The sequence below is a fragment of the Colius striatus genome, chromosome 17, assembly GCF_028858725.1.
Source record: "Colius striatus isolate bColStr4 chromosome 17, bColStr4.1.hap1, whole genome shotgun sequence".
In the NCBI taxonomy this organism is placed as follows: Eukaryota; Metazoa; Chordata; class Aves; order Coliiformes; family Coliidae; genus Colius; species Colius striatus.
Window position 1 is genome coordinate 8,928,409 of NC_084775.1, and position 1,153,433 is coordinate 10,081,841.

At 42.4% G+C, this 1,153,433-nt stretch overlaps 9 protein-coding genes, 3 long non-coding RNA genes and 1 other non-coding gene across 45 annotated transcripts; 7 read left to right on the top strand and 6 right to left on the bottom strand.

Annotated features, from left to right (window-relative positions):
- The first annotated feature begins 794 nt into the window (after positions 1–794).
- DGCR8 (DGCR8 microprocessor complex subunit) lies at positions 795–19,051 on the top strand. The gene is made up of 14 exons (XM_062009788.1): positions 795–924; positions 4,616–5,614; positions 6,061–6,223; positions 7,686–7,828; positions 8,443–8,725; positions 10,343–10,540; positions 11,804–11,905; positions 12,513–12,611; positions 13,005–13,087; positions 14,214–14,314; positions 14,749–14,855; positions 15,075–15,202; positions 15,641–15,754; positions 16,083–19,051. The coding sequence occupies exons 2-14, from the start codon at positions 4,892–4,894 to the stop codon at positions 16,164–16,166; spliced, it is 2,328 nt and encodes a 775-aa protein (XP_061865772.1). The 5' UTR covers positions 795–924; positions 4,616–4,891; the 3' UTR covers positions 16,167–19,051.
- Positions 19,052–21,468: 2,417 nt separating this feature from the next.
- Positions 21,469–29,006, bottom strand: TRMT2A (tRNA methyltransferase 2 homolog A). 3 transcript variants are annotated; one of them, XM_010203389.2, is made up of 11 exons: positions 28,007–29,006; positions 27,223–27,331; positions 26,560–26,741; positions 25,558–25,672; positions 25,207–25,322; positions 24,879–24,990; positions 23,972–24,094; positions 23,267–23,342; positions 22,654–22,770; positions 22,336–22,432; positions 21,469–22,030 (listed from the first exon to the last, which is right to left on the bottom strand). In XM_010203389.2, the coding sequence occupies exons 1-11, from the start codon at positions 28,612–28,614 to the stop codon at positions 21,742–21,744; spliced, it is 1,944 nt and encodes a 647-aa protein (XP_010201691.2). In that variant the 5' UTR covers positions 28,615–29,006; the 3' UTR covers positions 21,469–21,741. The 3 variants fall into 3 exon arrangements, with proteins under 3 accessions (XP_010201691.2, XP_061865713.1, XP_061865712.1); XM_062009729.1 differs by having other exon boundaries at positions 23,267–23,369; XM_062009728.1 differs by lacking the exon at positions 22,654–22,770.
- A 111-nt stretch (positions 29,007–29,117) lies between these two features.
- RANBP1 (RAN binding protein 1) lies at positions 29,118–37,335 on the top strand. The gene is made up of 6 exons (XM_062009730.1): positions 29,118–29,296; positions 31,217–31,353; positions 32,817–32,974; positions 33,971–34,099; positions 35,918–35,983; positions 36,941–37,335. Exons 1-6 carry the CDS (start codon positions 29,282–29,284, stop codon positions 37,063–37,065), a joined length of 630 nt encoding a protein of 209 aa, XP_061865714.1. The 5' UTR covers positions 29,118–29,281; the 3' UTR covers positions 37,066–37,335.
- LOC133627141 (small nucleolar RNA SNORA77) lies at positions 36,067–36,199 on the top strand. The gene has a single exon (XR_009819961.1). It is a non-coding gene; the product is annotated as a small nucleolar RNA SNORA77 (small nucleolar RNA).
- An 8,680-nt stretch (positions 37,336–46,015) lies between the features above and the next one.
- On the top strand, positions 46,016–156,005 carry ZDHHC8 (zinc finger DHHC-type palmitoyltransferase 8). Of its 2 annotated transcripts, none has more exons than XM_062010246.1 (11): positions 46,016–46,185; positions 130,550–130,671; positions 133,125–133,288; positions 136,323–136,495; positions 136,836–136,938; positions 140,211–140,302; positions 141,948–142,080; positions 142,938–143,055; positions 143,554–143,663; positions 146,431–147,467; positions 150,377–156,005. In XM_062010246.1, exons 1-11 carry the CDS (start codon positions 46,082–46,084, stop codon positions 150,546–150,548), a joined length of 2,328 nt encoding a protein of 775 aa, XP_061866230.1. In that variant the 5' UTR covers positions 46,016–46,081; the 3' UTR covers positions 150,549–156,005. The 2 variants fall into 2 exon arrangements, with proteins under 2 accessions (XP_061866230.1, XP_061866231.1); XM_062010247.1 differs by having other exon boundaries at positions 133,125–133,282.
- On the top strand, positions 102,820–103,790 carry LOC133627098 (uncharacterized). The gene is made up of 3 exons (XR_009819944.1): positions 102,820–102,982; positions 103,073–103,100; positions 103,608–103,790. It is a non-coding gene; the product is annotated as an uncharacterized LOC133627098 (long non-coding RNA).
- Positions 156,006–167,039: 11,034 nt separating the features above from the next.
- PGAM5 (PGAM family member 5, mitochondrial serine/threonine protein phosphatase) lies at positions 167,040–175,802 on the top strand. 2 transcript variants are annotated; one of them, XM_062010150.1, is made up of 6 exons: positions 167,040–167,434; positions 169,644–169,822; positions 171,219–171,344; positions 171,907–171,995; positions 172,274–172,404; positions 174,109–175,802. In XM_062010150.1, exons 1-6 carry the CDS (start codon positions 167,163–167,165, stop codon positions 174,257–174,259), a joined length of 948 nt encoding a protein of 315 aa, XP_061866134.1. In that variant the 5' UTR covers positions 167,040–167,162; the 3' UTR covers positions 174,260–175,802. The 2 variants fall into 2 exon arrangements, with proteins under 2 accessions (XP_061866134.1, XP_061866132.1); XM_062010148.1 differs by having other exon boundaries at positions 167,044–167,434; positions 172,271–172,404.
- A 290-nt stretch (positions 175,803–176,092) lies between these two features.
- Positions 176,093–196,348, bottom strand: ANKLE2 (ankyrin repeat and LEM domain containing 2). Of its 3 annotated transcripts, XM_062010101.1 has the most exons (13): positions 195,066–195,354; positions 190,859–191,335; positions 189,726–189,917; positions 188,413–188,606; positions 187,325–187,513; positions 186,937–187,059; positions 186,484–186,550; positions 185,658–185,839; positions 184,337–184,443; positions 183,287–183,480; positions 181,483–182,191; positions 180,791–180,922; positions 176,093–179,142 (listed from the first exon to the last, which is right to left on the bottom strand). In XM_062010101.1, exons 1-13 carry the CDS (start codon positions 195,295–195,297, stop codon positions 178,926–178,928), a joined length of 3,015 nt encoding a protein of 1,004 aa, XP_061866085.1. In that variant the 5' UTR covers positions 195,298–195,354; the 3' UTR covers positions 176,093–178,925. The 3 variants fall into 3 exon arrangements, with proteins under 3 accessions (XP_061866085.1, XP_061866086.1, XP_061866088.1); XM_062010102.1 differs by lacking the exons at positions 189,726–189,917; positions 195,066–195,354 and adding an exon at positions 196,167–196,348; XM_062010104.1 differs by lacking the exons at positions 189,726–189,917; positions 195,066–195,354 and adding an exon at positions 195,361–195,388.
- A 754-nt stretch (positions 196,349–197,102) lies between these two features.
- Positions 197,103–225,002, bottom strand: GOLGA3 (golgin A3). Of its 4 annotated transcripts, XM_062009798.1 has the most exons (25): positions 224,882–225,002; positions 222,700–223,055; positions 219,429–219,710; positions 218,433–218,545; positions 217,267–217,958; positions 215,878–215,989; positions 214,432–214,738; positions 213,629–213,831; positions 213,391–213,528; positions 212,847–213,008; positions 211,756–212,124; positions 210,629–210,706; positions 209,740–210,003; positions 209,133–209,227; positions 208,321–208,537; positions 206,853–206,996; positions 206,050–206,247; positions 205,438–205,554; positions 204,861–205,000; positions 203,942–204,074; positions 203,626–203,748; positions 203,050–203,214; positions 202,342–202,505; positions 201,107–201,350; positions 197,103–200,416 (listed from the first exon to the last, which is right to left on the bottom strand). In XM_062009798.1, the coding sequence occupies exons 2-24, from the start codon at positions 222,830–222,832 to the stop codon at positions 201,143–201,145; spliced, it is 4,557 nt and encodes a 1,518-aa protein (XP_061865782.1). In that variant the 5' UTR covers positions 222,833–223,055; positions 224,882–225,002; the 3' UTR covers positions 197,103–200,416; positions 201,107–201,142. The 4 variants fall into 4 exon arrangements, with proteins under 4 accessions (XP_061865782.1, XP_061865781.1, XP_061865784.1 ...); XM_062009797.1 differs by having other exon boundaries at positions 197,103–201,350; XM_062009800.1 differs by having other exon boundaries at positions 197,103–201,350; positions 219,552–219,710; positions 224,882–225,001.
- A 42,479-nt stretch (positions 225,003–267,481) lies between these two features.
- On the bottom strand, positions 267,482–293,618 carry CHFR (checkpoint with forkhead and ring finger domains). 4 transcript variants are annotated; one of them, XM_062010144.1, is made up of 18 exons: positions 293,442–293,550; positions 292,804–292,948; positions 290,675–290,774; positions 283,862–283,971; positions 281,649–281,708; positions 281,282–281,494; positions 280,124–280,291; positions 279,387–279,543; positions 278,993–279,147; positions 278,307–278,469; positions 277,288–277,430; positions 276,695–276,814; positions 276,302–276,385; positions 275,537–275,607; positions 274,565–274,652; positions 274,282–274,389; positions 273,132–273,204; positions 267,482–270,835 (listed from the first exon to the last, which is right to left on the bottom strand). In XM_062010144.1, exons 2-18 carry the CDS (start codon positions 292,934–292,936, stop codon positions 270,793–270,795), a joined length of 1,989 nt encoding a protein of 662 aa, XP_061866128.1. In that variant the 5' UTR covers positions 292,937–292,948; positions 293,442–293,550; the 3' UTR covers positions 267,482–270,792. The 4 variants fall into 4 exon arrangements, with proteins under 4 accessions (XP_061866128.1, XP_061866126.1, XP_061866125.1 ...); XM_062010142.1 differs by lacking the exon at positions 293,442–293,550 and adding an exon at positions 293,561–293,618 and having other exon boundaries at positions 267,483–270,835; positions 280,124–280,339; XM_062010141.1 differs by having other exon boundaries at positions 267,483–270,835; positions 280,124–280,339.
- Positions 293,619–330,502: 36,884 nt separating this feature from the next.
- FBRSL1 (fibrosin like 1) lies at positions 330,503–855,442 on the bottom strand. 19 transcript variants are annotated; one of them, XM_062010060.1, is made up of 20 exons: positions 854,553–855,442; positions 715,459–715,659; positions 623,654–623,755; positions 612,549–612,584; positions 507,056–507,085; positions 427,769–427,822; positions 387,821–387,866; positions 358,637–359,033; positions 356,846–357,099; positions 352,346–352,560; positions 350,275–350,325; positions 349,246–349,341; positions 345,874–345,945; positions 345,272–345,310; positions 344,266–344,337; positions 342,809–342,941; positions 338,818–338,895; positions 336,955–337,038; positions 335,702–335,942; positions 330,503–333,631 (listed from the first exon to the last, which is right to left on the bottom strand). In XM_062010060.1, exons 1-20 carry the CDS (start codon positions 854,844–854,846, stop codon positions 332,398–332,400), a joined length of 3,729 nt encoding a protein of 1,242 aa, XP_061866044.1. In that variant the 5' UTR covers positions 854,847–855,442; the 3' UTR covers positions 330,503–332,397. The 19 variants fall into 19 exon arrangements, with proteins under 19 accessions (XP_061866044.1, XP_061866043.1, XP_061866042.1 ...); XM_062010059.1 differs by having other exon boundaries at positions 345,281–345,310; positions 352,325–352,560; XM_062010058.1 differs by having other exon boundaries at positions 352,325–352,560.
- A 53,461-nt stretch (positions 855,443–908,903) lies between these two features.
- On the top strand, positions 908,904–958,079 carry LOC133627102 (uncharacterized). 2 transcript variants are annotated; one of them, XR_009819948.1, is made up of 5 exons: positions 908,904–909,380; positions 950,369–950,468; positions 952,066–952,335; positions 953,374–953,644; positions 954,175–958,079. It is a non-coding gene; the product is annotated as an uncharacterized LOC133627102 (long non-coding RNA). The 2 variants fall into 2 exon arrangements; XR_009819947.1 differs by lacking the exon at positions 952,066–952,335 and having other exon boundaries at positions 908,906–909,380.
- Positions 958,080–1,139,712: 181,633 nt separating this feature from the next.
- Positions 1,139,713–1,151,784, bottom strand: LOC133627090 (uncharacterized). 2 transcript variants are annotated; one of them, XR_009819932.1, is made up of 3 exons: positions 1,151,661–1,151,784; positions 1,149,334–1,149,566; positions 1,139,713–1,145,413 (listed from the first exon to the last, which is right to left on the bottom strand). It is a non-coding gene; the product is annotated as an uncharacterized LOC133627090 (long non-coding RNA). The 2 variants fall into 2 exon arrangements; XR_009819931.1 differs by having other exon boundaries at positions 1,139,713–1,148,034.
- Positions 1,151,785–1,153,433: the final 1,649 nt, after the last annotated feature.

Genomic DNA, 1,153,433 nt, shown 5'->3' on the forward strand with positions numbered 1-1,153,433 from the left:
ATTATGCCTCCCAAACATATTAAGTGGTGTTTATAGGAAAAAGAGGCCTTTTTTTGTTTAGCTACCTGGTGTAGGGGGGAAAACCTTGAGCAGTCCTTCCATCGGCTGTGATAAAAGGTAATTTTATCTTCTCTAACTCTTGGCTTCTGTTATTTCTTTCTAACTTAAAGAAAGAGCTGCTGCAGTGAAACGACAAAAAGCAGGTTATCAAATCTCAGACTGTTTCCAATACGGAGGATTCTCTATTTGTCCTGTAAGCGTAAGGAAGTGCCCTGGTCCGTGCTGTACCTCCTGCCCGCCCCTCGCAGATGGGTTTGATGCCGCAGCACCCCTCCTAAGGGTGGGTGTCCGAAGCTGCAGCCAGGCGGGCCTAGCTCCATGAGTGTCTTGCACCAAGAGATGGGCGCGCTGGCAGCTCCGGGCTAAGGGGCCTCGGTGTGAGGCAGTCCTGCGGCTTGACTGCCCCGAGGCTGCCGCGGCGCTGTGCCGGGCTCGGGGCCGCTGGCGACAACTTCCCTTGGCCGCAGACAAAGGAGCCCGCCCGCCCTACGCCGGGCGCCCCGACCCGTCCCGTCCCGTCCGAGCCGGCCGCGCCCTCCCGCCTCCTCGGTCCCGCCCCCGCCCCACTCTCATTGGCCTGGTGCCGTGAGGGCGTATGGCTTTCGCGTTCCTATTGGCAGAGCAGGTTAACGTGCTAGGGAGTCCACCAATGGCTACCGAGGCTTGAAAGTAGTGACAGAAGAGACGGGGAAGGCGATTGGCTTGGCGAGCGCTGAGTCCCGCCCGCGGGGACGGGGGCGCCTCGGAGCAGGCGTTTAAAGATGGCGGCAGCGGCGCGGAGTGAGGGGCGGTTTTGATGAGACGGCCCACTTCGCCCTCCCCCGGGTTCGAGGAGGAGCGGCAGAGGCACCAGGAATGGCTCAGGTGGGTCCTGGCCCCGTGGGGCGACGGGGAAGGCGTCTGCGAGGAGGTCTGCGCTGGCGATAGCTCCTCCGTCCCCATAGGCCGCGGCGCTGCGGGGCCGTCCGGGCCGCCGCGCTCCTCACCGCCTGTGTTGCGCGTTCTCTCCACATCCGGCGGCGCCGCGAGGCGGGAGCCCTGAGGAGACTTTTCCCCGAGCAGTGGGGGCGAATGCACCGACGTGCTATTGCTCGAGCGGGTGGAGGGCTGCTCTCCCCAGCGGCTGTTGCCGTGCGGCACTTCCCCCTGGAGCGTCCCGTTCTCAGAGGTGGTGTTTTGTTGTGTTTGGGCGCGGGAGGTGGTGTGGTTTTCTTTTTGTTTCCCACTCTTTCCTCAGCCACCTCGCTCCCGACGTAAAATTGCATTCGGGGTACTAGAAAGAAAGGAACGCCACGTCTTTTTACCTTTCGCATACCCCCTTGTTAGTGGGATGATAGGGAGCACCCACGCTGGCATGAGTTTTTACACCGAATCGTGTGCATATCTTAGAGTAAAGGGAGGGCGAGAGGGAGGATTTCCGCTGGACGCGCCCTTTAATACAAGAGAGTGTGTCTCGCCTCCTGTACAAAGTTGGGAGACGGTGGTGTATGTGTGTGAGTGCCCATTCACTGCCTGGGGTTTTTTGGAGTTATGGTACGCAGGGATAGTGAAGATAGGTGGTCCATAACTTTCAAGATTATTATTCATCTGTTCAATCTATTAATAGTGCAGTTTTCTCTATTTTTCTCTAAATTATCTAATTCAATTTTCGGAAGGTTTATTTTCCTAACTTGCTTTGATGTTTCTGGATGGAAAAATAGAGTTCTGTGTGGCACACCTCTTTTCCTTAGGCTTCAGGATTATCTATAAAGTCTGTTTGCCCTCTTGAGAGAGTGAGGCCCTAAACATTGAGGCATAATTCCCTCATACAGGCTTGTCTAAGTAATTCTTTTAGATTTCATCTTTTCTGTCTTTCTCTTCCCCTTAGATATCAGGTATTTGAAATTCTTACAGGTTTTGTTGTGTTGGTTGTTTTGGGTTGGTTTTTTCCAGCTTTTGATATAAAGGACATATTGTATCATCCGTTGGCAAGAAAGTACGTGGGAATTGGACTTGTGTGACTCTTCTTCTTCTGGGCTTTTTGTAGGTTATAGGAAGGTATTGTAGCTGGCTGTAACTGTAGAGCTGCCAGACTCTGTTATCTTACCCTAGGGATGTGGCAGGTTCATGGGTAGAAATACAAAAGCTAGTTTGAACTCATCCTTGGCCTAGTAATTTTTAATAGTAGTATGCATACTGAGTAGCAGACAAGCTCTGAGAGTGATTTGGTGTACTGTTGATTATTTCAAGGCCAACAAGAAGGGGAAGACAGCAAGAATCCTACTGTTATTCTATTCAAGCACTTAACATCATTTCTCCAAAGAGCGGAGGTGTAGTATCAGCTAGCTACCAAAGCTAGGCAGGTAAAGATTTAATGTCTTGTGTTTTGACATCAGTGATGTTAAAACACTCTTTAGTGTAGGAGCAGGATGTGTCAGGGATACGGGAACTGCATTCAAGATTATGTTTTATAATTTGTCAAGCATGGTCTTTCTAGTTGGGCTGGATGACATCTTGGTCACGTGGCAACCTAGCACTCTTTCAGATTCTGGAATACTAATTTCAGTATTTAATTTCTGTGTAAATTACTTCTGTTTGAACTTTTCAGGAGTCTTCTAGAGACTCAAAGGTGGGAAAATTGGTTAATTGGGCATTTAGTTTCCTGGAGATAGTGGTCTTTTACTATAACTTTGATTGTTTTGTTCAGAACTAACGATGAAGACAATAATGATTTATTGTGTTAAAATTCCTTGTTCACATTATTTTGTTTTATATTCTGAAGATGAGGAATAGGGAAGTTTATTAGACAAATATATTTCTAGAGATGTTCTGTATAACACCATATGTTTAAGAAGCTGTTGAGAGAAGAAGGAATTGATCACTGCTTGGATGATTGTGTGATCATCTTGTAGGACGGAATGGATTTAAATATATAGAATTACTCGTCTTACTGGTGAATGAACTGTTTTTTGTTCTGAAATATATATTTGTATCAGAGAAGATATGGGATTATTTCTCTTATCAGAAGATATATTTCTTATATAAAAATGGAATCTTTTTTCCTTAGTAACTCTACAGTGCGTGTCAAGCTCAGCATATTGAATGTGTTCTTGTTTTGAGTGTATCTTTAAAAAAATCAAAACAAACACCAACAGGAAATATGATTCGTTTTTCTGCCCCAGCAAAACTTTCTTTATTACCAGATCACTGAAGTAAGAGTTTACTGTGTTGTATATTTTATTTTTTTCCAGCTTCCAGGTAGGTAGCTCCTGTGTGGTGTTGAATGTTAAGTGATTCCGTTTAACTCCTGATTCCCAACTTCCTTCCTTGTCTCAGTTGGTGTTTGGATGTTGCTATTGGTTTGTTTTGTGTGGACTGGTGTAGAGAGTATTGGCTTCTCCAAGTCCCTCATTGATAACCCAACCATTCTGCCCCATCACCTTCAAATGTTACACAGTGACACTAAGGACTGGAAGCTTGTTTTTTCTAGAATACTTGGATAGACTTTCTCTGCTACATGATAATACTTTAAGCAGAGCAGGTTCAGCCAACTGGCTGTCTTGGGCAGAGTAACACTGCTTTATTTCTAGTGGTTAGGAAGATTTAAGCCAAATTTGGGGCTACATGGAGGGACTTAGAGAAACCAAAATAGCAGGTAAGAATTTATGCTTTGTTTCCCCAGGTGCTTGTAGTCCTGCACACATGACAAAGGTATAATTGAAAAAGCCATCATAGACGTGGTAGAAAGAGCCTACTTAAAGGGAGAAAAAAGAAACCAAACTAAAACTCGCCAACAAAAATAAAGAAAACCAAAGCATCTTCCCCACACCCTCAGTAAAATTTCTTACAGCAATTTAATATTTTTGCCAGGTTAGAATGACCTAAAATATTGAGTTCTAAATGCTCTCCAGGATTAAATTGACCTTTAATGCTGTGTATCTAGATGTGAATTCCTCAGGAAAAACAAATATATAGTCCCATAATAGCATGGAATGTAATATCAGATGTCTAATATCTGGTTATCCAGAGTAATTTTATGTGAGTTTTTAGTAAATTCCCTGTTAAAACTTGCAGTGAGATTTTGAAAATGTCGAAAAACTTTAAACTGTCAAGAAGCCAAGTGTCTTGTAAGACCATAGTTGTAAAATCTTGATGCTTTTGCAGATTGTCTTAAACTCTAAGTTAATTGTCTTGTATGGGTAAGTATGACTGTAACCCCAGGTTATTTCAAATAATGTCAGAATCCCCCCAAAATGCACAGGTTTCAGTTTGACCGCTATAAATGCCATGTTTAATGCCTTGTCTGCTAACTGAGCAGAGGTAGTTAACAAATTATACAGGCAACCATGTGCTATTAAATTCTTCTGCTGGTGTATAGATCAAGCAGTGAAGCTATTCTGATTTCAGCCACAATCAAATGGATATCAAGATACCCTGCCTTTTTTACTGTGAAAATGTCTACTACTCTTCTACTTGAAATTTATGCTGGACGAGTGTCATTTGTTTTCTTTTTCGCCTGGGATACTATTTCCTTTTTTTTGTGACAAAGGTCTTGTATCTTTTTTTCTTTTTGTAGGTTGACAGAAGAAAGGGAGACCTGCTTGTCCAATGAAGATGCAGTCTTAGTCTTCAGCTATTTAAGCTGAATGCATTGTGATTTCCAATAATTGAGACAGTGATTCTGAAAGCTGTCTACATTAATGAAAAGAACAATGTAGTCAGCTTAACTGAATCATCAGTGTTGCATATTGAATAGAACATGATAAACCAATCTTGACGGACTTACGCATGTTAGGAATATAGATATAAGCATTTATTAAAGCATTGTTTTTTTAAAACAGTAGTTTTAAAAATGGAGAAATATGAAAATGCACCACCCCTCCCTAAAGAACCTGCAAGAGAAATGAATGTGGAGAATCATACTTGTCCCCCACCTCTGCCGCCTAATGAACAGCCTCCACCACCTCCCCTGCAAACGTCCAGTGACGCAGAGGTAATGGACGTTGGCTCTGGTGGTGATGGACAGTCAGATACCCCTGCTGGGGACACGCACAGTACCTGCAGAACACAGCTTCTCACAAAGGGATCTGCCTGCTACAAAAGTCGTCTTATAATAGACCCTAACAATAGTGACCAAAGCCCAAGAACTGCTCGTCATGCACCGTCAGTTCGAAAGTTCACCCCAGATCTTAAGTTACTTAAAGATGTAAAGATTAGTGTTAGCTTTACAGAAAGCTGCAAAAGCAAAGATAGGAAAGTTCTGTACACTGGAGTTGAGCAGGATTATAAGGCAGATACAGATTTTGGTGTTAATAATGTCAATGGGGATTTGTATGTTTGTCCTTTTGGTGGTAGTAATGGTAAAGTAGTAGGAACAGGGGGTGAAAATGATGACAAGAAGGATGATGAAAATGATGTTGATCAGGAAAAGAGAGTGGAATATGCAGTTCTGGATGAGCTAGAAGATTTTACCGACAATTTGATGGAAATAGATGAAGAAGGAGGAGGGTTCACATCTAAAGCAATCGTTCAAAGAGATAAAGTGGATGAAGAAACCTTGAATTACTCGTATGAGGTAAGTAAATCCACAGGATTCTGATGGGTAAGAGGCTTCAAAGTGTCTAGTAAAAATAAGTGTGTGAAGATGTTCACTACAATAGTCTCTTCTAGAAATGTGCAATACCGAGTCAAAAACTCAGCATTTTCAGAGATGGCGCTTTGGTTGGAAACTTTTGTAAATTGGTCAAACTTCTGAGTCATGTAGCAGCTTCTATAGTCTTGTTAAAAAATAACAATTAAAAGGATTCTTAAATTATTGCAGGTCTTTCCATCCTGAAAAAAATACCAGTTCTCACTTAAAAAAATTATTTTCTTATTTTTCAGTCTTTTTACTGAAAACATTGGAAATTTCTAGTTTCCCTCTCTGTGGAATAACATAGAGAAGATGTATACCTTTTCTTTGCAAGGGGAAAGGGAAGTTAGTAGGCCCAGCAGGATAGTGTCTGACAAAGTCTCTTTCAGGATGACTTTGATAATGATGTGGATGCTCTGCTGGAAGAGGGTCTTCGAGCACCCAAAACAAGGAGACTAGAAAATGAGAAATATGGTGGTGAAAGTGATCATCAGTCTGATGGAGAAACAAGTGTGCAGCCAATGATGACCAAAATAAAAACTGTACTTAAGAGTAAGTTAATGTTTGTTAAATACCTGGGGGTTTTTATGTGTGACTTATGTCTTTAAAACAAAAGTCTATCAGCAAGCAAATATTAGGATAGCAATTCTTGCAAAATAGTTAATATGTTACAGAATTCTATTGTTTGAAGACTTCTTGCTATAGGATATCGGGAATCTTTTTGTTTGGAGGTATTTTTTCATGTTTCTGAACAATCAAGTTGATTTGGGGGAGTGCTTTTGATCTTTATCTGTTGTATGAAGTGAGAGTATATTCTGGTATGTGGATTTGTGAAAAATTATGAGGAATGTTACCTTAGTGCTGGGGAGATGAACAAGGATGATACTTTTTTTTTTGTCTGCAATACTGTGAAACAGATGAAAAAGTCCACAATGATTACAGTCTTCCTACTTTATATAATTTCTGTTGTTAAAATTGCTCTGTATGAAGTCTTTATGCATGCAGTATTAGATGAAAAAAATCAATAGGAAACTCAGTGACTTACATTTATCCATTTTCATCATGTAAATGTTACAAACCCCTAATAGGGAAGAGCTGTGAATGTGAACCAGTCCAGAAGAATGTAACTGGAAATAGACTGAGTCAGAATTAAAAGTTGAACCTGCTTTAGAGGAGTATTTTGAAGCTTCACTATATTCTGACATAATAAACCAAACAATTATTTTCTTAAATTGTCTACTAACACGGGAAGCTCCTAGCTGAGTCTGGTCTCTGATTTCTGATGTAGGGAGTAATGAGACCTTTCTCTCCTTTCTGGAACAGAAAGGAGTGAGGCCTTGTAATATTGTGAGCATAAATGTTTTACTGCAGTATGGTTTCTTTTGCTATGTGATTCCTCATATTGGCTTATTGTACTCTAATTTCAGTCTTGTTTTCTGGAAGAAGTACTGTTCTTGATGACTAACGTTTGAATATAAAAGCTCATAGACTTGATCCTGGTTTGTATTGTGCTTACACTGAAAAATATAATCAGAAAGCCTTAACTTACAACCTAATTCATTGCTGGCTGTTTGGGCCTGTGGTCTAGTGATACCTGAATGCAGATTTATCTGCAGTTACCAGTGGAAGCGGTTTTAATGGAAAACTCAGTTTCAAAAGCCAGTGTAGTTTTTCCAGTAACTATTGTGGTGCTTATGGTGATGATAATACAGAAAGAACACCGAAGAAAAAATTCGCTGGTGAAATGCACAAATTGGTCTTTATAAAAATTAGTACTGTTGCTTTTCACTTGAAACCATAATGGAATCTTTAATTTTGTAGCATTTAACGTGGGTTAGGAGCATATTCCTTTTTGTTAAAGCAAAACAAAAATAATTTTATAAACATTTTAGTCTTGTTTCAGTATCATTTTATCCTTTGAGACGGAAAAAGCAATAAAAAAATAAAAACCTTGATCCTTTCTCTGTTCTTCTAAGCAGTCTGTTCAAGTTTAAAGCCATTCTTTGCTTTAAAGGTCGTGGCCGCCCTCCTACAGAACCTTTGCCAGATGGATGGATCATGACATTCCATAACTCAGGCATTCCTGTATATCTGCACAGAGAATCTAGAGTTGTTACCTGGTCTAGACCTTATTTCTTGGGAACAGGAAGCATAAGGGTGAGAGCTGTCAGTTACTTAAATACTGAACAAGATACTCAATTTCTGCATCTACTTCTTTGCAGTGTTAGAATTGGGGTACTTGAAAAATAAACTCTTTTGCTTCTGAAAATATGGTAGGATTTATCTTGCAGTGTTTTGGTTTTCCATTTTTTAAATGAGTTCGGGCAGTTGAAGTGAATGAGGTGGTCTTGTTTGGTGCCTTCATTGTTCTAGCATATGGCTGCAAAATGTTTGTTCAACCATGAAAAATGTTTAGATGATTTATTTATATCTGTAAATGTGAACTGTTGCTTATGTTCAACATTTACAGAAGTAAGCACGTGACATTGACGAACCCAAGTAATCTGCATAGATTTCATTTAATGTAATGGGCTTAAACCTCAAGAATGCTCAATGGACTTCAGTGTGTAGTGGCATGTAGTGTTAGACAGTGCCAAGATAGTACAGGGGTAGATGCACTCAGATCGTGAGTAGATTAAGATTGCTGACTGAACTGAAGCTCCAGCTTAGACAAGATAAAAGTAACTTCCATATTGATTATATCTTTTGGGTTTGAGTTTTGGTTTTGGTGACCTTGAGGCACTGAAACCTTCTGTATTTTCTATTTGCAGAAACATGATCCTCCCCTTACTAGCATTCCCTGCTTGCATTACAAAAAAATGAAGGAAAATGAGGAAAGGGAACAAAACAATGACATAACTCCAAATGGGGAAGTATCACCTGTAAAGCACCTAGATAAATCTTCAGAACTGGACTGTCAAACAGAAGAACCAGATTCTACTGCTGCTGATTCTGGGCCTTTAGATGACAAAGACCCCTCAGGGGGAGATGCAGCACAAGGAGCCTTAGGACAAGTTAAGGCCAAAGTTGAAGTATGTAAAGATGAATCTGTAGGTATGTATGGAACGTGGAGTCTTCTCTTGGCTGCAGTTGTGGTAGTGGCATTTGGTATACATAAGCTTTATGCCACCCATAGGAAATGAGTAATACCTTGTCTGATATAAGTGCTCCGTTGTCTTTGCATGGTTTTTTTTGTATGCAGAGATCTGGAGAAACAGATCCGGTATTAGAAATCGGTGTTAATTTTAGCAGGAAGAGAAATAGAGTGGGGATTTTTGCTAAAGGCTTGAGAGTCCATGTGCAAAGATCTTCCATGAAAAAGAAAATGTGGAAGTTTTGGAATTTTATTCCTGTAGACTTTATCTCTGTTTAAGAATCAACTAAGTTGATGTGAACATTGCTATTGTCAAGTGTGTTTGTGTGACTTGTTTAAATAGGCTTTTCTATTCAGTCTTTATATTGGCTGAATTATATCTATTTTCAGTATGATCTCTTAAGATAAATGGTGTAGTTAAACTAAATTTGCATATTTGTACAAGCCTAGCAGAGGAAGTAATGCAAATATAATTGCACTCATGCAAAGGGATCTGATGCTTCATTATTCTATTTATGCAAATCTAATGGCTTTTACGCAAAAAGCTGCCTAAAGGAGTCATGCCAAACTTACTGCCAAACTAACAGAGGAGCTTGGAGAGGAAGCTTGTGTGCCACAACTACATACACAGGAGTACCCTCCATATATTGCTACTCCAAGTATTGATATGGATTGTAGACTAGAACTCATCTTTTTAGTGTTCAGATATAAGACTTTGGCCTTGTTGTTACATGTGTCTCAGTCCAAAAAACATGGAAAATTTTAAGAGGAAAATCATCAATGTTTAACAGTAAAACTAAAACCAGTGAACACTTACTTTCTGTGTGAAGTTCACCTGTCTATCTCTCTCTTTAAATAGGATCTGAAAAAAATATAGAATGATCAAGTATAAACATGACTTCCATTTGGAATTCTTTGTGAAAGGAAGCAATACCAGCAGCTTGCTTTTGTTTGTTTACATCTTGGGATGCTACTGTTTGTTTTTCCTGATTGATTATATCTGCAGAAATATCCTATAAAGGAGAAGCAGCTGTACTTCCAAGGGAAACTGTGCTTTTAGTACTGTGAATGTGATAAATTCTGTTTAGGTGCCAGCGGATATTGATGGAGTTCGTAGAACATCATTATATAGTGTTTAATGGTACACAAGAATAATACACATGAATAAATACACAGTAATTGTCAGTTTTGTATTCAGGAGACTGAGGCTAATGTCATAATGAACTGTTGCTGTATACCTTGCTTCAGGTACTGAGAAAGACGAACAGCTCCTAGCATTTTGTTATCAGTTATGTTGGACATTATGCTGGTTAAGGCTTAGTAAAAATCTTCAGGTGATAAAGTGCTCTTTTCTTTTTGGAGGGTTTTGTTTTCCAGTTTGCACAAATATTTTGCATTTGACCCAGTAACACGTAAACTTGCAATTAGCGTTGTTGGTGTAAAATCACATCCTAGCTTGGGTGTCTCACATTTGCTTCTGGTCTGACAAACCAATTAAAGCCTTTAAAACAGGGAAGGAGTGAACTTAATGCTGCTCAGTGGTAAAGCAGAGGGAATAACTTGCTTGTGTTTCTTAGATCTGGAAGATTTTAGACATTACCTGGAGAAGCGTTTTGACTTCGAACAAGTTACTGTAAAAAAATTCAGAACCTGGGCTGAGAGACGGCAGTTCAACCGCGAAATGAAGCGCAAGCAGGCAGAGTCTGAGCGGCCTATCCTGCCTGCCAACCAGAAACTCATTACCTTGTCTGTGCAAGATGCACCTACAAAGAAAGGTTAGTTGGTCTATCTGTAGTTCAGATATTCTGTATCAAAGACTAACTCCAGTTCTAAACTTGACTTCACAAAAGAAAAAATAAGTTAAAAAAAAATCCTATAAAGAGTCCATTTTTTCTTGTTCTAGCTTTCTTTGTTCTTGGAGCCATCATATCACAGAGTAAAGGAAAAATACTTGCTATTAAAAAGAGTAATTCCTAAGTGACACAATTTTTATTTAAGATTTCAGTCCTGGTAACTGCTTACTACCTTCAGCAACTTGTTACTGAAAATACACCTGCCTAGTCACTCAGTGCTACTGCCTTCTCAGATCTATGCTGGGTCTAAGTGGTCCCAAATTAGAGAGGACTGGTTACAGATGCCAGATTGATCCAGATAAAAAGCGACAATTAAAAATTTGAAGGTGTTTGACAGCTATAGTTAAAGAACTGTGTGTGCACTTGTGTCCTGTGGAGTGAGGAGTGGGTATGATGACTGATGAGAACCTGGAGGAGTTTGCTCTTGTCTATATTGGCTGTGTAGCCATAGTAGTGTAACTGCAGTCTGGTATTAAAAATGTCCATAGGCCTGTGATTTGGCGTTTGTTCTTGTTCTGTACATTTTCATGTTTCTGGGTTTCTTCTCTTTAGCAGAGTTAAGACTTATGAGTTTCATATTGACCATTCCCTGTTCCAGGAAGATGCAGCTGAATTTTTAGTTAATACACTTCATATTAAATTCTAGGTTTAAAGTCACATTGAAACTAACTAAGATATAGGGAGTTATTAAATCTTAACATTTTCTCCCATACTGTGCCAGCTGAAGCAAGGTTTGTGCTCTTGTCTAACAACACTTGCAGGAAAAAACCTACTTTCAAATAAAAAGAGTACATTCAGGGCAAGGGGGTGTTATGTGCCTTGCTCAAAGAGATTTTTTTTGAGGGGAGGAAAAAAAACCCCAGTGAATCTGGTTTGTGGATTTGAAGCCTACAAGAGGATTTCTAATTAATGTTAGCTGTCAAAAGTGTTGTGTGTGGAGGTCCAGAGGCGATAGGACTGCAAATATTAAACAGTGAATATTTGAATTAGCTGATAGAAATTTCTAAAATGGACTTTGAGGTCATAATTAATTATCCATGTCTGATTCACCAGCATTACATTTTATTTAAGCAGACACTTATCCCCTGGAGCCTGTGATTGATTTATTTGTTTGTAGTAGATATTGTCTTTTAAAGACTGGAACTAATTAGCTGTCTTCCCTTCCTCCTGCATCTCTTTTTGTAGAATTTGTCATTAATCCCAATGGGAAATCTGAAGTTTGCATACTGCATGAATATATGCAACGAGTCCTAAAGGTTCGCCCTGTTTACAATTTCTTTGAATGTGGTAAGTCCATTAAGTTTTTTTTAGTCAGCTGTGTTACAAAGGGCTTATCTCATGCTTTTGTATATTAAGAAGGAAAATCAAACAATGGACATTTTTCTTAGGGAATATCTTGAAGATCTATGATGAGTCAAATTCTAGCTAGGAATTGTTTTCTGTATTTTAAGCATCCAAGGAATTACAAGTCAGGCATCTTAGTTCAGTGTGGAATCTATAAGAATTCAGAATTACGTTACTCTTTTGTATGTGTTATATGATATACCTGACTTTCAGTAGTACAATGTGTAGCTCTTGTATCTGCACTCTGTTAGTGCAAAAAATTTGGAATTAAAGTTCAAATTCTGGCAGATTATAAGTGATCTTTTTAAAAGTTGTTCATCTATAAGAGTGAAGTACATAGGGGTAAATCTCTCCTAGTGGAAAATTTAGTTTTTTCATGTACTGGAAGAAACAATTGTTCAGTCTTTCTGAAGAGTGGATAATTTCCATCCCTATTGAAGTTGAAATGAAGAAAATTCATCTCAATAGTGGTGGTATTTCATGATCATGATGATTATTTTACATAGGAAGTTCTGAAAAGCTCTCTTTTTCTTTCCTCTTCCATTTCCAGAGAACCCAAGTGAACCTTTTGGAGCCTCAGTGATTATTGATGGAGTAACTTACGGGGCAGGAACTGCCAGCAGCAAAAAACTTGCCAAGAATAAAGCTGGTAACACTTTTTCTTTCTTACTACTCACTGCTGAATTGTTTATCTGTTTTCATTTCTGCTTTAAAGATGACATATTTGCAATAGTAAGTAGGAATCGTTTTGTTTAATAGCCGAAGAAGGTACACCAGTCTCTTTTTGGTACAAGTGATAAATACTATTGCTGATACTTCTCTGAGAACCCTACATTCCATCATGTACTGGGATAGAAAACTGAAGAAGCTTCAGGTGTTAACTTTCATGTAAACTGTTGATGTATATATACTGAGTCTGTCTCAGTTACTAATGTGAGTGAGTATTTCTAGGGGAGATGTGATGCTTGCTTAAGGAGTGCTTCATTCTGTTGTTTTTCTTTACTATGATTGTTTAAAATAAACATTTCATCACTTTCTGCAGCTCGAGCTACACTGGAAATCCTTATTCCTGACTTTGTTAAACAGACCTCTGAGGAGAAGCCCAAAGACAGTCAAGAACTTGAGGTATTGAACTCTTGCTTGCTAGCTGCCATTATTGGAGTCTGTTTTTAAAAACATTACAACTTCAATGTCAGAGATATTAATGGAAATTCAGATCTATGACAATGAAAATACCCTTTTTTTTCTTTTTTTGTGTCGGAACTGATCAGGCAACTTACTGTGATGCAGTGAACTAGTGTCCTGTTGAAATACCAGGTCACTCACCGAAGACCTGAGATGCTCCAAGATGCTAGAGTTGACTCAACTATCCTGGCTTCCAGAATCCTCTGGTAGCTGCCTTGAAAAGTTCAGAGCTAGGTGCTGTCTGATCTTGTGGTGTTACCTTAAAAGACTGAAAGCTAAAAGTGCCCAAGCTTCTGAGATACTTTCACTGAGCTATGAAAGCTACTTATTGCCAGATCAGATGGATAAAATTGCAGACTTCAAGTAGTGATGTTTGAGAATATAAAAGGAAAAGTTTCTTTAAGTGGAGAGCATGTTCTATACTTTCAGGTACTGGAAATATTAAATAGCTAGTTAATCAGTCATATGTTCACTTTCAATTCAGCATGAAACAGACCATCAGTAAGGAGTAAAAAGAAGTAGTCCTGACCCTGAAAGGAATATTTTCCTTTTTTAAAAAACAGAATGAGTTGGCTTGTACGCTTGCTTTATCTTAAGACTGTATTGTATACCTTACAGTATTGAAATAGTCATTAAGAAAATGCAAACAATTTTTTCCATTGTTTTACAATAAAATATAGGATGTTCCAATAGCTGTTAAGGTTTTCTTTTAATAAACCACAGGGTTTTGGTAAGTAGAAGGTCATAGTTAGTTTAAAAAATAACCTTGTTCTGAGGGAGAGGGGATCATAATGAATTTATAAGTTTGTCATTTTGATGTCCATCTTGCTCAAGGTGAAGTTATAGTTAAAAGGATTATTTAAGTTTATGTCCACAAGTATATGAGTGGAGTGGCAGTTTTAAATTCTGTTAGTCCATACCTCCATTATGGCTTCAGAAATACTTTAAGTGTGAAGCACAGAGTTATGGAATTTATTTAACGTTGCAGAGAGGAAATGAGGATGAAGAACAGCATTAAGGTCTTATATGTGCAAAAGTACAATAACCCTTTTCAATTCCTTTGTAGTATTTTAACCATATCAGTATTGAGGACTCACGGGTATATGAACTCACCAGTAAAGCTGGACTCTTGTCTCCATATCAGATTCTCCATGAGTGCCTTAAAAGGTAAGGCAGAAGAAGGAGCAAATTCTAGTGTGTTCAGGTGTTTGAGTTGGGGCATTCTGTTTCCCGGTTGCTGTCACTGTGTGTCAGTGACTTGGATGTGTGTGTGGGCTGGCCAGGCTTCCTGTGGTTTCTGTGGCTCTAAGAGACATGGTGTGGACTGAGCTAGCTAATCCTGTACCTGCCTTAACTGGTATTTCTGTTTGTACATCTTCTGAGATCAAGATTTAGTTCTAGGACATATAAATATATTGTTTTCTGTTTATACAAACTTGCTTTTCCATTCAAGTCAAGTTACTGATCTAGAAAAGAGCTCTTAAGGTCTTAAAATTTACTGTTGTATCTAATTGCGTTGTAAAGACTGTCAAAGATAACTGCAGCCACTTCAGTTGCTTGCGATTTTACTTAGTACACAATATTGATTTTGTTTGCTCAAGAAACCACGGAATGGGTGATACAACCATAAAGTTTGAAGTGATTCCTGGTAAAAATCAGAAGAGTGAATATGTCATGACTTGTGGCAAGCACACAGTGAGAGGCTGGTGTAAGTACAGTACTTGGTGTGACCTCTGAAAATACCTTCCTTTTTCTCCTGTTCTCATTTGTTATCCATTTTGTAGGTGCTTGTTCACCTATGTAGCTTGTTGCATGCTTACTTGATTATTCTGTGATATCTCAATTTTGAGTAACACAAGTAAACGTTCATGTTCATCGAATTATGTTATGTGCTAGTATTGACACATTTTCATGATTATTTTTACAGGCAAAAACAAAAGAGTGGGGAAACAATTAGCTTCTCAGAAAATCCTACAGCTACTGCATCCACATGTGAAAAATTGGGGCTCTCTTTTGCGTATGTATGGTAGAGAGAATAGCAAGATGGTTAAACAGGTGAACATGGATTTGTTTGATTGCAACCTACCTTGTGATTGTATTTTTGCTTTTCTATTTTTCTGTGATTTTTAATTTAGTTATAACAAAGCTTTAATGGTGTCTGTTCTGGGGTAATCATGTTACTTGCCATCAGGGGAGAGGCAGGATGTGTTTGATGGGTAGTTCTCGACTTTTCTGAAATGATTCTTGTGCCTTCTTTTTGCCAGAACATGAGATGCATGCTTTCATTGACAGTAAGAATTATGTAAATCTTGCATCTTCCAGGTCAAAATTATGTAACCTATTTAATATTTAACTAACTCATGGAAATATATGTTATTATTTAAGGAAATGCAACGATTGCAGATGAAACTTCTACTTCCATGTGTTTTTAACTTCGCTTTTTCTTTTTGTCAAAAAAGCTGATCTCTTATTGCTTATGATTCTGTTTAATAGGAAACATCTGACAAAAGTGTGATAGAACTTCAGCAGTATGCCAAAAAGAACAAGCCAAATCTGCACATCCTGAACAAGTTACAGGAGGAAATGAAAAAACTGGCACAAGAAAGAGTGAGTATATGTGCTTTTGTATTTACAGACTGTAATGCCATGGCTCAGGGCTTAACCAATAATGACAGTTTTTGCTGCTTTTATACAGTAGCTCATGTCAAGAGACCTGTTCAAAACTTTAAGTTAAGGAGGGGCTACTTCTAGATTTTTCCATCCTGTCTTTTAAACTGGTTTACAGCTTAGTAAGTGTATTTTTTGCTTTAGAACTGCTCAGCTGTTCCCCACAATTGACACAAGCTTGACTGAAGCTGTTCAAAATTTAAAACCGTGTTTTATTGTGATATTCTCTTTATGACTGTGTGGTGGGGTTTGTTTCATGTCTGTTTAGGAGGAAACACGAAAGAAACCCAAGATGACAATAGTGGAATCAGCTCAGCCTGGTAGCGAACCTCTCTGTACCGTTGATGTGTAATGAGAAAACTGGGAGCAATAACACAACAGAGGAGATAGATTTTCAACAATTATTTACAAATTGTTTGCTGCAGAATGCAAGATAACTTTTAAAATCCAAGCTGCTTCAGTTATGCATTGTTCTTTTTGCATCATCAGGGCAATACTACTTTTTCCTATTTTCATTTCCTTTTCTTTTTTTAATACCTCTGAAATACGTACGTTTAAAAGATTGATCATGAAGATCTCTATTTGGGCAAATGCACAGAGGACAGGGCATGTTCACACAGGACAAAAACCAATCAAGCACTTTTTCCTAGGAAGCCATCCATGTTGTTTGAAATGGATGTGTTTTAAGGATGAAATTCAGAATATCTGTGTACAGGTTGAAGCTGATATTATATATATATACACATTCATATATATGTATATATAAATGAAATATATGTACATCTTCTTGTATGAACATGCCTAAAACTATTTTTGTGAAAAGTTTTGTTGCATTTCAGCACATAATAATATGCACTGATAAGACACTTTGGTTACAAATACATGGAAGTGATGAGCAATGTTCCTAATGCCATAGGATTAGGCCAGTAATGCTGTCTTTTTGGTTTGTTTTTTGTCTTCTGCCAGGCTTAGCTATCCAAGATCACAGTATGCAGATTTTTTTATTACTTGAAAAGAACAAGTGTACCTGGTAGTGTTAAGAGCAACAGGCTGGATATCTAAAATTACTGGGTTTTATTTTAATTGAAAAGAGCCTGATAGTTTACAAATCAGTTGAAAGGGGAAAACGTGGCCCTACCTATTTGATTAAAACTGTAATTTGAAAAGCTATTTTCAGAGCATGGAGCCAAAATGCAGCTGATGGTGACTGATAGTCTGAAAGTATTTTGCCAATGACATGTTTAAAGACCTTCCGCTCTCTTCTCCCAGCAATAAAACAATTTCTCACTTGTTTGGAGTCAGGATACATCTGACTTGATCAACTAAGTCTTAATTTGCATCATAAAAGCAAAGAATTTTTTACAACCACAACCCAACCCTAAGAAATCTGAAATAACTGCAGCAATTTAGGTTTTTTAAGAAGTTTTTGTTTTTACTTTTTTTTATTACATTTTTGGTTTTTAAAGTGTAACTTCTGCAATGAAAATTAGAATGTAGCTTTGGAATATGACATAGAATAAAGAGTAGAATAAGACCATAACAGGTTATATTGAAATAAGGAAACCACAAATATGCAACTATTATACAATCTTAGGAAACAGGCAGTACTTGCTCTGTCATCTGAGGCTTTATTGGATTAAGCAGGAAGAAGTTATTTTGGCTGTAGGGAAAGCACTGCTGTGTGAGTTTTGTTCTTAATGGGGGATTTTTTACTGAGCAACTGTAGAAAGTCTTCTCCTAGAACCATTTCTGTAGGTTTTTTTCTTCTTCAAGAGACTGAAAGTCAAGCTGGTGGTAGAGCTTCAACGATGTACCCAAGAGTTGTACTGCTGTATTTTACACTCCTACTCCTGAGGAGTGAAAGGTCAGTTCTTTAACTGCTGCAGCTCCTGGTGCCTACCTGGACAGGGATCTAGGGGCTCAAGGGATTTTCTTTTTGTATTGTTTTTAGGGTTTTTTTGATGTGTTTTTTGTTGTTTTTTTAATATGTTACATACAGAGTGCTGCAGTATAATGAATTTAGTGCCTACTGGATTGTAACAATATTGGCATCAGTATTTTAAGACCTCCTCTTAATATCACCCGTTACTATGGGAATATGTGGGTTTTGATTTACATCTCAAACTGATGTTCTCTAGTACGTTGCATATAGTGTTTGAGGTTAAACAGGAGGAGTCTTGGAGTCTTTCCTGTTTCTGTGTTTGAGTGATATGCCCAGAGGTCTCTGCAAATATGAATTAACCCTTTTGTTGTTGTTGTTGTATTTAGCTATTCAGTTTCATGAGGTGTAATCCTGTTATAACAGGATACGGGTAGTTGGAAGACTATACAGAAACTATTATTTAAAGAAGTGGCCTATCTTAAGAAAAAAGAGAAACAGAAAAAACACTGCCTCTGCTTTTTTTTGTATAGCTTTAATAAATCTCCATCTGTTAAAGGGTATAAAATACTGGTGCAGTAGTGACAAGCAGTGATTACTGTTTGTCTCTCTTTTTTGTTGGTTTTTTGAGTTTTCTTTTTTGTTTTGTTTTCATAAAGACAGGGCTTTTATCTTCTATGCCTAAATGTATTACTCTTGTAGGTAGGTTTTACTTCAGCTTATGTGTTTTCAGCAGAAAAATCTGTACTTGGATGGCACTGTAAAAGACAAATCACCCTTGTAGGTCGTCTTATTTTTCTGAAATCAGAATGTCAATGCATTTGCAGGTCACCTGCAGAATATCCATAGATGCCTCGCTTACAAAATTGTTCTTGTTTTTAAGAGGATTGCTGTATTACCTCAGTCTGACACTACCAGAATCACAAGGTGACCATTGCCCTTAATTAAAACACCCAGAGATTTCATTGTGAACCAAAGCCTAGAACGTATATTATGCATTCTAAACAAACACAAACAAACAAAAAAAAGATGGTATTAGACCTTGCTGCAGCCTTTAACTGGAGAGACGTCCAGAAAATAGCGCAATAACTGCTGGAACAAACAACTGCTGTTTATGTCATTGTGAAGTATTCTTGTGTTTTAATGTTTACTATTGTTTGGAGTGTAACGGTCTTGCATTTGCACATAAGCACGAGCTGCTGTGATAGAGGATAGATCATTGCATTAACTTCAGCTTCTGCATGGACACTTACAGTGTGATTCAAGATGTATCCTAAATGTGTCTTGTAACTCGTGTGTGTTTTCTAGGTAATCGGCTGTAAAGGTTTAGATCTTGATTATACGAATGCATAAAACAACCGCTGCTTTTGTCACTGATATTTGTTATTTATCCCTTCTATATCCAAAGGAGGATGGGTATTTTTATAGGGATGGAGTGTATTTTTAAGAACCGTTCCATCCTGTGGGAATTGGGCAGTTTTTGCTTTGCATATTACGTGCTTCTTGACAAAAGTGTGGTATGTTGACCTTAAGGACTAAATTAGTGTGCATTCAAATCTTTATGGTACTGATGGAAAACTTACTGTGACTTCCAGTGACTAGTCGGATGCTACCTATTTACACACCAGTCATCCAGCTTTTTCCTTACATATTTATTAAACAAAACTGATGAAGTAGTTGGGTACTCAGAAGTTTGGGAAGACTTATGCATAAACTTAACTGTTGTATGTAAACTTCCACTTTCCTGTGATGCTGTTAGACTTTACACAAGTATATTTGTAACATCCAAGTATTTAAAAGCATCATGATTATCCTATTAATTCTCTAGACTCTCCTTTGGTTCTGGAGTAAAAAGTTGGGAAGCGATAGCCTCCTACCTTTCTGTGGGAAGAAATGTGAAGTGCAAGAAGCCATGCTGTTGTTAACCAAATAAAAGGGTCAGTTACAGTATTCTGATGTGTATCTGAGCAAGGAAAAAACCCAACAAAACAAAATTCATTCCTATTGCCCAAGCAGGTAACAGTGGTTGCTGTACGAGTTGTGTTGGGTGCAGTTGCTTGATGCCAGTGCTAAATTGGTACAACTATAAAGCCTCATTTTCACTGAGCCTCTGCTTGCTTTTTTTTCTGCACAATCATATAATCCTATGTGTTCAGTCTTTGAGTACTACATGTGTATTTTTCAGACAATTAGTTTTGAGCAATAAAGTTTGATATTATAAAATGCTCCAGTGTGGTCAGTGTTACGACAGTATAAGCACATTTGGAAAAGGAACTTGTAATCCTCAATTCCTGTAGGTGTTTCTAAATAGAAACTAAATTAGTACAGGCTCATTGGCTCTAGAAGTACTTAACACTTCTTTTTACATGGTTAGATGTCATTTAGAATGAAATGAAGTTAAAACTTTCTTGAATTGGAATTTGTAGGTTTACGAATGATGTGGTTGGAAAAGACACAGCCCAAAGTTGCTAGATTTGGTGCCTCTTGTCACACACCTGCCTAACAGGACGGGAATGGGGATCAGCAGGTCTGTGTGCTGTAATGGTGAGGTTTTTTTCGGTCAGTACTAATTGTACATTAGAAGTGTGGGCAGTAACTTGAGATTTACAGTTATTTCTTCTACCACTCAGTACTGTTGTCTGTTCTGAGGCAAGAGTCACAGCCCATTAAACTGCTGGGTGCTGAGTATCTGTGCAGAAGTACAAGTCTCCAGGGGAAAGCAACACGTGTGAGGGTAGGAGCCTCGGCCAGTTGGTTTTCCACCCCATATATGCACACTGGAAGCTCAGCATGAGGTGCTGGGCCCTGTCCTGCAGTGCTGGGGGCCCCCAGTCCACACTGCCTGCAGGAAGGCTTCACCTTCAGTCCAAATGCCTTTTTTGTCTGCACAGGCACCCAGTAGGACAGCTGGGACGATACCTAAGAGATTATTTTTAATCCAGGGTAGAGATTGAGTAGAAATGTCTGAAGTTTACTTCAGTTATGACATCAAACACTGAATAAGCTGAGGTAATATTCTGATTGCTTTCTTATTCTCCAGTAGTTGTTGAATTACACATCACTGTTGCATAAATGTTGTCTATGAGGCTGAAGTTAGCCTCTTAAAAGCTACTACAGGATCAAAAAGCCCCAGTGGGGCTACAAAACTTCCTAGACATTTTTGTGACATAGGAGGTACTTGACTGAGAGCAGCCCCTGAGCAGCCTTAGGAGAGGAAAATGAGCCTCTTAAGCAGAAGTTTCTACTTGCTGCCGGGCTGGATGGCCCTGACTGGTGTCTGTACAGTTAACTTCTGGCTGTCAGTTTTCACTGATGAGGTCATGCCTCGAGTGAAGTCACCTCAGCTCCACTTGTTTTCTTCAGTCCTTTCCTACAATGTACCTTTGTCATATTGTTGGTGCCACCAGTCTCAGAATAAAACCATTTCAGCTGTGGAAACGTAGCTTTTTTTATTAGAATATGAGTTTGTTTCCTAGTGAAGACTTAGCAATCTTCAACTTCTCCTAAATCATTCACTTGATAAGTCTCTTTTGGCTTAGTCAAAACACCCAGCACTGTTTTGACAGGTGAGCAGAGCTGACAGGTGCCTGTAACAGTATTAAGTGCTTTGGGAATTAGCGTTGTGGTCAGACTGCAGGGTTCTCCTTCCTCCTCTGCTGCTTAGTTCTTGATAAATAGCAGCTATTTACTAACCCCTACCGTGTGGTGCATTACACTCATGCTGGAAAGGAAGGTGTTGCATTAAACATCAGCCAGTGTTGCAAGCAGTTGGATCTGAGTGTACTTACAGAACACTTTATTTAAAGCGGTTTCAACTGTTTAAAGAGTGAGACCACCCTATGTATTACTTGACTCACCTGAATACCCCCCTGAAGGCAGGAGCAGAAAAGCAGGATTTGGTCTGACAGTACATAACGAAATTTAATTTAAATTAGGATGATGAAATAATGTGGAAGCCTTGCAACTGCTCTGATTTATTACCTGATATTACAGAAATAATGTTACAGTTAACAAGCAGAAGTCACTTCTGGAAAGTGTCTCTGGGGCTTTACATGGATTCCCTCTCTCCAAGCACAGCATCTCCAGCTACAGAAGTTGCCTGGCTCACTTCCATGTTGGAATGGCTGGTGCCATCCAGGCACTCTGAGTCACATTCTGATGTGGTGGCTTGAGGAGCATCAGATGTTGCTTCAGCAGAGCTCCCGTTTGTATATTCCACCCTTTCAAAGAGTATCAGTAACTCGCAGTGCCTGGTCTGAGGGAAGAGATCCACAGCCAGTGCCTTGACAGGACGGAAGGAGGCTCCTTTGACCCTGTTGGAAGGGGCCCGGCAAAGGCTTGAGGGGAGCGGGAAAGAAGAGAGGAAGAACTGCATTAAGACTTTGGTTCAGTGCTCATCACTCTACTCTTCTAAGAATGATTTTTCTTCCCCAAGCCTCCATTCCATCAGGCTATTCATCACCCCAACAGTTCCATAAGTTATTGGGTATCAGGCCATGCAGTTCCAAACCCACTGTGCCACAGCTGGACACTCCTCCTAGTGGTAGTGGCTTAACAATAAACACACACCCACAGTCCCCTCCCCAAGGAAGCACATGTTTTTCCTTTTACCACATGCTTAGACAATGCAAGAAATACTCACTCCACAAAGTTATTCATTGCAGCTCGGGGATTGCAGGATACATAAATGAGCTTCTTCAGGTGTTCAGCTCTTCTAATGGCGAGAATCACCTTGGAATCTACATAATCAACAGCAGGAGAGCCGGTTACCAGTTGTGTGCACCAACAGCGTTGGACAAAGATTCCAGGTTCTACTCTAGCATAAGTAGAGCTGTTGCAATACCTGGTTGCTTCAAGCCATGTGTGAACCCTCCCACTTAATATATTCCATTGGTGGTTCCTTAGGTTCACCACCAAACACCAATTAGGAGAACAAACTTAAAACTTAAGGTAAACTTACGCAGCCCTGCTCGTGGAGGATCAACAATAGTGATCAGGTTCTGAAGGGCTAATACATTAATTAGGGAAGGAACAATATCTTCAGCCTTCCCACAGTGAAATTCGATGTTATTCAGTTCTATAAAAAAGTTAAAAGATGTTACCGGAGTACTTATCTGGTCAAAGTGTCTTTCAGTATACTCATTAAGTTTGGATGCCTTAGAAATCACAAATAGTAGTTTAGTCTACCGTGAAATGGGTGTAATTTAATCACTGGTACCTCAGGTCAGTTAAACAACAGTAACTTGAGCATCTTCCATCATCTGAACTAAAGCAAAACCCCCGAAAAAACAGCTGCTTTATCTATGAGGGTAACCGTGGCTTCACCTTGTTTTCACACTGAAATGTTGTATTTTTAACTTTTAACTAATGTTTTTTTCCTCTAATCAGGAAAATCGATCTCACAGACTAGCATGCTATTTGTTTTCAAGAGAGTAAATGTTTTAAATGGACAAAATTACTATCCACAACATGTAATTCCAAACTGCTTAGATAACGTAAAGAGAAACTAGGGACACAACTCCTTCACTTTCTAAAAAACAAAGATCTCAGCCTTACTGCTGAGCTTAACTAACCATTAATCTGGGCATTCACTTTGGCATCCTGCACAGCTTCTTGGCAGAGCTCAATTCCAATCACTTTCTTTACTTTCTGTAGAATCGAGGAAAAGAGATTTGTCTGTGGCATGTAAACGTAACACAACCGTGATTCGTAGCAGCAGCAGTCAACTACTATACAGGAACATTAACTAGTACCTGGTCAGAGAATTATTGCCTTGCAGACAGAAACACAGCTGAGAAGGGACCTGTGCAAATAAATAGGGGCTTTTTAGACTGAAAGAGTGGGATGAACACCACTGTTTGTCCCAACTTGTTTGGGACAGACTCCAGTTATGCTGATGTCTTTCTTTTTTGGGGGCCAGACTTCCTTATATGCTCTAGCAAGCTCTGCTCTAAAAATGAGATGATAAACATTGGTTATTCATATCCAAAGCTTTCTGAGAAAGCCCAAACCAGTTAAGTGGATAGATTCTTGTAAATTGTGGCTGTTGTACAGAACCACTGCCTCTTTTGACCGTGTTAATTTCAGAATCATATAAACAAACTGCTCAAGGCCAGAGTGAGCTTTCATGATCAAACAGCTGCAGGCAGTTTAATTAGAAATTAATTGAAAAAAATAAAAGATATTAATGTATTGCATTTCAAGTATTTTCTTTCATCCTAAGCACAACATCTACATCTGTTAAAAGTAGTTTATATCCAGGAAGAGAAATTACTCACCTTGGCCAAAGAAATCCCAATAGTTCCTGTACCACAGCAAACATCCAGTACCGTGCTCTCCTGGCTCAGCTGTGCCCACTCCCTAATGGCAGTGTACAAAACTTCTGCAGCTGCAGTGTTTACCTGGGAAATGATGTTTCAAACAAGGCTACTTCTTCATAAACAGCACATGTATTGTAACGAGCCTTAGGAAAGAGTGTTTGCTTTTTCTTGTTTCTCAGAAGTAACTCAACTCCACATACAAGTTAAAATCTCTGTAACTGACTGAGACCAGCCCACGTTAAGACATCACCCATTTGGTGTTCAGGTCTCTCTCAGTTCTCTCAGAAGTAAGGTTTTGTTATGTTCTAGTAACGTGATTAGCTCTACAATACCAAAAAGCAAGTTTGGAAACTAGAGGATACAGCAAACAAAATAATTAAGCAAAATCCTAAGCAATGTAGTCCAGACTTCTAAAGTACTTGAGTAAGTAGTAGTAAAGATTCAAAACCAGGAGAATACAAGCCTGACAATCCACACAGCAAGCTTTACTGTATCCTTGTTTGTAATACTGCTTGGAAGTAATTGCTATAATTGCACATTATGGTGTAATAAGCTTTCTAACCAGTACCACCAGAGCAAGCATATTCTTTGTGTTCAAGCAAAGCATGCTATGTGTGAAAAAAAGGCTGCCATTCAACAGGAGACAAATGATACTGAATCAAGTACAAAGGAAAACAAAGATGTTGTCTTCAAGTTTACATTCATGCAGTTTTTACAGCCAACGTAACACTCAAAGGTATTTAATCACACCAACTATATGAAAGGTTAAATCTCTAGGTATGTAGTATCTTGTTACACAGCACTAGCCAAGCTTAAGGACATTAATGCAAATCCAGTTAAATTAGGAACTTCACATCATCCTTACTTGAAAAAATGCATGAGGAGAAATTCTAAATTTTAGGCCAAGAAGTTCTTCATATATGTACTTGTCACCAGCCACGTGCTCCAAAGGCAAGTCTTCCAGACTGGGAGATTTCCTGGGGAGATGGCAGTGTGGGCACAGGGAGACAAGGAGGGAAATGAAAGAAAAGACAAACTTTGTTACAATCTTTAGCAAAGCTGCAGTCATCTTACAAATTGTTGTAATAGATACTAAGCAGTAACTTATTAATGGGCCAACATGTTATCATATCCATACACACTAAAAATCTAGCCACCACCAAAATCCTCCAAAGCAAAGTCAACTCCCTCACCTTTGTCCTTCCTCCACGAAATACAGAGAAGTTACACCACTGCTCTTTCCCATCCCTTCTGTGAAGTATTTTGCCAGAGAGATTTTCAGGTCAGACAGCTCTTCTTTACTTAATTTCTAAAGGTTTCATTGGAAAGAAGGGAGAAGAATTATCTTAGTGACTTAAAGATACAATCTGCTGTATGTGTTCTGCAAGCATATTAATTACTTGGTAATTTCCATCATCAGATTAGTCTAAACAGAAGAGCAGCAATGAAAGGTAAACTATTTCTCTTTTGCATGCACTAAAATAAAATGTATCTAATTTTAAAGCTTTGTCTCTGCATTGCACGTGACAGATCAACTTAAATACCTGAGGATTAAAATAAACAATTGCCATGATGTGGCCATTCCTGCTGGTGCGGACTGTGAGCTGCTTCCAGTGGCCTTCATAGGTTTCTGGGCTGTAAACTGAATAAGGAGTTGACCTGCAATTTTCAGAAGCTCAGTCACTTAACAACTAACTACTTTTTTTGCATAGCATTTAACAGTTCATTACAACAAAAGCAGCTCACCATGCAAAGAGTTGAAAAATGTTAAGTACAACCAGAGGCTACAATGATTTGACAAGAAAAGAATGACTTCCATATCTTAATTGAAAAGAAGACTGATTAATAGATTGTATCTCCTCATGCCAAATAATCTGTCCCTGCATCTCACAACCATCTTACCTACTTTAACCCGTCCAAAATAATAGACAAGATATAAAGGCAGTTTCCCACCACACACAGAGAGTGACATAACTTTTTACAGTGCCTTCATTGGCTTCCCTGCTTCAGACCAAGTTCAAACTTTCCATCTTCAGGATTCTTCTGAGGTTTCCATTTTTGAGGACTGAATTACTTTTTAAAGAAACCACTCCTTTTTCTCAGAGGTGTTGTTGCTTACATTTACAGCTTTAGTTTTATTGCTTGTTGATGGACGATTCTTCTCTTCATCCAAGGAAGCAATTAACCATTGTTACTCAAATTCCTCTTGTAAAAAGCCGCTGAGTATTTCCTTACAGTTAGGGGAAGAAGCTCTCAGCTAACAGACATTTTTTATGGAAGACTTACACATCTCATTGCTTGCAATAAAGCTGTGTTTGGCTGCCAGCTGTCCCTCCATCTCAGTACAGAAAAGCATGAGCAAGAGAAAGATACCCAGTGATCTCAGCACAAGGAGAACACATCAAAGGATTGCTAAAAGCTGATACTGGTATCCCTTAGGTCTCAAAGCTCAGGACAAACACTAAGCTTTTCATACTATTTAATTTTATACATATTTTTGAGTAAGACAAAAACCTTTATGAAGAACTTATTTAACTTATGCTCACCTGATGTAGTCTTGGAAAGCTTTTACTACTTTTTTGGCAATAGCAGGAATGTGTATAGTATCAAATGGCTCCACTACAGCACATGTACCACCCTTGTATTTGCTAAGACGACAACCCACAGTTTTGTCTTCTTGGTTTACACCAGTCCCAATCAAGAACTCACATTTGTTGCGATATTCAGTCTAGGTTTAAAATAAAGTCATGTGAGATATTTACACAACACTTATTGTACATGCCAGATTTCCCCTGACTCAGCCTTTAGATGGTTAAAGTATCTGCAAAGGGATATAGGACATTCAGTTCCTATGGAACACTAATAGATTTTGATGTATGAGAACTAATAGCAAAAATGAAGAAGTATTAGTAAGTCTTGTTATTTAAAGAGCAACATATTGCCTCTGTTGAAGAAATTTATATTAACCTACAGCGCAAGCTCATAGGGACAGCATGTTCACTTTAGACTATCCAGTTACTTGTAACTATTCTCCTGCTTCCTGTAAATATTTCCACATAGTATTTACATGAAAGGTAACAATATCTAAAATTCACTCACTACAAGATGAAGTTAAAGACTCAGTTTGTCCACTGTCTCTTAAAGCCAAATGATTAATTTAACCCTAAACTCATTAACCCCACTCTGAACTTTACCTGGCATTACCTTACCTGTAACGGTGATGCTTTCACTCCCTCTACTGGGCAGCACAATTTATTATACTTCTGCTTCTGCAGGAACAACCATGGTAACAAAGCTCTGTTGTTATTTCCTATTTCCCTGCCCAAATCAGAAACAAAAATTGTACACATTGAGAAAAAACAGCTGCATAAGACTTTTTGTGTATAAGGCATTAAAAAAGTATCAGATTCTCAGATGAAGAATATTTGTTCCAGAAGTGTTTTTTAACAGGCAAACCCCGTCTAACTTTGTAAGAGCTGTAACCTGACAAAACCATAATTAAATGTGGTTAGAAAGTTGTGGACTAAATTTATCAATGTACCCATGCACAAAAAGCAAGCACATTTTATCTGTGTAAGGCATGAGATAGAAGTGATCCTGTGATCTACAAAGATCAGGAATAAAAATGTGATATTTTTAAAGGCAATATCCTAATTTATCATCACAAGAGCTTGATTACCTCTTATATTATTTGACAGAGCCATTTTTTCCTCTTCAAGGGCACAAACATCATTCTGCTTAGGCCTATGGAACAACAGAGCTTGCAGCCATGCTCCCTCACTTAGCAGTCTTTCGAAGCTAAGCACAATAGCAAGTTTTGTCAGCTAAAGCATAGATCATAGATCATCATTTATTTACTTTGTCAGGGAATTTAGGGTTTGACCTACCTCTTACTTTTCTATTTTAGCACTAGCAATTTGTGCAAATTTAGGTATAACTCAACATAAGGTCAAGTCTTGTACACATTACAATAGCTTTACAACCAGGAATTACTTTGTCAGCTTCTGCAGCACTTGTTCACATTCCTCCTTCTTTTTGGCCAGCTGCTCTTCATAGGGCATGTTCCACAGTGGGGTCACGACATCCGCTATTTGCTTGCTCAGAGGCTCCTCTTCAGCTTTGGCGGGAGCCGGACGCTTCACCTCTCCCTGCTCTGTCTCCTCTTCCTTCTTCCTTTTTTTTGCAATCGGGTCAGCCTTCGGCTTGGCAAGCCTGATGCTCAGCTGCCGGCTCTTCCACAGAACCCCATGGAGGACTTTCATGGCCTTGTCCCTCTCCTCCTCACTCTTAAACGTCACGAACGCAAAGGTCTGCTTCCCAAAAAGTTTTATCTTATGAGGATTGAGTCCGTATTTAGCAAGGAACTTTTTCACATCATTAAACCCGATGTACTTGGGAAGGTTTTGTATTTCTACTTTGTAGATCTCGGAAGTAAACAAGTCTCCCTTAATGTATCCGTACACGTCGGGGCAGGCTGCGGGGCTTTCCGCGGGGTCACCCCCGCCTCCCTCGGCCTTGCTCTCCAGTTCAGCCCCATCGTTACCCTCCGCCGCTGGAGCCGCGACGTGGTGGGGGCCGCCCGGATCGCGTTCCTCTGCCATGCCGCCGCCAGCCTCCCCTGAGCTCGGACGCCAGGTCACCCCGGCGCCCCGCGTGCTCCGCGCAGACCTCGCGATCGCTCGCGCGGGGCTGCCGGGGCGGGGCCGTGACGCCAGCGACACACCGCTGCACGAGGAACGGGGGCGACAGAAACTGCTTTCGTTTTATTCTTGAATTCCCCAAACGACACCCATCCCTCACTGCCGCCGCCCGCGCCGTGTGGTGTCAGGCGCGTCGCTTAGCAGCCATACAGGGCACTACAACACCGGACCCTCCATCACGCACGCGGGCGCCATCTTGGGTCGGGACGCGGGGTGGCCGCCGCCATGGCGCGAGGGCTGACGGGAAGCGGTAACGGGACAGCAGAAAAACATCTTTGACAGTGTCGGGAGCGGAGCCGGGAGGGGAGTGAGGCGGAGCGGGCGGGGCCGGGGCGGGGCGGGGCGGCGCCGGTGCAGCGGGGCGGCGGCTGCTCTCCGGGCCGGGCCCCGCCAGCCGCGGCGCAGCGGGGGCGGGGCGCCGGCGAGGCGCTGAGGGTAAATGGGTGTTTCCCATCGTGCCTCGCGGCGGCGCGGGCTGCGGGAATGAGGTAAAGGCGGGAGGGGCGGGGGCGCGCGGCAGGAAGCGCGGCGGCAGCGGAGCGCAGCGCAGCGAGCCCGGCCCGGCCCCATGGCGGACACCAAGGTGAGCGCGGCCGCGCGCCGCGGCGGGGGAGCCGCTGCCCGACGGCCGGGAGCCGCGCCGGGGGAAGGAGGAGGCCGCGCGGGCCGGGGCGGGTGGTACGGGCGGGAGAGTAACGGAAACAGGTGGGGCCGGGCCGGGAGCAGAGGGCCCGAAGGCCTGCGGGGATGAGGAACGTGGTGCGGTTCCTGGAAGATGAAACGCTTTGGGCAGACTGGGAGGAAGAGGTCAGGCGGGGCCTGGGGCTCAGAAGGACGAGCTCTGGGCCCTGTCGGAGGGCAGGGAGTGGTAGTGCCGCCTCGTCCGCGTCTGGCTCGGCGCGGGCGGGCTGTGGGTGCCTGGCCGTGCCAGGCAGCTCGGGCACGTGTGTTTGCTGCGGCCGGTCCCATGCGGCGCTGGGCCGGAGAGGCCTAGGCGAGTCCCGCCCGCGGCGGCCCCTTCCCGAGAGTGGCGAAGCCCGAGCCTCTCGTAGGCGCCACAGCTTCGGCTGCGCCTTTGGCGCGTTTGAGTGATCCCTCTTCTCGTTTCCCTCCTTTCTTCTCCCTCTCTTCCGTCCCTCCCCCCCCAGCCCGCCTGACTGAGCCCTTCGTCCCGCGGATCGGCGAGGGGAGTATCTCCACGTGCTCTATATCGCGGCAGGGCGGGATCTTGTCGTGATAACAGGATCTACTTTCTCTTTCATGTGGCTATTGTGAACCATGCTGTTCTCACGGCTTCTATAACTAATTGGTCAGGCGCAGAACGAACGCTGAAGTACAATATTGAATGTGCTAATTACTTCTGGAGAAAATAGTAACTATGGAAAAGCTTTTTTCCTGTTTTTTTGAAACATATATGACTTAATATATTTCTCACTTTTTTCTTGCCTACTGAAACACTGACGACATAAAACTAATGATAGTTGGTGTGATGTTGTTGACATAACCAGAGCTTATTTTGCAGCATTTCTCAATTCCCCCTTGCCCCTTTTGTCTTATTTTTACTGTTTAGTAAAAATTGATTGCTTCATGCATGTGATGTGTACCTGTGGACTCTTTCATCTGCAAAGTGGAAATAAGATTTTAAGGTTTTCCTTTTTCTGTTGTTCAAACAATAAAAAAACCGCCTCCAAGTCTGTTCCCTTGACCTGAGATAGCTGTTTGTGGCCTCATTACGCTCACAGATGAATCTCCCTTCTCGGCTTCTCTACTGAATGCTTCTTAGCAGTGCATATGTGTGAAGTAATACAGATGATTATCATTTACTTTCTAGTCAATACACTGAGAAGAATTCTTAAGCTTCATGGATGCTTCTTACAGATTCCTAAAGTGATATTTTGGCCATTTACCCATAGCTTAAAGTTCCCAAAGGAGTCTTAAAGAAAAACATCTACATTATTTCATGGATGTGGCAATCATGCTTCAAAAATATCTTTGATTGTGGAGCATCCTAACACATAAGGCTAAAATAATGAACTTCTGGATGTCATATGTTGCTTGGGCCTTGTTAGGGTGGTTGCTTTGGTGTCATGTTTTTTCTCTTTTCTCCCTCCGTTAATGATACGTCATTAGCCACCAAGAAACGGCAAAGCTTTAATAGCATAAAACACATATAGGAAAAGTAGTTAAAGAAATTATTCTTCCATAACCAAGAGCTATTGCTCCAAGGCAGAGCCTCAGTACAATTAAAAAAGTGGTAGGACTAAAAGCTCTAGCACTTCTAGAGCGTTTTTTTTCCTCTTTGTATAACTGTATGTCGACTTTTAAACCATTTGTTTTCAGCTATGATAATTTTTCTGTATTGTTACAGGATATTTCAGTTACTGAGATCTAATTGCTGAATACTCCTAAATGTTCTCGTTTTGAATACAGCTACGAGTACTTCATATTTTAAGTATATAGCAAGTTTGGTGTATCTTTGTGTTTGTTTTTTTCTCCTCTCCAGGAAACACATGAGGATCATGATACTTCTACTGAAAATGCAGATGATTCTAACCATGATCCTCAGTTTGAGCCTATAGTTTCCCTTCCTGAGCAAGAAATAAAAACTCTGGAAGAGGATGAGGAAGAGCTCTTTAAGATGTAAGTAGACTATTGCTGTGTATTATCTAAATGGTATTAGGCTTAAACTTGAATGTGTTTATAGAAAGCTAAATAACTTGTTAGAAATTGTTTAGGAAGTGGTAATATAAGTTGATTGGCAGAAATTGGGGGGTGGGGTGGCTCATGATAATGCCCCAAGAAATGGAGATCTGGAGCAATTGAAGGGAGCTGGTGTTGTCAATCTGGCTTTAGTATTGTTTAGCCTAAAACAAAACATTAACTTGTATAATAATTAAAAGTTTGAAATTGTGTGATTGTGATATACAAGTATCTTGGGAGGGGGCAATGAAAGAGATATATATAGTGTTGCTACCTTGTACCACCATTTGTAAAGGGTGATGTGTGATAATACTGAAACTTGGGGCATTCCATTGTCTTAAATGTAGTTTTATCCTTAGATTAGGTTTACTGTGAATCTTAAGCCTGCTTAAGATTTATTATCTGTCTGAAAAAAACATGTCTGAAGGCTTAAGAGTTTTGAATTTGATCTGTGATGTGTTTGCTTTTAAAGAGGTTTCAAAAAGTACTGCTTTTACTTAATCATAGAGGGATGTAGTTCATCTGGAAGAGAGTTTTGGCTTCTTACACAGATTCTGGTAAAAATTACAGTCATGGCCAGTTTCTAACTGTGACATGGTGAGATCTCTGACCATTAGGCTTCTGCGCATGTGAGTACAGTATCAGGTGGAAAGAAGAAATTCCTTTGTTTAAAAAGGCAATGGAGAAATAATGTGTGTTCCAGTGCTCTGTGAGCTCGTTATTTCTATAAAGGGGTGAAGGAGGAAAGTACCTTTTTTTTCCTTTCTGTCTGAGTGCAGGTTGTTCTGATAGCTAGACTTAGGGGAATAACCCACTGAATGCCAGCTGGACTTAGAAGGAAGGACTTGCTTCACAACAAAATAGTTTGTCATTTTTCCATCTATCCCATAGAGCAAGCAGGTGCTTCCTATCCTATAGCAGAGTCTTGAACTCCTCACTAGCAGAGCTTCGTTAGCAGTTGATCAGACATTGGAATGGGAATTAAGTCTTCACTTAGCTTCAAGATACACAATTCCTTGATTCAATAAGTACTGCTAGCTAGGTGGAGCAGTCGTGTTCATAACATATCTAAGAACTCTAACCATAGCAAAACCTGTCAATTAACTACCTTAATTTAAAAGGTTGCCTACACCAAATATGTTTGTCATTCCCCCAAAATCATGTCTAGAACCTGTTGAATTTTAATATCACTATTACATAATTCCTCATAGTTTTGTTATTAAATTTGAATCAATTGTATCAATTTCACAGGTGCTGAAGTAGAACACGGAAACTTACAAAGGAAATTGTTTTCTTTCATGTGTGTGGCTTTTAAAAACACAACTATACCCTTGTTTTTTTCTGTGTTTGGATAAATGTTTCTACATGCAGGCTAACTTGATACATTCTCTCTCTTCTTCAAGGCGAGCAAAGCTATTCCGGTTTGCATTTGAGAATGACCTTCCAGAATGGAAAGAACGAGGAACTGGTGATGTGAAACTCCTGAAACACAAGGAGAAGGGAACAATTCGCCTCCTCATGAGGAGGGATAAAACCCTAAAAATCTGTGCAAACCATTATAGTATGTTACACACTGCTATCCTATTTTTCTAAAATCTATGACATACAATTCTCCAAGCTGATTGAAGAGCTCGGTGGCTTTTTAGTAACAGTTGAGAACTGCTCTGTGTCTTTAAATAGGTGTCATATTTCTGTAGGACTGCAAATATGGTCTCTTGCTCTGCACTGAAGTACAAAGACAAGACATTATGTGATTGCTCCCAGTGTGTGTAGCTTTTACTGATTAATAGAGTATAGAGAATGCAGACCTTAATACTGTTTCGAATAAGAAGTTAATGTGTGCTGACTTTTTTCATAAAAGAATGGGAAATGAGCAATCCTGTCATCACTTACTATGTTGAGCTAAATGTTTCAATTGGTAGATGCAATTGCTTAACCATCAGATACTGAGGTGCTAAACTAATCTATGGCTATATTTCTCTAATTTTGAAAGAAACTGAAATGAACGTGATATGTGCAACTAATAAATTCAAAAATAATGTGTATTGAGAGCTGATGAGGTGGGAGAGGTTTGTTCCTTTGATGCCCTGGATAGAAATAAACATGAAATGTCAAGATAAACTTGCAAGTCAATATAACTATCAACATATAGACTAATTTGGTAATACATTGTTACTTACTTATTTGGTAATACATTGTATTACCAAGAGTATTTGTCTGGATGCCTTTTTGCTCTTAAACCTCTTGACCTTTCTTCAGTTATGTTCAGTGACTGCATCTCTCTAGTATCAGTCAACTGTTCTGAACAATAATTGAATTAAACTCTATTTCTTAACAATAGGCAACCTTAGCATCGTTCTACATTGTAATGGTCTTGTATAATTTTATTTGAGGATGTAAGGAAGATTTTATATGGGCACCTTTGTCTTCTATTTATCCAAAAGTAATGTGTGAAGTGCTTTACATAAACCATTGCTATCAGTTGTCAGTAAGATTTATGGAGTCTGGTGTGGGAGACATTTACTATTGTGTACATCTTTTAATGCTTTCTTTTCAGTCACACCCTTAATGGAACTGAAGCCTAATGCTGGGAGCGACAGAGCATGGGTTTGGAACACACATGCTGACTTTGCAGATGAAAGGCCCAAGCCTGAACTTCTGGCAATACGATTTTTAAATGCAGAGAGTGAGTGGCCTGTTGCTGAGCTGACATTGATTGTGCACTGATTGTTACATTATGCTGCTGTAAACCACTCTTGTAGATAGACTGTATCTTGCCACTGCATTGTAGTGTTGGCTAATTACTGATTCAGCTGAGAGTTAAACTGGCAGTTATTCATGTGTCACAGTCTCCAGTAACATTTGTGGAGCTTTCTGCCATAGACACTTTTTTTAAACTCAAGCAGTAATACAGTGGGGTAGAGATAATGCACACAGCTTCCTTTCATTTCTCTCAGGTGTTTCAGTTAAGTTCACATTTCTGTTAGAAGCAAGGAAATGGCGACCTGAGATCTCTTGACTGATTTTGTTAAAAACTTGTTTTAACCAAGTATGTAATATTCTCTTAAATGGAACACTCAGTGAATAGTGCTAGTGAAGCCCAACTATCAAACTAGTTGGTGTTTGAGGACTGATTACATTCAATACTAAAACAGAAAGTATGTCTGTAATTTAGATATGGATCAGCCAAAAGGGCTCAATGACATTGAAGTTTTCCCGGCTCAAAGAAATGGGTTGGGTTTTTTCCTGAAGAAAAAAGCAAAATGAAAGGGGAAAAAAAATTTGTATTTCTTGCTTTACCATTTGCCATGCAAGTTTAGTGTGTTAGCCACTTCTTTTCCTACATGCTAGATGTCTAACAAAGTGGCTTTATGTTTTAAAACTAGATAGTTTTACCTACATCTGCAAAGAGCTTGCTTGTTTTGTTTTCCTCAACTCTCCAACGTCATGTTATTTGGACAAATATATCATTCTGATGGACCTGTTTAGTGCTTCTTCCTTACTCAAATATGAAGTTGAAGGGTTTTGATAACTATTTGCTTATCTTTGAAAAGTCTTTGCCTTTTTCTGGTAGAGGTTGTTCAGCTTATTGAGTGTTTTGTCTTGAGAGAGTAGTCCCTTTTGCCCATTTAGCCTTTGCAGTACTAAGCAGGTGACAGTGAACAGGACATAGGTGTGCCCTTCAATATCTCATTTTTTAGGTGCTTGAAAAGCAATAGATACAAATATTTCCTAGACTAGTTTCATAGTGTATTCCAGATTCTGGTGGGACAACAGTGACCTCATGTGGCCAGTCAGACCAAGTTGGCAATACCAAATTACCTTCTTCATAGTTCTGGTGTCAGAAAGTACCCTGCATGTGGTCAGCTCCTGTGTCCTGTTGCTTATATTAATTGTGTAGAAACACTATTGTAACTTGATCAACTGCTTGGAATGACTATTAAATCAAGTGATGGCATCATTATGAAGGTTATGCCTCCTTAGCTTTTGTGGTCAGGGATAGCTTGAGTCCAGGCCTTTGGATTTTGAATCCAAATGTGTATTACTGAAATAGTTATGTCAGGATGTTAGAATAATTGTTACAATAAGGATGTGGATATTATTTAGGGTATAATGTAGCTGACAAGAAGAGTTGTTCAAAGCTGATCTTCAGTCTTTCACACACACAATTGTATTGGCTATCTCTGCCATCCTATTCTTACTATTGTAGACTAGAGACAGCTGGGACTTACAGCACCTACAAAGCAGCTTTGTTTTAAATACTTTGTAAAATAAGCTGCTTTAGTACACTTAGTAAAAAACCCCTCTCCTCTGCTTCTGCATAAAGATGTGATACAATAAATTTTCATAGCATCTTGTATGACTTTAAACTACGGAACTTCTTAAGTGCCTACGAGATCTGTTTACAGACAACTTAGTAGGTACCTTTCCAGTCTTCAAGACTGGAAATATTGTTGCAAGAAGGTGAAACTAACGAAGAAATATTCTCTCTTTACTGAAACAGATGCACAGAAATTCAAGGCAAAATTTGAAGAATGCAGGAATGAAGTAGACAAGAAAGCAAAGAAAGGTAAGGTTGAAGGTTTTAAGAGTAGCTGTGTGACACTTTTTCTAGCTGTTGGAGTGGTTATAGCCCCCTGGGGTATCGTTTTAGCAGACTCACTCTGTACTGAACTGCAGCCTCCAGTTCAGGTGCTTTTTCAGTCTGCAAGAGTAATAGTTCACAGGAGTGACAATTGCCTTCTTTCTTGTAGAAGGCTGTTACTGTGGTTGTTGGGACATTGCTTTTTCAGAAGGGCTTCTATGGAAGCATTTCAGGTTTATAGTACATAAATGAACCGTGAACACTCCAGCCACAGTGGTATTTCCTCCTTCCAGTTCCCCTTTACAAATTCCACAAATATAATCATGCAAGTAGAATACTTAACTTTTGTAGTTGTTAACGTGCATGAAGTGGTAGCATTTTTTCATGAGTCTCTTTATTTATTAGTGCACTGCCTTGTAGAATTGCCTGTGTGACAAGATACGTAAAATAAATACTTCCATCTTTCGAAAGTACAGATTGCTAGTGGTCTGTGCTCTTAAACATACATGGATTGGAGCTTTTGAGCCTTAACATTCCATTCTGCAGTTTCAAACTGGGGAACTTGACCTTTGGGGTTTTTGTAAGATAGGCAAGAAGTTAGGGTCAGGAGATAATTAACTGGACACTGTGTGGAGTCAGTTACTGGTAGCAGCAAAGCTGACCAAATGTTACATGTTTCTCAGTCACTATGGTTTGGCCCTCATTTAGTGATTAAAATGAGCAAGTGGTTTTTCTTGAATTGTGACATCTGAGGTAATTACCAAAGCTAAAGGAATGGAATGAATCACTCCAGTGCTCAGTGGAGAATTTCCTTTGCTTTTTGTTCTTCTAAATACCAGCTGTCTTCCCACCCCCCTCGACCTCCACATCTCTATTCTTTCCCTTGTAACAGGAAAATCCATTACTGCCTGTATGTAATGCTTTTCCTAATCAATCTCTTAGCAGGCACAGACAAAAATGATAATGCTGATAAAGTTGCTGAAAAACTACAAGAGCTTTCTGTAAAGGAAGAGAGCAAAGATTCTGAGAAGAAAGAGACCAAGGAAAAATCTGAAGAAAAGCAATAAGTCATCCTGGGCCTTGCAGTTTTTCCTTTACTTTTTTTTCTTTCTTTTTCTTTTTTATTTTTACAAGGGACTTTATAAGAAACTGAATTCAACATTCAGGTTGTTTTTCTAAGCTTTTGCCCTTTTGAAGATGTCTTCAGAAAATCCATTCCCCAGTCAATCCATTCCCCAGTCATGAAAATGTACTGTGCTAACTTTCTTTTCCATAGTGGAAACACTTATTTATAATCATCCAAAAGAGTGAATAAAACAAACCTGAAACCAGCATCAGAGGATAGAACTGAGTTTTCTATGTACTTTAAAAGGCTTATGAATACACTTGTTTCATTGGTGTTGAGACACATATCATCATACCTGTGGATTAATTAGGTTAACAGACTTTACCGTCAGGGAAGATTAAGATTACATATTTGTTTCTTATATGGCTTCTAAAAGTAATATAACAGAGCTTTCACACTTTCTGCTGTGTGCTCCTGAGCAGGATATGTCCCTGTGATTCTCAGAAGGCAGCAGACTTTTGAATCAGGTCATGGAGCGTTCCTGGCATAGTATTAATGGTGTTCCATCAGACAGTGAAAATAAAGGTGGGCGAGAAAATATATTTAGAGATTTGAAGTATATTCCTCTTAAAACACAAAATCTCTGCTTCTCTCCCTTCCCTTCCAAATTTGTTACTATTACCAGTGCTTGACTCTAGCACACAGTTGTTGCTGTATTCCCAGGTCTTCCATGACTGAAGGCAGCAGCCTGTTGTACTGAGGTGTGTACAAAGGAATCTGAACTGCTTGAGTACCATGATGAGATTCCCCATGTCAGCATATCATTTGTACTCTTAAAATTGACAAGTTTTTCAGAGCTTTGGAGCTTGCATTATTTTTACAAACTGGAGGGCTTCTGAACTTCTAAGATGCGTGGTGGGAGGCTTTCCCTCTGGAACAATTAATGATGTACACGCTTGAGGGGCAGCCTGCTTGCCAGAAGGGGCAAGTTGATCAAATCTCTTCCTTGTAAATGTTTTATGTTTATCCAGTTCCAAGTTAGTGCTAGAGATCAGGAAAATAAACCATAGTAAGCAATAAAATCAACACTGTTTTGAAGTATGATGAATTGAATGTCATTGCTAACCACTAATACAAGGATAGAGATGGAATTCTGTAACGGTGTTTTGAAAATCAGGATGAAAACTGGGCAAAGCATTCTAAACTTTAAGGCTGTATGATGTTAGTATTGGGTAGCAAGGCCTTTTTATCTTCACAAAGAGGCTTTCCAAGTAGGTCAAGATCTGCAGTCTGCTTGAGGAAAAAATATTTTTACAACAGATCTTGTGTGTACTAATCATTGCCTCGATGTCACACTGAACTGGTCTGAGATCTGCAACTGTAACTAAGGTACTCAGCTTCAAAGTCATGCCTTTGGTGTTGTGCATGTTCCCCTTCAAGCACAGCAGATACCTGAAAGTCTGTTAATTAACAAAGAAGGTTGAAAGGCAAAATAAAATGCTCTTTAGTGTTTCTGGTTTGGAAATAACAAGACAAAAGCTATTCTGAAGTACTTAACATTTGAATGTAAAAGCCAAATCTTTATCTGTGAGTCACTGTAAATTCTCTGACCTGATAATGTCAAACAGTGTGTCTAAATTGATAGAAATGACATTTTAAATTTTCAAAATAAATTTAAATTTTCATTTAAAGGATTTGCTTTTTATTTAAAGAGCTTTTACTGGGAATGCTTTTTTAGGCTGAAGGGGCAAAGTGATGAAGGCAGCAAAGCGGGTGGGTTTGATTTCACTGTCAAACATGGTGCAGAAGACGGGAGGAAACACATGGATGACTTAATTTGTCTTAGATATTGATGACTCCTGCTTAATTTTATTACCCTCTCTTCCCCCCTTTACTTATTCATGCATTCTTAAATGATTTCCAGACGCTTCCATTCCTGTTTAGGTTAACTGATCTGTGTTTACCGTTGGTGGATTACAGCCATCCTTCACGCAAGTCTGCAGTCTCAAAGAGCCAAGTTATGAGGGAACACTAAGTAAAATAATTTCTCTGGATAGCATTTAGCTTAAGAATGTCTTAATCTTCTAAACTAAGGGATGGGTAGTCAATGCTTTGGTCATTTTTGAAGCCAGTGCTGTTCTACAAATTAAAAAGCAGTAAGTATATTTACAATTGATCTGAGTGAAATGAGGTGCTTTTTTTGTGCAAGACATTCCTCATGACAAAGTTTCCTATGTGTAACAGACTGCTAGGTGATGTGCTTAAAGTTATTTTGTAGTTTACTTCATACTGACTATCCTGGAGTTGTAGGTGATGCAATGTCTGGTTCCTCCAGCCCATGTTACCAGGTATTTATGCTTCCTCACCATCTTTGCTGTAAATGTGGGGTTATTGAGATGGTAGAACCTGACCTGTCTTGTCAGGCAATAGAGAATATAATAACTTGTCTCAAAAATACCAAAATATCCTTTGACAAAAAGGTAGGCTTGTGGTGCAAAAGTTCTGAGTTTGTGAGCCAGTTACTCAGATATGTCAGTTGCCTTGTTTCTGAAGTGGCAATCATTTGAGTGTGACTCAATGTCTTGGAACTAGTTTAATTGACAAAAAATTGGAGGATTTAACTGAAAATGAGGGACAAATTTGTACATATACCTTCATCATGGAAAGAATCTGATAGAGCCATACAAAAGAGGAGGAGGGGTGAGGTTTGCAGGCACATCATTTCTTTTCTCATTTGGTATTCTGTGTCTGTTCTGGTTCAGAAAGCCTGAGTAGTGCATCCCTGCTTCTGAAGGAGCACCTGCAGGCCTGCCCAAGCTGTACCAGTTAGGAGTGTGGATTTCCCAGCTTGAGCATCTGTGAGGCCCAGAGGGTGGAGGCTGTGCTTTGTGTCTAAGGAGGAGTCACGCTGAACTGCTTTCCTCACCACAGAAATGCTATGCCTTGCACAGCCTCATCTCAGTGCCTTCCTTTGAATCATGAAAAGTTTAATGTTACTAGAAACTTTTCTGTGAAGCTGAGACTATCCGATTCAGAGTTCAGCAAACTCTGCTTGTAACTTTCTGTGGAACCCGTGACCATGGGGGAGACAGCATTATAAACTGCCTTATTGGGTTTAGTCTCCTGTGCAGATTGTCATCAGCTTCCAGTGCTGAGTACTTGGTGGTGTGGTTACTTAACCCAAACCTCTCTCCAACTGAGCTTCTGTAGCCATCTTCACCTGCACCCTTCTGTTCCCAGCACACCATTCTGTTCTGACTGGGCCAGCTTGTTCCTAGCAAGCTGTAGTTTCTCAAGGGTCTATAGCAAGCTAGTGTCTTAATTTTGTCTAGCCAACCAATTTCAAAGTGTTCTTAAATTGCTGAGGTCTTGCTTGTGTGAACTTGCACTAGTTTAGTGAAGTGAGGTGTGTAATAAAGGATTTTTTTTTTAATGTTTTTTTGATAGTTTACTTGGGATTTCCTTAAAAGTCTTCCTAATTACATTTAGCTAGAATTATTCTATTAAAATAGAAATATAAGGAATTACTAGTATTTCACTGACTTTAAGTCTTTGACCATATATCATTTTCAGAGTCAGGAGATAATGCTAACTAACTGCAACAGATCAGAGTTCTGTTGTTTGACAAAGAGAAGTTTGAAATAATCAGCTGTGGAGTGGATTGTACGTGTGATTTGTCAGAGTTCATGTGAAAACAAGGTGCTGTCTCAAGTAAGCAGCTTGAGCTATTATATAGTAAGGAAATAATTGTTGGAGTTGTGGAAACTGACAAGCACAGAAGCAAAACCAACCCTTATATTTAAGAATTGTGAATTAATTAGAATCTACAGCTACACATCAGCTTCATGACCACTGGTGTATTGTTCCATTATACACATTTCAGTGTGGAATACCTTTGCCTACTTCTGCCTCAGTAGACTGTCACTGCTGACTTAAGACCTGTTTGTATTTGAAAGACTTGTTTCTGTGATTCACTTGCCATAGTCTCCTGGTGAAATGCAACCCACATTGGCTCCATAAATACATTTGTAGAAATGCTTTTTTTGAAGTATTCATGGTGCACCTATGGTTTGTGAGTATGGTTTTGTTACGCTTTAACATGACAAACGTTTTTAAGTCCAAACAAGGTGCCAGCACAATTCTACATTAGATGTGACATACAGCAAATGTCATTTATTTTGTGAAAGGTGTCTGACTACTCAAGTATTTAATGAACTTTATAGTCTGAAACTTACTTTCAGCTCTCAAGGTGGAGAAGTCCAGCTTTCATTGTTGTTTATCAGTCTTGACTCTACAAATTTACATCAACTGATTCACTGTATTGTAAATATTAACTGTTGTGCCAAGATGTGCACTTGTGAGTTAGCAGAGAAGCTAATGGTGTCACAAGTTCGTGCCTATTCATGCTGTGCTGCTGTCCTCACTTCAAATAGCTGAAAGTACAGAGTTTTCTAATACTATCTTTCCATAAGAGTGATTATAACTATGTAAACATCAGCAAAGATGGTTTGGACATTAAAATGACTATTTTGTATTCTTTGAAGGATATTTCTCAAGATTATTCTACTAGGTATAATTAAAGTTACATTGCTTCATATAAATAGTGCTTATCAGTTCTAGTACCCTAATTTGTTTGCTGGTACATGAGCCACTGTTGGCTTTCTGAGTTTCAGCAGTGTTATCGAGTGATGTTCCTTCCCAGTGGAGGACAATTACACTTTATTAATGGCTTTAAACAGGGTGGTTAGTGAATCTTCAAAACTGCTCAGAGGCCTACATTATTGTAATGTAAATAGTTCCTCGTGGGGATGGCTTAGGATTCAGTCTCATAAGAAATGCCATTTCACGTGCCCCAGCACTGCAGTTCGAAATATATGCTATGTGATTTGTGGTCTAAGCAAGTTCCATTCCATGGAAAATACCTATTGGAAGAATCTAGAAAATTGTGAGATGTCTGTTTGTTGCTGAAAACTCATTATTAGGCAATAATTTCTTGATATCTCTAGTAAGAAGTGACTAAATGAAAATTGAGAGACTAACATTCCAATGGGTAACCTCATTGGCCTGGCACATGCCCAGAACTGCCTCGCCTTGCGTGGCCTTTTCGCCAGCACTATGCTGTGTGTGATGATCCAGATGTCCTCTGTCCTAAGCACTGCAAGTCTGGGGGAAAACCAGCTTTTACTAAACACCTAATTTTCTGATCCTTCAGAGTCTTGACAGTGACTCGGGACAGTCTGCAGGTCACCAGCTACATGGGCTGGCAAATGCATTTATTTTAGTAAGCAAACTCAGTGAGAAAAGTAGAAATATTTACTGTGGTCCTTCTTTAATGGCAACAGCTAATAAGAACTAGATTGCCCAGTGACCAATAAAAATTACAGGGATTTTGAGTGCTTCCAAGTCTGCAAAATAAAAGAATTCTCATAACTATGTAGCTGAGCTTTCCAGTTACCATTAGTGCCATTATTTGATATGAAAATTGCATGGCAATCAAGATTTCTTGATGCTTGCTCGGTCATGAGTTTCCTTTAATCTTACCAGCTCTGAGCATGGTACCCTGGCATGTAGCTCCAACAGCTTCTGTGGTTGGCCATATCTATTTGGGTAAAACCTCAAAGTAAAATCTTGCAAGAAGACATGCAATTACTAGCCATACTCTGCCAGATTATTTTTAGATTGTTCTTTGTAGCTGTATTAGTTCTTTGGGCAGTCATGAAATCTTTTCCTAAATCATGCTGCCATTGCTGTTTACCTCAGTGCTGCCAAAATCTTCTGGCACACTGTTATTAGGTAGTGTGAATCCAAAAACTACAGTCCTTGAAATGAAAGTGTTCCAGCAGAGCAACTCTGAGACATGTCTGTTCTGCTTTAGTCCAGTCCTCCTCAGGCATCCTTGCTATTTGAATGGTAAAACCATCTCAGGGCTTTATATACTTAGCTTTTAGAAGTGAGATGGGGTGTTGCTCAGCAGTGCTATTTGAAAACAGACCATTCTTAAGAACTGGAATGTTAATTGGAAGGAAACAAGGTGAACTGTGGGAATGGCTGGACATCACATTACATAATGTAATTCTTTCTGAGAGGTAATTACCATGTGCAGCACAAAATAAGTAATCTTAAAACACGGTTGAGCCTGACATTGTAGCCCTGTAACATGGAATGTCTCGGACCTCTCTTGGAAAGGCTGCACTCTTAGAAAGGGTGACTGCACTGTTCCACAGCAGAAGTGGCTTGATCCACAAGATGACTCTGCAGCCCAGCCCAGGCTTGCAGTGTTATCTTCAAGATCAGTTGAGGTCTGGAGATGCACCCATTTTTTTTGCTATGACAGCTACGAATTGTTATGCCCTGATTCCCAATACTTGTGCTGTTATCTTTAGTATCTGTTTATACAGGTGTTGTGTGACTGGGAGATTAAAAAAATACACAAAGTTGTTTGCTGCAGAGTTGTTTGCACTGAGCCCTCCAGTGGCTTAACAGATTGCCCCTCTAAGTTGGGGCTGTTCAAGGGAGACTGGGGAAGTATTAGTGTATCATAGTGATAAAGGGAAGACCATTGTGAAGGTCAAAAGGAGCGCTGGCAAAGCTGCCAGTGAGAAAGAGACTTCCTAGAGAGCTGAGGATCTTTATTGGTAAATACAACTGAAAGTAATGAAGTGCAGAGAGCAGAATAGGAATAGTCTCCTTAAGAATAATTCCCATATTCACATCAGGGAATGTTACTATCCCAGAAGGGATTTGTCCTTAAAAAGACTGAAATATAAATAACTCACCAACTTCTGACTATGTCTCTTAAAGTGACACATTAATAAAGTGATATATTATTGCTCCTTATCTCCTGCTAGAAACTTGGCAGAATACTTCTGGTACTCACCTAGAAAGGAAACTTGCACATCCAAGCTACAAATGCAGATCTGACTGTAACTTGGGAGAGATCTTTGTTACTACTTTTCAACCTTAAGAAATTCATTTGAGTTGGTCTCTTGCTATCCATTACAGGATGCTAACCAAAATTCTATAATGCTTCTTATGATAACATTTTCCGGTTTAAAATAGAAGTATCAGTGGAAAAATAATCAGGCTTCTGCTTACAAATGAAATTCTCTACCAAGATGTTGCTTGAGTGGGGAGGAGAGGAGGAAAAGGCTTGAACTGAAGAAAGTGATAGTCTCTGCTTATGTCATGCAAATGGTGCTAAACTAACTCATGACCTCAGTGTATTAGGTGTGCTCCTGAAATGTGTCTTCCAGCTTAGTTTTGTGGAAAAGGAATCCAGTTACCTACTTTTGAGACCAGACAGCAATATGCCTCAAACTGTGGTAAGTGATGGTGATGCAGAGATTTGCTTCCAAAGTACACTTTTGGTCAATAAAGTGATGCAGCTGTGCCTGGAGGCTTTCAGATTAGTATGGGGAGACTGGTTCTGTGTAAAGCTATTGACCTTTTGATTAGTTACAAAGATTTTAAGAATCATTTATTTCAAAACACTGGCATGACAAGCAGCAGTGAAGCATAGAAAGCATTCAATATCCTCTAAGCATTCAAAAAGAACTTAAGAAGATGCTGTCCCTCTCTTTTCCTCAAAAACCTGAGTCCAGGGTTCATTCTAAGCTGCTTTCTGGCTCCAGTCCTTTTTTGATAGAACATGATGTTTTAGAAGTTTTTCTCAGAGGACTAGAGAATGCTTTGCTTTGTTGTTTTGGTTTTTTTCATGAGGAGGTGCAGTTGTTAGCAAAAGCTGAGATTTCACATAACCATATGTCTTCAGGCTAGAACTTGCTGGATTTGCTTACATTCAAGCTGATGCTCACTTTTTTTTTTTGCAAACTATGAAGCTGAGAACCCTTACTTGCTTGTTGTTGTTGGGTTTTATTTCTTAATAACCGTAGGACTGCAGAGCTCATCTAGCCTCTTAAAATGGGAAATGATAATGTCTTTTCAAACCAGTATATACACCTAGAGCAGGCTTGCTTTTTAATAACACCCAACAGAAGCTGCAAATGTGGCCTTTGATGTCTCAGGCAGTGGTTACTTTATCTACATGTTGGCAGCTGCAAATGTGGGATTAGCTGAGGAAGAAAGGAGGAGGGAGGTAGCAAGCTGCAGCTCTTGGTCTTGGTTTCTAAACTTCCAAGTGGCCTTGAACCTTTGTGTCCTCCCATCAGAGGGCTGACTTCTGACTAAGCAGAGCTGCTGGGTGGTGGCCCCTGAATGTGAACAGAGGAGCCATTCACACACAGCTCTTCAGGAAGCTGTTTTGGTGAACTTTCTGATGTTACCTTAAATTACCTCTGATTTCTGCCTCCTGATGCTAGCGGACAGATTTTAAAAGAGCAGAGAACAGTGTAATTTCAGTCGTGTTTGCACTCAGTTATTCACCTTGGAATCGGTTACATTTGGCAAAGTGCAGCAGTTGTTCTGATGATTAAGAGGTAGGGGTTTATTCACTGGGCCAGCAATGCCCAATTTATGTCCAACTCGACTAGTTGTGCGTTTGCTGCAGGCCCTGATCCCGCAACAGCTTCTGCCGGCAGGAGCGTGGGGCTGCAGCGGTGCCGCAGCTCGCCGGGCCCGGCTCCGCAGCCCTGCTGTGCCGCCAGCTGTTACAACCGCTTCCACGTCCCGCAGCGACCCGTGCGGAGCGCAATAAATGGCCTTTTTCCTTCTTTTCCCCGTGTAAGGGCCGGCGCGGGAGGCAGCCCGTGCGCAGGGCGGCGGCGGCGGGCCCGGGGGTCGGTGCCGCGCCGGGGGCCGCGCTGCGCCAGCCGAACCCCGCGGGGCCGCGCCGCCTGCGCGCCCCCTCCCCCGGCGCTACCTTAAGGGGCTGGTTGACATCAGCCGAGTGGGCCGGGCGGGGTGGGTGGGATTTCCTGTGCTGGAGGTCAGCTGCTCCCGTCCCTCGCCCGTCCCCTCCCCGCCGCCCGGGTCCCGCTCGCCCCGCGCCGGAGGATCCCCGCATCCTCCCGGCTCCCTCCTCTCGGGTTGGATTTACATAGTGATGTGTAAGCTACAGGATGCCCAGCAGCACTGGAAAGAGGTTTAAACCTACTAAATACATCCCTGTCTCCACTGCAGCTGCCTTATTAGTGGGTTCGACTACTTTATTTTTTGTTTTCACGTAAGTACCGCTGTGGCGGAGGGGGGCTCGGGCTGGGGCGGCGCGGCGCGGCGCGGGGAGGCTGCTGACAGCTGCCCAGGCCCCGCCGCTCCCGCGCCCTGCCTGCCTCCGCTATTCCTTCTCGGCTTGGGTTTGCGGAGGCTTAACGCCGCTCCGTCTCGTGAAACGTGTCTGACAGTCAGATCCACCATTTCGTGGCACATAAACCCCGTCAGCCTCCCGCAGGCGCCGGCGGTGTGCAGCAAAGCCGCCGGTTCCCCGCAGCCCCCGTCTCCCCCGCCCGTGCCGGCGGGGCCGGGGTGCGGGAGGGAAGCGGCGGCAGCCACAGCCGCCCCGGTGCCGGCCGGCGTCAGTCCCCCCGCTCTGGTATCTGGCCACGGTCCCTCCCGCTTCAGGAGGGAGAACTGGCCTTTCCGCGGATCTCTCGTGCCTTTCGGGGTTTATCCGGCAGAGCCTTTTGAGGTGGAAGGAATCCTGTTGTGAGCATTGAGGATTCTACATGTTTTTACGTAACTGCCCCTAAAAGCCTGAGGATCTAATGAAGAAATTTAGATTTGGTTCTGAAGGAGGGAGGGGGAAACTTTTCTTTTCCCTCCCTGTTTCCTCTCGTTCCCTTTTCCTTTAAATGCAAAATCGAGCTCTGGCGGTCAGCTTGCGGATCTCGCCTAGTTAGATTAATATGTGAGTGGTGTAGTGCTTTGGCTTTCTGTTTTCTCTCTATATAAACTTGAGTTATGTGGATCGCTAACCCTTCCTGTGCTGGGGTAACGGCAGCTGCCCTGCGGAGGCGATGCCGCGTTTTCGAGAGATGCTACAGAACTGCTCTGAAACGAGCTTTGACTAAGCTGATTTTGGGAAAGGTGGAAAGATCGCTGTTGGAGTTTAAGATTTATCATTTCGCCTATTTTTAACTTGTTTTCCTTGTTTTGCCGTTGCTAATTTTTAACAGAGCTGAGTGAAGCTGTTAGAAGCAGAAGGCTGTGTAACAGTGGGAGCATGTGTCTGTGTCTTTATCCTTGGTCTGGCTGCAGTACGATTCTTAGTGTTTCAAAATGCTTGTTACTGGTACTGTAATTTTAAAGTAGGATTTCAAAATAAAATCTAACTGTTGTTTTGTCTGGTAGTTTCTTAAATTGGAACAGGTTTTGACACCGAGTTATGCTCTTGGTTTAATGTGACTTGATATCTTGTTGCTTGTTTTTAATACACTTGAGAGGAAGCGTTGGTAAATCTGTTCAGGACATTCTGCTGTTTCAAGAACTGGTACAAGCCCCAAGAACTGGTATAAGCTCATTATTCATCATTTGGGCATCTCATTAGAGTTTGGTGCTCATGGGCAAACACAAGACAGAAGTTGGCTCCTGTGATAAACTTGGTTGACGCTGATGTTATGAATATTTTTTTTAAATGGTTTCATAGGAAGAAAAAAAAAGGGGATCCAGTGCCACTATTTATTTTTCCTGCCTTTTAAGCAATGGATGCATGTTACATTTGTTTTGGAAACTGTATATTTGCACATAATACTTCTAAGGTAGAGCTGCAGATTGACCTGTGATGTAAGACTTTCCTGGTAACACAGTTGTTGAAACATCCTTTTGGCAGCACTGCATGAACCAAGAGCTTTGGTTTAGAACTTGTTACTGTACGGAAGAAACAATTTGCTTTAGTCTGTTACTGAATCTCAAATGTAACTGTGCTCCCTCTGTTATCAGTGAATAATCACATACAAAACAAAGTATTTTTAGGATCTCTCCATATTGTAACTTGGCCTGTGCATCTTGAAGTGTTAGTAGATTTTTTTGAGGACTGTCCCAGACATACGTTCTCTGCTGCTGCCAAGTCTTGTGTGTAATAAAAGTAACACATAATTGAGCAACTGTTGTCAGGCAGTATCTGAAGTCTTGTCCATTCAAAAAATACTCAGATAAATTTGTATGGAATTGCTGTTGATTTTCATCCTGAGCAGTTTAGTAACATCTATCTTTGCCTTGAAATTGAAGCAGGTAGTATGCATGAGATTAGTCTCTTCTGTACGGTGCTGGGCTTTTCCCCCCTTTCCTGAGCATCTCTATTTTTTTTCTTTTTCCACAGTCAGTATTTTGTGTCCTGAAGATCTTTTTGTTGTGATGTGTTATTAAAGGCTGAAATAGACTGGGATTTTCAGGGATGTTGTTTTGCACAACTCTTGAGCAGATCTCTAATATGCAGCAGTTGAGGCCCTGGCTTAAAATTGCTTGAAGCAGTGTTGATGATACAATCCATGCTTGCTTGTCGTGGCACAAGAACATTTTCAGATAAGATTTGCACATGTGTTTATTAATTCCTTATTTGTGTAATTAAGCTCTAAATCAGCTACATGTGTTAGTGAACTACCCTGGATAAATAAATACATGAAATTGATGGTGGATGGGACTTGGATATCAAATTTTGGGTGCAGATCAGCTCAAGTGGGACACTGGGGACTTATGTGACTTCAGTGCAGGTTGAAGTATGTGGAAAAATCAGGTAATAACTTTCTTTTTTAAAACCAGTTACTGAACAGAAAAAAATTAATCCTTTCAGAGCACTGCAAACATTTCTGAGTAACGATTGAAAGCCAGAGGCCCTGACTTGGCTTTCTCCCTGGACATGTCTGTAGGCTCGAGCCACATGTTGCAAGTGTATTCTGCTGGATGAAAAGCTCTTTGAACTTGAAGGCTGGGGTTAGCTTTTTAGCAATGGAGTCTTTATTTGTAGTTTTTGTCCAAACACCTTTGCTAAACAGCAGCACATAAAGAGTGTTTGAAATACACAGTATCTGCTGTTACTTCATGGTGGTGTTGATCAGTGGTGCTCTTAGACTTTAAATTGGGAAAATTCCATTATGAATTGTCCTTTATTCTTTTTCTTGAACTATTTAGGATTCACTGTATTGCTGTTATAGCCCTCCTGATTTTTATGAGGGTGAACTAAACTACTTAACTATGAAGATTATTGTCTGGAAAGGCAATCTTTGTTGCCTTTGTATTTCTGTTGCCTTATTGCAGGCTTTTAGTCTTCTTTGCGTGTTCCTTTAATAATAAATATAAATGTGTGAGTGGGTGGTCTAATTTGTCACAGTAGGAGAGTAAACAAGCATTAACTGTAAGCATTATGAAGAAACATATCCATAATGTTATATATAATGATTAGGTTAATTTACTTATATGAATTAATCAAATGGCATAATGAAGGAAGAACAAATTCATCTTGACATTGCAAGAATACAGAGTGATTCAGTTACTGCAGACCTGAACTTCTACCAAAACCTTTTTTCTTCACGTTTCTCACAAGACTTTTTGTTAGAGGTAACAATTTAACCTATTTCAGTGAAGTCTGGGCTCTTATGCCTTGGACTACCAGCTGCTGTGATGTAAACCTTAGTGTGTTCATTCAAAGAACCTAAGTTTTGAGAACTTCTCACCTTATTTGAGGTTGTGTAACTTCAGTATGAATGCAGCTCAGCTCTCAGGAAGAATAATGCTTACTGACATCACGTCACCCAATGAACTGTTATGGTTAGACTGAGTGATCTTAAAGGTCTTTTCCAAATGAAGTGATTCTATGATTCTGTGATTATTCTGGAGCTGTTTAAATTGTGCTACTTACTGTTGGGTTTTTTTTAGTGTGGAGAACCTCTGAGTTAGTTAAGCAGCTGCAGCAAGCTAAAAGCATAAGGCTTGAAGAAAAAACTGTGGCTCATTTTAGTAAGGAGAAAAAAACTCTTCATTCTCTCACTGAGAATTGTAGACTAGAAATTTCTGATAATATACCCATTTTGTGTTTTCTGTAGCATGCAGTCACTGAAGCATCTTTGAAGTATGGCAGAAACATGTAATTCACAGCAAAGGTCTGGATGCCACTGCTTTCTTGATATAATGGTGGTAATGCTGTTGTGTATTATTTCCTTAAATAGGATAATAAAATGGGTGATTTTCTGGGTGAAGTGAAGGCACAAAGAAGGTGAAAACTCATTCAGTCAATACTGAAAATAAGCCTTACAACTTTGTTCTGAGAAGTCATAATGGGAGGTAATCATAGATACACACCACAGACATGCAGTTGGCACTCTAATGCAGACTGTGACTCTGGGGAATTTAATATCAATAACCTTCAGGAAACAACTGAGAAGTGATAAATTGGTGTAGAAGAGCAACTCAAGTTGAAGTCACAGTAGGATTGGAAAGCAAATAGAGAAATAGGCTGCAACCTTGCTATTTTGGTGCTAGAAGGAGAGAGAATGTCTGGTAAACTGTACTCATTAGCAGGACTGGTGGATTTACCTTAGTAAGCGGGAAAACTCGGCTTAACTCATCAGTGTTTAGAAAATGTTTGGTATTCCCCCATATTTGTATCTCATGTTACTGTATTTTATGAACTAGAAAGACTCAACATTTCTGCAGTGACTTAACCATACATGTTAGCCATCTATGAATTCAGAGACATTTAGATTATGCTAAATGCACTTCTTAAATGATAAGCACTCCCCACCCACCCACTATCCACCCCTGCAGTGGTCTGATCCTGCACTGGAATAGCCCTAAAATAAATATGTTATTAACATTTTAAATGGAAAGCATTCTAGATGGTAGTTAATGGAAATATATGTATAGCTAAAACTCTTGAACTATCTATTAGCTCTCAACCTCCTGACTTGTACGTGTTCATAGTTCAAAAAAGGGAAAAGCAGTTGTCTGTGTTTTTGACTTGAGTCTGTTTAGTCACTAGCAAAGGTTGTCTAACAGATGATCGTCTTTGCTTTAGTGATTTTGATTTGTATCCAAAGATGATGTTCTTACCTAAAGTGTTTTAAGGAGTTCAGTGAAGTCCAGTTCCAGATGTTGAGATGTTGTATTAGCTCACATTGTGTAATCTTGATATGATGATGGACAACATGAATTCTGCCTTGGAGCGTGATGTCACACCCTTGTATGGCTTGGCCTTTGCCTAATGACATGCCGAAGGCTGCTGGTGGATTTGGGTGTAGCTTTGGTGACAGTTGCCTGATGTAGGATGTCAGAAGTTGAAGATTTACGGTAGTGTGTGTGGAAGCAGATGGAAGCATCACCACTCTGCTTATCCACTTCCCCCTCCTACAAGCTGAATGGTCATACCAGATATCCTTGTGGTTCTGAAACCCTGGCAACGCAAAGCTCATCTTTGCCTATTTCTAGCCATTCTACGGTATATGCTATTGATAGTCATAATACTAAACGTGAAAAAGAACAAATTCTCCCTTCTGGAACTTTCTTTCCAAACTGTACTTCAGTACTTGGAGTTTGTTGCCAAATCAAGGAATTGCTGAAACTGGTAGGGAGCAGCTTCACAACATCTACATTCTCTGCCAACCATGGAGGTGACAGTATAGAGAGGGAAAAGGGTGTGCAAAAAAAGTTTGCATTGGTTTCATTATGTGAATTTCAAACCAACTTCACAAACAAACACTGATTTTAAGTAGTGCAGTTCAGCCTCCTGAGATATCTTAATGTTTTCCATCTGAAATGCATCTTTACTTGCAGGTTTTCCCTGTCTGCTTTACTTGAGATGCAGAAAAGGTGAAGCTTGACCTGAGTCATCTCAGTTGTCATGTCTGTCAGCTTCTGAAAATATTTATTCTTGTTATGACAAGGCAGTGTCCTTTTAAGCTGTGGCAATTCCATCTTGGTATGTAATTTTTGTAAAGAAGACCTAGACAAACTTGTCGTGCAAGATAAAAAGACAGGCAATCTCAACAGGAAAATCCATTTAACTGAAGTGTGAAAAGTTTGTTGTTGGTTGGTTTGATTTAATGCTGGAAGAGTGGTCAACTTTACTGCTTTTCAAAAGTTGATTCTATCATCTTTGTTTCAAGGGGATCAGCAAAGTTGGCAGTAGAGGACACTTTTGAAAGCTATTAAAATTAAGTCCTTTAGAAAAAAACCCACCAACCCTATTTATTATCAACAGGATGTTTTTTTGTTGCTGTACTTTGGGAGAGGGAAAAGAAGAATCGTCTTTGTTGTAAATGTAAATAGCTGGATGTCTTCAGCTGTAGGATGTACAGCTATCTGCATGCAGCCATCACAGTGGCATTTCAATGCTGACTGTAGATCTAGTTTTAAAGGCAGAAGAGCTAATGCAAATGAAGTTATTCCTGTGCATGGGCCATCCACAGCTGTAGTCAGTGTGTGATTTATGCCAGCAGCAACCTCCTTTCTATTTTTTCCTAATGAGCAGAGATTAAGGATGCATGGAAATAGGAATGAGAGAGTGTCACAACTAGATCAGACTGGGCCTCCCAGCCTTTGTACATGAATATACAAGCAATTTCTATATTTTGGTTTGAAGTCCTTTTCAAGATGCAAATGTAAATGCTGTCTGTTTGTCCAGGTGTGCCACGTGTGTGCTTTTATAAATAGAAGCAATCTACACTATTGTTCAAATGACATCAGAGCTCAATTGTTTAGTGACAAACTAAGGGATGCTACTGTTCAAACACAAATAACAGAGATAGACACGTGTGCTAACCTCGGAGGTCTGAGTTTTGAGGTTCATTACCTGGGACAGTTATTATATACATTACGTACATATTATATAAGGGTATAAGTGTAATTATACACTTAACATTTTGGTGTTAGCACATTATTCTGTTATTAGCAGCTTCTTTGCTGAAATCAACTCTAGGACCCTGTGGCATGGGGATGGAGGAGAAGAAGCACTGATTCAACTTTTAAGATATGCTTGTGTAACCGGTGCAAAATTGGAACATTGATTTACTGTCCTCTGATTTGAGCCCATAGATCCAACACTTTTCTCACTAATCCAAGAGTAATGTTCAATTTGGCTGCACTGTTACAGAGCTACTATTAGTTGGATCATCTGTCAGCGTGAGTTGCTAATGAAATGGAAAGGAAGAGGCATGGCGTTTGACATAGGAAGTGCAGTTTTTAAGGGAAGTTTTGTATTATTCTTTCGCAAAGATACCATAGATTGGAAAACTGAAGTTGACCTCGGTATTATCTTGCTGTAGGAGAGACAGTTTTGGGGATCCTTGCCTGGTGCTCGTAATAATTAATTCAAATAGTACACCACAGCATAGTGTGTACTACATAAATCTTCAGCCAGTAATCTGTGTCCAGAAAGAGGATTTAATTAGTCCCTGATTGTTCCTCTGCAATTACTAATGCAATTTAGCTTGGCTTACTTCAAAGCTGTCCAAAGTGCCTAAAATTCTGAGCTCTAAACCTATTATGCAGACATTAGTGGGTACTTGGCTCTGTTTTTCTCAGGATGGATATTTTGGAATAAACTGTACAGTAACCCATACTTAGATGTTGCAGTGGTTACCATGGTTTTTTGTTTAAAAGTATAAACACAGAATTTATGGTGTTCAAATGTGGAATCCTTATGAAATATCTGTACTCTGCTGCTGCGTGTTGAGATCATTCCATAACAAAGGACGGTAGAGCCAGGTGCAGAAGACCTCTTGAATTTTAGAAACACTAAGGTGACTGTTTCCAGTGTACATGTACACAATTTGTTATGTACTTTAATATTGTGTGAAGTGCCATAATTAGGAAATGATGCCTTTTGTTCAAGAGGACAAGCTCTGTGGAGCAAGCAAGGCAGGCAGTATGAAGATGGGACTACATGAAATACAAATTGTTGTTGAGCCACATAGAAAATGACACCAGTACTTTTTTTATGAAGGAGAGTGTTCATATGGGTTGACTACTTAATAATTCCCATGGAAATAAAGTTTGCATGTGCCACTTTGAAATGACTGCTTTCCAGAAAACCCCTAAATGCACTCAGACTAAACTTAATCATAGAATATTCTTAAATGAACAAATTACTTTTTAAGTTGGAGCCTAACAAAGCAAACTTGAAACTCCTTAAATATATAAGGGCTTTCATAAATGAAGTGAGACAAAGCCTTACTCTCTCAGGATGCCTAAAACTAAATTGGCATTTACATTAGCTGTCTTTCATGTCTTCAGGGAAATAATCCAATGTAATATCAATACCAACACAATTTAAGTGCAGTGCTGGGAAAAAGGAAAGCGTGGATGTTTCTATAAACAGGCTTCATTTTAATTTAAGCTGAGGTCAGTCACAGAAATGCTTCAGAATTCAAAGGTTGAGGTTAAAACTTCTCTGCCTACTCTGATCCCAGTTGAATGGGAGAGGCAGGTATTTTCTTAAGGGAAAACACTTCCTCTCCCCCTTTTCAGTCAGTTCAGTTACAAAAGTTATTTGGGATTATTTTCATTGTGTATAACCTCCCTCTCAGTTTTTTTTCCTCATGAGCAAGATCTCATTTTGCCTGTTTAGCTTTCTCTGAAGATTAATGTTTGCCCTAGCAATAAGACTCTCCAGATGTGTTATGATCTAATAACTGAGCACAGTGGTTAACCCTTGTCTGCTGTCAGCAGCTTGTTGAACCACCTCCCAGCATTTGATTACGTAGGTTCTTGGCTGCAAGCAGCAGGAGCCATTAGTTGTGTAGGCGGGAGAACTCTCTCTCCGTTGGGTTTGTGTCTGGCATTGGGCTCGGGAACCGATGCTTAGAGACTTGCCTCTGGAACCACACTGTTAACTTGGCTTCTTCTCCAATATCCCAAGGCACAACATGGAACAGAGATTTGGGGATGTCTGTGTGATCGTCTTTGTGTGGTCAAACCTGTGCCTTTGACCAGTTACTCTTGGTGCTTGCTTTCTTTTCCTTTTTTTAAAATTACCTTCTCATTTCTCCCTTGTAGGATGCCTAACCCTCACATCTCTGCTCCTTGAAGATTTTGCAGCAAGCCTTGCCTTATCACCTGGCCACAGGGAAGCAAATTACTTTTCTAATGACTTGCTCCTTGAATGCAGGCTGAGGCTTGTGGTTAGAGTTGGCAATCTAGGTTCATTTTTAGGGATTGTGCAGACATTATCTCTGTCCTTGTGGTTTTCATCTGTGGCTTGCAAAGGTCTCTATCATAGAGTTGGACTTTGGCCTGGCAGGGCTAATTTTTGTTGTGTATTACATGGCATGTAGCCCTGATATTGCTGTGGTTAAAAATTATGAGCAAGCCCCCAAAGGCATGAACTCTTTCCTGTATATGCTCATTCTAAAGACTCTTGTCCCGTTTCTTATATGCTGTCTAGGTGACAACTGGAATTCTCCATTCTCACAAATTTAATGGATGACAAATGTTAGTCTGGTCTCTGCCTCTGGATCAGCTCTGTTTCCTGCCTGCCTTTACTCATAACTTCTGCAGTTGGCTTTGAACCAGGTTAAACGCTTGAGACGGTTTGAGAAGCCAGTGCTGGTACAGGTAGAGACATAACAGGGAACAGGACATGCATGTTAACCCTGCCATGTAGTTACAGATCAGTTACATAACACAGTTACAATTTTGTATCCTAATTCACAGGGTCACTGCTTCTGATCATATTCTTTACCTCTGATTCACGGTATGCTAATTACTCTGCAAAGAACTGAGTACAAGCTTGTGTAGTAGTGCAGCTCGGGAGAGTTTTTATTGTGGTCAGTGCACAAATAGGCTGGCTTTGCACATACTGCGCTTGGTGTAAATGCTTATCAAGTCTTCATGGCAAAAGCAATAAACACACAAACCGTCACTGGATCTTTTTCTTCTAATGACTGAGTTTTGATAATTCTGTAGGAAGAGATATATAAAATGGCTGATTCCTGAGACGTAGTGTGAATCAAGCTGAGGGATGTAGCAAACCACTGAATCTGATGAGGTAACTTCTAGTTTTTTGTACAGAAGTTACAGCATCTGCAGCAGCAGCAGAGGGGATTAACATTTGTAACAGACATTTCTAAGTGCAGAGACAACGCACGATTCAAATAACTGGACTCGCTGGGTGTGGCTATTGAATCAATGTGGTTTTTTTTTTTTATTTACTTTTTTAAACATTGCAGAACAAAACTTCTGGTTCATGTCCAGACACAGAATTGTGTCAAGAGTTCTTTGTGTATTTTCAGAAAATGGCATTTGACAAACACGCTGCAACGTTAGTAAGATACAAGCTCTTACATGTGACATAGAATTTGGCCCTGTTGATGATAAACTGTTTTCAACAGGTTGGGAAACACCTGCCTTTCTTCTCTTCTTAGCTGAGGAAGACTAGACAGAATGTAACGTGATGTTTTGTTTCACATTTGTGCCCTTTCTGGTAGGAAGCTTTGAGTGTGGTCACAAGCCTTCATGAGACTCTTCCTGAATTACATGTGACTACATGTGATTCTTGTTTGGGAGCTGTCCAGGAGACACTATTACTCAGTCAGAGCACAAGGCCATAAAAGACAGAGACCTGGGAAAATGCTTAGGTGTGTATATGTATGCATATGTATTTAAAAGTGACTTTGTGGTTAAGGCTGTTATTGGGGCCACCAAGTTCCTGGGCTCAGGTCATAATCCTGCAAATAGCTTTCTGTACTCTCTCTGGCAAGTCACTTAAGCCTTCTTCTGCATTAAGTGCAAGAATTTATTGGTGTCTGTTTCTTATACTGGTAGTTATTTGGGGCAAAACTGTGCCATAGCTCATGGTGAAGCCTCTGTCCCTTTGGTCTTTAGCAGTGTAACTCCTGAATTAGATTGTCAGTGCCATCATCCTATTCCTTAAGGAGGGAAGCTGAGGCAGGGTACAACTGGAGTATTGGTGTTTAGGAAGTTTGGCACATATGTGCCAACTCTAGGCCACTGTCCTGTGAGCTCAAGTCTCAATGGAAACCATTCTTTCAGAGGAGGCTTCTGAGGATTTATTCTAGAGTTTATTCTAGAGTTTCTCTCTATCTAATGTTAGTTTGGGCCATCCTCAAATGCAAGGGAATGTCATGCAGCAGATCTGTTTTGTTCCTTTAACACTTTAATCTTCACGAATGTATGAATGTGGGGTTACATGTGCTAAGACTTCATTGTCTTTAAAAGTTTAATGGTAACATTGTGGTCTTTAAACTTTCATTTATATATGTCACTCCACAATGGCTAATTACTTTTGCCAAATATTTTTTCTTGCATTGTGTTACGGAGACTGGTGGGATAGAGCTAAACATGATATCCATGGTTCAAGAACTGAAAAATTAATGATTCCTTTTCTTGCCTGCTATGTTTGATTTATAATTCATATCTGATGGAACAGAAATGCACTTCTGAGCCAGCTATCATATTTCCATTTACTATCTAGGTGGTTTATTTTAATTCTTCCCTTGGTGGATGTTGAGGGTTTGTGAAGTTTGGGCCCTAGAGTGCTCCTGAAGAAGGTGGTTGCCAGACCCACTTTTTCTTCACGTATCATTTCCTTCAGACTCTTTATCCTTTGTAATGTCTGGCCCCAGGAGTTGAGTTGAGCCCAAACTGCAGAGCTGCTGTAGCAGCCTGCTGCTATGACCCTTGACTTTCAGCATAACCTGAGTGCCTGGTTTACACTTTCAGAGACACTTGACTACAGAAATAAATGGAGAAGTTTTTAAGCAGCTACTTACCAACAGTCTCCATCTCAAGGAGAGACAGATCTGGACTCTTCACTAACCCCTTTACACAATACATCTCTCACTTCGTGTGGAACTTCTGAGTGGTTTTTTCAGTCACTCCAGACCTTCCTGGGCTGTCTGTCTCCCTCCTGTCTAGCTCTTATGCTGGGTTTTTTTGCTATTCTCAGTCTATCTCTTGACAGCTGACCTCCAGATCAGTCTGTTCAGGTGGATAAAGGCTTCGTGCCCAATATGCACACACAGGATGACCAACTGTTCTTTTACCTTTTGAAATGAAGAATAGACAAAAAGGATTCAGGGTTATGAGATGCAATTCAAACTCTAATCCTGTCTGTTGAGCTGGACTGGCTTTTATGGGTTGATGCAACATTTTTTTCTGTATGGAAAGTGGAACTGCTCACAATGAGTCACTGCCTTTATTGTGATTGACACACGTTTGGTATGCTCTTCAAAGACACTGACCAACATTTCTCCTTTCCCACTAGGAAGTTCTGTATCCCTAGTCTGTGAGTTTACTTGATCCAGAACAGTAAGCAGCATTGGGTCTGGTCAACAGGGAAAGTGTCTGCCAGTTACGTTGTCCTCTCAGGGACACAGGAGAGCCCTGTGCAGTGATGCATTGGATTCTGCTGGGTGTTTGTTTTGTGATGACTATGCTTTATGCTTTTGTTTCCATCTTTCATGATGGTGTTATTTATTTTTGTTTCTTCAACTGCTTTGGAAATGAGGAAAAGCTATTTTCAGTGTAATATTCACTCGGCATTTAAAAAAAAATGTCTTTTTTTGCCAGTTTTCTTCTTGGTTCCCCTAGAAATACTTTCCTATTGGACTGCTTCTGCCATTGTGTATGTTGTGATAGTCTCCAAACAGCATGCTACGCATGTGTGATGGGCGGATGCCTGCATGTCTGATGAGGGATTGACTCCCCTGGGCATGCAAGTCCTGCCAACTCTTCACTTAGCAAATGTAAGGTTTTAATATACATTCTTTCTTTTAGTCCCAGTTGGGCCTCTTCTTTGGATGAAGTTTCTTTGGAGCAAGGAATGATGTGCTGTGTTTGTTAGTTGTTGGGTTTTGTGTTTTTTTTAATAGTAGAAAAGATAGTTAAAAGTCTGCATCTAATTCAGACTTCTCCCCTTAGTTTCCTTCTCACTCTTTCTTACTGTGCCTGCCTAAATAAATTGATGAAGCTGTGTAAGGATTGCTTAGATGGGATTAAGCTGGTCTAAAGCTGGAACCTGATTCTGATCTCCAGACAGTTTTCATAGTGATTAAAATCTCACTGCAAATGATTATTCGTAGGTGTTGAAGTGACTGTGTGCTTGGTATAAATCCCTTGAAGGGCTGCTGGTCCCCCTGGATCACTCTCTTACCAGCTATTGTGAATTAATCTTGAAACAGATGAGGATTTCTTTCATTTTATGCTTATCTTTATGTTTAGGCAAGGGAAACGTATCTAAGAAAGAAGCTGCAAAGTGTAAGGGAAGTTCTGACTTCTGTGCAGTGATACAGAAGGGATTTATACTTTTTCCAAGAACTAGCACTTCCCAGACTTCACCTGTGGTACTGTGAAGACAGTCAAATACATGACTTAAAATGCAGTCATCTATTTGAAATCTACAGTTCTTTATTTCAAACTAAAGAAAATTGAAAGAAAAAATCCATATCCCTGAGGGGAAGTACTGCATGTTCAGGTCTTTTGCCATGGTCTATTTTATTTATAAATATGAAAAAAGTTAAAACTGTTTCTGTTCTAGAGCTATGGCTGGTCAAGTGTTCTTGTGTCATTCTCCCTCAATGTGACAATAATCCAAAAAGCATACTTCTGTGCACAAGGTTTTGGGTGCATTATATTGTAAATGTATATCTGGAAATGAACGATCAATCTCCATTTTTTGATGAGCCTTAAAGGAAGATTCAGACACAATAAGCCAGACTTGTTTAGTGACAGTTCAGCATTGCTTCACTTGCCACGTATGATCACCCTATCAAGAACTGCATCCTGCTGCGATGACAGTTTGCTGGAAACTCTCCACAGATTCATTGGAAGTTGGCTGAGCCCCAGCTTCACAAATTAGTGGTCAGAAGAGACTGTTTGTAGGGCACAAGTCGATCCTATTTGTAGTGTTGATTTGATTCTTTTTTTTTTTAATTAACACTTTAAAAAGTGTGTTGGCAAAGTGCCAAAAAGACAAGACTATGACAAAGCAATGATGGTGACAATAACAAAAAAGAAGCCCTTTTGACCTTCATCATCCCCAGCTGCACCACCAAGGTCGGTTGAACAAGTTGCAAGGAAAACAGTGTTTGGTAATTTTTTCTGCATATGAACTACTTGGGTTTTAATAGCTCTTAGCAAGCACTCTTCAGGAAAATTATCTAATGTGTGAGAGTGCAGCGATGGCTCACTCTGATTTATGAAATTCCTCAGAATTTCCAGTGTGATTTTGTGAATCATGTTAATGTGGCTTCTTCAGATGTGACTCAAGTATCTTCCATTTGCACGGCTTCCTTAATAGCTTCTATGTCACGATCTGGGGGTTGTTGGAGTCCAAGCTAGGAGTTTCATTCAAGCACAAGACACAAACATACATCAGTCCTTGTGTGTCTGGAAGCTGCTGATGAAGATGAGCTCAGTGTTGGAATGGCTGCTGCTGCACCGGCTGTAAACTGTCTCCCCATAAGACCTGGCTGCAGGCATTACTACTTAACCTCAAAAGTCAGCTGCATTAATTCTGACTAGCTGTTTAAAAGCCTTGTCTTGTTATAGAAATCTTAGTGTTTTCTTTTGGTTTTAACACCTGTTGAATCCTGGTTTTTGGTTATGGGTTGAGATTTTCAGAATAAACGTTGCAGAGAGTCTTTGCCTCTCCTCTGGGGACAAGAAAAGGTTTAAAGATGTGGAGCTGCATACACTGTTATCCATGTAGTACAGCAATGAATTCTGAAACATTTACCAGAGTTTTCCAGGGATATCTTTGGGTAACTTTGGCATCTATACCCTGTTATTGGAGAGATGAGTACACTGGAAAGAACGAGCAGGAATAACAATCGTCTGTCAATGTCAATAAAAGTGACTAGGTCAAAAGCTGTGTGAAAAATGGGAGTTTCCAGAGCAGAAATACTAAAGCCTAGTTCACAGTTTTTTCTTTTCTTACCCTGAAGCACTTTATCATAATTACCTTTGCTCATACTACACCTGTCAAGAGATGACATTTAGGCACTAAACTCAGTAGGTGTGACAGCAGTGTATTTCACCCTACCAAAATGGAAGTGGCATGTGTCCATCTTCTAATGCTTGCCCTGATCTGATAGCTTGGAGGGTTTTTTTTCCTAAACTAGAGATAATGCCAAACAGTAATATTTTAACAGTTTCCCTTTTGTCTAATCTTCCTGGTAACATATTTGTAAATGATTTCCATATTCTGTGTACAGATGTACAAGTGTGTCATCTTGGCACTGGTTTTGCGTGGTGCCAAAAGATCTGGTGGGACTGCCCAGAGCCATCTGATCTGAATGTCTTGGGCAGGGTTAGGTCTCAGTAGAGAAACTTTGCTATAAAACCTATGGTATGCATGTAAGCACGGGCTGTGTTCACTGTGAACAGCTGATCCTGGCTTGTAGTGAGCATACTGTGATACCAAGACCAAGTAACCGTCAAGAGAAAGGAGTTGCCAGACTTTTTCTGAACATCTGTTTAGAAATAATTATTCAGCTGTTTTTCAATGGTGAAGGTATGCAGAGGTAAGTAGATACTGCCTATTTTTGCTAAGCCTTACAGGGTTTCCCTTCACTCACTAGTATGTTTTTAAACCTGACTAGTTCCTTTAGTCAGATTCACCTTTTGTATATAAATACCTGCTGAAAATACCTGCTCCTTCACAAACACTGTGTCATTCAGGAATCTAGGGGAAGTTTGTTACAGCATTCTGGATTTTTTTGAACACTTCTACTGTTTTTAGCCTTTGGCTTCCTAAAGAAATTAGACCTTATTATGTTCCTTTATCTGCCCGTTCCTTCCATTCTGAACATTTAAATCCATTACCCATTTCTATCAAGTTCAATAAGGGCACTGAAACCTTTAAGATGATAAAAGAAATTTAGTGGCTGAGCATGGGAAAGAAACAATGAATTACTACCCTGTTGAGGGAAAAGTTTTCATGTGAACTCAACGGTTACACCTGGAGAGATCTCCCAAGTTTGCCATCCTCATTGGAAAACTGTTCAGACAGGTCTCAGGAATGAATGCCCTTATTTTCCTGCTAGGGGAACACAAAGGAAAACTGGAAGAATCGTTTCTTCAGAGTTATAAGATATTCTGAAAGAGGATGTAGAGGAGGCTTTGATATATATGTGCACAGAAACAATGTGCAAAGGAAAAAGTTGTAAACAGCGTGAACAGCGATTGGTAGGGTGGGGTTGATGTTACACAAGGACATGGGATACATATCCATGCGAGGCATTTGTTCATCTGCTCATGAAATCTTTTGTTTCATCTTAATATAGAGGAGTTCTCAGATCACCTACTTGTATAATTAGAAAATACACATTGGGTGTAAACCCAATTGGCTGTCCTTCCTAGGCCCCTTTAAAAATACAGAAGAGCTGCTTTTAATGCCTCTGTTTATTTTGGTACAGCATCCAGACTGCTGGGAAGATGTTTATAGCACAGTCTAATGAGCTGAGGCTCCTCTCTAAGATTCCAGTGCCTCATGGCTGGGTAGAAAAAAAGGATGCTCTCTAAATATGTATTTATGTCATTCTGGCTTCCACTAACACTTTAATGCCATGAGAAATTGCCTATTTAATGCCACCTAAACTAAGCCTGGGCAGCAATTGTTCCTCAGCCTATGGTACAAAGTGATCCTAGTTACTGCAGTGTTCATTTACTTCTGCAGTAGTCAGATTTATGAACACCTGTCCTGTGTTGTGAACATCACCAATTATATTAGGTCATCTGTATTTAAGCTTGATGACTTCATGGGAAACCATTTTAATTTGCTGTCTACCTGTGAAGCACTAATTCTAGGTCAGCTTTGAAATCTGGTTAGTGTTTTAGATGCAAGAAACCCAAGTATATCAAAGTAGTTTTATCTACGTTGGAGTGGAGTTATAACTCTGCTGCAAATGCCTGGAGCACATTTAAGTGGGGTATAAGCTGGTGTTTAGCATGCTGACAGGCTCTCTACTCACTTTAATGCACTGGTTTCAGTCTCTTACTCTTCATGCTTCTCCTTTTCCAAAACAAAGTGTGTTTTGCCTGATGCACAATGACTGACTTTATTAACTGGAAGACAGTTTTGGGAACTGCACTTTTTGATAGCAATGTCATCCTGTTGCCCCAGTTATTCATTGCTTGTCGAGGATCAGGGCTCACTCTCCCTTTTCTCCCCAGCCTCAGACCATTGGACTCATCGTCTCTTTGTCCCTGAAATTAGATGAGACTGAAAAGTTGGCATTCTTTTCCCTTACTCTCCCAAACCTAAAAACCCACTGCAAAGGCTTTATTGTAGTTGATAGTTCTCTAGTGGTGCAGCCAGTGTAGATAAGAGTAATGAGAAGTTTGTTTCAGTGCACGTTGGAAGGATCAGCATAGCATGGCAATGTTTTTCAGCATGCCTCTGAAAAGCACCTATCTGATGTTTGCTTTAAATCTCATGCAGTCAAAAAGCTAATATTAGTAATGAACTCTTAAGGCTGTCTGGAAAAGAGAATTGATTTGGGATATAGAATACCTTTTCTGTCAGTGTTTTGGCCAGCTCTGCTTAATATGAGTGGTAGTTGAATCCTTCTGAATTTCAACAGAACGTAGGCATTTAAAATGATTTACAGGTCTTTGAAAACACTATTATCAAACCATGACAGCATTTTAATGAACTACTTTTTGAATTACAACTGGAACTAATATCTGCTGGAGTGGTAGCTCTTTTAGTACATAGGAGAGTTGTTGCCAGGAATATATTGAATATATTTGAAGCCCAAATTGGATGTAGTGAGTCTAGTTGGCTCATTCAATAACTTGTTAGCCAAGCATAAAAATCCTACTGGAGCAAATTCACCTTTTGCTTTCGAAGAACATTCCCATTCTTTATTAATAGGTTGAAAATTTTTTAAGCAGTTTAAATTTCTGGGGAGGGAATGTCCTTTGGTGTACATGCTGCTTGCCTTGCACAGACCCCTGTCTGACTGGGACTCTGCAGTGATTAGCTGTATGGTGCAAAGGGCTTGTCTTCCTTGAGTTACTTCCCTGTTGACATGCTGAAATTACTTGGAGAGCTGCAACTTCTCCAAGGTGCAGCCAGATGGCTGAGCACGCTGCATCACCTGCTCAGAGGAGGGGTTGTATTGCTTAGAGATGACTGACAGGCACCTTAAATTTATTCTATTATAAGCAGAAACTGCAGCTTCCCAAAGCAGCCAAATGTGACCTTTGTGTACCAAGTTCCACTTTAGGCTTCTGGGCTTTTCTGTGCGCCTGGCAGTGCACAAGGCTGTTGAGAGAGCACTGGACTATCCCTGCTGTTCACTTAAGTGATTTTTGCTTAAGCAAGTGAGGCCTAAATTAAAACTTCTTTTTTGGAAAAAGTGAGTGTGAGCTGTTGGATTCTTTTAATGAGCTAACAAGCAGTGCTCAGTTGTTTTTGCTAGCTTATAGGACAAACCTGCATAGGATGGTGGAGGAGCAAGAGGTAAAGTGGATCTGAGTGCTTTGGTCACTGTTCTGGGTCTTCATTTGTCATTGGCAATTTCAGAAGGGTGTTCAGGGGATTGGCAGGGAGATTTTGGTCATCAGGAATGATGCCTGAGAGACCTTTCTTTGAAATCACTGGGCATCAAGAAAGCCTATCTTGTTGCATCCCATTTTGTTTCTGGGGAGGAATGTGATCCAGAGTGACCAGAGACAGGTGGACTGCATCAGAGGTCCAAAAGAAGAGACTAATGAAAATTCACACCCTAAGACTTTGACCTTTTTTACATATGTGCCAAACTATGTAAAAAGCCTGTCCTGTGTTAGCTATTTTAAACCACATCATGCATCTGTTGCTGACTTCAATTCTTTCTCTATACAAGCAATTTTATTCATTTAAGGTGGTGCAAAGGAGTGTTTGGAATGTTAGTGGAATTGATGTGTTTGTGTCATCTCAAAAGAATTATGAAGTCTTGAACAAGCAAATAATGCAAAGGACTGAAGTTGTCATGATGTTTAATACAAAGAAGAGATCTACTTTAAATGTAGGGGTTTTTTACTGCCTGATCCATCACTGAACAGCAGATGTGTACAGAACAATATATTTTTAAAAAATATTTGGCTGCTATTCCTGCATCTGCAGTACAACAAAGAAAACTTATGTGATAAACTGTACCACAGTGATTACTAGTCTCATTCCTCTGGCTGTGTGAACAACTGATCTTAAGTCGGGTGTTCATATAGGTGGAGACCAGGACAGGGGATTTCCATGTTGTAATTTGCAGCTTCTTCAATCACTAGTGTATGCTGCATGGTTTTTATCATCTAGTTACAAAATTTGAAACTTGCACATCCTCAGAAAGTTATGTTCTGAATGAAAAATGCAACTTACTTGGCTAGAAGTCTGTCTGTTCTTGTATCTTCTTTGTGGTAAAAGGGAGTGAGTCCTTGGCCTTGATAAGCTCTTGTGTCAAGTGTTCTTTTGGAAATAAAAAAGAAAAATATTATGGCCTGTAGTTATTTTCAGCATGGCCTTGTTTGGAAAGCAAACAGAACTTCAAATAATTGCTCTCCATGGATGGAAAACGTCGTTTTTCTTCCCCTGTGTATGCTGCCTTGCTTGCTCAATGCTTCAGTGTTATACTGAAATCTTAAGAGCCATGATGCTGTTGGGTTGATCAGTTAAAATGGTTTTCATTGACTGCTGGGGAAAGAAAAGAACCAACTTGTTTATTTAGGCCAATGCCATGTATATCTAGAAGAGCAACTATGGATCTGCATGTTTTTAATTAAAATTAAAAGCTTGCAATATTTGTAAGAGCTTGGGTCCTCAATTGCTGCTTTGGGTAGGACCTCACCATTGCCAGTGTGTCCTACAAAGCAGCTTCCTTTGGCAGGCCCTAAAATTGTGACGTTTGGGACTGGCACAGAGGCACAGGGGAGCAGAATACAGAGCTCCAGCTAGGGCTCAGAGAGCAACAATGGCATGAAGTGACACTTCAATTTTCTGCTGTTCATGTCTCCATTTGAGGAGCAAGCTTGTCTGGAAATCAGATGCCTAAAGCTGTAGGAAGCCACTATTTGTTCTATGTACAACTTTTTAAATAGACACTTTCAGAGGGGGAACCCTTCCCTCTGACTTTCACAGCTCATGAGAAGCCTGAGAGACAGGAGCCCCAAAATATGATTTAACATCCCTTTTTGATGTTTTTAGCTCCTCTATTTATTTTGCACTATGAAAGTAGAGTAGGTCATCTGTCCAGGATAGAGCTTTCTAAGTTGACACAAAGGCTTGCATTGGCAGTAGAAAGCTGCCCAGCTTAGGACTGCTTGAATAAAAACTACAAAAAGTCATGTAGTCCTGTTAAAAGCAGCTGCTTCTCAATCCCTCGGTCAGTGGGGAGGGAAAGTGAACAAATAGAATATGGACTATTCTAACTTTTCCTGACTGCTTTGGATAGTATGTGAATAGGAAGAAAAACATGGTGAAGAGAAACTTCAAGCAGTAAAAATGAATACCAACCTGAGTGTGTTGAAGACAGAAGCAAGGACTGAAGTTAATAAAAACTGTTAACAGTTGCAGGATATTGTTTGATGGTGGACAGAAGCTGGCTTATCTTGTGCTGCTTCTGCAAAATGTACTGTATCTTCTCCCCTGTTGTGGCCATTTTTTTTATTCCTTTTTTGTGCCAGCATTAGTCATCCTGGTGCCAGTTTTCATCCAGATATGTGTCCCCGATTCAGTATGTCTATATAACCAATAGCAAAGAGGGATTGTTCTCTGTAGTTGCCACTGGTGCTGGTAGAGTGTTCGAAAAGCCTTCAACACAGTCTCCCACAGCATCCTCCTGGAGAAACTGGCTGCCCACGACTCGGATGGACCTACACTGCAGTGGGTGAAAAACTGTCTGGATGGCTGGGCCCAGAGAGTTGTAGTGAGTGGAGATAAATCCAGTTGGTGGCTGGTCACCAGTGCTGTTCCCCAGGGCTCAGTGCTGGGGCCTGTTCTGTTTTTATCAATGACCTGGATGAGGGAGTTGAGTGCACACTCAGTAAACTGGCAGATGACATGCAGCAGGGCAGATGCATAGATCTGCTTGAGGACAGGAAGGCCCTTCAGAGGGACCTGGCCAGGCTGGAGCGATGGGCCAAGGCCAATTGTATGAGGTCCTGCACTTGGGCCATAACAACCCCAGGCAATGCTACAGGCTTGGGGCTGAGTGGCTGGAAAGCTGTTTGGGAAAAAAGACCTTGGGGTGTTAATTGACAGCTGGCTGAATATGTGCCATCAATGTTCCCAGGTGGCCAAGAAGGCCAATGACCAACAGGACTAACGAAGCGATTGTCCCCCTGTACTCAGCACTAGTAAGGCCACACCTCGAGTGCTGTGTTCAGTTTTGGGCTCCTCACTACAAGGTGAACATTGAGGTGCTGGAGAGTGTCCAGAGATGGGCACTGAAGCTGGGGAAGGATCTAAAGCAGAAGTCTGATGAGGAGCAGCTGAGGGTGTTTAGTCTGGAGAAGAGGAGGCTCAAGGGAGACATGATCACTCTCTGCAGCTACCTGAAAGGGGATTTTATTGATGTGGGGGTCAATCTCTTCTCTCCAGTAAAGAATGATATGTAAAAGGAAATCTCCTCAAGTTGTGCCAGGAAGTTTAGATTGGAGATTAGGAAGACCTTTTTCCTTGAGAGGGTTGTTAAGACACCAGCTCAGGCTGCCCAGGGAGATGGTGGAGTCACCATCCCTGGAAATATTTAAAAGACGCATGGATGAGGTGCTGAAGGACATGTTTTAGTGATCAGCCTGGCAGTCTTAGGTTAGTGGTAGGACTCAATGATCTTAAATGACTTTTCCAACTGTAATGATTCTGTAATTGTGAAACTATGCCCCAGCCCCCCTTGTGCATAAAATCACCGTTTTGTCATTTAGATTACAGGTTGCAGTGACAAGCTACCTTCATTGTAATTATCCCCAGCGCTTCCATTGTAACGCTTTTCATTCTGTGAAACTAGCCATTCGACTCAAGAATTATACTTCACGCTGAGGGATTTTGTGTGTTTAGGCTAAACTAGAATGACTTTCAGAAAGAATGTTTTGCCTATCAGAATTTTGATGGGAAGAGAGGAAACCTTAGGGGCTTGAAGAAAGGCAACAGGTTGGCTTTTTTGCTAGGTGTTTTTTCTGTCTTCCTGAAGATCTTCCTAAACTTGACTAAGTTTTAAAATCTCTACAGAGAGCGGTGGAATTTGTTGTGTTCTGTGTTTGACAACTACAGCCTCTTAAAGCTGCATCCTCGTGGACCACAGTCTGCTGCACAGGGAGCTCTGCTATCCTCAGCAGGACTGACCTGTCCCAAGGAGGCAGCTCTGCACACTGTGGAGGAAAGATGGGGCAGGGAGGGCACTTCTTGTATATGGCTTTTCACCCAGGTTTTGAATCATACTACTGTGAGAAATGAGAGCAGAAACATTTCCTTGTGTGCTTTCTCAATACCTCTATGGTAGGCAATCAGGGAGCAAGGCGGTGGGGGGAGGCAAAGAGCCTGAAAGTAGCTGGGTAAGCTGTTTTCAGATTAATTTGTATTGATTGCAGTCTTGGGGTTTTTTTGAAAAACAATTTAATATACTTGGGACTTTAAGCTCTGAGCACTATCAGCTTCATGTTATGTTTACATTGCAGCACTGACTGCAAAATGCCAAGGTCCCTGAGAGGTCAGGTTCTGGGGAACACACAACATTTTTGGTTCTTATCTATAAAGACTAAGATGAAGAGATTATATCAGCTCCTAGGGTGTTATAATGAGAAATGCTAATGTGAGCAAAACATTCATATGAAGTTAATTATAACAGAACATCCCACAAGGAGAACAATTCTGCATTGAGTACAGAACATGCATAGCATGCAGTAAAAATGGCTTGAGGCCACACATTGACTGGGTAAAATGAAAATAAATACTTAACAGCTACCTGCCCAGAAACCATGCTTAAAGTAGCAGCAGCAGTCCTCTAGGGAATACAAGTGGGAAACAGATTAAATTTGGCCCTCTTGTTACATGAAAGTGACTTTAAAGATTCATGGACAATTTTATTCCAGCCATCCAATTTTCTGAGCACTTGCCTTTATGCCAGATTTGTCACTTTGAATATATTTTTAAAATATGGTGATGAGTACAAACTTTCAGTGTCAAGTTGCAAAAACAAGAGCTAGCTTTGGGCTGTGTTTCTTCACAGTTGATTATTAGTTTGAGAAATGTAAGAAATCCAATATTGTATTTTTAAAGTAGAAAAACTTAATGGTTGTTAAGCAATGTGGCTGGTCTTGGATTGATCTGGGCTATTCTGGTGCATTTTTCCTTTTTATTGCGGAAATCATCACAGCTCATCTCATAGCAAGTAAGTGATCTTACTGCATGCAGAAGTACTAGGACAAATGCTTGCTTCCCCAGGAATTACAGTAAAGTCCATTCATCTTAGCACACAACCTATTTTTACAAAGAGAGTTATGGATTTCAGTTTGTTGTGGTCACATTTCTGCAAGACTAACTTGGATGGTTCCAACTTTTACTTCTAAAAAAGGGGATTGTATGATGTATTAAGCAGTAACCACTATCATAAATTTAAAGATTCTATTTTAAGAACACAACCTTAGGCCTTGTTGCTTTCTCCATGGATGTTTAATATTTCACAAGTTTGAGTCTTTTGCAATTCTTTATAAGTTGTGGTTTTATGGATTTGAAGTCAAATAACTTCCAATAGATTGGGTGAAAGTAATTATTAGTCTTTGAAATGATTAGAAGCATAGCAACTATTTGAGACAGAAATAACTGGGATTTAAACTTCTTGCACGCAAAGCAATTCATCAAATAAATAAATCAGTCCCTGATGGAAGAGGGGGAAGGAGTAATCACCATCCTTTTGTGGCACAGTAAAACAAGGAGGATATTGTGTCCTAAAAATCTTACTGCACAGATTTAATATATTTCTTTTTCACCTCTAGTATCTTTAACTAAGAATTACCAGGAGAAAATAAGGCTCCTAAACTGTGGGTCTCAGACTGTGAGATGAGGATAAATAATTTCTTGCTTACATGCCATTCCCCACGTTATATAAAGAACTTCAGAAAAGTTATTATAATAAAAATGTATGATGTGTGAGAAGACTAAGTAGGTTTAACATTTGGCAAAGTTTTTGTTTTGATGAAATCTGATTCTGTTAAAAAGGACTCAGAATGGTACTTTCTTCCTGTAAGGATCAAATGAGAGCTGCTGGGAAGGGTAGGCTGGGTTTGAATGGGAGGACATGCTGGAAAAGTGGTTACTGTTCCACTCTGGACTAGTATAATCAAAATTTCTTTATTCTACTGCAAGAAAGAGCTTGGGAAGACAAGAAATTAAATTATTTGATATTTAGACTTCTGTATATTCTAATGCTTGTTGTTTTGCATTTGGAGAATTGTGAGTCTCTGTGTGTATTGATGGCTGTCACCTCTGTGTCTCCCAGTTGCATGGGCAACAAACCATGTGCTTAAAGCTTGTTAATTCCCCAAAGGATAGAAGGAAGTGTTCAGGCCATTTCTTTTGAATGATAATTATTGCTTTAAGCAATCTCTCAAAGTTGACACTTAAAATTCACGCTATTATGTCGATATGAGTGTAAACATGAAAAATCTTGTGCTATTGAAAAAGGACATTCAAACTAAGAACGTCTCTTGTGAAACAGTCACAAGTTTTAAACTGTTTTGTAGTACTCTTGTCTCTTTGTCTGTATGAATACGGATAAAGAGTTCAAACTTTGATTGTTTGAACTCTAGCTAGATGAACAGACGGGAAGGATGGGTCTGTTGTGGGACAGCCTTGTCTTTCCATCATCGTAGGGTTTTTCAGTTAAACTAATGCATGTCTTGGAGCTTGATCTTAATCTAAATTTCATACAAACTTAAAACCTGTTTCTGCTTTAGCAAAAAAAGAGCAGAACTAGATTTGGTCAAGGTCATGGTGATCTGCAGTATCAAACTGAACTAAACTAAGCATTGCCTTGGTTTCAGAAAGGTTTATAATAGTTTCTCATGTTTATTGCTTGCTCTGCTTGCTCTAATGTAATTTATTTGTTGAAATGTAAAATCCCAGTAGGTGCTGAAGTTGTTCTAATCTCTGTTGACAGGAAAAGAGGAGGATAAAGAGAAGAAAAAGGGCATATTCTACACTTAGGTATTTATGTTCTCAAGCAAATGCAAGCATACAAATGGATCCTTCTGTCTGCTCCCTCATCTTTCCCTGTTGTGAACTGTACATGTAGAGTTGTTTAAAAGTTCAGCAATGCTTAACCCTCCCTACCTCCTTTTATGTTTTTGGAGTTTTTTTGTTAAGTAGTAGTTCACAACAGGATACGATGATGTTGCACAGTCTAGCCACACCTAATCCATGCTGGGATACACTGACTTCATTCATTTGTAGGTGTGGTGATTATTAGACAGTTTGTCACCGCACCCTGGAGTGTTTTATTGCAATCATAAAGTGGTTGAGCTAAAGGAAACATCACTTTTTTAGAGGAAAGAAAGGTAATTTTCTACTTCTAAAAGAACTCAGTCCAGGAATGTATAGCGGTAAAAATTTCACAGCCTGCAATAATCATTGAGCTTGTACCAAATGCACAAAGCATTGCTTGGCTTTTCCATGGAGGAACAGTGTACCTCAATATTTTTAAATAATGGTATTGGTTTGTATGGTTCTGAATTTTCATCAAATCTTGTGTAGAATGGCACAAGGGAGGGTTCACATTTCTCTTCTTCCTCTGGCATGCAGAAGGCTCATTTTATTGTGTTGACTTCTTTGTGGGCAATCCAGATGGGAAACTGCTGAGCTTTGGAAGGGGAAATATTTTACTTTTTGGCTGGAATGGCACAGAAGAACACTAGAGGGTAAGAATAAATAGTGTTCATGTGTATTTCTGCTAAATATCGATGCTAATAGAGTCTTGAACATGGGTTCAATGTACAAAACTTTTCGCCTGTTTAAAGAAGCCTTTGCCTCGGTCAGAAATTACAAACCCAACCTGTTGTGCCTTCCAGAGCACCAGAAGTGCAACTGATGAATGACCAGACTGAGGTATGTTGAAATTTGGGCTTGCTGGAGAAAGGTGGACTTCAAGTCACTTCCAAGTAATTGAGATAGGAAGAAAGACCTTTTTAGAAAAGTAAAAAAGATGTGCTCGTTTCTTACGGTGAATGCAGCTATGCCACTGAAATTACTTCCCTTGGTTACAATCAGGGAAAGTGGTTAATACTAACCAGCTGGAGGTACGTATTTCCTGTGTACGTAGGGCAGAACATGAAAGTCAGTTTAAAGCTGGCTTGTGTGCTTGATGAAAACAAAATGAAACAAAGCGTAGAGTTTCTAGAAGTGAGGAGATGCTCATGTCAGTTGTGCAGCCATCCACAAAGGATGTTTTCCTAGATCTTTTACCTTACCTGGGTTTCAATCCCATCTTGCTTATAAGCCAATGCTAGGTTCCAGAAGACTGCAGAGTAGCTGGACAACCAGAAGCTGGATCTCAGCAAGAGGCTAGATCTCTATCTTAACTAAGTTTAAAGTATGGTAGTCAGGTAGTAGCATTAATTTATCTGAACTTAAAGTCTATCTACATTGTGATGAAGGAAATGATCTCCACCACTGTAGTGTCTCTCTTTTCCTTGCTGTCACTTGTTCTCCATTGCCAGGTTGTTTCATGCAAACCCTATCCATGGGAAATTCCTCTTCCTATGAAGATAATGTCAAAGAAGCCACGAACCCTTTCTTCCAGCCATAAAGCAGTGTCTAGCTCCACTGCTGCACTTCTTCCATCAGAGGAAGGAAGGCTTTTCCTTCACATGTGTGTCTGCCAGGTGCAGTCTGCAGTGAGGATCCTGACCAATGTTCCTTCTGGCTAGTTTTCTTTTCAAAAGTCATCAATGACTAGAAGAATCAAGCAAAAGATGGAAGATAAGATCTGTTGGGTGCTCTGTAGCATGTTGGATGACTGACACTTTTTTGATGCTGAAGGTCCTGTAATGCCTGAGCTTCAAGCAGTTTGATTATAAAACTAACTGTTGGCAAATATGGCTCTCTTCACGTTAAGTGTTTGTGCTACTTAACTGTATGTCAAAGACATTTGCAAAACTACTGGCATTTAGGATAATTTATAGCTTTCAGTTCTCTTTTGGCTTTTCTTTGTTGCTTGGTTTGGTTTTTTTTTAAATAATCTTGTACATCTTATTTCTCCTTGAGACTAAAAATATTGTCTGGAGAGCAATAAAAAAATCAGAAGCCTCACTGTGCTTGTATACAGTAAGGCAGGAAATGGACCTCCTAAATATGTGTGCAGGTGTGACCATAAAATGCTAGAATGCTATTCTTCATTTGAAATGAGTTATTCTAGTAATTCTCTGGAGTACTGGAGTGTTTTGGAACCGAGAAAAAGCTAAATTTGGCAGGGTTATGTGTTAGAGACCCTCCAGTCCACTGCCCTGTTTTTTAACTTGTTTCTGCTCTCTAGGTTAACTGATGCAATATTTTTTCCCCTTAAGTTTCTGAAAGTTTTGTGGACTGACAGATCATCTTTTCTCTATACTTGTCAATTTGCCTTATTAGGAGGCAATTGGATAATTAATGTAAGTGACTAACTTTGGACCCTTTTTTGTAAGCATTTTGTCTAGCGAAACAACAAAAGAATTCCTTAGTTACACACATAAAAAAGGGGAATGTCATGCTGTTTTCTTTACTGCTTTCCTGTGTATCTCTAATAAAAGATTTGATCAAAAGCCAGGGAATGTTCTGTCTTATTTTTGCATTGCTGTTCAACAGTAAGCATGGAAGGGGTTTGATTCTGGTTTTAGTGAAATGATTCCCCTCAAAAGCTGGCAAAAGTAGGCTGGTACAAGTCTCCCATTTGGGCTTGAGGATCCTTTTGAAGATACTTTCATCTACTGGGCATGCTCCATAAAATTGACAAATCAAGTTGCTGGTCTGTTTCACCTTGTGTCTGTCTATGGGAAAGCTTTGGTCTGGTTTTAACAGCTGCACCAATTGTACAGGTAAGAAGCTCTCCCTCTTTTTGAGGCTGACTATTTTGTCTGTGGGAACAGAAGCTCTGTAGCACAAGCTGTTCTCTTGCAGCGCTGCAGAAATAAGACCGTCTAACAGCACACTTTTTATTTAAAAGTATACTTTAAAAAGCATTTTCTGGAGGGAAACTTCAAGTTTTATTTCTCTTCCTCTAGGAGAAGAATTAGAAGTGATGCAATACTTTGCTGTTTAATATTCAGTGGAAGAAACAGCTTTATGTTCATACTAAAGATGTTGTGTCAGTCTCACTGATACCAAACTCCTCCGTGCCAGCCAGCCCACTGTGCAAAGTTCACTGTGTTCTTATGGAGGCTAAATATTTTCTTCTTTGGGAGGATACTTTTTCTGGTCTTTGGTACTTCACTTTATGTTGAAAGTGTAATAGTTTCTTCCTAGGGTATGCGTGATTTACAGTTGTACCCTACTATTTAGATACGGGAGCACGAAGACTGTGTCTGCAGAAAAAGGCCCTGCTTTAGTAGGACTGTAGATGGAGTGAATAGGTACATTATGGGCAGGCTGTTTTCCTTCCAAATTTCCAACAGACCGTGATTGTAAAGTTTTCTAAACAAATAAAAAGAAAACCACGATATATAAAGTGGAGCCTTTTGTCCAAGTTACTACTTGGAGAAATGTTTCACTGGAATAACCCAAATATGTTACTAATTAAAAGGATTTTTACAAGTTTAGTATTTCAGAAATTTTATTTATATTAATAAATTCTTATTTATTGTTTCAATTTATTTATGGTGGTACAATAAATACCTTTAAATTAAAGGTACACAAAGACTTTTTTGTGTGTTCTCAACTATAGTTAGAAGACACCAGTGAACTGGCCAACAATGTGATTGTTGCTTTTTCAGTAGGAACTATAAGAGATTTAGAAACTGACTGTCCTTACCAAGAAAAGTACGTATTTTAAAAGCTCTTGTTGAGCTTTGGTTTTGATGAACAAATAGGGAGTTTGCTTTTGGCTCAATGAATGATTTGATCCAAAGCCTATTGAATTTAATTGGAGTAACTCCAGTCATTTTGAGAGTTCTGGACCTGGCCCATATTTTTAGCAAATAGATGATGAAGGGTGGTAGTTAAGCGTCTGACAGTTCTTTCTAGCAAGACCACATCTGGATTCTCTTGTAGCTTGCTGCTGCTTTATTTTAGACTTCAGTCTCTTTCCTTGTGAGCCAGGCTTCTATTGTTTTCATGCTCCTATCCTTCCCCTCTTCTTGAACAACCATCATTACGCAAGTATGACGAAGTAACGGTGCATAAAACATAAGGTCTGCCAGACTTTGCATGATTTTTATTTCTTTGTGTGTTTTTCTTAAATTTGTTTTTTGCCAGTGTCTGCCTTATGTGTCTCTCATGTAGTTGCTGTTGTTTTGAGATGCTGGAGGAGCCTTTCTAACAACACTACTGATGTAGCTACAAACCTGGCATCTTGTTGCTGGGAAAAAGCCCGTATGAAGCAGTCTGCTCAGATAGAAATGAAGGCAATTATTTTTCCTTTTCTTTCACATCAGATAGTTTTGCATGTATGTTGTAAATGGCAGTATGTTTTTAGGGCACATGTTTTAGGAAAATGTTTTCTTATCTGTATAGGCCTGTTTAACCAAGCCAATTTCACAGTCTGAATAATTTCTTGGCAATTAAGTAGGCTTGGGTCTGAATTAGTGCATGTCTTCAAAGTGCACCTGAAAATTAGAATTTCATGAGGTTTGAGTTGTATTAGAAGCAATGCTGGAACACGAGTGTGTGTTGTCATGCGTGTCATAACTCTTAAGCAGTCCTGAGTGTAAAATTAGCTTTATAGATGTGTTAGATTGCAGAGTTGAGAGCCACTGATGCCTCACTCATTTGACAGGCACTGAATGCAAGAGGGCTTGTGAACACTGTGTTTATATAATGCTCTTAGAGGGGGAGACTGTTGCATAAACACCACTACGTTACATTGCTGAAGGTTATTGCTTTTGAGCCACTCATTTTTCTTGGTAACTTGCATGAGAGTCTATTAGGTACATTTCGCGTGAGTGTGGCTTTGTGATACACTTGCTGTTCTAGCTGCTGGGATGTTCAAAGGAGGCAGGTAGGAAGGAAGGGGAAGGAATGCAGAAAATACTGCAGGGGGAAATTACTGCAAAATTTGTAACTGTCAAAACCTTTAAATAGCTTGCTGTGCCAATAAAACATATGTTGAAATACATTGCTGCAGAGCTCAATTCCAGGCAGCCTCAATATTACTAAGAAAAGAGGAGTGATCTTGTCTCTCATTGTGACAGTTGTCACTTCAAAAAGATTGCTAGTTCCATTGGTTGAAGTTTAAATGAGCTATGAATAGGACCCAGTTTCTTGTGTTAACATATATGGAATCGGAATACCCAAGAAAATGTCAGTTTGTGTGCCTTTCAGTTTCCTGGAGCTTGTAAGGCCCTTCAATAAGCATTTAAGGTGACAGGGTAGGAAAGCAGGAAAATAACTTCTCTATATAGTATCTTCAGTGGTTTATGTAGCACTAACATAGATGTATATACACACACAGCACAAGCATACACATATCCATATATCTATATATATATACAGACACCCAGGAAACCCATAACAGAAGTCGGACAATTAAACTTTGTTCAAAGGAGTCAACAGTTTCATTTTTCCTCATCTTGTGGTCAGTTATAAACCCATGAAAGCAGGGACCTGCATTTCTCTCTACCTTCTTTTTATTTCTCCGTTAATGTAGCTGACCCAGCACAGTTTCCTTCTCCTGCTGCACCTAAATGGTCTTTTAAATAATTTGTGTATGAGGGATGTGTGAATGAAAGCCATGTCCAAACAGGAGACAGTGTTTTGAGCTGTTCAGGTGTTTTGAGTAGAATATTGAAACTACTCCAGAATTTTGTTTGATTTGGAAAAGGAAACTCTATTTTTTTTCCTCTTAGTAATAAAATCTCTGGGGTGAATTTTGATGACTGAGGTCTGTTTTCGGAATTTAAGCACCTGAGATTTATGCAAAGGCAGCCAGAATTACTGTGATTGATCCCATGGAAAATCTTTAAGTGAGGCCGTGCCAGGGTGCTACAGGTGTGTTGAGAGGCTCATGCTCTGTACTAGACCATTTAACTTTGGTCCAAAGGAGTACAAGAAAATGTGGATGTCTGAATAATGCGCAGGATGGGAAACTCAGGTAAGAAGGCTCTAAAGTGGTCATGAGGTTACTGAACATAGCTAATAATTGCTTTTAATATTTTTTATTTTGGATCATGTTGCAAGTTATTCATTCTTTAAGAGCTGAGCTAGTTGGTTTGTAGAATGAGAAGGATATAGGAAGGAAGGAGGAATAATTAGCAGTACACAAGTTGGCATGTGCTGTAAACTTGCTGTCTGGCTAAGGAAAGGATCAAGGGGATGTCTGTACCCAAAGCTGCACAAAGCTGTCTACCAGTGTCTGAGAGCTGGTTAACTGCTAATCCAGGAGCTGTGTGCTGCTGGCTCTGAAGCTGCAGGCTTTACTTGGCAACAGGATCTTGAAGCATTTGGAAAAGAATGGGACTTGCACTTCGTGTGTCCTTGAGGAATGACACATGTTGTTTATCATGACTGTGTTGTACAAAGACTGAGAAATCACTTCTGAAGGAGAAGGAAATTTTAGCCCGTATGAACAGATAGTGAAAGTGTAGCAATACATGTAAAAGAAAGAGTAGAGGAAAGTCTGTATCTGGAAGGTGTCTTAGTGGTATTCTTTATCAAGTAACTCTTTATACTCTCTAATATATCAGCACATGCAGTGGCCTTGTGATTTAATTGTGCAGTGCTGATGAAAAGTCAGGGCTTTGGCCAAGCATTCAGCAGAAGGGCAAGAAGAGGCAATGGTCTGGGCTGTCCTGCTAGGGGAAATCATCTGCTGCAATGAAGAGTTTGCTCTACTGGTTTGGTGATGCTCATAGGTGTGGAGGGAATATTTCACAGTGAGATGGGAGTCTGGGAACAAGACAGTTTAAACTCCTTAACAATCCTTGCCCTATCCATCAGAAAATGATACTCAAGCTTCTGAAAGATTTGAAATTACCTATAAATAATGAGATGGAGTGGCTTAAATCAGAACATGTATTTTTGTGCTGACAATGTACAGCATCTGCTTCTGCTTTAAGCAGGGACTGAAGAGACTTGGCAAAAAATCAGCCTTTGGCATCACATGCACAGAGAGCTAATAAAAGGCTATAAATCGAGCAAATGTAAGGGCCTCTTCACGTTGACATTTCCCTTTGAGAAAGTAGTTAGGGATAGGGATGAAATTTTAAATAAAACACATGCATTGGGAGACTTTGAGAGGTTCTCAAACAACAGAAGAGCAAAGAATGTATCAGTACTTTCTTGTGGAGTATGAAATATCTAGTCTAGAGACTGAGTTGGAAGCCAGAAATTTTGCCCCAGACTCAGATGCCCACTTGACAAATGGGTTAGCCTATGGTATGTCTTACATTTCTGATGAATCTTTGAAGTGTACTGTGTGCCTGGATGAAACACACTGTATTTATGTTTTGACAGCAAAACAAATACTATGTATTCATATGCTTGGACACTAATCTTAAGAGAGAAACAAAACCCAGACTCAGCCATGATAAAATCTTGGCAGCAAAGTAGACCCAGATGAACTGCATTTTGTATGCAGTACAAAAAAGCTTCAGTTTCTTCTTCCTCTTCTCTGGCTAACTAGCCATAACACTTTCCAGTGCATAGTTTGCTGTTCTTTTCAGGCTGTTTCTCAGGCTGTAGTTAGGTTTGTGCTTATATTCAATATTCTATTGACGACTAAATTCCCCTGATGGTTGTAAGGAGAGCCCATGCATGTGAGATGCTACAGGACAAGTAAGCAATAGAATTTTTAAAAGGATCACTGTTGGCTATGATTCTAATTGTTTCCAATGGGAACAAAACATTTAAGATTGTATATGCTTGTACAATCCCTTTCTCAACAGGGTATTGCTTCACAAGTAATGATTTTAGGTGAGACTGCAATAAAAACAGTTATACTGGGTAAAGTTATACCTAGAGAGGAATCTTCAGCAAGACTGATTTATCTTTTCTGCTTTGGAAAGAGTGTTTATATTCAAGCAAATCTGAACTTCTCAGGATCTACTGTGAGAAAAGGCAAAAAGAGAGGGAAATGGCTAAAAAACTGCATGTATTCTTTCCTCTGTGTCCTTGATGTAGTCAAGACTTTGAGATGAAGTCCTGATTTCTAGAGGTGGGAGTTATCCTAGAGGCTTTGTTCTGTAGTCAGCTTTTTTAGATTGCCCTGGAAGACTGATGGCATTCTGAGAAAAAAAACTGAAGGAAGGCCTCTGTAATACTCATGCTTCTTGTAAACTCTGGCTTCAGTATGCTTAACTCTTTGGCACACATTAGACCCATTCATTTTAGTGGGATTTAAGCAGGCTCTTCTCTATAACAGGTCAGGCTTGCTGGCCTCTGGTTAGTAAAAAAGCAGGAGTTGAATTAATACCTTTTCTGACAGTGTGCAAAGTACCCAGAGAGTTTATATAGGCATTAGCAATAAATGGCTGGTAATTACTCTAGCTTCCTAACCTAGCAGAGACTCTGCATGCTATATTAATCTTCTGATGGTGGAATGAAACAGAGGAAGGTGTTAGGCTGTGGAGGCTGCAGTGTGCGAAGTCCATAGATCATCATAACCAGCTGCTGCCTTTTGATCAGGAGAAACACAAGACTTAATTGACTCAATAGCAGGAAATCCATGTACCAAGCGATGTTATTTCTTCAACAGATTTCTCTAGTTTGCAGTTTACACTGTGTAGTACTGAAGGAGTAGCTCAAGGGAGAGATAAGACTCCAGTATTTTCAGGCAGCTCTATCCAGTGGGCTAGCACTCCAGATGATATGTTTAAAAATGAACTGTTTTGCAAATGTATCTTCATTCCAGTGACAAAGTTCAGCAGAAGAGCACAGCAAGGTGTTATTGCTGAGAAGGGTTTGTTTAGGACTGCTGGCCAGCTTTCCAATGCTCAGATCTTCTCATTCAGGAAATCAAATGTATGCTTTATGATTTTGCACAACAAAAGTTGTATATTCCTTTTATAATATACCATGTAATAGAGGAATGAGAGATTTTATCTACGGGGAGCCCCATAGTTAAAATAAAGGCTTTTATTACTTTGAAACATACCTGTGGATACTTTTAAAATCTGCAGGCATCATGCTAACATCCAGCTTTACTATGTAGATTACTTGCTGTCCAGGGTTTCTTTAGCTAACACTTTCAAGATGGTTATTTGGCCATGTTTAGTTTTAACTGCCTGGATGGCTCAAAAGACAAATGCTTTATTGCACATGCAGGTACTGGTCTCAAAGCTACCAGTGTGTCAGTTTTTCTGCTGTTAAAGTTACTAGTAAAAGTCTTGGAGCATATTTTGGCCAAACAGAAAGCATTTTAAAATTTCATCCAAGAAACAGAATAGTGCAATCTGTTATTTTTGTGGGATGCTTGGTGGATTTACAAGCAGTTGAAGAAAATAAAATCTCACATGGGCTTCTGAGGCTCTGTAGTGAAATTCTGCTTCCTTGAGAGCTCAGCTATTATTTTGTCTTTTTGTAAACCATCTCAAACAATACAGATATAAACCTATTCTTTGAATGGAAATTATCAATTTAGATCTGAGAAAAATTGATCAGGCAGTAAATTGCTATGAGCCACAGACAAAGGTTCTGATTTTGCTGTTTGACTGCAGAGACACAGACCATGGTGTAAGACATCCCAGGGGCTGCAGAGCTGAATGGGTAATGCATTTGGAGCCATAGCTCCAAAATTATAATTTCTTTAGCTAGCTGTATGTGTAAATAAGGAGATTGAAACTTTGAATGCAGATCAGGGTGAATTTTAGGCTATTTTCCCATGATACTTGTCAGGATGGCTGGGCAAGATTCTACAGAATATTGTATGTGCATTTGAGTGAAGATGACAAATGAAAAAACAGTGTTTTCTTACTTATTCCCTCTCTCTCTCTGCTCACTGGACTTGAAATTTGGAAAAGGACTAAACAAATCCTCCTTAACATCTCAAATGCTTTGAAACTTAGTCCCAAATGCCATGCTTTAGTCGAGTAGTCAGAGGATTCATCACTTTCTCTAGAGAGGATCTGTATCTCTGTGCTTCATTCGTAAAAATCTCAGAATCTGTTTCTAAAACCCACAAAATACCCAACGGGCTTTCTCTGACACTAAATATTGATCATACACATAATTGAATATTCTACTTTTGGATTTTATACCTGAACCAATATAGAACAGAGTGCCTTAATTTAACATTCAGCGTTGAAAACTTGTCCTACATTTTGAAACTGAAGCCCTTATTTCCCTAACCACAACATAATGCAATAATTTGGGTTTTTAAAGAACATCACTTTGAGCTGTTATCAGATACAGTCTGCCTATCTTCTCCTTACCCCAGCTGTTTCCTTTCAGGGACAGCATAGTGGAGACAGTGGTGGGCCTAATTCCTCATTCCTTATAAGTATGACTGCAAGGCACAAAATGTTCAGCCTTAGGTGACCTATACCACCTGCCTTCCAGTAACAGCAATGTCTAAATGTAAAGGTAAAAATCGAAAATGTAGTGAGCCTTCAGAAACCAAAGTTTCTTAAAATAATAATTCTTCTGTTTACTAGCTGTAAGCTGAAGTTTGTACTTCTCTTAATAAAGTAGGTTATACTCAACATAAATTTAGCTGTTGCCAAATGTGCCACTTTTGAAGGAAATGCTTCTGATCATTCACTGTTGATGTTCTGAAACATTCTTCTGCTTCTATGCCTCTTAAAGCACAGGGGTGTGAGGTCTCGAAAGAGAGGCTGTGTTCAGTCCAGTGGACTGAATTCACAGAATAGATAGTGTAATTTGCAGCAAACATGAGAGGCAAACACCTGAAAGCTCCTTATATTATTTACGTGTGTCCAGTAGGTGCTAGCAAATTGTCCTACTAAGCACAGATAAGAAGTAGAAACAGTTCTTACTACTTGTCACTTGTTTTGGGGTTTTTTTTCTTCCCTTTCTCCCTCTTATTGGTCTAAGTGTAGCAAATGCAAAGCATTGTTGCCCCAGTTTTCCAGGAGATTATTTACTCATGAGCAAAAAAAAATCCTCAAAAACTATCTGGACAGGAGATTTAACCAGATTCCCAGTTCAGTCCTCCTTTTGGTTTTTAAAGATCATTTTTCTTTGTAAAGAAAAGCAATCTCTTGTGGGGAGGTTTGAGAGACATCCTGCTTTGCGTGGTCTTTAATAAGAATTGAGATGCATTTGAAATACAAAACGTTCTTTCTTCAAAGTATCTTTTCAACTGTGGATAAAAGCCAGACCTGCCAGGGTGGATTACATTTATCTAGGGTGAGATTCACTCTTCAGTTTAAATACTACTGTTCCTCTCCTCTGGATTTCCTGGGCTTCAAACTGAACTTAGAAGCAGGATTCTGGATAGGTTGGTTGTTTTACTTCCTCTTTAGAGCAATGTGATGCCCTGCAAATTAAAGTCGATATGAGGTGCATGGTGAATTGATTGTAACGAGGTGTTTTTCTTTCCTTTATGCCCGTGCAGTGCAACCAGGCATATGAGGGCTTCATAGCATGTAACTTCCTAGATTCCATAGGACATGGGGCACCAAGTAAATAGTGCTTAAATGATTTGTGTCCCTGCTTAAACTGACATTCAGTGTCGAGTCTTTTAGATGGCAGGTCATCAGAAACACTTTTATTTTAGTGTCAAGTTACAGTTTCAGTCTCTTAGAACTGAAGATTTCCCTCTCTAAAATGCAGGTGCTATATATATCAACTTATATTTGAATTAATGACTTCTATTTGTCAAATGTTGACTACTTAATTCAATGAAAAAAGCTAAAAGGACCTGTCCAAAGCCTTTAGGAAGCTTGTGTACTGTTTCTCATAAATATTGTCTTACAGAAAGACAATAAAAGATGAGTAAAAAGTAACTAATAAAGAGATAGAAAGCTTTGTGATCCAGTGGCCAGCTAAGACAGCATAAGACTTTTATAGAGCTTGACTTGCTGTATCACTGGAGCAAGACATCCCAGTGGGTGTTTTAGAGAAGAGATTGTTTTATATGTGAGTATATGCTTGGTGCAGTTGGATACTGAGAAGGTAAAACAGTGAAAGAATGCAAAAGAAATATCCTTCTCTCATGAAAATTTTAAAATGTACTCAATTTTGGGGGATCCAAATTTGACAATGCCCCTTTTAAAATATAAGCATTTATTTATCAGGTTCTTAAAATGTGCTAAACAATGCGTAATCCTGTCCCGAAGAATTGTCCGATGCTCAGTGGATGAAAAGCACCAAGGAGAGCCATGAGAATATCATTATTGGTATCACATGTGGAGTAGGTGGGTTTTCAGAGCATTGTAGACCTCATGAAAAATCTATCTGCATAAGAAGCAGTGCAGTGAAGGCAGTTTACGCCATAGGATATTGATAGCCAGAATCTGCCTCTTATGAAAACACTAGTTTAGAGGCTCCGGAGTAGTGTTGACACTGACAGAGAGGCTACCAATACTTCAAGGTTCAACGTGCAAAAGGAATGGAAAAAAGAAACCCCTTCTTTGTAGCAAGGGTAAAAGTAGCTTAATAAGCAGAACAGCTGACAAAACAAGATTCGTGAGGGTCTCCTGCACGCTTGGCTGCAGGTAAAAGGCAGCTCTGAGATGGTTTCAGAGAACAGTAAGATCTTTATATCTTTTTTTTTTGCCATAAATGGTCTTCACGTGTGTTAGAACTCAAGGGGAAGGAGCTGAAATGAAGGGATGTTACAGCGGATTTTGAGCAATATGTAGATGATTAAGACTGTGGGAAAGATAAAGAGGCTGTAAGGAACAAAGTCTTTTTAGTAGCTTGAGTGCTTTAAAACCTATAGGGGAAAGAAGCAGCTGTGTATATCTGCTGTAATTGTTTAAGTAGAAACTGGCTGTAATTAGTAGTACCCCTCAGTTGTACTCTGCTTCCCAGAGACCTTGAAAACATGTACCCCGATGCACTCTTCCTGAGAGCATGAGAGAGCAGGAAAGTCTGGGAGCTTGGGCAGAAGGAGAAAGTGGTCAGGCTTCTGTTGGTCCCTCTCAATGTGATACAGATGCAGTTGCTGACCCTGCTGCACTTTTCAAATGGATCCCACCACTGGGCTGTGTGGCCCAGAGTTGTGCATGCAGTGCTTCTCCATTTGTGATACTGGAGCAGCACTCTTTTTAAAGCTGAAGGCAGAGATGAGTGAATGCTGCTCCAGATGGGAACTGACAAGTTTGAAAACATGTCAGCGTGTGTGTATTTTTAATTTCAAAGACATCACACTAGCGTTAGAGAATTGTTTTAATCCTCGAAGCAGCTCTTGTAGAACTAGACGATCCCTGAACATCTCTGCTGTAGCACAAGCAGACTGGCAAAACACAAGCCTCTTTTGGATACTTAATTTGTAATCAAGGTAAAATATTCTTATTCCAATCTTTTGGAATGGTAAACTACTTATTGAGGATGTTGTTCTTTGGACCAATTCTGACATTATATGTACTAATCACAGAACATTGAGAAGGAAAAATCTGTTATGGATAGCTATATAATACTCACTTTTGAAGTTCAGTCCATAGAGTTCAGTGAGGTTGAAACTGAAGATTATTCTAAATGGATTCTATTAATAGTGGTGCTGCTAGGAGACTGAGCCTGAGTTCTCTGTACAACAGCTGATGTATGTTCTGAAATATGTTTGGTGTTGGTGCTTGAGATGTAGAATTGGAGGTGGGAAAAATTCTTAGTGCAAAGTTTCATCACATACTGGTCATTTTATTTCCTATTTGACTCTACAAAATGACATTGTCCTCCAAGGCCATTGCCTGTCAGTAGGGATGCTCAAAGGGGATAGAGGATGTGCCTCTGCTTTTGGTAACGGGAGTCAAAATAGTGAACTATTTGCTGCTGCATTTCGCTTCCACTGTGCAAAATCCAGTTTGATAAACAGCAGCTCTGGAGGTCACATCTGGTGTGCCTTGTCATGTTGGCAGTGAAAACCAAGACTGAGTGCTTAGTGGCTGTGAATATTTGAGACCTCTGAGAATTCTTTAAGAATGACAAAATGTAGATTACAGTGAGGTATCGAAGCAAATAAACATCTGGGTTTAAACTTCCCTCCATAACTACTGTCAACTTGCTAAGCTGCAAACTAAAGTAGAATCTGAGTGTCTGATACCTTCCTCCATTACTTCTCCCCTGGGCAAGCATCTCTGTGAAATATAAAGATGGAAATATTCAGTATTGTTAACAAATACCCTAATTCAGTACATTTTAAAAATTATAATTCCTAGGCAACTGATTGGCACTGCTTCATCATGGGCTTCACTAAGAATAGTTTTTGTTTCTTTGATACAGCTTGTGTGCATTATTGCTTGTGTGCCATAAATCTCCGAATGATGACCCGTGATAGTAACTGTGCAGTACAAAGTGTTTCTGAGCTTAATCAGTGACTCCATCAATCTCTTTCACCTCAGTGAAAAGGATAGAAATAGCATCTGCTGAAGTGATAAAGTGAGATCCTGCAGTATGTGAACTCGTGGCAGAGTTTCCTTCATGAGGAGAGCCATCTCCGGACAGCACTGAGCATTGTTTCAGGTGTGTGGAAAGCAGCGGAGGTGCTTGGTTGATGGCCTCAAGCAATTGATGCTGGAGGGCTTTTCCTTGTCTGCTATGATCTTTTTATTGCCTTCCTGCCTGAGAATAATGAGCTTGTAGTTCTGATGCTTAGTGAGATTAGACCTTATATAGATGGCACTTAATAAAATGCAGTAGAATGATGAAGTTGCCTAATTAGTAACATACAAAGCAGAGTATATAGTTGCATAAGACGTAAAACCTGCAGATATGAAGACCTGAGAATGCTGTGTGGTGTTATTTTAGAAAGCCTAGTTTTATTTTTTTGTCTTTTAATGTGTCAGTAAGCCTGAGAAACCTGAAAAAATGTTTCTTAAGCAACTAATAATCATCTGGCTCTGCAGAAGAGATTGAGTAAAAGTTCACCTTTAAAGAAGAATGGAGCTACTATTAAATTAGCCTGGGTTTGAAATAGCTTGCTAGGTTAGGGCAAGTTGTGTCCGGTTAGATACCATTTGATTGTAAGGACTAGGCTACCAGAGGTCTAATGGTGAAAACCAGCAAATGTTATGGCTAGAGCTTGGATGCTGCTTGAATGATTCAGATGTTAGTATTTCCCAACTTCCTGGTTATCTGCAAATGTTAAACTCCTAGTCGTTGCTTTTTAAGAGACATTTATATTGGGTAAATTCTTATCTGTCTTTACTATTTTTGGTGTTCAAGCCAAAGATGCCCAGATGGAATCTGAATACTATATAAGGCTATTTATTCTTTTTAGACTGCTTCCTAAGGAAAACCCAGTCTTCTGGAATTGCCCTGTCAGCTAAATGACTTTGGAATTTACTGGTCAGCTTTAACCACATTTGAATAGAGAGCTAAAAGCCTGGAAAAGCATTGCTGTTTCTGAAATAGAAAGGTGACAGAAGTTAATATTTCTGCTCAGGAGAAAGCAGCATGTGGGCAGCACTCAGCTGTTGCACATCATTTAACAGCAGCTGATCAGTGAATTGGCCAGCATGGACAAGGGGACAGTCTGCATCCATGGAGCTCCGGACTGCTTGGGGCATATACTGTCTCCTGCCTGCAGGAATTACTGTAGAGATGTGTGGGGTGATTTGAAGGAAGAGGTGAATTGGTCAAAGGATACAGGATGCCGATAATGTTCTTCACTTTTGTGCCTGTGAAGTAATTTGTGAGATTTGTTTTGTTTTTTCTATTGCCTGAGTGAATAATTCAGTTTTATTTTGTGCTATCTAATAGAGCGTGATTATGAAATGAGATTGCTAACAGAGCCCACTTATTTTCTCATCTCATGCATGTGGAAAGGTTTTTCACCTACACACAATTTTTGAGTCAGAAGTTGTTTCACACTTCTTTCAACACCAGCTTTTAGGAAACGTGCTTTTGTCCACCCATGAATAGACTAATCTCTACATGCACGATTGATTATTGGTTCATTAGCAGTATCTTTTTCTAGTTCATACAGCCTTAGCACACTTTGGGTCTTTATATATGAACATATACACATGTATGTATATATGAATATATACACACATATATTTCTAAAACAATGTAGAGGAAGAGTTGTAAGAAATCCCTGAGAATGAGAAATGAGACTATATGACAGAGAGAAAAGACTACCTCAAACCTGAAATAAATTTCCTCTGAAATATAGCTATGATCCTTGTGTTGCTTTTCCTTGGGGCTCATCCGACTGCTTAATGTCAAAGAAAACCAAGTGCTGTGTGATTTGATACTATTGCAGGGAGGAACTTTATGGGTCATCAAATCCAGCCCTAAGAAAAAAGTACATTCAACCAAAAGCACAGTTGATAGATGTGCCTGCCCTTCATCTTATGTCTTGAACTGCTTCAGATTTCTGCTAGTTTAGATGTCTTGCTTTGAATGTAAATGGAAGGTTTTATTGTTGGTGCTAAATTATCTTACTGGCTCTGTCTGCCCTGAGTTTTACCACCGGTGACGCAAGAACATTAGAACAGATAAGATGTGATGAATGAGTAGTTCTTACGGGTTTTTTTCCTAAGCATCTGCTGTTGGCCACTGTCAGAACAAGGAGGCTGAGCCTGCTGAACTTGTGCTCTGATATGATACAAATGTTGTTTTCTTAAGAATTTTGAAAATCCTCTCCCTTTGAGGCAGAGGAGAGGCAGAAGGGGAGTGTCCTGTGTGACTGAACTGCTGTAATGCATCCTACATGGGCCATGGAGGAGGACTGCAATCTCTAAGCAAAGCATTCATATTGCCTTCCATCACTGAAGGACTGACGGTTGCACACTGTTCTTGTCTGCCACATAACACTTACCCTTTTACTCCTTCAGGCAAGCAGCTTTGGCAAATGTTTTCTTTATTTTGCTCACATATCAAAGAATATGTGTGGAAATGAGAGGCTAATCAATCACACTCATATTTTGAATGAGACCTGGAAACTCTGCAGAGAAATGCACGTAACTCACCAACTTTAAAAGAAAATGTTTGTTCTTATGTTGAACTTTGCAAAACAATCTGTGTCTTAGCCAGAGATTCTAGGCATGACTGATGTGGAAAAGGCTGGATTAGGACTTATGTATACAAAGTTTAGGTCTGTAAACGATTAAATCTCAAATTCTTTTCATGGTGGCTTCTCTTACCTTCAATTTTCCAATACAAATTTTAAAATGTGGATACCCAGAATTGAATGCAATACAGCAGTGGTGCCACAGAGTCACTTGTTGACTTCTTGCTCCTTTGTTTCAGATAGCAGAAGGATGTGTTAGTCATGTATTCGTACAGTTGTGACAGTGACAAAGCAAGCTACCCTTGAGTCACTTAACCTGCCAGGATGCTGAAGTACAAGACTCATCCTACTCTAGCATGTGCTCTGTGTTATCAGAGGTCTAGCTCTGCCTCTGCTTTGCCTACTTTAACTGATGTCAACTGACTGTACGCACACTTTTAGTCTTCTTTGTTGTTTTAGGGGGTTTTTTTGTATCATTCTGCCACTCATGTTTTAGCAGAATTTATTTTTCAAGGAATTTGTTAAATTTAGATTTTGGAATTTTTATGCATCTGGATGAGCATCTGGCTAAACCAAACTAAAGCAATTCCATTCCCCAGCGACTTTTTGCTGTCAACTACTTGGACATCTGTCACTTGGCCAACGCTTAATTTGTTTAGCATGTGCTTTATCAACACATGAGCCAAATTTGTGGTCAAAATATCGTGTGGTATATGTCACATGCCTTGCAAATCTTAACTATTCAACTAACTCTACCACCCAAACCAGTGATTTCAAATCCTGAAATAAGGTTTGTTTGAATATTAGTAGCGTAAAGCTCTTGGGACTGCCATTAGTTGCATTCCTGTCTTTTAATAGAACTCTATGCAAATTTTTCAGTTTCAGTCCAGCATTGATCTTGGACAAGGCTGCAGTTGCCAAGGCTGTTCTACTCTAAGTGTTAGCATGAGGTTAGCAGTCATTGCTTCTGGGTACCATGGAGAATTCTATTCAATTTATCTTGCACTATGAGATTTACATTTTAAAATGAAGTCATTACAGGCTGAGTATCTGTTGAAGCTGTTAAAAACTGTAAACAGACTGGAAAATATGGAGATGATACGTTATGTGTTGTGTGAGGAAAGTGTTTCAAATAGATCACAGGCTGCTGGCTTCCATCAAGACATTTTTGGCTCTTGTAATGTACTTCTGTCTTCCAAGTGCCAGTCAGAGGTCAGCATCTCTGGTAAAGACAGTGTTTCTACTTGATGTCATTGTTTATGCTTGATTCACAAGTCTAGTTTCTTCTTGTGTTTTCTTCAGTGGAAAGAGATGTTAATAAATGTTTCCAGACAGAATTGCTCATCTCAATGTAGCTAAAGTTAAAATGCATTTCTTAAATCTTTGAACTTCTTGACAAGTGGAGAAACTGGCCCGGCCTCCCAGACAAAAATTAATCTAGGACAACTGCAGATTTCAACTTGATCTCTTGAGTGAGATTCTCAAGTGTAGCAGCTGATGCAGCAGCCTCCCAGGACCCAGTGTTTTGAGGAGGGGTCCTCACTGTTAACATCACACACTTTGAGGATTTGGGAGAAGAAGTAGAATTGGTTAGATGAGATTGCTTTTTCTGCTTGAAAAAATACTGATGAGGCTCCAGAATATTCAAGGACTTTCCTCTTTGCAAATTCATATAATTGAATTGTAATTTCAAAAGAATCTGAGGGAAGACCTGCACAGAGTTTAAAATGGGGTCTATTTCAGATAAATCCTTCTTTACTAATCTTAATCTGTCTTTACTAATCTTGGAAACATTCAGCAGAATTGGAAAAGGCTGTTCTGAAATCAGAATAGTGCAAGCTCGTGTCAAAAATCACTTCCTGAAGCCAGCTGGTATGCAGTCAACACCCTTTACATGCTTCTGATAATTTGAGTTGTCCATTACTGATGTCTTTATCAATGTAGCCATGCTATAAGGGTGAGGAAGAGCCATCTGTGCACAGCAGGGTTAATCCAGTTGATGGCTCAGGAGCATGCTGCTGCTTCTCTGTCTCTGGGAGTGATGGGAGAGGCAGTTGCTGTCATATCCATGGGTGTGTGGCCTACCACATTTGAAAAAAATCCCAGGAGGCACAAGGTTTTATTTTCTACACCAGCAACAAACAAAACATTTATTCAGGGTGTTTTTTATCTACAGCCTGTACTGATAGAAAAGGAGGATGGAACTAAAATCCACAGTAGACCCAGTATTATATCAAAATTGAACCATAGATTAAATCTCCTTTTGCTTAAGGAGTGTAATAAATACTTATTTTGGGGCAATGGTAACATCAGCAGAACAGATAAATAAATAAAATAGTTTGAGATTTCTTTTTAGTTCCTTTGAGGTTTCCCTTTAGGGCTTCATTATTAACAATGAAATGACAAACTTGCTCAAGGGCAGAATTGTGCTCTGTACATTGTAAGTGTGGTTATAAAAACAATTTTCTCCTCCATGGTACACCCGAAAGCTTAAATTTTAACCCTGTAAAGCAGGATACATGAATTGGGCCATATGAATTTTTGCTGATAAGGTTTTGAATTAATCCCATTTTGTACAGACGTGTGCTTGCAGAAGCTTAAGGAAATTCATCACAGTTGCAGATTGTTTTCCAAGTAATATCTGCATGGACTATGAAGCTTATCCTATGATAAATGCATGAAGTGGTGTGAGCCACTCCACCTCTAATCTCTTACTCAGATTTTAAGTAGGCTTTGGCAGTCTGGCTGAACTACAGTAGTGCTGACATTGAAATCACACAGCATGATGTGGGGGGAGGAATGTTAGAGGAGGTTCAGTGTAGCTACAGCTTGGATTTTTCCTCCCCTTTGATACAACTGAAACATCCTGCACAGACCAGCAGTGTGATTTTTTAATATTTGGGTGGAGGATAATATACAGTGAACTAATTCAACTGTAATCCCTAAGGCTGGGATAACAAATAACATCCCTGCTGTACAGGCAGCTGGAATTATAGAGAAGGTGTAAAGAAGCATAATGTTCTGAGGAGCTGCCTTTATAGTGTGCTTTTGAGTAGGCACATCTGTAACTTTGCAAATTAAATCACTTTCAGGAATAGATGTTGCTGCTGGTTTGTTTGCTCTGTTGAGGAGTGACTAAGCATCTGCAGCCCGCTGGCAGGTGTGCTGGGAGCTGCAGGTGTGGTTTCCAAGGCCATCTTTGGAAAACAGTCATTTGCTTGCAGTGATCAATGTGGTGTTGCTACTTGCCTTCCCAGAACAATCATTGTTGAGAAGATTACAGCGTTAGCTAGATATTTTTCTTTATATCAGTGTTATTATTTTTTAACTGAGTGGGTAAGGGGGAACAACAGCAGCTCTAGGAGGAGCTTTAGTAGAGCACTTTTCTCTTGTGTATTCCGCACACAGCCATCCTGCTGTGTGTGAATGTACCTCCAGGGCTGAAACAGGGGCAGCAGGGCATTTATATTGGTGCTTCCAAAACCTGGGCCAAAGGATGAATGGTTTTGAAAATCAACATTTCCTTCTCAGACGTGATTCTCTCTTACTTATTATAGCAGCAGATATTAAAGTTTGAATTTCTCCAGATTTCAATGGCTATCTTGAGATAACTGCAAAAGGGAAGGCTGTTGAGAGGAAATGGTGACAGGCTTTTCTTGTTCATGAGTACACCTAGAGAACCATCCAAACATTGTTTTGTGCTATGCATCAGTCTCTGTGACTGTTGCATCTAGATGACAAGCTTTTACTTTAAAAATTTCACACTCAAAACTCACCTCTGTATCTGCATCCAAGGTAATGTTTGTTAAAAGCGACTCTTTTTGTTGTAAAGGAGTGCGTTGGCCTGTTCCTTGTTCCGTAGTTTGGATTTTACAACCTGCGATGTGGTGTTAACCCGTGGCAGAAGGCAAGTGTGGGAGCGTGGGAAGTGTGCACGCAGGCAGCATGTTGGCAGGTAGCAGCTACAGGCATGAGCACAGTTTCCAATCCATTCAGAATCAGATGGCCCAAACCCACCTCAGGTTTAGTCATATTTCTTCAGGTTTCTGTTTAATTCCTTACTTCTCGCTGTCATCTAAGTTAATGTGAGTACAGAATGGAGGCTTATATACCAAATAACAAAGAAATGAAGTCATACTCAAGTGGCTGCTGTTAATTTCATAGTCACTGAAAGGCTCTGGAGAAATGATACATTTTGAGGTTTGTTTTGTTTTATTTTTTTCCTGAGAAAATATACATGAAAAGTATACCTTTTAAACAGATGGATGTGTGAATGCTGAGGAGGTAATCTGATTTAGAAGTATAAATGGAACTTTGCTTATGGCTTCAAGCCAAAAAGCATTAAGTTGAAAACTAATTTTCAATTAAAAAAACCCTGCTTTAACTTGAAATAGTTTTACTTCTGAACATAATGAATGACCAGAGAGAAACTTGTAGCCTCATGAGGCTCTTGATGAGTATTGTTTTTTAACTGAGCAGCTCTGTCAAGCATGCACATCTGAAAGTCACAGCATACTCAGCCCCTACCCTTGTTGCCAAAATTCTGCAGGCCAAATTATTCCCAGTATGACACCTAAAAAAAAAAAAATCTTTGTTGATTTGTACTTCCTCTTATAGTGAGTTTCTTGCAACTATTACTTCAGCTGTACTGTGTCCATTTAGCCCTATATCCTGTCTTTGTAGCCAGCAGCAGTTGTGTGAAGGGGAGTGTTGGGACAAGCCAGATGACATGCTTGACCAAAGTAATCTTGCTGCCTACAATTGCAATCCAGAGTGCTCTTAAATCAGCACTGGGGTCTTTTCAAGGATCACAGAGCATGTTGCAGAAAGTGCCCCAGCACTTACAGCCGGTGCCAATGCTGGATCTGCCGGTGTCTGGCTTCTTGTGTGGAGGAGCCAGAGATCCAGCTCCAGACACAGAAGCAGTGCTGGTTGCCAGGTTGGGAGGGATAGTCTGCTCAGATAAATGTGTGACTCCTTTGTCATCAGCAGGTCCTGGGCAGTGGTCTCACACCAGAGACGGCTACTCTGAGATCTGGGAAGAGAATTTGCTTTTCCAAACTCAAGCAATAAAATATTTTGGGCATAATTGAGGGAGAATAGACTCTAATGTAAATATTTTTTCTAATAAAGCTAAGTAAGTTACCAATACCTTTTGTAAACAAAAACTCTTCTTCGGCTACAGTGGAGAGCTGAAGTGTGCAGAAAAGCCTTCTTCAGTAAAGCAAAAGGGCACCAGATATTATTAGGAGCTGCTTTGCCATCACAGGGATGCTGATTCCCACTCTTCATTATGTTTTTAGGTTGTTGCTTTTCTTTCTGAAGACCACTGTTCCCAAGGAGGGTGCAGGGCACAGGGTTCATATGAACTGTGCTTCACACTAACAGACCCACTGCTGAAAGCTTAGAGAGCTTTTGATTTTGCCAGACTTCTGGTGAAAGCCTCTGATCTACATTACACAATCGAGCCTCAGTTCACACTTGTCATGGAGGCCGGTAGCTGGTAACGTGTGGGCAGGCTTCAGTCTGCCTCTGAAAACGTTTTGTTCAGTGTCTGCCTCTGCTCAGCTTGTTGGGCCCTTGCATTTTTCAAAATGTTAAGTATTCAACTCTGCTCCACTACATTATCTCACAAATCTTCTATTGTTTGGCCCTTTTCTGAAGAGTACATTATGTGCAGTGGCATGAACAGTGGCCAGGCGTCTCTGCAGTGCATGCAAAGGTGCACTGCCCTTGAGCTGGTGCCACGCACCATTGGGGAGTGTAGGGCTGTCTGAGTCGGGAGTGCTTTGGGCTCATTCTTCTTGGCTTAAACTTGTGAATGAAAGCGTAAAAGTACCATGGCTTTTGTTCAAGCCAGGCAGGCAGTGATAGGTACGTACTGCTCCTATTCTTAGTCTTATCAGATGAAAGGGAGCTAATATGGTAACCTATAATACTTTGTCTTCTGTGATTTTGAGAGATAGCTGTGCTTAAGCATCTAATTTCCATTGGAGAGGGGTGGAGGAAGAAAAAAAAATCCCTTTTAAGGCTCACATTCAGCCTAGCCAAGCTGCTGAGTTTTTGTCAAAAGCAGGAAACAGATGGACTGGCACAGCTGCAGAAGGTGCTCTGACTTCTCTGGAAAAACTACCCAGGCATGTGCTGGGAGCAGGGACATCAGTACAGCACTGCAGTTCTGTACAGGGCTGCTGCTCTGTGCCAGTGCATGAATGCTCACAGCCCATGGTGCTCATGGAGATGCCATTTCAGAGAGGAACCTGCCTGGCATTACTCCCAGCTTCCAGTGATGTACACTTGCCTGTTCCCAGGATCTACTCACTGCAGTAGAAGAAGAAAAATGCATCAAAGACACATTATGTTGCTAAGTCTCACATTTCTGAAGTATGCTGTGGGCTTTGCCCTGGTGAGCTTACTCATAGCCTTTCCAGAAGCACCTTATTGCTTTGTCTCCCTGCTGAATTGTCCCATTTCAGACTAGAGAGCTGCATGATGATCTTTGAACTTGGTGAGGTCTCAGAGGCAGCCACAGAAACCTCTGGAATGCCTTGGGATCGTGTTTTTTATGTTCTTCTTCAGATAGAAAATAAAAGAGGGTCCAGCAGCCAAGCAGTGTCCCAGGAGTCTGCCCAGCCATTCATGCAGAGCTACTCTGGTGCTCAATCATAGCTCAAGTGCTACACTTTAAACATTAGTCAGTGGATGTTGTTTATCTGGCACCTCCAGTCCTTGACTCCTATTTACTTCAAAGGTGCAAGTATTTGGATTGCTACCAGAACAGATCTGTGTATTGTTATTTAGGAGGTTTCTTAAGCTGTTCAGTAATTATTCTTCTTTTGCATAGTTTTTGCAGAAGTTAAAGATTTTCCAAGCAAGAAGCCGATGTGAGCACAAATATATAGTGGGGAGAATATGTTTCTTTGCTTGCTTTCCCTTTTCTAAAGACAAAAGAGCCTTATTGAAATGTGCTTCCTTTCTGACTACTAATGGGTTTTCCTTCCTTCCTCCCTGCAATGAGCTTAACATTCTCCCATCCTGTTGAGTGTAAGTTTCAGCCTGGACTGTTTTCCTTCTTGTGGTGTTGAGTCAGTGGCCTTGAATAGGAACCTGCAACAAGACAGGGAGAAGTCAGGACTTGAGGTTTTGAGAGGTTTTCCAGCAGCTTGGTTGTACATGGGGCAAGTTTTAAAAAACAAGGATAAGGTGCTATTCATTTTTTGCCTGGCAATGCTTTCCTAGGCTGCTTTTCCTAGTTTTATTTCTGGATGGTTTTTTATGTTGCAGCTGGATAAGTTCCAGGACATTATGCACAAAATACCTGGAGGAAGAGCTGGTTCCTGCTCAATAACAATGTTCCATTTTATGCTGTCTCAGGTTAAAGAGGAAGAAGAAAAGTACAATGTCATATCACTGGAATTAGTTTTTCTCCTGGAGGAAAGATGCTGAAAGTCCTGCTTCAAAGGCTCTGTGTAGGAACTATGTCCTGAAGCCTGGATATTCTTCAGGGCTTAATTGTGCTTATTTGTGGAAACACTAAACTTTATGAACTGGAGAGCAGACCTCTAAATTTGGCTCTGACTATATATTGGGTTTTGCACACCGATTAGCAGCACTGAGCACAGACATACACTTTGAAATAATTAGTAACATGGACAGGAATTAAAGCAAGCTTTCCTCTGAATATAAACCAGATGAGCTAAATGAGTCCTCTTTCTATCTGAGTTTCCCACTTACGTTAAGAAGGCACATTTTGTGTCGTGCTGGCTTGTGTCGTATGAATTATATCTTGTCTCACACCCATAAGACTTTTTTCTGGTCTGAAGTCCACAGAAGCAGCCTGTGGGATAAAAATCTGCATATGCTGCTGTATCATCTTGTTCTGCAAGATGAAGAAAAGAAGACTAAGCAATGTGGTTAAACCAGCAAGAGTGAGATTAGGTTACTGCCTCACATACACTTTTGCCAATCTCAGAGAAATCTGAATCCAAGTATCTTCATTACTAATGTCCTCTATATTTAGGGGACTTCTTTTGCCTTTTTTGGCCCAAACAATAGGGATGGGAAATCAGCTTTTAAAAATAAAACTCAAATTAACATCATAAGATATCTGACCTTACATGAAAACAGACTATTGTTTAGTTAAGTAAAAAAGGGTGCTGGTTTGTTTGGTAGAAAAGCAGTTAAGCCTTCAAAACCAGATGAGAGCAATGCATAGCGCTGCCTTCATGTACTTTGCAGCCCTACCTCTGGAGAACCAACAGTGCAAAAAGAGTCAAAAAGTGTTTTAGGTGGCTTTTTTGTTGTGTTTTTTTCTTTCTTTTTATTGTTCTACTTTAATTGCAGATAAATTTAGAAGGGGTAAGGTTCTTCAGGAATATTTACTTTTAGAAAGCTCCTGTAGGAATGAAACTGAAAGAGTTTATTTGAAGTTTTTGTAAGAGCTCTACCATGAATAAATATTTTCTTGTTTCTGGTATTACTTAAAATTTGTGTATTAGGAGGTTGGTTTTCTATACGATTTTCTTTGTGGCATCTTAAATAAGTATGCAAAAAAGCTGAAAAAAGGGATGATATAGACAAAGCGAGTAGCATGCTTTGCTGTTGTCAAGTTCTGTCAGTGTTGGTGCAAATGAGGAAATGTCTTTGGTCTCAATTTTATCCAACCAAAATTGCACTGTAATTTAATTTTGGAACTTGCTACTGGTGGGAAATTAACAAAAATATCCATTGTGAAATAATTTTTTTAATAATGTTAACAGGTAAAAATGTTGAGTGACATTTTTTTCATGGAAGTCATAACATTTAGATAGCTAAGAATATAATGGCCTTTCAATATGTAAAATAGCTCCATGAGACTACTTAACTATCTGCACTTATGTCCTCTAAGATGCATAACTAATGTTTGCTTTAGTAGTGAGATGAAACAAGGATCTGAAAATGAAAGACAGTTGTGATTTGGAAGCGGGACTGTTATCAGTGAACTTAGTTTCTTGTAAAACTAAGACCACAGAGCTGGTAACTTTTGCTTTGAAGTATTGAAGTCTATTCAGGCAGATGTGCAGGCCCTATTTTGGAGGATTTTGATGATCAGGGATCACTATATCTCAGTGGGCTGTTTCAATTTCCATCCTGCTTGAAAGTGTGCACCTTGCTCTTGTCTGTGCTTAAAAAATGGAAGAACTGCAGGCTGGAAAGCAGCTAAACTAACCCAGATTAAAGAGGCCACAGTTTGGGGTAGCTGAGGGTCTTCTTACTATGGCAATTGCTTACCCAGATGTAGAGGCTGAGTAAAGTGGCACTACAGTATTTACAGATCTTGTGCCTGCTGACCCAATATTGGAAGATTTTTAATCTAACATAAAACAGATATCATCATCTTTCATATCTCTGAAAGCAGCAATGTGCTCAGTATCTTTTATGTTTGATTCTTGCAGGCACTTTGAATGCGTCTTACACCCTGTATCCTGCTTTTGAATTTGCAGTGTAGTATCATAACACTTCATCTTTCAGTGGAAAAGCCAACTTTAGAATGAAGCCTAGTAAAAACCACAGTTACATGCTGTATCTGAACTGCTTTAGAGATCAGCCCATCTGAATTCTAATTTGTGGAAGAAAGCTTCCTGTGCTGCATTGCACTGTACACATTTAGGGAGGTTTGGAAGAGCTGATCTTGAAATGTCATTTAGACTGATCTGTTTTCATTAAAATTTTGCCTGTAAGAGTCCCTGAACACACATTAATGAGGAAAGAAGTGAATAGAAGTAGACCACAGAATTCTGAATCCACGTTGTGCCATATATCAAGAGACTAAACTTTGTAATTAAATAAGCTAAACAACTCTATCCAAGCCTCTTCATAGCTGAAGTTCAATGTTGTGGTACTTGCCCATGTTGAATCATGTCCATCAAAAAAGTCAAGGTCAAGAGGGCTCAAAACTACCAATCACTTCCTTTTTTGTTGGGAATGCTTGCAAGATGTCTCTTATTTTTAGTATCTGACATTGGAGATGGGAACTGGAGTGGGTGGAGGGATGGAGGTCCTTGCAAAAAAAACCCCAAATCAGATGAATTGGCAGTGTTTTTCCAACTCTGAATCAGAACACAAGGGTATATAGCTGCAGCTGCTAGAAGAGTGTCTGAATCAATGTTCAGCTCTTCCCCTTGTGTATCTTTTTATTAAGCACAATTCTTTGGACAGAAGTAATTTTGGCAAATCTAGGATTTGGGATCTCTTCTCATCCCTGCCCCTTGTCAAATGTCTGTAGTTCATCTGAAAACTGAAAATACCATTAAAAAAAAAAGAAAAAGAGACAATCATAAGTCTATGACAGGACCTTAATGTGTCCTTAAGGAAGTGGCAGTGAGTGAGAGGGGCAAGTCTGTTATCTGGGCAGGCAGTGGAGACTGGACTGTGAAGTCTTGACTGCTGGGTTAATGGCAACATACTGAACTGTCAGGCAGGCTCATTAGAGACACACTGTTAATTTGGTCAGGCAAGTGCTGCCAGGCTGCATTGTGTGGAGTTAAGCAGTGTGAGTAGAGCCTGTAAGCAAAGCTGCTGGAATTTGCTTTTGTATTCTCTTTCGATGGCTGTCCTCTGTTTTTGGCTCCTTTTCCAGTTCTAACTGGCCACGTGGACTTTTGGCACTGTTAGTGTTGCCCAAAGATGAGTTATAGATTGCAGAAGTAATGTAATGTGCTGAGATGAGTTGCCCTGCTTCTCTTCTCATCGTTTTTTTCCCACAAACATTTATCCAGAGTGTCAATTCACTACCTCTGGGAACTTAATTAGAAATGGATTAAGCCCGTTCTCTTTAAAACCCAATTTGAAATGCTATAGGTATTTTCCTTATCTTCACTGCTCACATGTGCTAGGCACTAACTATATGGCATTTAAAGTTTGCATTTCTTTTCTACTATCAATAGATAACCTTTCTCTCCTTCACTTTCCACAAGTCAGAGAGTCCTGCAGGTGGCTTTGGAGGTATGACAGTATGTTCTTTACCAATCCACTGCAGTCCCTAGAAGAGCTCAGTAGTGAGCCTCAAGGTAAGACTGACCCTTTGGGCAGAGAATAGGGAGACCAGTGGTAAGGAAAACCTGCCACATTCAGCCTAGCTGGATGTGGGATCCTGACTCCTTGTGTGACAGACTGAAGTGATTTCTCATGTAAAAAGCTGAGCAAGGGTAAGAGATGGTTTCCATCTCATAAAGGGAACAACCAGATTGTCTCAATGCTGTCTGTCCCCAGCCTGCGTCAGAGTTTACTGTTAATTTAGGAGTTGGAACCCAACAGAGAGTTTTCTACTTCTCTACCATGTGTTTGCCTTTATGACTCCAGTCCTCTCTCATCCTTTGGGAATGGTTTTCCCTGACATCTTCAGTCTTATTAAAACTGATTTTTGCTTCTGCTTAGTCTCCTGGCAGAGAAAAGGCTAAAATTACTAATTTTCTGGTAACCATTTTCTGCATTTTCATGTGATTTATCTGATTATATTAAGGCTGAGTCAAATACTCCATTAAGCGTTCCAGATGCTATCAGAACCAAAGCAGAAAAAGGTTTCCCAGGTGATGGACTATAGGTGCTTGTGTGGAACAGACTTAGCAGGGAATTGGCCTGCACAATTACCTTGCAGAGTGCTGCACAGCTACTACACTTCTGTCACTAAATACATGGGGTAACCATTAGTTGTGAATAGCCACCTTTTTCCACCTGCTGTGTCAGGATCTGTTATCACACCAGGAGGCTGCCCTTCTGCCCAGAAACAAGAGGAATTCATGCCTCTGCCAGTTTAGATTGAGGGATATCTATTTAAGGCAGTGCCCCATTTAGGAAAGTAGTGTTTTTCCAAGGGTGGAAGAACACTTGCTGTATGGGAGGAGTAATAATACTTCTTGCAAACAAACACTGAGTTTCCTCATTTTATTTTACTAGCGATTTCTATTACAATAAGTCTGGAGGGAGGGAAATTTGGAATGATTCTGGGAAGCCTTGACTCAGAAAGGGGAGAGTGATTCATAGATTTTTATTACTGTTATTTATTAAGGAAAAAAGACCATTAAACCTAATCTTTTACTTATCTTTCTCTTTGAAAACTTAAAGCACTCATGCAGCAACCCCAAAAGAGTTTGTGGGTTTGAACCAAGGTCTTTTGGCATAAAAGCATAAATCCCAGCTGTGGGAGCTAGCCTACAACCATTTTAAGGTAGATTTATTCCTACTACGTTCATACTTGCCAAGTATTTTAATAGTGAATCCTCAGTGCATTCCTTCACTGTTTGACAAGTGGGGTCACAAATAAGTTGTTGCCAGAATGAGGCAGCAGAGGCGCTTTACAAACTGAGATCTGGCACGTCTTGATGCTTGCCACTTTCTCTGCTGTGACAGTGGTCAGTTTATGTCTGGAGGTCTCAGTGTAAGAGGTCATTCATTTGAGAGTTGTTCTTTAGTTTTGATGGGGAAAATTTGATTACTGAGAAGATCAGTTTGTTTAGTAGCAACCTTTTTCTTCTTAATTTGGAAATAAACATTTACCTCCCCTCAAAAAAACCTTTGCTGTTAATAATCAAAATGTAAAATCAGTCCCAAAGGTGTACATTAGAAAGAAGGTTTTAAGCTCTAGATTAACATTTTAAGAACTATGAGGAGATTTACATTTATTTTTGTATTCTGCTGCTACTACTACTACAAAAAAAAATCAGTACAGCCTAAACTATGTTTTAATTACAGTTTGGCAAGATAATTTAAATAAAGGAAAAACCGAAATGTGACATAATTTCGTTCTCGTACTTAAGAAGATAACGTAACTTAATCTTTTAGCTAATTCTTTAGGGCAGTTCTTTAAAGAATCAAACTAGATTCTGTTGAGTTTATGAAAATGGAAAGACATTTGGCTGTAACCACACTTAAGAGTATCCCACTTAGGGTATGATGTTGTAAAGGCTCGTATACCCCTAATACTTTTGGATGTGCTGTCAGTGTCTGAGTCAGAAAAACTTCCAAGTTGTTAATTTAACTGGTGGAGACTGGAACAAAGATCTTCATTGTCCTCCTGAAAAACCCTTTTAGCAAAACAATCTCATAATATCTAAGCTACTGACTTGAATTTGTTGTCTGTGAAGCTAGATAGCAGCTGAACCTCAGCAAAGAGCATGCAAGCACTCTTCTAGTGAGAAGAACTGCGTAGAAAAGACAAATGTCCATGGTGACAGCAACTATAGAAATTTGAACTTAAATCTGCATTTTACTGCACTGGGGAAGGCAGAAGATGACAGCTTCCAGAACTGTGAAACAAACACTTATGAGCAACTCAACATCTATCCTAGAAAGATTTCATTATAGGCTCAAGAAAACTGATTTATGTCAGTAGCTGTAGTAAACACATTGTACAAAATTAAGAAGTCTCTGAGGCTTTGGATAATCAACAAAAGGATATATCAGTAACAACAGGCACTTAGTTGACATGTAAGCAATCTTCTAAGGTCACCAAAAGTAATTTCTTGCTTCATGCTTACTAATATAGTTGAAACTTTTTTGTGCTTAAAGTTACAAGTAATGTCAGCCACATGGCAGTGGAAGAGATGTGATAAGGAATCAGAAGTCCATCAATAGTTTCTTAGGAAAGCTGGAGAATAAACTCTTTGAACTCTCCTGCAGTTGGTTTATGCCTGGAATTAGCTTGTCCTGTGTCTTGTCAGAGAATCTGGATAACTGTTTTGGTAGAAATAAGATATCTTCTATCAGGATTGTTCCAAAGCTGAACAGAAAAAGTGAGCCATACAGTGAAACACTGCTGTGTATGGGTAATATTACAAGAAGAGGCTGTATAAGAACAAACTTATGTCAAACGCAGGGTATAGGCTTCCTCCTAATGGGCTTGGACTTCGTAGCCCACTTAGGTTGCCAGAACTGAACACGATACACTACTTGTGGGTTTTGTGTCTTATTTCTTAATGCAATGCTTGATGTACAAATCATATATTGCAGCAAAATATGGGGATTTGTAGCTACCCTACCAAGTGGCCTGTCTCTTGTCCTTGATTTGACCCGTGGTGTTCTCCTCAGCTATCCTGATCTCTCTCTCCAAATTAGCAATGTCTGCATAAAGAAAATGAGCATTGAGATCAATCCCAGCAAGAAGGTTCCTCGTAATGAGACTAAAGGCTCCATTTCATGGAAAGATTTTGTCAGTCAGGAACATGCTAAAAACCACAGTCCACACAGTTCATCCCAGAGATTATTAATAAGGAGTGTGGTTAAAAGCTATATCCCTGGGAGTGATTTTGTTGCTTGGTCAAATCTCTCACAGGTGCAATCTGTTAGGAAGGCCAGACTGCTTCTTATAAACAAGCAAGCAAGCCAAAGAATAGGCAATGATGTGTTACCTTGCCAGAAGGGAAAGAGCAAGAGAAGACTGCAAATTTAAGTGGAAGTAGAATTTTTTGGGGGAAAAATCCATAGCCTATAATGGGATTTTTGAAAGGAACTATTTATTCTGTACCAAAAAAAAATGACTAGTCTACAGAACCTAGTATTTAAGAAACAAACGTAAATACCCAAAGAAAAGCTCAACCAAACTAAGCTGGTTATTGAATGAACAATGCCCTTTTTTTGTATAGTATAGGTGGGACTGACAACAGATTTAAGTCGTCTGCTGTGCAACATGATTTGCTTTGCCAGAGCCTATTTGAACTGCAGCAGCCATCACTGACACCAACGTTTGTGATCTGAGATGCAGCCTCCTCTTTTCTTTCTTTTATATTTTTCGGGATTTTTTGTTTTTTGAAGATGATCAAAAGAATCAGAATTACAGGGACCTTCCTCACCTCAGATGCGCAGAGTTAGGTAAGTAGATAGATTTTACAAATTCTCTTAACAGCATCCCCCAGCCTCAGCCTGACAATACAACACTGATATCTTCCTCTTCTCTCCTAGGAATGAGAATTCCAGATCCAACAAGAAGGTAAGCAATGTAGATAGTTATAACATATTCCACACCATTCCAAAAAGATTTTTCACTAGGAATCCTTTCAATCTGAAATTCAAATATTCTTTGAAGTCAGATCTCTTGCAAAATTTTCTAGTCCATTTTTTTCTATAATAAATTACATGTAAAACATGATAATTTATTATTTTGTTTCTTGGGTTAAGGAGAATTCAGTGTTCGTTTTTGCTTTACCCCAGTAGTTTGAGTGATTCATCTTGCATTCTAAAATGTCCATCAATCCAACTGCAAACTCTTTTTGAAAACTCCTTACCACTGTTATATATACTGAATAAGTCAAAGCCAAACTATCTCAAAGATATGTTTTGGTCACACAATAAAATGATTGCTAGGATTATAACTGTATCTGGAACTAGGAGCTATTTCAGCATTGAGCAAATAAACCAAGTAACCTTCCCCTTCCTCACCCCTCTCACTAAAACCACTGGAAAGTGTGTATAACCAGTATTTCATCTTTTTCCGCAGCTTCCAGAAGAACATGTGGAAGCAACCACCTGAAAGAGTCCACTCAAGACCTTCCACCTGTAGCCTCATGTGCCTGATCTTCGAACCATTGCATTTGGGCTTTCTCCTGGCCTTGAGTCAGTTTGCTTGTTGATAAACATTTACCCATCTGCTCCACAGTGGATTTCTTCTGGACCCTGAAAGCAGTGAATAGTTTTGAAGGAAAATGAAGCAGAATGCAATTTGAAGAGCATTCAACATTATTGCTGAATCCTGGAGGCCTCCTTTCAGGACTGGTGGTTCCCTAGTAGCTTTGATTGTCAGGGCTAGCAGCACTCTGGTAGGCAGAGCAGGTCTCAACTGGCCTCCTTGGCTCTTTTTGCCTCAGATTGTTTTCACCTCTCTTTCCTCAGGGCTGTCTTTCCTCCTCAGCTACTCTTCTTCCTCTCTTACTCATGTGTTACTCTTCTGTGCAAATGCACATAACTTAAATCATGGTTGCTCTGGTTCCACCTTCTGCTCTTTGAGTATTAAATTTCACTTTATTTTTAATCAGACCACATCACATTTCTTTTGGGGTCACAGAAGCATGTTTGGCATGTTGGAGTTGCCACTGTGAGGTTCTTCTCCAAACAGAATTCAAACCGTTACGTTACAATCTGTACCAGACCCTTCCTAGCAGCTGTGTTTATACAGCTCCTAGTAAAATGGGTCCCTGATTAGGATTTCTGAATAGCTCATTCACTGAAAAAATGGGGATTTGAACCAGCTAAAGCTATTTTAAAAATTGGGATAATATATGATTAGAAGTTTGGGTTTGAAGAAAAGTCAGCGGTAACACCCTGCCAGATTTTAAGCCCAAAACATCATCATCATTAGTATCACAAAGATTAACTTACCAGAATTTAGTTGGGCAAGAAGTGTTTTGCTTGTTTTAAAAAAAAATAGCTGAAAAATTTATCTGACAAAGATTGAAAATTACATATTCAGAGTAGTCACCCAAAATGATTAATGCTTGGTAAATTATGGGAAACTGAGGACAGGTCTATCATCTTGAAATTGTCAAACAACAGTAATTTGGGGACAGCTTGATCCAGAGTGAGAAACAGAACATGAGAGCTGTTCTGGGCTTGCTTCACATCAATCAAGACAAGCTGTTTGAAAAACTAAAGCCCATCCTCTATTCTGAGTGATAGTGATACACAGTAAAGACTCTGTGTTGAACGGACTGTAAATAGCGTCTCTGTTCTGCCATGTCAGGCAAACTCTTTGTGGGTTTGGAGAAGCAGCATTGCCTTCTGGTGTGCAGGGATCCCTACAGGCTTGAAAAGGTATCTCATTTGGGCTGTTCCCCTGTGGAGTCAGCAGCTGCAGTTCCAATACTCTGCAAGGTTGGTTACATGCTTTCTTGCTGTGGATACAGTAGGCTTACATTAAAGCAGGGAAATGCAAGTGCTGCTTCTGCTTTGTTAAACTGGAACACATGATTAAAGCATCAAAAGCTACTTTGGCTGACAAACTCCATACTTAAATGTCTTTTAAATCATAAACCAAGAGCGAAGATTTATAAGTTCGTGTCATGATCTATAAATCTAGATCTCCTCTTGTCCTTTTGCTCTAGACAAATGGCTTGTAGAGGAAATTGTAGTGGTTTGGATAAGTCTGGGTTTCAGCAGTCAACCCTCTTAGGTCAAACATGTAAGAAACATCTGTAATTGCTGGAGGAATTTGGCAGATGATCTTGTACTTAAATCACATTTTCCTCTTTGAAAGTTGGAAATGTCCATATATAAATTAGACATACAGGCCACTTACCTCTGCACTTGTGGAATTACAGCTGCAAGGTAAAAGCAAGTTGATACCTTGTTATAGTCAGAGACCAGCTTAAGGTACTTTAAAAATGTGTACCATTTTTGTGCCCTGGAATAAAATCTAATATTTTTAAGGGGAGTTGCCAGTAAGTTGCAGACTACTTCAGTGTTCAGAATTTGCCTCTTGGTTTGGATTTTTACTAAGACTAAAAGAAAAAAATGTATTTGAGTAAAATTGTACAAACCCTCCTTTCCAGGCAGAATTGCTAAGTTATGTGCATTGTTGTCACATACTGGGCCTCTGAGTACATTTAACATACAGTTGTTCATGGTCTATCTAGAATCCTGTCATCCTGTAATGAGTGAGCTCAAAACATATTATATTTAATCCTAGTTTTCAGGATTATACCCTGCAAATTTAAAATTGCAGAGTATAAGAAAAGTATAATGTTGCTGACTGCTCATTATAAAAAATGAGGCCCAGCTCATTGTGAGTGTTTGGTTCTGGCATGGAAAGCAGAATTCCATAAATGAACTTCAGTGGGAGATTCAAGCGAATGTCTGATGATCTTTGTCAAGCAGAACAAATGATTGCTATGTGTGCTAGAATTGTATTAGTGCTGGATGCTTCTGGTACAGCCTGAGTAAATGAAGTTTAAAGGTCTGTCTGTCTGTCTGCAGACTTTGCCTTTTGATTGAGTCTAAAATGCTCTGGCATGGACCTTTCAGGCAGGAGTTCAAGGCTCTGATTTATTTGATGCCAGGTCTTTTAATAGTTTCAGCAAGTGATTTTGCTTGTAATAGAAAAGTGTGATGAAAACTGGCAAAATCCTGAATAATGTGTTAAAATCATTTCCCATGTGTCAGTCCTGCACAGCACGTCCTTTGGTGGACACAGTAATTATTGAACAACCTGAGGAAGAGGCTGTCACACAGATGCTGCGCGCAGGCTGCATCTCTGTGGTCCAGTGCAGAAATCACAAAGCGTGCTGTCAGCTATTTAAGCTGAGCTCAGCTCATAGTGGACAGGGAACCAAAACCAGGCAAGAACTGCTCCAAGAAAATCACAACTATTTGTATGAATAACCTACAAGAGCTAAAGACTATATTGATGATTTGGAGACTCATCTGTGATTCTAACCTTGGAAATGCTGATAAATTTACTGTGGCAGTGGCCTTGGTAGCTTTGAGTTCAAGGAGGCACTATATTTCTTCCTAGCAGCATTCAGTGACCAATCTCGTGTGATGCCAAGCCCTTCCATGTTCAGCACCCTGCTCTACTCTAAGGACAAGCATAGTTGATTGTCAATGTACCTTCTGAAGTAGGGATTTTTACTGTGGATTGAGAACCACGGTAGAGGGCATGAGGTGGAAGAATTGTGTTCTTTGAAGCCATTGCTGGAACAAAAATACTCCAACTGTCTTGGGTATGTCACTACTGTAGCACCGTGGGAAACAGACTTAATGTTTTCTTGCAACACTTTCTGCACCTACTTTACTCTTGCTCTCCTTTCTGTCCTCTGTACTTTTTGCTTGCTGTTTTCTTTCCTACATTCAGTATCTCCCCTCTCTTTTGACTTACTGTTCCTTTACACTCTTAGTCCAAGGCAGTCAGTTCTTACTGCCTTTTTCTATTTTTTTACCTTTACTCCCTGGGAAGCATCTACAGCCCTTCTAGTCCCTTCCCAGAGCATTTTTTTGTATGCCAGCACCAGCATGTCTTAGCCAGCTGCAAGCCTCCCTGCTTCTCCAGCCATGCAAGAATTTTATAGCAACTGATTGGGTGCCTGACTGGACTCAGCTGAATGTCTCCCCTTTGGGACACTCTTGGTGGCTGCTGCCATACTCAATGCAGTGTGGCCCAGTTTCTCTGTATGTGGTAGAGATGACAAGAAAGGTGGGTATTGAGAGTGCAAAGCAATCTAGCATCTTCCACAACTGCAGAGAGTATAGCTTTTCCTTTTCAGAAAGATTAACCTATTTGGAAGATACTTCTCACATCTTCAGGGGAATAGAGTGTAGCATTTCGCTTGCAAGCCTATCTGAACCACTTCAAGCAGTTGCATGGAGTATGTTAGGGCTGACTGGCAGTTGTCAGTTACTAGTCATAAATCTTCAATGTTTTTCTTAGGCAGGCTGAATTGCCTTATCCAGCCCTCTGCAATGTAGCAGGAGGCAGTGCAGCGTTTTCTTTTAATTGCTTGTGGAGATAGCTGCAGGATTGTGGTGTCAGAAAATATTGCTGAATCTCAGGGGATTTCCTGGCATTTTGTTGCCACAATAAGGTCATAGTTGTCACAGTGGCTTAGCCACAGAATATATGTACAATTATTTATGCAGCCTGAAAATGTAGTGCAGTAATAAAATACTGTATTTACTTATCTCTGACTTGCATTTGAGTCTTTTAATGCTACTTTTGTCCTTTGCTGTATTGTTTAAATGTGTATTTCTCATATTTGAGATCTATAAAGAAGTTCAGTTGTATACTGTCAGTCTGGTCACATTTTACAACCAATCTTAAAAATGATCCTACTTGTGGGCTTGTGTGTCTAAGCTGTCTTCATTACCTAGGCATTTCAGTTTTGTAAATCCATATTTATAAGGAATTTGTTCCACAGTAGAACTGCCATTACATTGTTAATACCAAGATGACAAGCGGCCTGAAAATGAGGTGTCAAGCAAACATAGGCAGTTTCCACTTGAGTTTTTTCAGCTGCCCTGAAGCCCAACCAGGCCATGTTGTGGAGGATTTGCAAAGTAAGAGTCATGCAGTGCAGAGTCACCTGAGACAAAAATGAGGTTGCTGTATCTCCATTCCTCCTCTGGCAGGTCAAAAGCTTGCTTTGTTTGAGATTGTAAAGATATCCACTTTTCCGTGTGTCATAGTTGAGATGTCCTTGTTCAGGGCTATGTTCACTGTACACAAAATATTATCCTACAGCAGGAGTAGAAATTATCTTAGTTGCATAAGTGTGAAAAATGCTTTCTCTATACTGTGTTTTTTAAGATACTTTTCTCATACTAAAATCACAGAATCTTAAGGGTTGGAAGGGACCTTGAAAGCTCATACAGTCCATCCCCCCCCCACCCAGAGCAGGACGACCTCGAGTAGGTCACACAGGAACTTGTCCAGGTGAGTTTAAAATGTCTCCAGAGAAGAAGACTCCACAACCCATCTGGGCAGCCGCTTCCAGTGCTCCTTCACCTTTCCAGTGAAGAAGTTTTTCCTTTTGTTTCTTTGGAACCTCTGATGTTCTAGTCTTCATGTCTGCTCCTCATGTCGCCTGTGAGATATTTCAGTTCAAGCATTATGACTGAGTCAGAAGAGCATTCATCCTGTGAACAACATAAAGAATGCTGCAATTAACCTTCTTACCTGTATCTGTGTGATTAGACCATGAAGTCTAGCTGAAAACATCGCTGGCAGATTGCTCATATGCACAGTCATTCTGGCCCAAGCAGAATTGCTTACATAAGTAAAAACCTCAATGTGATCTTGCTTTCCTGATGGTATTTTTGTTTTTACCATTTCCATTTGTCATGGCCTTTGTGTTTCTCACTTCTGGATTTGGTTTTACTAGGAACTTTGTTCCTCTGTTATAATACATTTGAGAATTGACTGCTTTTTCTCCCAGAACTTAAACTACAGATAGATTTTTAGTGTCTTGCAGAACAGGTCTGAAATCCCAGTTAATCAGACTAATCTTTTAAAACACCAATCTGCTGCTCTGTAAAAAGCATACATGGGCAGTATTTATTGTCTGTAGCCACAAGAGGGGAAAAAGCAGCTCATATGTAGGATGACTGCATTCAGCTACTGCGACAACAAAGAATTTCCTAACAACACTGAACACGATAATCACAGTCCCAGTGTGTTAGCCTAAACCCACTAATAAATATTGGTGCACAAATCAAGCCTCTCTGAGGAAGGAGAGATTGCACTGAAAATCAGCCCTAGAAACCTGGAGGATATTTAAGGTGAATAGAGAGAAGAGGAGGAAAAAATACAATTTTCAAGCTGTAATGAAAGATGATTTTGGAGGATGTGTACATGTGCAAAGAGCCTGAGGGAGGAAGTGGAAGATAGAAAACTCAACGTCTTTGAACACTGACAAATCATCCAGCTATGCTTAGTGATCTGACAGCATCTTCTCACAGGCTGCATCATCATTAGGGCTATTCATCACTTTTATGGATTCATAGCATTAGGTAACACAACTTTTTCTATCAACATATAGTTTTTCCTGCCTAGTGAGCTGATGAACAGCTTCTTATGGTTACTTCATCAGGGAAAGCACACAAACAAGCAGGTTGTATTCTGATTGTACTTCTGATTCATACTTCTGATTGTATGATTTATGTCTCAGAACTATTTTTGTCTGCCACAACCATTTGAAGCTTGAGATATTAATTCCAGAAACTGATATTTTGCTATTTATCACGAAAGGTTTGGTCAAAGATTTCTTCTGATCAAAACATTTGTGTGTTCATAAACCTCTTAGTGAGACTTACGTATCCCCTTTGATGCAGTTTAGGAATGGCTGAAAATAGTAAAACATAGAAATTGGGAGGTTTTCATAAAGACAACATTTGTTTTGAGAAGCAGTAGTATCTCTACCATTCATTACTGGGAAGCAGCAATGTCATTGCACTTTCAAGAGACAGCTGTATATAGCTGCTGGATGGAACTGAGTTTTAGAAAGCTATTTTATAAGCATCATCATTCATCATCACACTGATCCACTGAGAGGACTTGATGCTGACAAAATTAATGGGTATACTGTAACATCACCAATCATGTGAATTAGAAGCATTAGAGTCTTTTGGATTTGGAGTTCTTCATATTTAAAATGGTTTTGTGTGAAGGTCTTGTTGATGGTTTTGGCGGTGATGGTAGTTATATTGGTCATTCACGTCATTTGCCATAGATGATGGCCTTTTGGACTAGGAAAGACTGTCCAGTGCTTAGGCTGTTAAATTCTAACAAAATGCTTCACACATAAAATGATGACATTTTGTGGTTGACTAAAGAATGACTGGAGGGAGGGAGAGAGGACTGGAAGAGGAGGGGTTCCATTTGCAAATAACATAGAGGCCAGAACCAGCTGTTTATAAGATGGAATTTCGTTTATAGGATGGAATTTCTGTCATATTTCTCTAACATAATGATGGTGATAAGTCATTCAGAAGTGCATTCTGATTTGACCATGCCTGTGAGCTTTCTAGATTGCACTAAGTACATTTGCATATCTGAATTTCCCTAAGGGAGACTTTCTAAGCAGAGTTTAATTTAAACTTTAACATTTGCCAGAATAAAAATGAACATTTTATAACTGATCATGAAAACTCCAGTTTATGCTCGAGTGCAAGTATCAAAGAGGACTTTGGCATAACTAACGCAGTATCCAATGCAAATATTCATAGTTGAAAGGCAATTAATCTCTTTCCAAAGGACAAGCACAAATCTTTCAATGGCATATAAGCCTGCTTTTGAGGGAGCAGGTGCTTAGCAAGCCCCAAGGATTCAGATTTCAACACAATCTGTACTCTGCAGTGACACATGCAAATATCTTAAAAACAAATTTTCAAACTCTTATTCTCTTATAAATTTGCTATAAAATCTGTACATTGTGAATTCAACTGTGACTTACATGGCATGCAGAAATTCTGTAAGAGCAGTACTTTGATCATCTCAGTCTGAGACTGGACAGTATCAGCTTTAAGTTGGGATAGAACAAAGCTGTAATTGATGATTGGCCAGGTCTCTTTGCCAAGCTGCTCATTTTCATCATTCACAGCAAGGGATCCTTATTTAGTAAAAATCCTTTTGTTGGTGAAGACAGCAGACAGGTTCTGTTCTGTCCTTGGAGAGGGTGGCATGGTGCCAGTGTCGGCAGCCAGCAACCCAAAGTGTTGTGTTTAATCACAAGATTAATTTTTCCTTTTATTGGCTTTTCCTTTCAATATCACCAAGCATGACATGTTGTGAAACAGTAACACTAGTTGAACAAGGGTTGGCTAGCATCTCTAAGCCCCCTGGCTATGTTGATAGCAAAATGAACATTTGGCTTGATGTGCAGCCAGTAGAGACTCCCAGGAAACCAAACTGGGAAAACACACTTGTCAATGAATGGGCCATGTGCCTGGTGAGGAATTAGCGAAGAGGGAGCGAGATGCACCTGGGTATAAGAGCTATACTGGGGCACACATACTTTTTTTTACTTACCCATTTCAAGCCTCTGTGGTTTCAATAGCACATCAGATCCTCAATTTTCAAGATATAGGTCCAATCCATTAATGGTCTGTGATTACGTTAGAGTGTATTAATTTTAGCCTTAGACTGGCCATATGCAAGTAAGCTTCTAAAAGGAGATGGTGGTAGATTTGTACTTATCCTGCAGAACACAATAACTGCAGGAGATTGTGCCTTGCATTGAATCATATAAGGAAAAAAATCCCACATCTTTATTTTTCCACAGAGATGGTGCTAGATTCAAAATCATTGTCAGTCTTCAGCAGTACCTGGGTGAGTATCCCTAGTGTGCTATGCCATCGTGCAGAAATCTGGTCATAAGTAGTAGTGCTTGTGGTGGAGAAGAAGGCAGGCATAGTCTGTCTGCTCCTGTTACCTGCAAACAGGATTTGTGGATTTGTCTTGTTTTACAGATATTTTCAGCATAAAGACACAGATTTGCATGTACCATTTTCAGTCAAAATTTCATTTTACAATCTTTTCATTAAAAATATATAGAGTAAACAATAATTAATCAGCTAATCTACTGTATGAAGAATATAGCTGCTAAAAGATCAAGGAGCATTGCAGTCAGAGGCTGGTGGTAGTTTGTCAAGGATGGATTCCCTTGAAAGCAAAGGTTTCAGATTGCTGCCTTAACTTGCAGTTGTTCCTAATGCCCATTTTACAGGAGCTGCTTCTGACAGTTCATTCTTCTGCTAGAGATCCTTCTGCAATGAAAATGTTCTGTGATGGATAATCTTATGAAAAGATTTCAGTAACTTACCAGTAAAAATCCATAAATGGATCTCATGTGCTATGGTGCCCTATTAAATGTCACTTTTTCAAATAGATGACATGTGTCAGCTCTCAAGGAAGTGGCCTGATTTTCTGTTTCAAGGATTGAACTTTTAAGCTCTCATTTCCAACTTCATGCCTGCTGTCTTAAGGAGGTGAGACTTGAAGGTGGGGGGATTAGGTATGGTTATGCATTTGTGTAAATTTGAAGTATTGACTGGAAATTACTGGAGGAGACTGCAACCAGACAGCCCTCTTTGCAAATTTAGTATTTATTGCAGAGTTAAACAAAATGCCTTCTTGTTTAGAGCATTATTTGCCTTGGGCATTGGCTTAGACAGTCACGTTGGCTGAAAAGAATTTCTTAACTCCCTTTTCCACACAACAGAAGATTAAGTAACAGCAACAATTGGCTGTTTTGATCTCGCCTTGACATGTGTTCCAAGCATCTACTTCATGATCCAAGTAAATTAGTTTTCTGTTTGATGGCTACAGCCCTTTACTCCTACTTTACCATCACTGCCACTTGTGCTCTATCAGGGGCTTCTTTCTGAGCTTTCTTTCGGTCAAAAGCTAACAATTCTAAAGGATTCCTCCTGCACAGCATGTAAGATCTTTATGCACAAGGAGTGTTCCTGACACATTAATAGCACACAAAGTCTTTCAGAATTATAAAAAAGCTCCATTAAAGCAAACAAGTTCAAAGCAAAAGTTAGAGAAATTGCATGAGGGCACCTGGCATTCTTGGTAGACAAGAGCCCAAAAAAGTTGTGATGCTACATAGGGATGGTAGAGAAAGTTGGAGACAATGAACTACAATGAACAGAATATTTATGTGGAGAGCTTTCCCCTGAAATTTCACTGGCTGTTCTTATGCCCTGTCACTGTCCCATCATCTGCTGGGAGAAGGCTTCTGATCAGCAATATAAGTGGGTCACATAAGTTTCTTGCAGCTTGCCAGGCCTCCAAGCAGCTCTAATCAAACCTTTTTCAAAATGCTTACATGGTTTCTGAACAGAATTTATCAGCTGGCATGGAGGAGTGGTTTAACTAGTTCAGTCCTTGATGCAATTGGATGTGGTAGGAAAAGCTGTAAAAGTCGCTCTTTCCTTTCCATGTGCAGTTCAGTAGAAGGGGCTGTCTAGTATATCAAGATGTCTGTGACTGTTGGTGATCTCCAGAAGGCAAATATTTGAGGCTGCTCTCTCCCTTTTTGATCAGGGTTGAGGCAGGCTACAGCTGGAGCTCAATTCCAGCTGTGCTGGCAGGTAGGTTTTTGATTCCCTGCATTTGGTACTACAGCCCTGTTCGTGTCAGATCTTTGTTCAGAAGCAAGGAATGTAATAATACACAGGGAAAACTGTCTTCCTTTGTGCTTAGGTAGAAGTGTGTGTCTATTAGTCTGGTTTACATTATCAATTAATTTTAAAGTCTACATTGTAAATGTTGTGATGTGGCTTAATGTAGATATGGAATGGACCTGGAGCCTGACACAGTGGAGTTGCAGGTATTGCTGCAGAAGCTTTAAAGAGTCAGAGTTCACAGGCACATTAAGACAGAGCAGAACTGGGAGTATCTAGGAGCTGAGCGTGCATCTTCACTTCAGCTGTTATCCTCTCAAACAGTTGTGATAGTAGGAGAAGTTGCACTAAATGATTATAATACTGACAGCACTGTGTTTCTTCATGCTGATTTAGTTCCTGTGTTGTATCTCTGCAGTCTGCAAACACTGCAGGCATGACCATGTTCACTGTTTTAAAGAGTGGATTTTCAAAGTGCAAACCACCCACTAAGAAGTATAGTAGATGATGAAGAATCTTCCACAGGATGGAAGGAGCTGAGCAGCTCGCTAAGAGAGTTGCTTCAGTTATTGAACTTAAAATATCTCAATGAACCGGCTAAGTAGGCTTCTGCATCTGCATTGCAGATTTGCACTGATCTAGTAGATCAATGTTAGGTTTTGCCATGCTAATGCAGTTTTTCTACTGGACTGCAGTTAATTACCCAACAGTGGCTGGCAGCATCCACCTGTAAAGCTGTACCCACTCTGCAGAAAGGAGATGCATAAGGAGCAAAACATTTCAAGGTGACTCTCACAGTCTAGCAGACACCTAGGAGTGGTGTGATACAGGAAAGCTCATAGAACACTGGGGACAACTTAACAACAACTGGTTGACTAAAATGTGACAGTATGAAAACTGAAAATGGAGGGGAAGGTAAAGCAACACTATATGGATGCCTTTCACTGAATATACACAAAATGCCTTCATAAGAGACAAACTTTAAACATGCCTTTCCTTTGTACTTACTTTGCTGTTTATCAGAAAAAAAAGACTTTGTGCCTATTGAAAAATCCAGGCATTTCCAACATTCAGAAGTTGCCAGAGAAATAATAAGCAATGGATGTGTCCTTTCTGAAAACCTTTTTTGATCCAGAGGATGCAGTTTGTATTTTGCCTGTTTGCCTTTGCTAACTTCTGTGAAGTGCTGCTGCCCTTAGACTAGATGTTAAGCCAAACACAACTGTTTGTAATATTGTTTGCACACAAAGCAAGGTGTGGTGTTAGAAGTAGCTTTCAACACAAAAGCAAAGGGCAAACAATAGATTTCATTAAAAGAGAAAATGTTGTGTTGTTTTTTTGAGCCAACAAGTTTACTAGTTAATGCCTAAACAAACCACGTCCTTTTCCATAGAGGTTATTCAACAAATCTGTCACATTTTTATCAGTGTGCAAATCAACTTGACACAGTTATTGATGCCAAAATTTTTAGATCAGGTGATAACTGCTGGACTCAAGCTCTTTTAGGACCCGCTGGCACAGGCACATGGGATTGGCACTTTCACCATTTAACATGGCTCTGTGAGACAGCTGCAGATCATTTGCTTTGTCTCCTGAGTCACAGTTTTGGAACCCTTAATCCAAAACGAATGCTGGAAATCATTCCCTGTGGACCCGGCAGAGTCATCCAAGCTGAAATTACAACAATTTGCAAGAGAGATGTTCCAGAGAGGTTCTGCCTTTTGTAATTTGTACTGCTAACTCACAGTGAGAGAGCTGGAGATTCAGCTGTCTTGCAGACAATTGCTCAGAGCTTGTGCACAGAGTTTCACTCGAGTTTCCCGAACTCAGTGTGGTATGTGTGCATCATGGGGTGGTGGAAAAACAAGGCATGCATTCTCTAGCCTGTCACCACGGTCTTGTTTCCTGCTTGAAGAGAGCTGAGCACTTTTAAGGTCTCTTCTTTGTTGCTGGTTGTGCTGTCATAAACACAAGATTACATGTAATTTGAACAATTCAGTGCCTGCGTGTTTGTGAAGGTGAGCGTTCAGGGTTGAGTCAAACATCTAGGAAGCAAAATTCTGGTAGAAAGTGTATCTGTTTCTTCCTGCCTGCTCCTCCCCTCTGCTGCCCAGGCAGCCTTTCTGCCAGAAGTGCACACCCAAATTGACTTTTAAGAAGGGTGCAGCTTTCTTGAAGTCCTTTAACTCTGCAGATACCGTGCTGTCCTGGGGCTCCGGTGAGAGAAAACTCTCTGGACAGACTCTGCTTTTTCTAGGTCTAGTAAGATATTCTGGATTCACTTTAACCCTTTCCTTGTCTTGATGGCACAAATTGTGGATAGTTTAAAACATTTATGATTCAAGGCTGGGTTTTGCTGTCTTGGCATCTGTTACTATTAAGAATGAGGATACTTGCATTTTCTTGCTGGCTGTGTTTGCTGTATCTTTACCATGACTGTATCAATCTCTCTAGCCTTTTTCCCCCCCAACATTCACAAAACATCCCTGGGAAACTAAAGCCATGGTTATATGAATTCAAGAGAAGCAAGGGATACTAAAGGAGCTGCTGCATATTAATAACCAAAGACACAAGGCAGATGCATTTTCTCATCTTGCACAGTAAAGACAACATGGAGATTTGCTTTTCTTTTTAATAACTTTTTAAAGAAGGGCTGCTTTCTGTATAGGCTTTGCAAGCACAGAGTTTTGCAATTCAGAAACACTAACATGTCTTAGGCATTTATTACTTCAGCAAAGATGATTACTTTTGTTTGTGGCTGGAAGGGATTGATTAAAACCACAACCTCCACATGTCCCAGGGACTGTGGTTTGCCTTGAGCTGTTGTTGGGAGGGAGAAGAGAGAATATGTTTTTAAGAAGTAAATACAAAGTAAAAGTGCCTGTATGATCAGCAGTCTGTTTTGAGGGGAAAAGCAAGATCTAAACAGTCTTTTGTTTGATTACAAAAAAGCAAAGCAAAGCAAACACCATGAAAAGCAAACAGATTTGTTAGCTTGTCAATTACACAATTGATCTGGTATTGTGGGAAAAAAAAGAACAAAAAACCCGGCTGATATCTGTGTTTAATGGCAAATGTTGAAGAGCTGACAAAAATGAGGGTGTCATTCATGACTAAGGAAACAACAATGTGAAAGGCTCTTTTCCTAACTGTAGTGTATGGAAACAGGCCTGAAAGTGTGTCAGAGAAATAGGTATAAACATGGCAAGTGAGAAGCTTTGGGAGGGCTGCTGTGACAGAAGATGAGGAAGCGGGTGAGCCCCAACCCACATCTGCTTCTCCGTGTCTGACCTGCAGCAATGTAAGTGTCTTGATTTAAGGATTTACCAGTCTATTGCTGATATTCACTGCTTTCATCCATTCTTTCAGTAAATCTGTGTCTATCCCTAGTTGATGAACTTCTCATAAGACTGGTTATAACAGTTTCCCATTAATTTTTATTGACACATCTTTATATTGATTTAAAAGGAAAACTTCCTAACACTGCCGAGGATGGTGAGGCATTCTCAGAGTAAACAATTGGCTGAATTGTGAGATATGTAGACAAACTGGTGAGAAAAATAACCAGATCACCTACTCTAATGACTTGACCGTAGTTCTTCAGGTAAATAAAAAAAGAGCCGTTTTTAGCCCAGAAGGTGCACAAGAAATATTTTTTATAGGATTCAAATGTATATCCTAGAATTAAGACATGAAAAAGGGACCTTTTTTTTTACCTCTGAAAAAAGAAATTGCTTTTCGTATTCACCAAAGGGTACTTCAGGAATTTAACTTGCAGAACGTGGTTCATTTTTACAGTGTTATTGCCATTTGGAGTCAGGTAGAATTGTACTACATTTTGAGAAGTTATGAGTTTCCTTCGAAATTTTCTTCAGGATGTGAGTTGTAGCTCTGTGCTTGGATTTTCCAGTACTCATGTAAACCTAAAATTCCCTACCCAAAATTTTGACAGTGACATATGAGACCAGGAAGGTTGGAACTGTTGGTGTTATGTAACAAATTAATAAAACACTTTCAGAAAAGGACTGTAGTGAATGGGATACTCTGTTTTGGTGGGGATTTTTATTTATTCCCCACACCCTCACTCCCAAATCAAAGGAGGTGAAAGTGCAGTTCCAACTCTGCAAGTTTTGCTTATGTTGCTGTGGCTATTCTGTGATGTGCAGCTCCTTGCTTCCCTTAATGATTATAGTAGACTCTGGCTGCTGTTGAACGGGATTGTAATGTATCCCAGAGTTTAAGATGTTTTCTAGTATAAGCCAAAACTAGTTTGTATATGACATATAATTTTAAGGAAATATTTGAGGGAAGAAGGGCAGGAGGGATAAGGGGTTCATTCAGAAAAACTGATCAATTCGTTATTTTCATTGCACTGTGACAGGTGTTCAGCAAGAAATAAATGTTCATAATTTTCTGAAAAGCAGAATGATGGTTCCTAATCTTTGGTTTAAGTCAAGGGAAAAAGCATGAATTAAAGTTCATTAAAGTTCAGGAGCAACTGGGTATTTAAAAAAGTACACATACTAATGCTAACTATTGCTATTGGAAGGAATGGTAGAACTCCATAGACATATCCCACAGTTCAGATCTGTATCCAGACCTCTTGCTTGAAAGTTTGGTCTGGAAATTTCTCAACAGTTAAATCATAAGATCCTTGATGCTTCTTATTCTGGTCCCAGCTGGGAATCTGGAAAGTGTAATGCTTAAGCTGAATATTCACTTTGATTCTTGGAAATGGGAACAAGTTTCATCAAGAAACTTGGGAGGTTTTGTTTGGATATTTTTGTGGAGTTTTTTGTTGGGTTTTTTCCCTGAATTGGTTTGCCTGTTGCATATCGTTAGCGGATGGTGACACACATGCCATTTCCATAGTCTGTTTTGGTACAGATGCTGCTAACTGTTCCATTTTGACTCTGGAGTCTATTAAACTTTGTTAATGTGTCTCAGGTAATTGTAATCATGGTTTATGTACCTGAATTATGGCAACAGAGTTGGAAGATTATTTGTAATTCATCAGGCCCAGAACATAATTGTACCTTTTTGGATGACTTTGTGATTCTTCGAAAAAAACCACACCCCAAAATCACAAACCCCATAGGCTGTTAGTGAGTTCTGAGGTTTAATACATGAGTAAAGCATTTCCTCCTGCTATCATGATTGCTGGTGCGATCCCCACCTTCTTGCACTTTAGAGCCGAATTGGCAAGAAACAAATCTGTGTACAGGCTGAATCCCATTTCCCAGTCTCTGTAATTAAGACATTGTGACTCTTAGGATGTTTTCTAAGCAAAGTAATTTTGTTTTCTGTCAACTTGAATTGAATACCTGTGCACCAAAACAAATATTGGAAGACTCTCTTTACATTTTGTCCAAGCTGAGAAACATTTTGACCTAAGATGGTGATGCTATGTTTCATCATTTAAATGAAAAGCGGTTAGTATGACAGCCGCTGTGGATTGGTTTTGGGTTTTATTGCTCCCCAAAAGCATTTTTTGTTCTGATATGTCCTGTAATAAGATTCTACCTGCAGGAGAAGCTGCCTTCAGAAGCCTGCCCTAATCCTGTTAGAGGGCAGGCAGAGATGTTGCAGTCATTGATGTGCAGGCAGGAGAGGCTTGGGAATTGTGCTTGGTTTGGGCTGCTAAAATTGGAAATGCTTTATGTAAGCCAGGGGGTCACAGTCATTTAATAGCTTGAGAAGAGTATAGCTGTGCTTCTGCTTTAGTGGCTCTTCTTGATACCTGTTGAGAGAGCGCATGGGAACAGCCATGAATCTCCTGCATGTGTCACCTTTGCCTCTGAGCTGGAGACATCTACCTGCAGATCTGCCCATGGGCTGTGAGACCTGTGGAGACATCTGAGAATGCCTTTGCATGGCCACAAACCTGAATTAAAGCAGCAACAGCACTGTGTTCCTCTGCTGAATGAAGACGTGTATGTTGTTGCTCAGTCATTTAGTTTAGCAGCAAGATAATGGGAGGAAGAAAAGAGGAAAAGAGCCTCAAAGTTATTCAGTAATTTCTCTGGGAGACTCAAGGAAGAGAGAATATCTCTATAGAATGAAAGAGAAGACAGATTTCTAGTAGAGATGTTCAGAAAAAGTCTGCTTTGACCTGGCTGCTGCCTGGGGGTGTCCCATCCCACAATTAGAAAGGGGAATGAAGATAAGAATGTTACTGGGGAAGGATGGAGATAATGAGAACAAGCTCAAGTGTTTCTTCATTTGATGTATGCAAATGGAGGAATGCATTTAATTTTCACTGCACTAAGAAGTGTCATTTTGGTTTATTATTGTTATTGCAGCCTTGATTTTGTTTTGCAACTGCACACATCTCTCACTTGGCAATATAATCTTAAAATGATAACTTGCTGGCTTGTGTGTCCCACTACCCTCTGCTGGAAGAAATGAGGATTTTTCAGCTGTGCCCTGAAACAGCCCCAGTCCTCCAGGGGAGACATGTGGCCTGGTTTGGGAGTACCCCAGTTCTGCCCTGCTGTTGTCTGCATCCATCCTGCAGAGGAAAGACTTGGTGTCTATCAGAACAATGCATAGCCGAGTGAAGTGGTACACATGGGGTCTGTGATAGGTGCTGAATTGGATGACATATCCTAATCTGTTTTATTACCTTGGCCATAATATTTCGGTCTGTTCCAGTTTAAGATTAAAGGTTTTGCCAAAATAAACTGAATCAGTGATCATTCTCCTCTGATACCTTGTCTGAAGAGGTGGCTGGTACCCACTGATGGCTTCGGAAGAAACAAAATGTCCCAAAGCAGGTGGCCACAGGCATGTTGTTCCCAGATGGAAAGTTTATTTTGTAGCTTGAAACTTAAAGATCTCTTGTATTTTTCTTCCTTAAGTCTCAGCTAAAATAATTTTACTTTTTTTTCCTCCCTCCATTTAAAATCTTAATATATTAGGGCCCCCTTATACCCACTAAGCTCATGTTCTTTTTCAATGTAGTGAGAATTACGTGTATTCATGTCATGTTCTCAACTTAGGTTTCTATAGAATCTCTTTGGGATGGTGTTCTTGAGGGAAATTAAAGATGAGATTCTGAGACAGACTTTTGTTTTGTTATTATATATTTACTCCAGTACTTGATATATGAGAATGTTTGCACTTTCTACCTTATCTTCTGTATCTGTTTGCAATATAGGTACCTCTATCATTTCTTCTGTTAAAGCCTCTAGTCTTTCTGGTTCATACCTTGCAATAACTGTAGTAATTTTGCTCTATATTTGTCTAGAAATCTTCAATTAAGAGAGTTCAGATTAGGACTGGCTTCCTTCTTGCATAACCAAGCTATTGCCTAGATAAAAGAACCTGCATCGCAGCTCTGAAATGTTTTATTCAGGCCATGGACAGGTATTGTTTCCAGATTTCAAAGGCAATACATGATACAGACAAGCCTGCAAGAATCTCTGGTCTGAATTAATTGTAAAATTTCCTACACACTGCTCCCAGTTCATGGAAGAAATTTAACTGCTATTGCCAGCCTTACAGGATTTTCCTTCTCCTCCTTTGTACAAGGCTCTTGAGCTGTCTCAGCACTGCAGAGCAGCTGGCAAGTTTGTTAGAGCTGACTGGGGTGTGTGCCCTCCCCAAACCCCTGAATTCTGGTAGCAAAGTTAGACTTCACCTTCAGCTGGACAGTCCTTCATGTCCTTCCAGCTCAGGCCATGCAACATCCCTGACAGGGCCAGCTGGTGTCTTACTGCTGGTTTGTGAAGCAAAGTGGCACGTGTAGTAGAGAGATAAAGTCCTTCAATAAGATGTTCCCCACAGCATCCACTGTCCCAAGCAGCCTTTGCAGCTCTTCTTAATTCAGACTTTTAGTAAGGCAGCATGCTCCCTGATGCAGACCCATGACAGGCACCCTGACACTCAGGCTGTCCAGGACTGAGCTCAGACACCTGGACTATCTCTGCCGATGTCCTCTGCTTTGCTTCTTTCTGTTCCATCTTGGAAAGAACATTATGTTACCCCTTTCTCTGCTAATCCACTGAGGACGTGATCACAGAGTTCAGAACTCATATTGAGTGTTCCTTATGCACATTGGCTCATTGTTAATTTAAGTGGCACATACTTTAATAGATGCTGTCTTTTGGTTAAGTAATTTCTCCAGTAGCTGTAAAGGGGTGGTATCTAGTGACATTTAATTTCTTTCCACTCATGTGGATAAAGGAGTAGCTAAAATGTCAAATTAACTTTTCAACAAAGGTAATATAGACTGTATCATTTCACTGATGTTTCTGCCCCCCTCCTTATCTCATAATATTTCTTTACTTGTTTCTCTTTCTCATCACAGCATGCTTAGAATGAGCTACCTTGCTCCCACTACACCACTGTTCATGAATTGAAACACTGAATGTGTACTAGATGTGTTCTGCCAGTATGTGGTTGGGTAACACAGTGAACAAAGTCTGTACAAATCCTTCTGTGCCAGTAGCTGAGATCACCTCAAGTGTGTCTGAATAGGCTGCTGATAATTTGAACTTGTTTTAAAAAGCAACTCTGTAGAAGCAGCCCAGCTCACCTTTCTTCATTGCTAGTGGATTCATGCCTGTATGGACAAGGATGAAGACAACAGGGAAGATCCTGGAGAAGAGCCTTCAGTCAGGAAGGAGCTATCCTGTGCATTTTTTCCATCAGAGAGGCAGGAGATCTCTCAAGTGCAGTTCCATCTCTCCAACAAAAACTTGGGTTACAGATTGCCGAGAGGTCTGGAAGATCATGAGGTTCACACACAAATAAATTGTGTTCTTCATTACTCAAAGAAACAGGGGTCTATTGGGCTTGAGAGACTGTCTCATTTTAGCACTGCTATGGTAGATGTGGCATTTACAAGTTAGAAGCACAAGTTTGCATTCCACATGGCATCTTCAAAAGTGTTTGGCAAAACTCAGCTTATGTAGCATGTGTGTCCCTTTCAGACACTGTGAAGTATCTTTTGACCTCCCTGGACACCATGTTGGACAGCTGGACTGTGATTATTGCTGGAAGTGGTGCATATGGGAACACAGACTGAGGGCAATGCAGCCACATGCATTGAGAACTCAGCTATGTCATGAGTTCCTGGTTCAGACAGCATCTTTTGGAAGTAATTGTCTGATGTCCCATTTAGTAAGGTTTCTGTGGCTTGATAATTCACTTATGTGAATTTTGGAATGGGCTGGAAGTAATTCAGCTGTTGCAGTGCAGAGCTGCTGGTGGCCAGCCATATGCAGACAGAACTGCAAAGGAATGTTGCTGGGCAGCAGTTCCTTCTTTTTCTAACCAAATGGATTTAAAACGTTCAGTGTGACAGGACAGCTAGTGTCTCTCCTGCTGCAGTTAATTTGCAGAGACTCCTTACTGTCCTCCTCTTCTGTCATGACCCAAAGACCACCCACACACTCAGCTCTCTCACGAGCTACTGGAAAAAGGGGAGTTCGGTTCCGGCTGCTCAGCGCAGTGCTGATAAAAAGTTAGTGCAAGTCTGAGAGTTACACTTGTCCTTGTCTCTTCTATCTTGTGTGATTCTTTAGGCTTTATGAAGTCCAGGGCTGAGAAAAACAATCCAGGAGCTTTATATAAGGAGTTTTGTTCCTGGATCTGTGTGCTCACTCTGTAACCTGTGCACAGAGTCTCCTTGGACTTGCCCATCAAGTGGCAATCGACTGGAGTGTTTACTGTTGCTCATGGTGACTCTGCTTGCAGCCCATTAGACATTTGAAGTCTGACTGTCTCAGTAATGTAAGCATTATCCTTCGCTTAATATAAAAAATGTTACTGTGTACTCTGAAGCTCAGCCTATATATACACCCTAGAATCAGTGTGCAAATGAATGCCTTCAATTTGAGGTGCAAATAAAAACCTGAGCATTTGAAGGGATGCTACACTCTTATAGCACATTCCTTTACAAGTATAGCAAAACAAAAACTCTGCCCAGGGCTCTCCTATATGTCAATAAGTGCTAACCAGCTCTCTGTAGATCCTTAACTCACTGCAGGGCAACACCAATTTCAGAGCACTGTGTAGAGATGGATTTTGCTGGTTTGATCTGTATTTGCAAATGAGCTCTGCCCTTGCCTGCCAAACCCTGCTTCTGTGAGCAACTGAATGCAGCTCCCAGCAGTAAATGGTCTTTTTGCTTATGGGTGCTCTACCAGGTTTCTGGGCTCCCAGGAGCTCCTGAGCATGCAGAGAACACTTCTGAAAGCTGGTGCATTGATTGCAGTCCAGTCCAGCCCTATCTGCTCACTGTGCACACAATGTAAAGTCACATCATTTGTGTAACTCATAAGATTGTGTCCTGCCCGCTGGCTGCAGGGTTCCTATTCCTGTGCAATATGTCTGGGATGTCTGAATGGCTTCTGAACTTGAAGATGGTGATGGATATGTTTACCCCTGTGGTTGTCCCACTCAGAATTAGCTATTGGTATTCTTGTTCCTTCTCTCTTTCTCCCACATCAATTCACATGACAATGGTGTCATTTCTTAGATACCCAAAGGCTGTTTAAAAAAGGGAAGAAGGGAAGATGCTCCAAAGCTTTCAAGCAGCTTTGTGAAAAGAGTAGAGTGTACTTTACTTTGGGGTGATGTATTGCGCAGATAAGACTTTTCACCAAGGACCTTTATATGTCAAGTTGACTTTCTAATTGATTTAACTCCTCTGATCTATACTTTGCCAGAAATGAACCACTAGCCTTTGGACAGAGTCCAAGGTGTAATGGAAAGTCAACTGAAACCCCATCAGCTCTTGTTAAACCTGAGGGAGTTTCAGCCCAGCACATTTATTGTGAATAATTAAACATAGTTAAGCAGGTGATGGATTTGAACCTCTGTCTCTAGTATTTGGCTATATTTCAATTAGGAAGAGGTTCATGAAATTCATGAGGGTTTTGGTGGTGGGGTTTGCAGGGAGTTTTTGCCTCTTGTGATAGATAACTGGCCAGAGCAGATGTTTTGGTGGGCTCCCACTTATCACCAGCATGAGCCATTCCATGTGGCATTCAGCTCTCATCAGTTTCTGTATTTCAGTAGTAAATTCTCCAGTATTTACTTCTCCCTTTCCCATTTTTATGTAACACTTGGATTTGCCATCTTTTTACTTCGATATCACTTTCTATCAGTACAACTGCTGTACTCACAGTGAGGATGTAGTGCTATGGCAACAATATATTATCTGCAGCCGTGCCAATGAGTAAGATATGGTGCAGAAATTAGTTCATTTATCAAAACCTGATGCAGCAGAGCTGAGCAAAGGAGCTGGTTACCCTGAACCTCCAGCTATTTTCATAAGACCTGCCATTCTGTTTCACGTTGGTTATGACACTCAGATGCGTTCTCTCCTGACTATTTCCAGTGATGCCTTGTTAAACCTACAGATGTCTTAGCTCCTTGGAAAGTATTTTTAGATGTCCAATAATCCCCAAGCTATCTTTGGCAGTGACAAAAAAAAGGGAAAATGAGCAATTTTTTTTCTTCTGTTACTATTCCAGAAAGGTACTTTTCTGTGATTTCAGTGTAGGAAAGAGCATATAAATGGAAAAATCTTGCCCAGAGAGAAACGTGAGAAATGTGTTAGCTTTTCACTACTAAAGACTAGGAGAGCTCTGCCCTTTTCTGCTCTGTAGTGCCAGCTGGTACAGCCTTTTGGGTGCTGTTTCTCACCTTCACTGCCCTGCATACACACTGGTGGAATGGGCTTTAAAGTACAATGTTTACATCTAATTCCAAATTCTTCTAAACTGTGAGTGTTCAGAATCGGTCAGTTGATAGCCCTTTCATTTATGGTCCAACTATGGCACAGTGCTGGATTAGGAGGACTTTCACCTCTATGTACCTGTCTGTTCTCTGATGTATCATCTCAGCCATCAAGACTGTTGGGTGGGACAGTTTTTGGGCAACCTGGGGTGATGGGTCCAGCTCCCAGTGTTGCTGGATATCAGCATAATAATAGAAATGTTAAATCTTCAGTTGGATCTGCTGATGATTAGTAATTGTTTAAGTGGAATTTATGGTACACAAATTGGTACATGTTCTGAACTGGGTTTGGCTAGAAGCTCTTGGAGAGGAATTATTACCAGTGCTTAGTCAAATTATGTTTGCTTGCTAATTAGTCCCTACTTCAGTGAGCTGTGTGTACTTGTATGCACTGAATCCACTACTTCATAATACTGTTTTACTACTCTAATGGTGGACTAAGTTGATTCAAGTTAAGAGATGCTTTCTTTTCCATGTTATAAACCCATGCCTTGTGATTTGTACAGAAAGAAATTGTTTTGTTGCATAACAACCATCTGTTTGAGACAGAGAGTAAGGATGTGTGATAATCTCAAATAAAATATTAGGTGCAAATGAGCAGCCAAATAGAAAATCCTTTGGTCTTCTTATTAGGTGTGGGTAAGTATCCAAAGTTGGGGTGCCTGTCCCTGCTCTTGAGGTTCCCACATCTTCTCTGTGCACACAAGCAGATATCACTGTTTTTCAGTTAGAAAGAGAAGAGGTGTAGCCTCCTGCTCCAAGTTCTGCTTCTCATCTCTGGCCTCCAGACACCCAGCACCCCAAGAAGCCTGTGTGCATAAGTGTGTGTTATGCTCTAAGCAGAGCATAGTATGACTCATTGGGTTTGTTGATTCAGATAAATCACAGACAAATCATCACACAACAGCCGATCAGCAGGAGTGGTGTGTGTCACTCCTGCCCATTCTGGGAGATGGTGGTGAGTGGCCAGAGCTGGGCTCCAGTGAAGCAAACACCAGGGCCACCAGCCTGGCCCTAACAGACACCTTTTGATTTACAAAATCAAAGGTGATCCCTGCTCTGTACTGCAGTGGGGAGGATGGTCTGTCAGTAGTTCACATCTCATTTGTAAAAGGCTTAGCTGGGGTAGAGGGAAGAAGCAGATGGCTTTCACTCACTCTGCAAGCCAATGTCAGAGCCAAGACTGAAACTCTGCTCTTCAAATCCCAGGCTCCATCCATCCTCTATGGCTTACTACCTCTTGAAGCATGTCTGAGGTTTTAATGAAAACCACCAAATCTTAATTTAGAGCAGAAGTCAAGAAAAATGTCCTATTCAATTACTTAATTATGTCTCAACTATAATTATAAGACACAAACATGTCCTGCTGCAAAGCACCAAGCAAAAAGGCAAAAAGGATTATTTGTTGTTTAATTTAGCAGAGGAAGGCAGCTGATGATGTGTAAGTCCATCTGACACCTAGCGAGTTGTGTGATCCTATTTGTTAATCTTTTTAACTTTCCATTTTATTAGGATAGGGCTTCAGGAGCAAATAGGATAAATGAGATTAAATCTGTCACCCTGAATTACTGTCCTCTGAGTTATGAGCAGAATCACACTGTATTGGAGAAGTATAATTATGAGGAAAATGCTGCCTGTGTAATTGTGTGCTTCGTTCAGAAGAATTTCAGATCCATAATTAGTGTGCCATGGAGGCGTGTGCTGGATCTTAATTTCTACAGTAAACAAAACCATGGAAGGTTTCTCTCCTGAGCAGTTCTTGATAGTACCCACAGCAGTAGCAATATTATCCTTCAGGCCTTCTGGTTCAAGTGAGAAATCCAAACTAACTTGGAATAGAGCACCCATTGTGCATTTATATTCACATCTACCTTGAACTTCAACATCAATTGTGCAGTGAGGAATAATGGCCATGGGAAACAAAGAGCCTTCTGAGCTGTAGATAGGCTAGGTGAGGCAAGTCTCATTGCTTGTGGAAGATACAAGACATAGCACATCAAGTGCTGTGTTCTGTCACTGAACTTTTCAGTAGTCCAAGGATATTGCCTTTGACTTCTGCAATGACTGTGATCCTGCCAGCAAACACAAAGGATGCAGCTTTCTTTGACAATAATAAAGCTGTAATAGAAAAGTAGTGTTAGGATGTGTTGGGCTTGCTCCTAGACATCACAGTGCACATCAGAAATCCTGGGATTTAGTTTTTATCTCAGAAAAATCTGGTGGTGGTACTCCTTTAAGGGACTATACACTGCTCTTGGCTCTACTTAATTTATATAGCCCTATAAAATTTGTGGTACTCTTCATGCCATGTGATATGAGTTAAAGACATAAGACTATAGCCTCTTGAAATGTTGAGTTCACTAACCAAAGCAAGCTTTGAATCCCTGTGTTGTTTATATAGATTCATAAAAACTAACATAAAAAGTAACTGAAAAGTTCATCTGGATTTGTCTGACAGTTACTGCTGCTGGAAGCAGATCTGCTCAGACATTTCTGCAGATTCCTTCTCGAGGCAGAGAGTGCAGAGAGTCAGAAACGAGTCTGGCATGATGGATTAGTGATAAAACTACCTGCCAGATTTGGATTAAAATTTCTGCTACTTTGCCTGAAAGTGTATGTGTGATAGAGGGGAAGGGCAGGGAGGATACATCGTTTTTGGGGAGTTCCAGTAGCAATTTTATTTTCTTTTTGAGACCTTTATACAGTTACAAGCCATGACTTGATCTCCACATCTGTTTTTATCAGTCAATCTGGTTTACAAATGAGGGCTCTTTTGTCCCATCTAATTTTATGTAATCTGTGATGCTGCATAAAGATTCTGGGAAGAAAAAATGGAAGGATTGTGAGCAGACCTTCTGGCTAATATGTACAATGACTCACTCTATCCTTTATTTCAACTTCCGTGGAGTATTTTCAAACACACTATTTGCCCATTAAATGAGCTGTTCAGTTTAGCTTATGGCTAAAGTTTTTCCTAGTATTTTGATGTATTTATTGGGAACATGACAAAGTAAATCACAAACGAGAACATTAAATAATGCTTACATTAATCTTCTGAGACAGTCTCTCTCATTATAATCTTGTTCTGAGTAACTAATTATCTATAAGTAAAGGGTTTCCTGTTCCTTGATTTGCCAGCTTACTTGACTTTATTGCCAAGGAAAGCTCTCCTCTGTGTTTGACAAGCAATGGGTAACTTCATAATCTGTGTAGGCAATTTCTTCATGGGAAGAAATGAAGTCAGTCATGCCCATTACTGAATCTAATTTTACTGTAATTTAGAGAGAAGAACCCTTCCCTGGTAGAATTAATTCTGTAACTGCTTATTTCAGGATTGCTTTTGCTTTTCTCCAAAGGATCTGGCAGAAACTGTTTTTAGTGACAGCTTATTTGGCAAGGTCGCTGCAGCACATTTCAGGGCAAATAAGAAACTTCTGCCTTGTCTTGTTTTTTCAGTCATCAGCAGCTACTTTTAGGAAAACTTGTATGGCAGCAAATCAGTATGACCTTGCTGCATCTTGAAATTCCACCTCCTGGAAAATATGAGGATCTCAGGGTACCTCACAGAGTCAAGCTGCCTTCCATCGGGTCTGTCTGAGCTGGTTCATCTCCATCAACGTTCTTTTAATAGGTGTTAATTTCCTGGGCCTGTCCCTGTTAAAACCAATCCCAGCTTCTGCTCCACTTCTGAGGGCTCTAGCAAAGCATACTTATTCAAGTGAGAAGGTTTCCTTTTTTCTTCTGCCCTAGTCAGCCTGAAGGTCTGACCCTGGCCACAGACATACCTTGTGCTCAGCTTTACTGTTCATTCATTCTGCAAAGGATTTGTCCATCCTTCACTCACCCCAGGCCACGCTGATTGAAACACACACAAGGAAACATCCTTGTAAAAGCAGTTTGCAGCAGTGCAATGTTAAAGGCCTGGCTGTGAAGAGGAGGGGAGTTTCTTCCAGGCTGCTCACAAAGAAATGGGAGGAGAAAATATGGTGCCCTTCTAATGCTGGCCACAAGAACGTGTTTAACAGTGTCCCCTCAAGGTCAATAACACCGTTCTCAGCTGTTCTGAACAGCGTATCGGTAGCAAAACCAGTGCAAATTAGATTTGGGAAAAGGCTGGTTGCTTCTTGTTGTTTATTTCTTTCTCTCTGCAGGCTTCAGCCTGGCAGACAACCAGATTCAACTGCAGATGTAATTCAGGCTAAAATACAATCCAGAATATGTGGGCTGATGTATGATTTATGCTGATGGCAGCAAGGTATTGCTGCTGGACGGCTGTCTGCTCAGCACCTTTGGAAGAGTCCCTAACTGTCAAGGCAGGTGGAAATCTAAGAAGCCTCTCAGTCAATAGTCTTACTCTTCAAAGAGATTCTTTGTCTTGTATGTTTCCTTATTTATATATGGAGAATTCACAAGACTGATCAGATTTTTCCCCTTTGTGTTTGGTTCCTCTCAGTTACAAGCAGCCTTGATGGTGTTTCTGAAACGTGTTCACATGGCAGATGCCATCCACTTTCCTTTCAGTATTGCATTCTTACATTCTGCTGACAACTGCAGAGCCCATGCTCGGTTTGACTACACTTTCCCCCGAGGAGAAGTTTTGTAGAGTTGCTTCTGAGTGTTATTTGGAGTTGAAAACCACTCAGGGAATTGTAGTGAGAAGTGGATCAGTGGTTTATTCTGCTTTAAATGGTGAAAACTGAAGGCTGTATACCAACTACAACAAAGCTGTATGGAAGGTAAACAAAAATGCAACAATGGGATGGAGCTTTTACACTGAGAAGCAAAATGCCAGGTTGCAAATAAGGCAATAGGGTTGTAAAGCCCTGTGAGCCATGTGAACAATTGGTGCTCTCTGTGCTATGGAACAAAGCAGCTTTACAGAGAGGGTCTGCAGTGTACTGTAGATCACTGGAACTTTCAGTGGAAATTTCTGTTGTTAAATTGCAAATTCAGCCTTGCTGTAAGGCTGGTGAGGAGGGAATGAGACTACTCTATATGATAATAGTGAATGGGAAGAAACTACATGTTACAGCTAAAAGAGCCCTTACCTGTATCTTTTCTTCTCTATAGGTGCCCCTGGTTGACAAAAGCCATCTCCCCAGCCATCCCAGTGTACAATGGGCTCGTGTTCTTGTTTGTACTGGCAAACTTCAGCATGGCAACTTTCATGGACCCTGGAGTTTTCCCACGAGGTAATGGAGAATGGGACTGTTGGGGTACAGGGCAAAGGGGATGGGAGAACACACAGAAATTGAAAACTGAAGCCAAAGGAGATGTTCAGGTATCCAGACACACCACTTGCTGACTAATCCCCGTTTTTCTGGTACTCTTTCTTGTAGACTTTTAAAAAATTAGTATTTCATTGTTATCATACTCAAATGGCAGTAGATATGGGGTGGTTGTGAAATGCTGGATACCCTTCATCTCTCCTCTGAGCCAGGAGGTGTTGGTTGTCCTTGCCACTTACTCAGACTGGCAGTCTAGGGCACAGGATTGTGTAGAATGGTTCTCCTTGAGTAGCCTTCCTAACTGATGCAATTGTGATTGCTATCCACTGTGTCATGCTGGCACATTGGATTTAAGTCACTGTCTTCACAACAGACAGCAGAGCATGGTGGAAAGGAGAGGCTAAACTTTCTGAAACAGTTTCATCAAAGCACAGCTTCCAAAAAGCCTTAAAACAAATGCAAAAGCATTGAATGCTAAGAAAGATAATGATTAAGGCTTGTCTTAGAGAGTCTAAAAATGTATACTTTTAGAAAGATATGCCTGCTTAATTTAGTACTGATTCATAGCTGATTAAATAGGATAAAGATCGTTCAGCTTTTATAATGAGAACCACAGCGCAGCTATCTCTTTTAACACATCTTAATGAGAGAATTATCACCTCATTTTATCCCTCTTCCAATAATTATTCACATGCAGTTTGTAGCAGAGACTGCTCTAGGCACTCTTGCAAAACCAATGGATCTGTGCTCTCTGCAAGCTGTGTTTTCTCACCTCTATTCGATTAATTCAATATCTGTTTTGAATTGCTGCCTGACAAGAACAAGGTACCTGTCTTGCTGGCTTCCCTGAATAGCAAGTGCCAGGTTTCTCCAGGTAGCAGAGTCTAATGATGAGCATCTGTCTGCTGTTCCTTTCAGCTGAAGCTTTTGAACTCAGTGTTGCAGTACATCAGTTAAGGAAATAATTGTGTGTAAAGGCAAACTGAAGCAAAGGCAAGATGCAGTCTTTTGTGCAAGATTAAGTGATACAATGTTTAGATGCTTAGAGGTACAAATAGGTGCTAGTGAGACTTTCAAAGGAGCTTGAGATTTTAGAGCTGGTCTTTTTACTTCCTCCAGCTCAGCAGAGATAGCAGTGGTAATATATGCTTTGGGTGTGAGGTTGACAAAAGCATCTGTGCCCTTTGCCTTATGTAGGAGGAGAGCTGGAATATAGTTGCTCCGGTTTTCTAAAATCATGGTCTAGGAATCTGATATCTTCATCAACCAGTTCCTTAGACAGGAGCCTGCAGCCAGGTGCTCAACATGCCCTGTGAGTGATTAGTGCTGAGTATATTCTAAGTTCATACCTTCCTTTGGACTTTTCCAACTTCCTTTTGCAAACAAGTACTCTATTTTGTACTTTGCATTTGAAGGAGAAACATACAGGGAGATCAAAAAGAAAGTTTGAAACTTTCTCATTACCTTCCCTCCCTTCCAAACTATTGTAACACAAGGGAGCCCCAAGCTAGGCAGGAAGGGGAGGAGTTCCTACAGCTTGTCTTTCTTCAGTCTTTCTCTTCATCTGTGGCCTTGGCCTTATATCTCAAAGCTGTGAATGTGTTTGGTCTGGAAAAGGCTGGAAGCAAGGATAGTGGGGAAAGGACAAGAAAAGGGATGGAAGTCATCCTGGAAAAAAGGGATGGAGTAGGAGTTTAGAAGTGTGAAGGAAGCAAACTGTTAAGGAAAAGATGGAAAAGACTATAAATACCAGTGCTGGGAGAAGAGAGGAGCAGATGTTATTTTAGGTCACAAGGGTGCATGTGAAACAAGCTATCACCACCCCACACCGCAGAGCTGCCAGCGCAAAGAGTTCAAAACTTCTAGGAGCAATGAATACACAATAGACCTATTTGCTTTCTGTTGGTGACATTGGATTATGTTCTTGGTTTTCAAGCTTCTTAGCACATTTCTGATACTGGGGATTTGAACTAGCACAGCCACCATCTAGTATTTGTTGATGTAACTTCTTTCACTTTATGTGCCAATAGGCTAGCATTGAATTAATCCCAAATGCGTGCAGCAGAACTTCTCGCAAGGGCTGGGGTGATTTCCATTCTCTCTTGACTCAAATCTGCAGCTCATCTTACTCATTTGGGTTGTAAATGCCAGATAAAGATAAAAACCTCTTTCGATGGGCTGGTGAGTAAGGCTGCACAGCCCTCCCATGGGAGAGAGGTGCTAAAATGCACCATGATCACTGAAGTGTTCTTCAGCCTGGACAACCCGTTCTGACAGTCCATCACTTTCATCACTTTTATTTCTCTGACAAGCCCAAGAGCACGTGCAGTGCCCCTGTATCCAAGCTGCTGACTGGTTTAGCTCATGTATCTTTAACCTCTGTTATTTCCACTAACTTTTAGTTTTGCATTGAGCAGCAGATGAAGATGAAGATAAAGACGACGACTTCCGAGCTCCACTTTACAAGAATGTGGAGATTAAAGGAATCCAAGTACGGATGAAATGGTGTGCCACCTGCCACTTCTACCGCCCCCCACGCTGCTCTCACTGCAGCGTCTGTGACAACTGCGTTGAGGTAACAGTTGTGTTGTTACATGATCTGATGGCTTTGCCTCAGTGTCAGAGTTGCACGTGCTACTGGAAACATGCAATTGGGTACTTCCCCCAGTATTTCAGTTCTTGGAAGTTCCCAGGTGTGTAGCCTTGGTGATGGACTTTGGCTAACTAGATAATTAGAACAGAAATGTATGATACTAGCTATGTCTTCATTGAAGTAAATAAAAGGGTTGAATGGAAGAGTTGATGAAGAGGTAGAGTTCAGGAGACCAGGAAATTCAAGTGAACCATTGTAGTTTGTCATGTGTGAGCCTAGGGCTCATATAATTTGGAACAAACTGATGCCTGCATTAGTGGACAAGCAGAGAAGCTCAAATGGGATATGAGCTTTAGGAAAGCCAAACTCAGAATTCAGCGAGTGCCTCTCCAGTCAAAGGAAGGACCCCACATTTGTGTCATTCCCTCACCTCAGAGCATGAACTCATATTTCTAACATTGGTTACTCTTAGTTATGGGAATTTCGTGTTTCTTGATAGCCCTGGGACATTGGTGAGGCACACAGGAGTTTTGAAAAACAACCCCCAAACAGTAAGATGTGCTTTTGGCCTATAAACATCTCACAAACTTGTGAGTACAGAGTGCTGTGTCCACAGCAGTCTATTGCCAAGGGCGATTTTTATTGCTGAGCTAAAAATTCCATTTCTTAAGGATCATTTCTGCTGCAAAGTCATTTTTTTTTCCTAATAGAAAGATGAAATCCTTAATATGTCTAAAATATATTCAACTGTGCCATTAAAATGACAGGAATTACTAGTCAGAAAGAGAAAAAATACTAGATTCAGCTGGAATGCTGTATATACCATCTTTGTCCTAATCCTCTTTGCCATAAGTAAGGGAATAGTCCCAAAGAAAGCAGCACAGTTACATGTGAGAGAAAGGCTGCCTGGGTTTATCTTGTGTCAGTCATTTTCTCCTTTGGGGCAATATATATCTAAGTTATAATTATCTGGAAGCAGTGCTGTGCCTAGTAACCATCGATAAATAGAACATGTTGTGGAAGGCCTTAGAAGGATGTGGGATTTGAGAAGATGGAGAGTTAAGGAGCTGCCAAGGTAGAGGGGAATAGCCATAGCTGTTCCTAAGCTGTGTCACACTGTTTCTTGAGCTGTGAACAGGCTGCTGTGAGTTGTTGAATAGCGCCGCAACTTTTGTAGAAAACCTGATGTGTGTATTCCTGGTTTTAAAACATGTTTTCACTAATTCTAGATCCTGAGGATTGTTTAGATGATGGTAAGTTCTCAGTTGTCCCATGGAATTTCTTTCTTCTGCCCTCCCCAGTGTCTCAGCATGCAAATTAATTTTCAACAAGTGAAGTTTTCTCAGAAACAGATTGCTCAAAACTCACTGGTGTAAACACTTGCAATTTCACGCTGCCATAAGGCCTCCATGGGAGTCAGTTCTGCAGCTGAAAGGAAAATGAGACAGAATCCAAAAGTAACCTGAATAACATAGCAGAATGCAAGGTGACTCTGATGCTCACATCAGTTGAATGATCCTTACTATTTTAGTGGGCAAGTAAGAGGCTCTGCTTGTATAATTAAATTATGACTGCTGTGGACGAATATAGGCAAAAAGCATTAATGACTTCTAAATCAATAAATCATGGTCTTAAACAGCATGCTTTATTGATCCTTGTGATGCTTATTTCCCACTCACCTGTCCTTTCTAGCAGAATGTGGAAACAGTGGTAGGAGCAACTTGTGGAACCCATTCAGGGTTGTAATTCACAGTAATTAACTTTCAGTCTAGAATGTGCAATAAAAATTCTTTTCACAAATGCAAAATTTTTGGTAAAAATGAACAAACAACAAAAGCTGCCAATACTTGCAGAAATAAAATCAGTTAAAACCCAAAGCCTGCTGTGACCAGAGGGACTCAAAAATGAATCTATGAGAAAACTAGGCATAGTTCTGGTTTCTTTACTGAAGTATTTGCAGTGGGTACATATATAGTTTCATAATTCATAGATGTTTTGGACTACAGACAATCAGATTTGCATAATGGACATATGCTATATCAGCATTTCAGATATAGCTTGAAATGATCTTTATTAAACTGCCCCTGTCATTTTATGGTGTGCTTCGAGAAAACTGTAATCCATTGTCTTATATTTTGTACATTTCTGATAAATGCATCCTGCAAAAATTAAACATAGAAAAAAACCCTTTGTCAACACCAAGGAATATTTTAAAATAGCATCATCACAAAACAAAGAATAAACAATTCATTGGTTGATGTAATGAGTTTTTAGTATCGATTCTGAAGAACACAGCAGCAAGAAGAGTTTATTTCTTGTATGTGATCTTGCTTCACACCAAGAATAATCCCATTGAAGACAGTGGATTTACATGCTTATAAAACTATGTAAAGACACTTGAAAGGTGTCTGTGGCTTGCTCTCATTATTAAATCTCTGGTAAAAGAAATCTGACTTTATGAGGGACTTTGAACATTTGACTGAAACAACTCGTTAACTTTGTGTTCGTAACTATCAATGAACTTGTGCAGAGCTTTGCCTGTGTCTTAGCATGCTGTTGCTTTTCTTTGGGGACCTTCTTGGTAAAAAGTATCTTATGTGATGTTTGTTGTTTTAAGATGGATTCATTCAGCTATGTATAAATACAGAAGTGTGAGGCAGGGTATTCTGCAGCAGTACTGCATCTTCCAAACATCGTGAGTTATAACAACTTCATTGTAATTGACTTCTCATGCTAAGGATAGTAAAAAATTAGTGCTTCTGCTGCTAGCAGATAAATAGCCTGTCTTTTTTTTAATATATCCTCTCTTCAAACCCTATAAACACTTAAGTACCTTTTCATCCATAGATACAGAAACCGTTTGGTCCTAAGAAGAGCCTTATTAAGAGAGTCTGGCATGTTGTAAAGCTGCAGAAGTAGCCTGATGTGATTTTACATTATAATGATTCAGATTTATCTCTAGGACAATGTATTTCCTTTCACCATGTGGATATTATTCCTTATCTCTCCCTTTCTTTACAAGGATTTTGACCATCACTGCCCATGGGTCAACAATTGTATAGGACGGAGGAACTACCGCTATTTTTTTCTCTTCTTGTTGTCCTTAAGTACACACATGGTTGGAGTGTTCACCTTTGGGCTCATCTTCGTACTAAACCACATGGAAAAGCTGGGAGCAGCTCACACTACCATTACGTATCCTTTTTTTTGATCTTTTGAGACTGACAGTGGCCTTGAGGAAAATGTGAATGAATTACTCTGAAGATTAGTCTTCCTGGAGCTGGTGGAGAACTACTCCTCTCCTGATGCCCCATTGCTTTTCCCCTGTAAATGCTGAGTGTAGGTTTTCCTTTGTGTGCATCTTACCTGTGTAACCATTGGTTAACCCCAAAACTGTAGCTGACCTGTCTATCTCAATCTTTGCCATGATGACCCAGCCGAAGGATATGTCGCCTCTGCAAATTTTACACCCTCTCCTCCCTCATAGCCTCATTTGCCCTTCACTTACCCCAGTTTCTTTAACTGCTGGATACAGAATGGCTGTTATGTGTGTGGCTGGGTTATTTTTTATTCCAGTCATTGGTCTCACTGGCTTCCACATTGTTCTAGTGGCCCGAGGGCGCACAACGAATGAACAGGTAAGAAGCAATCCTTTCTTTGTGTTTGTGGCTAACGTGTTGAGTTGAGAAGGAAAGTCAGCAAGTCAGCTTGGGTAAAGCAAAAAATGATCCAAATCACTACTAAACCTCTTACTGGAGTTTTTCTGAATTTATAGGAAGACTGCCTAGTTTTTTCTTTTTCATTTTTTTTTTCCTTGAATGCACTACAAGCAAAGGTTTCCCCCTTCTCACCACAAAGGATCATCCCAAGCTTATTTACCATTTAAAATCTACTCATGGTAGAAATAAGTTTTCTTTATCAAATACCAGAAGTTCAAACTTTGAGTCAGACTGAACAATCCATGAGATCAAATGAAAGACTAAATCATGCCTTTGCCCTGTGTCTTGGTATTTTTCACTCTCCCAGCTATCCTCCACACAACACATAACAAGAACTGAACTAACTCTTTGTCTTGCTGTCTTTGCTCTCTCTTGTTCTCATGCATATGTGCAGACACAGAGAAGCTATTTGACCTAACTTGTTTTGCTTCTTCCAGCCAAGTACCACCATGACATCTTGTGCCAAAAGGCCTGTACAACTTTAGTTCCCCTGCAGTTACTCACATGTATATAATCCACAGCCCCTATATGGGTGATCCAGATCTATATGCATGTGAATATCAATAGCATGATATGGGTGGCAGATATCTAACATTGGGATCAATAACATGCCTCCAGCTTTTGTAAGGGGTAGCTCAGAAAGCTTGAGACTTTGTCATGCAGCGTGGCTGTCAGCTGCACACAGCATTTTCAGCTTTCTTCCCAAGGCTAATTCATTGTCTGTGTTCTACTGCTTTACCCTTCCACAGCTCCAGCTCCAAAGCACCCCTCATACTTCTGGGGGGTTTAAATTCTTTTTTTTCATGTCACACTTGTTTTTCACTTCTTTTTTTTCAAGTGCATTTTTACTGCTGTTGCCTCTATGGGTGCTCTCTAGCTCATGCTGAGCAGTGTGCTGTTGGCATGCCTACAGGCTGATGGCTTCATGCTTATGTCACTTGTATGGCTGCTGTGCAGACTCTAAAAGCTGAAGACATCTGTCTGAGGCCAGGCCATCGTAAACAGGGATGAGATTGTCTCCTATCCCACAAGTAACAATAAAAACTTTCATCCAGAATCGTGTGGGAGGTTTACGTAAGCAAAGGATCTGAAGTCATCCAGAGTTGTTGTCTAACATGGCCTTTGAACAAAGCAGACTTACCATAGCCATCGATCTTCAAGGTTTTTGTCTGTCTTGCTTGGAATCAGCTGCTCTTCATTTTAAAATTGATTTTGGCCAAGCATTAGAGTTGATGGTGCTAACAATAATAGTGTGAAACCCAGGAGGTTTCAATCTCACAGCCCAAATCGTGTCTGCTTTAGGCTTGTCTTTGTGCACTCATGAAAACTGTCTATGAAGATTTTAGGCTGAGGAAGGAAAAAAAATAAATAATAGCAAAGATAAAATTTAACTTCTTGTGTTTGTGCCTACTGTAACATTTGGGAAGGTTGAGAATTTTACATTTTACTTGACTGAAATAGCTACTGGAAAATTCATTCTAGCTTGGTTTAGTTTCCAGACCTACAAAGCCACTTGAGAGTAATTAATCTTCCCATGCCATTTAATGAAAATTAAATATAATCTGGTCTTAATTTCTGTTTAGTCATATGTACTGCCTAACTGTAACTGAAGGATGGATGTTCCCAGCCTCCATGTCTCCTTCAGAAGAAGCTTATCTAAGTAATTAGAGCACCAGACCAGGAGTGATAGATATGAGATCTGCTCTTGGCTTTGCCACTGTTTTAAAACTGCCACTTTTCTCTTGTAGTCTCAGTATTCATTCTCTTTTCTCACACTGTTATCTGCTGTTAGCTTTCCCATTACAATATGCCCAGCTGCACTTGTCCTCTTTTACCAGTACATGTTATAGGCCAGTGGTACAGACATTTTTGGTGTTTTACTGTAAATTTTGGGTACTTGTTCATTCCAGAGTTTGTAGGTTTTGAGCAGTTATAGTAGGCAGATTTAGGAGTGATTTAGGAGTGCATAGAAGCTGAGTTTAGATGTTTGTGAGCTTTCTGAATGCCTCTGAAAGGCTTCTGGAATCAAAATAACCCATAACCCAACATCTGCTCATACCCTGGTATTTTTAGTTTCTGAATAGAGTAAATATATGCATTTCCTTCTGAGACTGCTTTCTATCAGTGGATTTCAAACTACTTTAAACACCAAATTAATATAATTAGTCATGTAATCTGTGAGTTAGAGGAATGTTATTTGCATATTATGTTTTAGAAGATGGGCACAGAGATATGAAGTACTTTGCCACTATCTGGCACAAGTTGGCTTAATTCAGGATTGAATGTAGATGTGCCAAATGTCCCAGACCCATATTTTAGTCATCAGATTACTCTGCCAACCCTCAGAACTTCCAGCATTTCTCTCTTGACCTTTTAAAGAGTTTTATGTTATATCAAAGAGGCCAGCACAATATATTGCAAAATCATTTGATTGTTGTTATTTTATCTGCAAGTAATTGAAGTATTTCTGGTGCTCTGTAAACTTGATGCTAGATCAGAACTATGAGTTGATTAAAATGCATTACTTGCAAACAGGAACGCTTTTAATAGCAACGACTGTTAATCTTTCTGGCTTTATTGGTATTTATCCCCATATGGTTACTTTCAACTATCTGCCTGTAGAGTAAAAACCCTTTATAATGCTTAGGAAGCTTTGAATGGATCTCACCAGGCAAATGAGGCTTGGCTTTTGTTAAACTAGCTCATTTCCAAGCAAACATTGTAATCACCAGGGAGTTCCTGGCACCCTCCTGTAGAAGGCAGTAGGGATGGGATATGGATAAGAGAGGAAACATTGCTCTCGTCCAACATTACAAATGTTGAATTGACATTCCTGTTTGTTTGAGGAGCCTTGCCAAGGCAGAGGAGTGGAAGTGACAGGGGAATGAAAGAACCAAAACAGGATTTCTGGCTGACAGCAGACATGAGTCTAATGGCCAGTTTGAAACCCAGTCACATTGAGATCACTGCCCTTTTGGAAAGGGATCCTCAGCAGGCGCCTCTCCTACCTAAAAGTAGCTGATGGAGGTGGGATGTTAAAGCAGGAGAGAGGAAGCATAGCATTCGAAGAAAAACAAGCTGGGAAGAACAGTACGGTCAGAGCAAGGCATAGTTGGTCTTAGCTTTCTGTTGGCTGGATGATGACTTTTATATAACCAGAGGTTTGAGCACTATCCTGAATATGTTTCCAGGTGACAGGTAAATTCCGTGGGGGAGTGAATCCTTTCACCCGAGGATGCTGTGGAAATGTGGAACATGTGCTCTGCAGCCCCTTGTCTCCCAGGTAAGTGAAATACTCTCAACTGGGGTGTAGAGTAGTTGCTGGGGCAGAGTAAGAAAATAGTAAAAGTGAAAGACCATTGATGAAATAACAGGGAAATGAAGCAAAACGCTCCTGAAGGCAGAGCTCTGTGACAGCTGCTTCACTACTGCACGGCTGTAACCTGTCCAAGCAGTTGCTTTCTCCGTGTAATTTAATAAGCCTTATCCCAGGAGTGTTTATTTGGAATGAGCATGTCAGATTATAATTTATCAAGAGCTGATACACTTACCTTCACCAACTTGTTTATCCAGTGGATTTTAGTAACAAGCTAGGTTTCTGTACATTATCATATTCCCAACATGACTTTTTGCCCTCTACAGCCAATGTCCAGGTATTCTATTCTGCTGGAGAAAAGGAAGCAATGTAAAATCAGCCTTTCTCTTTAAGACTTGAATCTAATTTAAGGCTGCTGTGGTTTTCAATCTCACTGGCACTTTCATTATCATAAAACAGATTTTCAATGAGGTCTTATCTACATCATGGAACTTGGGGTTTTATTTATGGCTTTCTATTCTTGGGGAAATGGATTTATCGTTTCACATTTTGAAATCAGGGTTTTAATGCAGTAGATCAGATGGAGTATAAATATCCTAGATGCTGAGCTGTCTGGCCTGAAAACATGTTAATAATATTACTACAAGAAGATTTATTTGAGCCTTTTCAGGGTGTTGAGAAATTCCAGTCCCTGACACTATTACCTGCCTTTTTGTTGTAATTCTTCTTTGCTATGCAACAAGTAAATCCTAAAAGACTGTTACATGTGTTAAAGACACTGGAATAGCTGCTTCTCAAACTTATCAAAATGTGAAAATCAGGTCAAGATACTTTTAGAGAGACAGATATTAGAAGCTGGGAGACACTCTGGTTAAGAGAGGCGTGTGAGTACTGTCATCATGGCTATTGTCTGACTTTCAGCAAGCAGAACGTTTGTGTTTTAGGAAGACATGTTCAGATTGTCCTGTATAGAAAGTCACTGAGCCATCACTACTAGAAAGCTGGTGTGTCTATTGATATTTATGCATTATACAGCCACTGTCCAATTGCACTTAGAGAATTATGGTCCATAGAAAAGAAGTTTGATATCAAAAGTCATCCATTTCCCTTTAGTTTTGTTGCTTCCTATGGACATGTTTCCTATACTTCCATCTATTTGAACACTAAACACACTACAGAAACAAGTCACTGTGTGGTGAGCTGGAACTGGCAGCACATCATCTTCTCCATCTCTTAATTCCCCATATGCTGGGTCTTATTCCCCCAGTCACTGTCTTCCACTGCAGGGAAGCTGTTGGATGTTAACTAGGTAAGATCTAGTAAATCGCTTCCATTGGTAGTAGGCCTCTCTTTCTCTCTTCAGGGTCCATCAGAGCCTCAAAAATTGCTTGGTTTTTTTTAATGCATACTCTCCTTTTGCTCACTACAAAAACCCCATTGATCTTTTTTATTGCTTTTTAATTGTTCTATCCATTGAAATAAATGGAGTTTTCTCACCTAGATTCTGAAACATTCTTAAATCATATCCTCGAAGCAGGAAGGTTTTCTTGTCTGTATGCCTTGTTCTTATGTTATTGCTTATGTAAATGATGACTGTTGAACAATTAATCAGGTACATAGTTGAGCCCAAGAAAAAGCAAGCTGTGAGTGTGAAGCCTCCTTTCCTCAGACCTGATTTATCTGAGCGACAGATCACAGTGAAGATCAGTGACAATGGGATCCAAGCCAACCTCAAGCGGAGCAAGGTGAGGCAGCCTTCAAGCACTGCTTTTGAAGAGCATGAATCAAGCATTATCAAGCCTGGGAATGAGTTTGTCATTTAAAATCTCTTTCAGATTGTTTTTGAGAAAATGGTAGAGCTTGAGTCCTTGTCTTATACTTCATCCTATGTAGGTAACCCAGGTTGAGTAACAGCAGCTCTTGATCCAGTAATAGCCTGTTTTGCAGCCCTATAATAAAGTAGCTCTGGGCATCTTTTGGAAGAAGTGGCTGTTCTTTGCCACAGTTACCTGCTAAGAGCTGCCACCTCTTGGTGTTCAAATTCATTTTGATGAAACTATCACTGGCCTGGACTCTTTGTACCACCAGGTCAGCTGTTCTGCTTCAAAGAAGGTCTTCAGCTTCCAGACTGCAGGAACGTTTGTGATCCAGTGAAAGGAATATTGGCTCAGAACCTGAGTTCTCTTCTTTTTTCATTTTCTCCTGTCATGTAACAGAGAGAAGGATTTGTTTAATCATATAAAAAACAGTAGATTCAAAAGAAGCCACCTTGCAAGGTTTTTATGGATAGTTACTTGCTGAGAACTGCCTGGAAAGTTGGTGAAAAATGAAAATGAAAATTGTTTTCTACCACATATTAACTACTGTGATGGTAATGTTATTTAGCATGCCGAGTAGACTAGGATAATGCATTTAAAATTACACTGGCTTGTTATGACAATGCTAATTTTACACATGGCAGCCCTTGTCTGCAGTGGATGCTAAATCATGTCTGTCATTATAGGTGTAGTTAGTTCTTGTTCTGTGGTACAAGCAGCACTCAGACATGTACTGTTATTTAACCAAGTTATGGGCAGTGATTGATTTTTTTTATCATTTTCAGTCTAAAATTAGCCTGGAAGGTCTGGAGGATAAAAATATGGATGTGCAACCACCTCTCCCACCTAAAGGAGATCCAAGCAAGTACTCTGAGCTAAAAGGACAACTGGGGACCAGTGAAGGTACAGTTGCATGATCAGTCTTTTATATTTACTAATAATTAAATATTTCAACCTCTTTAAAGGCTTCTGTTATTCCTTCAAAACAATAATGAGATCTGGGTGAGGGTTTTCTTTTTTAGTTACAGGAGTTCTGAGATGGCAGAATAAACAGCAGGAAAGACAGAGAAAAGTCAACTTGAAGTGGTTCCTTCAAGCTTAGGTCAGATGTTTCATATCAGTTTCACAGAGTTTTTAAACCCCTTCTTAAAATTTTGATCAGTTCTTAAATTAAAAATGTCATTTTGAACTAGGGAATCAGGAATATTAGCATGGACATGCTTAGACACTACAAACTGGGGGTTTTCTTATTTATGAAAATGGAAAATTAAAGCTTTGATGGTATTATTCTTTCCACAATCAGATCTGTTTGCAGAGGCCCATGGTTAGCAAAGAATTAAGGATAGCTTTCTGTCCACACATTTTTATAGATAGTTGAAGTTTCTTTTTGTTCTCTTTCAGAAGGTGGCCTTTCACCCAAACTCATCAGCCCTCCTACACCTGCCATGTACAAGTATCGACCGGCTTTCAGCAACACTCCCAAAGTCCACTACCATGCTACAGCTGAGCAGGTGAGTGAGCTTTAGAGAACCTACTCCCAGCTCACACAGGGCAACATGGAGCTGAGGATAAATTGACTGCAAGGCTTTAGTGAATGTCAGAGTGTAAAAGGAAATTACACTTGGCATTGTTATGCAACTGTATATTTTCACTGCACTCCTTTAGAAAACACGTCTGCGTTTGCAGCTTTCCTCTGTTGAGCTTGACACGTCTGCTCTGCTGATAGGCGTGCACTCCTGCTTTACCACTGTCTCAGCCTGATCCTGAGATGCTGAGAAGTGTCATCTCCCATTGGCTTCTCCTGACATAGGTGCCAACTCACATCCACTTCAGAGGGAGCTGGGCACGCTTGGTGCTTCTCTGGATCAGACCCTTGAGCCAACAGATAACATGCTAAGTGATTCCTTAAGATGTCATTTGCAAAGAACTTCTAAAGGATCCCATGTTTTAGTTAAAATGAATTGAAAGTTCCTCATGTTTGACCTTCCTTAGCACCTTCTCAGTGCATTTGTGTTATATGGGAGAAAAAACTTGCCAACACTTGGCATCATTTCCTGAAACAGAGAGAGTCTTGCTCTGGGATTTTGACTGTTGTCTCCTTTGCTTAGGAGTTTGGAAACAGTTCATACTTTCATTTTGGAAGCAGAGTGCAAAACTAAGCTCACTGCTAATAGGCTTGTTTTTCTCACTTTCTCATACATACCACATACAATGCAGTTTTCTTACAGTTAATTTCATCAGGTCCTCCCATGTCACCCATGCAATAACAAGTGGGTGATATAAGTAAGGAAAGGAAAATATGGTAGAGGTAAGTAATTGACTACAGCGACACTGGAATAAGACAGAATGTTCCTTAAATGGTAAGAAGAGCTTTTCTAGTGTCCTTGTTGTGGAAAGAAAAATGGTGATAGATGGTAAAACTCCAGCTCCCACCAAGTTCAGGTGTTAGTCTTACTGTAATAATTGTAAATCTGTGGATTTGTCCACTAAATGAAGAAAGGCTTGTGAAATGGAGTATAAGAGCAATGGTGTCTTCACTGTATCCAAAAAGCTTAATATCCTATGTTCACTTTATTACATGAAAAATGGCTTGACATCCAATTCAAAATACTCTATGTGCAGGCATCAGTTAGCAATTTTGAGCTAAGTAACAATATTTGTGTCATAATGCAAAAGATCAGAGAGCCATGGAAGGCACACTTGGTTTAACCATTCAGTATATAGCCATAGATGCAATATAGATACAAGGTAGGTTCTGATGAGGTCTGGAGATTGGGCAGTGCTACGAAATGGTAACTGTTCTGTGATTCTGTGATCTTCACTCTGAGGGCTGCTGTTTCAGTCCTAGCCTAAAAAGATGTTACTGTAAGGTGACTGGTGTGTACGGTCAGCCTTGTGGACTTGTATAGTAGTCACAACTTTCAAGTAGTGACAACCTTCTAGTAGTCAAGTGGGAGTACTATAAAAATGAGTTTACTTGGCAAGCTGATAGGATATTTATTTGCCTACCAAGCCATATCTAAGGTACAGAAGGGAAGAGACTAGCTGGTGTGAGGAATATCATGTTGTCTCTTTTGTATCAGTTCTTCGGCCTGTCAATGTAATTCTGCTTTTGAGCAGTGAAAGCTGTTAAGAAAAAGAGATTGGGACACATTGGGCCACAAATATAAGCCACATCATTACTCTCTATTCCTCCTTTACAGGCTGTCACTTAGTCTCTTTTTTCCAGAGAAGGCCAAATTTAGCCTTACCATACTCTAGAAGCTAATGAGCTGCTCTGCATGTTTCCCAATCTTCTATCTGAAAGGAAAAAATAAAGTTCAAGAAAAATTCAGAATAAACTGTATTTTTGTCATTTAGGCTTTTTTGGATAATCTTCCTTGAAAACAAATCAAATGAAGAACAACCTGCATTGACTGCATTTCTAATTAAATATGTATCTGCTCATAACTCTTTGTTTGCAGTGCCAGTGTAGCAATTTTATTGTGCATTATGGCACAGTATTTCCTTAACAATAACAGCACAAATGATTTGTTTAGCACAGAGTGGCATTTTAAGCAAAGAGAACTGTAAGCAATCTTTCATAGACTAAACCAAAGTGAGGTTCTGTCTTTTTTAATGCACGTAAATAAATGATGGCCTACGTTTCCATCTCTGATGTGGCCACTTGCTCCTACGCAGGCAATAAAAGAGAAGATTGCTTCATTTTATTGTGTAAATGGTGGGAAGGAGCCCCTCTGCTTGAATTAAGCTTAGGTGCTTAGTTTTCAAGACCTGTGACCAGAAAATCAAAATTACTGAATATTCATAGCTCTGAGTAAAGTGGATAAGAGTGTTCTGGTCCCCAGTGCATTGAAGTGAAGCCTAAAGTATTTCTGACTCAGCGTGCAGAACCAGACATCCCTCAAGTCAAGAGCTATTTGTAGAAAACGTGAAGGGTTTTTTCCAAGGGCAGTGTTATCAGATTACAATCTGATTTACCTTGGCTGAGACTTGAGTCTGAGTTTAGAAGATCTCTCACTCTGTGTTTTCAGCATCCATGTATTGACATATCTATTATTGTCAGTATTATTTGCCATTTATTATGAGAAACTCCTTCTTGCTTCTGAGGTGCTGAACAGGATTTAGGAGATTCCTTGTAACAAAACCTGTGTTGTAGCTGGGCTGAGAGTCTGAGAGATGACCTCCAGCTCTTCTCTTCCTGTGGACTCGCTGTGGAGAGCAAAGCTGTAGTTACACATCATTGGTTTCTGTTTCTCATATTCACCTCTGTTTTAGATCACCATGCAGGAGGGACACAGTCAAGGGGCTCTGATAGAAGAGGATGTCAGGAGCCTCGATTACCAGTCCGAACCGAGCTTGGACATCCCCAGCTACCGAAAGAGCTCCCTCCACAAGACCTATCAGTCTTCCCCACTCCAGATAGATTCCTTTGTCATCAATTCACGATCCCTGAGCCTGAAATCTGCTGGCAGAAGAGGGACAGACAAAGTGCCCCTTCATCCAATAAAGTCTGAAGGGGCAGCTTCCACCCCTTACAAAAGCATCTTTTCCCCCAATTCTCTGTCAAACAGAAATGGGAGTCTTTCATATGACAGTTTGTTAAACCCCATGTCTCCCTCGGGGAGGAAGTGCATCGCCCATTCTGCAGTCAGCTCTGTTGGGTACCACTCCCCGTATTTATCAGCCAAAATGTGCCATCTGCGGGGGAGTGAGCTGCAGCGCCAACCACCACAGAGCTTCAGCCCAGTGCTGGGGGGTCCAGCTCCACATCAGCGAGACCCCTCCCCAGTCCGCTATGATAACCTTTCCAAAACCATTATGGCATCCATCCAGGAGAGGAAGGAGATGGAAGAGAGGGAGAAGCTCCTGCACTCCCACCCTGATTCAGTGTTTGCAGACTCAGGTGTCTATGACACCCCCAGCTCTTACAGCCTTCAGCAAGTCAGCACGCTGTCTGAAGACCCACGCAGCATGGCGATGAGATACGGATCGAGAGACAATCTGATGGCTGCTACCAGTTTTAGCACAAGGAACCCTATGCTGCAGTCCTCAGTCTCCTCACTCTCAAGTGCAATGACAAGAGCACCAAGGACTTCCACAACTTCTCTGCAAGCTGATTTAGCCAATAATAATGTCCAGTCTCATCAGGCACTACAGGGCAGGGTGAGCAATGGCTCCTACAAATCCCCAGGCCACCAGGTCCCATCATCCCCCACAGGGATGCCTAGGTCACCCTCTTATGGAGGCCCGAAGGCTGTCTCGTTTGTAAACACTGTGGAAATTACAGAGGTGCAATCAGTGGGAGCACAAAGGTATGTACTGCTTTGGGTGCTGCTTGGCAATGTGAAGCTGTTTGCAAGCGAGAGCAGAGTGTGTCACTGGAGGCAGGGCCCCAATTACATGTTTTCAGGGTGGGAGGTTTGTGGGTGCTCTTCAGTTCTGCAGCAGCCTCATAGCAACCTCACCATGACAAAAGGTTTGCACATTTTCTGTAATTTGAACTACAGGGGGTCAGTTGGGTTGTAAAAGTCGTGGTGATTTAGTGTCTTAGCTGAACAGGATAATTATTTGCAAGGTAGGAGACAGATTATCCCTCCTGTTACGCACAAAAAGTTGGAGCTGTTTCAGTTTGCAACCTACAGGGAGGCTGGACCCAGCCATTGCTTGGACACTGAGGCAAAGGTTGGATCACAACACATATAAGCATACCCTGCACTAAGGGAAACAGGGGCTGAGACGAGTCCTGGAAAGAGTGGCTGGCATAGAGCTGTGTATTTAGCAGTGCTGGTGTCCAATAGTACAGAAATGCTGATAAAAGCACAGACCATCTTGACACTACCTTAGGGCCTTGCTGCTGCCTTCCTATGTGGGGAGGGAGAGGATTTGCTATGCTGAGAGCCTGAGTAAGTGGTGTCTGAGCAAGATCCTCAGCTGCAGCTTCTGCATATGCTTACCTTTCTTCCTCTTCCTTCTGGAGACTATAGGACCTGGAAAGTCTGAACACAGCTACATGATCGCATCAAGGATGCGATATTTCAGTCAACCTGGGGCCTGGAAGGCTCATCAGGAATATCTGAGTTTTCTTTGCACCTGGCACTTACTGCACTATGCTGTCCTCTGGTTAGGCTCTCAGGTTTCTCACTCCAGTGTTATCCAGCATTTTGGAGAAAGGTATTGAAATGTGGGAGAACCATTACTGTAGGTCTCCTGAAGTTTAGTGCCAGCAAGATTTTCCTCAGTGTTTTCAAGTGAATTGTAGTTATTAAGGTGATTTGTCCCCTGCTGGAAAAGCTAACTTTCAGGAGGTAAACAGCCATTTTTCCCTTGTCTTATGTATTAAGGAAATGAGTGTTTCAGTGAAAGAAGATCTGTGGACTTTTGCGTCTCTGCCCTCTGTTTAAGACCTGGATGTGTCAGCTGCTGCTGAAGCTAATAGGAAAAGCTGTTTGCCTTTTCTTAGTCTCTGGTTCTTGGTTGTGCTGTGAGCCTGTCTCACTGCTTTTATATTGTGCTTGTTAAAAATGTAGAGCCTGTAAATTCATTTCAGTTCAGTTCTTTGAAGTAATGAAAAATACAGTGTCTGGCAAAAGTGGTCTGGCTATTGAAGTAGCTACACATCCCATCAGATGTTCAAGAAAGTTGCAGACATGTGACACCATTGCAGAAGACCTTTTTACTGAAGTTCCTAAATTCAAGCCGAGTACTTAGATTAAGAAATAAACAGCTTAATGAAGTTTTTTACCTAGAGAAGTAAACCTCCCACAGGTACTCTGTGCTTTGTAAACCTAGCACGTTCCCTCTGTCAGTAACACTACAAATGACCTTCCCTTCTCTCCTTTCCCATAACACTCCCCAGCCCCTTTCAGCTTTATTTTAAGAGGCAGACAGAAATTCTCTTCAGGAGAATTTCAACACTGAGTTAGGGCTCTGATTTGGTGAGGCAAATGTAGAATTTAATCCCTGCATATTGTGATTGTTTGGGGATACAGCAGCATTCTATGAAACAACCCAGTATAGGGGGTTTATGTTTATGGATGTGAGTTTTGCTGATTCAAATACCCACCATTCCCTAGTGCAGGCACAGCTTAAACACACAGCAGAAGCTGAGCTGGTGTGAGCTGATGGACCCGCTGCTCCAGCTCCAGGGAACAGCTGTCAGGCCACACTGTCAGATAAAAAGTACTTTTAGTTTTGGAGCTATTCTGAGCCTATCAAGAGCTGTGTTAGAGCTATGACCAGGGTAGTTTGTTTTGTTTTGCAGAGACCTGTAAAAAAAAGAAATTGCCTTTTGAATACAGTTAATCCGTCAAAACCTCCCACCTCCAGAAAAAGTCAGGGTGGTCTGAAATAGCTCAGACTCTCTTGGTTTGCAAGCAGGCAGAAAGTGTTCCTTTCTAGAAGGTGTTTCAGCCCCTGGTCACCATTGCTGGCATGAGCCAGTCTTAAACTTCAGGCTGAGGCAAGCCCAAGCAGATATCCACTGTGCAGGAGTAAGATAGAATACAGCAGACCCCAGTTGTGCTGGCACTTCCAGAACACACACAATTTCTTTGGTAGGCTTTTAATTACTTTGTGCATCTTGGAGATGAGACACATTAAGCTTTAGTGTGTAGTGACCTAGATTTAAAAGATCTTTCGAGGAAAGCCTGTTGTCCATGCTCCCTGGCGGGAGGTGATAAGAAAGGAAATTGTTTCAAAGAATCCATCTGGAATATGATCCTTAAATACAGGCATCCCAGAGTGCTTCCTGACTTGATTCAGTTTGCATCTTCTGTCATCAAGAAGTCTAATGTTTCACCTCTCTTATGTCTTTCAGAGATGAGCAACATAATTTTGTATAAATGGATATTTAACTGGGAAGTGGGGGATTTTTGAGTATTTAATTTCTGATTGAAAGACTCAGTTTGCCTTAAGGTCAACAGTGCTGACAGTCCTACAAATACTTATGCAATTAGTTTGGTTCAACAAGGCATTTAAGCAAGTAATTAAATGAAGAAATATTACTGGGGTCTGATCCAGTAACCTAATAGCCAAATGAATTCCCTCATTTCAGTGGCTTTTCATCAAGTATATTGGCTTCAATCAATTTGCTCTCATGCTTGAATATTCTGCAACACTGGGACTCAGGGTAGCAGGGAAAATTGTTTATCCTGAATGAAGCCATTCTGCTATCACACTTTGGTTGCTAACATCACATCTTTTGATATTTCTTTTCATTCAGGGATGACATGCAGTTGAAGACACCTCATAGTAAAATAAATGGACAGCCAAAAGGAATATCCAGGTTGGGTTCAACATCAAGTTCCCAGGGGACACCTGTCAGCCCTGCTAGACACTCAAATGTTAAGAAGGTGTCAGGAGTTGGTGGAACAACTTATGAGATTTCAGTGTAACAGTAAATTAGTTAAAAATAAAGAGCCATCCACTCAGCCAGCCATGAAGCTAGGAGCACTGTGAAGACTCAAATAACAACAAAGAAGGAGCAGCAGCAGCCGGCCACTCTCTTTTTCTCGTTTTAGGTTTGTTCTGTTTTCATCTTCCTCTTTTGGCCAAAAACCAGCTGCAGCCTTTTTCTTGAGGGAATCAAATTGTACAGTCCATCAGACTCTTCCTGAACCAACAGACTGGAACTGGCTATGACCTGACACCACAACCACAGAGCAGATTTCCTTCATGCAAGAGAGCGCTAAAGCCATTGTGCGTGCGTCCAACAAGCCTCTTGTGTACCAGTTGTGCTGTGAAAAGTACGGTCAGTCCAGGATCATTCAGTTTTTCCCATGCCCCTTCTCAGTTCTTCAGGCCAGAGATGTGTCCAGCAGGAGCCAGAGGCCCAACTGCTGTTCTGGTGCCGAGGTGGAAAGGAGGCTCCCTGTGCCCGGCCGTCTGTGCCTGCCAGAACCGTGCTGCATATCCCCAGCATTGCAACGTTCCTCCTCCTGGGCAGAAGCAAGGCAAGAACACTTGGGCCACAAATGCTGTATTGTCTTTAAAAGCCTCCCTGGCCCCAGATGGGAGCAGGAGAAAGGATAGCAACAGCTTCTCACCATTCGCGTTCCCGTGTGTGAACTCGTGTGTGTGTGCGCGCGTGTGTTTGTCTCTCATGGAAAAGGACCGCAGCACCAGTAAGGATCTTCCATTCTGACCTCTTGCTCCCTCTGGTTTTTAAAGGCTTCTCTGGCTCAGAAATGAAACCAAGCATATAAGAAAGGAGATGTGTGGATGAGAACATATTTTAAACAACTATCAGCTGCTTTCCCTGCACCCTCCTTATTACCTGTTGGATTTAGGCAATAACGTGGTTTACTGCCTCACCCTGGTGCCGTCTGTATAATCCTGCAGCAAGGTTATCATGATCTGTTGAATTTACAGTGTGTGTAACTGAGCCAAGCGTACATCTAAAGGATATAAATTTTCTGTCTGCCTAATTACTATCACATTCCCTCTGGTCTTCAATACTGTTAGACAAAGGATTTTCCATTTGGGTTTTTTTTTCCCCTGGGGAACAACTTTTTAAAATAATAACAGTCAAATCTGTTGAACGTTCTGAGGTTTCCTTTTCCTCTCTCCAGAAAACTACATTTACTTTGTTGGATTTAAAGACAACTTTACTATTAAAAAAAACCAAGAAAGGGGTGCATTACTTCTGTCACAAAGATGAGGACTGGCAAAGCTAATTTTGGGACAAATGGATTTTTTTGGTGTGTTCTCCATTCTTTATCTCCTTTTCCTTCCCATTCAGTTATCACCTCAGAAGCCAATAGTACTGAGATCTGGACCAATGCTAACTAGCCAGATCATGTGTGCAATTCAGAATATCCTGAGTGACTGTTGCCAAAGTTATTAAAGGTGATTCTTTATCACTGAGCCAGTCAGCATATGAAACCTCAGCTTCCCACCTGGTTCTCTTGGTGAATAATTTGACTAGAGAGCTAAATTCATCATCTTTCAGGATATTTGTGTCAAGGAGTTGAATCCTTTCCTGTCCTTGACTATACTGGAGAGCTCTCTAGATATTTGGTAGCAATTCAGAATGTGTTGATAACATCTTACTTGTTTTTGTGTATGTTGAGATGAATAATTCCAGAAGGCAAATATTGACCTCAGTTTTGCCTGGTTAAAATTTATCTTTTGATTTGATAAATCTTGACATCTGCTGCAATACATGCTTATCATGTCCCTTGTATATCATGTTTTGGAGAGGAAGATTGAAGAGAACATGAGAAAGTGAATCATCTCTCTGTGTAATGCTCCATGTTGCCTGAAGGAACATTCCATGAAACCTGGAAAGCAATGCAGCTGCAATAGGCCAAAGTTCTGAGAGAGTGAACTAGAAACCAGTGTGCATTTTATTGCCTTGGTGATATTTTAAATGCCTACTGTAGGGACATTGTAGAGCAGAGAAGCAATAGTCTTTCTATGCAGATTTGCTCACTGGCACGTAGAATATTGTCTTTAGTTAGAGGCACCAAGGTACCAGAAAGACGCTGGCAAACTGGAGCAGGTACAGATGGAGCAATATATATTGAAAGACTGGACGGGCTGGCTGATGAGAAGATCTAAAGGGCTACAAACATGTCACTGGCTAAGCAATGAAGTGGAAATGGAATATCATAGTTTTACAACTATGGTAGTTAAAAGATGTAAAACCAAAGGTAAATCAAAGGGTTGTCACTGGTAACCAATGGTCTACATTTAGAAGGGAGCAGAAAAGATGGAGGGGAAGGGGCAGTGGAATAGTCTTCCAAGACAGGATATTGGAGACTATTTAGAAGAGGCAAACTGTATGTAGACAAGTCATTAAAACAAATTCTGTAAGAGGTGAGCCTGCAGGGGCAAGGGGCTAGACCAGATGGCCTTATAGATTTCTTCCATCTTTAACTGTTATTAATCTGCAACTTTACCCTGATGTTAACTCCTCAGGAAGATGCAGTACTTCCTCAAGGACTGGAATTCACTCTGGTGCATAGAGTATCACAAGACTTACTTGTTTTCAAAGTATCGTGTATGCCATATGTAAGCCCTGAAAAAGGGAGGAATATGTGACACACTGAATTTGGGCTAGAGAGTTAGACAAGGGCACATTTTATCATATATCTCTGAATATGTACATGAAATTCATGCGAGCAAGGCTGAAAATTTGCACCAATGTAATATTTGAGATTTGCATCCCAGTGATGCTCTACTTTGATTGTTCTTTCTCCTGCATTTATAAATGAAAAAGCTACTGAGGAACTTGAAGGGCCAAAGAGCCTTTGAAGTTAACTACATTAGTTCATGAGGGAATTTCTCAGTAAGACTAAACACAGTATTGTGTGTGTATAAAGCACTAATATCCAGGGTTATTTTGACATAGTTCACAAGGGGTAAGGGAGGAAAGAGCAAATGCACTGTGTCGTTACAGGTTCTGATGTAAGGGTTATATATTTTGTGAGCAGCTTTGCCCACAGTTGAGGGACATTTGACTTGTTCACAGGTTTACAATGGTACCAAAGTCTTTTTTTTTTCCTTTTGAGGTTTGCATATAATTCAGTGCACATAGCCTGGAGTAAATGATTCAAATCTTCTGAAAGAGTAATCTAAGCAGGACTGTAAACAGGAGATTGCGTGCAGTAAATCCAGCCTCATTTCCACCCAAGGCACTGAACCTGCAACTATTTTCTTATAAATGTGTCTGTTTCCATAGCTCCTTTTGCGGGACTGGGGACCTATTTATTAAGTTTGATTTTTGGAGCAAAATCCAGCCCATGTTAAAGGATAGTTCTTCAGGCAGTTTACAGATTAGCAGTAAGGTTCTTCCGCCCACGTGGTCTCAGTCTTTACAGACATTGCAGGCCAAACTCTGCAGGTGGTGTAAATTGGTGTGGTTCCATCAAAGCTCATTTAGATGACACTAATTTACAGTAGGAGGGGATCTGCCATGAAAGTCCAGCACAAGTTGACACATCTTGTAAAGTAGCTTCTTTATTTTTGTCATGTTTCTTTCATGTTTCAGAAGTCTTAAATATTTTCAACATGTTTTTCTTCTTAGCTGTGGATTGTATTACTTATTTAAAAAAACAGCAATAGTTTTGTTTAGTTTATGCATCAATTTTCATTGCATATTGCATTTTATTAGCTGTTTGTTCCCTGTTCATACACTCCCATTTAGCCTCCAGGTTTTCATTGTAGTACAATCTGCCTTGAAAAGTTGGATCTCTGTATCTTTAACTGTATAATATATTGAGTATTATGAAATTAAATGTACCTTAATACATGGGTGGGAGAAAGAGGAAATATTTTTACTTGAAGCCTTAATATTTTCTTTTTTTACTACTTTCTTTGTTGACCTCATAGGAAAGTCTGAATAGCAAAGACTTTGAAACTCTGGGCCAAATACTGCACTGATATACAACCAGCATTTGGCCCCCTATGTCAAAACTGGATGCAGACATAACCTGAAGTGAACAAGGAAAAAGCCTCAGGGTGGCATATTTTCCTGAAGATCGTTAATACAGTCTCAAAACGTGTCTGTAAACAAGTACATTAAAGAAGTCTTCAAGTCTTGAATTGTTAAAACAGGTGATGGCAGGAACTGCCCTAATAGCTTACATTTGCATTCTCTTTTTAAGTTAAACAAAACAAAACAAAGGTAATTAGTTTGGTTAAAGCCAGCTGTAAGAGTTGCACAGAGCTATATGTTAGTAGCTGTGTGCAGCAAATGAACTGTGTTGTGTTGCTGTTCTAAAATTGCTAACGAAGCATAACGGTATGTCAGCTTGGCCTGAGATAATCACCCCCTGGGCGTTACAATGGACGTTCCTCAGATGATGCCTATTCTCATATAAGCCTAATGTGGAAATTGCAATGTGGTTTTCTTTGGACTCTAATTTTGGTCCAGACTAGAGATATATATATATAGATATATATATATTTGAATTTTTGTGTGTGTGTGGGAAAGATGGGGTCAAGGTCGCTGTCTCTGACAGTCTGGAAAGTTAATGTCGAACCGTTTCTATGGTCTGTATTTCACCTTTCTGCCACCTTGAATTGTTGGAATGTATCCGTGCAGGCTTTGTGGAGCTCTGTCTGTAACCTTTTTTGTGGCTCTCGTAATACATATATATTTTTTAAACCTTTGAGTCACTTCAGTATTTTCAAGTGTCTGGTTTTCACAGCTGAGTACGCATCGGGTGCATTCGTTTGCTGAGATGCTTCATGGTGCGCTGCGCTTTTTCCCTTCCTCTGGTGCAAAACGAGAACTGAAACAGGAGAACTGGAAACACCAGTTCCAGGGCAAAATCTGCAGGTGACAAAATATTAGAAGTGATTGCTGGTTAAGTCTTATTGTCAAGGTGCTTGTGGTAGAGTAGGAAATATGCCGAGTCTTTAAGAGTGTCTCCTAGTTGTGGCCAATGGATCCTGCTTTTGAGGCCACGGTAAGTGATCTGTGAAACAACACTAAATGAAGTTTTCTCTACTGCTTTTTATTAAAGCTTTGGGCTCAATAGGAATCTTCTGGTCTGGCACAATTGTGAATCATTGCTATAGTGCCACTGTGGAAAAAGTGTTATGTTGGTATTTGTTGAAATGTTCTGTCCAGGACATCTGGATTTATACATCCCAAAGATGTACGATTCTGAATCTATCTTCATTTATCTGTTTCTAGTCTTTGAAAATGCCTCCATTGGATTTGTAAGACTGGTTTATAACACACACAGTTGCCAATCCCTCCTGACAGCAGCTGCTGCAGGATTTCTGATGCCACAATTTGCATATATACACTAATTACATTAAGCAAGGATCCATTCAAGCGTGTTCATTGTGAATGCCAGTCATATTAGTGTCCTGTCATATCGTCACATGGCAGAGATTCCATTATATATGAAATGGCCAAAAATGTAATCACCAGGCTCCATTGATGTTGGCAATGTCAGTCAGAATTATATAAACTCATGATCTGGTTTAGTACATTTTATTTAAAGACATCTTGACTTACAGCAATCTTGGCTTTCCTCTCTCTAGGTAATGGATAAATTACCCAAGTTTGTATTCATTTCTCCATTATCACTTTTTATTCTACAGGACAAATTTCAGTTCATATTTTTGAACATAATAAGGAGAGACAAAGAAAACCCTTTATACAGGTGTGAATATATCTCTTTAAGAGATGAGCAGTTATATAATAAATAGATTAGAATTACTGTCAAAATAGGTTTTGTTCATCTTGTCACAATAACTTGAATTTTAAAGTAAGGCTTATTTCACAGCTGATATCTCTGCAACCCTGAAACATCTTAAAAATGTCTTGGTTAGACATTGCAAATTATATGAAGAAATACAATCTACTTTTACAGATTAAAAACAGTCCTAGAGAAGAGATGCTACATTTTACAGTGCCTTATATATATGTGTGTGTATATGTATATATAATGCCTATATGTATATAATGTATACATAACTGTGTACATATATTCAAGTAAAACTACATACAGGTGTCCCTATATGATGTGTTTTAAATGGAACTGATCTGTGTTGATGGCAAAAAAAAATGGTTGTATCAACAGCAAAATACAAACCCCAAAATACTTAGTAAAATGTAAGCAAATAAAATAGACTGGAAATGGTGTTTCTGCCAGTGATTATGTTCCAGGCTGTGGAAAACTGGTAGGTAAAGGCACCATTTTAAAGGGATATTTGAAGAGAAGGGAATCCAATGATGGAGGCTTGGAGAAAGTGGAGAATATATAAGGTCACAAGAAATGCCTGAGGGCACCCTAGTGCTCAGGCCTAGAAAGCACTTGGGTGGGAAGAGGGGACAGGCTGTCGGTCAGGGGAAGCTGACACCTTAAGGGAACCATCAGAAGTCTCCTCAAACAAGTGGCCTTGAGAAAACTGGCTCATGCCCACGACAGCACAAATCCTGCCAGCACCACTGGCATTGGCAGAGTTTCACCCATTCTTTCTAATGTGCAAACTGATTCCTTCCGCCAGTGTTTTTCTGCCAACAGGGATGCAATACTCCTGACTCTAGCTAGATATGGAACAGGGACTTGTGCAAAGCTTCAGACAGTGAATCTTATCTAGACAGAGAAAAATGTCTTCTGTGGAAGAGACTCTTGTCTTCTGACAGAAAGGGATGTTATTCATGTTTCCTTTCCTTTCCAAATTATTTCATGCTGTGTTGCCATCCTATTCCCCTTTTACACAGGCATCCCTTGTGTGGACACAAGGTTCTGTCACCACGGTGGGCAATGCTGGCATTTAGCAATATTTCTGTGCTGTGTTGAGATGTTTTGTTTAGCCACTCCTCATGAATCCAAGTAATTTCTGCCTTGTGGCTTGTCCTTTCATGCAACGTGCAGGTAAGTGCCTCCTGAGCACTTTCTTCCTGCATTCAGTGCTTCAGTGGATATGAAGTGGATGGCTCCTGTGTCTGCCAGTTGCCAGGCACACCTCCCTGTCAAAATAATCTTTCAGTTATGTAGGTGCAGCAGACACAAGAACCTTGGGATCAAAGATGACTGTGGAAGCTCGTAAAATGGCAGCATAATCTGGTTCCAGTCCTGGCCACAGGTGGTTTAGCAGAATACAGCTTTGCTGTCAGCTTTTCTGTTTGCACAGTCATTTGAACAGATGGTGAAAGGTTTGTTGTTGGGTTGTGATTTTTTTATATAAATAGAAATCAATGCTACTTTTTCTTAGGAAAAACTCACCTTGCAGAAACTGCAGTGTCTGAGTAAATTCTGTGAGTAACAGCATGATCCTGTTTTTGCAGGCTGAGTATTATGAATCCATCTGTCCTTGACATCAGCCCTTATTGTCTCATTGACAGATATCTAAAAAAACAGACTTAAAACAGAGAAGTAGTTATAAATAGGTGGCACTTGGTTATGACCAGTTTTTCAGACACACAATGACACACAATGCAGACAAACTGCTCTGTTGTTGGCCACAATCTTCAAGATGCACATGCTTTGCACTGCTATCTTGTGGCAGTTTCACAGTAAGAGATGTACCAGTTAGATGTTCAGCTGGAGACATGGTCTGCATTTAAGGCACAGGAACAGGCTTCAGGCATTCTGCAATTGGCTCCTGTCTCCACTGCAAATTACTGCTGACTCATACATCTTTGCGTGCCTCTTCACTCCATGTCAGATGGGGTTGTAATTTCCTGACCTCACAAATGCATTTGGGAGAGGCTCAAACCCTATCATTCTGCAATTAGCTGTGTAGCTGGATCCAAGCAGGTGTATCCCATAGGTATCCAGGAGCAACAAGGCAGATTTGGGGCATATTTAACCTCAAATGAAAGCATCACTCCAGGTCATGTTCTTGAGGAGGGTTTTTGGGTAGTCACATGATGGATATTGCTGACAGTTTGGAAGTATTTTTTAATACATATACATAAACATATATATATATATAATTTTTGTAAGTATATGAAAGACATTTCTGTCTTGATCCTTCCCTTGACCTCCTGCATAATTCCTTATAATCCAAACCATCTCCATAATACCCACACAGCACAATGCTTGTTCCAAGAGACCATATGCTTCAGTGCCTTAAGCAATTCTGCTCTTCCCTGCCTGCTTATTGGAATAGTTATAGATATATATAATAAAAACTAAAATACTGAGCAAATGTAGTAAAAGAAATAGCTGTAGGTTGGGAGTGACCTCAAAAAGGAAGGACACTACCGTATGCCTTTGTGGCACAGAACACAGCTGAGTTTTGCAGCCATTGACATGTTGGGGGCTGCTGAGGGAATACAGCCTTCTATCTTTTTTCTTGAGAGAAGGACTAAGCTGCTATGTTGCCATGAGAAAAGTGTTACTAATACCTGTCTTTTTTTGTGTCTGTTTTAATGTTGTACAGAAATACATATCTATCTACAATACCAGATTCATAACACATGAAGATTCCTCAAAGGAGGAATAACATTGACTATTAATGCACAAAATAATTCCTTACTCAATGCTTCCTTTCTAATAAAGGGGCAGGAAAGAATTAGAAATTATTAATCACTGGTATTTTTAACACAGGAAAGCACTTCCTGCTTTAAGGAACAGGAAGATTCGATGTGTGCATGTGTAAACTGACATTGCATGAGTTTGTTTAAAGGCAAAATAAAGATACTTGTTTCCACTTATGTAGATGCACAGAATAACTACAGATGATGCACAGAGTTAAGTACATTTTTCAAAGCCCGTGAAATGTTCATAAGACAAAACACTATAGTAATTCCGTTTATTTCTCCCTCATTGTTTACAGAATTTACAATGTTATTCTTTGTGAGTATTTTCATTTATTTTTTTAAAGAATTTTTTTCTTGAATTATATCTACACAAATTCTAGAAGTCTCTGTACAGACTCTCTTCAGGTATATTTAAAGGCCTGGATGCTGCAGAGTTGCATTTCAGCATTGTATCACAAATGATGGAGAGAGTTCTTTCTGAGTACAAGAGACCTGGGGTTTGCTATCCTTGGTTTGGATTTATTTATGTATATATATACTCAGAGAGACTGATCACCAGAAGGAATGTGAGCATCATGGGTCATGTGGCCATTCCTTGGGGCCAGGTCTGAAATCCTTTGGCAACAGAGGCTATGTGATGACCATATGTACATCATCCCCTGTGGCAGAGGTGAGGGACTTCAGAGGGCATTCTTACAGTCGCCAGCTCAGGTCAAAGAGAAAACAGATAATGAAGAAAAGTGTCTTTGGTTAACATGAAAGGGACTATGCAGTGTCAACAGAGAGCAAAGGGTTTATTGCTGGCAAGAAAAATTTCTTCCAGTTTCTGTCAGTGTGAAGGATTGATTAACTGGGTCAGGCAGCATGCTGTTAAGTGTGTAGAACATCTCTTGTTCCTGCTTCAGATGGATTTCCATCATTATTTTGAAGAAGGACAGAAGCTTATGATGTAGGCAGGGCCTGGATGAGGACAGGGGTATAAGAGGCTTCAGAGCCTCATGACAGGTTTGGCTGAGGACTGAAAGCAGGGAAACGTTCAAGTATAGCTCTATCCTCACTGGAGAGCCATTACTTTTTGGCAATTGCATGTTCCTCTGCACTCATCTTGGAGGGACACTTATAATATAAAATGCATTTTTTAATTCTAAGCAGCAGCCAGTTTGCCAATGCCATGTGTCTGCCAAACACACTGTAAAGAAGCCAGAGGGAAGCACTGTAAAAGTAACTCCCCTCTCCAAATTATTGAAGTTGGAAAGAAGAAAACATTTGTTACATTTTTTGCAGGCCAGTTTATAGTACAAAGTTATGTTTTATATGACATGCTAAATTAATTACAAAACATACATTCAATCTGGAGCAACAGTAAGTGCTTATAACTCTTAATTTTGCAGATATAAAATGTTATGAAAGATCTGAAATGCAGTTGAAAACACTTGCATAAAATCTATGCTGTGTGTTTCAGCTACTGCTACAGCAATGGCAGCTGAATGTGGTCTTTGCTAATATTTTGCCAATATAATTTTCTGCATAAATTCCTACAAATAGCAACAATTATTTTAGCTAATGAACCTGTAGTTCATTTCAGCTAAGTAGTTTTCATAAATTCCTTCTTTTTGAAACAAAAAGTCACTGGTATATCATGCCAGGTTGTAATCAAGTGCTAGAGGCAAATCCATTAGGACAGGAAAATAAAGAGTTTCTCTCAGGAGCATCTCCCGTCTCTAACCTAGTTGGTTTAAAGCTGATAAATGACATAATAACATGGAGGAAGCAAACACAGAACAAGTATCTGTCTCTCATGGCAAAAGAAACAGCCATGAAATTACCAAAAAGCAGAATGAAAACACAAGGCAGAACTTTTTTCAAGAAAGCAGATTAATTTGCCACAGGATGGAGTGAAAAACCATGCCACTGCACCAGGAGAACTGCAACAAAGGTGTCCTTTAGCATGGCACTAACTGCTGCTGTTACTAGTAATCCCCTGCATGAGGATGTGAAAGCAATGCTGTCTTTAGTCTGGGCTGATATTAGTTGAGTTTTGAACCCTAGTTCCTTGGATGCTCCATGACTGATTCTAAGCTCAATATACACATATACACACACACATACCTTTAATATATAAATGCATGTGCACAGATATTTATAAAAGCAACCACAGCCTTACAGTTGTGTGTGCTGTGATTCATCAGCAGCAATAGTTTTTGGCAGGGACATAATTTCAAGTCTTCTGCTGAGGATGCCTGCCAAAATGTTGTTGGACAGAGATAGGATGAAGACAGTTATTTATAAATGGGGATAATTAGGTCGTGTGCTTATTAGTGTTGGGAATGAGACAGCAAGATGACATGTGCAGTGAGGAGTATTGCAGTATGAGAAGATGCTCTCCATGATTTTCTACTTGTTGACCAAAAATAAGATAAACTCAGGTGAAATAACATTGTTATGGCCTATTCCCAGACTGTGGGACTGTGTGTTGTTATGTTGTAGGACAGGTCTTGGTTATGCTAATGGAAATTTGGAATACTTCCACAAGATCCAGGTGCTGATTGTTGTAACTGAGATTTGACTCTGTTTTATCAGTCCTGAACGTTGCATTTTGTGTTCAAGCAAAAATGAACTCTGAAAAGACATAGGAACTGAACCAATTCCTCTGATTTGGAAGCAATGGCTCTTGACCACACACACCGTCAGGGGACAGTCTGATGCTCTGCTCAACATCTCTGTCAGCAGAGGTGAGGCTGTTTCTGTGTCTCATCAGTCATATAGATGTACATTGCATTCTTTTTGTCTTGAGAAATACTGTCACTGGGACAAATTCACTGGTGCTCTCCCTACAGGTATAAACTCAGCAAATGCAGTGTGAAATTCACCCACACAGGGTCTGAAAGGAGCCTGCACTCAAACAGTCTCTATAGAGCACCCAGGACAATGATCTCAGGCCATTTCTTGCTGAAGTGTTTGTCACATGGTACATCAAGAGAATTGCAATTAAATAATTCTTAGCCCCTGGCTTTACACCAAGCTTCCTAGATAGTGTGACTAATGTGTGAGGAGACACACTTCTCACGTTTAAGCACACTTCTGTGTTTAAACAGATGAATATCCCATTAACTTTTCTTACTTCTCAAGTTATTTGGACTGATCTCACACTGCTTGGGCTTCTTAAGGCCCCCAAGCAACTCGAGTCTCAAGTAAAATCTTGCTTATGGTAATTTCCAAGTTTTTCAATAGAAGTAGGGGGAAAAAAACCCCTTCAGCATTGCAGAGAAAAGCTTGAAATACAAAACTGCTACCTCCCCAAAACCTGCCAAACCTGAGAAAACTGTCAAGCTCACAATTTCATCTGAAAAGTGTGGGGGTCTTAAAGACTGGCACAATACTGACAAGGTCCACCAACTTCAGAAGGATTAGCCACGTATTTAAAGGTAGGTACAGTCTAAGCAAGTGCTCTGCTTGATCTGGGCCTTAGTCTCTCTGAAGTGCAGGTGTTGTTCAGGAGCTCATCTAGCTAAATCTGAGTTGCACCTGCTATTTCTGCTGTGTTGCCAGCAAAGAATGTCACATATGTGACTGATCTACAGGTTTTCCAGGCCCCAAAACACTGCATTTCAATGTTTGTTTCCAAAAAAAAAGAAGAGCAGGGTCTAGACAGTGTGTGCCAAGCTCATTCCATTCCTAGGGTGGTTTGTCTGCAGTAAAGCAGGGAACATTTGAAACAGCTCCTGACACAGAGGTAGGAAAGGATATCCATTTTGGGGGGAGATATATTTCTTGTAAAGCGTTAAATGCATCAATCGAACTAAAAATCTTCTAAACTATGTCATAATGTACATCATTGTACCTCAAATGATTTTGCAAGCAGAGTGCTTTCTGTCCTGATAAGTGAATTTTGCAGATCAGGTCTTTTAATGATTTGCCAGTGCAACCAGAAGCAGAGCTGCTTAGAGCATAGGCTGTAGTGCCTGAATGTTAAGTGATGACTGTTACTGTCAAATGCAACAGAAGCCAACACTGACAAGTCCGTAACAACTACTCGTTTATTTTTATTTTCATTTTTAGAAATGAAACAGAAACAGAAAAAAAGGTGTAAAGAGAGATCGGTTGAACTTTGCAAAAGCAGCAAATGCTGTTGCAGAAGGAAATCCTCACTTGTTGCTTGGGATTAGGAAAAGTGCCTGAGCTGAGTTTCATGGCTGTGTGCTTTCAGCAGCACCTGCACTTCATTAGCAAAAGAAAAGTTTGCTGTTATCCAAGACTAAAACGTTGGGGGGTGGTGGTGTGGTCCTTGAGGCAATAATATCAAATCCCCTTTAGTTTCCTGGATAGTGATTACAGTAAAATACTTTGTTTATGTTTCCATTCCTTAGACCATCTGTTTCAAATTAAACCCTTCTGGCATGATACATAATTATTTATCAGAGCCTTACGTTAGATAATGTAGAGTTGCTGTTATAAACCCTCAGTTTTAGGAATACAACTTAAGGGGCGTTGGATTAGATGATCTCTGAAGGTCCCTTCCAACCCCTACCATTCTATGAGTCTATGATTTTATAACCCAAAAGTTTAAACTAGTGTATCATTTGAATGTTGCTGGGGCTGGAGCAGGCCAGGGTGACATCAATATTTCCTTTATGAAGGCCAACAGTAAGACCACAGTATATGTCTGAATGCATTTGGATCAAATGACATAATGTTTCCTTTTTTCCCCCCTCTCTCAAGAATAAATTTACAGATTTTTTTGTGCATTGGGAAGGTGATACATGGTGAGTAAATGTGCTTGGGGTCATGGAAAAGGCTTTTCAAACCCTCATTTTCCTTGTTTCAAATGCCTTTTTATTACTCTAATTGTTTTATTTTAAAAATCCCTGAAAGTCCATAAATTTTGCTTGCTAATTGTAGGCTAGGGACCTGCCCTTGTTTTCCCTGTAGCTAATAGTAAAACATCCAAACACTGACTCATCCCTGTAGTGATCCATATCCCATACAGTAAACAGAGGTATTCCTTGTGTAGTGCAGTTAACCCCGAGGGCAGCCTTTGCTCCTGCTGTTGCCACAAGGTTTTTCTTGCCTGCCAGGGGAAAGCAACACCATTTGTCAGGCAATGTTGCTGCTGGCTTTTCTGCCAAACCCTCCTGGCTTTCTGACTCGTGTTTGGCTTTGTTCTGGTCAGAACATAGTTAAGAGGCCACCTTAACCTTGGACACCGTGCTTGAAGGTATCTCTGCATCTAGCCACAGAAATGAGATAACCCCCTAGGAATCATCCCTGAGTACTGGACCTATGGCATCATAACACAAGCATTTACTGATTTAGCTAACAGAGTAATTCCATTAGTGGGTACTATCAGTAAGTTGTTATCCTCTTAGATGGATTTTGTGCTCACAGATGAAACACAACAATAAAACTGGATTAGGATAGTAGCAATTTATATAAAAACCCCCAAAGAGCAAGGAGTTAAGTAGTTGTTAACGTAACAGGATTGTATATTCACACTAGTGCTAACACCTCAGCAAATCATTTTTAGACCTTTTTTTAAACCTAATTGAATTGCAAGTTTTACAAAATGGTAAAAACAACCTAATGAAAACCAGCATTTGTTTGATTTACTGAGCAAACTAATAAATAATCTCAAGAGACTTTTGCACATAAAGCATGTGAGTACATTAGTACCTAAACTGAGCAAAAACAACAGGCAGAATGTGAGCACAGGCTCAGGAGATTTCTGGTGGTGAAGTGTTGTTGTGGAAGAACGACATCCAAAATGCAGCACTCAGGCAAACAATATTATCCATTTTCTGGAGTAAGTTGGGGCTGCTGTTGTGCACTTGGCAAACTTGCCCATGTCTATACCGGGATTTTGACCTCCAGTGTCAGATATTATTTGTGCAATCAATGCACCTTTAATAACACTGAAGATTCAAAGTGAACCATATGATTACAGACTTCAGGCAACTGAGAGGTTTATCAAGAATTGTACTATTTGGCCCACACAGTTTCAGCCTGTCCCTGTCGCCAAGTGGATGCTGATATCTGATACAGTTTGTTCCATCTTGTGTGAGTTCTTGGACATTGAATTTGGCAGCTGGGATTCAGGTTAGAGGGCAGGCTGCAGGGGAGGAGGTAGGATACAAGTGGAATGGTTAATGGAGAAGGACTGAGGGATAAAAGAGAAAAGGCAGCATGGAGAGCAAAGATTTAGCAGTCATTTTCAGGAAGCCAGGAGTCTGAGAGCTGGTAAGAAAGAATTGTGCTATTTATGAGGAACTGGATGTGAAATTTAGAAAATAAACTTTTCTTTCCTTCTGGTCTCTGGATAAGAAAGAACATACACAGTATAAATACACGTGCCTGCCTCTACTGTAAGGGCTTATATTTCCAAGGTAAACTAAAGAACCACATACAAAATTTAAAGCTGTATGAGAAGGAATAGAGAACTGAGTACCTTAAATATAGAGAATGAGGCAGGGAAGAAGGATAAAGGAGAGCAAAAAAACCCATCTAGTCTGCAGCAAATTTTCATCAGGGTCTCTGATTCACCTGTCTGACTCCTGGGGCCACTGTTGATCTGCTAATGTCCAAGAGCCAAAGAACCTGTACTACAGGCAGCTCTGCTCCTCTCTCTGCACAATCTCTGTGTGAGACAGAGACACAAAGCGGTGGCCAAGGGAAAGACACTCAGCTGGGAAAGGTGGAAAGTAGTTTTAACTTCTTCAGCAGAAACACCATTTTCTTTTGTGCAGGCACAGCATCCTTGTAGCTCTGCTCTAAGTCAAAGGAGTCCATTAGCACCACATCTAAGCAGAACAGATTTCTGTGTGCTTGGGGGAGGGAACAGACTATTTTCAGTTGTTCTGGAGTCACGCATGCTGAGTGAAATCTGGCTGTTGTAAACTGCCTACCCAGCTGGTATATTAGTGGGATAATGCAAATTGTGCATTTTATAGTGTGGGGAATGTGGGTAGGGAGGCAAAGCTTCAACAGGAGGACTGGCATAATAAATACTTAAATATGCAAAGGCTGAATAAGGCATCTGTAAAATCTGCCTGCATCCTGAGACTCTGATTCAGTATAATTTCTGTCACCATTTGCAAAGTGCTGAATTTAACAGGTAGAAATCACTGCTGAATTTTGGTATCTGCTCAGAAAAAAAGGTTCTGGGCTCTCTCTTTCTCCAAGGCTTCTGTTGTGAGGTCATGAAGACCCTACCACTGCTGATCTACAGTTTGACCACATAGTTTCTTCCACTCAGTGCAACACTTAGAACTAAAGTGAGATCTACCTTCTGAAAGAGGTGTCCTTGAGCAAGCGAGGAGCTGTGTGCAGGTACAAGAGGGCCGAGCACCGCGGGACAGGGCTGCCCAGCCAGTGCAGTTCTGTGAGCCCAGCTCACTGCTGGCCACCTCTGGTCCCAGCACCCAGGTTCCTGGTTTCCAAGCCCAGGGATCCAACACTATGCTTCCAATGCTGACTCTACAAGACTGATTCCTGTGTAAGCGAGCTCGGGGCTTACAACTAAATATGATGGACCTTTCACTCATGGAAGTTGCAACCTCCTGTTCATGCCGAGGAGAGATGGAGGCCATCTCCGTGCCCAGCACCCACGGGACTCCCGCCGAACCGGCCAGGCAGGTTCATCCCTTCCAGCCCTCCCCGGGCCTCCGCCGCGGCCCACGCAAGCCGGGCTGAGGGAGGCTGAGCGCGGGCTGTGAGGCGGGCGCCATTCTCCAGGCACCGCCCCGGCGCCAGAGGGGGCCGGCCGGGGTCTGTGCGGCTCCGGGGTCTGTGCGGCTCCGGGGTCTGAGCGGCACCGAGGTCTGAGCGGCACCGGGGGTCTGTGCGGCTCCGGGGTCTGTGCCGCACCGGGGGTCTGTGCGGCTCCGGGGGTCTGTGCGGCTCCGGGGGTCTGAGCGGCACCGAGCACTCCGAACCGTCCCGCCCGGCCACGGGAGGCTTCGCAGAGGAATCTTGCCCCAGGCCGCGCTCCGTCCGGGGCGGGGCTGCGCTGGGCGGGCGGCGCAGGGGCTGAGGGGGCACGCGGCCCGTCGCCCGCGCCATGTCGTTCCGCCGCGCCTTGGCTCTGGCCGCCTGCGGCTTGGCTGGCGGCTCCGTCCTGTTCTCTGCCGTTGCCGTGGGCAAGCAGCCGGCCCGCAGCGGCGACGCCGAGCCGCGGCCGGGGGGCTCCGCCGCCGCCACCGTTTCCCCTGCGTCCGCCGCGCCGCCCGGGTTGTTGCTGCTGCCGCCCGCCGCTGCCTCCTGCCCGCCGGCCCCCGGATGGATCGAGAGACCCGCCAGTACCGGCGGCTACTGGGACAGCAACTGGGACAGGTGAGTCCGGCGGGGCTGCGGTCGCGGGTGTCCCTCCCCCGCCTGGCTGTGGACCCGGCTTTCGGGGGCGGGGAGGGCCGAGAGAGGCCGCCGGCTTGAGCCGCCCTTAAATCCGCCGCGCCGGAGCCGGGGGTGTCTGCGGGCTCGGGGTTGCGGTCGGTGTCCCTCTTAGCGGGAAGGAGGGAAGGGGAGGCTGTCCCGAGCACGCAGTCGCGGGCGACAGCCGTCAGTCCTCCGCAGTCCAGGCAGGGCCCCGCACGACTCACTGCCAGGGGAAATTTTAGGTGATAAAGTGGTCAAAGCAGAATATAATCGAGATTCCTGAATGTTCTTGGAAATACTTGACATCTTGGAGCACCTGAGTTCTCTGAAGGGATGCTTTCACCGCGTCATGTTTCAGACAGCTTCCAGAGACTGCCCTCTGTAAAGATGTCCACATCCCTTTATTGTAATGCCTTCATCCAGAGAGACTGCAAAGCCTTAGGTCTCTGGTAACGATGAGCACTGTGTAGAAGACGTGCCTGTTGTGTTGGTGTTTTTTTAAATGCAGTGTTAACCACGTCTCTACATTGCTTCTGCATCAAGATTCTGCTGTTTAATAACAGCATCCTTGTGGACAAAAAGCATTTGCCTGTGCTGGGCATGTGTTAGGCCTGCTGCTGCTTATGTTGACCATGGAGCTGCAAGTTAGTGTTTTTAGTAATGTTGCTTTGAACCTTAGTTTTGTTCTTCACAGGGTTGAAATACATCCACCTAAGGGTTAACTACATATTTAATTAGAATGTGCAAATATCTGTATTGAGCTTTGGCTCATTTAGCTTCCGTCTGGTAGAATTATCTCCCCAGGGAGACTTATGTCAGGCTCCACTTTAATCATAGTAAATCCAGACTTAAGCACTAACAGATTTTTATTGTATAATGCATCCTGTTTTGATTTTTGAGATGCTGCAGAATCCAATGCCCATATAAATAGGGCTTTCATACCATGATCATTTCAATAAAACTTTAAGGTTATACCTGGTTATACAGTTACCTCGTGGGAAGTACTGAAGGTACCTGTTTAACTGCAGATCCTGGCCTTTCTGGTTCTGTTAAATGGTTGATTTTCTCCCAGGATTCTGGAAGTACTTTCAGACTTGTGTAAATTTTTCCTTTGTTTGTTTGACCAATTGAAGAAGTGGATATTTTGCTCTAACTGATGTTCCTGTCACAGTTGCCTGAATACAGCCAGGTAACATTGAATGGTGGTGCAGGATAGTGTGCCGTGTTACCACTTATCATATTGTGCAAACAGTGGAAGCCTAGTAGGTAAATACATTATCCCAGATCTATTTTGGTTTGCTGCTGCTTGGTGTGTGCCAGATGGTGTGGTATGGCTTTGGCTATACCTCCTTGAAGCCTTGATTTATTTTTATTGAGGGATGACATTGGCACAAAGAAGGGAGAGAGGATGAGGAGTGATTTATCAAGCCAACATGTGGACAAATAACCAGATATTACAATACTCCTAACAACTGATGGCTTATCCAGTTTGAAACAAGACAGCAAGATTTGCAGCTTCCCATTGGTCTGGTGTGATGCTACACTTAGGATGTTGCATTGGTCTGTGCCACTTGCATGGGAATTGTGTAGCTCAATTCTTGGGTAAGACCAGACAGTTTCATTCCCGTAAAATACTTTATCCGAAAGCTGTTCTAATTAAGCTTCAGTTAGCTGGAAAGCTTGGTGTGGGAAGGAAAAGAAGCAGCTTTGAATTACTGTCTAAATATCTGGACTTCAGATAACTTCCTACATTTTTTCTGAGTGGCTCTTGCAAATAGTTTTGTTAGAAATAAATGTAGGAAGTTATCTGGATCTTTGTAGCTTTCCTATATTTCAGTGTACCCCATCTGTTTTCAATGGGATTTAAGTTTTACTGTTGTGTTTGTTGCTGTTTTTTCACAAGAGTTGCTGGAGAGGTGGCTGACACTAAATAGCACGTTTATCTGGGTCGATTACACCTTTTAACCTGTGGCAGGAACTTTCTTTTTCAAATACAGCCTTTTATTTAAAGCTCTCACACAATGGTTTGAATCACTTTTTCGATATAGAGTGGATTTTGTTGCCTCAGCTATATGTTAGAAATAGGACTAGACTACCCATCTGTAAAATTCCTCTGCCTTTCAGTCTCTCCTAGCTAAAAAACAACGTTTTAAATCTGTGTGTTTAGACGTGAACCACTGGCTCTTATCAACCTCAAAAAGAAAAATGACGAAACGGGGGAAGAAGAACTGGCGGCACGTTTAGATCACTGCAAAGCCAAAGCCACCAGGCACATCTTCCTCATCCGTCACTCGCAGTACAATTTGGATGGCCGGGCTGACAAGGACCGAACTCTGACCCCACTGGGTATGTGCATTTAGAGAAAATTGTTGTTCACATGCTGCTGTCCTGATGAGGGCAGGCCAATAACTCCTCAGCTCTTTTCTGGGTCTCGCTGGAAAACCTTAATATACTTTCTGGATCCTTTGCAGCAGAAAGATGTCATGAATAAGTTTGGGGTTTCCATTTTTGATCCTTTAAGTATGAACACGAAAAATGTGCTTCACAGAGTTCTAAATACACTCAGTTGTAAAGAAACCTCACAAAGGAAATTTCCAGTTTGCTTGAGGAGATTTTCATGCTAGCTGACACAATTCCCCAGGGCACAGGGTTTTAAACTTGGCTCCATGACTAGCTTTAGGATAGCTTTGTCTTGAAAGGCAGCGTGTATTTCTGTTACTTCATGTGCTGATTTAGTAAAAAAAGAGACCCTCAACTTTCCTTTCAGCTGGAGTGTTTATAATTAAATCCATTTCACTTTGGCTACCAAGCACTCTTTCTGGGAACACTGCTCACCACTTACATGAAATGAGGATAACCTCTGTCTGCATTAACCTTATTTCATTGATCTTGTGGCAAGGTCTCAAATGTTAATTACTATTCTTTTTTAATAGTGTACTTTAAAAGCAGTGGATACTTTTTGATTATATGCATTCCAACACTGTTTTGAGAGGGGAAGAATTATTATTGTGCAGAGCTGCTTGAGATATTGGAAGTCTGGTGCCAAATGTTTAGTATAAACACCGTTTTTTCCCCCCCCAAGTCTTACTCATCAATATGCAGAAAGGAGTGAGATGCTCATTTCAGAACTAAGATGCTATCTTAAATTAATAACAAAGGATAATCTAAATCCTGTCTCATCCTATGCCTTGGGTAAGTAACTGAAACTGTCTGTTGTCTTTTCACTCATCTACCTAAAAGATGCAACAAAGCCTTCCCCGGGCTGTCCAGGTGCTGTGATTCTTAACTGGTCCGAGCTGCTCTTGCCTGGATAGAAGACGCACCATCAGGTCTGAGTGGATCTGTTGGACACAGTCACCTCTTCTGTGCTCCCCAGACACAGAGATGGCAGATGGCTTGGGTCAGCACTGTCTTTTGTTGGAACTAGGTCTCCTGGGATGAGGCCAGTAGGGATATAGAATGCTTTAGTGAATGCTTTAGTGAAGGTTTCTGCCTAAATTTAAATAAAAAAACCCACAACAAGTAATTTTTCTTGCCCATGGAAATGTGACTTGAAATTGTGCAGCCAATAAGCTTGATCTGAATAAACAGTGACTCTGGTAAAAATGTGCTCTAGTTACTTTTTGAAAGGAAAAAAAAAATCAATGGAGGTCTTTTATGTCTACTGGACAACTTTTTTGGTAGCTTGTGTGAGGTACTTAACTGAAGGTCACCAATTTATATGGTGAATGTTGTTTTTAAGGTCGTGAGCAGGCTGAACTGACTGGACGCAGGCTGGCGAGCTTGGGATTAAAATTTGATCAGATTATCCACTCCTCCATGACTAGAGCAACTGAAACAACTGAAATTATAAGCAAATATCTCCCAGGTAAGATATTGAGACCTGACTAGCTGAATATCTTAGGCATTCTGTGTTTGTTTTCTTAAAAGTGTTGCTTAACAAAACCCCCCTAAAACCAACAAAACACAAAAAGCCAAAACACTGCTCCAAATCTCAAAACAAACCATCTGCCCCACTGAAACCAGCTTCCTTCCTCAGAGGAAGAGATCAAAATATTAATATAAATACTAAATATCAAAAGTAGCATTAACATTAGTTAGCAGTAAGCATGAACTAACACACAGCTTTATATTAGCGTCCTTGCAAGTGCATTTCTTCAAAGTGCAGCAGCCTGGGAAGACTTCACTTGCTGTACCAAGCTGGTCTGGCTGTTCTCAGTTGGAATAAATGTCTTGCTGATGTCAAAATAGTTGTGTTGGAGAGATTCAAGCCCCTTGGTAGGAAGTGTGTAGACTAAAAGTACCTTTAGAATGAAGAGGAAGACTTCCTTGAAGAAAGGATATAACAGTGCATTGACTGTCCAGTTGTGGGCCTGCTTGCAGTCATGTGAAGTAACAAGTCCTTTCTGAATGTGTATTTAATATTTCAGGAGTCAGGAAAATTAGTACTGATCTGCTGAGAGAGGGAGCACCTATAGAACCAGACCCTCCAGTCTCTCACTGGAAGCCAGAAGCCGTGGTAACTTTTTTAAGTGTTGGGTTTTTTTTTCCTGTGCTTGTTTTGACTTTTGCTTTAAATATACTGTGTATCGACTGGTGGTGGTAACTTGCAGTGTCTGAGCTGATGCTTTTCATCAGAGCTTGGATAATGGCAGACTCTTCTCCTCCCCAGTAACTATCAGTCCTTAAGCATTAGTCCTGCCTGTGGTGTGTGTCCCTGGCCGGCAGCACTGGTGCGGGCGCAGCGGCAGCTGCAGCCTGGGCTGTGCCTGACCCTGCCCTCTGTGCCCTCAGCAGTATTACGAGGACGGAGCGCGAATTGAGGCCGCTTTCCGAAACTTCATACACAGAGCTGATGTGAAGCAGGAAGAGGACAGCTACGAGATCTTTGTCTGCCACGCCAACGTCATCCGCTACATCGTGTGCAGGTACGTGTTGGGTCCTGTGGTACCTGTGCTCTGTAAGAGGTCCTGGTGCTCCTGAAGCAGTGTTGGTGTGTGGCACCGCTGGGCTGGGAGCTGTGTTGGTTTGGTCAGTTGGAAGAGGGTGGAGATCAGTGCCTGCATTGTGAGCAGCTGCTTCTACAACTTCTGGGTTCGTTTGCAGATACAGGACAGACTTGAAAATCAGAACACACCAATTCTAAAGTGAAGGTGGCTAAATCAGTGAGCCTCAAAACGTTTTTGTGCATCTGATCTGTCTCTTTAATGCCATAAACTTCAGCTTCCCATAAACCTGAGGACAATGTCTGTGTGGGCTGTTGGAAAAGACATCAGAGGCACACATCTGACCAGAGGCACACATCTGACCAGATGTGTCTCTTTGAAGTGATCTGGCTTTGACCTTAGATAACGAAAGATTGATTTTGTTTGGGGAAGTCCTTACTATTGGAAATTTGTATTTGAGTTGTATTAGTGTGTTTTTGCAGTAACATCCAGTACTGCATTAGAGAGTGGATCTTTCTGATAACATCAACGTCGTTCATGAGGGAGAGAACAGTTCTAGACCTTTGCCTGTCTCTTTCTATTGCTCTAACTGATCATCTGAGTCTGGTTTACTCCTCTTCCCTATCAGCAAAGCAGTCTGTAAGATCATTTGTCTTGAGGAGGACAGATGTGATTAAACTTTAATCTGATCAATACCTACAGCAATTTCAGCTAGCTTTATTTAGCTGAGCTAGTTAAATGCTCGCCTGTCTGCTCTGTGGACTGCTTTAGAGCTCTTAAAAAGTGCTACACTTAAAATTATTGATCAAGTAAATGGAATATTCTTTCCTGTGCCAAAACAGATCATCTTGCTGCTACCTAGGCTTTTTCTGAAACACCTGAATACTTTTTTTCTTTGCTGTTTCTTCCCTCTTCTGTGCCTTCCACTCCAGACTGGTAGCACAATTGAACATGATCCATGTAGCACTTTGACTTGAGCTTGACGGTAGCTGTTGTTTAGTTTTGCAGCCTTTCCAAAAGAGCCCAAACCAAGTTAGTATTTAGTATCTGAGGCAAAAAATGTTTGGGACAGCTTTATATTTTCTCCAGCTGTTTACAGCAATTGATTGAACCCCAGAGGCAGTTCAGTAAGGGGTTTGAGAGTAGCTGGAGACAAGCTGTGATACTATACAAAGCAGCAGGTACTTTCTTGCCCTACAGAGGGAAGAGTACAGCTGAAGGAAAGTAGTGGTGGTGCATTTCCTCCATAGGCACATACAGGCAACTGCAACAAATCTTGTCCCACTGCCTCTTCTCTGTTGGTTGTTACATACCTGTCCCTGTTGGTGAGGCGGCAATAGTGCTTCAATGTGTGTGGTTTAGCTCTTGTACCTTGAGTGTGGGGCCCGGCTGTGCCAGGCTGTGCCCGGCTGCCTCCTCAGTCACTGTGGCTGGCTCCTGCCTGCAGCACTCATACTCACTGGGCTCTGCAGCTGCAAGTGCATCCTTGACACTGGGCCAGCTCTCGATGCTACTTTGGCATTCCCATTGCACAAGTACTTTTTCCCAAGGCTGCTCGTGGGAGCCCTTGCACACAAACTGCACAATCCCCAGCTCTTTCCTTGCCATGGGTGGGACGGGAGTTGCTGTTGTGAGGGTGTGTCAGTGTAACTTCATAACTCATACATACCTTTGTGCCATGAGCAGAGCGCTGCAGTTCCCCCCCGAGGGCTGGCTGCGGATGTCCCTCAACAACGGCAGCATCACTCACCTGGTGATCCGCCCCAACGGGCGCGTGGCTCTGCGGGCGCTGGGCGACACCGGCTTCATGCCTCCGGACAAGATCACGCGCACCTGAGGCAGCGGCCCCCAGGGCTCTTTGCACTGGTACCACTCGGTCTCTGTCTGTCATGTTGGGCTGTGACACCGTCTTAAAAATGTCCTCTAGCCCCTTGCCTCCTTCATACGTGTTCATATCTGCCTTTCAGTCCAGAGAAGTCTTTGTAAGCCTGAAGCTGTCTAGTCCTCAAGTATTGCCCAAGAGGCAAAGCTGAGCTGTGGAATAGTTTGAATGTCCATGCACCAGCTGTGCCCCTGCCATGGCTGTCTCTAATGAGACCCGGCTCCTGCGGATCTTCCCTGCTGCGGGGAGCGACTGGTGTGGGAACTGGAAGGAGCAGCCTTGTATCAGACTGCAGCTAAAACTGAAGACGAGGCAGCTTGTTTCAGCTCCTGCAGAAGTGGCAATAAGTGTTCTGCTGTTGAAATGACAAAGGGATAGGGCTTCAGGTTTTGTAAGCTGTTGAGGATGTACATTTACGTTGTGTTACTCTTCCCTTCGGCCCCCAAAAAGCTCACGCACACTGTGCCTGGAGGTTGCAAGTATAAAGTAAAGAGGGTAAAAAACCCATTGTAGCTGTGGTGCTAGAATTGACTGCTGCTTATAGCAACTGTTCCTCCGTCCTCAGGAAGTACCTTAAGCTGTTCTCAATAATGTATTTTAAGTCTCATGAAGCCTTTAACAAAAACTTGGTCTGCAGAAGGATGCAGGGATAAGTTTGTAGCAGCATGATGGAAGGAAAGCAGCAATCTTCTGAAAGTGCTTCTGGTTCCTGACACTGCTATCTGGGCATGCCTTCTGCCACTGATTTGTAGTTGTGGATTCCTTGCTTTGCCTTTCAGAGTAGAGAAATGGCACCACCAAGTTCAAAGTCATGATCCTTCTGTGGTGCTGGAGCAAACTGCTCCTTCAGACTCCTGTTGCCTGAATGGTGAAACCATGCCTGTGGGGTGGCTTCTGTAAGGCGAGGGGCAGGCAGGGTGCTGTGTGCAGCTCCCATGCTGCTGGATGGGGTCTGGGGCAAATGCAGGTGGGTGAGAACAAGGTTTGATGTTGAAGAGGAGGGCACAGAAGCATTTTATCTTCAGGAGGGCTGCTGGGCACCTGAACCATGGTGGTAACTTGGCTCATCTACAAACGTACTTACCTGAAACTCACATACATACCTGGGATGTTGAAAAATGTCATCATGTGCATAGTCTGCTGTGGGGCTAAAGCACAGATGGAGCACATACTCTACGACAGCAAACAAAGAACTTGCCTGACAGGTTCTCTTGTCACCTGGAATGTCGATGAGACCCTAAACAGGTTCCTGTCAGCTGTACAAACCATAATCCTCTGGCACACAACAGGGTTTCAGGGCTGGTCTGGTACAGAACTGCTGCAGCAGGACCACATTGAGGAAGCTGAGGCTAATAGAGGACAAAGCATGATTGTTCTGTAGTGCAAGCGGTGGGGGCAAGAGGAAACCATGATATATCTCATTGATGCAATGAGGCTAATTTATCAGTTTTTGTCAATTAACTTTTTAAAAAGTTTGGAATAAAATGACTGCTCTGTCTTTCCTTTGTGCTGTGTCAGTTGAACTGTGCTGGGAGGACCGGCTGCAGCACATGTGGCTGGGCCGTGACACAGCGTTGTGTGGGGAAGCAGCCTCGGGATGAGCTCCAACCAGCTAGACTGCAGACTTGCCCTGGGAGTGACTCACAGCTCATGAGCATCATGGCCCAGGGTGAAAGCTCTGGGGCTCCCCAAGGGGCTGGGCCCCAGTCCTCACCCCCTGCACCCTGGTGTTGGGGGAGTTAGAGGCCTTGTCAATCCCCAGCTGGGACAGAAGCACCAAAGCAAGAGGAAAGTTCTGCATTTTATTTGTGTTTGTGTGTACACAGCCCCTCTCACATCTCCCTCCTCCCACTCCAACACCAATATTGGGGTTCTTGCTGGGCAGCCAAAGGATGCACACAGCTACAGAGGCAAACATCCTTTTCAGGAGCACTCGGGGGGGGATGGGAATTATAAACGTACATAAATTAGTAATTTTACAGTATTCAAACCTTCTCATAAACATTCTGAGGCTTCAAGTGACCTGCTCCAGTGTTGGGTCTGCGTGTAAGGCCTGGACAAAGCAGTCATGTGCACTTCATGGGCATCACCCCAGCTAACAACACACACTAAACACAGGCTGATGGGCTAATGCTGTATTTTTAACACGATACTTGGCCAATTAACCCCCCCAACTACTCTTTCGCACCTCTATAAGTGACCTTTTGACCAAAAAACACCCCAATTCAAGCAATATCATATGTGATTTAAAGTGACTGCCCAGGCTCCAAGGGGAGGAGCTTTCCTCACCCTCCTGAATGACCACATCAAAACAGAAAGTACTGGGTGTCTTTTTTAATAGCTGAAGTAAATATCTTGTTAGAAAAATGACCTCATAAGCTGCAGTACCACTGGCCTAATGCACATTAGACAGCACAGGTTAAGAAACACTCTTGACTGAACCAAAACAAATTTACAGAGTGAGAGGTGGGGTGTGTGAGTGTGTGTGAGTGTGCCTACATATACATAAATACACATTTCATACTAAAAATGAGCAAAGCATAACAAAGGTGAACAAACAGGCCCCAGCTGAGCTCAGCCTCCCAGCTCTGTAACAGACTGACCACAGGGGCAGCGTTAGAAGGGCCAAGGTGGAGCCCAGCACCTGCCCCACAGCATTTGGCTTTAACATGGTGTTAACCCATTAATTAATTAATTACTCATCAGCTGAGTGATTGCTGCAGAATGACAAAGCCAACATTTACATTTGTTTTAAAAAACCAAAACTCAACTAAACCAACCCAAACCCCAAACAACCCCAGTTTGTAGGAATTTGGGACTTTTACTTCAAAGGAGTTGAGACCACAGAGACACTACTGCATCAAAAACCAGACTGAAAAAGACCCCTGATGTCACAAAGAATGACACCCCCCCACCCTGCCCCCAGCAGCTGCTGCAGTGGCACAGAGTGAAGGTCATGTCAAGTAGCTCTTTCTCCCTGGAAATAGGCTGAATTGTAAAGAGCTAAAGAAACCTTTTTTTAAAAAGAATTTTTAAGCCAGGAATGCTCTCCCAGCAGAGCTCTGGCACCAAATCATCCAACTTAGAAACAGACACATTAAAACTTTCTGTTCAGAAAGCCCAGAAGAACAAAAGCCCACTGGATGTGCCCAGTTAGTGGACGCCACCTTAAAAAAACCCCAAATTTCTAAAAGAACAGGAATTTAAAAACAAATATGTTACAGAAGGCACTATTAAGCTTGCAGAAGCAAAAAGTGCAGCTCTTTATGTGTGTACCAAATCATGAAGCTACCAAAGGGTGCACAGTTCATGTGCCAACAGTCGCTCTGCCTGGGCAACGGCCCTCCAAGCACCCATTCCAAGCACCCATTCCGAGTCCCAAATCCTGCCCCTGCTGAGGGTGAAAACAAGGGAGGCTCCGTGCTGCCTCCCGGCCCCCACATCCCTGCCTTCACCCCAGTAACTTTCTCATCAGTTGCCTTGTAACCATCAATAGGTTCTTTTCATTTTCTAAGCAGAGCAATCAGCAGGAGCGAGCTCCATCATTACAGCCTGTCAGTTCTGAAAAGCATTCTTCCCTCTCAGCATCCTGCTGTCCAAACAAGTCATCCTCACAGAAGGCTACACAATACAACTATTGCCTGCTCATCACCACATCAAGACTCAAGACATAATAAAAGCTCAGATTTCAATAAAAATATCTTTAGTCCTTCCTCTCTCTTTACAGACGTGATGGAGCCACATCCTGGCTCACAGGCTGCCATGCTGATGTTACAAACTGCACCATTAAGGTAGCTGCTGGTAAATCCAGTGACATTATTGCTGATGTGCTTTTGTGTAGGAACTATTCAAATCTGCTAACTTTAACAGCTTCTGTTGGGACAAAACCCAGTTAATTTGTACATTGGCATACTAGTAATCCCTACAGTGCCCTGTGACTACAGCACTTGGTGTATCATGGTGTTTTCAACAGTCTCAGCACAAGACTGGAGAGTTGGTGTGTGAATGTGTGCAGGCACACACAGGGTACATCCACCTCAGTGTGTGTGTGGTGAGACCTGGCTGCTACCTCTGAGCACCTCCTGTCTGTTCCCACACAGGGTGCCTCCCTCACACCCAGCACAGGAAACCTGGCACTACCCAGTCTTTGCTTGAGCTATTCCCGCTCTGACACTTCCCCCGTCAGTGGAAGAACATTTGGCTCCTCACCTTCAGTTTCCTCTCACAAGACTCCTGTTTACTGGTGCTGTGCTTCCCCCAGGGCAGGCAGGGATGGGTGGGAAAGGCTGGCGGTTCACTACCCTCAGGACAGCTGGTGTGAGATACACCCCCAGGAAGGCCGGGGCTGCCTCAGGGCTCTGCTGCCAACCAGAGTTAGGTCAAAGCACCCTGGCAAGGACTCTCCCCAGTCCCCCCACCCCCCTCTCTTTCTCTCTCTCGCTCCCCTGTATGGCATCAGGACAGATATTCTTTTCTTTTTAACATACAGTTGTCCTCAATCGAGGAAAAATAAATAGCCAGGTACAAACTTCATGTCACTTTAGTAACATTGTCAGTTTTTTTTTTTCCTCCACTCTTACCAATGAAAACGTAACCAAGTCCCAGGAAGAAAGATCAGCTTTTAGTGGGCAGGAGGCTCTGCAAAGTGGTGTAGTTTGAAGAGATTGTGGCTGACGTGTGCTGGGCTGTAGCGGCCGGGGCTGCCCGGGGCTGGGGGAAACATGGGGCTGCCGGCTTGTCCTGGGCTGTTTCTTCCTGAAGGGGAATGCCCTGAAGTGTTGGGCAGCCCAGAAGTGCTCTGGGTCCTGAATCTTGCCTTCAGTGCTGGACTTGGCCAACTGAAAGAAACAAAGAGTCAGTTTGGATTTTGTTAAGAAAACTGCACTAGGAGGATCACTTGGAGGTCTGAGAAGGAATGCACCAGTAGGGAAAAATCCTGACTGCCAAGAGACAGCTCTGGAAAGAGAACAGTGACAGCACAACACATGGTGTGGAGCTGTGTTGCGTCATCACCAAGACGTCATTTGCTCTGAAATGGCCATTAAGAAAGAACAGTGTGGGGAAGCCCCAGGGCAATTTTTGTCCCAGGCCCCAGGAGAAAAAGGCATCAGGGTCACAGCCCAACCCTGGTCACAGAAAAAAAGCTTTCTGAGCTTCATGTTTTCTCTAAACCTGTACTTGATGGCCTTATTCTAAGTTCACTATTCACAACAGAGAGACAGAAGAAAGCTTCTTTCCTTCCCAGTGCTTAGCACTGGGCAGCATTTCTCCTTCCACTTACCATCTGCACTTTCAGCCCTGTCACTTGCTGTTTCAACTCTTCCCACTACATTCCTTCTGCTCCACTCTCTGCTAACTTAACACAGTTGTGCTTCTTTTCTGGCTGGCTCCCAACTCCTGCTCTGAATTTGGAGGCCAATAAAGGCAGACAAGTATGTTTTTAACATTCCCACATGCTCTGATGGAGCTTTAAAGCTTCTGTCTTTAAAGCACATGTTGGACAATTAATGCTTAATACCTATATTGAGAACTTAGTGGACAGAGTTCTCCTAAGTGGAATTTCATGTATTTAAGACATCCAGAAGAAACAAGAGAAAACCAGAAGTCAGTAGAGGTCATTTGCTGCCTTTCTGATCCTGTCCCAGTTCCCATCTGTTGTGGGGCACCAGGTCACGTTTCTTTTCTGAGAGCTTTCTCCTGACTGTATGTAAATTGCAGGCTGTCAAAGCCAGGGGCTCCTGACCAATGTCTGTCACAACCAAAGTGAATCTTCATGTTAATTCAATTACCAGAAGAAGCCACTTGTATGAAAACTGTCACTTTTGAGTCCCCAAAAGCAACAGCACTCAAAATAAATGTGTGAATGGTGTAACACAGTCTGCTTCGTGGAGCAAACATGACACTCTCTCTGAAAACTTAACACACATCATGGTTCACACCAACAACTCCTTTGGACTGGGGTAACAGAGGGTGAAAATAAATAGTAATAAAAAGATGCCTGAAGATGTGACATTCAGCTTAACTCCCTCTGCATAACCCAAGTCCCTCAAAGCAACACAACGCTCTGGCACCTCATCCACATCAGGGATGAATCACCACCTGACATCACAAGGACCATTAAGGCCAAGAAAGGATCCAAGTTCTAAGTGATAAATCAGCAAGCTGAGACGTTTGCCAATTGGAAAACACTGACTCACACTTGAAACCTTCATTTTCTGTCCAATTTGTCTGTGCAGATGTGCTGAAGTTATCTGGAGCTGTGGTGTTACGGCAGGAATTTGACTGCAGCACCAGTCAACTTCCCTTATGAATAGACACCAGCCAACAAAGCTTGATGGTTCGTTTGGGAAACAGTCTAACAGTTAATACAATCTACACCACAGTTTCTGTGAGCACCCAGGCCTGGAATACTGGCTGTTCAAGCTGTTCTGCATCTGATCTGCTACAAATTGCATTTCAACTCATTTGACTGACGAGCAGAAATACCTTTGTCTGTCAGATGAAGAGTAGGACTGCACCGCGTGCTTCCACTTGTAAATAAAGGGGTATTTCTGTGGAGTAACCTCTGCTGCTTCTATAGCTGCCAAGACATCACTATCCAGCTTCGAGGGCTGCTCCCTAGAATATAAAGAGAACTAGATGAAAAGAGAACTATGTACATCTTCAGGCAATAAATCCAATCCCAAACATTTATTTTTGATACAAGCAAATTGCCTGCACTCCCCTACAAACACAGGTTCTCTCTGAACTCTCTCCAGGCCCCCAGGTAAATGACTGCCCAGTGGTACACAGCAGTCTCATAACATATGTTTAGACAATTTAATCTGAGGACATCCCAGCGTGTCATGAACACACCGTTCACCTAAGGCAGTCTCACCATAACATCACAAGCCTGGCAGACCAACAAGCAGCAGCAAAGTTAACTGAGACAGATTTGAAAGCAAAGACTTTCCTCCTTCCTTTGGTTCTAGATGTGGTGTTCAGGTAATGAGCTGCAGGTGAACTGTGTGGCTACTGCACAATACCGAAGCACTTTAAGATGATCATCCAAGGCCTACTGCAACCAGTGCTGCTCAGCATCCCATCACCTCAATCTTGGCATCACTCGTTCTGAACAGCATCTTGTATTGCATACAGAAACCAAAGGACCATGAAGTGTTAAAAGAGACAATTCTTACCCAAGCAGGAATAAGTGCTTAGACTTGTTGGTCGTAGATGAAGCCCTCAAAGGAAACTTCTGGGGAGAAAGTTCTTGACGTTGTTGTGCCTCATTCGTCTGAGTTCCCGATTCCATGGACAATCTCTCCTTTTCTGATGGTGTTTTGTGTTCTGTCCTTACTTTGACCTCTCTAGGTTTACCTTTAACTCTTGGCTCAGAAGAACTTGCCAGTGAAACTGCAGAGTAGGTCTTGTCCTTGGACATCCTCACGTGACTTGCTCCTTCAGCTGGGATTCTCTCTGTTTTTTCAGTGATTTTATTTGATTTTCCTGCAGCCTCTTGTTCTTGGAATGACAGGCTCTCAAACTCTGACATTAAACTGGAAACAGGTGGCACAAGGCACTCTTCTCCATCATGCAAATGCTTTCTGTCACTAATCACCCTTTCACTAGACACAGGATTACAAAACCCATTTTTGCTGGCAGGAGTTGCCTTTTCATAGTGCCTGGGGCGATGAGTTGTTTCTATGATGTCTGCTGCACACTGCATGGACAAGATATCACACTGGGCATCCCCAATGGCACCAACGTGTTCTTTGGTCACAGTGGGTTGGCTGATGTTCCGTGCTGCATTTTGTCTGTTTTTAATTTCTTCTAAGCTCATGTCATCATCATCCTCATCCAGAAATGCTCCAACAGAAATAGAATTGCAGCACTTTTTACTCTTGCCTGTAAACAATTTTAACAAGAGCAACACATAAAAGGACTTTCAACACAATGCTGAGCAAATAAACTAGGAATAGATACAGAACCTTTATGCCCTGTTCTATTTACTGAATCCCTCTTTAATCTTATTCATGCAACAGAGTGAACTTACCTAACAAAAGCTACAAACACCAAATGGTAGCATTAGAACTGCATCTTTTTTGCAAACAACCTTTTCAGCCTCGTCGTTTCATAGCTGTATTTCCTACACTCCTCACCATCCTACATTTCCTACACATCAACCATCCACAAAGGATAATGTCAGGATAAAGCAGAATAGGGTAAGAAAATGTTATCAATCATAGAATTGTTTCAGCTGGAAGAGACCTTTAAGATCATTGAGTCCAGCCTCTGTCCCAGCCCTGTCAACCACTAAAGCATCTGCCTAAGTGCAACATCCACCCGTCTCTTGCAACATCCAACCGTCTTTATTGATATAAAAGAGTTTGTTTTCATCTCTTCCAAAGCACAAAGGCTTATGACTAGTCCCTTGACTATCCTTCAAGGCCTCGTCAGCCCAGGTTTATCCAGTACCAGAGCTCCCTCAGACCTATGATCCCACAGGAAAGGAAGAGGACGAAGCACAAAGGTTTGGGACTGGTGTGTGCCTTCCAGAAACACACAGCAAGCAGCAGCCTAAGAAGGTATAAAAGACTTCTTGGATTTTGTTTAGTGTGTCTTTCACACTCAGCTGTAAAAAATTACTCTTTTATTTAAAGAAGGTATTTATTCTGTATCTGTTCTATGTTCTGTATTCTAAGATGAATTCCCAAATGCTTTGAGTAAAAACATTCTGAAGATCAAGGTGTTCTTACAGGCATTTCATTCAGGGGCTACAATCAAATGAAGACCTTCATATGAAAGACCATAAACGTGTAACAAAGTCTGTTCTACTTCTCCTCCACCCATGGTGTTGTCAGCTACTTTTTCCATACTCTAATCAGATGAATAATAGTAACCACAACAGGTGAGTGCTGCTTCCCCTGGGCACCAAGCCTTTTCTCTTCCTCTCCTCCCTAGGTACACCCTGTTGTTTGTAGCATTTGCTTCTTTTCTTACCAGAAGGATGTGGAGTTTTATATCTGTTGCAGGTTTCATTTTCCCCTGTTTCTTGCTGAGCCTTTTCGCTCATTTCCCAATGACCCAGGTACTCTTCTAATTTTTGCAGCCCCTCCTGGGAAGACAGATCAACAAAACAGCCCAGAAATTCCCAGTATTCAACCCACGGGAACCCCAGCTCATGAGCTAACTCCCTGCAATAAATAAAATAAAACGAATCACTTGTGAAGACAGAAATATTAGTTTGACAATCACTTTTCTGAACACATTTTAGCAGCTATTCACAGGAGTACAAACGTGCAACCAGGCAACACAGTTCTGCTACAATCAACAGTCTGCCAAAGTGATACACATGTCCTTAGCAAACACAGGTTCTTCTAGAAGATTTTTCAGATTTTATCTTTTTCTTACAGTCAGCACCACAAATATTGCTATTTTTAAGCTGACTATCTAGACATCAGACAGATGAATCCTCACTGATGCAGGCACAATGGCAAAGATACTCCACTCAGTAGCTTTTTCTCTTTGTGAATGGGAGGAACTGAGGGGTTACTTTAAAGGAAGAAGTCTAATCAGCTTTTTAACAAAGTATGTTTTTTTCCCATGTGCTGCTGACACAAGGTGTTCTATCAGCAGGGACACATACCACAACACACAGCTTTTATAAAGCAGAACAATTGTACTGGGATCTTTTCATTCTGCTGTATTTTTACCAATGCCACGATTGTACAGAAGTAGTCTATGCATAATTTTACATTTCTGACAAATTAGGCATGGAAATGTTTTCAGAAAATAACTCTATACATACCATCAGTAACAGTTACAATACCTTTTTCTTTACTTCCACAGCTAAGAAAACTAGCTCTCACATTTTTAGCTGTTTTTTTTACACAAAAATACACTGAAAGTCCAACACCAATACACTTCATAAATACTTCTGCCAGTACCTTTTGAACTAGGATTCTGTTCAGGAATAACCATACTCTCAGCACAAGTCTTTTGCTTTTAATTGCTCTATTGCTATTTTTAAGAACAGATTCTCTTAGATACCTTCCAACTCTTTCAACACCTCTCTCCAGATCAGATTTCCTGACATTGTGAAAGAAGCCAGCTCTCTCTCGAGGTGGAGTCTTCCAAAGCCTGTGAAACTCTTCAGCCTTTAAGAAACAGAAATAAGTAAAAGAAAAATACCCTGCACACAATCTGAAGCTAACTCAGTGCTGCCTAAATGTCTGCCTAAAGGTCTAGAATACATTTAGGTGTTCGCTGTCTTATGTGGAAACAACTCAAGTTCTGCCACAAGTATTGCTCAACTCCAGCTATGGAGAATCTCACACTGGATCTTTAGTTACTCCTCCCACTATTACTTGGTTTATTACTTTACTTTGATCTCATAACTGCTTATTAAAAGAGTAAGGACCATAATGTATAACCACCTTAAAGTAGAATGTGTAGATACAAAGTCTGCCTGGTTTAAATTTGTGTGCAGCAATACCAGGTATGTCTTACAGCTTCCACATGTCATTATAATTTTAATGACAAATGCTCTCTTGGTCACTGGTTTCTAGGATGCATAGGTGATGGTTTAATAGGTACATATTTAACTCCACAGACTTGCTACAATTACTAGAATATAATCTTGCTGTTCATTTTGAACTCCTACAGGGAATAAAGTAATGGATTTTTGTAAAGTTGTACTTCTTATTTCTAAAGGGGTAATACTCCTAGCATGTTCATAATGAATGAGTCAAAGAAATTTATAATACGGTTAAATGGTATCTAAATACTTCTCCTAAAAACTGAAGATTTTGTTCTTCTGCTACACAATGGATACCTTTCCAAAACTATCCCACCACCTACTACCTGGTTGTTTTCCACTTAGAAAAACCATACTAGTGATAATTCAACAAGCAGGGGTGATAAAATGCTTCTAACATCCAGTGTCAGGTTCTAGAAATGAGGTAAATATGCAGGTAAGATTTTTTAAAAACCAATTCATAGGCACAGGTTGAAAGGCTTTGTTTCAGATTAGAAACTTGGAGCAGTTATCTATAAGACAACAAAAGGTTTATCACAGAGTGCTCTTTGGATAGATTCTAATGGTAAAAAGAGAAGAAAAACTTTCTTTTGACTGCACTTCCAGCTCTTCTTATTTACACCACACAATCCTATGTTTTAGGCAATAAATATTTACAAGTTTCTGTGCTTCTCCTTTTCCATGGAGGAATATCCACCTCCCGAAGGGGCACAAAAGGAAACAAGAGACAAGCTACACCACACAATGAACTGTGGGTGAATCTTCTAATGGTTCTTTATTTACAAAAAACCAATCAGGAATAGGCATTAGAGTCCTATAAAGTTCTCTCCTTACCTTTGAGGGGCTCATGGGGCCTGCAAAAGCTCTGATGGACAACACTGGGTCTTTGGGGCTGCCAGGGTACTTAGAAAAAGCTCTTTGGGGGCTATCATCTGTGTGATCGGGTGACCATGGGGCCCCAATTACAGGAGCTGAGGAATTGTCTTCTGCTTTCAAGAGTGGTACGTAGTATTGACCTAAAATAAACACCGCAACACATCCTTAAGAAGCTTGTTACATTAGCCTGCTGCTCCTTCCTAAAATATCAGTGCATCTGTACATTTAGCCATCTGACTTTATTTAAATACTAATGAAATTACTAATTACTTGTAATTCAAAGTCACTGTTTCAATGTTCATTGTCTGATCACAGGTTGTATTTTACTATGGGCTCCCTTCTCTTTCAAAGAGATCTGCATTGATACACACATCCCTTCCCCAAGGATCTGCAACAAATTTCCAAACCTCCTTTTGCAAATGCCTAAACTCACATATGACAGAACAGTGAAAAGTTATATGTCAAAGAAATGACACGACTCTGGCGTGACAAATCTCATGCTCTGTAAAGGTCTTTTCTTTGCTTTTAGGTTAAACTTTCTGTGTCAGGTTTGCTGAATAAAATAAAGGCCATGGCCACGTTACAGATCTGTAAGGATACCCCTGTGATCCATATAGAAAGAGTTCTCCATCATTGAAAGGCAAAAAGTTTTCTATTCCTTGCCAGTTTTAGAGTTTCCCTTTGGTTTTCACAGCACTGTACAGTAGCATCATTTATGAACAGGAATGCTCCAGAAAGCAAACAGAATGAAGACAAAGAGACAAAATACATGCCTGATACAGACCTTGCAAGTATTCTCTTATTTTTTCTTTCAATCCTGCAGATTTGTTGTCACTCCTTACACAAACTACCTGTTAATGTAATGTTAGTAGTTTGTTAGTAAAGCATAAGACATCAATCTCAAATCAATTCTGATGTGTATTCTTTTTAAACAGTCCCATTATAGTCCCCTACCCATCTCATCCAGTGCTCTTAATTTATAGTAGAATAAACCACTCAAATCCATCCCACATCTATAAAGTGGATACTGTAAAGAAAAGGCAGTGAATCATAAAATCTACAACTTTTACCCAGACTCAACCAGTATAAAGTATTTTCAATGTTGCAAAAGAGTTACACTCTAATCATGACACTAGTATCTCACTACAAACCTTCTACCTCCAGGAAATGTTTGAATTTGAAAAATATTGATCAGACATAACATTTTTGGTCTTGTTGTGGACATGGAGAGACTTACTTCTGCTGGAGTCTGATCATCCTTATTTCTTGGGTCTTTTACAATAGCTGGGTGTGAGGTAAGCACTTTAACAACATCCAAATTACCAAACTTGCAGGCAAAGTGCAAGGGAGTATCAAATACCTGCAGGTGGAAAAAGAAAATTCCCATGCATTTGGAGACAGGACAAAGTCAATCCCCACAACTTTTGAGACTGGGAAAACTAAATAAATGTCACGACTAATCATCAGGGTCCTCAGCAGATCTTTTCCCACTAGAGTGTAGAATACAATTATTTAACCCACAAAACTCCTGTACAGCTCATTTTGCTAGAAGTATCCCCTTCTATTCTCTTTCCTTCTCCCTTATACCTTCCAGTGTCATGAACTGCCAAACATTCATATCTTACCTTCTTATCTGGTGTGTTAAGGTAAAGGTCAACAATATATTGGATGCGCTTCTTCAACATGATGTCATCATCATCTGGATACATAAGTCGCATGAATTCAGGGTTTTCCAAAGTGTCCAGCACTAGCTGGCAGATCCCAGCCTGATTCACCTTGGCAGCAACATGCATGACATTGTACCGACACCCCTCCTGGAGAAGACAAACATGAGAATGAACTGAAATCAAACAGCTTTCTTACACTCACACACTTCACTGATTCAATGCAAAGGCTCCCACACTGAGCCTTAGACTTAGATTTTTGTTTCTTAATGTTTCATTAGGAAAAGATGGTTACAAAACAGTACAAAACCATTCAGAACTGCAATAAATTACATGATATTGTGAAGACATAGATCTTTATATGCACATAATTCTTGCAATTAACAACAAAAATGGGGCAAAGGAAATATAGCAAGGTATTACATAATAAAAGCAGACAGGAAGTTCAGTGGATAAAAAGAGCTGGAAAATGTGTGTGTGTGTGTATAAAATTCAGTTTGCTGTAATGCCTTATATACAAAATTTCACCAGCTTCACAAAGGTGGTCTGACAGAAGTCATTTGTTACAGCAAGATTGACAGCCCTGCTAAAGGGTACCTTGTGCATGGGCTGGAGCTGCAAAGCACACTTTGAAATGCCAAGGTAAGCAGTACTGTAGGAGCACCTCATTCCAGCCTAGGCATTACCCCCTTTCCCACAATCATTCTGTTTTAAAAACCATTGGAATGGTTTGGAGATCAATACTACTTGAAGGCTAAATGATTCCTACACTGTTGGATATTCTTTCCCTACATAACTGTATACTCAGTTTCTTCAGTTCTTCTACACCAAAGCAAACTCTATAATGATGGATGACTCAGGCAAGACAGACATCTGCTATGCTTCCCTTTGCTTTCAGCTAGAATTAATAAACAAGGAGAAACTTTGCCCTGATGGAAGCAAGACACTTTGAACGAAGAGCAGGAAGCATTCCTTCCAGTCCTGCTTCTCAGGCCTCAAGGCTAAAACATTGAACCAGAACTTGCGTTGTTCTATTTAATCTTTTTCACCTGCACAACCGTTGGATTGTCTCCTGACCCAATCAGATAGCGAGGGTTGCTCCAAATAAGTTCTGTAAACGTTGCTGTATCTCCCTTCTCGACAGCACTCCGGAGTTTGGCAGTAAGATCTTGGACACGTGGACTTTTGTAACTGTTGGCTCTCTCCTTATTAGCAGTTTCAGTCTCAGGGGAGCATAAGTCATCTATCAAAACACAAGTAACAGGCTACTAGATACATTCCTTACTGGGATGACTATTTTTATTGCCAGACAATGAAAATAAGCTTTTAATTAAAAATATGTATTAACTCTGCATCTTTAATGTACAGGGAAAAAACCACCACTGAAGTCCATGACAGGATATTAAAAAATACTAGTAGTTAGGGAGGGAGGAGAATATGACTTCATCAACTTGCAAAACTGATTCAGACTTTAATAGGGACTGATACATTGTATAATTAGCAATGTGCTGTCATCCAAACTTAATAGCAAAATTCAGAAAGAAAAACCTTCTAGATATTGAAATTGCTTTTGCAGTTTTGTGACTGCTGAGTCACTTCAATCTATACGGTGCAATTTTCTCAGTATCTCATCAAACCTGAAAATCCTCAAGTCCATGAGTAAAATGAAATCCTACCAAATATAACCAGGCAACATACACTACCAACATTTCAGCTTTAGAACAACAGTAACATTTTTACAGTAAAATTCATGCAAACAGAACAATGAAAATTGCTTTTAGCAGTAACCAGTTTCCTTCACCATAACACAGACCATAGAAACCATCCATTGAAAGCCAAACCTTATGCTTTAACACACAAAAAGCAGTTCTTTCCACAGATTCCTGAGGCTTTAATTCACTTCTGTGGTGCTTCTTTCCAAAAGGAATGGCAGGATTCCAACATTCTCTACTTCTTTTTTATTTCTGTATGTAAACTTTGGTGCTCCTTTCTTGGGAAAGTATCAGCTACCTTTAAGGATACCTTCTCCAGTGACAATCATTTTATACAGAAGTAGAACCAGATTGTAATTCAAAAATTTAAACATACTTTTGATTGTTTTTTCTAATTTATTCCACAGGCAAAAAAGGTAACTCAATACTGGCTGTCATACCTATTTGTACAGTAACTGTACTTGTCGGGTAAGCTCGGGAGCTATGATTTAACATTTGTGTACAGCTTATCTGACACACCACCTGTCTAAAGGGACTTCCATTTATTAAGATACTTTGACATTTTTGGTGGTGAAGTTGTTGTTGCTTCTCTCATAAAAAAATTAACAGACTGTATATTGCATCTACTGTACACAAACATCCTCACTTGCCTCTGTTAAACGGCCCCGCTTTCACTGGAGACAAACACAAAGAAGACTTGCTTGGAGAAGGGAAATAATCGCAGATTCCTTTAGCAAATTTCTCAGCATCCTCTCGGTTTGAAAAAGCTTTAAAACGGGAACCCTTAATCATCTTAACAACTTGGAGAGCTTCCTTTCTATCTTCATAAACATGTACTCTATCTGCAACAAAGCACCACCAAAGGAGTTACTGCAATAATCTCAGATTTGTTCCCTGAAACAGATCACAAAATTCTCAGGTTATCCTTCCAGCTTCAGTCTCAAACTCTCCCAAACATGGCAGAAGAATCAATATTCCTTTTACATTTTCTCTCTCAGAAACTGAGTAAAAGCATTTTACACACTCCAGCTAACGTGAGGTGACACATGTACAGTGTGTGACCATTCCTATCAATATCTGAACATCTTATAAATTAGCTAGGCCAGCTTCAACGAGCAACTATTTCACATCCAGACCGAAAAGCAAACTCAGAGCTTATTTGCCCTGAATGATCTTCCATGTTCTCTTGTTCAGAAAGATGTAAGTGATCCTGTGCCACATCTTTAAGACCTCTACACAGATATTAATCAAATCATTCCCCTTCCTTTCCCCTGCATTAACATTAATTTCTTCAAATCAAGGTATGCAAATATCCTTTTTATAGGAAAGAATACTCATTACTGTCTCAGAGTAAATGATCCTTTACTACTATTCTACTTTGGTTCTTTACTACTACACTACTGTAATCCTGCCACTAGATAATTTAGTAACTCCTTCCTTTAGTATTCATCAATAAAATAAGAATGACTGATGCTTCCAGATACCATTTGCCAATAAGATAGAAAGGAAAATATGAGATCTGTTAGAAGAGATCATTTAAGCTTAAATTGAGGACAGTATAAATAGCTTTGAGTGTTTATTTATATGATTACTTTTTATTCTTGTGAGGGATTAAAAGGATAGGTATGACAGGATAGTAATGATAAATGATAGGATAGTAGCAGTTAATAATGCTTAAAATACTCAAGCAGTGGTGTTTGTTCCACCTGCTATATAGGAAAAGGTCTATTTAGATGCGATTGTAAAATGCTTATCATCAGAAATAAAGCAAACTAGTATTTACCATTCCTTGCCAGGATGTCATCATAAACTGGACAAACACCATAGAACTGTGGAGGATCTCTGGATGCTGTCTGAGTGCTGGTTTGTGAATCAGCACATCCCGCTCTACACACTGGAGCTGAACAGTTCACGTGCATGGCATCTTCATCTGGCGGGTTCAAACCTACAGAGTACCCAAAGTCTGCCTCCTCAGAATCGCTCCCGTGACCGTTGTGATTCGCTGCTGTACTTTTTGAAGCCCTTTGTGCTTCTGTCCGGCTGCCCTCAGATGGGACATTTCCAGCAGCCTCCTCTGATCCTTTTTCTTCCAGCACTCCTTGCTGCTCCAACAATGCCTGAGCCAATTTTTTTTCAAAAATAAACCTAGTGGTTGAGGTAATGGGCCCACACTTCAGTCCTGCTCTCAAAATTTCCTCCCTGAGCTCATCAGGGCTGAGCTGCTTCAAGCGGGACAATATTGCATCCATTGTTATTTCACCTAGAGGAAAGGCACAAAAGAGAGGAGATAAACTGTAAAGAATAACACAACTCTTTTTTTCATGCTATTTAAATGCTGTATTAAAGCCAAGGCAGGAAGTGCCTCTCAACAATCTCTCAGATTCTGAAGAGATTATCACAGTTGCAGAGAAGACAAAATATTTTGCGACTCACCACATAAAGAACATTTTTACGCTACCAGACTTATACCAGAAGTTTATTTCTTCTCCTCTCACAACTCCTTGAAATGACATTTACAGCTTACATTTTATTCTTGTCTGTCTTTTCAAACTTCTTTTGGAGTGAAAATTCAATGCAGGATGTTCAAGCATGAAAAATTCACTATAGGCTGGAAAATATTTGATTCCTGCCAAGAAAGGCCCAATCTCTGTACATAATGGAACACAAGAACACAAGCTCCAGAAAGAGATCCTGGTTAGGCAGCACCCAAAGCTAAAGGCACTGCACTGTTTCTATTACTTCCAGAAGAATTTCTAGCTGACAAAAGTATTAGTCCTACTGCAGCAACCAGGAGAGTGTATCTCTGTCCATGATGCAAGGCTGAAACTATTTATACATGCTGCTTCCCAGATCTCATTCTGAGAGCAAATAGCAAGAAGAACAGACTATCTTTTCACATTTCCCTCTGGAACACAGTGGGAGCTGAAAAAAATTCTGCATATCCAAAGGAAAACTCTTGTCTCTCACATAAGACTACAAGCTCCTCAGCTCACTTCCCTTCCTGTAATTCTACACACACTTAAGAGCTTCTGTGTGGTCAGTGAGAAGATACTAAAGCCAGCAGGATACCACTACAAACTTCTTGCTGTGAAAAACACAACTGAGAAATACAGGATTTGGGCAGCTGCAGAACATCAGATGCTCTAAAGTTACTTCATCAGATCCTGCATCCATGTATCTCCACAAAGGCTCTGACATTCTTCCTGCTGCACCCTATTCAGAAAGGACAGCATTAAGACAGAAGTGATTAGGCTGTGTATTCCTTCAGCTTGCTTTCAGTATCATCTGTCATTTTAAGTTAAATCTCCTTTAAAGAGCATTTATGAATACACATAGCAGAAATGCCCATAATTCATATGCTCCCATGCTTTAAGGACTGCTTATGCACCCTGTTCATAACGTGAGTCAGAACATCACTCTTGACAGGCCAGAACCTTTGTATGGGAAACTAATGGCTTGAATGGTGACTGGCTGCACTCTGACATAGCAGAGATGCCCCACTCCAAACAATGGATACTCGTAAGTTAATTATTCATTTTGTCAAAGTGTACACACCCAGAAGTAATTCCAAAATTGCATCTTCATCATGGACTCACTGTGTTGTCAAACTTTCTTACTTTTTCACATCTACTGCCAATCACAGCATCACAAGAGACATCAATTAAACAGACAACTTTGGGATTAACCAAACTTTTCATCTGTTAAAAAAATCCCAATGCACACAGCAGTTTCATACCTTTGAGCAGTAGTCAATAAAGCCATGTAAAGCTTTCACTGGAATCCACCTTCAAAACTACTACACTTCTAATGATAGGAAATACTATGGAAAAACAAGTCAATGCCAAACTTTCAGTAGGTTTTCAAGTATTATTACAACTTGATGGGTGAGTCTGAGGGTTGTTTTCTTGGAGGGCCAATTCCTTTGAGAGTTGTTTCTTTCTTGTTTGTTTGTTTTGAATGTCTGATTTTAAACATCTTGTGTTTAGAGAATACCTCAATCTCTGAATATTTCACAAAAATTAACTGGAACGATGAGAAATGAGACTATTTCAACTCAAAAAAACTACCCCAAATCGTGGCAAAGCCACAGTTGCTGCTGAGCTACCTCCCAAAGGTATTCTAGTTCCCTTATGATTCCTGGTCCCCTAAGCAACCTCATTGTTTATGATTATCTGACTTGCCCACAGGACCACAAAGACAGATGTGAAAGATCTTCTCATTTATTCTAAATGCTCTATTTAAAAAAATAAATTTGGTGCCACTATGTTCTAATCAAGGGAAAAAATGTGGCCCTGAGTTCAACTGTCAGAATATCAAAACTCATTATGCTAAGGATTTTCTCTTTGAGACTGCACAACTGAAAAAGACACAATGAAATGAAAACTCAAGGGTAAGAAAGTTTATTGTAGAAACAACTCTGTGAGTCAACATTACAAAATGCCTTAAGGAATTAACTCAGGAAATGCTCCTATTTTTAGCACTGGGAAGCAGCACAATCATTCTGCAGAAGAGCAGACCCTTCCGTAGGCCTAATTCCTGTATGTGCAGCGTGTAGGCACACAGAAAATCTTTCTTCTTGGTTTGTGGTTAAGTAAAAAAATACCAGGAAGGAGCAGCTCCTCTGGTATCTTGTGTTTTAACAGAACTTTGCACTCAAAACTTTCTTCCTCATTTATGTAAGAAAAAGTATTTATTTCATATGTCCATTACAACTCAGGCACAACTCAATCAGAGAGCAAAGTGACAAAGAGACCAACACTGAAGAAATCAATCTTTGATTTAAGATCTACCATTAGCACAAAGAATTTTCCACACTAAGTCTGCTTTAACAGGAAAAACATTTTTGGAATGAAAGCATAGAACTTTCATGAAATACACCCATGTTCTGACATTAAGCTTTTAGTCGGCAGGGATAAGCATTTATTACTTTTTTTCCTGCATCCCCTATTTTCATCTGTCCAAAACAAAAACTGTGACTTACAAACCTCAGAAATAGCAACTGCCCAAGATAATCTTCTGATCATTTGCCACACGTAGATGCAAACAGTGATAATTTGAACTTTAAAAGGCACTTTTTGTAACTTTAGATGACCTAGAGTACAGGTAGCATTGATGCTCTTACCTTTCCTAGTTTAGCACACAAGGTCTTGCAAGTTACCTTTAGTGGCTTAGAAAGACAAATAACTACTGTAACAACACGTGTTGGAGACTTCTTCCAAATCAACCCCAATCTGGAAGGAGTAAGAGCTGTATTTTCCCTTATCTTACTGCATCAATAAGAAAAAGCAGAATCTGCAAAAAATTAAGACTAGTACCCAGACAGACTTTTAAAGATAGCAATATTATTTTATTCTACTACTCATTAAACCCTTCAATAAATGATAAATGTAAGAAAACAGACTCTTTTTATTGGAGACAGGAATTAGACACATGGATCCTGTCTTTGACTATACTTTGCTGAGATTTACGCATAGCAGAATAATCGTGGCTATGCAAGTTGGTATTTAGCCTATACTGCCTGTTGCCACATTAACGGTTATGAACTACGTGGCAGAAAAAGAATTGCAAAACAGACTTGGAATAAGCTACGGGCAAGCCAGGAATAAGAGAAGGGGAAAAAAAATAAATGGACTACTTCTCAGGAATGAGAAATGGACATGTACAGCTAGAGCTAGAAAGAGAAGGCAGGCATGGCATGGGAGAGGCTTCGGATAGCAGAGAGCAGATGCAGAGATGCGTGAGCAGGGTGCAGGGGCTGCAGCCGACGCTCCTTGCCACAAGCAAGGCCGAGACGTGCGAGCCGAACGCAGCGCAGCGCCGGGGACCAGCCGTGACAAGGCCGGATCGGGCCCGGCGGGCGGCAGCAAAGCCCCGTGGCCGCGACAGCGGGCAGGGCGAGAGGCCGAGCGGCCGCAGGCCTCCGGGCGCTGCCCGCCGGTGCCGCCGCCCCGCGCCTCCTCCCGCCGCCCGCCCCCGAGTGTCCCTCTCACCTGGGCGGCTCCCGCTGCAGCGCCGGCGCCTTTCGGGGACCGGCGCCGGGGAGGGGATGGGCGCTGCCGCCGGCGCCCCGCGCCCGCCCGGCCTCCTATCCAGCAGCCGCAGCAGCCAGCCCACGGCGCCGATGACCGCGCAGGCGGCCAAGAGCTGCCAGCCTGGCCAGCTGTCCCAGCCGGCTCCCCACAGGGAGCCCCAGCCCCCGGCAGCCCCGACCCAGCGCTCCATGTCCCTGTCCGCGTCCCGCTCGCCGCGCGCAGACACTCGCCGCACGCCCTTCGGGGACGGTACCTCAACGGCCTCCCAGCTTCCGTCTCGCCGCCTCCCACGCCCCGCCAGGCCCCGGGCCTGCCCGTCCCGCTGCCTGACAGAAAAGCACGGCCGCGCCGCCCCGCCCTCCGCCATGGCTGAGCCTCACCGCCCGCGCCCGCCGCACCACGCTCTGCCCGCCCGGCCCCAGCGGCCCCGCGCCCGCCGCACCACGCTCTGCCCGCCCGGCCCCAGCGCCCGCCGCACCACGCTCTGCCCGCCCGGCCCCAGCGGCCCCGCGCCCGCCGCACCACGCTCTGCCCGCCCGGCCCCAGCGGCCCCGCGCCCGCCGCACCACGCTCTGCCCGCCCGGCCCCAGCGCCCGCCGCACCACGCTCTGCCCGCCCGGCCCCAGCGCCCGCCGCACCACGCTCTGCCCGCCCGGCCCCAGCGGCCCCAGCGCCCGCCGCACCACGCTCTGCCCGCCCGGCCCCAGCGGCCCCAGCGCCCGCCGCACCACGCTCTGCCCGCCCGGCCCCAGCGGCCCCGCGCCCGCCGCACCACGCTCTGCCCGCCCGGCCCCAGCGCCCCCGCGCCCGCCGCACCACGCTCTGCCCGCCCGGCCCCAGCGCCCCGGTGCCGGGGCTGACGTGAGCTCGCGGCCCGGGCGGGGAGCGCTGGCGGGGCAGCGGGAGACGTGCGAGAGGGTGTCTGTGTGCTCAACAAGGAAGACACGAGCCGCGGCTGCAGCGCGGGGCCCCGCCGCTCCCCTCGGGGCCGATTCAGAGCCACAGCTCCCGCCTGGCGAGACCAGGGGCTGCGGCCGCCGCCTCCTCCTGACCACTCACCGTTAAAACGGGCACCTTTTCTTCTGGGGTATCGTCCCCGGATGTTGGTCGGGTTACGTACGGGGCGCGGGTAAGGGCTGTCGGAAGACGCTTCAGAAAGCTGCGAGCAGCAGAGCGCCAAACACGAGAGCTGTGTGTGTCACGTGGGAGTTGTGTGCTGTGCTGCTTGAGGACGGGGCTGGAAGGGTGGGTTTGCGAGCAGGCAGGCACGAGCTGCCACTCCATTGAAGTCGTTTTCCCTCAGACAGGCATGGGTCCTGCTGCCCACAGCAGCTGTAGCTGGAGAAGTGACATCAGCAATTTGAAAGCAAGCTCCTTGCAAGGGGAAGGCTCAGCCAAAGCATTAATCTCAGAGATCTGCACTAGTCTCAGACAAGACAGCTGAGATAGAAAAGCACGAAAAAAGGGCCCAGGGCATTAGAAGGAAACAACTCCCCCAATCTAAACCCGTCAGCCCCCAAGAACATCACCTTCTGTGTACAGGTACCTGTACTACGAGCAAATGATGCTGCTGCTGGTTTCAATGATAACATGCCCGACCTTCAAGAAGTTGACAATATCCCTTAACTCCCACTGTTTCATGTTACAAACAAGGTTCAGTCATTTCCTCAGCATTGCAACGGGCTAATTTAGAATCAAGATGCCATTCGTGGACTGTTCCACTTTGTACACTCAACCTTCTGATGCCGGCAAGTTCAGGCCACGGGAGATGCACTTATTACCTTTCTTTCCTGTTCAAACTCAGAAGAAGGAAATACAGTGGAAATACAAGAACAATACATTTTAGATATGTGAAAAAAGTGAGAAATCCATATGCAATAATGTAGTCTTTCAAAACAAGGTGGGTTCTTTCCCTAGAGGTGGCTATACAGCATATCCAGAATCCTCAACGTAAAAATTCTCTGTGGTTTTGGACAGTAAGATTATACCAGTTTCTCTTTAAAAGCAGAAACAACATGGAGCCCTTTACCAAAAATAGTTTATTGCACAAAACTTTTAAAGGAATTCCTATGCACATTATTTTTATAATCAACATGCTTCGTATGATCATAAACATTAATTGTACATAGTGTAACTCCTCCATCCCCTGGGTTATTCACTCAAGGACATGAAATGATTAACTTCTATCTTTACAAGTACAGCCAAAGCAGACATGACTGAATGTCATGTATCAACCATAACATTACTTCAGTTACAATGTCAGAACATCTTCCCCTCCCCTAGAAATCTGTGCGTCTGTACTGGAATTCAGGCTGCCCCACTGCCCAAGACTGAAGTGTTACACAGTAGTAGGAGACCAGACTGATCAGATGAAAGCTGATGAGCATTTGGAATTATTTTGGACTGCAACTGCTTTCACATGAAAATATTTAAAAATATTTTCATGCAACTATTCACACTCCCCCAGCAAAGTTAATGGGACAAACATCACAAGCTTTTGCATCACCAGTAGTGAATTTGTCATCGTTCAGCTACATTTATATTGATAATACTGTCCCCAGTGGACCTTTAATGTTGTCAGAGCTAACATTAAACCAGCCATGTCACTGCAGTTCACTCCCTCGCGGAGGAGTAATCCATGAAAACATGAGCACTAGAACTTTCATCCTGGATATTACTCTGTTCTTTACAGATGTAAAATTCTCGTAGATTTCAGCTAGGATATTGCCTGAATGAACAGTGTGGGATCAGATCCTCCCATTGCATGAGTGGATAAGGGGCTCAGCTGATCCCAATACAGCGCACAAACATTTCCAAGAAATCTGGAAGACTATAGAATGGAGCATTTTACGATGTTCAGCAACACCAGAGATGCAGTAACTAACATATTTTTTTTCCTACTGTAGGGTTTGTTGTTATTGGTTTTTAAATGCACAATTATTTGAGAGCCCTCAAAAACCCAAGGGCATCTGAAAAAAAGTAATGCTGCAGCATTTACCAACTTTCATCACTTGGCAAACATTCTCACATTAGAGACCTTTCTCCTTCATCAACAACTTGGTTTAGTAAGTAGCAACCACTGAAGAAACAGACACAGATAATACATTCTTTTGCAGTGCTTGAAAAGAAAAGAAAACACATCTTTAAAAAGATTCTTCTTCAGATTTTTCTCTGAGTTTTTGGCAGTGCTGTGACAAGCAGAGGGGAGGCTGATTTCATTCTTACAACTAGTTTATTGCCTAGACAGCAGAGACCTGAAGCTTTGTAGAACATGCTCAGCCTCAGGATAAGCCTCAGGATAGCTCAGCTTCTTAATAAAACAGCTACTATTTCTCTGGGTAATTAAGAAATGTAACTGATGAGCTTCAAAAAAAGGCCTTGCTGTTATCACATGCTGCGTGCTCCTTCTAGAAGGCTTCCCAAGTGAGTTCCCTAACTTAAATGACTTGGTACTTCATAAGATTGAGACCCTCAAGTCTCACTGTCTGTCCTTCATTTAAGTAGATGTTCATGGAACAAACACAGGGTGAATATAAAACCTACTGCCCAAGTACTTTCAGAGATAGACAGGTGGGTCAATGCAGAAATCTAATCTGAGCACTTCACAACAGCTCCCTCCTCTTTAAAAGGAAAACCAGACATCTAAGTCTACTTGATGGCATAAGCTCATCTGTCTTTATAAGGAGATAGTCAGGAAATGCAACACTGCACTGAAAACAGAACCCAGTAAGATTACTGATACAAAAAGAAGAGGACAGCAGACATTCAGAAGAACTATGAAGGCTTCTAACAGTTCTGGCCTGTTTGATACCAGATAAAACCTTTATCCTTCCAACTGTTGCCAAACTTAAGAGATTAAAACATAATGGATTCTTAACTGTTTATTAAAATGAACAGCAACAGTAAGGCTGCAATAGTGCTGCTGAAAATCAGGAATGGTTGATAACCTTTTTTTGTACTGAATATATTAAATATGTAGTTTTAATTTTGTTCCTTAACAATACTGCTTTGAGCTTCTTTGAGCTTTATATACAGGCAACTTCAAGAACGTGACAGCAGTGAGAGAACAAGTACCATTTACTCCACAAAGTAGACTCCAGCAGTAGGCAGACTTTGAGCGTGCCTGAGCTAGTCTGTAAAGCTTTTGAGTTTTCTTGGAATTGTTTGGTAGGTCTGTATGATGGGCACCTAATGCCACACCAATGCATTCCTTCCTTCATCAATTGCAAGCCCTTGAACTTTTAGCATCACTTCACTTTGATCCAAATAAAATGTCAGTTAAAATCCAATAGCTGAGGGCTGTGAGATCGGTCAGTGTGGACACTTTTAAGTGCAAAGTGTTCAACTGGACTAGAGCTTGAATTGGTAATTATGAGAAATCAGACTTTGGATAAATATGGGTGAGTTTGAGTTCTTTGTTTGCTGTTTTTTTGCCTTACTGCTAAAAAAACTGCAATAATTTTCCCCCCCAACCCATCAAATCCATCCAAAAGCAGCAACATTCTCTTTGGAAAAAACACAGGAACTAGATTTTTGTTTTTTTCCCCAGCCACTTAACCTACTGGTAATGATTAGATTTCTTTCTTTTCTAAACACCAAACTACAGCAGATATAACTGATCTGTTTTCTCTATATTAGTACATGACTTGCCACTAAATCTTCCAAGTAATCTGTTACGTATACTTTGATTTGTGCTTTAGCAATTAGCATATTAGGCAAAGCAGGACCTCCACAGGGCATTTTTGAATGAGGAGAGGGTTTATCACTGCACTGTGAGCCACATGGAGCAACAGGACCAAAGATGAAGGAATCTCAAGTGGGCTGCTTTAATAACAATCTAGTCAAGGTGCTCTGCAGAGGGGCTGCCACAGCACCAACATTTCCATTCAGACTGGACACCTTGTAGGTGAAGTAGTAGGGGAAATGTGTGGGAGAAGGTAAAGCTAATAAAAATAATAATTTTATAGGCATATAATTTTGTCTTTTAAAGTAAAAAAAATTACCTTTCTAAAAGCTCTGGCTTTAGGGGCTAATTTCCCTAAGCCATTTGTACAGTATGTCAAGAAACTGCAAACTTAAATGTAACATTAAAACAATGACACTAACAAAAACCCGTCCTGTCAGCCATAACTTACAGTATATAAGCATATTAAAACAGATATTCAAAGTCAGAAAATTATGATTTCTTTCCTTGTATATATATATATATTACACTCATACCTTTTTCAAGGGTGTCTACTTCAAAAGTTGAACTAAAAAGGTGCAAGAAGTGTTTGTGCAGTGAAGCAAAGCTCCCTACTGGCCTGTGACTGTAAGAGAAAAACTGATATTTCAGAGAACACCCCAGGCAAATCTGGCAAAGATACACAATTGCTCTGCATTGCTTGTCTTTACAATCTTGTTTTCCTATAGGTCAGAGGTCATCTTCAAAACTAGAAATGGCTTCAAATGGCATATTTTTTGTTAAATACAAATATCTGTCATTGAATTTGAAGAACAGATTTTAAGAGGAAGGAGAGAGGATGCTCAGAATACCCAGTTCTCATGCACTGCTAATGGCTGAACATAAGCAGAACTTATTTGTCCCTGTGATTTGGATACAACCCAAGATGGAGGAAAACAACACCCCACCCCCTAAATTAAAAAATAACAAAACAAAAAGACAACAAACCCACCAAAACCCGGATGATACTTTAAACTTCAGATGGAACAAATACAGACCTGGAAACAGATGCTCCTCTTGACCTCATTCTAAACCTTCACCTGAATCTTTTACTAAATCCCAGAATGAGTGAGCTTTACCACTTGGCAGTCCCCAGTATGACAGAATTATTAGGGTTAGGTTTCAAACAAACCCTTTGAATAGCATGTTCTCCATTTAATACGACACCAGTTTCTCAAAACCATGCCCTTTGCTTCTAAAGGCAAAAGCACAACTCTGAACACTGTCTTTAAAAAGGAAATAAATAAATAACTTTGATAAAGATTTGTTTACATACTTAAAGCAATAGGGAGGCAGACAACCCATGAGGAGGTTATAGTGTCAAAGCTTCCTTGTCACTAACACTACAATTCTGCTTCGTTTCACCTACAGTAGGAACCTGGTGTTGGTCTGATGCAGTTGCAGGACTGGTAGATGTAAGGTCCATTAGCTGCCCCTCAATCTGAGTCCACGAAGACATTGATTCATGTACTGTAATGGTGTGTTCCTCCATCTGACGTTGAAGGCTATCCATTTCTTGCCTTTTGAAAGTATTTGGAACAAAAAAAGGCAGAAATTAACAAGCAGAAAGCTAGCTGCTACATGCAAGATCAGAAAATTACTCTTCTGATTCTTGATATCTACTTCAAGACTATCTAAGCTATAGTGTACACAAGAGAAGGAAGTCTACAGGAAGCTTAGGAAAATTCTGTCTTTAATTTAAGAGCAAAACAAATACAATATGCTTAATTAAAAAATAGGGGCTACCAGTGCAGCAGCTCCTTTGCTGCACATACTCATTGCCACGGATAATGCAGCACTGTTTCTACAATAAAGGCACTTAGTGGCTGCAACCAGACTGGTGTGGCACTTTTGCAGGTACAAAAGGAGGGAGGTAGAGGTGAGGAAAGCTGCACAGAAAAATAACTAGATAAACACATTATAACTTTAGTCAGATATCAGCTTAGTAAAGCAACTGGCCTGGTAGTCCAGGGAACATTATCACTGCCTCGCTCCCCTCAAATATCAACTAAGGTGGTAATAGCAGCTTGGTTCTCCCAATGACCTGAACTCCTCATCTTCCTGAAGCTGTTCTTTTCCTGCTCAGAATCTCATGTCCAACCTTGTAAGAGAAGATCTGAAAACATCTTTTTGGCTGAATAAACTTCCTCTGTAGAGATTTCTTATTAACACACTGCCTGAGCTCCTGGCATGAGCAGCCTTTCTGCTGCTGTGAAGAGAAAGAAATACCAGCTTTTTCCACCAGCAAGACCAACTATAAATGGTTGTGTCTAGTTTGTTCTGCGTTCAATTTAGGATGAACATTTTGCTGCTTCATTGTAAAGACTTCTTTTCCTATTTCACTACCATGTAAGCAAGCACTTACACTGACAGAACAGCCTGCTGTCCTAAATATAGTCCCAATAAGAGGAAAAGAATTCATTTTACAAATCCTTTTTTCCTTAGGCTGGCAGCTGTTTCTGGGTAACATTTTTAAGATTATTTAATATGGCTGAAAATAACAGGTCATACTTTAATTGCTGGAGACAGCTGTTCAGATTTTTCAGAGGCTCCTTGCTCACAGCTGTTGATGGTTTCAACAGTTCTTCCAGCAAAGCAGCAGGCACAGGACAATCAGGAATCTTGACTGGAGTCACAGGATTTGAAGAGTTATTCTCTCCTTTCAACTCCTTCCTCTGGTCATAGACAAAAAAAAGAAGAGCCAAAAAACCAATAATTTCATCAATGTCTTTTCTACCACATGGAAAAACTATCACATCATACAACTGGTACATATCTGCATTGTAAAGTAAGACTCAGAAGCACATTCATGTTAAGTCTCATGAATCACAAGCAAAAGTTCCTAACTAGTCATCTGCTAGCCATTCTGGAATCTGCAGAACATTAGGAGAGTAGTAACTATATGAAGATATTAACTACATATTTGCTCACAACTCACTATTTAAGTGCTACCTTTTTTGCTTTCTTATTTTAAGTCACAATGTATGATAATATGCTAAACACAAAGCCTTCTGAAGCAAAAGCTGGCAATTACAGGTACTTTTGCCAGCAAATCCTCCTGTGTTTATCCTTTAAATATCAGGACATCACAAGCAGATATTTCAGTTAAGATTTTTCATCAGGCTTACTGCATTGGGGTATTTTCCAGTACTCTCATTTAAGAGCATTAGGAGAGCAATTTCCAGAAGCCTGTAATAGATATTCTTCCTATTTAAATACCTTCTTCATCTTGCCATGCTTTAGGTCTAACTTCAGTTGCTGGTTCTGCTGCAGCAATGACTTCATGCTGTTCTTCAGTTCAGTCACTTTAGCCTGCAGCATAAACTTATCCTTCTGAGTCACTGAGAGGTCTTCTCTCACCACTTCCAACTCAGTCTTGATATTCTAAATAGGAAAAGAAGAGAAACAATGTGATACAGGGACAACACAAAAATTCCAGTCAACTCAGGTTTGATCTTTTTGTTTCAGTTTCCAAAGGAAACTAGAAAAAGAAACAACACATAACATGGCAATTTAAAATGCATTTGCCTTGGCAGGAAACTAGAAATTGGATTAAAAAGAAGGCAGTTGCTAATTTTAATGGTGTGAGGCCAAGGAACTAAGAAGCTAACAGCACAGTCAAAGTAAAACTGAGCAAAGTAAAGACACTGCAAAACATACAGTGAATAAGTTTTTATGAATAAAAATTTATGAAAAAAAAGGTAACAGAAAAGTGTAAGTATCCTTTAAACAATAAAAACAGTGATTTAATTATCTCTCTACAACAATACCATTTAATCCAAGTGGATTAAATACCTGCAAGACAACTTGTATCCCTTCTAACTCCTTGTGGCTGCGCTGCTCACTCATATCCAACTGTTGCTTAAGTGTTTCAATTTCTCTTTCTTTTCGTTCTACTTCCCACTTGAGGTCTTCCATCTACCAGGGAGAAAAGATCAACAGTATCTTTAGAACTACCTAAAGGTGCAAATCAACCACAAAATCTGAAATACATTATGTCTTATGAGCACTTCCTGGTTCTAAGAAAACCTAGCAAAACTTGATTAAAAGACAAATGAAGTCATACAATGTATGCAAATAAGAATCAACACAATAAATATGCAGTTTTTACCTCTTGGCTTACTATAGGCTGTTCACTAAGCTTTTCATCCAGCTTTTTCTGCAGAAGTTGGAGCTGAGACCTGGCTTCTGCCAGCTCTTCCTGAAACTGTGATACCTCCTGGGAATGTTTTTCATCCTCCACCCTGCACAGCAGGATTAACAGACACAGCAGTTATTCAATATGTCCTTCAAAACAAGTACTTCACTGGGAAGGATATGACAGGACAGTACACAGAACCCAGTTAGTTACAGCTTTGACTTGAGGCTTTGCCAACATATTCACAGCAGCAGCTAAATCACTAAATATTTTGTATGAGATAGATGCATGAATATGTCATTAAACATTGGGGAAAAAAAATTCTTTGAGCACTCTTAATAGTCCAGTTATAACGAGTAGATTATGCAGTAGAAAAACCAAAACCCCCTGTGTCAGCAGTTCTGCTCTTCTTTCAGAAGGAACAGTGTTAACTTTATATCCATTCTCAGTAAGTCTGATAACTTTGTATAAGTTAAGAAAATATCTTCTACATAGGAAAACAAACTTAGTTTGAATATATTGTGGAATACATTCAACAATCAGATTCATCCTCTATGTAGCTCCTCAGGGATGTGAAAGATGAATAATATGTATGAAGAGTTAATCCTTACTAGTAACATGAAATAGTAGAAATGTGTGCTGAAACTGTAAAAAAGCAGATAGTGAAACCTACATACAGTACACTTCAGGTCTAAAACAGAATTATGAAGAGACAGAAAAATGCAAGTATTTGCCTACAATCCAAACACATATTTTACAGTTAGGCTTAGCTGGGGTACTTTTCAACATAATCCACTCCAGAGTGGCAAACCCAAAAATTCACTGATGTATTACTTTTTCACAGGATTTGGTTTATGTACCATTCTCTTAAGAACTTGGGACATTTACTTACTGCAGTTTGCCTACTTCAGCCTGAAGGGCTTGGACAAGCAGTTCTTTGGCATGTAGCTCCTTCTTGATTTCAGTGAGCTCAAGCACAGCAGCTCTGTAATGACGGCGGTTATGTGCTGCATCTGCTTTGGCTGCTGCTTCCTACAAGAAAAGACAGGTGCAATTTCTCTTTGTATGATTCACCTACAGTGACAGAAAAGGGAGCCAAACTAAAGGGTTATGAAACAAAAAGGAAGTTCTGCAGCTGTTAACACATCTCTTTTTGTCTGAAACGACCTTATTATTAGTGTTGTTATCCTTATTCATGCTAATGGCAGTTAATAACTACAGGTACTGAAAGATGCACATTTGCCAGACTGCTTCTTCCCTGTGAAGTTTTGGATAAAGTATCGTTACTTCAGGATATGTCCCATGTATTGCAAGTCACAATGGAAGACAGGGCACAACAGAAAGGACATCAAGTGATCTTTCAGCCACTGGTCGTCATAAAGCATGGGCTTTGTTTCAAGCTACTTTTCAAATACTTTACATTTAAAGCATCTTTCAAGTAAATAAAAGATGAGCTGAGGAGCCAGTACCTGCTTCATAAGGTCTTTCACTTTTGCCTTCTCTTTCTCCAAGGAAGACTGTAAAGCTTTAATAAGCTGCTGCATTTGCTGATCCTCTTCCTCTTTCCGCTTTAGGACTGCCTGAACCTGTATCACAAAAGCAAAGACACGTTTTGTTTGGGCTCACTGGATGACCAGAAATGCCAAGGAAATATAAATGCAGCCAATGCAAGGATTTCAAGTGTTCCACGTGCTATTCACTGATGACTCCTTCCTCACAGTACCATTCAAAGTCACAATGGTTAAATACATTCCTACTCACTTCCACCCCATGGATATATTACTACTGGCATATGTAACTCAGTTTGTATGTTCCAACTAACTTAGGTGAGCCACACTTCCACTACTGCAAATATTTTAGTATGATTTGGGGTTTTTTCCAATAAAACAGCTCTATTTAGTGGGAAGTCTGATTTCTGATCACTTATCCTCCTGTATCGTTGCTGTTACACAACACATGGGAGACCCAGAGACTGAGAAAATGCACCAATTTTGTATCCTATGAGCGAAGATGCCTACATCCTGTCATCAGGAATATGTGCTAATTCCTTTCTTAAGATATTCTATCAAAAGGTCAAATACCTGTAGATTCAGTTGTACCAGGTCTGCCTCTCTTTTTGCTAATGCTGTTTCGAGGATATTGTTGTGCTCCCGCAAAGCGGCGTTGGACTGACTGAGCCCTGTAAGTTTTCCACGTTCGTGCTCCAGTTCAAGGGCCAACTTCTTATTAATTTCTTCTAAACGTTTTATCTTTCTCCTGAAGCCTCTGGATTCCTGAAGCTATAGCCAACAAAAAACCCAATCAAATACACAAAAGCAAACAACTCCAGATGACTACCACAATGAAGGTGTGAGCTAAACTCATTTACTTGCTTTCCCAGAAGAGGATTTCTTTCTTTTTCTTCTTTCATTTTTTAAGTGTTCGTTTCAAAAATAAGTTCACCTAGGTATTTCTTCCTTTTGGAAAACTAAAATGCTTGCTAGAAAGCTGAATCTAGGAGTACTATTCAAGTACAGATCAAGATATATTTGATATATATACATTTTTTGTGCAACTCTACAACTGAACTGAATTCAGAATCACTGAGCATCCATGACTCTTCAGTATGATTCATACATCCTCTTCTCACAGCCAGCCACAGTTGTTATGTAATACAATAACTACTTCTCTCTCATCTTTTCCCCTGTATAACAATGATTCATGAAACCACAAAGAACCAACACAGAGCAGCAAAATGAGCAAGTGTCACTGACATGATGTTTCTTGTTTAAGTTTCTGATTTCCTGCACTGTTGGAATGAAATTATGGTACTAAAATTTCTTCCTGCCTCTCAGGCACTTTTTACTGTCACCTTCCCATCCACCATGCAAATTCAAGCAATCACCTCATCCTCAAGTTCCAGCACTTTCTCTCTGTATTCTTCAAGCTCCTGGCTGGTAAGTGAAATCACTTCTTGCAACTCTTTTTCCAGCATCAACTTACTGCTGCTAACAGCTCGCAATTCTGTCTCCAGAGCTTGAATCCTTTCCTAAAGACAAAGGGATCACAAGCATGATTAATGTATCACCCATTTACAGGAGTGACTTCAGTTTTGTTAAATATCAAATATTAAATGAATCATTGCTGATGACAGCAAACTGGGAGTAGTGGCTGATTCACTAGAAGGCTGTGCTGCCACTCAGTGAGAACTCGATTGACTTGAGGTCTCCTCCCCCTATACTGTGCCCTGGTGAGGCCTCATCTGGGCACTGTCCAGTTCTGAACTCTCCAAGTCACAAGGAACTTCTACAGAGAGTCCAGGGGAGGGCTGTAAAGATGATGAGGAGACTAGAACATCTCTCTGACAAGGCAAGGCTGTGAGACCTCAGGTTCAGCCTGGAGAAGACTGAGAGGGGACCTTATCAGTGCTTATAAATACTTCAAGGGCAGGTGTCAAAGAGGATGGGGTCAATCTTTATTCTGCAGTGCCCAGTGATAGGCCAAGGGGTAACGGGCACAAGCTGGAACACAGCAAGTTCCACTTAAACACAAGGAAAAATTTCTTTGTTGTTGAGGTGAGGGAGCCCTGGCCTGGGCTGCCCAGCGAGGGTGTGGAGGCTCCTTCTCAAGAGGTTTCCAAACCTGCGTGGACATGCTCCTGTGCCCCCTGATGGAGGGGAACCTGCTTCAGCAGGGGATTGGGCTGGATGAGCTCTAGAGGTCCCTTCCAACCCCGACCATTCTATGATTCTATGAAGTGCTTAATCATATTATCATAGAATCATTAATGTAAAGGTGCTGCTCAGATCTTTCCACCCTTGCATCCAGCTACTGCTGGATTCAGATACTACTGTATTTGATATCTTGCTCCATTGGTCCAGGGAAAAGGACCTTCTCACAGTAAATTAATTTTCTTATCACAGGCAAAAGGTATATAAGTTATATACCTTCAGGCTACCCTGAAGGACATTTAACTGTGAATGAGAAGAAGAGTTAGAATTTTGGAAGACCTTCAGATTCTGAGCCTTTCTAAAAACAAACAAAAAAATCCTGCAACCCAATAATTAAAATTAATTGGGAAATTTAGCACTAAGGTTGATCATCTTCTTGAGCTTGGGTTACAATTGGTAACCTGGAAGACATAAGTAAAATGAAAACAAAACAATAAAACAAAAAATCCATCAACCAAACCAAAGCCTGTCAAATCACCTCTCTCAAATTCTCAGTGCTCAGAACACTGATACCATCATCTCATCTGGCTTTATATCCTAAATATTTTCATCATTTCAGTATAAAATAATATTTCAAGACTTAGTTTCAATAACAACATAGCTCTGTCTTTGTACTAACAATGTTAAAAGAACTCTGCATACTTGAGCGACCTGGTTGTTTCCACCATCGGTGATTTGTGCTTTTAGTTTGCTTAACTCTACTTCAGCAGATTCCTTTGCAGTGAGAGATTCCTGTAGTCGACGACTAAGAATGCCAACTGCATTCTCATAGGCTTTATGTTTTGCTTTCATCTCTTTCTGAGCACTGGTCAGATCTGACCCAAGACGCTTCATTTTCTGTTTCTGCTCAGTAATGGCCCTGAAGTGAAAGGAAAAACAAAACATCAGGTAAACACAAAAACTGCCTGAAAGCAGCAGTAAAAGATTAATTGCTCACATGGTCCAGAAAAATTCCCCTTCTCTCCCCTTTCCCAGAGGCATCCATTTCATCAGAGAAAGCCATCAGGTTGGCAATGTACAATATAAAGGAATATATATTACTATCTTTTAAAAAAACACAGAATTTAGAGCAAGAATCTATATATAATCTGACATCCTTGGTGGATATGTCAAGTATTATAAAAACTCTGTGATCACCATTGGGAAAAAAAAACGGTTCTCACTAACGGCAACAGTCTAGTGAGCCAAGTGAACAGCAATTAGGATTAGCTCCAATACGTATGCTATATGGCAGAGACTGTTGGTTAAAAGTGTAGGTGAGTTGGAGGAGAAGCTGCAACTCCTGTGTAGCATGAAACCAATGCTTTGCTATGGATATGACTTTGACTCTCTATAGCTCTCTACTTCAACTTCCCAAAGGAAAGACTGGGGAATAGGAGAAGAGTGATTGCAAAAGAGGTGAATATGAAAACCAAATGCTATAGTTCTTTTGTCTCTGCCAGAAGAACACTTACTTTTTTGCTTCTTCTTGCATTTGTTCTACTTGTTGTTTCAATGCCTGATTTGCCTCAGCAAGGGATGCCATTTGTTCCTTATCAAACTGCAAAGACTTAATAGGAAGGAAAAAAAGTACCCATGAGAGTAAGAACAAAAGCATATTGCTGTATGATGGACTATAAAAGAACAACCAGGAAATTTCAAATTACTTCAATTTCTAAGTATAAATTGTTCCAAGGCTCTTCATCTCCTTTCTGTTTCCCTTTTATTGCTTCTTTAATTCTTCCCTCTGTGGCCACCATCATAACATGTATGAACAGAGTTCTAGTTTGGTCTTTGCTCTCAAATAGAATTCATTTTGGGATCAAGGAAACTGCTTTCATGTCACAGCTCTTCCATTGCTGTAGCGTGCTTCTGCCCTCTTACCTACCTGAGATGTTAATAAGCAGTCATGTATATACAGAATTTTGGTAGGTATGTGTTCAAATGTATAGATAGTATTAAGTATGTAACCCAGAACCTTAACTTGGAAGTGGTCATTCTCTTTATTTCCAAAGTTAATAGAAATAGCAAAGTGTCCTGGACGTAACACTCTCAAAGTCCAAAGCTTAACTCCTTTCATACCTGTAGGCGTGTTTCCATATCGTCTCGTTCTTTCTGTACTGACTGGAGATGATTTTCTATTTCCACCATCTGCTGGTGAACCTGAGATACTTCCTTCTGCAGTTTTGAGTGTTCAGATTCAAGTGACTGTTTTTCAGCTTGAATTTTCAGTAGCTCTCGTTTTATCTCTTTCACTTCTGAGTCCAGACGCTTCTTCGTAGCTTTCAGTTCACTAATCAGCTGGTCCTTAGAACTCGCATCTCTTCGATAAGCTTCCACCATTACCTTAGGCATAAGAGTTTCAAGAGGACAATGTCACCTCTGTTACAACTTTCCAAACTTAAGAGTGGTTTACTATAAAGTATTTATTGATATTATTTTAGTCTGCGAGGGGTGGAGTGTGTCAAAGAAAACAAACCCGCTTCATCTTCTCTAACCTATTTACTCTGACTCAAAGACTTTGACATAAACTCAGATATCATGTACCCCTGTGTATCAGCAATTCATTAAAAAACTCTAAGAGTGTGTATAGCACTAGGATACTCTTCCTCACATTCTTTATGGAACTGCAGTAATTATGTGCCAGTGTTTAAAACTAATTGCAAAAAACTAACCATCCCATGCACACAATTAATAACTTTTGCCATGACAAGAGGGCTTAACTGTGACTGACCAACAGCCCTCCCAAACTTAAACCTAACCACCTGAAACAACCTTTGGCATTAGGTTAATAAGCAATCAAGTAGTAAATTAATGGTGCCACCCTATACACAAGACATATATATGCAACACTAGTGACATCTCAATTTCAAATTCACGTTGTTTCAAAGTTGTGTGAATTCAGAATAAAATTTGCAATAAAGCCCTTGACTTTAATCTAATTACAAAAGTAGCTATTGCTTTTGCTTACCTTCTGCTGCAAGAACTGTTCCTTCACTTTTTGAACCTGCTTTTTAAGGCTGGCATTTTCTTGCTGCAGATTTTCTACCTGTCAGAGGGGAAAAAAAACAAATGCATTGCTTTACATGCCAAATGTCATACTCTATGTTATTTCAAGCACTGAGAGTATCTTTTGCCATGCTTATACCAATTGCTTAATGTAATGAGGATCCTGTTTTTGACTAGGCATCTCAATGGCATTGGTAGATAAAACAACATTTTATCCAGAAATACATTCACCCAGATCACCACAGAGTGAGCCTTGTCAATCCTCAGGAATGCACAAAGTCCCCCTGTGCTGCCATGAGAGTTTTAGTATGCAGGAAAACTCCCACAATTTTAATGTGAAATACACTTCCATAGATCTTTAATACTTCTACTGGTGATACTATCAAGTCCCATTATTATCTTCAAAAGAAATCTCTAAAGATTAACAGAACTTGTCATTAGCAGGACTCAGTAAGAAAGCTCTTACAATGGAGCTTGGATGCGCTAAAAGATACAGACTATACATGACTATCAAACTAAGGTGTGAAAGGAAGAGTCATCGTAATTTAAAGCAGCCCCAAAAATACTATAGATGTGCATTAAGCTCGATCATGTAAAATAGTTCAGTGACTAGAAAAACGTCTCACTTGGTATTCAGCACTATGTAAAAGGAAACGCTGATATTTTGTTTCAAGAGAAAAGGCACAATTAAACATGACCAAAGTATTGCATAAGGAAGATGTTTGGTCCACAGCTCCCAGAAAAGGAGCACACTAAATAATTATTTCCAAGTTATTGCATTTAAAAACTGGTAGGTTTTAGAAAGATCATGGCCCTTGGAAACAGACAGAACAGGATCAGTTAATCTCATTCATATCAAACCCCTAAGCTCAGTAATGATGTAACAAGATGTAAAGCCTCAGAAAGTCTACCAACAGGGAAAAATGACAGAGTGATTAAAATGTTTCCACTAGCTGAATCTTTCAATTACACACATACACAAACTCACATGTAGCAATCTCCTCTCAAGTAACTGACTCCATCATGTGTCTGTGGCAATACTTATGTGCAACAGCTACTTTAAATAAGATACTTTTAGGGATTCATTACCTGGCTTGACTTGACTGCCATTTCTTGCCTCAGTTGTTCCAGGATTTCTGATGTTGCTTCTGTATCTTCTGCAAGGCGTGTTGTTCCTTTGTCAAGTTCCTCTTTGCTTGCTTTTGCTGCCTGCAGAGCTACTTCCAAGACAATCTTCTCATTCTGCAAATATTGGATCATGTCATCTTTAGAAGTAGCATCATTTTCGAATTCTTCTAATCTGGCTTTCAGTTCATCATACTGTGTTTGCAGGTCATCCAGGGATTGCTCTTTGGTGTGCAATGTCTCTTGAGTCAGAGTAAATTGCTTCATTAGGTCTAGGTGTTCTTGCTGTAAAGATTCAAGCTGCAGATCTCGCTGATGCAAAGTCAACTTGACCTGGGAAGTATTTTAAGACGAAATTAATACAAAATGAATGTTATCTTTGCAAGTACACTCCACTAAAAATATTTTAACTGATATTTTAGCTTCTAGGAGAAAAATAGGAGAAGGTGAAAATAGACTTTAACTTTCCTAAGCCACTTCTTCTATTTGCTCTATTAAATGCATCGTCTTGTGCAGCATCAGTAGTTTACAGGCTAAGCAATGAAAAATCTAAAATATTCTTATGGGAGTCTTAAGCATTGTACATTTTTACTTGAAAAATGTGTCCACAGTAGATTATTAGTGATAATGCCATATAATTATGGGGAATATAATACTGAGCTATCACACAGAATGGTACAAGACTACAGCAGGACTCTGCAGCAAAGTGCAGGTTTATTGTACTGTAAGTGTATACAATTATATCCTGACGATTGACAACTTTGAATGTGGATCTGTGCTTCTTTACTATACCTAGAATAATCACATACTGAATTCAAAAAACCCCCAAATCTATAAGACAGTAGTTTTGAAATTTAACAAAAGTCCTATTACTGAGACGGTTAGGAAAGAGGGAGTCTCTTCGCCTGAGACAGAATGACTTTGGTATAGTCTTCATTTTTGCAGCAATTTTTCAGGTTTTAAAGACTTTAGAACTCAGTACCTATTCAATATTGCCTTTTCAGCCAAATATGTATTTCCCTTGAAACCCCTTGGGAAGTTGTCTAACAGTCTACCTGTTCCAATTCTTGCTCCAATGTCGTTGCAGAATCAGCCATTTTCTGAAGCTGTTCTTTTTCATCCTCAAACTCCTCTAGTTTTCTCTGCAAGTCTTCTTCCACCATGGTTTTAGCTTCCTGGATCTGCATGAAGGCAGCTTCTTGATCTAACATGTCAGCCTACACAGAAAAAGCAAGGAGTCAACTTTTACAATTCCAACGGAGGGGAGGGGCAAAAAGGAAAAAAAATATGAAAAGAAAAGGTAAATTATCAAGAAAATCTCTAAAGAAGAAACATGAGCAAAAATAATTCTGGTGTCTGCCTTACACACCTGTATGTCCTTCCTGAAATCACCCATTCATATACTTAAGATACCTTAGAACAACAGTGAATGTCTTGTACACTTGCGCCAATCTGAAATCCTCATTAAATAACACCATGTTCTTTCTAAATCAATTCATAAAAACTCAGTGTTACTTTGTGGAAGTAGCTTTGAGTTTGTAAAACCCAAATACACAAACTAGGGAAAAAAGGATTCATGAAGACCAACTACAAGCATACCTCAATATTTTGGAGCTGTGCCGCGATACGTTCCTTTTCTTTAATGGATCTGTGCTGGGTTTCAGTCAGCTGCTGAGACAGTGTCACATTCTCTAGTTTGAGATGTTCCAACATACCTGCTTGAGTCATTTGCCCAGCCTAAAGGACACAAGAAAAACAAAAACTATCACAGATTAATACCAAGTCAAAATTCAGCTACCAAATTTAAGGGTTCCTATATGCAAGCAAATCATCATACCTGTATATTGGCCATCTCACTCTGCAGCCTGACACGGGCCTCCTGTGCTAGCACAAGCTGCTGCTGGTACCACTGCCGCACGTTTTGGAGCGATGTGATTTCTGTCTCTGATGCCTTTAGTTTGTTGGTCAGTGTGGCCCTTTCCAACTGCACCTTCTGAAGCTGGTTCTGTAAGGCAGCCAGCTGCTGTCGCAGATCATGAACTACAGAATGAAAAAGAAAGAACTTGGACTAGTGCACACAGTTGTTCCATTTTTATGCAGACATCTTCAAGGACTGCTGTTATATTCATAGCTCTTTCTTCTTTTCTTTTTCATTCTTTTTGAGGAAAACCATATATCCCTAATTACACAAAAATTGGCTTTTCCTGTAAAAGTGAGGGGAAGTGCTAAAATCCAAAGTACCAGGACAAAAGCAGAGTAAAGTTAAAAAACTAATCACTCCTATAATCATTCATTGGTCCTCAGAGGCAGAAAATACAAACTCATTAAAAATCAGGAAGCAGGTATCCTGATAGAGTCATCATTACCAATCAATATTTGTACCATTTTTTACAAAACCTTAGTCCATGGTCAAAGTTACTAGACTAAATATTTATACTTCCCTAAGCTAGCAGTGGCAGCTTGCAAACTGTGGCACTTGTGACACAAATTAAAATCCAATCGTCTTAAAATTCAGACCATTTTGTTAGTATGACATCAGTGAAACACAAATGAAATTCCTTCTTCTTCCTGGAGTTTCAGACTGATGTTAAAAATATCTGCAATAAAAACCATTACAGATTGACATTTCCATCATCCCACCTGTGCTGTCTCTCGTGAGAACATTTTTTTGCATATCCTCAACCTTCAGCAGGAGTCTTTGGTACTGCTCCTCTGCTAACTGCAAATCATTATTTGAAGAAGCCAAACTAGCATTCTTTGCTTCCAAAGTATTTTGCAGGTCAGCCATCGCTCGTTCCAGATCCCAGCAAGACTGCTTTAATGTGGCCACTTCTGAGCTCAGAGATTCCTGCTTCTGCTGGCTGTTTTGGCTGTGCTCCATCTGCGCCTGAAGCCTCATGTTTAAAGCTGCAAGTTGGGCTTGTAGCTCAGTTTTCTCTTTGAGAGCCTGAAAGTCCAGAAAAATAAAAATACCGAATTCTTAAGAGAAGATACATTAATGGCTGACTGAAGAAGATACCCAGCAAAATGGCTTTGCCCAGACAAAGTTATTTTTTGAAGTGACATCTCATCTAGCAGGCATTTCAAATTGTCAAAGAAAATACAGAGAAAAGCACAGACAAGACATATGCCAGAAACCTTGTCAGGATTTTCCATGTCACATGTTTACACACATTAAGGAGGAATGCTTCCTATGCAATGTGTTACACCATCAATCAATACAAAGAGAAAATACAGCTATGCAGAAATTGCTAGCATTACTCTGCATTTATCCTTTCTCTTTTGACTTTTTTTTTTTAAAGATAACTGTTTTTTTGCAGACTTTGTTAACTTTGTACTTATTCTCTGAAGCATCTGTATTGGGTTTGCATGGCAAGGTTTTGCTAGTGGAGAGGCTACAGGAGTGGCTGCTCTGAGAAGCTGATAGAAGCTTTGCCCTGTGTCTGATTGGGCCAATACCAGCTGGTTCCAAGACAGACCCACTGCTGACCAAAACAGGGCCAATCTGAAATGGTGGTAGCACCTCTGTGGTAATATATTTAAGAAGAGGGTGGGGGCAAGCAACCTACAGAACAACAACAGTGGAGAGATGAGTGAAAGTGAGACAAACTGCCCTGCAGACACTAAGGTTGTTGAAGAATCAGGAGCAGGGGCAGGAGGTGCTCCAAGTGCCAGTGTTTTGAGGTTTTTAAGATTTTCTATTTATTTTTTATTTATATATATGAAATAAATTTATGTTTATTTCTCACTATCTTACTCTGATTTATCAGTCATAAATTAAACTAATTTCCCCCAAGTCGAGCCTATTTTGCCTGTGATTACAATTGGTGAGGGATCTCCCCATCCTTCTCTTAAACCACCAGTCTTTCATTGTATTTTCTCTCTCCTGTCCAGCTGAGGAGGGCAGTGACAGGGCAGCCTGGGTGGGCATCTGGTGTCCAGCCAGGGTCAACCCACCACAGCATCCTGTAAAGTACTTTATTCAACAACATTTTTACAAAACACAATTCACACGAGTAACGAGCAGGAGACTCTTGAAAATTAATTAACACATTTAAATAACAGAAATTCAAGTTAATTTTCTACCTGATTAGCTTCCAGTGAGAGTGCTTCTAGTTGCCCTTCAAGTCTCATCTTCTCCTTCAGAACTTGCAACATTTCATCATGAGTTCCTGCGAGAGAGCTTTCCATAGAAACACTGGAGACAGAGACAGGACATACACAGTCAAAGGGTTAGAATACAACACTCATCCAGCTGAAGAAAAGTGAAGGTGAAATGAAAAGGTACTCAGAGCTCACGTGTCACCTAGAATTTAGGACCTTTTTTTATGGCTTTATGAAAAAGCCATAAAAAATTACCATCCAAGGAGAGATGATTTTTAGAGGTCACTTCCAGTCCCTACCATTCTTTGATTCCATCTTAAAGATTATGAGACAAGATATAGAAATTATATTCACACTAAGGATTTACACGTTAGTTTCCTATATTTGCAGCAACTAAAATCTAGTGTGGCACCCATATATTTATGTTACAGAGGTGCAATGGTTGCCTTCATTATATTCTGTACCCATACTCCATTATAAGCAGACAACTGGACAGAATGGGAGCACAGAACCTCTGCAACTACTGTCCACAACTGTCTGCCTGAAGATGAAAGTGCCTGAGAAATACTGACAGCTGCTGCAGAAGAATGAACAGGTATTTGGTACAAAGGATTCCTTAGGCTCCTTCTCTATTATACAGCCAAGGAGTCTACAGAAAAACATCTTCTCTCTCTCATTACTGTAAGAATTAAGCCTAAGCTGGAATAGTTGTAAATAACTGATTCTACCTTAACATCTCAGGGCATTACACTTTATTCCCACAAAGGAAAAAAACCAGTTTATGTCAAAATTAGTAAGAATAAAACATGCATCTGCAGACAACTGATAAAAATCACAAATGCATCATTAAGGTCTTCACCAGTCATCCACTTGCTTGCTGAATCACAGTTTAATAACTAACACATACACATAGGCCTGTGAAACTAGGTAAATCTCATTCTAAAAGGCTGAAGAGTATCTAGGACAAGACTCTTGGCATTTCATAACTATTTGAGGTCTGAAATGTATGTCTGTAGATCAGAAAAAGGATGTTAATAAATATCACCGAGTCAGGTCTACTCTTTCAGACTTTAAGGACCAATGCCATGCCAGTGATTCAGTGAACAAATGCCTGCTTCACAAGTAAATACAGATAGAAGTAACTGCTAGCAGTACCCTTAAAGTCAGTTGCAAACATATTTCTTTAGAGAAACACTTAGTAAACAGGTACTCAAGTGGAGTGACCTTTCAGTTTCTTTTGGAATCTGTAAGATAGATTTCATCACAATAAATGTAAGCTAAAAGTGAATCCAAAATTAGAAGCTAGGAGTAGTAGGTTGTCTATTTTAAGGAAGTATGATGCCTAATATTAGCCTCAGTGATCTTCCTTACCTGCTAGAAATACTGTCTCTCCTACTTCGTACTTCCCCATTAACTTCTTGCTCTGGAGCTTGATGCTCAACTGCAGCCGCCTGTAGCACCTCACTGATGGAAGGAAATTGCCCCATTGCCTCAGGCTGTATCTTCTGACCGTTTATTGTATACGGAATACCCTGTTTGCCTTCTGCATTCTGTAAGCTGTTATACAGCCCTTTTCCTGATACGCTGCTGTAAGAAGAACTGTCACTCTCATTTCCATCCAGTCTCATTCCCACTTCACTCCCATCAATCTCCGAAACACTATCTCCTGCCAAGGAGGAATTCTCTATTCTATCATCTGTGTCAGAGGCCAGACTAATCTCAGAAACAACTGATGCTGGACCGCTTCTGCTTTGCTTCAGAGTGCCGCCAGGTAAATCAGTAGCCACGAAATTCCCAGCAGTGTTTGTAGTGCCTGAATCTTCAGTTCTGTAGTCAGCCAAGGACCGGATCTTACTGGGCTTAGATTTTGAACTTCTTCTCTCTTTTGAGGATGCTGGAAGTCCCAAGCTACCCAGTTTTGGGCCCCTTGGGACACTGGTCCTCAAAAAGGAGTATTCTTTTGTCATTGCTACAGTGCTAGCTCTTGGCAAGATTTCTGGATTCAACATCAGCTCAGGATCTAAAGTGCTGGAGGGCCGGTTTTTGGATGTAGACTGATTTGACTAAAAGAAAGAAAGAGTCAAAAATAAACTCAAGAATGTTACATTTGAACTAGCATCAAAGACTTATTTTGATGTAGAACTTAATACATAAAGCTCTACACTTTCACATCAATATTTAAACACATGCATAATTTCATAAACAAGGTAAACTACATCACCGATCAACCCTTGCAAGGTTGAGTACATGCATGTTGAAATGATCAAGGTAGACTCCAAAAGCTAACCGAAAAGATTGCTTACATTTTGGGTTTGGTTTCCCTCTCTATTTTAAGTAGCACAAAATAGTATGTTACTGATGAAGTAGGAGAGAACCAAATTTTGCATGTCCAGAGGAAAGAAATGCTTTCTCACATCTGAGAAAACTACTGAACACTTAAAGCAGAGAAAATAGTGATTTAAGAGCACAGAAAGGGCTAAGTTTTCAAGCTTTTAAACAACAGACTGAATCTAGAAGATCTGTTGTGTGGTACTCACTCTTTCCTGATGTCTCTTCACTCTGTATTGTTTGAGCTGTTCCTCTAGCCGCCTTCTTGCTTGCAGTCTTATTTGTTCTTCTTTCTCCAATGGGAGTGAAGACTCTACTGAGCCTGTAAGTAAAAGATACCTACATAGTCAAACAGAAAACTCCAATATAAGGAAATGTGATGCAAAAGGAAAAAGCCCCATCTACCATCAGCAACATGCTTCATGCTTAAGCAAGGAATGCAAGGAAAGCCCACTGGCATGCACCTCAGAATACTCTCTTCTAGTAAACTTTGTGTAAGCATTGATAAAGCCTGTATTTCTGTTGCTCAGTTTGCAAATGCTGTAGTTCCTCCACATATATATGACAAGAGACTATAATGCAAGAACAAAACTACTGCTGTCTGTTCATCTCACTTGTTCTGCATTTCTGACACTTTCTGCACTTTCTGACTAAAATTATAAAACTAAGCAAGACCTACACAGTTCACTCGTTCCCTACAGGTCAGAGAAAGATGTTCCTTAGATACACTTTCCTTCTTTCTGTTAAATCACATTAAATCTTCCTTCTAGTGAGTCTTATTTTAAAAAATATTATTTCAGAAAACTCCTGCAGCATTAGACACTTTAACATAAAGGCTTCCCCATTCTCTCCCCTCTTCTCTTCCTCACTTTATTACTTAAAATCACCTGGATCTACTGTTCTGTCTTTATTAATGTCACCTGTTATGCCTAACAATCAAGAAGGTTAGAATAGCTTCAGCCCCAGAAAGCATAAATTCCCCTCCAGCATTAAGAACGATTTTTAAATGGTAAGGCACGTGTCTTAGCTGCAGCAGAGGGTGATTTACTGAAAGAAAATGAGCTGTAGTTCCAAGTAAAAGCCTACTGCAAAAACAAAGTTTAGTCCAAGCTTAAATGATGTTACAGGATTCTGGAGCCAAGCTCAGAGTAAAAAGCTTTATGCAGCAAGAGAAAGCAGGGGCACCACCGTAAACAGATGCTTACACAATTCAGTTTCTTGCATGGGAAGACTTAGTTTGAGAGACTGCAAAGCTTCTTTCCTAAGAACTATGCCCTCAGCACTAGTTCCCTGAGACTTCCTTAGGCTGTCATGGAAACCAGTCACACCTGGGGACGACTCTTGACCCTGTGCACTGCTGGTGGGGTCAAAAGATACAGGAGAGTCAGGGAAGAACGACTCTGGCCCATTCTGGCAGGCATCTGCTTTGCTGTTTGTCTCCAGACTTTGCTCTTCATTTGGCACTTCGTTGCTGTTAATACTGGTAGCTGGAAAAGAAAGCTTCACTGAGCTACACTTTAAGCCACCTCATTTACCTTCACACAATTTAAAAACACAGGTTTTTAAATATTGTGATGTTTAGAAGCACATAACACTGAGTGTAAGTAACATGATCTGTGTCACACTGAGTGGCAATCTACTACAAATAAGACTCAGTAACTGTAGGCCTGTGCTGAATGATTCAGCTATTTGGTATGCTGCTGGGCACTGAGGAGAAAGCATCCACCATCCTGATGACTTCCAGCCTGGGCCAAGCAGACTTTCTCAATTTTAAAACAAGTTTTTTATCTTTACTCAAACAAGACATCATCAAAAATACAGTAGCAAAGCTCATACGTATCAAAATAATAATTCTACCAATTAAAAGGCATTTTAAGAACCACTTGAATACCAATTTTATCCCCATTTATTTATACAGGATTTTTCTTTTCCATCAGGGAAAAAAAATGCAACTGCAACTCATTGGAATAATACAGAATATCTCATTATTTTTTCATAAAGATTTCTGAAGGTATTTAACTTTTATGATCACAAAGTTTTTGCAAGTGGAAGTATCATTTCCTCTTTCTATTTTTAACTCCTGTCTGCAGGAGCTACAGACTTGAATATGCACTTTCAGTTTTTAAAGTCTGCTCAAAGAAGGTGTGGGGGGAAAGAAAAAACCCAGAACTGAGAAATATCCTCCCTAAACCATTTCTGAGATTTATATGCAGAAATATTCTGTATTCAGGAAGTTGATTACAATGATGAAATAAAACTTTAATCACTGATTTAGACCAGTCCATTAACATATTGATATTAAACATTTCCCCTCCATAACGAATGACTATAAACTTCTGAAAGCAAAACAATTCAAAAAATAAAGGTATTATCATTCATGTCTGTGGTGAACATTAAAGCACACCCTCAAACTAAATAAGCCATAAGGGAAAAAGTTACAGGTGAGAAGACAGGACTTTTTAACTGTTTTCTGGTTTGTTACTGAAGAAAGTAAAAGATATCTTTTCAAGTGTAGTCAAATCTCACTTCAGAGTGATTTAAAGAGGAAAGGATAAATTTCCACCTCTAACCATTTGTTCCCACCTCTGCTGGTGCCAACACAGATGTTTGTACAGTGAATCAACTCTGAGGAAACTGAATGAAGAAACTCATGAAAGAGGAAAGAGAAAGTTTTCAGCCTTAAGTGGCTAAAACCCATCAGGTCTCTAAGATTAGAATTAAAACAATTGTGAGTATCTTTATTTGTCACACAGAGATCACTTTCATGCCATTTTGGCTTGAATTGGTTCTCTGATTTAGTTCATGACAGTCACAAAAACATTTGCAGGCACAATGGAAGGGATGGGTGCAATAAGGATGCAAGAAAGGACTGAGGACAGAACTGCCTTTTCAAAGACTAACCAGAGTCAGAGTTTACAGCATTTACAAAAATAAGATATTTAAAAAGAAAGATTTAAAATATATATCAGTGCTAAGAACAGCCACAAAAAGCCTAAAATAAAAAGATTCCTTGCACATTCAGAAATATTGGTTCTGCCTATCTTTCAGAAACTGCAGCTATTACTGCATCAGGTTTATACTTTATTCACATTTTGATCTTCACAACTGTGAGTGGTAGACATATATAGATGAGATGTTGGAGTAAAAATCTGGAAGAACAGTTTCTTGGCAACCTCCTGGGGCCATGAGACATTTAGAATCTAAATGGTGCCTTGAACTAAAGTAATTAAGTTGCAGTAGTGTCAATAAAACTGTGGTCTTTTTAGAACAGAGGGGCAGGAGCTACAATTAGATTGAAAACAGTATAAAAGGCACACTACTTATCTGTAAGAGACAATTCAGTTGTTTGGACAACGTCTAACAAAGGACAAGACAGGAACGTATAATCTCCAACTTCATAAAAGAGGAATGAATCATCATATAACTACACTCTGCCAACTGATAACAGGCAGCATAAGAAATGCAAATAAGTCTCAGGCCTTCCCTTTCCTGCCTGTGACAAGATGACAAATCTGTGGTGTGAGAGGAGGGCGGAAAGCTAACAACTTAATCACATGATCACCTCCTTTTACACAAGGAACTTCTTTACTTCTGTGTATCTACGCAGCTGCAACATATACACCCCCTCCACCCATCTACCTTACCCATCAACATATTCTCAGAGACCTGCAGTGGAAACGCAGAGAGTTCAATTCAAAACTAGAACAGATGTTTCACAATGAAAGCAGTTAAACACTGGAATGGGTAGAGAGGATATGGAACCTCTGTCTGGAGATTGTCAGATTTCAACAGGACAAGGCCCTAAGCAACCTGATCTAGCTTCAAAACTAGGTCTGCTCTGCACATGAGGCTGGACTTGATGACCCACATAGGTCCCTTCCACACTAAGTCTGATTCTATAATCTACTCAAATAAGTGCTCTCTTAAGTTTCTCGTGAACAGCTGCATGATTATTTTCTAGAGCTTGCCTACATGTAAAAGTTATTTTGAGATAATTTAGGGAGTAGCTGACAGCATGTGCCTTCCATAAACGCAAGTTTAGAGACTTTTAAAGTACACTTTGGGTTTTGCCTAATCAATTTATTAGGAAAATTTCTTTTGCAAGGATAAGGGACTCCAACCATTCACTTATCCTGTAATGACCCTTTCCAAACTGTTACTTCTACAAAATTTCAGGTATATGCTCTCAGAAACACTATCAGAAGAGAGAGCAACACCCTGAACAATACATACTCAACTGGCAACAGTACTTAGGTTAACAGTTTGGTTTTGTCTTGAAAGAAAAAGATTTAAAACAAAAGACAGTTTTCCCATACAAAAGAACCTTCACCAAACTTGCTTAAAAATTGCTGTACAGGCAATTCCTGACCTCAAGGGGAAAAAAGTTCTTCAGCATCACCTGAATAACAAAACACAAGTTTGTAGACAAGCCTGAGTAAGGCTAGGAAATTATTTGTTGCACACAAAGTAACTTACTGTTAACGTCATCTGTTGTAACTGGCAACTCTGTCTTGGCTTTACAATCCAAAAACTCTCCAGAGCTGCTAGGGGCTCCATTCCTGCTGGTGTTCTCCAAGTGAAGGTCCTGCTGAATCGATGAGGAGTCCATGGTAAAAATACAGACCTCTCGAAAGTTTTTCTTCTGAAAAATTTGCCACCAGGTGAACTACTAAGTCCTGTTTCTCTCCATCGGCAACAACAGCATGAAGATGTTACAAAGGAGCACAGTTCTGAGCTTTACAGCTGTTGATGTGTATCAGGCAGACAATAATTCCAGGAGATCAGGAAAACAGCTTGCTGCCAAAGCTGTTATCACCAAAGAGCTGCATCCTCTAGAAAAAAAATGTAACAGATTTACAAACATCTCTTAGCGCTTTGAAAATGTGAGTTAAAAAGACTCACAGATTACCCAAAAGCCCAATTTCAACACACAGAATCAGGACATGATGTAATAAAAGAGACAACAAAATACAACCAAATATCCAGCTTTTGTGAATATGAAGTGCTCTGTTTAGTAGTTTTGTTATTATCACTTTTTTTCTTAGTAGCATCAATACACCAGCATAATGATGCAATAAGATCATATTCAGTGAGACATCTGCTTAAAGATCACTGTCCCTTTCAATGGGATTGTCTTTTTGGCCCCTGCTTTATTAAGTTACCCAGTAGCATTTTGCTCTGAAAATTAGAGTCTAGACTTTCGTGCCATTTCAAGGACCTACTCCCATTTAAGTTTCAATAACTTCTGTTAGAATGCAGCATGAAAGTCAGATTCATTCTTTAAATTAAATTACATCATTACTGTTTACTTGTCTGCAGAGCAATGAGCATGTATCGCTGTACAGAGCATGAACTACTAATTACAGTGATGCTGGCGTCAGAATGTGGCCTGGGCTGCAGTTCAATGCTGCTGTCTCCTACAGCAAGTTAAGAAGAGGATTTCCAAACACAGTTTGTAGAATTAGCAAATGATTCTCCAGGCATTCAGATCTTACCTTTGGGCATAGACCCAGCCAACTAACATCATTTGACAGAAGTCATTTCAAGTATTTAAATTTTGTTCAAAGAGTTACTAACAGCTGAATTCATATTCCAAAATGTTATGGTTCCTGTTCACTAAAGAAACATAAACCCTCAGCTAAAAAAACAGGTGGGGGGAGTGTGAGAAGAATGTCAAGTCAGGAATATTTTCATTTCATTTTTACACAAACATCTTGAGCAACATTCCTTCCATATCTCCAGAGAGTACTTGTTTAACTGCTACTGTACCAAGCTGCCCTGGCCACGAAGTGACACCAGCAGTAGTGTCCAAAACATTACGGAAGCTGCTAACAACTCAGGATACATAGGACTAGATAATTATGTAGGTGATCCTTAGGTAGGTGAGCTGTGAAGGAGCTAGAAATCTGCAGCACGTTTCTAAAAGAGAAACCTCAACCAAAGATTAATACCTTCACTACAATTTCTTATTTTAAAAGCTGTTGTGTGTAATAAAGCTTACAATGAAACTTCTGAAAGAACGGCTGTTGTATCGCAATAGATACACGACAGGTCACAAAGAGGACCTAGAGACAAAACACAAGTGCAATTTAGACTGCTAACACCTTGGCAAAACCCTGCCAGCATTAGGTAGGTTGTTATCCTTGCCATAAAACAATTTTTACTAATCTGGGTCATGAAGAACGACTTTCTCCTGTACAATCCACCCCCATATATTACAGGTTAAACCATTTTTGTCTTCAAAGTCCTTTTGTACGTCGTATGTTGTACACAGGCGGATATACACACAGACGTACGCACGCCACGGACACCCAGCAACACCCTCACAGGGAAATAACCTATACGAAAATTACCGATCTTGTTTTAAATACCAATACCCAGGAGGGTAACGGAGGCCAGTCCCAGTCGGGGTCGCCGCCGTGCATGACACGCCTCAGAGGTCCCTGGGCAGGGGCCAAGGCATCATTCTGGGGTGCCGGCAGAGGCGGCCGTAGCCCGCGGGGCGGGGCCGGGGGGGGTTCCCGCACCCCCGCAGGCCGCAGGGAGAGGGGCATCTCCGAGGGCAGCCCTCCGGCCTGACCCGCGCCCCGGCCGCCCCCGGCTGCCCCCCGGCCGGCGCCGCGCCTCAGCCACCCCCGCGCCCCGCCGCCCCCCTTACCCGGCGACACCTCTTCAGACCTGGGGCCGCCCGTCCGGCGCCCGGCTCCTGCCCGAGACGTGGCGCTGCCTCCGCCGGGAAGGGGAGGGCGCGCCGGTGCAACGCGGTTCTCGCTCCCCCGCCCGCCGGGCGCGGCTGCCGCCGCTGAGCAGCGCGCCGGGCCCACGGCTGCCCCCTCCGCCCCGCGGCCGTGTCGCCCCTGCCCTGCACAGCCGGGCCCCGCGCCCCTCGGCCAGGTGCCGCGGCGGTGGGGCACTGCCGGAGAGGCGGCCGGTGCCGACAGGCCCGGCGGAGAGGCGGCGGCTTTTCCAGACGGACTCTTCCGGGAGGGGAGGGAGGGGGAGCGGATTTAGGAGTCCGGGCACGGCGGCCAGCCCGGGCCGCACCGCGGGGCCTGGCAGGAGTGGCAGCGCCTCGTTCGCTTGAGGGCAGCCCACGGCGGGGCCAGGGCAAGGGCCAGGCCAGCCGAGGGGCCTTACTTTGACATGAAAGCGATGCGCCCCTCGCAGCCCTTAGTATCTGGATCGTTCACTCTCCCGCAGTAGTGTTGCCATGCACTGGGTTACAGTCAGGGCAGTTGAATGCCATGTCCCGTTAATGCCGTGACTGCAGCGTTCCTGACGGCTCTTTACACAGAAATAAATCCTTAAAAGTTTTAAGCATCTTTCAGACCCTGGGCATCCGAGAAATTCTCAGGGGTACTGAGAACTGGTGCACCGGGGTGATATTTCACACAGCTCTTTCCTCCTACACATCAGTTGGTGGGCTTTGCTTTTACAGATCTTGTCAGTATGGAAGGTTATGTCGTTACACCAGGGTTCTCTGCAGTTTGCTGGAGAGTTTATTGGTTGGCTAAATTTTACTCCTAACCTTACTAGAGTTTATGAATGGACCAGAATGTTGCTTACTGAAGGGGTACGGAAAATCAGACATCTCTGTGAAAGGTCATGTCACTGGCCCCCCACTCTCCACCCCTTCAGAAAGCTTTGAACATTTTCATTTTCTTAATGAAAATGCCTTCTTACATGGTATTGTCACGCTAAATATAATGGCCAGGTAGATGTTCTTAGTCAGCTTTTCCGGGTATTCCTCTTTTATCAACCCATCCAAATTATCCTTACTATGAAGATGAACCCACTAATGCGCTGAGGCTGTTCAGCAGGTCAGGAAGGTAGTTAAATCCAAACCATCAGTGAGGCTAAATTGCAAACCTGTTAACCAAGCTCCTGGCAGAATGCTAATGACAGTAGCTGGAGGTGTTCCTGGGGGCATATGCAGAGGTAGCCCTCGAGGTGTGATTACAAAGTAATTCAGGAAGAGGGCTATTTGCAGGTGAAAATGCAGGCATGCAGGGATCTGAGACTAGCAAACAAGGTGATTAGCTGAGCGTAGTCTATGTCTCAGCAGTGATCTTAGACACTCTACTGCGTGAAACATCTTTTACTGTTCACAAATTTACAAACATAGTCTCTGTAAGGGATCTGCACAAGTATTTGGATTGAGAGAGTGGCAGCTTCTTGCTATTCTGCTGCCAGAGCCAGATGCCCACAGAGAACTCAAATTAAGAACTATTGACTCACTAATGCATTTGTCTATGTTAGCTTCTTGACTTTGGTCCCATCTCTCTAGGACAATTTATTGGTTGGACAAAGCTCCAAAGTGTCTCCTTTTTTTTTTTTTTTTCTTATTTATTAGCCTGCTACATGGCACCAAGCCCCCAGCTACAAGGAAAAACCTCTTTTTAGATGCTACCACCCAAGCATGGCACAAAGCTGCAGCAGACATAAACAGGCTGCCTGAATGAGAGAGAATCCTTCATACTGAAAGCTACCTATCATCAGTAACGTAAGTTTTAGCACAACTGGGGAATGTCGTGGTAGTTGTTTAAAAAGGCATAAAAACTGTCAAACACTGTCACAAATGAGGCCTTTAAATGGAGGGATTTGTGTAAATTTGAAGACTTGTTTGTGTAAACTACAGTCAGTCTCCAGCCAAGAAAAAGCTCATGGCTTTCCTCTTGCAGAGCACTTTTTTGTTCTTCAAATGTAAAAATCAGAAAGTACCACAGCAAGTCTTTTAACCACAGCTGGCCACAGCATTCTATCACTAGGCTGCATGAGCTGTTCTGACACCTCTCCCAGGTAAGCTGTCCCAGACCTTAATAGGAATTGTCTTTGTTTGGGGACACAGGGGGTCTTGCCCCTAAAAGGAGAAGGCAAATTTATTCATCTTTGTTCTGACCAAAATAAGGCGGCATATAATGCCAAATAAAAGAACCGAGCTACAATTAAAACTAACAGGAAATGACAGACCATTTACAGAGTTACCTACCCAGCAGCTCTGTGTGTGTGTGAGAATTGCACTAGCAAAAGAGGAAGAGTCAGGTAGGAGAGAAGGGCTCCATACTCTGCAGAAGCAGAGGGTGGCAGTGTCTGCACAGCACAAAGCCCATGCGTGGTACTTTCCCCTTACAGCTATTACAGCTACAAACATGTTTTTCTAAATATTTCCTTAGCAAAGATCTTGTTCTGTAACCGCCAACAACACCACGTTCCAATTCCCTGTGCTTACTGCGTGCTTTTCTGCTTACATATTTCTGTCATTTGGTGTCACTCAGTCTGCAAAAACTTCTACAAAGAAGAAACCTGTGCTAACCACACACAAATAGCTCTTATTACTGGCAGACTGCAGTCAGATCAGGCATCCAGCTCTCTCACAGCCACTGAGGAAATGAATGTTGTATTAAATAGAGACCATGGAACTGGAATTCAGGTCCTCAGAAACGTGGTTTGTTAAACAATATAATTTTCTTTATGTATATTATTTACTTAAACAGTTTATTTCTACATGTGAAACACTTACATGACATTCTACCTGAGCAATTTTTAGAGTGTCCATTTTAGTAGAGATAAGTATTTCAAGTGTTACTTTCCTGACTCGTTTCTACAAACAGGGGAGACACTCGGATGTAACTGTGGCATGTCTGATATAACAACATAGCTCAGAATAGATTTAATCAACCTCTACACAAGAGAAAGATGGGAAAGCATTAACAGCCACGTTGTATAACCAGAAGGTTTGCAGATGAGAACTTTTGCGTACAGAGAATAAACTAAGATTTAAGGCCTTGTTACTGAAAGTATCTTGCCAAGGCCCTCCTCCTGTTTAAAGCTGGATTCAGTTTGGCCACACCAGCTGTTTTGAAAAACAGAAACAGCTAAGAGCTGCATTCATTTCTGTGAGACATTCCACTGCAGGCTCCCTGGGTGAGGAGGGTTAGTTTTGTTATCAAGATGCCTTACATATTTAAGAAAATTAATTGAGAAAGTTCTGTTTCCACGTATCTCTGTGTCTGAGAGTGGATGGAAATTACTGGTTTTAAGTGGTTTTAAGCTTAGCTTTCCCACAATAAATTATTTTTTTCTGCCAGCCTGGAAGCAGTGAGTTTCTGCTTCTTTTTGGTTTTTTTTCCTTGGAAGTGACTTTCCCAGCCTAGGGCTACTGGTTAAAAAAGTGCTGCCATTACACACACAAGTCCTATGCACTAACTTCATAAATGTCACTGTTTCACTGAAATGTAGGGCTTGCTTCAGCATTTCAACAGCCCTCAAAATGGCACAGAATAACATGGGCCAGTCCTTGGAAGGGCTTGTTAAAAGAGGATGGAAACTTTGATGTTTTCAACAAGGAGCTCAACACAGAAAGATGTCTCAACAAACAGTAGACGAGGCTTGGCCTTGTCTGTTCAGAGATATACACCACTGTGCCTGCATCTCCCCTTCCGAATGCACAGTGGCAATGGAGTACAACTCTAATCTGGGCTGTGTGGCAACTATATGCGAGGTAGAGCTGTAGAGAGTGTAAGCTAAGGAGTAAAGAGAAGGCAAGAAGCAAAGCCCCTTTTACCCTTCTCTCCTTTCTTCATCCTTCCAGTAAATCTATCTCTGATCCAGCTGCCTCACACAGCTGTCTAGTGGTCAGCTGGGCCAGACACCATGGGAAGGCAGCTCGCCAGCTAGATGTTCCCTGGAAGAGGCATTAGAAGCCCTACTTGGAGGCTCAGTGCACTGCTTGCAGGCCTGGCTTCATGGCTGTTGCTTTCAGTGGGCAGTTACACACCTTTTGGATCTAGTCTTCCATGCTGCCTGTACAAAGTGCCACTGCCTGCTCACAGAGGGAGCTCATAAATATAAAACATAATCTTCATAAAAACTAGGGTTTGAAAGAGTCAACAGTCTGAGCTGAAAATATTTCTGAGCAGCCTACTATAAGGTTGATCTTTAATTCTAGATGCTAAGGCATTGCTAAGCCACAGTGAAGAAGTGTTGTGTGGATGGGTCCTGCTAGCAGAGGAATGCTGAGATAAGAGAACAAAGACATAGTAACAGAATCTGCCAGGCCAGAATAAACACAAACATGAGAAATCAGTATACATTTGTGTCTATGCTTAAGGTCTACAGCTTGGTACAGCAGCAGAGCCCACACAGCAGCCTCTTTGCCTCAAAAGGATTACGGGTGCCTGCACTCAGATGACCCCTGGAAAGGAATCCAACAGGGATGTAAGATCCTTAAAAAGAGAGTTGCATTGCTAGACTTGGGCCTGTTCTCTCTCAATAATTTAGATATTTTAATATAATTACTCTGGACCTGCCGAAGTGAAGAAAAATCACTTTTTTGAATACCCTTTCCTGCCAGCTAGTCCTTGACTTAACGTCCTCAACAACTATGCATTAACATAAGGAAACAGCAGATGGAATCTCTGTATTTACTTCTGTCACACTGAGCCTCATGTGGAAAAAAAAGTAGACTTCTTGTTTCAGGGATTTTTCAAAGCTTAACATACATTTATGGTGACATCGCCCTGAGATTTAACTGTGAGTGTTAAGAAAAGCAATGCACCACAGTGCTATGCTGCAGAGACCAGACTGCCCTTCAGGCAGAACTGTTCTGCTTGGAAAAATCCCTTCCCTCTCAAAAAAATCCTCCTGCCAGAGATGCCAAGTGGCCTGGGTTATGTGTTTATTCAGAAGAGATATAATGTAGTCGTATATGCTTTTTCAGTTGACAGGTAACTCAAAGAAAAAATACCCAGGAGGAGCAAAGTGTAAATTCAAACATGAGCAATCACAGTAAATAACTGACAAGGTCATAGCTTAGGAACACCATTTACACAGAATTTGCCCCAGAAAGAGAGCAGTGAAAAAAGACAAAGAACTATTTGCATCTTCTGCCTTCTGTGCAAAAAGTATAAACAACCCAATTAAGCTATTGAGATATTCCTCATGTCCCCCTCCATCGACGGGCTGTTTCTGTTTATTGAACTCAGATTTCCCAGGCAGGCAGCATGATGCAGGAGGGCAGCGAGCAGTTAGAGCCCTGTCCCTGATTACCTCTCAGCCTTGGGCTAATCATATTGTTATTTTTTCTAGGTGGCCCCAGTTTGGTCAATAAAGGATAACAAGCAGCTCAATCTCACGGGCTCTGCAAGGATTATGTGGATTATCTTTGGGAGTCAAGCGTTATTTTCTATAGACAGGACATCAAACCCACAGGATAGGTGAATAGCCGTGGATTACATGAGAGCAGCATCAGCGTGCCTTCAACACCAGACTCCTGCCTTGCTGCCTGTGCCCAGTGTCTCCCACTTCCACAACAAAGTATACATTCAAGACATTACTTCTGATTTCTGCTATGAAATGACCATATGGAAAGTCAAAGTATGCTCGTGGATTTATTAAAAAAATTGTTTTTCTTGGACTCCAATCTTCTAACTTTATGCTTCTTACATGCACCCACTTGGATACCAACTGAAGGCATTCTCTATTTTGTTCCATTGATTCCATGGTCCTATGAAAACTAGACTAATCTTGGCTCCTATGGAGAGCAGAATTCAGGAAATGGGATGCCAGTGCAGCCCAACAGCCTGGCTAGTCCATTGTCCCTTTTCCAGTACTGACAGGCACATGAGTGTTTTGGAAAAGGTATAAGAAACCCTATAACAACTTGTTGCTTGGCAGATTCCACTCCCATGTCAGATAGTTAGAGTTTGATCTGTGAGGGCTTCTTGTGCTGCTTACAGTGAGGGGCAATTGCGCTTAAAAAACCCCAAACCATCTCCAAGTGTAAAACCACAGTATTTTGTCAAATACTTTAACTTTTAAAATAGATTATTGCAACTCATCCTACAGCATAGAACAACTAACTGCAGCCAGTTATGTGTGTTCCCTGCCACCTGCAAGGACAGGATCAATTTTGGTTGCTGGGATCTGTGGGGCTGCCTGACACTCCTTGCAGCCTGTGGTGTGACTGGATGGGGTACAGGTGAGGGTCTCATTTAGAAACCTGGAAAATTGCCTCAGAAATGAGGAGTGACCACTGCCCTCCCATCACCTCTAGAAAGGTTGGGTGCCATCTGTGTACTCTCGACTGCTAGATTTTGTGCAGCTCCTTCTCTTTGGGCTCCCCAAGATGCCCAGCAGTGTTGCTTCCCTGTCCTTTGGTCAGATGAAGCTGAGGTGAATTTTCCTCCTTGGAAGGATCTGAGCCCTTTTCCTATTTTTCATTCCTCTGAGAATTCATCCTCCTGCCTGTGCTCCAGGGTTTGGCAAGGGATGAGAGTGCTGGCCTGCTGCACTGCCCGGGGTGTCTGCCCTCGCCCCTGCCAGGACCCCAGCCCTTCCATCTCCCCACCGCACAGTGGGAGAAACTTTTCGGCAGGAGCCCGCTCAGGCAGGCTGCTCGGAGGGGCTGGGCTGCCTCCATCCCCAGCACTTCCCACGCCCGGGGAGGACACAACTCCGGGCACCCTGCTCTGACCCTACTTGCTGCCGGGGTGGGACCAGACACAGCGCTCCGCTGCAGCCCGGCTATCCGCGCGGCCGCCCGGCCCCCTCCGCTCCCCGCCGAGCTCCGCGCCGCAGGTGACCCCCCGGGGGAGGGCAGGGGCCGGGAGCGGCCGGGGGAGGGGGTGAGGGGCGGGGAGGCCGCGCTCGAGGGGTCGCTGTCAGCGGCGCCCGCTCGGAGCACGGCTCAGCTCGGCAGCGCGAAGCTCGGCTCGGCGCGGCGCGGCTCGGCTCGGCGGCGCAGCGCCCCGCGCCATGGTCCGCAGCTTCCCCGGTGCGGGGCTCGTCCTGGCGGCGGCCGCGCTCTGCCTCGGCGGGGCGGGAGGCAAGGTAACCCCCGCGGCACGGCGGCTCCTGCCCGACGGGGAGCGGGGGGGATGTCCCGGGGCTCGGCGGGAGTCGGGGAGGGAGATCACAGGGACGAGAAGTCCCGGGACGAGGGGTGCAGTGGTACTCCGGGACGAAAGATGCGCTGCGGCTGCCGGGAGGAGGGATGCGGCGGGGCTGGCGGGGCGGGGACGGCTGCGCTGCCCCTGTGCCCGGGACCGCGGGGCCCCCTCGGGCGCTGGCCGCTCGGTTTGGGTGCCCCTGGGGATGGCTGGTGACTCGCCTCGGAGTCCAAAAGGCGCTGGGAGACGCGACGCCGCGGGAGCCTGTCTCTGGATCACCCTCTCCCCTTCTCTACGGGCAGACCCGAAATCTATTTCAAACCCCGTGGGAACTGATAGAATAGGATTTGCACCAGAAATCAGAGCACAGGAGTAGCCTGGCATAACGAGTCCAAACAAACCACCTTGTGCTGCATCTAATGTCCCCATGTGCACCTCATCTGTAGTACCAAGAGCAGGTAAACAATGCAAATGACAGCTACAGCTGTCATTCAAGGAACTTGGCATGGGCTGGGAGCCACTGGGTGAACCAGAGCAGTGATGGAAAGGCAGACGAGGAAGCACAGAGTACCTCACAACCAGAGGCAGCTGCAGAGCAAACAGCTGCTCAGTGCTTTGGAAAGGGTAAGCAGTCCACTGAAATGAGTAGGACTTTTCTTGTGGAGCCTGATAGGAGAGAGATTTGACAGTTCTGGTAGAGATTCTCAGATCTGCCAGAACTACTGCAGTATAAGAGAATAATATTCCATACGTGTACATCTTTTGTTACACGTACATATACATAAAGAAAGAAGGCAGGGGGTTGTTTTCCCTGATGGCACACAGCATTGTAATTCTGCCTGATACACCAACTCCCTGCAACAGCACATATGAACACAGAAATGACTTTGTGGTTGAAACAAAGGTGTTTTATCTCACTCTGGTATCCTAGTGAAAATAGTTACAGTGCAAAGTTATTAATTAAGCCACATTTCTAGCACTGAATTTCCAAGTAGTAACTTGGACCAAAGGTGCGTGCTTAAATCTATTGGTTGTGTGGGTTGTCTTTTGTCTCTCTTTTAACTAAGAATTGCATCACAGAATCTGCAAGCTGACCCTCATCCAGCTGCATATTTCTCATATTAAACCACATAACTTGCTTGCTGTCCTAAGTTATTACATCCTTCCTGTGCTGGGTTTGTTCTAACTTTGCCTGTACAGTCATAAGATGGACCAAGTACTAGCTGTGTGGTGCTCCTGTGGGTGTGAATGGCATTGGTGGGACACTGGATGCATCAGCAAGCTGTATCATTTCTGCTTCATTTCCCCCCCCCCCCTTTTTTTTTTTCTGTTTCCTAGCCAATTTCTGGTTTTCTCTAACTTTGAAATCAGGACTGTTTGTTTTCCCATCAAGTGGTACCTGCACTACAGTATTGACCAACAGAACTATAGAAAAGAAACTAGCTCCTTAATGAAGAAGCAGCAGCCTCCTGCATACTTTCCCAGACTTATTGCTACATCAATTACTTTTTTGATCACGTGCTGTCTATATTCTCTTAACATACAGGACAATTTCTTTTGCAGAATGAAACATAGGCATTTTCTATTGCTTATCTTCCTCAACATGTGACAGAGAAATCTGTGTATGCAAACAGACACTGTGTGCATCTCTTGCTCCCTGTTTTTATTATTTGAGTAAGCTGCACTTGCTCTTCACTCATCAAGGACTGCTCTATGCTGCGTAGGCTTAATTATTTTTATCTTTTTTGGCTACATTCTGATAGTGTTGCTATGCTAGTAAAAAAAATAGACATCCCACTCTAAGTTGGTGGTTCAAATGTAGTTCAATTTAGCAGTTGAAAAAAAAAGTATTCAAAGACTTAGGAGAAATGAATTGTCCTCTGGCTTAGAGTTAACAATATAAAAACATAACAGAAACTCCCTTGGCTAGGGCAAAGTCTGCAGGAGGCATAGGAAACAGAATTGTTCTTTTCATCCAGGAAGGTGGTCTCTGCCACTCAGAGTTGAGGAGCTTTGGGATGCTGTGAGGTGATGTGCATGTTTGAACCATATTTCATGACAAAGCAGAGCTCTCTCTGGAATCTTTCACTGAGTACTATAGCAATATAAAAATAGGAGTTAGATCAAATGAAAGAAAATTTGGAGATAAGGTGTATGATGTTTCCTCCTGCGTGCCTGTGTCAGTTGGAACAAGATGTGCAGATGAGTGGTTTGTTTATCCTAAGGGAAGACTCTAAGCCTGATGAAAGAGTAACGTAGGCAAAATTATGTCTCTTTACGTCCATAAAATATTGTCTGTTTAATCAAATCCCAATGGAGGAGGTCTCTATGCCAATGCCATCCATCATCTTCTTCTGTTCACTTGTTGGCTTAAAGTCCAGCCTTTCTTGTTCCTTTTCAGCGAAGAATTCTTACCAGTCCTAGACCTTCTAGTGAAAGTCTTAGTCCTGCTTCCAGTGAGGACTATGGCAAAATTCCCACTGGTTTCAGAGGGAGCAGGATCCTTCCCAAGATCAGTGAAGGATTAAAAAAAAAAAACAACCCTACTAAAATATGCACCTCAATTAGCAAAGAATGTGGCCTGATTAGTAAAGTGTATGAAATTTCAGCTATTAAATTCTACGGCCCAGATCAACAAAGCATGCTGCACAATTGGCAATGTATCCAGAATCTCAACTACTGTACTAGCCTCCTGCCAGATCAACCAAGCATGCAGCTGAATCAGTAAATTATGCAACTGGAGCAGCAAAATATGCACTTCTGATTGGGCGGGGAAGGATATGGACATTCTGAAATGTTTTAAATGGACACACAATAGGTTTGTTAGTGGTCAGCCTCTGCCTTAAGAAAAGTGGAGGCAAAATGTGTAACTTTTATCAAGTCTTTGCAGACAATTGCTGGACTGGAGAAGTATGTCCCTCAAATGACTCAGTGTCTGCTAGCAGGAGCTTTGTTCTTTTAGCAGATGTACTGCACATCTGGTTCCAATCCCAGCTGCTGCCAGGTGTGGGGGTTATTTTAGTAACACTTCAATGGGATTTTTAGGTCCAGGTAGCTTTGGCTTTATAGGGCAATGTAAAGGGCTATGTATGCACACCAAGCTGTCTCAAGAAACCAAGCCAGTCAAGACAAATAAGGCACCTTCAAAGAGCCTGAAAGTTTTGCTGGCAATGAACTTAATATCTATTAATCTCTTTGCTGTTTGTGAAAGTACTCTCTGCTTCAGCAGTAGAGAAAGGGTAGGTCTTTCCTATTTTCTTTATATCTTGATTAATTGCCATAGCTGCATCCTATGGTGTTTACAATGTACCTTGGCAGATATTTACCGTGTGGAGAGTCTGGATGTTTGGCCACTTTGGGGAGCAGCTATGATCACATACTCAGAAGCAGTAGAGCCATTTCTCCCTAGTATGTGCATATGCACTTTAAAAATCTAGCCACAGCAGCTGGTTCTGATCTCCAGAAGTTGTTTTTGCTTGAAATTATTATTTGTGTTCTATACAGAAGACCTGCAGGTTGTCCTGTTTCAATAGAGATGCAGTTTCAGGATTTCTATAAAGTGCTTTTTTTTATGGCTGGAAGTAAACTGTGTTACACAGTCTGTGCTCAAGGAAGGCATGAGAATTGCTTTGTTTTATTGCACTGTTCACCCAGAAGACTGAAACATTATTTGAGTCTAAGAAATATCTAGGCTTGTTTGTTTTGTTGTTGTGGAGGGTTTTTTACCTACAAGAGTTGGTACATAAAACTGGCTTGCATTGAAAATCTTATTTATCACATCTCTGTCTCATTTCCATGTCAGTTCAATAAATGATCCAATTTAGTTCTTTTTCCTGTTTAAAATATTTCCTACTGAGTCCAGAGCAGTGCCCTTAAAACATAATTGATTTGGGTCACTGAACTTTTATTTTTCATGCATGTTAGTTTGCGTCCCGCCACTGGTCTGACTCGTATTTCAATTAGAGAAATGCAGGCGGATTTCTCCAGGAGGCTAAAGTTCACGTGGACTCTGTGGTGAAATAAGATCCTGGACTAAATATCTCTGGAACTGGGCAATGATTTGTAACTTTTTTAAAATTCTCTGTCTAGCCAGAGTGTTGTAAATCTGGTGCTCTCTTGTTAGCTTCACGCTAAGCAGCAATCATATCCACAGTGTTTTAGTCCTGATAATTCTAATTACTGAAGCACTGAAGAAACTGAAAGCTGGGAAGATGGACGAGACTGGCCTCAAGTCCTCTGCACCACATGGGACTCTCTAGAGCTGAACCATAATTTTGTTTGCCAAGGCCAGCAATGGAAGCAGCAGCCAAGGTAAGAGAAGTAAGCCAGTGGCAGATGATTTCTGGAACACTGTGGGTAATCTTTATGTGGAAGGAGCTAAAAGAGTGCAGGAACACTAGAGATGCCAACAATCCTTGGGATGAAAATGTTGAAGTGATGTTTGTTTCTTTACTATCTAAGCAGGTTGAAGCACACAATCCTGCTGTACTGCTTTAAAAAGACACAGCAAAGAAAGTTTCTTGTGGTAACCAGCAAACAATTACTATTCTCCCCATCTGCTTCTTTGTGTGATAGACCAGGAATGGTGGTAAAATGATCAAATCTCTTTCTTCCTGTCTCCATTTCTTCTTAAAAAAAAAGAACTTGTGGCATGTTTGGTAACAGAGAGTAGTTACCCAGCAGTAGTGAAGGTAGATCAGATCTGATATAGCAGCTGCCATCACACACTATTATTATTACAGGGTCAGCTTAGGCTCTGATATCTCAGGTCATCTCTCTAAATAATAAATATTTAACTTGGTGTTTAGATACTTCCTTGAGTATGGGAAGTACTAAACAGAAAAGCAATCCTGTTTACTTGTACAAATCCATGTCAGGAAGAAGGATGGAGTAGAGACAAGGCACTATAGGGTCTTGCATTAATAGGTGGGACAATTATACATCAGTAGGGAAAAGCTATCCTGAAACTCAGTGTAAGAATGTTGTAATTCTTCTTACGAGCTCTCAGCAGCAAACAGCCTGATGGTTCATTTTGAATACCCTTGCTCCTATCATTGCTAATGAAGAGAAGGTTCCAATTTTGAGAGGAGAAATGGCTAATTTGCCTATATTTCCTTTTTAGACTTCATGGGTCCCTACTGGAGCTCACAGAAGTGATCTGGGACTTCAGGAAGATTTAAATCAGTCCATAAGTACTTGGATTAGTAATGATGTACATTGAGGAACACATCTGTACTTGGGTTTGGGTGGAGTCCTTTTGTGGTAGAAGAGTTGGTAATACTTTTACAGCACCTTTCATCAGAGGATTTCAGAGTTTCACGAATATCTAATTACAGAAACTATTAAAGTAAGTGAAATCCTTGGTCCTGGAGGAGTACAGGCAGCACCATTATGCTTCAGTATAAAGCAGGGGTGGGTGGTGTTCAAAGTGGCAAGAACAAAAGCAAATCTGCCACATGCAAGCTATAACCTGCTGCGCTATCTAATTTTCATCCAGTATTTTATTCTTCTCATTTATTTATATTAGCAGCCTGGTTGCAACATCAAACCAGCTAAACAAAATGGGCTTGTACAAGCCTCCATTCAGAACTGCTCTCAAGTTAGATTTTTGGAAGCTCACCAATCTCTTACTGATCTGTTTCCATAGTTCTTGTGGTTCATTGTCCTGTTTAGGAGCAGCAGGACCATAGCGAGGGTCAGGTGTCAAGGATGCCAATAAGGGCAGCTTCCTGATTACAGGAGATCTGGGACAAAATGCCTCTGGAAGTCCAACCAGATCCAAATCCCAGAAAGCTGGTTGCTCAGCCTTTGCAAGGAGGGTGTGCCTGCTCTGTACTGTACTGAATTTGGGATTAGCAACAGGAGATCTAATCTACTTGTCTAACCTACCTCAATCCAATCCTCTCCTGGTCTTGGTTAGTAAATATTCCACTGGTTTAAATCACTGTTTTTTACTAAAGAGAATTTTTTTTTCCCGATTTTGTCTGAAAATGTGGAGTGTTTACTGTTAGAGTTGAGAGTTGAAGCCCAGGCTGCCCATCCCCTTCCTGCCTGTATTACAGATCTGCATGGGTGGGCACTTCAGGTGAATCCAAGACCTCAGTATTTGAATACAAGAACCCCAAGGAGCTGCTCATCAAGACTAACTTTCCATGCAAGCTTAGCAGGCTGGACACTTTGATTTGCCTCTAAAATCAACAGTAACTTATTCCAGGTTTCCTGGTTGAAACTTGAATGGGGAAGAAGAAAGGATGTCTGCAAAGCAGATTTATTTGGAAAAATAAACTGCACGCTGGTTGAGACCCTGCAACAACAAATCCAGTGCTTGGTTTTTGCTCTGGCTGCAGGATCTGTGATACTTTTTTTCTGCTTTCTCCCACACCCTCCCTGCTGTGCCCTCATGGTCTTTCCTTATGTGTAGGCAGTAAAGTAAAATTTACAAGCATCCTGCTCTCTGAAATCCTGGCAAAGGCGGAGCCTTGGAAATTTCCTTTTGCAGAGTGCACAAGAGGAGACTAATCCTGGAGCAACGAGGTGGGGAAAAGTGCTGCTGTTTGTACCATCCTAAACCAAGGCTGTATGTTGAGACCATAACGCCTCTGAATGGCCAGCCTCAGCTGCAGCTACGGCTCATTTAGAAGCTGAGTTACAGATATTGCATGAAAGCCAGAGGCTTTTCCTTTGTTTACTTTTTAAGGATTTTCTGCATAAGCTCTCTCACCTGCAAGTGACATTTAGTGAAATGATGACCCAGACCCTAGAGTTGCAGTAACTCCACAGCACTCCAGTGGTGATAGAGAATCTTTGCAGGTTTTGGCTTTTGTCTGTGGAGTGTTTCTTTCTGGTATGTTTGTACATTGGGCTTCCAACATGTGAAATGTCTGAAGTGTCTGGATGAAACAATAGGGCCATGCAGCTGGAAATCCAAGCCCAAACAGCTCACTCCTTTGCAATCCCACTTTACACGTCTATGTGAGAGCTTTGTTTGCATTTAAAGATCCACATTTTTTTCCTGGGAAGTGGCCAGCAAAATTTGCATGGTATTGCCTTTCAGGTCCTCTTTCTCCTGTTGCTGGTACTTTCAAAACAAAGCCTTTTTGAACACCTAAGCTGCATATGGACTTCATTATTTAAATCTCCCTCTCATATTTGGGAAATGATATATAAATAAAATTACTTTGGGAACAACTGTTTAGCAGATTCCTGTGAACAAACACAACTTACTCAATGGACTTCTATATTGAACTCCACAAGCAAACTTCACCATGGAGCTATAGCTTTTGTTATGCTACATATTTTGTCTGGTTACCAAGCAGTTCAAACCATCTGACCACGCTTTCTACTCTTTAATTTGAGCTGCTTTGGCCTGTTCAATTTATAGAAAATGAAAACCAGATTGACCTTCTGGAAACTCCCTCCTCACTCCTGTTAGTTCCTGTCAACCTTATCGTTTACTGTATTTTTTTTCCTATGGTGTACACTTTGTTAATGAGAACTTGGTCTAGTAGAAAAAAAAAAGACCTATGCTGACCTATTAAAAGCCTGAAGCAGATGGCCGTGGCATCTTGAACTCTTCACTACACTGCCCTTTATTTATGATGATCCCACCATATTCACGATTATTTGCCTGAGGAGACACTCTAAATGATGCCTTTGTTTCTCTTTCTAAAGCTTTACATTTTTGTGTATGTTTGAATGAGGGTATTTTCTGCAAAAACCTCCCAACAAACCCAGAATAGGGACAACAGCTTTGTATAGATGTAGGATCTCATTTGATATGGCATCTTGCATCTCTGTTGGAGAATCTCTCCTTGTTTGTTGGATGTCCAGTCAGAAGAGTTAGCTTTTAATTTTTACACTCTGCAAGGATTAATGTGAAAAGTCCACAAGAAAAGGCTGGTTGTGGATATGAATTCTAGCACTCCCTGGTGCTACTTCCCTCAGATATGCTCTATGCTTCCTTATCCATGAAACCTAATGTTGGAATTAAAGGGGAAAACCAATGTTCAGACTGTTCTCAAAGTGACGTGTCTCACTTGCATTTGTTGCATGAACACAGTGTGATACATTTCTGAGTTACTAATGACAGGTTTTGACTTAAAATAGTTCTACTTCACCAGTGTATTAGTTACAGTCCTCAAGGGAACACTGCCTAGTCAAGTGGGTCTTGCCAAGCACTGGGTTTGCATATTTTAAGTGGATTTTTCAGATAATTCCATAGAAAAACAATCTGGCTTTTATCCCTTTCAGACAAGATGAGGTGGAAATTATTATTGCAATATGGGGCTGCAGTGAAGGATGAAGAAGAGTTCAGAAGAAGACCTGCAACTTAGTTTCTAGTAAAAGCACCTGGATGTAAGTGTAGCAAAATAAAGAAAGAAAATGGAAGAGTCCTGTGCCTTAGTCTAGGTCTCTTCTGGGGCATTTCTGTCTATATTTCACACTCCTATCAATATTTTATCCACTTCACAAGCACACCTACACCTTAACATATGGCACTCACTTAATCAGTGAATGCTAGGGTTACTTCTGCGGTGGTAACTTCAACCTGGGAAACTCTCAGGTAGCAAAGGTGCCCATAAACTGCCAGGCTGCTGCCAAACCCAGAGGAAAACTACCTATCATAAGAATTTCTAAACTTTATCTCAGTCAAGTAACAAACTGGGAAAGGAGAGAGAACTCTGCTTAGTCAGACTTACGTGGCTGTAGCTTGCAAGATGCCTTGTAGGTGAATCCCACCCAATCTTCATTAGAAATGAAAGGAGAGAACTAAAACTTCTTCCTATTTATGATATGGGAGAAAAAAAAGTGAAATAATAATTTTATCATCTCTTTACTGTGCAGAGATTTCACTTATCAGTCTTTAGACAGCTGAGTTAGCCAGTAAAACTTAAAGTCTCACCTTGGCTGAGAGGAGGAAATATTCTTTCAGAGGGCTGGTAAGACCTTCTGTAACTCCTGCTCTGAATTTCCTTCTGCAGGCCACAACTGTGGCTTTTGTCTGCAGAGGGAGGTGAGACAAATTAGCCATCAAAGCCCAGCACCTAGAGCCAAGTGATCTTCATTTATAGCCTTACATATAAATCTTGCATCAGATACTCAAAAATGTCTGTGACTACTGCAGAAAATTCTGCCCATTGCTCATAACTAGAGGGTAGGTTGTCATCTCTGGACTAAGAAGGATAAACTGGTTTTGTTTTTCACCTGAACCTTCCAAAAGGAGCAGAGCATGAGGTTGCCTTTCCTCTACTAGCCCGGAAGGCAAGTACAAAATGTCAGCTTACAATGTATGCCCAGACTGCATATGCTGCTGATCATGCTATAGAAAGCTGTGCTGTTCCATGGGCGATTGTTCATAAAACAGCCCCTGTTTGTGTGTCTGGGAACAAGCATTTTCTTGTAAGGAGGAAAAAGAGTTGCATCTCTGTAGTTAAATGAGGAGATCTGTTGTTCTCTGCAGAAATGAGCACATTGCTGTGCCTGGTGCTTGTCAGAGTGTCCCTGTTCTGTTTTCTGGGATTTTCCTTTTCCCCATCTCCTGTTGTCAGGGAGGATCAAGGAGGAGGGATAATGACCTCATGGTGCAATTATGTGATCTGCTTCAAGCCAGGTATCAAAATACACTGCAGCTGAGAAGCTGGGACCTCACCATGACTGGGGAGCTGGGGCCTCCTGGCTCTAATGAGATCGTTGACCTTCTCCTGCCACTTGTGCAGCTGCTATGATTCACACAGATTTGTTGTGGCAATGGCCTGCCTAACTGTTTGGCAGGCTGCCATAGGAAATGCCGCACCTTCAGGCAAGCCCTAGGAGCTGGCCTTGGAGACCCATGGCAGGTGAGGATACCTTAGCGCTGCCAGCCTCTTTCCATCCTGACAGAGCCTCCTTGCCTTTGACCAAGGGTATACAAACATTACCATCCTCCCTGAAGATTTTTCCTGAGAAGTGAGAAGGCTGTTCCCTGGTGATATAAAGCAGCACCTTCCAAGCAATCTTGTTGTGACACCTGAGCTCAGGGTTCAGCTGCAGCAAAGTCACATATGGGAAGAATAAGAGAAAATAGCATGCCTGCAGTCTGAGCCGTATTTGGGCCTCCATTTCAGATTATGCATTCTTTGCTTTAATTGCTGCACTGCATTCCCACTGCCCTCCTCCACTCTTCTACAATATTTTAATTTTCCTTGTCTCCTGCAGCCACAGGCTTTCATAGATCCTTCCTATCTGCATATTTTTCTCTTCAAATGTCCTGCAAAACATTAAAACCAACAGAAAACTTGGTAACAGGTGTGCAAACGAGGCCCTGAGAAGTTGTCTGTGTGCCAAGAAGGAATATAAACCAAGTCAGGTACTTTACTGAAAATGTAGAATGGAAATGTCCCATCCATAAGCACTTTCATGAGGTGGAACTACTGCTGCCCCCCACTGAAAGAGCATCTGTTAAGAAGTGGAGTTTTGATTTTGCTTAAATCCAGCAGGTTGCACTCACTTCAAACAATATTAGACTCTTGTTTAAAAACATGAGCACACATGATCTGGCACCATCAATTATTATTATTAAAGTATTAAAAGCAAATGGATGCTCATCCCAGTTTCAGAGTCTCACAAGTAAATCCTGTTCAGTGCTTCTTCATGTGAGTTTGCTCCGGGAGCAGGGAAGGAACACAAATTGTGTGTGCAGGTATATGGGTTTGTGTTGGGGCAGGGCTATTGGGAGGGTGAGGGACACCCCTTAGCAAGCAGGATGCTCTCATAATTGATGAGAACTCTTTTGAGGATCAGTCTGGAAAAAAAAAACACAGGAAAAACTCTCTTCAAAACTAAGCAAAGTGTCAGCAGTTTTTGTTATACTCTATCAATCCCATGTCCTGATCTACTTCTGCCAGGTTTGCCACTTTCCAGCATCCAGACATACTTGAAGAGTTGCTGTCACGCGGGATGAGAGAGTGTCCTTTTGCTGTTGCCTCATGCCTTCAACAGCAATGGCAGCTTGGCAGAGGAGGACACAGCAATTCCAAGACACTTCCAGGAATTCTTGCACTGCTAGGTGGAAAAATAGGTTAGATGTGCTGCTGTTGTATCTGGTTCAGGCTAATAAAAGAAGCCTTGCATGCAAAGATGAGCTGAAAGTGCAAAATTAAGCAGAGCGCTAATTCTATAAAATCTCTGATTAACTTTGTCCTCCTCTTGGAAGAAGTCCCTCCAGCTTGGGGCTCTGGATCAGCCAGCTAGTGAAGGAAGTGTGCTCACCTCTTTAACAGACTGCAATTCTGTATCTTACTCTTGGGATAGTCTTTCCTCAGATCCTGTATCTGAAAAACATCCAAAAAGCTCAGACTTCCCTAACTTGTAAATACAGTGAGAGGAGAACTTGGGGCTTTTGCCAGGAACCATGGGAATTGTGTTTTTGGTAGCTTTGCAGCTGGTTCCAGCCACGTCAGCGAGTAAAGACTTGCCTATACTTTGTTTTTCCCCCCTAAGCTGGGAATGTGGAATGATCATTTTTCCCCCTTTTTTTTCCCCTCCGTTTCTTTTTAAAACCTCAGGTTTAGCATTTTCTTTCTGCTCTGGCTGAGAGTTTGGGCCATTTCATATTTAATCCCAGGCAGTTGGCTCTGTTCAAATGCCCTTATGAGTCTGGGTGATCTTTAACTCAGAATGAATTTCCTTTGTTTGGAGGGGGGAAGGGGAAAGTAACAGATACCATACCTCACCCTGCATGTTTTGAGCAATTGCAAAGATGCTGGTGGAGCCAGAGTTTTAAAGAAGTCCCTGGGGCAGAATAAAATGTGAAGGAGCTGGTGAGGTAGTCTCAAAGCATTGCCAGCTCTTTGAAAGAAACACACCTGTGTGTGCATGTGTGCACACAAGATGGTTTTGATTTTGGAGGGGTGAGGGATCCTAAATAAAGCTTGCTGGATTTTCACCACACTGATACTACAGTGAGCTCAGATGGCTAAATTTAGTCATCTAGACTGCAAAATTTTGGATTCTAAGGCTGCATACATTTCTGTCCAGAAACCAATTGCATATCTGTGGCTCCTGTTGAATCAGCTGTAGGCTGACAGGATGAGGCTACTATAGAACTGCCATTTACTGCCTGCAGTCCTGTTCTGGCAGACAGCTGCAGTGGATTTTGGTTTTAAATGTTGCAAAAAAATCTGCCTGGGGAGGGGTTCTCTCTTTCCTGCTCTAAAAAAAAAATCAGTAAAGGATCATTTATGTAGCAGGGCCATTTTACAGGAAGGGACAAAACAGAAAAGCATCTTTCAGTCAAAAGCATGGGATCCTAACCAAGTGTTTTGACTTCAGAGGGATTTTTTCTTAAGGCCCTAAGGTCTGCATAAATAGCTTCTATCCTCACCTTCACTCATTACTCTAGTATTAAATCTTGCACGTACAGTCTTCAAGCAGAGACCAAAAAGCCCTTTAACTTGGATAAGGAGATAATATATAGTCTGTTCTTGAAAAAACTAATAAATGCAGCACCTCTTTAATGTTCAGTCAGTTTGAAGTACAGTGGATTATTCCTTCTCTGTCATTTCTAGAAAGAAGTGGAAGTGATATTTTAAAGTCTGCCTAAAACTGGAAATACATGTCAGAAATGCACCGAGGCTGAGATCTGCATAAGGCATTAATGAAGGCAAAGTGGGTTATGGTCTTTGCACATCATTTCCTTGCAATCCAGCCATTGGATATCTCTGTTAAGTGTGTGGTTTGGCCCCTGAGGATGTCTTAGAAACTTAATGGCTCAGCTCTGCATCTCCAGTTTCATCTGCTGAGGCTTTCACTCTGGCTTTGGGTATGCACTGAGAAAACTTGCTATTTCTTGGATGAGTATGGTATAAAAGAAAACCAACTGCGTTGGACAGGTCCCAAGCTAGAGAATCTGAAACTGTGCTTGCAGAGGAATGACAAACATCAAGACAGAATGTCCTCCTTTCTCTTCTTTGAAATAAATACATTTTAAAAATAAACAGTCTCTGGAATGCAAGTGAGACAGCATCCTCCAGGATGCTGCAAACAGCAGCTCCTTGTAACCAGCATTAACATGAATGAAGGGAATTTATCACTATTTCAGCTTTTTGAGCTTCAGCAAAAACTGTGAGAACAAATGGGCTGAGGGTATCCCTAGCCAGGACCTTGTAACACTTTGTTTCTATTTCCCTTCAGCAAGGCTTATGTATTTACAAGCTAAACCATGTGGCCATGTCACCTTCTCTTACCAGCTACATGTCACAACATTTTCCCTGCATTCCCTCTGGGCTTCCAGCATCACCTCCTGCCACAAGCATTTCTCTCTTGGAGGCAAAACAGAGAAGCTTGAGAAACTGAGTCCTGCCTGCTTCTAGTGATTCGGGTTGGGGGCTGGTACTCATCACTGAAGGGCAATCATGGGCCAGCTAGAGGCTGCCACAGCTTGCCATTCATGGCTTTTTACAAGACCTACTTGTTGGTTTCAAGTGTGGCTTTGCTCTAGTGGAAGCTGCCAGGAGGGTGTCCTGGCTCTGGTGCAAGGTGCCAGAAATTGTCCTGTCCTGGCAAAATGAGGAGCTTGATTTTGTGTGTGCCTCTTATCTAGTTCTAGTCTGCTGCCTTCTTTGGCAGTAATTGTGATTAAAGAAATAGTGATAGTTAATTTCATCTTGCAGCAAGATTCTTTAGAATCCCTCACAATGCTCCTGCTGGAATAATGCAGAGGCTCCAGGGCTGCATTTGTAGGTGTCACGTGATAGAGAACAGAGTTGAGGATTATATTACTCAAATGATGATAACTACTCTTTCCCATGCATCTAATTGATTGGCCCTTCTATAAACTCTCATCTGGCCAAAACCATTATTTTCACCCCTTCCTGCATTGAAATTCTGCATTTTAGTCAGTGCTGCCTGCTTCTCCAGAGCTCTTTGGTGTACAGTGTCCAGTTTGAAGAAATAACATGCTGGGGGATGTCCACTGTCAGCTGGTGGTTCAGTTCAACACTACTGTTTTAAACACTTGGGACTCCTAGCCAGTGGCAGGTACTGAAAAGCAGGTGAGCAGGACTGGTAATCTGCTTCTCCTTGCTCATAGCTGGCCTAATTGTTGTGGGCATATCTCAAGTGTTGTTTTTAAAAAACCACCGCCTATAATTTGCAAAGATGAAGGATGTGCTGATTTTTTTGCATTCCTCTGTCAAAAGCCCACGAGTCTGTAACTTGCTGCAGAAGGGAATATCTGTGTCTAATGGATGAAACACAGCCTTCATAATGGATGATTCAAATGAATGAAACAGTTTTGTCAGTCATTCAGTTGTGGATTATAAATTAATCAGAAATCCTTCCTCCCCTTGGACCTATCTTGCATTTCCTTTCCCTTGTGGGTGTTTTATTCCTGGTCTCAGAGCAACTCTTGAATCTTTTCAGTCTCTCAAGCCATAATAAATGGACAATTCTCCCACTGCTATGACCTTTCAGGCATATTTCTAGAAAGCACAAGTTGCACAAATCCCTTCTGCCTGGGTTTGGGAATGCAGGGTATCCGTTGGGATTCAGCTAGATATTGCAGCCAACTGATGGCTACGGGGCTTATAGGGGAATGAGAGGCATCTGAGTTTGAATCCAAGACTCCTTGGATGTACACAAAGTCTGCATAGTATTTATCTCTAAATGATGACAGATTTTCTTGGAAATGGAGGCAGGAAAGGGGAGCCTGTCCTGAGAGTGGGATTGAGGGATTTATGGAGGGGATGCACTTGCCCATTCAGGACTTTCGTGATGAATCTGTGAAGATCCAACTGAACTGGTGGCTGCTGATTTTGGGTGTTAAGTCTTCTACTAGTAGAGACGGGGCTGTGAACTCCTTCTCAGTTTCTGTAAAAAAAGGCAACTAGATCAGTTCACATATTCCTCAAAATAAAATCTCAGCCCTCAATCATTGCTAAATTAAGGAGGTTTGGGCCAATCTGTAATCCTCCCACATCCAGGAGTACCACCCTGCAATGGCAGCAGTTTGGGTACACATTCTGACTCCAAAACTGAGCATGTATTTTAGTTGAAAACTTAGGCATTATTTACAGTTCCTTGCTATGCAAATCTCTTATGTAAAAGAGAGCCTGAAAGATTAGCATGGGACAAAGGCAAATCTGCACTGATATTCTGGGGTAGAGGGAAGGAATATGAAGGAAATCACAGAAAAGTGTAGATGCAATCCTCTCCTTGAAGAAAGAAGAATACATTCACCAGAAACCTGCTGGTTTTCAGTAAACCCCAAATGACAACAAATGTATCTGTAAATCTGCAAATGGATCTAAATATTAGAACCTGTGGACTCTTAAATTGACCTAGTTTTGCTGTTTTCACTTGGATTTTTACCATGAATTAGCTAATTCAGATTAAAGTCCATAATTTTACCTCCTAGGAAAAAAAATCAGTAAATTTCTATTTGTTTATTTTAGTATTACTTGCTAAGGCATCAGGGAGAGAAAAATATGGTTTTGGCAATGAACATGGTTTCTTTTCTGCTTGAGACTTCAAGCCATAGTCCAGCCTAGGTGCCTTCAATGAGAGGTCTGTAGTTTATTCCACTGTAATTAATGTAACCTTTGATTTAAATTACACTTTTAAAAGTCAAAGATTGGATTTCAAGTTGAATGCAGAAAACAATTTCCACTCACTTTGCTGTTTTGGTCCTTCTCTATTGTCATCATGCCCTCCGCCCTCAAATCATCCAGAATATGAACAGCACCTGCTGGAAAACAAAGTTGCTGCCTTGCACAACAGACACTGCTTTTGTTTTTTTCCCTTTTCTTTCCATTTCAATATGAGCCAAAGGGGAGGGCTAGGCGAAAAAGAAATCTGGAGTATTTTGATCTTTGTGGCTTTACATGGACTTCATAAGCTTTGTTTGTTCTACTGCCAGGCTTCCTTTGTGCTTAAATAGATAACAGACCAAGACAACTAATCATTTCCAATAAAAAACCACAAACCCAAACCAACAAACCCAAAGCATTCCCTTTCTTTTCCAATTAATGTACATAAACCCATGCTCCTAGACAGGGTTTGTGACCTAAGCACTTCTGACTTATTTTTTCCCCTTTTCAAAAACCATTGCCCAAGGCACAAACAGAGCTCTGAGCTCTCCAAATTTAGGAAAGCATCTTGAAAAAAGGCTCTGAGAGTGTCTTTGGGAGAAGGTAGTTGTAAATACCATGTGTGAAAGCAGCCTCACGTACCTTTAGAGAAGCAGCAGTGTGGTAGTTAGTGGCACCACTTACAGACTTCCTTCCTCTTTGGAGTCTGAAGGCTATTTATGGGGAAAGAAGAAATAGCACTTCACATGGGCCTGTTGCTGTGTTATGTAAAATGCATGTTGATTGCTAGTTTACTAGTGAAAGCTGGTATCTGCTATCACTATTTTGAGAGGCTTTGCATTTGAAGAAGAGACAATTTACCCAATCAAACCACCAGGATTTTACTGCTTATTGAAGTAAATAAGGCTGAATTTCTTTGAAAGGGAAGATGAGTTGGATGGATGAATCACAGGTAGTCATCAGTATAAGGGGTTTTTTTACATTAAAAATGGTTTTGTAATGAAAATAACAAAGAGTTCAAGATGCTGTGGTGACAATCTTTCTTTAGCTTCTTAAGATTTGCATCATGTAACCAGCTGTTTAGGACAACACGTTTGTGCAGTCAGAAAGTTGTACCTTAGCCAATGGCAGAAATGGATGCTACTATGATCTACTGCTAGTAGCAAGTGAGAGTTATGTGGATAAATCCACCGGGTTATATTTCTGTGCAAGCTGATCATTCAGCATATAGTATACACTATAAAGTATATGCTTTCATAGTCTCTAAGAGTTGCTTTCCAAATTAGATTAATGCTCCAAATGGGAAAGAAGACAGACTTGTACAAGCTTAATGACTTCCCCTTCCTTGAGGCTATCTTATACCAGTCCCTGAAGGGAAAGAAAAGAGTAGGACCTTCCATAGGTCTAATAGACTGCATTACCTATATAAACTCTGGCAAGATCGTTTGTTTTATTTCCCAGGTGTATTATTCCTGTGGTGCAGTGGTGGAATCGATGGAAAGAGGCCTGATTTTATCACCAGGTTTTCCAAACAACTACTACCCAGGGACACACTGTGTTTGGCAATTTTTCATTCCCATGAGAACTCATCTTATTTTGGAAATTTTTGATTTTGACATTTTTGAGAGCTCTAGTGAAACTCCAGCCCCCTGGGATGGCTTTTCAGCCCCTACTAAAACAGAAAATAAGGACATACCTCCTCTTGAGGAAAACCTGGACTTTTCTCTTGGTACTACGGAACCCTCTCTCCCAACCTGGATGTCAAAGGTGGCTCAGAATTTGAGCAGCACAGGAGATCAGCCAAAGGACCTTGCTGGTCACCTGGATGAACTTCCAGGAACTGCCTCAAAAAAAGATGAAGCCAAACAAGCATCTGAGGAAAACCAGTCGAAGCAGATGAAGGAATCCAAAGCCATTACCAAGGCCCAACCATTCCCTGTGGCTGCTAGTGCAACAATGCAGAGGCAAAATACCAGCAGCCTGGAAACAGAAGAAGATTTGAAAGGGAAAATCTTGCTTGCCCAATTAGCTGCTAGTGAGAGAGATGAAGTTACAGTAGAGAACTGGACTGTTCCCACAACAGTATTGCCCGTGGAAATCTCCTCCAGCCCACAGTCAGCAGTGGATATCTGTCCCCATGATGTACTATATGTTTCTGATCTCATCACATTTTCCTCTCGCTTCTGTGGACCAAATTCACCTTTAAACAAGACCATGGTCTTTGGTTCATCTCTAGAAATGGTTGAGGTTATCATGGAACTGATCACCACCACAGACCGGGGACGAGGCTTTGCAATGCTCTTCGAGTACAAGAACGTCACCGAACCCAACGGTGCAGATGCTGTGAGGCAGGAGAGAAAGGAAAGTGTGATGGTGCTGGCAATCGTCACGGGGATCATCTTCTTGGCACTTGCTTTGCTCTCTGCCCTCTGCATAACTTGCAGGTAAGATGATGCATATCTGAGCCTTTGAAGCATGTGATATTACCCACGAGAGAAAAAGACCAGAAACCAAATTTACACTCCCTTTGCTCTGCTAATGCTTGTTGTCCTTTAAGTGTAGTAAAGTGTGGATACAGAGATCAATGCCTGTCACTACTCCTGCTCTAGGCTCCTCAGCTTTCTTTCCTAGTTCTACAGCTCCTGTGCCTCCAATTTATCTTCTTTTTCCTGCAGAAATATCTGAAGGGTGAGGACTTTCTTGGGCATTATTTTGTTTCAGTGGCATTGTTGCCTTTGAATCTCAGTTTTGGGACACTAACTGGCCAAAGGACAGATGCAGAACAGAAAGATCATCCTTCCCTGAGTTTCCTGAGCAAGCTGAGCTGACAGCAACTTTATCTTTTCACAGCACTACCACAGTTTGACTTTAGGCATCACTAATACTCTGCAAGAAAAGTAAATAATAACAGAAGTATTACCATTTAGAATTGAGATGAAATATTTGTTGTTTTGTAGCATGTTTTATCCAAGAGACTGCGCAGACATTTTAATTCCAATGAATTTCATAAGTTAAGCAGTCATTTGCACATCCCTTTGGCTGCTAAGGAAGAGGCAAGAGCAATGCTAGGGTGCCTGTCATTGTCCCCAAATTTCATCCAAAATGACATGGTCAAATGAGCTGATGGTCAAGCTGGGTTGCTGATTCCCAGCTTCTGATACTATCTAGTTAAATAGCCAAAACCAGCCATTGACAAAAAGCATACCTCTCCAGTCAATTGCTTTTCTTTTATGTATTTCTTTTCCCTCTGTCTATCAGGAGAAATCTTCCCCACCCTCCAGCATATCTTTGCATTTTTCTTACTCCCCAGTGAAAACATTTTTGTAGAAACACCGATTCCTTTTTTTTTCCTTCCAACAAATTCAAACCAGATCCTAAGCTCGCCAGGTTCTTGTCAAAACAAACAATATTCTTCAAATGTTCTGACTTCACTGAAAACATCAGGTAAACTGAAACAAACACTGCCCCTTGCAGGGCTCCACTGTAGCAACTGGGTGTTAGGAACACCATTCATTTCCCAGGGGCAGCATTCAACTGGTCTGTCTTGTCTTTTCCTGCATCCCCTGCCTTACCTAGTCTATATCCTCCAACCCAAAAGGTCTCAGGATAGCCCAGCCACTCCTGGTCACTGAGGTTACTTTGATAGGAGGACCTTATTTCCTTGTCCTTTTGGAGGCTGCGTTTCTAGCTCTTGCTGAATAAATACAAAATATAGGCCATCATCCTGGCGATAAGAGAATGTGGGCAAGGTGGTGAAGCTTAAATATAATCTCTCTTGCTGTATATAGAAATTCCTGCTTTCAGGATCTGAGCTTTTCATAGTTGTAAGAGTTAAACTTGCATGTGTTACATCTAGCTAACCTTTTTGGTTTTTAAAGAGCTTACAGAACACTAATTTAGACCACATTTTTTGCTAGCTCTAAAGGAAAACGGCTGGTGGAAAATGTCTTCCAGATACCAAATACTTCAAAAGAGGCAAAAACACGCTCCTTTTTGCTATGGCAGCAGTCTGGGCTGTTACACATGTCAAGCAGCCTGTTCTTGCTCCATTACCTCTATTTAATTTCACTGTAACTATCCATGAAGCAGAGTATTCTTCAAACCAAGAAGTACGTTGGCAATCTGAGATTTCACTGGCTGAAGTTTACCCTGCATAGCCTCTTTAGAAAGTCAGGCCATGCTGCTCACATGAACAATTTGGCTTTTTGCTTGTCAGATGTTTATAAAATAAAGAGGAGAAAAAAGCTGAATGCATTTTTTTTCACCCCACACAAGTGTTATGTTCTGGTCATTGCAAATACATCCTAACAGGGGTCTTATGGTGCAGGACCAGGATTAGACTCAAGTCTTTTAACACTGGCACTTTGTGCCCTTTGATTGCTCTATGATTCCTTTTTTAAAGGAAGATATACCTCAGTCAGCTGTTGACTGTATGTAAATAGAGACCCTCCACAGTCTTTTAGCTTCTTCAAAGGCCATTTACTATCCCAGCTGCCTATATTCCCTGCATGCTACTCCGGGGAGGCCTTGGTTACAATACTTTATTTCTTGTCAGACTTAAAGCCTTTAAGCGAGATCCAACACATGTGGAAGTGATGCCATGACCTGTGCTGAGGAACCTCATGTGTATTGCCCTGGATGTGTCTTTTTTCACCTAACTGCTTCGAGGATATTGGTCTCTGGCCTCTGCACTGCTGGCACTGGTTGGATGCCAGCTGTGGGTTTTTAATGCAGCTCAGAATAAGACTGCAGAGGCCATTAAATGCATCTAAACTTCTTTTATTTTGAGCACACCAAGCTCTATTTTATGCTTCTTGCCCTAAACAGGGGCTTGAAATCAGATGTCAAATGTGTGTTAGCCACACTCAACCCTCCCTGCAAAGGGTAGGCTGAGTGGGGAAATGAAGATGCTTTACCAATACAACATGCTCAGAAATGGAACCAGATCTCTGAGGCACAGTAATATTCATCCTGGCTGGAGCATGCCATTGCAAAGGATGCCAGCAGTAACCTCCAAGCTCTTGGCCTCAAACTGCCCTTCTATTTTCTTTTCTCTTTGTACTTTGCTTGTTCCTCTGGTACCAGGTTTAGCTGTACTTTTCCCCCCATTTCTATCTGCTGCTCTTGCTCAGCTAAAAGTAGCAGGCTGTGCCTTGCCAGGGGTAGAAATGGCCCAGGATGGGCTTGGCACCTACTGCCACTCCAATGCACCAAGTCGTCAGCAGTGTCTGCTCAGGCTCATTGCATTCAGCCAGGGCAAAGCTCTCTGGGGAAACTCCAAGTCTCTGCCACACTGCAGCTTTTGTTTGCTGTTTGGGGAAGGAATGAAAGCTTCAGTTGTTAGTTGGCCAATAATTCTAATTACTTTTGGCCATGAGGCCTGGCTCAAGTAATGGGGTATTTCTTATTTTCTTTCCCAAGCCCCACGAACAACAGGCATGTCCACCTTATTTAATTTTAATCCTGTCCATTGCAGTCAGACTTTTGCTTGATGGTTGCAACCCATGGATTGCAACTGCATTTTACATAGCCTGCCAACAGCCTGTTTCCAGTTCCAACCCGCTACGCGTACAGCTATTTCATCGTCACTGTGTGCTGCCACCTCTGTCCACGCAAGCTGCCCTGCCAGTCACTGCCTGCAGCCCAGGGGTGAAACTTCTCCTTTGTCATATAACGCCCTCCTGGAGAATCCTTGTAATTCCTGGGCTAAATCCAGACCTTTCCTCTGCCATCCTCGTGTTAGGCAGAGCCCAGAAACCCCTCCCTGCCTCTTGAACTGTGTCCTCCACAGTTACAGACCCAGGACAACTGGAGCTACCTGGGGCTGCCTGCTGAGAAACACAAGGATAATGTTCACAAAGCTTCCAACAGACTGGAACATTTTGGTTTACTTGAGAAGTTTTGAGGCAACTTTCTTAAAAAAATCACAACTTCTCCTCAGTGATGGACACAGTTCAGCAGCTCGTTGGCTGTTTCATATCAATGATCTGCACAGCAGTCTAAATCGCTTGTCTCCTCAGTGCTGAGGTACTGCAGCATGCCACAGGAGATGTAGTCCAGCTGGGGAATGAGATAAAGAAAGGCTGAGATGGCCAGTCCTGCAAACTCAACCATCTCTCCAGGCACTGTGGCAACAGCTCTGAACGGAGGAACAAAAAAACCAGTGTTAAGTTTCCACCAAAATTGTTGGCCAAATCTAGAAACCCTAGTTCCATAGTTCATCATAGCTGTCAGCTGCTGAGGCTTTTCAAATAGATATTTCATCTTTTCATCTTCGTCCCAGAGAATATGAATCTCTTATAAATGGGACAGCTGTATACAAGAATCCAAGGAATACATTTTTAGTTGTGTTTCTGAGAACTCGAATATTTTGTTTGTGAAGCCATGCTAAAAGTTCATATAACAATCCCAAAAGTGAAACCATCCAGGTAACTAAGAAGTCTGGGTTGCCAACCCCTGATGTCCAGTGTGGAAGAAATACGTGGTAAATTGTGTTTTCTTAGAGGAGAACATTTTCTTTGTGCTCTTTAATCCCTGAGTGAGAATATTTTAACAAATTTGCTTGTAACACACCAGGCATTTGAAGCAAAAATATTTCATAGGAATATATCAGATTTGATTAAGTTTTTGTCATGGGTTTTGGCAGGAAAGAGCTGGGAGGAGGGAAAGAGATTAAAAAATAACTGAATGTCACGTTGAGAAAGCAGAGAATTACACACAGTTCACCCACCATCTACCCCACTGCCTTGGCCACCATGCTGACTCCTTATTTTGGGGCATGTTTTGTTAGGGCAGTCCTGCTGGAATTGTAACAGCTCTCAGGACCTCTTCTGGATTAAATTCTCAAGTGCCAACTCACCCTTCTCATTTTCTGTAGTCTTCTCTGTATTTACTAGCAATAGCTCATGGAAGGGGTTTTTCTTTCTCAATTCACTTGTCAGTCACTAAACATTTCTTAAGAGATCCAATGATATGGTGAAGGAATGAAACCCACCACGTCTGAGCCAGAGCAGACACCAGCTCCCATCCAGCCTCATTAGGTGGCCTCTGAGCCCCCATTCTTAAAAACAAGTAATGAAATGCTGACCAAAAACTTGAAATCTTGGCTTCAACACATTGCTACCAAGAAAAACCTTGCATAGAGGAGATGAAATGCTTCAAAACACACCAGCCTCTCCAACAAGAAAAGGAAAAATGCCAGCTAACAGCACAGAGAGCAGGGAAAACAGTAACACAGGTCACAGCCTGTCTGGTCAGTGCCTTAATCATCACGTGCTTTACTGCCAGCTTTTCTTTGTGATATCTTTTAAGTCTTATCCATCCAAAAGTAAATCATGCTAGTTCTTTTATAATCTCAGTTTTAATAGAAATGGCAAAAAATGGTTAAGAACACGCTTTGGTCTCCCTTCAGCCGAGAGATGTGTTTACCCAGTAATCATCTGCCATAGTGCTGTCTTTAATAAAGTGTTCCTACAAACGGGCAACATCTGATGCACTCTCTTACTAAATGTAGCCCAGCACACAATACTGGCTACACAGATGAAATAGTCTGGCTGTGGGATAAGAATGATGTCACTGCCCAGACCAAAGGCAGGATTTCAGTCCTGCTGTTGAGGTCCTGACCTGAAAGGGTAGCTGGTGGTGGGGAGCCTGATGGGACTTGGCAAAGGTCTGAACTTTGTTCCTGGTTTTGCAGTGCTTGTGAGAAGATGACAGGTCCACCTCCTCTTCAGCTGACTTTCCACAACACGAGCATATATTCTCCCCTGGCCTACAGGCCTTATTGCCTTGAGTCTTGGCAAGTATTTTGGATGCTCCTGTAGGTAGGAGAGTTCACAACCTACCGAGTCTCCCTCACAGGATAAACACAGTTGGGAACTTCCCTACTGTGGATCTTTTAACTCACTCGTGGGCTTGTTGGTGTTGTTGCTGTCTCTCCTTTTCAGGCAGAGAACGTGCCCCAAAAGGAGCTCATCCAACGCATGCAGTGACCAGGAGGTTAGTGCTAATGGCTTCAGCAATTTCTGTTTCCTCTCTTTCATATTGGCTGTTGCACTGTTTATCTGATGATGTTTACTGGGGCATGTTCTGAGTTGTAGAACGGGATCCAGAACTCTGCCGTCGATATCAATGAGCTGCAGCTCGTGGTGCCAAGTCGGGAGAATGAAAACAACAACCACTCTGTGAGCCGGGAGCAGGCGGGTAAGCGCAGGGCAGCGGCAGCGGCGGGTCAGGGCACCCCGGAGCCCCGGGACACTTAATCAGATTTTTCCTTCCTTGCAGTCCTCCTCCCTGTCTCGCCCATGCACAGCTGGAGAGCCAATTCACAGCAGAAAGCTTTTGTTGTGGGAACTATCCCTTGCTGCTCTCCCCCCTTGCTGGTAGGGTAATTCCTCTGGCAAGGAACACACACGAGCGTGGCTCTGGGATACTGCCAACAAATGCTGTCGTAGCACATGGCATTGCAGAGACACTGGGTTAACAGAGCAAATGTGTCAGGTTCAGGCTGCTACCAACAGCTTATAAAGATCCATAAACTGTGGAAGTGATTCACTTGCCCTCTGCCTAACCTTGTCCAGAAAGGATGGGTTTTACGATGCTTACGTTGGCTTTGGTTGACTTTGACTCCTGGAGCTAACTTTTTCTGAAGGTCTTCATGGATGTGGCTGCTTTAGGTGATGTCTGCTTCCCAGTGTGTTTCCAGAACACGAGCACTCCAGCCAAGCTGCAGATGATGTCACTTGCTGCCATTTAGAGTAACAACTCACAAACTGTGTCAGTGTCCCTTTGGGTTTGTGAAGGCCAACTGGGAGCTACTTCATGTTACTTTGCTACACACCACCAAATTCCCACTAAACCACCAGCCATTACATACACAGCTCTCACGGGGATCTCTTCACGAAAAGCTAATTCCATGCTCCCAACCATGACAGCTTCCCATCTCCTTCTTTGGAAAAGTCATTGGGGAGGTTGTGGCCAGAGTTCTCCTGGCCTAGACCAAATGTACAGGCCTTGAGGACTCACCCATGGACACACTTCCATGGCAGCCCTTGGAGTATAAGGCTGCCTTTAGGAGCAGCATCTTGAGGACTCAAAGGAAAAAACAAAAAAGGCACAGTTAACAGGGAAGGCTACACACAGACTGATTTGCAGCACAAGCTTGTGTGTTTAGGAATGAAGGGTTTCCTTTTGGGTCTGTCTGTATTAGAAAGCAGGCCCCAGGGTGTTCCTCCCCCTTTTGTTTTTAAAGGCTTGCAGTTTCAGGAGAGCAAACTGTTGGCTTGAATTTTGTTCTGGCTGGCGAGACTGACAGCTAAAGCCTGCTCTAGATTGTCTGGGGAGAGAGGGAGGAGGGTTTGTCATGGAAGAGTTGGGAACAGATGTTGTAGGCTCTAGCAAGCAGTCTTTATTATAGATTTTCTTTTCTCAGTCACTTCCTGCAGAGGCAGCACAGAACAGTCTCCTCAGGACACGGACCCAGACGTGCCCTCCTCCACATCTGCAGTGACCACCGAGACTGGGAGCGATGAAGTGTTTATAATTTCTGCTGGACCTGGGGCCAATGGGCTCAGCTTTACCACCTACAGAATCCAGGTAGGAATGCTCTGCAGCATCTCTACAAGCCACAGGATGTCTTTGTGGACAGCACTGGTCACATCTGTCCATTTTGCTTACTTCCCACTTTGCAAGAAAGGTAGGGATTGAGCCAGGCAGGTCTCCCAACTCTCAAACTGAGTTGCCACCAAATGACATGGGCTATGATCCACTGAGCTAGTATCTTCCCAGCTTTGATAAGGGCAAGTGCAGAAGTCTGCCATGGCTCCTAGAGCTGATAATGTAGAGGTCTGCCAGCAGGCAACAGGACCAGCCCTCAGAAATATGTTAACTGGTAAAGACGATGTTCTGTTAAAAACATCACTCGTAGCAACTGAAGGACCCAGCAGTCAGCCCTGCTCCTGCTCACCACTATAAGGTGGTCAGGGAAGTTAGCTCCTCAGCTTGTCAGAAAGCTGCTTAACTGTCTCACTAAACTGATGTGAAAGTCAACAGCATATGCACGGTAGTCCTTTCATATACAGAACCTTGGATCAATGCAGGAAGTCCTCTCTTATTTTCACTCCTCCCTCTGCTCCCTCTTGGTCACTTCATTGTTTGGAATCAGGTGATAGCTCAGAAGTCTCTGATGTGGCTGCCACCTCTTCAACCTTGAGCGTAAGGCTTGACCAGCACATCCACTACAAGTCTATATCAAAGTCTTTCCCAGATCAATACTCTCCTCTACAGCACCCTCTCTCTTTTTCTCCACAAGAGGAAAAACACCCAACGCAAGGAACTCACATGCCCCAGGACACTCTATGTAATACTTCTGTCACAGTTTATAAAACAAAAGCATTCTGAATCCCTGCACTAGATTAGGAAGTTAGCCAGGAAGCCAGACTGGTCAGAATTTTCCTATCCTAGTGCAAGATACATGCTAAGCTTCTCCTGCAAGCCAGCCACACTGATTAACAGAAAGAAGGAAAGGAGAAAGAGCTCTGTTGCTTTCCCTTACCCAAAGGCATTACCTTCTGTGAAGCAGGGCACAGGAAGCAGTGTTAGTGCCTAAACTGGGAACCCTTGAACCCCTGCACTCCTTGGTCCTTCATTGCAGTGGAGAGAGCTTCACCTGGCAGCAGCCACATACAAATACAGCATCTGAACATGATGGAAACCCATTTTCTTTCCTCTTTTGCTCACTCTGGTCCAATGGGACAACTCTTCTAAAAGAAAAACATTTCTACTCTGCCATCACTTCTGTAAGTGACCTATCAGAGAAGACTTTTATACATATATAAAAATGAAATACTAAGTGCTAAAACAGCTCTAAGTGAAAGTAACACAAAGAATTAAAATGATTTACCACATTATTAACTCAGGAGGCATCTCCTTCTCAGTGATGTCCATGCTGCACACAAGCAAGCCCATGCTGATAACCAGCTCCCTTAAGGAACAGAGAACTGAGACAGGCAGGATGATGGGGCCTCTTCAAGAGCACCAGGTCTCTCCCAACACCTGAAGCCTGTCTCCTCCAAGGCAGGTGGAAATGGGCCACAGGAGGCTAATTACACACCTACACTCACAATTGGGGTCTCCTCAGGCCACTTGAGTTAAGGCTCTGGAGGTTTAACTTCTAAATATGTCTTTTTGGGGTGTAAAATGCAGCTGGATAACCAGGTCCTGTGTTTTGCCTCTGAGCCCTGCAGATGCTGGGCTGCACAGCTTCTGGGGACCAGCACTGGGGAAGGAGGGAGCATAGCCACTTGGCAGGAGCTAAGAAGTTATCACTGTGTGAACTCTGAGCCTTTACAGTAAATACTACCACCATCCAAAATGCTGAACTAGACAAAGTGAACTGCAGTGAGCTCTTATGAAACAAAAAATCATCTAGATCTTTTTCCTGAGCAATGGTGGTTGGCCACTTGGTCCTGGGAGCCACAGCTTGTGACTGTGAACTGTGTCCTCTGAACTAGGACCTCTGACACCTGCTCAGACTTTACAAGTTTTGGATGCAAAGGTTGAGTAAAGAGTATTATATGTGGAGGATTGAGAAACATTTTTTTGCTGGAACACTTTAAAAAATCAACAAAACACATTGTTCATAGTTACTTCCAGTAGATGTCTCAAAACCAGTGGCTAGCTTTTATAGCAGTCAGAGGTACTTACAGGAATATTAGAATAATAAATCCTAAGATGATCTGAAGAGGCTTCTGAGTAGACAGCTGGCTTATAAATAAAGATTGTTACTTTAATCAAATTTGAGACTAGGAGCTTAATATTGAAACAAACTTATCCGGGGCCTGAAGCCTCTCCCAGCTTCCTACTGAGAGTTTTTTTCTCCTGTACTAACTAATTTCTTGCTTCTCTGCCCATCCATTTCCAACACGACATTTTAACTAAATAGCTTCTTTGATTTGCAGAAACTCGAGAGACTTGGATTCTCAGAAATAACAAATGACAAGTTTCTGGTTTCTCAGGACTTGTAAATCCAGGACACTAGGGGATTTATTTCAGACCCTCTTTAAGTTCAGACCCTCTTTAAGGACTGTGTAAACTTTGGGAATGTGGATTTTGCATTCTTCTTGTGTCAACCACCATATTTGCACAGCCAAAAATTAAAAATAGATCTCGTGTTGTGGAACAGGAGGCTCGAACAAACACCAGGTGAAGCAGAGTAAGAATGAAAGGAGATTGCTAGGACTGTCAGGGATTCTTTAATGTTTCTGGCTCTAAACACACATCAATACAAGGGACATAAATTGTGATTTTTAAATGCAACATCAGAGCATATGAGTGTGGAGGAGATCTTTAGAAGTGGTCTATAGTTCATTCCTATGTCAGATCACCTCTACTTATACACAGAGTTGCTGACAATGGTTTAATCTGATCTCACCTTCTGATGATGCCAATTTTTCACCTGTCTGGACGTCTTGTTCTACTGGCAAAGCACATTTTCCATCTGAAAAGCATTTCTTATGTGAAATGAAAATCTCCTTGGCTCCAGTCCTGGTCTTGTGCTTCTTGTTCTATTCACCACAGGCATTGAGAACAGATTATTCCCTTTCTCTTTATTTTTGATTCTTTTATTTTCTTAATTCTTCCCTAACACAGGATAAAGAGCAACATTTCTTTGGTCTTCCCTCCTGAATCGTGCATTTTTGAGACTTCTGATTCTCTCATTACTTGCTTCTGGATTTACTTCAATGGCCCCATCTCCCTTGCAGTTTTATTTCCCAGGACATCTAGAGCCTTGCAAGAGGGGAAGAATTATGTTCTGTAGAGTGAAGTTTACTACTTTGCTCGGTCAGATATCTCCAGTAAAATAAAGCTGTAAATATTTGATGGGTTTGGTGAGAGTGAAAAGACTCTCTTTCTTATGAAATTTCCTAATTCAGTGTTAAAGCCGAAACTGGGGAAACAAGATAAAAATGTTCATGCAGGAGAGACATCAAGTTTCAGGCAGCCCCCTGGGAGAGCAACGAGGAGAAGCTGCATTCCCATGTCTGGAGAAGTACCGAAGTCCCTTGAACTAACAGTGTATTATAAAGTGTTTTAAAAAGCTTTTGATGAAAAATGCTGTAAACAATCTTCATTTACTCTTTTCAGGACAAAAACCTAAAAAGAAGTGTCACAAGCCCAGCTTCTGTGTCTGACTGGCTGACTTCGAATCACGCGGCTGCAGGAGCAGATGCTGTTGAGAAGGGGAACGTGCAGCTGGAAGGCCACTGTCCCAGGCAGCGCACGTGGAGCGCCCGCACCTTCCACGACCTCCTGGCCCCCATACCACAGCTACAGAAAAAATGGTGCAGCTGGACCACCACCAGCCCCTTCACAAAGCTCGTTGACAACACTGTAAGTCTTGCAAGGAGAGGAGGAGTTGATGGCGAGGGTCTGTGCCCCAGTATCCTCAGCTGCTCCCTGATGGGACAGGTTTTCATCTTGGCCTGCTGCTTTGCCTCTCCAGCCTGCAACATGAGACACGTTTCAGGCCATCTTGGTCTATGGGACCATCTTTTGCCTAAATTTATTCAGGCTTTCCTGAAGAGCTGAGAAGCAGCATTTCCCAATGGTGAGCATCTGGTTAAGAAATGATCCCCAGTCCTGGAAAGCACTAAAATAATGCCTCATTGAATGTTCTGGCCTGTACCTTTTTTCCCCTGGTTATGCCTGATGTTTATATTAATTGATATGTTATTACTGCTTTGCAAGGAATCTGTAGGTATGGGAGGGATATGTAGGTCTCACTGACTGTAATCACCAAACCAATAGCTTGTTACATAGCTAATAGAGGATGTTGCTTCTTTTTTAAGTTCATAACCAGGAATTTTAACTCTCAGTTCCCTTTGGATCAAAGTTTCTCAAGATAGCTGCTTTTCATGGCATGTCTACTAATTTATTATTATTTTGTGCAGGGTTTTCCTACAGCTGCAAGGTCCCAAGGTGCCCCAACTAGAAAGGTAATCTCAGCCACTGAGATAGAGGGAGCATCAGAGACTGTTTACTCTGATTCATCTGCCAGTAATGCCTCATACCCCCTCACCCTGTCTGCACAACGGCAGCGGAAGCTAAGCTCCTGCAATTTGAAGAAATCCAGGTTTGGGAACCCTTATTTTGGATTTTTGGCCAGTTCTCCTGACAGCAAACATGTGAGGTCCTTGGATCCTGCAAGACATCTAGGGGCAGCATCTCCAGTTAACAGCCAAAGCCCCAAAAATCTTCTAGAGACCTCCAACCCACTGAAAATCAACTTGGTCAATGGTTCAAAAACAAAAGAGCTTATGGTAGAAACAGATAAAAACAAACCAGTCTTTGTTATTTCTGAAGAAGCGGATGATAAGCAGCCTCTGGTCCTAGCAGAACACCTCAGTCCATGTGGAGATCATCTGTCAGAGCAAAATGCTGTGTATGCTCCAGCTGTGCCAGATAAACAGCCAGCGGTTCTGACTGTTGAGGGGAACAGTTCTGGCAGCTTCACCTCAAACCTGCCCCTTTGGGCAAAATCCCCTGCTTTATATAAAGGTCATGGGAAGGCCTCTGGCTCTTCCAGGGACCAGCAGAGCTCCTCAGCTGTAGATGCTAATGCTACTGAGACCTCTCAGAACTGTGACACCCTACCTGCTCCTACGCTATGCCAGACGTCAGTCCAGTGATGCCCTCAGAGAGGCTGAAACATCAGTTCACAAAAACAGAGGCAACAAGGACGTGGTCAGAGGGGAAGTTGTGCCCAGCAGCTGAGCATGGCAGTCAGAAATGCATACAGCTTTGTTAAGAGTGGTCTTTGCTTCCCACCTGTTGCAACTGAGATGAGGAGGATGCATACCATAGCACAGAACAAATGCCATCTTCCCTTATGCTCACTAACCTCATCTCCGTTCTTCTGCATGAAATTTTGGTGTGACTTATAGAAGAAAGCACCCTCTGAAAAGGTACTTCAGGCTGCAGAAAATCTTTTCTGGAACAAGAAGGAAAAGTCATTTGGGATGGTTACACCTGAAATGTAAAGGAGTCCTCTGTCACTGTGGCTATCACTTGAGTCTCTCTGTTGGGACCTCTGTGTGTTGAATTTGCTTCATAGTTATGCCTGTACAATCCAAGCATTGCCAAGCCCTGGGTAAGAATTCAATCATGCATGTTTGCATACAGTTTTGTAAACTTAATTTGAAGCATTTCATAACTTCTGCAATCTAGCACAAAGTTTTGCAAAGCATTAGCATCTGTAAAGTTAAAGACCATGATTACCCGACTCTAGAGAAGTGTACAGACAAGCTGAACAACCCAGTACTGGATGCTAGTTCTATAAAAGTCTGATGCAGCTTTGTTAGATCTACATAGGCTTAAAACACCTCTACATTTTTAAATGACTCCTCGTGGCAACAGAAGCATGTGTATAAAACCACTGAAATACTAGGGATAGTCTTTAGCATCCAACACTTGGATATTTGCAGCTGCTCTGACCCTATATCCACCAGCTATTTATTGCTGGTAACGCACATTAACTGGAGAAGTATTTCCCTTCCTTTAGCAGGCAAGACTTAAAAGACAAAATTAAGTGGGGCAAACTCTGAGTACTCACTTTCTTTAGAAATGAACTATTAAGTGGTTGTGCCTCCTTGATTACAAATCCAGGGCATTCCATGGAACACTGAACCAAAGGGAAGCCTGCTAGTCTCATTGCCTTTAATAACCCCATCAGTATTTTAATTGCCTCCTGGTGACATTTCCTCACCTTTGCAAGAGACTCCTGCATGTTCAGCCCACAACTTCCAATTATTTTGCTTTCTTAAACAAAAGAAATTTGCTGTGAAGCTGAATTTTGCAGCTGACACAGTACATTGTTTTAAGGCAACAGCATGTCACAAAACAGGTGTCAGAAAGAAATCTTCCATACCAGTCTTCCCCATTATTAGCTACAGTGTGCACTGAGTTATCTTAATCCTTCTACATGAAGGCATTTAAATCTGATTCCTGAAATATTTAACTGAATTATTTATGATTTCACCTGCTATTACAGCTTCCATTTGCTACCTCTCGATGTTTGAGCTATGCAACACAAGATTGGAGGGTTTGCCTTAGATTTTTTCTGTGTGTTTATGTGCCTACATAGATGTGGAAGCCTTGCATCTGGTAGCAGTGGAAGCAAACACACATATGCCCTTTAGCAGCTGACTCGAATGTGAACAGCACCCAAGTCACTGCATTTGGAATTACTGGACTGGGTTGAGTGAATCACAGAACTCTGGCTCCAAGTTGGGGTTTTTTGTTGGTTTGTTGTTTGGGTTTTTTTAAATTAGTGTTACCCAATTCAAAGGGAAGAGTTAATATATTTAAGAAGATATTTCAAACTCTTCAGTGCTCTAATAATCACTTCCCCTGCATTAAGTTCATATACCTTGTAATTCAGAGTTGATGTTGTGGTACTACAGTGCTAAAGATTGAAATACTAAAATCTACTGTTGAAAAGTCCTTGTGTTCAGTTATTCTCAATAGCTATATTTGAAAGGCTGGGAAAAGTGGCTGTTTCAATAAAAGTGTGGTTATTCATTTCTACAACATAATGACACTCAGTTTATTCTGCTGAAATAAGTTGCATGTGGCATGGGGTACACCAGCACAGCCACCTCTCTAGCAGCTGCTGCACTGGGAAGTGCACAAAGGCTGCTGCATCATTCAAGCAGCAAACACCCAAAGATTAGATCCTGTTTGAGCTCTCCTCAGGAACCTGGTGAGATAACAAAGTGGTTGTTTGCATGCGCTTCCACCACTGCTGCAGTGGGTTGACCTTGGCTGGAGTTCAGGTGCCCCCCCCCCAGCTGCTCTGTCACTACCTGTGTAACCAAAAGCAGGTTTTTCTAAACCAGTGAAGACTCTGCTGCCAGCAGCTGTTTTCTAGGAGAGCTGGGGCTTCCTGTCACACAGTGCTTACCAACACTGTGTACCTCTTCCAGCACTGCCTGCTGGAGCAGTATGCAGCCAGTGAGACATCACTCCATCAAGTGCCATGTGGTGAGCATGGACTATGGATCTGCTGAGACTGAACAATGAACAGTGCTGCTCATTCTCAGAACAAACTCAATACATTTCAGAAGATACTGAAGCCTAACAGGTGTGTGCTGCAGGGATACAAAGACCATGCCCTTGCTCTTGGGCAGCCCTGAGGAACTGGGAGTACAACACAAAGAAGACATCACCTTAACTCCCTGACTCGACTTTTGAATTAAGGCAGATCCCTGAAATTAACTGCTAAAGAGATATTTGTGTTTCATGTTGTACTTTCAAAGAATTTATAAAATATTTTCCTCCTCTTGGAGCTAAAGGAACTGTTTTGAAATCCTCCTCCTCTTTCTCCCCCTAGGAACAGAAGCAGCTTCCACCCATACTCTTCAAAAACATCAGAGTGCAAATTTAAGAAATGATGAAAGCTTGGGCTGGAATAAAGTGCTCTAAATACTCCCAGCTGTAATATCGACTAGGATTAGTTTCTAAACAGTATTACTTACGGCATTTATTTTGTTCCTAACAGCTACACTACTTCTGTGGGCTCTGCTGCCACTTTTTTTCATGACAGAAAGCCTCCCGACTCGTGCACAGGCTCAGCCTTCAGCTTTACCTTTGTGGTAATGCAACAGTTTACTGTGCTGTTTTGCATACTGTAACTAAGCAGCAAATGGGATAAGCATGCTAAACACTTGCTGAAGAGGAGGAAAATCATTTCAATCACAATTACATGGGGAAAAAAAAAATGTCCAAAAATGTTATGGAGCTCACAAACAGAAGTTTTCAGTAAAACTGGATTTGAATAATGTTCACCTATCTTTTAATTAATTATTCTGAAATATACTAGGTAATCTCTCTAGCCAATGTGTTCAGTCAATTGAACAGGACAAAAATACGTGGGCATTCCCTATTTTTCCATCATGGAAACAGAGCTTCAAAGTAAAAGCTTGAAGCTACACAGGCTGACAAGAACCCTGTGTGCCAGGTTTCAGTCAGGTAGTTAAAATGGTTGAGAACGGAGGCTCAACGGCAAAACAATCCAAAAGATTTAACATGCAGCTAATGCATCCTAACTTTGAGGATTCAGAGCAGCATTCAGCAAGAAAAATCCATTTATAACTTCTTAGCAAGAAACAGGAGCTGATGCTTCCTTTCAGCAATCTAAGCTTTAAGAGCAGTTGGTTACAAAGCATCCTACTCGTCACTGCTTTGGGTTTCTTCCATGAGCGGGGCTCATGGGCCGTAACAAAACACATTTGATTTCAATAGTCCAATTACTAGATTTTATTCTAAACAATTAAAGATTGATTTGGATTGCAGAGAAAAAAAAAAAAGATAAGTCCTAAGCCCACACTTACCTAATGAAAACAACTGCAACTCGGTAGCACTGAATAGAATACCCAACAGAGACCTAATATAGCTTCGACGTATATTCATGGTCTGTCTAGAAATGTCTTTGATGTTAAACCTCATATGGCACACTTAGCATTTTTTATAATTCATTTCCTGTGGAAACTAATGAGCTTAAGGGTGAAATTACCTCATTGAAAGTCAAAATGGTGAAGTGTGAAGAAAAGAAGGATGACCCGAAAAGCAGATTTAGAAGCAATCTTTGCATATTAAGCATTGCTGTGGGAAATAGCATAATTAGTTTCCTTCAGAAGTTATTCCTTGGAATTGTATAAGTGGTATTTCAGCTCCCAAGCATCACACAGGAAGAGTGTTAGATAAAATAGTTGGAAAAAATGCAAAATCCTCACACATTCTTTTTTAAAAAAATCAAGAGATCCTTTTTCTAACTTCCAGTAACACAGTGACTGTTGGTTTATTTTTAGAGGGCAGACTGTACAAAATAAGGCCCCCTTCCAGCAGAAAGTTCTAAGAGGCCATAAGAAACCAGATTCTCAGAGCATAATTTAGAATTGAGCATTCTCTTCCCAAATGCTTAACTCCTTTTACTCGATTCAACTTATTTCCCCAAGCTCTCACTGTGGGCTAAGCCATCTGTACCACACAGTGCTGCTACAGACTAGATATTGATACAAAATGGATGTATTTTGTTTGCAGAATGAACGAGCTAATGATTGATCTTTGCGTGTCAAATGCCAACGTTTATCTAGTCAAGGAAAATGGTACCACGACTTAAACATAAATGATCCTGCACAGTTGCTAATTCAATGACATGAGACACACTGAGGGCTCCTATTATAACACTGAGATCAGTATTTTGTCAGCTACTCTAGCTGCAAAAGGCCACATGGTGTATTCTCTCTCATAGTCATGCTACGACCTTTATTCCTTACAGAGGAAAGGCTTATGCTGTGCCTGAACTGATCACTTGATAAATGCAACAGCAGCAGCTTCCTCAAACCAAACAAATGACAAGGAGTTTGTTGATGTAATGAAGTATAAAACACTTTAATCCACCAATGTGTGTGCAGGACAATCCAAAAGCATCACAAGTTTTACAGTCTATTAGCTTGTCTTTCTGGTCTAAAGACACCATAGCACTTCCATTTTTACCTTACTTAACCTGAGCTTGAAGTTCTCTGAAATTGAGTCTGAAGCACAAATGATGGTTGGTTTAAGACCAACAATACAGACTGGCTATGCCACCAAAGGATATCCACCTTCCAGTATGGGGATGGCAGCAGCACAAAAATCCTGAGATGCCAAGCTGCAATTTGAAGCTTAACTCTGGCTTTGCTGTCTTCCACCTCAGATAGAACAGGGCACAGACATGTCCTGCTAATTGCTCAGCAAGAGAAAAAGTCTGTTCAGAAAAGTTCTATTAATAGTAAGCATTTGAAGTCTTATGATTTACACAAATTAGATCATTGTAAAGATGAACACAATATGGCTGGGAAGCACTTTCTCCAGCATGCTGTTAAATCAGTGGTTGTTAATGCTTCAGTGTTCATGATGTTGCAAGAAATTAAAGTAGTATCCACTTTTGTAAAAGTAGTAAACTTTATTTACTGGCATCTTGAAGTCACCTTGTTGACAAAAAAATGAATTGTGTTTCATAGTTTTTCACTTACATAACTTGCTCTAAGTCCTGATGATCCTTTGTGATATCTTTTAAGAAAGTTTGAGAGAATTCCTTGGAATGATACAACAATGTCATTTCCAGCTCCTAGAAGTTCCACGATGATTTTTAGTTGCAAAATCTTAACATTCAAATTATTAATTGCTTGACCAAGCATCAACAAGTGTTGCATCCATCCATTTCTGTGGTGAGAGAATATGCCACAGAAGAAACAAAAGCAGACAACTTCAATCAATAGCTTTTTTTTCTTTTTCTTTTTTTTTTAATTAATAACTTCTTAGTTCAGAAAAAAATAAATCACAAAAGAGAACTGGAAGAACTACTCTCCACCTTCTTTATAAAAGAACTTTCTCAACGAGAGAGACTACATACCTTGTTCACCACTATGTCAAACCTTATCATAATCACCTCAGTTTTCACAACACCTATTCTACCACATTTCATGCTTGGCTTCCAAATATCTCTTATAAAGGAGGTGGGGGTGTGCTTTAAACAGGTTAAAAATATGCTGCACCTTTACAGTATTTAAACAATTACACCAAGCATAGTTCATACATTTATCACATTAACTATCACCTGGTAACCGTACATTTAAAAAGGTCTAATGTATAGAGTATGTAATACCCACGACAGATACTCTTACTTACTTAAGAGCATATAAAGATCAGGATTTATTCACCCTCCCCATCTGCAAGTTAATTTCTCATCTCTTCCTGGTACAATATAAATGACCCAAAAAAAAAATCCCTTCATTCCATTGCACTACCACAACCCTATATGCATAGAAAGGCAGATTAATTATCTGTGACAGGGAAAAGGAAGAGGGGGCTAGAAAAGGAATTTGAAGAACCTCTACTGCACAGGTAGTTTAGATGCTGAGTACAAGAGTTTTGTTGTTTGGTTCCCTCCTCCCCTCAGTTGTTTTTTTTTCCTTAAGGTCACATAAAACATCCCTATACAAAGATAACTTGAGCAAGTGCAAGCGAGGTTGTACATAGTACTGTAGACACATTGTTCTTGACCAACAAAAAAATCTCACCACAAGAGGCTTGAACACTAGCACAGTGACAAGTTTATGCTGAAAGCCCATCTGGGGTGTGGGAAGTGGTGAATGAGAATGCAAAGCACATTTCTGCATATAATAATATGCAAAGGCTTGATCTCCACAACTGCACTCCGTTTGCTACATGCACAGCCAGAGATGAAAATGAGATCAAAAACAGCTGGGAATGGTTGTCCTGAGAAGATACAATAACCATTAAACAAAATCTAAACACAAAATACAGATACAGAAGCAACAGAACATTGATAATATTACTAAAAGACAGAAACACACTGTTGTTGTTAAAAGAAGTTTCAAGTATTATTCCAGATCCAATTTCAATCCTACTCACAGGAGAAAATGCCCAGAGATTTTAGGAGAAGTCCACACCAAAGTGTATTTTTAATAGCATAGGGGCATGGTCAATAGACCCATCCTTGCAACAGTTATTTTAAAAAATAAAAATCTAACCAGAAATGCATCATTCTAATTTGCATTCCTAACAAGATGTGCATTACTGGATATAGTTGTGTAATTCACTGCCACTGGTAGACACAATGTGCTGGCATCAGTTGTGCTCCCTTAGATCACAGGGTACCGTGTGTACCCTTTGTAACATCAAAGCAAAAATCCTGCTCGTAAAATAAGGCATACTTAAAACATCGTGGTCTCTAGAGGTAACTTTGTATGCTTTCTCCTCATTCCCTTTCACTCTTCTAGGTATGATGAAGAAGAAAAATTGGTCGCAGTTGCAGTTTGTCAGCATTAGCTCCCAGATTATGAAGGAATAGATCAGATCAGATTGTATCAATCTGTGCGTGCAGGGTGGGTTGTGTTGGGATAATTTCTTTAAGTGATGCTTGGGACATTTCCTGAACAAGCTCTGCAGAAGGCATGAGAAGAAAATCTACGTTTTTTAACATCAGTGACACCAGTGTTCCCCTTCATCATCCCTATCCCTATCCAGAAATGCCTCCATATTGCTATAATTTGTCCAAACTGGATTATTTTCTGCAATAATGTTCCTTCCAGTAATGTTGCTATATTCTGTTTTAAATTATAGCTTTTTCTACATTTTCACCAGTGTATGCATGGCAGAGAACAGCTGCATGCCAGAGGTACATATTTAGCACATGATATCAAACCATAAAAGAAATAATAATAAAAAAAGCACCAGTGTGTGTCCTACTGGCTGCTCTATACCAAAAGCACTGTTTGGTCTTCTGATATAAACCACTACAGAAGTAATATTAGCAGAAGGCTGTTCTGCTTCAAGTATTACCCCAACTTTAAACATGATCTTCAAATTCTTGTGCAATTAACTTTTGTAACTTAATGTAGATAAAAACGTCAACACAACTAAACTAAGCAAAGGAACTGCACTACTTCCACTAGAACGCTGCACATATGGTAGAAGCTTAAGTTGAAACAGCTGCTTAATGGATGGAAATAGTTTTTCTCTTAAAGTGAATATTTATGTGGTTTCTAATCCAAAAGCAACGGGTAGTGACAAAATATCAGACTACCGCAAAACGCAGTTACAAATACACACTGACGAGTTCCTTCTTAAATAGTAATGGCTCTTGAAATATCCATCAGATACTTTTACAAAACATTTCTATTTTAAGTCTAAGGATTTTTTTTTTTCAGTTTCTTCACGAGTAGTGCAAATACACTCCTTATTCTTAGGTCTTCCCAAGATATGGCTGGTTTTTGCGCGTGTGATTTCCGTGTTCTTTGCTGACGTGATACAGGGACGCTGGAGTCGTGAGGATGGAATGCAATGCTTGCTGGACTTTCTTGGAAAAGAAAATATTCTACCTTATTCTTGTACAGCTGTAAAATTCTACAAATTAAAAAGTTCACACCAGATTACCTGATGCAAAAGTCATTCATTCCCTGCTATGGGGGAACTGAGAAGATCCCCTGAAACCTTAAACTGTACAAGCAGTGTTAAGAGGTTTTTGTCCCCTCTCTACAGGCTACAAGTATTCAGTTCTTGAATCGTGTTTGTTCACAAATGTGATTGAATTTCCTAAAATTAAAACAAAAAACAAAGAAGTATTAAAATGTAACAAGGTTCCCAGAAGTCAGACAACAAGAAAGAGTGAGCATCTTTGACACGGTATTTTGAATGTGAAGCAATTTAAAGCAGAATGCTTGCATGTTAACGTACCTGTTTTTCAGAACCTGTTTAGATTATGCTCTGCTACAGTGTTATCTGTAACAGGACTTTCAACATCTCTCCTGCCTAACCCTAGTGAGTTTTACTATGCACACAGAAACCTTGTCATTAAAAACATTCCCCTATACTTCTGCATACATCAAGCCCAGAAGACAATTAAACTAAGAATCAGCAAATGAATTTTGCCCTGTGAGACATTAGTAATTTTTAGTAGACAGCATTGCACAAGTCACCAGGAACTAGAATTACCCAGGTTAACAATACATTTCAACATGAACATATTCTTTCACTGGCTTAGAATCTTCTTCTGGAAAGAAAAAGAAGTTTTTCTCATTCCGTGTTTTGGTTTTATGGGAATGGTAAACCCATCTTCATGAATTAAATAAGAGAACACAATTTTGTATGAGGCACTTCCTTCCAGTGCTCAAAAACACATCACCATTCTTTGTTCTTCTCTTACTTGGGTTATGCATCTGCTGATACATGACTGAAGCAGGAGCTGGGGTGTTGGGTGTGTATATACATATACATGTGTAAGAGATAATGCAAAAGGGATCATGAATTTTCTTGCTCTTGGTGAATTCAATGAAAGATGAGAAAGAAATCTTGCTTACATAACCAAACTACTCTAGGAAAATTGTTTAGCTCAGTAAGAACAACCTAACTGACTATCTAGGAGTGGTGTGACAGGATTGTTTGCTTTTATGGATTTCAGGAACTAAGAGCAGCAGCCAGTGAAGTTCTAGGAACAGCCAATGCTTGAAAGACAACAAAGGAGAAAAAAAAAGGAAAATCCACCCTGAGTAATTTCTATTCCAGATGGAAATATCCACCACAATATGAAAAATGACAACTGGCGAATGCTTTGATACTGAATCAACTCTCTAACATTTCAACCCAAAATCTCCTCTGGGGACACAGACAGTCCTGTGATGTGAAGTTACAGATACAAGTGGTACTTTGCATTACATCTGCAACTTAAGTCCCAAACTGTTTTTGAAAGTTATTTGGCAAAATCTTCTGAATTTGTAAGAGACTAGGGATGAATATTTTACAAGTCTTTCTTATGATCTACTTGCCTGAGCTGTACAGACTGGTTACTTCCAACCCATAGTATCTGAAATATTAAAGGAATTACGCTAAGTGTGTATGTTCATTGCAGCAGTGGAAAGGTACCACAGAATCTACTATTCATTAAAGCAATTCCTCAATAAGGGTAACAGCTTTTCTATCTTAAATTGCACTGAGAATTTAGAGAATTATTCATAAAGCAAGAAGGAATTTTCTACCCTTCCTGGAACCAGTTAGCTCTTAGGTAGATCATTTGTGGTTTGTTTTACAAGTCTTTAATATTTGACTTATCATACATGCAACTTTTTACAAGAACGAAACTGCACTGGCTATCAGTGACCTTCATTTTTTTCTACTCAAGGACCTTGATTTACTTTGAATGGACATTTCTCATGAATGACTCAGTACCAGGAGACCATGTCTCTTAGATGTAATAGAATGCCTGAGAAGTAGAGGGTTACTGTCTTTTCAGGCTCAGTGTTTTGTTTTCATGATATGCAGATTGCTTGGGTCAGAGGTGTAAGACCTAGAAACAAATCCACAACCAGGAACTGCTAAGCCACACCAGATTCCTAATGTTGCATGTTCCAAACTTCTCTCATTTCTCTTATGGCAAGTTATTTCCCACAATTTAGCCATTCAAAGTATGTTGCACTTCAGTAGAATAGTCTTTCAGTTTAAAATGGAAATTGCAGAGGGCCAATTATTGTATATGCAGTGTTTTTAAGAAGCACCCAGACACGAGCAAATGAGAAGTTGCTTCAGTGGGAGAGGAACAGGAATGAAGAGGGAGTTGTGGGTGGAAAACAAGACTCAAAAAGTGTCAGCAATGGGTCACACAAACTTACAAGTGCTAGTGATGCCCTTCTGACATGTACAAACGGCTCATTTCAAAGTTGTGTTAAAACCAAAAATGATAAAACCCAACCCCTAAAGTTCACCCAATCCTGCATTTACTGCAACAGTGTTACTCAGTAGCAGTTTTTAGCACTTCAGGTGTTGGGAGTTTTGTATTGTTTTCTTTGTTTTTTTAAGAAACAGCAATAAAGCCCACTCTCTACATTGTCAAACTTACATGGCATGATGTGCTTTGACCTGAGTTCGACAGTTGCGTCCCCAGTAGCAGTCAGGACGTGATGTGACAGTCACTACAGGAAGAGCAAATGAAACACTACATTTACTGCAGAATCATTAAACAACGTGATGCAGATTATCAAGCCACTGCTAATGGTAGTTACTCATCAGAGGAGGCTTTGTAGAGGGAGAAATATGATTGGAAAGAAACAACTTTAACTATATTGGTTCACCTTTCTAGAAACAGTGCAAACACTTAGTGAAGGACAAAAAATTCATTCTGAATATTAGGCTTATGCAGACTTATGATGAGAGGATTTGGTTCTTGGTGCTGTCAAATGACATTTTACCTTTTAGTTTAACTGAGTTGGACTTCATACTTTAAGACACTGGGCATACATCTAGACACATTTCCATACAAAAAAAAATGTACTAATCTGGGAAGTTTGTTGGTTTTCCCCCACTATTACGTACATTATATTTCAGCTGTCCAGTAGGCTGTCACACTAAAATGAAAAGCAATACTAAGGAGAAACTAGGTAAACTGGTTTTCATGCACAGCAGCAGAAGCAGAGCTCTCCACAGTTAAAGACAGAGAAGCTGTTGCTAACAACAGGAACTAAGTGGACAAAAATAACATTTAAAAGTAGACTGTTGGAAGAGCTTCTGTTCCCAACAGATTTAGGAATGAAGGAGGCACAGTTGCTTGCATGCTATTTTATACTAAAGCTGTACATGCAGACAGATTTAGAATTAATTTATGAAAACATTTTTGTTCCTCGCTGAGAGCTGGCAAAATGTGAAATTGTTCAGGAGGTGCATCATTTTATGTGTATTCTAGTGCAGCAACTAGTTCCTGTTGACTATATTCTGGATCTTACCAAATTCCTCTTTTCACTATGCAAATATATTTGTTCTAAAGATGAGCCAATATACTGAAAGCAGAAGGTTCCATTAGGGAGTCTGACAACAGCTATCTCCAAACTTAGCAGTTGACAAGTAAGGTCATTAGCATAAGGTATCAGCTCTGCCAAGAGGTTTACACCGGGCTAGGGCTACACGTAGGTGCTAAAGAAACCAAAGATACAAGGATAAAACTGACTAACTCCTTAAATGCCTTCCCCCCCCTTACTATGAAAAGCAAGCCCCACCTGGCAATTCAGCAACAGGAATATTCTGCCTGTACTGGTAGGCAAGTTCTCGAAAGCTGCGAAGGCCACAACAGTAGCAAAGCACTGTGTTCCCAGTAATTCTGTAATCTGGGGAGAAATGCAATTTGTAAATAACATCAGTGTACAGCTTGAGGAACCAGATTTAACAAAAATGTCATGATGGCACTGGTTATGCACACAGAACTTCAAATCTCTTGATAATACTACTGAGTTATATACAGATGAAGAGTTACACATGCACAAAAATGAACACAACACGTACCTGACAACATAAACACTCCTCTCTGAAGAGCTAAGAGACTTTCGTTTAACATATTTTTCCATGTCAAACCCCTGGATGCCAGGTATTCCTGAAAAGAATCATTTAAATGTTTAATCTAGAAAAATCTCCAACACTAATGAGAGATCATTTACTCTCAAATACTTCCAAACCTAGATCTAACTAAGTTTTCAAAATGTGTTGATGCTGATGAAGTATCTTTCATTAGCATGATACTTGCAGATCACCAGTAAAACCTTCCCCTCAGTATCTTTTTTTTCAGAAGATCCCCACTTTTGCCAAAAGAAGACAAACAGATTCATTTCAGACACTCTCTTAGTTAAAATCATGATTTCATCCAGCGTAGCTAATTTAGAGAGCCTGGTTACGGTAGGGGCAAAATATTTTCCAAGCAACCCAGTGCAAAATGTAACTTGTCTGGGGGAAAGCATTTAGCAAGTCTTGTTTTCCTGGTGAAATATTTTTCTCTTCATTTATATTTTGAGTATTACACTTCAGACTGTAGAAACTGACTTTCTTAAAGAATACTTCATAGAAGCAAAATTCTTTCGTAATTTAACAGCCAAACATGTCTGAATTCCCAGTGTGTCTACCAGTCATTTAAACTCAAATTCAGAAGTTATGTATAGAACTTTGGCTTTCTTGGCACCCAGATATGCATGCTGAAGAAATCAAATGTCAGGACTGCATTGAAAGTGATTTTTTTTGTTGGTAATTTAGGTGGCATAGGAATAACTAATGCTAAATAGAATGCATCTCTAGAATATGATGCCCTCTTACACAGAGGCAGAAAGAGACAGATTATCACTCAAAATACTTCCAGTCAAGACATAGTAACAGTAACTTTGGTCTAGTTGAAGTTGAGCAGCACATCACTACCATTTCCCGAGTGAGTACATCTTAAACTTTGTACTTTTACTGTTACATATAATCCATAACAGTTTTTAAACATACCTTGAGGATATCTGACTCATAGTGGTTGTTATTTAGGACTCCATCCAAACACTTCTCACCAAGATTTATTTCTAATCAGAACAAGAAGAAGAAAAGTTACTCTTTCTTCCCCCAACCCCATGGCCCTCATACATTGTCTGGAGGTTCTTCTGTTTCCTGAAATAATGTGCACAAACTCATGTGAGCACCAAGTAAATGACTGCATTCAACATCTGCTAAAGTATGTGATATCTATCTTCAGTGGCAAAAACAAGACACTGAGATTTTACAATTTCACCTTTAGTTGACAAACACTCCTACTAATCTGCATAAAGTAATAGTGCTATTAAAGCATATTCCATTAGCTGTAAATTGCAGCCAAGTCACTCCAACTGTTCTAGTTTATTTTTTAAATATGTCTGAAACTTTGAGTTTGGAAGCCTGTATATTTAAGAGGGTAAGGTTCTTTTCTAATCAGTTAACATCAGTCATGCAGTGCTCTTGCATTGGTTTGTATGATTCTCTTACTAGGCTGAAATACGCTATAATTCGTTTTATACAGGAAAGCATCATACTCAACAAGTTTTCAAGCCCAATATGGTATGAAGGCAAGAAGTTCCAATTCTCATGCCACTCGAGAATTTTTTGTTATGTGAGGACACAGCCTTTCTTCTGTATGTGCTACAAGCTAATATATTACATTTCTTCTATTACCTAAAGTTAAGAGATAGACAGACATTATTGCAAAGTGAGCAAGCTCATAAGAAACAGATTATTCCACAGTACCACAGAATGGTGCCAAACAGCCAAAACATGCCATACGAGTGCAGCCCCAGTATAAGTGACAGAAGGGTTGGAGACAAACTGTACCTGTAAAATAGCAAAGAAAACTCTGTAAAGACCTGAACACAACTAATAGTTGTTGTTCTTATATATGTATAACAATAAAATCCTGATAAACTTGATTTTAAAAAGTACAACTTTCTCATTTAAATACATTCTGTATGTGAATAATAAACTCGATAAAGGAAGAGTCTTTCATGTTGTCATTTTGAGAGTCCACATAAATAATATCCAAGCAAAGAACATTCTTCAAAGTACACTGAAGTTTAATTAAAAGTAAGGAGAGACTTAGTTCTGTAGTCAAGCTTAAAATTAAAAGTATATAAATGTACACACATTGCTGAGGAGCAACATGAGGATTCTGTTCACGCTCTGCTCTTCGGTCAGGCATTGGCTGAAAGCAGCATGTGCATATTACGTGACTTCCTTGAGCAGGACACACATATTCCTGGACAGCTAGATGATAAAAGCAGAAAGAGAAGGATTGACTGATCAGTGTACACAATTACAATCTGGATAGGAATCTTAGTGAATCTTAGCAACATAAAAATATGAAAGTAGCAAGCAAGCAACACCATTTTCACAGAAGAGGGGTTGGACTAGAACATGTCTAAAGGTCTCTTCCAACTCCTACCATTCTACGATTCTGTAAAAGAGTACAAAAATGGCATTCAAACTTCCTAATCATGTAGGTGTGTAAAATATTTCAATATGTAGAACAGTTTAAGAGCCAGCAACCATCAGCAATCTGTTTCAGACAACCAGAGAAAAATCATGGTCAAATCTCATGGTATTTGCAAAGACATCTGTGTGGTATTACTCCTGCAGTACTATGAGAGACAGCTTGCAGTACTATGAGAGAGAGCTTATAATAGGTGTAAAAGTGGTAGTACTTCACTGTCACACTGAGGAGATTTCATGACACTGACCTGCAGGGAAGTCAGCAGATGTAGATGGTGCATCTCCCAGTGCTTGCATCCCTCCTGCTTCTGTCTCTTGGCCTGTGCCAGGTAGAGTTGGAACAGAGTGTCTTCGATACCCTGGGCACTGTCTGCATACTATATATGGTTGACTGAAAGAATAAAATAAGGTCATAGGAAATCACACACAACAAATGCAAATGTAACTCATATTCCTATGCTAGACAGGGTTAGTCATACTTTCAAAGCTTAAATCTGAAATTTCTTCATCTAGTAACATATGGAAGTTTACATAACTCAGTACCTCACAGCTGTGAAGACTGATGTAGTTGTAACAAAGAAAAGCTTTGTATTTTCTAGTATTCCCCAAGCAGTTTAGAAAAACAAAAACCAACAAGAAACCAGTGTGACAGGAAGCAAGATGAACAAAGTTGGAATAATTATCTACATAGAGAGTTCGTCTGTTCCCCTCTAGACACACAGTAAAATGTTTGCTGTTGCAAATAAGAGGAGATATTTTGATGCCTGGGAATTCCCAAGTCAAGCATTAACTGCTTCAGTACCATACACCTGGTGAAAGCAGCATTCCAGACACACAAGAAAGCACAATCATTGCAGCTGCACTCATAGGGTCATGGATGGCTTCATCTCCTGATGAGATCTCAGCCAGAAACCCATTTTCTCTAAAGGAACAGCCAATTTGTAATTGGAAAGGGTAGTTTCGTATCTCTCACATGAAGCTGTTGCACAATTCCTGATAGAACTGTTGGTCATAAACTGAATCTTGCTGGACGTTTAAGAAGTTCTAATTCTAATTACTTTTTGTTGACTGCTCGAGGCAGTAGGGTGGCCAGAATTGCCAAGATAATTACTGGTAAGAATGAGCAAGCCTGGAAATGAAATGAAGATTCATCTTGGCAATGACCATGGAAACACTATCAGCAACAACAGCACTCATGGAATGAGCTCAGTTTGGGGCTTTGTGCATTCAAACGTTAAGTAATTCTGTACAGAACTTATAGACACACCTGATGTCTGAAGATTCACTGTCTACATCTGACAATTCCAATAAATCTTCAGAACTTCCCTCCTCGTCTGAGAAAGATCTCCGCACCTTCGGCTGCAACATGTCTTGAGTGATTTTGTTTCTAGCATCCATGCTACGCACATCATCTTCGTTACGACACTTATCTTGCATGAGAAACAAAGGCAAATGTCGAGGGAAAAGAACACATCACAACCCTTATCCTCACCCTGCTTTACTAATAGAGTTATGATCACTGTGTTTTCATTTCCATGAAATATGGTTTTGGATAACAGAGTTCTAGAAGATCTTAGTTCAACTCTCCTCTGTTAATGCAAATGTGGTATCAGGCAACTTAAGTTTTGTTTTCAAGAGACCATGATCAAAGTTGACTATATCAATATTCAAGTATATTTTTCAGAAGAATCTGAGTATAGGTGGCCTTAGCAGCAGCAAAATAAGATTAAGAATTCTTAGCATACCCAATTACAGTATAAAATCACCTCTAATTCTCACCCAATATTTGAAATAGTACAAGTTATTACATCATGCACTTGTTTTCTTGCAGCCAGGTCAGAGAAAACAGATGACTAATAAAACCTACATAGAAATTTAATAGAAGTCCATTTGTGCATACATCAGTTATGCAGCTGATACATCAGATTCTGTTTCACACACTGTTCAACTTGCCTGGGTGCTGAATCAGATAAGCTTCTACCAAGTTGTTCAATATGTGATTTTTACAAATACGTTCTACTGGACAACGACAAGTTGGACATAGAGAAGATCTTTCCATCCATCCTGAGTAGCAGGCAGCACAAAAAGTATGCATACAAGGCTGTAAGCTGGAAAACACAGACATGAAAACAGTGAAACAAGTGGTGTTGAAACACAAATCTTCTGTTTTTCAGATACATTCAGAACACTCAAAAAATATTTGGCATTGCTTTGACTGCAGAGATTGTGGTGAGGAGGGGACTCAGAAGGGCTCATGAAAATCCTAAATATCCTGGCCTCCTCAAACAGCTACCACTGAACTTAAAATTACTGCCACATGATGACAGCTTTCGTCAATCATACATACCTTACACAGTCATGCAGCAGTTCTTGGCAGATAATGCAAGTTAATGTTTCTTCCATCTTATCTGTTTTCACGTTTGATGTTTTTGCATCTTCAAAGCCAATTTTAATTATACATTCACTGGGAGCTGCTGGTGAAAGATTTGGACAAGCATCTTCATCTACAAAGACAAAAGATTCCACAGTATGTAGATTTTGAAGCTTTTTAAAATGTATTTCAGTTTGGGTTTTTCTTTTTAAAAAAAGATGATTCACTGTCCACTGGCAATGGTTCCACTAGAGCTTCTTGCTTTACACAACCACTTCTACTACTGAAGGCATTACTCTCAGGACCCCAAATAAGTCAATAAGAAGCAAGAAACAAACTGAAGCAGGACTCCTGACAACTGACTTGACCCAATTTGGGGGCAGGAGGTGACAGAGGAACAAGAAGGGAGTTTTGTTTTTCTTTTTAATACAATACTAAAACATAAAATAATATTATGAGGAGATAAAACGTTACCTATACCCTACTAACGTGATCTTTCCAGACCTTCTAGGTTTGATATGTGTGCATTTTAAATTTCTTTCATGTTAATAAAAAAAAACAAGCAAAGATCATCATATTTCTGTTAATCTCACTAGGCTTCCATGAAAAATGGATATAGTTTTAACAGTCTAATTAATTTTTTTAGTCTTTGAACAAAAACATTCAAATAAAAAGAATGCAGGATAGATTGCCCAACACTGTAGTATGCTAACCTCCTTTTAGTTTCTTCTTAGCAGGTTCCAAATCTTCCTCGTCAGCCATCCTTTCAGAATCTGATTGTGCTTTTTCTTTGTCGGTGATTTCTGAAGTGATCACAGAGATATCAGTATTTGTATCCAGCTTTTCATGTTCATCATGCAGTGCTCTTAGACACACAGATTCTAAGATGGGGAAAGCAGGCACAGGAGTGAAAACTGAGGATTGTGATCCTGCAAAATAAAACCAGAAACATAAACGTAGCTGCATGCAGCTATGAGACGTGAAAACAAAAGGTACTAAAACCACTGACGATGCACACATCAATCCAAACGTCTGAATAGGAAAATGTGGATCAAAAAAGCAATGTCTGTGTAACTACACTAAATGCATTCTGAAACAACTGGACTACTTGGAAGACCTGGGGGGAAAAACAAACTATTATTTGTGTAAATCTACTTAAAATCCCTGTTCCTCTTTAAATTGTAGAGTATTTATCCCTAAGACTATTTTCCACACCAGATCTTCCTGACAAAGATGCCAGGCAGAGGATATATGCAAAATCAATCACATTTAATAGTAGAGGGCAAAGCTTTTGTTTTCATAGGAACATGTTTTAAAAGTCCCAATAAGTTGTTGACAAATGCCAACTGCTAGACAGCTATTCTTGTTCCATCTACATTTGCCAACTTGCATATTACACTTGCCAACATAATGTAAGATAGTAGACTAGGAATCTATGTGGAATATTTTGGCCTTAGTGCTCTAAGCATGGGAAAGGGGACTGATGACTGGCAGCAGTTACAGTGGCAATTACTTTCCCATAGTGACTGCATTAGCACTCATATCCACTTACTCTATTCTATGAACCACATAGATTTTGAATCATGTAGATTTGCCAGGTTTTCACCAGTGCTCCACTATAAAACCATACTGTAAAGACAGAACAGCTTGAGATTTATATGCAATTTCTGTCCCTCTGAACATAAGCAATTCTTATTAATGTTACTCATCCACCAGGATTTACCCTGCCTGCTCAGAGACAAAGTAAAAAAAGCACATATTTACTTCATGTTTTCACTAGAACTTTACAAAGCAAACGCTAAAGACCCAATCAATGCTAAAAGGAAGAGTTGGTGGGATATCAAACTTTCAATATTTGACACAGTTCTTACCAGATGTAGAAGGATTATCCAGCTGAACAGATGTAGACTCAATATGAGAGGTAGAAGAAGCATTAAAGAGGTTAGATGTAGAAGTAGATGGCTGTGGTTCCTCATAGCAAGACTGAGTAGCTGACGGTGATGAGGTAATTTGGGTCTCATCATTACTTCTTCCTGTACTTGAGGTATCTTTGGTCACATGGCATTGGTTTTCTACATTAACTTCTACAGTTGGAAGGTGGGAAAGGAAAAAAAAAAAAGATCTGTGTGACAGTCACCACATCATGGCTTCAAAATTCCAAGGAATCAAACTCTCAAGAGAGTTACATTAGTCACTGGAGCTTAGCTCCTCTTCACGGATCTTGAATTACTTGCTTACCTACAGATTCTTGAGTTGCATCATGTTTAGTGTTTAAGGACTCATAAAGATAAGCAACATCTGAAAGACATTAAAAAACATTTATAAAAATATTTAAACAAAAAAGCTCTAACCTTAATCTCACATAAACGACTTCTGTCACAAGTGGCTGCTTCCTCAAAGTGTCTGACAAAAGAAGAGGCAAATGAGGGGTCACCTCTAAAGTACAATGTTAATACTCCTACTTAGGAGGCAATTAGGAACAGAACAGCAAGATCTTTTCTTCTCACGAAACCAGGCAGAGAAGCTTTTGTGTGATGTTTAACTTGTGCCAGCCATGGAATCAGAGGCTTAATCACTTCTTAAACTTAAAATCTGCTCTGTGTCAGAACAAACTGTATTTTTACCAATACTTGAATGAAAGTTCTTCAAAGCAGCTTACTATTTCTGACCTCACTTCTCCACTTCTTCCATCAATTTTATTTAATTTCTTTGTGACATACACGAACTCTCAAAAGTACAGATTAAGACAAGCCATAAATTTCATTCAGAAACTAATTTATCTATTAATAAAACCAAATATCCCTTTCTTCTTCATCTTACTTCAACCTAATACAGTTCCAAAGATTCCCCTAATGTGCTACTTTTTCTAATATCCAGGTATCTAGAAGTAAATAAGACCCTGTTAGATTGTAGCAGGCCTTTTTCCAATAAAAATTTAGAGTATTGTCTCCTTCAGAACTAGTTAGAATGGCCATACATTACAAACTACCTGGAAAATTCACAGAAGTGAGTTCTTCCAAGTAGCATCTTCCAAGTAGCATCATCTGCAATAGTGCCATTTTAGAAAGGATTTGAGAGATAAACCAGACAAATATAGCTTATCGCTGCTTCTTGTAACATCTACATCAGACAGCTTAAATCTGTCTGGATATCAGTTAACAGCAACTTCATAAAGAAAGCATTTCAGCAGTATGTATCTAGAGGTTTTTTAGGTTCACAGTTCACATGTCTATTGCTTTCTGAAAGCTGCAAATACAGTCTTGTGTTTTACATTAAAAATCACACTGTAAATGTATCCAATGCTACACCCTCTCATTTCCCAGTACATCCAATTATCTTCACAATTATAGGGGAGCTATAGACCGCACAAAGTCTGTCTGTTCACCTTCCACTTCAGAGCTACCAAACACACTAACGAGAATTAACATTTAAAACGCCTCTTTCATCTAAAGTCTTTCCCAGACACCGAGAGCTCTCTACTAAAACTCAAATATTACACACTTTACACTTGAAAGGAAAATTACATGCTAATGGACTGAGCAGTCATCTGGGGTACAACAATACATATGTAAAAACAGAGCTTGCCCATTTCCTCTCTTCCCCTCATTTATCAAAGCTGAATTCCAAATGTTATTTCATAAAAACAAGCAATTAAATGATTTCTGTAAATCTTTTTAGTCAGGATCTAATGATCCTGTATAACCTAACAAAATGAAACATTATGAAATGGAAAGGTATGAAATGAAGATTCTGCTGCCTCAGTAGTTATCATTTCCCAAATAATTTATGAACATCTTTAAGATGTTTAGATGACAACACAGAGCTTTCGTGAAATCTTTTATTAATTTTATTCCATTGCACTTACACCTGAGCATTTACACCTCAACCTTGGTCCCTGACTTCTGCCCAGTTAATACAAACATAATTAAGTTATTTCAATTGCATCATCCTGAAAAAAATTTCTGAAGAGAAAGCATAATTCTTTTTTAAAGACCACACAAACATTATTCCAGGTTTACTAATTCTACTTTTACTACTGGGCTTTCCCCACCTCTCCCCTTTTTTGCTGCTTCTCTCTTTAAAACAAAGAAGAGCCCAACACAAACCAAAAAGCTTTTGCAGTCTTTCTTTCTGGTGCCAAAGATTGCTTCAATGTGATATATATAAAGTATCACTAACTACCCCAGCAATTTGACTTCTAAAAGAAGTACTGGTCATGTGATTAGGACCTCACTAGTTACCATTCCATGCTCTAGCACATTTCAGTTTTGGACAGTTGCTCAGACTTGTCCCTGTACAACTTGGCTCATCTGTAACCTTCTATAGAGACTTCTTTTTAAACATTAGCAAATAGTCTTAAAATTGAGTAATGCTGTTTGAATGGTACTGATATTTATTTTCTCTCATGACGCAAATGACTAAATGCCATTTAAAAAATATAATTTACTTACTGTTCTCTGGCTCATTTTTTCTGTAAACAACATAGATCACGTCCCCAGTCTGTAAAGGGTATGTCTGCTTCTTAATCACTTTCAGTTTATTAATTACTGTTCCATTAGTACTGTAAAGAGAAACAAAAAGAGAACTTAGCATAAATGTTTTCATAATTACATAGAAGAAGGAAGGAAAACAAGATACTTTGAATGAAGAAACTAATTGCTATCAAAAAAAAAAGTAAGCCAAGATTTAAGAAAGAAAAGTCCAGAAACAAATACAAATTGTCTCCAAAAGACACAAGTGCAGAGCTGCTGGGACTTCAAAGCTCATTTGCAGCTACTGGTAAAGAGATGGTAGCTGACAAACAGATAGACAAAAGGCCCCTGACATTTGGCCAATGTCTCAAATTAATCAGATGATGGTTTCTACACAATTATCTCCACCCTTTAAGCACAAAACAGGAAAGGGCAATAGGAGTTCTAACAAAAAAGTTTTAGGTTATGTTTTCCAACTAACACCAGGCATCCCTAAGACATTCTGACACAAAGGGACTTTCACTGTACAATCAGGGATACCACGTGGCATTAATTTTTCTCCCCTCTTGCATCAAATAGTAGAAAAATCTAAAATTACAAGGTTACTTAGACTGTTTGCAACTCAAATGTGAGAAGTTGGTAAAGCAGAAATCCATCCGTAAGCAAAGATTAATTGGAATTAATCATTTTGATATTGATAAAAACTCCTAATTAAATTGAGGAAGAAGAAAACACAGCATTGCTGATAAATGGAGACATTTCCTTCAGTGTAGGTGATGTTTTATACGAAATCTATTAGTGTTTTACAAATGAGTCAAATGATTCGAGTACTGAATATCTCCAGTTGCTGCAAGCCTCTTTCAGAGCTGCAGCACTCTAGAATTTCAGACTTTTGCCTTCAAAAATCTCAGCAATTAGTACCAAAACCTCAAAATCTGGTTTCCCCCGCCTCAGCAGAGCAAACTGCTGCACGAAATAACAGCAAACCTCTGCTGCCACCTCCTGGAGACCACCACTTATGGCCAGGACACAACATCTCAGACCAATCTAGAGGACATGGACGGTTATTTAGAAATAAGCCCCTTCCTTTTTCAAGATTGTTCTTTTAAAAAAGAACCTGGAAAAACCTCTGGCCATTTAGTAACATGAACAGAGAAAGCAAACTAGAACTTCTATTATTTTTGGACACAAAATCAAAAGCATTACATTAAAGAGTCAAAAGGAAAAGCGAGTCCTTTCAAATCATGACAGGAAACATTGATCAAGGTATTGGGTCTTGCTCTTATCTCTGCTACTGCTTTCACTATCTACATGGCTGAATCAATTAATCCAACATAAGTATCAAGAGACAGTAAAGATGCTACTGAAAACATGAAAAAAACAACCAAAAAAATCTTAGGGTCATGTCAATGCTTGCTCTGTTAAAGAATCTTCAAGCTCCTCCTATAAGCAAGAAAGCTATTTTAAGCTTGCCTTTTTACCTCAGGCATATGAATGTTGAGTAGGCTGAAAAACACAAACACCAAAGAACCAGCAGAACAGACCACTAAAAGAGTGTCAAAGTTGTGCATTTAACAGGAAAAAAGAACTTAAGTCAGTCTGTTGGAAACTATACTCTTTGTAAACTTAACACTGATGCCAGTGATATTAAAAGGATTATGTTGAAGCAAAAATGGTACCTCCTTCAACTGCCAAATAAACATTAAAGCTCACAGCAATCCCTGAAACCTGTCGGAGGCCCTTTAGCAAAACTAAGAAACATCAGATTTGACCTTCTTTATCCAGAAGCCAAAACACAGCATGCATCTCCCATCTGCCTAAGTGTTTTAGACCTTCTTTTGTAATAAAGCAGCTAAGCTCAAGTAACAAGAATTGTCTCTTACTGAGATTTAGCTTCTACAGGCAATTCTTAGTTCAAATGTAGGGAGAAAATGTCACAATAACGTATTTTACAAAGTTGCTCTGTCACAACTGCCAAGTTCCAAGACGGTTATGGGGGACTGTTGTGGTTTAACCCGTCAGCAACAGAGCACCACGCAGCCGCTCGTTCACCCCTCCCTCTCCCAGAGGGTGGGCAGGAGAACTGGAAAAGTAAAACTTCTGGGTTGAGATAAGAACAGCTTAATAACTAAAATATGAGAACAATAACAATAATAAAAGATATAATAGTAATGAAAAGAAATATAACAAAAAGAGAGAAATGAAACCCAAGAAAAAGACAAATGATGTGTAATGACATCGCTTGCCACGTGCTGACCAGTCAGTACCCAAGCAGGAATCAGGCTCTTCCCACCAACTCCCCCATTTATATACGGAGTATGATGGTATGGAATAGCCCTTATGCTAGTTGCGATCAGTTGTCCAGGCCGTGCTCCCTCCCAGCTTCTTGTGCACCTGCTTGCTGGCAGAGCGTGGGAACCTGAGAAAGTCCTTGTCAGGATAAGCACTACTTGGCAACAACAAAAATATCAGTATGTTATCAACAATATTCTCACACTAAATCCAAAACACAGCCTTGTACCAGCTACCAGGGAGAACACCAACTGTCCTAGCTGAAACCAGGGCTAAAACAATAACTCAAGTGAGTTATTCTTGGAAAAACAGAAGGAAAATTAAAAATAAAATCAAATCACCACCCATGTAGTAACCACTCATGCTGAGTCTCATGAAATCTGAAAATCTGCAGAAATAGTTATCCAAGACCCTAACTGTCAAACTGACTACAAACAGACAACTCTATTCAGTTCTGCAGCTATACAGGCTTCAATGAAAGCTGACTACTGAATTCTTTGGCACTCATGGACTCATGCTCAGAATAGGCTTACTTCTAAAGCAGGTGAATGATCCATGTGTTGTAAGGTACTCTGGTATCCTTCTAAGAAAAGTGCCAGTCTGTTACTCTTCAATAATTACTAGTGTCCATCCAGAAAAAAAGAAATGGAACTTAAGAGTAAAGCTTCTGGGTTAGTAGTTTTAATAGTTACTTGCAATTTATATGCATATTATGCTGCACACGAATGAAAATGAGTTTTGAGTTCTATTAAAGTAGCGAATTTCTCTGTACTATGTCATTCTCCATTCTTCAAATGTTCACAGAAATAGTTGTGACTGGTAGCAGAAAAGACACCAGCACCAATTTATCCACAGAAAGAGAGTTTCTGCTTGCCTGTTAGGTCAGCTTGTATAATTTGTTTTCTTTCAAGCACTATAAAACAACTAGTGCATGGTTTGGAAAATAAAGCAGAAACATATCCAAAAAGGGGAGAGTCTGTGAATATTTTACTGTACTATTTGCTAACTCTTGGCTTTTGTTACTTATAAACTTCTGTTCACTCAATAATTTTGAGTTCTCCACACATTTCCTTTCACCTGCAAATTTATGGTAATTCTTTCCAAAGCAGATCCAAGAACTGATTATGTTACCAGGGAGATAAAAAAACCAATGTTGGTTGTCTATGTATATTTATGATATTCTTTGGTTTAGCTACAATACAGAAACAAAATCCCCTCAGTTTAACAGTGCCACACTAGCTGCCTCCTTCAGTGCATTCCTCTTCACTGGAAAAAAATCTGAGCTTGACCACAGCAATGTTCCCAAACTATTTTCCACTTCAGAGAAGAAAAGGCTAACATTGCAGTACTTTTCTGGGACTCCAGGCATCTGTATTGCCAATTAAAACATTAAAAAAACCCTTCTTTTAGCCTGCTTGATATTTTGGAGCCAATCTGATATTCAGCACAAACACTGGAAGACCCAGAAGAACAGAGAATCTTCTGCAAGTAGTCATGTCAACCCATTTAGTCTCTTGATTCAGCAAATGGTAGTCACACTTCATACCAGCTCACAGGCAAGCAGAACACATTGAGAATCTTACTCTTTTGTGTTAGATACAAAGAAGCGTAACACATAAACATCTAATTGGTGGTACTCCATAGGTGCAGCCTTTCTATTACACTGCCATTGTAACAAGCCACACCTTCTCGTGCTTATATCCTACAGAATATTAATTTGGCTTTGCTAAATTGGCTGCACCTTCTGCCTCAGGGGTGGAACATGTAAAGGGGGGGAAAAAAAAAGCAGGAACGTTTCTACATTATTCACTATTTCTCTAGCTTGTATAATCACGCCCTTGGTCTAAATCAGCTCTATGAGATACAAGCAACTGAAACTAGGGGTCGTTTCTAAAGCTTAGATTTAAAGCTCTGAGACTGCCATGAGAGGCAAACGTGGCCTGGTTTGTTGTTTGAAGCATCTAGAAATTGGAGATAACATTGGAGAATGACAACTATAAGCCATTTCCTAAAGACTCTCGCTTGAGCTGAGAGGATTCTCCAGGGATCTATCCAAGGACCTATTCTCATTATTTTCTCTAGCTACAAGATAGAAGTGGAGAGGCAGTAGATCCTCGTCAAGCTTTCAGATGACACCAAAGCAGGGGCAGAGGTGGGCTGCCATTCAGAGGCACTTGTGCAGGATAGAGTAACAGGCTGATGGGAACCTCATGGCATTCAACAAGGACAAATCCTAAGTCCTGCACCTGGGATGGAATAACCACCTGCAACAGTACAGCCTAGAGACCAACCAGTGAGGGCTCTGAGTCTTAGGACTAAGCATAAGATCACACACCTTGGACTTATACTGAGGCTTAAGACAGCAGCATGCCCTGGCAGTGATGAAGGCCTAGAGCACACCTGTCTGTATTCAACAGGGGTGTAGTCAGAAAAGGGAAGCAATTATTATTCCCCTTTACTTGGAACTCATTAGTCCACAAAATATCGCAACTAGTTTTGAGTCACCTAGATCAAGGAAGTTCATGAAAAACTTGAGTGAATTCAGCAGACGGTCACCGAGATAGTCAGAGGGCTGGAGCACAAGACCTGTGAGCTAAAGGGCTAGGGGAACCAGGCTTGTTTTGCCTGGGAGGAGGTTTGGTGAGCAGGGGACCTAATAGCAGCCTTTCAGCACCAATGTGGAAGTTACCAAGACAATAGAGACAGGTTCTTTACTGAGGTGACAAAGGTCATAAACTGAAACAAGGAAGATTCAAAGACATGTAAGGGGAAAAACCCCAAACAATAGCTGTGAGAACAATTAAGTTTTGGAATAAAGGCCCTGAGAGGGTACAGAATCTCTGTACTTGGAGGTTTCCAAGACTTGACTAAAGAAAGCCTAAATGATGTAATCCAAATCCACTGGTGGCCCATCTTTGACAGTGTCTGAACTAAGTAACCTCCTAAGATCTCTTCCAACCTGAGTAATTCTGTATGTTCCGTTTCACTTGCAGTAATATAATGAAAAGAAACACAAAGCCCGTGTAAGTATCTGGAAGCGAGTTCCTCACCCTGAAAAAGACTCCTTTTAATATCAACTGATCAAAAGACAGAAAAGGAGAGGAAGCAGAAAGAAAGAAAAACATAAGTTAGAGCTCATATACTCTGCCAGCATCCTCCAAAAATGTGTATGCTGTTCAGTTAGACAGGCCAAAGGTTTTTCAGGGTATTCTTGAAGGGATTTTTGTCAAAAGCTCAGCAGGTTTTGCTACTAACCCTGAGCTAACAGAACAAGATATTTAATTGCATTCTGGTACACTGGAACAGGGATTTGGTCTGATACCCTTCAAAACCTCAAAGGTGAAATTTCCTCATAATATATGTACATCAGTACATTTTGAAGTGTCTTTGGGTAAAACGCCTTGCAGACATGAAAAGTGAGGGGAGCTGGCAGCAAAGTATTATTTGTTTCTTTACTGATTGCAATAAACTGTCAGAAAAAGAACATGGTTTATAGAAGCAATTTAAAATGTCAGTGAGCTCTTGAAATGTAACAAACTAAAAGTTTTCAGCTACCTTAAGACAAAAAAATCTTGACAAAAAAAGAAGCAGATACAAATATGAAGAGGGTTACAATCTCCTAAGATATCCCCTTTCATTCAAATTCCTGTCTCAAATTTTATAAAGAAAACCAACTAGAATCTACTGGAAGCCACTCACAACCCCTGTAGTGCTATTTGTACTCCCACAGTAGCCTTGGAACTCTACAGGACATAGTCCCACCAGTACAGCAAGTTCACTGGCCTTCAGTATGTGAAGAAGTATATAATTAACTTTATATACCAAAAATAGTTCCACTAAAGTAGCTTAGCTTTTTTAACAGTAGTTCCCGTGAAGTATGTGCTTACATCTTCCTACATTACAGGCTTTAGTTCTCACATCCCTCATATAACACAGAAAAGAAAATAATTATTGTGGTGAAACAAAAGAAACAAAACTGAAATATCAACAGTAGAAATGCAGCAAACACTTTTATTATTAAATTACATTGATTAGGCTCTAATCTCCATCTGACTTGCCTGCCACAACTGCCAGACTACTCTAGTACTTCTGCTATACAGACCTCAGACTTTTTGCATACTAGAAAGCGTTAGAACAAGTACAGATTCTTGTTCCACATCTACTTTATCCTTTGAGATCATCACCGCAGGTATTTTCTCCCCTACAGAAGTGTTGGAAATGAGGTACACTCCTGCTTAGAGCTTTTAAGAATGCTGGCATCACTTTTTTCACAAGTCTAAAGAAATACAGTACAGCACTATTACATCAACAGAATCTTTCATCCAGTAGACTATGGATTCCTTTGTAGAGGAACAAAAGTTATTTAGAAAGAGCCAAAAAGCCCCAAGTCTAGATGTAAAATCAAACAAAATAAAGAAACAAAAAAGAGAAGGATTTACTATTGATGCCTTGAGCAATAAACAAGACTTTACATCACAGATTAAAAAGAAAACAACTGACCTTGTATCTTCCAATGACACCTGACCAGATTCTTCATCCACTATGATTTTACAGTGATCTCCAGACACCAACTTGTTGCCAGGGAAAGATAAGTCACAACCTTAAAATGAAAGATTTTTTCAGTGTGCTTAAAAATACACATTATACAGACAAATCAGCATTCTATGTGGCTACAAGTGCACAACAAACCGACTCATGTACATCTGCAACAGTTCAAAATTTCTACTGGCAAACAGGCAGCACCACAGTTTAGTATGTAATACATAAATACAAGTGGTGACACAGCCCTGTGTGCTGATATCAGCTTATTTCAACCATTTTAGTTCCCTTTTTTCCCCCCAGTCCTAGCCATTACAGATGAAATGAAACCACAATTACTCTGTTCTACACTGGTACAGAGATAAATTCTAGAGGCACCTATCACAGAGCACCCAGCTCTTTTTCCACATCGTTGCAACACCTCTTCATTGGATTTAACTTCTGCTTCATTCTGGTATATTGGGGCAAAGTAGTAGGAGGCAACAGCTGGTAAATGGAAGAATATCACTGTTTTGTGTTAAAGTTGGGGTTTTCGTAGTTTGTTTTCAAATAGGAAAATCTTCCTCATCTCTGCTGACAGCACTATTACGCTAAAAAAAAGTTGAAAGGAGATTAAAAATTCAGGAGTAAGATTGAGGGAGATGCAAAAGTGTAATGACAATGTTGATGTGATAGAAACCTTCCTAACTATGACTCCAGGGCTCTGAGCAGATCTAGTATTTTTACTTCACTTTAAACACTGAATATTCAAGGCAATAATCACTGATCTCCCTTTCACAAATGACTCAAAGCATTTGCTCACACAAAAGTTATCATTAATAAACGCGATTCACTTCCACCTTTTCATGCTGTGGATGCATTGTATCTCAGCCTGCAAGAACAATGTATCCAGAAGGAAAGCAGTAGCCACTATACATGCTGGTGACTTTTATCACTACTCTACTCCTCAAACTCAAGGAACAATCAACAGCTACACAGTTAACTGTTGCCACTGAAAGCAAGTAGACTAAATTTTATTCAGAAGCATGCCAACATCGCCATTCTATTCTACAGTTAACACTTTCATATGGAAGCAGGAAAGACAAAATGCTCCAAACAAGGATTTCTAAGGCTCCTGAAGAGTTTCTAAGCAATACTTACGACCTAAAGCTTGGTATTCTTGTAACCACTCATTTTATTGATCCATTAGCAAACAGTTAATGGAAGCAATAAACCACATAAAAACTAATCCTTTTTTTTTTCCTGCAAGATAACCTTCAACTAGACCCCAATTTGAATAATTTACCTACAGCTTAGACAATGACAATCAATCTAAATCTATACTACCAAATGCCAATAGGCAAAACATTTTTCCTACAATACATTATCTGATCTTCTCATAGAGTTATAACATAGTTTGTTCAAGACTATTTATAGAATGTGACTGGTCAGTCAAAGAGCTTGAACTGATGATGAACAGGAAATTGAAAATGACTGCTGTCAGGGCAGACTAAGAAAGTTAAAACACTGTGATGATTGTTTTAAATATAGTAAGTACAAAATCCTTTAAAATAAAGGCAAGTAGTTAAAGCCCTAGACTCTGGGAATAAAGCTTTCAAAGCCGCTCTCAGAGAAACTTTAAGTACTTGTTGGCAATCTTTATATGGCCAGAAGAATTAAAGGGCTTTTATGTGGGTGTTTTCTTTTCTGTGAAGCACAAGCATTTTGCATTACAGTTCCAACTCATTTCAACCACAGAAACCAAACTAGAGTGTAAACAGGGCTGATACACAGAAACTCTTTTGAATCAACAATAGTTTTTGCTTATTTGTACAGGCTGCCACCGACAACCTAAAAGACATATTCATTTTTAAACGTGCATAAGTCACAAGCTGCTAAAAAAACCCTAAAGGGTCAGTGTAAAACTTCTTCTTTACACAGATTCAAGAGGAATAAGGCAAGCAATAAGGTCTGGCAAGCACCTCCAACAATTGAAAGCACCAAACCCAACTAGTTTCAGTCCACTTTCCAACGTTTTAAAGGCCAGGGGAGCGAATCGCTGCTATTCCCCAAACACCACCCTACGCCAGCGCTCTGTGTCCGTGTCCCACCTTTCTTCCGACCAATCGTCCATTCTCTTTTCAGCAGCAAGACGTGCGGCTCTGCCTCATCAGCACCCAGTCGGATCAGCTTCCCCCAGGGCTGCTGCTGCTGGCTCTGCTCGCCTCCTTCCGAGTGCTCCATTTGGATTCACATCTGACAAAAACAAAGCGAATCCCAACCCCACCATCACACAGCATCCGAGAAGGGGAAGAAGGCCGGCTCGGGGCTGGCGGCCGCGCCGGCAGCCCCCTCCCCCTCTCGAGGCCGAGCCCTCCGCGCCACCGTCCCGCAGCCCCCCACACCCCCGGGGGCTCCCCCGGCCCCTGCCCTGCCCGCTTCCTTTTGTGTGCGGCTGGAAAGCCCTCCCCTTGGCCCCCCGCAGCCAGCCCACCCCCTTCCCTTCGCCCCCACCCCACAGGGCCGCTCCCGCCTGAGGGGGAGCGGGCTGGAGCGGGCTGGGGCAGGCTGTAGCGGCCTCCCTCCCTCCCCCCTCCGCTCACTTCTCTCCCCAACTTTCCGCCCTCCGCAGGCCCCGCTCCCCCGGCGGCGAGGGGAGGGCAGGGGGTGCCGCTCCCCCGCTCGCCCCGGCCGCCTCCGCCCGCCCCCTCGGCCCGCCGGGCCCCCTCCCCGCGGCGCCAGCCCTTACACCCAGTCCCGCAGCCGAGGCGGCTCCTGTCAACAGACATTGCCACCATCAGCTGATCAGGGCTGGGCAGGGCCAGGCCTGCCATTGGAGCCGCCGCTCGGCGGCCATAGAGAACGCACCGGCGGGAGAGGCGGGCCTTCCGGCGCCCACCACCGAGACGCGCGGCCCGGAGCGTCGCCGTCCGTGGAGACAAGAAGGGCGGTAGCGAGGCTGGGGCAGCGGAAGCGCCTAGGCGGCCATCTTGGGTGTGGGCAAGCGCGCGAGCGGGACAAGGCGCCGGCCGCCATCTTTGTGGCGGGCGGGTAGGGCGCCTCGTAGCGGGGTGTGTGGGGGCAGGAGGCCGAGCCGCGTTCATCCGGCACAGGCAGCGGTTAATAGCTGTAGGTACTGTAACTGGATCTTGAAGAGTTGTTAGTTTGCCAGCAGCGGCCAGGTGAAAAAAAACCCTACTCGCAGTTCCAGGAACATGGTTTAGGATGAAAGTTCACTGCAGGGTCGGTGCCTGGTGGTGGGAGCTCCTGGAGCAGCCCCGGTATTAACCAGGAGGTTCTTATGAACCAAAACCTGCAGTTATCAAGGCCAAGAGAAAGCAGCAGAGCTTTCTGTGCCTTAAGAATAGTCACTTTGTTACCCCACCAGTCACCTAATTTCAATGTCCTCTTGTACAGTTGTTGGACACTAGCTAAAAAATCTCCACCCCAAAACAGCAATCAGGTCCCCTAAACAAAACAGCAAGTGTGAGGTCTCATCAGTTCCCCAATGGCAGACCCATCTCCTATGGGCCTGCACCCCACTGCAGCTCCACCACAGTAGCTCAACCTCTGCAGGGCCATTGCACTTGTCCTTCCCCCAGGTTACTGCTTCATCTTCCTACCTTCCCCATCCCCTTGGCAGCCAACCTCAGAGAGCTAAACTGTCCAAATCCCAATCACGCCCTCGCTCACTTACATCCTGCTCCTGCCTTAGGCCAGTCTGAAGTCCCGTGGCATGGCACTGTCTCTCCCCATCCTGCACTCCACGTTGCCTTCACCCACCAGCCTCACAGCCGCCTTACCTCACACAGCCTGCCCTTGTGTCTGCCCACTTCCCTAGCCCTTGCAGGTTGCCAGCCAGCAGCTGTCTTTCCTCTGACAGATGCATCCAAACAGTCGGAGCTTTTTCCTCACAGCCTGCTAAAAGAGTTCTTATGCATCAGTCTTTCTTCCTTTGAATCTGACCCCACAACCTAGCCCAAATCAGTTAATGTAGCCATTCCCCCAGCCCCAAGCCTATCAAGAAAGCCAGTACCTGAAATTTGTTGGTCCTTTCCCCCTTTGTGTAAAGGATTTTCACTACTACATGCTTGGTTTTGTTTTTTTTCCTGGGACATTTGAACCACTTGTACATGAACCACATATTTTAGGCCAATTAGTATACCATATAAAGTGGCTTCTTAGGCAAAACAGTCATAATGCTTTTGCATAACATCAGTAGCAACCTTCTAGTTGTGAATTCCTTTATCACATTCATCTGAAGGACCTGAACAGTTTTATGTTCATCAAAACAGTGGAGGAAGAAGCAGAGCTATCCTGGATCTCCCTGCTGATTGATGGTTAGCTTCTGAAATCAGTCATCATATCTACAGAGGCAGTGAACCTCTTCCCCACCACCCCCTTCACTCAAGTTATTTTGAATTTTGGATTAAATCAGAAGGCAGGAAAACAGAAACGAACACTGAAAACAAAACCATTTGCAATTCTTTGCTTTGATACTCCTATTTGGTTCAAAGACTTGAGCTCTCAGATTTTGCTTTTATCTTAACCTTTCCTGGAAATCCTATAGATCCCCTTGGCCACATAAATCTCACAGCAATACCGGCCTGCCCAAAAGAGCTATATGGGACTACAAATTATTCAAATACAAAAGTGTTTTGGATCTGCACTTTTAACTGGTACCTAATGCACTGTATTGCTTCATGGTTCTCAAGTGCATGGGGCCCCAGTTCAGGAGAGAATGTAAGCACACGTGTAAGTCAAAATTGATGCACATACTTAAGAGCTTTGCGTTATTGACCCTAGACTATAACTCTTCCCTTAGCAATAATACTACCAAAAAATGGTTCTTTGAGGCCTGACTGTCTGCATTCCTCCAAAATAATTTGTCTGTAAAATACCCTACTTACTTTCAACTTTGTCCTCAGTGAGGACTAGGGCCTTTTATACATAATGAGAGAGGCACATCAGTGGAAGTTACAATCACTCTGAAGCATTGTCATGGTGCTTCATTTTTATTACTGCTCACAGTGACTAGTAATTGTTATCTCTGGGTGGCAGAGGAAAATATAAGCACATGGGAAATGCAACTAAAAGCCCAACAACCAAATCTTTTGTGTAAACTGGAGCATTAGCTGAGGGAGGAAGTTGTTTTGTTACATCGTGGCATTGAGAAAACATATTTTCCAAATGTTGCTGCCAAGAGATCCCTCTGCAATCACAGCAAGGAATTACTGCACCTCGGTGATAGCACAGTGCAAGCAAATGATTGGTTCAGCTCTTGCAGCTCTCCCATAGTATCCATGTAAAAAGACAGCAAGTGAAACATACAGCTAGCTTAACGAGTCCTGCGTGGATAGGAGACTCAATTAAAATTAAATTATACAACAAATTAGGTTTTAAATGCTGCACTGCTAAGCCAGACAGACAAATAATAATTAGAGATGTACTGATCTGCTGCTATGTGCAGTTGAACAGCAGACTGCTTTCAGTGTACGTTGATGACCCTTCTCAGCTCAGGGTAGTTTTATGTGGCATTCCAAGCTAGCCATCCCTCAACAGGCCCATTTTGTGCTTGTCCCCATCCTGAGCTGGGCAGAATGGACAGGATCTTTCTTTTGCATCTGTTCTCTTGGTTAGTGATTCTGTAGCAATATCTCTCCCCGTCTTCTTTCTGGAATCCAGGTAATTCTAGATGGAAATAGTTTTCAGGCTCTGAATTGTGTAGGTAGACATATATTAGATTCAGGAGGAAAAGAAGCTACAAACTATTAATTTTTTTTCCCTTTCCAGTGAAGGTACAGATACCAGCAGTTTCAAAATAGTCCACAATGGATACAAGCCAGAAACTGCCACATCTGATACTGGTTCTAGCAAAAGATATTTATGAGTTCCTGATAAAGAAAAACATAGAAATCACTCCATTTGAAAATGACCTGAAGGCAGCTGCTCAAATCCTACTGTAAAATCTTCAAATGTATTTGTATTGCCTTAATGTCTGGAACTCTCCATCAACCTGCAATAGATAACATTCAGAAAGACTGACACGGTTTAATTTTCTCTGCAATTGTTTTCACCTCTGGTGAAAGTAACATTATATTCTTAACATCAGATCTGCAAACGCAACATGGAAAACATGTTGCATGATTACATTAATAATGACACGTTCTGCATGGAAAATAAAGCATTTAAAGATCATCCTAAGCCATGTGTTATCATACAGCCATCTTCAGTTGTGGTTTCCTACTGCTGGCTGCTTTTCTGTGGGTAAGGAAAACCAACTTTGTAGAGCAAAAGAAGTCATACCAAGGACAGCCTTTTAGTCAAGCATTTCTCTACATACTGATAGCCCAATCCTACAGATAATCTATGGTCCTGCTGTAAATGGGAAGGCACTACTAACACAAAGGGGTTTCTGTGCCAGCCAGCCAGCCCTAGATCTCTTCCTGATTATGTGACAGAGAAAGGAAGACAGCTAGAGATGTCATAGGAGAAGGCAGTAGGAAGAGTCATTGGTGTCCTTTTTCTTATGCTGTTTATCCAGACATCCATTACTGACCACTGCTAGTGTTTGGGAAACTCTTCATTTAGCAAAAACTAGCACGGCAGTTCCTGTGTTGCGGTTCTTTCTTCTTATTAGTCCACTGCAAAGCCTTTGAATCACCCATGAGTTACAAGGTTAAGCAGCAATGAGTTTAAGTATGTTGAAAGGAAGGTTACCCTGCAACACTCAGAGAACTTTCTGGGAAAACAAACAAAACCAACATATCAAAATAACGCACACAGGAGCTAATGAAACAACCCAGTTCCCAGGAGGAAGTTCCTTTCAGCAGGGACTCTGACTGAGCTCTGTTGCTGGGGCAGGAGCAGTGAAGAGACTGCTCCATTCTCAGCTGACAAATGTTAATCAATAATAATACAGTGATTGTTCACACTTCACAGGTTAGCTTCCCCAGGTGCACCACTGGTAGGGAACATTGATGCTTCTCTTTGAAACCCCTTTGTAAATGCAGCCAGCTATTTCCCAAAGAGAGCTAACAAATGGTAATAATTTAACAAACCTTGTTGACATTTCTTTTTAGAAATCACTAACATCCAATTATTTTGTTACTTTCAAGCAGAATTTTCAAAGTGTGTAAATATGCATTTTGGCATTATTTACATCCTTCTTTTCTTGCAGCCCCGAGGGGCAAAGCAATTTAAGTTTTTTGCCTGTGGCATTTCTCAGATTCTGAGCATCAAACTCTGTAGCTAGCTTGCAAGCCCAGCACATGGTTATTTCTGTCTAATAAAGTGATTCTACTTGATTAGCAAAATGGAAGTATTTCTAATAGCCTTAGGTTTTCTAAGCCAAGGGTTTGATTTGGTTTGTAAATCCAGGCATAGCCCTCCAGTAAGGTTTTTCCCTGTTTTACCTGGCATGATCCCACCCTAGCCATGAGAGTAAGAATATATACTGATTCTTACACATCTTGGAAGAGATTCAAATGGACCCCTTTAATAGTTCTTGTCATTTATAGGTGACATTCCAAGTTTTCTTTTTGATTGTTTAATTTGTGATTGTAGAGAAATTCTCCAGCACTTCCCAAGTCACAGTCTTAGATTGACATGTTTAGTCTGAGGAAGAAAAAAAATTACATGTATTATCTCAGGATGAAAAACTGCCTACAGAAAGATTATATGCATGTTTCTGCAAAGACTCCTTCTCCATAGATAATATAAAAATTTTACAATCTCATTAAAGAATCGAGTGCATCAAAGAAGATTTTTAAAAGTATTTTCTTCCTTAAAGTGTTTTCAAAGCTATTTCCTCCAGGGGGTGCCAAATTAACACCACTGGAAAGTAAAAGTTCATAGATTATCCACACCAAGGACATAACAACTGTCTATTTCGCTATACCTTATGAGTAATGCGTCCCTTCAGCCTGAGCCAAAGGCACCAGGGTTTAGAGTGAAATTTCTCAGCTGTTCACTTGTGAGTCTCTCTTGAAGTCAGAAACAGTGCTGACTGCTCCTACAATTAATGTCATGCACACTTGCTGCCAAGTTCAGATAGGACACATCCCTCAGAAAAGAGCTTTAAGAGTGGCTGAGTGGAGAAATACATCCATCTCAGCCTTTGAAAGAAAGAAAGAGACCTTAGGGAGGGAACAAGTTACGAATGCAGTGACAGCTGTATGTAGCATCAACCAGCTTATGAATAAAGGCAGAAACTTGGACACACAAGAACTAAAATGATACAGAAAAGCTGAAGAAAAGATGGTCAGGAGTGTCATCAGGTTTTCTACAGGTCTGCAGGGAATGTCAGCCCCAAGCAGGATGTCTGTAAATGTCATTATAGCAGAGGAGAAGTTTCACTGGCTCAGAAAAGAGAGATCTATCACTTAAAACAGCAACCTTGCTTTGAACAAGCAACTAGTTTACTCTTAGGGAAGACTATTTACTGCATGAGAAAAATTGATCTAATCACCATTTCCAGACAAAGGAGCAAGACAAAAAAGAAAATTGTTGAAAAGTAATATAATAATATATACTTTTTCCACATTTCACTGCTCACACTTTTATCTACACAGCAGTTAAAATAATCACACAGTCCAGCTACTCTGGATCCTTCCCCGTCTACATTAGAAATATTACTGAAAGAGTGCCTGGTTATCTTCTACTTGACAGTAGAATCTCTGCTGGATAATTATTTAAGTAGAAAACTTCTATAAGACTCCAATAATAAAAGACAAAATCCCTAATATGTCCTTTGTCCTCTCATTTCAAAATGCAAGATTACTTTTTTTTTCTTTGAGATTAGCATCAAAAGCCAAAACTGGCTGTGAAAACCAACAGAATTAATCTGTAACATCATGTAAGTGAGAACGGTATCAGAATGAAAAAAAATCCCTAGTATTATATGAATCTATTATTAGTGTAATCTCGGATCCAGGGCTGTCAGTCAACACTGTACTCAGATGTAGAAGAGATGCTTGTTATTGCAAAAAGTCACCTCACTAAATTCTCAGCTGCATATACCATGGAATACCACTGCAGTCACTGATAAGCAACTTTGCATCAGCTGAAAGTATGATCCCTTGTCTAGACCAAGCAAAGCTTTGGATTGTTTTGGAAGCACAACAAATTCATGAACCAAAACCTTGAATGCTGGGAGTGATTTCTATGACCTTGTAGGGAGCTGTAACAATGGGCTCCTAGTCTTCCTCCTGGGGTACAGGCACCGAAAGTTTTCGGCTCTTTGTGGGGAGGGAGAGCACATTTTGGTGGAGTTCAGGGAGAGGCAACTCATCCATCTGGGTACTCTGCCTTGCAGATTCCCTCTCAGATGAGCATCTTGGTGATGGGTTCTGGGTTTGTTGTACAACAATCTCCCTGGTTCAAGGAGAACAAATCCCTTTTCAAGCTGAATATGGAGAAAGGGAATGTAGAGACAGAAGAAGTAAGTGAAGGAAGGGGAATAATGGGCTAAGTATAGTTCTTTCATCCAAGCTGTTGTCTTTAAATCACAGTCTGACAGAGCAGCAGACTAAGCAACATACAGTCAAGGTGTTTAATGAGATTTATTTTTCTTTTATATATTGTTGTACAGTGTAATGATGTATAAATTGACTAGTGTAGGCACTGAACCAGAGGCAAATAGATAAGAATTAGGCATCATGTGTAGTACATACCTGGAAGTCTACTCATTGTTTTTGTAAATGATAGCATGCCCCAAATTGCAACATTTCAGACTAGACACTGGGATTAATGGAACATTTTATCTTGTGCCTTGCTTTCTCTCAATGCCATGTTCTAGAGGCACATTGTTGGTTTTATTTTGCCTCACCTCTAGATATGCAGGTTTGTGCACTAGCATTTTTTAGTCAGAATTGCCTCCTGGAGAAAGGGAAGTCAGTCTTCTACATCCTGCACAAAAGCGAAAGGTCCCATAACATCTTGTCTGGCTTATTATTGGCAGGGAGTCAGATCCATCAGCCCTGGGGGATGGGGCAGCATTTTTTATTTTTATTTGATTTATTAAAAATCCCTGCTGTGGATATTAAGAGGAAATGGGCCATAATTCAGGAGCAGTAGTTCTGATGGACAGTGAGATGGAAGGTTTCATATTAAAGCCTTAGGAGGCCAAAAAGAAAATTGAAAATCGGAAAGTATCAGCTGATGGGCACTATACTTTCATTATAAAGAACACCAAGCTCTATAAACCTCTTGGCGGGAGGGATAAGAGTAGAATCAAAACAATGACCTTGAGATCAGTCTCAGGCTAAGGAGCAGTAGGTTTACAACATATGCCAAGTAAAGGAAGGGAAGAGGAAATACAAGTCAGATGTCATCTTCAACTTGGACTTTGTTCTGGGCCCTCCTGGGGGTCCACATTTATAGTTTCCTCCTATATAAAAAACCATATATATAATCTTTTCTCTCCATCCATGCAAATGGAAATCTTAACTAGATTGAGTTAAGATTTGCATCTCCCTTGGATTATTCTCTGTTTTTGTCATTTGAAGTCTTGTCCCACTTTTTTTCCTAGCCAGTGCCCTGCTTTGACCAGATCAGTTCCTATTTTCATTCCTCCTTTGATTCACCACTCTATTGCAGAGAGGAAAATGCTATCTGATTAATTTCAAAGACCTGTTTTGACCTATGTCCATATGCCTATCATCTGAAATTCACTTTTAGGAGTCAGAGCTCACTCATCTCTGATTAGCCACATCGACAGTCTATATCACTGTATCACATCCGACAACTACCATATGGTTTTTTTCTCCCCAAAGTGCCATTTCTCCATTACAGGAATGTTCTGTAATAGCTACAGAAATAACTTAATCGTCATCCTTCAAAGCTTTTTCTTTTCCCTGTGATAACTACAAAAGCACCTGTCACCAGGTGACTAGATACATTAACTTTATCTTATCTTATTGTTTGCTTGTGTTGTTCATCTGCATATCTCTGATATCCACTTGTTATCTCTTGTCACATGCTTGGCATTAGACCCTCCTCCCATTTCACACATGTGCTGAACCTCATATAGCAGAGACCTGGTCAATATTTAGAGCATCTGGGGAGTATAGCAGTGCAAATAATTAACATTGGTCTTTCTTCACTTCTAACCTGATGCATGTTGTTCTCCAATTCACCAACAGCAGTGATGAGTGGAGAAGATGTAGTGCTCTCCTGTTGTATAAAGAGCAGGACTAGAAAGGCTTTGTAGCTCAGCCTTCTGTGGTAATGATGGTGTTGCTTACTGATAGCAGTCTCAGCCAGGAGAGAGAGTTTGATGGGTTCTAAAGAAATACCAGTCTCATGGTATAGTGCACAAAGCAATGCAAAGTTGATTTATGCATGGATGTTATCCCACATTTCCTCCTAAGCCTGATCTCAATCTAAAGAAATGATATTGTAAGTCCTCATTTGTGCTAGGCTTAGAGAAGCCAAAAAGCATGTATCATTTGATAGCTAAAGCTCTGGAGGCAACTTATTCTGATTTGTGGGGGTGTTGGAACACCCACAGCTCAGCATGCAAAGCAGGACAACGTGGGTGTTGGTACACCGTCACCATGTGTTTCTTCACGTGTGAACACTGGTTGCTGCATTCATGTTTAGCAGACTAAAGAACTGAAAGTCACAATATCTCCAAAATATCAACCTTGCTGTTACTCATTTTATGGCGTTCTCATACTTTACAGCAGTAAAATACGGAGGAGTAATGGTTCAAGAGCTCACCTAAATCATTGGTTTCCAGCTTATGGTCTGCAGGGCCTGGCAAGCCCATAGGAACCTTCTAAAAAGTCTGCAAACAGTGACTGAGAAAAAGCAAATTCATATGTGCCAGACAGCAATCTACATACCTGAAATTCCTAAAGGAGTCTGCTCTACTGCTGGAAATTTTTTTAGGGGTCCACAAATCAAAAAAGTTTGAAAAACCACTGACCTAAATCATCTCCTGCAACAGCACATGGCCTAAAACTGCAGCAATATGAGAACTTGGCACTAAGAAATTGCATGACAGCTAAGAGGCACAAAATGTCTGCAGCTTTTCACAGATGTAAATGGAAGCAAGTAGGACAGACACATATCTGTTTAGCTTTTTTAAGTATCTGTTCAGGGATTAGTGTTAAAACAGACCAGGAGAACAAAAAGAGCAGCACATCTCTAACTAAAGTAATCTTGTCTCCAGATTACTGCATGCAGCAAATCTGGAGATGGATGTGTTCCTTACACAGATTGGTCATTTCAAAGCCTGAACTTTCACTAAATAAAACAAAAAAAGCAGACAAGGACAATCCCTATTAAGGCATCATGTAGTTATTTCAGTAGATTCTCTGGAAATAAGCTTGTTTCTGTGCTAATTTTTCTTCTGGCAGAACCAATTCATTCCTGGCCTTTACAAGCTGGTCGTCTACATTTGATTCAAAATTGGATTTGGGCCTCTGGGGATATCTGATGTCAGCCTTCCTAATGTAGTGTCAACATGAAGACACAAAGAGATAAAAAGTCAGTTTCACTTAGAGTTTCCCTTTTCCAGGGTCTAATCTGGATTTTTCACTCTCACTTTTGCAGTCTGGATCACTGCATCTTCTTGTCTCGAGTCACATTAAGCAGGAGGGCAAGAGTGTACTTAGCCAGCCTCCTTGGTTTATAGGCAGGGTCACTAACACAGCTGGAACACATACTTATACTTCATGATATCACCTCATAAAACGATCACACAGCAGACAAATTTTAAGCACATATTTGAAAAGCAGAAACTTGGGTCAGGGTGGTGTAGACTGGAGGAAGGGTAAATGTAGGCTACAATGTGAAATAATGAGACTCACTTTACTGGAGGAAATGGTCAAACATTAGCATTTCAATAGAAGAGGTCAAACCATTCCATCCAATACAGGATGTAGTTCCCTGCAGACCAAGCTAATACAACCCTTAACATCTGTACTCTGGCCCTTACTTTTTAAATATGACATCCAAACTGTAGGTTACTCCCCACAAAGACTTCTATTATCCCTCCTGCCTCCCTCCCTGGCCCGTCGTGCAGTCTGTGCTCATCTGGAACATATGAACTAACCAGCTAAAAATGGGCTGCAGAGGAAAAAGAGCAAAAACATAGAATCTCTCAAAGGTAGTAGGAAAAACAGTATGTAGGCACACAGCTCAGGACTTTCATAACACACACACAGGAAGACCCAATTATGATTCCTCAGACAACCTTCATTCTGGACTTTCCTGACACATGATTTTGCAATAATCAAGACTGTGTCATTCCTTAAAGCAATCATATACATTATTTATTAGACTACAAGTTGATTGTTGTCTCAACCAAAACAAGCACTAACAAACTATTTTCTGCTTTTGCCTGTGACAGGCTTTATGTTTATATTCTCTTGCAGAGGATCACTGGAAAGCAAAGTGCTTATCTCTTCTTAAGTGGCACACTGTAGAGCTAACTTAGACAGGACATAGTGCCTATGCAAATAACACAACAGTGAGTAAACACATGGTATATCAAATAGGAATAATTCATAATTCATTTTACATGTGACTCATAAAAGAAAGATTCCTTACCCAGGCAGATTCATATGCTCTTTTCCTGGAAGGGGTAAAATGCTGTGTAAAAATAAATAAAGTAATAAAAATTGACATTTTCCAGCCTGCCACACTTTTATGGTCCAAATACCTACAAACTCAGACTCTTGCACCCCCCGCCACTGCAGAGCAGAAAGTGACTACCTTCTTAAAAATAGATAAGGCAAATCCTCATGGGCAGATGAGCTGTACAGCTGCTCACTTTTACACAAGACTTATGAATTTTCCTTGCTGTTCTCTCCTTTGCTTACACTTATGTCTAAATTAACACCACTATTTTCTCAGCAGTCACTGGTCAACAGCACATCATCCCATCAGCTCATCAGCCTACCCCAGCCAAGACCATGTGAAATAGTTGATTGGATTCAGGTGGGTCTTTCTGTATGTAGGAAGAGCAGGCAGGCATTTGAATGCCATTTCTGGGTGTCAGTCTGGATATCCAGATCAGTCCCTTGACAGGGAGAGAAAAAGCAGCATCACATTTTTCATAGTGCTTTTCTTTAACGACATTTCCTTCCTTCCATTAAGCAAATGTCCAGGGGAGATAAATGAATTGCTTTGTATATCTAGAGGATCTTGGAAATCCTTGATCCAGGCTAAGTGTGCAAGAATGAGAAAAATAACAGAGAGCTGAATGGAGGAAGAAGGTTTAAACACACAAACTCTCAGATTGCAAAAAGGAAAATAACACAGACCTAGAAAATGGAGACATGGCACAAGAAAATGAGACACAGGGATACTCCAAAATAATACAGCTGGAGGAAAAACACCAACACAAAAGACTCTCATGCAGTAACGGAGAGTTGATATTCAGCACTGCTCAGAAATTTTAATACTGATGTGTAAAATTAAACCATGACAGCAGAACAGGCTTATCTGCAAGCGTCACGTTACTTCCCCTGGGATCACTACCTTCCCACTGGTGCTTCTGTCATCTTCTCCTTCCCCCACCAAATCTCACTTGACCTGAATTCTCGTGATTTGACTCCATAATCCTCTGGTTTCCACTGTACACACACAAAAGATTATTGTACAAAAGCAAATTCCCAGGGCCTTGGGCTTTGCTTTCCTTTTAGTTAAAGAATTATCCTACAGTAGTTTAGGTGCTGGGAAACTTGTCCTGTAGATTATTGCCTACAGGGCAAATGCGGAGGAGGCAGCTAATGAGAGAACAGATGTTCAGTGGCTTATGAGCCTTGCTCAATGTAAATATCTTCAACACAGTGTCTGTCAATAAGCCTATCAGAAACCTTATGGAGAAAATCCACCTCTGATGTAAATGCACATACACTGGAGTGAGGGCTGAGGAGCTGATTGCGATCAGTTGGTGCTCCTGAGTGACTTTTTCTTTATGAGGTCTCTTGATAGAGGACTGAGACATGCAAGGAGAACACTTGCCCTCAAGCTCTGCCCCTTCCAGCCACTCTTCCTGTGGCAAGAGCAGGATAATCTTGCTCTGCCCTATATCTTTGCCATGGCAAAGCTCAGTTGTACCTACACTGCTGGAGAGCCGTGAGCTCTTGCTGGTCATAGATTGCCACTTGACTGTGGAAGTTCAATAACTGCACTCTGTGCTTGGTATAGTTTTCAGAACTCACTAATGAATCCTTCCAGCTGAGTGTGCCAGCTCTCTGTGTCTTTGCCAAGTGGTGCTCAAAGTTCCCATTTACAGCACAAGAAGGGAAGACAAGTGGGCAGGGTCTCTCCTCTATCAATGAGACCACGAAGGGGATGGTTTTTCTGGGAGTCCCTTGTTACAAGGGCAAACCACAGTCTGAAAAATAAACAAACTCCACCATGTACAACATTTAATTGAAAAAGCTGCCTGGCAAGCTGAAACTTGAGAGACCTATGTCGGCTACTGAACTGCTTTATGATGTGGAGCAAATCGCTTTTCTTGCTCACTCCTCTGTCCCATCCCAATCAGACTGCCAGCTCTGCATAGACAAGACTGAGTTTTATTAATCCTATATACTCTGTTGAGCACAGTGAAGCCCTTGTCTCACCTGAGGCTTCTAGGTATTCTTGTAATGCATATAATAATAACACTTCAGCCTCTTATAGTGGGAAGTCTCATGAAAAATATTTAGCACATGCCTTTGTGTATATCAAAGTGCTTGGCATGAAAAGATGACACAGAAAAAGCTGTAATTTCACTCTGTTTGGAAGTATACATTTACTTCTGTAACGTGATAACCTCTAGGTAGAAAGCACCAGCCATGGCAAAGTGTGCAGGAGCAGTGGCACATTGCAGGACCCACATGCAGCATCTGCAGCAGGAGCACAGGCACAATCCAACCCGCTCAGCCTTGCTTCTTCCCCTTGCCCTCTCCCTGCAGGCAAACCACAGCCAGCAGAGCTGAACTATCCCAGTTGGATCCCGGCCAGGACAAGAAAATTAACATCCCAATTCTCGCCAGAACTGTCACACCTAACCAAAAGCCTCTGTGGCATCTCAATGCTCCAGTGGGCACTGAGCCTGCATCCCACCCAGCCCCACACCGGGGGCACAGCAGGGCCACGGCAGCCAGGCTGGACATTGAGGAGGAGGTATATCAGTACATAAAGCTCTATGGAACTATACCAACATTAGATACTCCAATCACTGCTGAACCTTACTTCAGTTGCACGGGTTTAGGATGAGATCATTAGCAGCAATAATGTTTTGAGGGTAAGCAAAGCTACTTGCGTTCAGCATCCGTGGGGCAACGCAGGGTGTACGGCAGGGGTGCACATGACTCGCTGTTCTACCAAAACCCAGCAACAGATTTACTTCCCCGGGAGAGGCGTTACGGGTTCCAGAGCGAGCAGGAGCACCGCAGCCACCTCGGGGCGAGCAGTGCCCGGGAAAGCCGTGCGGGAGCCGGCCGCGCACCCGCCTGCCCTTACGCGCCGCCGGCACTAGATGGCAATGTGGGTCTTTAGTAGCTGTGGGAAGGCAGCCGTAGGAGAACCCGGGAGCGGGTACCCCTGGGCACCCCTGAGCATCCCCCCGCATCCCTGCACGCCTCTCGGCATCCCTCCCTGTAACCCCCATAAGGCTTCGGGCCGTCTCCAGAACAAAATGTGGGAAGAAACGCTCCTCGGTGGATGTCATTGTCCTGTGCCTCCAACAACTGCTGCTCTTCCCAGATTGGACTGTATGCATCTCTGGCAATAAAAGCTGCAGCTAGCAGCAGGGCTGCCTAGTGCTGGTCACATGTATTCCTCTGGATGGGGAGCAGCCTAACGTGCGCCTGGGACCCATTGTATCCATGGGAGACAACATGCGGGAGGAAATCTCATCTGCAAGCAGCAAAATGTGCCCAAACTGTTGTCAGGCCATGCACCTCTGCATTAGTGCACGCAGCACTGGTGGGAAAGCACTGGCCTTGTCACCTCCAGGAGCTGCCAGCATTGGCCGTCTTCTTGAGCCTCTCTGCCCAGAAAAGGATGTTTCCTTTTCTGTGTACAGAATAACATTTCTGAGAGTTTGGGCATTTTAGTAATTGCTCTTCCTCCCATGACTTTTTCTTAAGAAGAGAGCATTTTTCTTAAGAAACAGTCACAGACAAGGCCTTTTCTGTTGTTGTCTTTTGTCTGCCAGTCACGAGCAAGTATTTAAGAGGAAATTTTAAGATGAATGATAAAGGACGTGCTGAACTTTGCAACACATATATAATCTGTCACTAGGTTTCTAGTTTTCTGTTTAGTTTTTAGATCTGCCTAGATTTCAGTTTCAGTATTAATCTGCTTATCTCCCATCTTACACCTTACCCCAGCGGTGGTGTTATATGAGTTGTTTCCTCTAAGCTTGTCATAACTCTGTTATACTTCTTAGAGGTGCCTCCACTTGGTGTTATCTCTCTGCTGATCACACTGCTAGAATTAGTGTCTCAGGAGCAGGAGCTTTCAGCAGCAGCGCTGGCAGGAGCGAGCGGTGGCGAGCAGTGGGCTGTCAGTGCACGCAACAAAACTCCCCGGCCTGATTTGTGCTGCCTGTTGCACCAGGGACTTACCATTAACTCTGTTGTCATTCCTTGTCTGCTTTAACATGATTGCTTTCAAGATTTCTCTCTCCAGGAGAACATCTGTGTTTTGGATTAGTTTTCCCTAGACAGATTTACTTACAGTTTTTCCACATTAAATCTCTGTATTTTGTTGCTTTCTTGTGTATCTAGGTCCCTTTTTGGTATTATTCCTCCAGGTGCATTCAAAATCTCCCCATTTAGTGGAGTCAGCAAAGTGCTCTGCTATCCCAATTTACTCTTTGTATTAGACTAGGAATGAATGACACATCCCTGGATGTCCTTCTATAACACAGTACATTCACTTCTTGCAGTCCTTTGTTTACAGTTGATGCTTTTGTCATCTGCATAATTGTGCCAATATCCAGAAGGATTTAAGTTACTGTTTCCATTAGACACATATGAAAAAGCTATAAACCCCCCAAATAACTCCTTCAATTGTCTGCTTATCAGTCATAGTTACATTAACTTCTGAATGTTACAAGACTTTCCTCTTATCTGGTCTTATTTCACTAAACATAAGCTTACAGTAACTTCCAGACCATTACTGATTCCTGTTGGAAAAGTGTTTGGGCATTTAATTTTCACCCTATTTTCTGACTGCATATCAGTTTTCCACTGCTTAGTTGTAACTGGCAGAAAAAGTTTCTCATCCTTTAATTCATGTCCATAACTATAAATATGATCATAAAAGGAATGAAACATTCTGAGTGTCTACATTCCTGTCTGACAACCAAATAAAATGAGATGGTGAATGAAAATATGGAGTTTCATTTTCTGCCCTTGCTTTTATCCACATATTGAATTCAGGGTGAAAACAATGTAGACTACAACCCCAAAACACATCCCCTTTCTTAGCATTCGTGTATTTCATCCAAATATGCTGGTTTTTTTCCCCTGACCCATAGGCTCTGAGATCAAATACTACACAACTGGTCTTGAAAAAATAGCAGAAGTGGAGGCTGTGCCAGCAGCTGGGGCTACTACAGCCCTAAAGCTCACCACCTTCAAAAGCATATGAGGAAGCTTACGCTGAAAGATACACAGATGGCAAATGTGCCCAGAGTCCCCAGCCAGTGACTACTGGAGGAACCATGTTTCTATTCTGTACAGCTCCACTTGGCCAAGAAATGAAGAAAGGCAGGAAGCCCAGTGTTCACTTGCTGTGCTCTCTGCTGCTGGAGCACTGATGGCTACACAGCACATGTGTTATTTTCTTCTTTGTGTCCCAGTATTACTTTCAATGAGAGCTACTTCTATTTCCCTCTGCTCCTCTCTTAATACACAGATCCTGCATCTTATGTTCACTCTTATTCCTGGTAGGTTTGCAGTTTGAATTTCATTGGCCTTTTCTTTTGAATGCACTTGAGAATCAGGACTCAGGTAGTGTATCCTTCTGATGCATCACAGTAAGAAGGTTTTTACCTCTATAACTAGCCTGTGGACTGATTAACTCCTTCTGGTAATCACAATGAAGACTATCCAGTTTGCAATACTTCTCCCCAAACTCAAGCACACCATTGTTTCATGGTCACTGTGATGTAAGTCACTATTTTTTCCCCTCAGCCATTCTGTGGTGGAAAGAGACATTTAAATGTTCCTGAGATTCCTTTGTCCATTATTATGTTGAACCTGAGTTTGAGATCAAGCAGCTCAGTTCTCATTGTGCACTTTGGATGATGTGGATAAGGCAGTGGTGCTCACCTGAAGCTTCTGTGTTGTGACAGAGCAACTGTCACTAGCTCCTTCAAACCCCATCCCTGCTCCAGGCTGTGCAAAGCACTGTAGGATCAAGGCTCCCAGCTTAGCACTGCTGACAGGCAGACAAAGGGAGAAGTAGACAGCCCTCCTCCCTCACTCTTATCCAGCTGTCCCTCTTCCGCCTCCTCCCACCTGTGAGGGCTGTGTTACAGCTCAGTGCATTCAGCTGTCTTCCACCTCCATCATTGCTTTGATAACTGATAGCAGGGAAGGTATTACTTAAAGAATATGGGTGACTGTTAGCAAAATAAACAGGAGATGAAAGATAAGGCAGTCTCCTTGGTGTGTAATTACTTTAAATGAAGGTCTGTTTGCTAATACGGTTGTTTTGATGTGCTAAATAGCTTGGTCTTAACTCCCAGCAGATACTAAAACTAATGTAATTCCCCAAATGATGTCACACCAGGATTACAGGGACTGTGGGGAGGCAGGGGAGAAATATCCATGGAGCAGTTGCATGTAGGAAGAGTTCCCAGATCAACTGGTGGCAGGTTCATCTTCACAGACAGCTCTGCTCTTAGCACAGATTCTCAAACCCCATGAAGTGCTGCTTCCAGGCTGGAGAATGGCTCTCTCAAAGCCACCCACTCCCTCCCTCCCAGCCTAATCTTGAGGAGATGCTCTCAGGTGTGTGTCAGAGGGCTCTTTGCATTCATGCTATGGTCTTCTGCGTGGCAGCACTCGCTTCCCACTTCTTCCTATGAGAGGACACACTCCCTGTGCTCTGAACTGGGCTGAGAAAAGCTGCAGCTGCCTTATAGGCAGCTGGGTTACCTGCATGTATACATAATCTGAGCTGTGTGTGATTGCAGGGTTCCTCTCTTTTATTTAATTGACTGCCTGGAAGCATCTCCTGACCTAATTATGCCTGCAGTTGTGTCACTTAACTTGTCCTGCGTGCCGAGTGGCATAGCATGAACAGGGAGCTCTGTGCACACACTCTCAACAACTGAGCTAATAGAGGCTGACAGGGGGTATCGGGTTTTTTAAGAATAAGAAGTCTCCTGGGGTGCTGCTAATCCCCTAGAGGTGCCATTAGCTTATGATAACCACACCTTTGAAATTGTTTTATTGCTTTAATAATGTGGTGGTGATGGAAAATGGGGAACATGCCACATTTATTATTTATGCTGGTAAAAGATGAAAGTTAGCAATTAGAAGCTTTAAACCACAGGTTCAGCAGAACTACATGACTGACATTTATTCATTTTTGGCCTATCCACCCCAGCACTGGGATGCCTTTACTGTCCAGGTTTATTAAGTTGGGCTGCCTACATAAACCACAAAACTGTGGCAAAGTGGCAGGCCAGCACAATTAACGCTGCAAGACAGATATGCATCTTAACTGCCGGGATGGGTGGAGATTTCCTGGTGGGGAGCTGCTGGAAGTGGAACAGTGCTTTATGATATCTGAACTAATCTTGTGCTATGATAATTCTGTCTTGCTTAAGTGCTTGCAGCCTCTCTGTGCTGCGTAGTCATGCTGTGGCAGCTGCTGCGTGCATCTGATCCAAACTCGCTGCTTCCCCAAACACTTAATTGGTAAAATTGCCACCTATTGTTTGTAAAAAAAAAAAAACACAGAAAGAGTGAGCAGAATCTTGGTCCCCAGGACTGTAGAGCAGTGGCTGAACTGCCACAAGGCTGGGAATTGCACTCTGTCAGCTCAAGGCAACACAGAGATGATGCGTGTTGTACCATATGTGTCATGACATCTACATCTGGATGGAGCAGCTCTACTGAAGTAAAAGAAGCTTTTGCAGCTCATGCTAGAGTGCAACATCAGGCCTTTAAAAGCTGCTATGCTTCCCAAGTGCTGAGTTTTATCCTGAGCACCTACAGAAAGAGACGTTGTCACCACAGCAAGAGGGAGGAAAGTTAGGTTTGTTGTGAAAGGAACTTGCCAAGACAGCATATGTCTGTGCTTGGAGCTGTAATGGAAGCGATTTCACTAATCTGCCTTGCAGCCCACTTTCTCATTCTGTGTGATCCTTCAGTGAGGTTTCAAGCTTGTTTGATCGCTTCACCTTAGGATCAAATAAGCAGAGGGCTGACTGGGTGTTTTATCTGCAGCTGGCAGAAAATGAAGGTGAGCAAGAGCAAGCGAGCAAATTTCTATTAAGAACAGAGAGATTAATGCACCCAGATTTAATTGGAATTGCACAAGCAGGCAAGAGGTGTCAAGCTTTGAGTTCATGCATAGATTATGTGGGTGTCCTATGTACTACATTCACTGCAGAGTGACTCTCCCAGCCCCGTACTTTGGTCCTTGCTATGAGCTTTCCCATTCATCACTGGTCTTGTACATCCTTCTTTCTATTGTACATGCTTCTGCCCTTTGCCTCATTGCAGTGCACCACTCCCATTGAAAGGCAGAAGTGACGCAGAGACCTTGTCCGTGACTCAGTTTCCCCCCAGCTCCAACGTACTCAAGTTATCAGTGTCACACCTGTGCTCTTACCACAGCCTGGAGGGAAGCGCCTTCAAACCCTGAAGCAACCTCAGGCCAACTCGAAGCCATGGCCAAAGCTTGGTGGTGTTGTGGGTGAGCAATGCTGGAGCATAGGAGCTGGCTGTCCAGGGTAAAGCGAGACCCTGGAGGTCGGTAGTGTGCTTCTAAAGAGCATGGTCACCCTTACATCAGTGTGGTGGTAATTGGAATCATGTTGTTGAAAGGCTGATTCAACAAGAAGATTGCATTAACATCAGTCCCTGGTCTCTGTGTTATTCAGGCAAGAAGAAACCACACACACACAACCTAGAGTCTCAGCCTGCATCCCAGGCTGGACAAACTCTCACTTCACAGGACCTGATTCACTTTGTGCCTTTGGGCTGTCTGTCCCTTCCTGAAGAAGTTCCACATGATTCCAGCCAGGCTGCTGGAGGGTTGAAGCTGATGCAGTCAGTGCCATGACTGTGGGCTACTACTGCTTGAAGAGGGTAACCAATGGGCTTAAAACCAATTACCTTCTCACATGCAGGTTGCCTTTGGATAAAACTGTGTGCCTTTGGTTTAGGTTATTCCTGAAGACTGGAGTTTGGAGAAGGCCATGGGCAAATCCTGGCCTGGAGATGGGTTTGTTTCTTTTCCTCGAGGCTGCCGTCAGCCTTGGCCATGCTCAGGGGCCTTCCCCAAAAGCACTAGCGGGCTAAGGAGCCCACCCTCACTCAAAGGATTGTGCTGTGCTAGGAAAAATGCTTCTGGCTCTTCTCATGTGTATTTGGGGCAGAAAGAAGGTGTAGTTTAGATTAGAGCAGTTTGGCTTTATCAGTGTTTATCAGTGTAGGAGTTCTGCTCCGTGTAGCATAACAGCCTCAAGTCCTTTTAAACCCTGACATCAATATGTGGTGATAAGATAACACTGGTTATCCTGTACCGGTTGCTCTAGATAAGATAAACCCTTTTATGCTTTAAAACAAGACTCAAAGTTTCTATGTTTGGTGGTTTGGGGTTTTTTTTTCCCTTTTAATGTAGCAAACTCCAGACACATTTTATTTCTAAGGGAGTGGTATTTATAAGAGCAGATAAAAATAGTACATATCATAAAAAACTTTCCAAACTTGCCCAAGGAGCATGAAACATTTTCTTTCAAAGACTAAATAGAACTGAGCTAGTGGGAGGTAAATTTCAATGCCTTAGAAAATCCCTGTATTAATTAGAAGTCAAAAGTATTCCAAATAGGCAGTCATGCCTACATCTCCTTTGTCAGAAGCATGTCTGCACAGTGATGTTTCAGCTGCAGTGGATGGCAATTTTAAGGTGGTTACTTGTAATTAACATGAAATAACTTTTGCAGATGTGTTGCTTGAGACAGCAGTATGGGGCATTTCCATTCTGCATTTAAAGCTGGGACTGGATCTCTCTGTATAAGCCAATGTATCCATCAATCTACAGCGCTGACTCTTCAAGGAGAGACGACATCTTTGGAGAATTCAGACACACATCCATTCATTAGTGAGTTAAAGTTAATAACTAGGTCCTTTATGAAATTTAGCACTTTAGTCTTGTTTGTCCCAAATGATTTTAACAATGGAGTAACAGACTCTTCACATTTTCCGTATAATTAAAATTAATTGAAATGATGTGCATTAGTTGTAATTAAGCTATGCTGCTAAGAGTGGTTGGATCTAATTGCTATGATTATATAGGCTACAAACAAGCTCAAGGAACAGAAGTGGAGTTATTGTGACAGAGGAACTCAGCCACCCACTACCTTTCCTCCCTGAGGGTCTGGGCAAAGGGAAGGCTGTTCTCTGGGATGTGCAGTGTTACAGCAGCAGGAGATGCTTTGGTAGCTGAGCTGATGCTGCCTCTGCCTTGAAGTTCATGCTTGGGCCCAAAACCTGAACATTAATGGTTGTCATTGCACCCTTCTTTGCTCAGCTGTAATGTAGCACTAGTTGGGGAGAAACTGAGGAAGGAATGCAGCTCCTGTAAAGCACAGAAGCCTTTGGTGCAGGGTCTGGCACAGCCTATAAATCTCTGAAATAACTGCAAATATAGCTTCAGATTCCCCAGTAACATCAGACACAACCTTACTCCAGCACCAGGCATACTGCAGGAGCTGTGCAGCACACAGAATGGGACCCTGCCATGGTGGGAGGAAACTCCTCCTTTTAGCTCAGATGATCTCCTTGTCCCAATGGAAATGTTCTGGGCTGCAAAGCCCCTCCAGGCTGCTTGACACTGAAACTGTGCACAGCAATACTACAAAGGGACAAGAAAACTCATCAGACCACCTCCCACCAGCTCCCATAGCTCTCTAAAACTCAGTTTGAAGTAACCAGGCCTAATTTGTGGTCATTATGTATGTCACTAGGGCATCAAGTTGAGGTTACTTTGGGTATGATACCTGTACAATCACCCTTTTTGTGTGTGTGTGTGTCTGCTCTGCTTAGGGTTTGCTGAGAAACATCTTGAAAATGCACCTCTCACTGTGGGTTTCCTACATTTATAGTGCATCATTTGGGGAATGAGTCCCTTTTAACATTTTTTACTATATCCTTTTCTTTTCAATGCCTTTTGAATATTGAGCTTCATTTCATGGAAAACCCAGGAGAGAATTGTTTGTAGGCTTTTTGGTATGGGAATAAACCCAAAGATTTGAGCTGATGCTGGTGTAATCTGCCCTCTCACCACCTGCAGCTGGCTTGTGGATGACAGGCCCCAGAGCACAGGGCTGTGTCGTGTCTTGCAGGATGTTAGAAAAATGAACCTTTCAGCAAGGTTTCAGCCTCTGCAGCACATGGGAGTAGGAGGGATATGGATTAACTTTGCCAGCTGTTCATGTGCCACATCACAAAGCAAAACAGCCCCACTAAAGCATTTGCTTGGTATACTAGCAGCAGGGCAGATGCAAAAGTCTGTGCTCAATACATAGCAAACAACAAAGAATTATGCCCTGCCCACATTTCACTCCTCAGAGTTCCTGGGGAGTGGTTGATGGGGCTGCCAAGCAATGCCTCTTGGAACATATAGCACATGGAAACCTTCCTGTTAATTAACAGAGATTATGCTTTGGGCAAATGACTCCTGAAATGTTTCTCCCACTCTGTGTCTGCCCCTAACTCAGGGCTGATCTCTGCCAAGGAAGCTCTGTTTATTCCCATACTCCAAACCAGATGAGGATGTAACCTTCAGGCATCCACCTTGGATGAAAGCTCTTGGCTCAGTCTGCTCCCTCATAAAATCCCAGGAATCCACTTCTTGCAGTACTGTTCTGTGGCCCAACATTGCAATATCCATTTTATCCCTGAAAGATTCAGCTATCTGCCTTCAGGCTTAGCAAAGTGATTGCAAGAAACTACTTACTCTTTACATGTAGATGTGAATTAGTGGCCCTCTCACACGACTGTGGCAATCTGTCTGACTTACGTCTTATCATTTCTTTGATGATCTGCATGCTGTGGAAGTTTCAGGTACAGATTTAGACAGCCCAGGGCAACCATAGGGCCCATGTGTGCTTCTATGAATATGGAGCTGCACTAATATTATTACAGTGGGGAAGCTGAGCCTTTAAAAACAAACAAACCAACCCACTCAGAATGGACAGACCGTGATATGGGCTGGGGTGGGTAGAAGAGTGCAGGGAAATGTGAGAAACCATTAACATTCTGCAACAGTAGTAGCTTGGGGACCTGCTATAGCAAACAAAAACCCCACAGAATTTAGTCAAGGGAATTCAGCCAAAACCCCTCAAAGTTTCATTGTTTTCAATGTAATAACATTTTACTCTATTTAATCTCAAGTTTGAACAGATAATGCAGAAGTACTGTTAGACAGGGAGTAATCAGAACTGAATTAGAGAAATACTACTCAGAAATGTACAGGCATGTTCACGAGCAGCAGTCATCCAAGAGACCAGAGAAACCAGGAGGCAAAGTAAATCACGACAAAAGCAGATCTTCCTACCCGATCCTGGGAAACAGGAGGAACCTGCTGTGCATTCCCATCTGGCAGCAAGGCAGAGTAGCTCAGGATCTGTGTGCACAGCAATGGATCATACTCCCTGGGCTCGCAGACTCGGTAACCTCCAGTCTCCAGCTACTGCTACTGGAGAGTTCAAGTCAGAAAGTCAGCAATGAGACATTGGACTGAGACAAAGGTGCAGCTTCTGCCATTGCTGCTTCTTAAAAGGAAAACTTCAGTTTTGTGTCACTGGAGCTAAGAACCTGCTCAGGTTCATGGTTCTTCCTGCTCAGGAGCAGGATCAGGCTTTGAAATCCCATGTATGCTGTTTAGAAGTTAGTATTTTAACTTTTGTACAGCTTATGGCTGTACTTACCTGTCATCTTTGCTAATAAATATCTTGGAGTGGATAAGGAGGGAGGGGAAAAAAAGCACTGTGTGGTGGCATGGGGACAGCAGGCATGTGCTAGTCCGAGCCACCCTCCAGGAGCAGGACTTGCCTCCTTCACTTGCATGAAGTGCTGCAGTTGTCCAGTCCTTGGGACTACCTCCCTGCCCTCTGCCCCAAATAAAACTTAACCAAAAGGGAAGGCAGATGGTAAGTGAGGTCTAAGTGGAGATGTGTGCCCCTCACAGCACTGGGATCCATAACACCATGGGTTGGTGAGGATTGGTACAAGTGAGGTTAAGCCAGTCTCAGTAGAGAGAAGTTAGAAGTGTATTGCTACTGATGTGACCTCATCAGCAAGCCAGAGAGACCAGGACATGTAGGTGGTCTGGCTGTGACAGCCCACACTCCTCCTGCTGCTGAACAAACCTTGACTACCATGATGCAGGACAGGCTGCACAGGAGGCCAATGAACCAAAGCAACCAAGCCAGTGCCAGACTTGTCTTGGTAGAGCTACACCTGCCAGCCAGCTCTGCAGGCAGAGGCCAACCACCCTGTTGCTCAGCAGGCAGCTTGAAAGGATCTGCTGCAGTGAGGATCAGCTGCCCCAGCTGTTGCAGGATATTTGAAAACAAAAAAAGAATCCCTCTGAGGTTCAGGTGTGCAGACAAGCAAGATCATGTCCCTAACTGAAGGGCCAACTCTGACATTTTGAGTATCTGCCTGAGTGTGAGCTGAAGAAAACATATTTTTTGGATGTTTCCCTACCAAAACCAAACAAAGGAAATGGATTGTGTCATAAAAACAGCAACTTAAGAGGATATCTTTAGATATTAAAAGATCTGGATTCCTTAAGTATACACACCTCCCAATTGATCTTATTTTGTACTCATTTAGTGTTTGATAGCCAGTTTTTCAAAAAAGGCTGTATTATGTTCATTCCCCTTGAAGGGCTCCACCTAAACAACGTAGTTTTTAAACATTCCCCAGTTAAGATGTTTGGCCCATTCGTAGCTAAGATTTCTACAAACAAATATTTCCTATCTTCCTCATGATACTCCCTCATCCTCCCCAAAACATCAAACACATCTTAAGAGTAATTGAGAAGCCATGGCAACTGCTCCTGGCAGGAAGCTGCTGAGCTGATATCCAGAAGCTTGACCGGCATTATTTGGAACAGATGCTCTTTCAGCTTTGTAATTTTCAGCCAAAAACAATGGCAGTAAGTAGAAGCAAAGCTGTAGGTCAAAGGAAGGCTAAACTGTATGAGAATCATGTGAAAACATTTTTTGATTTCACACATCCTCTCATTTTCAGCACCTGCTTCTGAAATGCTCTGTGACCCCTAATATGCAGCTGCAGGTTTGGCCTCCATGTCCATGACCTGGTTTTGTCACCAGACTCACCAGAAGCCAAGCACTGTCCCTCTGGAGCCCTGGACACGGTCTGTGCTGCAGGAGGAAGCCTATGTGCCACTGAGAGGGGCCAGACCTGAGGATCTGCTGCTACCTGTAACCCCTGCCAGCCCATGGGGAGGGCATTAATGGACAAGCAGAGGGATGTTACTGTAGTCAGTCAGCACCTTTGAGTCAAGAGCAGTCACCAAGGTGGAGGACATGGTGGTGCCAGTGGCCTGCTCACCTGGGTAGCTCTCAGTGCCCAGAAGCTTGGGCACTAGTCAGGGCATGCTGGGACTATGGAGACAAGGCACAGGACAAGGGCTGCAAAGCAGGACAGAGCTTTCAGCTGTTAAGGCCAGGCAGGCAAATTTTGATCTCCTCAAGTGAAGGAAGGGTCCGCTGGGCTCCTGCAGTCCCTTCCCTTTGCTAAGCATGCTCAGTTTAACAGAGCTCAAGAAACCAGCAAGGTTCAGGAAATAAATGTTTTCAGTCTCTCTTTTTTATTGCCTGTAAAATAGCAGGAGGTTTTCAAAGCAACAGCAAATCCTGTTAAAAAAAGCAGAGAAAATTAAAGAAATGTTTCTTGTCTCAGATCCAGCCCTTTTCACCTTAGCTTTCCATCATGGTACATAAAACTTTTGTATATTTTGGCAGAGCAGAGAAACAGCTTTTCCCCCTTCTCTTCCTTGCACAGCCCAGAAGCTCCGAGTGAGCTTTAAAACAGAGGTTTGCACAAACATGGAATGGCTAAATAATAGAGCAAAAAACCCAGCATTAAACTTTGTAGACAATCAACTTTATTCTGTGCACAGCAGCTAGTTTCTCCTGCTCTCAGCAGAAATAAAAATTTACAAGTGTTCTGGGAAAGCATTAAAACCCAAACACGTCCAGACAAAGTCTAATGCAAACTACTTGGAAATGGATCTGTGCATCACCTTCTGAAAGGCTCATTCCAGCTGTGCTGGTGTAGCCAAGCTGACGGCATCCAAAACAAATACACTCTGAGAGTTCAGGATGGGATTTGAGGGTTGAGATTTTTGATACCAGTCATACATGTGTCCCAGAGAGGCAGTCACAGCTTTCCACTCTCATGAATCTTCTCATCAAAGACCTTTCCTGCAGCATTGCTTGCACAGAGGAAGGATGCCTATGTATTTTGGAGAAAGTGGAACCTCCCAGCACTGTGAGGAAAAGCCTGGCTGCTAAAGAGAAGGGATGAAAGCTGGGAGGACAGGATGCATTCACAGGCACACACCCCAGCCCTTTCCAGAGGGAGCATATTAGGTTTGCTGTACACTCTAATTGCACTGAATGGCATCTTCCAAGCATACCAAATAACATTTTCATAAAGCACTGCTTTTAATCAAGAAAAACCTTCACATCCCCAAAGGAGCTATCTGGAGTCTATGCCTTTTCTCTACAGTTCGTTTTTGCCCCCTTTTAACTCCTCCCCTCAGAGGTGGATGCCTCCAGCAAGGAGGGCTCTGTGCAGTTCCCTTTGGAGCTCATTAATGCAGGTCCATCCATCAGGCCAGGAGGCTGTGAGCAGGACACACGGTGCCTGGGGTCCCCTGGGAGCAAGCGTGCAGCAGGGGCTGGGCTGTCACACGGCAGTGCACTAACGGCTGCTGTGCTTACCTGAAACCTCAGCCTGGTACCTCATTTTACAGCCCCATGCATGCCAGGACACTGGAGCACAGAAACATAGAATTGTTTTGGTTGGAAAAGACCTTTAAGATCACCAAGTCCAACCACTAACACAGCACTGCCAAGCCCACCACTAACCCATGTCCCTCAGCTACACAGCTTTTAAATCTCTCTGCCATCCATGGGGACTCCACTCCCTCCTTGGGCAGCCTGTACCAGTGCTTAACAACCCTCTCAGGGAAAAAGTTTCTCCTAAAGTCCAATCTAAACCTCCCCTGGTGCAACCTGAGGCCATTTCCTCTTGTCCTATCACTCGTTACTTTGGAGAAGAGACCAACTCCCGCCTCATCATAATCTCAGGTAGTTGCAGAGTGCTCATGTCTCCCCTCAGCCTCCTCTTCTCCAGGGTAACCACCCCCAGTCCTCTCAGCTGCTCCTCATCACACTTGTTCTCCAGACTCTTCCCCAGCTTCGTTGCCTATCTCTGGACACACTCCAGCACCTAAGTGTCTTTCTTGTAGTGAGGGGCCCAGAACTGAACACACCACTCTAGGTGCAGCCTCACCAGGATTGAGTTCAGGCTTACAGTCACTGCCCTGGTCCTGCTGGCCACACTATTTCTGACACCAGCCAGGATGCCATTGGCATCAAGACTGACGCAAGCAGGGTGCCAGTCTTGATGGAGCTGGGAACCAGCAAGCCTCATACTGATGGAGTATATTAAAACCACTAATTACACTTCAGTGCTACCCAAACCAAGTGAGTTATTTGCATACACAGCATGCATATGCAATATGCAGTTCAGAGGCTGGGGTATCTGGATTGAAACCACCTGAGTTTCAGAATACCAGTCCAAAACAATACTCTCATCACTGCCAAAATGCAGGCAAAGTCCTTTCCAAGCACCAACTCCACCAGCTCACTCATGGTCACCAGTCAGCCTGCTGCCTGGTGAATACCTGGTGTGAGTGAGAGCGAGATAGGCTTCCTGAGTGTCAGGCAGTTATTTCTTCAGCAAGTATTAATGTTTGGGGCAAGGGTTTGAATCTTCTATGCAGAGTTTGCTGTTGGTAAATGTTCCTGAATGAAAAGGCAGAGCCACCACCAGCTTTATAGAGGGTAGGACTGATGGCTAGTGAGAGTGGCCAAGGGCCATGGGTACAAGCAGACTCTTGGCTACTTACGTAGTGCTGCTGGCTGGATTTACTTGTCTTCATGTCTGACTATGGGCAGAACCCTTCAGATCCAAATCTCTGAACATGACTGATCAGGAATGTAGTAGACCGAATGCTTTTGCTCTCAGGTACAAATGGTTCATTAAGGGCCTTTCTCAGACTGTGCTGATGAGAGGAATCATTCTTCACTGATGAGAAATCCTGCATTTTCTTCCCTGAGAGAACACAGCTTTGTTCCCTTCCCCCATTTAATAATGCACAATTTATCAGGCTAAATTGGTGAGCCTGGTAGCAAGTGATTCAAATCAACTTCAGCAGCTATGAGCAATCACATATACTTGAAGAAACCCACTTATACCACTTTCTGCAAAACCTGAGGAAAGCTGGCTATGAATGCAAAAGCCTATTAATGCTCAAGAAAACCCATTTAAATAAACCTCTAATGGCTGATTGAGACTTCTATAATGAAACTCCACAAAGAGTCAGCTCCTTCCTTCAGGCTGGGCAGGCCAAGTGCTAGCTGGCTCCCTTGCTAGCTGAGGGTAGGAAAAGCAAATGGAGGACAACTGTACTGTGGAGAGAAAGGAGGGAAGCCTCCTGTTTTTTCAAGGGTCAGCACTCTCAGCCTCACCAAGAAGGTCACAAAATATTAAGTCTTACCTGAGTCTCCTGATACTATGGGAAACCATTTATTGGACTGCTGTGGCCACTGTGCAGAGAACTGTCTCACACCTTCCTCCTACACAAAGCACAAAGGTGTTTGAAGATGCAGAGGAGATAGGCTGAAGTCTCAGGCAATTTGACAGGCTAAGCCATGTCCTTGTTTCCATAGGAGACCTGCTAGGCTCAGCTGATAGAACCCTTCTCCTAATTTGCCACTGAGCCAGTGACCCAGCAAAGGGCACTAAAGCCCTGATGATGACCAGAAAAGCCTCCAGCTGACAATTGCTGTGATGGCACCAAGGGCATTTAATCCTTGGTGACTAGTCTACACTTCACCTTGGGGTCAAGACTGCCCTACCCAGATCATTTATGCTTTTCCCTTCCAGTAAGGGTCAAGCACTTTCTTAGCTCAAAACAAATTGTAACAAAACAGCTATATTTCACTGCAAGGAAAAATGTATTGTCTTGTGGGCTCATCCAAGGTGTATTTAACGTTAGATTATCTGGGCTTTCTGTCTGAGCTCTCTCTGGATAGCCTAAAAACCTTCCCCAAACTACAAACTCAAGCATTTCTCTACTGAAAAACCCTGTATTTGTATGGCCCACATTTGCTTCATGTTATAAGCCTGCCCAGATTGGAGAGGCAGTAGACTGAAGGTATGGAAGGAGAGGAGAAGACAGTCCCTGCCAATCCCAACTGCTTATCTCATCTCATCCTGTGTCCTGCTCATGCCTGTCCTTGGGGGCACCCAGGCAGTAATATCGTCAGCAGGGAGCTACCTTGCACCAACAGCCTGTTTCAGCATGCAGCAGCCCCCTACTCTCACATAGGAGATAAACAGCCACAAACCCTTCAAAAGCATTTATGTGCCAATCACCCACCCACCCACCTCAAGGCAGCAGGCTGCCAACTGGGAAAAGCCCCTTTGTTCCCAATAAAACCTTCAGGCTCATGCCTCCCAGGTGCCTCTGTTTTGGGCAGATTGGTCCTTGCCAGCAGCTGGGAGGGATTTGCCAAGCACTGTGCCCACAGGCAGCTGGCAATGGGATCCTGAGAGCCTGGGCTGTGGCATCAGCCTCCCTCCCAGACCAGCTTCCCTGTGCCCTCCCAGTGTGGCAGCCACTGGCCCTAGGAGGCCCCAAGGACTTGCATGGCCCCACTCCAGCCGTGGGTGGTCGTCAGGAGGGTGGTGGGGGACTGTGATCAGTGCTCCTGAGCCTTGCAGCCCAGAAAAGCTGCGGGTGCCTCCGGAAAAAGGACTGTCCTCCCTCACTGCTTTTGTAGTAGCAACTGCTGCGCAGAGATAAAAGCTTTTGTTTGCCTTTTCTCTTCTGCATTCCTAATCTCCCTCCGTGCTGGTCTCCCCTATAGTCCATCAAGCACTTTTAATCTCTAATTGCTTATGACTGATGAGCCTGAACTCCACACACGGTGTTGCCAAGAACCACTTTTTTCAGAGCCTGCTTTAGCTCTTTAGGCCAGTCATAACACACTGCAGGACCATTAAGAGTTTATAGTTTGTATACATAACACCCTCGGAGTACCAGAGGGTGGTTTATCCAAACAGAAAAGAATTGAGATGAATGAATGCAGAAATGACTTTTGGCCAGGAAATACTTTAATTTTAATTAGGGGGGAAGGGGGTGAGAGAGGAATGAAGAGGCTTTCTTCTCTCACAAAAGACAAGACTAATGAGTTTACAGCTGCAGGCGCTGACCTTGGAGCATCCCGTATAGTGCTAGTGCTGAAATGTTTGGATGTGATGTTAGACCCGATAACCTTGCTTCTAAAAGGAAGAAATAAAGGGAAATGGCTGAATGGGGAGGGATTAATTTCATGGAGATGTACAGACGTATTTATTTACTTTTCCCCTCTCTTGTGTTCCCATTCAGCTCCCCTTTGGCTACATAGTCTCTTGTCCAGCTGCTGAGCCTCCTGTGGGCCCCATCTATTTTGCAGAAAAAATGGTCAGATACAGCAGTTTTCCCATATTTAGGACCTTTCCTCATGCCAAAGCCCCTCTTGCAGGCCCTCACCTCTCTGTGGCTGGAGGGAATGGGGTGACAGAGCCAGGGAAGCCCCAGTACTGCGCAGCCCATGCATGAGGGAGGATGCAGCCAGGGCTTCTGAGGCAGTGGCTTAAAATAGATTGAAAGCCAGGAATTATCCACACTGGGCACACTCACCACCCTCTTCACTGAGCCCTTGGCTCATGATGTCTGAGCCTCTGCCAGTGCCTGCAGCACTGGGCTCACAGTCCTCCCTGCCTGGGAAGCTCCTTCTGCAGCCCTGGCAGTGTCATGGCACAGGGATGGAGCCGCTGCCCGTGGGGCCATGGGCTGATGTGGGCGTCAGTGGGGCCTTCCTGGGGCAGGTACCTGAGCAACAGCCCTGTGCAGCCTGAGCCTGCTGGTGAGTGCTGGGGCTGCTGCTGGGCCAGCCCTGTGCTTCCAGCCCTTGGCACTGCACTGTCATGGAGAGTGCAGCCTGTGCATCTCCTAGAACACAAAAAGTTCTACTTAAACACAAGGAAAAACTCCACTGTTGAGGTGAGGGAGCTCTGACCCAGGCTGCCCAGGGAGGGTGTGGAGGCTCCTTCTTGGGAGGTTTCCAAACCTGCCTGGACATGTTCCTGTGCCCCCTGATCGAGGGGAACCCGCTTTAGCAAGGCATTGTGCTGGATGAGCTCTGAGTTCCTTCCAGCTCCAACCATTCTGTGATTCTGTGATTCTATGATTCTACAAACTGCAGAGCTGCTGCTCCCACCTCCTGCCCCAGTCCGTTCTGTCTGGGCTGGGGACATTTGCCATAAACTCTCCCATAAAAGACATCTCCACAAAGTCACTTTGGCACCTCCTTCCTCCCCTGGAGTTCTTTCCACAGACCCCTGAAGCACCGTGGCCCTGCTGATCCTCCCATGGATGCTGCCCTGCTGCAGCCACGGTGATGACTGAGCTCCTGTGCCACAGCGGGAAGCTGCTGTGAGCAGTTGTGGCTGTGAAGTCAGTTTTCCCTCCGGGGAATCAACACCCCCTGCCCTGCTGAGTCGGCAGCCAGACAGGCTGAAACAATAGTGCAAGTTAATGGAGCAAAACAACCATCGGTGTTTCCTAGTAAAAGTATTTTTACAATGATGATTATTATTAATATTATATAGGAGCTGTAATTTTCTCCCGGCTCACTCCAACATCTCACAAAATAAACAGTTGCTGTATTATCCCCTTGTAAATGAGACCACAGGATTGTAAACTTTAATTTGTTACTTTTGGCTGCTCTCAGGTTTGGCAGACAATTAAACCAATTCATTAGTTCACAGAGGCACATTTTTGGCCATGTCTGGCTGTGTGAAGTCATCCAGTGAACACATTGGAGGCAGGGTGCAGAAAAACCACAATGTCTTTGCCACAGGACCGGTCAGTAATGGCCAAGATAGGCCAGCGTGGATTTTTCGGACTGAAGTGGGAGGGAGTCTGGGGTTGGAAGGAGTCTGGTTCCTCTTGGTGCTCTGCAGTGCCCTGAGCATGTGCCAGTCGAAGCCCAGTGCCCTGAGTTATTGGCCAGAGACGTGGTATCGATCCTGTATCTGCCTGGAAGGCAGCTGGGTTCTGCCTGAGGCTTAACCTTTAAATTCTGCAGAGTTTGATCAGTGAAACTCATAGGATATGGAAGAAAACGCTGAGCTCTTGGAAAGGCTAATCTGGCTGTGCGTGACCTCCAGAGCCATCCCCACCAGCTGAATTAATTCCTTGAATAGCTGGACTGCTTTCTATCCCTGCTTTCTCAGCTGCAGACACATGGTTAGCCTGCACAGCCCCATGACAGCAGGGCATGGCTTTTAGCCTTTTCAGGGCAGCCAGTCATACGTGCTGAGAGTGAAGGTGTGGGTTTTAAAATTGAAGTCATAACAGTATATTTTATGGTACGATCACGTCCCCTGCCCAAAGAGGCTTAGTGCAAACCACCAATCAGATGAGGCCCCCTTGTCAGAAATTTTTCACACGTTGTAGTTTCAAACCAAAGACCCTGAGCCATCTGAGTTTTGAAAAAAAACACACTCAACATAAAATTCCTCCTTTTTCCTTTGTTCATAGCAGGTATGGAAGCTCTCAAAGCTTGTGCCCATCAGCATTATCAGGCAGGTGGAGAGGCAGCTATCTTCACAGTGGCCTTGATGGTGGTGTGTATTGCTATTTGCTGCTAACAGAGGGCAGGAAATTTGCTCACTTACTTTCTCTCTTTCTGCTAGTCCTTTGTTGCTGAAAGACAAGGTATGGCTGCCTGCATCCTAATGGGTTTTGTGGGAATCTACACGCAAGTGGCTGAACGTGTCCTTAAGAGCAGGCAGGAGGTTTTCAGCTTGCAGCTCATATTGGTGAAATGCAAAGAATAACAGATTCCAAAAGGGAGCATAAAACGCTTTAGGTCAGGTTTCTTCCAGCTTTTTCATTCAACAAGCCATTAAGGAGACACTCCTGAATCCTTTTGTCCACTTTCCAAAGTACAGCATTGGCCCCGTGTCTCTGACGGTAATTCAAACTCCCAGGAAAGGTTTTACAGGTGATGGTGCTTCCTGCATTTCTGCTTAAGAGCCATTGATTTGGATGAAAGAACTTTCCAAGCCATAGAGGGACATGAGGCAGAAGAGGATCTTTCCCTCATAAGACAATTTAAAAAAGCAATTTCCAGCATCTCCACTCTCCTGGTACCATCAAGCCAATGTGGAAGAGATCCTGACTCCCTAAGGCTTGGTTTCACCCAGCTCAAGGCTCCGATGTGGTGCTCAGCTCAGCTCATTCCCTCTCAAAATCATTTAGTACTTTATTTCAACAAATTGCCTTTCCTTCAAAAATCACCCTCATCTCAGGGTTTTTGGAATCAATTTTTTGAGTGCTATTTTATAGCACTCCAAAAGAAAGACTTTTGAATAATAAAACCTAAAAGCTTCCCCAAACTAGTTCCCCACCACTGCATTTCTCACTGGCCAGCACTTCTAATTTAGATTTGCACAGTGTTCTCTTGGTTTGCCATTTTCTTTGAGCAGTCTCACCTCTTCCAGGATGGCCAGGCACTGGCTCTCCACAGGCTGGAAATGCTGGAGAGAAGGAGAGGCTGCAGTAGGCAGCATTTACAGCTTGTAATTTCTTCCAGTGTCTAACTGGGTTTGCCTTTTCCTGAAATAATATTTATTAACAAAAGTGTTTTATAAAAGTGAGAAAACACTGCAGAAGAACTAATTATGACCTACATGGTGACATCTCTTGTGCCAGACAGCAGCAGAACACTGCCTGACCTGGCCGACTGGCAGTTCATGTCTTGCACAGTTCCTTGCTGTTGGCAAGGACGTGTGGTGTGTGACTGAGGCTGATGTGGGGCGGTGAGCCCTGGTCTGCTTTGGGTGTCTAATACATCCTCAGACTGCTTTTGTGGGTGAGATGAAGGGCTTCACCCTCTGTGGGCAGCTGCAGTTTACTGCATGTATTGGGAGTTGGAGGAGGAAAGTGAAGCTGCTTGGGTTTTGAGTCAAAAATACAGGTCCTCTATTTTTCTCCTTTCAGCTATTTATTAAGGCTTAGTGCAAAGGGCCTGAGAGCAGCCAGCGGGGCCTGGCCACCGCCACCATGCTTGGTGTGCCACACGAGCCACCAGCGATAATGAGGGACCTTCTGCTGAACAGGCAATTGAGCAGCCGGTGCCCACCCAACAGCTTCATCGGCAGAGCGATGGATGGCGGGGCCATCTCTATTTTGACACATCTTCACTGAAAGAGGAAGAGAACAAGCAGAAAATGGCTGATGATAAATGCAGCAATTAGGGGAGCTTAATGGAGCAGAAGGTTTTTTTGTGAGAAGACAAAGAAATCGTGGTGTGGACACCTGCGAGGAGGCCTCAGTGCTGCCGAGGGGAGGCCTCCAGCTGTGCCGCAGCAGCACACATACACAACCCTCAAAGGCCTTCAAAAAGATGTTTTCCAAGCTAAACTTCAAAACACCATTTGACTTTTTCTTCATTACATTCAGAAATGGCAGCCTGTAATTCAGGCCCATGGCAGCCCTCCCCTGTTCCCTGGCCTTTTGTTCATTTTCATGTAACATTGTGCGCTACTGGGGAAGGACTGTTCCTGACACAACACCCATCTTGGTGGGGTGAGAGGGCTGTGGCCTGTGTGGGAACATGCTGTCGTGCTGGGGATCAGTGGACATGAGGGAACTTCCCTGGACACCATTGCTCAGCCCTGTTTGAGGCTGAGCCCAGACTCACTGTACTCTTTCCAAAGTATTTCTCCAAGTTAAGCCCTGGGCTACTAGTTCCCCAAGATCTGAATAAAAGTCCTAGATTTGTTAGCCAAAGCCCCATTTATCTTTATTTCCTTGGTACAGACGCAAATTGCTTGTACAATTGCAAATTGCAAAGCAAATTGCTTGTGCAAAGGGACACTAGAAGCATTGGGAAAGCTCTGGAAGGAGGTGTGCTGGGAAAGATCCAGCAGCCCCCAGTATGGGGAAGCCCAGGTTTCAGTGACAGGCAATGCCATTTTGGTCTCTCACAAGAGAAATACCCCAAATCTCCCCTAAAACTGCAACACAGCTATTTCCCAAAGACTGGCAAAAAGAAATTCCCCGAAGGAGGTAAAGGAAAGGTTTCCTTTTTCACTTGGTATGAATGAAAGAAAACACAAACCCCATTTTCCAGTCTACTGAGGACTTCTTGGCTTGAGCCTGAGCTATGCACCACTGATTTACCTCTTCTCCTGTCCTGGCACTTGCTAGCCTGCCTGAAGCAATACTGGTGCGTCTTCCTCTTGTCTAAGCTCTCAGGATATTGCATTTCTCTCTAGTTGGCTTCTCATGCTTTCCTTCTCCTGGACATGGGTGATATGTTGGTGTTGCAGATCTGACAGTGGCAGCTCAGGCTGCTGCTGTGTCCGTGGGTTCCCCCACTCTCACCCTTTTTTTCCTCTAACTTGGATCACCAATAACTAAATATTTATATTTATCTGTGAAGGCTGGAATGGAAAATTCCTGTATGCTTATTTTAGGCAATAAAACTTGCTTTTAGGGAAGTAAGAGATCTATTTGTCAAAAAGCAGTTAATACTTTTGACAAGTAATCTGAGGATTCATTATAGCTTTACAGACTGTCTTTTCCCCTCACTCGATATCCTGGTTGTCTATTTACCTGTCTACGACTGGCTCGCAGTAACTGAAGTGGGTGCACACCAAACCTCATTCCAGAGCCACGGTGGCATGTTGCATCACATTTTGGACAAAAGGTAACTCAACTGCAAGAGCTGGTTTCCCTCCTTACACTCTCTGGAGCATCTTATTAAAAACAGGTTACCTGGGGCAAGCAATGAGCCTTACAAACCCCATCCTCTTCCTCCCACCATCATTTGTTTGCTAAATTCCACTCTCTGTTGTTGACCGAGGGACGTCTGTAGGGAGATGGCCACAAGCAGAATAAAAATGGTAAAAACTGCACAAAATGAAAGCTCAGCAATGGTATAAATGCATAAAACCCAAGAAGTCCTTATGTGCCAGCTCTTTTTAGCAGAAGGCGGCTCAGCTGGGGTGGCTTAAAGGAATACGGCTGCATTAATTAGTTTCTCTGTTTAGGTAATAATACCATTAATCATGATGAAGCATTTTGTGAGAAGGCTGATGGTCGGCCCTGTGTAATTCCACAGGAGTCCCACTGTAGTGCAGCATTATTGATGGGTCATCCTCGGAAAGCGTTAAGAGCAATGCCTCCTAATGCAGCAAACGGCAAACCGCTGATTTCCTTTTAATATTCAGACTGCCACAACATCAGTCATGAAGAATTCTTCTGGCACCAGTGTGGCTGCAGTAAGCAATCCTTCAGGAGGGCCACGGCAGCGTGGCATTGATTTAAGGCTCGCTTTTTAAATCCTACATGGACCAAATGCTTCCGAAGGGCATGGTCCAGTTTTGTGGGGTTTAAGTCTGCAGTAACCACCTCCTTCCTCACACCTATCTGACAGAAGTTAGGGAAGTTCATTCACGCAGGTCTGTAAAGGTGATGTCAGGAAAGATTCCACGTTGGCTACTGGCACCTGGAGAGAATGACAATTCCCGTGAGCCATCACGAACATCTTCATGCCGAGTCCAACGTGCTTTTTGCTTCCACCATTTGTTCTGTGTTCCTCCGACTTCAGCTGGGAGAGCAGGTGTGGAGTTTTAATGCCTATTTTGTTTTAAGCCTCCTTTCATCAGATTAAGGACCCTGCTATTTAATTTCATTTTATTTTTTAATGCTTGGTAATTTAGTCACACGCAACCTTAAAACCAGAAGCTGTAACACGCTGTTAAAGCACAGTTACCCACTGTTAAATCAGTCACTGGGAGCGAGGGGCTCCGAGCACTTTTCCATCCCCCTGCAGATGTCTGCTCTCAGCTGACGGGAAAAGCTGGGTGACGGAAATGAAAATGCATAGAGAGGACAGTGCTCAAGGCGACAGCCATCCCACAGAGGCCGTGCCTCCTTCCCCAGCCAGTGTCAGATCTGGGGAGGAGGCGCAGAGCCCACGGTAACCCCCGCATCGTGGCCATGGGGTGGGCAAGCTGGGGAGCACAGCTCTCCTCCCCGTGTCTCGGCTGCCATACCCATCACCCCTGAAGCATTTCATGGGGCCACCTTCCTTCTGGCAGGAAAGAGTCACAAACAACCCCAAATCCCTCTTCCCAGCACCAACCCCTTCCGCCGTCAATAAACCATTAGCCTCCGAGTCCACTGGCTACGACACACAAACACTCAACTACCTTTTTCATCCAAAATCAATGTTGTATTTATCTTCATTGATCTACAAGGAAACTGAATGTTTAAAATTACAGGGGGTGCAGGGGGGAGGATGGGGGGGGGGATGGGGTGGAAACAAGAGTTACAGAGCCAAGAAAATAGTAGCGGATGGCTGAATTAACTAGAGAGAAAAAGCCCAGGATATATAAAATATGGACACTGAAAAATAAAATAAGGGAGGGGGGATGGTACAGCAAGTAAAACATGGCAAAATTTACATATGGATGAAAAGTAAAATTGGAAATAAAAAATAAATCATGCCAAAAAGCAGTTCAAGGCAGAACCACACTGAAACAAACATTTGCTTATGGTCTTCATGTACTATAGAGAATATATCAGAATTTCTTTTTTTTTTTTGTTTTTTTTTAATCAACCATTAGACTTTTTTTTTTTTTTGCACTCCTAAAATTCTACTTTGTCTTGTATACAGATTCCAATAAGAACACTGCACAATTAGCACAAGGGGTCCACGGAAAATTGTCCTTGCTTGCCAGCGATCCTGCCCACAACACAAAAAGAAAAAATAAAAAAAAGAGGAAAAAAAACCCAAAGAAACAGGAAAAAAAAAAAAACAAACCTAAGGAAAGGGTCTGCCGCATGGTACTGTGCCAGTTCCATCTGCTTCTGCCAGCTTGAGAAGTAGGAAACCAAAATTCCCTTCCAGGAGCGTGTGTCTCTCTCTTTCCTCGACGGACGGTCCCTTGTGTTCGGACAAAAAAAATCAGTCTCTCTTTGTTTTTTGTTAAACACAAGCATCCTTCTGTTCACATGCCACTTCCATTCTGTCTCCAGAGTTGCGAGTTGGTTATTTTTTTTTTGGGTTGGTGTTTTGGTTTTTTTTTTGTGGTGGTTTTTTTTTTTGAAACCTTCCTCCCCCCAACATCCACTACAACCTGCCTCCGAGTTCTTGCATAGTTGAAGTATATATGCCGTACTTAGCTTTCTGAGTGTGAATTTCTGACTGTGACAAGAGTTATGAGTTGTAACCATGTTAACAAATAACCAGAGTGGTTCTAGAAACCATTTTTATAAAGTCTACCTATGTTAAGAATTTAATATTGGTGTACATTTATATTAACAGAGTATTTACAGTTGGTTTTCTTTGTGGTTTTTTTTTTCCTTTTTGTTTAAAACAAGAAGTCAAAAAAAATTCCTCTTAAATTTCTGCATAATATAATAAGGCAAAAAACAAACAGTTTTGTACATTATTATTATTATTAATATTTTAATATATATCTGTAACTTCGGTTCCAAAGTACCAAGGTAAGTGATCAATCGGCCTCAGAAGGGAACCTCACAGTGGACTGTAAAACTACAGTATTTCCATAAATAATACTTTTAAGAAACCCTGGGTATTTTTTTTCTTAAGGATCTGAGGCCTTTAAAATGCAAATTTAACTAAAAACAAAAGCAAAATTTCTTCTCCTTTTTAAGTGAATAAAGAGCACAAAATTAAAAAAAATACAAATCCATTAAAAATGTTTCTCACATTTGGGAAAAAATGTACAAACTTGGTATTTTTAACTCCTTTTTTTTTTCTTTTTTCTTTTTTTTTTGTTGTTTTTTTAGCACAGAAACAAAAAACAAAACCAAAAATCAATACCTATATATTAAATTCCCATTCTCAGCAACCTTCTTGTTGGAAAGTCTGCATCCCCGACCCCGTTATTTATGGAAATGTGCTTAACTTCTACAAATTTTACATTTAAAAAGAAAAAAAAAGAAAGTTTACAGCAGTGCATTTTGCAAAAGGTTTGTTGGTTGGTTGGTTTTGTCATCGGCGTCGTTTTGCTTTCTTGTTGTTGGTTTCCTGTTTGTTTGTTTTATATACAGGCGAGTTTAAAATTCAATGTTGGGGACTATCGTGCCTCTACTTCTTTGGGGTTCCTAGAGGGGGAATAGTCCCTGGCCTCTGAGTTTGTGAGTGGAGTAGTCCTGCGTGGGGAGGCAGGTCTGGTGCTGCTCGCTGGTACGAGAGGCGGTGGGGCGCTCAGCGCTGCGGTCGGAGGGTTCCTGTTTAAAATCCCGTTGTGCATGGCAGTGGATGGACTCAGTCTGGGGTAATGCATCCCGCTTAAATGAGGCATGAAGGATGGCACGTGTGCCAGGTGACTTTCGATGGGGGACGAGTGCAAGTGGTGCATTCTGGCACGCTCAAGTTCTTCCCGTAAGTGCAAGCGCTCCCTCTCCTCCACTTGCCGCAACCGCTCCTGCTCTCGGCGCGCTTCCAGAAGGTTCTCGTGGTTGTAGTCATGTGGCTCCCTGTCTCTGTAAGAACGCTCGTGGTCGTAAAACCCAGACGTGGTGGGGAACCTATGAATGGGATCTGTCCGGAGCTGAAAGTCCATCCGGCGGTGCAGGTCTAAGCTCCGGTAGGCATCTCGCAACGGGTCCCTCATGGGGTCCCAAGAAAACCCGGGGTGCGGCAGCCTCTCCCTTCCCGACAGAGGATTCATGCCTATGAGCGGGGTCATCATTCTGCTGCGGTCCAGGACATTCATGTTGTTCATCTGGTGCACGCCGCCCATGGAGATGGGCATGGAGGCAGCCATCGAGTGAGGCAACGATAATCCATGCAGAGTGGGTGGTGGGGGATGCTCCACGGATCGGGAGTGCTGTGAGGGCTCAGACCCTACCACCAGCACATCACTGTCTTCCTTCCTCTCCTCTTTGACTTTGATGTCATTCTTAATCTTCTGGAGGTCACTGGGAAGCTCTGTCTTTCTCTCCATGTCCTTGCTCATTAGATTGGTAAGCTTCAAGCTCTCACTTAGTGCAGGTTTGCTGTATGGGGATACAGACTGGATTACTGGCTTTGTGTTGTCCTCAGAGGGTCTCTTATCATGGCTTGGAGTTTCCTTCACTGGGGAACGGCTCTCTTTAATCTTATGTTCTGCTATGGGCGGCTCTCTCAGCCGCTCAGGGTGCTCTCGCTCGGGTTCTTTGGACCGTTCCCTTTCGGCGAGGCTGACCTGCCTGATGGCTTCACTGGAGGTCTGGCTGTTGCTGCGGATGAGATTGCTGATCTGGTGGGTCACTGGAGCCGAGGCTGGGGAGGATCTGTTTGAATGTCTGTTTTTATCCATGAGGTCTCTGTAAAAAGAGAGAACACACAGCCTTGGTTTTGTGCGAACAAACACGCGTGGGATGACGGACACGCACAGTGCTGTGTCTGGCCACGTAATTTAAGATTGGTCAGAAAATGATCTCAAAAGCTCTGACAGCTCAGCTAGAGCTGCGATGCTACACTTACAGATATGCACTACCTGCTGTTACATACTACACCAAATAAAAAAGGTTAAATGTCCCCAAATCTGGGGACTAAACTGGGGATGCATCGGAAAGAACAGTGTATTCGTTCTAAGAGAAAGACCACTGCACTGAAAAACAAAGGGAAAGGATTCTAGACTGTTTACTTGTGTCTGAAGAGATGCTTGTTGTGTGTCCATACACACATCTCGCTGCTTGACAACGACCTACTCGGCCGTTAACACTCTGTACTCAGGTCCCCTTCCTAAAACATGCATCCAGGCACACAAAACAGAAGCCTACAGACATGGCTGCAGCTCCTTCACCATTCAGCCTCATCCACAGAAAGCAGCCATAACATGATGCTTATTTTTCTATGGAGCTGCAGGAGAGTTTTTGTGGTTGGTCGTTTTGGCAGATAAGCTAAGTGCTTAAGGAAAAAAATCCTCAAATAGGCCATGGAACTGAGTAATTGACCTCTGTTTCAAGAGGACCTGCTATGATGAACAAGGGGTTTGATGACAATGTCCATGGTTTAGAGAGAGGCATAAGGGTTTACATTTCTAACTGCACCTCTGTCTCTGAGCAAGCCAATTAGTCACAGTTACTCCCACCTCTTTAAGAGGGGAATAAATAATGCTCACCTTTTAAAAGCACTTTGCTCTGAATGACAGGCACTTTAAATGCAAAGTATGATGGTGTGATTGAGAGAACTGCATTATGCAGCTGAGAGGCTTGCTGATGCCTAGGTTTTATGCCAGGTTTGCTCTCGAGAGCTGTACAACCCGAGTGCTGAAAGCTGGAGGTGTTTTGGGGAATTCTGTAAGTATTTATCCCTTCTGATTACACTTGCTACCCTAGGCTTCTTCCTCTGCAGCTGTCATGATTGCTGGTCAAGGATGTGGTCTGTTAAACCATGTCCAAACAGGGATGCTGGGGAGAGCTTAAGCTGAATTAATAGGAATGTTAAGAAATGTTAACCCTTGTGTGAACACTTGGGAGGAAAATAACCTTGTTTTGCAATTACACTAGACCCAAGAAGAGAGCTTCCTATCTGAGTGCCTATCCATGCAAGGGTGTCAGACAACATCTAAAGCACGATGATTTTCAGCCTATTGTTTCCATATAGTCTTATTCACAGGCATTGCCTGAAGATCTCATTAAAAGCACTCCAGGCAAACTACGACCACCTCCCTCAACACTAGTCACATACACACATCTAAGATTTGCAGGCTGTTATTGCCTACAAAGCAGCAGCTTGTTGAAGACAATTGGGCTCTGAAATATAAAGGGCTTTAGAGCTTCAAAACCATGTAAGTGGAAGCTAATGAAGGATCTATAGCCCAGGTAACAGTCCTGTCATCATTAATAAGGGTTTGTCTACAATGCCATTTTTAAAGATCAGTTTTGCTAATGGATTCATGGACAGCACACCAGATACAGGCATTTGCATTTTTGTCTCATTAACGTCCAGCTAGCATTTGAATTCATCAGCATGTCTATCTATACATTAATGAGAACTATTACTGTCTCCAAAGGACCCATCACAATTCTACCTTCATGAGTTCAGAATATACATCAATCTTTAGGCAGTTGCATTGAAACCAGTCAACTACCCCCTGAAAACACAGCGACATGCTGAAACCAGCCAACTATATCCTGGAAACACAGCAACATATCCCATTTACTCAGCCTAGTGCTTTTTATTAACCCACTAGTGGGGACTGACTTGCCAGATTTTCACGGAAGATAAGAGAGGTGTGGGGGGTTTTTTTTGTGGCTTTAGTACTTGTGCTTATCTGAGGGAGTGGCCTATCAGCTGCTTCCAAGCCAAGCAACATTTTGCCCTGAAGGTTGTTTTACAATTGGAAAAATAGTCCCAGAAGGTGGTGTTTGACAGTACAGGCTGCTTACCTCTCCTTGTCTCTGTCGTCCTTACTCAGAGAAAGATCCCTCTTGTCGGGCTCTCGCTCCCGCTCTCTGTCTCTGTCATGGTTTGTCACTGAGGAGCTTCGCTCAGAGTCGGTGGGTTTGGGCCACTGTGGAGGTGTTGGGAAGGACGGTGGGGTCCGATGGAGTCTGTTCCATGGCTCGTGGGGATTATTGAAATTCTGCAGGTTTGGGCCATCTTTGTGAGTGAAAATGTTGTTGTGAGCTAGAATAATGGCAGGGGGAGGAAGAGTTAACAGTAATTCAAGTCATTATATAGATATTTCTCACAATGCCTAATCACAACCAGTACTGTCCTTTCAAGACTTTTTAATGTGGAGCTAACGGCAAGGGGAAGTTACTAGCAGGTGAACATAGACACCTCCAACACTGGGTGGAAGATCCACTGTCTCTTTTAAGGCTGTTGGTGGAGGAAGCTTTAACTTCCTTGAGTTTCAGTAACTCAGAGATGACTGAAAATGCCCAGCTCCTCTTCTCCCCCCACCCCAGCAAGGGTTCCAGCACAAAAGCAGTACTTTTCCTCAGCTCCTCTCACTGGCAGAAACTTTGTGGGTAGTTACAAGCAATTGGCTGTCTGCAGCTGAGGATTCAGGGACTTTGTTGTTAAAGAAACCAGACTATTAGGTGGTATGTATGTGTGTGTATAGAAACAGAGCTTGGCTGCAGGCTTTTCGAAACAGTCACTTGATTTTCCTCCATCAATCTTCAGCTGATTCCTGTTGCACCACGAGATGCAAAAGCATGCTCTCTTATGTGTGGCTCTCAAGCACGTCTTGCCTACAGGTAACATGTTTTTGAAGTAAAATCATTTCACATGGGTAATTTAAACTTCAGACAACGGTTAGAAAGGAGGTCTACACGCTGAATTAGAAGTATCAATAGCTGTTCCACTGTGCATCTTCCCTGCTGAAGGGCGTTACTTTAGATGCCCACAAGGTCCCAGAGCTCAGTGAGGTCCTGCAGCTCTGACACCTCTAGGAGCACACAAGGTACCAACCTTCAGCAGTGAGGAGACACAGAGCACAGCTAGTGATGTCTGTGACATGCAGAAAAGCTCCCACCGCAGAGACCTGGAAATCTTAGGTGCAGTGTTTTCAGATAGGAGAATGGAGGTTAGGAATGAAACTTCTTTAAAAACTACCACCAGCTGCTGTAAATATTAGCATGTGGCTTTTCTGGAAGGGATGTTTGTCTGCAGTAACCCAGCCAGTACTTACTCAGAGCATGACTGCCTAATCCTCCAAAGGCATTGCTGCCTAAGTTCCCAAGGCCGCTGAAGGTGCTTGACCTGCTAAATGGATCTGGAAAGGCAAACAGGGATTTAGCAGGCATTTAGCCAAGAATGTTGGAGAATGAAACGCACCCCTCCCCTTCTTAACAGTCTGAATCCAAGTAGGATTAGGCCAGACTTTAAGCTGATCCTTCTCATTGCAAGGTTCTTTGCACAGAAAATTCCCATCACGTTAAAACGGAGAAGGGATTCAGTGCTCACTCTGCAAACAGGTGCTGTAATAAACTTTTGTGTACCAGTTGGAAGGGAGCTAGAAATTAAAGTCTAATAGCTGAAATTAGAGTGGCTGCTTCTGAGCTCTAGCTTTCCTTCTTTATCAGTACTAATAGCAGAAGCATTGCATTTGAAAGAAGAACCTCAAGCAGGCTCCTTGGTCAGCACACTGAGGGCAGGCATTGTTTCACTCTTGTTTCTCTACACAGCTTTCCACACTCTTTGTAATAGTCCACAGAGACAGCCTTAAGTTAATTGCTATGGAAAGCCATCCTTACACCAACTGACTTCAGCCTGTTTGTGTCAAAATCCTCTCCCAAAATTGCTTCCTTGATTCCAGTGGTGGTGGTGGAAATGACAGCACAGTCTTAGGAGCTACTATGACTAAGTGATGGGAGATCTGTACCCTCTGAGGCAAAAGTTGAATCTTGCCTTTCCTAGTCAAGACTATTTGGCTACTGGCACTTTATAAATAAAGCTATGCCTTTTTTTTTCATGAAAGGCACCCATCATCAGAAGAGGTTCCTCTCTGGGTGGGTATAGCCTGACTTGGGCTTCTGCACTCCAGAGATGCCTGTGGGTTAAATCATACCAGTATAATTGTTTCCTTTCCCACTGCTCAGCTCTAAAGAGCTCCTCCTTCTGCCCACTGGCTTTTTGACTGTCCCTTCAAAGCCTTTAACTTCCCATGTTACAGGAGGTGTGTGGCTCTCCACTTCCTCACAGATATCCTTATATTTGAAACATCAAGGCAACTAGCAGCAATAGCTTGGATCTTTAAGCAAACAGCTATTTGCTTATTTACTCATTTTTAAATAGCTGTTCTTGCTCTTCCCCATTGATATTAAGTAGTTGAGTGACTCTGTAGAGATACAGTTCATCTCGACAGACTATTCAGGAACTGATGTAACTCTGGGTATTTGCAACAGAAAAAAAGTCTACTAGGTCATGTGGCATGCTACATTTACTGATTGGATGAGTGTTACTAAAACATTAATCAACAGAGCTTGAACTTTAATTGGCAATGAGCTGCTTGTGAGCTTCTAAAATGAGGAAATTTGAGAAAATCAGGCTCTACTTACTGCCAATTAGGAAACTGAAAGGCCAGCAAAATGTGTAGAACAGCTATTTGCCAGGAACCGTTCACAGAACTGTATTAAAGAACCCAGCCATGAACTTTCATAGGTGGGAAATGGCATAGGAGGTGCTCATTTGAAAATGTGGCTTTTTTGAGGTACCTTTGTATGAATTTCCTCCCCTTTCCTTGGGCACATTCAGCAGCAAAGAAAGGCTCTACAGGTCACCTGTGCAGCATCCTGGCAGTGACAAGAGTTGCCTGCAATGTCCTCTTCTCTTGCAGGAGAGGGTTTGCTAATCCTGCCCCTCTCCTTTGGAGGAGAGCAGGGGGGATGTGCTGGGAAGCTGCTATGGGTGAGAAGCTGAATAGCTTCTGATTCCTGAAACAGTTTAAGCCTTTCCCTCCTCTACTGCTACAGTGCCTGCAGGCAGGACCACACCAGGGAGCCAGGAATGGGTCAGAGGTATAAAGGTGAAGGCAAGGTTTACTTACACTTACCTGCCAAGTGGTTAGTAGGCAGGAAACTGCTGTGGTGAGGTGAAGGACCGAAAGGGGTGGTGGCTGGATGTGTTGCACCTGTGAGAACAAGGTCCCCATTTAGTTCAGTGGCAAGTGACTGCTTGCAGACCAAGAGGTCCTGGCCCTCTCATTCAGAATGAAATGCAAAGGCCAGATGTAAACAGAGCAAAGGAAGGGAAAGACCCCCAAAACCAGCAGTGAGCTACAGGTAGGATGTCTGCCAGTGCCCTTTAAAGGAGTCTCTGGACACTGGGAGGTAGGGGAGAACTGGCACTGAGCTTTGCTGCTCACCTGGAGTAACAAGGAAGCAAATCTCTTTGTCTGGCATTTTCAGTCATTACTCTGTTTACATTACAAAGGGTCAGCCCAGGCTACAGGCCCAGACAGAAGGTGCTCGGAAGTGACTCATTAGAGTCTACACTAAACACCAGCTAATGACAGGCACGATGGGAACATCAATCATGCCTCTCCCATGAGAGCTTCATCTACGCTCTCACATCTGTCTCTGCATCCACATGCTCCCCCACATTATTTTTTGTTCTTGTCTAGTCATTGCTCATTGCCACAGTGCCATGTTACCTCATGGGAAAGGAACACCACTGCTGAGCATGCTGGATGACATCAGATTGAGGCAAGGAGCAAGAACGGACAGAAACAAGACGGTCTGCTCTGCATTTCCAGGTGGACCAGGCTCATGCAGAAAATCCTACTCTCCTTTCAGAGTAGAAAATAAGAGATTTACTTCCTTTGCAGGCAGCTGTGAACCTGAAGGGGCCAGCAACCACAGTGTGAAAAGCACTGGTGTCATCTTCCCCTGGGATATGTGGTTTTTGGAGGAACATCAACTCTCATGTATTCTGCAAATGACTGTACGTTTAGGCAATCTCATGGGTTTTTGCCCCCTGAGATTAGCACAGACCATCTTCAGGATGCACCTGAAATCCATGTTTGAATATCTACGTTTTAGGTGTGTGTGATAAAATGTTTCCGTAGCTCCAGTGTTGGATTGATGAGTCCTCTCCAACTGTTTAGACTGTGAACATCCCTTTGGTGCCTTCTCCCTGCCAGTACTTCCAGTATTGCAGACAAAGCAGAATGAGGAGCTATTGTAACTTTCAGATGCTGCCCAGCCTGCGTCAGAAACCTGCCATACCCGTGCACTGTTAATAATTCCACACAATGGCATAAGCAGCACTTCCTCGAGGACATGGTAAGTCATAGACCTACCCCTCAATGAAGCTTTTCAGTGCTCTGTCTTCTGTATTTTTTGGGTAAAAAGTTATTGGGGAGAGTATCAGGTCAACCCCAGTAAACAGCGGCAGCCATGCTGGGCAGGAACACGAGCTCTTCACTAACAGCTCACCCAGTCACTGCTTTCTCAATATCTTTCTACTATAGAAAAGAGGATTGTGATCCTTGTCCTCTCGCCTGGCACTCCAACTCTCCTGTTAACTTCACCACAAAGACTTATGCCTTGTCTAAGGCCCATATGAATGATTCCCACCAGTGGCAGACCTGCTCTGCTAAGTTCCTGCCCCTCATGTCAAAGCCACATCAAATGCACATTTCCACCATACACCATCTGTGTTGGTAACACTGCAGAAGGTCACAGCAAAAATGGGAGGATATGGAGGGAAGAAACCAATATGCACAGAAGAAACTACGTTCCAAATGCATCCCAAACAGTGTTTTATGGAGGTGCTGCTCAGTCCTTGACCTGGTTTTCCTTGGTGACAAAGCTCAACGACAGAGAGTCATTGTAAAACGCACTCACGTGTTCAGAACCTGAGCAGACTATAAAACTGGAGAGACAGACAGCTTGGGCACCACAAACCTAAGCAGCCAGAAAATGAGTTGAGGAAACTTAAGAGAGACCATGGCAACGAGACCTGAAGTTATCTATAAACATTCTGACTGCTCCAATGCTTCAAGACGGATGGAGACTGTCATCTTTCTAATCCTTTAAGATTTCAGAAGGTGTATAATGGATGGGAGATTTCTTCAAAGGAGACGGCTTACAAACTCAACTACACGGGCTGATAATAAAAAATCCTCTGGAGAAAGCCAGGAAAGGCATTGCAGGCTGTCAGGCAGTTATTAAATATAGTGTCTGCCAGGCAGCTGAACATCCGTCCTGCAGACAGGTGGCCCTAAGATAACTTATGTCTCCCACAGTAACTAGGCACTGCAGCAGAACCAATGATTCACATCAGCTGTGCGCCTGTTCGATAAGAGGAAAGAATGCCTCGGATATTGCAGAGTAAAAGATTTATTCATCTCTATATTACTGCTGCAATGTTTGTTCACTTTGATGGCACTCTTTACCTAGATTTACTGTGTGATGGCTCTTGTGATTAATATACTCATGGACAAGTTGCTGTAAGGTTGTTTATCTCCAGTGAAAGTTTTCTATTAATTTGCTTTCTTTAATGTATCTATTCCATACTATTTCCCCTCTTCCTTTCATGAACGGAGAAGCAAGCTGTGCTTACATCTTTAAGAGGAAAAATGCTCAAGGTATCAACTGGACTGGTGCTTTACTGCCTGTTAGGATGAACTCTGCTCAGTGTAACCTTCAGTAGCAGAACCATACATGAAAGAAGATTATTGCAATGGCAACACAGGACAGGCTGACAACGGCCACAAGAAGCAGCTGCCACAGAAAAACAGTCAGAGGTTTGTACATCAGCTGTGCTTATGCATCCAATGAGATGCAATAAATAGCTTGGCCCCGTGCTATCAAAGTACCTTTAGAGAGACTAAACTACAGGGCAGCATCCTAGAATGTACAGCTAGTATCAGCACTGATACTGTGGTGGAAACATGCATTTGATGGTTAAGAATTTCCATCCACAGATAAGGGTGGAAAGACAAACTGAACCACCAGTGGAGCTTCTGAAGGATATCTGACATCTGTCTTTGAAACTCAGTTCTCACGGAGGTTTCAGCTTGATTCTCATCTGTTGCTTTTCTGTCATGTTTCAGACAAACCTCTAACACATCTAACCTCATTCATTTTAATAGAGTTGAACCAAGGCTGAGCATGACCATGTCTGCACTGAGTCAGAATGAGAGAACAACATTGCATCATTAAACCAGAGCAAAGTTAGGAAAGAAAATTACGTTAGTTTCCAGTTAATAACATACAGAAGGTAGAATTTGGCATCTTAAACACAGAAAGAAAATCTGGAGAAGTCTAGGGGGAAAGTTAAGCCCTGGGAAGAGAACAAACCCAACGTTTGGGAGATGGAAATCAGCAAGAATAGTAGCAGTGACCTCCAAAACCAGAATGTCAGGAAGCTGCAGTCTCCCGTGGTCAGAGCCATCCAGAAGCTTACTGCATTTCGTAATTGCATTAATTGTAATTACTTCTCCAACAAATTGGAAGGGAACTGATCAAAGTAAACTATATTAATTTTTTAAAATTTTTTATTCAGTATGACATTTTAAACCTTAAGAGATTACTGGACATTGTAAAACATAGGGGGATTTTATATTTAAAAGCCAAACACTTCACAAACACACCCTCTGTGATGTTTTCCAATGGTGTTATTGAAATATTCCTTTTATAAAAATCCCCATGTTTTCAGAACACAAACAGAAACTTGGTGAGTGGAGGAGCTGAGAAGAACAAGGCAAATATAAAAGCCAGAAAGAGACTGTGGCCAGTTCTGTGCAATGCAAACATTTTCAAGGTTTTTGTCAAAACCACTTTTTAACATCACTCTGTATAATCAGGAGACATTAAGAAGCAGCTGGACAGACATGAATGTAAGAGCCAAGTGCTGCTGCTTGGTGATGTGCAGAGGGTCCTGCACTGGAGGTGGTAGCAGAGCTCAAGTCTCAGCAGCCACCAGTGCCTCTGCAGCCCCAGCAAACCATCTTCCCTGCATCCACTTTTGAGGCATCTGTAGCTGTAGAGACACACATTACATATACTGTGTGTGATTTTATTGCAACGAATTCTTACCTGTGGTAGAAAAGAGAGGCCTGGCAAGATCCTGTGGATAATGGAAGCCTGGAAACACTCCAGGGGCAGGAGGTCTGCTGAATAGGTCAAGTTTGCCACCTATCTCTAGCTTGTGGGGATCCAGCTGCATTTGCTGTCAAATGATATAAAACCAATCTCATTATATGCTTCTTTTTTATGGGAGAAAAAGAGAGGGAGTTTGGGCTCACTGCTGCTTAGCCCTGCCAGGGAGGGTTAGTAAGAGTGACAGCAGTGTCTCCAGTCACGTACTGCAGTCATGCTCTGACAGCATCTGTAAGGCCATTTCGCTCCACAACCTCTCAACTGCCTGCCTCATCCACATGAATGAGGGCTGAAGTGAGCTCTCAGCCCCTCAGCACACACAGTGGAGCATGCAATGTGATACACTGAGTGCCCTGCACCCCAGGATCAGTCACTGCTCTCAGCCTGACAAAAAATACTCTGCAGGCAGAAAGCTGCCGACAGAAGTCTCTGAGAGCTGGGTGATGGACTTGTCTGTTTTGCTTCTCCAGTTTGGAAAGAAAGAGATGTTCCCTGGCCATGCCCCTCCTGCAGCTAGTACAGCTCAGTATGCAGACAAGGGGTGAAGGGTAAAGAAAACAGGCTCCTCCAGAAGCTATTTTTCTCCTTCCCCTACAGAAGTGAGCACGGTCAGAATTGCACCCGGGTCATGTCAGTCTCTTGATAGACATGACATGATGATGATGATATTTTTGCTTATTAAAGAAAATGGGCATACACCACTTGTAGAGGTACTAATTACAGTGCACCTACTTCAGCACTGAGTAGCCTTCATGAATGGGACAAAACCACTACAGCAGGAGCTATGAAAGAATAAATGCTACAGAAGTCCTGTTATCAGCTGTTCTGCCTGCCAGAGGGAACTTGGAGCCTGCAACAGCACCCCAGCTGTATCTACATCTTATTATTTCTTTAAACCCCTTCCCTCTGCCCATCATCACTGCTCTGCAGAAAGCCCAATAGCCTCTAACACAGAAACTCAATTCGCTCTCCTGCTCTATGTTTTGTAACACATTCTTCACCATATTGGTAATTTCATTATGAATGGGATAATACCCCATACTCCACAGGAATAATTCCACTAGTACAGAGAGGAAATGACATTAAACATGTATGCTTTATAAAGAAGATGGATTTGAGGCAAAATTACCTTCCCTCCCCATTTTTCGTTCGCTTTCTGGCTGTGCACTTAGTATCCATCTCCTGACTATTTTGCTACCCTTCAATCCAACTCCTTTGCCCTCAGATAAACTTTATGGTTGCTACAATAAACGTTACAGGACTGAAAGTGTTAGTTAATCAATACAGGCAAGCTTAAGAATCACCAATAGTTAACTGCTTCCTGGTCATTACTCACTAAAATATAATCAGCAAGCCAAAAGCCTTGGCTCTGTTCCAGAAACTGTGTGAATTACCTTTATCTTTTGCTGGTGATGGTAGATCTGCCAGGCTATCTGTACATGAACTGCACACCACTTCCCGGGTTTCTGCAATGGAAAGCATGAGAATTTAGATTAATTTATATGTTAGCAATCTACATCAGATACACTGTTTCATTTCCCTTACTGTCAAACAGGCAGCTAAGCAATGAGAAAGGCTGATTGCTACAACGGCACAAGAGATGAACAGCTTTTTTTTTCTGGACTGAAGCAGATGATGTTTAAATGAAAAAGGAAATAGACAAGGAAGAGTGTGGGATGTGGGATATCTTCCTCATCTCATGGACATCCCTGCCTTGCTGTTTCCTACTTGCACTCCCCTCCTTCATAAACCAGACTAAATGGCAGCAAAGTATGCCACGCTTAACAGCAAGTAACAGCTAACATTCTGTCTGAAAAGAGCCCTGTTCATTCATCCCTGTTGCACTGCAGGCTAAGTCATGCATGATTATTATGGCTGCTTGCATTTGGGGAGGAAAAGGGTAAGGACAAACAATCACCAGGGATATGCAGTGCCATAGCTGTACAAGTTACTGCTTTTCTACTGTACTGAGCTGTGATACTCACTGCAAGGCGTTTTTGTGGAACATCAGAAGCACAAATAAAACACTCTGACCTAAGCCACCATAAAATCATAGAATTGTTTAGGTTGGAAAAGACCATTAAGATCCTTGAGTCCAATCATTAACCCAGCACTGCTACATCATGAATCTGATCACTGGTGAATCTCACAGTCGTTTATTTCTGTGACTCTTATTTCATACCATGAACTATTAATGTACATAAATGGATGCAAAATAAGGCTGAGTTTCAACCTGAAGTTTATTAATCAGAAGCAGCTAAGAGCTAACTAATGCATTTTGCTTTAATTAAAGGATGCACGTGAAATTTTCTGCTGGCCATGTTACATTTCAAGAATGCATGCACAATATTTGAAGTGTGTGTATGTGGGTGTATATATATTAAAAAATCCCCCACAAACCTTACTTACTCTTACTGGAGGCCTATAAGGGTCTGACACCTATGGAAAAAGTAGAAATAAAACAATCAGTCTTTCTGAAACTGGCCAACATACAAAAAGGTGAGAAACTTCCTTCCTCTGAACAAATAAAAGCATTTAGACAGCAATGTTCCAGAAAAGTCCCTTGTGACATGGAGAGCCTAAAAGGCTTAGAGGAGGCTTAAAACTTCTCTTTCATTCCTTACACCAAACCCAGCAGAATTTTATGATAAACAAAAAAGCTTCATGCCAGCAACTGAACAGTGCCAGCGCTTTTCCAAACTTTATGATCATTCTGAAGTGGAGCACATAAAACGACTCTCCAGGCAATGCTTAGGGGAAAGACCTTGGAGGGCTTTCCTGCCCCATTTTCCTCTGACTTTGTTTGAAGAAGTGAATTCAACCCTTTGTATTCATGACTGGTGGAGGCTAGTCTTCTCTCAATGGAAAAAGAAACTTCTGTCCTGACTGCACATTCAGAGTCTATAAGGCCAATCTGCTCACCAGCTGCTCTCTTATGAGCAATCACTGTGCTTACTGTAAGTGCAGATAAACCGAAAGGAAGGTTATATATCGTTGCCTACCCCTGGAGTCTTCTGCAGCAGTGTATGGTGGACTGTGCCTGGTCTACCTGCTACATCAATAGGGTTTGAAGTCTGAAAGACAAGAAGAGAGTGTGAATAATACTGTATGTATCATACCAGCGGTGTGTTTAACATCTCTATCTGATGTTAACAGCATTAATTAGTCTGTTTGCACTGTGCTTTGAACACGCATATTGCTACATTAGTGCTAAATGTTATCTCTTACTGACAGCGACAGCATTTAACCACCATGTCATCTATTATTATTTAGCAGCAGTAACAGTATTACAGCAGCACCCCTAAGCCGCATTGAAATCACAACCCCGTTGTGCTATGCAGTATGCAGGTGGATGGGAAGAGACAGTCCCTGTTCCCCCAAGCTTATTCTTTAGACAAAACAGGCAGGCAGTAGGAGAGAGAATGAGAGGTGGCCTGACTCCCTCCATGTTTCAGGCAGCAACCAGTATTGCAGTCAGGAGCACAACTCAAGCATCTCAGTCCTGTATTGCACCTAGTGAACTGCAGCCCCCTCTGAGCACAATGGCTAAACCAGCAACAGCCCATATATTTGCTTCCACAGGCAAAATAAGAAACCTTAGAAGGTGCTTGTGGGTCTTTTATAGCTTTGCATTGTTTATCCCATCATTGTCCAGCAAGAATTAAACATCCCATCAAATGAATCCCCGTTCCTCCTCCTCCAGATCCCACCTGTTGCCCTGTCCTAGAGATCCCCAAGAACTCGTTTGTCTTCTCCTTCTGGCATTCAGCCATCTCCCACTCCCAGAGCAACTGCACCTGGTGCCTCTGCACAGCTGAGTGCAGAGGGGTAAAACCTCATTCCCCAAGAGATCACTTCACTCACATTTTAGGTTAAATTACAGTGGATTTCGAACAGCCTAATTGTAAGGGGAATGAGTAAAATCATGGGTGTGGGAGGAAAAGTGGGTTTTAATTTGTCTCTCAGACTATGTAACTTCCAGACTCATTAAAAAGAGAATTCTTGTGTGTGTGTCTCGGGGCAAGTCAATGAACTCCCCAGGCAGATCTGTGTGCTCTCAGGGCCTGTCTGACAGCTGAGGTATATATAAGGTGGCAAATAAGTTACAGCTATCATACAGGCAAGACCTTTAAGATCACAACATGTTAATAGCATGGTGTCATCCTGTCCCTTTGTCCCCTGGAGAAAGATGTGAATGCTTCCTCCAGCAAAGTAAACTGAATACTTGTGACCTTTTCAAGTTCTCAGCTTGTGAGAAATGGCCTTCGGGAAACTCACTGAGAAGTTTACCGTCAGCCTGGATTTATGTGCAGTGGACTTACACACACAGCTGTAGGCAACTGACATGGGAAGGGGAAAAACACAACCAAGATCTCTGCTTTGGAAAGCAAGAAGTGCAGGATTCAGTGTGCCAAAACCAAATCGTCAGGTCTGCAATGATTATGAAGGCTTTGGTCAAAACAGCTTGGGAGGGAGAGAGCATGGAAAAATGATGCAGTAATGATGACTAGAGTGGCTTTGCCCAGAAGTTCAGCTCTGTCTCCTCTAGGAAACTAGAAAATAAAGTGCTGAAGTGGCAGAGCCATTTTCCAACCTATCCTCTTTTTTTTCCCCCAATGTTAGATTGCATGTAAATACAGCACTGTCCAGAGATCAAGTGATGTTAGTGATTAACCACAACACCAGAGTGTGACCTTGTGCTGCTTCAACTCCAGCTAGCAAATGTCTGATGTATCTAACATTAAAATGAATTAAAAGCTCATTATAATACAGCAGTAAGAGCTGTTTAAAAATGTAAAGAGTCTGCGCACACTTTTTCTTTCTCACTTTGTAACTGCTTCCCTTCAGTCTAACGATGTTTTACAGTGAGATGACATCTGTAATGAAGATGGAAACCAGAAGAGCACGTTACTGTAGTATCAGAGGCTCCTCTTTAACAGCAGCCTCATGGCAAAATGCAGCCCTGTCTTCAAATTAGCAGAATTTTGCCAGTTCCACCTTATTTGTGTAGCTCCTTTTGTTGGAAAGCCAAGTTCACACCCTGACAACTTCAGGTCTGTAGGGACTCCCTGACATCCCTTGCAAGAATAACAACAATTAACACTGGCAGACAAATTCCATCAGAGGACAGCTGTGTTCTGTCCCTCTTGCTCCCTCTGCTTTGACTTAACTGCTCCTCTCCTATGCCTGTAGCCACTACATGGAGAACTCTTGTTTTAAAAAGCCATTGTAGAGACTTTGCTGTAATACATCCAGAAAATAATAAGAGATTCGATGGGCATTGATGAAATACTTCAGCTTCCATTAAAAAAATTAAATGAGAAGGTTGTAAGAGGCCTTATTTGCAGCAGTTGCTAATTACTGACTTCCCATGATGTCTGGCTATGGAAAGGACCTTCAACATGCAAACAACAACAGGCTGGCTACAGCCCTGGCCTTTCAGGTCTTCCAGCACAGCAGCAGAGCTCTACAGACATGCAGTTCAAGATAAGAACTCCTTAAAACTACAGCATGTAAGGAAGCCAAACACGTCACCTTACAAATGAGCAAATGCTCCGTTTTCAAACAAATGCTATATAGAAACAATGCACTTTTCTTGGTGGGAGGGATTTAACAGTTTCTGTTCATTTAAAAATTGTTAATAAAAAGAACAAGTCTGGGAGGAAAAAAAAACAGTACACACCAGAGAATTCAGCAAAAATGGCGTTATCACAGTAAGGTTTCCAAATGCCAATCAAGTGCTAGCTGTAATAATATGTTACAGTTGCAGTGCACCTTTCAAACACACTATCTCAGAGAAGCTTGCAGGCATTAATTAACCCTTATAAAACCCACTTGAAGATAACTTTATAGATGAGGAAGCTGAGGAGCAGAAGGATTTAAGCGACTTGCCCAAGGTCAGACAGTGTCAGAGCTGGGAATAAAAATTCAGCTCCTTCAAATTGCTCTGCCCATTAGCAGCAGTCTTTCCCTATTGTTCCCACACTCCACAGTGCATTTATCTGATTTTTTTCCTGTGAACAAATAGTTTATCTTTTGCAATTTGAGGCTCATCGGTCTGTTATTGGCTGTAAATATTTCAACTGAATCATGCATTTGACTATAAGCTTCTCCTCCAGTTGTAGTTGACCTCCCCAAGTGAACCACTAATATCCTCTTCCAAGGAACAATCTGTAGTGCCAAAAGAAAATTTCTGCTGAAGTGCTGTCTGCTTTGTGCAGAGGATGCTCACAGATCTAGGAGGTGATTGCACCCAACCCTGTGCTGCACTTCTGATAGTTAAATCATGTGCTGCAAAATCACCAGAGACACGACTCTGAATACAGTTTCTCTCCCAGCAAAAGAACAAAGCCTTCATAAGAAGAAGTTTGTACCTTCGGTTGAAATGCTCCCTGAAGTGACCCAAAGGGACCTGAATGTGGAAGCATGGGTGGCATTCCAGGCATTGCTGGAGGATAGGTTGGAAAGAACTACAAAAGAAAGAGAGATGCTTATGTCACAGGACAACTTGAACAATAATGGAGGTAGGTGCCAAGTCTGGCACATACAAAAATAGTACTGTGTTGAACGAGTGCCACAGTAAAAATACACACTAAATTTCTTTCAGAATTTTTAAGAGCAAAGCCCTCATTTGGAAAATGTGCTCATCTGATGAATTCTCTAGATAATGCTGAACAAGTGTGCCTTTAAAATTTGTGGACTATTGCAGGAAGCACAGAGCGTTCACCATTTTTAGAGGTATCGGAATGATTTGGGGTTTATGTTCCCTTTTGGTTTTTTCATTTTTCTGCAGTAATAAACAAATGGATCCTGTTTTGAAATGTGACCTGCTTTAATTGTCAAAGCAAAAAAGAACCACAAGATGCTGCACTGCACACTAACCACAGGCAACATGCATATCACCTTGTAGTTGTGTAGGTTGGGTTAAGTTTTGCTTAGGCCTCTCCTGAGCACATACAGCAGTTTTACAAGTCCCTCAAAAAAAGTAGTTTTTGTGCTTTGGAGCAGTGGTGAGCACCAGGAAGAAACCACCAGTCTGACTTACTCCTGTGACCTGAGCAAAATCTTGTGAAAGAGCCATGCACTCCGGGCTGCTGCACTGTAAGAAGCACCAGCTGCAAAGGTACTGCAATGACCACTGATTTAGCAATTTCTGCGCATTCCCTGCCATCCCAGGCACAGCAATAAAGAGCCACAGCAGCAAAAATGCAGCAGACAAGGATTAAAAAACCAAAACACCAAAAGCCCAAAGAAAAACTGGTACTTAAAAAAATATATTCAAGAAGGAAAAAAAGAGCTTTAGGAATGAATGAATCAAAACACTACTGATCAATTGAAACCAAGCAAAAGAAGTGCAAGCAGAATCGTTACCAAAGACACCCCCTAGAAAGGTAAGCACTCACGTTGGAATGTCGAAAGTAAGGGTTGTCTAATTTGGGAGCGTACTTGTCAAACTGGAAAGAAAAGAGAAAAAAAAAGGAAACAAGTGAGTTTTGGCAGCAGTGGACACAGCAGGATTTCAACACAGACATATAATCATGGCCCATTTGTACAGCATTTAACAGAGCAGAACTGACTGGTTATTCCTGACTGATTTCCCAAAGCTAATGCAAGTCCCACTGCAGAACCCTGTCTGCAGGCACTAGCTGAAGTGAGCTATGAAGACAGCAGTGCTGATACCTGCAGCACAGAGAAATGCAGGGAAGTGCAGCTCCAGGTCTAGATCTGGGATCCTCAACTAGATCACAGACTGGAATGTAGGAAAATTTTCAGTTAAACCCCAACAACTACTGTGGGGCAACCAATACCAATTCCCCATTTTCTGTGTGCCTGTAAGAGCCCAAATTGTTTGAAATAGGGCTTAATTGCTTTAGATGCACAAATTTCCCTTCCCCTGCAAAAGAAAGTGGCCCAGAGAAAAGGTGATTGTTGACCTTTTCCATTCCAGCATGGGGTTTTAACACCTCCATGTGTACAGTCTTTGCTCTGTATTTATTTTTATGACCATTTGTCCTGTACCACCTTGGAAGCAAAACCAACGCATATATACATTGCATTTTTGAACAGTATGTACATTCTGCTGGGCAAGAGGGAGCAGGGAAGAAGGCAGGGAAGGAAACTGTAGGATCCCCAGGAAAAAGCTGCTTATTTGGCAAGTCAGTTGCTGTTTCACGCTCCTCTATGTGCAGGAGAGTAGATTTGTAATTTCATTAATTACAGTTATTACTGGAGCCATGTCCCCTCCAGTGTAAATACCATAAATTACCAAACACATGCAGCTGTAAATTTCAACACTCTTCTCTGGTGTTGGGATTAGCAGACCTGATCCAGTGGAATATAAGATGATGTGAGTGAAATATAACAAAAAAGCCTTGCAAGCTGTTTTTGCTATGAAGGCCGACATCAACGGACATGGGTGGGAGGGGAGGGAGCTGTTTGCAGGATCAGATATCAGGAGGTTTCTGAGAAAAGTTTTAAGACCGTTTTACACAGACCAAGAAAAGAAGGGAAGGTGTTTACACATGAGTACATCGAGCAAACACCTGGGGCTGGATTTTGAGTGGATGGTATTACTTTTAATTGTCTCACTGCTAAGCCGATTACAACCCAAGAATGTCACCGGGCAGTCAGCAGTGGGAAAGAGAAAGGAGAAACATGCTCCTTGAGTTCTTGGTAGCTCTTCCCAAATGCTGCTTTTGCTGTTGTGCGTGAAAAAAAAAGATGAATCTTTTTCTTTCAATTTCACAAAGTAATTGCCAGACACGGGGAGAGAGTGCGTTTTAAAGTACTGACAAAATCAATTTGTAGCAGATCTCCAACAATTCCGTAACAGCTGCAGCAAACTCCCATAGTGTAGCGAGTAAATTCAATGGCGAAACGCTAATGGTTATTACACGGCCTGGAGGATCTCTCCCACAAGAAGAACCAGCCACACACAAATTAGTGCTTGTTGATGTAATCAAATAATAAATGCCAAAATCGATATAGATTAGGGAATTAGGACAAAACTCGTATCAGATGAGATGCTGCATTATGGTGAGAGCTCCAGATGAGCAAGCAGTCTGCCCCACAACAAACAGCTGTGGGGACTGCGTTTATGCCACTGATCTCGTGGCGGCCTTGTTGATGTGTTTTGGTGTGTCTTGGAACCTGGTTCTGGGAAAGGGGGAATGGAAATACACAGCAGCAGACAGGAAAAAGGAAACTAAGGGGGCTCTGGACTTGTTGCACAGGTGTGGTATCTGCTCCTGAGCAGCAGAGTGGGGCACCTGAGGGGTCTCTGAGGAGGCTCTGGATGGAAGGGGGTCCCTGTGGGACTGCTGTGCCTGTCCCTCCAGGCCTGCAGGTCGGAAGGGCAGGGACAGCACGCCTGGCTGGAATGAAGAGGACCGGGGTTCTGTTTGACAAGAGTGGGTTAGGCTTTTTGACCAGAGATGCTCTACTTATCCTCACATTTTGGGCTGGGGTACGCACCATGGGAGGTGCAGAGGGCGGCATGAGCGGCGTCTGGGGCAAGCTGGATGGAAAAGGAGTGAATGTGTGCTGGTGGGTGTGTTGGTGCTGATGCGTGTGTTGGTGCTGGTGAAACTCCGCTCTCAGCAGCGGCACCGGGCCAAGTGAGGCAGCGGCCCGGTCCGAACTCTGAACCAAAAACCGGTTGTTCAGCTCTTGCCTGAGCAGTTCGTGATCTAGAGGAGAGAGAGAGAGAAAAAAAAAAGACACAGAGGCCCGTGGGCCTGTGAGTACCACAAAGACGGAGGAGAAAGAGTCAATATTCACCTGGCATTCCCTGTTTCTGCAGGTCATGCTGTGGTGGTTTTCTACGTGAGGACTCATTGGTGGAGGTAAGAGAGATGCCTGTGACAAAGTACCAATCAGAATCCCCGAATGAGGCTGGCAATACATGATTGGTTGGTTGAATGATATCAACAGGCTGGTATCTAAAGACAAGAGAGAACACCATGAGTCATCACAGCAGAAAACATCATGGGGGCTCAGCAAGCATCCGCCCCAGCCCCCGCCCGCAGCCCCGACACCCCCTCCTCCTCCTCCTCCTCCTCCTCCTCCTCCCCGGCACCTGACAGCCATGGCACCGGATGGACCTCGGAGGTTTGGTCTCGCAGCGTGGCGGCCGCACCTTCCCGCGCCAGCGAGATGCTGGGGAGCACCCTCGAGGCCAAGGGTTCGCTAGGCATTGGGTAATACTGACCTGGTTCCTCTGGAGGTTTGGAATTGGGAAGTCTATATCCATGAAAATGGATGGTGGGCCAAATGTGTGTGGTTAAACTCTAACATTTACTCAAGAGGTACAATTCTGACAAGATGTACAACTATTTGAAATAATCAGGGATTTGGGTGGCTGGAAACTACCTGCTCGTGTGGCTACTTCTCAACAGATCCCTGTGCCATCTTCCTTTACTGACCCAGGACACACACAATGTGACCAGGAACTTCCATCCTACAAACTGAGGCCTTGTTCTCTTATAATGTCTTTTTTGAGATTTGAATACTAAGCACTCCTTTCCTCAATTTCTAAAAGGCTACAATTGCCATTTTTTGTCCTTGTCTCCAGACTTTTCTCCTATGAGGAGCCAGTGGGAAGAAGCAAAACACTGAACTGGCTCAAGATGTCATGAAGGCTGCAATGACTACAGAAACAAAATGTTCCACCATAGGACATGTGGCCTCTTCTCAGTATCTTCCTCTGGAAGAACAACTTGCACTGCATTTGAATGCGGTTTAAAGTACTAGAAGACACCAGCACTTTAGAAATTGACTGAAGACAATAAGGACAAATGTCCACTTCCCTAAAATGCCTGCTGGTATCAAGTAAATCCATCTGTGATTTTGCCTAAGAACCTAGAATCAGCATCCAACATGTTATATGCTGAGAACAACCTGTGTCACCAGCTATGGATTGCATACACCCAGTCCTGAGTGACCTATTTGCTTCTGAATTTTCATGAATCCACTTCTTTCAGTGTAACACCCCATTCAAACTACAGCACTGAATATAAAGGGGCAAAAGAACACGTGGTTTGAAGTTGTATTTCATGTTCTGCAGGCCTTTCTTTTACTTAAATTTTCTAGAGACCATTAATCAACTTCTGAAGCAACAGAGTTAAGATCTTTAAAAACGGGCACTCTGATGAGGAACTTCAAGGTCTCTAATATCATTTAGAGATCTACACTCTATTGAAAGTCACTTCTGAAAGCAAATTTTGGGTGCCTAAGTCCTTTGGCTGTCAGTAATGTACTGCTAGGAGCAGGTACTGTGTACAGCTACAGTTTTTGTAACAATTAAAACAAAAGCACAAAATACACATACTTGTGATCCGGAAGCCTAAGGCACTGGAGTGTAAGGATGTGTAATGGCTTCTGCTTGGAGCAAAAGAACAAGAAAAAAACAACTAGGCTGAAAGCACTTAGGTCCAAAACCTAACCTCTTTAGAGAATATGAGTATGATTTCATATGTGTGTGTTTACGCATTTAAATCTGGCATGGCTTAAAGAAACTGAATCCTTCTGTTAGCATCAAGATAATCCACTTTTCTGGAGGGAGAGATAAAAGCCAGTTGGCAGTTGTAAGTGCTCCGATATCCAATTTCTTTAAGAGACTTGAAGTCAGACTGATAGATTTGCAGCTGGCTCCAGCACATAACCCTGTACCACAACGTTGGCCTCTGTGAGGAAAAGAAGAGGCCTGGAGACGTTTGGAGAAGCGGTGTGGCACTCAGTGGCTGCTTCACAGCAAGGATGGAACTGTTGAGTAGTAACCCAGCACCGCTCGGGACTCTGGGCAATGTCAGGACCGGAACTAAGTTGTTGTACCTGCCAGTCACGCCTTGTCCCACAGGTCTGGCCGTGTAATAACACAACCAGGAGCAGAGTGACTGAGCAGCCCTTTGAAAGCCCAAACACTACTGGTCTGTGTGCACACACAAGGTGGGCATGGCAGAAAAAGGTCAATCCTGCTACTGTTGTGAGGTTCCCTCAGGTTCAGCAGACACAGAGACTGCTGCTCCTATGTGTGTCCCGCCTCAGGGCCAGCCATGGTGCCCTTGAGTAGAGGGCAGCAGCCCACACAAAGCTTGCTCTTTACTTACTTGTACAAGCTTTAGATTTCAAAGGGAAGAAAAGCCATCAGAAGTGCATTCTCATTATTCAGAGACCTAAATTTGTACTGTTGGTGAATGCAGGTGCCTTGAATGCCTCTCTTCTTGGTAAGAGCAACAAAGTAAATTTAAAGTAAGAGTATATTTTCCTTTAAAACTGGGGAAGAAAAAGATCAGAAAAAGGAGATTTCCAGGGCCATACCCTCTCTGCGGGCTGGTGCTTTTACTGAGAGCACACATGCACTTGAACGGCACAGCAAGGACTATGTTGCTAGCAGCATTTGGATCCTGCCTCTTCAGGGCTGCTCAGCAATATTGTTTGCTTTTAAGAAACTTTTATGTGAATGACAACACAAGCTCCTGGCTCTGCAGCGCTCTGTATTGATTTTATGATGTGCCAGTTTGCAGGCATTTCATATAATGCAGACAAGAGGCATTTCACTGTCTGCAGGGTTAGACGCCCAGACTTTTCCCTCCACTAACTTAGGCTTCTCCTGCTTAAATTGCAGGAGAGATCCTTTTAGTAGGAGCAAGACTGTTACCGTTTCCTGGCAAGCTGCTGAATGTGAACAGGTCACTTGATCTTGCACCTCCTGAAGTTAATGGTGAAAACACACTTGCTTTCAGTGACTGCAGTATCATGCTTTTAGTGAGCGCACTGCTATTTCCGCTTGCAGTACTTTCAAAGCCTCCATCACAGTAGTTCTTTGCCTCAAACAGGGGAAGCAATGAATAGGACTCCCACAGTGCTGCCAACATCTTCCCAGCCATGTGGTTGAAATTCTAGATGGTGCCAGGGCCTGTGAAAGCCAGCAGCTTTGGCCTATGTGGTCCTGCTTCTGGCTAGGAATCCACAGCACTTTTGTCAGTCGTCATTCTGAGAGCTCACTTTGAACCAATTCACATTTTTCTTTCATTTAAAGAAGCAGTTCTAAAGAATGTGACATTATTTAACTCCTGGAAGGAAAAAAAGGGGATGCCAGGCCATCAGATTTTCTCTCTCCTTATTCCTTTTACTGGGTTCACAGGAAATAGAGGGCACGTCTTCTGCGAAATGCTTGTCCTGTTTAATCCCTACTTAGTTGTGGAGTCAAATGCCAGATCAAAAGGAGGCTCCAGAAAGTCAATGTTGCAGGGATGTCTCCAGCTGCCAGGGTTTCTTCCAGGGACAGCTGCAGGCTAATGGATATGCTATAAAGAGGGCATTTAGGGCAGAAGTGGCAACAGAATGGGGGCCAAAATGAACAAAGGAAACTTTTTAAAAGGATGCAAAGACAGTGAGAGTTTAACAGCAGAGCTTGTCAGATGAGCTGCCTCTGCCTTGGAGGGAAAGGCCAAGGAGCTGTGGGTACAGAGAGAGCTTGTGCTGACACAGCAGAGAACCCAGCTCTGTTGGCAGGATCATAGAATGGTAAGGGTTGTGCTACTTGTTGAAGGACCATAGCACGGGGTAGGTGTTCAGCTGCAACAGCTTTCTGGGATGATTATAAACAGTTTTTTCAAGTCAGTTCTAACAGCAGCAGCTTTCATTAGAGTGGGGAGAAAGGCAAACAGTGCATCTCTCCGTGTCTCAGGACTGTGGAATGCCACGCTGGACAATTCATGCCCTGGAAAGGATATTTTTCTTTTACAAAAACTTGAAGATTTTTTACAGGAAGCTACAGTGCTATCTCTACAATCTCTCATCTGATAAAGTATGTCCAGGTCTCCTACCTGCTTCATGAGTTCCAGTTCCAGTACACACTGCCTGCGCAGGGGTCTGTGTCACTTCATTTTACCTGCCTACCAGCCAGCCCATCTCTCCACACCCTCCAGTGCATGCACAGCAGATCAGCCCTGGGAGAAGAAGGGAACCTACCCGCAGGGTGACCTGGTATCACGAGGCTGTTGGTAGGTAACGCTGGTGGAGGTGGCAGCGTGGGTGGGGTGGCGAACATGGCCGGATGGTGCTGGTGTTGGGTCTGCGGTCTGAGAGAGAAGTGCGAGGTAGCAAGATTAGAGATGGAGAGGGGCAGAGACGGGCCAGAGGAATGGTGCGGAGGGATCTGGGGAGAGAGAGGAAGGTGTTTCGGGAGGCTGATGCTTGTTGCACTGCTAGCACTGCTGCTCCGGCTGTAGAGAGAAAAAGATGGGGGTAGAGGGGAAAGAGAGACAGAAAGAGAGAGAGTGTGTTACAATACAAGACTGAAAACAGTGTAAGAAATATACTACCAGAAACAACACAACTATGTAACACTGATCTCCCCAGGCTTATGCTTCTGTTTTTTGTAATGGCAGTGGGGGCAGCAACAAATCTTAATGAACTTCTCCAACAGGGCGGAAAGGGGCTTGGGCTCTCTGAAGTGACATTTCCTCTGGTGCTTAAGCAAGTTACAATCCTCTGAGCTATCTATGAGATACTGAGGAAGGCCATAGAGGCAGCTGGATTTTGCACCTTTATTTAGCCTCTGCTGACCTTGCTGCCCATGTGTGTGTCCTCGTGATCACACAATGCAATTACTTTAATTCCTTTTTGTGTTGCTCTGGATGCACAGGGTTGCACGGCGTGAGTGACTTTGGGACTGAGTTGTACCTGCTGAGCAGTTATATTCACACAACTGTGCAAAAATGTATCACGTTAATTTTTTCTCCGAATTCTGTATTTTATACCCTTTACTATTACTACTTAACTGCAAGTGATCTAAGTTTTGTGGGGTAGAAGGCACTATTGTGTAATTCTCACAACATCAATTATTTGTTGCAATTTAAACCTCTGAGATGTCTTGATTAGTTTGAAATATTATTAATTGTTGATACTATGGTGGCACTTACAGGGCAAAACCACACAAGTGTTTAGGTTTGCAGGATACTATGAAATCCACATTAAGCATGTAGGATACTATGAAATGCGTGTATTTTGACCTTTGTGCAGTCAAATACTTCATTTTAAATCATTTTTCTCATCTTGCTTAAACTAGCCTAGTTCTGGTTTTGGAGGCAAGGCAGGTACCAGCAAAAAGACTACACAGGTTCCAGTTGACAGGTTTAACTTTTTTCTCTAAAAATGTTTCCTCCATACCATTTTCACCCATCCTACTTACTGCATGGAGGCAACTTAAACAGTGAAACTAAGCCTGCTGTTAGATCTGAACATGTCAGATGGAAGCAGATTTCTCAGCCTACACTAGAGCCCTGTTCTAAGGTACACAGCATTTTCTGATGCAGATATCCCTCTTTTGATGCTGGCAAACCAACAGAGCTGTGATAACCAGGAACAAGCTTATTCCAGTGCAAGTCTTTCTGAATAGGAAACAAGGGAGTTGCTCAAACTCAAGCCACCTTAAATTCCTAAAGCAAGAACTAGCCAGCTGAGACAAGACAATGCAAAACTCCACTAAAAAATGGACCTATAGGAACTTTACCCCACAGTTACACATGCCTTTCTCCCAAAACGGGAGCATTTATCACCATGTTTCAAACACAGTGACCCACCACTGCTGGACAATCCAGCTTGCAGAGTCAGCACAGAAAGCCCAATATCCAACAGATGAAGCATCTTACATGGACAGTAAGAGTGCTCTTGTCTCACCTGCCAGCAATTTCTGTCCCATCTGAAACCACCTTTAGCCCAGCAGTAGCATAAGGATAACATGAGTATCCCTTCCCCTACCTGATATTATTGAGTCCGTTGTGGGCCACCTGGTGATGCACTTGGTAGTTGAGAGGTGGAGCGATGTGACTCGGAGGCTGCGTCCGAAGCTCAGGTATTAACTGCGGCTGCGACTGCGGCCGAGGTTGAGGTTGTGACTGTGGCCGAGGCTGCGGCTGAGGTGTGAGCCTTGGTGGTGCTGGTGCTGAAATCACTGGCTCCTTCTTCAACAGTGGGCTCGCTCTGGCGCTTGACGTGGGCGCTGAGGAGGTGGAAGTCACAACGGCAGCTACTGGCTGGGGGCTGGGGATGGGCAGGGCGAAGGGCACGTCGGTGCTCTGCTCCCGGCTCCGCTCTAGCCCAGACACCTTTGGGACATTGGCTGCTTTCACTTCTGGCTTGTCATTCAAGGTGGGACCTATGGAGCAACGACAAAAAGAACAGAGTGCATGCTGAAAAGCCTGTGTTTGTTTCTCTGCTTGGTAGAACATATGCCTGAGAAGGAACACGTTATGTTTCAGCTCGTGGGAGCACTGCTGCTACAAGATGGATGTGTCTTTTTGTGTCTGTCCTTCCGTTGTCCTTGACTAGCCAGTCTACAGTACTTTTTAGCATGTAAGACACTTAGCTGTCATTAAATGGATGCACACTACAAAGAACATACAGCTTTGTGACAGAGTCCAGAAGTTACCTACAGTAGGAGTGTGAATGTATCTCAAGTTACTGCTACAGTATTTCCTGCCCAATTGAAGTTTTAAGGCTGATAATGAACTCATGAACACAAGCCTGATCAGTAAGACATTTCATTTTCTCAACGCTCTTTCAAAGTATTTTACACTGTGCTTAGGCTCAACTCCAGCTGCACCGCACCATGACTCAAGTACTAATCACCGATGACAAATTTGCCTGGCTTCTAGTGAGGAGGCTACCTGGGATCTTTGTGTAGCAAAGGATGGGACGGTTCTGCAGCAAAGCTGTGACACTGGTGTTCCCTGGCCACACGTTCATGTCGAAGAACAGAGTAGAGAACTGCAGCGAGCATCCCACTGTAGTCCTGCTCACTCTGCCCACACCTGTATCCATGGCACAAAACTATCAGGAATGCTGCAGTCTTGCAAAATGCGCCTATGGTGGGAATTCTATATCTAATTACTCCTATGATACCAAATATTGTCCTTTTTTTCCCAAATTAAGCTAAACAAAGCAGCCCAAGGGGTTAAAAGGCTAGAAAGGGAAAGGGAGGAGAGATATTTCAGTGCAAGCAATATCCACAAGTTTGAAGACAACTAAAAGGACCAACATGAATGTGATCCTCCTTCCACTATAACTCCCTTTTGAATATAAAGGGTTGTGTACCCTTGAGTGCACACATATCTACAATTACAAGAAAAGCCATTCATGGTTATGACAACTAGTGCTGCCCGTGTGTTTCACATGCACACACAGATTTCTAACTGGCTTTCAGCATACATGCTTTCATTATCCACCAAAATGTGTTGGGGGCTATTTGCGTTTAGCTGTCTTGCAGACACGCAGGAGATGCTACCTACACTCATTAACATGCTCTCAACACCCTCACTGACAAATTCCACCTTTGAAATTTTCCCGTCTCATCAAAGGACTGAGCCAGTTCCTGATGTAGGAGGAATGGAAATGACACGCAACACACACCGGGAGCTAATTCTGGCCATGCAGACACTCTTAATGGGGCGTTTGTGAATGCAGCCAGTGCAAGCCCACAAACCTCACTGCTGCTACTTCAGCCACTTGAGCACCACCATGTCAGTACGAGGTGAAAGGAGGACAGAGCAGCATACCAGCTCCCCTTCTGTACAGAAAATGCCCAGGCAGTGAGGGTACCTCCTTCCTTGAGACAAGAGGCGGTTTCCCACACTGCTGCTGGCTCTGCTTGCACTCCATTGCACCACCTCCTTCATCACTCAATCACTACACATGTATAAATTCAGAATGTGAAAAGAGAATGAATGGAAACATATGAACTACATTTATTAGTCAAAGATGTCTGAGGACTTGTGGGCTCAAACCCACAACAAACAGGAATAGAAGCCTTTCCAAACGCCAGTGCCTTGCAGACAGCAAGGACAATCAACCCTTTACTTTCCAGCACCTTATACATCCTTACAGGTTTGACACAATGTCTGAAGATCCTAAATTATTCCCTATGATAAATATAAGGCTAACTCTTGTTTCAGTGAATTTCTTCTTCAAACATGAGTTCATGCATCACAGGTACCCTGGTTTTGAGACGTAACTAGACTTGGCTCCAATGTTACTTAGAGTGACAAAGAATTTATTTCCAGAATAAAATTCTCATTGCTCTTGTGCACCATTATTTCTTGTAATGCCACCTATGTTTGTAAATTTTCCTCAGATTTTATTACTAACAATTGAGAAATTGCCATTGACTGCTCAAGCTGGGAGTCCTCACACTGTGCATTTTGGAGGAAGTATATTCACAGCTGTAGATCCTACCATTTTTCAGGAGCTACCCATTAAAAGCAATTGGGTTTCATTCCTGACCATAGGTTTCCTGAGAGCCTATTAGCTCTTTCCATCCAGCAAACCTCCTCCTACAGAGTTAAACTTCATATTGTGTAATTATAGGCAATGTAGACTAATGGTGCATATTCAAAACACACTGGCACCACAAAAGTTAGTTGAGTAAAAAGTCAATTAGATCCAAAACAAATCAATAAAAGTCCCACATTAAAAGCAGCTGTTTGACCAGTTTTATGTACAACTATTGATTCCCTGTGGTTTCAGCATTAGTTCCCATTTGCAATTTTCTCAAAGCAAAAACTCATGCTCCCTTGCTGACTGAACTGACCAGCCAGCCAAGTTGTATTAGTACGAGGATTACATGACTGACTGCTGATGCCAACTTGCATCTCTCAGTTGCAGTACTGAAATGTTTTTGTGTTTCATTCTCAACAACAATGAAAATACCCAGATGCTTCCCCCCACTCTGGAAAAGCTACTAGCGTGAGTGTGTGACTATCTTCTCTCCTTTTGGAGCCACGTTGAGCAAAAGCAGCAGCACTGAGAAAGGAAAGCTATGGTGTGAAGTCATTGGTAAGCATGGAGATACATGAGAGAGACAGCAAAATCCCCAAGCCTCTCAGAACCCACATGGGAAGTATGTGGGGCAAATCCTGGTGTTTTGGTGATTTTGCTATTGCCCTTTCTGATGGCTGCAATGCAGTAAAAGCTGATTCCTGTGGCTAAGCTGAGGGTAAGCTGAAATGGGTGAAGGGAAGAGAACTACACATGAACAAAGATAGGACAAACCACAGAGAGAAATGAGAGGAAGGCAGCAATGCCAGACACTGGGACCTGCCTGATGTTTGAAAATCAAATCTTCTCAAAATAAAACTTGTCTCACATCTCAGAATTTCACTTCAGTCTCTGGTAAAATAGATTTGGACAAAATATAAAGCAGATGTGAAAAAAGAAATACATCTCATCCATACATTTCACTAGATGAGAAAACACAAAAGGCACTTCCAAGCAAAGACTTAAGACCCTTCACTTCAGCTAACTCCACAGAGTGCCATCCTATGACTGACTTGCACTCTGATAGTGAAAAATGTGCACATGTCCTGGTTTCTTTCTTTTCACATATTTCCATTAACACTTATTTCTACCTATTCAGTGTGTGTTTCCAATACCCAGTCACTAGCTAGCCATAGCCTAGATAAGTCTCCGGAAACCTGGCAATTTTGAGGCCCTTGTCCCTGTGCAACCAAAGATATGGAACCAAATGAATTTTCAAGGACATAATTATCTGGTTTCTTAGGTACTTAACAAGCAAAAATCTCCACTTCAAGGTCCTCCTCACCATTCACATGTAAGATTCTGAGCTACCTTCCCTGAAATCCCTCAGAAAGTTAATTTTAATCATTTTAATGAGTGAGATCTTATCCATTCTGATCTGGATCTGAAACTCCACAGTTTCTCTGTAGGATGCTCAAATATGTCTCCTAAGGCAACTACACTCTTGTATGCCTGAGTTCCTTCCAATCAGCCAGGCTGATTGTTGGTCACAGATGGAAATATCCCAAGGAAAGAAACCCAACATTCCCTTTTGTGCAAGCTAGATCAGGTTTCATCAAGATCCTTTCAGAAATTTCTGTACTTCAGCTCCTTATCCAGCCCTTCTGAGCAGATGGACCCATGGAGCTGAGCACAACTGCCCTGACAAAAGCACAGACCCACCAGACTACACCACCACGTTCTAGAGGCAAAAATGTGTTTATTTTTACCAAGTCCTAGAGTAATTTTCATGCTTAATGACAACAGGCTGAGCCAATTTGCCTAAGACTTGACAGTCAGCTCCAATAATTCAACCTTAATTAAACCTGAACGCATGTCAGTTCAGCTCGTCCCTTCACAGGAAATCTGACATTTGCAATGATTCATGTTTCAGCCATGCTATGGGAAGGCTGGATCACATCTGCCATTCTCCACCGTGCAGAGCGCTACCCCTTTTCAGCATGCCAACTTTGTTTATTTTCTAACCAAGCACTTTGGACTTCTTCCATTGAGAGGTTTTCTTAAATGAGCAGACAGTGAAACATGTCTTGATCTCACAAGGATGAATGATGACTGAGTGCAAGAGACAGAGAAGAAAGGTCTGAAACTGCTCTAACAGGAAAAATAACAACAACCTGAGATTAGTAATTTTGCCTTCTTGATCCTTTTTCTCATTTGGAGTGCTGCAAAATTTTAAACTCCCTGTGTCTTAGGCTACATCCCATTCCAGTTTAACCTGGTAAAGATGAAAACTTTTAACAAGTTTTAAAAGCACAGAGAGCTTTCATTACTGCTACTGTACATCTGTAGAAACAAGAGCTGAAGTTTAAGAGAAACCCCAAAGTCAAGTACAGTTGAATTTGCTGCAAAAAGAGTGTTTCAAAAGGTGTTACCTGAACCTGAAAGACCATTAGCATGGATTCAATATGAAACTTCAGTGAATTCAGAATCAGTGATGGGAATGAACATGCACTGCCCATCCCCGTTGCAGAGGGTGACATGCTTGCCAACGTGTAACTACACAGCATTGCAAGCTAAATACAATACAGAAAGTCCCAGACACAAATTAAACCTTTCTGCTACAGGAATTTTCTTTCAAGCTGATTAAGAGTAGCTCAAGTGCAAGGGATTAAACATGTAAAGGCTGCTTTGAGAACTCCAATAAGCAGTTACTGTGTTATACAAACAGTACTTATAGCAACAGCAGTTCCAGCCCTGCCTCTTGCTCTTTGCAAGCTCCCAGTTGCTGCTGAAAGGGGACTGTCAACACACGTACAATGTGATTGGAAATAATCTAATCTTGCTTGCACGCCTTTCCTTTGTCTCTTGAAAAAAAGAAAAGTGCAGTCATTCAGACGTCTTTCTGCAGTCTCCCGTTGTATTCAAACAGTAAGGGTGATGGGGTGATGGGAGAAAGAAATTCCTCCCCTACATCCATCAATGACATCTTTACCAGTGGCAATTTCCCAAGAAACACAACCACCACCATCTGCAGCCTATCCACCCTGCACACATTCTTGAAAAGAGACACAGGCCAGGCTGGCTATGATGAACCCTGCTCCACATTATAATTCCAGCAAGAAATGCCGCAAAAGCATCACCACAGGAATTATAAGGACAAATGTGGCAAGAAGCTGAGTATTTGAGAGTTGGTTGATGAGTTCCAGAGACGAGTTTTGAACCATCAATGTGGGGAATAAGTAGGGACTTTAAAGCAGTAGGTCAAACCAAAGAAATAATTAAAGGAGTGTTAATCAATGAGCTTCAGAAAACCTTTTTCCCCCTTTTCTTTTGTAATTTGAACTTTTAGAGTGCTGCATAATGTATTGTGGATATGCAACATATATAAGCACAGGAGAGAATAAAGCACTTTGCACTGTCAATGATAGCACTGACACTGGTAGAGTGCTTACAAGTGAAAATCAATATTTAAGTGCTAATTCTTTATCCCTAGCTGGCTTTTGCTTTTATATAGACAGATTTTTCACTGCATTTTAGGAAGGTTGCACTATTTAAGACATCAGATGACTGGCTTAATCTGCAAAGGTAAGTCAAGCAGAGATATAACACAGAAAGTACCCAACATACCAATCACCATGTTCTTCCACCTATTTTAATGCAAATCAGCTTAAGAAATAAAGACTTGCACACAAAACCACTGTCTGGAAGGCTCCCAGGTGTGTAGCGTGAACCATTTTAACCGGTTTTGTAAAGCAAAGGCCAAACATCCCTCATGACAGCAGCGTACTGCTCATCAAAAAGCCCCGTTTTCCTGCAGCACGGGCTCCTCAGAACATCACAGGTCTCTCTGGTGGATTTTCCACAAATAATTGCAGCATCTTTTCACTGAGGAAAGCTGAGTGTAAGCACAACACCTGTGTGCGGGAAGCGGGTCTTTGTTCACACACGGCTCTTCCAGCCTGGCCCCCGGACCCAGCGCTGCTTCAGCCGGAGCCTCCTTCCACAACCCACTCTGGATTCGGCCCCTATCACTCAGTTCATTTGTACAGAGCTGTCTGTCAAGTCAAATCGTCTTGCTGCAATCTGAAACACCCTCCGAACAGCTGCCACTATCAATTACTCTCCCAGACAGCCTTGACTATCAGGAAGAGAACTGGAGCGAGCACTTGCCAGTTTTAATAAACTGTGTTGCCCAAGTCATTTAACCTGCTAGATTGCTGTATGCTGGGGCTGTAACAAGCCTTCAGCTTTTCAACCTAGAAGAAAGCAACAGTGGCAAAAAGCTGTCAGTTTGGTCCTCAGAATTAAACTTCCAAGGGTGTCTCCCCCCTGACCTTTCTGAAGCGCCCAAGTTTAAAAGTAAAATATCTTCAAGTCATTTTCATAACGTCATGACAAGGAAAGCATCTCACATTTCTAACATAAAGACAGCAGCTCCCAAGAGTAAAGGGTTGATGTGCTTCACAATGTTCATGTTAGGAGTGCACCTGGGCAGAGGAAACTCCTCTCTCCTACTACACCCACGTGGACAGGTCATTCCCCATCATGCTCTCGGTCCATGTATCCACCACCACCACCCCATTGATGCTGATGTGGCAGAGGGCTAAAGGATGCCCTGACCACCTCCAGGCCTCTGCACCGACCGCTCCAGCCCAGTTCCTTACACTCTCAGTATGGTTACAGTTTCTCACTCAATTGAAAACTCAAGTGTGGCAAATTTACATTAACTCTGGTACTTTTAGGATCAGTAGGAGAATTTTCCTAAAGAAATATTCATTTAAAATGAAAACAATTCCATCCAGATCACTGTTTTCAATTTCTGGCTCATGTATTTATCAGGATGCCCATGAATGTTAATCAAAAGAAAAAGGTATATTGTCATTTAGGATTAATTTACCATATAGGAATACTGTAAAGCTTATTGGATTCTGCAAATCAAAAAGAATATTCAAAACCACCACGCTAAAGAGCCAGCTACACAGATAAGAGCCTTTGTTGCAAAATGTTCAAGCACAGAAAGATTTCACCCCCTCCCCAAGAAACTGAGAGCAACAGCATTAAGACCTATGGACTTGATGCTGATTTGCTGCTTTATGGTTCTTTAATGGGATGCTTTATTCCTAGAGATTTGGGAGCTTTCCATGCTCTATCCAGGCATGTTAGCTGTAAGCATGCATGACGACACTAGAAAAGCTGCAGGAGCTGAATGAAAATGGGTGCCAAACACAAGGATTGGGGCCAGAGCATAAAGAAGAGGGATCACAATTCAAATCCCCCCAAAGTAAGTCACACTGCATTTTCCTAGCAATGCTGCTTCTGGCAACATTTCAATGCAAAGCTGAAACTAGATTTGCAGCTAAAGCACCTACTGTGGATGCTGGCGTTGTAATGAGATTGAAAGTTTCATACTGGCTTTTAATCTAGGGCTATAATGGTGGATCAAACGCTGCATGGTTAAATCCCTCAGCACTGCTCCTAAGCAGATGCTGGATGCCTAAAAAGCAGCGATGTAGGAGCCACTCTATTGCCTTGGCCACAAAATGTTACTAAACCTTTTTGTCATTACTTACTTCAGGTGTTTTTGTCATGTTTTGTTATGTGCGATGGCATATTGTACCTCTAGTCTGAGTGACAGACAAGCAGAAAGGCAAATAAGCTATTAGAAAGGCAATCCACTCCCTAACATATGAAAGCAAGCAAACACAAATACTCAACTCCAGATGTAAGCTTTTAAACAGAGAGGCCTGCCATATACCAAGGAATCTTATGATTTTAATTAGTCAAACAAGGGCAAATAATAAACCATCAACTACTACATTACAGGAGAAAATGCACTACTTTTGCTGTTTGAAATCCATATTGATTCCCATCTAGCCTGCGAGTGAGTTATTAATCACTCCAATTAAATCATGAACACAGGTCTTTACACTGAAATTGAACTCCCACCAATAGATCAATAACTCAAACCTCCAAGAGCAATTACTGCTCAGCATAATAGAGCAGCTTGTTACAGAGAACTCCATGCAGACTACAATCCTCTCTGTCATATCTTTCACAGGCAGTGCAAACAAACTGAAGTAAAAAAGATTTTATAACTACTATTTTCAAAATAAACAGACATCTGCTTAGAGTTACCTAATCTCTCTCACATCACAGAGGCAGATCTGCCAAGGTCACATTGGAGACATGATTACATTTTTTCACAATTTGTTATTCTAGCAAAGCCCTGATAAGATTGAACTATTGAAGTTCACACTCTGGTTTAATTTCAAGAGGTTAAATGCCAAATCCTTTTCTTATTGCTACAAGGAAGGGATCTGCCAGGCTGCATAATACCCTGTGTGGGCTAAGACAACAATTTTGTTTCATCTGCACAGTCTTATGAAGGTTTTTGATTTTTGGTTTTTTTTTTTAAATGACATCAGAGAACTCCAAACTCCCAGAGAATCATTTCAAGTAAAATCAGAAAGTGAGACTGTTCTGGAGAAGTACAAGTGACCTTTCAGACCTTCCAGCCTGGAGAAGTTAAGTCAACGTCTGGCTGAGAAAGCACACTTGCTAACCAAAACCAGAAAAAGACAAGCAAGAACATTCTCAAACACCAGATCATCTCTGCTGGGAACAGGAGATGAATATCCTAACCAGTCAAGCATATGCAGGGTCACAGAAATTCCCATCTCTGCTTTGGGAGACAACTGATGCCTGTCCTGATGCAAGGAAAAGAGGAGCTGTCTGAGCTCAGGCTCTCTGAGAGCAGCCACGCCACTTGGCTCCCATGCCCTTTCCAGGTGAGAGTCTTATTTCTGCACACATCTTTGCTTCTGATTGTCTGGCCCCTTCAAGCTGGCCCCTGAGTGCCATCTATCATCCTTCATTAGGGAAGCTATTGGTAGCCAATTAGGTAGTGGTGGACCCATACCACAAAGCTAATAAAGATGAGCTAATATCAGACCCTTCAGCCTGCAGGCACTGGCTCCTGTCTACAAAGGGTGTCACATTTCTGCCTCTTTCCCATTGCCAGCTCACTGTTGGAAACATCCAAACAGCCCTGGCCAAGGCTCAGCAAGCAAACAGAAAGATGACACCAAATCAGGCAATGCAAGAAAACAAGCAGGTAGAGGGGCAGTGCTACCGCTGGGCTCTCACCATGGCTTCCCACTGCCAGACACACAAGTAGCTTTTACAAAAGGGAGGGAGATTATCCATTCCTTGCTACAAGAGAGGCAGAGAGAGCCCAGACAACAGTTTTCTTCCTTGCTAAAGTTCCGAGATTGTAACTGGAGTTAGAAAGATCAAATCACGTTGTGATCTCGTGTCTGAAATGTGGCATGTGCTACTCAACGTGAACTACACCAGCACAAAAAACAACATCCTGCACACACCTCCTGAAAGAGAGCTCATCTCTAGTCTCTAGATGACCACATGCATCAAATTCTGTGCTCCTGGTTGACTTTCCAAACATTTTTACTGGAAAAAGATGCACACAACAGACACACACACACACACATATATCTCCAAATTCAGCCCCGGACAGACGCATATGGATTCAAACTGTCTTTTTAGGGCAGAGAAGGACCATATACAAACCAAAAATGTAAAGAGGAACAACCCTCTTTGATTTCCACCCCTTCTTGAGTCTGTCAATAAGGACACAAAGAATCACATCTCTCTTAAATTAATCAAAGGATCACATACATAATACAAAGTATCACATATCTCTTAAATTAATCACATCTCACAAGGAATCTCGGATCAAGATGAAGAAAAACTGGAAGAATTTCCCTGCAAACTCAGGGGCAGTGAAGTCTCCCACTTCACTCCTATTTGCATGGGGAAATTCCAGCTCTAGGGCTGCTGGAATCGCATCTTAAGAAAAATTGAGATATTGAAATTAACAGACTGAATACATTCAACAACATTTCAAGTTGCATCATGGTTAATTAAAATATTTAACGGACAAGCTGCAAGTTGTTAATCAGGGAACATTTAATTGAATAGTGTGTGCCCTTTGGATTTGGTCCCTATGGCAACCAAATACTCCAAAAGGATGCGCTGGAAGAAGCATGTCAGGAGCCTGCCTCAACGTTTTAATTCACAGAGTGAGCAGTGAATAAATACAGCTACTGACAAGCACAGCAAAGGCAAAAGAGGTTTGTCAACAGCATTAGGAAGCCACAGATGGCCTTTTGCTTTTTAAGATTAAGTCCTTTCCTCCTTTAAACACAACCACTACAATGATCAATAAAACTAGACTCTGTTGCACATGGGGGATTGAATCACATGTATTAGCTACTGACAATAGAAATTTTATGATAGAGGAGCTTTGTCCAGTTTAAAACTTCTCAACCCTTGAGAAACTGTGATGGAGTTTTAAATCCCCATATTGGAAGCTGTTGCATTAAATGTTCAGTAAATCTTTCTGTCTCACCTGGCTCAACAGGAGACAAACTGAGAATGCAATAGTGTGTGACGAACAGCGTTGCAGTGTGCTCAAGAAGGAACATGTGAGGGATCATTAGCTTCTCCTTCAAAATGGGAAAGAGGCTTGGTATGCAATAAGGAAAAGAGTACTTGATTGCACCACAGAAGGCAAGCTCCTTCAGCATGATCTCAGAGTGTGTGAAATGCAGCTGCAAAGCTCCTTCCAGCTTTCTCCTTTGATGAAGTGTGAATTCTTCAATGGGCAGTAGAAATTTTGGAAATACTTCAGTTCTAGAAATCCTTGAGGATAATGTAAGATCTGGCATGTAATAAGATCTAACAGAGGAACACTGTGTTGTGCATTGCAATGGAATCACACCCTATTAATGAAAAAGGTATTCTTGAATCTCTTCTTGCATGAAGGTTTATGGCTGTGAAAAGAAGTCTCACAAGGCTGCATGGGCTGTTGCAATGCCAGCCTTAATGTGCAAAAAGCCTGAAACAATAACTAAAGACCTGTAAACCCAAATGCTTCACTCCTCCTCCTGCTGACTCCTTGAAGACTCTACAGCCCCTGTAGTGGCCCTGCAATGACTGTTAGGCATAAGCACAATGATTTCTACCAGGCTGCTGGATGAAGTGGTACCTTCATCTGCAAGTTGTCAAGTTTATGGAGGATGCCTGGGATTCTGACATGTGTGAGGACTATTCACCGTAGCAAGGGAGAGTCACTCAGTGGAGTGCTCATTGCCCTACTAACGGATATGCTTGGCTTTCTTAGTGATGGGATTTGCTGGGAGCCTCAGTAGCACACAGCTCTGTCGTCTCCCACTTCCCAGGCAGAACTACACTTCTCACAATCCTCACAGTACCCTCTGAGCTGAAATTGGGCAAGCACTGCCACAGTACTAACCGTCATTTCAGACACCAAGCAAGTACAGACTCAGACATCTGAAGGGCAATCACAGGAATTACTTAATGCAAAGCTGCTATGCATTCTTATTTTACTACTGGGTGAAAGAGACAAGTATCTGGGTTTAGCCTGCAGATACTTTTCCAAGACACTAATTGCTGCATAATTGATATTCTTGTTTTCACATGTTTGCCACGTGTATCAACAATCCTATTGAATACACTGTGAGTTTCTCCTTCAAGTCCTCTCAATGTCACACTTTTTCCCAACAGCAGAAACACGAACAAGGAGAAGCTTGGTGCTACGCAACAGCTTGGGTTTGATGAATTCCTGTAATCCCAGATTCTTGCACATTAGTAGGGGAAAGTGGGGTACAAGCTAATTCTTGAGAGTTTCCACTCCCCATTAGTACAGCAGACAACATCTTTCACTCATAATATCTCTACTTCCCTGCAAGCTGTTCTCTGTGAAGTCAGAATTGAGCCTTTGTAGGGAGAGGATTCCTTCTTTTGAGAAATGTATGAGTTCTAATGGATCCAAAATGGTTAATCAATCTAATGATTACAAATGAAACGCCTCATCTCTCAATGGGCTGAATCCAAGCTCTGGTGCTGCTGGTTTTGTTTCTGAGGACACAATATGGTTTTGGTTTAGAGGATGACACTCCAAACTGCCAGCGGTTGTTCTTCAGGGAACCACCTCCTCCCACATTAACATATTCACTCGAAAAATCTATCACATATGTTGCGTGCAAACTGGCTGAGAGTTTGATGGAGCTCTGACAGCATGAGAGCCTCTAGCCCAAATATCTGAAAGCAATAAAATCCACACCATTCTCCCGATTCCTCATGCTCCTAGTGAACTGACCTGTGTTTACTTTGCACTATCAGTAGTAGGGCATCTACACAGATATGTAACTGTGAGTACGGATAATGTGGAAGGGACATCAGTTTCTAATATATCTCCATTTCAGCTTCCTCCTCTCTTGACTTGAGGTAAGGATACTAATCCTAAAGCTAGTGTTTTGCCTTTACACTAATCTGCTGCCATAACAAGCAGAGAAATGGTAAGCCAGAAGGGAACAAACTTGTCCAGCTGCACTGTGGTGCATATAACACCACACAGCACCCTCATCCCTTTGCCCTGCCTTCCTACTTTCCCTGTCATTTCCATTTTGGCTTTCTTGGGTATCTAACCAAATTGCAACAGCATCTGTTCATCTCACACAGAGGCACGTGCTTGTTCCCAGCAGATGGGAAAGAGTATCACTGGTCCACGCTGGAGCTGTGGACCTCACAGGGTCCCATGAAAAACATAAGCAATAGTGTTTTTGTTACAGGCTATGCTCATGGCTAATGGAAATGACTGGACTATCACACCCTACCTTATGATCACTCCACAAACAGAGACTAGGTCAAGAGGGACAGAGCACCCATTATTTCATATATAGACACAGGAAGCAAGGAGTGTTATGGAATGACCCCTCACAGACAGAGGGTGTTCCTGTGTTTTTAAAACACTTCTCCCCAGGCCTTTGTTTTGCAGGCAAGCTGGCTCAGAGCTGGGCTGTTCCCACACACTTTGTCAGGTTGCCGGACGGTTGGAGTAGCTACTCTGAATTCTGAGTACATTTCTTCCCATTAATTCATTAAAACCAAAGCCAAATTTCCCTTACACTAGGTGCTGCACGTTTCTGGAAAACCCTGGCCACTTCTAAGACCAAACAACTAAGAGTGGCAGGAAGGAGGCAAGGAAATTCCTCATCATGAAAGGAGGAAAAAGGCACCGAGGGAGTAGCTGGCCTCTTTGATGCCACACCACATCTTCAGGGACTAAAGCTTTGCTGCATCCACAAGATAAATCCACCTTCTCCTCTTCTTCCCACAGCAGCACAGAACAACTCCCCTGTTAGCAGCACTGGATTCCAGCAAAGGTCTCCTTTTTCTTCCTTGTGTAAGGCATTTCCCACCCCTTCATTTTATAAATTACCAGAACAGATATTTAAATGTTCAAGAGTAATCTGAACAGTGTATTCATGCCTTGGGCATTTTAATGCTCTACAAGGAGAGAAACAAAAGGGCCTCATTTATGTATCTCCCTACAGCATTCCCTATTCCTGCTCTTCCCCTGTGACTCTCCAAACTCTCAGTGGTCCAAGGCTCCAGCCCTCCCCTCTCCCTTTTTAAGAGCAACAAGGGCTTTTAAAGCAAACCTCCCTGCCTGACTGGAACAGGTGGCGGGAATCCTTTAAAGGAGAGAAAAAACATTTGTAACTAATAAAAAGAGAAGAAATTTCTGATTCCCATGGTTTTATTAAGCATCCCGTGGGAGTCATTTGGACCACAGACACATCCGCCACTTCTGAGTGCTGCTGTGGCACCAGAGCTGAGAGACAGAGAGGATAAAGAGCTTCCATGCAGCTCTATCAGTCCCACTGCTAGGGGCCGAGTCTGTCTTCTGCCTTGGATTTTGAGCTCTAGCTTCACAAAACCAACAGAATCATAGAATCATAGAACGGTAGGGTTGGAAGGGACCTTTATAGATCATCTAGTCCAACCTCTATCCAACATATAGAAACAATCCAACATTTGGATAAAGTTTTGTGCTAGATCAAAATGCCAGACCTTCAAAACCATCTTTGGGGCTTTGCTTTTATTCTTTAACAACATTCTCCCCTACAATAACTTTCTGTTTCTCAGCCTTGGAGGAAAATATCACAATCTGCTGAGGTTGACAATATACCTTAATCTCTTGCTTCATAATGGATATATAAAGAAGTTTAACTAGAAAAGGAGCCCCAGGGCACAGCTGGCAAAAGTTGGGTTGGCCGAGTGGCACTTGGAGACAGCAACTCTCCCAGAAGGTAGGGAAAGAACTGCAGCTCCAGCACAGCAGCTCACTCCCCACCTCCCCTCTCCAGCCTTGCCATCCACATTTCCTCTTCCCTTATTGTCAAAACTGAAGAAGGGAGAGGTGACAAGCTGGACAGGCACTGCCAAGACTTGAGAGTAATGCCTCAAAGCACCCCTGCCTCACTCCAAAGAGCTGCTATGGCTGCTTCTTGCATGCCGGGAAGTAGGATATGGTCCTGATCCAGCTAGAAGCAAAGGAGGCAGAGAAATAGATGCGCTTTCTGCAGAGACCTGAGGTACTGCTCCTTTTCTGTATTAGTTGGCAAGCACAAGGTGCAGAAATATCCATGGCTAAGAGCAGATGCTGGAATCTAGGTTTATCTGGAAGTGATCTAAGGGACACTTTGCTATTTTGTGGCCAGTGCAGTTGTTTGTTCAATAGTTGAAGGGATATTTCTTGCCATGGAGGAGGACCAGGAAATTAAACCTGGACTTAACTCAGATCTCCGTCTTTTCTCATATGGGTTTCTCTCCACAAAGAGGGAGTGGAGATGGGCTTGAATATTCTCCAAATGTGACTTCCCTTTCCTCCACAAGTAATTTATACAGAAAAAGGTCTGAAGTTGCTGCTGTTTTCTACAGATATGCCACGTTCTGGATCCCTGGGCTTCTCCCCATTTCTTTGTTTCTCCACATCAATTTTGCCTGTTCACAAACTGCACTGAAGTAACTTCCAGATTCACATGCCCACTCCTCCCTCTGCACAGCAGCTCTGGTGTCTGCATCTACATTTGGTGACATGTTATCACCGCACAGTTTTTCAGCAGCCAGTCCCACAGCAATGTCAGAAAGTCTATTCAGTTCACAAAACCTGGCATATGCCTTTACACAGTCTGAAACATCACTGCAGTATTTACATCCCTTCCAGAGAACCACAGAAATAGTTACTGCTATATGGTCAAGCCCTACTAGCCACATACCAACGCTGGCGGCCTGGAGAAGGACTGCATCACAAACAAGCACCCACCTCAAGTACCTTTGAGGTATTCAGCATGTTGTGGCTGCAAGGAATTAGTTTCTGACCAGAAAAAAGAACACTTTCTTCCACCACGCTGTGGAAATGTTTTCCTTATGGCCAAACTTTAGAAATATTCACCACTCAATACTGAGGGTGTTTTTTCTAAGAGCTAAGGATCATAAAGTAGCCACGTGTTTAAATAAGAGGTCATTATCCACCAGCTCCAGGGTTCAGTGCAAGCTTCTAAGCAAAGAGCAATTTGAAAATAGAGTTGTTAAAGCACTAACAGTAACTTAGAGTAGTTTAAGTTTCTGTTTTACTGATTTTTCTGGCTAAGATTCATAGGGCTATCAAATTAGCATCTGGATGTCTTGTTGGGAGGAGTAAAGTCAATAATCTAAAAGGCCTATTCTGTTTCTCTTTACTGCTGCATTGTGTGACTTCATTGATAAGGAGATCCGAAGGCAAAGGACACAGGACAATGCCCTCAGCAGATGTCAAGCCCCTGTTTTATGTGTCACAGAGCCCAGTCCAACAGGTGAGACTTGAGGAACAGACGTCAGAAGGAACTGTTTCTACTCAAGATGCCATAATACCAAAGGTTTAATATTAACTTACTGGTTCCTGACGTGATTATGAGAAGGGAGGCTTTCCAAAAGTCAGCAAGAGATTAAGTGAGGGTTTGACCCAAACCTTTCAAAGCCTTTAACCGCACAGTTCAGCTGCACCCTGGAAGCTTTTCAGGACCAACCATAGCAGCAAATAACAACATTTGTTATTCAAATAAATGTGCTCTATTAACTCTCTGCAGAGAAACGTGCTTTACCCAATACCAACCTTCTCAGTCTCTCTAGTGTTATCTACCCAACATGGAAAGAAGAGAAGCTCCTCCACACCCTTCCCATCGTTTTGAGCATCGGTTTGCGCTGCACTCAGCGCTCCACATTGCCAGACTGGTCAAAGCCACAGATGGAAGGAAAGATGCAGATGTGGTAGGAAAAGCCCTGCAAGCTCCCCTCATTCCCTTTTAAACACAAGGAGAACAGATGAGCAGCACATTTGAAATTAATTACACCAAAACCTACTGCATTGTTCTCTCCTCCCCTTCCTTTTTCCCCTGACCCTCTCATTGCAGAGCTTTTACTGAAACCTCTGTGGTGTGCATATTTTCCTAAAGTTACCAGGGCCAAAACAGTACAGCTGAAACATTCACAGAAGTCAAAGAAAGTGCAGAGCCAGGTTAGTGCACAGGGGTACAATAGTTCCTTAAGAGTGAGCGTCTCCCCCGCCACTGCCCCCCCTCCTCCCAAACCTTCCGTCTCTAATGAACCTTTGGTGTCTGTCCACAAAAAACAAACATCAATCAGGCAACAGGCTGTTCCTTTTCCCCTGTTGCTAGTCTGAAATAACAGTCATCCCCCGCTGGGCTGGGAACGCCACTTCCCTCTCCAGCACACACAGAGGATAATAAGGGGGAGGCGAAGGAGGGAGGGAAACCCGCTCTGAGGTGCCAGAATACACAGCGAGCCGTGCCTTTCGGAGCCAGAGAAAACTTGGGAACACAACAGCTTTTGATTCCTCCTGCCCCACTGGGCACGTTAATTATTTAATAGTTGGCTTGTGGATTGGTGATGGTGGTAGGAACAGGGTGGAAGGGAAATCGGGCTTTTCCCCCCTGCCCCCTCCCTGGGCTGGCAGAATAGCGGGTGTGCGAGAGGCTGCAGGCTCGACTGGGAGCTGCTCTGAGCCGTGTCCTCCCTCCGCTGCTCTCACAACATCCTCCTTGTTGGGCTTGTGACCACAGCAGCTAGAGACAGCATGGGCTGGCATCTGGATCAAATGGGGCAAAGAAATGCACCCTCTCTGCTCTCCCTTTGGAAGGTGGTATTTTTCACTTATTATGACTAGGGGAAGGGCACTTTGGAGTTTATGTTGGATTTGAAAGGAGTTGGAAACAGAGCCGCAAAGCAGAGATCAGCTTATGATTTGCAACCAGGGCTTTCTAGGTGTCTGAAGCAACACTTTGGAAGGAGCATGGGGAAAAGGAGAATGTAACTACATCTCATTTGGATGGAGAGGACTCACAGATGTTACGAATATTTTTGATCAACAGCTTTCCTGGCACTGCCTGTGGTGGAATCCACAACCTTGACGGCTAGCTGAGTAAGAAAGTGCTGGCAAGCTCCTGTCTGCATGCAGGCAATTTGCAATGCTGCCAGTCAATATTTCAGTGAAAACAAAATTGCAGAGATCACATTAAAAGAGGGGAAAAGGGAAAAGAAAACAAAACAAAAACCAGCCTTCTCTTTCAAGAGAAACTCTGATATGACCTGATGGGAAAGACCCTCCCAAATCACAATGCAGTCGTCGTTTGTTTAAAATGAGCACGCTGTGATGGGAGCCCTGCCGTGAGCACGCGGAGGCAAGTCTGCCAGCAGCAACAGAAGCAGGCTCAGCAAGAAGTGGCTTTACACGGAGACACCTGGCTGGCATGTTTAGTACAGGCCTGCAGGAAACTATACAGAAAGAGGTTTATAGTTGTGTCCATTTGGTGGAGGAAATGTATGCAGCAGGCATGGGTCTGAGCCAAAAACCTGGACCTGGTCCACTTTGACTGTTGGGAGGAGAGAGGAAGGGATGAGAGGAAAGGAGAGCTGCCGCGGCAGTATTTTCAAATGCAGGTCTGGATGTGTAGCCATGCTGGCCTCTTCTTAGTTTAAAACACTGGTATTCTTGTGGGAGACAGAAAAGTGGTGTAGCCAAGGCAGCATTCCTCACTGCACCAGCTTTGAGATGACTGACAAAGGCTCTTGAAGGCATCTAAGCTCCTGGGACAGCTCACACAACCATTTGGAGTACCTTTAGAGCATCTCTGAATTACTCACACCTCCATGGCTTGCAAAAGAGTGCTCTGCTGTACACAGCCACTGGAGTTGGGCCCTTTTCTCCTCTGGCCTCAGGACTAAGCCTGGATGACTACGTTGCCACTGACAGTGGGGAGTCCTGGGATGTCTGCTTAAGGCTGCTTTACAGCATGTACTGCTAGAAAGACATAAAGGGTCCAGAGACTGGCCTGTAAGGCAAAAAATATTTCAGGCCAAAAAGCACATTGCTCAGAGAATTTCGTTGTTGATCTGATGATCTACAATAATCTCCTCCACTTTGGTTATTATATTGATCAGTACAGAATGTAATGGATATATTCTAGTTGTTTCACATTTCTAGCTCAATTTTAAAGAGAGGTTCAATAATCAAAATAATGACAATGTTCACCACTGTATAAACATTCAATGCTCACACTGTAAATTTCTTTCTCCAGCCATTAAGCCTGTATTAAACTGAGTTGTCTCTACAGAGCTTGCACTGTGAGTGCCTCTGCCCAGAGAAGGCCAGCCACATAGGAAGGCAACTGGCTGGGGACAGCTGAGCTGATTGGAAGCCAAATCACATAGTACCAAGAAAATGAAAATGTTAGCTGCTTCATCCAACAAGGCTGTCCCTCTTCTGCCACTCTGCACTTCCCAGGGAGCAGACTCTGGCTTTGCTTTTGCAGCATAGCATTCATGAGTCAGTGTAGTTTGAGGTGGGTTTGCAAACCCTGATGTGACCTTTGGTGACACTGTCCAGTCCTGCACTTCCCAAAATGCTACAAGGAGAAGGGTTTGTGAGCCTGAAGTGACAAAAACTCCTCTTCTACAGGTTTCACGCCACAAGATGGGAAGTGTTAAGGAGACAGATCTCTCTCAAAACTGGATCATCAATAAATATGGAAATACAGAACAAACTCAGCAGACACCAGCAGCAGATGCAGGTTCATAGACATCTGCTAATTACCAAAACTCACTCCAGCTGAGACTTAAATAGCCTCCTTTATGCAAAATGGAAGAGGGAGCAGAATTGAAGGAAACTGGCAATTACACAATTTCATTTCCCTCCTAGCCCATTTGTTTTTCATCAGGTGGCTCTGTGCTTCCATAAAGGTGCTTGTGAGCAACACATTGAGCACAAAGCAAGCTTGATACTTTTCTTTCACCAGGAGGAACTCTCCATGTGCTTTTATGGATGCAGTGGAAAAGCACAGTGAACATGTAACGTTATTTTGAAAGCACCAGAGTGTCTGAGAAACTGGGACTTACAGGTTGCATCGTCCCTCTGCCAAGGCTGCAACCTCTCCTGAACATGATGGCACTCAGACACAGATGCCAGAGTCTAAGTTTAACTCTCCACCACGATTTACCTGTATAGATCCATCTGCAATCTTACTCTTCTTCACCTTTTAAAACAAACAAACTCACCTCTTCTAAAATCTCCACCCAAACTCTAGTGGGATGATTAGCAATGAACCCACTATTTCACAGTACTAGATGATGGACTCGGGTGCAATCAGGCTTTCCCAGCTTTGCTGCTTACCTTGCTGATACCTTTTAAGAATCTATCTCCAACAGGGCAAAAAGTTAATGTCCACTCCACTGGAGAGAGATCTGGAGTCTGACTATTCCCTCAAGAACAAGCCTTAAAGAATTTATTAGTGATGAAACCAAGATGTTTCTTCAGAAACTTAATAGGGTTCCATAAAGATTACTTCAATAACTTTAAAAATTTAATGGCAAATGAGAACCTATCCACAGGCTTTTTGAACTGTCCAACAGAATCCCAGAGCAGGGATATAATTCTGCAATAAATTTTGCTGGACGGTTAAAAAAAAAACACAGAAAGCTTTTAATTTCCTATTACCTCCTGACAGACTCTGCCATCAGTTGAAAGCAAATAAATGAACTAAAAGCACTGCAGTCACTTTTCTGTCCCAGCAATTTACAAGAAAATATTTACTGTTTGGCAAAAAACCCCAACAAACTATAACAAGTAGGCTTTTCAGAAACACAGACATGCAAACACAAACTATGCCAAGCCCCGCTCTCTTTCACAGTGGTGTAAACCCAAACAAATCCAGTGAAGTCAATGGAGTCAGTATGGCTTTACCTGGCTGAATTGAGCCTGGGAGCTGGGCCCGAGCACACAGTGCAGCAAAGATGGAAGGAAAGGCTCACACTGCGAGTCCCCAGGCAGCTCGGCAGCAGCATTAACAGGCTCCACAGGGAACTGTGTTCAGCCCTTGTTAGCAGGAAGGATGGTCAGCGAAGCAAGGAGGTGAGAGAAGTGGCAAGCACATGCGTGCACGGCTCGTGTGGTTATTAAAGAAGAAAACATCAGGAACCCTGTGGGCTGAGTGCAAGCCCTGAACCTGGCCTCCCTCCTCCCCTCCCATGGGACAGGACCAGAGAGCTACATCACTTACAGCACTGACTTCGAATGAAGCTAATATAAAAAAACAAACCAAAACCATAAAACTCTCCCCAGATGAACTACTGCTGCCTGCCATGCAGGCTGATGGGGACAGAAGGTCCTGCTCATCAGACATGTCCCTGTCCCAGAAGGAAGGCCTTAGTCTCTGGAGTGTGTTTTAAGAAGAGAGAGTGAAGCAGTGAGATGCTGACAGCATCCTCTTTCCCTGAAGCCTCCGCTGCTGGATGCTGGGGCCTCGCCGAGACTTACAGACCCCTGCACACAGAAGGGTAACCAGACCCATTTGCAATTAAACAGCACGCCCTGGTCTCACTGATCACTCCCATTGATTGCCCAGAAGGAAAAAAGAGCCAGCCTGGGGTCAGATCCAGCTCCCTCCCTGCACCAACCTCCTTACCCCCCACCACCTCGTCAAATTACTTGTGGATTCATATGGTGCCCTGTTTCATGCAGTGACCTGCACCTAGCACAGGGTTACCAAGTCTGCATGGTAACACAGCACAGGACAGCTGCCCATCGGTAATCTGTCACACTGCTCCACCAAAACAGAAACAGAGCATAGGGTGAAGAGCACTACAGAAAGAAGTATTGCAGAGCTTAAAAAAACAGCACAAGCCCAGGCTACACAGAGCATGGCACACACCTCCAGCACAGGTCAAGGGGAGCTGCAAGGAGGATGGATGCTCCTTTGTGAGTTGCAAGCCTGATTGAAATGGGGATGTGGTGCTCACAGTGTGCTCAGCCCTGTAGTAGAAGTCCAGACACCTCTCCTTGCTCTGCACTGCAAGTCCAGATGAAGAGGGAATCAGGTTTACACCCACAATTTAAATTTTCTAAGAAACCAAAGCGTTACAAAATCTTACATGAATAAAACATGTCTCTGAGGTACTTTAAAAGCAAAATCAAGAAGACTCAACAGTTTTGTGGGGGTTGCAACTGCTGCTCTTAACATCACTGCTCTACAGCATCCCTCTGGTGCTGAGATACAACCTGTACCAGCATTCTGCAACCAGGGACAGGAGCTGGAAACAGCATCAAGACGTACTGGCTTGGCTTTTGCTACTCAAGAGCACAAAAAAGCAAACTATCAACAAGGATTAAAAATATTGTACCTTTCAAACATCCTTTAAAAGTAAACTACAATGTCAACTACTACATCTACTTGGAAGGACATATTTTTTCTTCCCTTTCCCCCTCTGATTTGCAGTTTGATAGTCCTTTTATCTGCTTTCATGTGAAAAGATAGAATGTGCCTACTCAATATGAGTTTGTGCTGGCCCATTCAGGGTATATATTACTTGGCTTTTACAGTTTATTTTAAATAAAAAGTATAATTAAAGAAAATAAACCATCCACTTCATAACATTTATACAATGAAGACCTTATTTATTTTATTTACATTTTGGTGGGCAAGGCACAGCATGCAGTTAGCTTTCCCTGATACTTAACAAAGCTGCATTTGAAATTTAAAATCTTTAAGGAAATGAACAAATTCTGCAGAGGAAGGGCAGTTGAGCAAAGAGATTTCTTACATTACCCTAGGTAATTATGCATATATATGTTTCTGCGTGCCTCTCTCTACTCCAAAAACATATCCATGACTTGGATGCTTTAAATCAAAAAGCAATTTCAGTCTGTAATTCTCAAATAAATAATTAAACACATTTTATCTCCTACAGTATTGCTTCTATTCATTCTAATCCCACTGACAGGAATGCAGCAACATACCCCACATCCTTAAAATAACAAAACAAAACACAAGATACCAACCAGAAGGCCTGGAAATGTTTATAACTTAACTTTTCAACTCCCCTGGCTGCAGTATGAGGCTACAAAGAAAGCTCTATGCTGGCTCATTTGAAGGAGACAAAGCTGGAGATAGCAGTGCAAACTGCAGGGCAGAGCGTGTGAACAAATCCTGCCCACTCACAAGGGGCAGCTCCAACTTGGGGAGGCACACAAACAACACCCAGTTTGTCCTGAAGTCAATATAAATTATCCACTTGTGCAGCCTGAGTTTTAGAAAGTTAACTGGGCGATGTGGTTAAGGTGAATGTTCTTTCCTACTTGTTTGTCATAGTCTTACAGAGATTTGCTATGCATAGGGATGGCTATAACCTGAACTACTAATAAATGCATATAACAAAGTTAACAGGGAAGACAGAGAGCATGTTCCCATTCCCAAAGACAAAGCTGAGAACTTTCCAGAGCCTGCAAAATCAGAACGCTGCAAGAAGACTGAAAGAGTGCACTTACTGCACTATTCTCTGTGTTTGGTTTTGTTTTGGAATGTGACTGGCTGTGACTTGGGTGATTATCTCAGTTGCCCACACTGTTTGAGAATCAAAGTCCTCCTCCTTCTCAGGCCAATGTATAATCATATATATACATATGCAAGAAAGCTAATGTATTCATCCAGACAGTGATAAAATTAGATAGAACTTTTCAAAAGGAGGATGCTGGGATGGGATCACATGCTGGATTTAGCAGTAGTTCAGGGTATTCAGTATTGCCAACCCCCCAGGCATTTACAAATCACAAACCATCTTTAAAATGAGGTTAAAACCAAAGTATTCGAGCTTCTTTTTGTCTGCCTGTTGGCTTTGATGCACAGAATAATCAAGAGTTCCAGGCTCTTTGTAGCCAGGAAGACTAAAGTCTTGCTTAAAAAATGAAATTAAAGCTTAGATTTTTGTGCAATCCCCTGAGGGCCTGGGCTTTACAAAAAACACAGAATATTGTAAGGCTGCGATAAAAATCACACGAGATGCAACATGGGGAGCAGAGCAGCTGCAGAGCATCCTGAGCACTGTATAAATCATAGCAAAGTGGTTGCTATCTAAATAAATGCATTTTTTATGATTACAGATGCTGCTGTGGAAGTTTCTGCGTGCCTGTCATTATGGTGGACTCTCGTCCAATGATTCAGCAGTAAATTATCATCCCCCTCAAGTTCCCTGACTATGCAGGTAATCACACACAAGACAGTGACCTCATCAAAATGTAGCCAGAACCTGGGCAGAAAACTGAGATAAAAAATTGGGAAGCTTCCCTTTTTTTCTTGCATCTCAGACCCCACTGTGGACCCCACACAAGAAAACTGGGAAAATTTATGCTATCTCTCCTGACCTGCATTCATGTAAAATACAGGTAATTGTCTATGCTGAGAGACATGTTTGCTCTGTGTCTATGCAGATCTTCTTGTGGAAAGCTCTATACCCCAGCATAGTAAGGTAGAGGCCCTGAAGGGGAGGTGCAGCTGATTACAGAAGATGCTGTCACAGCCCAGAGAGGGAGTCTCTGACCCTGACAACTGGCGAAAGAGCCAGAGGGACAGGACCAGAAGCAGAGCAAAGCACACAAGCAGCAGGGTGAGCACAGGAGACACTGGGCTCTTGATTCCCCTGTCAGTGCTGAGCAACCATTAAGCCGTGCTGCCGCAAACCTGTGCCAAGCACATTATTTTGAGCTTGGCTGCATTCAGGTTGTTTTCTGCTTCACTGGGCACTCAAAGGTTCTTGGAGAGCTGACTTGATGCCCTCCCGTCCTGCCCTGGCCCCGCTGCCCCTCCTCTCCCCTCTCACCCCATCTCACAGTAATAACCATCAGTTTTTAGCAGCACGCTGTACACTGGAGGTTTTGTAGTTCCAGCTTCTAAAATGATTTAGTGTGACAGTTTAGTGCTGAATTTAAAAAAAGCAAAAAAGAAAAAAAAAGGAAGAGAAGAAGCAGAGAGAAAAAGGAGAGACAGTCCCCTTAAGGCAACAACATTATGGAGCAGCGATCTCAGAGGAACGGTGGTTCTTCTCTGGTTCAGATGTGCATGTCAGAGCTCAGTGTCATCTCTGAACAAGAAATCTCTCTTGCTGGCCCAAGGCACAGTTTTGTGGTCAAGAGGACAGAAAATAAAGGGAGGGAACTTCAAAGAATCATAAGCTGCATTAGCCCGCTGGGGCGGGTGGCTGCAGCACATCCCATGGCTGACAATTATGACCTGCACGCCGAGAAAGCTTGCCTCCCTCTTGTCAGAGGGATAAGACACAGGCTGTGAGCTTTAGAGCTTTGAGGATGTGTACAGTTCATGATGAAAGATAGCACTTCAAAGCCCTCTGTCTAGAAACCCAGGGAGAAGAGAGAGTGGAGGGCAAGCAATCTTTTTTTCCTGGGGGGGTGTATATGTGGGGGAAGGACAAGACTTATTTTTCACTGTCATTTATTATTGCCAGGAAAATGAAGCCTTGCACTGTTTATGGAATCTCTCATTAAAAGGATCTCTTGATAAATCGCTTGATAAACATTCATTAATTAAGTCTCTGAGCGCACTTGGCTGACAAGCATTAGTCTTCATTTTGCAGGAGGGGGAAATTGAGGCAGGGAGCTTGGTGAGCATCCCCCAGCCTGGGGCAGAGCTGGGTCCCGGCCAGTCACTCCGTGCCACCAGACAGATGGATTACACTGCTCCCTCTGTGCCCTGCTTGATTTTGATTCAAAGATAAGAGCAATGTACTAGGCTTCAAGAAACTTCAAAGCCTTTGCTCCCTTGATGCTGCCCAGTGTTCTCTGGGGCTGCAGGGCTGACACGGCTGTATGGGTCTGGCTCCTCCATGGGCATCTTGGCTGATGACCTGGGGGCTCCTGGACACCCCCTTCACCTCTCAAGTGGCACCTCCACACCCACGGCCTGCCCAGGGTTATGAATGAAGATGGCTTAGCTGCTGCCCAGCCTCTACTTACTCCGCAACGGAGATTTTCACCAACACTAAAGCTGTTTGGGAAATGTCTACTTTAAGACACTCATTCCACCCTAACCCCACCAGTGACAGCAGGTCTCCTGGGCTACAGTTGTAAAGTTACTGGGGTAGAAAAGGTACCACCTTTCCCGCTTTCCCTGGCTTACAGCATGTCTGGAGAAAGGAGAGGTGGGAGAAATCTCAACCACCTCCAGTCAGATCCATCAGGGAAGCTCACTGCAGCAGGGAGCCAGTGCGAGAACACAACACTCAAGTCCTTAAAATACAAACTATCCTATCCCTCTCCACTTAGAAATATCAACACAGCAGGCAGGCAGAGGTCCTTCCAGTGACTCAGGGGTGAATGTCCCTCACACCTCCTCAGACTCACAACACATCTGTCCTCCTATCAATCACCGTCACTCTGCCTCATACACCCTGTCACTCCCTCTGCCTCATCCACCCACTTGGAGACAAAGGGAGCGATTGGGCTTTTGCCTACACCTCCCCTGCCCTGCATGGCACTTGCCCTTCAGAAAAAAGCAAAGCACTGGCTGGGAGATCCCTGTGAGAAAGGAGCTGCATGAGAGAGCAAACAGACCTTTATTATTTGTTTATTGATTTATCCACCAGGAGGATGTAACACCCGGCCATCGGCAGCAAATGCCCTTGTAGCTCCATGCTGCAGTGACAAGTTGGCTAAACAAACGCTTTTCTGCGTCAGAAAACAAAGATGTAAGCAGAGCAGACCAGGGATTCTCTGATTTTACTTTTAATTATTATTTCTTTACACAGAGAATTTAATCTCTTCTTCTGAAAGCTCAAAGTGCCCCATTCAGCCTATTTCACAGCTGTGACTACCGAGGTCAGCCCCGGTCAGGACACCTCTCTCTGTCACATAGTAGTGACTGGTCCCCGAAGTGGACATCTACGCTGTGCATCTGTTGTTGCAGATGAAGTAGTGTCAAAGGAGGAGCACCACCACTACTGTGGCCCCTGCAGGGAGAGGACAAGGACAAACGGTACCCAGAGAGCCCCAGACAAAAGACGCTGCTCCTCAGGCCTTTTGTGGAGCTGTGAAATATGGTCAAAGGTTACGTTTTACAGCTGTTCCAGTCTCAAATAAGTGAAATCTGTCTATCTTAATACTTAATTGCACTGCTAAGCTGCTGATAAACTAGGACAGCAGAAACCAAACACGGAGGGCCAAACACATCCCCAGGGAAAGTTTGTGGGAACAAGGGGAGTTGCAGCAGACAATGAATCCACTTTATTGTGTTTTAAAAGCCTGGTTACCTTCAATAAAAGCTGTAGCAGGGATGCTGCAGATTTGCTAGTTAATATCTCTCCAAAAAGGCCACAAGTGTTTACAAAAGAAGGGCACAGTGCAAATGCCCACGGGAGAGCACAAGCACGCGCCGCACCACGTGTGTGCCCATCAGGAAACCGTGTTGAGCTAATCCCCTTCCTGCACAGCCCCCATGGCTCCAGCCCTGGAGAACAAGGGCCTTAAATCAACGCTCTTATCTCACAAAAGGAATTTAAGCACAAGGCTTTGAAAGTCACTTTCTCCCGGCCATATGGCATCGCTGAGCCTGGTTGGAGCAGCGTTCATTTGCATGTGTGAGAGACAAATCTGGCTCCTGCGTTGCAGGAGTGATAACAGGGCGAGGGGTAGAATTTAGCACTGTTTGGGTTTCTGCACAAAATCTTGCCTTCTTGTGAATTTCTCTCACCTCTCAACACAAGTGCCAAACTCTGAAGTAGCCCCCAGCAGAGCTCTCCTGTGATGGCAGCCAGTGCAGATTGGTGAGGCTCTACCAGTACAGGGCTCTGGGTAAAAGTCCGAGACAAAAATAATGATCTGAACCTAAAGCTTCCTAAACCTGGCAACGTCTACACCCACAGTAAACCAAACAGGAACAGGCTTAAGTTACAGGGATATAAACAGCAGTGAACACAAACTTCAAGACAGCAAATTTCACAGGCATTCACACATTTAACTTCCTGATAGGGAGGTATTTTGAAAACTCATGTTGCTGAGCTGCTCTGTGATACGAAGGGGGTGGGGGATCTCAGGCTTCAAGCACCAGGAGGAGCCAACAAAGCTGCTAACGCTTCAACATAAGCCTCTCCAGCAGATCTCTGTGCCATGCATTTATGCAGGATGGCAAGATTTTTGTTTTGCTGAGGCAGTGCCGTATGGGCAATCTGGTTTGCCTTATCAGCAAGCCAAGGCTGAGAGAAGAGAAATGCTCTTCCTCACCATTTGTTTAAACTTCCCTCCTTCCCCCAGATAAAGCTGCATACTTTCATAAAAAATATCTGTAAATGTAATAACATTACATTGAGAATTGTTAATACTTACTGCTGCTAAAGAGCCCAGCTATAAACCAGGCCTGGATTCAGGTGATAGAGTACACAACCACCAAAATGCCTTTCCATGGCCAGCACCTACTCCTACACAACTCCAAATTATTCCTTTCTTGGTCCTCTTTGAAATAATGCAAGAAGGTTATTTCACCGCTTCTTATTAACGGGCCTCACCTCCCTTCATTAGTGCATTTGCAAGTTCCTTGTATTCTTTATTGCTCTGAACTGAGCTCATTCTGCAGCTCAGTGCTTGGAACACTGCAGAACAGCCACACGACCTGGCAATTCATTCAGAGTCACACCACCAACCTCATTGTATGATGAAGTGGAACCACTCCCAGCACAACACTTTCCATCATCTACCACACTTCGCCCTCTCCAAGGCTGTTTCTTCAGTATTTTGTCCCAGTATCCACGTCAGTGAGATTATCCCCAGGAACACATGAAACCAGAGCAGGCTGTACTGAGCCCTCAAAGGAGGGCTTGGTGTATTTAGAGATATGTCACTGTACCTCCCAAGGGGGATGTGAAATGGTGCAGTCTCTTAGCAACACCCAGTGCGTATCACAGGTAACTCTCAATTAATAGTAATAGTGGGAGCTGTGAGCCGAATCCCTGCGGTGTGCCGAGCACCTTCCACCTCGCTTTGGAGAAGCGAGCCGTACATACACAAATGCTCTGTGCTCCCTGGCAGGAGAGGGATGTGCAAGCCCTTGTAAGGATAACACAGATAACACGGAAATATTGATTTGCTTAGAAGAAATGAGGATTTGATTGCATTAGAAAGAAAAGCATATCCCCTACAGTAAAAGCTGACTTCTCCTTTGTCAGTAATCCCTCTCCCTAAGACATCTGTTACAAATCTGACTGGTAGGAAAGACATCCCACCCTGCACTGAGACAATGCAGCTCTAAATTTTAACTTAATCATCACAAGCCTGTAAAGCCAATCTTTATGACAATGTGTGTGGCAAAATCAAAGGCACTGGCAAAACTGATGCCCTGCTATTCACACAATACCAGATTCACAACTGAAACCTCCTGCTCTAAGATAAGGAAAGCATTTCTCCACATTACTTACCTTTATTTGCTGCAGGGGAGAACAGCTTCTCAGAGCCTACAGAAGCCTGAAAAAGAAAGAGAAAAAGAGGGTGAGTAATGCTGAAGGAGAATTTAGGAAAGCTTGCTCACAAAAACAGCTCATAAACCCAATCGGTTATCTGTCGACCTGCAATTACACATTGCACCTGGAGGGTGCAATGTTGTGCCATTAAAGAATAAGCATGCATCCTAAGAAGATGAAAGCAAAGCGTATACAAGTACTGTCCTGATCTCACCCAACTATATCCTCCTGTCTCGTTTATTTAGGCAGCCATGCAATGCACAGCTATTTTATCCATGATTCCTTATATAGAAACAAAACCAGTGAAACGGCTATCAAGCTGAAGGAAAAAAAAAAAAGAATTTCAAAGGCTCTGTCATTGAAAATAAGCTCATTTCTTGATGAACATGCAAAATGTAATTTGTGTATTGGAAACACAAGTTGCAACTGAACACATCTGTATGAAAGAGGGTGTTATTTAATATTATGCCAAATGATAGGTACATGCTGCTGTGCACTTAGTCGAGTGTGAAATAAAATGACTTCCTCTTGGAAGAAGCCCATCTCCTTGTAAACTGGGTTGCACTATGCTGTTTGAACTCCATGGCAGAGTATTTGTGCTCCTCACAGCTCTGGGAAATAGTTAAAGAAATCCAATTAACCTAAACCTTGTAAACAGCTTCATGATAATCAGGGTCACTGGGTTATAGACACGATGATAATGACAGACAGGGAAAAAAAGTCCATTCATCGTAAATAAAGCTTTTATGAGTTAATTTGATGGCTTCCTTCCCTCCCCCCACTGATATCAAACACTCAACCTATTTCAGCATAAGCTTTTCCTCCCCACTCTCTGATAAAATAGCAAGTAGCCTCTACAGAATCAAAGCTGGTCTGGGAGCAGGGAGCACGATCAGCATTCCTACCATCTACAAGATAGCTGAAGACATCATCAACGTTTTGGCACTGACTGCTACGTGAATAAAATGGGGTGAGGTACAAAGCTGAAGAGCAAAAGATACTGAAAGTGGAAAGAGCCTTTCTCCCCTGGCTCATTGCTTTAAAAACAATGAATTAATTCAACACATGGCTGAACTAAGTTTATTTTCTTTTTTGATTTTTTTGATTTTATTCTAAGGTGCCTTGGGAGATCTGCATGATGAAGAGCACTATGGATTGTATTACGTTGTTATATATTTTAAATGACGACTCAGAAGGGAAAAACCAAATAGTAAGATGCAAGATCATCTGCATGAGATACAGTAAGAAGCAAGAAAGAGCGATCTATTAATGTTATTTCTGAGGAAAGTGGCACTGCAAGCACTGAATGTCTGTCTTAATGCAAATGCATAAAAAAGAGAGGGAACACAACATGAAAAATAGGTTGAGGCTGAGACACATAAGAAAGAAATTCTGAATCATGTACACGACAAAGCTGCACGTGTAGCTGTGGCATGTATGGTCATTACACAGCTCAGCAAAAGGATCCTAAAATCTTAGGGAAAATCAGTTACCTGCACGATCCCTTCACTGCATGGATTAAAGAGAGGAAGAACCAGGATTAAACAAGGTTTTGCCTAGGCTGGTTTGCAAAGAAAGTCCAACAGTGTCACACAGCAGCAACAACAGCGGTGCATAAAACGTTTGACAGCCAACTCTGAATTTACAACCCATTGTTAAGAGATTTTTCACTTACAATCAACACAAAGCCACCATGGACGCAGACACATCTGCAGGCTCTGGGAACTCACCCATGCTAACAGCTCACACAAAGCCAGGCCCTAGCGCCAAAGCACTCCCTAAGCACGAGGACACGTGGCAGGTGGATAAATAAGATTCTCCCATTTTATAGGCAGAGAAGCTTCAGCATGGCTTGCACTAAAACCCAAGCGGTAAATTGGTAGCTGAGCCACAAGTCCCAAGTGTGGGTTTGGGATGCCAGGGTGCAGGGTGTGTGGCCTGTGAGAGGAGCCTGGCCTGAGCAGGCTGCGCCCCACAGACACTGCTCCAGGGCAGCCAGCAGCTCACTCATTTCTGTGTGACACAGTGCTCAGCGTTCGGTACAGACTGGTACTGTTCAATCATCAGCTAAAGATTTCAGCACTACAGGTCCAGACTACATAAGAGCAATGTTTAAGGAAGTCAAGCCAGAAAATTCACTTTTAAGAGAAAGCAAAACACACGGATTATTGCGCAGTCTTCTGGTATCAGTACGTGGCACCGCCTTCAACAATCAGAGTCAACATTTACAGAGCAGCGTTTTCAACATCTCAGCCACAGTTTACAGACACAAACCTTCACACCTAGTTTACAGTAACTTTTGCTCTCGCTTCTGGTGATTTCTAGCTCCAGATCTGAGCAGTTTTTGGCATCAGCACCATTCTGAAACAGTGAACGCCTGTGCTATAGGATATTCTGTGAGCTGCTGTAAAGACAGCAGGGAAGTTGGGGGAGGAAGAGTCTGAATACATCATTCAATTCCATCAGTCACCCTTTAAAGGAAGCATACAATAAAACCTATGTGTCTGAGGGAGCCCACTAATGAGTGAAAAAATTCAGCAAACCAACACATTTGCTAAAACAAGTCCCCTCCCATTTTTTTCTGCTGTTTCAAGCAAATCATTTGCATATGTGTAAGAACAGATTAAAAAAAAGTGGAATTCTTTCCCTGTGAAGAAAATCAGGCACTCTGAGTCCTTTAAATGGAAGGTTTCAGGTCATTCCACTTTGGGTTTTGGTTACATAACAAAACTAGAAGCTTCCTTTTCCCCTTCTGTCATTGCCTCCTGCCAGTCTCCACCTGAAGGACCACCTTGGGGACAAGGGCACCAGCAGCAGCTCCGTGCACCCCACGTGAGTCACATAAACACCGATACAATTTTCAGCACAAAAACTTAGCAAAGGCAGCTCTTTCCTCAGAATCTACTTTGGTAACCACAAAGGATGTAGCACACCCTCTCCTCTCAAGGTCAACAGTGAGGCATAATGAAGTCCATGCCTCATTCATCCTGGTTCCCACTAACTCAAGGCAGCTGAAAGGTGTAAGAGCTCTTATAGATTAATAATTTAATGATTATATATAACAGAACATCATCATCTGACAGAGACAGCATTATAAACTATGTCAGGCCTCTCAGTAATTACTGTTGTGGGGTTTGTTTCCTTTCTCTGTAGCATACAAAATGGCTAACAGGGAATAAAACCGTTCCTTATCGTCAACAACAGAGGCTCTGGAGTCTCCCGGAGCATAAAACACCAGATCCAAGCCTGATACTTCAGGCCCCTGATCACAAGACACTGGGAAATTGCTAACGAGGCTGCAGTTCTGGCTCACAAGGAATGTATGTTTTGTACAGGGCAAAAACCAAGCACTCCCCCCAAACCTGAGTCCAGTACAGCAGGCAGAAGGAAAATGAGGCAGTAAAATACAGTTAAAATTTTATTTCTGGATGGCTGCCTATCTTCTAGACAGCCAAGAGCCAATCTCAAGAGAGGCTGTTTTCACACTGTTACTGAACTTAGCAAGCACTAAAAAGCTCTCAAGAAAACCCTTCTCCTGGAGATTTCAGACCTGAAGTGTTACATACATTTAGAGAAACCTTCAGCATAAAGCACAGACACTACCTGAAAATTCTCGATCAATTTTCATTCTTCCCTTTGATCTGTTTCCCTTGCTTTTACCTACCACTCTGATGCCATATGATCACTTGTCTAGTGGAGAATTTCAGCACATGTCAGTATTGATTTACTAGTTTCCAGTTGATTCTGTGAGTCATTCATACCAGACCACTTCATTCAGTAATACAAGAACAATAACTAAAACAGGAAGGTACTGTTTGGGTTGTGATTCTTCTGTAGGAAATGGAAATTGATACATATGGAAAGGTCCAAGAGGAGCCTAGAAAACACACTCACAATAAAAAACAAACTAAAATTCACCATTAAGCCTAAGAAAGTACTCAACACATTACAGGATATAGAAGCAATCCGGGAGTAACACTGCCTGCATTGTGAAGGGATGTTCCATGGGAACCTATGATCTTTTCAAAACCAGGATTATTTTTTTAAGGGAAATCACAGCTCACTTAAGAAGATGAAAGAAAAGTTAGACCTAAAAGTCAGTCATTTCATGCACCATCACAGGAAAAAACCCTGGAGTAGGAAGCACATGATCTACCTTTTTGTGACCTCTTCTAGCTGTGTCACAGATTGAGCAAGAGGGAACAGGATACACACTGGACTTGTATAAATCCACACCACATTTTAAGATTATCTCCTTCCAGCAAAGACATTCACCTATCCCCATCCCTTCACACAGAATTTCTAGACAGGCCTTTGAAAAGGGCTCAGCGCTCAGCAGCTACCCTTGGGGCACCAATCTCACCTGAGCTGACTGGTAAGGATCACTTTCAAGAACTCATTTAGACGCTTGAATGGTGATCAGGTTGTACTGAAAAGTCTGGTTCCAGATGATGTTCAGGATCACTTATGAAATTCTGGCTGTGTAAGAAGTTATACTAAACAATATTCCCTAGGTAAAAATGAACACCAGAGAGATCTCCAACTTTTTAGCAACCATCCTAAAACTTGAGTAGTGCCTTTAGATACACTGTAAGATGTCACGGTGATACACACACCACAAACACACTGAACACACAACTTCTTCTTGAAATAGAAATGCCTTAAATGTCCCAGATACTGCTACTTCAAGTTTTTATTCAAGGCCCTCTCTGGGAGGCACTGATGAGTCTTCCATATCTTGCATGAAAGTTCACTCTACAGAACATCCACTAGAAACAAAAAGCTTCTTGGACTGTCATACAACAACACACTTGTTTAGGTTTCCACCTTGAATTAATTTAGCACACGCATATTCAGTTCTGCTATAGTCCTGGAAAGGGCCTTTCACAATGCACTCCTCTCTTTGTCACTTTTTCTTCCAGGAACACTTATTTCTCTCAGCAGTTTATGTAACCATGACTATTTTTTGCAACAGTCCCTTTGAGAAGCTAGCACAAGTCTGGGAACAGAGAATTAAACTAGGCCACAGAGAGCCTAGAAGAGAGATCACTGGTCCCAATTCACCCTTCAATTACACTCAATTTACATGATGGCAAATGGAAAGCAAGATGATGACTGGAAGGCACTGAAAGAAATGCTGCATAGGCAGTTTGATTCAGGACAGGGCAATGAGGAGCCAAGCCCATTGCTTCTCTGCAAGTTTGATATAATGGTTTTGGTTTGGACCTTCTCTTTTGGCAACACAGTGATAAGCTTAAAATAACATCCAGAGCATGTTCCTCATTATTTTACAACCATTTTGGGATAGATCAAACTAGTTTAGATTAAGCAGAAACTGTAATGCTTAAACATATGTGGCTGTGGTCTGTCAGCTTATTGTACAGATGCACCTCTTACCATGACAAAGGGTGACCTAATGATCCAAAAGCTGCAGGAGGCCTGACCTACAGCATGTCTGCTATCTCAGCCTCGGGGCACAGGCTTGCTAACTCCTCTTCCCTCTCTTCCCAGACCATTCCTCCAGCCTCTGGAGAATGGCTGTAGCCCAGAGCTTTCCCTTTCCTATCCCCTCCATTAGCCATGCTTTATGATTCATCTTCCTCTGAGCAGTTGCAGTCTCCCAAAGGAAAAGATCAAACCCCCTCTCCTTCCCAGCTCAGCTCCAATAAATAAATAAATACATGAACTGAAAAAAAAATTAGTAAAGGAGGAAGCTGGGGAGTTCCTGGGCCTCACCAAGGCTGATCATACAGCTGTGAAAGATCCCTCAGCTATTTGCAGAGACACTGACCAGAAAAGAAAATTTCCAGCTGCCCCTCATTAAAAGCAGCCAAAATACTTGCTTAATGCTATTGTGCCTGCCTGTCCTAATTTAAATTAAGGTTCACTTGGTCCTTATCTCAGAATCCTCCTCTCTCAAACTTCAGCTCCCAAACTGCTACCAGAACTTACCTTGATTGAACACTCCTGACCATCTTCCATTCCAACCCAGCACTGATTTCACCTTTACTACATGTTCATATGCTCCGTGTCCTGGCTTATTCCCAACAAGCAAGCGTCAGTTACAAAAAGGCAAGGAAAAAAAGGCAAAAGTAGAATGTGAGGTAGATGTTGCTGTTCTTTTCTCACACTGGAGTGGTTTTCCTTCCGTGTTCATTAGCATAGCTTCTGGGTAGTCTGGTCTATGTATGGCATCCAGAGGACAGTCCTCTCCTCTCATCACTAGATCAGGCTGCACCTCTCACCACAGGTCAGAGGCAGCAATGTCTTCATGTTAAGGGCAACTGACACACTCCCCAGTCAGTAAAAAACAACTCTCCATAATACACTTCTAAAAGGGCTTTGTGTGATCTGTTTCTAAACATCTCAAACACCAGATCTCTCTCACCTTTTCCCGAGGCTGACCCCCCCTCCTCACCAGGCAGGCTTTTTGGCCTAGACTTCCATATTTAATATCTTTCCACTACTCAGACACTGACTTGGGCAACCACAGGCTTCATTACAGACGTAGAACCCTTCTACGAGTAGGAAAGGTCGGGAATACTGTGCAACACGCTACTGCAGCAGTGTGTATTATTGTCATTACAGCTTGAAACTATCTAGCCAGACTATCTGTTTGGCTGGCGTACGGGTTTTTATTTGCACTAAATCAAACAGAATGACTAGTGCTCTTTCCAGAACTACCTAAAACTTCTTATAATTCAAAGGCTGCATTGTAGAAAGAGTGATGGGGGAGAGCAGGGACTGCACTGCAAATGACAGGTGGCAGACTGTTGTTTGGTACCTACCAAATTACTCTGCTGCTCCCAGGGCTGCCTTGGCATTTCATTATCCCAACTCTCTCATGGAAGGATGCAGACATAAATTCACACCTCATGTCCTGGTTTCCATCAAACTGAGTAAGAGTGCAAATGCTGGCACCAACTGGGAATGCCAAGCAGGGCTTGGCATGCTAGAACAAACTCTCAGCTGTGGTCTTTGCCAGCTACCTGCATTTATCATTGTAATGGCCTGCCAGACAGGACTTGGCAACCGATGGAGGAGGGCGGGCGGAGGAGGGCCAGGCTCTGCTCTGCCAAGCAATTCATTCCTGTAGCTCCTGCCATCACTGTACCAGCAGGGCAACCTTCATTTTATTTTATCTTTTAACCAATTATGTCACCCAAATCCCACCTGCAGCCTTCTCCAACACAAATGGCTATAAATCACAGTTCAGAGACCAAGAGGGTTTTGCAAGACATTTGATTTCATAAAAAGGTCACTGTCTATCTGAGAATTGCTGCAGTTCAAAACCACACTGAATAACAACCTGCATTGGCAGACAGGGAAGAAACCACTTCCGTGGTCTGTTGCGCATTGTCAGATAATATTAGAACAATTAGCGAGGCCAACAATGGCAAAACAATCAGGATTCAGCTGAACTAAAGAGCTGATACAAGTTCAGTGAAATATCTACTTTCAATTTTTGAAGAAAATACAATCAATTCAATCAAAAATGGAAAACTGTGTGAGCACACTAGAAACATTTGACATCACCACCTTGAAGCAGGTCTCAGACCACTCAGGATGGTCTGCTGTTCAGGGAAAATGCTGTCTTCTCATTTTTAATCCACGTGCTGGATATGGGGCTGACCCTGTATAGCACTTTATGTGAACTACATCACTACAGCAAACATTTGGTGACGCTCAAAAATCATTTGATGCTGATGATGGTCTGGATGCCCTTTGTGTCCATCCCTTTTTTGCAGGTGACATGTCCTGACAGCCTTCGGACAAACCACTGTCAAATTCTCCAAAAAGGATCAGGCTAACTGCAATAAATACGAGACAGCAGATTGCATCGTCCTCCTAGCCCAGACCATGACATAGGACACACAGACATCCGTCTGACAGAAGTTCCCAGTTAGGGATGCAATCCTGACGTGGCCCTTTCTTGGGCTGGGGGGTCAGGGAGCTTGTCAGGAAGGCAGCTCTCCTCTGCTGCTATTGAAACTTGCTGTATTACCCACAGCAACCTCAAAGGAGTGCCTCTGCTGCAGGCTCTTTTGTTGTTGTTGTTTCTAATTCACTGCTCCAAAATATTTCTTGGCTGCATCCCAGGGCTGAAGCCTTATCTGCCCATCCCCCCGGCAGACACACAGCAGCTGCAGAGGCTTATCACGGCTGCCTGTCCACTGAGTTTACAAATTAACACCCTATCGAGGCTGCACGAGGGCTGATTAATCAGAGAGAGGCAGTCTGAGGGCCTTTATCACCATAAGCGGCTGCTGGGAGAGAAGTCACAAATCTCTCAGGAGGCTGGAGATGCCTTACAAATGAAAGAGCAGGAGGCCCGAGAGGAGGAGGGCGCAGTGGAATGGGAAGCAGATATTTTAGAGATAGTGGTGGTGGAGGTAATGGAGCAGTGGGAGGGGGCGAGCTGCAGGCAAACGCCAGTACATTATGACAGCTAAAAAAAAAGATAATTAACAGCCTATACCTCATGATTCTAGCTTTCCCTCCCCAGGCTATAATTTAGCCTATTGCTCCTTTGCTCCAGAGGACAATAAACATTTATTATGTTAAACACATAACTGTGCTGCACAAAAGCACTGTTCTTTCCCAGGTCCACTCCTTTCACAGCTGTGCAATCCAGGAGGAGGATGGGGCTTCTGAAGCGGGCCCCCCTTTTATGCAGAAAATGACTCGGTTTGGACACAAAATTGCCTGGCTTCACCCGAAGTTGTAGCGTGCTGAGTGCGTTCATACTGAATGTGAAGGCAAATCCCAAAAGACTGAGAGCTCTTTGACGAGTCCACTGGCCCACCAGCATCTGATATACATTGTAAGGACGTGCCTGGGTGTGGGAGCAGCGGCAGCCTGGAGCAGCTCCCACTGAAACTGCAGATCATGTGGTTCAGGCAGGCTTCACCACCTAAGCAGCATCTCCTCTTTAATTCAGCAGCCTCGCTAAGAGGTTTACTGGAAAATTTTCAATCCCACCAGAATTATGTGTAGGAGAGATTCACGTTACAAGATGAATATTACAGTCGTGTGAACTGTACTGGAGCAGCCCTGGACCATGGCCCTGCCCCCTCCGAGCACTTCATCCATTGTAGTAGCACAGTGATTTAGGAGATTTGCCTGTCCTAGTGGACTATGGTTCAGGCTCTGCTCTTCCTTTACTTCAGTTCTAGTGCCTGCTGCAGCCCTCTAGCTTCATTCTTATGCCAGGGAAACGCAAAACAATTATAAAGACCAAGGGTACTCACACTAAGGAGATGTAAAAACAAATACATCTTTAAAGGAAAGCAAACTGAGCATCTGTCTACATTTGTCAACATTCGTGTTTTCAAGTTTAACTCTTGCAACCAAGATACAGTTGGATCCTTCCCAATATATGTTAAATATCTATTTTGCAATATATATGTAAACCAAGATTCTCATGCAACAACAAGATTCCAGAAAGTAAAACTTTAAGAGAAATGTTACCAGCATGAAGACATTAATATGCAAGCCCTGCAACCACCTCCTGCCCAATCCTTTCTCTTAACACACCAAATAACCTCTAGATAAAAAGGCCATTCACTGCGGCTTTACCACTAACAGCGCTGGGCTTGTGCATTGATCTTGGGGAATGTCCATTCCCATTTTGCCCATGGAAACTGCAGAAATACAGAAGACTGCCACAGCCTGACTGAACATCTTCAGGCTAGCTCTTTTCAGACAGTACTGGAAAGCAAAATCAAACACAAATGAATATCTCCCTCCTCCCCCTCTCTTGATCCAATGAGAAAACTGTTTCCTGAACCACCCAGATTATGGGTATATGAACCCTTGCAGATGCCTAAAATTTAACAAAATCCATTAGGTTAATTAAGAAATGGGCAAGCAGATCCTGAACACTAGTCCAGGAAAGGAAAGACAGGGGTTTTTTTCATTTGAAAACTCCCTGCTAGGCTCTGTGAAGTAGGCAGCTGTGGGAGCACTTCTCATAGCTCTCCTCTGCTAACAGACACCAAATTAACTTGAGATGGGCTGGACCACCACACATATTCAGCAGACCCATGGGTAATCAAACAAAGAAGCTACAAGGCGATGATATCCCCTGTCACTCCAATCAGATAACAGCAACTCCATACACGAAGGAAACATCAAATACTCCTTAGGTAAACACCACCAATGTGGTAATCCCAAAACATGGTGAAATTTTAGAAGCCGTCTCTCTGGTGTTTATCAGATTGACTCTTTTAACTTCATTATCAAGTCTACCCATCAACTCTTTTCTCTCTCGTGTCCTGTGTTTCCGTGTTTTAGGGAAAAAATGTCTCTGTTGGACTAGCCCACAGCTCTGTTCCTGCATGTGGACACCCTCACCCACAACAGAAGGCACACTGCAGGGTGCAGTAGTATTTAAAGACCCAACAGATTGGATTAGGAACACCTAAAAAAGGGGGAACCAGATCAGCATATAAATTTCCCTACAAATGAAGGTCGTGAAGGAAAAAATATGGCAGACAGACTACGGTTCACATCTGCAAAACATTTGGCTTCCTACCCTCACTCATTCAAGGGCAGTGAAGTGCACTCATCTACTTTTCAGAGAAAAGGGGCACTGTGCTATACAATAAGCCAAGAAAGAAGCTCTCATCATTATACTTTGATTAAATTTGGCATTAACCGACCTCACCTTCTGTGTAAGAAGGCAGTGAAGGGGGCAGTCCACTGTTTGCAGCCAACATATAATCTGTCTTCTCCAATTAGATATGCTTTGCAACAAGTGTGGTGGATCCATTTATTTCCGTATTGCAATAATGCAGATAAATCCAACTTTGGCTCCAGTCCCACTGCTTTCAAAGCTGGGGCTCCGCATTTCCAATCCTTGCCCTTATTTTTTTTTCCCCTTTCTGCTGCAAAATGTCACCAATTTACTTTAGCCTGGGGGCCCATTTCGAGTTTTACCGCTAATATACGAGAAATGCATTTTTCAAGCTGTTACCACTTAACTGTACTGATATCAGCCACTCAGGGGACACAATATTGTTTACACATCCTGCTCTATGGAATAAGCACGGATGCCAAAACTCTGCCTGGGTTGTGAAGGAGACGTTTACTCTCTGTTTTATGAGATTTCCTCGATTTGTGGCTGTCTCAATGGTCGTAAAAGCAGCTGTAAATCAAAAGAGCACCACAAAATTGCAATAACAACTGTCGAACTCAGCTCTAAAGAGCATAACTCCCAGAAACAGAAGGTGGAAGGCTTTTTTTCTGATTTAATACCAGGTGTGGGGGAGTCCTAGCAAGTCTTTGTGCAGCACCGTGTCTGCCCACAGTCACCCACACCAGCTCAGCCAAAACCCTCTTTTTTGGCTGCTCCCTTATCGCTTGCCCCTGGCATGCCCCATGTAGTCCCTTCCGGCCTATTTCCTCCGCTCTTCTGGAAAACAGAAGTCTTTTTCAAACGCCTGGAGAACGCTTATACAAATAACTGCTGAATGCACAGCCCTGTTTAAAGCATTAAAATACACAGAAAAGTCAGTCTAGTGTTCAAACACGACTGTGCTTTGAATTGTGGCTGCTTTGCAAAATGGCAATGGCTTTAGCAGATTACCTCAGCAAGAGCCCGTGGCCTTGCTGCTGGCCTACCCGAGAGAGCCCGAATTCCTGCACAGTCTCTCAGCCCAGTTTTTAGGGAGTGGAGTGAAGGAGGAGAGGGCTGGTGAGACATGAGTTATTAACAACCGTCTTCTGGGAGCTGATTCTAGCTAAAATGGTTCCAGAACAGGCAGCTCCATTTGCTCTGACAGTCTCCAGTGAGGACTGGCCAAGGAGCAGATGCACGAATTTGAAAGTTTCTGTTAGTCTGTGCCACTGGCTACAGTCCAAACCAAAGAGAGAGTTTCACCCCGTGGGTAAAACAGCCTTCCTGGATTTTTCCATGCCCCATTCCAGTTGCTTTCACAAACAATCTTCTCATCCTTGTCTCCAAAAACCTAAAAGACTCTCAGTTCCTGCATCTTGCTGCCCTCCCCAATCTTAAACTAACTCGGCCAACAACAAACTTCCTTCACCACCTCCCAGCTCTTTGAGGAATCAGCTGTGGCACTGACAGCCACACTATAAACCCTGGGCCAATGGAGTTGCGTAGCTTCTTTGTGCACTCCATCCAAAGCACGGAAATCTTTCCTGCCCTCACCAGCCAGGTCTTCATTCTCCTTTTCAAGTTTCCCCTTAAATCAAACTTATTTCATGGCATTTAATTAGCCTTTCTCCCTTACAGAATAAGGTTTGTACGTGCATAAGCCAAAGTACGTGAAGAAATGGGGAGAGAAAGTTTATGGGAAGTAAGTTGTGACGCTGCTCGTCTCCATTTCTCTTCTGTCATCCGCAGTAGACTAAAATACACTTGGGTTCTACTGTGTTACTGTATCTGTGCCTGGTGATGTGTTTTTCCAGATGCATATCCTAATTATGCTCTTCAAGTAAATGCCCCGTGGAGCAAGGTAGTAGAAGAGAAAACCTCTTTACAGTTACCAACATGCTGTGATCCATTCTGGAAAGGAACTCCTCCCTGCATTGAGAGGACAATTTACTTTCCATGGACCACTTCATGTGAAGGGGAAAGGATCTATATTCTTTTGTCTGAACCCCACAAAGTGTCTGCCCTTCTTTTCCCATTCTTCTGGTAGACGTGTACATTCACATTCTTGAGAAAATCCTCAATAGACAGGAATAGTCTTTCACTTGCAATACATTATGCCTCCCTGCTATAATCTGTTCCTTCTTGTACAATGCCTCTTGACTTTCCTTTGGTTCTTTTCTTTGAAAATTTTCTTTCATGGATACAATCAGGGAGACAAAGCAAAAAATCCCCCAAACCCAAATGAACAAAAAAGTCCTTCAGAGCCTTTACCAATCATGTTACTTGCAATTCCAGTTGAGAAACCATCTGTAGAGATGTGAACTGATCTGACACAGGGAACAGCTACTTTTACTTCAAAAAGCTCTGTGTTCTCAATGTTCTGGGTACAGGAACTCTACAAGCCATCTGAAACTAATAGGGTGAATATGTGATCAGCTACACCCATGCAACACTTCCAAATTTATTTCTTTTGTACTGCAGCAACTATCTGGGTGGGGTTGAAAAAAACATTAAAGCAGTCAAATACATACCATGCCAACTGCTGACCACAAAAACAGGCCATTTCCTCATGTACAAACCATAAGAAACTTCTCCCACTTTTTGGCTTGTATCAGTAACCAACTATTTTCAACAAAAACATGGCTCCGAGTGCTAAAAATTACTGGATTTGGAGTCTGGCAAGTCTCAAGAAGGACGGAAGGCTGAACTTGAGACACGTGCGTTGTAATGGGAAGGTGGTGTACTCTAGCAGGACGGTCCATCTAACAGCAGTTGTTATGATAAGGCATAATTGTAGGGCTATTACTAGGTTTATTTTCCGTATGTGCTGATATGACTTCACTCATAAAGTTTCATTTGCCTACAGTGAACAGAAGGTGCCTGCCACAGGTTGTGTGTTCTAAAACCTTCTACTGCGTTTGCTCATTGACCTGTGAGCACAGCTTTGCTCTTCCTCCTTCATGATGATGTCTGATGGAGATGCTTGAGTCATTGGCTAATGCTTGCCATGCTCGGCCATCAACTGGAGAGTTTCCAGAACACTCACGCATGTGGCTTGCCAAGGAGTCTGGCCCAATCAGAGGAGGGGGAATATCACTGGAGTGTGTGTGTGTGTGTTCAACTACCAGCCTTGCACAGCAGATGCTTTTGGGAAGGAAGAGGAAAGCAAGCTGTACTTGACCTCTTTGGTTAACTACGTGCTCATTTGCCAAGACAGTAACCACTCTATTCAGTTGTGCAGACAACTGTGCCCTCAAGAAGCCAAGTGCTGTGCCCCTGTGGTTTGGGGTCCTGGGCTGATCTACCTTTGGTCTCTTAGTGGCAAGGTCTGAAGCCAGTGCCCTTTCCACATCCCTCTTCAAAAGTCACACAACAGCTAATAGCTCATGTCACTGGAGCTTATTTCTTGAACTGGAGGCACAAATGTAGTGTTATAAGGAACCTTTGTGATTTTAGCTGAGACACGACTGCCTGCTTAGTAAGGAGATGAAAAGCCTACAGTGAAAAAAGAGGCAGAATAATCCTGTATGTTAATACACAGTGACTAACACCTTCCTGGTGACAATCTCCTTGTACTCACTGCAGAGGGATGTGTGTAATGATCCTCCAGAGACATTATCTTGAACACGCACAAAAGGCTCTGATCGGGCCTCAGCATCTTCTGATTAGCTTAGCAAGAGCAGTAGAAGGAACATCAATTTTCTAGAAAGTGCATTCAGAAAAGCACTTGATCAAACACTTAGCTCCATGTATGTGCTTAATCTCACTGCAGCTGAAGCACTTTCCTTAACCGATGCCTTGTTTATTTCTGTGAAAAATAAAATGATGGAAAGGCCTCCAAAACTAAAAATGTAGACTTGAATAGTCAACAGTTTAGGAAAATTCTGATGAGACTCTGTATTTCTGTGGCTTTCAACTCATCTGTGAAACAATATGGAAGTGCTGACTTTGGCAAATGAGAGAAGGAAAGAAATAGAAAATAGAGAAATACTCACAGTGGATGAAGCTTCAATCTTATCCTACAGAGAGCCTTAACTGGTTCAAAGTAAACGGTATATATACCTTTTGTTGGGTACACCCTTCCTGAGACTTTATTGGTCTTTACCAAAACACTACTAGATACACCTTGAGAAATCTGGCATGCTGCAGCCAATCCATCTGCTTCTCTGCGTTGGGCAGACAGCAGAAAATGGAATTTTTCTTTCCTATTTGCCTCCCAGTCTCACTGCTGCTGCTCCCCACTAGCAGACTTGCAACTCCCCTGCTTCCCTGGCTGGTGACTGATTGCTGGCCTTGGAGCAGATGGCTGATGGAGCCAGGACTGCCATTTCCTACGCACTTGAGCGGTTCCAATCAGACCTCTGCATCTCCTGCCTGGTACTGCAAGAATGTAAAGCAAAAGGTGCAGCAGTTTTATACCCAATGAGCCAGAGACACTTTTAAAGCTCATTTAAGATACATATTTTACTAGATCTTTCTCAAAATGGGCACTTGCAAGTGCACAAGCTGAGAGCAGTGAAAAATAATTTAAGGCACTTAAATAATTAGTAATTTTAATTGTTTCTCCCCAAATATGTCTATTCCAACTTTTATTTTGGACAACACAGTTTTGTGCAGGACCATTTGCACAAGTCTCCAAGACTGAATAAGCTCCCCTTTAACACAACCAAGGAAATGGTTTGGTTTCCTATGTTCAATCCAAGCTTTCATGTCCCAAGGCCTACTGTTGTGTCTCACAGGAAGAAAAATGCAAAGAAATCAATCCTTAAACCTCTACCTTAATCTCCAGACAAGTAATTCCAGCACCTCAAGTCTTCCTCCAGCAACACAGAGTAGCCTGGAGCATATTCTGAGCTGGATACTCACAAAGAACCACTGTGGGTTTTGTTGTCTTTATTGTGAACACTTCAGGGCAATGACCACCTTTAATTTGTGCCTTCCATAACATCAAACATGATATTAAAATCTAAGAAATGGTTGTTTTTGTGCAAGATAACTGGAAGGCTTTTTTGCTCTAAACCACTTCTAGCATGTACAGACAAAAGAAATAATGTCATCTGCCTTCAACACTCCCAGCCATCAGAGGGAGGAGTTAACCATAACTTTGGTTCTGCTCTACATTAACATTTCTGTGCATTACAAGTAAGCAGCTCATTCAAAGATCTCTCCCCAATTTATTTCACTCCAAAAAAGGAGACAGATGGTAGAAGACAGAGGGTTTTACAGTACGAGGGGTTGGGTTTTTTTTTCTCCCTTCATTTGTTCCCTATGCTGTTTCTTATCCTTGGGGACCTGGAGTTTCTTTTGATAGCACCGTGCTGCCTAATAAACACGCATACAAGCACAGTCACAAGTATACATCTATCATCAAAGAGCCCTTCTTGTCTCCACTCCCCACAAAGTTGATTAATGATTACGTGTTTAACACATACATTATACATGGGAGGGGGAGAGAAGAGGGTAAATCCAAGCCCCTGTATACATTTACATACATTTACATACTCTCATAAAGAAAGCAGAGGAAAGCAAAAGAGGGCCATTCCCACCGGGACAAAAATCCATTTTAGTAAACATACCTTCTAGTTCCCCTTTTCAGAAATACCTAGGGGAGGCTCTACCTGGCCTAAGGAAGAAAGTAAAGAATGAGCAAAGTGTATTGTTTGGTTCCTGCAGTTACATCCTGACACAAACCTAGCAACTGTTATCAGCACTCGTGTTTAAGTTTGTAAATGGGATCTAACAGCTGCAGCACAGTTTAGGAGAAAGGAACAGAGTTAAGGTTTTAAGGGTGCTCTTGGTTTGTATTATTAATTCATACAGCTAAAATCCTAGTTTGGCAGGCAATGAATTAGATAATTAATTCAATGAAACAATCAAAAATGATCTATCCTGTCATATCAACCAATACCCAGAGGTACTGGGAGCATTTCATAGAACACAACCTGGGGTGACTACAGATCAACCACCAAGCCAGGCTTGATCCTTAAAAGCAGACGAAGAAGAGATGTAGTGTGGAAGGGTACAATATGGCAAATTTCCTTCTACAACTTTCCAGGCTGAGCCAACCCTTGGACCTGGAGAACTGCCCATGTAAAATGAAGCAGCCTAAAGGCTGCTTTAATCATGCTGACTGCCAGTGGTCTAAAGCAATTGTTCCAGCAGCTGGGGGACCAGTACCATGGCAAGGACTCCCCTGACAAAAGTCCCTTCTGGCAGCTGGGACAAAGCTGGCACTGAAACTGCTGTTGTGGCTCTCTGCTCTCCAAAGTGTCCTCGTGCAGAGTTAATCTTCCAGCCACCCGTTCTGCTGGTTTTCAAACATCTTTGCAAGGTTCAGATTTAATACTGCTCCATTCGTAGGGAGTTGTCATACCGTGCTAGTGGCAGACAACTGTGTCTGGCACCAACCTCTGCTGAGCCACTCTATACTAGCTTTCTGCCAGCCCAGCTCCAACAGTGCAGCCACAGCACAAGTGCTGCTGAAGACAAGGTGCAGAGCAGCGGACAACGACAAGATGTAAAAAATGTACTTGCCTAGTACCTATTCTAAAGAATGAAGGGGACAGACTGGGGAGTGATTGGGTGAAATGTTGGAAAAGGAAACCTTCCATACACAGGTCTGGTCACAGTGCTAAGCTGTGGCAGATGGACAGCCAAAAAGCTCAACTACCTTAGGCACAAATAAGGAATTCTATTATTTTCCCCTTCTTTTTCACTCCATAACCTTTCAACTCGTGACTGCTGACCCTATGACTTCACACTTTCCGTTAAGCACAGGGCCTGACCTAAACAAACAAGTCACTTTCTTCCACCTTTTCATCCCTTATTTCAAACATAAAACCAATCAAATTACATTTTCTTTAGAAGAGATTTGCCTTGAGATTTTCAAACAGGAAAAATTCCCAATTGCTCAGGAAGCAGTTGCTGAGAGGCTCCATTCAAGGTCAGACAACCACCAGCATTCATCAACTTGCCCGTATCCTTTCCTTTGCTCCCTGACCTCTCCAGGTCTTTGCATTCCAGGTTTCAAGGCACTTTACCACACCAGAAACTGAAGGGCATGTAGACTACTAGCACAAGTACATCATAACCCAAATCTGTAGCAGTCACTGTAAAGTATTAAGTTAATTTGTGCTGAAATGAAGCAGTCCAGGGGGGAATCAGCATCATGATGCTCGGCAGCATATCCTTCCAGTGCACAAGGTCCTACTGTATCACCACCAGCTGTAGGATCAGGGCTTGCCTCAGCTCAGCACACGTGTTTTCCCGGGCACATTCTGTCACTGTCTCAAATAAATGCAAGCATGCTTTTTTAGCATTGCTACTGCAGTGTCTTGTGATGGATATTTCACATCTACCTGGGTTATAGCCAAGAGATCTCACCTGTACAAAATAATTAAGAAAGAAATACCGCTCCATCAAAGCATTCTTTGTTCACATCCATTAGTACAGACTGTGTACCCGACCTCAGACAGTGCTTATTTGTTTAGAAACCTAAAAATCAACTCCAACACACAATGTAAAGACATGCATGTTAAAAAATCAATAAATGCTAAGCCATCCTTTCCTAATGTTGAGTTTGCCACATCTGGTTTCTTTGACTTGGTATCTAGTTGGCCCCTGATCCAGAGAGGCAGATTTCTGAGATGAGCAGTACGAATTCAGAGAGTTTTGCTTCTGAGACAGGTAAAATGATAATGTTAAAGGTGTCGTGGATCAAGCAAGATGTTAACATCATGTCCCTTTTACCCTCCCTCCTTGGCAGATGTCCAGATGGAAGTCACAGTGCTGTCTTTTGAAAGCAGCTGTTGCTCATGCCCAGTATTTATCCGCTCAATGACATGGGTTACGGTGTCAAACTTCTGCTAAGTGAGCTATGGCTGAACGCGCTGCCTGCTTCGCTGTCTGTGTGTACGTCCAAGGGTTTGAAAAGCACTATAATGAAATTCATTTTTATCTTCGCTACTTCTATATTTCAAGTTTTTTTTTTCAAAAGCGACAAAACAAGCACAAGACTGTGCCAGCAGGAAAGTGACTCAACTTGCAGACTCTGGGGACTTTGGGGTTGAAGAAACCGACAAACCAATGCATGCAAAAAAACCCACAATCGCTCTTTGCACCTTTTAAAGCAGGGAGATTATCACAGAACAAAAACTGAGAAGCCAACAAGAGACTCTTACTAACCGAAGAGCGTGCGAGACAAGGGAAGTACCATCTCTTACTAAACAGGTACCGCAACCCCTGCACCTGGCTTGAAGACAAGGTTACAGTCCCAGCTCAAGCGGTATGACATTTCTGTATCAAAGAGATTCTGAACTACCTTAGACAATATGAGGCACAACTGGAAAATTTCCAATCACCTTTCAAAACAGAGATTTTGCTCTGTGGAGTAAATTCAAGGCGGGTGATATCTTTGTGGTGTCATCTTGCTCACGACCTAAAAGCCACGTAAAATTGCAAGTGGGATAACGGCCATCTTCAACCTGCTCTTGGGTGGGTAGCCAGGAACAATGCCCCACAGTAATCACATCTAAGAGACCTTTCAACAGGCAGCAATGAAAAGCGAAGCATAGAAAAGCAAAGTGTACATCAAGCTGACGTGCAAAGGTTTTTGGTTATCAGGCTCAAGGTTTGGGGTTCTGTCACCTTATGCAAAGAGGTGCTTATGAGTTCACATTAAACCCACAAACCAAGGGGAGAAAAGGTGGTTTTGGATCTTGTCTTGGAAGGAGCAAAGTGGGGGAGCACAAGGTGATCAAGTGAAAAAAACCCATTCAGCCTCACATCTGGTGCCCAACCCAGTGCCTTGGAGGCAGTGCCAATAAATGCAAAGGAATGACATTGCACTGCCAGCGTGGCTGCACCACTGCCTGTCCATGCTAACGAGAGCCCCAACAATGGTTGCTGCAGGGATCTTCCTCACTACACAAGCAGACAAACTGAATACATGAAAACATGAGAGGGGGGGTAAAAAAAAAATCACATTGGGCAGGAGGAAGAAGTTTCTCTGCTGTTAGTACCTTGGGTGGGTAGTAAATCTAGTGCTGTACACCAGAATAAAATGAGGGCAAACTAGTAAGACATAAAAGAGTATACAATGGAGCATTACAACTGAGAAATTCTGGAGAATGAGCAAGGTTTAAATCTTACAGATTACAGCAAAGTATAATATGATAGAGTTGGCAAGCTTCTCCAGCACTGAACTGACTCAAACTTTGACATTTTGACTTTGAAATTCCTCTTCAAATACGAGCTCCTCTAAGCTACGAAACCAATGAAAAATCCCCATGGCCATGTCTTGAAAAAACCCCCATCTGCAGCACACAATCTGTTTTTTCCCACCACGTTTGTACAGCACCTAGTGCAGTAAAATCCTGGTCTATCACTCAGGCTTTCAGGTACTACTATAATGCAAACAGTAATAAAAAACCCCATGCCTTGAAACAGAAATCTTGAAGAAAACATTATCTCCACCATAAACGGAAAACATTACCATTGCACCAAGAAGCGTTGGAAATATTCAGTGCTGCTGTTATCTATCTGGGTTTAGTTTCATTAGCAGTCCAGACATGTGGTAATGAAGAACCCATTCAATTCTCTATCTCGGTTAGTGGTACACTTCATGGGCTCATGGAAAGCACACATAAACCTGTTATCTCTGACAGAGATGGACACATGTGTGCATGTCCCAGATTTGGAAATTGCACTGCAGTGAGCTCAGCCTTCATGTCACTCAACTGCATGGCTTAGAATTTTACATTTTAATTTTTTTGATGTCTGGGGAGATTAAAATGAGAACTGGCAGCATGTGCAAGGGATACTACACTTTGAATGTGTTATCTATAGTGGTTCAGGCTTCCCGGAGCTCCAGCTGAAGCAGGTTTTTCACGATGGAAGAAACCACATTACATTGCTCCCTAGGAAGTGAAACAAAACAATAAAGGACGGTTAATCTCTTCTCTAATTCTGCTCTGTGGGACAACTCCTTCAGCAAGCAGCGCCTGGCTGTATCTACCTGGGAGGGGGTCATTTTACTTCGGCTTCCTCTTCTGCTCCCCTCTGTCCCTGGGAGCGCTCTGTCTCCCTGCTGCATCTTTCAATGGCTTTATCAGAGCTTGCACCAACTCAAGCGTGAGAAGTAGCTCTGGGCCCAGCGGGGAGAGGTGGGGGAGTGTGTGTCTGCGTGTGTTGCAGGGGGGGAGCGAGGGGAAGACGAGGGAGGAAATGTTATTCTGTCCTTTGTCTTTTCAACAATTTCTTTTTAATGCAACTTGCAGAGCAGCATATAATTAGGGGTCTTGCGGAGCAGGCTTAAACTCAGGAGTAACCCTTCTAACGACCTCAGCAACGGATAATCAGGTACGCGGCTGTGGGGCACAGCACGTCTCCCCACCCGCCGCGCAGCTCGGCCTCGTAATTAGAAGCCTCCACACTCCGCTGCATAAAGGCAGATTGCAAGGACAGCGTGAAGCCCTTGTTTGAAGCTGGGGGCACAAAGATTGCAGTGCCTGTGATGGATGGAGACAAAGACTCTGAGACTGGAACGTTTCCAGCAGCCTCCGAATACTTGCAGCGTTTCTGATGGACATTTTCAGGATTTCTTGGAGCGGTGAGGTTTATTTGCCTGCACCCCCCTCAGAATTCCTCCACAGCTCCCTAAGGCAGGGAGGAATATGGATGTGCAATTGTACAGGCAAACATCTCCAGAGATCCTTCCAGGGTTTTATCATGAGAAAAAATGCGCTGTTTCTTTTCCCCCATTTATTTTTGTTAGTTCTTGTTCCTGCCTGGGAGGAATGTGTGGACACTTAGAAATACACTGTACTGAGGACATGGGGCTCAACCCACTCCCCATGAAATTTCCAAGTCTGAACAGTGTTTTAGCTGATGACATTCACACTGATCTGAAACTGTGGTAGCAAGCACTATGTTTAAGTTGTAGTCCGTGTTACTGTAATTTCCCTCAACCCTCAAGCATGAATCAAAAAATTTCCCCTTCTTAAAAAGGCATGTAAACACCCTCTCTCTTTGCTGATCACAACTTGTTTTCTCTAACTATTTATGTAACTTAAACACCAGAGGAATCTAGAAGTGACACTGAAGTGTATTCCAGCTAACAGAGGGAGAAAGGAGGAAGAAGAAAATGATGGAGGATGAGATCTTCAGGTGTGAAAAAAATAAGAACTGGGGGAGGGTCAGTTTGTGTCATGTAGCCCCTTACGAAACTGATGCTGACTTCTATTCTACTCCAATTCCATCACCTTTATTTTCATCTTTTGGGCTGCCACCATGGCTTGTTCATGGGTTCCTCTGCACCTGACATTTCCCAGCAGTGCTGCAGCTTCTTGACCCACTCAGCCACAGCAGCAGCAAGCAAAGGGGAGAAAACCAAATAGCTCAGGCAACTTGAGTACAGCACACCAACAGACTGAAAAGAAGCAGTTAACTCAAAAGGGTGTGAATAATAAAATGGAGGAAGAAAAACCAGTAGAGCTGTCAATCTCCAGGCAGACAAGCTCCCTTGGAAAAAGCATGGAAGGCAGGTCCAGGGAAGAGCAATATCCATAAAGCAACACAGTGTCAGTGTCTTTTTCCTTGGTTTATAACGACAAGAGGGGCTGGAAGGGAACAAAACATGGAAGTTTCAGAGGAGAAATCAGGAACATCCTGCCAAGGATGGCTCCCTGAATTCAAGTCATCCTAGAACTCACATATGCAGACACTTCAAACCTAGGAAGATCATTAACAAGCTAATAACAACCACTAGCAAAAAGAGCATAACCTCAACTTGCTAATGTGTTTTGTTCTGAATAATGAAAGGGCAGAACCATTCAGACACTGAGCTGCTGCAGCTAAAAACATCAACAAAAGATGTTTCAATTCATATTATCTCCTACACTATCCTTTCCTCGATGGTACAAGTGAAATGTGGTCTCCATCCTACCTCTCCCAGCATGTTTTGTGTTCTCCCCACTACTCAAACAGCACAGTAATTTCCTAAAGTGCTTCAACACCCTCAAGAGAATGTAAAATACTCTGCAGCTCGCAATAACAATTTCCTTTGCCTCTCTGCACATAGACCTGCTGAACTGGTGGGCTCCATCACCAGTCCACTGCTCTTTGGAAATCAGTAGGTGCGATAGCTTAAAGAGAGCAAAGCAACTTCACAGTGCTGGATCCTACAAGGACATCATCTCCAGAGTCACGCCTATTTCCTGTTCCCCTGTGTTTGTTCTGATGTAGCAGTCCATGCCAACCTTGAACTCTGTAGTCTTGGTTTTGCTCTTGCTAGCTGCATTTAGGGAAAATCCTGTTTATGCCTTCTCTCTGATATGATTTTACAAGCTTAATTCTACTTTTATGCTGGTTGTACCATGTATTTCAGTAAAAAGGAGCATGGTTTCATCACACAGCACATCTGCTGTACTTTTTGTGCAGCAAGATGTTGAATCACCTGAACAAAACTTTTCCATCAGATCTTTTTGGTGAAATAGATGATGAATACAAATTTGGGCAACTAGAAGAAAAGAAGCTGTAGAGAGTTTTTGAATGTTTAAAAGCTGATGCAGCTCTGTGACATTCAGCAATAACAAAAAATAACCTCCCTTCTTTCAACTCCCCATGCACATACTTGCTGCAAACAGTTTCCACAAACTACTTTTGTAAGTTTTGAATTTACTTAAGAGAGCACCTCTTGCCAGTTTCTACCCAGTTAACTTCCTCCAGATGTCCCCTCGAATCCCTAGCTATGGAGTGAACAGACCTGAAAGGTTCCTGCCATCCTGGAAGAGAAGTGCTCCCTCTCTGCAAAGTCTGAGGCTGCAGTCCCCCAGCCCCTTGGAGGAACAGCCCTCCTCATCTCCCTTCACAGAGTAGCCACCACAGCTCCTGCTGTCCCTAGGGATGGAGCTCTGCGCTGCACACAGCGTTGTGCAGAGCTGCACGAGATTGGACAGGGAGGATAATAAAAAGGGAGCAAGAGATTCCAAAGGGCTTTTCTGCCTCTGAAGTCGTGTTACTTTTGACTCCTTTATAGTGATTAACTCCCTGACATCCTCCTCCTGTGACAAGTGGGGGAGGACAGACAGAACTGGGTGATTAATTTATCAGTGAGTTGCCTCCTTCCCTTTCAAACTTCGCCCCCACCTATGATCACTGTGGCTCAGCTCTACCTTAGGAGAGGGTTTAAAGCAAAGATACAGGTTTGACAGGTGGCATTTTCAGCACTGAGAGATTTGGTCTGGGGGATCTCATGCTCCTTCACCAGACCTGGTAGTAATACCATTTGCAAGCTTCAGCCCACCTCACAAGCTCTGCACGAGGAAAAGAAATCCTCTCCTTCCCAATCTCTCGTTCAAATGACAGTAATTAGGGAATCTCATCACTCTAGACCTGGAGAGGGAAGGGACGTTCACAGTAATTGGAGACATTACATGAAGCCACACTGTGCTTAGAAAAGAAAAAAAAGTCTCTCTCAGAAGAAATCAGCACCCTTCCCCCCAACCTGGTTGGCATTTCCTGAATAAATTGCCTTTTTTTCAGGCACATCAGTGTGCTTTTTAGTATTGGAAACTACTGGAAGGACTCCTGCAGACCGATTAAGTGTAATGCAGTGTAAGAAAAATAGGAAGGAGGGGGGAAACCCTCAGAAAGGCAATCGAAGTGAAAAATCTATCAACGGCATGGTGGCTCTGGCAGAGCCAGGAGTCCTGTTCTGAACACGCTCTGACTTCCCAGTCATTTGCTCTGCCGGACACTCTGGGGACCCCAGCACAGCAAACTACAATTTCTAGTAAATATATCCCAGGGACACAATTAGTTTTTCAGCTGGGGGCATGATAAATTGGTCATGCATAATTCAAGGCCAGAGCATGCTGGAGTATAAACTGCTCCGTGGCAGCTTCCAACTCCCTGACAGAAGAATGCAAATGGGCTGCCTGGCGCAGGGGCTGATGGACTGCGAATGTTGTTGGCTTCATCTCGCTGCCTGCCTGCTCCTGTGTCCACCTACGTGCACAACAACCACCATTGCAGCCTTTCCTTCTGTGCACCTCTCTGAGGTTTTAATTTCACAGCAATGTATCCATCACTGTCCGATGGTCTTTCAGGACCTAATGCACATTGTTATCACAACAAACAGCGCTCTCCGCCAGCTCTGCTGTTCCTTCCACATGCAGGTGCAAGAGAATGGTCATGGAACAGAAAGAGGCTGAGGGACTGTGTGGTATATTGTCAGCATTAGATGGCCTGGGGCAAGTAATTTCAAATCTGCTTCAGTGTTCTCATCTACACAATGGAGATAATTCCAACCATGCAACTGCAAGGTTAGCAAGATGTACTGCACTCCATTTGGGGTCTGAAAAACATCTGAGAAGTAGCTGAGCCTCAAGCTCTCTAAGCTTGTTTTAGGTATTTAAATTACCACTGCCCATTCCAAGTGATCACGCAGGAGAACAAGAGAACTTGCTGCTTTGCAGAAGTTTGCTTAGGGACAAATGAAATGAAACCTCCAAGGAAACTTTGGGAGTCCTTCAAAATGATGTCCTCAGTGCATGCCCTACAGCCTCTCAGCCAGGGAAAATACACACTGTACGTGCTGGAAAAATCTGCTGGAAAAATCATTACAAGTAGCGTCAACTGCCAGTGAAATCAGTATTTGTGGTCTCAGGTACGGCCATGGAACTGAAGGCTGATAGCTCTGTTCCACCAGCTGCAATTTTGCTGTCTTGGAAAATTCTGAATCCACTTCTCTGGATGGATTGTTATTTTCTGCTCTTTAGGAACAGAATAGACACGTTAAGCCCAGTCTGTGGGGAATATTCTTAGGCAGCAGGGCTGAGGTAGAGAGGGATATTAATAAAGGAAAGTTTTGTTTCGGTTTGGCAGCATTATCTGCAGATACAGCAGCCCTTTAATTTCACGGTCAGTTCCACATACCCAAATAGGTGACTTTGGTTTCTGCCTAGCAGTTAGTGAAAATAATACAAGTTTCTCTGTGTGTTTTCACAGGAATACTATTATTTTTGTCCTGAGCATGACTCTTTTATACAGAGCTGGGTTTTCCTAGAAAGAGACCAAATCAAATCCAAGAAGAGAATCATGGGGTACTAATCTAGGGAGCACAGATGTTAACCTTGGTAAGACTGAACATCGCCATCAACTTAAAGTGACACAATTCTGCCAATACTCAAAAGTAACACTGACTTTGAAAATCAAAGGCAAAACCCCATAAAATTGTTTCACACAGTAACACTGTGATCAATTTAAAACAATTTCTCATATTGCACCTTCTTGTGTATGTCTCAAAAAGCCGTAAGCATAACCCTCTTCCACCCTCTTGTCATCAGCACAGAGAGCAACAAACAAGGCATGAGAATATTTTGATACTTGCATTTATATACATCAAGTACCTAAACTGACGGAGCAATCTTAACATAAAATGTCAACACCCTCCTACCTCAACCATACATTCTGCAGTTTTACAGCTTCTGGAATATTATAACCCATGCTCAAGAAGAGGGAAGTGTTGCTAAGAAACTCCCCCTCTCACCCTCCTGAAATCCATTCTCTTCCAACAGTTCTTCAATTCTTCCTCCATTTTTCCCTTTCCTGTCCATCCTCAGATTTGTCTCCATGGGGCTATACTGCTTCAACATATGATTGTACAAACTCAGGTGAGTTTGGAAAAAAAAAAGAAGTATGGGGTTCATTTTGGGGTTTTTTTTTTCCAATTTAGGCTTAAGCAAATATTTCTTAACCAAGGGGCCAGGATTCTTTTGGTAGAGCTACTGCAGAGCAAATCTCAATGCTCCACTCACTGCACACCCTTCTTTGAAACAGTAAATGCCCTCTGTCCTCTTCTTGTAAGGGATGCTCTCTGAGCTATACATCCCACACAATGTACCCCCTTCCCAGTATCCTTTATGGAGAGGACAAGAAATCAAACACAGATGAACATTCCACTGAATTCCTCTCTTCCTAAGATGCTGTGTACACACGTAAATAATTATCTGTAAAACCATTACAAGAATAAGTAGGCCAGGCTGAATTTCCCTTTGGACTAGATTAAATAAATTAGTGCTTCAAAACCAATCCACATATTTAACTAAACTTGCAGAGTTTTATATGATTCATCAAACCTGTCTTGTTGGGGCCACCTTCACCCTAGAAAACAATCCTGCAGTGACAAAACATAGAGCACAGGATTTACAGGGCTGTCTTACAGGCATGTGGGCGAGGGTGCTTCTAAAGCCCAGACATTTGCAGGAATGGATTTCAAGATTGTGTTTTGGTCTCAATCTATTTTTGGTCACAAAGAATACAAAGCTCTGGAAGCTTTGATCCTTGTCAGCAGACTGTGGAGGAGCTGGTGGTTGCAATGGCAACAATTTCACCAACAACTCCAAGTGACGCCAAGCTAAATTCTGAGCTGGAGTGTAAGCCATTACAGAGCAGGAACTGAAGGTGAAGTAAAGGACCAAATCACTGCAATCTTGGCAAGAAATACATTTCCTCCAAGCCACCAAGTCTTTTCCTTTCCCAATTAAACAAAAAAAATATACAAACCTTTTAAATTTTAAGTAGGGTTTCAAAGGTCAGCTCTGTTCCCATCTGCCCACAGGGACCACATTAAAAACAAACCCCACCACCAATGAATTTTTTTTGCGTAGTAAAAACAGCAGGGACAAAATAGTGCTAATGAGGATTGTTATTTTTATGCACGTTGGTAGGCTTTTTATCTTCACACATGAATGTCTTCTCCATTAAAATAAAATTCCCTGACACACATGGTGCACTAATTGGTTGTCCCAGCTACAAGGGCTATCTGCCTTACAGCATTTCCACTTGAGGAAAAAACGTGGTCAGTTTTAGTTTTGTGTTGGGTTTTGGGGTTTTTTTGGAGTGTGGTGGTGTTGCCTGGCTTCTGCATATTGAATTTCAGGGTATGTTAAAACCTGTACCTGAAACAAATAAACTGAGTAACAAAAAAATGCCAGTGTCTTCACGATCCAGGATCTCTGCACCGTCAAATTACAAGGGTTTCTGGCTCCTGGCACACCCTTCACACTTTGCTCCAAACACACAGCTACTTTCACTAAAAGTTTCAAGCATGGTACAAATTTAATTTAGTTGTGCCCAAATCCAGGTGTGTTTGTGTAGTTGGGTAAAAAGTTATATTGCTCATGGGTTTAAACATAGGTGCAGTCAGAACACTCAAGTCCACACAAGCGGGAACACTGCAAAACAGTTAGGAAAAAGTCACAAGAAGAGAAAACTGTGATGGTCATGTGTGGAAACCATTGGTCTGAACCTCCCAGTGGCAATTCCTAGGTGAAAAGTGAAAAGATGCTTAAAATCTGCTATCAAAAACCTGACCATGAGTTATTGGTGTTAGTAAACCCAGGTGAAGAGGGCTTCACAAATTATCCATTTAAGGAAAAATTGGCCTGTCCCTATCCACACAGAGGAACAGAACAAAAAAACCCTAAATTGGTCTTGCTACATAGGCTGAAGGCCAACAAGCACTGGCTCTGATGGACCAAGGTGTAAGAGGTACTTGCGGCTTGAAGGACCCTCTATGGAGAACTCGCTGCTACTTGTCATTACGCTCAAGAGTCTGTCAAGCCTCGTGGCCCAGATGCTCTCAATCAGGAAGGTAAAAATGAATAAGGAGGAAGCTTTGAGATGCCACAGAAAACTGTCAGTCCTCTGGGATAACCAATGCAGAAGGTTCTCCATAAATACAGCTTTACCTTTATAGTGGTAACCCTCTGCACACACACAGTTATGGGATGGTGACGCGTGGAGAAACCCTGCATTTTATTTACACAGCTCGCATCTACAAGACATTGTAACCAGAGCCTCCTAGGCATGTAACAAGGCTAGGAAATTAAAACTGCAGCTTGGTCAGAAACATTAAAAAGCCTTGGTGGTTCCACAAAGCCAACATCCCCCAGTGGAGGCTGAACCAGCAACTCCTTCCTGGCTTTCCATTGGAAAAAGATTACAAGCACATTAGATAGAATATACCCATTTGCTTTGTTTTGCTTGCTTTTTGTTTTGCCTTTTAAGAAAGGAAGAGTAGGACAGAAACTTTCCCTCCAGAATACTAAAAGCAACAAATTTTTAAAAATTATTACCAAACAGTCCCCTCAGATCATCAGCCAACCTGGCAACACACCAGAGGAAATTTATAGCCGACGTGCAACATCAGCTTTCATCCAGAAATGCTAATTTCAGTAAAATGAATAGTGTGTGGGCTTTTCATACTGCTTTGCATTTGGCTCCTCACAGCCCTGTTTAAAGCCTGGGAACCGGCCATATAGTTAAACTGCACAGATGTTCAACAATCTGTACTTGTGTTAATTACCCTAATGTGAGCAGAAACTCAACAGATCCCTGCTAATGAAGGAGAAAGTTTTCCAGTGTGACTACCGTATGTTTCATTGTCACTGTATTACCAGGCTTCTCCCCCTCCTTCCTCTGCCCCCCCCAAACTCCTATTCTCTCCATCTCCTTTGCATTCACATCACCCTCCTACCTCAGCATGCATGAATTGGACCAACTAATGACTGTGTATTCGCAACATGGCAGACACCATTAGGCTGATCGGAGGTGCGGCTGCTGAATTTTAACAGGCAATTTTAAACAAGGTAAGAAAAACAGATTCATCATGCTCCTGTTTCTCTCATCCCCACCCATCTGCCATACTTCTGCCCTTGCCACAGCTCAAAAACACAAAGTGCAAATACACTTCCCCCTCTATAAAACACAGAAGCGTACAAAGCAATGCAAATAGATGTTGCTGGGCAATTACTGGAGATGGAAGCTAGAGGGTCAGGTCCATCTGGGAGGAGAGGCTAACAAGACAGCTCAGGAGCAATGCTGGAGTGTGGGCCTGGACCAGGAACTCACTGCTCTGCCTTGGCAGGGAGCACGGTGGCCAAAACGGACCGTGGGCAATCCTGTCTGCTGCTCTCCTATCAAGAAGCGTGAGCTGCTGAGTTTTGCTGTGGAAGCCAGAAGAGCAGCAGTTGTATGTTCAGCTGTGCACAGGAGGGCAAGACAGGGCTTCTCAAGGGCATGGTGGGAAAGAGCGAGGCAACACTCAAGTGATCAGTGCTGCCAGTAGCAATGAATCAATACTGCTGCGCAACTTAACCCAGCATTAAAACATACTCGACCTCCGAAGAACTGCTTCTCCCACCGAGGATCTCGCTTTCTCTTCCAGTGTCTCTCTGCCCTGCTCCCTGCTGCCAATCATCACCTGCAGCCACTTCTCTCAAAGCAATCTGCTCGGCAAGCAGAAGGCAAAGGGGGCCGGGTAAGGGCAACTGACTCTCACCCCTGTTAAGCCTCAGGTGACCTCTGAATGATACCAGCCCTGGCCTAAGTCAGAGTTCACATGTCCCAGGTGCCACCACTTCACAGTCAGGCCAGTCTTTGCCAGCAAATTGTACTACAATGACCCTCATGGGAAAAAATGTACTCGTCATGCTTGACTTGACTGGCAGACTCCCTCCTACAGAGGAAGGGAGTGGGGGGAGAAGCAGCCCCCTTTGCTCATTTATTGCATCCATCCTGCCAGCTCAGCCTCCATTGTTTTTCACAGAGTCAACAACTCACAAACTCAGTGATGGAGCAGCAGCCGCCGATCCGGGGAACTCAGCCGTGCCGCGACAGGTTTCACTCTTGTCCCTCCACACCCTCCACTTGGGACAGAGCACTTGCTCCCAGCTCTCCACCGCACAAGCTTGAGTGCACTCTCAAAAACCTTGCTCTTCATGAATTGCAGAGAGACAGGGGAGAAATGCCACACAAAAAGGTGGGGAGGGGATTCGGCATAACCCAGAAAGAGTTGGAAATTATTTAGAGAGCACTTGGCTCTTTTCTCCTACCTCTTCATCATTAGTACTGGAAGCAACACAGCTGTCTAATGGCAACTTCAGGCACCCATGGGCCAGCAAAGCGACATTTTCCACACTTAAATAACACTGAGCTGATTTAATTACTACACTTAATAGTAACAAAAGATGTCTCAATTTAATCTTCAAACGGCCCTCCAAGATCAAAATACAGCTGGCTGGATAACAAGATGGCCTAGGCCAGCAAACAAGTAGGTCCAATTTGTTCAAGAGCTGCTTCCACCACTCGGTATGAAAGGCCAAGGAACACTTGTGTGTTGAAGGAATCAAAGAAAGCAGCACTCCTGCCACCCCCCTCTGTCACTGCCCGACTTTTGTTATATGGAAAAGAAATTAAAAAGGCAGCTGATTCACGGGGAAAGAAATGCAACATGATAAAAGAACAAATGATGATGTTTGGGAGAGAAAGAAAAGAAGAACTAAGATTTAAGAGGTTTGGGTTTTTTTAAATCCTTCAAGATGATTAGGAGTGAATGAATCAGATTAAAATCACATGGGGACAAAGCAAGGTCTCTGACTCTTTTCTTTTTCTTTCCATACTGGATAGAAGGAGACAGCTCATTAAGGGAAGCCCTCAAGACACAACTACAGTGAGGAACAATCAAGCTGCTTTTTTCTATGTTTCTTTTTTAAAAGAAGGTGTCTGTTAGCTGTGTTTGGGCAAGAAAAAGTTGGGAGAAAAATAACTATTTACTTGAAACCATTTTCTAATTGTCCATACTGGGTTCTGACTGTTACTTTTTGAGAACTCTTCTGGGAGGAGCTCAATGCCTGTTCCTGCTGACACCACAGCTGGGTCTCTCCAGGCACCTTCAAGGAAGTTTTAAGTTTTTGCACATTCCATTATAGCTAAACACTGAAAAGTTACAGCCAATCTTTCAAATGGCCTTGCTAAGCTGAATCTGCATGCAAATTTTGGAATAATTTATTCACTTATCATTTAAGTAACTTCCTTTCCCAATGACTTTGACCCTGGATGGACCTGTACTTTTATAAACACATTACTTTGCAATAAACTGGTGAAGAAGTAAGCACTCCTCACTTCAATTTACAATGCAACCTCTGTACTGACCCGCGTTCAAGCTCAGAGAATGGACCTTTATACTTCAAACTAGTTGAATTCAGACATCTGAATGGCAACTAGGGATAAAATTTCCCATCTCTCTGCCCAACTGGTTTCGTTAAAGAGGGGTTGAATCTAACTTAAAACCACTTTCCAAACCAGTTTAAGTTCTAGACCAGTGACAAGGGATCTTGAGAAGGTACTTGCTGCTGAAGTCATAGCAAATGCATGTTTCCAGTGTGCATGTTTGTTTAAGTAAGTGACAAAGATGGTGGTGGGGTGTGTGTGGGGGGAAAGCAATCCCCTTCACTAGAATTCACAAGTGCAACCATCTAGAAAATCTCCTGCCTGCTTGTGAGGAGGGAGTCAGACTTTCTCAAAGACTGAAAGACAGCTCTGCTCCACGCCTGGCAGTACGTACAAAGCGCCGTGTGAAATCCTGACCCCACTGCAGTCAGCGGCACAATTCCCAAAGATTTCCTCAGGGCCAGGATGTTCAAACCTGTTCAGACAACTCATAAACCACCATTTCAAGGGCACACCTTTGCATGACATTCCCAAGGGCCTTTTGAGTTTTGACTTAAATGCTTGGATTATTTTTACAATGCCAGTTATGGGTTCTTTGTTCGCAGGGAGTTAAGCAATACAAAGAACACGGAGAGAGAACAATGGAGGTATTACCATGCATGATTTGTCTTAGAAAAAATTCTCTTTCTTTTCATGAAGTTATAGATCCAATTTCAGTCTTTATTAACACTTTGCCATGTGAGAAAGTGGTTCTTAATTTTAATAAAGGAAAGAGCTTCATATTTCAACAGGAGCTAAAATGCTTCCCGCGACACAGGAGGTGGAAAGCGCTTTTGCTAACAGCTACCGCAGGCTGGGTTCAGGGAGGGAAGGGAAATAATCCATCCACACCGAGTAAATAAATCTTGTCTGGGACATACCTAAGGGTGGGCAGCAGCCCAAAGTCATCTTGCCCTATGAGATAATTTCTGCCCCCTCCATTTTAAGGGAAATTAAGAGCTTGCTCTGCCAAGCATATATTAACATTTCACTTATCACCGAAGCCAGGGTCTGAGCGAGTATGTGTACTACTGGATTCTATGGTGCACCACTGGACTAATAAAAATCCTTTCACCATGTTAACTGATATCGAGCCATACATTTAGCTTCATAACCTTCTGGTAAGTTTTCAGAGTAATTTTCTCCCTTAGATCTACTCTACCCTTAAAAAGGAGTCTTTGGCACATTAAAAGAGGTTCTCATCTAAAACTTAACTGCATTCTGTTTTATGTGAAGAATGACCAGTGTAACCCAATTCACAAAACAACAGCAAGTAAGTTCCCACAATTCACATACATTTGTGCAGATTACCTTTGAAAAAAACCAATATTAGAGGCCCACCACACCCATTTCATGCTAGTATATACACATTTTAAAATGGAAAAGGTAGTTGTGTTTGGTCAGCTGAAGCTGCAGATCTATTCTAATTCAAAACGTGTTATGGAAATTCCTTTCTCCCTGAAGATGACCAATAGTCCTATTATTTTACAGCCTTTCTCATTAGACCCTGTTTACACTAGTGCTGGAGCCATAATAACAAAATCCATCTTCAAACGTGGTCCTCACTGGCAAGAAGTAAACATAGTTTGTAAAATTATTTTTAATATTGTTCCATCTCTCTCTGTTCTGGCAAAGGAAATGAAGTTATTTGTAACCCGAGTACCAAGAACATGGTTTAAACATGGCCAACATGGCAAGTGAAACAAAGACTTGATCCAACATATATTAAGTAGCCAATTTGCTCGTCTGGTGCAGCATTTGAAGCATCTCTGCATGAACAGCAGCTCTGCAACAGAGGTGAAGGCAGAGTGGTGAAGCTCCTTGTCTGCTGCTAGGGCCCATTTGTTCAATATGAACAAAAAACAAAGTGAGAGAAAGCAGTTCACACACCACAGCTCTCTAATATATCTATTTTATTTTAAAAGGCTGAAAAATTTTGAGTTTTCTGGAGTGGGTATCATCTCCCTCAGTCCACATATCAACAGGCTTCTTTCAGCCATGTGTGTGATCTCTTCTTTCACTCCCCAACCTTGGCAACATAACAAACCTGAAGGAAATACAGAGCCCTTTGCAAAAGGCCTAAGTTAGGCTGCAGCTACATGGTCACCCAAACAAACAGGACTCTGTACAGTGCCATTTATCCACTAAAAAAGCTCAGGCACAGGCGGGCAAGGTGTCTGTGAGCAGAGCACACAGTGCAGGCCTCCTGCCCTGGATGTCCCAGCCACTGGGGCATGTTCCCTGGGCACTTTACAGAGCTGCAGGAGTGTTAAGAGGGACAATACATTATTCACTGTACGTGTTATTCATTGTTACTCATTCTATACTCTGAATCTCAGTACAAGCAAAAGAAACTGGGTGCCACATACGGAAGACATTCCTACTGAAATAACAGTAACAAGAACACCAGCAAGACATTCTCCTGACAAATTTCAAGCCAGATCCAAAGACAGAAACAGAGAAACCAAAGCAGCAGAAGCAATTACTATTTATATCTTCCAACTCTCTTGCATACAATTCCCAGCAAAGGGATTTAGCTGTGATGAACAGGGCTGTAAGATACAGAGCGAGACACAGTGTGTTTTTATGACTCTTTTCAGGTAGCTGAGTACGAAATCCTTGCCCTTCTCTCTCCTCGGGCCATTCATCTTTCGCAGCTGATGGAAAGCCACTCTCCCAGCGGGTGGTCCTGCTCTCGCAGACCTTAATGCTTAATTGCCACAAATCAATCCCAACCTCGATGCTCAGGCTGCTGCTACCCAGTCCCCTCTTTCCACCCCTTTCTCTTTACGCAACCCAGGATCCTCTCACATTACTAAATCAATCTTCGGACACACCACCTAGGAAAAACAAAGAGGCAGCTCCAGCCGCTGCAGCCCAGCGATGAGCTGATGTTATGCAAGAAGGCTGGCCTAAGAAAACCCCGTCAACTCCGTCTGTGTGTGCACGTGTGCACACACACATGCCTCCTATTTTGTTTTTTTGTTCAACTGGAATTAATCAGGAACGATAAACACTGTTTGTCTCCTGAAAGCAGCAGTGGGGGGATGAAATATGCCTCTTAAGCTTATCAGCTTCAGCGCCACTGAAGAGAAAGCTGGCTTCTAAGCCCAGGGATAATGGGCTGTCCTTTCAGGAAGGTATCAGAGGTCTCAGGAGAGGGAGGCAGCACAATAGTGTGACCTTCAGCTAATAAAGCCCACCCTAGAGTCCAAAGAAGCTTGGGGAATATTGACAAAAGTTCATATTTACAACAGCCTGGACTCTTTCCAGACACCATTACCAGTTTAGAGAGCTGCTGCCTCTGGACGTACACTCACACAGGCTTTTATTCTGCCTCCCTCTTTCTTTGCTCCCATGCTGGCAAAAAAAAAAACCCAACTCAGAAAATGGCAATTCTTCTGCTAACAAGGCTTCACTAGCATCTTTTTTAATGAAGAGAGTTATTTAAAATTTCAATTTCAACCTCAGCACTATCCTCTACTTGAAGGAGATTCAAGGCCCCTTGCAAGGATTCTCTGTGCGTCATCACACTCATCAGCAAGAAAGCATATGTGTTTCTGTGGAAAATCTGCTGATGTATTTATAATTCCTTAAACAAAAAAGCAGCCAACATATTGTAAAATGAGAAGGTTGTTTTTGGGTTTCTTTTTTTTTTTCAAATATGCACTGGCAATCGATGCAGCCCCAGTCAGAAACACAAACCCCATGGTTTTGCAGGCAGAAATTGATCCTCCCCCCATCTGCATTGTGGTTAGCAAAATGACGTTTAACCCATAACTAGAGTGCATAGGCATGACTGGAATATAAACAATAAATAATATTTTAAAAACTGTTCATACAGTGAAAAAAGCCAATTTCAAAACATACAAACTGTCTGAAGCAAAAGTTTCATTTTTCCACCTCCTAAAGTAGTTCCAAAAGAAATATACATAAATAAAGGTTCGGAGGAAATCTGTTTTCAAGGGTAATTTCACTGAAATCAATATTAATTCTCAAAACATTTAATGGAAAGAACATCTTCAGTGACAGAACTGTTTTGACCACACTTTTCAACCCAGCTGTGCCAGTCTGCCATTTTTATTTATCTGACTCATAACTCGTCTTTGCCATCCTGAAAGTAATCTTGCTGGGGTTCAAAAGGGATCCAAATCTGGAATAGGTTATAACTTCTCTAAGTAACATCTTCTAAAAGGTGCCTCTGTATCCTGGCGGTCTCACTTACCATGCTGGGATTTAACAGGCAGGAAGAAGGCTGAAAAGGCCTTGACAAAGGCCACAAATTTCTCGCTTTTGCTTTCCAGTGAAGAATCTGTTTGCACCAGCAGCTGCAGTTACATCAGCTACACAGGCTCACAAGTAGTTTTCCAATTTCCTAGAGTTTTGGCTCAAGCACGTATTTTATCTGTTCTCCTTACCCCATCCAGCAATATTCACTGTCAAGAGAGTTCAGGTGATTGATTACAGCTTGTCTGGATTCAAAGTAGTCAAATTAGATATTAATGTTGTGCTTAATGCACTCACACAAACAAGGTCATTCATTGCATCAGCACTAATAGGAGATGACACACACTGGGACTGCATGGCCCAAGGGACTGGTAACAGGATGAGAAGTCTTCAGTTTACGGACACTATTTCAATATCAAACCTGATTCTACAGACATACTGTCCCTGTAATGACTGCTCAGCAAACCACCCGAGATCCACTCACAGCACAAACCCAGGGTAGGAGCACTTGGTCCTCCATAACCTCAGCAGAGGCACTGCTGTCATTGCAACTGCAGCCAAATTTTGATCGCTGTCAAGATTAACTGTCCTCCGTCCTCGCTCTCGAATGTCGCTCCAAATTGCATTCCTCCTCCCTCCAGAGGGAAGCTAACAAAATCAATAAGCAGCACTGAATTTAGGAGGTGGTGTAAAATACAAGAAAAGAAATGTAAAGAGTCCTAAGAAGTCAATAGTGTCATCAGAAAGATAAAACCACATCCCTCTTGGAAAACGTCAAAATACCAAGTGAAAGGTACTGAGTTCCTCCACAGCAGGAACCTGTAGCTCTACTTGGAAAGCTATAGGCCAGGAGGGTAAAATACCCATAACCAGCCCATCTGAGGGCAGGAGGATGGCAAGAAGACTGCTGAAGCAAAGTAAGACAATTTTCTATGGATAAAAGAAGGCACTACAAATGATAATATGAAATACTTGGAATCGGTTTCCAAGACTATCTCTCCATGCACTGTTTCAAGGATGTGAGGTTGCATCTCCTGGATGCCACCAAGGCCCTAGCTAAGTGCTTTTCATTGTCTGACTTGTTTTAACCAGAATTGGTTTATTTATAATTACAGTCAGATCCTATTAAGAAGCTCCAGCAAAAACTGTGTCTGGTTGTAATTTTATACCTGTTTTCCATGGCAGAATCCCCTGGCTTTCAGAAACCATGGGATACTAACTGTATCCCAGAGAAACAGGCAGATCCAGGACACATCTTTTGCTACAGTGAAGGGATAACTGCTCCAAGCTGCTGCTCTCTTCACTTCCAACTCCCAAACACTCAGAAAGTCTTGCTTTTAGGGTATGATTCTAAAAATGAATATGGGAGAGAAAAGGATGAAAAAAACAGCTCTCTCCTGAGAAGGTATGTGTAGCCTCATCTGTGGCTGTCCCATACCCTGCCTTTGAGTATGAAAATGAGAAACCCAAATGACATCCTTGTGTCCTTGCACGACATGGTGCAAGACTTTGGTTTCCTGAATCAAGAGGTTAAATAATTCAGGGCTTGAAATTGCAAACAATTAAGACTTAATATCAGCCAAGACAGGAACTCAATCTTAGATGCCTGTTTCCCTCTGAATTTCTCCTTGCTGCCATGACATGCTCACACTAAAAATTTTCCCCTGAGCAACTGCCTGACTAAAATACAGCACACCCTTACCATAAAGCCCTTTGTTAAAACATCTTTGCCATAAAGCTGCAAAACCTTGGCTCCCAAGTACATTAAATCCTTATAAACCTGCCTTCGTTTTAACCGTGCAGTATTTCAAGGCACAAAGCGCTTCTTCCAAGAGATAGCACTTTAATGAGGAAAGGGGTAAAATATATAAACCAAACCTCATTATAGCATAATTTCTAGGAGACAAGCATGCTGTTATAAAAAGAAGTCATGGCAATTGCATGTCACATAGCTTGAAGATTTAATACTCTTAAAGAGGCAGTGCTACTTCCAGCCATCAGTGGTGTTTTGTTTTGAGCATAACAGAAAGCCACCAGAATTACAGGCCCACCGTCAGCTATGTATTTTATATTCTGTAAATTGCTGTAAATGGTAGATTCAACTCTAGTGAACACTCACAAAATGTAATGTGGATTGGACAGGTAAGGGACTGACTACAAGTTACTGCGTGTACTTTTCTACCTCTGCATTCTTAAAGGTTGTTGCTTTAAACACGATGACGTAGCATGGACATGGCAAACTACTCAAACCAGATCCAAGTCACACTGGAGCGAAAGCACTGATAATGACACAGCTTGTTCACATATTAACAACAAAGTCAGAGAAACTAACCAAACCCACTCTACAAGAAAAATCCAAGGGACTGAGGAACAAATGAAAGTGATGGATGTGAAGCCATTCAATACCATCTGTTAAGGTAAACCAGGGTAACTGGCACATTAAAGAGACTACAATTGGTTTCCACCAATGAGAATACTCAAGTTTTTTAAAGCCTGAAACTCAGTTGCTTTCTATAAAATATCAATGGGACAACCTCTCCTGCCAGCAACCAGAAAAATCTTATTGGAAAAAAACTCTTCTCCCCAAGAACAAACTAGCTATCAAAGAAGCAACCTGAATTAGATTGGTCTACACGGCTTTTAAACTTCATCTAATTAAAAAAGCCATTATTGATTACAGACTTCCACATTAATCTTCCAGTTGTAACTTCTGAAATGAAAGCTTAGCAATGATTAGGTATTTACTACAATCAGTAGAGAAAAATAGTGAAAAAAAATGAGTGTAAAGGTCAACAGAGAGAGAATGTACTCTTTTTGAGAGGAAGGAAACAAAGCAAACAAAAAAAGCCCCAACCCACCCCCCCAACAACCCCACCCCAAACCCAACAACAGCAGGGAGGATGCACTTCACAGCAGCGTTGACTTGAAGCACATATATAACACTGACTGATGGATACTGAAAGCGAAAACACCAGTGGAAAATAAACCTAATGAAGCACCAAAATTGGGACACATTTTTTTCTGTTTCTTGGTACTACTTTAGAAAATTATGCAAGAATATCAGCAAATGATCATCTTAGCTACTGTCATGGATCTGGGTCAACAGCAGGGTAAAAAGCTTGACATGGAACAGATGCCTATAACCTGGTTAGGATAAGTATTTCTTTTTATCTCTCTGCTGTCGCTTATAATGAATGACATTCTGGACTGAAAGGTGCTTGTTCTCCCCGATTACCAGAAGCTTCAATGCTCACTAGATGGCTACTGTGATGGTGTAGCACTTCTGATTGCAGTTCTCAGAGAGGACATCTGAAGACAGAATGTAATACACCAGCTCTTCTAAACATAAAAATCATCAGCCTTGCCTTTGGGTCCTGTTTCTGGGAAACTTCTACAATTTTCATTTCTATTATGTGACTCTTCTTTCCATTTATACAGTAAAAGGATAACAGGTTCATCCTTCCCCACTCCCTTGTAAGTCACAAGAAACTTTTGCAGCTCTTATCAACTTTGTCAAGTGAGAAGACAGCAGGCTGGACAAGTCTGAGTCAGCATGTCGGCACACAAATTATCACAGGATGTCTGCACTAAGGTAACCCAGCCTAGCACAGGCTTCCCCTTAACTTTTAGTTTAATATCTTTCTGTTTGGCTGTGCAAATAAACCTCAAACAAGAAGATACCTGTAAGCAAGTGCACGTACTACTTCTGTTGTACAACCTTCCTACTTCCTTCCTTAATAACAGAGGGTCTGGGTTGCTAGTAACAAGAAGCCTATCAACAAATGTGTCGTGAGACTCTGAGCTGTAAGAGGTTAGCTGACATGGAACTGTTAACAGTGAACTGGCTTGGAGACAGTGGGGAGGGGAAAAAATAAAAAGAAAGAAGAAAAAATGAAAAGGGAGACAGAGAGAGGGAGTGAGACAGAGACAGCAACCAATTCAGCTGCAAGAAATCAAGCTAAATCAGTCCCAAGTGCCCATGTTGGAGAGACTTGATCTCATACCTTGCTTGTTATCAAGGCACTCCTGATACGAGTCAGCTCCAGATCCGTTGCGGTCTACAGACAAAACAAAAAGTTTCATTCATATCAAACATAAATATTAGAAACTTCTCAAATGGCAGCCTTGCTGGAGCAATATGGTACGTGCAAACAGTGCTAACTCTTTAGGAGGCCATGCTGGTTTGCCGACATAAACTGAGACTCATTACGAACAAGCTGTAATACACTGACACCAGCCCCCTATGAGAAATGTCTTTTTGTCCTGGGCAGTGGGTGCTTTCCTCCCAGCCCTACCCACCTGCCTCCACACCCATAAGGGTACAGGAGAAGGGGTTACAGCTGCAGCTGCTCTTAAACACACAGAAGATGTAACACTTCAAGCTAAATCTGTCATTACATTGTGCACTGTAGACCCTGAGAAACCACTGGTTTAACCATCAGATCCCAAACCACACTCTGGAACAGACTTCTCTGGAGCATGTGGTGCTGCTCTCCCTTTTGGTTGCTATGTTGTATTAAAGACATCTGAAAAGACTTTCCAAATACTACTCTTCCATGGAAGCAATGTTACTGCAGCTACCACCAGTGTGATTTGATCCAGCAGCAGGAGAGCAGCTGGTCTGTGCTATGAAAATGGGGAACAAGCTGAGGCTCCTGCTCCAAACACAGGTGTGGTCATTTCACAGCCAGCAAGGATATCACCTAACAAAATCCTTCACCTGCATTAGAGGTTCAACTAGATCTCATCAGCTGTGTGTAAAGATGGTTTAAACTGTAGATTAGCAGAATCAGGTTACAACATGGCTTGGACCAAACCAAAGAATGTTCCAGCATAGCTTCTTTTCCTGCTTCACAATCCAGTTCAACCACAAAAATAAAAGTTTGGATGGTCCTTGAGAAAAAATATTAAATAAATCTGTAAACCCTGGATAAACTAACGCTCTTTCAGCAGCTTAAATGCACATTACAGGTCATGCTAAGGATGAGGAATAACACAGCTGAGAACATGTAATCGGTGTTTGCGCACACTAAGGGTCCGCAAAAAGCCAATGTTCTGTACATCACAGGTATAATGCACATGGTGCTGAAATCAGCGCTGTTGTGTAACTACCAGACCATCTATCACCCGTGGCATTGCACTCCTACCATATCAACTCCAGCTGCATTGGAGACATCCCCTCTACTAGGATAGTTCTGTCTGTATGGCGATTGTAACTAACAAAAAAGCCACCACTGTGAGACCGGGTGTTAGTTAGCACCCCAGTAGGCTGGACTGGGCAGAGAAGCTATCCAGCAATAGTATTTCAATCTCATCACCAAGAGAACAAGTAGCAGTGGGTTAACTCCTTTCTATAGATGCTCCTTGGGGCCAAAACCTTATAAATACTGTTCACGGTAGAAAGAGAAAAAAAAAAAGACTCTACTGAGAAGCCTCCCACCCAGACACCTGAAAACAACTGTATTTCTGCACCTCCAAAAATGACTGGCCCTGAATGAGACAGTTTTGTGGCATTTCTCTTGTGTGGCAAATGCATTCCCACACAAACTACCCTTCCAGCTTTGCTCAACCAGCAGCTGGTGATGCCTCCTTGAATGTACGAAGAGATCCAGATCAGAGTTAAAAGGCTCCACATTCAGCAATAGTATTTAATGAACAAAGAGGAAGAAATTAAAGTTGCCCCTCCATTTGTGTTGTGTAAATCCCAGATAATAGATCTTCTCCCTAATCCTAATGAGGCCTTCCTATTAAAATCTTTATTAGCTTTCAGCTCTGCAGATTGCCCAAAGGCTCATCAGTTTCCCTATCTCTCAGTACCAAGATCTGCTTTAACTTCTACAAACAGCTCTAAGATATTTCTCAGCTTATCAGCATTGCCAAGCAGCTTGTCTTATCATTACTATTGCAGATAAAATAAATGAGCTCAGGATGATATGAATAATGGCATTTTCTGTAGGCTGGTTTCCCATTACATTTTCAACAGATTGTAGATTTAAACTTTAGCACAAAAGAATGGAAAAAAAGCAGCGGAGGGGGAAGGGCGGTGGGGTTTTTACTCCTCCCATTTACCTTCACTGTCTTAAGAGTGCAGGCTACATTTTTAAGCTCACCTGATGCCAACTAGTAATTAATTTTGAAAGGGAGCAGAAGCACCTCAGCTTTGCTTTCTCTGAAGACCAAAAGCACAGTTACTTCTGGGATGTTTTTTCAGTTGCATTTGTTGGAGAGAAGCAAGGGCTAAATTGCACTCTGCCTAATGAAGCCATCTTCATTAGTTGCTCCTTTCCGTAGCAGACTAGGAATACCAGTCAGATTGGGAATTGAAATCATGAAAAGCAACAGAACTGCATTTGAATTAAAAGACTAGGCTACAAAGGTCTCCGACGTCTGCTCCGGGCTGATTAGCACGAGGCGCGTGCAGCACCGTTGCGGCGCAGCGCGGATTTTACAGCGCACGTCGGCGGATAAAGGCGAAGCGCTCACAGGAGACAAGGAGCTGAAATTCAAACACAGCTCTCCCTCTTCGTGACAGCGAGCAGGGAGGTCATGTTCTGGCAACCATTTTCTGCCTGGTCCCTCCAGCAATCACGACAGGGTTAAACGCTTTTCTGCTTCCCAAATTCCGAGCCCTGTCACTGTATCAAGGTTATCTATTATTGGCAGTGACAGGTGAAAATTAATCTCCTAATTATTTCTTGCTGCGTAATCTGCACTGAAGAAGTAACATAAAAGGATTACAGTACACCCTCTATGGAAGGCTTTGCTAGAGAGCCAATCATCCAGGGAGATAGAAGGTATGTGGTAAAGAGATATTTATGAAGGATTTCCAACCATTTTGAAGGCAGGCTATACTGTAACTTACAACGTACAGCTCTGCAGTAAGGATCTACATGCAGGTATCTTAAAAGCCTGAATACTTTTAATTCTTGATTATTCCACAGCAACCCCACACCCCTTCCCCCAAGATTTATACCCATTGTGTCCCCAGTTCTCCTTTGGTACAGCAGTTACTGCAGAAACGGCATCCATGCACAGATGGGTTTTTACCCCCCACAGAAACATTATGGCAAGCAGCGGACCCAGCTTGCTTTAACCCAATATTAAAAACCTTGTAGCTGCCTTCCACAGCAATTTAACTGTAACATTTTTTTCCGCAAGAACATAAGCTAGGCTGAGTGCTTGCAAAATTACAAATATTTTTAAAAAGTCTCATTTTGTAAGCAAGCTGGAAATATCTTTGGTAACAACACAAACAGCCACCTTGAAACACTGTCTCCATGTAAACTCTCAACTCTTCTCCTACCACCCACCAGAAAGTAAGGTTTATTTTTACAGTATTAAATACACACTTTATTTCTCTTTAACCCTTTCAATATAGCCATATAAAGTACAAATGGACGTTCTGGAGAACCTGTTTTTCTGTATCAATGTCAACTGCACCATTCCAGTTGAAATATACAAGAACCAGCAATCACAGGTTGCCATTCTTGCCATTTGAAATGAAATCAGCTGCCTTCAGAGATGCTCTCATGTTAAACTGTGCCTGTGAGATGGTTAATGCAGGGGTCATAAGCCCAGGAAGATAACCACCCCAGTGTCACCATCTGCAATGTAATTGTTCCACCAGTATCAGTCACTGGTATTTTCAGTGTCCTTGATGGAGACCTTTTCTACAGGGTGCAGAATCATCACTAATTCCTTTATGCAAACTCTCAGTGCTTAAATCCAGCACCATTTTCCACCTTTTTGGAAAGCCAAGCCTTGCCTCAAACTTAAGAAGCAACGCACGCCGGTCCAGCGGCCACCACCCTGGTTTGCATTTCCCATGACTGGGATCTCACAGCTGAGTCAATGTTAGCTGAATGAGGATGGATGACTGATACTAAACCGAGACACAAAACCAAACCATGAGGAAAGCACCGAGTTTGCGGCTGTCCAACGCACAGCAGCCACACCTCAGCAGCTGCAGTACGGCCCGGCAGCCACACGGTGGCACACACAATACTGCAAAACACGATCAATGACACGCTGAAATCGGCCTGGGCTCCACCACCGCCGCTGCACCTCTAACTTCCTAAACCCAGGGACAGCTGTGTCAACCTCTTGAGAGCCACCGTCGGGGGCCACTGCGGCCCCTCGGCTGCGGGAATCCACGCAAGGGCCGTTTTTTAGAGAAACCCGCAAAGGTGGAACACGTTTGTGACTCGAGGGACTAAAGTCGGATGAGCCATTTGAAAGATGTCTTGGATCCCCAGCACTCAGATTTTAAACGAGCAACTCTAACTAGGCAATTTCCCCAGCAGTGACAGAGGTGTTAAGATTCTTCACCTTTTTCCTCGGTTGGCTCTCACGGCTCTGAGGCCGCGTAGGCAGGTGCTGCCGCCAGCCCCGTGCTCCTCTCCCAGAGGCAAAGTGCTCCGGGTGCCGCGTGTGAAAGACGCTGAAGGGCAGGGGCGTGGAGGTGAATGATCCTCCTGTTTAAAGCAACTGCTACTAAAAAAAGTAAAGCTGTGTTGAAGTCATTTTTAATCAGCGCTTTCTTCTCCATCTGAAAGTCAGCTTCCCAGACAATCCCTGGAATAGTATGAGGACTCTGTAAACATGTATCCAGCTACCAAGTGTTGTGGAATCATCACCTATACTCATTTCTATATATTTCATTTTCACCGGCATGAGGATAAGGTCATTCATGTCTACACCATTACATTCTTTTCCTTAGGACCTATTTTCAACAGATAAACACAAATCATTTAGTGAAGCCTAGAACAGAACATAAGCCCTTAATGGCCTATTACTGCTGTTAAATTTAAGTAAGGAAATTACTCACTAGCTTCTCTCATTTTGTGGATGTTTTAATCCTACGGTTACCTAATCTCTTACACAGTAGTTATGAGAACAAAAGAAATGCGTATAGAGGTGAAGCACTCACCTACTAACGTATCAGTGCTACTTTTTTTTCAGTAATATGTTTTGCTTATGGAAATCTGAAGAACAAATTCGTATCCATAGGCATTTTCCCCAAATGCTCCATCACCAACCTCATTATGCGATACAGAAATTCTCCCAAGGGATATTATGTAATGGCAATCCCTCCTTCCTCTCCCTAAGGAGTATATTTCTCATTACATTTCCTAGTAATTGATCAGTCTAGGAAATAATTTCTGGTAAAGCCATATGTTTCTTTACCTAGTTCAGAATTTCCATCTTTATTCAGAAGGATACAAGACTGTAAGAAACCCTAACGTTTCCATTTCTGATACAGAACGTCAATCTTTGCTCAAACATGCTATTAAGCTGGGAGCAGCGCATTCTTGTACCTGCCTAACTCCAGATCTTGTAAATTCATTAAAATTAACCAGCTTACATATCCCATTCCAACGACACAAATAATTGTGCTTGACTGAATCTTCTTGACTGAAAGGCTCTAAGAAAACAGCTTCATATTCAAACATATCCCAGACATCATAATCCCTGGCTATATCATGGGTCACTCAACACAAGGATGCTGGGAGTTGAGGAGAAAAAAAAGAAGGAAAGCAAAGATTTAAGGCAGAAAATGACATACACATCTGTGCTTTCCAAAAGTATCATACAGCACAGACTGGCTCACTGAAGAATGCAGCCCTTTTCATTGCCACTTCTGTCAACATATCACCATCAAAACATCTGAACAGTCTTTAGTTTCAAAAGCAACACCACCAAACATTAATATTTACACCCCTTGCACTTCAAATTGCAACATTCTTGCAAAATCAGGGCAAAACAAGTATCAACTACTCCTAAATATTTGTATTTAATCACTGGAATTTGAAACATACTCCAATCCCTTTTTTAAGTTAAAAATACCAGAGCTGCTCGTGACACTGCTGTTCAATTTAGCCAGCACAGGCCACAGGGTCCAGCAGATGACTGCGTGTCCCGATAGAGTAACACCAGGATATATTTTGCTCCTTTGTTTGTTTATGAGAACAGATCACCCTTTCTCTGATAAACAAGGCTTAAGGTTTCACTCAGAATAACTTGCCTTCCAAATAATAATAATAACAAAAAGGAATCACTCTGTACTAGTGAAAAAAATCAGTATCCAACTAAATAAAATACTGCCTGCCTCATTTTACAGATTTAATCTCCTCTGGAAATGAAAATCAGGCAGTCCAAGCTAGTGCCTTTTTGGCTTTGGCGCAGGGCAGTTTTAGGGAGCTGCTGTCAGCAAAGAAAATTCTTGAAGAGAGCATTAGAAGTCCGCCACTTGTAGGAAGTTAATGCTGTGTGTATAAATCAAGCAGCTCGCCCTTGTAAGTCTGCATGTGGGGAAAATCGGATTTATACATAAACATAAACCTCTGAAGTAAATTCTGATCAGGGATGACCAGAGATTTAACTCTCTAGAAAGAAGAATGAGAGGACTCTCTTTTCCTGGAATACCTCAGCAGCCTGTTCCAGTTGAGTGAGGCTTTCTTTCAAGAATTGATAACGAAGTAAATAATTCCAGTTTCAGCGGCACAGCAGAGACCGGTTAAGGACGAGCTCCAAGACCCAAAGCAATCATTCAGAACAGTAACTTACATAACAAGAAATTATCTTTGTTACAAAATTAGGTTAAAAGGACCTCAGATACTGTAATGTTAGAAAAAAAATCAGGACATGCCTTGAGAAGATTAGCTAGCAAGCAGCCTCCTGAGATAAATGCACAACTTCAAGAAGATTTTGCAAGCCCAAAAAACTGTTTAAATTCCAGAGAGACATGTGAGCCTTTGCCATTTTAAAAAGGTCCCTCTTCCCTTCACTCTGCCCTCGCCTTATTCCCGAGCTCTTTTTTCAAACCATCTTTAGTTAACCAGTGACCTGGAAATCTTACTTCACCCTCCTCCCCTCCCCCTCCCTTTTCAAATTTGTCACTTTTAAACACACAAGCTTTAATTTCTTAATTGGATTAATTTTTTTTGCCAAGCTAAGCGAGGGGCACAGCAGCAGCCGCGGGGCCAGGACACGGCCCGGGCAGCCCCCCCGTTCCCGCGGGGCAGCTCGAGGGTGGGGGGCAGTTATGTCTCAGCCCAAAAGACACACGGGGAAAAAAAAAATAAGCCGCGAAGGCCGTTTTAAAACTTGTTCTGCTTGGTGAGTAGAGGGTCCCTGTCCTGCACCGAAGGGGTTAACCGCCGGCTCCGGATTTTTAAGTTTGTTCCCGTTTTTAATAGCCAGCAACGCCAGACGAATGCCGGCCTCCCCGGCAGCCCGCTGCAACACCCAGCCCGCCCAGAAAACACCCGAAAGCGCCAACTCACGATCTTGTGCCGAGGGGGACCACTGACGCGCCTACAACGGCGGTCTGCGGGCGGCTGCCGGGTCGCGCCGCCACGGGCACCCGTGGCCGGGGAGCAGCCGGGACCGCCGGGCTCACCCTCGCAGCCCCCCGCACCGCGGTCTCTGCGGCACCATTAAGGTGGCAATTCAATACTTATTATTTCTCCCCGCCGTCCTGGAAAGGAGGGGAGGGAAGGATGCGGTCGCAGTGGAGGAATGTGCAAAATAGGGTGAAAAAATAAAAAGCATCTCGGGAGCGCATCACGTCCCGGCAGCTCCTCTTTGCTACGTCTCTCTTCTATTTTATTTAAACGTACCCAGTCTCCCCTCAAGTGCCCTTCTCCACAATTCAGTACGGAGAGCCCCTCGGCTCGCCGCTGGGAATGGGTTCCGGCTGGTTTCCACCTCGCTGCATCCCAGCACCCACTCGGCAGAACGGGGTGCGGAACCACCGCCCCCCCCGCGAAAAGCAACCGGGGCTGGGGACGGGGGTGCGGCTGCGAGCAAACGGTGCGGCCGGAAAAATCAAACCACCTCTTCGGCTGCACCGAAATAAGCACCAATAAAAAAAGAAAAAAAGAAACACACACAAAAACCGCACGCACACAACCATCGCACCGGGCGGAAAACACGGCGATTTCCTCCACCCGTCTGACCGCAAAGCCGCCGAACTCCCCGGCTCCCGCAGCCTGGCTGAAAAAACCCAGTTCCCTCGGTCGAGAAACGGGGGTCCGGGAGGGGAAGCGCTGCCCCCTCGGGGGGTGTAGGGGGGGGGGGGTCCCCGGCCCGGAGGGCGCCCACCCGCCCCGCCGCTACTTACCCCGCGGCGCGCAGACCATGGCGAGCCGCGCCGGCGAGTCGGGCCCCCGCGGGATAATCCACAAGGCGAGGCCGGGTGGCCCCCGCGGGCGCGGCGCGGCGAGAAGCCGCTCGGGGCCCCCCCGCAGCGGCACAGCGCGGCCCGGAGGTGCCCCGGGGGTCCCGCCGGCCCCCGCCGCGGCGCCTCCGCCTCCTCCCGCCGCAGTCCTCCGCCGGTCGCTCCTTCTCCTTTGCGCTTTCAGGGGCGCAGGCAGCGCGTCTCTTTTTCTTTCCTTTTGTTTTTTGTTGCTTTTTTTTTTTTCCTCTCCCTCCTCTTTTCCACCCCTTGTTTTTTTTTTTTCTCCCCTCCCTCCCGGCTCAAAGTTTGTGTCCCCTCCGCCTCGCCCCGGCGGGCTGCGTCCCCGCCGCCCGGTCAGCCCCGGAGCCGCTACGCAGACGGCGCTACAGATCCATCACCCGCGGGGCCGCGGCGGGGCGAACAACACGCGAGGGGGGCGAAAAGCCCACGGACACGCCAAAAAGGAAAAAGAAAAACCAACAACACCCCACAACACCCTGCAAAAAATAAACAGCGACCCAGGCGGCTCCGGCCGGCATCCGAGGAGGCAGAGAACGGGGCGAGCTCAGCGCGGCAGGCAGCCCCAGCCCGGCCCCATCTAGGGGCTTCCCCCGGCGGCAGATTTCTTTCTTTCTTTCTTTTTGTGATTCACGCCTCGGTAGCCATTATTCCCAAACATGGAAGAGGAGGACCCGCGCCGAAGCCGCTCCGCTGCGCGGCGGCGGTGCCGCTCCTCGGGCGCTCCGCGGCGCGACTGCTCCGCGCGGCCGCCGCAGCCGCCTCCCGCCCCGAGCCCGCCCGCCGCCAGGCGAGACCAATCCAGCCACGAGACGCGGATCCCCGCGCGGCGGCTCGCGCGCTCCCGCCACTCCGTCTCGCCCCGCCCCGCCGCGGGGAGCGCGCGGGACCCGCCGTCGGGGCAGCGGGCGCGGGGCGCGCGCCTCGGGTGCGCGCGCGAGCCGCCGGCCCCGCAGCGGCGGCGGGGGAGTGCGCGCGCGCGCGTGAGTGCACGGCCCGCGCATTGTCTGGGCGTGCACGGCGCGCGCAGGTGTGTGCGCGAGCTGCGCGGACACATTTGCACGGGGTGCGCTTGTGCACGGCCCGTGTGTCCAGGTCCCTGTGTGCAGCGCGGATGCGTGTGCGCGGTCTGTTAGGTGTGACAGCCCGCAGCTTTGTGTGGTCTGTGCACAAGCTGCATCCATGTGCACGTGTGTGCAGTCTGTGTGCAACTGTGCACAGCCTGCACTGCTGTGTGCGGCCCGCGTGTACACACCGCGTGCACGCATGGTGCGTGCTGCTTGTGTGCGTGTGCATGCACACAGACCCTAAGTGTTCACAGTGTTGATGTGTGCATAGTGTATGTGCAAGCACACGGTCACAGCTTGCACTGCTGCTCTCTGAATGCACAGACGCGTGTGTGTCTGTGTGTGCACACGTGCGTGTGTGCGCATGCTTCCTTCCCCACCCCGTTCTTTTGATGGGCTGAGGTTGGCCGCCTTTCCCTCTATTTTTCATGTTAGTTGCAGCCCTCGGTGTCCCTGAGCTGTGTTCAGACCTCCAGGGGATTTGGATCCAGGCGGAGGCAGAAGAGAAAAGCAAAGGAAATGTTTAATCATGATTAACCTTCACGTTGCAAAACAGTTGTTAGCAGGTAGATTTAAAATATAATTACTATTGCAGTGATTCATAGGTGCTTTAATAAATGGTTAATCAATGGCCACAGGGGCTGGGGATCCACGCTGCCTGACACGCCTGGTTAGTGCCTGCTGCAGTAAACCTGATTCACAGGGAGAGGGGAGCCCATGCCCTTCCTCCCTGCAGGAGTGGGGCACCCACACAGACTTCACACACGGCCCCCATGCTCGCGGGCACCCAAACTGCCCGTTCTGCACTGCTGGCCCAGAGAACAGCAGCCCTGCAGCCCGAAGGGGTGTCCACAGGCAGCCCCAGCATGGCAACCGCCTCTCACGCAGGGGACCTGAACTGCCTGAGCAGGGTTTTCAGCAGGCCTTGAGAAATTGTCTGAAAATCTTCAGGGAGAAAGCCAGTAAACGTCTGTATAGTATTAAATCCATTAGATGTGTTCATTATTTTATATTGATTGGTATATCACTACACAAAGTTAATATATTATGATTATTAGTATATTGTTAAATCATTAAATATGACAGCAGATGCAATAAATAACTTCCAGGGGATCTCTGCTGACGTTTAGAAATTGATGGGTATGTTTTTCCTTCTGCATCCTGGCTGACTGCAGGAGTGCAGCAACGCTCCGGCTGCTCCAATGGATCTCCTTCCCCTGCCTTCCCTTGCAAGTAAAGGCAGCCGAAAGAGCCTGCTCAGCCGTGCCCACGTTTGCATTTTAAAAGATGAAGCTGAATTAATACAAGCCCCAAAGAAACCTGTTGGACAAGGATGTTCAAACCACTCACATGAAACGGGGAGCCACAAGAAGGATTTATACTGGAGGCTGTGTCCTGGTGTTGCTCGGGGAGAAGAACACCCTCTTGCAACACCAACAGGATTTTCATGTGAAAATGCAAGGATGGAGCTGCCCTTCTGCCAGCAGCATTGCCACCCACACCCTGCAGGTACCCATCCCTGCCAGCTCTCCTGATTGTGGAGCACAGGGTCAAAAGCATCCCCAAACCCTCCAGTCCAGGCTCTGGGTCACTGGGGTTTGCGGATTTATGGCACAGCTCCTCATGAAACAGCAGATGTTGGAGAGCAAGCACATCTGTATCTTTCCAGCAGGGGAGCTGGATGCCAATCAGGGTTAATTTGGGATAAATTTACAAGAGCGCACAGCATGACCCAAGGTACCTCTTTATTGGCCTACTACAGGCCTGCGAAATACATTGGCTGACTACTACACATTAAAGCCACATGAGCTTATATGTTCAAAATGAATTTTACAGGAAGACGCAGGGATAGAAAAAGGAGGAGAGCCTGTGTCACAAATGACATCCAGATGTGAAAACACTGTAAATACAAACATCAAAAGGCTCACCCCTCTGCATTTTGCAAAGACAACATTGGAGAAAGGACTTGCTGCATTTAAACAAATATTCTCGGCAAGGAAGCCAAGGAGCCTGCTGTCCCTGGTGCACAGCAAACCCCCACGGATCCGAGTGGGAATTAGCCATTTGTCAAGGCAAATATGCAGCAAATATTATGCCATCCTCTAGACAGTCCAGCCTTGGATCAGGGGCTATGAGATGAGATGGGATAGGGAAGTGTTTTCCTAAGACCAGAAGTTTAAATAATAACTCAAATCTGAAAACTGCACTCCAGAAAGCATGTGATTATTTAGATAAAGTCTCCAGAGCTATGACATACTTCTTAGTAGAATCGAATTCAGGGGCGCCTCTTAAGCCTTGCCAGTTGCACCAAGTAACTAAATAAATAGGTGCCTTTTAAAGCCTTAGTATTTGCTGCAGTGAAGATACGACTGGATTGATAGCCTAGAAAATCTGGGATATCTGGTAAACCACTCAGTAGCTTCGTTTTAAGAAGACATGGCAAATGAAAGACTGTTCCTTTCGAAGGGCTCTGAAGAGCTTGAAATCTCCATTCAAATGGACCTGAAGAGGAGGATGAACCAGCAGCATGTCACTGCAAGTGAAGGATGAGTGCTACCAGAGCCAAGGACTCGGCCCATCCGTCACCTGTCATGCTGTCTCTTTCCCTTCCTACCTACCTCTGACTGCAGCCGGACACAATGGGGGAAAAAGATGGTCTGAAGCACGTCAGAAGAAACCTAAAGTAGTACCAATGGCAGCAGAAACCACTTAACATCCTTCCAGAAAGGCAGGGGATTGATGGGTAAGCAGGCTGCAATCGCAGACGTTTATTTAGTGTTCTCGGCTCAGCTCCTGAATGTGCAAACCAAGATGACACCACCAGGCGTTAGGTACTTACAGCCATCGGGCTGGTGCAATGTGAAAGTTAAGTTTATGTGGGGTGTATTCTTGTTTTCTCATCTTTTCAAGATGCTCTCTGACCACCAACACCTTACATGCAGTATGACCAGACCACGCGAGAGACTCGACACCCAGCTCGCGCTTATCTCCCGAAGGGGCCAGCATGCCAGGTGTGAGGGCAGCATGAGTGCTTGCAGAGATGAGATGAGATGAGATGAGATGAGATGAGATGAGATAGGCTATGGCTATTGCTTTTACTCAGGTCTGACTCAAGGCTGCAGGACCACAGCCATCAGCATTACCAGCAATATCTGTCCGGAATGCAGAGCACTTTCTTGAGACTGGACTGCATCAGACTAGACTGGTGCTTGAAGAGAGCAGGGAGGACTCTCCTCACACCCTGCGCCAGACCACACTTCTTATTTTTGCAGCTAAAAGCTTCAAGCAGTTTGAGACCGGCAGTGCTGACAATAGCAGCAGAAAGCACTTAACCATAGTGTTGCATAAAGATGTCATGAGGAAATCAGGATTTTACAGTAGAGAGAGTAGAAAAACACTCAGGAAGAGCTTGGATAAACTCAGGGCTCGATTCAATAAGAGACGCCAGCCGCCTCCTGCACTGCATGCCCCCACCTGGGCTTCTGCTAGGAGGCAGCTGGAGAGAAGTTTTATTGAATCTTTTATTGAATCTGTCTCTAGGCTGGTAGCTGTGCTAGGTACCCTCACCAGGGCCTAAAAATAGCAAGGAAGTGACATAGGAATTTGCAGTTAAACTGTTAAAATATGCTCTGATTTGCTTTAAAAGATGGTGTGGGCTGAGAGGGAGCGCAGTGGGGAACAGCGTGGCAGGGGACAATGTGGCATGCCAGGCTGCCTGTGGGTACCTGAACCTGCTGGTCCTGCAGCTCAGGGCCACGGTGGGCCCCAGCAGCAGGCAGCACAGGAGCTGGACTGCATTGTCCATCCCTGTATTTGCTGGTGACGCACAGCTCTGCTCCTGGGCCTAACCACGCTGCAAAACTCTTTAGCTGTCGGAGGATCACGTTACATGCAAAATCTATAGCTGCTCAAGAGCTTAATTTTGACATAGACTTTTCACTTGCTGAACAGAAAAGGGAGGGGAAGCCTGAAACTGTCTAAACAAAAGAATGTTTTTTTCCACTGCACTTTCAAATGTTCATAAACTGAACAGAATACAGTTAGAGACGGCCCTTCGCCTCGGGGCATCCAAGGCTATGGCTCCAATTAAAGAGAACAAGGATACAGGAGGTGGTACCTCCAGTCTGATTGCTCTTGCCTGGGGCAGCTAAGCCTCATGAATAAACACTGTTGACTCTAACTCTCAACAAAACAATTACACGTTTGTTTTTAGAATACATTTTCTTAGCCTTTCCACTTGCAATTTTTGCTACTATAAACTAGCCAGGACAAGAATAAATACCTTTGTGATTCTCTAAACATCCTTGTAATTGCAGTACTTCACTCATGAATGTCTATTGCAACAGAAGGAAAGATCCCAAGTGATATGAAGAAATGTTTCTTTGAAGTAACCTTTTAGAATTAGATGCAAAATATTTACAGCTAATTATTATTACAAGAACTCCTGTACACGCTGCCAGCTACAGGAGTGAAAACCTCACGCACAAATCCAGTTATCTTTGAAGAACACAAACACAAGGAGACGGGCAAGGCTTGTATTTAGGGCTCCTGCCAAGTGTGGTCATTAGAGTGGTGTAGCTCCCGGGGCCCTCCATCTCCCCACAGACCTGTCAGCCCTCCTGGACCTCCCTCCTGCCAAACTCCACTGCAATCAGCCTGAAAATGGGACCCCAAAGAGATGCTGCTCAAAAAAAGTGCCTGCTCAACTACGTCCTGGATGCAAATGAACAGAGTGGCAGGATCTCTATTGTTGATGAAGGTCTAAACAGAATAGGCAGTGGATGAATCCAAGCAAAAGTGAACACATCACATCCTTCCACCTCAAGCACCCAGATGTTACAGCAGCCAGGACAAACCTCAAAACCTTCTTTTATGAAGACAGAAGAAGGTAGCCTCAGCTGGCCCTGAGGTTTCTCATAAAGGTGGGTGCAGAGATAAGGCAGAAGTCTGGTTTATTTCTGAAGACAGCGATGGATGGAGAAGAAAGACTCAACTTTATATGGATTCTTCCCAGAAAACCAGCCTATGGCTGAACAGCCAACCACCATTTCAAAATACCAAGCCTTAAACTGTAGCTTTTCTGCTTAGCACAAAAGGTTTGGGCCAAAAAATACTTTTTTTTCTTAGAAAACCTTCCTATCTAGATTCTTATCCTCCTTCTCACTGCTAGTGTACAGATGAGACAACACAGAATGGGAAAGTAATGGAGAGCCTTCTACCCTGCACAGCCAACACTCGGGCTGTGGATTTGGGAGCAACTAAACAACACGTTAGCAATGCTTCTTCCACGTTCAACGCCAAAACACAAGTGATGTTGCCTGCTCCTATGTGTTATTTATATATTGTGTTAAGCAACAACGTGCAAATGAGCTGGAGTACAAAATATCAGACATGGCAAGATGTTACAGTGCAGTGCTACACAGCACAACAAAGATAAGTGACTCTCTGTATGGGGCCCTGTATCTTAGGAGTGTTTATGCTTGACTGTATAATTGGGACTACAGCCAGCTACTCCTAAAATATACAGCATGAGTATGGCTCGGCATTGCATCTGTAACGTATACAACTTTAGATGTCAAAGCATCTTTGTTTGAAGTCAACAGCAATAAAAACTGCATTTGTATGAGAACTTAGCATGTGGGAATACATATTGCTAAACCAGGATGTTAACACATGGCCCTCCTCAGTTTGCTGCTGCCAAAAGTATGCCTTTCAAAACTGGGATGAGGCTGCCAATAATCTGCAGGACATTTTAAAACTTGGAGAAACCTACAGCAATCACCCAGTACTGGAGAAAGCTCTTCTGGGGCAAATTTGCCTTTGGTAGAAGGGGAGTAACTCCTTTTATACTTGGAAAGATTTGGGCCATTTGCTTATATGGACATGTTATGTGTAAAAAAAAATCCACATAAAGATTCTTCTGTCATGTTTCATTTTGCAGAACCTTTGCTTAGTCACTTACTGACCAATTATTCACTTACACAAGTGAAACTTTCATATATATACAAACTTTCAAATGTAGAACAAAACTACCTTTTACTTATCTAGAGGCTATTTCATTAAGGCCCACAGAAACTGTATCAGAACTGTGTTAAGCTTATGGGATTTCCGTGAATCCCCTTTCTGGATATTAAACTTTAAACAAATATTATGATTGTGTTCCAAAGGCTTGAATGGGCTGATGATTTTGAAAGTGCTACTTTGGCATCATTGTACAGCTCCATTCTTTTATGTATGTTTTGTTAAAATACAAAGAAGCTCTATTTATGAAAAGCCAGTCTTAAATCTATAGTTTGTGAAGCCATAATTTGTGGTTGCAATTGTGGTTAATTTAACAAAGCAAGCCTTTTGGTTCACAGTGCACCATACTTAGTATTTTTCATAAACTATCAGAGCAAAAAAAAAAAACCCAACCCTTCAACATGTCAGATATATGATGATCCAGCAATGTTGCAATTTTCCAACTCCTATTTTGTGGTGTACCATCTTATATGCACAGGAATGCTACATAATTTATTCTGGAGCACAGCCCTGTAATTATTGCTGGCAAACTACTAATTACATACCACCATCAAATCTAACAATTTTCCCAATAAAAAAAAATACCCAACTACTTTTGTGTGGAATATAGCAAATACAGCCATGAGTGCATGCATGTTTTCATTTTAACACACATGCCATGCGGTATTGATCCTCCACTCGCAGAAACCTCACCTAAAATATCCGTATTGGCAACGGGATTCTGCAGGCTTTGTGTTATGGTACAGTGCCACGGGACATGAGAGGTCTCATCCATGAGTTCTGGTTTTGAACCGGTGTCTCCCCACATCTGAGGGCCAAATGTCTCAGCTCATATGTTATTTGACTTGGTCTAATTAAGATTCAGGGCCTGCAACAAAATGAGGGTCTAGATCTCGAGTTCCCCAAACTCCAGGATCATTATGTTTGTGATTTTGTTGTCGTTTCATCTTTAGAAGCCACAATATGGATCTACTTCTGTGTCCCCCACTGAGAGCAATGGTTAGCACTGTGGAGAAAGCCTGTCAGCTGCTCAGAAACCTACTTCTCTGCATCCCAAGGAATTCTAAGAGCCGTGGCAAATTTCAATTGCAGAACTGCACAGTTTTGAGTCGCTTCTAGGGAAAAAAGGAGGGATTGTGGGGAAGAGGGAGCACACAACAGAAATTCCCCAAAGATAATGCCCTACATACACTGACATTTCCAGAAATTGGCCATAAATCCAACAGCTTGGAGCAGCCCCACTGTTCCCTCACAGGAGCACAGTCAGAAAAGCAGCCGATGCATATTGAAATCTGTGACTGTTTCTACTCGAGGCTGTCCATGTCTGACACACTTGGGTGACTCAGTGCACGCCTGTCCCGTGCCCAGGCTGCCTGTGGGCTGGCAGGGCATCTTGGGAGGAACAGTGCTGCAGTCTCAGAGGGAAAACATGGGGTGAAGTGGGAGGCAGGTTGCTGCAGGGAGCCAATTACGGATTGGAGGCTGCAGGCTGCTCACTCGCTGCACCTGCCCAAGCGGCTGCAGGGTTCCTGCGCTTGCTGCCAGCAGATATGCAGCACTCTGGGCAACAGCCATGGGGCCCAGGGAGGTCATGGCTGCAGGATCCGCTTTCCCCCAGCAGCATGTACAGTCCTGGAGGTCATCCCTGATGCTCTGGGCTGCCCTTGCAGCCAAGGGCATGGGGGAGAATCTCAAAATCAGCATCAGCTCCTGTGGCATCATTTTCCTTCATTCACAGAACCCCGTTCATGGCTTGGGAGGCTATTTTGACAGGCAGAAGAAAAGGAACAGAGGTGCCAATTCTCCCTGACATGACTTCCCCTGGATTCCACCTTCCCAAGCAGTGTGTTCCTGTCTTGGCAATCAAAACAGCACTGAGGTTTGCTCCCTTTTAGAAACATGACAAACAGTGAAGGTATGCGAGACAATTTTCTTAATCTTTCTCAATTTCCCCTTATTTCAAAACTGCAGTTAAAACTGACTGCAGAGCAAACCCCTTTCCTGTTTGTTTGAAGGTAAGGAGCAATGTAAGGAGCTTGTTGCACACTTTGACGATAACGTGTGAAATGAAGCAGCCAGGGGCGCTTGCGAAGGATGTCAGAAAAATGCCAGTGGAGCACAGCAACCTCACCGCCTCCGTGGCAGCACAGTGCACACGCTGCCAGCACTGAGCTGCTCAGAGCTGCAAAATCTGGCACACTTCTGGTAAAGCGTGGACTATTTGCTTAAGTTTCTGGCATTTACTCCTCGGTGTCCTTAGCAGCTCCAACAAGAATAAAGCATGCTTTGCATGCCAAGCAAGTTGGTTGGTCTTAGTCACGGCCTTGGTCAAACACAAGGAGCTGCTTGACAAGAAAGAACTGAGACTAAAACCACTAAAAAATGTTGACAGAACTCACAGCTTGCAAGTTTAGTGCTGTATCTGAAGCCTGATGGTCTTTGGGAACTAGCCTCAACATTCATCTCAGCAGGAGTTTTCAGGCACCAACACTCCTTTTCCTCTTTTTATCTCTGTTCTTATTTATTTTGCAACTACAGAAATGGCCTGGTTTAAAAAAAAAAATGAAGTGACAGGTGTAAGACTCAGCTCATATGGATAACTGTGGAAAAAGAGATTTTCTTCCCTGAGTCTACTTTCAGGTTTGCTGCTATCAGTCGAGGATTAGTCAGCTAACACCGCATTTCTGTTGACATACATTTTCTCCCCACAGCTAAGACAGCTTAACTACTTTATACACCAGAATATGCAATGGTTAACCTGATACTTTCAAAAAAGGAAAGCACCTCCTACTTATTTGTTGATAATTCTGCTTTTAGCATTGAACTGGAATCCACAGACAAAGAAATAAGCACCGGAAACCCTTGTGCCTCTAAAATAATGTTCACATGAAAAGCTTGAATTATGGTTAGATAAATAAATGAAGTGACCTGGCCAGTTGTGCAAGTGTACAGAATCCATTCAAAATCTTGCATGTGTTTTCTTCTTCAGCATATACACATTACACAGATTAAACAGAAAGGGAAACTTACAGCTTCAGACACACTTTGTGTCTGAATACCAACTGCAGCACTAGCTTCTCTGTAAGGATTAACAAGGCTACATCCCCATGCAGCTGTCAGTCCCTGGGGCTGTAATTCAGCTATCCTGCTCTCACTCTATCCATCACATTTACACAAATCCCCAAGGTGGACTGCCTTCTAAATGTCTTTACCTTGTGCATTATCCTGGGGCTTAACAATCCAATATTGGTGCAGCCAAGGATAATTACTCTCCATTGATGATAAAACACCCTGAATCCTGTCAGGCATGGCAATTTGCATCTTACAGTGCTGAGGATCAATAGATACAACAAAGGAGTGAAACCTGATTAGATACTGCTGCCTTTCAATGGAAAGGGAAGAGCTGATTGTTTTGCAGGGTTGAAGTCCTGGTTAAAAGGGAAATGGAGGTTTCCTGTTACAACACAGTCCCCAAACCTGCTGTTCGCCTTGAAAATGCTGTGGGGAGTTTGAGACTTGAGGAGAAAGTAGGTGAACAAACAATCTTACAGACTCTTTCCTGTTAAAGAAAGACTGGTATTTACTTGTGCCAGTGTGGCTTGTGCAGTTTCACCCTGACCCATGAGAATACAGAAGACATGGATTGTCTGGAGCTTCAAGAGGTTGTACTCTTCCCCCAGTTTTATAGATCTATTGTATAAAGAGGTCAAGTAAGTAGTTCACAACCACATACTGCTTCAATAACATGCCTGAAAGTTGGCTATTAGTTCTCCAAATCATTCTACTTTGAATTAATCTGTTTCTGATCCATCCTCTAAGAATGTGGGCCCAGCAAAGAGCTCCTGCTCTGACGAGGCAGCAGAAATGTCATATATATTTAAAATAAGAGATTGCAGGATTTCTCAACCACAACTAACCAGGTAAGCAGATGAATGAAGGTGGAGGTGGAATAAAGAATTATTCCAACCCATTCAACAGTCTTCTAACAGCAATCTAACACTGAATCTGATGGAAGATAAGAAGAGCAGTGGGTGAACTTCAGTTCCCACATTTAATCTGGAGAGACATCACAAGCTTCCGCCTCTTCAAATCTTTATTTGGAGGCCAGTAACACATTGACAGAAACCCATGGTTTGGCTGACAGCACTGCTGGGCTGCAGGCAGGGAACGCAGTCCCGTTTGGATGTGATTCTCCACCACTGACACTCCCTGGGCTCAGCTGTGCCCGTCTCCCACAGCACGCCCAGATTAGTGATACCAAAGCTCAGCCTTGGGCTGCAGACCAAGAGCTCTCAGAATGGATGTAGCTAAGTGTATTAAATCTGGATTTTTATTGGGTTTCTGGTGGCAGAGCTACATTAAGCAGGGACTGCATTTCTCCATGCTCTTGATAGACTGAAAGAATTTCACACTTTTCTACTGAAGAAGAAAAATCAGTGAGGGAAAAGCTGAATTTGGGGGATTCCCGACCATGTGAAGGACAATGTTTTTAAAAAACCTCAAAACATGAATGATGCAGAAAATACAACAACATCAAGAAAAGACTTGGGCCCATCTTGAGCCTGGTGAAGAGGGGCTTGAAACCAAGAGAGCAGGGAAGTAGAGAAAAAAACTCTTCAGAAACCAGCTGGGAATAGTCTGTTCTTATCAAAACACGTTGCTGACATAGGCCTGTCATGGAGCCAACATCTGCTCCCAACTCGCAGAGTCAGTCCGAGGCATGCTGAGCGTCTACTATAAACTCAGACAAAGGAACACCAAGAGTTGACTTGGCACGTTGGACATGAATGAGAAGAGCCTCTGAAAGCATCAGCAAGCTCAACGGGAAGGAAACCTGCTTCTTTGATGAAAACAGTTTTTATTTTGATCTACAGGCAAGATTGGAGATTTTTCTCTGCAGAAAGAATTCTCTTCCAAAGTGGGAGATAAAAAATCCCAGACTGATTCTGGACCTCTGACATATATGGTAATGTATACTAAAGCCAACAGGGGGGTTGCATATGGAAAGGCTGAAAAACTGAAGGATTATCACAATTTTATGGTCATAAGAATCTGCCTCTTTCATCCTGATGGCTGCTTAGCGTCGGCTGATTCAGGTGCTCTGTATTAATGCTTAAGAGTAAATTGAATATTGGTGAGAAGTACCAACCCCCCTAACCAGTCTTCTTCACTCATGCCATGGAGTAGAGGCATGCTTTCTCACCCTGGCCTTCTGGTAACCTAAAATCTGTCCTAAACTGATTACCTTAAAGGTTTTCACTTCCCTCGTCTGCTTCAATCCCCAGCATTTTTGGGGTACTGGAGATGATTTGCAAACAGTCTGAGACACTGCAGAACAGACAGCAACTATCTCACTTAGGGTGAGACACCAAACAACACCCATTGGATTCCCACACGAGCAGCCAGCGCCTGGCACCGCCTGTGCCTCTGCAGCGGCACTCCGAATCCATCCTGCGTTGTGGGAACCCATCATTCATCATGAAGAAAGGGACGTTATTATGTCTTTCCATCTGTCAGTACAAAGTGAAATGTAACTTTGTATTGGGCTCTCCGCTCTGCACTCAGGCACGGAAGATTTAGAGCTTGCTGCTCTGTATTTGAAATGGGAAATTGGAGTGGAGCTGCTGAGTCATGAGAACAGGGGCAGTATGGCCGGCTGCTTCTCCCTGGGGAGAACCACTAATCCCCTCTGATGCACCTGGGTGCGATTGATTCCTCAGGATTCCAGCACTCACACAGTCTCAGACTGCCAGAGGTGCATTGATTTGTTCAGCAACAGAGAACAGAATGGATATAATAGAGGTGATTTTTAAGGTGATGATTGCTGTGGGTGGGGGAAGATAAAGCTGTATTAAATAAGCAGCCATTAAAACTTAAAACTGAGCAGCTCAGCCTCCTGCTTCTGCCCTCTGAAAGGTGGATGATAACAGTCACATGCATCTAATACAGGTGAGCAGGAGCCTAATGAATTCACAGGGTGTAATAAACCTGGTGGAAACTGGCTGAAAATAGATGTGTGGTAATAACACATCCTCATGAACACAGTGCACTCAAGGACATTGTCTTCATCAAAATGACATTATGTACGGTGGAAGAAAACAGAAGGACAGCATAAATGTAGGGACCTCATAAACAGTCAGGACCAAGTCCCAGACAAGAGCATCCTATTAAAGACAATGAAGCTGAACCCTTGAAAATAAATGTAAATTAGTAAAACTGCTAGTCAGAGTTTGCCAGGAAAGCTTCTGGTCATCGTTAACTGCTCCAGCAATTGGAAAGAAGAGGGAAAGGGTCAGGATAAAGACCTATTTCCCTATCATTTCATCACATCACTCTTCATATAAGCACCCTGCTGACCAGCCTTCTCCCAGAACTTCTCAGCGATTAGCACCATGCTGTTTCTTACTGTGAATTCGAACAAGAGTAGCACAAAGCTATCAGCAGGGACTTCAGTGATCAGAAACTGCTCAGCCAATTTTCACTATCATTTTTTGTATGTCAAACAAATGCCTATTGTCACCGGGCCTGCTCCTGTGGCACGTTGAGAGCTTCTACAAATTGCAGAGAGCCCTGTCTCTGATTTTAAACCCCTAAAATGTCAGCTCACACCTTATAGACTAACAGATGAGCAAAGGACGGGGAGCCAGGAGCTGCCGGTGGTAATTCTGCCCATTGATGTGCAGAGTAAGTATCCTGGGTGGGTGTCCTGCCACTGCCTCAACCTTCCCTGCCTGCACAATAGCGATTGGAAATAACGCTATCTCCGCTGAGGCAAAGGGAACCGAAGTTTTTTTGGAGATGCAAAGTGTTAATTGCTAGTATTCAGACTGTAGGTCCTGGCACTGGAGTTAGAAGTAGCAAAACTATGGAAGCTACTGGTGCAGTCACCAAATGTAACAGGCCTGCAACAGAGACCTCCGTGTTAAAAAAAGAGGGGGATGGGATTTGATGCAGCTGTTTCATAGAAATGTTTCATTTAACCTGCTAAACAAAATCTGTGCCACTACCGACAAGTTTTCTCCTTGAACAGAAACCCATTCTGCCTGCAACCTTGTTTGGCCTTGCAGTGAAACCACAATCCTGCACTTAGGACGTCACCATCATCTGCGATAGGAATGTCACACTGATGTCATCCTTCAGCCATAGGACTCTGGTGGAAGTGGAAGGAGAAGGAGCAGATGGGCTATCAAGTGTATAAGCTTGATTTAATGTCACTAGTGCTATTTGATAATTAGCAAGGCTTTACAGGAAAAGAAAAGAAAGAGAAGTGGATTTGGGCAAATACAGGATGTACTTTAGAGCTTCTTCCAGCCTGCAGATTTCTTGTCACCACCACACATAATGCATTTTTCCTTACAGCAGCCACTGTAAGGGCCAGGGCATTGTATAACAAGACAAACGGCCAAACACAATTTTAACGTGTCTAGTAAGGCAGAATGCAATACTTACATATATCAGAACAAGCAATGTGCCAAAGTGCCTGATGATAAGGAAGAAATGTGTCCTCGATCAAGAAAAACCAGTTTAATGCGCACACTGGGAGCGGAGTATTACACAGACACTGCTTTCTCCTGGCCATGTGAATTTAAGGAACCCCTGCTGGTAACTGAGATTCTTTGCAGACAATCAGACCAGAAGCAAAATGTTATAAATTCTTAAGGTACTGTACGACGTGAGATACATTCCCACAACTTATACAAAAGCAAGAAGGGAAAGATACCATGTAAGCATCTGAACTCCCATACAACAAATGCCATTTCAAGCATCATTTATTATGCTGCCGCTCACAGACTTTTACAGTCCTCAATATGGTTAGCAATTGCAGCTGACTCGTAAAGCCGTTGGAAAATTCATCACTGAAAAGAATGTTTATCTCTGTGTTTTCTCCAGTTCGGGACTAAAATTAGACTCCTAAAATCTGGGGATGGTATGTCTTTAATTTTGTTTAGAACAGAAAATAACTGCGATATGAAAGGTTTAATGAGGTTAGAAATCTAAAAGGAAATGGAGTGGGAATAGATTATCAAGAGAAATAAAGCCAACCGATGGAGAGTACACTAATATTAAATATTAGGTTTCTAAACCAAATATATATAATCCATTTAGGGACTTAATGGTCGTTCTCAGAAGCACATTTATCTACAGCTTATGGTTCAACAACCAATATTATAACTCCATTTGTCATTGTTAAGCGAGGGGAATGGATGTCAGGGAGGCGAGGGTCAGCAGATGAGGAGGAGCTCGGAGGAGACTCGGCTACCCTACTACTCGGCACCTGGAGGGGAAGAGCTCACCTGCAGATTTCTGGCTCCACACTGAAGATCTGTTAAACGTCCCCTTAAGAAAACGCTCCTTTCCCCCCCCCCTTCATTTGCCTCACAAAGGCAACATATTCAGGCAGGGATTTGCCTTAAATTAGGCTCTCTATACCCATTTTTCATTCAGCAAGATGCTTACACGTGTGCCTAACTAAATGTGGGATTACGCACTTGATTAAAATTAGCGACATGCTTAAACTACTTGAAGAATTGGGTCATTAGATACCTAAGTCAATACGAGATAAGGAGCTCTGGAAATCAAGACAAATTGAAAACTCAAAAATGGATTTTGGTTCTTAGCTTTTTGCACCTAGATTAATGAACTTACGGCACAGGAAAAGATTTACCCAAACCTGCTGATATTATCACCTAAAATGAAACCCCTGCTTTGGTGACACCCGCTCTCTTTCTTGCTCTCCTGGGACATGGGGGTAGTTAGATGACCGGCTGTGGGACAGCTCTGCACCCTGCAACTCCATCCATTTTAAGTAGCCCCTGGAGTGGCAAAAAAACCTTCCATCCTGAGAATATAAGACAGAGAGATTTTTTAGGGAAAAAATACGGAAAGATGTATGAGTTTTCAAACTCCTACTTCAAAAAAGGCAAAAAGAGCCCAGTGTGGAAATACCAGCTACCTGGCAATGAGAAGGGAGAAGCACTGGATGAACCACAATTCCTTATCCCTTTTACCAGGGTTGCCCAGTTAATCAATCTGTACCACCCTAAGAGCTGGGTGAGGTTTATAGGCAGAGGTATTTCTTTTTCTTATTACACTAAATGGTTGGATAAAACACATGAATACCAAGTGCACCAGTCCTTCCTGAAGAAGCCTCTGCAGTGGCCTTTTTGTAAGGGCTGTGTGGCAGAAAGCTTGTCATTTTGTCCCAGTTCCATCTGCTGGCCAAACACCAGGCAGCCTTTCCCTCCCTCGCTCTGCATCCTGCCCTGCTGTATCTCATCAACGAAGAAGGAGGCTGATGTTCCATTTCACACTTGGGATTGCTGTGTTATTTTGGCTATTCATTGTGTTTTCCCTGACTTTTCCTTTCTGAAAGGACGCCTGCTGTCAGGGACCCACCACTTCCAAGTGAGCGCTCAGCCTGCCAGATCCAGGCTTCAAGATGCAGCCAGCAGCTCGCTGAGGACTCCCAGGCATGCTTCCTTTCTGTTCTCACAGGAGGAGAGGGAAGCTGAGCTGGGAGGATGACACAGTAAGAAACAGAAGTGTGCTCCTTTCTCTTGAAGGCTCCAAATCTGCTTCCTCTCCAGACCTAAAGTGCTTTTTGGGCCAATTCTGGGTTGACTGGTGTCTTGAAATGTCACCAAGAATTGGAGCAAGCCAATCCAATGTGCTTGTTTGAAGTGGTCAAAATGAAGTAAAACATACTCCACTACAAATAACGCTTGGCTACTTCCAGCACAAATACTTTTTGCTGTCAATGAAATGCTGAGGAAGCTCAGGGGCTTCTGTTAGAGCTATATGTTGGCTATCACTCTATTCCTAGGCTGGGTATTAGTGAGTTTTTACTACTAACCCCATCAATAACAGCAACTGAATTAGCTGCAAGAGTCACAAATCCATCCTCTGAGTGATATGACCAAATTCTTTCACATAATTTGCCTGAGTGACAGAAAAATCTGTTGCTAGTGTAAAACAAGTCTGGAGACTGAAAACATTTTAGTTCTGGAAAAAAAAAATAAAATGCAGAGCTTCTTGACTTCAGAGAGCTTTGAATCAAGACCTCATTTCAGCAAAGTGGTTAATTTTGAAGTGGAACTGAAATCAGTTTTGCTGAATAAAACCTGTAAACTTTTTTTTTAAACCCGCAAACACAAGGAAGGAGTTTTTCCACATGACATGTCATTAAATTGTGGAATTCACTACCACAGGATGTTGAAGAGGCCAAAAATATAAATGAGTTCAAAAAAAGATTAGACAAATTCATGGGGGATAGGTCCACCAGTGGCAATTAAACACAATGGTCTGGATACGACCTCTGGCTCAGGAAGTTCCTAAAGTGCCGATTGCCAGACATGGGGAAGATAAGAGCAGGGAAAGGTTCCTCTTGTACAATCTTGTTTCTTATATTCTTTCCTGAGCATCTTCTGTTGACCACTGATGAAACAGGGATTCCTGTACTAGTCAAACTGTCCCCACATGGTAATCCCCCTAACGCTGACAACATTTGGGTCTGAACAAAGCTCTAAAATTTGTTGCAAAGCAGGGAATTTGGTAACACGCACAGCACTAGCTTTTTTTTTTAACATCTTGAAAAGTTTTCCACAATTCTCAGTAAAAAGCAAGCTTCACTATCCAATGAGAAAGTATCTTGCACTTCTTGCCACCCCCATTTAAAAACGAGATCCAAAGAGGACTTTAAATATAACAGAATACATTGTTTATTCCTATTGGTATCATGCAGCTGTACTATTACTGTTTTATTCTTTTGATCAAATTCTGGTGAAACAGCTGAACATATTCAGCACAGCTTCTTGACTCATATTCCTATAAGTAATTTAAACAATTCTGTGTCCAAATGTCTTGCAAAAGTAGAATTATTACAGCATTTTATGCAGGAGCAGTTTGCTTCAGTAGGGTGCAGATACACAGGGACATAATTCTGAGGTCTTGAGCTCCTTCTCAGACTTATTTACAGTGCAATTCTTAAGTCTTATGATTGTTGGTGCTTTTCTTGAAGCCCATCTCTAGGTGTAATTCTGTGAGAATCTTGGTGTTCGGTGAAACAGAAAATGATAAATTTCTAGCACTGTGAAGCTTAAAAATGTGATCTAAATGCATTCCCTCATCCCCTAAAGGCTGGAGTACGACAGAGAAAAAAACCTCATTTAAAAACCAAAACCTTTCCCTTAAAAACAAAACATTTTCTGAGACTGATGATATTTGATGACACAGTTCAAACTTATTCCTTAGCCACCAGCGAGTCCTAAATTGCAAGCACACAGACGTAGTTGAAATTTTATATTCTGGGGGCTTCAAACTAGCATAAGTTCTTCACTGTATGACCCAGATTTCGAATTAACCTGTATGAGTTTGTCACAAGACATACCGAAAACATCATGAACCCAAATCCTTGGTTAACCATTAGCCAGAGACTAACTGAATAGCCCCATTCACAATAACATCCTGCCTATGTACAAATTTCCACCCATTTAAAAAAACAATATTGATAACACGTGGCAAAACTACTATCAGTTGTTTCAAATTCAACTTGATTTAAGCCTAGTCAAATTTAAATTAAGATCAAGACAAATCTATTTAATCCTGGCTTAAAAAGAGAATGTCCATGTTGAGCTTTGCATAGTTTTAGCTCAGTGATTTGAACTGTGTCTTTAGTTACTGACCAGTACAACTGTGAATGCAAACAATGCCTAGGTAAGGATTCTTTTTTACTTCTTAGCAGTTGTAGAAGTAAGTAATAGAAGATTTTTTAAAATATTAATTTGTGCCTTTCGTGTTACCTTGTGCTGTACAAAGACCTTCCAAAATATTTTTTAGATCAATGTGTGTATATATCTACTGAGATTTTATCCATTGTACTTCCAACATGAGAAACTTCAGCAGTAGAAAGTGTAAACAGCTTGAGTGAAAAATATTTTCTTGCTTTCAAGCGCTCCATCTGATGATCCATCATGGGTTTGTAATTTAATGGATTCCACAAGTCCTTAAGAGCCTGCTGGACAATGCATGAGTAGAGGTCTGGAAGAAAATTGCCAAGATTTTCAGAACAAGCCGAGCCCGTAACTTGCACAGTCAGCCTTTAGCTTTCTTTATAAATCTCACTGAAGTACGCAAGTCTATTTTTTTCCATTTTAAAGCTATCACTTACAGACAACACATATGTTTCTTTTAGTTTCTATTAGTCATAAATATTGAAAAATTAAAGAAAAGGCATGAGCAGGACCTGTTTGGTAATGGAACATCTCCTTGATTTCAATCAAAGCTGAGCTATGTTGCTGCAGTTCTAGCCCTTTTAATTTCTATTGTCTTTCCCTAATTGGCTTTTTGTCTCCTAGTCCCACAGAAAGTCCACAAATGATGGCATTAACATTTCTTCTCATCCCAGTCAGTTGGCAACGTATTGGAGACTGTGGGAAGTTACCCACCCTGAGCTCAAAACCATTTGAAATCAGTTTGGTGAGCACAGCTAAATCCAAGCAGTAGCACTGGCCTCAACTTCCAAACTCTTCCCTCTGGTCTACACTTTTTCCTTATCCCCTCGCAGCATCCTTTTCTCCTATTTATTTGGAGGCAATGGGAAAGCAGGAAGAGGGTTCTTTGGTGATTTTTTAGGAAAGGTTTTGTTTCCAACCTATGGCAGCTTCTATTTGGAGGGAAACAAAGAGAATGAGCAGATCCTCTTGCGGTGACGTAAAGCCAAAGAGATATTTCAGGGTCACCAGCTATCTTATATAGACAACATCTGGCAAAGCCATCCAGCAGCAATACGGAAACCAGCCTCAGGAAATACTGGTACACACAGTCAGAAAAAAAAATACAGTATTCCATGTTTTATTTTTCAAAAAAGTCCTTTTTTTGTCAAGAAGAAAAAAGTGACATATCCACAAACAGCGGTGGAGACTTGCCGGCGCAGGCAGTGATAGATGAGGACTTTTGCTCACTCTCAGATGCATGGAAGAGAATAGTTTCTTGTGTTAAGAGTTCATTACAGCTTCAGCCCTCCTACTGCAGTGTTTCTTCAGAAATCAGGGGCAAGATTAAATCTGTTGTAGCGGAGCACTCCGTAATGGCTCTGACAGACGTTGTTTTTCCTCGGCCTCACATCTGGGAGTTAACCAACAGAGCACTTGAAACCAACCAGGTCAGCTCTTTAGTTGAGTTTCGTGTCTAATCAGCCAGGAAGGCTGAGGCCTCAGGTCACACATGGAAATCACTAGAGCTATTTAAGTCGCCAGAGGTTATTAATAAATCTCCCACTATTTCCTTAAGTAAATAATTGGAGGCCCATCTTTCAAACAAGTTATGTCTGGCCATGTTATGGTACCAATTTTATCCTTCCTTTTTTCCCCTCACCAAGCAGGAAGAACAAATCTCTGGTGACAACAATGGCAAAACTGTGAATTATAAACATCCATGTGTCTCTCATTTTAATGCCTCCTCGAGTTTCCTTGACAGCTGGGGGAGAGAGAGGCTCTTAGTCTTTCCACCAGAGCCTGAGCCACCAAAACTGCTCTCACGCCAGCAGAGGCTTTGGGGGAAAGCCACTAAGCTCTGAGTGCTGGGTGAAATACGAACCACGCTCTCTCTATTAGGTGCTGTGAGGTAGCTGAGTTCAGGTCCTTCTGGGCTGCCGTGAGGGAAATGAGGAGAAAAGCCTGACCATGAAACACAGCTAGAGCTAGGGCTCAGGGATTTCTGGAATGGAAGAAAAGCGCTGAGGGAGAGACGCGGCTGATGATCCTCCCTCCAAGTCACGCACAGGCATGAGGCTTAACCAAGAGCAGAGGACCACATCCAGGCCTGATACAGACAGGTCCTGTGAGACCCGCAACCACTTGTCCCAAGGCCAAATTCACCCACAACCACAAATAACAAGTCCTGGCTTACCAGAGACCCTAATCTTTCACAACTCTCTGTTTTGGAAATAACAGACCATTGCAAGGGTCCTGCATGGCCTCCAGCTGCAAGGCCAGGCCTCACAGCAGGACGTTTCATATCCCTCCTGCTCACCCTGACACAGACAGAAAAATACTACAAGAGATGGCTCCTGCCTGCCCCTCCTGCCCCTGTGTATGCTGAGCCACAGCATCAACCTCCTCACAGCAATATTTATGGCAGCTGTGATAACCCCAACGCATTTTCTAGCTGTCAGATCCCTTCCACTGCTGCACTGAGTTACGAGTTGTCTTTGAACTTCTTTCAAGATGATGCAGAGCCTCAGACATTAGGAATACAGAATGGGTGCTTTAAACAAAGCAAAACTCTACTTGCAAATGTGTATCTTGCACATACATGTGTACACAGATATCTCCGTTCTTTACAATGAATAATCCAAAGTTTGCCTCTAAACGAAGAACATTTACTCCATCCTTCCAACCACATCAACAAATCTGCAGGTTAATAAGCATCACAATCTTCATAGATATGGAAATATTTTTAATTTGCAATAAAGACCTTTTTTTGTGTGTATTTTTCAGAAAAATAGAGGATCTGCTCCCTCTGATGACAACACTTTTTTATTTGTTATCTAAAATATTTTCATAGTTGAATCGCATTTTCTTTTTTTACCTCACTCTCACAAAGATTAATGCCTTGAACCTAAAAAAGAGTCTTTCAGAAGGAGAGTTCTCTCACAATCATTGCTTTGCGGCATTTCTAACAGGGGCTATTGACTTAATTAACTCTAACTTCAGCTCTGAATCTCCCAACGGAAAGCAAATTTGAGCTGGAGCTACGTCCTGCTTTAGCCAAGTCATTTCTTTCAAGCAAGCGATACTGAAGTATAATCCTCCCACGCCTGCAAATAAGTGGAGGAAAAATGCAGCTCTACCTCTTTGGGATGTGCGCAGGCTGCGGGAGATGCAGCCATGGCTGGACCCGAGGAGTCCCAAGACAGGCTGATAGATATTTCAGGCCACCAGCAGCAAAGCTTTGTTCAAAAAGTGACATATTGAGCCTGTGTGCATATAAATGTGTGGGTGGGGGAGGATGAGAGAGAGGTGGAGGTAGCGCAGCTCTCTGGCACCCGGGCTGTCGCCCAGGCATCACTGATGTGGGCACTGGAGGGAGTTGCTTGCCAATCCTTCTGGCAGAAGAAAAATTGCTACAGATGGCAACTGCCAGCAGGGAACGAACAGCAAAAACAGAGGAATTCATGACAGAAATTATGGAGAGAAAGAGAAAAATGCATTTCCAATGTACTCGTTTCATCTTTTCAGTTAGAGGAAAACCTGTTATCAAGTGGCCAAATGAACACCTCCACTAAAGCTGAGGGTGGAAATCACTGTAGGGCCAATGGAGCCAGTGGAGCTCTTTCAATTAAAAATGTACTGTGCAGTGTGTTACACAGACAGTGCATGCATGCATAATATGCATATTTGCTTGCAAAGATTTGGGTGCACTAAATGAGCGACATTATTTATGCACATATATATTTTTGTGGCTGTGGCTCAAGAAATAGGCTGAAGACAAGCAAAATCTGTGGAATTAGTCCATCTTTCCTTTCTGCATGACAGAAGGTGCCAGATGAAGACATTTGCTGTCCTATCCACTTAAGAGAGCAAAAGTAGGGACTGGGAAAGGAAAAAGGGAGAAAAAAAATGCAGCAAGCAGGAACACTTAAAATGAGTTACTATGTCTGGTCACTCAATCCTTTAAGCCCTGCCAACACTTTTCTGTGATTAGTTAGTAAATCTGACAAGGCCTGCGTTTGTTCACAGCTTATTGACAGAACTGTATTGATAAAGCAATATCCAAGCCTGGGGAAAGAAAGCCCACAATCTCATTTTACTTTCTCAAGTCTTTATTGCACAAAGGTGGTTTTCCTGGATGAATTAATTTTCCTGAAACTAAAGTTTGAATTTTCTGAGAGTGTAGCTCTTATATCATTGCTTAATACTTAATTATCAAGTGGGTAGACATTAAACATGGGAGAGGAAAAACATGTCACACAAATCTATTTGTGCAGATTTCTCCCCTGATGATGCAGGGACATTTGTTTGGAGTTCATGAGAGACAGAACAACTGTAGCTGTGGAGATTATAATTTTCCGTCCCCCAGAGATACTCTGTGCTTTTCTTTCCCTGTGCCCCCACTCATCCCGAGCTGTTTCTTAGAACCCGCCCCTGTGTCCCTTGGAGGTTTGTGTTGTGGCCATTGTGTCCTCGATGAGACTGTTGACGGGGTCCCTTGAGGACCTATTAGTGCTGCTCATAAATTAGCCAGATGGGGTTTGCCCTTGACCAAGCTACAGTGAGTTGGGTCTGGAGGGGGACTCAGGGCTCCAACCCACACAGAGAAAACTAGCTACACTTCTGAAGACTTGGAGCACTGTGATATGGAAAAATAGGAAGGGACTGGACTGAAAACAGAGACGATTTCATGTTATTGAAGCCTAATTGCAGCATTTCACATCCAGTTGAATTTTACAGGCTTGATGAATCCAAAGTGTCAATAAAGAAGTGTCAGTGAGCGATTGTTCAGTGAATTCAAACCAAAATGAGGGCAAACGGGTTCAGTTACCGTCTCCGGATACAGACACCAGTAGATAGCAAGCAGTGGTGCAACAGCTTTGCTCAAAGAGGTTGGAAGAAGCCACCAAATACTTGTTTCTGTGCTCCCATTTGAGGCTGCACAGTTTAAAGAGATCTAACAACCACCGCTGAAGCTGTCGACAGAAGTTGTTGGAAAAAACATCTATTTGTTGGTGTTTCATTTGCTGTTTCTCTTTCTCTTTTCTGTGGGTAGTGGAAATTGGCAGATATAAGCCAGTGAAGATGTGGAACATCATCACCAAAACACATAATGACAGGGAAAGAAAACCCTTTATCATTTAAGTTAAACCATCATCTCAAAATTATACCTCCAAAGCCCATCTAGGCTTTCCTGGCACTACAAATCCAGAGTCCTCTGGGCTATTCTACAATCGCTATTGATTATGACTTTACACTCCCAAAAATCCTCCTTGCTAACAATAAAAATATAACTCTTTCTAACTAGAAAATAAAGCATTTTTAAAAAGAATGAGCTGAAAAAAATGGTCTTTAAAGAGTATTTTCATTATTATAGGCATTAACATATTAAGCCTTCTAAAATTTATGAAGGAAAGAATAACTGGGGAAAACTATGGCTGAAAAAATAGGCTGTGCTAGGAAGAGGCTAATGAAGTATATATTCTTCAAGGGGTGAGACGCTTATTACTACTAATCTATAACAATATTGTCCTTTTATTATGTAACACTTATCAGAAAGAAAAGAAAATTAAGTTGCCCTAGGGGAAGACTGTTTCATAGCAGTGTAGGTGATGTCCAGGAGGCTGATCACAGAATCTGGAACTTCAGGGAACTCTGAGGTGCAAGCCTCATGTTCACATGGCTCCATTCTTCACCTGGCAGAGTGTGTTGTAACAACTCTCACCACTGTTGTATTAATAAGGAAACTGGTAAGAATCTGCAGATGTCACAAGTATTTTGAAAGTATTCATGTACTGATGACTTTCTGAAAAAATGGAGGCATTGCTACAGCTGTACTACCCTGGGCTTACACAGCTCCAATGCGACGGCGAAAGGAACCACCTGCAAGTGTACATTCACAGAAGCAACCTGAGGCATTCACATCAGAACTCAGCACAGCAATCTCTCCCCAGGGCTGGCTTACCCAGGGGCAGATCTCCCTCTCGCTGCTGAGAATTGCAGATACTGTCAGATGAGAAGCCCCACTCAGACACTTTCAGCAGAGGGGCCATGACATGCTGGAGACATGACTCAGCCATGTAAGTTGCTACTAGTTTCCTTATTAATACAACACTGGTGAGATGCCACAGCTCTTGCTTAAGCCAAGTGGGGCTGCAATCTCACAATTCTCATTTTCACTGTAAACAAAGAGCCTGGCCCTTTGTGGTAAGGATCTGGAGATGACCTATTGTTAGAGCTGGATGTTGGAAATATTGCTGTGGAAGCATTTTGTTCTGCATTGAATGCCATTTCATAACATAATCATCTCAACCCCACCACAAACATGGATGATTCTCCATTCAGGAGTTTGTCAAATGGTGTTTTGCGACTGAGTTACCTGCCATCTAGTCTTTGTTTCATGCACTGTTGGGTTGGACAGAAGGAAAGAGAAAGAAAGAAAAATGAAGCTGATATGTAAAAAGTAGCAGCACAGTGGCACTACAACCAGTGCAGACCTTCTCTGTTGCAGCCACTTCTGAATAACACATACAAATCAGATTCTCCTCATTACCAGCTTTTCAAAATATCTTCAGATTCAGAATTGAGAGACAGTCTTTTCCTGAAGGAATTCACCATTATGGTACAAGATTCAAAAGTCTTGCTTTTTAGAAAGCTCCCAGAATGCAGATTCTTGGAAGTGGAAAGTCTGGTTTCATCAAAGACATGCCATATGGCTCTGGACACAATTTCTAAGAAGTAATTCTGTGTCCCTGAATTTCTAGATATGCTCTCTGGCCCAAATTTCAGAGGAGGTGAGCATTTGCAAACCCTCCTACAGTCACAGCAGTATTGAATGCTCAACAACTTTTGCACTGCATATTTCACAGGAAATCTCAATCAATCTCTTTACCTCACTTGTGTCATCTGTTTCATGGCAATGCTCATATAGGTCATGTTGGAGATATGAGATTCACTACATTATTAATACCTAAGCTCTATGCTTCAAAAACCTTCAACTGCTGAATATTTTCATGCTTCCACTGCTTCTAGGAGAAGCAAAACCATTCCCGCAGATGATGATCTGCTCTACAGTCATAAATCCCTCTCTCTAATCTGTGGCTGTAAGTACAGTTTGGTGGAGTGATAGTTGAGGTGGGATGTTTATTTGAAGTACATAGATGATTGGAGTAAGACAAGACAAAATGAAGAATTGGACAGTTTTGACTCTGTTGATTTCACCCATATTTATGCTCACACCGCTCCCAATGCTGCTCTGGCTGCACAGGAGAACATAACGAGCACAAATACACTTTCTGTTGTATGTTATCTCACAGGGACACAGTACGTATGAATGACCTTTAGTTTAAGTGATGACCTAGCTTTGCACTCAAAAGAGCTGTCTGTCTGACCATGGGCTCTGGATGATTTCCTAAGGGGGGCTGAAAAAGCTATAATTTGGTACACTTAAGGTTGAATTGGACAAGAACTGGAAAACATATTTAAATAGAAAATACTACCTTGTCAGTAGGATGGATGAAGTGACCGAACACATGTTCTTCAGTTCTAACTTCTGTGAATTAGACCTTATGTATGCTGAAAAGGGACTACCAAGAAAGCTTTTGCTGAAGATGGAGATTCAGCTTCTGCTGACCAGAGGATACTAGTTTTCTAAAAAATCGACAAGTTGAACCAAAGACAGGATTTCTTGTTGATAAAATTGTCTCTATGCTGTTGTTTGGTCTTTCATTTTTATTTGTTTTAAATCCCTGTCTTTCCCTATGTTCTTTGTTGCCAGAACTATGCCATCCTAAAACTTGAGTAATTCAATCTCCAACAAGGCTGTATCTACACATCAGATCAAACAGACACAGACAATGCACACATACTACTGCAAACCAGATCTAATCATGAGATGGGTCAGGTCAACTACAAGCTCTGCTTAGAACAATAAATATTCACCAATTAGTACCATGATTACTCAAAAAGCTAGGAGGAGGAGGGCTGCAGAGAGGAGAAACATGCCTCTTCTCTTTTCACAGTTTCTCTGAAGCCATGACATATCTATGCAGAACACATTTTCCTATCACGTGTGTTGATCTAGAACAAAGTAGGAGATGGATGTTGAAGAGAGCCATTTTCATCATCCCTGAAGAGATTTGTAAAACAAGAAAGATGTATTTTTATTCCACTCTCTCTGAAAGAGGCATTGGCTCCTTTCCAGTTCCAATTTCACCATCGCTGCACACGACTAAACATCCATTTTGACACTAATGCGGAGTGGTGCTCTCTACTAGGTTGGGTCAGCCAGCTCTCCTGCTCGACTGGCCAAGTGATTGTAAAATCATTAATGGTATATTTTGCACCCCATATTTCTTAAAAAACATAATTACTAAGGAAATTATTCTTCTTTTACTCCAGAATACTTTTTATATATATTTTTTTTCCCAAAGACACATGTGCTCATTCTCTCACAACAGTCAAAACGAGGTCAGAAACGTGAACATATGTGGCTGTGTGTGCTTTCTCCTCCAACCAGAACTGACAAAGCAGAGTTTGGCAAGGCAATAAAGGAATGGCCACAAATCAGCCAGGATTATCTGACTTCCTTTAAGAAAGCCATAAATTGTTTACAGCAACATTGGTCTTTAATGGCAGAATGGGGGGTGATGGAGGGGAAAGCTTTAATCTAACAATTTCAACACATTGCCAAAGTCCTTTCCTGTAGTTTACAATAAAAGAACCTCCAAAGCATCTAACTTATGTTGGCTGGACATTTTATTTTCAGGAAAAAGATCCTTCCCATGCTCCCTTCTCCTTCAATACAGAAATAGACCGGAGTGTAATGAGGTTAAGTTTTAAAGAATTAAGCATTTGACAAAAGTGCTTGCAAAGATTTTAGCACCAGAAAACCTCTAGAGAAACTGGACAGAGCCTGGGATAATACACAGCAGACTCCTCCAAGCTTAATGCACTGGGAATTGGAAGCACATTAGGATTTTGGCTGCAGCTGGGCTTTTTACGGCCACTGGATTCTCAGTACCACTGCCACTAACAGTACACAGGTGAGGGGACATGGAGACAGGCAGTTTGCTGTGATTGTTACTCACTGTACAACACAAAACAATTCCAAACGGGAAAAGGAAGCAGTTACAAAAAGAACTCTGGAAACAGAGCCAATCTGCACAATTCATACCTATGAATTTCCAATACTGAGCCTTCCTTCCCCCTCCAGTGGAATTCTACATTCAGAGTTGTTTGTTTTTATCCTTTTGCTCCTGCTTATCCTAGAGGGCTACTGTGAAATTCAGAACCATCACCAGAATTCGGACAATGGATATTTGCAAAGTTTGAGGGGGCCCATAGTGAGATTTTTAGAGATAGGGTCAATGTCTCCCGTATTTCTTTGTATAACTTGCCCTTCAGGGCTATTTCCCAGATGACGCTGTAGTGCAACATGTATCTAACACAAACAGTGGCAGCATCTCCACTGCCCAGGATCCCCAAAATAATTTCTTGCAGCTCACTGGACGTTGGGATCATCTCTGTTGCTGCACTGCACTTCCTCAGTCATACATCACTTTTGGAAAACTCATTTCTACTGCAGGAATGATGTAAATAAATACAGCACAGCTCACATGGTTTGAACAGTTTGTCAACAGAAAATATTAATTCCAGACTACTGGCTTCTGAGAACTGGAATGTTTCCAAATCTATTTATCTCATCACTTTGTAGAAGCTTTTCTCTCCCTCCTCTTGATATTTCAGAAATTTATTTGCCTCCATTATAAAAATAAATACAAGTGCTCTCCCTCCCCAATGCCCAAACAGTAATTAGTTATACTGATTATTATTTATGTTGTGGCAGTGCCTTGGAGCCCCAGACATAGGCTGAGACCTGATATGGTTACATGTTTGTAATCCCTTCTCTACATGCTACTTAACAGCATACTGTCTGAAAGCCAGTAAAAGCAAATTCTTCAAGAATCACAAAGGAGACTTCCAGCAAAGTTTCCCCAAAGCTTTGGATAAAAATCCCAAGAAGCTGAGTGGTTCCCCACACTGCAAACTGCTCTAATAAGAGTCGGACATCACAGCTGAATTTTTTGTTCGTTTGGCTGAAAACAAACTCAGAAGGCTGAAGTACAAAAAGGCAAATGCATGGTGTTGCAAGGCCAAGAGAGAAAACAGTCCCTTCTTGAAAAGCTTTTCTTTAATAATTAAAGCTGAAAAATTACTCGTATTTTCCCACGCACCGATGAGAAAGTTATAGGAAGGAAGGAAACACAGGAAGACCCAAACAACACAGAAGCATAGGATGAAGTACTTTTATGGATAATTGCCATCTAACTCTGTCTTTTGTTTCTAGTGCCTACATATTATTGAGTAAAACTAATTAGAAATGCAATAGATAAACGTAGTCAGAATTCTTCATATCCTCTGAGTGGATCCAATACCACCCATCATGGACTCTGTGTTTGCTGGGCAGGGAAATGATTTTCTCATAAAAAGCTGGACGACTCTTATCATGGCTCATTTTCTCCTCTAACCTATACTATTACTGCTCCTCCTCCTCCAAAGTGAAACATAACACCCGTCAGTGTTGTAATGATTCCCTAACTATAGATGCAAGTAAAAAGCAAACCAGCCCCCCCAAACCTCAGTACAGAAGGCAAGATGAGCACAGCTAGTTAGCCCTGTCTCTAATTAACACATTTTGCTTTCCCTGCCAGGTGTGGTCTCCATTTCTCATTCACTGGTTTCCCTCCCCAATAATTTATTCTTCAAAAGCAAAGCAAGTGATGGAAATACAACCTGTAAAATACAAATAATGAAGCAAATCAGTGTTGGGGTTTTTTTTTTTTCCTTGCTGCTCAAGAACTTTAAAGACATTTGGGGGAAAAAACCAACAAAAAACCCCAACCAAAACAAAAACCTTTCCACTAAGTAATTGAGTCTGCACTCTTGTATCAGACATTCAATGCTAATTTGGAGTCCTGTCTTATCGCATTACAGACAAACACAAGGCCCCTTACATCAAGTGCAACAAAATAGCTACACTCGGCATTATTAATGAAGTAGATGGATTAATTTCCTATTTATGAGAAGCTAACCAACTGGCTAGCTTGCTGACAGCACTATTAATGATCCTTAATGCCCCACAGGCGGTAATGGGTCCCGCTGGGAGATCTAGGAGCGCTGCAATTTGTATTGAGGATTTAGACATAACACAAAAAAAAAAAAAGCCCTCCTGGGAGCAGGCAGTTGATCAGCGGGCGCCCCGGCGGAACACAGCAGACAAATAATAAATGACAGCCTTGCGATTAAATCAAACCTTCTACTTTAAGTGTTAAAGTGTCTGACTGTCACTAACAATCTAGTGGTTGTTAAAGCCTCCCGGGGCCTCCAGGAACAGACGCAGTGAGCTGGAAGGTAAAAGGAGGGGGTGAGCGGCAGTGGCAGCAGCGGGAGCTTTGCTGTCTTGAGAAAGGAAGCTGCAGTAGGATGGGAATTTAGAAAACACCGAAGTCTGGCTCTGCTTTTTGAGGTACCACACACACAGGGCACAGGACCCTCAAAAGCCTACATGAGCCTTGAAAGAAAGAAATAAACAGCCTGAGGCTTTCCTAATCCCAGCTCTCCATCCCTGCTTACAGTGGACTTGTCAGCCCAGAGAGAGTGGGACTCCCGGCTGCAAGATCACATCTTGGGCAAATGAACAGTCTTGCCTGCTGCTATCTAGGAATTTCAGTTTCCACTCACATGTCTGTGCATTCAGGATTGAAAACAGAGGGCTGTGTTTCTAGATTCAAAAGGGACAGGTCGAGGTGTGAACAGAAGTCCTGAAGGCAATGTGGATTTCATTCACTTAGTCTTCTTGATAAATACAGCCATCCACACTCTGTCTTCCTTATATCTAGTTTTCTCGCTGCCCTAGACTGATCACATCCTGGGTGACAGCTTGGAGAAATCCCAGTTCCTTCTCTTCTGGAGATCAGTGTTCAAAGATAGAGATGAAACGGGCAAGTAGGTGAGATGAAAACAAGCACTGAAATGGTCCTTTGCCCGTCACCTTCTATCAAAACACCAAAGCAAGAGCCGAGGCTTAATGAGTTAAGGAGGCACAAGGCCAGCGTTTTGTCCTGATTGGGAAAATCACCTTCCCCCTCTTTGTCATCCTCTCTCCATGCTATGACCGTGGGTATACTTCTGTCTTCTTGGGTTTTCTCTCATCCTGTTTTAAAAGCCCAGTGCTACTTACAATTAAGGTGAATAATGTGAAGATTTCAAACAAAGTTAATCTCTCTTTAAAGAAAGGTTTAGAAAACCAAGGGGAGCTGGATGTCACGTACCTGCCATCAGCAGTAATAAAAATACATTCTTGTAATCCAACTCAGGTAGTGTCAAATTCACTCAAATGTCTCTGAAAGCAGATGCCCAGACCAGAGGATGACAAATCTTGGTATCTTGTGGTACAAACCAGTACTATTAAACCTGCTGGGAACATTTCTATACACAAGGACTGTACATATCATTTACAGATGTTGTTTAAAAAAAAACAGCTATCAAACAAACAGAAACCCAGGCCAGTCCAGTAGCAGGTATTTCTGAAGTCACATGCAGTATTTTACATTAAAAAAAAAAGAGAGAGATTTTTCAAAGAGTATTTTTTATAGTGAGAAAAATCAAAGGAGAAAATGGAAAGCCATAAGAAGGGTTTCTATGTAACTTGTATTGCTGATAAAAGGATAAAGACAACAAATATTATTAATTGCTGGATATTCACTTTCAGAAATGATATACAACTATCACAATGCAATTCAGTTGCACCTTCCTCCTTAGGTCTCATCAGTACAAAGTCAGGATCCCCAAAATCAGAATCCATACTAAGTATGAATGTGTTCATACATACCTTCTAACTTGGGAAGTATGTAGACTAACCACATAATATACCTACACATAAATTAAAATACCTTATTTCAGTATGTTGATAAAATTGTTTAAAGCAGCATCTCTCTGCCCACGTGTGGCACCTGGAGCCCACATGGCACAGCCTGGGGCAAGAAGCAGTTCTGCCACGCCTGGGGACGGTACAGCCCCCACCCAACGCCGGCACTCGAATGAAAGCTTGGTGCTTCTCGTAGGCAGAGTAAGTGCTGCACTTTGTATTTTGCAAGGATGTTACTTGCCACTTACTGTATAACACCCGCTCAAGCTATATCTCAGTCCTATTTTACTGATGAGATAAGAGAGGTACATGAGGGTACATGAGAAATTTGTCTGAAGCTACAGAGGGAGACAATCGGAGGAAAGGAGATGGGAACTCAGAGCACTTCCTCCTTCCTGTGCTCAGGCCACTTGCTGATAATGCTATGGCAGCACCTGAATGAGATGATCAGGAACACAAGACGTGTGGCAAAGTTGTTTCCCATTCCTCCTTCCTGCAAGTGATAGAGTGTAGGTCTCAAAAGGACAATGCCTGAACAAATCTAAAAATGAAGACCAGAAAAAAAAAGAGGAAGTTGCACAAGGATTCCCATGCAGGTCAACAGCAGAAGAGTCTCAGTTCAGTGTCTTACCCATGCTGCTTTTCACTGAAATCTTCAGATCTAATTCACAATGTGAAGGAAAACCTACTGAAGCCAGTGGGACTCTTCCTGCTGACATGCTGGGTCTGGACTGGGCTCAGCATATCCTCCGCTAGACTGAAGTAACAGTAGGCAGCTGTTCTCAGGCTGACCCTGCAATGCTTGGAGCTCAGATCCAGCAGGATCCCTTATCCTCAGAGACAGTGTTGCGAGATACACTGCTGACAGCAATTTGCTCCAGCCATCGTCCTTCAAGAAGACAACCCACTCCCTGACAGACCAAAACACTCAAGTGTTTGCACAGTAGAACCACTGCCTACAAGCACCTCTTCATAGCCCACATTCTCTTCCCTGCTGATGTACTTGCAGAAAACAGGAAAAGTCCTTCCACTTTCTTCCTTCTCATCTGCTATTCTCATAATCCAGTGAACAGGACATTTTCCTTCTAGATGCTTTGTAAAATCTACGTGGAAGGTTTATGGTTCCTCTGAACTGTAGCTATAAAGTTTCATGGGCACTGAAAAGTGGTCCCTCTGCCAGGATACTACAGAGAGAGGCCATGGAGAGGATCCTCCACCCCGTAAAGGAGCCTTCAATGCTGTGTGTAGGTGTGAGAAAGAGCTGTCCAAGTGAGGGAACTGGAATGTTGTCTCATTTTTATACAGACTCCTTGAGACCACCCCTCTAACTGTCATGGGTGTGAGATGATATCTGGTCCACTGTCTTGTAAGAAACTGTCATGCAATTTATGACATGATCATACCTTGGTACTGCAGCCTGGGAAGACAGCCATAAACAATCATCTCAGCTCATATATATCAATTTATTCTATTACCAATCCATGTGTGTTTTCTGGCAGAATTAGTCTTTTCTCTTTTTAATCATACAACTTAACAACAGGCCACTGAAGAGAACTCACTGGAAAACTCAGCAGCCAATTGGATTTTCTTCCCCCAAGTGAGCTTCAGCAAAGAACATGTAACGGAAAAAACACAGTGTATGATGGGGAACTATGGTGAGCACTGGCTGCCAAGAAGGTAGCATCTACAGAGCCACACTTATTTATCTATCTTTCAGTTCATACAAGCTGCTCTATTATAGCCTCTGGGTGGAGAAGCATCGATTTTTAAACATCACAAGCTACAGAACAACCGATCTGACAAAATGTCAGCGTGGAACAGAGCCCTATTGATGCGGAGAAGTCAATGCATTGCCCATGCCCTCAGGCAGGAGCCTCAGTCCAAAGGGTGAGAGATGTGCTCAGAGGCACCTGAGGGCAAGGGGAGGCTGCCAGTTGCTGATGCCACCCCCATCAGATCACCATCAGGGTTCAAATACGGGGGCAGCAGATGCAGCAGGTGCAGGTGGCAGTTCCTACACTTGTCTGGCTCAGTGTCAGATACCGCTTCGCTCAGTGTCAGGGCTCAGTGAGCATGGGTAGGACCGGGCAGCACCAAAGTGACAAAGCGGGTCTCTGGGACGCACCATCTGTAGACACACTTGCACTGGAGGGCAACAGCCTCTGAGGGCCTGTAGCAAGGACCCGAGTTTTTGTAATAGTCAGCAGCTTCACATGACCTCTGTGAGCCTATGTAGGAGCTCCAGCTTCTCCTAGAAAAACTGACAAATTTTGCTTTGCCTGGTGACCTTTGCTCAAGTGGGTCACAAAAGGTGGGGCTGCAGATAGGTCAGATGACAACAAAGTTACTACATACAGAAAAAACAGCCTTTATAAGGCACCTTCCTCCCATTCCTCACACAAATAGTTAAGACTGCTAATTTGCTTAGCTCATCCTCTCCTGTCCTCCTAGTGCTGGCATAAAATTGGACCCTGAGTCTGGTTTGCTTGATCACGTCTCCCCTCCTCCAACATATCCTCATCTCCCTGCACTTCTCCACCACTTTGCCCCCACCATCCTTACTTGGGTGGGGAAGACAAAAAATAACAGTGACAGTCCCCTCAGGAAAGCCAAGAGGCCCCTGCAAAGCGCACCGTGAAAATGAACGTGCCTGCTCACTCATCACATTTCGCATTCGTTCTGCCACTCGCTGTCAAATTAAAACGTGGCCAACAACTCATTTCTCCTGCTCTCACAGTTACAAATTAGTCCATTAAGCTGTCTGCAGCAAGCCTTTTTTCCTCTTCCCAGTAATGGCCTCCGAGAATTCCTTCATAATCGCCAAGTCCTCCTGGGATGCCCACCAAAAGCAGATGGAGAAGCTCCCGGGTAATACAAGGCACTTTTTAATGACACAACATGCTGTGGGGGTTTTTTAATTTTATTTTTTTATGTCCCTGTTCTCCCTTCATCATCTTTTCCCTTTCCCTGCTTTCTTCCACCAGGATGATTAGGAATTAAAAAAAGAAATAAATAAAAGAGAAGCAGTGATGGAGGGGCTATGCAGAGCTGACAGCTACAGGAAGGGGTAAGGGGAATCAGCTTCAACTCCCTAATTAAAACCTCCTAATTGAATTATCTTTATTGAAAAATTAGATCTTCCATTGGAAGCTTTGAGATCTGCGAAGACAGACGATCAAATCCTCCTGTAGATGACTAATCTGTTTCATTTATCGTGTCTCCTCCTCCCCGGGCAGGGGCTGCACAGCCGACGAACGTCTCTTCCGCGGGCCAGACCTGTCGCAGAGCGAATTGCTCCTGACAGAACAAGTTGCCTAATGCAGAATCCCCTCTCTTAAGGGATGTTTTGGAGAGCCAAAAGGACTTGAGTGTTATTAGCAAGTAAAGGGCTAGTGTCAGCTGGGAGTTGTCTTTATTTATTTAAAAGAGCATCTTATAAAGTGAGGCTGTTCCGGCAGTCTGTTCATGCAGGTGGTATGGGGAAGGGGCTGCTGACCCCAGCATTGGTGAGGGCATGGCAACCCCCAGCAAATCGCTGTGTATAGAAACAAGGTATTTAAAATCAGGCAAACATTTTCAGTACATCAATGATGTACAGAAAAAAAATTGATACCAACTAAATACAGCCAGCTGGTAACCACGCTGCACTTTAAATAATAGCAACTACAGACAAATCTTTCCTGTCCATCTGTTAACCCAAAGACTTAGTCCTGGAGATGCTGCTCGAGAGCAGCACTGCTCACCCACAGCCCATGCAGCAGATGCTGATCCTGGTGAGCACCTGTTCTGGGCTGCCATGGGCTCCCCTTCTCAACACAGAGCTCAGCAGCCCACCTCCCTGATCACAGCAAAGGGCACAACTCTTGAGAGGCATCACCTTCCAGACACCATCCTGCACTGAAGAGGATGGCTAAGATGATGCTTTGCTTTAATTTGCCTGCTGACTTTGCACTGGGGTGACTCCTATTGCCAAGTCTCCTCAGTGACTGCATGGGTTAACTTTTCTTTCACACGAAAGTCAAAATTTCTTCTCTCATTGCAGAATTCTGGGAGCTGTCCCTTTAAAGAAACATTTTGCAGAGAAATTGCAAGACTCAGTGACACTACAGTAGTCCCTCTTCAGCCTCCTCCCACATCAAATAAAATTCAGCGACTCGGCTGCCACCCTACTGCTCTGCTCCCAGCTCTGCTGTGAGTGACAGGCATGCCAGGCTCACACCATCCTGGGGAACAGCCAAAGTATTCATGGATCTAATTGCTAGACAGGCTGTGATAAGGCTGTTCTCATGGCTACACACTCCACAAGCACTGGAGAGAGAAACAAGAAAGGCGGCGGCAATGGAGAGTAGAGTCCTCTCAACACTTTTAAGGAGATGCCATGTGCTGGAGGGTGAGAGGAGCTTTTTTCATGGGGAAAGAGTTTTGTTATGAATGTATATGTTTTGATGTGGGGAGGGGAAGGAATAAACCAGTTTCCTGGAAGTGAAGAAAAATTGGCTGTCTTTGCAAAGTCTGAGGCCAGCTGGGAAGACAGAGGTGTGATTCAACTTTTTGTTTAAAGAAAACCCACTCCAAGTGGCAGAAACATCCCAAAACCCCCACAACTAGCCCCAGCCTCAACTCCCTGAAGAAGAAAAAACACGACTTTCTCTAAACACAGACGAGTCAATGTGAAGAAAATGTGTCCTTCATCTATCATAAATTATTACTTTAGGAAGAAAACAGGCAGTTTTTCTTTGAACAGGAATACACAATATTCCCACAGGCAGAACAGAAAAGGGGAGGAAGACTTCAAGTAGATCACTGCACTCTTGGATTTTGTTACCACTATCTGCTCATTTGTCCTCTTTTCACAACACAAAGACTTCATGATTGTATTATATTTATAACAAATATGATACAACCTCCCTAGACTTTTTCATATTGTTCTTTTCTGTTCTTTACATAACTTACAAGAAATCAGCTAGAAATGCCACAGTGCTTTGCAGAATGTGAGGGAAATAAATAGGCACGTGTCTAGAGAGAAGGCTTGGACACAACCACGAGGGCATCCATCCACATGGGCTCTGATTTTACTGCAGATAATTAGCTAAAGGAAGGTTGGCTAGCATGAAAACAAGCTGAATGGTGTTTGCAAGGAGGTTCGCTAACTCTTCTCTATTTTTGTTGCACTGTTGTCCCAAAATGTAATGAGATGGGACATGCTATTGGAAATGCTAGTTCAAATAAAAACAAAACTAGTTCATTGACACCTGGCTTACACAGATGCTCGTTTCAATGTATCTGACTGATTCCAAATCGCACATAAAATCACAATCAGTTGAAGTCTCACTGACTTTAAGTACAAGTCAAGTTCACACTTTTGCCTTGGCCAAGCAAGAAAGATTTTGGTTTAGCTATTTGTGACAACAATCTGACTTGCATACACTTCTACAGCAATTGTGCACAACAATCTAAGTGCATATCCATTTTTTTAACTGGCTCACTGCTCCGTTTAAGACTTCTCCTTGAAATAACCTTGAACACCTACAGCACCTATGCAGTGTCTATCCATCGACAGAAACACATGCACGACTTCAGTGTTACCATTGTAAAATATTACACTATAGCAGTGCTTTAGTTAAGCATCACAACTCCATAGCTTATAATTTTATTTCACTGCTTGGGGCAATTTCTGAGAAATACTTCAGTATTTTTAACAGCATATATACGAGAGACCATATATCCCACTGCTGGCCGCTGGTTTCCATAAATCTTTCAAAAGCAGTATTTATACTCCCATGAAGGAGTGCTGGCTGCTTATTTTCCATCTCTGTAAAAGTGGTCAGATCAATAGTTCTGTGTATGTTCCTTGGAAACATGTCACAGCAGCCTCTGAAAACCTCTTTTTTCCTTTGTCTGAAATCGATTGCTGTAATATGCAAATATTAAGAAAAAGGAAGCTTTAAGTTTCCTCTTAGGATCCTTTGTGAATCCTTTGGAATCCAGACACCACTATGACGGAAAATGAAAGCCCTGCCAGCAGTTTACTGTCTCCCCTGAGCGCCAGCCGCGCTGTGATCCTGACGCCGCGCTCCCAGCTAGGAAATTATGAAATCTGCATATTCCTCACGTTGGGATTGTTTCAGCAAAAAGGTGAAACACCGTGGAGCTGCCTTCCTGCAAAACCAACCCTCTCCTTGGACAACCTTACTCTCTCTGAAGATGACAAAAGAGGAGGAGGAGGAGGATTTCCACTGCTCCTCTATGCCAATAAAAAGATAAGGTCACTGAGTCTCTTGCTTTAGATGTTGCTGCACACCTCATTTTTCAGTTAACATGCAGGATCAGGAGAATTAGACTTGTGTTATGGAGTCTTACTTTGAGAAGGAGCAGAGATGTGCTATCCACTGGAGCTTTTTGTGAAAGACTTTATTCCTGTACCCGTTCCCCCCCGTCTTTTTTTTTTTTAGCACAGCTTGAGCCCTGAAGCTTTTATTAAAAAAATAAAAAAGGGGAAAAAAAACCCACCCCAAACCAAGCAGTGTACGAAAGTGGGGGGAGTAGAGAAGGTTTAACAAGCTCCAAGTCATAGATTATAAGCCGCTGCTAAAAATTTATGGCTGTTTGGATCTTTGCCACACTGAACAGATTGGCAAGCTGATCAGAATCGCAGCAGGCTGCCTAATGAGTCCCACACAATTTTTCACCCCATATTTTTCCAATAAAAAAGCAGTTAAATACCAACCGCAGCCACAGCAGAGCCTGCCATCTGGCTGCTTTTTTCTCCAGCCATCATTAAAATGGTTCTTGGCAGTTTACACCTCGCTTTTTTCTGTACAGATGTGGAACGAATTTTCTGACAACCCTTGGATGAAACAGGGGGCTTTATTGAGCTTTACAGATTAACTGCCTAACTTCTGGTCCTAATTTTATGTGTCTTAGCACACTGGAGGCATCATTTTAAGTGAGCTAATTGTACGTATCTGAGCCCACCAGCAACATTTGGTAAAGTTAAAGTGAGATTCAAAATCAACATCTCGAGGAGCTCTGTAACCCACACCACCACGGTCACCAGCATCCAGCCCACGCTGTGAGTTCACAGGGATTAAAAATAATAACTGTAAAGGACAGCGTTCAAAAGTGTCTACTGAGGAAACCAAAGAATTATGGTTTAAACCCATTTATTGCAGACAAATGAATATGAGCAGCTTTATTTCTTATTCTTTGCTTTGACTGCTGTCCCTGTGCAGCAGTTTGGTTGGCTGGGGAGTAACGGAGCCCTGTATTTGTGGTTACTCCACTAACACGAGTGCAGCGGAATGAAGCTGCAGCCCCAAGTATGTGGTTAGACGTGTTCAAGCCATGGGGCAGCTTACTTGAAAGCAGCTCTACCTGCTTCTGTTACTGGAAGATGGCAGTGAGAAGAGTGAAAAGGAAGCTGATTTTGGAACACAGTATTTATGCACAGAACGACTATTTTTTGCAATCAATTTTTAAAACCAGAAATGGAAAGCAAAGGTCCTTCAGAAACCAAGAAAAAACCCAAAATATAGCTAAGAAGCAATTTAAGGCTATTTATGGGCCAAACAGAAGCAGGACAGGTTGGAGATGGATACAACTGGCTGAATGTCTACGGACAGTTTTGACTAATATAGTCTGCAAGTCAGGGCAGTTTGGGGGATGGAAGCAGAAGGGCAGACAGCTGAAGTGTAGTTAAAATGCTCTGAAAACAGTATTTCAGTCTTTCCCTCATGACTAGTCAAGAGCACAAAAGAAGCAGTGGAAGTACAGAGGCTGGTGTCCAGGTCCTCTGAGGGCAAAGCTGGAGGCCTATCAGACCCTTCTTCTCTCTGAAAAGATGGCAAACAACAGCAGAACATCAAGGAGGCTTTTTATCATTTTGCTTTCCTTTGCATCCCTAACACAGATTATTACTTATGCCAATCATTTTATAATGACCAGTGGATTTAAAAAATGAATAATTTATAGGAATGTTGATAACATTTATTTGTTTTCAGCAAGGACTTCACAGAATCATAGAAATGCAGTACAAAAAGAGACCTCAAAAGGTCATTCTAGACCCCCTGCTCTGAAAGAGATTATGGTGGAGATTATGTTCATAATAATGTAAATGACCCTATAACTGTACTCCAGAATCACCATTTTCATTAAGAAATATATTGCCCTTGTAATCCTACTGGTTGGGTAGATAACCTTCAGACTGCAAGCTGATGCAGCCACAGCTATCCAAGCCTGGAAACAGGCAGAAACAGTGACCTGGGCATTTATTCAGAAACCTACCAAGCACAGGCTGGAGATGAATACAACTGTCTGACAGTGTAACAACAGCTTCAGGTAATGTATGCTTCCATGGCTGTCCATAAAGGATGGCAGTTTTGGGGGACAGGAGCAGCAGAGCAGTCAGGTGAAGCCAGGAGTTGGTGTGATAGAGAGGGAGGGTTCCATGTTCAAGCTCTGCTGTTAAAGTCACCCTTGGCCCTCAAACTGTGATGTGTCCTATCCCTATTACTGGAAATGGCTGTGCAAATTGCTGACGAAAAAGAGGAAAAAAATTACCTCCATCTCTTTAGTGGGTGCTGAAAGCTCCAATTTATCTCCTACCGATCGACCTAAAACACCAGTTCACCCTAAAAGCACTGATGTACTTTCAATGCACAATCCTGCAGCTCTCTGTAAACCTCATGGCAATAATAAAAAGAATTGACTTGAGCATCAGTAGTCAGGTCATACAGTTCTGGGGTTCCAAACTCTATAATTTGGGCCTGGTGTGCAGTGTAGGATAAAGGACCTTGTTTTACAGCAAAGTAAATTAAAAACCAAGCAAATTTGCCAGAGTGACTTTTTGTCCTATTACACTTCTGGTAAGTTTTGTTTCTAAGAACCATTTGAGGAGGTATTCACACACACACACACACACACACAGCCTTGACATTTGCACTTTTTTATATAAACATTTTTACAATATTCCATTACCACAGAACATACCAGCTAATAGCCAAATCCCTAAAGCTGCTAACAATCAAGTCTGGCTCAGAGTTGCATCTGAATAACTTCCATTTCTTCAATGCTTTTGCACAGCAGGATTGCTAATAAACAACTGGGCAGTAAAACTACAACTCAGCCAGTACTGCCTCTGTCTTCTCCAGTTCAGGGAATTGCTCTAATACAATGTGGAAATATACCCTGTGACCAAACAGCCTCTGGGAATTCTTACATTTCAGGTTGGGTTGTCTTCATTTGGGTTATTTTGGGATATCCACAAAAATGAGTCCCAATTCCCTTTCCCTTGCTCTCCACCCCCTACAGTCACACACTCCACCAAGCAAAACATTCTGGCTACTTAAATGTGGTCAGGGAATAAAGTATTTCAAGATTTAAAAAAAAAAACCAAACAACACCTCATCTTAAATGGTTTCCATCCAATCAAATGATTTAGTCCAGAGGCTAAAATGATTTAGCCCTTACACAAGTCTAACACAATAGCGTTTGCATAACTTACTTGAGCTCTCTCAGTCTGTCCCATGGAGAGTTCCCAGCCACAGAGAAGACACAAAGATAATTAGGCATTTGATCCAAGGCTAGTTTTCTTTTTATTTAGGACTCATCTAAATCGAGGCTCTGGTAGGTTACCTCTGTTCTGCTTTACAGATCTGCTGACAGCTGCGTCCTCAGTGCTGCAATGAGCTCTGCAGCCTGACCGCATTTTCCACCGATAAGGCTAACAGGAGAGCAGGAGTAAGGGCTTCTGAACAAAATACTGGGCTGGAGTGCTGAGCAGCAGGTGTATCTTCATGCACAAACCCTGAATACAGCAGCCTTTTGTGCCCTGCACAGCCACACCACTACAGAACATCCTAAAATTCCCATTTTTGGCTTTCATGCTTCTTTCAGCCCTGCGGCGTGTTTTATTTTTATTGCTTATTATTGCTAAGTCAGTGTAACTGACATGTTGCCTTTACAGATAATGTTCTTACGGCAAGTCTCAAAACTAGTTTTAGGGTTATTGATGATCCTTTCCTCCTCACTATTTTTAAGGGTTTATGGTTTAGATTTGAGATTTTAGCTGTAGGCAGAAATATGGTGCAAATTGGTCCCAGAATTTCCCCCCTCTATCCTAATAAAAATAAATTCCCTTTATTGCAAAGGTAAAAGAAAATTCACAGTGAAAAAGGTAACAAATGGATTAGGGGTATTTTCAAGTAATTCATTTTCACTCCAAAAGATAATAGATTTAAACCATATTTTCTTCCTAAGAAATGAGGCTTTGCTCTTGTCATTAAAAACAGCTCAGCACTCAAATCCACGGGATGCATGCAGAGAAAAGGAAAGTAAATAAGTAGAGTGGCTCTGGACTTTTAAACAGAAGAGTTGGACTCAGAGGGAGAATCATACAGCCAGCCATTTGGACGTCTTGGGGTTATATAGTTTGAATTCTGCATTTATAGGCATCAGCAGGAATTTTGCCAATGACTAAACTGACTTTTATGCTATAAAGCTAGAATGATCCATTTTGATTAACTGCTCTGACCTCCTGCATAACACAGGCTTATAGCACAGGGCCAAGATTTCATCCCAAATCTGGACAGAAGAGAGATGCACAACATATGAGTCAGCAGGACAAGCACAACAATTTTAATTTTAAAATGCCAAATCGTGCTGGCAGGGGAAAACAGGATGGATGATGGACAGTTCTGGATACTGAGAGGTTTCCTGAATTATTGGGAGATACTTGGCTATGTCAAGCAAGCTGACTGAACTAGCTTTCATCTCTTGTTTTTAATTATCCTCACTCTTTTAGAATTTCCTTGTTGTGCTAAAGTTGTCCTGGTGTAAGTCTCCTCCCCAGATCTAATCTTTTTGCTTGAGGCAATTGGGGCAGGGTTATTTTGACATGCAAACGAAGAGGACATATGTTGCATGCAAATGAGAGGGCCTCAGCTTAAAGCAGACAGATTTTTTTTTGCCTGCCCCAGGCACTTCTGTTGTTGCTTAACAGGATTTCCTGGGGATCTAGATCAACACTTTCACATCAGGGTCTCTAAATTCTGGCTGCCTGTCCAGCCACCCAAGGGCAGCCGTGGGGAAGCAGGTCAGGCTCCCCTGGGTGATGCACAGACAGCTCAACCTCGGTGCCTGCTTTTAGAGGGGGAGGGAAGGGGTGGTGGCTGCTGCAAAGTCTCAGCCTCACCAAGCAGCAAACTCACCTTGAGCCAGGCTGACTTCAGAGATCTGTTTCGGGAAGAGCTGGCATGAAGCCACCAGCCTGGCCAGCCTCACTCCCTATTTGTTGTTCTCAGGTATTAACGTTGGAAAACTGGCCACTGTGTACTGGCAGTAACTTCTCAGTGTTATTTAATACACGTTATTGTATTCACATTGTAAAGGGCCCACACCCTGTTCTGATTGAAGACCTAGATACAGAGTCATTATGGTGCTATAAACACCACTTTTAAAAGCCTGACTATGTACTGACACAGTTTTTTTATACTTGCAGAGCAGACTCTCAAAACCAGTTTCAAACTTTGTGATGATGTTTTTACACTAGGCTCACGTGTGCCCGGGATGGCATTAATTGAAATTGTGCCATGAAAGCAAAGGGAAACATATGAATCAGTAAGATCTGTGCAAAATAATTCTGCTTCAGAGATAAGAAACCAAGGCAATTTGGAAAGGAGGACAGATTCTGTGCTTGATCCCTCATCTTTGCTTGCCAAGATTGTAACAGTCATCCAAGAGTGAATGTTACCAGGGGAAGCATTTGAGAACTTGCCTTTGCTATTTTGCTTAAATTTCAAAACAACCAAAAGGTAAGCTACCCGTTCCCAGACAAAAACACTGGCAATCGTACTTGCAGGACTTAAATATGTAAATATTACTAAAAAATAAAAAAGATGGTCTCACAAGGCTTGGCACAAATCACACCATTCATTGCAAGAAATCACTTCTGGCCAACCTATCCCCCTGGGCTTAGAGGGCTGTCAGCAAACACCATAACCAGAATGAACTTGCAGGACCCTCCCTTTGGTGGGGCTGCTCCAGCTGGGACGGGACTGCTGACTGCTGGAGGTGGGGGTTGGCATTTTCAGCATAAACTAATTATATCAACATACTTGCCCACTGCCCTAAATAAGGGAGTTTTGGAACAGAAGCAGAGGAAGAAAGTCTTACAGATGGTATTGCCAGTCAGCAGCTTAGAACAAGGCTTGGGTGCCCTCCTGACCTTTGCCGGCTCTCCCCAGAGAGTAGCCCCACAGGCACAGGCAAGAGCAAGTCAGATGGGGTCAACAGATGGCTGAGAATATGGTGCACATTAACACACATTCCTCATGGCCTTGTCTGTGGCCCAGAAATAAGCAGGAGAGGGATTTGGCCCCAGTGCATTCAGCAAAACCATGGTCACACTGCACTGGCATTCACCAGGCAGACAAGTGCTTGCTGCCAGAGTTAAATATTCCATTCTTAACGCACTACGGCCTTGCTTTTGTGGCTGGGAGAAAGGCATGTTGAATTCTCTTAAAACGTGTTTATAAAAAGCCCTGACTCATGATTTGCCTACAAATGGCTGCAGTGGTGTTGCTCCTGTCAAACCCTGCCTATGGGTAACCCCATAATCATATCATCTGCCTTGACGCCTCCCTAAGAAGACATCATTGTCCCTCTAATTTTGATTCCTTGTAAACAATCAATCAATCAATTAGCTAATCTGCTCAAGCACTTCCCCCACCCCTTTATGGTTTCAATTAAAAGTGTGAAAGGCAAGTGCAGACAGATTTACATGACATTCCAGAGGCAAGTGGCGGCAATGGGTATTTTTTCACTGATCTTATCAGGTGCCCTTTAAGTACACTTGGGGTTTCTTGTGATCTTGACTGCTAAGCAATTCTGAGTGTTCCTTTGCTTTTTTTTTCCTGACAGAACACATGTCCTTATGGGGTTACCTTTTGGGAAATTCCTCATATAGAATATCCAGCAAACTACTCAGGAAACAGTATTTTCCTTTCAAAAGTCTACCTCTGCAATCACGGGGACTTTGGTTTTTTTGAAGCCCTCAGAACTGATACTTCTAGGAGTATTCTGACTAGGTTAGATCTGATGCAGCTTTTGTAGGGATAGCAAAAGGCATCTGTCTTACATGAGGCTAAACCTCTGCCAAATTTCACATCCTTGCTCCAAAAATACGGAAGTATGCAAGTTTCTTAGCAAATCACTTGCAAGGGCTTATAACATGACCAAACCAATTTATTTCCCCGCTATCTTACTTTTTGAGGGAGCCAAATCTTTTTATTTGAACTTTCAAAGAAGAGGAAATCAGCTGCAGGCAGACACACAACATGGAAAATTTCAGCTGCAGCAGCTGAAGTTTGGCAAAGCTACAAGCGATTGACAGGAGTCCTGCGAGGGGAAGCGCAGACAATCCCTGTGCCTGGGCAGGGCTTCCAGCCCCACCTGCAGCTGGGCAACCCAGGGACACTGGGCCAGGCCTCTGCCCTCTCCCATGCAGCTATTTATAAGGAGTCAGAAGAAGTGACGTGTGGTGTGTATTGTGAATGGATTGCTAACAACGTGGAGGATGAAGTGTAAGAAAGTTCAGCCATAGAACCCGAGAGCTTTACAGTGGGGGAAGATGGATCAACCACAGCTACTCTATAAGACTTGAAAGATTTACCCATTACTCCCATAGATTTGGAGTCTGCTTTAGACACTTCAGGTAACACTTGTGGCATTTCAGTTTTTACATATAATGTTAAACTTGTATCTTCAATCAAGAGGAAATGGAAATTCCTCAAACTGCAAAATAACAAGTCAAGACCTTGCCAAGTTAAAAATCAAACAAAGAAAATGAATTAGGACAGCACACAAGTGAGCAGCAACTAGAAAGCCACAACACCTTCTCCCCAAGCCAAAGCCTTACTCATGTATATAGTATCAAATATTATTTTAGGAACTAGCCAAAGATTATTATTTTTCTAAAAATGGAATGCAATCAAGCTTATTATTAGATTTTACCCCTCTCTAAGTGGCAAGTATGTATTTGTTAGCATAAAGCATTAGTGATCACAGTGATCTCTGCTTTTCTGATGAGAGGTGGCATTGCCCTGTGGGCTAAAAATGGCATTTCAGGTATGCTGCATTCAAATTCCCATGGGGTTATTAATTCCTGGGAGCCAATGCCACACTCACTCGTTGCTGCTACATAACCACCTTAACATCCTTTCTGTCACATAATCATTGCACTGGAGCTAGAAAGAGTTCCATGACTCCTTTAAGAGCAGCAGCCAGCGACATCAGTTATTTCAAGTGAAAATCTAGTTGCACTGGTGTCTGAAAGAATTTTGCTGTTAATTTTAATGCACCAGGATCTCACCTTTGGTATTATTTTCACCTAATAAAACAGAGATGATCACACTTGCAGACCTATTAGAGTGGGACAAGGGCAAGTTAATGTGCATTCTGCATTCTGAATGTGTAGCATAATAAGTACATGAATTATTTATGTGTATAAATTTAAACTCTTTGATTGAAATGTAAGACTGGTTGATTAGAAATAAACTTCCTCTATCTTTGATACTTAGGTGCTCTGCCACAGCTTAAAACAGTGTGGGCTCCCTGGTTGCATGTTCCCATCTCACTAGTATTCATCAAATGACACAGAAATCCAGCACCGACCCAGCTGAAGAGAAGCCACACAGAAGTACTCCCAAATCCCCAATTTTTCACCTAGATGAGTTTGCTGACCCAGCTCATTGCACAAACACAGAATGGTGGTAGTGCTGGGGGAAGATGTGGCTGAGACTGAGGGGCTGCAGCAGCACCTACTTAAATCAGCTCAGTTGGTGTCAAACCTGACACCAGGTTACACACCAGTCACTATTAAACTTAACTCCTCCTAGAAATGGGGTTTTTTTCTTGAAAACAGAGATATCTCCATCTCTAGGTATCTCTCCCACAAGAGCAGTAGCTTAACAGAGGCCCATCAGTGGTATCCTGCACATAATGTTTAAACCATATCATTTAATAATCTGCAAAAAGAAAAAAGTCCCAGACAATTAAATGACATAGTAATTTGTTATCAGTGTGTCCCAAAGGTAGAGCTGCAAGAATAAGAAAAATCTATAGAGAAAACAAAGTCACACAACCAACAATATTCTATGGAGATAAGGACACTCAGTCAAATGTGTTCTCCTTTTGCTGATGTGGATTTAAGTCAGAGATTTTTGCTCAAGACATTAGGTATGGATCAACTAAAATGTGTCTTTCTGTAAGCACAACCCCTAATCTGAAAAAAGTGACCTCTTGGCTCCATTGTTATCAACTAGTGCTCTCAGTCATCGGGCAAAAACGTTTTCCAGCAACTTCAGCACTGTGTGTACTCCTCCCATAAGGTCAGAGCAGCACACTCACGCAGGGAATGTGTGCAGTTTTGTGATTTTGCCCATTTTAGTTGCAGATGCTGAGTGGGGAGTTTGTATCGAATACAAAACGGTGTAAGAGAACGCCTATTATTAATGCAGCCTCGTGAAGCAATTAATTTGCTGGGTCATTAACTCAACACCTACACAGAAATTCTAAAATCCCACAGCAGAAAAGCCCTAGTCTGAGCTTAGCTGAAGGCACTTCTGTGTGGGGCAGCGTCTCAAAAGTCCAAGGCAGGAGTTTGCAGTGAGTCTGGTGCCATGAACCAGTCCGAATCGTACATTTACTCCAGATCATTTGTGTGACCACTTCAGAGGAAATCACCATCCATCCATCACTCCTCCGCTTTGCTTACAGTTTTCCTCATTAAGCTCAATGCATATCTAATTCCAGTTCACACAGTCCATGCTTTATGCTGAGCAGAAACACCACACTCAGTTCGTTTTTCACTTCCAAAATACATTTGCTCTCTGTTTTTAAGCAACACAGGTGGCCTTTGTGCACAAGCATGCCAGACTGGACTTGTAATACATCTGAAGTCTTTCAGAACAGCTGTATAGTGGAGCTGAAACCACTTAGAGCTTCTGGTGTGGATGTGGCAGAGGAAGGAAGCAGAAATACTAATTTTTTAAAGTGATTTAAAAAAAATGATGGCTTTCACACTTCCCTTCATACAAGGTAAGCCATGCTGGCTTCTCTCCACCTAAGGCAGCCTTTCCTTCCAGCCATTATCAATAATCACTGTTCCAGCAGTCTGATGCATATGCTGGCTGACTTTGCTGCATGAAGTCTCTCTCTGCTGGAAGAGGCATTAATTATAAGCAGGCAAGAAGAAACTTCTGCAGCATTGATGGCTTCTCTGCTGGGTGCTTTTTCTTGTACTAAGCTTGTTTTCATTAACTTTCCAAATAAATGATAAAAGGCATAGGCATGGGCAACAGAAAGACAAACCCGTAATCACTGGAGTAGCTGGCTGGCTTCCTATATGTGTATGAGGAAGCATTGTTTAGATCTTTGCAAGTGCATACATACACTGGCTTTCCTGCCGAGCAGTTTAACTAATCCAACCATGAGTTTAAAATATTATCTCACTGTGAGCCTGGAGACTTGGCTACTTTCTCACTATTGCAGTTTCATGCTAAAACCAAACTCAGAGTAGGGAGCTTTGTGTTCTGCCTATAGACTTGGTAAAAATATGTTGTCAGAGGTGAATCAACGACACTCTGTTCTTACCAACATGCCATCCTGACAACACTGAGCATTTTAATATGAAATATTGATGGCTATGTTGATTATCTTGATTCAAATGCTGGTTATTGATTGTGTTGATAATTATTACATTTTACATACATGTAGGTATTCAGAGCCTGGGCCAGAAAAATCTTCCCTCCAAGTGCTGCCCAGACAGATAGGAAGGAGGATATCTAACAAAAGTTCTTCTTTAAAAGTTTCAAGTTTAAAAGCTTTAAAGGAGCCCTGTGCTTGTGCAAGTGTCACAGATTTCACTGGCAACTGCAAACCAGTCTTCCAGATCTCACAGATAAAACAAAAAAGCCTAAAAATCATTCATTAGCAGAAACAGTAAAAAAACCCCACATCCCTCATTCAATGTGTTGTTCCAAATAATGATTTTTTTTAGACAAAAATCACATTATTTTCTGGAGACTGAGTCATGATTTTCAAACATTTGGGGTTTGCCAGACTGCTGGTATATATCTAGAACTGCTCCACTGATGTCACTGAAACTGCACCAATGTAAAAATGGCATCAGGGAGAACAGAAACAGGCTGAGAGAATTGGACAGCTGTGACCACTAACACAGGCTGTGCATTAGCAAAGATCAAAGACTAATTTTTACAAAACATTTTGGCTTGGTTTTTATTTTACTGAATTAGGGTAAAACATGGCCCACATTTGCTCTCAGTAGCTTGATGGTCTAAAAATTCTTTGCTGACTTTTGAACACAGCATAATATCAGTGGGTATTTAGTTGAGTGTTCTGAGAGCTACTTCTATCTGCTGCTAGGAGGCTTCACTTGCTTGAAATACAAGACAGTATTTCCTCCTGACTGCAGTGAGGATGCTGTGGCTGATAAACACAACCTTCTGGCCTCAAGTCCCACCTCACCTCATTACTCAGAAGCATCCCCATCCTCCTGGGGAGGGGAACAGAGACCAACAGGAATGCTTCTAAAGGTTAAACACATGAACATTTTGTCATGTTAAAAAAAGAGAAAAAGGGGAGGAAAAAAGGGCACAGGCCCTACAAACCCAGAAGGAACAGGCAGCAAAGAATGTGTGCATCGTTATCTGGTGGGGAACACACTACCCAGAACCAGTGTTCACACCCAGAGTCTGCAGCAAAAACAATCATCAGAATCAAAAAACCCTCAGAGCTGCCAATTTTTAGGCATGGATTTTGTATCAGGAAGTGCTGGATCTTGGTAGCGAGTGTGTTACTGATACAAATGATAAAACAGCACGGTTATATGAACGTGTCTATCTCCAAGGCCAGAAGAAAAGAAAAACTAAAATCTCCAAGGTCCTTTTTGGAGAAGAATCATAAAAGCTACAGACTGCATTTCCCACGTATTTTGTATCATGATTAAATCTGTTCTAGTATTATACCTTTAAGAAAGATCAAAGGTAGGCAGCAAGGGAAGGAGGCAGACATTGACTTCCACTAATTGAAGCAAGCTGAAGCCTCCAGCACCTTCTGGGTCCTCCAAAGTTTCCCTCTCTACCTCAGCATTTCCTCTGCCCTTCCCTGAGGCCTCCGTGCCCCAGCCCTTGCAAAAGCGAGTGCATCCAGATGACTGACACACAGAGGTGCCTTTTATAGCTGCTTGTGTACAGGAGAAGGAATAAAACCATCTCAAATCTCAGTACAATCACCGGCAGAAACTCATTGCAGTTTCTTCATTGTTTAACTTCTGTGCCTCATTTTTTCCATCTTTAAGGAAGGACACCAAAGAACATCACAGTTTGGGAGCCATTAACAACATATTTGTATCGATACCAGTTATCAGTGAATCACTGCATGCAACTCATCCCAGTAACAAAACCCATCCAACAAAGCTGTGCTGGGAAAACCTAGTTTCTCAGCATAACAGTATGTGCAGCAAGGGTTTTTGCCAATCTCCCCATACCCCAGACCAACCTAATTAAGCTGCTAGAACCTGTAGTGTAAAGATAACCATGGCATCCCACGTGGGGCTTTGTAATAACTTGACTCTGACTCAAACGCGATAATGCTGAGAGCATCATGGATTCTGCACTCAGCTAAACAACCGTACTTGGATAGCTCTCTTCTTACCATTTACCTTCTCCAGCGTCTCTGCTTCTTTCTCTCACGCATCTGTGCTTTGATTATAAGCTCTTAGGGTAACTCCTGGGAGGTGCTGCCTTCCCCAGAGAGGCTGCAAGTCAGGGTCTGCACTAGCCTCTGCGACGGCTACAATTTCCATCCACTCATCCCACTGCACTTGTGTATTAGTAAAGAAGAGGGTTCCTTGTAAATGCCTTCAAGGGTCAAACGCAACGTGCCTTTGATGCTTAATAAAGTTTGGAAATCAAAAGCACTATGCAAATGTTGTTCTTATTATCAGGTAGGTGTGCTCTGGTTTTCTTCCAGGAGAGCTCAGCTGCTGAAAGTGGCTGGTATTAGAAGCAGGGCTTAGATGTTCGGCATTGAGCTTTGCAGGAAGAAGACTGACATAAGAGCTTGGCACACAGCAATGAAAGAGGATGCAATCTGATTTGGCAAATTAGCCCCTGGGATGATGCAGTTGCCATATGTACCTAGGTGCCAAATTTCAAATGGAGCAGAGTGACCTGACCCTGACCTTTGGCTCAGAGCGCTAAATTCCCTCTCCAGGGAGCCTCTCTAGCCTGAAGCGTGTTTCAAAGCTGTGAAGAGAATAAACGTATTCACCTGGGGGATATTTACAGCAGAACATTTGTTTTCACTTATGCTGAAATCTAAGGAGAGTTTTGGTAGAGTCCCTGCATGTCATTCATTCCAACAACAGGTTTTGCAACTCTTCTTATGCAGGTGTCTGAGGCTTTTGCAAATCTCTCTGACTGACCACAAGCATCTGATGAACTCTGCTTTCTAGCCAGTCATTTCCCCAACATGGGATTTTTCAAACAAAAGCAAACACCACCTTCTTTCTGTGCTTACCAAAGACACTATGGAGACAAGGAGGCTGCCAGTTAAAAGCAAACTTGCCACTTCTAATACATATACTCAAGGACTTTACAAGTACTACTGTAAATAACTTTACCCACACTTTCCAGAAGCTGAATGAAGTGTTTTGGTTTGGTTTTTTTTAGTCCTCGCATTACAAATTAGCAGTTAGCTTGCTAATTAAAAACAATTGCTTAATAAGTAATCCGACAGGTTAGGCAGAAGAGTGAACTTATCTAGAGGCAATAGTCTGAGCTTTCTGAGATTCAGGCTTGTATTATGATACCCAAAATACAGAAAGTGTAAAGAAAGGTAAGAGAAGGCAAGTAAAGGTTCAAAGATAAGACAGACTAGTTAAAATAGTTCCATAACACAAAACAGTTTTAGGTCTTTATAGCCCACTTCAGTTCTGAAATGCCACTTAGGCTCAACAGCAACTTTCACGTAGATATGCTTTCACTTGGCTTTTGTCTTTATTTTAGTTGACTCCTCTTAACTTTTCTGAGTACCCTGCTATAGACACAAACCTAGAGATCATCTCAAACACACATACACATACACACACACACCTGCTCTTCTGGAAAGCAGCATCAGTCCTCGAAAACACTGCTTTCCTTTTTGTCCAGACCACTCAAATATTGGTGGCTTGAAAGCTTACCAAAACACTTTCTTCTCATTCAAGCTGTGCTTAAAAGAGGTTGTAGAAGTATTCAGAGAAAAGTTTAGAGAAGAACTGAATGCAGCACTACAGGCCATGCAGTACAGATAACACAGGCTTCCATTTAGTCAGCTAGCAGAAATACATCTTTATTTTAAGGAACTGAGTCACTTCTGAAATGCATCATTTGTTTAAATTACAGGAAATAAAGATTTACAACCAAGGATGAGCTTGCCCAACCCTGTTAACAAAAAACAATGGTTTGCACAATCTGCAGAACCTGATCTCTGAAAGGCTGATACATTCCTAAATGTAGCAGTGAAAGTGGAGGGAAGGCTTTGCTTAACTGTGTTTCTATCCAAGTTGCACATAGAGAACATCTGTTTGCACCCTAAAACATACACAGGCATTTGATAAACACTTTCTTTCTTCTCACTTTAGGAGGCTCTTTGGCTCATGTAGAATTTAACACTACTTTTTATATAGTCTCACTCATTTCAAGTGCCATACAGCCAGGCATGAAAAAATAAATGCTGAAGGATGCAAAGCAAAGCATTTTTTAAAATGTGGGGAAAAATACTTAGGGCTGTCCACACAACCTTAATTTAGCTCTCCCTTTGCATGCATGCTTCAGTTGTACAGTAAAACCCTTTTTGCTTTCAAAATCTGTCTCTCCTCTTTCCTCAGCCCCCTACAGCAATCCCATTGCAAGCTCTGGTTCCCCTGTCACCACATCAGGCCCATACTTCCACCCTGCAGCATCTGCTGTCTTCCTCCACACTGATGCATGCCAACAGGAAAAGCTATAAGTGTAAATGGGACATGCTTGTGCCATCTACCACCTTCTCTGCTCCAGAACTTTGCTGGCAGCAAGAAGGAGAAATAAGTGGAAAAGCACCCTGTGCTGAAGTGTTTCAGCTGAAAAGAATTCAAATAACTCATTCTGAAGAAGTCACTCAACAAAGAAATTCATGGTGATGAAGTCTGGTGAGACTACAAGCACAAGAAAGCAGAGCCTTGTGGTATAAGCTGTAGGACAACCTAAACATCTGGCTTTCCTTCCTGTCTTGTTTACAAGAGGGTGGGAAAGACCTCTGTTTGGTGACTTTGAGAAGACTGAAGGGAACATGTCTCTCAAGCTCTTCCCAAATAAACAAGGATAATTTGTGTATCCAGGATGACAGTAAAGCTTGTCAGAGAGAAGTTCTAGCAGAGTATGAAGTCAGTTGCACATAGCAGAGACAAATGTTGTTTCAAGGGAAAAAATTGTTCTGAGATCGGACAAGATTTTCCATACTCATCTCTCCTTTACAAAATAACTCTGAACTTTACTTACAAAACCTCACAGACAGACAAGTGTCCTTTGCCTTGCCTTGGCAGCTTCAGAAGAACACTAGGAATAAATCATAGGAACAAACAAAATACTCATAAAACCCCCTTGCTGCACGACACAGACTAGACCACAGGATGCACCGAAACACTGATTCATGAATCCACTGTTGTAAATGTTATTTCCAAACACCTCCCCATTCTGACCAGCAGGCTAAAGCAGCAATTAAAGAAGTGGGAGCGTTCTGCAAGCTTTCCCTGTCTGTAAGAGACCCACATCCAGCTATTTATTAGGTAATTCAATTACTCTGATGTGACCTTACTCCATGTATTTGTGTCTAGTCAGACTGCAGGGATAGGCTATCAACCATGGTGGTTTTCCTAAGACGCAAACCTCTGCTCCACTAATAACAGAGGTTATTACAAAACACAGCTACTGTACAAAACATTGCACCTCTTTTGCATCTTCCTTTCTCTCATCGTTTTCCAGTTGTTTGGAAAGCAATTACAAGACCAACTGCAAAGGAGAACAGGTTGAGACCAGTCTCCCACACCCACTTCTTGCACTGTGTTTTCTTCCAGGCCTCTCCTCACACCTGGGAGGAACTTCCCATTAACATCTACAGAGATGCCTCATTAACTTCCTCAAAATTTATGGCAATGCTGCTGACAGCAGTTAGGCCTCTTGGGTATGCTGAGGCCACTGCTTACCATGTTTGCTTATAGAGCGTATATGCCCTCTCTCTTGCTCTCTCTGGTAAAGCAGGGACTTGATGAAGTATGTAGCCTGGTGTGGATAAGGTTGTTGGCCAGAGCTCCTGGGGGCATTGATATTTTAAATAATACAAGAGTGATTTCCAGCATCACCCATCATTGGAAACCAATGATGAAGCTGCAAGGCTGACTATGAAAGCACGTAAGCCACAGCCTCTTCTGCAACAAGGGTTTACAGATAGAGCCATGAAAAAAAAAAAAAGAACTTTGATTCCTAAGATAATGTGTGATGTAAATCCCAGTTTATACTTCATTTGAAACAGGCTCTTTCAAGGGTGCCGGTCTTTTGCTTGGAAGTATACCAAGGGAGGACTCTGGCCTGTATCCATTGACCTCTGATGACAGAGATTAGATAACGAGCAAATGGAAGTGCCTTCAGCAGTGGTATTGTGTGCTGAGAGGCATAATAAAGAACATGTATCATGGCAATACTCAGCATATAAAATTCCCTGGAGAAATTACCCAGGGAGAAAAAAATGCTTTGGTATGCACCTATTTTTCACACCAATTCTCTTGACTTTTTTGAAGTAAAGAGTACTTTCCAGTGACTTCTTGCTCTGAAAAATGCTACAGCCTCTACTAACTCCCAAAGAAACTTGCAGTTCCTCATGCACAAGGATCAATTCTAAACACCCCTTGTTTTCTTCTCTTCAAGGTCTTTCACATTCTGCTTTGACACGAAGTGTCTGATAAAATGCAACTCAAAAGCTGGGGCACAGGAGAGGAAGGCATGCAGGTGTGAGAGTGGGCACATCTATGGTCATATGAAAACTATAAATAAAATTAGTATGGGAGTTTTGAAATGCAAAAGTTCACAGGCCAAATTTCTCCTTAAAACAATCAGCTTTTATAAGTTTTTTGGCAGTGTTGTGCAACACAACCCAGAAAATTTGTGTAGGAGACAAAACTTTGAGGGACAGATAGTTCCTTAGTCTGTGCTTCCCAAAACACTTTGGGCCTTTCTGGTGCAACTTAAGTAACCAGGTAACCCCTGCTGCTTTATACTCAGAATCAGTCTGCAAACCAGGAAATTGTGCTGTGTTAGTGAGGAATACCTAGTCAAGGCAGGGTCCACTTCAAAGAGACAGAGTTCTCCATGCAAAATGCAAAGCTGTGCAAAATCTAAGAGGCTTACATCATTAGCTAAAGCTTTTGACCAGATACAGGTACAGGAAACGTTTTTGCCATGCTTCTGATCAAATCTGCCTGGTTTTACATTCCTTTCTTCTAATCAAACACAAATAAGACTACACCTTTGGTCTTGGGATTATTTCTAGCTGTGTAACTTTACACCTTTCACCTTGCTGTGTTTTAATGTCTCGCCTCCAACCTCACCCAGGTCAAAGATGTGTATAAACCTCTGCCCAAGAGAAGGCCCTTTCCAGGCAGCTTCTACAGAAGCAGAAAAATACTGTCTACCTCCCCCTGTGACTGGGTGCTGGACGTCATCCAAGCCACATGCACCAGTCAGGTACAGAGTCCAAAGCAATTCTCCCCGCTGTGTGTCTCCTTCACCTTGCACAGGCAGAGGCAACGGCTACAAGGAATGGTTCTTTCCTGCAAAAAGCTTTACCAAGCCCTGGAAACATCACAGCTGCCTTTGTGGAGCAGCTGATCTGCACAGGAATCCCAGTAATCAAATCATGGCGGTGGCTTCAGCGCTATTCCCTCACCAGTGTAGGAAAGGCCAACGGGCAAGGATTACCTAGGACGATTTAATTATGTGTGAAAACAGCTGTGAAGCTTTATGGGGTTTTAAAAGGGGGAAAGGAGAAGGAATTAGACACGGCATGAGGTGGCCGGAGATGACCTGTGGTGGTAGGGAAGCACACCATCATATACACAAGCCAAATATTAAGAACTGATATGTACAAAGCTGTGTTTTCTCAATAGGTTTGATTTACATGACTTGTCACCTGCAATGGAGTCAGTGGGGCCTGCTGTATCTCTGACACTCCAAGTGCCTTGAGAGATGACCACTCCTTTCCTTCACCCCTTCCCATATTAAAAAAAAAGGCTACTTTGCCACTATCCTATGCTTTGGTGTTAAAAGACCATGGTGGCCTAAGGGAAAGTGAGGTGTCTTCTTGTTACTAGTTGAAATCTTGTTCATATTTAAATTAGAGTTTATCACTGTCTTTGAACAGGCCAGAGTTTCACCCATGAGAACACAGTGACTGGAGAACAAAAGGTAGTGAAGTCCATGGAAAAACTAAATATTATCCTTTAAGCCACCTTGTCTGAGCTATTTTGCCCTCCTTGATTCCATTAAAAGGTCTTCGTGCCTTGCAGAATATCTGTAGAGGAAAACAAACCACCACAGAGAATACTTCACTTGGTATTAACTTTCATAACGCACGATGAGAGCTCATCAATGCCGTCTGTAAGCTGGTTGATTTAAGGACTCCAGCAAACGTCTCACACAGCAATTACAATACATGTGGTATTTGTTTGTTTTTGTTTTTATTTCAATTTTATTTCTGGATTCTACTTTGCTTTGTAAGTTGTTTCTCTTGCACGACAAGCAACATAAAATTATTCATGCACTGCCTTTTTTGTTTTAAGTTGACATTTTGCCCAAGCTTAGGACTGTAAGATGCTTACTAGAACCATCCTCCTAGCTTCAATGAGGTCCCGTCTTTTAAAAACTAGTACAAACTAAACCAAATACACATAACACAAGAGAGACATTTAGTGACATGAGCCATCATTCCCCCCTACATGTGTGCGTGCATTTTCTCTATCTAAGCACAATGGTGTTTCCAACCTGAAAACAATGCATTCAAGGAAAAAAAATACGGGTTTGTATGATGACATTTCCAATGGAGCCTGAAGGACTTTGGTATCCCCAGACTATAAAGAAAGTCCAGAGAACAGAATGCTTAACATCTCCAACCTCCTTTGAATTCCCAGCCTTACTGAACCAAGAATAAAGAGAGCCTGGCCCATAAGCAGGAATTCACTAATTAAAGAGAAATGGGGCTTATTTGTCTTGGTTTCTGAAGTCACAGCTCTCTACTTCTGAAAACACAAGTTTCTCACCAGTTCTTTTCCGCCCTAGGGCTGTGACCTAAGCAGCTTAAATGATACACAGATTTTGGTTGAAATCTGCTCCTTATTTAACTGGACTTCAAATGTGCAAGCAATTACTGAATGGGTCTCGTTTATTGAATAAAAGTATTTAGGCATTATGTTTACCAAGGCCTAGAAACATTAAAATCTAGTGAAAAACAATTATTTTTACAGAATACATCTGCAAGCAATATGAAGTCATTTTGTTTTTCTAAATTTCCCCGTAATAGACTTATTGTTGATGTGGAAAATGTTCACATTGCAGCAGTGAATTATTCTGAAATGCCAAACTTAATAAAGGAGAAATTATTCCAAATAATATCACAACCCTTAAGGATAAAGAAAAAAGCCAAAATACCAGTGGTTTCCTGACTAGTCAATCCTCTTCAGATTGGCAGACCTCTTCAGACTAATCAGGAAGAGTTAGACAAATAGTTACTTTATTATGGAGGCTGTCAAATAAATCAGAATCTGGCGAGCAACTGTTTCTGAGCCCTGCAGCCTCGCTGGCTTCTTTTCCTGTAAAACCAAGGCAGATACAACAGACCCACGTATGTGTGTGTTTGTCTGCAGAGCAACGTGTAGGCTTCAGGCCTCTAAACAAAACTTCTTCCAAATTTGGGCCAGCATTTTTCTTGGCTTCCCCAGGTTTTGTTGTGGAACATGGCTGAGAGAAGAAATGTTTTCTAACCAATTAATTCAAGTCACTGCTGTTATTTTTAATGGAGAGCTCTGAAGCTCAGCTCACAAAGGATAATGAGAAAATAATGTTTTAAACAACATCATTGGAGGAATTAGGCCATGGACTTGAACTACATTATCTGATTCTTGCTGCAGAATTATTTTGCCCCTAAAATGTTTGCTCTTTACAGTGGCACGATGAATGAGAATTTTGCCTAAGGTACAAGCCTGAGACACAGCCACAACTGAAGGTCGCAGAACAGCGAGTTTCAGCAATCAGCCACAAGAAATGGTTGCCTGTGCTGCTACAACCCAGACTCCAAATACACTCCTAATGCCAGGCTTTGTATGTCTGGGAATGAGTGAAGACTAAGGTCTTGCTTTAAGCAAGGCACCGTGGTACATTTAATCTGCTGTCACACAGCACTTCAGCATATTTAAACTGATGCAGAGGAGACTTAGGTGCATCATCAGACTTTAGCATGACTCAGTCATTCTGCCATAAGAGAGGTAAGTAACAATATCACCTTTTGCACCTCCATTCGATCCATTTTGTGTTGTTTATCTGCATTGAACAGTATTGATTTGAAAGGCAACCACAGGGCAGAGGGAAGGCAAAAGAAGAAAGGGCAGGGAGGGAGAAGGAAATTTTGAAATTAACACTCAGAACAGGACTAATGAACACTGGGGCTTACAGTCCTGTTTGAAATGTTTTCAGACACAGCTATTGTACAGAAGATATCCACCAGAAGAACAGCCAAGAACTGTAGTTGAAAACTGTAAGACTGCCCAGGCAAGAACTGTACTTATGTCTGCCTCCTTTACATCCCCAGCAATGCAAACTGGCAGCACTGACAAATCAATTCACCACCACTGATGTTAAGATGGAATATAATAACTTTTGAAGCTAGTAAGATGGCTTAAAAACATCCTTTTTCTTTGCACTGCACCATATTAAAAGCAAACAGTGCAGATGAATTTGCCCCTCCTTCCAGATGAAAGTGGTAGCTAGTGCAGTGCTATTCTTAATATGAATTAACTTTTAATATGCTTTAGTTCTAATTGACTTTACAGTGCTACTAAAAATAACTATTCATCTAGCTGGCAGGCACGTTTCTCCCCTTCCCCTTGTCTCCAAGTGGACAGGGAACACTCGAGCACCTTGGTGCACGTGGCATCAGCCCTTTTTTCAGCCAGAGTTATTTTCTACTCAGCTGTGCCACTTTTTCCTTCATAAGGGCAATGGTGAACAACTGTCTACAGCCAGTAGCAGAGCCACTGATTACTGAGATTTGTCTCCTTAAAGTAATTTATTTGATGCAAAACCCATCCCCATAAATTTAGCTATCTGTAGCCTATGTTGCCATGTGTTGAGCCCCTCACTACAAGAAAGACACTGAGGTGCTGGAACATGTCCAAAGAAGGGCAATGAAGCTGCTGAAGGCTCTGGAGAATAAGTTCTAAGAGGAGTGGATGAGGGACCTGGGGGTGTTCAGTCTGGAGAAGATGAGGCTGAGGGGAGACATTCTCACTCCTTACAACTACCTGTAAGGAGGTTGTGTCAAGGCTGGTGTTGGTCTCTTCTCCCAAGCTACACACAACAGGACAAGAGCAAATGGCTTGAAGTTGACCCAAGGGACATTTAGACTGGATATTAGGAAAAATCTCTTCACAATGCTCATGATTTCTGTGTATTATTTGTACTTCAGGAGTGACCATCTGCCTTAATTCTAAAATGTAACATTTGCAGTAAATCCAAACTACTACTAAGTGCTCACGATCCTCCGTATAACATTTGGTAGTCTTTGTGTGGAAGAACCTCAGCTTAGTCCTTGTAGGCAGCCTATCTCGTAGAGAAAAGCAGCAATAAGAGATTGCCAGCTCACAGCACAGCAGCATGGGCAAAGTAGACCAAGTGCAAGTGATGCCATCAGACAAAATCAGAGGGATGGGAAAAGGTCGCATGGTGCAGGATCTTGAAAAGTAGGACAAGAAACTCACATGTCACAAAAAAAGGGGACTAAAAATACAAGGACAAGAAGAAGACCTTTTTGGTGGGATCTACAATGTCTTTTTATGTGGACAAGATCAATAACCATGACACAAGAAATTCTACTTTCTTCCACTTCACCTTCTGTGGGCAGGGTGAAGTTATCTAAAGATTTAAAGCTGGAAAAAGTGACTGCAGTCACTGAGTAACCAGGATCTGAGTGTCCATAATATATAGTGACACGTATAACACACATTGGTCACTTCAGCCACCTTTGTGGCAATTAACAAGAAGAACAGACACTTAAAAATCTTTGTCTGTTATCAAAGGTTACTCTGCACTTTTATCCTCATATGATACCCTTAACTCACTTTATATATGAATGGAATCCCTTTCAATTTTAGGCTAATGTTCTTTTATATTTATAATATTCAGGATAGCTACACATGCTTGATTACCTTTAAAACACTTATCACTATTCCATTTAAAAATAAATGAATCCCATTTAAAAGTGACTTGTCCCCATCTTCTAGTATTTATGGACAAGGACATATGGGGCTGATTTCTCTCATTATTAAGTAGCATGTCTGAGGCTTAAATCATTTAAATTATTCATTGACAGCAATTGGGCTACTCATGCAAACTCACACTTACATAAGGAGTCCCAGTGACAGTACCAGTCAAATGGATGAAGATGGCTGAATACATTTTGGGATGCACTGAGAATCCACAGACACTTCTAACTCTGATTAGGTGAGGAGTGCTTTGGAAAATCAGTCCCCATCTCACTAATAAATATAATTTAATGAGGACTTTCAACATGGTTATTCTGAATGCCCTTTTCTCCAAAGGTTACCCTAACTGAGGTTCTGAGTGGTGATTCCTAATAGCTGAAGGAATGTGAGTGATTGTGCACTAATAAGCATCACAAAACCTCCGCCTGCTGCAAGACACCTTTAGAGCACCGGGTTAAGTGGGACTTTCCTTTTCAGTGTGGGTTCAGGGTGTTCCTGACAGTGGCCAAACAGAACCTGGGCTATGCAAGCTTTCATGAAGGACAAAGCTAACTCTAAGCAAATGAAGAAAAGCATCTCCAAGCAGCACAAATCACTAATCTCTAGTATGAATATATTGAAATCTGAGACAGGAGATGGATACATCAACTGCACTGTTGAGCTTGGACTGTAATAGTCCAAGTGAAAAGGCTGTAAATGTCTAAAACTCTGCTATAAAGACCATCACAGACTGCTCTGCTCTCCAACCACCTCACTGGTGGAAGACCCTGAGCTAACTGTTAGGGTGTTCTCAACCAGTGGAGTCAAAGTGAGAGAACAGGAATCATCCTTCATGGAAAAAAGAAGTTATGGTTATTCTTTGTGACACTTCATTTTTAATTAAAAAGACAAGTTTCTTGCTCTCTTCAGAATGAGCCCAAGGAACATTTGTAATCCTTTTCAGGTCACATTATGTTGTACGTATTTCAGCTGATTTCACAGTTATGTGCCAAATTACTGTTTTTCTGCACAACTAAATCATGACCAAGGTAAGAGCAGACAGTCAGCACCACCAACATCTAGCAGTTACAATGCATTTTAGGAAAACACATCCTAACTCTTGAAAGAGGAAACGTTCATATTTCAGCCAGATCTCCCTTCCCTGCCCAGTCCCAACTCGGAGTCCCAGCATGTACCAGACTTTGTCCTTATTATGTGATCTTGACAGTAAAGACCTTGTTTTGTTTCTTTTTCCCCCAAGAAAGGCAAAAAGCTTAGTAAGTCTATAAAGTCTCAGTTCTTAAGGCTGTTAATATTTCACATTGCTAGTAGGGAAAGGAATTAAAAGTGCCAGTAGCTATCCAGATAGATTTAAAAATCCCCTTCCCTCCCCCTTCTCTCTGCCTCCCTCAGCTTCAGAGGATATTTTCCCCGCAAATTGGTTTTAAATTAAGGAAGGTGATGAAGGCAATGTGCCGTCTCAGCATTTTCCCAGGTGCACTTAATCTAATTTCATTAAGGAGATCAGGACAGATGATCGCTACAGTCGAAACATTAAGTCTGTCCATTTTTGTATAAAAAACCATTAAGTCTGTCAAAGTGTCGGCGGGTGGGCTGTTTATTATTGGAGATGAAGGCGCGCTTTGCTTCCCCAATAAACTGTCAGGAGTAGTAAACCGCAAATTAAGTCAGCTGCTGCCAAAGATCTAGGCAAAGATCTCCGACTAATTTTGACACAGGTGTGGGAAAGGCCAAAGAAATAGAGGCCGTAAGTCTGTTTGTACACTTTGGAAATTAAGCTTTTTGTATGTGTTTGAGATATTGCCATCTGACTGATGGGAGAGTGGAAGACTGGGCATCGGTCAGCCATCAGAGATCAAGACAGAGTTTACCTTTGCTTTAACCTGCACTCATCCTGCCGAGGCCAACCACCTTGTATTACGCAGACAAGAACTCATAAAAGCTTCATTCAGGCCACTGCTCTGTCTTGAACTTATGCACAGCTTTGACTAAAATGCAAAATCCCATTCCTCAGATAATCATACAAGTATCAGACAAAAAAACCCCACCAAAATACAGAAACTATGGAAGACTATTTAAAAGCCAAGAAAGAAATCACGTGACACTTTCAGATTGAATTTTCAGGCACTACAAAATCAAATGCTGGCCATTTGCTAAGGCGAACACCTCAAGAAAAATGCAGCTAGGTGGAACTTGGTATTAAAGACCATCAAGAACTGTTAAAAAGTATAAAATACTGACTGGAATGACATGATCTTTACAGTACATACAGAGAAATTAAGAATCACTAATGGGGAATCAGGAGTAATATTCTAGCTGGAGCTTCACGACAAGGGAAGGCTACCATGTTTGCAGGTAATAATGGACATCTGTACTGCTTTGAGCATCAAGGGTGGGCGAAGCAGAGGAGGGTTCCTTTTCCCATCACAAGTGCAATGAGGGGAGGAACAGAACCTGCTCCACTGGCAAAGGCTTCCATGGCACTGTTGGAATTAGGAGGGAGTGGGCAAAATCCAGCCTACATCATGAAAATTGATTGTCTCACCCCTGGGTAGACCTGGCCCTGAGGGCTTCCAGGTGAATAACAGACAAAGCCTTTTCCTTACTGTCTGGGAAGAACCATGTGGAGCTGGTGTGTCTGTACTGCAGCCAGCATTAGAACTAAAGAGTGACCCTGCAGTGAGCAGAGGGAGGCTTATGTATACAAACTTATTTCAGTCTCTCTTGCTTTGAGTTTTGCCTTTTTGAAAAGCACCTCACTCTGGTTTGTGTTTGTGGAAAGCCAGGACTCTAGCTCCTGGGGACTCCTGCCTCTGAGGGCATGCAGCAAAGGCTGGGCAGCACCAGCTGCCTCAGGGTGCCATGGCAAGCCCCTTACTGATAAGTAGCTGATAAGTGAAAGCAGCAGCTGATAAGTGAAAGCAGCAGCTGATAAGTGTTAGGAAACTCACCTAGGCAAAATAATAGCCATTTCAATCACGATGCTTTAGGTGAGGGTGAATTCCCAAGCAAGGTCAGGCAGACATTACTTGTAGCCTTTACTACTGATCCACATGTTGTTGCTGCCTCTTATGATCTGGAAAACTGTACAGAAACCTAGTTTGGATTTTATTACAAGTTGGACCCAGAAGCAAGAACCATTGGAAAGCTACAAACCCCAGAGCTGACTCCTGGGCCATCCTTGAGCTGTACTCTTTAAACCTGCGTAGGACACACTGTGCTGCATACTATGCTCTTCTGAATCATTTAATCTAGCAAAACAGTAATGAGAAACTTTGCAAGCCAAATGAGAGCCTGCAGTAGCAGCTCTGGAATATGCATCCTCCAAAATTCTCATCTTGGCCTCTTCACGGTTTATTAAATCATTCAATTAATCAACCTGCCTAACTCAATTGCCAACTCCCCTCACCTGCCTACTATGTTATGTTCTATCTGGTCACCTTCCAAAGAGATACTACCATCGCACAGGTAGCTCTTCGGATTTATGGCTGCATTGTAAGGGTGCTTCTTGATGTGGGCAGACAACTGTACACGATTGCTCTCTTCCCTGTTGCCTCAGATCTTAGAACTTTCTTCACAAGGTCCCTGGTAAGAGAAGGAAATGCTAATGGATGGAGAACTGGAACAGGGAGATGTTAAACAATAGAGAAAGCAGAGAGCTAAGGACATACTGACTGCCAGCGACAGAACTGGTATTATCCTGTCTTGCCCAAGAGCTCTCCATAAGATCTCTTCAGTACTTTTATGAGTCAATGATGGATTTTATGTCAGCAAACTCGAAGGCTCTTCTCATTGTTTGCTCTGAAATATTTTTTTTTCCTACATTTTCAAGAATGACTATGGACACCACAGATTGTGATGATTCAGTCTGTTACATACAGACTAATGTACTTAAAATTTGAGGTCTGGATAAAAGAAAAACACAAAATCTCAGTAGGAGGGGAGAACATTGGTGCTGAAGCTTTGAGCCTGTTTAATTTTTTCAGTTGTATTCTCGCTTAATTTAAATACAAAGGTCAGGAAGGGCCATTATTACTAACATGTTTTACTGCAGTTGCAGACCCTCTTGTTAAGAAGGACAAGTTGGAGGGCTCCCTTCCCTCTGGAAGGGCTTACAGGGCCTAACTCAATTGCCCCAAGTCTCAGTGGGAACCTTAGTGCCTGCACGGTGCACATGATGGGTGAAACGATGGCAGCTGAGGGGCCATGCCAAGGCTCCTGCACAGCAAAGAGCAATTGAGTGAACTGGGAATGTGGTGGGCTTGCAGGATGTTATCTTGCTGGTAAATCTGTTCATGGAGAACAATAAAACAAAATTCACTGGGTGATGAATTTTTGTCTTCCTGTACTGGCAACATTATGTTTGCCTGTTCACAGCACCCCAATCTTTCAAGGACTACAAGGTTATTTTAAATTCAATATTTTCATGTTGTTTACAAAGTAGATCTGTTTTTAATAACAACAAGCAGGTTGTCTGTCAAGAGAGATTCTTCCATTAAGAGAACTAACCACCTTTACCCAGTTATTATGATATGTGAGTCAGGTTTCTCACTGGTTTTCATTCCAGATCACTGGGTTTTCAGTCTATAAGAATTAAACCTTAGAAGAAACACTGATTCTACGAGCATATGTGTATGCACACGTGTGTATGCTATACTAGTGCATGCTGCTAAGCCTGCAACTGCATTCAGCATTGCTGCCCGTAAGGAAGTGGATACTATGGTAGAAGGACCACTTAAATACTGTTTGAAAACCCAGTTGGGAAGTAAACAGAATGGAGACTTCTCGTTATTAGTCACAGCTGAAAATTATCATAGATTGAAGTGTAATGCTAACAGAAGTGCAAATACTGCCATGTGAAAGCCCACAGTTGAATGGGGCAACCTAATAATGGACAAAACCAGTTTGGGGACCTTAGCCTGGGTAGGTTTCAAAAATAGCAATTAACAGACTCAGAGACTTCCAGCCTCATGGAAACAACAGACTTATCAGACGGAAACTGCTTTTTCCATTGCTAGATAAAAGGTGAGGAGCAGGGGGAGAGAAGCCTCTAGCAACAGTGCCCCCAATAATAGCCACCACGGCCTTCAAATAAGTGGCACTGAGGGGTCCAGGGACTGAGGCTTATTCCAGCTCCATGAGACAACACACTGGTGTTGTACTGGTGCACTGACCAATAAGGCCCCGAGAGCAGGAGTATAAAGATGCATCAAAACACAAATAAATTTGGATGAATGTAGGGTCTTTGGAACAGACACGGTGCAGTTTGGCTTCCTCTCTCTCACTGAACTGCACCTCAATTTCCAAAGCCTTTCACAATCCCCTTCCTTAGATCTCACCTTGTTTGACCACCTGACACAGCTCTTCCTTCCCTGGGCTTCATCAGCTCCTGTCTGCTCTGCTCCTGACTCTCTAACTGCTGCTGTAATTCTGAACACTGTTGAGACCATCTTCCCTAACTTTTTCATCTGGTGTCATGGGGTTTCATCTTATTACTGGGTAATCTCTTACACAAACACACATATAGAGTGACCACTTCTACTAGAGAGACTCCTAGATCTCTCTTCATTATTACATCTCTTTCTTCTGCTGCCTAAACTATAATTTTTCCTGTGGCCTTGTAGACACCCTTTCAAGGTCAACACAGCTGAAACAGAAGTGATAATTTCATTCCCCAGATCTTCCACACAGTTTGCTCTCCTCATTGCTTCCACTCCTAATAATTCCACCTCTCACTCAAGCTCATACTTATCAGCACTCTCTTTGACTCACACTACTCCTTACATCTTGACATCCGACCTATGTTTAAGTCCTGTATATCCTTTTCTCTATAACATAAGCATTCTCTCTTCATCCACACATCTGAATTCTTGATCAAGCTCTCACTACTTCACTTTCCATTTACCATTTTATCCTTTACTCTGGTGATGTGAGATATAACTCTGTCCTTGTGCCAAGGAAAAAGCTGCCACATCATCATTTTCCTAGTCTGGGGCTTTGCTCCCTACACAGTTTCCCACTTCCCAAATTGCAAACTACCACTCTTCATGTTTTGACTTTTTCACAGATTACCTCTTCTTCCCAACAGTGACACTCAGTATCAATGTAAACTTTCAGCTCTCCCTGGTCTGACTTGATCATCCTCTTGTTAAACTTTCAAAGAAGTAACTCCCTACTACCTATCACTCTGTCTTTCACTACAGAGAGTAACTTCTCATTCACTCCCCATACCTGATCTTCCCTCTCAAACACCTCTTAAAACCTCCCCCTTTACTTTAAAACCTATAAACCCAAAGCTGGACAAGAAGGCAGCTGCTGACTTCGTGAAACAGTGCTGCTACTAACAGTGACCCCCAGTTACCTGAGTCCCTTTGCTCTTCACCTCATCCTTAAGCCAGGAGCTGTTCTGCATCTCCACAGCTCATAGCACGGTGGGAAGGCAGCTTGTGGTGGAGCAATCTCAGCATCACTGTGTTGCTCCTCTCTCATGGATCAGGTGCTAAATCGCAGCTGCTCATGGGCTGCTGCGTGCTTCAGACATCTTCCGGGACTCAGAAATTGGCACAGCAAACACCAGCATGGCCAGGCTGAACTCATATCACTGCAAGCAGGGCCTAATAAACTCACTGTGCTGTGGCAGCAAGTAGGGTGAAAGCACTGCTTTAAAAACTTGACTTCAAAACTTTTTACTTCCATCTTGGACGTAGCTTAAACTTGTCTCCAAGGTTGTTAACTAACACACAAACTCAAACTACAGGGCAAATATATGGTAAATACTGATTTGACTTAGATATACAGTGTCATTTTTTGTACATCTTACTTAGCACCACATTAAATGAAGGAATGTCTGATATCCAACCCCTGATTTGGAGAGCTCACTTACACTGCAGGGCCATGTAATTAAGCTGACAACCCACAATTTTGCGCAATTTCACAGCAGACAGAAGTCCAAGACCGAAAGAACATGAACACTGAATTACTTTTAAAGAAATACACTGGGTTTTTTTGTTTTTTTTTTTTTTAAAAAAAAGCAATCCTGAACACTGTTATTAAAATAAGAGAGCAACATTTTGGAGTAACGAGCACAGATTACTCATTCCCTTGTTTTACACAAGTTGACTTTTGGCTTTCTGCAGAACACCATTTAACAGAGCACATTACCAAGCTGCTAGCCACTTTTCACAGTGATGCTAAAGCAGGTAAGAGACAATAAGTGGAACTGTTGATGGTTTATATTACTCTATTATGTTAATGTTCACTAAAGTATGCCATAAGCTCTCTCATTACATGTGTATAAACCAATTCTCTGTGGTGTTATTCCTGTGCTAAATGCTATAACTACATAAATCTTGAATTAATGGAGACTTTATAGTTCCTGAAAATGAAGGGTAATTGCTATCTGTTAATGCTGTTGTTGCTATTAAAGGAAGTATATATTTTCAGTAACAATGTTTATGGACCGTGAGCCTCACATCGCAGCTACTGCACAGTGCAGAGACAGTGTAATACGATTATCAGTCTAACTCCCTTTCTCTCCGTCCTCCCTCACAAAAAGCACAGTTATCATTTCCACAGCTTCGACAAACTTACCCTGCAGTTCTTCTAACAGTTGCAGAATCCAAAACGATGTCCTTCAGTAAATATACAGTAAAAGAATCAGGATTTGCATTTCCATCTCTGGGAATGCATGACTTGCTAAGTTACTCGCTTGGTTAAATGGCTGGACAGCTCACTTTATTAGTCTGGGTATCTCAAACAGTTCTTTGAGAAGCGTGTGGTGACAGAATGATAGGTGTGAGAAAGTATCATCCCGCTTACTGCCTTTGAGATTTCAGCAGTGATGCAGAAGTGAAAGGCTATACTTGGCCAGAGACAGTTCTCAGAAAGTAGATAGGATGGACAACTCCCCAGACTTGAGTTTCTCTTCTCTGATTATTAAAAGCAGCAGCGCACGGTTTGGAAACACTCTCACAATCTGCTGAGAAACTGTACCATGCATAAAAGTAATGGCTCCTCAACTTTGATATACTGCATGTATGACTGACTGTGCTCAATTACTTTTCTCCCCTGGAGTCCTGCACAACACTGCACAAGGAAAAAGCCAAACCATCAGCAGCACGTTTCTATTTTTCAATGCAGTGAGAGTAAAGCCTTAATTTTACTCTAACGTCTATGTTTTAAAACATTAAGAGCTCAATAGCCCATATACCTATGAATTAAACAAATAGTGAATAATTAGTAGCATAGTACAGAGAGAGAAGTAGGAAGTGGAAAATTCAGTTTTGCTTCTAGCTCTATCCCTGACTCAGTTTGTACTCATATGTGAACTTTTTTTTTGTCTGCTTTCCCGATGAGTTATATACAGATGACAGTGATCCATTGTTTATGACTAACAAAAAGTGTTATGCAAATCAAAAGTACATCAGTAATTCCTGCCCTGCCCTTCATTAGTGCCAGTGTGTGTGTAGGTGTACCCAGAGAAAGCTGCTTCTTGCTGATCAAGCAGGATTGTTCTGTAGAGCTGTGAGAGGAAGCTCACTTGAGTGTAATTTGGGAAGCCTGATGCTGGAGTAGACAGTATGTCAAATACTCCATCTGGCTCCAATAGCCAGAAAGCATTATTAGAAGACAACATTTTTCCAACACATGGAAGGATGAAAAACCACTCTTCAGCACAGTCCCTTGGGACATTCATGCCAGTATTTTTATAGCTCCTTGTTGCATCAGTCAGGTTAAGTTTTAGACAAATACTCAAACTTGTGTTTCCAGGGAGTCTAGTATGTCAAGTATCAACAGAGGGAGCCAAGCTGCCCTTGTGTTCCCCAATTGGAAGGCAATATTATATTTACAGTATCCCCATAAAAGGTTTGAAGCCTCTTCACTTCAACCTTGGCAAGTTTACATCCACGTGCACACATCTTTGCTGACAAGAAAAGCAACCCTACTTAATTCCAGAGACCTATTTAATAGAACCGATGTCATGTCTCATGTCTCTACAGATCAGGCAAGAGATGGAAAGATGATGATCTTGTGCTGCTCTCCTTACGAAGAAAAGAAATGTTATTATTAAGGTGGAGTCACCTTAAGAAGACGGTAGCTGGGAAATATCTGAGCCCAGAAGGTCAAATTACAGTTATAGATATGTAAAGAAATGCCATATTAATGGTAAGGAACACTGTAATAGCCTTTCATTTGCTGTAAAGGACAGTAAGTTACCAGCCAAACACAATGCAGCTTCCTCTGAAGGTAACCTCAGATCCCACATTCTGAAAGCTAATCAATGTTGTTCAGATTTCAATTTCTTCTCTACAAGGTGAAGTCAAACCTAATCTAACAAACGTCAGTCTCAGATGTAATGCTGCTAGCTGGGTCTACCAGTGTAATTTAGATAATCATTAATAGCATAGCTGTATAATAAAACTACATGTCACTTACAACTTCATCTGAGGTTTGACTGGCAGATCTTTAAACAGTTTTCTAAGTGATTGCTTTTACTTTCTTTGATTGGGCAGTCTAAGAAATGTTTTAACCCCACAGTATCTGAGCTTTTAGGGAATAGTTTTTCACCCTCACCACCCCTGCCATCGGTCCTGCTGCTGTGTAACCTTGTAAGAAACACAACCTGGGGGGTAGTAGTGGTGATTTCAGGGAGTGACTTTACAATGAAATAAAATAAGTACAGTATTCTTCATTCAACACATATGACTTAAATGTTTCTCTTCAATCAAGCCTTCATCTCAAAACACAGCTTTTACCATATGCCAGGGATATTTAAGGAGTCTCTGATGAGATTGTTTAAAGATGAAGTTGAAGAAACCTTAATGCTTCCCAAGCTCTAACAATATTTCGAAAAGACTTCACCTCAAGAAGCTTTTAGTGCAGTCTCTTGTACTCATGGTAACCTCCGGCGCATGGCTGCAGCCAAGCGTGCTGACAAGGAGACAGGGCTATCTGAAGTCAGCCTTTACTTTTGTAACGCTGATCCAGTAGAAACCTCCCTGCCACAGCTTCTCATGAATGAATGCAAGAGACTGGACAGCCAAAATATAATACAAGTTTGATGAAGATCTAATCTGAGACTGCCAAGTCTGATCTAACAGATGAGAAGTCAGTAAGGCGTACTCAAGTCTTTTTTTTTTGCATTTGATGCTTAAAAGCATGGTGCAACTGTTGCTACACAGTGGGACTTCTCTGTTTTCCTTGCAAAGGGGAAACAAGAAATCTCTGTCCAAAAACACACAACTACAACCTTTCAATGACCAACCTCTGTATCCAAAAGAAGGTCAGAGAAATCATTGCTCTATGAAAAATATGCATGCAACATGACAAAACACTCCTTGACAGGTACCATGCTGCCTTTGAGGGTAGGCACTAGTTGTCCCATCTTCTAAACTGATGAAAAAATTGACATCTTCAAAGGTTACCATAAATAAAATATGGGCTCCTGACAAGTTATTGGAGGAGACTTCCTCTGAAACAGCACTAATGCTTTGACTCAAGTCTCACCAAATACTCATATAATAATCAAGAAAGACTATTATGTTAATGGAGTTTCTTTTCTGCAAACAAAACCCAGTGAAGATCACAGAGTACCTGATCCAATATTTTTTCATTCAAATATAGATATTGTAAATTGTGACATGAAGACTGGAGGAAAAATATTATTTTCAAATTCATTCTTATTTTGACTATGAAGGAATTTCCAAGCTAGTAAAGCACATGAAAGAAGAAAATTCAGTCTTACCTTATCGTCAATATCACTCTCACTGTCACACTGTGGATTAGAGAGAGAAAAAAAGATGTTGAGAAACACCTTTATATACAGGGATCTTTTGCATCATCCTCTTAAATCTTTAGGATAGCTGTTTATGATGTTCTCAGTTCAATGAAACACACTTTTGATGTTTGCAGTAATGCCTTTTAGATTGCTAGCATAAACCAGACAAAGTCAATTTCTCTCTTCTTAGACAAAAACATGGTATACTCTTACTTGGATATGGGAAAGTGAACTTTAAACAAAAAAGACAATCAGTGATGCATTATAATAACAACTGTAACATGAATGCCACAACAAAAAGCAAGCCTTTTTTATCATCCCAAATTGTGGAATACATAGTAACAGTTTTGCATTGCTTCACCTTGATAAGCACTTTGTCATCTAATAAGGAAACTGTGAAACTGGCAATCAATTTCTAATTTAATGAGTGGTACCAAGAATAGTAATTAAAATACATCATAAATTCTGCTACATTTTTTAGTTTGAATGAGATCATGATCCCAGGAGGAAGTGTTTACTTAAAGAGTTTTAGAGTGTAATCTCTTACAGCCTCTGAAAATGAAATGTTCTATTTTCACAGCACAAATGATGGAAAGATAACTTGAGCACTGAACATTTCAGGACACGTACGTCTTGTTGGCTGGAGCTGAGAAAGATTTACAATTGAGAACAAAAATAAATCTCTAGCTGTCTTTTATACTGACAGAAAGTGGGCGGTGTGTTTTGGAGCTTTTGTACCCAATGGGAATCTTCTTCAGCCAGCCACTGATGAGGATGATCTGAGTGGGTTTCCATAATTGGCAGCACCCTATTGAGTTGACTGGTTCAACAAGAGCGGACTCTGCAAGCCAGCAATGACAAGCCATGAGTGTGGAAATGCTCCATCAGAATGCATATGCTTTGGTGTCATGAATGTAAAAGAAGGAACAGATTTGTTTGGTCATTTTGCCCAGCTCTTGCTTCTCATGGAGTGGGAATCTTTCCTGTCACATCCTTTCATCCTGAAGCTAAAAAGCAAAAATTTCAGCTGCTACATTTCTAGTTTTCTGCAGATTTTTGAAAGGCTATTTAATCTCTTTGTCTCTTGGTAGATGAAATGACCAACCCCAAACACATTAACCAGTGTTAATGCCAGCAGACTGCACTAAGCCCCAGACAATTTCTTGTGCACACAAAGCAAGAACATCAAATAACCACACCTTTACCTATACCTTCCTGTAAGCCATTTGTGCCTTTTTTGGGGACATTTTTTTTGTCACTGATCATTATGAAAATTATTATAGGAAACACAGTTTCTTTTTTCACAAACCAGACATTTAGATCAAAACTAAAATCAACCCTGATAAATCATCATCAGTAGCTCTTTCCTGACTCTCCAAAACCCATGACATGAACAATTACAAGGCTCTGCTCCAGGCCTGTAGTGTGACTGTCCATCATCACTGAGACATGCTGAAGCAGATTTGCTGGGCAAAGGCTTCCCTACAACCTGCTTCATTTGTGCTTGCACAAGACAGTGCTAATTCATGCTGACAATGCAATACATTCATCAAAACAAGTTGGGGGGGTGGGGGAAGATGCAGTCACAGCAGTACATTTGTTTTTATTTACATGCTCCTGAGAAACTCCTGCTGACTCAAGGGAAGGGGGGGGGGCTCAAATCCAGTCAGAATGCTACAGGGACTGTGCATTCCCCCAAATTACTAGCATAATTAAATGGGTCACGAAGACCGCAGTATTTTACCCTTTAAATTTGGTCTATGCTAAGGTATCCTGAGCTACTGTTTTAATAATTTCGTCATTGAACCTGCATGCTCACATTTTAACACCTATTAGAAAAATGGCATAAAATATGAGTTGGTATGCTCAGTCCTATTTTGCTTAAAATTGTATGCTTAGGCTATGCCAATAGAAATTTCAATTTCTACACAGACTTAAAGAATGATATACAAAAGTAATGAAGAAATTCAATAAATTAAACTCAAAAATATATAGAAAACTTTCAAAATGATCATTAAAACTCAGACGCATGGCCTATGAGCTCTGGTTTAATAAAACCACAGTCCTGTAAAACTGAAAAATATTTGAGAGTAGATGGAAACAATTTTGGGGAACTTTAGTAACCATTATTAGTCAAATACAAGGTAGTATTTTAGTTTTGCTCTCTGTTCTTGTAACAAGATTTGTCTTCCTATTTCTCACTGCATTATGACATTTTAAATGAAGAGGCCAGGCTTCTTCTTGTTGATAACAGATCTGACCTTAAAAATGTGCATGCCTATAATGAGTATAGAAACCTACAGATGCTTTGCATTACTAAAAGGTGCAGAATTGATTTATTTAGATGCCTAATTTTGCTTTATATCAATATGCAACTTTGTCTCATGTAGATAAGTGGAAGTCACAAAACGCCAGTGAACCATCAAATCCACATGCTAAATTTCATAAACAGATATATGAATGAAGCAAACATCTGCTCTCTGAGGATATGTTTTTTCCTATTCAAGATCTGTAAATATTTCATAATTAATTGTTTTTAAAATGGAAAAGACAGCAAAGAATTTTGTTTCATTTTAGCTTAGTTTACATCTTCCTTACTTTAATCAGGACTGCATCAGTCTTGCGGCTGAAGAAGCTAATGGGGCTGTGGATGCAGAACTACATGCAAACGTGGCTCTGTGCAGAAAGGGAGCCCACTGTGCAGCTACGACTGCAAGACAGGTGCTTTGAAAATCGTATTTCTGACAGCAAGCTGCATAATTTCTTGTTTGCCTTAGGAAATAACTGTCCTCTCCCACCTTCCCCAGTCATGTAGGACTCATGCCCACAAACTGTCCTTGTATTGACACCTACTGCATAACTTTTAAACCACCAAAATACCACATCTTAATCCATGTGAGAGTAAAGCCCCAAATTGACCCAAAGCTAGTAAGCAGTCTACATGATGAGAGAGCATGGGAGAAGAATTAACATACCAATAATTATAACCTTTGAATCTTCCTACTTAACATAGTGTGTCCTGGAAAACTGAGAGCTTGTGACTAATGGCTACCAACACATGTTAATCTCCCACTGACTCCTGAAGCCAGCTCTAATGAAAAAACCCCCTCAAGCTTCAGAATTCACCGATTTTCTTCTTTGTATTTCAAAGAAACAAGTTTACACACTCGCATTGAGAAACAGGAACCCACAGGCTGCTGAACACGCAATGGCACTGAAAAAAAAACACAACAGCAAAACCAAACCCACCGGACACATTTGCAGAAAAACAAAACTGTTGTTGACCCCTTCCCTTTGAAGGGGGTGTTTAAAAACACGATTTCAATGGGTTGGTTCAGTTTCTGTGGTAACAGCCTTCAGTCTCTGCACACTAGCTCTTCCCCAGCCTTCTCGCCTCTGTCACCCGCCCCTGGGTCAACAAAGAGACACCGAGGCTGGTGTGTTGCATCGTTGGGATGTTTAAATGAATAATAAAGTTATAGAAGAAAGTTTGGTTAGACCCAGACCATTTTCTGTGTCTTAAAAGATGCCTGGAGAGGAGGAGGCCAGTGGTGGTGTTCCCTGTGAAGACTGAGCAGGCCAAGGCGGGCACTCACCTCCCACGCAGCTGTTGTCAGAGGGACAAAAGCCCTTGTCAAAACAAAAAAGTTGAAGAAAATGTGGAGAATAGTAACTGTTGACAGCTACAGGGGCTCATTGAAAGACAAAAGCTTCAATTACCTGGATTTTTCTAAAGGCCTGTTAACACTCCTGGTCTATAAGCGAAACTGTAAACAGCCATTGTGCTGGGTTCATAAAGGCTCTTAAAAGGATTATTCACTGGGTTGTGCCAATTGCCTCTCAATTCCACCAAGAATGTTTGCAAAGCGACCCCCTAATTGTGTCCTTTTGGAAACAATTTCTTATAGTGACAGATTCCAGTCAAAAAAAAGCCTCCCAGGAGGTAAAGCTAAGCAGAAACAACACATAATTCAGGTACAATTGTTTTAGTGCACTGTAAAAAGGCTTTGTCTTTCCCTCCTTCTCCCTACTTCTGTCCCATAGAGAAGGAAGATGCAAACTTTGCAGACATGGGCCCTCCACCCACTATGACCCAGTGTTAAAAAGACTCTAAGCATCTGAAGGAAAAGAAAGTTATCAGGAGGAGTCAATATGGATTCCCAAGGGGAAACCATGCTTGACTAACCTGATAGCCTTCTGTGATGGCTGGCTAGATAAAGGGATAGCAGTGGATGCCATCTGCCTTGACTTCAGCAAGGTTTTTGACACCATCTCCCATGAAAAACATCTTAGGTAAGCTAAGGAAGTGTGGGTTGGATGAGTGCACCGTGAGTTGGATTGAGAACTGGCTGAGTGACCGATCCCAGAGGATGCTGATCAATATGGCATGGATTTGAGTTGGAGGTCTGTGGCCAGTGGAGTTCCACAGCAGTCGGTTCTGAGGCCAGTCTTCATCAATGATCTGAATGAGGGGACAGAGGGTACCCTCAGCAAGTTTGCTGATGACACTAAACTGGGAGGACTGGCTGATTCCCCATAAGGCTGTGCTGCAGTGAGTTTTAGCCATGTAAGTTTAGTTTTTTTGAGTGCAGAAGGGGAGTGGGCCTGGAATGAGCTATACATTCCCATACATCAAAGTGGCATCCTCAGAAAAAGCATGTAGGCTCTGTGCTCCAGGACACCTCCACTGGCACCAGGCTCCTTGCAATCTATATTAAAATTGTTTGTAGTGTGATTCTGGATGCTTTTTGGTGAGTTTAAGAACCATGAAAACATCCTTTGACACTTTTCTTACCCTCAATGTTTTGACTTCCCGATCGCCCACTTTATCTTTGCATAATAAAAGTGCTACATTGATTAACATGAAATCAGATATTCACATAAACTGCCTCATGCCAGAAATGAGAGCTCCAAGAAATGAAAACAAAAACAACTCAAGTCTCACAAGGCTGAAACGAGATTGGCAACACTTGGGTGTTATGTCATCGGTTAGGTGCAGAGAAATACTCTGAAATGGGGCCACATCCTCCAAGAGTTTGAGAACTGCACAAAAGTCATCTCAGCTTATTCACATAAAACCAGCATCTCCTATTCCACTCAAATCCAGAGGTTTATGATCTAGGTTGTGCCTACACAGCCTCAAGGCTACGGGGCCCCATTGTACCAAACACCGTACAGCACAGAAGCTACAGGTTCCTGCCCAAACAGCTGACAGAAAGGCTTGTTTTTTCTTTGCACACAAACACAAATATCTACAGATATTGTTTACATTATGATTAAGCAGAGAGTGACAGATATCTAAACTAGCCATAGGAACAAATAGATGTCAGCTCAGAGGGACATGTAATTTATGCAGTCTACCTACAACTACATTATCTGGGGAAGTGTAGGGCTGAGAGTAGACCAGGCAAAAATATTAAATATACAGTCTATAATATTACAATGCAAGGTGGCTGGGTAGAAAATATATGTTAAAAATTGCATTGAACATATGAATAGTGTAGATACCTATGGAGCTTGCACTGCCACTCACAGTCCCAGGGGATGGCCGTGTTACTGCGATCTAATTATTTCCAATCATATTTAGTGATGGAATTCTCTTAATATCGAGGCTTGAGGAAGCATTGGGCTTAACTCCTGGTTTGTTAATGTGTTTTTTAAAAGATGAAGTAAAATCAAGCCTATTTTTAAGAACCTTCCCACTCTCCCTGTCCTCAGAGCAAACTTCCCGGGAGCAGCTCACAGCAGCAGCACCGCATATGGATGTGTGCTTGTGTGTGCAGGGGGAGGGTGTTGTTTCCTATTAAGTCTGGCATTGGATTCATGTCTGCAGGGGCTTGCTTAAGATGATAGGAAGAGAGAGTTTTATCATGAGCCAGACTGACAGAAAAGCCTGCTAATGGGACTTGAGGCATACACAGGAAAGAAAGTGCCAAAACATTAAGCTACCGCCAAGTGTCAGAGGGCCACTGATTTATTGCAGCAATTTTGCCACTGTGTCCTTTATAAGGTCCCACAAGCCCTTCCTCCTGGCAAGAAGCTGTGAGCTGCTGCAGCTCAGGGCGAAGTTTAGATCCAGAGCACAGAAAGTGTCCAAGCGAAAGGCGGGGGGGCTGGGGGGGAGGACGGAAATCGAATGTTGACTTGAACTTGCCCCAGGCAGCAGAGTCCTCTTAGCTCCACTGCCTCCCTGACAGTTTGATGAAATGAGTCAGGGCCTCCCTATGGCTAGACCAGCTCAGGCTTCCAAGTGCCGGGGTAGAGCTGTAAGAAACAGATTGAGCCTCAGGGCAGCAATTTTTTTTCCCCCCCCTCCCTTTCTCTCCTCAGCATTTGGCTGGGGGAAGGGGGAGGTTATGAGCGCTACAGATGTATAGGCTGAGCCTTTGTCTGCGGAGGGGGAGGGCGAGGGGGAGAGAGAAGAACAGCAAGAGAGTATTAGCTATGGCAGCCGAGAATAGCCCTGAGCACTATAACTAATTTTGAGGGGCAGTGATGCATTGTACGGGCTATGTGCTGTTTGGTCTGAGGGGGCCCCTGTTGTGAAGCAGCAATCAAGAGGACATTTTGTTAAGTGACCAACAGCTGTCATCTGCAAGCCCAGAGTAAGGAAAGAGGGAGCAATGGGGAGGTAAAAAGGAAAAAAAAAAAAAGAGCATTTGTCCCTTGGAGGCAGAGCACATTAATCCACCAATCTGCCACAGCTTTAACTCTAAAAGTGCTCGGTGCCTCCAAGAGCCAAACTCTACTCCGTCAACTGCCCAGCGAGATGGGCACCTCTCGCCTTGCTTCAGTCTGCCAGATGCAGGGAGCTTCCCTACCTCTGCGGGGTGAGGATCTGACACTAAAAATACTGTTTAAGTCTCTTTTCATTCCATAAAATTGAGTTGATCTTCTGCAGCTTAGGGTCAATCCCTCAAGGACTGTTTTCTCCCCCCTTCCTTTTTCCTTAGCACTCATAAATTAATCAGGAAGACCCTGACTAAGTCATTTCATGCTGTACAACATAAAAGAAAGTCCCCTGATGATCCATGCAAGGATCTATTAAAAGCGGGAGGAGGGAGGGAAGAGGGTTAGGGAAGAGGGAGAAAAAGGAGGGGGGAAGGAAAAAATCTCAACCTTTTTGATATTTTAGGATAAAAGCTGGAGGACTTTGTTACAAATTCTAACCAACATCAAAACACCTTAAATAATTCAAAGAACATGTTAAAGGGAAGAAACTGAATGTTGCTCTGATGTTCAGTTGATGCAATGCAGAATATTACCCAAAACAGCGCAGCCTGTTAAGGGAGACAGCAGCCTTGAGCATTTCAGTTCTTTAGAAAAATGTCAGAACCTGTAAAAATCATAATTTTCAGCAACTTTTCTCTTTTTTTTTTTTTTTGCATGATATAAACTCAGTGAGACTGAAATGTAGGTTTCTGACAAGCTGTTAACAAGACAACTTTAGAAATCTGTCTGGAGCTCTCAGGGAGATGGGCTGCCATTTCACTGCTTCGAAGAAGTTCATGACATGACAAGCAAAAATCAGGGAACAGAGACCTAAAAACCACGGTGTAATTTTCATTTGCTTCTGTCGTGAAAGAATTCAAGCAGAAATATTAGAAGGCTGCACAACTAAAAAAGCCAGCAACTGGAAAATCACTGCTGTGGTTTGACAAGCACATCTTTTATGCTGAAAATGGTTTCCTTATTATTACACCTATAGACAGGAAAGCACTTTCAGAAAAAAAAGAGATAATCACAAATTATTCCTTGAAATATCCAAAGTAGGATCTACAGCTGCCTACTTTCAAGGCAACTCTAAAAATGACCTAGGGCATGGGAGAGATTAACCAGCCCATCTTGAGAAATCTGTAAGAGCCACCAGATTTCTCTTGGTTTCCCACATGCCCTTCCCCCCACCCCCCATAAAAAAGGTAGACACATCTTTCCATAATGTAATCTTTTACTGGAGCCTACACAGATGAATGTTGCTACACAAGTGTTTAATTAAGATGTATTCATTAAACATAGAAAAGTCATGATCTGATGCCATCTTCACAAAGATGTTTGTACCACATTCAAGGGAGGCTTTCCAGCTGATTTACCCTATTACATCTCCTATTTTAGGCATTAATAAACCAGCATAATGCTTTTCCAGAATTTTTTGATTATTTAATGATGTCTTTTCCAGAATCAATCTATTCTACTCTACAGCTAGAAAAAAGCAGATCGATAGATCGATCAATCAATTGATCACATAATATGTGTCTTTCAATATATAACATCTCTCTCCCTCTCTCTCACTATATGGACTCACTCTAAGTATTTAATGGTACTTTGATATAGCTGCCTTAAAGTCAATTTACTGATTGTAATTGACTCATTATATCTATGCTTGCAGAACCTTAGTACCCTTGGGACAGGTGCTTTGGGAAACCCAAAGCCAGCTGCATACATACAGTCTAATGCCTAATTTCAGCCCATATTTGCCAAGAAAGAGAGATCAGACAATGCAGAAGGTCACTTTATCTTGTAATGCCTATGATTATACAAAGGGGTAATGTGAAGTATGGGACAAGTTTAGCCCAGCATTTGCAAGGACCACACAAATAATGAACTGAAGCTTTTTCACCTCTTTCCTATTTCAACTCATTTCCACACAGCTTTGGTGTTACGATCCTACAGCTGTGCTTGGGTAATTGAAAGGACGGTGCACACAAAATTGAATGGCTTACACTGCATTTCACCAATTTACAAAATGGAGGAGACTGACAAGAAAAGAGATGCAGTTTGCTTCTCTTCTGAAGTGCTCACGAGTTCTTTTCATTCCCCTCTCGCTTGGGCATTGTGTCATCTGTCACTCATTTTCTGTTCATTAGACAGACCCTCTTGGAGACATTACAGTTTCGGTGTTGTATATGGGTTTTCACTAAGGAATCAGAGAAACATCTGTTACTTTCTTATTCTACAGTTTAAGCTATGACTAATGCCATTTGCTTGCAAGAGACATCTTGCCTTGCTGCCTCCTGTTTACCATGAGCCTGAAGTTACCTGGATCCCCCTGCCCTAGCTGCTTTGGTCCCTCACACTCTCTGAGGAGGAACAGAAAGCAGGAGAGGATTTTCAGTGACTCACAGTGCAGAGCAACTCTGATTTTGTGTAATGCAAGAATGCCTAGACAGGATATGTCTGATAGAAGAAAAGTGGCTCAAAGCCATTATTTACATCAGCAAGAGGCTGCTGCAGTTTGGGGAGGGGGGTGGGTTACAAGCTTTCTTTAAAATTAAGGAGGAGTTTAGGACTTAATATGGTTATAACCAAAAGCCACTTTAACCATAATGATCTGTCTAGTAATTCCTCACTTACTATAAACATCAGCTTTTTTTCTTCTCTTTGGACTGCAAATCTAGTCCATTACTATGCCATGTCTACGTCATTATGGAGTCACCAGAACGTACTTGGCCACTACAAAGTAACAGGATTTGTTAAAGCATCCTTGCTCTAATGGAAAGCACTTAGTTATTCTCAGCTCTCTGACCTCATGTTATGTGACTTCGTTTTGAAGTTTCATTTACCTATTCATTCAGTGGAGAACATGCATGGTGGCTGTCTTCCCTCAATGCAGAACCATTATAGCTGCAGGAAGCTGTTAGAGGGGATTTCAGCATGGAACTCAGGAGGAAAGACATTTCTTAATTCCTTAGTATCCTGCTTAGTAACAGTCACCCTCCAGAATGTTTCGTTTGCTGGTTATGAAACTTACTGTGGTTTATCACAGCTGATTCACATGCATGTCTATTTAATTTCATTTTCAAAGATACACACACACACTTTTTCTTATGGTGACAACTTCATTCTTCCTTACTTCTCCCTGTAAGTCCAAGTGGTGCAGAAACAAAAGAACATACCAGGCAATGCTTGAAGACATCCACCTGACGACTCTGAAGTTCCCCCCAATATATCATGGATGTTTCCATGCAAATGCAAGCTTGATACCCTGAAATTTCTATCATGGGAACTCAGAAGTGGGGATTAAGTTCAGAATCAGAGCTGGCATAATTTAGGTATGAAGGCAAGATTCTGCTGTGCCTTGTAACCAGTTATTCTGAACCTTGCAGGATGAGGGGTGAAGCTGTGATGACCAGCTACTTGAAACATACCACTATGATGTTATATATGATATTCAAGCACACTATTCAATTAGGAACTTTGGACATAGAAAACAGTCTAAAGCACTTTCTGTGTTCTCAACATACATTAATTCAGTAAAATGAAGTACTGTTCATTTTTAATTTAATGAATATAGGAAGATTATATGAATCAGCTGCTTTGTTTTGCTGAATGCCTTTAGGCATTAGGAAGGGCAGTCCCTGTTGCTGTCAGGGAAAGATTTACAATACTTATATATAACTGATATAATAATTAATATTATTAATTATTCTACTGCTATTTAACTCACAGCAAGGTTTATGGTTTTTGTGTCTAAAAAACACAAAGCTTACAATAGCTACCATTCATCTTCGCATTGTTGAACATTAAAATTAAAATCTGGTAAAAGATGTAGCACAAGATTTGAGACATCTACAGAAGACCTATTCCTCCAAGGAAACTCTCAGAGCATGTGCTTTCAGATTTCAACCACTGCTTTTAAAATAAACCTTGAGGAATGGATGCTCCACTCACCACAGGCAAGTTACCCTGGAGCAAAGACATTCACCAAAGATGGAAATAAAAGATTTAAAATACAAAAAGTAAAATCACATCTCCCCCTGCCCAGAGAATCTCCAGCAGACGTCATTAACATTAATACAATGCAAATGAAATCTTTTCTTTTTCTTTCTGTTCCATTTAGATCTTAAAAATATTAAAGTAGATAAGTCTTGGAAGTGAAGGACAAGCATTGCCATTTGGGTGTCTTCAATATAACCTAAGGGGTATAGCAGAGGCTGCAAGCTAATTCGGTAAGAAAATAATGCAGTTGGTTATTCACACTTACAGAATTATGCCTTGACAAAGCTACATATAAAAACTTCAAGGCCTATGGCATTACCTAGAAAATACATATTTGGACCACTAAATGACAAACCTTCAAACATTAAGGAATGAAAAAAATACATATTTGGCATTTCAGGTGAAATTGTAAAGGCTTCCCACTACCTTAGGACATCTGGTCCTCTCTTCGACCCCCCCTAGTTACTAATTTGTTCTTGTCAGTCCTCTAAATGGCAATGACTGATGTAAACGTAATGCTTTATAAGATGGAGCCTCCTACCTTACTGTTCTGTTTTCAGATTGCAAAGTTAGTTTGACCAGCACCGACTTCAAAGATCAAGATGAGGGCTGGTAGCACATATTGAAAGATGGGAATGCAAGTACCTTTAGCTAAACTAACCTGAAACTTTCTGAACAGCCTTGAGGACATTTATCCTTTCTGCTGTCACTACAGAATTTTTTTTTTTTAATTTGTATTTTTCTTACAGGACTGCTGTGGAAATGCTCAGTTCTGTGGATAGATGTCCGTTAAGAATAGAAGCTCCGACATGCCAAAGTCTTTCCTCAGTAGTGACAGCCCCCTGTATGGCTAATCCAGAGTGGAGCGATTAGAGAATAAAAGAAAGAGGAAACATCTCAACAGGAGGGGAAATTAGAGAAAAAGAATAGAAGCCTGAAGAGCAAGAATGGAAAAAACAACTTATTGCACTGTGGACCAATAATAAGAAGGGAGGACTACAAACACTGTCTGTTTGGGAATGAACTCTGTCTCCTTTAATCAGTAATCATTATTATTACCACGATAATAAAACTACTAATAATTACATGGAACAGACTATTATGTATTTGTGATGGAGTACACTGAATTGTAGAAGCTTTTAATTTTCCAATAGGTTATTATGAACAAAGGTAAATGTGAAATCTCTTTGAAAGACTGGAAAATACCTTTAGTGTGATGTTTTCACTTCTCTGCATGTGTGTGCACTGGTACTAAGAAGCAGACAGCTCTTCCTGCTCTAATAGAAGGTGTGGCACAGACAGTTGTTCTTTTTTCACCTGTGATTTCTGCTGTGTCGGTCGAGATACACCAACCAACTCACATGTGGTTTGCAGCCAGATATAGCAATAAAATGCATAAATAGTAACTCATGATAATGCTATTATTAGTATGTGTCACTACGGCACATGTAATAACAAGAGGAGGTTTCATGGACTGCAGAGTAATTAGGTGTCTTTAAATATGCTTTAAAGCCTTTTCACAGAGCTAGAGTGTGGGAAGGTTTTCCCTCAGCATTTATGCATAGTACTTGCACAGATAACTGAAAGCTCAAGACCTTCTGGCCACCTTTTAGCAGCACAGGTTGAGAATGACAGTGTCTCATGCTAATCAATGTACATTAAAAAAAACTAATTCTTTTAGATTTGCACCTAAACCACTTTTGTCTTTGAAGCAAAAATAGCATTCAAAACAAACTACTTTGTTAGCTCAGCTGGCTAACGAAAAATTGCCACAATTACAACCCCGAATGTTTGTTTTCAGTTTTCAGTAAGCAGAGCTTTAAAAGAATAAGCTGCTCTTGAAAGGATGATAGTTTTTTTCCCTAAAAAAGGAAAGAAAGAAATCCTTCCTAGCAACTGCAATTATGATACTTTCATGTCAAATGAATTATATTACTGAAAATAAATCTTTCTAAGATGCACAAGAGGGTTATCTGGCTCCAGTCAGACTTATGCATTACTGGTTTTATATGTTGTACTCTACTTGATTAATATAGGTAATCAAATTATATTGCCTTCCACTGTGCTCTCAAATTCAAGGCTATAATGTTTTCAATGACAAAGTTCATAGAGTTGTATAAAAATGTACCTCATGCTGTACCAGCCCTTTATTGCTGTAGTAAAACACCATTTTCAATTTAGTAATAAGTGATATAAAACAGAGTGTCTTGATTGGCAGGGTCGTATTCATTATGCAGTGCCCTACGACACAGCACAGTTCAGAATGGAAATTTAAGGACAGAATCTACCACAATCTCAGATGCTGATACTTCAGGGAATAAACTGATTCCTTTTTCATAAGTGTCCAAAGGAAGGACAAGGAATTGGACACAAAGACACACACACACATATAGCACACACAAATGTGTGGATGGAAGGTAGAAAAGGACAGAAAGACTCCTTATAGCATCCTATTATTTCATACAGGTTTTCCTGCATTGAAGCCAACCCTATACCACTGCATTCCATCTGGAAGAAGACATGGAAAAAGAAAATACTACAAAAAGAGGAAGCATGACAGTCTGGAGAGCAGTAAATACTCAGAGCTCTTTCTGGCTCTGCCACTGGCCTGACTTGTGACTGGAAGAAAAATTTCAGGGCTTTGCAATTCTGAGTGGTTAACTTGAGAAGCCTTAATGAAGTTGTGTCATCAAGTGCTCTTCACTTTGTGAACATCAGGATTCTCTAAAGAGCTGTAAATTAGTGTCAAAACTGGTAAAATCTTAAGTTTGCAGCTACCTTTGAATATGTAAATTCTGACCCTTCCCGTCCTCTTTTTCCCTTCTATAAATCAGCATTAATGTTTACCGTACCTATAAACCATCACACAACCAGTCTCTGAGTTCTATAAAGGCAAATTATTCTGGTGAGCCTTGTCATCACTAAGAACACTATTTAGAAGAGCAGGAATTATAAAGTCATTTTCTGTTAAACTAAATGGCAACGCTACTGTTAGCTGGTATCTTTTCTAAGCATGTATGCCGAGCAAATGATATGATCAGGAAAGACAACTCTTGGACTCAGGAATTAGTAATGTTATCTTAGTTTTGTTTCCTTGGCAACTTGACCTTTCATAATTTGCCCAAAGGCAAAATATGGGCAGCATATCCCTTTCAAATCATACCTCAATAATCTTGTGATTAAAAGCATCACCAGAATGTGGCCTTGCCATAAGATGGAGAATTAACGACTCTCTACTAAATGATCCACTGATGTTGAATCTAATTTAAGTAGCCTTGCAAGAATATTTAACACTTAATGATAGGCTCTGTATTAGAGTAGGTTTAATCTAGGATGCAGCCACAGATGTCATAAGAAGGAATTAATCAGCATTGCTTCCACTAAAACAGAAATGCAAAATTGCTGAACAGAATGTATTAGAAACAGATTAAAGAACTGGGACTTAAACATAAAAGAAACAGAGCTGATGCCACCCTCAGAGAGCTAATTTGAAATACAGGAAAACTTAATTCGCCTTTAACTGAAGAACTGGGGTGTTTGAAGTCACTAAAGAGAAGCTTGTGTTATCAAGAAGGAAAAGCAGGCAGATAGTCTTTTCCCTCATCAATTAAAAATGAAAGCCCAGCCCAAATATTAATGCCTGCCTCCAAATCCCAACAAAATGAAGCTACTGATGCTCTAGGGACTATTGCTGCATCCTATATGAAGTTGTGTACTCAATGAAGTGCTGCGAAAGTTTCACTGATTTGGAAAACTCCTGCCCAAATTAGATAAGGTACCTTTCAGAAAAGCAAACCTTGGAAATAAGGAAACAGCCCACAGTTATTGAAATGCTTGCCACTGGGGGGAAAATATGAAATGTATTTGCAAACTCACTCTAAACTCCCTATTTAGAGAAAACTTGTCCAACCAAGGTTTGTGTAAAAGATCCACAAAGGTTTGTGTAAAGATCTACGTTACAATGACTCATTGTTGCTTCAGACAGTTTATCATCTCTTCTATTATTTGAGGACTTCCTGCTGTCCACTGTGTTTAAGTTGCTCAGCCTCCTCATTAGCAAAGACAAGTGAGAGCATCAAGCCAGAAGAGACCACAGACCATCACTTCAGAGCATCTATACAGAGCAAGTCATTCAATTTCAACCAGTAGCTCTCCTCCATTCTCGATTTGAAGATGTGGAAGAACAAATCCCCTAATCCTATGAATCCTTTGAACCACAACACATGGATTAAATATCGCACTCTTAAAATTTTCAAGCTACACTCAATGTTCCCAGCAACAGTGAGAACAACCTGACTTTAGCACAGCTATAGTTTTGCTGAAAACATCTAAGAGTGTGCTGAATATTCCAATGGCCTGATTCAAGTAGTGCACTCCTGATTTACCATCACTGCTATTAAAAAGGTTTTTGACTAGGTTGAGCGGCCCTTCCTTGAAAAATTACAAAACAATCTAGTTTTGGTCCCAGTTTTCATTGATAGCCTAATAGAACATACAAATCATCTCGGTGCTTGTTCCCAAATTAATGAAAAACTTATATAAAGCTTTGATCTTGATGGAAGAATCCATCAAGACTTCCCATTTGTCTCCCTAATTACTTGCTTTGATGCTCACGGCTTGCAATCACTGCATAAGTTAATGTCCTGAGGTTGCCATAGCTACCATTAGTGAAGCAGAACAAGAGACATTGCTCTGCAGCCACCTTTGCTAGATGTTTGCTTCTTTACCCTGGCTGTTCCTCCACCAGCAACGGTATAAAAGTCCTCCTGTACTGCACCAGAAGTTAATAAAATAGTTCCTATTAATTCTATTACAAATGTTACTGGTAACACTTTCTCTCTGCTGTACATGCAACTGGATGTTTTGAAAGCAGTGAAGGGGTTAGAAGACAAGAGGACAAGCAAGCACTGAGTTTACTTCCCAATTTGAACAACAATTTTCTGTGTGGTTCTGTGGCTCAATTTTCTTGACTCTTGAAAGATAGCAAGGATGCATTTTTCATCACACAGTTGTGTTCTGAGAACATACTGCTAAAAACTGATGAAGGAAATGTGTAATAGTACTTACTTTTCTTTAAAAAATGCAGTTGAAGTGAATTCCCTCTATTACTACAACTTTCTGGTTAGATAAAAACCTTTCATTAAACCTCTACAGTTCTCCCTTTTTAATAAAGGACACTGAACAAGTAATGATGCATAATATACTTCAACATTACTAGTAATTGCTCATTGAAAATGAGAAATCACTTTCTTATTTGCTTATCAGATGACCTCTAAGCACAATGATGTGCATGATAAATGCAGAGTGTGGTATATTTCCTCATTTGCTGTATTGATCTGATTTAATGTAATGTCAAGAAATGCAGTAGTAAGTCATTAAATGCCAACAAAAAGTAAATTTTGCTCTAAAGTGTAAGTGTACTTGTAACTTTAGTCCACGTACAAGTTTTTAAACTTGCTGCAATTAGCTCATGGAAGTTTTCAGTACAATCTATTCTCAGAAGTTTTCCATTTAAAAGAAAAAGATGACAAAGAAATGAAATATCTGAGTGGGAACCATCACCCTAACATATTTCAAATAACTAACCAAGGTTGACTGAAAAATTCCTGCAGCAACACAATACTGCTTATTTTGGTTATTAGGAAGATATATCACTTTAATATTCTCTTCCTGCCAAAGTTTTATGCATTCTTTTAAGTGTATGAATCTTTCTCGTTCTGAATACAGTATTTTCCTCTGGGAGGTATAGTACATGGTAAGTATGGAAAGTTAACATGTAATTAGCATGGTAATGTCTAAGCAAATCACATCATGCTAGAGTTAGTAGAGGTTCAGATCAGAAATAATCCTCTGAGCAGAGCCAGCATGAATTACAAGTTTCTAGAATGCTCAGTAACCTGGAAACTTGCAGTATTCTGATGCACATATCAAACATCCTGGAACCTTAGATGCTTCACTGCTTCTTACTGACCTATGGCTCCATGAGGACTTGTCTCAAGTTTGGAAATCACTTGGGCACAGCTTTTGCACTGAGCTATAGATGGTGGAAACAGTAGAACTCACATCCCACAGGACCTGGATCTCAATATCTACCCATAGTGTGAGAGCAGGACACTTTATCAAATGCTCTCAGTGATTAGATTTGCTTATTTTCCTCAAGGAGAAACTATTAAAAATGAACCTCTCATGGATTTATTTTTAGCAGATCCTGTAGTTAAGTCACAGCTGATAAGATGTGAATCAGAACCATTGCACTAGCAACAGGGTTGGGTTTAAAATAGACAGCCCTAGAACAGTGCTCGTGTGCTCTCTGAATGACCCACTACTGGTATCCCAACCACTTCTTACTATTTTATTTAGAAACAAATACCAAGGAGAGAGAGAGATAATTAAATGGGCTTAGTGAAGAAGAATCAATTTTGGCATGAATGCTACACTTTCTTTTCTTTTTTTAAATTAAACCAATACTACATGCTATTTAGCAACTCCAGAACCCACACAATGACAGAAAACAGCTAAGTGAATCAACAATCAGAACAAGCAGAAATCAGAGTAAACAGATTAGGGCAATCACCATTGGACAATCCATCGAAATAAGGACAGTCATTTTTCAAATGACTAATGATAGTACCAAATGTTAAAGACAATGAACAAAGGGAGCAGGAGTTATTCTTAGACAATTGCCTTTCTTCTGAAGAACACAAAGCTGAAGAGCTTGGATTCATCTCTCAAATACTATGGCTCATAATATGACAGGTTGTAATGCACAGCACATGAGAGAGAATACATAAGCCAACATAAAATTCAGCATGATTAATATATGATTAGTTCACGTTTGTACAATGCTTTGAAGATGTGAAGTGCTAATTAGAATTTCTGGATTAGGCTGGTTGATGGCCCAGTGCAATCCAGATCAGTAAATAAAAAACTGCAGAAGTTTAAACTAGCTGCCCAAAGATTGAAGAACCCATGAGACACTAAGAAATGTTTTAAGTTTCAACTGGATAGACAAATGTACAAAAGAGAGAGAGGAAATTTAATGCCCCAGTGAAGACATTTTGGACCAACGGATGAAGATATCTAAGACAGAAAGACATAGCTGCCAATTATTTGAAAAAATTGGTTCACCCCCCCCGTACCACCAGCAGAAATACTCCCATTGGCTCATGAGATATGGAGATACTTCAGTTCAGGAACCAGTGAATAATTCCTGAACTTTAAAATGTAATGGCCTTAGTGGAACATTAACAAATATCTTCCCAAGAGTTGTTCTGCAATAATGAGAATGAAAGCAATATTTAACATGATATGGGCAAAGGAAAAATAAGATGTAGCCTCAGACTGGAGAGTGAAAAAAGAGAATATAAGAGGAAATTCCTCTTCAGCTTTCATCACAAATTTTGAGACTGGATTTCAAAATGGGGAGAAAGAACGAGAGTTGCAGAAGATGAATAATATTTGTCTCACAGCATCCATTTTTAAAATTATTGTTATTAGAGAGCACAATATGGGAAATTATTTACAGCAAAAAGGCCATCCCAATCCATCACTTGCATGGGACCAATACAGAGCTCGGGATCAAAACAGAATGCCATCCAACAGAGAGACGTTGACTTCGCCACTGATCTGGCCTTTTCCTGCTTAATTAAAGCTACCAAACACTTGAGCTGGAAAACTGTAATCCCTATTAAAGTGTCATTTTAGCAGTAGGTGATCAGACCTTTCAAGCTACACTAAGTAATTATGCTAGCAGGAACCACATGTAGTATTACTGCAACCAGAGGGAAACTGTTAATGCATGAACTGGTAACCAGCTCAGGTTTACTAGGCAAACTAGTACTTTCAGCCCCAGCCATGTCTGAATTGAGATAAAAGTCCCCGTAGGTAGCTGTGCCCAGTGTCACGCAGGAAGACGTGTGGCTCTAATTCTATGTAAGTACTAAGATTGGATAACCGTATCTGTGGGAGCAGAGCCTGTGTGGAATGGCTATTTACCTTTTGGTTTGAAATAAAATTCAGATGAAGTGTATCAAAAGTAGGCACAGAACAGTGAAACACTCTGCACCTGAATATTTACTTTTGATCTCCATTATGGTGCAGAAATAGACGTGGAGGCCTGGAGAACAAAAATTAGGTTTGTACTGCGGCATATTTTATGGAATAAGAAACGTGACTCGGGAAAGTCCCAGTAATACAAAAAACATGTAGACTTTAAAGCCACTACAGATGCAATGCAGTTGCACTCTAAGCTTAGCAAATTCTTTGTGAGCTGACTTCAAAAGCAGTACTGTGGGACAAGGAAAGAGGGGTCCGCTGGAGATGCCCGGTGGTTAGAAGGCATATTGTCATGTTGCAGAAACCACATTAAACCACTCATCCTCCAGTGCCTGAATTACTGGAAAGAACGGAGACAGAAGAAAGCCAAAACAAAGCAAACCTCCTAATTAGTGTTCAAATGAAACAAAGGCACTTTCTTATTAAGCAGGATGCACATTTTTCTGTAGTGTGCTCTTGTAGAGGTCTAGGACTATCACTCACATAATACATGAAAAGATGTAATCCCTAGGTATATACAAATCTTTTCCAAGTGTTTTTAAAGCTAGTGTCTGTAGCAATACATATTTTGCAGCAAATATTTAGAATGAAATATTTCATAAAGTACTTCAGCACTTCTTTGAGTGTTTAATTTATCTGACATAAAAGAACAAGAGTGTATAGCATTTTCCTGTAAGTGGATGTAAAATACGCATTGCATGGATCTCTATAATTAAAAAAACAGCAAATCATTGTCATTAATGCACAAGCAAGATCATAAATGAATACATTATTAAGTCCTACTGAATTAATGTTTAACTGCAATAGAGTTGAAATTGAATGAGGCAATTAATCAGAGTAAGAACTGGAAAAAAAAAAAGCCACATCTGTCTCACTTTGAATACATTGAGCAAAACGACCTTCAAAACGGCACTGCCAATCAAACCACGCCGCCCACTGATTTGACAGTCTTGATGCCACCACAGAGAGAAAGTTTAGTCAGTGTAACAGATACAAGCTTTCCATCTGAGTCACTTCATGGGTACATCTCACCCTGAGGGAATAAAACATTATGTCTCAAGGGTCTTATTTCATAAAATCATGAGTGCTCAGATGGTGAAGATCATGCTGGTTATAAATGTGAACTACATCTGCTCAAAGTCACTAGAAAATGAAACTGGGGGAGTTGACATACATTAATGATAATTTTTAAAGGCTTAACACTTTTCAACATCTAGGGGAGGCTAAAAAAATATGTTCAGAAGCTTTTGTTCCATGGATTGGGCTTTGATCAACTAAAACACTTTAAGTTAAATTTTTCCTCATCAGTCTTAAACTCTACAGTGGGATTTTCTTTAACGGGTTAATTAAACTCCCTCAGGTTCTTAACTGTTGAAAAGTCTGAGTTCAATTTATTTCAGAGTTTAAGGAGGAATAAAATGATAATACTAATGATGATAATGACCCTTATTCTAGGTAAAGCTTTTCGCACTTCCCATGCAGTACAGTACCTATTGTTCATGAGTCCCACCTTTGACAGATAGGTAGGTATATGTACTTCTCTTCAGTGTAACATATTGTGAATATTAAACAATATTGTAAGAGAAAAATCCATTGGTATTTTTGTAGCAGGTTCTTAAGCAATAATTATCTTTGAATAAAGATTTTTTTTCTCTTAATGCAAATGAACTGCAAATTTTCCAAACTGTAATTGTTTTCTTACATTGAATTGATGGAGCAACTGGCATGGAGGTAATCAGCATACTCATTTCCCTTTCAGCAGCAATAAGGACTAGGTTCAGGATTTTCCATTAAAAAAAAAAGGAGGATTGCTCTGATACTCATTGATAAAGCAGCTATTAATTAGGGGTTAGGAAAGTTTGTCAGTGAGCTGAATAGTGGTTAACCTGTTCCTACACTACTGCTATCATATTGATGAGTGTGTCAAAGCCATTGTGTTACTTTACAAAGCACAGTTATTTGTCATTGTGCACAATACATAGCTTTTTGTACCAAAAAAAGCCAAGTCAACCTATACAGTTATCTGTCCATTAACTGTTGCAATTACCCATTTGCCCACAGTGTACAAAATGGGTACTGCCACTCCTAGATCAGCAGGAGGATGTCTATAGAGCAGGTACCACCTCAAAACATGTGGGGTGAGATGATGTCTTGGGCTCCAATTCATCTGAATCACTGAAATGAGTAATGGGACACGAACAGACCCTGAGCTTGGTAGCAGTGGACAACAGTTGCACAGAGGTTTTGATCTTCATAATCCTCTACTAAAACTTGCAACAGTGACTCAAAGCTGCTCTCAGGGGCTATGAAGAACGTTAAGATGAAAAGCTCGTTTCAGCTGAGGTAGAAAGACTGAAGAACACAGGTCTCACATGCCTTCTCTCTGGTCTTATTTACTGAGTACAGAGCAGAGAAGGAACTGGAAAGTGCAGCCCTGGGAGGCATCTGGTCTCATTTCCTGAGCAAAATGACACCTTGAACACACCAAGGCTCGTGTTGGATAAAGTGTTTCCCTTTAAGGACAGGGAATACTCTTCCATATTTTAAGGGCTTTTAGATAAACTTCAGACAATTCCCCAAGATGTATTTCCAAGCTGGCAATATTTTACTGGGATACCAGTGTGAGATGTAGGCATGTCTGGATATACGCCAGTGTGTATCAATCTACTCTACCCTCCTCTGACACATGATTTGTTCTGACTGTAACATCAAGTATGAAGATTTTAACTAAACTGTGACTGAAAGTATCCATTTATTCCAAACTCAAGATGGAAGAGCACAGCAGAATGGCGTCATTGCTGCCCAGGACTGTTTCAGCCTTGGTTGCCAAGTGTAAGTTATCGTTCCTTTTATTAAACTGATCATGACAGAATAGTTTAGCAGCACCTAAATACAAAGGAGAGCATTAACAATGCTAACTACCTGCAGGGTTAACCAACCCTGTTTCACAGGAAGATGTAGGATTCAAGGCTGAATCCCAACCTCGCTATAGCCAATGGTCTGTTTTGTTGAGTTCTAGGAGACTGATGTTGGGATCTGTAATAGAAAGGGTGAGTGAGGAAGAACTAAGAGAATGAAGAGATCCTGAAGTGAGCAGAGGCAATTCACTAACACACACAAACCCTAAAGATAAAATCAACAAAGCAATTAAGGTTCAACAGAAATAAGATGGTTCTTTTGTTTTGGTTTGTTTTTTTTTCCAGTGTGAATGTTAATTACCCTCCCTTACAGCAGAGATAACCAGAGGGTTTTACTGCCTAGCATTTTTCAAACAAAGACATGAAAAATTCATGAGCAGGGAAGACCTTGGTGTTGAGCTTCAGTTTTCTTGTCAAATATTTTAACTCTGGAGGTCCTTGGGAAGGTTACACAGCAATATTCAAGTCTAAAGGATGTTTGTCAGCTGGATCCAAAAGCAACAGGAAGTTTAGAAGCTACATGTGACCTTGTCAATGTATTTTCACTGGCCAATGGTGACTTCCAGGATCATTCACCTAGTTTACAATAAAACCCAAACAGAAAATGCGTGTCCTCCTAAGGACAGAGCACTCACAACACCAATCTGTTCATAACATCAGAACTAAGATGGTTCATCTGATATCAAGAAATGCTGATGTCAGCACATCACCCTGAAAACAGTCCAAATGTACCTTTGTACTGATCATCAGACACTAGGCTCCAGGGAAGCTTTGACAGTCACACAAATTTTATCAGGATTCTGTGCAGTCCAAAATGTCACCTTTTAACTGTGAAGAAAGATCCCGCTGTGTTTGGTATAGTTTCTAGGAAGTTCCAAAATCTCTGTTCTCGTAACTGTCTTTAGACACACAGATGTTTCGCAAGTTTGTTGTACCTTTATTAAAACTCAGCTGAGAGGTTTTTTAAAGGTTACCAAAAGGAGTTGCTGTTTGCTGACACACAGGTCAAGCACAGATCAAGTGTGATCAGAGTAAGGCCATTTACTGAACTAACAAGTAACATGTATAACACAAAAGCTTCTGGGATCATGTGAAACTCCTTCCCTTACCTAATCAAATTCACTATAACAGAAGGAGGAATTTCATGAAGTCTTCAAAGTCTAAACTGGTCAATGTTTTCTTTCCCTGTTAGTTTAATAATGAGAAATCCCTCAGCTGAGTCACTAAGAATCATTCTTCAAATCAGAAAGTTCCCTCATCTGTGGCGCCATGCTTTTAAAAAATACTCTGCATCAAAATTCTCAGCATAACACCTCTTCTAGAATACAGACTATTGGACATGGACAAGATAATAGCTGCATATACAGTGTGTGTGCTCTGTCTGCGCTGATCTTCACACACATACAACTCACACAGAACACGCTGCAAGAGCAAAAGCCTGAATTGTGAATTTGAGGCAATCTTTGAATTAATTTCTCTTCCCAGAAAGTTTTTTTTTGGCAAGGAAGCAGATTTAATATAAGCTTAAATCTCTGAAGTTAGGCAAGAAATCTTAGCTAAAAACATTAACAAACAAGGAAATACCTCTCTGAATCATGTCAGTATTTAAGACCTCGGTTAAGCCAAAAGCTCACAGTGGTACACTGATTCACTCCCAAAGTACTGTTTTGATATTAGACTTCTCTTTAGAACCAAAATTTTCTAGTCTGAATGGTTTGCAGGTGTTTCCTATACCTGTGTTTGGCTCATATAGTTTAGTTTCATATGTAACACCACATTGCTGCTTGTGACTTAAGAACCTGGGAGGTGTTACTCTTGCCAAAAGGGCTTTGGCACTCACAGAGGTACTTACCAGTATTTTCTAATAAGGACGTTGGAATTGGAAGGCAACATTTGATTACGTTCCCAGTACTAAGAGGCAGCCCATCAGTTAAAGCAGGAGACTGAACACTCACATCACTCTCAGATGAGTGATGTACACAAATTTGTTACTAAGACACCTTTTCCCCAAAGTGTGTGCCACCAGACCAAGAAGTTCTAAGTTCCTGACAACTAGAAATGCTTACAAGCAGCAAAACCTCCATTCAAAATACTTTCTCCTTTGCATTTGCTGAGATTTCATTCAACTGTTGCTACCGGTTCCCTGCCTGGAAGAGCAATGGGGTTCAACTTCTACTGTAAAAGCAAAAAGTTCTTAAGGATATTAAGCCTTTGGTTTATAACCAAATGTCAGGAAAGAATGCTAGCTGATTCTTTCACTTCTTTTATAAGCTGTTGCTGATGAATGCTGTCCTAGTCTTTGAGATGTATCTGCTGATGTTTAGAGGAAACATGGTAAACAAGAGACAAAAAGTCAAAGGAGAAGTAAATAAGCACATTGGTTACACATCAGCTCTGTATCTTGGAGTGATGATAAAGAGGGATGTAGTGCATTTAGCCTCAGCATACTTCTCTGAAGCACCCTCACTTCTCTGCGTGCTTGTGAGCATGGCATGCTCTCAGTTAATCACACTCAGCTCTCACATCAGTGCTGAGCCTTCCAAGGCCGCTGTCTCAGCCAGCACCTCTCAGCTCCTCTGGGTGCAACAAGGCACAGTATTGCCCTTCCCAGCTGTTCTTCTCCATGCTTTGCTCCCTGGCTCCTCTGAGCAAACAATCTTCTACTTGGGATACATATTTTTATTACAGGAAATGTCTTTCAGAGAATTGCCTCACTGACAAAATTGTGAGGATGGATTCTCAGCTGCACTCTCAATCTGCTGGGAGCAGTGAGTGGGGATAGATAGACAGCTGATGTGAAAGTCCTATTTTTTACTTTCCTGAGGCTTCACTGTGCTCATTATATCTTTTGGACAGAGTATACTGGCAAACCCCATCCACATATGGCTCTTTCAGTGCTTGGTGGACCTGACAGAGAATTCAGCATGGGGTGTGGAGCATTCTGAGAGTCTGATTTCTTGTCCCACTCTGAGCCTGACTTCAGCATGACCCAAACAGAACAACACTTTCTGATTCTAAGAAAATACCTGGCCTGAAGACTTCAAAAGCCATTCACTGCTCCTGTGACCTCAGCTTGCAACTCTCTATCATGTAACACTGTGGTGATTCCAATAGGATAGAAAAAAAAACCTCACCTCTCCAGTGATTTCTCACTCTGTGTTTGGGAACAACAGAGCAGAGTTCAAGAGTCAATTCTACAGTGATGCTGAGTTTCCTCCCGCTGGTACAGACTCCCACTGGGGTTACTGAGATCCTGACCAGCCTCCTTCTGAAATGAGTGTGTGGGCTCCACCACTTGCTTTCAGTATCAGCTGAAAAGCATGAACCCTTCTCAAACCATTGTTTTTCAAAGTTTTCATCCCTGCCAAATGCCTTCTGTTTTTATTTGCTTTAAATCAAACAAAGCTGTCTCTTCCTGCTCTTCCCTTGCAATCCTTTTTGTTCCTGCCATGGTAGGAAGTGCTGTCTTTCATTTCAGATCACTGCAAAGTTGCAGGTGAAATCTGTTAGACCACAGAGCAGCTAATGGAACAAAGGAGAAGTTTTTGCTAAAGAAAAATGCCCTGTAGATTTTCGTATCAGTATCTCAAGTTGACCAATTTGTAGCTTGGTTTGTGTCCTGGAGCTCCTCACTGAGAACTTTATTGGGGGAAATCAGGGCAGGCTTTGTCCATTGTTCCTTGCCCACATTTATCATGCTGGAGTTGCAGATGCAGCAAGTTGTACAACTTGGCTCCAGTTTTAAGTAAGAAAGTGTCTACATGTGAGTCACCAGTACTATCACCACGACCATTTTGGTTTCCATTTTGCCAAAAATCCTGTAAGTAAACCTCCAAGACAGAAGATTGGTCTAATGACTGTGTATAAACATACTCAGACAGTGGGTCTCCTGTTTTTCCTGAATTGGGGAGTTTGGGCTGAAACAGCTCTGGAAATGGCTTTGCAAAAACCCCAAATGTCCCACTATCTGAAAGTGGTCAGGGAACTTAAAGCAGGTATATCATTTACCACTTAAAAGGTACATTTACCTTAGGTATAACGAGAAAACTTAAATGGAGACAAACTGTAGACACTCTCTCCTCCCTTATATCTTGAGACATTTCTTTTTACCTGTATATTTTTTAATTATTATCCAGTGTATTTATTATTCAGATTTGGATCCAATAAAATAAAGTCTGAACAGTCCAGTAGATGAAGTCCAAATGAAAGGCTAGAACTTAGGAAGGGAAAGTCTTTCATCAAAGAAGAGAAGAGCTAAAGCCTGTTCCCAGAATTCACTCATCTAGGATGTTTATTTTTGTTTATTAATTGCTAAAATGTTTCAACTGTCCTAATCCCTAATCCTGACATTTTAGAGATCGAGGTTTAAAAACCAATCCACTTCCACTTGTAAAGCAAATAAGAGGTTCACCTCCGTGGAAGTGTGTTGATATCCCCAAACCACGAGACGCCTCGGCGCTGCTGCAGCCACGGTGGGTGCAGTCAGGCCTTCAACAGCAGCGGCAGTTTCGGGAGCGAGGCGCAGAGCAGGGTTATGACTGGGCGGCTGGCGCAGCACCTGCACGCACCGCGCTTGGCTACCCATCACTCTCTCGTTTTCATGAGAACCAAAATGCAGCCTCCTACACATCCACCACAAAGAGGAAACTGTACACAGACACGGCGGAATTGATGGTGGCCGGTGGTTAAGCCGAGGGGAATATGAGCCAGGCAAAGCCACCGGAACAGCGAGTGACCCGCTGTGCCAAACAGTCCCATGGCAAGTCTCCACCATTTTGATCCTGAATTCATGGTGCTCCCCACCCGATGCTTATTTACCCAAGAAAATAATGCAGCTGCAGGGTCAGTTTTATCGTGGCTTAAGCTCTTTTCCTGCTGAGCTTAATAAAACACGGAGAGTACTCAAGTGATTTAGGCATGTCTTACAGTGGGTTAGTGACTCATCTGGGTTTAGAAAAAACTCGGGGTTTTTCCTTGCTTACAGGCCTATATTTCAAACACAGAGTTTTCTTTTGACTATTCCTATTTTCATTTCATCTGGTTTCCATTGAGCAAAATTAGAAGCATAAAGTTTAAACTCTATTGTGGACTGGTGAAACATTCAAACACGCAGAGGAGTTTATATTGAATACAGGCCATTTGCTGAGACTCATTATCAGCTAAGCATCGACTAACGAAGCCTACCAGATTAACTGTCCTCAGCCATGCAACAGTAGAACATTTGCCTTGTCTCCAGCTGGCTATCCAGGGTTTCTTTCATTCATGGATGTGGCTTATAGCACAGAGATTGCTAGACACAGGTGGTCTGCCTTGGTTGTACTGAATGTAATCCCTAAGGAATTTTTTCAACATAGTCTGATACTTGCTGTTTCACCAACACCAGAAACATTGCAAGGAACAGGTAACAGAAAAAGGAAACTATCTTGGTGATAAGAGAAAAAAGATTATGAAGAGAGCAGGTTTGTTTTGAATGTACTACAAAACCAAGCAACTTTATAGAGTTTAGAGACACAGTTCCTGCTAGATCTTTTTCATGGCAGGATAAATGGTTTCAGTTCACTCCCACATTCAGATGCTATACCCTAAACCCTTAATCACAGAATCTTAAATCCTAGACATCACTGTGTTAAGAGCACAGGAAAATACAGGAAGAAAGACATAACTGGGGACACTATCCAGTATTACTGCCTCACTCATGTTAAGCATTACTTTGTAAACCACGAATACAAATCCAAGTAAACTCATTTGAGGGTTTTGATGTTGGTGCCATCACAAGGTACCAATCTAAACCTAAAGCATCGGCAGAACTGGGTAGTAACAAAGAGCTCTCCAAAGCCTGAGGCTTGGTGCCTCATCCCAGCTGCTCTGGCCCTGCAGATGTCTCTGTAACCACTGAATGTTGCCACACAACAGAGCCTCAGGGGCTCACTTTTCAATTTTCAAACATTCTGGCATAGTTCAAAACCAAAACCTTTTTATTACAGTTCTATTAAGTACAGATACATATATGTGTGTGTACATATATATCAGATAAATGCCATCTGCCTTGATCTTGTGAAGAGGAAAGTTTCCTAGGCAAAGCACTTTGAGCCACGTGTGAACTATGAACTGAATTTCAAAGTGAAGGGCTTTTTTGTTCACTTTTGTCTTATGTTATAATTGGCACCACAAACCTGCTAGTAGTGGAAGTAGCTCTTTCACTAAAACACTGTATCATTTCTGACATTAGCAGTGTGGGAATTGACTGTAATGGTGATCTATATTCCCATGCTGCTTTCAGATTGGTTTAGCAAATAGAATGTATGAATCCTGAACTATTACAATGGATATACCTACCACTCCTGTTCTTCTAAGAAAAGATAAATAAATATGCAGTTGGGCAGGCAAAATTGCATTTTCTATCTGAAAAAAACACAACCTGTCATGAAAAAAAAGTTTCTTTTTCAAGGGTCTGAATGGAGTTGCATTTAAAAATCAGGCCCATCAACACACTGTACAAGCCCTCATCAATTGTGGAAAAGTTCTTATGTGTCTGAAGAGAAATTAGACTGTCCTCCACACTATCAACACCATTAAGAAAGATGTTACTCCATGATTTCCACATGGGAATGTGGGTTTTTTTCCCCCCCCTAACACCACAACACTTCTTTAAAATGGTATGACAAGTGTCATGCCTCCGAATGACACTTCGTTATCTGAGCAGCTGGCTTTTTAAATGAGACGTGGCACAAGAAACTTCAGAGGCAGAAGCAGGCTGCCAATCACGGGTACGTCCCGCAGCCATCTCTCCATCTTTGTCATAACTCGCCCTTGCCCTATTTTGGAAGAAGGCAAAGGACTGGAATCTGTTATTTAGATGATATCTGACAAGTCTGTTTAAGATTGTTAATAACAGATAACAAATCTGTTTAAGATTCGTGCTGTTCTCCAGGGAATTAGCACTAAGGGATCTGCCACAACACTTGGCTTTGCTCAGTGCTGCCGGTCGCAGGGTCCCAGGCTGGTGGGTTCCCTTGGGGTTGGAGGCTCTGCCTTGGTAACAGATTGAGAGGAGTAAAGTGCAGGCACACAGCTGAACTCATTATTATATTTAAAATGTTTCAGGAACCTCAAAAACAGATTAAGTAATGCAATAATAAAACTCTCAGTGAACCTGTGCAATAAAATCCATCAACAGAGGAGATGGGTAATATAATCTCTTTAGAAAAAAAAAATCCTCTGCTCTATGCCTGAATTACCTTGTGCACCACAAGATAGAGGATTTAGACTATGGCAACGGATTGAAATCTCTCTTCAGGGACATCCTTCTCATAATTGTACATTCATGCCTCTCTCCCCAGTAGTAGCCTAAATACAATTTACCGTTGCACACATTTTTATAGGGTTTCTGCAAATCCGCCACTTTATTACCACCCCGGTTATAAGGGGCCACACGGCAATTCCTAAGGGTTCACTAACTGAGCAAGATATTAAGCTTGAATAAAAAGAATCAAAAACGTCTATCTACAATTTATAGTTCTCTATAAAGGACCTTGGGGAACTGCAATTTGAAGGTGAAAAGTAAATGGAAAGCAGATTTCAGCTGAAAAATTCCATATGATCGATGGGGAAGACTTAGGGAGAATTATCCAGAGAGGTTTTTAAGGTGTGCTAGAGTTAAAAACACACAACTCCAAATTACACGCAAGACACACAACATCCCAGTGTGGATACATCTGATTAATCAGGACTATTCAGAGCTTGGTAACAGCTGCCTTCTTTATGCACATCTCATGAAAGCAATCTTATTTTACACCTTTCTTCAGAGGAAAGAAAGGTAAAAAAAAAAAGATTTGAAAAACTCTGGTTAGTACCTAACAGTTCCCCAGTTTGTCTGGGAGACCCTGAGGTCCAGAGGTGAGTCTTCTGCTCCTAACCAAGCCACAGACCATTTGGGTCTTGAGTAAATCACCTAGTTCATCTGTGCCTCAGTTTCCTCATTGGCAGAGCATGAGAGTTTTCAGTTCACTCACCATTGTTACATTTCCTGAAACTGGAATGAAAATGTTAAAGAAATGAAAGCTCTTACTTCAGTGGCTTGTCTGTCTAAAGTTATTAAGAACAATAACATAAAGACAATGGCAACATCTAATTATATCTAGCAAAAATGGAGAGAAAAATGATGCAATTATTTATCTCTGCCTATGGAAATGATGGAATAAATGAAACTATTAATATGACTAAAAAGAAGGAAAGAGTAGGTGATGTGGCAGATGTATCCTCGTGCCAAACCGAGGAGGCAAGTGCCTGAGGTGAGGGTCCATCACTAGCACCATAGTACCTTGAAATACTTGAAAATCAAGATTGGATGTTTTAGTGAAAGATAACTATATAGGTCTATTGCTCCAACACATCATTATGTTTGTCTGAGTGTAGACCTCTCCTGGGGCACATTAGAAAACAGGCAATGGAGTCACTATAAATGATTCTTACTTCTGAAGCCATGGGCCAAAACCTCTGCTGTCTCATTTCCTTAACTGCAAAACACTCGGTGATGAGCTTGGTCCACTGAACCTATGAAATGGAATACGTCTACAGGAGTGACTGTTCTCAAATGTTTTCTTTCCTATTCAAGAAAAGGGTTCAGTGCACAGCCACTGCTTCAGTACGGGATTTCATGTGGTGGAGCCATGGGATGTTTCCAGACAGTGAACCTTCTTGTTGATGAGAAGCAAAATATTTATCTCTGAATTTTTGGCAATTTTTGAATAGTGTCATCATTCCAGAACCTGTGGAATCCGAAACACTGACATATGGTAATTAACCCTCTTTTCATCACTTTTTGATTCAATTGCACAGGATAAGTATAGTAATGCATAACAGGTGGAAAAATCTGTACTTTATTTGTGCTTTGAAGAGATGAAGTAAAAATGTGTAGTATTTGATGGTGAATTAAATGAAGACGTGGTGCATTCAGGCTGCTGTATATCTACTCCTGCCATGATGGCTTTATTAGTTCTCTTCCTAAGCCTACTGCTAAGTTCAGGAATAATGGCTAAGAAACCGAGCTGTGAAGGTGACACTCTTCTGCATGTGCTGTGACCTTCTTTATGCTGTGCTTTGGACAGCAGCACAGCTCTACCAAGTCAGATCCCATTATTTATGACTTTTCAATTTGAGCCTTAATAAATCACGCTGAGAGACAGTGTGATTTCCCAGCTAAGGAAACGCAGACGAGGAAGAGGTAGTTGCAATCAAATGTCTTGGGAGTCCATGGATGATGGGCTATTAGAGGAAGATGTGTGGGGAGGCAACCTTGGTTTTACACTGCCTCTGCTGCAGGCTTTCAGTGGAGGTTATTTTTGGAAAATCATATTCTCTAACGGTGCTTAGTTTGCTATCCAACCTTCCTTCCTCCTCCTCTCCTATATTTCTTCCCCACTTCAGCTATCTAGAAAGCTCTTGGCAAAGACCATCACTAATATGTGCTTGCATATGGCAGAACATCTATCTCAATTGAAGCAACTAGGCATTAATGTATAACACAAATAACGAACAGTGATTCATCTGAACAGGCTTGATATGATGGGCTGCTTTTTTTGCATCTGGGCCTCAGCAAAGCTTTGAAGGATAATTTCCACTAAAAATTGGATCAACTCCATCACGAAGAACACAAATCCCTGTTTCCTCCAGATTGTTTCACTCGATTCACTAAAATGTTTATTCTACACTCAGAAAAAAGTTGCTGGAATTTCTAAACTGCATTAAAATTAATCCTTTGCTTCTTTACAGTTGCCTTTTTCAGTGCTTCCTTTGTTCCAAGCTGGCGCTTACGGGAGCTTTCATAACCAGCAGGCAATCACATACATCCTTCCTGTTTGCAGTTTTTACTGTACTTTACACAAACAAAAATTGTGGAACAGTCCAAAGTACATCTCAGACATCTGAGAAAGAAGAAGGTAAGTGTTGCAAACAGCTCCCAGCAGAAGACAAGAGGCAGATAAAGACACCTAGGCTTTGAAAAAGAGCCACCTTATTAACTCACTTTCAACCTTGTGAAAATAAATGCGTGAGATGACCCAGCCAGACTCTCACAGACCTCTTGAAACACACACCTGCTGCAGAGGGACCATTCGAACACCAGGATAGTGGCCTTACAAAGGGAGGCGGAAATCAGCACACAGAAAACCCAAGCCAGATTGTAACAGCATCAGCCCTGGCAACTAGGAAAGGACAGGGTTTGCCCTGTAGCATTTATTAACAAATTAACATATAAAATACCAAAAGTTTCCCCTCTCTGTAAGTCTGTTCAGCTACCTGGCTCTTATTGGGTTCTAATTCCAGCAGAGTTTTAATTAAGGTCTCTTTTCAGCTTTTCAAATCTCAAGCAGGTTTGAATAGCTCCTTTTTGAAGTAATGGCTGTCCGTGAGAAATGGTCAGTGGCCAGCAGTGACACTTTTGTGTCCCTCTGCTTAATCTGTAATACTTAATTACGTTCATATGATGAATGAGCAATGTGTCATGGTACTGGCTGACAAATGTCCTTTCCCATCAGCTGACACTGAAAGCAGACACCTACCTTTGCAGCAAGCACTCCAGGACAGTTAACAAACCTTTATTACCTTTTGTGAACCTGTGTCTCATCAAAATTTAAACAGACACGTTGTCACACTTCAAAAACATCCTATTTCCTGCCAATGAAACAGCGAATTGCTGCTTAATCTTCTCCAGCGGTATTTGTTATAGACCACGGAGCTCAGCCTCTGCAGTCCCTGGTACACTACAAAACATACTCATTTTTCAACAGCCATGTATCTGAAAACAGACAGGGCTCAGGTGTTTTTACTACAATGTCATGAAGAAAGCCTGTGAGTGCACTGATAAAATACGCCTTGTCTACATCAGCATTTGATTTTTGCTAGCCCTGGTGCAGCTGTTCTGCTATTGAAAACAGTACAAAATACACAAGCATACTTGGGCCTTTGAGGAAAAAAAGAAGCTTTATGGTTTTATGCATCTATCTGATACGCATCAGTGGGGAAGGGCAGTCTAATTGCTACAGCTTGAAACAGGAAATATTTTAGTTGCATCCTTATCCACCTATCTACCTACCCATTTGTCTATCTGGTGATACAGCAGAAAAATGAGTTCTCTGTCATTGCCCTCCCCCAAGCTTTGGCCGGGTGCCATATCAACATATCACAAAAGACTTTTGCTGATCCAAAGCTAAAGAAGTAGCAGAGAATTGCCGTGCCCAGGGTCACAGCAGCTTTGGAAGTGGAGCCAAAGGATGAGTCTTGCTCTTCTAACAGACTCACCACTATGACTTCGTGCCTAAGACTCGCGCTCAACACTTTGGAGATGGATGTTTGCTCTCTAAGAGACAATACAACCAACTTCCAGAGAGGTGGAAGGAAGCTTAATCCTGTAGTGTACCAAGCATGTGTACGGAATGCAGCATCAGGAGGCAAAACTGCCCTTGGTTTCACAGCAAAAGTCTTTGAAATTACTCTCCCATCAATGTACAGGGTTTGCTGTCACAGAACTACTGCTTGACCATCAGACAGCTGTTAGTAACACATTTTACTCTCTTTGTACGAGAAGAACGACGCTTTTAATAGGAAAAATAGCAGTTAAAATGTCTTTGCAGAGACTAGGGAATAATAATAATGAATACATGCATGAAACTTTAAACAGTCGCAACGGATTAGTCAGTCCTTCTCCAAGAAGGCTGCAATGAGAACAAAATGCAGCCTAGATGCTTTTTTTGGTGTTTATTGCTTGAATGAATGATGTTCATAAGGCTTCCCATAGCCTCACAGAGCACTGATTGATCTCAGTGCCATGCTACACAGGTCAATAAAGAAGAGAATTTCTCTATTACCACAGTGATTCATGAAAGTGATTACTCCCACTTCAACTCTACTTTCCAAAAAAATCTGCATGCAGCAATACACTTGCCAAATGCTCCTGTGTGCTCTTGGTGAGCAACCTGAAACTACTGCAGACATGGTTTTTGTGAAATGGGACTGGAAATACTGAGAAATGTGGAGGACACAGAGCACAAAGGCTCTCTGATGTAGCCAACAACGATTTTCATGCTGCTGGACTGACCAGAAGCATCTGTATAATGAGATGTACCAGCTTCCACTCCATCACACCTCCTGCCAGGAGGAATATGGAGAGATGGGATGAAGTCAAGTGTTGCCTGGATGCTCTCAGCTCCCCCTCCAGCCCTGCTTCAGGATTTCACTGAGGAAAACCATTTGCACAGCTGTAATGCAGATCCCGCTCACCATACCCTGCATCTCTCTGTCCTTCTCTCTCTCTCTCTCACATACACACGTGCTCTTACTTTCTTTTTTCCTGCTGGCAGGAGACACTTTATCTAGAAGGTTAGGCATTACTATGATACATTTGCTTTTGAAGTAGAGTGGCTTTTAGACTCTGGCATTTTGAACTTTCAGGGAGGAAGAATGTTACTCTCACAACAAACTTTGAAGTCTGTTTCCTGAATGCGTTAACTGTTTACTCTCTTCTTCCCTTTCTTGTCTACTTCAAGCTCCTCTAGAATAAACATCGTCCTCACACCTAAAAAATCTTGCTGCCTAGGTATCAAACAACATCCCAAACACAAAGAATCAGTGCAACTATTTAAAACATATGGAGTCTCAGAGAGGAGGGAGACCACAGCCTCCTCTTCACATATTTCTCATTTACACGATACGAATTTGGCATCTTTTGGTGTTCAGGTATGTACTTCACAAAAAGTAAAAGCTGTAATCAAATATTCCTCCTTTCCCAAATCTCCTCAACATAACCAAATCTAGGTCTCAAATGCTCTTTCAAGTGCAAGCATTTTGGTTCCTAAGCCTCACCTTTGTCATACAGGTTTTTAGCAAATGCTTAGTTGTGTGTTTAAAAACTATAACTGCTAAAAAATCACCACATCAAAGAAATCTTTGGCTCTATTTGTGTATTCTACTACTTGCAAAAAACTAGGTCGTAATTTCATATTCAGTTACACAATGACCAAATCCAGCAATGACTAGAGAAGAACCGGATCCTGTAATTTATTCTATTCCAAACAGAACTTTCAAAAGTTCCAAATAAAGATTCAGACTGATAACTTCCCCCATTTTTGATGTAATTCTTTGTCATGAAAACAGAAGCAAGCTCTTTGCGTTAGGCTGTGTTGTCAATTTAAATACCTTTGAACAGACTTCTGCGGTTGAGTGACCTGGGATGGCTACGAGCTCAAAACAACCAACCCTCTGTTTAAGAACAAAGAAAAGCATGCTTCTCTTTTAATCTGATAAATTTATACCCTGATCTTAATGGGCAAGACCATTTTGCAAAATTTGTCTTCTTGAATGCAAAAGAAACAAAATTTCAGACTAACATCAGATTGTTTAATTAAAACTGACAATTCCAAAGATATTAATGTCAACAAACATAAACCCCCAAAACTCCACCCAACACAACAGTGGAGTTCTGTCATGAGTCACCCTTTCCTCTTTAGTAACAATTAAAATATACGTGGATTCTTTCACTTCTTTGCAGTAAAACACATTCAAAGCAAGTGTTAATAAACATTTCTCAGTTCCTGCTTCAACCTGATTGTCTGCTTCTTGTTTTCCTTCTAAGAAACAGGAGGAGGAAACTTGCTCAACTCACTGAAAAGAAATGGCTTTTGCCCAACTGTAACTCATGAGAAAAATGGTGACACAATCACCCCACAGAAGCCTGGAAAATGATGTAAACCAGGCAGTTTCAAAACACAGTGCTCCTTCTAATGCTGGTGTGAGCTGGTCTGAGCTGAGGAACCTGAAAAATGGTGCACGATGAGAGTAGAGCAGAGAAGTCATAAGCCTGCCTTGCTCATGCTCATTCCTCTTTATCACTCTGTCACAACTGCACCTAATGAGAATCTATCAGGAAAATGCACCTTGTGCCCTCTCTAATACCTTGATCTTAAGACTATGCTCCTTCCCCATGTATATATTCTCCATGCAACTATACAACTTTCTCTGGGAAAGCTTATGAGAAAATTCTGTGCCTTCTTTTTGCTCCCATTCGTCATAGGAAAAGAGAGATCCAAGAATCCCTCAACTTTTTAATTCATACTTAACCTCAAGATTTGAGTGGAATTCCTACTGGTAGTTCAGGAACTTTACCATTAAGCTAAAGTGCAAGAAGAGGTAATAGACCCAAAAGGTCCCCAACGTGTCTCCATCACTTGGCCTTCAAGTTGTCATCACTTTGTTTTCGCTGACATGGAAAGTCTAGAAACTTCATACATGAATGGTTTTCTCTTCATATGAGAGACCTACGTACGAAAGGTAAAAACCTGGGGTGAATCTGAGTGTCAAAAGTCAGAGTCAGGAGGGAAAGTGGATTGCAATTGTAATGCTGTTGTGTAGGTCACAGAACTGAAGGCATGAAGTGTGCAGCACTCAAAAAACATTAAGTAATATAAAATATTGGCATTTGTCCCTTTGGCAAGAGAACTTACATTAAGAACTATCAAAATCTTTGCATTTGATAGTAAGTTTCCATATCATTTCAATTCTAGTTCAAAGCCTTGGACTCTATCGCTACGGCACTCCCTGGCTTACATCCAAGTTATCTAAGAAATTATTGAGTGTTCTGGGATGACAAAAGAAAATGTTGACATATTTACAGTTAGCTCTTCTTCTGACTTGTAAGTTATAGAATCAATGTCTGGTATCTGCAGACAATGTGCATGATACAGACACTGGAAAAAACAGGTATTTGCTCTTTTGCTCCTTCGACCTTTTGCTGCAAGCATTCACAATATAAATAAAAGCTACAAATATTATCTCACTCCAAATACAATTATTTATGTTCTCTTTCACAGGCTAATAACAAACATATTTCTTCTCTGGGAAGAGAGATCTCAAGTGGTTTAAGGACTGTGCTGCTTTTATCAGAATGTCAAAATGAACCGCAGCCATGTTGTAGCACAGACCCAGCCAGGATAACCCTATGGGTTATCAGAAGAGTTATAAATATGTTTAGACCACAGAAAATCCATGTGTGTATTTTTTCTTTTGGAAGGAGAGAAATGCAACACTAAGTTTCCAAGGCCCAAGATTAAAGCTGAGTTTTCTTCCATGTCACCAAGCCAATGCAGGAGAGTGCGTGTGGTCCATTAGGAGGGTCTTGTGCTGGGGATGGGGCAGCTCACCGTGTCTGCTTCCCACATGAGGCAACGGCATCTTTCCTGTGCTTCCTAATGTACTCACGTTTGAAGGATTTCCTTTGGGAAGACCCTGGGGAAGCACTGCTGGCCCTTGTGCCTTCTGCTCTCTAGGAGGAGTGTCTCCTCCATAAAGGAAGGTGAATTTTCCACCTCCTGCAAGCACAGTAGGAAATATGGACCTACCTACAACAGACATGGGAGCACTCTGTGTCCCGACATGTGGTGATACTAGAAAGAAAGCATTTGCTCAACTATGTGCTGTCAAGTTTGGGTAAGTATTGCAACATATGAGCAAATAACTGCTTTTTCTGCTTAAGGCATGATCTGTCTCCAGTCTTGGTTTAACTGTGTGTGGGATGCAAGAGAATTTAAAGCTTTTTTGTTTTTCTCAAAAAAATGTCAGAACAAGAAAATCCAAACACTAACAGTTTGACAATCAAGAGTAACCATCCAGTTCAATGCCAGACTTAATGGAAGAGAAAACATAAGGAAACGTTTTCATTTCGAAGCTCCCAAGAGACTACTCCAAACAATACCAAGAAAAAACATTTCAGAAGTGCCAGAAATCAGGGGAGTGCTCCATTTACTTATTTTTATGGTCAGTCACTGATCATGCTGATATTTGCCTTTGGCTCCAAAATCTCAGCTGTGTTAAAATAAAGATAATACACGACTTGATCGGGGTAAAACCACAGAAAAAACTAAGATGTCCACAGGACTTGAACAGAACTACAGAGCGCTGCCATCTCTAAAAGCTGACAGAAATTTGTAGTTAATTTGTAGTTAATTTTTACCATACACATTTCTAGGTCAGTGATTTCTTTCTATATGACATTCCTTGTGGTGGATCATTGTCTGTTATAGATTTCCACAGGACTTTGTAAGCAAGTACCTAGAACATTTTTCTTAACCAGAAGAAGAAAATGGAATTTATATGTTTAAACTCTCGTAGTGCTTACAAGATTTAAGACCCTCAGTGACATCAAAAGGCGTTCAATCAAAGCAGAGGGTGCTACAAATACAAGAAATAAAGGCAAGTGGCCAAACATAAAAAACTTCCAGTCTTTCCATATGCTCCTTCAGACTATGGTAATTACACATCGTCAGACAACGGCCAACACTGGAATCACCTTCAAGGTATCAGCAGTCTCACTTGCTCAAGCCTCTACAAACATTCAACCTATGCAGTGCCTGGGAAAGCTCCCAACTCTTGGATGGTATCCAAAGCCCATTCAAACTCTGCAGAGCCCACGGGTTGAAAGGATTATGGATGCAAGACCTGTCACAGCAAATGTGCTCTCCCATAGTACCTGGTGATGTATTACACCAAAATCACAATTCCTACTGTATTTTTGCTCCCTTGGAGCAATGGGGAAAACCTACCAGTTCTCAGATTAGTTACCACCCACTGAACAAAACACACAAGCTTGCACATTCCTCACAGATGAACCCAAGAGCTCAGCTCTATTCCTATTTTACACCATTCCTCATATGAAGCATGTCACAGTATCTCAGTGCCTCTATCTGGGTTTATTTGACACTGCCAAATTTCCTCCTCCAATCCTGTCTATCTCCTTTCTCAGTGGCCTCCGTATTAATGAGGCTGAGCTAACAGATTGTGGCATGTCAACATGCTGAGCTGACATCCTGCTGCCCCCTCCGTGTCTGACTTTTAAGCTTTTTCTTTCTGTTTCCCTTCTGGATTATGTGTAACATGCACTGCAGTCCAGGAATGCCTCTTGCTTTGGCTGCCTTGTCTCTCCTTTTGGCATGCTCATGGAGCCGGAGGGAATCTTGCTGAGGCTGGCTAAGTCACATGTTTGCCCTTTAATGAACATTAAAAAGAAAGCAGAATCCATGCCATTTTGATGTTTCCATTAATACAGGCCACAAGAAAGCTCAGGTTCCTGCTACAAAGATCACAGAAAATCAAAGGCATTTGTAGCACTAGATGCACGGAAGGGCTTGATCATGTTGCAAAGAAAAGAGCATTTATTATGGAACACGAGGCACGTGCATTTAGTTTAAATTTGTTCAGCATGGCGATTTGGCAAATTTTGCCGTCACTTTCTGGCATTCCTGAACTTACTCTTGTATGACCTTTACTTAAGGATTTATTTTCATGCACTGAACTAAAGATTTTCAGCACAGTGGAAACACATCCTTGGAAAGTCACCTTATGGGACACATCTTGAGGTTGGGAGCTGATACAGTGATGTTCTTCTGTAACTCTTTCCTCCCCTCTCTTGCATCCAACAGAGGTGGAGAACACTTGGGGAACTCTAACTTGTTTTTCCAGAGATGTCCCACACAGTAAGGTCTCCTGGAGAACAACAAATGCAAGTGCAAAGACCCAAGGGAAAGTGCAAAGACCCAAGGGGAAGTGCAAAGAGAGGGAAGGACAGCATCCACAGTGCCACAGTTTCAAGTTCAGCTATGAACATGTCTGGGAAACTAAAACCCAGGTTCTTGAACAGGAATTTGCTGTGTCAAAAAAAAAAAAAAAGCCACCACCAAACCAGAAAGGAGAGTTCCATGGGAGTGACCTTTGTAAGAAATCTAGGAAAAAAGAAAAGAGCAGGATCTCTCCTTCCTAGGGAGGATTGTGAATCGTCTCCCAACTGCACTCCTGAGCGTGAATCAATTTTCTTCCAGTCGATAACTAGCGCAAAGGTTCTAACCTTCATTTGTGCTCCAAATACTCAATCAGGGATGTAGAACACATACCAATTAAGCAATTCAGCTAAAATAAGAAGGCCGTGAACCAACATCGTTGCTGCAGCTGCCCCTCAGGGATCGAGGGTTAGCAGCTTGGGGAAAAGGTAATTTATTGAGCTTAATACTCTGCGAAATGTTCTCATGATAATAAGATTGTAAGATCGTTTTAATATCTGAAGTCATGTTGAAAAGGTCATTTCTCATCTTTTACGCCTACCTAAGTCATGTAAATTAGAGCTACTCAAACAGAGTTGAGGATGTTTGCAGCCCAAGTTTTTCTGTATTTTTGGATGACAGAGAGAAATGTCAGTAATCCCAAGTGGTGGACATAATCAGACAGTGCCCATGAGTTTTAGAATAGCAACATTAATGGATGCAGCTGCTTTTGCTATGCATTAGGCCAGCATTTCATCTTTGACCTAGTAGATTTTATTCAGGCTTTTCCCCTCATTTTTAATGTTGTGAATTAGAGAATATTAAAAAGATATTTAAAACACGCTATGCATAATCTGAAAAAGGAAGGGAATACAGCTGATGTACTTGCCAGAAGTTTTATAACCCAGGAAAACAGGGCACTGGCACAAAGTACTTGCCTCTTTTCCAACTGCTTTTTTCCACAGGAGAGAACTAACACAGAGATTTTCTTTTCTTTCCTTTTCTTTTTTTTTATGCTTTCTAAGCAGAAACTTTGTAGACTTTGCCTGCACATGTCCCAGCCAACATTCCTAAATCACAACTTGCAGCTGCCCTTGCTATTGCAGCCTTGGAGCTTCCATTTGGCAGAGCACCAGCATCATGCCAAGATGTGATGTTTCTGTGATGTGCGCAATTACCCAACAGGGATGGAGCTGAGATCCCCAAACGCATTTCACTAAGGCCCCTGAATCATCTTTGAAACCAAGTCTTCAAAATTTATAACAGCATTAGGCTATCTAGGCCCTTAGTTTCATTTATGTTTTGAAGCTTCAAATCCATCACACAGCTGAGCTAAACGAGGGCATTATTCAGAGTAGTAATGCATTTGATCACATGTACTCTAAATGATAGAAATCCTTTCCTCTTCTCTTCTTTTTCTTTTTTTCCTTAATAGGTTCCAGCATCTTCTTCCCTCTCATCTTTCAGTTACCCCAAACAGCCCCAACTCTTGTCGTTTCCTACAGCCACTATAAAAACCAGCCCTTCCAGGAAAGCTTCTTTTGCTGTCCCCCTTCCTAAGCATTTTCTGCCTCCTCTCTCCTGGGCCACTGCCTCATTCATGACTCCTCACTGGTCAGGCCACAAGCTTTTCAGAGGAAAAGTTGTCTCTTTTCCTGTGCTTGGCAGTGTGCTCCAAAGGTGCTATGCAAACGATTTATTATAACAGATTGTGGCTCAGAGTAATTTAATAGACTGTAAACCTCAGCTTAGGAGAGCTGGCGAGCCAGCATTTACAAAGCATGCCATGCTTGTATTTTTCAATACATAATACATAAATCTCTCTGTTGCTGTGGCTCTGTTTTCAGATTTGCTGGGGTTTGCATGCGAAAATTTTCTGACTCTTTATTGTCTTGATTTTCTCCATTAGCCTTTATCATCCCTTACAGTCCTTCTGAAAACTCCCACAGAGATCGGGGCAGCTGCCAGACAATGTCAGAGCCTTCCAAGGGTGGAACTCTGCTGAGCGCTGTATCCCCACCATGCCAAGATTGCCACCCTTATTATTACACCAGCAATAATAAAGATGATAACATCAAGCTGAACCACTCCAGCACACCAGAAGAGATGGGAGGGAAAGGAAATGTCTGTGTGCTTGTCTTTTTTGGCATCCTGCGTTTGGTCCAAAGAGCTGAGGGGAGGATGCTTGAAAAACAAGAATCTCACCCTATCACTTCTGTGACATCTGGGTGATTCACTGACAACACTGCCATGGTTGTGTCCCACTGTGATCTCTGGTTTCCTTGCTAGGTGGCCACATCTAATAACATGCCTGTCGGGAACTTCATCGACCTCCATTAGAGCACTTGGTCAACAAAAAGTCAGTGTCAGCTTCCAGGTAATAACTCCCCGCTACAGCAATATCAATGCTCACTTTTTTCCTCAAGCTCAATTGTGATAAGAAACACATGGAATCCAGATAGAAAGTTCCTCCACTGTGAACTGTGCTTTCAAGCAAGGTGACTCACAAATGAAAGGGAAAATATAACCATGGAAAGCAGGGAAAATGGAGTAGCAACAAAGCTCTCAGGCAAAAACGAGAGGATTTTCCATTTGGCCAATGGATTACAGATGAAACCTGAAACCTACCTTTCACTTGGTTAGAGATGAGTGTGAGCATGTGTACTTATGCACTTCATGAAAGCCAAAAAACACAAGAAGCTTCAGTTTTGAAGATTGTCTTCACTGGAGGAGTTTCAATTTGGATGCTGACTGCTACTAATAGACTATCACATCGATAGAGACAGAAAGCATCTGACTTCCACTGGTGCTTACCGGGTTGTCTCCTCCTTTCCCCATCTCCTTTCTCAACAGCTACCAAGTAAGTGAAGTTTCCAAAACACAAGCAGAACTTAGGCAACTGTGAAACAATAACTGAAGTTTGCCTCACTTCGGCAGCAGTCTGCTTTACAAATTTGCGCCCTGCTTGGGATGAATGTGGATGGATGGATGTATTTCAGGCACAGAGGCAAGCAGTGGTTAACTGGAAACCTGCCATCTCCTACTGCAGTCTGTGCCAGATCCTGCAGCCTGCATATTAATAGATAATAAATAATTATTTGGTAGAAATAAATTTTTTACACATAGCTTAATATATGTTCATAAAAAAAGGCTGAAACTTGTTAATCGCAGGCATTTATACCTTCAGCCAATTTCAAAACTTCCAGTACCGTTTTGGAGGAGCCAATAGTTCACTGCAGACTGGAAAAACCTTTGCAAAAGGGAAAAATAACCCTCAAAGTGCATGAATAGGACAAATTATAGATTACATTTTTCTGCAATTCTCCAAAATTTATCTGGACTGCTATTTAAAAGAAAAAAGGTAATGGTAAGAGTGTAAGGTTACATGGAAAAAACTACACACCTTTCACACATATTTAAGAGTTAGGCCTTTGGTAGACAGTTTTGCAGGATACATAAGAAAAATGCAGCAGAGAGACAAGATATTTCAAATAGCCTAAATTTTTTCATGAAGGCCACTCGTTCAGTTTTCCTCTAGTTCTTTTTGTAGCAGCAGCCAGTCTCGTTCCTGATTGTTTTACAGTCAAATGTCCCAAGAAGCGAAAACATCAAGTGATGGTCTAGTGGACTTACTGCAGTCATCAACAACAACAGAAGAGTATGTATCTCTTAATTTGTGTCTTCAAGAAATACCAGGTCTGTAGGAGACAACCAACCCAGAATTCATCCAGCTATTGAAACTCCAGGTGCCCAATTCCTCAGTTTGGCCAGCCTTCCTTTTTCCTTCAGCTGTGCTCATGATGAATGAAATGACTGTGCCATATTCGACTGGCATTTTGAATCCTTGAAAAGCACAATCATACCACCAGCTGACCACTGCCATGCTCTAATCTCTTCTAATACAGCAGTATTGGTGTGGCAAACTTCTGCATGTTACCGACAGATGGGCTTAAAATGAAAGCACACACTAAATCAGATCTCTAAGAAACTCTGCTCCCAGGAGGCCATCCACAGCAGACCTAAGAAGTTGGAGGGAACAGCTCGGTGCCCCCATTCACAGACCATTTAACTCTTTGTTATCTGATGACCATATAGCCCACAGCAAAGGAAGCAAACACAGACAATGCTGAATCTGGAAAACATGCTGCATGACAGAAGCAGGTAACTTCATCTATTCAACCTGATCAAAGATTCCTAACTTAAACTTTCTATGCGTCAAACTTTGCGGCTGTTCTCTTCATCAGCTCACTAGGAAAAAGTCTCTGTGGATTGGTGCTGTTCTTTGTAAAACCTCAATTGCTCTGCAATAAAAGAGGTCTAATTTTTACAGTAAAGTTCTGCTAATATTTGGTATCAACATCTGACCACAAGTGCCAAATATAAAAGTTACTGAGACTCACTTTAATTGCATTTTGTGGTCTCTCTGTGAGCCAAATCCTTTAGCTTTATTTAATGCATACCCAGGCAACTATGACATTAGTTTCTACCAGTAAATACTTAACCTCCTTTCAATGTGGAAATCCAGCACTACCTTCCATAACTTTAGACTGGAACCAAAACGTCCTTCATGTGTAAAATTCTACCTGTAACATCACGCTACTAGAGTAACACTCTGCTCCAGTTGTCCTCCTTCTAAAATTTTCTCTAAAGCAAGAATAAATGGAAAAAAATATGCACAAACTCCTTTCTCTTCTGCTCTCCCTCTCTTGAGGAGTTCTCGAAGCCAATTAAGACATTAAACAGTTAGACCCAGCAAAGTAAGAAAGAGCACCATGCAGCACTACAGCCTACTGCAACCGCTCGTTAGAGCAAAGGCCACAATCCCAATTAAGGCCGCTCGCTGTTTAAGCAGTGCAGGCAATTTGCAATGCTTTCCTCATTCAAGACCTGCCCTGGCAGGGATGAGGGGGCTGTGATCCTGTTTGGGAGTGCAAATTAAGCTTCCAATAGTTGTGTGCAAACAGGCTTTCCATTAAATTTTTCTTCTTCCAATATTTAGTTTAACTACCTGTGTTAAAGCTGGGAGGAACATTTCCTGCTAAGTGCCTTCATTTGCAGGCCCATCTCTTGCCCAAATACCTAACGTAGTACAGCAATAGTTTCATGTTAATGCACATCTTGGTTAAATAAACCAGTTTTCCAGGCTGCTAGGTTTTCATTTACATTTCTGGGAGATTAGTCTGAGCTATGGAACTGAACACCACGTACATTGGGAAACGGGAAGAGGTAAATCAGTCCTTTCTGGTACAGCTTCCCACCTCAGAGCTACCTGGCTCCACCAGCTCCCTGAAACTTGAGTTGCTCATGAACCTCTTTGCTTCTGGGAGAGAGAAATGAGAGTGGTGTGGGGTCAGCATAGTAGCTCAGCAGGCTGAGGCTGTACACACCCTTTGCCTTTACTCTGGAATATAGGTACCAGGCTCATGTTAGTGAGATACATGTGGGGTGCTTTCCTTGGGGTTTGAAGGGGGATGTTTACCCAGCCTACCTGAGGCAGTCACCAGGAGGGAAAAAAAAAGAAAAAGGAATGATAATAAAAGGTTGATTAATTATGTGCAATAACTGGGACAGCATATCATGAAAATTCCATTCTTGTTTACTCAGCTAATTCACTTTTTATGAGTGTTTAGGCTTTAAAGCAAAACAAAGCACTAATTACCCAATTAACGAGCAATTAAGTTACTGCAGCCTAATAGCCTGTACAGTGGCTGCCTTTATGAGTCTGATGGTGAGTTAGAGACCCATTAAACAAATTTATACACAGCTGTAGCAAACATTACATTTCCAGAGATGTTACATTACATGCTAATATTTTCACAGCCTTGAAACATCATTCACTGGTTTAGTGAATAGAGTTTGCCAGTTTACTCAGCCGAGGTCTGACAAAGGCAAGGTCTCATATTTTACCAGCAGTTATTGACCACGGGTAGAAGAGAAGTGGGGCTCTGTATTTCAAAGCCTTCTTGAAAAATCAAGTGGCTGTCAATTGAGGTAACATTTAGCTTAAAACTTCCAAATTTTGCCTTAATTTAGGAAAAAATCAAAGTCATTTTCAACAAATAAATGTACTTATTTGCAGGAGTCCAAGACACCCTCTGCAGCAGATGTTGTACTGGAAGTTTTAGGTTTGCAATCAGGTTGTGAAGGTGAGGAGGACGTTTTGCTGTGCAAAGAGACAAGATGTTTTTGTAAACTCCTCTAGGCAGATGGGATTACTTGTGATGAAGCATGACATCCCTGAGTTAGGGTGCAGTATTGGAAGTGGGTTCTCTCCTCCTACACACTAAGCACACTAAGACCCAGTGGCATGAAAGCTAAAGGCAGAGTTTTAGTCTCAACTCCTGTGCTCTCTTTAATGACTACATCAAACCTGTAAGTATTACAACTATATTTCAGTGTAGTTCAATTTTCACATCAATAATGGGTGTATCTTTTAGTGCAATTTTGATTGCATGGAGAAAAGCTTTATTTTTCAAGCATCTATTTCATCATAGTTAAAGGAAGTGTACTTCTTCTGAGTAAGACTAATTGAAGCTCAAACCAGAAAGATTCTTTATTTCTGCACAGACAAGACAAGTTTCCATTTATCTATTATCACACATAAAACCTTAGATCACCTCTTTCACAGGCATATTATCATTTCAAAACACAGGCTGCACTATGTAAATAAGAAATGTTTCACGAACCAAAGTCATGTCAGCAGTGCAGCTCTGCCAGCCTGCCCTATTTCTATTTCTCTCTCTATTTTGGTGGCCAAACTTTAATCTAATGTTAAAAATAAGCCATTATTTGGAAGTCCAGGAGCTGGAAGGATAGATTTTTTTCAAGTTGCATACACACATTAAACCTTCAAGCTGGCATCATCACAGTCCCACTGAATTCCATGAACTGCACTGATTTATAGCAGTCGCTACAAGATCTGGTTCCTGCACATTCGTTAATAAATAAAAAGGCAGACCCATGATAATGAATTCAATAGCATGAGGCTATCTCATTTGTCTTATGGATAAACAGAGTTCTGCTCACACCCCATACCCTTATGGACACTTCTCCAAGCAGAATTGCTAATGAACCTCCATTGCCTTTGGCCTGTGCTTAGAGTTTCTTCTTGTGCAAATTCTCTGATATGCAATAAAGCATAAGCTTAAGCTTCAACATTTTCCCTAGTGGGAATATTGAAGATGAGTTGTTTCCCCTCCCACCCACAAACACTGCAAGTATTTACTGGTTTTAAGATGTTTATTGTTCCATCAAATTTGATGAACCAACTCAGTGATGGGCTTAAAAAATGATTAGAATGGAGGAAGCACAGACAGACAAACAAGGACATGTGACTGCATAAATCTAGTTTTCTTAGGAAATCAGGTGAATGGAGAAAGTAACAATCTCTTTTTGGGGTAGATGGCTGTATGGGTGAGTTTATCAAGGTAGGTTTGTAAAGTATTTAAGACCAGCATAGCATGGAAAAGGTACGGAAAAGCAGCAGGCAACAACAGCACAAAGCCAGAGCAATCCTCATTCGGAGATCACAAACAGTGTAAGAAGGTAAATGACCAGTCAATATGTAAAATGTGGAAAACAAACCTGAAGTCAACAAACAAGATCCAAAGCAACTACATTTCACCTTAAAAGGGTCGTCTTTTAATCACATCTATATTAACGCTTTCTTAGAAACTTCATCACTCATCAGCCACTCCAAGTTGCAAGCCAGCAGTGTCTGGTTTTGCTTGAATAATGTCTCCCAACTCTATCTTCAGTCTTTTTTGTTTTTTTAATTTTAGTTTTTATTAAAGAAAAGGCCTTACCTGGCCTGTTTTGTATTGTTCTCTTTGCTCTCTTTTTTTTAATCTAAAGTCATTTCAAAGAGTGAGCGTCAGATATCAAACCCAATATCCTTTTTCTCATTAGCACTTTTCCCGTGCAGACCTTCAAATGCGGTAATAATTAATGAGTCTGTGTCAGAAAATGAATAAAAGATGGCTCAGATGCTTCACTGTTCAGGGTTGACCTTTAGCTGAGTCTACTGTATTAATATATTCTTGTGTTGTCAGACTCAAAGAGCTAACTGCCTTATGAATTATTTATCAACACAAAAAGTCTTAACCAGAAACAGTGTTAACATTAATTTCTAACCCTCTGTGTCACAGCAAAGCCTGCCTGCACTGCATAATTGAATTTTAGTTTTAGACAAGCAATCAAAGCACAAGTCGCTGTTGTTGTAAGTGTGGCTGCCTATGATAGCAAGAGGAACGGCTGCTCTTTTTGCACATCTGGTGCATTACAGGCAGTTCAGGTTTCTGTGAGCAATAAGCCCGACTGGAGAGAAATGTGGAATGGGTTTACAGCAATGAGAAGGGCTGTGGCTCCCTCCTCCCGAGAACAATTCTAGATGCTGAACTGCTTGTTGTCCTGCTATTGGTATTCCTAATTGGGGCTAGTATGGAAATGTGTCATGTCTTCTCTGCTTGCAACATACTGAGGGGTTGCCTGATATACCTGAATCACAGGGGATGAGTCTGGGAAGACTGTCCAAAGGTTCTGGCTTCCATCTGTCTCTCTCAGATGAGAGAACATCAATCCCCCTGCTTCCCCCTGAAAGCTCTGCAAACGCATGAGATTCTGCAACTCTGTCATTTGCAGCCATTGTGGAGGTAGTTTCAACTGCCATCCCCAGCCAATTTTGAGCAACTGTCAAATTGATTTACAGGTTAGGCTTAATTTGCATCATACCAACCCTGTCAAGACCTAAGATACAAGGGCTCAGTTAGGACTTAAGGGTTGTATTCACTATTGTTCCCTCCAGAAGAGTCTTGGGAAATTATGCTTGTGCTGGAACAAGAGCTGAGAGGTAACTCCACATGTGCAGGAGGGAAGTACTTCGACACCTTGGCAGAACACACCAGCCCACGTTCACAGCTCCAATATAATTAGCACCAGTCTAGTATTTTTATTTTCCAGTTCACAGTCAGTGACTGAGTTTTGTTCACCCCTGAAGAAACAGTTCAGAGATTATCAACAGAGCATGAGGATCTTATAGAAATGAGACATGGCTTTAGGCTCTAAATCCTGGAACAACTCAGCCGAAGAGCTTTGGTAGTTTTTTCCCTCCATTCTCAGAGTCAGCAAGAACAAGGAAAGAAGAATTAAATCCTTTGGTCTTCTTCCCCCTCTAAGAATGAAGTGGGAACTCTCTAGCCTTACAAAGATATGTTCTCTTGCTTTTCATGGGAGCTTAAACCCAGAGGTTGAATGAGAAATATGAGAGCCCAGCATGGGGAAAGGCTGATGCTGATGGACCTCCAGAAGAACTCAGGTCAGAACAGAGATGACGGAAAAGCACCAAGAGCTCAAACGAGTGACTGCACTGCTGAGGAACGGAAGACAAACACCCAGTGAAGCTCAAAAGCTGCAGCTCATTCAGCTACTCCAAGGGAGAGTAACCCTTCCCAAAGAAAAAAGGGAAAAAAAAGATAAAAACCCCTATCATTCAGCTATCCATCATCTCAGTGGCCTGATAAAGGGAAGGAATCCGATTACATCTCCAAAACCTGTTTTGGTCTTACGCTGAACTTCTCCCCAGCTCAGGAGCTACAGCTCCTGCTGGGGATGCTGGGATCCAGATCAAAACGTCTGAACTACAGGTACATTAACTGTGAGGCAGGAAAACTTTGTTTTTACAAACCTGTCAGTGGGATCTGGATGCTTAATTCAAATTAATGGAAACTGGGCGCCTTAATCGCCAGAGGACTTGGAGAAATTTTAATAAAGCAAGACCTCCACCATCTCTGAAATGAGGAATGAGCATTACCTAATGACTGACCTGCTAATCAAACATTCACTCCTCCCGGGAGCTGTGTGTATCACACCTTTGCTACAAGAAAGCAGACGACTACAAGTGTTTTAATCTGAGCTGAAAAGTGCTGAGCTTTGCGGGTGTCAGACTATGTGATTCTGGGTTTTCCGTCCAAGATTGCCAGCCAAGTTTCAATGGAAAACAAGACACGACATTTTTCAACACTCTGCTAACTCTTCTTAAGAGTAATCTTTTATAGGCGCTGGGATCTTCAGAGCAGGCTTTTTTTCTGTAGTTGTTTTTATTTTTACCCTGGAGCCTATAATGGAATAAATCAGTCTTTGCCAAACCAGATACTTTTCTTTGGCAGACATTTGCATATTAAATCTAAAATTGTTTGCCATGACACAGTGAAAAGCAATTCTTGAAAGCCACTTCACATCCTTCCTGCAAGATCTCACTAGCACCTCCATAAGTAACACCAACCTGTTTTTTTGGAGACCAGATAACCTGGCACATTCCGCTGTTCCTTGTACCGTTAGTGCTCGGAGCAAAATCAACGATAAAAGGTCTGGAAGACACGCACTTTGGCAGTAAATCCCTGAGACAGCTCAAGTCTCCCTTCAATTTGGTATTTATTAGTTTTTTCCCCAAACACAGCAGAAGATGGTGACAACTAGTTCCCATCTGCACATGCCTGCTCCTGAGCTATGGAAAATGACTCCATAGGCCAACTGGAAGCTGAATAGTTTATACATGAGCCAAACAAATGAGGTTTAAGGATGACAGATACGCTGGGATTGACTCTTTGCCCCCACTGAAGGCTTGTGGAGGGTATATCCTATGCAACGCATCGCAACATTGGCAAACAGATAAAAATAGCTCCTTGCTTTATAGCTCTTGCACCGGCGGGTGACCTGCTTCGCATCCCATTGCTTTCCACGTCCCAAACTCTCTCTGTTGGTTGTATAAAATATGTTACAGTTGGGGATATTATTTTTTTTTTAATCTTCTACTTCAATATACCAGACTAAGCTAGTAAAAAAATGAGACGGTCATGCTCTTTTAAAATAACAAAACACCCACCCTGGCAGTTATGACATAACCCGGCAGATTTTTCTTGTTACTTTGCTGTTTTAAGTGCCTCACTCAATGTGAATCCAATTACCAAGGCCTTTGTTTTCTCTAACAAAGGGACTGTGTTTCGGGGCTCCGTCTCATCTGGCTTTAATCATCTCTCATGAGGGGAGCTCACTAACAACCACCTTGGGATACCTCTTACGACAGATTTGGGAAGGTGCATGAAAGAAGGGGTGATTTGAAGAAAAAGGAGAGGAGGTAGGTTCCCCCCTCCACCCCTCCTTTTTTTGGTTTCTTTTTTTGACAAGTGCATAGGCTTTCCACAGAGCTCCAGTAAACCAGACTATGACATACCCCCAGTCATGGATGGAAATGATTTTCGAGTGGCTATTTTTTTGGACTGAACCGTGGCTTATTTTAGAAGTCTCCAAAGTCTTCTGAAAGAAGGAATGAAAAAAGCCCAGCTCTGGATCTTCCCTGGCCCATGTGGCTGAAAATTACACGTTTTACTACTACGGATGTCTGTGCCAGCTGGCCAGCCTGGACAGACATGTTTTCTTTTCCCTTTTAGGCCTATTCTAGAACAGATTTTTCCTCATAAAACTTACAACTGGTGCAGCTCCTCTCGAGTTTGAAAAGCAAAACTTTTGAAATCAGTAGGATTCAATTAATGTGGCTGAACATAGCGGATCCTTCAAGCGACTCAGGGAAAGAGACTTTCCTCTGCTAGAAATGGGAATTTCATTCTCTCCCCCTTCATTGCAGGAGGCAATCATGATTGCTCAACTCACGCTTTAAAAGTAATCATTTCAATACCAGTCTAGTAAACAAAGTCTTATTCCATCCTGAAATGTTGTATTTAAAAGGGAAAATCCTTCCCCAAAGCAATCTTTCCCTGTTAATTGGAGTGTAAAAGACCATCAAACATACTGTTAGTATTATTTTCTCAATGTTGCACGTAAAATTTACGGTGCAATTTCCATTGTGTTTGATAGCCAGCACAAGAACTACTGCTAAGCCTAGAAAAGCTTGTTTTAATCCCATATTTATCTCACTGGTTTTGTTTTTATTCAGTTTATTAATTTTTTTCACAGGGCCCTGAGCAGGCTCCAACAGCTCCCAAATACCTGACAGGAAAAAGTACTTAAGGTTTCTAGGTCAATCCTTTTTCACTGCATGTGACAGAGATGGGAATTTGCCAATTTTCCCCTCTCTCAACATTTCGGTAACCCTAGTAAATAGCCCACAAAGTCTTCTGAAGATTGTTCTGTCGGCTCAGAGGTTCCTGGCACTTGCAGCACTTGCTCTCAGAGGCCATCATCCCATCGTGTGTTAGGGGAAAAAAGAACTCCCTAATCAGCTGCAATGATAAAACCCAGAAAACTGTCCAACCTTTGATGAGAATCCCAGATGTTTCCTGAAGCCCCAGGAAATTAGCAAAATGAGGCAAATGGCCAGAGAGAAGTAGCAGCCTTCAGGCCCTGTTACCCGGCTTTGCCTTTTGATTAGCTGAACTGGGATTTTTGGGAAGAAATTCATCACCTCCCAGTGTTTACACAGCTCTGGACAGGATCATCTAGTCCCCCCTTTGTCTTATCAGGATCAGCTACCACCTGCTCTTTGCTAGAAGAACAGTGATCTACCCAAGCACCTCTCTGCCCTCCCCTTTGCAAAGTTTTTCATAGTGTCCTCATGCAATCTTGTTCTCTGGTTTGCCCCTTGATTTGAACAGTCATTTTAGATGAATTTAGATGAACCTTTCCCAAATCAGAGGGGAGATTTTGTTTTTGCTCTGCGACATTCTACTTACGGTTTCTTTTTGGATCCACAAATCTGCACAGACCTGTATCAGACACAGCACTGCACTGACAACCCCATACAAATCACAAGAGCTACTGTGTTAGGCTAATGTGGGCAATGACCCAGGCAACATGATTTACCAGTACAGTAACTATCATACATTTCATGTTGATTTACTAAGTCCTTACATGAGCACTGGAACTAAAACTTACATTGGGTGTTGCAGAACTCAAATGACAGTTGTTTTGATGTACTCAGAGCACAGGGATGTCTCCAGGGTAGGGCCCAGTCTCCAGCTGAGCTGGACCACTGGCATGGCTGTAGAAGCCATTCCACTCCAGACCCTATCTTCTACCCATCCAAAATGCCCACTTAACAGCATGTAACACATAGGACTGTACAAAGGTAATTGAAACAATAAAGGACTGAGAAAAAATAGCATGTTTCTCCTGGAACAAAGAAAATGTTTACCTAGTTACATGCTTTCCCATCTAGCTTAAAGCGTTTCCTGAAAAAGGACTGTTCTGCTAGACTGTCAGAAATACACAGGGATGTGAAATTCTGGGGTTCAAACCCATAAACGTGCAAAGTTCAAAACCAGTGCTGAAGAGCCTGTAGCTGAGCAACATTGAATTACCATGAGCTGATGAACGCAGCTGAGGGCTAGTCATGATACTCAAGCTAAGACTTCAGGAGGGACTAAGCTGCCTGCTGTAGCCTATTACTATTTACTAGCATAAACCCCATCTGCTAAGCTTCAGTGGATTAGCCTGAACTTTTAAAAAATATAGTTTCTTTTCTTTATAAATGTACTTGCAGGGTTAAACCACCCCCCCCAACACACATAGCTCCACAGTACAAAGTTTACCAAGTAAAACCACGGGGATCTTAAGAGTTTACTGGTTGCAGGCAGATTTTAACCAATATTCCTATACATCTCGTACTATTGGTCCTGCCCCAACCTCCTTGTACTTGTACGTAGCTGACATCATCTGGACAGTGGAACCATCCAGGCACAAGGAAGTGATGCCTTTTTTTTGTGTGGGGGGGGGGGGGGTTGGCTTTTTTATACTCAAAAAGATCAATGCAGTCTTCCCATAAAGCACTAATCATTCTAACTCTCACTATGAATAATTAAGAGCATTAACCATATTTCAGGCAAATATTTCCATACAGTCTATTAATATATCCCAATCAGATCAGAAAGACTTGGGACCAGTAATAACTTAAGATTCTAAGTTCTGCTAAAAGCAGCCTTTTAAGACACACTGTGGTTCCAGATGTTTTGCACAGCTATTTATTTAGCTTGTAAACAAGCCACCAAAAACATTCCACATAATGATGGGAGAACCGCAATTACATTGTTGTGGGCATTTACAAAGAGCTCAGCATACTTTTGTGATTTAGAGAAATCTCTCATTCTTTCTGAGAGATGATTTCCAGATTTATGTCTGTGCTGTGAAGTGCCCTGGGAATCATTAAAATGGTGACAAAGAAAAGTGATTTTCTTTATTAAAAGAGGAATGAAGGAGGCGAGGGCAAAATAAGAAACTGCTCTCCCCTCACAATGGATTACTTTCCTCCTTCTCTTGTCAGGGTTTTTAAGTGCAGTCAAATGATCATCAAGCAGCATTGATACTCTTTTGTTTAATTTTTTATGAGTGTTTATTAACAGCAAATTGTTAGAATAGCAGCACTTCAGTTTATCCTACAACAAGCACCATCTTCTGCCTTACCAAACTCTGCTCGAGAAGGGGTACTACCAGTGTGACTGCACCACAACCTGTTGCCAGGCAGTACCTTGATGGTTGCTTGGAGAAGTGGCACAAAATTCACTGCACACCATGAGAAGCTCTTGCTCCCTTGCTGGTCCCTGGTCATGGCTGTGCCAGCAGGCTCAGGTGCATGCTCCAGAGCCCAGACACCATGGAGGCAGCCCCGCCGCCCAGGTGTCTGGACAACGACCACCCCCCAAGCTGTGTGCTGTCATCCACAGCATTTCATTTTGAGTCTTCAGCTGCCAGTAGGTAGCTACAATTTTTAAGTGATGCTGATTTGAGCTGACCAGTGAAAGTGGAAATCTCTGTATCCCATTAGTGGTTCCTCGAGCTGGGGAGACCCCATGATCACCTCATCTCATTTTGTGATTTGTCATATGAGCTAATCGCTCCGAGTCAAACTGGGTTCAGCCTTCATCTCCAGATGCTGTCTCTGGTCATGCAAAGGGTCATACCAGTTCAATGTCCATGCCTTATTCTACTTCTACAGCATAAAACTTATAACCATGTAGTTCGCTACAGAAAAAAAACCCAAAAATGAAAACAAAAACCAAACCACTATTTTCAGCACTTCACAGATCTGCTGATTTCACTGAAATCCAGCCTAATGGCTACAACTCCAACCACTAGCTCCAGGAAAGTCTCTGGTTTGCACTCCAGGTCTCATGCATCGTGCAGCTGCATGGGCCCAGCTCACTGTGCTGCAGCAGCTGCCACTGCCTGCAACAGTGGAACAGTCTCAGTTCCCGTCCCACCATTTGGACCTAAAGGCAGCCATCTATAAACCAAATGCTGTTTAATTCAGTTTACAAGGACACAAAGGTCTCTTTTTTAATTTAATTTTTTTAAAAACCATTTTAGTGAAAAGCCCAGGTTTTATAACTTCTGGGTGGCTCTAGTTGAAGATCAACATTTTAATCTTGATGAGGGTGTAGAACCCCAGGGCAGTATCAGTCCCTGAGGTACAGGTGACCTTCTCCCATGGATGGAGATCATTTGTACCTGATGCCCAGGAAAGCTTGTTCCCATGTGCCCCTGCTCCTGAGCCAGCACTCACTGCACAGGTAAATCCTGAGCCTGGCTGCAGTAAATTAATGAGTGTGACATCCCCACTATAATTCCTAGTGAGAGAGTGATGAGGGGCCTTAAACGTGATTGCTTTCCATCTGTATATGTGCTTAAAGACTGTAAAATAAATTAATGGGGAAATCTAAAACATAATGATAAGGATTCCCCACTGAACAGGTGTTTTTTCCATCCATGAAATTACAAGTTGCCAGGAAAAGACATGGGCCCAGCACAGTTTCATTTCAGTCTCAGCTCCTTCCGTTAAAATAATAACAGGCTTTATGTTCCTGAAGCTGTAATTAAACAAGTGCTTTGGAAGGAAGACCTATAGCTTGTAGTACTGGAAATAAAAGGGAAGCTACAGCAAACTGCTCAGACTGGCCATTCCCACTTCTTCTTCCTGACTCCTGATGTGACTTTCTGGACCAAGCTTTCATTTCATGCTGCTGCGTTTATTGCTTTGGGGTGGCTTTTTCCCCCTTGCTTTTTTAATGGATAATAAGTAATCATTGGAGTACATTTCAAGTCTATTCAGAAAACTAGAAATAAAGTAGATCCTCTAACAGCTGCACAGACAGCCTTTGCCTCCATTCTGCATAGACATTTGCCACCAGTATCTCACAAGGACAACCCAAACAAGTTGGGCATGGCACTGAGCATCCTTCCAGTCACTCAGAGTGTAAATGATGAATTCTGCTCTCAAACATGTAACATAATGTATGGTGTGAAAAAAGAGAAAACCCACGAGTGCTGTTGCTGCATATTTATGATATAAAATAAGCATCAGCATATGGGAGAGCTCTAAAGGGAAAACAGAGCACAGTTTCCTCCAAATTTAGAACAATTGAATCAGTTTTATAACTTAGGACTTTCAAGAGAAATATGCATTTTCACTAAGTCAAAAGTAAATTAACCTGTCTATAATCCCTTTAAAGAGCAGATCCATCCTCAGCATACGTGATAGAACAGTAACACAAGATAAAGATGCAATTTAGCTTATGGTTTTAAAATGGAACTGAAGGGAAGGAGGATTTTGGCTCCTCTGCCCATCCACTACTCTGAGTGGTGAAGTATAATTATGAAGCAATGATACAGCACAGAGAGAACACAGGTGATGAGTGATCATAACTACCAATAAGCAGCTACAGAGGATTCTTTACTTGTATGTGGAATGCAGAACTTTACATTATGAAACAAGATACATTTATGACTGTCTACTAATACGTGCAGCTGACCTACAAACACCTAGCTCAACAAGGATGCTAGTTATTAAGCTTTAGCAATACAGTTGAAATACTGAACAATTTAACAATCTTATTCCATTTTTAATATACAGATTTGCACATATTCTCAGCTCTTACAACACAAGTGACTTGCACTGCCTGTCTTCCCCAAAACCTCACCATTTGTCCAAGTGCACCTTTTATCAAGCTGCCATTATGAACACTCTGCCTCTTTAGCAACTAAAAAAGCTCCCCTAACAAACAATATTGCTCAGTAACTTAAGCAAATTAATTCTACTTCCTTGTAAGATTCCTTAAATCTGATCTAAATTGCAGTTAATTACACTCGAAACCTAAGAAGAACAAAACTCAGAAAAAAAAGTAGACAAGGAGAACTCTCTTCTACAGCATTTTCCATATTTCAAAATGTCTACAATTTAAAATTCCCAATAAAATCCAAATTAAAACTCCACTGACAGGGTAATGGGTAGAAAACCAAGTCAGACAAAATAAACCATTACCAACCCAGCATTGGGCAAGTCCATTTCTCCCACTGCCATTTGCAGGTTTTCTCCACTGCAGGTGGTCACTGGGCAAAAGACAGAGTCTCTCCAAACATTGTGCTACACAAGATATAGTACTATGAGGCACAGAGAGCTGTCTCCAACGTCTCTCTTGACATTAACACACTAGAGAATAGCCTGCTGGCAATAACTAGTGTAAAGATCTCCAATACACAGAGGTCCTAACTATGAGGAGCTCTTGGTGAATGGTAACTAGTGGTTGCATGAACACACTTTACTATCCATTTGGACCACAAAGGCTAATTTCTTTTTAGGCAACTGCCAGATAGATGTTTAAGCAATTATTAATCCAAAATATGCAATGCTTGGCCAGAGCAGGTCAGCTACGAAAGACAACAGCAGTAAAACGCTGTTGAAATGAGCCCTATCTCCCTGTCACTTCACTGTTTCAGCTACAGAATGCCCAGAAAATTACTGTAAGTTTGAAAAACATTATCTTCTGGTGCTCCCTTAAAGACACACCACGTGAGGAATTTTCCCCCCTCTTACTGTATCTTAATTGTTGCCCAAATTGTTTCCTAACAGATATCTACATGCAAATGCAATGTTTTGGTTTTATCTTTCAGCTTCAAGATTAGGCTTCAAATTAAAATGGAAGGGTTGTGTTCCAGACTTCAAGAAGTGAGGTATAAATAACGTCAAGTTAATTAGCAGTCTGCTGATAGGTGCCGGCACCACAAAGACGCTTCTGCAGCTCGTGCCGTAGCACAAGAGCTCATCTACTGTGACACAGCACTATGCTTCCTACCAGTCCTTCAAAGGAAAGGACTGATATGGGGTGTATTTATGACAGTAACAACAGAACAGATGCAAATGAAGGTCTCACGTGTTGATAAATACTCAAAATCATGGATGAAAATGTAACCTAAGGAGGTCTGACTGTGAATTCATCAAAGGTCCGTGCAAGCTTTGCCCATAGCATTCAACATGGAAATGCAGGGGAGCCTCTTGCCAGATGGGAGGAGAGGAGGAGATCTACTCGGACTCTCTAATTGAATGTTGTCTTTTTCAGTAAAAGTTAAAGATACTTGGGAGCTCAGGGTACATAAATGCTGGATTTTATAGCTGTCTCAGAGACAGCTGTATGATATACAGTTCAACGGGAAGGCCACCACAATTAGCCTGGCTTCTAGGATTATTGTATTGGAGGAAAGGGGTGATAGGCATTGTTTAGAAAGTGGGAAGTAACAGAGAACAAAGTCTGTCTTCAGAATCACTTTACAAGCATTTGTGAGGCGTAAGGCACACATACAAGCAACTCATTTGTGGAGGGAGGGTCCTCTGGAGAGCTTGACTCCAGGATCCAGACAAGGGAGGGACTGCATTACAGCAGTTGTCTTTCTAATGTATTTTGCTCTTGCAGAACTACCACTCTTTTCTCAGGTTGTGCATGATATTGCAAAAACCTGCACTGCCTCACTGTCCTGGGAGGGTCATACACAAACACGGAACAGACACGTTTTTTTCTGGTGCCTGCAGAGGGAACACAATGTGCCACAAGGTATTTAGGAGCCTTCATATCAATGTAAGAGCACAATGTGCAAATAAAAGCATATAGGTCACAAAATAGTCGTTAGAAAGTTGCCCTTGTAGAGCTTTCAACAATGAGCATTCTGTAAATACTGACAGCATTTGCATTTGTACAGAAGGTGATCAGGTACCGAGGTCATATGGTGAAGATTTTACAGTATTTGCAATGGAGGAAACACAAAGAGAACATCGAATCACAGAATGGTAGGGGTTGGAAGGGACCTCTAGAGATCAGGAATGTGTCCAGGTATGTTTTGAGACTCCAGATAAGGAGCCTCCACACTCTCCCTGGGCAGCTTATGCCAAGGCTCTCTCACCTTTACAGTAAAATAGTTTTTCCTTATGTTTGGAACTTTTTGTGTTCCAGCTTGTGCCCATTACCCCTTGACCCGTCACTGGACACCACAGAAAAAAATGCTGCCCCATCCTCTTGGCATACACCTTTTAAATAGTTGTAAGAGATTCCCCCTCAGTCTTCTCTTCTCCAGGCTGAACAGCCTTAGTTCCTGCAGCCTTTCCTCACAGGAGAGATGTTCCAGTCCCCTCATCATCTTGCTACCCCTGCACTGGCCTCTCTTGAGCTGGAGAGCTCATGGAGTTTAAGATTGTGTATGCAGGACTGGGCGTTTGACTTGTTTGCAGTTTGCACTTTATTGATTTCACAATTCTATTAAATGGATATTTTGTCATGTATCTAACTCTATACCTTTAAGTGCATTGTAATGCAGTGCTACCTGCATCAGGGTTAGTGTGCCAGTACAGGTCCCACACCACTGGTAAGGGGAAGAAGAAGCTATTGTGGCCAGGGAACAGTGTGGTCAAAAGCCTTTTTTGTGGGAAAATAGGTATTTCAGCATGCAAAGCAAGTACTTTCTGTGCTGCTCAACACTAAGCCACTTTCCTGTCCATGCTAAGATAATGATTCTGCTTTGATGAAGAGCTGGTCCTCACATATTGAAGCAGTGCTGAGAGGCCTTTGAACAACATGGGCCAAGTTTTGCCATAAAACTACCTGGCAAGAGAAACCCATGCTATATTGTGAGCCTCCTCATGATGAATTAAGCTCGATTTGCTTTGCTTCCCTGTACTTTTTTTTTTTCCCTTTTATATAAGACTAGAGGTGCTTGAAGATTTACCTGTTCCCAAGCTGTGCTCAGCATGAAACCTGACACTTCTGCTTCAGACCTAAAGAAAGGCTTGTCTGCTTTCTCCAGCTACAGCAGTCCGGCCAATAAAAGGTTGTCTAGGTACCTCACCTCTTCCATAACCTTTTCCAAGAAAGCTTTTTACAGAGATCTCGATGGTAGGTAAAGTGAGAAAAGGATAAAGCTACAGCTGCTGACTTTTAGAGAAAATCACTGCACCATCATTTTCAGAAAAACATTAAAAAAAAAGGTCAGGATTAAGCTAGTAGGGCATCAAATGCAAGAGCTGGTGTAGTTAAATATTATCATCAAGGGACAATGACAGGTAGGATGGTCTGTGCTCTGCATGGAGAAGTATCATATTCCCCGACCTCACCCTCTGCTGCACCAAGGCTGTCCCTGTTGCACTGAATATCTTCCTTAGGGGAACAAGGCCAATGGAAAGGAATTTCAGGTTTCTTATTTTAACTCTGTCTTTTATAAAAATGGACAACATGTATGAACAATGACATTTGTGCATAAAACAAGATAAACCTTGCTATCCCTCCTTTGAATCTAATCGATGTGACAATATTAGTCTCATTAACTATAAATGTAAGTAAGAAACCAGGATCCTTGAGAATGTTTCCCAGCACTGAAGGGTTGGGGTTTTTCCACAAAAGAAACACCAGCAGAGATTTCATTCAGCTCAGGTGAAACTTAGGGGAGGAGTAAATGAATTGCTCTTTTATCATGTCTTATTAGGAATGCTCAGTATATAATCCATTCTTCAAATTATGCTCTGTTGAAACAGTCAGATAATCATATTAAAAAGGTGAATGGAAGAGGAGAGCAGCACAGTTAGTACCTGTCACTTCAGCAAAAGCAGATGTATGCACACATAATACATTTGTTTCTCAACCAGGACTCTAGAATAGTATATTTGAGAGTCTTATATTTCACTAAGTAATACCACGTACTGCAATAATACACTGTAACATTACTCAAATTGCTCTCACAAATGAAAATTAGGTTTCTTAACCATTTAAGAAAAAAGCAGCTCCTGTATTGCAGTTGGATTTCTTCAAACCCCCACTCCAAATTGCTGCAGTATTTGGGAGGCTGGTGGAAAGGAAAGAGCTCACAAAAGGTCACACAAATGCAATGGCCCGACAGAGAAAGCACATACAGCCATTTGCAAACAGAGACTTTAGAAACTGAAATAAAGTATCTTCACTATTCATTGATATACAAGTATCAAACAGTAAAGTACATCTACATAATACACATTATGCAACCTTATTTTTATCACAAGGTTCTTCTAGCTGAATGCACAAACCACTTTGACTCTGCTGTCATGATTTATTTTATCACCCCGAAACCCCCAGTAAAAGAGAGCCCTTTATCTGCACTTTGACAAGCTGTGGTCTCTATTTATTTCACACTACAGCACATCACAAGGGTGTTGTGTTGCTTCTCCGTACAGGAGACCCAGACTGAGCTTTGTGACTCTCTTCTGTCATTCTCATTTCCGTATTTCCCCATCTGAACGCTTGCCATGGTCTTACTAGCTGCTCTTTCACGCTTTGCATGGCGGCAACAGGAGGGCCACCAAGTGACTTCATCCTTTTCCCAACGGCTGATGATGACCTCAGTCATGGTCTTTACTCAGTTGGCTAATTAAGAGGTATGTTACGTTGAGGTGCAGGATCTCCTTAACAGGAAAACACATTGGCTAAGAACCTTGTTTACTGTGTAACACCACAGCTCTCACTATGTAAGTGAAGACTTTATGATGCGATTTCTCACCTACATCCTCAAAACATCTGTTTTAGGAAACAAGTACTTTCCAGTGCTTACAGAAATGCTCTGACACCACAAGGAAAACAACCATTCTGTTAAGAAAGGACTCTTCAGATTTCTAAATTTCTCACTTGGCAGGTTCAGGTTTTCCTTATGCCTCTGCACCCTCCAAAGGCAGAGTTCCCTCTCCCACCCTGCAGTTCGGAACAAGCCACCACTTTTTTATTTTTCTCCTTCAAAAACTTTCTTTACATGATCACTGAATCACAAAATACCCCTGTTTTGCCAGTCCTGGATACTTCACAGGAGCATTCCCATCAGATTTGCTTATCAAAGGTCATAAACCTTATGTTGCTGCTAATAACAGCAGCAGCTCCATGCTGTTGTTCTGCCAAATTTCTGTACACAGCTGTTGTCTGCAGTTAAACTTCTGATCCCATTTAGTACAGATAAAAACATGCTACTATTTCACCTGGAAACAGCTGTGCTGGTGTTTTTGGGGTAACTTTTTTTTATCATTAGTTTCTTTTCTCTTTCCCAAACCAAAAGAAACTTCTCTAGTTACAGCTCTGAAGTGGGAGTCAGAAATTTTGGTTGCCATTCCAGTGCTGCTCAACTCATTATTTTCTGTGCTAACAACCTGTGGTTGCAGGACTAAGGACATCTACATACCAAATATATGCATTATCACGTCGATTTGACATGTGCAAGTATACCTATGCGAACGCACATAACACACACAAAGCTGGCAGCTCAGAAACAGAGATCTATTTGGAATATGTCTTTTTTGTCTAAATCATTGACAAACCTCCTTAAGAAGTAGCCAGTAAGGCAAGTAAGCTAATCAGTCCACCGCTAGTATTAAGTCTAAAACAATCTCCAGCTGAAATGTGATTAATCCATGCATGACAGCTTAAAGGTCAAAGCTAGAATGCAGAGCTTCTTGACTGCAAAGAAAGAACTGACTTATTTTTATCTCTTCTTTAAAAATTACAGCAGCCATGAAGTGGCTCAAGGAGCAGAGTAATGAACGTCATAAACCTGCCTCATAAAAATGGCATTCATGCAGTAATACAGCAGGTCAGATGAGCAGGGAACATTTCATTAAAAATTCCCCTTCTTGCCTACCCAAGAGAGACTTAAAACTAATCATATAAAATGGCTGAGTGACACCATTAACGAGCATTAATATTTTAAAGCTTTAATAGTACAACAGAGCTGGGCTGTTATATCAAAATTATACAACCTTATTAGACAGTGCACTTGGCTGCATTGTACTTGAACTGTCAGTACCCCTGACTGGAAATATTAAGGTGGCCATGAACCACAGCACAAATACCTTAGCTGTTGTTTGTATGTACTTAGAGGGCTTGGTAGTTTCCTGACATATGTCAAATTTTGGACAGTTTTGTGAGGAACAAGCTGATTTACCTTACTCATACCAAAGGAGGTAGAGCTTTACTGTGAGAAATGAGAAAGGCTGCTTTCAGAAAGCTATTAATGTTAAAAGATGTTGATTAGAACTCAGATTCTTGTGACTTGGATTATAATCTTGCACAGAATAAGCACAACTGTGTGGATAGCAAAACATCTTCTAGACTTCCCTTCAGCAGCAAGAAGACATAAAATGAGAGAAAGTAGAGATTCTACTATATGCATGTACCCTTAACTCTACAGATAAAGCTAAATATCATCCATATTATTCTTCTGGGGACAACTAAGGATCTAGTTGACAAGCTCAACTAAAAGCTTTACTGGGGACTGCCTTCAGCCACATGCAGTAATCCCTCAAGTTAGAGCCACTCAATAACAGTTTCCAACTTTGCCTTTTTCCCTTGTGGCAAAACCAAATCTCGATCATAGTTCCTGGATGTGAAATGGAACTGGAGGAGGAGATACAGACAAATATAAGGTTTAAAGCAAGAGGTTTATTGTGTGGTTTTGTGAGGAGTGTAGATCCCAGGAGACCTCCCAAATGTATGAAATGCTCACTGCCTTCATTGTTGCCCTCTTCAATGATGTTGTACTTTTAAGTACACACAAAACTGGTAGCAACCAGCACAGCTCCTCTTGTAAACTTTAATGATTTGTAGGACAGTAATTAACACACTCTAACAGTAATATAGCCTGTACATTACAACCTTAGCAGTCATCCTACTTCAGGAACATCTGAAAGCTCAGCAAAGTTATTATTTAAGAGAACCTCCTAATTACTCTGGCATTGTAATGAACGTTTCTCATAGGCACCCAGCTGTTTTGTTTCCTCTTGCATAGAGGCAGAGAAATGAATTGCTCAACAACTGCCTGGGTGATAAGACACTGGTATGCTTAAGATTGAAGAGATAATGTTGATGACTCTGAGCTATTTCCCTCTCCCTAAATGCTATAATTTTAGTGAGCAATTTAAGAAGGGATTTCTCAGACAAGAGAGGAATGGAAAGAGCTGGCTCAGTGTTGGTTACTTAGGCAATGTTTATAGTAAATTGATGCCATGGTTTTCAAGGAGAAAAGAGATTTAAGAAAAACTGCAGTAATCCAGTACTCGACAGTCTTGTCTTTGTTAAATATTGCACGTAATTCTCATCAGCACTGCTTTCTGCATTTCATAAATGAGGAAGTTGAAAGAAATATTAATATCCCACATCCATAAATGCTATTTGGCTCAGGAAACAAATTTTCTTGGCCATATATGACAGATTACCAGCTCTTGGGTTTGTTGAAGGAATCACATCCAAAAGCATCCCTCTCAAAACTCACACGCATCTGACAACATGACAATTCCTGGGGTCAAGTACTAAAATGGTACAAACCAAAGATGCTGCAAAAGACTTTCCCCCAAAAGAGAAAAGACAATGAAAGCATGAAATAGGCAGCAGTAATGGCTGGTTAAAACATCAAAAGGTTTGTGTTCAGTACCACTTTCTCAGCGTACCCTTACAGCAGCCTCATGAAATTCTGTTCCTTCACTCACCCAGAACAAATAACTTGCTTGACATATACATGTAATGCTGCAATATTGCTGTCTTCTGTTTCCAAATCACAAGCATTAATATCAGTCTTACTTAAGACTAGGTGGTTGGGTCATATGTTTTCAGGTCAATACACTAATTTAAAAAACTTAACAGCAATGATGTATCACTGTGACGTATGAGCAGACACTACATGACAGAAAAGAGGAGGATCCATCATTCTGTGTCTAACAGCTTTGACATTGTTTGAAGACCATGGTCAGCAACAGACCTTCCTGAATTACAATGATGTTACTCAACTGGAGAGAATCAAACAGCAAAAATAATTAGGGAACTGAAGCAATCTGCTCATGACTTATGACAGACTGGATTGAACAAGAAGGCCTTGACATCGACAGCCACGCAAGAATGCAACACTGGAGTGGAAGTATGCTGTTGTTAAAACAATGCTGAGGAAAACTACAACTAACAACATACATAGACAGCTCCAAGGAGGAAAAAAAATAAGGCCGTTATTTTGTCTTGCGTGTAACAGAAAAATAAGGAGGTTCATTAAATAAGTAACAATTTAGAGTGACTGTAAGAGTTGAGCAACCTTCCCAGTGACACACAGAATGGCGGCTGCTGCTGCTGTGACCATCAGCAGCCAGGCTGTATGTGCATGCTAGGACACAGCCTGATTATCTGCAAGGGGATGAACTTAGACAAACTGTCTTTTCCATCTCTATTTTCCACCATCATTTGAAATTCAAATCTGACCTGCCTGTAAACAATCTCTCACACAGCTAGAAAATAAAATATCATACAAAACAGAACTTTTCATTTATGACTGTTTTAGGATTCAGACTCCCCTGGGATTCTCATACTCAGTTACACAAGCAAGCTGTAAAAGCAAAGAGAAATCGCTGCAAAGCAAGCTGACAGTAGCTCTGCTCAAACATCAAAAGAAACATAATTGATAGGACTGTTTGGAAGCATACAGGCTGAGAAGTATCTCTGACAACTGAAACTGTGCTAGAAATATGTAGTAATTTGCCAGATAGAGTTTACAACCCATAATCATTTCAGAAGTTCCTCTCTTTCAATAATGTAGCTTGACTGAAAATTAATATGAGACCTGCAGGGAGCAAGCATCTGTTATTAGCAGCACGTAAGTGTAGGGTAATTGCCACAAAGCAGGTGCATGGTTGCTCTGAACTGCAAGAAGGGATGAGGGAGGTGAGGTAGGACACCTGAATTCAGTAACCAACACAGAAATGCTTAGCTTTAAATAAGACATCTCAGCCCATGTCAGGCTTGTCCTGTGTTGTCAATGGATTTGGTAAGCAATTGTTCCTCACGCTTCTTCTCCACATCTCAAGGTTGTCTACTGACTGGCTAGTAAAGAAGAAATGGCAAGTAAGAAAGAGAGAAAGGGGGTAACCCATAAAACAGGCAAACATAAAGATGCCATGGCTTTCATCGTGTCTGCAGGCTTTGGGAATGATGGCAACTCACAGAGGCTCTGGAGGGCAAAGCTCTGTGGTTTCTATTAGCCTCAGCCGAGTGCTCATCATGCAAATGTGAAATAATTTCAAATGTCGTTAGAGTGGCACAGGCTCCCTTGCACTTCAAAATATTTACAGAATAATACAGAAAAAGAAATCCTTCTCTCTCCTGTTTTTTGTTTTTGAAGTACCTATAAGGTTAACTGAGGAAAATTGTAGTAAGTCTGATGTACACCAGTGACAGAGAAAAAAATAAGAGACAAAGTCATTAGGATCCCTCTTGCTTGTCAATCAGGCTGTTTGTCTCATTCCCAGCTTAAGCTTGCATTTCATATCCTCTCTCTCTGTATATTTTCTGAAAAAAAGAAATATATATTCTGAAAAGCTTCTACTCCTCCATTTCCCAATTTCTCCTTTGCTTCTGTTGCTTTGTTCTTAAACCAAATGATAAGAAAACACGAGGACGATTTTAGTGATATAATCATTATGGATGATATCGTTAATAAATAAATAAATAAGAAGAAAAATCTGAACTGTTCACTTGCCCAGATTATTACTGAGGATGCAGAATCCCCTTCGTGGGATACATTCTTCTGTGGCAGTGAGGATGGGAGATAGAAACAATATATCAATCAAGCCAGACAGAAAGAGCCTGTCCTTTTTATTCAAAAAGGATTTTGCATTTCCAAGTGTGTTGCTCCAGTTTAATGAAACCAGTGATTGCAAGCTCCCATGTAACACTTCAGCTCTGTGCAAGGACATGCAAAGCCTTCCAGCCTTTTACACAATTTATTTCTTTATCTAATAAATCAAGTCAGGCCTTTTTGAGTAAAGCATTGCTCCTTGTGAAGGAGTGAAGAACCGCCTCATTTGACAGTGCAAGGAAGGGGAAAAAAATCTAATGGGGGAGCCAGCTTCATTTCAAGGTGACACTAAGCAGAGAAAGAGGAGAGGCAGCAGATTGGTATTCTACGAGGCTCCACGCAGGCATTGGACACGAGATTCCTCTGAATTGAGGGAGTCTCAGTCCATTAATTCAAAAACCGATTGAGGTGGAGGGAAAGTAGAACAATATGCATTATGTATTTGTTACAAAACTATTGTGTCAAAGCAATATTTAGTGGTAAATTATGGCACTATCAGGAGTAGGATACCACATACATAAATCAATTTGTCTCCTCTGCTGGCAGGAGTGTGACAAAAAGATAAGAGCTCATCAGTGCCATTATTTCCCTGGGCTGGAAGAGGAGAAGGGACAAGGGGGTGGTGAAGAGCTGCTGGGAGAACCAAACACACCACTGATTGTAAGTGACAAAAGGAGGAAGGCCTTTGACTTTGATGAGCAGAGTTAAGATGCTATTGCCAAGTTAAAACAAAGAAACCAAACCCCTGCTAAGGAAATGCTGTTCAATACAAACTTGTCTCCTTCCTGCAGGAAAGAGAGGGGAGGACAGAGACCGACTACTCCCTCATCCTCATTTATTCTTCCAAAGTCAGCTTGAAAAATTGATACAGATTGGAACAATAACATTTTCTATGGCAGAAGAGTGAAAAAAAATGAGTACGAGTTTATTAGAATGAAGGGAAGTAGAAATAGCGCCCTGCTAAATGGTAATTATGTCTTTATGGAAATATCCTGTTAATTACTAGGTCATTTTTTGTTTTACAATTGAGTTGTCAATTTGCAGTTAATTTAGGCCATGCCAGTCTAATAGCTATTTACAGATCGCACAATTGCCTGTACGGGAGGAGCGTGTGGCCTCCGGGCAACAGATGCCATTTTGGGAGTGCTGGAGGTAAAGTATCATTGAACAAACGCGCGGCATCGAGCGAGAGGCTTCATCTTCGGCAGGGGGGTACGGGCACAATAACAATAAACACAGCGAGTGGAATAACGACGAGGCTTCTTCACTTCGCTTAGTGCTCAGTTTATGGTAATAAGATAGAGCAGCACGTTAGAGGAGCTATTGTATAAAATCATAATTATCCCTCTCTTTAACAACACCAAGCAGTTGTTAGCTCGTCTCTAACTAAAACATTTGAAGTCTCAAACCCAAAATAAAAGCACTAAAAGCTACTGAAACACCTCCACGACCAATGACATTTGATTTGCAATGTGTCCATTTACCCATTCACCATGGGGATCTTCACATAAGCTTGGCTATGAGATAGCTGAAAGCATCTCTGTTTCTGGCACCCTCTTAGCACAGGTGTGTTCACACCAGGGTAATGGGCACAGCAAGGAATAGGATGAAATACGAAGATGCGAGCCAGAGATTTAGTGTGAGAGATGAAGAGGTGAAACGACACAGAACAGATGCCAGCCAGGATGCAATGAAGTACTGGGTCAAGCAACCAATTTACCACAGTACCAGCAAGGCATCGCTACAGCCGAGGAGAAACACAGAGCTGTCGTCAGCAGAACAGCATGCACATAAAATATCTCCAGAAATGGCTTTCCTCTCTGAAAATACAAAGGTCTTAGAGGCATCCACATGGATTATATCTAAAAGCCACCTAGAAAAGTAAAATAAAAAAACAATACTTGGGTTTTGCTTGTTCCCAAACATGGTTTTATGTTATTTCACAGGATAAACCACTACCTTGTGTCCATGCAATGACTGGAAACAAAGAAGCCAGGATTCTTATCTAGTCATGAACTTCAAGGAAGCCCAAGAGTTGTTGCTAAAGTTCCCTTATTCAACGTCTTCAAGGGCAGAGGAAACATGTCTTTTTGCCCAGTCCAAGCCTTCAGATTTTATGAATTTAAGGTAAGTGAAGTCAGAGGACTTCTCACCAACATCTGTTTGAATATAACTAAACAAACAATAAAAGGAATCGTATGCACCCTGTTTCACATGGAGATCTTTTCTTAAAACCTCCTGAGGTGCTGTCATGTATATTAAAAATTAAAGCCCTGTTTTTTTGGCTAAGTAAGAGAGTCTATTCTCTTACAAAACATGGAAAGTCTTGACAAGCTATTCTACTCTCAGCTTAGTCCAAACATGATACCAACTTCCCATAATAACTAAAAATGGAAGTAATGAAGGGCAAAGAGGAAAAATACAAAATAAAATACAACAAACAACTCAAGTAGATTAGCAGGCACTTTATGAAATTATCAGTTTGCAACAGTATAAACAATTTTAAGTCAATTTATAAAAAATATTCCCAGAAGGCAATCAAGTAAATCAGGTAATTATATCCTGTAAAGGGAGATAACATCAGGAAAATTAGAAACACTTCTGCACATAAATCAGAGGAAGGAAAGCCTTCACACTTCATTTACTCATTATCACATTTTATGTATATCTTTGCAGAAGACAAGGAGCTGGCATGGTTAACGCTGGCTGCCGGGTGCCCCAATTATCATCTGTGCTTATGGAAATGGCTTGAGGTCAGCTTACATAATGTTGTCAATCAACAGAACATGGAAAATTTGACAAACAGATGATGGAGAAAAGCGACAGGACCTTCATCTATAGGAATAGGGCTTACACTGTGAACATTATGATATTGGGAGAGAGCTTCAGAGTTCAAAATTAAGCCTTGCTCAGATAAGATCACAGACATCCAAAGCTTTGGAGGTGCCTGGGATTTCAGATCTGAGGTCAGGCTTTAACAAGCTCATACATTTGTCACTGCAGTAATCCTAGTGACCACTGAGCACCCTCCAGTAAAAAGATAAGTCATAGAATGGTAGAGGTTGGAAGGAACCTTTAGAGATCATCCTGTCCAAATCCCCTGCCAAAGCAGGTCCACCTAGATCAGGTCACACAGGAACGTGCGCAGCTAAAATTAGGAGGAAACCTCAGGGTTTCTCTAGTTTCTTGTCTAGAAGCTTAGTCTGTTTACTGTCATGGCTAAAGGCTTCACAAAGTCTTAGCTTAGACTTGCCATCAAGGGATGGATCACTGACTGATTTTTAGATAGAAAACTTTGTGCACAGCTCTAATGTTTGGTGTGTATTTAATATCATATCTACCTAGCACAATTTTGTCTGCCTTAGGATGGAATGGCAAGCAATCTTCCTAAGCAGACTGAAAGGTGGAGTCGAATTTTACTTCCCACTTCTGTCAGCAACACCTGTGGTATGTAATTTTGCTCCCTCTATCTGCAGTCAGTCATGGCACATCTCAATGTCTTTTAGTAATCGTATCCATGGGGAATTATTGTTTCTCTTTTCACCAGAAAAAGAACACCAGTGTCACATATCTAAAATGTAGCACTCCACTCAGCCAAGCTGTTAAGCATCTATTTAAAGTTAGGCACATGCTTAAATTTCATTAAAAATAACAGGACTTAAAGAAAGTGCCTGGAGCTAAGCATGTTTTAAGTGCTTTGTTGAACAAGAACATACTTAAACAAATGCTTAAATTCTTCTCTGAACTGGTGTCAAACTTATATTAAATCAAGGTCCTTGCTGCTTTTATTCCAGCACGTCACGAGTCATGCAGAAGAGATGGTGTTTACCCAAATCTTCCCTTTTTTCCTTAGGATATATAAGAGCTGTCCTATTTCCTGCTGCAAGCAAAACATATAAAAAAGTCAATGGGGAATTGCTAGTTGCTGAAGCATCTCTAAGATATTATGGCAGATAAGCTTTTTAGTAGTTAATATTCGTCCCCAGCCACATCCCTACTTTATAGATTATCATTTCTCTTTAATAAAGGAAAACCCTAAATCCCGCAGCTTCAGCTGGAGATGGTTTTTCATTTATTTGGTTGCAAGAAACCAAATTAAGAAAATTACTTTCTAACTAATTTTATAGTGCTAAAGAACATCTGACGATATGCTGGGGAAAAGCTTCAAGCTTTCTGGATGAAGCCGTTAAGACATGAGTAATAATTGGAAATTTACTGTGAATAAATCTTGATGAAATTAAACTGCATTTAAGTATGTTCTATAAAAACCAGGTCAAACGGCAAATGACGAGTGCCCTGTGTCACTTGGTGTGGGGAAAGGTATTGCATAAAACCAGAATAATTACTTCCTTCAAGTACTAAGCAGAGGTAAAACTTTTTTTTTTTAAACTTGCATACAAGCATAAAATTACCAAATATTTCTTTGTCATTCCCGACTCAAACTCAGCTCTGGTGGGAAATGGCTGGAGGTGCACGTGGCACAGTATGACATGAGACTTAGCCTCCCTTAATGATACACTCCCTACCATTACACAGTGCTTTGTAACAGTCTTCATCAAATCAGCCCAATTGCTTCTGACACGGAGGTAGGACTATGTTACATCAAAATTTTACCACAATCGTTTTTATAAGTTGATCCAGAATCTTATCTAGTGTGAAATAAAGACAATGTAGCCTGTTTATCCCAGCTGCTGACCTAGCCTACTGTACAAAGACCCAAAACTCATGTGCAGGTGCAGTAGAAATCATAACCCAGTCATTTATGGGTGGAGGTTTAAAGTGATAACTATAAAGGAGAAGGTCCTGTTTGACTGCCATGGAACTAGGATTTCACCAGCGTTTGAAAAGTATCATCACTACAGAACAAATATCCTGAACACAGAGAAAGAGATCTCTCTCCTTAAGAAAACAGAAAAGAATAAAATTTCAAAAGAGGACAAAGAGATGATTCAATCGTGAGCTATCATCCTTCTAAAGGCTGTCACAGTACATTAAATCAATAGAAAACTACAAATGTGATAATCAAATGTTTTTCTAAGTTAATCATTTCAGCTTACAGGACAGATTTTTCACTGGTGAAAGCTGACATACTCAGTTGAAATCAATGGAGCTATGACAATTTACTCCAGCTAAAGGTCTGGCCCATTGGTTTTTGAAATTCAAGCAGAATTGGAGGAAAAAAAAGCATAAATTTACAAGCAAAAAAGATTGAGAGGCAATGAACCATCCTGACCTTTACTTTCCAAGTCACAGACCAGAGAGCACAGATAAGAATAAGAAAATGGGGAAGTAACTGTGCTGTTCATTTACTTCACCTGTATTTTCTAATAGGAGTGGAAGAAGACTTAGCAAACCAAGATCAGATTTGCTACATATTAATGTAGTTTGTGCAACAAAATAGAAGCTATATAGGTACAATGTCGTGTATAGGTAAAGCATTAATGATACTGGCAACTGATATAAAGTTCATCATTCAGTCTAATTCAAAGGTCTCACCTTAAAAAGCTCAGAATCTCAGTTTTACAAAATCTAGCCAGCAAATTATCAAAGTAGCTGCAGAGTTAGAAACACAACATACATCGCTGACTCACAAGCTCACCCCTGGTTCACCTATATTGCCCCGTTCACAGTTCCCTTCCTCAAAAGTCTTCAGTATCTACAAAGAATTGCGCCACGTCACCTACTCAACCAGAGAAGTTCAACCCATTTTAAGGGTGGACAAGTAAGTACAACCAATGGGGATTTATCAGCTCAGTGTCTTGTGGATCTAGACCTGAGAAGTTAACTGACTTGTCTACAATGAAACAAAAGATTTCACTACAGCCAGAAACAACCATGCATCACCAATCCTGGTTCAGCACTGCAAGTTCTATAAGTATCCCTTTAGAAAGCCTCGATTGGAAAGACAGAAGCTAGGACATGGCAATGTCAGAAAATGAGTGGAGAGAGAAAACAAAATCAACTACCAGCACTAGAAGCACCTGCATGTTGATGGAAAAGACAGTGGAAGCTGTGAACAGCACCTTCTTTGCTGATGGTACCATGTAGCTCAGACATTGCCCCAGTCTCAGCTCCCCATGCAGTACCAACGCTGTGCCTGGGGCTGAGCTGTGCAGGGAGGGAGGGAGGAAGGCTTAGAAAATTCCACAGACATGGCTCAGACTTGAGCATGAAACAAAAATATTATAATTTAGCATAAAAAGCAAAGGTACTTCCTGAGGAAAACATTGGGAAGAAGGAACTTTTCTTTCCTTGCAACCCTAAACAGAAGCATACTGTCCTCTTATGAGATTATACAACAAATATCTGCTAGCAGGTATGTATTAACTACTGCTAGTTTTTCCTTCCCAATATGTTGCATTTACTACTATGTAGTTAAAAACAAAAACCCTGCTGATTCAAACCCTTTCAAATAGTGTTTGTTACGTTTCCTGCTGTTACTATTTGTCCAGTAATATTTTGCTACAGAAGTTAGGGAAACTTGTCAGGGAAAGTGTTTTAACAGCCCTCACGAAGGCTGGCCCAGTGCCCTGCCCCTGCTCTCACAGCACCTCTGGTGCCTGCCAAACTGCAAGACACTTTTATTTTCATCTAGAGAAAGGGAAGCTAACTTGATGTTATTGATCATCCCAATGGACCATCAAGACTTACCAGATATGTCTGCTACTAATCCATACTTTCTGGTTCACAGGAAGGTAACTGTACGTGACATATATTCAACTCATATTTGATAATGCACTGGGAATAATTAGCTCATAGTGTTTCTTTGTACCTACTTATCTTCGTATCTCTATCTTTATTTCCTTTTCTGAGACATTCTTTTACACTATCCTATTTTTGTATTTTTTTGGCACAAGTATACCATGGGCAGGCATTGTTAACTTTAAGGCACCAAGAAGACAGAGCTCTGTGCTACCTAAATTATTTGTGGTATTTCTTAGCTGAAAGTGTTTAAAAGAAATGTATTTCAGAGCCTCAAACAGGAGAGAGAAGGATGGGTTCCCTGAAAAGACTTTATAAAGGGTTCAGGGTAGACTGATTTAGTAACATCTGCTCATGAGGAGGCTGCAGTTCTGTTAGGGAAAAGTGGAAAGCAGCAGACAAGCCTGTGAACTGCACATTATACCCTCCTGAATACAGATAGCTTTGTGGAAACAGAACATCCTGTCAGCATGGCTATTTGACAGCCTCAGGTAGCACTTGCTAACAAGTATGAGCTTTATTTATTTATTTTTGAAGAAACACATTTTTATGATTACTCCAAACCAAAGTAAGATTTTGGGATTGAGTTTGAGAGCTATTATCAAGTGCTGCACAAATGAAGGGACACTTTCTGGAAGGTCACAGCTCAGCAAAACAGGGAACCAATTATCCACCTGCTCCCACAGCTTGTATTCAGGCTACACAGAAGTACAACGCCAGTTTCTTCTTGTAAGGATTGGAGATAAATCAGATCTGGGAATAGAAATAACCACCCTTTAGACAAATAGGGCTGTAGTTCCCTGGACTGAACTATTCAACTCTTGCTTTCTTTAGAGGAAAGCATGAGCCTTGTAGCTTCCCCTAGGGCCAGTGTCATTGTAGGCCTGCGAGGGAAATAGATGCTAACTGGAAAACACAGCTCATCCTGGACTGAGGAGAAGACAGGTCCTGCTTCGGGCTGAAATATGTCTTGGTGGCATGAAACAGCAGCACTCACTGCCTTCTGCCTCATTGTTCATCAGCACCCACTACCAAATGGGCTGGTCAAAGGCTGCCTCTGACTGTTGTCCTCCAAGAAGTCAGCAGCAGGATGCCGGCTTTTACACTCCAGGTTAGGTTTCCTCCCCCATCTGGCCTTTGCTGTGTCTTCAGAGAGAAGATTTCATTTACAGACTGTTTGCCACGAAGGAAGAAAACTGTCTGCTACTTCTGTTCTCTGCGGGGATGATGATACAGCATGCTTGCTCCGCTAACTATCTGCTACTGCTTTGTGGCATACAAGGAAAGTGCCTACCGACTGCCACTGACTGTTAATAATACTCATGAGAAAGACATCTATTATTTTTTTCGTGAATATGCTGCTCTTGAGTCCTCACTTGGATTAAAAATGGTATTTTCAGAAGCTGCACAATGGGATGGGCAATGGGAATGGAGACAGACAGGACTCTCCATCATTCGTAATTCTGCTTTGCAAGGAAGAGTTGAACACAATTTTTTCCTCCTGTCCTCTGCAGCCATAAAGCCCAAGGGACTGCATCATGTTAAAGATGACAGCAAACGCTGTTGCTCTTTCTTCTTCATGTCTGGTTCTTATATCTTCTTAAAAACACATTTCATGACATTTCATGCTGCAAGTCCGTACCCTGGATAGGATGAAGGCAGATCTCTTGCCAGGGAAGATTTTATGCACGTGGCATATTCCCACCACAGATCTCCTAAGGAATTGATATGGACATCAGATAACTATGATTTTCTCCTGGTTTGTTTTTGGTTCCAAGTGCATGAAAATCAGAGAGCTAATTTGCAACCTGCCCAGGTGTCATTCCTGTAACACAGCTGAGGGAGGCTGTGCGCTGCCAATGCTGGGCTTCGCTGGGACCGCAGGGCAGTACAGGACACATGGGGATAGTGTGGGAAGCAAGCCTGGTGGAACAAGGCCCAAGGCTATTGGGCACCCAATTTTGTGTCAGCTGTGACCACATGACTTTGGGAAAGGAGACAGCTAGGTTCCTGAAGACCAGAATCAGACCTTCTTTTGACAGAGGACTAACCTCTCCCCTCAGCTACAGCCACAGCCTCCAAAGGCTTTGATCCACAGAGCCAAATTCACATGCTCATCCTGCTCACAATTAAGACAAAAGATTTTTAATGATTAAAGTCACAAGAACATAACAAAGAATATTAATCATTTTCCCAACAGCCTGAGCCAGAAATTAAGTCCTAACATTTACGGTTTGAGTTCAGGTTTGGGCTTGTGGATTTTCTTAGCCCTCCCTCAGGCTTGCAGTCCTGTTATTCCCAGCTCAGCTGAGGTGCCTGCAGTAAACCATTGGTAACTCCCTCCTTCCACTTCCACTGTCTCCTTTTAATCATACCAAATTATTTTGGCACTCGTCTCAGGGTAGTACATAACTCCACAGGAATTCCATTGTCATGTAGCATTAATTTAATGTCCACTTATAAAGTGTTATGGAGAAATAATACACTATTCGTGGATGAAAAGATTACATTAGAAACCTGACTGTATAATGAAGATGCCGCTTTGAAAGGTGCTGCCTATTGTTCAGCATCCTACTCTCCGTAGAAGGAAAGTGCTGCTTGTTTTGACAAGCAACTGAAATTTGCGTTTACTGCTTTAGCAGCAATGTTTTAACTGTCATTCTGTGAGGATAGAAATGTTCTGTAGTTCAAAACACACTTTTCAAGGATTGATTGGACATACTTACTTGCTTGTTTATATATGTATTTTAAATGTCAAATTATCTTGGAAGTCTAATTTTCTTGTCCTGGTTGATAAAGGATTTCAGGGCACAGGACCCAGCGGCACTTCAGGCCAGACCCGTTACATGACTAACAGGCTATTTGCAGCACGTGGATTTATTTTATTCCAAAAGACAAAACCCATCTACTGTAGACAAGAGCTCCCACCATCACTTTTAAAAAAAGCATTTTAATCTGCTTAGTTGGAACAGATAACTGTGAGAGTATAGAGCTGCAGTACAGGGTGATTATCTACTGACACAGTACTGCAGTTAAAGATGCCCACTTCCCAAACAGCACACGTGGCTGAGAGGGCCCGGACAGACGCAGGATCACAGTCCTGTGCATGAAGGCAAGTGTGATCCTTACACAAAGTCACAATAAACACAGTTACTAAAACCAACAGGAACTTGAAAATAACCACATCCACAGGCAACATCTAAATAAATCCAACTGAAGGAGAACTGAAGTTTCTGGAACAACACTCCTCCGTAGCATATTTTCCTGTTTCCATTTGCAATACTGACCACAATGGGCATTTCCCAACAATGGGCAGAAGGTTACAATTCCGATAATTGGAACATTTTCATTTTTGATGCTGTGAGACATAACCAAGACATGAGCTCTATGTATTAAGATGCCTGAGTTTGAAAGCTAGAAGTGCTTTGCTAAAGCAAAGATGTTTCAGTGACCAGCACTTCAGGATGTCACAGGATGATGAACATTGACAACTACACAGCAAACTTGCCACACTGCTTCCAATGTCCTCTTTTGTACCACTCAACACTTTGTCTCATTGTCATGGAACAGAATTTTAAAAGTAGAAACAGAAGCAGGAACTAATGTAATGTCAGTTTGCATTTAAGTCTCCAGGTCAGTGCAGAGGAGGCAAGACAGCAGAGCACAGATAATCTAGCATCTGCCTGTCTGCAGCAGACATGCTTGGCTTTGGTGGCACCGCAGTCATTTACCTTCCAAAACAAAGCAGGATTTTCTTTGTTGTTTCTTGTTCCAAAGATCAGTTTCACACGTAATATCACAGTGTTTTAACTTCATGAAGTCAATGGTGTGAATAATTAAAACTACATGATAAAAGAGAAATCAAAAACCACTTTTCTCCCAAGTTTGAAGGAGTTACAGGACACTAATTAAAAAGAAAACAGAGGGAAAAAAATTACATTATTCTCAGATAAAATTCTCTGAAAATGAAGGGCTGAAGCATAACTAAGTGGATCTGGGCAAGACAATGCAACTGGCAGGTATCCCTCTCCAGAACAGTTTTTGGACAACAAAAGGAAGTGTTGGAAATGAAGTGTTTGCAACTTTCCTGACACTGTGACAGTGACAAAGACCATATGTCTATGATTTAGCTTCAAAGAAAGCTCTGTAAATACTGATGCTAAATAGACAGTTGTCTGAACAATTAAACCAGGGGAAGTCATTACTGAACCTGCTGCCAAAGTTTAAGCAGAATGAGACAGACGTGCAGCTCTCCCACAACACTCTCTCCCAAGCACTTTGCCAGGTGTATGCAATTCCCCTGCACCACAGCCATGGCAGAGAGCACAGCAAGGAAGAGCCTGGACAGCTGATGGACCTACCCACAGCACAGGGACAAGTCCACATCCTGGAGCCTGTCTCTGCACACTGTCAAGGCCTCTCCTCTCACTGGTCCACCAGCTCTCCTCCAAATTAGACACTTGACCATGGAAATAAACTCTTGCCTAGATGTCTGCCAGCATCTCTGTAAGGCCTGATATAAGCATGGTTGTCCCTGCCCACCACCAACATTCCAAGAAGCTCTTGGTCTGGGCAAAGCCTCATTCCAGGTGAAGGCAGGGCCATCAGAATAGGCCTCTTGGCTCACACAGCGGCAGGACTTGTGAAGAGTGGATCAACTGACGGCTTCAGATGCTCACTGACAACTCACATTGGTGTGTGGCAACAATCCACCAGCACAAAACTGATATTGCAACTTATCAAGACTATTTAAAGATGAGTGGCAGCTAGTAGAGCTGACAGCAGAAGGGATGAGGTAAGGGAAAGTTCAACAATGAGAGAGAAAACACAAGACGGGAAAACAGAGAAGGAAAACAAGAACCTATTCCAATCTGTTGTTTCCTCTGTTACGACTGATATCTCCTCTAAAAATGGAGCAGGCTGTCAGAGGCTCAAGATTCGTGACTTATTTGGTCTGATGAAATTGAGGGATGCTATATAAGTTGCCAGGCACAAGGATATGCATACGACCTGCTGAGCATACAGACCAAACATGCTCTGCTTCCCAGCTCAATCCCAGCTACAAGAGATTGCCTCAGCGATGCACAAGGACTTGTATTTTATATTAAGACAACAATCACTTGAATCCAGAATAACATGAGAATTCTGAGTATCACAATAAAAACTTGGCTGCTGAAGGAAGCATTTATTCTGTATTTTAATTAAACACACTGGATGTGTCTATTATTATATTTGAATATCGTATGATCTTGATGATAAGGGACAAGATGTCAGTTGGAAAATGAGCACTAAGGCCTTACATTTTTTACTATGCTCCTTCAAAGCTCATAATTTCTATATCCAGCAAAAATGTTGCTCATAGTAATATTATTTCCCTAGAATATGCCAACAGCTGCTGCACAAGAGCTGTTATTTACTGAAAGCAGGTCACAAAGGTGTTGCACTTCAGAACACAAGAACATTCTGTGTAAATGAAAACAAAACCCGTTAGGTTTTTAACAGGGGAATTTCAAAATCTAATGCACACCTCATTTGGAAGTTGTGATTTCATCCTTCCCTGGTGCAGACGTCTTACTATTGCATTTAAAAGGAGATTTGGAGAAGACAGGAATAGGCTTGCAAGTATGTCCATGACCAGTACCCAGCCATTCCTCTCTCTGAGCGTGGCTGTCTCCCTGCCTGCATCAAATTACATCAACTATCACATGAAGCTGAACCCCAGACGTACCTACTCGGTATCAGCATAAACCCTCAAATCTTCTGTTACATGTAAATGTAATTTTTTTTTTCCCATTAAGTGAAAATTTACAGTCTCTGAAACAATATGAGATACAGTTGTTAGGCATCAACTGATAACATCTATGGCTAATGATCCCTGCAGCATTTAAGTATGAGCCAGCACAAAGATCACAGAAAAGAAATAGCAAGACTATTGCTTACAACTCCTGCCCTCAAGCAAAGAGCACCTTGCTCGTAATGATGTGCTCAAGTTCCTTAATTTTTTTCATATGGAATGCTGCACTGAAATTTTATTTAGTGGCGTGGTGGAGGAGACACAGACAAGAGAGAATCAAGAGCTGCAGGAAGACACGTTCTTGGTAAATCCACACAGGCAGATTATCACAGGGAAGGAGACAGTGTTTGGGTGGTTGTTGCTATTTTAAATGGATGAGGCAGTTTTACACAGATTTAAAGACTATCCTATAAGCCTTTAGGGATCCTTCTCTATTCAGCTTTTGCTGCCACTGACTGAACCCCATAGGTGCAGAAGGGAACTGGAGAAGCAGCAAAGCTGATGGCAGTGACCCTGACCAACAATTGTGGAGACAGGAGTTTTCTGTCTCACTTTACAATTGTTTTCTCCTTCTGTAGGACAACATACAGTACACGTGCCTTTTGCTATACCAGTTGTACCTTGGCAACACAGAATTCATACTCTTTAAAGGTCAGGCTTTAATCATGCAGCTGTGCAGCTGTAACTGTAATGGTGCACAGGTCCACAGTGCTCTTGAATGAGAGTAAATAGCAGCCAAAACGAAATATTTTAGAGTCCCAGATAAATGATCTTCTTCCATACCCACTGGGCTACAGTCCAGTGAAGTCTGTTTCAACTTGAATGTAATGCAAAACTCTACCACAGCTTTTTCAGTATGACTTTAAAGCACACAGGTACTTGCCAGAGTAGAATGCTCACATGTATTTCCTATCAGATAATCTTCAAGGCTTCTAGTATGGATCCCTCCGTGTATGTGTTTTTCAGGCAAGACTCTGATCTCAAGTCATGCTGGTGTAAATCTATTGTAATTTCATAATCTAGCCTTCAGCATTTTTAATTTCTAAGAATGCCACTGGGGTACATTTACTTCCTATTTTTTACAGCCTGTTAGGTGAGAATTATAGTTATGTTGTCCAAAGCACACTCTAATCTTATATGCATCCATTAGTGGCTTAAGAAAAATAATCAGACTGTCCAATCAGTCTAACAGATAAAGCACAACCCATCATTTACATGTTATCCCTTTCTGCAATATTGTGATTTCCACTTGGCCCCAGGGTAATACACTATCAGTATTAGCAATTTTCCTTGTAAATTAATCAGAACCACCTAGCAAATAATTACAAACTTCTCTTCCAAATCTATTATCTTCAAGTTTAAATGTGGGCAGATGGTAGGCCTTAGGGCATGTTTTATTCCAGGTATAGAATTAATTGATGATTTCTCACATTATAAACAGAGAACTTCAAATTATTGTTGAACCTCTAATTTTTTTCCCTCTCATCCTATTAATGTTTCTGCTAGGTAAATGTCTGGCAGCAATGAAATGTGCATTTTAAATACTTGGCCAATTTCAGCTCAGGTATGAGAATCACAAGCTTCCTTCTCACTAGCACACTGATTTTCAAAGCTTCTCTGTAATACTCATCCTCTGATGGGTAAGAATTAATTTATTCCTCAGGCTGCCTGCCCTTGAGTGGAGTTGGACACTTTTCTAAATAGGACTATGACATGCACAGTAGTTTCAGAATATAAATAGTCTGAGACGTTTGGGTTTGAAAATCAATTTTTTCTTCAAATTGATACCCTGGAGCTGAGAACTGATTACTCATTAATTAATTAAGCTTTCAATGAGCACAGCATCTTTGGAAACCCAGACAAGGGGGAGGGGAACTCCTGGAATATCTGGTCCAACTCATACATGGAATATCTCACTCGTATGATTTACAAGGTCTTTTCTCATTAAGCCAATGATCTGAGATACCATCACCCTTAAAACCAGTACGTAAAGATAGGTTCCAGCGAAAGGCTTCTCTTGCCTGTTTGACAGGTTCTGAATCTTGGGCTTAGACATCCAGGGACCTGGGAAGCCTCCACTCAATTTGAACCTCCACATATTATGGAGTTATACAACTATCCAGCTTTGCCTTGAAGGCAAAACAGCATTGTGCTGTATCATTTAAAGCCATCAGATCAACTAAAAAAGTTTTGTAATTAAGAATGTATTTCACGCTCAGCACCTTCTCCTCAGAACACCGTGGGGCTTGTTATTCTTTACTCCTCAGAACATAGGGATATGCCAAAAATAAAACTATTGTCTATTGCCTGGACTTTCAGCGTCAGTGCTACTGTAGGCTTGGAGATACCTGCTGTATCCGAAATAGAATGAGTATGAGCTGAACACAGGCAGGGAGGGTCCTCAATGGACACAGTGATACTTTATTTTTAAACATTACTATTCATCTTAATCTATGCAGAGATGGAATTCCTTCTGTAAAAAACAAATAACTACCTCTTTATAAATCAGAGCCATATAACAAAGCACTGGGAGTTTAATTCATTGCTTCCTTCCTTTATTATTTTTCTTTATGACTTCCTCATTTGGAACTTCTCCTATTCCATCACTCACACGAGTGAAAACAAGCTTATGTAATCATACATCACATTTCCTTCTCTTTCCTGGAAGGTGGGGGAGGAAACCAACTCGAAACAATTGAAACCATCAGAAAGATTTTCCCGGTTGAGACAAGTAAGAAACAGGTCACTGGCACAGAGTCCCTCTTGCTGTCATCTCCCTACCAGCCTATCAGGTGGAAATCCTAAATTCATACCACAGCCAAGGAAAATCCCAGGAAAACAGCTGCTAAAGAATATTTGTTCTTAGATGTTCTCAAGAACTACATAGGTATTAATATGAAGCCTGGGTAATAGAGATGGTATGAAGGAAAAGCTTTGTTCTTGCTTTTCCCTTGAGGAATATCTGTTCTTTGTCAGCAATTCATGATCAGCTAAATGAAATCAGAACAACTAACTGGATAAAAGACAAAAAGACAAACAGCTTTTAATAATGTATAGAGTTGATCACAGTGCATTCCTAAGACTGAGATCCAATGCCAGCACCTAGCAAACAAACCATTATGACTGCATTAGCAGAAGACACCTGATGCACAAGAAACATGATTAATTTTAAACAAGTAAACTCACTGGCCGAGGTTCTGAGAAGCAATGAATCACTTTGAGCACCCAACCCTTCCCCTACCCCTGTCTACAACTCGAGATACTTACAGCAAAGTGTTGCTTTCAGACTATGAATCTTACCTTGAAGTATCTAGAGTTGTAGGTGGGAGGGAGGGAGTATTTGGCATTCAAAATCGTTACTGGTTGCCAAAATGACTGAGTCCAATGGGAAGAGTATTACAGAAGCTCACGTTATGCTGCACAAAGCAAGAGCCTAAAGTTGCACGAGCGGACAAATTTGTCATTACAGTGGGAGTGGTGATGGATTCTGGGGAGGGGAATGTGGTCTCAAATAGTTACTTACCAATAGCTACTTAGTAACCTGACTATGTATGCTACAGGGCTGGAGGAAGGATGTATGAAGAGCTGGAAGTTTACGAACCAGGCAAGCAAGAAGATCAGGGTTTCCACACGCTAAATTGAACTTCCTTGAACAGGAAAAAAATGATTTTGTTTATCTAAGTGAGGAAGCTTCTATTATCTCTCAGTCTCTTCACAGATCAGAATTGTTTAGGTAAAGCTTGGAAAGACAGATATGGTATTATTACCAGGAACTATGACCTGCATTCTCAGCAACACATAAGCTCTTTGAAGACAAAAAGGAATATTTAATAATACTTTTTTAAATAAAAAAGGAGGACAGATGCAACTTAATCCTATAATTAAAGGGTTAATTATATGCATGATAAAAATAAGTTTTATGTTTTACTGTGCACACCCAATCCCTATAATCTGGTCATAAATAAAAGGGCTGGTGATAAGGAAAGCTGCAGGCAGGAGAGCAACTCACCATCTTTAATGGGCAGTTATATGACATGCTGCTAGTACATTGGCAGTAAATCAGCAGAAACATCTTTTATAGAGTTCTAGTTTTTATGATGTCATTAACTTTCCTCCTTATACTTAAGGGATAATGAAATAAAGTCATGAGGAGGGATCAAAGGATGAGCCCGAACTGTGTAGTTTGAAACAGCCACAGGGGAATATATTTTGCCCACACTTTCCTACAGACATTTTGATGGTGGAGAGGAGTGAAGAGTGGAGGAGGCAAGACAGACCACAAAACTTTTGGCAAACGCTGAATAGCGCACATATTAATGAGCTGTTTTATGAGAAGAGTTCTTTAAGCAATATTCCTGTGGCTTCAAAACACTGCAATTTAGCAATAATTTAAACACAAGGTAGTGGGATCCACACCACGTTCAAAGGAATGGCAAGACAAGCTGCAACGTTAGCACACCCACGTTGGAAAGGAGCCAGGTACAACAACGTGGTCTCATCCTCTCGTGTAATTAGCAACTGTGTGCGGGACAGCGATCGATGGGGTAATGCACAGCACGCAATAACCAGTGCACACCATCAAACTCGGGCAGTAACACTGCAAAGTTATGGCAGTTATGAACCCTTTAGGTCAAGTCAGGCATCAATTTAACACAAATGGAGGAAAATGTTGCCAGTAGATCTGTATCTAATTAAAAAATTAAACCTCCTCCTCCTCCCGCCTAGCAGTGGTCACTGTGAATTAAATTACACTCGCAGTGCACCTATCAGACAAGCCTTGAAAAGCAGGAGGAACCTTCCTTGTTTTGCTGATGTCTAGAAGCAGCTTTCAGGGAGAACCCTGAGGGAGACTGTCTCTGCACTCCCGTTTGACAGTACATCATATATGAAAAATAAACAGATATGGGGTGGGGGTCAGAGCACACTTTTGAGTAACATCTACAACAGGTTTGTGAGTAACAGATTATGTTAACACATATTAGCTGTCATTTATAACTCTCAGTATTGTTCAAAAGTCACAGGCCAGTTTGCATAGAAAACCAAGAAGCTTTCTTGTATGTTCGAAACTACAAACAGCACTTCTTCAATCCCAAGGAACAGCATCCTATTAAGGCACAAGGATAACTTGGTTTCTTTCCAGTATCACACAGTATGTCTTACATAGTAGCTTAAGTCTGAACAGGAAATGCCATTTGTTCAACACCTCAAGACTGTTTACAGTTGCAGACCTCAGAAGTGATCCAAAACCCTGTGAAGTGCAGAGCCTCTATGGCTTTCAAAGAGCAACTGGAGGATGCCTTCAGACAGCAAGGCATGCCAGCTTCCTGAGTTTGGGTAGGCATCTACTCCATTTGCTCACCTGAGCGATTTGTTCAGCTTCAGAGGAACTCTTTCCACTATTAATATCTGCTAGGTTTGGCTCAAACAAGACCCCATGCTAAGTCTAGGTTCAAACTACTGCTGTCAGCTTACTGAGGGCAAATACAATTTTTACAATGCCATCACTGCTAAGGAATTGAGAGCCTCAATTCAACGAAATGACATAATCTTAAAATCAGTAGGGGAAGCTATGTCTTGACTTTCTGATCACTCCTTACTGTTTACTGCACTCTCATCTGCCCATTAAGAGGAATTTTTGTGTCTTCCCACGGAAGGAAGATACCTAGTGTTGGTTGCTTCTCAACACACAAATTATATTCAACGTGGATCTCCTCCTCCTTACAGCCCAATGTTTTGTTCATCTGCTTAGCATAACTCTGTTTAGTAGGTTTTGCCATGGAAATGAAGATGGAGAAGTTAATTAGCACATCTTAGGGATTTGCACGAGCAAATGATGGGAAGCTCTGGGTCAGTTCATCTGTCTGCAAACACAGTGGTCAATTAGCATGAAGAGCATTTACCTACAAGTACTGTTACATTTTCCACAAGCAACCTTTAAGCAAAATACTAGTCACGCTGTACAGCAAGGATCAGACCTTAGTTAAGATTCAGGAGGCTGCTTTGCCAAAGTATCACACATCTCACAGCAAAGTAGAGACTCCACTCATCTTCCCATTCAAATTGAAACTGTCTTTTGCCTGATATATGCACACAGCAGTGTGATGGAAGAGTAACCCATCTTGTCTGCCATGGAATAATAATGGCTATGTCAATGTGCCTGTCGATCTCCTGCCTGAGGATGTCCCATGTGCTCCCCATCTTCCTTGCAACTGCAGCAACGTTGAAAGTTCAGCCCTGACAAGGCAGTATCAGAGATGGAGGGAAGGTCTACTGGTGTTAAGAGATGGGAGGGGAGAGAATGGAGGAGCTAATTGTATGCATTGCAACTCTTCCTAAAAAAAAAAAGAAACTGAGTTATCACAGTGTTTCTTACAGGGCTTTATGCATTCAAACTTCTCTAAATGAGGGACTACACCAAGCATTGCGTATCGCCATAGAGATGATTGTATACCATTACCTAAAATTGAACTGAGTCTGTTCAGCCTACCCTGCACTCCAATTTGTCACAGAAACAGTTTCCCTGGCCCATTCACATAATGAATGTGGATATGAAGTTAATGCCAAGGAAGATAAGCACCCTCAGGATTATTTAAGCCTACCCTTCTCTGTCATTCCCTAAGTTACTTCTTAGGCAGCATTACACAGGAGTTTAAAGAAAAAAGCAGAAGAGGAACAGGGTAGTGGCACCTCATTCAGATCTGATGCTAGCATTCACAGTGACTTCACTGGCTGAAAAATATTTTACTGTTACTTATTTCAAAATCCATCAGGATTTATCTTAAAATTGGTTATGTTTTCAGAGAAAACACTGCAGGACATATTGCACAAGCATATTTTACCAGGTTAATCTCTTTTCTGTTTCTACAGAAAATTTCTCAAAATCTTTATATTTATCATATTCATCTAGTGAAGTATGAAATACATGCCAGGTTCCACAAAGCAAGAAGTTGTACTTCAGAAGCTCAGCAATTGTTAGAGCACTTTGGATGAGGTTCTGTCCAGCTGACAAGAAAGGCTCAGCTCCCATTAATACCAGCCAGGTGAAATTTTTTCTCTTTTCCAAGCAATAAGAGGGTAAAGTAAACCAGCTTCTGTGTTACGACTCTGGGAGACGCAGAGACTCAGCCAGCCTCTCCAGCTCTTATTGAAGTCCATGGTCACATCCAACCAAGAAATGTTGTCTATGCTGCAAATTTTTTCCAGATTCTTTGTCACCGAAATAGCAGCAGTGCATGTGTGCTGGGTCAAGTCTGTGCTTGGAAGATACCCACAGGATCGAAGGTGCCTTGAAATGCAAGGCTTGTAAGCTGGGAGGTTAAAAGCAGCATTAGAGAATTAGGTGTCCAATTCCCACTGAGAACTAGTGGTAATTAGTATCTACAATAATACAAAGACCCAGGCAATTAGTATGCAAAGATGCTGGTGCGGAAGGCAAGGCTGACTGAGATTTAATTTTTAGGGTTTCCAAAGAGATTTTATTTGTGACCTACCACTTGATTTTACCTTAAATATTCCACTACATCCTACTACCCTATCCTCAGAGCACAAGCCAGCAAGACTGCAAAGCAGGGCTTATCTACAGAGACTGTTTCCCTGCTATCAAGCTTGTGATGTCCCTCAATTTAAACTGCAATGATTTCTTCTTTGAAGGATTGCTAAGTGGCAAGAACAAAACCTATGACTGTCAGGCTCTAAGCATCACAATTTCTTATGGCTTTACAGCAGAACATTAAGACAGGATGAAGAATTAGCTGTGTCAAGGAGAAAATTTGCTACTGTCAAATTTGTTTAGTTATTGGGAGTTACAAATATGATTTGCTGCCACCAAAAAATCAACTAGGCTGTATTAAAAGTGTAATTTAATACCCAGCTATAAATCTCTTTAATAAAGGTGTGGTGGAAATGATGTTATCCATACATAAAGATTAATCTCTATTTAAATATATATAAATTCAGGAAGCTGAATGATGCTGAAGCGAGAAAAGGGACTTCTAAAGTGTGAAGTTGCTTTGTCACTCCTGGTAAATGCTAATTCTTTTTGCTGCCCGTCTGATTGTACTTTACATTTAAGCACACAGTTTTATTTATTATTCTCACTCCGCATTTTCACGGCATCCCTTTCATCAGTGAAATTCCCCCTTTCGAAACAAACATCTATTTGAACAAAAACAGTCTTTAAAGAAAAAAAAAAGAATCAAAGCATTTTTAGTGAAATGAAGTTTTCTGGACTGAATTACCCAGCCTACACCATAGCATGCTCAGCCACTGGAAATTATTTAGAAACAACCGAAGGATAGGGCCAAAGGCCCGAGGCCTTTATCTGGGCCAGATGATTGATGTGCTGTGGGCCCCGCTGTGGTTAACAGTGATTTTTATCTGTTGCTAGCAGCAACAGTCAGGGCCGCAGCGTGAGGCCAGCAGCCGGCCGTGGAGCTGCAGCGGCCCGCACACAGGGACAGACAAATAGTCTTTTCAGCTGGACAGGTCTCGTGGGGGGCTTTGACATAAAGGGCCCTTTGGAAAGGCTGGAATTGTCAGCCCTTTGATGGCCGCATGCTGGGCCATTAGCTTCTGTTACTAATTTGTGGTGCATGTGAGAGGGCAGATCCACGGGAACACCTGCGAGCGGCTTGGGTGCATTGTGGGACGGGTTTTGTAGGGAGAGCAGAGGAATAAAGGACGAGGCATAACCCTTCCATCTAAAGGGCAGATGACACAGGCTATTATCGTTTCCAGCCATCAAAAGAACGTCTCTGAAGTAACATCAAGCCGTCTAACTCAAACCTGGAAAAGCAAAGAAACTGGGGAAATTCGGAGTTAATAAGGGGCCATCTGTAACACAACGTGCTGGGCTTCTGCACCAACTTTTCAGGGAGAGGTAACCTTTACCCGCTGGGATACCCACGAGGAACCACGCAGGATTCGTGGATTAAACCCTCACTGACGCCTGTGCTGATTCCCAAAATTCCCTGTCTCCTCAAGCCCCTGTGTGCAAAACATAAAAATATAACGCGGAAAACGATATTGAAGGTGAAGATGTTCATGGCAGATGCCAGCCCTGGACAGAAGAAATGCCCTTTTAAACTGTCGGGGTAACTTCTTAAACCGACAGATTCCTGCACTCTGAACAATATTACATTTTTCCACCAGCAGATCCCATAGATCATTAAAGCCTTCATACAACTGGGCCTGTCAACACACCCTGAAGGTCTCCCCGCCCCACAAATGAGTTAACTGAGGCACAGCAAACAGCATGCCCGAGATCGCAGAGCAAGATTATAGGAGTGCTGGGAATACAACACAGACCTTCTGTCTCCACCTCCTGGCTTTGAACACAAAACCATGCGTCCTTTGTTGGTTAACATTCAAGATGCCGAAATTATAAGCATTCAAGGCTGCAACTTTCCAGATTAATATCAAAGCAACTTTTGTATTACATTTGTGCAAGCAACCAGAAAAATACATATTGTAAAATAATCCGCAAGTTGTCCTACTGTAGGCCACGTCAGCGACTAATGAACGTGTTAACTTTCGGGCTCAGTTTCACTGGAAAGCAATTTTTCCAACCAAATTATAGTCTCCTTGAGTAACTGAACAATTTACAACTCTCACAACAACATGGTGTCACAAAAATGCTACTCCAATGAAATTAAATAGGCGTCTGAGACCACCACAATATCCAAACACTGCGAGTAGACAGAGTCTGCACTGATGCTGAAGAAACCAGTTATTGAATAGACTTTCTGCAAAACGTGGTTTGCACAGTCTGTATTCACACTACAGCAGTGGTCAGAGGCAAGAGCCAAAAGCAGGGCCCCACCGCATCAAGCTACTAGTTTTCAGCTCTGGGACATCAGACCTCAGGCTTTGCTGAGTACTTAAATGAGCTGTAAAAAGGTAGCTAAGAAAAGCAAGCCCGTGGTCAAGATTACCTTAAATTCAAAATATAGGGCACTGCAACTTTAGTGGCTTTTCTCTCACAGTGTTTGTAAATTGGAAGAGCTTGAAAACCACTAGCAAGACTCTAGGTGAGTTATGAGAGAAACCTACTATTATAAAGGAGGTTTGGGTAAAAGGGCAACAGACTTCGACTGAATTGAAACCCTCAAAATGCTTGAAACACATTACTACAAGTCTGAAATCAGAAAACACGAACAGTAAGGCTCCATGAAGTTGTGAATCTGTCTCCTCACAATGCAACTTTGAGTCTTTCCTACCCGTACTGCCAGATTTACAGTAATTGGGCATGCTTAAGTGTCTGAAAAACCTCTGTTCATGAGATCTTGATCAAATCGTTGTAAGCTTACTTTCAGTGACATGTTTGCTTTCGGTTTTGCGTCCACTGATAAGAATTCATTTCTTTTAAAGCAAATTTTGGGCTCAGTAAAGCCGCAAGCCACAGTCACATTGTGGTTCTGCTTAGCAGGTGAAGACCCACTCTCTCTTTGTTGGGATTCCTGCAACTTTCTACTTCTCTCATTGACAGAGACAAAAAAAAATTCTGCTGTTCTCCTACTCATTGTCCAAGGCCAGTGATGTAAGAGCTACCTGAACAGAATATGCACAAAGATGTTTGCCCAAGGAAAAGACAGATCAGAGATAAGGTTTTGATCACATCAAGTGTAAAACATCCATGAAGTGAAGTAGAAACTAGTCCTAGGGAGGATCTTCTTTCACACTCCATTCCTAAAGTGAAACAAACAAAAAAAACTTCAAAGCCCCCTTCTTTGCCCCCTTCCAAACTCTAGATAAACCCAGTAGGTGCCAAATGTGCTGTTCAGACACTCATAGATTATGATCCATCCCACACCCAAGATCTGGCAGGCAGCCCTGCAGCAGCTTTGTTTCTGCACATTCCAACATTACTCAACCCTTTCACGCAACCATCTTGTACCCACTTTCCCCAGATGTCCAGTACAGCAAAGAAGAAAATTAATGTGAAACTGCAAACTGCCCTTCTAATTTTTCTTTCTCTTTTGAGAATCTGCCCTCCTCTTTGATCTTCCCAGTGAGGCTGTTTTGATTGCTGACCCAACCACCTGAGCAGAAACTTTAAAGCACAAGTCGCTGACGCACAGTGTGTCGTGGCATTCCGGGCCAACAAGACAAGCAGTGTGTGGACACTTTAGTTAAAAACATGCCAAACTCCTCTTTGCTAAACACCAGATTAATATAGAGCTCATTTCCATTGCTCTTCCTGCATGTTTCAACATGTACACTTCATTTAAACTACATTGCCTAAACCAGCTTCCACTATTTTTCTCATTCAGTGCTGCAGTAGTACTGCAAGCTTTCAAGTTCCAAAAGGCAACTATTGAATCAATGCTGCCAACCCAACAGCTCATTCAACTGAGGAACTCAACAGAAACACTTTCCAAAATCTGTTTGCTGTTCTTCCCTTCCCCCATGATGCTTTAAAATCTACAGAGTTTATGGATGAAGTGAGGCCTGATAGGTTATACTGCCCACTATACTTGTGTTCTCTTCATCAACCATGGTGAAGCCCATCAGCAGCACAGAACTAATTCTCAGCTTATGCTAACATCCTTCAGATAAAACAATTTGCTTTCCATTGATCATTGGCCATTATACAAATAAAGTCACTGAAATAAAACACTGCTGCAGAATCAATTTCTTTTGGGGTTGATAATGAATGCCTTGGCTTTTATTTCCCACATACATGACTACTTTTTTCATATATGTGTCAAGAACCCATCGTGCTGCAGCAATGTAACAGATTTGTGTGTTCACCTCGTTCAGTGTCTATTAAGGGTTTCTGTATGATGCCTCTCAACCTTGCAGACTTAGCCCAGCTCTCCAGGCTTTCTGCCCTTCTGGTTAGGTCCTCAGTCTTTATTCCAGTGTCTGGTGAAGGAAGTAACAGAGGATTTAAGAATAAAGATTGAGAAGAAATAAAGTTTCTTCTAGGGAACTACTGTTAATTTCCTTGAAATATTAACCAATTCTTACCCTAACTCTTCTCACATCGTCAGAAACAGTGTTTGTGGAAATAGCCCCTTTAATTCTCTCCCTTACAGTGCTTGAAATGGGTTCCATAAATAGGATTCGTATAATGAAGCTAGTTCTGGCACGCCTGAAAAAATTCTACTTGTTATGAAAAATATTTGAAGAACGATGTACTGTGAGAAATATCACTGTTTGTTTGTTCTGAAATGCAAATATGCAAATCAGGACACAATATGTTTTAAAAAGAATAATAAAAGTCTTAAATAGCTGCCCAAAAATAACGCAGCCAAGTATGAGAAAAAGATGTTGATACGAAAGTCATAATTATCTAGCAGTAGGACTAATCCAAAGAGATTGGTTGGAAATAGAAAAAGAAAGAAAACAAGGAAAGTGCTAAACACATGAGACTGCAACATTTGGTTTCAAAGTGGGCCAGGTGGCTTCTTTGGCAGCAGAAAATATTTCAGACTCTCAGCACATTCTGAAGGCAGGGAAGCTGCCTGCCCCAGCCATAGACTGCTGGGTCCTCACAGGTTCAGAGGTTGTGCTCACTATCCAGTAGAAGAAGCTTTACTTCTCCCACTAATGGCTAGACTTAGTTGCAGCTGCAGAGATCTTCATACTGCCATGCTTCTTTGCAAAGCTGGGCAATAACTAATTATGCTGCAGGCTGCAGGTTAATCTAAATGAGGTATCTGGCACTCCAGTTCTTCCAGTCATCGCATAACTTCCAGGTGGGTGAGGCTCTTCTGAGCTGAGACATGCCTCTGGTTGGACTGAGCAGTGGTTAGTGCTTTGAGAGTGTCATCAGGACACTGGTGACCAGGGCAGAAGGGAGATTCCATCAGGCATTTGGTTCTGCAGCTTCACAGTGTCATGTTCTGCTGTGATTGGAGCTGGTAACTCCCAGTGCTGTTCAATACCAGTGTTATGTTGCTTTGCCCTTTGAGTTTTGGCTTACACAATCACATCCCTTACAGTACACTCCAAGTTGCTGACTTTCCTAGACCAGCAGATAGTTTTGGATATGGTCAGTCCCTGTTGCTTCCAGGTAAACTGGAAAAGTCACTGACTTGATATTACCCAAGACATGGACAGAAGCAGAAGGAAGAAGAAGGGAAAATAAAATACAGTTCAGTTTGTAGGTAGTGTTTCAAAAATGAAATATTCTCCTCTAGTCCCTTCAGATGCTCTCCGTCCCACATCCTCCAAACATCCACGTTATGCTGCAGGAATGACCTTCACAAGGTCTGACACTCTAAGAAGGGCAGTAGTTTAGCCACCTCCTCAGTGTTCTACACAACAATTAGTAAGAGATTCATCTCCATACATCAAAGATGCAGCCTCGCCTTGGATAAGATTTCACAGGAACTCTTAAAAGGGATGCATTAAATACATTTCTCAGGATAAACAGCATAACAACAAAACCTGCAAAGAAATAAAACACAAGAAACCAACCACATATACACACACAAGCTTCCAGACATTTAATTACAAAATATATGCGTATGACTGACATCAACAAGCCTACAGGAAGATTCCTGCTTCAGTATTCAATGCAGCCTCAATAAATATTTCAAGGTTTCAAATGGATGCTTTGCAACAGCACAGTTTCCATTTGCACAAGTGCCAGAAGGAAGAATTCAACACAGGCTTAAAGCAAAACCAGAGTATTTTCCTGTAAAACTTTAATTGGGAAACTGACACTATATAATCTGTACATCATTGCCTCCAAGCTGTTGTTAAAAAATTAAAGCTGTATCAAAAGAACTGCTTTGTTAAATTAACACGTTATGCATACCAGACATAATCTGCACCAGGAAAGGAAATAGCTTTGAGTCAAAAACGCACTGATTGTTATGGTTGTCATTGACAGAGGCTGAGCCAAGCAACTTAGGCAGACAAAAGCATCTTACATGCCTCCTGTACAGACAAATGCCCTTACAAGCACGTAGACTTTATTTCAAGACCTGAACAAAACCAACAGACAAGCAGGATTTCATTACACTTACAACTACAAATCCCACCTCAGAGGTTGTGCAGGTATGGGGTGAGGCCGTGCTGCCAGAGCCTGGCCACTCAGCCTGCCTTTGCATTTACCCCATGGACAGCAGTGAGGAAGGGGCCAGAATCCCAGTGCCAGTGAGGGCTGCGGGGACTCTGGAATGGCCATGGGACTCTCCTCCAATGGCTGTAAGGTATCCCAGTCCCTTGCTGCACAGCAGCCACCGAATTTCACACACTTGCTCAGCGCATCTGCAAGACATCGGCCCCTGCCAGGACAGGCACCTACTGGAGCTGGGCTGCAAGCTGTAGCTGGGACAAAAGCTGAGGGGTTGGGTTTGAGAAGCAAGATGATGAGACAAGGGACAAGCAGCATAGAGCTCCTTATACTCTAGGCACAAGACAAAAATTAGGTGGATGTTCTGTTTAGAACTACCTATTTTAGTAAATACTCAGTAAAATACTCTCCACCTGTCCATGTGCAAAGGAGATGAGTATCACTACACCATTTTAAGGCTCAGAGCATCTTGCCCAAGGTCTCTTTGAAAGTACTAATTTAAAACCTCATTTGCTCAAGGCATTGCTCTGAAGCTTATCCACTGTAATCCTGAGGTTCACTCAGCAAATGTATGACAAAATCAAACCAAGCGCTCTAAGTAGTCCCAAGGATATGAACATCTTTTCTGTGTAACCTTTACAAGCTCACGTTAGTCACCATCATTTTGGCTTCACACTAGTCCAGGCTCAAACAGGTTAAGCTCTGAGAAGTGACTCATGACTTTGCATGTCCAAACTCCTGACACTGTGACAGACTGAAAGAGGCTGAGTTTTCAAAACGTTATGGCGTACGTTCCCTCAAAAAAGACTGCTTCCTCTCATATATTTCCAGTTGTTCACCTCTGAATTTGAAGTGCCAAAGTAATTTTGGAAGATCTGAACTATAACATTTCCTCAGTAAGATTTTCCAGCTTTTCACGTGACAGTCTGTTAGCTTCATCTCGTGCACTGAGTCTAAGGCACTACTGTGGTCTGCAGCAGTGAAGATGGGTTAACAGTTCTGAGGCTTTCCAGATAAGCAAAATTTCCCTTGACGTTGTAAAGTCTTCAGGTGGTTAGAGACAACAGTTTCTACTTCTCTGATGTCTTCTTAGAAAAGAACTCAATTTTATCAGTCTCGAGGGTGACCATCAGATAACCAAGCTACTCCTGTCTGAACCACTCAATGCATCTCTACCTTCCTGTCACTGGCAATCCACAAGACAACCAGAGGATTCAAGCTAACCACATGGCTCACAACTTAACTGATTAAGTAGGTGGGAACTGATGCCAGCTCAGCTCAAAGCGTCTTTCTCTGCTAACCAGAAGCTAGCCACAAGCTGTGGAGGGGAATGACCACAGATAACACACTGATACCGAAACCGTTTGGTGAAGTTGCAGCTTCCTGTTTGAGTGCTCTCACACTCTCTTAGACATGAATCTTCAGCAGGAAACTGGCTGCAGTTAAATAGGCTCTCTAGGTCATGTATTACTGACACTTGTTTTCAAGGGACCATTTATTACTCCCTCCCTCTCAGCTCTCTAGATATGAACCAATCTAGGGCTCTTCAGAGAACAGCAAGTCCTTAGGGGGGAAGAAAGATACTCAAGAAGTCTGTGACCACCCTCCACCCATTACAACTCGATGCCTGCCAGGCACATAGTGCTTAGTTCCCTCAAACATCTCCACTGGGATATCCTAATCTTTGTGCGTCAAGCTCTTTTTCTCTTAAAACTAGTGTGTTACTTGCCCTAGACGTTCATAAGCAGCTTTGGAAGAGCAACACAAATACACTGGGGAGGTTTGATCTTACTTTGATCACGATGTGTCTTACAATCACATTTGTGTCAACATCTGCTTGTATTTTGCTATGAAGGATGCTTACAGACAGAAGCCTTTCAAATTAGTCATTTTGAGAACAAATTCTGAATTTCTGGTTCATTACAGATATCCCACTAAGTTCAGTTTCTCAGCTGTTCATGCTGTTGCTCTCCAGAGCCTGAAGGCCTAATCCATATCTAGCGAAGACAGTAGGACATGTGGTCACACAATAAAAGTGATGTGGACATCACTTTTGCAGTTCTAACACAGTCACAAACTGATGATGCATGGAAATCACCAGTAACTCAATAATTTTGAAGAAAAGTAAAATTAAATCATATTCTGCTATTGAAGATAAGGTGAAACCCCAAAGACAACAGTTTCATTTTCACTTGCTCAGTCCTAGCTTTGTGTAGGGAGTATGTGATACAAGGTAAAATAGAGCAGTTGACTGGACAGTTTCATCAATCTGTATATATATGTTTTACCCACCTCAATGTAACATTTTTTCCCCTTGGTAATTACCAACCAGTCTGGGTATGATGCTGCATGAGTTAACAGCACGCACTTTTAGTAGTTGTCTATCCTATCCTTCATCTACAGCTCTCTAATGGCAACAGTATGCCCAAAAATCACGCTGCTTTGATTAACTGATTTCAAGAGTAGCACAAACTGTTCCAATACCTATTACAATCATGTCCAGAAAACTTGAGAATCACACCTGATAACTTCTGAATCCAATCCAAAACTTCTTTTAGTTACAGATAGCAAAGTACTAGTCTAAAAAAACAAACTGAGGTTTACAAACACCTAGCACCTACACAGCTCTAACACATTTCTCTAAGACTGCCAATGTCAGAAGGCTTTCTGGAAAATACATGTGGTGAATTACTCATACAAGAAAACTCCTCAGGATGCTACAGAAAAGTGTTTAAGCAGACAAAGTCGCATCCATCATACAGCACAGAAATGAAATACAGGCAGCAAAGGTAAAACTCAGGCTACATTCCTGTAGAAACCATTGCAGTCACATCCACAGTGGTGTAACTGTATGTCCAGTTTCCACCATTCTGGTTGCAAAACTGAATATTCACAACCAGTAGCACAGTAATGCACCTGGAAACAATCTATAAATAAAGCAGTGAATTCTGTTAAAATCCATATGTGATTCCATTTGAGTGTGTAACTCAGCAGCACCCTGCAAAGACCACTACTGCTTGATGGATTTTTTTATTAATTTTTTTTTTGAGACACATACTAACACCATAATCAAAAGCAATTTTGAGCTTAAAAGTGACCTCGAGGTTACAAGACTCTATGGCAGACTGTTCCCTTTCATTGGAAGTACATTGTACAGTCAAGATGTTAGCACATACACACCGGATGGACCGCAGGGCTAATTAAAAAAGCAGCTTTGGTGGTTGTATCCGTTCCAAGAATAGGTTAGTAAACCAAACTTTTACAAAAGTAATGAAACCCAAGGTGCTACAAAAGCAGACAATTCCCACAAAAACAAAGCAGAGCTCAGAGTGATGAACAGTTGTTTTACTCAACCTCAATGCCTTTGAGTTCCTGACCTGGGATGAGTTGAAACATGAGAGAACAGCTACAATCACTTGAAAACTAAGCTGAAACACTGGGTATTCTGAACTGGAAGTTAAAAAATTCTCCATTAGCTTCACCTCATTGATCAACAGCTTTTAAAACAAGACTTATAATGACCAACTCTTGGATATAACAATGCCTGAATTTCAGAATTAATCCACTACCTCCATAAAGTCATTTAATAAAATGAAGAGCTGAGGAAATGCAGAGACTGCTTGGCCTTACAAGTTGCCAAATGGTATTGCAGATGTTTTCCCACCCCTGCGTGATTCTTATCTCACACGTTATGCACAATGGCTTCAGTTGCACTTCTGCCCTTGCCCTGCATTCCCTGGCTTTCTAGAGTTGCACTGGGTTCTTCTGCATCATGTAAGGAAGAGTCTGTTGGTTTCATTTATTTATTTCCTATAAAAACTACAGAGGAGACCTTTCTAAAGTGTTACAAGCAAGTGACTGACAGTGGACAGGGAAGTCGGCCTTGGTGTCCATCCAGGAAGGAACACAATACCACTTGCAACATGGACCAGTGCAGGCATCTGGAGCCGGTGCAAACACCTGCTGAACAGAGCAGTGGACATCTCTCTGCATGCTCTGGGATTGGCCACAAGCAGAAGCAGTCAGTAAGTCACACTAGCGTGACCTGAAGCATGTCCTGCCCAGTTACAGTCTGCAGAATTCCCCTCATCAGAAGAAAATGGGGAAGGTCTCACAAAATTGAGCCTTCTCCTCTCTGACTCTAAGAGTTCTAAATGGAGGATGGGCACATCTCAGTGAAAATGCTGACCCTGTGTAAGAGACATTTCACACACTGACCAAGGTTTCCATCTGAATGTTCCCCTTGCAGTAAAGCAGGCATTGCAGATGAGAAGTCTAGTCTTTTCAGCAATCATTTTACTCTTGCAGCAGGAGCTTAACCATTCCTAGAAAGGCAGCCCAGCGACATGGGCTCCTCCCTGAACCACCTTCCTCAGAAGCAAGCATGGTGCCACTTCTCTGTTCTCTCACCCCTCAGGAATGGAGGAGGGCTGACTTTCCACTGCAGACACAACTACTTGCCCCAGTACATTTACATTTTAGCAGTCAGCTATATTGCAGCCAGGCTGAAACATGAAGTGAGAACGAGAGAAACCTCAGCCTTCAGCAGATTTTCCCCCTATTTGCAGTTTTCACAGCAGAGCCACCACACCTTCAGCATGTTACCAAAAGCTTTCTTTGGTGTGAGATCTGACTTAGGATTGCATCTGTTGTTTTGTTAAACAGAGTTGCATTTTTGTCTTCTGTTAGGACAGGGAAGGGATTGAAGATATCTCTCTAGTCCTTAATAACATGTTCTAGTATACAAAGAGAGACAAGGAAAAAGTACAAGTTATGAAATTGAATAATGACCATCAACCAACAGGAAGCCTTCCTTACACTCTGGATGTGCAGGGACTAGTTTTATCACCGACTCAAACAACTTATCCTCTCTAGTTTATTTCTTTGCAGTTTAACACAGGGAAAACCATTTTGGGACTGATAAGCAATCAGTCCCTGAGCTGGGAACTCAACAGGGTATTCCACTGAGCTGCACAATTAAATATCTGAAAGCTTATAATGCTTTAAGATGACGGACAGTGTTCCCTAATGCCAGTAACAGCCACAAAGTTGATACACTCAATCCCCTTTACTTATTCTCTCTTGTTCACCTGCTATTAAGGCCAATAAAATGCATTGTTTGCCTTTTGTTTCTCCAATAGCATTGTGAGTGAGCAGGGCTGTTATTTCCTCTGCTTGTTCCCCTTGGTGGTTTTGGGTGCAGGTTTCTGCAAAGGCATATTGAGATATGAGATAAACCAAGAAAGCTTGAACCCTTGTTCCCCACCCATGAATTTCCTCTGAGGAACCTACCGCAGCACCCAGCACAACAAACATCAGTGTGTTCTGGCAGCCCTCAGAAATGGGCTGGTTTAACCCTTTCCCTAGTTATAAAGCCCTAGCACTGTCAACTCTCACTGCACAAGACTATTAGAGAAATTAATAAACACCAAAACCAATTCGCTGAAGAGGCCCATGCTTAACTGTTCGCTGTGCTCATCAGGTAGGTAGCTCTCATTCTAATCAACTGCCTGTTTTCACCATCTTTGTGTTGGTTTTGGTAAAGTGAAAGGAGAAAGCTAGAACAAGGCAATGGACTAGAATGAAAAAGGGCCATAAGAACACATAACAGTGTGAAAACAGCTGAGAGACAATCAAATACTTTGCCCTATTATACAAGGAAAAGCTACAGCGTATATATGACACAACTGCCTCAGGACAGTCTTAATCAAAAAGGTTTAGAAATAAGGACCAGATATTCTCAGAATCCTTTGCCTTTCCTCTTCAGCACGATGTAATCCTTTCCAGGCTAGTGAATTCGAGATGGATTTAGGACAACTCTTCTTTTTAGCGTGCAAGGCCACTGACAGCATGGTTATCCTACCCCAAAAGCCAAGGAGCACTGGGAATTTCAGGGGATGTGTCTGTATAACAATAGGTTTTTCTAGTCAGATTAGAGATCTGTTCCCCACACCGTCCAGAGCTGAACTGAGGGCAATGGCAGAGAGGATTAAAAATGTGGGCAAAAATCACAGAGAAATCATACATCCCATCCCTCAAGGGGCCTGCAAGGGCTCATGGTGTCAGCTGGCTGTGCTCCTGCTGCACCTGGGGGCCTGATGGAAATCAGCATCATCCCATCCCGCTCTGGCTGGCCACAGGGATAAAGGGGCACTGCCGCCAGTACAGCTGCGCTGGGAGCCTCCAAGGCAGCCCCTCTGCCACGGCCACTGGTTCAGACAGACTGAAAATCAGCCAGAGAGGGTCCTTTGTGCTTACTTACGGCTGTGGAGATGAGTGAAAATTTATGGGACTTTTCATCCTAATTAAAAGCAGAGGTCATCTAAGAAGAAACAGACTTTCAGAAAAGGGAACTTCTAAAGGAAAATGTGTTGTAAAGAAGTTCACAGACTTCAGTATTTGTAAAGCTGAAGTATGTAGTTTATTTATATTTGTACTTCTGCTTATGCTTTTCATGGGATGTTTCAAAACCCTCAAGAACTCCCACAGATCTGGGATAATATATGCACTAATTACTCCTCAGCATTTGAGCTCATGGGTTATGGGACAGCCTCTGGAGTCAAGGGGCCAGCTGCTCGGCTGCCTTACAGCAATCTGCCTCCATCCCACACGGCACTCAGAGCAAACAAAGTCTTTATTTATTCAGTGAACTCATCTTGTCCAGGTGAATTCAGACACGTCAATAGTTATTGCAGTGTGAGGCTATTCAGGAATATGTGAAAACCAGCAGAAGTTAAATGCTTTGTATCAACACCCACCATTGTATCACTGGGCTCTATAAAACTCCTGCTATCTTAAGAAGGACAACTCTTTTCAAAACTCTTTATTTTTATATTATGTATTATATTTTAATATATTTTTCTACTACTTCTTAAAAATCCTTTGTGCTCTCATTGCTCTTACAGGCCACATCTCTTCATTGTAGTCCCTTTTTGAGTATCTGTCTTCAAAGATGATGGAGTATTGCTCCATCTGAAGGGGAGCTATCTGCCATTCTCTTTCTTGTCCAGAAGAAAAAGACAATTATAGTCTTTCTTTTGTACTTGGCATCATGGCAAAATGAGATTGATACTTATTTTGGAATTATTACTCCCCTATTCATAAATCTCATCCAGAAAGTCTTGCTCATGTTGCCAGCCAAGAGGCACACTATTGTAGGAAATACATATTAAATTCGCTTTTATCATCTAACTCTGGCTCCAGCTCAAGGAGTTTTAGATTCATAACAGGAGCCTGTTTCCAATATTGATTTTTGGCAAGGAAAAAATGCTAATTTATCAGAGGTCCTAAAATACAATGAATTTTCCAGCCCAACTAAGAAATGTTACCTACTTACAGAGGAGAGATTTTTCATTACTGTATGACAGAGCAGCAGGTGGAGAAAACCCATTAATTACAATTCCAGTTTGCCTCTGGTCACCAAGCATGCTTCCACACTCGTGAGCTGAAGCACACTCAAGAATTCTGAGCCAGAAGTATTATATGTTTCATAGCAATAATTCTGTTGATCCTTATGTAAAAGTTTATTTTTCTCAGGACACCAGTTTCTCCATGGCAATCTCAAAGACAGCAAGGTATATAACCATCACCTGAGGTCTTGAACCACGCTCCATGTAGCAAGTGGCATGGATTGACTTAAGCTCTGTGCAGCAAAGGTGATGTTGAAAGTGCTTTTCCCAGTCTGACAATTTGGTTCCTAGCCCAGGAGCACAAGATCATCCTTGAAGCACAGAGCAGATGATGGGAATGCTGCTGGCTTGATCTTCAGCAAGCTTCTGTAACCATTGCATTGAAACAGTGAATCTGCCAGTGTATGTAGGCACTGAGGACTTCTGGCGTGGGAACTGACTCTTTAGCGGGGCCCATCTGTTTTGGGATTGCACAGAACTGCATTGAGCTGGTACAAAACTAGAACAGGTCATGAAAAGAGCTTTACAAGCTATACCAGGGTATATAAACCTTCAAAGAGTCAACAGATCCTAGGCTGATAATTACCTAGCAACTTCACAGTCATCCGTATATGTCCTCCTTCCCACTGAGCTCATTGTGCTGGACATTACCTCCACACCATAAACTGGGTGAATTACAGCTCAGTACATGCTGTCCTGGCAAGTGTGCTCACAGGTAGGAGCTAAAAAGATCTGAGTGAGGTATGGTGTTCATGGGAAGCTGTGTTGGGTGACAGTTCACTGCCACAGAAACATCGAGTGCACAGCACTAGAGAGAAGTGCTGGAAGGCTGTGAAGATCATCACTAGTGACTGGAAAGCTGGAAATCAACAATGTAACTTCAGAGAAACAGGAAGGAGCAGCCTGGGGTACAGACAGACCCTGCAGCAGGGCTCAGGGTGCTCAAAGCTTACCCAGTGCGTGTCTGTACCACCTCAGGTCTCAGCTTCATCTGGGTAATGAGATAACCATTCTCAGGCTACGTCACCAAGCAGAAGGAAAGAAGGTTGTAGACAGCAGATAGCAGTGAGCCGACAATGAATGACCCAAGTGTCTCTGCAAGCCTTATGGTGTTTTGCACGTTTCTTTCTATCCATGAGCTGCAGTCTAAGTTATCTGAGACACTGGTTTCCGGCGCTCAACAAGGAAGATGTAAAATCAACAGAATTTGATGAGTTGCCAGGGGTTTGACTAGGCTGCAAAGACTTTGATATTCTACAGAAGCTCAGAATAAAAATCAGCTGCTGCTGTTGCCAAGTGTATGTTACTGTTTTTATATTAAAAAAAAAAAATCTTCCAAGAACAAATAAAACCAAACAAAGATGTCTCACCCTGCCGTAGCTTTGTTCCAAGGTACACTCACACAGGTTGGTTCACCAGTTTGCCATATGCTTTCAAGTTTATTCTTTTATTCCCTCCCACATTTTAGGCCCTTCCATTTCAGATGGGGAACAGCTGCACAAATGCTCTATAAATAAACTACATATTTTATTGGAAGAGGTTTTTTTGTTTATTTTTTTAAGCTACCACATATTCCCAGTCCGTTCCTTTTCTGTGCTCCCTACAAAACTGAGCCAAGTTTAACTGCAGCTTGGGTTCATCTATGTAATGTTCTCAAACCTTATAAACCAATTGGCACTTTTTAACCATTAATAACAAACTGCACGTACTGATTTTATGGTTGTTGTAGCTACTTTCTAACTATGTTAGGTCCTTAACTATCAGAAATCAATTTTTAAAATGGCCCACAGGGTGGATATATATCAGTGGTACACAGAAACCTCAACGTACAGCTAATTCCTAATTCTCTTGTGTGTTTTTTAACAAATCAGTGCATTTTAAGGTAGACAGGCCTCTCATCCTGTTACCAAAATGAAAATCTGTTTTGTCTGCTCAGAGACCTCTCTGACTAAAATCACTAATCTCATTTGTGTGTGCAGGAAGTGTGACAAATGGCTGGAGTAGTTTATCACACATACGTAACCATCAAGTCATAAAGGGAATAAGATATTAACCTCCACAAACAAACTAGCATTCTATTTCTCAGCACAGAGGAAGTATACATTTAATAAGATAAGGATATGAAACACATGCTACTGATGAGATAAGGAGCTTGCAGAAACAGTACAGACATAGATATGTCTCACGTTATCCAAACAAAAGTAAACGGCATTTGAAACTTCAGTTTGGAAAATAGACTTTTAAGAAATTATCCATGGTATCTAGAAATAGACTGTGAAACCATGTGCTAAGTCACTGTTAACACTATTTTTGAGGCTCCAACTTAAATCTAGGTGCACTTGAAGTTAACCAAAGGTTATGTGGGGACATCAATGAGGCCAGAATTTCATGACCTTATCTCAAGCGTTGCCCTTATTTAGGCACTTAACACTCCATGAGAAGCCTGAAGTCAATGAAGTTGTTGGAATATTCAACACTCAGAAGCCATTATTTACACACTTGCATTTAGTTTTCTTCTTCATTCCAGCTCCAGAGTCTGTACCTTATACAAGAGCTGAGGTTTTCAACATCAGCCTGCTCCGATTGCACAGACAAGCCTTGCCTTCACTCTGCGGCCCAGCTGGATGGGCTGAATCTTGCTTTGAGGTTTTTCATATAAAATCACTACTACAGGTTTTAAGTCTCATTTCTGCAAATGCACATTTCTCTAAAAAGTGCATTTTCCACAACTGTTTCTGAAAGCAGACATCTCTGCAAGGATGGCTGAAGCAAGCAAACGGTGAAGTGAGCAATTTCAAACGAGCTAATTAAAAAAAACATGCACAAAATAGTTTGTGGTATTTAAACAGCTGCTTATGAAACCCAGTACAAGAATTTCACTGAGTAACAATATATATCATCATTCCACAAGCGACAGTCATCCACAACACAAGCCGTGCACAGATAGCAGGAGAAGCACTCAACACAAGAATGGTGTCTCCATCATGCCTCCTGCTAGCACTATTTTTTATCAGGCTTTCACCTTGTCTGGCAAACAATCCATTTGATGTAAACAGGGGCAGAACTGCTTTCATGAGAAAATGAAATCTGTTACAGGATATTATGGACAACCCCTGGTTTGGGGCAAGTTATCTTGAACCAGTGGTTTGAACATCTCTCTGCCACCTGGGAGAATCAGCTTCCAACACCGGTTTGGGCCAGAGAGGTCTGGCAGTGCTGAAGTGATAGTCTCTGCCTTATGCTAAATCAATTTAGAGCAGCATCGGAGTCTTAAGGGAAACGGTCAGCCTCAACAGCTGGTACATGGTGAGGCAGAAGGCAGTTTAATAGGGAAAATGACAACCCATAAGGAAAAGCAACCCCAGCTCACACTATCCATGATCTCAAAACACTGCTTTGGCACACAGAAAGCTCATACCTCCCTTGAGAAGCTAAGGTTCTAAATAAAAGAACCTTGTCCCTGTACGTGTACAGAGAAGGAGTTAGAATTTTTCTCAAAATCATTTCTCTGAGAGACAAAAGTAAATTTCTTAACAGACAGCATGGGAGGAAAACAGTCCTATGATTTATTTGCCTTGAGACTCTAAAAGGAATTCTTTGGCCTTTTTCCATTAAGATTCCGCAACCTATGTTATAGCCAGTGGGAAATTGTTTAATTCCCAAACCATGCCCTCAGTCATAAAACCTGTGAAGATGATTCATTATTATTTATGTGGTGCCACGGGCATGCATGGCATTTTACAGACAAATAGAAGATACAGCATCTGCCTTTAGAAGCTTAGGTGAATCCAACTGTTCTTCTGTATGGGAAGCTGAGCTCAACTGGTCCTAGAGCAAACATTCCTCATCACTCTTTGAATTAATTAATGCTACTCACCTGGGATGCTGGATAGATTTAGACAGGAGGATACTTAGGAGACATGTGTCATTACTGACTAATAACTGGTGATGCTATTTCATTAAAGCCGTAAGACTTGTCAAGTCATATGTTATTTTGTAATGACTTTATGACTAAAATGTACTTAGCCTTGTATTACGTATTTCTGATATGTATGATAGCATGTGACAGTGTCACTGTGAAATCAGACCATAAACTCTACACTGCCTAGCAATTTTTCCTATGTGCACACAGCAGCAGGTAGGAGCTCACAGGTTCCACACCTCTAAACCTATATCATATAGCATCGAAAGAAAAGAATTCATGGGATTATTTGGGGGAAAAAAAATATTACATACACCACATCAACTTCCTGAAGCAGATAAAATCCACCCTTGTTCTGGTCTACAAGTGAGCAGTTCTAGCTCTTGGTAAGAAACAGAGTTAAAGACCACTCACCTAAAGGGTAGAACTTTATCATGGCAGAGGTTGTGAAAACAGCAATTACTGTCAATAAGTGTGGGCAGGAATGTCAGCTGGACTGAGACTCTCTCGTTCAGATTTCAAACAGGACTAGCACATAACCTTAATCTACAACCTTTGCTCACTAGCAATGAGGGTTATTGGCTGAACAACCAGGATATCACAAGAGATATCTGCACACTGTACATTTATAGGAGAGTCTGATACAATGTGATTCCAGTAGCTTTCATATTGACATTGCTACACCACTCACACCCTTTCCTCTTTCCTAATTAATACATATAATAAGGTCTGTGTGCCTTCCTTTTTAGACAGATGAGCAGCAAAGGCACCCAAAATAAATAATTGTGCCACCTCTACATGAAGAAATATCATTATTACACATACAAATAAGGTATATGTGAACAGAAATGGTAATTAAACACCACTGGTACAATCCACACACATATGCACATGTCCTGGTCCTGTAACATCAGCCCTACAACACTTGTATCTAAGTCACTCCTGCAAAGAAAACACCAGCTACACCCTTCTCTGAAAACAAAGGAACTTGTTTTCTAACTCAGAACTTTTAAACAGGAGAATATTAACCTTTTTTGCTTTTGTTCACTGGTAAAGGTCATAATTCTTCTTAAAATTGGCGTGATTCTTGTATTTAACATACAAATGAAAACTTGTATGGGGGAGGGAGGAGAGGTGGGAAGCATCTCCCACCAGTGTTGAAAACTCTCCTCACTCACGTCTTTAAATTCTGAGGAGGTGACCAGCTCAAATCCACTATAAACAACAAAAAAACTCCTCCCTATAAGTACAAAATTAAATTAAGAAGCCCCCAGGCTCCTCATGTGCTCTCACATGTCAGGGCTGTCCCCTGCTAAGTGCAGGACAGTCCTTCACTCCAGCCCTATTTCTCAGGTTCTGCATTTCTTTCATGTCAGTGGAGATGCAATAGGTAGTGTAAACCTCTGCAATCAACATCAACAGAAGTGAAAGAATTAGCTGTAAAATGACTTACGGAGTAGCCTCTTCCTGAAAGCGATTGAGCAGAACTCTGTGGGAGGAAACAATATGCCACAGTAAGTAATGCAAGAGATTCTGTGTAATGTAAGATAAGAATAATTCTGCGATTCCCTCCCCCAGCCCTCAAATGATCTTCTCACATTCTGTGTGCTGCCACAGGAATGCCACAGCAAAAGAGCATTCCCAGGTGAGGGCTCTGGGGCTATTTAAGATAAGGGTTTCAAAAGCCAGAGCGGGGGTCTGACAGCACCTCCCAACTAAGGCAAAAGCTCTCAGAGTGGGATCCGTCTTCACAGTGGCAGAGCACGCATTTCGAGCCATCCCTCTTCAGTATGTTCCAAGGAACAGCATGTGTGTGTAAGGACGCTCTCCTGAATCAGGGCTGCACATTTTGCCTCATCAACTCCAACTTTCAATCATGTAACCATATATCCCACTTTCCATTCCCCCTCTATGAATCTCTGAGCCTTCAGCCTTCATTGCTGCAGCATTACCATATGACAACTCTATCTGAAACAACAATAGCAGCAAAGCACTAATTTATCATCTCTCAGAGCTTTAATAAGCATTCTGTCCCTTTTGAATAAGTTAAATTACATTGTTTACTCCAGTTCTTCATTTCAGCTCCTCCTGCTCCTTTCTTTACCACATCCTTACCTCTTTCACATGCTGCCAAATCATTTGGTTCTTTTCCTTTTCATTACACCACCATCTCCAGTCACTTGGATCTCTTTCCCCCTCTCTACAACCCAAGACTGTCAAGCTGCTGTTTTTTTGCTGGCAGTAGCTTCTGAGAGCAGCTAAATGAATTCCACCTCTATCTCCAGCTGCTGCTATACGCCTTCTTTTCGGAAATTAAAAAGAAGCCAGGAACAGTGGTGGCATACGACACCACATGACCCAGCAAGTACTCTGCAGGCCAATTTCCAAGCGTGATTTATAACCATGATGCCCTCACAACATGATTTTATTAAACAAGATTCAAGTAGTCTTAGCAGTCCCGTTTCCAAGACTGATGTTCCAGTGGGTACCAAAGCCTGAACAAAAATATCGAATTGTTGCAGGCTGATCCTGAGGATTGTTTGTCTTTTGCAGCAGCGCCAGAAGTTATCGTGTTACTAAATCACCACAACAGCACAATACCGCCAAAGAGATTGATGCAAACTGATTGCAGGCTACTGCAAATATTTGTAATTTTACAACAACAGCAAGATAGTAGTTTCTTTGTATCACCTGTTTGCAAACCTTTTGATCATAAGATATCTAGATACATATGCAGAAACCTTTCCGGACTCCTGCACTCAATGGAAGACTATTGTGGTGTTGGTCTGCCCATGCCTGCTTTGTGCCACTGTCTTGCAACTGCCCCAGACAATTTGCTGGCAAATTGCCAGCTAACTACCCATGGAGGAAAGTTTCCAAAGCAAAGCCCTACAATTGAGTGCACTGTTGGAGGAAGGAGGGCTTCCCATTAACCCTCTCACCAAAGTGACAGATAGAAGGAAAGCTGTGGCATAGCTCTTCACAGGTCTTACACATACGTCTGCAGTCAGTGTGGGACTCGGTGCCAGTCCCCATCTCTGGCATGCAACGTCTGCACCTCTGTCCTGCTGTACCTCAGGAGACCTCTGTTCTGCAGGAACAGGACGGCTTTCACTGAGGAGTCTGAGAGCAATAACGAACGACAAACAACATTTAACTTTCCGCCAATATTACACATTGGTTTGGCCTCTGCCTTCAATCACTGTTAAAAGTGGAGTGTTATTTATAAATCTCTTGCATGTAAACTGCCCAGAAATAAAGCTACAGACTGGTGGGATGAAAAACAGTAGCATTTTTCCTTTTCTGAGAAACTAAGACAAACCTCTCCCTTCCTCCAAATATTTTTTTTTTAAAAGCCCTAACAATTCATGGAATTCAATCTTGTACAGCAAAAAACCTGCTATGTGCATGAATATGTTGAATAGTTGAGCACAATTATCTATTCTGACACTTTGCATAGCCTGATCAGGCAGTTCACCTAAAGTACAAATAGAAATGAGAAGAGGGCAATGCTTGGAGAGGTGAGAGGAGGAAAAGAGAAGGGGTGGCAGTTCTTACTCTCCTCTCCCCATCCCAACTCAGATTTAACAAAGATTGACAAGGTCTAACAAATTGGGAAAATAACCAAAACCAGAAACAAGAGGTTTCACTGGAAGCTCTTCTCTAGGAAAGCAGGCTGTCAGGGCATTTTCACTTTAAGAGTTATTTCCAGTCTGTGAGTCTTGTGCATGTCTAAAAAATTTTCCCGGGGTGAAGCAGACCCTCGGACAAGGAATTCAAATGTGCTAACAACAGACCTGCTTTTCTTAGATAACTTTCAGGCATCTCAAGCTGTCCAAGAACACCAGGCAGGAATTTGCAGACCACTGATTTAAAAGCACTGAGAACTGAGAAAACAATAAAACCAGTTGCTGAATAAAGTATTACATCAGAAATAATTAAAACTGGATGGCAATTTACTCTGGCATTTTTCACATCTAAGAACTTCTTCCTGCCTTATAGTTTTAACATTAAATGTCCTGGAAATTAGAGGTGGGGGGGAAAGGGTTTTGGTTCCCCCCTCAGAATTTTTATTGCATGCATAAAGTTTGTAACTGGTGAATACTTTGGATTCAACTTGTAAAATCCCTTCCATTAGGTTTATGCACAGTCATGTCCCCACTCTCCAGAGCTGTTTGCATGCATTTTTCTGAACATCTAACAAACCACTCTTGCTCTCTTGGTTAGATGGGAACACTGTGGGCTCTTTAGGATGATTCATACCAACTGCCACATGTAGAAACTTTGAAAGCCCCAGCTAATATCAGCTACAAGTGCCAGAGCAGAACAGTTTGCACGCAACTGTGATGGATGTTCGTAAGCAAAAAAAAATCTTGGGGGGGTTGATATAAACATAGCTCAATCCATATGTCTCTATATCAAGATCAAATAATGAGAAAAGTAATCAATCGTGGCTGCAAATAGAAGAAATCTTTGTGGAAGTTTAACTTGGCATCTACCCAGAGTTGAAGAAATCTCCTTTGGCTATGAGTGCTTGTCTGACAAAGGCAGTTACTGGGGCAAATCTTCAGCTGGAACAACTTACAGAGCTTCTTACCTACAGGATAGAAGCACTTACATGGAGGACTGTCATAAAATTCTGATTCTCAAAGTAGTCTATTTGCTATTTTGGTCAATTTTCTCCTTGTCTGAAAGTACTTCAAGCAGCAGGGTAGGATGATCTCCACAGCACTCAGTTACCACATTCATGTCAGTGCTGCATTGACCAGCACAGAATCTGCTCAGTAGCTTTGGTCCACCTGAGATCAAAATACAAACCAGCTCTTACTGCCTCAGCTTTTACAGGCAACTGTGCAGGATCAGTTCTGGCCTTCAAACACTGTCTGAAGAAAGCATCACAGGCAGGAAATACGCAGTCAAACGTGATTAAGGACAGGACATCACGACCCCCCCACCTGGCCAACACCCTTCAGTCAGATGGAGGAACAATTGCCATGCCTTGCCTTTCCAAAAGCCTCCACATTTGCAAAACCCAACGCTGCAGGAGAAATGGGAGATGAGGAAAGCAATGTGCCCACTCAACCCAAGCGCTGGCTGCTTGGAGTGGGCAAGGACTGCCAGCCAAGCCTGCAGATACTGCTCCTGATGCCTGCAGCTGTGGTGTGATGCCATCCTGGGGAGGAGACTCTCTCTTCCTGGCTCACGCTCTGGCTTTTGTGCCTCTCATGCTTCTTTCAGCACTGTCCGGAACAGTCTGGGTTTCTAAGGGAGACCGTTACTAGTTAGGGGCAAAATGAGTGTGGTCTGTGCATTTAATGACACATAAGTGGAACTACAGTGCTAGATGGCATTTGTGCATAAAGATAAATGGCTTATAATATTTTGCAGATGATGTGCTCTTTTACAACTGAAGATTTTTGGTTCCTTTTATGCCCAAGGTTAAAAACAAAACCAGACAGCACAGACAAGACATTTCAGTTATGTCACTGAGTGAATTACTTCTACCCTGGGATAGCTCTCGTGTTAATTACACTGGATATAAAAAAAATACACCTTTCTGGCAGCAAAGACAAAATCTTACTGTTGAAAGGACTCTACTGTCCTCCCACTGATGTCCTTGAGACTTTGAGTTACACTGCAATCTGCAATTATATTTAAAAGATTTCTTCCTTTATTCCTGAGAAACACCATGATTGCAATTTAGAAAAGAAAATCATGAAAAAAAATCTCACCAGTAACCTTCAGCAGGTTTTCCAAGATCATCTATTAAATTGACAGGAAAAGTTATTTCCCTTATATAAATAAAAGCATGGCTTTCCATTGCTCTCACAAGGCAAACAAAAAAAAAATCAAAACATTCTCTGTTCAGTTTCTTAAAGTCATTGGGTTATTTCTTGAACTAGAAAGACAATAGGAAGGGCTTTAAAATCCAGTAATAATCAAGGTAATAGGGTGCCAGTTCCCTACTCAGGCAAGTTTCAGGGGTCAGGCAAGTTTCAACTCAGAGCTGTTGTATCCCTGATATACAAACTAACAGTAAGTGGATTAGATAAAAGCAGGTGATGGCAGTGTGACCACAAAATTAGCTCTTGTTTGCAGTATTTGCTTCGCTCCTCTTTGGCAAAAAGATACAAACATCATATTCCATACATGTCAAGAGTTCAGCTTTTCTGAAATGTGTCACTTCTGTTGGCTGAAATCAAAAGTATATCAAGTACTTCCAAATAAGCTGTTGAAATAGTTGTTACGGGCAAACAGCTATTCCTATGTGGGCATGGGACAGTCCCCCAAAAGAGCCTCCTAACACTGTTAGTAATGCCATCTCCATGTTAGTGTGGCAATCAAGGCAGAGAAAGACATGTCTGGTGTCACCTGAGGTGTCCCCAGCAGAGGAGGGAATTGACGTAGTCTTTCCGGCTCCTATTTAGTGCCTAGTCTTGCCCTGCTGAATCACAAGCTCAAACTTACCACACAGCCCAATGCTGCAAACCTGCTCTAGTTTATTAACACTCAGTAAAGTCAATAACATAGGGAGAACTAATTTTCAAGTATGATTTGTAGCATTTGTTCAGGATGAAAACTCGTCTTAGCTGTACCTGTCTTCCACCATTTCTCTGGTACCTCAGTTCTGCAGTCATGTAAGGCTGAAGCCTAAGGAAGGCCTGAGGGACACGGTTTGCTGTTGGCTGTGGCAGTGTTGGGTTAACAGTTGGACTGGATGATCTTAAAAATCTTTTCTAATCTAAACAATTCTCATTCTAAGCATGTTTACCCATCCATCTGGTCACTTATAGAACATGCAACAACAGAATGTTGGTTCAGCTTTGAATACTGGAGAAATATAGTATTTCCTTTCCAACCAAGTCTTGGAACGAAAAGTGGGAAGAGGGCAAAAAGGGCCAAGGGCAGAAGATATCCCAGACCTTAACACAGAGTCTCTTAATGCCATTAATTTCCATAGTCACACTCCTAATTGACTTGGCAAAGGTCACAGAACACATCTAATATTCAGTTCAAGTAGAAACCAGTACCTGACAAGATAACCACAATACATGATGAATGACTTTCGATGTCATGCAAAACTTGAATGTCTTCCTTCTTAATTCAGTTATTTCATTACTTTGGATAAACAAAGGAGGTGTTCCTTGGAAATACTGCAAAACAAGTTCAGTCAGATATCAAACTGCACAAGGCCTGAACATCTGTAACTGGCTTGATAAGCCACAGAACAACTTCCAATCAAGATTCCTACAGCTGATGGCCACAGACAGCAGAAGGAAAGACGGTTGCTGACCAGAAACAACCTGCACACAGTAAGCTGGCAACAATATGAGATCATCTCATGCACAAGTGCTGCTCCCATTCAAAACATCACTTTTCGGCCAACTTCACAAAACCTTCTCCAGACCTTCTCCCTAGCTTTACTACCTGAAGTTTCATGCATGTTACTACAACTTGGCTCATAATTTCTGCTGCAGCAGTTTTCATGGAAGCGTTTGGTATTTTGAGGGATGCAAAAGCAGATAGTATGCAAGGTCCATGAATTTTTGCCTTCAGAAGAACATGACTTGAAAGGTTTCCTAATCCTTGCACACATATTCAAACTGATTTCTCAAGACTCATGGTTTAAGAAGGAAGTCTCAACACTATCATGTTGCTACTTTTATTCCAATAGACTCTGTAATGCTCTTACTCCACTTTCCAAACCAGGGATGAGATTCTAGTGTGTTACATATGGAGAACAATGGACAACATGTGCTACAAAGAGTTTGAAGTCCACATGTTGCTATCTCAGGCCTTCCAAAAGACTCCTTCAGTGCGCTCAGTAACATGCCAGACTATCACACTGAGGTGTTTCTGGCCTGAGACATGGCAAGCTCTGCTGTCCCACCACCACCCTGCATGGAGCAAAGACCAGGCATCCCACATGTGACAAAGTTTGTAAAGTGGATAAATATGGACCTGTGGTGTGACTATGGTCCAATTCTCACTTCAGAGGCTCATTTGATCACACTTCTGGCAAGGTACTTTAGCCTGAGGCACATGTAACAGACCTGCAGCTTTGTACCCTGCTGCTGCTTTAATTCCTTTGCCCCAGGAGGGGAAGCGTGATACAGAAAATATGAGGGAAGGGAGGGATAGTGGCTGTGATGGCACACAAAGAAAAGCAGATCACAGCAAATTGTTTGAATTACAAATCACAGAAGTTACTTTGTATTCATCTATCAGAGAGATAATTTTATATGTAGTCTATACAAAATGCTAAATGCTTATCAAAGAACACTTAGAGAGAGGAAAATCTGCATTTCCTAAAAGACTGCTTTTTATTTATTATGTTTAAAGAACAACAAACATATGAGGCTAGGATGATGGAAAATTAGAAAAGATAGCCTGGGGGATGGGGATGAGAGGAAAAAGCTCTGAACAACTTCGTATCAGAGCTTGCTGGTTTTATGCACAGCTGAAGCCAATCCCTTGAAAAGGAGAGTTTTGACTCTTAAGTGGCCAGCACCTCTTGCAACATATTTCCTAATCAGTGAGTATTTATGGTCGATATTTTATATTTCCAATTTCCCCCTAAGGGCTCGTGAGAAAGCAGCACACCTGCCAACCTTTTCAGCTGGGCCAATAATTGCCAATTTGCTCTTTGCCTTAGTATATCACTCAATTTAGCCCTGGCTGTGCCCTGCATACATCCTCATTCATCTCTGTGCCCCCATGACAATTAGAGTGTTAGCTTCAGCTAACTAGGGCAACTATTCTACTAGGGTTGGAAGACAATTATTAGTCTATTTTCCCATCTTGTGGCAACAAAATTGAGAATCCATGACAATTACATTCAGCAATTCTGCACTCTGCCGCCTGCGCCCCCTCCTTGCCCCCACCTTCCGAATATTTCAAATTATCACAGCTCTACTACCACATTCAAATTTTCCATGTTCACAGGGAGTGAGGCTTCTATTTAAATGATAATGAGGGACGATCCATTCAATTTAGTGAGGGAGAAAATCCATTAAAAAGCAGGCAGTTCTTAAGCTGATGGGTCAAGAAAAAGATAAAAACCTTTTTTTCAAGCCATTATACAAGGCTCTGTGTGGATTTTTGGACTGTTCAGGACATCAGAAAAGATTAGGTCAATTATGGAACATGGGGAAAAACCAAAACAAGATGCCCAAGCCTTCCACTTTTACTTGGGTCAACACAATGAAATAGCAATATGACTTATCTGGCTCTTAATTCTCTGGCAACTTCCAATTACCTCACTATGAAAGACAGCAGAGGAAAATCCCGTTTGGAAAAAGGCTGTTGACTCTGTGTTGGTTGTAGAAGACCTGAGAATACATGTGTAATAGAGATGTCAGCTTTATAGTGGGTTTTAAGGGAATTTTACATCAACACTGGGAACTTAAGTGGCGATTTCCCATCCTCTCTCCCCCATCCCACAGTCTGCTGTGCAAACCTGGGCTAAAACTTCTCTGTTTTCATCATCCCAAGTTTCATCATCCCAAAGAAGAAACCAGCCCTAACAAATCAAACCTCTGCAGCCAGAGATGATTTCATGAGATCATAAGAAGCATGTTTTTCCCCAATGACCCATAATAAATAGCATTCGGTGTAATGTCTGGAAAAAACGTACCACACAAGGCAGACAATTCCCTCCCTACAGAAGTTTCACTGTGACAAAGCAGCATCAAAATGCTGTGGGTTTTGTTGTGGACAGACTGATGGCTCTGTGTGTGTGTGTGTGTGCAAGACATAATCAATCATTTGCTTCAGTTTTCTTTAGAGTGCAATTATTTCACGACAGACCAGGCCACCTCTTGACTTCATGGTCCATTAGAGACTAATGACATGCATTAATGTAAATAAAGAACAACTTGCTGGCATCCCATTGAACAAGTCACCTCAAGAAACAAATCACACAGAGGAGCTAAGCTGCTCATAATAGCACCTTCTAAATGGAAGTCAACAATGAAGCCGGGAGGGAGGACTCCAGCACTCCGAAGGTGGCAATGCTGAATGCTCCAGCCAACACTTTCCTACACATATTTCCCACCACACCTGCTGTGTGCTGCCGAACAGCAGCCAAACCTGCCACCTCCCGCCTCATTTACTCCATTGTTCACCCAAGTTAATGGAGAAAGAGATGGGAGGGAAAGGCAGCATGAAAACCAGTCCTGAAAGCCAAATGCACTGAGAAACAGCAGGAGAGCTACTTGGGGGAGAGTGAGAAAGAACCCAGGTGCCTCCTGCACAGAGCATCCACCTGCAAGGACAGCCATGTGCTAGAGCATTGACTTGTAACTACTAACAGCAAGGAAAAACCATCCTTACCATCCCTGCCTTCCCTTTACGTCCCTCCTGCCCTGTGGCTTTTTCCTCTCCAGTGCCACACGTAAGGCGCTGCATCGATTCAGCGATCTATTCAAATAGCGTGCTGGGAAGTTACAGCTTCAGAGCCACACAGGGACCAGGCATGGCTGGACATAAAATCCTGCAGGGATCAACACTCAGATGCATGTTGTCACCTTCTCTCCCCTTCCCTGCTCCCTCTCTACAAAAAGTCTGCTGCCTTATTCCTTTGCACACGAATGGGGAAAACCATCCAATTGCACCTGTGGGATTTTCTAAGACTTTCTGACAGTCACTAAATAGACTACACAACATTTACTAGTACGTGAGGAAGCATTATACATAATTAAATCTGAATTGCACTCGTCAAATAGTGAACGAAGAGCATTCTGTGATTCATCGACCTTACTTTTCCAACCTTTTAATTACTAATTTGAAAAATTCTCATTTGCAATGGGTCACCGGGTCACGAGAGCAGCCTCAGCAAAGCTCTGAAGTGTGCCCCAGCCTTCAGGCACTGCCCAAATGTCCCCATTGACTAAAAAAAGAATGGAGCGCCTATTTACCACTGAATTTCAGTGGCTGCTGCAATAGCTTTGAAGGTTCTGCAGGAATTAGGCACTCAGACTCAATTCTTGCAGGCTCAGCCTGCAACTTTGGGGGCAAAGGGAAAGGAGGAAAGAAAACTGTCAGTGCATCGGCTTAACAAGAAAAGTCTCCAAGACCACTTAACGCTTTGACCTAAGCTAATCGCCAAGTCTGAATATGTTATTCCTCTCCCACAGCCCCACATTATGGTGCAGCAACGCTCCCAGGCACTCCTGCTCACATACCTGTCAAGAGTGGCCAAGGGGAGGGGAAGGAGTGACTAGTGTAAATATGTGTGTATACAAAATTGTGATCATTATTGACTAACAGCCCAGCCAGAGACGCCCCGTAGCAGGAGGGTTTGTCCAAAGCCCCCCCTCCCCACACTGCGGCGCGTGGGTTCGCAATCCTGGAAGCAGATCACAGGACCCGTTATTTTTCTCTTCCTCCCACTGCGTCGGCTGTTTACTGTGTCCCATTCACACTCCAAACATGTAGAGAGAATTTTCCCCCGTCACATTTCCCTGTCAGAGCTGTCAAGCTGAATCCCGCTTTAATCTGCCAAAAGCACTTTTCTGCTGACATTTTTAATAAATACTTTCAGCTTTTAAACACATTTGTGGGAGCCATTTTTCCCCCTTTTTCTCCCTTCTCCTCCTGCAGAATGGACTCTGAAAGCCTTAATAGCAAATACATTACACTTATCAAAGGCTTTCCCCCCCTCTTCCTTTTGCATCCTGAAGCAGAGGTAGTGTTTTCAATTTTAAAGCTAAATTAACTGTCCAATTGAATTTAGCTGGTGTGAGCCGTTTTCTGTGACAGGTTTTAGTTATGAAGCATATTTTACATTAATAGAACTCAACATGAAAACCACTCGCTCTGGGATTTCTGTGGCTTGCCATTGAAATGGCAAATTTAATATTTCAGACATGCTCGTGCCAGCGTTTGATTATTGTTCTTCATTTAAATCTCTCCTAACGGGAAAGGTCCTAATTAGTAAAAAATCATGTTTTAATGAAGGCGAAATGCTAATTGCTAACACAAAAAGCCTTCGTATAAAATTATCCCAGCACTGCCATTGATTTCTTGGTGACTCAAAAGCCCATTTGTGTGTTTACACACTAAGGCACCGTTTGCTTTTGTTTTATCATAACATTTCACTCAATGTACCACCGAATTTCCTGAGAGAAAGACAGCTTTCCCGCAAAAACCCCTTCGTATCTTGGAGGCAGGAAGCATAAAATTAGATGAACTGACTTTGCACCCAAACTATGTGATTATGTGCAGTAGTAAACCCAAAGATACTGTAAAAAGCTTTTTAACACAACTTCTTTGAGAAAACAAAACAAAACATCAAGTCGTTTTTCCCCAAGGAATAACAATTCCATTTTGTTTTCCCATCTCTGATCTTTCGCTTATCATATTATTTGCACCATGATTATAGTGTTTGCAAGGCAGCTCAACCACTTATGCCATAACACTCAATCATGACATAAAAAAAAGTTATTACACAGTGACCTCTGGATGCCAACATTTGTTCAGCAAGATTTATGAAAAGCCATGTCAGCAGCGGGAATTGCTGCAATGAAGCGATGCTTTCTCCTGAATGGTACTTACATCACTGAGACGGTCCCTTGAGCTGCTCCGCTGAGAGCTTGTGGCCTCCCTGATGCTGTCTTCCTCGCTATTTCTGCCACTTCTGCTTGTAGGGACCTTCATCTAGAGGGAGAAGAAGGAGGGGGAAAAAGGAGATTTTTCAAGCACTGCTCTGCCACCTGTTCCCGAGGTTGCTGACAGCAATGTTTCACTCCTATGCCCACGGCACAGTGAGGAGGATGGTTTTGAATGCATGGGGCTCATCTGAAGTTGTGCTTGACCACCTGTGTGTGGATTTCTTTTCGCTAACATGTGAGAAAAAGGGTGCTTTTAGCACTCCTGGCAGCAGGTAAGGCTGTGCCAAAGTCCTAGGGCCCGACGTGAGAGGGAAGCAGGCAAATCCCCTTCACTCTCTGCTACCAGCAAACCTCAACTGTGCTGCTGGTATTTCAGCACTGCTGCTCACCACTGACCCAATGGCCAGATATCTGCTTCCTAGGCAAGAGATGTGCGTCAGGGCCACCCTAAGTGACTGCAATGAGAGCTCAGTACCAGCGTGACAGCCACGTGCCTAAACACCATGAGGGATACTGGCCTGAAACAACTTGCTTGAGATAATGCACAAAACTTGAAGAGAATGATTAACTCTTCCAGCCAAGGCTGTGTCTCTAGTCATTCAATCATCCCTCTTCACTTGAAGTTGTGCTTGTGTTTGTACATAAGTGAGAGGCACCAATGTTTGAAACCACATCAACTTTCTTCTTACATCTGCAAAGTGTGTTACTGGGGGAGGAGAAGGATAGGATAGATATGTCATTCACAGCTTCATTCCGGGGCTCATTTACTAACAAATTATTCTGAAAATTCCCTTGTGAAATACTGGGTGGAAAGAAGTGTTTAATTTATTAATAGCTTCTATTCATATTGGTTTGCTTCCATTTAAATTACACTATTTAAAATGTCGGCTTGTACAAATTGGTACTTTTAATGGCAATAAAATCCCCTTGTTTCTTTCTGTCCTATCTCATTGCAGTCTAAGTAGCTAGCAGGGTTTGCTCATGGTGCTCTGATGTTACTCTAGCACATTCAATCAGCCCTGCCCCAGTGGCAGAAAGAACTGAGCTAGGTGGGCACGCTGCCATGGCACGGGTACTGCAGCCTGAGCTGAGGGAGCACGCTGAGCACTGCACTCCCATGGACGCTCAGTATGGCTGCCAGCTAAATGCTCCACAGTCTATTAATATTTTAATACAATATTCAAGGTACTGTATGGAGAATGAGCTCCAGTACTCATCCAGTCTGGAGTACACAGCCCTGTGTAGGCTTGTAAAGTAGAAGACGGGGAAAGTATCATGCTTGTGTTCAAGTAACAGCACATTTCTGATTATAGTCATTACTCTGCTTGCCTTTCTGCCACCTTACACCTCACCAATACACTTTCCTCCTCAAGACAGGATTTTTTAAACTCAATCACATCAAAATACAAATTAGAAATACAGATCTGCTCACGGCCACCTTGTCACACAACCACCACCCTCTGAATCACTGGCCTGTCTCATTCATTGTAAACCACCTTTCCGCTACGCTGCCCATCTGCAAACTCTTAGAAGACTGTTTTTTCATCTTTGTTTCTACGTCAAAATGTTCAAACAACACAGCAACCAGAGGTAATCCCTGCTTGGATCTGCATTTCCAACCAACGGTGAGCCTGCATTCACGACTACCGGCATCAGGTAGAAAGGCAGGAAGAAATCCACTTAAAATTCATCATGTTGAATCCACTGTTTTCTTAAGAAAAAGGCCAACAGTATCAAGCACAGAAATCTAACTGTACTACATCAACACTGTGGCCATTATCCATCACATTTTTAATCCCACATATAATTAAGTATATTTGACAAGATACTTCTTTTCTACATGCATAAAATGATTGCCATTCACTTATTCTAATCTTTTTTTAAGTCTTTATTAACCAATTATGATTGCAGCTATCCTATTATCTTGCCTAGGATTGATGCCAAGTCAATAGGACAAATGGTAATACCCCATTAATTATGGCCTTTGGGAAACACTGGCACACCAGCTTTCTTCAGTCATCTCGATCTTCCTACACTTCTCAAAATCCAACTCTACTGGTTCCCAGTCATCAGCCAGTTCATCTGAAACTCTTGGATGCACAGTATCTGACCTGCCAATTTCAAAGCTTCCAGACACAGCAGGTGCTTTGTTTCTCCCTGAAACAGAAACCACTTAACTATTAGAGGACAGAATCACAATTTGCCTAAATACAGTACAGAAATAGCCATTGAATGTTGTGGGTTTCTGATTTCTGATCTATAATCCTAGAGCTCCCACCTAGCAACACATCAAAGCCTGTCAAAAATAATCACACTTTTGATCTAAACAGCTCCACAAATTGAAGGAAAAAGAAGTCCACTTTTCCAAAGTCTTTACGTTCCTAAGAGCAAATGTTCACCAGAATTATCAAAAGGACTAAACTGCCAGCTGCTTAAAGTTAGCACAGACTCACCCAACCTGTTACCAGACTCCAATCTTTCGCTGTTTTTCTTGAGTTACAGTTGGCTCCCAACACCACCTGTTTCTTTTCTCCAAATTTCATTAAAGGAAAACTACACCTACATCCACGGTAACAAATTGAGACAATTTGACCTGACAAGGTCTTGCACGAGCAAGCAAATTAGAAGCATCACTGCTGCCATTAACCTTTCCAAGTAAATATCAATTATTAAACTTGCTGCACTACCTCTGTCCCCAGTTTGCTGCTGTGAATTAAGAGGGTCATCAGCCTTTTTGACAGATCTTGTTCATTTACACCTGCTGCCTGCCAGCAGGGGAGCCCGCACACCCGCAGCCGCGCGCTCAGCCAAGCTGCCTTAATTCATCAGTAATTACCCTAATGAGCCACATGCAGGACCCGACTAGGAGGACAAGTTGTTCTGCTAAATGGATGCATTGGTTTCACAGGCACTCTCTGCAGACCTGGATATTAGCACACTGGTCAAAAGCTTCTTTCCAAAAGTTGCTTCTGGCTTGGCTGCTTGATTATTAGTGATTTTCTCTGAGTGTTTTTGCTCAAGTTGCAGGAATTCCTCCTGACCAAACATGTACCCTGATTGAGCTTTACTATAAAAACTAGTATTGGTCTCCCTTTGAAAAGGTGGTTATTTCTTTGAGTCTGCAAAAGTTCTGTTGCCCAGAGGTAAGATGGGCTCCCGGTCCAGGGATGTCATGGCCACTTTGGCACAGACCCAAACAAGCAACTCCTCACATTCACACACAAAACACATCACATCCTCTCGTACAACACATTGCCAGAGCCTTACACAGGCATTACAGCAACACTAGCTGCCATCATTAAATACCTCAGAGGAGCCAAATAACAACGAAATAATAATATCAAACAATAACCAAATACACCTGAATGTAGGCTTCAGAAGGGGAAGGCCATCTGAGAGAAGCTGCCTTTCCACTTGGATGAAGCTGCACTTCTACTGTTACACAAAAGCATTAAATCACCATAAGCAGCGCTTAGGAAGGAGCCCCTGCTCCAGCTTGTTGACTTTGCCTGTCTGCAAGTACCCACACAGCTCGCTGCTATTTTCTGCTTTGACGGCAGCAAAGGCCCCTCTCCAGGCCCTGCCAGACGGTGTTTTCCAGTCAGCGTAACAGAGCCGAAACAGAAGCTCAGGAAACAGCAGGTAGAAGCATATGTGGGACAAATCTGAGTATGTTTGATCACACTGCCTTTAGGTCTGCTCAAAATATTTTAGGAGTCATCACGCCCAAAGCTCAGTATGAAAGAGTCTTGGAAAGGTGCTGCTCAGCCTCATCTCTTGAGGTTTGGGTAGGTGGAACGGAATCTTTTCTTACTCATAGGTTGACTACTGTCATTTCAGGACAGCTAAGCTGGAACAAAATAAAAGACACAAGGGGGAAAGTGAAGTTATTTGGTAATTTACCTCTTCCAAAGACCAAATCTGGTCCTCATCCAAATCCTAAGTCAGCAAGACATTCATGTCGGTAAGTATTCGCTGACATGTTAAATAGATGTCAAAGTTTTACTCTAGCAGAGCCTGTTTTATCACTGGAGTTAACAGAGTTCTCCAAAATCATTAATTAAACCCAAGGCTGCTTAAAAACCAGACCAACACAGCCTCTCACAAGACAAATAACACACCTGACATCAACACACATCATAGAGAAAAGCCAGTGGTAGGCAATCCCAGCTATTTGCAATAGCTATGCTTCAGTTTTTACGATAAACTACAGATTTGTGTTTGAGGACATGAAAGACACTGTTTCCAGCTCCATGGGAGCAGGCCAGCACTGCAGGCTGGGCTGGCTTGGCAGGGAACAACTTGGGACAAGGTACAGAGGGTTTGCAAGGCCATGACCAATTTGCATGCTGCAGGTGCTCACAGACAGTCCCAAGCCACGTTCTGAGCCAAGAATTCTGAACCTTGCGCTGTTGGACATCATGTAGCGTGATTGAATATCATAACTCATTCTGGTAATAACTCCAGCTCTCATTAAAGTCCAGTTCTGCTATCCTGGACTGCTGCTGCCTTTTCATTTCTCCCATCCAACCTCCTCCTCCCTGTTTCTTCTTATGGGGCAGAGGAATATATGAATGGGCAGAAAGGGTCTTGCTTCCCTAAAAGGGCTTTTTCATTACCACTACGCTGGCTCTCAGCCCCCAGTTTTTAATCATAATAGATCAGCCTGCTCTCCATTTACTTAAGCTTTTCCAATGTCAGAGGAAAGCACATTTTTATTTGGCGCACCTATTTTCAAATCACGGGCACGCTGCCCCTGCTCATTATTAATAAATACACTTCGATTTATCACAAGCTCTGTTTGAGTGCCACGGGGAGCCTGGGGCAAAAGGAGACAAATTCTTTTCTTAAGTTGTTCTGAAAGGTGCTGGGCTTCCCGACCCTCACCCCCATTAACCCAGCACAGCTAGTGTGCTCCTACTGGGAGCTCCACGGCTTGCGCAGCGGCAAACTCGGACTGATCTTGTGCCATCTCAATATATTTGTTCATTATCTTGCGCACACACAGAAGCATTTGGAAATGTACTCGGGGCACAGGCCAAATTGAATCATCTGCCTTCATTTTCCACACGATCTGAAGCTACAGCTGCTACAACAGGCTGTGGGATTTTTATTTTCCTTCCTTAACAGGTTTTTTTTCCTTCCTCTTAAAGTCACAGCAGTCTGATTTTAAACCTCTTGCTGTTGCTTGGGTTGGTGTCTGCTTTTTACAAAACAGGTCTTGCATATACACACAGTGGGAAAAGATTCCCAACAACCTCCCTCCCTGCAGTTCTGAAGGCAAGACAGAAAGCAGTGCCTTTGGGGAGAGACATAATTAAAATATTTATCTCAGAGACGCCTGTCCTGGTGGCTCAGATGTGTCTATTAAACCATTAATCCTCTCACCTCTGCAGGTGGACGGGCACCAGCAGGAATGGCATCCACTTTATGCTACACCTGGGAGCAGGGAATGGTCCCATGAAAACCAAGAAGCCCTTCCAGATCAGAAGGGGCAAAGAGCTCCACATAGCACTGAGCCAAGTTGCCTCCTCTCAGGAACACATTAAACTTCTTTCTCAAGAAGTTAATTCTCTTTTAGAGCGCTGGAAGATCAACTTTCATTTGCCTTGAGAGAATGGACAGACAAAATACAGCCTTCAGATTCAGGATTTTACTGACTTCATGACAAATCTGTTTTGGCAGAAGCTATTTGGAGATGAGTAGGTACAGCAGAGATGTCCAAGTCCCTGAGTTCAGGTCCAAGCTTTCAGATCACCTCACTAGAGACAGGAATGAATCCACCTTACCGTGCTCATTCATCTAAACTAGTGCTGCTGAACTCCACTTTGCATCTCATCAGCAATCATCTGCTCTGCCAAAGAACCCTTTTGCAACTCTTTCTACAGGGTCAATCTAAAGGGAAGAAAAATTTTCTGCATAACATTTCAATCTGTGAGGGTGAGGGAGCCCTGACCCAGGCTGGCCAGGGAGGGTGTGGAGGCTCCTTCTCTGGAGGTTTCCAATCCCACCTGGATGTGTTCCTGTGTGACCTGATCTAGATGGACCTGCTTTGGCAGGGGGTTGGACTAGATCTCTGACAGTACCTTCCAGCCCCCATCATTCTATGATTCCCCACAGCTACAAGAACTGTTAAGAGGAACTGTTCCAAAAACTTACCAAAACTAACTGTATAACCTGTCCCCTTTCCAACAAACATGAAAAGGATGCTTAAATAATATTTTGGGGAGATGTTTTTGATAACATATGATTGTATTTTATGAGCAACTCCCAGATAAGCTTGTGTTTCTCTTGGTAGACTACCTGCAGTAGCAGCTCTCTGCAGCAGGAGACAGTAAACTGCCTTAATAAATACAAATGGACAATTTAATTAAAAGATATTGGAGACTTGGAAAAAGTACTGTTTGTGGATGAAACAGTCTCTTAAGGGATTGCACTCAAGGTTAGTTCAGTGTATTTTAAGCGGGCAGCAGTAAGTGGCAGTGAAATATACTGCACAGAACTCTTCCCCAATGATTGAAGAGCACACAAATTATAAACATCTGTTTTCCAAACGAGGGATTAAAAAAAAAGTCACCCAGTTGCCTCTGGTTTTAATGCTTGAAACAAAACAAACCATTTGGCTTTAAAAATGTACTACTTTAAACCTGAAAAGACCCACGTATCAAAACAAGGTGGAATCAGCTAAACACATTACTTCTGACTTGTTTCCTTGAAAATCCAGCCTTAATGCATTCCAACAAAATTTATCTATCCCAAGCATACCTCATAATGAGATCAACTGGGAAAAATATCAGGCTTGTTTGTATATTTTATACTTGCTCTAACTTGGCAGTTTGGAGATTATGTATTCCCCAGGTCCCTCCTTAAATCGTTTCACACGCCGCAATTTGATTTTCTTTGCTTGCCCTTTTCCACAATTTTTTGATACATTTTATTGAGTTCTGGCTCAGAGGGAAACGTTCCCTTTGAATTAAGGGTGCAATCATTTTTTTTCCTCTAAATAAGGACATATGGTGTAGAAAGCAATGTTATGGTCTGAGGATTTTATGATTGAAGTAGGACTCATTTTTAAAAATGACAGTAGCATCAGCTTAGATTAGAGTAGTTTTTCTAATTGGGTGGTACTGCTGTGGATGTTGTGATCAGCTATCTCAGCTATAGCTCATTTTAAATACGACATGTCCATTTTTACTCACTGTAATGAAGAAAACAGCAGCAGTGTTATGATACTGACAGAAATTTGTCTGGTATTTTTTAGCATTCGTTCAGTTACATGATGATTAGAAGGTCAGCATTTACACATTGAAGTGGTACACAGACTTCTAGTCTCTAACCCTGGCTTACCTGTTTCCTCTGGATAAGTTAAATAACCTGCATTGCAGTTGAACAGTCTGTAACATGGTGGTTAATTTTTACCTCTCTCTGGGATGCAGAGAATTTGAATTCAAGTTAGCAAAGGATTTCTGTGCTTAGAAGCTGTCCAAGGCAGCTGCTACAGGAAAGTAAGTACAACAACTTACTGAAATAAAAACTATTACTAGTGAAAAACTAAAATATTCAAAAGCTACTGTGAATTTCTCAGCTACTTAAGCAACATGAACTACTCATTAATAACCTAACTTTGTATCTTAATGCTTGCAACTAGACAGGAGGGTCACCTTCCATTTTGACAAACAGATGAAAACCAAGCTCATTTGGTGCAGTCAATTGCCTTTGCAGTTTTTGGAAGAAGAATTGCTACACAGTGCTCTGATTAGCCAGGGTAACATCCTGCAGCAGGCTCTGCTTCAGGTCTCCAAGAAACGCTTCATCAGGTCTGGTGCCATACCTAACTACAGAGAAATTACATTTGATCTCATGATTTTTGAGAGGTGCAGCCAAAAGAGTGAGGCCATGCCCTTGGGGATGGGAGAAGCCTTTTTCACTAGTGCCAGAGAGGCCGTGAGGAGCAGCAGGGTTGGCTTTTCTGCAACTCAACCAATGCACTGGAACAGCCGCAAAGATTTTGTTCCAGCTTCTTGTCTGGCAGGTGGCCTGAGGCGCGGTGCAGAGCCAGCACCGCTTCCCCAGGCCGCTCTGCGCTCCCGGGATCGGGAGGCTCGCTGCCATGCAAGAGCTAACGCTTATTTTGGAAAAGAGCTGGTGCTTAAGCAGGCAAAACTGCTTGATTTTACAGCTGCCATCAGGCCTGCATAGCAAACTGCACTCTGCATGCCCCCAGCCGTATTTGGCAGATGGCAGGAGACAGCTGGGAAAATCTGGGTTTGACATACGTCAGTGATAAACTGTGTCAGTGTAGACCTGCTTAGGTTACAGCTAGCTAGTGTGTGTGCAGGAGTGAGACACTGACTGGTGAAGGGTAAATAGCATTCCTAACCAATTTAGCTAAAGCCTGCCTTCCACAACAGGGTATGCAGACAGCATCTATGAGCCCTTGCGGCTGTCTGGAGAGGCAGGCAAGCTGATAAAGAGGTAATGTACATGGTCAACCCACCACAGGTAACATGCAACTTTGAGATCTATAGACTATACCATAAAACACCAACATGACCTGTAACAAAACAATGTCCACCACCGCCAATGATTAGTCAGGTCCTATTGTAAAGGCAAACTATATGAAATTGTCATAGCAAAAATCTGAGGACCCTCCACAACCTCTGAGTGAAGAAAACCCTGAGAGATCAAATAACTTATTGTGGCTCTTTAGCCTGTGTTTATAAATAAATGAATGCATCTGTGGATAGAAAAAAAGAAAACTCAGACACACACTACTTAGTGACTGAAAAGAAATAGCCTGCAAAGCTGGCACATCACAGTGAAACCATAGCTGGACAAGGGACAGACATAATCACCATCAATGAAGAGGCAGCACCCAATAATTACTGCACCAGCTCAATCAGAACAGGATGCCCTCACCACACTTGAATTTAGTGACAGGTCTAAAGGAACAACATCCATTAAATACTCCATGAGAGAGCTGAAAGCCTCTGAGGAAATTACAAAATAAGATTTGTAGCTCCAAGTTTCACATTAAGGTGACTGGAACCCATGATTCTCGGTTATAAAATGCCACCCAATACACATCAAATGAGAGGTTGATTTTGCAGACTGTTGTGGTGATGGGAAAGAAGCGAATACACTAAAGATCAACTTAGGACTCTTACAACAGATGCATCAACTGTTCCCAAGACCAGCACAGCTGACCATATCAAAAGGATCACTGTAAGGGAAGTAACTTAGAACAGGACAGAGGCATGATTGACTAAACATCCATTTAGCAAGGAGAGAACTGTGTTCAGCTGGAGCCAATGGACTAAATCAGGCTGAGTTTACACAATGCTTTTAAACATCATACAAGAGGCAATCAGAATTGACAGCTTTAATGTTCCTGCCATTTTTACACACAGATAGCGTCTATTAAAGTCTAAGATCAACAGCTGTGATGTTCAAAGCAAAAGTAGACTTAGAATACACATTACATTGTCCAAAACTGCAGGAGAGGTTTCAAAATGTATTTAAAAATTCAACTAAGAAAAAGCTCTCTGTATACTAATGGTATTTCTCTTGTAGTAATATTCCTTGCCAAAACCTTCAGAAGTGATTTTAGTAAAAGACCCCAACAAAGAAGGTAAACACATTACCAATGATGTCACTCAGGCAAAACATTCAATGCAGTTCTGCTCTGTCCTTGGGAAGAAAACCAAGGCTCATTCCCTAGTCTTCCAATAACAAAAGGAAGACCTTAAACAACACTTGCTAAGAACTAAGTCTAGACCTGTTGCACAAGCCCTAGAAGGCGCAATTATGTGCACACAAATGTTTTGAATAACCACTGCAAAAACTGAAGAAAGGTAAGTATTGCAGAAATACTGCAAAGGAGCAACCAAGACTGGCTGGGCAGCTATAGGCACAGTGCTGTGATACCAGGCTTGATCAGAAGAAGAAAAAACCCCAGTGCTGGATTCAACTGACTTAATTAAACTACTGCAATCTTGAAAACTAATCTTGAATAAGTCTAGTTCCATTTCTTTGATAAATTTGATTGAAAAGTAAACTACATATATGTGATACATTTAGGATTCTTGACACACTCACATTGCAAGACATTCTGATAAAAAACAGCACTATATAAATATCAATAAAGCATATTTTAAGTGGGGAATACATTGGCTAAGTTCTCAAAAAGTAGTGTCAATAAATAATCATTACTGTTTGCTGCAGAAGCAGAAGCTTGTGGCTTTCCAATAGTTCGATCAATAGCTGAGAAAATTATTATCAAAGCCACTGTAGATAAAATTCATAGATGCCAACAACACCCGTTTAGAAATAAACAGGGAAGAGAAAGGAAAGGCAGTTATAGGCAACAACTTGAACTCCTTGAAAAACAAACCTCATTAGAAAAAATGTATCCCAAAGCAGAACTGCACCACAATTATGGGGAACAAAGGCAGTGGCCAGTAGCTACTACACAAGGGAGAGGACATGGCTCAATACAGCCACTCAGGGAAAGCTGGAAGGGTCACAGCAGACAAGTACCTCCATATAATCTTCCAGCATAATACTACAACCAAAGGGAGCTAATCCAGTCTATGAGCAAGGGAAGAAAGGCTGGTTTGTCTTGGATACAGCATTGACAGGAATGCTTTTGGAAGGCTGGCTTGGTCTGCAGCCTCCCCAGTAAGACAGCAAGGCAAAGCTCTTCTGAACTAACAACCCATGGCAGCTACAGTCTAATGTGTAGTACAAACTTGGATAGTGGTCCTGAATTGCTCCATGTCCTCCTTACATGGACCACAGAAATCCATCAATCTGACACTAGAAAAAAGCAAAAATTGCCAGCACTGCAGATCTCTCCTTACTTAGAGCTGGGAACACACGTTATCATGCTCATGCTGATCGATGGTGGAGAAGGATTTTGTAATGGCAGCCTGCAGACCCTGTGGGTTCTCGTCTATAGTTCAAGACAGGGACAAAAGCATCCACATTCTCCTGCAACAATTCACTCAAACCCTCCAAGCATCCCATGTGAAAAACCTATGCTCAGTATAGCAGGGTTTCAAATTCATTACTAGGACTTTGAGGCACCACAATAACACAATTAAAACACCACCAGATGTGTGTCACATAATACATCTTAAAAAAAGAAAAGACATACTGTGTGCAGATACAACAACAATTTGCTGTTCAAATTAATTCAGGAATCAGTACCATCCCTATAAACTCAATATATAAAACATATGCTACTGTAGGCATGCATAAATTGCATGCAACTCTTTCCAGATAAAGCCACACATGCAATTAATAAATTTAAAAGAAAAAAACAAAAGAAACAAAGTAAATAAATGCAAAGGCTGCCCAGGGAATGATGAATTTTACAGAAACGGCTGTCAAAGATCACAGTGCTGAGCAGACAAAGCCGCAGCCACAAGCTCGTACCCTTCCCTCGGCAGCACTGTCACACCCTGGCCTCAGTTCATCCGAACAGAGAACTTGAAGAATGCCAAACACAGACACCATTTTTTTTTGCCCAGCACTGGTGTAAGGTTAAGCTACAGTGGCATAGTTTAAATCACAGGAGATGGCAGACAGCCTTTGACATCCACAGATCAGGCCTAATATGGCATGTTTTCAGCTGTTCTGCAAAAGAGCCCACAATCACAGCCCTGTTAATGCTGAAGATCTGTAAAACTTAGGAGCAAGGCTCCAGGGCAGCAGCAGCTGGGAGGAAAGCTGGTGTTAAAGACAAGAGAACCACCACTTCAATGCAGAGAGACCTTAAGGATGGTTGGCATGAGCTGTGGTATGATGTGAATTCAGCAAAGCAGAAACAAGCCCCCGCACACCAGAATAAGTATTTGTATTCCAATTTATAGCATGTCCTAGTCAGACCTACAATTTGCCTTTATTGCTATTTTAAAAAACTTATCCCCTACTTGCACTCTGTCCAGGACTTCCTGGGACCTGTCCTTTCCCTGGCAGAGATCTTGATTCCTCATCCAACTGTCCCTTGTCACAGGTCATGGAAAGCTAATGACAGCTGCTTTGGTTAAGTCCCAACAAGAAACAGAGACATTTTCTTCAGGATCCTCATACTAGTAGATTAACCAAGCCACTCTGGCAAGAATCAGAACAAACTTTACACCTCTACAAGTCTGAAAAGCAGGTCCCTAGCTCTGCACTTGAAGCAGAGGCAAGCTGAAAAATCATTGCTGTCTGGTTGTGATCGCCCATTGTGATCAGTCAAGCCATTAGTGTTGTCAAGGAAACTATCAATAAGGCCACGAGATCCTACACCACCACTGCAAGTTTTTTGATTTGAGAAAACAGTTATAACTACCAGAGCAAGCACAGCCAGCTCCACAAGAAACATAGAAGCAATTTCCTCTAAATGCCCAGGAGAGATCCTGTTTGCTGCTTGACATCCTGAAGAAAACAAAAATCTAAGAATAATTACAGCTGAAGTAACTAAGGTGAAGCCCTTTGGTAATTTGCAGCCCTGAATAACTAAAAAGAAGTGACAATTATTTTAGCTAATGATCACTGAACTTTGAGATTAACATTCGCAGCTGAGGAATGGGAAGCAGCTCTTCAGAAGGCAGTGCTGCTGGCAGGCTAAGCCCAGAGCTCTGTGAAATAGCTGGTTGACACTTGCTATCATCAAGGGACACAGTGCCTTACTCAAAGATACAAGGAAGTAAAGAAAGCACAGAAAGCAAAGCTCAGTAAAGACAGGCTGGGAGCCTGTCCTACCTTTTCGTACATAACAGACTGCACCGATTTATGGTGGAGGAAAATCCTTCTTGTTGGCCTACACAGCACTCAAATGATTTAGCACAAGAGTGGCTTGGCACTTATTATATATTGCCTACAACCATAGGTTTTTAAATTTCTCAGACACAAAAGGACTGGCTGAAACATTGTAGCTTTGAGTGAAAAACAGGAGCTGGATTTCATACTCTGTTTTCTGTCACAACAGAAAAGCCAACTCATTCCAAGTGCTCTTCCTGACTTACATGCCTCCAAAATCCAACCCCAAATTGTTTCATTCAGATTATTCTTCTGGTGATGGTTACAAAGAAACAAAGAAAACCCCACACTAGCGTGCTCTGCTGAAGAGTAATCCTGCAGCTGGAAGGGCATGATCCTGCAAACGTGTACACTGCATCCTGACATAGCTGAAGGGAAAACTGCACAACCAACAACGAGGCAGATGCACCATGCAGCTGGCCTGAACCTCCACCCTGTGAGGTGACACATCCTCTCCTCGCTGCTTCTAGAGAGCAAAGCTGCACTGGTGTCTTTTAAAAAGGAGCTGTGTTTTGCTCAGGGATGAGCTCCATTCAGAAGGGCAAACCTGGGTAAGGCAGGTCCAGAGAAACACAAGTCATTGCGCCTGCATCACATCATTTCACAGGGGCACAAAGGCTTGTCAAGCACTAAAATAAGCAAGTCCAGTAGTTTAACTAAATGCCTGACTTGAAGTTGATTTAAACTGCTGTAAATTGTGTGTGGCATGCTTACTGAGCTTTAAACCAAACCTTCGTTTTGTTCAGGTCAAATAAGTTATGAATCAATCTAACTTCTATTGGAACAAGCAACTCTTAAAACAATTAAAGTAACAGTTCTGTCAACTTGGACTGCTGCATTCTGTCCCATACCACCATCCATCCCATGATGTTAGCTGCAGGAAATGCTTGTCTTCCTTACCACATTTGCTGCAGAAAGGCATTTTTAAATAGTGATAAGCATCTGTTTGCTTGTTCAGTAGAAAAGGGAGGAGTTATATAAACAGCACCTCAGAGGATAACTGAGTATTAGTAAGATGCATTTGTTAGTCTTCCTACTAATATTTCCTGAGAGCATCTCTGAATACTCTGCAAATACCCACCAAGTTTAAACAGCAAGGAGGCACAATGGGTAGTACAATTGTCCCTCCTCAGAAGGAATGAAGAGCTAGTTGACTTTGGGAACATCAAGCAATGGGCCTGGGATAAGGCTAGGACTACAACTACAGAGATAACTGTATGGGCTAAAGGCACTGCAGCTTCTAAAGCAACTATCTTGCATTTTAACCACAAGATCCTTCTCCATGAACGATGTGCAAGTAAATATTTCACAGAAAGTATGATATTAACACAGTAAAGCTTGCCAAGGAAGTAAAAAAGAAGGAGCTGTTGCTTTTTTGGATACTACATGGAAACCCTGCACCTTCACAGGAAATATTTCAGTTAAAAGAGGATACAGCATGAAAATATGAATCCATCAGACAGGAAGGTTTTCTGGAAGAGGGGTTGGGGAGTATGCCTTTGCTACTGGGAAGATATGATGGGATTCAGGACTGCTCTTGATACATGTGACAATGAGGTTTTACTCTGGGCAGAACGACCTGTGTCTGAGTGCTGCCCAAAGGCAGGATGCTTTGAAATATTTTGGATTCAGATTTGGGAAATGACCAAGGTCTGTCACACCATGGGATCTTTACAAGAAGAAGTGGAGCCCAGAAGTGCTGTAACTAAGAGAAACAAGACTAAAAGTTCAATCCAGAAGTCAGTGAAAGGAATTCTCTGAACTGCTGCTCTTTCTGTAAGAGCAAGCATGACAGAAGAAACAAAGCCTAAAATAACAAAACTCACCAAGGCAGAACTACGGGAGGAGGTAATTATTGAGATCTTTAATGTTCCCTTGTTGCTGCCTGTGGATGAGCAGCAGGAGGACACTAGAAGTAACAAGTGAGATTGGCAAAATCCTCTGAAATTATGTTGCAAAAACTGAACGTGTCTCCTAGAAATGTAAAACTGGCCTGACATCAAACTTGTGTGTTGTCTCAGTCACTATGCAAATTCTGTGTAACAGTACCTGTCCAGATACCACTGCACTATAAATATCCTTGCTCAAAACACTTCACCTTACTGCTATTCACAATATACCTGACAGTTTCCTATTTAAAACACTATTACTGCTAAAGGAAACCATTAACAGAGGGTTAAAGGAAACAATCTTATTCACTGAACCAATGCTGTTGTCTTGGCAAAACAAAGCAATTAACATCTGAGTTCACAGGAAAATATATTAGCACAACAGATGCATGTGCATGTATTTCGGCCCTTTGGTAAGATGCACTCTTTTGAGGCCAGATGTTTCTGCTCATGCCAAAGAAGAATCCAGCTGCATCAAGCTGTGAATATTTCTTCTGATCTGTCAAAATCTGCTATGAACTAAAAGAGAAAAAAACAGAACTGAAGTTTGAAATAGAAGTCTGTTTTCCACTGGGGATTTTACCACCATCTGTATTTTAAAAGCTTTAGTACAACTTGACAGAGCCTGAAAAAGTTTGCAACACAATAGGTAAAGCACATTGAAATACCATTCAAATAAGGTTTCTGGTAGAGTTGAAACATATGGTGAAAGACTAGTTTTGTGCACATTTTTTTCCCTTAAAAATCAATTTATACTTATTAGTTGGATTTACAACTTGTTTAAATTGTGCAGTCTTTTTTGTAATGCATTGCCATTATGAGCTGAACTCTCATTATTGAGATGATAAAGCAATATTGAATTACTGGGCAAACAAGGTCCTTTTTCAAAAACACCAGAGGAGATTCTTTTTCTCACGCTTTCTAAAGCCAGGTGGCTGCAGTTTTTTTCTTTCATTAATAGAATTACTATGGATTTGCACTGATGCAAGAGTAAAATTATATCCTTGTCCTGAAACCATAAAAAAGGAGACAAAATGGAAACAGAATAGCTAAGCATAAAACATGAAAGCATCTCATAACAAGGTAAGTTCACAAACTGCCACATTTGTCAATGCTCAGTATTGTCCTTCCTAAAAGCCATCCACCAAGCAGGACCAGCACGCTCCCACCTCACAGCCCACCCGTGGAAAAGCCCGTAACTCATCTCACAGGAACCTCTACTTTTTATTCAAAAAACCCATCTCCTTCTGCCCAGAGGGAGAACACAGCAGCAGGAGCAGCAGCAGTGACTTGCTCGAATAAGTGCCCGCACCATTACCTTCTGGTAAGTCCTAAAGCTGAGATTTTTCTGAAGTGCCTCAGGTACTTTGACTTCTAAAGGCATCGTGATTCCAGTCTCTCATGTTCTACCCTTAAAACCTCAGCCTTAAATCAAAAGTGTTCTGCAACAGATAAATGGATAGGGTACAGCACACAGGAAGCAGAAAAGAGCTGGATAGAATGGAACTGAATTAAGTTTAAATTCTCATCTTCTCCAGCCATCTCCTGCTCCTCACATTTGTAACGTCAGCACTCAGGCAGCTGTGCTGCCGTCCAGGTGCACGGTGCAGCTTTGCCAACGACAGGGTTATCTGTTTTACAAGGGATTATGCTAGCAGTGAAAAATCACAGTAGAATTGTTTTGAAAGAAGCAAGTTTCAGATGGACAATTTAGATTTCACAGAACTTGAAAGAGGATTTACAGGTTCAAATTATTAATCAACACCCTGCCAGGCAGGGGCCAGGAGCAATCTGCTGGTGCTGAGTTTTCTTGGACTTAACTGTACAATCTGGAGTTTAAATTGACTTGGTGTATAGAGGAGATTTCGTGCCTGCAACCCTTTACTTCTGAAGTATCCAGGCGAGACCAATCCCTGGCTTTACGGGGCAAATAAGAATTTAGGGTTGGTGAGGGATGCTCTTCCAGGAAACTGGGTTTTGGGGTCTTTTTGAGCCCATGGACACATTGCATGTGACAAGGTTACTTCTATGTCATTAAAATCGTGTTGCAGCTATGACAAGATACTATAAACTGCACATGAAGTCACAGAGGGTGTTTCTTTTGTTAGTAAGTAACAAGGGGAAAAACACCAGGCCAGAAAAGGGCGGGTACCCTCAGAATACCGTGCCAACTGCTGAAACAGTCAGTTCCCCCATAGTGACAATTGTGATGACACAGGCTGCCCTGGCAAGAAGGAATTTAATTGTAATAAGCACGTGGCACAATGTAACAACAGTTAATCACCAGGAATCACACAGCGGGTGCCTCCGGTCACATCGGGCTAGCTTTAGCATCCTTTTGCTTGACCTGACAAGCTGATACACGCCTTCAAAATTCTGCACGTCCAAACTTCCAGAAAAACAGGGGGGAAAAAAGAAGAAAAGGAAAAAAGGGGGGAGGGAAAGAGGGGAAATTCTTAGACGTAACAGTTTTAAAGACAATGCTAACTAATGTTCTTCTACAGATAAGAAATGTAAAACAGGCAGAGGTACATTCCACATCTATCAACCCCAACACAATCTCCTAGGGAACAGTCTCTGCCACTACTCACTGGGCCACTGGCATCTGTAGTCAGGACAGGCAGCGACATGAATTTGAGCAGTAGCATGGATTTGACATGCCTCTCAGTCATGGCTTGATGGTGTATTTCAGAGGAGCACCCCATCTGTGCAGATACTTAAAATGCAGCTCTCACATGCCAGAAACCACCCCATCTTGGGCGGCTTTGTGCTCAGAGTGCAGGCGGCTGAGCAGGAGGGATCCCGCAGCCCAGCCATGCCAGAGCTTGGTGGTATACGGGCTCCTGAGCAGCTGCTCATGCGCTGACATCTGAAGCCCTGGAGCATGTACTGTTGAACGTTCCAAGGTGGGAGTGCAGCGTGCTGCAGGCAGCATCCCTGAGCTGGAGAGTAAGTGTGAGCAGCAGAGGGTAGGGGGAAGCCCGTGTGCATATGCCCACGTGCACAAGCACACCCAGCATCTGAGCCGCCAGCAGCCATTCGAGCTCTCCTCTCTCGTGTACATCTTTATTACAAAGAAGTGTTGCTACAAAGAAGCGTCACAAGATGAAAATTGGGAGCTTGAGGCCAAAAGCAAAATAGAAAGAATGGGATTCGCTCCCACAGACCTCAACTGAAAATGGCGATTTTAAGTTGTATTTTTACCTTAACTGCCTCTCACCGAGCCCAGCTACAGAAGTGCCACACCACTGCTCCTCTTGCACCATATTATAATAATACTTGTTTCCTCTCGCCAGCGACTCATCAAGGATTACCCCCAGCACAGCCCTCCGTTCTTTCAGATCTAGTCAGAAGGCAAATTAGTTGCAGCCTGATGAGGGAGTGCTAAATTTTTCATTACAATCTTTCTCCGGAGGTTTGGTGTTTAATAATTTGTACTGTATAAAATTTCACATATGGGAAAACACGGCACCACACAGCCTCTCCAGATGCCTGTGGTTTTTTTTTCCTTGCTGCTAATCATGTGAGCCCCCCAGCTAAAGCAGTAGATTTAGGGCATAATTAAAGCTTTATACTTTAATAGTAATATGGGTAAAGCTCAATTTTATTTTTTAAGAAGAACATGCCACATTTGTAAATTCCCATTTCACCGAGGATCAGTTTTCAAACAGGCTTTGTACCCAGGCTGCTTTGTTCCTGATATACCATGGAAACATAAACCTCATAAGCAGCTCGTGGTGCTATGAAAGATGTGCAACCCTGCTCAGCTGCTCTGAAGGCTCTTTTCATTCCTTATGATCAATCCAAGAGTGGTGGTGGTTATGCAGGGGACCTCTGTAGAAGAGCCTTGACATCATCTGCTCTGGTTTTCATCACATAATTTGGCAGGAGAATCTCTCAGATTGGTCATATGAACTTCAAAATCTCTGAAACTTTTAGCCACAGCCCTAAGCAAAGCTGAAGTGATTTAACTTTGCTGCCACTCTCCTAATCCTCACCCCAGCCACCACTACCCTCTTGTCTTCCTCACACAGCTGCTGTCCCTCTGCACAGGGTTGCTGTCATGGATGGGAATGCAGAGCCTCCCCAGTCTTCCCACAAAATCGCTTTCTCTCCACATTCTGATGAGAACAGCAACCTGGAACACACTTTTGAGATTAACTACAGCTGTGTGCAGAAGACCAGCACAACACTTACACACTGGTTGAGATCTCACAAAGCCTCATTGTAAAGACTTAAGTGGGACCTAAGTAAGGGATAGATTCTGCAGTAGGTACTTCACAGCAAATGACCCATCATGTAATCTATTTACTGCTGTAACCTACCAAGTTCCCCACTGTTACTCTTCCCTGGGTATTTTCCCCTTTAACTTCTCAGGAACGTATTGAGATCTCAGCAATGACATACTGCTGCAGAGCATGACAGATAAAATGGGTAAATGAAAGGCAAGAAGGGTATGAAACATATTCCTTGTATGGCTGTGATAGAAATAGTTATGTGGTGGTCAGCATTTTGGGGGCTAATTTTAATCATTTGATAAATTCTGGACTACAGCTTCCTTAACAAAAGAAGCATCCCAGTAATTATGTTCCCAGGATGACAACTTAAAATATCAAGGCCTTTTTCTCTTCTCCTAAACATTCTCCTAAGTAAATTCAGGAATTATACTGAGTAGGACAATGACACCTTTCACAATATGGTTTTGATTTAATCCAAGTTTCTCCCATCTGCTCAAGAGTCCTACAGACTGCCTTAAAACAAAGTGCTTTGGTGCTATGATGAATTTCTGGTTTCCTACAGAGAAACCAGGTGATAAAGAGTCAGTTTGAACTAGTGTGTAGAAATCCACAGTATTCTTTGACATATTTCATGCTTCAACAGAAAGGAGAGACTCAAGGTTTGCCATTAAGCATCTCCATGTCCCCGTGTTGTGGTTGAAAGTCAGATTCTACTCCACCAACCAGCAGCATTACAAAGTAGGGTAAAGTAAAACTGTTACCATGGATAAGCATTTACTCAGGTCTCTGAGCCTACAGTACAGTTGCAAATACATCAAATGACCTAGAACTGAGAAATAATGACCTTGACAGTGAGAGCTTATTTCTTTATATATTTAATATCACACCTTAAACTAAATCAACCCATACATTTTAAGATCTACATTGTACCCTTCCAAATCTATCTGAAAATGCCAAAGTCTCGAGATGTTATTTATTGAAGTGCAGAGCTTATTATGGGTCAACATTATACTTGTTTGCTAACCGATTACCTGTGTTCCTTAAGTCAGTACAACCAATACAGGACAGATAGCTCCCTAAACTAAGTGAACCTTCTTAGTGGCCATGAAACTACCAAGATAAGCTTGTGATATGTGGTAGTTTAATTTAAATACAACAATGGAATAGATGTACTTAATAGTTTTTTCTAAATATCTTAGATTTCCAGTTTTCCTGGCATGCATAGGTCCTGCCTGCTGTGTAAAGACAGACTCTCAGCTCTGTAATACTTCCCTTTTTTACCCACATAGCTTTATGAAGACTCAATCGGTTACCAGTTGCAAGGGCAGCAATGTAGCACTACCTATGCATAGAAGAAAGCAACCTTTAAGAGGTTCATTCAAGTCCAGCAATCATTTCCATGAAACCCCTGGGCAGCAATAGACACATATGGAGAGATAACAGAAGCAAAGCCTCCATGTGAAGGAGCAGACTGGACTCTTACCATCAAGCCCATGACAGTGATCTCTAATTCTCCAGGACATCTGCTTATCCAGCGTAACACAAGATGTTTTGTCCAGCAGTCAGGACAGCACTGGGGTTAGCATACATGACACAGAGGACAATTCTACCTCTAGTTCTGACCTTAGGCACATTTATCTCTACTATAGCTCGCTCCCCCCCTCCCTTTTTTTTTCCTCTTAAATAGAAACCGGTTATACATGTCATTATACTCAGATTGTGAGGATGAATTTATCTATGACTGCCAAAAGCATGGTAATCTTCAGTACAAGTATGATTACTCTGTCATCATGCATCTCTACAGATAGCAATGCTTACGTTATCCTTTAAACGTGAAGAGGTCAAACCACTGATGTTAAACCCGTGAGGCCTGAGAGCTAAAGGACAAGCTGCAGTATCAGTTTTTGCAGGAGGAAACTCATCTGTGTTCTGATTTGGTGGGGGAAGGATTTATATCAACTTCCACCAGATAAGGAACATGGGAAATAAATACCTAAGTCAGAACTTACTAATGGGTATTATTTGTGCGATAGTGGCAAGTTAATGCTATATAGCTAGGCAACAAAGCCATTCCACCCTTGATAAAGGCATAAACACATTAAAGGAATAATCCGTGTGTGACATGAGGTTACTTGTGCATTCATAACATTTTCACTGCTGCTGCCAGTATCGCCTTTTAAAAATCCCTGTTCTGTCCCAGCTTGACCTGCAGCCCATGATTTGCCTCTCCTTCAATACGCACAAACATGCAGAGAATCCCATTATAAATCCCTTTATGCAGTATAAACACACAAATCACAGATAAATCAGATCTTGATCCCCTTTCAGTAGTTCCATGTTATTTCCAGTATCAACTTATTTATCAATTACACTCTGCCTTGAAAACAGCAAGGTCATGCTTTGCACCCAGGTTGTCTTTCAGAAGAGGAACTGTGGCAGGCAAAGCCCTATCATTTCTGCTGCCCCACCAGTGTGGGTGTTGAGTCAGTCATTTACCCTGCCCCTGCCTACTGAATCTGTAGAACACTATTTTACACATATTTACTAGGTGTTCAGCCATGATCCTCTCAAGTTATAAATCATTTTCTTATTCAGAAGAAGTATTAATTCTACAGTAAGGAAATGGTTAAGAACGTGTTTGTTTTCCATTATTGTAACTACTTGCCTTTAAAGACAGTACAGATTACAAAGTACACCACAAGTATCAGATCCTGTTGAAGCCAAGGACTGATTCAAGCTGCCATGCTATGGACTAGGAAAGGGGTAGCTCTTCTTTACCTTGCAAGAATAAAAACTGATAAAGAAACAATGATCTGGTTCTGTGTCAAATAATCCTGCTTAAACCAACTCCGTGTTTGTGATCTTTTTCTTTCCTCTAAGAAATATCACACAGAAGAGCCAAAACTCTTAAGACATAGCAACTTACTAAAGACGTTTACTGGGGGTAATTTTACATTCTTAGCTCAACACCCATATTATTATCATTTCACCATTCTGTCTCTGAAGTCTGTTAGTATTTTAATAAACAGACCAATCCATCAGAACTTTGTAAGCATTATGCTCCTTCTGTGGAGAGACAATTTGGGAACATTTACTGGTCATCTTAAACTTGCCTGTGCAGACAGGACAAACAGCAGAATATAAACTAATGAAAATGGCTATTCAAGAGAAGTACATTGTCACTCTGTTAAGGACACTGAGAAAACTTGCAGTAAAGTCCAAATCAGAGGTGAAAATACCCATGACGAAGTTTTAATTACCCTTTTTCAAAACAGAATTAAGGTAATAACTATCCCATCATTATTTAAATACATAATACAGCACAGTAAGATCTCTTGAAGGGACGAAGTGTTTCCTAAACTTTGGTGTAACAAGATGGTTTAAAAACTGTTGGGCTCTCTCCAGATACACTCATTAGTTATTGCAAAATACAGGATTGCTTCATTACTGGCATGCACATCTGAAAATAAACACTCCACTTCCTTAGAAGTTCAAGAAAGCCACACTCAAGTAGTAAGCCAAGATTCACACATCAGAATATCAGTTGTCAGAGCTCTGCTTCAATCACTGAAGCTCTGATGGGTTCAATTATATAGAGGAACAATTATGAAAGGAGAAGCCATAACAAGTACTCATCCTGGAACAATGATTATGAAATCATGATATAGAGAATTACACAGAAGAACATTATTTTAAAGCACCTTTTTCTTCTGGGAAACGACAGAAGAAGAAAGATGGCAATATACAAGCAGGATTTAACAAACAAAAAATATTAAGGGAAACATCATTGCAGTTGTCTGTTGGTAAAATGGAGGGAGGGCAAGAGAGACTACTGTTTAAAGAAGTAGGAAACCTCCACTGTTGCCATCTCCACCTGCAATCTTTCCATTTCCCTGAAATCAATGGTATCTCGTGGCAAAAGAGACAGCTCTTTCCTTCCTGAAATTTCACAGCAAATGGCTTCACAAGCTCCATGTTGCTTTAGCAGCCATTAGTGTATTGCTTTAATGGGAACATTTACTCCAGTTTATGGGAATTGCCACATTTTAGGTAAGCTCTGAATGAAAATTGTTTACCACACAGAAAATACAAGAGGGCTAATCCTGAATGTGGCTCCTTCTTTCAATGAATAAGTTGCTAAAAACAAAACTCTGATGCCAATTTGTAAGATTTAATGAATATGCCGACTGTGAAATGAATAGACTATGCCCCAGAGCTGCTCATTTAGGATGCTGCTCTTATAATAAAATTAGGTAAGTGTCCAATGAAAGCTCAAGACCCTGGGCTGGTGCCATCTAATTGAAGTTTACAACTTTATTGGAGATTCCTTGCATCTTATGCGCTTGCTTTGTAGAGTTTAATAGCTGGTGGCCCTGGCTCTAACTTAATTACAAATCAGAAAGGAAGGTCGTGTCAGCATGATAACATTTGGCTAAGCTGAAATGTTGGTTTCAGGCATATTTCACCTGTTCTCGTCTTAATTTAACTGGACTAATAGGTCTTAATCACACAGAACAAATGGGTCTTTAAAGATAGAAAATTAAGAGCTGGGTCTGGCACCTCTTTCACTGCCAGTGAAGCGCTAGGAGTTGGTGCACCAAGTGTCTGTCAAACAGCCTTGAACTGCAGCTGAAGATCAGGATAGACAATATGGTCAATCCCCATCAAACAGACCCCAAGAAGGCCCAACATGAGAAGAGGAACAAGCCCCAGTTCAACCATGATGTGAACAACCAAGAGCTTAGAGCTTGAAGACATTCTGAAGGGGAGAAAAACACAGGTGAGAATGGAGTGAAAGGTAGTGCCAACTACTTGCCCACGGGCAAGTGGTCTCCAGGCAAGGTCACTGGTGAAGGAGAGCACATTTCACCTGGTATCTGTAGCAAGGGACAAGGAGAGAGAACTGGGGAGGGTTTCAGCAGATTCAGAGGTGGTGTATACCCACGGCTCTCACATTTCTTTTTCAACAGTATAACAATAACCTGATGGAAAGAGTCGATTGGCAGATGCCAAGTAAAACACTTCAAGAAGATAAAAAACTTGTGGGTAAGCAGGACTATATAACTTTCTAGATGATAAGATGGAGCATGTTCACTATAAATAAAACCACCTCCACATCCCACAAACACGTCCTGTGCGGTGGTCCATTAACACTAGGTACATTCCACTGATTAGAAAGAAAATTTAATACACCAGTCGCAGCTCAGAAACAGAATAAATATCCTTATCGTTCCATTTACTGTAAATAATACTTAAGTGCAAGTCCAATATTAGCTATATTCAGCACAGCATCATAACAAAACAAGCACTGCTAACATTATGGTCCCAAAATGTGTTACTCTTAATTAACATCTGACATATATCTGCTTTTGAAATCACCCATTACTGATTAAATGACACGGCACAATGTCAGATGCATAATCTGATTGGTTAGTACTCAGTTACCAAGGTGTTACATTTTGAAATTGCCTGTGAATTGATTTCTTTTATTGAATTAATAAGTGTTATCATACTGTACAGAAGGTAAAATTGCTACTGAATGTGAGCGATAACATATAATTACTGAAAATCAAATCCTCATCTGCAGAGCCAAGCCAGGTGTCAACATTTTAATTGTAGTTAGGGAAGCGCAGTAACACCATGGAGCAGGGGGAGGAAGGGAAGAGATATCTCAAGAGTAGGAAGAAAGAAATGTATTGCATAAAAACACTCAACTTTAGTTAGGCATGATAGAAACCTTGAGGGATGTCAACCACTCATGTGTGCAGAAATATTATACTTTTCAGATGATAATCCCACATGATTGGACACCTGACTGTCATCCAGACCCAAATCTATCTCTCAAAGTCTTCAGATTTGCATTTTTGGGAGAATGCTTCTGAAAGACTTCAAGAGATACAACCATAAAATACATAAATCATGCACTTTCCCCATTCTTTCCTTAGAAAAAAATTAAGGCCCCTTCTTTCCCTAGAAAGATCAAGTCCCTGTGAGATGACATCACAATTTTCTGGTATAAACAAAAAATTAGACACTGTTTCAGGGAAAAATACCTCTTCAAGCTGTTTCCTAGTTGCTCTCCCTGTTAGTCAGCATTCAAACACCACACTAATACATCTACTAGCCTTTAAATTGATGATGTTAAATTGGCGTGACCCCCTTGCACGGACACTCTCAAATTAGCTAGTTCCAACACATTTGATCTGTATCAGCCACTCTTAAACCAATTTGAGCGTTCATGCTAACGGACAACACCAGTTTAACTATGTGTACTCAGAGAATGATGTTGCTAAATTGCAGCAATTTCTTTGGATTAAGGAGGCCTAGGAGAGCCTGGGCTTCCTCCTCATACCGCACGAGGAAAGGGCCATTCAAGACACTGTGATCAACTTGGCAGGCTTTGATTCTCACTCATTGATGCATAACCAAATCATGGAATCTTAGGGGATGGAAGGGATCTCAAAAGATCATCTAGTCCAATCCAACTCTGAGAGCAGACCGCCAAGAGTAGGTCACAGATTCCAGATCCCAATCATCACCTCCTCCTCCTCTCTTGTTGCCTTCCCACCATTAGTATCCAAGTTGTTTTCTCCTACTGCCACCCCCAAGACTTTGGCTTGTCATGCTGTTCCTCCCATCCTCCCAAGGGCTCAACAGGGCTGTTCACCATCAGGCACAACCTGCCAGCTTTTCCTGTTGTGAACTTCTCTCATTTTTGATTCTCTCTGTGGTCTCTATCCTTTGAAAAAGGGACCTGTCTAGGCACAAGACGAGGTAGTACACAGACAGGAAGCACCCAGGGCAAATAACAAAGCTTTGTTCAAAGACCACACTGCTTCCCTACAGTGTACAACAAGCCAGTTACCAGTTTGCAAAACATCTGCTCAAATCATCAGCTTTTCCTTTTGTTCAGGGATAAAGGGGAAGAGGTTAAGCCATTCTGTTTGTATACAGGAGAGAAGTTAAAACCCATGCTACTACCACCCAGTTGGCAAGATGTCTTGGCAGCAGGATGGCATATAAAGATTGTACATGAAGCTCTCTGCAAATTAATTCTTCCTATGCTTCTGTTTTCAGGGTAACAGTGAAAAAGTTTCATTCTTGAATTGCAAACCCCCAGGCTTAGCTGTGAGATTATCAGGGCAGCATGCATCTCATCAACACAGTTACACAGCAAAGTAACGGAGGAGGTACCGGTCGTGGCTTTGTCTAAGACCTATGAGCACATCTTGCACATATGGCCCTCTGAAGTGGTAAGGAACAACAGCAACCTAGGCAGGGGTACACAACATGACACAGCATGACAAGATGGAGTGCTCAGGCAAGCAAAGTTTTGGCTGGATACAGACAAGTCATCATTTCACGGAGAAGGAAGAGAACAGCACTTTTCCCATATGAATGCACCTTAATTCCGGTACATTGGCGTGTCTTGTGGACACCAATAAAGCTGTTGAAGAAAAATGTACACAAACCACAACCCCCTTATTATTGGAGTTGAAGTAACGTATTTTTAAAAGAAAATTTCTAAAACATGAGATGTATAACTTGGCTCTGCAGTTATCACAATGGGGAAAATAACTAGTAGCAGTCGTTATATGGCTGAAGAACACGAATTCTGGAGAGCAGGAGGAATTAAGACTAGCAGAAGAAGGCAGAAATATTATAATGGGGGAAATAAAAACCCCTACAATAGAAGAGAAGCCTTTTCTCAAATTATTTCTACAGTTAAGTGGCAGGGAACATCACTGTAGGAGAGTGAAAGCCTATATAGATGGAGGTGAACTGCACCAACTTGGAGACCTTTTGCTATGATGAACATCTGCACGACCTCCATGCAGGGACTCTGGACAAACGGCAGGCAGCTAATTGAGTTTCCTTGCCAGTCACTCAATTTACAGCTACTTCCTGACCTTGACTTTACAGCATTTGGGGGCCTGGTGGTTTAATAAGCTAAAATTCACGCTTGCTTTACAAACAGAACCTGTCCAGGTACATCCCTGTATCTCTTCTAGGTTGCGGCCACTGCAATGCAGCAGCAAATTGCTTGCTGCTCCCCAGTTGGCCCGGATTTTGGATGAACATGGGAAGGATGCTGCCTCTAGCACTCCCTCACTGGAACACAGCACACAGAAAGCAGGCTGCTAGCACTGATGCATGGGGAGAGATGAGACAGAACGGCACCACAGCGCAGCAGCGGCCTGTGTGCTGCCACACATGGAAGGAACTCCTGACCTTGGCTTGATGCATTTCTTCCATTTCAAGGAGACAGAGCAGTAACAGCCCAGACATGACAGTCCCACAGCAGCTTTAGCTGATGCACGTTATAAACTAACCAATTCTCACTCTTCCCTTTGCCCCCAGCCATATGTTCCCACCTTCTCTCTTACACCAGTACCTTGATGACTAAGTGGTGAGACAATTCAGGAAATTAGCCCAAAAGAAACTAATTATTTTTTTAAATCATGTTAGCTGTTGGCTGGTTGAGCTCTCTGCAGCAGCGATGAGTACACACGCTAGTGGCTGGGAAGAAAGGGAACATGTGGCTACAGGCGCAAGGAAGGGAGCTGGAGACCCTCTTCCTGTAAGTTGGGACCATGCTTGGAAGCATGGCCTTAGGCTCACGAGACCCTGAGGGCTGGCACAGAACAAGTCAAGATCCTCCTGTCCTGTTTTACAGAGACCTTCAAACATTTAAGAGAGGAAGATCCTGGAATGCAGCCTGGCTGTTTTAAAGGCATGATATCAAACACACAGTCAGGTTTTTTTTCTGCAATCATTCCTTTGAATTCTGTTGTGCAAAACCACAGTTACAGTTATCCCTCATCTTGCTGTTCCTGGGATGCATCCTCCTCCAATAATCTTCTGTATATTGCTGCAACCGACCTAGGCACCTACTTAATCTGTGGCCTTACAGCTCCTGTCAAGCAGACTGTGACCCCCTCAAGACTCATATTATCCATTACTAAATTTTCATTTTTATTAAGCTCAGCAGAGACTTCTTTCCTTCTCCTCTAGGAAGCATGAATTCTCTTGTGTCACTTATCCCACAAATGATTTATACCAAGAGCCTGTCAACCACAGGAGGTACTTGCTTGTGCTTACTACACCTGCAAGTAGCTCTGTCCTTTCCGGGTCATTACTAATAAAGCACTTATCCCTCATACAAGCACAAATGCCTCCCTGTGCTCTCATAGGTATTTATCAGAGCACTTCAGAGTCCTCAGTGGATTTATCCTCATAGTGCTCTGGCGAGCTGGGCATTGGCGTTGATTTCTGCTACACACAAAGAACAAGGCTCAGAGACTGAATTCAGCTCTTTGCTGCTTTGAGAAGACAGCCGCCTGAATCAGGATGCTGTAACCATTGTCCCTTCTTCCTCCTACTTCCCCACACCTGCTTCCCCTTAAGACACCAGGAAGCTCCTAGTGGTTCCTCCCAAATTCTCTGCTTTACCAGGTAGCCCCACACTAGCTGAGCATTGCTGCCTCACTCTGCAGAAGAGAAGGTTTCATCCTGTGGCCATTTCTTATTGTTGAAGCGCTTCTGAAAGAGAGTATCAAAAACCTCATGGCCCAGCCGGCATGATCTAAGTCATCACCCTCCCGTCCCACTCCACAGATGACTCATGAGATGAAGTGTCCCTACTGCTTAGCACCATTCACTATGCAGCCAGACAGTCTTCATGAACAACAGTAAAACAAATATATTTGTCTTGCAACTACAGCGCCAAGACAAGCAAGAAGCAAAGTGGGGGCCAACTGTAACACCACAGATTTTGGCAGCCAGCCCTCTTTCCAGCTCCTTATATATTTTTGTCCCAACTTTCCACCTAAGTTTTCCCTCTTTTCAGTATTTCTGGGCAGATCATAACACCCAAAAAGCAACAAATGGCTGCATGGCTAAGAGCTTGCCCTTGATAAATTAAGGCATCTCCATGCTCTCTCACTCTTTCCAGGATCACTTTATCACAGGCGAGGCTGAGAACCTGTTGCTGCTGTTTCTCTTTCAAAGCCTAAAGCCAAATGGCAAACCAGAATTTAACCTCACAGCTGCTGAATACAGTTAGATTAATACATGCTGGCCAAACAAAATATTGCTTTTGAAATGCAATTTGTGCCTGGCATTCGACATATTGAGAGAATTCAGAGCAATTTGCACTACAGACCAGCTCATAACCCTATGCAGAAAGTGCTTTGATGCCCCCCACTTTACATCTGACAGCTTTAATGTGTTCTGGAAAGAGACAGTAGAGTACAAAGCCCCTACACTAATCACAGCTGATGCAAGAAAAAGGAAAACATTTAATTGCTTCTAATTAGTTGTAAAATTGTCTTTCCAAACTCTAAAAAGTCACAGCAAGATGGTGGCAAAAATGGAGCAATTCTGGCGAGTTATGATGACCCTTTCAGCCTGAAAATCCTCCTTACTGATCCAAAATACACCCAGTAGTTTATTTCTGGTGGGGTGGGGGAAAGAAAGGCATAACAAAAGGCTTTCACCTGTGATTATCTTGCCTGACCCTCATGCAACTTCATACAGCACTGTACCAAGCTGCAGATGTACTCATCTGCACAGGTATTTATGGCCCATCTCTTGCAGACAAAATGCGTATTTCCCCACTACAGTAAAAGTCAGTTCAAAGCAGGCTACTATCATTGAAGTCCATGGGAGATTTTACCCCCTCCCATCAAACAGAGATGAGATAGTTTGCTGCAGGAAAATCCTCAACTGTTGATTTCGGCTCAGCAGGAAAAACCACAAAGAATAGCTTAATTTGTATTGATTACCCCCATTCCCCAAATAATTTGAAATTAATCCTCCAATTTCACTTCAAGCTGCTTTTGTGCTGCGCTTGGTTGCTGAAGGAGAACAGATTCTGGAGAAAGTGACACAGGTGAATTACATTTGTTCAACATTTTCAGTATTAAATAATCTGCACATAACTCAGACTCACTCGAAAGGTACGCTGCAATGGTCTGGTACAAAACACAGCTCTGCTCAGCCAAAAAAGATAAAACAGGGGTACTTTCATATTTAAAGGACAAATAGTGAAGGATTTCACATTTTAATGAGACGCAGATGTCGACCACTGAATGAATCACTCTGCCCATAATTAGAGAGTCTTCTGATGTCTGAAGACTCTTCCTGTCATGAAAACTCTTGGATGCTATTTCATCTCCATACTAAGCCTGATTTCAGACTGAAAGAGGGGGATCCAAATGTTGATGTCACCCCAGACACCACTTATATTCTCCATTTCCCTTTTGAAGAACTTGGTATTAATTTCTGTCTATTTGGAGTTTTATGTTTTTATAGGTCTTCAGGCACCCTTAGAGCTAGACAGGAGATATGAAAAATCAACAACAGACCAAGGAATTTCCAGGCACTGTCCTTCAGCATTTCATGTAAAACAGCAGTATTTATACCAGGAATCTCTAAAAGTCCCTTCCAACCCCTACCATTGTATGATTCTATGATCTGTCTCATTAACATTCAAACCACAGCATCAAATTAGAAAATTTACCTTTCAAGTCCACAAAGAACACAAGAATATTGTACCATTTTGCTGATGCTTCAATTGTCACAATCTAAGGATCCCAGGCAGGTGAAAGTCACGGGGAGAAGTTGAACCTGTGTTAGTATTATCTAGCTGGGCTACCCAAGGGGAAGAAAAAAAAAGCCACTTCCAGATACAGAATCTTTTCACGAGATGCCCAAAGGCTCGTGCTTTAGCTGGTTACCTGCATGTCAAAAAAAGCTTCTATGTTTTCCAATCAGGTGGAATCTGTATTTTCATTTACTTACCACTGCTACATCCTGGGCATGGGGAAAATCTCTCAGATTTTCTGCTATGAGGTAAAAAGATGTTTTAATTTTTTTTAATGACTTTGGGCTGCAAAGTCACCTGAGGGTGCTTCATTTCAGCTGCAGCCTCTGCAGAGAAACTGGTCCCCGTGTTTAACTAGCCTTCCTGTGGCATATTTTTCCTCATGCCTCTTCTAACAGCCCATATCCTCCTCAAACGGTGACACTCAGAACAAAACATACTGCACCACCATCAGAACTGAATTAAACAGAATGCCTTGCATATTTTATAGTAAACCATATCCCTATGTCCTGACAATTTTTTTTTGCACTATAACAAGATGGCACTGCCGATCCAGGGACATTGAGTGATCTGCTGTAACCACAAAACTCTCCAGGCACTTGTAAATTTCTGGCAGAACAGGTAACTGACCAGTTCTTATCTTTTGCAGTCCTTCATTCCTGCTTTGCCTACCACTGCTAGGCTGTAACCTAATTTTTTTCAGACTGTTTCTATTATTTCAGATCCCCTTGAATCCTAGTCCTGAACTCGGCCATGCTTGTACTTGTCTCAGCTTAGCATGATCTGTAAAGTGAATAACTGTGCTCTCTGGTATGTCATCCAAGGATTAATGGAAGTAGTGATTACTGTGGGAGTTACAGGTCTCCAGTTCTTCAAGGGGCTGCTGCTTTCTATATGCTTTGAAAAAACTTGACCATCTTTATCACACTCTTCTGAAAAAAACGTCTCTTGGCATTATAGGCTTCCTAGCCTAGAGTTCCCCCCTTTCTCCCTTTTTGAATGATATCCCATTAAGTTTTCTTTTCTCCAGTTTTCTCAAGCATCATTTGTCCTCCACAGATTTTCAAAGATTATCACTAATGGTACTGAAATCGCTTCAGACAGTTTTCTAACTACCCAGAGCTGAATTCCTCCAGGGTCTGCTAACTTAAGTATTCAAACCTATTCTCTCTCTTTCCTGATAGCATGCTGGCTGCATGGCTGCAGCTGACCCTCTCAGAAAGAACAGAGAATAAAAAGTCATTCAGCACTTCTCCTTTCTCAGTTCCATCTTTTGAGAGCTTTTCCTTTACACTGAGCAGTGGACTAACACATCCCCTGGTCCAGCTTGTGCTACAAATGCATTTACAGAAACCCCTCTGGCTGCCCTTCAGCTCTTTAGCCAACTGTAGCCCATTTGGACTTTGGCCCTCATGTTCATGCTAAAATCATTCTCAATAGTTAGACCTACGCTCCAAATTTTTTATGTTGCTTTTGAGTTTCAGGTCATTAAAGAGCCTGTGATTTAGCTAAAGTAATCTCTTACTATGTTTCCCATCTGTCCTCTCCATTAAGGGAGTTCACACTTGAGCCATTATATTTGCTTCTCTAAGAAACTTTCAGCTCCCCTTAACTTCCTTTTCACTCTGAGAAGCTCGCCAAGATCGCAGCTCCGAGCTGACTGAAATATGCTTCCTGAAAACATGTTATCTTCCCCATGCCACTCTCCCTACTTTTCTTCTTAATAATCAGTCTGGCAATCTAGAAATGTTTTTATTTTAGAAAAGCCATTCTGTCCTGGTAACACTCATTCCCTAAATTTCCCAAGCAAGAAGATAATTCCAGTTACAGATCAGTTTGTATCTGTTCTGTTTTGGGTTCTGGAGATAAACGAGGGTGCACTTCAAGCACTTAGAAGAAATTTCCCTGCCAAAGACTCAGAGACAAACTTGTCCTGCTACAAGGCATCACCTCAGAATAAAGCAATTTGCAAAGAACAAAGGGTTGGGGGAGAAAATCATCTCAGATTTTTCTGGAAGAACAGATACATCCTCCAAAGCATCTGAATCTCTGCCTTAGTGTTCTCAGAAAAGGCTACAGAATCTGCCTTGCTGCTGGCACAAGATATAATGAAGGATTTAAGTACAGGTTGTAAAATTCTATGTGCTGTCCTAGATAATTTACACCTTTTCAAAAGATGCCTCTCCATTCCTTAAATACGGGAGATCACTCTCGAGGAGGCAGCCCTGACCCCAGTCCTTTCAACATCCTCTCTCTACACAGGGGATACTTATATCCTACTGCTGTGCTGAGCTGCACAGTAGCAGTCGATAGGAAAGAGTGACTTAGACAGTGAAGCTAAGAAAGAACAAACATTTTAATAGCAGCCCCCTAATACTTAGAGTAGGGAAGGAAGACGACAGCATGTACAAGGGAGCCATTGAAAACAGCACTGCTCCTAACATGTGCTTAGAAAGATATCTGTTATCTGGGGTTTGCCAGCTGGCTCCTGTATGCACAAGATCACACTGCCTTTAGCTCTGTTTTTTCTTCGCCGTGCCCAGAAACGCAATCTTTACCCTGAAGAAAAATCCCATCCCTCCGTCAGCTGTGATTAGCTGGGCCCAAACAGTCCCCACCACCCAGCTTCAGAGGGGCACAGCCCATGGGGGGGCCAGGCAGCCCCACTGATCCTCCCTGCCCAAACACAGCTGCTAGCACCCTGACTACGTGCTGGCAGCTCTCCCGAGGAGGCCTGTAAAAGAAATTCAGCTCCTCCAAATTCCCATCACTCCTGCCACTATCACTCACTATCTCCTCCAATGGCAAGAAAACATGTTTCAGGTAAAATCTCTAAACGTTCCTAGAGGATAGTGCTCTGTATTAAAGAAGGAAAGCCAACTCTTTCCTCAGGATCCCTGTTAATCCCACCTGTAGGAATCCACCTTCCTTCCCAATATCAAATCTGCCAATGGCTGATCTTAGCAACTGTGAGTTGCTAAGCAAGTGATCCGAACATCACTGGGAGGACCAGCACACCCATCTCCTGCTCCACCTCCAGTCCCTCAGAAAAGGTGATTCTCCTGTCCACCCTCATCCCCTCCAAAGCCCAGAAGAAATCTTTCCTGGCCCTTGCAGAGAAACAGGACATACCAACCATAGGATTAACATAACAAATATGGTGCAATCAGTTATCCACAACCCAATCCATATTAAGGATCTGTATAACCAGCTGAATTTCCTGTCTGTTCCCTATTGGGCCGTACAGCTCCTTCTGTAAATGTTTCAAGCTTCACCTTAAAACAATTTAAGTCCTTGCTCCCATGACCATCTTTGGCCAAATCCTGCTCCTACCAACATCTGGTCACTGTCAGTATGCCTTCTCACAGAAATTAAGACTATAATGTTCCCCTACAGAAGCAGTATTTATCCCACTTTTACCCAACTATATGTGCCTCCATCACACATCCTAAGCTGCCTCTATTAATATTTGGGTTGCTGGTTTATTTTTCCTCTCTTGTTTGTTTCCATTTATGGTGTGCTTCTCCATCTAATGTTAAATCAACAGTGACAGATCATCACCCTTTTTTTCCAAATCCACTAAATGGTTTAATACTGTAATTTTTAGGAACAGATTTGTGGCTTGCACACACACACACACGCGCCAAGGCAAAATAAAGATGACAGCACATTTGAACAAGGCAGCAATAAAACAGTGATAGTAATAAAGAATAAAAATGCTATATCAGGTTGCCATGGGAACCAGTATTCAAGGACTCCAGGTAACGTTGTAAAACATGCCACCGAGCATAAAGCAGCTAAGCAGGTTAAGAGGTTATTTATTAGGCTGCAACATGTTGTGCAGTGCCCTCTGGTGAGAGCACAAGTGAGACACAAATGGGTTCAAATCTGAGGTAGAGATGCAAATATTCTTGCCCCCTGTGCAGCCCCCGGAGCTGTCAGGTTGGCAGTTGCATCTGTTGGCAGGAGCTGGCATGTGCCACAGGCAGCGTGCAGGGACACACAGCCACGGCCACGCTCGTCTCGCTCTTGTAGGAGCCACGAGGAAGGCAGCACACAGGGGAAGGTACCAAAGGCTTGAAGGTGGGATGTGGCAACCTGTGAATGGCTGCTTGAGAGTAATGGGACTCGCTAAGGTTAAAGCTATGGTAGGTATGATTAAGGCCAGTAAGTACAATCCTTGGTCAGTATGTTTTCTTAAGGACTGAAGGTGTAACTGTTCCATGCCCAAAACTTCCACTAAAACTAGCAGCAGTTCCCCACCTGGAAGAGTTGCAAAACCAGGCTCAGATTCCCTGGAGGCCTGGGCATGACATGCCACATGCCTGCAGAGGAACACAAGGAAACAACTCACCAAGGTAATAAGCTCACATGCAAAGAACCAATTCAATTCAACTCAAGACAAAAATCACCCCAAAATATCCTTTCCTACATGAGGCAAAAATACACAGATACCAATCAAATGCAAGATGGTTTTTAGCCATCTTGACAGTGCTTTTCCATGACTGTACAGCCCCCAAAACAGAGGATGCTGCAAAGTGCAACATGTTCTACTGCAACCTCATAATGAAACTCCACGCTCACGTGAAGGTCTGTGGCTGATGGCCATCTCTGTAACTGCAAACAGCACACATCCATACCTCTTTCCAGATATGATTAGTTAACCATAACATTCATTTGAAGGAGCAAAATGGGTTACTTACAAATATCACAGCATAGGATTTTCTCTTTTTTTCCCCACAGGCTTTTCTGTAGGGAAATCAGTATGAAATCTAGTTAAAGGATTTTGAATAAACACTGTTAACAATTTGTATAGATTGGCTCCTCTGAAACTGGAATCAGAGCTCACACCATCCCATTCCATCATCTTTCCCGTTACACCTCGAAAAGTGGAAATCATAACACAGAGGGAGAATGATTTTTTAAAGCCTGCCAAAAACTTGCATAATGCAAGGCATGGCTGGAATAACTTCTATCAGCAAAGCCAGACTATTTAGCCTAATATTGAGTGGTGCTTTCAGTGCAGCTTTCCTGTGCTGGGACTAGGGTGAGTGCATGTCCAGCCTGCCAGCACTACTCAGCCAACAGCTGCCTCCAGTACCCATAGCAGTTCTGTGGCTAGCAGAAGACTTGAATTTGTCTTTAAACTGCAGACACACAGCTGGAGGAGGTGGAGGTAGGGCTGGAATACAAAATCCCTCTCTCCTTGTTTTTCCCCTTCACTGTTAAAGCTGTCAATTCAATTCTCCCCCCACTAAGTGGCACCAATGCACCGCAAACCACAAAGAAAACATCTGTACAGACATCTTGTAAATAAATATTCCCCTGTCTTCCTGAGCCTGGCCCACAGCAGGGAAAATCAAACAAGCAGGGAGTGTGTGCGGGAAGGGGCAGCGGGCACTGCTGCGGGCAGCCCCCAGCACTGGCTCTGCTCCCTCAGAAACGTTTTAATTACATTTCCATGAAGGAAATAGATTGTCCAGGAATGCAAGAAAAAAGGAAAATGGGAAATCTAGTGTTAGCTGTATACCTCAATACCTCCCCCTTGTTTTGAAAAGAGGCATGGGGGCAGCAGCCAGCATCAAAACCCACCCTGCGCTGAGCCAAGCCCAACCCTGACTTCAGGCAGTTGAACTGCATGTGATCTACACCACAAATCAAACTGTGAATGCCAAAGCACTGTTGTTTTTCCTTCACACAGCCCCTTCGAGGCCCTGTTGTTGAGGAGAGCTGTAAAGACTGCCCTCAGCTCCTGGATGAATCACCCAAGGTTTCACCCAGCTTTACCTGTCAAACACTTGCGGTACCATGGAGTGGATACGTGGAGCAGTGACAAATTTCCCATAAAACAAATGGACTGGGAAAGAAACAAACCTAGAGCTCAAACTTACCACAGCTGGGAAAAGGTTATGCAAACCACAAAACCCATTCAATGTCAGACATCATGCAAGAGCAGAAACTAAAAGAAAAAAAGTCTAGGAAGTATCTTCTAGCCAGTGCTCTTTGAGAGAAGTGACAATTAACCAAAAACATATCAAAGAACAAATAAATTACTAAGCAAAAACGTACTCCACTCCTACCAATACAAATAGGAATAACTGAGCAGTATGGACATCACAGTTCCCTTGCCATGGCTTGCCATTTGGAAGAGCAACAGCAATGGGCACTGCTAACTGGGGAAACCAGGCTGTGTGTTGAGCAATGGTCAAAGAGCACCTTGTTCAGACTGGCACGTCACCTCCGTGTTAACATACGAAATACTTCAAGACAACTTATTAGTGATTGCATATTGCAGATATTTCAGGTCAAGTGCAACATCAAGAGGTGTGACAATCACACAGAGGCAGACAAGGGGCAGAAAGCCTACGTTTCAAACAGGATCAAAAAATTATAGTAGTCTGCACTGAGTACTAGAGGAGAAAAAACCACTCTGTGTATAAACATGGCACTGCCTCTACAGCAGCTGCTTTCATTATTGATCCATGGTAACCTGTGGTATTTACATCCCAAGGGAGATACAGCAGTTGCTGAATGCACAGGTGACACCAGAGTGCTGTGCTGAGTAATGCCCAGACAGGAAGAGCAGAACCTGTCAGCAAAGGAAGATGAGTCTTAGTGGTTTCACCAACATTTGTCTCACATTTGCTTCAGCAGAGAGATGCTGGAAGACAGCAGCCCCATAACACATTGCCCTGCAGGCCAGCCTGGCCAGACACCCAGATGCCGGTGTTGGAAGCTGACACGTATTGTATTCCCCAGCCTAGGAGTGCCTGTGGCTGACAGTCACCACACTCCAGACCAAGCCTACCAATCTGCCCTCCTAAATTAGCAACGTGCAGTGACCATAGAGGAATCACTGCCCTTCATCTACAACAGAGTTAAAGAGTTACAATCATCATCTTTTTATTCCAGCAAATCTGAGAAGTTATCTCTAAGGAAAGGAAAATATCCCTAAGGGGATCAAAAAGAGAGTTCATAGGTGCCTCCTGAGTTTGTTTTTATAACAATACTCACAGATGTAGTGCTGCCTTTAAACCTCCAGTGCACTGAATCCAAAGCAGAGAATAAAACAATCCCATTGCTCTTGAAACACTATAAATATCCTACACTGAACATCAGGGCATCGCATCCCTGGCTATGGATGTTGACTTGCTTCCTTATGCTCCCTCCATGCAATATCCAACAGCTGATTATGCTGTTGTTTGTAGTAGACTGAAGTAATTAAGCTTAACCCTAGTCCTGTGGGAGTCCCAGAGAAGGTTAGTGATCCACAAGCATGACATGCTGTTATTTATAGCTGATTAAGTTCTATTTATCTACATTTAAATGTTGCAGGAGATGGGAGAGATCCCAAAACACATCTGTGTCTTATTAGAAACACCAGCTGTGTGTGGTAGCTTAAAGTTTGCCTTTCTTGAGAGGTTTTAAGCAAAAACCACCCAAACTCATAGAATAATTCAAATTCCTTGCTGTAGCTAAGTAAATTAGTGTGGTTTAGTCATGATCTTCAAGATGTAAGCCTGACATCCCCTGCAACTGAACTGCTTCTGGAGTAAAACTCAAACCCCAAATTAGCTTGGCCATTTTAAAACTGCTCTAAGCACTGTCATTGCATTTAATTTTTACTGTAAGACTGTTCATGTCTTAGGAGACATGAGAAAGGTGATCAGCAGGTCACAAACCAGGTTTTTACAGTCACAATTTCTGAGCTACTATACATTTAGGAACAGCACCATGGTTTCACCAGTGAGACTGTTTTTATATACATCTCTATTTTCACATACACACTCACACACAAAGGAGAAGGAGCAAACTGAGGGGATGCAGTTCTACCTTTTCCTTCAGACAAATGTAGTGCTAAGGTCTACAGGAAAAACAGAGACTGGTATCTTTATGTTTGTTTCTCTTTACGTTTGTTTCCTCTGTGTAATTTAAGCTGCTGCATTTTTGGTGGTAGTGAACAATAACAGAAGCATGCAGGGGAGAGAAATAACAGAAACAGTAACTCAAAGTCAGGCTCTAGAGGAAGGGACATCACTGTCCTGTCACTATTAGTACCAAACCACAAGAGGTAACACAGAGGTTACCTCCTAACTGTCAAAGCAGAATGCAATGAAAGAAAGAGTAAGCTGGTATCTGCTTGTGTAAGAGTCCCAAGTTGAAACATCCAGGTGACAACAGCAGGGACACTGAGGTCACGTGGATGCAAAACTCTTAATTCTCCAAAAGACTCTTCTCAAGAACCTGAAGAATGATCTATCACCTGTTTTCCCTATCCTACTGCTTTGCATGCAAGCTATAGGTGACTCGTGAGGTTTTCTTTGGTAGCTGTTCCAGCCCAGAAGAGTTAACTAGGTTTTGCTTTCAGCAACACCTGAAGTGGAGCTGAGATTCAAAATGAAACTTCAGGGTAAAAAACAAAACCTGAGTTTTGCAAAGAATTCTTTGAAACGCTCTGCCAGATCTTAGACAATTTCTTCTTGCACAAGAATCAGTAAGACTATACCCCCAGGAGCTCTGTGAAACTGTGTATCTTGAGGGGGACACCCACAAGGGATGCTTTCACTCAAGCCAATGACTGCAATCTTCTAATGGAAGAATAGCCATTTGGCAATCATTCCACAATACAACAAATTGCCATGGCAGCTCATGTTAGGCTTCATTTGCAATACTCAGGCAGTTTGACTTGGGTGGTAAAAGCCAACCAACTCTCCCTTTGCAAGTTCTCTCGCAAGCTCCAGGCTCTGACCATCCCCACACTACACAGTGGCCAGCAGCTCTTTGCTCTTACCAGTCCCAGCCCACGTCTACTCAAGTGATGCAAATATGGGCTGATATTAACAGAGCGTTAAACCTCTAATTAGAGTATGGCTGGAGCAAGCCTGGGGTATTTCCACAGTCTCCCCAAGAAAGACTATGCTGCCAGCTCTTTATTTTATTGTGAGGCATGTGATAATTTGGCTTCATTGTCTAAGTTCTAAACTTTTCTGGAACAAAAGAAATGTTGAGCTTTCATTAAGTGGAAAAAACAAAGTATACAGTCTCAAGTCACAAATACAGACTTGAAAATACAGCCCATGAGCACCTGAATGCAATTAAGAAGAATATAACAGAGTACTCATTATGTACCTCAGTTGCTGGGTAGCTTATTTGTTCATTCTTACTATTTGATTAGACTTAGTAACTCAAATAGTTTGGAGTTCTATTTCTGCTGTGGTTCATCTTCTGCTTAACTGCTTCTTTCATAGACCTCCTGTAGAAGCCCAAGGAAATCATGTAGTCACCCTGCACCTCAGTCCAGTATTTGTAAAAACAGAGTCTGATAAATCTTTTTCTTTCCAATTTTAACTGCTCTATTTACTTAGTGTCATCTCTTCTAGAGCTAGAGAGACTTTACATAATGCTTCTCAGAACGTATCCAATATGGGTACTTAAGCAATACCAAAAAAATCAACAAACTATCATTGCATCAGAAACCTCATCATCACAGTCTAAGAAAATTAATCTGTCCCTGGACAGAAACCAGAGTTCCAACACAAATATGGCCTCATTAAAAAATTGCCAATATACAGAATTATTAGCCTCCTAACTTCTAATTTCTTTTACCAGTGCTGTTAGAGAATGTGCTTCAGTAGTTGTAAACATACACATGAGTACATTTGGTAAGTTAACTGCCAAAAAGGTTCCTCCCATATTACAGGAAAAAAACCGAAGCATTTCAGGTTAAAAACAAGGAAAAAAAAAAATCCCAAACCAAAACCAACAACAAAGCATAGTCTGGTTATTCCAGAGTACAATTTCCCCTGGTACTTTGTGTTGCAATTATTTACATATTCCCAGATAATCAAACTGATGTGGTCCAAAGTTTTGTTGTGAACTTTGTAGAACGTGTCATGTCATCTGTGCCAATTGGAGCACACTTAGCACGTTATCAGGCTTAAACAGTGGAACAGAGGATCCAACAACATTTGCTAGTAAATGAGAAAAAAACCCCAAATTAGTAAGCTACATGGAATCAGCTCATCACAAATATCAAGTCAAAAAAACACAACAAATGCAAAACCAAAGTGAAGCATGCTACAGGAAGTAGGTAGAAGTTGCAATCACCTTGACATCTCAAGACTCTTTGGTCAGATGAACAGCACTAGAAACCAACACTTTCCAGCTCTGCACCATCCAATTCCTCATCAGCTTCAACACAGAGGCTCTACATTATTACATATTTTATCCCACAACATAAAGTCAAGGCTTCCTCATATACTGTCTCAAATAGTATTTTCTCCACTCTTAGAGGCAGAGGAAAAAGCTGTTAGTGCTCACCAGATTGATCCCTGCCAGGTCCAGCAGCTGCAGCCCCAATGCCCTGCCAGCCTCAGCTCCCGGCTGAGCCGCACCCTTAGAACCACGGGACAAAAATACGTCGTGTGGTGAACCCAGCAGCACAGTGGTGTAAAAAGCAAGGTGGAGATCCAGTCTGACCAACAAGACACTCCTGTTAATACTCAGATAATAGCAGCATTTGTTACACATCAGTATGTTATATAAATGCTGCTCAGACTAAGACAACTGTCCTGTTGTGCCAGCAATACCATGCAGTCAGCTGTACATTGTTTAATAAGGTAATGCTTTTATTAGGTGGGAGAATCAAGTGGTGTAATGCAAACAGCTCTGTTGTGTACCAAACCAAGAAAAGCTTAAACTGTGACCAGCCACAGATTATTTCAGAATTTTGTAAACACAATTAACACACAAAACATATCATTATCTCAGCAGACACCTCTTCTGCAGGCTTATTTCATAATATTTTAAGTTTACCCTTCGTCTCGGAAGGCTAAAAACACATCTGTAGACAAGGAATGCCTGGATGCACTGCTTTACTTATATTAAGTCTAATTAGCATGAGCAGAAATTTAAAAGCAAAGAATACTGGAAAGGTTTTCACCACGAAAACTCACCCTGAATTTCCATTCTCTAACCATTCAGCATTTTCCCCATTGTTTACCTGAGCTCCATAGTTCCTCTGCTTTCCCATTTCAAATTATTTTTACACAAAAAGCAAATAAATTTAAGTTACTTTCAAAAACAAAGCAGCACACATTATTAGATGTGCAAGAGCTGCTGAGTGCATAATGCATTAGAAGAAAGGAAGAAGCAAAACAAGGCCATAACATATAAATCACCTTCAATAAGAATTAAACAAAAAAATACCACATTGGCTTCCATAACCCTGCTGCTTCCCCATTCAGCACATACACATGAGTTCAGCTGGAGGTTTGTACTAGCCTCTACCTAGAGAACACCCATGAAACCACATAACCCAAAGCATAACAGTCAAAATCAGTATAAGCAGCACAAATGTGCTGCCAGAAACATGAGGTAGATTGTTAAGGTCTGGTATTTTACATTCCCTTTAAACGAGCTGTTGTAAACTAATAGATTTTTACAGGAACCTTGCGTTTTGGGAAGTGCCAGGAGAACACTACAAAGCTCAGTGACTGACCCAGCCTTGGTATCCTTGTAGCTTCTGAAACTCTGTGCGCACCTCAGTGCATCTAAATTGGATCAGATGGCGAGAGGCGCAGAAGTACCTTGTATTTCTTCTCTTCAGCATTCATTTCCATTCCTCAGCACAGGTCAACTCTTCTGCACACATGCACCGTTTCCAGAGAGTGCTTGCAAGAGACTGTGTGTCTCAAAATAATAATGATCCAAAACAAGAACTTAAGCACTTAAACAAAAACATGAAACAAAATAAGAGAAGAGGGGTGGAGGAAAAAAAAGAAATGCAGTGGAATAAATCCAACTGTGGCTTCTCAGCAGCTCGGTGAGCCCCTAGCAAGTGCCAGCAGTTTCAAAAGACCTGTAATCTCTAAACTGTTATCAAGGTTTTATCGCACTCTAGTTCTTATCTAAACCAAACAATCACTAGAACAGCAGCTGATAAGGCATCCTGACAAGGTAATTTCAGCAATTTAAATCCACAGCTACAGTCCTCGTATGCTGAGAATATTTTAACACTCTTTCCAGTTTAACCTCTAATCTCTCTTCCTCTGTTCTTTCCAAACACAGGGCCAATATTTCTGTCTTAAAGGCTGGCGTGCTTCCTGCCACCGCTTGTGCTACGGGCAGGTGCCCTTTGAGCTCTCTGTGTTGGTGTGTGCAGCCTGGCCGTCAATGCCAGCTTGCTTAATCAAAAGGATCATTATTTTCTCTCTGAATTCAAATGGTCCTTTTCCCTAGCTTCACAAAGGTCCACCATGAAAAGGGGTGGCTACATCTTTCACAAGCTGCTGTGTGGAAAAGGAGAGGGAAATCAAAGGCAGCAAACAGGACGCAGGATCAGCCTCAGCCCTGGTCTGATTTGGTGTAACATCACAGAAATATTTTATTGTAGCCCTGTGGGATTCTCACCTAGAATGTCTCACCCACAAGTCGCAAGGCAGGATTAGCTCAAGAGCCTTTTAGCTCAATGTCTCCTCTCCCAGCATCACTCATCAGCCAGAAAATCCATTATTATTTTTCTCCATTTTTGTTTGCAGTAGACTTTTTAAATCGGGCCACACTTTGATTTACAGGACATCTGAAAACACTTATTCATGCGAAATGTAGCTGGCAAGTGACATCCAAAACCAAACCAAAACCAGATACCTCAACTGGACAGAAGCATCTCTTGATCTGATGCAATTTCTTTTGGACGCTAGAAACTGCCTTGACAGTTCCTAATGATTTCTCTTCTTATGGTGGGATAGAAAAGCTATTTTAAACTTCTAACACATTCCTTTGTCTCCAAACCTAAGCAGTAACTTGCCTATATCACATAGCATTTATGTACGTAAGACAGGGCAGAGCAGCTTTAGAACCACCCAAGTTTACCCTCAAGTTTTTCACAGCTCCTGGGAGGCTGGGGAGCTGAGTACATCTGTTGTGCAATGATCCTGGCCACACCCAGCATCTGCAAAGTGCATCAGAAACAGCAGTCCGAGATACTTAAGTTACTCGAGTAACTAGAGGAAAGTTCCTGGAGTAAATCGCAGCCAGGTTCCTTCTGTGGTGCGGTAACTGACTCGGTCAGAGCTGTTGTCTTCATAGGAAGAGAAAGTGAATGGTGTTAACTTGAGAAATTGCTCAATTCCCTCAAGTTGAACTTTGAAAATCAGGAAAGGGAATTGAAGATTTCTTGGCATATGTACATAGAAGGGGAAAAAAAACCCCAACCAGATGCTGTAAAAAACAAGAAATCCCTTCACCAAGGATGGAAAATTCCTTAACACCCTATTTCAAAAACTTGCTTTAATCAAAACTTAATGGATCAAGAGACAAAACAGATGCAAAACTCCATTTTCCTCTATAAATCATTGTTTCTGACATGTGAAATGCAAACTGATTTAAGTTACAAAATTTAAACGTGGCTATAGAAATCAGACAGTGTCTTCTGATCCTAAGCAGAAAAAATCAATCCTGAGTTTCAGAAAAATTAGCCAGCTCACTGGTACCCTTCACCAGCCCAAAGAGCGATGAGTTTTTGCCTTTCTCTTACAGTGTGAAGAATAATCTTGTTTTCATTCCTGAATATCTCTGACTGGGACAGTACTGGGTCTCCAGCAACAGAAAAATGCACCAGAAGTTAGTTGATTTACTGAACATTTTGATGTGTTAGAATACTGCTCTAAAGGAGGCTACATCAAAATCCAGACAACATGACTATCTACTGCAATGGGAGAAACCAATCACCTAATTCTGAAAGACGTGCAGCTTGTACCAAAGCCCCACATCATTTCTGTGCTCCTCCTCCATGGCTTTTTGTGACTAGATATTGCATTCTAGTCACAATTGCAATATCTAGTTACCTGTTGTGACTAGACATTGCATTAAAATGGGTCTCTATTGTATAAGATTTACTCCTGGGCCCAACTGGTCTGCTTCAAAAGCAAATGAACGTTACAGTTCGACCCCTTTCTTCAGCCAGCCAGCGTGCACAGTAAAGCGGCCTATGAAAGCACAGTTATGATACATCCACTCAGCATTTAAAACATCCAATCCAACCTGCCATAAACTGTCACTTCAGGCATTTATGACAGACAGTAAACACATGCTTATCAAAGAACAACTGCACCCTGTGAGATCAGCCAATGGAGTAGCATTTCTTATCAAATCAATGGCTTATCAGGGAGCCTAACAAAAATAAAGGTTACACCATATGGTCTCCTCCTTTCTACCTCTGCTCCATCAAGATGTATGACCAATTAAAGCTACATTGCCTAGACTTTGGAGACTTGTTTCCTCCTTGTCTGCCCTTGAAAGAAAAATCCTACCTTTAGAGCAAGGCATATGGAAACAATCCTAAAAAACTGTGCTGAACATGACAAATATCCCATCGACCAAATATCCCGAGCCCTTCCCTTGTGCCCACCTGCACAAATCGATAGCGACAGAGCAGTGTGTACCTCGCGTGAGCCACCCCCGGGTATCTGCTCACAGCAAAACCAAGGTCAAGAGGCATCACAAGGAGCGTGGGGCTGGAGGGAGATATCTGCACTGGAAGTGAGTGCATTGAAATTTTATCAACAGAGACAATTCCTGCTGTTAGTGTCAGACAGTGATTGGGTTCAGCAAATTCATAAATGAAAACAACAGCAACAAAAGAGAGTAATAAATTAGGTAAGAACACAAATTCCTTTCTGCCTGCCTTTTATCAGCAGTTGTCTAAGAATATTTACCTCACATTCCTTATACAAAGGACTGGGTGAACAAGGGCAGTTGTGAAGCACACAGAAGCGAGAATTTTTGTTTGGTCAACACAATTATTAAAGTTTCCTTCAAAAGGCACACTTGCACACACAAAACAAATGATTTCTCCTCCTGCAGTTGTTCCGTAACACACTGTAGCCTCATTCGCTTACTGGCAAAATAACAATGGCACCTTCAAACAGAATAGGTTGGATACAACATCCTGCCTGGAACTTAAATGCACTTTATTAAGTAATTAATTTTATTATCTAAATGTTGCTTAAAAGTTGATCCTATTATTAGGTCACCTTCCATCCTTAAGTTTGCAGCAGTTACACTGGAAAATAACCACATAAACAGGAGCCAGACAGATCCCAAGTAGCAGGTCTTTTAGTGTGATTATTCACATGATTTTCTGAAACTGTTATTATTAAATCAATGGAACTGTTTGTATTTATGTTCATACAAGCAAATTCCTAAATCAAGAAGGATCAGAAGATTTCAAGTCCTGAGTTGCTGACAGTTAGAGAGAACCGGTCTCCCCTGCCTTCTAGGGAACAGAGTGCTGAAGAGTTATTCAACACAAGCAGAAGACTCTTGATTTTTTTAATCAGATCAGGTTTTTCAGATTACAAAGCTGTCAGTACTACCACAGGGCTACGTGAATAATGACTTATAAAAAAAATAGTTGAAGCAGCCAAACTACTCTCTTCAAACTATAAAATCCTGGTCAATCCATGACCAAACACATCTATCTCATCAAAAATTATAAATTAACCTAAAGAATGGAATTACCCATCAAGTGGTGTGTTACTTCTGTCTACTTTTGGATATGATCCAAGAATAAAACATTTGGGGTTTATAATCTGTTGTTGACAACACTTTATTTCGCTATGCTGTACAATATGGATCAAGAAATATTAACTTGTACTTAGAGAGATTGATTTTAATCAGTGTTATTGAAATTGCTGCAGTAATACTTGCTAGATTTAGAGAGTATAAAACTCACATCTCTCTGTACCAAAGGCAATCAACATTATATTATTCTTACGTGCTGAAGAGATATCTTCCTACTATTCTGCTGCCACATAGCCAAGTACACACTCTTCAGAGCTTTTGCTAAGCCCAAGTACAACCTAGCCAATGTGTTGAGATATGTTAGGTTATTTCCTCTTGTAAACAAGCCCTAAAAACCTGAGGGCTGCTGAAAATGCTGCATGGGATATCAGCTATGCCCTGAGAAGTATCTTGTCACCCTCAGCACCAGGTACCCCAGCTCCTTCCTGTGTTTGAGGTTCTCCTTGTGCGATTAGGAATGATCTTGATCTAGAAGAATTTCCCTATTTATTAGCTATTTTTTTCTTCACTAAAATCTTCAAAAACAGATACTCATCTGCTCTTTCAATACTATTGACAGCTTCTTTGTGGAGAAAAAACATGAAAGCACTTCTCGATTTTTGGGTCTTTTTAAAAAAATCGTTGCCATATCAATCTGTACTGTCTTCACGGATTAACTGTGTATGCAGTTACCAATCCAGGTTAAATTTTGTTCTAATGTAATGCATTTACAACTCAGTGTACTCAAACAGAAACCCTCCTTGATAAGCAAGCAATAAAAACCCATGCTTTATTGCCACCAAGGTAATTCATACTTGAATATATCTATTATTTCAGTACTAAGATTATTTTACTGCAGCAAGTGTAATTTCTCATGAAGGACATAAAAGAAAATGCATGAGAAGTGCTGAAGCAAAAGTCAGATTCTGTGAGAGATTAAAGAACAAAAAATTTCAAAGAACCTGAAATTAGTACTGATACTACGAAAAAGAATAACTTAGAATAACATCATTTCTCAGTATTGTTGGGATAATTTGAAGAATGTCAAGACTAAGGATTTCTATGCAGTACTTCATGCCAGACTTTCACAGAATAAGCATTAAATAGCTCACTTCACAGCCACCTCAAGGACAGGATTCACAGCTTCCAGCAAACAAACCTGCAGTAGGCAAGATGCTGCCAGGCCAAATCTGAGGTCTTATGTGTGACTCACGCTTTCTCACGATTGCAAAATGCTTCACTTTCCACAGCCTGGAATTGATTTATAAATTATTCTTTTACTTGCTTAAAAGTGCTTAAAATATTGGGAACGGGTTGAAAGATCATGGGGTAGAGTTCTGAGAGCTTCCCCAATTTGTGCAAAGATTTAGAAGACAAGTTAACCATCTGGTGTATGTTGTAATGGTTCTGAGAAACAGAACTCTTGTTCCCATTTGCCATCTTAACTCCGCAGGCTCCTGAAATGTTTTCATTAACACAAATTCTGTATTCAGAGAATCAACCCACCATAATAATCCTAAACCCTCACTCAGTGCTTTGTACCATACAACATTTCTTGATCCATACAAATATAATTCAGGCCTTGGTAGAAGGCTGGGAAATAGGGTTTGTATTTTATTCCTTCAGAAATCTCTAAGGCCTTAATTATAGAGAGGGTAATATTTCTTTTTTTCCCAAAGAAGAGAACTTTAACTAGTTCATTTCTACTCAGTAGTCAATATAACATAACAAAACATTTTTTCAGTAATTCCAGGGTTACTATGCTTTAATAGGAGACTGAAATACTGATGAAGCAGCTCAACATGAGCTGCAGCCAACACAACCTTAAACCTTTCCACTCCAGGTAGGTACTTGCACAGCTGTGAAGTGGTTTATGTGAAATGAGTTGCTCTTCAGCTCATAGCAGACAGATGTCCCGTGTCAAAAGCTCCACCACCATCATCAGTATTGCCTGATGGCTGCATCAGGAGGTCAAGCACAGAATAGCCCATCAAGAACCCGTGAGCACAGGGAGTGTGAGGAATGGCATCATTTGTTACTGTTATTAATGTGTGCAGCATGGCAGCATACAAAGGCCAATATGGGGACAGAGCCTCTCCAGATGGTGTACACATCTCAGCAGGGAACATCGTTCTCTAAAAGACCCATGTCTACAGTTTGAAGATGTAACATAACACTGGCAAACCTGTGCAGTAAAGAATTCTGTCATTTTGTTAACTTCATTGGACTTGGCTTTTCTTGTTTTTTAAGCTATAAGTATAGAAGGAGGGGAAAAGGGAAGGCAGAATAAGCCCAACTGAGTGGGTGGCATAGCTTCCATAGGCTGAGAGAGAATTTGGAAAGTCTGCATAGGAAACTAAAGCAGCATCTGTTTCAATTTGAGACAGAAGGCTTCCCTATGCATTAAAAAGCACTCAGATAAAACATGAGATACAACACTTATCTGGTGCTCAGTAATGGCTAGGACACTTGTGAAGGAAAAACAGGGCTGATGTTTACACTCAGTAGATGCCAGATGAGAAAGACAGACTTAATCAATGTTGTTAAAAATGAAGGAGCCTTTTCCTATGTATAGTATTACACTGCAGAATCTCCCATTGAAGGGTGAGTCTATTGTCATTGAGCACTTCAAGCCTCTCTTTCAGATGAAGATCTGCCATGTGCAAGAATCAAGCTCTAAGCAATTGGAAGAGTTTACATTGTAATTTCATTTTCCAATAAGATAACTAGAGAATGTTTTCTCTCTACTACAAGGACTGAAAACAGAATGGGGATCTCCACCGAGCACAGCACAATCTCGTAAACAACCACCAGCATCTCTGCCAAAACCAAAGAGAGTTGGAAAATAAAGAACATAGTAAGAAAAAAAAAAGAACCCAAACCAAAGTACTTCTATCTTTCATTGCCCCACCAAACAGAAATCAAGCAGTCAAAACATGCTGGTTGCACCCACACAACAGAGAAACTAAAGAAGAAGGTAGGACTAGACCTATTTGCCTTCTTATCTCCCACCTTCAGCCACATGCTGCCACAATTCACCATGTTTACTCTCACTATCTGCCACAGAAAGCCCATCTTGCCCAGAAATGGTCTGGCTCAAGTTTCCCCACCACCAGAGACCGTGTTTATTTGGGCTAACACAACCCAGCACTGTCCACTAGACTGGGAAAGTTTGTTCTTCACTGCAATGAGAACAAGAAATTTTGGAAGTTGCAAAGATTAACAATGAAAGAAAAACATAAAAATCAGAGAAGTGAAAGCTACAGTACAGGACAGTTAGAGAGATGAGTTAATTATTAACACTGAGGATTTATCATCCCCTAAATCTTTAAAAATGTTTAACTAGCAGTTAGAGCTACAGTAAGGAAAGTACATGGTTGAGTCTTCTTTCCATTTTGCAGAGGAGGAAACTGAAGTGAGAAATGAGCCACAGAGAATGGCAGAGCAACTTGAATAAAGTATGTCTGGCTTCTAATCCCAACTATCAGATTTCAAATCCATTCTGCTGATTTATTCTCTTATAAACCTTGATCGGGAAAACGGAAATCAGGACCTTTTAAATAGCAACATTCTTACATGTGAACTCAAAAGCACTTGCTGAAAGGGACACAAAAAAAAAAATTTACTGACCTTTGACATTTTTAAATGCACAATAAATGACAATAGGAAGCAAAATTGTGTCATGCACCAATAAACCGTAAGTTATTTTATGATATGAGAGGTTATTTTATCTAAAACTATAACTATTAAGGAAAGTGATAAGAGATAAGGAAGGTAAAGACTCAGGGACTTTTCAGTCTCATATCTTATCACTTCTAGTGTAACATTAACTAACCTGATTCACAATATCCCAGTAACTTTGTGATCTTTCCACAGTCAAAAACAATTAGCAATCGTGAAGTATCCAGAACTTTGCTCAGTTGGGCCACCAAAAGAGTACAATCTTGGTTTTGATCAAGTATTCCAGCTGCAGCAGCAGCAATGCAGGGAAGATGTGAATCCTGCATTTATTTTTAATTAAACCTGTGTAAACTTGATTTTGATTTTACTCTGAAAAGGAGAGTATAAACTCTTACAACTCCTCCACAGTCAATACACTTTTTAATCCACTCAGCAAAGATTATATTGCTTTGACATCTCTCTAACCCATTATGCGACTCTCTTCCAGCAGACATTGATTTATGTTAGAAGTCTACAAGAACAGTCACATTAATAAAGCTGATTGTGTCTCTCATCACAGAAATTATTTAATGATGGAGGTGCTGTCGTTCACATTCACCTGCACCCAAAGAAAATCAATTCACCAGCTAGACCACCCACCCGCTGTTAAATCTTTTATTTAGCTCGCATCGTTATTGATTTTAATTGAAGAGGTCATGATTTGTCATAGCTTGTACTGCCTGAAAACTAAAAACTCTTTAATGTGCTGTTAAAATTGCAGGTGGTTTTGTGCACAAACAGTGGAAGAGTATTACTCAACTAAATCCTCCTATCAGAAACCTGCAATCATATACTGCAGCCTACAATTATTTTAGGTCTTGGAAACTGTTGTGCTTGGATAAGACAGCTCCAAGCAGAATACTGTAGCTTGCTGGCTGGACATAGGTATTATTTTATTACATATCATTTATGCTCCTTTCCTCTAAATCCTCTATCCTGCCAAGATTTATTCATATCAATGATCTGTCAAGAGCTGAATGATGATAAAATCTTGGGGTATGCTGCAACCTTAGAGACAGAACTTCACGTACACTTCCATGTGACACAAGCCAATGTGGCACCCCCAAGCATGGAACCTTCCTCCCCCAAGTAACTGCTGCTTCTGCATCCCAACAGAATCATGGTCCACATCAGGAAACTGGTGTGGCTAAAAACAAACTGTCCAAAAACATGAGGAAAAAAAACAACCCAAAACCAATAACAAAAAAACTCCAAAACAGAAAAACCCAGTTCACTATGATCCTAACCCCCTGTTGTCTTGCCACAAGGGCTCAGCAGGCATTAGGATGAAAGCCAGCTGGAAAGAGGCAGAAATGCTCCTTTGCAGCAGTGCCAGCTCAGAGCCTATATAAAACCTCATTCCAAAAAAGTACATGCAATAAATACACCCCACATAGCTTTAAGGAGCAAACACTTTCTAAAGCTAGCTGTTAGGTGGCAATTTTTGACCAACAAAGCAAGAATGTTATTTCTTTTTGATGACAAGAGTGCCGTGGCAAAGAAAATGGCTAGGCAAATAAAATACAATCCACACTTGCACATTTTCTTCCTTTCTAACAGAGCTGTCTTAAGCCATTTTACATACTGATAGCTACTTGGCTGATCCTTACCGATGTTGTCCAAAACGAGGTGTTTCAACACATGCTTATGTTGCAAACAACATTCAAAAGCTTTTCCTTTTGTTGCAACATTGAACCAAAACAAACTTTGAAATCTCAGAAGCTGCAACAAAACAGATTTGTCATTCTCCAAGCCAGCTTTAATCCTCACACCACAGGAGCCTAAGAGAGAGCCAGAGATACTTTCTGCTCAGGACTGCGTGAGCTGTATTTCAGGCATGTTCTTGGAAACTCATCATCCAGTTCCTGCGCAGACTGTCACCAAGAGTCTTAAACACGAAAGATGGGTGAGGTCTCAAACACTTGATATTTCTCAAGGGAAAGTAATATCCTGGTTTTCCCCACTGGAGGTGGTTGGGGAAAAACAACCTGTGAAGGCGGTCTGCAGCCACCATTATACACACAAAGACAGCAATAAGCACAAACACTTCCCGCCCACAGAGCTCACCCTTAACCTCTATGTCCTGAGCAATTTTCCCATTTATCTTCCTGCATCTGCTTCATGAAGTTACATTGCCTATTACTACAGCAGCTATAGATATATGGAGGAATGAATACATTACTTCATTAGATTGAGAATAGATACTTTAGAAAAATCATTCTTAACGTATCTGCAAAGCAGGGAGAGATGAGAATGGATCTGCTCAAATACTGTTGCTCCTCCAGCTGACTCACAGCTACCTTCAGCTCTGTTGGTAACAGCAATTACATCTAACTCCCTCTCTCCTTCTTGGTACAAAAATTATTTTAAATGCAAAAGCCTAGTCAGATTTGAGTTATTACATAACTTTTCCTTTAACACACACATTTCATAGAACAAGGGGATTTCTTCTTGAAAACAGACCTACGTGCTCCATGCGTTGGGGAAATACAGAACCCCTCCTCCTACCATAAGCTATGTAACATCTGCATCTGTTTCAGAAAAACTATTCTCTGTCAGACATTTCAATGAGCTACCACCAGGATACTCTCCACTGAACTACCAGGGGACTGGGGAAGTAGTAACCCTGAAAAGCTATGTCAGTTCTGAACACTTAACACTCTCTGACAGCACAAGCCTGGAGCAAGTGGCTATAAAAAAGAGGGTAAGAGACATTCTCTAGCTCAGAAATAAACAAGGGGAAAACAGAGTTGGAAGGGTCTCTAGGCTTTCTAAAATGTAAAAAAATAAACAAAACAAAACAACTCCAGCTCTAAAGATTTGAAAGATGGAAATCTCCCAGCATCCAGCAGCAGCAGCCAGATGGTGTTTCTTCACTTACCGAGGCCTAGAAGAGCCATCTGAGCTAGAGGGCAAAGATAAACAAGCACCTGTAATCACACAACTTTCTAGCACCTGGCAGAAAATAAATGCTCCCACTTAAGAAACCTATAGAATAAGCTACATTTGGCTTCAGAGTCCCAGATAGTTGAACAGCTATGAGTACCAGCCTGTAACAGCAGCTCAGGACAGTGCTTTTCTGTATTTTCCCACTATCCTTTGATGAGGAAACACTTGGGAGACATAAGTCCTCTGAAAACCACCAAAGTTAAGGATTGGTCAGGAAGCCTCTCCTTAAGAAATGTGACCGATTCAGCGCAGGAAGTATTTACTGAATGCCTGTACAGCCCTAGCTCTGTTTTTTGAGCCCACATGGCATGAGTACTATCCAGTATCAGGCATGCATGATGTCTTGTCTCTCCTCACTCAGTACAACCCATGGTAAGCAGGAAAAGAATTAAAAATTAAAGTGGATAAGGGAAAAGCTGGGAATTAAGTCACACAGGAGCAAGACAGACTAGCAGTAAACAGCAAGAGGCACATCATCCAACAGAAAGAATATGAGGGTATGGGGGATTATGCTTCTATTGTTCACTCCTTTCCATACCAAGTACCTCCTGTTACTATCTCCCTGGCTATCTCTTCAGATCCCTCCTCATTCCATTGTGATACAGGGCACTACTGGGTCAAGAGGTTTCAGAGACATTATCCTTGCTCTTGCACAGACATTCTAGAATGCTGAAGTCATACACAAGAAAACAGTTTGAGACCCGAAGGTGTGAGCTTTTCTAATACATCAGTGTGCCTCTTCACTGGTCTAGCAGCAGCTCTTCTAAGGGTCAGACTTCAGCTTCTTTCTCTCTGCTAAATTAATCACTGGTTTCTCAGTTAGGACTGCCAAAAGAAAAATGGAGCCAATGAGTGCAGATGCTGGCACTCTGGGAGCTGGACTGGATCCATCATCTCATTTTGTAGAGTCACTGCACAGCTGTCAGACAGAACAGTTATGGTCATTACCAAGCAGGGAGAAGAATGGAGCCTGATGCCTCCACAGAAGCATCTGTATTTTATAGTCAACATTCAGCCATATGTTGGGTTTTTCTCCACAAAAGCATTCAGAGATATTCTAGTGTGGAAATAGCAATCAGGAAACTTAAGATGCTTCTTTGCAAGACTAATTTTTCTTGTTAGTTATTTACCTACATAAGAATATACCCAGTAAAATGATGATGGAACTTCCCCTAACATTCACACCAGGAAAGTTAATAACTTGGAAGTATGGATGAACTGATCCACACTTAGAAAGCTACTAATATCTCCAGCTCATTCTCCCCAAACCTAAGATTAAGAATGGTTCTGCCCTTTAGTCCAAAGAGGGGGTGTCTAGGGCAGCCATGCAGTGGGATGAAGGGAGCAGAAGTGAGGACATAGCCCACACGTTTTCTTAAAATGTGGGTTTCTTGCATTAAAACATCAGCTTCTAAGCACTCCTCATTGGTAATTTATCTCTATTCATCACTTATGCAGAATCTAGAGAACGTGCAATACAGCTGGAAGGCTTTTTCACTTTTTGATTCATACTGAGAGACAAATCTACAGCATCTCCTCAGTGTTTCTCACCTGTGTAGCATCATTTGCTTCTTACAGTAGAAATCATTTCCCTTGTTAGGTATTGCTTGAAATAGTCCTCTAGTTTATGCTCCTAATTCAGAGCTACATTTCCTCTGGTCTTCTATATGCTCACAATTGGCAACAGCTATTGATTAATGCAAACATTCTCCCTTTCTGTACTACTACTACCACCACAAATGCAGAAAACTCCTAGACAACACTTCTCAAAAACCAGACTGGTAAAACCAGAAGCTATCTTATCTCAGTGCTGTATGGACTATGTATTGCAACCTACTCCCAGGGAACAACTCCATCTAAAGATAACTGCGAGAAAATTATTAATGTGGGAAGCATTTCAAAGCAAATACAGAGATTTCTATACAAGTGCTAATCTTAAATAACCTCCCTCCCATTGTACAGCTTGCCAAAAGGTGATTTTCTGACAGCAAAGAATGAAGTGTCAGCATTGCAGAGGTAACTGGGCTGATAGCTTACATTTGCCACCCTATATTGATGCACTTTTAATATCAGGACCTTATGAGATAAAAATACACAGAGAGTTATGAGAATATTTAAACTGATCTATTTAAATTCATATAGATAAATGTCTGTATATCTACATACACACACAACCCGTAAATACACATGTACAAGCAATGTTCATGGTTATTGCAAGAATTTGAAAGAAAAAAGCCAGGTTTGGAAAGATATCTTTATTTTCTACATCCTATATTTGCTCTTTATAGGACATCAGAGTAAAATATTGTTTTTAAATGTATTTATTTCCATTTAATTTTTAAGAAGTCTATCAGACTTTCTCCACTTAAATTCAGACAACTCAGAAGCCACTGGACAGTATAATTAAAAAAACAAAACCCAACAAACAAACAAATCAAAGTCACACACACAATTCCATCAGGCAAACTCCCATAGAAAAACCAGGCAAGAAACAAGCAGGGTGCCACTTACTCTCAGAAATACCACTGACTCATTAGGATACTGTGTAAAGGATATGCAGCTTTTTTTCAAACACTCCCCCTGGACTCTCTAAACCCACCCTATTTGTAAGAGCCCACAGCTGAATGCAGGGCACAGCCTCACCCTGCCTTGGGCATGGCTATCATTCCTACCAAGGATGGAAGAGTAACTGTCAGCTAAAGAGCTATGTACTTATTTATTTATTGAAGTCCAACACAAATACCATAGAAGCTTAGGAACAAGACAGTTGAGATAAAATAACTCTGCACACATTTAAAAAACGTTATGAACTCTCTTTCTATGCAATCAGCCTAATTACACTTATGTAGAAGTCTAATTACACCTCTGCATTAGCTACCAGTGAAGTGTTTCTTGGGTTATTTCTGAGCAGCCTACAATTAAACGAGCTTCATCCATTAAGTGACACTTTGTGTGTGTAGTCTTACTGCTCCAATTATGTACCTCAAATCAGTCCCTGAAAATCCTCCTTGCTGACAAAGATATCCCTGTGAAAAATGAAGGATATTGGAGGTGGCTTGAAAAACACTGCTGACATTAAAAACAAATGCTGCTGTGCAAAGCCCTGCATTTTATTTCAATTTGTGCTGCTTGAGATGCAAACAGGACTCATTCCACTATGTGGCTGTGCTATTCATTTATTAACTATTCCGCATGAAATCCATTTCTAAATGATTTCACTAAAGTTCATAAGCCATTTTAAAACTCAGAAACTGATGAAAAAGGAAATGATCCAGCAGTTACAAACCTTGAACTAAAAGCCTGATGGAAATAATTTTATTTCTCGATTTAAACAGCATATGGAATTGGATTCAATCCCAAAATCATTACATGCTCTTTTTAATTAAATCTTATGATGGCTGTAGAAAGTGGCTATGCTTTCAGAAAGAAGGAATTCTTTTCTGAGTTCATGCTGTACTAGCCTATGAATAACATTTGGCAACAGCCAACAGACGAGGCAAACAGAACAAGGTTGCCACATTTTTACTCTGGTGATAACATGCTTTAATATCCCAAACCTGGTATTAATAAGCATTCTGACTTCAGCTGGTGCTAGTGAGGCTTCCTCTATCTTCTACGCAGCAGTAGTTCAACATAAACAAGAAAAAATTCCCTGCAATAGGCTGCAATGTTTAGTGTCATCAGGTCCCACCTCTTAAAAGGGATTCTGATATGCCACCTGTAAGTAACAGCGACAGTAAAGGGTTTTGAAGAGTGGGTACATATTTTCTTACATGCCCATCAGCCCAGACCTAAGGACAGGTTTACAGGATTAAGTGGTTCACATGACTAGCTGCTCTCCAAGCTCCTTCCAGAGTTGGTGAAGAGGGGAGAGCTGCATTCCTTAGCGTGGCATTTGAAACACCACTGTGGTGGAAAAGATCCATTCATGCCTTGGCTAGGCAGGCTAGACAGTCAAATTCAGCCTGTTGCTGAGCCACATACCCTGTAAACCAAAAAGGATAAACTCCAAAGCTAGTTCAGAGCACCACTCACTGCTAACATCCTGAACCTGTTCTCTAATCCCTTTGTTCTTCTTCCCTTCAGTTTCTGGGCAGCTTCACCTGCAATCAAAATTTAGCTAATGTTTCTAATAGAGACCACACATAGATGGATGCCTCAATCTCTGCCCCTTGCAACTGTCTTCAGTTCCCCATGGCTAAAATAATGGTTTTTTTCCTCTTCTGCACCTCTCCTTGCCACTGAACTCCAGCACTATCCTGTCCACAACTTAAGACCCACATTTTATTCCTATAACCACTGCGGTTTTAGAACACTTTCTGCTTCATTGTACTAACTTCTCTGTTTTTGCTCTACACAGGTTAAGCACTTGCCCAGGACTGTGCTGCACATCCTTCACTATAGTCACATTAGTGTTATTTATCCCTCCCATCAATGTGGGGCCTCTGCAAAGCTCCCTGCTACCTCCCTGCTCTGAACTGAGCATCCTTAACTGCAATGGCCAACTGTTTTAAATTACACCAAAACTGAGCAGCTTCTTGTCATGTTCAACACCTCCACAGCCTCCCTGTACCTCACTCAGCTCTCACACACAGCCAGCCCAACTACCATGGCCCTGTCTCCCAGTGGAGACTCCATGTTTTAAAAAACTACGAGTTATACCATCATCCAGTATGTTTCTTAGGCGAGACCCACAGTCTCAACTTGATCCGTTTATTACATATGTATTTGCACTTAGGGAAGAGGAGGTCAGCAGGATGGCAAATTCTCCTCCTGAAAGAAGTGAAATGAAAGTAAACCAGTGCAGTGTTGAATTTCTCTACTGTTCACCAAGCTGCAGCTGAGGATAGCGTTGATCTGTGCAACTCAGGAGGAAAGACTCATCAGTCGAAAAGCAACGAAAGACTCAGCCACGTACATCTTTCAAATCAAGTGTGCTGTATGCAAATTAAATCCAACCGAAGATAACACTACAATGTTAATGAAACCCTAAGCACTGAAAAAATAAGTGTCAAGGGAGCCTAAAACTGTATTTTGAAACCATGGTTTGCTATTACAGAAAACATCTTATGACTACCACGGTCACCTTCGCCCAACAGACTTTGCATAGCACAGAAACATTTGCCATCTGCAGTATTACTGAATAGGCATGTTCTCACCAGTCTATTAAAAAAGACAGAAGTCTTACTCACTTGGGTCAATAAGACAGCTGTTTAAAATCATATCATGCTTTCAGAAATAGAGAGATTCTTTCAAGACCTGGTTTCTTCAAGTAACTTCTGATTTATCTACAAATGAACAAGCTGCCTGTAGACCAGAGCCATTGCAGCCAGTTTCCTTTCACATGATCCTCAGTTTGTATCTGGACCCACAGGGAGTCAATTTAAAGATGATCTTGATCCTACATTAGTGCTTAACTTTATACACTATCAGTAGTCCCACTGAAATTACCACCTGAAAGTTAAACAGTATAGTAACTTCTGCAAGTATTCAGCATTACATGAAAAGCTACTGACAAGAGTGCTGGTGTGCTGCCAGAAATGGAGGGACTTTCCTTAAACTCTTGGTTTGACTTATCCACTGAAGGCTCCACTCCCATCAACTCTGAAGAGTGTAGGGTCATGCACCTGTATCAAGATGCAAGAAGAGGGCCTCTTGTGAGATACTCATAGCTGCCCTCCTTCTTACATATGCTGAATGACTGTATTTGAAACTTGCAGAGTGAATGTAATGGATATATCAAATCCCAGAAATGATATAAAATTCCCTGTGTAACCTGGTACTTCTGGGAGATAATTATAATATGAAAATTATTACAAGATCAAAGTCAGATCAAAATTACGATGGAACAGAAGACAATTGTTTTGCAAACTGCTTTATTGTATTGGAGGCTTTCCAAGTACTGAATACACAACAATAATGTTCCTTCTACATCCAGTTTTGCACCCTCCTATAGCTCAGTAGTCTGCTTTCTTTACAAAATGCTCTAAGCCGCGCTATTACACAATGCCACTGTACCTTACTAACAGTGTACCTTACCTTGTAAAACCTCCCAGAAAAGGAAGATCAGCATTAGAGTGCTTGCCACTCATGAACAACTAGGTTTGTTTTCAGGTTTGGAAAGTATTGCAAACCACCTCTGGAAAACGATGACCTGACGGGAGCTTTGCTTTTAGGACAAAATCTCCATAAAATGTGCAACCTGGGTCCAAACGCCAGTGCGAATCTGCAGGACTCTTCCCTCTCTTCCCTGCTTGACCTCATTATCTGCTCAGAGCCCACTTAGCAGCTCAATCTAACCACTGAAACCTCACAAATTAACAGCACTTACAAGAGTGCATGAACCGTAAGTCACCTGGGGCAACCTTCCAACGAAAGGAGCTGCCACTCCAAGTCTCATGGCAGGGCCTGAAATGAGGTTATTCTAACAGCAAGTAAAAACCTCCTAAGAAAGCTTTTCCCATTTCTTACCAGCATCAATTTAAAATAGAGTTATTTGCATTAAAATTAAGTGAGAGAACAAGTCTAGTTTAGCATACTAACAGCTTTCCTGAGCTCAAGTTTCTGTTCAATAATTAAGAGCTTTAGAAGGGTTTAAACATCTCGTTCTAACTGTGCCCTGACAGTCAGGATCCTGCCTGAGAAGGTGTGCTTAAGCACTTCACTGATGCACTACAGGTCCAAGGCAGCAGCTTTCCCCTCCAGAGTGAAACGCTCTGCAAATCACAACCCTGCTAGTCCTCAAACATTTGCAGCTACCAGTTCAACCAGCAGGAAATCAAACCACCAGCTGGACTGGTTCTCACCAGTACTTCATATTCCACAGTAAACACAGCCCTACAGCCAGGCAAGGCCAATAAGCTAGAATGCTCACCAACACAGATATCAATGGATAAAATGGTACTCCAGAAATACTTTGTGGCTCAGGCTATAAACCAGCTTGAGGTAAGTGTCTCAATGGGTTTCACACTCAAACATGTTTAGTGTTATAATCGCTGCCTTCTTCATTTCATTTTCCAGGATTCTTCTGGTAAACAATCACCATTCCTTTGAAACATGAGGCTTTCTACACACATGCCAACTCCAGGGCACTCTCACAAACTCCTGTTCAAGTGACACTGTTTGGATGATGGGTCTTCACCCAGATTAGGCAATGGTACACCTCTGCTGTGGAGCACAGCAAATGCCAGTGGGGATGAACCTGGGGCAGTGGGAGGACACGAGGAAGAGAAAAGGTCAGGAGTGTGGACAGAGCCAGAGCCGTGTGTCTGCAAACAGAAGTGCAGCTTAGTAGGAGACTTACAGTGTGTTGTGAAAGACCTTTGTTCTGCTCATTTTGAATGTCCAAACAAAAAATAACTTGAAGATTCTATCTCACCACCTCAATGTCAAAAAAACAAGAAAACATTTCAGTCTCCCTTCTCTCTGCCTATCCATCTGCATGTTTTGCTGCAGACCAATGTCCAGGTTCTGGGATGACAACTCCTGAGGAGGAGCGGGAAAGCATTGCTATCTGCAACGCTCTATATCACAAGCAAAACCTGTTCTTTCACCATAAGAGGAAATTCCTAAAGTTCAACTTCCTCTTAAAGTTTATTTTTCATGACCAAACACTATTAAACTCCACGTACACAGCAGGATCTCTCAGTAGAAAAAACCCCTTTGAAAATAATCACAATCAAAATAACGAAGACTGCTGTATGAATGTTTCTTTTCCTTTCAAAAGTACTAGCAAAATATGAAGAATAGCTCAATAGCGTTTTTTGAAAAGCAAACAAGCCAGACACACCGAGAGTACATGGCATTCCTTTCTATCAGGATGGCCTCCTTTAATTGGAAACTGGAAAGCACTGGAAGGAAGAGACGAGAAAGTTTGACCTCAGCAAACACACTCCCTGAACCTGCAGGCTGCCCTCGCTTCCCTGGCAAGGGGCAGAGACAGCAGCACGTCCCACTTGAGCTTTCAGGGGCTTTAAAACACAATTTACTCTGTGAAGGAATCCCATGCTGAAACACTGACAAAAGAGCAACAAAAAGTGTTGCTTTGTGATCTGTTACTTTCTACAAAGATAAAGAGACAAGCAGTTGTTTGTCCATGCAGAAATACAGGAATAAAGTGCAAAGATGAGAAATACAAGTGGAACAACAAGCCTTCAAGGGACTGTTTGTACAGAGGGTATTTTGTTTCTTATATTTAGAAACTGCCAACATGGGGAACAACAGAAAGGGAACACTCTGCATCACGTACAGACCCCCATCTTGCTAATGAGACAAATTAACAAGAGGAGTCATTGTACAGATCTTGCTTCACACGTCAGACCCATGCTGAGATTGCAAGGCAGTTCTCTCAGCTGGGTTTCCTTTGATTTGTCAACTAAACACATACTCTGAACAAATGGATCAATCCCTTGAAATGCATGCCCTTTCACTAAGGTGTTAAGAAAGCAATGTGCTGCTTTTCCAGATGAGGAGACCACAGGAAACAAATCGGTTTTTTAAAAAAAACCCTTTCAATTGCGCGTGTTCCCATCACTGGGTGCAGATCTCCACTTTAATGCCTGTGCTGTGATTAAAAACACCCCTTGTACCTTTTCCAGGAAACTCCAGTGTGCACTAAGTAACCAAGTTCTGTTACTGTACTGACACATCAGCAGCCTCTGACATGGTTTGCATAAAGCCATTCCTATCATCTCTGCTTTGCTCTCTTCTAACATGAGGCCATCCACCCAAGCACACATCCTACTAACCTACAACTGAGGGCACCAAGTTGCTAAAGCTCTGCTTTTTGCTGGCAGGGACAAGAACTGGGATGAGATGCTGGGACTGTTCCTTGGGCGCTGACAGCTACTGTGGTTTTTACTTTTTGAGGTGGACATGACTCATGTATCCTGCATTCACCAACATGGACTATCCAGAAAGTTTCCACAAGAGAAGAGGAAAAGCACGTGTGGTCCCAGGATCCCGTGTCACACAGGCTTTCAGCACCAGGTGCCTCTTTTCAGCAGCCCAGGATAAGTCTCTCCATTACAAGTTTACCATATCCTGCCTCTGAATTGAATATCAGAATCCCTCTGATTATTGTCACCCTTCCAAATGCATCAAGTGTTACTTAGAAATAAACATTATATTATTATGACACAGGGCTTCTCCTGTTTGGTTTATTGTGCTGGTTTTTTTTTAATCTCACTTCTCTGACTCATGACCTAGAAAGGGTGACTTTGAACCTAAGTTCTACATTAGAAGTGAAAAACCCTCTGGGAAGCATGCATGGAGAGGCAGGAAGAAACTGGAGTGCATTAAAAACTATTTAAAAAACCCCATCACTTAATTTCTCCCCTTCTAGAGAAAAACAGTTACAGAAATCCTGCATCCATGGCATTCAAACTCACGTTTTGTCTGCAGTAAAGTTCTCTATTCCTACAGCTCGTAAAAACTAAGGGCCAATAGAGGCAGCCATCACAGCCCACAAACATCCAGTAACTAAGATGTCAAATGCCATTAGGAGCATATGTATGTTGTAAATACCTCCTGCACAATCCTCATTTGACTCAAGCCCACCATCTTACCCAGCACACCATGCACTCCAACAGTTCACATGACAGTTAACTGTCAGTAGGTTTCACAGATAACAGCTCTGTAAACTGAGAAGAGGCATTTCATGTAGTTCAAAACTGCCATTTCTAGCTGTAAATAGAAACAGACAGAAATCATTCTGTTGATTCAATGAAGTATTTGAATTAGGCACAAAAACCCCCTGTGTCTGAATTCACGGATATTACAGATGACAAGACTTAGCTCTGCAATTCTTCTGAAATCAAATCTGAAAACAGGTCAAATGATTGCTGCGCACCTGAAACGTCAGCCAGATTTACTAAGAAATCCACTCAGAGTGCAGGCAGCAGCTTTAGTTGGTAATTTAATGGTACTGGGAGAAAGGAATGAATAATTCACGAGGTTTAGACAGTCAAAACTTACCACTTTTGGTGAACTTTACCTCTGAGATTTTAGACTTATTCAATCCCAAACCACAGCTCAGCAGGTGCAAATTCATAAAAGCACAGAGTTTGCATGACTTGCTTCTAACTGAAACCACCATCTTTTTTGCAAAGTAGCAGCTGTGGCAAGTGCTCTAAAAGAATAAATATTTATTCCTCCTTAAATAAAGCTGCCTTCCCACCCACGAGTGCAGGCAGAACAATCAAAGGCTTCTCAAGGACAATTACAGGAAAAAACTGCCTGCCAAAGTCAACCATTGCCAGCACAGTGAAACCTGGGACACTAGCTCTACGGCTCCTTTGAGGAAAAAGGCTTCTGTTACAAATCCCTGAAGGATTTCAAGCTTGTTTCATAGCCACAAGGATTATTTCCCTCCTTTCCTGGCCAACTCTTCCTTCAGAATTCATCAATATCACTCCTTGCTGGTATATGACATCAACATGATGCTTCATACAGCAGCTCCTCTTCCCAAGGGGCACAAATAGCATACTAGTACTAACTGTATTATTTTAAGTTCAGCTTATCTGTTCACTCTGATATCTGCCATTTTTACATCCTTGACTACTCATCTTCTGAAAGTGTTTTGTGATGACAAATAACAAGATCAATTCCCTTTTGCTCCACATGTGAAGATAAATTATTTTAACTAGATAAGAAACAGCCTTTGTCACTGTCAATGCTACAGATGCTCAGAACATTGTTCTGAACAGCTGAAACCTTATCACAGAATCTCAGGGGCTGGAAGGGACCTCAAAAGATCATCTAGTCCAATCCCCCTGTCAGAGCAGGACCACCTAGAGTAGGTCACACAGGAATTCATCCAGATGGATTTTGAATGTCTCCAGAGGAGACTCAACAACCCATCTAGGCAGCTCCCTCCAGTGCTCCCTTCACCCTCATGTAGTGAAGAAATTATTCCTTATACACTTAAGTTGATGTTTTTAGTTGGATTTTTATTGTTGTTCATAGTTTTTTCTCTCTTAGCTTCTATGTACTCCTTAGGAACACAGGACTGAAGGATCAGAACACCAACATTTAGCTGGAGAAGGCTAGGACTTGTACTTACACCAAGGATCAAACTGGTGAGAGTCAAAGTTTTCCATGCAAATAGTTCAGAGCAATGGGTTTGTGCCATGGCATCTTGCAAGCAGACTGAGCCTGGACTCTTCCTAAATTTGAAGGAGGTCCAGGTTGCAAGCAACTTTGCAAGAGCCATGTTGGCAGGAAGGCTGGACACCCACAGCACCCCATGATACCTAGGGGAAATATCTGAGCATTTATCTCCTGATGTGCTTTGTGGTCATTCACACCCATATATACCCCATAGTTCTCCATTCTCCACCCTTGAAGCCTGCTCTATACACTCCTACCTAAGAGACGAAGGAAGATGTAGAAGCAACAACCACTAGATTGACCGGCAGAGATCATGTGAATACTCCTGCTGTGGCAACCAAATCATCTGCAGGTTCAGACTCAGGTAGTGCCTGTGCTCAAGGTCTGGAGCTTTGGAACACCCAGGGATCGCTGGAGGAGGGTGCAGCTTAGCACTAACGCTGTGTATTTCATCAGTGCTGCTCATATAAAGCAAACAAGAGTTAAATCGGGGCTACTGAGGCTCCTTCCTAGCTCCGATGCCTTTTGTCACTCGTTTCTTTGCCAAAAATGATTTTATCTGTACAGTATTCACACCCAGATTCTTATCTTTTATGTGGCAATACTGCAGATGTAAATTGGTGTTTTCTGTTCGTAAGAAACAGACCAGTGACTGAGCAACCACGTACACGTGATGTCAAACCCTAATGAAATCACAGACTCCTCCAGTACCCGGTGACATGTTCAGACCACAATCCCTACTGGGCATGTAATGGCAAAGGCAGCTGCTGAGAGCATCCTGGATTATATCCAGCCTCTTCCCCTGCAAAAGAGGGTAATTAAGCTTTGGATATGAACTGGAAAGGCTGTCTGGAAGGCTCCTTCATGCGGGATTTTCCCAGCAGAGGGCACTTTTGATTCACAGACCACTTCGGATGCTGCTTTTTGTTATTCTCCATCGCCATTTCAAAGAGCTGAAGCAGAGGTGGTGCTGTCTGCTTAAAAATAAAGACATCGTTGCTTTAGCTCCACTTTCCTTCCTCCCTCTCCCCTCCAACAAGTTTTATTAAGTTCTCATCTTTAATTCATGCCTGCAGCAGAGCTGATGTCACTTTTCTTTTGCTATTAAAAAAAGATCCACAAAGCACAAGCCAAGCTTGCAGTGCTATCTCACCTACTTCCCTTCTCTATTTTTATTTGCACTTCCAGTGATTTGTTAACATTCATTATCCTCAAAAACTGAAAACATATTCCAACAGAAACATGACTATAGAACTTTGAGAGGAAAGCAAACAAACCACCTATTAGACCACACGCTCAGTTCCTTGTGAAGGCAGGACACTGCTCACCAGAGATATGTCACAAATAAAACCCTCCAGTTGTCTGTGGTGAAATTGCAGGGTGTTAGGGACACAGGGAAATAAACAAGTTAGCAACCATTAAGGTGAATTCCCCTTTGGGAAACTGTCGTTTTGTGGTGGATACAAAGTGAGAACGAGGGAGGACGTGTGATATGACAGTGTGTGAGGGAGAACTTTCCAGCAATATCCCTGGGAATTGAGACTTTTTAACTGCTAAAATAAAAAGCAACAATGGAAAAAAAAAAGGATGTCTTAATCAACTAACACACATCTGTCCTAGGTTAAAAACCTGGGAAGACCAAGCACTGCAGTTTTGCCGTAGGTCTGCTTTGTTTGCATACAGCTGGGATGTGGTTTTTAGGTTGGCAGCACTGTGTAACTAACTGAAGGCCAGATAGCCTATTTTAGGGCAGTAAAGATGCCAGGAATCCTGTCCCTGGGTTCTCTGCTATGAAATCCTATGCCTGTGCCTAGCAGATCACTGTCCTGGAGAATAACAACTCTGCGTACTCCACCAGCATGCACTTGGACCCACCAGCATCCACATCTGGCATTTTAGCTTCCACCAACACCTGTCACTAATAGACGGTGAGGACACTTGTCACTAATAGAAATTCTGTAGAGGTGGATCAATGTCACCCTGTAGAGGAAGAGAAGCTCATTCAGTGCTAAGTAGCCCAACTGAACAAGTCATTTCCTCTGCCAGTTACATAATTTAGAATCACTCTGGTTCCTCTTGGCTTATGGATGAACAGTTTTGTGTTCTTCAGAAGTCTGAGCAGCGGGTGGTGTGGTCATGTTGTGTAAGATAATACAAAGAGCAGAACAATTACTGCCAAAGGAAAAAAAGAGACAGTATCACAGGCTTTGTGTTCTTACAGTGCTTTTTTGAGTAGGACTTCTTGCAGAATCACTTGTGTCAAGTTTTACTGGAACATACGTTACTACCAACCATCTTTCCAAACCAGGCGAAGCTGTCACAAACATGCTTAAATCAAATGCAAGAGAGTCACTGAAGAACACCGGGATTGTGCAATATTTGTGTAATAACATGTTGGGGAGGAGGTTTAGGTGAAAAATCAAACCCCAAATATCAGAGACTGATGGTTTTGAAACAACAGTGAACCCCAAATACATCAATAGTTACGCTGAAGTCAACAGAGCTAAGCCAGTTTACACATTAATTGCTCAAGTATTGTATTCAGTTGTTGCAAGGAACGGGCACATCATTCAGCCTAAGCAAAGCAGCTAGAGGAATTGGATGAGGCACCACAAGTACAGCATTAAAAGTTGATGTTTGGACTTGAAAGAGAGAAAAAAAGTAGATTTAGGACCTTTCTGTGGTTCAATACTTTGCCTTTAGGGCTTGTAATAGGATACTTAGTTAGATGACTTTATGTCTTTGCTATTATTTTACAAAAGATATCTGACGTTAGCACCACACACCAATCCTACTCTGTGTAAAGCCCAGCACAAAAATATCTCCCCACACCAACATCAGCTTGTAAATCATTAACAATATTGGGAAAAGAGGATATTTCCCTGTGGGCTGTTAATCATTAGCAGACCTGAACATAGATTCAGAAGCAGTGATTTTAAGAAAAAAATAAAAAAGGAAGCTGCAATAAAATAATGTTTGGCTGGATTCCCAATCCTCCACTGTCCACAGGCACTTCTCTGCTGCCTTCAGCATGTTCTGAACCACACGACATCGTGGGCTGTACTGTGGTCCTTATAAAAACAAAAACCACCCAGAAAATCCTCACAGACACCAATTTCAGTTCACGCACACACATGACATGTGACTGAATACCTAAGCCATAGCTTACACATAAGCTACAAGAAACCTTGGTGATCATACCTAAATTCTGTAATTCAGACAAACAAGGTAACAAGGAGCAAATTGGTCTCAAAACTTGTGGCAAAAGGATGGATATTTGAATGTAGACACAGCTCTCAACTGCATGGTCCCATAAACTGCTCTGTCATCACCACAGAGTGCAACAGGAACCACCAATATTGGCACTATGGCCAGAAGGAATTTTTATGACATTACAGGTTTCTGGAATAATAAAAATCAAAAAAAGCTAAGAAAACAAATTTGTGAAAGCAAACTTTTTAACAACCTCCTATCCCAAGCCCAATCCTCCTCCTCCATTTGCCTTTTCCCTCAAAATGTTGCTTATCCCACCAGCCAGACACTTTCTCAGTGTCGATTATCACAAGTTAAAGTACATCTGACTCCCAGCTCTTGCAAGACTGCAGCAGCTTAAAGATTTCAGCTGCTTCCACCTACCAGTAGCCTCCCCAGCAAAGGGAGAATGAAGGGATTGTTTGCATCTCTCTGTAGCCCTGAAAAACTTCATGCCACCACTGAGCTTTTGCTGAATAGACACGGTGCCAAGAAGTCAGTGGCTGTGAGCTCCTGCTTGTTTTCAGGCCTGGCAGTGATGGATTACATACAACCACAAGCTGGGCACAAACCAGCTGTCTATCTGTCTTCTCCAAACATCTTGCTTCAGTCTCTGTATTATAGAGGTGCCAATGCCTTGTTTCAGGATGTCTACTGCATAAAGAGCACATATTTCTCTGAATATTTTACTGTCACACAGAGGGACTGGACTTTTTTTTTTTTCTATAAATGCTGTTGCTCCTTCCCCAGCACATTCCCCATAATAAAAGTCTCTCTGTTCCCAGAGGTCTGAAGCTGAAATGATATACCACACTACAGCTTTTCCTCAGCACAGGAACTTCTGCACACAGATCCCTCTGCCTTCTTCTGACATGTAGGAAATCTGTGCCACACACACACCAGTCCTCCTTCCACTCATGCCAGGGCACTGTAACAGCAGCACCTCTGAACTTCACGGTCCTGCTGTGTTTCCATCATGGACTAAAGGAAAAAAAGGTGAAAATACAGCTAACATTCACCTCCCGTCACACAAATGCCAATAGGCAAAGCAGCTTAGCAGCTTTGCCAAAGTCTAAACCTACCATGCCTAAGAGTGTACATTACCCTTTGTGTTAATGTACACAGACACTACATGTACAGGCACATGTACAAGTTCATGTGCGATTCAGTTACTCCAAAGAACACGTGGAGAAAAGAGCTGTAAACAGCATCCATCCAAGACAGCTAATTGGGGGGAGGGGGGCGGGGGAAGATAAAAAATGCTGGTTATTGAATTTGAGTCTGTCAGCCACCAGGATTAAGTGCTGAACACACTTTGAACAGCCTTCCAGTTTCGTGGCAAAAGCCACAGTAAAAAAACCATAAAGCCATTGCCACGCTGTCCTGCAAAATCAAAGCAATTCCCAGGGAACAGCCTGGATCTGACTGCAGCACTGCCGACATTGCAAAAGCAAAACACAGATGAAAGATGTTTCCCCTCATCTCTCCCTGAAGGAAAAGAAAACCAACACACTGCTTAGGTTGAGGAAGAGATCACAGGGAGGAAAACATGTAGGAGTCCAGACGAAAGGATAGACCAAGAATCGCTGTATCTGCTCCAGCTACACACAGTTGTTTAAAACTAAACATTATGAATTTTTCTGTCTCTTCAGATGTCTTGCCTGGATGCTTTAAAGCAGCCTCAGAGGAATGTGCTCTTGGGTCTGAATCCCTTAGGAAATTATCCTTTGTGGTGGATGGTCTCCCCTTGGGGCCTGTCTGTGTGTTTTGCTTTCATGTAATCCTCCCACCTTGGTTTTCTAACGTAACGCTACCCACATCATTACAGCTCTTTGATACTTTCAAATGGTAGTTACTCATGCTGTCGTATTTTCTGTTCTTACAGACTGGGTCTGACTGGCTAGGATGGCTTGTGGTTCATTCCATAAATATTTAGTTAAGTCATCAAAAGTTATGATGGAGCAGTTGTGTGCCAATGGCAGACACTGCACATGAGTCCCTGGGCCATTTGCTCTTTCCAAGTTGGATGTGCTGGTGATGTGCACAGGCATGTGCTCTGCGTGAACAACAGAAGCCTAAAATACTAGCACCACTCTGTCAAGGTTTGCTGGCAGCTGCTTAACTAATTTTTTTGTCCTAGTTCCCTTTTCTTTCTACAACTTCTGTTCTGAGTAAGTTCAGCAGATTACATGCAAATTTTAAAGATAGTTCACAACTGTGTTTTAGGTCAGTTTCACCAACAGCCCTCCAGGTCCAGCATCCTGACCTGTACAAAGGATTCACTCTGCCTGTGACAGAGGCTTTCTCAAAAGACACAAATCTTCACTGTCACTACTCCTCTCATTTGCACTGAGAGCAAGGTTTTGTGGTTTCCTTTCTGTTTCCCCTGAATCACACAACCTCGGTATCAGGTTTGCATCGTCTTCGTTGTCTCAGTGGTGCACCATGGGAATTTAACCATAAAGCCAGTCTCCACTTCAAGTGTTCTCTTTTCTTCATTCTGGCCATGAATTTACACCCTGACAAGTTGGATCTTTAATATCCCTCCTACACACATGCAGACAGACAACTTCAGTACCTCCCCCGCTCACATAGCGGATACCCTTAAAAACATGAATCAACGTTTACCCGCAGTTTTCCTACAGTGCTATCTAACTACCAGCAGTTATTGCCCATGTGTAGGAACAAGCTCAAATACCACTATATGGCTGACTGCTCTCCTGTGGTTTCCCTCTCGAAAGTTATCTCCATTTGTTATGCAGGCTCAGTAACAGTGAGGAATGCAGTCCAGAGTCAGAGTCCAGGTTGTCTATCTGACAGCTTCTAACCTTCCTGTTTGTCTGCTGAATGCCCACAACTAACCCAGCACACATCAGGAACCTGCCTTCAGTTTTCCCACCTGCAACACTAATTCTGCACTTGGCTGCAGAAGACTAAGAAATGAAAGACAAAAGGAAAATTTTGTGGTTAGTTGATTAACAATTGTGTGTTGCACTCAAGCTTCAAGCTTTTCATGGAATGTAGAGAAGTACTTCATGAACACAAGACAGAATAACCTCACAGCATGTGTGAAGAGGTGACCGCAAGCACGCTCATCGATGACACTATCCATTAAAACTTGAAGGCTTCTCTGAACAAGAAACTCAATCTTGGCTGAAGAGAATTGATCACATCCCAATTAAGATGGTCCATTGCTACATAAGCTTCACTGCTACAGCCTCATGAATTTCTGGCCTGAATTGGTCTAGCATTAGAAGATGTGGAAAAGAAATGTCACGTCACTGCATCATTGCCCCCCATTTATTAAGTTTTGTACTATATGTTTGTATTGCATGATTAATTATTGTTCTGATTATATATCAGTCCACAGCCATAGGGGTTAAGTAAATCTTTATTTTCTTTCTCCCTCCCTTCCCTATGGAAGTCTGATGCGAAAGAGAAACGTTCCATTCCATTTACAAGATCTGTCCTGGTGCTCAAACTGTCAGGTGGTAGCAGTCCTCAGGCTATTCCACCAGAGAAATGCTCAAGCAACAGCAGCACAGTAATTCTGCTTTGTCTTACTGTCAACTGTGCTGAAAAGCAGCAAAGTAGGAAGAGGTTTTGCTTCATTCTCCACCACACAGCAATAAATTGACATAGCACAGCTGCAGTCTGCTCAAGTTTAAGGAAGGAAGAAAACAATTTGGGGCTCACATCTGTGCAGCAACTATTAGGAGAACCTACCCATCTCTATTCCACCCAAGAACTGACCTAGCTATGCAGTTCACTTTTGCTGATGACATTAGCTTCAGGAAACTCTCAGCATGTTTATTTTGCAAACAGCATTTTGCTTGGAAATTACAAAAGAATCAGAAGTGCCACTTGCTGTTAGACAACATTATAATGCAAAATGAAGCACAACCATTGTGATGGGAGAACACATTCATTAACTCAAGAGAGCTGGCAGTCTTCTGGATTTTTCTCAAATTCCACCCTCTGGAGTCACATGATCTGAAAATCTGAATTTTCTTCTTTTCATGAAGCATTTTTAGCAGCCCTCATAACTGCAGGAGATGAAGGTTACTTACCTAAAGAGCAAGTATAAAGATTTTTAAATTGTGTTGAAATATCACCTATTTTCAGGACAATGTTATGATTCTAAACATCAGGCTTGGTAACTCTAAACAACCAGCATATAGGACTCCTATTCCTTACTTCTATATCAAAGCCTAAATCATCCATTGGTTTATCTTTTCAAGACAGTTTATGACTAGTTACAAAAGAAAGGCACTGGAATTCTCAAAACTCATGGGCCTAATCCCAATTTTTCTTATAGCTACCTTATTGTCCTGACTTGCAAATGGTTGTGATTGACATTAGAATAATGCAGCAATCAATCAATTCTTACATAATATAATGGTCTTTTTAAGCCATGTTTGACCTGAAAATGCCTCTAAACTTTGAGGATATTCACAAATTGTGTGTTACTGTACCCAGCATCACCCTTGAAACATTTCCTTTCTAGAAGATATGTTTTCAATTGATCTATGCATAGTCTAGTACTTCTGTAAGAAACCAAAACTAGACAGGGCAATTTGCAGAACAAGAAGACAGATGGTCATATCCTTTGAAGATAAGTTAGTCAAAAAGAAAAATACCCAAAACCAAAGAACAACACCCCAAACAAAAAAAAATCCACCCATCAAATACAAAACAAGTTTGACTATCACTAACTTCATGCATCGCTTATCTGAAGAACCAGTAGCTCAGAAGTCAAAGAAAAGGGGGAAAACAAACCACCATCACAAAAAAAACCCCACCCCATAAAGAGAAAAAACTCAGGCTTTACTAACTTGTAGTGTATTTGGAGGCCCCCTCCCTGCACATTGCTGTACTAGTTTGATGCAGTATGCTGAACAGCCTCCCTGGTCAGGCCACCAACAGAAAATGCCAGAGACTTGACAGGACTTTGACAAATGAAGCTTAATGACAAATGGAGAAAAACACCAGAACAACGCTGAATCTGGTTTCCTTCTGTCTTCCCCAGTTTGCCTACACAACTGATAGAGCCACAGTCCTTTCAAAGTTGCTAGCACTAATTAGATCTGCATAGCTAGAATGGAATACATTGAGGTTAAAAAAAACCCTTACCCTCTGAACCCACAAGTACATATCCACAGGAACTTCAACTTAAATATGTATTTATCATTGTGCTCTGAAGTCCAATACATCTAATTTTCAATTTAACCTCTCTTCTTTCATGCTTTGTAGAAGTTGTACAAAATCATTTATGCAGAGATTTAATATTTATAAAGAACTGAAGCAATTGTAAGAGCCAAGCATTTCAAAGGGACAGCAATCAATGCACAGCCTTCACACCCTGCCCAACAGGAGAGATACAGGCAGAAACCATCAAGTGCACATTAGGAAACATTCTGTGATTCACATTCCTGGCAAAGCACGGGAAGGCATAGCTGCAGAGAGGGGAACACAGGCCAGACTCCTCCAGGAATATAAACTGGAAATATAACCCCTCTGACTGCAAGCTGGATCACAGAGCTCAACTCCAATACTTGCCGACTTCACCGGAGCAGCTCGTAAGGCAAAGCAATTCACAGAGGGAGGAGAAGGTAGCAGTTACAGAGCTGAGGTGGGGAAATACATCATTCAAAGCCCAGAATCAGAATGGAGACCTGGCTGTGCGCTGCTTCCCTGGGGCTCCATCTCAATGTTCTTATCTGTGCTGTGCTGCACTTCCCAAGTAGCATTGCTCACTGAAGAGGGCATAGTTCAGTGCACTTTAGGGTGATAGATCTAATCCCCCTACATTTTTGTTTTCAAAGAGTAAATCAGTGGATCCTTCATCCAGAGATATTTTTCAAGCACAGACAAAAATCTCTACACATTTGTAGGCTGCAATCAGCTCATGTATGCAGTTGCAAAGTCACAACCTTTCCTTTGCTAATCAGCACTGAGTTGAGTAATTCAAAGCAGAAGCTCAGTGTGAAATCCCCATACAAACTTTTTTCCATGTTTACATGAGGTCCAGAGACCGCCATTCCTACTCTTGACTTACCATCACAGAGTATTCACTGGTTTTTTTAAGTCTGAGATGTAGGTTTAATAGCTTTATATTAGGTCTGTTTTGATGTAGTCTTGGAAAGTAAAATTCCTGCTGCTAGCACAAAACAGGTTAGAATGGTTTCCACTATCACTATCCAAGCCTCTCAGCAGTACTGGAGAACCTGACAGTCACAAAATGTCAACTTGTCACTCCTGGGTTTAATAGGAAGATATTATGACTGGTTTTAGACATGAAATAGTAAGGAGCAAAGTACCTTAAACAATCTGCCGAAGGTCATACAAGGATCCATTGATGACCGACGTGCCTCTTGTACCCAACCAAAGCTGCGTAAACAAGAAACCACCCTTCTTCCATCTATGACTGTTAGTATCTGAAGGGGATTTTTACATGGTATAAATCAGGGTGAGACGTTTCTTTCCAGTGGAAAGACCCAAAAACCACAACTACACAAAATATCAACTTTACTTAGAGCTATTATTCTACGCACACACTTACAGTAGTAAGACACAGTAAATCTATGCAGTGGAAAAAACCTAATTGATTAAGACAACAATCAGCACATGGCATACAGAGCACTTGCTCCTTCTAGAGATAAAACCATTTCAACTTGGCAAACAAAATGCCAGAATTCCAGTCCTATAGAATTATCTATTATATATTAAGCTTCTAAAGAATTACTGAAGCTTTCTTAATTTCTTTGCATCAGACAAAATTTTCATCTGCCTTTTCATTCCTTCTCCTTTATACACAACTTTAAGCAACTTTTCTGTGCTAACATCCCTGGAGAACTATAAATTCTCAGTGAATGTCCAACAAAAAATGGAACAAGTAAAATGTGAGATTTCAAATGCAAATTGTAAGTAATAACACGTAACACTTTCTTCCCCCCCTTGTTTGGATTTACATTGAGTTTCTATTCATTCTGTTTTCTGAAGGTTTTACTGCACCAAGGAGGCTTGTAATGTAATATGTGACAGCAAGCATAAGTTAATGAAAGACAGTAAGTTTTCACAGTACACATGCAAATACAAAATACTCTGCAAGTGTAACTAACATGGGCTTCTCTCTTCAAGGAGAGTGAGCTTTTACAAAAGGGTCTGAAAGCATGCCTCAGCTTGGCTCTCAACCCACCATGTATTGGTTTTAGGAGCTTGAACCCATTTTAATACTCAAATACAGCTCACAAGAAACAATAGGTAAGGGTAAGCAAACAACACACGCTGCCAAACACCCTACAAACTGATTAGTTTCTTGCTAATACAAAATACAACTTCTAAATGCCTGTGTCTGGCATGTGTGGACAACTAGTATCAGCTTCCTTTTTAAATAGTCTCAGCTACTTCAGAAACCTGCATGAGCAGATAGACTGGAACTGGTTATTTCTTTAGTCATACACGTGAACATGTATATGAATGTGTAACAACAAGCAAATCTGATTAGATCTCTTGTAATACGTACTGGAAGGAATAGCTACCTATGCACCATAACAGGCTATAAGGAAAAAAGTAAGTAGAAGTGATACACCCACTTTGTCTTACAAACTGCCCACCTCAAAAGCTGCCTGTCTCAGGGCAGCACGTGGCAGCTCCCAAGGGTCTGGCAGAGCAGTGTTACAGCTGGCGGGTAGCACACACATAGCCCAGAGCTTTACTGAAGCTTTGCAGATAAGAGATAAGCAATACTTTATATTTCAGTCAGATGTAGATTATGAGCCAGGGAAAAGCAAGCTTAAAAGGTGAATGGTTTCTCTTGGCATTAGCTGAAATCTCTGTATAGTCTCCAAAGAAAGCCGACAGCGAGGTCAAGCTACAGTATGGGAATTCTATAGTCAAGAAAAAACCCTGGTTTTTAAGCTTTGAGTCAAAAAAATTCGATGTGGATGACCACTTATTGAAAGGGTCATCATCCAGCAGAGAGAAAATTGCTAGAGCAACAAAGAGCCCAGAAGTATTCCTGAGTTTATAGAAACCACAGAGTAGGGCAAATTCTAAATCTGTCTCCTCCTAGTATTAATCTAGTTTGCCTGCAAGGATCAATTTATCCAGTAGAAACCGCATTGTGATGGTGCAGTCAAGTTCCCTCTTCTCTGAAATCTGAGCTCAAATCATAAAACAAAACTATTGTTTTATGGCTGCACACTGACATTTAAATATTTCTCCAGCACTGCACTGTCAAGCAAGGCAGGCAGATGTGTGCTCTCACCCCAAGCTTACTTCTTTCAGTTTTCCTCAGCAGAGTAACTTTATCTTTTACTGTACTCCCGGTGAAAGCTCTGTGCTTTTTTCTCTGGATGTTTACAGAGTCAGAGCTGAGGAAGAATATTTACATATTTCCCACTAACTTCCACCCTCTCGGAGAGCAGTTTGCAATACACCCTGTCTAACGACAACTGTGCCCATTAGGCACTGCTTGCACCTGCACTGACAGTGAAAGAATTATTCTAACACAGCACTAACGTTGCCCAGATACTGCTGTACCAAGAACACTGAAGCCAAACTTGAATAGCTTCCTCCATGGGTCCTGTAGCAAGACTTTCCATGCATTAAACGACTCACTGTGAAACAAAGCTAGCTCACCCGGTCATAGAACATCCCTCTGCAGCACAAATAAAACACTTCTCTACCTAAAGACAGCTATCCCTCCCCTACAAGTCCTACCTCCTGCAGCTGCTTCCCGTTCTGATATTCCTTCTTAAAGCATCAAGTTATATTCTTCTTCTTCTCACTTGCTCACATTGGTACTCCCAAAGCAATTAATTTGGCTTGCTAATTACTGCAATCAGGAGAGATGGGGAACATGAAGCACGGATTAAAAAATTGCTCAGGCTGGGTTATTTCTTAGCACTTCATCCTTTGATATATCCATGTGGTAAGCTCAACACTGAACACCACTTGACTCAACCTCAGTTTGGAGCAGGGAGAAATTAATTGCAATCTAATAGGATTCAAATTGGTACAAGGGATCCCATCATTATGGGACAAGAAAGAGTAAAACCGCAGTACATTAGACAGCTAGCAAAGGGCTTCGGTCAATGCAGTGGAACCGGCAACACCATCGCTGAGACATGATGAATTGATACCTCAATAATTGTAATTTATTAGTCAGTGGTGCTGAGCTAGCATATGAACCAGGTGGGAAGGGACTAAACCTACACAGTGTTTGCAGAAGCAACGACACTCCCTTTGCAAGGTCTAACTTGAAATAATTTCACACTGATGTGAAGATGTGTCACTGCTTAATTCAAGCAGCAGTTATGTGTACTGGAGGATGAAAGTGTAAATCAGCAGCAGACTGGGAAACAGAAGGCTCCCGGTATCAAATGTCAGTGGAGTTGGTCCCTCGCTGTGCAGCCTTTGACAAGTCATTTGACCTCCTGATGCTTCAATCCAGGCAGCTACAGCATCGGGTTAGAAGCAAGGGTCCCATCAAAAGCCACGTTCACCCTCTGTTTAGATCTTCAGAAAACTGCAGCCTCTACCACACTGTATTTGTTGAGAGCATTGGATGTTTAAAGTCATGTGAGACAAACAGGCTTGATGTAATGAATTATGGTTAAGCTGCAAGAGTAAACTTGACAGACATGCACGCGAATACGCATTCACACAAAGCCCAACCGTCCCACTTACACGTGAGCAGCTGCAAGGGAACATCTACAAAGCAAAATGAAGGTTCAGTTGTAGCATGGATGAATGCACCTGCAACAATTTCCTTCCAGGTAGCACACAGACAGGGCAGTAGAGCTCAAGGCAGCAAGGTTAACAAGCCTGGATCCCTGTGGGCTTACATTTCTGTTCCTCCTCTCTGATGAAGCCTATGCCACTGAATATTTGTAATTTGTTGCTAAATTAAGCAATCATTCACATGGCTAGTAATGCCAGACTCCCCTTGATTTTGCTGGGCAGGCAGAATTTTAGGAATTTGGAATATTCTCCAGTTAGTTTCAGAAAATAGAATGTAACCCATCAACACTGGAGGTGCCAGCACAACTCACTGGCAGCTGCCATTGCCCTCCTGTCTTCTGTTAAGGAAAATCCTTTGGATGCCAAACCCCTAGACGACACATCTACCACCCTCACACGGACCTTAACAACTCCTTTTGCCTCTTCCCACCTGAGATCAGTGAGGGAAAAGCAAAGGTCTGCTAGGCCATCACTCCAGGGAGGATCAGAAGATCACACTGGCGGTGAAAGTCTGTGCTTCTGAGCTAAGAGCAGTACATAAACAAATCCCACTGCCAGGAATAATAAAAGGGATGAATTCAAACTGAATTGCAGAAAATGTTTTTCTTGGCAAGCCAGGGCTTTGACAGCCCATTTTAGCCCACTGCAATCAGCTTTACATACATCTCCTACTCTAACCTGCATAATCAAGTGGGGCTATTTCAGAATAATAGATACCTGAGTCCTTTCTCAAGCATACATAAGTAGATCTATTTCTTGCTAAAGCTTCCCAAGAAGCCAGTTACTAAAGACAGAAAACCACAAAATGATATACTCCGTATTTCTAACCAGCTCTTCACCCTGGAAGACCTTTGGAGGGTTTATAATCAAGAAAAAGAAAATGCTTAGGCTAGAAAACTGGCCCAGCAAGTTTGTTATCAAGATCTTTCCCTGGGTTTGTACTGTTGAAACACCCTCAGTATTCACACCTAGTTCTCAATCATGAGATGATGATTAATACCAGCATTAGATCATCCTCAGCAATTGCTAGAGCTTTCTGCAAGGTTCTTGATGGACTGAATTACTGAACCATGCACAGCACCTCTAAGTAGGATCTTGGAAACTGAAGCTGGCATCTCTCTTGGGCACCTGATGTAGCACATTCACATGGCATGACGCAGAAAGATGGATGGAGTGTCTTTTCTCAGGTCCTCTCTCTGAACTGGTTTGTCATGCTTTGGGTCAGCTCTGAGCTGAGCAGTACTGTCTCCAAATCTGAACAAGTCTCCATACGATGTTCCACAACTTCAGGACAGACCCTCAAAACTCACTTGTAAGACCAAGACTCCTACAGTAATGACCTTCTCCCTTCCTTCTTTATGTTGAAAAAACAGCCTTGTGTTTTCCTGTACAGGAACAAAATAATCACCATGTCCCCTACTAATGTTCTTCTGTATATTGAAAGTATTTTTAAAAAGGAAGTAAAAAATATTATCTCCATGTTAGAGATAAACAACCAGACAAAGACAGCCAAGTAGTTACCCTACAATTAGTAGTTTGGCCCAACAATTTAGTGGCAGAATTTGGTAGCTTAAATCCTTTAACCTCAACAATTCTACCAATTAGCACTATTGGCAAAAATGCAGTCTCTCTTCCTTTCCCAGAGTTATTTTTTGAGGAGAAGGAAGAAAAGGGTTTTAAAACTACCTGTCTGGTGTCTGGAAACAGGAAACATCCAACTCAGATGCTAACTACTGTCATTCTAGAGATCAAGATTCCTATTCAATTCAGCAATCAAAATATCACAAAGTTAGCTCCTCATGGAGTTACTACCAGGTAAAAGACAGTATCTGGTAGTGAAAAAGATCACATCAGTTGTTTAATTTGTATTTTAATATTAATAGCTCTGCATTGGAAACAGCTAGTTTTTTTGAAAGGCAGAAGGAAAAGATTGACTTTTACTAATTAAATCCTAATTCTGTCAGAGCAAACACCAAGTCAACAAGTATGTCAATACTTAACCAGGAATTAACTATGGGCTCTCATTTGTGTAGCTGTATTAACAGCCTTTGTTGCATAAAATGACTAAAAAAGCTTTTCAGACTAAGCTGCTTTGGCAGACACACCTTAAGCAATTACAGTATATCTCAGTGGGTCTTTGATCAGCAGGATACACCTGATCAATATAAGTCACATGGTGCTGGATACTGCAAAAAAAAATGGAAATAAGAGTAAACTTATAAGTGAGATTTATGTGTATGCTAAAGTGAGCAAGAAGTACATTGTATCAACAAGTCACTGGGATTTAGTCTCTCAACTAGGAGAATCTTTCTGGTGATAATTTCTTGAAAAGCATCTTTTCTTAATTTGTGTTTACAAGGCTTGAGTAGCAGAGAGCTTACTCTCTTTTTTAAACAAAGCTGTCCCTTACTAGAAGACTTCACAAGCCTGTAAGAGCTCTCACTTCTGCACCCTCCTAATCCTGCTCACATTGGCAGAATAGTTCTGAGGAAGATGCAGCAGCTGTTGTTCCAAACTCCTCAGGACCAAGGTGTGAATGTTCCTCTTCCAGTTAAGGGCTGAGCTACCAAAGTGCAAGCCCCTCCAGAGTCTACACTGCTCATCACTTGACACAATTCACAATTCATTTCTTTTCTATTTCACAACTGAAATAATTTTTCATAAATCAAATTATTCCCTGTGCTCTCAATTTCAATAAACAATAACAACCAGGTATTTGTCAAGTTGTATGTTAACTTATTGAAGTCATCTGCCTTTGGCTTTGCCTTAGGCTTATGCCTATTTGAGGTGACCCAAGGTTGCCAGATAACAATTCAGTTCCTGCTAAATAACACACACACACAAAAAGCCACAAAACATACTACTTTTTTTCTTTCTCTGGGACAATGTAGACTTTATTACATTTGCTATTACACTGTGCCTATAACAATGTTCTCTAACAAGCAGCCCTAAGGTCAAATGTGTCCCTTGATCAATTTACTAGAGGTCCCTGGTGCTGCTGCTGTGGGTAGACTGTCTGGGAAAAAAAAAAAATAATCCCTTTATTCCTTAGCTGCACTGTAAGGAAAAAAAAAAAAGCTGTCACAAAGACATTTTTATTCTCCCTCTGCTCTTGACAAGTTAGGTAAACAGGGAGAGGAGGGAATATCTAGCTGCAAAGGACTGTAAGAGACCAGTATTTATACTGGCATATAAAAACACACTGCTTATTTGCTTATTTACCAAGCTACTCAATGCAGGAGGATGATTCAGAACAAGGCTAAGAGGATTGGAAAGATGTCTTAGTAAAACACCTGCAAAGCTACTTTGCATAAAAGGCACTCTGGGTGTGAGTGTCTTGTGGTCTTCTTTACACAACACTTTAACGATTCAGTGCATTGCTAGGGTCAAAGCACTCTCACAAGCAATAACACTAACTCCAAGATGCTCCTAACAGTGTAGCCATCGCATTAACCTACTCCTGGTTTGTCAGTAAAGCTGTGACTGTTTATCTGGTTTTGCTCAACAGTCCAGTATTGACCATCAAGTAATGACTACTTCCAGAAAAGCAGACTTGATAGCAGTAGACTTGCTACAGAAATAGCTTCCTGCTTGCCCTCGAGCATCAGGGAAGGAGTTAATATCATTGGCCAAAATGGAGGAGTACCACTCATGGCTTCTGTTTCATATGTTGTGATTTATTTTCATCTCTATGTGTGGGTTTTAGTCACACACCAGCAGTGACATTAATGGGAACTGCCCCACTCAGCCCTCAGCTCAGTGAGGCTGCAGGTCTGCCTCCAGCAATTAGCAGACAATTCTTGGGATTCTTTGCTTAGTCCCTATGCACCAATTCCCATCACTTCTGATTAAACATGGTAATTCCTGCAGAGAGCAGCCTCTTTAAAAGACACCACCTCCCCTCAAAAAAAAAATTACCCTTTGCAAGTGACCTATAATGAGTCTAAATAAAGCCTGAGCTGCTCCTTACTCATGCATAACTTCATTGCTTCTGTTCCCTCCACACCCTGACCAGTTGGCATGATTTGCAGAAGGGTTTTGGCATGGACAACTGAAACACCCACATGCTGCCTGAAAGTAAAAAGCCCGATCCCAGAGTCCTTTTCTTTCTAAGAGACAGCTAAATGAGACTTTTATTTTGATAATACAAGTCCCATCTGCACTGCAGGTTTCAACCCACGAAAACTGAACTCCAGCCACGTTCCCAGATTAGGACAGTTATCAAGTCTACAGCACATCACCCCACACGATGGCTAGAGAAGGCTTAAAATCCAGTACAACTCCAAGCTTTACATTTCATACAACCAGAATAAAATTCCCCTTAAATTATCACACTACACCGCTAAAAACCCAGAAGTCACCACACACCATAACTGGCTCACACCTTGGTGTGCTCCAAAATCCCAGACACAAAGACCAAGCATGGGCCACAAGGAACAGCCTCAAGCTTCTTTGAAGTTCATGCATTCTCACTCCAATGCTGTACCCTGGAACAATTTTAATCCATCTTTCTCTTTAAGTAGAGACAGCACCGCCACAGACGATGATGCGACAGTGACAAAGGAGGGCTGAAATTCAGACCCAAATTGTTATTCCCCTCAGCTAGGCAGTTATGCACAAGAAACACTGCTTGTAAACACTTCTTTGTCAAACACTCAATTACAAGCTGCTTTATGAACAAAATGAGCCAGTTGCAAGGGAAGCAAGAGAAGAAATGGGGCAGCAATCTGAAGCAGCACACAGCCGTTACACCAGCACGTCCCCGGGAAGGGTCAGGGCCGCGCTGCAGCCCCGCGCACGGGAGGGCACGGACGCGTGCTGGGAAAACACTCCATACAGCTTTTCAGAATGGCACTCGGGCTGTGTGGGTCTAGACTTTGTTCTCTGCTGTAGGGATTATTTCCTATGTGGTAAGCAAAGAATAACTTCTTTATTTTTATGTTACTGGTTTTGGCAGTGTGCACCTGGAAGAAAAAGAGCTCATGTATTAATGAACAAGGTAAAAAACCCCCCTCAATTCAGGCAGCACTTGTAATATGATTCTCTTCCTTTGTGTCATCCCTATTTACACCTTCATACATTAAAATTGCTCAATTTCAGCCAGCAAAAATAACTGGAAAGGACATTTTGCGTGTGTGTGTGTGTGTGTGTGAAAGCTGCAGGTATACTCCACAGCAGACCTATCTGACCAGCCTAAAGGACCAAAACACTAACTCCAAAATGATATCTGTAACTGACACTACAGCCAATAAATGTCCCATTAAATTATAAAATATTGTCCTATGACCACTCAGAAGTTTTGAGAACCAAGAAAAAGACAACTTTATGAGATCCAGCACCATGTTCCAGGAGGCTGCAATATTACAGCATCTGAGGGCTATTCATCACAGCACTGTCATTCTAGCTGCCCTGGACAGCACCTACTTGATCCATTACCTCGTCCTTGGATTCTTCTAGCAATATTCTTCCAGTGGATAAGGCTTCCCCTGGAAAAGGTTTTTTTCCTTATTTTTACTATTCAGTGGCAATGAGTCAAGCAAGGCTGTAAGGGGAAATGTTACCATGTGCAACGTGAAACCTATTACTAAATCTTCAACTTCCAGTTGCACTGGACCTGCAGCTGAGAGAAGAATCAAGCCTGTGCTCCTTTCCCTGGTGCCAAAACCAAAGCCTTTAACCAGAAGGAAGTGTAATGTGGAAAGAAGGGTGAAGATGTGTTTTTCATTTAAGAAATGTGCACACGTTTTCGTAACTGAGTTTAGACACCAGCATTCAGAATCTAGCAGCTACCCAGATAATACTTTGTAATCTCAACTCCAACCACAAAGAAACAACATTTTAAAAAACCTACCCAAAATAAAAGAGAAAGAGCTCAACTTTCACATATAACAATAAGAGTTGATAGATATAATTCCTGAATTTACCATTGGAAATATCCTACTTACTAGGATTTAAAAAAATTAATTTCCTGGCTCAACTTCAGAAAAACTTTAGAATCAATTTATAGTGCTAAGAGCTGTAAAAACCTACACACAGACAGGCCACATTTCAGTTGCTGAGTTAAAAGTTACGTATCTGACTATGCCTTAGGACTCCTCTCAACCAGTAAGCTTGGAAGAGCTTTAAATCTATCACAAACTCCTACTGGCTTTATTTAATTCTTCAGCTTCTTTCAGACAAAGCGTTAGACGAAATAGCACAGGCTTCATAGACTGATTTCCCCAAATAAATAGCACAATGGCATTCACCTGAACAGCTACTAATAATCTCACTTGAAGGATTAAAGGGAAAAAAATAAATGCTTATTTTACCTAAGAGATGTCTTCAAACCAAAGATGTGCTTACTCAAGCTGTATATATTCTCAACAGCTCACGTAAATCATCCATCAGGCAGAAGTATGAAAATTAGCTATCTTAAGAATCCACACAGAAAAAAAGAGGCCGAGGGATGTGGGTAACACTGCCCCAGGCTGCAGTTTGTGAGGTGAGAGCAACTGAGAGGTGGAAAACAGCATCATCTTTGATACGCTTCCACAAGGAAAGCCAAGTGAGCTGGACCAGCGCCATTAAATGACTTCAGGCAAAGACTGACAATTGCCAAGGCAATCCTGCTACAGCTCCTGGTGCACTGATCTCAGCAGCCTCTTGCAGAACTGGAAATCCATGGCAAGCAGTAAGCAAGGACAAGTTCTGCATGTTGGAAGTAACAGTATGTCATGGAAAAAATACTTATTATTCCTTCACCAGAAGTGACATTGGGATGACATTTTAATGTTTGTTTTAAATCAGCTCAGACTTAGACTGGAGCTGCACAGATGGTTTAGCTGTTATACTGATAAGAATGCTAGGGAAAGAATACTGTCTATATGCATCTACTATGTCTGTTTCACAGGCATAAAAAAATACCTATGATTGTCCCAAAAATTACAGAGATTATCATACGGAACATTCACCTGCTGCCATTCAGAGGTCTTGTATTTTACTGCAGGTATTTGGTGCAAGCCCAAGAACAGGGGCTACAATTATGTAACAGATGCAAACAGCTAAAATATTAGGCAGCTAGTGCTTAAATTATGATGTAATAACCCTGTAGGCACTTCTTGTCAAAATCAGAAAAACAACACGAAGTCCATGGCTGCTTCAGCTGCTTCTAGTTCCTTTCCTGCAGCATCTGCACTACACCCAGGAAAAAAGGGCTTGGCACAGCACACAAGACACCTGCAACATGTCCCATTGCACTGTCACGAAGAGATGTACAAGAAAAACCTCCAGCCAAGGCTCTGAATCTCTTCAAACCGCACACACTACCAGGACTAGCTGGAGACAGAGCACCATTCAAACAGTACTGTGCTTCCTCATTCTTCAATTTGCTAAAACCATGAGATACAACACAAGTGCTTTATTTTAGTGTCTTCTCCAAAAACAAATATACAAATAAACAAAACACAAAGAGGAGAGAAGTAGGAAAATAAAGAGGACTTTGTGCATTGTCATCCATTTAAATTCAACAGAGAAAAAGATAGAAGTGCTTATAACTTCCTGGAAATCACTTCATGTAATTAAATCCCCTTCTCTAAATTACAAACTATTTAGCTCTGCCTTTATAACAATATGTGCTGGTTTTGGCTGGGACAGAGTTAATTTTCCTCACAGTAGTTATGTTTTGGATTTGTGCTGGAAGCAATATTGATAACTCAGGGTTGTCACTGCTGAGCAGTGCTTACACAGAGCAAAGGCCTTTTCTGCTTCTCATCCCGTCTCACCAACGAGGTGCTGAGGATGCACAAGGAGTTGGGGACACACAGCCGGGACAGCTGACCTCAACTGACCCCAGGGATATCCCAGACCCTCTGGCATCATGCTCAGCATAGAAAGCTGGGGGAAGAAGGAAAGGGGGATGTTTGGAGTGGTGTCATTTGTCTCCTGAAGTAACTGTTACGTGTGATGGAATTCTGCTTTCCTGGAGACAGCTGAACACAGAGAAACAATGTTGGCAAGTCAGCTATAACAGCAGAACCCACTGGTTGAAACAACTGAGTAAGTATTTCATTACACCAGTGAAAAAGACAAAGTCACATTCTCATACATATAATGCTTTCAGCAACCAGAACACACTTCACGTCACTCTGTTCAGAAAATACTATTTGCAAGGCAGTAAAATCCAGCACGTGCTTCTGTTCCGTGCTTCAGCATTAGTCTAAAAACAGTTGAATCCTCCCCTCCCAGTTCTAATAAATATGATCTCCAGAATTTATGTTTCTCTACTGTAACTGCAGAGGGTTTTGAAATACATTTTTCCAGCTTAAGCCAGGGCCTTCTCATGTTTTAGTTCCTAGTGGTTTTACAGCATTATTTTGCACTGCTCCTCCTGAAGCTCAGTATGTTACAGGGATCTGTTATGGCAGCTGTGCTGTAGCTCTCAAAAGGTGGCTGCCATCCCATCATGAAGTCACCTGTGCCACAGCTGTAATGCAAACTGTAATTGCCTAAGGTTCATATATCACTTTAAAGAAACACTAACAAACTAAACACGCTGCAAAGTTCTCCCTCTGTTGCAGGGAGAACTCTGCAGCCACTTCAAGCATCAAAGTGAATTCTTGGATAAATTTAGCAAAAACAACAGCACTTCTTTGTAATAGCAGGGTTTCATTTGGGAAATAAACATCCACTATTTATTTACAGAGGATTTTTTCTCCTCCTGCCACTGCTGTGCTCTGCCCACCGCTTCCCCTCTGCTTTGATGCAGAAAACAGCATACCAAGTGCCTAACCAGGACTGAAAGCAGATTTTTAAATTAGTTCCTGACAGTGCAAACAGATTGGTATTGATTGAAATGAGGCTGATTTTAGGCCTTGGATTAGCAAACCTAATGACTAAATACTGTATTGCCCATTTCAGTTCTTTGCCCTGTTACTCCCCAGCGGTTTCCCAGGCAGCTGTGCAGCCTCTGCACTTGCTGATTAGCGTGAGAGAGCAAGGCGAGGCCATCTGTGCCTGTGCCGGGCGGCCCTGCTCAGCCGGAAACAAGGACCTCCTCCGAAATCCCCCGCGGGACAAGGCTCCCGCCACAACCACCTCATTACAAGGTCTGAAGCCATCCAGACTGTTCAGAAGCCTAAAAGTGAGCTCTTTGCTGAATCAGAGCTCCTGACCTCGCCGGAGCGGCCTCCACCGCCAGCCTTGGCTCGGGCTGAAGGGAATCAAAGCACCACCCGAAGCGACCTCCCCGACAGCCTGGCTGGAGTCAGCAGCAGAGAGCCTTCCCACAGATAACACGCACTGTGTAACAGCAATCATAAATGCCTACTTAAAACTAATTGGTACAGGGCTTTCATGTCCAAATTGTAAATTCCTGTCCTTACAAAGGTAGAAATGGATCCTGCTTTTAAGCAATACATGAAGCAAGTTTTCCTGATTAAAAGAAAACTGGTTTGGGTTTATTTTCCCCTTTTGCTTTGTTGTTTAGTTTCAAAGAACACTTAAATAACAATATCTGCTAACAAAAAGGGTAACATCAATTAGAAACAAAAAGAAAAGGGTTTGTATAATTTCAGCGTTCAAAAGCAGTGGAATGCAAACACCAAGGCAGCACAGAGCAAACCAAACCAATCCCCCAAACCCACATGAAAGGTGACCCTTCTTTTTCTTTTTTTTGTAAGCTGGCTGCCTAGAATTCATTTACTTTTAATAGCCTGAGATACTGAAGGTAACAGGATAAGTTATTATTATATTTAGACGCTCTTAGACACGATTCAGCTTCCAAACACTACATTACTAAGACATGGAAAGGCAGTCATATCCATACCTGTCCTCTGGCCTATAGGCAAAGCCTCCAAAGGTTATTTTTTTGGGCTCAGTCTCCTACGTGGCTGCTGAAGCTCAGGTAAGAAAGGTACCTTTCAGCCTCTGAACTCTGCATCACCAAGCAAACACTCTGTCTCCAGCCCACCAGTAGCTTCAAAAGCACATGCAAGTTTTTTATTTACCTTTTATCATTATCTGGAAAAATACAAATGAATATCAAGCAAGCAGCTTTTCCACACAAGGTATTTCATTAGGCAGATGAGTTCCTAGACAGCTTCCCTCTACCTTGGGAAAAGCCCCGTAGCCTTTCAGTACCACCACCACCACACATAAAATGGGGCCAAGGGTATCTAACTGGTTTGAACTCAACCTATCATTTTTCACCTAGACATCACAAGAAACAATGTGCCTCCTGGATGGAAAATGACTTAGTGTCTCACCTTTCACTCAGATCAGCAGTAGCCCAGGGCAGCATTGGGGGGGGGGGGGGGGGGGGGGGGGGGTTAAATTTATCAATGAATGTTGGATAATGAGCTGGTGAGCATCACAGAAAAATCACATGAATAGGTAATCAAACATGTTAATGTAATTTAGCAGTTCCAGGCCAGCAAGAGCCACAGCAACAATATACATTAATCACCAATAACACTCAGCAGTATGACGAAGGCTGGGGAGTGAATGAACTGCAGGAACTAACTCTGCTTTCCCTCCCTCCAGGAAGCTCTGCTGAAGTCACAGAGATGTCACACCTCCAGAGCAGCATGACAGCGTTAGCTTTGTTGCCCTTCCCTCCCATGCTCCAAACCCAGCACACTATTTATGAGCTCTAAATACATGCTACACCTCCCTGTTCTCCTCAGCTTCTTTGAGACTCTTCCTCATCTTGGGTGATTTAAACAGTGGGTGAGAAAGGAAGGAGGAGGTGTAAGACACTCATCTTCGTGACAAATGACTATTCACAGAACAGAGTGTTATTACAGCCGCATTTAACATCTAAACATATTCAATACATGGTGATGCTCCCAAGCTGACTAACCACAGAGCTTGAGGTTAAGCTAACTCGAAACATCAGCACCTCTTTCCTATTGGTCCCAACTCTTTTCAGAAGGAGGCCAGCCCATTTTTAGCCTATGCACTGTTCTATATTCAGGATGACCCCAGGCTGCTCAGACATTCAGAAGAATAAGCAACTACAAAAATGAATCTAGAAAAGAGGAAAAAACAGCTCAGCTAATGAAAGACAGACTCAAAGGGTGAAAACTAGAAGAATGGCTTAGGACAACACAAGGAAGCTTAACTGGAACTAAGTTTCATCTTCTATCTACTTCTTCCTTTAAGGAGGCCATCAGCTCCTTTCCCCCATCAACACTATCTGCAGCTGTGGTGGGTGTTCCCTTCCACAAACCACTGGGACCCGGCTTTTAGAAAAGGCAATGACTCAATTGTCAACACATGCTCTCATATTCGAGGCTACTACATGAATTCAAAGGGGCAAACTATACCCCAGGCAACTCAGGCCACAGTAAAACACATCACAGCTCTACACGCTCTCATTCCTTGACATACTCCTGATGACTGTGAGAGATTTTGGAGATTTCCATTGTACAGCAGGAGTTTCAAGTCAGCACCTTTCCCTGTACGTATGCATTGAGAACATCCTCAATTCTTGACAAATCTTTGGTCAAAGGACCTATGACTATTTGAAATGTCCCCATAGATAATTGTGTTTGAATGTTTTTTTATACAGGTGGAGTAATAGGCTGGAAAGGACAGTTGGCTATTGAAACCCTCTCCCCATATCCTGAGGTACAGAACCACCATATATTCCAGAGCAAATAGTAATCTGGATGCTCTGTCAAACGGAGTGAAGTATTAATGTAATTTTCTAAACAAAGCAGACAACCTGACACTCAAATCAGCTTACCACTTTGCACCTCTCTGCAAGGATTAGTAAAATGCCATAATTATAATGCCCAATTTGATTTATTAGAGGAGGCTGCGTAGAAAAGATGACAATTCAGTAGCATTGTGAAGAGAAGGAATGAGAATATAAGAAAAGCTTCAAATTGAACAGCAACATCTCAATATAATTAGCATTAATTACAGTAAGCTTTCCAAATTAGGTATAAACCTATGTTTAATAACCTTGAGATGCAAAAATCACCCCCCTACCCCAAATTCTAGGAAACTTAATATTCCAGCAAATTTGTGTAGACAGCTTGGCAGGAAATGCCAGGATTCTATGTGTGAACTTTGTGGTAATTAAAAAAAAGAGAAGATTTACTGCACTTGTCTATATCATTTGCATAATTAGTTTGAACTAGGAATGGCCTAGTATATCTAGCTTATATTTTGCTGCTACATTCAGACCTGAAAACTTGTCTGCTTTTCACAACTGTATCAGCTAGGATAATAAAAGGTATTTTAAAAAAAAGCCTTTTTCAATAAGAGATGAATTCTGTGTGACTTGTTTAAGGAGGCACAGTGTATTAGAGTCAGTCGTCAGGTTTTATTTTATATTCTTTCTGCAATCTCCTCGCTCTTTTCAGCATTTGTTACTTATAATTACATGGGGAGGGGGGAAGGATTAAGCAATGAATGATGAATTCAGGTTTTCATGAATGGGGCAGCAAAAACCGTATTTAATCAGTGACGGCAGCCAAATACTAACCAGAAGAAACAGATAATGTCCTCTACTTTTGAAGAGATGATCCACAAATAATCTATGTGTTTGGTAAACTAAGGCAGAAGCATGTAAGTAAGAAACTGGAGTTCGGCCAGTGTAACAAAATCTCTTATCGCAAAGGTTTCTGAGGAAGGGTCGTGAAATCCCTAGTGGCCACAACTACCTGAAACTTAGCTTTGAAATTCCTGTAGAAGATACCAGTATTAGCTTTCGTCCTGTGCAGCAGGTCCCAGCTCCAGGAAGAGGGAAGGCAGAGCATGGCCTCACACATCCACAACAGTGCAAACACCTGGAATGCACCAAGCTCTCCACAACATCCTTTTAGAGCTGAGGGAACAACTCCCTAATGCATAAAAAGGTTGTATTTAATGAAGCCAAACTTCTATGTTTGAGAGGTTCTGATGGCAATGGAGACCTCCTGACCCTCTGAGGTGCTTCTTGTTTCCACATTCAAACTGAAACACTCATCTGCATCAACATGAGCTTTTTAAGGTTATTCCAGGGACTAGAGTGGAAAGTGAGCTAGCTTTATACTTTGCAGAGATCACTGGATTGTTGTTTGGGGCCTTTTCACATAAACAACAACAGAAAAAAAAAAAACCCTGACACAACAGCAGCTTTACAAAGACAGAAAAGCTGATAAAGCACACTACCACAATCCTGGTATAAGCAAGCACACAGCAATACCATACAGCACTACTGTTTCTAAACATTTTATACCAAAGCCAGAGACTTCTGGTAAAATACACATGTAGTATTTTGTGGGTTTGGATACCAAGAAAAGGACCCTAAATGTTCAAATTGTCATCAAACCTAAAACATGCACCTATTCACCAGTAATAAAAAGTCATTTCAATTTGCAAAGAGTGGATATTTGCTTACAAACTCATTGCACCTGTAACCAGAAGAAGTGAAACACTAGCACTCAGCTACTAACAAAAACAAACAAGAAGCTACATATACACCGACAAGTCTAAACATAAAACTTTTGTGTCAATTTGGGGAGTCAAAAGAAAACAAACCTGGCAAATATTTTACTAGGAGTTCATGGTTAAGTGATTTGCTACTTAAATGTTTGCAAGCAGAAAGTACTTACATCTTCACATAAGTTTATTTTTACTGAACTATCCCAAATATTTTTTTTTCAAATCAAAAGGAAGAAAACAAATGTCTGTGAATTCATGAATGAGAACAAGTAGCCACCAGGAGAGTGAAGCCTGAAGCAGAGTATTCAAATTTCTAATGTAAAATACGATGAGCTCTTCTGAACAAATATTTTACAACACAACCTCAAAAGATTGTGCATGGTGCTGAAGTTAAGCAGAAGATTACATCAGATAACCTTAATGTTCTTTTCAAATCTTAAAATATTGGAAGTCTGCAAAAACACTTGCAGTAACTGGACAAATCAGTCTTCTGTTGTCTGCTGCACACACAGAACTAGTTTCACAGAACAGAAGGTGTAGTTAGGTTAAACAACTCTTTATCTGCACCAAAAAGACTAAAAAGTAGTTTTTCATCCTAGTGTACTACTTAGTTGTGAATAAATGCTGGAAGGTCAAGTACAGTGGTCTTCCCACTGTCTGCCATTTGGCACCGTGTTAACGGACAACTGGGAAAGTGTTTGTTCAGAGATATAGGCTGCTGTGCCATGTGGATTTCAAACTGATGAATGAGCACCGAGTCACCAACAGATCTCCCTGCCGAGCAGCAGTTAAGTGATAAATAACCTGCCAGCCATACTGCCTCTTCTTTATCACCTCCCTGGCTCTATACGTACTGTGGTTCAGATGAGAGTCTCCACAATCATCCCCTCCAGCATGACAACTCTTAATTCATTAATATTCTACCACATTTTAGAAGAGCACAGAGGAAAGACTCCCCAGAGTACAACTTCTCCAAACTGACTTTCCACTTCAAAAATACTTGAATATTCTCTCAACATACATTTGGGACACATGAACTTGATTTATGAGATTAATGTTTGCAACTTCCAGGTGCACACTAAGAAGCACTTTTTACCCAAAGAAGGCTGTGATCCAATAGATGATTTCTATTTGTGTCTAAGACTGTAAGAGCCACACGCCAATGGAGTTAATTACCACTCTGTCTCCAGGGTTCAAGATAAAGGGAGCTCTGCTCCTTCTTTCCTGTGTTACCCAGCGCACCTAGTCTTCCATTTTAGTTTACGAAACGTGCCCACAACAAAGGATTTGTGCACTTGTCCAGAAGTCTTACAAGACATATTGGTTTTCACCAGCACAAGTTACCAGAGAAGCCATTTATATGACAACCCCAACCTAGCAGCAGGACAGCATTTACAGCAGCCAATGCCACGATACAGTCACTTCAGAAGAGGAACAACTTCCCTACCTGTTTTGATAGCTTCAAGGGGAGTTTCTTCTTCATCCGTTCTTTGCCTCTTTCTGCCTCTCTCTCAGAGCTCCCAGCATCATTGTTATGGCCATTTTCACTCGGCTCAGCAGACACACAGTTTTCAGATTCTCTAGGTTTCTTTCCTGGATGCCTCTCCCATTTCTCCTTCCTCTCCTGAGGCTTTAGCGACATGTCCTTCTGTAAAGGAAGAAAAGAAACAGTAAGTTCTTTAAGTTCTTTGAGACTACTTTTAAGCATTAAGCTGTATAAATATTGAATAAAAACACAAACAAGACAGCATGTTCTTTCCAGAGATGACTTAAGATGAATAATTAGGCACGCACAATGCAAACAGTAATTTTAGATTAGATTAGGATGAATACTCTCCGGGCTATGTGTTTGATTAATTTCAGAGATGCTGGAACTGGTTATGAAAATGAGTTTGCTTCACATTAATTCAGGAACCATACGTCAATAGCAAACAGATAAATCAGCATTCTGAAGGAAAGCTTTTAACTGTTCAACTGAAACAGAGGTGGTTTTTATTTTGTTCTGTTCCTGATCTCAGAAAGCAACACATCAGACTCCCCCTTGGGTCTGACACTCTCTGATTCACAGCAGCAGTTCTACGGAGAAATGCACTTCTAAAGGCTACCATGCATTCAACAAGCAAGCCAAGATCAATGGGATCTAAACACATAACAGAGATTGAACACTTCTAAGTGTTAAGTGTCTGCCCTGCATCAGGACTAGAACACAGAATCTAAGCACAGTTTAAAAGCGGGTATGTCATGTCATAATGATTAACGTAGGATGTGAGATCAGAGCAGGGAATTACTGCTGCTATCCCTGGCATCTTTGAGGACTGAAAGCTGAACTCTCTGTGACATCAACCTTTCCCCCTACACACACACCACACAGAAAAAGAGTTTAAGAAACAATATGACAAATCACTATGATATTAGTTCACTACAGCTAGATCATTTTTTTCCCCAATGCCTTTTATTAACTGCTCAAAGGTAAAAACTACAATCTGTTTGGAATGTTTTTCTGCAAGGTGAATATATCAGATTAGGAGATACCTTGAAAGCACTGTTTACCATGCCAGAATTTGCCAACTTCAGCCACTGAATTTCCTTCTACATGCCTTGCTTCTGACTCAAGCAATTACATCACGGATATTTGTACCCTGTGTGTATGGAGCTCGCAACACAACTCCCTGGTATCAAGGCATACGCTTTCAGTACTGCAAAGCAGCTCATGAAAATCATTAGCTTTCTAGTCTCTCAAAAACTGAAACCCAACACAAAAGAAAATTAGGAATTGGGATGAAATGCCCTGCTGATTGCTCTAGATTACTTCCTCCCCCTCTTGTTTTATTAGTGAACTGACTGCCTCAGAGTGCAATGTGCTGATTCCACTCCAAATCATTCACTGCTTAAACTTGCCCTTCCCTGTGAAGCCAGAGGGTGCACTCACACCTTAGGGTCACAGAGACATTGACATTTGAATCACGATGGTAAAATACATACATCTGTTTCTTATTCCCACCCAGGCTCAAAGGAATTAGCCAGCATCCAATCTCCATACACCTTGCACAGGGTCTTGTGTGGCTAGCAAGCTTCTCTTAAAGCACACATCCATACAGTAAGTTGCAATACTCCCAAAGGCACAAACCCTACCCCAAAATTAAATCAGTAGTGCTGACTCAGAGGCACAGAACACACCAGAACACAGCTCAGCTTGCCAAGTCTATAACTAGTGAAAGAGCAAGGAAAATGATTGTCTGGCATTGTTCTCCATGAATGACACAACGAGGAATATAAATTAGTGTTTGCTTGCTCACTTTGGTTTTTAGTTTTACGACTATACTCTGAAGCAGCAGTTCAAGACGCCACTTAAAGAAGGTCACACTGTCCTGTTTACTGGGAAGTTGCTGAGTTAGAAATCAAAATGCTAAGCTTTAGTAACTAACCAGAAACTAGTGCAATGGAAATGACATCTGTTAACTGATAGTCATCAAAACATTAGAAACACGAGTCACCAAAAATGGTCACTTCTTCATAAAGCCAGACGCAGTTGCAACATGACAGCGGATGCGTGGAAGATGCTGCATGAGGTGACATGGGGCCCTGGTAAGGGAGAAAGAAAGAAGGCTGTGGAGTGGCAGGGGAATGCCAGCACCTGAAAGCAACAGCAAATAATGCGTTCCTGGCTCAACAGGTAAATATCACTTTTAAGGATGCTTTCAAAGGCCGTACACAGCCATTTCGCTTTAAGTTCTATATGGCTTACAGGGAGGATGGGGTCTCTGTCTAATGCCTTAGGGAAAGTCTTCTCTCAGTACCCACGAGGCATTCACTGCTGGTGTTAGACGACTCACTTCACACAACTAGGCTGGAAATCTGCGTTTTTCCTCTTACTGAATCCTATAAAATTCCCGATTTAGAAATTTAGCTTTTTATCCCCATTTTGTTTGGAGATTTAAAGTTTGTCTCATCACTATGCTACCAGCGAAATTAATTCAGGGAACACAGTCATAGCTGGATCAAAGCCAAGGAAATAACGTATTCGCTTGTAGTGCCACTTGCGTCCAAGAATCTCAAGCGCGTTCCAAACAGCCGTGAATTAAAACCCAAGCCCTGGTAGCTGAGGCTGCTGCTTGCCTCGGGGAGAAGGAAGGCAAAGAGAGGCATCCTCAGCTCCAGAGTACATCTGGGGCAGCCATGGGGAAGAAGCCAAATTTCTCATCCCCGTGACAAGAAAACCTATTCCCGTTGCTCCCCACTGCAGCAGAGGACGTGCAGCTCACACAACTTGGCTTTTTCTGTGAATGCAGGACACTGAACTCAGACTCTCCTTACTGACAGAGGGTGACAGTGGAGCTGTTTTCTATGCTGCTAAATACAGACCTCTGTAGCCTCGGGCAGAGAGCAGGAGGGGGCTAATGGGGATTCTGTTCTTGCCTCCTTTGTTTCTTTTCTATTCTACTAGAAGAGCCTTCCAGCAATTGCTCTTGTACTCAAGTTTATGACCTCCAAGTTGGGGATCTCGCTTACCACAAGAGCTTATTATTTTTGGATGTGCATCTGTGCTTGTGCACAGGCAGTTGCTGGAAAATTTAAGCACAAACAGAATACGCACTACATCACTACAGTGAACGTTTATTGATTTCAATCCTGAAATCCCAGCCTGCAGGTGAGACTGGCTTTCTGACAAACTATTGCACTGGAGCCTTCCCCCAAAACAAGTCCAGACCAGCAGCTATTTTTTCCCTTTGCATGTTACGTAAAGCCTAGGGGTTCACATAGCAGCAATGTCTGAAGTCAGGCCCTGAAGTCAAAAAGTCTCCATATCCAGCCTAGGGGTTTCTACACAACCTTGGAGTCAGCAGACCTGGCTACCTCTGCTGTTAGGGCCAGAAAATCCTCTTCTCCAGGGAGGGCTGGTGGATCCAGGCCCGTTTTCTCTTCTCAATTCCAGGAAGAAGATTGCCAAATCTTGTTTTAGAACATACAAAACTATATTGTTCCTTACTACTCACTGCTTCCAGGGCTGTCTCCTACCTGTCCTCACTTTGGAATCTCTCTCACACCTTCCAGGGCAGTCTTCAGCCTCTCCATCTGCAGCCCCTTGTCTGTCTGGGCTGCAGACAGAGAGCAGATGGTTCTAATTGGCTGCATGGTTACAGATAAGGAAGAATTAGACCTTTCTTTAGAGCCTCTTTCCTGGCAGTTACTCCATGTAACATATAGATTTGCTTTTTTATTCCCAACTTGCTTATTTGGATGCACACATAGCAGAGAACACTTGAGCTGAAAATGCAATTTGTGGTATCTCTTCCAGCTCTACCTGAGGTACCTTGCACACCAATAGCTGTGAGATCCACTGGCAAACACTCAGCATAGGTAGGCATCAAGGAGTATGTAACCTAGGCTCTGCTACAGATTTTGCGAGTGCATAATGAAAATCTCTTGAATGGTTTTTTTCATCACTGTTTGGCCCAAGGTAGATAAAGTCATGCAATTGCACCTCTGCTTGTGGTGAAGCTGATGACATCTTTAATCACTTGGAGCACTCTTTCCTGGAAAGGCATTTTTTTTCTGTTACCAAGGCACAGCTGCAATCTCCAAAGACACTCAAGGTGCAAACTGCTCAGTTTATAAATAAAGCTGTGAATAATGCACGTGCACAGCCCTCAATTCTAGAATAAGACTGTCCTTACCCCTAAAATGCCACAGCAAGAGCCTTCTGCACAGTGGTCTCTACGTTGTCTTGTTTGATCAGGAAATAATGATCAGCCTTAGGGACCTTGGTGCAAGCTCACATCCACAGCCAGCCGATGGCTGGAGTTATCAGTGCGTGTTTGCTCAGCCCAGCTCAAACTCTGCCTTAATCCTCCACGTTTACATAGCTCTTTGAGATCTCAGAAAGCATGTGGAGGGAGGCTGGGGCTGTACATACCTTTCACACACAGTGAACACTTAACCTGAAAAAAGAAATGCAAAACCCACACAGCTAGATGAAAAACCTTGAGCAAGCTGCTGAAGTGTAGAGGACAAAAAACCACCTATGGTTAATAAAATAACTATATTGGGTCCTCAAGCACCAGTTCAAAATGCAGCCTGGGTGCAGAACCAAGTCCACTTCAATCCACTGTTCCTAGGGCCCTTCAGACACTGCATGGCTCAGACACTGGTCACCCTCCGCTCCTGCCAGACTGCCTCTGCTGACTTCAGAGGATTAGATGGGCTCATTTCCCAGAAGAGAAACACCCTCCAGCTTCCCTCTCCACAACTCTTCATGACAGCACTTATTCTTTAAGGTGGGGAACGCCAAATATCCCACTGAACATGAAACCGGAAAAGGAACCACACAAAGGAAATAAAAACCCCACTGCTGTCTCTAAAACTAACCCTGCCTGTCCTTGTTTCTGCCTCCAGCTTCTCTCTCAACAAAATTGCAATGGAAAAGGCCCTGAGGATCTAAGCACCATCTATCCTTGTATCAACTTTATCATGCAATCAGCAGTAGGGCTGTCAAATGTGTTTGTTTAAATAGTTCAGGGAGAGATCCTGGCTCAGAGAGGAGCTGAGACAGATTTCTTGTTAATTAGGTTACTTCAAAAATATTCCTATTGACCCGATACCCAGTTTACAGAACAGTAACATAGAAATGAATGCTGACTTAACATTCTCATGCTTTCTACACAGACAAAGCACTTCACAAATATGGAGAGCACTACTACTAAGGGAAATCTACTGCCCATTTAAGCTGCATAACGGTGACACAGGAGATGGGAACTCAAATGGAAGAATAATATTGGAGATATACATGAGAAATGTACATGAAAGAAATTCACTTTAGGCATGGATTTGAAGATGGGTCTGTAGAGAGAGAAATAGCTGCAAGAACGGGGAGTCAGCACAAGAAAAGATGAGTAGACAAAAGGAAAATGAAATGAGAACAATAATGAGAGGGAAAAAGCAGGGGTGGAGGGGGAAGGGAGTAAGAGGAGAAGTTTGAGAGCTCAGTTCTGGAGAGCTGCAGGGTAGAAGGAGCAGGCATTGAGGGCACTGAAGGGGAGGGAGCCATGGAGGTAGGACTGGCACACAGCTTGGGTCAGCAGCTCCTCATAGCAAGCCCCATCAGGCAGTGAGCCACACTGGCTTTGCTCTCCCCAGAGCTCAAAGCACTTGAAGGCAGTGTGCTGGCACCTCCAGCTTTCAGGCTGCAATTTGCAGGGATGGAGAAGTTCTCACTTATCCTGTAATATAACCTACACTTGTTTGTTTTACTTTCCCCCCATCTCTTCTCCCCTACTGCAAACTCCACTAAAAATGTAACTCAAGCCCGAAGCCTTTGAGCAAAGCCACTAAAGCTTTTTGAAAAGGCAAAAAAAGTCTAGATTTGAAGTGACTCTCTTGCTTTGACCTTACGTTCAAGCAATGCAATCAATATCAATTAAAATGATTGCAAACGAAATCCTTGCTTGTTTAACCTTAGACTGCAATTCTCCTTTCGTAGCTGACATATTCCAGATGAGTTTGGGTCTTGCTTTTTAAAATGCACCACATTTGCTCTGACCCTGTCACATGTTTAGCTCAAGAAGAAGATGACTTTTTGACAAGACGGCTTTGGAAATGTTAAGCTTTGGAAATGTTAAGACATTTGAAGCTGCCACCGCTTTGCAGGTTTATGATACACGACTTAACTTAAAAATAAAAGTGGATGAACCAAGACACTCACTGTAATTGAAACAGTCAAATTTATTACCAGAGGCTGCGTTCCTGTCACCTGTGAAGAGCTGAAGAGCAAGCTGCTGCTGCTCTGCTAAATGCCCACTTGTTATGTCTCCCAAGAATTAAGACCTGTGCTGCTAGGACCTCAAAGACACCTTGGACAAATGTTATCCCAACATATTGTAGCCAAAAATTATAAAAGGGAAAGTCAGTATCATTCTACTTTTAAATGCATTGCAATCCACTATGATTTCACGAGGCTTTGATTGCTCTTTTTGCTCACATGAGACCTAAATAAAGTGCTAAGCAGTAACTGATCAAGTTAGGGAGAAAGAAGCTGGTACCATTCTCTTCCTTCTCAATTACGTGAGGAGAAAAAAAAATGCAGTCCTCTCCCTGCATGGCAGTACCAAGCACCTGGAAACAGTGCTTTGCAATAATTTAGGGGACATAAAAGTAAGAATGTGTACGAACATCTCCTCTTTAGCAAGAGGTCAAAGAAATCTGCATGAATGTGAGCATATGGTTGTCCATGTTTTTAGTATAATCCCTTCTCCACCATCACCCACTAGGGAGATGGATACACAAAATCTACTGTTTTAAGTCACACTCTGCAAGCTCGACAGGAAGCCAGCCATGGCTTTCTCCTTCTCCTCCAATTGCCTCCTCAGAGCCTGCGAGTGCCTCACTGCAGAGAACTGCACCCGTCTTCCTCGCTACCTACTAACACACACACTGTTCAGCTATTAGAACTCCCACAGGTGCTTGCTGTCCATCAGAAAAGAAATGATCCCATTTTAAGCCATCAGTATTTCCTCCAGTGATGGTAGTAAACGCCCAATGAGCGCTCACAGAATTACTGTCAGCGGAAAGTGTATCAGAGAGCAAGGGAGCTTAAATGATTGAAGGGAAGCTGGGGCACCATTTTCAGGCAGATGAAATGAGGCATATTGCAAGCCCAGCCTGCCCAGCTTTTACTGGCTGCAGGAGTGCTGAAAGGCATTGCTGTCTGTGCACCACAAGGCCAACCTGCCTAGCTTTCACAGCAGATAAAGGCACATTTTGGCTGCAGCTGCTTTCAGTCAGGACTGGGAGTGCAGCCTGCCCTCTTTATGTAGCGCATGAAGGAGTTGGAAAAGATGTTGTGCTTATCTGACGGGACCTACTCCAGCTTATTTGAGCAGCATCACCACACTGCTGGGTACCAATGCTGAGCGCTGATTGCAGGTTTCCTGCAAACTCCCATCGTCTGGCTGAGTCCCCTCCAAGGGGGATCAATGAGCAGGGTGGCAGCAGCACCACACGCTGCCCTCACACTGCCCAACATCTCAGAAGTGACAGGCCATGCCTAACATCTCCGTTTTAAAGAACATGATCTGGGGAACATCAATCTCAAATAACTTCCAAAGGTACCCATGAGTAAGCAGTACAGTCAGGCACGCACTTCACATTCAGTATTTTGGGAAGACATTCCTCAAGTACAATATTCAATGACACTGCTGGGCCCACAACACTGATGGGCAGCAATCACAAGTTTTTTTTACAGAGCAGCCTTTAAATACTTAATCTGAACTAATTTCCTTCTCTCCAGATTATTTAAACAGGCACTCAAATTCAAACAGCTTCCATCAAGTGACAAAATTAGGACGTGAAGAAGCAGCTCCTTGCTTGAAGCCAGATGTGGCTGTTTCATCACTCATTTCCAATCCTGCCCAGAAGGTAACACAACCCCCAGTCTCCAGCTGCACCAGCCATCCCCAAGCTGCCAAAGGTGTGAGGGTCCTACCAGCATGAACTAGTACGGCACCTGGATGCTTTCACCACTACCAGTTTTCAGCTAAACTAGTCAGTAACAACAGGAAGGCACTGTTGAGTAAAACATGCCTCCAGCCTTTTTGTCACTCTGGATAGGAATGCTTAGAAATACCATCTCTTTCTTTAAAACCAGTAACAAAAGGAGAAGACACGACTGTTTCAACTTCTGCTGAGAGGAGGATGTCACGCTTCCATGAGCTGGACTCTGGAAGCAGAGTTGAGACAACCTGAGGCTGGGCAGATGGACTGGCCATATGGGCTCATTTACCAAAGGCAAGGGCCTGTACTGGTCTCCTCCATCTATGCTTCTGCATTTAAAGTTTTGATCTTCATAGTCCAGGGTCTCCAGCAAGTACATTATGATTGTACTAATTAACATGTGAACAGCTTAATATTTGAGACTCAAAAGATATGGCTATAACCTTAAGTGGCTTGAATTCAAGAACCTCAGTCCTGATTTCTGAAGCAGTTCAAAGCTTACATTTGTATTTAATGGGTGGAAAGGTGTAGTTTATTGTCTAAGACTCCTGAACCACACATGTTGTCTCCACTCATTTTACAGTATATACTTTTTAAAAAACACCCATGAAAAATCCCCTGCTCTTAAAGCAGCAGCACCTATGGAATGAAAGCTTCAGACAAATCTCCCATGTGGTGACAGCCTCAAACACATTCATGCTACAAGTAGCTTCAGACGTTTTGAGACTCTGCTTCCCGTCTACAGTCTGTATTACCACCTTGCTAGGAAGGGTGCTATTCCCAAAGACACTGCTGAACAGAGGTATGAATGCTCTTCAGAAAGACCAGAGCAGTCTGTAAGTTCAGCTTCAACTACGGTTTGACATAGCTTGCACAAAGCCAACAAACACTGCACTGACAGAGATGAACACTTGCAAATTCAGTTCTGCCAACTCTACTGTAGGGCTGAGAGTCTCCAGGAGGAACAACTGCCATATCCTGATCTCTGGTGCCACATGATAAATTAATTTCTGTTTAAACACTATGACACTAGAGGCATTTTTTACCAACTCTGCAGTTGCCCTCAGCGGTAGGCAACAATTTTCATTTCAGCTGTCATGAGATCTAGAATATGTATTAAATTATTAGTCCTCTGGTAGTTTCATTTGGCTAGGAAACAAACGAGAAGAAATATAAATGATCCAACAAGGATATGTAGAAGCCAGTCATCTCTGGAAACAGCTGCCCAGAGCATATTACCTCAACCTAAGGGGAAAACTGAGTGAGATGACTTCTGGTAGGAGAAAAATGCCTTTCTAAATCACTAAATGTCACAGGCACTAATGAAAAGTCCAGGACAGTGCATCTGTGCCACCCTCGCCACCCGTGCTCCTCCTCAAACCTGCTGCTGGAGATTGTACAACAGAGGTCTAACAGCTGTCAGTCTTGCCAGCAGCTATGTGCTAGCCACATTGAGCGGCTTAGCACATCACGTGCTCATGAGCAGCTCATCTATTACTGCTTTGCTAGAACAAACAAGCAGCAACCAAATGTTTCCATATATCCTTAGGGCTTCTTAGAGTAGTTCCAAATATTCTGATATCTGTGTCAGGAACAAAACATTCATTTCTATCCCAGGCAATCACTGAGAAAGGAGAAACAGGCACTATAGTAGCAGGCAATTTTGATGTATTCTGTGTTACAAAACATTTTCAGTGAGAGAGCTCAAAGGTCACTAATAGATTTTCATATGTTTACAGACAGCAGCAATTTCAAGCTCTGTAATTTTAAAACTGCATGTCACTGTCTCAAATTCCAGCTGTTATTTCAACATTAGATAATGAACACAATGCAAAGGTTACAGAATCACTTGAACCAGCTTATGCTGTAGATCCAGTCACACAAATCATTATTAAATTCTAATTACACATATATTATTTTACAACTCTTATTAGAACAGCAGGGCGAATCCTCTTTTATCAAGAGATCAACAGTTTAGAAAGAGAGGCCAGCAAGGTTATTCTTTTAACGTGACAGAGAGTTGCCGCTCTCTCTCCCTCCATCACCTAAACCACTGCTGATTTATGAGTCTCAGAAATAATGCTGCACCTTCTTAATACCACACCAGTCCCTCCACATACAGCTATCAGCCCATATTTTGCTTAAGTGCTTTATAGATCCCTAATGTATAGGTATTGATGCCTACTTCAAATAATCACCTCTGAACAGAGGGGGAGAAAAAAGCATTTAGTGGTTACCCACTGCACTGCCTGACAATGCTCCTGTTTTTTCTTTATACAACTACTTTGAAACTGAGAAGACATCCTCTGAAACTTAAGAGATTTCTCCTAAGGAAAGCTAAAAGCTTTGCAAGACATCACATTTCCACACTGTAGATGTTTAATTTTGGACCAGGAGAAATTATCACCTGATCTGATCCCTTTATCATGCAGACAAACGAGCAAAATCACCCAATTAAAAAGTGGTGTCAGGGAAATCATGGAAGTGCAGGAGCAAACTACTCCAGCACTAAATACGAAAATCTGTAAACATGGAAATCACTCATACCTCTCATTTTTTCCTCTCTATTCCCAAGCAGTGCAAAGTGTTACCCACTCTGGTTTATTCCACCCAAATCCAGCTGTCAGTCACACAGCATGTTACCTCAATGGGAATTCAAGAATCTCATCCCTAAGATTCAGCTTTGAAGCAGGACAGAGCAGACATGTCCCTTTGTGCAAGGTCTCCTGCGGTGACAGCAATGCTACCCTGGCAAAGTGATGTGTCTCTAATCCCCAACCCATCCTTAGCCAGCAATGAATTTCACACTAGGAAATTCCATGCTTTGACATTAAGTGATTCCAGCTGAGATTTTTCAAAGGATAAAAGATGGTACTCCAATCCCATCACATTCCAATAGGAAGCCCTTAAGGTTTGGTTTATTTTCTTTTTCAAAAGGATATTCATATATCCTTCTCATTTCCATTGCAAGTTTCCCCTGGGAGATGAAATTGAAAGCAAGAAATATGGGGCAAGAACAGTGCTGATGGGAAGACAGACTTCTATGAGTCTGATAAATGACACCACCAATTCTTGGGTACACCACTTTGCAACATGTGATACAAGAAGGAGCAGAAAAATCCGCACATTCATTAATGTTCCTGAGAGAAAGAAGGATTTGTACTTTTGTCTGGTTACTCTTACTTGCCACTAAGGAAGAAGTAACCAAGCAAACACTTCACCAGGACAGCAGACAATTAAAGCTCAAGAGCGAACAAAACAAGCACGTGGTAGAGAGGAGAACATGTGCAGAATCAAAATGATGTGATCCACTTATCCAAGCATGTCAAATAAAGCCTCGGGCAGGCTGAGCTGACAGGACAATAACCCACTGCAGAGAAAGACCTCAGCAGAGCAGGTGCTGCCAATCACTCCTCCTTGCCGTCTCACCAAATCCACAGCAAGTGCTGCAAGTTTTCATCAGCTTTGCCACTCTCCATTATGTTTAGAGACTTTGGGATTTCCCCCATCCAAGCAGTGCTAAGCTGGGCCTGTTCACACATGCTTCCTCAACCTATACTAAATTACAAGTTTCTCTTATGCTTAGTTTTCAGATCCAGAAACCTCTGTCTGCATTTCACAGACTGGAAACTGAAGGCTGACTAGTTTATAGGACCTGTTTTCTTCCTGTCTGGAACAAGGCTTTACCAGTCAGAGACAAGAGAAAGGGGCATTCATGCAAACTTTTCCATTTGCTGCTAGCCCTCAATTTTGAAATGCAATAGGGAATTCAAACATGATACAGAGCTGCAACTTTCATCACTGCTAACCCACTCAAATTAGTTAAGAGCCCTTGTACTTCTCTCAATTCGTGTCTCTGAGGGCTTAACTTTGCTTCTCATTGACAAGGTGTTGTGAACAGCAAATGGTAAACACCAGAGCAAGAAATACAGATGTAACACACAGTATTTATTTGTTCAAACCGGCATAACCCTTTGGCAAGAACCAAAACAATCCAGTCAATGTGAAAAGGGTTAAGACAAAACAGATGTAACCAGAGGCTTGGAGAACAGCCTGCATTGGAAACAAGGTTTCTTGTGATTATTTCTGTCTTGTAGCTCTTAATAAGCCACATCACAGTTGACATCTCCACCAGCTATCTGCTTCCTTATGTAGATAACCAGAAACAGAAAAGCTGACATGGCAATTATATGGTACACACAAACACACTACCTAACAACACTCACTGCTACAACAGCATGAGCAATGCTGACACCAATTCTCAGTGCAACCCTACATGAGATATTTGGTTCTAAAATTGTTTTTAAAAGTGCTCATAGAATCAGGTGAGAGTTGCAGCACATCTCTCAAATCATGGTATAAGGAACTTCTAAGGTGAAAAAGAGCTACAAAAGCAGTCACAACTACTGCTGTAAAAACAAAAAGCACGCTGTGATGTCCATCACAGTTGGACCCCAGGAGACTCTTGGTGCCCACATATTCCCACGGCACATCACACCGAGTGGTGTGACCCCACGCAGCAGTGTGAAGGCCCTGGCCAGGCAGAGCAGGGAGATGCTCAGCAGCAGGGCAGGCATCCTCTCTGCCACCTCCACCTCGAGAGGCTGTTGCTAAGCGACAAATGTGCCACCAATATCTGCAAAATCCTCCAGCTCTATCTACCTCAAGTGCCTCAGCCCTATTCCCAAACACGGCATCCAACAGGCCAAAGCATCTCGTAGCCCTTCATTATCTTGCTTTTATGTGTAAAGCAGCTCTTGTCAAGGAATTCAGGGAGCCCTATGATAGTAAAAGCTGTAGATAAAAAGCTAATATAAAAACACCACATTTCAAAAAGCAGATAAAAGAGCAGAAGGGGGAATTTCACATATCAGCCCCAAAGTGCTCACTAAAGCAGAAAGGGGTTTAAAACACAGGACTTCCCAGGTATTTTTTCCCAGTTAGGGACATGGATTTCCCAAGGTCCCCATGGTGACTGAGCAAAACAATAAGCTTTAGTTCTCTGGTTTTGGCAGGATCTGAAACACAAGGTGACTGAGACATCAGCACCCTTTTCACACTGATGCCAGAAGTAAATGTCTTCTCAGACCTCACAGATACAGACAATATGAAGGCTTTAAAAAACAGAAAGACCAGCTTAAACATCCAACCATCCCACAGGAGGTGACAACCTGGAGAGTGCAGGGCCATATTAATTAACATGTGCTTAATGGCAGTTCAGCTCCCATATCCCCACACATTACTCTGTTATTGATACAGATGAGGTTTGTGGCTTTCACATGCCATTAGGGAAAGTCTTTCTCTAGAAAAAAAGAAGAGAAAAAAAAAGGCAGTATGCTGAGGAGGTGAAGGAAAGTTCTTTCATAATTTATAAGTAACATCACCATTTGGCTTTTATCAGGTCTTTTTCATTAGCAATTCTCAAAGCACAACACAAAAGGAATCAGCATTTGAACTCCTTTTTTACAGAATAAGAAATGGGCAAATACAGCAACTTGCCCCAAATCAACCATCATGCCTCTGGTTAAACTAGGAGGAGAAAATCTACATTTCCCAGTTCTTAGATCATACCCTGCTACAGGAAAACCAACAGTCAAATGACATTGACATCTCCTGACACCAGAAAGGACTTCACATTGGTGGTAGTGCACAGACTTCTCAGACACACAACAAATATTAGCTACAGAGGAGGCAACAAGCGGGATTTGTACAGCTTCAACCTTATATCCTTTTGAGTATCTTAGATAAAATCAGCTTGAGAATAGCAAGAACAACATGACCAACATAGTAAGTCAAGCTATTTGTTACCAAAAGAGTAGAACTGGCAGCTCTTCTTGGCTTCTGAAGTATGACACATAACCTGGCCTTTCTAATACGCTACTCTGGACAGCACCCAAATCCAGCACCATCTGGCTAGCATGGGCATATGTATACAAAGAGGACAGAAGAGACTGCTGGCTGACAGATAAAAGTGACATATTAGTGCAGCAACACGGACTTTAAATCTCTTCAAGGTTTGCAAAGCCAGCTAAGCATGCTGGAAACACAAGGCCAGTTAAGTGACTTCAGGGCAATACGAGGGCTAATAATTTCTCATGCACATGAGATATGGGTAAACGTTTGTTTTATTTGCAGAAACCATTGCCAATGGTATGGAAAAACAAACACCACAAAATGTTTTTCCTGCTGTAGATCTGAAGCAGAGGGTATCACATTTCCCTCCCCTGCCCCAAAGCTAATCCCTAAATTCAATAGCCTGGTTTTTCCACCTCTCTTTTTACATTCACTCTTGCATGACCCTGTCCTGGCATCACGCGGCAGTCAAAACCAACATGTTATTCCACGGCTTAGAACTTCTCAAAGCTTGGCCTCCCAGCTATGGCACAGACCACTCCTCTCCTACTACCAGGATGCAGTGCACAGATTCTCCTAGATTCCATTTCTAGCATTTAAGTGATGATTTGGCAGGAAGGAAATGAGAACACTTAGGTAACAGCACCACGATCAATCTGTCCAAGAGAACAAGTGGGATGTCTCATATCACATCTAACATGCAGTTCTGCATTCACCTACATGTGCTTAAACAGCTGTTAACGCCACTGAGATAGTCACAGTGGTCGTGGAGAAAGAACAATCATGAACTCAGTTTATGTCAACTCAAAAAAAAACCCCAGGGATCACTGAGAAATCTGATAACTCCTCCTCCCTGGATATCCAAAACTTCAGAGTCACAGAGACAAGCACATACCTTTTAACAAACATGCCAATCAGGGGTGACTCAGAGTGACAGTCCAAAACAAAGTGGTTACTTATAAATACTGAAGCCCAGATGACTCTCAGATACCATTCTTGATTATTTCATTTAAAGAACGAAGACATCTAAGAATTGGGTTGGTGTCTTTTCTCTTTGCTGTGGGATTTGACAGCATCACCCAAGTCCGACTGTTTCCTGTCTGGCATTACAGTACAAAACATTGTGGCTTTTTACCCTTAAGTTTTTAACCAAGCACAGCAGAAAATCACTTCCTCTGCACAAAAAGGGCATTTGATAAAGTTTCAAGTCAATGAGAACGTTTGAATAAGAACAGTCTCGGAAACTATTAAGATAAAACCCATCATTTTCCAATAGCATTAACTATTCTCCACTATCCTGATAGACTGTATGTCTATAAAGCCTTCTCCAAATATGTCACTGGGAAAATCTTTTGTCCTTGTTTTGAACTCCCTCCTGAACGCATTGTGAAAGTTTCATGTAGAAATTCAAACACTAAAAGTTTATTAGCTATCAAATCCCAATTACATCTATTACAAACAACAAAGAACGAACCTAGATTTTTTATTATCATTATTCCAACAATTCAGGTGATCATATAAATAAATAGGTACCTTTAGCAACAAACAAGTAAGAAGCTTTTGTAAAAAGGGACTTAAGATTTACAATTACAAACTTAACAGGAGTCACAACTTCTTGTTCTGGTCTTGTTATGTTAAGCCATTAGCAAATCTGTATGGTAACTGTAAATCGGATGGGAAAACAAATATTTAAACACTTCCAAAACCCTAGTATTTTACACAAGGCAGTTAAACCTTGTTCTGAGCCTAACCTTCTTTTCATTCACAGAGATCAGCTGGCTTTACAGAACAAGCCAATTATCCTTTCCTCAAGGTGATAAGACTCTCAGTGCAGTGCCTTCTCCCAGCTCTATCCCCTAACACCCCATTGCTGGTTTCAGCAACCTGCCTGAAGCAAAAATGCATGGTGCAGTGCTTCCTTCCAGAGCCAAGAACCATAGGGATGACCGCCTGCTGCTCCTCACACAGGGCTCACATCAGTGAGCCCGTGTGAAGGTTTCATTTAGGCAACTTCCACTAGCTTTGCCCTCAGCACACACTTGCTATTTCCCCTTATCTAATCTTACTTTATGATACTTCACAGTATCACAGGTCTGGCATTTAAAGCATTTGAAAATCAGCCTGCAGAAGTACCCAGGGAGATTAGAATTAAGGTGCTAATTGCCTTTGCTGGCCAGTGAGGAGGTGTTGGTGCAAGGACCAGCACCATGCAGCATGCTGAGTCCCCATCCCCACTACTAGTCCCAGCTGAGCATTGACCTGCTGAGAATGACCTTGGGGGAAACCTTTCCAGCTGAAGGTGCCACACAATCACCCATTGGACAACTCAAAATGGCCTTAGCAGTCCCTGATGCAGAACCAGCACAAACATTTGGACAGCAGCACAATGAACTGGACCAGTTTACTGACCCAGTTCACCAGGTAGCCACAGAGACTGCAGTACTGAGACCACGCAGCAGACAGCGGAACGAGAGAAGCAGAGAACAAGGTGTCCGTGAGTCCCTGAGTCAGCAAAGTCACTGAGAAGTTTTTAAATAAATGATGCTGTAAGCTTGAGATGAAACATACTGCGTGTTAAAGGAATAGATAGAAAACACAATGGGGAGCTGTAAAAGATAGTGTAAGCCCCTTCTCCCCCTAACATGCTAAAATAAAAATCATTAGAAATAAAAATAGCATTATAAGAGCATGCAAAGGATTCATGAGGTAAAAAAAAAAAAACAGAACAGTAAGTTCTAGTCAGGTTTTGCATTTCTAAAACTTGGTAAACACACCAGGCTACCTAAATAAAAATGCATGTATAAACTCCTGAGGAATTAACACAAAGCCCCTTACTTGCATTAAACCAACCCCTGTTGCCTTCTGTACTTCTATGGAGCTCAACCAATGCACCTCAGTAATAAAGAATTTTAAAACTCAGTGTTACCAATGTAATAATCATTCCCAGCACCAAATGTCACTTTTCATTTCTGAAGAACTACTAATTCTTTAGGGCTCTCCAGCTCTTTGACATACCTTCCCTCTGTTGCTTTCCTTGTCCTTTCCTATTTACTGGATTACAAACACTTAGGAGGTTTGGAAAGCACAGTATTTAACATTTTAGAGAAACATCTGTCAACAAAGCTGCTAAACACTCTTGTAGGAAGACAGAGATGTTTATTTAGACATGCTGCTGCTGTTTCCTGTTGCATTTCGATCCTGAGGCATATGTAGTCCTTCCAAACAATTTAGCATGTACCGTGGAATCACAGTTCTCCAAGAAGTGCAGCTGAAAGCAATTGAGATTGAAATTTCAGGACTATCACAGGAAAACCATTACCAAAGCTCCTCCCAAGGCTCCAGACAGAACAACCACCTGGCAAAAAGACAGATAGAATGCTTCTGGAGCACCACTATTTGAAAGGCACAAAGTTTGGGGCTTGGTAAGGACAATTTTGTGACTGGCTTGAGGAGTGCTGGTTATGCTGACAGGCACCACGGGACTGCCGTGTGCAGTGGCCTCCTTTCAAGCTGGTCACCTCAACCACAACCATAGAACAACACCACCACAACAACCCATGCTAGTAGAAGGTGCAAAATCCACACAGAAAATCCATGCTTCTGTGGCACTGCAGCAGCAATGCAGGTGTCCTAACTGTGAGCTACAACCTCAAGCGAGCTGCTGGTCACCATGCCAAGCTGGCTGGCTTATCCCTTCAGTGCAGGGAGTCTCAGCACTGAAGGATGCACAGGTGTGTCCTTAATGCTCTGGATTTGTGATCTCTGCTGGATTTAATTACAGTGGCTGAAAGAGCTATCATCTGACTCCTCCCTGCCCTTCTGCTGGAATTTACCACTCTGCAAGTACAGCTGACAGAAGAGAGCTTATCCAGCCCACAGCCCCTGCGGTTCATAACCTGATGGATTACTGTAAACTATAAATTGATCACAGTTAAATCACCTTCAGCTGCTGCAGCAAAATCCCACAGGGATAATGAATCTGCATCTCTAGTCTCTCTGCCTTTGTTTCTTATCTAATAAAAGAAGAGTAACCCTTCCTTGCAAAGTTAAAACCATTATGTTGGGCTACAAGGTTTTCAGACAGGGTATGTAAGTACTTAAGGAAAAGAGTGATTTATCCTACATCCAGTGATGAAAAATCTATAGTATCAACCAGCACTACAGCAATCTGAAGAAAAAATGGAGATTCCCAAACTCCACATTTTTGACATCCGATTCCTAAAAGCAGAGGACAGTAATTTCAGCAATGGATTATGAATGTGTGTATGTAGGAAGGGTAAATGCAGCCTGGTGGTTATGGAGATGAAGAAATTAAAAAAAAATTAAAAAGAGAACTGTGAATTAAGGCTAACCACACAAAAATTAAGGGCTTTATTAAGGGCAGTAGACTTTAAGCAAGCAATAGTACTTGTGTGCAGCAGAGGAAGATAAAATATTCTATTCCATCTGAAATTACTCAACTCAGCAGTGTGGATTTCACTCTCTCCCCAAAGAATGATTCTGCAGAAGCTTATTTACCTTGTGTTTGGGTCTACAAAAGTGTGAGGAAACTGGATTTTATTGTGTTAAGATTGGGGGCAAAACTCCCAGATCTCTGCCTGAAAAGCCTGATCCTGCACAGTAATGCATGTCTTGCCTTCTGATGCACATTTTCGATTATTTGTGTAAATGACCATGCTGGTTACTCTCATCTGGTTTCCATAAGGAATCACTGTAACCATGAAAAAAACAAAACCAAAACCTGGTATGTTTTGAAAAAGGCATTTTCTGCAACTACTTTCCAAAAGAACCACCCCAGGAATTTTCTTTCACTTAAGTCTGTTTTAATAACGTTGAGAATCTGCACATACTTGGATAGAGCAAATTGCACCAATTAAAAAAGAAATGGTGCTGCTATATCTATATAGTTATAATTACTATTAAACTAGTAGATTTTCTGGATTTTTCTCTTGGGTTCAGAGGTTTTATATTCCTGATAAGATGATTTGACCTTTATTCAGAAGAGATGATGAAGCTCCACCAGGGCTTGTCTGAAAAAGGTCATCAAATCTAAATGCTTTCATATTCTTTAAATAAACTTACAGGCCTTTCCTCAAGTGTTAAGGATACTTAAGGACACTGCAGTAAAACATATATACTTAATTCCAGTTACTTATCAGTCAGAGCTCGTATTAAATGGCCAGATATCGGAGAAGGAAACTCCTATCGCTGCACCTTTTTCTAAGCTCCTTTCATCGAAAAGAGACAGAGAATTCCTGGTGCTCTGAATATGCCATGGTGACTTTTATGTGAATGGAAATACAGTCATTTTAAAGGGGAGATTAAAAGAACAATACACAAAACCCCAGGTCTGAATCTCTTCATATCAATGAATTAATAAATCAGCACACACTCAGAGATTCACAGTGATAACAAAGAGCAAACACTGTTTTAGAAGCAGTAGATCCACTTGCTTTAGAACATCTGATATCTTTGCCCTCCCATTAATCAGCTAAGACATTCTAGTGCAGTTTCTTTTTTCATCACAGACCATTCCTAATAGACAAACCCACAGAGTATAAATAATCTGTTAAATAAATGAACCAGCATGTATCCAACTTCAAGAAACACAAGACTCCCAATTTGTCCTGTCCAACAAGCACACAGAAAAACCCATGTAGCTCAGTTCCTAGAGATCACCTACACACACCTGAAGCAAACCTTTGGGCAACAAGATTTGCAAAAACTAAAGGCAGCATGCAAAAATGACCTAGTTCATAAATCAGTCATACTAACAGGTAAAAAATTAATCAACCATCTGAACAGCTTTAGATCCCTTTGACCTCAGTGTGGAGTAGGGTTAAATAGTTGCAAGACTGCAACTTGAAGTTCCCAACAAGCAGCTTCCTAAATCTGCCTTTCTTCATTCCCCAGCACTGAGTGTCTGAATTCACACCACAAGGTTAATTTACCAAGTGACAAAAAGTGTCAGGGGAATCTCAGGAATAGCTCTGTGCTCACCACCTTGGCAGCATGGGTAGTTGTATATCAGAATTTTTGACAAGTTACTCAGTCCAACACACCTTCTCTGCCTGCCTTCCCTCCCCTTGCTGCTTGCTCCCCAGAATATTACATTTGGGACCTTTCCCTAATACTGAAATATGGAATTTCAGGCTGCCTGCACAGTCCACACACACAGAGTTAATAACAGCCTTCAGCCAAGGTAAAAATGGGTAAGTCACTGGAAGGGAAGCGCTGAGAAGAAAATATAGACATTGGGAAGGGAATAGTGAAGGAAATATAGATCATTTTCCAAACAGTTGGGCTAAGGAAGTGCTCTTTCTTTTGAGGGTACTGCAGGAATTTGATGCATCCCTTTCCCCCTTGCACCACTTTCAGTTTTCATGTGTACTGAAGAGAACAGATCTGCGCTCAATAGCAAGTTTCTCCCAAAAAGAAATCCAGCTATTGAGCAGACAAAACAAAAGATGCTGTGCAGGTCCCCAGCAGCCCCTGCACAGGGACTGGGGCTGAGAGCCCTCCACATCACCTTTGCAATGTGATGCAGCAATACACTCATGGCTCAGGGTCTCAAACATTTCTTGTCCCAAAAGCCCTTTCTGGCATAAATCATTTTAGGGACAATTCAAATATCTTCCTCTGAAATCACTTCCAAGAATACAGAACCAAAAAGCCTCAAGCAGGCTCTCAGAAAACACACTCATTTTAAAGAGCAAGTGGAAGTACGAGCTACTTGCCAACTGAATTATTTAGGAACCATGTGCACAGGACTTTAAAGCGTTACTCATTGTTGCTACTGTAGTCCCTTCACCTTCAGGACAGACAATTCAGTATCTGGCTGAGATTGACATAGAAAGGAAAAAGATTCCTTTGTGCAAGAACAGAGGCTCTCTCATGTGGTAAAACTCAGGAGGTAAAGAACAGAAATACGATACCACATACAAAAAACAAGATGGTACAAACACTATTACAGACTCGTGATGAGAGACTGTGCTTTCTTTTATAGCAGGTTTTAAATATGTCCCCTGCCAGTGGGAATAGCTTGTGTGTGTCCTTTTCTTAAATAAAAAATTCTGCCAAACTTGGCACTTAGAAAGACAAGTGGTGCAAAACTGGTCAGAGCTTCAGCCAGACACACACACTTCCCTATTTAGCCTTATTAAAACACATTCTGTGATTTAGCCTTTACTCAAGGAAGGTTTCTGACTGCCAGATAAGCCACACATGATTTGTACTGTGGGTAAAAATTTCGAATTAGTCTGAAACCAAACTAATTTCCTATTCAGGCTTGGGCCAAGATTTGAATTGAGGTCTCTGGAGGCAAAAAGACTACAGCACTATAAATCATTACAGGCTGCCTATCTGCCTTCCTTGCATATCTGTACCCTTATTTGAAATCCACATATGTGTAACAACAAAAAAAATGGTGAGGTATTTCAGATTTTAATTCAAAAGACAATAGCGAATGGTTGCTTTGTAGGTTTGTGTATTGAAACTTTGGTACCACTTGCATTCATCACTGGATTTGTTATAAAACAGAAAAAACAAAGTTAATACACAGTCATTTAATCACAGCAGCCTTGATTCACCTTGCAGTCACAAAACACAAAGGCATGCCATGATCCTGTATTTCTAGGACTTAAGCACCTTGAAGTCCTTGGGTAAAAGTTAACAACCTTTTATTTCACTAACTGAACTAGAGATTTCATGAAGAAAATAGAGTTGTAGTTTCACATTTATCTGTATTCTATTTACAGGAGTGAGAGCACTATTATCAGGTTTGGGGGTTTTTTTGCAGGTTAAAAGCTACCCATGAGATACACCAGGTAATTAGTTTTAATAACTTCATCACTTCATGTACAAACCTCATACCTTTCCCTTTATCCTGTCATTTCTGATGGGAAAACCGAACCACATGTGGCTACACAAACACATCAGTAGCCAAGGCTAATCCAGAACCAGTTTTCAGTGATTCCATTTTTAAGCCATTTTCCTTGGGGCATTCTCTCTCAAAAAATTCAGCTTACAAGAGCATCACTACATTTGAAGATCACTGTCAGCAACAAAATAAAGCTCAGTAACTAGTCTGCCTGGAGGAAGCCACTTAAGTCAGGAAAATGTTTCAAGTACTGCTGAAGGGATCCAATAAAAAGCCTTAGTTGTGGAATGGATACCTCCCAGAGAAGATGGCAGCAACAAGGTGAACCTCGCTTCATGAGACAGGGTGGTAACGGAAAAATCAAATATCGGTGAAGGCCAAAGTCCTCTCTGTGATCTCAGTGTTTCCCAAGCTGTCAGTAATGAGGCTGCTGCTGTCACTTACCCCCTCATTCACTCTCTCCCATCAGACACTGATAGCACGCCTGTCACAGCCATCACAAAGTGGGAGTCAGAGATGACAAATCACAGGGAATACGTGTCAACACAATCAACTGGCCTGAAGACAGACAGCTGGTGCGCAAATTCCACCACAGACAGTATCGCTTGTGAAATCATTCCAAGGCATTTTTAGCAATCACAAGCTCTCAACAACAGCCCTGATCGCTAAAAATAGCCTGCTGAAGACTTGCTCCAGCATTAATAACAGCGTTGGCTAAATTTGAGTCATGACCCACTTGGTGACATATAAGCAAAACAAGCACAAACCTCATAAAGAAGAGATTAGAGTGCTTTGAGTCACAGCAATTTTAATGTACCTCTATTACAATGTTTTCTTAACAATATTAATGTCATTTGGTAATATATTCTCCTGATATACTAGAAAGGGAGGCAGATAGGCATGATCCTCTAAAGCTAGATAAAAAGTGAAGACTCAGATAATTCTTCAGCACAAAAACACATCAGTGCAATTCAATACAAACCCTTCACACCACAAACAAAAGGGACCAGCGCATCCAAGGTGCTAAGTGTCCCCAGCTCTCCCATTTCAAAAGTTCCTACTGAGCATCCATCAGCTTACAAAATGTAACAGCAATATCCTGGGAAAAAAGAAAGTAGCAAATGCTGCTTCCCCAATGGCTTTGAATCTTGAGAAGCAGCAGCATGACAGGGATAAAGAGATCCACTTCCCTTTGGTATCCAACCAACCACAACAATGCACCTTCCCCAGTGAGAGCTGTAGCAGCACCTGCAAGACCTTCGAGAACAACATGGAAAAATGCCAAGGGCACAAAGCACTCTTAAAATTCACATACCCTAGCAACAGTATTGACTCTCCAGGTGTAAATAAGGATATAATTCATCCCCAGACTGTTTTAATAGAAAAATCTGCTGCATCAAAACTTGTAGTTGCAGGCACACTACCACAACACAGGCCACTGGACTTGTCTATATTAAACCCGGACTGAAACACAGCCTCTTGTCTTAAAAGGTTCAGTTCAGAGATATCCAGAGACGAAGGAGTCATCACAACCCTTGATAAACTGCCACAATCATTAATTATTCATCCTGGTAAAATTTTGCAGCTTATCTCTAGTCTAAATGTATCAATGTTATAGCCTTCCAAGTCACTGGATCTTGTTACAGTTTTGACTGCCAGAAGGAAGAGCTCTCTATTATCAAATTTCTCTTCCCTATGCAGGCTGTTATAAATTGTAATCATGTCACTTCTTACCCTCCTACAATAAAACAGACAGAGCTCCTGGAGCCTTTCCCTGCGAGACAGATTTTTTGATTCTTTAACAGTTCTCATGACACTTTTCTGAAGTCTCTCCAATTTTTAAACATCCTTCTTGAACTGCAAGCACCAGGATGAGATACAGTATTCGGGTAACACTTCTACCAAGGCCAAATATAGGGCTACACAATCACCTTAGATCTATTCAACTCACCATTTCCCTGTCTATACATTTAAGGATTTCATTCTTGGACACAGCTAGGCTATGGAAACTCAAGTTCAGATGGTTATCTACCTTGACACCCAAGCCTCTTTCAGGACAGACATTTCTCAGGAGACATCTATCCCACTTCTATCTCCTTGTTATACAAGGAGGTCTCTCATTTTGTCTCTAGAGCACAGCATTTTATTGCATCAGAACACACAAAGCAATACCAGTCACTCAGGTGCCTTTCCTTATCTTGCACTCCACTTAATCTGCATGTTATCTGAGGGCTTTATGAGTAATGGTTTCATTTTTTTCCCGGGTCACTGATTAAAAGAAGTTAAACAGTGCTACACTAAAAAAACTACACAGAACATACCTTCTGGAAGCTGCTTCTTTTTTGCCTCCCCTCTTTGGAAACCTTCCAGTTAGACAGTTTTGAATCTATTTCTTATGTTGCTTCTATTAAATATATGAATTAATAAAATAATAAAGCTGTGAGAACACCACTCACCTTCAAAACACATTCAATCAAATTTCTGGGCCTTTCACAGCTGATTGCAACAGATCTCAAAGGAATATGGGGGTATCAAATAATACACAAGTGTCCAACAGTCCACATCTAGCTGCTTGCTTTGCCACTGGCCCTCTAGACAGCAGAGCTGAGGGTTTGGCATCTGCTGCTGCAGGTGGTGTCACAAACCTGCCACAGAAGAGGGTCTAGGGGGAACACAGGCAACACATCCAGCAGCAGAAGGGAAAGCTTCTGCTCTCAAAAGAAATCCTTCAGGGTTACATAGGGTGGCCTTCTCCAGATTAAACAAACTACGGTTGTGCCTTTGAAGCGCTGAGCAGCTGGTCCTCTTAACTCTTCTCAGTAGGGTCCCCTAATCCTAACATGATAGAATTAGATTATCTGTAATGCAAAGAGATTTAAGTGCAATGAGAACAACACTCTCCAGATGAGGATGATAGCGGAGTTACAAGACCATGCAAGACGTGCCCCATTGCTTACAGAATGCTGAGCAGCCCCAGCATGAACTCAGGCAGCTCCACCATGCAGCTACAAGCCTCACCCCACCCACAGCACGCAGCTGCACGGGACAGCTATGTTTTTCAGCCCTACTTGAAGAAAATGAGGTGTTTTAAGAACATATTTGCTCATCTGTAAAATTACAAGCTCTTTTCTGGGGTCATTCCATAGCTGCCTCTAAATCCTAGAAAACTGTACAGCATAAGTGAGGGCTAGCGGCTATGTTGGAGAAGAGAAGAGAGATCATCCAGACATGATGGTGAGGTGCACTGAGGAAACTCACCTGCCCCTTCTACACAAAATAACAGATCAGGAAACCCACCAGCACCTCCACTTGTCACCAACTCGACGTCACAGTCCCCATTTTTCACTTAGGCTTCTCTATATCAAAATATTCTGACAATTCTTTCTGCTCATCCATAGACTCCTAGAAAAGCCACAACCCTAGTCAACACCATGTGTACACAAGCTCTCTTAGAGGTGAGTCTTTCATGCACAAGCAAACACGAGAAAAGGGATACAAGGAATGCCCTGAAGAAACAGTCCAATATCTAAACACACATAGTTGAATCCTCTGGGTCAAATGCTCACAATTCATCCTCATGACACCAATGCCTGCCACTGCACTGCTCTCGCCTCCAGCGGCATCGCCACGCTTGCACAGCATAGAAGCTCATGCAAATTTCCACCATTTGTCTCTTAGATTGCTGCTAGTTCTCAATCAAAGCACATTTTATTCCTTAAGAAGTGTTCCTGATGGCATGAAATCACATGTAGCTTAACCTTTAAAGTAACTTTGATCTTGAGCCACTCCAAACCTAGTATCTGGAAACCACATACCTTAGATGCTACTCAAGAGTCTAAACAGTCAGTGCCAGGGAAAAAAGGTGAGATGCACTTTTGCTGCTTCTGCATATTACAAAGAAAGATGCCTATTTTCGGCACTAGTGAGACATTTTTAAAAGGATTTCTGGTCTGCTGTGAAGTTTCACCTGCATGAAACAACGGGTATGACTCAGGAGCAAGGCACGTCTTTTTTTGTCTTAACAGGGTTTGGTCTTCCCAGTGATGACTGATGACCTGAACTGAAGTCTCTGGATGTTTATGGTTAACAACTCAATTCTTCAGCAAGTTTCTACCACAAGACAAAAACCCATCTGATACAGAATCCAGTTGAAGAAATATTGTGCCTTTGAAGTGTGAAGTATTACAGTATCCAGGTAACATTAATGGATCAATGAAACCAATAAAAACAAAAATACAACCTACAAAACAGTGAGGTTGTGACTGGCTTTTGTCAGACACTTCGTCAGTGCTAAGATTCTATACTAAGGATGCAAATAAAAGGTATACAATTAAATTTAAGCAGAAAAAACCCGTAAGATTAGCTCCAGAACAGGTATCTAATTCCATCACATGTACAGAAATTAAAACCCTGCTTAGATTCCCCTTCCCACTTCCCAAAGCCCTGAATAAACTGCCCATGGGTGACAATCTGGGATTTCTCACATGAACAGCATGATAAAACTCTCAATAAATACAGTCCAGGATGTAGGAAATCAATATAAAATTGCAGTTTCATGGGCAACATTGTGTATTACAAAGTAGCAAGAGCCTGAAGAGCACTTTATCCTGAGGTTGAAGGAGGATGTTGCTTGTCTTTGTACTTGGCAGGAATAGCCTGGAGTAAGCCAGTGAGCAGGCAGCGAGTCTGGGCAAGCAGGTCCCAGCAGCAGATACTGGGAGCTCTACATCCAGCCCAGGGGAAGCTGACAGGTCACTCACATCAGTTCCACACAACTCTGCAAAGAGTTATGGTGCTCACTGGGGATTTTTCTGCTTTCCATTTTCCTCATTACTACTACTGAAATGCCAAGGAAAGTACTTGGCAAATTTGGCCACGACATTTTTCAGTGGGTTTTATGTCCCAGAACTGACAAGCTCCTTATCCTGCCTGACAGAAACAGTTATGAGGAATTACTGAAGTGAGTCTGAGATACAGGCCAGGCAAAGCTATTTTACTTTTAGCTCCAGCAATAGCTCTGGAAACACTGCAACTGCACGTCTGTCCCATGCAAAACTTTTGTTTAAACACTCCTGTAATGATAATTTGACATATCTCTGCAAAATGAGGTTTTGAATGTATTCCTAAGACAATTTATCAAAAAATTATATAAATGAGCTTTATTGATGCTTGATATTTTCACCCACATCAGCATAAAGCCTTAACCTTGTCTAGCAAAAGCAGCCAGGTTAAATCCTACCCAGACACTTGAGACTGCATGAATGACTACTGCCAGTCAAGAAGCCAAAGCATCAAAACACTGTAATTGCAGGCATACTCTATTTTCTCATAAACATTTAATACTTCAAGGCAAACAGTAAACCTGCCTCACTCCCCCACTGCCTTTATCCAATTATCTCCTTGAAACTTCATTGGAGTTTGGGACTAGTGTCATCATCTCATTTTCAAAGACTCTTCCTTTCAGCCCATCACCAACAGATTTCCCACTCTCCTCATGCCTTTTTTCTTTATAAAATCAAAAAATATATCCCAGGTCAAAGAGTCCTCTCACTCTGTACTACTTATTCTGTAAGTATCTACAAAATGAACCGAAAATATTCTGTGCAGTGAGGGTAGCACATTATATATATACCATAGGGAAAATCCATGGATAGAAAACTTACTCTGAAGAGACGCAAGTGAAAAGAGTATCAAAAGCAGATCAAGTACAGCTCTACCAAGAAATACAATCTTTTCAAACTTTAGAAGAGAATTGGAGTGGCCATAAATATCTAGCTAATGAGGGCTTTAATGGGATCTGTGCTCCCAACTCCTTCAACTGCTAGAATAAAAAAAACCTCTGAACATCAATAGTGCTAAAGTCTTCAACAATTTAATATTTGCTCTGCTTATACAAACCCCAGACATTCTTACAACCATCCATTCCCTTTGCTCATAAATATTTATCTAGTTGGAGCCAAGTGCATAAATGAACCTTCCATCCTGCTTATAGTTGTTCTCCCTTTAATCCTTAATTCCTTTGCACTATTTTTTTTGTCTCTAACCTGCAGAGGACTCTGACTGTTTGCATTTAATTCTTCTTATGCATGCCCTGGAGCACAAATGGCTTGTCAGGTTAAAGATAAAGCAAACATGTACTGCCACCAGTAGGGTAACCAGCCTTTTTGATAGCAGAACACCTGCAGCCAAGGCAGACCGGGTAATGGAAGAACAAATGAATCTGTGATCTGGCTGAGATCTTGCCACTCAGCAAGTACACTTCTAGGACAAGCCTCTTGCCTGCTCCTCACACTCATTAATCCTGAAGGTGATCCCCTTCCTTTTTTTAATCAAATGTAGCAACTCCAGAGATGGCACAGCCAGAGAAATTATGTCTACATTTCATCTTGAACAAGCAGGCAAGGAGAGCAGAGACATGACAGGTATAATATCTATGCCAGAGAGGTCAGCAACGAGAGGCTTGAAGCCATCAAGAGATGAGGAGGACCTGGATAGGGTTTTATTGGCACAGGTGGAAAGGTCAAGTCAGGAGGAACACTTGGAAGAAAGAAACATTAGTATTTAGGCTTGGAGAGGGTCAGTGGAACAAAAAGGCAAGGGTTTGTCAGAGTCAAGAGCTTTGTTCCTGAAAAAATCCTTTCCATTTTCCTCCTGGTACACATTTCCAACCACTTTTTTGAAACTACACTTAAATTAGTCCTCAATTTTAGACCAAAGGCACAAATGAAATCCCAGTACAGTTTTCTTCAGTAATAAACATCTCTCCTTACTGCTGAGGGCTTCTAGACTATCCACCTTCTTCACTCCCTGAAAAGCTTTCCCTTCCCTTTAAGCAATGTGCTAGCTGTGAAGTCTGCCAGTTAGAGCTTGCTGCTGCTGTCTGGAAATCTGACAAACCACTGCCCAAGGCAACTCAGTAGGATGATGCTGCCAAAAAAACAAAGTTGCTGAGGCCCTGTCCACAATCACTCTTGGGACTTCTTTCTGTTCTTCTTTCTACTCAACTTGTTACTACTGTTCCTTCAGAATAAAAGAATCTATGGTTTTGGAAAACGTACCTAAGCATGCAACTGCATCATCTGGCAGATTAGGCATTTAACTGCAAGCATAACATTACATAAATCACTGTGATGAGCTTGTTAAAGCACAGTGTTTCCACTCTGCTTCTATCTGGAAACGTTAAATCGCCAAAAAATGTATCAGATTTTGACATAATTTGTAAAATATTTATCCTTGTTTCTTTCAAAAATCCTCCCATAAAACAGCACCACTCCCACCACCCCTTTGGCCACAGAGAACAACAGCAACAAAAACAAGAACAAAATGGGGGGGAAAGCAGTGATGGAAAAGGAGTGAGTGAAGCCTATTAAGCTGCAGGAGTCCCTGGCCCACAGTGCTGTATTTGCAAGCCATGTCCCCACAGCCAGCCTGAGAGCTCTCAGACAGCCATTGGGAGTAAACATACACTGTTCATTCTTTGATATCATTAGCATTGTTTGTCTCAGCATCAGTAAAAACAGGCTTTTGCCTGCTAGCAAAATTTTGGGCTAGGCACACTATTGTTTACTTGAATGAAAGGCTAGAGAGCTAACTGAAGCTTTTAACTATTGCAAACATTTCAGATACTGTGTCAGTGTGTCAGACCAAACCTTGCAAATCGACACATACACAGTATATCCCTTTAAAAAATAAGCAAAATCCCCCAAACTCAAACCTGATTTCTTTGTTTTCTTCCAACATTTCTCAAATACTTTCAACAAAACACACTACTGTCACTGAACAACTACTTATCAAAGTCTTTTTAAAGCCTTATGAAAAGGTATCATGTACCTTTACCCACTACTGAATGTTTACATGGCTTCTTGGAAAGTTTAGCCCTGAATAAGTAAATACTTGAAAGTGCCTTGATTTGGCACACGTGCTTCCTGCTATTTCAGTTGTTACAGGAAGCTTTGCTCCACCTGCTAGCAGGTAGGACCAGAGAGGTGATGTCCAGAACAGATAACGTGAAGGCTCCAAGGAGCTCTGCAGTCTGGTATATCTGTGTTACAGCAGGAGAGGGAATATCCTTCCAATTGCTGGAAAAAACTAATTGCTAGAGGTGACCCAAATACCTCTCTGTCCTCCCCAGATTAGGGGGAAGATCTAGATTTAATACTGCTTGCTATGTTATCAGCTTTTTACTGAATTTATGTTTTTGTTCATTTGATAGCTGCTTCCTATTTAAAGGTGCTGATTCAAGACTATAGAGAAATCAGTGTGAGAAATAGCTCAGTAAAGTAAGCTCAGCCAATGGATCAAGTCCTCTTCAATTCCTGTATCGCAGTGTCCATGGTGGAGAAGTTTATCACCACTACGGAACATGAGCAACAAACCCTTTCTGCAGTGGTTCCCAAAGGGCTGGGTTTGCAAGGCTGAGCATCCTCTCACTCACACTTCATTACACGCTGAGACAATCTAAGCACAACGCGCAGTTACAAATGCCCACGACAAAGCATCTGCTGCTTTCAGTATTCCCCCAAATTGCTTATTCAGACTTCCGAAAGTGGAGAACACAAAGGTTCAGGACACTATCTGTCCACTTTATGCATTAAACACTGTGCTTTCCACTTCATACCTCCACCAGCTGCTTCCATTTAGATGCAAGTCACATTCACATAGACTAGAAAACATCACAAACCTGTACAAATTGCTAACATGGGAATTCAGGTCCTTGAAACTCATGCACTGCAGCCAATAGTCTGTATATCGTTTCTCCACTAAATCTTTAAATAATAATAATACTGCTGATAATAAATAGTGTCTTGTTAATAAATAGAGTGTCTGTCTCTTTTAGTACAGGTTCCTGACATCTAGGACAACTTTGCCACAGATTTTTTAAAAACTTTATTTTTAACAGAATGAAAAAAAAGTGGCATTAAAACACAAAAGTTCAGTGGTCTGAGAAGTCATGAATTCTCTTGCCAATGCCCAGTCACACTTCATACAGGCTTGCAACCTGAAATCAGGAAGGAAATTTGGGGAAGAGCATCAGTCGAAACTGGTTTCCAATGGCAAATCAGAGAGCATACAGGCAGCAGCAGAGAAACATATGTTTGAACCCAAGCCAAAAATCTGGCTTCCTTAAGAAGTGTAGGACGACAAGCCTCTTCTAGTGGTAATAGTAGGCTGAAAAGTGGAGGTGGAAAAATTCCCTATCCTCATGCAGAAGGCAAATTCTGTAACATCTAACTTTACAGTATTTAATTCAGCACAGCTGGGGTTTGGAGAAAGCCATCAAAATGACCCATTAAAGACAGTCAAAAACTCATCGCTTTGGGCTTTGACACCACTGTCTCTTCTCTCACCACTGCTTTGAAATATTTGGGAAAATGGTAAATAATACATTGGTGTCAAACACCTAAACATTTTGGAGGACACACATTCATACATTACTTGGTTGAGAGCTGAGAACTGGGCATATGAAATTCAATGGTGATCAAAAGTTAATTACAGTGTCTATGTAAAAAAAATCAAAAGAGCAGATTGGTGACTAAGTTTGGGTGTTCCCTTCACCAAGCTCAGATACTTACAGCTAGACAGACTCCAAGTGAAGAGCATTTGCTCTTATCATCAGGACTGATGGTCTTTTCCATTCTATCCATGGTTCAGAACACAAACCAGCCTTGAGCTGGGTGTACCTGAGCATTAGAAAACTGCATAGTTAGAAAAAGAAAGTTGAAAAATCCCAGGCAAAAAAAACCAACCCACAAAACCCAGAAAGACAACACAGATGCAATTCCAGCGTTTCAGGTGGCAGCATCTGCAATTCCCCATCTACAGAGACCAAGACAAATTTTGGCTGAGGCCTTGTCCCAAGTCTGCAGATGTATTAAAAGCTATTGCTTCACTTTTTTTCTGCTGCATGTCCTCTTCCTCCTTGAAATAGATTGTGCTGATTAACAGCTTTTGTCATTTGATGAAAAGATACTCTAGAAACTGTCAAGCACAGCTGCTTATACAGCAGCAAATACTGTATTTGTAGAGTACAAGTGAGCAGAAGACATCTGTTCGCTTGACTTCAGTAGGTAGAAGGGGCTCATTCTTCAGGACATCCTTGCTTTCTCTGATTGAGTGTTCATTGTCTGAACTGCCTTATCTCAGATGGTTGAATCCAATCCTCAAAAGAGTTGATTTTAGGAGGATTGCAGGCAAGGCACAGAGGCTGCTGTCCAAGGCTTACCAGATGTCCTTTGCACATAGCTAATAAACTTCAGTTCCACTACCACAACTAAACAAAAGGAATTTCTCCATTCTAGTACCTGCTCACCAGCTCTGGTACCATTCCTGTATTCACTCAGTATTTGTAGGGCCTTTGAAGCAAAAACAGTCCCAGTTCTTTTAAGAAAAAATTGTGGATTACAGTCACTACTTAGTCTGAACTCACTTGCAGCTGTCATGGCTTACCACCCTTAAAAAAGAAGGCCAAAAAGTCTCCAACAAGCAGCTACTCAGGTGGGAAGCTGTGTCCTTGAGGAAAATGTACTTCTCTGTGTGAAGGATGATTTAGCAAGGGAAAGAGTTGCCTCGCAGGATGCCAGGAGTCTGCTTCCCTGCCTGTACATTTCTATTTCATTAGCCTGACCCACCTCAAAGAAAGACATATGCTTTGTTAAACACAAACAAGATGTCAACTCACTATTACCTGGAAGCTGCTGCTTTGTGTTCCTTGAAGAACAAGCAGCACTGATCCTTATCTGCATTTCAAGACTGCCCAGAAGCAGACATATTCTGTTTTCATGTTAGCACTTGTGGAAGTAAACAAGCAAATGGAAAGAAATGCAGAACTTGTATTATTTCTAGACAGCAAAGCTTCCCATAAAGTGTCAGCACTTCTGCTTTTGTAGGCTGTTGGGGTTTTTTTTTAAAAAAAAGAAAGTCCCAACACGTTTCTTCTTGGTCTCAGTGAATACACATATACAGCACAAGATCAGAACTAGGCTTGTCATTGTATTCCTCCATCCAAAAGGTTACCAGATTGAAGCCTGAAAATTAAGTCTTCATAAGGTAGCATTTTCCAAATCTGCCAATTCCCACTACTTCTAGTGACAGCAGCTTTGACAAAGTAAATGCTATTCTGCTTTCCTAGTAGGCAGAGCTACTGCCAAGACTTAAGAGAAATCTTCTTTCTCAAAACTGTTTAGGTTCCTCGCTGTTTGCCTGAAACCCAAAGAGAATGCAAAAAGAACATGGGCAAGGAGTAAAAGCACTCCTTTTTAGTGGGAGGGTGTTTCTCTTTAGTTTTATTCTGTCATGAAGGAAATAGCTGTACATGTGAAATATATATGGATTGATCCTTCAAGAGTCCACTTGCCCAAGAGCAGTGCAAAGCAAGCTAATTTACTCCTCATTTTCAGGATGTGTTTTTGTTTTTAAACACAGTAACATTTCATCTGAATTTCAGCTTGCAAAGCTAGTGTGCACGCTCAACTGTTGAATAATCCATGGATTTAAGTGTCCCTAAATACACAGTGAAAAGATGGATTACCCATTAGGATAAAATAATATACACAAACCCCTAAATACATATATACATCATAATACACATTTTAAACAGTCTCTGTGTGTGAATCTAGATGATAATATGCATGCTAAAAAGTTTCAAAAGACATCTTTTCAAAGGAGACATTACCACTGTGTAAATAATACATCATTTAAAATAAATTCTCTGGACTCCCATAAAAGGTTTCTTTCTGGTCAACATAAAAAGAATAAAAGAAAAACACACGCAAAATACAAATGATATTATGGGTTCAGTTTAAATTCATAACAGAGTGCATATGTGAGGGGAGAGGATTATTTATTTCCTAACACAGCCTATTTCCTATTTCTTTACTTCTGCCTAGAAATCTTGTGAAAAAATAAAGGGCCTGATGGCATAACAAAGTAATGATTTACAGTCTTTGCAAAGTGACATGCTACCAATTTTCCAGCAGGCACCTTAAGAGTTTTCATACACATCCACTGCTTTACAGCATACACAAACTTGCTTTTCTTATTCAACTTCCATGAACCCTTGATAGCCATCCAGAGATTCTAGACCAAAAAAAGGAAAAAGGCTGAAGTGTTTCTTCCACAGGTTGAGATAACATGGAAGAAATAGAATACCCATCACTGCCTAGTTAAAACACAAACCAGTGCTTTGGAGGAAGTGAGTGAGTGATCAAGGAGGCCTGGGAAGGTGTGATGATTTAGAGACCAGTTTTAGAAGGATGCAAGAGCTATGTGAAATGGGAAAGTCTTAAGCATGAAAAAAGTCTTTACAACTTTTTCAACACTAATTTGCAATAAAGTCTGTTTGGCATATACAGTTTTGGCAGGTCTAAGTTCAGTATAATATGCTAGAACTTGCTAGTAAAACTTACATTACTAAACACTAACAAGGTGCTTTATAAAATACTGCAGCTATACACAACCAAATTTACACGTGGATCCCACAGACTTTTCACCACTACATTCACCAATAAACTGAAATCCATATAACTAATCCCCAACAAAGGCCCAAAGGCATCAAGCACCTAATTTACTTCTCAGGAATATTCATATGCCTCACCCATAGGTATTGTTCCGAAAAGCCCAGATCTAAACTATTTCTTGTCATATCCATTACTGAAAAGCAAACATACTGTTACCCATCTCTAGCACATCTGAGTTTGAAGGCATACTTTCATATGCTAATTCCTACAAGCATACAGAGCACAAGGATATCCCATCAAGTATGCCCATATGACAACCTCATAGCTCTGCACCTAATACATGTAGGAAAGGGAAAATCCACTTCTTTCACTCTGCAGCGAGTGGCTGAAATAATTTTGATCCAAAGGGTAACAGATATAGGAGCACAGTAACCGATAACTTCTGCCACTGAAACAGGAATTTGTTGCCTTTTGTTGTTTTGTACCACAACATATACCAAGCCCTTCTCTCCTGACCATGCCACACAGTCCAGTTCTTCCTCCTTCTTCCAAATAGGCAAGCAAAAAAAATCATGTTTCTCTTTCAGAGACAGGAGTTGGATGAAAACAGAGCTGTGGGGGAGAGAACTAGAAGGAGCTGTTTGAACTCGCTTCTGGCCAGCTCAGCTCTCAGCATCTGAGGAAAATCCACAGGGTTTAAAACTTCAGAGAACTGGCTGCAGGATCCCTAGACAACTCCAACCAGAAGTGGCATGTGCTTTTCCAATTCAAGATGTCACTTGATTGGACATGTGCCTTTCAGCAGGAACAGCTGGCACAGCTTAAGCCTGAAACTGTTCTGCTTCATTTTCCTGGCTGCTCTCAACTTAGTTTTTGATTCTGCCTTTCCCAAAGTGGTTTAAAGGAGAACACCACCAATAAAAGCACATAAGAACTTGTATACCTTCCTCCAAGTGAAGCTAAAGAGTGAGGGCACAAACCCTTTATTCTAAGCAAACTCTATTGCACTTCAAACTGTTTAAGATACATGCCAAGTCCTGCTTATGCAGTATAACTCCAGCCCTATACCCTGCACCTTCCACTTGCTGTCAAACACCCACGTGCCCCACTCCTTCTTTAGCTCTCCCTAGCTCACCCACCCTAAACTGATGAGAAATGGGAGTAACTTCTGGAAGTGGAGAATCACACCTGACCAAGAGCCAGCATTAATTGCCAAGTGCTCCCAAAAAAGACTCCAGCACCTGAGAACTGAGAGGGGAGATAGCAGACCCAGCTTCCTAATAAAGTCCCTGTTCACAGGCTAACCAAGGGATGCCATGCATGCTGCACAGGTGTAAAGCACATATTAACATCATTTGGCCTGGTATTTAGCAATGGTTTTCTTTTTTATTAGTTGACCTAGCTTCAGTCCTCAGTCAGAGGAAGCCTTGTGTTCTCAAATGGCAAGGTTAAAAAGAAAAAAAGCACAACAAAAACCCACACCCAGTGAATTTGGAGCGTGGCAATAGGAAAAAATTGATGCATAAAACCCCACCAAAACTAATGTCTGCTCTGCAAGTTTATTTCCCACATGACATTTCTCCCTGCCCGTCCCTAAAGACTCTCATTCTGTCAGCTGCTCTTTGGGTTCCTGGAGAAGCCAGCAGCCCTGTTGAAGGACTTGGTCCATGCCACGCTCTCTGTCAGGCAGTCAGGATACTACAGCTATCTGGGGTTCTGTACCAGCCCTCTGACACAGGGGACTGAGCCATGCAACTTAGAAAAACACTGTATTCATAAAAAAACCCACATAAGCAAACTCTCTAAAAGAATATATTCACCCACACAATGCTGCTGAAAGAGCTCTTTAAACTGGAATGTTGGCAAATCAAAGGTGAGCTCAGGTTTTAGATTCAATAAGCGATTGCTCCATTCTTCTGTCTTGATAGTTCGGCCTGAAACAATCCCAGGTAATTCTTCCAAGGCACCTGAGGATTCTTCATAAGAAACAGCCCTTAAAAATCCCTATTCCCTCAGTCTACCTTAGTACACTCCTTCAATTAATGTCTTTGCAGGCATAACAGAAAAATAGTGTTATTTGAAGAGATCAAGCATATCAGAGCAATTCTACAGGGGGGAAAAAAAAACAGTCTCATAGCTAGAAGACCTTAGAGAATGCTATCCAGCCTACTTGAAATTGGTTTGATCATCATTTTTCATTAAAGAGATGACACCAACCTGCAGCTCTTCAGCTAAAATATGATTCCTACTACAACTCTAGAGGCACATATGGCAATTATGAAATTCCCAGGCAGGGAGGGAGTTGCCCATGGTCACACACCTCTCTAGAGCCAGTATTAAAATAATACTAAAAATAATTTAAACATTATTCTATTGTTATTCAAAACTCAAGACAGTTTCTGCAGCCACAACTAGTGAGTTGATAAAAATAAATAAGGTATTAATTCAGCCTACAAGAGAAAAATTATATTGTTCACATTTTCCATGAAGACAGGAATTTCCCATCTTTCCTCTCCAATAATCTGGACTTTGTTCCATGTTGGAAAAAGTCTCACTCCATATCCTACTGTCAGCCTCCAGCACCGAAAATTAACTTGCTGGTTTTGCTTTCTTGCAGCAATGAATGCTTCCTGCTTTTGAGATGGAAAGCACATAAGGAACACACTTGATTCAAACCTTGTCTTCTGCTGTTTTTCTTTATCCCTAGAGAAATGTATTGCTTCTTAAGCAAAGCAAACAGAGAGGATTTAGTAGAATACATTTTCTCCTTTTTTTATTGCTCCATTAATTTTATTTATGCTCAAATATGTTGCTTTTATCAATTTGGTATGAGGGAGAGAGATGCATCAGGAGAAAGAAACATGATTGTACTTCAAAATGAGGCATCGGGCAGAGCAAGAGATGCCTGAATCACCTAAGATGATCAGTCACATTAATACAATGCAGTTCTGATAGGTAGCAATTACAGGGTAATAGATGGTCTATCTTTTTCAGAACTCTGTTGCAACCATACATCTAGAACCATGTCTTTAAGTTCCTTCCAGCAGATAAACATTCAAATTGTCATTATTTAATAAGAAAAAAAGAAATCTTTCCTAGAAGTTTATTTAGGATTTTCTAGTCTGTGTCTCTTGAAATTCTGCCACTGCAGAAAAAAGAAACCCCATCAGTTTCCCCAGATTTCTTTTATCATGTTATTTTTGAACACTCCACTAAGCCTCGGTCAGCAGAGCATTAAATACTCTTATCTGAAAGCAACCGTAATGATGATAACACCTCACCAAAACTTAATGAAATATTAACTAAAAATATCCCAGCATGAAAAAGATGCTCTTGCTAACTGAACTCACAACATAGTGCACTTCTGAGTTAACATGCTGCTGTAGAGTTTTTCTCTTGTGTGATACAAAGGATGAGTTTTTTAAGGCAGCATCCTTGACAGCATGAATTGGATAGAAAAGGAGAAAAAGCAAAGCACCTAGCTACAAGAAATGAATGATGATGGAGACCCTGCAAAAGGCCTTTCCTAATGACAAGATATTACTGCACAGGTTAATGAAAACCAAATACCAATTTAACATGCTAACCTTTGAGCAAATTGAGTTCAACTAATCAAGAGCCCTTCAAAAGAGTATTTTGAACTAAGAGAAAAGACTGGAAAAATCATTTACATAAGATGGCTGGTAATAGTGCACTTAATGGATTGGTGATAGGGAATTACACTAAGGAAATGAAGGCATCATGTACAACCTATTCCCTAAAGCATTTACTAGGATGGCTCCAAGGAGCCAAATCTTACCCATTGGTAGTGAAGCACAATTCCTCTTAACAAGCAAAGCAATATCAGACTCTTCCTCATGATACTCCTCCCATAAAGTTTTAAACAGAAATAATATCTACCTTCCAAACTCATACTGGACAAACTTCAACATGAGAAGGGCTCTCTGCATTAATTTTGATAATAAAGAACAATCCACCTCTGGATCAGCTCCTGTGTCTCCTCTTCTGAGCTCTTCTGGCAGAGCAAAATATTTATCACCCATCATCTGTCATTTCTTTATGGACTCTGCAGGAGGATGTGACACCAATCTCTAAGTACTTCTGCCTGAAGACTACTGGATAAATAAATCCTCTCACTTCTTTTCAAAAGATCACCCTGGCAAACATATTTAGAAAAAACCCTGAGTTTGTGCAGGTACTCATGCAAGAGGTTGTCTACTACTCAACCTCAACTTGTCCCAGACACCAAGAGCAGCTGTATTTTTTATGTCCATTTAGCATGGCTCAAGCACAAGTAAATAAATCTTTCATCCCTCTCTAAAATGGAAGGCAGTGCAAACTCTTAGAAACTTGCCCAGACAGCTAAATGAAAACTGGTATTATCTTACATAACAAAAAGAACTTTCATAAAGGTGAAAAGATACCACTGGCTTTCCAGCTCCTACGCACACACGCAATAACAGCAGTAAGATGGTGTAGTGGTCAACAGGGTTAGGACAAACGTTGGACTCCATGATCTTAAAGGTCTCTTCCAGCCAAAACAATTCTATGATTCTATGATTTTTCTTCCATTGTTTCCCTCCTGCCTTCTGCCAAATCCCATAGCTCCCCAAAAAAGGGTTTGAAAGCCTGATTTCCATCACCACCTCCACATACTCCAAAGATAACTGGAAACAATTCAGTAGTCCTCAGCTAAGCACCACACCTGTGATTTATCACTTACCACTCACACCGTGGCAACTGCAAGCTACATACTTGTGTTTGTCAAACAAAACAGCATCAAATTACACGGTTGGGAATGTGTCCAGAATCTCATAACAAGCCCAGGTCTTAATAGATGCAAGATGTTAACATTACAATAAAATCGGGGCACATCGTCTTTAGGAAATACATTTTAGAAGAGTATTAAGCTTTGCAATTTATTATCTTAGATAATATCAGATAACTTAGCCCTTACACCAGCCTTTTTGAGGAAGACTGAGGAGCAGACATTTCTCCTCTGAAGATTTCTAATACAGCAGGGAATAGTTGGCAACTAACAACTGCTTGCTTTGGCAAAGCATACAACGCCGCTGGTTTGTGCATTTGCCAAGACTTCAAACTCCTTTAAAATGACCTAACACATCAGGCACCTCTGGCTTTACTAGCACATCAATGTTTTCCTCAAGCACTCTGTCTTGCCAGGTTACTGCCCAGTAGGAAGACAAGAAGATTGCCACCTAAATGAATATTCAAACAACGGGTTAGGTTAAGTATTTAAACCAAATGACCTTAAAGGTCTTTTCCAATCGTAATGATTCTATGATTACTGGAAGTAATCCATACAAATAAAAGGGAGGCAACAAAAATTGACCACATTTATTAAGAAAATATGAGGCCTTTACCCAGGAAAGCATCAGAGAACAACAGGCCCTAAACCTACAACAAAAGCACTTCAGATTCTCACCCCAAGAGGCATGGTGACAGTCCTTTTGGTGACACTCTTGGCTAGTGTTGGCTCACTACATTTTAAACCTTTACTAAACTGGATTTCTTTGTTTTTAAAATGTCAGCTGTTGACTTTCAGCTTGGAGTAGTACTGAAATACTGTAACAGCCACCAAATGGATGAACTTTTAACACTTTCTTGAATTAAAGGAAGCTATCCAGAGTCACAGGTACATGAAACTACTTACATCATCTACTTATGTTTCAATATATCACACTGTAATTTTATGAGTCAGGTACCCTCCTCCCTTTCAGTTCAGCTAAAGTTTAAATAGTGTGATCCTTACTGGCTGCATTGAAAGCACTAACCTAAGATTTTTGGCTAACAGCTGCCCTTCAGTCCTTTCATTCTTCTCTTCATTACTCATTCCTGTTTCGCGGTCTGAACAATGTGAAACACATTATGAATCTAAAGTTTTCCTGTACTGGGAACCCTTACATTCATTTGAAAAAAGATCCCACAGAAATGTGTCTACAGTTAATAAAAGACCCAAACCTTTTATGAAACTATACCTTGCAGTTAAGGGATTCCATAATTAGAACATAATTACTCAGCCATATAATGTGTCAAATTATGGAGAATAATTATTTGTTAAACTACAGATAAAGAGAAGAATGAATAAACCTGGAGCCACAGATAAAACCAATTAAATGAAAGTCCTTCCCTTTAGCATTCTTCTAACACTTGGGAGACCATTTCTGTATCCAATACTAGTTTACATGCACAATTACTGCGATAAAACTTTTACACTATATACATAGCACAAATCCCAGTAGTAAATAATTCAGTGCAAGAAACGGCTGCAAAGAGAGACAGCTGGTGCTGACAACGCTATCAGCATCTTTGCTACTACATGACATACAATCAGTTACGAGTGGAGTAAGATTATGGAGAAGACAACACAAATTCCAGGTTAAGTTTGGAGTTCCTAAGGGATTTCATTTATTAGTTGAATAAGAGGCAGCATATTTTAAAATAGTGTTCAAAATTAAACTACCTGTCTTCAAAAGAGACTGAAAAGGTCTTTGCATACAAATTCAAAGCACACTAACAGAACACCCAAAACATACAGAGAAAGATGACAGTCCTCTTTGGGGTAAAACCTAATGCTCAGCTATTGCAAAGAATATAATTAGACTAACAATTTCAGTAAAACCTACCTTATAATATAAAGAAGAGTAAAGAGAGGGTAAGAACCCACAGAGGCAACCTTGGTGCCCTGCCAAGCATGCAACTTTTGAAGTCAGGACCACAGACACCTCCCAGACCAGCACAACAGCAGCTTGGCCTAAAAGCAGCTGCCTGCCCTTAAAGTTAGAACAGGCCTCAGCAGAGTGATGACACACAGGAAAGCTCAGCAGAAACAATAAAAAATGATAAAAACAAAAGATTTGAAAACAGTCCCAGAGGAAGCACTTGCTTCAAATTAAAAGCCGCGCATGCTCTCTCTGCATACGAAGTCAATCATCACAGAAGTTGTTCTGCTTTTCCATTTCATGGATTTCATCCCATAAAAGAGCCTTCTCACCTGAACGTCTACAATTAGAGTTTTTAGTGGACTGCCTTGCAGGGGCACCCTGATTTTTCTCCTACTACCCAAAGCTCATTAAGTTACAAAAAGAAACTGGAAGTTTGGCTACTTAATCATGCAATGCACAACTCTCTTCCTCACCCCCTTCAACAGTCACCAAGAGTTCTTGCAACTACAGACAAAATCAACTCTGGCACCTGCTTTTCTCAGCCCCTTCATTACACAACAGAACAATTCTTGCCTTCATACAACTTCAGCAATGTACAATCCATCCATAAATTCAAGAGTGATCTACAAGAATAGCATTATTCTTCTGTAAGGCATGGATAAAAATCAAGAAAGGAATTAAATAAACTACACTGAGAATACAGCTAGTGATAAATTAGAGATCCACCATCTTAATTAGTACCAATAACTGTGTTCTCTTTCAAAGACACTGAGGTGTAAGAGATACTGATGTCATCTGTTCCTTCACAGTAATGTTGACTTTTTGACATAAAAGAAAGCACATTGTCTGAGCATGTCAGAAGATGAATTATGGCCATTTTAAAGGCCTTGAATATAACTTTGGGCCACACATTTGACATTGTGGCAAATTTACGTAAAGATAAACCCAGTCAATGTCATCTTTTAACTGAAGTGTGAGACTGACATTCATGGAAAAGGGTCCTAGTCTCAGCACCTGACCCAGATGCCTAATAGCAATACTTACATTACAGACACACTGAACAGAACTAAGATATGATGTAAAATATTATTGGTTACAATATTAAGTTTTATTAATATCCCTGCTTTTAAAGGCATTCACTCATCACTAGTTACTTGACAAAACCTATAGCAAACTCCCTCCAAATCCAAATTTGCATCATCAAAGCAAAGATTCAAAGACCTATTCAAAGTAAGTAAATAAGAACTCTCTTGCACAATAAATGTCCAGACTAGCTAGAAGAAAACAAAACAAACTAAAAAATCCCAAGGGAAGCAGAGAACTCCACCCTTAAGTTGCTATCACAGGAGTGAGAATCTGCTGGTGCAGTGTCCATGAGTCAGCTTCCACCCTGCCATTTGCAGATGGACTCACAGCCCGCTCCTTGAAGTTCACAGCTGGAGGGCAAGTCCCTACAAACGGGCTCAGGGGACAGGAGGAGTTTTGCTGTTCCTTACGGACCCCAAGCACTGCTGAAGTCTGTCAGCCAGAACCCTGCAGCTGTACAAAAAGCTGCATTAAACCTTCATTGCTATGGAAAACTAGAAGTAATTTACAAAAATGTTAAATGTAAAGGTGTTTTTTTTCATGTCGTGCTAAGGAGGTATTTCACTGCTGCCGTGGTGACCATTGTCATCTTTCCACACTTTAGAGACCACCAGCAGATGCAGAGCTACTAAAGGTGTGCCTCAAACCCACAGATTCTTGGTTTCAGAAAAGAATCCAATCTCTAGCACTTATGAACAGCATGGGACATGTTATAAAATGCTGCATCACTTTCCAGTTACTTCTAAAGGACCTTAGAAACTCATGTATCCAGGGTCATAAAAATGCACTTCTCATCATTCTGGTTTGAACATCATCAAAATACCATTTGCCTTTTTACAAGCCCAATTAGCCTGCAGATCCCTCTAATGACTCTCGCTTTTTCTGCTTGGTATCAGAAATCATTATATTAAACTTTATGCATTTCAGAAGGAAACCAGAACAGCTGAATTTCTGTATTTATTAATAGTGAATAAAGACATAGATACCTCAGAAGCATAGTTATCTAAGATTATCTGTTATCTTTCTGCAGAAAGCATGTCTCCACTAAATGAGAAGCACATATACAATCAATTAAATTGCTGCTGAAACACACATGACATTTAGATATTTTACTTAATGTGAGAAAAGCAGTGCTGCAAGCTAAAACAGTTAAATGTCTACTACACAACTTGTGCCATAATATAGTATCAAATTCAACAGCACTGAGCACACCATCCAAGTTTGATTTATTGCAGCTAATTGCTAATTAGGGTTATTTTAGAAGCACTGCTGTTTGCATTGCACCAGATTTGCACTTGGGGAGAAAACAGGATTTACAAGGTCAGAATGAAGTTTAAACATTTGTATACAGACTGCTTCTCTCCCCTCAGTATTGCTAAAAGGGCTTCAGATCTGAAGACAACAGTATTTACACATGTGATGTTCTTAAAACTGGGCGCTCCCAACTTTGTATACAGCAGCTATTAACATGCAAAAATTCAAACTAGGATTGCAATGGTTACCCAGACAACTTTCTAATTAAATAATGGCAGTAATATCACAATGCTTCCATGTACTACATTAAAAATTGAACAGTGCCTCACTAATAATACATTGGTCATTTGCATAATCTGAAGACCCTGGCTGCCAGTCTCAGCTATGGACCATCGCATCGTTAACCACCAACACACACATCCTGTGCCCCCCACCATGGCTGGCAATTACATCAGTAATTCATGGCAGTTCCTGTTTCAAACTCCTGCCTGTTAAGAGCCATTTAAGCATTGTTAGTAGTAAAACGATCCTCAAGATCAAGACTGCTTCTTTCAGAAATCACACCCCATTACAGTAGACATACCATCCCTAGTTTTAGCACCAATCTTCTCATTCCCCTAGCAGATTTCTGCCTGGTGTTTTAGGCACATCTGCAACAAAAATACCATCATACTAAGCAGAGCCCAAGTGATCAGCGTGTTGTGCTGGACTCCCTGCTGCCTCTGCAACATCTCTGCCAGTACCCAGCCCAACACAGCTATATCCAGCTTCAGGTGACCTATGCTTGAGACAAGAAGGGGAGCGGACTAACACACCTCCCAGCATTCAGCTACAGCTGTCAGTAACTGTAATAAGTAGACTATCAGAGTGCTACAAAACATAATCCCTTGAAAAATAAAACTCCAGTTAGACCAGATAAAGGACACTAACGTGCAGGCTGGACGGAATTAACTGACTATAGCAAGAAAGTATGAAGGCTGAGTGACCTCTAATCAAGAAAACATGACGTGCCTAGACTTACCAAAGGTTCCTCTTGAATTATTACTTCAGTTCAGAATTATTTTTATGATTTGCTATAACTCTTTCCAAATCTTCTCTAATCATTAGCTGTATCAGCAGTATCAGAGCCATATGAAAGATAGCACACTGTTGTTTTTGGTTTCAAGAGACCAATTGCATTTCCAAATATACTGCTAGCATAATCCAGTCAGGCTGCGGTTTCATAAATCCAGAAAGTTTTCTTGGCATATTATCCCAGAGACAAAGACAGCTAGTACAAAACCTCAGGGGAGTGGGGATTCACAGCTTTGACTTCATGAACTGTAGCACAGGGTCACGGTTAAATGTCAAAAGAAGAAACAAATATGTGGTTCTTTATACGCCTGCCCAAGGAGATGGTTCAGAGAACTTGCTTTTGGTAGGAATCAAGAATTTGAATCTTTCCCATGTCCCTAGAAATATATTTGTATTTAGCAACACGCAGGAGCCTAAAAGCAGAGCACTAAGTGTCTTTATGCTGTCTCCAATCTCCAAAGCACGTACACGACAGCACCAGCTCTTCCCTTAGTGTGGGTACACAGTTCCCACTTGTGTCTTAATGGAAAATATATTTGCCTCAGTAGAAGGCTGCTTACAGACCAGATGTTCCTTCCTGTCCTCCACTTTGTTTTTTAAGTAAAGCCACACTTCTCCTTCCTATCCTCCCCCACCAGACTTCTACATGTACAAAATGACTGCAACACATGCCAAAGGTTAGCCCTCTTCAGTACTAGTTGACAGGAAGGGGCTGGATGCCTCAGAAGTTGGTGTTTTCCTTTGTGTTACACCATATTTGACACAGATACTTGGCTATTTTGAATAATTCTCCCGAGACAACACACACTCTCAGAAAAACTCTGCAATACAGCAGATTTTGCCTCCACAGTATTCATGGGAAATTTGCATCAGTAGCTTCAGCTATTTCATATGTTGATGAGGAGCTCAAGGTACAGAGATTCACACTTGCTCTTCAGTATTACTGTGCTGCCCTGTGATGCCTTTGGATTTGCAGTGGTCAGTGAGAGTCTAGTCCTCCCTTAAATGCAGAGCTCAGCTTGCTTACTACAATGAGAAAATTGACTCAGTGTATTTTATCTAACCTCAGGATCTTTCAGGAAAAAAGCCTTTGAGAAAATACCAGGAGAGAGATGGGCAGAGAAACGTGTTGTAAGAAACAGTTATTCTCTTGGCTCAGTGAAAAAATCCAGCTCAGTTTGGAACTTTTGAGTAAGCTCTGAAACTTATTCATTTGTGCTTACTCCACCCTGTTATCATGCACTGGTTTACCACAGCAAATATTGTCTTTGAGATGGGCTGCACATGTTCATACAGCATCCATCAGCATGGACCATTTTGAAAATCTTATGGGCATTACTACAACATAGATGTTCAGACTCAGAGCCATTTCTTCTGACTGCACTAATGAGACAAGCATGCTGTTTCTGTACTATATATATACACATTATACACAAATTTCATTAAACAAGTATCTTGGCTGTGATGTAAACCCATCCCTACTTAATTTATGTTTGCACACATTTGGGTTGAAAATTAAAATTAATAGAAAGCTAAAACAAATAAAAGAGCTCCTGCTGCTCTGTGTGAATGTTAAAGAAAGCAAAGAGCAGAAACACTTCATTCTCCTATAGCCCAAGCACAGAGTTTGCTCATTCCCAATTACTAAAACAGCCTTGTCACACACCATGGTTTGACTTGGTGTGAGGGGGTGCACAGAACAGAGGAATTTTCTCCATTCATCAAGCAGTCTTCCCCTCTCTGTAGAGTGGAGACTAATGCACGTAAATCCCTGGTTCATCAAGAAGTGAATAGACCTTTTGTTGTAGTCTATTACAGTTATAAACATTCTGGCCACGCTCCTCTTAGCACCACCATTCCCTCCACAAAAATGAAAGGTATTGCTTAAAAACACAGAAACAGATCAGGATTCAAAACATGCCAGAACAGCTCGGGCCACAGCAAGAAAAAAAACAAGAGCCAAAAACCTGCCAGCCCCCTCTTCAGGGCCTTACAACACCACTTTTGAGAAGTTTTGCCCAGGCAGCTGACATCCAGTTTTCATCTTCCCCTGCAGATGTGCGGCTTTCCTGCACAATAGGCGCCTGCAGCCCTGGCTCTCTTCCAGGTCCCACTGTGTGACAATAACAAAAGGCGAAGCTGGAAGCCCTCAGCTACAGCACAGCTCTAAATGATTTAGTGACCACGGCATCCAGACCTTGGCAGCAGCTGCTGCTTTAAAGGGACATTACCCAAGGAGTCCATAAACCACAGAGGCTGGTGGGTTTTTTCACACTAAATTTGAAAAATTCTGTGCAAAATTGAAATGGGTCCTGCTGCATTTCTTCAAAAACCCAAGGCAGAGAGTGGGGAGATGGGAAAGAACAGGATAGGTGAGGGCTGTCGTTGGAACTTGTTAGTGCATTACCAGTGCCTCAAAGACCACCTGTTCTAGTGTGTTCCCCCTAAGGATTTCAAGGCTCTACAAGCATTAGTGATGGCAACCTCCCACCTCCATGGCCATGATTTTTTGTTTCCTTTTAGAGTCAGAAAAATAAAGCCCTTATTAAACCAGATACTAGTGACCTGGAAGGCTTAAACCCAGGATGATACTACGTGGACACTTTTTCTCCGAAGTGTGTGGAGAACATTATCTCTTCACATATTAACATCCTATCATGTCATGAATTTCCATTCTCTTTGGTGAACAACCATCCATCACCACAATGCTACATGAGAGCTTCTGCAGAGAACTTTACACGGAACACTATCTCTCGCTTGTGAGGGGGAGATATTTATGAGCATGCTCAGCATTGGGCATCAATGTATACCATACTTTAATGCATCCTGCTATTGAAGAAGCATATTGTCAATTCCCTGCCAAACTCCACAACAGTTTTTGAACACCTAATTTCAAAGCACCACAGCCTTGAAGAGATGGATCGGATTTTTGCACAGTATAAGAGCCAAACAAATTCACAAATCTCTTCAAAGTCCGTATTGTACTTCCTCTCCAAGCAGCAGAATACCTGAGCTTTTGCTACAGAACTTCTCATATTCAGAGAATTAAGGAACCAAGCTAGTGTCATCTTAAAAAACCACTGCAGTGAAAACAAGGAGTTCCTTTGCTTAGCATTCAAGCCCCTCTGCCTATCATTTATTTTCCATCTTCTGATACCATACAGGGGTGAGACCCTGACACAAAATAAATCCCTGTTTTGTTCTGCAGATGACATGTCCTGCACCTTCCTTTCTTTGCAGCTTATTTGCAGACACCCTGGGTGCAGTCACACTATGTTCATGATCAAGGGCTGCATCACAGTTCCAAATCTCCATTGGTGGTACTCCAAAAACAGGCAACAGTTTCCCTACAGCGCTGGGCTCCCATGCTTTGAACCACCCCAGTCTGTACCATAGGCACTGCCTATGGGAACCTTGCAGGCAAATGGAGGACAAGTGATTGACCAAAAAAAAATAAGAAATATCACCAACTGTCTGGCTGCAAAGAGAAATCAGTAGCCAGCTGTGCTAAGTCACACCAATAATTTAGTGTAAGAAATAAATATGTCAGTTCAAGTAAAAAAAAAAGATTTACATGAACAGTAACTACTGTGCAGTAAATACTCAAAATAATTTCTGTCAGAGCACTAATTAAGATGGATAAACACTTGTTTTGCTAATCTTCCTCCTCCTCCTCCTCCTCCCTCCAGAGTAATTTACTTGCCCATAGGGAAAAAAAAACGTACAAGAGAGTGATAAGAGACATATCAAAAGGTGCAGATATATTTCTGTATGCCACAAGCAGGTAACACTGCACTGCTAGAGCTCTGCTGGAAGTGGAAAAAGTACAGTTTTATGTTTCTCTGTGGAGTCTAAAAGTAATTTTAAAAGGGCATTTTAAAGCCATCCACCACCACCTGCAGTCAAGTGGTCATTAAAAAAAAACACTGTAATCAAAGCATCCACTAACTGCAGAGAAACACTATTAATCTACTACGCAGCCCTGCTCCATCTCTTCCCTCTCCAGCCATCCCGACCAACTAAAACAAAGCCAGGCTCATTCAGCTGGATTTTCAGCTCCTGTGTGGTAACCCACAAACAAGAGCAGATTTAACCAGGATCCAGGACAGCTCATGTGGCTGTCAACTTTGGCCAGCTGTCTTGATGCAGATTTTGGGTTTGCCTGTTGTGACAGCGATATATGATCAGGGTTCGGTTCTGCATCTGAGCTCTGGCAGTTTTTACTTCACAACACAAAAGTGATGTCTTTTTCAAGGACTTGAATGTGCAGGGAAGGGAAATCAGCAGGAGCTGTTACCTGTTCTTTTGGACCCTGCTTAGAACAATGGGGAGACAGGAAAGGGGGGAGAAAAATGCCTTTGTAAAACATATGGTTTGAGCAAGTAGAGGCTGTAAGTGCTTTGCTCTACCAGCGTGCTGCTGCACACAAGAAGACATGAGTGAGAGGCGGGCAACACAGGAGCAAATCTGGTATCAGGACATGTTGTATAATGTCAAACACACAGAACAAAAGAATGATTTCCTACTCCTGCAATGGAATATGTCATATCGAGCCTCACATTGTGTTCCAAAACACAGTGGCTGCCTCATCAACACAAACAACATAGACTTGGTAAGACTGGAGACTTTATTTTCACCTCATTGAAACAAAGCTCAGGTAAATCAGGGCAGCAAGCCAAGACTTCTGTAGCATCAAACTGGAAATCAGAAATCAATGCATTTTCCAGTTTTCTGCTCACCAGAAGCATCAGGAATTTTAAAGCTGGAATGGAGGAAGGGGGAGGGAAAGTAGAGGGATTCGAGGCATTTGTTAAGCAGCAATTTGTCTTTTAATGGTCCTGGGTGTAGTGCTAACTTACCATGTTAAAGAGAGTGTTCTCCTAAGCTGAAGAAACACTGACCAGAGGTACAGAGCAAGAAATCAAGAGCAAGGAAAAAAATAACCTAGGGAAGGGTTCTTCCTTGCTAAAGGAAATAATTTTTCTGTTGCATGGGAGCCTATAACCCCAGGCAACTAGTTGGGGTGAAGTTCTGGCTTGATGCTTATATGACAGTGCTAACAGCGAAAATTGATCCCTGCATGACATGAGCCAGATCTCACAGTTGTCCTATCAAGCTGGGGCTGTGTGAGGAAACACCACTGACCATCTGGGTCCCAGACACTGCCTGCCTGCTGCCAGCCCCCACTGCCATTTGATGGGTTGTGTGGGACAGCAGAGCCATCGCTGGGATTCCTGTACACAGGGGGCAACAGACAGGTTTAAGTAGGATAACTTCAGAGCATTCTCTTGCTCCATTTCCTGGTTATTTTCCAGGTCCATTTTGTTACAGTGTACCAGCATTATGTGCCTGTAATCATGGTGACAAGACGTACCGTGATGACAGTGCAGCTAAAGGCAGCAGGCTCGGCAAAAACAAGCAGACAGGTCTGCTTTGTTCTCAGCAGTCAGTTCCAGAGTCCAAGCTACCAATAGACAACACAGGGCTTTCCAGGGTGTCAGGTATCCCACGTATTGCTACTGACTTGTTCTAGGGTAGGATACAATCACTGTCTGTTTTGTACCACATTTACCTTTGTTTTACAAATGCAAAAGTGGTCCTGAGGCCCTTCATGTTTACATGGAGAAAGGCAGTAAAGGCTTATTTCAAAGGACTTGTGGGGAGAAAGGCTGTGACTATTCCTGGTCTACAAAATTACCCAACTGTTGGATTTCTAGCACTTGCTAGGATCCCAAACAACTACAACAACTTAAACCTGGCCTGAAACACATGCAGAGCCTCTCAACTCACCACCCACTCCCACAGCTGAAAGGACTCCAAAAGGTTGAACTGCAACAGTCAAACGTATTTTTAACAAATTCTGTTTCTATAAATATTACAAAGCTTTCTGCTCTTCGGAGGCTGCTCTGCTCCCACTGCTGCTGACATTACGGTGACATTTAGGAGGCCTTCACATTGTCTCACTGCCTTTCCGATGCTGGTTTTGTTCAAGGGATCAGAGAGACACATGAAGATACAAGGGCTGCTTATTCAAACTCTGCTCACTTGCTGACCTGCTGCTCAGGAGCACAAAGGGGCTCTCCATGTCAAGTGTGCTGGCTGCCACGGTCTCCAGTACTCTGGAATGCATACAAATGCAAAAGGACACTAACCTCGAGGTGCCACCAACAAAGCAGAGGGCTGAAGGGATAGGGAATTGATTTCTGAGGCTGCACAAGGACTTTGGGTAGTCCCGATACTGTATCCTGTCCACACAACATACAGGCTCTTCTTCATTTATTGATTCCTGCATTTGCTCTCTCTTCTCTTCTTGTTTTTCCAAAGCTATTTTCCCTGCATCCTCTGCCCTCCTCCTCCATTTCTTCACTTTCTTGCACTCTCTCTGCAGCCCACTACTAGTACTCTTTGCAAGGCTGCAAAGAGAGATGCCAACATTTGGGTTAGGATCCTTTAGATATTTGTTCTCTATTTCACAAACACTCCAGCCCAGAGAAGCACCCTGTCCACAAGCTAGGGAATGACTTCTGCATACCTAACCAGGTGCTAAGTGACCAGATGAAACAGTTACCAGGATTATATCTGTATATCAGTAAGTTTTTTAAGAAATGCTGCAACTACTAAAAAATCAGCTTAAAACAAACACAAAACCTCCAAACAAACAGAACCAAATTAAACAAACAGAACCAAATTAAACAAACAGAACCAAATTAAACAAACAAACAGAACCAAAACAAACAAACAAACAGAACCAAAACAAACAAACAGAACCAAAACAAACAAACAGAACCAAAACAAACAAACAGAACCAAAATAAACAAACAGAACCAAAATAAACAAACAGAACCAAAATAAACAAACAGAACCAAAATAAACAAACAAACAGAACCAAAATAAAATACCTCAAAAACCACAACAGAAACTTTGTTAGTTATCTCCAGGATTCCTCTGTTCAGCCTCATTCAGGGTGAGCTGCCACTTGTAACATTTTCAGTTAGATTTAAGACTTTATGTTCTTCATACCACAAAAATCTAGTATTACATACAGAGTGTCCTGCTACTTTCTGATTATTCTGAACAGAAATTTCACTGATAGTTCTGGTGCAGAAACCCTGTTCTCACTTAAGTAGGTGCATAATTTTAAGGATGGAGGAAGCTCCAAATTAAAACAACAGATCCAGGACTCACTGTACTGTGTGTTCTTTGGACTGTGTTTATTTTGCATAAGCATAAATAGCTAATGTTTTTCTTAAGGAGAAACTTCCACAGTCTTTCTTTTCTTAATACAGGATATGAAAGCCTTGACAATGGTGCTGCTACAGCTACAACAGAATTCTCCCATTGCAGACAAAGGAAAAATAACACATCTCCTTTCAGTTTCCACCAGCAAAAATGGTTTGAAGATTTGTTTGAACACTTAACAAGATGTTTTTGGCCTCTTCTGACACTTAACATAGGTATTGTCATGCTAAGAGGATTGTGATTCACAAGAACTGCATACTTGAATAGGATCATTCCACAAAAATTTCAGCCTACCCTAGAAAATTGCCCATCACATTTTGTAATTCAATGAGAACGCAGAGCACAACAAGTGTAGTTATTTAACCTTTCATCAAAAAACTGTGAATATCTGATAATAATAAGTACAATCTATAAAGGCTTCAAGTCAACACTTTTTATAAGCAGATTTGTAAGGTAATAAATTTTCCATGACTTAACGATCAGCTTTGCCTATGAAAGCCAATGTTGTAATTCCCAATTGATTGTAGATGTTAATCTTGCAAGACTCTTGTTCTTCTGCTGTGATTTATTAGCTGAATTAATGACAGATTGCACTGTTTAAAACAAGCTGCTGTTTTACACAATAACCCATGAAACTCTGTCCAACTGAGTCACTGCAAGGATAGGAGGAGGGTAGTGTGCAAGGTGCAACTGCTCAGGATACCTGAGCTAATTTGTCTTATTGCCTTTGAAATGCAGCACTAATTGTTTAACAATTAACCCTGTGACTGAACACCAGGAGAGCTGAATGGCAGCAGCTATTCAGGCTCTCTGCAGAGTTTGGGATCCACATTCAGCCCCAGCAATTCATTTACACTGAGATATTCTGCTTTCTCGTAGAAAACAACGGAAGATTCCCTCAGCTCAACCCCCCACCGGATCCCCACTTAGTCCCTTGAGTTTAAAGACAATGCAAGAGAAAAATCCCACTTGCTTCCTACATGTATGTGACTAGAAAAGGAAAACTACAGAAAAAAAGACAGATCTGATTCTTCAGACCTTACCCTGTCACTACCATAAAGCAAGTGTCATTATGTGTAGTAGAAGGTATAACCTTCTCTTCAGGTTATTCATTCTCTACTTACTCAGCAACATTTCTGGTGTAGGAGAGAATGTGCCACAAACATGCTCTAACAATGCAGTCTGATAGAGGGCCAACACTGTAGTGGAAACAATCCCAGTTCCCCACTTAGTCTCAGTCTGTAGGTTTTGTGAATTGTAATGCTGTAATAAACTCAGACCTTTTCCTGTCAACTCTGACAATGAGACACAATATAGGAAATGAGAGCAGGAGCTGTGAATTGCAGGAGGAATGGACATGAGATACAGCAGCAAACCCTACAATCACAGGGCAAGTACTCAGAGTGGTTTAATTCTGATGCAGGAGCCCCATGTTGTGCAGTGAATGGCTCCCTCCATTTGCTTTTTCAAAGCTTCCTCTGAAGGGATCCCTCTGTTTTGCAATGAATTTGAACTTGCAAGCGCTTCAGTGACTGGAGGCACTTCCTGCACAGCAGAGCATCAAGTGGTGCCAATTCCCATGGAGCCACTCCTTGCAGCTCCAGTACCTCACTCGCTCTTCCCTATGAGCGGTGGCATATGCTGCTCTGTGGTACAGCTACAGAGGTGAGCAGAGATGTAAAAACAAATAAGGAAAGGCAAATAAATGAAGCAAAAGGATGCAAAAGGACAGAGCCCCTTGCATGGCTGCTGCTGAACAGGTGTAATTCACAGACAGTCACCTCAGAAGAGTCACACCGAATCCCTAGGACCGCTGCTGGGATGGGTTATTAAAAACTGGCCCCAGCCATCTGCTGGTGGTCAAGCTCCATGATGTGGCAATCAATTACAGCTGTTATCTTGTCCTAGCTTTGACAGATGTTCCTCTCTTTCATTGTACAGTAATTACTAGTTAGCTGCCAGCAGGCTTCACACTTTAATCGTGGTGCTAATTTGAGACAAAGAGAGGAAAAAATGGGGAGAGACAGACAGGGAAAGGCAAAAGCTAAGACAGCTGTGGCAATTGGAGCACCCATACATTAAACACTTCCTTCCAAACAATAGGTGAAAACAACCAGTTACCCCAATATGACTTAACAGTAGAGTACCATCCAACCACACCACAACCTGAAGTCCCTGTTCATTTCAGAGGGGAAAGAGGGACACTTTTATTTTTCCTTGTCAAACAGGGTAGGCTAAAAATACCTGCCAGCCTTCTGGCAATGCGTGGCTTCATACTGCCACGGAGCATGGTGCCAGCTATATGGCAGTGAAAATTGGATGGATAAAGACACAAGGTGGAGTTCTGATTTTGGGGGGGCCTTTTTTAAACCTTCTCAGAGAAGAAGGAAGCTACTTAAAATTATAACATGGATGAACTACCACTGCAAAACACAAGCAAATACACTCCATCACCTCACTAGAGAGTCACATAGCACCTGCTCTGCAATCTGGTGTTTGTGGAGAGCCTTTGGAGATGGGCAGGAGAGAGCAAATGCCCTAGTTCATCAGACCAGGAGCCAGCAAGGTAGGAAACCTGGCGACTCATTTCTTATGTAACCAGGGCTCTAAAGAGCCTGCAACAGAAATCTCATGTCTTAGAAGTGTTAAACAGTCAAATTACCATCTTTAAACAGGTTTCAGAAACTTCCCACAATTTTTCAGGAAAAAAAATTCCACTGGAAGTCTGAGCAACTAGCAGAAAAACATCCAATTGCTAAAAGCAACTCTGCAGCAAGCTACAGACATCCTCCTCCCGGATGTCCCAATCTGGGTTAACTATTTTCTTTTTTATTTAATTCACAATGGCCATATTTCTGCTGTTGAATATTTATTGAATCTTTCAGTAGCACTTAGGCTGTGGTTTGGTGATGTGATGTGTTTGGCAGTAACAGTGGCTTACAGCAGTTCCTGTCATGCTCTCTCCCTTTCCTCTACTGTCCACCCTGTGCCCAGCCTCATGCCACTGTATGCTCCCTCCTGCAAGTTGGGGCAGCACAACTATTTCAACATCCATTCAGATCAGAGAATGGCAAAAGGAATTAACACTCTCATTCCACATGTATTGACACAGCTGACACCAAGGTTTTGCAAAACACCTCACTACCACCCAAGGATCAACCAATTGCCTAAACTGCTGAATGAGAAGGCAATCAGACAGCTTGCACCTATGCAGAAGAGCTCAGACATCTTAGGAAATCTTGCACTGCTACAGCACGTCACCTGTGTGGGCATGAGAAACACAACCACTCACACTGGTATTGCTGACAACTGCTTACCAACGAGACATGCCCCTGGTTTAATTGGACACAGTCAACTGCAGGCATCTGGGCTGGAGCTCGGGTTTCTGGTGTGCTCAAATACACTGATGTTTTCTGTCCAATAACTTTGTTATTATGGGCTCTCAGATTTTACACTGTAATGCCATTTAATGACTTCTTCATTATTTTATCTTTCTGTCATGATCTCAAGCAGTGTTGGTTATCTTATTATCACTTTGAGGAGAACTTCCGAAATCAAGCTGCTGCAAAAATGTATGAGGTTCTGGTGGTTGCTGAACACAATCAGTCAGCTCCCACTGATAATGGCAGTGTAAGTTAAATGTCTAGAATCACCACATAGCAGCTGTCAAGGGAAAAGGGGAGAAGGAACTGAGCTGTACATTTTTAACATGTTTCTAGTATTGCAACTAGCAGAAGTAGTGGTTTTACAGCTGCAGAACTATGTGGTTCACTGACCAATGATTTGAAGTGGCTTCTCCACAGGAACTACCATTTATCTGGATTACTGCTTTTTTTAAAAGGGACTTTGGGACACTGCTGTAAACATCTGCCAGACAGTGAGATGTTATGCAGATGGACAAGTAAAGTAGGTTGGCCAAAACTCACTAGGGTCTTGCTACTTGACAAAGTAAAATCAATGACTTGGAAAATAATATCACAGGAAGCATAACGGTACCTGCAATAGTCATCTTCACAGTCTGCTTACCAAATGATGTTACTACTTGACTTCTACATGTCCTACAGACAAACTATCTTTCCCCTAGTTTCAATGCACTCATACTCCTCTTCAGAGACATAGTTGAGAGTCCCTGTAAGCTGAAATTCTGGATGATATCTCCCATGCTACTTCGCCAAAGATAGGCAAATACTACCTTTAAACCTTTGAATAACCCAAGACATCAATTCACCATGATCTCATCATGATTTCTGGTGGAAATATTTCCTTTGATGATGTGCTAGCCAAGCAGCTAGCCATGAAATTAACTAAGTCCCACTGCCATTCTTCTCAAGGACACCACACCAGTACAACAAGCAATATAAGATAACTGCACTGCTTTCCTCACTGTATCCCCCAAAAGAGAGTCATGTTTCCTAGAGAACGAATCCCTGGAGCCAGAGGGTGCTGGCCTCTGAGCTCTGCCTCCACCAGAGAGGACTGGTTAAATGCAAGGCAATCTCTCAACTGCCGTCAATGGTAAACAGGCAATTACTATGCTGATTGATTGATTACCTTTCCCTCTCTAAATTATATCAGAAGAGAGGCAAAACATTTCAAAACCAAGAAAAATCACAACCTAACTTCAGGCAAAAGTGTGTTTTTTGACAGAACGAATAACAAGCAGGTGGACTGGAGTCCAACCAAGGCCCTGAGCAAACAGTCCTGAAAGCATAACAATCCACAACCTTCCTGATCAGGGACAGGCTGGGCAGGGATTTGCAAATCAGCCATCACCACATCAGGCCATGACCTTGTGTGTGAAATGAACTCAAGGGAAGGGAAAAGAAAAATGGTCTCCAGAGACCATGGTCCCCAAGTACCACAGAAATGCGTCCATTCTCCCATACATGGTGCAAAACCATCACCACTGCAATGGAAACAACACACTCTTCCTCTCCTGGTTCATTTTCCTTTTTCTATTTTTTCCACTTTGTATCAGCTGACTTGTGTCTTTATTGTGCTTTCATTTTCATCCACAATTTCAGTGCCCTTCATCTGCAGCTGACAGCTCACAGACAGCTGCTGCTGCTATGAGAGATGATTTGAAACCTGCTTCATTTCACAGAGCAGCATGGCCTCCAAATCCCACACAGGACCCTCCCAACTCTAAGACAAATTGCCCTCCTGAACCCCTGCAAGGGGCACCGAAGCTGCCTGGCTCTGTGTTGTCGACAGCTTTGTGGCAGTTTGCCTGCATGGCTGGCTCAAGGGCTTTACCTCACACTCCTGCCTCCATCTGCCCATTTCCACATCCATCCCACCACTTTTTTTTTCACTTCTCATCACTGCTTCCTCTTCTCCCCTCCTGCAGGCACAGCCATACTTCCAGTTTCATCCTCAAATACAACCCTGGCAGTTTTTCCTCACAAACTCCACGTTTCATCCCGCTGTTCCAACTACCCTCTCACCACTCACCCTGTGAACTCCCCACAGCCCCTGGCATGGGAGGACCCCATATGTCATATTTCCAGGACAAAGCAACCCAGATATACAGCCTGGCAGCAGAATTTCTGAAGGAAGGGAGCACCACAGACGCCAAGACCCATTTGCTGGGGATGAGGACCCACGAGCCATCCTCCAGACCTGAGCTGGCACATGGCTGCTGAGGGGGAAAGTTGAAAGACAGGCTGAGCCCTTGGCCTCCTTCCCCAATCAGAACACAATGCAAAGCTGTGGAGGCTCCATGAGGGAGAGGCTTTCTCAGGCTGCTGGGCCACCAGCTCTCAGCTCTTCTCTGGTGAGCAGTGCCCACAAGGCTATGCACAGCTGGAAGGGCTCAGCCCAGGCTTTTCCAAGCACATTAAATGTGCTGTTGCTGCTGGGTGTCATGGCCATGCTAAGCGAGGCACCAACATGGCCCCAGCTCACTGCCAGACACAAATGTCAAAGGAAATGCAGTGAGACAGTCTTTAGGGCCTTTCTGCTAACCCTCTCCTTCTTTCAACAAACAGCTAAAGAAGCAATGACAAGGGGATAGGTAACTCCTCCTCCTCTTCCCCAGTGCCCACCATGGCACCAACACATCCCCACAACAAAACATAACCTCTTGTGAACCGTATCCTACAACAAGAATAGGCCTTCAATTGTTATTAAGGGCTCTCTCATTCACAGCAGGGAAGTCTATTACAGCTGCTTCACCACAGGGCACTGCCATTTCCACTCATCCCAGCAATGGCTCAGTCATGTGTCCTGTCTCCCCTCATCCACCACTGTGCACCCATCCAGCGCCCAGGGATGCTGCAGATAGTAATTAAGGCCAAAGCTCCATAAGGAGTGTTTTTGGCAGGAGAGAAAGGGACCATGGAGGAAGCCCAGCTGCCAAACTTTTAATTCCTTCTCACAGGATCAGGGCCGAAATATTTGAAATAATTTCTTAACAAAAACAAAAGAGGCTGCTGAAAAGAATAACATTATGACAGCTGCTGGGAAAGTCACCAGTGGGTGAACACCAGTTGCTGCACTGATCCCCATCCCCACACCACTGCTTACAGGAAGGAAAGGATTTTTATATCCTGAGCTGCTGTCCACACTTTTTATTTACTTTCTCCATTCTCCCAAAGGCAGCCTGGCTTGTGCTCACTGCTGTCCTGTTTAGAACCTTCGGTATGGCTTTCACAAGTTGAAAAAGAAACAAATTCATCAGACACCACACTACATTTGCATTTCAGTGGTGACAGTATGGTTGCCACATCAGACAGGCATCGAGAGGCTGATCTATACCCCTTGCCTTGTACAAGCTTTGGCAGCATCAGCAGCAAACAATAAGACAGATGATTATTTAATTCCTTTTAAACTATTGCTACGTTAATAGGGTGTTTGGTTGGATCAGATAAAGTTTGTGACATGCAGGAATATTTCCTGCCAGAAACATGATCAAGTGGAAAGTGTTTTCTTCAGAAATCTTCACCCTATTTTCAAGCCCAAAAGCTTAGCTGCTCTTACGTTTTCAGACAAGAGTCACTTGTTGTAAGGGTATAACTAAGCAAAGTTTCCCCTCAAAAGAGGAAAGTCAGCCTGGGCAGTCATTATAAGAAATTAAACAGAGTTTCAAATTAAATCGGGTTTAATTATGTATACTTATTTAAAGATGTTGTACAGATGTTGTTCAAGGTCAAGATGCCAACAAAAGCTCTCCTGGTGCTTTAGAAAATGTTTCTAGGGAGCATCCCTTTACTGCACCACCTTTGTCCTTAACCAGCTGTTAGTTAGATTTTGTATCTGACTTACAGAGCAAGCCTCCTTTGCCCAGTACATAAACAAACAGAAACAAGGTGATGTGTATTTAGGGAATGAGGGGTGTTTGCTTTTAAACATAGAAGCAGTAGTGAAAGACTTCCAAGAGAGAATTTCCTGATCATGCCAACTGCTGCAGCTGCCTGAGGCTATTCCACAACCCTCTCCTACCTCATCACCATCTAGCTTGTACAGAGAAAGCTGAACGGCAGAAATCTCTGTCCTGCATTGCATTTCCCCCTGGTCAAATATTTTTCAGGAAGTAGTTGATCTGGCCTAGAGGATATGAAAACCAAGGTCAACCACATCACTAGATGGTTGGTAAGAAAAAAAAAACAAACCATAGTAGTAAGTCTGAAGGAGGGCCAAGAGAATGAATTCAAAGGGGAAGTTATTGCAAAATTGGAAAAACAGCACTATTAAGTTTCACAAGACCATTGTCAGAACCAAAGATACTGTGGCACTAAGATACACTCTAACGAGGCATACACATTCCTAATAAACACATTTACATACTGTTGCATGTGATAATTGCTTTTATTCTACTCACTGGCTACATTTCCAGATCCTTTGATTCCTGTCCAACACAAGAACCTAGCTTGTCCTTGTTCATGAATTTTGGAAGACAGCATAAAAATACTCCAATATGCAGAAGAGCAGCTTTTACAAACATGCCAGCAAAAAACAGATCTGTGTGATCTTACCGATTATGAACATAATACTTGCTTTTTTTTTATGCACAGGGTCAAGTTAATGAATCACAAGAGATGAAAGAATAAAGATGAGAAAATACTGGGGGGGAAGTGCCTTGGAAGTCTGTAAATTTAAAAAAGGACTTGAGAAATGTTCCGACATTTTATCTTGCATTTGACAAGATCAAGTCTGATTGCAGTTTATAGCAGCTCTGAGCAGTGCACTGGGAAAAAAAAACCCAGCCAACCACTAGCAGTTGAAGAGGAGCATAAGAGGGCTGTATCAGGACTGTAACTCCTCAGTGTATCACGATTCCTCTCTGCCTCCTCACCATTTTGAACTCCTTGCTCTGCCTGACTCCATAAATTAACTAAGGGGCCCACTCTAATCATGTAGCAGCTCTGAGCTACGTGCACCATCTCCACCCCACATCGTTCAGACACACTCCAGGAGAGCCGGCAGCACCACATACAGAAAATCATGATGGAAGGTAGGTGGGGAGGAGATTCATTCCCACTCAGTCTCCCACTCCAAACAGAACAAGCCTCTTGCCAGACCGTGGATGAAATTTGGCACCTTTGTCTCTTTGCATGCAGCACAGATGGCAGGATAGACATGCCTGCTGGTGCAAGAAAGCTGTGCCAGTTCTCAGGAGGTGGCAGAGAGGGAAGGAATTAGCAGGAAGGGTCACCAAGATCAATGCTCACTTCCCTTATCTCAGCCTCTCTTAGAGACTATTGGAAAGGTTTGGGAAGAGGGGGCCTCACTACTGGACGCTACTATCCAAGTATTTAAAGGATCTCCTTCCCCACAAGCCACGAGTCTCTTGCTTGATGAATTCTTCTGTTTCTCTGAGCAGCTGCTTATCTGCCAGTTGTTTCCCTGTCCATTCCCGTTGATTTAATTAATACTCCTCTCTATATTCTCCAAGGAAACTAATGGCTTCCTTGGTCACTGAAAGGTGCCAAGTAATTTGCATGACCATTTCCAGTTAAGATTCCTTAGAATACTGCTGTCAGCTAGCCTTGTTTTACAACAAATTAGTTAAGCACGTGAAAATGTTCAGCTACCAGGATGCATAGCCCGATCAGAAAGAGATAATACCCTTTCTCCTATTTTTGCTCCAACACGACCTACACTGCATTCACTACAGTCTTACACCATACTCTTCTTCCACCAGAACTCAAAAAAAGGCTGCAGTACAAACCAACAGGAACACTGAACACTTGTTTTTTTCCTTTGTTTAGCCTCTGTAATGTCTGCCAGAGCCAAATAGAAAGACCAGGCTTTGGTTTCGACTGAGATATTAGAAATCCTCCAGAGGCTGAAAACCATGCAAGGGAAAATTGGATTTTAAGGCACAATAAACATGTCTTCATGAGATATTAAAAACCTCTGCAAAATAAAAATAAATGTTAATGCAAACCAAACACCAGACATCATATATCTCATCAGCTATAGGCCTGCATGCTCAGGAGAACAAACACATGCTATACTACAGAGTACAAGACTGATTTTCAGGCAAGGCAGTTGCTGACTGTGCCTCCATTCCCCAGGCCTTTTGGAAATGAAAATTACTCGCTCTTTCTCTCTCCCCACTCCCACGTCTAAATAACTATTTCCCAGTTCAAATTCCTTCCCTCTATCTGTAAAATAAGAAAAACAAAACCAAATCCTTAAGTAACCTCAATACCCAGAGACAAAACACTCCAGGTAAACTGCAGGTATTAAATACAAAGTAAGCTGGTGAGGTACTCAAGGACTTCTTTTGTGGATGTAAGAACTTCTGGACAGCAGTCTCGCAAAAGCCTTACACAGCACACATGCTGTGAATCTGTAAACTTTTTAGGAGCTATTTGCACATTAAAAAAAGAGCATGTTTTAAAAATCCTCAAAGATCAAAGTACATCAGAACAGAGTTTTAGATAAAAGGAAAGATAACATGGTGCAAAGATCCCTAGAGTCAATCCAGAGGTTTTCATGGCATTCCAGTCCCTTCTTTATTCCTTTTTATTCAAAACTCCCAAAGGTCAATATATTTAAATTGGTCAAATATCAGCTGACACATGTGAAAAATTAGAAATAAACAGGGATTGACACACAGTGCACCTGAAAGATGCTCTTCAGAGAAAATGCTGTTTCCCATGTTTGGCAAGAACATCGTACACTGGGGGGAATTAAATACTATTTCAAATAATTACCATGGTAGATTTACAGAAGCAACCTCAGGTGCATCAGTGACCAAGTACTGCAAATGAACCTTGCTTGCCCTGTCACAGTATATAAAACCACTCGTGATGCAGAACTCTCATCTTGTATGGGTATCAGAACACCGTGCTGACAAGCACAGAGTGATATACCAAATATCCAGGGCCATCACTCAGTAAAAATAGCTTCCAGTAAAATAATTCTCATCAACTACAGAATTTACATGTATATACACAAAATTCATCTGCTGTCATGCAACTGTGTAACTGTATGGAAAGAAGACATTTCATCATGTTCTGTGGTACTCTACAGTTGCTTAAAAGTAAGCACAATTCTCTGCTGTTTAATAAAAAAGTATATGAAAGAGACATCAAAAGTTATTGCTAAATGATTAAACTATGCCCATAAGCTACGTTTTTTTTGCTTGCTTTGCACCATTATATTTTAAAAGAATAACTCTGAAACAGAGGCTTGTATGAACTTCTGTAACCTTTCTTTAGATACTAGCCTGCTGGACTGGTGGTGAGATAGGGCTGGCGGGGCAAAGCTAGAAATGTCAGGCATTGGTTAGGGGCAATGGTGGTCTATTAGCCTTGGGTTGAAACATAACTTGCAACCTCCAAAGACAACCTCTTGCTGAAAAGCACTTCCAAGAACAGAGTGTTCTCTCCCTCACAGAGACAGCACATCCAAATCAAATTGTTTAGCCTTCACTTTTCCAAATTCTGAATAGCAGTCAAAATCTGGAGCTGGACCATCATCAAGAATCAAAAGTGCTCCCTAGCTCATTAATGCACAACCCCACATTCAAATTCAAGATTTTATGGACAGCTCCAAACAATCAGCCAGACAACGTTACTTTGAGTTAATCAAGCCACTGTTGACACTTGACAGCAATGAACACATGATTTGTCTTAATTTGTTTTCATAGAGAATACTGTCAATTTACCAAAATTATTTCATTCAGCTCTTTGGAAAATCCTGAAGTTCCTCAGAAACTGAGACCTTCTGGTTCCCTGACAATTAACTTTGCTGCATTGTAAATGGAATCGTTACCTCAATTCAGTAAAACAGAGATAGACTCATCATCGTTTCAAACAAATTTGTTCAAGATACAAAGGAAAGCATCAAGAAAGTTCAGACATTCAAACTGAAAGCCAGAAACTGAATGGACCCAGCTGCTAAGGATGCAATGCTTAAAAAGAAAGCTCTTAACACCAGATGGCTATTTTCACCAGTTTTAAAACTTCTCTTTGGCCCCTTTTTACAATCAGGGACCCAGGTTTTAAAAAATTCCTCCTATGATGACCAGCTTCCTAAAAGGTATCACAATTTGACTACTTAAAATACATTTGCTTACAGGTCATCTGTCCTGGTCACACACTACTTCACACTAGTGGGTAGGACTTCAGAAAGCAAATGTCCCGTGGTCCAGAGAAGAGCCATTTAACTGGGGCTGGGGAAAGCCTGAGGAATGGCAGTAGGTACTATCTGTGCTCAAACTGAGATAGAGGCAATGCGAGACACCTCGGTGCAGTCTGCAGAATGCAATCCACTCTATATCATCAGCCATCTCCTGGCTGTTAGCCACTTTGCATTGTGCTTTTTTATCACAGTAAGTAATACTTAATTTTTACCAGATGTTCATTCATCAATATCTCCAGAGGCTGCTTCAAGCATATTCCCCTCCCCCTTAGCCTTTTCAGACTGGTCAAGTCTAACAGCAACCCTCTTTTCACAAATCCAAAGCTGGGATGGATGAAAAGATGGTATGGATAGCCTCTGCCCTTCAGAGGGTATGAAAGTCATGTTATTGCAGCACTCCTCTAACTTGCACCAGCATTAATTTGCAGTTTGTAGTATTTAGAGCACTTCTAAAAGAAGCTGCAAAAGGTAACTATGAACAACACAAGTCAATCACCAAGTAAGGTTAAATTCCCTTCACTGGGACTACCAACTCAGTGATTTCTTTTCACTTTGTTTTTTTTAAGGGAACTCAGGAAGAAAAAAGTTGAAAGCCAAAGAAATTTCAGAAAGGGCCATTATGTAGCCCCATGGGAGAGACTACAAAACACAAGCCATATGAACTCTTTTCCTCTCTCCTTTGTTTTAAAGGTAAAGTGGTGAACAGTGTTTCTCTTGGAAGTAGAACCAGTTGATTCAAACTCTCCAAACATAAAATTACTTGCTTGGGAAATCTATGCAAGTTGTACTATTACTTCAAATGCTAACAAGATGGCTGGGGCACTGCTGGCCAAGTGTGTGGGCCTCGCAGAGCTTTTGTTTGCTAATGAACGTTGAGAGTGGGTTGGTCCCTAGAAGAAGAACCTGAGAAACATCATGCTTTGGGCTCAGGGCACACTCTCTGATAAATGCTGGGAATATGTATTGGAAATATGGATTTTAAAAGTCTGCCTGGAATAAAGCTCCTTCTTACGCCAGCAGGTCAGGCACAATTTTTTCCACTTCCTGTCCCTCTAAAACTGGGGTACAAGCTTCTATTTGCAAAGCTTATTTAAGAGCTTTCACCCCCAGCATACATGCAAGCTGGGATCTTTGCAGCCCTCAGGAGACAAGGGATGCACCAAAAGACCCAGGCTTTCTCCCAGGAAGGCATAAAGTATCGCCACAGCTGTTAAATGGATCTGGTTAAGTTTTAAACTGGCACCTTGCTGCCTAGGTTGGATGCACAGCAATCTCACTCTGCCTTAGACTTCCAGATCTTCACACCTCCACTGCTGAATTTATGTTTATACCCTCCACTTCCTTCACCATACACACCTTTCTTTTTTAGACTACAACAGTTTGTTTAAACAGAGAATCACTCTTGTCCTCAAAGATACTTTATCTTTTCTTCCCACTCCCTTCCCTTGCCCTTTTCGCATCAGGAATCGTCCTCACGTTCTGTGTTTGTCCCACATGGAGGAACTTCCCTTTGCTTCTGCTCACCCCTCCCCACCACAGCTTCAAATCATAAACTTTATAGTGTCCCTTGCACTGCAGCTGAGGCTGAAGAAAGGAGAATCAAAGCAGCTGTGAATATATAACACTAATAATAATAGCGGTGTTATGAAAATCAGTTAATACATTTTATTTCCAAACCACCATGACACTCTTAAGACCATCTCACCAAAGACAAGGTACATCTCTTCACCATCGTCTTCTCTGAAAGCAGCGTTAGAGGAGTTTGTGGATTTGAGAGGTTTGGGCAGTGTCAGCAGATAGAAAATAGCCCACTTTAAATAAATGTTAACATCCCAGAGGCCAGTGACCAGTCCAGCAGGTAGCACAGTGCAGAGTCCAGTAAATGAAAGAGCTTCCTGCAAAGCACTGGGTTCTCCAGTGCTATCTGAACAGGCAGAACACAGCAAGTTTGTAACAACGAAAATTAGGCTGGAGATGTCACTAGCCTGGTTTGCCCACCTGTCATACACAAATACATGATTTTGCAGTTATGTTTTCAAGAGATACTTAAACTGTTAAGTGCTAACATTGGAGAGCTTTAAAACACCTCTGCAAGTAGAACGAGTATAAAGGTGATAAGTGGCAGGAAAGTACCATGATGACAAAATTGGTAATTTTAAGATATCACTGCTCTTTCAACAAGGTGTTAAGCACAATTGAGTCTCAGCACCTTGGTGTACCCTGCATCAAGTTTTTGCTGTCTTGGCTGTATCCCACAATACTGACCAGCTTTTTGGCAAAGCAGTAAAACCCAGAGCACCTGAGTGTACATCCAGCAAGTACCAGAAGCCCATGTAAAAGCTGAAAAGAATATGGATTCCAAACCAATGAAGTGGCTTTCTGCTGTGTTACTGGGCTCAGGACATGCCCATTGCTGGCACCAGGAACCCCAGGCGGGATCTGCATGCCAGAGCTTCAACTTCCATTGTTGACTTCTGTGTCTCATGAATAATCACCATGTGTATGCAATTACAAATCCAAGGAAAAGTGCTATTTTGCATTTTTCTCTTTGCTGCCAGAAACTGCCTACTTCATTAGGTATTCCAGAAAGACCTTAATGGCCCTGCCTTCTCCACAAGTAAGATCTATTCCAGAGGGAAGGAAGCGACTATTTTCTGTAGAGCTAGAGCAGAGCTGGGCTCACACAAACACTCTCAAGAGGCAAGAGAAAAATCCAAACAAAAGCAAGAAACCCACATGGATTTGACTGGAAAATTACCATTCAGAAGACAACGTTTGCTGATCCTTTGAGCCTTACACTAATGCATTCCCGAAAAGGGTTTTTTTTGCCTAGTATTTACTTTTATTTGAATTGAAGGCCTTAGGAATATGCAAATGGGTAAGTTGTTGGGTAAAGCTGGGATGTTAAAGCTGTGATCTTACAATTAATTTTACAGAAAAGCAAGCTGATATTTAAAAATAAAGTCTATACAGGCAGAAGAAATTAGAAAGTATCTTAAACAGTGTTTAGACTAAACATTAATGCAAATGTTTTTCAACAGAGTTTTAAAAACACCTCTAGTATTATGGAAAAGCAATTAAGTTCTATCTTCCTTTCCTACAGTACAAAGTTAAAGACTGATAAATTGATTTTCCTGAGGTTTTTTTGATCTCTGACTCAGTCTAGTCAATTGTCAATGAAGATGCTGAAAACACTTCATACATCTATGTGCCGAGAAGCCTTTTCTGAAGTACCACAGACAGAAACAAAGCCCCAACCAGCTCTGTTCTTCAGAGCTTCAGGCTGTGACTCCATTCACACACAGACATTGATAGGAGGAGGACAATTATGAGGCTTGACCCAGCCATGTGGTTCCACCTACTTAAACAGAAAGGTGTGACAAACTCTAAAAACACTTCAAATGATCTGAGCTTAAGCAACCTTACAATTAGGATCTGAGCTAGTTTAGAACTTAGAACACCCATGTCAGACAAAGAGGATTTCTGTGTGGTCCTCAACTAGCTGTGTACCTGCAGCCCAGGCAACTGGAATGCATTTATCCCTAAACAACTATCAGATTCTAAGTAAAGAAACCAAGGTGGCTGATGACAGGGGGAACCAAGACAGAATTTTAGTAGTCTGGTAACAGACTTTATTCCAGTGTCATCATTTTCAGTCTCTCTTTGAGCAACTAGCTTTAACTGCAAGGAAAATGAGTAAGTGGGGAACAACAGGGGAAAGAGTTTTACGTCCCCTTTAGCAAGCCTTCAGATTTATTTTTTCTTTGTAATTGTGAAATCTGTTCACTGAAGGAAGTCTTACTCGAATCCATGAAGCTCATGACAGGAGACAGAACATCCTGTACATATATTACCATTGTATCAATGGAGGTTTAAAAATGTTACCTTGACAAAACTTCATGTCAGTGTATATTAGAGATACTTAAGACAAAACCTGCCCATTCAGTGCACACACACTTCTGACTGCAAAAATTATTTACTATCCCTTAAGGGCACCTCCATGGCCTGTGCTTATGGCCAGATCAGTAGCTGCTTTTAATCGTCTTTATCCTTCTAACCAGTCCTCACACTAACCCAAAGCACACTCTCTTTTTCACTTCCCTTTTCAAGGTCAGCAAGAGGGATCAAGACAAGAATAGTTAAAATAGAAAACAGATGCTTTAACGTTTGTGATCTTTAATGTTCCCTGAGTTTTCACTACCATGTAATTTTAAACAATTATAAAATTACTGTCTATGTTTAAAAGAATTTTCCCCCAAACCAACATGCAAGTTCCTTACCAACATCCAAGTCACCTACAGAGACAGGGTAACAGCCTCATGCCGAGTGGGCTTCTTAGCTAACCCTTCCCCCCATACTACCTGATTTGGTCTCAAAAGTATGATAACTTTTTGGTAATTTTCTGTCACTAAAGCTGAAACAAAACAGATGCCAGTCTGTGTTACTATTACAGTAATCTTTATAACCCTAAACACCACACAGCAATAATGTGGTGGATGCCATTGGTTTGTCTTCCTGCTGTTTGCATTTGAAGAAACCAAACTAAATAAAAATTGTCTTTCTTTAAATTGAACTTGACAGCCCAAGTTTCCAGACTGGTCTGATCTTGCACTTTGTGAAGACACAGTTGTGTGTTCACATCCAAGAAGACAGCAGTATGATTCACAGACGGGGAGGTGCAGAGAGAAACGAATTCAAGGTTTACTTTCAAGAAAGGTGGGATCTACAGAGAAGCCCAGGGTGGGGGTGGAGGGGAACTGCAACTGGCCTGCAACTTCACTTTGGGCAAATTTTCATTTGATCCGTATGCTCTCTTTCTCTGCTCTTTAATCCTTCACTGCCTACCTTTTAGTTGTGATTTACTAAAGGCTTTACAGAGATATTTCTCAGTCTTCAACTGCAGATGAATGAGCCTAAGGAACGCTCAAAATCAAACTGTTACAAATAGGGACATATTTAACACGCCCCTAAGCAGCAGAGTCAGCTTTTAGAACCAGTTTGTGACCTGTAATTGCAGTCTTCAGCTTAAAATTGCTGTTAACCAATACAACTAGCAAGTCAACCAGTTATTTACTATCAGGATCTTCACATTTCTAGCAGTTTAACCCAAGAGGCAATTAATGCAAGTATAGTCCAAAGATAATCATTTAGAAGTGCACAAACAAGCATACTGTAGGGGTGCATTAACAGCCTGCTGCTTGCATTCAAGTCCTTGACTATTGTGCTGCCTTGCTGCCAATCCACGCTTGCCAATTCCAGTAACCACATTTTATAAACCAATTGTTATTAATAGGAATCATAAGCTGCATGCACACACACAAAGGGCTGCACAGCTTCCACACACAGAAAAGACACTTCAGTTTCTCTTAAGAAGCTATATAAAGTTCATGAAAATTTTCTACTGTACTTGGTGTTTGCAAGGAAGCAGTAGGAAAACACTGAGTATACTGGGCCCAGCTCAATCTCTAATCACCTGGAGTGAAGTCTCCTGGACTTCACACAGCTTCAATGAGCATCTATGACCATGATCATCTCGGTTAGGAACAGAACTGGATGCTACCAAGATAAATGTAACAAAGCCAAACATTCTGTACACTCATGTAAGGGAAACAAGCTTTGGGGTTGTCACGTGCACCCCTACAGTGCAGAGCTCTGCAGAAATAAAGATTCCTTGGTAATCTTCACTATTACAATTCACTTTGGGAATCTGTTGCTGTTCTGTAATTGCATTCCACCAGACCCAGGTACAGCAGCTGTCACACTGAAACTGTGAACCAAATAATTGTGTCAACAAAGATAAAGTTCACTTCCAGCCCTGGAGAGTTCTCACAAATACAGGCTGATAGAAGCAGGGTGAAAGGAGGAAAGCTTTGAAAGTGCAAAATGTAACTGAAATTTAAAAAGCACACTTTCCAGTCTCAGGATGTATGCAACCCACAGAAACATGTTTAAAAATTCAGCCAAACACACTGAGAAGGGAGTAAAACTCACCCGGGTAAGGTAATGTGTCATAGAATGACTAATGATACCACTAAGACTCAACGGACAGCAAGATGATGAGAAGCAAAATATATCGCTTCATTTCATTTCTTCCCCCTTGTGCTCCCTCGATAAATTTGAGGCAAGGAAAACAAGCTTTGGAGGCACAGAATGGTAACAGGAGAACAATGAAAAAAGCAGCAAAATTTGAACCTGAATTGGAGGAAAACACACAACAGAGTGATGGAAATAAATGTCACTTTTCTCTCTACAAACTCATGGTTGCCCTCAGAACAATGCTGTGCACACTTCTGTTTTCCCAGGGAAGCACCACAAGTGTATCTATCCCCACATTGCCGCCGCCCTCAAATCCAGACTGACTCATCTCTGTAGCTGGGGAAGATGAACAACCTTTCTATGACCATTGCACACAGTTCCTTATCACAGGTGCTTTCCAAGATCACGTCCTGTCTTGTTTCATGTTGATTTACTCACACATCTGTGTCTCAAGTTTCTTCTTCCCCTTCTCCCAGCCAAGATTTTTCTAATTATTGGTCAGCTTTTGCTTCATTGGAGTCCCTAATTACTTACCTTTTAGATACATCATAGAGCACTCCCTTTCCCATCCCATCCAAGGATGAGGCTGTCCAACACAGGTATCTATGTGCTGCCCTATTGTAATTCTTACTATTATAACTTCAAGGAACAGACAGCAGATTTGGGAAGACAGTCACTTGTGGTTAGTCACTTAATGGTACCAAACTTCTCTTTGCCACGCCTGTTCCTTTTAAGTGTTAAAAATGATGCTTATGCACATTCTGCCACGTAGAATAGGGAGGAAAAATGCATTTAGCTTTTCAATGGAAATTGTTTCAGCAGATTTGGCATGGGATGCTTCTGAAAGGGTCACAAAACAAAGCTAATTCATTGATTTCAACTTTAGCCTAAATGTTTCTGTAACAAACAAACACTGGTTGAAGTTCACCATGAACTTAAAAGTTGAGAAGTTCAGACTGAAAAAAAACAACAAAATCATTTACTTCCACGCTATCAAAAGTATGTACATTCTCTACTGCTTTAGCAAGATGAAATAAAAACCTCAATTATGTTTTCTAGGAATAGTTAACTGGAAAGGCTTGTATTTGTCTCTTTTCTCTCATTCTCTAACAGTAAGGTGGAAAAAAAAACCCAACCTTTTACCTACGCATCAATTTAATAACATGTCAAAAACACACAGAGATCACTGGAGCGTGTGGATTTGCTCCATTATTATACCATATAATTTCAACAGCCTGTGGTTTTATTGTCCACAAAAAGCAGTAACTTCCTGAAGTGAAAACAACAGTGGTATTGCATTTGTGGTACAACACCACAACACACTCATAGCCTTAAAGCTGAAGCTTGTTTGTTTTCTCACATGCAGAAGTCATGTAGGCTTTGTGGAACAAAAAGGGGGTTTCTTCTTATAAAAAGGGTGAATAGGTGACAACAGAGCTTTATATTTAATTAAGTAAAAATGAGAATGAAAAGTCATCATATACATTATAGGAATTGCTTTATCTAAAATGACTCAGCTCAGAGGCTAGCCAACACTGATACTGCTGCATCAAAACCAGATTTCATTCTTACCTTCCCCATACCACATATCTCTAATATTTATGGGTAGCCTGGTAATGGAGATTAGGCTATGACTTATCAGGCCTCAGTAAGTCATGTTAAAGTGGAATTATGGCTTTTTAGCATAACCCATAACGATAGGTAATGTTATTTACCTGAAGAAACATTGCTGTCACAGCTGCAGCTCATTCTAGTGAGTATAATTTAGTTCAATCACTTATAAATGCCTGCCTTGCTTACGCTTTCCATTTTAATTTCCTTGCACTCCTTTAGTACTCCTTGTAGTAAATCTTACTGTATTTAGAAAGACAGTTTGGGTGTCCTACATAATATCCTATGAAGGCAACCAAAAGGAGAGCCTGACACATGCTATTATTTTGCCAAAGTGAGATCCATTGACAAGCCACATCAACTGAAGACTAATCCTGCAGACACAGACCCGCACACCTGAGGCACAGCAGGTCTAGCTGACTGCAACACTGACTCACTCCTGCTCGTAAATTTTTGCTGAAAAGATAAAGACCTAACGCATATCAATAGATCTGAGGTCACACTTTAGGTCCCCAAGACTTTTTTTGTCTCATCCTCCTTCATGTAACAAAATGATTGTATTTAAAGCTGCACAGTACTCTGCACAAATAGTACCCATAACCACACTCACCACTAAGACAAATTCTGTCAAGTCTGTAATTTCCTCTGTCCCTAAGCTCAACTCAAGACTATGTATTTTGCTCATTCAGCGTAAAAGCAGCTAAACACCACTAGCAGAGAAGTAATTGCCAAGCAGATAGGAGCATGCTGTTAAGTCACCTCCCAAGCCTCCCTGGGAGCACACACACTGGATTTCTGCTGGGATTCTCATCCCACCCCTCTTCCAGGGGATGGTTTCCTTCAATTGGGTCTGACTTGCAAAACAAGAAAATCATGGCAAATGACAATGAAACAGTCACACTTCAAATAAGAATCATGATTTCTCTACCGGGGATTTTTTCTCTCTGAGGCAACACCAGTGAATTACTTATTTTCACATAGCGAGCATTCAGGGGCCGCCCCACAGCACTGCCACGAGGGAGATACACGTGCCACAACAAATCTGCAATTATCTGGAGAGATTAATACAGAAATCCTATAAATACCTCCAAAGAGTTTACTATATTTTACTTAACTTGAACAGCCTTCAAAGACTTAAGACTGTCAAGCTATTATGGGCATTGAGTCAGCTAAATTGAGGTCCAGAACACAAGATTTCACAGGAGGAACAGGTGGATGACAAGGAGCTCTTACATTAAAAATCCACCGTGATAAGTGAAAGGTGATAAAAATTCTGAGCAACATCCATTGGATTTTTCTTTTAAGTCTGTAAGCTCTCTGACCAATTTTCCTAGTGATTAACAAAAGAAGCCCTTCAAAAGCCTGTTCATTCATGAGCCCACTCATTTATTCTCTGTACGCACGATGTGATCTTGGCACGTACGTAGACACTTGAGAAGAGACTATTTTCATCTGCCAATATAGTTATGACTTCGCTAATATGTCTTCCTTGTCCAGGATATTTTTAAGCGATCTGAAGACTAATGAATCATATGGAAGAAGAACGTTACTGGGCAGAATACGTGAGGCATGAAAAAAAGCAGGCAGACAGCTAACAATTAATTTTCGATTACAATTAAACAAGGACATTTTCTGAGAACATTTACTCAGAAAAGACATCAGTGGGACTTCAGTCACTTGCTGTGACATGAGCAAGATCATTCAAACTAGACAGGTTCATGCAAACAGAAAATATCCAGTGAATTTTACAGACTAAGCTAGTTCATCTTGCACATGAAATATGAATACATACATAGAGAAGAAAAAAAAAAAATCTTAAAACTGAATTAATATCCAGTGCTTCAAGGTCTGGAATAAGTGCCTGAGATTGAGCTGCTCACCGAACGGGCCTATTCTGCTAAAGCTTAATTATCATCATACACCATCACCTCATGGGATTGCACTGAAATGTTCTCAAAGTGGTTTAGTAAAACTCTGGCTGCGCTAAATTATTTTTGAACTGGTGTTCCTCTTATTTCTAAAAATACAGAATGAATAACTTATCATCTATTTGGAGAAGGGGGGAAGTTAGATGGGTCTATGTGAAAATTTCCCATGGAGAAAAGAAAAGGGAAATTCACAAGTCAACTAATTTTCAAGAACATAAGAAGTGGTTACATTCATGAGATATTTAAAGACAATACTGGACTTGAATTGCAACACTCAAAGAAAAGCAGGCTAGAACACAGCAGGAAAAACCTGGGCCGTTTGCAGCACCAAAGGAAAAATATGTGTTTCAGAGAGCTTTTTAATTACTTTATGAGTATTAATCCTTATTAAGTATTAATTAGGGATTTCTTTTTTCTGAAGTGTAACATAGTCTTGCATGTCACCAAGACTTTCATAGCAATTCAATCACCAGCTACGGTGAAAGAGTAACTGTTAGGAGAAGAAATGAAAACCCAAGTGAACCTGATTAAAGTATATGTAGAAGAATTAAGCTTTACAGAAAGGTACTGCCTTAGCTGAATATAAATTCTCCATAAACATGAGAGCTGCTAACTTGTGATGAGCAACCAGTTAACTTCCTCTTAGCCTTTTCCCTTCTAGTAACCCGGTAAGGGCTTGAGCCACCCTTAAGGTCTAATCAAACCTGCTAACGAGACATGGAGGAGAGGGACTGGAGCACAGAGGAGCTTTGCATTACCTAGCAATGCTGCATCCAGGCTTTACAAGACTGTGCATAGGAAAGGACAAACTCTCTTTACAGACATGCCAGTTGAAATCTTAATTATGCAAACTGGATGCCCCTGAAAGAGAGGAGTAAACATCCATGGGAGAAGCAGCATTATAGTATTTTTTATCATTCTTATCAGATGAGACTTTCAATGATGGAGGGATTAATTCATCTCCTTTATGCATTCAATTTATTCATATACACATCATGTTTGTTCATTATACCACTCTTTCAAGCCACACACATACACACAAAGTTCATCCAAAGCCTGAAACAACCCACCTCTGAGCAGATGCAAGTCTTGTGAAAGATTAATAGGCACAACAAGCAATCTCGGCTGCAGGGGGAAAATATCCTAGTTAAATATTTCAGCGCTTTCATCGAACATCTGTCCTCTACACTGTGCTTGATAGAATGGCAAGGTAGCTTCTCACAAAGATTAACAGACATCTGCTCCACTAAAATCAACGTGTTCGGCGAAGCGCCAGCTAAACGCCGAGCGCAGCATCTTGGAGTAACTCAGCATCCCGTGGTGAGCCTCTGAAGATGTTCCAGTATTAGCTACCTTCAAAATTTATCCCTCAGAAGGTAACAGCATGGCTAGGGGTTTATGTTAATACAAAAATCAGCTGGCATCATACATGTAAACTACACTGGGAGCCTGTTTCCTACGAGTGGGAGACAAGAGATGTATATCCAGAGCTGCATATGAGAGTTCACTTTTTGCTTTAATACCAGTTTGTAAAAACAAGAATCTGCAAACAGTGTAAGTTCCAGTGCCAGACAATTAAGGCTGCTTGTAAATGGCAGCAGCTCAGTTTTACCACCCTCTCTTCCAGTCCTTCAATATAGAAAGAACAGGCAAGTTTTGAAACTCTTCACACACATTCAAGTAAAAGGAATGTGGATGGACATTTGTATTAGGGTGAGAAGCTGCGGGATGTATTTTACACCTGAAGCAAGTACAAAAGGATCAGCACTTGAGCACTTTCCCTCTGCAAGAGATTTCTGGGCATCACGGCAGGCTGCCACTGCAATTCATTCTTCTTCCCTGCTGTGAGGATGTTTGCTTATGCCATGCCTGTCTGCCTTTATCACAGCAACACTCTCAAACATCTCTTACCTGCATGACACTGCTCAGGACTACTCCATGCCCTAAAAATGCCTGCAAATACCAAACATCTCCTCATGCAGGGTCCCATGGCAAAGTCGACAATGCTGCACGCAGGGGCAAGTTGGAAGGCAGCCAGGCATAGCCCCAGGTAGCTCCATTCATAACACAACCCAGAAGAAACTTGCAGCAAAATAAACAAAAGCCTCAGAAATGCTCCAATCATTTCCACTTGAAAAGCAATTAAAGTTGCACTGTGGATGTCAAATAGCCTTGGGATCTGACAAGCTGCCAGGGCCTCCTTGAAGAAATGACTAGACTTGGGGTCTCTAATTCATCTTGCTTCACACCACTGAGTACCAGGGAAAGGTTAAATGCTCCTCACTTCTACTCCTAAGCCCAGACACAGGTCACATTCCCCTGCAGGTGGGCAGCCAGCCCACCTCTTGCAACAAGCCACAATAGCCCCCATACATAAACCTCTTCATCTGCTGGTACAACCCTATGCAAAACCAGGTCTTTGAAACAACCGTATTTTCCAGATGTTTCTTTAAACATATGTCATAAACTCAGTTTGGATCCCAGGCTCCTGCTTGTGGGGAGCAAGTGAGTAAGAGGAGGTACAAGACACACAAGCACGTGAGAACTTTTGAAAATGCCAAGAGGGATCCTTTCAAAGCAGCCTCTGCCACCCAAGAATTGGACCTGCCAGCCAGATAACAAAAGGCTCTTAAAACTTGGCAGGACCACTTATCCCTGCTCCAGTGTCAAATGGCTTCATGTGGCACTGCATGATACTTCCAGCATCTGTCACTCAAATGCTGTGCTGTGGTACAGCTTTGTTTTGGGAGAGGTGTTCAAAGTCAAGGATTATCAAGACACGTCTTCATCTCTAGGTGCTTCTTACCAAATACAGACTGAAGACATCTCTCTGAAGCTGTGAGCAGTGCAGGAGGACAATTACTCTAATAGCACGTTCCCTCCCAGAAGAGCATACCCATTCTCCAACAGGCACTAAAAATAAAAATCATTTTAAGTGAGGCACCCAATGAACAAGCTGACTTTTTTCTTAAATGAGAGCAATGAAGTACTTAAAGCATGTAGCATTTAATAATATTTAAAATATAGAGGCAATAGCCAGGCTTTAACGGCTCAGAGCTGCCATTAAAATTAATAGGGCTACTTACTAATTACCTCTGAGGATCAGATCACTGGTTCCTTGAGGATTTGCACTCCTACAGTTTAAAAACATTGGCTTAATCTCTGTGCTGCCTTCCTCACCTTATTTTAAATAAGCATGCAACATAATGATTTTTTTTGCCCCTCTTCCCCTGTTATTTAAAGCAGCTCTGTATTTCAGATTGCATCTGCAAAAGGAAGAAACCAACAGGACCACAAATACTCATGCTAATTGGGCCAACACCAAGTCAGCAACAACCATCTCGTCCTGGGTTTGGCTCTGCATGTCAATGTCTCATGCAGAGGTCAACATCAAGTTACATCAAACTCCCAAGATCGCTGCCTCATAAAAACTCCTCTTGCTGAATATACCAAGTATTTCTGCTTAAACAACAAAAATTACCCTTCCGTCCATTTCACAGGCTTAGTGATAATCATCCACTGTTTAAACTCCCCCCAAAGCTTGTGTTTCTGTGTATGAGGTGCTCCCATGAAGGAAGAATAGGTGACCCATGGGCTTGGGTGATGGGGATTTGCATTCACTTCTCAGGCTGTAGGAAATAGCAGCTCCCGTTCCCATGCTGCAGGTATCTGCCTCGTGCAATCACTGCCTGCATGTACTCAGCTTCAAACAAAGACCAAGCCCAGCCTGCTCCGGAAGGGCTTCTCTGAAGGTTGGTGTCTGATGGATTAGGAAAAGACAGATAACTTGGGAATTTCTGCTCCTCAAACTGTTGAACTAATATTGAATTAGAGTGAAAAAGAGGAGACATTAAGATCTACATCTGCAGCACAGAATTAGTTGTGCTCACTCTTCCCCAGTCATTTGCCTTGGGAGCTGCACTAATACCCAGGAAAACACAGGTTAGCTGTGTTCTACTGCAGCAAGTGATATCTTCTTTTTGGGTTTGGGGCTTTCTTCTTCTCTTTCTTTTAAAGATTCTATATGCAATTCTGTTAAAGGATATTATGCAAGCAAGACTTGACTCCCTGCCTTCTCGTCCAGGCCCCCAAAACCTCTCCACCGTGCATTACTCCTTCAACAACTCTGGCATACCTGTGCCAGTCAAAGGTCTGCCCTGCCAGCTGGCCTGTGCTGGAAAGGTCAGCAATCAGAAACTTGACCTCTCCTAGATCAAATAGCTCTGATCAGTGATATTAAAAACAAGATGCCAGAAAGATCGTGTTGAGGGGTGCAGTAAAAGCAGATGCTTTCCATTCTATTCCCATGTAGCAGTCCTGGTTAACCAAGATATCTATTATTTAAGTGCTGTTTCTCTCCCCTACATCACTTTTTCTGATACCTGCATAAAGCTATCCAAGATCTGTAAGTGAAAAGCAGATTCTGCAGAGGAAGGAGACCTCCCTACCTCACATAGGGAAGGAGGAGCTATGCTGCAAACTAAACCTGAATGAGTATTCAACAACTGCTTCACCTCCATCCCTCTGCAGTGAGCATGCTGATGATTGAGAGTCCACTTTATTAACTCAGCAACAAACACAGAGCATTTCCTCAACTGATACTCAGAGATTTCTGATGACAGCAGGTCTAATCGGCAAGTACACACCCATAGTGCTGAAAGGGTGCAGTGTTTATATAAAACAAAAACAACAACAAATATCAATGTCCCTCCTCAGATTTTACAAATCACACCACCAGCTATAGCAAACTGATGATTGCTGGCTAATGCATCTCATATGCAACAAGCATCCCTGCACCTCAAAGGTGCAGGCAAGTGCCTCTCTGGGAACCTTCAATAAAGGTTCCATACTTGGCTGTGAGTGATTTCACTGAAAATTTCTGTGTTGTCTTCATCTAGTTAAAGGTCTGGCACCTAGTCTACATAAAAGCCATATGTCAAAATCCCCTGTTGAAAGTTCCCACAGAAACTGTATGCAAAACCGATTGCTTTCACATCTGAGTGACTCTCCTCCTGTTCAAGAGAGGGCTATCATGTTTTTCATAACTTGCTCCGTTTATTGTCTGCAGTCAGACAGCACCACTAGCATTGTTACTGCCAAGCAAACCATGATATTATTATTCTCTTGAGACTTAATCCACAACCCACTGAAGACAATGGCAAGCCTCTCCTTCAGTTGCATGGGCTGTTCACCAGGTCACTTAGCCTCCCTGCCCGTTAAGTACACATTTAAGACATGAAAATCATCTCTAATGCCAGTGAGGAGAGAGTGGATGGCCAACCTGGCACCCAGCCCCAAGCATAGCTTTGTGATGGCTCCCCATCCCAACCATGGGTTTGTCAGGCACAAGGATTGCAAGAGCCCTCTCTTCATAGCACTTACACTTCAAACCAATCCCTTCAACAAACTAAAGATCTGTGGATTACCCCAAGGTACAGTAGGGGCTGTCCCCAGCCTGGCGCAGCAACAAGCAGGGACTCTGCACCCTCCTGGAGAATCAGTGCCTTGGGGTATTCCTAGAGGCACCACAGGCATTTAGCAGCATCACTGGATTAATTTATTAAAGCCTTTGTAGAGATTCAACTGAAAGCAAAAATAAAACCTTCCAAGTTTTGCCCCTGCTTCGCACTTTTGTCCTGCTAAAAAGCTGCATTAGCATGTTTGAAGGGAGAAGAGAAAAAGCATATTTCACCACTGGACTCTTTCCTGGCCATGCCATGCTCCTCAGAGCCCCTTTTATTCTACTAACTATTTCAGAAGCAGAGAAACCACCAGTTTTCTCTTTCAAACACAAAGGCCAGACAGATCTCCCTGTATCTGAAATACACTTTCTTCCGAATTCTTTTCCTATTATGTAAAAAAAGGAGCACGGAAATATCTAGCAAATTAAAGACTAATAAAGGAAAAACTTAATCCCCTAGTGCAAAGCAAAGCCCATGAGACTTGACTCAGTGCCCACAAAGTTTAGCAAAATTCTTTGAAAGATTGAATATTTATATCAACAAGAGCATCCAAATTTATGGCAGCAGGAAGAAGAGGGGAACAGTATGCAGCAAGGCTCTCAAGCGATATAAATCTGCCCGCTTCAAGAGCGATTTAAGTCTGAACTGTTACATAAATACAGCAGTTGGAAACTTTCTGTGTCAACACAGTCACTCCCTTCTCTCCCTTGGTTTTGCTTCTCATCCAAATGCAGAGTCACCTCTGCTCCCCTCCAGTCCACCCGAGCCCCTGCAGATGTTCTCTAGGCCAGGGGACCTCCCACTCTGAGCCTGGGACACCCCAGGCTCAGCCCTGCAGCCCACTTGCAAGCTGTGCCTCCTACCCGTCCCAGAGCAAAGCAGTAGGGACAGGGCAATTTCAGCACCATCTTCAACAAGCTGTGATTAACTCTTGGGCACAGTACAGCCAAGTATCCATAACTGTTCAATCCAGAGGACACTAAAGAACAACATACTGGTGCAAAATGCAGACAGTCCATACTGAAACTGGCACTGGTGGGGAGCCAGCGGGGCTCTTGGTGCAGGGGAAACACCAAGGAAACATTCCTGCTGCCTCAAGAGGCTGCTCATCGATTCAGCAGTTTCAGGGTCAGTGCTTCTACAGTGTATCATCATCATCATCATCATCTATTTACTCGTCACAGATGAGAACTAGCAGGGGAAAGCACTGCCAAGACTTCCCAGCTTGGAAACTAGGATATGACAGACATATCAGAGACATGATGTTTTGTAACAGCAAGAACTTTCCATTGTTAAAAAGCAAGAGAGATCCTTCTTGATGTGCCCCTGGTTGAGCTGGTCCCTGCCTCCACACACACACGTGTACCTTGTACAAGGCTGTGTACCTGTAGATGCAACTTTCCAGAAAATTCAGTAACACTGCAGTGAAAGGATCATTTTCAAAGCTTCAAATCCAGGTGCTTAGATCTAATTAACTCCATTATTAGACTTCAAAGGGAAAAAAATATATTAAAAAAAAAGAACTGAAAATCATTTTCTTTCCACAGCCATAAAGTGCTACAAAATCCATTTTATCTTTACATATCCCACATCCTCTTTACAATGCTTTTGAACACTGCGCATGAAATCCTATTAATTTATAGGTATTATAAAAGGCATCTGAATTCAATATTCAAATGGCCAATTCTCTTTTTTTCTTTTTGTACCCAAGCATAAAGTAAAAGCCCTTCTCATTATGTGTGCCTAGGGAAGAAAAACAGCTAAGCCAGGCAAGCATCCATCTAGCACCTGATCCAATGTTTAAACATCAGAGACAATATTCCCTGAACCAAAAGACATACATCATTCCTTCCTTATCCACCTTCTTTCTCCAGTTGTGCACTTGCTGATCTTCCAAGTGAAGTCAAACTACTTCCCAGAAGCTCTCCCAAGCTCCCTTACCCAACATCTAGGTTTCCATGGCACATTGCAGCTCAGCTACTCCATACCAAGAGTCAGCCCTTCCTCCATCCCTTCCAGGAAAAGCTGAATCTCCCTAGCTGAGCAACACAGCTGAATTCCCTCTGACCCATGGTTCCTAAATTCCTGTGTTACCCCATGACTGCATAATTATTGAGAGAAGATTGGATGGTAAAGGGAATCTATAAATCATTCATTTTTCTCTGAAAAATGTAAAACCACTGCAGGCAAACTTTCCACTGATGTTTTGGTTGCTTCATTGAAAGCAACTGTGTGTTTTGTTCAGACAGTTGTCTTGCATGATTCATTGCAAGGCCATTAAAAGAATTATACTCTTACATTTTAAGATTATTTGCACTGTAGTACATAACCATTCCCACTATTCTCTCTCCTCAGCACTGACAGCTCTTTTCTACCTTACTGCTCTCTCAATTATATGGAAGAAAATGATGCAGAAGAGGAAAAGCATCCATGCTGTCCCACCCATGAATCAGTCTGGCAGGATATAATTCTCACAGGGCAGGGAAGGGGGGGGAATTCAGCTGTTGGCAAATTTTCAGCAGCCAATATTCCTTAGAAACATATAGATTTGATTAAAAACGTTTGCTTTCTGTCCAAATCTGGTAGGAGAAGATGAATGGTGCTCTTTGTTAGCCATCAATCTTCACCACTTGTCCATGTGCCAGATGGCACCGCACTTCATAGGAGGAGGAACAATAAGCAAAGAGTCAGTTGTGCAGTAAGTTTGCTTATGATCATTTAATCTCAAACAAACAAAAGGAGAATAAGATAGAATGAGAGGAAGAAGAATATTAACTCAGCATTCGTTCCTTTTGCTATTTTTTTAAGTAAAACTCCCCTCTTGACAATGCTAATTGTTTGTTGACATTTCTGAAGTTTCCATTCCCCTCAAATGGATTCTGCATTTTTAAGAGAGTTTCAAATGGAGCGTGACCAATTTGTTATTAAACAGCAAAACAGAAATATTTATAACCTGCAAGAGAAGCCTAAATGCTACAGCACTGACAAACAACCCCCTTCCCAGCCCCAAGAGCTCCCACACTGCAGAGCTGAGAGAGGGCACAGCAAACGCCGTACACCAGCCCCACACCAACCCTGCCGACACGCCCCATCAAACAAAATCCAATTACAGGTTTAGTTTATCAAGACGACTGTTAAAAACAAACAATCAACATCTTTTACTTTTTAAGAGAGAACTTAATGTGTAAATCACCGAGACACACAGGAGGAACCCTACAGTGCCATTTTCACAGAGTCACACTTCAGAATATATCTGCACTTTAAGATTTGATACTGCTTAACAGCATCTGTTGGTATTGTGCCAATAGCATATGTTGGGAGCAGATATGGATTCCAATGCCAGTAACAATATATATTTTAAACCTAGCTAAAGAAAAACAGAGCAAGAGGAACAGCAAGACTTCTTGAGCGAGAAGCAGAGCCTGGATGAACTCCCATAGCCAAACTCAAAATTAGCTGTAGGTTCATGATTGAGGGTGAATCAGTACCGTGGAGCACCTACATCAGATCAGAGTCCCAGGAGCATGGAGGCAGGGGGGAAACTGAATTCATCTGCCCAAACACAGGCAGCACAAGAGCCAGGAAGAGAAGGGGAAGTTTCCTGGCTCTCACATTGTGCAGGAGACACAACTGGCTGTCTCCATGATTTAAAAAGCAAGAGAGTTCCACTCCGATTCTCCCCTTTCTAAGACCCACTGCAAAATATCACCAAGGATATGGAAAAGGCAACGGGCACCCTGAACCAGGACTCAGTAATGGTCCAAGGCTCAGTAATTACCTGTCTTAAAATAGATGTTGAAAGAGACATTTTGGATTTGATATTTACTATTGAAAACCCTGCAACAGATATTGCAAAAATGAAATGTGAATGTCCTAGCCTGAACCAGGGAGTTCATGGGTTTGGAAACAATGGCCATGCTTCAAAGAAAAAGTACTTTTAAAAAACCCACAACAGAATAAAAAAACCACCTTTGAAAATCATGGCCCTGTCAGTACTGGCAGATGAAATAATTTGGACAGCCAGCATTCATTCTTTTGGCTCTGCTGCTGACCTGCTGCTTGAGCCTATTCATCTCCCCTCTGTACTTCTGTTTGCTCATCTGCAAAATGAGCAAGATACTAATCTCCTGTTCAAAGCATTTTAAAACTGTGGATGGAATAGCCAAGTGCTGCTGATGTGAAGAATCACATCACTCGTGAGCTTTTTTCCAGCTGTTAAACAGTTAATTGCTCAATCTGAAGTGATCAGATGGTTTCCTCTCTAACCTGTCTTTCCTATCAAATTGATATCTAGAACTATCACTGAAAATATCTTGCAGAATTAATGGTCTGATTTCTCTACCAAAGGTATTCCTTCCTCATCTGACAGTCTGGTGCACTCCAAAGCCAGGCAGCAAAGAAGCTCTACCAAAAAAAGTATTAACAGAAATGATACCCCATCTCCTCTCCACCCCAACCCTCCAAACTCCACAAATGAACCAAACCACAGTGGCCAACTCATCTGAACTCTGAAACGTCCAGAAAAATAGCAACATCTGCCTAATGCATTAAAGATAACAACAAAAGCCCCATGGTTACTGTACTATCCAACACTGAACAATTTCACGCTCTTAAACTACTTCATGGGGAAAAAAAGTCATAGTGAGTCTTGGCAGTGTTTTAAGTGGAACAAAGTGAAAAACAGCCCGAGCTATAATACAGGGAGCTGTTGGCGTTCAAAGTAACTTAATCTTCTAATACGGCTGTGTACTTTAAATGCACAGGAGGAAGGAGCTTTGAGGCATTATCTGCTGCCCGCAGTGGATCCCGGGTGAGTGAAATTGGCTGGTGCTGCACAGCTCTGTGCTGCAGCGTGGGGGTAGGTCAAGGCTGGCAACAGCTGCAGAAAGAGTCATCTAATACTGAGGGGTCAACATTTTGTGCTGTCTTATATAGGTTACAATAAATTGCTCTGATTGGTACGTGCCCCAGTTTCAGGGATGAAAACTTTGACACAGCTCTGAGGCTTGTTGTACAGCAGTGGTGTGTAGATGCAATCAGTAAGAATAGATATACATGCAGCACCCCTGCATTTAACTATATTTTAAGTGAAAAAGGCAGAACAGAGGTAAGCAGCACAAAGTTTTTGTTACTCCTGTTGAAAACCTTGTGAAGGAAGGCACAGAGAGATTAAGGTAACCTGTGAAACAAGAGCCGAGAACCGGATTTCAGTCCCAACTTTATGCATATAACCAACGTCTCTCTAGTCTGTCTAGTCTGAAACTAAGCACTGCTCACCACAGATTGCAAGAGATATCCAACTTCCTGAAATATCACCTCATTTTCTATCCTCACACCAACAAAGCAGCATCTTAGGCTTTCATGTTAGTTGCAAGCATTCCCACGAAGGAGAAACTTCCTTTCTTTTTTAAACTAATTTAGTTTTAATGAGCTCAGTTCCCATTTAAGTTTCCCTGCAAGACACAAAGCTATCACAAGAGGCTTAGTAAATTATATACCTTTAAGGATAAGATAAGCTTCAGACTTAAAAAAAAAAAACCTTCAGCCAAGACAAAGCATTTTGCAGGGCAGACATGCTGAAGACATTTAGTGTTACTGTAGGACTCCCTCCCTCCCCTTGGAGGGTGAAAAGGAAAGTATCAAAGAGTGACAAACAGAGAAGAAAGGAAGCGTGCCTATCAGGTTGTCAATCTGCCAATAAATCCCAGAGCTGCACTAATGCCTTCAGTTCCCCTACACATCTCACACTGTTTAAAGACACTGTGATGTGCACTCTGAAGAATTCAAGGAGGTGAAAGCAAAGCCCAAGGCCTTTATGCTTAACTGTTGAGGAAGAAAAGGGAAGAGGAGAAAACCCTCAGCTACAAGGGTTTAATAGACTCCAGTACTGAAGTGCACCTGCAGCCTCTTCCATTTATCACCAAGCCTCTAGAATTTATAGATTTGCACTTTATGCTGATATCCATTCTGACATGTGAATATCTGTGCATGGCAAAGGCTGAACAAGAGTCAGAGAAGAACACCTGCTTGCTCAATACTCACCACCCCATGAAAAAAAAAAAAGAGGTGGATAAAAGCAGCCACCACTACATCACAGATTTTAAATTGTGGGTTATTTTTTTCCCCTTGGTAGAATAAAACACATGATATTCCCAAAATACTAAACTCTTTGGGGTGAAATGCTGCCTCATCTAGATTACAGATCTTGAAATGGACTTCAAATGCATTACAGCTTATCAAAGCAGATTCACACCAAAACCAGCATCACAGCATTCCTGCTGTTTATCACCACAACTTTCTCTAAGTGCCAAATGAGGTCAAGACTTCAATGCTTTCTCCCCCTAAGAAATTTTATACTTCTTCCTAAGCCTGGGTATCCTGCTCCAGGGTAAGCCAAGCCCTGGCAGTGGTGGAATAACAGTCACAGTAACATATTTGTCAAACTGTCTGAATGAATGGTGGTTTTATAGCAGTGTTAAATTGAGACTGACCTCCAAAAAGCCTATTTTGCATCAAAAATTAATTACATCATCTTTTCCCAACACCCTTCTGGACAACATGGATATGGATTCACTTTGGTAGAAAACAGAGGTGGAAAGCGGCTGTGAAACGTCCAAGTGGATCCCAAAACTCCAGTTCTTTGCATCTTCCATTTCAAATCCAGAAAATGGTTACTTTGGTCCTTCCTAGCTTATGTTAAGGTATACACTAATTGGTTTGTTTTTTCAAGAGAAACTCATATCTTTCTGGATTTTACATTTGATTAAAAAAAATATATAAATTCTTATTTATTTTAAGCCTGATCATTAGCAGCCACCATATCCAGCCTGGGCTGGTTATAAAACCATGCTCTGCTTGTTGCTTTCCTCCTCTCCAAGTGCACAGCCATTTCCTGCAGTGCTTATGCACACGTGCATTGCAGGGGCCCATCACTTCCCCAGCACACTCCAGTCAATACTTTCCCAAGCACAACCCAAGTCCCCCACAGAAAATCTCTAGAGCAGGAGAAGCCAGGCACCAATCAAACACCATTACAGCCAGAGTCTTTGGTATTTGCATGCTGTATCAATGCAAAGAACAATTCATTTAAAAGTATTCACCACAAGCTATTTTAAATTTGAAACTTATAAAACCATGATAAGAAATGGACATTTCCATGTCATGAGGGTTTTTGAGAAATCACCTCAGTTGGGAGGTGTAAGGAGAAGAACTTTCTCAATTTTAACGAAGACAGAATTTTAACTGCCAGAAATGCATTGCATTTGTCTGATGAGTCTCAGAGCAACCCTTAACCACCCTGCCCTTCCCGACAGTGATGGATTGCATAATTCCAGGAAGTAAAACATAATTATGGAGACAGATGAACAGACACCCAAGAAACAGAATAAAAAGATACTGCATAGCCATAAAAAGCAATATTTCATATATAACATTATTAAAACTGAGAAAATGTTATCTAAGACTATGTTATCTGCGTAGAGACTCTTTGCCTATTTAAACTCATGAGGAACTGGTGGACTTCTGTTCCATGTATGGTCTCCCCAGAATTTATTCACACAGTCATTTTTACAGCAGTATTTTGAGATACCTGTATCATCATGCAGGCACATTATATGAACCTGGAAAACATAACATGCAACATCCCTACTAGTCAACATCAGAACACCTTCTGTGTTACCTATTGGAAAAGGTGACCAGGCTCTGACTCCCAACACTAAATAGCTACGTTAATGACCAAAGTAGAGGTTGGACAAGACCTCTGGAAATCATCTAGCCCAAATCCTGCTGAAAGCAGGGTCTGCCAGAGCAAACTGGTCAGGACCATAGCCCCTTGGCTTAATGTGATGGGTCACTCAAGCTGTAGCTATGTGTGTCTCCCAGTTAGTCAAATAATGCTCAAAAATCTGACAGTATGGAAGACTTTAAGACCAGACAGCATCTACAATACCTAGCGCTAATACATGAAAAGACACTGCCTTCTCTGTATCTGTACATCATTCATAGTGCCATTTTCTCAATCCATTTTCCCCAATTGATATCAATAGTTTATCAACCAAAAAGACTCTCCCAACTTTCCTCACCAAAATAAGAGAAATCACCGACTTAGCCCTTTCCAGATCCAAACTTCCATGACAAAGCCTCACATTGTGCCCTAAAGGTCAGCACAGAGCCTTGCTCAGTCCGAGGGGGAAGCAAGTCCATAGGCCAGGAGCTTATCCATTCAGCCAAATTCTCTCTTAAAAGCAGGAAATCCCAGAGGAGCACATCTCGGGGTACAGACACTTCCCAGAGGTAATTCCTGAACTAATTTCAAAGCGATGGCACACATTCCTTGGCAAGGCAGAGCAGGAAATATTTCTTGTGTGCATGAACTGCTGGGAGCCACCAGAGAGCCTGTTACTGCTCACAATGAACAATTAAGTTTGTAAACCTTTAATTCAGACCGTAAGCACTTTTAAAACAGAGACAGTATTTGTTGCTCTTTCCTGGTCCTCAACACAATAGGGCTAATCCTTGTTCAGCATTAAGGGTGCTTCCAACATGAATAATCTCCTCCTGAAAACATAGTTGATTTTTACTCTAACGCTGGAGTTGTTCAGTGTGAAAAAAGTTGCATTTCCTTACTAAAGAGGTCTAAAGTTGAACTACAAAGTGTATTTTTCTATATGCATTTTAAAAATAATTTAATAATTAAAGGATGGAAGACTATGAAGGGAAAAAAATCCTTTAAATCAAAGATCCAAGCAGCAAACCAAGCAGCATGCACATGTATCTTGCATATACAGCCTTCTCCCTCAAATCACTTAAGAAAAATGTTTTCTAGACAGATGGTGTTTTCCCTGTCTTGACTCCAGTTCAAATCTCCTTTTGGGAGAGACCAAGTTTTCCACTGAACTGCACATTATACACCAACAAAGAATAAATAGGCTAAATATAGCCTGCAGCCAAATTGCTGCAGTCTTGCAATGCAGCATATTCAGGAGTCCTTTAAGGACAGCCAGCATGCTGGCAATGCAGCCTTGCACTAAGTTTAGGTTCTCCACTTTATAAATCATTACCTCCACATCAATCAGCTCCATCTCCTTCAGAGCTCACTTGAAGCATGCTGCTTCTCAAACTGCAAAAGTAATGGGATATGAAGCCATCCCTCTGTAAGCTGCTGGTTCCTTTATCTTCTCCTGGTCAGTAATGACTAAAATTCATTATCCCACCACTGCTCTTCAGTAAATTGTATGGAATAGCTAGTAGGACTCTATACCACTGTGGGATGCCTATCTTCTTTTGAGCTGATAGCCCCACCAATGGAGTAAAGAACTGAAGGTGGGGAAGGCAGATGCTTATCTCTCACCTTTCAAAGCATCTGAGAAGTCACAGCTGAGGCTCTGTCAGACACCAAGGATCATCACTACTGCTAAAAAATGAAGAAAATTCCCCAAACTAAGGACTACATACACTCAAAAACATTCCTCCACACAGTTTTTATGATGCTCCCCGAGAGTTGTGCACTTCTTTTGTCCCTCCCTAGGAAGCACTGGTGAATTTGTGGTTTTCTAGTCTCCGCTGCCTCTTATGTTTGTGGCAGCTTGTCCAAAGCAGAGGACACATTACACCTTCCAGCAGCACAGTGCTCCTGCTCCACAAAGAACATACTGTGGCATTCAAAGGTCTGGCCCCCTTGGCGGGACACAGGGCTCAAGGGCAGGAACTGGGATTTGGGCTGCATCAGCCACACAGTGGGGAACATCAGAGTGCATGGCTGTAATTGGCGCTTCTGGCACCAAAAAATCCCTTTTATAGGGATGCAGTTTGGGCCAACGAAAGCCATATCAATGTTTGTCAGGAAATCTCTAAGCAAAACTCACTCCACTTTATACGCCTGCTGCTGCGTGGGCTACATGACGTGCTACCCTCAGCAGGAGAGTGAAAACACAGAAGAAAGATTCACTGTTCAGGCTAACCAGGCACTCAAGAGACCTGCAATGTGAGCTCCCCTCACATGCTTGTAGCTAAGCCCAGAGGCACAGTGAGGGGCTTGAGCTCATTGAGGTTTCCAAATCTTACCCAAACCAGCACTAAACTGACAGCACACCAGCTTACATAGCCAAAAAAAATGCACAGTGCCAGGTGCTACCAGCATCCCAAGAAGCTTAGACCATCAATGTGTAGCTGGGAGAAAATGAGCCAGGGCTCAGCCTTGAGCATTGCTTGGTTTGTAGGTACTGCACAAGCTCTGCTCTGGTGTATATCCCGCAACCTCACAGCTTCGGTGCGACTCCCTTATAGAACTTACCCAGGCATACTCCTGCTCCTCACTCTGCAATACTGAAAAGATGGGAAACTGTGGGACAGCTCTGGGGCCATTTGTAGGGGAGAAGAAATGCTGGATGTGGGGGGTGGTGTATGGGTGAGATGGGAAGGGGGAGACAGAGATGGTCAATATTGAGGGACATATTGGGAGGGGGATGTAAAAATAGAAATCAATGACTTCCAAATGTACAGAGAGAATTTTGTTATTGTTTGTTGGGGTTTCTGTTAGGCAGTCTGTTACCTGACCCACTGAGAGCCATCTGGCCCCAGGTGAGTTGCTGCCTGTACACATTTATTTAGGCTTTATTTCAGCAAGCCAGCTCCCTGTCGCGGTGGCAACGCAGGAAACGTTTATTGTTTTACATGTTTACAAACAGCCCCTTTAGATCTCCCTTCCTTCTCTGTCCCCTGAGGTAATATGTATTGTAATAAATTCATAATTCGCATTAGGATGATTTAAACAGCTTTGGAGTGGCATGTTTTAGTGCCTTGATTCAATTGTCTGCCTCGCAAACTGACAGCCTGCTCGATGCAGCTCCCGGGTGGTGGGAAGCTGCTCCCTCATGCAAACAGGGATACATATGCAGGAAGAGTCACACTCTCTAGAAAAGGAATTAGTAACAACACCATTTAAGCTCTTCACCAAGGAGATGGGATAAATATTGCTGTCTGGTCCCAAGCACATTACTGGGATACAAAGCATTATGTCTGAGCTTGCTTTTGGACAGTGCTGTCAAGGAGCAGCTTTTCACTATGTTTATGACAAATTTCTACCAGCCAGTAAGGCAAAACAAATCCTAACAAGCTTATTACCACCAAACCTCCTGCAATTCATATGTTATCAAGCAAGATGTATGTAAAAGAAGGAGGGTTGGCCCATGGCAAGGTAGGAAATAAAACCAAATGTCAAGAAGGAAACAGCACTGGAGTCCCTGACTGTGCTCAGGGATTTACAGCAATGAAAACCTATTGACAAAATGTCACCATTTCTGTTGTCACAACATAGGGAACTTGTCCTACAACACCATAATAGCAAAAGTAAGCTTTTAAATATTATCATGACTGCCTTTAAAGGTAAGCAGTTGCATGTAAATATTTAGTAGACCTTGGGTTAACTGCTTAGTGGGTTTCCCTTGTACTAACCCCAAACCAGTCTCACGAGTACTCACAAGCTGTTAGTCAGTACCTGCTTTCCCTATAGATGCAGATCAATGACAAAAGAATAAAAATTCATGTCATATATTTGCTTTGATGTTTTTAGAACTGCAAAACTCAGTACACATCCGTTTCATATTCATGCTGCAACTTTTCCGAGCAACACAAGTGGAAGTATCAAAGCATCAGCAATTACACTTACGACAGGGAAATCATTATAAAAGGGTCACAGTGTGATTAAAGCATCTTTTACTATGACAATCTGGATGTGGTTTTTTTTTAATTAGGTGCATTCTAGTTAAGAGTAAAACATATCAGTTTTTGGTTTCCTTTACTTTCCTATTATTCAACTTAACTCAGGGCCCCCCAATTCCAGTCTGTTCTTTAGGCTCCTCTTTGGCTCCAGGAAATCCCCTCCATCAATGGTGTCTCCTCTCTGCCCCACACTCTGCTGTTAACACACTTGGATTTTCTACCACCTGCACACTCTTCAGGGAGCCTATTCTTATTTACATTCACTTTTTTTTTTTTTGACACTTACAACAAAGAGACTGTTACACAATGTTACAGCCGAGATCTTCCAGCCACAGTGGAGATACTGCCTGGTGGTATTTGCTATCTTCTCCAGATCCTTATCACCCCTGAGGACTAGCCATCCCTGATCAATTACCACAATCATATTTTTCTGTCTTTCCACATATCCTAATTTCTGAGTTTGTTTTTGTTTTCTGACTCTAATCATGGTATTTAGTGTTATTAAGTTTTGCCCTATTTCTGTTACATTTCTCTTCTGCTCCATCATACTGTAATTTTAAACAGCAATACCAACAAAATTACTTATTGTACTGCAATCAGCCAGCTACACAAAGATAACACTAATTATTTAATAAGTCATTCCAGGGATTTTATTTTGCTCCACAGCAAAGGACAGCAAGGCATCAGATCACAAATTAATCAGACTGCATGACATCTTATCTTTCCTCTTCTTATTTCAGCCACAGAAGTGATGTTTTCCACTGTCTCACAAATTGCTTAATATGCTTCCTCTAAATCCAGCTGTCCTCAGAATAATTTAAATTATATAATTCCTCCTTTCTCCATTACAACCCTCAGATTCGAAGCACGTGGTACTTCCCTTGAAAACACCAAGATGTAACACCCTCAGATCCCATTTATGCTGGATAAGCCACAGTCTCAACTTTGCTTCCTGTCCTGGATCTGCAGTGTAGCCTGGTGAACACAAGGGACCACCCAGTGAGGGAAGCGATGCAGAGCTGCTGCAGTAACCACTGTTCAGCCCCAGCACTGGGCCCTCCTTTACCCCCACCCTCAGCATCTTTACAAGCACTGCAAATGCTTTATACTTTCTTCAACAAGTGAATGCAGAAGTAAATAGTTATGGTCTTAGACACCAGCACTTTCTAGGGCTCAAAGTCTGGTGGACAAGCAAAAAAAGTCTTTAGAGCAACAACAAACTTCTCATCCTTCTATCTCTGAGAAAACACAAGAGCTTAGACAGGGCAGTTAGTGTGTTTAAGCACAATCCTGCAAACCTTGCAGCAGACTGTCAGACCATATTAGCATAAGTCTGCCCTAAAACTCACTTGGGATGCACTTTTCAAAAAAAAACCCCAAATCTCAGAACATATGCACCCATTGAGATAGGGTATAACGTTAAAGAACTTCAACAGGAAAGTCAACAACAGTTTATAAAGAAGGATTATGGATGCAAAGAGCTTTGCATCTGATATATAAGCAAATCCCAGTGATCTGGATTAAACCAGGAAAGCCTACTTCAGGCATCCAGAAAGTCAGGGGTGAAATAATGTCAGAACCTCAGCACTCCCTTGCTGGCAGCAGCATCCACCTGAGTAGAACTCTGCTAAGGAAATGGGATGGCACTTGCCACCATCAGCTCCTACAGCAAAGGGATGTTTCAATTAACACAGTGTCAGGCAATAGAGGAAAAACATACCCAGGTCAGCATATGTTTCACTTAACAATAACCGTGGTGTTCATGAAGAGCTTGACAGCTAAAGTATACACTGATCTGGGTCTAAACAAGTTTTCTTCTGTAACGCTTTGTGTGACATCAGCAAAAAGGTATGAATTAGGAAAAATACTGGCTTTAGCTGACTTCAAATTAATTTTGTTCCTACATTCTATGGAGGAGAGCTCTCCTATCCCACTCACATGATGGAAACCAAGACAAACACTGACTTCTCTTTTACGAACTTCATATTAACTGTGACAACGGGTTTTTTTGTTTCCTAAACAGAATAAAACTAGCTCTATGTGCATTTTAATGAGGACTGCAGAGCTGTTATCCACAGATGCAAATGAAGACACAAGGTTTTTTAAAGATACAAGGTCCTTTTGCCTCCCTCACCCTCTGCAGTGTCTAAATAGTGATGAGCTGTTCAGGGAAGTTAAAGCAAACCTGAGCAGCCTGAGCTCCAAATGCTTCCTGCAGTTTGACCTACTGCTTCGTTAATAAACTAATTCACAAGCACACGGTGAATGAAAATACCCTTACTTTCAACTTTACCAAATACTGAGAAGAGTTAGAAGTGATTTGATAATGACAGCAACCACTGCAGTGCTCAACCACTGATAGTAAAAGGTAGGTAAGCAAGCATCTCAAACAGGGAAATTCCCAATTCTTACAAGGGAGGGGGGTGGGGGGGGCGTGGAAATCAATCACAACCTGTCATGATATCCCATTGTTCAGCAGTGTTAGCATTAGAACACAGTCACTAGGGATTAAGCCAGCAGAGTATGTATAGTAGTTACTGACTGTTAAGCAAACGCAGGCTGCCTGGTAACACATGGTACAAGGCTGTGATTAATCATTAGGATGCGACAGAAGGCTTACTGCTGTGAGATAACGTCAGGAACTGAACTGTGCCCTGCCTCTAATGACAAGGTGCTTATCCTAACATGATCCACATTTGTATGACTAAGAAAACATCCTCAGCTTGCTTATTTCCTTCTGAATGATGGCTGCAGTCTGAAGGGTGCAGACAGGGTACTGAGAATCAGGTGAAACACTTGGGTTTTCATCCTGGAAGGTGCCTGGACTAAAAGCATCTTTGATAGGAGCTGGTGTAAAGTGTTCCTCCAGAACATCATTTCAAACCATCATCTTTTACACCCAAACCACACCACTAGAGGAGCTCCTCTGGATTTACAGAACAAATGATTTCCTAGTTAAAGCACAATCAGTGCCAGCCTGTGGGTGAAAACAAAACTGGTATTTTGATTCTGCTCTATCTGTTCATAAAAAATAACCAAGAAGGAATCTAAACATCAGAAGTCTGAGGAATCAACATCCACCTTCACCAAATATCTTGCTAAACTAAACCTGTATTCTTTACTTTCCCTGATACTCATTGTAACTAAATATCAAGAGATTTCTGAAAAATGTGCAGGTGGTTATGAACTCTGTTTTACCTGTTCCTAGAGCTTATTTTATTTGTTTGAGGCTTAAAAATATTGGGGGAAAAAAAATTCCAAAAGCTCTGCACCATCACCAAGGGAAGGAAGGAAAACCTACTGCATCCTTCATTCTGCCCACTACAATGGGCATTGCATTAAACAGTATTTCATGGGAACATTTATTAAGAGTATAGACAATAGCATTGATTGTTATGAGTTTGATTGATTAAACAGACAAATTGGCATAGTTTCTCCTTCCCTGCCTGCCATATGTTTCTTCTTAAACATCTGGTAAAGTCTTTGTATTTCCTTGAGTAAGCTAACAGGTGCTGAAACAAACCCTTAATACTTCAGTTTTCCCATTGGGAGCAGATGGGTGAAGGAGACAGAAGAACATTGCACTTCCAACATCTCTTTCTCCTTCCTTGTCCTTTGTGGCGGCTTCGCTAATAGCCTGAAGTTAAAAGTAGTAAAGGAGATTTCAGATTAATCATTGAAGTGAGCTTCTGATGTGGAGAAAACTCTTTACATTGAGGCAAGGAAATCAGACTTCACTCCATGGCTGCAATTTCCCCCTTTTCCTTTCCACAAGAGGAAAGAATATTTTTTAAAGAAGAGACTTTTACATCAACACTTCATATTCCTGCATAAGAAGTGTTTAACATTCTGCCTCCCATATGAAGGGGGTTATTTGTACACTTGGGCCATGGGGGAAACACAAGCCACAGTCCCCTCTCCTCCACTACCAGGAGTCACAGACTGCCCCAGGATACCAGCCCTCGCTTTAAGTCATGTGTTGGGCAGAAAGCCAAATATGTAATTCTAGCTGAAAGAGCAGAAACACAGGTGTCTAACGTTGAGAGGGCACTCTTTATTTTGAAAAAGGCAACACCACTTTAGCTAATTAGGTCTTATCTGTTTAAAGCTACAGGATAGTTTGATAACAATTAGGAAGGACTCCCAACAGGCTGCTGGGATCAAAGGCCCTTTCTGCTACGACGTTTAACAAGGAAATTAACACTTTTGCCAAGTAATTTGCACATGCTGCCAAAGTTGTTTTAACTTGCTGTAATATTTTAGTTTTAAATATATACCTGCAGAGATGCTGCTTTAGTTCAAGTGTTCAGTATGCCAGCTATGGGCTCCCAACCACAAAGCCAGCTCCCACTTACTGCTGGAGGGGAGCTTCCACAAGTTCTCGAACAGAACAGAAATGCTCACTTCTAGTCACTTAAAGAAAAAGAAGTGGGGGGAAATAAGAAGTTTGGAGGCAAAAATACCCTCACTGCTTTTATTTTGGAACTACATGTTTCCAAAAGGCTGCCTGTGTAACTCCTAGTCATTAATGTTGCAAAAACTAATGAGAGCTGTGATGCTGAGAAGCCATGCGTGCTTGGAAAATTCCAACTGGACTCTTCTGATGGTGTTTTAATACTGGAGACTGGGGAGCAATCATGACTCCAGAGAACTGTAATGATGAATGGGTGGGGGACAGTGAATAAAATAAGGGAAAATACAAATTCAACAGCTGTATTTCATAAAGGAAAAATAAAACTGTGTCTAATAGTTTCTTTTGAAGTTTAGTGCAATGCTTAAAGAGACCTTCTGATACCCAGTAAATTACACTTACATAGCCACTGATGATTACTCTTTAAATAAAATCATGCTTCCAGAAGATCAAGGCATTTGTCTTCTGGTTCCCAGGGATCCAGGGCAAGGCTAAGCATCAGCACTCACAGTTGGACTCTCATTTTAAGTACAGCATATTGCATCCTAACAGAGAGTTGCTCTGTCATACCCCAACCCAAGTACACACCACTGCCACTACACTTCATGCTGCTAAACTGACTGAAGGACTGATCCCAGAAGCAGAGCCTTTCCCCACACCACTGCTGTACAGAGAGGATTGACTCAGCATTACTCAGCTCAGGTTAACAGCCAAGAAGTCAGACTTATCTGGGGATTTCCTCAACACAATTCTTTCCATCTAGGAGGCCGGGCACTAAACTCAAAGTTGAAATTAGGTTTATTTCATTCAAAATTAATATGCAGAATTCCCCTGCATTCCCTCAGTGGCCATGAGCCCCCATGGCAGCACGGACAGCCTGGAGCCAGCAGCCACGGTTACAGCAAGCAGACACATGCGACTCCTGCAGCACATTGATTTGCAGAGAGAAGATGGAAGTACTATCTTTGTATCTGGTAGCAAAGGATAAGTCATTTTTAAATCTGGAACCATTCAACACAGACCCTCACTATGCAAGGGTAGCACAATGTGAGCAAGAAGCACTTCATTTCTACCAACACCTCTTTTGTTCACTTCAGTAACTCAATTACATCACAATCAGTGACACATTGCAGTATTATGCAAAAATATGCAGTCAAACTGAGATGCTTCTGACTCAGTAAGACATTTAGGGCACCAATAAATACAAACACAAGGGCTGGAGCTGCAGGGGCAGCAGCCAGGTACAGTCAGCACAGAACCACATCCTGCCCCTACGGCAAAGCCCATGACGAGGCCATGGGCCTGTCCTCTGCTTCTGGTAACCAACATGTGAAACCACCTTCAGATTCTCATAGCCATTCAAAGAGAGCTTCAAGTTTTCTACCACTTTCAATTATAGCACATCAAGTGCACCAGGTCCTCAAGTTTTTAATCATAAAAGCTTTGTGAATTTATTAGCAAGACAGCATAGAAAAAGGAATTAAAGTATTCACAATCCTTCTGCTACTTCTGTCCAAATGATGATTTGTTACATGCTGAAAAGACTCCAAGGGCTCACCATTATCGTGTTACAAGAGTTCTTGTAACAGCTCTTACATCAAAGACTAAAGGGTTAAATCAGAGTGCTAGGTGCTGTAAAAAGGTTGGGGGTAAAAAAGCTTCTGACAACTTCTAAGCAGACAAGGCGAGCAAAGGATAAGGAGACAGCAGTAGCTGTCACATATTTCTTATTTGACCTCAGGCAAACTGTTTACTTTTTGCCTCAGTTTCATATCTGTGAAATCTATCTGATAATATTAACTGCATTCAGAGCTCCCAAGCTCCATGCCTTAGCCAATACACTCCATTTCTCAAAATGAAAAGTAATGTTGCAGTCAAGTAAGACAAATAGTTATTCATATTTTTGGATATGGAAACCTCTGCTGATCTAGTCACTTGAGGATAATTCCTGAAGTGTAAAACAGCGTTTTGTTGGAAAGATTTTTCTCCTTAAAATGAATTATGAATCTGGACACATTAACCCAAATTAATATCCTGTTGCACAAGTGATATTTAATATTGAAGTGTGTGTACCTTTCCCAGTCCCTAACTACAACAGCATCTATAACAAACCAATGTACATCAATCTGCTGTTATACAGGAAAAGCTGCACTTCCAGATTTGGCTCAATATACACATCAAGAGACAGATACTCAAATCACCAGAATCTTCACTCTTCAGATGGCTTGTTGGAATGAGCTATATGGATGAGCTCTTTCTGGCTCATACATATAGCAAGTAAAGTATAGCCAGTAAATTACTCACTTTTGAGGACAGGTCTTTAACCCAAGCCAGAAAAGATCTGATGCCCTGTTAAACCTCAACCAAAACCAACCACTCATCCACGCATTTGAGCTGTGCATTACTACTGTAAAACCACTCCTACCAGTTAATTCTGCAGCCAAAACCTCACCAGCCAGTTCTAATCCTTTTAAATGGTAGGGGATTTTCGCTGATCTTCCATATCTAGGGATCAAACCAGCAACACAGAAACAGGAGGTGCAAGAAAAAGAAATTGTGTTTAGTTTGATTTAGTACTGGGGTACTTTTAGTTGAGCAATGAAGTTAAGTGTGACATAACTTTAAAATAAAATCCATAATGCTTTTTACTGCAAGCACCTTGGGAAGCCTCCTCTAAACATTAATAGGACCAAAAGGATTTTACCTTATAGATCTGCTTTATGGCTTCCTAACTCAAGCTTACACATGCTTAGGAAATCCCAACTGCAGACTTTGATAAAAGGTCTCCTTTTCACACTGTTTTCCACCTAGTGCAAATGGTGCTAGCACAGAAGCAAAGACATTCTGCTTCCACTTAGTTAGGAATACCTCAGAAAGGGAAGCTCTGGTGTAAACAACACAAAGCTGTCTGCCCAAGTCTGCAGGCAAGCTGCAAAAGTGCATGTTTCAGCAACATTAATGGTAATTTCATTACAGGCATTTTAGCATCAGATGCAGCAGAACTAAACCCAAGCCTCGTCCCTTAAAACATTTTCAGGTCTCTTAATAACAGAGTGATTGGGCTTTTTTTTTCCCATAGATCTCCTGTGCACTGAAATGTCAAAACTGAAAAAAACTGAGACCACATGAAATAAATAGGAATTAATAACAACTCTCAAGAGAACAAAATTAATAGTCTCTCATTTCCACATTTCTAACACAAAACCTTTAATTTCTGGAAGACCAGAGCATGCCTGGTGTATCTGATCTGCTCCATTAGTTGTCAGTTTGGAATCGATGCTATCAGCCTGTGGCAGGTTTCCTTATTTAAAGCTGTGAAACAACACAACAGTGGATGGTCCTCAGATAGCTAAAACAAATTAAAAGGTCCTAGGCACAGGAAAACACAGAGAACTGCAACTCCACACACTTGTCTAACAGAATGTCTCAGTAACGCTTGTGACGTAAGAATCACTGCGTCTGTACTTTGCCCACCGACAGTTCTAAAGCCGACTGTCAAGTCATTCGAGAGCTTTATTGACACTGCAAACTTTATTGCATTCTGATTTATAAACACTGCTCAGCAAGTTGGGGATAAGCTTTTAAGTAATTACACAAACAGCCCAGTAGACTCAGTCTAAAATTCAGCTCTACAGTCTGACCAACTTGGGGGTTTTTTTCCAAAGTGTAGTTCCAAAAGCACGTGGAGTTTGATGCAATTCAGCTGTGTGGGACAGCACGCCAACAAAATACATCTGTCACTAACAAAAATAACAAAATGGAGCCTGGGTAAGGCCTATTTGTACTTCTGCATCAACTTCCACTCATTCCTACCAAGTTAGCCTATTAATAGCACCACCAATGCAGCAATAAATGAAATACTTTTAATAGCTGTACTGGAAAGTTTACCAAACAAGCAAACTGTGCAAGAGCAGCAGTACACTTTAATACATCACAGCTGCAAAAAGAAGCTTTTTTAAAACACACATACTGCTGTACTACTAACTCTTGGGTTTTCCTAGGGATTAATACAGCTTCTTCCATTACTAAAATTGTCCTTGTGGGAAGCTCTTTCTCCCCATTTCAGGTAAGAGCACAAGCAAGAAAACTGCAAAAAGGCAGGGTAGACTAAGGCAGGGGAAGAGGTAGTGATGGGCCAAGTGAAATGAAGAACAGTTATCGTGCCATCACTGAGTTGCAGCAGCAGCTGCCAAAATCACACCTCTGATATCTGACAGAAAACAGAAACACTGAGGATAGTACTCATAAGAAGCAAACTTTCATGTGCTTTGCTATGGTTGGAGTTGAGAGAGCTTAACTTCTCTAACCTTTGAAAAAGCAACCATGTTTCTCACACCCTCTGCCCTCTAACCCCAGCTCTGGGAACTGGGCACGATGCAAAGCAGAGATGCACTTTTGGCAATGGACCCTGGTAATGGTTTATTGCAACAACATCAAGTTTTTTGCTTACTCAGATTATGTTGCAAGCTGTTAATTCTTAACACAGCATCAATCTCAAATCAGATAATTTCTAATCCACAGATTTCTTCTGCCCTTTCAAATTCTTATATTTCAATAATCTAAAAAAGATCAATAGTTGCACAAGGGGAACTCCTCAGGAACTGTGGGCACTCCAGGAAAATACATTACAAGTTCGTAGTTTCATTTAGGGAAAAAGAGTCCTTCTGCTTTAACTATCTTATCACAGGAGTGAATGCAGAAGCCAAACTAAACCAAGCAAGAAAAAACACCGTCATTAGGAAGTGCTGATAACATAGTACAGCTGCCAGCCAAAGCACTCCTAACTGCATTTTATTTTCTTGTACAACTACTATTTCAGAAACGAGCAAATTTTATAAAGAGGTTGGTAGCACACAAATTGCCAGAACACCACTTTGTGTCCAGAAGAATTTTTTGTGTGTGATGTCAGCCTGGGTTCCCAAGTTCCCCCATCAGCCTGATATATACAGTAAACCTAAACAGGCTGAGAATCATGCCTGACAATTTCAGTTGACCTCCCCATCTCTATCTCTTATGATATTGTTAATTCCCTAGAAACACCATAGCTCTTAGGCATATTTCCACCAATTAATCTTCCTCACCATAAACTGCAAGCAAAGTAGTACATGCTGTCCCATCCAAAACCAGAAATATGCTGCAAGATTTATTGGAGGGGAGGTTGGTTAGGTTTGTTTGGGTTTTGTGCACACATATGTAACCATGCCATGAACAAAAGAACAGGTTCAAACATCTGGGAAGCTCAGAAAGCTGTACCTGCAAACTGAGGACCTAAGGCATAGCTCCTGCAGTTCTGGGTTAATGATACTTCTCTTTTTTGTGCATTACCTTTGCTCTGCAGACCCTCGGGATGTGGCTCTTGGGGAAGCTGAGTAAAACAAAATCCTGCCAAACAGGATTTAGTATAGCACAAACCTCACTGGGATCTCTACAATCTACCACAGCAGCAACAAAATGTTTTATTTATCCACTTAACGTGTACGTTTTGAGCCAGCGTCTGCTTCAAGAGGTGTACACGTATGTAAGTCAGCTATAGGAAATTGGGTCTTCTGGGAGATCATTATCTCTCAGTGCTCACAGGGACAGGATCCCTTTGAGGAAAGCATCAGCTCCTAGAGCATGCCAAGCACTGATGATCTTCATGATGCACATACAAAAGGTGCATTGTTCCACCTGCACAGCTGTGATGTGGAGTAACAAATGCATGTTCCCCTCATGCCAATCACACATAAACATCTCCTCCACACCAGGCTCCCAACCTAGGATTCAACATCTATATGAAAACAGCTCCCTTCTCCCCCACTGCTTTGGATGCAGGAACTGACTCATCTGTATGGCTTTTTTTCTTTGCCTCATTCCAATGCAGATATGAAAAATAATAGTCTTCATTTCAATATTTAATCATATGCTTCATTTAATAATGAGTCCAGGAATAATTTAATCCTGGCTATCAACATAAAAGAGATATTGTTCCTTTTGCTTGACTATGTAAGAAAATAAAAACCCCTCTGCTTTGCAGCTTCTCACAGAACAGAGTTTTGCTCGCTGTAACTTATAAAGTAAATCAATATTACAATATGTATTGGATTACGCACACAAAATCTTGACTTGCATTTGGAAACAGGCACAGGATGCTCCTCCTAGCAATTTCACCTACCTAATTACACATGCTGCTGTCTCCCTCAAACAACCAAACTCACTTCTGAAACGCAGAGAGAGTTGACATTTCATGGCATATCGCCTCGTGCCTCAGTGAAGAAAAAACACATCACGTGCTACAGAACTCTGGAAGCATCACCACCCCCTTATGGTACGTGATCTCCTGCCAGGAATAAATAAGGCTGAGTCCAGCAAAGGAATCACATAATGTTTGGCTCACACATCATTTTTCTGTTATTGTATTACACTAAATGCACTGTTCAGGTGCTGTCCACTCCAAACAACCTCATTAGCTGTGAACAACTTGGTCATAGTATAAGGTGACTGATAATCCCAAACGTCTTGCTTAGCTGCTCAGTGCAAAATTTAAAGAGTCTAGACCTCTGAAGAGGGCAAGTGTTTTTTGCCTATTACCTCTGCATGATTTAAATAACTCCCCAAAACATGCTCCTCTGAGGACAAATGGTGGTTTTTTTCTCTATACATTTCACACTGTTGGGACTAATCTCTAAGCATTTTGTCCATCTATAAAGTACAGTAGTAACAATCCTGTTATTTTACATTAAAATATTTTAACATAAAATTACTCCTAACTTGGCACTATTTATGCATTTACACTCCACTTTATTTTTCTCTTAAAAGCTTTCATTTCAACTCTTGAATCTTTTTACTTCTAAAACATTTCTGCTCGGCATTACACGTGTGCACTCCCACACTTAAATCCCTCTTCCTCCTCAACTTCTCATTGTGTGCACTTTAAATTGTACTTACTGTTTCCAAAGTGTCACTTATTTCTGGAAGAAGAATGCATTTAAAATTTCAATACAAGTCCTTCAGAGATAAAGCATCCCAGGTTAAATCTAATGATGTCCAGGGGAATTCTATGCAAATGATGAGCTGCCTGCTAATATGTCAATGCTTTAGGGAAGAAAAATATCAATTAAATTTCATAGCATGCAACCACATATTGACCTTGAAAGCTATCTATAACTCAGTTTAAACTCGAAAATTCAAAGTCTAAGTCAGAACTTCTGCCCTAATTGGTTTTAACTTCACTGAAGAATGGCACAGCTCTACAGAGACCCAAGAAAAACTAAGAGAATCAATCTGGAGAAAAAAAAAAAAATCCCCCAAATCCTATTAAGTGTTTAACAATGACATTTGTGTGTGCCTCTAGTCTCCCTCCCTTGGGTTTTGGCTATTGCTTCAAGAGATATTAGTGGTTCTTCTCTCTTTCAGCCTTCTGCTAATGCTAAAAAAGAAGTCCACAGTCATGACAGCCCGTGTCTGTTGCACAAGTGCTTGTGTGAAATTTCCACAACAAAGTATTTCATTACCAAGAGAATTACAATCTAGCAGCATACTGTGCAGCACACCAGAGAGGGCAAGTCAGATGAAGGAAATCTGCTATTATACACTGTTACACGGGTCAAAGGAAACCCAGAAGATAAATCTCTCACCTGGATCTGGGCTTGATCTTTGAAGCCTCTCCCACTGCAATGCCCTTTACTAAACAAGTCTTAATTCAGACTGTGACAGATCTTCCATTGTGATTCTAATGGTATTTTTTTTTTTTAAAAAAGGGTCCATTATCTGCACTGATCTAACTTCTCAGCCTCAGAAGAGAGTACTTTTGTTTTTGGTTAGTTAGCATACTGTTTTCCCCATCAGGAAAAAGAGAAATGAGAGTAGGCTATGTGCTTGTCTTTAGTACAGAGTTCAAGCAAAGAAAAAAACCCTGATCTACTTATTCAGAATAAATATAAAAATATTTCATCAAATATGTATGAGTTGGATATCCAAGTTACCGAACAGAAAAAGGAGAAGGAAGTCACACGTTGTATTTACTGAGCATGTCGAGAAAAGCCTCGTTCCTTCTTGGTGCGATTCAATTTGCCTTCTACAGACGTTTGCAGACAGCAAGCAGCAACAGCAGGACCAAATGCATGTCCCATTGTTGCAGGACAGCCAAGCATGCCTGCTTCTGAGCTTTGTATCAGTAACAAAAGATTTCTAAGTTCCTCCAATATTCCTTGGAGGTTGAATTAACATTTGTGATGCCTGAGATGAAAGGGCACAGTATTGAAACAGCACAGCTCCTTCCTTGTCAGCCAATATTCTGGGCAGAATGAGTCAGGACCCATTTATTTTCTGTGAGAATTAATGTGATGAGTCTTTGCAGGTGAGACACTCATTTACACAGTGATCGACAGCCACTCAGACCACCAGGTCAAGTGAGCTGATAGAGTCATTAACCCTATCAAACAATTCACCCTTATATTGGTGGTTTCCTTCCCCTTGCAGCAAGAGGAATATAAAACCCTGCACAACTTAACAAACCTCTTCCCGTACCTCTGCTAGCACTAGGTGATGTCTGCAGCATCCTGAGGCACCTGGAAGGCACCTGAGACACCCACATTCCACCAGAGAAACAGATATACAGAGATCTATACATACACACCGACTCCTCTTTCCTCTGCTTTGCAACAAGATCTCTCAGAAGCTAAAGCATGAACTCTTTCTGCAAAACAGCCTGAGCTCTGTGTACATATCAGGTTCCTTCATCACAAAGTTTGTGTTCAAGACTTCTTAAAGTTTGAGGAGTTACTTGAAGAACAAAACAGAGAGCAGACAGCTCCTAGCAACACCGCAGCTCTTTATTCACGGAGCATGACCACCAGGGCTAGGCTGAGAGAAGCCTGTGAGCAGATGAAGCAGGAACACATTTGACTGAAAAGAAATGCCGCAAATCCGCATCAGAGGCTCAGGGAGATCCTCCCGAAGCACCACTCAAGTGCAGCCCCAGCACTCCTGCAGCACTCCCATGACTGTGTTTCCTTAAGTCTCTGTATAACTGGATAAAATGAGATGCTGTGGTTCAATGACACAGACCAAAGGGAATTAAGGTCTGACACGTCCCTGCTTAGAGGGGATAGAGATAAGCCTACAGAGAACTCTTACCTAGAGCAATACCAATAGGCAAAGCTATTGCACGTGCTTTTGGGTCACTGTAGTGCTTTAGAAATAGGAACATTTACCATAAGCAGACTGCCTGGTGCTCTCCTGCCCGGCCACGCCATGCTCCCCATGCATTTGCCCAGGACGGCTGCATTGTTCAGGCTGACAGCAGGATAAAACAAGAGCTGCCTTACTGCCACATAGCTGTTTCTTTCCAAGGTCTCCGGTGGTAGTACACGGATGAGGAGTCCAAGGTCTGCTGACTCTCCAGGCTGACACACTGTACCAGCTCCAATCCAGAGCTGACCAGCTGCAAGCTGAGAGCAAAGTTGGAGGTGGAGAGAGAAGGGGAATGCTAAGCCCCAACGAGTCCAGGATGAACTATGTTTGTGGCAAACAATCTTACAACATGTTACCTAATCGCCTAGAGCTTCTATTTCAGGATTGTTTCCTCTGGCTCTGGGGAAGTAACATGGCTTTGCTTCACTGCATGCATGGGCCATGAGCCTTGATGTGAAGTTCTTTCCCTCACACTCCAAAACTGGTATCAGGAGGGAATTTCACACCTTCCTCAAGGCGTCCACCAAGTCATACATCAAAAACAGAAGCTTCCCTGCTGCAGGAACTGAGTAAATTACACTGGGTTTTTACACAGCTGCTTGTGGCTGGGATCAGACATTGACATCTCAAAGGGGACATTTCTCAACCCTTTGGAAGGGCTTTGGTGCAGGATGCCTGGGCTACTCTCAGCCAGGGCTTCCCTTAAAAGGCTGCTGGCATAGGCCTGGCATATTGTTCTGGACTCACACACAGGCCAGGAGGAGACAGACCCAGACCCATCTCCTCAGCAGCACTTCAGAATTACCACTTTCACCTCAACAATAAAATATCAAAAGGCTGTGTGTGTTTCTAAAAAAAATGTTCAAGTTCCAACCCCTTCCTTTCTCCAATCACATTAACAGTTTTACCACAACAGAAAAAAAACAAAAACCCCTTTGAGCATTTCATATCTGGGTGGGGGTTTAGTATCACTAAAGCCTCTCACTGGTTTTCAATACAGCTTTATTTTAAGAAAGCATCTATTATATGAAGCTTGGGCATTGGCAGGCACAGCAGAAGCCTGGCCAGTGCAGAGAAGGAGGACAATACTGAAAGTGCACTATTATTTGATCACTTTTACACATTTCTTAATATCAACTTAGTGAAAAAGTTTACTACTTACTGGAAGTTCCTTACCTCATGATTGCTGCATTATTCTGAAGCCAGTATACAGCCTCTCCCTTTCTATCCTCCTACACAGATTTAGTAGAAATATTTTCTAGCAGTTAATCTGAGCCAGCTATTTAGTTTTGACTTGGCAATATTTTCAACTAGAGGCAGGTCCAGCCTCCAGGAAAACAAGTTATGCAGCAAGAGGGTGGGACACTATCAGAGAACACATAATAAAGTAAATACCAAGTATGACCCATGAAAGGAGAGGAAAACTAAGAGTTCTTGTTTCCATAATCATGTACATGAAAGGTCATTTACATTGATGTAAAATGTGAAATTCCTTAAGGGCTGTTTTTCATTCTTTGGCCATAGAGGTGGAAGGTCAGACTCAAGTCCAAATGAAAATGCACTCCCCAAAAGGCAAACACCGAAGACAGCCATAATCCAGCATCAAAATATCAGCCTGGGAAGCTTAAGAAAAAAAAAAAGACCATCAACTCATCTCATAATCCCTCCACCAAATCTCTGAGGAAGAACAACTTCATAGCAGTTTTTCCTCTACTGCACTCAGAGTTCAACACACCAAAAGCAGCTCCTCCATCAACCAAGGTCCTGCTGGTATGCATGGAGAGATATTGCTGTGCATCTATTGATTAACTTCAACCTAGCATTTTCCAGTTGCCTGAGAATCAATTTAATATCATTGCTGAAAGCAATAAGGATAAAAAAAGCTAGATGGATACCTTTCATCTACACAGTTTTACCAGGCACCAGCAGCTAAAGCATTGCTGAGACTCTCCTTAAGACATTTTCCCTTCCTCAGGATTATTTTGCAGTTCATTCAATAAAGCAGCAAAACAATTTCCTGACAAACTAGGAAATGAGCACTGGACCAAATTCAAGAACTTCAGAAAATATTAGAAACAGAGATTTAACAGAAAGCACTTGGATCCCACTGACCTTACAGACAAGTCAGACTCATTTCCTCAGCCATCAAGCCTAACCTGTTCAAAGGAGGGAAATAAACTTCACTATGAGACATGTTTCACTGCCTTCCACCTCAGACACTTCCAAAAGCAAAGCTGAAGGAGTCACGTACATGGCAGTTCTTATCCACTAAGCCTCTGCCATAAGATTTTGCCACAAAAATACTGCAACTGTTAAAAATGAAATATTGAAAACACTGAGCAACTTCCAGTTGCACAGGGAAGTCTCCCTGGAGGAGGTGGGCAGGAAAATCACAATACTAAGTTGAACCTCCAAGGGCAGACAAGTTACTACGGTGACTCCATGCCTTTGCTCTGCTGGAAGCAAAGGGCAGGAACACCAGCTTTCCCACACGGACTGCAAGGTCTGTTTCCTCAAGCACGTTGTATCACCATGTGTAGTACGATGCCTTTCATAAACAGCTTCGTTGAAAAGCAAAGTTAGGGAAGTTCTTCAATTATTAATGCTCCCTATTGCTTCTCCAGAACATGTGCCACTGCCAACAAAAGGAAACCCACACAAAAGCCAAAACAAAAAACAATCTGAGAAGCTAAGGAAGAGTTGAAGATGCATTTTACTTGCTGCAAATGAACAATAATTGCTCCTACCTAGTTCAGCTCTAATAGCTCACTTCAAATCTACTTTTGACTCTGAGCAGTGCACAGACAAAGCCACATTTCAGTGCAACACACATTGTTTTGATTTAATGCCCGATGATGAAGTTAGTGTCTTCCTCCTAGAGTAGCTGTCAGATACCTCCATCTCTACAGTTACAGCACACAACCCCGAAATGAAGAAAGCAGAGAAAGCTCCAGCTCATTAGTGTTCAATGCTCTAGAACTGGAATCTCTGCTAAAGAAATGAGGTTAGGTGATCACAGAAAATGTAGTATGTCATTGTGCTTTCTGCCAACAAACCACACCAGTTCTTTAAGTCTTAATTCCACTTTCAAAAGGCCCAAAAGTGCTTTGAGCAGAGGCCAGCACCAACCCTCCCCAATCTCCCATCTGCTCCAAAGTACGGGTGAAGCTCGCTCAAGGGAATAAAAAGATTACACAGGCTCATTTACAGTACACTATTGCAGCTTAGTTTACTCCTCCTGATAGAATAAATGCAATATATGGTGCTTTTTATTTTTTTTAATAATGAAAAGGCAAACCACATTTAAAGCTGGCACCTCCTGAGGGCTGCACTAAGGGAATCAGCAGCAGGATGGGATAACTCCTGACTCAGCCCAGATGGAAGCTGCAGACAAGCACAGAGGTGATACCCAGTACAACATGCGTGTGGAGAGAACAGGCAACTGGACTACACCATGGGGGTTTGGGGCCAGGTATTACAGGGGCACCACTGTTACTCATCAAGCTCTGGGTAAAACAAATTCTTCTTTTGTCTCTAGTAATACAAAGTTCTTATATGAGAAGCTGTGAAATGAGAATAATTTCAGCAGCTTGGCAGAAGATCTAGAAATAAAAAATCAACTAGAAGCACCACTGTACATTTTTTGTGCAATTTTCAGTTTTTTTGGTTAACATATTATTAGTAGGAGAAAGAAAAAAAAGAAAGGAATATGGCATTAGCCTTGTTCCAGCAGAGCCACCACATGCTTCCAAGTACTTCCCCCAACTTTCCCATGGGACTTCCTGTTTCCTTAACTGTAAACATGTGAGAAGTCTCTGCACGATTCAACTGAAAGCAGTACATCTGCTTTCTCCACAGTTACACTTGCCTATTAAACTTTAAACTCAGTTCTTAAGTATACGAATACGCATGAGCCCAGCGAGGAGCATCACATTTCCTCACACAAGTGTCTCCTTCTTCCTGGTCAGGTCTTTCAGCACACGCATTGAAAGGAACAAATGTAGCTGCTGGTTACTGCTCAGCACATGGTTTTTCCAGAAACAGATACCAACCATTTCCATACAGAGCTTTGACATGTTTCCTTTAAAAAGGAAACAACTCAGATTTTTTTTCCAGTAGTAAAGAGCAACTGTTTCAATACTTAAACTCTCAAGTTACTGTTTGGTCCCACAACTGATGGGAGACCCTGCCAATGCGCTTGAATTAAGCGAATCAACTCAAGAAGCTGACACTATTGGAAACTCATCTCTGGCTCAGGCATGTGTATTGAAGGAAATGTACCAATATATTTATTTTCTCTCTGCCCTTCCTTCCCTTAGTTTACAAACAAAACTAAGTGTTAACCAGGTGTAACTATCAACATCCATGACCATGAGCCTAGTCAATCTGGGTTGCTTGCAAAACACCAAGAGCCTCCAGTATTTTAAGGGCATCATTCAAAATTAGGAGTTCCTAATTTTAGGACAAACTATTATCCTAGCACTAATATTAGGTGGACACCTTATAAGCATTTAGGAAAAGTCAGTCCCTTTATGGAAAACTTAAATCTTTCAGTAGTCATAACTAAAGGTGGCTCGGGAGTAAAGCAGTGGGGACCTGCGGGGCTGTAAGGAGGCAGAACCATTCTCAAGCCTCAGCTTCAGTACCACCTACCAAGGCTTTTTCAGTCAGCCAGGCTAGTGGAGCTCACCCACACCAACTACTGCAACTCCATCCCAGCAATGCCACTGAGCACCCAAAGAGAAACAGGAGAGAATTTAATCAAACACTAGTTTTGTATGAACATGGTCATTATTGATTCTCATCAGATGCAACTAAGCAGACAAAAAGAATAACTTGGGCCAAATAAATCCTTAATTTTTTCCCCACTGAGATAAGATTACAATAGCCTTCCAATCTTTAGCTGCTCTCCTTTGTGAGAGTTGCACGTATGGGCTTTTTATTAGTTTTTGGCTTAGCAATTAGATGGATTTTCAGTTACTTCCAGAAGTGTTGCAGGATGACTGAGCTGTAGCTAATCTTTTGCTTCTCACTAAATGGAAATATGAAAAATGCAGGAGGACTCTCCAGCACTACAGTCATTGCATCTCAATTTTACCCTTTTATACAGAAATGTAAATGCTGTATTTCATATCTGAACACTTGGCACAGCTGCCAAAAAGGGAACCATAAGGAGAAAACTAGTTATAGGCATTGATTTGTAGGGAGGAAAAAGAAAAATAACAGAGACAATCCCTGCCAGGAGATGACCAATTTTCCAATAGCTTTGCCACACAAAAAGCAACTTCTTAAAATGTGAAGGTTTTTTTTTTGTTTAAAGCCATTAAAGGAAAAGAGAAGATTACAGCTGCAACAAGCTACCCATTAACTCTAATTAGCAAGTATTTGCTGCCTGGATTTAAAACTTCCCAACTCCATGTTAATGAACTGTAACACTGTAGCAAAAGGTATTAATAAATACACCAGACTGTGGGCTAGATATCAGATCTCTGCCCACATTTCAGTGGAATCTGGTGGGGGATTTTTCTTTGCTGCACCAATGCAGGAGCTGCAAAATGGGAAATACAAGTATTTAAAGTGGTTGCACTGAAAGACTAAGGGAAAGTATTTACCTTGCAAAATTGTATTGAAGCTCCTACTCCATATTCCATTTTGAGAAGAGCAAGTCTCTTGGAATCTACAAATGTAGACAAATTATGCACTGCGTTTTTTCCTAATTGAAAGAAAACAAGCAATAGCAAATTGGAGGGAGACAATAACAAAACTTAGGTTTAAAACTGTTTGGGTGTTTTTTGTTGTTTGTGGTTCATTTGGGTGTTTTGGGTTTGTTTGGTTTTGGGGTTTTTTTTTGCTTGGGTTTGGGAAGGAGGTTGGTTGTTTTCTGTTGTTGAGTGTTTTGAGTTTGACTTCTATCTCCTTTTAAAATTCCTTAGAGGGGTAAACAAAAAGAGACTTTGAAATTGCTACATCCTGTGGCAATTTTAGAGACCTTGTCCTTGAGGTCAAGTCCTTCTGGCACAACAGCAACACGCCATGGTGTCAAGTCCTCATCAGGACTTGGGTGAGGGACTTCCCGTGAAACCCGCAACTCAGCTTTATTCACGGTGGTGAAGTTTTCCTTTCCAGGATGCTATCTTCAGGCAGCTGCATGACAAAATGTTTTCCCCAACGTCATGAGATGCAAAAGCTTCACTATTTGTTTTATATTTGCACATCCTTCTGGCTGTACTTAAAAAGCTACCTGAGATTTGGCCAATTTTAAAAACTTCAGTAAAAGCTACTGGAGAGCCTTTCCTGGTAATGCTGTGCTAGACACCTTGGGATACCTTTCTTTCTGCAGCAGCACACCTTAAAAATGGACAAACTGCAAACCTGGAGGGAAGTGAGCTTAATATCATGGCCTGAAAACAGTGCATTCAGGCCAGCTGTAAAAGTGGGAAAAATCATACCCAGTGGAGTAAAGGTGTCCCATCCTTTGCTTTCTGATGTGAGGAAGTCTGAGCTTCCCAGACCTCTCTCTCGCCAGCTCCAAAGTGAAATGAAAGCTCTTTCATCTTTCCTAGTTTTATTTTGCCCATGGAAAACAACCACCACCAAACTGCCCCAGGTAACAGAGGGATAAGAGACACGGTGAGCGGTAGAAGACATATATGGAGAAAGGAAAGGGCTCTTTTTCCATCCACTTGCAAATGCAATTTCTGTCTTCTGACACATCTCCCCTTTTTTTCTAAGGAATTCCTCCATTTATTTTTCAATAGGGTATTTCATTCATATCAAAAGCCTTCATTTCTACACTTTGCTGTGATCAAACTGTCATTATAAGACATGATCTATTGATTATACAGTACACATGCTGGTGTCATACCTGCCTGGCCTGGATCTCAGTGGCCATTCAACAGCACAAAGCTACTCCAAGTAGCCATTTCAGCAGCTCCTGTCCCATTTGCTAAAGCAGTATTGGCCTGTTTCACTGGACCAGTCAAGTTTGGTGCTCTCTGTAAAGCTTCCTGCTGCAATGCTTTGTGACACAAGCAGATCTCTCAGTGTCTAGATCAGTACAACAGGCAAAGCTGAACTCGTCTCCAACATGTAATAGCTATCAAGGTTTTCTGGAACATATTTCACCATCCCAGCTTCTTCCTCCTAGGGCACCCAAGGCCAGGGTGGAACAGAGAAGCCCTACAAAGTTCTGTGCAAAAGGAAGAGAAAGGGAGGAAACAGAAAAGAAACAGAAAAAACATTTACTGGTCACTGAATCAGAGCTGTAACCTGACCCTGGCTGCATCTTGCTACCAACAGCACTAACTACAAGCAGCTTCCATTCAGCAGCTCCTGCCAAAAATAAACAGTGCCGGCTTTCCTGGCTGCTTGCTTGGGTTTGCTCTCAATGTTTTTCTTCTTTCCTCTGCTGGCTAATTGGGATATGATACGTTTCCTCCAACCATGTAGTTTCTTAGTTTGTTTCTACCCACTGCCTTACTAAAATTGGAGCAGTTTCTCACAGTAAAGAATGAAAATAAAAGCTGTTTGGTCAAAGATGGCCACAGCAGGCTTCTTGGCAGTTTAGAAGCTTAGATTTAGAAGAAGGATAAGAGGGGTTTAAACAGGTACACAGCAACATCTTGCTGTAAGCATTCCTCCTGCCATGGGCTCTGTTCCTTTCCTTTCAATGCTCTCCACTTTTTAGTGGGGATTCATCTAGTAACAAACAATATAAGTGCCAGCTAATTTTAATATGGGCCAAAATATTTATGCTGCCCATCTTCATGGGTGTTGGCTTCTCATTTATTACACAATCCACCACACGAGGAGCCAGTGTATCCAGCTCCTTAAACTACAAACAAGCCCTTCTCTCAGTGTTTTTTCCCCTTGTACATTTTAATCCATGAGCAAAACTGGGAACTAACTTCTCCTCTTTAGAGAGCACTTGTTCTACACTTTTAAATCCAAAATAAGATAGCAGTGGACAGAGGTAGAATGGAGTAATAACCGTCATTCATGACTAAAAACAGCCTATACCAATAATGAACTGAATCCACACTACTAAATATGATGAAGATGCTCTGAAGTCATTACACTAATGTAGTTACTTTCTGGAAGAAACTCCAGTGGCCAACAGCACAGACTGTAAATGTTTTAAGTTGAGGCCAGTAAAAGGGTTTAATAACCACCACAGCAAATAAGAACTAAGAAATATGTGACCAATGCTAACACTGCTGAAAGAATATTTAAGAAGCCCCAACAAACCCAACCAATTTAAGGATTTAGACCAGCTTGCTTTTACATGAAAATCTCCTTTCTTGCTTCCCCTCAACCCAGCGACAGAAGGAAACAAAAGGGGAAAGAGTTGTTTTGTCAAACTAAACAGCGTGTTTCTGACCCAGCCACTGAAAAATAAGTTCAAAGGCCTTTTAAAACTGTGCTATTTTAATATGCTGTAAGAAGTGCTCTCTGCCTTCTAATTTGTTCGGTTCTTTGAAACACCTAATTTCCTCTGCACTGTCACTGCACAACACTCTGAAGCCTTGTGGAACCCTGCCACTTGATTCAACACCAATAGTCACATTTCAATAGGCAATTCCACTTGAAAGACTACCAATGAAGGGGGAGAAAAAAAAGATGTCTTCAAACCAGAGAACGCAATGCAACACCATTTATATATATCCAAGTCCTCTTTTCTGTGACTGGCTACTGTAGGCAGGAGCCAGAGAAGGGGAGCTTTCAAGCCTAGATAATTAATTCTAAGTGCTTTTAAAATGGCTGGAGATTTAAGGTAGACAAGATATAACACTAGAATCAGAGTCAAGCTGCTGTGCTCCTCACTCCACTATGGAATACACTGTTTATACTGGTATCACATAAAACACAATTGATTCCTCAAGTAAAAGGAAAAATAAAAGAACAGCCCCATAAGCCTCAATATTCTGTAGCAAAAAGTTTAAAAGGCCTGTGTTCCAGGCCAAATCACAGCTGCGTTTCAACAGGGATGGGGAAGTGCAACAGAATCATAGTTTTGTATTTATTAAAATTAATTTACTACAGTTGCCATCAACAGGACCACAGGGCTGTTAACCAGAACCTCCCTCGAGTCAGAAGCATCAACTTCTACAGGAATATACAGATATAAAGAAAAAATGAATTAAAAATAAATTTAATAATCTTACTTTGGAGAGCATTTATCATTCCTGAGTGTCAGGGTGGGTTTTTTTCCACTTTCCAAACTTCCTTATTAAGATTTTGTGAAATTATAATGAAACTTGACAATAAACCACATGGTGTCTAAGCACACTTCCAAATTAGTCAGTTGGTAATTCCACTGGCTGCACAGCAACTATTTGTGTCTTCTCAGACAGTAAATGTTCCTCTTTCTCCAAAGGCCAATCAGGCTCTAAGGGGTTTCAGAACATCCCCAAGACAGAGACAGTGTGAAACAGTGCAGCTCCTCTGCACTGTCCCACTGCTCAGCAGAGCATTCATCCATGCAACACGCACCAAACATCTTTTTCTGGTGGGATGCCACTCAATTTCTACCTACAAGATACACTATATATTCAATTTATGTACCTGAGAAGCCATCGCACTTGTAAAAAGAGCAGAAACATCAGCAAAACGAGTGTGCTGTATTGCATGACATCACACAGCAGCTAAAAAGCCACGACCACAAACCACTATGGGGAAGTTAAAGCTGGGTGGTGGTGCAGTGAATTCCAAGTGACTTGTCTGAAAGTGAAAGAATACAGGAAATAGATATAGCAGCCAGAAACAGCCTTCCAGTTCTATCCATTATTTCTCCTCTCTGTTCCTGTTTCCCTGTCTTGAAGAATTTGGCCACCTTTGCTGTCCTTTGCCAGTAAGACAAAGATTTGACAATAAACATTCTAGGGCAAGAAATGCTCTGTGGTATTCATTTCTGGACAAAAAGAGCAAAGAGCTGGTGGCACTCAGAGCCACGGGCAGGCTGGCAGCAGCCAGAAACCTTTTCTCTTTGCAGCATGTCTGACACACCACTAACAGCTTTGCAGTTGCAGCAAAATACAGAAGGGCTGATTTCTATCTTGAAAAGAGCTGGAGCCTGAGGCCATTACAAGCACAGCCTGAAGAGAAGCTGATTTTAGGGGTTGTGTGGTAGCAGTATGAGTGGGAACTGCTGCAAACCAGCAGAGTAGCATCTTCAATGTATCCTAAGGACTTGGACAGCTGGCTGGTCAGGTAGCTCAGGTTTGGGGAAGAAACTATTACTGATGGCTTTCAGAAGCCACTTATGCACTTCACCAGGGTATTAGTGGCATATAAAGGGTGATGGGCATCAACCACATCTTTGTCCCTAAAGTTTCCACCATGAGCAAGTGATGAGGTCAACTGATAAGCTTTGCTTTCTTAATACCCTCTCAGAACCCACTGAAGCCTGTGCAACTAGATACCACCTAAGAGAAAGGGCAGCTTACGAGCAAGGTGAGAGACTCAACCATGCTGCCTCCTGCAATCTGGCCCACATGGAAGCCGTGGCACAACCTGCTTCGCTTTCATACAGAGCAAGGAAAATCAGTGTTTGCCCCTTAGCTGAGTCTCAGTACAATGAAATGAGATGAGGTCTTCAAATACTCAAAAGAAAAACAAAAAATCATCTGTCAAAATGCAACCAATGAAACACTACCAAAAATCCTACTCCAGCAAATTAAAAACAAAAGAAAACCACAAATACAGGCAATTAAAGTACAGAGCAAACTACAATGCTAGCAAAGGGGGTGGGAGGATGAGGAGAGGAACCTGTCACCAATTCAGAGATGACAGTTTTTGGGGTTTTTCATATATTCAGGAGCAGTAATTAAAAAGGCAGAACACAACAAGATCCAATTTGTCACACAACACCTGCAATCAGCTGAGTGAAAAAAGCTACATAAATAAAATTCCAAACTAAAAAATCCTACTGTTCAACTCCTACATTGCAAAGTATACTTCATGATTGTTTAATTAAAGTCATTTTTAGCTTTGCATGGCTGCAATCACCAAACATTGTCTCCCTGTCAGCATTTGAGGGGCTAACATACCATTGCCAACAATTAGCACAAATCTGGCTGACATTGTTTTCTCTAAAAATAAACCATGCATGTTAAGTAGCTTGAGAACAAACATGAAAACAAGATTTTTGGATAACATTTTTCTTCTCAGTGGAAACAGTCCTGCAGGAAGCCCAAGTAATCACCTCAGGATCTGTTCAACCACCGCCACACATCTTTGCTGCTAGAGAACCACTCTGGGACATAAATTGGAAGTTCTGGTCAACTATGATTAAGAAACTTGTTTAAGCAGAGGGAAGATAGTAAACTCCAGTCTCTTGACCAAAATCTATTTGGTAAAATTCCTGATTTCCCTTCTTCACCAGCAATGGTCTGAGCATGGGCATCACAGCAAAAAAAGAGCATGCAAGAAAGCAGCTTCTATGAAGTTCTTTTCCTTTGGAAAACTGACTTTTCTCCAACTTGAGCCACCAAGAAGAAAATTCAACAACACAGAAATAATGTCATGAGCACACATGTCACTTGGCTTGGGAATCAGTCTTCTGATTTAGGAGCATGTGAGACTCAAGCATGCCTGCACTTCTAACAACTTCTTTGTTCACCACTTATCTTCAACTTGAGGACCCAGCTGTTCACCCATGACACTTTCCATCCCAGATGTGATTGCCCAGCAAGGAGGGTTAAACATGACTCAGAGAACAGAGATGACTTCTCAGTTCTCCCGAGGAAATAGCGTTTAGAAATACAGACTGAAACTGATAAAAAGGAAAAACAAACAGCTTATTGTTTTTTACAGTCAGGACTATTTGAACTCCTGCACTGACAGTAGAAATCATGAACCCAATCTGAGGATTAGAAGCAGATATATATGGCAGTTTTGAAGCTTGCGTGATACACAGATTAGAAGTAAAGGTAGGTTTGGGTGGCAGAGGAACAGGCCTTGTCCCCATTATTCCTTCACTAAATATACCATGGTATTACAAAAGTAATGCTGGAAACCTTTTACCAGATTGAAGAAGTTAACATTTTCTGCTCAGTAGATAGGAAGTCTATAACTGCTTATTTTATACCCTGTTCTCATCTCTGAAGGCTTTTATTCTCTAGAGCAAATTAATCAGGCAGCTTGCATTATATGTTCTTTCTCCAGGCCTGGCTCCTCTCAGCATCTCTATTGATCTTCACTCAGTGAGCCATTAGTAAAAGGTTTTGAAAATTCGCTGGTTTTATAGTTCCCAGACAAAGTCAAGTCCAATTTAAGGGGATTGCCAGATTCAGGTTTGAGAGCTCAGCCCTTCAAGGGAAAGGATCATCATTTCTCAAAACATGCAACAACATTCAAATCTCCTTCTGCTGTTTGCTCACATGTGCCCATGTCTCTATTGCTTGATGCTCCTTCCTGCCAAAGGAGCTTTTAGGTGACCAGGGAGAAGAGGATTGAAAGAGAATGGACAAATGTCCACATACCTAAAGTCAGTAAATAAACCAGACAAAAAACCTCAAAAGTATTAAGATTGATGGGGAAAAAAACCCAACAGAATAAAGATACAAAGAGAGGGGCAGAAAGATGGCAACTTGCAATAACTAACTGTAAGCTTCTGGACTACACTAAGTCATCTCTCCAACATATCCTTGGGTACCTATTTCCTCTCTAGTCCAATAAAGCCATAGTGGTCAACTGGTGCAATTAGAATGTGGTTTTGCCATGCTTTTTTGGTGTGTATGCAAGACAACCTTTGCTCCTTCTCCTCTTGTAAGCTGTTTCCTTTATGTGTGTATGAAAGCAACTTATAATAAACCAACCTAAAACAGATCATCCATCCTCCCCATTAAATATTGTATTAGATCCTGTGTATGTAGTCAGACTTGGCAACTCAGCTGAACAGACCTGGACTTGCTGAAGCGTGTCTGACCCCCACCCAGAAGGAAGAGGGACCACACCAGGAGATACAGACGCAGACAGAAGCACTGGCTGTCCCGAGGGCTTCACGCACCACGTGCATGTGCACACTGCAATTCTGTTGTGTCAAGTCTCCAGCTGACTTTCACACTGTGCAGATATTATCCCCTGGCAAACAATGGCATTCATTCTCTGCCTGTTCCCAATAGCCAGCAGTACACCGTGTGTCCTGTCGAACCCAGTGAACACAAATGCCAGCCTGGTATAACGTTACTCGCTCACAGCCTTTGCACAAAGCCAGGTTTACTGCTCAGCCAAAGCCCGTTAAGGGAGCTGCAGCCCAGCCGTGCATCCCCACACCCTTCCTACGGAGCAAAGTGGCAGAACGAGTTCAGCAGCCAGGGAAAGAGCCCAGGCACAGCACCAGTAAGAAGTGCTAGAAATGAGAGAAGATCCTGCAACAAAAGAAAACCTCAGTTTTGGACTTGAACTTACTCGAAGTCCAGGGATGTGGTGATAAAAATCAACAAGGAAGTAGACTACTTTTTAATTATTTACAGTTAGAGACCATGCATTTCTAGGACTGAAGACAACCTGATGTGAAACACCCGTGTCAACTGCTCTGTCCCCAACACAGTACAGTATCCCCATCCAAACTGCTGTTCTGAAGAGTATGATTTTAAAACACAACCTCAAACCTGTTCCTTTACAGCTGCTGCAACAGCAAGAGCAGTGACAGATCCTCATGCTGCAGCTGCCTGATCCGACAGCACAGCCGTGCCCAGCTCGCATTGTTGTGCCAGTCCATCTCAATCTGTCACTCCTCAAACTTCTTTGTGGCCACAATGACAAGAAATTGAGACACACAGCCAAAGAAATGACTGAATTAAACGTAGCACTAAGTAAGATGGTGAAGACAGACCTGCTGTCTACAGTCCAGCCCAAGGAACAGTGGCTGGAGGACTATCAGGCCACCAGCCCTTTCCTTGGTTCGGCAGACCTCCCACAACTCCAGTCAAGCACATGGCAAGTACAATGTTACTGCTGGGAGGCCTGGCCAGGAGCTTCCTTGGATCGCAAGTACACAGGGATCAGCTCCACTTCTGCTTTTAGCCTGCAGCCTGAATGTTTTATTCAGGCTCCTTCATCTCCATCCTGCTCCCTGGCAGGGGAACAATGCTGCAGGGGAATCAGACGTGAGCCAGGCTTCTTCCTGCAAGCCACCAAGCTCAGAGTGAAGGAGGTGACGAGCAGGGGTACAAGCATGCCTAGTTCTCTCTTCTTTCACTGTTTACTGTAAATCAGCTTACTGCCCTTTGGTTTTGACCATGGCAGGTCCATACACTCCCCAGCATGCCCATCCCACCTCTGAAGCCACGCCATGGGAAGGATGATGGGGGAGGCAGGGGAAGGCAGGAACAGATGGAGGAAGCACGGTCCTGCCATTTCCTGCAGTTTGCTAATCTGCACCGTGCAGCTGCACAACCCAAGCCAGGGCACAGCTCCTGGCATTACTGACCTGCTGTGACGGCTCGGCTCTGCCCCGGTGCCCATGCCTGAACCTGGCCAGCCCCACTCCAGGGGAAGCAGGACTGCAGCTCCTGATTCCAAGCCAAGAAATCCCATTCACAGTTAAACTGTGGGTTTTTTTCAGTTTTCATGAGAGTGAACAGCTGAGGCTGTATGGTAAGCTCAGATCAGTGTCTGGCCATGCTGAAGGGGTGATGACTGGCCCAGATCGGTCAGCTCTAAGAGAGCCTGAAGTAGTATTACAAGCAATTAGTGCTATTTAGAAACTCCTCTCCCTCTGCACCTCACATCCCACTAAAAGGAGGAGAAAAAGTGAAATAAAAAAAATAATAAATAAACAAAGAGCCAAAATAAACCCTGCATTCCTGCTACAGCCAGCTCCCTGGCAGCTGCCAGTTGGGAAGAAAAGGCAGAATCAATTTCCTTCATCAGAAAGGGCTTACAACTCATAGGGGCATTCAAACTCCCTTGACATGGGGGATAAATCTGTACTCAGTAGGAAACTGAGCACTCTCCACTATAGATCAGACACAGATTGCATAATGAGGTGCTTCCTTGTTCACAGCACCACAAACACAAGCCGCCTGCATGCAGAAAAAATAAGTATATATAGTTTTCTTTAAAAATCCACCACCCATTTCACCTCCCCCTCACTTCAGGCAGTGAAAACAGCTTCTGTCCACTGTCACGTGAGATTTAAGCAGAAATGACAAGAAAGGCAGCTTTGTGCAACTCTCCCTGCAATTTCCCCATCTATGATGTACATGGAAAGCAGAGAAAGATGGAGAACTGAACAACACACAGAGGATGGACTAAATTACCAGTAACAATACACTGCATGTATACACCCACACACCGATCCATGGACCAACCACCACTGCCTGCTTCTCTGTAGCTGGGCACTCTGCTGCTCTTTGTTTGAATTACGAAGTTATCAGCAAAATACTAGGAATTAAGTCCCAAAGGAATATTTTCTCCCTGCTGTTCCTCTGCCATTCCAAGATTCCCTCTTTAGCAGTGAGCTGGAGTTCTCACAGCTTCTAGAGATAGTGCTCTGACCCAGACCCACACTGGTTTGATTGCAAGCATGTTAATACCATGCTGTTAAGGTTCTTTGCATTTAAGGATTTTATTTTGGTCTGTTTTGTTTTAAATAAAAGGAATTACGAGAGATGTAGACCAGCACTGTCAGCAATTATTATAGTACCTCCATGCATAACTCTTCTGGTTATTCCAGCTACAACCTCAGCAATATGGCCCTCTGCTCTTTTTAAAGTGGCCTTTCACAAAGCTGCCTAAACTATAATTTTCTCATTTCCCAAGATGTAAAGCTTGCACTAGCACAGTCCCTTTATGAACATTTAACCCACACCATGGGTTAAACAGTACACCAGCCCAAATTGTTCACAACCCTGATTATATACATTATGCAATTTGGGTGGGTTTGGAGTTGGGTGTTTTGGGGTGAAAAGTTTTCCAGGACATCTGTCCCCAGTAGCCCAGTATTACTAACAAGTTCCCTAAGTAAGCATGAAAAGCCTTTGAGATTTTCTGACTCAGAAACACAAGGGAATCATCCATGGTACACAGGAAGATGAGTTGTGTTTGTGAAAGGGACTGGGAATGAAGAACAACACATAGATATGCAAACAGAAATATCCAAGTGTGCAGTCTGGAAAAGAAGCTATCTTTCAGTTTTTCATCTTTCTCCTCATGGAAGATTAAAAAAAGTCAATTTTGAATCTTGTCACCACAAAGCTTTAAGACAGTTGATCCATTAGACACAAGTGAAGAGACATCTCTAGCTATTAGTTATGAAATCACACCCCAAGACCACCAAGCCAGTCTTCCCCTCCAAATCTCTTCAGTAGTGTACACAAAGCTCATACCCTCACCTCTAATATTTACATAATACTCAGAAGAGATGGGAGTGGGGGAAGTAAACCCCTGTGCATGTGCAGCAGGGTTTCTACTGCACTTGGCAGAGCTCCAAGAAGATGAGACAGAAATCTCAAGGGCAGCATGCACGGGAAGGAATCTGCTCTGGGCAGCTCTGCAAGGCGCTCACGTGCTTCAGCAATCCCGGCTGGATCAGCAAGTGATGGTAGAGCAGCATACGCCTGGGAGAAAGGATGAATTCACAAGCGTTTTACAGAATCAAGGAGACACAGGGAACAGTTACACTGGGAAAATCTGATCATCAAAAGCAACCTATTACCTTGCTATGCTGCTGTTTGCACCTTCTAACTGATTAGGCCAAGGGGGTGGGGAGCAAAATTTCACGAACTATAAATCCTGAGAATATAGCAAAAGGTGGGGGAGGAGAGAACAGAAACTGTCCAAGGATGTTCAGGAGCAAAAGAGGCTTTTTACTGATACAGGAATAAAAATTCAGCTACTAAACAGGTGGAAGGAAGACACTTTCAACATGAACAGCTGAGAGACTGATTTGAGAATGAAAAAAAGCTCATTTTTACCAATTGAAAAGCTCTACCCCAAATAGCTATTTGTAGCTAGGAGAATACACTGGATTTCTTGCCTTTATCACCACAAACAAGAGACTGTTTGTAATGTAAAGCTGAGAGTTACACGGCCAGTACCAGTGTCTGTTCCTTTATACTTCATCTTGAGTTACACAGCCAGTACCAGTGTCTGTTCCTTTATACTTCATCTCCCAATTTTATCATAAACACACACACAGCTTACGGTTGCCCATAAATTTCATCCTCAAACTCTCCAGAACAAAACACTATGTACTTTAATCTTAATGTACTTCCTATCAAAAAGATCCTGCATGCAGGGCTTACAACTACTAAGTAGCAGAAATACCATGAGATAAGTTATCCTTGTTTTACAGAAGAAACAGAAGGACAGAGATTAAATAACATCTAGACGGGGGAAAACTTGACATATCCCAATTTTCAACTCTGATTTTTCAACCTCCCCCCCAAACTGTGCAGAAAGTACTTAGGAGAAACTCCTGAGCAGCTACTGCAGAGACAATATTTGCAAAAGTTTGATTTTATACTCAGTTTTAATACAACTTACATACTGATGTTCAGTGTGGGACACGTAAAACCTCACAAGTTTAAACGACTCAGAGAACTTAAACTGGGTGCTCGCACATCTGTAATTGAACAGTGAGTTTTATGCAAGACCAGGAGACTTCACAGGTGCTCCTCTGTCCCCAAAAATGTACAGCACCAAAGGTCAGTCCCAAAAGAACAGGCAAAGGAACAAATAGGAGTTCACAAGAAACTCAAGACAGGTACAACTATTTTAAGTACACTTAAGAGAGAAAACACATGCTCATGCAGAGACGTCCATGTGCACACACTTTATTATAGATGCTATGTGGTTAGTATGTGATGCGAACCAAGAAACTCCTTCAGCTACCAATGAAGTTGCCTAACACCACGCAGAGTCAGGTAGACACAGCCACCTCCCTGGGACCCACCTTCTAACATACAGATGTATTATCACTTCAAGGCAAAGCTGTCATGAGAAAATAACTACACAATTTCCTTAAAATACTTCTCAATCCACAAACTTTATTCTATGAATCCAGTAAAACACTGCTGAATGCTTGGGAAGGTATTGTTTTGCAGACCCTTTAAAAGGTTACATTCTCTGCCTTGTCAAAGAGGAAATGCTTAAGCAGTTTAAATTTGGCATAGCAAGAAATTTGCATACAGATTAGCTAATTTATTTGCTGTGATGTTGCAAGATACTGTTTTATTAGCTTAATTTGTCTTTAGCAGCACTGGAGACCAAGGTAACTACAGATGAGTTGCTGGAGCCTGTATGAAAAAAAGGCTTTTGAAAAAGTATCTTCTTATTCTTGCACTTCCAAACTGGTTTTCCTCTGTTTTTTTTAATAAAAAAGGTTTGCTTATTTGATGCAGATGAAGTTTTTAAAAAGCTATCTGGATGTTGGCAAATATTTTAGATCATTTCTCCACTTCAAACACTGTTCACATCAGAGATTCGACAAAGTCCACAGCATGCTAAATTGACACAAATCCCCCACAGAAACAGAGTTTATATTTAACCTACCAGCAAAATTCAGCTACCTGAATAATTAAAATTCTTCAAATTAAGATTTGACTTAGCTCTCCAGGTGTACAATATTAAATCTATTACCATTTGCTAATTTTCAGCACACCAGTGGAGTTAAGATCAAAATCAGAGAGCAGGCACAGAAACTTGGCACTAGTAAAGACTGAGAGTTTTGACACTGGCTTCAGCAAGGCAAGAATTCACCCTTGGTCACTCCATGCTGCTTCAGTTTATTTTCCCTTCTTACCTCCAGCTCTTTATTTTTTTTCTTTTCATATCTCTTCTGAAATACACTGCAGCTCCATCAAGTTCCCAGCCCTCAAACAACGTGTTCTCCAAGTACATAGCCGAGAATGTCAATACAAATGAAATCTGTGCTGCAGCTTCTGTGGAGCTGGGACCACTTTACATGGTCCTGACAGATATTAAAAAAAAAAGGAAAGAAAGAGAAAAAGACTACAATAAGTGAGCCATCTTGTTTCCTTTGAGTGTGATAAGGCTTTGAGACTGCAAAAATATAAAACACCTAGTGGTAACTCACTACAGAGAAATCCTCATCCATGCATTTTGCTTCCAGGGAGCATCAAGCTTATGAGACCAAAATGCAACATCAGATCCATGTGAAATTCTGCACCTCATCTGCAAACCAGTTACCATGACTGCACATGCAAATTGGTCAGATAAAAGCCAGTCAGAGAAATAATTGGCTATTTGGAGGTACAAAATGACTAATCTATCACAGCCACCACATAAGTGTTTTTTTCCTCTGCTTCATAATTGCGCCACTTAATTCTCTAAGTCCAACCTGGTATTTCAGATGCAATATGGTGCTTAAGTACTGAAATGAAGAAGCCAAGCTCCATCCAGAGCTCTGCCACTGATGCGATACAAGACCAGACTTTCACCTGTGCCAACAGTCCCAGGATAACTTCTAGAGACGACTCCAAAAAATACACCCATTCCCAGCAGTTGAACACACATCTTCATAGGAAGTTATCTACTAAGGAAGCCTCAGAAGCCACCAGCACAGGTTTTATCTCTGCTCTGTGTGTCACCAATGTCACTTACACACCTGACTGTCCCTTGGGACAGGTACTCTCTCCTAAACAGAGTCCCTTCAACAACTGACCTTCCGTATCATTTTCCTGATATTATTCAAACAGTCTAAAAGCCTTAACTTTGTAGAACTCACCATTTCCTGCCTAGTATATGTATAAAATCCATCTCTGTTTAGTCTTTTAGTAACTACAAGGTCCTCAAAACTAAGGCAGGAGCAAAAGCATTTGTCATTTCTCCCCTCGTCCAGGAGGTGATGAAAGTCAGCAACAAAGTATTTCCCTTACTGGCAACACACAGACTAGCTTGCTTCAATTTCAATGCCACTTTTACCTACTAAGATAACAACTATTTTCCTGCTGAAAGTATTGATAAATTTCTTTTAATTTCATATCCCACAAAGAAGATATTAAATCAACTTAGAGAGAACCGTAGAATACAAGAGGCAAAGCAGCACAGGTCTGTGTAAAACCACACATTTAAATGCTTAGTCTTCAAGGATGTTATGTCAGCAAGCTCTCTATTAAACTCTTCGATAAAGCAGAAAAGTTAAAGTCTTGAATACTCTTTTCATACAAATGGATCAGCTGCTAGTAATTATCTTCCCTGTGCTTAGTGCTTCTGTTTCTGAAATGGGTCTAATATCTTCATTCATCTAGACAGTGTGAAGTCCTATAAAAGAGTTGATACACCACTGTCAACTCATTTCTTATTTTCTGAGATATAACACAAATTATAATTCTTGACTCATATTTTCACTCCAAAATACAAGAACTTGACCTTAACAAAGGATGTAAGCAAATCAACTTGCCACCCGCACAAAGCTGTACCTGCTCGCACCAAACCAATAGCTGCAGCATGTAAAACAATGCCTTGAACACATGAAATTATCAGGGAAGCCAAGGCAAAAAGACAGTCTCGTATCCAAGGCTACCTAATTATGGGTTTACCAAGGGAAGTCTGCAAGCTTTTCATGGTTAAATTTCAAGTCCATCTTCTCCTTGGAGCTGGGAGTCCTTGGTGTAAACCAGCTATTCCTTCTGCAGCTGGGGTCAAGAAAGCCTCTGGCTCCAGACAGGTTTCTCTCATGCATTACTGGCTGGTGCTTTCCCATCTTCTCTCTCCTTGGGTTTGCCAATGAACCCATATGCACTGCTGGAGATAGGACTTGGCATGTACTCTCAGATGTAAAAACCCTCCGTCCAGATGTGCTAATCCCCTGTGGCAACCCACTTCACCACACATGACCTCCAATGGCATGATTTGACAAGGTCAATGACTACTGTGCCACAGAGGTTACATATGCTCACTGAAGTCTCCAATGTGCACACAAGAAGGTCCCTCCCCCTCTTTTAATGCAATTAAAAGCTTTTTATGTAGGAATTTGCACAATTTATGTGCAATTTTCTCACCCTCCCCATGCAACCAGCTTCCACTAAAATCATTTTCTGCAGCAGTCACTGTTTAGCTGGGCCCAAACACTGATCTTATCCTCCTGACGCTTTCTTCAATCCCTCCATGTGATTACATCAGGGAAAATGACACTGATAAGAACTGCTTCTTCACTCAAGTCTTTGGATTCAATGGGGCTTCTCCATACAACACATGCACAAGAAATAGTTTAGAATTGAAAGAAAAGATGAACAGAAAACCAAAAAGAAAGAAGTCTTGTGCAAACTGAGCTCTAAAGGCCCTTAAGAGACTGAATCACTTTCAACCTTCTGCCACTAAAAGGGTTAGATACCTCCTCCACTGCAAGCACAAACAAAAGCTTGCCTCTTCTCCCTGTCACATTGAAGCTAATCAGTGAAAACAAGGTAGAAACTGGGTTTTCGGAGCAACTAAATTGCAAGTGAGGTTTCATCATTCCAAGTACTCCCTTTCCACTCTCTGCCACCCCCCACTACCCCGTATTTGACCACATCATCCCAACTTCACTAGCTTAACTGGAACCAGATTCATTGGAGCACTATCATCATTTTACACCATCCATTTAAGTAGACTCCTGACTTAAAAGATGACCTAAACCACTGAAAGAATATGTAGGTATAATCCTGCTACAAAGACTCAGGTTGTATTTGCAGGGTTTCTTTAATCAAGACACATCTGCTCCACCTCCTCTCCTCCCCTGCATCCCACCTCCCCTGTGCCAGAAGGACATTTGTGTGGCCATGCAGCAAGCCAGATCAGAGAACCAGGGAATTAGTTTTCCTGGCAGCATAAATGCTAATGCTGGCACAAGGGAGGCAATCGGGACAAGCAGCCAGAGCAGGAAAGGACCATCCCCTTGAGCAAAAACACGTACTTATGTCAGATTAAAGTGGTCACAGCCCCTCTTCCTTAGTTCTCCAAGCGTGGGAATTACCCAGCAGCATGGAAGATCAAGTCATTTAGCTTTGCAAAAGGGTGTCTAAATACAGAGCTATTTTCACAGCTTGTTTCCTTTCTCATCAGCTTCCCCTCCCTTCAAAAACAAACAATAAAAAATCATTTGAATAAAGAGATGTGGGCTCCATCAGCCACCGTGTCCCTATACCCAGGCAGAGTAAAGGACACGGTGCTGTACTGCAAAGGACACGGTGCTGTACTGCAAGGGTTCGAGGATGCAGCCCCAGGCTCCTAAATGGAAGGGTGCTAACATTTCCTCTGGCAAGGTAAATGAACCCCGAGGTAAGAAGATTGAATGACTCGATGGAACAAAAGGGAAAATAAGGTCAAACTGGAAAAAAATAAATAAATAAAGCGAAACAAGAAGCAGTCGAGATGAGAGAGAGATGACAGATACACACACACACAGTCCAAAGAGCCCAACAGGCTGTTCATTAGCTCTGAAGCTGAGCACATGGAAAAAGAGAAGAATTTACTTCTTCCTCAACCGGAATGTTTGCATAATTGTCACTTTCAATTTTACATAATTCCCTTTTCTACACATTTGTTTCCATCTAGGCCACCACGCATGAAATAAATCCCTCTTGCAGAGCACGGCCTGTCTGTGCAACATGCAGTGCTAAGGAGATTGGGTTTCCCATTTATTCCTATATTACATTCCAAGAAGGTGTGAACAATGCTTTATCAGACTTAAAATATCAACCAAACAGCTATCTGCCCTGGCCAGGATGTGTTTAACGCCTAGGCAGATTCTTCTCAAATCAGAAAGCTGAGTAAGGTGTTACTTAAGCATTAATTAAATACCATTTTCCCCTTTCCCTCTACAGGGCACGCTGAGCACAGGACAAGCACTGCACCAAGAAGTAGTTCAGTTTGAAGTTTCAGAGTTGTTTCTGAAAGTTACATGTGTTTACTTTGGGTATAGGTTCAATTTTCTTCACATTTAGTGCTGATATCCTGGTGCCCTATTAAAAAAAGCTGAATTACAAGCCCAGATACTGAAATATCAACACTAATTACATCTTTCAGGCACACATGCTGTTTAGAAAAATCTACATTAAGAAACTTAACTTTCAACATTAAAAGGAGAAGTGCTAACTAAGCACTTATATTCTCATTCTGTATTTTAAAATAGAGACAAACCATTTCAACGACCATAGTCTAAAGAGAACTATTCCTTTATTCAGGAGGAGCAAAACAGAAAGATCAAACACTATTAAGCACAGGTGATATTTAAAGCTCATTCAGCTTTAACGCTTGACAACATATTATTAGAAGAACTAGAAAGTCTAAAAAAATCCCAAACCTCTGTACATAACTGCTGGGAATGTAAGCAACAGGAGTTGATTCACTAGTAGGGAAAACCTCCAGCCCATTTCTGTTCCTTTTACCAGCATCTGAAATACTTTGCAAGACACCAGCATTTATTCTTTTCTAAAAGGCTTCATGGCCATGAAGACATAAAGCCAGAATATTATTTTTTCCCATGTTTTTTTCATTTCCAGGTGCTGACTGGAGTACACTGCCCACAAGCTGCCCTCCTCCCCAGAGCATCCCTCTACCATAGGAAAGGGAAACCCCCACACTCACATTCCACTTCCTGCCATCAGAAAGGGGAGTCTTACACCATAATTAACCCTTACCCAACCCTAAACAAGTACAAGGATGCTCAAGTAAAAGTAGTAAAATAAGCTACACTTTGTATTGCTTCCCCCAGGTCTGTATTGTTATTGACTTGCTTTTTGTGTCTGGGTTTACACTTTAGGCACAGACTCATTATTCCTATAGTATTCAGCAGGGATTGAATGAAGAATCATATTTTGCTTCTGTTCTGAACATCACAAAGGTAATACTAGGAAAACCACCAGTGACTTCATCTGCTAAACATTCATAAACAGGGAATGGGAATTTCAACACACATATGTACACATGGAAAGAGATGTAAAAGAACAAAAAGAATTCATCTGCTGCTTAAGACAAAAATTTACTCCCTCTCCTCAGAACTTGCTCCTTTTTGCCCAATTAAGAGTGGTGAAACAGTGAAATTTCATCTATTAGTATTTAACAGAAATTCAGACTTACGTCAAAATCAAATCAAGAAACACCCTAAACAAAGGCAAGCTTCATTTACTTGCAGGAAACACCACCAGAAGCTGCCCATATACTAGCATAAATGCTGAAGTATGCTCCACATTACAGCACCTTCCCACGCTTCACAAGGCCATCCCCAGATGCTGGCCACATCACCACCACTGTGGAGGATGAGTACACCAGGGACACAGATGTCCACCCAGCCTGAGGTGACACAGGTGGCAGCAATAGCCAGATTTCTACAGCTACTAGCCCCTCGGCAGCACAGCCAGCCAGCAGCCTCCTTCCTGATATAGTCTCTGCTGCCTGTTTCCACTCAATTCAAATCTGGTATTTCCTGAAAACCAGATGCAGTTGGCTGAAGTGTGAGATCAGCATGTGAGCTTACCCATTTTATTCCAGTAACTCCATATTACTTGCTCGCTTCCCAACGCTACTGTGCATAAACGGGTTCTCTTTCAGTCCCATTAGTACAGAACATAGACCTCTCATCTCCAAGCAACTGCAGTAATATCTGCCAATTGCTATCCAAGGCAGAAAGAATGAACCCATCTTTCTGGCAACACTATTAAGTAAACCAAATAACTTGATTTTTGATGACCAGTACAACGTACTCAACACCAATAAACACCAGCAGTCTATACCCTGTCTTTTTTCAGATTGTAACCTTACAAAGTTACAATGAAGTATCATAAAACATACTCCTGTTTGGACCACATACTTTTATGTCAAAACTACACTGAAGACATGCAACCAGACGAGGTGTAAGAGTGCAGACCATAAATATATCAGCAAACAGTTCTTTAGTAACAGTCACAGCTAGCTGACCTTCAGGCAGAAATTCAGTAACTCAGTGATGATGACATTCCTGGCCCTGGATGGTCTGCAGCATTTATTTTGGCAGTGGTAAAGAAAAATCCACTGATATACTTTGACCAGGAAGCACTGATCAGGAAACCAGCAAAGACCTCACATATGTCCAACAGGGAGGCTTGGAAACCCTCTCCTAGAGACCCACACACACGTGCTTCATCCGAGCTACACAACAGATTTCAAGCATCAAGAGAAATCATTTTGAGATGTTAAAAATCCAGTGGCACGGTTGCCTCAGAGCTGCAGCACAGAGCCTAGAGACCAGAAACTTTGTAAGCCCAGTGATGACAATCCTCTGCTCTTCCTAGGTAGGAGAAAAAAAGGCAATATGCTCAGAGACTTCACAAGCCATCAATGTATTCCTCAGGACACAACATGGATGAAGCTAAGAAACCAAAGATGCTGTGTCAGGAAACAGCTTGTGTGAACGGTTTGTTTTTTAAAATAAGACCAACTTCAGAAATAATTCTTGGGAACCGATCAAGAAAACAAACTACATATAGCTGTTGATCTGAGGTACAACCTCAGCGTTTAAACTAGTTTACACAGGCTCTGTTCGTAATTTCTGTTTTGGAAACGGCATGTCCTACACCTGCTAAAAGCTCTCTAACTGAGGCAATCAGGATTGATGTTAACATGAGGCTCTAGACAGTGTCCTATTCAACAGCTGCAGTTTTGCAAGAAAATATGATCTTTTTAGCAAAAGCCTAACATTTTGTAACGATGATGACTGTGCAATGTGCATGGGAACCTTTTAATGACAGAGGTCTGTATTTTTGATAGATGCAGATAAAATTTTAATTCCTGTGTGACTTCTTAATTTGTACCCTGTGTGAATTAGTGTCATCCAATGACAGGGAAGAAAAGTCACGAGCTGTATGAAATCAAGTTACAGACCATGTGCAGCCCAGAGGCTCTCATTTCTGTTTCATTAACCCTCTTCCCAATTCAAACAGTGTCAGAAACATTAGCGCCTCTCTCAAAGTCATCTCAAAAGAGTTCTCATTTTCACAAGTTACATGGACCCTGCAGATGTGGCCATTCCCATAGCAATGGAAGGGATCTAAGTAGCTCAGCACCAAAGTCCCGTTTAATAACTGCAGGGACAGCCTGCAAACTAAAAACCCCCATCTACCCCCCTCACCATCAAACACACCAGGAGGGCTGCCTGGAGAGCATTAATAGGGCTTGAATAGGGTTATCAGTTTGTTTGATGCAATCAACAACATTACCATGTGTGCATTATAATGAACATACAGACATCTGTGGAGTTTGATGGATGAGTTGATAGCAGGAGAGTTATAGAATCCATCTGGTTGGGAAACCATTGTCATTTTCAGCTAAAAATCACATTAGCAAACTCACATCACAACTTGGTACTATTTAGCTTCTAACTAGAATACCAGAGAAAATGGTATTCCTTTTTCCTGGAGAGATCTTGGAAAACATTCGGTAACTTGACACTAATAGCAGTACAGCAGGGTTGGGAGGGGGTTTTCTTTCTTTTTTTTTAAATGCACTGAGTGCTTTATTTAAGCCTGAGAAAAAAAGGACGGAGGGTTTTTGCCTGACTTGCAACAAAACCTCTTTTGAGATATGGGTCTGTTCTGCATCAGGAGAGTTTCCTGGTAAATGCACGAACAAATGCTTCTGTGAGAAGTAAGGTTATTAATCCAGAGCATCAGTAAAGACTGATGAAGCCTAGGAGAACTTAAGAAGCCTTAAGTCAAGGTCTGTATTTTAAGTCTAAGAGATAAAGAACTAAAGCTTGGAAAAATCTCATGCTAAACCTATAGTTGCAGTGGTACCCGGAGCATAACACACTCAGCAGGGCACTGCACTGGGTCAGTATATCCCAAGTGAAAGATGCTTACAGGCCACACACAAACCTGAGGTGAGGCAGAGGGGTTCTTTCACCAGCAGTTCACACAGGAAGACTTTGACTAAGTTACTGAAGTGACAAATGAAGCCCAGAAGACACCAATGCACATACTTGCTCCCCATTACAACATCTAGCACATGGTCACAAGCAGCACACTGCTCATACCCAAGCAAAACCCATCCTCAGGGTCCCAGGCACATGGGCAGGCACATCCCCACCCGATAAGACAACAAAAGAGGGAATACTGTGGTGGCTCCTAAACACTGATGGCAGGAGCAGCCTCTTTCACCCGAGGCTCTCCCATCACCTCCTATACAAACACAGCATGCATTTCAATTACACATGCCAGAGTTAAGAGACAGTTCCCTTGAATCAGACGGGTGACATAAGCTTCCCTGAGCAGCAAGTCCAGCCTCCCATCAGGTACCTAGGCAATAGTACCAGGAGCCAAGGTGGCACAGGCAGCGATGCAAGGAGTCACTTGGAGCTCGGAAAGGAAATTTGTGGCAGAGTCAGAAAGAAAACCCCGGTATCTCAACTTCCGGACCCCTCTGCTAACCACCAGACCACAAAACACTTTTATTGTAGGTTAACGTTACAACAAATAGCTATTTTATGTTAGCAGAAAACCCACTTTGAAGTTTTATTTTTAAAAAATCCATTTTTACTCCAGCTGGGTAGGATTGTGAGCCAGCCCTGTGACACTGCATAAACTACTGCTCCCTCCTTTGCACGCCTCAGTTTTATTAAGTAATCCCCACAAAAGCAATTACTGAGCTTTGGACTGAAAAATAACCAGAAAAAAAAAAGACAGAGCAAATTCTGTGTATCTTCATTTGCATATGGATCCCTTCCCTCCCCCTTTCTAAGGTTTTTGCCATGAGGTCTTTTATGTCTCTTTCAATAATCATATAATTATATGATTCCTAAAGTACACGCTGGCAACACTTCAGGGGATTTTAGTCATTACAGGTGACAAGACTTTTCTCTCATGTCTAATGCTCCGTAGGATTTCCTGTCACTTCATTCAGATAAGATGAAGAACCGAGTGACACCAAAAACCCTCTCTTGGGTAGATTTTCGGGGGGAATCATCCCTCTTCCTTCTCCATTACAGATACAAGGAAGTGGACAGAACTGAACTGCAATGAGTTTCAACCAGAATGAAGCACTTTTTCAATTAAGCAGCCCATCATTTTTCCCAGGCACCAAGTCCAACTACTTTAATGGCTTTCCCATTTTTCCTTTAATTTTACTACCTCAAAGAAATGCCAAGGTTCCATCAAGGACCAAGAACACCATCACTCCATTTCTTCCAATGACTGCAAGTTATTAACAAGCTGCCAAAACACCATAATTATTTTATATCTAGTTTGACTGATTCCATAAACATCTTTTAGCTGCACACTATCTTGAGTCTTGCTCCCCCTGAATGCAAGTATGTACTCAGACTAAGTAGGATAAAGAGGTCCATCCTCTTCAACAGCAGTGTAAGAAATATGAGTCACCAAAAAAATCAACAGCAGTAACACATTTATTAGCTGATGCACTTGACGTCACTGTAAAATTTGAGACATTTCTTCCTTTAAAATTCTTCGGGGTTTACTTCCCCAGTGTAACTAAGAGATACCAGGACAGAAGCTGAAGCCTCAGTAACCAACAGGAAAGAGTCAAAGAAAAGAGCTTGATGTCCCTCAGCACCAAATTATCATTTGCTTCCCAACTTGGGCTGAATGTTTCCTCCTAACCTAAGTATCTCCTCACTAAGTACAAAGTAGATCAGGGATAAGCTAGCACTTGAGCAAATCAATCTGTACCTAAAATGGGGGAGGGGAACCAAACGTCAAACACTTAAAGTCACATTTTTATGAAGCTAGAAAGATCATCTGTTGGAGAAGATGATAATATGATGTTATCCAACTGCAAACACTGTGAACTTCCCATTTAGACTATAGGCACAAATGCACTACATATATTTTTTTCCTGAATGCCCGACATTCATAACTTGTTCAGAAGAGAGCAAGGCAGGCTTTGGACAGAGCAAAGGAACCCAAGCACAGCTCTCTTACCCAGCTGAGAGTACACAGGAGTTCTCAAATTAGAACATTTTACTTCAAATTGCCATGTTTATGTGGCACAACTATAGATAGCCAGCACAAGATTAAAAAAGCTTTGCTCTGAGTACGAACAGAGAGACAGAAATGGTGCCATAAGCCCATGTTTTGCAGCCAATAGTTCAGAGAAATCATTTGGATCCCTTATCCATGCCAACAACTGACTTTGCAGATGCAACTTTTGTTCAAGTTAAGTCCTTTTTTTGGCCTGAAGCAAGACAGAGCTACAAAGGAAACTCTATTTGTATCGTATCAGGCAAGCACTATGCACATAGCTGTCCCTGCACCCCTTTCACCAGGTATTTCTGAACTTCAGATCCAGTCACTCAGTACAAATTAATTAAGACTGCAAAAATTGACATGCACCTATTTGCCTGTCATTACAGCTCAACACATCTGCTGGCCTGGTTGGGCACAGGGTGGGAGAGCCCTGCAGCCGGTGCAGTTCGGACCTGCCCAGCTTTCACAATTGCTTGCACCAGAGGAACTGGACAGACAACTAAAGGCAGGTTGGTTTTGCCTAGGCAGCTCAGAAGATGTTTAACCCTCTCCTTCATTTTAAACATTTTGGATTAATAACATGAAGACTGACTCTCCTTTTAGCATCTTAACAGTTTTCTTAATAGTTCATTAGTTTTAGAAAAGAGATTATTTTTCAAGGAGATGGAACAGGGCCAGTAAAACAGCGCTTTGACTCTTCTTTATGTGAGAAGTACAGCTAGAGTGGTCACAGTCCCCGTTGTGCTGAACACAGCAGAGCCAGAAGATATTTAAACAGCAAGAGCCACTTCACCTACATAAAACTCTTTTATACCTTTACCATGATAAACTGGAAGCATTAAAGTGCAGTGAATTGGAAATTGTTCTCACTTACAGCTGGATGTTCACATACAACTGATACCAAGGTGCACGTCCTACGTACTGTATTTCAAACCTTTATTTAAAAAAAATACTGCATCAAGCAGGACACAGAGTTCAGCTCACACTGTTCACTCTCCAGTCCGTGCTGCAGCACCACAGACAAACTACACCATGTTCTCCAAAATCTGTATCACCGGGATAAAGACAAGAAATTAAAGAAGCTGAAGCAATAAGCACACTTCAGGAACACTCTCCCCAGTCAAGGTGCATGTAAAGCCTAGCACATCTTGTTAAGCCTCCTGCAGGAGGACTAGCCTGCAGTAGCTGCACCTGAAGAATTCAATACCTCACACCAATATATAGCAAGGAGGGGAACAGGAGAATACCAAGAGAAAACAAAACAAAGAGAACAACAAACCACTTCAAAAACTTTATATCAGTATAACTGTCTCCAGGCCAGGTATGCTATCTCTGTACTTATATGAATCTTTCAAGAGGTACAATTGTGTGATACATCAGCACTTCTGCAGAGCAAGCAAGAATCTACCAAAGAAACTAAGTGAAATACACCAGCCTGATCAATTTCTCTGTGGTGGTTGGTCCACTTGCCACTTCAGCAAGCTTCAGCTCATGTTTTACCTCAGGTTTTAGACTGCTGAAGAAAGGCTGAGCAGTTATGTTACAGGAAACTGTTCTGGGAAAAATTAGCAAGATATTAAGAGGTCTTTCAAAAAACCCAGGAGACAGGGTAAAGCACAGTTTGAGCTAAAAATGACACTTCAGGTAAGGATTAAGGTGGTCCCTGAGCTTGGTTGGGATTTTCACAGCCAAGTCTCAGGTAAGCAAACTGTTTCCCTTCTTGGATGCCTTTGCAGCCACATTAAATGTGCCCTGACCCAGGCTGTATGCATCAGCCCAGTCAGGAGCTACACCCTGGCACTGCCTGCCACCCAATCGTGATTTGCAGAGAACCTACCTCAGATCCTGGACTGACTGAGTAGATACTTCAAGACTTCCAGAGCTCACCTCTCTGTTTTAGCTCTGCATTAACCACCTCTTATTCATTAACAACAACAAAAATATTTAAGTACCTGCTTTGGACCAGATGCAAATTATCAACAGCTAGGAGAAGAAATCAATGGAAACTACCAAGCCTTCGGGAAAACCAAAAGGCATTTAGAGCTTTTAGAGTACCATCCAGAAAATCATTAGGTTTCCTGAGGTTAAAAGCACTTTTTAAAAGCAATAACCTGGCCATCAGAAACACTAACTTGACTCACCATTACTTCACAACTAAGTAGAATGAGAAAAATACTTAAATACCTAGAAATTTGGTTTAAAACCTAGAAGTAGCTATAGAAAAAAAAACTAAGCTGAAAAGTACATAAAAAGAGACAAGAAGATAAATGAGAAGTTACATAGCTAGGTTAGTGGAACCAGCACAAAACCTTTGGAACAGGAAGCTGCAGTTAAATACACTGGTTTTCTTATCAATGAGAGATCAGAACAACAGTAACAGCACAGTGTACAACACACATGTGAAAACAGCCTTATCAAGATAACAGCTGAAGAAGTTATGGATTCTGTCCAGAAGACTACTGTCACCATTAGGCTAAATTCTGCCACACTCAAGTGTAAAGCACAGAAAGGGGACCACAGTTTAGCATTGCCAGACCTCTGCACATGAACAAAAGTAAGCGTGCAAAACCTTAATCTCCTTAGGGTCTGTGACCAAAAGCAGCAGGGCCCTAACTTGACTTGTATGGGCAGCACCACCACTTCACCATGACGTGCACAAGTCAAGATCCATTTCTCTTCAGCTGGGAGATCTAGTTCTGTACAACACATTGCTCCACACACATTTGCGGATGGGTTCTGTACAAGATTCTATAAATAGGTTAAACATTCCTAAAAACTCCATATACACACACACACACCAGGAAAGTTAAAATTTCCATACAGCGTTCCAAAGCTTTGCTGGAATCTGTAAAAATGATAAACAACAGCCAAAAAGAAAACACAACCCCTTGTCTTTCCAACTACTTTGGGAGAACAATTGCTCTCAAAGATTGCATTCATTAACATTCTGATGAAGTTCCCTTTTAGTGCTGTTTTTCATACTTGAAAGGAACAGCTATGATCAGAGAGAGCCCTCAACTACCGACTCACTCATTTAGATTCTCTCGCTCTGATTCACCAATCACCTTCAAGAATAATTAGCAGCTTCGTCTGAACATAATGAATATACACACACATACTCACATACATACCATTCATTTTGGAAGGCACCAAGAAATCCCCCATTTCTCAGCCCACCAGCTTTTCTGACCCTCAGCACAGGAACCACCTCCTGCCTAGTACCATCCCTGGATGGTTTTCAAGTAGCTCCCTGTCTGGCTGGCCAGCCATCTCAAGCCAGCGAGTCAGGGCAAATTAAGTTTCCAGGTTGTTAACTCCAAAGTCCTGTTCAGTGGCTGAGTATTAAAAAAAAAAAAAGACAAAAGTAAACACCACTGCACACACATCAGCTGCATGTAACCCGAGTTGGAGCCAGATTTCAACAAGAACATTCAGGGCAAAGAAGGGAAAGGGGAAGTTGTCTTACACATAGAGAGAAGCTGCTGCTGGTTTATCTGAGGGCTTTTATTTTTTCCTTTTTTCCTTATTTAAAAAACACACATATATATATATATATCTATATATAAAATGAACTTTGTCTTTATGTGAAAGATGGTGGGATAGGGGTTGCCTAAGTCAAGTCACAAGTACCACCAAAACAAGACACAGTATTTTCAGATGACATCTGACAAAAAACATTGCCATGAGTTAAATTAAAATCTAGAATGCTTAAAACTCACACCAAAGAGCTAAAGAAGACTTCATAAAGTCATCCCTCAGCATTAACCTAAGCTGCTCATACCACAAAGTCAATATGAAGGAAGAATATATATATTTATTCTATAAAGCACCTTCTGTTTACAGAAACACCAGCTTCAGTCAGGAAGTGAAATTCACAATATTTTGAGAATCAAAGAAAAACAAACAAACACCACCTTACCTCTCCAAAATATTTCTATCATTAGGTTCCGCCTAACAATCGCGAAATTTACTTCCCATGGGGAAGCCCAAAGCTTAGCTAGTGTACTAAATGTAACCACAGATCACTGTAACATTAAGCGACAAACAAACCTAGAACAACACAAGGAAGGATCACAACAAACTACCACATAGGAAATAAAGGGTCCTTTTAGGATTAGAAATGAAATAAACCAGACTTTCTCAGTCTCAGTACCGTCCCTAGGCTGTGTACTCATTGTTATTATTTCTTTCCCCTCGAGAACATACTTTCAATTCTTATTTATGTTCAAAATTTTAAATACTTTTAAACACATACACACCAAAACACAAATCTCCAAAGAAGAAAACCACCTGTTGCAGTCAAGTTCACTGGAGAGCACAGCTCCACACCACACAAAATGACCTTGTCTTTTCCATCATTTACATGGCCACATATTGCTTTAAAGTAGTTTTGTCTTAATCATACCTTTCCCTTTCTGCTGCATCACATCTGCCAGACACCAGCCATGGTCAGAGGCAGCGCTGCATGGAAAAGTCCACACAAAGCAGAGTATTTTCTCCTTTTTAGTGCTGTTGGGATTTACGAAATGCAAGCGATCATTAGGGCTCTCTGAGAACCAAAAACACAACAGGCCTCCTAAAAGAAACCTGAAACACATGAATTCTGCTCACACTATTCCCTTCAAGGTGCTACTATCAGAGATGCTGAAGTGCATGCCTTCTCTTACATGCTGGTAAATACAGAACAAACCAATTATTTCAGGTAGTACTGAAGTATTTTGCAAGAGTTTGAAAGGGAACAGTTTTGTAGAGACTTTTGGGTTTTTTTAAAGAAAAACCAGAACTGCTTCCTCAGACAGATGTACTTGGGGGTGGCAGAAGTTTAAGGTCACCTTCTGTCCTCGTGAGCCCTATTATCAAGGTTACGGTTTGGTTGATTTGATAACAAGGCTTATCCCATTTGAAAAGCCCGGAGCTTTCCCTGTCAGCCCTGGAGGGACTGCACTATCATTTGAATTCTATTTCCTGATAATGTGCTCATCATGGTAGAAAATTTCTGCAGGAAGATGAATTTTACTTTCCTCACTGACAACTCAGTAGAGACTCAGGGATTTAATTGGACCTATCTGCTGATGCTTATTTGACTAAGAACATGCTCAAGAAGGAAAAACAAAAGAAAATACAGACAGGTCTAGGGCTTGTTTTAGAAGTACATGAAAGCAGAGCAGGTTGCTCACTCATTATCAGTTCTTTGTAGACAAAGTAGTTGGCTTTCCTGTCAGGACAGGACACCACAAATGATGCTGCAAAAGGCCAAAGAACAGCCATCGCCAAGGTAACACAAATCATCTTCCCACGCTGGTACCTACACACTTAGTGCTGCTCAGGGGCTGCTGGGCTCAATGTTCCTCCGGAGCAGAAACTCAAAGCAAAGTTTTGACTGTCCCAACACCAGAGTAGATGACCAAGGCCACCACCAACATCTCTGTGGGTGTATGAGGACCATCTCTAAGACTTTGAGATGTAGGTTCTACATGCAAAGAAACTCCTGACAGTCAAGATGCCACCAGACACAAGAGGCCTGCATGGCAGGAGAAGTGGGCTGGGGAGAAGCAAAGTCCAGAAACAAAATAAGATCTCAAAAGTCTTCGCCAAAGACATCGGGACAATTCCTTGATTATTTGTTTGACTGCACAGAACCGTTCATCGCTAACTCAGGTGAACAGATAGACAAGGAAATCTTGACAGGAAATATGAAGTAGGGAGAGCACCCAAAACTTTGTCCACGTTTTTACCATGGTGCGGCATAGGTAAGTGGGCAGAGGCACCAGGATTCCTCATGTTTACCGAGATTTAAGTTTTTACATCCATCAAGTGACTCGTTAGGTGCTTTCTCTCAACAACACACTTCTTCCCCTCGTACACAAATAAAGCAAAAATCAAAAGCCAAAGTCTTAGTTTGTCAATGCCCCTTTGAAAATATTAAATTTCCTGCTCTGCTTAACTTAGCTCAGACAAGGCAACGCGGTATTTGCTCAGCAAATATTGTTTGTAATAAGTTAGACAAGCAATATTTTCTGCCAGCCTATTAACACCAGAAAAATATGTACAGTCAACAAGAGATGAAGAATTTGTTCAATTACTTCAAAAATGGGAATTACAACCAAGGGATTATTATCCATTTAAACATCTCTTTTCCACAAAATGTCAAACACTAGCCATTTGCTAACAATCTCCGGAGACAGATAAAGTAACATTTTGGCAATGCAAACACAAACTCCTCGAGTCGGGGGGCGGGGGGGAAGGAAGGAGGGCGGGAGGTGGAAGCTCCACCATTCACAACAATACTGGACCATCCCAACACGCCAGGAATATTTTGCAGCCCTTCGCCAACCAATTAAACCCCCAAACAAACATTTGACTTGCCCTAAGTGATAGTTAACACCAGCCGGAGCCAGAGGTAGAAAGGGGGGCTGGGGAAGAAGGGGGAGGAGGAGGTTCAGCAAGTTGCCAGCGGGGTGCGAGCACCCGGGCTAGCTCGCCACCCTCCTGACCGCAGCCCCGAGATCCCTCCGGGCTGACACCAGGATTAATGCACATTAATTGCTATTTGCAAAATTCAGCAGCCTGAAAGCGCCGCGCTTCCTTTTTCTTCTGCTTCTTTTTCCTTCCATTTCCCCCACCGCCCCAGCCACCGCACGGCGGGAGGGCAGAGCCTGGCCCCCCGGCCCCCTCCTGTCTTACCTCCAGGGCTTCCAGGGTGTTGAAGCTGGCGATTGCGAAGCCATCGATCAGGTCCTCTTCCTGGGAGCTGGACTCGCGGCGGCGGCGGCGCGGGGGCCGGGCGGCGCGGGCGGCAGGCGGCGGGCCCCGCGGGGCGGTGCAGTTCTGGCCGCCGTTCTCCTTGCCGGGGCTCGGCTCCTTCTCGGAGCCCGACGAAGGGCTCTGGTTCCGCGGGTCGCGGGCCGCCGCCTCCCGCCGCCGCACGCGGTCCCGCTGCGACCTCGACCTCCGGCTCTGCCGGATTTTCCCATCCATTGCCGAAGAACAAGTAAATTAATAAAAAATTCAAAATAATAATTCAAAATTACGGGGGGGGGGAAAGGAGAAGATTGGGCTCGGGGGGGGGGAGAGCGGGGGGGGCGCGGGGGGAGAGAGAAAAGTCGCCCCCCTCCAACTCACCGCTTCCCCTCTCCAAACCCCGCAGCCCTTCAAAAATAATAATTTTTAAAAAAAAAAGGCAACAACAAAATCCTGCTGTTCAGACCCTCGGATCCAGGGCGATGATAATCCACAGAGCAAGGCTGGGTGGCGGTGGGGCGAGCGGCACACACACACAAAAAATATTAAATCCACGGAATGACCTTGACAAATTTCCACCCCCCGCCCCCCCCACCCCCAAAAAACAGCAGAGACGGGAAGAGGAGGGGAGGAAAAAAAAAAGAGAAAAAAAAAAAAAGAAAGGGGGGGGAAATCTATCTGGATCAGGACGAGGACACCTCGGATTCACTCGGCGCGGAAGAGAGGCAGATCCAGGAGGCTCGACCCAGCTCGGGATAATCCAGGCGCGGCGCCCCCTCCCCGGGGGCAGCGCCGCTCCGGGGCCCCGCTCCGGCCGCCGCGCACCGCGGCGGGGGGGCCGCCGCCGCCGCCGCGCTCGCCGCCCAACTTTCTTGCCGTGGAGGGAGCGAGACAATCCCTGGGCAGCCCTCGCCGCCGCCGCCGCCCGCCGCCGCCCGCCGCCGCCGACCCCTCCTCGCCGGGCGCCGCCGGCGGCTCGCAGCCCCCCGCCGGCGCGGCGCGGCGCCCCCGCCGCCGCCGCCCGCTGCCGGATGGCGCTTGCCCGCCCGCCCCAGCCCGGCCGCCCGCGGCGCGGCGCAGCCCCGGCCCCCAGAAGCCGCTCAGTCGGCGCTGCCCGGATGCCGCCCCATTCTCCCCGAGCTGGGACGCGGCGCTAGCACCGCCCGGCCGGCCGCGCATGAGCAGGGCTGCCAGCTGCGCGTCATTCCCCGGCGCAGGCCCGGCCGTGCCCCCGGCCCCCCCCCTTCCTCCTCCTCCTTCCCGCCCCGCCGCCGCCGAGCGACCGCCCCCCCTCACACACACACCCCCCTCCCGCCTCGCCTCGTCTCGATTAGCCTCGGCGGGGAACGAGGGGGGAAACGGGGCGGTGCGGGCTGTCCTCGCCCCCGTCCCCGAGAAAAGTTTCTCCCCGGCCCGGCTGCCGACTGGCTCCTTGCTGCGGCCCGGCGACCCCTCTGCCTCAGTCTTGCTTCACGGGGCCGGCTGAGACCCCCGGGAAATGGAGGGGGGCGTCGCCGTCAGACTCGCGGGGCGGCCAGAGGGACTGGCCAGAGTCGAAAGACGAGTGGAGAGGATGGAGAGCCGAGCCGGAGACAGGCAGTGGGACCAAGGATAGCCACGGCATGGGCTGGGCTTTAAATGGTGAATGGGGTAAGGGATGAGCTGAGGGACAGGTTGTGGGTCGCGGAATGAGCCAGGGACATAAAACGAGCTGAGGGATGAGTTGAGGGTTAAACGATGAGCTGAGGGATGGGGGACAGACTGAGGAGTGAGCTGGGAGTTGAGGACAACCCGAGCGGCATAGGAGGAGACAAGGAATATGGGATGAGCTAAGGGATGAGACAGGGAACAATCAGAGGGTCAAGGGACATTTTAGGGAATGAGCTGGCAATGAGGGTGCAATCGCAGAGGAGCAGGGCATCCAGAGCTGCAGGTGGGACGTGGAGCAGCACAAAGGGCTGAGGGTGAAGGGCAGAATCATGGAGATAGGAGACAGGAGGCCCTTGCCATTCATTACCCCCTGCTCCCCATCCATCCATCTTGCTGATGTTTCATTCATGTTCTTTAACACAGAAGGAGGCTGCAGTTTTCTTCTTGTTTCCTTGTCGTTTCGAGCCTGCTCCTGTCTGTTTTTGGTCTCTCAGCACAGTCCTTGTCCCAGGGTACCACCCTGGAAAGGGGACTGGCCTAGTACCCAACGGAGCTGCTGTGTACTAGCTAGCCTGAGAGGCAGCGCTAAGGGAGGTGTGCCTAGACCAGGGCCCCGGAGCAGAGCACTGGCTGTCTCCCCTATCGCATGGGTAGCAGGACCTAATCCTCCTGTTATCATCTTTTATTGCAAGCACTCAGATACTACCTCACATTACCATCACTCCTGGGTACTCCCTTCCTTGCGTGTGGCTGGCTTTGCTCCATTTGACTGACTTGGCTTCATTCCTTATGTCTTCAGCTGCTTTTGCCTTCCCTGAGGGGCAGCCTCTGGTTCTGGATGTGAAAGAAGTTAGAAGGACGTTGTGAAATAAAACCTGAAGAAGCCCACTGAGCTTCATAAACAAGCAGGGAAAAAAAAATCCATGAAGGACATTCAGTGTTAGCGGAAGCTGTGGAAGGAAAGGACGCAAAAAAAGTCTCCTGCCATCTGCTCCTGCTTGTGTTTCTGTTCAGTCATCACCAGGGATAGTGGCTTCCTTAGCCCCGTGCCCCTAGCAGAGGCAGGCTGGTAGGTAGCCTTTGCCATGGATACTGCAATGCCTTGGTTTCCTTATATTCCTGATTTAATTGTCATAACAGAGCAGTCAGAAATCAGCGTCCTTCTACCTGGCCCCAACAGGCTCTTTTAGAAGGGTTTCTGGTGTCAGGCAACTACCTTACTTAAACAAGAGCTAAAATTGTCTCTTTTTTTAAAGTATCGTAGAAGCATAATTTAAATTTAGGCAATTTAAAACCAAAGGTAGAAATCCCATGTGTAGTACAAAGCCTTTTAATGCAAATAGCCACTCATGCATTACATGCCTCAATCACACTTGTATCGGTGTCGTTTGTGTCCTAATAAAATCCTATAATCTTTTGTGTGCCAATTAACCAGGGAAGATAGCTAAGTCCAGCCACTTCTTTGGGTGATTACAGGCTAGTGGGGAGTCAGACAGCTATCTGCTGTGGATTTTGCTGGACTGGGGATTTCCAACAGGGTATTTTCCCTCCTGTTTCTTTAAGGGACAGTGCTATCATTTGTTTGGTATATGGCATTTTACAGCTATGACCAAGATCCAGGGGATGGTTGTTAATGAAAGATCTGGAGTTTAGTTACACCCAGTTACACAATGGATTGAGTTTAACAACTGTATTTGCTTTACCAATATTTTAAGAGTCAGTTTCTAGAAAAGATCATTTACACTGAGTTTAACGTAGTGAGCTACGTTTACATTTGTGACCCTGTCCTTGAACTTACAAGGTAATTTCTACATTGCTTGTGAGTACATCATAAGGATAAGTCGTTAAACAAGATAAACTGTGGATTTTTTAACAGTTTCTCTTGGTAGTGCTTGCTTCAGTCCGGCTGTGCTATAGGTCCTCCATCATTAATATGCATTTCTAGTTCTCTTTCATTTGTTCACTTCCAAATTGCTGACCAACAAGGACAGTGGAAATTGCCTGTAAAGTTCCTTTCTTTATTTCCTGTCATCAGGGTCATCAAGATTCTCATCCCGCTTACATGTTTACGTTCAGGAGTTTAATGTCACTGGGAACATAAACCGAAGGTGCCTGCTGGGGAAAGTTGCAAATACAATTTTTTTTCCTCAATTAACTCCACAAATTCAGCAGCACTATAATTATCTCTAGTTATACCCAGGTTTGTGTACATGGGTGTTTTTGTTGTAGAAGGGCCATCCAAAGGAATTAACAAAATCAAGCAGTCCATGTGTAAAAGGATGCCACTATTTGAAACAGCATCTCTGAATCAATCGTGCTTTTCCTTCCACCAAGACAATTTCACATTTTCAATAGAAGGCAGACCTACAGTGAGTTTTTTTCCCCCCAGCATCAAATGGCTTTCCACACAATGATATTCATCATGTTATAACTCTAGGTGAATGATAATGGATCAGAGGGAATGAAAACAGATGGATGTTAAAACAGACAATTCCCTACCATGAACCTGGGAGCCCTCCACTGCTGCCTAGTCCATTCATTCAGTTCATAATTGTATTAGACATTCCAACAATAGAGAGGCCTTCTTCATTAATCCTGAATTTACTGAAAAGAAGCTTTGCAGACTGTAGCTCTTTCGGTGCTTAGGCAACACCAGGCGAAATTTACCACAGGCTTAAATGGATAAAACTCAGCTAGATAGAAACAAGCACAGAAAATTCCAAAAGAGGCAAGAGAGATGGGCCAGTGAGACGAGGAAGGAAGACAACCTCACAGGAGCACTGTGTGTGGACAGGGGACCCTGCACCTTTGCAACCCAGCTGCAGATGGTACCAAGGAAATGTATGGAAAAGCTTTCCTATTGCTGGAGTGCAGGCACAGCTGAACTTACCAATATTGCACCCACATTTGATGTGATTTTCCCTTTTCAACAGCCAGCCTACAGCCACACGAGCCAGTGAGGCCAATGCCCACATCGTGATGGGGCACAGCCTCCTTGTAACTCTGGTCTGCATCAGGTGACTGGGGCTAAGCAATACAGATCAAGTCTCTTACCAGCTGTCTCCTGAGTCAGACTTTGATTACAATATTGACATTAACATTTTAATCACATGCATACTGCCGCAGATTTTAATGACCAATGTGCTGTGTCTTTGCTTTTTGAGGATCAGAAATTAGACCCTTGTTCATAGCTTGAGTGAATACAGTATCAGAACAGCAGCTACCGTAGCAGTAAACATGGCATTGCTCTCGCCACGAGCCTGCCCCTGGACATTAACCTTGCTGGCACTGGAACACCTCACTGGAACAGGGACTTTGTTCTCAATTACTCTATTCCTGTGTCTAGGGCAGGACTGGAAGTTAGAAAGACTGTGCTTTGTGCTCTCTGTAGCCCGAGGCAATGTGAAAATCTACCCAGTCTCTAACTATCACTTTTTGATTCTCAGGGACTTTAATCAGAGAAGAGTAATCCAGAGACGTTTCCTTCATCCTGTGGAGCTGGAAGCAGGGCTGTTATACTTTGCTATTATACTTTTCCTGCTTTGGGCCATCAGAGCAAGGTGAAGAATGAGAATTAGGCCCCAAATCTGTGTTGCTCCTCTTACCTCAAATGTACCCTGCAACCTGTTGCAAATGCTGCAAGCTGAGCTCTGTTAAATACTAGCATGTCCAAAGGTGGAAGGACAACCAAAAGGTCAGAATAAATAAACCAAATACAAGATTGCTTAAGGCAATAAAGAGAGACCACAGGCTTTCACTGCAGTTCTGATGTGCACCAGTACATCCCTCAAGGTGGTAAATTAGCTGTTTTCCCTTGTTTCTCCCCTACCACCCCAACACTGCAAAAAAGATCAGGCCTTAACTGCTAGGTATCTCTTCCACAAACATAGACTGCCTTTATCACTTGCTTCATCATGGTCATTTGCACTGAAAATACATAATCACTGTCAGAGTACAAAGAATCATTACGAATAATTAGTTACTTCCAATATGGCAAGTCAGTCTCATAAATCTTGAATATTTGGCTTTGGTTTTGGAAAGAGATTTCTTAATGGCTACACTTGTGAGACTCTGTTAATTGATATAAAATTGTATTCAAAATTAAATTTGTTTTAACAGAACTAAATCACCCCAATAAATCAGCTTCAGCCTATCTGCTTTAAGGGCTCAAGTGTGATTTTTTTTTTGCCTGTAGGAGAGAGTGTATGCTTGCAATTTGTGCATAGAGGGCTGGATCTCTAGCACATACTACTTTACTAACTGCTTCCATATGCTGATATTGGGGGGATTTGGTGGTTTTTCTGTCCTGAGAAGGAGGGGGTAGGGCAGCTTGGGGGCATTCAGCATTCCTGCCAGGCAGGTGTGTGAGGAGCACAGCACAGCACAGTAAGGGCTTTAGCCGGTCTCAGCTCAGCTATGGTGCAGCCAGTATGGAAGAAAGGTATTGCCTGTCTCTGTTCCAAGTGGGCAAAGGAGAGAGGAAAGGATTATAATAATGAGTTCAAGTCTATCTGTAATAGTCAGTTATTGACATTCTATGCTTTCATGGGTAATAGTGTAAATGATAGTTCTTATGATGCTGTTTTTATCTTCAGAGAAACCGTCTTCATCTGACACCATGGGTGAGAGAAGGTGATAGTTAATAATAATAGCTTCATTTTTCTTGACCTTATATACTCTTTTTAGCTTCTGAAATTGTTTCAGGATAGGATGTTATTATCTTTAGCCTTATTTGAAACTGACGAAATGGAGATGCAGAGACAAAACCTTAGTATTCCTCTCCCAGAACTTCTTCAGTAGGCTATCTTCCTCACCTATGCAGTGGTGAGCACAAATGCTTCCTGAGATCCTGTGTGGTAAAAATCTGTTGGAAGAATTCCCTGTTTTCATCCTGTCTGCTGTTACTGTTATCTTAAATATCTCTCTTTTTTTTTCTCCTCCAGAGATTCTTTCTTGCCTACTTCATCTCAGTAAAACTTTCCCCACCCTTCTCCAACCTAAGTTGTTGCCTGCATTTTTGCCTGTCTGATCTCCCTCAGGTTCAAGCTGTCGAACTTGTTCCATGTGGGCAGGCTCTGACTCCTGCCTGCAGCCTTGTGAAGTTTGATGCTCTCTACCCGAGGATTTGCATACACCCGGGTCAGATTTCAGGAGGCTGGAAGCCAGGATATGCACTGCCTCTTGCTTCATACATGTAAAGTCTGAAAACTGCCATGTCTGTTGTCAGCCCTGCAGCATAATGATCGGTAGCTAATATTATGTCTTGCTTGACTAGGTATGCCTAAATCCTGTTGGGCTCAGTGATCTATTTAATGATTCTTTTACTTGCTTTTAGAATGTTGCTAGTGTACAGCCACCTTCTTCAGTGCTCAATGTGATGTGCAGTACATGGCATTTGGAGAGGAATAAAAGTGAAAATCTCGTCCGTCAGCTTTATTAGGTGCAACCATTGCAACGGTCAGAAATTTCCCTGGACAGAAGTTGCTTCTGTTTTCCAAGTGTGTTGTAGGTTGTGCTTGTTTTACTCATAAATTTGTTGAAGGAACACATTCCATTTTAACATCTCCATGTATATTATCAATCAGCTAATAGTTGAACTAAAAACTTATTAAACCAAAAACATCCCACCCACTCATCTTAGAAAACCTGAAAAATTAAGGCTCTAACTTGCTAATAAATGCGTCTCTGCACTGGGGATTTTAGCTGTCTGTGTACCAGCAGCAGCTTAAACACAAACATAGACTGGCAAAATCACAATGATACATAATTTATACTAGGTCAAGTTACCCTTCGTGGAAAGTAGGTGAGCCAGACAAATGTTAAACAGGACTTCACTCTCACTCTTGTCAATGGCTATAATGGAGTATTTGTTCCCAGAATGGCCAAAACTTAACAAATTACTGCACTGTTGTATGTCCTAATGTCTCTGGGTGATCAGACAAGCTAAATAAGAAGCAGGTTCAAAGATATTTAGGAGAATATAATAGTTTAAATGTTGCTTTGACTACCTGGAATCATTTTGCTCAGAGGAAGGTAGAACTGGAGGCTAAATAAAAGAAAAACAAGAAAGATTGAAATGGATCACTTGCTGTTAGAGTGTGTAATAAGGACTGAATTATTCTTAACACAGAGGACTATTTTTTGCATGTGCCTCATACTATTGCTAATCTGTTGTTGTTCTTCATCTGATTCACTGATTTAATTTCACTTCTGCAAAGGAAGCAAGGAGCCTCACTTTATGAGGTGACTGTGGGGGCCTTTGGAAGGGGGTGTATTGAATTTCAGAAAGCATTTTACAAGAAGGTAGCCCGCCACAATCTTGTGCTATAGGACTTCCTTTGGAAGCATATATTTCTCCCCCATAAGTCTTTTGAACAGTTTTATACCACACATGTTTCAAGAGAATTAAATCAATAACAATCTGTACCTTTCTAACCTGAAATGCAAGCTCTGCACGGCAGGAGATCAAGCTATGCAATTAACTGTTGTCCTTTCAAAGGAATTCTGACAGATATTTATAGTTTACTGTATTCCATTTTCCTGCCATTGGAATATAACAGTACAACTGAATGCAGCTGACTGGAACTATGAAATAATTATAGCAATAACTGTTTCCTTCTCTACTGGGGAAATCTTGTAAAGTGCTGAATGTGGGAACTGCTGATGTTCTTACCCCTCAGAATTCAGTCCTTACCTTTGTTTTATTGTGCTTCCCTAGGCAAGTTACCCAAGAGAGAATTTTTGTTTTCCATTACCTTCAGCTTTTTCTGATGTCATGTTCTAAATCTCACATTCAACTTGATGCTGAATGAATCAACGCTGTACAAATAAATACACTTTAAAAAGCTTTCTAAATTTGGTCATGGTCAGTGTATGAAGTAGAAAGACTTCTCTGTAGTAAAATAAGTCATATCTTTGTGTAGGAGTTTGGAACAGTCTATTAAGAAGAAACTATGCAGTATTACCAGAAGTGAATAGATTGGCATTTGACTGCTAGGCACTTTGCAAATTTCAATATAAAGACACTTATTTTATACCCTGAGCTGTCACTGTAACTTATGTGCTCACACTGGTGACTTAGTAGCATAATGACAGGCCATTGTTACTAGGCTAATTAATTTTAAGCAATCTTTTCTAACAGTATGCTTGAGACTGACATTCATTTACTGCAAACTTATGAGACATGGATGCATCAGGAAAGTAGCAATGCTAAATCTTTGAGCCACCTCTCCTGCTGGCTCAGTAAGAGTGTCTTAGCAGAGGATATTCCCTGTGTGTGTGCTTTAGATGCCTCTGCTGCCAATAGTAACATCCTCACCTACTTTGCTTTGTGCCTGTAAACTGGCAGAGGTACACCGCAGCTTCCAACTACCCGTAAGTTTTCCCACTCAACCACTTTTCATCACGTGGGTTGAAAGTCTGCAGATGACTTACTGGGACCTAACAAGCTGCAACCTGAGTTGAGATATAGCTGTTTCTTGACTGAGATGTGTTGGGGAGCAGCGTGGTAGGGGCTTGTGGTGTGTTGGAAAAAAACCAAGAATACAGTAAGGCCAAGCAGAAGTGGAAATGTCTCTTCAATCAGAGAAAGTATTGGAATTACTTTACCAACGACTTTCACCGAGGGTTAGAAAAGAAGAAATGTCCAGATGCTCTCCACTTTTACCACCATGGACTGGGCATGAAGTTAAGCACAGACTCCTTGTGACTCTTGAGTAATATTGTGTTGTGCCTCAAAGTGATGGTACTCAGTCAATCCTAGGCAACAGTTTTGTTTTGGAGTACCCCTAACTTGTATTAAGACTGGGTGGATAAGCAGTGGTACTGTAGCAAGAGGAAAATCCAGCAGCCATCTTGTCCCAAGTTTACATTTACTGGGAGTGTTGTCATAAATGTCAAGTGCACTAGAAGGAAAGAAGCTAAGGGAATGGAGGATGTCTTCTAAATCAACCAGACCTGGAAACTCCCTATCATTAGAGTTTTTTCCATATGAGGCTTTTATCCAGAATGCAGCTCTCTGACTTCTGGACACACTGGTGTAGGGAAGCACTACTCTGAAGCCTAACTTGTGTGGCTGAGCTTCTGTGCATGTGTTCATTCTGTACATGAAGATCTGGGCTTTCTGCACAGTCAACAGCTGTGTGCGTGAAGATCAATACTATAGCTGAGAACTCTCCTCCTGAGAGGTCTGCAACAAACAGTACATTATTTATGTGCTCTTCTCACGTTTCCCTGTGCGTTATGTAAATACTAATCAAGGTGAAATTGGACTCAGCCATGTCTAATTTTGACTTCAGTTTATTTTGGCAATATCCGAGCAGAAGTCAGTTCCTAAGTGGTCTTCTAGAGGGGCCCTGAGGTTTTCTAAGATTTTGAATGGTTTTAAAGAAGAGTCTCTGCATAAGCTCATAACCCACTGTTGGAATTCCAAGAACTGATGCTCTGTTGTTCCCAAGCCTTGCACTCTCCTTTGCTTACAGCAGGAATGGGAACATAACACATCCTAGCCAGCCATTGCCCTTTGACCACAGCTGATGTTGCTCATTCAGAATAAGCACCAGCATGTTTTATTCCATTTATTCAACATTTTGTTAGCTTTACATCCTTTCCCTGTATCCTTGAGTTTTTCTCTTTGTGTTTATGACTCTTTTTATTCCAGTTCATCTGACAACAAGGGTGTTCTTTGGGAATGTGTCATAGTTTTCATTTTGTTTTGTGGCTCCAGGAGTCTAGTTTTAGTTGTTTGTGTATACTTGTAACTTCATTATATTTTTTTCCACCTGATTGTAGATCTGGGAAAAAAAATCTACCTTACTGCCAGCTTTGCTACCCAAAGTCTTTTGTTTGTATATGCTAAAAGCTAGTGCACTGCAAGGCTTCCTTAGTGTGCAAGGGTGTGCCTGTGAAGCACAGTGGCTATTAGTTCTGCTCATGATGATGGTTTCTGTGATGAGCATGACTGTCCCTGTTGGGAAATGAACTATGAACACCTACTCATTTTTCACAGGCCAAATTACAGTGATCCTTCAGCTCTCTGAATTGCCTACACCTCAAAAAGAAAGTCCCTGGGACTCTTTAGAGAGATGCTAATGAAATAGTTGGGGCTGAGCAGCTATCCTGTAAGCAGGAACCGCTTCTATGAATTTAGCCTTTTGCTTTCTGCCTGGCAGACCTCTGATGTGCTTCATGTGCTACTTCATCCTTGTGTTTTATTTTTTACCCTTGGAACTGAAGTAGTTTTTGGGTGCTTGCTGCTCAAACTTCCTTAGCTGTGATTAAACTGAAGGTTGCGGACACTTTGGAATCAGTGTCACTTTGGAGTTCTGTGTTGCTCTGAAAATTCAAAGGTAACAGGCTAACAGAAAACAAAGAAGGAATTACACCTTTTTCTTAGAGGAAGGCAAAAAGCATTACCAGTAGCATTGCTACTAGAAAAGATAATGCAGATTCAAACCTTGGAAACAAAGGAGCCTGATTCTCTAAGAATTAGTCCTAGTTTTGGACTTTGATTGTTACCACAGTTGTGTCTTTGGGTGATCATTAAATTTGGTTTGTGCTTTCTAAGCTAAGAGTTGCCCAGGGGTACTCATCAGCTCAAAGACTTCTACCTGAGTTTTTTTTTCTTTCCCCCTCCTGGTGTTCTGGGGTTGTTTCTCACTTGGTCTAGCAGGAAAAAAAAACCCCAACCAAAACCAAAGAAGATGTTTCGTGGTGTCTTTGACACTCAAAATAGCAAGACAAGGCCAATAAAAAACTTGTAATGGAGCAACGCCCAGCAGATGGGGAGGACAAGGCCCTTGATGAAATTGGAGCTGTAGGATCTGTCTCATCAAGCAACTGTCACAGCTGTCTTCCTCCTCCACGATGACCATAGAGAGTTCACGCCAGTGCATTAATTCTCCCAGTGATTCAGGTGTGTGTCTGACTTCAGTCTATCTCTGATTTTCCTAACATTACATCACAGCTTGTGTGTACACGCAGCTGTCTTTCGTTGTCATTACAAAAAATATTCCCTTTTTCTTCAATGAAGAGCTGAGATTCGGACACTCTGGTCAAAATGATAAAAAGCCATCCTTAAAGCCAAGCTTTCCAATTCAGTAGGACAGAAAAAATACTATCAGACAGTCAATTTGAGTTTCAGAGCTATACAGGTACTTAGAAGTGTAATCCATCAGGAACTCTGATCTACAAGTTGGGCTGAAATCTTACAGCTGTCAGCATGACATTACTCTCAGTCACATCAAGTGTGTTGAATAGCTAATAGATGTTTTGAAAGGAGGAGTTAAATTAGCTTCCTAAAATTCACCTTGGGACTACAGGATCTGTCTACAGCTTGGATCTTAAGGTGTCATTTCAGTCCACTTTGATAAATCACTAATACCTGCGTTATTTTGGTTCTTTTTTCCCCAAAGCTGCTATTTTAACTTGCATTTAGCTGGTCGTTAAACAATTCTGTGTTCTTCTACAGCAAACAAAGTGTGTTGGCGGGTGACTAAGATCAGAAGAAAAAGTAGTTACATTCTTCTTTTTTCTTGGTGGATGTGGCTTTCAGTTCAGAGCAAAGGTAAGCATTTAACAGTGTGTAATGAGAATGCATAGGATGAGTGTAGGTCTCGCATTAACTCTGATTAACTTTGCTTATACATAGCTGGATGCATTCCTGTGTGACCTGATCTAGGTGGACCTGCTTTGGCAGGGGGGTTGGACTAGATGATCTCTAAAGGGCCCTTCCAACTCCTACCATTCTATGATTATGTGATTTTATAGTTCAAAGTAAACTGCCACGTGGTCAGCAAAATTAACTTAACCATTCAGTCACCCTGAGCAGTAAAAGATGAGCGTGTAATCATCTGGATTCGTTGTGAGAGATTGCAAAAGATGTTTCTTCAAAGCAGTCAGCATCTGTCGAGTGCTGAATTCTTCATTGAGACAAAGCTGCTCAGATTCATCTTAAGAAGCTGTCCCTGAAAAACAAATGAGTAAAAGAGTGTTGATGAAAAGAGTGATCCTCCAATAAGCTGAATGAATCTAGGAAAGCATGTTGCGTTATGCACAGTGCTCATGTACTTAGTCTTGGGTTCCAAGCACTGTGCAGCCTGTGCCCAAAAGTGTGAGTGTCATTTGTCAGTGACTGACTTGCCTCGGTTGTCTTTTTTTCCCCTGTTTGGATTGCCAGTTCAGTAGGGGACAGTGGGACCAAGTGCTGTATCTCATTTGTACGTACTCGTTTTATGGTTTGCTACAGCAGCTGGATAGAAGGTATAAATTACTATAAATTGCTAGTCTGTGCAAAAAGGTGTTTGCATAAATTAGTGGAGAGCCCACTTGAACTTGTTGAGCAGTGCTCCCACCAGCATTAAGAGGTCACTTAACCCTCTGTGCGGCCCTGCTGCAAAGCCTAGTCATGCATTGCAGAAATAAATGAGTTCCACCATTTTTCTTTGAGCCTTGCCCAGAACTGATGCAAGGTGACATCTGACAGCACAAGCAAAGCAGTCACAATGCTCTGAGACACCAATAATAGCTGCAGAGCTGGAGCAGTTTTCCTCTGTCCTAATTTTTCATTAGATTCTCCCCTCTTTGGAGAGGAAACATTGTCATCCCTGGCACAGTTTATCTTTGGAAACCACCTTTGCTGAGCCGTTTAATTGCAAGGCTGACTGCACAGTGGAGTCAATGTGCTAGGAATGCTCCTACCATGATCTCTTTAAAGAACAGCTGATACCTTATTGAGAACTTTGAAAAAAAACAACCCAACATTCCTCTTGGATGATTCTTGCCAGAAGTTAGGAGTAGTGAGGGGGGCTGACTGAGGAGAGGCTGAATTGTCTCTGGAGCAGCATGGCAGCAAACACCCCTAGAAAGGCAAGCTGCAAATTTTGTGCAGACTCCTCTTTCTCTCCCTCCTCCCCCCACACACATTTCCTTTGTTACTAAGGAGATTTACTTTGAAGCAAGCTCTGCAGGAATCCTCAGGTTCCTAACAAGGGGATCTTAATATTTCTACTCCTTTATAATTATCAAAGGAGAGAAGATATCAGAAAAGCTTCCTGTGAGGGATTCTTGTGGCTGCATTACAGTAAAAAGGGAAAAATGATGAATAGCCCTCTAAAGTTCAGTAGTGTGTTTGTGGAAAATGTGATGGAAACTCAGAGGTAATCCCAGAGTCAGCAGCAATGATGTGATTTACTTCACTGGGACAGAAGAAGATCAGTCTTTGGATTGGGGTTTGTTTATATTTTTGTTTTGAGTTGTCCTGCTGTAGTTGGTTGTTCCTTGCACTGTTGCCTGTTTCTGCAGGATGTCACCCTAATGTTCTGAAGTAATCCACAAGACTACAAAGAGCAAATGTGTGATCCAAGGTGCCTGGATTTATTGGGATAGTTGGATATTTTTAACCATTGCTCCATGGACAGGGAAAAGAAGGAGCAGTGATTTTTTGGAGTGCTGGATTTACAGAAAGGAATAGGTGCCTAAGGAAGAACTTGAGGAAGAATTTAGGCCCCTAAATCCAAAAGGATAATCCTCACTGCTCTTGCCTACCCTCTGTAAGCAGCTGAGTATCACCACCAAGAGGGTTCCTTAGGTGCTTAAAGCTCTTCTCTGTATGTCTAGAATTATCCAAGTCTTGTTGATGCTGAACTGTTCAAATCTGATCTTTCTCCTAAGCCCTGTCAAGATTAACTAACCAGGCTTTCTCCTGACTGCCTCCTGAGAGGCCCTGCTGATAGCACAGACAGAGCATGCCTACAGCATGCCTCTGCACCAACAAAATACAGAGACAGATGCTATTTACATTCCAAAGCAGAAGAAGAGTCAGGGATATCCTGCTGCTATAAAATAGCACTGAATATTAAATTATATGAGAGGAGCTGTTGCACAAGCAATGGGTTTTTGACCAATCTCTCGTGTGCTCCTGCACTGCAGCCATCCCAGCCATCTTTTCATATTGCCTATGATTTTTACTTTGCAGTATCCTCAGCCCTGCTGTCACTTCCCTCTACCTCTCTCATCTTTATGCATCTCTATGCCATGTTTCTGGCCTCTTCTCTAGGCTTAGCCATGTCACAGCTTCTGCTTTCTCCTGTATCCTCTGTTTGGCTTACTGCTGGGAGGGAAGTGCTGAGCAGCTGGGTATCATCCCTGTGTCATTTGGAGAAGTTTTGCAAGAAAGCCAGTGCTGAGCAGTTTTCCAGTACTGTTTGAGTCCCCATGACACTGTTAGGGCTTGAGTTCCTCTACAACTGAGTTTACAAGTAATTTTGATGGCATAAATGGTCAAAATTTAGGGAATATGGTGGACAACTTGGAAAATACTTTAGGAATGGTATTTTTGGAGATATTCAGTGTAAAGATGATTGGAAGGAAAGTACAGAGAATGGAAAAAATGGTAAGTTCCTGAAAAACAGCAGCTGAAATCTTAGAACAATAACTCAATTCCATTTCAACCCCCATCTCTTCTGCTAATGTCTTAATACGTATTCAGCAAGCTAACAACATCAGGTCCTCTTTCACCTTGGCAGCATTACTAGTGGCAGTATTACACAGCTCTATGGTTGCTGATTCTTTTTTTGAAACTGTTACATACCAATATTTTTTTTCCCATGTTGATTATGCAGGTTCTTCTGACCTTTAGAAATAAAGCACTTCCCACTGCTGCAGTGGAAACCAGCCTTTCCATTTACATCTCTCCCCAATTCCCAGGGCACTGCTCTGATACAGACTTTTTTATTTTTTGCCTTCCAATATATTATCTTCTGTTAGAATTAGCCCTCAGGAAATCAGCATCTGGTACCAATTACTGTTCTTTAGCTGAGGTGGCTGAATCTCCTGCCCTACAGCAGTGAAGGTCTAGAATTCCTTTACCCTGGAGTGTATGGACACCATCAGAAAAGGCAGAAGCTTTTTTGTGAGAGGAGGGACGTTGGCATGCTTCCCAGCACCTGTTGATAGCACAAAAGTGTATGTTACAGGCTGAGCTGTACAATCCCATGGTAAAGAAACACTATGAGACTATTAAACACCCACTTTAAATTGCACCTTTGATCAAATTCCCAACCAAAGGAAGCCTTGATGTGTAGTTCTGTGTGCATGTTTTGTAAATTACATCCCCAGATGCATGAGATCTCTGGAGACTGGAGGGGAAGGAATGTCATGCACACAATAGAACTGGAAAAACCTTCTGTCTAAATGGTGTCCCATCAGTTCTTATCTGATGATCTCTCCTTTTGAAGCTATGTAGAAAGCCAAAAATAAGAACAAAGCAAAGCATAGACATAGGCTTGCCCTGACCTGTCTTCTAGACTGTATCTCTCTGGAGTTCTTCTTGCTTGCTGTACTTGTCTTGTTGTGACCTCTCTCTCATCTTACTATCAAGCTCACTTGCTGATGTGAGAAGCTCCCCCTCCCTTCCACCTTTCCCTCTTTCCAGCCTCTCCTGTTTGTAAGAGCCTCCTTGTGCTTGTGTGCCTTATCCACTTTGTCTTATATTTTCAGTAGAGATTAGAAATATCTTTTCTTCCGAGTCTCAAAGTTCTGAATTCCTCTATCTTCCCTCCGCTGCTTATCTTGCTGCTGTGATTTTAAACTCTAATACACGCCAGGATATGGTTGTCACAGGGGACACTTGAACAAAGTAGAAGTAGTGTAGCAACCTTCTAAAATTCTCAGCAAAAGTGCTTTGTCAAAAGAAGAAAGTTCAAGGCATAAAAATATGTATCTGTATTTTTCAGTTGTTGAACAGTGACAACACATGATAGCAGAATGATTCTGGACTGTGTTAACAGCACTCAACCACTCTCTAAGATATCCATGTCTGCTTTCATGGTAAAATCCATTCTGTTCTGATCTATCATGTGTTGTATCACTTCTAGTTCAAGGCCTCTATGGGACTGGGAAGATTGCAGTAGGTAATTACAAGTAGTCTGGAAAGTAAAATATTACTATTAGCACAGAGTCTTTAGCTGCAGAGATGAGATAGCCAAGCAGAAAGAGGAAGCATGACTGGTAGCAGACAGGGGAAATGAGCTCTGACTTCCCCCGTCCCAGCTAGCAGATAAGGCAGTGGGCCATCCTCCCTCCAAATAGGTCCCAGAAGGCGTGAGAACAGCTGATTATGGTCATTACCTATTGAATAGATTCTTATCTAGGTGTTCCAAAAACCACTATTAGTGAATCTCCTGAACCTTTTGAGCTTAATGGAAAGCTCTGAAACCCCACAGCTTTCAGAGACAAAAGAAGAGAAGCAGGTCTCATTGTCATTCAGCAGGGGAGGTTGGATTCAAGTTGTCTTACAGACTCCTTGAAAGCTTTAGCCTCAAATCTTAGACTGATGGTGTTGTGACTTAAGAAGCACTTAATGAATACAGGCACAGATACTTTCCATTTGAAACTTTCTGTTTGGTCCTTAAGATACCTTTGCATGTTTTACCTTAAACAAAGGGCTATCAGGCATTATTGGGATAGTAACTAACAATTTCCTTTCTTACTCCTACCCACCTGGGAACGTAAGTTGACATATTCCAAACAAGGAGCTGGTTCTCTGTGGTTATTTGTCTTTCTGTTTGGTTTGCTTAATTATGCTTGCCCTGAAGACAGCTTTAAGATACATATTTAGCTTCCCAAATGATACCATGGCAGTCTCTGAAGTTCATTATCACCTTGCAGTGCCCATAACTGCTTTCAAATTGCTTTCAGGAGCCTTGAAGTTTTTCTAAGCATTAAGATGCAACACACTGTCTTCCCTGGAAATGTTTACAAGACCATCTTACCATCTCACCTTTAAGTCTTATGCTCTTTGTGGGTTCATCTCTCTCCCCATTTTAGGATAAATGTAGGTGTAATCATCTTCTTTCCAAAAGCAAACCGTTTTAAAATGTTAAACTTGGCAATTAGAGAATTGCTACAAACTTGTGGCCTCTGTGGTGGCTGGGCCCTCCCTTCTATGGGAGACGAGACCCAATACCTCCTTCAAATCTGCCAGTTCCTATTCAAGCAAAAGGCAGGCTTCCACCTGTACAGCCAGTGAAGTAATTCAACAAATTACACCTAATGCTGCATTTACTAGGAAATTAATTACATAATTTTCCCTCTAACTAGTTTTATTTTAGGGACAGTAAGTTAACTTTTTGTTGCTTTCCTATAGGGGAAAGAAATCAAAAGAAAAGACACATGATTTCTGCTTCTTCTGAAATCTTTGTATTGTTATGCTGAATAGCTGCACACAATTTACATAACAATGGAGTATAAATAAGAAATGCCACCAACTGAAGTGTAAATGGACCAAAATGTGGGGAGCTTTCAGTGAAACTGAATCTGAATGATTTGAGACAGGTTTGGACAGAACTCAGAGATGTGAATTCAAGGTGTTGTTTGAGTCTTAGACAAATCCTGTAGTCAGCATAATTCCTAACTTTAAGATGCCCCATTGAGCTTAATGTTCGATGTAAGTAACATAATGTGCGTGGTATAGATGCCAAAATGTCAGGCAAAGAGGATGAGAAGGTGGAACAGGAAACCCCGTAGAACAGGATTAGGCAGGATTAAAGTCTGAAATGATCATGCTGCACTGGGAAGTAGATACTGCCACAGCCAACTCAATAAAACTCAGTGGGACACTTGACATTGCACATTTTCAAGCAGCAAGTCATAAATCTATATTCATGTGAAATCTTCTGCACTCAATCTGATGGGAACAGAAACACAACACAGCTTCAGGTGCCAGCTGAGGAGAATAAAGCACAAGTTGCTGCCTTGCAGGGACAGATCTCTGCTAGGAAAAATGGAAAGCAACTTGAATGGTGTATGTAATTATGCTTGTTTGCAGGGCTATGTAATTTCTACAAACCCACTGTGAATCCTTCAAACCTGAGATTAAAACCAACTATAGATATATTTTTAACAACAGTTGTCTAGATATAATTACATATACATATCTAGCAGATGGGATAATAGTTGCCAGTTCAACAGACCAAAGCACGTAAACGTCTCCCTACCTTTTCTAAATCAAACCACATATTTAAATGTTTTACTGGACAGGGAAGTACTTAAGTATTTTGCTTAAATGTTGGGCCAAGTCAGGTCAGAACAAATTTGAGTTGTTCTCATCTCACTGTTGGTATAAAATTACTTGCTTTAGAGCTTACTTATGCTTTAAAGATCAGTGTCAAAAAGGTGGTACAGAGAAGATGTGTGCTGGCATCAACATGGTGTTTCATCAACCGTACATGGTGCATGTGCTGCTGCTGCTGGTGCTTTGGCAGTGTGGGAGGAGCAGGACACGGAATCTGTGTGGCAGGGCTGCTTGCAGTCTGGACCTCTTTGCTTAACCCAGTCTTCTTCAGCGTTTGGATCAAACAGATCTTTAAACTTTTGCAGTCTTCAGTTCCTCCAGCCCCTAACCATGAGGTAACTGTTTGTTGGGTCCAATATGAGTCATAGATGGGGAGGATATTTCTGGTTTCCCATTAAAAAAAAATAATGGCAAAGCTTGTAATCATGAGCGAAAGGTCTCTGTGCTGTAATGGGAACCAGCTGGTGTGGTAGGCCATTTCAGACTAAAATCTGTCTTTGTTCAAAATGTGGCCCCACCATTATCACGGTTGGAAACAATCCTTGGTGCTGACACGGTAATGACAGCTTCATGTTTTAGACACATCTAATGGCACTAAGTCCTGATCTTAACCGGCATTTATCAAGATAAGTAAGCCAGTCAGGCAAGAGCATGGTGAGCTGACTGTATTCCTTTAGATAACGATGTGCGTTATTTCCTCTCTTGGAAGAATAATGAACAGAATATGACTGTCAAAATATTTCTCTCTGGAGAGACTCCAAAATAACTGACACTTACATGAGCTCAGTGCCATCAGCAATATGAGCTTCCTCACAAAGCTGGAGGAAGGGGAGTTGTGGACAAGAGCTATGTGGGTTTATCCTTCGAACAAAGCAGAGCCTGGGAGAATGAGTTTTTCACAACTTGCCATAGTTTTCACTTGCAATTAGACCTCTCCTAGGAATAGCTCCACTGTCATGGACCCTACAGGAGACAGCATGATATGTCCTTTAGGTCTTTTGAAGCTGGTGGCCAGAGTCCTGGTGATTTTGATGAAGTTGGTTCTCATACAGCATTGTCTTAGTCTTGCTTTAGCTGAAATTTTCACTACAATTCTACAAATCAGCAGAGAATCGGGCCCTGCAAGTTCTGCTTTACAGCTCTTGGATTTTCCTCTTAATCTGACTGGAAAATAGCTCTGCTAATGATTTGTCTGCAAAATAAAGTGCACACACAGATTCATGCAGAGCTTAATGTGCTCGTCTGGCGTAGCCCCTCTTTGCCTTGGAGATTGCTGGGAAATGCATCTAACCAGCAAAGAATCTGTTTCTAGGAGCTGTTGTTTTAGGGAGTGTTGATTAAAAAGACATAGCTGGGAATTTGAAAGGTGTTATTTAGAGTGCTAGAGAGCGCTTCTCTCTAACCAAAAGAGGAGTGTGGCCAAGATGGTTGGAGTTAGCTAGTGCTGCTTTGAGCTCAGCAAGAGCTAATGGCCCGTGCCACACGGGATACGCTTCTCCTGTGGTGGAAAAGTGTGCTGTAACGGTAGAGTAAGCTCCAGCAATGCTGCAGCACAGATCAGAGCTGGGAAGTATACACAAAGGGCTCTCCCTGTAGAACAGGTCAGGTCATGCTGCTGATTAAACGTGTCCTGCAAAGGTGTCATAACACTCTCTGGTCTGGGCTACTGTGAAGTATGAGAGCAGGGTGTTGCAAGACTGAATTAAGGTGAGTTTATTCCCTTTTCATTCTTTCAAATTTACATTGGTCCCCGTTGAGTTAAGCTGCGATGAACTTACTTTTACTGCAGCCAAAGGGCTGACACTTGTGCTGATGAAGTGACTCCTGTGTTTTTGCTGACCTCTGTTCCATACTGTTCACTGCAGGTTTAATGATTTTTTTGTATGGATGGCCAGGAAGGTCTCTTGTAGCTGGGGACAGCAAGTGGGGCTCTGTCAACTTTTCAGCTGCCAAGATCCCTCTTTTCCTAAATGTTTCAGGGTTTACTGGGAGATACTAGAGGTGATTAGGACAGTAACATCTCTGGTACAGGATATGCTGTGCATCCAGCTGCAAGATAGATAAATGGATGTCTCCTGCAGATCTTCAGTGGAGTCAAGTAGAAAAGGTCTTCTAGTCTTCATTATATTAAAGGGAGTAGTATTGGAATCAAACTTATCCCCATGTTCACTGAAACTAGGGTAAGATACTGGCATAGGAATTGCTCCTTGTCAGCATCCTATTTTTGCAGAAAGCATGGAGAAGAGACAGCAGGGTACAGTGGCCAGGACAGCCTGTTTGGAGAACAGGAACCACAGCTGGGTGAGGTATTTAAGGAGAGGATAGAAACCTGAGCTTTCACTGAAAGCATTTTACCTTGTTCTTACCCACTGTGTACCATGGGGCTACTCACTGGTGCTTGCCCATGCCATGTTGGGTGGTGAAGCTGCCCAACACAGGGTTGTCCTCCTGCCTGCACCCAGGGCTCTTCACCCGCTTCCCCACTGCACTTGTGGAATAAAAGCAGGAAGCAGGAGAAAGGTATTTTTTCATACCTGAGAAGGAATGAATGGTACCACAGAGGAGATGAACAAGCAGCTAAGAGTGGGTGGGAACAAAACCCCTACTTTTTTCTTTGTTTGTTTTTAACAATTGATATTTACAATGAAGTGCAACCCCTCCCTCCAAACAAATGTTTTTACATGAGGTGGTTTTACCAAGAAAGGATAGTAAAACATCTGCAGTAAAGTAATATTTATAGAGCTACGTCTTTGTGAAAGTGACTGTGGTTTTCTAGGTAAATAGTTGCTGGATTATTCAAAACACTCTGTATGTCTGTCAAAATCCATATGTCGTGTGGAATATTTCCCACATAGTTTCAGAGAGCCTCTTTTTAACTGCTGGTGGTAAACCTGTAATGCTATGTTAGGTTTTCAATAGCTTGCAAAGGTCCCTGATTGATTTTTCACACCTTTATTTCCACAGCAATAAGTTTTTACGTACTGAGATGTGGGAAGGACACACAGAAAAAGTAATCACGGGATGTTGAACATGGTTCAAAATGTCTGTCCTTAAAAGGCTCTCAAACTGGGGGTGGTTAATTACATTAACAGTACGTGAGAAGATCTGGAAAGTTTGCCCTTTCTCAAGTAAGGGATCACTTCTTTTCCTCAAAGATGAAGTAACCAGTACAAAAAACCCTATGAAAATCCCCTGCTAGGCCGTGTGCTGACTCCTGCAATAAGGATGTTTCTCTTGGTGCTGTTTAACGCCAGGAACTTCTGGTCCTGGTTTCCATGGTGGGGCTGCAGTGGCCAGGACCCTGATTGATGCAGAGTAGTGCAGAGATACGGGGATAATGGAATGTGTGGGAGAAAGGATCTGGCAAGGTGGGTTTCAATCCTTATGCTCCTGCTGCATGACCTTGTCTGACTCCAGCAGTGCTGTTCCTCATAGTCCACTTAGGCTGGAAACCCTCCCAGCTGCCTTTGTAGCCCCAGCCTGACTGCTGGCCTCCAGGTGCTGTATCATACAACGATATAGAGAAGAACACCTGATGTGACATGAGTGACAGTTATGACTCAGAACCTGCCCTAAAAATTGTCCTTACAAGTTAATCTTCAAATATCTGCAATGCTTTGATGAAGTTTAATGGGCTGTAGGCAGTTCTGTCATTTACATAGCAAACATCATTATTGGGGATATTTCCTTCCATATCTTATAACAGCTTGTCTAAAGACTGGAGTCCAGCCTAGCTCTTTCTGAGCTTTTAAGTAAACAAACAAGCATGCATTCTACTTAAAAAAAAAAAGACTAGCAATTAAAAAAGACATCTTGTGTTGTACAAACGGGAGGGATTGTAAAACACACTTTGCAGGAAGTCAGTGGAAATGCATTCAGTCTAGTTTATAATCACAGCACAATGAAACACCCTGAATATAAATAGCAAGAAATCAATTTTCTTTGGAAAAAGTAAAATAAAGAACATTAAATGATCATTTGACTAGATAACTGCAGTTTACTTGGTGGTATAACTGTCAGCTTGCCTGTGCACAATAATGGAATTAATGCAGAGGGGGTATGGTTTAGATGTCTCCTTCTTTACAGTGACAATAACTCGCTTGTTTTCTCTAGTGAGTAGATGTTTATATTCTAATTTTGTCTCTGCAGGCTACACAGAGCCTTAAACTTGCAAAAGGGATTTGTGAGCAGCTTGCTTGTCAAGAACAAACACTAGTCAAAAGAAATTCATGACTTATTGACCTTGAGTTCACTGAACCTTCATCTTGATGCTTCCGCACCACTAAGGAATCAGCTTCTTCAAAAATTAAAGTTCCCAGATTAGAATAGAAGCTTCAACAAAGGAATGGCTTTACAAATACACATTGATTAGAGGACTTTAAAAGACCTTTGTTAGAACAGTGGGATTATGAAAAGCAAATGTTTGAGAGGTAAGAAACCAATTGAGGTCAAAGTTGATCAAAACCAGACTTTTGAAAATATAGAATTTCTTATTTGAATTTTTGCTAAAAATCTTCACTCTTTGTCCTTCACAGTCACAGTATTCATTTGGAGATACAGTGACAGTATCTGGCTGCCCTAGTCTTCTTGTGAAGGTGATGATATGCTGTGGAAAGAGATGATAGCTTTCATGAAGACCTCAGTGTTGGTGTGTGTATTTATTTTGAGATACCTGATTCAGATTGGTTTGTTGCATCTTTCAAGCTTTCATAAGGTTTTAAGGAAGCTTATAGGAATATTTCGAATTCCTACTCTTTAAATCTGTGTTTAACAGCTCTATAAGCATGACAGCTTTTTGTTTGGTTTTCTTTTATTTGAAGTAACATCTCTCCAAAAATCAGCACAAAGGCTTCTGTGCAGTCCTAGGGCTAATGAACCTTTAGTAACTTTAACTTGCTTCTCAAACTTTTTGAAGCTTTAGAACTGCATCTCCTTCCATGGCACAAGTACAAGACAATGTTAAGATGAAACTTACGACAGATTAGTAGTTCCTAAACAGACCTGTGTGAGGAAATGAATTCTTCCACTACAGAACAGCTCATTTATACACAGAGGTGACTATGATGTGGACGTAAGTGCTAAATACTTCTGTTATCAGAGAATCATAGAATTGTTTGGTTATAAGAGTCCATAAGGATCATCTAGTTCCAACTTCCCTGCCATGGGCAGGGACACCTTCCACTAAACCAGGTTATGTGTATACACGTCCACAAGATCAGATAGAATTTGATTTAAAAGTATATGCATAATCAAATTGCATATGCTTTTCATATACTCAGGAAACATCTTCTGTGTGGATGGTAATTTATTTTGTAACCAATTTATTACATTGGTTCCAAGGCTAGAACTCCTATATATTTTACATGTTTAATTACAAAGATATTTGTATGATGAGAAAACTTGGAAAACTAAGAAAACTTGTTTTGCTTACCCAATAATCTGCAGAATTTGCTTTGATGATAGTATGTCATAATTCCTTCTGGGTGCCAGTCAAAACAAAGACTTTGCCCTGTACACAAGCAGTTCTTGTTTGGATGGTTTTGGTATTTTGAAATGTGGAGTAAAATCCAAGACAGATTATTTCTCTTCCTGTAGCTGAATAAAGATAAGACTGGAAGTGTGAAGAGTCTTTAAGCTTAAAGTAGCAGACGATCGAGTCTCCTTAACACAGTTTCACTGTGACGCTGTGCTGTACCATGGACAGTTGAAAAGCAGAAGTAAGAGGGGAAAAAAACCCTGAAACCTTTCAAACTGCCAACTGTTGCTGAAAGAGGATTCTTCAAATGTTATTAGCAACGAAGCTCGATGGAAAAGATTTCTTTAGCATTTTGAAGCTTCCAGAGTTTGGGTACATTTTAGATGCATGCTTCTTTTCTTTTTTTGTCTCCCTACTCCCTTACTTGAATCAATGGGACACTTTCTTTGGCCAGCTATCAGGTGTTTGTTGTAATGGTACTGTTACATTATGTCACTTGAACTACAGCTGTTGCACTTGTGTGCACTCACTGATACTTTCCTTGCTAAAAGAAAGCTTAAATTTGTATTTTCAAGCTTAGATGGATGGACAAAACAGTGTATCCTGCAAAATGATGTATATTGAAGTTTCTAATAATGTTCCTGAAGTGCTTCAGGAGAGTTAATCATATCCCTGCAGCACCCCTTGCTATCAAATCACTATTTGTCATGCATTGATGAAGGGAATGCACCCACCATTGAAGTAGTAAACAGGGGAGAACATCAGTGTGTACAGTGCCTTCCTGGTGACCATCCAGCCCTTGTGGTACCCAGAGCTGTGCAGGTTGCTTTGTAATGCAGATTACTCTAGCTGGAAGTTGAAAGTATAGTAAAAGCCATACAAGTGGGAGCTTATTTAATAATACAAGTGCAGGGCAAATCCCAAGAGCTGTTAAAAATACCAGCACAAAAGAAGCTTTTCTGTTGACCATCTTTCTTTGGGATCATTGTCAACCCAGATTATTCTTTTTTTCCCTAGAGCTGTAGATTGGATTTTGAGTGGACAACAGCTCTATTTTAAAGACAGCACAGAGTCCAGCCAAATAATGGTGAGCATACAGAGAAATGAGCTGCAGCTTGGGCTGCCTGGGGTATCCAGGTACTGCAAAGGCAGGCTGGCTTAATAGTTTTCAACCAGGCAGGGGTGAAAAAGGATCAAGAAGAATCTCAAGAAGAATTCCCAGTGTCTGTCAGTAAGTAATAATGCAGATAAAAATCAGCACTCCCTCAGCTCAACAAAAAATTTCTTTCCCTATCTATATATCCATATAACATTACAATACAAGCCTCAGGGCATCTCTTGTCCTTATCTAAACAAAAGTCTTCTCTGAAAACCTTAGTCATGCAAGTTATGGCATGAAATCACCCTTTCAGCAGAAAAATGGTAATTTTGCATCTGGAGTCAAAGGAGGACTGGCTTGGTGTACAAAGCTATTATGTTTCCCAGATCCAATCATGCTTAGTAATTTGGGAGCAACTCACAGATCAGTCTGTAAAGATTTTTTTTTTCAGTGGAGGTATATATCCCACTGAAGCTGTACCTGGCTTTTTCTTTGGATCCTCCTTTGGTATAGAAGTTCTATGTAGTGTTATCTGCCTTCTCTGTGGAAGATATAAGAAAAATGACAGACAAAAGAAACTAAATGGGAATGACCTGCAAAGAGATGTAAGCCCACGGCACTGTGTCATTGTCCTGTGATTTACAGTGAGGAGGAGGGAAGAGGTGTTCTGGAGGAAAGGAAGAGTTTTGATAGGGTAACATGCTGTTGGTGCAGTTTTTGTGAAAACACTTCCAGTTGTCATGGTGAGTAACTAAAAAAAAAATGAAAGAACCTGTTATGTGTGATTATCAGTTGCCACCTTTTAGTTTTCCAGATTTGGTGCAGAAGAACAAAGGTATTTTCCCTGTCTGGTGTGCTCAATGACTCCTCTGCTCCTCGATCTGGCTTGTCTGTGGGCCACCACACAGAATATCTTTGCAGACTAAGAGGAGAAGGAGGGAGCTGAGTGTTGTGTTTCAGTAGTGTCTGCACGGTTCTAGGTGGGCTGTGGAGGATGCAGGTAGGTAAGCAGATACAGCTATCACCTGGGAAACAAATCTCTGTGCAAGAATGCTTTTCCAGAAAGAGACACCTTTGTGGGTTCCTCAATTTGTGTACCATTAACTTGCATAGTTCACACTAAAAGGATGTTAAAACAGTTCTTAAAAATAATTACATATAATGATCCTTTTCTCTGTCTTCATGCTTTAAAAAGAATTTATTTGTTATTAGTTCAGGCACAATGCAGAACTGAGCTGAGTCTTTCCTTAAATAATCCTGCTCTCAGCTGGTTGCGTTGTTCACCCCAGTCTGTGTGAGCAGCAGTTTAAAGGCTTGGTTTCCCCTTCCTAATATAATTTCAACGAAGGCTCAAGCAGCCCTGTCCCCATGTGGGTGGTGAGATGCTGGGCAGAGGTGGCCAGGCTCCATCGCAGGGGTGGCCATTCCTCAAGGCAGCTGCAGGAAGGGGGCTGTGCCCAAGGCTTGCTCCCTGGGGAAGGAGGAGGAAACACTTCTGGCTGCCTGGAAAAAAGAAGGAAAACAGTGCGTGACCTACAGGGTGGCTGTTGGTGTCTCTAATGGCTTTTTTACTTTTTGCCCTTCCTGCCACTTCTGCAGTGTGCATTCCTCTGTGGAAGAGATGGTTTAGTATCAGCTCCCTCCCTGCTCCAGACAGACGGTAACTGGTAAGCCTTGATTTCTTTCTTTAATTATAGTGTCTCAGTGCAAAACTTCAAGAAGATCTTTAAAATACTGCTGATTATTAAGAACTGCATTCCCTGCTTACAATGTTATTTCTTGATGTCTGCCCTGCTTTTTTCCTTCTTGAAGAGATGTAAAGCAAGCTTTATACTTTTCCTGCTCTTTAGATTTTAAACAATATCATGTTGTTTCTGCTTTAGTTTTAAACGTTCACATTCCTTCTCACTTGAGAACTGGTCTTCCTCCCCCTCCTACAATCCCCGAATGCATGGGGGGTTTGAAAGTGCTGTTCATACTTCTCAGTTCACTGTTTATGATGCTGGGCAGTGATGCATTCAGATTATCACAGCACGGGTAAAATAATACCCACTTCTTCACTTACATCCTATTACCGCACCTCAGAGAGCCCTGTCACTTAGATTACTCAGGGGAAAGTCTGTGACATACGGTCTTTTGATTTAAAATACAAACTATTGTGTGGAGATTTAAAAGATAGCCTAGTTTATTTTGAAGTGGCCTGTAATGTGGAGGTATTTTTTTGATTGTTTTATTAGACTGTGATTATTTTTTCCATGTAGCTTCTCTTCCCAAAACCTACGGAATGGTCATGATTTACTTTGGGTGTCTGTTAAATGCTTGGCTATCTGGGGAACAAAGCAAAGGAGCAACAGTCCTGATGGGAATATTGAAGGAAAGCATTGAAGCTGACTGTGATCTCCCAACAATAAGGCAATTTGAGCCACACAACCTTGCTGTAATTCCTCTAGCTTGCATGGTTTTTGCACATAAGTGTGTACAGCTTTGAACACATTGTGATTAACCGCTGCTATTTAATATACTTATCTTGTTTAAAACCACCTCGAGCTTTTGCCTTTCAAATCTATTGATTTGCTAGGGTTTTTTTTTCAACAAGGACAAATCTGGAGCATGAGCAGGAGCATTGACAGGATGCTGGGACCTGTTTGATTCCTCCACCCACAAATGCTGAGATATTTCTGTTTTCAGCTGTCACTATTAATGTATTCTCAGTTCTCCTCCCCTCTACTCCTAGTTGCAACCAGTACTAAAAAGGTTTTTTTGATTCTTTCCTAGCAGTTGAAGTAAACTCTGCTGTATATTAGTTTCCTCCTGCAGAACAGATTTGCTCACTGTGGTTACCCTGTGGTTGCCACATGTTAGCTACATTAAAGGCACTGCTCCCTCATCTCATGAAACAGAAATCCATGAGCTGTATAAAAACATTCTATTATTCTTCTATTTTCAAGAACATTTCCTGTTCTCTCTTCCCCATCACTAATTTCATGAATATGGGTTCAGTCTATTGGAAGGGAGCTTTCAAACAGTGTGTTTCAGGCTAGGTTGTTAAAATATATCCACCTTGGTTAGATTTTGGCAGTTGCAATAACCAGAAGCACAGAGGTGATATTCTTGATTGACAAAGAATGACAGGTATGTATCTATGAAGTACAAGTCACTATCCAGGGTTCTTAATTGTTTGCTGGCATTGCAAAAAGCACACTCTGAGTCAGTAAAAGTTTGACCTAAGTAAAGATGGTAGAAATCCTTACAAAAAGGTGCCCTTAAGGGTGATGATGTTTAATATCATTAAATATACAGCCGGAGATATTGAGATCGTCTCTATTTGTCTATTAGCAACTGAAGAACAAAATATAACCTGAATAGGGGTTTAAAAAAAAGTCTTGAAAGCAATTTCTAAGTGCATTGAAACATCAGTCCTTGCAAAATGTCTCAGAAGCAGTAGATGTTTAGACACTTCAGCCACAAAACAAGCAGTGCTGTATCTCAGGGACCTGAAGTAGTCTATGTTCTGCTTTTGCGTTTATGAGATTTGTTACTGTCATAATAGGAAATTTAGGAGCACACAAGGCAGGAAAAAAGTATTTTTTTGCTTATAATTTTTGAAGTGGGTGGAGTGTAGGACTGCTCAAATGACTGTGAGAGGTGGGAGCTGGAGCTGTGAGTGTTGGCTCCCCCTGATTGCTCTACTTCTCCATTGAGTCAGATCATTTTGTATCTGGGCTTCAGTATAAGGTTTAGTCAGAGACAACAGCAACAGAACTCCTTCATGAGTCATCTGCTTAATCCTGCACCAGACAGAGGGCTCTTCCTTTTCCTTTATTAGTCAGTCTGTTAGCTCCATTGTCTTGCTCTTATATGTGTTGGTTGTTGGGCTGTTTCATTTATTTTTCTTTTTTTTCCTATCTGAAATAAATAATTTTTCCCTGTGTTTTCAGAACTTGTGGCAGTGGCATTTTCAGTCAATGCAAGGATTTTCTGCCTCTTCAGGTTAGCCCTGGGTTGTGCCATACTCAAGCAGATTATTTCCAATCCTAGAGGGAAAACTGCCTAGGAGGTTTCCCATGAAGAAGCTGATCTAATCCATTTGAGCAGGTAAAAGACTTCTGCGAGCTTTGAAATGTGCTAGACTGTGCCTTACAAGTAATACATGTCGCTTTCATAGCAAGGCAACAATAATTTAAAGTGAGGATGATATCTAGAGGTCTGTAGGTCTGTGACCCAAGAGAGGCTCTCCCAGCAGCTGCTAGAAATTTCTATAATGAAATCCCAAACCCTGTGAGATATTCCAGGCTTTGCTGCCAACCTGAAACCTGAGTTAGGGTTATGGAGGTCTATGAAACTTTCAAGAGAACCATGGCCAGTTTTTGGTTTCAGCTGAGTTTCGCAGCAGTGCCATAGCTTCATTTAAATGCTGAATATGTGGAAACGAGCTCCTCTCCTTCCATGTGAATGTTAATTTAGCACACTTTGTTTAGCTGTGATGGCAACACAGTTTTTGGAAACGTTCTGTGTGCATTAGTCATCAATATCTGAGCGATGTTTCTATTGTGCTCGTCTGCCAATGGTCCTAAAAAGCATCAGCAATTCATCTGTTCCAGCTGGGACAAGAAAGACTGACAAACTGCAGCGCTGCATTGAAAAGCAACTAAAAATGGAATCATAGGGGCATGTTTATTGTATTTTCATGACTGCAGCAGCTAGGGACCGATTTTCTAGCACACTGCAGCATTTGGGATTGCCGCTGTGGGCTGTCCTGTTTCATCCCACGGGATGACTCAGTCGGAAGTCTATTCTCCTGAAGCCTGTGTGGAGGATCAGCCTCTGATAGATGTTGTACTGATGAGGAAGAGACAGCTATATTCTTATGCAGCTACCTGGTATGGTGCTATTTTTAGTTTGACAACCTGATACTAAGATGGCAATCCTCAGAAAGTTGAGGAGTAAGCATGTGTAACACTGAGTACTTAGAGGTTCAGGCTAAGTGGATCATGTCAAGAAGAAGGATGAACTCATGATTAAGGTCCTGAGCTAGAATCTCATGGATCTGGGTTTGACTTCTGCTATGAGATCCCTGGCTGACCTTGTACTCAAGGTGATACCGGAGGTTTACTTTCCATCTGCATGGTGGAAATACCATTTCTCCATCTGCCTGCCCTTTGTTTCTCTACATAAATGGTGAGTGAGGAAGGCTCTTCAATCAAGGAAATAAGAGGGGTCTCACAAAGCTAACTTCAGCTGAATAAGACTATTTTTGCAGTATTTGTATCAAATAGGCTCTTGCAGAGGCTATTCCTACTCTGAATTGCCTTGGTTAAAGCTAGTCTTTGCAAATCCCCCTTTTTCTATCACACTCACACAGGATGCCTTGTCCACCAGTTTGGAATGCTACTGCATTTTTGCCATCTCTTTTCAAGACAGTCACCTTGGAGAGAGGCAAGTCTCTTCCCCACTGCAGCCTGTGCCCTACCTGGTGTTTCTCCACTGTTGGCTGTGCTACTGGTACTCCCAAGCAGCTGCTCACAGATGAGTGGATTTAGCTGTAATTTGTCAAGAAGAAAACAAGGAATAAGACAATTCTACAACGATGCCCTGTGTCTCCTCCTGGATGAAAGTGCTCCAGCTGGCTGCTGCATCATATGCTTACAAGGAGAGGGACTGAGACTGGGAGATTTTTAAGGTCAGCACCATCTATTCAGAGCAAGAATAGAAGGTCTGACCTTTTTCAAATGGTAAGCTTTGTCAGTGCTCCCATGGGGATTTTTCCCCAGGTGACTGCTTAAATGTCACTGGTGGTAAACCAGGGGATCGGAATCACCACGAGCTTCCCTTTCTCCTTCATGAAGTAGCACGAAGAGCTTCTAATGAGGTTATATGTCTTCCTAAAGTTGGAAACATCAGACAAGTGAGTAGAAGTGTATTTTTCATATTGTGTCTGTTTTGTAAAAGCCATAGTTCCTGAAGATGTCTGTTTCTCTAGCAATGCATACACACACACACACACACACACACACACACAAAAAGGCCCCTAAACCCTTGTATAGCTACAATTAACACTGCAGCAATAACTCAGTGGCATACATTCCTCGTGTTTATTGATTAGCAAACAAGCCCCCTGGGGTTTACATTGCTGCCAACACGTTTGGTTCCAGCTGAATACCTGCAGTGTGCATTGATCTAAGCATACTGTTTCTCCTAAATATCCACCAACTTGTCCTATTGTATCACGGCCATGTGTAGGCTATTGTAGCTGTGCAAAACTAAGTGGCTGAAAATGAAAAATCACCATGTGAAAAACGAAAGGGCACCTCTTCCAGTTTCTGTTGACATCCATGAGCCCTCTCTGTCACATTGAGGTTACACCTGCATAATTCACTTGGCTTCAATACAGTGACTTCTGATTTATATTTGCATGTGTGAGAAGAAACTCAAGTCCCCCAGGGCCTATGGCAGCACAGTGCTTCAAAGAATCAGGTCCCTCCTGCAGAAAAGGACCAGATACCAAAGTTCAAAGTGAATGGATGCTTATTTCTTTACAGCTTTTGTTTTCCTTGTGAGCATGAACTACAGATCATTGCACAGGCATTTCCAGTATAGGTGTGGCTGCAGTAATTACTGCTTATTCTTTTGAAGGAACCTGTGCTTACAAAACAGAGCAGGATACAAAAGCCAATGAATTCACTGTCTAAAAGGGCTCAACATGACCAGCTGAAGTTCAAAGGTTAGAAACAGTAGGATGAGTGGCCCAGCCAGACAAGGGCTTCAGCATACACTGTGCTTAGTGGGTAACTAGGAGGTGTAGATGCCTGGGAAGATGGATATGGAGGAGAAGGAAGGCTACAGAGAGAGCAGTGCTAGTGCTGTAGGAGTAATGAGCTGGATTTGCTTCAGTTTATCAGCATCTAATCTATTAGTTGATATTAAATGATATTAGTTGATTTTAAAGTATGTGGCAAGGTGGATGGAGATACAGACAAGCTTTCAAAGCAGTGTGGAGGTGCAGGCTAACTCTGCATTTCTGTTCATAGTTGTATAGCAGAAAAAGCACAAGTTGCACGTGGAAGTCAGAAGAGACATAGTCAAACCAAGGAGCATTAATACATTAGTATGTGTGGGTCTTAACCAAGCATAAAGATTCCTCACAAACAATACTGCCTTTGCTTCCATCTCCTCTGCCCTCATCCAGAACTTGCTAGCAAAGGTCCTTGCTAGATTGTGAGGACTTGGGCTGTGTGCTCTGGATGTGAAGTGCACTGGTCCTACTAACTGCAGAGCTGCTCCAGCAGGCTCTGGTGCCTGAGATCTGTTTCCTATAGCCCAACAGGGATGATTGACCTATTAAAGTACCATCCAACTCAACTTTTCAGTAACTTAATAAAAGATGATCTTAAAGTTCTCTTCCAGCTGAAACGATTCTATGATTCTAAAAAGTATCCCTTTCTTTTTGCTCTTGGGGGCATTGTCCCACCATGACTGTTTTCTGCAAAGACCTATAGAAATGTCTTACTTTTTAAAAGTGCATCTTTTATTTTCCTTCTGCTACTTTTTAATGAATACTGTAGCAACAATAATGGAGAAGGCTGTGGCAGGGCTGCAGATGAGTATCTGAAGATGTTACTCTTGTTAAAAGACAGAACTGAGATTGGTGGCAGAAGGCTTGGATGCAGAAAGTGAGGAAAATTTCATCCTGAGCTCCCTCAACCTGCTCACCAAGAGCAACCATAGACTCATAGAATTGTTTAGGTTGGAAAAGGCCTTTAAGATCATGTTAAGAGTACAACAGTTAACATAGCATTGCCAAGTCCCATTAAACCATGTCCCTAAGCACCACATCTACACCTTTTCTAAATGCCTCCAGGGATGGTGACTCAACCACTTCCCTGGGCAGTCTGTTCCAACCTTTCTTTACTGAAAGGGAATAAATGTTTTCTAATCTCCAATCTAAACCTCTCCTCCTGTAATTTGAGACCATTTCTTCTTGTCTTATCACTCTTGGGAGAAGAGACTGACCCCCACCTTTCTACAATCTACTTTCAAGGTAGTTGGAGAGAGAGCAATAAGATCTCCCCTCAGCCTCCTCTTCTCCAGACTAAACACCCCCAGCTCCTCATCACCCTTGTTCTCCAGACCCTTCCCCAGCTTTGCTGCCCATCTCTGGACATGCTCCAGCACCTCAATGTCTTTCTTCTAATGAGGAGCGCAGAACTGAACATAACACTCGAGGGGTGGCCTAGCCAGTGCCCCAGAGTACAGAGACATAATCACTTTGCTGGTCCTGCTGGTCACACTATTTCTGATACAAGCTGGGATGCCATTGGCCTTCTTGGCCACCTGAGCACACTGCTGGCTCGTGTTCAACTGGCTGTCAGCCATCACCTCCAGGTCCTTTTTGCTGGGCAGCTTTCCAGCCACTCTGCCCCAAGCCTGTAGCAGTGCATGGCTGTTGCTTTGGATTGTGGAATAAGAAACAGTCTCTAAGGTTCATTAGGCCCTTGCCTATTAAGGGCTTTAAAAACCAGGGTCAGGACCTTGAAACAGATCTGCAGGCTGGGAGCAAGCAGAGCATGTGTGCTATCTGTGCAGCTAGTGGAGGGGTTTTCCTTCAGCTCCAAGTGGATCAATGTTTGTGGTACGAAACCACCTGGAATTAATTGAAAACACTGGTGGCCATTTTCAGCAGAGAGGCAGAAGCAGGTCAAGAGACTGGGAACACTCTGCTCTCATCCCCTGGTTGCACTGGTGGAAGCATGTGTGGGAGGTTTATGCTGACACTTCCCACACTATATGTGCTTTGTGAACTTTCATTCCCAGGGCTGTCAAGACAAAGTCTTTCGTTGCAATTACAGGCATGTATTATTTTCTTGAAACAGAGCTGCATACATTTATTTTCACTCTAACCATACTGCCCCAACAAGAAAGCACTGCTTAGAGTGACAGCTTCTTACAGTCAAATGCTGCTTTTCTGCTCTTACATATATCTTTCCCTTTCCATAGGCAACGTGGATGGCAGAGTAATTGTGTGGGATATTCTACTCTTCAAACCCATCAAGATGAAGCCCACCATAAACCTGTCTCAGGTTTGGCCATGTCATTAGAAAGATTTAGTGCTTGTGTCTGATGAACAGTGTCCTTTGTTTCCTCTCCATTCTTTGGCTTATAAATATGAAAAAATATCTAGTGGAAAGAATATTTGTTCACAAATGATGACTTCTCGTGGTCCCCTAAGAAAGGCTCCATGTCCTTGGCTAATGAAGCCACTGATGTTTCCTCATATGGAACACAATTAGGAAGCTGTGAGTGTTTAAAAATATAACCAAGGGGAGTTATCTAATTGTCCTGTGCTTCATTTGAGAAGTACAACTAAGTACAAAGAACAAAATCAATACATTCCAGCATTGATTTTTATTGGCTTCGGAATGAGGGACTTCCTGCTCCAGGAGGAGCATGGCTAGAAACCAGGCTGGGACTATAGCTGCAAGTCTGAAGAGCGCAAGGTGTAGAAAGGATGCTTTATTCAGTGCATAAGAGCTGTTGATTGCAACTGGCATTAGAAAAGTAAATTTAAGAAGGGACTGACCCGTGCTGAGATGCAGCTCCTGTTGCATTGTGTGCCTTGGTGAGAGGGAGTGACACAGCAAAACAGGGCTTTTCATGTCAGTGGCAGAAGGAGGAAGCCTCTTGGTTCCAGCTCTGGCATAAGCAGTCTATTCTGCCCCAGATTTTTAGTTCTTTTACCTACTCTGCCCTCTGAGCACCTCTCTGGTTTATTTTGGGCCACATTTTTCCTGCAGGAGAATTTGGATTCACCTTTTCTTTGTGGAGCTGGGCCTTTCCTCTCCACTTTTGGCATTTCTGGCAGAATACCTCTCGTATCAACTTGCTGGTCAGGACAGAGAAATGTCTTGCCCCATGATGCAGCCAGTTTTCCCAGTGCTGATGCTCCTATTGCAATTAGTGGAGGTTTTTCCATGTGCAGTATGATGATGTCTGGATGAAATTTGGGACTGCAGCTCATGCATATACAGCTAGAGCTGCTGGACCAGTAATTCTTCTGTCTCCTTTTCAGTTTGTAAAACATAGTTCTAAATTGAGTCTCAGAAAAACGAGGTTCCATGTTCAAGAAGTAAGGTAATGATTTGGAACTGCTTCTTCTTCTGTTTGGTGCTGTTTCACCCAGGTGTGCTGGTTTGCTCCTCACTGCAGAGGAGGTAGGGGCTATGTTCTTCAAGGGGAAATTCCAGTTTGGGGTAATGCAAATGAAAACACCATGTGTGTCCTTTTTCATTCAAATTACATACAAAAAAAAATTAGTGCTAGGAGACATCAGCAAAGGCAGAACAGAGCCTAGAGTCTTTAATCTTTAAAATCTATTTTACATGATTAAAAGGATCCTGCCTGGAGAAAAGCAAGACTGGCTATTTATATCGCCATTCTTCTCCACCCTGCCCCCCTTTTTTTTTCCCAGAAAATACTGCACAGTCTTTCACATCTAAAAGACCACGGCTGGCTGCCATTAATTTTAATGCTAAATCCTCATCAGCATTTCAAAACATTATGAAAATGTCTAAGAAACTGTCTTCTAGTAGCTTGAAAATATCGCAGGCAGCAACCTAAATAATACTGTAAGTGCCCTGGTAAGTACAAGAGCACATGCTGGAAAGGAAAAAAGAGAAATAAAAGGCTTTAGACCACCAAGCAAACGTCAATTCCACAAAGCAGGCGTAAATGGATTGCAGGATTTCATGGATGCTGAGAGTTTGAATTACTGACTGAGCTACACCTCACTTACAGAAAATGTGAGTTTCTTTTTTAGTGAACGCATCAAATATTGAATGCCACTGTTTGCTGTGCAGTCTGCTCCATGGACAAGTACATAAATAACCTTACATGTAGAGTTCTCTTTAGGCTGAATAAATGCAATCAAATCAAAGGAATATGGCCAGAACCCCAATATTAGGGTTCTGTTACACTGCTTCGGCAGAAGATGATAGATGCCAATAAAATTGAAATCAATGGTCATGGGTTAAACAAATGATGACTCTGATTAAAGCCCTCTTCCTTCAGCAGAGCAGTAAACCTGTCCTAAATTTAAATGCATGTATTTAAGTATGTGCTTAAGTAATTTCATGCTTAGGGAATGGTTGGACCATGCATTTTCAGGTTTACATTTTTAACAGGGAATGTCCATACTTACCTAGTTCTCTATGGACAGGTTTAATCAAGACAGTTATGCATATGCCAAATTTCACTGAAGTTTCAGGACATGTTGCTGCTGTCTCATGCTCCTTTGTATTTATAGTGCTCCAGCAGGTGAACTATAGAAGGATTTCAAAAGCTCATGCTATTTCTGCTTTCATTGGTGATGTTTTCACTGAACCTCTACCCTGCAATGGGTTGGCAGCAGAGGGTTGATAAGCAGTTCTTCTCCTTGGTAGTAACCGGGATGTTGCCACTTGAGGATGATTATCCATACTGTTAGTGTTGCAATAATGATTTGGTTTGGTTTCTGGTTTTTTTTTTTTTTCCCCTTTGGTCAATATTTTAAAATATTGCCAAGTCTTTCTGCTTTTGTAAGGATTAAAGTGAGCTTCTTTTATCCTTCTCCTTCTAAAAGAGCTCTGCAAGCCCATAGCTCATTCTCATCAGAACTAAAAGGAAAAAAACTGACATTTTTTCAAAGGGCAAAATAAACCTTATTGGTTTTCCCAGTTATAGGAACTGGGACAAGAACTCTCTCCAAGCAAATAAAATCAAAATCTGAGCTTTGCTGGTAAATCCTACTGCTTGGGAGAAAGCACAGAGTCAAAAATGAAGGCAGAGATGGGAAACTTTCCTCAGCCCCTGTGTTGCTTTTTCTCTCTTCGATTAAACATCAGGTTTAAGTATCATCAACAATGTGAATTCTGAAGCATACAAGAGAATGCACTTCAGGTTAGAAAGCTTGTCTTTTATTCAGGTATTAAAAAAAAAAAAGAAAAAGAAGCCACTAGACTATTCTTGAAATAAATCACTGAGAGGGTTAGATGGAGGCTGGAGGTGCACACTACATTTTTCATTGCTCCTTGTAGTCAAGGTACGTTGTCAAGACTAACCTTGGAAAAGCACTTCTCTCTCTTCTCCCTGCATAGCTCTCCATGGTGGCATCATTAATGTTGATGGCATATAATTGACCACAAAGAGCAGACCTTTAGTCCCTACCTGATCTTTCAGAGTGTTTATACACTGCTAGCCTGACCACACAGCAGACTAATGAGCGTTACACTTGACAAATATTGTCATGCCTAAACAGGAGATAGTGGTTCTGCTAAGGCAAGCAGCAAGCCTGGGGGCACGTCACACTCAAATAGGAAAGTTAAGAATTAATATTAATTCTTTTCCACTCACTAGGGGCCTGATCCAGATCCCTAATGTCTGTTAAGTCTTTCTACTGTGAGCTTTGCATCTCTCCTATGAAATAGCCTTTTCAAATACAATGGAATCAAATAATATATTAATAAATCTGACAGTAATAATGGGGCAAACTGCTTTTTAAATAGAGTCAAGACTGTTCCAGTGGATGAACAAGGTACTGATTTGAGACAAAAAAGCCCAGGTCTTAATTCCTTCTAGATTTAAATATCCAGAGTCTTGATATGTGTTGGACACCATTCCAAATGTTACGTGTGAGAGCAAAACATGGTGAGCAATTGAGAAGAAATGAGAACTCATGATTTTATTTGCATTGAGGCTGTTATGTAAAACTCTGTGTGGCTGCTGTACACAGCATGTAGAGCTTTGGGGGAAACTCCCTTCTGCCTCACACCAAGGCTGCTCATAAATCCCAGGTCACTGTAGCATCTGTGTTGCTGAGTTGCCTTCTGCCTGCTACACACGTGTGTTTTATTTAATCATAAACAATACCAAGAGTTTTAATGACTTCTCCAGGTTCTCTTTCTAGATGCTATACTTTTTTTTTTTTTTGTATATGATTTAAAATGCTAATTCCTGTGAAACAAACGGGGTTACAAATTATTCTTGTGTCTAAATATCTCTTTGGTCTGTTTATCTGGTGTCTGGGCCTGACTGTGGATTTGTTTTTGCATGACTTGCCATGACTTTCTCAACTGCTGTCTTCTTTCCATTCTTTTTCTGACAGACTCCTTGATATCAGGTAGAGTCAGATATTCTCAAAGTTTTGGGCTAAGTTAAATAGCTTTGGGATACAGCAGAAGAACATGATGCTAAACAGAGGAGGCAGACAGGTCTCCAGCCTGGTGCTGATAGATGGATCTGCCAGGCTGGTGCTTACTTTTTGCTTTGCAAACTTGCTTGTACTCAGAGAGCTTTTGACTAACTTTATCGAACAACCGAGTCAGCTGGGCTTCCTGGGGTGCTCTCCTGGTCCACCCTTCTCCCTGGCCCCAAGCTGGTGTGTGTGTGCTTTTGAGACCAGTATTGCCTGAGCGTGGCATTTTAAACATCTGGGTCTGTGCACTGTGCAGATCTCTATTCTGGGTTTTGTCATCTCTCCTCCAGGTCTGAAGTGTATCTCTACAACCTCATGCTCTTGACTAGCTCCTGCACCCAGGTTGGCTGCAGGCAAGGGTCGGGTCCTCACTCTGAACTCTGGGCACTCGCTGGAAATGTTGCCTTTGAGTGAGGGCTGCAGCAGCATTTCCAGCTGGGGAGGACAGCTCTGTGCTGACTTGCTGTTTGTTGGAGACTTGCACTTTAGCAATGTGATCTTGTAAGACAAAGCATTGCTGATCGTTCCTGTCACTAGATATTCGCCTGGGTCAGCACAATGCAGACAGCCCTGCTGAAGCAGGGAGAGCGACTTGCCACCACACTGCCACAGAGCCCTTTGAAAGATTGTCCTGTTGACATGAGGTGATTTACTGGGACTCATAACCAGGGCCAAGTCAACTGAGCCAACTGATAGAAGCAGGTCTCTGTTTAGGTCAGGCCTAAATGCAGCCCAGTGTATTTTGCCTGCCCTGACTGCAAGCAGTGCTTCAGCTGCTGGTGCAGAGTTGCTCAGAGTGTTTGAAGGCACAGTCCTGAGATGCCGCGAGCACTCAGGCTGGACAGTGCTGCGTTGGGTGTGCAGTGTTCTGTGGCATCCCTGTCCTCTCCACACACTCAGTCAATCCCCTCTGAGACTGATGAGATCCTTTGCATCAGGATCTGCTACTTCTGTGTTCAGAATCTTTAGGGCAAAATGGAGAAAGAAAAAAAAAGTCTATCACCTGATAGAGCAAGGCTTCTTTCTTTGCAGTGCTGAAAAGCAGGTGCAGAGAACACTTTCCAGCAGCCTTGCTTACTTCCCTGAGGGAAGGACATGCTCAATGCACCCATCACAGCCACAAGATCCTCCAGACATGTGGCCAAGCCCTCAAACCACACTCAGGGCTGAGCAGTGTGCAGTAATTGAGCTGTGCATCCTCTTAGGGCTGTCTTGATCCGTGATATTTGCTGTCAGCAAGATCCCAGTGGGAGCTGCTGCAGACATGTCAATGTTCTGCTTCCTCTGCAGAGAGCCTCTAAGCTGCCAGAGCAGTTTTTTATCTCAATATCACCTAGATAGTTTCACCTGTGTACTATTACACTGATAATATGTCAGGGGGAAAAGCTCATCCAGGAGAGTGTATTAGGAATATCTAAATGAGGTAGCTGTATTATCCTCAGCAAAATATTATTGTTATTAAATGTTCCCACCAGATACTTGGACAGCTTGCATTACAACTGCAAAGGTAACATGTCATTATCAGAAGATATATATTCATAATGGATTGCAATTTACCAAAATACACAGAGGGCCCCAGATTTGTCAGTGTACATTTGCTCTGCAAGAAATGCATCTCACTAAAACCCAGATGTCAAAATTAACAGTAGAGCTTTCGCAATGTAGGGAAGGAGGCTGACATTTCTGAGCTGGCAGTCCAGCTGTGTTAACAGCATCAGGGAGCCTTTGTGTTAAGTACCATGTTTAGCAGTAGAACTCCATTAGGAGTTTATTTAAATTGTAAGTGGTGGAAAATCACTACACTGTGTTGGTGGCAGCAATCGCAATCAGGTAAGATCCTCAATCCCCTCCTTGCCCCAGTATTTCCTCTTTCCATTTACTTGCCATGTTCCTGTACAGCAACATTTGAAGCAGTTGTAAGAATTACTTCAGTTCTAAGGAAATTACTGGGGATCATTGTCAGGGTCAAGTTTTGGAGAGGGATGAGGGAGTTGAGCATTTGAAAACTCTTCTGAGTGTCTGAGTAACTGTTCTGATATGTAAATTATTGATTCATAATTTCCTGTTTTCTAATGTGCTTTATCTTCCTGGTAATTTAACCTAGTTTTCAGGATATTTTTGTCTGTAGCTTTCTAGAGCCTATATTACCCATGTGTTTTATCTTGTCTTTCTCTCTTGTTCTTAGGTGTTAGGTAGGGAGTCAGGGCACTGATTAGCTTGACCAATTTTTTTGGCATAGCTTTCTTTCAGGGGCACAGTGTGCCTATTTTTAAAAGTGAAGATAATTAACCATTGGAACAACACAAGCACTGGTAGATTCTCCAGTACTAGCAATAGTAATGTCAGGAAGTGTGTTTTCCTAAGAGATGTCTCTGATATTCCACCAGAATCCATTTTTGGAAGCCTTATGGCTTGTACTACGTGGAAGATGAATGATCTCGATGGCCCATCATGCCCTTGGATGTCCCAAAGCTGGTGCCTGGGCACTGTGTTTAGCTCTGTTGCCGCTTGCGGGAAAGAATGAGAGGAATGGTTTGGTCACATGGGCAGGGCCTGTGCCTTGGGGATTGTGTAATACGAGCTGGAGATCTCTATCTGGGGTCACATCAGACCAAGAGCAGTGAATTACTTGCAAAGTGGTGGGTAATCTGGGTTTCTGGAAGGCTCTTGGGGTCGCTAATCACTGACTGAAATGTGAATTGCAATCTCACAGAGCCTCCCAATGTACTCGCTAGAACAGACCCTGCATCAATGGGTGTTGATACGGAACTAGCCTCCTCCCTGGGGAGCTGGGAGAGGAGAGGTGCTCTGGGGACCCTCTCTGGGGTTGTTGCTGCATGCAGGAGAGCAGCCTCCTAGTAGAACATCTTCTCCCTGATGAGCTGAAAGGTGGGACAGGGCCAGGAACCCAGACAAAAAGAGGAAAGCAAATATGGGCGAGATACTGTCAGGGGATCCCATGGGAGTCAATATCCCACTGATAAGAGCATATATATCAGTGGATGCTGTCCTGGTCTTGGCCACTCTTATCTGGGCACTCCCAGGGAAGCAGCTTTGCTGATATGGCCTTGCTGGGTGGGGAAGCAACGTCCCCTTTTATAGGCAGAAGGAAGTGCTGACTTACCTGTAGACAAGGGAGATATTATATTTCAAGTCAAGGTCATATTTCCTCTTTGAAATATAGATAGATAGAGATTGCTGTTGACCCCAGCAGCATTATGTGACCTTATTTGCCACACAGATATTTTCCTGAGGTTTTCTATTAGAGAAGTGGGCCCATGGCTCGAAGGGTGAGGATTGAACCCACCCACGCTGAGCAGAGGTGGCCGGTGGGGCAGATATGGGGTGCTCTGCATGGCTGGCTGGCAGCAGGAAGGGGAGGAACATCTAGAGCAAAACAGCTCCCCAAAGCCAGCACAGAGACGCTCAGCCCTCTTCAGTAAATCACTTCAGCGTGATCTCGAGCATCTATTGCGATGTTTTGCTGCCCAGGGACCCAGCAGAGGAAGAAGTCCTTAGGCAAATCAGTGTATAAATACCTTTGCTGCTAGCGTAACCGAGGCCACAGCTCTGTCACACAACACAGACAGCAATACATAGGCTCCTGAGTTAGGGAGAATCTCTGCTGCATTTCAGATGTGGCTGAGCTACACGTACAAAATGTCCTTTGAAATAGCAGCTGTGTCTGCGCTATCTTCCTCTGAGAGATAAGCAATTATGAGACTGTTACAATGATTTCTTTAAAGAAAAAAAAATCGGGTCTAAACAGCAATTGCTTTTTAGTGCAGGAGATATTTAAACATCAGTACCTTGAATTGATCAAAGCAAGCTGTACTGATAATGCAATTTTGTAGCTTGTGATTTGCGCTGCCTGATGCAATGAATCATGATGAAAGGCTGGAGATTTGTGACGGGACCCTCCGCCACATCCATGGCTCTGAGATGGTGTGTTTGTTTCACAAGGAAGTCTGCACTTGTGTAAAACTTCTCCTTGCTGGGGAGTTAAAGCTAGCGTGGGTTTAGTGGCATGTTTTTGTTCATTAACAGGAATACCTTGCTTTGCTGAAGGGCCTCTTAGGAGAGCAGTGTTTCTAAGGGATACTCAGCATTCCTCTGCACACTGATGTCTCCTGTATTTCTGCTGTGAAGGATTTAGAAGATCATACTTCTATAAAATTTGTGTTTATCACGACTGTTTCTTAGTGATGGCAATTACATGTATTTCTTCAGGCTTTCCTAAATGCAAAATAGATTTCTTCCACTTGGATAACTGACAACTGGAAAACAACATCTCCCAACTAACAGGTAGTATCAGTGAGTTCTTGGATGGTAGAATAATTTCTATCTTCTCCTTGAATTGCCATGGAATTTATTTATTTAAATCCTCTTGGAATCTGTCCCCTTGCAACATGTAACTCTAGTGTCATTTTAACAGGAAGGCTTAGCTGGGAGATGCTTAGAGTTTCAGTGTGTTTGTGTATCTAATGAGCAGTGTGGGGATGCATGTTGCTGTAAACAGAGGAAACAGTTACCAAGCTCTGTGTAAAAAAAAACAAAGGAAAAACAAAAAACGAAAGGGGGAGTTCAGTCCACTGTGCCTCTGAGCTGCACTCTGAGCATCATTAATTTCACTTCTGCTGGAGGTGGCACTTAAGTCTGGAATCCTTCTTTACCCTGGCTCCTGTAATTAGTCTGCTACCTCCGCAATGGGGTCTCAACCGTCTAAATCCTTGTCTTCAAGCAAGTACTGACAGCCCCCTCGTGTTAAGTTTTGTAAACACTAATTTGTGACATCTCCTGTGGCTTAAATCAAAGCACTCAAGTAAAAGTAATAATACCACTGTTAAAGTGAATGTTACAGAAGAAGACGCCCGTCACCTGACACTAAATGGATATGACACTGAGCATGTTTCAGGAGACATTTCTAATGAGGAGGCGCTGGGGAAGGGAATGTTGCTTTTGCAGCCCTGAAGCTATTGGGCCTTCGCAGTAGAAATCAAAAAGGGAGAAGATTGCTTATTTCTAGAGTGTTTGGCGTTTTGCTCAGGTGCACATAGAGGAAGGAGAATGACCTGGCTCCTGCAAGCCTTCATTTGAGTTACAGCTCAGCGATCTGCTGGTGCATCTGATCAAAGGGACCAACGTGCTGTTTATGCTTGGTACTGTACAGCCAGAGCATGCACAAGCTTTTCCCTGTCCTGTAAAACTTGCAATTTAGCAACCAGGGGAGATATGCCTAGACTATACTGCTCTTTCCTATTTGTCTCCCTTTCTTTTTTACCAACCTTTTTGCCTTCCTTTCATAGTCACAATGATACTGGAATGCATCATTCTCCCTTTTCCTTTGTAATGTCCTGAACTCTGTTGTATTATATGAACTTCTCATGTCTGGCAATACTGGAAACAATGGAAGTCCTTGGAATCAAAACTCCAGTGTCACACTTGTTGATTTAAAAGTAAATGTCTGTAAACATTTGTAGTATAACCCCAGTACAGACTTTCAAGCAGGTAGCTGAACTGGTTGTTCCCATCTGCTGTGTTTAAGCATGTTGAAGGATAAAACAAACCTCTGTCAGCATATAAGAAGCCCAAGCAAACTGTGAAACCAGATGGGATTATCAGTGATAGAAACATCATGTTGTGTGAATTCCCATCCCATGGGAAGAGTAGGGAACAGGGGAAAATGCTTGAAAGTTGGTGCCCATGGATGAACTCTAGGCAGGGAGTGGATGAGTACTGCTGCTGAATGGTGGGTGGCCACTGCGTATGACCAGCATGGAAACCTGACAGTGGCCACTGGCTCATGTGATGAGGTTTTACTTTTTTTCCATGGGCATTTATCTGAATCTGCACAATCTAATGGTGTGGAGCACAGGACTGGAGTGAAAGGGAGGGAGTGGAGAACAATTAGGAGAAGAGGTGATGCTCAGGGAGCAGTCTGGGCAACTCAACTAGAGCTGAAGGTCAGAAGTGAAGGCAGAAATACAAGGAACACCTCTGCCTCTGCAGCTCGGGAGGACCATGATATTTTCCTTTGTGTGAACCATGAGTGCACTTGGGCCTCCTAGAGACATCGATGGGCAGTAAATGATTGCACAGAGGTACATGGCAAGTGAACATCCTAGACCCTGAGAGGCCATTTCTTCTTTTAGCCCAAGGTGGCCTATAAGGACCCCACTGCCTGCTGCCCCACTTGCCCCAATGGCCTGTGCTGGAAGGAACTGCTTTGTGGAGGTGGCGAGAGGCGCTGGCAGTCCCCAGCTGCAGCCCCAGCCCACACTCCACTGCAGCTCAGTGATGTGGAGAGAGCTGCCCTGGGCACATGGGGATGAGCACAGTTGTAGCCACAGTGGCACATGGGCAGCTCTGCCAGTGAGCATTGCAGCAGCTCCCTTGGGTCAGCACTGAGCCCTGTTAGCAAAAGGTTTGTCCTCGCAGAGCTGCTCACAAGTCCAAGGGTTGAGGTCTGATTTGGAGCTGGGGTGCAGGAGACAGCAGTGCTGCAGGCTGGCCAGCTCTTCCTGTCTCTAGTACTCAGTAATCCCTTATTTAATCCCTTAGTGAAAGGCTATAAACCCCGACAGGACCTGTAGTGTCAAGCATGTTTCTAACATCTTTCTTTCCTTTGTCATTTTTAACTGGAAAATGCACTTTTTTTGATTCCTCTGTTTCTTCTATGATTAAGAGAAACCCCATCCAGTAAGTCTGAATGCTTCTGCCATGGAAATATTTAGTACCAGCACTGGCATATTTATGTTGGCTCCCTGATTAGACAGTGTGCCAAGATGTCCTTTGTGGCCTTAATTATCGCAACTTCAGGCCAGCGTTGCCTGCTTACAGCATAATCCCACGGCCTAGAGTGAACCCTGAAAACGCTTAATTAAATGACATTCCACAACAGATTAAGGAGTCAGAAGCCCAAGATAAAGAAAACGGGAGACTGTGACCATGGGAGTGGCAGGTGCTCTTCCCTTTCAGGATAATGCTGCTGACATGAACTGTTTCATTTTGAGTGTATTAACAATCCAGCACTAATTGGTAACAGTTTAGGGTCTGCATTCGCTTCTTGCATTTTCAGTGCAAAGTGATTCAGAGATGTCTCCTCTTGGGTTGTGCATGAATGGGCTCTGAGGGCTCTCACTGATTTACATCAGCTGAGGATCTGCTCTGTGCTCAGCATAACTTCACTGTCTCTGTAGTCGTGTGTGAATTATGGCCTGCTTATGAAGCCTGCTCATGTGGCTGCTACATTGCAGAGCATGGCTCACAGTTCACAGGTTCCACACCAGCTTGCCCCAGCCTGGAGCCCACCTGTGCCAGAGAGGGGCTGCAGGATGAATATCCTCAAACAGCTTTTACAGCAGTGACCAGAGACATTGCGTGCTTAGTTTTGGGCACTTGGACAAGGCCCTTTGGCAAGATGCCTTTGCTGCTTGGCAGTTCTGAAATCCAGAGTGAGCATCAGGGTCAGGCACCAAAAAACAGTTGTCTTTTGAAAAACTATTTTTAAAAAGAAAACCAAACCCTTTTCTCTGGGCAACAACTAGAGTGCAGCTATTTGGAACAGACACAATCAAATTGTGTTAGGGAGTTCCCCCTGGGAGCCAAAGCCTACATCTAACCACAGAAGACCAGCATACAAGTACAAACGCTGTAGATAATGTGACATTGCACAGATTAGAGCTCAGATCTTCAGCAGATCTGTTCAGAGCAAGAAAATGACAATAAGTGGGGCACGTGCAGCACACAGGGCACATCTCATTCCAAGGCCCATCAGTAAAGGCAGTTATTGCTAATATTGTGTTTATCATATTACTCCTCAACACTTTGCTCCAACAGCTCCTTTGTCTTGGGTGAATAAGCTGTCAGAGCAGAAGCTGACCTGGAGTGATTTCTTCTTTGCAAAGATAAGCAATTGTTGTTGAGTGTCATGACGTTTCCAGGGATTTGGATTGGAAGGCTTGTGACCTCCTATGGTTCTGTAACATAATTTCAGCCATTAAGCTACAGGAGAGTAGAGTGAATTAAATGACCCTGATAACACAGAGACAGTCATCAGGGAAAAAAAAAAACAGTTGGTCTGAGTGAGGGTGGTCTCATTCTGGTGCCTGTGGTGGGTGGGAGATGATGTGCTGAGCAATGAGTCTGCCTGGGCTCTCACCACATGGAGGGCTGGAGGTGGCTGCAGCTGGGCAGCACCAGGGGAGTGCATCTGCCTCCTCCCTCTGGAGCCCTGAGCTTTAACTATCTCTTATCCTACAAGCAAAAGGAGTTTAGCGGTCCCAGCCTAATCCCCAGGGTTTTTTTTGCCCACGTTACAAAATGTACCACACACTTTGACACAACTGGAAGCCTCAGGTCTGTAGAGGCAAGGATTTTTTCTATTTGATAGCAGAAGCAAGGAGGATTATTCCTAAACTGCATCAGCTAAGCTGTGCAAGGAAGCGTAGCACATCATTTCCCTATCTCCGAAATGGAGAAGAGTTTTTTTGCTGAGCAGGACTCTTCAGGTGGTGAGTTTTTAGCATGAGGACTGTCTCTCACTACAGCTTGGAGGCTGCACACACTTGCTGCATGTGTTACATCCCTTCCCCATGACTAGTCCTGATGGGCTGCAGACTAGCAACCTGGGGCACATATCAGTATCAAAGCATCCCTAAGCCTGAGCTGCCCTCCTCTGAAGCAGTTTCAGAGTGCCATCATCTATCTGAATACTACATGACTTTACCCAGCACAGTGTATTTGCCAACATTAACATTTATCATCTTCTATTGCAGCTTTCCTCTCTGTAAATGAAAAGTAAAAGAGTTTAAAAGAAACAAGCACAATCTTGTTCTGTGGGAGTTAGAGCAACCTCAGTTTCTCCTATCTTGTCTCTAAGTCATCCAGCAACATGTAGCTCTTGGATGCTTTGCTCTTCAGCTGAGTGGAAGATCAACCAGAGCCAAAACCTGAAGGTCATACCCCAGTTTAGTCTCCCTGAAGCTTATGTGTGTGTGTACAAACTGGGGCTCCCCTTAGCTGTAGCAGAGCTTTGTGTGAGCGAAGCCCCAGGCTGAGCACAGCATGTTGTACATACACCATCTGAAGGCCTCCTTTGTGGCTGAAGCAATATCAAGGTCTTTAGATCCAGTCTTCAGCCTTGAAAGTGTTTCTTTGAAGTCTTTGGGCCTTCATGTGTGCTCCAGACTTTCATTTAGTATAGTATTTTGGTTTGGTAGGGTTTTATTTTCAAGATTTCAGGTAAGATTTCAACAAGCTGGGGATGTATCGAAGTATCAAATACTTACTTGAGTCTAATCAGTCCAAACTGTTCTCTCAAGAAGGAAAAATAAAGGCTGTTAAAGCAGGCCAGACACTTAAAGGCAGCAGATGTTTCTATTGTCAGAACAGCAATCTTTATTAAATACCAAAGAAAGCCCTGTAAATCCAGGAAGGTGGTTGTGTCTATGCTGAAGACACCTCTTCCTCAGGCCAAACACTCTTTTCTAAGCCATTTGTTTTTCCTGATGATCCTTTGAAGGGGTTTCTGTGACATAAAAGCAAACACCAAAATGAATATTTAGCTGTGGAAAGAACCTGATAGTTTAAGCTTGAAAAGAGAATGTGGGAAACGGGGGAAAGAGCTGAGATGATGTCTTTCACACCCTTGGTGCCAGGATTAACGCGGGAGTATTCCGAGGGACCCCTGGAGATGCTCCAAATTCAGCAGTGGGCTGATATATGGTCATGACATAGTTAATGGCTAGGCAGACCTTCTTCTGAGGAAATGTGTGGAGAAAAGCAAACAGCACGTTGTTATTGCCTGGGAATTGCAGAGCGAGGCCTCCGTCGGATGGAGAGCCCTCTTTTGGGGTTGTCTGGAGAGCGCCGGGCGTAATGAGTCTGGTAGTTTTCATTAGCATTGCTAATGGCATCTTCCACTTTTAAGAAATAACAGCAAGGTTTCATGAATTAATAAAAAGAAGATTGTGATTGACTAAACAAAGGGTGTGCCAGTCTATGCAGCTGGTCTGTTTTAACTAGGTAACGTCCATAGATACGGCGTTAATTTAATTCTCAGTTGAAATACTCCAGAGGAAATGTCAGATCAATAATGGAGAAAAGGGCAAGGATTTGCTAAGCCTGGCTGACTGGCGGATGTTAACTACCCTGAGATAGATATGGATAAATGCTGAACATTAAGGTGAGTAATCACAACTGTCTTGGGTGTCTGGAAAAATTTTCTGCATAAACACTGCTCAAAACAAAAGGGTTTCAGCAAGAAGCTGGGTGTTAAGGTAACAGGTTGTTATTTCACACACCAATCTGCAGTTAACATCCATAGGTTTGCTTTTTTGCTGGAAGAGGATAAAAAGCCTCACTGCAGACACTGTCCCATCCTGCCTAGTGCAGTACTGGAAGTCCCCATGCTTATTCCTAACCTGGGGTCCAGCACCAACACATCTTCAAGCCTGCACACATCTGTGCCAGCACTAGTGGTTTTAAAGCTTGGTTTGTGTCTGGATTTTATCTGTTTTGCCTGCAGATTCTGTGGGTGCATCTCATACCAGCTTCCTGCCATGACCTACAAGAAATGCTAACAAGAGTAATCTTATGACTGGAGTCAGCATGAACTTTGTCTGGCTTAGAGTTTTCTGCTCAGCTCTGCAGGCTGTTCTCCCTCCCCGAGTCTTTATACCTGCCAGTACTCAGACAGCATCACCAGAACTGGGCAGGACCGCTCAGCTTTCTGAATTCACCTTTGAATGTCCACACTTGGATTGCTGTTCTGACTTGAGCCCATCACAGCCTGGAGGTGAATTCCATCCTATAAACACCTATAGGATGAGTAGATTCCACATTACCTGGGAGGCTTCCATGGCACTGGGTAGCAAAGGGTGCTCCAAAAACAAATCCCACCTTTCCTTGTTAAGAAACGCTTTTGTTAGCAGCAGCTGTACTCAGACATGGTCATGGCTAGTGTGCTTTCCTTCCAATGAAGACAAGAACAGACAACTTTCTTGGCCTTTGGGCCTGAATCTCAACTATTTGAGAGCTACACAGTCTCTTTTTTTCCCAGGCAGTCTTTACTAAACCACTCAGAAACCTTGAGGAATGTTTTATTTCAATCCCACTATCTCTCCCAGGGCTGAAGCCAGAGCTCTCCGTGTGTGTGGAGTCTCTGGGAACACTGTGATTTCAGGATCGCCAAAACAAACAACAGGTGCCTGTGTTATTTTGCAAGTAGGAGCTCCTCAAATATCATACTTTGGCAGAGGAGATGCTTCCTTACAACACCGGCCTTCTTACCCCAAAGGGCCCTGGAAACCTGGGTGGTGCATTTACCGTAAAGAACGCAGAGTTGGAAAATATTTTGAAATCACCTTTGATGAGAAAGCCTTTAAAGTGCCTTCCCAGCTACGTGCTCATCTGCTTAATTTCTGCTTTCAACAGAAGTATGGATCAGTATCAGGTTTAAGTACAACTGGAGAAGGCACACAGTGACTCAGAGAACCCATAATAGCCTTTTTCCTAGGGGCTTGGCTACTCCAGAGAATCGAGTACGGGTGTAGCTACACCGAGGTGGCTGTACCAGTACAAACCTGTGGCTCAGAAACATGGACAGATTGGCAAAAATACCAATTATGCAATTAGCCCTCATCCAGCAACTGCTCAGGTTGCACCATGTCCATGCAGGGTTTGTCATGGTGGTGCCTAATAGTGGGTGTGCCAGAGTAGAATGAGAGTGTACAAAGCAGTACTTTGAATGAGCCTTCTTCACTTCTCTAAGGGATAAAGTGTCAGCTGCTGACTTTTTTTGGGAGCTAGTAAAACCACAAAATGATCTTCCTCTGTTCCAAATGATTATCTCACACCCCAGCAACCACCCAGCGTCTGCCATAGCATGGTACTGGCTTCCTAGCAAGGTGGTGATGGACAGGATCTGTCCCCTATGTGACAGGGAGTCCTGCCTGGGCAGGATGGTGTGAAATATTGCTGCTGCTGCTTACCATCATGCTCTCTGGCAGCACAAGGGCTTTGGAAGGAGAATGGGGCAGCTCAGACCTCCAACCCCAGTGTCAGCTAGCTTCTTGCTGGGCTGCTCTTAGCTGTGTTTTAAAAGAAGGAAAGAAAAGAGCTGATGGAGCTGGAACTGCTTTAAGGTGGAACTGAAACAATAGCTTGTGGCCATGTGAATCAGTTCCCTTGTTCCATGAATTTAACTCAGAGCTGAGTATTTCAGTAAGAAAAGGTTCATTTCAATTTTGGTTCTAATAATGGGCAAAGGTCACAGCAGCTGGCAGGAGAGGGGAAATGAAAGGCCTGGGCTTGGCTGTTTTCTCTGAACCAGCTTCACCTGTTCCTGGTTACCATCTCAGCAGAATAATAACTGATATTAAGCAAAGCCAAGAAATGAAATTAACACATGCAAAATTACATTAGAGCCGTGTCAGGAGTCCTGCTGCCCAGCAGCATTAGCAAGGCAAAAGAAACAAGGGCAGTGAGGAAAAGCTGCTGTCTGGGAGCGGGGCACCTCACCCTGCCATGCACACACAACAGACCCAAGGCCCCTGGGCTGGGCTCTGAGCTGGGCTCTGCTGCACCATGCCACAGCTCCTCCAGCTCTGCCCATGGGCCTGAGGGATGCTCTGTTACACATGTACCCACAGCTCAGCCTTCCCTCAGGCCCCCATGATGCTTTGTAGTGCTGTACATCCAAACCTAAAACACGCCTGCAAGCTCAAGGCTCAGTGTGTGGAGCTGACGCTTGATCTTCTCCAGGGATTTGGCCAGCCCTCAAGATCAGATGATGGCATACCATGAGAACTGTGCCTCAGCAGCCAGACCTTCCAGCCTCAGTGATCAGGCTTCACTGCTCACCAAGACCAACAACTCCACCTACCCTCAGTCTTCTTACAGCTCTAAGTCTCAGTTTTGCTTTTAGAGGTAGTGCAGATCTCTGCTCACTCTGGAGGTTATCTATAGCCTGTTTTCTGTTCATTCATCCAGGAGTGAACACCTGCACTTCCCAAGCAGTATCCCTAGGGACTGACCCTAAGGTTTCTGACAACAGTTTGTATTGCAGACACATTAACCTGGGGATGGTGGCCAAGGAAACCAAGAGCTTGCTGCCCTTGTCAAACTTCCAAGGATGCCTGCTAGAAGTACAGCACATCTCTCTGCATCTGTGCAGACAATGCACAAAAAGGTTTATGAAGAAAGGAATGGCACAGAAGGATGGATTTTATGTGTGTTAATAATAACAACAAACCTCCTAAGGAACAGTTCTGTTTGAAGAGGTTACAAGAGCTAAGGGGATGCAATAACCATGGAACCCTGTTTTTATTTTTGCTTCTTGGCAGCAGTAGCGTTGCCTCACTGGGTTTCCTATAGTTCTATGTGTCAAAATAGTTGTTAGTGCTGGGCCGTTGCCTCTCACAGGCACCTGGGGAGCTGTGTGGTGCAGACACGGTCTGAGCTGCCAGGATTTCACCTGTGGCAACCAGCCACCAGCAATGTGGAGCCTGCAGGGCATAGGCATGTCCTGGTACTGCCTGGGAGCACGTCCAGGCAGCCACAGAGAAGGTGGCTAAAGCTGGGTGCCAGGGAGGGGAAGGCAGCGTCATGGGGGCTGCCTGCTTTACACTGTGCAAGGAGATGCTGCCCCTGCCAGAGCCAGGCCCTCAGTGAGTGCTGTGGATGCTCACGGTTCACCAGGGCACCAGCTGTGTGCCATCAGTCCCTGATGTCCTTCCTGAGCACTCCCATCAGTGCACACCTTGCCTCAGAGACTCAGGCACCCACCCAGAGCTGTCGTGGGTCCCCTGGCCCCTGTGCAGCACCTTTCATTTTTTCTCTTCAGAACAGGAGTTTTTTAATCTTTTCCTAAAAAAACATCCATGTGCTCACCCCATGTGATGCCTCAGAAGAACAACCTAGCAGCAGGTGTTTCTCCACCTCCAATTGCCTGAGCTGAGGTTATCCTACTGGGCAGAGGCTCAGCCGTCTAGGCTGATGTGCTACACTGGCTTTGCTCTGCGGGGCTGGAAGCACCATGGTCACAGGATCTCAGGAGGAGAGGTAAACACTGGGAATGGGGAATCCTGGCCACCATCTCCTGCATGCTCCTCCATTTGCAGCTCAGCAGGAGCCAGCAGCAGAGCCCAGCCTCACATCTTTCCCCACTGCTGTGAGCTGCTGAAAATGTGCCAACGCGCTGCCTTTGACACCTGTGGCTCTGGTGCAGCAAAGCAGTTTTGCACAGAGCTGGGAGATTAATATGAGTATTCCCATGATATGGTTAACGACATCATTTGCTTCAGAGGCTCTTGGGACGGCGCTGACACTCGCTTTAGCGGCTGAAGTGTTTAATGTGTTCTCCAAGACGTTCTCTAAACACAGATAGGGCTGAGCGACACAAATGTATTTGCAGAGCGTTTTAGGGTTAGTGCTCTCCGGAGCAGAGCAATTGAATGATGGTGAGCCCTACGACAGTCTGCAAGGGCTTGTGATTATTAAATACATCACAAGTCTCCCTCTCTGTATTTTTCATACCTTTTTTCCTCAAAGCATTACTCACATGATTTTTCCCTCTGAAAGTTATTATGAGTGACTCACCTTTAGCTCGAGCGAACAAATATGACCAAGTGTTTATTCTGTTCACAGCTGGGTAATTTTAAGCCCAGATCCTGACCTTAAGAAAGTCCCTGAGCAAGGCTGGTGGATAAGACAGTACACCACCAGTCCCTGGAGCATCAATGACTCAGAGGCACTCTTCTTATTAAAACGTTTCTGCTTTTAGCTGGAGGCAGTCACACTGTGCTGACCGATATCCAGTGAATTACCCCACGCAGCCTCTGCTGGGCTGAGCTTCTGCTGCCTCCTCAGTGGCTGCTGCTGCCAAAGGGCCATCATCCCCGGGGCCTTTGCTGCCATCCCACCTGAGCACTGCAGGAGAAAGAGAAGGCAAACACTGATTTTTATGAGTTGGCAACTCATACAAGCCACGATGGGTCCACGTGTTGCTGCGGAGCATCCCTGAAGCAGGAAGAGGATGGGGAGCATGAGCTGAGCTCACCATTGCTGCTGTCAGGGAGGGCATTTCTGGTTTTGCCATCCCACTCTGTCCTGTCCCAGCCAAGGGATAGTTTTAGCAACATTTTTTCTTTGGAGCAAGCTCTCTTTTTTTCCCCCCTTGCCACCTGAGATCAGCAAATTCATTTTTCAGTGGCAGCTAAGGGAAGGCAGAGCCTGTGATATCAGGCTGCCTCTAAAAACCCCTTTGTTGTCTGCAGTTAATCAGAGCAGTTTTGCAGTCCTTCGAATGCTTTAGTCTCAAGTTTTGGTTTCAGTTTGGGTCTTACCACCAGTCTCACATTGTTTCCTGCCTGGCTGTATAACCTCTAAGCTTAGCAACCAGAAGGCTTATAGCATGTCAAATGAGCAGGTGAGGGAAACCACACACCCTGAGAGAGCAGAGAGCCTGCAAAGACAGCCAGGGCAGTGGAGCATGGATCAGAGAGCTGCAAAAAACTTGGGCTGGGGATGGGGCAAGGACTGCAGGAGTCAGGATGGGATTGCAAGGAAAAGAAACAAACAAAAAAAGAAGAAAGAGAAAAAAAAGGATGGTGTCACAAATCTTCCAGTCAATTTGCAGAGAGGAAGGGACTTTGGCAGGGCACCAAGAGCTCTGCTTCCTTGTGATGGTGTTTATCTATTGCAGCAGGGAGAAGTAAAAGGAGAGCAGCAACTGGGGCAGGCACTGGGCTGAAGAAATTGCAGCCTTTGGGTCACACATCACTGCAGAGCTGAGAGAGAGGCAGCAGAACCCCTCAGACACATAAATACATGCCATGCTGAAACACATGGGAAACAAGATAGAAGGAGATTGGGTCTTAGCTAGGGAACTGGTGTCCTAGAAGCTTCGGAGCCCTAGAAGTTGTGTTTAATTATTAGCTAATTGGCTGGGATGGATCTCATTTGTAACAGAGGAGGAGAGAAAGGATGGAAGGCTGTGGTTGGTGGAAGAGAAGCTGATAATCTCCTATTAAAGGTGGCAGAAGAAGGTGTTAGCTTGCTCTGTAGGAGGTAATGTGTAGACTTTCTGAGATGTTGTGTGGTGATAGCTAGAGCTTATCTAGGTCTGTGTCTTAAGAACTGGAGTGTGTTGCCTGTAACTTGTCACAAATCAGACTGCCTTGCCTACAGAAGAGACTTTGGAAGTTGCCTGCTGTTGTGTGTCATGCTCCTTGGAAGACAGGAGTAAGGTAATGTGTGTTAGATTTGTAAGTGGTTTTATGACCTGGGAAACTATTTTGGGAGGGTGTGGTGAGGGGAAGCAGAGTGTAATTTTATGAGCCTTAAACTCTGTGACAAAGCTGCAGCTCAGAGGCTGAAAACTTCTGCTAGGAGACTCTGAGTAGCCTTAATCTCATATTGCCTTCTCTTCTAATGCATATTTAAAAACGTGTTAGTATTATCTTTGCAACATATAGGAAGCAGACAGGTAATGATATCTCTTGGAAGGTTGTATTAGAGCTCTCTATCTTTGCTCAAGTAGCTACAAGTTTAAACCCCAGCTGATATTTTGGAGGAGTTGTACAACAGCTGAATGGATGTTAAACTGAGCCTCTGACTTGGGGTGTCCCTCTTATCACTGTTCTGTAGATATGTGTGATAGCAGCTAACCAAACTAGTTTTGTCCTTGCTCCAATCCTTGCTTGTGAAATTAGAGTAACAGCAGTTTGTTATCTTACAGATCCTGTGTAGATCAGCCCAGTAAAAATTGTGAGGGAGAGGTGATGGGCAAATAAATGCAGAGGATGGAGTTTAGTGTTGGAACGTGTCAATTTTTGATTCAAAACTTGTAATACTTCTGGAGAACACTCATCTGGTGGTTTAGGCATTGCCTCTTGTTGAGCAGGAATACTTCAATGAGAATGCTAAGGTCTAATGAGTCTCCATGTTCCAGTTGAACTGGCTTCACCAGCAGCACCCAAGCTGCTTTGCTGTGCTGTGTGCTTGTGACACGCTGCTGGGAAGGTGCAGAGCCCCAGAGCTCCTGTTTACCTCCCTGATCCCAAAAATCAGGCTGTGTTGGTGAGGGACTGTGCCCCTGCATTTGATGTAGAGCGTTGGCCTCGTTCACTCAGTGCTTCAGTCCATCCATGTCTGAGACAGGATTATGAATATGTTTTTCCCTCGCAGGATGGCTGAGGTTAATTGAGATTTGTGAGGTGTTTGGGTACTGCAGCGGTGAGCGTGGTAGAAATTGGAGGCAGCGGAATTGGCTGTATCTGTGGGAAGATTAAGAAGTCTGGAAAGCACCAGAAAATGTCTCTTCAAAAACAAAAATAAGAATTCCTCTCTCTTTAGACCCTTTAGAAATCTGTAACAGCAATTACTGGGGAAAGAAAGACATTTTTGATACGGTTTTTAACAAAACCCTCTAGTTTTACTCTTATCTGATGGCAAAGCAGCTCAAACAGAACACTTTCTGATAAGAGTCATGTATTTGCCAATTGTTTAAACAAATACCTGCCAACCTTACCTTCAATATTTGCCTTTAGAGGTTGCTGAGGACAGTGGCAGCCTGTGCCCACAAGCCATGCAGACCTGGGAGAAGAGGCATAGGGCCCGAATGGGAAGGGAAGATCTCCTGGGTATGGGTCTCAATACAGCTCATTTTCTAGTAATTATGTTTAAAAGAACCCTTTGAAATGGAGTGTGTTGGTTCTTGGAAAAGAACCCTTTCCCAAGAGGCCTGTGAAGGACAGGGCATGTTTAAAGTGCCAATGGGTGTTTCATGAGGCTTTGCAGGAATGTTCCTCCCCAACTGGTGGCTTATTCAGGATGGTTTCTCAGTGCTGCACTGCTGCTCCTCATACTTGAGTACCTTCAATAAGTCTGACAGGAACTTTCTGCAACTTCACTTCTAATCCTGAAATAAGCCTTGGGTTGTCCTGGAGCAGTGTCCTATCCACAATTTGCCCTTCCCTGGGGCAAAGGTGCTGCTGTATCTGTGCTGCAGTAGCAAGGCACGGGGAGCAGCATGAGTGTTGGGGTCCCCCTGCATGCCAAGTAACTGGTATTAGGTACCTTCCAGCCGCCCTGTGTGCTGGTTACTTGGTTATGTGTTGCTGACTCTCTATAGCTGTGCAGGTGGTAACTGGTGTGGAGGCCACAAAATGAGGCAAAGCTGGGATGAGCCCCAGGTCCCAGAACTTTGGGTCTCCTGAGTGACTGGGTGGCCAAGGACCAGCACCTGCCCTTTGGCTCAGGGCACTTCATGCTCTCAGATGTTATGCCTGGGATGTGTCTGGTCGACTTGAGGTGGCTCTGCAAAGGACCAGGACCATTTCCCTGTGGTGCAACAGTCAGGAGAGCATGAAGAGCTTTGGGCTTTGCAGCAAGGATTGGTGTTGGCAGCAGCGGGGTCTGTGGGGCTGCCCAGTCACCCTCATCTATCACCATTTCCTCTTCTCCAGTAGCACAAAATGAATCCCTCAGAAGTTCTGTTAACTAAATAAACAAATATGGAGCTATTTATTTTCTATTGTCATAAAAATACTGTGGGCTCAGGCAGGATTTTGTATTCACTGTTCACATCTGCAGCCCTGCTGTGCTTGGGGTGGGGGAAAGACTATCCCTTTTATTTGCTCCAGCTACACCAGTAAATCAGATGGGAAGGATCCTGCCTTGAAGCTGCCTCTTTCCAAACACTCTCCCCTTTCTCTCCAGTCCCAAGGGAGCTCGGCTGCACCATCCACATGGCAAATGCTGGATGTAAGAAAAACAAACACTCTTTCCTGGCAGGGTGGGAGGGGAGGAGAGAAGAAAGGCATTAGTGAGTGTCGTTTTTCCCTCTGAGCTAAAATAACCCAGCAGTGCAAGCTGAGGATGCAGCTGTGGTTCAGAGGGATTTGATTTTTGTTTTTCTAATACACCACTGGGAGTTCAAACAATGTGTCAGTGATATGTTGCCTTTTGTAGCAAGTGGCTGCTTTGTCTCCACCCTCTTTTTCTTTTTCTTTAATTTTCTTGAAGCATTTTAGTCATTCTGCTGAATGTACAGCTCATTTGGATAAAAGCCTCTGCTGTGACATCCACAGCCTGAATCCACAGAGTTGTTTGTTTCAAAGCAATAGTCTGGGAGAATTTATTGAACTGGCATCTCCTCCCCCCCTCACCTCCCATGTAAATTAATGAAATGGATGTTCTGTGGCACTTGTTAAAGAGCAATAAATCCTCTCCTGTGTTTATTGCTTCAAAGGTAAGGGAAAGTGAAGACACTATTTAGTCTTGAGATGGGATGGCTGGAGGGACTCCACTTCTCCTGATGCTTTGCCACAAAGGGAAGACGCTTTGTTTCAGCAGCTTGTAACAGCTTGAGAAACCAAAGATGCTTCTGGACCTGAAGGCCTGATGCTGTTGATTATCACTCAGGCCAAGGTCACATCACTGATGCATTCAAACCCATCAGCTTTCACCTGGGGGCATCACTACCCTTTGTAAATCCAACCTCCCTGCTCACAAAGGTACTTCCAGGAGCAATGAAGCAGCTCAGGGAGGTGTAAATGAGGTGCTTAACCTGGGGAAGTGGGGGAGGGACTTTTGTAGGGCTAAGTGCCTCTTGGTATCCACAGGCAACTCTGTACAACTGGACACTTGGTGAGTAGCACATGATGTTATTAGTCTGCACATAATGGTGCCTAAGTATCTCTCAGTGCTCTGCAAATCCTGATTAAACAAACCTTAGCTAATGTGGGTCTTTAAAAATTACTTCTAAAAAAGATTCTTGTGTTTCTGGGACGTGGTAAAGCCACTTTCTTCATCTCTCATGTCAAATCAATGGCAGTGCTGCAAATAGAAGCAGACGCTCCAGCTGATCGCTGCCTTCCTTGGCTACTGACTCAGGCCAAGGATGGCTGCAGCATGAGGTCCAGGATGGTTTCTGTCCCTGTCTCCCAGGGCTTGGCCTCAGCTGCCTGTAGTGGTCTGGGGTTGTGCCTGTTCTCTGGGCTGGCAAATGGCCACAGTGCAGGAGAGAGGTGAGAGTCTGTCACTGCAGCTCTCTTGGGTTCAGTTTGATGGATGTTGTCACAGCTCCTGGTAATAGAGGCTCCTCCTGGGTGATGCGAACCCCTTTGCATGTAGGCACATGTGGGGAGCTGAATCAAGGCTGTTGGCTCCTTTTGCAGCACGAATTTAAAGACAGGTGAGAACTTTAATATCTTTGAGGGCGCTCAGCAGGTTGGGGAGTGAGCACAGGGCAGTGCCAGTGGGCAGGGGTTCTTGTGACCACAGGCACAGCCTCTGCTTCTCTTATGGCCTCTTCTGCACTGTCACCCTGAATCACAGCAAAATCCACAGCAGAAAGGGGGTTTCCTTCCTCCTTAACCTGACAGTATCTCTCCTCTTAATCTTAGACTTCATCTTCCGACTATCTGATCAGAGGCAAATACAGTTTCACTGGTTATGAGTAAGGGAAACCTTGGAGAGCTGTTGACAATATTATATCTTCATAGCAGGGGAAGAAAAGAAGTGTTAGGGGGTACCAGCCCCTGCAATGCCCTGAGTGAGCCTGAGCCCTTGGGTGAGACTTTGCTGTAAGAGGACTGCAGGAAGGTTTAGCTGCTTAGCTCCAATCAGAAACGGATCGTGAGGATGTGGTTGGTAGGTACTTGTGCTGCTTTTAAAACCACAAACCCCAATCTCTTCTTTTTTCTTTTGGCTGTTGTTACTTTTGCTGGGATAATACAGAAAGGCTTGGCTTGTGGTATTCTCTGAGAATCAAACTGAATTAGGGGCTGGCTGTAAATACCGTGAGGGGTTCAGTTGCTGGACTTGGAGTGGTGGTTTTGGAGTGCTGCAAGTTTCTCCTGTTTGAGCTGCTCTTGTGGCTCTGGGGAAAGCAGTAAGAGAGCAACCTGTGCAGAATGTACTGAGCTCTCCCAGATTAGCCAGAGCATGTCCAGTGGGGCAGCAGGAGCCTTGCTGCATGCATTAGATTAGATAGTGAAAGCAGATTAATTTCTTATCACTGCACGCAGCATATTTTGCAGTTGGGTTTAAAGTTTTCCTGTTGTAAAATGTGCCTGGCACTGCACAAATGCACTTACGCACTCAAACAGAAGTGACTGGACTAAAGGTCACCCTCTCACCACCATCAATGAAGTTAGTGTTGTCATTTGGCAGTGAGGATGCTTTTCAGCATGGCAGAAGCTTCAATATGTGTGGGCTTTGTGTTGCTAAGGGTGGGGGCTCTTTTTCTTAGATTTGGTGATTTGTAAAGTAGTTGCTCACCAGAGGAAGCCTCTTAATCTGTGTTTCCCTGCATCAGAACACCTACCAGATGGGATTTTCTTTCCCTTTATGTGTCAGAGAAGGCCTTAAATGGCCGTGTGAGCTGCACGCTGACTTTCCTTGCCAACAGCCCCGATGGTAATCACGGCCATGTGCTCAGTGTCCTTGATGGGAAATTTGTCATCATGTGTTACAGCTCACAAAGCCTTAGCTTGGTCTTTCAGCTGGAGTATTAAACCTGATGACAGATGCCAGCTCTTCCAGCTCCAGTGTGGTCTCTGGAGTGCACAGGATGGTGAGCACTTAGCTGGCTAAAGGAGGGCTTCACTGGAGCACTGGGGAGAGGCAGTGGCTGCTCTGCATGGAAGTGTCTGCTTCCCATGTCAGGATGGGCTTTGGCATGTAGTGCTGGTGGTTGTAGCAGTTCACTTAGAGAAATAATAGGGGGTGTGTGTGAGATTCTTTTGCCCTGGAGCTTGGAAGGCAAGTACCAAACCCTGCTTGGCTGCTGAGAGCCAAGTGCCTGTTGTTCTTGAAGCTTCCAGGCAGCATCCATCTCTCCCATCCATCTATACCCAGCAGCAAAGTGTGGAAGGTGATGTTTTCTTTACTTTATTTATTTACCCTGGGAAAAGACTCCTTCCTTCTATTTTATGGATCAACAGAGGCTAAATCTTAAGTGCCTGAGGCTTTAAAGTAAAATAAATAAACTTTTTTTTTGTAAGAGAAGAAAAAGGTTTAATTCAGTTTCCCAACCATCCCTGTGTTTAATTCAGCAGTGTGAGCACTTCAGCAAGTGGAAGGATCTTTCTGTGTGAAATTTATTACCTGATAACAGCAGGGAAAATAACTTAAAATTCTTTTCCAGGTATCCAGACTATCATAAACCAGAATTACAGCCTGAAACTTAAACCCCAAACCACTTCTGAATGGCAAGTTTAAAAGCAGCTTAGGTGAGAAAAAGCCTGAACATGCATATTTTGTAGGTGGATGAGCAGCAACTAAGCGTGGCGTTTCCTGCCTTTCTGAAGGTTTGCAGTGGGTTGTCTGATCCTCATCTCTCAAGGTAATGAATAAGGATGGGAAAGGCTGCCTGCAGCTCCAGGGAAGGAGTGGGGAGAAAGGAGGCAGCAGGAGAGATAAATTAACAGAGATTAGAGGCTGGAGGTATGTGGCTCCCACAGTCAAAGTACTTGGTAGGAGGTTATCTCTGCTGGTCTGACAGCATTGTGCAGGCACTCTGGAGATCATCCCATGTCTGTTACCACCATGAACCCAGGGACAACTCGATCTTAAAGGTCTGGTTTTAAACCAAACAATACAGGTCTTACACTATTTCACATTTCTCTCTGAGGCATTAAAAAAATGCCTGAAAGCAATATTTTTGAGCTTTATCCTTTTTCTTAAAAACTATATCTTCTTTTCATCTTCATGGCAAGATGATGAAAGTGTGACTTGATGAAATCCTTCAGGAAATAAAGATGAGGTCCTTGTGTGCTGGGAGCTCATGCACTCTGCTCATCCTTCTCCTCTCTTTGTAGGCAGAGAAGCCTTGGTGCTATTAGCTGACATGGGAAGAGCAGTATGTGAACTCTGAGCTTTTTCTGCTACCCCTTGGAAGAGGCAAATTGTGGTGATTTTGGTCAAGTCTCAGAGAAGTCTGTTTTTCAATTTTTTTATTTGTTCCTGATATCTTAAATTCACTGTTCTTGGTAACTACTGGATCTTTCCAAACAGCCCTTTTATTTTTCTCATTGTGGCAAATAAGGACAGGAGGAGGAACCTGCTTTCCTCTTCTTTGCTATGGATGAACCAGCATTGCTCCAGATTGTTTGCTCCAAAAATGAATGAATGAACTTTTGATCTGGCTTCTTTCTGAAGCTCAAGATTAAACTAATCTTTACTGGTTTCTTTGTGGCATGTATATTTTGGGGGAGGGTTGAGGTGCAGAAGTGGAAGGACTTCCCAGAGCCCAGACTTCTTTTCCCTGACCAAATGTTTTCTTGAGGCCCTTCCCTGGCATCTGGAGCTTGTCTGGAGACCCCTGAACTTGCACTTGGTTGAACATTAAAACCTCATCTCCTTTGAAGAATGAATCCTCTGCTTCTCCTTGTTAAGGAGATGTATAGGCTGGCTCATAGTTGCCTGTGAAGCTGTGATGTCATGGTGTATGATGAAATTTGTGCTTACTTCAAGCCTCTTCTGCACACCTACAGACCCTTAGATATTCAAACAGCAAAAGGTGTCAAAACATAGCCGAGCTTCTGTGATATACGGCCCTCAAACTCTTTCTGATGTTGGTTTCCTAACCTTGGTCACTTGCATGTTGCCTGAAAAATCAACTGTGGTGCTCCATAGTGGTGGATTTATTGTGGGGTAACTATCTGCAATGCACCTATCTTGAGGAGTAAATATTCTGGGGGGAGAAATCAAATGTAGCTTTTTGATCTATTTCTCTCCAGCTTATACAGTTTGGTCTCTATTTTTTTTTTTGTTGTTCTGATGCAAAGTCTTAACTATAGAAATCAATTAGCTCTGAGGCCTCTGGAATTCTCCCCAGCCCTTTAGCTTTGGGAGCCAGGGAGGCTTGTATGCTTTGCCAAGAAAGATGGACATTGGTCAGCGACACTTAACCTTTAGTGTCATGTCCCTTGAGAGTCGTTGATGAAACTTGGGAATTAATGCCTTTAAAGCCTGGGAATTAATGCTTCTGGGCTATTCAAAGCACAGCTCAGCCCCTAGATCACATATTTTAACTAAATTGGTTACAAACAGATCTGTCTAAATTGTGGGTGCGAGCCCCTTTGTGTGGACACTCCTAAATCAGTTTAAGAGTGGCTGGTATTGATTTTAACTTAATGTGGTTTGTTACTGAAGTAAGCCGGATCAATAGTGCTAAATAGGTGCAATTTCTTGTGTTGACTATGCTGTGGAAAACTTTCATAGAAAAGATGAGCAGAAAGGGACAAGGACTGAGTTTGTTCTCCTGTTGCTTCCCAGTGAGCACTTGTCAAATTTTATGTCTCTCTTGGGGATCTTTTTTCCATGAAAGACACCTCTTTGAACAGAGCTTCTGAGGTGGGAATAGAGAAATCCTGAGTCCAAATCCACCCTAACAGAGGATTCCTAGGAATGCAAAGCTTTATTTCACTTGTTTGCCACTGTTGCCTTTGAGCCAGGAACCCACACAGGAAACCAGCACCTGAGGTCTGAAGGCATCAGGAAGGTTGGAGCTGTGCTTTTGCCATAGACCTTCAGCATGGCTCTGAGGAAATCTGGAGGATCCCCCAACCTCATCTACCCCAGAGTTCTGTTGACTGTGTTCTATGCTTAGAGTTGGTGATTTTTTTTTTTACACTAATAAAGTTAGGAGGAGGGCAAAGAATTACCTTGGAGGGATCCCTGTGTGCAGGCTTATAGCCCTTAGGCCAAAAGATCTCTGCACTCACTCTCGGGGTGAGCAAGAGGAGCAGGATCTGTGTTCCTGTCGGGAGAGATGGAGGATGGCTCTCATGAGAACCAGCTGCCCTGCCTCCTCATTAGGGTTTGGGCTCTGTTGAATCCTATGAGGATCTTTGCCTTCAGCCTCTCTGTCACCAGCATTTAGCTCTCACTGTCAATACTGTGGGTTTTCCTCTCATGCATTATGCAGCAAGTCTCGCTTTCTCACTGCCTTTCCATCACTGAGTTCAGTGCTCTTACCATAACCCTCTGTGTTTAGCTCTCAGATGTTCTTTATTATCACAGCTCACACCAGTTATGGATCTGTGCTGGCCACCAGTCTCTCACGAGCCTCCTGGCCCCTGGGGACCAAATGCCTCCCTGCTTTGTTAGCCTAATGCTGCCTGCAGTGCACCAAGGCTGCTCCCTGCCCAGCAGCCAGACTGGCTTGTACCCCTGCTGCTCTCACAGAATTTGCAGTAGGAGAAATCCTAATACCCATACTATTGCACACACAGATCACTTGTGTGAATATTTGGTTTCCACCAGATCTTAGGCAGGTTTCCTTTTTTCTCATTCCCAAAAGATGGATGATGGAGGTACCCTCCCACATGCAGCTCATTGCCATGCATGTAGCAGTCTATCTCATTTTCATTCCAGAAACAAAAGGTCTGTCAACAAGTTTAACTGCACAGAAAACACCAACCAAGAAATAAAGCCCAATTAAGAATAAAGAGAAGGAAGAGGCTTAGTATAATAGATTGTTTTGGTAAGTGGTTTTGTCAGCTCCATTTGCAAGCTGTTGCTATGTGAACCTGCTGCAGGACCAGAGCTGGCTTAGGTGCAGGCAGGGCAGGCAGTGTTGCCGGTGGGCTGCTGGGCCCTGGCTCTGGGGGAGAGGGAGATGCTGTGGGTTATCTCTCCCAGGAGACACTGTGCCAGCAGCCCCCAAGTGACCCCTGCCCTCCTATTAGTGGGTCTGAGCTGGGAGCCAGGCTGTTGCTGTCTGCCATCACCTTGTTTCACAAGGGCAACCTCACTGTGAGCTGCTGTTGGATGTGCTTTTGAGGCTCTGCCCCAGTAGCAGCAAGACAGCAGCTGGAGGAGGCCACTGTCACCTTCCTGCAGGCACGGCCAGGCTATTCCCAGGGACAGCCCCGTGCTTGCAGGTTTCTCACAAGCTTTCCCTTGACTTTTCAAGAGATGACCACTTCCAACAATGTTTCTGCTTTCTGCTGCGTTAAGACTTGGAAATTTGCCATTCATCACAGCTGTGCATTTGAGCCTGTGTGATTATTTTGGGTAGTGAACCATGGTGATTTGTGCGTATGTGTTTTACTGGCGAGCAGGATGTTCCCTATCTACCTCTCCCTGACTGTCTGCATTTGCATTGGTTAATAAAATGGATAATGTTCAGTGACTTTCTGATGGGTGAACAAGATTTGGCATACAGGATGTGGTAGCTTTTCATGAAGGGTAAAATTTCAGCCTGGGAGATTGAACCCTCTGTGGCAGCCATACACAATCCATAATAACAGAAGCTTTTAACCCATCCATAATTGGTTTCATATAGAAAATGATTGCTGTAACTTAACTTCATAATTCTAAATCAGTAGCTCTCAGTAGGATTTCAGATGCTTTAATTTGCCCTGAATTATCTGTAGAACTCACAGGCAGTTCATTTATGCTCTTTTCTGATTATGTTCCTTGTCACTCTGACCTAAACTTTGTCTGTTTAATTTTTTCTCTCCTCTTTCTGAAAACAGACCCATTTCCAATGCTATCTCAGCAGTGGTAATGATTCTGACTTGTGAATGGAGTGGATGTCATGCTCTCCAGCTGCATCCTTTGGAGACCAGCCCATACTTTGAACCTGTCCTGTGTTACTGACTTGGTTGGGAGTCAGCCTTGGGTTGAAGGTGTGGGTACCTATCAAGAGGCTGTGAGGTGAGCCAAGCAGGACCTTCATGGTGGTGGCATGTGTGTTGGTTTCTGCCATGGTTCCTCTTCTTCAGCTGCAAGGAAAAGGGAAGGAGGTAACAGACAGTTTTGTCTAATCCTGGGCCACGGGTTTAAATGTACCATGAAGGATCACACATTGTAGATGTGGTGTCAGTCTGGGGGTACCTCCCTAACAAGGACAAAGCTGGGTGATTTGCAGGGTGGCCACTCCTTTCCTTATGGCAGCAGCCGGCTCATGTGATTTTGAGTGACAGCAGATGAAAGGTTTTGCATTACAGCTTGTCCCTAGAACTGTACATCTGTGTCAGCTCTTTGCTAAATCAATAAACAGGCTGCTGAAGGAAAAGTACTTTTAGGCTTCTTATGTCTTTATGCATCAAACTGATTGGGCAATGAGAAGCTCAGATGGTAGCAGGCATTGCAGTGTGGCTGGCTGAGCAATATTTTTTGTCATAGGTAAAGGCTGAGTCTTGGATGATGCTGGCAGGTTGCTCCTCCAAAAAGGCAACAGTCATGTGGGTTCCTTTTTCAGTGGTGGTTACTATGCAATTTGGATAGAAATCCTGAACCAAGGAGCCCGAGGAACAGCATCAAGAAGTGGAGAAAAATCACTTTGCATGTTCCAACAGACTAACAAATTACCTATGGAAATGCACTTGAGAATATTCGTCAGTAATTGGATTTCGGCTGTTGTTCTAGTATATGTGCCCCCAGGCTGTGAAGGTAAAAGGACTCCACTGAAATGCTTTGAAATGTTCTCTGGCACCTACAAAATGCGTTTGCTATTAAAAAGTGAAACCTGCAAGTCAGAACGCTGCTAAGTGCAGTTTAGAAACAAAATTGCACCCCTGAAGCATAGCTAAGGGTACTGAAGCATCTGGCTTATCCAGACAATCTCAACCCAGAAACATTCCTGTGACTTGAGTGGAGAAGTCTTGTGTGCTCTCCTCTGCCAATGTTAATGTGGGCACGTCTGTGTTGTGCAGCAGGACGTAGAGCAGGAAATGTCAAACGATGGCTGGTTTGACTTGGAGTCCATGTGTTCTGGAGTAGGCTAGGAACACATGGAAGGGTTTGCAGGATGAACTCTTCTATGTTTGGTACCTCTTGAATGTTCTGGTCCTATTCCTGGACCCAAAGTTTATAGACTTGAAATATATAAAAGCTACTGCATGGGGACCAGTGGGTCTTTAAAGTGCCTGCAATGTGTTTGACACAGAACAGCTCTCAGGAAGCTGCCCCTGCATGTTAGGCACCTTTTTCTTCAAATGTCAATGATATCTCTAATCCTGACCTTGATGCTGAAACTGGAGATTAGAGAAGAATAAGCTGTCATTGCACATCACATGGTGGCCACTGAGTTTGCTGTGGAGAAGGGGAGTGGTTTGAGGTGACAAGTTGGGCAGAACTGAATCTGGATGCTGAGAAAGTGTTCTTGAATTTGGGAGCAGAAGGGAAGTAAAATCCATTTCATTAGTCATGCATATGTTAAAGATAAAGCTATGGGATTTTTTACTTTGTTGTTTTGGAGGGGCTTTTTTTCTGTGATGTGGCTTTTTTTCAGTGATGATCCCAGTTGTCCAAGTTCTGATTATTGGTGGCTGCAGCCATACACTCCCATCAGGCATTGCTTCATCTGTTTCAGTGGAGGTGTACACTGAGACAAAAAGGACTAGACTTGCACCTCAAGAGCTGTCTGTGCAGTTCCAAATCTACTTGTTAATTTAAAACTTTTTATCCTAAAATGAAGCTGATTTTCATAATGGGAAGGCATCTTGGGGAACCTCTCATCAGTGATTGCCTTCAACTTCTTTTGCACAGAAAGAGGTTTCTGAAATTCTACAAAACAACATTCCTGACATGTGGAAAGTCCAACTTCTTTTCATCAGGGTTTTGAGTGTAAAACAGGAGTTGCTAGGCATATGTTGAAGAGGGGGAAATGGGATTTCTTTATTTCTCTATTCAAGTAGTGTTCAGAGAGGCTACTTGCAGAGCTGAAGTCTAACCAGCTGTGGGTTACCTGTAAGTAGAGGTGACTGATAACTGCCATCTTTCCTCCTGAATTACTTTTTGGCTGAAGATAAGAGCCAGGCTTTGAAATCTGCACATCTCTATCTGAACCTTTCAGACCTCTCTACCCTTTGGAAGGAGCCAAAAGCAAACCTGGCCCTGGCAACTGCCCTGGTTCGCGTTGTGGGAGCTACACGGAGGGAAATAAATCTGCTCTGCCAACTGAGGCAACTAGCTCTGTGGGTTTATAAATGCTCCAATTGAGTGTTTTGACACGGCAGTCAGATATAGTTAATCTTTCCCTTGACCTCCCGATACCGGAGCGCGGGCTGAAACCGCTAGTTAAGCACGTCCGTCTCCTGTTGTACCATTCGCGCTCCAGCGCACCGCCTAATCAAGTGTAATATATCTCTGGGTAAAACACACACAGTGCTTTTCACAGCTATTTAAACAAAAAACAGACCTCGGTGCATTAGTTACATACACAAGCCACATAGAATTGCTGTTCCTGTGGTTAACAGAAGTTGGATGGACTGGGTTTTGCTCTGAGGAAGAGGGGTGGGAAATGCTTGCTTCTATCTTTTTGCATGTGAAAAAGTACCCTGTTGGTGTCATCCCAAAGGATGTGCATCCTGATGGGTGGTTGATTTTGTGCCCGTAGTCCAGGATTCAGGAGAGAAAGGGCTGGCTCTGGGGGATGTCAGGAGGATCTTATACAGAGACTGCACCAAGTTTCTTGTCTCTGTCTGATAATAAACCTTCCCTACAGCAAAATATAGCTCAGGAGAAAGTCAAATTTGGGCATAACAGTAGGCTATAAATATTAGAGGCATGATATTTGTGTGAATTGCTGGGCTTTTGTTTGACAGCATGGCTGGATCTGTACAATATGCTGCCCATAGAAGCTGGAGGATGACTCTTAGAGAAATCTTTCTATTCACACCTGGTAAGACCCATTTGCTTTTGTGTAGAATTGTTCATCCCAGCTTTGCTTAGGAGAAATGGGGACTATTTTGACAAGAGATATTTTAAGGGATGTTCTATTTTTAAAAGCATATAATGAGGCAACGTCAGAGGATGTCTGTGTGCAGTGACCACAAAGGTGAGGCAGGCAAACCACAGGAGCCCTGAACTTGGCTGGGAGCATGAGCTATTGGATGAAGACTGGAAGGCAGCAGGAAGGTTGCTGAAGGGAATGTTGTTTTGGCTTGGACTGAGGCTGGTAAGCAAGGCAGTTGTGCCAACAGTGCAGAAAGTAGTTTGTGACTTCTAAATGAAAGGATTAAGTGATTTTTAAAGGTTGAGAAACACCAGACTGGGTGACCTCTTGATACTAAATCAAGCTTTATCTTTTCACATGATACTTCACCCAAAGGATCACAGATGCTCTCTTCTGTATTTTTTTCTAGTCTTCTGTTTGAACTCACTAGGATATCAGTGGGGATTCATTGATGTGCCTCTGTTAAAATTTGACAAAGCTTCTGTTTGAGAACTCTATTTTACAGAGCAGCTCATCCTGTTGGATATTGAGAAATTACACAGCCTGGGATAAAATAAATCTGAACCCACCAGAAGTCTTGTGTGCTGAAGTACAAGGTTCCTCCAGGCAGTACAATGTATAAGCCCTATATAAATGTCTGTGTGAAAATAGATACTTAAATCTCTTTTGAATCCTTGTTCTCCCAAACCCATCTCAAAGCCTGACCGTGACCTCTGTGGCTCCCTCCCCTCCCCATGCAGCAGAGCTGAGCTCTCCTGTGGGAGACAGAGGTGAGACCCGCCGAGCTAATGTTTATAAAGCTCTTTGAAGGTGAACGTTAGCGTGTACCTGCAGCAGCAGCCTGTCTTGTGTGTGCTTGTTAACATTCAGGGCATGCTCAAATAGCAGCTCTGTGGCTCTGTGTTAACTGTACTGATAAATCTTGTGTAAAAACAACACTCCACCACACTGTTAAAGCTCCTTCCACCTGGGAACATCAAAGTCTGACACAGGCACAGCTTGATCCTCACAGCAGGCTGGGGTTGCTTTGTGCTGGGGTGCAGATGGGGCTGTGGTGAACCAGGGTGTGGGGGCATCACTGATTTGGGTGACAGAAAGGCAGTTTTGGGGGTCTCTTAGGCAAGGACTTGCTACACAATGGCAATGACCTGGCCTCAAGTTTTTGTAAATGTGCTTCTGGGAGCTGACTGGTGCTCCAGGGAAGAGAAGGGCAGCCTACAAATCACTGCAAGCAAATCTGGGCTTTAGCACTAGAGAAAAAAACCCATATCACAGCATGTTTTTAAAGTCTGCATTTTCCATGCTATGAAAAGTAATTAGATGCCATTATGAAATCTAATAGTAATGTCTATGAAAGCAGTCGTGCCTGCCTTGTGCAGAGTGCTAGAGGACTGCATCCTGTGCCCTCCTTTAAAGGCTGCAATCCTTATAAAATATATTTGCCTTCTCTAAAGCTTTGAATCTAAAGCAGCTTCAAAGCAGAAGGTACCTGTTATTAAGCTTTCTTTTGTTGTGGCTTACAATAAGTAACTTCTGTTAAAAGAGATGGAAAACTTCTGTCAAGGAAAAATCACCAGATTAAAGAATGATTTAGGTTTCAAGGTACCTCTGAAGCTCAACCTTCTACTCAAAGCAGGACTGACCTCAAAGTTAAATCAGATTGTGGTCTAAATGAGATGACACTTACTTATACAGCAATAATCACATAAACTGCCACACTAAAGTTTTATGTTTGGTCTTTTTCATAGAATCATAGAATGGCAGGGTTGGAAGGGACCTTTGGAGATCATCTAGTCCAACCCCCCTGCAGATGAAAGTTCACCTAGATCAGGTTGCATAGGAACATGTCCAGGCGGGTCTTGAAGACCTCCAAGGAAGGAGCCTCCACAACCCCTCTGGGCAGCCTGTGCCAGGGCTCCCTCACCTCAACAGTGAAATATTTTTTTTCTTTTTCTTCTGAATAAAGGGATAACTGGAGAAAAGCTATTGAAATTTTTGAGGTTAGTATGTAAATAACAACCATCACTGCTTGGGATATGTTTTCCCAAGCCAGAACCCTGAAGGATGCTGTGTGGGATGGAAGCAGCCCAGCCTGGGGCAGGTGTCAGATGTAGGCATGGCCTTTGGGAGACAAGGAGAGTCCTGAAGTTTCTCACAAGCACAGCCTCCTTTTTTAAAGATGGTTAGCTGAGCCACTGAGGGGCATGGGTTAGTGATGGACTTAATCTTAAAGGTCTTCTCCAACTGAAATGATCTTCTGATTCTATGTTCTTCAACTTTCATGTGGGAGTAGCCACACTTGTGTCTAATAATGATTTTGATAAGTGAGTACTTCAGGTACCACCACTCTCACTAAGTATGAGCTGGGGAAATGTTGCTGCGTTTCTCTAATATTTGGTACTCCTGTGCAAGTTTTTCCCCATATTCTGAGAAGCTGGATGGATCTGAATACCAAGGGTGCCTGAGGAATGCTTTCTCTCCTGCCCACTCCTGCAATGCCCCCATGCTGCTGCTTCTCACAGAAAGTTTGAGAGATTGTACCTGTTCTTAATTTCCACAAGTTTTTCTTTTCCAAGACTGTTTTAAATGTAATGACTGTAGAAATACATTGCCAAGTGCCAGTACTTCTAGTAAGGTGGTCACATCCACCTCTGCTGTATCCTCTTCACCTCCAGCTCCCCAGATCTTCTCTGCCTCCTCACATACAGCTGTAAAATCCTAAACAGCCTCAGGGAGAAATACAATTAAAACCTAAAAATGCTCTTAATTTCCTCCTTTTATCAAAAGCCTCACCCTAGTGTGCAAGCTTTTATACAAGGAGCTTAATTGTATAAACCCACTAGTATGGGTTACAGCTCCAGTTTCCTTTAATGTTGAATATTAGCATTTATTATTTAGATAATGCAAACAATGAGATAAGTTTAGTATCATTGTCTTAGTTACTGATGTTACAAAAACCTGATTGCTATTTTTGTGGCTTCATAAATCTGGAGCTTTTGATTCTCCTGTTGTCCACCTTTGAAATGTGGAATCTGTAGTGCTTGGGCAGCGTTTGTTAAGGTGGGAGGCTCAGTGGGTGGACTTCTGGAGGACTGTACCCAAGTCATTGTGACTGTAGAAAAGACTCAAATGTTGCAGTTATAGCCCCGATGTGCATTTCCTGGGGATGAAGGATTAACAAATGATGGATTAGGCAAATTAATCTATGGTTTGTCAGGAGTACATTACACAGGGTTCAATTTAAGTTGATGGATTTATTATTTATTATTTGCTGTTGTGTGTCAGTAAATGCCTCTTCCTAACACTATGATGTATGATAGCAGCCTATGCCTGAGCTGCTGTATATAAAGGTCATCGTTTCTGTAATTAACCCCATTTTTCATGGTCTTTTAATGACAATACATTAATTTGTGTTGGTCTGGAATGTGGCAAAGAAATGCATTTCCTTGGGTGAGATTTTCTTAAGCTGCAGAGCTCCAAAACACAGGACTATGACCACTGGCTTTCAGAGTACAAGCACGCATATTCTTCCACAGATTGGCTGTAGCTCAGTTCCTCCAACCCAGGAATATTTTCAGGGAGAGAAGGAAATCTTAGAGGTGGTTGCAATACCAGTTTTAAGAAGAGATATGAGGACTGGGACTTTGGAGTGATAAAACAGCAGAAACTCTTCAGCGAGAGGTGGGGATCTGAACCAGAGCTGCTCTTGAACGAGACCAGAGAGGCGACAGGGTCCTGCTTGCCTGGCTGGTCCCGTGCAAGCAGCAGCAGGTTTCCTCTGAATTTCCCTGTCTTTGTGGCTTAAATCAGAATCTTAAGACTGGCAGAGTGCCCTGTTTAACAATACCGCTGGCTAATCATTTACAGCAGAATGCAAAGGCAAAGAAGTGTGTTTTTAATCTTTACAAATGTATCTAGATAAGCCAGGAGACAGACTTATCTTTTGTATTACAAGAAAGGACGGGGAGAAAATCCACACCAAGGAACATTGCTGTACTGTCCTTGGCCTTTTCTTCAGCCTTTGTCTTTCTCTCTGTATCTTGTTGAATAAATGGGCTATGGACTCTGAATACTTAAGTGATCTATTCATTTTAATTAGCTTCCTAATAGCTTCTGGACAGTGATGGAACATAATGTTGAGGACTGCTGTTTACTTTCCAAAGTGCAGAGCACTGGTGAGATGTCTGCTGGTGCACGTATTCCTGCCCTGCCTTAGCTGCTGAGCAGCCTCCAGGACCCAGAGGTGTTTTGGGCAGGTTATGTGGATGGAGGATGAGAATGTGAGGGGGTGGAGAAATACAGTTGCATGTTTTGGTGGCTATGAGTGCCACCTCCTCTTGGGATGCTCTGTTTCCCCAGCACTGAGCACGGGTGGGATGTCTGGTCTGGCCTGGGACTGAACAGCCTCAACTCTCTCTAGTGGGATGATCTGGATGCAGGAACTGCCCGTGAGCCACTCTGGTTCATGCGTGCAGAGGGCTGCTGGTTCTCCTCGCTGCCCTGCCACCACACCAGCCAAGAGCTACTCCTTCTGCAGCCTCCAAGCCCAGCACCCAGGCAAGCATTCCCACCAGATGGGCCTGTCTGCATTGTGCTGGGCTCCTCAGCAGGCAGCATACGGCAGGAGGCTGTGGGCACGCGGGGGTGAGGAAACCAGCAGCGCTCCTCGCTCGCTGCTGCGCAGAGAAGCTGTGAATGGGAGAGGAGCTCTTGAGCAGCCAAAGACTGGGGGGCAGAGAAATTCACACCGTTCCAGTTTACTGAAGCTGTGAAAGATGTGATAGATGAATCACTTTTGCAGCAACCTTCTTCGCCACCAGACTCCCTGGGATGTTCAGCTGTGCTGTATGCAGCGTGTACTTGAGGAAAAGATAGAAGGGATGTTCTCTGCATCAGGGGAGTCTGACGCACAGAGACATTTTCAGGGGAATAATTTACATATGCATTCCCTTTCTAAAAATATCAGTCACGGTATTGCCTCTATTTTTGTGTGCAGTGCTCTCTAGGCTGGTAGGTGGATAGAACTGGGAGGAATCTGCACTTCAACGGATCTAAATACCAAAGGTTCATTGGGACTGCAGCATGGGATGCCTCGTGCTTAGCTCAGGAGGCAGAGCTTGGAGATGGCTAAGCTCCAGGCTGGGGGAAAAAAGGGATGTATTCAGCCTGACAATGCCCTGGATGTCACCCACACATGATCACATGAAGGGGGCCTGAGGGACGAACGGTGGAAGTTGGTCTTTGCCTGTTCCCTTCTGGAGAAGGCAGTGAGGCTGAGCAGAGGGCAGCAAGCCACTCTGGGCGAGCAGGGAAATCTGTAGGAGTGTTTCATTTCCTTGAGTGGTGGCTAAAAGTTAGTGAGAAACTGTGTATATCACACCACAGTGATTTTTCCTGGAGGATGGTGGGCAGACATGGTCAGCTGAAGGGCCTTTCACACCACAGCTGCCTGTGTATCACTCTGTCCTTATGTTGGCCCATGCTGAGCCCCATAGTGATGGAGAGCAGAGATGTCAAGGATGCCTCTGCCTCCTGGCATTGAGAGGGAAACTGAGTTTTCAGGTTTTGCCTGAAAGAATCCTGAGTGTTTCAGATGCTTCTGGCGTGGTTTCACTCAGTTTTTACAAAGTCCAAGGTAGGTTCTCTTTGCCAGCAGTAGGAACACATCTTGGTCTGTGCAGGGCTCAGACCAGCGTTTCTAAGCAAGGGGGTTTCATCTCAGTAGGGGAAGGATGGAGTTAGAGCATACTCTGACATTTCTTCCTTTGAAGTGGTCCAGTTTTGTGGCATTTTTGCCTGTCTTAGGACTCCAATCACAGTGTGATCCCAGAGCCTAAAAGGACAGGACTATCCTTGGTGTCTACCCTGGGGACCACAGGAGACTGCAGGATATCATCACCCTCCTGAAAAGCTTAAGACAGAACCTCTGTCTAGGCTTAATAATAAATTAAGTAGCTCAATAGAAACCCACATTCATCTTTAACTTCTGTCATGTAACATCCTCCAACACTCTTCTCCATCCCCAGGTCTGCGATTTGCCTTGGGCCTGTTAGGGACTGGTGAGAAAGGAAAGAGGAGAGGAAAGAAAGGTACAAGCTGGCCATTAATAAATGGAAACTGTAAATAAGACAGGTATTGCTACCACCACAGGGGTGAGGTTATGAAACAGCCTTGCAGCAATGGTGTGTATGTGTGGAGCCTGTGTGGTTTTATGGTAGAGGCTGGTAAATTTATGGAGGAGATTGTATGGTCCAGACTTCTTTTTAGCAAGGATTGGCCTCTGCAGACCCACTGCTGGGAATTCTGTGATACAAACCGTCTTTATGGTGAAAATGTGGCAGAGTGTGGTTTTCACTTGGAGTCCCAGTGACTGAGTTGAACGAGGGCAGATGCTCTCCAGCGATATCAGAGTATCCTCCCCAAAATGAGCACACAAGGGTCTGACTAATTGGCAGAGCAGGGATGCAGCTGAAACACTGGGGAAAATTAGTAAGGTTTTTTTTTTCCTCCTTTCTCTGTGGATTTTGTTAGTACACTCAGGAAGCCCTGTTAACACCCACTCACTCCAGTAACACACATCATTTTGCACCTTATTGTGTCCTCTGTGAAGAGCTGGTACTGAGGAAGCAGGTTAGTGCTTCTTTGAAATCATGTTAGAAAAAACACATCACCTTGAACAAACATACAAACCCACTATTCCTGAGCATGTTGAAGATGGATTTGTAGCATTTTTCTCCCTCACATTATCTGTCCAGAAATGTTTTGGTAAGCCATGAAAAATCTGAGCCTTTTGCTTTCAAATGCAATCTATTTCTGAGAGAGCTGCATTAAGGGCTCTGGGTGGTTGTTTGGGCTCTGCCAAGGAACTAAACAATTCCCATCAAAGGGATACTCATCCAGAAAAGCAAACACACAGCAGGGAAGTATCTTGCAGCCCCTGAATGAGGACAGTGAGAGTGGACCATGTGGGCTGTAGAGAGAGCTAAGGGAAAGAGATGCCACACCAAATGTAACACAAATGGGAGATAACGTGCCTCCAAATTCATTTCTAGTATTTTCTTAAGTGTTGCTGTTTTTCTGCATCCCGTTAAGCTTTTTGATTTGTTTCCATCTGTTCGGTATAGATCACTTCTGCAGTTTACTTAAAACACAAATACCCTTTATGAATCTCTACAGATGGTTTTCAAAGACTTATAGAAAGACAAAGATAAGATCTTGAGTGTTTGCCTCGGGGGAAAAAAATGGGACAGTCGCTTTGCCTTGCAGCTGCAAGCCACGTCAAATCAGACACTTTGATATGTTTCATTTTCTGTCTGAAGTCTACATCTGAAAGGCAGCCTGGCTTATTTCAGTCAATGCGCAATTTTTGTTAGTTGGGGCTCTTTCTCAGCTTCTAAAAAAGATGCTCATTTGCATCCTAGAACAAAGACAGCACTTTTTTCCCCCTATACATTCAGTGTGTCTTCGCCAAAAACTAATCATGCTGCAGAGAGAGTGTGTGTGTGTGTGTGTGCAGTGTGGGGGTTGTAGTTTCAAGTGGTTCTTTCCTGCCTTGTTGGCCTGAGCTGCAGCAGGGATGGATGCTCATCCTCTCCACGGCTGCCTTGGTTGAGGTCTGTTTGCGCTGATGCCGATGTCTCTGTAGCTCAAGCAGGACCCCTGGATCAGGGTTTGGTTGTTCAGGCAGTGGTGCAGAGGCTGAGGTGCCCCCCTGCCAGGGCTCTGCTGCCTGACCCTGTGGGATAGAATTTAAAACCCTTAAGAGCAGTGAGCAATATAAAGTGTGGAAGAACATGGGAGAACATAACCACTGAAGGACTATGCTCTGCTCAGCCAGATTCATCTGCTCTTTGCATTAGATTCACCCCCAGGCCAAGACTGTGACTAGTGTAAAGCAGATTAACTCTGCTGGCCTCCGTGGGAGATGCTAAATCCCGTCTCTGTGTAATGCACTGCTTGTGTGCTTAAAAAAACCTCAAACAATAGTTTCCCAGAGAAACCACATGAAGTGGGGTGACTGCTAAATTTCCACTGCTCTTTATCTGCTTTAGATAGATTTTTATCTTGCTTGGGAGTGAGAGGGCTTGTCTCTTTAGCACTCTTGGGCCCATGCCAAAGCTATTTGAAATCAAAGGGACTCTCCCCCTGGGCTTTAATGGCCACTGATGTGGACTCTTGAAGATTCACCTCAGGCAGAATCAAAGTCTTTGCAGAAATTTGAGTAAAACTGTTGAACAAAATAGGGAGCATGTCCACCTTAAATGTACAGCATTACTAAGAGCTGATTGAAAAAAAAAAACCAAACATAACCACCAACTTGTAGGAGTCATGCACGTTAGCACTGGACTTTATGTGCAGAGACAAGGTGTGTTTTGTTTGCCCAATTAAAAAGATAAAACCTGTAGACCACAGTCAGCGAAATGAGCTGTGAAATGAGTGATGACTCGCTGAACAGGCAGGTGCATGCACAAAAGCATATGCAAACTGTTCTACTTATCTAAAGACACGTTTATTACCTGGTCATCAATTTACACTGAGGTTGCTTGGGCCCTTCATGGCCTGCCTTTGTGCTGTGTTCTGAGATAAGCTGTTAAGAGTAGCATCCCCTGTGCTTTTCTTGCCTTTTAATCATAGGATCATTCAGATTAGAAAAGACTTTTAAGATCATCAAGTCCAACTGCTAATCTCATACTGCCAAACCCACCACTAACTCATGTCCCTCAGCACCTCAGCTACTTGGCTTTTAAATATCTCCAAGATGATGACTCCCTCACCTCACTGGGCAGCCTGGGACAGTATCTAAAAACCCTCTTAGTGAAAAAGTTCTTCCTCATCTCTAATCTAAACCTCCCCTGGAGCAACTTGAGGCCATTTTCTCTTGTCCTGTTACTCAGCTGCTGTTACTCAGCTGCTACTCCTCAGACTTCACGCTCCAGACCCTTCCACAGTTGCAGTGCCCATCTCTGGACATGCTCCATCACCTCAGTGTCTTTCTTCTGATGACAGGTCCAACACTGAACACAACACTTGAGATGTGGCCTCACCAGTGCTGAGTACAGGGGTATAGTCACTGCCCTGGTCCTGCTGGTCACACTAGTTCTGATACAAACCAGGATGCCATTGGTCTTCTTGGGCACACTGCTGGTTTTTGTTCAGATATTTGTCCACCAATGTCCTCAGGTCCTGTTCCACCAGACAGTTTTCCAGCCACATATCCCCAAGCTTGTAGCACTGCATGGGGTTGTTGTGACCCAAGCGCAGGACCCGGCACTTGGAGCAGGGGTGGTTGTTAGGAGTGAAAAGGAGGTAAGAAATCAGTGAAAAAGCAGTTTTTTGCCAAGTGGGCAGCTTCCTGGGACATCGTTGTGGCACCAGTTGCAGTGCCCAGTCTAGATCTGTGCAAGTGGTGTTTGTGCCACTGAGCTGGCTCCTCCTCGGAGCGTGTCCTTTGCCAGGGGAAAAGCATCCAGCCCTGAAATGTGGGGATGTGAAATGAATGCCTTGCAAGACCCTTACTCCCAGACATAAGGAACTAAATTAGGAAGGCCAGGATGAGCCATTCAGCTCTGTTGCCTGGCTCCTCACAGAGAGATTTTAGAGGGAATTGTGTAAAAAAAGTAGAGATTCCTGTCCAAATGGATTTAACCTCCTTAATTAGCTAGGTGAATGTTTACAAACACAGCACTCAACTTGGATTTGGGGCATCTGTGGTCATCTTGGGCTTTAACAGTGTTTCTTTGCAGGGAGCTGCTCACCCCAGAGGTTTTTGTGTGGGGCTGTGAGCCCGCACTCCCGCTGGTGTGATGTGAGCAAGGGGTGTCATGAGCTAAAATACTACATTGAAACCTTGCTATGATAGAAATACCAGCAACTTCTATAACTACAGGCACACACACAGTGTTACACAATGATGTGAAAAGTCATTTTGCTGGGAAGTCAGAAGACAAGAACGTCACTCATGATCTTGCACGTTGCATTTGCTTCCTCTTTCCAGCTTTATTTATAGGTCGAAGAGTGTATGCTTCCTGTACGAGTTTTACAGCCATGTAAATCCAGCCTTTTCTCATGCACATGGGTGGTTTAGGGGTTTGGAATTTGCCTCAAATGCATAGTTTTATAGTTTGCATTAGAAGTCTGTGTTTCTATAGACGAATGAGTCTCATAGGCTCAGTTGTGAGACTTTAACAGAAGACAAGTTTGGGCTCGTTACTGAACATTTACACCTGAAAATGATAACCATGTTAGATCACTTTGCATCCAGGTCTGTGAACCAAGTAATTGTTGGAAAATTTCAAACTGCTTGAATAGAGCCTGTAATCCACAATGAATAACCTTGTCTGATGAAACTTCTTAAGAAATAACTAATGGCTTGACTGTTAGCCACTGAATTCACTGCTCCTGATCTAGAGTAATAGAGACTTGTGCTTTTTTAACCAAGAGGTTCAGGAAATCCCAAGTTCATAAAACAAACACACCTGGAGGCTGTACTTGTGATGGATTTCACACTCCAGCCCAGCCCACTGATATTTGTCTCCAAAGAACATTCATTTCAAAAGCAAGTGTGAGAGCATGGCTGAGACAAATCGGTTACCAAATTAGACTGATCACAGATTTCTTTTCATTTTTGTAACACCCAGCCTGTGAAATTTCCTTTTCTCAGTCTTCAGAAAGTCTCATAGCAAAGCTTCAGATGTAAGCCCTGCCAAACCTCTCAATTTTTTCAATTCTGGCCCTTTTCAATTTAAGGGAACTGTGGTTACCTCCTAAAGAGACCCTCACCTAAAGCAAAGCAGCAGAGAGCTGCTGGAAGCAACTGCACTTCTGAAAACAGGCAGAAGAAAGAGGCTGTAAAGAAAAAGGATAATCAGCTAAGTTGAAATTTCAGGATTTTGTCCTTTGGCTTGCTGAACAAAGTTTTATCTTAGGACAAAGAGAGAGAAAGGACTTCTGATCACTGCCTGTTATGCTTTTTAGCTGATGTGGGTCAGTCAGGAAGGTTTTTTAAGCAGATGAGTGTGTGCACTTGTGCCTGTCTGCATAATGCAGGGGAGGTCTCCAGAGACTAATATTGTAGAAAAGAGGAGAAATAGAAAATATTAATTAGCAAGTTAACACAAACATTTAATTGCTGTATGATCAAAGAGAGAAAGAGTTGCCATTGATCTGTAAAGGATCTTCTAACATTCACCTGCCTGCCCCTTCTAGCACTCAGCCAGTTGTCCCATGCACATCCCTGTGCGCATGGGGACAGCCCAGAAAGTTCTTGCCTGGACACAAGGATGTAGAACTCAGTAAGGTCTTAGTTAACTGAAATCCATCACATGTTGTACCAAGTCTGCATGAGGACTGTTGTAATGTCTTTGTGTGTTGTTCCAGACAGAATGATGATTTTATGAAGTTCACTCTATAAAGGATTGACCCTGTTGTTCCAAGGTGATGACTGTGCTAGAGTTCTTGGACTGGGGAGACTCTCCTTGTTTCCAGCATGTCTCTGATGCCTATGTAATACAGTTATTTTTTGGGAATGGAGGAAAGGATAGAGAAGAAAAAAGACAAAAGGGACTGGATATGGTATGGCTCTGCAGCAACATCAGATTCTGAACTGTTCAATCTGGGAGCTGTCATTGATGTAACATACCCATAGGTACATTATTAGCATTGACCTTGTACTTTCAGTGCTTGCATTTGCTATATATCATACATATATGTTGTTTTATCCATAGTCTCTGCTTCTGATAGGTCAAAACTGCCAGTGAAATGAAGGAAACCAAACCTCCTGACTTTATTCTTGACTTTGCATGTACTTGCCTGTAGCCATATACTGTACTATATTCTTTGAACAAGTCTCATGCCATTGGTATTGCTCGTTCCCAGTCACTGCAGGGTTTGATGGAGCTGAGTTACGACCGCAGCTGCGCAATACCGTGTGGTATTCATCATGTGGGGATGTGGTTCTCATAATGAATTCCATTAAAGCCTGTGTTAAAATGCATGGTGTGCAGCACTGTATCCCCCACTGGTCACACTGCTTCCAGCAGCTGTGTGTGTTGACTCTGTGCCCTTCGCCTCAGAGGGTTGCTTCACCTTGTCTTGGGTTGTCTCCATCTGGTACCTACTGTTGGTTCACTGCAGTTAAAATGTTGTAGAGTGAGAGGTAAAAGATGCCACCTGGTACCAGTGTAGATGTAGGGGAGGGTGAGCAAAGTGTGGATCCAGGCCTGTTTGGAGGACAGAGCTGACTGATGAAGATGTTTATGTTCTCAGCAATGACAAAGAAGGGAGGGCCAGGAGGAATTTGGAGGCAAGCAGAAGTTTTGGCTGCAGTAAGAGTTAACTGATGGCAAGGCTTTCACAAGGGGAGACAGTTTGTGAGCTGAGGTTTTTACCTCTGCCTTTCTATTCCCTACATTTGCTATAGAGAACTGAACAGTGCAGTCATCAGTTCATCCCTCCCCATACAAGGACATGGTTTTCAAAATCTATCCTTAGCTTTTAGGACCTCTGGGGAGTCCTTGCAGCAGCATTTGAGACAAATCCCTCATGCACAAAGTAATCAGAGTTTTCCACTCACCTTTTAGAAAACCCCTGTCAGTTCCCCCCTGAGCTAGGATGCTCTGCTGAGGGGTTGTGCCCCAGGAGGGAGTGTGAGCACAATGATAACACAACTGCAACGTGATCACCTTCTCCTCCTTTATGATACTATGAAGGCACTTGTTCACCTGGTAAAGAGGGACTATTAGACTGCAGGGGAAAAAAAAGTAAATGAAATTGAGTCCCACTGCTGTAGGGAAATCAGAGCAGAGGTGTTGCTTGGAATAAGAAACTAAGCAACTAAAAAGTGGTCCTTGGGATCCACGTTCACTCTGTCTGCAGAAAGGGGGAATATGTGGCATGTGTATTTATTTTGAAGAAAGCAATAAAGTACCTTGAAAGAAATGCTTTAAAATGTTCCAACTATCTACCAGCTGTTTGCAATTTTACGCAACTACTAGAAGTAAAATGCCAGTTGCAATTATGCTGCTGTGAGGAATTAACTCCTTCAGAGGTCCTTCTGAGGCTTGATGTGGGCTTATTCAACAATCATCTTTGGCTGAGGAATCTTTAACTTAAAAGATTATCTCCCTATCCCTATGAAGAGCTGCATAACCTTTCTCAGTGTAAGTGGCCTCCTCTTCCATGGATGAGCTCAGCTACTACTCCCTCTGCTCAGATTTTCATGTAATTTCAGCTCTAACCTATGTTCCTGGGTGATTTGTTGCAGGTTGCTTGATATCTCTCTTGGAAATGTTTTGGTGAGATGCAGTTGGATAAAAAATTGCTGTTTTCAAAGAATGATCTTCAGCTGACCCACTGGGAGGGCTCATTCTCCTCATTTCATTATTTCACTTCCAGCAGTTCATTTTATTGCAAACCCTCCAAAAAATTCCCATCTCCAGGAAACACCTCCATGGGGTTAGACAGCAACCCAGCCCCATCCCAGCAGTGCAAAACAAGGCTGTGCTTGCTTGCAAAGGTGGAGCATGGCCGGCCTGGCCCCGGGAGCTTCTCGCTCTGGCAAGCCCTGGCATGGCTGTGCTGACACATGTGGGGAACCTGCTGGAGCTCGGCTGTGTGCCGTGGGTGAAGGCAGTGGGGTGTATCTCAGGGTGAGCTCCTCCATCACCCTCAGACAGGTACTGCAGGAGCTGGGCAGGGCTTTGGGCAGGGCCCAAGAACCGGGGTGACCCGGCTCTGGCAGTTCTTCCAGTCGATGATGTAATGACAAACGTGTTGCATAAGAGGTGCTATTAGCCAGATGTGGTCTCCAGCACTCGCTTATGAAACAAGACCAGAGTTGTTTTTTTCAAACATTTTTAAGGTGGCTGGGCTTGCCAAATTCTCCTTGTTACAATTCAAAGTCTTTTAGGGAAGACCCCACTGTGGGCAGTGATGCTGTTTGTGGAGACCCTTCTCTTTGCTGGGCCTCTTCACCAAGGTGAGGAGTTTTGTCCAATGTGATGGTGTTTTAGCAACATTCATCCCATTAAAACCTTTACGAACCTGCAAAGCTCAGCTGTGAGCTGGGGTTGCTGCTTGTAAGATCAGCATTTTGTTATTGAGGTTCACAGGTCTTGCAGCCATTCCTCATCAGAGAGATGTTCCAGTCCCCTCATTATCTTTGTAGCCCTTCCCTGGACCTTCTCTAGAGGTTCTCTTGAACTCGAGAGCCCAGAACTGGACACAGGACTCCTTACTAAGGCAGAGTAGAGCGAGAGGAGAACCTCCCTTGACCTGTTGCTGAAGAGCAATTCCCAGGACAGGTCAGGCATTCACAGGTTCAGCAAGATCAGTGGAGAACTGAAACTAAACTAGATACAAGGCACAACTGTCTACTCCCTGTTAGAACACACAGGATCTTGCTCTCTGCCAGGCAGCTGGGAAGGGTGGTGCTTGGAGATAATTTGTTTGCCAAGGAGTAAGTGGAGTGTAGGAATATTCACAGAACACAGACTTTGATAAAAGTGTTTTGATAGAAACACACAGGCAAACTGGAAAAAAAGGAGAAAAGTCAGTGATAAATATCACGTTTGCTTGGGACCGTTTAACTGCTGCAATGAAAACTGCATCTAACGCTCCATCAAAACCTGACTGGTGCTGTGGGTGAGGGGTGGTGTGGCTCTGGGTCTTGTACTGGTCCTGCTGTCAGCCCTGGATGCCCCTGGGCAAACTGCTCTTGGCTTTTTTTATGTGTCAGGTCTCTGCCACAACCCTGGTTGTGCACACACGCTTAAGGGTTTATATCCTAAACCTTTTCATGTGAATAAGCAAAATGAAAATAGTTTAACGTGAGTGTTTCTCAATTCAACCAATGCAACTCTTTCCCCTGGTCTGAATCATAGATGAAAAAAATTGTCAGAGCTTCAGCTACACAGGATATAAAGCTGGTATTATACCTCATAAAACAAGTGGTGCAAACTAGAGCCATGTATAATGCTGAGTGGGCAACTCTGCAGCTAAAGCGCAATAGATTATCTCGAGCTCGGGCGTTGAGGACCATCAGTCATGTGGTTTCCAAGAAACTGAAGATTTAGACTGAGAAATGATTTTCAGAGAAAAACTCTGTGACTACACTGGGGGAAAAAAAAAGTGCATTTAAGCTGAGATCCATTAACCAGCATGGCCTGGGCAACACACTTCTAAAATACTCTTTGTTTTCCTTTTCCTAGGCAACCAAATTTGTGTGGTTTATCTAAATTCCTGTCCTGCCTCTGGAGTTAGTTTCTTTGAAGGATAATGAATGAGAAACAAGTTAAAACCAGGTTGTAAGTGGCTGTCTTACAGGAGTCCTGGGGGTCTAGAGCCACTTAGCTAGCTTCCAGCTCTGCTTTCTCCTTGCAGAGGAAAGGCTTTTTACCTAACAATTAATTTGTGTGACAAGACGTGGTACAAAGAAAAAAAGCAGCAGAAGAAATGAGTTTCCTTTGTTGTCTGTTTATTCTTGAAACACGCTCTGTGCACCTGACACGTTTGCTGGCTTCGCTCTGGATCTAATGCAAGAAATTGGCACAGTCTTTCTGCTGTGGTTAATATTAAATGCAACAAGATCACGCTACGGTACTTGACACATCTCTAAGAGCAACATCATGACACTGTTGACACTGAATGTTCACTAATGGCATCCTCTGCCAAACTGAAATGTAAAATGAGTGGGATAACAGCAGCAGCATTTAAAAAACTTCATTCAAAGGAGCATTTAAAATTTGATCAGGTCTAACTGGCGTGGTAGATTTGCAAATGTGAAGAATATCCAGTTTCCAGTTGCTTACTCACAAGCCTCAATGTGCAAGCCAAGTAAAGCTCCATCCTCTGAAGCAGGGAAACCCAGAGGTACAGCAGCCCACAGCACATGGAGACACAGAAGTATCTGTCCTGCCAGGATTGTAGTGCCTGGCTGGAGTGATTCAAGGACCTGGCTCCTGTATTTTTTTGTCTTCTAAGCTAAACCCAAGTTACTGGGTTATTAATGGTCTTAAAACTGTTGTATAGATATTTTAGAATATATCACTTTAGCTTTTCAGTCAATAAAATAAAATATAATAACATAAAATGAACATCAAAGTTCTATAAATAAAGATGGCTGAGTTAATCATAAGCTAATGATCTATTTGTGAGGATGTAAGCAGAAAAACATTACTCTCTTCTGTGCTATTGCCATGAACATTTCTAAGTGTGGATGCCGTTATAGTGGTTTAAATCTTCTCCACAAATACAACCATAGTGTAAACATGTTATACAAATATAACTTCATTCACACTTTTGCTAGCACAAGCTACTTTCCTAAAAAGCACTCTTATTTAAATATTTATACAAAAAATTGGTGGGTTTTAAAACACATACTTAGTTCTGCCATGAAGTCACTCATTTAAATCAGCAAGACGATGTATGAGCAGGGCTCCTATATTTGGAGATGCTGAGAAAAGTATTGTAGGGAAAGACATATTTATTTTTTCCTACTGATGTTTCAAATCCCGCTCCCTCCCAGCTGGGAACTGTGGTAGAACAGTTTTTGACAGATTTTGAGTCCTGATGGCTTTCCAACGTCTGTATATCAATGACAGTTGAAACACAGATGTTCTGAACTGGGAGGTTTTTATTTGGGGGAAGGTTATGCTTTTTGATTTTCTTAAGCAGTTCTCCCAGAATTGGGGTTTGCAGGACTTCAAGTACTTATTTGGCAGCCAAAGGATGATAAAGGAGAAGGAAAATCTTTCGTTCTCTCTGTACAAGCTGCGGTGGAAATCCTGAGTGGGGCTTTGCTGTACAACCTCAATTCAGTGATGAAGACAGTAAGTTCCTCCAGTTGCTAAGTACAGCTAATAAAGTTGAAAAACACCTTTTGAAAAATGATTAGGTAGATAATAAAGTATGTCAACTTGAAAATATGCATTCTTCATGTGTTGACTAGAGATAGTTTATCACTTTCTGAGTGACACATCCATTTATAAATATTTATTCTCTCCAGTGGTACTGATAAATCTTTTGAGCCTATAAGCCCATTGATACATACACAGTAATATCATTTGTCTTTCCAATGCATTTTATTTATTATTGACTAATTGCCTGCCAGATTGTAAATATGATAGGGGTGGCATTGTGCTTTGATTAACTGTATGTTAAAGTACCCAGAGGAATTTAGATCCAGCTCTGAGCAAAGACATCCAAGGCAATAAATTGTATATTTTGAAATCAGCTATGCAATATGGAGCTGCAGCGCTAGTTAAACAAGCTGAGCAGAGGCATTTTCCAGAGCAGTTTATTTTGATTAATGGGTTCCCAAAAGCCTCTTGCTGCTGTTTACAATGGATTTGCTGTAATATTTACAATAAACTGGGGTTAGTCTAGAGAGTTTTAATATACTTCGTCAGGTTACTTGCACTGCACAAACCTGGGGCAAGAAGTACGGTGCAAAGTCACACAGGGAAATGTTTTGTGCTTCTCTTTTTGACACACATGTGTTGGGTTTTTTTTTTCTTCTTTCTTCCACTTCAACTCCCCTCTCAGACATTTTCTTAACCAAATGTTTATAACCGGCTTAACACATCTTGAACCATCTATGTGATGACTGGAGATAATTTATCACATTAGAGCTGACATGCCATTTATAAATATTTATTCTCTCTGGTGGCACTGATAAATGGGCTGAGCAATAGGGCCACTGGTGGAGGTTTGTGGCAATACTCCCTTTTGCCTTGTCTGCCCTGAGCCAGCGGGTCTGGCACTTGCATGTTCCTGAGCAGGCTGGCAACACAATTAGGGTAGCAGTAGCTCTTGATTAACTCTGTCAAAATACTTTGAATTAGGACACACAAGACCTTGTTAAGCAGCTGTTCTCAAACATCCCAGGCAATGAAACTCAACGTTTTCCACGGCACAAAAGCTGCAGCAGTGGGAAGTTTTTGAGCTGGGCAGCTCTTGTCACCCACCACAAACACATGCACTTGTTCACATCCTTGGGTTTGTATCTTGAAGATATTAAAGCCAGATGTCATTGCCCTGCTCAACTAAAAAAATTCCTCTGTGCAGCCGCTTGCCTGAAATGTGGCACAAGATGGGCGATGTGTTAACTGATGGCTGTGTGTTGCCCTGCCTCTGCCTGCCAGACACTTCCCAGAAGCACAGGCACTACCAGCCCCTGGCTCACTCCCTCTTTTCTAGAAATTGAACTAGTTTGTCAAGCCGTATTTATGCACCATGTAATTTGACAGAAATTCTATTGTAATTAGCACCTGCTAATCACTGTCAGTAGTGTTAGTTAGCTAATTGTACCTTGGGTATTAAAAACCAAAGCAAACCCAGTACATAATTTTGTCAAAATAGATGAAATAGCAAAATGTGTGTGTTCCCCAGAGGGATGTGACCAGGGAAATGACAACATGTGCTCTTGCATCTTTTTGAGTTCTTTGTGGACCTTCTGGACCTTCTCCACAGGTCTTGTCACCTGAACTTTTGGAGTAATTTGTGGCTGTAAACTGGCAGCATGTGAGTGAACTTTGCAGGCCTGGTGCAAGAAATCCTCAGGATTAGAGAGCTTCAGAGGCAAAAATGAAAGCATGGAGCTGGGAATTGTCCTGAAGGATGGTCCAAGTTAAAGAAGGGTTTGGTGTTTCCAATTAGGAGAAATTATCTTTTGGGGTTTTTTGGAATCTAAACACTTATTTCTTGACACTTAAAGAAAAAGGAAGTGCCATCATCCAGAGCTGCTGTAGCAGCCTTTCCTCCATTGATGCAGGATAATCTAGCTCTCTTTGATTTCCGTTATGCTTTCCAGGGGATCTGAGATGTAATTAATTAATTGATTTTTACTGCCAGCCCCCTAATTAACACTAAATAAAAATTCATGCCAGGGTTAATAGCTTTAAAGGTTGGAGGCAGAAGCTTCTGCTGCTCAGGTCCGTTGTCCGTTCAGCAGTGCATTTGGGCTGTATTCCCTGTCATGCTTTTAATTCCTGATCAATTGAAAGTTAATTTCATTCTCAGCTGAAAAGGAGCCAGAAATAGGTTACTGTTACACAACCAGTTTTGCTGTATAGCTTTTACAGGTCTATGTTCACAGCACAGTTATCACACCACTGGGCAAACTAGGATAGCATGGCAGGGATGTGATCTTGATAAAACACAGTCCCCCAAAGAAGTGGGATTTATACTGTGATATGCCTAACCCTTGTGCTCCTGATACTCTAAACACTGTATTCTTTGCTCTTTGTTCTGCTGGACAATTATTATGTGAATCCATTACTTAGTATTTGTGTGATGCTTTGAGGATATGAAGTGCTGGGTAATGTTATATGTAGCCTAGTGGAATCTTACTAACAGATCATTTTTATCCATTATCTCTTACTAGGCAATAAAATGGCAACAAACCAGACAGAATTATTGAAAATATTGTTTTATGTGCTAGTAAAATGAATTATCTGCACAATCTCACTCCCTTATGGGAACAGGAATGTTGAAATGCCTCTGAGACCTAGACTGAGCCTGGAAAGAGTGGCCAGCCCCTGTATTGCTAATTAGAGCTCCTGAATTTTGGTAAACCAATAGACCCTTGAAAACGTCCCTATGAGATTGGTTTGAAAAGATTAAAACCATTCTCTAGTTATCCTACAGAGTAAAAGACAAATAGGAAAGGGATTCTCCCTTTCTCTGACTGCTGCTTTAACTTTTCTGTCCCTGTGACTACACGGACCAACATCTTCCCTTCCTCTGCCATATGTGGGAGAATCACTGATGCCCTTTCTAAAGCACATCAGGAAGATATTCAGAACCAATATCATAAACCATGAAATATGGTCCTGTTTCACAAAAATGAGATTTGATACAGACCTCTGCAGAGTGGCTCTGGGATGTTGTATACATTATTTTCAGTCATGAAGAGTTTAGTTTAGGAAGTGGGATCAAAGCAGTTCAGATATGAGTGAGTACATCCAAGGCAGACGTCCCCTAATTCTAATTGTTGTTCTTTGTACTTGGGCACATTCACGTTCAGAGGAGTTTTGCATTCTCCCGCTATCCTCCTGAAATGTGGAAGTGTTCATCTTCATAGATCATCTTCCATTTACCACTGCTTTGTGTTCTCACTTGCCTTTATGCAGCCACAGTGTTAGCAGCTGTGCCACTGCTGTGCTCCACCTCAGAGCCCTCAAGTTGCGTGGCCTCAAATTGGTAACACGATATTGAGCAATGGGGAAGTCGAGCTAAAATCTCTGTTCCTGTCTCTTCTTTTTGCCTGTATATGGGCATTTGCAGCACTGAGCAGTCTGAAAAGAGAAAGGAGAAAACACCCCTAATTACAAATAAATGAATAAAATATGTTTTGTCCAGTCCATCCATCACAGGTTTTAAACAATTGAGGTTTTAAACTACAGGGGTGGTGCAAGTTGCAAGGTGTTTTCAAGAATATAGCATGCTCTGTCTCAATTGGGATGGCTACAGCTAATACACAAATATTCAACTCTGATTTTATCTTTTTTTCTTTTTTTATCAGCTTCATTCTTTGGTCCAATTGCAGTATCAGCTTCGTGCTCTTACTTTAATGATCTGCTGCTCATTTGTTTCTCTGCACAAATACTGTGCTCAGGATACTGCCAGGCTTTAGCCTGGGCCATACTAATACATAATGCAGATGACAAAAACCAGTGTAACAGAAAAGAGGTCCCAGGGAGAATAAAAACCATGACAAAATAAGAAGGAAGCAGATGGTTAGGTATTAAACTGTAGTAATAAAATAACATCTGGCAGAATATCACACACACGCATTGATGCCCAGCTGAAGAGTGCACTGATTTAAGTAATATGTTTCTCATTTTGGTGCAATTAACACCAAAATTTGCATAGCAAACAGTGGCAGAGCACACAGAAGCTTCTTTTGAAACATACATTACAAATATGTCTTTTCTACAAGGAGATTGGCCACAGCAGACACCGATGTCTTTCTATACTGTGCTGTAAAGCAATTAATGAGTCATACCTTCCTGCTGGCCAGAGAACCCATTATTGTGTTTACATGCAGCCCAGCAGATGTACTTGTTTGCAGGGCTGGAAATTAAAAGATAAAATAGGAATAGCATTCGATCAAGTGGAATGTCACTCCATCCCATGTCATAGAGATGGATGCTGTATAGACTAGGTAGATCTCTAAAATCCCATGCAGGCAAATCTGACTGCCTTAGATCCTCTCCCAGATCTCCCTTAGTGTGAGCTAGGGAAAGCAAAACCTTGGGGGTGGGTTTTTCAAAGGAAGTTGGAGGGAAGATGAAGTCTCCATCTGGTTTAACAAGCCACACTGCAACACCAAGTACCCTGCAGTCAATTAGCTCTTGTCTTTCACAAGCCTTGACCTGCCCACAAACCAAGCCCGAGGCTAGATAAGCCTGATGAAAGAAAGTTTAATTTGTGTGGAGTGCTAGGAGAGCTGCTGGTGGGAGCACTGGGGATGTGCAGGGTGGCTGGGATGGAGCTGGTTTGAGTCCTCCTCTCCCTGGGACAGGCCCTGTTGGCAGCCTGGGCTGTTAGCAGGACATGGAGCTGCTCCAACGTGGAACTCACAAGCCCCTTTACCACCAGCTCTGATAACACCTCGATGACCAAATGCATGTGGATATTGTGATGGGGAGGATGGAAGAGAGCTGTGTGAGGGCTTCCAATGGGACTATCCTGCTGTGGACACCTGCTCAGCAGTGCCACTTTTGGGAGAGATCCTTCCGCTGCCTGCTCACTGCACACTTCCCTGACCAGGCAGCTTAGCAGTTCAGGGATGGAGAGCCACTGCATCTCTTGCATACTGGAAGCTGTGTCTGGAGAGCTTCAGGATTTTGCCTTTCTCCATAGTAGGATGCAGTTAACTTCCCTGAGCACCTTCAGTAGAAGCACATGCTACGGTCCTCTGTAAGGAAACACCTGATATAGCAGGCAACGATTCATTCATTAAAAGCCCATAAAAATAATAGCAGGTGGCAGTCATGAGTACCACTGTGATGTGATGTGCTGTGTGAAACCAAAGCTGCCCTGTGCTCCACCCCATCAAAAGGAAGCACCAGATTCCCAGTTGCTGAGGACTGGTCTGCACTGGAGCCTATTGTGTGTTTCAGCATAAATGTCATTGCTGTTTGGGTACTTCCAGATTGATCTGGAATAAAACAACTTCGTTTTGGGGTTCCCTGTGAAATACAGTTTTGAAAAATAAAAGAAGTGTGGGAATAGCTTTGCCTCCATATGTTTGCTTGTCCCTAGGAGTGCAGGAGGGAAGTGGATGGCAAACGTGTCCTCAGCTCTGCCATGGCAAGAGGAAAAAGGCACAGAGTCCTCCTGGTATGGCAAAATGTCTTGTCTAGAAAGGCTTCATTACCTGACCTGTGCCTGACTGTTGTAAAGCCATGTACATTGAATTTTCTCAGTGTAATTGGCCTTTGTGGTCCAGACTTGCTGCAGCTGGCAGCTGTTTTGCCTGCCCTCTGCAGAGCAGCCAGGCTGGCCGAGCAGCATGCAGTATGCCAGGGAAGGGAAAGTGCATTTCTGTATGTTTTGCTGTGCTCAATGAAAGCCCTGATCTTGTTTCTTTTGAAAATGATCACAATAGTCCCATTGATTTCCTCAGAAGAAAGGAGTGGGAACATATCTAAAGTTCTTCTTCTTTCAACAAAATGGAATAAAAGTGTGCTTTCAACACACCTTTATTCCATTTCTTTCTGCTTTTTGTATAGGCGTTATCTGCTGGAAGTCTGTGTCGCCCCATGCACAGAGATCCAGATTTTGACATGAGCACCTGAATGCCATCATATTTTAAGTGAGAATGTAGTGATTTACTTCCATCAGGTACAGGGTTTAGGTCATGTGGTATCTACTTTCCTATGACCGTCTCTACAGGTAGGAATAATAAGGATGCTCTTCTGGTGTGTGTGTTCCTTACAGCAGCAGCAGATCTAGGACACTGACAGAAAAACCTGAGGAGTGTCTGAAAGCTAGAAGGATATTTATGGGTGGAAAGGGTTATTTGTATTAACAGAAATGTGCACTACCACTGCATCTCTGAGGAATAATAACAGGCAGAACTTTACAGTTTTGGAGATTGTGATGCAAATAGCAATCTTTTTTTCAGCAGTAAATTGTCTTGAAATCTGATTTCCAAAGGTAGCAGCCTTAATTTGGTTTGTTCTTTGCTGGGGATCCCCTGGGAGCATGACCTTCAGTCTCCAATAAATCAGGAGAACAACATGCACTGTGGGCTGAATCTCGGGCATGCTGGGAATATCTCTCTCCTCCTCCAGTGGGCTTTGGGTGGAGCCATTGGCTCTAAAACAGATATTATTAGAATAGCCTTAATTCTTGTTTCTAAGGGAAAACTGCATTTATGTCAGTATTGCTGCCAAAACCAGGAATGAATGCCTGCTCTGCAGTTGGCTTGCTCCTGCTCCCAGACCACCTCCCTCCTCTGCACAACTGCAGCCCTACAGGAATATGGCAACTTTGATCTGCCCGAAGCAGCATTCACGGTTCAGGGTATCGTAGTCCCGTCTATCCCTAAACACAGGCAGCTGCATGAGCACTGCCGCTGAGAACAAATCAGCATCCTTCCTGGAACAACTCCAACCAAATCTGTACAAGCGTGTCTCTGACCCAGGGACTCCTGGGGTCAACGAGCTCTTTTGGCTGAGAAATCTCACACTGAGCACATAACCTTTACTTCTGTGGCTTTCTGCTAGATTTAAACACTTCACTGTGGTGCAAAATGGAGCTCTGATTGTGGCTGAGGAGCAGGCAATGGGTGAGTGTGGAAACATTTGTAGAAAAATTGCCTGTTCCAGATAGTTTTACTTTGGTTCTGCATTTCCCTGTGTTACTTTCTGAAGATGGTTTAATTTCTTATGTGCTGCTTGTATTTTGCTTATATTTCTTCGCTTCAGCCTCCCTCAATGATATCCTAGTGCCTGCCTTCTCAACAGTAATAATAATAATAGCTGCAATATATTTAATAGCTACCCACTGCCAGTCTCTCAGCCTTCTCCACAGATTCCCCAAGGTACCAGATGCATAATGCATTTCCCAGCTAGAAATCAGACCTTGCTAGAATCTACTCTCTTGAAAAAACTTCTTCCTGGCAGGCTCCCTAGCTTGTTGGGAATCAGTGGTGTGTGCAGAGGTACTTGGAGAGTTGCTTTACTTTCTCTTTGTGGGTGTGAAGCACAAGGGTGTAAGCTACTACATCAGCCACTGCATGTGAACGAGGTTGCCCTCGCCACCCAAAGCAATGTCAAAATTACTTATCCTTTCTGCAGAGGCACTGATGGGACATTTCATCCTGTCCCCAGCCATCCAAGCCAGTGAGGAGTGGAGGTGCAGGGATAGATCTGAGTGATAAGAGTTTGGTATGAGAAAATGTAGAAACCGGCAAAGCAAGAGCCTGAATGAAGAAATCTTCTGATGATGAACTCAACCCAACTAACTCAGGCTGACTAGAGGCACCTTGGCATGGCCAGCCTAACCTTTCAAAGGCCTCACCTCAGTGAGGCACACCTGGCAGTGTGCCCAGGTGGCCAAAAAGGCCAAGGGCATCCTGGCTTGCATTAGAAATAGTGTGACCAACAGGACCAGGGAAGGGATTACACCTCTGTGCTCAACACTGTTGAGGCCACACTTAGAATACTGTGTTTAGTTTTATTTGTACAAGGAAAGAATGGTTTAAAGCAATTTGTTCATATGAATTTCTGTACCTTCTGGTGTCTTTTAGGACAGGCTTGTTTTACAGAAGAGAAACTCATCAGATGACTAGCAAAAGGTTTAATTAAAAAAAAAAAAGAATTAAATGTCATGGTAAAGCTGGGAAATGAACCCAGGAATGTTGACTTTGAACTACACAAAACCAGTTGCACTACAGTAGCATGCTCAGTATTTTGCTTGGTTTTCAGCCACAGCTTAAAACTTTGGCCAACAAAGTTAAGAAGTCAGGAGGGGGGTAATTTTTATTCTTTAGATGAGAAGACTGAGAAATCTAAAAGCCTGGTGCTCACAATAACTTATTATTTCTCTTTATTTGATGGAGTGACTCATATAGCACATAGCTTCAGGAGCAGGTTTGGTGGAAGCTATAGCTGAAAACACAGCCAGCTGTAAAAAGCTAGCCATTTCCTACACAGTATCTACTTCAAAGGAATAAAATAGATATCTCCTTTCTTCTATCCAAAAAGTCACTGCAGAAGCAGCTTTCTTTTGTTATCTCCCAATAAATGTGTCTCTGTAATACTGGAATTTACTGCTGGGGGTGTGTGTTTCTCACCACTGCTTCCCCTTACAAAGGACCTAATCTATCTTGTGCTGGGAGAAGGCAAATGATGTCATGTTTCCTGTACTTCAGCCCACTTTCCAGCTGCTGCAGAAAGACAGGGCTATAGGTAAACATTTCACTCTGCAAGAGCAGAGCAGGCATTGCCTGCCTCTGGCCGGGGTTGTGCTGGGTGAGCACACCGGGAGCAGATCCACACTCACGGCATCTCTACGTGATGCCTCTGTGCAAGCTGGGCTTGGCTGGCTGTTGGGCTGCTCGACTTCACCCTTGTGGCAAGCAGCCTGAGGACATGGGGATGGGATGCAGAAGCACCGAGAAGCCAGCACCCTGCTTGCCTGTGGCCTGCCCTGCCTGGCCACACTGGTTGGGGCAGGGAGCTCAGCGAGTCGGGACACTGCTTGGCACGGCCCAGTGCGGAGAGTTTGCCAAGCACCGTCACAACTAGTTCTAGTTCCAGCAAGAGTCCTTGACATTCACTGAGACTAAATTCACTCTCACATTTTAATCAATGAAATGGAAAACTAACAAAACAGGAATGCATAAGCATTTTTCTATCAGCAGCCTAACAAGCCCAGGATAACACCTGCCTGCATGCCAGATTCACCCAGGCAATTATCACCAATGCAGACTGAATAATTATGCATGCGAAGGCCCGTCTGGTACCTGCCACATGCAATGACTCAATCTGTGTGCAGGTGCATGTACCTGCCTTCTGCTGCTCTCACACAGCGGGGCCAAGGTGCTTCTGACCACCTGCTGGGAAATTCAGCTCTTTCCACCCTTATCACTGTCTTCTCTCCCCAAAAGAGATGGCTGAGCGCCCAGGGTTTGCAGAGGGGAGGCACCATGTCCTTAACCTTTGAGCCGTGTGCTGGGTGCAAGGAGGCTCTGTGGAGAGCTGGCACCCTCTGTGCTGGTGTGGAGTGCTGGAGGACTGTGGGCCATGGTAGGATTCTGCTGCACCTTGCATTCCACTGACCACATTTCAGAAGTCACAGCATTTGAAGGTGCTCTGTGTGTGTGTGTGTGTGTGTGTGTGTGTAATCTGAAGCCTCACTTTTCCCCATTGCATTGCCAACAGCCCTTACTTGGAGAATTTTCCCCTACCACTATTGTCTCTGTCCTCGGGAGAGCTGCTTGCACCATGGCTCTGCTGCCTGCAGCTTGGCTTCTCTGTAATTCTGTCTCTTGCCTATGTACCAGCAGAATATGACTTTCTTTATATATTACATCTTGAGTGCAATACAAGAAAATAAAAATGAGTAACAGCTTGTTTCCCAGCCCTGGATGGAGCAAAAATTTTGATGAATGGACAGACTACTTGCATGAAAAAGAGTATGAATAATTTGCAATGAATAATATTGAAGTGTTACCTTTTTTTTCCACCCATAAATTGCTTGCAATTTTTTTTCCCCCCCGAGCTGTTAGTCACCAGAGCAAATACAGAGCAGCTTGTTGGAAGCATTTGTTTTCTGCTACTCTGAGCTGTGATTAGATGCACTGGTCACTCTGATGGGGAAACTCCTACTAGCAAGTTTCTTTGGTTGACACCTCGAGGTTCCATGGGCTTTGCATATATTTCTTTCACTATCAAGGGTAGATGCTGAAAAAGCTTGTTGTTTGCTACTGTGCATACTTTATAAATTATTACTTTTACAAGTCTGAACCAACATTGGAGATTGACAGAGATCTTGGTTAAGAATGAATTATTTTATGAAAAGAACATGTAGGGCTTTGTGCTGCTGGAGAGTCACAGTTCGCCATTTCTCCCCCTTTCTCTGGAGTTTTGTTGTTTTTATTGTGCCTGTCTTTGTAGAAAAATTTTGTGGAGGATGAGGAAGGAAGTGATGGGCCAGTGGTGAGGTTATCCCCCACTTCTGTCACTGTTTGCTCTGTTTGTATTAACATAGCAGGTTGCCTCTGCTGACCTGCTCTGTATGAGCTGCACACATAGAATGGTTGGGAGTCTGATTTCATCCTTTCACTCTCACTTTTTAGCCTTTCCTTTCACTGGGCCATGTGTGGGACAAATATCTCAGGGTGAGTGTGCAGTGGGGAAGGGCTGTAGGAAGGTTGGGAGGTGGGAGAGGCATTTCCCACTATCCCCTGTCTCTATGCATCCATCCCCAGGGTCAGCACAGGACAGGGATGGAGGTTGGTCCCATCCTACCATGGTTATTTGTGCTTGAGCTGTTTCTCATCTTGCCTTTTTCACCTAACAGTCATGAAGAAAACCATACCCCTGTGCAAAGCTGACGTGTCACTCTGCCCTGCCTTCACCTAGATTCTGAGGTCAAGCCTCCAAGCTGAGGCCAGGAGAGGGTAAGTGATGTGACACTGGTCACTGTGTCATGAGTGAGTTGCCCGGCTCTTTGTGCTGGGCATTGTGTGGCCACTGAGTGACATTCACTGTAGCCTAAGTTATTTTGGGATCTCTCTCCCACCTTTCCAGTTTTCTACTCCTTTTCCAACGACCTATTCTAATCAGCTGAGCTGCTTTCCTCTCTTCTTCTGCTTGAACTCGAAGTGATGTGAAGGAGTGACCTCTCTTTCAATGCACATGATTGCATTTTAAACTTTAATAGCTTCCATACCCTTTCCTAGGAGAAGCTCTGCTCAGCTGAAGGTCTGTACATTGCTCACACATTAAGGGAGCAGCCAGACATGATGGAAAAGTACAGTCTCTGTATCAAGTCTCCTTCTGCATGATGGACACTTCAAATTTAAGCTATGCTGCTTTCTAAGCTGAACATACATGAGGTTGAGGTCCATCTCACAGAGCACTTGTTGACATAATGCAGCTGTAAAGAAATCTGCTTTGCCTATGAAAAAAATGGAGTGTAATATAGCTAATGCTAATTAAGAGATATCTTAATAATGTACAGTGATTTCTTAATAGACGCCAACAGAATAGGCTTAAGGGGAGATAGGGGAACACACCCACAAAACCCTCTTTTGTTCTGTCCCAATCTCTCCTCTGAAGTGCAGAGGAATGTTTGATTTCTGGGCGTGTGTGTCTGCAGGATTGGCAATGGAAATCAAAGCAATCAAGATTACAACAGTTCTGCTTATCCTAAACTGAACATGGGGTTCTTTGGAATGTTTGGACTTCTTTCCTCTTAGTGCCTCTTGGATTAACCGTGGTCTTTCTCACAGTAAAGGCAGATGGCTTGGATTCACAATGAATGGTCTGGGAAGGGTGGTTTGTTAACATGGATCCCAGAATAGAGAGGTTAAATCCCAAATTACTTCCTGGTTATGTGAATTATTAGCTCCTATTATGAACTTTGATGTTATGAACTTTGATGTGACAGTAGCTGTTCAAAGGAGTGGAAAAGGGATGTGTGAGAAGTTTGCAAAAACCAGAATAAGGGCTTCTAGCTTATAGACTCTCGTGTTTTTCTCTCTTGGTGGAGTTGTCTCTTCCTAGAAGTAACTAACTACATCTAGAATAGGGATGAGCTGAGGTTTCCTCTTTACTTCTTCCTGGAATAGCTTAAATTGCTAGAAAGAGAATTGAAGTGAAAAGTGAGAGGGAGAACATAGGCCAGAGGTTTAGACCTTTCCTAACATCATGGGGAAAGCAAGAGAACATTCCACTGAAAAATAACCGCTTTTTGCCTGAAGTGGTTGCCTTGTTCTTAAGTGGCCTCTGTTCACACCAATAATGCTATGATGGAACCTCATGCATCATTGAGAAACTGCTTGCTGGGCAGTCCTGCTGGTGCTGAACCTGTGTGTTCTAGACCCTGGTGTTTTCCACTGCCCTGGGGTGGGTCAGTGTGAGGTCAGGAGGATCTGCTGCAGCAAGTTGTCACTGGTGCCCTGTGGAGGTAGGCTGTAGGAGGAGTGGGCACAGCTGCACTGCTGAGCTCCTCACTACCTCTCAACAGCTCCCCATGTTTTCTGACCATCCTAGGAGAAGTATGAAGGACTTCACACTTGACTGTGGAGCAGAAGACAAGAGCTGAGGATGAAATCCAACTTGGGATGGATAAAATGCTGGAGAGGAGAGCTGGTCCTTCACAAGACCCTCCAGACCACCTCCAGGCAGCAGCTGACATTGCTTATAGCCCTAGCTGAGATAAATGGCATTCCAGCACTTGCCAGCAGCCCACTGCTGCTTCTCCTTTTACAACTGTTGCCTCATCACTTGAAGCAGTTTAGCCTCTTGCATTGGCTTTTTGATGTAAGTCCATCCAGAGGGTGCATTGGGGTTGGAATGAGGATATTTGCCCAAACCCCACCTTCCAGTCTGAGAGTGTAGTCAAGGGTTAGCAGCAGCAACAAGCAATGTCTCTGTGACTTCTACTTCCTCTGCTGGGAGAGTCTGCATTGTGGAGCAATGAATACATAACTCACTCCCACTCACCAGGGAAAAAGCCCTGGTAGCACGGCACAGACATCCGCAGCACAGTATTGCAGGAAGAGAGGAGGTGCTTATGCAAGATTTAAAGATACGATGCTCAGGTCTATAGCAGGGCTGTGTGAGCTGGATCTGGAGTGGGAACTGAGCAATATGACTGTCTGGATGGGTTCTTTACAGCTTTTTCTTAAAATTATTTTTACCATGAGCATTCGACTCTATTGAGAGTTTTCCATAATTTCAAGGCACCTGTACTCTGGCTGCCAAAAATCCAGTGGGGCTGCAGGGCACAGCAGCTCTCCTCAGGATTTGTTCCCTTGGTGGTTCCCACATTGTCAGCTCTGTAGATGGGATAAGACAGAGATTGGAGGAGCGCTTTGCAAATCTTGACCTTTGGGATGCTCATGTTTAGCTTGACTATGACTTTTTTCTTCTATTTTTGAATAAGAACAGACTTCAAGAAGAAAACCTCCATCCTAGATGAACCATCACTGAGGCTTGTACCCAGGTCCCCAGGGTAGTCTCTTGCCAGTTGCTGCCTTTTTTGGCATGGTCTTTTGTAATGGTTGTGCTGGACATGTTCCCTCATCTTTGTATTAAGATCTCTTTGCTGGTCAGTGAGGTTGGAAGAAGCCTGGAGAGGTCCTTTAGCCTGTACCCCACTTCTGAGACAGGAGTAATTTTATACCCAAACCTTTCCTGGTGGGCATTTGTCCAATTGACACTAAAGGGCATCCAGAGAGGAGTGTTCCCCTTCACCTGCCTGGGACAAGTACATCATAGGGAGCAATCTGTTGGTGGTTTCTTCACATACTAACCTTTAAAGGTCTAATCTGAAATTTCTTCCTCTTTCCTCTGCAGACTGGAAAGCAGAAGAGCTGAGTCATCCCCTGAGGAGACATTTCCCACAGCAGATGTTATGCCATGCGATCCTGCTATCTCTTGCAGTCGTTGCTGGAGGAGCTACCGTGTCACTCCAAGGCCTGAGTGAAGATAATACCCTCCCATTCCTCCAGTCACCTCACTACAGCACAGATAAACTCCCCACTCAGCCTTTGCTGCAGCACAAGCCACAATAAATCCTCTCTCTTTGGAAGCATCCCTGCCTGTACTGAGACCTTGCCTTTGAAAGGTGATAATGTGAAAAACATCCTGTTACATTTTGCAGTGAGGCTCTATTTACATGTTATCTGGGAGCCGTGCTGTCCATTCTAACACAATGACTTCTGGGTGACTTTTCTGTGCTTTTCCCTGGCCCTGAATGCCCAGCTTTATGCCAACAATCTTGGATGATGATTTCTGAGGTTTAAATTCAGCCCCCATTTCTGTTATATATTGCCTGTGATTTAAAGCTAGTCATTAATTGTCTCGTTCTTCATGTGTAATATAACACTGCATTTTTCCTCTCTGATGTCTGCTTGCTTTCTGTGGATCAGATGGTGGTCCAGGCAGGGCTGTCTTGGGTGCAGGAGTCTGTTTTAAACCAATAGAGTACTCTGAGTCATTAATTTTTTGGATTTGCAGCTAAATATGTTTCTGTTCCCTGCTGACCAGACTGCAGACTTTGTGAGATTTGCTGAAATATTTAAATCCCAACTCTTGATTTATCTGATTAAGAGAGAACCTTGGCTCCTGTTTTTGTTTGTGTCTTGTCTTTTAAAGATCCATCACTAGCACTAATGCAAAAAAAGAAACAGAAGTTGATGTCCCCAGATGGCTGGAGTCTGTTATTTCTTCAAATATAAAGAAGTCTGGGGCTAATCTGACATCCTCCCAGCTCAACTCATCAGTGTAATGCATGTGGATGGACCCATGCAGAACCAGTGCTAGAACCAGCAGAGAAGCTACTTTTCCTGTCTACAGACCAGCTGAAATTTATGTGTACCAGCTCAACACACAGCAGAGGCAAAAAAGTCATCAATGAACCAACCAACCAAAGCAAAGTCCTGCCAAAAGCATCAAAGGCTGAAGCCTGGGAGGCAGCGGTGGGGGATGCTCTCGGCGCAGATGTGCAGCACTCACAGCTCAGAGCTCCTCAGAGCTGACACTATCGCTATAAAGGCTGAGTCCCAGCAGTTTCCTTTGGACAGCCTGCTGCTGGGGAGTATGTATCTTAATAAATGTTTCTCTGTTGTTACCTAATCTGTTTACTTACTGGCATGATGTGTATATTGGGTATTACGAAATGGTATCTGGGAAAAGTAGTACACATATATTTAACAGAAGCCTTTTTGAGCCCAGAAAAGTTAAACCTCTCTGTTCAGGTTTCCCTCTGGGTGCTCCAAAACAGCAGCCAGAGTTACAGCAAGTTATGTATATGTGCTGTCCTATATGAAAGGAGCTACATTCATATCCTTCATTCTCAGCCTCCACCTCCTCCTATTCAATTTACAGTCTAGACTGTTTAAAAATACCTTTTTACTGCTTTCTTTTTTCTATGGGGAAAAGGCACTTGTGAGACAATGCACTTAACTGGAGATTACAAAGGTTTGTTGCATGTTGGTGCATGATAATAGGAGAGGTTCCAATATATAATAAACTGTGAGGGCATAAATTGCATATTATTAAACCTTTGATGGTGGGCTGTTAGGAATTCCCAGTGCAATGTGCCATGCCGCCTTTTACATCAGCCCTAACAATGACACTGCCAGACTCGTTGGCTCCAAGGGGTTAATTATACATTATGGATGAAAACAATGCAAGGATGCTTGTTAATACTCAAATCATTGCATGGTAACCCTGGGTGACTCCCTTACTGCTCTGCCAATTTGCAACAGTCACCTGGGGCAAGATAGGAAAAGACTTGTCATTCCTCACCCCTTCCACTCTCTTCCCCTCCTCTTTACTGGTTTTCCTTCCTATTTTCAACATCAATTTGCTTGTCAAGGTAGCTGACAGGTGAAATGCCTACCTGGTTATTGAAATTGTAAGGTCAAAAGAAATGGAATCCATCTGTTAGGGATGATAATTTACAGCTGATGCTCATCCAGAGCAAACAGAAATGAGGGTCAGGTGAGGTAGGCAGGGGACTACTTATGGGACTGATAAAGCAGGACGTGAAAAAGAAGGTCAGGGAGAGTGTTTTGGTCCTTTTTCTAGCTAGTGGTGATGATCATGAAACCTTGGCTCTTAGCCACAGAACTGTGTGAGAAAGCTAGATGATGTCCTCTGAGGCACTGAGAAGGGGTAGGCTGCTGTCCTTCTACTGCTATCCTGACTCCAGGACCTTGAGTGCCTTTTAGCTGCCAGAAACCAGTGCTGCTATCAGAATGATGAGCTGAGGTAAAGTGTCTCTCTAAATGTTGGAAACCAAGTGGAGGTGTCATGCCATGAAGGGTTTTTGTTGAACTTTTGAGTTCTCTGTATGTTTCAAAAGACTGTAATGAACCACATTAACTCTCCTGAACCTGGGCTGAAGCAATCCTTTCAGCAGTTGCAGCCTGTGTGTCTTTGTTCTTCCAAAAACAGCTGCAGTGAAATGGAACTCTAGAAACTCTACTCCCAGCTTCCTTTCCTGCTTTGGGTGAAACCTGTCCCCCTGTGTAGTTATAAAGCTGTACTGATTCTCTCTGTTTCTGCTGATAAGTTTTGTTCCAAGGACACAGCCTGAATGTAACTAAACTATCTGAATTAGCAAAGATCTCTAAGCACTGTCTCCAAAAGTCTTATTGCTGTGTAGGTCTGGGATACTTTCAAGATGAAACTGGAGTTGAGTAGTTGAGCTAGGACACAAGTAGAAAATCTTGGTAACAAACTTCATAGCCAAAGGTTTAATTCTTCTGTCCCTTTTAATGATGTGAGAGTTGTCTGGGAATATCCTGTCCTGGGAAGCCCCTTGGCTGTTGGTGTGGGGGAAAGCACTTGCTTGGGCTGATCTGAGCAGTCTCTCAACATGAGTGATTTTTTTTTTGGCTTGTGTAGTTTACAGAATTGGTGTTACTGGTGTCTGTGTTGCTCAAGCAAGAGTGAATTGAGCACCAGTGTGTGCAGATCCCAATGACTAGTTATGGAGTAATTATTCTTCTTCTAGAAGTCAAGGAGCATTGTTGGTATGTCTGTGTCCCTCTTCCCAAGCAGCAACTAACCCCTGCCAAAATCCTGACAAGGCATGTCTTACAGTCCCTTCCCAGGCTAGAATGAATTCTTAATGGCTTAAAGAGGGGAAAAACAGCTTGGGGGTAGGGGGAGAAGCCTATAGTAAATAAGACTTTGACCTTATCTGAAGTATTCCTGTGCACTGAATCTAACCAAGGACTCTTGAATAAAACAAACTTGAAGTTTCTAGGCCAAGTAGGTTTTGAGATATGACTCTACAATAAATTCTTTGAGGAATATTTCTAAGGCTGAATTGCCCCTCATTTTTCAAAGTCCCATATCTCACAAACACCTTGTCTGATCTGCCACAAATTTTGTCAATAAATTATCCCATACTACTGATAGTGTATGCAAAGTTTTGTGCAAGAAAAAAAAAGCTGCAAGAATCTTAGGTTTTATCTTAAACATTTCCCTGTCCAGGAGACACCCTTTCCTCCCCTCATGACTGGCTGAGCTTTTAGAGGGGCTACTATAGGGAGAAAATACCATTTGTAAACTCCAAACTGGTTAATGCTGGAAAGTCGTGGAGCTTCTGGTCTTGGTCATCTTCCCAAAACCTGGGGCTTGCAGGAATGGAATGGTGGAAAGCTGTGGCCAGTTCTGAATGAGGCTATGTGGTTGCTCTGAAAGGCTTCATCCAGCAGCTGAAGAGGTGATTTGAGGCTATGATGCCTCCTGCCTAATAGCTGCCTGTTCCACCTCTGTGGGATGAGATGCTCTCTCTGAGCCAGGAGGTGAGGAAGGGGCTGCCCTGGCAGTGTGGCACAGCCCCTGTCCTGTGGGAAGCAGGGCTGAGACAGACCTTGCACCCCTGCTCCATGCCAGGGAGCTGAGCATGGCCTTCCCTTGCAGGCAGTGAGACTGTCTGTGACCACTGTTGTAGCTCCCATCACTCCCAGTTCTGCTTTCCCAAGCATTAAAGTTTGAAAGGTTTGTACCACCCATGTCAGAGCAGTAAAGGGAGAGAAGGAAGTGATCTCAGCTTTTGGAGCATGCTATTTTCAGGTTCTTTATTAGTGGGAACTTGGATAAAGCAGGAAGTTAGAAGCTAAGTGTTTATAAACTTCTCTAGTTCATGGATGAACTCCAGGTAAAAGCAGAGCAAAGGAAAAGGCAAGAGGATCTGAGGCAGGAGTGACAAATAAGGCTAGGACAGTGCCTTAGCAGGGGATCGCTACTGCTTAGTGTCATACTCCATAGTTTTTATTCAGAATAATTAATCTCAAGGCATTATGTCTCTCTAGCAAATGCAGTCTTGGAGGATGGGCTTGATAAATCTGTGCTTCTGTTTCAGAGATGTGGATAAGCACTTTTTTTTTCTTTTCCCACATTTGTACACTTGCAAAGATAAGTCTCTTCTTTTCTACTATCTGTGTTTGGATCCACGAGGGAGTTATTAACTGCACTGGCAGCACTCTCCTGCAACAATGGGACAATGACCCTGTCCTCCTAGTAATTTGTTCTGTGACATTGTAAGGATTCCATTGAAATAACAATTTAATAAAAGACTAAAGAAATTGTGCATGTCTATGCTTATGATGATTATTTCTTTTCACACTGATCTCTTCTAGTCTCCTTTTGTCTCCTAAGGAAATACAGTAATTGTAGATTATTTTTTCCCCACCAATAAGATCCTGTCTAAAGTCCCTCACATTTTCCATGGTAAAAATTTCAATTAAGGCTCACAACATTAACAACTTCTCAGATTTAGATACTGGATACATGCTCTCATGAGTTAGATACTTTGAATAAAATTACAAAGTCGTCATTGAGGAAACAGCCACTGCACTGAGACAGGAGGGAGGAGTTCGGGACGTTCACACTCAAGGTCTCAGTAACATGCTGAAGTGTTACAAAGTTGACATTTCTGAAGAACCAAAAGGTAACTTACTTCAGGAAGTGTTTTCATCTCCACTCAATTACTTCAGCAACTGGGTTAACTCTCAGATTGAAATCCTATCCATCCTTCTCACACAGTTATAATCAATATCACTAATTTAGAAGCTGGGAAGTATCTTCATTAATATCCCCTATTAAGCATGGTTTAAAAGTCATTGTGTTATTACCTAGCCATTATTTTGTCACAGGATGAGACTTAAAAGTCATTTTTTTTTTCAGAGCTCTGATACACCTTGCAAACACCTTGCAAACTCATGCCAAGCTGATAATCACCTAAGAAATCAGTGAATAAACAAGCACCACTGAAAATGCTCTTTTTACCAGACATGTTTTTTCTTCAAGCTGCTGCCTAATAGCAGCACTTCTGAGTGGAGCCATCACTCTGCAATTATTTAAAATACTGCTGGTTTAAAGTGCATTGCCTCAGCTACCAACTGGAGCTGCTGGGCTACTTCTATTGCTGCTGACCCCATGATGCTGGTGTGGTGCTCCAGCTCTGGAGTTGGGATGTGGACGCCAATTGCTGGAGAGCAGATCCAGGATATGACACTATGTTGGTGAGCAATGGTCTGAACAAGCAGACTGGACTGAAACAAATGTGTGTGGGCTCAGATAATGTGTCTGTCTTCTGTGCTGTTGAGGTACAACTGTTCTGGGACTAGAAGTGAGAACTGCAGGATGAGGAGGAGTGAGTAGAGAGGGCTGATTACCCAGGAGGACTTTGACCAGCATACTGGGGTATGTTTGTACCATCTGGAGAGTCCCTTCTGATTTTCCTTTGGCTACAATAGTCACAGAATGACTGTAGGTGGGAGCTATGGGGTAGCAGAGGGGACCATGTTGTTGGCAGAGTGTATCTGGAAACTCCTGTGGGAAACTGTCCTACACTGTGAGATCCAAGAAAGCCCCCTGACAGAGTGTGTGGCTTTCTGGGAGAGTTCTGCATGAGTGGGACTCCAGCAATGACCCCATCCATTATCTCTGCAATGCATAGAAGATATGATTCTGGAAAGGGCTCTAGGTGACTTTTGTTTCCCCCCCCCTTCTCTGCATATGTGTCAGGAGGCACTTGGAGCAAGCTTTGGGATTGTTGGTGGCATGTGAAACAGTATCTTCCAGGAAATGTCAGAATTATTTTATGAAGTGTGGTAATAAAAATATCCATGTGGTGCAGCCCATGCAAAAATAACACTTTTGGCTAGGAGCAGTGTGTACAGTTTCTATAGCACACAATTCTTCCCCAATAAACTCTTCCAGATGGATTTCATCTCCCTGGTATTTGGGTATCCATTACACAACCCCAAAAAGGCATTTGGAGGGCATTTGTAGTAGTTATCTGTGACACTTCCAGCTCAGATCAGGGTTTGGTCTGTGCTCAGGTTGGATCCAGCCCAGAGCTGCTGGCTTCGCTCCCAGAGAGACCCCAGTATTCATGCTGAAGCAGTTAACTGGGGGCTGTGGGCCTCACATGCAGGGCTGGAGCTCCAAGGGTGGTGATGTTCCTGATGGGGTGGGTAGGGCTGGAGGCTGTGGGAAACTGCTTGAGGGACAGTGGGGAAATCCTGCAAGAAAGGCTTTGCTTCCTGGGAGGACTCCACCAGAGGGATGATCTGGACCACCTTTGAAGAGAAAAGAAAGATTAGAATACACTGATGATACATCAGCTAATTAATAGAGCTCAGATATGGGTTTTGCTTTGTAGCTTCTGTTGCTGTGCTCTGTAAGGAGTTTTCTACATACTTGATAAGAATCCTCCTGTGGCAGCAAGTACTTTGCCTTTCTGCTGGTGTTTTGTGGTCTTTGGATATAAGGTTTGACAGGATATGAGCAAGGCTAGTATGCCCAAAGGACAAACTGGGCAGTTCTTCAGGGTTGGCATTTCTAGATCTGATGAGTGATCACATGCAAATTACTCCTAATGAATGTTAATTACTGGGAGAGTTACATATTTTGCTTGATTTCTTTTTGGCATCTTGTGCAACTGTGTTTTTATATACCTGGTACTTGAAACATTTGATTTAAAAAATAATAATCCTCTGTAATTACAATTGCTTTATTAAAGCCTTCAGGGCTTGCATGATCTCTGTAGTAAAACTTCATGAATTCTTTTATCTAGACAATGATCTCCTGGCTCTTTCTCCAAAAGAGTAGTGCAAGGTTTACTAACCACTCATAAGTTGACTTGCCAATCTTTCACAGTTCAGATCCTATGATTTATAATAAATAGTGACTATCAGGATCAAATATTTTACCCAAACTGTCTGAGTGGAAGCCTAGCTGCCAGCTTGACTTAGTCCTGATGACTGACATTGAAGGTAGCTTGCTCCTGTACAGCTCAGCTTTGCATGATCTAATGAGCAGCTTGGACATCAGCTGAAGTTTGCAGAGCAAAACTCCAGTGGGACTTTCCCCTGATCCCAGGCATGGAGGGCTCCAGAGAAGCAGGGGCAAGAACCTTCTGGTTTTGGTGCTGTGAGGAGCAGGAGCAGACACTGGAGCAGGGTCTGGGTCTGAGGTGCACTGTGGTACCCCAGGCTCCAGTGGATACCAGGATGCTGCTCCCAGCCCTGGTTTCATGAGTTTTGTGGCAGTCCCAAGCCTTGGCTCTGCTGAGATGACTCAGCTGTCAGTAGATCAGACAAGATGTCCTGCAGTTCAAGTCATTTTTTGTCCAGACTCAAAAGGATTAGAAGGCTCAGGGTAGCCTTTGCCTACCATTTGGAAAGAGCTGGTTTATATCATTGCTTTAGTCTTTTGGATGGACAGGGGAAAGCACTGCTCTGAGATCAGCATCTGAGACAGGAACAGGTCATTGCCCAGCCTTTCAGTGCAACCTCTTCTGAGAAAGCTCTGCCCCCAAATTCTGTCTGTTTTTCTGTTTAACTGTGTGACCTGCAAGAGCCCCAGCTGTGCTGGCTTAACCTGGCTTATTTTTGTGGTCTGTTAGAGCAGTTATGTTTCCTTTGCACAACTCATCTGGAGAAACATCTGAATTTCTCAAGCTCTTCATGGTGAGTTTGTCCTATGTGGCTTTGCAGACATGTTTGGCAGCTTTGGAGACAGTGTGAACACACCAGTGACAGCAATTTGGAGCCCTTGTGCCCATTTCCACTGGAGCTACATTCTCTGGCTCCATGACAAGTTTCCTATCCTGACTCATAGTTGCTGAGTCACTTTTGTATCTCCCTTTTAAAGGGAAATGGCATTTGGTCTCAGATTTCTTTTGTTATTTTTTTTAACGTATCACAGGGTTTAATAAGTTTTGATTCACACTTTATTTTTGCTATTAACACTCTTCCAGTTTCAGGCTGGCTGCTGCAACAACATAATTATGTGTTAGGTTCTGAGCTGAGTAACTGTTGTTGAAATGGTTGGAATAACTACTAGAGTGTTTTGATACAACAATTCCTCTCTGTCTTTCCTCACCTCTGGCCAGCGATAGATGCTTTGGGGAGAGGTATAAAACCCACACAATGGATCTATCCAAAATGTGCACTTGAAGGAAGTTTTGTCACCAAATTAGGAAGTTATGTTTCCTTTATGTGCTTTTGTACTTATTAATCACACTGCTGATTTTTGCATTTTAGCAACCTTCAAAACTTGTACAGACTTGGCCTTAAATGAATTATCTGGCTCACACTTGGGTTCTTCTATGTGCTTTGATTTAGAACAGTACTGACGGTGAATGGACTTCTCTATTATCAATTGGGTGTGAGAAGACAGTAAAAGCCTGTTCAGATGAGTCTTGCTTGGTGATTTGGGGCACTAAATTTCCATGATGCTATGTTACTGCCAAAGGATACAGTGCTGGAGCTCAGTGGGTGAGGAGAAAGACTTTCTCGGTTCAACGAACCCTGCATCAGGCACATAAAGCTTAGTCAGTTCAGGAAGCCACTGTGGAATGTACCTCTGCAGTTCAACATGGTATATTTTTCAAACAGCAGAGTTTTTGTTTTTGTGAGGCACAAGGCACTGAATTCTAACCCCCTGTGGGCTTGTAGTTGAGATAAGGTGGGTAGGTTTTACAGTTGCTCTGAGATAGTAGGTAAACTGCTTGAGATGCTTAAATTGGAAATATGCGAAGCATTTGGGAGTGAAGAGCTCTGAGCTCAAGGGAAGGTGATTGGAAAGTGGAGTAAACTCAGTGAGCAACAAAGCCAGAGCCTGAGCCCAAGGTTTAATGAGAACTTGTCTGCAGGGAGGAGGAGGCAGAATGGTACAAACAGCAGATGGAAAGAAAGAGAAATGGCAACAGCCAAGGTGAGGGCATTTAGGGGGCGAGGAGAGCAGTCTGGCTCAAGCCCAAGGGACTTAGGTGCCATCCCAAGCTGCTAAAAGCCTGGCAGGGATGAAGGTTTCCACTATCTTAACTGTGGTGAGGCATATGGTGGCACATGCCAGAGCACAAGTATTGCAGGTGGAAGCAGGATCCAGACCCTCTCTTGGAGGGGGCCATCTCCCGCTGCTGCTGGCTGATGAAAGCTCAGTGCCGTCCCTAGCAGTTGGGATTTTAATGGGTTTGAAAGAGCCGTTTCTGTGTGGTTCTGAAGCCCAGCACAGTTGCTGTGTGAGTGATGCCGGCTGCACTGCTATGGTAATGCTCATACAGCGCCTGGCTACCTGCCAAGAGCAGCAGCAGCAGCTTTTCTTTCCTGGCTAATCGCTGATAAAACAGGAAGACCTTGATCATCCCTTTTGACATGAATAACGATGTTATCTCCTGTGATGTATGACCCAGAGCCAGATAACGTCCTCTGGCAGGCCTTTTTTTCTCATGAGATGTAAAATACAATGATTATGTTACAAGGGGGAGATAAAGTGGCACAATCTTCACTAGTTCAAATAACTAATTGAAGCAGGAACTAGTGGAAATGGCTTCCTTTGTTCCCCAGCCATTGTTGATATAACAGTGCTTATAATGAAAGCTAAAACTGTTGCCCTCTTTCTTTTTTTTCCCCCCTCTTCTCTATTTTTTTCCCTTTTAAACTAGAGTGCCTTCACTTCTGCTTCCCCCTCCTGTTTCCCTAGGGGAGCTGAGGACAGTGGTGATTTCTAGCAAGGGGTCCTGTTTTCCAGCAAGTCCTGTGTGAGCTTCAGGAGAACGAAATCAATAAGTAACTCTCATTCTTTGTTTCCCTAAAGGACTTTTGAGAGCAGAAAAATGGAGACCAGTGCTCTCCAAACCACAATTACACTTTTTTATTTTATTTGCTTTAATTTTTGTGAAAGCAACAAACCTAATTACGATGGTCACTGGGGTATACTGACATTTCACTGAGTGTACAGTACTTATCACAATTGAGTTCAAGTATTAAAAAAGCACCCCATCCCCCCAGCCCTCAGGTAGGTTGATGTAAAAAGCAGGAGGGGTAACAGCACACACAGTTTTACACAGGACTGATACTGCATGGTTGTGGTACATTGTGATTAAAGGTGTGGGGAGGCTTGATGCTTCACAGCCTGATCTGATCACTAGAGAAGGTGTGATGACACAATGCCTTTCCTCCCAGGAGGGGTTAATGAGCTCCTCAGGGATCAGAACTGGCTTCAAATATGAAATGAGGATTCCTCGCTTTAAAAACCCAAACATATTTCTTAAGATTTGGTAATGTCTACACTACATAAAGACCAGAATTAAACATGGGATTCAGAGTCAGAGGTTATCTGCTGCAGGCTTTACAGCTGTGGCAGGGGTTGCACTGCTGAGGAATAGGCTGTGCTCTGATGACTCGATAATCTGGACAGATGAAGTCGATAGAGACATATCCTACTGTGTGTCAGGCAGAGAGAATACAAGATTGCTCATATTCCTGCATGACTATAGCAGTATCATAACGAGACTAGGCTGCAGCTCTCATGATCCCAGACCACTGATGCTGTACTATCTGATATCTCTCACTAAATTGCTAAACTTTCATCTTACCAAGATTTATTTTACTCACTTCTAGACAAACACCTGTGTGATGCAGACTTGTTCCAGCTCTGCCCTTGGATTGTAGCCTTTGCAAAGCCAAAGGATTTGCAGTTGGTGCATCCTCCTTCCTTGGGGTTCAGTCCTGTAAAGCTCAATTCACACAAACTGCCACAGCTGTAAAGCCTAGAAATCTTGCCTTGAACCCAAATGGGTGAGGAAAAGATGACCTTCAGCTAGCTGAAAATATTTAACTTGATGTCTGGGTTTTGCAAGGCATTTGAATGACCAACTTTGTATTTTATGGGTCATAGCAAGGGTTTGGGTTGGAAGGGACCTTAAAGATGATGTAGTTCCAACCCCCCTGCCAAGAGCAGTGTCACCTTCCACTAGACCAGGTTGCTCAAAGCCCTGCCCAACTTAGCCTTGGCTGATGGATGATATAGATGTAAAGGCTTGTAGCTTATCAGAGTGCTACAAAGCTTTGGTACATGTGGTGGTGGAGTTTTTTTGTCTGACAACTGGATTTGTGGTTTCCTTAGTAGGAGTTTTTTGTTTAGAGCTGTAGCAGAATGTTTTGGCTTGCAATTATCCTCTCAGTTTATTTGCTTTCAGATGTCCCTTTTTTTTGCACCCATATGGGGCAACCCTGACAGCCACTTTCCAGCAAGCATTAGCCACCCATGACCATGGGCTGCTTTGGTGTCAGCCAGCCCACCTGCTGCAGTGTTTATGTGATTTGCTATGCATTCCTATATTTGTGTTCCTATGCTGCTTACTGCATCTCACCCAGTGCCATTACAACCTGTTTCCTCAACACAGTGCTGGTAAAGAAATGCCTATGCCTGGCTCAACTAGCTGAAGACCAAGAGATGGCAGAGGAGTTATGAACCACAGGGCGCCATGGTTCAGAGCAGGCTGGGTGAAGGGATGAGTGATGCAGATATAGGACAGACCAGACACTGAGCAGCTTCAAAACCTCTTTGAAGCTGAAGTCAAACTTCCAGAACACTGTTGGAGCAGTGTGAGAAAGCACAGAGTTGGGCAAGAGCAGGGGCACTTGGGTGCTATTTATGACTGAGCTACTGTGTGACCCTGAGCAGCTCACTGCACCTCTGAGTCATAGCCTTGCTTTCCTAACTGTAAAATGAGTGCCACAGTAACACCTTCTTCATTCACAAGGGTATCATGTGGTGCGATTTTGTAATTAATTGAATGTAGGAAAGCTTTTTTTTTTTTGAGTGCTGTAAAGGCTGTAGTGCAATAGTCTGATCCTCCTAATACTTGTCTGCAGCTGGAAGTGTGGCTGAGCTCCTTGACTTCCAGAGGTTGCTTTGTTCCCTGTAAGTGCAGGAGGAAATATTTGCAGAATTGGGACCCCTGTGCAAAGTTTTATGAGTTACCACATGGCCACTGTGCAAATCAATTACTGGAGGAGGTCTATAATGAGACTGACTTACAAAACAGTTACTGATTCTACAGTGACTTGAGTAGATGCCAAAAAATATGGCCAATAATTAGTGGCTGCCTGATGGATCCAGGGCTTCTGGGCAGTGTTTGCTCAGTGCAGGGTTCACAACACAGCTGATGCTGGGATGGTCCAGATCACCAGGTCAGATGAGCTGTTGTTTTTAAAAATATTTGGTTTGTGTCACTCTTTGTTAGAATCCTGGCTTTAAAACTTTCAGGTGTAAGTATAAAGCTTAAAAGCTTTTCCACAGCTCCACCCTTAAGAATGGGTTTAATCCTTTTAACAAAGCTCTGATCTGACAGTTTATTTCGCTCTAGGCTTTAGCTTCAGTGGTTGCAGCCAAAACCTGACAAGTTCTTCTTGTTAATTCTGAATGTATTATCCGGTGACAAATGTATCTCCCACTTATATGTGACACTGAGAATGAAATGCATATGATCAAATTTCTTATAGCTGGAGTGGGGCTGGTTGTTAAGAACATCTCCATATCTTTGCAGTATGACAGTCAATCCAAACCCATTCTTTTTCAGCAGCATATCTCAGCCTAGTTTGGGACACTCATGGGTTGCAATCTGCTGCCATACTCTGCAAAGATTAAAGACAGGCTAAAAATAAACCTGTCATTTTTTTTCCCTGGACATTTTCTTGTGAAATGCAGAGATACACGTCACTAGAATACAAAATAAATTCATATGGAATATTTTATGCTCTGTTTTTTTACAGACAGATGGAGTCAGTGTCGTTTCTGGTTTCTCATTTCTAAATACAGTGGTGTTATGTACAGCCTTCCACCTGAAAGCTTCTCTTGGAAGCCAAAAGGGACTAAAATGGATTTTTAAAATAAAGCCAAAAAAGTTCTTAATTCCTATAAGTTTGCCAATATACAGGATGTAGATAATGTATTTGATGAACTCAGCCTCTTTATCTGCTCAAAGTATTGGCATGCTGATGAAATTTATTTTCTGGGAAATAGTCTGTGTCAGGAAGTTGGGATTTTCCTTTATTTCTGTATGATTGCTCTTTTGCTAGTGATAGATCAACACCTCCAGGAGGATGATGATTGCTTGCAGTGGACGGAGCTCCAGATCTCTGTCTGTAATCTACGTGACCCTGTCCCTCGCTTAATCTCTCTTAAGCTGATCTCCTCTTGCTGTCCATCGTCTGTGTTTGACTGGACCAGTAACTCTCAGGCCATTGCTATTTGCTCCCTGTCCATTGGATTTCCATCATTATTTGTGGGCTTTTCTGGGGGCATATCATGCTCCCTTGGAGGGGACAGCAGGAGATGCAATGGGTCAATCACTTCCAGGTGTTTCTCTGAAAATGTCTGTATCTTTGAAGCAACTACCCTGAGACTTTCAGTCCTAGTTTCAGCTGGGACATAGTTGATTTTCTCCTTAGTAGCTTGTACACAGCTGTGTTTTGGATTTAGTGTGCGAATAATGTTGATAACACACTGACAATTCAGTTGTTGCCAAGTAGTGCTTATCCTGTCAAGGACTTTCTCAGGTTCCCATGCTCTGCCAGCAAGTAGATGCACAAGAAGCTGAGAGGGAGCATGGCCTGGACAGCTGATCCTAACTAGCACAAAAGCTATTCCATACCATAGAACATCATGCTCGGTATATAAACTGGGGAGGGTGTTGGTGAGCACAGCACTGCTCAGGGACTGGCTGCACATCAATCAGTGGATGATGAGCAATTATATTGTGCATTTTGTTGCTATTACTATATTTTATTTCAATTCTTAAACTGTTCTTAAGTCACAAGTTTTACTTTTTCCAAGGCTCTTTCCCATCCCAGTGGGGAGGTGGGAATGAGTGGCTCTGTGGTGCTTAGCTCCCAACTGGGGTTAAACCATGACACCTTCCCATTTCCTCTTCCCCAAAAACAATGCAAGGAACTGTGTGGCTTTTGCAAATAGATGCACAAAGGAGAAATGTTAATGGGCAGGATGTCTCTGGCCAGCACTGGGTTGTGTTGCTGCAGTCAAAGATGTGAGGTTGACGGAGAAAGTAAATTTCCTGTTAAATTAGCTTGGCCGTTTCTCTAAAAAAGGTGGAATTTTAATGAAAGTGCTTATTAATGGATGAGCCCAGAGGGAAGTGGATTTGTGGTGAGGCCAGAGCTTTGTAAGGAAAGCCTTGCCTTGTAAAAGGCCACAAAAGATGCTTACAGGACTGAACGTGGTCTGCTCGGGAATCGGCTGTTTGTGCTGAGGGACAGTCTTCCTTTTCCCATAAAACATGCATTAAGATTGCCAACTAACTTAGTTCTTTTTTATATCAGTCACAAAAACAGTGGGAGGTTTAGTTCCTGTCAAACTTTATGGGCCATTTACGAGGAGGCCTTCCCCAAAGTATTTCACAGGCCAAATAAAAATAAATGGCACTGAAAAATTTTATAACACAATACACGAACTGTTGTGGCAATGGGAAAACATGTGCTGAAGGCCTCTTCTCCCTCCTCTGTGCAGAGGAATTAAAATGGAGCTTTAATTATTGTGACTATTACAGGCTTTTTCATTTTCAAGCATTACTGTAGACTCCTGGTTAACTTTGAGAAGGAGAGGTTGTGCCTTTATATAAAGCGGAGACAGAAGTGCAGCTTCGCAGCCCTAGTGAAAGGGCAGCTGCTCTGCAGGGACATGAGGGAAATCACAGGAGGTGGTGGATGTGAGGAGTGGTGAGTGATGACTTGAAGTCTTGGGGGCCTGTTGGAGCTGGAGGTTGATGTCTGATGTGCTTGGGCATCCTGGGTGGGTGCTCAGACATGGACAGAGACAGACACAGCCACGCTAGTATCTGTTGAGCCCATAAATCAGATTTCTCTTAAACTGAGCTTAAACCTGGGGATTTGGTTCCAGCTGATGTGACTGTGCTGCTTCTGGGGAGGTACTTTCACCCTGTTACTTCATTTTTCTATTTGAAATAGGAGGACAAATGGAAGGAGCCATTTTCCCCCTCTGGTAGTACCAGATAAAATATTTGGAGAGGAACAGTGTGATTCAATTTACAGTAAGAAGCCTGTTAAGAGGAATAGCTGTAATTCCCACCTTACAAGTTTTATCTGCTGCTCTGAGCTACGAGAGGAAAACATTTCTCTCTGGGGAGGAAAACAGCATCTAAATACCCATGTGGAGAGGGAGCAGCTCTTGTGAATATTTTTAACAGTGACGGGTTGAGCAGTCGCTTGTGTGGAGCCATCCCCACTGATGGCTGTGCTTCACAGCTCTCTCCCTGAGCTGTTGCACTGCTCAAGTCTCTGTATCTCGGTGCTGCATTTACCATGCCAACAGCTTTATTGGAGGAGTGAAACCACAGCTTGCTTCTGTGGCAAGGGAGAGGAACAACCTAGCCCTCAGCAACCAAATGGGCTGCAGGAGAGATGGTCTCTGAATAGTTTCTCTTCCCCTCTTGGGCACATGTTCTCAGCAGCCCTGCTCAGTAGAGGTCAGGGGGTTCAGGCACTATGCAATTACACCATCATTTCTTCAGATTGCACATTTGATAAAAAGTTATCATAGAATCATAGAATGATAGGGTTGGAAGGGACCTTTAGAGATCATCTAGTTCAACCCCATGCAGAACCAGATCAAATCCCTTTATTGATAGTACAGCATTAGAGCTGCTGCTATTTTGTTACTTTTCTTCCATGAGAGTGGTCAAACTTTGGAACCAGAGAGGATGTGGGATCTCCATCCTTGAAGATATTTAGTATTTACCTGGAAACAGTCCCAAGAAACTTGATCTAATTGGAGTTTCTCTGAGCCAAGCTGTTGGACCAGGGACCTCTAGCCTGTCCCACCTTTATTGTGTCATGTTTTGGCTTCGGTTTAGGCTACTCAGATTTGGAACAGCTTGAATAATTTTGGATCTGTAGCCTTACTACGAAAGAAGCCTCAACAAGGGAAGTTGCTTCTCCTTCTGCTCCCATGGTGTCCTTGATTCTTCCCGAGGCACATCCTGCCATGCAAGGTCAGGACCAGGATCTGTGATTAGAGGTATGTGGGGATCTGATTTAAATTGACAGTAAATAAGTTCCTCTGAACCAGCACAAGCATAAGGTCTGGTTGCAGGTACTAACATTTTTTATGAAGACGGACTTAAAATTCAGGTTAAATTAACTTTCTGAGCATGCTGCAGTGGTTTTGTGACAGGTGACATGCACAGGCAGTATAAAAAGGTGGGGTAAAATCAGGAACATCTCTGAAACCTTATGAGACAACAAAAAGACCTTACCCAAATGTGTGTTGACTTGTTGGTTTTTCTTTTTGAGGCGAGCAGACAGTTTGGTTTTGGCTTATTTACATATCCTCTCTTGTTCCCACCCTTTTCTGTACTTTTCACACACAAGATCTTCTAAAATATATTTGTTTTTTGAGCCTCTGTTACTCTGGCAGTCCCTGTTAGTGACCCACCCAAGTTGTTCTCCTGCTGCTATGGGGGCTGGTTTTGCATTTGCTGGGACTTCACATCAGTTCTGGTTCAGAGTCAAGCTACCAAACAACAGGACATGGCATTGAAATAAGCCCCTGTGACTAACAGAGCTGGAAACCAGTGATCTCAACAACTGCATAACAATGTAGAACAGGGAGACATTGTTTCCCCTCTCTCCAATACCTGTGACTTTGATTGGTATTCAAAGATTTAAGATAGTTACTCTAATGCAGAAGATCTGGATGCTGTAAAACATACAAATTGCTTTCTAGCTTGGGTGTCAGGCTACAAGAAAAATATCAACTAGTAACACAAAAGACATTGTACTCTAGAAGTGACTAACTAGATTCATTTAATTTTCAATTTGTTCTGGATAACATCAATGTAACAAAAATGCTGTTAATCTTCCTAGTGTGAATAAGATGTCTGCTACCAGGGAGGTGTGAGGGAGGGAGATTCCTATTAAAACATTCTAATTTAGTGAAAGTGGTGGTAATACCCAAGGAGAAAGTGCTCTGTCTTTCTTTCTCAAGCAGTGTCTAGGTGAAGGCATATAGAATCACAGAATGGTAGGGAGTGGAAGGGACCTTTGGAGATCATCTAGTCTAATCCCCTACTAAATGAGTTTCCTCTCAATCAGAGGGCACAGGAACATGTCCAGGCAGGTTTGAAAACCTCCTGAGAAGGAGATTCCACATGCTCCCTGGGCAGCCTGTGCCAGGGCTCCCTCACTTGAACAGTAGAGAAGTTCTTCTTTGTGTTCAAGTGGAACTTCTTGTGTTCCAGCTTGTGCCTGTTACCCCTTGTCCTGTCACTGGGCACTACAGAAAAAAGACTGATCTCATCCTCCTGACACCTACCCTTTAAGTATTTATAAGTGTTGATAAAGTCTTTTCTCCATCTTCTCTTCTCCAGGCTAAAGAGCCCCAGGTCTTGCAGCCTTCCTTGTCGGAGAGATGTTTCAGTCCCCTCATCATCTTGGCAGCCCACACATTAATGTCCCATCTGCCTGAGCTCTCCTCTGAGAGAAAGGAGTTTGTACATGTTAGTTAAGGATTGTTTGCAATCACACTGGGGCCATGGTGTGCTGCCAAATACCACACAGGTGTGTTAGGTTTGAGGACTAGTTCTGTACTAAACATTGTGTGCTGTGTGAGCTCAGTGAGGCTGTGAGGTGGAGTCAAACAGCTGCTGCTGCAAGGGGCTAAGCTCACAAAGAACATCAACACCACCAAGGCCGATGTCAGATCTTCTTCCAGCTCCTTGCAGGTGGTGAGAGCTGGAGATGTCTATTATCCAATGTTTTCTTCTGCTTCCTGTGAAGTTCAATATCTCCCTGGTGCTGCTAGGAAGAAGAATGACATTTTTCCCCTCTTGAAGATGGTCAATATTAACCATACCAAAGAGGTTAGGACCTTCCTGCAATGCCCATGCATCCCCACTGATGAAAGAGCTGCACATCTGTAAGAAGAGCAGGAACCAAACCAGCAAGAAGTGACTGGATGGGGAAGTTGTTTTCCTCATTTTATATGTGTGTGTGTATGGCAGAAGATTGGTGGTTCCGCCTGGTTTTATAGTCCTGTCTGCTTCTAGCCAACACTTTTCCCACAGCAGCAACTGCTTTTTCTAAACTACAGCATATATAAAGGCAGGATAAATTAATATTATGACATAGGAGACTTGCTAGTGCCCTATTGCATGTCATATGGGCTGGATGCAACCCAGGCAGCAGTGCACCAGACTTCATGAACAGGGCTCATGGTGGCCTTTGCACAGTACCTTCCTTTTGAGGAAAATACCCCCTTCATTGTAGACTGCTCAGGTTAAAGTGACTGAATAACTCAAGAGACCTTAATTCTGCAGTTTTTACTCTCATAGTTAGGATTTTACATTTCATCACAAAAATACAAGTAAATTAAAATGAGTCATTAAAAAGAAGCCCAAAGCTAAGGAATGGAATAAAACACCTCAAATAAGCCCCCCAAACCCAAACTGTTGTTTTACATAGGAACTATTTTGAGCTAGATTTTCCTTTTGCTGGAATGTCTGGGGAAAATATCTGCTTGTCAATAAATTGCTGAAAGGTTTTTCTCTTATGTGTGTGTATATATATATTTTAGAACAGTTGAAGAGCAAAGTTGCCATTTTAAATGAAAAATAGATTTTACCAAGGAAATCGTTCTCATCACACTTTGAAAATGTGACAGACTTTGATTACTCAGCAGGTACATTGGACTTCAGGTCTACTCATGTGGATATGGGTCATGGAGTCGGGTTGTGTTATGTGACTCAGCTTTCCTGTCCACAAGAAGCAATACCTTTAAGATTTGTGCCTGACTGGGCAAGATCTTGAGTAGGATTGTTTATGCTGCTACCAAAATAAATGATGGAAGTTAATTTAAATTAATATAATCTCAGTAATCACTGGAATTATTGCCCAGCAAAACTTAAGACTTCTCAGGCTCTTCCTTCTGCCAAAAGCTGAGGTCATGGTTTCTAAACTTTGCTGCTTTGTACTGAGTTGCAGGTGCTAATCATTTCCATACAGCTGAGCCAGAGTTTACTGGCCTCCTCTATAAAACATACCAGGATTTCACAGTGCCCTCATATATGCTGCTTTACAAGGAAACTGTAACTAACAATTAAACCAGCATGTAATATATTATTTTCTTAGTTTATAGAAGATTGTTTTATGGAGCAGCATATTAACAAGAAATGCCTGGAGGTATGTGGTTTGGAGTGTCCAATCCTTCAGTGGCTCAGGTTTATACACAGATATGAAGGTACAACCCTCATTGATAATCAGGTTGCAAACGGCTCTGGGTAATTGCAGTATTATTCTTCTCCAACTGAAGCTTCAAACTACTTTCAGCTTTTCATCATTACAGAGCCAGTGGACTCTAATAACTTCCAAATGTTTTAGAGCTGGTTTTAAAGCTGATCTGCAGCGTGTTGTTAAGACTCAAAGGCCTGATCCTGAAGAAAGGCTTAGGCAGATGGGCTGGGACACTTCTATTTTGTGAAGTAAAATGTATTGAGGAAATCTTTACTGATGCATATAAGATTTACACCAGCCCTAAACTGATCTGGCTAAAGCTGCACCTCTGAATGTGTTTGGGGAGGGAGGGAGAGGACATGCAGAGAGGATACAGAGATATGACCAAACTAGTGATATTTGGAACACTTTAATAACAATTTTGATGCAAGATTTGTTAGAAAATGTAACTTTCTCCTTTCTTTTCAAAGCATAAAAACTACTGTGAGCCTAGATTTTAGCATGTATCAGTGGATGGTTTTGAAGTGAGGACATTTCATTGACTAGAAACACCTTGTCTAGGAAGTTTAGGGGGCTTATGGGGGGTTTTGTGCTCTATATGTAAAGAAAAGCTTGTGGCTTAAGGCTTCAAAGGTAGTGAAATGCTTATAGTTCGTAATGAGTACCTTAAGAGGATTAATCAATGAGAAAACTGAGTCACTACTAGTTCAGTCTTGGTATTTATGCATAAATAAACCCCAAAACTGAGCTTGAGAGATACATAGGATGAACATCACCTCAATTATCTCATCCTGGTGACTTAGTTTTAATGTCTTTCCTATGGCTGAACTTAAGCCTGGATATTTTATACACTTGACATATTCATCCAGTGAATACTCCTCAGCTGCTTCTCAGGGATGTAAGGCTTCAATTACTGTGTCTAGGATTGTAAAAAATAAATCATCTCTATTGTTTCTAAGACTGCCTGAAAGCTATAGGAAGCTATATTACAGGGAGAGAGCTTGGAAACTATTAGGGAATACCTGGAATAAAAGGAGAAAAATGATGTCACTGAGCCTGGCCAGGCAGTTATTTAATTATGAGCCTGACCCATGGTAGGGGGAGAGAATTGAGGAGTTTCCTGGCCAGACCAAAGGAATGAGAGTAGGTTAAAATCTTTACACTGGAAATATAACATCAGGGTGGGAAGAAGGCATAATGTGGCAGCTGACTCCAGAACTGAGTAGAACTAGCAAAGATTTGTTTTCTTCCTTCCCATTTTCATGATGTTACAGCAAGGCTTGGTCCTGTTGAGAGTCAAGTTCTTTGCATCTTCCCATTCAAGGAACTAAAGCATGCAAATATTTCTGCAGAAGTCACGAGGAAACCATGCACATTTGGTGCACAGAGGCTCTCTGGCTGCCTGGCAGGGCAGAAGGCTCTATCCACAGCTTCTTAGCTCTTCTTTTTTTGGGCCATGGAATTTTGGTTGGTTTAAAGTGAGTGAAGGCTGCCTGAAGCAGTGGATACTGCAGTAACAGAAACATAATCTTTTTGAAATGGGGAGGTTCTCAAAACCAGAAGCATTTTAAGAAATGCAGATTTGCATATGAGGTAAAGGTCTTCTGGGATTTCAATTGAAAACAGTGTCAGCAATAGCTTAAAGCCCTACAGCTCCAAATTGTGCCTGTAAGATGGAAAATGATGAGTGCTATTTAAGTGTTGAGGGACAAACATGCTTGTAGTTATTGCATGGTTTGAGCAAGTCAGTGCTATTGAGCTTGATTTCTCCTGCCTTGTGCATAACACCTTGAAAATCAGACACAAAGTGGTTTTTCCTCCCTTTCTGCAAGCCTTCCTTGCTCACTCATCATCTTGAGATTGGTACTTGGGGATATCATCTTGCCTCTGTGTGTATATTTCCAATGTGAAAACTAACTTTTATTGGAAACAAGAGCCTTATTTAAAATAAGAAAGAGAGCAAAGAACTTTTATCCTTTCATGAAGTTGATCCAAACCTTCAAAGTATTTTAGTAATTGTGTTTATGGCTAAAAGATTGATTAAGTCTGTGTTAGAATATATTTTTTAGTATGAAGTAATAGCTCATTACAAACCAGTTCAGGAATGCTTTTGAGTTTCTTTAGAATTTTTTAAAGCTGGATGAGGAGGGAAGAGTGTGAGGCACTAAGTTTAGCATTTCAAAACATCTGGATCTGCTCTATGGTTTATTTTTTAATGTATTTTCCATGAGTCTAGTTAAACAACCACATGGCTTGATGGCAAAGTGAATGCAAGTGTAGCATTTGGAAGGAAACCCTGGATAAAAGTTCAGCTTGCTAGCTCGAGTCAAGTGATGTGCTCTTGTTTCTGGTTAGGTCATGCAGATTCACTGAAAGAGCCCATCTTGGCTGCTGCTGTTCCTTTTCTCTGCCAAAAGCTGCTGAACACAAAGCAGGCAAAGGAAGTACTAAATTACAGAACACCTGATCTTTTGTCCTTTGTTTAATCACAAACGAGTCTCCCAGATCTCATAAACTAGACATCAAGACAACACAGAAGGCCAATGGTAAGATGCTCTAGGACCTGCACTTGGGCAAAGAGTCTTCTGGGGCTCTAGTGGCAGGAGCAGAGAGGAGTGATTCTGAGAATGCCTTTTTTAGGCTGTGCTATTGCAATGCTATTGAGGGAGTTTTTCTAATGGGCTGCCAACACACCAGCAAAGCGTAGCAAGAACTGATCCCTATTTAGCTCCCATTCATTTTGAGCAGACTGAGATATTTTTTGTTAGCAGAGAAATAGATATTGTTATATTGCTATGAAACTCATAAGGACCTCATTGCTGATAGACACTGGCAGAGATAATGATTTAGCTTTGACTCTGCTTGCAAGTGATCTTTAACCATTGCTCTTTGCTCTTCCATCTGGCATCCTTTTTCTCATATCTGTTTTCCCACCTTTTCTCTCTTCCAAGTGTGTGTTTTTATTCTTTTGCTGCTTTCATCTTAGCTCAAATGCTAATGAGGCCTCAGACTTTCAACCTTGCACTTGCATTTGGAGAGTGGGACTGACTAAGGTCCAAGCAGAGGCAGCTCTTGAGGATTGTGGGGTCCATCTCCAGCAGTTTTATAGCCTTCCCTAAAATCCTGGTCATTCATTTCCATTCTGTCTTAACAGTGACATGCAGTGGCAGCACGATGCAACAGAGGCAGCTCTAGACATCATTCAAACTTGTTATGATATCACTTTTTTCCACTGACTTGTGAATGCCTTGAGGGATCTCAATGTATCTTGTGTCCCTGCATCAGCGATCTGTGAAGGTTCCATTGACTGTGCCTGTAGAGTCGGGCACAGACGAATGCAGGCTGAGGGTGGAGAAAGGCATGGAGGCAAATGAGATAGTATCATTTACAAGACAAGGATGATTTTCTTGTTTTTGAGAGTATAAGACTAAATATTTCTGTCCTACTGGTGTTATCATGATAAGGAATTATTCACTCTGTTCTTGTTTTCTATGATATTATTCTCTTAATCATCTCCTGCAAATATTTCTGTTGAGATCCCACCAGCTAAACGTATTAGTCACTGCTGGGTACAACTTAAGCTTCTTTCTAACTGGAAATGATTTGTAGAGCTCATTCTGCAGAACCTATATTTCCCAAGAAAGATGGGAAACTGTGTTGAATTGATCTTTAGAGAATCGACTTGCAAAATATTTGCAGGAAGGATTGGATGGCAGTGTTTGCACAGACAGAAGAGGTAAAAGATGGATTCCTCAGGAAGGAGAGGAGGGAGCCCCAAATGAACAAGAGATACAGGATGTTGAGGGAGGAGTAGGCTGCAGAAGGGTAGAGAAAGTCAGGTGTTGATACTTCAAGAGACTTCCTTTGGGGTGTCTTCTGTGCTTCAGGGATACAGATATTCTACATGCATGGAAACTAAGGGATGTTACTGTGCAGATGTGGAGATGGAGCCAAGGACAGTGCTATTTGTCTTCAGTGACTTGTACAAATTCCTGAGCTGAGGTGGAGAAGGGTTAACCACTGTGTGTATTAAGGCTACAAAAAGCTTTTCAACTGGGAACATAAATTACTGAAGCTGCTATTCAGAAAAACACATATCAGACATAAAACAACTGCCACAGCTTTTCAGATGTCTTATTGTGCTTCATCTCATGGTGATGACTGCAGTGCTCTGGGACTACTTTTCAAAGTATTCTCCTTTGTATCTCAAGAATACACAATGGCTCAGCCTTGACATCTATCTTTATATGTAAGGAGACTGATAGGTCACTAGTGACACAGCTGCAAGCATGTTATCAAGCATCTTCTGATTGCTTCCAAACAAATGTTCTTGTCCTGTGTAAGACAGCATTTAGATGTTCCTTTCTTGAACACTTTACTAGATTTTTATATACTTTGAATTATGGGAAGAACAAACATTAGAGACTTTTTTTTTCTCTCCTTTGATTTGCAGGGAGCCTGGGACCAATGTTTTTAGTGGCCACTGGATTCCCTCATTCCCAGCAGGGTCCTACTCTGAGTATGCAAAAATATCAATCCCAGAGAGTTGCTGAGGTCCAGATCTAGAAGGATAATACTCAACTAATCCAATATCCACACACCTCTGCCCCCTCTGTTTAGAAGCAGCCAGATGCTTCCACCATCTTTCTCAAGTTGAACTAAACAAACAAATTAATATTGCTGGACCAGATTCTTTTGTTCCTTCCCCAGTCCCTGTGGACAAGGGCTGTTAAGTCATCTAGCCAGGGTGATTATCAATTTGCCAGCCTCCTGCCTGTCTTGCATTCGTGCTTGGGAAATCGCAAAATTGTCTACACACAGTTTTATAATGAATCAGTTTATTAACCCAATTCATTGCATGGTCACACAAAACATTGGCACAGCTGTTGGGGAGACAAAATGGTGTGTGGCCAGGCTGGGTTTTGCAGGGAGGAGGGATTTCTTCACAGGGTTGACCTCTCTCCTTCCTCTCTCTGCTATTAACTAATGATCTGAGCATCAGGACTCTGACATGGAGAAAATCCTGTCTTACTCCTCAGTAATGTGATGCCCTGTGGTATTAGAAGAGTAAATAAGGCAGAATCCAGGGCATCCAAGCTTACCCTGGTTGACAATGAGGTTCTCCAGGTCCTGCTTGAAAGGGAGGGGAACTTTCTCTTAGGAAGTAAGTTTGGGCAGTTATGGCTACCACCAGAAGTTTGTGTGAATAGTCCTAAATGCTCTTGGTGAAATAAATGAGTACAAGGTGTTCAAACATTTTTTGTGGATCCGTATGTGCCTAGAAATGTTGCCTTTTCCCTATGCTTCAAGAAAATGAAAGGCTAAACAGTGTAGTGTTTGAACTTTCTTGTTTGGGGTCTTCAGCTTGAACTGTTGGAAGGGAGAAGATGGATTAGTCATCCTATTCTTTTTTTAATGAGAGAGAACCATAGTGGTTCTTCAGCTCATTTCTCTTGAAATGCTTCTCAGCCATGTTCAGTTTGGTGGTTGCCACAGCCATGGGAGCCATGTGGGATGTCATATCAAGGTCAATGCTGCACAATGTAGGCAATGCCTTTTACTCCCCTGACAAGCTTCAGCAGTCATGGGTGTCTGAAATGCTTCCCCCTAGGTATTTGAGGCTGGTGTGTGTTTATGCAAAGCAGCTGACAGCCTGACGCTGAGATCTGCTGGAAGTTGGGATCTGGGAAATCTTATAACCACAAGGAAAAAAATATCTTAAAATGAGTTTTTAGTGCTCAGCTAAATAGCTTATTCATACTCCCCCTCATGCCTCTGAGCTGAAAAAACACCCCAGTCTGTATTGGAAAGTGAAGCTAAAATGTAGGGCAGGGCTGGGCTCCTGTTTGCCTTGTGGTGGAGGCATTCAGTCTGCTTCATTATTTCATATCAACAGATTAAAGTTGCTGTCTCCACCTATGCACATTTGTCTGCAACATGGCAGGTTGAATTTGCCTCTGTTGTTTGGGAAAGCTGACAGAGACTTGGGGTCTGGAGCAAGGTGGCTCTGGCAGTCTTTCCTGAGCCTGGTCATGGTGTGGGGATGGCTCCAGGACTGCCCAGATGGGTCAGAGCCAAGCCCTGTAGCATTGGGCTGGAGGGCATGGAGCTACACAGGGGAAAGCTTCTGTGTAAATGTTTTCTTTCTCAAACCAGGAACTCTGCAAGAAGCAGGTCCCAGAGCACATGTAAACATCCAGCCCTTCCAGCCTTTGCAGCTGAGGCTGATTAGGTTGAGCAACGCTTACTTGTGCTTGTACTAACATTAAATACAGGCAGTATGGTTTTGCCCACCTCATCCTTACACTAGCCCTGTTTCTCAACAGCTCAGCAGCAAACCTTCCCTTCCACTCTCCCCCCACTTCTTTTTCCTTACAATAAACTAACTCAGTATCCAACGTTAACCACAGCTAAGTGACCATGAGAGGCTCAGAGTTTCATCCTAGGGCCCTGGTCCTTTCAAGCACTAGTCCTGCTGTGACTCTGTAGCAATCTTTTCTAGCTCTGCAGTTTTCTCACTTTTCAAAATTACCATAACCATGCCTAAACCCCGGATCTGAGCTCTGGCTGGTAACCGCTACCTGCACCCCACAGCATCAGAAGTAGTACATTTTACTCCCTATCAGCTCCCTCAGTAAACTTCTGTGGATCTGTAAGAACCAGAAACAACTCTCTGCCTTTCATCATGCTTCCCAAATTTCTACATTGCTTGGAAATGAAGGATGAGCCTATTAACATCTGCTGGCACAGATACACAGCCAGCATTTTACGTCATGAATGCAGCTGTAAAGTACCAGCTTAACCAACTCCCAAAACATAGATCCACTTGAACTTTGTCTGAAACATGGAAAGACGACCTCTCTCTGCACTGAAAAATAAGCCTTTTCACTTTCATGTATTAATTCCTGTCTTATGTGCTGATATGGCTCAGCCATAAACTTAACAAACGCTGATGCATGTACACAAGGGTCACTTTAAAATCTGTGTTCCTTCATAATCCTGTAAGAGATTAGCCACTCTTTCACAGTGTTAACACGTCTACTTGCTCATTGCTGGGAGGAAGAGCTGATTTTGGGGGTCTCTGCTTAGTGAGACCCAGTTCCAGCAGGTTTTCCATATCCTGAGGGTGCTAGGGGAGTGAATCCAGCCTATATTTCTCCCAATCACCGAAGTAACAATTAGTCTCAAAACTCATGCAGTTTTCACTGTGGTGTTTGGGGAAAAAACCCTTAGAGGGATGGTTTTTGTCTTGGTATTGGAGTGCTTTTGCTTAAATACAGAACCATAAAGATACTAGAAATTAATAAATTTTTGCTCTGGCTCTTATTTGGAGCTTGACTAATTTTACAGCAGGCTCCAAGGAGACTGCATGCTGCTGTCTGGAAGGGTTTTAAAGTTAAATAATGTTGAGATGAGGCAGAACGGTGGTTGTGTGGGACAGGGAGGGCTTTCCTGCTTCCATGGATGAGTCAGATGTCTCCTTTCTGCAGAGGGTGACTGATTCTCCAGCAGGATGGTTGATCTTTGTGCATGGTGAGGGATCACAGCTGTTGGGCTTTTATGGAGGCTATTGAGCTAAGGGTCAGGTAACTGTAAAAACTAAGGAGCCTTTCCACTAAGGCTCAGTAAGGGTTGAGATGGCTTTTGGGACAGGCTCAGCTGGCTCAGATGAGAAGCCAGTAGTGTGAGAATGTGATGAAAATAGACAAGATATTGCATGGAGACTTGATTAAGCAGTGGAAAGACAATTTCCCCACAATTCACTCGCTGCATTTGTGGCAGGTGAATAAAATAAAATACCTTGAGAAAGAGCTTGAGGTCAGATTTTTGTTTATTCCTGGGATGGAGAGACTAAATCAGAAACCTACACCTTTCATGGAAGGCAATCAAGCTCTTTTTCACCAAACATTTGGATGTCAACATGAGCAGCTTGAGCCTATGTAAGATTATAGACTTTTTCATGTGTCAGTCAAAATATCCTGGGGAGAAAAATGTCACATTCTTCCTCTGTGTTACTGGCACTCATGTTTTGTAAAACACATAGCTTTTTATTTAAAATAGATCTGCTGATATAAAAACTGAACACAAAATACCAGGAGTTTGGCTGGTCTCTGAAAGGGATGCCTGCTGAGAATGCAGAATTAATTTGCTCCATGTGAAAAATGCTAGCTGTGGGGACAGATGAGAGAGAAGGTGTCAAAGGGAATAGCATTGCTATGTTTCCCCTATCTTGCCATGCAAAATAGTCCAATTTTGCTCACAAAAGGCTTGATGAAGAATAATGCTGCTCTCTAAGATTCTCAGGGTCTTCAGGTAACACGTTGGTCTACATTTCCCAAAATGGCAGAACTCTGCTGTTAGGACTTGGCTCATAGATCCAGCTTAGCAGAAACAAAAAATGGATGTTCTTGGGGTGAATCAGTTGTTCCCTGTATCAGATAATCTAAAACACCTCTTTCCACATATATAAGATGCTCTAAACATACCAGACCCAAGTGCATAACAGAAATAGAGTTATTCTTTCCTCTTGGCTGCTGTGACCTCCAGAACATCTCCCTTGTTTCTCTGGCACTCAATTGCATTTACATCCAAGGAGGGACTCTGTTAGGAGCAGCAGACCCAAGGGTGCAAGTTTTCTTTCAGGACATGGTTTGACCATCGGCTATGTGATGTTTAGTGTAAGAAGATTAAGCCATGACCATGTATCTCAGGTGAATTTCACTTCTGGGTTAACACAAGCCATAATTCTCCTGGTCTGCACAAGATTCACACAGAAAATGAGGACAGCAATAAGTACTTAATTGCAAGGTTAAGACAAGACAAAGTAAGTAAAAGTGAATCAGTTTTTGTTCTCAAAAGGAAATCTGTGGTATGTGCCTCCATGATTAACACCTGTGGGGTCCAGCCTGGAGAAGAGGAACCAGAAGACCCAAACTGTAGTTTCGGTGTCCTTAACACTTCTTGGTTGAACTGAGCATTGCTTAAAATTGATTGTTAAATCAGGAAGCGTGGGTGTAGCTCATTCCATTATAATCCCCACAAATTGCTTTGTAATCGAAAGCTTTTGTTCCAGTGTCAAGTGGTTAAGCACCAAGTAAGAAGATCTATTTTACAAGACCAGACAAGATCTGACAGACAGTGGAAACTTAACTTTCAACAAATATAACAATCAACATGAGAGAACCAAAAGGTCCTCATTAAGCACTGCTGTTTTTAATTAATTGGTCCTTCAGATTTACTTCTTTAAAGCTGCTAACAGCCTTAAGCCTTTCCTAGATTAATTACAAAAGACGAGCAAATCACAATAATTAGTTTAGCCTCAGGCTCTTGCTAGGCCTCTGACCTACGTGTGTAGGTTTGCTGCATGCAGTGTAGACAAGGGGAAGCAATTTGCCTTCTTGTCTTGTTTCTGAATCAGAATTTCTGGCAGGAAGTGGTTTTTTATTTTCTTCAGTTGTTGAAAAGTGTAATTTTCCTTCCCCTAATATATTCTTGTCACTTAGTTTAAAATGATCCCTCTGCTGTAACGACTCCCACTTGGGCTGGAAACCCTCCTTCACCAACAACAGCTCAGTCAGTGATGATGACTTTCAAGGCTTGTAATTCTTGGCTTATGAGGCCTACAGACTTGGGGAAGTATCATTAAAAATGAATCATGCCGCTCCCCTGGGGATGTACTTGCTTCCCAAGATGCACATTAATGTGAATCCATCACCCCTCCCCCGCCACAGAGGGCCGGTAAGTCAACAGTGAAATGTAAGAATGAGTTTCAAAGGGGAACATATATATGTATGTAGCTATTCATAAAGAGAGGGAGACTTTCTGTGTGTGCCTGTAAGAGGCAGACCTGTCGCTGCATCGAGAAACTGGTGCTCTTCAGGTCTTTTGCTGTCTGATCTTTGCTTTCACTTGGAACTTGATGCAGACTTTTGGGGCCATGGCTGTTCCCTTCATTTGAGATAAATCCTCCCATTTCAACAGTCAGCCTCTTGGTTTCAATGAGTCTGACAGTGCAATGGGAAAGAATGCTTATCTTTGCCTGGAAACTGTGCCTCAGTTTCCCTCTCTGTAAAATGGCACAGTACCATCCCTTGGAGATTAGCTACGTGTCTCAACTTACTCATTCTGTAAATTGCTTTGAGATCCTAGGCTGATGGGGAGATAAGGGAAAATTATTGCTGTTTGCACTCTTGATTAGATAATCATCTGCTTAATTTCCTGTGAGTTCAATGAGACTTATCAAGGCACCTAAGAATTACGCTAAACTGTGGTTTAAGAAGTGACATCATCACTGTGCTGTACTGTCTGACAGAATCGAGTATAACCATGGATAGTCACCAAAAAATGTTCTAAGGTGTCTACCCTGCCCCTCCCAGAGGCTTTTCCTAGGGGTGAAGCCAAGTGGGAGGTCCTGGGGGCAGGGCTTGGGAGCTGGCTGCACGCTGGGACTGCCACCCACTCCCCCTGCCCTGCATGCAAGAGGCTCCCTTCACTCTGAAACTTTTTAGTCCAGAAGCAGGGAACAGTCCTGCTGCCAAGAGATGAAAATCCACCACAAAGGTACTTTCTAAGCCCAGCAGTGCTGTGATAGCACAGTATCCTGAAGACAAAAGAAAGTTAAACTCTTCATTGGAGCTTTTGGGTTCCTCCTTCCCACTTACCTGTCTCACTGCTATTTGGTTCAGGTTTAAAAGGTATATTTTTATTTACTTTTATTTTTAATGCTCTTAAGATGTCTTCTTTCAGGCTGCAACAGACTCAGTTCAGCTCTTGTATGACGAACTACTGGACACGGCTTTGTTGTTATCTGGAAGCTGTAGAGTGGCATCAGCTCGTTGCTGTGCCCCAACAAAGAAATCTATTCTATTTCTTGCTAAAAATCCTTCCCTCTGATCTGGCAAAAGTAGTAGAAACAAATGTGTTTTTTTCACTTGATATAGGGAGTAGCTGCATTGGGATGAATCCCTGTTTGGAAGAGGCTTTGCTCACCTATAGGACAGTTGGTAGCAGTAATATCACAGCAGCAGACACTGAGAGGCAGCCAGACAACCCAAGCTTGCTGCTTCCCATTCCAACTGGGTCAACTAGGAAAATCCCAGCCAACACAGCTAATCTACTTCCCTTTTATTGCTCTGACAAAAAGAAAAGGATCCTTATCTCTCTAAACTTGAAGCATAATGGGAAATGAACAGAGGCCTTCCCCTTCCTTCTACTTATCATTTCTTTGTCCCTCTAAATTTGTCTCGGTCCCTAGACCTTAACCTCCCACTCCAAGGGCAGGACAGGGCAGTCTGATAAGCTGTCTCTGAAACCACTGGTATTGAAGCAATTATTCAGCAGCTGCAGCCCTTTGCAGCTGAGGGGAGATTACCATCTCTGTCCCTGGGAAAACTGTCTTTATGCCTCCTTAATGTATCCTGGCCTGCAGACCTTATTTATGGCACCTTCTGGCTGAATTACCAAAGCGATGCAGCTCTGGGATCTTTACTGATCTTTCATTGGACTCTGTCCTTTTAACCAGTGTAATTTCTTACTTTTCTTTTTATTTCCCACCCATTCCCTATCTAGAATTGCTTATACTTAATCCTGTTCATGGGCTAGCAACACTTCCACTTGCTTCAGAGAACTGCTCCTGTGTGTTTGCTGTCCTTTGAGAATATGTGCAGTGTGACCCAGGCAGACTAGTACTGCCAATAGATGCTCTGCCTCACGTTTGCTAGTGTTGCCTCAGTTAATAGCTCAGATTCACAGCTAATGTAATGTATTTGGGGAAATATTGTTTGCAATATTTTTGTAGATTTTTAAAATGACCTACCTGTACTCTCTAGGCAGAAATTGTTGCAGAAAGAAGATTTTCTACTACAAGTTTTGTAAACTTAGCCAAGAAGTGTGATTGGTTCTCAAGACTGGGAGTGCAGCCTCAAGTATTTGTATTCACCCTTGATTCAGACTTGAAGAAATCTCTAAGAATGACAAAATTGTCACCCACTTTAAGCACTGAAGCCAGGGAAGTTTTGATGCACAGTCCAGACATTAAAAGCACAAATGATGGTCATCTTTTCGAGTATTTTTTTTTCAGTATGTATTTACTAGTTCTATCCCAATAGCTGCCACCATGGACACCCTCAAGAAATAAGATATCTCACAGTAGCACTTTTCACTTATATGATCTGATGCTCAATTATCCAGCAGGTGAAACGGGTGCAGTCATACAGCAATCGGCTGCACTCTCTAGCTCTCCCTCCTGTGACTGCATGGCTTCAAGAAGCTCTTACCTCCCTGTGCTTCATCACATTTGTTTTATGCTGCAATTTCACTATCAAGCTGACGGGAAGGAGATAATGAGAAGTGTGAGGAAGCTGCAGGTATAGAAAAAGGCAAGACAAAAAAATCACTCTAAAACTTTCTAGGTGAGAGTTTCCTCTGCTTGAAGAAAGAAAAACCCTAGAGGGTTATCCAACATTTCAGCAGAGAGATTCAAAAAAAGAGAATATATTCAGCAGAGACAAAAAGCACCTACCCCCCAGATTATTAACACACCTTCTGGATTTGAAAACCAAACTCCCCAATGTTAAGCACAGCAGCATTGCTGGCAAGATAATGCTGACCCAGAGGAAAAATGGTTTTGCAGTTTGCTGGTCTGGGGGACAAAAAAATAGCAGGTGAAAGACCTTAAATCAGCAACTGTGCTTTCATTTACACCTGGTATGACCTAAACCTGTGCCACTTTTGCTGCTGTCCCTCTAGCCATGCATGTGCATGAGAGCACAGAAGGGCTCCAGCAGGGGCAGGAGGGATGGGAAGATCAGGTCTTTTTTTCTCAGTTACGGATTTAGCAATAAACGATAACGATTTCCCCTTTATATAAGCGGAAATATAAGCAAGAGTAAGGGACACAAAACAAAACCTTTGCCTCATTTCCTGTTGTGTTTTGAGGTTTCTTACCAACACTGAAAACCACAGTTCATTACGGGAAGTTTTAGTGGTCTGTATCTGTGAGTGTGTTAAATCAGTATTTGGCATCACCAAATGAGACACTTTTCCCCTGAAGTAGGAGGGGAATTTCACTCTCTTCTGTGTGTTTTGTTTGAGAAATGGTGTATTGGCATTTCTTGACAAATTTCTCATTTCTAAGCATTGGGAAAAGCTACACTAACAAAACCAAGAATATTTTGAAGGGTTTTCCTTCAAGTTCGATGAATAATGTTTTACCATTAACCTACCTGCTTGCCCAGGGGCTTGGGAGCGTGGCGGTCGCTGGTCTGTTGTCAGCCTGGTTTTATATCACAGCCTCTTTGCAGAGACATTAGTTTTCATCAATGCACTTGTTTGGGAGAGAGTTATGAGCTTGAGATGCTGGTAAATTTTTATGAAGTTAGTAGGCTTATGTTTTATACCATCTGAGGTGCTGGGATGGCATCGTGAGAGCTGCTGTACAAATATATGGGTAAGGTGCCTCCTCAAAAGGCATTGTAGACTGGAGGATCTAGCAGGTAAAGAAAACACAGCTTCTTTGGGTGAGTTAAAATTTCTTCAGAATTAATGGGAAGTAGCAATCAAGCAGAAGCTCCTGCTTTCTTCCAGTTTGCACTCTGTGTGCATGTTATTGCTGTAGTTTTGCCCATGCTTTGGAGTCTGTGGTTAGGAGTGTATGGGCTGGAGGAAATGGCAGCTCTCCCAGTGGACTGGCAAGCCTGAACCAGCCCTGTCTTTTTCATGACCTCATTTGTGACTTGGAAGAACCCTGTTAGTCTATTTTCCCAAGCTGTCAATCTTCAAAAGCAATAGGACTGGTGATATTAATCTAATTTTTGCAATACCCCAAGATGGTTGAGCACAAGAATGGCAACAACACCACAGAGTTCCCCAGGTGACTCTGTCCTCTCTGGGCAGCCAGACTTCAAGCAAAGCCATACTTTCAGGCTGCTAGGAGAGGTTTGCACTGTGAGGAAACCTGTTTGTACGATATTATCCACAAGAACTAGCTTGCTCCCTACTTATTACACACAGGCTAGTAAAAGTTGACTAACAGCACCACTTCGGACCAGGCCTGAGGGATCTGGGAGGACCTACAATGCTCTGGGAGGTTGTTGGCAGTGCCATCAGAGGGGTGCTGGAAAGACCATCCCTTTTTATTAACCTGTGTGTGGGCCACACAGATGTGGAGGTGTCCATTTGCTCCTCACTCACTGGGATTGCCTACATTACAGAGTTTCTCAGCTCAGTAAGATGAATCCTGTAGCAAAGTTAACAGCTGCATTGTGTGCTGTGCAACAGTATATTTCCAGTGTGCATGTAGGAACATGTGTCCTTCATTTCCTGGCTTTTTGAAGCTTCTGGTGCCAACTTCAAATGTCTAATCCCTCTGAAGAGGGCTCCTATAGGCAGAGGAATTGGATGAGGGTGGATTCATTTTGAGGAAGAGTGAGTGGAAATCTTAAACAGGCTGGTGGGGTCCTGCTCCCACCTCTTGTCATGGCTTGTGCAGCCTCATCCTTGGATTTCACAGCATGGTGTTACTGGTAGGGAATTCAGGAAAGTGGGAGCAGAGGAAAGGAGAGAAGACAGAGCATCTCTCTCAGCCTGATGGTTTCAACACCTCTCATGCACACACACGCTCCTGTTTTTCTGAAATGTTTCTATTGAAGTAGGAGTTGTTAGTCTTGATAGAAATCACATAAACAGTTGGTGGTAGCCTTGCCTAGTGCCACTCAATCCAACAGACTGGTGCCCACTTTAAAAAAGAAAATAAATTAATGCATTCTGTCCTTATTTGTTGCACTGGGACAGCAGGGCTAGGACAAGTACAAATCATATCTTTCCTCCAGCCTGAGACAAAAAGAAATGTGTGTGTTGCAGTGACACAATAGCAGTAAACTGATGTTTTGGAGAAAAGAAATACTCCCCTCTTCATTATGTTTAACATTTAAGTGTTTAAGCAGAAGTGGTTACTGTGGCAGCTTAAGCCTGCCTGGCCCTCTTTATTTCCAGACAATATATTCTAATTTGCCTGCCATAAAGGGAGGTCTAGGACTTTCCCAGAGTTGCAATGAATTTCCTTGCAGGAATGACACCTGCTTTGTCACTCTGGCAGCAGTGATGCTCAGCACCTTCCATGGCTATTCCTGTGGCCAACGCTCTCACCACCAATGCGCAAATGGCAACTCTTGGCAGCTCCAGTAGCTGCTTCCCACCTCCAGCACTGTGTCAGAAAAAGCTGCCTCTATGTCAAAGCCTTCAGAAATACGGAGCTGGATGGTGTTTAACGAGTGTTATCTCCCCGTGATGTTGGGAGAGAGGGAGGAACAGGCGGTGGAGAGCGCTGTCAGGGCCTCTCTATGGAGACTGCGCGAGCCCCTGAGGAATGCGCTCAGCGCTGTGGGCCTGGGCCATGGGTTAAGTGTTTTAAAATAAGGGAGGCATAAAACAAACGGGCTGAAGGTTTCCATGTGCCACCGAGATCCATTTAGTTCACTAGCATAGAGAGGACTGCACTTTGGCACCCTCCCCACCTCCCCCAGCCGCCCACAGAGGAGATTAGCAGGGGATTTCATTAATAAGGATGGTGATTCTCTTATTGCTTTTTTTTCCCCCTTTAGCACATCATGTCCTACCTGGGGATTGTCCTGTGTAGTGTTCACCCTAGTAGCCCCTTACCTGGGCACAGGGAAAGCCTTATGTAACCTTGGTATGTAAAGGCATGAATACATGGTCCAGCAGCCCTATTCCATCTCTTAAAGTGGATGTGGCCAGTATATTTATGAGGAAGACAACAGGCTTTAGGAAGGAGGAGGGAAAGGTCACACTTTCAACCTCGTGCTGCCTGTGAGACTTTTCTTTGATCTCTTTGCTTTAAAAAGGAATAATGCAAAATCATTAAGTCTGATGCCCCTTGAAGATGCAACGGGCTAATGAGCCCTGTAAGTTTTTCAGTTGAAACTTGTAATGTCCTTGGGTTTTGTGCCAGATAACATGTTGCTATGCTGCATGCTGCCAAGGAATCCGAGCACTCTGGGTGCAGGGACACTAAAGATGCCACACAGAAGGCTCTGCATGCTTGCTGTGTTTTTCCATAGCAACAAATATGCCTGATTACAACACATTCACATGCTCTATATAATGAGTATCCCATAGGAAATTTATCACTGTGCATCCTGCATCATAATTGGAAATCAGACCCAGGCAACTAAAACGAACTTCCCAGGCATAGGATGTTGGATGCGTTCTGTGCAGAGAGGGTGGTGGAGAACAGGAGAGGGGAGGGCAAAGGGGTAGCTCTGCTCAGTGCCCTGCTCCAACACTTGTTGCAGAGCTTCACAGCTAATGGTGAAACATTTGTGCTGTCCCTCCTGGCAGTGTGTGTGTGTATGTGAGTGAGGAGAGGTGGTTTTGAGGTTTTTCTGTTCTCTCCTCTTTTTCTTTTAAAAAAAAACCTCAACATTTTTCTAGCCTCATTTCTTCTGCTCCCCTCTGACAGGAAGAAATTGAAACCAGCAGCGTTTAGACTTCAGTTTCATAGGCAAAGCATGTTCTCCTGGGGGGTTTCTGCTGTGGCTTGGTCCAGTTGTTACTGATGTATCACGATATTTGTAACTACTTCAGCCAAAATCACTGCTGCTCTGATGAAATGCTAAAATATGCAGGCATGCTTTCAGCCAGTCAAATTTAATAAAAGATTTTATTCACCTGACAAATCTAATCAGCTTTCACCAAATAAGGCAACATTCAGCCTCAAAGCTACGAGTTCACTGCATGTGCAATGTATACATCTTTCCAGGTTCAAAAGTCTTGGGTTTTGTGGCTAGTTCTGAATTAAAAATGAAATGTTACCAACAGGTCAAAAGCTGTTTTTCTAGCACAGCAATTGTGTTAGGTATTCACATGGTTCAGTCAGGGATGATAGCTATTAGGGTATCTACTTATATTTGCCATCGGCACAGCAATACGTTTTTTTCTTATATGATGAGATCTGCTCAGATTCAGATAATGAAATTATCTTTCTCCTCCATTAGCCTGTGTCACTTCAATTTACAAACAAATGCTGCCCTTGACTATAGTCTGATCAGAGTCCACAGGCTTTCACTCTTAAGGACAGAGTTTGGTCACTATTGGCAAATAAAACCTCAAATGGGAGGCACAAATATATGCAATATCTATGCCATATGTATATAGACTCTTTAATAATGACTATGTCTATTTCGTTAAATCCACTGGCTTGGTACCAAGAAGTAATTTTCTGAGGCCTTGGTGAGCTGATGGTGAGAAGCAGGTTGAGACTCCAGCAGAGGAGATATTTTCCCCACTGAGATTTATCGTATTACATCACCTGCTATTGCAGATGCACGTGGGAGTCAATCAGGTGCCCAAATGTAGGTGTCTTGGGAATATCTGAGATGCCTTAAAGGATTTGAGACACAGCTGTGCCATTGGCCTCTAGGACACAGGAGACCTGTGCTCACTTGCAGCAGGCACAGTTGGATGTCAAGGTGGAAATAGATGCTTGTCAGGTACTCAAACTGTTTGCTTTTATATAGAAATAACTATACTTGGTCAATAAATGGGCTAATTTAATTTGGCAGAGACTGAGCTGACTTCAGGCATGGCAGTTTATATTTTAGTGAAACTATTCAGGATGGGCTTGCAAAAGTTCATGAGGCTTCTAGTTCTTCCTTTCTGTGCTAAAAAAATCCAAGTCAAACCACATGCTGCCAAATTGAACAGCATTATGCTCATGTAATGACTCTAAGTGATGCTGCTACAGCATTGTGGAAGTGTAGTGTTTCAGACCATTACTATCAAACAATGCACTGCGTGTGTACATGTGAAGGAATTGCTGAATCTTGCTTCATCTCAATCTGCTCCCTCCCCAGACACAAACCAGGTCCCAAGTTTGGGTTTGGGGCATGTAAAGGGCAGTCTGTACCTAACCTTGGTAATGACATGGTAATGAGTGCTGTGGCCACTTCATTAATTTCACGAGTGCTTGAGTGTACACAGAGCTCACTTGCAGGTTGCTGTCATTAATGAGCCTGGAGAACTCAGGGCTGGAGACCAAGGAGGAAAACTTGGCCTTATCATGGCTCTTATTGGAATTATCATCTTGGGAATGACTAATTCATATGGCTGTGTAAGGTAAAAGCAAGTTCCAGTTTTTGGGACTGACATTTGCAAATACTCTGATAAATTAACAGTAGGTTTCATTTGCTATCAACTGGAGGTTTTAACTTGGACCCACTTTGCTGATAAACTAGTCCTATCACAACAGGCACATCACTTTGTTCCCACATTCTCCACTTTGAAACAAGTAAAAATGAAGTAAACTTCTTTTCTCCTTTTCAGGCCTGAATGCCAATATTTGTACCAGTCCCACAGCTCTGCAGCATTAATGAAATCATTGGACATTGAATTGAAGTGGCCAAAATGTTCTGTTGTAACCCTCAGATTAAGTGCTGCTCATCAAACCCCAGAGGCCAGACAGCTGGGCAAATGGCCTGGCAGCCTGCCCAAATGCCCAGGGACCTCCTGCTGGGCATTAAATGGCATTTGTGCTTTGTGTCCAAAGGCTCCTGCTCCAAAAGACCCTGTTTTGCAGTGCCTGCCCGAGAGGAAGGGTTATTCAATCTCCAGAGGTAATGCTACAGCACTTCCCATGCCGTTTGTTCCTGCTGTTTACTTGTTTTCTTCCCAAAGTGGCCAGGTCAGGCAGAGGTGAGTTTTCATCAGGGGATGTTGCAGAAAGCACTACTGTTTTGTTTGTCACAGGGTGGAAAATCGTGCATTTTAGACTTTTCTTGTTTCTACTTCTGCTTCTCAGAGCAAGGGACAGGTTAGTAAATGAGTCACATGGAGGGGAAGAGCAATTTTCACCCTCAGGTTTCCCGTTGCCATGGGCCAGCAGGATCCCTTCTGCTTGACACCGAATCTTACTGTGAAATTCTAAGAGTATGCTGCTCTAAAAGTTCCTCTTTCCACAGTTCTATGGAGCTGCAAGTGAATTTTATCCATTTCAGGGGATTTTCTTGACTACAGAGAATGAAAAGGCTATTCCTGCCAGTTGGCACCTTTCCTAACAAAGATCTGGGCAGTGATGGAGACAAGTCCACAGGGGTTCTTCCAGGTTTGTGCTGCAACGTGATCTTCTGAATTAGAAGTGACCGAGGATTTATCATCCTAAAAGCTCCCTGGGTTAGGTTTTCCTTTGGGAGTCAGGTGTTTTTCTTAATAAAGCATGGCTAAGCCAGGGTGTTAAAGTGGCATCCTGTGTTGGTTTAGGGTGACTGAATTGACAGACCGTATCCTCCAGCACTTACTGCAAGTGCTTATCAGGGCAGCAGAGCAGGTTTTAAAACCATCTACACATGAAACAAATTTGGTGCAGCGAGAATAGATCAGAGCAGAAAAAGAGAGATGAGTAAGGAGGAGGGGACAGGAAATAGACTGATGTGTCTTTGGAGGGAGGAAAAGGAATGTGTAAAACAGACATAGGAACAGTAGATCAAAGTAGCCCAGCGGGAAGAGGAGAAAGAGCAAACTAGTTATTGCATGAACAAAAATATCATTGTGGATGAGACATGAAGGGAATGACAAGAGGAAAGGAACAGAGGCTGAGAGTAAAAAGAAACGTTTTTCCTCTTAGAAAAGAATAGAAGAAGAGTAATAAAGGATAAGAGTGGGAGGTGAAAGGGAATTAGATGAAGAGGAGCAAGGCTGGAAATAAAGACATACTAAAATGGTGTATGTATGACCCTGAGGAAGAGCTTGGAGATATATCTTGAAATTCACTTTGGGTAGCAGCTCAGCTCAGGCAGGATCTTTTTTCTTCTAGGGAAGAACAACCAGTGTCTGTATTAATGCCAGGGTGGTGTTGATGCAGGTGAGGGCTGCAGAAGCGAATGTGTGGCTAGCGCCATGGAAAAGAGAGCCGAGTCTTGTACAGGTAAAGAAAAAGAGTCCATGGAAGCACAACCAAGCTGCTGTAGTTCAGTGAACCAGGCAATGTGTGATGACATTTCTCTTAAATCCCTGCCTTGTGATGAGTTTGCTCAGAGGGAAGGGGAGAAGTGAGTGGCTCAGAGCGGAGTGGCTGCTGTCTGCACAGCCACCTACCTTTGCCCTCCCGTGTCTGAAGGTAGTTGTACAGTTTGGGGGCCTTAGCCCTCAGGCAACCTCAGCTCAGACAGGCAACCTGCAATCCAAATACTCCTTGAAGAGGGGACAGAAATGAGTCAGTAAGGAGAAAGAGGAGGAAAAAGGAGGAGGCTGGGAAGGCAAGCAATCAGGAAGAAAAATAATTCCTGCAGTGATAGGGCAGGGTTGAGGGGCATGGACAAGGAGAGGGAAGCATATTTGCACAGCAGCTTTCTCTTTGAGGCAGATGTTTAGTTCTTGTGGTGGCCAGGCCTGTTTGAAGGCTCTGTGTGTTTGCATAAAACTCTTTGACCTTCCCCCCCCCCCCCGCCTGCCAGGTCCTTCAGCTCGTTGGAGATCCCTGGAGAAGGAGGAAGCAGAGGCCAGAGTCTCATGATTGGGTTTTCAGTCCTGGCTGTCCATTCAGGACTGGCGTAGGAAGCTCAGGAACTGTGGCAACTCTGCCCTTGTCATGTGCTTCAATTAACCCACTGAGTCTCAGATCCAGAGCCTCACTGCCCCACTCTGCTCATCAACCAGGATAATGAGAGTTGTAGCTGGCATCCTACCAGCTTGCACTGACCAAACAGCTCTCAGGCCAAGAGCACTGCTGATGAAGCTTATTAAGAAGACAATCTCCTAGTATCTGCTTTGCATCTTACACCTTGTTTTTACAGCCAGGATTATTTTCTTTGTTTTTAAGTTTGCCTCTTTGTTTGTGAGCTTTGCAAAACAGAAATAAAAGTATTACAGTCCACTGGTACTGATGTTTTTGTTAGAAATACCCAAGTGTGTGAGTAAGAAAATCAAAAGGCTTGGGAGAAACTCATGGCAAGTATGAATACATCACTCCAAACCATGTCTGCCACTACACTGCCTGAAGCTGTAGCAACTAGAAAGTTGTGGAATTTGTGTTCATGTTGTGGCCTTCTTGCATCTAGCAGGATTTGAGCTGAGGAAGACATCTCAGGAAAAAAGCAGAGTTCACCTGTGGTCAGAACTTGCATGTGGGCGACTAGTACTGGTTTGGTACAAGCAAACACTCACCTGGACAGTGCAGTAAGGACAAGCCTGGTGAGCCTTCACTGACACCTTCATTCATACTCAATTCTAGTGGGCTCCTGCCTATTTTCCTTGCCTCTGGCTACCTGCTTGGAGTGTCCAAAGCCTGCCCTTTGACAGCTGGAGATGCTCTTCTTTGTGCTGCCCGTCTGCTCCAAGCTCGTGGGCTAGATGTGTCCACCATTCATTATAGTTGGTGCCCGTTGTTTGATCAACCAGCTTGCTTCTTCCCCAGCTGTAACCAGCATTGTTAGGTTTTTGGCTCTAATAGTCTTCATTTGAAGCTCTAATGGATATCCACGAAGATAACATGCTAATTTATTAGTTCGGCTCAACTGGGCTGCAAGATGAAAAATGATTGCTGAAGACTTTTAATAAAATTCAAAGGGATTTTATAGGTCTCAAGCCGCTTTTAAAATGCAAAAGAAAGCCAAGAGTATTACTTTGTTAACCCACATAATTCTATCCTGCCTAATGAGGTCTGGAGCTAATCTTCAGTGCTCTGCCCTGGGATCAGAATTATTGGAGCAGGTAAACACTGCTAAGCACCGCGCTGCATCTCTGAGTTTTGGATGCATTGTCACTGTGACTTTCTGTTCCCTTCCTTCTATGAACTTTTCATAAAGCTCAGAATAGAGATGATTACATAAAAAAACAAAGAGCTGCCTTCTTGTTACTTGCGTGCAATAGCTCCCTTTTTCCTCTCTGCTGCTAGGTTTTAGGCAGTCAAGGAGGGCACGGCATGTTAGCCTGGGGGAGTGCACAGGTCTTGATTTTCAGATTGCTTCTCCAAAGGGATGTAAAGAAATCAGCCCATGAGGACACACTACTTAGCCATGAAACTCACACTACAAGCTCTGTTTAGGCAATGTATTTCTTTTTCATGGCAGCTTCACAGTTCTTACACATTTCTGCAGAGCAGTTTTGTGGGTTTTGGAAGAGAGAGGAGGAATATATAAATGAGAGAAATGACCTGTCAGGAGAGAGAGAAATCTTCTAACAAATATGGAAGGAATGTTTGGGATATTTTGCTGGTACAGACAATCAATGCTGTTTGATAGAGTCTGTGTCAAAGAGGACAGAAAATACAGACTTAGGCTACCAATTACTATAAAGTGGTAACCCCACTTGTTTCAGTGGAGTTGCACTCATCTATATCTCAAAACCTGCTTCCCATTTGAGAAGCTGGAATAAAGTTTGTCCCTGTCAGTTGTATTTCAGGTCAGACCTTGCCACTAGAACCAAAACAAAGTAAGTCTTTTGAATAGTTCCTCTAGCTGCTCATGCAGTTACCCTCTGCCTGTATAGGTTGTGATGAAGCTTACTCCAGACTGAGTTAAAAGCAAAGCAATTAAACCCTAGTTCTTAGAATGGCTTGGAAAAGCTTAACTGGGTTTCGAGAAAATTACACCATTTCACAGTAGGCTTCACTTTATTGGTTTCATAATGTGTTCAATGCCATACCCAACAAGAAAGCAACACTAGATGAGCGCAGAGTTTGTTATGACACTCACTAGTTTAATACAGCAGCATGTGTCCTGTGTTCAGGGCAAGTCTCCTGAAGATTGTTAAGAATTATGACATTACTAGTTTTTTCCTGACTCTGTAGGCAGTGCTTGTCACAGTAATCAGGGAAGCACAGTCATATATGTGGTTTAGATGCTGGAGGTAGTTTTGTTGAACCAAGTGACCCAGCAATTCCCTTTGATCCCATTACTCAGTGATTGTCGTGTGACCTGGGGAATATTAAGCACAGTTAAAGCAGAGGAGGTTAAGGTGACCGCTTCCCAGGGAAACACAGCTTTCGGGGTATAATCTGTTTACAAGCATTTAATTGCAGTAAATGAGCCAGGAAGAAGGTGAGGAAGATCTGAAACACAGAGGAATAATAAAGTGACTCATGTTTATTTAAGCATTTATATCTTCTGAAGCTGGGTTGAGCCTGAGGATGCATAAGGATTGAGATATGTTTGCAGAGCCCCTTCCCTTCTTCATCCCACTTTTTTCCCTGTAAAGCCAGATCCTCTATCCTCTTCGAGTAGGGTCTATGTGCTTCTACACATTTTTCCTTACTTAGAATATTCTCCCCTGTGATCTGCACTGTGCAGTTCTCTACATCTCACTCCCTCTCCTAACCTGTTCCTTGTGTCTCAGAAAGGTCTACTCTTTCAAGCTGATTTATCTTTTCCCTCCTTTCTTTAGTTTAAGTGTAGAGTTTCTTTCTCAATGCCTAAATAGTTCAACCAAGTTATATCACTGCAGACCAGCTGAAACCTGTACTTTCCAGAAGAGTTCTGTTAATTAAACAAATACCAACCCCAAATTAATTTTGAGCTAAGTTATAAAAATGCTTGACATAAAATGGATTGCTTTCTTCAGTTTTCCTATGAATGAATTCACATTTAACATTAAACTAAAATCTAAATTAGTTTTTTTTGCTCACAAAATGTCAACATTTTCATTTTGAAAAATGATGAAACAAAATGTTCTGACATTTTGGAAAATCCATCTCCTCCCATACCAATCTCCCTTCCAAAAACCTGTCATTATCCTCCTATTCATAAAAACCACATCAGCAGCAGCAGTTTGGGTCCTGTTTCTTACATCCTGATGTCGCAGAGTTCTTCATCTCTTCCTTTTAGTTTGGGATTACAAACCCACTTGCATTTTTTGACTGTTCCTTGAAACAAAGCCTGGGCTGGGTGTGATAGGACTTATTACATAGGACAAGTGGTCTCATGGCATAGAGGTTCATGTCTTGAATGGGGAATGCTGTGGCTGGAATGATTCTTACACCATGCTGTTGACATAACTGTAATTGGTGTGGATAACTATGTAAGAGCTTCACCTGCCTGATGGGCACTAATAAGCCTTGATGGCCCTGATGGGCCCCACCTGGGGTTCCAGGAGTCCATTTTAGCTCAGCTTGGGGCCAACCTCTTTCTCAGCTCTGCCACAGCCTTGCCTGACCATAGGGCCTGCTGAGATAGCCTTCACTTGTGGGCTGTTGATCTGTCTCAGATTTGATCTATGCCCACAGAGGTGCCTGGGGCTGTCTCTGTAGTTGCTCTGTCTGCTACCCTTGGGGACAAAGGCTTTTCTTTCCCTATGTGTTGGCCTAGTACTTGAGTCATAGAAGATGCTCTTCACCTAATAACTGAAGACCCATGACAACACTTCACCTGTCAGGTAAGGAAACAGTGTTGCTTTTGGTTTGTGTAAGAAGAAAGGAAACATGTTTTCCTAGCTCTTGCTGATTTTTAGCCATTGTCTTCACTGGTATGATTTATGTTTCTCACTTTCTGCTTATAGCCAAAAAAAGGTATGTTTTCACTATAATTCTTGTAGCCCAGCACTGCAGCATCCTGCCCCATCCCTCCATCTCACACATCGTGTCTGGGCTGCTGCTGGGCTCTTGCCTCCTGTGCTCAGAGGTTGCCTGCCCTGGTTGCCTCACTGCAGTGCTCAGGTCTGCAGCACATGATGCAGCCAGCTTGTTTGACACTGCACTGTAAGAAGCCTGTTGGCTGCACAGCAAATCCCAATAACACCTCTGAGGCTGTGATGACCTGTCATGGGCTTCTATTCAGCTTCAAGTCCCCTTTTCTCCCCACCATGTGAGACAAAAGGAGAGCAAGCACTGGAGGCTGTGAAGTGCATTAGTTACAATTCAATCAGCCCTATTTATGATCTCGTGATTTAAGTGTCTGACTTGCAGAACACTGGTGCTCATGAGCTTGTTTTTTTTAACAAGCTTTTGCAGGATGGCTGCTGGAGGTAGTCACACCAGCAAGGCAAAAGCCTTGGAGTCGCTGTGGCTGTTGAGGCAGCCAAGCAAGGTGACCTGAGAGGTGTCTCATTCCTGTGATTTATCTGACATCAGGGTAGACTTTCTCCCTTGACATTGTCTACTATAGTTTATGCTGTGTCTGCAGTCAGGATGAAGCTGGGAGGAACAGAGGCTTCTGAGAAGATTTCCTAATCTCCTCTGGTGCAGAGCCACTCCTTGCTGGCATGCATGAGTGAGGGGCTTCAATGCATGGGTAGTCCCTATGCATAGTGCAGGGACCAAACTGACAGACCCAACATACCATCAGTTATGGCTACTACAAAAGATGCAATGCCTATATGGTCTCTGTGTGTTTGTGCATGCCCTGGTTGTATTCATTTGTGAATCATCTTTGAGAGGCAGCCATGATAATTCAGTGTCCCAAGGCCCTGAGACCCAGATCTGTTGGATATGGCTCTAGTTTATATGTGTCCTACAAGTGATTATGCCAGTCAGGCAGGAGTATTGCTGCCTGGGGATAAAAAAGGTCAATCATTATGGTTCATTCCTAATGTCTGGTATCCTAAGCCATTACTATGTATGTTTTAAGCTGGAGACTGTTCCAACGTCTCGACTGAACCCAGGGTTTAGTTCAGTTCTTATTAAAACTCATGAAAAGATCCCCATAGGTTTCAGTTGCAACTGGGCTTCCTCGTTTGCCTCTTTTCTTGTCTGCCTTTTGCTTTCTGAAGAACAGATTAATTGCATGGAGTATGCAGCAGAGAACTCAGCTGTGCCAAAAAATGTAGACAGTTTTGCAAGAGCAGACATTTCAAATTGCTGGACTGGAAAAGATTTGGAGCAACTTGTAAAGACATTTGAAATAGAGCTTTTTTTCCTCATTTTGAATAATGATTTTTCTCTACTTAATCTTCAAGTGGAAAAAGAAATCTCTTGGTGTTAAAAGGGGATGATATTTGGGTTTAGGCTGCGACTTCAGTGGGTTTAAGGTGATCTAAATGGAGACTTCTGATGAAGGGAAATTCTGTGGCCTGTACTGTGCTCAGACTGGACATTGACCCTCAGCCTCTGAGGGGTGGTATCCTGGGGAGGGTGGAGGTGGGGGAAAGATCTTTCTGGAGCCAAGTAACTTAGGGCTGTAGCATACATTAGCATGCTTGCCACGTGAAAAGAGCTCTGCTTAGAAAGGGAGTTATCTGAGGAGCAGCAGATCAGTGAATTTCAGATCACTTAGGATGTTCCTTGCTTCACCTGCTGTGGTGGAGCAGATGCTTCTGCAAAAGCCATGTGTGCCCACACTGCTGGGCTGTGTCTGGGAAAAGTGATTTGAGCTTGTTTCACTGTTGGCTTCTGGGTTTTAAAGTCTTGACATGAGCCCTGCAGTGTCAAAAAGCAGGATGGAGAAGTGAAACAAGAAGAAAAGAAGCTGAGGGAGTATTTTAAAGAAATGGGTGGCTCTCCCATGCTGCAAGAGGCCAATACCCGACTGAAAGCAGTGCCTTGCTCTGATTCCCCTAACGCTAAGATACAACTTCTTTCAGTTCCTTCTAGACACTTGAGAATAGGGAAGATTGAATATGGGCTGAAATGGGCCTCATAGTCACCTTCAGGAACAGTTGCTTGGCCCCAAGATGATAAGAAGTTTGCTCATTGTATACACTGACCCCACTCCCCAGGCAGCAGAAACCTTTCAAATTCAAAGAAAGGTAATTTGAACAGCAAAAGGCCTCAAGAAGAGTATGTTTCAAAGCTAGGCAATAATTTTCCATTGCCTTACAGGGTGTGTGGGTGTTTGTGTCAGAGATAGTTTCTTAGTCTCTGCAAAACCACACAGCAGCACATAGGGAAACTCAGGCTGTGCTGCTGGGCAGAGCATGATTGCAACCTGGTCTCTCTGTGCAAAACAATGACTGAGGGCTGTGAAGGAAAGCTGTGTAAGAATTGGATATCTTGTTATTTCTGAGTGTGTTTGAGAAAGGGAAGCAGCTTTTGACCTCTATGTTGCAAAACCTTTTAGATGAAGTCTTTATGGGTAGAGCTGAACCCTACAATACCTACCCAAAATAGGTAGAAGCCTATTTCATATCTCCACATATCCCTTCAGAGAAGCAGCAGGAGTAGCCCTGGGAACAAGGACGTGATTTAGGGCTGTCATATCTCTAAGCAGATGCCCAGCTTGCCTTAAGCTATTCTCCTAGTATTTATATGAATGCTTCTCCCCTTATTTACTTATTTTATTTATTGTCTGCCTAATGGTTTCAGCCTTATCACAAAGTATGATAGCAGCATATCACTGAAGTATAGCTTGCAGTCTGCTATTGCAGTCACAAGTAAGCAGTAAAGAGCCCATTCAGAAAAAATAAATGCTACTTTTATCAGTCTGTCCACGGCACCCATATGTCCAATTTGGGATTGATCACTCATGCAGAAAAGCTAATAATGCTAAGTACTCTGCTTTTAGACTCCACAGACAGAGATAGGGTTTGTGACCTCTGCCACACAAGCCTTGTGTTGTGCTGATTCATCCATTGCCAAATTTTATTTGCTTGAAGAAAACAGCAGATATAGAGCAAGAGATGAGGAAAGGAATGGGATAAATAATTTTAGAACTGGTTAAGAACAGTCTAAATGTGAGGAGATCCAACTTCTACCTTATAAAGCTATACCCATACTAAGCATAATTCTTCTTCAGGATGTCTGTGTCGTATCTGAGAAAGAACAAACTTTTTTTGGCCTGAAGGAAACAAAACCAAAAATCCCATCACATGTAGTTCCTAGACATTTGCACATTTGCCTGTGCAAAAAATAGTGTGAGAATGAGAACCATCCACAGTATTTTACCCTGGCTCTTCTGAAGAGAAGCTATATCCTCTGAATTATGGAATGAAAGGTTAAATAACCTCTATCTAGGGTCTTCATTTACTGACTTTACTGGAGAGGGAGAGGTTTCATCCTCCATATGTCTGCTGTTTGCAAGGAGGAGTCCTGGTTCATCAGTGGTTTCTGGTTTGCTACTATGGACAAGGAGTTTCATGGCTCTGGGCTGTCCAGATCTCTTTGTTTCTTGGGTATTCAAGTCATTCAAATGGAGGTTTTTGACAGGGTGATTTTGAGCTCTGAACCGACATGTGAGTCAGGTGGAATTTGATGCTGCAGTGTTTAAAAGAAAAAAAGAAACTCCAGTCTCAGCATTGCTAGAAATTACAGTAAATGATATACCTGTATCAGCACTTTATTTGACAACTTAACTACAAATTGGTGGCAACTATTAAAAAAAAAAGAAAGAAAAAAAGAAGACATTTTGATTATATGTTAGAATCTCCAGGAATTAGAATGGGGGAGGGGAAAAGGCTAAGAAACCAGATATAGCCTGGATCTTTGCAAATGTTCTGTAACAGCAGAGGGCTAAAATCTTCCATTAAGATACCTTGAACTGAAGATTTCTTCTTTGTTTGTTTGTTTTTCCTATAACTATATCCCAATGCTGAGAATGGGACACTTCAGGGTGACAATTTCTTCTTAGCTCTACAAAGACCAGAGTGCCTTGGGAAGAGGCACAAAGGCACAAGGTATATGTTAAGAATATAAGTGCTACTGCCAGCTGTATTAATCTTCCTAGGATTTTACAATGCATGGAATAATGCTTGGGAATAATAGAGCTTCTTAATAAATAGCCAGTCTCTTGACCTTGCTGTGTGCTGTCCAACAATGAGGGAAAACTGAAATAAACATAATGGCCAACTCTAAATTTTAAGTGTAATGAGAGAGAGTGAGTTACAAGGTGTTGGCTTGCCCTTTCTGGGAACCCAGGGAACCATTGCCAAGGAGAAGAGCTGCCTGGACCTTTGGGAGCTGGAATGGACATTGCTAAATGGAGTGGGTTTGTGGTGGGGAAAGCTGCATATTTTGGCACTTGCATCAGTGTACTGGAGTGTGGAGACCTCCTTGCACAGGGAGAAAGACTTGCCAATGCCTGTCTGCAATGAGCATCCATTTATAGACCCGAAATCCCAGTTGAATCCCATGAGAGTGAATGTAAGATATTTTCCAATTGATCCATTCTGGACAGCTTTTTGCTACTGAGGTATAGAAAACTGCTTGACAGAGTTTTATAATAGCTCTCATCCTAAATATTTCTGTTGGATTCAACAAGCCAAATATCTCTTCAAAATGCTGTTCCAAAACTGTCTGCAGACTTCATTATTTTTTAGCCCAAATTTGAGTCTCATACATTTGTAACAGGTGCCATAGGAAACCTATTAACCTTCTAAAAAAGAAACACCAGCCAACAGCTAATACTGCAAGATGTTGCTATAACAGGCAGCATTTTAGGATATGTAGAGTTTCTCTTTCTTTGTTATTGTTTACTGTTTCCATAGGTTTTGTTGGCTTGTGTTCAGTGAGCTAAATGGCTTGGGTATGTCAAGAATCTGTCTGCCTTTGTATGGAAAAAAAGCTCTAAGGTTTAGTGCAAGGATTTATCTTCATGAGCTAGGGGAAAATTTCCTTCTTTTTGATGGACCTGGCCATTTAAAGCCTCTGAAAGGAAACCAAATATCTTCAATTCTCAGGAGACATCTCAGAGGATCAGAGCTAAAATGTTACTCTCTGAACTATCAGATACAGAGACCTCTCTGTGACCCTTTGTGTTTCAGAGTCTCTAGGCTGTGTATTCTCTAGAAGAACCTATTTCCCTTATAACCAGGGGCTGAACAAGAGTGCACCATTATAGAAGCTTAAGCAAACCACATAAGGTCAACTGCTGCTTAAATCCTTGCTACCAGATCCATAGATATTTTTGCTCAGTTTCTAAGCAAGCTGAAAGTCCTAGTGCCAAAGGGCAACATGTAAATTGTGCTGTTACTCTGAAGCATGCAAGGTAATAAATGATGCTGTCAATTGTTTTCACTCAAGTGACAGATTTACTCTCTTCAAAACGAATGACCAGCGATGGCTATTATTGAAAAAAATTCATTATGTGTTATCTTGTGCCTGTTGTTCAACAAATAATGCTGAAGTCTAATTGCTTTCCTCCATGGCCAAGTATCTATGGCTTAATATTTTTTTTTTTATTGAAGTCTTGTAATTTACCATTGCTTTTGATGTGCCATCTGATTGAATGTCTCTGTGAATCACATCTGCAATCGAGCACCATGTGTCCCAAAGGAATAGTCCTTATCCCATTGTTTTCTAGTGATCCATGTAAAAACAGTGGGTTTTTTACACAAACTATTAAATTTCTGTTTCTGAATTTCTAGGTTGAAATTCCAGCTCCTGGCAGATGCATTGAAATTTAGTAAGTCGGTTGCATGTGGGAATGTACAATGTTTTTTAGTGCTACCAAGGACTGGTTTTAAATCTCAATAGCAGTTTTTCCAGAGTAAACCCAGAATTAGCCTAGAATCTGATTCTACAGTTCTGCTCAAACTCCTCTGGAATCTGACTGCAGCCCTTCCTCAGAGCACCTTATTTTCCAACAAGAAATTGCTGCAGCTGTTTAACCACTCCCCTCAGGATACAAACCTTACTGTTCCTCTAAGATTCTGTGATTCAGCAAAGCCTTGGGTTATTTTTTGTGTGTATTCCATTCTTTTCAGTCAACACTGCAATCATTTTAATGTTTTAGCAAATACTTGAGGAGGTTAGAAAATAGCATCTCAAACTGAAAAGCTTACTGTGCTGGCTTTCTTCAGAGTAGCTAGTATGGGCTATGTTTTGGATTAGTGCTGGAAACAGTGTTAACACAGAGGTGGGTTTTTTTACTGCTGAGAAGCACTCAGAGTCAAGGCCTTGTCTGCCTTTCACCTCACTCTGCTGATGAGCAGGGTGGTGTTTGGAGTGATAGCCTTTGTCTCCCCAAGTCTCCATTACACATGATGGAGCCCTGCTTTCCTGGAGATTGCTGAGAACCTGCCTGCAATAGGAAGTGGGGAATTAATTCCTTGTTCTGATTTTCTTGTGGGTATGACTTTTGCTTTACCTGTTAAACTGCCTTTATGTCAACCCATGAGTGTTCTCAATTTTAGCCTCCTCACTCTCTGTCCCATCCCACTGCAAGTGGGGAGTGAGAGAGCAGTAATATGGTGCATAGTTGCCAGCTGGGGTTAAAAAGAGACACACAAATTCTGCACTCCAACAATATATTTTAGAAAGACCTGATTGCAGACAAATACTGAAGTTAAGCCTTGCTCCTCTTTAAAACAGTACCCTTCCTATGTGCTGAAAGGAAAGTGATGGGGAGCAAAAATAAGACTTCTGTCTGCAACAAATTTCTTCCTTGTAGCTATGGAGGTCTGTTGTGGCTGAGAAGAAGTTCCAAAATGGTCATCAGAGATGTGAACAGAGGTGGCTGTTGGCCATCTGTGATTGTGTCACCCAAAGGAATGCATTTCAAGCTTTCTTTTGGGAAAAATGCAAGTGTTGCACTGGTGTAATGGGCTGAAGTACACATCCACTGATTTAATCTGAAGATGTTTTAAATGGCCACATTGATGCCTTGAACTTTCCTTTAGTGAAGAGATGGCTAATATTACTGGTATAGACTATTAGTTGTCTTCAGTTGTGTTTATACAACAGCATCTAACTATATTAATCATCTTGGTATGGTTGCAACTGTAACACTTCTCTGTGGAGATAAATTTGAAGCGAACACTTACTGCTGAGACTTGCATTTGCATTTCTTTATTACAATGATGCTCCGTTAATGGGTTTTCACGAGGAGGAAATGTCAAAGTCTGGTTGCTGGTAGATGGGGGTTAAAAAGGGGAAGTAAAAACAGGGCATACATGTAGGACAGGAACTGTGGCTTGCATTAGTCATTCAGAAGTCAGTGGAGGCACTAAGGGTAGTCCCTGAGCTGATGTGCCAACACAGGTATCATCCTCTGGGACTGGGAGTGGAGCTCTTCAGACAATGCAAGTCTAAACCCTGTCAGTGTGAATGGAGATCCCAACTTGACAGATCAAGCATCTCTGAGGGTGCTCTGTTGAGGATGCTTGTTCAGCAGGCTGCTATCCTTCAGCTAAAGCAATTTGCTATCAAAGCCCAAGCAGATATTGCTTTGTTCTGCTAAAACAGATATCCTGGAAATTCAGCTACAAACTTTTGCTATCACTCAGCTCTTATCTTGCTCTATTGCAATAACTATTTGATGACCTCAACAGAGGCCTTGAATCTAGTAATCAGCTTTTCAAGTGTGCAACAAAATCCGTTATTCTTTTTTTTTTCCCTAAACATCTACAAGTAATACGAGGTTGTCTTGACCTTTTATCTGTTTTGACAAACCAAGAGCCTAGATCTCCTCCTCCACATGTTGATCTGCTCTTTGAGAGTTCAAGTGGAGGATGTAGCTTGGCTCTCTGGAATCCTGCCTTGGCCAGGACACTTTTTTTCATGCAACTGTGTGGCAAAGCAGAGGACTATACATCGCCAGTCTGAAAGACAATATAGGCTGCTTGGTTTCACCCAAGCTATCACCAAGTTCAGCTGGTTGATTTGCACGGGTAATATTTAGTTTCAGTCTAACCTGGGTAAGGGAAGATTTGGAGGGTAAGTGATCAAAATGATTCTCTGAAGCAGACAGATGTTAACCTTGGTGGTTTAGCACTGAGAAGCCAATGATGCTGGTACTTTTTTGTCCCAGCTCTAAGTCTCTGGTGTGGAGTGGGTTAAATTGCAACCAGTGACGATGCAAACTCAGAGCCTGCAAAGCATTTGTCTGAGGACAGGGACATGCTTATCTTTACAGTGAAATATTATCCCTTCATGGTTAACAAGTAGCAGCAAACCTGCTCATTGTGGAAGCAGTTTGGTATAATTAGCCAGTTAAAAAAGTCTGCCTATTGATTAACTGAACTAAATGACCCATAATTAACAGCACAACTGTGGAGCTGATCTATTTGGTGGTGTTTTCCTTTCCCTTTAAAGATTTGGAACCTGCAGGTCTGTTCATTACTAGGGGATGGGCTGGTGAGGAGTCCTCATCGTGTGGTAATTGAGTTTGTGTGCCCCTGCGGGGCTTTAAAGCACACACTGAGGCCTTGTAAAAGGCCTGCTGGCATATTACTTTAATCTCTTGGACTGCAGAGGTACCAGTGTGAGTCCTGCTGACTCTGGGAGGGTTTGTTGCCTTTCTGAGAGTGCACAGGAACACCTGCTCCAGATCACCTCCGATTTACTGGGGGCTTGGGGGGAATCAGCTTCAGCCCTGCCAAAGGCCACCCAGGTGTGGGCTGCTGTGCACAAAGTCATGCTGCCAGTTGAGGTCTCTGTGTGTTGCAGGGAGATCTGGCCAAAAGCCATGGTTCACCAGAGGCAAAGCTGGAGATGAAGTTGTGAGGAAGCCATTTGGTTAGCTTGCACTGTTATTTCCTTGTTAAAAGTTGCCTATTTATAGTTGTGATTTATGTCTGGCATGATGCACAGTCTCTATCCACACTAGAGCTTATCTTGAATAGTTTAGAGGAACTCATATTTAGACTTGAATATCATTGAACCTCTCATTGCTCTCTCTGTAAAATACTACTTTCTTCTCCCTCTTTTTCTCAGATGTCCTATTAAAGATTACACCAAAATGAGTTCATGGCTCTGCTCTCCCTTTGATGTGAGGTTATTAAAACTGAAAGGATTGCACTTCAGTGATGAGAGCAGGCAGCCTGCACAGTGCTAGCTGGTACCACTGCTGTACCAGGCTGACTTACTGATAAAATTAAGCTACAGTTTCAAATTGTCAGAAAAGAAAACAATGATTATTTTTAAACCTAGCTCTTATCTGCCTCTTCTTCCTGAGCAACTCTCTAGAAAAACACTGAAGTAGAAATATGACCAAATTGTCTCTCAGAGAGTTGAGTTTAGGGTTAAAGGACTCCTTAAGCACCGTTTTTTACCCCAGTTGGGCCCATCAGAACAATCAGTAATATTTCCACTGACTTTACTGGATGTTAGAATGTACCCCTCAAATCCTCATCCTCTGCACAGTAACAAAAGCTTCAGGATGTGTACTTTTCTGGCACAAAAGAGAGATTCCTTCTCTGTTATTTCCCTTAATATCTGAAAGCTTCCAGCAAACCCCAATGGAAGGTGCTCACTATAGCGTTTGCTTTGCCAGTGTCCTCAACATGAACCAGTAAATGAGCCTTTCAAGAGGTAGAGACTGAGATTTTTGTTCTTGTTCTGGTCCTATACTAGCAAGTGAGGTATCTGCTGATACATGGAGGGGGCAAAAACCTCTCTGGAGACTGTTTGGGGAGCAGCACCAGGATTTGTGTTGAACTCTCAGGAGGACTTGGAGAGGAGGCAGAGTGCCTCCTGCCAGCTGGGAGCTGGGCAAGTGACAGAAACCTGGTAAACAGTGGGAGAGAACTGTGTTTTGGGAAGTAGGGTTCATGTCCTAGCTGTAAAACACTACTGTATGTGTCTGACTGGGGAATGGGCTTATCATAAAGATAGTCTACAAGAATTGTTCAAGGAGTATAGCTGGAGCTGAAGAAAAATGTTATAAGCAGTTATAAGAGAGCTTGTAAGTGAACCTGAATGAAGATAGAATCCTACGGCTGCCTTTTAAAGTTGATTTTATCTCATTCTGTGCTTTCATCCTGCCTTTCATAAACGTTGCTATGAAAGGGGAGTTAGTTACCTCTTATTAATAATTTGACACCTTCACACAATGTCTGAACAACAGAGATGCCTCTAGCTAAACATCTGACATGACCTAGGGGGTTGTTTAAGTCATGGTGATGGGATGTGGGGAGACAGCAGGCTATTTTGTTCCCTTGGCTGCAGAAAGCCATAGTGCCATTCATATCCCTTCACTTCCCCACAGCTGCAAATCCCCCCAGCAGCTCACACATTTGTCTGCCTGTAAGCCCTCTAAGAGGTACTGAATTAGCTCCCTGAAAAGAAGTAAGAGAGAGCTTAGAGTTGCATGAAATCTCACTGGGCTTGCTTTACATACACACGTCTGAAAGGCTCCAGCAAGGGGTCGGACCCTGGGAAGGCAGGGATCACTGAAATGCCCAGGCTGGCCTGCTGCCAGCCAGCAAGGCAGACCTCAGTTGTAATGTTGCTGGGAGGAGATGAGGTGTCTCCTTTCCTCCTGTTTTGTAGGAGTGGTACTTCTTGTATTTGGTGCTTTAGGACTTTGGAGATGCTCAGTACAGTGCAAGTGCTTTTGCTTCAGTGACTTGGCAATGAGCGACTGATTGCTTTCAGCAGCTTGCAGATCCTCCTGGCAAACCTTGAGCTTGAAAATTCCCATTCTTTATATAACCATAATAGTCTATATATATATATCATATATTATAAAAGAGGCTGTGACTTTATCAGCAATTGCTTCTTAGCAGATCATGTATTGCCATACAACATGTAGACACTGAGTGCCTTGCTTGCATAACACAGCTTTAGTAGCTGTAACAAGGCAATTAGTACATTGTTGCACTTGAACTTCAGCATAGCAACTAGCAATAAGTTGCTCCCCTCTGATGCTACACACAGCCCATGTTGTGAACAAATATCAGAGCAGCCTTTTGGGTTAATATTTCATGATGAAAAACATGCCATGGGCACCAGAGGCAGATCAGCTATGAGACTGTATATGGCATCTGGATCTGCCTTGTCTGTGTCACTCTGGGATGTGTTGCTTAGTGCCACGGCCAAGCAGATCGGTTGGCTGGGGATTGGTAGTGTAGTACTGCTGTGGTTTTCTTGTGCAGGAGAGAGGATAGGGATATCCTGGCTATGTGGTGCTTGCCCAGGGTGAAAGATGCATTCCTGCATCGGTCAGAGAGGCCCTCCTGGGCCTCCTCTTGCCACCACTCCCCTGAGCCATGCCAGAGGGCAATCAAAATGCCCTGTCTTGATGGTGTCTATCAGTGTAACCATTACAGTAAGTGCTTGTTCCCCAGTGGGTGCTTTAGCGTGGATGCTCTGCATCTTATGGCAAACACAGAGGGGTCACATCACCTAAACCAGCTCTGTATGTGATGCTCCAAGGGAGGGGACAGATTTATCCTCCAGACATGGCATTGACAGGTGCTGAAGTGACTCTTCTTTCATCCTCTGCTCAGAGAGAGGTTGCCTTGTAAAAAAGGACATTTAGCTATCAAGATCCTTACAGGTATCCAATGAATCAGAGCCTCTGAGAGACCAGCAAAGCCAGAGCAGAATAATGATTGCCATTTTCACAGCATGAAATGCTTAACCCCAAAGGCTTCTGAATTTCCAAGTGAGTTTCTGGTCCTCTGTTGCAGCAAGGTCAGTGGGAAAATACAGGCTTTAATGCAGCTTTGTACTTTGAAGTTCTACATCTAAATTGTGCTCTAATGCCTAAGAGATCCTGTATCAGGGAAAAGCATTTGTTTCCTGTGACAGATCCTGTGGATGCCAGCAAACTGCTCTTCCTGCACCGGGAGCTGAGCCGAGCTGTCCGTGCATGTTCCTGGCTCTCTGGAGAAACTCCTGCTTGTGTCAGGAAAACTCTTCCAGGCTGCCTTAATGATGTTTACATGAAAAGAAGAGGAAGGGGGAGGGAGGAAACATTTTTAACTCATGCTTTGCCTGATCACAATCTGTGTCTGATCCTCCCCTCCAAAGATCTGAAGTGCAGGTGGTTGGTATGTGTTTGTTAGCAACCCTGTGTTCAGCTCTGTGGAATGCACAGGTATTGGAGGCTGCTTACCATGGGGAGCCTGTGGTCTGGAGAAAACATGAAATGATATTTTGGGCAGTACTACTTTTAACAAGGGTATTTTCTTGACCCCATGCTTTTGAAGGGAATCGGTTGGAGCATTATGCAGGACCAGATGCATAATGAATGATTTATCCTTTTTTTTAATGATGTGGATATCACAAAAACTTTTCCAGCAAAGAGAATGAGGAATGTATTTCCCAGATTTCTGAGGTAACATCCAACATAGCACGGGGACTGGGACATCTGCTCAGGGCCCTGGGGGCAAGTAAGTCAGTGATGTTTCTGTGAAAGGAGTTGGGGAGACCCAGGACACCAGGTCTGAGTCCAGTCTCACCCCTTGCTGGGAGCTTTCCTCCTGCACTGAGACTGAGAACAGCAAAAATTGTTTTCCAACAAAAGCAGATGTGGATGGAGAAAGTGGGTCCAGTTCACAGAGCCCCTGGCAGGACTGCAGCATTGTTATGTCCCAGGACAGTGCTTTAACCTTAGCACACCCTTCCCTCTTTGCTGCTGGCTTGCAGCTCTGCCTGGGCAACCAGTGCTGTGCTCGGCCAAGCTATCACTGCTGCTGCTCTATGGGCAGAAGGATGTTCTGGCAGTGCTCCTGCCATGGGTCTTCAAAAAAAATCCCAGAGCCTATTTTAAGTTCTTCCTATGCCAGCATGGCAGGATCTGCTCTGCTCAATGACAGGTCATTAGGTGCAACAGGGAACAGGGGAATAGGAAGGGAAATGTGTCAGGAACTCCAGTCACTGTTCTCCTTCCACCCAGATTCCTTCAGCAGCTGGATCCCTCACCACTCCTGTTCACAAGAAGCAAACGACTTCTCAGATTTATTCGATACCTCCAGGTGCAATTTATCAATCCTAGGCTGGGCCCTGCCCAGGCAGCTGGGGAGAAGCTTGTGTCTTTGATAAATGTGCTATCCCCCACAATGGTGGCAGGATTCTTACTGGAGTTTAATTCTAACAGATTCTTAAAAATAACAAGAAGCATATTCAGAGAGCTGTTTAAGAGGATGCAGAGCCAAAGTGTGGTTCAGTCTCTAAAGCTTTGAAGTATTTACAGAAGAGGCTGAAAGAACTTTCATGGAAGCTGGAAGGGTAAAGAAGGATCTTGCTAGTGGATGAATCAGAAAAGGAGAAAAAACGGAACAATTACAAGAGCTCATAATGGAAACAGGAGACTGAGCAGTTTCTAGATAGAAGCAAGACAAAGGGAAATGAGATCTCAATAAGAATAAGCAAAAAAAGGTTGTGGGTTGGGCTCTTGTGAACAGAAGAGAGTCCTCTTAGCAATGCAAATTTTGTTTCTGAAACTCTTGTAGAGAGGCAGAGGGACAGTCAGGGGAAATACAGGAAAAATAGAGGAAAAGAAGGCCCCAAACTTTGGGTTGTAGTATGGAAAAACTCTGAAGCTCCAATGCAGTCCCTCCCCCAATACCATGTTGGCAAAGACAGGCCCACATCAGACAAGAGCAGAAGAGTTTGCTGCCTTCCAGTGAGATTAGGATGCTGAACTGAGATGGTCGGCAAAAACTCCATGACCATCATCTTATCCCTTCTGTGCCTGAGCTGGCTGCTGACAGCTCTCCTAGGTGCAGTGGTTTAGATTTCAGTGTGACAAAGTGCTTTCACATCCTTGTTAAGGAAGAACATCATAACCCAGTTAAAGGGCAGTATGCTCCAAGCTTTCAATGCATATTTATACCATCTATTTTTGGTATCTACTTTGAGATCTTTCTATATGGTCAGTGCAAAAAAAATACATGTCTCTGGAAGGTGACTCGCAACACCTAAAATAGCTTAATGCTCTCAGACATCCTCTTTCAGCACTAATTATGGAAGGAGGCTGGAGATGTTAAGCTCTTAGTTTCAGCACGTGATGCGTACAGGAGAAAGCAATAATAGTTGCTTTGTTCTCCTTGATATAGGAAATGAGTGTGTGGACGTTACCTTCAGCCCACCTTGCTTGTTTATGGCTTCACTGCCCTGTTTCCATACGCTCTGGAGAAGTGAGCTGAAGTCCCCACAGGTACTCAGAGGCTTGTTCAGGTGATGATCTGCTCTGCTGCTGGTAATGCCATCCACCTGCATGGCTGTCAGGGCTGCTGCTAGCTGGGGTGCCTTTGGTAGTGGCAGGAGCATGGGGTACACTGCCCACCCAGGTGAGGCTGCATGATGCTGTAGGAAGTGTGCTGAGATACCTGGTTCCACAGCTTATCCCTCAGGGACCTCTCTGGAGGAGAAATCCACTGTGATATCTCCATGTGTCGTGGCCATGTCTTCTCAACTGTGTAGCAGCAAAATTGGCTTTGAGAAAGATGTATAAAAACACTAACATGAGGGACTTAGCCCGAGACTTGGGGTTGATAATTATTTGCTTTCCTGCTGATGGAAAAAGAACAAAACAGCCTGTCTGTGGGTGAGGACAGAGGAGAATGTGGATGGATTTGCCCCACCATGTTCATCCTTCAAAGCAAGGATGCTATAGTTCAGGGTGGCATGGTCTGGAGTTTCTCAACCCCCTCACCACCACTTTCTGTAGCCATCTTTGGAGCCACAGTTGAAAATTAACCCCAGAGTTAGCCATTTGTAAACCAGGTTGACAGGAAATTGCTAGCTTTGTGCTGAAGAAGTCATTACCTTAAGCTTTATTGCCATGTGCAGAGTTTACTTGTGACAAAGTAAATGTGCAGAGATGTCTGTAAATAGGGCTGGGATACTGCTGTGTTAACAGCTCCATGGTAAGCTATCAATCAGCACAACAGTGGGTAAGAAACCATTAAAAGCCACTGTTGTAAACAGTCTCTCACACACATGCACACGTGTGAACTCAGCATCACACCTGCAGGTTCTTCCATTGCTGCTCTCTTGGTTGAGCAAAACCCACTTATGTGGTTTTTAGAGGATTCTTTGTAGCTCTGATGTGCCATCAGAGATGATGATGCCTTTTGGGAGCAGAGAGGTAGCAGGGATGGTCACCTTGAAAGAGCTTGGCTGAATGCAGTGTGATCTTTGATACCCTTGTCACTTTGGATAGGACAACATTGCTATAGAACTGGTGTGAGTATTTGGGGTTTTGGTCCTGTCCATTAACATCATGGCTGTGAAGGGGAGAGAGGTTTGCTTCTGTAATGACAGCATAAAGCTCACTTAAAAAAACAGGTTAGCAAGACAAAGTACTCTGTTACTTGTCCTGGGGAGAAAAGGTGTATATTGAAAAATAATTGAATGTCTCTGTGATTGGTATGTGTTTAAATGCCATAGGTGGTGCCCAGAAAGAGCACATCCCTTCTACCTGCTGTATATCCTCTGCCGAGTGGCAACCAGGCAGCCAGAGCTGCAGAGAGGCTCAGCTCCCTTTCCGCTGACAGAGCTCAGGCAAGTGGGAAATGTGGGTTTCTGGCTTATCTGTGTTTTCTCAGGGTGGCTGACAGCCTGCCTTCGTGTTGTCTGAGCACTTCAGGATGTCTGGAGCCTTTTGTGTGCTTCTTCCCTCCAAGTCAGCCCCCTGCTTGTGATGCCGGTTTGTTTTGTTGCCAGCTCTGTGGCAGCCCACTGCAAGCAGGTGGTTCTGGCCTTTTCCTCTTCCTGCTGCTTGTGGGAGTGACAAGGTCAGACAGGGGATGAAAATGCATCACTTGGGGGTCACTGGAGGGGCAGACCAGAGGCATTTCCCAGGGACTGACCAGGACTGCTGTGCTCTGGTGAGGGTCAACAACTGAGGAAGCCTAAGCCTCGTGATCGTCGTTTTATAGCAGCTGCTTCCTTCAGGTCAGCGTTGCTGTTTGGAGGCTTTTGCAGGTGCTATGGCTTTGAATGGGAAAGGAGAGGGTTGAAAGGTGACAGCATAAATCAGATTGTGCTGCAGATTTCCTCCCTGTCAGTCCTTGTTCTCACAGCTCTTGCCTCTCCTGTGCCCAGATGTTGCAGGGTTTTGTACAGACTGATAAAATTGTGTTTCCCAGACTCGGTGACACTCCCACTGCTTGAGCCCGGAGAGGAAGACACAGAGCTAAGTTCTTTTGCTGTGTCCCACCCTTGGCTTGGGAGTCCTCAAGGCTCTGCTTGATGCTAGGGAAGGGACTCATTTTTTACTCGCTCTTCAGCTGCCCTTTCCCTGCAGGCAAGTCCCTCTGGCATGCACAGGGAATGGCACTCTGCCACTCTGCATGGGGAGCTTCCAGCTGTAACTTGGTGTAGGGTTCCTCCATCCTTGGGCTCCTGGAGCAGTGCTGCTCTTACAGCCAGACACCTGGCTCTCACTGGGGAGCAAGGCATGAAGGATTTGGCCCAGAGTACCCAAAGTTCCCTGCTGACATGGAGCCTTTCCTTTCCATCCACAGTCATGGCAATCCTAGAAGCCCGATGGTGCCAACCTGACTGAGAGCTGCATCCCCTTTTCAGCTTCTCTGCAAGATTCCCTGACCCCTGCCTGAGTTTGGAGTTGTGGTACTGGCAGTCTCCTATCTGTCCACTCTCTCCAGTGGAAAGCAGGAGGGCTCCCTGGGGCCTCTGCCAAGCTGCAATTGGTTGGCAGAGCACACAGAGAGCTTTGAGGTACCCAAAGCACAGCTGAAGCTCAGTGGCACTGGGAACTAGGTGACAGCCTCCCAACTTTCCCTGCTAGTGGGATGTGGGAAGGACAGCCAGCAGCTCCTGGATCCCCATTGAGGGCATGGGCATTGGCTTGCCAGTGCCAGCAGTGAGGGCTGCAGTGTGCTCCCTGCCCAGGCAGCTGCTGCCCCAAGGGGTGAAATGGTAGGAGCTGCTGGGGAACCTTCCCATCAAACACTGTACACCAGAAAATGCTTACCTTTTCCTTCCAAAACTCAGATTGATGAGACAACTACCTTGAATTTACACATTTGAAACTGCAGTTGCAAGATAAAAACAGAACTAGTTTTTAAATTTGAGATGACTTTGTATGCTGAAACTTCAGTTGATTGTTGCCAAAACCACTTGGAGAAGAACCCTGAGGCTCTATTGCTTCTGGGTTAAGCTGAGGTTCATTTGCTCAGGAGTTGAGGAAAACTGTCCTCAAGTCTGGGGTATAAAAGATCTCCAATGGCTCTCTCCCTCATGGATTCTCTGGTATCTAATGAAGGCTGAGCAAAGCTTGCAGCCTTTTGTTCAGTTGAGGTTACTCATAAAATCTCTTTACTTTACGTGGATGTCTATTTTTGCCAACCTTTGAGGAACTGAATCATCTCTGAGGCTGTTCTCTCTCTGTCAAATTTGGCTGAGATTGCTCAATGAGTTCAAAGTTGTTGAGGGAAACAGAGACAGTGTGAATGTGAGCCATAGGAAATCAGAGTGACAGGCTGAAATGAGAGACTTTAAAACTGTCAAAACAAAGAACCTTCCCAGTGGTCTGACCTGACTTTTTGTTCAGATTATTGGTTCCTGAAACCTCATGAGATCCTGCTGGCTACCCCAGCCCCAAGGGGCTCCTGAGAGCACAGCACCAGCTCTGCTGACAGGAGAAGAAGCCCTTGGGATCAACAAGAGACTTGGCACCAGCTTTTCTTGTGGCCTCAGATCTGGTAGAGGGGGCAAGCCCATGGCCAGATGTCCATCTGTGCCATTACCAACCCAGCCTGAGAGGAGATCAAATGACAAACTCATTTGATGTGTGCTTCCTTTTGCTGAATGCCTTTGATTGAAAAGGGATCTGACAGTGGTTAATTAGACACAGGTGCAGGTTAGAAAAATAGCTGCAATAATGAATCTGCTTTTACTGGTTCCTGCTGCTGTTCCAGTAGTACTGTCTCAGTCATTCACAGGGTGGTTAATCTTTTAGTTAGTGCTTCAAGCGTTTTGTGCTTAGAGATACGCAACATCAAAAAGAATGAATGACCTTGTTTCTCTTCCCTATCATGGCTATCAACCAGAACTGTCTTTGGCATAGCTTGTAGGTTGATTTCTGGTTAAGAATTAGAGGCAGAATTAATCTGTCCCAATGTAGACATATAATTGTGAATGTCTACATCCGAGTTACTTGTCTAGACTCTTGTTTATAGGAAAGAAATGGGCACCCTAAGGACGTGAGTCATTGTATGCTAGAGTAAATGTCTAAAATAGGTCAGATGAATCATTCTGTAAATGGGCCTCTTTCTCTTCTGTGACTATAAAGGGAGCCCAGAGTCACCATGTGGTGGGGGAATAGAGAGATACATCCCGTGTCAGGTTTGTTTCTGGGCATGCATAGTCAGCTGCTCAGTTTGCATGTCTTTGACATCCTCTGTTCACTTGTTGCTCTTTGCATTATAAATTAACCTGGGACTGAGATGCTATGTTATTGCTTTAGCTTCTGCTGCAGTTAGATCAAAGATGAGAGCCAGGTATCTATTTTCCCCTATTCTTAAAGTCCTCAAACTGGAATCACCTCTATCCAAAACCTACAGCTGGGCCTGGGGCTCTGCTTTATCCTCTTGTGCATCTCTCCTTTTCCCTCTCTAGTGAAATGCTTATGGAGATGTGCCTTCCCTGCAGCCAGGTACAGATACTGCTTTGTCCTTCCACCTGAGTCATCTGCAAACATTTCAGGTGTCCTCATATTCTCTAGGTCAACACAACCTGCTCTGATTTACTCAGCATCTCCTTAAGCTGTTAGTGAGCAGCTCGAGTTCCCATCTGGGCTGTGATTATTGCTTTTTTCCATCCCTGTTGTGTGTGCTGGGATGGGCACTGGCTCCTGACCAAGGTGGACTCTCAATAGCGTCGTGTTATCACCGCTCAGATGAACGACCATAACTCTCATGTTAGAGCACAGTCTCTGCTGGGAGATCAGGAGCATCAACCTGAAGATCTTTCATCAGTTTACTCCCATCTTATTTCTGTTTGTTGAACAAAAGGAATGTATAATACTTCCAAATCCTTCCAAGTAGGCTTGGAGCCTTACTTTAACAAAACCAGTACTACACTGACAAATGGGATTGTGGAAGGAGGGAAAGAAACTATTTGTAATGTGTGGTGGAGGGAAGAAAAGAAAACTGAAGAGTGCAGATAAGATTTTTGCTGCAGGTGTTTTCTCCAGTTTTGGCTAGGAGACAAAGGAAAATCTGCAAACCATCCAGAATAAGCCCATTAGTTAGGTTAGCTGAGCACTGTTTCCTTACTCAGTTGTGTTATCTAGGCCCTCTGGCCTCAGCTAAATCCCAACCTTATTCTTTTCTCAAATAGTATTTTATTACTAAATCTTCTCCATGTGAGAGGATTTTATAAAACATGCAAAACCCCATCATGTTGGAGCCTGGAAATACTTCCAAATGCTGGAAAGCTGCATCCTTGTATTAATGCAAATAGGACATGATGTTCCACCAGTCTCATGCCTCAGTGGGTTCAGCTGTGATCCTTGCACCCTCACCTCCCTGCACCCCAAGGTGATCAGGGCTGAGGTATGGGGGACCAGATCATGGCCTGGGAGGAAACAAGAAACTGTCTTGTCCCCTGGAGACCTGAGCAACATAACAGCTTGTTTAGTAACAGCTGCCTTTCTCAGCATGGGAAACAGCTGGGGCTGGAAGCTGTTGAACGAGCTGCAACAACCTTTCTGAGCAGGTCAGCTGAGTGCTTGGGGGAAGAACTCAGCTGAACTTCTTACCAGAGAAGTTATCTATCAAAATACATATATCCTTGAGAACTGGGCACACAAACACTTGCTGGAGATGAAAGCTGATGGAACACTGAACTGAAACCACAGTAAGCTGGGCCCTGCTCTGAGCTGTTTCCCACTAGGAAACTCCTCACCGCAGCCACCAGCCTTTCTATTGGCTCGGCAAAGGATCACCCATCTGTGAGTGGCTCTGTGGCAGGAGGCACTTGAGGAGGCTGTTCCTTCTCAACACACATTGCTAACAGTAAACAGAGTCGGGATGACTCAGAGGTGTTTTCCCTTCCATCACATAGGTTCAAGATCAGCCCATGTTAGTAACAAGCAAATGTCCTCATTGCTCATCAGATGGTGTTCAGTGCTCTGCTATGAGTTGCCAATTCCTGTCCAGTTCCTTGTAGGCTGACACATACTTTAAGGAAAGACCCAGCTTGACAACAGAAAGGTTGATGTTTGGCTGCATTAACTGCCCAGCATGAGGATGTACCTCCCACTGGATAATAGTGCTTGCCATGAGAATTCTGCTCTGCTCTTACATCGTTTCCCATCCCTTTGTCTAACCCAGCTTTTCTCCTGGTATCTTACAGGCCTCTTATATCTGGAGTTAACTTTACAACTAAAGCTCAGCAAATCTCTTGAAATCCAATTGTTCTTGAAGCTTTCTCACTGCAGCTGTACCTGTGTGTGCAACTGTTCTGCAAATACTGAGATAGAGATTTGCACTGCTGAGATGTCATTACTAGAACTGAAGCAGATGGTAGAGTGAGATTGAAGTAATACTATGGAGGAGTCTTTTCCCAAGGTGTTTCCACAATTATGAAGCACTTGAATGGCTCACCTGAGGAGGCTACAAGACCTCTGCTATGGGAAGATCTTTAAGAACAGTGAACATTTGTCAGGGATGATTTCATTACCCACTTCACCTCTGGGGAAGGAGACAGCTATACAGTTTCCAGAGATCTGTTCCAGTCCCAAGAAATGCAATAGATACTGAAAGTGGTGTAAGTTTTAGTGGTGGAGAGGAAATGTTCAAAGAAAAGAACATATCTCAGTTTCAGAGCTGATTTCTCAGCAGTAGTGTTGAGTTTGACTAGAACAAATCCTACCATGCTTGGTATTTGAAATGCTTGGGCAACAAATTATACCTAATTCTCAGGACAGGATGAAATCAGAGTGCAATGTCCCTGGGGCAAAGCAGGTGGGAGTTTGCTTTGTATTCTCTCTGATCCACACTGGGGCAAAGTACAAACAACAGCACTCAAAATGTCCTCCTAGCATTTAGATACTTCTTAAACAAGAATGATGATACACATGGAGCAGTGGTTAGACTCAATCTGATCATAGGCTCATTTGCATCAAGTGCTTTTCAAATCTTTCTCTTTAATACTATTCCCATGCCTAACCTGTGTGTTGCTTGTTTCCTTTGGTGAAGTGAGAAGCACGTGCAGCGGAAACTGAGCAAGCCAATAAAAATGATGTGGTACAGGGAAAGAGAGGAACCTTACAAACAATCCCTGTTTTGTCTGATAAAGGCATCCTCAGGAAGCTTGCATGTTGTAGGAGTCTGTCCTCTTGCTGGGCTGGGGAGAGGAATGGAGAAAAACTATATGCACAGAATAAGCATTTCCCCTCTTGATTCAATTTCCACAATATTTTAGTATTTACTCTACTTGAGCACAATGTGAGGCAGAGATCCAGCTCTCCTGGTGCTTTGACAGGGCTGCAGAACTTCCAGTCTCCTCTTTCTGTGGTCTCCAGTTGTGGAAAGCTGGGGAAGAGAAGGCTCCTGCAGCTGGTACTACCTTATTTTCCAGATGATCATCTTTCCCCAAACCAAGTGCCATGTTATCAGGGGATGTCCTTACTGAACTTCTACAGTTACTTACTAGGCACAGGCCAATGTGATCAGTGAAATGACATTCTGGAATGTCACATTGTGCACCACAACCATGTGCTGCTGAGTCAAGAAGCCCCCAGCTGAGCACAGTGACCATCCCACTGGTCCCAGGCTGGTGCCAGGTCCTCGGTGAGCCCTGGGCTGGATGTGCTGCTGTGTCAGCCTGTATGGTTTTCACCCACTTGAAATGGTGTAAGTGGCAATGCTGCTTGTAGTGACATGGCATCGGAAATCCCCAACATGCTACTGCGAGGGGAAGGTCACAGCTCAGTCAGAGCAGCACATTAAACATTAAACACTCCATTTATACGCGCTGGTGGCGTCATGCCAAGATGAATCCAAAATGATTAAATCTCCAGCCGTGTCGGTTCCTTTCACAGCAACATAAAACATTTTGCTCTGCTAGTCAATGCGATGATGTTGTGCCGAGGACAACAGACTCGGGCTCTGAGCCGTATTCATCTCAGCAATTTGTCATTAAAATGCATTTCTGGCTGAGACACACTACTGGGGTTCCCGGAGGTTCAAGCTGCCACTTGCTTAAGATGCATAGCAGTTTCCACTGGCCAGATGACTCACCTCAGCCTCTCTCATCACCCGAGCGAGACAAAGGCAATTGGAAAGCAAAGAGGAAAATAACAAACTGTTGACCACATCGTAAATCTAAAGACATGGCAACAACAGGGCTTAGCTCATTCATGCAGGAAATATTGTAAATGAAACCATAGTGTTCAGATACAGTGAGAAGGAAATATCTGCTGGTAGCTTGCACCTGCTAGATATAAAAAGAAAGGGATTGGATTTCTTAATTTTGCAGGAGTCTATTTTTTTCCCCTCAAAAGGAGGCATATTTATAACTCCAGTAAAACTGCAAAAAGTGGTAAATAAAAAGAACCTTACAAGAAGGAGGAATTGATTTCTGGATCTGATCAGAGCAAAGCTCTTAATCTTAACTCATCTTTTATAGAATTACTGCCTGGACACTGCCTCTATGAGCCTAGGACCTGATGCTTTACTTAGTCCATTCTCAGATGGAGAACAGCTAGGAAAGGGAGAGAATTAAATTAGTTCAATTGTTCTCCTTTTGCTTTTTGTGCTCCTCATGTGAGAGGAGCAAAGGAAGACTTTCTTGTAACATCTTAACCATTCATTTTTTAACAGCAGTCCTCAGAGAGTAGGGAGATGCATTCCATTTCTGTCCCTGCTCCTGGGAAGGGCAAGGTGTAATATGAAGTTACACAGAGGGTGAATAGATGCATTGACCTAAGCAGCCTCCAGCTGTTGGCTGATGTTTTAGAGATCGTAGTCCTTCAACTGCTCTTATGTTTGCCTGGGAGTCTTAAGCAGAGTGGCAGTGAGTGAGTCCCAGACAGATGGAGCAGGTTAGAAGACAATACACTGGAGGAGAGGTTAAAACTGGATGCTCCAGGTCATGTACACCGTGTCCCATCTTTCACTCCTGTCCTGGAAGCTGTAGTTCTTGGCTTTCTCTGTGATGCACTCATTCTTCAACTTCACTTACAAAGTTGCTACTAACTGGTCAGAATGTCCAGCTATCATCATCATGCACATACGCCTCAGCTGGATGAGGCTGACCTCAATTGTTGACCACAGCAAATCTAACCTTGAAGCTACACTGTAGAGCATCACCAACAGCCTACAAGTGATGCTGCTACAAAAAATGTAAACACATTACATGCAGCTGGTGCCCAAATACTGAGTTGATGTATGTAAGCAAATCCATGCCTTGTACAGTCTCACCAATCATTTTGCACAGTAGTCCAAAGACTAGACAATGTGGAAAAGCAGATCTTCAAGAACTCAAGTGAGTCCCAATATTCAGGAATCTGAGCAGCTGACCATAATTTAATATGTAAGGCTCTCTTTACAAATCAGTGCACTTGCTTTGTGATACAAAAGAGGAGCAGAGGGAATCCTTCTTCCTTTATAACCCAAAGGCCTCAGGGCTTACAGCAGAAACAGGCTCTGCAAAAGGCTCTGGAAGAGCCTACAGAAATTTCCTCTGATGATAGCCTGACTCATAGGACTTTGAAGAGGACTTGCTCTGCCTTCAAAGAAGATTTGAAAGGCTTTAAACTTAAACCAAACACAAACCGATCAGACCAGGTTTTATTAGAATAAAAATAGGGACATTGAACTTTGAAAATGGAGAAAACTCAAAGTAACTGTCTTTGTCCTTCTTGTCCTCTGCCTGCAGGTCTGTCTTTGCTTCCAGTTCACTTAGTGACTATTTGAGCTGCAGCAAACTGCCATGGAGCTTCCCTACTTCGCTGCCTGCTCTCAGCAGCCTCTGCCTCCCTTGGCTGGGGCACGCTGGTGTCCTGCAGAAACTTCTCCCCAGGGCAGCAGAGATTGTCATCCTCCCAGGTGACTGGCCTCTTTGCAAAAGAGAAAAATAGCATCATCAATGAGGAAGCAAAATGGCATATACTGACCACACTGGTGCAATGGAGAGCTCTTGATGGGAAATGTGATCTAGTTTTCATTTCTGTGGCTGTTGCTGAGTCAGCCTGTTACAATGCTGCCTCCACACTGGAGAGGCAACGCTCTCCCTTTGCCTTTCTCCTGGCACTGAGGGCTCATAGGTGTCTCCAGCAGTGCCTCTATTTCAGCTTACTTGAAAAGTCTCTTCTATCTGTCCTGGGTTTCATCTGGGCCAGAGTTAATTTTCTCCCTAGTAGCTGGTACAGGGCCATGTTTTGGATTTAGTGTGAGAATATTGTTGGTAAAACACTCCCAATTCAGTTGTTGCTAAGTAGTGTGTATCTTGTCAAGGACTTTCTTAGGCTCCCATGTCCTTCCAGATGCAGAAGAAGCTGGGAGGGAGCATGGCCTGTACAGCTGACTTGAACTAGCCAAAGGATTATTCCATACCACAAAACATTGTGGTCAGTATATAAACTGGGGAGAGTCAGTGGGGAGGGGCTGATTGCTGCTCAGAGACTGGCTGGATATTGGTCAGTGTGCACTACTTGTTTTTCCTGGGGTTTATTTCTCCCTCCTTTGTTATCTTCCTTTTCATTAAAATGATTATTAACATTATTATTATATTTCAATTATTAAACTGTTCTTATCTCGACCCACAGGGTTCATTTTTTTCAATTCTCCTCCCAATCCCACTGAGATTTGAGGGAGGTGGGAGTGAGTGGCTGTGTGGTGCTTAGTTGCCAGCTGGGGTTAAACCATGACATTAATCCCTATTGATCACAGATCCAAGAGCCCTGATGTAAAAGAATTTTTAATTTCCAGATGCTGTTTAACAACTTCTGACTTCAAAAGCTCTGGGAGCCTTCTTTTCCTTTTAACTACACTTTGCACTTAAGGAAAATACAGTCCATCCCTCATTAATGTGTATTTCTCCCATAATTATACAAGTGTTTGTAGTGCAAATGCTCAGTTCTTGTGCCATGTGCACATTCTTCATTCATGAAATCGATAGGCAATAAGCAATGTCCATTTCTGATCTTTATAGAAGTCATTTGCTGCAAGGGCAAGTTTTATTCAATTTCACAATGGAGATGTAAAATAGACAATCTTAAAGAGACCCAATGCTTCTTAGCCAACAGTCCACTGTTCCCAAATGAACCAGCATGGATTTTCCAGTACAAGGTACATAAAAGTCCAGGAGATGCTTTTTGTCTCTCCCTGATATCCATGCTGTCCATGGGCAGGAGGGTTTCTGTAGTGTGCTGCACCGCTCCTGCTGCAAGCCCTGGAAAACAAGGCGCTTGTTAGAGCTATGTTAGGGATTTGCCCTCAGGCAGGTTGCACCAGGCTGATCTCTGTCTTCTGATCTTTGTTCTTGAGAGTCTTGGTGCAGAACTTTTATCCTGGCACCTCAGAGGGCACCACTACACTGACTCATCCCATATGGCACTGGCACCTCGTGTATGCCTTACCCAGGGATGTGGAGCTCTGCAGGAAGGCTGGTCCCCAGGCAACCTGAGGAGATACTAAAGAGGACTCTCAAACACAGAGGGTCACTGAGTTATAATGCTGAGTCAGGGAGCATGAAGGAAGCTGGAAATGATTATGGAGTGTACAGAGGAGCCTGAGTAGTGGAGAGAGTGCAGAAACCATGCTAATCCCTGGGGAACTCCAACTGTATAATTTACACAGGTTTATGCCTGAACTTACCTTTACAGTCATGCTCTTGGAAGAGAGTTTACTTAAAACTGAGAGGATACATAAATCTCTGAGGCTGAAAAAGAGAGGCTGAGCAGAGTCAGGTTTATGCCTTCAAATGCAGTCAGCCTTCCTGCACGTGTTACTGCGGGCATGGAGGCAGGGAAAGCTGGCAGCTTTATCCTGCGCTGGTGGGAGCACCATGTGTCTGGAGGGAGTGAGGGACCACAGGGCACAAGGTGAGGTGGCACTTGCTGATGCTCAGTGGGAATTGGTGTGAGCAGCTGTTACAGACTCCTGGACATGGAGTTGTTCTGGATACAAATCCTTGGGGGAGCTCTGTGAAGGTTCTTGCATAAAACTGAGGTGGTGTTTCTGAGGTGTTGGGATTTTGGTTTTTTTCTGCTGTTGTTAAAAAGAGAAAAGAAAAAAACTCTCACTTCACCATGCCTTCCCTTCTCAGACAGTTGGGGCAACTAAAGAAAGTGAACTAAAAATGCATGCAAAGCATATGTACATCCTCCAGCTTCTGAAACAAATAAAGTGGGGGTCCCAGACACAACAGCTTTCTTCACTGACCGGTTCTGATTCACCCTCCTTCTAGAGAAGTCATGAGACATAGCGAAACCTCGTGGTCTCAAACTGTTTACAGAGTGTGCAGGAAGGCATTAGTCCAACTAACTTAATAATGTTTTTTGGTACTGAGACACACTCAGCTGTGCAGCCTGAGGCAGAAAACTAAAGCTGTGCTGGTGGAGTGAAGTGAGAAGCTGCACTAAGCTACACAGAGCTGCATGCAAGCCTTGGAGCACTGCTGGGCATGAAAAAGATTTCCAGTGAGCCTTTTCTTTGAAGGCAACAGAAAAAACTGTCATTGTGGTGGTACTCAGGGCTTTCTGCCTCTGACTGTGTTGTTTTCAGATATATGTGAATAAAGGACAATGAGACATAACCCAGTAGCTCTTCACTTCAACCGAATGCTGTTGTTCAGCATCAATTAATTGTAACACTTGCTTTCAGATAAGCAGAAGAGGCTTCTCTGCAGTATGCTGGAGGGGTAGAAACTTGCTTCGAGTTGCTTGAGAATCATTCTGGATTGAATCTTCAGTGGACAAGGGACTGTGGAGCTCTAACATGCAAGGTGGCTCTCGCAACTCTGATGCCAGTCCCTGCAGGGATCAGGGGGTGTGTGTATGCACACCCTTGCACCGGCCATGCATAGCTCCTGCACTTGTGCCAAGCTGCTCTGCCATGAAGGTTGAGTTTTCTTCTGTCACGTAGCATTTTAATGACCTTTGGATATCTTGCCAATCATCAATTTGTGTCTTAATGAAACTTTTGACAGGCAGTGAATAACAGGGGCATTATTTATTCATCTCAGGTGGGACTGAAACGTTCCTGGTTTCTTGTTTATCCTGCCAAAACAGTAAATGAAAAAATGGACTTTCTCTTTGACCTAGGTTTTGGGTTGTGCTGTAGATCCCCAAAGTAGAAAATGTTTTTAGTAGTAACAGTCTTATTAACAGAAAGCATCTGCAGAAGGAAGAACAATGTGTTCTGGCCCAACTCTGCGGCTGTGGCCACCAGCTGTGACAGCTCTATTATTCCAGCTTTTCAGTGGTAGCTTTAAAGAGGAGAGGGAAGAGCCCATGGGGAGTCTGGCTTAGAAATAACCTACTGCAATCTACAGAGACTGTTGGGTGTGTGAAGGACTTCAGCAGCCCTGTTCCAAGGGCTCAGCAGCCCAGGGGGATAACCCAGCACTTGGCCCTCTCAGGCAAGCCAGGGACTGCTGGAAAACCAGGAGATCTGGCAAGTAGAGACATGTTTAGCAGCAGAAATGAAGCACGTGCCTTCTAATCACGTAAGTTATATAAAGCCTTTGGCCAGACTCTAGACATCCCATTGGAGATCATTGCTGCTTTCTTTCTATAACTCTGGATCTTTCATACTTAAGTTTGATTTTAGATCTTGGGAAGTGTTCAAAGGTCTTTGGCATGGATCTTGTGTGGATATTTCCCACATAACTGTCTCCTCCTCAGGTTGTCTGTGACTGCTGTGGATTCATGCTCTAGGCAATTACCCCCATTATTGTCCTCCTTTGAAGCAAGAACTGTATAGAGCTTTCAAAACCTCCTGAATTTAGGAACACCTTATTATCTCCTGCTAATTTGCCTGACCTCCTCCTCTGCTTTGTCCACGTGCTGTTGACTCTCTTCTAGGAAGCTAATTCAAAGCAAGTATTGGGAAGTTCTGCTCTATTGGAATCTCTACCCTGGCAGCCTGGGCTATTGAATAGTTGTCTGCACCCTTCAGACTACAGCTGCTCTTTACAGAGTTTAGGTGTTCTTTTGTTCACGAGCTGGTCCTTGAACGTTCTTCAAATGAAACATAATATAAATAAATAAGTGAAAAGCCATTCCCCTCACCTCCACCCCAATAAAACCTGTTGTGTATAGCTTTCCCTTACATAACTCGCCTGACTCCAAGAACAAATGTCTCTAATTTCTTCTGGATGGTAGGCTTTGTGGAGATTTAACGGGCAATTTCTCTCTCTTTTTCTTTAGCTCTCACAAAGTATTACAATAAGGAACTGCAGTGACAGACAATACTTAAAGGCATGGTTTAGAAGTGATTCATCTGTGAAACATGGTGTAGCATATTTTATTGTATTTGAGCTAGTAAAAGCTGTGCATTCTAGCCCAGCTCTGTCATACTGCATGGTAAATTATACTTACAGGAATCCCAGCCACCTAGCTGAAAGTAAGTACCCTCTATGCAAGAATTAATGCGGTAGATTTGTACTTAGACATGTATTTGTAAAATATTTAAGCTGCATGAAAAGGGTGCCTTGTAGGAAGATAAGATTCCAGGCTCACACAAGTGCAGCACAGTGCTGTCATATTTTAAGGTTAAAGAGCAATCATTAGGCACTGGTGGCTGATACTGTATGCACAGAGGAAGAGGAGCCCTTTCAAAGGCTCAGTGGGGCAGGAGAGAATTGGGAACAGCTTGAATCTTGCATCTGTTGCCCCAGCTGTAAGGCAGCCCCAACTTGAAGTACAGTGTTTTTATTTGTCTTTTTATGTCAGGGGAAAAGAGCTGTGGGAAATACCTTTCTGTGGTGCATGCTTTATGCCTGCTGCTATCCAGGCAGAAAAGCACAGACGATCAGAAGATGCTTCTCTTGACTTTATGGCGGTAACTTGTTATTCCAAGACTGCTAGTGCTTTCCAAACACACACAGCAGTTTCACAAGCTCTCCAACATATCTGGACAGTGCCTTGTAGCCTCTTAGCACAAAGCAGTTCAGTCTTTTAGTGCAATAGCATTCAGGAAAGCAGAAAGCCAGGGTATCAGTCCTTATTGCAGGGAGACTGACCTAGACCTGCAGAAAACCTCATACATTTCTGTGTTGTGATCACAAAGCTGTATTGAGTTTTAAGCAAGCCAGACTTGAATCTTCTATAGGTTTGAGTCTTATTCTTATAATGCTAACAGTTTCCTAGCCAAAAGGAAAGGAAGACAAGTTCAGGTGCTACAGCACAAGGTAAATTTGGAAACTTTTGATTGCTGATGCTTGTCCCTAAATCACACACAGTCTAAATAAGCACCAGTTTACTGAAGCATTTTAGCAGCCTTTCATTGACTTCACTGAGCTCTAAACACATGTTTAAACTGAAGTGCATGCTTGAGTTTTGCTGAATCATACAGCAAATAAAATATGCAGAACCGGTCTTTAATATAACCCACTGATTCATGTGAAAACTACACACTTCCCGCAAAGCCTACTTGGAGATAATTAATGGGCATTAAGAACTCACATTTTTCTAGTGAAGAAGGGCCCCAAGGGATGGCAGCAATTTGTGTTCATACTCTGAATGATACCAGAGGAGACAAAGCCCCAAGTGCTCCCTCTGCAACAACCAAGCACTTAGGTTTGATGGATGGGTTTTAGCTGCCTTTCACACACCATGGGTCAGCAGGGAAGACCTGGCCTCCAATCCATCCCTTTCATCCTCTTTGTCTGGAAGTGTGCTCACTGCATCTCAGTTTTGGGAGGGATGAGGAGTGTCTGCACCCTGCAGAAGCAAGGAGGGGAACAGAGGGCCTGACTTTTGAACTTAAGTTCCCAATGCTTTACTCAATTGAACCAACTCCCGTTCCTGTCGTTACAACCTTCTTCATGAGCTTGACTAACTGAGGCTCTGATCCGTGTCGGCAGAGCATGCTCACTACAGGAAACTCTGGCTACTCATTTATTTCAGTAGCAGAACAAAATGAATTGGAGCACTTGGGTGTGACAGGAAGGCAGGCTGAGTGCACCTGGAGCCAGGGACTGCCTGCATGGCAGCAAAGCATCCCAGTGCCTCGCTAAGGTGGGACTGTCCTGGTGCAGCTCCTGATGTAGGAAGGAAGGGACTTATTCCTTTGGGAAACAGAGACACAAATTCCCAATGTGCCAGGAACAGAGCTGGAGCTGAGTGTTGCATTGCAGTTTTCTTGATTACCACTTTGGTGTCCCAGTCTTGTTTGGCAGCCAAAGTTTTGATGGAATGAAGCTTGGCAGCTATGAGCTGAACAGCTGAGTGCTTTCAAGGAAGCTGGAGCGAGCATCAGGCTGGAGAGGCCTCCTCCTTCATCAGTAGGTCTGATCCCACGCCTCCCAGGCAGCAACCCCTATATCAAACTCCGTCTTAAAACTACATAGATTGGCTAATTGATTTTTACCCCCTACTACTACTCTCACAAGTCTGTTCCAGAAGCTCAATTCTGCTGGTGAGAAACTGTTTCATTTCCACTCAGTCTTATGTCAACATTGCCTGGAAACTGTTTCCCTTCTTTCCATTTATCCTCCTAAAAATCATTGCTTAGGCCTATTCCCAGCCCTGTGTGGTCAGCTGTAAAAGCAGGAGAAAGGGAGGAGACTGTTAGGGAAGCACTGGAGCAATAACATTGGTGATGTGGCAAGATGTATGTGAGGAGAGAGTCCAGCAAGGATGCACACTCAGAGTGCTGGTGACATGCAGGACTTGGGGAGAGGGCTGTCCATGAGAAAGAGTCCTCTGCGCTCATTTGGTGACACCACCTCATACTTGGCCTCGAACCAACAGATTCCATACAGAGGCTAAGGATGCTCTGCATCGCTGCAGCTATGAGGAACAAGAAGCTGAGGTTGGTCAGAAGAAGAATCAATATGATATTTTCTTACATGAGGGAAGTGGAGTGCTTGATCTGGGCTTGAAGCACAGAATTATGTTCACCAGTTGTCAGAAATTTGGCCTGGGGAAGGCCATATTTCAACTTTGTTGTCCCCATCTGTGAAAAGCAGGATAATAATAGCCAGTCACTTCTCCTCGGGGTATTGTGAGGGTCAACGTCTGTCAAGGGTGGGGACCATTTAAAGCAATAAAGACAAGCTGAGTATCATTATTATTAATCTTCCTGTGCCTTGGTTCCCCATTTGTAAACTCCCACCTAGTACATTCTGACTCCTGTTTCCTCACGGAGCTCTGCCCAAAGAGGCCTCAGTTGGAGATGAGCTCTCCAGATGCTGCCCCGTGTAACCATGGCCCACTTGCAAAAGAACCTGGGAAATGCTGAGAAACCAAAGTTTTGACATTTTGGAGGGTTTAATCCTATTTATGAAGCTCATTAATGTTATATGTTCATGTCATTACTGCAGAACAAAACAAAGCTACTGGCCCACCTGGTGCATGCACACCACTGTATATGCACCTTTTTGGTGACCAGAGGCTGGTGTTCCCTGGCTTTCTCTGGTCATGGGTCCTCCTTTACACATGTCTTCAGAAGTCCAGCTCTTTGTTTTTTTTGAAGTTTACACTTTCTGGTGTCAAGTACATGGCCTTTATTCATTTGCTTTCAGCCCATTCACAGTGTAACTGTTGACATCTGAATTGATTTCCAAGACAGAGCTCCAAGTGGTCTTGTAAACAGTTTTCAGTAACAGTTGTAATTAAAGAGTAGAGAGTACAAACACAAACCACAACAGCAGCCTGTAGGAGTTACACTGCTATATCAGCTTTAATGTGGAGAAGCTTTTAGGGCTGTATCAGTGCTTATAAGGGCTTGTTACTGGTTTCCTCTCCTCCCTCCTGTCTTCTGAAAGGGACAAACAAAAAGAATTAGTTAACAAGTCTTTTCCTTGGGGAAATCCAAAGAGATCATAGTGTGAGAAATGCTGTTTGACAGTGCCTTGTAGGACTTCTGCAACAGAGATGGGACAGAGCTGATTCCTTCCACAAAAGGATTCTCAGGACAAGAACACTCACATGGACCCTGAGCATCAGCCATATCACTGGGGTGGGAGGTGGAACAAGCTGAAGGAGATGAAGACACGAGAGAAGATTGCTAGGAGTGGATCTACTGGCCTCAAAATCTTGAAAGAGGGGATTGCAGCAAAGATTACCTATGCCAGGAATTAGTTGCAGATTACTTTATTCCACATGAAAATAACCCATACCTGCCAGTTTGGTTTGCCTGATGTGAATCATTTGATGGGTTAGTGCATGCTGTTAAACATACTCTGGAAGTAGGTAGGTCTGCTGAAATTTGCTTGTAGCAAGAATGAAGTAGATCCCCAAACAGCTGTTGAACCTCTACCAGGAGGTTCTGAGGAGAGCCCTCACCCTTTTGCTTGTTAGATGGAAGCAATAGTCTTGTCACCCATGTGATCTCTCCTGCTGCAAGATCTACTAGAATGGCTGTTGCTTTTCCATTTAAAAGGAAGTTCTCAAGCAGCTGTGGCTCTTCTTTTGTGCTCAGGTCCTGAGTGATGTTTCTTGCTGAGAGTGTACTCATGGGGCCTTGTCTGCAAGCAAATGCATCCAGTGTGGCTGGGAGCACAGCCAAGGTGCTGTGGGAAAGCAAAGGAGTTTGAACTAGATAGTAAGAATGGGAAGGGGAATAATATTTCTGGGACTATCTGGGCTGTGGGAACTGGAAATAATCCTATACTGGGAGAAGGGTTTGGCATTTGCTGGTGTCTCCTGAGTCATGTTTTTCCTAGGAATGTGATGCATCCCTACTTTGAACCAGATCAAAATGTGAAGCTGATTTTCAGCTACTTCACAGCGTTTTAACTTTTGCTCTGCTATTGTTGAATTCTATTTCTTTTTGCAGTGTCCTCCTGTTACTTCTCTTTATTTCTAGTTGGTTTTTATATGTGGTTCAAGAAAAATGACTTGGAAGATTAGGGTAGTGCCTTGCAGAGTGTCACTTCACTCACCTATGCAGTCACATATATGCAAGGCAAAGAGAGTAGACTTCATGAGATATAAGCCTGTGGACTGATAGCTGAGGAAAGAATGGGTTTTTAATTGGATGCTGACTTGTGTATCTGCTTTGTGCTACTGTAAAGGAGGTATAACTTTGTTTCTGCACACTTCTTAAAATACAAGGTTATTGGCTTTGCAGTTGATTCAAAGTTTGGGGAAAGGTTTTGTGGGTTTCAAGTCTGAATGCTTGTCTGTCCTGTCCAAAGCCTGTCTACCCTCTTAGAGTAAAACAAGCTCTGTACTTCATGAGCCATGTGTCACTTCAGTTCTCCCTGAACCTTCCTTCCTCTCTTAATCTTGCAAAGTTGTTTTTCTTGAGCTTGGCTTGTTTGTCAAGTGAAGCACCATACATTGCCTAGAGCCATGATGAAACTCTTGAAGCCTGATTGTTTGCATGCTGCTTCTTTGCAAAGCTCAATTTACTTGGGATGAGTTGTTCTGAAGTAATACTTTTTCCTGTTTATTTTTCCTGACAGATCTTCTGGCTCATCTATGCCCTGTCACATTAAACCATTTATGCACAAGTAGGCAGTTTGGGTTTGCCCTTGTTACTTTACTGGAACCAGTTGCTTATTCTTATTGTGATTTTGCCAGCAAGTGCTGCAGCCAAAGAAATTATAAACTACCCACTGCATTTAATTTCTCCATTTCAGCTACTATATTTCAGTGCAGTTAGAAATGAAATCGCATCCTCATTTTAGGTTAGTGGTCTGATATATGAATGCAGAAAGCTCTCTTTGAGATTCATCTTGTGAGATGCTGCAATGTCCAGAGCAAGATGTAGTGGGAAGGAGACTACCTGCTCCTCAGAAGTGAGCCACCAGCTCTGCAGTGGTGTGTCTTTCTACAGAGGCTGATGAGGATCATGTCATCATTAAACAAAAACACAAGCTGCACCCAGCCTGGTAAGAAAAGCAAAACTTGAAATCCAACCAACTCACGCCTGAGGCTGCCTCCTCCTTCTTTCTTCCAGCACTGAATTGCATGGACTGCAAAGAAGCATTTATTCCTTACTTCAAAAGTAGTATTTGAAGCATCCTCTGAACACTAGTTTCATCTCATTTCCACAACACTAGAAATAACTGGAACACAAAGTTTTTTTCTTCCCAATAGGAGTGTGAGGTTTTTTTCTAAGACTGCCACATCCAAATGTCTCTGTAATTACTTATCTCCTAATACTTGAGCAACGAATTACTCATGGGACCTTTTTTTTTGTCTTGAAGGCAGTGTCTGTTACTCCACAGCATGGAAACCAAGTGGGAAAGTAATTTATGCAAATGACATGTACTTTTCTGGTTGAATCACGTTCATTCCACTCATGGTAATGAGTCACTTGGCATAAAGTGGACTGTTACTACAAATGGAGAGAGCACATCAGGGCTCTGCCTCTCAAGAATTATTTCCACTTGCTGAATCTCATTTAGTCTTGGAAACACAAGGGTTGAGACTCTGCTGTCAACCTCTCTGTGCTTGAGGGACTGTAGTTACTCAGATTTTCCCCAGTATAGCAGGGGAGGATTGGTCCCAGACTGTTGTTAACCTTCAATGCTGAGGATGATTGTTCAAGGGCAGTCATCAAAGCTGTCTCACACAGTTCCCAAATGCTACCACAAAGTCTTTTTTCCTGTAGTAATACTGAGACTAAACCAAGAACTGACCTCAGTGAAGAGGAAGGCAGAAATGAGCCCCATCCCATAGGCAGTGTCTGAGATTTCTGCTCAAAATACATCCTGTCTGGATGAGGGACTGATTCCTCCAGAGTCAGCTGTCATCTCAAAACTGAGACTGTTTCTATCTCAGCACTGGAACAGAGCAACCTAATTCAAATTATCACTCTGAAAAAAATCTTTTCTTGTGTTTTTTCATATATAGTAATTAACCCAATGACCAGAGCGTAAGATCTTGTGCTTAGACCAAAAACATGGGTGTCAGAGAGCTTGAATCTCCTGCTCAGAGCTTCATGAGCACTATAGCAAAAGAAACTCCCATGGGCATGACATGTTGTGCCTCTCCTGACCTTACACAGGCTTATGTTGCTTTTTCTTCACTAGAATACATAATTCTTATTTATTTATTGTAATGGGAACAGACAACTGACACTCAAGTATTATGACACTACTGATTGATAGTCGAATGACAAGTTGCAATGTCACTTTCTTACGACAATAACTATCCTGAATTACAAGGGTACTGAGTTGAAACACATCCTTTAGAAAGATGCCTAATCTCATTTTTAAACCTCCAAGTGATGGTGAGCCCTTATCTTGTCAAGTAAGGTCTTTAATTGCCCTTACTGCCAGGATAGTGCATCTTATTTCAAGGTGGGCTTTGTTGTTTTTTTTTTAATCTAATGGCATTGACTCGCAGTGTGACCTTGGATGAGAAGGGATGGATCAGTTGTTCAAGGCTAAATTGATCTTGGAATTTATGTAGCAATATACCCACTCTGGAGAGCCTCCAGGGTTGTTTTAAATGAGTGAGCCCTGGATGGAGTTTCAAGCTCAGTTCTTAATTTTTGTGTGTGCTTTGTGGATATCGTTTTGCATTATCGTTAGCCTGGGGTTTAAATCTTGTTAAGCTGGTGGCCTGGGCTCAGTCTGTGCAATGGCAGGTAAGACATGGTCAGGCCTGTGTGTCCTTTCTGTGACAACATTGCTTCCTGACCTTTAGGAGAAGCAGTGAAGATGAACCTCTGTGTGCCTCTGAAGCTGAGATGCTGTGGTATAAGTTAGCCTGTAAACAGCAAAGAGAATAAATGCCACAGTTATAGTTTCACTGAAGCTGGGTAGAATACCCAATGAGAAGAAATGAGTACAGTCTGAATGACAGCACAGGTGAACCATCACACATATGTCAACAAGGTAGTATTTAACTAATTAAGACATAAATGACAGTGCCATTAAGAGTATTTTGAGACCAGTGAAAAATGTTCCAATGTTGATGGAAATCACATAAAATAACAGTCACTGAAATAGCTTGTCAGCTCTACACTGTTTTCACCGTGTTACTTAACTTGAGGGAGCCCCTAAGCTTTAAAGAAGCATCTTCCTCCCCTGATCTAGACAAATTACCTTTGTACCTTGATCTAAACAAACTCTGATCTCTCCACTGCCATTGAACTCACCTTGTCTGAAACCTAATCTGACTACTTTATTCTACCTCTGTACTGGGAATTCACTCTATCATTAGCATTTCAATCTATTTAATTCACTGAGGGTCGCTGAGCAATGTAACTGAATCCGTGCTAAGCTACCACTGGCAATTTAGCTGTCAGATAGTCTCACCTTCTATATTTAGTTGCACTCAAATTCCTTGCTCAAGGGGGTGCATGCTGAATTTCTGGATTGGCTTCCTCCTGACCTCTCTATTGTATCATTGTCAGTCATCTTTAAGTCAGAGTCCTGTTTACATTGTTCTATTATACTAATTACAGCTTGCCAAAGGTATGGACAGTGTTCTTGGACACCTTATCTACAGGCCAATAACTCTGGGGTTAAGCCTTTGCATTTAGAGCTGCAAGTAGTCTGTATAACTGCACTGAAGAGTCTTTGCTAAAACCAGCTTTTTACATTGCAAAGCCAACACTTAGAAAATCTCAAGACCTAATCCTTTAGGCTGGATGGGCAGTCTCAGCTTTGGCTCTCCATAAGGTACACCACAGTGCCCCATCTTTATTCTTGGGTAGGACTGGAGCAACATTGCCAAAGGTCATACTGTGAGAGGTAGGGGTTTAGGATAAGGCGTGCAGCTGTGTTCTTTACTTTCTGAAGAGTTATTTCAAGCAGCTGTGCTTGCTGGCCTTCTGTGACTTTCATTTCTTTTCACTTGCACAGATTCTACTACATCTTATTCTTGTATTTATCCTCTCCTGCCACACCACTCTCCCCATGCTCTATGTTCTAATGACCTGCTTAGCAAGCATGTATGCAGTGGCATATACTTAGTTTTGAAGCAATTTATGGCTCTTCTTAGGTGCAATTCAGAGCAGAAAGGATTTTTTCATGTTAACCAAACTGTGTACACATTCACACTCTGCTTGTGTTAGCTACAGCTTGCCTGTTGAACCTGCTTTAGCTCTGCATTCGAGTCGTCTTGAAGAGTAATTAAAAATTAAGCAGATAATGGTAAAATATGCATATGTATATAGGAGAAAACAAGCTTTATTGGGAGGAGAATAGGCAGGCTGGGCATTGATGTTGCAAAATTAATCAGTAAGTTTACTAAATTGTATTCTTTCACCGATTATTTCTGTTGGACTTTGGAGCTTAGACTTCATTTTTCCTCTTCTCCAACATAAACTTGGTGGACACTTCTCTGAAGATTCAGTTTTATGGGAAAGCCTTTTAGGCTAACACATAGCAGAATATTTGGCTATAAGATCAGAGACTTGGCTTCACTATCTCTGTTTCTAATCTGCCCTGTGACTTTACAGTCACTTCTCTTACGTTCAGGTTTCAGCTGCCATCCAGGCTTCGAGCCCTGATGCCATCTTCTGTAATGGATGCTCAGTGCATGTACCAGTGAGCCCTGGTCTGAGCTAGGACACTGGTGTGAGGCTGAGCAAGGCTGCTTAGGGGGTTGATGCTCAGAGGTAGGTGACAAAAGACTGCTCTATTTCCTCTGATTCTAGCTCTACCTGCCACTGAGTAAATATTTTCCCGTGCAAGTGCTGTGCAAAGGTGAGTAAAGAGCTGTGGCTGCTCACTAGGAGGATCACTGCTGGGGATGAAACCAGAATGTTCATTGGGAACCTCTGTAATAACCAATTCAGATTGCTGATGAATACATCCTGACTTTGGGCACATACCTCCTGTTAATACTAATGGGAATGTCACACATGAATGCTGGAGAATATTGCCCATTATTTTTGGTCCCAAAGCTCTGAGCTGAAAGATTCCCTGAGAAAAATGGCCATTTGGTGTATATTGCAGGCTGCAATTCATTATATACAGTGCACGGTGACTGTTATTTACCTTACAGAACTGCAGTGTGATAAGGAGTCTATGTAAGCCACTTAATGGTCTGTCTACCTTAAAGAAAATGTGTACCTGATCAGCTTCTGATTTATGCCACTTTCACCCCAGTTCAACTCTACTGGCTTCAGTGGTGTTATCCCTGATTTATGCCAGTCTTAGTCGGACTTCATGAGTTTATGTACTTTATATGACTCATGTACACGAGGAAAATATAGTCTAATAAAATATCTGGCTGTGAACTGTGGCTGCAGGTTCTTTGCAGAACCGTTCCAGGGGTACTGCAAAACCACATTTTGCTCCTCTGCAGTGCCTATATATTTCAAGGGGTTATATCCCATATCTATAGAGATGTAACTTCACAATATCATACTGCTGCCCTGGCATGGGGGAGTGCTAGAGCCAGGCAGCACGCACAGTAAACCTATAGGATGAGGATATGCATTCGGCTGGGATAACTGAGGCATTTTTATGTTTTACGTGGTAGATCAAGATCGTCACCTGGAAACAAAGAACTTCCCACAGATTGCGTCCCTTCACTCTGAAAACAACTGTTCTTATCTCAATCATCTTGCTGTATCAGCACTTGTCTTCTGTCTATGTGGTAGGAAAACAGCCCATTTATGATGTTTATATTGTGGTAACAGCCAGGACACATAGTCTTAGATGCAGGACTCCCTGTTCTAAGAAATGTGTAAACAGACCAGGAAATTGCTCTCCAGTCTGATAATCTTGTGCTCCCTCTAATGAGGGCTTCTCTGGTCAGCATGGTGGCTTTCTGCTGGCCTTATCTGCAAGGGAAGTGATCCTTCCTCAAATCTCTGGAGCTGGAGCATCAGTCTGAGCTCTTATGAAGTTGTTTTAGAGATATCCGTTACCACCACTGGATTCCAAGTCACGTCATCTTCTCTGGTACATCTGGTTGCTGTCTTGACATCTGAGACCACTCTGTAGTTGATCCTTATTTCCTCTACCATCTTTCATTGTAAACTTTGCCTGCTTTCCTGTTAAGCTCTCCAGTACAGTTTCATCTAATGAGTACAAGCAACAAGCACACTCAGGTGTCAGGTATAAAATACAGAGGCTGGGCAAAGATCTCAGGAAAAATGACAAACCCTCTTTGGGATTTGTCCTGTGCTGCAGGGACATCATGATACATGCTTAAGTCCCAGGCAGGTGCATCTTGGACATGCTAGTAATCCTAACCTAGTATCCTAGTTTGCATAAGATTGTGAACTGCCTTTGCTGAACAGTGTGATGGTAAACTGAGGTAAGTTGATATTCTGTTGCAGTGTCTGAAGTAACAAGTGATAGGACAAGAGGAAATGGCCTCAAGTTGCACCAGGAGAGGTGAGACTAGGAATAACTTTTTCACTGAGAAGGTTGTTATATACTGTCCCAGGCTGCCCATGGAGGTGGGGGAATCCCCATCCCTGGAGCTATTGCAAAGCCATGTAGCTGCTGAGGACCATGGGTTAGTGGTGGGCTTGGCAGTATGAGGGGAGTGGTTGGTCTCCATGGGCTTAAAGGGCTTTTCCAACAAATGATTCTATGATTTCACCTACTGCATTGGTTGTTCCGTTAAAAAAAAAAAAAAACAAACTAAAGCTCCTAAGTTCCTAAAAAGGAAAGTGCATCTTTCTTTGCATGGTAAAACAGCAAGTTGAAGGCTTGCTCTGTCTGTACTTAGCTGTAATTTATGCTGCTGCTCTCATAAAGGGTCTGCTTGCCCTTGATGCATGTGCGTAAGTCCCATTAACGTTAATAGGAGCTGAACGCAAGCATTAGCTGACGCCAAATTCCCTAAATGCTGCCTTCAGTTCTAAAGCCAAGATTTGGTCCCTGCCTCTGCAGCTGATCGGCTCCTTGCCGCCCAGAGCTGCTTCCCCTCCTCTCTGGCCACACAGCAGCCAAAGCAGGCTTTGCCAGGGCTGGGGCACTGCAGTCATCCTCCCAGGACGCAGGCTGAGGGCTCTGCACAGGGGAGGCTGGTGGGAGGTGTCTGCCTTCCTCGGGAAAGCACCAGCTGCGCCAGAACAGGAAAGAGATTCATCAGCAAGGGATGTTTTCTGCTTAGCTGACACTGTAATGAGCTCAAGTCCCTGGGTGGAGAAAAGAGGGGTGACAGGAGGAGATGGGAAGAGGGGAGGGGAACAACTTGTTTCAGGCAACAAATCAGTTGCTAACTCTGATCCAAAGCCATTTGCATAGATGATGTCGGCCGGGGGTGGGTTGGAAGTATAAGGCATTCTGTAGACAGCTGCCCAAGGGAATGCTAATTAGCTGGCAGGCAATTAATAATTAATCAGACTTTTGTTCATTGTGAAGACAGTGTTTTCTTTGGCAGCTTCGTAATGTTCTGAGTTTGCCTTGCTTTTATTTCAAAGGCTGATATCATCGTGCTGGAACTGGGTTTTGCAGCGACATGCTTCTCCCTCCTTCTGGCACCCAGCTTGCCTCGTCCACATGTGCAGCCTGGGCCGTGACCTCGGCACTTGGCTGGGCTCTGACGGCCCATTTAACAGTCAAAGGCTGGAAAGGGAGTTGCTGGTGTGCTATTTTTAACCAGCTGGACAACTGAATAATTCAGACACAGACACACATACACACAGTGGTCTGGGCTGTGCCTGAGATTTGAGAGGGAAGAAGAGCATTGTATCACCCCTGCTAGGCTTGCTTGACCTTATCAAGCATGGACTCCTGGACTCTTTAACACCAACACAAAAGAAAAACTAAGCCCCCAGGAATGAAATCTCTGCCCGTTGGTGTTGGTGGGACTCCTGGCTCTGACTGCAATGGAGCCTGGGTCGTGCTTAGCTTCTAGGCATGAACTGTTTAGCATTTTCTTGCTTTCTGGTGCTGCAGAACCCTTTTTTCCCCATGACAATAAACCCCAGTTATGTTGTGAGTATGAATCTAGAATGGGGGATGTCAAAAATTCTGGGGAAAATAGGAGTAATTTCAAGTAAGCTCTTTAGTAATTGGCTGTGTATGGTCCTTGATTCTGGACTAAGGACAGAGTTGCACAGAAAAACACTGCATCCCTTCTTTCTAGCCCTGTCCTCTCCCCAGTTGTCTTGTTGCTCATAGCTCATTGGAGAGCCATTCCTCTCATCAAGGGATACCTGAAAGAGCACAGAGCCATACTCTTCCCACCAAACAGACCTCACTTTAAGTACCAGAGTCAGTGCTTTCAGAGAAGGCACAGGACAGTGATTTGGCTCTGAAAGATGTGGGAAGGGCATTCAGAGCTGGAGTTGATTTGTAGAGCAACAAAAGTGTCAGTGTGTTATTGAAAGGCAAACAAAACCAGTGGTTATCTGCTCTAAATTTGGGCAAGCAGGCATTTTCTAATTTTTGCTCATTAAACAAGAGGAGCTTTTTACTTCTGTCATTTGTTAAGGAGACATACCTTTCCCTGGGTATTTTTTATCTCTCTGACGGAGCTAAAATGAAAAGATTTGCTACTGTTGAAAATTGATTGGAACAGAAATTGCATCGCCAGGTCTGCAGATGCTTTTGTGATTATTATACCCAAATTTCACAATATCAGTGCAGAGTGGGCAATACTATCCTTATCTGACAGATGGGGAAATGTTGGAGCAGTCTATAATAATTCACCTGTCCATGTACCCAGAAAGACTTTGATCCAGGACTTACGTGAGTCAAAGATCTTGAACTTCTATAAATAAGCTGATTTTTTGCTCGTGTTCTCTGTGTTTGCTTGCCTTCACCAGTGGGTAATTCTTGCTGTTGCCAACAGAAATACAGCTTGTTGTTTAATTTTGGCCAGATTTGATTTGGGGTGTGACTAAGGTTTTACAATTAAGAGAAGGTACCACGTTGTGTAGGCAAAGGAGACACTCTTAAACCCTCATCTGTCAAAGACAAGACACAAACTCAGTCTTTTAGGCACAAGAGAATCCACAGAGGAGCTCAACTTTGCAAGATAAATGCACAGCAAAGCAAGCTTCTCTGATTCTGCTGTTAATGGGACTGCTTGTTTCCTTTGATTCCTGTATGTTAGCTCAGCTGTGTTTTGGGACTGAACAAGGTCTTTCCACTAGTTCAATTTCAAACATGTGGTAAATGACTCTGTGCCTGGAGCACCCAAGATTCCCGGGTAGTCTGTGCAGACACCAGGGCTGCTTCTGCTGCTGAGATCAGGAAAGATGTGACCCCTTTGTTCTGGTGTAGATAGCTCTTTCCTTGTCACTGGGAAGCTAATCAATGTAAGGAAGACAATGTAGAGGAGGTTATGAGTCCCTTGTGCATTCCAGGTTTGAAGTTCTCCCTGTGTCTCCATGTCCCAAATCATGAACAGCATTTGTTAACGGAGGTGTGTGAAGTCTCATTAAAAGAATGTGGCTTGTGATGATCATTGGTGGCTTTAATGAGTCATTTGTGGCTAGAGTGACTCAGCCAAATCAGGCTGGCAGCCAAAAGCTGGTCAGAGGAGGGCTACAGAAGGCAGAGGCTTGACAGAACGTGTGATAGCATGTGCTAAGAGCATAGCATTTTTTAAAGGCCAGCTGTAACCCATGCCAGGTCTGCATATTTCTGAGAGCCCATTAGAGGAACACCAGTAAGGAACACAAATTTGGCATCAGAGATGTATTTTTCTACCCAAAAAAAAAAAGGTACAGGTAAGTGGGTGGGAAGGCTGGACATTCAGAGTTCACATTTGCAAGTGGAACTAATAGTGCACTGGAAAAATGAGACCCTAGGTTTACCAAATCCCACTTATTTTTCTACTACTGCGTAATGTCTGTCTGTCCTTCCTCTGAGCTATGAGAGAACATTCCTCTGGGAGGCAAAAGCCCTGCCTGTTTGAGAGTGCATGCAAAATAGGATGCTATGCCCTGTACAGTGCAGAAGTTCAATTTTCAGATAATACAGAATTGGAATGTCTTATCTAATACTGCTGGCAGGCTCTCCCGAGAGTCCACACAGCAAAATTCACCTGCTTAGTATGGTGAATTTAAATCACCAGAGCCACACTGGCAAGAGTCTCCTGTGCAGAACCTCATTCCGGACTAAAGTCCTCGAGTAATTATTCTGTAATAAAGTGACTTAAATTTTAGAATAGAGTGTCCATGTGGAGAAGTTATACAGGCACAGCTATAACAGGATAATTATTTTGTTATAGCTATGCCAGTCAATTTCTCAAGGCCTCAGTCACATGGGGAAGTTGAAATGATGTATTTTTTACAGTCTCTGGCAATTCTTTATTTTTTAATGTCCATTAGTGCTTGACTAATGCTGAATGATAGCGGAAATTCTCCAGGACAAAGACAGCGCTCGCAGTTTCCTCGTGGTTATCAAAGGAATTTGGATCTATCCTGCTAGAGCTAATATGTAATGAAACACCAGTGATTCGGGGTTTATAGCTGAATTGATTGGGAATGATGAAGCCACTGTTTACTGAATTCAACTGAAACAGCTGAAACCCAGACATTTGTAAAGAAAGTCCTTACTAATGTTTTAAATCTCCTTAAGATTTTTGAAGAGTACACACTAAAATGGAGTAAGATGTAAGAGTCTCTTATTCCCACACATTATTGGAGGTTTGATATTTCAACTTAGGGCTTTATGACCAAGCTTATCAATTTCAGGGGTGTCTGAAAGAGTTTAGTTCCTAAGTTGCTGCAAGAGATATGCGTTGTAATTCATTATTAGTTGTTGTGGAAATTGTACTTTTGGATAAAAAAAGGGTAATGTCAAAGGGTAATGGCATGTATGAGATTTCTATGGAGATATAGGCATATCTCATATCAGAGCTAGCCTGAGTCTGGAGATTAAAGCTTAGTAGGAACTGAGAACTTGGCTCCCTTCAGAGCTGTCTGGTGAAATGCTAGATGTGGCAAACAGGTGCCAACTGGATTTGTCACAGACAGATTTGAATTTGAAGTGAAGAGTTACTAGAACAGGGAAGGCCAAAAATCTTGGTGCACATGAATGCACTATGAGGTTCCTGCCTGCCAGCCTGGGCACACAGCAAGCTGACCTGATATGTTCTTAATTGCAAGTATGACTCCAAATGAAACTTGTCTATGGTTGTCAGCTGTCTTACAGCAGAATGTTATCCAATTACATGTATTACTTTTCTCTTCTTAGAAAAGGAAAAAAGGGCTTGATTTGAGGTAAAGGACACCAACACGTGTGTCCAAACAGATGTAGCAGCTGGGATTTATGCAAGGATAGGAATGGAGTGCTGTCTGTAGGGCCAGATGTTGCATGCATGCTTGGGTAGATGGATGGCTTCTTGGTCTCCGTGTCTTCCCAGCCACCAACCTTTGGGTACCAAGGATGTTCCTTTGTCAACCTGTCCCAGTATTGCCATGCCTGAGGAAAAGATTTTGTCTTAACTCCAGTGCTTCTTTCTGTCACGTGAGCCCTATTAGATCAAGCAGGGTAAACCCAGCCACTTTTGATTCCAGTATATCTCCATGTGCCCATCCTCCTTGGCTGTTTATCTAAGTTTGGATTTTGTACATGAGGCTGGAGGAGAAGGCTCATTTTGCAATGTATGGGCACAAGGATACAAAAAGGACATCCATTTCCAGGGCTGCAATGCAAAGGCTTAATCATGTTTCAGAATAACTGCAGTTATAAACTGATGGGGCATTTAAAATGTTATCTACTTCCAAACATCAAGTGTTTAAATTCTGCCTTAAGGGGACATTAGCTGATTATCAAATCACAATGAGATTCTTATAACTTTATTTTAATAAACAGTTTCCATAAATGCTAACATTTTAATGGATGATTACATTCATATTTAGCTAGCAGATGCATTCATTTTTTGACTGATGTTATTTCCACAAGTACCAAAGGAATTAAATAATGATTTATCACTTATGGTAAAGAGCTGCTCCGATATCTCTTAAGCAAACAACTTTCTTTGTGGCGTTGGATGGGACAGTGATGCAGAACCCCAGCGTGCCGTGGCACAGCAGCAGTGGGGATGTGTGTGCCATGCCACAGCAGCGGTGGGGATGCATGAGCCATGCCAAAGCAGTGCTGGGGATGTGTGAGCCATGCCACAGCAGCTGTGAGGTTGTGTGTGCCATGGGTACAGCAGCTGTGAGGATGTATGAGCCATGGCACACAGTTCTGTGTGTGAGCACACCGAGCTTTCCCACCTCGCCGCAGCTCATGCAGCCGGCGGGTAGCTTGCCCACAGGCAGGAAAGAGCCCCAGTGTCCGGGGAACCTTCTCCCTCCCGTCACGGCTTTCCTGCCCTCCCGACCACTGCTCCCCAAGCCGGGGAGGAGATGGGGTGAAGGAAGGCGAGGCCGGCAGCCTGCGGCGTGGCGCTGGGGTGGTGTGGGCTGGTCGGGGGCGGTGTGGGCTGCCGGGGGGCTGTGCCGGTTGCCGCACGGCACGGCCGGGCAGTGCAGTGCTCTGTCCCCCTCTTGTGGCGAGCGAGCCGGGCTGAGGAGCGGCCGCAGGGCTGGCGGCCGCCCAGGACACCAGCGCGGCCAGGACACCAGCACGGCCAGGACACCAGCGCGGCCAGGACACCAGCGCGGCCAGGACACCAGCACGCCCAGGACACCAGCACGGCCAGGCCGGCGGCTGAGGGTGGCCCCGGGCGGGCCGCTTTTCCCCGGGCCCACCGCAGCGTGCTCCGAGTGCGGGATCCGGGGATGCCTCCTGCACTCGAACGCCCGCAGCCGCCCTCCCGGCACCGGCAATTAGCACCCATCGGCTGCGGGCTTGTGGCGGCCCTGCGCTGGCTAACGGGCAAGCTGAAGGCACTTGTGTCAGGGTTCTGGTGGGTAGTGCCGCTCCCTTCTGAGCTCGCCTCCCTGGCAGGCACATAGACACGCAGAAGCAGCAGGTTTGGGGTTTCGCGGTGCTGTGCGGGAGCTGTCGGGGCAGTGACAGTGGCCCGGAGCGGATCCAGCTGCCCACTCCTGAGGCAGGGGTTTGACTGGGCTGAAGGCTTTGCTATGCCATTCTTATGCTGGAGTGGTGCAGAGACCTCTCTTGGGGATGACATCTTCTTTTAGGGCCAGTTCTTGATGCTGACTTTTTCACAGTTCACCAGGAGAGCCTCTTGGAGTTTTATCCTTCTGTAATTCTCACTGTCTGAGATTCTTCAAGAGACCTGAAGTAGACCTTTGATACCTTGTGAGGCTTTCTGGAGCTTGGTTGTTCCCATGTGTCCACAGAGTAAGAAGAGAGGCTGTATCTTTAAAAGGCACAATTAAGCAAGTGTGTTTTTTGCCTGCTTTCCAGCGGTAGTTACTAGGTTTGATGGATCAGTTATCAGATCCAGCATGGCAGATGGATGCAATGTTTTTGTCTATGACTAAAGCTATAGAGGTTGCATAAATAACTTTGTAGTAAATGTTCTGAATTCACTGTGTTTACATGTAGGTGTACATATACCTTTCTTTTTTAAAAAAAGCAAACCTTCCTGATGATCCTCTGCCATAAACACTTTGCAAACACTTCTTTTTGTATTGGTGCCCCAAGCTCTCTGCAGTGACTCAAGCTAATGTACCTGTGAATTTAGCCTGTGGTCCGTGAGCTGTCTGAGATTTTCTGGAAGGCAGTTCTATAGACCAAACTGATTCCAGCCTATTGTCTGCAGAGGTCCAGGCAAGCCCTGCATGCCAGCAGTGATGCTCACAGTCCCAGCTGGTTGCCTGGCTCAGCTTTGGAGGGTGATTCATGCACCACATATTCCTCTCCCAGGCTGGCAGAGCTTGATAACTGGTATCCAGTTCCCTGGTGCAAATAGCTCATGTTTAATAATGGAGCTTGCTTAAGGCAAGTAAATTCAAGTGCTGCTTAAATGCCTCAAGTCAAAGATATGGCTTTGCATACACTGTGAGTACCAGGAGCTATTTGATAAGCACCAGTTACCTCCTGGTTAGCAGCCCTGTCTGGGCAGTAACAGGTTGTTTCTCATGGGGTTTTATTTTACCTAACTCTGGATCTGTGAATCTTGTGCTCTTAAGCATTTGACTCTTGTCATGTATTTCTCTGTGTTTATACTTGTATTATTCTCCTGAGAATACTCTGTGGCATTTCTACTGCTCAGTGAACACTGTAGGCAGTGGTTGCACGTGAAGCTACTTCTTCTGAAGACTGGTGTGTGTGTAGCTGTAAACCAATGGGAAGTTTCCTGGAGAAAAGTGGCCTGGACTACTGTTTTCTACTTTAATGAGCAAACGTACCTGCTGAGACTACAGCCAAAAACAGCCTACCTTAAAGCATGCAGTTCAACTTCTATTAAGTGCTCCTGGGAGAAACACTTGTTGTGAAGTTGTTGCAGACCTCCAGAGTAACTGGAGCATTTCTTAACCTCCTGGAGATCCTATTTAATGCAGGCAGGCTACATTGTATGACAAACACATTTCTGCAGAGATTAGTGTCCTAAAGATCTAGATGTTCTTCTTAAGAGGCTCCCAGGCTAGCCTCTGGAAGAAGTTGCTGCCATTGCTGCCTTCTGTAAGCAATCACCTCAGCTGCTACATGTTTGAGTTGCATTAGCCTCTCAGTTAATTTGTAAAGAAATATCAGTTGCAAAATAAAAAGAGATTTCTAACCATTTATTAACCAGTTTGCCTGTGAAACCAATTTCTGTACAGATTTTACTTGTGTTGATGTCATAGAACATCACTGAAGATCTTTACAAGAGTCATTAACAAGTCTTGACTGCTCATTTTAAATAGCTACGTTTAGCTATGGGGAAAGATAGATTTTAACAGCTAATTGGGATGTCAATGTGGTGTATTTGTTGTGGTTTGTGTCTTTGGTTTTTGTTTGTTCCCCCCTCAGAATGAGCGTTTCCAAAACCAATCAGTGATACTGGATGGGGGAGAAGAACTGTTCATGATAGCTGTCATGTTGGCTACCCATGATTTCCAGCAGGCTTAGATACTTCATGGGCATTCCTGGATGGTGGGCTGAGTAATATTTGTATCCAAGACAGTAAAAATAAATTGCAAACTGAACTCCAACCTTTTAAAGCAAACTAAGCATTAAAACAAACAAAAACACCAACCAGAAGTCACAGGTCCCATATCTATAAGCAGCATGGTGAAGGGAAATATTTGGTGCTACAATCTACTCTGGACAAGGGCAGGGTGGAAAATTTGGTTATGCTGTTCTAGTGTACTTTTGAGACTAGCAGGTACCATTTTGACTTCAGATTTTCTCTGTAAATCAAACATTATTAATCAAATGCTTGGTCTATACTTCTGCTGTGCATCTGTCTGTGCCTTGGAGCCAGTTCTGATGGAAGATTTTTATAAAAGCCAACTACAGAACTCCAAGCTATTTCTCACACACTTGAAGGGGATTAGCTAATGCACACTGATGCAGTGCTTTAGTGATGAAGAACAATGTTGTCATATTGTTGGCAGAGTTAGCCTGAGATTGGAAAAACCCATTGAGCAAAGGTATTGTTGGTTCCTGGCTCTATCATAGGCACACTTGAGTGACAATTGCTCCTAAGAGGAGGTTCAAAGAGGCCTTATGCAGTGTGGAGACATAGCTCCAGTCTTCAAGACCTCTGTCTGGTCCTTGAGATGCTGACATGAAGTGGCTTGCGTCTGGAAAGTTTCCTGAACAGGTCTACAAGCTCTTTGCACTAAGAAATACCTGCTTTCACCATGCTGAGCAGCTTTGTGCTGAGCCCCAACCTAAGGAATCTAAAAAACTGAACCAGTTCCACTCCTTGTCCAAAGACTTACACAGATAAACCAGTAATTGAAAGAAAGGTGGCATGAAAAGTGTCCTACCAAAGCATGAGCTTTTGCACAGATGAGAGTGAAAATGGGAGGAGAGGAATTACTGTCCTACACTGTAGGACTTGTCAACCAAGGGAAGGGTCTCAGGAGCTGGCCCCTAAGCCAGATACCAATGGCAGTAGAAGCCTTAAAATGGACTTGAGAGATGTCCACAGAAAAGATCAGTGTGAAGCCTGCTGTCTTTGAAGCAGACTGGTCCAGCTGACTCATGCCAGGTCCCTTCCACCTCCTATCATCTGTGAGTCACTTTAGCTCCGTAGTTTGTGTTGACTGTTCTTGACATATTTTGTTCTGGGAACTCCTCAGCTTCTGGTGGCCAGAGGTTAACTCGGATGAGAGCTGGCTTTCACTGAAATGTGCCTACTTTCTCAAGACTAGGTTTGTGCTTTTAACAGATGTCTAATTCTCTTTTCCCTCTAGGCCAGGGAGGTTAATTGGAGGAAAGTGACTGTACATCGGGCCCAAGAGCCTCCTACAGAGATACTTGGCACAAATAAATCAGCCTATTTTTGATGAATAACAAGGCCCCAAAGGCTCTAGTTCTTGCTGCCTGCACAAATTGCAGGTATAAATTTCACAGCTGATCACAGGGACTCCAGAATTCAATTAACTCTCTGCTCATTTAAAAAAAAAAATGCTGCCTGCCTATTTAATTATGAGTGTCACTGATCCTGTGCATGCTGTTCAGAAAAACTCCAATTAATAAAGCATTGCATCATTAATATGAGTGACAGCATGAAGCCTGTGACTCTCTCAGGAGCGGGTCTTGACCCTCTGCAATGACAGACTTGGGATTTATTGGAAAAGGGCATCCTTTTCTTCAGACTTGGGTGGTGCTGAGTGAGCTCTGAATTTGACTCTGTGCTTTACAGGCTGTTCTGGTTGCTGTTTTGGGTGGTGGTTGGGATGTAACATAGAGCTGGGAAGTGATAGTACTTGGATAACCTTACAGCATCTTTGATTGTGGCATTGGGGGTTGTACAGAGACACACAGGGTAAAAAAATCTTCGGAGATTAACCTGTGCAACCTGGGTGAGAAGACAACAACAATGTTCCTCTCACACTGCCTTTACCACAATAAAGTGCCTTTTGCTGTCAGGAAGGGTGTTAACCAAAGCTGTACAAATAACCATATCTCTGCAGAATGTTTCATTTTTTGAGTGTTCTTGATTTTAAATTTAGCTCAGTCTCAAAGATCTATCAATAAAGACACAAGTTTCATTTTGACTTTCTAAGGTGACTTTCCTTTTCAGCCCAAGTTGCTCTGACCTGCTCATTCTGGCCTCTGCTTGTGACTGTGTTTCTTCTCGATTTCACACTCTGCAGGTTGCATTGTTGGAAGCAGTCTCCAATTTTTTCAGCTGTATCTTCCCACTTCAGGAGGGTGTCTGTGCCAAATAGCTCTTACCACAACTTGGTTATCAGCATAATAAACAAAAGTTTCTTGGCTTTTCTCCCCAAATTGTATCGCTTCTCCCTTAGTCACTGTGTGTAACCAACCAAGATCATAATCTAGAGCTTTCTTTACTCTTCAGGCCATGTTAAATTTTACACCTCATCTTTCTGTATAACACTGAATTCCTTACTACTTTCTCTTTACACTGAACTTTTTCCTTCTCCAAGCAGCTCTGCTCTTGACTACAGCAGTCTTCTGTGTGCAAGAGTGGCAAAACTAATCTTGCTTCTCTAGCCAGAGGCAGATGTCACCCCAGATTACATGTCATGGCTCCATTGCTGCTCCAGCTCTCTGCATTTCCCTGGGGTTTCCATACTAGTCACCAGTGCATTCAGCAAATGTGTGTCCTGATGTCATAAAAAGTTGGTATTCATTTTGATTGCCTTACCTTTTTCCAATCCTCTATCATAAACTGCTTGCCTGCTTGTTCACTTTTCTAAATGCTGGTGCTCCCTGTTGATTAGAGCTGTAGCTATCACAGCTGTTTAAGTAGAACACGTTCATGGTTTGCTTTCAGGCACAGGATTGTTATGCAGTTAATGCTTGCAGGACCACCTCTCTTGTCCACAGTATCATCTTCAAAGTAAGAATAGAAGCTTTCCTGCTCTTCTGCATGCCTCTTCATTTCTGGTCTCTCTCTTGCAGCTACTTTAGTGCCAGAACAAGGAGTGGGTGTTTTGTTCAAGTCTATTTTTGCTCAATGAATGGTTACACAAGGCTTAGAGCTGTTCAAGGGATGTAGTGAGGCCAGCATCTCTGACACTAGTGAGAGTTCAAATATAAACCTATTCTTGAGCTGACGCAATCTGCACATAGGTGGCTGGTATCCCAGGACTGCTTCTTTCATGCTACCTGCTTTCATTTCATACTTACTTTGTTCCCCTGTTGCCTCATCTTTAACTGAATTAACCGGTGTCCGTGACCTGGAGCTACCTGTCTGTCTTGTACAGCCTGAGGCTTACCAGGGCTCTGTATCTATGACATGAGGCCTCAGGTCCGTGTTAAAACACAGCTGCTGGATTCACACACAGTTGCTTGCCCTACCTTTCCATGGCAGTGCAAACCTATGTTGTTACTAAGGCTGTTGTTGCTTGACCATTACCAAACTCCCCTGAGACACAGCTGAGAAAATGGTGTTAAGCAACTGTAATCCCCTTGAATTGACAGAGGAGGGTGGTTGCTGATACAGCCATCACATGGTGGCTTCTACTTCTCCTGCTTCAGCTCTGAAAGCCCTGAAGACCACTGATTCCTACCTCACTTTCTCAGCTAGGATTTGGTGGCTTTAATACTGTGCACACCTTGGAGAAACTGGCTAAGACTTGATACAGACAAGACAGTAGGATGCTTCTTAAGGAAATGCTGAGGGGATGATGTTTTCATCCCCTCTTGTGGGTCTTCACGTAACTCACTTTGTTTCTAACTGTTGGCTTTTATACCTGCAAGATAAGGACAGGACTGTAAGCTATGAATGTGTGAACCTTCATTTAGTGTGAATAGTGAGCAGAGTGTTTACAGTGGTTGCCAGTGATTTAGAACAACGAGTTCAAGTCCTTATTTTGACAGAAATGAGATAAGTAGGCTGCCCTATGGGAGGATAACAGGCTGTTTCTGGTTTTGCCAACTTTAGGACATGTTCAGACTCTTCTGCAAAGTTTTGATTGTTAGAAAATGACATTGCAATGAAAAAATCATGTGGTCAGACTTGCTGACCAGCTGCAGTTGGGCCTGGAGGTTGTTGCCATGACTTGTCTTTTGCTACAAGGCAAAAGCACTGACTTTCCTGCTGTCTGTCAGCTTCTGGCTACCTGTGGGAGTCAAGGGATGAGTAAAGGTTGTGAGCTGCTTCAATCTGTGCCCCTGGAACAGCAATGAGCTAGCTGATAGAGCCCTGATGTTGTTTATGCAGTCTTCTCACACATCCGTCTTTCTGAAAGCATCACTCATCTGCAGTGAAATTCTTTGTAATGCTGGAGGAAACACCAATGTGAGACTGCAGCACAGTGATGTGCAGATAACAGGAGCTCCCTGTGAAAGGCTGAAATCCCTCTAGATCTCCTGCCTCCAACTTTCCTGGCTTTGAAGTTGAACTCTCACGCTCCAGCCTTGCAAAATGTCAACTTCATCCCGATGGCAGATTTCCTACACTTAAAAGGCTCCTCCTGGGTTCTTCCCACTCCTCTCCCTTCTTAAAAACACTTAAACCACAACACAACTGAAGATGACATCCGCACTGACTGCATGCTTTGGGAGTGAGGGAGGCAAAGGGAGGAAGATGCAGGCTCTGGGCATTGCCCTGTAGTTGTCTTGCCCTGGAAAGTACTGCTGGTCTGCTCTTTGGTTGTAAATGCATTTGGAGGCAAGGTGCCCCTTGGCTGAGGCTGCACCTTGGCTAGAGTATCAAGTCCTCCAGCCCTCTCAGGATGAACCTGAGTTGCTTTGTTCCCTGCATCTGTCAGCCTCAGGGCAGCTTGTTCACTTTGCAAGGCACAGCTCTTTTGTCAGTGTAGCCCACAGGCAAAAGGCACGATTGCTTATTTTTCTGAGAGTAAAAAGAGAGAAAAAGTCCATTGCTTTCTGTGTAGTAAGCCCTGGCCTGAGGGAATTCCAGAGTCAACTTTTGGCACTCATTGTTGCTTTTAGAGATCAGTGATCTGCTGGTGCAGGGACACTCAGTTCACTTTCTCAGTTTCATTGAATATTAGATGGATATTCCACCATAGCCTATTCCAGTCACCTTTTAATGTCCTTTAAGGATCTCTGAAACCCAACTTCATGTCTGTGAAATGGCTGTGTACTCCTATTGTGCAACAAGGGATATGTGGCCTCTAAAGGTTTGCAGCCTCCTCTTTGGAAACCTTTCTTGTACAACATATGGGAGCACATGGTTGAGTGGGGAAGCAAGACTTGCAGCATCCTGAGATTTATCAATTTGTACTGCTGTAGAAATACATTCTCAACACTGAATATTTAGCCCTGGCTTTAAGAGACATGTGCTAGACCAAGATCAGGCTGTACCTTTTAACAGGCTATAAGAAGGAGGCACGTGCTCTACGCTCATCGATGTTTTTTTCCTTTGGTTTGATGCCATTTACCACTCCAACTCTAGTATAAATAATGTCAAGTCTGAGTGCTATTGACCAAATTCCACCAGAGCAGCTCCTAGTTGATCACATGTATGAGTATTGCTGATAATGAGTTAGGCTTGAGCTAGCATCAGAGGACTGAGATTCTGATTTGGCAATGAATTCAGAGACTAATCTAAACCTGGAGTATGGAAATCTAAAGTGTGTGAGTGCTGACTTTCCTGGGAGGTTCCTAAAACTTCTGCTTGTTTGCTGAGGTTTATCACCAGATATTTGCTTTTATTTTCAGCATTATGTTCCCACCACAACCTGAAATCAGAAGGGTAAAATGGACAAAAACAAACAAACAATTGAGTGTGGGATTAAAACCTGATCTCTCTGTTCCTTCAGTATCTGCACACTTGGGCTGCACATGTATTTTTTCTCTTACACATTTGCTTAGTCTAATCAAGATCAACCTTTAGATGAAACAAACTGTCTTGAATACTTGCTCAAACTGTGAAGATTAGGGGTTTAGCATTTTGATGGAGTGTGGTGCAGTTCTCTTCAATGTTTCTGCAGCTCTGCAGTATCTGGCTGCAGCTGGGATCAATAGCAAAGGTGCCAAAATAAAGCAGGAGTGGCTGATTTTGGGCTTTTCCAAGCCTAATAAAGAAAGTAAGGAAATAAGAGGGCCTGTTGTTAGCTGGAGTCTTTTCTTACATCATGGTGTAACAATCTGCTTTAAAGGAATCCAGTGGTGGAGATCAGTACAGGCATCTTTTTCCTTCCCACCCTTTCCTGAGCTGTGTGAGGATAATCAGTGGGCTTTATTTGAAACATTAACCTATTCATCTCTTTCTGAGAGGCATTGGGCCACTTAGATAAATAGCTGAGAAAGTTTATTTTTTTCCTTTTTTTTTAATCTTTTTTCTTCTCTCTGGAGAGACCTTGAAATAGCCACAGTTTTTAAAGAGCTGCCACCTGGCATGGCTCCCAAGGAAGATCCCAGCTCATAGAGATGTTGCCCAGGAGAAATCTACATAATGTTTACATTTGAGAAACATGCATCACTGCTTTACTAGAATGTTTGCAAACAAAATGCCTTTAAAGCCTCAAAACACAAGCAAGGTTTCTCTAAGTTAAATTATGACAACATTCCTTGGTGAGTAGGAAGCTGACTTTTGTTTGTTTGTTTGTTTTGCTTTCAGTCCAGTGCTTAGAGTTAAAACAAACCTTCCATTTTTTCATTCACTTTTTCCTGGGCCTTAAGCAGACTTTTCTCTGCCCTGGCTGTGCCTTGACTAGTGTTATCTGAAAGCTGTATTGGGAAGATGGGTTTGTGTGTAAATTCTCCTTGATCTATCATATAACTCTATTCTGCTTCTAGGGCTTCCTAAACAGTCCCTAAAGATTGCAAATAAATAAACCGTGTCAGGGCTTTATCTTGAACAAACCCTACTCTTCTTCTGTGCAGAAACTGCATACTGTAATGTCAGCTTTGCAAGGGGTGACAGAAACCAGAATCCCAAATTATCATGGCTTGTGGTTATTTCAAGCATTTCACTGTCAGCTGAAGCTGAATTTCCTCATATTCTAATTAGAAATCTTAGCTGGCTGGAGGATGATTTCAATTGGAAGCATTGGCAATGCACCTAAATAAGCACATTTTACTTCCTGCTGTTTCTCCCTATAGAATTTTGTTAGTAATTCTGCTAATATATAGAGAATGGAGGAACAGTGTCTTGCCACAGCTGCAGTTAGAGAGCTGGGTAATGCTGAAGACTGATATCTGCTGGCCTACTGCCTATATAATGGGCTGCTTGAGTCTGGGGCTCACAGGCTGGTTCAGTGTTCTTACTTACAGAAGCTGGAGAAAGTTAGTATCCAATGCTTGAAATGACAGTTGATATGAACTACACTGATTTAGAAATATTGAGCACAAAGGGAGGTACCATCCTCTGTATTTCTATTTCTCCTCAGCTTTTCTCCTCTGCAGGCTTTTCCGTTTCTGTTCAAAAAGGAGTGTGACCTTTGCTAGAAATACTGGTTCAGTGTAAGCTGCCAGGTTTGGCCAGACTCCTTGGCTTTTTCACCCCAAGTCCAGAAGGTTGGCCTTTCTTATAGCAGTCTCAGCTTGTGTTATTTTGACAGATGAAATACTATAGATGACTCTTTGCAGTCCAAGTTAGGTGTTTTGGTTCTCAAATTCATTGATCCTTACCATATCATAGAATCATAGAATGGTAGAGGTTGGAAGGGACCTTTAGAGATCATCTAGTCCACCCCCCGTGCTGAAGCAGTTAGGTGGTCATATGTACCATCTCATTCTTCCCATACAGTATCTTTTCACAGACAGAGGCTGACTATACAGACTGTAAGTGTGTATCAACCTATGGAAGACTTCTGAAAACAGAATATTGAATCAAATTGCATATATTTCTTTGCTTCAGCAAGGCTGCTCCTATATCATCAGCTACTCGTGTGAAGGAATATCTATCAGCATGCAGGAGGTACAGCAAGTTGCTGTAGCTCTCTCAACAGCAAAGTCAGGGTGAAAACACCAGTCTTCTGCAAATGATGGCCATTTCTGCCTAATGTGCTAAAGTGAGTATCTTGTTGAATGACACAGTATCTGCCTCAATTATGCTGATAGTGTTGCAAGCATATTCATGAAAACTGGACTCGAAACTGCCTATTACCACCTCACCGTGATGGCTTTGTATGTTCTGCCTCATGGCACTGCATTTCTACTGCTGAAAATAGTATGGAATAATTCTGGGCAGCAAATCTTTTATAAGCCAGTACATTTAGGAGGTGGAAAGGTTTTTAAATGGCTGATTGAACTTGTCTGGAACAGTTATGAAATCCTGCTTGGAGCCAGAGCAGGGTAAATAGCTTAGATGTTCCCTTTTCTCCCTCATTGACATGTAGTGCTGGGGGAGGAGGGGGGAAATTCAGAAATCTTTTAGACTAAACAAAACTCTTTGACCTCTTGATATAGCTTCTCTCCCCTCCTTAAAGAAAAGAAACCCAACAAACCACAGTAACGACTTGGCTATGCAATAATTCACAAATGCTTTTGGCCCTGTCAAAATTGCACACTCTACTCCTGCTCCCCAAATTCACCCTGCTCCATTTGCTAGAGTTTATTGGCAAAGATAACCCGACTTCATGCTGTGGAGAGTATTTGTTTCTTAATAGGGGATGGAGCAGAAGTGGAATTCTTCTGGTTGTGTATATTTTGCCTTCTCAAGATTAGCCCCAAGCAATTATCTGACTATGGCCTGTGCCAGAAAAATACAACAGAACAATTTTAGCAGTGCCAACGAAAACTCCAGAATGTGTTGCACTCAAGAGTGTAATTTTAGATTCTGTTTTCAAGCAGTATTTCTGTGACATCATTGACTTTAGGAAAATAATACCCCAGGGCTTGCTTTACAAACAGGATGGAGCTTTATGATTTGGCAGCTTTCTGTAGGCAGAAAGACAAATGTTCATCACTTGCAAACCTCTGTATGACAACAGGCTTTGCTTCCTATCAGAAGTTAAAAGTAATAAGAAAAAGTTAAAACTGATGTGGAAAGGGAGTTGGTAGACTCTCGTCTGCTGCCCTGAGGGCAGGTATGCTCACATCACCTCCAGGAGAACCTGAGCTGTGTGAATATTTGTTCTGGGATTGAGAACACTTCTGGTTAAATGCTGTGTGTGAAATTGCCCTGGGCAAGATTTAGGAAATACAGTTGTTTCTGCTTCTGGTCTGTGTTCATGACATAAACATGCTCAAATCCAGTGATAAGACGGGCAGGCTCCTCTAGTCCCCCGAGCAAGCTCCAACTGTCTCCTGGAGCATCATCATCCAGATGTCTGATATGTGCTTGAGGGATTTGGATGTAGTGGTGACACTCCACATGTGCCTAGCCCAGAGCTCTACTGTCAGGAAATGTTTTGAATTTCTTTACTACTTTTTTTTCAGGAGCTCTCTGTTGATTGTAGGACTGGAGGGGAACCTATGAAGCCGTCTAGTTCTTTTTCCCAGCCTATGTGCGACCATGTGCAATTGAGCAATACTTTGCAGACTTCTAAAGCTGAGGTAACATGACATCTCCTGTTCACAAATCTTGTTCTTTCTGGTAGAAGGAGATTTCTGCATTATAATCCACATTTTCCTCTCTGTAATTGTAAGCTCATCAGTTCTCTGTTCTGCACACATGTTGCAGCTAGGATAGGACTTTCCAACCTGCAATAGACTGTTATGCATTTGACCTTTATTGGGCTTTTTTCTTCTTCCCCTATCTATTCTGGTCCTTTCCTTAGACTGAATAGTATGTGCACTTCTTTCTTTCTCCACTTCTTTGTAGGTATGTATTTTAGAATGTTCTCACAAGCATCTGGACCAGATGCTTCTGGGCAAATACAAAGTGAGTTAAAGCAAAGTTAATGTTTGAATAAACCTTTTGATTCTGGAAGGCTCTGTAAGCTCAGTGGGTGCCTTTGGGTGTGTGAAATAACTTATTTCCCTTCAGTAAGGGATTTCTCATGAAAAAAGTCCTCCCTGTCTCTAGGGCAAAGCTTGCTGCCAGCCTTCCTTTGCACTGTGCCCCCCAGCCTACGCGAGTGGAAAACAGGTTACGTTGACGATGATGAATCAGTCGTGGCTTAAAGAAGTGATGACACCAGCTCTGTTGGCAGCTGGTTGATTCAGCATACTCTCAGGAATTCAACAAGTTCATAAAATCAGTCAGATTACACACAAATGTCTTTCACAATCGGCTCCAGTGACTTCAGTGGAGTTGCTTCCAGGGTATATTGGTTCATCTGGCACAGCGTGGCTCTTCTGTTGCTCGACCACAATCCTGTTTGGCAAGTTTGGTCGCAGCAACTATGATCTGAATGAGTGGGCTCATTGTTTGCTGGAGTGGCCAGACATAGGCATCAGGTTGCCTCTGAGTTGTGTGAACTATCAGCTCTGTTCCAGAAAAACACGTGAACCTCTTACTGATTTCCATGAAAGTGAACAATTTGTTATGAGCACGAACCCTGTCAGGGAGGGGCTGCATCTTCCCCTGAATGTCTGCAGGATCCAAGAATCTTGGGCACTGTTATAATATAAATAACAGATCCTCATAGTCTCATCAGCTCCTAGACTCCCTTGGGGAACTTTGCATTCTTCTGTAAATATGAGCTTTGTGGGAGAAGTCTGATGCTACATGAGCTTGTGAGAATTTCCTTCCCAGTTGGCATGAAAAGACTATAAATCTGTGGAGACAGGAGCCCTTCCCCCTACCCGTTCTTATAAAATTAATGGGTGTTCAGTTAAACCAAAACAAAGAGTAGTTTCCCTCAGGCAAAGTTGACTCTTTTTTTAAAAAGAGGGAAAAAAAAGGAGTTTTAGCATACAAATAGAAAGCCTTGTTTAAATCCATGTTTAATAATGCAGTAAGTGTCCAGGGAAAGGAATTATATCTCTTGCTCAGCGATGGGCTTTCAGCTTCCTGGGAGTAAAGGTTGGAAAACAAACAAGGGCTAATGCTAATGGAGATTAAGAGTGACCTTGGCCTTTGTGGTGATTTATGTGACCCTATACAAGTTGTGTTGTTGGATAATGGAGACTTTCAAACTCTACCTCTGTCAGACAGGAGAGAGGGCAGCTATGACTGCCATTTTTCTCTCTCCTCACTTCTTGCATCCACGTTGTAGACATGTTTTAAGGGACAGTGACATTTTAGTTTGTATCACTGCTTGCCAGACCTGTGGCTGTCTCCAGCTTTGGTAGCAATGTAAAACCTGGAAAATACAACCAACACTGGTAGCTGAGATGCAAAATGCCTGTAAGCTTATCTGGATATTCAGAGGATAGGGGTTTGTGAGCCATTTTTCATGGTGTGGGTTTGTGTTTAATATTGCCAGGAATTTTTGTAAGACTATGGCAATTTTGTTTGTTGCTGTAATATCCAGGTCTGACTGGATGTTCTGATGGAAAAAGGTTTTGTTTATTTACTTGTTTTGGATATGCAAAGTAATGCCTTCCCAGACTTCAAATACTGCTCAATAATTTACAGCAATGTAGAGGTACAAACAATTTCATAATAGCACTGAAGGCAGCTTTAGGGCAGGTAGAAGCACAGTCTATGAGGAAGTAATTGCACCCAGAGGATCAGAGGCACAGCTGCATTTGCTGCTTTGTAATGCCCTGGGTGCCCCAGGGATGTGATTATCTCTTGATAACAGAACTCCACACGTGCCTCTGCCTGGCAAGAGTTGGGGAGAAGGTGGAAAAAGCTCTTCAGTGAGCATGTTCCCCTGCAGAGGATCCTTCTGAGAGCATTTAGGAACTTGAAGCAGCATTTTAATTGTATGGAAAAGTGGACAAGAGAGGTTGTGGTCCTGCAAAGCATAATCTGTGAACCTGCTGCCTCTGCTCAGAGACTGCTGTGTGGCTGAAGCAAGTACGCCATGGGAAGCTGCCCCCTTCTCTCTTTCTCTAGCTTTCTCCCTTGCTTGTGACAGGAGAAGCCAGGATATCATGCCTGGAGCAACCAATTGAATTGTACTTGTATGATTGTCCTCAAGCTATCTCAGCTCCAAAATCCTCTCTAGGTAGAATGTGTGTGTGATTATTTTCCTCTCCGTCTCTAGATTTGCTCTGCAGTTATTCTCCTAAAGGGAGCTCACTGCTGTAAGTGGTTGCTGAGAGCAACATGATACAGCAAGGGTTTCATTTTTGCTGCTGTAACCTTCTGTCCCCTGCTAGTGATGGAGTTTTGATGTGTTTGACTGGAAGTATGGGATTCTTCACCCTCAGGCACCAGTCCTGCTGGATCCCAAATGCGCTAATGCTCATTTACAGTAACATCAATTGGCACATTGCAACTGAGCTTTGATCCTACAGCAAGGGCTTATCTGCTAAGTGACTGTAAGGGTGTTAGTGTCCCTAAGGGTTAGGCTCAGCATATGTTTGCACAGGGAAAGGGCAGATATCTGAAAGCATTTTTCAGTGTTTTCTTGCATAGGTTAAGAAGGGACACACTTACATGCTGCTTTTGGAAGAGAGGCAAAACCTTAAGCCCACAATCTTTAACCCAAGCTTTGCAAAGCCTGTTGCACCTTCCCTTTTTAGACAGTTCTGCTCTTGATGCTGGGAGAGGAAGCAAGAGGTAGGGTCATCTGCCTAATTTTTCCTTTTTTTTTTTTGTCATCCTTGCAGTGAGTTTTTGCACTAGCCTGCAGACAGAGGGGAGAGCTGGGTGGGTGGTGATGAAACAATCATCACTTAAAACTATTTGCTGATAATGAGTCACTCTTCATGGAATCCCAATCTGTTCTCCCTTCTGTCAAATATTGAGAGTGCAGCAAATCTGCTTGCTGTGCTGAAGAATAGGCTTGGTTGTTTTTTTTCTTCCCCTGAAGGATGGATTCTAGCAAGAGGATGTGGTGAGGAGAAAAGAATGAAATGTGTTTGGGGGAATATTAATCAAGAGGTGCCTTTTTGTGCCAAACTTAAGTAAGAATGTCCTAGTAGCTCAGATGGGGAGCTGCATGAGTTATCTGCAGTCTATAGGCTGCATACTCTGTAGCTGGCATGAGCCTCTCCAAATCCCCATGACCATTACTCCTCAGCTGAAAGTGATGTCTAATGCAAAACCTTTAGGTGAGATGGTGAGATATAGGACTCTCCGCTGCTGGTATTTAAAGCCAAATAAAATAATTCCTTAAGGTAACTCTAGGGATGAATCAGCATAAAGTAAAATAAGACCTGCATGATCCCAACAGGCAACTAGGCTTTTCTTTCTCTTGCCATTTCAATTGCAATGATTTATAGTCAATATCTTCATAAATGCCACCCAGTATATTAGGTTCTGTCTGGCTTGTACTGTGTTAGGATGGCCATGATGTCTTCCCTGATGTGGTTCCTGCAGTAATAGACTCATCTTATATGTTTCAATGAAAACTCAATTTTCTTGTAACAAGGTTTAACAGCAAGTTTATTGGAGTATTGATAACGGAGAATGCAATAGGTACATGTCCCAGAGCTAATGTACTCTAAGACATTCAAGCATACGTTGCATGTTTATCACTGTCAAATTCAATTAAGATTTTGATTATAAATAAAAAGAAATGGTTGTTTAAGCACAGGAAAGTATGTGCTGGAAGTAAGTGCCATGTCAGATGGGACTGAAAAGGGCTGAAATCAAAAGGAGAATTCAGAGACTGACATTTTTTTCTAAGAACTACACAGAGCTCTTTTATAAACTAAGGCATAAATTTTGTTCAGTAACCTGTCAAATGATCTGGCTTCTATTGGTGAAATGGACCCATGTCCTATGCTGAAATCATCTCTAGGAACTCTGGGGCATTCTCTCAATGTGTTGATGTGTCATTGCTAATGCCTGTGATATGCAGCTCTCCATCTGCCCTGTCACAAATCCAGTGAAACCTTCCACCAGTGTATTACTGCCTTTCAGTTTATCCTGATTGTACTCGACCTGCTTCAAACTCAGTAATCCTTCTTGCAGATCAGATATACAGTAATCCTCCTTTACAAGTGAGAGCACAATGGGCCTCTACCGTCAGACATGATGTAATCCTGCTGCATCAGATAGAGTATTTCTTTCCTGCATCGTGTGAAACACTGTTCTCTGTCTTCTTGTACTAGACTGCAGTCTTTTTCAATCAGATGAATTTCATATCTCTGCACTGTGGTTCTTTAGGCTCAGGCAATAAACCCCCTTAACTCTTTGTCATGCTTTGCCACAGCATGCTTCTAGCAATGGTAGCCATGGATAAAATGGGAACCTCTACATTGCATGTGATGTGCTTTTTCAAGTAGGGACTCTTTTTGTCTTGTGCCTATGCAGGACTTGGTGCAGCTGGGGATAACAGACCTTGGGTGTTAGTGGAATATAAAAAGATAGCTGACTGCAGTCTGCCTTGCTTGCAATCCTCTACACTGCACAGGCCTTTTAAACATTGTGAAGCCTGTCTTCGAGCTCTGCTAAAAACAGGTGCTGTAGTCTTACACTAGACACTGTGCAAACGGTTGGCTGCATGGCATTAAGCAGCTGCCAGCTCTTCCAGCTGCACTCTCTTCTCCTCCTGGTAGCTCAGGTGTGTTTGCCCTGTCTTGCACAGACTGTTTTATAATCCTTCTGCTGGGGATGATACAGGAGAGTTGTCTTTGTACGCATGTTCTCTGTAACCTTTCTCTAATCCTTCTTGTGAGTCCTGAGCATTGCAAATCCTCTTCTCTTTAAGTACAGCCTCTGCTAGTTTCTTGATTGGGGAGGGGAGAAGAGGGAGATGCTGTCATGTGGAAGGAAAGCATGTATTCTATCGCTCTTTTAATCCTTCAGTCTGTTAGAAAGCAGCTCCATATCCTGCCTGATTGAATACCTGCCTTGTAATTCAATCTAGGGGTTCCGCTGCCATTCGTAACTAGATTACATTGCTCTGCTGCGGTGTGCTGCACACAGCCTGCTCGGCTCACTGGTGGGTTTGTGTATTCCACCAGCAAATACACAGTGAGTTATTTTCACTCTGCTATAGAGAAGTGGAGCAACCAAGCAAGAAGCTGAGTCGGGATGTTAGAGGGCAAAGGTTGCCAACCTTTTGAGCTTTAGGGCATTGATACCCAAATATTCCCTTGTCTCAGAGCCACATAATGTGTCTTGTCTCAGTCAAGAGTAGAGGGAATGAGGGAGTGCTGGGGATAGCTGACAGGTGGGAAGTGACAGTGGCTTCTCAGAGATGCTGTGTCTCTGTTTCATGAGGGGGTTAGTGTGGTCTTGTTGCTGCTAGATTGTTGACAGCAGAGCAGCTGGTGACCTGACCACTGCCAAGTCAGCACCCTTTTTTGCTGCTTCATGATGATGGCTTGCAAGAAGCACAAGGCTCCCAGGGAGCTCTTGTAGAGAAATGTACAGAAAGACAATAGCATTTAGGATGTGCTGTTAGAAGTCTAGATATTTAGATATTGATGATGAGATGGATGCTATCATTATCTGCTTTAATTTGTCCTATTAACTAAACATTTGGTGACTTGTGCAGTACTGACCTTCTGCTTCCACAGAAAAGAGTGCACAGTGAAACATGGCTTGACTCTTGTTCTCTTATATCTTTATCATCCAGTACAGTATCTATCAACATGGACTCGCACTTTCTTGGTAGCATCAACTCAAGCTTTCTGGACTCGATGGGACAGAGGATGATGAATGTGGGATTCTCACTCAGACTACATGATGTCAGTAAGCACTTCAAGAGACAAAACGATCAGTGCTTGCAAAGTGCATGGCTGGCTGTACCCTGGGAATAAGAGAATGACATTCAGAGCTGATAGGAAATGATCAGTCTTACTTAAAAAAAAAAAAAAAATCTTCTCAATGTTTTGCTGGGATCAAAACCATGAAAGGGTGATTGCTTTGGGGCTCCTCTTCTGTTTTCAGGATCTCACACTGTTCCAGGCTCATGGCACAATGGAGGTGGGAGACTGAACAGGGTAAGCTGGTTTTGCAGCACTAGCTTGACTCATGTTGTAAAGTGGGTGATGCTCATTTCTTGAGGAGAAACTTAGTGATTCCTTCTCAAGAAATGTCTTCCAAGTCATCTCTTTGAGCAGAGTGAATGAGTCTCACTGCAGTGTTATTTTTTCAGCTTTTATGTTCATTAAATGATATATGTTCACATGGGGAGTCTAAAATAAATCACTGTTACAGAAGCACCTTTTCAAACTTGTCAGCCATGGGTTTTTTTCCCCAGTACCTTTGCCTCTTAGGACCATAAATGGCTTCCTAGAGCAGGGGAAAACCGTTATTAATTACACTGCCTAATGAACTCATTTGGCTTTCTGCCCAGCTTCCAAAAACAGCAGTAGCACCAGGCTGGATACTGTTGTCTTACTGTAATTATGTTTATATGGAAAGTTAATTTTTGTTTTTATAAATTGATTTGAGACTTCTGGAAGCTATTTGGAGATAATTAACTTTGCCCACACAGACCTATATAAGGGCATTTGTTTACAAGGTAGTGCTCAGTGCTGGAGCATGGAGATACGTTCCTGGGTTCATCTGGAAATACTCAGTTAGCAGCTCAGGGCAGCTGTTTCTAGACTCAATTCCCTCTTTTTGGGAAAGAGAAAAAAAAAAGAGCACACATTGTGGTCTTGGGATTTTGCAGACTAGCAACAACCCTCAGGGTGGACCTGCAGTCCCTAGCTGCAACTCAAGTAATCCAAACGCTGAAAAAGTTAGTGCTAGAATCACAAACTCACTTAATGAGAACAACAAATGTTGACAGTCTCAAATGGAAAAGGCCTGTAAGGAATGAGACCAGACCTCCACAAATAAGTAGTTGTGAATGCAAAAGCAGTTCCCATATATCTTTTATAATGGGAATGGGGAGGGCGTGTGTGGAGAACAAGCAGCAGAAGTGCAAGGTGCAAGGTGATTTAAATGGGACCTTCACCCTTCAGCAGCAGGACATACCATGTGGTATTGCAGAAGTGACTTATTTGTTCAGTCACAGGCATGTGTCGTTGGGTTCCTGGCCCCTGCAGTGAACTCTTCTTTCAAATCAATTCATTAATGAACTAATTTATTATGCATGGAGATCCATTAGAGGCATGTAATAACCTCAGGATGCAGAGCCCTGCTCCCAGCACACGGCCACTGAAGAACAAAAGATGGAGGGAAAAGTGAGATCTCTTTGGCAGCTCTAAGCCTGTTTGGGAGCTCTTGTCTGACCCCTTTAAGATGGAGGGGAATACATAAGGCACTCTGGGTCATGTCTAATAAAGCAGTGGATGGCCTGGCTGAGTGAAGCAGCTTGTGTAGGTCAGTGCCCAGGGTGCTTAATTTTTAAACTTACATTTTTAAAGCTCCTCTTTCAGTGCACTTTGGCCTTTCTTCTTTAAGATAAGAGAAGAAATGTTCCCTGAAGGCCTAAAAATTTACCAATTCCTTACTACACACTTCAAAACCATGAACAAAGCTGCATCAGGAGGCCTTTAGGCTAGTTTGGCATAAGGTATGTTTCTGCTTTCACTCAAGGGTTGGGGGGGGCAACACACAGATTGTGTTTAGAGTTCATAGTTTTGGGTTTACAGGTGATGATCCTGGACTGTCTGCCTTCTAACAAAGAATGACTTCTCCTAGCCCTTGCAGAAGACCAGTGTCCATCGTGTAGCCAGACTGCCAGTGAGCCCATAAATTCCAGTTTTGTTGACCTGAGTCTTTGTGTTCCTATCTCTTGAGCAAATCCCCAGGGCCAATATTTGCAAGTTTTATCTAGTGCTTCGCTCGGGATCATGACATTTCTACAGATTGAAGGTTAGTATGCTGGAACAACAGCCCTGGCTGAGATCAGAAGAAGAGGAACTTCCAGAAAATGCTTGTGGTGTTTCATCTGCAAATCATGTTACTATAAAAGAGGCAAAGCCAAGCATTGGGAGAGAAGTTACAGGTTTCCAAAGTCTGTTGATCCTCTTCCTCTTCTTCCTTTCCCCTTATTTTCTCTCTTATGCAGAAGTAGGGTTATAAGTTTTATTTCTGACTTGCTATTCACTTTCTGGCAGGGAATATTTAAGTGACATGGGGTCAAACTACTTTTAATGTATATCTATGACACTTAAGAAAAAGAAGTACTTTTCTGCAGAGGAAACTTACCCTTTCTCTTTTATTAATAGATGTTCAGAGATGTCTGGGTAGTAGAGGGAAACTTTAGCTTTGTGCTAGAAAGATAGATAGGGTGGAGAACTGGTCCCACATCAGCAAAATAGCACCAAGGTGACTTGCCTAGTTATTGGGACAATATAATTTTTAATATTTGCTGCATCATGATCATTTTAAACATGTAAAATAGCCAGATTCCTCCCCATATGAAATATGTACTATCTCTTAAATCACTGTGCAACTCTATTGAAGATGTAACAGGGAGGCTGGATGAGCCTCAGGTGTTTGAGTTGTGTGGGAGAATGAATTGCAGTCTGATTTGAACTGAAGGGGGCTAATACTTTGATAGAAATTCAGATGGGGTGAATTTAACTCCCAGAACTGGGGTGGATGTGTTGTTCTGGCTGCCTGGGCTGTCATACTGCACAGACAGCTGCCTTCCAGGAGGTTCCTCGCAGCCCCTGGGGAGCAGGACAGCCAAATGTGTTTGTAGATCATTCCCAGAGCTCAGTGTTTGCAGGCTAAATTCCAGTTCATAACACAGGCACTCGAATGTCTCCAGGGTTTCCAGTTTGGGCTGGTTGCCTGCAGTGAGGTTGCAGTGCAGGCCAAGCCACCAGTTTTACCTGTAAGGTGGTCTCTACTTGCACCAGTGTGTCTTGGTACAGAGTATGGAGGGGTGCTAGAAGGCTGTCCCTGAGGAAAGGGCTGATAGGTCTGCAAGGTTAAGGTGAGGTAACTGCAGTGAGCACTTGATGGAGGTAGGAAAGGCCTTTGCTCTGTGTAAGGGCTGCTCAGTAGTAATGGAAGCATCCCTGAGTTATCAATACTGCTTCTAGCACAAACCCAAAACAAAGCCCATCCTAACTACTGTGAAGAAAATTAACTCTATCTACCTCATCCAAAAGCAGTGCAAGGCTACAAAGGATGACAGTATCTAAAGTGGAACTTTCTTTTAGCTCATGGTTTGGACACTAGACAGTGAAATGGGTTGACTATAGATGTATGCTAAAGGCTTAAAGTAGTAGTGTAACAGCAAAAATCCAGGAAGCATGTTTTTCTCAGACATGGAAAAAGAACTGTGAACTGGTAGGGCAGCTCCTTCTTCCTCCATCTGCCAAGGTGTCCCAGTGATAGATGGAGGGTTTACCCTTCATCTGCCCAGCTATTTGTTTCTGTATTTTATAGAGAATGTTTATTGTGCACTACAGGCTCCTCCATAGCTGTGTTCCCATGCCAACCAACCATCCTGCAATATGGTGTACATGCTTAGTGAAACAAAGCAGCTTTAATCCTCAACCTTTGGATGTCTCCTGCCCACTGGGGCCAAGCCTCCAAAGAGGAGCCCTGCTGCTTACAAAGTGAAGCTTCAGGTTCTAGTTAATTGGGCCCAGTCATTAAGGGAAATTCACTTTATATCTACTGGGACTGTGAAGAGAGTGGGTTTATAATATCAAATATCTACAGAATCTATTGGTTGTCCCTAGGTTAGAAAAAAAGGCAAACTTTCAGCAGAGAAGAAATGTTTCTAATTACTTGCCTTTGGCAGAATGGTTGCCCTGCTCTTTAGGAGCTGTATTTATCTCCTCTAAGAACCAGCTCATTAGCTCTATTGCTCACACAGATAATCAACAACATAATTAATAATTATTTATATGGCACTCCTGGCAGAAGGCTTTGGATCACATTAATGAATCATCATTTCCTTATGATCACTCAAGAATTTCTAACTGTCCCTTTTGTCTTTTCTTTCAGCCTGTTCTTGAATTTTGTGGCCTTTCATGCCAGCTGATAATGCTTGGCACAGGTTTTTGGTTAACTTTCTACCAAGTGTCTTTCTCTTCTCTTTAGAAACCTCTTTAAAATTCCACTTGACCTACTGAGAATTTCAAGTGCCAGAACTATGTCACCATACAGAGCAACCTGGATTAGCATGAGCAGCATAGCTCCTTTGACTTCAGTTGCTTGTATTATACTGATTTTTGGCCTGATTTTTATCTGCACCTGAAATGTCAAAAAGCAGAATTTCTGTTGGATTTCCCAGGCCAAAGCAGGGCTGTGGGATGCTATGTTTGGGCTAACACCTAGGATATCTTTCCTGGGGAGGATTTTTGAGCAAAGCATTTGGATGCTGTTTCCAGGGTGGGATTTTATCTAAGGCATGTTTGCAAACAAAGCTAATCTTCTACTAGGTTTCCCTGGAGTCTTTTAACTCACACTGTGCAAGACAGCTACAATAGCCTGACCTGCAGTGTGACCCACAAGGCAGCTTTCATTGTGTTTTGCTAATGCAGTGAATTCTTGCAGCTGCTGGCATCAAGGATGACATGCATCAGAAATCCTGCAGTCAGGTCTCATAAAGCCACTGGACACCTCTTTCTCTATGGTGCTGTCAGCCTGTTCTGTGCCTCACTCTGCACAGCCTCTGTGCTCCTGCTCACCTGTTTGACACAGCAGAACCGCCACCTTCCCACACATAACCATGACTGGCACTCCCCTAAGTGTGTGGGTGCAGCAGGGTGATGGTGAGGACCAACACAAGCAAGCCTCATTGCTTGCAAAGAAGCTACAGAAAAGAGATGCAAAGCTGCTGTGAGCTGAGCACTTACAAATAGGCTGACACTGAGAGAGATGAAGGGTCTTACTGAGAAATAGGAAGAAGGAGAACACGTAGCATCCCCAGAGTGCTGTGTTCAGTTCTGGGCCCCTCACTTACCGGAAAGACATTGAAGTGCTGGAATGTGTCCAGAGATGGGCAGTGGAGCTGGGGAAAGGTCTGGAGAACAAGTGTGATGAGGAGCAGCTGAGAGACCTACAAGTGTTTAGTCTGGAGAAGAGGAGGCTGAGGGGAGACATGAGCACTCTCTGCAACTACCTGACAGGAGGTTGTAGTGAGGTGGGGGTTGGTTTCCTTTCCTAGTAAGAAGCGATAGAACAAGAGGAAATAGCCTCAGGTTGCACCAGGGGAGGTTTAGATTGGAGATTAGGAAGAACTTTTTCCCTGAGAGGGTTGTCAGCCCCTGTCCCAGGCTGCTCAGGGAGGTGGTAGAGTCCCCATCCCTGGAGATATTGCAAAGATGTGTAGCTGAGGTGCTAAGGGACATGGGTTTGTGATGGTCTTGGCAGGGTGAAATGAGTGGTTGGACTTTGTGATCTTAAAGGTCTTTTCCAACCAAACAATTCAATGATTCCATGAAATCAAGTAGCATCCCAGCAACTGGGCATTTGCAATGTCTAACTCATGCCATAGAGACTCATTTGTTACAGAGCTCTTTTTGGAGAGCAGGTCAGGTATTAAAATGCATTTGGGAAAGTTTGAAGGTGTGCTTTGGATGACCAGTAAGGAGAGGAAAGAGAAGTTGGTGTCTGATTCCTATGCTCCAGGAAAGGTATGCTTGCACAGAGGATCCTTCTACTGAGAATGCACCTGAATATCATTACAAAAGATATGAGATCATAAAGCAGGTTGTTACTGATGTGTGGTGCTGCCAAAAGGGAAAGACAGGTATATTCTACACCTGCCTACTAGGGGAAGGCCACTCTTTTCTTAGCTCCTATCTGAATACTTGTCTTTGGAGTTGTGAACCCAATGTGACTCTATGATATCTGCAAACCTCAGTTTGAGGCTTGGAAACAGTGTTTGCTGGCACTATGTGTTGCTAAGCAGATGGGCTGCTGCATTTGTACCCGATGAAGTTTTTCAGAGAGGGTGGCTTTGGTGTGGCATTTCAGTAATTGTTGCCAGCACAGAAGAAACAGAAGGAAAAGCTTCTCTATTTCTTCAACTGCTTCTCCTCTCTCCTCGTGGTCCTTATCTAACATCCAAGTAGGTACTGGCCCACAGAATGCATTGAGAGGAAAATGAGAGAGAAAAGACCCACCCAGATGAATTCCAAGATAGGACAGGTGAAATTCTGGTGTGAGGAAATGGCAGAAAAATTGTAACCAAGCATGCCGAAAATATAGGAGGGTGAGGCAGCTGAGTCACTAGAGGGGAAACTTGAGCTACATGTGGTCCATGATGATTTGAGTGTGATTTGCCAAAGCATGTGCTGTTCCCTTTCTCTATGGGCTGGTAACAGCTGGGACTGTGTAGCTGGTTGGCAGTGCTGTGAGATGTGCCATCCAGCACTTGCCCACAGAGATGGGTGCTGCAGACAGCTGGTCAGCTGCTGGGTGTCAGTGTCCTGCTTCCTTTGCTGGGCTCCTTGGCTTGACCTGGGGAACCTGATGGATCTTCCCATGTGTTTTTTTTAAAACTGCTAAGCTCACCCAGAGTAAGACAAGGGTTCAGTCTGCTCCCATGTTACATGCTCTGAGTACATGAGTGAAAATATATCTGGTTTCATGGGAGCAAACGAAATGCTTTTGAATGTCCCACCTTAAGGCTTGGATAAGAAGCTCTTGTAATTAGGGTCTGAAGCCCTCATGCTGGTTTTGACCTTTTGTTTACTGATGCTGAGTTTTACCCTTTGTCACAGATGAAATGGAGGGGTGGTTTTTTTTTGGTGCACCATATAGGCTCCTTTTGGCATGTGACACAGCAATGAAGCTGTAACGTGTCTGCCCTGCCTGTCCTTTATGAATGGAGTGAGAGAGTTGAAATAGGAGCAATACTTTGGAGTTAAAATTTTACAAATCACCTCAAATGCTTTGGGAATTCTTACCTTCCCCTATTAAGCTTTTACCTCCTTGGTTCTTGTGGCTTCTCCCTTCTGGATAAAGGGATTATTCCCCCTGAAAAACACATTTTGACAGATTGCCTGGGCCTTATTGCAAATCGGATACAAGCTGACTCATTTCTCTCTGTTCAGGTGAGTGATCCATCTCTCTTTCCCATTGATTTTTCTGTCCTTGTGTCTTGAGATTTATGGAACTAGATATATTAAAGAGCAAATTCTGTTCCCAAACCCTTGAAAAATTAAAGCAGTTAGTATTTCACGTCTTCAGCATCCTCTTCTCCTCCTGTCCAAAAAACAAAAGTAAAACATTGGGCTCTAAAAGCCAATTACATGTAGCAACAGATTTCATCATTGCCAAGAGGGTCTACATACTGAAACTGGGCTTTGTTGTTGTTTTTCTGCATGTCCATCCACCCCTTGCCACGGCAGTTAAAGCACTGTCATGGTTTGTGAGCTAGCAGGCACCGAACAGATGGAAGAATTGAGACTTACATCATTTTACTGGGTTTTTTTTAATATAAATTTTTTATTAAATCTCTAGCTGATGAAGGAAGAGACATATTGGGAAAGAAGGTGTGGGTGAAACAAGGACAACATTATCCCTGTACTTGGCCACATGGGTTGGTTTGTTTTTTTGGAACACCCTCTCTTGCAGATGATCTGCCCATAAGTATCTGCTGCGCTTTTTGGTGATATTTCCTTCCCAGCATGTTTTCCCTGCCTGTAACACAAAAATACTAAGAATTTGTGTGTGTGTCTGTGTGACCACATTAAGCATTTGGATCTTTCATTTCCCATCTTGTCGTGGTTTAGGCCCATCAGGGAACAAAAGACCATGATTAGCCTCGAGTACCGAAGAGGCTGAGAATTGCTCAAGGGCAGGGAGGGCTTAATTGCCGCTTAAGGTTCAGGACAAAGCAGACCAGGCTACTCGGTTTGGGGAAGAGAAAAAAAAACAGAAAATAATTTAATGCAACATCAACTAAAACATACCCACAAAAACCCAAAACATAACCAAAACGAAACAACACAGAGGAATACGTCAATGAAGAGTCCAACCAGCCTTTTTAAGAACACCTTCCCGCCACACCTCCCCTCTTCCCGGGCTCAGAGCCCTGATCCCGGGGTTTTTACCTTGCCCCTCCCTGAACGGTTCGGAGGGGCAGGCAGTGGGGGTCTCAGTCAGTCTGCTCCCAATAGCTTCTGCCGTCTGTCCCTCCTCAGGACGTGCCAACTCCACACCAGTCCTCCCTGCAAGTCCGTGGGGTAGCTCACACACATGGCAGCCCTGCACGGGCTGCTCCGACGTGCACCCAGTCCAAAGGCTGCAGCTCCTCTCTGCTTCTCGTGTGGGGCTGCTCTGCGGCGTGCAGGCTCTCCAACACGGCCTGGGCCATGGCCGTCTCCCCACACAGTCCCTCGCCCGTCCGGGCTCACTCACATGGAGCTGCTGGTGGCTCTCAGTCCTGCCACGGATCTCCATAAGTTTCAGGGGCACAGCTTGCATTCTCGCCACGGCCTGCAGAAGGGTCTCCGGTCTACTGCTTCTCCTTCCTTCCTCCTTCTCTGGCCGAAGGGTCCGCGTGGTCGCCTCCATCTTGTATCCCTCTTACACCTCCTGACTCGCATTTCAAATTCCCGTCCCCTAAATAGTGATCGCAGAGGCGCCAGATTGGCCCACCCGGGCTGGAGGTGGGTGTGAACCCAGGAGCCGGGGGAGGGTCCGCAAACGCTTTACCGGGTCTTCACTGCAACCCGCTCCCCCTGTTACTAAGCCAAAAGCTGCTCCTTGCTAAACCAGAACATTCCACCCCTCGCCTCTGCGAATCACTTATTCAAGAAAACATAAGGGAATCTGAACCACCTTCACAAATCAACATATAGTAACTAAGATCAAACAGAACCAAACACTTCCCCGTGAAAATAAATGATATACACATAACACAATAAATACACATAAATAAAAATCCACCCCTAGACACAAGGTAGCCTCACCCAGACGTCTGTTTTGTCCTTTACCACTCCCAATTCACCATCCTTATCAGAAATTCCAATCTCCAGCAGCTCGAGGCCCCACGTTGGGCGCCAAAAAATGTCGTGGTTTAGGCCCATCAGGGAACAAAAGACCACGATTAGCCTCGAGTACCGAAGAGGCTGAGAATTGCTCAAGGGCAGGGAGGGCTTAATTGCCGCTTAAGGTTCAGGACAAAACAGACCAGGCTACTCGGTTTGGGGAAGAGAAAAAAAAACAGAAAATAATTTAATGCAACATCAACTAAAACATACCCACAAAAACCCAAAACATAACCAAAACGAAACAACACAGAGGAATACGTCAATGAAGAGTCCAACCAGCCTTTTTAAGAACACCTTCCCGCCACACCTCCCCTCTTCCCGGGCTCAGAGCCCTGATCCCGGGGTTTTTACCTTGCCCCTCCCTGAACGGTTCGGAGGGGCAGGCAGTGGGGGTCTCAGTCAGTCTGCTCCCAATAGCTTCTGCCGTTCGTCCCTCCTCAGGACGTGCCAACTCCACACCAGTCCTCCCTGCAAGTCCGTGGGGTAGCTCACACACATGGCAGCCCTGCACGGGCTGCTCCGACGTGCACCCAGTCCAAAGGCTGCAGCTCCTCTCTGCCTCTCGTGTGGGGCTGCTCTGCGGCGTGCAGGCTCTCCAACACGGCCTGGGCCATGGCCGTCTCCCCACACAGTCCCTCGCCCGTCCGGGCTCACTCACATGGAGCTGCTGGTGGCTCTCAGTCCTGCCACGGATCTCCATAAGTTTCAGGGGCACAGCTTGCATTCTCGCCACGGCCTGCAGAAGGGTCTCCGGTCTACTGCTTCTCCTTCCTTCCTCCTTCTCTGGCCGAAGGGTCCGCGTGGTCGCCTCCATCTTGTATCCCTCTTACACCTCCTGACTCGCATTTCAAATTCCCGTCCCCTAAATAGTGATCGCAGAGGCGCCAGATTGGCCCACCCGGGCTGGAGGTGGGTGTGAGCCCAGGAGCCGGGGGAGGGTCCGCAAACGCTTTACCGGGTCTTCACTGCAACCCGCTCCCCCTGTTACTAAGCCAAAAGCTGCTCCTTGCTAAACCAGAACACATCTGTAAAGTGGGAAGATATCTTCTCCTTCATCCTTTCTTCTGAACTACTTCTATTATAGCACTAGAGTGGAGATTTTTCTTGCCGTGTTGATGAACGGGACCCCTGTTACATTCCAGATGTTCCTAAGAAATAGGCAGATTTAAAAGAGATTTCAGAGTGTTAGATCTGTATGAGAAATACCACTATATTTCTGCTGCCCCTGGGAAATTTAGTTGCTGTTGCATTGCTGCTGGAGCAGTGAATGTGCACCTTTTATCTGATCACCACTTCCCCTTCCTTTGTGGCAGCATCAAGTGTATGTACTATGCACAGCTGATGTTTGATATGTTCTGCTGAAAAGCTGAATGGTGTCTTACATTGTTGAGCAAACCTGTGTGGTGTGTTTATCTGGCTTTCTTTGTGCATCTTTGGAGAAATAAAATCAATGATATTTATGTAACACTCCTATCACCTGTTTCAGCCTCTCCCTTGCAGCTGGGAATGCTTTTCCTGAAATGTATGTAATTGTATGGCGTGATGCCCAAGTTGTGCCAGGGGAGGTCTAGACTGGAGATGAAGAAGAACTTTTTCACTGACATGGTTATTAAGTATTGCAATGGGCTGCCCAGGAAGGTGGTGGAGTCCTCATCCCTGGAGATATTTAAAAGATGTATAGATGAGGTGCTGAGGGACATGGGTTCGTGGTGGGCTTGACAGTGTGAGGTTAGCAGTTGGACTTGGTGATCTTAAAGCTCTTTTCCAACCAAAATGAATGTATGATTCCATGGCCACAGAACAGCAGCTCCAAAGCTACTCTGATCACCCCAATGTACAGTAAATGCTTAAGTAATTTCATTTGCAAACGAGCGTGAGTTAGTGCAGTGTCTTGTTTGTAAATGAATATAAATAGCTGTGCTGGTTTCATATTTTTACTGTCAGCAATGTTATCCCTCTGAAGGCACTGAGTCATTTGTTGCAGCTGTTTTACTGTGCATCCTGTAGAGAAGGTCCCTGGCTGAGCAAAGGAATTCTGTGAAAGGCAAGACAGTCATGGAGTGGCCACAGAGACCATGGTGTGTCTTCAGTAAATCAGATTTTTCACTCTTCTGTAGGTCTTGGGCTAGTAAGCACTAGATAAACTTTAATATTCCCTGAGTCTTATTGGTTGATAAGGTTGTTGAAAACTTCTGCCTGATGGTGCAGGGTCTGTCCCTTGTACTTCACTGGGTACTTCACTGTACTTCACTTCTCAAAGTCTACACACCTTTCTCATGCTAGTCCTAAGTGAATATAGACCACTCAAGGTGAAATGCTGTCCCCAAACCTGAAGATGCAGATCTTCTGTTAGCAAGGTAGTTGTTTCCCAGTGCACATCCCTGGCTCTAAAATAATGTCTTGACCCTCCAGAATGTGATGTGCTGTAGCAACAAGTTCAGGGACTCTCTCTGGCCTGCATGTCCTCTGTCTTCATCATGAGGGACATGTACTGATAGATAACAGATTTTTTGAAATGTCTGCTTTGGTTTATGGTGATGTTTTTTACCTGAACTGCTGGGAAGGAGAAAGTGCTAATTTTTATGGGGCATTTTGTGCCTGTTTGACTTGATGACCCACACTGACTAAGGGACAATTTGTTTGCAAGACAACAAGTTAATTGTAAAGTACTGACTGCTACCTTGAAATTGTGTTGCTGTGTAATTTCATTACACAACTTGCTTACTGTCTTTTAACACTTTAATAAAGCCATCAGATGTTGGTGGGGTATCTTGCTTCCTTACAAGTAGATCATAAAAAAAGGTAACCACCAACGTTCAGTGCAGAATAGACTTACAGGTGTGAATGTAGGGAAAGATGATGATGATGATAGAGTTTGGCCTTCTGCCTGCAAATAAATACCCTTGTTTTTCAACCTGTTGGACAAAGTGTGGTGAGAGGAATTAAAGATGAAACTATCATGGAAAAGATCCAGTAGCTTTTCTAGGGGGGATCAGGGATGGAAGCTACTTGTAGGAACATGTTGATTTTTATATCTCTGCCTTGCTTGTATGGAGGAAGCTGTCCTGTGTGTGGATGTAATTGGGTGCCATGTAATTCTGCCATGAATGTCCATTTCAGGAGGCTGCTGAGATCTCCCCAGCAAAGAACAGAGGAGCAGAAACTTGAGGAAATGGTGGGTTTTGGTTGAAAGCTTGAGGAAAGACTTTTGTTGTCAGTGTCTTGTGCTTGCTCTGTATTTGAAGCAGCCTAAGGGCCTGGAGAGGCAATTGCTGGGACCTGCTCACAGCCTTGTGCTTAGTCACAGGGCTCCACGAGGCTTTGAAGGCTAGGATATTTCTGAAATGTGTGTGCTGCAGGACATCCATCCCTCTGCTTTTTTGAGCTCTCTCCTCTTGTAGAGGTTCCTCCTCAGGTGTTTGCATCTCTTTGAACATGGCAATTCCCTTGCATCTCTGAAGATTATACTGTCTCCTCTTAACAGTAAGGTCTGTGTGCTCAAGGGGAGGGATGATTGCTCTTTTTTGAAGAGAGAAGGGACAAAAGCATCCACCAGTTCATAAGGATGAAAGAAATGTCCCATTTTCTATTTGGGGATGAGCCACAGATCACAGATTCTATTCTTAACCTCATGCCTTTTCATTTCTGAGTTTATCCATCCTGAAATTGAACATAGAACCTCAGTAAGACCAAAACAGTACATCATGGTAGTTTGATATTTTCTTTTCATCTGATTTAACTTTTAAAAAGTTAAAAGTGTTTCTTTTCATTTTGGTTTGCCTCATCTGGAGCTGTGCAACAGCAAATCCCCAAATAGAACAACAATGTCAGTCCAGGCCCATGGAAATACTCTCTCCAGCCCCATGAGGAACACCTGGAAGAAGTGAACTAGTTTTCTTTGAACTGATCTCCAGGCTGCATACCAGGAAAGGAGTGGAGAACCCAACTTTGTATCCTGCTGGAAGAAGGTAGCAGGGCAGTTGGTGGAATCTCCACACCCATCTCTCCCCGTGGACCTTGAACCCCGTGGCAGAACCCCATAGAGGCAGGGACTTTGCTCTTGCTTAGTCTTTTTGTGTCTGTCTGGCTGGCTTAGTGCTGAGTCTCTCTGAAACCTGACATTTTGTGTGGTCGTGGCAATCTGCCCAAGAGGATGGGTCTTCTTGACCCTTTATGCCTTTAGCAGTTAGGCCAAGTAAAGTAAGTTTTGCTTCACTCTAATAAGTGCTGCTTACTGAATTAATCCCTCACAGCCTAGAGAAATGCATATATCTCCTTTTTGTCCCCTCTCAGCTGGTCTGACCTCTTTCATCAGAGGTAAGAGGGCAGGAATTCACTGCCAGAATTTACTGGAGTCAAACTACAGCTTCACTGTGTGTGTGCTGGGGATTGCTCATGCACAGCTGCATACCACCACCCAGTCTGACTCCTGAGTAGTGCTCAGGGAGAAAGCAGTCTCCTCTAATTGTATTTAAATCGAGTGCTGCTGCTGTATTTATTAGTGTGTGGATGTGGCTGGGTTTGGAGTGATATTAGAAAGCACCTTTGAGGTGTAGGAGTCATTAGATGTGCTATACAACCCTGGTAGGTTTCCCTTTTCCTCCCCACCTTCTGCAGGAAACTGTTAAAACCTGTGATTATTTTCCAAAGGAAAGGTGTAAATTAACCCTTTGTCCTTTGCCTCCTACTTTTCTTCCCCCTTGGCTCCTGTGACTGACAAACCTTGTACTCTGTGCTCTTGGGACTTTGGTGTAGGTACACAATGTGCAGGGCTGCATGTGAGAGCTGTAGTGTGAACTACTGGGTGACTACATGAGCTGTTCTGGTGACCTCCCTCCCTATTCCAGCCATATTCATTTTAATAGCAGTGCCTGAACAGGAGGCAACCTGCTGTAGCATGTTCATGTTTTTACAGCACTTACTCAGACTGAGGCTTCACCTGGGGGCAGTGACTTCTTTCTTTTCTCTTCCATTGGCCATTTCTGAAAGACAGCCAAGTCAGGTGGGGAAAAATTCAAAGGAAATAGTTGACTTGGCACACCTTGCCAAGAGCAGTAGCCTGGAGCCCTGAATTAGAGTGAGGGTGACCTTTTTCAACTGCAGAACCAGAGTTCCTTCAGTGTGGGTAGAATAAATGCCCTACAAAACTTATGTTCCTTAAAGTTGGATACTTGGACGGTAATCTGTGAAGCTGGACATGGTGCAGGTAGCAGCTGGGTTCCTAGATGGCCATGTGTGGGTGTGTGAGACAGTAGCATAACACCTATTGTGTTTTCTGGGTCAGCTTTATTATATGCTAACAATTTTTCTGGTTTCCCAAGCTAATATCCCAGGCTTTGTCTTCCCCTGTGAGGAATTCTGATCAAGCCTTTGCTTATGCACATTGCTTTTTGCTTTCTTGTATGTGTTATATCACATGCCTCAAAAAAAGTCTACTGTATGTGTTACTTTGGAATTGCAGCTAGCAGGGGAAAAGTTGACAAGTGGCTTCAGTTCTTGGTGTCCTGCACAGAGCACACCATGCATGCTCTTATGGTTCACCTCTGCTGGGAGCAAATAACCAGCAATAGACTCTTCTCTTTTTTTTTGTGCCCCGGAGGGAACACACCCCCATTATGTTGCTCTTCAAAAGTCTACTTACATTAAAGAAATGATTAGAAGTTTGGTTCAGTCTCAAGTATGTCTTTGGCATTGTAGATAGAGGGGAGCTGATGTTTAGGTCATAGTCTATTAAGTGGATCTTTTTCCTAAAGTTAGCACATCACCTGCCTAGACTTAATTTTTTTTTTCACTGGCCTGTAACAACATGAAAATCCTTCATAAATGAGCTGCTGGCTTGGTGTAGGGCAGTCGTGTAGGTCTGTAATGAATCTCAGCCTGCCAATCAGTTTGTTTTCTTGGTCCTCTCAGAAGCAGTCTGTATATCACAGCCTGAAAACCACCTAGTAGATCACACTGAGGTCCAGTGACAGGTCAGGGAAGGCAAAGAGACAGGGATGAAATCACATTACAAATCTTCTTGGCAGTACTCTCAGCTCTTTAAAGAGATTGTTGCCTGTCTGGTTAGTAGTCGTTTTGTCTTCTGCTCCTGACTGCAGTGTAGGAGCATCTGATTATTATAGGAAAGATGTGGGATATCATACTCAAGTAACTAAAACAGAGTGGGACTTGTTCTTGGCATGATCCAAAGCCTGTTAAAGCTGGTAACAATCTCTGCTTTCATTGCTCAGCCTTGCATAACGCTATCCTCCATAAGAAACACTGTGTTGGAACATATAAAGAGTCTGGTGGGTGCGTGTAAAGAGCCACAGGCTAAACAAGCTTGTGCAGTATTTACCAGAGGCTGCTTACATTCACTGAAGCTCCTTGTGTCATTTTATTGCAGCCTACTCAGCAGGAAGCCATGTGCTTCCCTTGGTTTGGGGATCAGCTGCTCACTGTCCTGTACTTCATCTGGTGGCAACTCTGGCTGAGACACAGGGAGCAGGGCAGGATCAGAAGGATATGGGATATGCTGCATATCTGAGAGTCTGATGGGGTCCAGACAAAATGTATTTGCAGTCCAGACAGTTTCTGGATTCCCTGGCTTGGATAGCTCTTGTCAAATGGACAAGTATCAGCAGTTCTATGCCTAATGAGAGCTGGAGGAGTGCTTTCCCTGCATACAGGCTGCAGTGCAGAATAAAGGGCTTGTGTAGGAGAGAGCTCTGTATCCTGCATGGTGCAGTTTCACCCTGAAGGAGTGATGAGAAATCTCCCAACTCATGACACTTCCCTTAGCAATGTCCTTAATCACTTCCCAAGATACTCCCCCCCCACCCCTTCTTGCTGAGGATGATGCACTCAAGAGGCAACTTGCATCTAAGTGGATTATGCTATGAGTTTATCCAATCTCACTGTATCAGCTCTATCAACTATTTGGTCTGTTCCTATTCAATCACATTCTAGGACTGTCATTTTTATTATCGCTGTTAAAGACCTTTGACTTCATCAGGGCAAAGCTGTCAGGTTTAGGCCTGGAGTTATGCTGTCAAGGTTGTGAATACAGAGGGTGAGGACCTGAGCCAGACATTGAGATCTGCCCAGCGATGACAGCAAGGAGCTTCTCATGACTGGGAACACTTGCCTGGATGGCATGGATGCCCATTCCTGAGTTATGTCTTGCTACTAGTGGATGATCTGGCTCAGAATGTGCCTATGCTATATGGTGGCTATGCTGAAATATTCTTCACTTGAAAAGCCATCTTCATGGAGGTTTTGTTGGAAGTCATGAGTCCATGGTCAGTATTTGAGGCTTTGCATGCTACAGGCTCAGTCTATACTTTTATTTGCTGAATTAGCTGGAGTACCAGAGGTGGCTTGTTATACTGCTTCACCATCTGTGGAAGGAAAGGCTGAGCTGGTACAAAGCCAAGCAGTACAGTCAGCTTGTCATTTGGTCCAGCAAGGTGAATTTATCCTTGATCAACAGAACAAGTGGTAGAGGGCTCAGGTAACAAACTCTCAGAAAGAGTTACCTTGGCCTGCGGGGAACTGAGCAGTCTTTGGGTATTATTTTGTACAAAATAATGATCATGACAGCTCCTAACTGCAGGGGATTTTCAGAAGCCTCTGGGGATTTTGAGCAAACATCTGTTTTTGGTAAAGCAGCTCCTTCTAAGAGTACAGCCATGCAAACAAGTTATTTGTGTGTTATTTACACCACTTTAGCTGCATTTGTCAGGCAAAATTCTTTTTTCCTATCTGTGTAGTAGAGAACACCTTTGAGGTATGTCTTTGTTCTTACTTGGATCTATATCTTTCTTAGATCTACATCTTGCTTGGATGCTATCCTTAGTTGTCTGACATGTTATGGACTCTCACCTTAGCCTTTCCACTATAAAGATATTCTTTGCCTGACCCTCATGGATCTTCCCTACCACTCCAGAGGTTTAAAAAATAGAATGAGTTCAGGTTAAATTACATTAATGTGCAAATATGTACTGATTTCATCTACAGAGCACTCTTACAGCTTCCTTCATAAAGCTGTACAAACAGTAGTAATCCATACCTCCCTGGACCTCATTAGTCACCAACTATGCCTAAAATTCTCAGGTTGAGATGGTGAACTTTCTGTGACACTGGAAAGTTTTCCCTTCAGGAGTGTGATGCTGGTGCCACTGAGGTAGGCATAAGATGCTGGAAAAAAAATCTCCTTCATTTTTTCCCAAGCTTCTCCTCATCTACTCATCAAACAACATCAACTGTGTGGCTTTGCTGTAGCACAAGTGAGCTTTATGTTACCTCCTCAGTCCAGGCATCGAATGTGCAGGGAGGAGGGCAGAAGCTGTGGTGACGCATAAAGCAGAGCTAAGTTTAGCTGATGGGAGAGATGGTGTTTGATAGACAGCTTTCATTTCATCAGAGGCCGTTGGCATATAAGAAAGGAAAGGAGCAGCACCCCAAGGTCACCACTGTAACTCTGTGGCATGACTGTGGTTTTCCAAAGCTGGCAGCAGCACGTTAATTTACTGTGACACTCTCTTTGCCCACACTGCTCACCAGCTGGCAAGGAATCCATCCGCTTCTCCTGGCAATCCACAACAGGCAGGCACATTAAAACCAGACTTCTGCAGCAGCAGGAAAAAGTCCTTTCAGAACTGCCTTAAATCACAGATGGAGCCTTGTTTTTATAGCAGAGGTGGGCTTTACTGAAACACAAGGATATGAGTAAAATTGTGACAGCATTGGAGATGAACACAAAGCACCCACCTTTTGGTGGGGAAAGTGTGAAGGCTGCTCTCACCAAGGCACAGATCTTGCTGTTGACCTCTGCAAAACCTTGAGGCCTTTCATGTGTCTGTTTAAAATTGCAGTGATGCTTGTGTCTTAGCAGATGAAGGCCGGGGTTTTGCTGCACTGAATTAGTTCAGTCCATGTTTTCTCTTCTCTAAGCCTATATTAAAGATGACCATGTTTTTGTTACTTGCTGTCCAAGGAAATGGACTGTCCACTGAAGACATTTTAGTGATGCAGGTGGGTAGCTCTTTACCAAAGATGGAGCCTTCTTTGCTGAAACACCAAAACTGGTGATAGATGTTGGTGGGTACCATCTCAACTCTGGCTCAGGCAGCCAAGTCAGAGAACTGAGCTTTGCAGATTTAACATTGTGGTTTCTTCTTAGAAGGTCACATTCTCTGACTCACTTTCCTCTTGTGCATGTGTACACAAGCCAGTAGAGTGGTGTGTCTCTTAAGAGGGAAAGCTGTAGGAGAGGATTGCCTGAAGCTTGAGCCATATGGAATCTAGGATGAGGTATTTGTTTAAGCATCTCTGCTGTAATTCTAGTGACCTCCGACTTCCTTAGTGCTGAGGGTAAGAAAAGCCACTTGGTGAAGAAGTGCATTTCTGCAGAGCAGCACTAAGATTTCTTCACTGTTTGGCTCTTGTATCACTCTACTCTCTGTAAGTTGGATGAAAGCCTCAGAGGAATGATTGTCTGAGCAAGATTGAATCTGGAAGAGAGGCTCATGGATCCCAGGAATAAACTGGCTGTCAGAATGTAGTATTGACTTGAAGAAAGCAAGTCCTTGGAGGCACTATTGACTGTCATTACTGATATAGTGGAGACTGCCTAAACTGCCATTTCTTGAGAGTGGCATCATTTTTTGCTGTACTTTTTCCTTTTTTTTTGTCTCCTCTTCTCTTTCTTGCTTTTGAAGAGGGTGAGCAGAAAACCAGCAGTAGCATGTGTCATGACTGAAAGGAAAATCCATGCTGAGTTGGGGCTTGCTCTGACAATAGTTTCAAAATTAAGAGCAGAGAGGAGATTCTGAAGGACTGGTTACCCTCAATGCATGCTCAGGATGGAACTAAATGTGCTTCCAGTCCTTGTTTGCAGAGAGCAAACTCTCACCTCTCTTCACCCAAAGGGAGTCTTCTCATAGCAGGAGTGATGACATTTTTCTTTCAACTGCCATATTAGACCTTTGCCCTCAAGAGGAGACACAATGCCAGATAACTTGGAAGCAACCTGGCATCAGTATAGAAAGTGTAGAGGGAGGAGGGTAAAGAATTTCAGTATTATTTTAAGACTTGGCAGAAATAGCCCTAGGGAAAGTGAATACAGCTGCTTCCCTGTTTTTGTCACTGTTATTCCTACTTCACTTGCTCTCTCTGAGCCTAAAACAATAGGGGCAAGAACTCATGGCCTTTAGGGAATGTTGGCAGTTTCCACCTCTTAGAATTAGGCCAGGCAGAGCAGAACTAATTGATACAATGTTCTGTCAGCCTGAGGGGAGTCACCTTGGTGTTTAGGATGGAAATTTCAAAGCCACTTGGTGGTCATGGACTTTTAAGCATTGAGTGTTTGTTTTATTTTGGGCTTGGTTTCTTATCTCCTCTCTCCAAGGAAGCCCATCCACGTTTCTTTGGTGGCATGCAACAGGAGAGCCTGAAGTTCTCTGCCTTTAGTAATGCATTTCCTGAATCTCAACAATCCTTCTTTGCACAAGCTATTTGTGTTGATTAGCATTCTGTTTTCATTTGTCTGTTTTCAGACAACTCAACAACAGCTTCAGAGCGTGATGGATTTGGGTGGTGCATTCCACAAAGCAGCATCCAAATATGTCTCAAGAGAAGCACTTGAACATCTATTGTATGTGTGCAGCAAAATTCCAGTTTCTCATGTGCTTTTTAATGGCATATCCTGAGTGAAGTTAAGGGAAGGAATAATGTAATAGGCTTGTGCATGTTGGTGCTTTCCTTATCCAATGTTGAGTTTTGTACTAAATAAGTTCTAAAGTCCTCCATTTAAAGTGGTGTCTTTGGGAACTGACTACCATATTAGTAGCCTACTGACCTACTCTGTGTCCTCATCTAAAGCTGGAGTAGGATGCACACAGATAATTATTCTTAGGATACTAGATTAAAAGCTGTATTTGGGAAAAAGGGACATTCCCATTCCTTAGGGAGGGATGGGGAACAGATGCTGCCTAGGCTGTTGGAGTTACTGGATAGTGTGAGGATGAAAAGGCAGGAGAAACTGAGAAATATCCCACTCCTTATCAAGGGATCATCACTCTGAATGGTGTTGCTTTGAAGTGACTGCCCCAGGAGGGTGTCTTGCATTGTGTGGTGTCCCAGCTGAGGTCTGGCTTTTCTCCCTTAAGAACAAGGCTGGCATACTGAAGTGATACAGTGTTTGTATGTCTGGACATTGTTTCAAGCAGAGGATGTGTTATGCTGTCCTTGGCAGAGATGGTTTTAGATAGCACTGTTGTCTATCTGTCTGGCTAAGACTGAGACGTAGGTATTTCTTGGTTTGTTCATGTAAGGAGGCCGAAGAAGAGCTTTGAGGAGACTGTTAAAAGTGAATTTGTGATCTGAGATGTTTTTTTCCCTTCTTCCAAAAGAAAGATTTTTTTTAGGGGGGAGTGATTTGAGTGCTCACCCTTGAAATCACTTCATTTCCCCATCTGGATGCAGTTAGGCTTTACATCCTCTTCCCTGTGACTCAGCATCCCTCTGTGGCCTTAACCCCCAGGACTCTGCTCCAGGGCTGCCTTGAAGTGCCATCCCATGCAGAGTGTGCCTTCCTGGCTTCTGGCATGGGGCTTGAGAAACTGAGTCTCATCAGCTTCAGCTTATCTCCAAGGTACTGCTCAAGGTTTTAACTCGGGTGTCAGACCATTTCCAGGGCTTTGTCTGCACAACCTCCCCTGGCAGCTGAGATCAGTTGGAAAGTTTAGCTGGACAGGAAAAACAACAACAACAAAAAAGACAGCAAAACTGGTTTTAGTCCTAATTAGAAACACTAGGGAAAAATAATTGAGAAATACATGCTAAAGACTTAACTAGCTCTGCTCATGACCTGTTGATGAGCCAGGGAGTTACTCAGTCAGAAGACTGTTGGTCTCAAATTTGTTTGCTCCCTGTCAGGAGCTGTAGAGGGTGGGCTGAGCTCTGTGTGTGTGGGAGGCAGAGCAGGTGTGTGGCTGTGTGGGAGAGGAAACCAGGGCATGTAAGTCAAAAGGAATCAGCCAAGGTCATAGGGTGAGTTAGTGGCAGAAATAGAAGTTGAACTGAGTCATTTGGAGCCTTTGCTTGAAGGGAGGTGCAGTATCTCTCTACTCTAAAGGTGTGAGAAAGCAGATAAAAGATCTCATGTTGCCTCAGTCCTGGCACTGGTGACAGAGAGGCTGAGGCTTTGCACCTAGCTGAGAAGTTGCTGCTGAGCCTCTTTTAACATCACGCTAACACAAGTCAGTTGATTGCTCTGAGAAGTTTGCCAGAACTCTGGCAATGACTGAAGATAGGAGTGAAGGTAGTGACAGGTCTGTTGTTTAAACACCATTTCTGTTGACTTCTGGAGAAGGCTGACAAGAGTGGACATTTGTGGGAATTAGATACCTGACTCGCCTTTGTGCCTCTGAAAAATGTCCATCCTGGGTTCCTTTTTCCCTTGAAGGTGAAAGCTTTGTGCTTAGCTGTCCCATTATATTGCAGCAGACAAGATCTAGTTAATTTAAGTGCCTCTTACTTCAGCTGAAACATTTGCAATCAGAATAGTATTCCTGCTCACTGAGCAGGGTCCTGGAAGCCATAGGCTCTGTGTGAGAGATCCAATTAAAGTACAGAAAAAGAGAGATGAGGTGAGTAAAGCTCTCTCCACAAAATCTGGGAGGGATTTTCTGCATGATGCCAGCCTTGACCTTGATCATTCCCAAGTTCTTTCACTAGGGTGCTGACCCAGTGTTCATAAATCATTTGAAGCATGAAGTGATCTTTTTATTAAAAAAAAAAGAGACAGGAGTAATTGGATTGACATAAATTAAAGCTGAGTTAACCTGTCTGGAATAATTGGATTGGTAATAATGGACAGCAGTGTGGATTGAAGTAGGTCACAGTTTAACCCAGAGGCCTGGAGAGGCTTTTTTTTTCCACTCCCACCCTCCCTTTTCCTTTTCTTTCCCCTTTGAGAGCACAAAGAAATGTAGAGAAAGGGAGAAGATTGCTGGTGTGTGCCACGGATACAGGGCTGCTGATGCCTAGGAAATTGCTTCAGGGGATCTCCAGTTCCAAACTTGGATGTTCTTGGGAATAAAGTTCCCAGGTTTACTGCTGGGAAGTGATGGACAACTGTGACAGAAGCTGTATTGTACACGGCTGCAGTGATAAATCATTTCACAGGGATTAATCTTACATCCTTTCTGTACTGTCTTTACATACCACTGGTGAGAAAAAGGCTGGAGGAGCTGCTTTTGAGTCGGGGCTTTGCAGTGGCAATGAAATATGTAAACACTGGGGTTTGGGGTTGCTCACTTGCACTAGTTTATCTATAAATGCCCCCCAGACATTCTGTGTATTTAAGTTTGATTGGACTCCTCTTAACATCCTTCAGTAATAAAAACAGTGATAAATTATCCATAGTGTTGAATAAAATGAGGAGTTTTAATCTCAAAGTAGCTTAAAGCTAGTTTACGTGGCTCTGCTTCTGACTGGAGACCTTCAACACTCTTTAACTGCTGGCTGGAAATGACGAGTACTGCTGAAACGCATCCCAAAGGAGCCAGTCCTCTGACCTCTTGAAAAATATCCCTGTCTTGAGAAGTAATTCCTGGCTATTGCTCCAAAGTAGTTGCATGGTTCTCTTCCAAGGACTTGACTGGAAGCTTTGCCGTGTTTGACACCATATCATTCACTCCAGTGAAACCCAAATCCATCAAGGCACAGATGTTATGTTAAGCACATGAGAAATGTAAAAATATTTCCAAAGGAACTAGTTCTTCCCCATCTCCTTAGCAAAGGTCACTTATAGGTTTCCCCTCAGAGTGGCAACAATCCAAGGATACTGCTCAGGCAGATGAAAAATGAGCTGTAGAGAAATCCTCTCAAGATTAAACCCTGCTCTGATCCTGAAGCAAGCAGGATATTGGGATATGTGCTAAGGAAAGGTTCACATCCCTGCAGTGTGCACTGGGAAGGGCTGGGGCAGGAGGAGTAGGAAAGCTGCAAACCATGCTGGAGACGTGGTTATACAGAGCTGAGCAGGAATGAGGAGTGCAGTGCAGAAAGGCCTTATTTTCCTTGTTTCATTCAGGTCTTGTGTGCTTTATTCTGTAGAAAGGTGATGATGGTTATGTGGTTCCAATAGTTGCTTTGTTAGGTGAAGTTAACTGGACGGTCTCCTGTTCTTGTAGCCAAATCCTGCTGCCTTTTCAAGATTGCATAAGTATTTCTGATTGTCATATTAAAAACACTTGCTGGGAACAGCTTATTTGGAACAGTGGTCTGTATAAAACACACTCTCAATCATGTTGCATTAGCTGCTTGGCAGGGAAAATAGGCTTTGAAGAATGATTTTGCCAGCCTAGAGACTTCTATCTGATCTCTGCAGGCCAGACCCTGATGCTGCTGGGTTTGATGATACAATTCTGTGGGGTTTTGGTGGGACCTTTGGTACAAGAGGCACTCTGTTGTGAGCTGGTGAGTGCCTCTATGCTGAGGAGCAGCCGTGGGTGTGCTGCCTGCCCATGTGTCAGTGCCTGGCTTCTCTCAGTGGTGCTGGGCTCACCCTGCCTTGCTGCACTCTCTGCTGGGGCCAACCGAGGCAGCTCCTGGGGAAAGGAGCCTCAGTCCCAAAGGGGCCTGCTGGTGATGGACTGTGAATTTCCAGGGCCAGAGAGGACTGAGGGAAAAGGAATGCTTCTGAGTCTCCATCTGCTCAGGGGTAGTCCAACTAGATGCTTTTCTTTGCTCAGAGCTTATGATAAAGTCACAGCATGGACTTAAATAATTAGGAGATACCTGCCTTCAGAGCAGAGAGTCATTTCTTTCCCTGCTGACCTTGGCTGATTAGCAAATATTTGGTATCAATTGTGGAATCCTATCAAAGCAGCCCAGAGGTATTCATCTGGCTAAAAGCCTTTGGGGGATCTCTTCTCCCCCATGGGGACACAGACTATCCTTGCTCTTCAAAGCAGGTTTTTTGATTAGCTGACTGGAGATGCCTGTTTAAGATCTTGCATGCTTTTGATGGCTTTTTTTTTTAACTCTCCACCCCCTTTCAAAGAAGGGAGAAGCTGAACATCACACTAGTCCCTTTGTGGCAGTTCGGAAGTTAAATTTACCAGGACCATTATCTTTAACAGCTGCTGCTGTCTGACAGATTGAGTTTATAGTCGGTCTTATAGGCACTAAAAACACTTTTATCCTTGTGGGTCCTATTTCAGAGCTATTCAATTTATTATCTCTAAGAGCTTAACAGCTGTTCTCCCCACTCCTTCATACCCCCCTGCCTCTCACTCCCTCTTGCTCCCCAAAGCTCAAACTTAAGGGTCACCCCTTAATCCTGGAGGTAGAAGCAGTGATGTGCACATTCTCTCTCAGCAACAAGTGGAGCTTTGCTATAGGCAGGCAGCTTCTGTTGATGTAGGAATCCCTTGCTCCTGCATTTTTTTCTGTGAAGCAACAGCATCATGCCGATGTTGGGTTGTCATGGCCATGGTAATGGTCAGAAGGGACATTCCTCTCTCTGTATCTCAGTAGAGAGGAAAGGAGTGCCATGGGGATTGCAGAGAGATGGAGAAGCAGCATTGTTCTAACTGGACCAATTAGAGCTTGATTTCTGGACAAATAAAAAATTAAAAGAATGATGGAGTAAACTGGAAATGACACATTAAAATATGTTTCTCCTGTGAATACCTCTGAAGCACAGATCTAATAACAGGGAGTGGTCAGCTTGTAACCTTCTGTGCCATTTTTGACTGCTTCAGAGCCCTATGTTTCTGCCCCATAGCACTCTGGTTCCCTGGCTGATGTTCTCCCCTCTGTTCACCACCTACTTTGGTCTCTTTTACTGCTGGTGGCACTTCTCCCTCATGCTGAGCAATGATGCTCTCTCTCCTAGTACTTAGTAAGACTGGTAGCTTTCCTACAAAGGCAGGTTCCCACCCCAAGTTGCCCACCTCTGCTTTATATTAACTGACCCAGCTCTTGCCTTATGGCAACCTTCTAGAATGTGCCTCAGTTCCCTCTCAAGTGGAGATGATAAAGTTTGTCTCCAGCTGGTGAGGCCACCATGTGCATTACAGCACATAGTTAGCTATGTGAATGGACCAAAGGAGAGCTTGTTCTCACTGCAATTACTTTCTTCTCAGCAATGACACACATTTTCTCTACCATCTTTCTCATCTGCCCCATCCCCTCATTTTACTCGCAGCTCAGTGAAGGCATTGATTTATTGTGTGAGGAGACACTGTGATGATGAGATATATTGGGAAAATCACTGAAAATTAGGAGTGAGAATTCTAAGATGGATTTCACTTACTTCCCTGTAATGGTGGTACATGATCTATCACACCTTGGCTTGGGCTAAGTTTCCCTGAAGCTAATGGGAGGCTTCCTGTTGACACATGTAGTCTTTGGATCAGACTTGCAGAGTTTTGGCACTTGTCAAGTGATAGCAAAATCTCAGCAAGTCTTGTGGCACAAAGGAGACTATTCAGACCTGTCACTGAGTGCCTGTTTAATTCTTTTCATCTTCTCCTCGGTTCTATTCAAGTTCTTATGCTGCTCTTGTTCCAGTGGTGCCTGAGTGCCCTCCAATGGTGCTAATGCTCCCACAAAGAGATAATAATGATACCTGCCTGCTTCAGAGGGTCCCTTTCTCCTCGCTTCATTTCCCTTCCACCTTGCAGACAGTCTGATTATACCCTGTGGCTATTCCTACTCTCTTGTCAGCTTCAGAAAGGAAGAAAGAAGTCATTAGAAACCAACGAAAATGTTAATTGTATCATAAATCTCTGAACAGAGCAGCATTTCAGCAGTTTGTTCTGATGTGGATGTGTGGCACTGCAACTAATGTCTGCTTTTCTTTTTCCTCTAAGTCATTGAAAAGCTCAGAAAAGATGGAGGAGACAGCCTCATTTGCCAAAGCTATATGCAACGTCAGACTGGGGGCAGAGCTTCAGCATCCAAGCCCCAGACCTCATTTAGAAGTGATATTTAAGCTAGTACTGAATAAATTCTGTAAATGAAAAAAACCCAGTTTTCCTTTTTATTAGGCTCAAATAAGTGTTTGTGTGGGTCATTATGTGTATGTTTCAAGAATGGCTTTACAAGTATATGGGACTGAGTGTACATGCAGTACAGCAGCCTCTCTTTAGAGTGTTAGGCTGACACATCTCCCTAACAGGGGAAAGGCATCAATAACAAGAATGATTATGTGGCCATGGAAATTACTGATTATGCCCAAAAAACTGCAGATTTGGGGTTGTTTTTTTTTTTTTTTTTTAGTATAAAAGTTTGGGACTGTAACAAGGAGCCCTGGATTTGGAATAAAGTCTCAGAGCAGAGGAGTGCTGCCAGATCCCCTTGCAAAGGCTACCAGAGCTGGTCATGGAAAGAAGCTGCTAACCTTGGAGAGACTTCAGTCGATGGCGTAAGAGGTGTGAGCTGGGGCATGTACAGAAATTACTGACACGATTTCAAACAGATAAAATGGGGAAATGAGGATCTACATGAGCTCAAGGAGTCTTGCTTGCTTGCTCCTAGCCATGGGACTTTGGAAGCAGAAGGTGCCATTCCTTTGGACTGAAGTTCACCTGGAGTTCCCAGCTGTGGTGAGACTTTCCTCGACTCTGCCCCAGCAGCAGCTCTGGTTAAGCAACAGTGGGGAGCTCTCTGATCTCAACTTCAGATCCTGCTGATCTCTAACTTCAGCACAAAGTTGACAGAGCCAGGAGGGATCTCTGAGTCTCAGGAGTGTCCCACATGGGCAGGCGGGTGGCAGCAGGGGGACAGGGGCTGAGAGGTCTGTGGAGAGGCACGTCCACTGCTTTGCCTTCCTCAGCAGGGAGAGCCTGATGAGTTCAAGTCCAGTGTCACGTTTTCCCCTCCTTGAAGTCAGCTGTTCTCCACTGTGCATGTGTGTCTGTGAACGTTTCATGCTTTTGTCCTCATTGTTTTTTTCCCTGTTTCAATCCAGTTTCAGACTGTGGCCAGCCCCTGGTAGAGGGGAAGGAGGGAAGAGGAGGGTTAATTCAATCCTTTTATCTTGCCCTTTGTCTAATTAAAACCACAACAAATGGCACAGTTTAGGTTTAAATGTAATTGTGTTTAATGAAACATCAAGGGCAATTAAAGGAGTTACCGTGGCAGCCTCTCTATACCCTCCAGGGTTATAATGGTCTGATGAAGTGCTCTTATTGGCTCTCTTGGCAGGGGGCTGTTAATTGCATTAGAAACTGATAGTGGTTTTCTTTTAATACTGAAGTTTCTCTGGGTTTCCATCTCAAGGCACTTGAGTGTGATCAGTCTCTGGAAGTTTGGAGGAGTGCATGGAGATTCTGGCTACTCAGGAGGATGGATGGGGTGGTGGAAGGCTGATGAGGTGGCCCCTCTCCTTGAGAGAGCCTCTGAACTGGGAAGCACCTGGTGATGCCCTGAGGTCTGATCCTCCTGGCCTAAGTATTATTATCCTGGCTTTATTATTAATGGAAGGTGTTGCCTTATGTTTTTGTTTCCTGGGAAAGGTTATCTTGATATAGTTAAGTTAGTCTGAGAGTTGTCAGCAAAAAGGACACTTACTGTGTAAAGCTGGATGATTCATGCTTGCAAGTATTGTGTCTTTACTATTAATCTCAGACATTTAAAAGAAAACCATAGCACCTAGAGGTCATTGCTGGAGAATTTGCATGCAAAGAGATATTGGCACCTTCCTCTTTAAAACGCAGCCTGAATTTAAAGCCAGTTCCTTATATTTTAGGACTTTGACTCATGCCTGACTCATGCTATTTTCAAAAATACAGATGGGAGTTGACAAGAGTGAGATAAACTGAGGCAGGGAGGGAGGGAAAGGGGAGCCCCAGCACTGCTGCTGAGGCAGTCAAGACTTTCCTCCACCGTCATCCCCAAAGGTAACACAGATGGAAACAGAAGAGGAGCTGGGAACAGAATAATCAGATCTAATGGTTTTCCTGTATCTTGAAGAAATAAGCACTGCCAGAGCAGCAAAAATAAATACCAATTTAAAAAACCAGTGGAGTAAATGGATATCAAATAGTCTCCTTGCAGAAGCAGCTTGAAGTGGGGCAGACTGGGCTTGTTCTTTGCTGCCTCTCTAGGTAGAAATCATGGCTTTAAAACAAGGTTAACTGCTGCCTCCTGAAGATGGTGCAGGCTTGGCAGCAGCTTTGTGGCAGCAAGGCTGCCTTCACATCCCTGACAGCATGACTGCTCTGTAAATCTTAGTAAAAGATGTCACAGCAACACGTGTCCCCCAGAGACTGGGAGGGGAAAGGAATGATATATGAGCAAAACCTGTCTCTAGAGTCCTGCTATCTATTTCTCAAGTCTTAAGAAAATGCTGCCACTGTGCTGCCTCCATTTATCTCAAGTGAATATGGAGAGAAACTTTTAAAATAAGAGGCCTTTAAATTATCTCTTTTTTTTTTTTTCTGATAGAGGTTATTTTTAACACCAAAGACTTTTTCTTTCCTCCTCAGTACATTTTCCAGTTGCTTTGACAAATAAATAACTTAATCCCCTTCCTTGTCTCCACCTGCTTCCTGCCCTGTTTCAGCAAGTGCTTCCTGAGGCTGTGGGGAGAGTGAGCCATTTATCTCCACCTCCAAAAGCCCCTTATGATGCTCTGGCCTTGCTGCAGCCCTGACAGATAACAGATAGACTCTTATCTCCATCTTTCAGCTTAGGAGACAAAGCCTGTGGAGATCTGGGACTTATTCACACTCACTCAGGAAACTTGTGGCTGGACAGGAGCTAAATCCTGTTCACTTTTTCATTGGCAGGGGTAGGGAATTGTGAATTTGACGTAATAACTGTATTTCTGAGTTGTAGCTTCCCTTACCAGCCATGGTGGACACATTTGCTCCAAAGGCTTGTTTTACTGGGGTGTGATTGTGTGGGTGTTTGTACCTCAGGTGACAGGTGCCTGTGGCTTGTGATGGTGCACAGGTGCTACACAGCTCTTGATGAGCCGAACACGCTGTAGGGATGAGCTCTCAGGAGTCCCAAGGCCAGTGCTTACCAAGATCATGATGAACTTGGTCCCCGGTCACGGGATGTGATGGAAGGACCATAGCATGCTTCCTTTTCCTTGTGCTGAGATGAGCAAGGAGGTATATTAGGGGCTAGTGTTTTTCATTAAAGTATTTTCTCCCTACACAAAAATGATTCTGAAAGCATCCCTACCAGAGTCTTGTTATTTCATTTCCAAACTGCAGCTGCTAGATGCCCAGACCTGATATTGCCTGTGGCTGTTTGTCCATGGCAGTAAGAAAACAAGGCAAATGAAAGTGTTAACCTGAGTATTTCCTGCCATGGCCCTTGAGTGCTGCTTGGTAGGTCTGCCCAAGCCATGAAGGGGTGTTTTGAATAGCAGTATGGAGTGAAGCTGCAGGGACTATTATGTTCCACTGTGCTTGTTTCGTTTTTCCTCTCCTTTGTTTATCAAACAGGAGGCTGTTTGATAAATCTGTCACACTTTGACTGTGCTCTGAGATCCCTCAGTCCACCTTTCCTAGCTTCTCCTTGGACTGTTGCTCTCCTTATGATGCTGGCCTGTAGAAGAGCAGGCATGAAAAGGGGATGGGGAAGACAAAGTAGATCACTCTTCACATTGATTACACTAAGGCCTATCATCACAACTACCCCTGTCTCTGGCAACACACTATTTCTTCTACGCCCTTCTGCAGTGGCGCTGCAGGAACAGGGACAGGACATTCACGCTGCCCTAAGTAATACATAATGATTTAAGTTTTATTTAATTTAAACAATAAAATGGACATTAAACAAGTTATGCATTGACCACCTTACCATGCCCTCTAGTGCTAATCCTGATTAAGTGTCTTTATTACTTGGCTCAGTTGGCCTTTGTTAAATGACAACGAAACACTTGATAGCATGGATGCAAACTCCTTCCCTCTTGGCAATTATTTCCCTTCCTACTGAGTTTTGCAGGGGGAAGGAGAGAGAGGGGGAAGGAGAAAGGAGAGCAGGTTGGCCAGGAGAGAAATCCAGAGGCACCTGATCCGTTTATCACACAGATATGCCATAGTGGAGGCTTAATGGAGATTTAAATAATTCAGAGCACTCAGCCCCGCTAAAGCTGTATAATGAGCCTCCTGCACTGTGAGCCGCTGCTCGGCTGAGCATACGAGCAGGGAGGTCGTCTGGTTTTTTTCATGCATAATTAAAGGGATAAAAGGGGATTTAGAGCAACAGTGTTACAATGAAGCATGCAGACAGAGGCTTCGCCTGTATTTAACTTGGAAATGCCAAACTGGTTTTGACTTGCAGAATAAGCTTCTCTCTTCCGTTTTATTTTCTAAAACACGTTTTGCCTTCTCCTGTTCCTTGCTGACCTGTCTCTGCTCCCCTCTGTCCCATGAGCATGGAGTTGCCTCTGAAGAGGATGCACAGTGATTCTCGTTTCGCACCATGACAGCAACTCTCAGCCCTGTAGCTATTCAAGGTCCTTGACAGACCAAGCGAGCATGAGCTGAGAAACCTTTACCAGCATGTTTCATGTCCCCTTTGTTTCTGTCAAAGGGAATGGCTCCAGATGAAGAGCATGAAAAGGAAGGTGGGAAGAATACAGGGGATCACTCTAACATTTATGATTTACCATATTCTGCTCTGTTGTTTATGAAATCTAGGGCAAAGCATAGTGTGAGATAACTTGTTCCTCCTGTTTCCTCCAGCTCTGTTTCTTTGTCCTTTCAGCCTCTTTGCCCTTTTCTTTTCGAGAAGCCACTAACCTTCACAGGCTCTGGCAGAGGGAGTGCTTTCTGCTCCCCACCTGCCATGGGTACTTGGATACCTGCCTGTTGCACAACTGGACCAGAAATAAGGTTTCTCATGCCACCCTTCAGCAATCTGCTGTATCTGATCAGCCCCTCAGCCAATGCTGTTGACAGAAGGAGAAAATGTCTTTGCATTATCTTCCCCTTAGAAAATGGAAGAGTGTATTTTTGTGCTGAAAGTTGTTCTCAACCACATCTCAAAACCTGTGCAGGTCTAAGGTGGTGATCATGGTAATTAACCCATCTTTCATTAGCCCCTCATCACAGGCTTAATCTCCTGTGGGAGAGCATTCTCAGAACAAACAAGTCTGAGCTGCCTGTGTTACTGCAGGCCAGTTCTACCTCTTGTGGTTAAACTGCTTGTTTCAGCACAGCTCTTCTGATCACGAGACAATCCCTCTGCATCCCTGTGAAGTGGAGGCAAAGTGGAGAGAGCTTCAGTGGTCTAGAGGCTCCTAAGAAGATGGGGAAGAGCAAACCTACCTGCAACAGGACTTGTGCCAAACCCATGCTGTGCCATGGCTGTGATCTGCCACACAACCCGAGTCCTATTACAGCATCAGACTGACATCCCTTCACCACCACAGCCACTCATCAAAGAGAGTTACCAAAACATGGAAATCTGAAATCCATCCACTGTGGTGTTTCTAGCAGAAGCAGAGATGTGTTAGTGCTGCTGAACAGATACTGCCCTAGGTGACCAAGGAAGAGGAGTTCAGTTGGTACAGCTGCAAAAAGAAGTCACTTGGATTTTTGTTATGAGTGGAAGTTAAGGAGATTGGGAAGCAAAGGTTGAAAGGGGTTGATGTTGCTCCTTGAACATATGGTGGAAGGATAAACGTCCATAGGGAGAACCATTCTTGTCAGTTAAGATCAAGACAAAGCACGGAGTGGTGAGGGTGCCCAGTGAGATTCGTGGGGTCTAAAAACCAAACTGGTTTTAAGGTGGTATGTGATAACTTGGAAAAAGAGATTCTATGTATTTTCTGCCTGTAATGTATGTGGATCACTAAATCAGGAGGAAGTCCTTTCTGGCCTTAAATTCTTAACCATTCCTTTGCCCAGGGCTGCAGGAAGAGGCTGCAACTGACTCCTTGCACAAGCGTGTATGTGTCTCTTGGGGCTTTCTTGCCCAGAAGGAGCTGCAGAGCTGTGTGTCAGTGTGATGTACAGTCAGGAGCACCAGCTACTGCCAGATTCCTTCATCCCTACAATGAATTCATTATTTTGCTTTAGCTAAAGAAAACAAGAAGGAATCTGTGGCCACCATATTCTTTGTAATGGTATTTGTCTGTCAGTCTTTGTTGCTGGGTGGGAAGCAGGGGCCACTGAAAGATCTTGCACAGTTGCTGTAATGGAAACATCCATCTTGTCTCCCTCAATGCACTCTCCCCATTTAGGAATTTCCAAAACACTTCTGTCAAATATCAGTCTCTGCACAATCCTGTTAGCAGGGCTGATGAATGGAGTCTCAAATTAAGACTGATCCCTCTGATAACCACAGTGCTGTAGGAGAGTCATCTGCTCAGTTAGAGCTATTTATTATATTTGATTAGCTGGGATGGCAATCTTCACAACACACTGTAAATTCTATTAGAGGCACTCTGAGGCCCAGAAATGCAAATTAGACTTCCCAAAACACATATGCATACATATAGCCTCTCTTAGCAAATGGGTAATTTCCTCACATTCATTTCAATGTTGTTTCAAGAGAGATGTTGATGCCTTGCCTTTGCCAGGAGGGGAGGGAGAGGAATGAGGGGAACTCTATTGGGTGGCAAGAGAGCCCCATATTCTCTCTTTGCTCTTCATTGTGAGACTCTGCATAGCACATTTTAATCAGTGTTCTTCTGGGTGCTGTTAGTGGGAGTCACTGAGGTACCTTGAACTCTAGTGGAGTTAGCATCAGCTTCATGCTTTCAGGGAAAGAAGAGGTCTGTCCTATAGGCTGCTCAGTGAGTAGCCATCCAGCAGTTTCATTTATTTGTGGTCATTAGTTCTTCCAAGAAATTAAGAGATTTATTAAGGGTGAATAAGGCAAAGATTATTTGGGAGCTAACAAACAGCACTGTTGGTGGTTTGCTTTCTTGTCCTGGTCATATTTTATTCTAAGGATAATTTCCATAATGGCTCATTAATTTCTGCATTGCAGAGTCATTTACTAATATGTGATCTCTACTAATATACCCACTGATCTATGGATTGGCTTCATCACAACTGATTACTCTGCAATTCATTGGTTTTTAATAACCCCCTTCTAAAGGGTTCATAAACCTCTTCAAGAATAAGATTGATATAAAATCTGAGATTTATCTTTTCCCCACCTATAGTTCCTGTGCTTGTTCAGTAAGATCCTTACAACATCTGTGTCCTGCTTCCCATTTTGAGTGTTTCCCCAGGATTTTTACTGAAGCAAGCTGCTGCAATGATGCATGGCTAGAAGAAAACCCTTACAGAGCTGGAGGTACCTGGCAATGCATCTGAATCTTCTTAAGCAGTTAAAAAAAAATCCCAACACATTGAATGAAAATCTTATCTGGGCATGATAAGGATCCTTTGGTTCCTGTAATATAATGTAGTTTGTTTCTTCCAGCCTCACAAATGCTTTTGTTATCTCTACTTTGATTTTTTTTCTCCCCTCTGTATCGCTTTGATTTTTTTTCTTTCTTTCCCTTTTCTCTTTCATCATTGTTGCTTGTAAATCCTTCCCCTGGTAGAGATTAGAGTAGGAATGAGTGATAGATGCTGTCAGTAACAGGAGCTAATTTTACCCCTGATAATGGCTCTGTGGTTTATACAGACTTCACTCTGCTGATGCAGACACCTACCTTGGGGCCTGTCCTGTCTGTGCTCAGCTCTGAGGTGTGCTGTGCTTGGCAAGGGGGATTTTAGCTGCTGGGGAGCATGCACTTTGTGATGGCAAATTTTTACCCTCAGAATGCTTTGTGAATGCTTCTCACCAGTACAGAATTCCTCTCAAGCACACGACTGAAGTGGTAACAATTTAGGGGGTTTCCATGCAGAGCATTTTGCCTTCTGCAGAAGATTATGTGTGTGACTGGGATGGGTGAGCTGGAATGGATCCAGTTCCCATTGCTGATGGGAGGGTTTCACAGAATCACAGAATGGTAGGGGCTAACAGGGACCTCTAGAGATCATCTAATCCAGTTCCCCTAATAAAGCAGGTTCCTCTCAACTAGGTTACACGGGAAGGCATCTGAGCAGTGATGCTGTCAGCACAGCAGGAAGGACTTCTGGGTTTGTGCAGGCAGGTACCTTGGTGGTGATGCTCAAAGGCTAATTTAGTAACAAGACCAAACATTGCTCTGGGCAGCATTTTACACCACTGTAACCTCTTTTTGGAGTATTACCTGTACTTTGTGGTACTTTAGAGTATTACTGCACATTTGTGGTACGATGCCAAGTCTCACTTTGAGCTACTGTTTATAAACACCACAGATTAGGAGTACTTGGGCACTGCTGTCCCAGCCTTGTCTGCTCATTGGAGTGGCCCAGTGCTCTGTGCATGAACTCATTCTTGCTATTTCTTTGTGCTGATCCTATGGTACCAAAAGGGAGGGAAGTGCCAGGATGTGTATGTTGTGAGATGCTGTAGCCTACACGTAAGGAGGGATCACAGGTAGGAGGGAGAGGGCTGCAGCAGTCCTCAATTTTGCTCTCAGTTATACAGTGGGGGGAAGTACATCTGGTCTAACTCACCAAATGCCCTTGGTCTGCCTCTCTCTAGCCAAGCCCAGCATGGAGAATGATGTTGGTCCTGTTCCTTCTCTGCATCAAGGCACCACTTGACAATCCATCTTCCCTGGCATTCTCACAAGGGGCTGAGTCCTGGGAGGGGATTAGCACAGCAGATGAAAGATGGCTGAAAAGATATTCAAGTCTGAAGCAGTCTTGAAACACGGCTGCCCCAGCCAGGTTCCAATTTGGATGGTTGTGCTCTGCTCATTTGAAATTGCAGCTGCATTTTCTATGGGGGATACACATATGACCTATACTGTTGAGTTTAATTACTGTGGGTCATGTTCTATCCCCAAAACAGTTGCAGTGATCTTGGTTAACTGCTTGTCCTTGGATAAAGATTGAGTGACATATCCTCTGTCACTTATTTTCTTGGTTATTCTTTTTTACTGTGTGGGCTTTTTTCAGATTATCTTATATGGTTTTGCTGTGTGAGAGTGCTCTCCCTCACCATCTTTACTTTATTCAGTGTGACATGGTCACATCAAGCCTCTACATTCATGTTACAAAGTGCAGAAGGGAGCAACAACTGTTGTAAAGCATCTCTTTGCAGTTCACAATGTTTTTTGATCACAATTAGTCCTTCTAGTACTTTGTCATTTGGTTTCCTTTGGCAACTAGTGTCCCTCAGTTTGTCTTCCTTACATATAAAATTGCCTTGAGATAGCTTTAGTACACTGCATGTGTTACTTCAGGCCTTATAAATATCTTTAGATGTTCATCATCATCCCCCCTCCCTTTAATTCAAACAATAATTCAGAGAGGTCCTGGGGTATAATGTGATATCTCCCCTAGGGTGAATTGCTGAGATCCCTTCTTGTTTGGCACCTACTTTCTTGTCTTTGCATCTTCAAATGGTATTTTTTTCCCTCCCTAGGTGTGTGATATTTTCCCCTGCAACAGTGCTTCCAGCTCACATCTCAGTTCTTCTTACAGGTGCCGTTTTAACACCCACAGCAGTCACTGAATGGATCCTATAAAACAGCTTGCCCTTCTCTGGTGCTGTCCCATCTTTACCACTGATGAAGCAGAGCCAGGGCATCCCTTTATTTGGAAGTATTTCAGGTGTAGCAAGGTTTATTCTTCATGACACTGTTATTAGTTAGAAAGGTGGAGGAAGGATAATTGTAAAGAGATGTGGCACAGCTGTTGCAGCCCTGTCTCATTACAGGCTGGGCACAGCTGACTTCCTCTGATTGCTGGTGATATTCTCAATTACGGCTGGAGGCAGGGAGTGGAAAGAGAGTGGAGGCTGCTTTTGAGCCCAAGTCTTCTACTATTTGCAGCATCTGTGGTAAGGAGAGCTCTGCTTATGAAATAGTTTACGTCTATGGCATGTATTTGGGTGCTAATTTGATGTGGCTTTACTGTCTTTTGACAAGGTATTGGTAGTCTGTGTAATTACAGGGTAGTTCCTCATTAATAACTACTTCAGTTATTTCTCCCTCTGATTTTCCCCACCAATTTCTTTTATTCTGCAACTTAGAATGGTGTTGCTTTAGATCTATTTAGTTTGTCTAACAGAAATACACACAGTGGTGTGCACTGTATATATGTTAGTTACAGGACCTGATTGCTTTAATGATTGGTCACTGGGACAGTCATCTTTTGCCCCTTGAGCGTGAAGTCAAATGAAAATGAGCTCTGTGTGAGGAGCCCCTGAGTGTTTTCCAAGCCACCAGTTTTGTCAGTTGTTGCCTTTAGCAGTGTCCTCTTCCCTATGGAGCATCACCAAAGGCAAGTGGTTTTGTGCACCGTTTGTTCTTGACTGTTGGTTGCTTTGGATCTGAATTTGTATTAAGAGAAACACAATTGTTGGCCTCTCTGGCTGTGCAGGCTCTTTCCTCCTGTGTAATGCCTTCATCTCCTTTCTTTTTTTTCGTGATATCTCTTTGAGGTTTCAGTCCTATCTTCACACTGAGCTAAAAAGAAAATCAAGAGTCTGCCAAAACATTCATCATGTCTTTTCTTTTCAAAATAACATTACAATTCAGGTCTGTTGCAGGCCTTGTGCATAGAAAATTACACAACCCAGAGATGGGAAATGGAAAAGTCCTGTGAATATTGGTTTGAATTTTTAACCAAATTCCTGTCAGCTGCATTTCTTTCTTTTATATGTTTTCCTTCTATTAATATTCTAGTGAATGAGTTTACACGAAACAATGAATTTTAAACAAAGTGTGGAGGACTTTTGCAGAGAATGAATTCTATGTCACAAATGTGAATATTCTCACTGGATTCTAAGGGAAACTGCCCTTTGCAGAACCAAGATATGACATCAGTTCTTACATCCATCAACCAGAACATCCAGTATTTTGAATACATCCAGTAAACAGCTTAGAAGCAGGTATTTGCTTCCTTTGTTTTTCACCAGTAAAAACAAAGAAATGGGGACAAAATTCACCCAGTGGTTTACAGGGAAGAGATTTTCATCCACCTCAGTTTTTGTCATGGAAAAACCTCCCTTAATATCGTGACAGTTTCTGGGAGGGCTTTCTGTTTAAGGAGGAGATGGTAGCTTGTCTTTCTCAAGCAACACCTGGCCTGTATTTGTGAGATCCTAGGTGACTTGCAAAACTGAAAGCACATTGTCTTCAGAGGTCCTCTGGACCTGTAGCACCTTCTGGAGTTGGTGTGAAACAGGCTGTTGGCACAGATTGTTGTCATCTGGAAAGATTTCCCATCCTTGCTTTCTTTCTGGTTGTCTCCTGATGAGCTTGAGACGTGTGGTTAGATTTTTCTGCTTGGTTTTCATTTCCTTTCTACAGAGGAACAGTCTGTGGGTTCCACATCCTCTCTCTTTACCGCAGGTTTATAACGGATTGGTGTGGGGTGCCAGTGTCTCCAAAGGTAGGACTGAAAGAGCCTAAAGCTGCTGTGATGGTCCTGGCACGTCACTCAGGTTTCCTTGATTTCCAAAGGTCTCTGAAGGTGATTATATTTTTCCCTAAGGCTGAAGATGTGGGAAAGGATGAAGGGTACAGCTCAGGGGTGAGACTTGTTAGGGAAGCCACGTGGCTATTAATTTAAAAACAAGGATTGCTGCTAAGGAGTGAGAGGAAAGTTATGTGGGATGAGACCCTTCCCTCTGCTTGAGGAATGAGTTACTGTGAACCTGTGGAAAACCAAATCTTTCTGGTTCACGTGGGTGGATTTGGGCAACCCCCATCCCCTTTCAGCAGTAACCTCAGCCTGCTCCTTGCTGAAAATGAACCTGCCAAAACCTGCCACAGCCTAAAGGCCACACTCAGTTTCCTTCTTAAAACTTCACTGGCTTCTGTGGTAGGTTTTGGTCTGAAAGTGGTACATTCCCCTCTGGATTGGAAATGAGAAGCCTGCTGCCTTTTTGCTCCCTGCAAGCAGAGGCAACACACGTTGATGTGATGCAGGTCCCAGGCTGCTGCTGTTCCATGGGATTTGCCAGGAGTTGTGTTGCTTCCAAGGCAGCCGCTGCACTATCGTGTCAGAAGGTAATTAAATAGACCCTAATACTTTTAATTACTGTTCACTACATGCTTGTGCATAGGGGTGGAAGTGAAGGGTATAGAAATAATTGCTGACAGATCATAGCTGGAAATCGACAGCACCTTGGATAAACTCTGAAGTGAGAGAGATCAGGGAGACCTGGCTTCACAGTGACTGAAATCTGTCTAAAGAGATTGGGGCATGGCATTGGCAACCAGAGCAGGCTGTAAGGCAGGGCTGGGTGATTGCATCACAGCCATACCTAATACCTAGCATGGGATTTGTTGTTGTAGCAGGAATGTTCAGGCAGAGGTGAGGTGAAATAAGCAGATTAATGCAATGCTGCTTGTTAGCGATACAGGTCACTGTAACATCCCTGTCATTGTGCTGAGAGGGCTCTGATGCTAAGGAGGTGGATGAGCCCAAGTCTGAGTGTCGTGGTGATCTCTGCCTGGAGACCACAGTGGGAATGAGACAGAGTGAAAGCAGATCCTCCTATGTGCTGTCCTTTATGTCAAGTGTCATGAGCCTGTATGAGCACCTCTGCTTTGTACCAGTGCAGCTATTGCTTGTGTGAGGTGAAAATGTTGCTGCCTTTGTAGCTGTTGGAGGTTTTCCATCCAAAAATCAGGGACAGGAGGCTTCTTGGGCAGCCCAGCACCTGCAGAGGTGTTCAAAGGTGTTGGATCATAAAGGCATGAGTTGATTTTTGTGGGCAAGCCACAAACACTACTGAAATGTCTTGCTGAAGAAGAGTGCATTGTAGCTCAACATAGTGCTCTGCTGCATGCCAGAGTCTTTAGAAAATCATCAGCTGCCGGTAAGTGCATTTCCACTGCAGAGCTGGTGAGCATGAGGCAGGCAGGTGGCAAGTCATAGATAGAGTCCATGTTTCAAAGATAGGACCAAAAGCACTTCTGTAATGAGTAAAGCTGACTTGTCTGAGTCACTTCTGCTTTATTACCTTTCCCTTTATCTGCCATTCTGCTTCTAAAAGGTCCCCTAATGCCTCGTGGGATTAATAAACCAGGAGTTGAGGCAGGAGACTTCATTTTGAGTCCTGTGCAATTTATGGGCTGGGGAAGTTGTTGATTGCCAAGCATCTGGAAGGCAGCAGAGTGAACAATGCCAGCAAAGAGCTGAGTGCAGTTTGTCTGATCTGCTGTGCTCAGGGGCACCAGCCACAGAGCAGTTTGAAGACGTCTGCTGTGGTTAGAGAAGTAAACAAAGAGGAATGATGAGAGACCTCTTTCACCTCAGCTATTGTTGTTTTGTATACAATATCAAGCCCTGATTAAAACCCCCTCTGATCTGTTGCCCTCTGTAGCTTCTTCCTTTGGAAGGTGGAAAAGCGTATTTCAAGTTCTGGGGCTTATGCTTATGGGGTTAACCAGAACAATATCTGAGAGCCAGCGGTGCCCAGTGAGGTCACTTTTAGCTCCTGAATCTGCTGACCAGCCATATGTGCATAGCTTAGTTGGTCAAGGTTGGGGGCAGGAATCTGTGCTCAAACTCTCCCCTCTGCCTTGGTACCAAAGGCTCTGCCTTGGATATGGGCTACCAACTTGGGTATCCAGCAGAGCTGCTGGTGTTCATGGAGTGTGCTGGCAAACACGGGCTGCTCCTCTGGGGGATGCTGGTCCCCTCCCTGCAGTGGCTCCTAGAGATGCTTTCCTTCTCTGTGCTGCAGTCACATTGTCTTAACTTTTATTCTTCTGGGACTGATATTACTCACATCCTCAGAATCCATTTCCAGGCAAAGCAAATGGGGGACTTTTGCAGGAAATCATTCATTTCTTCATTTTTTTAAACTTGTTTTCTGTTGTGTTTATTGTATTCTCTCCAGTTTGGTTTGCTTGTGGCTGCTGAACGAGTGCCTGAGCCTAAGGGAGAGATATCAGAGCGTCTAATTCCCGTGGGAAGTCAGTTTGATGTTACACAGTGGAATCCTGTTGATCTTAATGATCTCACTGGGCTTAATCTGAGCTGATCAGATTAGATTCTCTGCAGATTGCTGATGTGGTGTGCATAGCAGGTGCTTTGTTCACAAACTACTCCTGCTTTCTGAACCTGTACCAATGCCTGCTCTGGTACATGGTCTCTGAAGAGTCTGCTATCTTAGTGAAGGTTTTTCCTCCTTCAAGGGGTCTTCCTGGGTTCAAGGTGGAGAATTCTGGAAGCAAGAAGAGTCATGAAAGCAGGCCTTGTTTTTCTCTCCTAATAGTGGTCACATTTCTTTAAATAAAGCTCTTTTTGTAGTAGAGCTTCTGATTCAGGTCAGTTGGGGTTGCACCAGTAGCTATGGTAAGAAAAAGCCTGCGTTTTCCTCTTCTCACTCCCCATCCCCACCCCTCTTTTAGCAAGTTGATACAGGGACAGAAAGTACTTAATGTGTTTAGAAAGGGTTTCCAGGATCGTTTGTTCTATCACCTCCCCAGAGATCAAGGTGTAGTTCCCTGGATCCTCTTTCTTTCCCCTCTTGGACAGTCTGATTCATGAGAAGATGCAGTCTCACAGGTCAGTGGTAAAAGATAGGACCCTAGAGGTGACCCTGAGTCTCTTGGCAATACTGAAAGCAGAGTGTCATTGAGACTTCTGTGACATGCAAGTAGCATGGAGACTAAAGGCAGCAAATAGCTTCAGTCTGGCCTGATGTCTCACTGCCTAATTTTTACAGGTATTATTTACCATTACACAATACTATATGCTCAAGTCCTAAGCTGATTTTAAATCAAGGCAATTCCACTGCCATCTGTGGAACTATCTCAGTTTACACTTGCTGGTGATCTCAGCCAATATTTATGTGTCTTCTTAGCTTCCATATAAAACTGGTTTTTTTCAGGAGCTGACTTGTTAGCTAAAGGAGCAGCAGTGATTTCTACCAACTCTTCAGTGTGTGGCAAGTGCTCTTGCTTACCAAAACCTGTTGTTAGTCACACACTGGCCCTCTGCTTATAACAATTCAGGACTAAGAGTAGAGTTTTCCAGCTGTGACTGCATTTGTTTGAGTAGCACAGAGGTGAAAGCAGCCATGGTAACTCTCTTGCTACTGCTGTCTCAAAGTAGATGGGGAGGAGGAGTGAAAGAAGATGGAGAGGGAAAAGTTAGCAGTAATGTGCTCTTGCCTTGCAAGTGGAATGGAAAAGTGTTTGGGAAAAGTAAGGAAATTAAGAGTTGATAGTTTTGGGCAGCCATTAAGGAGCTGATCAATCTTGAGTGGAAGGATTGTTTATCCTGTCTGGGCCACTGTCTACCCACCAGCTAAATGACTTCAATAATGACTCCAGCAAGGTCCTTGTAACACTGGTGTTTTTAAAGAGCTTTGAGGCCTCCAGATGAATACAGAGCATAGGAGCAAAGTGCCACCGCATTACAGCTGCTAAGTCACTTCTGTGTTTGGCTCCAAGGACTCTCAGTTATTTTAAGATGCTGAGATGGGAGTGCATTCTGGTTCAGTGCATTGCAAGTGGACATCAAATACCCTCTTGTGTGAGAGCAAGAGGTTGTAGCAGGCAAATGCCTCTGCACAGGGGTAGTGCATATCCTCTCCAGGTACAAGTCTCAGTGAAGCAGCACTGCACATTGGGCTAGAGACTATGATTAGAGTGTAATTAGGCCTTCCATGACAGCAATGTGATGTGGTGATGCTGAATTTAATGGATTCCTTGGGATCTTTGCATTCTTTTCACAAACATTTTGTCTCCAGCCAGACATTCAGAAAGCATTGTATATTCTTCCCAGTCCCTTCCTGCTCTGCAAGTATACTTTTCATATGTTTTTGATGGGTTTTGTTTAATGCTTTCTTCATGCTCTTTAAAGGGTTTGTGTGCAGTGGGTTAATATATGTTTGTCTTGTCAGAGATTTGAACCAAAAGGGCTTTTGTTGTCAGCCCTGGCCTTTATGAAGCCTCCTCAAGTGACTCTCAAACGGCCTCTGATGTGGCATTGGCAAACAAGCTTTTCTGACTCCTTCAGCTCTGAGGTTAGAACTGAATAACAGCACCTTACCATGACACTTGTGTACTGTTATGGTGGAACGTGTCCTTAGATGCAGATTTAACTCTGTAGTGAATCTGATGGTTGCCAGTATTTACAGAGGAGCCATGTAACTTTAGAAAAGTGAACAGCCAAGTTCAAGGCCTAAAGCTGTGGTAACACATCCTTTCTTGAGTGGAGAGAAGCTGACTGCCCACTCACCCCACTTGCAACACTGGCAGGCTTCATCTATTTTTCTTTTCTTTCTTCTCATCCGGTTTTTCCTACTCCTTTTACATTTTCATCTCTCTGTAAGGAAAGTATTATCTGGTGACAGGAGTGCCAACTGATACTCTAAATGGTGTGTCTTCCTCTAATAGCTTTGCTCTAATGCAGAGGAACATTTGCCTGCAGGTTGGGCAGTGATGTGCAGACCCATTAAGACTTGTCTATTAGCTCATGACAACACTTTAAGCTGTTTCTTCAAGTAGAAAAGGTATACTGACTGCTGGAGGGACTGAGGCAAAAACAGTGAAGCTAAAAGTTACAGATTGCTTTCAGAAAATCTTGTATCCATAAGTTGTCCAGGGTCTCCTTGCCTTCAGCAGCAGAGATGAGAGTCTCTTTCCTGTGCCACTTGCTGACAGACACAAATGGGAGCTGTGTAGAAATAGCCTGGGGAATGGTAGTTTCATGTTTCTGCTCCAGATCTTGCAGAAAAGCCTCTTGGATGTGTATCAGGGATTAGTCACCCTTATCAACCATCTGTCCTTAGTGCAATAACAAATCTGAGCCTTACTCTGACCAATCTTGTTTATAAGCTACAGGAGTGACATTGCTCTGCAGATCTGCTCATGAGACAGCCAAGAAGGATCCAGCTGAAGGTCATCAGCTGGGAAGATGTGTGTCTTGTTCTTGGTGCTAGAGAAATGATCGCTTTAGAGAGATCCTATCTGTCTTCTATATAGGGCTTACTTTGCAGTCTGGATCTGAGAGTTGTTACAACTGCTACAGCATGCAGTCTTGGGGATATCAAAAGGCAAGTGTCCCTCTTTCCTTGGTGACTTGGGTATTGCTCCTGTAAAGCAAACAAAGCAGGAGTGAGTGAAGTGACAAATCTGCTCCTGTTTGGTTGGAGCCATGCCTGCATCTTGTGGCGTGGGAGCATCTTCCACGGGTTGATACTGAGAGAAAGGAGAGGCGTCTGTGGTTCAGTGATCATTCCAAATCTGTGTCCTTTTGGGTTCTTTTAATTTAAAATAAGACTGTATCTCCAAGCCTTCTCCAAATTGTTACACCTACAGTTTTCCTTTACATGTGCTATGCAGAGGAACCCTGTGAAACTGGGTCCTCTTCTCTCAGTTCTTGGATAGTCATGGTTTAACTTTGCAGTATGGCTTGGCTATAAGGTCAGAGATGCAGACATGTGCCATGAAGTCAGGAGCCACTCAAGAAGCCAGAGACTGACCAGGGATATGCAAACAGAAGGAAGAAAGCTTGTAAAGTGGAGACAGTTTCTAGACAAAGACAGCATGCAGTAATCTCTGAAGTTAAATTGAAAAGCAGATTACATTTGTTTTCAGATCTGTTCAATAATGGAGCAGTAGGCAGCTGCTGACCTGCCTCCCTGGGGACCCTCCCAGGAGCAGACAGCCACTACATTATTAATTGTCTGCCGCCTGGGAGTGCAGCGGGATGCAATATGGCTTCTGGAGAGTAGCCTGGTGCTTTGGGAAGCAGCCTTCTGCCTCCAAGTTTCTTTTTATGAATATGTATCTCTCTCATGGAAATACCTCTGTCCATGTGACTGTGCTCACAAGCATTGGAGCCTCAAGACAAGGACTGTGCTCAGTATTCTTGATTTACCATGTCACTGCAGTACCTTTTCTGCTCTGTGCATTATGGTATAAAACCCCCCAGTAAAAGGCCTTCTTTGCCTCAGAGAGCAATTAAGAAAAGCAAAGACTATAGCTACATCCTGGGCAGGGGAAACTAAGGCATGGTGTTACTGTCACTTGGATAGAAAGGCCATGGAGGTGCAACCAACAGCTTCTTATAGCATTTATTTCGGCTACAGGTTCCCTGGGTCATTGCAAGAAAGTCTGAAGCTGCAGGTGAATGACTGTCACAGCTTCTTCTTTAGCAGAAATGCACCAAGTTCTATTTCTTTCACTACAGTTTCAAACTGGAAAGTGTTTCCCTGCTCACAGCTTCAGGACTCTTTAGCCAACAGTTGACCTGAAGAGCCCTTTCTTAGACTGGTGTGCTTCCTCTTGGCACCTAGGTTTTCTGCTGTCTCTTGCTCTCATGCCCAATATTTAGTAGATCACATTGGCTGCACAGATAATTCTGGGTCTGACCTGCAACATGGTTGTGCCTTGAGTGAAGGCTAATTTAGTTAAAATCTCCAGTCTCTAATAAACATTAATTGTTTAATCCGATTATCTTGAAGCAGTCATAACTGATCTTCCAACCAAGGAGTGTGCCTTGGCCTCTGCCCCTAACCACATGTGTGCTCACATCATGTAAAAGCTCAGTTGTTTTGACCAAGTACATAAAACATACAGTGGAGTCTGTGCCTCTAATAGTGACCTTAATCTTTGAGTTAAAAGGTCAAAATGCATATTTGGTGTCTTTTTACATTGTGTCCTCAAACAAAGAAACTTATGTCCAAACAGAAAAATGAATAGTTGTGAAAACTCAAAACATTCTTTGGCTTTTTCTTTTCTTGTGTCCCCATCCAGTGATGGGGAAGGAGAGAAGGAGGCAGCTGAAACCTTCAGTTTTCTGCTGTGCACCTCCAGGGAGAAAGATAGTTAAATGGAGATGTGAGGACTTGCCTTGCTTCACAAGGAAATAGTCTCTTTTATGTGTATCTTGCCTGTGTTGATATTTGAAAGCTATTTTGAGCCACAACAGCAAATTTAATCCATGGTTTGTTCTCTCTCTAAAGTATTGTACTGCAGAAACTCAGATCAATTTTGACAGCTCCGACTATTTAGATTGGAGAGAAAAGCCAAACAATGAATCACTCTGAATATTTACAGTTGAATTCATCCCAGGGCACCTGTACCCACCTCACTCTGAAATGAAAGCATTATCTGAGACAAGAGCAAAGGCTTAGAGGCTCTCAGCTATCTTCCTGGCTTGTCTGAGGTGATGTAGCTGTATTGTTGTGGCTGGGATGTGAGAAGCAATGAAGGGCTAATGTTGTAGAGGGGTTGAGGAGTTTGGAGGGGTCCATGCAGTCCCTTTGGGAGCCCGGGGAACTTGCTCCACACTTGCTCTGCTGAGAGTCAAAGTACTTGAACTAGAGCAAATAGAGCTTTCTCACCTCCTCAGAGCTGGCTTAAAATATGGGAGAGATGTGCTCATAAATGATATAGTAGTCAATTTTCAACAGTCAACAGGAAAAAAAACCCCACACCACAAGAAACCAAACCAACACACCACAAACCTGCCTTCCCCTTCCTCCCAAGCCTTCACAGTAGGTTACTGAATGAATTCCCTTGGAATTCCCTTATCACATGGCTCATGGCTATGATTTAATATGCAGGAATTACTCTTCAGTTCTCAGCTCCAATCCCTTCCTCCTGTGGTCTTTAGCTGAGATGTTCTGTTCCCCTCCTGCCTCAGATGGGAAATCTCCTTTGAGGTTTCTGCCTGTGGCCCACCGCTGCAGCATCTTCTGCATTAAATTGATGACAATTGCAAAGCCCTTTGCAGCTTTTATGCTATTCATAATACCTCCTCACAGGGAGCTTAACAGTCTATACTGACTATGACTGTCATCCTCTGAAATATTGCTGTCATTCACAGACGAAATGTCCCCACTCCCAAAGGATCTGCAACCACTGTGATCACTACAAATAAGTGCAGGGATTCCTTTGCTGTTAAAATGCAGCTGTCTCCTGAGTATAGAGAAGGAGGCTGCATGGCTGAGTTACCAGGAAACACCTTTTTGCCTGTTTCTTTTGGTCAGAGACAAGAGAAACAACTCCTTTTACAGGCTTTCTGTGCTAATGGTGATGTGAGCAGATAAAGGGATGGGCATTCAGAAGAAACAAGGGTGTGTGCAGACCTCAACTTCATTTTCTCCCTTTCCTTTTTAATTGGCCATTGATCCCCATTCACTCTCCTGGGCACAATGCAAGCCTGGGGACTGGGGCAATGCAATCCAACAGGCAGATCTGCAGGGCTGGCTCAGCCCCTTGTGCCTGTGCAGTAGCTGCAGCCCTATGATTCTCCACTCTGGGATCTGGGAAACAGCATTTATCTCTGCTCAAGTGATCTTCAAGTCACATCTGGGGAAGGATAGAAGTAATGCTTCCCAGGCCAATGTGCAGAGGAAAGACAAATCACATATATTGGTATTTTCAGGATCGCTTCTCTAGGGCAAAGTCCCAGGTTTGGTGGAAAGCTATAGATGTTCACAGGTACTGAGTGCTAACCATGGAGCAGACAGGCTTTTACCTGCAGGGTCCGTGTCCAAAAAGAGCCTCAGCAGAGTTGTCCTGGTGTTGTTACTTAGTCTCTCACCATGCCAACTCACTTTGTCCTCAGCACCCTACTAGGAGGCTGCACACAGTCCTTTGGTGCCCGTGATACTGGTTGCTGGGATGGCTCCTGCTTTGGCTTGGTGTGCTTTTGTTCAGTCACCAAACAAAAGCACAACGTGGAGATGTGCTGATTGGTCAGGCTGTCGAGGTGGTATCTGGGATGTTGTTCCCCCCGATTTGTTGTGTAAATTGCTTCCTCTCTTCATTTCATGCTTCTGTTTCCTTCCCAGCCTGTCCCTGTGTGCTTATATGGTGCATCTTTGGGGTTGTGATTGTTCATGTCAATGCAACATCCTGTACCATGGTCCTCTGAGGTCCCAGGTACCCAAGTGCTATTAAAGCTGTAACTTGAAGGAGTTTTGCAAGATCTTTCAAACCTGTCTCCTGTGTTTCTGTAGCCACATCCTACACAGAAGCAGGGATCTGACGGGTTAAACTGTGTAAAACAGACTGCAGCAAAGCTCCTGACGTGTTTTTTCCTTAATCCAGCACCTGCCAGGAAATGCCATGGATAGCACAAGTGGGATGGGGCAGCTGGGCACAGGGAGGAGGAGTGAAAGTGGCAGTTCAAAATGAAAGGAAAAAGAGAGTAAAAAAAACCCTAAACATGAAAGTGTGGGTGAATTACTGCTGCTTTTATGCTGTGCTGTTTATCTGAGGAGAGGGACTTGTCTGACTTCTTGGTTTTGGTGGTTTATAGGAGTTGAAGTCTCACCTCTGCAGTAAAGTGCCAAAAGGGAGATGTATACAAGTTACCAGGAAATCATAAAAAGGTGCCAATGAAGGGCTTATTGCTCACACATCAGGAGAGGGAAAGAGAGGGGAAGCATCATTATGCTGTGGATTGAACTAGTGCTGAAAGCGTTTCTTTGGGGAATGGGCCAGGGCTGGCAGGCACCGGTCCTGTGGTCGTTGTGAGAGAGTGTCTTGGTTGTCCCAGCTTCAGCAGCAACAACGAGTGAGCCTCAAACTTGACAGCAGAAGCTTCTCCCTGTTTCTACCTGCCCTGCAACTGATGAAATCCAAGGGCAGCACTTTGACGCTGGCTTTGCATCCAGTAAAGGGCCTTGCTGCACGGTGTAAAAAAAATGCTCAATTTGCAGCCATTGATTTATTGTGCTGCTTACTGAAACGATGCTACAGCTGGCTGCAAACTGGTTTCCGTCCCTGACAGAGAGCTCCTGTAAGAGCATGGCAGAAGCTGTCACTGCTCACGGAGAGCAGTGCCAGCAGGAGGCTGAGGAATGCAGCTGCAACTGCCTGGTGTGAGCTGCTAGTGCTGTGCCACTCTGTGTTCAGTGTGTGCTGAACCAGTACAGCACTCACAGCCTGTGCTGAAAGCGTTGGGTGCAGCTCCTTCTTCTCCATGGGCATTGAAGAAAAATATTGTCTTCAGTACAGAGAAATCTGGAGGAAGAAGCATTGGTATTTCTTTTGTGGGATAGTATAGAGGGGTTTAATTAGTGCATGTTCTTTTTTAGGCTTTGTGGAAGTGCCAGGTTAGTCCCTGTTCCCTAGCACTCTGTGGTCACCTGCAAGTCTCTCCTGATCACAGCCTGCACTTTTGATCTGCCTGCTCTGTATTTCTAGTTCAACATGTACATCACAGTTGGACCAAATGATCTTAAGGGTCTTTACTAACTTAAATGACTCCATGTTCATTGAGGGAAGGACTCTACAGGCAGTACTTTTTGTTTCTAGTGCCTTCATCACTGTGTTACCCTAAACCTCTTGGCCACTGTGTGCATGTAAATTAAGAAAAACAAAAGCCCAGCCACTGTGTGTGGCTGGTGATCAAAGGCAGGGAGCTTGCAGCCTAACAGGCATTCAAAACAACACTTGAAATGTTGGTTGATCTTTTATCATTGCTGGCTGTTCCTGCCAACTCTTTGGAAAGCTGTGGTCTGCGTATTACGTTTACTGTGGCTCCATTTGTGACAGCTTCTTGGAGGCAGAAAGGGAACTGGTGGGGCAAACACTGGATAGTGGCCAAAGAAAGGCAGTGTACACCAGGAAGATGCTACAACTCCTTCAGTGGATTTGTAGCAGCAGAAAAGTGTTGATGGTGGGAGAAAAGCTTGTTGAGGCCAGTGATGAGAGGTGACTTGTCAAACACAGTCCAATTTTGAGACAATTCCATCTCCCTCTCCCTCTGTGGGCAGCTACCCAGGTGGGTGGACCTTTTAAACAGACTCTTTTGTAACATGCCAGATTTGCTTTGGATCACTGTGTAATGGGCTACCTTGGAGAAAAATGATATTATCCTTTGAAGTGCACAAGGCTGGATTGCCCAAGGGAAGTCCTTGAGTAGCAGCTGTGCTCACTGAGCATCCTCCAGGCAGGTGGTCAGAGGCTGCTCTGATGCCAGCAAAGCTGGGAGCTGCATGAGGGGCTGACTGATGTGGAACAGCAATCCCGTGGCAGCTCAGTCCTGACAAAGTCAGCTTGGATGTAACTGCATCCTGTTGCCCCTTTACCAGTTTGGGGCTGGGAGGCACTGAGGAACTGATGGAGAATAATGCCTAACCTTGGTAGAGAGTGGGGTTGGAGGGCAGGCAGATCTCTTCCATCACTGCATGGCTGTTGCCTCTTGCTTTGGATAGCTTGTGCAAGTGTACTGAACCCCTGGCAAGGGGGAATTTCTTGTCTGGGCAGGATGCTACCATAACATTTTGTCCTGCAGACCTCAACCGGATAAATGAAGGCATTGCCTATCCCTGTCAGCTGGTGTCCTAGTCGCTGCATGGGGGAGCAGAGGAGGCAGAGAATTGTCTCTTTGCCTGTGGGAAAGGCTGCTGTGAGCCAGCATCAGCAGCCCTCCAGAAATGCTTCCTCCCCTTGGTGCCTCTTCCCTCCTCGGGGGAGGCAGGTTCATTAAGTGAAGAAGCTTTGTGGCAGCAGGGAGCCAGGCTGCTGAGGGGAGAGGATTGCCTGGCACTCGGCTGTGCTGTGCAGGCTGCCTCTCTTAAATCTCTGCCCTGTTAAACAGGATTGGCTTGTTTGTGAGCAGGCAAAATGCCCTTCTAGCACATGGGCATTAGCGTAAGCGGGTCAAGCCGCCAAGACATCATTGCTGATCGTTAAGTATGTTTATAAAGGCAGAGCCAGGAGCCAGGAGGGCCCCACTGATGCAGTCCTGCTGCTGTAGCTGAGCCAGTGGCAGGGGGATGCAGTGTGGGTAATTCTGCTCCAAGCTAGATGAATTTTTAAACTAAAACAGCCCAGTGCAAGTCAGATCCAAGGACTGTCAGTGTGCTGTGCTGAACACAGCCTGCTGATAATCCAAGACTCTTGTGCTCTGTGGACGGTGGTCATCTCCCTGGGGCCACATGCTTTGCCCTGAGGTGGCAGAGCTGCCACTTGCTCTGCAGTGGAGGGATGGGTTTGAGCAATTCCTGGCACTGGTGGACCTGCTCAAGGCAGAATTCTGCAGTGGCACAGGGAGCTGCCTGCAGGGAGGGTGCAGGTGGTGGAAATTAGAATAGCTTGATTGTAAAATATTAGAATTAATTGTGCAAAACCAGGATGAATTGAAACTTGCTGAAGTCAAACAACTACATGAGTGCTGAGGCCACAAACTTCAGGGTGACAAACCACTGGGACTCCTCTGGTCCTGAACAACGAGATAAAGTAGAAGAAGGGAGAGATAATCATCCTACCTGAAGCTAACAAAAGACTGGGATACTGACAACAGCCAAGCGCAGATAAGAAAAGATTATTTTAAATCTTCATAAAACTGGGGCTTTCAAGATAAGCAACAGAAACCTGCTTCCAAGATAAGAACAGAAATTGTCTGGAGATGGACAAAGGAAGAAGAAGCTCTCTGGGAGACAGACAGGGCAGCTTGGGGAGTCCCTGGGGGCTAGGCAGGGCTGATCTGCAGAGCACACACTCTGGAAGCTGGATGTAGGCAGGTCAGTTGGTTCACTGGCTGTGGTCATGCTGTCATTGACATCTGCTACTGTGTGCACCACAATGGGCTCTCAGCACCCCTCTTCGGGGTGGAACAGCTCTGGAGGGAGTCAGCACTTGCTCTCGGAAGTTCATGAACTGATTTTGGTTTCAGTGTTCCATCAGCCCAAAGGCCAGAGTCATTAGATGTGGCAATGTTGGAGATGAAAAGCCCAACTGGCCTTGGCAAGAACAAAACCTTTCCCTGCTGTCCTGCTCCTCAGTTTTTGGAGGGGGCTAGCAGCCATGGATTTGGGAGGATGGGAAAGAGCCTTTGAAGTAAACTCTGCATCAACTGCTCCACATGGTCTTTCACTGTATTGTGTTGTTCGCCCAGACCAGCACCAGCTGAGGCTGGAATTACCTGTGGGCACAGGGAAGGGAAACAGCAACACCAGCTCTGCCTCCTTGACTGAGGAAGACTTCATCTGCAAAAATCATTTAACTTCAACTCAAAGCTACCACTTGTTTTGGGGACTATTATTAGAAGCTGAGTAAACATCTCCCTTTTCCTCTAAGCCATTATTTTCTGGTTTATCCAGGTACCAGCCAGCAGCAGAAATACTGAAAACACTGCAAGGTAAGAAGTTGGGTTTCCAGCACTATCAGAGCCAGAAAGCAGTAAGAAACCATGTCTGAGGAACATCTGCTCTAGCAAAACTGACCGCCTGGCTCAGCTGCTGTTAAGCCGTTATGCTTGTTGCTTGCTGGGCTTGCGGCACGAGTAACAGAAGAACTAGTGTTCCTGTTAGGACTGAAAGCTAAATGGAAAACAGTCATGCAAAGGACTCTGCTCATTTTTTTTCCCCTTCTAATGCCGATTTCCAGATTTCCTAGTCTCTGCTTTCGTGCTTGTGGTCTGGGTGGCCAGCTTAGGAAAGGCTGGATTGTTGTAGCTCTTTAAAATAATTGTGCCTCAGCTTTCTGGCAGCCTGAGTAAAATAATCCTCTGCTAGTCTGGTAAAACATATGAGTGTTTATGGGGACTTGCTGATGATGCATCCCCTTGAGCCCAAAGTGCGTGCAGCATCTCCCACTGAGCTCCTGGAGAACATTGGCCATCACTGGGAGTGGACAAGTGTCCTGCTGTCCTTATGGCTGCACTTACAGGAGCAGTAACCATGACATAGGATAGCAGAGAGGTGCCTTTAGCCAGTGCAGAGATCCTCTGCCTGCTCAGTGTGATGCATATACTAAGTGCAAAGTAATTTTTTGCTTCATTCAATAATGGGAGGGGGAAATAAAGGCTTGTTTCCAGCTGTGACTGGCAGTGGAAATCAAATGTTCCCTTGGCAAGGAGGCAGCGTGGCTCTGTGCTGAATATCTGTGAGTGATGGATGGTACTCGGAGAAAAGGTGTTGCAACCCATCAGATGCCTGAATCGTGACAACAAAGGGTTTCTTCTTCCATGCCTGTCGTCTTCACTCTGGCAGCATTTGCACACATCATTCCTGAAGTTGAGATCATTCATGCTGGAATAACTTATAAAGCATCAATGTACCATAGGGATTTAAACTTATTTTCCTCTGCAGCCTTAAAAGGAAGGAGCTAAAGGCAGGATACACAAACTGATGAAAAATACTGATTTTATTCACTATTTTTACATCTTTTTTTTTTTTTCACAGAATAAAATTTGCTCTGGGTAATTTAATAATCCTTAAGTATTCTGGGTGGAAATGCAGAGCTGAAATGTAGTCAATGTTCAGCACTTTGGAGAGCCATGCTGTATATCTGGTGTCTAGGGACCGTTTCAGGATTGTAACTTTAGTTAATTAGACAATTGGCTCCAGCACATTGCTTCTACCTTGTTTACCTCACATTTTTCATAGTAATCCTTTTTTTTTTTTTTTGCAAACAACATAACATAAGCAGACTTTGTTATGCCAGTTACTAAGGAGTAGACTTGCAGAAATGAGACTGGAGTACAATGCTGCTTCCTCATCCCTGCCTCTGTGGTCAAGAGACAGTACTTGGAGCTTTTGGTGACTGAGGGGGACTGAATGTCTTTTCTGGATGTTGTTGAATTTTTCTGCTAGTGTCTGTGGGTCACTAAGATCTAAACAAAGCTCCTAATTCATGTTAAAAGGAGTAGGTAAGAAAATAAACTCAAAGATACTGATGTTACCCTAGGTTGGGCTTGATGGTGGCTTTCAGGGCTGGTGAGTTGGGAATCCAAAAAAGTGACAAGCCCAGCTAGCCCAAAACCAAGTTACCACTTCTCCATGGCTCTTGCCTGTGCTTTTTTATCACTGACACTGCTGTAAAGCAGTGTTCTGCACTGTTTCAGAGGGAATGGCTTGGCCTCGGTGGGGGGCAGGCAAAATATATGTTCTTCAAGCCACACTTACTGCAGCCACCTTCCCTGAAGGTGGGACACTTGTTATTATCTCAGGAAGGTGAAAGATGTGTTGCTGTGAGATGTAATTCACCCCAGTAGAGGCCTCTCCTGCCAGAGCCATCCATCTTTGCAGCACAGTGGAGGAAGGAGCATGGCCCTGGGCTGTAAGTGAACTGAATGTCATCCTCTTCTAGGTAGCGTTGAAACGGAGCAGTGCCAGAGTGGTGGCTCCATGTTGGCAAACAGGGGAAGTCTGGCTTTGGCTTGAGGAGATTGGAGCCAAGGGTGTAGCTCGTTCTGCTTGATGTGGCCTGTCCTCAGAGCCACCCCCACTGTCACTAGAGTGGGGATTCACCATGGATGACAGCAACTGAAAACATGAAGGTCGGATCTCATTGGGATGGCTGTTCCCACATGTCTAAATTACATTTTAAAGGAAGGGTTTAAGTGAATGAGTAACTTCAGCACTCTTGTTTCACAGTAATCCCCATGTATGCTAGACTAATGGACAGGAAAATGATTAACCAGGAGATAATTTCCCATCGTTTGGTTTGGGCTGTAATTTTTTTGCAAAGCCTGGGCTTGTGGATTATCCCAACTCTCTCACGGGTGAGCAGCTTCTCATGTCCTTGAGAGTAAATGCCAAACTGCTCAGGCTTGGCTGCAGTGTTGGCTTTATTTGCCAAGGACTTCAGAGCGTGCCTGAAGAACAGAACAAGAGGGAAGAGGAAAAACAGACAAGTAATTCTGACACACTTTAGTATTCCTGGCGGTGCTGCTGCCATCAGCTGTTCTATCAGCTTTCACAGCCTATGCTATAATTAAGATCTGTCAACACTGATAAAAGGGAGAACATTCAGTCAACTAATTAAGTATGGCTTTAATACTCTAATATTTAAATTCAGGTTCCTAAATCAGCAGAATAATAAAATGTTTTATGTCTGCTTAAATGGCAAGGGAATAGAATGTGAATATCTCAACAGTGGATTTAATTATCAATCTGCCTTGCCCCCATGGAGCAGAGTGGATCTCAGTGCTGGGGAAGTGGAACCAGGATCCCCAGTGGCTGTGGGAGGGGAGCACAGAGGTGCAGAGCCATCCCTAGAGCTCTGTGTGCTGGGGAGGGAGGAGGAAATGATGTGCAGCAATGGCTTAGGGCACTGAGGGGAATATCCATGGGTTACACAATCACAGAATGGTTGGGGTTGGAAGGGAACTCTAGAGATCAGCCCAAACTCTTGCTTAAGGAAGTTCCCCTTCATCAGGGGACACAGGGCACACATCCAGGTGGGTTTAGAAACCTTCAGAAATAGACTCCACACCCTCCCTGAGCAGCTGGATGGGTTGAAATATTTAGTGTATCATCCATGACTCCAGGTATGGGGAAAAGAGCTAAAGAGGGAGAACTGTGTCTGAGCTGGACCAGATATTAAGCTGAGCAAATGCTTCAGCAGGCCTGGCTTCAACATTACCTTTGCTTTGTCCTTTTTGTGTTAGTTTTCTGTGAATATTTTAGCAAGCACATTTACAGGTAGGACTGTTCATGGGGGAGGGAAATATTTGTTTAAATTAATCTCCAAGAGGACTGCAAACCTAGTTATTTGAAGTATTTGCACTAGAAACTTGACGGTGACTGCTGTACTCATCCTGGCAGGGAGCATGAGCAGCTCATGCCTGCTGTTAAACCAAGGAGGGTAATCCTGATTGTAATGAGGTGTTGCTACTACTGATGGCTGTGGTCTGACTGTGAGCAGGCAGGTGAGGATGCTGGGTATGGGGTTCTTCTAAGGCTTAAAATCAGAAATTACTTGGAATAGAAAAATACTTGGAAATAAAAAAGAGAAAAGGATTATCCTGCTCTGTTCACATGTCATTTGCAAACTGAAAAAGAAGCAAAATTCATCAAGGAAATGAATCACTACAAATGATTTGTTCAGCTGTTGTAGGGAGATGATTTATGAGTATCGATCTATTTGTAATTGTGGATAACTCCCTGTGGAAGCTGTGTGCTGTGGGAAGTGTTGGCAATCTGAAATCCACTGAATAAGTTCAATTTTTCTGGTGATGTAGTTACTCCAAAAAGCTCTGGTCAAGACTGCAGCCTTCTCATGCTTTGCTTTACAGATGTTACTGTATGAAGGAATGCTTGGCCCAATAAAGCTTCTCAGAAAATACTGTGACTTCCATTTTACTCCAAGGCCTCAGCAAAATGAAATGGCTTGCCTGAGGTCAATTAGAGTCTGTAACAGACTTTGGGAAGGAATTGAAGTTGACTTAGTCCCAGGTAAATGCTTTGTTTTGCATGAAATAGTCCCAGAGCAGGAATTATTGGTATGTCTGCTGTAGAAACTCCTCCTCTGCAAAATGGGGGATATTTTTGTCGAGTTTTGAGAAGGTGGTGTGAAACTCTGTGTAATTTGCCTACTCTGTAGGAAATAGAGTGTGGATCACCTCCAAAATGCAGCTCAGCTATCAGGTATGTGTATGAAGTTGGGATGGATGCCCTGCTGCTTCTCACCCAGAGGTCATGCTGGGCAACTGCAGAAGTTACTAATTAAGTAGCTGAGGAGAAAGCATCTGTGGAAGAGAAATGCCACAGAGCATTGACAATACTGTACTGGTATGCTGCTCAAGTGTTGTTATCCTTTCTTCTTCTCCCGGCTGGTGGCTTCACGTTGCAGTTACTTTGTGGGTGGGTTATGGCTGCTGTTACCGTGTGACTCTGGCACGAGTGTTTCATAGCAGATGATTTTCTGTCCATGCCATCCAAGTGGTTCTGTCCCAAGCATGCCACTTGGTAAGTGGAACAGAATGACCAGCAGAAACATGGAGTTATTTGTTTTAAAATAGAGAAATGTGGCAATTTCATACCCTGCAGTTCCTTCCTGACAACTGATCCTCTGGCATCACATTGCAGTGAGTGACAGCAACCAGAGGCTATTCATAAGGGTGGCATCTCAGCATGTAATAATCATAATTACATGAAATAATAACTATCTAAAGGGCAGCACGGTGAGTGACAAGCCAGAGAATGTACCTTGACACCTGCCAAATATGTACTAAACACACAGAGAAATTTTCCCCAGGATCCTGTCACTTTGTCAACTAACACAGCCAGCCAGAGTTAATAAAATTACTTCAACAAAGTCAAGCAGGGCTTTTTCCCTTGCTGTCAGAGGCTCACTGCTGCAGCACAGGTTCACAGAGTCATCGAAGAGTTTGATGGAGCTCTGGCAATGCTTTTGTTGCTACTATTTCTGGCTGTAATTAATTGGAGAAGTTCTTCTGTATAGAGTTTAATCTGGTAATTATTAGTGGTGATAATAATAATAGTAATTGATAAAGTGCAGGTGGCAAACAGGCTTTAGGGACCTGGCTAAAAAAATGCCCTGGAAAGGTTTGACATTTCCTTTGCTACCATTCCTTCTAATATTTAATTCTGCCTGTGTGTGATGGCGAGAGTCTGGGATGAGAAGTAATGCATGGCAGCTGATAGCACTGACAATTTTTATCCTGATGTGCAGCAGCAGGTGATCTTATATTGTGCAGTGTCTAATCCTTCCTGTAAAATAAACATGGACATTTTTTTGACAGACTCCCTTATCCATATGAAATGTTTCTAGAAAGACAGAAAAGGAGAGATGTGTGACAGTAGATCATGTGTGTAGATAAAAGATGGACTGCTGCAACTGCAGTTAAAAGTATTGAGAGTGTGCTACAGGACTTGACCTTTTCAAATCATCTGCAAGTTATCCTAATGTCCCTTAAAATTAAACAAACCCTGTTGGTTGAATACTGTAATCACTGCTCAAAGGTCCCTGAATAGGGTTGTGAATGGGTTCAAAACAGATACCCCTAATCACCCTGAGTATCTAAGAGTAGTATAACATTGGAGGTGTGCCTATGCTCCTTTACTAAAAGCATGGAGAACACAGTAGGAATGGAAGATATAGGGCTAGATTTTGCCGGCTCCTTAAGAGTACACGCATCTTAAGAGAACAAGTCTGGTGAGGAGTGACTGAGGGAGTTGGGCTTATTTAGTCTGGAGAAGAGAGGGCTGAGGGGAGACATGAGCACTCTCTGAAACTACCTGACAGGAGACTGGAGTGAGGTGGGGATCAATCTCTTCTCCCAAGTAATAAGTAACAGAAGCAAAGGAAATGGCCTCAAGTTGCACCAGGAGAGGTTTAGATTGGAGATTGGGAAAAACTTTCCCCCTTAGAGCATTGTTAGACACTGTCCCAGGGTGCCCAGGGAGGTGGTGGAGTCCCCATCCCTGGAGATGTTTAAAAGCTGCACAGCTGAGGTGCTGAGGGACATGGTTTGGTAGTGGGCTTGGCAGTGTTGGGTTAGTGGTTGCACTTGGTGATCATAAAAGTCTTTTCCAACCAAAATGATTCCATGATTTTCTAAGTCTCTTTTAGTGCTGTTGTCACCTTAAAAATTCACAAGACAATTAAAATAGGTGATATGAGTCTTTATGTTCTATGTGGTTGTAAGACGTGGAGTTTGACCATGTCTTGTTACATGATATGGTCCCTCATTTCCTTGGGCTCCTGTTCCTTGGCCCATGAGTCCTCCCTTGGTTTGTATTTAGGTGCAAGAGGGAAGAATTCTGTGCTTGTGCCCTGCAAACACATAGGCACTCATGTCCTCAGGGAAGGGAGTCAGACATCACAGTTGTAAAACAGCACACAGGATGAAGTTCAGCTGAGAGATTTATTTATACTCCTGGCTGGATGCACCAATGGTTTCCATGGGAATGGGAAGGGCTGCACAGTAGGACGGCCGCTCTTATTGCACATGAGAGAGAGCTAATGGGGAGGGCTGCAGCCTCCCTAAGCTCTCGTTAATCCAACCCCCCACCAGCTCCTCAGCACACTGCTGCAGACAGGGGCTGCTGATGGGCAGGGTGAGGGGCAAGTTGCAAGAGGTGCCATTTTTAGGAAACAAATGTTCCTGTGGCAGCAAAGTGATTCAAATACATTTTCTGTGCAGCCTTTTGGTGATTATTATTCCAGAGAGTGGCAGTGAGAGTGGTTTGTTTCTTTATCTATTTATTTATCTTCATTCCCATAATGAAACTGCCATGAGGGAAAGCAGAAGTGCAGGCAGAGTTTGCTTTGTTATCACCAGGTCTGACTCCTGCATGGCTGCACAGCAAACCCAGGGGACAACATCATACTGGGCACTGGTGGGAGTTACCTCCCTTCCTGAGAGGCTGCTGCCCAAATTCTGCTTCTGGGGCACATTCCCTGCAGGTGTTTTCCAGGCCTTTAGCATGCTTTATTTTGCAGGGGAAGTACTCAGAGGGAAGAAGTGATCCCAGGTCACTGTAAGCTGGACTGTTCCCACAGCCATCCTAGTAATGAAGTGACCATAACCCCTCCTGTCTTAGCAGCTTGTGAAAGGACAGTACAAAATTCACACCACTCACTGTGGGCTGACCTGCTCTGCTCACACAGCAGGTGTTGTGTCCATCCCCAAACCAGGCTGGGCTCCATGGAGGGGCTGGGGTGAGTGCCCAGCACCCACTTGAGGCCAGCAGCCCTCCCAGCACAGGTAGAGCTGCCCCTCAGGTTTCCCTGGATAGCCAGAACAAAATCTCAGTTGCTCCATCACTTGCTCAGCAGGCAGGGATTTCTAGAAGCCTGTGGGTTCCTCAGGAATCACTGAGTACCATCAGCAGGGCAGGGGGCTTTACTCCAGGGGCTGCCATGTGCTGCGACAGCACTGGAGGGTAGATGGAGATTGGCAGGGAGAGGCCGAGGGCTGTTTATAATCCAGTAGGTGGGGGAAAGCAGAGGATAAAATGCACCAAAAATTGCATTCAGACAACACAGATGACAGTTATTTTGATTTGTAAATGTCTACCTAGTTGGAAAAGCTGCCATAAATAATAGCCAGCTGTCAGGCTGTGGTGGGGCATGGGCTGTGCTGAGCAGAGCTGTGCTCAGGCGTGGGCCCCAAGCGGGGCTGTATTTTTCACAGTGTACATCCAGGATAAACATACCCTCTTGTCACACATGTTTGTCATTGACAAATCCCTGCTGCACCTGCACTGTGTCATTACCGTGTTCAGTCACTTGAGTCTCACTTCAGAGACAGCGCTGTTGAGTTTTATTTTATTCTTTGTAATTTTCCTTCTAGTTCCTCAGCTAAGGCAGGAAAATCCCTCATCTCACAGCTCTGGTTTCATTGTAACACAAATTGGCTGTTCGGTTTGGGTTTGCTGTAGCAGCCAGAGGTGGTGTTAGTGCTCAGTGGCAATCTCTGAGTAGCCTGGTAACACACTATGCTGAACATCTCTTCTGCCCTGCCTGGGAAAACACATAAAACTGAGCCATTTCCAGGAAGATACTTGGCTGTTGCCAAGATTTCACCTCTTTTGTGGATAAACAGAACACTTAAATCTTCAAGGCTATCAATATTTATAGATCAATCTGTTTGAAGGCCAAGAGGGAGCATTTATCATTATCCACTCTGCCCACCGTAGGCTGCAGCTCATCCCATCAGCCAGTGTCTGTGGGCAGTGTAAACAAAATCGTACCTGTCATCCATCCTGGCTACAATTTAGGGTATGGGGGTTGCTTTCTTGATTGGAGCAGGAACCAGCAACATGGGCAGGTATTTCCTTGGTGGGATTTGTCTGGGTGGAAGGTGTCTACTAGCCCTTGATGTGATGCAGGCAAACTGCCTCCCTCCAGGAGCATCTCACATCAGCACCACAGCTGCCCATCAAATACTGCTCTGAGCTGCTACCTGTTTTTCCCAGAGATCAGCAACAACCTGGAGTCAAAGCAAAATTGTTGCCTTATGAGCTTCTCCCTCAATGTTGAGTATCCATTCTTTCCTTGGTCCATTCCTACACCTTGTGTTGTCCCTCTGCTTGGTTTGGGGTCGAAAACCACATCCAAACTCCTCTTGTCCAGTGCAGTAAAAGCTGAGCTAAACACTGGTACTATGAGGGAAAAGCAAGCACCCACTCACCCACGTTACACCATGGCTATTGCTGCTTCAAGCTTTATTTTTTTCTGCTGCCACCAGCCCTCTCTCTTCAGTTTATTATTGAGTTTTTTATATGGTCCTTTAGTGCTGGATTAAGGCTCTTAGGGTGGTGGTCATCTCTTCTTGGTGTTTGTTGATGGCACGTAAAAGGGCTGTTGGGTATCTCTACAGTACACACAGTCAAATCCTGTTGTGTTGTGTTAAAGGAAAATTTCAGCTTCTTCTGGTGATTGTGTTGTCCAACAACATCACCTGGGTCCTGAAATCATGTCCTGAAGGCATTGATTGGTGAGCTGGATTTATGGTCAGGTAATTGGTGTGAAGGAAGAGTGAATGAAGAGGACTTTTACTTTTCCTTATCAGCTCTGAAAATGGCTCAGGAGCAAGACCACTACCCTGAGAGCCACTTTAGCTCATCTGTGTCCTGTATTTGAAATCCCATCAATAGGTAGCTGAAAAGTCCCTATAAGTTTTGAGAAACATTTGAGAGCAAGCCTAGATAGACTTATAGCTTCCCATGAAGAACTGTGTGAAATTCATAGCTGTGTATGGCTTTGCCTGAGTATTTGACTGAATTTTGCTCTACATTCTGGACTCAGATAGATTTGCAAATTAGGAGGAGATGGAGTCTGCAGCCTGGACTGGGCATAGTGTACCCTTGGGAAGCAAAGCTGCCGGGTGTTTTGCACAGCTGTGACCTCCAGGCTAATAAGGAAATTTCCCTGCTAAAGATGCACAAACCTTCTAACAATCCCTTCTTCCAAGGTGCAAAGTGCTACCAGTAAATGCCACTTCTGTAAAGGTGTTTTGCACTGTCATTGACTTTCATGCAGCATTGCAGCTGGTCAGCCTTCCTGCCATGGCAAAGCAGAATTTGCTGTTAAATCAAAGTGCTTTTTTACTTCCTTTGCTCCATGATTGATATGTCTCATCGTGTCACAAACTATATATAGCTTCTCCCTGCTGGGAGATGGAGTAGCTGCTCCTGGCAGTGTCACCTCAGGTTGGATTAATTAACCCTGACATCATCCATTTTCAGGGACAGAGATCCCATTCCCCATTGCTTGTAAACAGAACCCGCTTGTGGAGTGAATGCAGGCAGGAGGCAGTGGGGAGGCCACATAAACACCACTGAGCCGAGGCATTTCCAGTGCCTACGAAAAAGAGAAGAAGCCAAATCTCATCTCCTTGTTTTTCTTAGGGCTTAGCAAGGAACCCGTAAGTTTGCAGCAGCTCTCATTACAAACATTTGCTCTTTTCTTTAGCCCCTGGTGACTCTGCTCTTGGCTTGGTGACAGTGTTTATCCAGTGTCGGTGCTCTGGCTGTTCAACATCACTTGGCTATTCTCTCCGAGGCCAAGCTGTCTCCTGTGCCTCTAAAGAACAGGGAGGCTGGGATTTCCTCTGGAGGGGCTGCTTTGGGAGTAGAGTCAGAAAGGGAACTGGGCATGAGGAGCCAGCAGTGGAGGGTCCAACCACCAGCTCTGAAAGGCTGCAATTGCCTTCCCAACCTCCTGCAGAGGTTAAGGCCACAGGAGCACAGACAAGCAGCTGCTCCAGCTCTGTTACACCCCTTTGTTGTTAGGAGTCCTCCAGTGCAGGTGGAGTCTGTAGCATTGCTGCTGTGCCTCACAGTTTAGGACTTTTCTAACTTGTTCTGCTCATCCATACTGAGCAGTCTGTTTTGAGAGCCAAAGGAAATCTGCTTAGTTGTAGGGGGAAAAAATTACTTCAAAGATCAGCTTCAGGTGAGCGTTTCTATCGTGTGCAAACATGTAGGAAGGGCAATTCCTTTCTCTCTTTTCCCCTTCCTACCACTGACCAGGTTTCTCATCTCTCTGCTATATCTCCCAAGCCAACAGCCTCATACCTGCCTGTCTCAACCTTGCTGACAAGGAGCAGCCTGTGCCCTTGCAGAGCCAAACCTGCCACGAGCTCTGATGTGTTGGTGCTCTGTGCTGCAGAGCAGATGCTGAGGAGAGCCTTCAGCAAGAGGTGGGAGCACTGTGTCTGAGCAGTTGCCCTAAAGAAGATGTCTTAGTGAGCTGGAGGGGAAAGTCTGGGGGATTTTTCAGGCTTCTACTGTGACCTATTGAGAGATGAAGTGATTTGAGGTCTTTGCAAAGTGTCTCACAATTTTTAGATGTGATGCCTTCATCCCATCACTCCTGTACTTGCTTGTAAACTGATAATGACTGGGAGAGGGATTTTTTTATAGTCCAACATATAGTCTCAAAACTGATGGGATTTTCTGTTGATTCCTGGAGGACCAATTTTCATGTCATGGCTGAGCTTTGTGTGTGATGTCTCATATATGTGCTTAGCTTTTTAGAGGTTTCTTTGCACTAAATTCTGGAGCTGAACATGTGGATAGGAAGGAGCAGAGTGCTCTGTCTTTAGGATGCCGGAGTCAACTTTACCCCTTTAGATCAAGCCTCTGTCTGAGTAAAGAGTGAAAATGCAGTGTTCTTTTTCACTGCTTTGCTGCATGTTGGGACCTCATAGTCTAAGACCTCTTCATGCTCCTCAATTCAGAGTAGTAGTAAAAAAGGGCTTAGTGCACAACACCTCATCATGCTCTCTTTTTCCCTTTTGCATGGAGGCTTTTGTGAGCCCAGCCCTTTGCAGGCTGATTCAATGCAACGTGCACAAGACCAAACATGAAGGGCTGTTCCTCTTCAGGTTTGGGCTCTTCTCCATCTCTCTGCTGTGTTTTTTTTTTCCCTTTTCCTGTCTCATTGGTGTCATTCCTGCCAAGAGCTGGCAACTGAGACAACAGTGAGTCAGTGGGAGTGGGAGGCCGCTGGCATGAGATGTGCTTGGTGAGTTTCTCCTGAAGTTATGAAACTGCCAGTGCCTCTGCAGGGCACATCAGTCACCCCTCTGTTTAGGGATGGTGATGATCCAGTTGACAGTAGCTGGAAATGCCCTGTGTAGCTTTGGTGATGCAGGATTTAGGAAGAAGTAGCAGATTCAAGGTGGGGACAGGAGAAATACCTTGACTAGTCTCTCTGACCAGTGCCTCCATGGCAGTGGTGGGGACCAGACACCCCTTCTCTCCTAACATTGCTCTCTCCTCAGCAAGACATCAGCGTGTGTGTTCCTTGGGAACTGGGGCAGGGGGGGATTGCCACCATGCAGGGAGGTGATGTTGCTGTCCCCTTGCTCCTCAGAGGCTGTGCCCCCCCCTCCTAGCTCTCCTGGCCCCTGCTGCCAGCACAAGCTGTGAGCTGTAGTGCCCGTGGGATTTGAGCTGGGGGGAGGGCAGGGAACTGATGAGCCTGTGCCATCTCAACACCTGAATACAGACAAGTGTATTTGTCAATCAGCATGTTTTCTTTATTTTTGCAGTGTACTTTGCTGAAGAACTATTATCCATAATTGGTTCTGGATTACTGCACAAACCACATTCAGATAACACTTGTCACCTTGGGAATAGCTAATGATACACAACAAACCAGCAACAGCACGCTTGGGCTGAAGGGCTTTATGTGCATGTATGTTTTGTCTTCTTTTTGTTTTTAAGTGTATCTTGAAGAATAAAAACACACACTTTTTTTAAGCAAGCACTTCCTAGCACAGATCTGTTTTGTTTTATAACATCAAGTGTGTCCCTTTAGTGGATCAACATTATTGTGTTGCTCTTCTGATGTGGTGCCAGTTACGTTTGTTTTCTTAGCTGAAATTATTTCCTCAACAGATTTGCTTTTGAAAGGCCACTACTCTGTGTGTGTATTTTGTTCAAATCTAAGCTCATCTAGCTACTGCTCTGCTCTTCCAACAGATATCTTGTAGATAGGGAACAATACTTCATTATTGGAATGCAAATGCTTGTATCCAAGAAGTGCCTCAAAATCTATATGAAACAGGTTTCAAGCAAATGAACTCTAAAATCCTGGGTTTGATTATCTCAGAGAATTCCTGCTGAAACTAATAAGGCAGCATCATGCAAAAAAAGACATTCTAGGCTCAATATTACCAAGTATTAATTACTGTTATCTCTCTGCTAGCTGATAGCAGCGGTTGCAGCCCTGCAATTTAGCTCTCCAGCAAAAGGAAAGGTACTGGAACAAAACTAGAAAATAAAGCTCCATATTTACATATCAGACCTGAAACAAAAGCTGTCATGGGGCACCATGGCTCCTTCCCCACAGCCTGGAATGCCTCTGCTTTAAGAAACTGCCTTTAAAACCATTTGTGTGAGAGAAAACTTTGCTGTTGCTCCACTTGTAGAACCTTTTCCTGGACTGCTGAGGGCACAGAGAAACCCAGAGGGTAGATGAGGGGAAAGCCCAAGGCGTCTTTTCAAGTCTACCATGTGCTCTCCAAGAAATGCAGCTTGGATGACTTTGTACAACAGTGACATCTGGTGATATCCATCAATATTTACTGTTTCCATCTGTCTTTTAAGAGGGTGGAGTTCAAATCTGCAAATTCCTTATTACTTGAGAAGTAAGTTAGAGCAAAGCACTTGGGCTTGACCCAAGACCTGCCAGGGCTGCTCCTGGTAGCCAGATTGCTCTGTTTGGTTTGAGTAGGTTGGTGCTACGTTGTGTTGATGTTCTGTGGGCAAAGGCTGGATACAGAGCTGGTGACAGGCTGCCCTGTGCTACTCAAGTGAGAAGAAGCCACATAAATTTCCATGACTCTTCTTAAGACCCTCTCACATCTCCCATTAGGGCATCCTCATGGGCAGGGACTGCCATCCCTGCTGGAAGGGCATTATTCCAGTTGCAGAGCTTGAATCTTGGTTAGGCCTCACTTTTATCCAAATTGGGTCAGCCTTTCTAATTTTTTGGGGAGGGAAAATGTTTAAATAGGTTGAAAAGTGCTCTCTATCACTGAGAAACATCTTGCCATTCTCACTGTCAGTGCTCCAAAGTCAAATAGTGAAATGTTAGTGGAAGGTCTGCAGTTAATGCCATGGATTATTCCCTGTGGTAGGTTCTCTGCTGACTACAGTCTCCTCACAACAAAGGAGAGAAGAGGGAGAACCACCACTTCTGGTGTCCCTCCTTCTTCCTTCCTCAGTGTCTTGCAGGAGGTAATGATGTGGCTTTCCTATTCTTTCTTTACTAAATATGGCCTGTCCCTGCCTGGCTACTTAGTTTGCACCAGGATGTGATCTGGAGTAAAAGGTCACATTTCCCCAGGACATTTGCTGAGCTGTTTGTCATCACCTAGAGGTCTATGTGCCGTAGAGTTGTGTGTCATCTCTTTTTCTCTCTACTTCCCAGTATTTGTGCAAATTAACAACTCTTAAAAAGAGGTTTCTATGTGTTAATTCAAATATGTGGAGTGTTGGAAAGAAATCAGATTATTGCCCCCTGTAAGGGATTATAAGTGGCTTAAAGTCTGAATCCTGGCAGTGCCTTGAGACCACCTCCCAGGATCAGTGCTTACATGAACACTTGATGCCTGCTGTTATGTGCTCCTGAGGCCCGGGTCTGGGTACTCTCCTGTACTGCATCAGGCATAGAAATGATGCTTAACAAAGAACTAATAAGAAAAATGATGACTTGGATGTGCAAACATGGGGAACAGTGGGAGAGGCCTGAAGTGAGGCTGAATTTGATTTCTTTAATGTTGGATATTATACATATACCATAAGCAGAGCTAGTGAGATTGTTCCATATCTATTTGTTTCCAAGGTATAAAATAGAAATGAAATCACCCCTTGGAGGGTAATAGTAAGATAATATTTTCACAACATTAGTCAGATCCTAAAATACCAGCATACTCTTTCTTTTCCCTGGTAATATAAAACTAGAAACAGCAATCACACAGAAAGTTAACACCTCATCTTCTGCCCAAGGAGTTTTCTTTCAGCTTTGGAAACTTTGCTGTAATTGAAAGCTGCAGCCTCTGTATGTTTGTTTCCAAAAAGTCCTGGCTTTCTTAAAGAAATAAGTACCTCTCTTCTGCTTTCTCTGGTTTTTGTGTGCCTGGAATTTCTGATGTGACCCTGTGCTTCACATCTTCACAAAATACCAGTAAATGTTCCAAAGGAAGAGCTCAGGATTGGATGTATTAAAAACCAGATAATCCCTATCATCCCAAAAAGAGGGAGACAAAATATCCCATAGATAAAAACCATGGGGCACCTCTGTATGGATGAATGAATGCTGTTGAAGAAACAGAAGCATACACCATGTTCAATACTCTTCAGTTGTAAGAGACAGATTATTTAAACTCAGCTGCTGGAATTTGGTAAAATGAGAATGTGTTTGCTGGTCAGAACTTATAAACTTGTGGTGCCAGAGAAATTGTTCAGCCAGAAAAAAAGGCATGTTCTGCCTGTGGGATGGAGGGTGCTGATGTGATTTGAGATCATACTGTCCAAGGACTGAAGAATTAAAGGAAAACTTAAAGACAATTCTTTTTTACCTCTGATTTCAGGGAGTCAAGGACTATAACAAGTGTCACAATTTAGGATGTATAGGACAGCTGTGGTATTCACTTTCTGTTGAGCTGTGCTGGCTGCTGGAAAGGTCTGAAGTCAGGAGACAATATGAAGGGAGTGAATTAACAGAGACTGTTGGGAGCAACAATTCTGAAGTCACTGGGACTGCACAGGTCCAAAAAACAGTTCAGGCCCTCGGGGTTTCCTTGTTGCTTTATTTCTAAAGTAGCAGGACAGGCAGGGCTTTGGAGAAGGTCTCCTGCAGTATTTCATAGTGGCTGATCCATCCTTCTACAGGAAACTGAAACTTCTGTCCCTTTCTGCAGCGTAAGGATGAGGAGTTTTAACATACTAAAGCAATTTCCTTTTGCAAAGAGAGATACATAGCTGGAAAAGAAGTGTAGTCATGGGTGGGCTCCCCACAGGGATTGCCCATGGAGGCTTTTCAGTGAGTTTTTGGCAAGGAGCAGAAACCTTCAGGTTTGCTTCCTCTTTCCACAAACTGCTCATTTATATGCAGTCTCTTCTGCTGCATGCTTGTGAGTGTCCTCTCAACTTCACTGTATCCCACTGGCTCCAGTCAAGATGCTTTGGTAGGGCTGCCTGAAAGAGCTCAGAGCCTTTTGCACCTGGACTCCTTTACCATCTATAGCACCAGGTGACTGTGACTTGTTCTCCCCTCATAACCCTTGTACCTGCATTTCCTCAGGAGCCTCCAGAAGCTGCTTCTGCTCCTGGGAAGCTGTCCCTGTCCCACAGCTTACGTTTCCCTGTGTTTCATCTCCCTAAACCCACTGCTATGCTGGAAACCAAAAGTTTCCTCATAGTCCCTCAGGGATCCTTAGTGACTTTTATTGTCTTTAAAAGACCTCTGCATGGATTTGTAATCATTCTACGTGTACACTGAGAAACACTCACATAACTGGTAATTAATTTGTTTTAATTGTTTTTATATAATCCCCGTGAGCGACCTCATGTTTTGTTTTGCATCTGTTATGTTTCTGACTCAAATTTTAATGCCTTAATGGGAACAGTGCCAACTGCTGTTACACTGAGCTATGAGCAATCTCCTGGCACGCTTCCAGTCCTTTATTGTGGAACTAACTATACAGCACTGTAATTTAACTAGCAAAATGTGGCAAATCACTATTATTAATAACAATAAATCTATTTCTGCAGGTTGACAGCATTAAAATAACAAATTACTCTGCAAAGAAAGCTGGTAATTTTGGGTGCTTTCCACTGCGATCATTGCAGAAGTGTAATATCCGTTATTAAGAGCCTTTTGGTGGCTCATGAAGGAACTGTTTGCACATGACAATGCATCATGGTACTTACTACAGGGGAGGATACAGAGGCCTTGACCATGGCTATTTCACTAATTCATCACTTGAATTTAAATGTTAGTGTCAGGATGGGGCAAGTTAGGGGAAATTGTCTACCTCCCCTGCTTCCCATTCCCCCATTTGTAATACTCCTGTCTCATCCAGTTAGTCAAAACTTTAAGCCCAAGATCTTAATTTGTCTTGTCTCCTCTCCGTTCTCTGTTGTTTTCATTCTTGAATCCACGGTGCCCTGCAGTGTGCAAGTCCCCTGAGTTTTAGCCAAGTGCTTGATTGATGCAAGGCTTCAACCACGACAGCACTGCCCACCAGACACTCATATTTTTTTTTAAGAGTTAGAGCAGCTGAACTCCTCCAGACTGCCACTGGATTGCAACAGCCCAGTCATTGCAAAAAGGCCAGGCTAAAATCACAGGCTTAAGATTACTCTCAGGCTGAAGTTCCTGGTGAACTTCACATATTGAACCTGGAGGAGCAATTCACATCCAACCCAATCCCCATCAGGGGAAGCCTGAGCAGTGAGTCAAGTTCTCTATCACCTTTGTATGAGGCAGCTCTAATTTTCTGCAGCCTAATTGACTAAAGCCACATAAACCTCTTTAAGCAGCTGTACCAAGCAGTGAGCGTGAGGGGAATGAAGTGTGTGCTGGCTCCTTGCTGTGACGTGGGCAGGTGTGTGGGATGTTGGGTGGCAAAAGGGAGGTAATTGAGGTTACAAGAGGAAACTGGTGAGTGCATGGGAGCTGGGGCTTGACTGACTGAACTGCTGATTTCCTCTCTTTCTGTGCTTTGCATTGGCAGGATAGGCATTCTAGTGAGCTTAAAGAGGAGTTAAAATATGATGAAAAAGAGAAAACTGGATATGCCTCATAAGCTGCAGGCGCCAGAATGTTCTTGTATAGTCTGTTTGTAAAGTTACTGTTTGTCTGAGAATTTATAACTTTCCTAGGGGGTTTTACTTGCTTTCTGGTTGTTATTTCAGGACAATCCTTTTCCAAACTCACTGCAGGTAATTCAGAGGTAGTTACTGGTCATTGCTTCGGCCCCTTTGCTTGTTCATAGGGTGGGCAGAAGGCTTCAAGGTATCATTTATGAAGGTGGAATATGAGACAAGTCTATCTGTTGCTGCTGTTTCTGCAAGCTGATTAATACGTTCCCTTGCTTTGTAAGCTCTCTCAGCCTCAGTGGGTAGGTGTTGCCCTGGACAGGGAATCGTGCTGGACACCTGCAGAGTGTTTTCTGCAGTCTGTCATCTGCTGTCAGCCACTCACCAGCTGATGCCAATAAACTCCTCTGCAACTTCAGTATGGGTTACTGTTGGTAACTCACAGCTCTTTAAAATACAGTCTGAGGATTGGCAGCATATGCTTGGAAGAATGTCAAGAAGAAAGAGTGAAAGGTGGCAAGGTCAGAAAGAGTAAATGTGATGTGGAGATAACTGGATGGAGAAGAACAGTAAGGGAATGGAAACAAAAGTGTTTGTGGGGAATGAAATGAAAAAAACAAGTGCAAAAATAGATGATTGATAAAATTAACAGAAATATCAGGTGCTGGGAATCAGAGAAGAGACAACGGATCAGAACTTGTTCACCATGTGTTTGCCTCTGTACCAGTCTCAATGAGTACAGGATCAGACAGTGTGCTGGGAAGTCTATTGGGTGAACAGAAGGAGACTGGCACAGCTTGATAAATGGTGTCTGAACAGAACAGTAGTTAATGTGAAAAGGGAGCTGGAATACCTGCAAACCCACTCGTTGGTACAGCTGAAGAGGTTGCCATGTTCATGCTTAGCTCCTTTCATGGAAAAGAAGTAGCTTATTGCTGCCACAGCAGGGGATTGTTAATGTTTTGATCAGTGGTTTTCTTTATTTTCTAGTTCCAGTTTTTGCAGGAGGACTTAGGAAGTGGAGGTTGGAAATCACTTTCATAGAATTGTTTAGGTTGGAAAAGGCCTTTAAGATCATCAAATCCAACTGTTAACCCAGCACTTTGACTCTTTGTGCTTGTTAAAGATGGAGAATTCATTTCCTCACCCAGCTGGCTTGCAGCAGGATGGAGCCTGACTGTGTCTACATGGAAACCCACTTCTGCATCTGGCTGATGTCTTGAAAGCTCCTCTTGCAGAGTCCAAGCTCACAGGCTTCTCTTGTGGTCACCCCAAGTGTTTTCTTAGAGATTAAAGTATCTCATAGGTAGCTGAATGGACTCTACGGTGTTTAATCCATGGCTGTCTGCAGGGAAGCTACCAGCCATGCCATACAGAGCTGTTTAGAGAGGTGCAGCCTCTTGTGAGCACAAATAGTCAACTACAGCTTTGAGCTGTGATCCAGCCTAATTTGTGATCAGACTGTGATAATTCAGGTTTACTGAGTTAGACGTCAGCTGCTGCTCTCCCAGACAAGTGCCTGCAGCTCTGAGGGGCAGCAATATTCACAGGCTTCTGAAGGGGACTGTGGGCTCCAATTATCCTTAAAAAATAATTTAAGAAATCCTAGTTTATTCTCTGCTGGTTTTGTTCTTTGCATCTCACCCTTTACTCATCTCACCCTTTACTTTCAGCCAAAGATCCTACAGCACTTGACAAACAAGATGAAGGCACTTGACCCTTCTGAGTGTTTTCATCCTGTTAATTTGCAAAGCAGACAAATCATTTGTCCAGCATGATGGACCAGAACAGTGGTGATGTCCCTAAGCCTTGCTGCACCATTGCAGCATGTAGTTTGGCATGTGCCTCACTCAGATTTGCTAGCCTTTGAACACACATGACAGTTTTAATGCATGTGTTTGCAGCAAGAGCCTGGCTTTCATGATCTACTTGATTGGCTTTTTTTTTGTTTATTTCTTTTCCCTTTTTGTTCCTTCTGGCCTATCCCTGTCTTTCAGAGACAGCACTGAGCATGGACAGAACAGGCAGTTGTCTTGGCAGACAGACTGCTTTGAGCTGTAAAACCTCCCTTTTTTATAAAGTCTGGAAAAGCATCAGGCAGAGGCATGCATATGAGTAAACTTATACTGGAAGACTGTTTTTCTTCACTTAGGTCTCCCACTGTGTGGAAGCTCCAGTTTCCCACCAGACACCTCACACTGTTTACATGAATACTGTTCTTCAGATATGCATATGGTCTGTGTGGGGACAGGTGTAGTTATTGACATCAGATCTCAGTTCTCTTGTTCTCAGCCTCTAAGAGTGCGAGTAGTGAATTTATAAGCCTCACTCTGCTGTTGCAAAGCTTCAACTTCTGGGAAGCAAGTTCATGCAAGCAGTAGGCCATATACTCAATGTGAGCTCTGCTGTCTGCAGGAGAAAATGATTGTCTTAAATCTGAAGATATTTCCACCATTTTGTTATTTGAACTTCTGTTTTCTGCAGGAGCAAAGATACAGAGGAAACATGCATTGGTGCAAAACTGCATGCAACAGAAAGCTGGCAAGTCAGAAACGGGGAAATTTATGTCTCCAAAAGACTGTGTAAGAGTGATTAAACTAAAAAAAACCTCAACCTAATAGTTTCTCTTATCTTAAAATGCAGAGGCCAATGATATTGGAGACAGAAGGCATTGGCTTCTGTGACCAGAACAGTTATCTGCAAATTAGCAACTGAGCTGCTGTTTGTCACAAGATAGCAACGTGTTAAAATAATGAACCAAAAGGCAGACTACCTGGAGCTGATTCCAAATGCTAAGAGCTCCTCTCTTAAAGATCTTCTTATTCCTTACTCAATCTGCATCAGTTATTTGAAACAGGATTGTGCATCTTTTGAGACCATCGTGGTCTTCAGATTTCCACTGTGCAAATAAAAGGGTTTTTGCCAAGGGTGAGATCTTTGCAAGGCACATCCCATCACTAACAGCAGGCTGAGATGGGCTCAGTCTTTTCATGCATGTGGCTGGATTGAATCCTGTTTCACAGCAGCCTGGAAGAGCACTAATTGCATGGTTTGTAAGAACCAGGAACTGGCAATCAGAGCTCTGCCTTTTCTGTTTTTTTTTTTTTCCCTTGTTACATTTATTTTCTATTGCAAATGATCAAAACAAAGAAACACTATGTAAGCTGTCCTTTTAAACTTTGTTTGAAACTGCTCTGTGAGTGCAGGACATGAGACTGTTAAACTTGAAACTACCTTTTGGAGAGATAGCACAGATGTGTGGTGGTCAAAAATGAATCACTGATAGACAGCTGTCTGAGAGCAGTTGCCTTGGGATGAGGCAGGCTAGTTTGGAGGGGTGTGATGGCAATATAAGTGATTAGAGTCAGGCTTCTTTCATCTGTAGATACTCAAATGACTTTCCATTAGTTTAAACTGGGTTGCAAATGAATATCACCTTTGATCTATTACGGGACTTTCCAATCAATGAGGCCTCGGCTCCAAAAAATCGAAAGCAGTTTACATTGGTAAGACCAGTAGAAAGATCTGAACCTTGAAGAACATTTTGCTCGGGCATTGTTGGAGACAAAAGAAAAGTGCACGTGGATCTTTGGGAGGCAGGAGGAGCTGAGAGTCAGAGGACTGACATGGATTGCCCAAGCATGGGGAAGGCATTGACACCATTGAGGTGATTCAAGCCCAGAACTGCTTCACGTGACCCTCGTTCCAGGTTTGAATCATTACTGAGAGGGTCTTGACCAGTCTCCTAATTTAAATGGTGAGGGTATTTTGTGTAGAGGGAATGACAGTTTTGTGTGTGACAGGGTGGGGGCAGAACATGGGGTGGGTGCTTTTTAGGGGACTACTCATGAAGAACCAAAACAAGCTAAAAATACTGACAGATACTGACAACAATGTAGTGGCTTTATTTAAAAACATCCGATGACTAGTGTGGTTTGTTTTATTGGTTGGTTAATATTTAGAGGATATTCCTTATCAGGTTTGACAGGTCAACTTCTTGCCCTGAATGACTTACCAGAGTCTCTTCAGTGCTGAATCCCCAGCCTCTGTTGGGCTGTCTCATAGCCGGGGTGTTATCTAGCATATGGAATTTGATTTATTTCTGTGCTGGCATGTCCAGAGGAATCCGTGTAAAGAAAACAAACTGCATGTCCCCTTCACAGGAGATCTTGGCTGCTATTTCTCTCCCCACTAAAAGCTTTATCGCTCAGCCTTGTTATTACCATACTAAACGGAACACTTCAGAGCTTAGCGGCTTAACAAGATAAAAACATGCTTTGCGGTTAATGTGGTTACTGTAGGCATTGCACATGGGGCCGGCCAGGAGAGCTGCTCACTTCCCGCTGCTGCAGCTGCCGAGCCACGGGAAAGAACTTTGCCTGATAAAGCCTATGAAAGCAGGCAATTCAAGATAGATTGTAGCTTTATCAGGGTAAAGTGCCCAAGAGTGACCTAAGGTAGAGGAAAGTATCCCTTCCTCCCCGACTGCCCCGCTGTGTAATTTGTATCCAAAGCAGATTCGCTATCTGCCAGGATCTGTGTCTAATTCTTTCTCTAGTGAAGTGCTGTGGAGTGCAAGGGTGTTTTCCAATTCAAGGGCCTGACTGGGATTCCCCTCCTGACGTTGTGTCTTGAGAATCATCCAGAAGGGTCTTTTCCCCGTGTAAATAATGAGTCTCATGTTGTTTAGAATGGGCAAATTCGGGAAAATTCTCTTCCCTGTATCAATTGCTTTTTGGAAATGTGTGACTTTGGGTAAATGGTGAAGGCAGATGTCTGGATTTTCAGCTGGTAACACTTCATGAGAACTCAGTTTCTGGTGTTTCCTTCTCCCAGAGATCCAGGTTTGACTCCTCAGGATAACAGCAAAACACACACCTTCTCCCAAAATGCTTCTGAAGAAGCAAATTTGCAAGTGTTAGCTCTGGGATCTTTTCCAGGATTTCTGAATGTCTCTTGGTTTTATTTAAAGCATGAGAAATACAATAATTAGAAAAATCTACAGAAGATGCCCAAAGGCAGCTTTCTGTCTTAAGCCCAAGAAGGAGGATACATCATGGTTTGTGTTTTCTGATGTTGGTTGATATGATGTTCAAGAACAATCATTTCTTTTCTCCTTCATAAAACTTCCCAGGCCTGTGGCTCCCTTGTGAGACCTTTTTCAACCTTCCTTGTCTGGTTTTTTTTATTGTTGCTGAAAATATTTTACTTTATCGCTTCCTTTCTTATGCCTACATTTTATTCTTCTCTCTTTTTACATTGAGGATGAGTTGTCCTCCCACAGTGCAAGTGAATTTACTATCCTAGAGCTCTTTGCTTAGACATTTTTAACCAAAGATTTTGGGAGTATAAAGAATATCCATCTTCAAGGATGCTAACGGGGACATTTTTGTCATTACATACTGATTCAATATCAAGTGGAATTACTGTGAGCTGAAGGACAGCCCAGGCTGTTTGTGGACTGCACAGCATTGCTTCTCTGTTCTGTGTACCCTTTCTCAACCTGGATACAGGACAAACAAATAATGAGCATCAGGATGAGAAGGGTGGTGAATACATTAAGGCACACTGTGCAGTCACCTCCAATCTGTGCTCTGGACATAAAATCATTTCACTTTGAGACAGCAGTACCTTCTCTTACCAGCTCTTGTATCTTAATACTGAGTTGCTGCAGCTAAAGCTAGCAGTTAGTTAAATAGTACACAGATGTGTGTGTTTAAGCATATGAATTAGTATTTGGAGCTACAGTTCAGTTTGCTGTGGAACATATTTTTCATGCACACAGCATGCAATGAAAAAAGCAATTTCCAGAGCACAGTTCCATCCCAGTAATTATGGCAATCTTTCACTCACCAAATACTTAAGCTTAAAGGTTCCAGTGTGGAAGGAATAATAACCAATTAACAAATATTATTGACATTTACAGATAAGCAATGTGTATGCTCTGAGATCAGGAGCAGATGCTGCAGGTAGGGGAAAGGAATATTGATGAGCAACCTCTTGAATCTTCTGCATTGTGACCTGTCTAGGAACTTGGACTAAGAATTTATTAGTGCAGCCATTATTAGTGCATCTGTTAGTGCTTTAGATTATGCTTCCTTATTTAAATAGGTTATAAGTGTATTCAAGCATTTCATTATAGCTCCCATGCAGTGTCATGATCCTCCTTGGCCTCTTTGTGTGTGGTGTGTACCCAGTGGCCTTGCTCAAACCCTGTGTGGTGACCACAGATACAGCCTGATCCCTCGAATGGTTACAGCACAGCATTGTGTCACGTGTGAGAGCTTTGTAATTATTCCATGTGTTACAAGTGAAACTGCCTTTATGTTCACTCAGAGATGTACAGCTGGTGTGTTTAGAGCTTTGGAAACCTGAAACCACTGTTTGATGTATTATGAAGAAGAATATATAACTGTGTAATTATGAACCAGTTTGAGATGGAGCACCCATTCTAACTCCAGTATATCCATATAGCACCCATTCCTTCCTAGGGATGCAGGTGAGGAACAGTGGAGAGCTGGTATTCCTCAAACCTATGTTCCTCAGCATCTTCATCATGGTCATTCACAGCTCTGTAGATCCTTCACAGACCTGATGGCATCACACATGAGGAGCAGGGGTAGTTCAGTGAATGCTGTGCTCTGCTCACTGTGATTAGCTCCAAAATTCACTTTCATAGGTTAAGTTCTGACAGAGATGTGTTCACCATGTCACTATCTCCAGTGCATACACTATGCAAATTGTTTGCAACAGTGAAATGCTAAAACAACTGAAAACATTTCAATTGCATGAAAAATGTGCACTTTGCATTGCCTGTGCTGATTGCAATGTATCTTATTTTAATTAAGTAAGTATGGAATGTAAATGTTAATAAGTTGTAATACAAAGTAGTTGGCTTGCAATATTTATATAAGCCTCACATTTCATACAAGCTGGAACACAAAAAGTTCCCCTTAAACAAAGGGAAAAACTTCTTTACTGTAAGGGTGAGGGAGCCCTGGCACAGGCTGCCCACGGCGGGTTGTGGAGTCTCTTTCTCTGGAGGTTTTCAAATCCACCTGGACACATTCCTGTGTGAGCTGATCTAGGTGGACCTGTTTTAACAAGTGAGTTGGACTGAAAGAGCTCTAGAGGTCTCTTCCAACCCCTATCATTCTAGGTTTCTATGAATTTCATGTTGATTGGGGTTTTTTCCTGTTGATTTTAGCTTTGGACACATTTTAATATATATCCAGTAAAGTTTGTTTCATTGGTTGAAAGCACAGAGGTGGACTCTCTCCACATTCAGCTCCAGAAAAATCCTTCTGGCATCTGTGGAATCTCTTGTTGCAGAGAAGAGTCAGATGTTACCCTCTGCTCACACTGAGTAACCTTTCAGTTCAGCATACAGAGGAGTGTACTTTGGCAAACCGCTGGCCTAATATTCCAAAGGTTGAGGTTTAATCATCAAACCTATGTTTAAGACCTTAGCTTTGTATCTTGTGCTTAGCTAAAGTTGCTGTGTCTGCTCCAAGGTGCAATCAGCTACTTAAACTGTGCTGGAGTGTGACTTTATGATACATCTAAACCCACCCCTAATTTCCATCTCGCTGCCCAGTGGAGAAGTACTTGAGGAACTCCTCGAGGCACTGTCTTCCTCTGTGCTTCGTTCCCTGCTCTCAGAGCTTTGGGAAGCTCCTGCAGTGCATTCAAGTGGTGTTGCAGGTCTGCAAGTGCCTGGTGAGGGGTGTCAAAAGGAGTTTTTAGTCAGAATCTGAACGTTTGATAAAAGAGATTTCTCAGGACAGGAGAAAAGAAAAACTTAATATGGTGAAATAATTGCTATCTCTGGAAATTTCAATTATCAGTCAAAATATCCTGAAATCAAAACCTCACTGATATTGAGCCTCAATTATATAAAACCCATTAGGGATATGGAATGTGTTCGTATAAATGAGGTCTCTGATAACTGAGGGAATTTTCAATGTACTTAATAGATGTCAAGAGACTTGACCCTGTTTTGAATACCAGGGAGTTTTAGATAATTGAAGTTTGGGTAATCTAGGTTGAACTTTAGAATTTAGCAAATTAAGATAACGTTGAGAGTGTGTGTGAGTTAATTTTAGTTCTGATAAAAGAAACCAGTTCATCTAGCTTAGACACTGAAGCCAGCAGACAACACAGCAGTGTGCCACAAGCTGCAGTTCTCCAAGGAATCACATACAACCTCATTAACACTCTCCTGCCCAGGCTCTGGAAGGATCCATATGCAGAGATTTAATTCTATGATCTCCAGATTGTATATAGCACATGCTGTCAGTAGGGCTTTTGGTTAGTGTGAGGATGACTTCTGTGAGGAGGACTTGTGCCTGCTTGAAAGTGAGCAGAGCCTGCTGAATGCTAGTAGTGCAGCAGGCTGTGCAGTGGCTATTGATAATGATTTGTCTGATAAGAGATGGATGCAAGACAGAAAAGTGCATTTCTCCCAAGATTGCTGTTCCCAAGGTTGTCTGATGTCCCTAGTGCACACACGTTCATCCTTCTCTCCTCTCTCCCCTCATCCCTCAACATACATACTTTAACATTTTAATGTCTTTATAGATTTCCAGGAAGGGCGAGGAATGACTTACAAATTAATTACTAGTACAGTGGTTTAAAGATATGAGAGAGATAAGGTTTGTGGAGAAACACATTGTCCTGCATTAAATCAACTGACAGCAGTTACCAAAGCCTGAGAAGCTCACAACAAAGATTTGACAGATGTAGACAGACTCAGTGCCTGGAAGTTTGCTTTCTCCTGTCTTGTCGTAATGAGATGCAATACTTCTGTCTCCTTGACACCTTGGGTTTGAGTATTAGACCCTGTAATACTTCAAGAGAGAATTACCCAGGGGCAGGAGAGATGTCCATGTAGTGAAGGTCCAGGGGACAGCTGCTATCATTTTTTTGCTTAACTGCAGCTCCTGAGCAAGACAGTTGACATCAGCAGGAGTTTGCCCTCTAAACCTTTTGGCAATCTGGGTCCTAGTGGGTTTTCATCTGTAACGTTGAGGTGTTAATTCTTCCTTTACTGGAAGAGGTAGCTCAGAGAGAGTATGTAAATGTGGATTATATGAGAGGCAATGGAGGAAATTTTGACTGAGATGTATATTAAATACTTTGCCAGTACATTGTGTATCACAAAATCTGCTCATCTTTCAAAAATATTCTCATTCTTAATGTAAGCCTTTGGGCAACAGGAGGAGAATAACAACATGGTAACCAGTGAAGGCATTCCTTGCGAATGCTTTAACTAGACACAGGCTCCGTCTGTCTGCAGGAGTGTTTATCAGAAAGCATAACTGCTACATAACATCAGTGCAAGGATGCTGTGCAAGTGGACTGTGTTAGTTTTATTACACAAGCAGCTGGAAACCCACATCGCTCTGGGCCTTCACTGTGCTGAGCTTTGTACAACCCTCTAAATGGCAAAAAAAAGTGGAATAAATGAAAGGATTATCCTCTTTTATAGATGGGAATGGAAGCATGGTGTTGTTGAGTGACACATGTTAAGTTAAACAACAAAGTAAATGAATCTCCCCAGCTTTGGTCTAGGGTCTTAAACACATAACTGTCCTTCCCTCTTCGATCTCAATTTGAACCTATTATACTGGAGTGGATGGAAAATTAACCAAGGGTTATCTAATCCTGTACTGAAAGAGAAAATAAAATGCTCAGTTATGGAGAGACTGAAAGATAAGACACAGTAAAACTTCAAACCAGTACTCCAGAGGATACTAGCTGAATATCAGAGACTTGTTGGAGAACTGATAGGAAAGCAGCATGTATCAAAGCACAGAGGGGAAACATGAGGGATAGGTTAGACCAAATGTCAAGGGAGGCAGGTTTAGGGGAGAAAAATAGAAATAAAAGCAGCAGTATTTTTTCTGTGGGTATGTGATAGTTGGAGAGATATTCGTACTCTTACAGCTTTATTAGAGATAGCTTTCCTTGCAAACATCACCAAAAAAGGAGACTAGACAATGCCAACTATTTTCTACAGCAAAATTACCATATAGAGAACCACAGGGAAAAATGCCTGAGACCACGAACTGTAAACAAGCCGAGCCACTGGTAGGTTTAAAAACCAATGTTTTTTTAAAGTGTACATTGAAACCAACTTTGTTTACTTAATTGCAACAGAACATTGTATTTTCCTTAAGAGAAAATTGAGAAAACCTGCAGGGTGATTCTGTGGTTTGCAATAAATAAACACAAATGTGAAATCGAACACTACCCAAATTACAAAAGCTAAGTACATGAAACGCCCTCAATGCAAACTTGTCACTCAAGTGCCAACTGTCAGGAGCTGGATACTTTTCATAAAGAATAGTTTTAGCCTTTATCTTAATGTCAGTGCTTTGTTATGATTGACCTTCTTCTGGCTGGAAGCCCACTTAAACTAAACAATGCTATTCTGTTCTGAAGAGGGTGAATAGAGAAAGCATTGTTACTTGGTAAAATGTCTTTGGACTGAATCCCAGATGGGAAGGAAGTGGTGTAATTATTGTGCTCAATACAGAGCACTGTAGGGGCACATAAGGCAACTGATCTGCAGTGAAGGAGGAGCAATCCTACATCTCTGCCTACTGAGAGACTCTAGTAACTGAGCAATTTTCTTATTACTGTTTTATTTGTTCTGCTTAAGCAAAAAAACCTCTGCATTTGTCCACTTGTAAATCAAAAATTCAAACCAGGCTTCCTAAGAGAACAAGGGGGAAAAAAAGCCTGCTCAGCTCACAGTGGCAGTTGATGATGGGGAGCACAGTCAAACTAAGCTGGTTTTGTTTCTTCTTTACCTGTAGAAGGTAAGCCACATCCTGTTCCAAATCCCACAGAATTATCTCCTGACTACAGCTCCATTAAATATAGTCTGTGCTATGAAATGTGTTGGATCCCAAGGATAGAATCTCTGCTTTTACCCTTGTCAGAAAGGAATGTATCAATTCTATTTTAACACCCATATTTAGGATGATTTGGATTTCCATAAATGCTGGTTTTATAAAATATCATAGGAAGCATATTCATTACAAAATGTTACCATATTGTGATCAGAGACTTCCCTTTAAAGTGGAAAATGAACTTGATCACACTATTGTGGTTCAGGTTTTACCTATTTTGGTTCAGGTTTACCTAAAACATCTCAACAAAATTGGGGAAGGTGAATTATTCCAGATGCTATAGCTACCCATTGCAAGAGATGCTTCTTGCCATACACAGCTCAGTCAACAGAAATGAGCAAAAGACATGGGAGGAATTATTATTGCTGTTTTATAGGCAAGTAACATAGAGATACAATCGCTCATAGCCACTTGGGAAGGCTTTGATATAGCCAGGAACTGAATGCAGGTTTAAGAGGTACAACCCAGCTGCTTTCCTCCCCAGGAAAATGCTCCAGTTTGGAAAGAGGCTTCACTATGCTCAGTGCCATCTAAAATGGAGACATAGGCAATGTCCCCATCCCAACAGAATTCCCTGGGAGAGAAGATTGCAGAGCACCTTATGTGGATTTAATTTTAGTTCATGATCTGTGACCCATGATGTAAGAGATGCAAAATGAAGTGCAGCCTCACTTGAAGGGTATGAAATGCAGCATGTTCAGGATGAATCCAAATCTCTAGGGGAGTTAGATGTCTTTGTCTTGATAGTCTAAGGGCACTTGATTTAGTCTAGGAGTGAAATCAGATGTTTCTCTTTAGCTGTATACACAGGTATTTGGTATTCTAGTTGCTATTTTTGCTGCTGGTTTGTATCAGTGCCTGTGATGTCTTACACTGACACGCTTGCTGTGGCTGATTAGGTAGTTCTGTTGATCATATTCATTAACATTTGCCTTATGTTAATGCCAGGGTCTAGCTATCCTTCAAAAATACACAAAAAAATGGTTAGTAAGTCTTGGCCAACTCTGGCATCCTCTGACTCCATGATATATTCACTGCTTTCTGTTTGGAAACATGCAGCAAAACCTAGAGGAGCTTTGCTCTGTTTTTATGCAGTCTTCATTCAGAACTCTTTGGTCTTTAAACAAAGTACAGCTTGAATGGATTAGCACTCCACAGGACATGACCCAATAGAAAACTGCTTTCCAATCATAATACTTTTAACATGGTTGCAAAAAGCATTGGGATCTAGTCAACACCTCCAGCCAGGGAAAAAGCCAAAGTGGTCATAACTTAGTTTGGGATCTATTCAACACCTCCAGCCAGGGAAAAAGCCAAAGTGGTCATAACTTAGTTTGGGAGAAGGATACAAGGTGTGACACATCTTCTTTCCTACATTGAATCATTCAGTTTTTGAAGAGGGAAAACAGAGGTTTCTCATTTAAATAAAAAGCTCCCTGGGTCCCATTTGTTTCTCATGGAACTTTATCCTCTAGAAGTAACTAGGAAAATGTTTTCTTTCCCAGGATCTGCACTGGAAGTGCCATGTTTTGAAGGGATGATTTGTGTCAGTGTGAAAGGGGCAGCTTCAGCAGTTTTTCTGGATCCCTGATGTGTTTTTGAATGGTATCCAAAATTTGGGTCAGGGTAGACAGGAAGCCAGATGGGAATGTTTCTGTATTTTCCAAGTCAAATTGCTTCTTACCCTGTGAGGAGTTTTAGTCTCTGGAGGCCCCAGATGTGATGGTTACAGAGGTTTTAATTCCTGTAATGTCACTGTGCTGAAGACATGTTCTTCCCCAGTGGAGCAGACAGTGGTATCCTGCATGTTTGGAGGGACATTTGGAAATGGAAAACTTCTGTGAAGACATATGTGTGGCCCAGCAGGAGTGAAAGGAGTGGCCATCTGCAGAAAGATGTCTGTTTTCATGTGTACAGTGATTATTTGAGACAATCACTGGCTCAGTGCTTAGCTTTCCTTGGGGACCATTTCTTCATGATATCTGGTGTTTTCTAAAGGCCAATGCACTTAGATGAGCTGGAAGTCAGCCCTGGTGATCAAAATCTAATGGAAAAAGATGCAGGTTTTTCAGAATTGCTTTTTTTAGGATATTCTTTTTACTGTAACAGTAAAATGTGCACAGAGGCATTTCAGCGAGGAAGCATTCTACCAGAGTGGCTGTGTTTTATTGCTGGTGGAATTATTATTAGATTAGGGAGAAGATTGGAGCTGAAAGAGAGTGGAGTTCAATGGGAGCTGGAATTTGGATAGATCTGAAGGGGACGACTCATTGCTTGAATTGCTGCTGGTAATGAAATTGCTTTTGACTAGTCAGAGGGAGCCACTGGCCTCCACTATGCTGATTCTATCTGCAGTTGCTCAGGTTGCTGCTGGATGAAGCCAGGCAATTTGAAAGGCTCCACTTTAATTGTTTGTTGGTTAGACTCAAGCAACAGCAAGCAGAAAGGAAAGTACTTTCCTAACAGCACTGAATGCTTCACTGGAAATCCTGTCAAAACAAAGATGAAAAGGATTGAAAACACTGAAGATAGTCAGTATTTGGTGTGTTTCGTGCCTGTCCTTTGCATTTCTGTGCTGGGTGCTGCTGCCAGCTGTGCTCCTCAGTGCCTGTAGGACTGCTCCTACCAGGTCCTGCTTCAGCTGGGATTTCCCAGCTCAGCAGGGGCAGTTTCCCTCCATCTCTGCTGGCATCTTGGATTTGGACTTTGTAGGGCTTTGGTGTACGATGCTGGATTGGGGCAGGAGTCCCCAGCTGAGGCTGCTGTGAGTGAGAGGAGTACCTGAGGATTCTCCTCTCTTTCAGCTGCTGAGGGGGAAAATAAGCAGCTCTGGCAAGTTTTCAGAACTCTAGAGGCTGAAAGCACCAACTGAGTGAAGACTATCCAGAGCAGTGGAGGACCACCTCCTGCTCCCTGATTGCAACTAGTGAGTGGTTTGAGCATTCAAAGCAGAGTGGGTCCTCAGGGAAATAGGCCAGCATTGCCTCATCCCTGAGCAGGTGCTGAGGAGTTCTGGCAGCTGTGGGAAGCAGTTTTCCAGGTGTCATTTTGGAGGGAGAGCCAGACACACATTTGGGTGACCTACTCCGACCCAAGGCACAGGATTTCCCATATACATCAGAGGGAGAGGCACACCATTCAGTTTGGGCAAGGAGCTGCAGGGTTGGGTCTGACAACTTGGACAATAGTCTGTCTCTTGCTAGCACAGTTTCATGCAAAAAAAAAAAGATGAGTTTTTAATTACTGGCCCATTACAAGCAGCAAGCTCCTTTTGAATGGATAGCATTGGAGTGTGATTTCTTTTCCTCCTTTTTCCTTTGTTTTTTTTCCTAACCTACTTTAACTAATTTTCAGGATGCTGGCAATTGACATGCATTATTTATACTGCTGCAAAGCTTGTATTTGGGATGAGAAATCCTACTGCCAGGCTTCCTGCTTCTAATAAGCATTCCTTTCACTGTATTATCTCCTCACACAGCCCAGGGCTGCTCTTGCCAGGGCCCCAGCTGGTGTTACTTGATGACTTTGTGGCATGGGGAGCCTGACTGGGTAGCAGATCTGCTAGCTCCTGCATTGCTCATCAGCACAGAGACACGGGCTCCTACATCAGCAAAAGGAGGGGGGTGAGGCAGCGGTGGAAACCGCTGTGGGATTGACTGACAGAAGTCCTGATTTTCCATGACCTGCTGTCTTGTGTCTCTACTTGAACCTGTGCAACCTGAATTTCAAGTGCTTCCATCTTCCTCCCCCCCATCACCCAGTCTGGATGACAACAGAAGGTGAAACAGGAGGACAAGCAGTGCAGACCCTGGAACAAAATGCTTTGAGGTTCCTAAATCTGTCTCTGTCACACTGGATCAATTGCCAGGGCCTATGCTGCCACCTCTTTTTGTTCATTTGGAAGATAACTCATTCCTTAACAGCTGAAATGGCTTCTCACAAACCTCCCCTTTGAAAATTGTGCTCAAGGACACCACTCTGCCACTGTTTGCACAGTCAAAAATATTCTGGGGAGGATTTTTTTTTCCCCCTGACTTTTATCTGAGGCAGCATAATAAAATACCTTAGATAAACAAATTTATTCTTGGAGGGATGTTTATTAAGTGCTGGCAATTCCTATGATAAATAATTTCTCTGGGAGGAAAAAAAATTCCAAGAAGAAAGTAGGCCAAAGAAATGATTTGAGTGCAGGGGATAACACAGGAGCCACGGAGGCAGAGGGTCCTCAGGGCTGCAGGGTGCAGGGATGCTCCCACAGTGCCATCTGCAGGGGAGCCCAGAGGGAGGGGGCCCAGGGCAGGAGGTGGTCTCCCATCATTCATTTTCTGAGGATTTGGGAAAAGCAGAAAGACAACAGGCAGCACATGATCTCCCGGTGGGAGACACTTTACAGACACTTGGAATAGAGGAGCCCAAACAGCTTAGACTGGGTGAGCAGTGCAAGAAATCGAGTGATGATATGTGAGAATTGCTGGTCTTTTCTGCTAGCACAGAAACTGAAGATGGGTTCTGAGGCAAGAGGTGTGGGAGGCAAACAGTTCATGTCAGTTTGATGAAGCAGATATTTTTCCTTTCCATTTTTTTCACTGAAAAGAAAACCAAAATATTTTCATTTTGGGTTAACCTGAAATGTCCAGATAAGTCCACAATGAAACATTCTGATTTGGGGTTATTTAACTCCTGCTTTTCCTCTTTCTTCTTAATTTAGGTGACTTTTCAGAACAACAAAAAGAAACTCACTTCAAAATGAAAAGACAGCAAGTTTCTTTCTGAAAATACTGAATCTTTCACCCTCCCCAAAATGAGCCCTTTCATTATAACAGTGTCCTGAAATGCAATGTCTTAAACTCTCTTTTTTCAGGTTTCCCTCCTAGCAGCAACCTGCCTGCCCCTCACTTTCCTTGCTTCAGCACAGTCATTTGCCAAGCTCATCTGCTGTTCAGTTAGCTCTCTTTAAAAACCAGATTTATTACCTGTCAAACCTCTAATCTCTTTTCTTGAACGAATACACCATTTTGCTAGTTAAGAACTGAGTTAAAGTGGCATGTCCCAGATTATGTTAAAAAAATGTGTTGTGCTTCTCCTGAGACTTGGTGCTGTGTCCTCCCTTCCTGCAGCACCTCTTTCCTTCACAGCTGCAGATGCCAGTGCCTCAGCGAGCTGATGTGTAATGAAAAATACCCTTCATGTAACAGGCCTGCAAAAGGATGTGATAGTCCAGTTCTGGCAGGAAATTGGGTGAATTATCTTTCCTTTGAGAAGCTACTCTGATAAAGGATGTCCACTGCACAGCAGAGGTCAACTCTGAAGGTTGGTTTGGTTGCTGAACACAGATGAGCTCCAGGGAAGTTTTGGAATGTGAGGGGTAAAGAAAATGCTGTCAGCTTTGCTGTTAATAGCCAACTTTGAGGTTTCTCTGTTGGCTGAGGTTAGAGGAAGCTCCAAGAAAGTACTTTGACCTGTGCATAGGACAGACAGTTAAATTTGGTGCAGGAGGTGTGAACTCAGATAAGCAGAAGTGTGACAACACTATGTTTCTCTATGCACTTTGGGATTTTCAGAGAAGCTGGTGGGATACCAAAGCCCCACTGAAATTTATTCCTGCAAGAGGTCTTTCTGGAAGCTAATCCACAGCATCTTGATTTGACCTTCTCACAGGTTACTCTCAAGCTCTGGGCTATACCTTTGGTAAGTGTGGGGAAGCACGCAGGCTCTCTCTGCTCAGGATGCTGCTTCATTTGCTCTTTGGCTATCTGCTAGCTCTGATGTTTGTTGGTAACAACTAGGCATTCCCTAACTACAGTCTTAGTGTCACTGCTATGAGTCTTCCATCTGTAAGGGGGTTTTTATATTACCCTGTTTTCTAAAGAAGAGCCTGGAGTTAACATCAGCCACATCAGGTCATCTGAGGAGCCACTGCAGGCAAGAATGGACAGACAAGTTGTCTGACTCTGGTTAAAACTGTGCATAAGCTTAAGATACAAAAGGGAAGTGATTTTGGCCAGAGGCAAAAATACAGCTTTTCAGGGAAAGAAGGTGAAGGTAGAACACTTTTAACAGAGAGAAACAGCAACATGGACTGACTTCTCGTCAGTGGATTACAAATACAGAACAATTTGGTTTATGCAAACACTGTCTGGGCATCCCCATAGGTCAGGCTGAGACATATCCTCAGCAAAGCTGAAATAGCAGCTCCTGGAGCCTCCTGGCAAGCATGCACCAGATCAGGAGGCACTTCAGGGTGCCTAAATGTTGCTGGTGATGCCAGCACTCCTGCAAGAGGGCTTTCCACTTCCATGTAGATGTGAAGCAGTGGGAAGACTTATTTTTGCTGAGACACTGCAAGCAATCACAGTTCTGGGAGTGTTTTGAACTTTCAGATATTGAGGTGGAGAGGGATAGGAGAGAATCAGAAATGGAAAGAGATTAATTCTTGAAGCCTGTCTGCATTTTTAACATAAATTCTGCTCTGCATCTGGATGTGTGAGGTACAGGCTACAAAAATCTGCTGTAGGCAGAGCAGAGGATAAATATATATGGATGAATAAACAAGGCAAGTAATCCAATCTCATTGCTAGTATTCAGTTCCTGCACTGTTGCTCTAGGCAACCAGCTTGAGTGGGGATATTGTCTATAACCTTAAAAACTGATTATAGGCTACTTCACTGCCTCATACTGTCTTAAAGAGGATTAGAAGAGAGTGTAAAGCTGGCTTAGGCACTATGTTAACAAAGCCTCAAAGGCATCTGCAGATTTCCTTGTTCATGAAGTGATTAACTTATTTAGCAACTGAAAAAATGTGAACATTGGGGGAGCCAGGCTGGTAATAATTAAGAGATGTAATTGTGCTGTTGTGAGCCGTGCTTGGGCTGACAACTGTCTCTGCTTCATGTGAACACATCCGGCTTTGTTGCAGAGTCGAGCGGTTGTTTTGTATTCAGGCTCGTACAGGTTTCCTCCATTGTTTTTCAGCTGGAGGGGAAGGAGTGTGCAGGGTGGAGAGGAGGGTGGGGAAGGTCCCCACATGTCAGTAATGCTTTTCACCGCTCTAAATGCTGTCTTGTGTCCTGATAAGGCCGTGTCTGAATCCTGCACATGGCTGCAGACTTCACGTGAGCGCGGTGGGTGTGCAGGGCAGCGCTGGGGAGCTTGCCCAGGGCAGGAAGCATGCATCAGCACTTTACTTCCTCCTTCAGCTGCTTTTAAACTAAAGAATAAAAATGGTCATTAAAACCAACACCCTTATCCTGAGCTGAAGTGTGCTGGCTGGGAACAAACACAAAGCAGCCCAAGGAGGGATGCCAGGTGATTGTAAATGGGAGACGAGCCAATGCTGATTTCAGTTCTTGACAGATCAACAGAAAATCTCAGCAAATGCTTTTCTTTGATAATAACAAAGCCATCAAGCCCACCTGAGAGGGCTGGGATGGAGGCCTTGTTTCAGATGTAGCCAGCAAGGAGGAGGCACTTAGACCCCATGAAGTCCCCATGCTGTTCTAGCCCCAAGCAGCTCAGTGTATCAGCAGGTTTAAACTGAGGCACTGCTTCCTAAAGTACAGATCCCATGAGGCTGTGGCAGAAACTGGCATTCCCCAGCTGTGTGTTTGAGTAAAGGCTCATCTGTTCTCCCTCTGCTCTCATGAAAGCTTGTTTTCAGCTATTGAGATTGATGAGCTGTTGTGTCCTTCCACAGGCAAGAGGAATAACAGTCTCAGCCACATTGTGGTCCAGAACCACGTGGGAATGGATCACCAGATATAAATCAGTTTATGTGCAGCTTAGGGTGCTTTCTGTCTGATCACCTCAATGCATGACCACTCTGATTGATGAGGGTCCCTCCTCTACTCAGGTTGCTTTTGCAATTTAAAATAAAAGCAGGTTTCTTTAACAAATTCACAAGAAAAGTCCAAGTGTATAGTATGACTGGGAATAAATGTATCTCTCCTGGTTCCAAGCAAGATATCTTTCTTAGTGGGCAAAAGTTTGTATTGCAAATAATATAAATAAGTATAGGGTAGACCAAGTTTTCTGCCAGCCTCAGAGATCTCATCTTTGTAGTCTGAAAGGTCAGAATGACCACAAGTCTCAAATAAGTCATATATTAGAATAAGAGAGTCTTTCTGTGACAATTTGCTGTCAGTCATTCCAAGATCACATCCTTGCCACCTAAGAGGTTTTATAGAGCTTGTCTGAACCAGACTTGTATAGTTTTTATGGGTATCTGGCCACATATTCTCAGATCTGTATGCAGAATCATGTGCTTATTCATGAGTTTTACTTCACATACAGACTCTCTATAAGCACATCCAGGACATGCATGACAAATCACTGCTTCCTCCAGGCTTATTCCTCAGGAGAGTCCCAGCATAGGCCTAGCTATATTCAGAAATAATATTTGTACAGGTGATAAGCTATGACTGCACATTCCTGTAGCTGAAGGGAGGAGAGCTTTAATAAAAGGGTCTGATTGTAGCCATCAATGTGCTGCACAGTTTTAAGTACTTACACTTCACATGAGGGAAGTTTCCTCCTCCACGTGTTAGCACGATATGTGCAGGCTGTGTGTCTTCCTTCTTAAAAAAGGATTAGTAGTGGTGATTTCAGTTGCACAACTTGATCATCTCATCAGGGTTGGATGTCACAAGTGTTGAGCACCCTGTCTCTGACAAATAAGGTGTTTTAGACCTTAAAACATGCCAAATTCTTGGGTGCTCCTGGATGTCTTTGCTTGTATCTATCCTGAAAGTAAAACAAATAAAAGTGGTTTGAAATAATGCCAAAACCAAATCTTCAACTTCAATATGTTCTCTGTTTTTGTCCTCAAACATCACAAGGATGAAAGACAAATCTTGAAAGTGAAGGTAAACACTGTGACCACCACTTCTGATATGGATCATTAATTTTTTGGACCAGACCTGGATGAACTGCAAGAAGTCTTCTATTGATGCATGGCCAATGCTTCACTTAACACTTGTAACTTTCAGTTTTCCCCCCAGGTCAATGTTTTGTTGTTTAATGAGGTGATTTCATGAATTCATACAGAAGTTCTGTGAAAATTTGGATTAATAAGGGGGGAAAAAAAGGAGATAAGAGAATTTTCTGTGTCTTTATAGTGTACTATAGTTAAAACTAAAGCTCTTTGCCATCTCAAGCTTACATGTGTGTAAAGCAACAGGAAGATAACAGTAATGCCTTCAGAAGGGAAAACAGACACTCCATGGAAGTTAATGTTTGAACAGTTTCAAACCAAGAATGATTTGAAGTAAGGGAATAGAATGCTTCTTAGTAAATCAATATGGGAAGGTGTATGAGGCCTATTAATAGTCCACAAGCTTTCTGCTGGTGTATGGAGATGAGTTTTGATCTCAGAGACTGGAACAGCACTTTATGTCTTCCACCTCCCCACTTGTTTTCCTGTCATTGCTTCAGACCCAGATAACGGATGGGATTTGGAGTCACACAGCCTTGACCTCTTTGCTTTGTGACCAAATTCAACTCACATGTTGAAAATTCTGCCTGGCTTTCTATTTCTCTTTTTCCTAAGAAAGGGGAATTCGTGAGAGTGAATGGGAAAGGCAGCGTTATTGGTTTAAGGAAAACAATTAGAGACCTATGTGTTCTTCCCCACTTCTCACAGGAAAATAGGTGCTTTCAAATGCTGCTCTGGTGTTAACAGCTCTTCTGAATCTGTCATTGTAGCTACATGTTTCATTCAGCATCTCTGGAAGAAACTGAAGTAGCATCTTGTGGATGAAGAATCTCTCTTTTAACCTCTACAAATGTCAATTGTTCTAAACCTCTATGTAGCACTTAGCATCAGGGCTTACTTGTCAATCATTAGCAGCATCCCTTACTACACTTGAAAACACATTCTCAACAAGTGTTGACTGGAAAACAGCTTAAGCACTTAGTTGTTGGTCCAGTCCTATCTGGTTTCTTTCCCTCCTCTCCTTTTTCTTGAACCACTGAGCATTAAGGGTTTTCCCACAACGATATCATTTTATCTACTTTCCAGCAGATGAGAAATACTTAATATGTTTAGTGGCTGCCGGGGTATGGCATGAATTCATCTGAGTTAATTTATCCTCATCTTCAAAAACACTACAGTATGCAAGGTGTCAGGTTTTTTTTCTGTCTTGATTCATAGAACCTGTATTTGTCTGCAGCAAAGAATAGTCTTTTCCTTTCATGTTTCCCTGGGTAATGTCAAAAGGCAAGTACTATTTTGGCTTGGTTTAAAAGGTGATTTGACCAAGAGAGTTTTCATACCTCACAATCTGCTTCTTTAGGTTATATCCCTTAATTTGCTTAGGATATTGCTGGCATCTAGCAGCAGTGGGTACTGGCAAGGCAGTTGGTGGCAGGAATGCTTGCAACAGGTAAGGTCTTCCAAATCTTGCCTGAGGAAGTGGCTTCACACAGCCTACTTCAGCTCAACACCCGTGTTCATTTTCAAGGAAACTCCTGTGGGCAGGTGGAGACCTTGCTAAGGAGAGAAACTTAACTGGGGAATTAATTATCCAAGAAATGAACTGTAGTTTCATTCCCTGAAGACCTAAGGGCATGTAGCTCCTACTGCGACTCATACCAGAGGGGCCTCAGGGAAGAAGATTTCTCTGGACGTGCAGTGGTGTCTGTCACAGGAGCAATAGCTCCTTACACCAGAGTGAAAAAGCAGCAGCCTTTATGTGTTTCATTACAAGAATCCTGGAATAACTCTTTATGCTTGATTCAAAGCCACATTTTAAATGAATGAGTAATCTTTCTTCTTCCTCTCTTTCTGAACCTTTAGCTCCTCAAAGCACAAGGGGGAGAGGCAGGGAAAGTATTTACCTTCCAGCCAGAGGGCTGACTAGCAGATCCAGAGTAGGAGGTTGACAGGTTGAATATGTCACTGGCCTCTTGGGCAGGGAGGAAAGATCTTCTTTTTCCCTTCAAGAAAAACAGACATGCTCCCTCCACCTGCAAGAGTACCAACATGAATCATGTCATCCCTTCCTCCTCCTGGGAGTCATTTATGCTGAGTTTTAAAGCCATTCCACATCTGAAGCTCAACTGTCCATCCATGCTCTCCTTCAGCTGTAGATGGAGCTGTGGGGGGAACTGGGTGCCTTCCAAGGCAAACAGCCCATTCCCGTGGCCAAGTCAGGCTGAAGCAGCTGCAGTGGAAAGTGAGAGAGGGGGAATATTAAAAACATGGAGCTGGGTTTTGGCTGAGCACTGGCAGCTCTCCTTTGGGGATGAGCTGATGATCCTCTGGGTATGCCTGTTGATACGCACATGGTGCAATGGGCAGGAGATCCTTAAACAAGACAAACGCCACTGACTAGTGGGGAATGAATGAGCATACTGGGTGCAAATATCCCCACACATCATCCAGACTGGTGGCTGTGACATTTCTCTGGCTTTGGACTGTTCCTGATGTTCTCTGGGTTCTGCTTCCAGGGAGAGGGTATAAGCTGTCTTGGGTTGACCCTTCACTTGACACCTAGGGCTGGTCTTTCAGTAAGTGTCATGGGAGCTTTTCCTCATTGAATTAGCTTGGCAAAAGAGTGTGGTATGAAAAACAGTCCTCCTGTGGGAAAAAAAGTTGTTTAAATTGCTTGTATGATTACAGAAATGCTTATGTTCATTTACAGAGACTGTAAAATGTGTTTTCACGATCCATTAACCTGAAAGAGATCTCTTGAGTCACGAAATGGAATTCCTTTGCTGCTGTGCTAGATCTCTCTTATGAATTCACCACAGAGTGGATCCTGTGTTTGCCTTGAATGTTCTATGGGAAACAACTGCAATAGGAGGATTTAGTTGACATATTCTCCTTTAGCCATTCTTTCACCTCTCATGCATACTGTCTCGATTCAATATTCCTTGAAATCTTTGTATTTGCTCACTTGAAAGCTATGGCAGCTTCCCAAGAAAACAAGTTATTTCAGTGGCTGGGGTGTACTTTGTGGTTGTATTCAGTATCTGAGGCCCAGGGTCTTCAGGCTGAGAGAGTCACCCATCATCTGTGAGCAGGTCAAAGAGTCTACATTTATGCCTCAGGTGTGCAGGATTTTTTTCCAGGTGTAACAGTCATTTCATGTGGTATTGGGTAAGTCATTCGATTTCTCTTTACACTTCTCCACTCTGTAGGGCGTATTATAATCTTTATCTGGTTTTGCCAACTAAAGCCAAGTTCTTTAGGACAGAGAATCTCTTCCTATATGTGTAGTTGTGTCATAATTAGGATCTCTGGGTATTGCCCTAAGTCCCACTGGAACACCACCAAATTATACTCGAATAAATTACACATCATGGATATTAAATGCTCAGCTCAGTTTCAGTGCAAAATAAAAAGCTCAAATTATGATAACTTAAACTGGCAATAAAATAGCCAACATTATGCCTGTAAATACTTAATTTGCAAATGTTTAGAGAATCAGGCACCTGCTATAAATCCTTATCATGGGCTTTGCACCCTGTTGGCAATCAGTGAGCTATATCTCACTTCATTATGCATGAATATGTAATTTTCCAAAAGCATAACTGTGGCCTCCAAGGGCATGTACATTAATAGCAATAGAATGAACCAATTTGTTTCCTACCCAATGTGTTTATCTT

Bases quoted from the DNA above. Each gene is read 5' to 3' on its own strand.
- DGCR8 (XM_062009788.1), top strand. From the start codon at position 4,892: ATGGAGAAATATGAAAATGCACCACCCCTCCCTAAAGAACCTGCAAGA. The intron at 6,224-7,685 runs GTAAGTTAATGT...TTTGCTTTAAAG, and splicing joins AATAAAAACTGTACTTAAGA to GTCGTGGCCGCCCTCCTACA. The intron at 8,726-10,342 runs GTATGTATGGAA...TGTGTTTCTTAG, and splicing joins ATGTAAAGATGAATCTGTAG to ATCTGGAAGATTTTAGACAT.
- TRMT2A (XM_062009729.1), bottom strand. From the start codon at position 28,614: ATGGCAGAGGAACGCGATCCGGGCGGCCCCCACCACGTCGCGGCTCCA. The intron at 24,991-25,206 runs GTGAGGGAGTTG...CCATCTCCCCAG, and splicing joins TTCGTGGAGGAAGGACAAAG to GAAATCTCCCAGTCTGGAAG. The intron at 22,031-22,335 runs GTGAGTATTTCT...GCTCCCCTCAAG, and splicing joins GCAATGAATAACTTTGTGGA to CCTTTGCCGGGCCCCTTCCA.
- RANBP1 (XM_062009730.1), top strand. The intron at 32,975-33,970 runs GTATGTTACACA...CTTTCTTTTCAG, and splicing joins AATCTGTGCAAACCATTATA to TCACACCCTTAATGGAACTG. The intron at 34,100-35,917 runs GTGAGTGGCCTG...TTACTGAAACAG, and splicing joins ACGATTTTTAAATGCAGAGA to ATGCACAGAAATTCAAGGCA.
- ZDHHC8 (XM_062010246.1), top strand. From the start codon at position 46,082: ATGCCCAGCAGCACTGGAAAGAGGTTTAAACCTACTAAATACATCCCT. The intron at 136,496-136,835 runs GTATCCTTTTTT...TGCTGGATACAG, and splicing joins GCAGCTCACACTACCATTAC to AATGGCTGTTATGTGTGTGG. The intron at 140,303-141,947 runs GTAAGTGAAATA...ACAATTAATCAG, and splicing joins TGCAGCCCCTTGTCTCCCAG to GTACATAGTTGAGCCCAAGA.
- PGAM5 (XM_062010148.1), top strand. From the start codon at position 167,163: ATGTCGTTCCGCCGCGCCTTGGCTCTGGCCGCCTGCGGCTTGGCTGGC. The intron at 169,823-171,218 runs GTATGTGCATTT...GTTGTTTTTAAG, and splicing joins CCGAACTCTGACCCCACTGG to GTCGTGAGCAGGCTGAACTG. The intron at 171,345-171,906 runs GTAAGATATTGA...TTAATATTTCAG, and splicing joins TATAAGCAAATATCTCCCAG to GAGTCAGGAAAATTAGTACT.
- ANKLE2 (XM_062010101.1), bottom strand. From the start codon at position 195,297: ATGGAGCGCTGGGTCGGGGCTGCCGGGGGCTGGGGCTCCCTGTGGGGA. The intron at 186,551-186,936 runs GTAAGTCTCTCC...TTACATTAACAG, and splicing joins ATGATCAGACTCCAGCAGAA to GTAGTTTGTGTAAGGAGTGA. The intron at 185,840-186,483 runs GTCTGTATCAGG...TGTTTATTTTAG, and splicing joins AATAAGAGAATACTTGCAAG to GTCAATACTACGTACCACTC.
- GOLGA3 (XM_062009798.1), bottom strand. From the start codon at position 222,832: ATGGACTCCTCATCGATTCAGCAGGACCTTCACTTGGAGAACACCAGC. The intron at 215,990-217,266 runs GTAAGGAAGATC...CTCTGTCTCCAG, and splicing joins AGAGACAGTATTTCTAGCAG to TGTTTCTATGGAAAGCTCTC. The intron at 205,555-206,049 runs GTATTTGACCTT...TTTGTGATACAG, and splicing joins TGGTACAACTGAATCTACAG to GTTCAGGCAGTCCTAAAGCG.
- CHFR (XM_062010142.1), bottom strand. From the start codon at position 292,936: ATGGAGCACTCGGAAGGAGGCGAGCAGAGCCAGCAGCAGCAGCCCTGG. The intron at 279,148-279,386 runs GTATGTATGATT...TGTGTTTTCCAG, and splicing joins CTGCTGCATGACTGTGTAAG to CTTACAGCCTTGTATGCATA. The intron at 274,390-274,564 runs GTACGTGTTGTG...ATTTCTCCCCAG, and splicing joins AGGAGTGTTTATGTTGTCAG to ATTACAGAATTACTGGGAAC.
- FBRSL1 (XM_062010057.1), bottom strand. From the start codon at position 854,846: ATGGATGGGAAAATCCGGCAGAGCCGGAGGTCGAGGTCGCAGCGGGAC. The intron at 427,823-507,055 runs GTAAGACTGAAT...TTTTGTCTGTAG, and splicing joins AGAGTGATATTGACGATAAG to ACCGCAACGGATCTGGAGCT. The intron at 344,338-345,271 runs GTTTGTGGGGGA...TTTCCATTGCAG, and splicing joins CTCCAGTAAGAGTAAGTAAG to AAACCCGGGAAGTGGTGTGC.